A 1,004,783-nucleotide genomic window follows, 5' to 3' on the forward strand; every position below is an offset into this window, starting at 1 on the left:
AAGAAGGCCAAGCAGGTACACAGCACAATTTATTACCAATTTACCACAATCTACCACAGTTTATCTGGTCCTGGGGTTCATCAAGGAATGATCTGCATTCTGAGATACTCCCTCTCCTCATGTTCCAGGTATTTGTGTCTTGAAAGAAATTCCTGCCTTTGTTGGACTCATCTTCCTCTTACATTTTACACTTGTGTCTTCCTCTTTTTTCGTTTGTTCTAAACTTCTCACAGTGGATTCTGGCTACCCATATTCTCAGCCCTGTATCCCACTTGGTGTGTGTGCACGCACACACACACACACACACACACACACACTATGCTTCATCTACCATTGTTATACCTGGACCACCTATTGTACCTTTATACCTTCATTCTGTTCTCTCTGCTTGGATTTTTAATTTTTTTTTCTCTTTTCTTTATAGCAAACTCTGTTCCTTCTTTAAGCGCCAACTCAAAAGCTCTTTTGTGCATGATCAAGCCTTTCCTGATGCCCTTGGTGAGAGGGGAGCTCCCCTCCCCTCAGCTCTGGCCACAGTGTATCCGGATGGCCACTGTCCCACTGCAGCACGTGGGCTTGTTAGCTGTGATGGCTCCTGGAGGGCTGAGGCCACGTTCAATGCCGTGTCTAATTCAGCTTTGTATCCCCAACATCTCACACAGTACATAAAACAGAATAAACACTTTTGTTTATAAATGACTCAATGAATGACATTGTGAATGGTGAAATAAAAACTGGTTACTACATTTCTCCATGAAATAGTCTTTAACTCTTTGAGGCAGAGTATCACACCATTATTCCTTAGCAATTTCGTCTTTGAGAGAAATAGTCCCCACCCCAAATCATATTTGTTTTATGTCTCATTTTTCAACTTGTTGTATATTGGAATCTGATATGCTTAGCATCTGAAGTATGAGATTTACCATAACAAAGGTCAGGGGAAATTCTAGCCTTTGGATTCTACTTCTTGGTTTTGTATATTTAAAGTTTCAGGTACATCAAGTTATTTGGAAGTGAATAATAAAACTTGAGAGGTTTCACTTATTTGCCTGAATTAGTATATTTATTCCTATGACAATTATATTACTCCTTCAATTCCAAACAGCAACCAGAAAGCTCCCAGGCAGGTATTATGCTTTTAGTAACTTATTTACTTAACCACAGAAATTGGCCCACTGTATGCTAATAGGCTGCTACGTTTGCTTCCTTTCTGGAAGGCCCCATGTGAAGTCCCAACCAAGAATTTTTTGCAAGTTGAGGGCCATCGTAGGTGAAGGGCCAGTCTGAAAGGGCCAGTTGACTGTATGCAGTTTACCAGCTGGTGATCAATGTGTAACTTTGATCAAGGGTTATCCTGGACCACTCTGCTGAGTACTTGTCATCTATTATCTCAGATTCATTTTTCACAGCAGCCTTGTAATACACTTATTATTATTTTTAATACATTAGTATTATTTCCAGTATTTCCAGGTAATGAATGAGAGCCTAAGAGAAGTTAAATCATGGGCCGTAGCTCACCTAAACTAGTACACGGAGAGACGGAACCAAAGCTCTGTGGAGTCCAAAGCCCTTGTTCTCTTCATTAGACCCTCTTATCTCATGAGACACAGGGAGTGATAGTGGGTTTTTATCAGACCTTCAAGGCTCTTTAAAACTCTGTAGTTAACACTGAGAAAGCAAATCTTCTGGACTTCCAGGGTTTCCCTTTGGTAGACCTGCCTCTTAAGGGTTATTTATTCTGACACCTGTCGGTGGGGACACATCTCAAAGGCTGGCTGAGCACACAAAGGAAGAGGTTTGAGCTGGTACCAGTCTCATCCAAGGTCACCTGCACTGGGAAGGGGGTGCAGACCTGTCCTATTCTGCAATTAACTCAGGGCTTTTGTTTTCTTTTCAACGGCCCAGATTTTTCAACTGAGCCATTTTCAGAGCAGCAAAGATGGGAAGGCCAATTCTTCCTGTCTTTGCTGCTCTGAAAAGTTCCTTATTTGTAGGTTTCTTTTTTTGTTTGCTTGTTTGAGATGGAATAAAGAAAGGCCTCAGTTCAGACTTACCACCCAGTGGGCCAAAAGAAGTAAAGTGACCCCTTTCCTTGCAGAGCCCTCCAGGGCAGAGCCTGGCTGAGGGCTGACTTCATCTCACATACCTACTGACAAACAAATAAACAAAGGAGGAGTTTTAAACTAGTAGCCATAACAAAAGTGCAAACAGAGAATTAGCTGGAAGCCAAGAAATCGCTGGAAGCTGCTTCTGCTGTCACGCAACACTGCTGGCCTTAAACCTAGAAGACTCCAGAAACAGTCCTTGAAGCCACAGCAGGCAACTAAATCCCACCCACTCAGCACCAGGCCGGAAAGATGACCCTCAATACAGTGGGGAAGAAGTCAGGGTTTACCTCCACACCTTCATCCCACGCCACTCACCTAAGTAGTGTTTTGGTGTCAGTTGCCAACTGATAAGGGCTTTCCCTTATTTCATTCCGCAGGGAAAATTGGTCTTTTGACAGGTGAAATAGGGAACTCCTCCAGTACTAATTTACTGTTGAATGTTTATTTCTTCTTGTGTAGTTCTATTTTATATATTTTCTCCTCTCAATTATAATTGATGAATTACGTAAGCAAGCACTGATGAGGCCCTTTTCATTCCAGACACTCAAATGACAACTCTGACTACCCATGCTGGTTTCACTTAACTTCTTCACCTAGGTAGCTCCTGGTTTGAGTCAAACAACACTCAGAGATTTGTGGGCTATTCAAGCTCAAAGAAACACTAGAGAATTACAATATTAATAATAACTAACATTTATCAGATGCTTGCTATGGGCCAAGACTTTTGCTATGATTTTGTATTTTTGTTTGTTTGTTTTTTGTTTTTGTTTTTTTGAGACGGAGTTTCGCTCTTGTTGCCCAGGCTGGAGTGCAATGGCGCGATCTCAGCTCACTGCAACCTCCGCCTCCTGGGTTCTAGTGATTCTCCTGCCTCAGCCTCCCGAAGAGCTGGGATTACAGGCATGGGCCACCAAGCCTGGCTAATTTTTGGTATTTTTAGTAGAGACAGGGTATCTCCATGTTGGTCAGGCTGGTCTCGAACTCCTAACCTCAGGTGATCCGCCCACCTCAGCCTCCCAAAGTGCTGGGATTACAGGCGTGAGCCACCACACCTGGCTTGTATTTTATAATTTTATTTAAACCTCATAATATTCCTGATTATCTCTATTTAATGGAGGAGTGGGCTGGAACTAAAGGAGTTAAAAACTCTCCCAAGCCCGTTCTTCCAACCCACTGTGGCAGAATCATTGCTTAACACTTCTTCTTTTTTTTTTTGAGAAGGAGTCTCGCTCTGTCGCCCAGGCTGGAGACAATGAGATCTAGGCTCATTGCAAGCTCCACCTCCTGGGTTCACGCCATTCTCCTGCCTCAGCCTCCCGAGTAGCTGGGACTACAGGCGCCCGCCAGCACACCTGGCAAATTTTCTGTATTTTTAGTAGAGATGGGGTTTCACCGTGTTAGCCAGGACGGTCTCGATCTCTTGACCTCGTGATCCGTCCGCCTCGGCCTCCCAAAGTGCTGGGATTACGGGCATGAGCCACCGCGCCCGGCGCTTAACACTTCTTTACTCTCTCAATTTAACAGAAGCATGGGGAAGATGGATGACAGCCTAAGGTCACACAGAGAGTTACCACCACTTGCTTCTGGTGCTAATTGACTGACAAGGTCCAAAACCTCTGAGTTTAAAGCAATGAAAGTACATACATTCACGTGTCGCTTAAGGATAGACACACGTTCTGAGAAATTTGTCCAGCGGTGATTTCATTGTCATGCAATCAACATAGAATGTACCTGCTATTTACACTTACATTACTACGATATATAGGCAATACTGTAGGCAATTAGAACACCGTGTTAAGGATTTGTGTATCTAGACAGAGAAAAGGTACGGTAAAAATACAGTATGAGGATCTCACAGGACTCTCGTGTATGCGGTCAGCATTGACTGAAATATCACATGGCATCTGACCGTATTTGCAATAACGGGAGGCAGTGGACACTGTCTGACTCCTGAAATCAGATCACCTAGGTGACTCCTTCAAAACTGTGGATGTTTGGCCGGGCGTGGTGGCTCACGCCTGTAATCCCAGCACTTTGGGAGGCCGAGTTGGGTGGATCACGAGATCAGGAGATCGAGACCATCCTGGCTAACACGGTGAAACCCTATCTCTACTAAAAATACAAAAAAGAAAAAAAATTAGCCGGGCGAGGTGGTGGGCGCCTGTAGTCCCAGCAGTTCAGGAGGCTGAGGCAGGAGAATGGCGTGAACCCAGGAGGCAGAGCTTGCAATGAGCCTAGATCTCACCACTGCACTCCAGCCTGGGCAACAGAGTGAGACTCCGTCTCAAAAACACACAAAAAAACAAAAAACTGTGGATGTGTGGGAAACTGATCTGCAAAGCTGATGATGCAGACAGCATTCCAACATGCCTTCATGCACACAGCACTTACTCATGATAAAGTTAATAAATAGGGCTTCGTTCTCTTTCCTCTTGTGGTGTTCCTCCCTTTAGCCATGGTCTGCTGAGAACAATTTTGTCTTTGCTCCTACTTCCCATGCCTGGAAGGGAAATGTAGTCTTTTGTTGGTTCACACCTGGCTTTTGTGACATAAAATGGGGAAAAGTAAGTTAAGAATGAATGTTTAAAGTGTAAGAGGTTCCTGAACAGCAGCAGGTGGAAGATAGCTGGAGAAAAGAGGGCAGGGATTTTAAGAAGGGTTTCTGAGGCGTGTACATAGATCTTCCCTAGAAGTTTCTCAAGAGACACCATAATAATTGCAATGAGTTTTAAATATTTGTTCGTGGATACCCAGTGTTTCTCTGAATAAGAGAGCAAGTCAGGAATAGGCCAAATGGAGCCCTGGTTTTTATATGAGTTGCACATTCATGTTACAAGAATTTACTGAACACCTATTTTGTCCTAAGGATGCAAAGATAAATAAGGAAAGAGCTCTACCATTAAGAATCTTACACACAGGTGTCTGCCTTCCTACCTGGAATGATTGCTAGACCTTTGCCCATCTCGGCTGTGTGCCCAATAGATCTGCACCCAATAGGAAATAAAATATATCGAAACAAATTCAAGGTTCTTGGTTTGGGAGGGGTAGACTGAAACCCATAATGTTGGGAGTGAACTGAAAGACACCTTAATTTGACCCCTACATTTTACAAATAAGGAAACCAAAGCCCAGAGATTAAAGTGGCTTAGCCAGGCTCTTGGGGCAGCAGAATCCCAACAGAATCAAGAGAGGGGCCCCAGGGCTCTTGAAACTTCATCTGCCTCCTCTCCCATGGGCTCCTCAGGCATTACTGGGGCAAATCTGGGGACCCTGCATGGAAGCCCATCTCGCTAATTCATATTGGGAGTGGCAGACATTGTCAGGGGCTGTGAGAGCAGCCAGGTAGAGGCCAGAGGCTGATGGACCCCTGCCGTGGTAAATGCCTATGATTCAAGTCATAGCCCTCACCTGGGGCAGAAGGCAGGTCCTCTTGCCTGCTCCGAAGTCTTGTCTTCCCTTGGATTCTGACGTTGGTGTCCCTCTAAGCTGGCCAGTGGGCTCTGGTCATCCAGCGCTATCTTTTATGGAGGGGACAGGGACAGAGGGCTAAAAAGACTCCATGCTTTTCTGAACACTACTGACTTTCTGCCTCACTCTGCAGCCTCCTCAATGGGAGCCTCACACACTGGCTGGACACTGACACTCGGGAAGATCAAAGGTTCATCAGGACACCAGTTCATTCTGATTATTTCTCAACTGTTTGGGTTTGTCTGGGTGGGGAAAGAAAGGACAGTTCTGCTTGAGGTGCCACCAAAACACTGCCTGAGTGGCAGTGGAACCAGGGAGGCTGGGCGGCTGGATGTGGTCCCACCTGGACCGTTCGCCAGTGGTGTCGCTCTGATGCCTGATTTATTTGTGCATTTGGCAGATGGGAAGGAGGAGTTCCACTGGGTGATAAATTGCCTGCACTGACCTATCCCTGTCAGTGGTAAGCCTGCCTGACACCCACCCCCGCACACCGCACCAAAGCAGTTCAGTCTCTTAGAGTACATTGTCAAGAGGAGAAGAGTTGGGATGGGGGCAGATTATAATGTCACCAGTGAATCCTCAGGGCTGTGGGTCTGTGGAGGCCTGAATGCTGGAGGGCATAAGCAGTGCTTTCCTTTCTTGCTTTCCATCAGACGCAGAGTCCCTTCCCTATGTGGCCTCCAGAACTGTTGAGCAGGACGGGGTGAGGGAGGCAGTAGAGGCCTGGGTCTGGCCCTGGGTTCTGGTCACCTCTACGAACAACTCAGGGGCAAATAGTTTTCCGGGCCATTGTGGATGACTGTGATCCCAGCCTTTCCTATTGCCCTCCCAGAAATGCAAGCCACAACATGAATTTCCTGCGTGGCCTTGAACAAGCCACTATACTTCTCTGGCACTCTGTTTCCCCATCGATCAATGATTATCTCTGTCCAGTCATAACAGACCATTTTGGTCTCCACACCAACAGTGTCGTTGGTGTCACCTCCTGCCACAGTGGAATTCCTGGGGACTTTTATTGAAAATATGTATTCCTGGATGCCATGCCAAGAAATTCTGACTTAATGGTACTGCGGTGGGCTCACTTATCCGAATTTTTAACAGCACCCCAGATGACATTTTAATGCATTTAATGCATTTCTTTTCTCTAAATCCATGTCAAGTTAAAACATTTAGTACTGGATCAAGTAATTTATTGTGTTGATTTCTAATGATTTCACTCACATAAAGCCAGTCTGCTTTGACCAGTGCACAAATGGCATCGCAGCCAACACTTCATTTTTTTACTTTTACAAAATTATCCTACAGTGGAGATAGGGAGGGGACACGAGGGAACTTTCTGGGATGACAGATATATTAGGGGTGTAAGTTCACACTGGTGTATGCATTTGTCAAAATGCCTTGAATTATAACACTAAGATCCGTGCACTTCATAGTATCTAAATTATACCTTAATTAAATGAATGAAATTTAAGAAGAAAAATGGCAAAAACACCAACTCAAAATTCCCCTACAGATAACACAAACGCATTCAGCATGAAGAAGAAGTGCTTCATTTGAGGGACGCTGTCAGCGGCATTAGAAAAGGCTCTGTCACTAACAACTTGTTTCTAAACTAAAGTCTTTCCCACCCTTCCCGCCAACGGGGAAGGCAAAGCCAATTGTAGCTTTAGCAAGTAGAGCGAGACAGGCAGAGATGCTGGAAAGACTTGGGGAAGCTGGCCTGGAGAAGCTGTATCTGCCCTGTTTTAGTGCAGTGGGCACTAAAAAAGCCTGAGGCTTAAACACGTGATCTGTAAACAAGCAGCCCATAGCACCTCTCTCCCCTCTGCCCCTCCCTCCACTGTCACCGGGATGAAGCTGTGAAGACTGCTTGTCTTCACAGACATTTCCCTAAGTCTGCTTTCATAAATTAAAATGTTCATTCATTCATTCATTCATTCATTTATTCCACATTAAGCGTCTCTGCAGCAGGCACTGGAATGGCTGAGATGAACGACCTGCCATTTCTGTCCCCAGACCCTCACAGTCAAATGAGGGGCCAGCTAAATCCATGTATAATCTCGGGACAGGATGCAAATCGTCTCTCCCAGGTCCAGTGAGCCTGTGACCTCGGAAGTGGGACACATCACGCACTGCGGAGTGTGGGAGGGGTACCTGAGATACTGAGGAGAGGCAGTTGATGGGGAAGGAGAGCATTCTAGGAAGAGGGAGTGGCATTGTTTCATTTGGGGAAGTGGTGAAAAGAGAGGCTTAGAAATGGGCTAGACCAGGAATTATATTACATGTTGAGGAGTTTGGACTTTATCCTAAAATAAAAAGTCCTGGGTTTTTTTGTGTGTGTGTGTGTTTTTCCTTTTTTTAAATATAGGAGTGACAAGCTTTGTATTTTGTTTTCCTCTCTTTTTTTTTTTTTTGACCTAAGGAAGTGCATGGCAATTTCTACCATCCCCATCCCCACCCCACAGTGCAGATGGCCCCAAGTCTGGGGCTGGACATCCCTGGGTGCCACCTCCTTCTCCACTGCTCCTCCAGCAATGGGGAAGCTGGAGGCTCTGCATGTGGACCTCAGGTTCTTCAAGTGTCAGCTGAATATCTGAGTCCTTATCTTCCTAATTATACCTGGGACTCTTAAACTTCTCACTGCTCCTAATGACTTCCATGCAGCCTTGTAAAATAATAGGTTCCACCTATTAACCAGCTGCAATGCACAGTAGCCTCACACCCATCCTGAGGTAGTTTGTCTGGCAACCTCAACTGTACCAAAGAGAGCTGAGAATAAGAAGATTCCCAAATGTATAAAGTCAATATTACTAAATTAATGCACTAAACAGCGTTGTGATGTACTCAGTTATTCAACCCTTTACTTGAATGCTGAGTAAAACTTATGTGAAACACGATTTGAACAAGCCTGGTATTTTCCATTTTCTGCTCATTCAGGAGGATTAGAAGTGACAGTTGAAAGTGAGGGAAAGACCCACTCCCAGTGAGCAGGCCGGCGAATTCAGAAGGCACAGCACCTGCAGCCGCTGAGGACAGAGACAAAGGTCTCAGTACCTCCCTTTGGCCCTGGGGACATTTCTCCCCAGTAGACCAAAAGTTTTCATTGTTCCAATGAAATAACCATTTCAATAGTCATCATGTAAAGGCTACACATATTTGGTTCTCTGTTTAGTTAATAAGGGAGGAACTTGTGCAATACTGCTCAGAAAAACAAATAATAAAATGATTACAATGAAAACATGTTCGTGCATTGTGGGGTACATGGCAGTTGTCTGGAAATTTTATTTTCAATGAACAAAACATATTTGTTTGTAAATGACACTATATGAGGTGATGTAGCCAAAATGGTCTTTCCAGCTAGCTACTTAGGATAACCAAAGGCAATTCTAAACCTTTCCATTTCTGCAATATCAACTTCCCTCCATGGATAACAAAGTGTTTAGAGACGGCTCCTTTTTAAACCTTTTGGACACTAAGGGTGAGTGACACTCAGTGAGGTTGGGACTCACAGGTCTCTCCCGAGACCTGAAAGAAGACATCCATTTCCTCCCTGCCCTTCGGGACTGCATTAGGAATGAATCAGTTAGCTGTCCAGTAACGATTCTTAAATCAAGGTATATATATTCTTAAATCAAGGGTATATGACGAATGAATCCTGTATGCATTAGCAAACAGGGAAGTGAGACAGCCAGCTATTTCTCATGGGAATTCCTGTGCAGATTGTTGCAATGAGTCCCGTTGTGTAAAAAATATATGCTTAGTCACAGTTCTTGCTGGTGTGCAAATTTGTAGGGCTAACACATTTCCAGGGGCAGAGAGCAAGACTGCAGGAATGTCTGTGATATGAATGCAACGCTCCTGGCATGCACAACCTCAGCAGTCTGCAAATTGGGGTGGATGCTTTACTTTGCCCTATTTGCCATTCACCTGCTTTGCTAACCTCCCAGCCAGCTGGCATTTCCACAGCCTCCCTGTTGTCAACTGGAACTGAGGATGTGTTTGGCTTATAACCGATTGTAACTAATTATTAACTCTGCAGGGTAGATTATGGTTTTATGTTAATAGCATTGCAGGAGGCTTTGAGATACCGCAGCTTGATAGGACCTTCTGAGGCTATTCTGTAGGCTCCCAGGAATGCAAGACCTACACAGTGGCCCCAGATTGGGACTGACGCGATTTCCTGAGGAGGAAAGACCTTTGCAATGGAGGGCAGGGAGGGCACCCTGCCCTCAGTCTGGCTCCTGATCTAACACCAGGAACCTCAAGCAGCCAAAATCCTTTAGGCGACAAGGTTCAGGTTTCACATAGGCTGTCCTGTTTAGAGCAAATAAACAGCCCATTCGTGTATATTTTGGACCAGGTCTCTGGACTGCCAGGGGGCACCTTGCCACCTGTTGTGCAACCTGCTTGTTGTGGAGAATTAGGGAAGAACAATTCTAGAAAGGTGTCCCAAGTCAGTTAGCTGAGACGGGGTATTGAGAGTCCTTTTGGGATGCACTTCACATGGATTCTGGGAGGTAGGCAGGAGGTTGGGGATAGAAGGTAGGGAGAGATGTGGACAAGAGGACCTAAAGTAAGACAGCTGCCTGCTCTTTGCCCTTGAGCAGCGAGTATTCCAGCACAGGGGACAGTACCCAGGCCCATGGCACCTCTCTAGAGGTCTAAGGGACATGCTTCATCCTTAACTGTTGCCATCAGAAACAGCCTGAGTGAGGCAAGCAGGATTGAACTCTTTCCTAGGAAGCTTGATGCCCTTGAGTGCACATGCCACTTGGGGTATACAGCAAAGATCACTGTCTAGGAATTTTCAACTTGTTCAAAATTTCTATGCATCGCATGTTAATTAATATGAAAGGCACCAGGCTGGTGGTAAGCATTATTGTGAAACTGGTGCACCTTTCAATAGCCTCGGCGCCATGTCTTGTCCATCCGTCTACCCTCCTGGCCACCTCTCCATCCCCTCTCTCTGTTGCTCAGGGTTGCTTCTTCATCTCTTCCAGTAATCCCTCACCTCCAACCAGAGCAAAGCCTGCCCACAAGAAAAAAGCCTAAGCTAAATCCACTCGCACTAATAAGGCCAGTATGTTATCCCTTCCAATAACGTGGGCATGATGATTATATTCATCAAGGGAAAAATGTTTTTTGTTGTTGTTTGAGACAGGGTCTCACTCTATTACCCAGACCGGAGTCCAGTGGTGCCATCACGGCTCCTGCAGCTTTCACCTCCCAGGCCCAAATGATCCTCCTGCCTCAGCCTCCAGAGTAGCTGGGACCATGCCCAGCTACTTTTAAAATTTATTATATAGAGACTGGATTCCACTATGTTGCCCAGGCCAATCTCCAACTCCTGGACTCAAGCAATCCTTCTGCCTCAGCTTCCCAAAGTGCTGGGATCGCATGAGTGAGTCAGCACTCCCAGCTGGAAAGCAGTTTTAAGTCAATGTTATGAGGGAAGTGAAACAAACAACGATTGAGCACCTGTTATGTCCCAGGTATTATGCTGAGCACATGATCCAATTTAACCTTCAAAAACAACTCTACAAGCAGGCAGTTTTATATTCATCTTACCGAGGAGGAAAATGAGAGTAACCTCTCTCAAGGTATATGATGGCTTCAGCCTGAAATGGCTTCTGGAGTGGATAGTAGGTCCTAGGGGTCACCAGAATCCAGGATTATATGGAGGTATCTCAAAGCTAGTACCAGGAAACAGAGCATGCTGAGCAAGTAAGACTTAATAAAGAACCCAGGCATTTCCCCTCAGCTTCGGCCAGAACAGGACTGCTTGTATACATTTTCAACATTGGATTCCAGGAAAGCTTCTGTATTAAGAGTTCAATTTGGCCAGGCATGATGTCTCATGCCTGTAATCCCAGCACTTTGGGAGGCTGAGGTGGTGGGATCGCTTTAGCCCAGGAGTTTGAGACGAGCCTGGACAACATTGGGAACCCCCCCTCTCTATTATTATTATTATTGTTATCATTATTATTATTATTATTTTCAAGTTCAGCTTAAAAAAACATTTTGTTTCAAAATAACTTCCTTGGCAAATGGGATCTTTGGAAGGGATTTAAGCAGGGTGTAACACGTCATATTCACTTTTTGAAATATTGCCCAGAGACTGCATAGAAAATAGATTGAGCCTAGAAACAATTCTCCAGAGGAGAGTCATAGAGGACCTGAACTAGGCAGTAGCAGAGGGATGGAGACAAGAAGACCGCTGTGAGACATGCCAGGGAAGACGGCCTTCTAGACCCCGGTGACTCTAAGCATGGTCTCTGGGCCAACAGCCTCAGCATCTCTCGGGAGATTGTGAGAAATGCAAATTCTCAGGCCCCAACCCAGATCTACTGAATAAAAATCTGCTTGGACAAGATCGCCAAGGGATCCATATGCTCCTTAAACTTCAGAAGCACTGCTTTCAGACCACTTGCCTGGGAGAGGGATGGAGGAAGGAATGGACGATGACTCTGAGCCTGTGTTCAAGCATTATAAAATGGGTGAGACCTTCTAGAACAACATGGATGAGACCTTTCTTTGAGAAGAGTGCTTTCCCTTCAACAGGTCAGTGGGTATGGAGAGGGCATTCTGGTGCCATGACCTCTCCCTAAACAGCTGACAGTCACGGCATAGTTTGTTGTTAAGGTGCCATTTGCTTTCTCTTATTATACAGCAGGTCTTCAAATAATGTTACAATGTTGATGAGGAAAAAAAAATTGATTCCTGGCCAAGGCCACTATCTGTGTGGAGTTTGCAAGCTCTCCCCGCATCTGTGTGGGTTTTCTCCAGGTGATCCGGTTTCCTCCCACTTCCCAAATCTGTGCCTGTTAGGTAAATTGGCATGTCCACACTGCCCCGGTGTGAGGGAGTGTGGGCGTGTGTGTGAGGTGTGAGTGTGCCCTGTGATGGGATGGCGCCTTATCCAGGTCTGGTTCCTGCCTTTTGCCACGAGCTGCTGGGACAGGGCCCAGCCACCTGCAACCCTGAACTGGAAGAAGCAAGTAAATAATTATCTTACTTAATTTTATCACTCTTTCTTAAATGTATGTGCAGCCCACACTTATTTCTATGTTTAATATAAAAAGTGTTTTGCTCTAAACATAACTCTGTTTTATATCAATTAGCCTAAGTTCAAATTGGTTTCATTGTACCTTCTATGTCATTTCACTTAGTCACAGTTTCCGAGAACCTATCATTAAGGAAGGACTTACTGTACTCTCCTTTTCTCTGTTGGTGTGGATTTCTTCAAGGATCCAGGATCACCTTCCCCACTTTTGGCTATCCTAATGAACTGGCCCACTGTAAACCTTTTATACCTGGGCTATTCTTTTTTTTTTTTTTTTTGAGACAGAGTCTTACTCTGTCGCCCAGGCTGGAGTGCAGTGGTGCCGTCTCGGCTCACTGCAAGCTCCGCCTCCCGGGTTCCGGCCATTCTCTTGCCTCAGTCTCCCGAGTAGCTGGGACTACAGGCGCCCACCAGCACGCCCGGCTAACTTTTTTTGTATTTTTTAGTAGAGACGGGGTTTCACCGTGTTAGCCAGGATGGTCTCTATCTCCTGACCTCGTGATCTGCCCGCCTCGGCCTCCCGAAGTGCTGGGATTCCAGGTGTGAGCCACTGCGCCCGGCCTGCCTGGGCTATTCTTAACTTTCTTTTTCTCTCCCCCAACACTTTCTTGTCTAATATTTTATTCTTTGTGGGTTTGCTAATTTAAGCTAAAATACTGGTGGCTAATAAGGCTCATATATTTCATCTCTTCAAATAAAGATTTTAGTATTAAAAGAGACTGTTCCTGGGCCAGGCGCAGTGGCCCATGCCTGTAATCCTAGCACTTTGGGAGGCCAAGGCAGGAGGATCATTTGAGGTCAGGAGATCAAGACCAGCCTGGCCAACATGGTAAAACCCTGTCTTTACTAAAAATACAACAATTAGCCAGGTGTGATGGTGCATGCCTGTAATCCCAGCTACTCTGGAGGCTGAGGCAGGAGAATTGCTTGAACCCGGGAGGTGGAGGTTGCAGTGAGCCAAGATCATTGTATTCCAGTCTGGGCAACAGAGTGAGACTCCAACTCAAAAAAAAAAAAAAAAAGAGAGAGAGAGACTGTTCCTTAACTCAAGGACATCAGAGATGGGACTGTTTTAAGCATCCAGTCAATGAGGAAATATTCAGAGGCACAGGGTCTTTAAGACCCTCTCAGCTAGATGACATTTTCTCCTGTTGCTGTTCTGCATGTAACTGTGCTTGATCTCAAGAAACGATGTTCACTCCTATCTGCTTGTGTTTTCTTTTCTTTCTTTCTTTCTTTCTTTCCTTCTTTCTTTCTTCCTTCCTTCCTTCCTTCCTTTCCTTTCCTTTCCTCTTTCTTTCTCTCTTTGTTTTCTTTTCTTTTTTTTTTTTTTTATAGAGTTTCACTTTGTTACCCAGCCTGGAGTGCAGTGGTGCAATCTAAGCTCACTGCAAACTTTGCCTCCATGGGATCAAGTGATCCTCCTGCCTTAGCCTCCTGAGTAGTTCGGACTACAGACATGAGACACCAAGCTCAGCTAATTTTTTTTTTTTTTTTTGGTAGAGATGAGGTCTCACTATGTTGCCCAGGCTGGTCTAGAACTCCTGGGCTCTGGCAATCAGCCTGCCCCAGCTCCCCAACAAGCTGGGGATGAGATGGGCATGAGCCACCACACCCAGCCCTGCTTGTTTTTGCCTCTAGTGCTCTCTCTCTGCCTGGAATGCAATTCCCCAGCTCCCCTGCCACCTCAGGCTGAGTTGGGTACCCCCACCTGTGTGGTCTCCTTGGGCATCCCCCCCTCATAGCCTGTTATCATGCTGCACTCTAATTGTTGGTTTACATGTCCCTCCCACACTTGATTCAGAGTCTTTTCATCTTTATACCCTCAAAGCATATCAGAGTGCCTTGCTCATACCAGAGGCATAATAAATATTTGTTAAATGAGTCAACGAAAGACTATGTGGCTGTGGACGAGGCTGGCTTTGAGTGTAGGCTGGGATGGGGGAGTTGGAACAGTAGTGTCTGCAGCAGTAAGAGGTGGAATTAGAACTCACGAACATCTAGACATATAATGAGGTCAGGAGCTACTCTGCATTCTGCATGGGTCTTTGCATATCTCTGAATTACTTATAATACACTACCGGGCCCTTCTGATGAAGTGTAAGCTAGAAAATTTCTCCCCACCTTAACTTTATGGGCAAGCATTGAAACCTGCCCAGTGTTATTCTCACTGAAAGGCTCATACAGCAGTGACTGTAAAGTGGGTTTGGTCACTTATTTTTACTTTTATGAGTGTTTTATTTTCAGTTGTAATAGTAATCTTAGTAAGCTTTTACTTAGTGTACACTAAGATCCCAACGAACAATAGATTTGCCCTTAGCCTACGTCCACTCCCCAACCTCTGTTTGCTGAGGGATTCTCAGCCTTAAGAAAGGATGCACTCCTACACAGTCTACCTACCCTCTAATAAATGCCAAGACAATGCAAGGGAAGTAAAAAATACCAAAGTGAGAAAATACTGCTATTGTAGCTTGAAGCTTAGAGGGTACATTCCTCCCTACCTTAACTTAAATACTCTTTCTACAGAAGCAAGAAACAAAGACAGATCCCTGAAAACCAAGAGTAATAGAGAAAGTGTTTACATGAATGGACACAGGGGCATGTTTTGTTCTTTCTCAGCGATCCTTTGTTGTTGCAGAGACTATATATGATCCTGATGGGCAAGAGGGCCTAGTAATTTGTCTTTTCATTCTCCTCCACTAATGATCCTCTGAACAGTCTACTGATCACATTTCCTTGCCCTTCATTCTTTTTAAAAAGACCTTTGAAATTTAGTTCTCACTCTCCATACTCCCAATCCACCCATGGCCATTGCTCTTCCTTATGTCAGCTCTCTGCTTTCCCACATCACCTCCCAAAATGCCATTTCTATATTTTGTTTTGAGAAAGCTATACTTGTATCTGATAGTTATGAAGTCATGTGTAATTACACTTTTATCTTTTCTGGTCATTACCACATATATATACCATATAAGAACACTGAAAGTAGTCACTCTGAAAATGAACCTCAAATTTATTTTCATGCCATGGAAACCAATGTTTCCAGAAATCATAAGTAAGTCACCCATATGGATCAAGATCATGTTTCTTACTCCCCAGCAGAAGGACTATAGCTGGCCCCTCTTACAACATTGGGGAGGGGTGCCCCAATTTCATGCTATAATCACCAGAATTTGATAGGATGCACATGGCTAAGACAGAGACAATCTGAAGATGCATGGAGATCCTGGAAACGATGCTGCTGAAAGAAGGGAGGCATCTAGACATGCTTTGCCTCATTCACAACATTTCTATTTTAAAAATTAATATTTTAACTTTTATTTTAGGTTCAGGGGTATATGTGCAGGTTTGTTATATGGGTCAACTTGTAACTTGGAGATCTGGTATACAGATTATTTGATCACCTGGGTACTAAGCATAGTACCTAGCAGTTTATTTTTTTCCCTGAACCTCTCCTTCTCCTCACCCTCCTCCCACAAGCAGGCCCCAGTGTCTGTTGTTCACCTCGTTCTGTCCATGTGTATTAGTTCATTCTTACACTGCTATAAAAAAAAGTACCTGAGACTGGGTAATTTATAAAGAAAAGAGGTTTAATTGGCTCACGGTTCTGCAGGCTGAACAGGAAGCATGGCTGCGGAGTCTCAGGAAACTTACAATCATGGTGGAAGGTGAAGGGGAAGCAGGTGCATCTTACATGGTTGGAGCAGGAGGAAGAGAATGAAGAGGGAGGTCCTATACACTTTTAAACAACCAGATCTTGTGAGAACTCACTCACTATATGAAAACTGCAAGGAGGAAATCCACCCCCATGATTCAGTTACCTCTCACCAGGCCCCTCCTCCAACAATGGGGAGTACACTTTGACATGAGATTTGGGTGGAGACAAAAATCCAAACCATATCATTCTGCCTCTGCCCCTCCCAAATCTCCTGTTCTCACATTGCAAAATACAATTATTCCTTCTCAACAGTCCCCCAAGTCTTAACTCATTCTAGCATTAACTCAAAAGTCCATAGTCCAAAGTCTCACCTGAAATGAGGCAAGTTCCTTCAGACTATGAGCCTGTAAAATCAAAAGAAGATTAGTTACTTCCAAGATACAATGATGGTACAGGCATTGGGTAAATATACCAATTCCAATAGGGAGAAATCAGGCAAAACAAAGGGGCTGCAGGCCCTATGCAGGTCTGAAATTCAGCAGGACAGTCATTAAATCTTAAAGCCCCAAAATAATCTCCTTTTACTCCATGTCTCACATCCAGGCAACTCTGATGCAAGGAGTGGGCTCCCAAGGCCTTAGGCATCTCTGCCCCTGTGGCTCTTTAGGGTACAGCCCCGTTGGCTGCTTTCATGGGCTGGTGTTGTGTGCCTGTGGCTTTTCCAGGTACCTGGTGCAAGCTGTTGATGGATCTACCATTCCAGGGTCTGGAGGTTGGTGACTCTCTTCTCACAGCTCCACTAGGCAGGGCCCCAGTGAGCACTCTGTGTGGGAGCTCCAACCCCACATTTCCCCTCCACACTGCCCTAGTAGAGGTTCTCCATGAGGGCTCTGCCCCTGCAGCAGACGTCTGCCTGGACATCCAGGCATTTCCATACATCCTTTGAAAACTAGGCAGAGGCTACGAAGCCTCAACACTTGTCCTCTGTGCACATGCAGGCTTAATACCATGTGGAAGCTGCTGAGGCTTATGGCTTACATCTTCTGGAGCAGCAGCCTGAGACATATCTGGGGCCCTTTTAGCCATGGCTGGAGCTGGAGTGTCTGGGACACAGGGAGCAGTGTTCTGAGGTAATGCAGGGCATTAGGGCCCTGGGCCCAGCCTGCAAAACCATTCTTCCCTGCTAGGCCTCCAGACCTGTGATAGGAGGGTCTGCTGTGAAGGTTTCTGAAATGCCTTCAAGGCATTTCCCCCATTGTCTTGGCTATTAACATTCGGCTTCTCTTTAGCTATGCAAATTTCTGCAGCTGGCTTGAATTCCTCCCCAGAAAATAGGTGTTTCTTTTCTACAACATGGCTGGGCTGCAAATTTACCAAACTTTTATGCTCTGCTTCCCTTTTAAATGTAAGTTCCAGTTTCAGATCATCTCTTTTTTGCTCACAAATATAAGCATATGCTGTTAGAAGCAGCCAGGCCACATCTTGAAGGCCACATCTTGAATGCTTTGCTACTTAGAAATTTCTTCTACCAGAAACCCTAAATAATCATTCTCAAGTTCAAAGTCCCACAGATCTCTAGGACAGGGGCACAATGCCTCTAGTCTCTGCTAAAGCATAGCAAGAGTGACCTTTACTCCAGTTCTCAATAAGATCCTCATCTCCATCTGAGACCACCTCAGCCTAGCCTTCACTGTTCATATCACTATCAGCGTTTTGGTCACAATAATTTAAAAAGTCTCTAGGACTTCCAAACTTTCCCTTATCTTCTTGTCTTTTTCTGAGCCCTTCAAACTGTTCCAACCTCTGCTCACTACCCAGTTTCAAAGCTGCTTCTACATTTTCAGATATCTTTATGGCAATATCACACTCCCAGTACCATTTTTCTGTATTAGTCCATTCTCTCATTACTATAAAGAACTACGTGAGACTGGGTAATTTATAAAGAAAAAAGGTTTAATTGGCTCATATTTCTGCAGACTGTACAGGAGGCATGGCTACAGAGGCCTCAGGAAACTTACAATCATGGTGGACGGTGAAGGGTGAAAGGGAAGCCACAATGTCCTACATGGCTGGAGCAGGAGGAAGAGAGTGAAGGAGGAAGTGCTACACACTTTTAAATGACCAGATCTTGTGAGAACTCACTCACTATCATGAGAACAGCAAAGGGGAAATCACCCCCACAATTCAATCACCTCTCATCAGGCCCCTCCTCCAATACTGGGGATTAAAATTCAACATTAGATTTGGGTGGGGACACAAATCCAAACCATAGCACCATATGTTCTCATTATTTAGCTCCCACATCTAAGTGAGAATATTCGGTATTGGGTTTTCAGTTCCTGTGTTAGATTGCTAAGGATAATGGCCTCCAGCTTCATCCATGTTCCTGCAAAGGACATGATTTCACTCTTTTTGTGGCTGCATAGTATTCCATGGTGTATATGTACCACATTTTTGTTATCCAGCCTACCATTGATGGGCATTTAGGTTGATTCCATGTCTTTGCTATTGTAAATAGTACTGCGATGAACATATGCATGCATGTGTCTTTATGGTAGAATGACTTATATTCCTTTGGGTATATACCCAGTAATGGGATTGCTGGGTTGAATGGTAGTTTTGTTTTTTGTTTTTTGAGGAATTGCCACAATGTTTCCCACAACATTGGACTAATTTAAACTACCACCAGCAGTGTATAAGAGTTCCCTTTTCTCTGCAACCTTGCCGGCATCTGTTACTTTTTGACTTTTTAGTAATAGCCATTCTGATTAGTGTTAGATGGTATTTCATTGTGGTTTTTGATTTGGATTTTTCTAATTATTAGTGATATTGAACATTTTTCCATATGCTTATTGGCTGCATGTACGTCTTCTTTTGAAAAGTGTCTGTTCGCATTCTTTGTCCACTTTTATGTTTGTTTTTTTTTTGTTTTGTTTTGTTTTTTTGGTCTTGCTCTGACACCCAGGTTGGAGTGCAGTGATGCGATCTCGGCTCACTGTAACCTCTGCTTCCCGGGTTGAAGCGATTCTCCTGCCTCATCCTCCTGAGTAGCTGGGATTACAGGTGTGCCACATGCCTGGCTAATTTTTTTGTATTTTTAGCAGAGACAGGGTTTTACCATGTTGCCCAGGCTGGTCTCAAACTCCTGGCCTCATGTGATCTACCTGCCTCGGCCTCTCAAAGTGCTGGGATTACAGGTGTGAGCCATCGTGCCTGTCCCTTTGTCCACTTTTTAATGTGGTTGTGCAACATTTCTTGGGGCCAGTTCCAACTTCAGTTATGCAGCCTTTGGCTCAAGAGCCTTCACAGGATTTCCTTTGGCATTTGCTGCATTTTTGCCAATTCCCACAATATTGTTTGAACTGTAACAGTTTTTCCTTGTTTCTTTCTTTTTTCACCAACTGGGATCTAAGATTGACTTACAGAAGCAAGGTATGTCTGAAACGATTAATATTTCTCTAAGTCTCTATGTGCATCAAGATTTGTAACCTATTGTGAACTTGTGTAACAACCATTTAGTCAGTGCAATTGATCAAAGTAGCTTTCTACACAAAAGCGGGTACCTGGCTATCATGTAATCATGAAAAAGCAACAACTCTGAATTTTATTATATTATATTTATGTGCTCCATTTATTATGGTGTTGCCCTCCAAAATGAAATTACATACCCAAATTAAAAATGCACTAAAATATTTTAGTGACAAGAAAATATTTTTCTTTTTTAATATCTGCAGAATGGGCACAAATATATTATACTGGGAATATTTCATTTCATTTTTAAAAAATCATAGAGGCAACATTATGCATTTAGACTCATATTGCAAAGAGCATTACTATTTGCTCTATTTTGACTCCTTTATATTTTCCTTTCTTTTTAAAAGAATATGCGTGTGTGTGTGTGTTTGTGTTGTTTTACTGTCTGGAAGATAACAAACTGTATACTTTAGTGACATAAATTACCTGAACAATTTACTGTAGATGCTCCTGGCAGAAAAGGCCACGTCACTCTTGTGTTTCCTTCTTTGCTGCTGTGAGAACGCTATGTTCCCTGGAGAGCCTGGTGAGGCCTGGCTGGGCTAAATTCTTTTCACATGCATGGTTCACTGCTTGAATACCCAAGAGGCAGAGCTTACTCTCTCACTCTCTGTCTGAGAATGGGTTTACCATTCTTGTGATTGCCCCTTGCATTCTGCTTTTCTGCCTCCAGTAATGTTTGGTATTTGATAATTTAGGGAAAAAGGACCACCAGCTATGCACTTGGACAATTATGAAATAAATGCTGTTTAGGGCATGCAAAGGTTTTATAAATTCTAGCCGGTGATCAGCTCCCAACCCAATGAATGCATTTCAATTGTGTTTATCTTTGCTTGCATATCTAGAAACAAGACATAAACACAGTTATCAACCATTTGGCACCTTTTAAATGGACATAATCATCCACTGTCTAACTTGTAGTGCTATTAAAGTTTGATGTGCAGTTGTAAGAAGCTCTGTTGTCCTCCTTTAATGGCACCAAATCAGGGACAGTCAAATGTTTGCAGACAAGATGTCAGCCAAACCTTAAAGCTGCAAAGGCTCAATCTACCTGGCCAGAAAGTGGTGGCCCCACCCGTTTCTCTATATGCATCCTAATTGTCTCTTTCATAAGTCTCCTGGAGGGCATGTGTATGAATACATTAAACATGTCTAGAAGATAATAAGTGGGGTTTAAGTAGTCTCAACTTTAGCCTTTTTGACTCAAAATATCCCAGACCTGGCAATGGAATGAGCGGGATTATCTGCCTTTTTGTTTCACGGCAGTCCAGTCATTCTGAATGTTACCTTTGGTGTTGCTCAAACACCAGGCATTTCACATGCCCTCAGCTAACAGAATAGCTGAGTATGACTGTCAGTTTCTCCCTTAGGTGGTCACTCAGTCCCAAATTTCCCATTTCTATGACTAATACCAGCATATTTAATATGACGTTGAACACCTTGACCTCCTTTATCTTCTCTTTCTCATGTTCATTACTACCATTACTAATTGTACCTGCTTACTACCACCCACAGTTTGGTACATGTCTGGATTGGGAAAGCAGCCTCCTAATCATTTCTGTACATCCAGCTTTCCTCTCTGCTTTCTGCACAGCTGCAAGAACAAGCTCCTGCATATGCTGTTTGTAGCACATCCAGCGATTCATTACCAAAAACTAGAGCCTATTACTTAAGGTCTCCAACAACTGGTTTTCTTTTTAACTTCTCTCTTTCCCCTGTTATTTTCTCCTTTCTCTATCCAACTCAGTGTGCTTTCACCTCACTTCATAAGTGTTGCAAGATGTTTGCCCTTACATTTTTGCATGAATCTTTGCACCAATCTGGAGTGTTCGCTTGCCTTTTCTCTCTGCATGTCTCAAGACCTGAGCTCATCATCCACGAAACCACTCTCCTTTAATTAGGCTACCATTCTGATTACTTCTTCATTTTGCTTTCCCTGTCCCCTGTAAGTTTTTAGTCTATTGAAATTTGAGTCAAAATTAAGTAATTTTGAACCCAATGATGTTTTGTTTTATAATTATTCACAGCATGCTTCCAGTGCATTTGGAATGTACCTCAACCAAACTTTGGAATATACCTCCACCATATACATGATTAAAAACTTCTTAAAGTCAGAGAATATGTCATCTACTGTTTTTTATACTACCTATATACCATGCTTCTTTTCAGCCTTCGTGCAACAAATGCTCATGACCATATAGGGGCTGCAGATACAGCAGGAGTGAGAAAGATAGGACTAGTTCTTGCCCTCAAGAGCTAGTGGGGAGTGGGCTCATCCAATTAATATCTCTGAGACACAAAGGGAATATTAGGCATGTGATTTCCAAAGGAACAAAAAGAGCATGTGCGATAACTTCACAAGCAGGAGCCAAAACAAATTCTGCATCATACCTAATGGCAAGAGAAATGAGAAAATTGCATCCAAGTATTTATTTTGAACAGCTGTGGGATGCAACAGTACAATTAGAAAATCACATGTCAGGCACTGGACACAGGCATCTGCCAGATTCTGTTGTCCTCCTATAGCCTCTCAAAATAGTAGGACCAGCGTCTGAGGGGTGTGGGGGCTGAAAATACTCTACATTTTGATCTGGGTTATGGCTACATGGGTGTGTATATATGCAAAAAGTCAAGCCAGGTGCCACGGCATAAACCTGTAGTTCCAGCTAGGTTGCCCAGGCTGGTCTTGAACTCTTGGGCTCAAGGATCCCTTGAGGATCACTTCAGCCCAAGCGTTCAAGACCAGCCTGGGCAACATAGTAAGACCTCATCTCAAAAACAAGCAATCAAACAAATTCATCAAACTGTACCAATGTTATACCTCAACAAAAACTTTTTTTAGTTGAAAAAAAATGGTAAGAAGGGAAAAAAGCCCACACTTTGCTTTGGCCATGCCTTCTTATTTATTTTTATTTTTATTTTTATTTTGTGGGCATGAAGTGAGCATGAAGCCATCTGAATGAATTCTTGTCTCCTCCTGGGCATGTGAGCCTTGGGGTGAGTCAGCGAGTCTTAGAATGCTGAAGGGTTGGTATAAAGCAACCTTCAACCTGAAGAACAATAAACTCTGGCTATACCTTAGAACCACTTGGATGGAGCATCTCAAAAGAAATACCAGTGCATGATCCCCCATCCTCAGAGATCAGATTCAGTTGGTCTGGGATGGGGCCCTGTATCAGTATTTAGAAAAGATGCCACAGGTGTTTTTAATATGCAGTGAGAAATCCAAACCCCTAGTGAGTTCCATTCCCTCTGTATAGAGTTAAGGAAATGGAACGTCACAATGGTTAAGTGATTTGCCTACGGCGATGCCGCTGGGTGCTCATCTCACCGTCTAGGGAGGATGTCCAGTCTACCCATGCCTGGAAGAACCACTGGCCTGACGTTACAAAAGAGGAAGTGATCCAAGCCTAGAATCAAATCCAGATGTTCTGATTCTTAACCTCTAGTTTGTTTCACTTCATCTCCCTCAAACGGAGGCATTATTATTGCTAAGAGATTTTGAAATAAAAATTGCAGCTATTGCTTTAAGCTAACTTTGAACTTGTTAAAGCAAGCCCACTGACTGGAAACATTAGAAAGAAACCAGGAGGGTGAAATTTACTCTTTCTGTTTTGTTTTGTTTTGCTTGAGACAAAGTCTCCCTCTATTGCCCAGGCTGGGACCACAGGCATGTGATGCACCACCACAACTGGCTTTTTTTGTTTGTTTGTTTGTTTTTTAAGACAGAGTCTCACTTTGTCACCCAGGCTGAAGTGCAGTGGTACAATCTCAGCTCGCTGCAACCTCCAACTCCCGGTTCAAGTGGTTCTCATGCCTCAGCCTCCTGAGTAGCTGGGATTACAGGCATGTACCACCACGACCAACTAATTTTTTCTATTTTTAGTAGAGATGGGGTTTCACTATGTTGGCCAGGCTGATCTCAAACTCCTGTCCTCAAGTGATCTGCCTGCCTTGGCCCCCCAAATTGCTGGGATTACAAGTGTGAGCCACTGCACCTGGCTTAAAAAAAGAATTTGTGGAGACGGGATCTCGCTATATTGCCCAGGCTGGTCTCAAACTCCTGGGCTCAAGTGATCCTCCCACCTTGGCCTCCCAAATTGTTGGGATTATGGACATGAGCCACCGCACCTGGCCAGTTTTTTCTTGATATGAATAAACAATGTTGATGACCCTCCCGAGCCCTATTCCCCATTCCCTTCTTCCCCAGTCTGTCCCTATCTCCCCGTTGAGAAAATCTGTCACTTGGGTTAATACTTCTGACTCAACAGACTTCATGGCATCACTCTGGCACACTTCCACATTAAAATTTATAATAATTCAAGACTCCAGAAAAATGAGCAAAAAATCAGTCAGAAAAAGACTAGTGAAGAAACTGATGTATCTTAAAACATCCATTTGAGAAAAGGCTTCATCAGATCTTTGCAAGCTGGCTTAAGACTTTAAGACTGCTAGGCAATATATGCACTGCCCAATTGACTTGCCCTTAGGCCTCTCTGTAATGATAACTTGAAATCTATGTGCAACTTGTAAGACATTGAATAAATGTCTGTTTTAATGGCCTCTTTTCTGTCCACAGGAAATTTATTAGTGAGATCACCATTTAGAAGCAAATGTAAACAACCTTCTCAGAAATCTCTCAACCAAATGCACTGAACATAGCTTATTTGCTTACTGCTTTTTATCATTTTCTTTTTTTTTTTTTTTTGAGGTAATCAGGGACATTTCTGCATTCATGCGTGATGACTTTTTAAAAAATATCACCTTGGGTCTGGAGAGTCATATAAGTTTTAGCTGGATGATCTGGATGATTCTGTTTTTTAAAAAGGACACAGTATATTCACATAAAAAAAGGAAAGTACATCTATAAGGTTCCGTGTCAATATGGTTGGATAATAGTACATAGATAAGAGATTCATTTAGACTAGACCTAACCTTATTTCAGGGTTGGCCAACATGGGAATTAAGTTACAGTAGAGCCCTGGTGCTGAATAATACTCCAAATACAGCTCTGGTCTGTTGTAGAGAAGCGATACCATAGAGAATATTTCTCTATGTGCCCTCATCCTTCCTTTCTGACTTAGAGGAACAGTTGTTTCACTTTCCTTTCCAAAGCTAGACTTCTCATTTTTATTCTCTATCCTCTGCCATCCTGCCTCCTCCAGGAACTTGTTATCTCATTCATCTCCTTTCTTTATCCTCTTCAATTTTTTTACCTCCGTTGAGGCTTTCATCTCTGCTGAAGACCTGAACAATCTACTTTTCTTTGAAGAAAAAGAAAACAAACAGAAACACATACCAAATTGATAAGCTGATGGGTGATCATGGTGACCCTTCAAGCTTTCATTCATTTAATCCCTTTCATTTGATCCCAAATATCTAAACCAACTTGTCCAAGCTCTCTGAGTTCTCCACATCATTTCCTATCAGTGACTGCTCTTTTCTTAAAATTCTCTTTTCTCTTAGTCTCTGGATCATGTCACAATTCTGGTTCTCATCCTTCCCTTGACTACTTTACATTTTCTTTATTGGCATTTTCTTCTCTTCCCACCTCCTAAATGCAAAGATCACTCTTTTGTCTCTTTTAATAGAGATGAGATCTCACTCTGTCATCCAGGCTGTAATGCAGTGGCACAATCAGAACTCATTGCAGCCTTGGACTCCTGGGCTCAAGCGATCCTCTTGCCTCAGCCTCTGGAGTAACTGGGACAATAGGCACATGCCACATGCTAGCTAAGTTTTCTTTTAATTTGTAGAGATGAGATCTCACTCTATTGCCCAGTCTAGTCTCAAAATCTTGGCCTTAAGCGATCATCCTGCCTTGGCTTCCCAAAATGCTCGTATAACAGCTGTGAGCCACCACCTCTGGCCCAGGGATCACCCTAGATTTTACTTTTGTCTTTTTACATACTCTTCACCCAAGAACTCATTCATTCTCATAATTTCTACTGTCCTCTCTTAGTGGCATGACTTTCAAGACTGTCTCTAGTCCTGACAGCCCTTCCCAAGAGCTAATCTCACTTCTTCAATCATCTTTTAAGTACTTTATTCAAATGATCCTCTGCTTCCTGCCAGAATTCACAAACTCCTGCCCCATATAGTAGCTCCTTAAAATCTTCATTTTGGCAAATGGTGCTATCTTTCTTCCAGGCAGCTAGGCTCAGAACCCTTGAGGCATCTTGCTCTCTCGTCTTGCTTGACTTCTCTGACCAATTAATCGCCTGTCAATTATTCATTTTTCTAAAACCTTGCTCTCATTTTCCTTTTATTTCAACTTTCACTGTATGATACCAAATTCTGACCCTTATCACATATGGTCAGTACTATTGTAGTGACCTCCTTGCTGATCCTATTGTCTACAGCTCTTACCTATTCATACATTTTAGACAACACAGCTGAGCTGTTCTTGAACATTGTCATTTGTATACTGTCCCTTCGGTTGAATTGTGAACACAGAAAAGCTTTAAACCAAATGCACACATTTCAGATATTCAACAAATGTTTGTTCATCCACTTATTCATTCATCCAAGCAATATTTGTAAAGTTGCCAGCTGTTTGTCAAACTCTGTTAGGTGCTGGAATATACATGAGAATAAAATGTGGTCCATGAGCATAAATGTTCTTGTGTTTTCCTTGCTGAATAAATGAACATGAGGAGGAAGGCAAAACAAGTGTCCAGGGATATGGTACTATTTGAGCAGTGTTGGGAAAGCATGAGTTTTGCATGCTTTCCCCCCACCATGAGGTGTTAGTTTGAATCTAAGGATTGTATTGTACCAGTTCCATGACTGCAGTCTATCAAGCAAGAATATTTATTAGTTGGGGTTCTTTAAGAAGCAGAAGCCAAGATAACAGATTTATTGGAGGAAGAACTCATGAAGGTTAAAGAAAGAAGGAGGAGTAGGTAGGGAGCCCCTTAGGCCATGATGTTGGTCTGACCCCTATGAAGGGAAGAAAGAAGGAAGAAGTGTTGGCTAAGGGCACTCTCAGATTCCAGAGCAGTTGCAGGAAAGTTTTGACCAGGTTGATGGCAGTCCTCCAGCCAAAGTGCAAGAAGACCTGCATCTCACAGGAATGGCATCTGTGCTCAGCCACTGGGAAAGAGCAGTTTGGAGGAAGTGTGGTTCTGACAAGGAGGTTGGGGATCCAGAAGTTAGCGGCTGGGCCAGCATTCAGGTGAGCTCCCTGCAGCAGGACACCTGAGCAGCACACCATGCATTTGACTGATACCAACAGAAAATTCAGCTGACACTTGCCATAATAAAGAGTTAACAAACTTTCTCTGTAAAGGGGCAGATAGTAAATCTTTTAGGCTTTGTGGGCCATGTAACTCTTTTAGCCCAAGAGATACCATTGACATGAATGAATAGGCCTGATTGGATTCCAATAAAACTTTATTTACAAAAACACACAGCGGGCCAGAATTTGCCTGTGGGGCACAGTTTGCTGACACCTAGTTTAAGTGAATAAGGTGCTGTTTTCCTTACACGATGGGATGTCTGGAGGTAAGAGAGTGTAGGTGAAACTTCAGTGGCTCAATATGACATAAGACTTCCTTCTATACTTTTGCTTATGTATTCTCAGCATTTTTAAAGACAGGAATGACTCCTCTGATGCCTGTCCCTTATTTAAGAAGCCAAATTATTCCCCTCAAATCCCCTAGCATTAAAGAACTAATTAATTAATTGGTGAAATATTTATTGAGAAGCTATTACAGGCCAGGTATTTTTCTAAGTGCTCCGGCAGCACTTAGAATTTTTAACGGAACAGAAAAAAATCTTCGTTGAAATGAAAGTGACACTCTAGTGGGAAGGGGGAGAAAGACAGTAAACAAGATAAATAGTGAAAATGTAGTAGTAGATGATGATAGATGCTATAGACAAAATAAATCCAGGAAGAAGGGAGGCTGTTCCAGGTGGTGGTAGCGGGGAGAGGTTCCTTTTTTAATGGAATGAAAAGCTGTTACTGAGAAGGTGACATTGGGATAAAGACAAGAAGGTGTTAAGAGTAAACCATGCAAATAAATTGGGCAAATATTTTCCTGGGAGGAGGACAGTGTATCAAATGCAAAGGTCTGATGCAAGGAGATTAGTGTAGCTGAAGCAGAGGGAGCTGGGGCATGGGAGAGGAGAAAGTGAGGGGCCAGGTCCTGTAGAGCCTTCTGAGCTTCTGAATGATTTTGGCTTCTACTTTGAGTGAGATGAGAAGCCATGAGACTGTTGTGAGCAGAGAAGGGACACCATCTGATTTACATTTAACAGACTCACTCTGGGTACTGTGTTGAGACCATGTGGAAGGGAGTGGCAGGATGGAAACGTGGAGACCCATTAGGAGGCTTCTAAGCTAGAAATGCTGGTGACTTGGACCAGTATGGCAGCAGTAGAGCTAGCAGAGACCAAGGATTGATTGATGATATAGAACAAGCTGTTGCCCAGTCTGGTCTCAAATACCGGTCCACAGGCTGCACGTGGCCCCGGATGGCTTTGAATGCAGCCCAACACAAAGTCATAAGCTTTCTTAAAATATTATGGGATGTTTTTGTGATTTTTAAAAACTCTTCAGCCATTGTTAGTGTGTTTATGAGTGACTGGAGACAATGCTTCTTCCAATGTGGCCCAGGGAAGCCAAAAGATTGGATACTCTTGATACAGAGCGTGAGAGAAAGAGGGGCAAGGGTGGCTGAGTTTGCAGTCCTGTGCACCTGGAGCAATGAGTTGCTCTTTACTTGCATGACAAGAACGAACAGAGGCAGCTATGGCCAGGAAGTACAGGAGAACAGAAGTGGATATGTTAGGCTGAGATTCTTAGTAGCTACCCAAATAGGGATGTTGAGTAGGCAGTTGGATACTTAAGTTCTGATATAGACTAGAAGTCCAGGCCGTAGATGTAAATTTGTGAGTATTCTGCATACATATATATGTCATTAGCTAGAACTTTGTCATGTAGTCAGGCCATCTACAGCTGCAAAGAAGGCAGAAAAGGGAATATGTACCATCTCCAACTTCCATAGAGAAAGGAAGCAGACAGAAAAGGATGGGAAGGTCTGCTGGGTCATTCAACCAACAATGTCTATATTACCTAACTTCTCAGCTCTTCCTGTACAAAATAAGAATAATAAAGTCTACTTTATATGATTATGGTCAAAATTACATGAGATAAGCTATAGAAACAGGCCAGGAGCCATGGCTCACGCCTATAATCCCAACACTTTGGGAGGCCGAGATAGGCAGATCACCTAAGGTTAAGAGTTCGAGACCAACCTGACCAACATGGTGAAACCCTGTCGCTACTAAAAATACAAAATTAGCGGGGCGTGGTGGCACATGCCTGTAATCCCAGCTACTCTGGAGGCTGAGGCAGGAGAATTGCTTGAACCCAGGAGGTAGAGGTTGCAGTGAATGGAGATCACACCATTGCACTCCAGCCTGGGCAACAAGAGTGAAACTCCATCTCAAAAAAAAAAAAAAAAAAAAAAAAGGAAAGAAACATAGCTCCTGGTATAATAGGACCTTTAAATATAGAAGTTCCCCTTTCTTTCCTTTCTGTGACCTGAGATGTCATGGAAAGTCCTTCATTAGCTCACCCCATATATTTATTTTTGGACTTCCTCATTGAACAAAATGATGACACTGTTATTTTTACAATCACTACTGCCGCAAAAAACAGGAACTTTTTCTTGTCCCCCAAAACCACAGCTTTTCCAGAGCCTCACTGGTCAAGCTGGGCTCTTGCTCCTCAGTCCCACTTTCTTCTTATCTCAGGGGTTCTGTTTTTAATTTGACATTTCAGTTTCTGTGCATAACCATGGTAGAAGGATTTCCAGATTCTTGGTAATCATTAACCAACTCAAGACAGGCATAGCCCTGCCCTGCCTCCTCCTCAGCTGAGGCCTTGCTGGAGAATGTCTGGGAAGGGCATTCACAGAGCACGGAGACGTCCAAAGCCGCATGGAGGGTGCCTGGTGAAAGGCCAAGTGGGGGCCGAGTGTGGCCATGCCATGGGACAAGGTTGAAGAGAGCCTAATGCCATCTGAGGAAAAAGAACTCTAAGGAAGCTATTCTCGGGGAAACGGAACATTCACCCCCAAATCTGGCCAAGCACTGTGCAGTAGACTTCTTAGGCTCTTTCTCAGCCTTATCGTTGACTCGATATTTACTTTACCCTCCCTTCCCCCTGTGCAGGGAGAAGGCCGAGACGTTTATGCCTATAGAGCGGGCCATAAAATCTTGACTCTTAGATAATATCATTTTATCATTCTTTGTAGTGGGAAAACAATAAATATTTTAAAATGTGTTTGTCTGTGTTTTCAGACTTAGTGGCCAACATGTGTGTGTGTGTGTGTGTGTGTCTGTTTGTGTGTGTGTGTGTGAGAGAGAGAGAAATAGAGAGAGAGAGAAAGAGAGAAAGAGAGAGAGAGAGAGTCTGCTAGGCCTGCCATAACAAAATACCAGACTGGGTGTCCTATATAACAGAAATTTATCTTATAGTTCTGGAGGCTGGAAGTTCAAGATCAAGGTGTTGGCAGGTTTGGTTTTTCCTGGGGCCTCTCTCCTTGGCTTGTAGATGTCGTCTTCTCCTGTGTCCTCACAGGGTCTTCCCTCTGTGTGTGTCTGTGTCTTACATCTCCTGTTCTTATAAGGAGATCAATTGTTGTGGATTTGGACCCACACATATAGCCTCATTTTACCTTAATTACCTCTTTACAGATTCTGTCTCCAAATACAGTCACATTCTGAGATACTGAGCATTAGAACTTCAATATATGAATTTTAGAGGTACACAGTTTAGCCCACAACAGTGTGTGTGTGTGTGTGTATGTAACAGTGTATATACACACACATATACATACACGTAACATATATACAGACATATATACAGTCACACACATATGCAGACACACACACTGTTATGTGTGTGTATATATACAGTTATATAGAGTATGTAAAAACCCATACTATATATAAAATATATATTATGTAGATTTTTATGTATACTTCTTATTACACACACATCCACACAATTCTGAGATACTGTCCAATTGTGCTTGAAACTTCCTCCTGTCTGCCTTGGGTAGCTTTCCCCATAAAGTACACCTCACATTTCTCTGCTCTTCCAGACACTTGTTGTCTGCATTAGTTAATCTTTGCAAAATTCTCTGCAGGGCAGGCTCCCTTAACCTTCTAACCTCACCATGACTGTTAAGTAGGAACGGAATGGAGGCACTCTGCTCCGGGGAAACTTCACCAGTGGAGCCTGTAGGTGGAATCTCAAAGCAAAAATGCCTTCTGGGTGGGGGCTGGAAGGGGTGAGCGGCCTCCCTGCTTTTGTTTCTCTGGAATTCCTTTAGCAGCAAGCAGGAAAAGTGCCCGCAGCAGGGGACTCTCACAGGGTAGACTTCTGTTTAGGCTGAGGAAGCAGGGATCCAGCCAAAGACCAGGAAAACACCATGCTTCTGGGTTAAAGATAAACCAAGAAGGTATTTTAAAAGCGAGCTGCTGGTCCAGTGGGAACAATAGATAAGTTAAAGGCCTGGGGATGAAGCCAATTTCATCTCTGACTACTGTTGTTAGAAAACTATAAATGACATAAAAATTGGCAACAGTGGTCCACTTGAAAAGTTTTTCCAGACAATCTTAACTTCTCCCTTGGTTTATGGTCAAAATGGACAGAGACAGCTTATCTTTCCCAACAGTCCACACTTCACTCATTTGAGGTGACTTCTCTACTTGTCATTTACAAATTGGTCAACGTGTGTGTGTGTGTGTGTGTGTGTGTGTGTGTGTGTTTTGAGACACAGTCTCATTCTGTCACCCAGGCTAGAGTGCAGTGGCACGATCTTCACTCACTGCAACCTCTGTCTCCCAAGCTTGAGAGATCCTTCTGCCTCAGCCTCCTGAGTCACTGGGACCACAGCCACGCGGCTCCACACCCTACTAATTTTTGTATTTTTGGTAAAGACAGGGTTTCACCATGTTGCCCAGGCTGGTCTCAAACTCCTGAGCTCAAGTGATCCACCCGCCTTGGCCTCCCCAAGTGCTGGGATTACAGGCATGAGCCACCGCACCATCCTATTTTTTTAACCAGATGTGGGTACTAATTTGTCTGAGTTCTTGCTACTCAGGGTAGCAAGGATGGGTCTCTAGCAGAAGCACTGCCTGGGAGTTTGTGGCAAATGCAGAATCTCAGGTCCCACCCAGACCTAATCTGCATTTTACCAAGATCCCCAGTTGACCCTTATTTTTATTAAACATTGAGAATCAGTGGTATAAGGCCCTAATACCCCAATAGCAACTCTTCTGAAAAGGGGAGACCACCTCCAAAAGTGCAATACTCTTACTATATGGGATTGTTTTCATATAGTACCCGATGTTGAGTACATGATAAGCAAATAAATGCGTTTTGATCATTGATAGGTCTGCTTTCTTCCTGCTTTTTAGTCTGCACATTTATGGCTTTAGTATTTATCTAATTACATTATTTTTATGCTGTGCTATCATGGGTCACTAACTTGAGTTTCTGTGCTTCAATTTTGTCTTCTGTAAAGTGGAATTTAAAATAATATGTGCCTCATAATATTCTTCTAAGCTGTGAATGTGTTAATACCTGTGAAGCGCTTGGTGTCCTGCCTGGCATATTACAAGAGCTCAATAAATGTTAGCTAAAAGCACACAGCAGGACCTTCATAAATGCTTATGCTATAATACTCCTATCAGCTGAGAATTGCTATGTTTTCCTTGAATGTGTTACCTCGTTTCTCACCACCCATTTGCACATTACCTTCCTTATTGCTGTTTAGTTCTCTTGAAGAAAGAGTAAAAGACAACCACTGTTTTCTCATTACATTGCATAACACAATGCTTAGCATATAGTGGATTCTTAGTCAGTATTGTGGAATTATCTTTGTTCATGCACACAACTGCTTTGATAGCAAAGACTGATTTTACTTGTTTGATATTTTTTCCACTGCTACAACGACTAAATTGGCTATATTTCTTCATTCACTCATTTGACATGACAAATTTTGACATGACAAATTCTGTTCTAGGTGCTATAAATATGGCAAGAACAAATCAAAATCTCTGCTCTTAAAGAGATAATTTCTAATGAAGGGAGGCAAATAGTAAGGAAATACATATGATATATAACGTGATCACATGTGCTACAGGTATAAAATCAATCATGATAAAGGGGAAAGAAGATGCTGGGTGGAAATTGGTATTTTGCAAAGGGTGATTGGGAAGGTTTTGCTGATCAGGGAGCACTTGAGAAGACACCACTAGGCAAAAGGTAGCAAACTATTTAGCTAACAGCAGGGTAAGGTGGAAAGTTTTTAGACCAGCAGGCAAACAAGCAAGTGCAAATGCCCTGAGGTAGGAGCTTGCTTGGCATGTTAGGAGTCATTAGGAGGCCACTGTGGCTGAAGCAGAGTGAGAAAATAGAAGCATGGCAGTCAGGTGGGTGGGTGGAGCTACACAGGTGCAGGGTGGGTCATGGCTGCCAAGGTTGTGTGGGAACTTGTTGGTCATTAAAAGGCTTTGGTTATAGAAGATTTTAAGCAGAAGAGGGACATATATTTTAAAATGATTACTCCAACTGTCCTATGGAGAAATAAGGGGGCAAATATTGAAGCAGGTAGATCACATTGGATGTGACTAAAATAATCAAGGGGAGAGATGCTGATGGCTTGACATAGGACAGCAGAGGTAAAAGGGCCAATAAATCCTCAGATACATTCAGGATATATTTTAAAGACAGAGCCTATGAAGTTTACTGCATAATTAAATGTTGTGAAGTTGGGGAATAAGGGAAAGAGAGGAGCCAAAGATGATTCTAAGGTCTTTGGCCCAAGCCACTGCAAAAATTGAGTTGTTGTTTAATGGGATTGGGGAAAAGAGCAAGTTTGAGAGGAAAATTGAGCATCTGGATTTGGACACAGTAAGTTCAATTTGCTCAGTTGACATCCAAGTGGAGATGTCAAGTAAGGAGGAGGATGTACAGGTTAAAGTTCAGAGGAGATGGTTAGAGCCATGAAATTGTATGAGATCACCCAGGGGGTGAGGGTAGGCAGAGAGAGAAGAGCTTTGGGCTATTTCCAAATGGAAAGTTAGAGCAGATGAAGAGGAAGCAGCAAAAGAGATTGGGAAGTTCTCCAGAAGCTAGGAGAAGACCTAAGAGTCCAATAAGCCAAATAGTGTTTTGATGCTTTTGCTAGTTTACACAAGACAAAAATTGAGAATTGATCATTAGATTTAATAATGAAGAAGTCTCTCGTAACCTTGATACACATAGTTAACATGGAGTGGTGGGGACAAAAACCAGATTAGATTTGGGTCAAAAAGGAATAAGGAAGAAAAGTAGAGATAAGGAGAATAAACAAATCTTTTGCAAGTCCTTTGAAAAGTTTTGCTCTAAAGAGAAGCAGAGAAATTAGGTGGTCACGGAGAGAGATGGAGAGGGCAAGGGAGGATTAAAAAGATGGGAGGCCTTATAATGTGTTGACATATTTATGAGAATTCTCTAACAGGGAAGAGAGACAATGATGCAGGAGAGAGGGCTCACTCCTCAAGATGATAGGAGGGGGTGGGATCTAACGCCTAAGTGTCATCGTTGCTGTTGGTTAGCAGTAATGACAGCGTATCTGTGGCAAAACAGAGAAAAAGCAGAATGTATGGACTGGCACAGATATCAGTTGTTGAGTAAAGGTGATGGTGGCAGAATGGGGGGTTTCTCTTTAATTTCTACTTAAAAAATGGAAATAGGGAGATAAGGAAGCGAGATGAGGCGTTTTAGAAGAAAGAAGGTGGGAAATAAACATCAAAGATGGTGGGAGAGAGTGGGGTTTGGACACATGGAATCTCTGATGGGCAATATTCAGGTCCACGTGCGGCTTGTGGTCATGAGTTTAATGTGGAACCAGGCAGCGTCTTAGTATGCTTTTCTTTGGTCTCTTGCTGCAGTCCAGGCGCAGGTGTGAAACTCATCAAGAATTGTACCTTACATGGCTGTACTCATGGGTGGGCACCATGTGCACACAGCCATTGCAGGGACTGCATTTCCAGCTCTTTAGGAAGCCCACAGAAGAAGCACACTGAATACAAGTTATTGAGGAAAATCATTTACTCCCAAAGAATACGCTGTTTCCTTGATATTCAGTTATTCAGTTCACATTGAATTTTGACATTCTTATTTTCAAAGACATTTATATATGAGAAAGTGATATATTTATGCATTCTTCAGCCCATGTAATTCTTCAATTTTGCTTAGGCACATTTAGCCAAGCCATCTTCATGACCCTTAAAACATGGTAACTTTATTTAGTGCCTACACTTCAGAGTGGGCAGCTTTCAACTAGAAAGTTGTTCATTCTGCTGAGTCAGCAGTGTGCTGAAAAGCCAGAAAGGGTTAATGCAGCTATTTCTGGGGTTCATAGTATCTCCTCCATGCCAGGATATTGCTTATTTTATTATTAAAAATAAAAATCTTTTGTTTTTCCCACAAGGTTGAGGAAGCCCTTAAAGATCGATCTGTGTCATCCAAATTTCCCTTCTTGCCCCTTCCTCCAGTGTCAATTTACATTATTACTCAACTTGCATGACTATTTCTTACCTGGTATAGCAGTATTTGGAAGAGGCCTTAAAAGCTGAGGGCCCTGGCAAGGAGGAAATGAGTGAGCCTTATTCTCCTAAACTATCTTTTGCAACCTCCTGTGGAGTGCAGGGGTTGCTCTGCGCTTCTCAGTTCTCGGGCCACTCTTGGGCAATGGGAAGCTGATTGTGCCCATGGTCACTAATGGTCCTTGACACGGTGTTTGTGTTGAACTCTCCAATGTACGCACGCGTTGTTGGCTGTTATTACTTGCGACGCACAGGTGCAGGAAATACCCAGGGGCCTTCCCCACAGATCTGTGCTATGCACATCTTCCATTCGATGACGCCCTGTCCTCTTTCACACCCTGCCCCCTCCTCAAGTCTTCCCTGATAATGCCAGGGCAGGGACATTCTGTTCTGAGCTCATTAGTCAAGAATGTCACCAGACTGTCCTGAAGAGGGTTTTCTCTGGTGTGAGCTCTCCGTCGTTGGGAAAGAAAATCTGAACATCATGCTGTCTTTCCATGAGTCCAACTCAGGGTTGCATTCCCTCACCTGTGTCCAGCCACCAGAGAGATCCCCTTCCAACTCCAGGGAATTCACAAAAATGCCCAAATTAGTGGCTCCCTGACAAATAGAAGAGTTTAATTGGTCCCTGGAATAGTGATCTTTGAATTCATTTCTCGAAATGGTTCATGATTTTGCTTCATTTTTCTGGGAAACGCAGCCCTTCTAGTGCACTCATTTGGAGGAGGGTAACATTCATGCCTGCCTGCAGCCTGTTTGCAAGAATCTCTGGGAAAGCTATAGGGTCAAGCATTTGATTCACAAATATTTATCAAGTGTCTACCCTTTGTGCTGTTCTTCAGATAAGTGATTCTCAAATTTTGCTGCATTTTAGAATCCCTTGGGAGCTTAACAAAAATCCTGATGTCCAAGTTACAGTCCATACCAAGTAAGCATCTGGGGATGGGACCCAGGCATCTGGATTTTTTGAAGCTCTCTGGGTGATTTCAATGTATACCCACACTTGGAACCTATGCTTTTTGACAGTGCTCCTCAACTTTAATACGAAAACAAGTTACCTGGGGATCTTGTTAAAATGGAAATTTTGATTCATTTGGTCTGGGGTGGGGCCTGGGATTCAGCATTTCTCTAAAGTTCCCAGGGAATCCTGATGCTGCTGCTCTACAGACCACATTTTGAGTAACAAGCAATAAAGTTCCTTTATTCCCAGATATGTCCAACTTTCCCGGCTCAGAGCCTCCACACATGCTGTTCTTCTTTCCCTGGAACTACCTCCCTGAAACTCCCAGCCAAGATGCCTCTCCATCCTTTGGTCCTCCAGTTTTACCTCGCCACCCAATATAATCTCCACCTTCTTTCTCTAATTCTGTATCACTGTGTGCTTACTTGCTAGAATTATCACATCTCAGAATTATTTATTCATTTTCTTGTTTCCTTGTTTTCTCAATGATCTCTCCCACTAGTGCAAGTGCCAAGAAGCCAGGAGCCATGTCTATTTTCTTCTCTACAAGTTCTACTCAGTACCTAATTCAGTGACTAATACAGAGCAGGAATTTGACAGATGCCTGTTGAATGAATGATAATAGGGGATTTTGGACAGTTGGATTAATTTTTCCATTTAAGGTAAGACAAGTAAGGTAAGACAAGTAATCACCTGGAGAGCTTCAAAAAATCCTGATGCCTATGTCCCATACCCAGAGGCTTATTCGGTATGGACTGTGACTTGGTAAGAGAAATAATAAAAGTAACAGAAGAGAGAATCTTTGAGCATGTCTTACCTGGCCATTTTCCTGACATGAATGTTGACAGAAGTATGGTATAGCTCAGGAAGCTCAGACCCTTTTCTAAAAACAGAGCTTCAAGAAGAACACTAGTAAAATCTACTGTATTGCCTAGGGAAGGTGCCCTGTTCTTACGAAAGGATGAATCATTGGTTTCCCAGTGTTATCTTTTCAGGTCATTGCAGCTCACTAAAATAGCACCCAAGGTAAATAATCAACAGAGAAGTACCATAAATGTCTCAGCAATTGAGTTAACCTTGGAGCTGCTTCTCTACTAACCTGATACCATATCTGAGGCCTTAGCTCCCAAGGGCAGGATCTTATCCTTTGCCAAATCTGGACTTAGATGTCAAGCACACTAAGAATCTTGTTTAACACTTCATTTTAAATTTAACTGGTGAAAATACACATACACAAAAAGTCATATTGATTTTCCATGGTCGGTGCAGAGGTCAGATGTGATAGTCTAAGGCTTTGTGCATTACTGGCAAGGGACCACGACGAAGCCAACTGAAGTAATCTAGTGGGATTAAGAGAAGAGATACAACCTTTGTCAAGTCTCACAAAAGCCCAGAATGGGAGACAAGGTGCTATTCATGTGTGCCTTATTTTTGAGAAAACGAAGGCACAGAAGGACAGACCCATTGCCTAAAGTCACCCAGTGAGTTCAGGTTGGGAAGCTGGGAAGAAGAATAGCACCAGAGCATCTCTGTCCCCATCAGAGGCTTCAAGTCACTCAGCCATACAGTTTCCCTCTTCCTAAATTCAGCAAGCAATTTATGTATTATATTGTTTTTAATTTTTCTAAATGGGGTGTGATAGAATAACAGGTCTGTTTCAAGCATATACATCCTGAAGATAATGAATGTTTGCGTTTGCCTTGTGTATTTATTTAGTTTTCATTTAGAAAAATCGGCTGTTACCATTGACCTTCTCCTTGGTGCTGGGATGCCCACGGGCTGTGGATACTGGTGTGTGCATGTTAGTGATGCCTCCCTTTGCACCTTGTAGTACAGCAAACAGAAAAATGGCCAGAGGGCATTGGGGTGGTATTTAGGGACAAGACACATGCCGTCTATGTGTTTGGTGATGCCATGTGTATCAGTGCCACAATATTATTTAATCTGATCCACACATGTCTAAGGAAACTTTTGGTGAGATTATCCATCTCTTGGTCACATTCCAGGGTCTGGAAGTCTCTATAATGTCTAGGGTGTAGATAAGCAAAAATATAAATCAGTAAGAGTAGATGAGTGCTGGAGAAAGTTTCACTTTGGCCAATCAGTTCTAACCCTAAGAAACGGGGATAAAATCCATTCTATTGTGGGCTTCAGAAGAATCTATGAGGAACAGGAGTTTGATCAGGGTATAATATCTCACAGAGCTGGCAGAACTGAAGAAGCTGCCTTGAGAAATCACAGAAGTCATAGGATCTCAGCTTTGGATACTACTCGGGGGTTCTTCTCACCTAACACAGGTGTCCTTGGTGAGCATTCCTACAGCACTGTGATTGAGGGAGAGCTCAGATCTCCGGGAAGAGTTGTCCTTTGTTGGTTCTAATTTTAAAGTAGGTCTTCCTTAATTTGAGCCTATGTCAGCATCACTGTAACCTCCACACATGTGTCTTAGTTCTCACCTCTAAGAGCAATCCTCCTTCTGGCCATTGCATGTCCCTTACAGCAGTAGAGCTGAATTAATAAGTTTAGAAAGAAAAGGCTCATTCTTCACAACAACAGTCCTCTGGAAGCTTAGACATAGATATTAAGAATGGATTTATTTAGTATTCTCTTCAATACTTGGAATACGAACACAACTGCTTGTTTCTTGTATGATATGGTTCTAGACCCCTCATGCTAGCTGTCCTTCATTCATTCACTTATTCATCACGAATTCATTGATTCACACAAAGCTTAGCAGATTTTCTGAAATATACAGAACATGGGAGCTGTTACCTCCCTTGTGCCATCAACAAAGCAGGCTTATTGTGAGTTAGCTTCTTTATTAACAGCTTCATCACACAGTCCTGATCTGCTTCTAGCTGAGCCCACCTTTTGCTGGCTGTCAGCAGGAAGACATCTGCCAAAATACAGTTTTATAGTTATCTCCAAATACAGTTTAAGACTGTCTGGAAAGAGAGTGGCAGTAGATCCAATAGTAACTGCTGGAAAGAAGCAGATTAACTCTGAGGAAACAGGCAAGGAGGTAGAGTTTGAAACAGGCAGTGGATAGTGCTGTGGGGTAGTAGGTTTCCCTTCACTGGAATTTTTCAGATGTTCAGGGTCTTTCCCCACTGGCAGCATGAACTACAAGATTTGATTCAGTTTAAGAGTTCGTGATTTTAGTGGTCCTTCTGTCTTTAGACTTGTACATTTTTTTCCCCTGATAATTTGGTCTTGTTTTCACTAGATGTAGGGAATAAGCCCTTCTATCTGCTACACCTCTGGGTAAAGTAAGCAGCCCATTCTTTGCCCCATGGAGCCATCCATGTATGACTGAGGCAGGGATTTTACTCAGTTCCAGGTTCTAAGAGCTTCACATGTCTTTAGTCTTGCTGTTCTTCTAATAGTTTTAGAGCTTTATGTCTTAAACGTTTATTTATTTGTTTAGAGACAAGATCTTACTCTCTCACCCAGACTGGAGTGCAGTGGCATGACGATGGCTCACTGCAGCATCAACCTCCTGAGCCCAAGCAATCCTCCCACCTCAGCCTCTTGAGTAGCTGGGACTATAGGTGCACTACACCTGGCTAATTTTTGTATGTTTTGTGGAGACGGGGTCCCACTATGTTGCCTAGGCTGGTCTCCAACTCCTGGGCTCAAGGGATCCTCTCACCTTGGCCTCCAAAGTGCTGGGATTATAGGTATGAACCACTGTATGCAGCCCATCTGTTGTATTTAGGTCTTTGGTGCATTTGAGTTAATTTTTGCATGTGGTGTAAGGTAAGGGTCCTACTTCATTCTTTTGCATGTGGATATTGAGTTTTTCTGATATTAATTGCTAAAGAGACTGTCCTTTACTGAATGGCCTTGGCATCCTTGTCAAAACTCATTCAACCCAATAGACAAAAGTTTATTTCTGGGCCCTCTATTCTATTCCATTGGTCTATACATCTATTTTTATGCCAGTGCCACACTGTTTTTATTACTGTAGCTTTGTGGTAAAATTTGAAATCAGGAAGTATGAGATTGCCAATATTGTTCTTTTTCAACATTGTTTTGGCTACTCAAAGTCCCTTGAGATTCCATATGAATTTTAGAATGAATTTTTCTAATTTTGCAAAAAAATGCTATTGGGATTTTGTTAAGGTTTGCACTGAATCTATAGATTGCTTTGGGTGGTAGTGAGACTTTAACAATGTTACACCTTCCAATCCATAAATATGGATATCTTTCCAATCCGTTTGTGTCTTTAATTTCTTTCAGCATTTAAAAAAAAATATATTTTCATTTTTTATAGAGATGGGATCTCACTATGTTGCCTAGGCTGGTCTTAAACTTCTGGCCTCAAACAATCTTCCCACTTTGGCCTCCCAAAGTACTAGGATCACAGGTGTGAGCTATTGTGCCCGGCCCTCACCAATATTTTGTAGAATTTAGTGTACTAGTCTTTTATCTCCTTGGTTAAGTTTATTCCTATTTTATTATTTTTGATGCTATTGTAATTTGAATTTTTTTCTAATATTGCTGTTAATCTTCTATTTTATAGATGAGCATACTGAAGCCCAGAGACATTAAGTAACTAGGCTCATAAGTAGTGACAGTGATGTTGCCACCAAACTGTAAAGCCAGGATTTGGACTCAGGCAAGTGACCCCACAGTTGTGTTCTTGAGTGCTCCACAGCAGCATCACTACAGGAAGTGGACTAGATTCTCATGGGCCTTCAGGATGATGAAGAATTCTAGACGATTTACAGTGGAAAATCAGGATTACTGTGGTTTTTGCCTGCTCCTCCCTGTTCTTCCTTCTTTGTTGTTTAGACAAATGCTAAACGACAGACCTTCAGCTCTCAAATGCTAGAACCTTGACGAAGATTTATAGCCTATTCTCTTTAGAGTGCCTCTTTTCCTTCCTTTCTTAACTGGACTATGAATGGCTCTTATCTACTTTTGTTCTTTTATTTTTTTCACATTTTACTCCAATTTCCTAGAATAAATTCATAAATAATTGGAAGCTGGTTTGGAGACACAGCAATAAATTTTTTTTAAATGATGCTTTGTAGTAGCGACTTAGGCATTTTCCTTATTATGGATATGTCTGGACTGTACAAGGATCCCTTTGTATAACCAACCTCAATAAACTGATGGATGGAACAGAGGCTTCATTTGTCTTTGGCACAGTGGCACTAACCTGCTTCAGAATTTTGACATCAATTGTTAGACATTAAGTAACTTGCCTCTTTCTCATGAGCCCAGTCATCAAAAAGGGACATGGAAATATCCTAATGTTTCACCTGTTTTATTACAGGGTTTTAATAACTTAGAGAACCTCCAAATGAGAGTACTGAAAAAATATCTATAGTGTAACACGCTTTGTGCAACCAGATGAAGAAATAATGTAGGAAAAAAACCAGTGTTGCTTCATTTCTCTCTCTCTCTCTTTCTCCATCCATCCACCCATCCATCCGAATAATGACTAAACTCTACTCATACTTATCCCTACATGTCCATACAATCTATTCATTTTTCATCTCCCCTGCATTGCCTCCATTCAGATGTCATTATCATTTGTCCACTTTGCTACTGCAGCCTCCCAACTGGACCCTCTTCCTCCAGTCTTTCCCTTTCTATTCCATTCAACACACTGCTACTAGGGTCACCCTCCTGAAAAAATTCTCATCAATGGATGTCCTCACCTGAAAACACTTGATTTTGAATCATTTTGCTTCCCCTTTCTCTCACCTCCTTCCACCATATTTCCTCCAGATAGACTTACTTTTAGGACATTCTATTTTCCCTTCTTGGAGCACTAATCCTTTTTATCTGATATATTAGTCTGCTCAAGTTTACTCCAAAAAATGGAAACGACTGTAGTTTCAGACAGGAAGAAATTTAATACAGGGAACTGGTCACATAGATAATAGAAAAGCTGAGAAAGCAAGCAAGGGAACTGATGTGACTCAGAGACTGCCAAGAAGAATAAATCATTGCTACCCTTAGTCCTGGAGGGATGGAGGGAGGAGATGATGTTATTTGATCTCAGGAACCAGATACTAAAATCAGAGCAGGAGCCATGGACCAGCGAGAAAGAGGCTATCCTGTGAGTTCTGGAGCCATGGAGGAGATTCAACCATTGCTTGGGATCCTCCTGAAACAAAAAGGAATGCGGGAGTGAAATATCCAGCTTTTCCCCTCCCCTTATCAGCCATTCTCCCACTGTGCTTTCCTTTGGCTGGATTGCATTGAAACTGGAGGATAAGGGGCCCATGAAATGCAGTCCCCTCTGATACATGGCAGGACAGAGCAAGGCAGGAAAGTGATCTGCATAGCCAACTAATTCCCTCTTTTCAGGATTCAGCTTAAATGATACTTCTGGAAAGCTTTTCCTGATGTTGCCATAGTATCCAGTAACAGCCCTCACTTTAAATTTGTCACCTTTTGTCACAGATGCTCATTGAATTGTTGTGTTCTCAGCTCACCTGTAAGGTTCCACAGAACATCATGGCCTCTATCACATAGTGACATGATAATAAATATTTGTTGAATGGGAAACTGATCTTGGTAATTGTCCCTTATAGAAAGTGTATCAGTTTACACTTGCTGAAGCGAGAAAAGTGCTTATTTCTCAACATCTTCACCATTGTTTATAAGTAAACTGCCTAATTCTTGCGAATCTGATAGTTGCAATTGGTATCTCAGGGAAATTTTTATTTGCATTCCTCTTATTGTGAGTGAGGACTTTTTATATGTTTAAGAATCTGCCGTGACTAATTATATCATTTGTCCATTTTTTCCATTTGGTTGTTGATCTTGGTCATATTGATTTATAGGAACTTGTTGTATATCAAGAAAATTAACTCTTTGTCGACTATGGGTTACAAATATTTTTTCTTAATTTGTTGTTCATTTGAGACTTAGATTATCATGTTTTACCAGGCAAAATTTTTCAGATTTGTCAATATTTTCTTTTATGATTTCTAATTCAATATGGGCTTTGATTTATTCTTAGGCATTTCTCACTCTAGTGATTGTATATATAAAAAAACTCCTGCTTTCTTTTGAGTATTTCATAGTTTTATTTTCTTTTTTTAATGTTTAGATCTGTATCAATCAAGAACGTATTTTGATAACACGGAAAAAGGCATGGATGATACTTTTTTTTTTTGAGATGGAGTTTCGCTCTTGTCACCCAGACTGGAGTGCAATGGTGCAATCTCGACTCACTGCAACCTGTGCCTCCTGGATTCAAGAGATTCTCCTGCCTCAGCCTGCCAAGTAGCTGGGATTACAGGCGCCCAACACTACGCCCAGCTAATTTTTGTATTTTTTAGTAGAGACGGGGTTTCGCCATGTTGTTCAGGCCGGTCTCGAAATCCTGACCTCAGGTGATCCACATACCTCGGTCTCCCAAAGTGCTGGGATGTAGAAGACTGATGAACTAAGATGAAAGATTCTAAAAGGCAGAGTAAAATCTCTCACAGGCTTGTGCTTGGGAAACAAAGTGAGCAACTGACCTCACTACAAAGCCACTCTTCTCAAGATCTCTGTCAGATTTTGAAGACACATGGGACGGAAAGCTAGAGATCTAGGATGGAACCTGATGGGGCAGAGCTAGGTCTCAAATGTTTTGGTACCAAGGACATGGAGATTCTTCAGGCTTTCAGTCAAAAAGCCAGAGGTCAATGCTCTAGGGGCACAGGCAAACCAGAGAGGAACTGGTTCTCACTACACTGCAACTCAGCAGCAATCCAGCTCAATTTCTGACTAAATCGAATTGATCAAAACCTTGGTTTGTCTTCCTAACAGGACAGGAGGAATACTTTCTGTTGGAAGGTAACATCTTCTAGAGTGACTACAGTTCTTTAGTACACACTATCTGGAAAACATTTTTTAAATTATTGTTCATGTAAGGAAGCAATATGACTAATAAGCAACAGAAAAGTCATAAAATAGAGGCAGACCTGCAGGTGTTACCAAACCAGAGCTTTAGTAAAATTGTGATTATTCTACTCAAGTAAATAGAACAAGAAGGACAAGTAGATGAAAGCATGGATAATTTTAATAGATAATTCAAATTCGTAAAAAGAAATTAGGTGGATATTTTGAAATGGAAAAATGTAGCAAATCCCAAACAGGATAAACACAAAGAGGTGAATTATAGTCAAATTGCTCAAAGTCAAAACTTAAAATCGTTAAAGCAGCTGAGGGGAGGGGCATCTATTACTTTTAAAGAAACAATGTAAAGTAACACTGAGAGGTATATCTCATCTGAAGTGACAAAAGCTAGAAGGCAACTGAATATTTTTCAGTGTTTGAAAGAAAACAACTGCCAATCTGGAATTCTATATCCAGTAAAAATACCTTCAAAAATGGAGAAACATACATGTTTTCAAACAAAGACAGAGTGAAAGAATTAATCAAAAACAAACTACACTAAAGAAAAAGCTAAAGAACAATGAGCCCAATCCTTCAGACCTAAGGAAAATGATTCCAGATGGAAACATGGAAATGTTGGAGGAAAGAAAGAATAGTATAATAAGAAAATATATGGAAATTTCAACAAATGCCAACTGTACAAAACAATAATTTTGATGTCTGGTGGAGTTTAAATTATATGCAGAACTGAAAATGTATGACAATAATAATGCAGCAGTGACTGTGGGTAAATGGAATGTAAAGATTTCTGGCAATGTAAATAAACTGGTAAAAGCAATCATTTATATTAGTACTATAAGAAGTTAAGAATGCCTGTTATAATCACTAAGGGAACAATAAAATAATTTAACACTAACAATTGAAGAAAAAATTAAATAAAAAATTGATTACTTCCAAAAACGATAAGAAAAAAGGAGAACCATAGTAAGTCAAATGGAAAACAAACAAAAAGGTAGTTAATATTAATTCAAACTTATCCATAATTATATAAAATATAAATGAACTAAATACTCTGTCTTAGTTTGTTTTCTGCTTCTATAAAAGAATACCACCGATTGGGTAATTTGTGAAGAAAAAAATTACTTCTCACAGTTCTAGAGTCTGGGAAGTCCAAGAGCATAGCTCTGGCACCTGGCAGGGGCTTTCATGCTCCATCCTGACATGGCAGGAGGGCAAGCCAGCACATGCCAGATAGAGAGAGGAAATCAGGCCAAACTCTTATTTTGTTTGTGTAATCAGAAACCCACTCCCATGAAAATGGCATTAATCCACTAGTGAATACAGAGTTCTCATGACCTAATCATCTCTTAAAGATCCAGCTCCCATTACCATTACATTGGTAGTTAAATTTCAATATCAGTTTTGGTGGGAACATTCAAACCATACCATACTCTCAATAAAACAATACTGTTGTCAGACTCCATAAGAAAATCAAAATAAAGTATATAATACTTACAAGAGCATAAAGTTTCAACATAAAAGGATATGAAAAGATATACTGTGCAAACATCAATCAAAAGGAAGCTGGGGCCAGGTGCAATGGCTCCCATTTATAATTCCAGCACTTCGGAAGGTGGAGGCAGGTGGACCACTTGAAGTCAGGAGTTCAAGACCAGCCTGGCCAGCATGGTGAAACCCCATCTCTACTAAAAATACAAAAAAATTAGCCAGGTGTGGTGACAGGTCTCGGACCTGTAATCCCAGCTACTAGGGAGGCTGAGGCAGGAGAATTGCTTGAACCCAGGAGATGGAGGCTGCAGTGAGCTGAGATCACCCCACTGCACTCCAGCCTGGGCAACAGAGCAAGACTCCATTTCAAACAAACAAACAAACAAACAAAAAATGGAAGCTGAGGAGTCTATATTAATATCAGAAAAATAATTAGTTAGAAAAACATTTTACCATGATAAGTGGTAAGTCTAGCAAGAAGAAATTGTAACTCTGAATATTTATGTGTACCAAAAATGTAATTTAAAATACATAAAGAAAAAAGTAAATGGTAAAATAAATCCAAAATGTAATAAAGACACTAACACTTCTTTCTTAATACCTTTGGTGTCATTATGCTAATTAGGCCTCTTTGGCAGGAAGTAGCAAGAGCAAGAAGGTTATGAAGCAGGTTCACGCCATGTATTGCAAGCTGTCCTGACACTTGGGTCTTATGTCCCACCAGATCCAATAGTATTGGGAATATCTGTGGTTCTTAGAAGTTTCTGGAAAACCCCAGGAGGATATTCACAGACAAGCTCTAGATTTTAGAGTAAGGGCATGTCCTCTTCAGCTAACAATTCTTTATTTGAAAAGCAACTCCAGATTATGCCTGATCGTGGGATACTAAATGACTGTGCAACCCAGACTTCTCTTGAACTCGGTATTACCTGATCCATTGAATCGCAGCATTTCATTGTCAAATAAAAATGAATATAAAAAACTGGACCTGAGCAGGTAAGGAGGCACAAGTATACTTATAAGCCGGCATCTCAGACTCCTAGGATACCTGTTCCTACTGCTTTGTAGGAACCCATACCCACGACCCATGGGAGTTCCTTAAAACCAGCCAATGGATGAGGAAACCAAGTGGGCTAGGTTTATAGATGAAGCTGCCTATTATCTGCAGAGAATTTGCCTTATAGTCCCATGTGGGATGATCCCTGAATGATAATAATGAAGGGAAAAGCTCCCAGAGGGTCTAACTTCATGCACTATATATAGTTGTCCACATCATGTGGAAAGAGGGATGATTACAATTATGGATCTACATTAATATCATGGGAGGTAGCTGATGAGTTGACCTGCTAAATAAAGACTTGGAAAGTTGCAAGAAGTTCTGGGGGAAATAGTAGATGGGCAACTTTTGGAATGGGCAAAGAGTATATAGATATTTGTATCCCCCATAAATGCCCAGACAGTATTGATGTCAGAGAATCTGCTTAATAATCCAGTCATCAGGATAAGTCACCCTTATCCTGGATCTCAGTCAGTCTCCTTCTTTCACCACCCTGTGTTACTATACAATGAGGCATGAAGGACCATGCTTAGGACTTAGCAGATTCCCTGGAATATCTCCGAGTACTTGTCTTTTGCCCAACAATTATGGTAAAAGAACTGTAGCAACCCAATAATCACAGGATGACTAAGCACTCAGATCCCACAAAAATGAAGATTTAGTTACACCCTCATAGAGAACACAGGCCAAGCTGAATGTCAGGAAACAAGAGATGGGTAAAAGAAGGCAGGTATGACAATCAACTTGTTCTCATGACCAGCTATGAAGGTGGAGCTATGTTTTATATTGTTTCTTTTTCCCCTGCTACCTTATAGCTTATAGGAAGAACACTCACAATAATGCTTTAAGTTTTCAAGGGGAATATGACTGAATTTATCCTGAGTGGATACCACTGAAAGAGTTTTGTGTGTCCCCTGTGTGGAAATCACAATATTTTCACCCAAACAACCAGTGTAGATGCCAAGGGGCAAAAGAGGAGGACTGGATCTTTTATTTTGCTCATTGAATCCACTCTCCACATTTTCCCATCTCATTCTGTACCTAAAATGGCTTATTTTTATGGATGCTATTAATGTGTCAATTTCCTTCTGCCTTCTTGTTGTGTTTGACTAATAGGAGGCCCAGGTGGGAGTCAGGAAGGCATGAAGAGAGAGTGATGTTAGGGTATTTATGCCCCTAAACACCCCGCCAGAGGCTGGTGGTGTTGTTCTTAGATAAGTTTCTATTAGGAGACCCTCTGTCTTCCAGTGAGGACTCTCTCTCTCTATCTCCTTCAGGCCCAGGAATGGTAATGGCCCTGTGCTGTTGCCTTGGGGTAATGCACTACCCCTTGCTGGTTTCCCTAAACTCTGCACCACCTTTGTAATTAGTCTCTCCACTAAATCCCCCTTAATTACTCATTTAGGTGCTCAAGTGAGAGATAGGTCTCAAATCAAGGGTTCTTAACACAATAAAATAATTGGAGGTGATCATTGTCCAGAAAAGAAAATGTAAGACTCAACTTTGCTGCTGAAATGCTGGAAAAGTCACTACTTTGCAAAGCAGGTTGCTAGCATTCAGCACAGCAGCGTGGGCACCCTGATGGCTAAACGAATGAGACAACATTGTAGAGCCACGACTGGTGATTTCTGTCCTCACATTTTCAATTGCCATTTCTCAGGCAGGCTCTTGAATAGGACATATAAACTACATGCTGAGTTACACTTCCAAAATGTGAAGCTGATGTCATTGTTCTCCTCTTGAGTACAGCTAGAGGATACCTTTACTCTAGAGATACCAGCTAGTCTCGCTGTTCTTCTCCCCTGCCCAACCCAAGGCAACTTGTCATCTCTTTCATCAGTATTTCCCCTTTGTATTCAGCATGGAACCCTGTAAAAGAGGTGGGGGTGGCACCATGGCTCCGTTCTTCTCTGGGACACTTGTCTTCTCTAGAACTAACATGCAGAGTATTTTCAGTTTCTCTTGAATTTGCTGTAGTGCCTAAAAACAGACTTTAAAGGAGCTATTTGGATCATTTACAAGCTGCCACAATGTGGTGTCTGCATAGGACATGAAGAATTAAGTGTTGAAACGTCCAAGCCTTCCTCTCTCTCTGAGGGGGTCTTCATGAGTGTTTTTACTCCCTCTCGTGAGAAGACACAAAGAGGTCTATGTGTAAAGCATAACCAGCCTTCCACACATCTGGACTGCTTCCACAATCTGTTTGCACAGGCAGCTGGAGGAGATCCGATGTACCTTGGCTCTGCATTCCCCCAACATGGCACGTCGCAGGGACTTCCCCAGAAGTGCTGAGCTACCCATGCCTGTCGCTGCAGCTTCCATCCATTCAGCTGATGGAGATTTGTACAGGACTGAGGCATCCTTCTCCTCAGGCTGCTCACCAGGCTGTGAACTGGGCAGGTGGCAGCTGGGTCACCCTGGGAGTTAGGGCTCAGTGGCTCTCCACCCAGCCTCCAGTTTCCTTTCTGTCTCCAGTTTCTGTGTCCAAATTTGGCAGCTGAAATGCAAGTCTGAATTATGTCATCTTCCTGGTCATCAGTGTCACCGTCCTGTCTGACAGTTCCCTTGCGGGCTCCTTTTACCGGTTTATTCAGATCAGAGTCATTTCTCAGGTGTTAAGCTAAAATAAGCAGCCCAATTAGGAAATCTCTGCACTTTCACAGAAGGCCTTCAATCAATTATACCTTCTCTTGAAGAAGAGTGGTGGCTGGAGTCAGACTTGTAATGGTGTTCATTATAAGGTATCTTCAATAGATATACAAGCAGTTTTGGTTGGGATGGCCTAGGCTATTTCTCCTGTGAATGTTATCAGATGCGATCTGTACCTCTACAAACCACTCTTCACTTAAACCAGGTAGCATGAAGCATGGTGTGGCCATTTCCATTGTTGCAGTGCGTTTAAATTCCCCGAAGGTTGAGGATGGGTTGAGTGTTCTTTATTTTCCTTATCTGTTTGATCACCTTATGCATTTGTTACTCTCACAAGATTAATGGCAACCTCAAAAAAACAGAAAGACAAGTCTACCGCATGGAGGCTTGTTGCCTCCAATTCCCACAGAATTATTTGGTCATTACACCAAGACCTGCAGCTTATTTGGGCTTTTATAATTAAGTAGACTTTGTCTTCATAGGTAAGCACTTGGTCTTGGTGGAGATTGTTCCACATTTGTATAATCACTGGATGTAAGAGCATTGCTTTTAGGGAATGGCCTGTGTCTGGAATCTTGAGCACTAATCACCCCTCCACCCTGGCATAAAGTGTTTTAGCATTATGGATGTCTGTCTATTCTTAGCAAAACTCAAGTTTAACAAAAACAAGTCATGTTTATGCTACAGCTTAATTCCAACTAAAACCTTTATCAGTATTTTTTTTAAATGTTACAATTTCTTAAGAAAATATCTGCCAGTCTTCTCTTGTGTGTTTTTTTCGGATCAAGAGATTACATCAGCATCTATATTAAGTGAACATTCCTGCCCACTTTTTTTTTTTTCTGTGACTGGAGTTTTCATTTCTGACAACTGTGGGATTTGTTTTCCTAGCCCATATTTACTTTTTACTTCAAAAACTCTGAACCATTTCTTTTTTCTGCTAAAACATCAGTAGCTACCATGGGTAAGAGTGACAAATCAATACCACTATAAACAGAGCTGATATTATTTACTAATAAGAATTAATTGTTGATCTTAAGACTTCTGAAATATTTTTCATTGGCTTTGCATTTTTAATATGAGTATTAATTAAGAATTCTTTAGAAAGAAAGACCTGCATGAAAGCACTGTGATATATTATTTTACTGAGTATCAGAAAAACAAGATAAGAGGAGTTGGGTTAAAAATATGCAATGACTATTTCTTCTTGAAGTTTTCTTTGGTGAGTTAATTTTCTATTTAACAAAAAGTTTTCTACTTTCTAGATGTCCATTTTCCTCTTGGATATAGTTGTTGTTCATGGGCAGAATTCAGTCGTCCAAAATGATGACACATACTGATTTCTTTGATTGTTCTTTTCTTTCTTCTCTGATATGGTAACTTTAATAGTTAGTATAGCAGCCACAAAGGCAAAATTATGCAATTTCCTATTCCTTAAAATATTTTCTTCTAATTATTAAGACATTTATCTTGGATTTCTGTGTGTAATAGTATTAGGACAAGTTGTATATTATATTGTAACCTGTAATATAATAGCTAATATTTATATAGCATTGTGGTAGGTAGAATAATCGTTTCCCAAAAGATGTCTACATCCTAATCCCTGAAACTTGTAAGCATGTTATCTGATATGGCAAAAAGAACTTTGCATATGTGGCTAAGCAAAGCATCTTGATGGGAAGATTATCCTGGATTACCCCACTGTGCTCAGTGTAATCACAAGGGTCCTTACTCCTGCAAGAGTGGCTGTAATTAAAAAGTCAAAAAACAATAGATGTTGGTGTGGATGTGGTGAAAAGGGAACACTTTTGCACTGCTGGCCCTTGTGAAAGAGCCATCTGTGGATGTTTCAGTTACAGGGGTTGAAAAGAGGAGAGGTATTTTAGAGGTCTCCGTTGAAGATGATTAGGTTAGACAGCTTAGCAGGCACAGTAGAAGATCTTGTGTTGTGTTCAGCAGACACACAATCTTAGACTTCCAAAGTTCCTAACTCATTCTGTCTGCTTCATTCACTCTTTGGGGTTGCCCTTACTTAGCTCTGAATAGAATCTGATTGGCAATATTTGGAAATTTGCTCCTTATCTGGGCTGCTTCCTTTTATTTTTTAAATTTTTTTTTTTTTTTTTTGAGATAAGGTCTCGCTCTGTCACCCAGGCTGGAGTGCAGTGGCATGCTCCCGGCTCACTGCAGCCTCCACCTCCTGGGTTCAAGCAATCCTCCCACCTCAGCCTTCAAAGTAGCTGGACCACAGGTGCATGCCACCAAGCCTGGCTAATTTTTGTATTTTTTGAACAGAAGGGCTTTTGCCATGTTGTCCAGGCTGGTCTCGAACTCTTAGGCTCAAGTGATCCATCCACTTTGGCCTCTCAAAGTGCTGAAATTATAGGTGCGAGCTGCAGCCCCAGGCCTGGGCTGCTCCATTTTAATTACCAGCTCTCCGTGTGCTTCAAAGGGTTAATATAGTAGGTATTCTGGAGGCATAGTATCTTTTATTACTCCCAATTATTCTAAGAGTTATATAATGTTATGATTTCCTTTTCACTATTGAAGAAATTAAGGATCAGAGAGGTTACTTTTGCCGCAGTCTTAGGGTTAGTGAATAGGTTTGATCTTATATCTGTTGGACCTAGGGTACATTCTTCTAACCATTAATCAAGGTTTTGAAACCGAGTGTGGACTGCAGGTGCTATCTGTTCTTATAAAATTTAAATTAATAAAGGAAAGGAGAGCCACTTACCTGTTTATTAAGTTTGTCCACTAGCCTATCTTCCAGAATAACCACAGCAACCCCCTGAACAGATATATTTAGTCTAGAAGTTTCCTGAATCACAACAGCCTGAGGTGCAATGGGATCATGATAAATAACAGCAATAAAACATGCATCTATGGTTTGGTACACAGCAGAAGAATCACTGGAATCTCAAGCTCCTTAGTGAACCTTCCTTGTATGTGTGTGGGGGGTGGGGGGTGGGGGAGGGTGAGGGGGCGTTTCTGTGTCTTCCCACCTCTCAAGAAGGCGCTTTCCCTCTACCTCTCAAGATGGCACTCTTCTTCTTCTGCTTCCTGGAGGGGTCTGGCTTTTCTGCTTTCCCCAGCGCTCCCTGCCAACTTCCACCCCCTGAGTTGGCATTTCCATGCACTTTCTGCACTGGTGATGACATCATTGTGGTCCTAGCTGCCTTTCCGTTCTGCTCACTGAGGGGGTTGGATAATACACTCATACTTTTGTCCTAGATCATTGAGCTGAGCTGAGTTCTTGGTTTCTCTGCATTTTATTTCCCATTTCTTCATGATCCCCTAGTTCCCATTCACCAGGCTCATTCTTCTAAGGACATTCTTAAAGATAATGCCATGTCCTGACTCACACTGAATGTAGAGCCGCAAGGAAGCTCACTCATCCTTGCCTTTCTCTTTCCATTAGGAGCCAGGCCTGGCACGTCAAGGAGTGTCCTCTGTACCATTGCTGTGCTCTGTTTCTGGGCTGCAGCCCTCAGCCTTCATGTTTCTAGCCACTGCGCCTTTCCTGAGACCACTTGGTCCTTCAGACATGCACAGACATTCCTGAATTCTTGATGCTCACATGATTTAGGCCCTGGGAACTTTGCCTCCTACTTTTCATGACTTTTCCTGCTGTGTTTTCCCTTCAACAATCATCTGTTAGGTCTTCTTAACACTCTGAAAGCCCTTCCCTTCACTCACCCAACTCCCAACCAATATGGTACCCTTATTTTTCTCTCTTTCATGACTAGTGTTTCTACACTATTACCTTTCCTCAGTCACAGTCCCATATCATGATGTCCAATAAAGTCGTCTACGTTCCTGAAATGAAGTCAAGCCAGTCTTCTGCCTCTGGAAGCTCTTTTGCTCTTATCAAAAGGGTTATAAATTGGGATATTCATACCCTCGTGGATAAGCAGGGCAGTCTTTTGGTGGTAGAGGAAGAAAACTATTGAGCTTCTGTTTATTGATTTTTCATCTGAACAGTGGTAAAGAGTGCACTGTATAGGTCTTTCCTCTGTGTCTTAACACCGTTGCCATGTGTCTGAATGACAAAAGGTGCTGTATCACAGAGGGTCCCTGAGGGATTCTGAGGAAAAGATGTGCCGGGGCTTGGCAATCACTTGGCTGCTGGGTATCAGCAGAGTAGCACATACTGTAATGTGTGTTTGCCTGGTTACATGGATTACAGATTATACTATCTGGCATTACTAAGTTAAATCTCATAAAATGTTTAAGTGGCATACAAAAATGGCTACAAAGAGATCACTAAGGTGACGCTAATAATGATGACGAAGGGAAAGGGAAACAAGGGCTCTCCTGTGCCCTGTAGAAACTCTCATCAACCAAGTTAGGAGCTAAAAACAATGAATATTTAATCCCATATGAGACAAGAAGTCCAAATAATCAAACAAAACTATTTAACATATGGATTTAAAGTCATTATGGTTGAGAATGAATTGCACTTAAAGATATATACATATATCTGTGCTTTCAGATAGCAGCCATCACACAATTAGCAAGACATTTAAAAATTAAGAATCCAAAACATTAACAATATTTCAGTGGGTTCTAAAAACTATTTTGCTGCCATTAATAAATAGAAAATAAAATCATTAACAAAATGGTACCAATAAATAAAAATTCGCTTTAAAAATATTTTTTACTTTTATCCTTTTACACTTCCATTTTTCTGTGCATATCTTATATATATGATATAAATATAAGTGTATTATTTATAAATAATGAACTGTTTTTATATATGTGTATTTCTTGAATATTTTTGAACACATGACCAAAAAAGATGCTGGAGTTAGTGTCTTTGAAAGGAAAAAGAAAGGCAGCACATTCTTAGATAAACGTGTATTCAGAACGTTTTTAAATCATTACACGTGAATAAGACAGAATTGATTTTCTTTGTATTTCCTCTCATTCTTTTCTAAATTCAATATCTGTATTCTTATATTCTCCTTTAAATTGAAATGCCAGGCTGGGCATGGTAGCTCATGCCTATAATCCCAGCACTTTGGGAGGCCAAGGCAGGAGGATCACTTGAGCCCAGGAGTTCAAGCCCAGGCAGGGCAACATAGTGAGACTCTATCTCTAAACAAACAAACAAACAAAAATTAGCTGTGGTTCCAGCTACTCAGGAGGCTGAGGTGGGAGGATCACATGAGCCAGAGAGGTTTAGGCTATAATGGGCCGTGATCTAAAAAAATTAAGAAAAAATAAAATACAAGCCAAGCCAACTTCATCCTAACATTGTAATTCTGTGAAGTCCAACCATGTCACACCTCCCTTTCACACCTTGTGCTGTCTTCCCATCTCAACATCCCTACCATGGCCTTCAGAGCCCTGCAGGCTGTTCCTCACCCACCCCCTCCCAGCCTCCTCTCCTCCTCCTACTTCAGCCTCTTCTTCCCAGCCTCCTCCTCAGGGCTTCAAGGACTCTGCTTCCTCTGCCTGTGCCCTTTGTTTTTCTAATATGTCAGGCCCCTCCTCTCTCAGGCTCCCAGATTTCCACAGGGTTGAAGCCCTGACCTAATTAAACCTTTTCTTAACAACTATTACTTCCTTGGTGAGGCCTTCATTGGCCACCAAAACAACTTCTATCCTTTTCCCTTGCTTTATTTATCTTGTAAGCACTCATCGCCATGCAATATGCTCTCTACTTCTTTTGTCTGGTTTATGTCTGTCATCTTCCAGTAGAACATGTGTTCTATGAGGGCAGGCAATTTTGTTTATTTTCATTTCTAGTGCCTAAACACTGTCTGGCACATTACTCAGGCTTAATAAATAGTTGTTAAATAAATGAACAAATGAATGGTCTGGTATTATACTGTTATACAATTTAACTATTATAGTTTTACAACATTTGAAAAGGGAGGTTTGGTTTACCCAAAGACTAGGACTTTTTGGAAGTGTTCAATATTATCATCTTGATGCACCTACATCAAGGGCAAAATACTTCAGGAGAAAAGAAGAGGGCAAAAGACTTCAGTGGAAATATTTAGGGCTTTCAACACATAAAGTATTTAATTTTGAAGACCTATGCATCTTTAAATTCCTAGGAAATGTATTTAGAGGAATTCTCTTTTGATAAATTTCTTTCTTAGATTATTGAAAGAACTCTATATAGAAAATGCATAGAAAGGGAAGTTCAAGGATGTGGAATTAAAAATAGCATATTTAAGGAAGTGATTTCATTGACTCTACTGCATAGAAAAGTCACTAGAAGGGTCTATGGCCATACTACCTGAATGTGCCCAGTCTTGTCTGATCTTGGAAAAGTCACAAAAAGGAAATTCACCCATGGGATCATCGAGGCTCCAGATCTTTGGAAAAATTAAAAGTCCATGGAATAATCCAGGGAGCAACATGACTGGGTGAGTTCATAGAGGAAAGAAGACAATTTTGTGGGTAAGAGTGGAGAGGAGAAACAGCATTAGAATAACATCCATTTTAGAAAGCAGTGAGTGTTGGGAATAATTTCCTTCTTACAAAACAGTCTGTCCATCTTTTGGAGGGGAGCTAACTGAGGGAATGCCTGAAGAGCAGGGTTTAATTGGTAGAAGACAAATAACTTTTACAGAATTCTAATCAAAGTAATTACCAAACATCACAGAAATTTCTCACACTGAAGGGAATTGATGGCACAGGTCTTTTTCTTTCTTATGAATCTAAGTAATTCTGGCCTAAAGGTCATGGGGGAAATAAAAAGTCATGGTGCCTCTAAGTTATTTTATCCATTCCATTAGTAACACTCTTTTATCAGCAGGGCGGGCCTTCAGAAAAGGGGTCATGCACCAATTATCATCTGTTGCACACACAACTTGCAGGACATTCCTGACGTTCCACATTTCTAGGACACAACTGAGATACTGCAAAAAACAAACCAGTTACTTTCCCTCTGCCAGTAGAAGACCCCTTGAACAGCATCTTACTCTTCAGCAGCTCCTATAGAAAACCAAGTTATCAATGAGCTACTAAATAATTGGTATCACTTTTTATTGTTTCTGATTTTTCTCAGGTAGAGACACTAGTTATAGGATATACAATCTTTATTTTGATAGCATTGTTGGATTGACAGAAATTCAACTTGGTATGATATCATGCATGTATTTGAATTTTTTTAAAATAAAAAAATTCCTAAATGTAATGATACCTTCATAATTCTGATGCAAGAGCCCTTTAAATTCTGTGTTAATGGAGAAGTATGACTGCCTTCTATGGTAATCCATCAATAATGAGTTGTTATATATTGAAATTTATTATGTGGAAAGAGTTTTCTTGCTAATTTTAATATCCTTGAAGGTAAGAGCTATGTTTAATTTCTCTTTCTTCCCTTACAACTTTGTGTTTGTACATGATAGATACTCAATAAATGTTTCTTAGTTAAATGATAGAATCAATCAGTAAATGAAAGATTGAATTAGAGATGAGTATTAAAGACATAGATTCTGTCTCTAAGAACTTTAGAATGTAAATGGGGAGACAAGGCATAGTTTAATAAAGACGTAAACGTGGAATAGTAAGTGTCAAGCAAGTGGTACAGATGATAACTTTTAATGAAGTCCAGCAGAGGAAAGACCTCAGGGTAAAAGTTGAACTTGAACTATACATTAACAAATTAGTAGGAATTCAGTAACTCGAAAAGATGTTAGGATATTACTCGCAGGTACTCCTAGTGATAGAAGAAAAAAACCTAGAGATGAAGGAACATTAGATGTGTTCTTGGGATTGTGAAGAGATCAGTTTAGCAGAGAAAGAAAAATAAAGGACATGGATGAGAAATAGGAGTGGAAGAAGAGACTGGAGTCACACTGGGAAGTCTGCAATGCCAAAGGAGTCTGGACTTTATCCTATAGGCAAGGTTGAACTGTGTACAATTACAGAATTCATTCCATCATCAACAGGTACTTATGAGTTCCAGGCAAGATGCTAGAGACACAAGTTAAGGACATACATAGACACAGTGCATGCCATGGAAGTGATAGGTCCAGTGAATGTGTGATGAGAGTGTGGTAGTTGAATCTATCTATGCTGACTTAGCACGCAGGGCTGCTGGGACCAAGCCCTGCCTTTTGCTTTGGATATGCTCCACTGTGCCCAGATAAAGAAAATGATGGCAGCATATAGACCCTTTTTCCCCACCGGAGCTGAAGTTCTACCAGAAAACCTTAGCAATGCTAATTATTAGTGTTTATGAAGGCTTCTGAATCTATCATAAGACATGTAGGAAATTTCTAAATAATTTTCAAGTTCCTCAAAAATCACAGGGAAAAGTTACCATACTACTTAATACTTGATACATGCAACATGAATATTGTTTCTCCTTCAATCAGAACCTATGATAGAAAATAATTAAGATTTCTTTATATTTTAGTGACTTAAAATGAAAATGAAAGTTTAACTGTTAAAATGAAAACATACAGAGATATTTCATTATTTTTACCCCATATATGGCATGGCAAGAGCCAAAAAGTAACCAATTTAACTTTTGGCCATGTAAAGAATTATCAGGGTATTTTAGTATATGTGCTGCTGGGTGAGTACTATCACGGTATTTTAAATACACACGAAGACACATGCTTCTTCATAACTGTATGAACACAGTCTTTTAACTTTCAAGTAAGAGGAGACTAAATTCTACCATGTTTGCAGAGGAGGTAACTTGGCCCTCACTAGAAATTTAACTTTCTTTAAACACGAACTTCAAGCAAACGAATCTATTCAGAATTTTAATTTGGGTGGTGGTGGTGGTGGTGGGGGGTGATTTGCTTTTGTAAGAGAGCTTGATAATCTTTCCCTGTTGAGCTCCTCAGTCTCCCAGGCTCCGTGGAGCTGCAGGATGTCATGCATTTGGACAGCAGCCACCTTGGAAAAATCTAAGCAGGCATAACTTGGTGTTAATGACTTTGGTAGCTTAGAGAAATAAAAAACGAGGAGCAGGTCCTCATGCGAGGCCTCCGGGGGCGAGGTGGTTTTCCTCTTTGCAGTAAGGTTTGCTCTTTGTAAGAATGCTCAGAGTTAGATTCCTGCTCCTGCTCCAACTGGTTCAGGCTGACAATTGTGAAATGCTTCCCTGCCTGTCCTAATCGAAGGCCCACAACCAGGACCACAGAAGCAACCTCGGTTTGTGATGGACCCTTGTCTAAGGATCAGGTTTCCAGCATCATTTTCTACTTGCAGGTAGTTTTACCTGACTTTCTTCTTAGCTTTCCAGCATTTCCCGTGCCTGGGCCTCAGACAACTGTCTTCCCAATAACCTATGACTGACCTCCTTGGATCCCTGGTTTCTCCCTTGCTCTGACCTCTGCTAAATCCATATGCTGCAGATCTTTTACCTTGACTACCTGGCTCCTGACAGCTGGTTCATGCTTGCCTCAGCCAGGAGTGCAGACTCATACAGTTGTCAGATTTGCTGGTTGGGACCTAGACTTTGATTTCCTTGCTGAGCTGCTCTCCACAGACACCATACAGCTGTAAGACCTTATTCAGAAGGTTATGGAGTCACTTCCTTGGGAAGTTTTCATAAGAAAGGCTGAACAAACTTGCTTAGATAGTATGAGTCTAGCCTTAGACACAACAGCAGACTTCTAATTTTATGATCCTTACCAACACTCTTACTACAAACCATACCGTGCCATTCTACAAACAATTTCTGTAAGTTGCAAAAATTTCTGACAACCCTATCTCAGGTTCAATTCCAGGTCTCTGTCACATGAGATGTGTCATGTATGTACGGATATAGGTCTCACAAACACTAAAAGAAATGTCAATTTAGGGTAATATATAGAAGCCAAAGCAAAAGACACACAAAAAATGAAGGCCTTATATTCTTCTCTGTCAATATTTCTAGTTAGAAATCCCAATTGACAACACTTATCATTCATTTTACCTTTGGAGATATTTCTGAGTACTTCCAGTCACTTTTATTTAAATTATTTTGGCTTGCTTTTTATTTAAGGGATAGAAAAAAAAGGGGGGCATTCTGAATTAAGCCTTCCCACATACATCTGTGTGAGGGAGATAGGTATCCAACATTCCACAGGTGATTCTGTGGCCAAAAAGCTTCAAGAGGGGAGCACGTCTTGAAAACACAGACAAGATGAGTCAATATCAGACATCAGAGACCAGGAGTCCCCTGCTCATGAGCCCCAAGGCACTCCATGGTGGGATGTGAAGAAGCCCTCCCAGGTGAGGTGAGGCAGGCAGTGGGATTTGGCTGAAGGAAGCCTTTCTCTGTCTCCTGGTATGCTGACTTAGTGCACAGGGCTGCTGGGCCCAAGCCCTGCCTTTCATATTGGACATTTTCCAATCTGCCCAGATAGAGAAAACAAACAATGGCAGCATGAAGAGGGGCCATCTCCAGGTAATTCATCTCACTTCCAACTGTCCAGGGTTCTCCCATCAGAGCTGAAATACTACCCGGCAGACTGGCCATCAGACAGCCGGACCTGGATATTTCCTTCAGCAGTGCTAATTCCTAGTGTCTTTACAGGAATCCTGACCCAGAAAGTCACCTCAATAGGTAAGAGGTTAAAAAAGCACAAACAGGGGAAACAAACTGGGTGATAAAAATTCTTGAGCCCTGGGGAGCTCAGAAAGGGGATTTGGAGCACAATTCACACTTGGGCCAGCCAGCTCTGTTCACGCTGATAAGTTGTTTTTGAGAAAAACAAATGAATTCATATCTGATAAACCAGCACATTGATAATACCAAATTCCTTTTCCCTTTCTAAGGCTCTGCCAGGGAGGAGGGATAGATTAGTTTTTGCTGTGCAGGGGCAGAGAGGGTGGTAAGATTTACTGTAGATGCTACACAATGAAATATTTTTTGGTTTAATCAGTTTTGCAGGAATTGTACTGTTAAATGTCCCTTATTAAGAAATACCTTTATGTCCCCATAAGAGTATTAGAATGACAGTTGATAAAATCTGTTTTAAAAGTGTTCATTGTTCCCATCACAAGTAAGAGCAGCTTGGTTGATCCCAGGAGAATTTTGATAAATTTTTATGTTTTTGAGGGGGTAGACCAAGTGCTGTTCCTCCTAAATGGTATTTTCTATTGTATATACATGTACATAAAAATTATTCTCCATGTCACCATCCTCAGACCCCTAGCAACCAGTGACCCCCTCTCAAACAAAAAACAAAACAAAACAAAACAAAACAAAAAAACAGAGTCAATAAATTAGCCTGGAGCTGCATTCTGAATGGTAGCTCTCTAGCACTTACACCCATGAGTACTTTACTACATTCGTTAAAAGGTAGAACAACACAAGTCAAAAATTCCTGAATAATGTACTGGCTGTAAGCAGGACATATGGAGCAGAAAGAGAGCCCGGTAGAATAATTTTTTCTTCTCTCTGGGTAATTTGAAAATTAGTTTCTATAAAAGATGATGTTTAAGCTGGGTCTTAAAAAGTGGATAGGAAATAGGCAAGTGGAAGTACTTTTCCAAATACACCTAGCACAGTGTATGCATGCTCAATTATTTAGTCATGCATTGATTCAGTCACTCATTAATTCATTCAGCGGAAAAGCTCAATACACACTGAAGATAGAATTCTCAGGCAGATAGACTTGATTGTTTCCATCACACAAGATGATGTAGTCACTTGGCTACAGAAAAGTAGACAATTATAATACAGTGATCAATACTATAGAGGACAAAGAAAGAGGGGCAGGTGCTTCAGCAACAGAGAGTAGAAGGACAAAGAAAGGTAGGCTCTGTCTTCTACCCTGCCCCCTTTTCAGCCCTTCCTCTCTAAAACACAGAGAAATGTTCTCTTGTCATTGTTTTCATAGCCACATATCAACTTATTCCTTGGAGTCCCTTAGGAGAGTATCTGATATGATTTTGGCCAAAATATTCAGAATCAAGGTTATATTAATCCACCTATTTTGTTCCCTTGAGTCTAAATTAATGGGTCTTTCTTAAAATATGAATTTGATTTTATTTCTGCCACTGAATCCAGGCCCTGGCAGAGGCCCTGCTCAGTCCTCATTGCACAGGGCTGTGAGTTAATGACAGTTTTCAGAGTCCCAGGTACAGTCCTGCTGATTCGTGTTGGGATGTGGATGTCACTCCTGTCTCACCTGCTGCTAGCCCACATAGAAATGAGGTGTCAGATGCCTCTTTGTGCCTCAGTTTCCCTTAATTTTAAATAAGAAGTTCAGATTAAAGGAACTCTAAGGTCCCTTCAATCCTTTGACTTTCAAAATTTTCCCTTTCATTCATTTATTAAGAGATGAGTCTTTGAAATCAATGGTGCTTTTGCATCATTAGAGGGCAGACTTCCCTTGGAGTAGGAAATGAAGGAGAGTTTTGAGAAATTAAAATATTTGATATGAAGCATTGGATTCCTCTTCTGATGGGCGAGCACCAGAGAGAGGAGGAATAGAAGAGCAAATGAAGATGATGAAGCAATTACCCACTAACCCTAGAGCAAATGTCCTCTACTAATCAAATTCTTATAGTATAGTGCGTTGAGCTACAAGTCCCATTGGAAGGTCGTGAAATCAGCATTAAAAAATGAAAGAAATTAAACACAATAGAAAATAGGCTACATTTTACATGAGAAGAAGAGACACTGTTTCATGAAATTCTTTTTCTTATCCACTATATGTGTGGGGGTGTGTTTACTAAATCACACTATAAAATTTATTTTTAAATGATTGTAAAGGTAACACACTTTAAAAATATTGAGCTAAGGGATTAAATGTTACTTTTAGGTTAAATGTTCAAAATATTTGTACGTTAATATGTAAATGGGAGTTTTTGATCTTCTTGAAGCAAAGCAAGAATGCATAGATAAACCAGAGTAATAAGTATTGAAAATCTAGTAATCTTGAGTGAATAAAATACATTCTGTTTCATTGCAGATACAAATATCTACTGGGGAACTCCTAGCATGTTTCCTTAAAAGTCCTTTTTAAAAAAATAAATCTCATTAAACTGAATATTGGCTTTGAAGACAGACAAGCCTGCATTTAGAGCCCAATTTTACCATTCCCTAGACGTTTGACTTTGAGAAAATTACTTTGTCTCCTTCTACACCTATCAGTTGCTTTATCTTTAAAATTATGGTAATCAGACTGGGTGCGGTGGCTCACGCCTGTAATATCAGCACTTTAAGAGGCTGAGGTGGGTGGATCACGAGGTCAGGAGTTCGAGACCAGCCTGGCCAACAAGGTAAAACCCCTCTCTACTAAAAACACAGGCATGGTGGTGCGCGCCTGTAATCCCAGCTACTCGAGAGGCTGAGGCAGGAGAATCACTTGAACCTGGGAGGTGAAGATTTCAGTGAGCCGAGATTGTGCCATTGCACTCCAGCCTGGGCAATAGAGTGAGACTCTGTCTCAAAAAAAAAAAAAAATTATGGTAATCATACTTTGCACACAGAGTTTTTTGATTTTGGTTTTTTTAGGGGGAACTGCTTCATGAAAATTGTCTGAGCAAGGATTTTTTTGGATAAGAACTGAAAAGCTCAGGCAACGAAAGCAAAAATAGACAAACATGTTTATGTCAAACTAAAAAGCTGCACAGCAAAGAAAATAAGAGTGAAGAGACAACCTATAGAATGGGAGAAAATATTTGCAAATCATGCATCTGACAAAAGGTTAACATCTAGAATATATAAAGAACTCAATTCAATAGAAAAAATATTCGGTTTAAAAATTGGCAAAAGATCTGAAGAGACATTTCTCAAAAGGAGACATATGAATTACCTACAGGTATCTATGAAAAAAATCTTCAACACCTCTAATCATCAGGGAAATGTAAATCAAAACCTCAATGAGATACTACTTTACCCCAATGAGAATGGTTGTCATCAAAAAGACAAAAAATAACATATCCTGGTGAAGATGCAGAGAAAAGGGAACTCTTAAACACTGTTGTAGGAATGTAAATTAGTACAGAAAATATGGACAACCGTATGGAGGTTCCTCAAAAAATTAAACATAGAACTACGATGTGAGCCAACAATCACACTGTTGGGTTTATAGCCAAGGGAAATAAAATCAGTATGTTGAACAGACATCTGCACTCCCATGTTTATTGCAGCCACATACACAATAGCCGAGATATGGAATCAACCCGAGTGTCCATCCATAGATGAATGAATTTAAAAATGTAGTACATACACATAATGGAATATTATTCACCATAAAGAACAATGAAATCCTATCATTTGCAACAACATGGATGAACCTAGAGGGACATTATGTTAAGTGACTTAAGCCAAGCACAGAAGGACAAGTATCTAAAAAAGTTGATCTCAAAAACCTGGAGAGTAGAATACTGGTTACCAGAGGCTGGGGAGGGGAAAGAAAGAGGGGGAAATGAAGAGAGGTTGGTCAATGGGTCCCAAGTTACAGTTAGAAAGGAGGAATAAGTTCTGGTGCTGTATATCACAGGAGAGTCATTGTAGTTAACAATAATGTCTTGTATATTTCAAAATAGCTAGAGGAGAATATTTCAAATGTTCTTACCACAAAGAAATGGCAAGTATTTTGAGGTGATGGTTATGCTAATTACTCCAATTTTATTATCACATAAGGCATACATGTACCAAAACATCACTCTGTATCCCATAAATATGTACAATTATTAGGTGTTAATTAAAAACACAATTTTACACGTTTTATTTTATTTATAGTTGACAACTGATACTTGTACATACACACAGTTGTTTTAACAACTAAATCAGCCAATGTATGTAAAGTGTTTAGCCCAGTCTCTGGCACATAGTAAGCTCTCAATTAATGATAGTTTTCATGGTTGAAGGAAAATTAAATAGTTTTTTACTCTCCTAATTAGGAAGCCCAAGCGCAAGACAAGCCGTGTGACAGCTGACGAAACGATGCAGAGCTCACCTCTGAGTAGGCTGAGTCTCTGTGCTCACCTGCCCCTGAGAAATGATGATGAATCAGGTGAGAATAATAAATTAGCACAGATAGCAAACAATAAAAGTTGATCTCAGCTCATATGCATTCCTTCAAACTGCCTCTTCAATCTGGTTAAGAGACTACATCATTTATGGGCTATTTTCCAGTTGAAAAACCAAAGAACAGGCACTCTCTGTTCAAGGTAAGTGAACTGCTGACTTGGGACGATTTACTGCCCTGAATGGGATCCTGCTTCTCACCTCTGTTTCTGGTCATGATTCTGAGGACTAACATAAAACATCATGTTTACATGCAGTAGCTTTTAGAGTGTCCCATGACAGAGGAGCAGCACATAGGTTATGCAGTTGTTTTTAAAATGAGTGTCCAACAGCGACCAAGCTGAGAATCAAATCAAGAACTCAACCCCTTTTACAATAGCTGCAAAATACACACACACACACACACACAAACAAAAAAAACAAAAAAAACAAAAAAAAACCTTAGGACTACCTAACCAAGGAGGCGAAAGACCTCTATAAGTGAAACTACAAAACACTGCTGAAAGAAATCATAGATGACACAAACAAATGGAAACACATCCCATGCTCATGGATGGGTAGAATCAATACTGAGAAAATGACCATACTGCTAAAAGCAATCTACAAATTCAATGCAATCCCTATCAAAATACCACCATCATTCTTCACAGTACTAGAAAAAACAATCCTAAAATTCACATGGAACCAAAAAAAGGCCCACATAGCCAAAGCAAGACTAAGCAAAAAAAAAAAAAAAAAAAAAAAAAAAAAAAAAAAAAAAAAATCTGGAGGCATTACATTACTCGATTTCAAACTATATTGTTAGGCCATAATCACCAAAACAGCATGGGACTCGTACAAAAAGAGGCACATAGACCAGTGGAACAGAGTAGAGAACCCAGAAATAAACCCAAATACTTACAGCCAACTGATCTTCAACAAAGCGAACAAAAACATAAAGTGGGGAAAGGACACCCTATTCAATAAATGGTACTGGGATAATTGGCAAGCCACATGTAGGAGAATGAAACTGAATCCTCATCTCTCACCTTATATAAAAATCAACTCAAGATGGACCAACGACTTAATCTAAGATCTGGAAACTGTAAAAATTCTAGAAGATAACGTTGGAAAACCTTCTAGACATTGGCTTAGGCAAGGATTTCATGACCAAGAACCCAAAAGCAAATGCAATAAAAACAAAGATAAATAGCTGGGACTTAATTAAACTAAAGAGCTTTTCCATGGCAAAAGGAACAGTCAGCAGAGTAAAGAGACAACCCACAGAGTGGGAGAAAATCTTCACAATCTATACATCTGACAAAGGATTAATATCCAGAATTTGTAACAAATATGAATAGACAGTTCTCAAAAGAAGACATACAAATGTCCAACAAACATAAGAAAAAATTCTCAACACCACTAATGATCAGGGAAATGCAAATCAAAACCACAATGTGATACCTCCTTACTCCTGCAAGAATGGCCATAATCAAAAAATCAAAAAAATAATAGATATTGGCATGGATGTGGTGATCAGGGAACACTTCTACACTGCTGGTGGGAATGTAAATTAGTACAACCACTATGGAAAACAGTATGGAGATTCCTTAAAGAACTAAAAGTAGAACTACCATTTATTCCAGTAATTCCACTACCGGTTATCTACCCAGAGGAAAAGAAGTCATTATATGAAAAAGATACTTGCACATGCATGTTTTTAACAGCATAATTCACAATTGCAAAAATCTGGAACCAACCCAAATGCCCATCAATCAATGAGTGGATAACAAAACTGTGGTATATGTATGATGGAATACTACTCAGCCATAAAAAGGAATGAATTAATGGCATTCACAGCAACCTAGATGAGATTGGAAACTATTATTCTAAGTGAAGTAACTCAGGAATGGAAAACCAAGCATCGTATGTTCTCACTGATAAGTGGGAGCTAAACTATGAGGATGCAAAGGCATAAGAATGACACAATGGGCTTTGGGGGCTCAGAGAAAAGGGTGGGAAGGGTGTGAGGGATAAAATACTACAAATTGGGTGCAGTGTATACTGCTCAGGTGATGGGTGCACCAAAATCTCACAAATCACCACTAAAGAACCTTTTCATGTAACGAAACACCACCTGTTCCCTGATAACCTATGGAAATAAAATAAATAAAAATAAAATAAAATGGGCATCTAAAAGCCTTTTATTATTTGTGAATATTGCCAACTGGAAGTGATTAAATTCATGTGACATTCATGAAATATAGAACACCTCTTTAATGGAAGTTCATTTTGAGCCTTTTCTTATGGTCAACAAACCTCAGGGGATCTAGATTTGAAACTTTGCAGAGATTAAGCATCCAGTCTACAAGTTTACATGTGCAGATGAATAGATCAATGGCTTGTCTAAAACACAAAATAGATCACTAATTTTGTTAATTGTAAGATGTTACAGGGATCATCCAGAACAAATCCTTCATTTTACAAACGTGGAAATAAATCCAGAGGCATTAGGCTGCCCAGTTTTGTCACATGGATAGTATGTGGCTCAGGACTTGAACTCAGACAGTCTGTCTCCAAGCCCAGTACTCTTCCCCTGTATTCCAGATTCTCAACAATGGGTATGAAGTAAAGGCAGTTCGTATAGTTCAAGGTCATGGCAGGACTATTTGGAGTCGCCTTCACATAGCAAGCCAGCCAATTCTCACTCAGCCTGGACATAGGACAGACTTTCCAAGAGAGGCAGGAAACTGGGCTTTCTGCCACCCAACATCCCATTTTTCTCTTGAAAATGCAAAAAGAGACTGATTTCATTTCTGAAGGGCACTTGATTATATGATTTAAAAGCCCAGTAATTATTTTTGACCTTCAACCCAATGATTCCACTCCTAGAAATTAATCACTAAAAAAAAGAACCTGGATGAGAGGAAGGATTTAGCTTCAAGAATGGCATAAAGTTGTTTTTATAATGACAAGATCCTGTACCCAAGAGAATTGTTTAAATAAGCTCCGATATATTTATATCATAGTTTATTTTATTTTACAGCCACAAAAATGATATTGCAAGAAAATAACATCTAATAACCTGGGGAAATGTTCTTGATATGTTGCTCAGGAAAGTATCTTACAAAACAGCATGTGCAAAATGATTCTTATTTTGTAACAAAAATCTATATTTATACCTACGTTTGTTTAATAGAAGGACTCAGATAAAATATCCCAATGTATCAAGAGTCAGCAATAGAATGTTTGGTCATTAATATTTTTGCCTTTAGAGTTTTGTTGTATTTTCCAAAGTTTTGAATATGAACATGCATTATTCCTATAATGAGACTAAAAATATTATTTAAAGCTAAAGTCTTATTTCTTCCCTCAATATGCCTCTGGGGTAGTCCAGTAAGCTGAGGATGTAGGATAGCACTTCAGGCCTTTAATGGTGGTGACAATGAAGGGGACAGAGATAGAGACATAGTCTGAGGATTTATCACATATAGTACTTTCAATCCCTTGGGCTATTGTATCATCAAGCACAAAATTTTTTTCTTAATGGTACCTTCTACAGTGCTTTATAAGTCTCAAACATTTTTTAGACAAAGGCCAAGTTAAGCAGGAAAAAAGGTCCATGACCTACTCAGTCTGTCTATTCACACTTTCCACTAGGAAAATGAACACCTTGGTCTTATAAAAGTGGAAAGAAACAAGATCAAACACATTACAGCAAACTTATTGGCAATATATAAGAATCACTAATCAATGTATGTGAAAAGCATCTGAGCTTATACACATGATTTCACGTTGTGATGCTGTGTCATGTAAACCTGAAACTAACCCAGTAGGATTTTTATTTTTATTTTTTATTTTTTATTTTTGAGACAGAGTCTTGCTCTGTTACCCAGGCTGGAGTCCAGTGGCACGATCTCGGCTCACTGCAAGTTCCGCCTCCTGGGTTCACGCCATTCTCCTGCCTCAGCCTCCAGAGTAGCTGGGACTACAGGCACCCGCCGCCACGCCCAGCTAATTTTTTTGTATTTTTAGTGGAGACAGGGTTTCACCATGTTAGCCAGGATGGTGTTCTCGATCTCCTGACCTCATGATCCGCCCGCCTCGGCCTCTTAAAGTGCTGGGATTACAGGCGTGAGCCACAGCACCTGGTTGTATTTTCATATTTATCTTGTTAATTTGCTGAAAATTACTTAAATGGAACACATATATAGATGGCAGATGTAACCTGGAAGCACATGTTGGGAGCTTATACTTGTGTTAGTGCAAGAGTGTGGGTGATTCATACTTGAACCATAACACATACATATCTTAGTTTAGTGATTGGGAAATTATAGGCCAAAAGTAATCTTCATGGAAAAGTGCATCACTACACACTATGGGGCCAACTAAATTGCTAATAAATGAAGCTAGACTAATAAATGAAGCTAGAATAATTGGTCATTAAAATGCAAGAATGACAGCCATCAAAAACTGTCCAATCAAGACAAAAGTGCTGAAGCACTAACCTGAAAGCCACCTTCTCAAAAATTTCAGAATTCCAAATCTTGATGCCTATGCCTGTTTCACAGGAGCTGGGCGGTGCCACCAAGAAGCTCAAGTTTTTGTTGAGCATGGGATTAGAATCCTCAGTAAAATCCAACATGTGGCTTTTCTTGGCTCATGAATAGGAAGTCTGCGTAACTTGTAAGACTTTACTTGGCAGGTTAGTACTAAGCAGCCCCGTGTAAAATCGATCACCTTGCACCACCATCTGCCTGTAAGAATTTAGGAAAGGACTCTCATTTTAGCATCAGTGCTCTCTGAGGACCACCAATGTCCCAGGTTCACACTTTAAATCACTGTGAGTTCAGGGCATTCTTGATCAATGTGAAGTCAGGACATGAGCAAGAGCCTAATTCACTGACTCACCCAGCACTTCTGAACTCAGACTGCAGGGCCAGAGGGCAGGCTAAGAAGGCTGCTTTGGAAGAAATACGCAAAACTCCAGGACATTTTCCCCCATTTGCCTTTTGCTCTTTTGTCCTTTTCCATCTCCCACTCCCTGCTCATAGTCTAAGTCATGACAGAAATGGAAGGTTGGTGGTGGAGGACATCCCAGTCCAGTGCTTTTCTTTTTTTTGCTGCTGATTTTTCATTTTCTTGGTTCTTTAACAAGCCATCTCTCATCTCGGAGGAGTAACTTTCCTTTTCAGCTCCCTACACATCTGTATTTCACAGAAATAAAAGGGAAGCTTTAGGATTTTGCCAACAAAGAGATGATGTTGGAACCTCTTTAATAGCCTCCATCTTCAGGGGATTCGTGATTGTGAGAAAATTCCTAACTAGGCCCAAGGAGAAAACCTAGGAATTCTAACCACTAGACAGACACCGTGGTGCCCAAGCCTTTGGAGTCTTTAAGAATTAGCTGGGATTTATGTAATGGGCGGAGGATATGAATTCCAGCATCTGAAAGGGCTTTGTATAACCTCCTCCCTTTAAAAATGGCTTGGCATGTCAGATGTCATCTGGCCCTGACAATTTACATGTCTCCCTCCAGAGGCAGAGGATAATGACAATAGTAGCAGTAGTCTGAGGGCCTCGTGGTCTTATGGACACTGAGAGGACAATGGGCCAATGGGCCGAGGCACCAGCTGTGTGGTGTCAGGGCCAGGCTCTGAGGCTAATTAGGGCTACCAGACTTGAGGGTGCCCCTGTTGCTCCTGCTCTCTGCAGGGGCCCCACAGCTGCTGAAACTGCCTGGTCAGAGTGAGTCAGGCCTTGGCACCCTTGGACATTTGTGAATTTTGTCTTCTGGCCCCCTCTCTCCTTCTGTCTTGTCTGTTCTGTGCAGCCTTTTCAGTCTTTTCCAGATTTTTTGATGCTCCTCCTACCCAAACTTGCTCTCAGTAAAGGTACGGATCTTCACCTGACATTTGAGGATAAACTTAGGTTGACCACTATCTTTCGAAATGGAAGGATCATTCTCATGTTTTCCTCAAATGATGCAGAGATGATCATGTCCCCTAGAAAGGCTGGAGTTAGTTAATACTTCGGGATTTAGAAAGATTTCTCAAATTCCCTGAAATCACAGGATTGCTACTTCCTTAAATATGATTGACTCCAGGGGGAGTTTTTGCAAGGTGTGAATTCAAACTGTAAACCATCACCAGCTGCCTCCAGCTGTCTGTAGAAGGGCTTTCTACAAAGAACTCTGATTTTTTTTCCCCAGAGAAGCTGGGCCAATCCAGAAGTGCTTCTATCATGCCTTTATCTACACTGTCCTGGAGAAGTACTTAGGCAAGTTAACTAAACTCACTGTGCCTCAGTTTTCCTCATTCATAAAATGGATATAATAATAATAGCACCATCTTATAGGAGGGTTAAATGTAATAGTATACTTATAAAATCTTTGAAGAGGGCTTGACACACAGAAATTACTCTTAGGCCTAGTTACTGCTTACTTCTGAGGCTTGAGGAGTACAGAATTGGGACCTAACTTTGGAATAGTGCTACAGGATGAGGCTTTTTGTTTTCTATTGTTTTAAAATCAAAAGGATAAAAATTAAGCAGCAGGCCCTCTTTTCTCACTTTGGGCATTTTGGGGCCCACATGGTAGGAACCTATCTCTAGGAGCCCCTTTGGCCTCGAAGAGGTTCTCTTACTCTAGTAGAGTACATGTGGACACAGTCGCATTTAATTTACTGGCTTGATTTGCCATGTATATTTATATATTAATTTTAGTTTGTATCATTTCAACTACTGTTCTAAAAAAGAACTAAATTTTCTCTTGGCATACAATACTTACAAACAAAAAAAAGAAAGATAAAAAGGAAAATGACAAAAGAGAGAAAGAAAGAGAGAGAAAAAGAAAGAATACATTTTGAGGACATGTGAATATGCTATTATTATGTTAATCCACAAAATCCTAATGAACCAAGACATGTTTTAGCCACTGCTGCTTCTGCTAAAGGATGTCTGTCTTAGTTAATTGAGTGTTGCTATAAATGAATTCTACAGGCTGGGTACCTGATTTTTAAAAAAGGTTTATTTGGCTCATGATTCTGATGGCTGGGAAGTTCAGGATTGGGCGTCTGCATCTGGTGAGGGATCAGGCTGCTTCCACTCATGGTAAAAGGCAAAGGGGATCCTGCATGTGTGGAGATCACATGGTGAGAGAGGAATCAAGAGTTAGCGGGGAGATGTCAGGCTCTTTTAAACAACCAGCTCTCTTGGTATCTATCAGCATGAGTACTCACTCAACATCAAGGGAGGGCCTTAATCTACCCATAAGGGATCTGTCCCCATGACCCAAACATCTCCCATTAGAAGATTAAATTTCATTATGAGGTTTAGAGGGGACAAACATCTAAACCATACCAGTGCCCTAGTGCAGATAACACTTCAATATTGCGATTCCATGTTTATGTGCCTGCCTATCCTGCTAGACTTAGCTTTCTGAAGTCTCCTGTATCCTCTTTGTATCCCTTAAAGCCAGCATGGAAGGTATAACAGGTATGTGCAAACATCTTACCTAGTTATTGACTTAACCTTCAGTTACTAAGAGTAGTTGGAAGGGCTGAGATGAGGGTTATTCTAGGGATATACATTCTAATAGGAGAGAGAGGATCACGTGGTATTCAAGAAAAGAGGCCAGGTATGTCAGTGCCTTCTGGAGCCCAGGATGGTGTTGACACCAGATTGCATGGATCTCCACTCTGATATGTCCTTGATGCAGCTCATTTCTCTAATCTCTCTCTCTCTTTCTCTCTCTGTCTCTCTCTCAAAGCAGAAACTGCCAAATGCAACACCTCATTCTGGATGTGGAGTCCGGGAGTCTTGGCTGCTGTATATTCTCCTACAAATGAACCTTGTTTGGAAGTTCTAGCAGGAGCTACTTGTACACCTGTGAACAAGGAAAGGTCCTCCTCTATTGGGGAAGATGGTCTTCTTCAAGCAAGCACACAGCACATGGAGCTGTGTAGAAGGAAGGGGCCGCCCACCTAGCCAGCCAGATCAGCCGAATCAACCCTGGGGATCAATGTGATGACAAGTGTCACAGCCAGATCACCCTCACATCCTCCATCTCTTTATGAAATGTCAACTTTGAATGCTGCCAACATCTTTCTGCACCCTTTACCTCTGCTTCCTTTGACCAAGTAGGATGTGCATGGACTGCTTCTGGGCCATGATATGGATGGGGAAGGACCTGTGTGTCTGCTCCACCCAGGATCAGCAGCCCAGCATTTTTTCTGCTGTTCATCTGGTGCCTGAAGTGGATGGGAACAAACAAACAACAGCATTTACTGATGGGGTCCCAATGGGACCTTCTTTTCTACATGCCTATGCCATGGGATTAAACATCATCAGAGTTAGAATTTGAGACAAGGTTGTTTTTATGTTCACTCCAGTGACAAAATTTCAACAGATGTAACAATGCCTGGAAACAGTGCCTGGGACATGGAAAGTCACATCTCAAAGGAGCCAGCCAATATTTCAAAATCTAAGGGCCTGTCCCACTCCATCTACAACCATAATCATCTTTCTCATCCCTAATAAATCTCCAAGCAACCACACACTATTACTAGTGAGAAAAGCACAGAAATGTACACCCCAAGAGAAAGGATATCTTTAAGGCACTAACCGGAGCTGGTTTGAGTCACCCGGATACAGCACTGTATTTTTGTGGTTTTATTTTTTCTCAACCTTCTAAATTCAGGGTTATCTCGAGATGGGGAGACAAGAAAGCAACAAGTAATCCACAAAGAGGGAAATCTAAAAGGAAGGAGATAAGTTGTGAGCAAAGGACAGTGAGAGACGGATTCTAAGGATGGTGAAGACCAAGAGCAGAAATGCTGTTTTAATAAGTAAAACATTTGCCACATATCCTATTAGAATCTTTGTCCTCCTTGCCTTTAACCCTGCCTCTTAGGGATGGAGAAAGGGAGGTGCCATCAGCATGGGAAGTCACCCCTCAGTGCAGCTCTCCCTCCCTGAGCCTGGCCATTCCCTTCGCCCCCAGCTCCCGGTGGAAATCTGTTATCACAGTACTTGCCACACTACATTGAAGTTGGCTCTTTCTCATGGAAACACATCAGTCCTCTCAAGCATATTACCAACTTATTCATCTTTATACCTTCGGAGCCCAGTCCCTTGTTGAAGAAATATTGTTTGAAAAGAGCTGTAAAATTTCCTGCATAAAACAGTAAAAAGATATTTTCCATTTGCCCAATTGCTTAAAATTTTTAAATTGGAAGCCGTATATAACTTCCTTTCTTCCTAATCCTGTAAGCACTGAGAGTGACAGTTCTTAATACAGATACAGCAAGAAAAGTTAAAGTTCACGCCAGTACCTGTAGTAGCAATAAGGTACAACACCAAAGTGCGTTATTATTGTGGCTTAGCCTGTTTCTCCCTTGCTAGGATGAAGTTTGGCGTTGACTGACAGGTCAATACTACCTGAAAACCCCCAGCAAGGCCAAACCCAGCATTAAGAGCTTCTTGTTATAAAGGAGCTGCTAGGGACCCAATCCTTCAGCATCAGAACAAATGGGGAAGATGGGTCCTTTGATATCAAAACCAAATTCATTCCTGATTTGAGAGTTCTTTATTCTTTCTGGGAGTGCAGTGGTGCGATCTTGGCTCACTGCAACCACCGCCTCCCGGGTTCAAGAGACTCTCCTGCCTCAGCCTCCCGAGGAGCTGGAATTACAGGCACGAGCCACCACGCCCGGCTAATTTTTTGTATTTTAGTAGAGATGGGGTTTCACCATGTTGCCCAGGCTGGTCTCGAACTCCTGAGCTCAGGCGATCCACCCACCTTGACCTCCCAAAGTGCTGGGATTACAGCTGTGAGCCACCGCACCTGGCCCCCCTTTTATATCTTTCTATAAGTTGTCACAAATCAGTTATGGTTGTTACAAGTGTTCCTGGAAGCTAATTGTTGGCCGTCACATTAACAGCAACAATAGAAACTCTCGGGGTGGGTCATGGTCTTTAGCACTACATATCTAAAGTAGATCTTATTTGAAATGGTTTAAAATGAATAGAGGAAATGAGATGGGCACAAGTTGCATAACATCTTTATCACTGTCTCTGCATTTCATCCTGACGCCCATACCTCTGCATCACCTTCCTCCTGGGTACCCTCCCATTGTGCATGCCTGTACTCTTCTTAGGAGTATTTGGCATTCTCTGTTCTGCTCAGAATAGCATGCGAAACGACTGCTTGTGGAGCTGCTCTCCATTGTTAGGGAGACAATAAAAGGATGTCTGATAAGCATCTTACGACAGATTTTTTCTACAGCTGAAGCATATTGGCGGCATAATTTTCCAAATTTGCATTCTACCTGTGGCTCCAAGGGGCTAACCTAGACTCCTTGCCAAGGGAGGACATTGTTCCTTCATTTTCTAGAGGCTGCAGGCACTTACCGGATTATTATTGATATTGACTCAGAGCTGGCTCATTCTCACACTACTAACCGGTAACTATGAATCTCTGGCTGCTCAGAAGACTTTTGCACTGTCTCAATGTTTCAGGAAAACCTCTGTGAGAAGTACATGAGCGGGTACAATGTAGTCTGTGTTTTCAAATATGTATTTATATTTAAATATAACATATATTTAAGTAAACATGTAGAAAATCCAGATTGTTTTTTTAAAAGATAGATTGAAAATGATGCCTTGCTCTATAGAAGAGTCACATAAAGGAGGACAGAAATTTTTCAGACTCTGATGTAATCGCTATGTTTACTCTGCTGGAAGTTTTCAACACAGGCTCAACTCCCATTTTCAAGAACATTCTAGAAGGATATATGTTTATGTGAGTTGGAAACTACACTAGATTTTTTTTTAATGCTTGTTCTAAGACCCAATTTTTCTCCAACTCCTTTAAATAAAAAAATCCCTATATATTTAAAATATAATTAAATTAAAGAAATTTCAACATACATGCGAGTCTGTAGGAATGCTTGTTGGCTGAAACAAAACTGTTGTTTATGACTCTTTGACCAACTCTGTTTATTATGTGTGTGCAATGTGTAAGGCATGATACAAATATTTTGGATACCAAGAAGGTAAAGGCACCTCACTTCAATCTGAAATAGCTATTGAGGAGACAAGTCGTAGGTCGATAGATAATTACTTTTTAAAGTCCAAATGGTTGATTAAAACTCTATGCAGGTGATTTGTGAGTTCTGATTAAGGAGAGAAAATTCCAGACTACAATATTAAAAGCTTTCTTTAAAGAAGTGGAATTTAAACTGTCCTCTTTGAAGAATTCTTTTACCTATGTGTTTCTACTGCTTCTTTTTAATCATATATTAATATTAATCATATATTAATAATAATTTCTTTTATCGCTTTCTATGCTTCTCAGAAAATAAAAAAAGTAAAAGGATAGTTAGAATTTCAAATGGTAAACATAATGGGGAAAGGCTGTTATTTATTGACAACCCACAGTTTTAAGAGTCTTTGTAATTATTTAGCATCTTGATTTCATTCCTTCAGTTTACACTTGTTTTCAGCAAAATCATGGCCAAAATAAGAAGAAACAGCAGGAGGCAAATTAATGTCTTAGAAACCCTAGGTCAGAATCATCAAAGGGACAATGATTGCAACATTTTAAAATTGTTGAAAATAGCTAGTATGTTTCCTTCTAATACAATGTGAATAATGAGGAGGAATTTTAGGGATTAGATTGAATTTCTGCATTTTGCAACATTTGGTAAACATAAAGTTCTTCCATTTTCTGTTCACCATATGTGCCATATTTTCTATTAGCATAAAATTCCTGTGACCCTTAAATAATTCAGATTCAGTGACATAACATAATTAAGATTCTGTTAAAGTTAAATAGATGAACAAAATTCTAGTCTTTTCACTTTGAAAGTAAAACAGCTTCTCTGGGCCACTCATATATAGAGATTTCTCTTTCTTGCAAATATTTTTAACAATATAAAATATTTTTTAGAAATCAAATGTTGGTTATGAACTTGCTTCATGATAGAATGATAGTTTCACTTGACCTGTTAACTATTTTAAACTTTTAAATAGAATTCATAAAACGTGCTTCCCACTTACTTCATCTGTTCCCCAAGTAATTGGGTTTCAGTCACTTTTTTGGTCTTGATTTTCTTGGTGAGCCAGAAGGAAGCAAAATCAATGTACAGGAAGCACCCAACTTCATCCACCTGGGGAAAATGAAACCGTTTACATGTATTTGTAGGACATGTACTCAGCCTGATGCTAATGACTCCTTTGTATATAAAGAAGTGAGCCTTGGTGCAGACCCTCAACGAGCTTCCCTTCTTACTAGGAAAAGAGGGCTCCCTGCAAGGGACCTAATTAACCAGTAAGAGCGAACTTGAGTGAGTCAGACTAACAATATTAGGCGTAAGGGATACACAATTGGGAATCAGAGCCATCAGGGAAATGCCCAGGAGAAAGTAGGACCTGAACCGATCTTTGAGATAAACCTCATTCTGGACAACCATGAAATCAACAAACACTGGACAGAGGCCACTATGTTCATAGGCTGGTGAAAAACAATCACTTAAACAACCAGAAACAACATTAAAAACAAACAAACAAAAGGATCCTTCCCGACTGGAGCAGTGGTGCCCTTGGGGAATAGTGGACATAGGTGAGTCAGTAGCCAAGGGGTGGTCAGGTGATGGTGGGCTCTGAAATTTAAGCAGAAGAGAGACACAATATGGTGGCCCCTAAACTCCCGTAAGTTCTTTTGAGGAAACCTGGAGAACAATAGGCTGGACAAGGTATTGCACTAGAGTATCAGATAATCTGTTTGGTGGCTCAGTTAATCATAGAAGCAGTTAGGAGGTAAGTTAGGAATAAGTCATCTCATTCTAAGTGGTGTTGGGATTTTTGTTTTTGACCCATAATTTTTCTTGAACTTTTGATAACTGTTGCTGATCGGCTTCTAGCTTAATTCTAAAAGACATTAGGAGTGAAAGAGACAAACAATCATTTGGAATTTGAAAGCTTGTTTTTTGCTTTGTTTTTAAGGAAGACTGGAGCTTCAGGCTCCAGTATTTTATTACATCTATCACATATTTATTACAGTCAGATATGGCAGTGTTCAGAGCAATGACTAAGAACAAAGACCTTAGAGTCAGAGGCAGATTGGGACTGAATCCCAGGTCTGCTTCTCAAAGGCATATCACCTTGAGGAAGTTATTTTATTTACCTGGGTCCCAGTTTCCTCATATACAAAATGGGTACAATGATGATAAAATAATAATAATACCCACCTCATGGAACTACACGTGTATATTTATTATATTTATATTTATGTTTTTATGTAGTTACTAGAACAGTGCTTGGTACAGAAGAAGCAATCAATTAGGTATTAACTATGATTACTTTATAGTCACAAATGTCCTTAATATCGTACCATAATTAAGTACTTAACATTTTATTTTATCTACAGAGAACACTACAAACTCTAGGAATTAGATGAAAAGGTTTGAGAACCACCAAGCCAAAAATGGGAAGCAATTATAATTTTTGTTCAAAAACGGACATGATGAAAATGATTTTTCAGGAGATTAGTTTGCTTCTCTTTCATTCCTTCTTGGTGTATACATTTTTCCTAAACAATCTTATCCATCTCCATGGTTTCATTTATAGTATTTCTTATACGCTGGCGTGCAAATTTTTTATCTCCAAACCTGACCCTTTTCTCTAGCTCTTAACTTGCGTATTCAATGGCCTAACAGAAATTGATTACTTTTTTAAAGAACTCAGATGCAATGTTTCAATCAAACTCAGCTCTTGTCCAAATCTGTCGCACTGAAAATTCCGACGTACTGGTTTTCAGAATGTGATTTCTACCAGCAGCAACAGCATTAGCTGACAGTGTGTTAGAAATGCAAATCCTTGGACTCTACCACAGACCCGCTGAATCAGAAACTCAGGGCAAAGGAGGGGGCAACAATCTGTGTTTTAAAAAGCCCTGCAGGTGATTCTGATGCATGCTAGAGTTTCAGAACTACTGGTCTAGAACTAAGACTTAGTTTTTTTGTTTTGTTTTGTTTTGTTTTGAGACAAGAGTTTCTCTCTTGTTGCCAGGCTAGAGTGCAATGGCACAATCTCAGGTCACTGCAACCTCCGCCTCCCTGGTTCAAGCGATTCTCCTGCCTCAGCCTCCAGAGTAGCTGGGACTACAGGCAACCACCCACCACGCCTGGCTAAATTTTTTGTATTTTTAGTAGAGACGGGGTTTCGCCATGTTTGCCAAGCTGGTCTCGAATTCCTGGCCTCAGATGATTCGTCCGTCTCAGCCTCCCAAAGTATTGGGATTACAGGCGTGAGCCACCATGCCCGGCTAGATTTAGCTTTTTGTATTGGGTGTATTTTGCAACTTCTTCACCCTTCACATAAAGAGTTCAGTTTTTCAAGTAGAAAAAGGTTAGTCTTGTGGACTAAGGGGATCATGGGTGGGAAGGGACAGGACTAGTATCAGCGATATCTACCTGGGGACTACTGAAAGAGTACAGATGAAGGCCTCACCCAGGGCAGGACAGCGGGGTGTTTTATGGCTAAAGCAAGACTGTTCCAAGTTCTGTCCTTTCAAGTGCACTGCTATTTAATATTAACTTCCTCTTTTTATGTATTCTTAATGAGCTTCAATATTTTTAGCAAAATTTTAAAATATTCTAACTATATATTATCATAAATTCTTTTGAAATGTTGAGAAAGGTGGCTCATTTACCAAAGGGGAAATAACTTGCGTAGATTTTCTGAATCATGAGACTTTGTGTCCATTAAAAATGACCTTCAGCCTCTAAAAATAGGCTGGGTGGGGCAGGTGGGAAGATTATTTATATAATTGAGAAAACTGTACCCTTGGAATTTCTCCAAATATTTCTGAATGTATCTGGAAAGAGTTATACACTAAAATCAATGTAAGAATTAGATTGTAAGGTGAAATTAGGCTTTAAAAAGTGTTTATTTTTCATATTTCTAACATAAAAAATAGCAGACATTCTAAAGTTCTGTTTTCTGACTATTGATCCTATCAGATGCCAATCTAAGCAAGCCGTTGGCCAAATGATTTTCTCTTTGCAACAGAAATATAAGAACTTAAAAACCTGTTTTTTTTAAAATACAGACTTTAATTAGAGCACCAGAAATATCTTCCAGAAAGACAATACGGAATATGGATCATTGTAATTTAAGTTAAACCACATTTTGTCTTCTAATATTCAGAGAAAAGAGGAATAATCAAAGGTAAGTTTCAAGTCAATCTGGAATTTAGTATAATTCATTTTCCAAAAGTATTTTTCCTAGTGCATATAGGAAGCTTGTGGGAAAATTATATCCAGTCATTTCATTTCATTTCTCCTTCATTATTTATAATAGTTTTTAACTTATTAAGTCTTAACTATGGCCCATGTACTTTCGGGTCTCAGTGTGCTATGTAAAACGTAGCTATAAAAGATAAACAAGACACTGTTTCTGCTTCCAAGGAACTCATCATCCAGAGGGAAAATAAGAGTATAAAATGAGTACGACATAAAAAATGTTATGTAAGAGTATATTTGGGCCAGGCACAGAGACTCACACCTGTAATCCCAGCACTTTGAGAGGCCAAGGAGAGGGGATTGCTTGAGCCCAGGAGTTCAAGACCAGCCTAAGCAACATAGTGAGACCTCATCTCTATAAAAAATTAAAAATTAGCTGGAATGTGTCTGTAGTCCCAACCACTTGGGTGGCTGAGGCCAAAAGATCACTTGGGCCCATGACGTCAAGGCTGCAGTGAGCCATGATTGCACCACTGCATTCCAGCCTGGGCAACAGAGTGAGAACCTGTAAAAAAAAAAAAAAAAAAAAAAAAAAAAACACAGTTGGGCCGGGCACGATGGCTCACACCTGTAATCCCAGCACTTTGGGAGGCTGAGGCAGGAGGATCACCTGTGGATGGGAGTTCAAGACCAGCCTGACCAACATGGAGAAACCCTGTCTCTACTAAAAATACAAAATTAACTGGGCGTGTTGGCTCATGCCTGTAGTCCCAACTACTCTACAGGCTGAGGCAGGAGAACCACTTGAACCCAGGAGGCAGAGGTTGTGGTGAGCCGAGAGCACGCCATCGCCACCAGCCTAGGCAACAAGAGCAAAACTCCATCTCAAAAAACAAACAAACAAACAAAAACGCACAATCATACGAAAAACATACACTCAATTTATTATGATAGTCAGTTGATACAAAGTACTGACAAATTTTATAATAAGTTCAAACAGATATTTAAACAATGGCAAAGAAAATTCATGGTTTCTAATGTTAGACAATAAATAATCTTTCTTAAAAAATGTAATCAAATAAGCAAGCATCACCAGACATTAATGAAAACCAACACCAAGAAAATAAATATTTATAAAAACAAATGGTATGAATGATATACGGTACAAATAATAGAAAAAAGAGATAATAGAAAAGGGTTTTGCTTTTTGCATTTTACTTTAAGAGTGAAGGGGGATAATACTGCATTCTTCAAACATGAACCTACTGCTGTGACCAAAAGGAGCACTCAGAAAACAAAAGTATCCTTGAAAAATAAAATATGATGATTAAATTTTTGAAAATTAAGAGAAGGACTGGAAAAAACAGGAAGATAGAAACGTGCAAAATTTTAAAAATGATGAGAATTGAAAGATGAATTCAGTAAATCCAACACCTGTTTAGTAAACATTTCAAAAGTGAGAAGAGAGACAATGAGGGGAAGAAATAATCTAAGAAGTAGAAGTTGTAATAGTATCGAAGTCTTCAGAGTAAATACCGAGTTGGATAAATGAAAAAGAAAAGCTGAATGCTGACAAATCAACTTTACTTAGAAATGTGGCAATAAACAACAGATCTAAACACAAAAAGGTCAAAAATAGTTATCTCCTGGGAATGGGACTGGAGATCAGAGAAACTGATGGAAGACTTCCTTTTTACTTAGATATATTCTAAAATGTTTGACATTTTAAAAAAATGATGACTAATTCTGGAGAAAAGTTTTACAGAGATGTAATACTTAAGTTGCATTTTAATGGATAGTTAAGCTTTTCCCCCCTTGGGCATAAAAAAGGGTGGTTATTCTAAGCAGAGGGATTGGGAAGAGGCATGGGCATAGGGCATGGCCTATTTTAGAAATGGCAAAGCATTCTGTAGATTGTAGCATCCACGTGAGGGGAGAAGGAGTAGGAAGGAAATGAGACATCTGAGTGAAGCGGGGGCCTGAGCATAAAGGGTCTTGGAAGCTCTGAAGTTTTTGTAAAAGGTTTTTCATTTGAGAGCCTGGGAGATGGGTCTGTATTATCCAAAACAGGGGATACTGGAGGCAAAGTAATCTCAAGAGGACACAATGAAAAAGTAATTCTTCAAATATTTAGAAAGAAGAGTCTGTAAAGTGCATGAATAAGTTCCCTGACTTCTTCAGTATGCAGCATACTGAATATATAACTATTACGCTTGGTAGGGGAACTCAGTAAATATTTGCCGATTACTTTGGCACACTATTACCTTGAAAAGGTTCAGTAAGATGATCTATCTGAAAACCTCCACTTGTGCTATGCCTTCTAAAGAAAAGAGCTTTTACAAATTTCAGGTCTCAGTGTGTTTTGTAAAACATTGCCCTCATTCTTATTCAGCCCAGACCGTCATTCTTGGCATTCTCAAAAATATATACAGGTCATTTTAACCTTGTACGTGATGGATAAACATTCACATCACAGCAGCCAAAAATAATACCCATTTTGATCCTTGTAAATTCTGGGCCAGTTGATGGGCCCTTGAGACTACTAACAACTTTAGATCTTCTCTCTTCTCTGGAAGGGGAACAAGGGGTGGGCTTGTGTTTTTAACCACCCCATCACCTTTAAGTAGGATATGAGTTTACAGAATGGTTTCCTTTATGTGAAAGCTTCTAGGTTTGCTGAGTTTTTCAGTGTGGAAGGAAAGTTCACAATGTAAAATGGTACTAGCAATGTGTGCTAATTTTTCATGTTTTACAAGGGTAAGAGGCAGAAATATGGATCCTTTTCTTGATTTGTAATTAAAGTAGATTCATGGTCCTACTTTCTTATCTAAATAACTGAGGGGTCAAATGTTAATAAGCAGAGATGCCGAGTATTCCAAATAAGGCAAAATGCTGGTCCAGTTGCACTACAATTATTGACACCTGACTCTTACCGAGGGAACTAGATGTCTTTTGATAGCTGGGCCAGCTGCCATCCAGATTCACACAGAGCAAGAGGTAACTGAGGACATCTCTGGACAGATGTCTATTATCACACCTCTTCAATGACCCAAGATCTACAAGCAAATCTTGTATCATATATCTTTTCTTTCCTTATGAGTTGAATTACATGACCCCCCCTACAACAACAAAAAAAGATATGTTGAAGTCTTAAGCCCTAGTACCTCAGAATGTGACCTTCTATGGAAATTGGGTCATTGCTGATGTAATTAGTTAAAATGAAGTCATATTGGAATAGGCTGGGCTCTTGATTCAATATGACTGATGTTCTTCTAAGACAGCCATGTGAAGACACAGAAACACAGGGAGAAGCCCAAGCGAAGATGAAGGCAGAGACTGGATGATGCTGTCACAAGCCAAGGAATGCCAGAGGCTAACAGGACCTGGAAGAGGCAAAGGAGGGCCTTCCCCTAGAGGCTTCAGAGAGAGGGTATCTGAACAGACATCTTGATTTCACACTTCTAGCCCCCAGAACTGTGGGAGAACAGATTTCTGTGGTTTTAAACCACCCAGTTTGTGGTACTTTGTTACAATAGCCCTAGGAAACTAATACACTCTTCTTGATCCCTAAATATAGATAAATGGGAATATAGAATTAACCATTTGGTTAAATTCAGCAATGTCATTATATATTAAAATAATTCTCAATATTTTTTAATATTTTCAATATTTTTATCAATAGTTTTTTTTTTGCAGATGTTATACTTAAGGGTTACATAATTCTTGCTTTATGGACACAGTATTTTAGAATTTCTCTGTTCAATATTTAACTTGCTCATATTTCATTCTTTTTTCTTTTCTGTACTTGTATTCTAAATACAGTTACACTGAATATCTTGATATGTTAATATTTGTCCACTTCCTTGACTAGTATTTTAGAATAAGTAAATAGAAATGGAGTTACAGGCTCATAGGACATGACATTTAAAAATATTCCTAGTATATGTTATCAAATTGCTTCCCATGGATGTTGTAACAATTTGTTGCTTGAACTGACATATTAAAAAGGGTCTTTTCCAGAACTGTATCCTAGCAAGAGGTAGATCTTAAGTATTCTCACACCACACACACAAATGGTGACTGAGCTGAAAAATACGCTAATTTGCTTGATTGTGGTGGTAGTCACCTCACGATGAATATGTATATAAAAACATCACATCTTACACCTTAAATATACACAATTTTTATTTGTTAATTATGCTTCAATAAAGCTGGGAAGGAGGAAGTATTCTCTGCTAATGTGACTAGTGTGGGATTTGTTGCTTTAATTTTCATTACCTTGAATACTAATATGAAACCTTTTTGCCCCAAAATGTTTATTAATGCTTAGTACGTATTCCGTGACACTTCTGCTATTGTTCTTCATTATTTTTTCTTAAATAGAGTTTTTGCATGAAATCTATTTGTTCTTTGCATATGGAGTATATTAACATTTTTTAGTGTCCTCATTTGTAATATGAAGGTAGTTAGAATAAGCATCCTCGGGGATTGCAGTAAGAACTACATGTGCTGAATATACCATGTACCAGGCACCTAATAGGTTCTTAATAGTGGGAGCAATTCATTATAATTTCATATGGGGCCTGCGTATACTCTCACTTGCCTGCTTTCAGGTTTGATAGCACAACTGCTTTGACTTTTCAAATAAATCTCATTCTCATTTGTGCAGTCATCTTAGCCTTTTTCTTTTGCATTTTCCGTATACTTTGTTCAGGTTGAACCATGATGGAGGAGTTAGCTGGGCTGGAGACTCAGCATGTAAAAATGCACAGAGGCATAGAAGAAAGTGTATTTTGGGGTAAAGGTTCAAATATTAACTCCATGTGCTGGTAAGTGGGTGTCTTAGACAAGTCCACTCATCTTTTTGTGCCTCAGTTTCCTGTTTTGTAAAATGGGAAATTAATAATGTTAACTATCTCTTAGGTTGTTGTGAAGAATGAAATAGATGCTATTCATGATCTATTGCTGCATACCACAGTATCTAAAATCCACCAGCTGCTTAAAAGAATAATAATCATTTATTATCTCACATAGTGTCTGCGGGTAAGGGATTCTGGAGAGGTTTAGCTAGGTGGTTCTAGTTTGAGGTTTCAGGAGGTTGTGGTCAAGTAGTCATCTGGGGCTGCAGTCATCTAAGGCTTGACTGAGATAGAAAGATTCACTTCCAACTTAATGGCTCATGTGACTAGCAAGTCAGCACTAGTTCCTGGCAGGAAGTTTAAGTTCTTTGCCCGGTGAATCTCTTTCTAGAGCTACTTGAGCATCCTACCAACATGGCAGCTGGTCTCAGCATGACCTAAGAAAGAAAGCAAGGAGAGAGTTGAAATGCCTTTTTGACATCTCAAAAGTCTCATACCGTCACTTCTGCCACTGTGAAATCATTAGAAGCAAGTCGCTATTGTGACCTACACTCAAGGGAAAGAGAATTAGGCCCCACCTTTTGAGAGAGGAGTGCCAAAGAATTTGTGGACTAATTTTCAAACAACCACATGACCTAATGCATGTTACACACTTGTCTACTTTTTTTGACTAGTATTTTAGAATAAATATATAGAAATGGAGTTACTGGTTCAAAGGGCATGCCATTTAAAAAATATTCCTTGTATATGAGATAGCTTTTAGGAAGAAGTCAAAAGATGCTGTCTATTGTGTCACATACTTCATAGCACTATCATTATCCATAGCACTATCATTAAGGCACTGCAAGTTGTGCTGTAGTGGTGGCTTTGGATACATCTGAGGTATGATAGAAAAAGAATCTTTAAGATACACAGGAGCTAAATAAAAATGGGCCCAGCACGTCATGACACAATGCTTGCATTTTTTTGCAGTAAGCCCTTCCTTTTCAAACTGGGTTACTCCCAAGGCACGTAGGCACAGGGAACAAGTGCTACTTAAAGCAACAGAATAAACACACGTCATCTCTAGTAAAGTGCTATTTTATTTGAAAAACTTTATTTGAAAAAAAAGAAGTAGATGTATTAAAAAATAGATTGTAAATTTGCTTATATTTTAAAGAGGAAACACTAGGTATTATCTTGGTCTCCTGGTGGCCTGCTTTGGACAGTATCTCCTGATCCTGGGTAAATAATTAACTTTTCTTTCCATTTAGGTTACCTTAGTGGAGAAGTTTAGTGACTCAGTTAGTTGATGAGGAGATACTGAAGGATTTAAGGGAGGTTAAGAATCTGATATTTTTAAAAGGTATCTCCATCAAGAATATTGAAAACACTTCTGGAAAAAGAAGAAAGATAAATATTTGAATTTACCCAACAGATATTAAAGGCATTGCAAAACCCTCATAATTAAGCATTTAAAACAAAGCTAATAGAAAGATAAAGAAGCAATCCATTTATGAGAGTAGTTACACCAGAAATAAATGACAGTATATGCCTACAAATCTAATATACACCTAAGAAGTCCTCACTACTCAATGAGGGAAGGAATGGATTCAATGCTTGTTGGGGGAAAATTGAGCTCTTTGGGGAAAAAAATCCATCTCGAGCCCTATCTTACATTACTTAGTAAGATAAACTCCAGATAAATGTGATGAGTGTAAAAATAAAATCATAAGAAACTTGAAGACAATTAGATGTGTACTTACTTGCTCTCCAGGTAGGAAGGAATTTCTAAATATAAAAGAAGGATTCTCTAGGGAAAGCAAATCAATCGCTGCATCTGAGTAAGTATTATACTTTTGTGTAATACATTAAACATTTAAAACAAACCACAAATACTGATGGATGGCATTCATTGTGTACCAACTATGTGCCAAACACCACACTTGGAGCTTTGCCTTCATTGCTTACCCTTAATCCTTACACACAAAAAAACCCACCACAGGCTCAGTTGTACTGCCTCCACTTAACAAATGAGAAAACCGAGACTGCGAGAGATTACATCAGTAATTTGCAATGCTGGCTGCACACTGAATCACTCAGAGAGCTTTACAAAGGCCCGTGCCTAGGCCTCATCCCAGAGCAGTTTAATCAGATTTGCTGGGAATGGCACCTGGGCATAAAATCCTTTGTCCAAAGTCACACAACTGGTAACTGCAGAGACAGAGGCTTTTCTGTGTCCTCAACACCTGGACTTTTCCTATGCCATGTGGAAATTTTCTTGAGGATATAAACAGGCACTTAGTTTTCAAAGGTGGTAAAAACCTGAATGTAGGCTTAACTTAAAGCAGAAGTGATGTGAGATATGAGAGTCTATTTGTAGACCCACCTATAGCAGAGAATCCATAGTCTGTGTTTCTGGAATATCAGTGAAAAAAAGCCTCAGGGCTGGAATAGAAGGATAGCATTTTGATGGTCTAATAATTTTGAAACAATTGGCAATACTTAGACAACTTGAAAGGTGTTTGCATGAATCTAATTTCTTAGGCTTATCATCACCGTTGTAACTTCTTCTCTACCAATTGGGACATGACAATACAGACGAGTTACTTTATTGCATAGTTTTTAGGAACACAGATTTTTGGAGACAAACCACCTAATTTTGATTCCCAAATATATTCTTTATAGCTGAGTAATCTTAATTTACTCAACTTCTCCATGGCTCAGTTTTCTTAACTGTAAAATGGGAATAATAATAGTATTGTATTAATGCTGTGTAACAAATCACCTGAAACCATAGTGGCTTAAGATTTTTCCTGGTTTCTCTGGGTAGGAATTCAGGAACATCTTAGGCAGGCAGTTTCAGCTTGGGGTTTCTCTGAGCTGGGGCTGCTGTCATTTGATGGCTCACCTAGGGCTGGAGGACCCACTTCTAAGGTTCACTCACATAAATGACAAAACGTGGCTTATTGTTGGCAGGAAGCTTAAGTTTCTCCCCACAAAGGCCTATAGAGATAGGACTGCTTGAGAGTCCACATCGCATGCCATCTGGCTTCCCTCAGAATAAGTGACCCAAGAGACCAAGGTGGCAATTGTAATGCTTTCTGTGGCTTAGCCTTGAGGTCACACATCATCACTTCTGCAGTACTTCATTGGTCCCACAGATCAACTCTGGTTCAGTGTGGGAGCGAAATACACCCTTGCACCAGAAAGCAGGGATCACTGGGAGCCGTTTTGGATATGGCTATCACAAGTACCTAGTTTATTGGCTTGTTCCAAAGATACATACAATTGACCCTTGAACAACACAGGCTTGAACTACATGGGTCCCCTTTTATGCAGATTTTTTTCAGCCAAGTGTGGATTGAAAATACAATATTGGAGGGATGCAAAACCCTTATATACAGAGGGCAGACGTTTTGTGTACTAGGGCTCCTCAGGGCTGACGCGGGGAACCTCAGCATACATGGATTTTGGTATATGCAGGGGTCCTGGAACCAATCTTCTGTATATACCAAGGGATGACTGCATTAAGGCATATCTCTCTGTATGTGAATATATATAAAGCTATATATACATACATCTCACACTTAGAATGCTAGAACAGAGCTTACACCATAATTAATAATGATGTAACTAAATCAAAAATTCTGGGAGTGGGGTCTGAGCATTGGTATTAGTATTTTAAAAATCACTGCATGTGGTTAATATGTAGCCAGGTTTGAATATCATATTTCTATCCCAATACTTAGCTTCATGGTGATCAGAAGCCCTGGAACCCTAGTTGAGAGGTTTTCAGCCTTAGTTGCATAGTAGAATCATCTGGATAGCTTTTAAAAATCCAGTTGTTCAGGCTACACCCCAGACCAACTCTGTCAGAATCTCTGGGCATAAGGGCACAGGTCATCAGTATTGTTTTTAAGCTTCTTAGGCAATCCCACTGCAGTCAAGTGTGAGACCCACTACTCTAGTTATTTAACATAGATGACTGTATTACAGTCCCCTCATTTCCTCTCTACTCGGCATTTAGATCCTAGGGACCTAACGTCACTTGTTGAAAACAAAAGGAAGACCTTTGACTCATCTTAATGTGCAGGGAAGGCTGAAGATGGGTAGGAATGTGCAGCATGGCGCCAGTTGTTCTCTGTCTGTGCTGTTTGTCTGGAGGATTCAAGCCTCCAGCATGTCAGCCAGGCTCCTTTGGTCAGAATGCGCCTTCGTGCAAGAGTAGAAACCTCCTAGGCATGTGATCGCTGGGCCAGGAAAATGTCACCCATTGCCAGAAAAAAAACAGCTTTCCACGCAACTAGAGTGAATGGCACATGAAACCAATTTAGCCAGCGTGGTTGGAGAGGCATCAGAAGCATCAAAACATGGCCGTTCTGGAAGCAATGTCTGAAGGGTGTACCTGGTAATGCCCACAGGTGCTGTGCAGGCACAGAACCTGCCTCAATTTTAAGAGCATGGAGCTGTCTGCCTGCTGCTCTGAGTCTGCTTTTGTAAAGGAGTATTAGCTTGCTGCAGAGAACAATTGGTTACAATCTGGGAAAGACAAGCAAAAACGGCAGCTATATTTAAACCAGAAAAATAGTGGATGGATGACAATTTCTAGTGACTTATACCATCAAATTAGACTTAGAAAACTTGTGGTGTGTTGGGAAAAATCTCAATCCTTTTTGCAAATATTTGGGATTGAGGGAAGCTCTTAACAGACTTTGCCCATAGCTTTCTCTCCACAATTTTAAACCTATGTTTGTTTTAAGTAAAGCTTAATCCATGTGTTTCTGATTCCTTTAAGCATAACTCATCAAAGTCTTTATTTTGGAAAAAAAATCCATTTGACGTTTAAGATGCCTTTGTTTTTTAGCCTTTTAAAGCATTTTCCCCTGTTTGAAAAGGGGCTCAGAGAGCACGTTTGCCAAGTTTAGAGCCCATTCAGTTGTTGTTAATGCAGATTTTTGACCACTGCGCAGGATTTAGATTTCTTCGCACTCGCCAAAAATGTGACTTCCTGTTTGTTTTTTTAATACCTAAATCCTTTTTAAAATTGAATTTGGAACTCTCAGTGAACCCTGAATGCAGCAGATCTGCCCATCCTTAGACTTTTTTCTCTCTACTATGGAGTTTGTTCATGCATTTATATTATAGTCTTTCTAGCGCTTCGGAACAATTTCTGTTTGTGTTGCTTAGTAACAAAAGAAAAATATTTTGAGCATGTGATAGCACCTTTTATCAAGGATCTAAAAGTTGGCTTCCAAACATGAGCAGAGAGCCATGACAACATGAGTCTTAGATGCCCCATGGTGAATGCAGAACTTAATTTGGAGGAATAAGAAAATGAGAAGTAAGAATGTAAAAGGAGAATGTCTGAACTGAAAGCAGGCCAAATGGGTCTTTAGGAACCCAATAACTGTTTTCTCATAAATTGCTTAAGAAAACCAGTTAGATGTCTCTGTTTCCGCTGTATCTTTGAACAAGAGGAAAAGGGAACTGGATTTGTGAATAGGCTGAGTTAAGGTTGTATTGAAGTAATGCAAAACCACCTAATAAAAACTAAAGAAATATTAGTCATACATGTCTGTCTGCATAATGCCATATTACCTGCTATTTGCAATACCTTTCTTTATCTTTATTAATTTTATTATTTCTAGATGCCACATTCAGATCATCAGAAAGGGGAGAAACTTCGGCTCAAGAATTTTTCATCAATCATCTTCAGTAAGCTGAAATAAATATTATTTTCATGGATCCTGAAAACAGATATAAAATTTGACCCCTGGATGAGTAATTTGGTCAACAGCATCTTTTGTTGTTGATTGTTATTTGATGATGTGGGGGCATTTATACAGGAATTAAAGTCATCGTTCTTGCCCTTGAAGAACTTACAATTCGGAGAGTTTGTAAAGTTTCACTACCAACTATAAAATACAGGAACAAGATATTCATCCATAAAAATGACAGATGTTCAAGCAACTCAGTATTTGTGGGGTTAAGGAGGAAGAATATTAGCAGATAAATTAAGAGCCAGGACACCCAGGTAAACAATAGGTATGATTTTTCACACAATAAAGTTTCACTTTTAGAAAAGCAAGATAGAATCTAAATCCTTTAATTTTATACAAATAGTCCCACATTTGACATTTAAAGAAAAAAAAACAAATTGAATATTGCAGTGGAGAAAGGCCCAGTATAAAAATTGTTATTGGTAGCTTGAGTTTATTTTCTATAATAAGATTCAACATCAACTATATCTACTTAAATGGGACCAAAACACTTGTATTACACTGATCAATTTTTAAGTGAATGTTATGTAGACCATTTATTAGAATGGTCTTTTATTTGATACAATGTATAAATACATTTCCTTATTTTATTTTATTCTGTTTTATTTGAACAGATGATTTATCTCATGGCTGGGCCCTTAAAATGTCAGTGATTAATACAAACTGCAGTTACCTCTTAAAGAATATGCAGCCACTTTATTAATGAGGAAGAAAATCAAATATTTTTAAGGGAAGACTCAGAGTATTTTTCTTGAGTGGCTAATCTTAATTCAGTTTGCCTTTCAGTTTCCTTTTCTACAAACCAGGGCTGTCACTTGCTGGAAAAGACATGTGGAAAGGATGAATGCTTGAAAAAGAAATTTGAACACCAGAGTCATCAGAATCATTATTCCTAAGAAATTGGTTGCCATTTGAATTCTGCATTGCCTGGCAAGACCAGGGAAGCGGATGCATCTGGCTTAACACAATGAGTGGTAACCAACATCATAGGAGATGTACATAGCTTCCCTAGGCCACTGTGCATGTTGCCTACCACAGTCCCTTATGGCACCAGCCACATCTTAAACGAGAGCCACTGTGTAATTATAACATGACCAGGGTCTACCTGTTGGGATGGGGCACTGTGTTCTTACACCCACCACCTTAGGGTAAGCCTAAGAGGGATTCCAGCACGAATGTACATCTTCCAGAAGAAAAAAAATATTAAGCAAGAAAAGAAAGGTAACATGTCAAATTTGGGTTTTAGTTTGCATCCATTCAAGTGATTAACAAATTCTTATTCAGTACTCATCAGATGCCAAGCACCATCCTAGGTGAAGTGGGTACATTGGAGGGCAAAGTTTCAGACCATATAAAACGAAATGATTTACTTAGGGTTTCTTTAATGAAATATGTGTTGGAGGAATATTGAACCATGCCGAAGTCCTAAAAATAACTGCAACTAAGCCCAGTATATTTCTATTGCTCTATTTCTTGCAGAAAGTAAACATAAAATCATCACCTAATAAAGACATGTGTTGCAAAGCACTCTCATAAATTAGAAGTTAAAATTAAAGCCGTATTTTGAACAAGGCCATGTAGTATCAACTTGCTGTGGTCCAAAAAACCAGGTTCTATTTCTAGCTCTATTCAGTGAATTTAGGTGAGTCACTCGACGTCATGAGGCCTTCATTCAAAGTAAAATGGGAATAATTGCTGCCCATCAGCAGCAGACAGTGTTGATTTATCGCTTGCTCTCACTCCTTTTTTCTCATAGTTAGTGCCAAGCCTGGCTGGGAAAAGCATAGTTAGCTTTGACAGACTCTATAATAGAGACAGGCCAGGCTTGCAGCTAGAGGTGACCGTGTCATGTAGCAAATAGATGTAAATAGTGATGTAGGTACCCAGTGAGATATAGGATATAAGTAGGTGTCTGCTTATATCCTATGAAGGGGTGGAGAATTCCGGAAAATATTTACTTTCCTGATAAAAGGAGACACACCTTTTAACCATTTTTTCCTTCTCTCTTCCTTGAATGCAACTGTGATATCGAAAACATGACAACCATGTTGTGACCATGAGATGACAAGCAGGGGACAAAATCCATGTGCTAAAGACGGCCAAATGCATCTGGGAAGATACTACTGAGCAACCGAGTTGACTCCAGCAATGACTGGCCCTCCCCTCCCAATTTCCTGGCATGTGAGAAAAACGCCACCCACTCTCTATTTAGGTGCGTATTAGTCTGGGACTCTTTCTTGCCACCAAACAGACTGCCATGGGGTGACTCTTCCTGAGTTTGTTTTAAGGACTGCACACAGAAATGACATCAAGTATATATTTCACATTATTGATTTCATATTCTCATGCTACATATGAAAAACCTTGGGCTCAAAAAGGGTTAAGTAACAGAGTAGCATTATCCCAGGTCTTCCAAACTGAGATATGTCTTACGATCATGCTTTATGACTTGCTCTCTTTTGAAGCATCCAGAGTATGTCAAAGCTCTTAGAATAACTCTAAACATCTGTCTAGACCTTTAAAGTGTTCAATACATTTTCAAAAATTTCATCAAGTTTGATTCTCAGAGCAACCCAGTGAGGTAGATATTATTAATATCACCGTTGCATACGATCATTTCCTTTCACTTCTTTCTCAGCCACTGCAGCCACTGGGTGCAGCAATCCTGCCGTGACAAATGATCAGTTCCCACTTAGTATTCTTTTGATGAGCCCAAGCTCTTTCTTTGCTTCATGTTTCTGCCTTAGTCTGTCTCTACTCACCCCTTATAAAATTCTGTTTTAATTCAGTTGGGTACATAACCACAACATCAGAGCGGATTTTGGCTGTCTGAAGCCAAGGAGCTCTGGAAATCTCACTAGAGAGGCTGTCTACATTGCCAAATAAACTTAAGAAAGGAAAAAATGCTTATAGTATTAGGCATGAAATGTGATTAGAGTGGTCCTGGCCAGAAACCACTTTTACAAAGGCAGTGCCACAGATTCTGGAAGAACTGCAGCTCGCTATTTTTTTTGTTTTCTATCAAACATGCTTACTTAGAGTAAACCTCTTTGCCTCATTTGAGCTAACTCAATTAAATCTTCCACTTGCACACAAAAACACACATTCACCCAAGTTGATGACTGTAAAGTAATGCCACATGCAAAAAATCAGCATTGGTTAGCTAGAAATGGATTCTACATGTAATGAAACTTGTCAATTCAATTTAGATATAGAGCAGAGAAGTAACTTTACTTAGAATCTATCCTATGAACTCTGGCTACTGCAACTGTGGTCTCTGGACCAGCAGCATCAATATTACCTTGGAGTTTGTTAGAAATGCAGAATCTCAGGCCCCACTCCAGACCTACAGAGGGAAATGTGAATTTCAACAAGAGCCCTGGGGATGTGTATGCATGTAGAAGTTTGAGAAGAGCTGCGTATCACATAGTTGCATTTGTTATGAGTGCACACAACCCAGTCTTTGTAGAGTGCATCCTTATCATTGTTTCTGTACCTCATCTGTGGCATCTGAGGAATTCCTGTAACAAAAATGCACTCCCTTCACCCTACATTTTTATTATTCAAAAGTGTTAATTGGTGTAGTATTACTTGCTTTACAGTGAATAAGTTTGAATGCATCCACTTTGAACTCTGGTGGATGTTTCACTGTAGTAGTTGTCTTCTCTGGTTAGATTTGGATTTAAATTCATAACAGAACTTCTGAGATGACTGATCCTCAAGCACCACTCCAACTTGTAGTCAGTTTAGAACATTATGTGAAAACGTGCAATAGGTGCCTATAACATAGCAGTACGTGAAAAAATGGCGTTGGAAGTACTTTTGTTTGTCACATTTTATGATGTTATTGTTCGTACTCTTGAATCTACATTTCAGGAATGGTGGCAGGGTGGAGGGAGAAAGATGGACTATGGCAAATTTTCCTCATAATTTCTTATTAAATGTCATTAATTAATTAATTAATTTTTTTCTTGAGACAGAGTCTTGCTCTGCCACCCAGGATGGAGTGCAGTGGCTCTATCTTGGCTCACTGAAAACTCTGCCTCCCAGGTTCACGTGATTCTCCTGCCTCAGCCTCCCAATTAGCTGGGATTACAGGTGTCTGCCACTGTGCCTGGCTAATTTTTTTTTTTTGTATTTTTAGTAGAGACAGAGTTTCACCATGTTGGTCAGGCTGGTCTTGAACTCCTGACCTCAAGTGATGGTCCCGCCTTGGCCTCCCAAAGTGCTGGGATTACAGGCATGAGCCACCGCACCAGGCCATAATTTCTTCTTTTAACAGCTATGTACAGGTTATCTACTAGGTTCCCACTTTGGCCATAGGAGGAGCATATAAGGAGACACAATCTCTGTCCTGAAGCTACGTATAGTCATGTGGTAACCGCTTGTGTGCAGCTTGACTCCAATGGCACCAGTCACACTCCAGTTTATGTGAGTGGTGCTTTCCGGAGCTGCAGGCTTCCTGGAGTTGGGCAAACCGCAGTCAATAGTGAATAAGGGCAGAAATGTACTAGGAACTCTGGTAGCACAGTGGAGGGACACCTAATGTGTACTGAGTGAAGTGTGAGTGTGTGTGTGTACAATGTGTGTTTGTGCATGTGTGCATGAAGTGTGTGGGTATGGTATGGGATATATGTGTGTAGGATATGTGAGGTGTATACACACACTTTGGGGTTGTGTGTGTGTGCATGAAGAGGGTGGGTATGATATGGCATATGATATATGTGTGCATGGATCTGTGGGGTATGTGCACATTCTTTTGTGTGTCTGTGTGTGTGTGTGCATAAAGTGTATGAATATGGTGTGGCATATATGTGTGCCTGAATCTATGAAGTGCATGCACACCCTTCTGTGTGCCTGTGTGTGTGTGTGCATAAAGTGTGTGGCTATGGTATGGTAAATATGTGTGTCTGAATATGTGAAATGTGTGTGCACATGTGTGTTGGAGAAAGAAATGGGAGCTTTGGCTTCAGGCAAAGTTTCTGGAAGTAGTGATGCCTGAACTCTTTTTATTCTGCTCCAGTCAGACATTCCTCCCCGTGTCCCAATGTAATTATACTTGCCAAGTCCCCATTGTCTTTGTCATTGTCACACCTGGTGGCTGATACTTAGTCTTTACCGGATCTACCCACTGAATTCCCATCTCAGGAAATAGCAGCTGCTTCGCTCACTTACTCAGACTGCTAACCTAGGATTTATTCTCGATGCTCTTTCTCTCACACTCCCCATCCCATCCATCCACAGGTCCTGACAGTCTCACCTTCAGTATGTTTCCAGACCTGACCACCTCTCACAGCCTAAACTCCCACCACTGTCAACAGCTGTCTGTTGTCTGCCTTGACACTATCAGAAAAACCTCCCAACTATTCTGCTCTGCCCTTGCCTTCCTTGAGTCTATTTTATACTCAGGCCCCAGAGTGGCCCCTTTAAAATCTAAATTTAATTATGTAATTCATCTACTCAGTATATTCCAGTGGTTTCCTCTTATGCTTAGAATAAAGTTCAAATTCCTTGCCTGTTTTCATCTAGGAGAAATCATTGTGTGAAACAAAGCCTTACCTTTGATTCTTCCTTTCCCTCAATTGCTTATTCAATAGGCCACTCAACTCCATAGCTTCTTCTTTTGTAATGCTTCTTGCATCCATATTCACCTTTCTCTGTCCACTGCTGTTACTTTGACCCAGGACTTTAATACTCCATGCCTGGTTAGTATGGCATTGAAGTTGAGAACTCAGGTTCTGAACTGGGTTCTATGAGATAACTCTTTACTATGCGATAGTGAACATGCTATATAATCTGTCAGAGTCTCAGTTTTCTCATCTGTCAAATGGATATAGTAATGATATCTATCTCATGGAGTTGCTGGAGGATTAAATGAATTAATATACATAAAACACTTGAGATAGCCCTGCCACATTGTAAGCACTGTTATCAGCACCGGGTATTTTTATTATTAGTCTTTGCATAGCTTGCTATTGGTTCTCTCCGCCATCCAACTATTCTTTACAGCCTCTGACTCCATCTCCACAATCTTCCTAAAAATACTCGCATCACATTATCTTCTTGCTGAAGGTCAATAATGGGTGCCATTTCCTTTCGTTTACAGGAAAACTGCTCTACCTGGCTTTAGGGGCATCTGTAACTTGGTGCCATCCTGGATGGTCACTCATTTCTCACCACTCCCAAATGTCATTTGTGCTTTAGTCTCTATTCCAAGCACAGTGTGATGGAAAGAACCGTAAAAATAAAAAGAAACAAAAAAAAGGAAGCATATCTTAACTGTCACAGAAGATCCAGTTTAGCCTCAGATAGACCTGGATTCCAATTCCAGCTCTGTGGGACCTGGAGCAAGTGACTTGAAAATCTCTTCAAGCCTCAATTTCTTCATCTGTAAAAACTTGAGAATAATAGTTCTATACAGTGTTGTGATGAGTATGAAATAAAATGATATATGTTAGCTGCTTCTAATCCTTCTTTGTAATGAGTCTGAATATAAATAAAATACATTAATTAGGTAAAATATTATGAATGGAATGTAAACAATGAGTTTGACACGTGGGCAAACAAATGGAATGTATGCAAAGGTACCTGGAAAGTATGCAAACACCTGGGGTGCATGCAAAGCACCTGAAAGGCATGCAAGTTTATGAAATGCATGTGAAGAGTTGACATAAATTAGGCTAGCTCATTCCCATACCTTTCCTTAGAGAAAATGCTCCTTGCTTCAGGACATTCCTCTCAGCCCTGCCTTCCCATCTTAAAAGTCCAACTCTGATTTTGACATTTGAGAGATGCCTTTTTCAACTCAAGAGTTCTCTCTCCCTCTTTTTTTTTTCTTATAATATCTACAACATGCATTGTCTAGACTGTTAGTTTGGGGTTTATTATGAACTGCCCTGCATTGTCAGTTAAATTTTTTATGTTTGCATGTTTAGTTTATTTAACTAAACTAGTGTGCTTTGTGAGCACAGAAACTATGCCTTTACATTCCCTCAGCATATAGACCAGAACTTTGCAAACAGCAATCCCCAGGTTTATGTTTTTAATTTAATGTGCTGTGGAAAAAAAGAACCTTTACCATGCTGACTTGTTAAGTGAATGACATGAACTCTTGGGCATATCTGCTCTTCTGTATAGGAAGTGTCATGCAACTCTGGATGGGACTGCTGGGCCTCTTGAAGCCATATTGCAAGTTCACCACCCAAGCCATTCCCAGCACTGTGCTCCTCTGAGTAAGTCTGGTGTACAATGTGGAGCATGTGAAGCCTGATTGTTCTAGGCACAAATTATAACTGCCTCCTCTTCAGTGGGAGAATTTAGAGTGGGCTTACAAGAAAAATAGGATCCAGCAAGAGTAAGTCTCTCTATGAATAATAGATAAAAGATTTTTTCAATAATCCCCAGAAACTGCCTGCTCTTTCCTCATCTGGCAACTTTGATTTGGGTTTATATGGATTTTATTAGTTTAAAATGTTATGCATACATAGAGCCCTAACTTGCCTTGTTATTTACTTCAAGTGCAGACCACATAGGTTTTGATGTATTATAAGTAATCCTATTATAATGTTTAGGTGGCCTGAGCTAACTTGAGCTTTCTGTCCAAACACATTACAGAAACAGCAATGCTTCCTTCCTCAGCAAATGCTTAAATGCTGATAGTGATGCCCGGGGCCAGACTCTTTGCCTAGCCCTTTGGGGAATAAAAAATCTATTCTTGACATGCCTTGGAAATTATTCTGTAACAAGATTCAATAGTTATTTCAAAAAGCCCAGAGCCGAGTGAAGGAATTTTGATACACAGACTAAGGAACTTGAGCAAAAGGATCCAATCGCTGCATCTTAGAGCTTAATACTTAGCCTGATTCAGTACTAGATCCCTGGTACTGATGCCCTGACTTTACAATGGCCTCACACACTGATCATTAAGTTGATGACTTAGCTCTTGACCTACTAGTTGAGGATGTGATAAAACTACACCGGTGGGTCTATAACTCCATAAAAATGGTGATCATAAAAAAAGAACTACCATTCAACTCAGCAATCCCATTACTGAATATATACCCAGAGGAATATAAGTCATTCTACCATAAAGACATATGCACATAAATGTTCATTGCAGCACTATTCACTATAGCAAAGACATGAAATCAACCTAAATGCCCATCAATGACAGATTGGATAAAGAAAACGCGGTACATATACACCATAGAATACTATGCAGCCATAAAAAAGAATGAGATTATGTCTTTTGTGGGAACGTGGATGGAGCTAGAGGCTATTATCATCAGCAAACTAATGCAGGAACAGAAAAACAAATGTCAAATGTTCTCACTTATAAATGGGAGCTAACTGGTAAGAATTTATGAACACAAGGAAACAAAAGATACTAAGGTCTACTTGAGGGTGGTGCTTCTTCTTTTGTAATGTTCCTTGCATTTATATTTACCTTTCTCTTCCACTACTGTCAGTGGAAGGGGGAGGAACAGAAAAGATAACTATTGGGTACTGGACTTAATTCCTGGGTGATGAAATAATCTGTACAACAAACCTCCATGACATGAGTTTACTTTTATAACAAACCTTCACACATACCCCTGAACCTAAAATATGAGTTTTTTAAAAAGACCTTAAAACTAAAAAAAGAAAAGCAATTGTGCTTATATGAATACTAGTAACAGCTACATTTATAGAACACTCTACCAAACACAATTCTTAGGCTACATATTATATTGCCTTAGATTCAACTGCATGAGATTCTTAGGCCAATTATGATAACTGCCTAATGAGAATGTTTCTTGAAATAAGAAATGTTTTGGTGGCTGAGTCTTTGACTCATTGAGGACAAATGAATCCATGTGATTTCAAGCATTTTTTTTCTTACTTTGTTTACTTTGAAGAAAGTATTTCAGTAAAACCTAATAACAATGGAGAACTTAGCCTTATGGTGGAATGAGTGTATAAATTTTTGGAAACTGATTTTAAAATGCTCTGGCTTTGTATTAATTACTTGTATGTGGAGTTGGGAGGGGCAAAGGGGTATTGGCTAGACAGGAGTACAGGGAGCAGAAATGTATAATCTCTTGATTTTAGCCTCTTTGGTGGAACCTTAGGTCCTCGATTCAAGATGTTTACAGTGTGGTGATTCCTCAGAGACCTAAAGACAGAAATACCATTCAATCCAGCAATCCCATTACTGGGTAAATACCCAAAGAAATATAAATCATTATATCATAAAGACACATGCATATATATGTTTATTACAGCACTATTCAAAATAGAAAAGACATGGAACCAATCTAAATGCCTATTAGTGATAGACTGGATAAAGAAAATGTGATACATATATACCATGGAATACTATGCAGCCATAAAAAAGAATAAGATGATGTCCCTTGAAGGGACATGGATGGAGCAGGAGGCCATTATCCTCAGCAAACTAATGCAGAAACAGAAAACCTAATACCACATTTTCTCACTTATAAGTGGGGGCTAAATGATGAGAACACATGGACACATAGAGAGGAACAACACACAAAGGAACCTATCAGAGAGCAGACATTGGGAGGAGGGAGAGGATCAGGAAAAATAACTAATGGGTACTAGGCTTAATTACCTGGGTGATAATCTGTACAATAAACCCCATGATGCAAGTTTACCTTTGTAACAAATCTGCACATGAACCCCTGAGCTTAAGATAAAAGTTAAAAAAGTGAAAAAAAGAAAGAAAAGATGTTTCTTCTTTTCTAACATTTATGTATGTATGCTACAAATTTCCCTGAAGCATTGCTTTACCTGTGTTTTCCACAATTTGATATCTTGTGTTACTATTCTCATTTCATTCAAAATATTTTCCATTTCCTCTGTGAATTCTACACTAACCCATGAACTACTTAGTGCTGTTTAACTTCTGAATAATTGGAGATTTTCCAGATATTTTCCTGTTATTAATTTCCAGTTTAATTCCATTGTGATCAGAGAACATACATTGTATGCTTTCAATTTCTTTGAATGTGTTTTGGTCATTCCTTAAATGGCCCAGAATATGATCTGTGGTCTATATTTTATGACTTCAAAGGAGTGTGTAATCTGCTGCTGCTGAGTTAAATGTTCTACAGATATCAACTAGGTCAATTTGGTTGATAGTGCTGTTTAGGGCTTTTATATTCTTACTGAATATTATCTTCCTACTTTTTTTTATCAGTTACTGAGAGTAAACTATTGAGTCTTCAACTGTAATTGTGTATTTGGCTTTTTCTCCTTGTAGTTCTATCAGGTCTTCTTCAAATATTTTAAAGCTCTGCTAATAGGAGTGTTAGGTCTTTGTTATTAGTTGACCCTTTTATCATTAAGAAATGACCTTCTATATTACTTGTAATATTCTTTACTCAGAAATCTACTTTGTCTGATATTAGTACAGCCACTCTAGATTTCTTTTGATTAGAATTATTATGGTATATATTTTCCCATCTTTTACTGTTAACCCATTTGTCTTTATATTTAAAGTTAGTTTCTTGTCAGGTTTCACTTTTTTAAACCTAATCTGACAATCTGTATCTTTTAATTGCTATGTTTGAACCATTTATATTTAATGTAATTACAGATATAATTGGGTTTAAATCACCTACTTTGATATTTGTTTTCCGGTGATCTCATCTGTTCTTTTTATCCTTTCTCCTGGTTTACAGCCTGCTTTTAGGTTAAGTATTTTTATAATTCACTTTAATCTTCACTATTGGTTTATAATTTATACATCTTTTAAAAATTATAAGTAATAGTTGCCTGAGGGTTTACAATATACATATTTAATCAATTAAAATTTACCATCAAGGTTGTTCAGCTTCAAGTAAGATGTGAACTCTCTATAGCAATATATTTTGAATTCTACTTCTCATCTTCATGCTATTGTTGCCATATATTTGTATTTCTTATGGGGTAAACCCACAGTACATTGCTAGTATTTTTGAGCTAGACAGTAACATCTTTTACAGTGATTAAAAATGTTTAATGTCTTTTATATTAGTCTCCATTTAATCATTCCTAGAAATTTTTATTTTTTAGATCTAAATTTCTGTCTGCTATCATATTCATTCCGCCACAATAACTGCCTTTCATATTTCTTGTAGTCAAGGTTTCCTGGAAATAAATTCTCTTAGTTTTGCTTACCCACAAATATTTATTTTACCTTCATGTTTGAAATATATTTTTACAGATTAAAGAAATCTAGATTGATGGCCTTTTTAAAAAACTCTTAACCTTTTAATGATGTCATTCCACTGTTTCCTGGCTTACATATTTTCTGACAAGAAGTCTCTGGTGATTCTGACCTTTGTTTCTTTGTTTGTAGTGTGTCCATTTTCTCTGACTGCCTGCAGATTTGCTTTTAATTTTGGTTTCAGAAGTTTGAATATAGTATGCTTAGATACATGTATATGTGTGTGATGCTTTGTATTTATTCTTTTTGCAGTTCTCTGAGATTCTTAGATTGGTGGTTCATGTTTTTTTTTCAGTTATTATGATTATTTTTCAGTTATTATGATCTCAGTAGATGCCCACATTCTATCTCTTTGGGTGGACTTGGTCTGAAACAAAATATGGGAGATAATGAAGAATTGTCTCCCAATGGAGACAGGATCTCATGGGCCATTCCATTTTACATCACATTTGGGTTTCTCTGTATTGATAACTGAACTCCGTGTTTTGTGTCCCAAGATGCATTTCCATTTATTCAGTGATGTTTATTGTGGATCTCTTATGTACCAGAAGATGTGCCAGATACTGGAGACATTATGGTGAACAAAACAGATTATAGTCTCTATTTCACTCTGCTGATAAATAAGATCAGTGGAGGTTTTCAGGCTTTTACCTAGCCATGCAAATTCTCAATGGACTAAACTTCCAGTGATGGGAGAGTTTAGATACTCAGCCCGTAGTGCAGGAATGCTGTTTACACTTTCACCACTTGCCTTATTATAATCCTTTTTCTATTATGAATGTCTCTGTAGGAATGTTAATAGTTGACTCTGATGTTTTTAAATGCAAGAACTGCATTTGATGATGTTCTGTTTCCCTGGTGCTTTGCTATAACTTCTTATATAGGTTATTACTATGTAGGTGACATGAGAATTTGTGTGTGTGTGTTTGCCTTTAAGGGTGTCTGCTAGGGTGACTTTAAGGGTGCCCACACGTTATTTCATTAGAAAATGACGGTTCATTCTGCTTTTCCATAGCACGATGAAATGACCAGATAATTTTTATCTGGATGTTTGCCACATCAAAAACTGAATCATTAGGCATAACATGCAAATTCTGAAATTTTATCACCAGTGAATTTAACACTTCATAAAATAGATATGGTGCTTCCTATTTCTGTAAATGAAGGTGAGAGATAACAAAACTGAAGGAAGTTTGGATTTGCAAATGACTTGGAACCACAACCACATCCTGAATACTATTTCACCACGTGTTCTTTTCAAAACAGACATAAAAATGTGATATTTTCCTTTTTTTAGTTGCCAGAAATAGGAATATGATGGCATTTCATTTCTGACAAAACATCCTAGGGTTACCTATTCCCTTTCCTGCTGCAAAATAATGCCTTTGACTTAGTTAAACCCAGCCAATGTTTTCTTAAAGTTTGCCCCTTGATTTTAAATTCTATAAATGTATCTTTATGTATATATATTCATACACACACAACACATAAACTATACTCTTTATTCATTTGTCCCTAAGTTATATATGCCTTGAATAGATGTTTCTATGTTGCATTCTAAGGTGCCCAAGGTGGCTTGTCAAGATGCCTTTGTAAGTGCTGACCTTTGAACCCAGGTATTATGTTTTACCAGCATTCAGCTGGGGAAGGGCCAAAGTTCAACGTTCAACTCTTAACATGTGCTGCTTGATTTGAATTTGAAACTTGGCACTGTGTGTCCTCCTGTGCCTGGTTATTATTCTTGGAATGCAAAAAGGTACATGTTTTTGTAATTCTCTGAGGAACTTCTCTATGGCTTTTCCAGAACCTAAGTCTTATTTGGTTCCAAGGGTGAAAACTCATTTTTTAGCAGCTCTCAGACAGATGGGTGCTATTTTTGAAATCCATACAGTCTTTCCTGCTTGCTAGGTTCTATTGAATGGTCTGTGTCACTACCACAGAAATACACTTAATGCATTTGTTCTTCCCTTGCTGCTTAGAGGTCTGTAATTTCCACCCAAAACACTGAAGCAGCCCCAAAGAGGAAAGGGAGAGCTAATTCATTTGCAGGTGAACTTTAGTCAACAATTCTGAACTTCCACAGATTCCACTTCAACATTTGTTTGGAAGCTCAGACATTATGAATAATAGGAATATGACACTTGCAACTACCAATATAGCCTAGAAGAGGAAAATAAAAGATGAAATAGATGCATATGCTATGATATTTACATCTGTTAAGTTCTTGAAAGAGTATGGATAGATTAAGGTTTAGGAAATTAAATTACATTTTAAATGCAACCAGAAAGCATGTCAGAAAAACACTCTTGTGAAGTAAAAAACTCCTTCTTTATTTAAAGGACAACTTGGTTTATATTTTGTGATTCATTGTTTGTAGAACTATAACTTTAGCTATCTGAAACTCACCTATTCTGTAACTCCTCTTATTTGGAAAATAACCCAGAGACACAAAATAAGCAAAAGGTATTGCCACAGGCTAAAAGCAATATCACAATGTTTGTGCACTAAAGCCCAGGAACTTGACTTCGAGGCCAGCCCATTTCAAGACCTGTTCATTATTAGTTCACACACATTTCCAAAAACTAGCTATCTTCATCTGTTATTTGTATTAGTTTTCTCCAGGCTGTTCTAACAAATACTATAGACTGGGTGAATTAAACAATATAAATTAATTTCTTCCCAGTTGTGGAGGCTAGAGGCCCAAGATCAGGGTGTCTGCAGGGTTGGTTTCACTCTGAGGCCATTTTCCTTGACAGCCTTCTTCCTGTGTATTCATATGGTATTTATTCTATGCATGTACATGTCTGCATCTATATTTCCTCTTCTTATTAAGGACACTAGTCATGTTGGATTAGGGCCCACTCTCAAGATCTCATTTTAATTTAATTACCCCTTTAATGACCTTATTTCCAAATATGGCTATATGCTAAGGAACTGGGGGTAGAACTTCCACATATAAGTTTAGGAGGAAGGATACAGTTCAGGCCTGAATACAGCAGCTTTGAAGAAGAAAACAGAAGCAGTGACTGAAGAAAGGGCATTAGTCAAGTATGCTAGTAACAGCAATAAGCAATTGCCCAAAGAAAAAAAAAAGAGATAGCAAATTTAATTTAAAAGCTTATATGAGTATATTGAAAAGCACAAAAACCGGTGTTAAATAACTTTGCATCTCTCAGCAGGTCCTAAGGTCATGTTGGTATAACTGCAGAATTAAAACTAAGACATCAAGTAAAGGTAAACTGTTCATCATATAGAAGTAGCAAGTTCCCATAGAATGACAGATGGGAGCTTAAGCCCCAACACTGTCACTTGGATGTCACTTAAACTCTCTGTTTGTTTTCTTATTCGTATCTTGAGAATAAAAATATCTGTGCAAATACCAGAGGTAAAGAAGTCACCTATGGGTACTTCATAAACATAAGCATTCTCCACAGAATAAGCTCTTAGATCCAAGAAGGCATGAAAATCTGTATTACAATTAAATAAAATTTAGATTTGCATATCAAATTATCAAACAGGAAAAATTTTTAATTTTTACCGAGTTATACCCTCAATTATCTGGAAAACTGATTTTTATAAATAAGCTGAGTCAATATCTAAGATTTCCCTAAACTAAGAACTTATTGCAAATAAATTTTTTAAGGCAGAGCATAATTACTTGTTAAAATAATCAAATGAGGTACTTCTGGCTATATCATCCTGTATCCAAATCCAAGAAATAGAAGATGTAGGAAGTAACATAGAGCTGAAAGAGCTCTGCTCTGTAACTCAAAGGAATTGGATTCTCACTGGAACATTGCAACTACTGTTAATTTTGTTTTTTCTGGGTCCTTTTCCATGCCTTTAAAAGAAAGCTATAAAACCAGATGGTTTCCATGATGCCTTCTAATACTAAAATTTTATGAAAACTCATTTCTAATTCCTTTGTTCTCACTTTATAGAATTGGGGGAAATCTAAAAAAGACATCGCCTCCATTCACTTATCACTTCCAATTACCCTTCACCAGTTTGTGGAGAATGTGGAATACCAGGAAGCCTGGTCTCCACCTACACAGCCAGCTGTCTTGTTATGGCAACCTTGACTCTCTGAATTGAGTCTTAGATATCTGGTCCTTGGGTAGGGACTTTCAGGAAAACACATGATTGTCATATCTAAATCTGATAATGGGTAGGTTGCCATCTTAAGCTGTTAAGTCCTCCTCAGCAAGGCACCAGACCCTGCTCTCTGTCAGAGGCATGCTAATCTCTGATAATCAGAAACAACCAGACGATCTGACAAGTCATTGCATGCATATAGATTGTGTCAAGAAAAACATGCCTTTAAATGCTGTCAGCAATTTAGTAACCACAGAAACCCAGCATCCCCAGCCATTCTCTTTGTCTAAAGTCCTGAGAAGAAAGTCCTTGTCCTAGATGGAAGCACACCTACAAGATCCTCTTGGCTTGAAGACAATGAGAAGCTACCAGGTGTTAGAAAATAAGTTGTTCAATCCCTCCACCTAACGGACCTAAGAATGTGAGGTTGGTAACAGAAATGGTTAACAAGTATTTTCTCAGGCTCTAAGGGATACCAGATCTCAACTTTCACAGAGGTTACAAACCAAGAGTGAAAGAATATCTTGAATTGATTTAAGCTGATATTGGGGATTTAGGAAACAGGGCCAATGCTTTTCTAACAGAACCTATAGTACAGATTTTTAATTTTTTAATTGGCACATTCTAATTGTATATATTGATAGGGGTACAATGTGATGTTTTGATACATATATAGGTTGTAAAATAATCAACTCAGGGTAGCGTATTCATCACTTCATGTATTTATTATTTCTATGTGGTGAGAACATCCAAATGCCTCTCTTCTAACTATTTTGTGAAACACAATACCTGACTGTTAGCCATAGTTGCCCTGCTATGCAATAGAACACCAGAGCTTATTCCTCCGAGATAATTGTAACTTTAAGAGTACAGATTTTGAACTCCCAAAGGCAATTCAAATTTAACATATCAGCAAACAAACTCATTATTCACAACCTCCTGAAGAAGATTTCTCTTCTTAATCACCCAAGGCAAAATGTAAACCTCTTCTATGCAATCAGTAACTAGGATGGACCTACTGATTCCATCCCCTAGGTATTTCTGAGTCCATTCCATTCTCCTGTTTTCATTATCATCACCCTAGTTAACAGCTTTGGTTTGCCTCTAGTCTTACCAACCTCTAAATTATCCTTTACACAATCAACAGAGCATCTAAATAAAATGCAAATTTAACCATATCACTCCTATGCCTAAAACTCCTCAATAGTTCCCCATTTTCTGCGATAAAAGCTCAAGCTCCATAGAAGGACATAGAAAGCTGTCCATTACCTGAGCCCTTAGATATGGCCACTCCATCCATTTCCTTCCCATTTTCCATTTCCAACCTCCCATTCTGGCTTTATGACATATTGATACCAGCCCATTAATGTTTCTTTACACATTGCTTTAACATGCTTCATCTTAGAAATGCAACATAACTTTTATAGCTTAAGTATCTTATAGTAATTTCATTTATTTTCAGGAACAAATAAGTTCTGGATGAGTTTAAATGGTAAAAGCCATTTCTTTCACTGGATCATTATTTATTAAGCTAAGTATTTAGGTTTTAGGACATTACAATGAAGATAGAACCCTAGAATAAAGAAAGGTAACAGCAACCTTTATAAGCCAGTAAACTGTTTTCCACTATCATAATCTTTTTTCACCATACCAGGCGAAGTGACAGTGAGTAAGATAAATTGATTTATAGAGTACATGTTTAGAAAAAGTAGACCAACCATGTAATAGTTTTTAATAAGCCTAGTTTAGTGTAGAGGCTTTCTCTCCATAAGCATAAGCATCACCAATATTGGGGTGAAATGGGGGAGGTGGTGGAAGGAACATGAGCTACTGTCCATGGTCCTGATACAAAAATACGCATTATGACATGGCTGTTCTCTGTGAGCCATGTGCCTTCTTCCCTGTTTCTATCACCCTTCAGCACCCAAGAGTCATATCAGTATGGTTAGCTGTAGTTTGTTGAGTGAGTCAGTGGTTTAAGTGAGTTCTGTTATGGATTGAATCATGTGTCCCAAAAAGATACTGTGAAGTCCTAAACTCTAGAATGTGTAAATGTGACCTCCTACAGAAATAGTCTTTGCAGATGTAATCAGAAATACAGTGAGATCACCTTGGATTATGTTGGCTCTGATTCAGTGACTGGTATTGTTATAGGAGGAGGAGAATTTGGACACAGACATACGGGGAAGGCCATGAGAATTAGAAGAAGAGATCGGAGTGATGCATCTATAAGCCAAGTAGCACCAAGGATTGCTGGCAGCAGCAGAAACTAGAGGAGAAAAGGAAGGATTCCTTCCCTAGAGCTGCCAGAGAACAGATGTCTTTACCAACACCTTGATTTCAGATTTTTATCCTCTAGAACTATGAGAAAGTAGACTTCTGGTGTTCTAAGTGACCCAGCCTGTGGTAGTTTATTAGGGCAGCCCTAAGAAACTAACAGAAGGACACTATAAATACCCCTTTGAATTTTTTACTTTGGTGTCATTTTATAGCCCTAAACATTAGCTAATTATCTTTCATCAAAATTTATGTTTTAGTGTATTTATTATTATGTATAAATGATAATACTTCTCAGAACCAAAATATAAACATGCCTACCAGCAAAGGACCTGCCAGGCTTTAGGTTTGACTTCCATGATACTTCTCTATTTATGCTTCAGTTTAGGCATAAGAGCACACGGAGCTTTAATTTTCTTTCTTTTTTTTTTTTTTTGAGACAGAGTCTTGCTCTGTCACCCAGGCTGGAGTGCAGTGGCGCGATCCTGGCTTGCTACAAGCTCCACCTCCCAGGTTCAAGCGATTCTCCTGTCTCAGCCTCCCAAGTAGCTGGGATTACAGGTGCACATCACAATGTCCAGCTAATTTTTTTTTGTGTGTGTATTTTTAGTAAAGATGGGGTTTTGCCATGTTGGCCAAGCTGGTCTCAAACTCCTGACCCCAGGTGATCCGCCCTCCTCGGCCTCCCAAAGTGCTGGGATTACAGGCGTGAGCCACCGCGCCTGGCCACATCTTTAATGGAATAAAATAGACAGGCTTGTAGTATTCAAAATTAGTGGTGATTTGTGGGTAATTTACAGGATTTTGCTTTTCTACTTTTCTTTCTGGGATCCTCAATGCTTAAGTATTTCTCTAAAAATTAGTAGTGGTTAATATGTCTACTTACTATTTTGTGACATTGTTAGATAAATAAATAATAAGAATTGTCTCTCAAGCATCTTTCAGGTCCCTCCTGCACTAGGGGAGAGACTGGTGAAACAGTTGCCAGGCAGAAAGGGTGGGATGGTGGACAAACCCTACTTTGCAAATTGTTAACGTCTCTCATGACTTTGTTCCTTCTGACTGCAGTGATAACAGGCTAGTTTCTCCCCTGCATGCATGCATTCGGAGGCCAAGAAGGCTATCATTTTGTTACTTATGAGAACCTAGAAGAATTTCAGTCTTCTCATCTGGGGTGTGTATGTGACCAAGAGGCGTGTGCCCAAAGCTCTGCTTACTGATGTTATCAAGACATCCTATAGAGGATACTGTTGAAGAGTTTCCTGTTCATTTAGAACAGAACAGCCAGATTGAGTTTTCAGACAATGTACTTAGGAGAGGTGATGCTGACAGGCAGCACGTTAACTCAGAAAAAGTCATTTGCATGATTGACTACAGGGTATCTAATTCTTAGATTGTTTTTACTCCTTTTTATTTTTTTAAGGGAGTGGTCTTTGTTCCCCTTGTAATTTTCCTATGGATTTTAAAACACATTGTCTTACCCAGTGTAAATACAGAAGATGTCTCCAGGGAACAACTTCCTCAGATGAATTTTCTGTGTGAATTTTGGAACTGGCATCTAAGTCCATTACGTAGACAGATTGACTTCAGAGGAGTTGCTGTCAGGTTGGGGTGCTAGCTTATTAGAATCTGAACTCCCATAAGACTTATGTATGTCATGTCTATCATTTGCAAACATACACAATGAAATCATGAACTTTATTCAATATTACCTTCACTGTAGCTCATTGGAATTGGTAGTGTTTGAAAATAATTGGCTCTGACTTATGAGATGTCACTCTAGAATCTTACTCTTTTCCTTAAGCCTCTGTGGATAAGTAAAATAATTATTTTCTCTCCAAAAATGTTTGCTGGGTGAACAAATGACTTGTTTAATAGAATTGTTTCTGTGTCTCTTGTTTGAGTATGGAGTATTCTTTTGATGTTTGTAGGATTGTGGCTTCCAGATCAAGCTAAAAAATCATGTCTTAAGAGCAATAAATTCTGTTTCTATCAGTCATTTTTCTAAGTTAAAGAACTCACCATAATATTCTTTTGTTCAAAAGTCTTTGAATTGTTGACTCAGCTACTGAAATGCTTTGCCACTTAACATCTCACTTTGTTTGATCTTTCCCATCTATATAATCAGCAGCACAATGTATGCTGTCCCTTACATTAGAAAGTGACTGTCCCCAAGGGGAAAACGATTTGTGTATAATGACACAGCACATGCTCTGGGATAAGACAAGTAAGAAAATAAGTCTTACCTGATTGCCAGGAAGGGGTACCTTGAAAACCACTTACATGTTCTTTAATAATGATAGAGCTCATAAGCTTAGTGTGGGATGGATATCCAGGAGATTGTAAAACGATTTGATTCTTGATTGAATTTCAGCAAGGCATATTGACAAACTTGTATAATATGCTTGTAGACAAGATAGAGACTCTCGTACACACTGATTTACATGTGGGCTGTATTCAAAGAAGCATAATACTCATAACAAGGTACATATTTGTTCCTCCCAGATTTGCCTTCGCATATCATTCTTGGGGCTGTGGTGGTGCCATGCTTTACAAAGAAATTGAGTACTTGGAATGTGTCCAGAAAAGAGAAACTAGAATGATTAGAAGATTCAAATTTGAGTCATTGAAAGGAAGGCTGAGTAAATTCAGAATATTTTTCATGGATGACAGCAGACATGAAAAGAAGGTAAAATGCTGAACAGTATGGTGGGTCAATATATTGAAGAAGGGTTAATACTCTGTGGCTTTTTTGATTTAAAAAGGCAGCAGGGGACAGAAGGAAAAAGTAAGAGCCTAGAAGTCAGAACTGGGTTTATTGTCATACCACTTTCAAGTCATGTAGGGCTGGACAAATTGTTTAACCTGTCTGAATTTTAATTTCATGATCTATAAAGGGAGGATAATTGTGCCTACCTTGAGAAGATTAAAAGACAGGTATTAAAACATGTAGTAGGTACTATTATTTCAAAGAATTAGAACTAATGTCTAGAAGGTCCTGGGAAGTAATTTTGCTCCACTATAAAGAAGAGCTTTCGGCCGGGCGCGGTGGCTCATGCCTGTAATCCCAGCACTTTGGGAGACCGAGGCAGGCGGATCACGAGGTCAGCAGATCGAGACCATCCTGGCAGTGAAATATCGTCTCTACTGAAAAAACAAAATATAAGCCGGGCGTAGTGGCGCTTGCCTGTAGTCCCAGCTACTCGGGAGGCTGAGGCAGGAGAATTGCTCGAACCCGGGAGGCGGAGCTTGCAATGAACCGAGATTGCGGCACTGCACTCCAGCCTGGGCGACAGGGCAAGACTCCATTTCAAAAAATAAAAAAATAATAAAAAAAAAGAACTTTCCTGTTTTCAAGGCATTCCAACAATAAAGTGGGAGTGAATTCGTCCTTGCTGGAGTGTTCAGAGTCTGGTGCGTAACTCGGCTGGTCTGTGTAATTTTTCTCCCAATCTTCCTGTATTGTGTCCACCTTTACTGTCTCCTGGATAATCAAGGTACAAGTGAGAGAGTAGCATTTAATTTAAAGAAAAGCATCCCTAATTCTGATCTACTTCATTGGTTGCTAATTCAACCTTGTCGAAAAAACTTTTTCATTTATTCATAATTTGGATTTGTTAGTTTATTTTAGCCAGTTATGCCTGCAAATGTATTTCTTTTAATACAAGATCAGTGACTCTCACCCAATCAAATGACTATAGACTAAGAAGAGTGTTCATTTCTCCTAAACTTAGAATTCAGAAATCAGTTGAATTGCTCCAAACCAAATATACACTGTTTTCTCCATGGGGAATTATTACCTCTTAAGAAAATAAAACTGAATGTGGGAATACATCATTTTTTATTTTCAGAAACAAAATGAAAACTCAACTTTATATTACCTTAAAGGAAATGTATAAATGATTATCTCTGAGGTACAGAGAGTCCCAGCAGAACATTGAATCTAAGTTATAACACCATCAAGACATGCACGTGTAATTTATGTGCCACTAACGACACTTACATGAATTTCATTAATATTAAAAAGTAAATTGTTGCTAACTCTGTGAGGATAAACTATCTTTCTTTAGTGACTTTTAAAAACCATCCTGGGTGCATAATGAGAACTATTGAGAGAATCAAGATTCTATGTACACAAATTAATGTGTGTAATCACCCACTGTTGGCTGCTTGTATTATTGTCCAAGCCAACACATATTGATAAATTAAAGCAGTATGTATATAACTAATACACTGTAGAGAGGCAACATAGTGGGTTTTTTAAAAGACTCTAAGGGTTTTGTTAAATGCAATACAAAGGGTGATTCTAAAACATGGTCAAGGTTAGAAATCATCCAACCCTAAAGGATTGGACATTTAAAATTTCTTTCTTGACAGTGAATTTATTCTCCCAAATAATGTGTATTTTAAAAGCTTTGGGAAACATACCCAGAGATCAAAACAATTTCATCATTGCATTTTCCTCTAAATAATGTAAGATGAAATGAATTAGATGAATTTTCCCTGTAACAGGGAAAGTCATCGTATTTTCTCCTCTCAAATAGGAATTGACTGAAAATCATTTGAGACATCCCCTTGGCCGACAAGTTGGTCTTTCCAAAGAAATTTTTGAAATTCTTTGAGATTAGGTGAGCCCCATTTCTCAAGTGCCTCAGGTAAGGAGAATCACTCTTAGGTATGAACAGATAAATCAATCTCTGCATTATCCTGTTCTGCCTATTGTGCAAATGTGTCAATCATTCCCTTAGAAAGCAAACACTTGAAAACAGGAATAAAATTCTTGCGAGCATTACATAACATCTATGGAGATAGGTAGGTAGGTAGGTAGATAGATAGATAGACAGATAGATAGATGTCTCATCAGTTTCCTTACACTTTAAGAAATGTTATTTTAATCAAAGCAAAAGAGAAATTTGCTCTCTCTTTCATAGGTGCTTCAGGAAGCTATGAGTGGCTCATTTTGAGGTTTGTGAGTATGTGCGTGATACTTCTCCAAATTCAAAAGTGATTTTGAGTTTAGAGAAGTTAAATAATTCTGCCAAGCATACAACAAAGGTGCTAAGTGGTAGAGCTAGAGCTCAAACCCAAGTGAGATCATCTAGACACACTCTCCTTGTTTTTCTCTGGAAAGCACACTCTCTCCTGTGAAAACATTCCCAGCCCCTTTTCTGACTGCATTTCCTCTGTTTCACTTCTAAACATCGGGTTCCTTGGGGCTGGGGACTGGACCTTCTTCTCTGCGTATGCTCCTTACCTGGGCAACCTCATCTCTTCCCACACACATAAATACCACCGGAATGTTGACGGTTCCCAATTTTCATCTCTACTTCACACATCTCTTTTGAGTTATAGACTTACACATTCAAATGTCTTCTAGTCACCTCATACTTAAAATTTTCTAAGTTTGATTTCTCCACAAACCAAAATCCACCATCTCCAATTTTTCCATCTCAATACATGGTGCTGCTACCCACATAACGCTCATGACGTGAGCCAAGAAGTTACCGCTGATTTGTCTGTGTTACCACATTCAACCCACCACTATGTTTTGTTGAAATATTTCCTAAATAATCCTTTGAGTTCATCCACTTCTCTCCATCTCCTAGTGATTAGCACCAGAAAAGCAGCTGCTGAATCAAAGCAGCTGAGGAGAATCATCTCATCATGAAAAAGATGTAATGGGTCCTACTTCCCATCCTCTGGGAATCCATCATCATGCATTTGCTCACATCTATCAAGAACTTGCCTACCCTGCTTTGAAAAATTTAGAAGTGTCTTCAATTTTGTGAAGGAAATAATAATTTAAGACTTTTTTCTTCCTCCTAATGCCTCTTCTTCCTTTCCCTCTGCAGGATTTTCTGTGCTTTCTAGAAGCGCTTTCAAATTCTTGCTGGGGCCTTTTTCTGAAGGGCTTCTCTTTGTCTAGGCAGTTCTCAAATTCAGGTTCCAGGGGACTTCATTTTTAAATTAGTGTTGTTTAGATGTGAACATATTTTATATAACCAGGCATGTGAACACATTTTATTTGAGGGCTTTATTTTCAAACTGTCATAAAGTGGTATTCTTCCACTAGGGAAGGGAGAGGGCAAAAAAAAAAAAAAAAGCTATATTAGCATCTTTAAGTCTCAAGGTTTTGCCTCAGGAGAAAAACACTATAATCAAGCTTTGAAAACATCAGACAAGCTCTCTCTATTCCCCAGTAACATCCACCCCTGCAGCTAGCCTTTCATGCTTGGAGACAGCAGTACATATGAGAAATGAACATTACACACACCTGATAGTAGCCAGGTTTCCTCTCTGAAAGGGATGGCCTACAGAGAGGAGAACCAGAATAGATGTTGATCTAGATGCTGATCTGAACCTTGACAGAAAGAGCTAGTGCTTTTTGTTTCCATCAAACACCAGTTTTCATTTTGCTTTAGCTAGGCTGATTTCACGAGCAGTCTTACAATACCTGTGACACTTAATTAAATTAAATTAATTAATTAATTTACTTATTTATTTTTGAGATGGAGTCTCGCTCTGTGGCCCAGGCTGGAGTGCAGTGACACGATCTTGGCTCACTGCAGCCTCTGCCTCCCAGGTTCAAGCAATTCTCCTGCCTTAGCCTCCCGAGTAGCTTGGATTACAGGCACCTGCCACCATGCCAGGCTAATTTTTTTGTACTTGTAGTGGAGATGTGGTTTCGCCATGTTGGCCAGGCTGGTCTCGAACTCCTGACCTCAGGTCATCTGCCCGCCTCAGCTTCTCAAAGTGCTGGGATTACAGGTGTGAGCCACTGCACCCGGCCCCTGTGACACTTTAGAGAAAGATTTTTTTAAATTATTACAACCCTGTTTTAAGGATGGTGTGGTTTTACAGCTTCAAAAAATAAATATCAGGCTAGGCGCGGTGGCTCATGCCTGTAATCCCAGCACTTTGGGAGGCTGAGGCAGGCAGATCTTGAGGTCAGAAGATCAAGACCATCCTGGCCAACATGGTGAAACCCGTCTCTACTAAAAATATAAAAATTAGCTGGGTCTGGTGGCACACGCCTGTAGTCCCAGCTAGCTGGGAGATGGAGGCAGAAGAATTGCTTGAACCCGGGAGGCGGAGGTTACAGTGAGCCGAGATCACACCATTGCACTCCAGCCTGGTGACAGAGCATGACTCTGTCTCAAAAGAAATAAATAAATATCAAAGGATCAGCTTCTGAGAATGAAATTTGACGCTTAACATGGATTTGTATCAAGGTCTTCAGGCATCCTCTTGCAGCCCTGAGAAGTGACAGGAATTACAAAGTGAAAAAATGGGTTTTTTATATGTTTTATATGAAACAGTATCTCTAACAGAGTTCTCATTAAGCCTACCTCTCATTATCTGGTTAAATATTGTCCTGCATTATTACGTGACAATGTTTGTGTTCAATATAAGGCAGGAGGAAATTTGTTTTTTTTTTCTTTTAAAGGAAAAGTTATAATATTTGAGAATCAAAATGTTAGAACCAGACCAAGGGAGGCAAATAGAGCTCATAGGTTTGGAACTCAGGGACACACTTTGCCACTTACTAGTTGTATGCACTTGAGCAAGTCACTTGAACCTCATCTTTTAAATGAAGATTTTTTATCATTCAAAAATTTCATTGAGTATCTATTATGTGCCAGATACTCAATGTGGTGGACTGGGGTGAGGGTGGTGATGGAGGTATGGTGTGAAACGCAACAGACAGGAAGACAAATGTGTTTTCTGTTTTTACAAACTTAGTTTAGTGATGGGAGATATTAAACAAATAACCAAGAAATTATGTAACACAGTTGTGGTTAGAACTATAAATGAACAGAACAGAACAGGCTAAAATGAAGCACCTGTTACTAGGGTTAACCTGATACAATCAATAGTTTCTCTGCTAGGCTCAATAATGACCCCTTCCCCACCCCCTACAAAAGGTGCCTATGCCCTAATCGTTGGGACCAGCGAGTGTTATTTTCTATGGCAAAGACTTTGAAGACATGACTAAGTTAAATCTCTTCAGATTGGCCTAAATGTAATCACAAGCATTCTTATCAGACAGAGGCAGAAGATGACAGACAGAAGAGGAAGAGGCAATGTAATCATAGAGGCAGAGACTGGAGTGATGGGGTCACAGCCAAGGAATGCTGGAGCCACCAGATACCGGAGGAGGCAAAGAATGGATTCTCCCCCAGAACCTCTGCAGACTCTTGATTTTAGCCTAGTAAAACTGGTGCTGTCCTCCTACCCTCCAGAACTACGAGATCTTGAGTCTCTGTTGTTTAAAGCACCAAGTTTGTGATCATCTGTTACAGCACCCATAGGAAACTCACACAGTCTCCACGTGAGAATGAAAGTTGAGACTTAACATGGATTTGTATTAAGGTCTCCAGGCATCCTCTTGCAGCCCTGGGAATTGACAGGAATCGCAAAGTGAAAAATGGGTTTTTATAGATGTGTTGTAGGCAACAGTATCTCTAACAGAGTTCTCATTAAGCCCACCTCTTATCATTACATGGTTGAATACTTCCCTGCATTATTACCTGACAATGTTTGTGTTCAGTACAAGGCAGGAGGAAATTTGTGGGTTTTTTCTTTTAAAGGAAAAGTTATGACATTTGAGAATTAAATATCAGGGCATGCCAAGAACAGGTACAGGCCCCAGGATACAGAAAGTACTCAAATTTTATTTGTTGCCATTTTTATCTGAACTGTCCAAATTAGTGGGAATCTACCTACTGATAATGATCTCCATAGACAGAAAAGTTACTTCAGATGAAAAGAAGGAGAGTGACAAACTCTTCTACTTACTAGTCATAACAGTCACTTAGAAATTTTTGTGTGCAAAATGTTATGGATAGGTTTAGTTAATCATCCTCACATGGAGGAAATACTCTCTTATTGCATCATTTTTGCTCTTGCAGCACTTAACTGTATCCTTCGCTACATCACTTATTTTATATTGATAGTTATTGAAGTTTACCTGTCTGAACTCCTAAGGGTGGGAGCCCTCAGTGATTTAGCTTTATATTCTCTGCACAGAGCAGAGCATCTGGTGCATAGGAGGCACTGCACTGTAAATGATTAATTGATGAACTAACTGAATGGACAGATTCAGACTTCCCAGTTTCAGACAGATATAACAAGTGTGTCTTTGGAGGGAGCACCAAATTGCAAAGGGAAAGGCTGCAACATTACTGCACAGCCTGGAAAAGGCATTGAACTCACTATTCCTATGTTCTCTTCTGTTAAAAAAAATGAAGTGGGGCTGCAGTGGATTAATTTATTCATACAAAAGCTACTTAGTGAGTACTCTTGGCCACACACTATTGTAGAATCTAGGAATATAGCAAGGAACAAGACAACATAAGATTTTATCTCATGCAACTTAAAATACATTAAAAGAAGACAGGAGATAAATAAGAACTTATTAGCTGGTTTTAGTGATTTGACAATGATTAAAGCAGGATGACACAATTGACAGACTGTTAATTGAAATCTGAATAATAAGGAGACAGCCATGCAATAATCTGGGGGAAGTCATGCTGGGTAGAGGGAGAAGTCAGTGCATAGACCTTAAAATAGGAAAAGCTTTGAGTTTTGCTGAATAGAAATAGGGCAAGTGTGGCTGGAGAGGACAGGGCAGAGAAGAGTGTGGCACAAGATGACAACAGAGAGTTTTGGAGGAGCCGTGTAGAGTCTTAAAGAACGGTGTAAAGAGATTGGCCAGGCACAGTGGCTCACACCTGTAATCCCAGCACTTTGGGAGGCCAAGGGGGGTGGATCACTAGAGGTCAGGAGTTCAAGACCAGCCTGACCAAAATGGTGAAACCCCGTTTCCACTAAAAAAAGAAAAAAAGAAATACAAAATTAGCCATACGTGGTGGTGCACGCCTGTAATCCCAGCTACTTGGGAGGCTGAGGCAGGAGAATTGCTTGAACCCAGGAGGTGGAGGTTGCAGTGAGCAGAGATTGCACCATTGCACTCCAGCCTGGGCAACAAGAGCAAAACTCTGTCTCAAAACAAAAACAAAAACAAAACAAAACAAAAAACAAAAAAACAGTGTAGAGAGGTTGGACTGGAGGCTTTCAGCAGGGAAGGGACTATACCTGGACTATTTATTTTTCAAAATCACCTTTTCTAAGGGCAAACCACAGCAAAAGCAGAAACACCAGTTAGTTCACAGTGGCAGGAGTCCAGATAGGAGATGATGCTGATGGTTCCTCATAGGGTGGAAGCAGTCAGGATGGAAGGAGGTGGACACATCTGGAATCTCTTTGGGAAGTGAAGTTGACAAGACTTGCTTGTGTGTTTATTGGGCACAGAATAAAAGAAAGAAAGAATCAAGAATGACTCCTAAGTTGTTATCATCAGTAAGTGGGTGAATCATGGGTTATTTACTAATAAGGGAAAATTGGAAAGAAATCAGGTTGCAGAATGGAAGTCATGATTTCTGCTTTGAGATTCCAATCAGAAATTTAAAGATATACCAAGTGGACAATTGGATATGCAATGTGGAGTTAAGAGTTAGTTCAGGGCGAGGTGCAGTGGCTCACCCTGTAATCCCAGCACTTTGGGAGGCTGAGGCGGGTGGATCACCTGAGGTCAGGAGTTTGAGACCAGCCTGGCCAACATGGGGAAACCCCATCTCCACTGAAAATACAAAAATTGTGACACGTGCCTGTAATTCCAGCTACTTGGGAGACAGAGACAGAAGAATTGCTTGAACCCAGGAGATGGGGGTTGCAGTGAGCCGAAATCACACCACTGCACTCCAGCCCGGATGACAGAGCGAGACTCCATAAAAAAAAAAAAAAAAAAAAAAAACAAAACAAAAAAACCAAAAAAAAACCATAAAAATAAATAAAAAGAAAATAAGAGTCAGAGTTAGTCAGGGCTGGATATAACATCTGAGAATTAATAGTATATAGATTGCATATTGATTTTTAGGGCTATAGTAACGAAGTACCCCAAACAGCAGAAATTTATTATCTCACAGTTCTGGAGGCTGGAAGTCTAAAATCAAGGTATTGGCAGGACAATGCTCTCTCAAGTCATCTTGAGAAGGGGAATCTGTTCCATGCTTTTCTCTTAGCTTCCTTAGCATTTTTTGACCAATTTTCACCTCCAGTTTCCAATTGGCATTTTTTGACCAATTTCCACCTCCATTTTCTCTCTTCCTGTCTCTGTGTTCAAATTTTCCTCTTCTTGTAAGGAGACCAGTTTTTTGAATAAGGGTCCACTCTCATGACCTTGTCTTAACTTGATTACATCAACAAATACCCTATTTCCAAATAAGGTCACATTCACAGGTATTAAGTTTTACAACTTCAACATCCTTTGAGGAACACAATTTAACCCATAATGGATGGTATTTAAAGCCATGACACTGGATGTGGTCCCCTGGGAGAAGGTTAGGAAAAGAAAAGTTTCAAACACCTGGCCCTGGGGTGCTCCTGCCTTTAGAGGCTGAACAAGAGGGAGCCTGAAAAGGAGTCAGATGGAAAAGCAGGAAAGTCTGGGCTCCTAAAAGACAAGAGATGAGTGTTTTGATGAGATAGTGGTTAAAGCATATTTTTAAAAATAAAAAAACACTAGCTCATGGTTTCTTTGTTGGGAGAAGTTGATTTTACAGCAGAGAAGTTTCAAGTGCAAGAGCCACTCCCTGGAGTAGGCAGGAGGGGCTGGGCTCTAGAAGAGCTGCCCCTTGACTAGAGCAGGAGCCTGGGTCCTCTGCAGCACATCCCTTCACACATCTCTCTCTTGGATCAGGGGCAAAGGCAGACTTGCCAGAAGCACAGGCAGAGAGTTTGAGATGCGATGATGAAAAGGAGTGACAGCTCTCTTCTGAGTCCTTCAGTGTCCTCTGTAATGTGTGAGGCAAAGTTGTTCACTGAGTGTGAGGCAGGAAGAGGGGATGTGGGTGGTATGAAGAGAGAAGTGATATCAGGGGAACCCAACCCCAGTATTTCAACATAGGTTCTATTTTCCATAAGTGTTGGCCAGCTGAGAAATAAAGAGAGACAGTATAAAGAGAGGAACTTTTACAGCTGGGTGGCTGGGGGTGACATCACATATTGGTAGGACCATGATGCCCACCTGAGCCTCAAACCAGCAAGCTTTTTATTAAGGGTTTCAAAAGGGGAGGGGGTGTAATAATAGACAAAGATCACATGCTTCAAAGGGCAAAAAGCAGAACAAAGATCACATGCTTCTGAGGGAACAGGACAAAGGGCAAAAACAGAACTACTGATAAGGGTCGAACAAAGATCACAAGGCAAAGGGCAAAAGCAGAACTACTGATAAGGGTCTATCTTCAGTGGTGCACATATTGTCTAGATAATCATCTTACCAGAAAACAGGGTTCAAGAGCAGAGAACCAGTCTGACCACAAATTTACCAGGGCAGAATTTTTTCCCCACCCTAGTAAGCCTGAGGGTACTACAGGAGAGCAGGGCGTATCTCAGTCTTTATCTCAACCGCATAAGACAGACACTCCCAGAGTGGCTGTTTATAGACCTCCCCCTAAAAATGCATTCCTTTAATATTAATATTAATATTAATATTCCTTGCTAGGAAAATAATTTAGCGATATCTTCCCTACTTGCACATCCGTTTATGGGCTCTCTGCAAGAAGAAAAACATGGCTCTTTTTGCCCGACCCTGCAGGTAGTCAGACCTTATGGTTGTCTTCTCTTGTTCCCTAAAAATCGCTGTTATTCTGTTCTTTTTCAAGGTGCACTGATTTCATATTGTTCAAACACACAGGTTTCACAATCAGTTTGTACAGTTAACACAATTATCACAGTGGTCCTGAGGTGATGTACATCCTCAGCTTATGAAGATAACAGGATTAAGAGATTAGAGTAAAGACAGGCGTAAGAAATTATAGAAGTATTATTTGGGAACTGATAAATGTCCATGAAATCTTCACAATTTATGTTCCTCTGCTGTGGCTCCAGCCAGTCCCTCCATTTGGGGTCCCTGACTTCCCACAATAAGGTGAAGGTGTGAGAGGTATTTTGGAAGACTGGGAAGGAAAAATACCAAGTACATATATTAGGGTTGATCTCTGAGGTTGCTTCCAGTTTGGATTCCATTATTCCAGCCAATAATACGTTCTTACATGATAGATAGACAGATAGATACATACATGATAGATAGATAGATAGATAGATAGATAGATAGATAGATAGATAGATACAGTGAGTGAGTGGGCTAGGGTCTAAGTGTTTGTATCTTCCCAATTTCCAAATTCATATGTCAAAATCTCAGCCTTCAAGCTGATGGTATTAGGAGATGAGGACTTTGTTAGAAGATGAGGATAGGATTAGTGCCTTCATAAAAGAGAACCTGGAGAGCTTGTTTACCCCTTTCACCATGAGGACACAGTGAAAAGATACCATCTATGAGGAGGTGGTCCCTCACCAGACACCAGATCTGCTGGAACCAAGACCTTGGATCAAGATCATGAATTTCCCAGCCTCCAGAACTGTGGGAAACAAATTTCTGGTTTTTATAAGCTACCCAGTTTATGGTATTTTGTTATGGCATCCCAAATGGCCTAAAATGGGTAGGTAGGTAGGTAGGTAGGTAGACAAATAGAGAGATGATAGATAGATAGATAGATAGATAGATAGATAGACCTAAGATTAATCTGTCTCTCTCTCTCTGTTCATCTATCTACCTGTGTACTTTCACAGTTACTTATTAAAAACTGATTTGTAAGTGTCCTTTATGTGTCAAGGGTATTGCTACTGGCTAATTTTCATGTTGTTACACTTTTTAAAGTCTACTCTTTGCTTATTAATTTTGTTATGATATTTTCTGGGTTAATTTTTTCATGTTGTCAAATCTCATACTTCCTTGTGACTTTTGTCAGTAGTTTTATGCATAGAAAATCCTTCCTTTAGAAGAACATTACAGTTTTCTTTTCAGGTTCACCTGCCACCTTTTCTAGGACTACTGGTTTATGATTCTGTCACCTATGGTTACGTTCCTCAAAGTCCTAACACTTGTCCCCATCTGCACCTGGGTGTGGAGCAGATGATGCTTGCACAGCACTGGCTTCTGCACCTGAAGAGTGTGGAAAAGACACACTGTCAGATCCAAATTAATAGCGAAGTTATTTTATACTTTTTATTTTTCATATAATTGAATATTCAGCTTTTTCATATGGATTGCTCAGTTTTTCAGCTTAAAGTCAGGAGTTGGGGGGAAAAAAAGAGTAAAACAGTTAAGTGAAAAGAAGGAATATCTGGTGAACAAGTAGAGCTTCATCTGTTTTCACCATGGGAGCTGGTGGTCAGATGCCTGGAGCACAGAGAGAAAAGCCCTTGGAGAAGCTTAGAGATCAAGAGAGAAGCTCTGCCTCATGGTGTCAATGGACAAACCAGGGCTGGGAAGAGTATTTTGCTCTCAAGGTTTGAGGTGCTCTCTTTCAGGGACTTTCCTGGGACTTGAATAAGGGTCTGAAGTCTCCTTTGTCACGTTTCACTTCATCTAATATGATCTCTGTCACTTTTTTTTTTTTTTTTTTGAGACTGAGTCTTTCACTGTCACCCAGACTGGAGTGCAGTGGCACGATCTCGGCCCACTGCAACCTCAGCCTCCCCGGGTTCAAGTGATTCTCCTGCCTCAGCCTCCTGAGTAGCTGGGATTACAGGCATGCGCCACCACACTCAGCTAATTTTTGTATTTTTAGTACAGACGGGGTTTCACCATGTTGGTCAGGCTGGTCACAAACGCCTAACCTCGTGATTCACCCACCTTGGCCTCCGAAAGTGTTGGGATTACAGGAGTGAGCCACCGCGCCCTGCCAGCTCTGTCACTCTTACTTGAGAAGAGCAAGTCCGCCCTTGGGCTGAGTTCAAGTTTGCTTCTAAAGAAATAGTGTGGGAGCGATTAAGCAGGAAGCATGTGGCCTGAGCATGCGCATTTCTATCCAGTCAGAGCTACTCAGGCTGACGCCTCCCTCCAGTGCAGGAATCATGAAATAACAAATATTTATTGAGCACCTACTCCTTACCAGGCATTGTTTCAGAAATGAGAAATCTTACTCGTATATTGAATTTGCCTAAATTAGACCATCCTTTCAAAAGAACTAACTGTTCTGTAGTATGCAGACTGAGGATATCCTAATTCCTTCAGCTTTTCACTTACCTCATCAGATATAATGACACTGTCCCGCAATTATATTTCATCAACGTCCAGCCATTAGTCTCTGTTCAGATATTAATAATTATTATGATGATGATGTTATTACTATTAGTATTATTTACTCCTGAATTAGCAGGATGACATAGAGATCATTAGTGACAATACACCATCTGCAATGTCACCAGAATTGTTTGTTCTTCTGGGTCTGTGTCTTTGCTCTATCTTCTCTCTCCCCGCCATCTCTCCACTCTCTTCTCTCTGTTTCTGTCCCTCTTCTGTCTCTCTTCTCCCTCCTCTTCTTCCTCTTCTCCCTCCTCCTCCTCCTCCTTCTCTCTCTCTCTCACACACACACACACAGCAACACGCAGCACGCCTGGATTTCAAACAATGGGGTGCCCTTTCCCACATTACCCATAGAGCACACAACTCCAGCCCTCTCTATTCACAGATTTAGCTGCTGTAGAGGTTCATGGTGTACTGTCACGTACAATTTTCTTTCTTTTGTGGAGTAATTGAAATGGAGTCATGACTCAATCCCTACTGAAACACCGCATTGTGAGGCTGACAGATTTGGAAAATACTGCAACTCCTACCCTAACCAAAGCTGTCTTTCTGGTCCCTATTCTATTATTCCTCCCATCAGTTGCTGTCTGTGCTTGGAGACTCTTTTCCCTACTTAATTTAGTTGCATGACTAGAAGTAATGAGGAGCCTAAGTGAATTGCAGATTGGGGCTGAAAAAAATAGTGCCCTATCTTCAGAGTAAATTAGTTTAAAAGTAAGGCCATGCTTACATCAGGATCTCTCCAGTGAAATATTGGAAGAAGTCAGGGTTCCAGGGAATGAAATGACTTTGGACTCCTTGAATCGTAATTGATTAGTGTATATGTGATCCATTTTAAGTGGTTCCAGCTAAGTACAATCCTACTTATAGAGGTTGTTCATTTTAATTTTTCCCTTGATTAAATCCCATTGCCGTGTGAACCTCATTATTTCCCTGGACCATCCTTTCAATTGCTCCTTTACCTTAAAGAAGAAATTGAGATCCTTGAGAAGGTAAGCATTTAGCATGGTTTTATGCTACAGTGAGATCTGGACTTTGGTTTGAGAGCTTCTCATCTGTAGAACTGAAAATTTCAGCTCAAAGGTAGCACCCGCTCAGACTCTAATGCCATCAGCTTCGTAGCCGGGTGGCATTGCTATGGCAGTCTCTCAGTGTGCATCATGCCCTGTCTGCCCAATTGTCAATGAGGTCCTTGATTCAAGTATTTTTGGTCCTTATGATGCAGGATTTATATACATGTATTGATGTAGCTAATGCGAGCTAATGACTTGTGACATATACCCATGTGTTCTTCCCTGTTACTCCTCTCTTTCCCCCTCCATTTGCTTCCTCCTTCCCTGCTTATTTCTCCTCACTAAGGAATGGCATCATTCTTGCCATGGCACCAAGATATTAAGCCCCTGGCCTGCTTCTTTGATGACATTGCCTTGATTGTGCCTTGCTACTTTCTCAGGTACTTCTCTGGTTCTTATTACGTTGATGTTGAGCCCTCTGAACCTTTTGAATGTGCTCACAATCTGATGTTTTCAATATAATTGTATGCTTTCCATCATTAAAAGTGCTGGGCTAAGGCCTGCATTGAGTAGTGCCTTCTTCAGGCTCCATGTTGCTCTGTGCCAGTCCTGAGTCCACCTTGGACAGCCCTCCTCTCTGACGGAAGACTGCTCCTTCGCTTTGCTACTTACGGCCCCTGAGGGATTCAGCTCTGGGCTACGGTGCCAAATACTCTACTCATCACATTCCTAATTCTCTCCGGGGCCATCCTGATTGTTTTTAGTTTTTTTCTGACTCCTGGCCTCATGGAGCAGCCCCTGGCTCTGCAGTCTGTGTGGCAGAGTCCACACAGAGCAGCATGGTCTCAGGACCGCGGCAGCCACACAACTCTCAGATCTCTGTGGTCTTTGTGCAGCTCCACTGACTCCTCTCAGCAGGCTGGGAGGACCGTTTATCTTGTCCTGTGGTGCTGAGCAGAAAGACATAGTTTCATGGTAATCAGGCAGCATGGAGACTAGCTCTCCAGTATAGCATAGTTTCTCATTTTGTAGATTTTTCCTGCTCCTAATTTTAAATGCTCCTTCAATGACAGACATGCAGTATCCCCTGTGGAACCCAGTCTGCCAGCTGGAACTGGAGCAGAAAACATTAGCTCTGTCTCACCTGCCACGTGGGCAACACTCACACATAGATGCTAATTTAGATAAGTTTTAATTCAGTCTAACTTAGAAGGCCATTATAATGGGAACAAACAACATCTTCTCATAGGGTAAAACATTGTCCCAGATCCTAGAGCAAGCAAATATGATCTTAAGTTTCAGGTACATAAATGTTCTTATGAACATACACAGTAACACAACACATATGCAGAGTATGTACCACTGTATAGATCGACCACACACTTCACAGCACGCATCAACACCTGTACCAATGTGACTACAGCATGAAATATTAGGATTATTCAAAAAATAGCCATTTTGAAATCAGCCAATTTCTGTATTGAAAACTGAACATTAAGTTGTAAATAGTGCTCTCTCATGCTTTCCCCAAACCCCTGCCCAGACCGATTTATCTTGGGTCTTTTTAAGGTACAGGTGATTCTCAGCGATTTACTCTAGGAATATGCTAACCCCTTTCTCTTGCCATGCAATTTTAGCCCACACTTGTTCCTTGTTCACCAGCGAAACCTCAATTACAACTTCAGACCCACTGAGCCACTCAATTTCCTATAGGTTTGCATCCAAAACTTGCGGTTCTGCTCCTCTTGTTCCATAATCATGCAGCACTTTGTGCATTCTCTTCTGTGGTACTTTGATATAGGATGGTGGCTATTTGTGTCCACAACCATCTTTACATTATTCTGTGAACTTCTTAAGAGAAGGGGCTCTTCTCACCCATCTCTGCAATCCTAACACTGCAGCGTAGTGCCTGGAATGTGGTAGACCCTCCCTTAATCCATTTCTACTGAATTACTACTGGATGAGTGATTGGATTGCCAATTGATTTGTCACTTCAGTCATGCATTCATATGTTAAACTGTGTGGATCAAAACCCAAAGTTATCCACAGTAGTGTAATACAAACCCAGCCTAAGGATTTCGTTGGTAAAATCCTAGCAGGAGGATCGGTTGCCCTTCCCAGTGTGTAACTGTGCTCTTCCCAACACTGCTGCTTGATCATGCTGATGTATTCAGGGATGCTTTTAGATTTGATTGATTGATTAGTCTCTGTTCTCTTCAGTTTCCCATAAAGTTGCATGTGAGTGTGCTTAGTGGGCTAGTACCTATTTTTCCTTCCTTCAGCAGTTGGTTAGGGAATTTTTCTTTGCATAGGGAAATCTAACGCCTTGTCTGTCAGTGTGGCAGTTCTGGTGATGTGACTGTTTAGTGAGACAAGGATTAAGAATATTTAGTCGAACCCGGGAGGCGGAGCTTGCAGTGAGCCGAGATCGCGCCACTGCACTCCAGCCTGGGCGACAGAGCGAGACTCCGTCTCAAAAAAAAAAAAAAAAAAAAAAAAAAAAAAAAGAATATTTAGTCATCGGCACCTAAACTATGTTCTCTCCTGTCAGGGTAGGAGTCAATGAAGACATCTTAGTCTTCTTAATAAGTTACAGATAATCTGTCTCTGAGTGCATGCTTCCTGCTTCTAGCTTGGAGCCAAATGTTGCTCACACTGAAAAGAATAATGTCTGTCTGTTTGTTTGGATATTAACTCTATTTTGATCTATAGCACAATTTTGTAATTCAGATTGTCACCCCTGCACTTCGTACCACATGTGCATATTCTTTCTTCCCAGTCATTGCTGCAATTATCTTGTCTGTTCTTTGTGTAATATGTTCTGTGTGGGCCTCTGCATTGAATTCCATTTCTTGGGCAATTATGGAAATTCCAGTTTGGCTGCAGTTTAATTTTGCACTCTCTATTCATATGAAGTTTTCTAAATAAACTTGAAGAGTAGCATAGTTTGAAATCATCATGAATCTCCTTAAAGGAAGAATTTTTAAAGAAGGAATACTTTTTGAAAACAAATCAATTCTGCTAATCAGGTGTAGTTTTCTCCAGTTATGAACAAAATCTCTATCTGGAAACATCCTACAAAAATTATCTCCATTATCTTATGTATGTTAAAATAATTTAAAAATGCTTCTTAAAATGTGTCGATAACTCATATTTTAACTTAAATAGTTTAAAAATTTTTAAAATAGACAATAATTGTACATTTCCCTAGGGTAATAGTGATGTTTCAATACACATAAAGTATGATGATCAGATCAGGGTAATTAGCATATCCATCACCTCAAACATTTATCATTTTTTGGTTTGAGAACATTCAATAGTTTCCTTCTAGCTTTTTGAAACTATATATTATTGTTAGCTATAGTCTTCTGCAGTACGGTAGAAGACTAGAAATTATTCCTCTCATCTATCTGTAATTTCGTATCCTTTAACAAATCTCTCTCTATCCCCCTACCCCCTACCCTTCCCAGTCTCTTACATCTTCTGTTCTACTTTTTACTTCTATGAGATCAACATTTTTTAGCTTCCACATATGAGTAAGAACACATGGTGTTTAACTTTCTGTTCCTGGCTTATTTCACTTCACATAAGTTCCTCCAGTTCCATTTATATTACCACAAATGACAGGATTTCATTCTTTTTTATGGTTGAATAGTAGTCCATTATGTACGTATTGGAATAACTATAGTCATCAGTTATTGGACACCTAGGTTGATTCCATATCTTGACTATTGTAAATAGTGCTGCAATAAACATGGGGGTACAGATGTCTCTTTGATACACTGATTTTCTTTCCTTCAGATAAGTGCCCAGTAGTGGGATTTCTGGATCATATGGTATTTCTATTTGTAATTTTTTGAGGAAACTCCATACTATTTTCCATGGTGGCTTTACTAGTGTACAGTCCCACCAACAGTGTATGAGTTACCTTTTCTCTGCATCCTCACCAGCATTTGCTATCTTTTGTCTTTTGATAATAGCCACCCTAATTGGGGTGAGATGATACTTCATTGTGGTTTTGATTTGCATTCCCCTGATGATTAATAATGTTGAACATTTTTTCATATATTTGTTAGCCATTTGTTTGTCTTCTTTGGAGAAATGTCTATTCAGATCATTTTATTGCTTTTTCTTTTTCTATTAATCTAAGGAAGGCCCTCTATAGTTCTCAGAATTGAAAGGTCAGGATGTAGGAATATATGAAGAACTGTCTTCACATTATACCATAAACTCTCAACATTCTCTCCTTTTAACAAAGCCCAGGGCAAAGGGTATTTCTGGTTTTTCTAAGAGCTACAGAAGTTCCAGAAGTGTACTTGGAAATAGGGAAAGGACTGGCAAACTTTTCCTGCAAAAGGCCATGGAGTGAATATTAGGGCCATATACAGTCTCTGTCACATACTCTTCTTTGCCCCACCCCGCAACCCTGGGCCCTGCTTCGACAACACCTTAAAAATGTAAAATCCATTTTTATCTCATAAGACCACACAACAACAGGGGCTAGGCTGGATTTGGCCCACAGACAGGAGCTTGAGAACGCCTGGCATAAAGGATTGCTGTTTCCTTGTGAGTGCATATGGTTATGTATGTTGTGAGTGTGTGTGAGTGTGTTTGTGTGAAGGATTTAGATGGTGGCCATTGAAAGCCTGGAAAACATTTTTTTTTCTAGTTTGTGAAACATTGTAGTCTTTCCTGATGCTCAATTTAGATCCTTTTAATGACCTAAAACTAGCCAATTTAGGCCGGGCGCAGTGGTTCACAACTGTAATCCCAGCACTTTGGGAGGCCGAGGCAGGCGGATCACGAGGTCAGGAGATTGAGACCATCTTGGCTAACACGGTGAAACCCCGTCTCCACTGAAAACACAAAAAAATTAGCCAGGCATGGTGGCAGGTCCCTCTCATACCACAACCCAGCAAAAACAGCTATTAAGTTATTCATGTCAGTTTGCTTCCGAACTTTTTTGTACATACGTGTTCCTATTATATGTACACATCTATACACACGTTTATGATATATACATATGTATAGAGCCATAACTATGAATCCAAAATTCAATTTTTTTTCTTTTTTTTTTGAGACGGAGTTTCACTTTTTTTTGCCCAGGCTGGAGTGCAATGGCATAATCTCAGCCCACTGCAACCTCCGCCTTCTGGGTTCAAGCAATTCTCCTGCCTCAGCCTCCTGAGTAGCTGGTATTACAGGCACGTGCCATCATGCCCAGCTAATTTTGTATTTTTAGCAGAGATGGGGTTTCACCATGTTGGCCAGGCTGGTCTCGAACTCCTGACCTCAGGAGATCTGCCCGCCTCGGCCTCCCAAAGTGCTGGGATTACAGGCTTGAGCCACTGCGCCCAGCCCAAATTATTTTATATTAATCATTTTATATCAACTTTCATTTAATCTGTTTTAGGCATCTTCTGATGTAATCACTGGTTCTTTGAAAACATAATTTTAGGCACCATTCTATCTTATCAAAATATCGCCATGCATTGATTCATTTTCTATTAGACTGTTTTCACTCTAATGCATGGCCCTACAATTAACAATGTCAAAGCTGCAGTAGTTGTGGGTAATTTTTAGAAAGTGGCAATTTTGCTCTCCTGAATGAGGGCCAGAGGTCTCACAAATACATAACTGGAGGAAAGCAGGAAACAATCACATTAGTTTCTTAGAAATTCACGTTAATAAGGAAAGGGAGTGAAAAAGCTTGGGTATTTCCCACTAGGAAGTAAGCAACCTTCAAACGTTTCTTATGTTTATTTTACTCAACAAGATATGCCAAGCGCTCCATGACACTTTCTCAGCCAGCTTATCTTTTCTGTCTGTAAATTCTTTTTTCCACTTTACCTCACCTTCCACTTCTTCTCCATGAGTGCCATAGGCCTCAACTATGCGTAAGGTATGCTAAAAAACCAGAACTTTTTAAATAAGTATTTTCTGTTGGCAATTCAACCTAAAGCAGGCCACCAATTTCAGGTGATAGCGAAATAACAATGATTGGAAATACAAAACTTAAGGAAGATGCATGGCATTTGCTTTTATATTGTCTGTGCCAGATGAATTAGCTTTGAGTTCTACAGATACAGAAACTTCTAAAAACTGAAATAGCCTGGTATTTGGCAGTAAAAGTTTTGACGAAAAAATGTAAAATTTTACCTCATAGGTAGTGTTTGTCATAGAAGCTCAAAAGATAAAATAAATTCAAGTTTCTTATGTATCATAACAAATACTGCAAAATATTAGCCTAAGGCCATACAGCTACAACAGTGAAAGTATCTGAATCAGAAATATGTATACTGTTCTCTTTATCTAACAAAGGTATACACTGTCAGCAAAAAGAATAAAAGAAAGGATTCTCTTCCAAAAGGAACAACTGGCTCATTGATATTGATAATATCCAGGGATCTGGATATCAGTGGCTTTCTTTGATACCTAGAGCCTTCCCTAAGTGACCAGGTGGATTCATTCAGAAAGCATCTTCAGAGCTAATTTCATTTCCTACCCACAAAAGCCACTTCGCACAAAGGCAATTTCCAGGTTCTTTCAGAACGTAGAAGGATAGAGGTAATGCCTAAAGCCAGATGCCAGTTCTGAATAAGGCTGCCAGAACTTCTTCTGCTCATTGTCTTCATTCCATTTCGTTTTACTAAGCAATTGGAAAACATTGGTTTCCAATATTGTAGATGAGGAAACCGAGATTCAAAGAGGGTATGTGACTTATCTAGGGTCCTACCCTTGAAACGTGAAGGAATTGGACTCTAGACCTCAGATTAATTTTGTAAACACCTTGTTGTGTGGCAGACTTTGAAGGAGCTGGAATCTTTCTCTGTGTGAAGAATACCCCTGATGTACATGTCTTGAAATTGTGTCATTCTACCAGAAGAGAGATTCTTTTGGTTCGATCACTTTTAATGATATGGGAGACATCAAGAATTTATGGAATGCCCCAAATGGTACTTTTTTATTGGCTATCTCTAACCTTTATGAAAATTCTGCAAGGTAGAGATTCTTCTTTCCAATCTACAGTTAAAAACATATGGTTCAGAGCCATTAAATACTTCTGAGGTCCCACAGCTAGAAAAGGTGCGCCTGGTACTCGAACCCAGATCTCTGGGAGCAACCTTCTCCTACCTCCCTGGGAGTGCTGTTAAATATAAATCCCCCATAAGCAGCAAGCTGCCTAATGGACATCTCCACTTGGACATCAAATTAGCATCTCAAAGTCAATATGTCTGAAACTAAAACTCCAATGCCTCTTATCCCTATCCCCAGAGATCTGCTTTTCCTGTAGCCTTTCCCATGGCAATTTGTTCTTCCAGTTGCTCAAAGCCAAAACCTTGGAGTCATCTTTATTTTTCGTTCTCTCACAGCAATCACTTAGGAAATCATCTTTAAAATATACTGGGATCTGACTACTTCTCACCACCTCTACTGTGGCCACTGGTTTGGACTCCATCCGCTCACCTAGATTGTCACTAGAGCCTCCCAAATTCTACCCTTAATCCCTAAATTGAATCCAGAGTGATGTTTTAAAATGTGAGATGGTCACATCACCCTTTTCCTCAGTCACTTATGGTGTATCTTCATTTTACAAAGAATAAAAGCCAAAGACCTTAAAATGGCCTACTAGGTCCTATGTCATATAACCCGGGTTTCTTCTCTGTCTCTGCTTTCTTGTACTCTGTCCATGCATTCTAGCCACACTAGCCTCCTTTCTATTTTTGGAGGCCACACACTCTTTCCCTCAGGGACTTTTCTCTAGCTATTCCTTTGCCTGGAACATTCTACCCCCCATATCCATTTGGTTAACTCCCTTACCTCCTTCAAGTCTTCATACAAATGTCATCTCTCAGTGACATTTAATAGACCATTCTGTTTAATACCTCACATGCTTCCCAGCACATGCTCGGCACTCCCATTCCTCCCTAAAGTGATCTACTTCTTTCCCCATAGCACCTTTTAAACATTCAATATAATTTACTTATTAATTATGCTTATTGTATATTGTTTGCCTCCATCCATTAGAATATAGGCTTCCTGAGGGCAGGAACGTTGTCTGTGTTGCTCAGTGATCACTGCAAATGCCTGAAACAGTATGTACACATAGTAGGCACTTAACAGGTCTTTTCTGAATACATGAATGAACGAATGAACTGGAAATTAACTGAATCTGATTCAAGAACAGGTTAGAGTCATCTCTTCTGTGAAGAAATTACAGATGTTAAACAGAGAATCTATCACCAACCAATCCCTCACTCTAGTCCAAGGGAGTTTTCCAAAGTTTAACTTATCAATTATAATGGAAAATGTATACTAGAAATCAAAAGAAGCATTTTCCCTAGAAATGGACTTTTTCAAAAAGTTAAACAACTGTGTATGCATAATATTTACATGGAAAATGAATCAACATTTGAATTTGAATCTTGTTTATAAAAAAGTAGTAAACTGAGGGTCAGAATCCTGTTAAAAGTTCCTTGTTTCCCAAGATATGTTCTGTAGAATTCCAAGCCTAGTGAAATAAGTGTTCTTAGGTAGAATAAAATACTAAAATGACTCTGTGGGCTGCTAGAATTGGTTCCTACTGGCTCACCAGAACCAAATGTGCACATCTCTTTCCAGCTCCACATTTCTGGAAATCTGCTGTGTTATGAGAATTTACACCATGGAAATAGGCATGTGGCAATCAGCAAATGCTATGAGTCAGGGAATGTTATTTTGGATATATTCAAATAAGATTTAAATAAGACAGTCGGTTGCTTAGCATTCATTAGCACACAGAATCTGTATGTGTATATTGAAATCTTAGAGATGGCGGATGGCGGAGATTCATTTCACTTTCTTTACTAAATGTGTGTAACTATGGAATCTTTTTTTTTTTTAAGTATACAGTGAAACACATGTTAATAGCCTAACAGAATATACTACTTTATAAAACACTATGATAGTGGAAATTGCATGAAACCTTTGAGTCTGAAAATCCTAGGCTATAAAGTATGTAATCTTAGGAAAAATATTCCTTCATGTGAAATGAGAAAAATATCTTGCAAAATTTTTGAGAGGCTTAAAATGAAAGAAAGTATGTGATAGTTCCTGACACAGATTACGCACTTAATAAATGTCCATCTTTGTCTTCCCCATTCTTGTCTCCCCAGCCTAGCTTTTGGAAAATGTAAAATGAATCAGGGACGTTCCTATTGCCAGAGTGGGAACTGTCATTTGAAATCTTATTTCTCATCACATAATCTGATATACAAATACATGATCAAGAATAAGAAATTTTTGGACCAATATTTTATTTGTCTTAACACCTTAAAAGATACTTATTCTAAGCTTAGATTTACATTTTGATTTATCATAAAATAGTTTGAATAATAATTTTAAAAAATAAATCAAGCTATGAAATTTCAGAGTTTTTGTTTTGTTTAGTTTTGTTTTGTTTGGCATATTATCTAGTGTCAATTTTTTTCCTGATGAGTTTTCTTATACCCAAGTATGGAAACATCTTTGAATTCTATTTCCTCGAAACACTCTAGTTTATCCAAATTGTAAATTAGGGCTTTGGATCCAAAAAGCTTGTTATGTGTGAATTATCTTTAAGTCTGGGAGGTATCTTTTCCTAGTAAACTAACTGTTCTCCATGTACTGAGTGTGTATTTCATAAGAAACTGTAAAATCTTACTAGGGGCCGGGCGCGGTGGCTCACGCCTGTAATCCCAGCACTTTGGGAGGCCGAGGTGGGCGGATCACAAGTTCAGGAGATCAATTCTGTCCTGGCTAACACGGTGAAATCCCGTCTCTACTAAAAATACAAAAAAATTAGCCGGGTGTGGTGGCGGGCGCCTGTGGTCCCAGCTACTCGGGAGGCTGAGGCAGCAGAATGGCGTGAACCCGGGAGTGGAGCTTGCAGTGAGCCGAGATTGCGCCACTGCACTCCAGCCTGGCGACAGAGCGAGACTCCGTCTCAAAAAAAAAAAAAAAAAAAAAAAAATCTTACTAGGTAAAATAAGTTGGTCACCCTTATTTATTATGAAAACCAAATGTTCAATTGTAGAAGTTTCTAGGAAACGCTTCCCAAACAGCCCCAATCCTAACTCAAGAAGCTATTTTTGCCAAAGTCAACTTGGCTTGTGGTAAGTAGGACTGATCAAAACATCGTTCATCAGAATAATAAAGATATTCTAAGTGATGTTTCAAAACCACTGTAAAAAAATCCCTTGCATGTGTAAATTGGAGGAGCAGCAGTTTATTCAAGGAAAGGTTTTTTTTTTTTTTTTCTGAAATGGTATTTCCTGTGGGACTCTTGGTCAGGATGGCCTCGTTTGGGACATGCCATGTGATTTTTCTATCAGCATCACTCTCCAGACTCAGGCGAGGCTAAGTGAGCAGGGAAGTCATATATTTGACTACAAGTGGAAAAAACTCTTGGTGCTATTCACAGAGCCTTTACAGACATGAGATCGAGATACAGATGTGTAGAAAGTCCTAACCATCCACAACAATCTAAAGGAACTTCCTTGTTTGGTCTCCCTGATTGAAACAGGAAATAATCATCTTCGGAAACGTAAAGTGGTCAGCTCTAGCCATTTTGTGGGTTGCAAAGATTTTTCTTTCCTGTTATCTCCCGGGATGTTATCTCCAGGAAAGAAGAAATAAGCACAGACATGAGAAGTCATCAGCAAAAGGCCTTCTAGAGCTCCAGGTGTACTTTATTATGTTGTGCTGATTTTGCAACAGCCAACATTCTTGTGGACTAAAACAGTCACTTCGAATTCCATTTAATCTAAAAGCCAAAACCTCAGCCAAAGAGAGATTATGGCTGGAACACAGACCTTAATAAGGTACATAACTAGCGACAACAGCAGAAGTTAAACTGTTCTTTCTTCTAGGCATCCTTGCTAGTATTTGTTAAATATTACCATTTAAAAACTAATTTTATAGGAGAAAAAATATGTTTTAATTCCTTCTTTGGCTGTGAGTGAGATTGAATGGTTTTCTATGTTTGTAACCTAGTTATCATGTTAGTGACCTAGTTATATGTCACAAACCAAATGCCTGCCCCATTCCCTTTAAAATTTTGTTAATGCCCTTTGCACATTTTTAATTGAATTTTCATTTATATTTCCTTTTTTGCACATTTGTTCAATATGCAAATATTTATTTTTTATATTTTAAAATTGACAAGTAAATATTGTATATATTTATGGCATACAACATGATGTTTTGATATTTGTGCACATTGTGGAATGGCTAAATCATATGCATTACCTCACATACTTATGTTTTTGTGGTGCGAACACTTAAAATCTACTCTTAGCAATTTTCAACTCTATAAGATACTCTTATCAACTATAGTCCAACGTGACATACCATAGATCTCTTGATGTTACTCCTCTAAACCAAAATTTTGTGTTCTTTGACCAATATCTCCCTATACCCCTGTTCTCCAACCTCTAGTGACCACCATTTTACTCTCTGTTTTTATGACTTTGACTTTTTTAGACTCCACATATAAGTGAGGTCATGTGGTATTTGTCTTTATGTATCTGGCTTATTTCATTTAATGTCCTCCAGGGTCATCCATGTTGTCACTCATGACAGTATTTCCTTATTTTCATGACTAAATGTTATCCCATTGTGTATATATACCACATTTTCTTTATCCATTTATCTATTGATTGATACTTAGATTGATTCCATATCATGGCTATTGTAAATAGTGCTGCAAAAAAACATCAAAGTACAGATGTCGCTTTGATACACTGATTTTCTTTCCTTTGGAGAAATGTCTGCTTGTGGGATTGCTGGATCATATAATAGTTGTATTTTTAATTATTTGAGGAATTTCCATACTGTTTTTCATAATTTCCATATTAATCCAAATTGCCACCAACAGTGTACATTTCTCTTTTCTCCACATCCTCAACAACATTGGTATCTTTGGTCTTTTTGGTAATAGCTGTTCTAACAGATGTGAGGTGATATCTCATTGTGGTTTTAATTTGCATTTCCCTGATGATTAGTGATATAGATCATTTTTTCCCTTTTTACATATATTCCTTATAAATGTATGCATATTCCTTATAAAATAAACTGGCCGGGTGCAGTGGCTCACACCTGTAATCCCAGCACTTTGAAAGGCCAAGCTGGGCAGATCACCTGAGGTCAGGAGTTCGAGACCAGCCTGGCCAAACTGGTGAAACCCAGTCTCTAGTAAAAGAACAAAAAAATTAGCCAGATATTGTGACGGGCACCTGTAATCCCAGCTGCTCAGGAGGCTGAGGCATGAGAATCACTTGAACCCAGGAGGTGGAGGTTGCAGTGAGCCGAGATTGTGCCACTGCACTCCAGAGCGAAACTCCATCTCAAAAAAATAATAATAATAAATAAAATAATAAACTAATCCTCTGATAGATATCTGAATTTGTTTAAAGAGAAGTTTAAAATTTTAGCATATAGCCATCACTTGGTTTCCAAAGGGGATTGGTTCTAGGACCCCGTGGATATCAAAATTCAAAGATGCTGAAGTCCCTTATATAAAATGAAGTAGTATTTACATACAATCTATGCCTGTCCTCTCATATGCTTTCAATAATGTCTAGCTTACTTATAATACCTAATACAGTGTAAATGTTACATAAGTAGTTGTTACGGCATATTTCTTATTTATATTATTTTTATTTTTACTGTTTTTATTTTTAATTTTTTTGAATATTTTCGATTGGTGGTTGGTTGAAGTCATGAATGCAAACCCATGGGTCCAGAGAGCAAACTGTACTTAGGTTGATCACACTCTTTCTTTCTAATTATTTTCTATCACGTCTATTCTTAGTGTATTTTCTGCATTGCAATCTGCTAAACATACACTCCTATTTTCTCCTAGTTTTTGAAGCCTTTAAGTTATATTTAATTTCTTAATACATCTGGAATTTATTCTAGTCCCTTGTGTGAGTTAAGTTCTAAATTGAATTTTTAAGATATCAAATTAATTGTCCCAGTGTTTACCAAATACGCCTTTTTTCCTCATTGATTTGTGACCTTAGCAAGAGCATGCCTGAGAACTACACAGGCTTATGTCCTGCTGTCAGCTCCTTACAAACCGAGTGATCCTGAGCAAATCCCTTTAACCCCTCGGCTCTCAGTTTACCCCTTTGTGAAGTAGAGGTAATGATAGCCAACTGCTATGGTCACTGTGAGGATGAAGTGAGAAAATGCAGGCAGAGCAATGTTCCTGGTAGGTCACTAGCGCATTTGGCGGTGTTATTAGTAATAGTAATCGGTCTCCCTCTCTGTAAGAGCTAGTAATGGAAGCTCTGACACTGGTCTGCAGGTCCTGGCCCTCACCGTCTCTCCCCTGTTTCTTCCCAGCCCATTCCATCTCTGACCTCATCCCCTGCTGCCAGCCTACCCCATTCCCTCCTCTCCAGTTTCCAGGCTGCCTCTGCACCAGCCAGGCGCCTTCTGCCACAGGCTTCACTCTTCTCTTCCAAGTCCCTGGATGTTTCCCCAGTTCACACCTGGCTTGCTCCCTCACCTTCAGAGAGCCTCTGCCCAGCTGAAACCTTCTGACTGGGGCCTTCCCTAAACCCACCCCCTTAAGTTTGGACCTCCTCAGTGCCCCCTCTCATCCTTCCTTGTTTATTTTCCTCTACAGCAGTTACCACCTCCATATAGTTTGCTTCTTTGTGTATTATCTGTCTTCCCCCACAACAGAAATCTCCCCAGGGTCAGGGCTTTTATCTCTGTTGTTCATTAGTGTATTCCCAGGGCCTGTAATAGAGCCTGAAATGCAGCATGTCTTCCATGCATTACTGTTGAATGAATGAATTCTTGAACATTTTACTTTATATTGTTGTAACCTAACAATCTGTGGGGGTGGGGGTGGGGGTATTATCAAACCAGAGAGTAGAGGGATTGAGGTAAGAGATGTGACAGAAGGAGGGCAGCGAGCACCCTCTTAAGGGGAAGGCTTCATTGGAAGCACCCTTCTGGAAGCCCCAGCTATGGAAAGCGTCTGTGCAGACTTGTTCATGTGTCCACCCTCTGGAGAAGGGGACTGGTAAGAACTAAATGGTCAGCCTTGGTTTGACGAAAGAGAAGCAGGAAAGGAGAAGCAATGGCCCTTCTGTGAGTGGGCATTGTCTCTGAGTGGGGGTTTTGCCTATTAGAGCCGTTAAATAACATGCATGCTAAGTTATGGACTATAGTGATAAAACATTCGTCCTAGTTTGTTAAATGCCATGAGACAGAAGACTCTGTAACTTAACACCTAGCAATCCTAGGTAGCACAATTCTTAACGATTTCTATAAACAAACCTGACTCTTAGATATTACCTATTTTTCTGCACACTGTGAAACATCCAAGTGTTTGACAACTGCAAGTTGCACTAAGTCTTTTGGCATCATCTTCATTTCGTGACATTCTCTACATGACTACTGGGAAAGTTAGATTTGCTCTTAGTTTTCTTTTTACACAGTCACCTGGGGGCTCAAGAGATGTCTTCATGCTTTATTCTAATGTTCTCTTTATTTTACTGTGTTTACTTAACAAAATTGAAATGCTCTCCTGCACAAACTATACTACCAAAAACCTTTCAAAGGAATTCTTATCACTCCCATGAACTCACGGACATGGGTTCCCAAAGACTCAGAGCTAGGGGAGTTTTCCTCTGCATCTTTGTCCTATCTCTTTCCAAACCTACGTAACCTTGTTTAGTATGCCTTGTTTTCACTTCTCCCATTTCCAGACGATTCAGAGCAGAACTCCAAAACATTTTCCTCAGATTTCTATGTTCTTGGATGACTAGAGAAGTTTTAACAGTGAAAAAATAAAAATAAAAAAAAAGAGGGAGGGAGGGGTATGACTTCACTCTCTAAGCTGCAAGTCTTTTATAACCCCTCTTGGACTTGAGGCAGAGCAGACTGGCCAGAGAGAGCATTGGCTGTTGCCTTAGCAACTTCCTGACTCACTGGCTACTTGCCCTGCCCAGAAGCCCTGAAGGAGCTGAAACCATGTAACCTCCATTAGAAGGCCCTCTTTGGCCCATGTTTACTGTTGAACACCCAGTGAAGATGTGGTTTTGAGGAATGAGAGACAACCAGTGATTGCCTGCCCATACATGAAGAGGCAGGTATTTCAAAACCAGGATGCCTTGCCTGATATAAGCACAGATGAGTCACATGAGTTGGCTTTGGGGACAAAAACTTGTTGAGATCATATGAGCCAGTTGGCAGCACAGTCCCTGTGTCACTGACTAAGGGGTTCTCTGTGTCATACTGATTAATGCAGTTTCGTTGTGTTCCCTAGAAATGGTAAAACAATCCACAGAAGTTCTCGTTTGCTCAGTGGATGGGCACATAAGTTTGTTGTTGTTGTTGTTGTTGTTTTTGAGATGGAGTCTCACTCTGTCACCCAGGCTGGAGTGCAGTGGTGCGATCTTGGCTCACTGCAACTTCCACCTCCCGGGTTCAAGTGATTCTCCTGCCTCAGCTTCCCAATTAAATGGGACTACAGGCATGCGCCACCATGCCTGGCTAATTTTTGTATTTTTAGTAAAGACTGGGTTTCACCATGTTGGCCAGGCTGGTCTCGAACTCCTGACCTCAGGTGATCCACCCGCCCCAGCCTCCCAAAGTGCTGGGATTACTGGCGTGAGACACCGCGCCCGGCCATAAGTTTTTGTAAGTTAAGTCTTGCGTTGATGTTCAATTCCTGATTGTTCAAGCACGAGAGGCATTGATTAGTATAGATAACCAGACAACAGGCATTTATTTACTAGGTCTCATGTTGTTTGACTTCTAGTCTCAGTTCTGTGATTACTGTGAAAAATACAAAAGAATCATAAAACACAGTCTCAGGTTTTAGGGAGACTGAACTCAAATTAACATCAGAATGATGAACAGGTGGTGGAGAAACAGCCCCAAGGCTTATTTGCATGTCAATCTCCATGGCAGAGAAGGGCCTTTGAGGAAGAGGTTTGCACAAAAAGGCTTAAGTTAGAAGTGGGGAAAAGCTAGACTTGGAGAAGCCATGCTTGTCCCCCAGCCTGGCCCATGGACTAGGTGAGAGCATTCTCGAAAGAGAACCTGAACAAAAATAGGAAGAGGAGACTTTAAGATATACAAAGGCTGGTGCAGAGCTGCTTTGAGGCCTCAGTGACAAAGAACAGGACACAGTAGGGACAGGGAGGGAATGGGGAAAGGGACATTCCCCTCATGTACACTTGGGGTACAAATAGCACAGCTTGGGTGCCCCACAGGTCTGCAGCTGGGGAAGCACATAAGATCAAAACTCTGGCAGTGGATCCAGGTACTGACGGGCACAAGCAGGCAATAGTGGGCATCACATGTACCAGTGTGGAAGAGCAGGGAGGGCTGCTGCTGAGCACATGGGAGGACCACCAAGGGAACCCTACAAATAACTGGGAGAGATCTGGGGTGGTGAGCGAGGTCCTCGTTGTCCAAGTAGGTGCAGTGAGCCAGTAAATTTCACCTTATTACTCAGTGTTACCTTATTTGCCCCCACATGTTGGAGCTGATTTATCTGACCTGATTTTTGGAGTTTCTCCAACATGTATGAAGAAAACAGTGGTGAGGCAGTTCTTTCCAGGACACAGCTTGTCAGAGAAGGGGCATGCTGGGTGGAGAGAGAGGAGAGGCTCAGAGTCTGTGTCAGTCCTGAACAAGTGAAGTGAATAATGTGAACATCATTTTTCATTTCTATGACATTTGCCCTCCTCAGAAGATTTTGGTTACTGAAATGACTTAAGATGGTTATAAATTCCCAGACTGAAAGAGAATAGGAACAGAAGGAAACATTCTGATAGAGGTTAGGTAACATTGGTAAAGTGGACTATTGCTCTCACGTGAAGTACTGTATTTACTTAAAGGGGAACTTGGCTAGGTATGGTGGCTCACTGTCATCCCAGTGCTTTGGGAGACCAAGGCGGGTGATCACTTGAGTCCAGGAGTTCAAGACCAACCTGGGCAACATAGCAAGACCCCATCTCTACAAAAGAATTTTAAAAATTCACCAGACATGATGACATATGCCTGTAGTCCCAGCTGCTTGAGAAGCTGAGGCAGGAGGCTGACTTGAACTCAGAAGTTCAAGGTTGCAGTGAGCTATGATCGCACCATTGCATACCAGCCTGGGTGAGACCTATGTCTAAAAAAATAAAAAATAAAATGGAACTTTCCAAGTGACCTCAGACACTGTGCTGATTATGGCCACCCTCTCTTGCTGGCCAAGTAAGACAAAGGTTAACATGTTGATTGCAGTGTGAGCAAGGCAGGTTATAAAGGGGAGATTCAGTTAATACATGCCACTCTCAATCATTAACAGCTGCACATAAAAGTATGCATCTTCTAATCAAGAGATCAGATGGCTCACGCCTGTAATCCTAACACTTTGGGAGGCCGAGGCCAGCCTGAGATCAGGAGTTCGAGACCAGCCTGGCCAACATGGTGAAACCCTGTCTCTACTAAAAATACAAAAAATTATCCAGGCATGGTGGTGAGTGCCTGTAGTTCCAGCTACTCAGGAGGCTGAGGCAGGAGAATTGCTTGAACCTAGGAGGCAGAGTTGCAATGAGCCGAGATCACACCACTGCACTCCAGCCTGGGCAACAAGAGTAAAACTCTGTCTGAAAAAAAAAAAAACAAATTACCATGTGAATAAATGATTTCACCTGTTTAAATAAGTCCTCCAAACTCCACCTTTGTTTTTCTTTTTTATCTTTTGACATTTGATCTAAATCATACTTATGTTAATACAAAGATCAGAAACCTGGAAAAAGATGGGCAGGTAGGCTGCTCCTGTTTCTTGCAACTTCCGCAAGCTTGAAGATGTCTAGAATTGTCTATGGCTGATATGTTGCTTTTGGAAAATCTATCATCAGAATATTAAAGCCAATGTGTAAGAAAGAACTTTTATAAACTATGTCATCCTCTGTTTCCCTCTGTTATCTCCAGAAATAACTGTGTTTTCAGGGATATTTTACTACTGTTTCAGGAATGAAATATCAGTTGCTAAATTGACATAGTCACACTTTGGGAGGCCGAAGCAGGTGGATCACAAGGTCAGGAGATCGAGACCATCCTGGCTAACATGGTGAAACCCCGTCTCTACTAAAAATACAAAAAATTAGCCGAGCGTGGTGGCGGGCACCTGCAGTCCCAGCTACTTGGGAGGCTGAGGCAGGAGAATGACTTGAACCCGGGAGGCAGAGCTTGCAGTGAGCCAAGATTGCACCACTACACTCCAGCCTGGGCAACAGAGTGAGACTCCGTCTCAAAAAAAATAATAATAAAAATAAATAAATAAATAGACATATTCATTCTTCTGTGAAATATGATTTCAGATCAAATAATAGATTGCATCTATAAATAAGATCTCAGAGGAAATGTTTATGTTTGGTTCATTATTAACAGCACCTCTTCAAAGTGATACGATTTTGTCTTCTGTGTGTCAAAAACTGTGAAGAAGAGTGTAATATTTCACCTTGCAAGCTAACAAGTGAACCTGCCACAGTTTCATGGATGCTGGCTGTGTTAGTCCATTTTGTGTTGCTATAAATACCTGAGGCTGAGTAATTTACAAAGAGAAAACGTTTATTTGGCTCACAATTCTGATGACTGGAAACTTCAAGATTGGGCATCTGCATCTGGTGAGAGCTCAGGCTGCTTCCACTCATGGTGGAAGATGAGGCGGGGCCAGCACGTGCAGAAATCACTTAGTGAAAGAGAAATAAAGGGGTAGGGAGGTACCAGGTTTTTTTTAACAACCAGCTCTCAAGGGAACAAAGAGAGTGAGAATTCATTCACCCTCTCTCTACCCAGGCCCTTCCTGTTTATTCAACCATTCATCTAGCACTCACCACCATGACTGAAACACCTCCCATAAGGTCCCACCTCCAATGTTAGGGATTAAATTTCAACATGAGGTTTGGAAGGGACAAACATCCAAATCATAGGTTGGCAGAAGACACAAGACTCTTGGCTCAGAGATGGAGAACTTTTTGACTCACAGCAAAAACACTAGGCAGAGTATCAGAATTCTCCAGTACCAGATCCAAAAGTCCTAATTGCCACAGTGCAGAGCAAAGAGAGCTAAGTGACATCTGTACACACAGTGGGTTGCATTACAAGAAAGTAAACCAGGATAGGTAACCAGAATCTTCTAGAATGAGCAGTAAACACGTTTGCACTGTGTTCCAGAAGGAGGCACCATCTCTGTCTTCAAAGACCATTTGCTATAAAACATTGTTGAAACAATTGTCCCAAAGGCAGCCAATACCTCTGTTCACAAAATGTGCAGAACATGAGATCTGCATTATGAGTTGTTCTCATTCACACATATTTTTATTAGGCAAATGTCCATGTCATATCAAATAATATAAATTAAATGCAATAGGTCCCCCCAAAGTAACACTGGAATATGAATTTGACTTTCAAATATATAGTCTTAATTCACATGATGCAGAATTCCCTTCTCAGTTAATACTTTTAGAAACATAATCATACGATAATAATAATACAAATAAAATATATTATTACATAAATAATATAAAGAAATGCCCCTTTTTTCTAAAGTGACAAATTAATATTTGAATTGAGGTTATTAAGTTGGAAATCAAGTAGAAAATCAGTTGGAGGCCTTTGCAAAATACATTCAATTACAAGATTTAGAAGAAAAATAGATAAAATTTCTCTTTTTAAAGTGTTGATTCAAATGGAGAGATACCAGAATAAGCGAATAATCAGAAGGAAGGTTGTTTGTTTTCCTCTGTTGAGAAAGAAGCTCTTGAGCTGAGCATTGGCCAATTGTGAGACACAGCTGGTTGGTAGGAGGCTGTCTCTAAAGTTCACTGATGTTAAAGGATACCCCAGAAATGTGGGATGGAAAGAAAAGGAATTGGTTCAATGAAGGTTTTTTTCAGTGATAGATAAATACCAATCGACTAATGTTTTGTCATTGTTGTTTTTGTCTTTTTACAGCTAGAAATACTTGCTTACTAAAATGCATGTTCTTATCTCTTTCATTTTTCTTACTCATGATTTCCAAATCCCAAGCCAGGAAAGATAATAACCTGATAAATCTTAGATATACAACATTTATTCAGATAGCAAAAGCTTCAGTGAGTTGTGCTTCCGACCTATAGTATTTGATAGAACTTTAAAACCTAGCCTGTTGAAAGTAAACTGAGTTTATTCTGTTCTATTTATTTATTGAGATAAATGTGTATCGCTTTGGCATTTTTAGAAGTTTAGACAATATCTTTTTGTAATCCATGCTGTTGTTAATATCGACCTGTGTATTCTTACATGCTATAACTTGAATGTGCTAGAAAGCTATCCCTTATACTTTTCTCCCAACCTAGTGACCACATATAAATAAATGAATAAACAAATCAATAAAATTACATTTTGGCATCGAAGTGCCTGAAGGTTTGTGAATAGGATGTTTTTCCCTGACAAAGAATAAAAGCATTGATCCTGGAGCCAAACTGTTTAGGTCCAAATCATCCCTTTAACTTATCAGCAGTGTGACCACGGGCAGCTTACTTCACTTGCCTATGCCTCAGTTTCCCCAACCGTAAAGCGGAGTTAATAGTAATTTTTACCCCAGAGGGCTGCTATGTGGACTACATGAGTTCATATGTGTAACATGTTTGGAACAGTACCTGGTACATAGGAAGTACTCTGCAAGAGTTTGCTATTACTATCTCAAAAATGGCATTTTTTTCCTTTATTGTTTCAGATCAGAGTGAAGCCGAGGCCTTGGCAAATATAAAAATATTTACATCACAGCCAGGCACGGTGGCTCATGCCTGTAATCCCAGCACTTTGGGAAGCCAAGGTGGGTGGATCATTTGAGGTCAGGAGTTCAAAATCAGTCTGGCCAACATGGTGAAACCCCATCTCCACTAAAAATACAAGAATTAGCTGGGCGTGGTGGTGTGCACCTGTAATCCCAGCTACTCGGGAAGCTGAGGCAGGAGAATCACTTGAACCCAGGAGGCAGAGGTTGCAGTGAGCCGAGATCACGCCACTGCACTCCAGCCTGGGTGACTGAGCAAGACTCCATCTCAAAAAATATATAAAAAAAAAATTACATCAACACAAATTCTGTAAGCACAGTGTCAGGCACATGGTAAACATTCAATAATTATTTGTTGAACGAATAGCTAGATTAAATGAATATATAGATGGATGAAGGCCATACTTTCATTTTTTTATTATCACTTTACCAGAAATTCAGTAATTTGATTGAAAATTAAGTGAAAGGACTTGGAGAATAATCCTGAGGCTGAGCCAGTGCCTGTGGGATTCTGTCAAGCCCCTATGATTTACGTTTTAGTCAGCCCCAATTTCCTTCCTCTTTTAGACAACCTGATGTGGTTTGGATCAATGTGTGTCTCCCACTTTTTTAATCTTGTGATATTTAGCTGTCACACAGGCCAACTGGATAGAAAAAGACAGATCTACGCCCTAAGTTATAATGGATAATTAAGGTGAAAGGAAAATATATCAGTCACACATGTCTTGAGATTTGAGATTATGTGGGGCGACAAATAAAAGTATGCACAGTCCAACTCTCCTACGGTCTGTTATTCAAACCCAGAGAGCCATGGCATTGCATCCAGGTCTTGGTGCTCAGAGCTCGCCCACCATCACCTGTGGGTGAAACCTATTTGTAACGCAATTTGGTTGGAAAGCTCTTGAGTAGAAAAGACTGTCTCTGGGGTGGGGTGTGTTTCCATGTAATTGATCCAGATGTTCTGTTTCCCTGCCTGATTGAGTGGAGACTGAGGTAACCCAATAGACATTTTCTGACATGTCTTTGCAACTGCCAGACATCCCAGCAAAGGCTTAGCTCTGAACAAAACCCCATATGACTTGGTTCCTTCCATTTTGGGGTCCACTCTGTGCTAGAAATTGTAGCGGCACAGCTCCTAGGGATCAAAGATTATATAAAAAGAGAGTGGGTGGAAGCTCAGTAGACATTAAAATGTCAGAGAACATTTCAAACCTGTAACAGTACTGCTATTTCTATTAGGATCTGAAGAATCTGTTTTTGTCTTCAGAAAAATTAACCTATTGAGGAAAGTTGGCTCCTGATATTGAATTGACTTGGGGCACAATATGTGTAGTTTACATTTATTTTAGTAGTTCCAGAAAGCCTCCACCACAGAGTAAAGGGAAGAAAAATAAATTTAAAGGAGACTGTTATGGGTGGAATTTCCACTCCCTCCATCCCCCACCAAACTCATATGTCAAGGCTCTAATGTGACCATATTTGGTAACAGGATCTTTATGGAAGTAATTAAGTTAAAATGAGGTCATGAGGGTGGGCCCTAATCCAATATGAATGTTGTCCTTATAAGAAGAGGAGATTAGGACACAGACACACACAGAAAAAAGACCATGTGAGGACACAGGGAGAAGATGGCATCCACCAGAGACCCCAGACACCAGAGAGACCTCAGAAGAAAACAACCCCACTGACACCTGGCTCTCGAACTTCCAGCCAGAAATGTGAAGAAATAATTTTTTGTTGCTTAAGCCACCCAGTCTGAGGTGCTTTGTTACAGCAGCCATAATAACTAATACAGAGACAAAAGAATAAAGATATTTAGAGGTGGAAAAGCAGTGACTCAGAGTTATAAGATTAAAACTGTTGTAAAGGTCATAAGGAAGGTAAAAAGTTTTGATAAAAACAAGTAGTGCCACGTTTTCATGCCCAGGTCTCTCCCATTTAGATTTGCACAATCATAGTCAACTTAATCTTTCTGAACCTCAATTTACTCATCTCTAAAATGGGCTGTGAAGTCCTTGAGGCAACCACAGAGATATTTCATCTTCGTTTACTATGAATCTAGGCCATGGAAAACAGTTTTCTATTGAATGAATCAGTGATTCTAGAAAAAGAAAGCAAAGGAGTTCTCCATCCTCAAGAAGGACTTAACAATCATTTGGAAAGAGTTTATTTGTGTGCACAGGAAAATATAACCAGGAGGCAGGTAAATGCTGAGAACTCAAGAGTTAGGACTGTAAACCTCCCAGAAGGAGAGCTGGAACTTGAGACTGGGAAGATCATAGAAGGTTTCAAGGAAAAAGTGAAATTGATTTATTTTTGAGAGTTGCATAGACAGACTGGATATGAAAACAAGATGGCAGCAGATGTGTTCCAGATTAAAGCAAAGGTAAGGAGGTAGATAATGCAGTATGCATTTTAAGGACAATTGGAGAAGCAGCTTGGAAATGTGGGTCCCTTTGCATACAGCAGAGAACACTTTTGGGTGTCAGAGCTGTAGATTAATTATTTATAAGCCATGGCCATAAAAATTAATGAAGTAATTTCACCAGTTGTCAGAGGCAGAAGAAAGTTGTCCAGCCATTAAAATCAATCAGGGCTATTATGAATTCTATTATGGCAAGTGGATGTTTTATCCAATAGAAAACATTTCTTTGTACTCCTTCTGACCTGGATAATGAAACCCTATGATTCTATTCCACCCCATTGACACTTGTGATTATTTAGAAAGAGATTGCTGTGCAATCACCTTTGCTCCATCTAGGAAGAAAAGATTTGCCAAAGAAATAAACAGAATAAACAAGGCATCAAAATAAATACTTCCAGGACTTTAAAATGCCAGGGTTAGTTTCAACTAATATTCCAATTGCGAATCCCTTTACTCTTTTAAAATATTTATTTATTTATTTATTTATTTATTTATTTATTTATTTATGACAGAGTCTCACTCTGTCACCCAGGCTGAAGTGCAATAGCATGATCCTGGCTCAATGCAGCTTTGAACTCCTGGGCTCAAGTGACCCTCCTATCTCAGCCTCGCAAGTACCTTTTAACCTTTACACCAAAATAGAAATCCTAAGGATTGCCTTTTGACATTGTCCCATAGGCCTATTTAATCCATTCTATATCTCCTTGAAAGAAATGGCTGGATTTTACAATTTAAGCTTTTAATTCAGATTGACCTTTACCCTAGTTATCCAAATGATGAGATTTTACTGCACTTTCAATTTCCTATGGATTATATCAAAAGATAGTTATTGAGCTTCTACCATGCATAGAATTAGCTTTAGAGAAGAAATAATCATAAAATAATTGATGATGATGAACATATGTTCTATTAAAGCTATGGAGGCTTCAAAACCCTGGCAGCTGAAAAAAAAAAAAAAGAAACAGTAACTCAAATTGTAAAAAAGGGTGAACAGGGTGGGATTTTGCAGATGGTGAAAGAGAACAAGTCATAGATTTATTGAGGATGGCGTGACATGCAGAAAGCTGATGGCTGCATCTTCCCCAGTGAGGGGTGGGGAGAGAGAGTGAGGCAAACAAAGCTCTAATTAGTGACCTTTTATTCCTTATTAGCAACTTGGACCAGAGCTTCATGAGTGAGGCTGTTGAAGGAAGCGTTATTGGAAAAAAGCATAAGGACAGCGAGGGAAGCAAGTATTGAGAAGAAGGCAGAAAGAAACCAGCTCACAATCTAGAACTTAGCTTTCATCTTAAGTGTGATGGGGAGTTATTGGGATCTTTGGAGCTGACTTCTAATAAGATGTGAATTACATTTGATGAAAATTATTTTAGCAGTTATCTTCAGAATGCATTTCAAAGAGGGATGCAGGAAGTCAGGCTAGGTGAGATTTTGATCATCTGAGTGAGAGCTGATTATATACTGTTGTTTGTAACAACAGGGGTGATGGGGAAGAAAGCAAGAATCCTGAAGATGTTGGCATGAAGACTGAACAGAACAACAAAACATGAGGGAAAGTGAAATGAAGAGACAAAGGTGATCCTGAATGCACAGGCACAGAGGGGCCCCCTATAGGACAAGCTGTTTCAAAGGTTACTTAGGATAATTTCTAAGAAGAGGGATAGGAAACAGTATCATCCACTGTTTTATAGTTTATTCTTGCCTGTCTTACAATGGTGGCAGAAGGTTACATGTTCCTATGACAGGTGTATAAATTAATCAGCACCCTAAGTTCCTGATTTCTTGCCCACCTATCAACAAAGATGTTAACGAGCTGCAGAACTTTGAATTTGCTAATGAAATACCATTCTGCATAGTTACAGCTTTAGCTTTCATGGTCTTTAAAATCTGTATCTCTTTACCACATCTCATCTTAAAGTGCGTAAAATTGTGCACTTCCTTTGTATTCATGAGAGTTCACACTACTCATAGTGTATTGTTTACCTTAATTACCAGATTATAGAACCAAATGAAGAGCTATTTTTAAAAGTAATAACAATAACAAAATATCAATACGTGCTCAAAGAGGAATATCCCAACTTGGGAGTATGTTCTCTCAACCTTTTATAGCCAGACAAGAATTATGAAAATTCCTCTTCTCTGAAAATGTTAAGTTGCACTAGCTGACAGTCTATGCAGCGAAAAGAGGAACAAATTAGATACAGATGACATGGTTTACTCTCTGAGCTTTGCCATTCTTTAGGATCCAAGACCTTAGAAGAGCTACACGAATATGTGAACAACACTTTCCACCTCTGTAAAATGGGATTTTGCTTGTAAGATTTGTAGGAAATTTCTTTCTCTGGTCTAAGTACCAAGTGGCAGCTATTATTACTGTTACAGTTTTTGTTGTTCTTCTTATCGTGCCATTGGGCTATATGACATTTTTTGGAAAGGGCCAAACTCTCAGGTCTTAGATCTAGACCTATTCCCTAACTCTAACTTCAGGTCTCTTGATTTTTAAGGAAGGTTGAGAAAGGAACAGATTTATTTTGGTGAAAGTGCTTCATAAATTATAAAATGCTTCAAATGACAGCAGTCTTTTAATGGAAAAAATTTGTTAGATGTGCAGAACTTCAGATATAAAAGCAATAGATGGTATTGTACAGCAGTTAGGACTACAGTTGATGATCAATAATGACCGATTTGGATAAGAACATATTCAAGATTCTCATGTGTTTTATGGATTTGGACTGAAATCAAGAAGCTTCTTCCTCTGAGGAGAGCGTATCTTGGGTTCTTGGGCTCTTTTTCTTAAAGCAGTGGTTTCACTTTCCAGTTTGGTCCTCAAGCCATATGTCACCTATGGGCAGCAGCTCTCCTTTCAGATAAGCAGTCTACAAGCTGATATTTTTGGCAGAAAACCACCTTCTGGGTAATAGGTCTGGTATCTGGAGGATTCCTGTTTCTGCTGTCGTTCGCTGACCTCACCTCTCTTCTGTGGCTAAGTCTGTGTTCACCGCTGAAGTGCATGCTTCTTGGGGAGAAGTTGTGGGTACTTCCGGTTCCCTCTGTGACTTTGTGACTTAAGCAGCAGAAGCATTTCATACCATGGGTACATGCTCCTTCCCATTACCTCCCTACTGACAGGTGCTGTCAGAGTTAGAAAGTTCTGGAAGCTCCTCAAAACATAGACTTAAAATAATAATTATAATTAATAATAGCAATTAACTTCCATCACAGGTTGAGTCACCTATAAGAGATTGCATGGTTAAGTTTCTTTTAAAGTCACCTCTTAACATTTCCTTACTTACTCAGCCTCACTCATCTTAAAAGGTAAGTCGCATTTAAAAGAAAATATTCTTAACTTGCGATAAGAGCAGAGAGAAGTTTTCCTGTCTTATATTTAATGCATGTAGATGACTGGTATTCATGAAGTTAATTTTTTCTTTAAGCCACAAAGAAAAAAAGTGGTGCATGTTTTCTAAAGTAGACCGGTATCTGTAATTGTGTCAATACTGATATTTTTGCTTTTAAATTCCTTCAATATTCAAAACGGTAGCTTATCTCTATGAAATGTTTCCTTTTTCCCTGTCCAATAACACATGGGTGGGAAGTTCAAACCTTTGTACTTTTTCTTTGAAGCAATTGCCCTAAGCCGGGAAAAGCTCTTTCATCAGCAAGAATTTTGAGTATTTTCTCTTTTCTCCTGATCAAGTTTAAGGTGTGTGCTCATAAACAAGATATGTAACTGTCAATAATCATCTTTTCAGCAAATAGAGCCAAAGTTAATTTATTAAACCCGGCAAGCTGCTCTCCTAGTTTTCTTCCCCCTGTGACATACTGTCCAATTATTTCACATTCTTGTAGTGTAAAATAAACACATTGAGTCTGTTGAGATACTGCTGTGGTTATTTATTTTTCAAAATTTAATAAGGAGGACGATGACCTTTCCTCTTTGGACAGGAAACAAAATCAGACCTGACAGTGATACATTATCAATTTTCACAACCATGAAAATATTCCAGAAAACAAGCAGTTTTCTGTGCACTCAGGTGACTGCAAGCTGGCCAGTGAAGCCAGAAAGCCCAAATCCCTTCTAGATCTCAATTAACTACCCACTTACTTGAAAGGTTTTATTGACTATAATTTTGATAACGATGCCTAATTATATCAACGTTCTTTCCTCATCGAATTCTACTACAAATCCCGGGCCGAAAGGGGCACATGAGTCTGTTCTTGATGAACAGACAGAAAAAAAGAAGACAGAAAAAAAGAACTTGAAGAGTCTGAAAACAGGTTTAGCTGAGGCATGTGCCATGGTAAATTTGCTTTGTGAAACTAAGCCAAATACGTTTATTTTCCTACATCTGCATTTCTCATAATGTCGCAGGTAACATAAACAGGTTCTCTCACCCAACACTGTAATAACGATGGAAATCAATGATAAAGTTAAAGACAACTACATCTGCATATACATACCAAACGAACAAACAAAAATCTGTCAGCAATCTTGGGGGAAACATGAGGCTTCTGGATTCTTCTTTCCTATTTCTCTACTTGCATTCTTGGCTTTGGCGTAAGTAGAAGAGCTTTCATAGCCACAGGCAGAACACTGGTGTGTGTGAGTCAGTCAAGGGCAGCAACGTTTGAAGATTCAGATGCATAACAATATTTATAATTGAAAAAAATCTATATTTCATACAGATATTGCAAATTCTGTGGCAAAAGGGAGAAAGCAGTTAAACAAGCAGGGAGACAACATACAGCTCTCCTCTGAGAGTTGAAAGAAAAAAATATTTTTTAGGATCAATCCTCAATAACCTCCAATTTTCATCTTTACAGATTGTTAGCTTGAATCACAGTTGTTGCTTAAAGAGGACGGATGCTGGGGAGAGGAATGGTTACTGATTCCCAGATTTTTAAAAAATGCAATGCAAGGAGAATTCTGAGGAGGGAAGCACGATGTCTGGATTCACTATTTTCCCCTCTCCGGGTGGTGGCTTGATGATGAGAAGATACAACCCTGTCATCATCACTCTCTTCTTAGGACTTGCAGCAGAAAGCACTCTTCTCATTGTAAGCAAGCTTCATGAAAATTAGCCTGGAAGAAAGAAGACTGGCAAGATATTGGCTATACTGTTGAAATTGAACCCTGGGAAACAAAGATATGTACATACCAAAGTCAAACTTTTACTAGGAAGGTTTGGATTGTCAAGGCTCAGGTGTGATATTTCAGTCTTGGTCCTATTTACTTAGGATGCAATTCAGAAGGTTAAAGTTGGCCCTGGGAGATCCAATAAAAAATATACCTGAGTCCAAATTAATCTAGATCTACAATTATTACTTTTAATTCATTACTATTATGGATATATATATATGTTAGGAATTAGCAGCAGAGTGAATCAGTATGATATTTTAAGGATTATGCTTTTATGCTTTTAAATTTTAGATAATACATTTCCTAATATTAATTTTAAAACACTCTCTTTGCCATGCTGTTAAGAATTCTACTTTTTTTTTTTTCATTTTTATCTTCCTAACTTCTTATTGTGACATTGTTGGCCAGATCCTAAATAATTTTAGATACAAGCAAAAGTTTCCTTGTATGAGTGAATAGAATGCTAAGTCTCTTTGGAAGTATATTTATACATTTTATTGTAAAGTTTAATTTTGATTGTGCATTTGTGTTTGTGCTTTAGATTTCAGGATTATGGTAGCTTTCCTACCCAAGTATTGGCTGAAACAGCCAATACCCTTCTTTAAAAAATTTCTGTAAACAGGTTTCTACACATTGCTAACATGAATAAACAACTTTCCTTCTACCTCCAAGTTCGTCATTTCATCTGGCAGTCATTGAAAATTACCATATATTGGGGGTTGACACCGAGACAAAATATTCAGACTGTTAGGCCCTATGGTTCACCTTTTCCTACAGGGTGTTTTTTGTTTGTTCCTTTCTCTCCTTGTTGTCTTTTTTTTTTTTTTCTTGGATAAAGCATTCAAGAAATCCTTGATGTGGGACAAAATTTTATTGTGGTTAAGACTTACTCTTTCCAAGATGAAACAGCCAATAAAGATCCACCAGAATGCTTTCAGGCAGGCAGCAACAATGTCTTCCAGCTCCCTAGCAGGCAAGTCATCTGTGGTCTACTGCCCTCCTCTCTGTTTACTGAAAGACAACAGTCAGTGGGAAAAGCACTGCTCCAGCTTTCAATTCTGTTAGAACAGGGTCTTTTCTCCCACGATGGCTTCTTGGTCTTCTGAGTGAAATGTCCAGTGAGCTGGCTTGGCACATTTCAGTGGAGGATTTGGCACTTAGAAGAGAATAGCTCAGCTGTCATTTCTTAGTGAAATATAAATAATTCCAGAGAGAAGCAGAAGAAAAAATTAACAGTCCATTCTGAGTCTTTGTCATGAGGGTTCCACAGGGCCAATTTTTTTAACATGTCCTCTGAGATACTGGCCTAGCAAGGCCCTCCTTCCTAGTTAAACCAGATGCCAACCAAGATGGAAAGCGTCCCTGGAAAGAGAGCTGTTTCTTTCCACTTCATTCCCCAGCCTTTTTTCCTGATGGGATTTCAAGAAGGTTAGTATCCTGAAGATGCAGACAGAAGCAAGCTGGTCAAGAATGTTCCAGGAATCCCAGGGACCTCAGATCAACTGTCCTAAGGCAAGAAGGCCCTCACAGGAAAGACTCTCATACTAAATGCTGTAGATTCCTGGAGACTTTTGGATGCAAATGACAGAAACCTAAATCAATCCAGCTTAAGCCAAAATAACAAGAGCAAACAGAAGAAGAATGTTTTGGAAGTCTACACGTGATTGTACCCTCGGATTTGAAGGCGGTCTTCAGCAGTGTATGCCTCTATTCTCCTGTATTCACAGGCAGGTCCCCAGCAACCTTGAGCCGACATAGATCTCTGAACTTGTGATCTCAAAGAAAGAAGGACCATCTCTTCCAATAGCTCTGGCAAGGGCCAAGAAAGGGCTCTGATTAGGCTGGCCTGAATCATATGTCCATGCCTAAATCAATCTTAGTGGCCAGCAAGCTGGGTGGCCAGAATTGAATCAAGTGTTCATTCCTAAGGCTAGTGGGGTGTTGGACGAAGATGGGGACTTAGGGATCACTTGGACTGAAAAGTATCATTGAAGATTCAGGAAGAGTTTGTTTTCTAAGGCAATATCTATCAGACACACAAGAAAAAATATGTCCTCTGCATATGTGGAAACACCTTGATGAGGCATTAATTGAAAGAGACCCAAAGTGTCTTGGTGCTCCAAGAAGTAGAGCATCCCACAGGAAGCTTGCATAAATCTTAATGTCAATTGGAAAGTGGAGCTGGGGATTAGATTTTAAACACACTCCATTTCAAGCAATTTCACTGCACTTTTACTGGGTGATCTGGTCCTGAGTGACACTGTGGACTCGGTTATATTTGGGTTTGGGGTTTTTATCTCTTATTTTTGTGGTCCTGTTTTCTTTTCCTTTCTAACACTGTCCATGAGAGCACTTACACTTCCCAAGCCATTTGACCCTGATGTCCCACAGCTAAGCAATGGCATGAACATTCTACCCCTCACTCTCTCCCAAAATGACCTACCCTATGCTTTAAACCCTAAAGATCTTCAGGGAAATCAATGACTAATATCAACTAAAATGAGCATTATTTGTAACAAGGTAAGATACTATTGACATTTTAAGAATAATCAGACCTCAATCTTATGGCTTCCAAACTTTGGAATTTGTACAGGAGAGAGAAAGAAAGGGCTGGGGGTGGGGGGGGGGGGAGAGAGAAAGAGAACAAGAGGAAGAAGAAGAGGAAGAGGAGGAGGAAGAAGAAGAAGAGGGAGGAGGAGGATCAGGGTAGCAGTGCTGGCTTCAGAGATGTTGAGGAAGGAAAGGGAGGAGAGGAAGAAAAAGGAGGGAAGATTAAGGAAAAAATTGGGGTTTTTTAACCATTTTATTTTGCCAAGTTAAGGACCTTAAAAAGCCGCAACAAAACTACCATTTAACACCATGAATGCATTATAAAAGAGAAGATATTTTAATACCAAAATATTTGAAAAGGGTTTAGTTTCATATTACAAGAAACTCTCTTAAATTAAAAAAATTACATCGTGTTTTGAAAACTCACTGAAATGTCCTAAATTAGCCAGAGATCATTTAATGCTTTATCCAAAGCAGCACTTGCTAAAGATGAGTATTTGGGTACCATAGCCTTACCCCAGAGAGATTAATGATGGAAGTTGTGGGGCCATGGCTCATCAGTGGGAGAATTTTATGCCACTGTGCCCTTGTACCTGGAGATGTAGGTTCCTCTATCTATAAAGGCATGACCTTGGTTCCAGGCCACAGATTCTGGTAGAACTTACACACGTCTGAATCATCATCCCTAACGGAGACCTTTCAGCACTCAGCACAGCCTACATTTTACATAGAAGGGAAAACCAAGATGCAAGAGGTAAAGAAATTTGGCTAATGTCACATTCTGTACGTAAATAGCATAGCCAAGACAGAACTTTTACAAATCAGGACTCGGTTGGCACTCGGACTGAAGGCAGAGAGTCCGCCTCTGAAGACTGAACGTGCCCCTGGGTAAGCCCAAGTGTCAGGTGGGCAGAGATGGCCATAGGTGATGTGAAGGAGTCCCAGCCGGCTGGCAGTGCACTTCTGCAAAAGGGAATGATGTTGAGGGAGAGAGTTCCAGCCTGGCCATCAGGGTGTTGTGCCTGGGATGTGGAGCTGTGAAAAGGACCCAGACCCATATTGTGGGCTTGGCAGTGTTCAGGCAGTTTTCATGAGGTCCAGGGAAGACCCTACTCCCAGAAACATTGTATTACTGAGCCAGTTATCAAGACAGGGGCTCCCTGGAAGAAAGGTCAGGGCCCAAGATTCTAGAAATGACATGTAAGATGAGCAAGAGCAAGATGGACTATATCGGCTTCAGAATATCAGCACCTGTGGACAGGACAAGCTAATTGTAATATGAAAATTAGAATGTTAGCAGTGGAAGGAATGTTCCACATTGTAAACATGAGAACTGAAGGGAAGAAATGTGTAGGATTTTTTTCCCAGTAAAATGGCTGTTGTCTTTAATATTTTCTTGTCCTTTGAGCTGCATTGCTGACACATATTAACCACAGTGTAAGAAAGTCACATTTGGATGCAAATGTGACCATGGAAGCAATATTAAAAGTAAAAGAAAAGATTTTGGTGAAACCATGAAGAAAGACATAGACTGGCTCTCAGGAGAACTGGAAATTAGCTGAATGCAGAGAGGCAGGGCTTTGTTGAAGCACTCATTAAAAAATCTCAGCATTAAGCCTGCGCAGAGGAAGAAGAATAATTGGAACTGAGGAAGCTTGAAATCCAGATGGTGTCAGTCAAGATGGAGGTTTAGCCTTTGCAGCTCCTCAACAGATTTGAAATCTAGTAGAACCATGAAACCCTGCCAAGTCAACTAAGAGACACTAAGAGCAAATTAGGCCTAAAATATAATCTGGGGCCTGAGTTTTGGATTAGGATTAATAAGACTTTTTTAGAGACTCAAGAGACCAAAAGAGAAAGCTCAGACTGAGTCCCAAGGAAATCATAGAATGACGCAGAGGTCATAATCCCTACCAAGATGAAAAACAGCAGGGAAAGACTAAAATTCCTCAGTATTTAAGACTGTCAGAAGTTTGTACCTGAGGATTAACCTCCCATTGCAATAAAATTTAGTTATGTCATTTCTAAACTGATTAATTTCAGCTTGGAGTGAGTGGGATCAGAAACTGTGGCTCTGCCCACTTACTTCCCCTGCAACATAGCAGCCCCCTGGATATGGGAAATCTTTGGTGAATGTATCAGCAATTGAAACAAATGAAATATCTCTGGGACATTAATCATTAAACTTTCATATCTGTTATGACAAAAACAATACTCTGAGCACAGGCATTACTGGAAATTCATGAAATGAACCCTCTTTTTTGGGTCAGTGTTTACTACAGTACTGATTGTTTCAGAAAGAAAACTTTATGAAAGGAAATCAAGAGCATTTCTCCAACTCCACGAGCCCTGCAATAACAGGAAACAAAACTTCTATTTCTGTAGTTTTCCAGATAAGAACTGAATAGTGGATTTTTTTTGAAGGCATGTGGCAAGTACTGTTTAAGACATATAAATTAATGTCTATTGCACAGGCTTGGCTGGGTGACTCACATTGCAGCTTCTATTTCTGGTGGGGGACACTCAGATACATTTGTCATGACTCCAGTAAATGGTAAAAAATGACAAATTGGCAGAGAAGAAGTTGTTGCTAACAATGTGGCCATTTCAGGCTTGGTCATTCAATGGGACCACTCTGCCCCAAGAACATTCTAGGCTGACTGTGAAGCACAGCAAAGCCTAACTAGTTACTATGCAGTTGAAGCCAATTTCTAGTGGCCTCCTAAGACTCCTACAGTTCAGATGCTCTCCAAGAGTAGACAAAACAATGGAAAGACATGCCAGAGTGTGCAAAGAATGAGGAAACATTTTCATGTTTCCATGTGCATTTTCTTGTTCATGCTTTCTGTTCACTGGAAGCACAAGATGTAAGCAGAGATATTGGCAAAGAATGATGGGGCATTCCAATATTGAGACAATGGTATGAATGAATATTCATAATAAAGGTCAGATGCTTGGAGGTTGAAGCAAAATCAGTTGAAGAGTTGCCAGTGACTGTTTACAGTCTTGAGATCTTCATGCCTCCAGCATGAGACCTCATGAGAGATCCTGAGACCTCCAGGCTCCCCTCAATGAGATCTTCCATGGAAACTAGCGCTCAGTCGCCTTAAAAGGGATCTTTCTTTGAATATGCAAAGAAGTGGTTTACTCAGTTAGTTCAGAACATATTTGCTAATTACAAATTATATACTTCAAGTACAATAGCTAGCTGGTCTATTACAATATACTTCCCCAAAGTTTTCACAAGTCATGTTGTAATAGCAAACATAATTAGGGAGGTATGTGTGTTTCATTTTAAAGTTTATCCTCTTCAGCAGCTCCGAAAAGGACAGGAAAGTTAGGTCAGAAAGCCAGGAGGCCATTTAAGACACAAATCTCTCAAAACACACTGTCTGAGCACATGCTGATATGGAAATATGTACATTGAGAGATTCTTTAAGTTATAATGCAAAGGTTCTTTTTTTATTTATTTATTTTTTTGAGATGGAGTCTCACTCTGTCGCCCAGTCTGGAGTGCAGTGGCACGATCTCAGCTCACTGCAACTTCCGCCTCCTGGGTTCAAGTGATTCTCCTGCCTCAGCCTCCCGAGTAGCTGTGACCACAGGCGCATGCCACCACACCCCACTAATTTTTTGTATTTTTAGTAGAGATGGGGTTTCACTGTGTTAGCCAGCATGGTCTCGATCTCCTGACCTTGTGATTCGCCCTCCTCAGACTCCCAAAGTGCTGGGATTACAGGCATGAGCCACCGCACCCGGTCAGTGCAAAGGTTCTTTTATGGTCAAGGTTTTCAGCTTTTTAATCATGACACTGGATTATTGGCTTCCTTGTTTGCTAAGACATTATTGATGTCATTCCTTGTTGACATGACTCAGAGAAAAGAATTTTTAATATTTGATTATGTCAACAATTGTGAAACATTACTGAGAGCATCAAAGTAGAAGAGGGTGAGATGAGTACCTTTGTTGAATGTCTTTTTGCTACAATCAGTAAATAACTGTAAAGATGCAAGAATAACATATCTCCACACCCAGATTCAGTCACTGCCAACATTTTGCAATATTTTGTTATGTATTTTATTTTTGCCTGTTCTAGACCACATTTATCCACAATTTTGCATCCTGCTTTTATTACACTTAACTTTAATACCATAAGCAGGTTACTAGGTTATTAAAACTCTATGTAAAGATCACTTTTACAAAGAGTGATCTTTATTAAATTGACACATAAAGGTTGTTTGCAGTGGGTTTTTTTTTTCTTTCTTTCTTTTTTTTTTTTTTTGAGACAGAGTTTTGCTCTTGTTGCCTAGGCTGGAGTGTAATGGTGCGACTTCAGCTCACTGTAAACTCCGCCTCCTGGGTTAAAGCGATTCTCCTGCCTCAGCCTCCCAAGTAGCTGAGATTACAGGTGCCTGCCACCACTCCCAGATAATTTTTGTATTTTTAGTAGAAAAGGGGTTTCACCATGTTGGTCAGGCTGGTCTCAAACTCCTGACCTCAGATGATCCACCCTCCTTGGCCTCCCTAGTGTTTCTTATTATAAATACTTTTGTGTGAAACATCTTTTCAAACAAACCTCTTTCCTTGTTACTTATAATTTCATTGAGATTCTTAGGAGTGAAATCATTAGGTCAAAGGTGTAACTTTTTGGAGCTATTGATATGTATTGCCAAACTGCTAAATAGAAAGGTTGTACCAGTTTATGCCCCAACAGAAGTTGATGAAAATACAAAAAGAGAATGCCCTTAGGCTTCATTAATTTAGTCATAGTCATGTGAGAATTTATGCTTATGGTAAACAGAGCATTGGTTAAAGATAAACAATTGAAATATTTTTGTTTAAGATAAAATGAAGGCAGAAGGCATCCTTAAAATGCTAATAAATGCTGAGAATTTAAAAAGATCTACTAGGAGTGTGCCAGTCTTCCCGATGTCCCGCTCCCTCAGTGGGGGATGTTCCTCCCGCGTTCCTCCCACATAGACGCAGTTGGAAGGAACATCTCTCTCCAAGAGACTAGACATTGGGAAGACTGGCACACTCCTAGCAGATCTTCAGAGGGAAGGCATTGAGAACAGGTGGAGGGAAGACACAGAAGCTGGGCTGGAGACGGAGGAAGCTGAGAACCCCACACAGAGCTGCCATGCACTGGGACTATTCCTAGCCCCCAAAAATTCCTGCGGAGGGGGTGAGTTAACTGGCAAGGAGCAACCAGCTTTCACCACAGGCCTCTTGAATCCCTACTGGAGGAGACCCCTCAACCACCACAGACTCTTGAGTTGGCAGGGAAAGCTGCTTAGAGAAGTTGTAAGGGCAGAACTCCAGCCATGGTGGAGCCCACAGTATTTGGTAGTGGAGGACGTCCAGAGATGCCTGCCCCACTAGGCTTGACTTGCTCCTGTAGGAGACTTTAACCCTAGGAAAACTGTCTGCTCTGTGTGCTGCAGGGTGATCTTGCCCATGAGAAGGAGCCAGTCTGATCTGAGCACCCCTCAGTCTGCTGGTGTCTTCTGGAGCCCCAGCCTGGCCATGCCTGCTTGCAATGCAGCCCCCAGATACCTCCTGGGGTCCCACATCATAGTTCCTGCACTGGTGGACTGTGTCCCCGACCAGCAGAGTACTCCAGTAGAGTGGCCCCAGTGGACAGGAACCAGCCTACCTGCGCCCCGCCCCCACTGCAGCCTCCTTCATGCCACCTTGCCTACAGACACTCGCCCAAGGCCACCCCCTATATTGCTTTCCCAGCACACATGTGTGGGTGGGCCTACCTTTCCCTTCCCTGCCGGTGTGTGGGTGCATGTGCACCCTGCCAAGCCACTGCTGCAAGTGCGAATGCACCCCGCCCTCCTTCCTCTCGCCATACCACCATTGTCATGGGCACATTGGCAGTCATGGAGCCCTCTAGCCCCACCCTTGCCAGCACTTCACTCTGCGCTGGAGCTGCTAGTGGGAAATCAGGCATGGAGACCAGTGGACCTGCCCCCAGCCCAGAATGGCCACTACCACTCATGTGAATGAGCACAAAGGGTGCACACAGTCCTACACCCACCAGCACCCTGCCCTTGTGCTAACACCACCACTGCACTGATGTGAATGTGTGCACAGTTGCTGGGGGGGTCCCCACTCCCCCTGAGCCTTATTGCCACCACTACTGTTGGGAAGGCCCACACGGAGGCCAGCACCCTGGCCCTGGGTAGCCCCCTGCTGCAGCCAACAAGCATGCAAGCACACACCCTGTGACACTGCCACTACCACTGCTGCTGGCACATGTAAACAAGAATGGATCCTGCTGCCACCGCCTTACAAAGTGCTTTAGCTGGCACCACCCATCAGAATGTTGTGACCAGCAGTCCAAGAGCACATTAGCCCCTCCAGCACAGCAGGTTCCTAACCTTGAGGAGCCAGAGATCAAATCCAGGGCCTAATACCAGGCTCACAGAGTTAGAGCATGCAGTACAGGAGTCCTGAGCTGAGCCTTGATCCCCTAATATCTTCCAGTAAGGAAGCCAGTCAACTGAATCCACCTTACACCACAAACTCCAAGATCATCAAATAGGATTTTAAAAAACCCAGAAAACTCATCCAAAGTTGAGCAACTTCAAGGACTGAAGAAATATCAGCCCAGAAAGATGAGAAAGAATCAGTGCTAGAACTCTGACAACTTAAAAAGTCACCATATCTTCTTTCCTCCAAACAACTGCACTAGTTCTTCAGCAAGTTTTCTTAACTGGGCTGAGATGGCTGAAATGACAGAAACAGAACTCAGATTATGGACAGGAATGAAAATCACTGAGATTCAGGAGAATGTTGAAATTCAATCCAAGGAAGTTAAAAATCACAATAAGAGTTGGGCGTGGTGGCTCACATCTGTAATCCTAGCACTTTGGGAGGCTGAGGTGGGTGGATCACCTGAGGTCAGGAGTTCAAGACCAGCCTGGCCAACATGGTGAAACCGTGTCTCTACTAAAAATACAAAAATTTGCTGGACTTGGTGGTGCATGCCTGTAATCTCAGCTACTCGGGAGACTGAGGAAGGAGAATCACTTGAATCTGGGAGGTGGAAGTTGCACTGAGCCGAGATCATGCCACTGCACTCCAGCCTGTGTGATGGGAGCGAGACTCCATCTCAAAAAAAAAAAAAAAAAAAAGAATCACAGTAAAACCACACAGAAGCTAACAGACAAAATAGCCAACATAGAAAAATATGTAACTGACCCCTTAAAGAGCTGAAAACACTCTACAAGAATTTCATAATGCAATTGCAAATATTAACAGCAGAATAGACCAAGCTGAGGAAAGAATCTCAGAGCTTGAAGACTGGATTTCTGGAATAAGGCAGTCAGACAAGAATTTTCAAGAAAAGAATGAAAAAGAATGAACAAAACCTTCGAGAATTTCAAGAATTATGGAATTATGTAAAGAGACTGAATCTGTGCTTACTGATGTCCCTGAAAGAGATGGGGAGAATGGAAGCAACTTGGAAAACATGTTTCAGGATGTTGTCCATGAGAACTTCCCCAACCTAGCTACAGAGGCCAAAATTAAAATTCAGGAAATGCAGACAACCCAAGCAAAATACTTCATGAGAAGGTCACCCCCAAGACTCATAATTATAAGATTCTCCAAGGTCTAAATGCAAGAAAAAAATGTTAAAAGCAGCTAGAGAGAAAGGACAGGTCACCTACAAAGGGAAGCTCATTAGACTAACAGCAGACCTCTCAGCAGAAACCCTGCAGACCAAAAGAGATTAGGGGCCTATATCCAAAATTCTTTAAAAACAGAAACTCCAACCAAGAATTCTATATCCGGCCAAACTAAGCTTCATGAGCAAAAAAGAAATAAGATCCTTTTCAGACAAGCAAATGCTGAGGGAATTTGTTACCACTAGACTTGCCTGAGAAGAGCTCTTAAAGAAGCACAAAATGTGGAAAGGAAAGACTATTACTAGCCACTACAAAAACACACTTAAGCACACAGACCAGTGACACTATAAAGCAACCACACAAACAACTCAGCATAATAAACAGCTAAAATCACAATGACAGGATCAAATCCACACATATCAATACTAACCTTGAATGCAAATAGGCTAAATGCCCCAATTAAAAGGCACAGTGTAGCAAGCTGGATAAAGAATAAAAACCCAATGGTATACTGTCTTCAAGAGACCCATCACACGTGCAATGAGGCCTATAGGCTCAAAATAAAGGGATAGAGAAAAATCTACCAAGCAAATGGAAAACTGAAAAGAGCAGGGGTTGCCATCCTAATTTCAGACAAAACAGACTTAAACCAACAAAGAACAAAAAAGACAAAGAAAGGGCCAGGTGTGGTGGCTCACACCTGGCCAAGGCGGGCAGATCACAAGGTCAGGAGATCGAGACCATACTGGCTAACAGGGTAAAACCCTGCCTCCACTAAAAAAAAAAATATATATATATATATATATATATATATATATAAAGAAGGGCATTACATAATGGTAAATAGTTCATTTCAACGAGAAGACCTAATTATCCTAAATACATATGCACCCAACACAGGAGCACCCAGATTCATAAAGCAAGTTTCCTAGAGGCCTTCAAAGAGACTTAGACTCCCACACAATAACAGTTTGAACCTTCAACACTCCACTGACAGTATTAGATAGATTACTGAGGCAGAAAATTAACAAAGATATTCAGAACCTGAACTCAACACTGGACCAAATGGATCTGATACCTGGAGAGATCTACAGAACTCTCCACCCCAAAACAACAGAATATACATTATATCATCCACACTCTTGGACCACAGCACAGTAACAATAGAACTCAATATGAAGAAAATTGTTAAAAACTATACTTTTACATGGAAATTAAATATTCTGCTCCTGGATGACTTTTGAGTAAACAACATACCAGAATCTCTGGAACACAGCTAAGGCACTATTAGGAGGAAAATTTATAGTACTAAAGGCCCATATTAAAAAATTAGAAGGTATCAAATTAATAATCAAACATCACAACTAAAAACTAGAGAAACAAGAGCAAACCAACCCCGAAGGTAGATGAATACAAGAAATAATCAAAATGAGAGCTGAACTGAAGGAGACTGAGACATAAAACACCACTCAAAAAATCAATGAAACCAGGAGCTGGCTTTTTGAAAAAAATTAATAAGAAAAATAGGCTGCTAGCTAGACTAATATAGAAGAAAAGAGAGATTTTAAAAAACAATTAGAATTACCACTGACCTCACAGAAATACAAATAACCAACAGAAACTATTATGAACACCTATATGCACACAAACTACAAAATCTTGAAGAAATGGATAAATTCCTGGACACATACACCCCCTCCCAAGACTGAACAAAGAAGAAATCGAATCCTTGAACAGACCAGTAATGAGCTCTGAAATTGAATTCATAATAAATAGCCTACCAACAAAAAGAAGCCCTGGACCAGACAGATTCACAGCCAAATTCTGCCAGATGAACAAAGAAGAGCTGGCACCATTCCTACTGAAACTATTCCAAAAATAAATAAATAATAATAATGAGGAAGGACTCTTCCCCAACTCATTCTGTCAGGCCAGCATCATTCTGATATCAAAACCTGGCAGGGACATAACAACAAAGAAAACTTCAGGCGGATATCCTTGATGAATAGAGATGCAAAAATCCTCAAAAAAATATGAGCAAACTGAATGCAGCAGCACATTAAAAAGCTCATCCACCACAATCAAGTAGACTTTATCCCTGGGACACAAGGTTGGTTCAACAAACACAAACCAATAAATGTGATTCATCACATATACAGAGTTAAGGACAAAAACCACATGATCACCTCACTAGATGCAGAATAGGCTTTTGGTAAAATTTAACATCCTTTTATGTTAAAAACCCTCAACAAACTAGGCATTGAAGGAACATAGCACAAAATAATAAGACACACCTATGACAAACCCACAGCAAACATCATACTGAATGGCAAAAGCTGGAAGCATTCCCCTTGAAAACTGGCACAAGATGAGGTTGCCCTCTCTCACCACTCTTATTCAACATGGTATTGGAAGTCCTGGCCAGAGCAATCAGACAAGAGAAGAAATAAAGGGCATCCAAGTAGAATGAAAGGAAATCAAACTATTCCTGTTTGCAGATGACATGGTTCTATATCGAGAAATCCCATCATCTCTGCTCAAAAGATCCTACATCTGATAGCAACTTAAGTTTCAGCATACAAAATTCATGTACAAAAATTACTAGCATTCCTATACATCAACAACAGCCAAGCTGAGAGCCAAATCAGGAAGGCAATCCCATTCACAATAGCCACAAAAAATATAAAATACTTAGGAATACAGCTAACTAGGGAGGTGAAAGATCTCTACAATGAGAATTATAAGTCACTGCTCAAAGAAATCAGATAAGACACAAACAAATTGAAAAACATTCTATGCTCATGAGTGGGAAGAATCAATATTGTTGAAATAGCCATACTGCTCAAAGCAATTTACAGATTCAGTGCTATTACTATCAAACTACCAATGACATTCCTCACAGAACTAGAAAAAACTATTCTAAAATTCATATGGAACCAAAAAAGAGCCTGAATAGCCAAAGGAATTCTAAGCAAAAACAACAAAGCAGGAAGCATCACACTACCTGACTTCAAACTATACTACAGGGCTACAGTAACCAAAACAGCATGGTACTGGTACAAAAAGAGAAACATAGACCAGTGGAACAGAATTTCCCAGAAATAAGTCCATTGATAAAAAAGAAATGGGGAAAGGACTCTCTATTCAATAAATGGTGCAGGGATAACTGGCAAACCATATGCAGAAGATTGAAACTGAACCCCTTCCCTGCACCGTATAGAAAAATCAACTCAAGATGGATTAAAGACTTAAATGTAAAACCCCAAACTATTAAAAACCCTGGAAGACAACCTAGGCAATACAATTTTGGACATAGGAACTGGCAAAGATGTCATGATGAAGACACAATTTTGCAATTGTCAAAAGCAATTGCAACAAAAGCAAAAATTGACAAATGGAATCAAATTAAACTAAAGAGCTTCTGCAGAGCAAGAGAAGCTATCAACAGAGTAAACAGACAACCTACAGAATGGGTGAAAATATTTGCAAACAATTCATCTGACTAAGGTCTAATATCAAGCATCTGTAAGGAACTTAAATTTACAAAAAAATAAACAACCCCATTAAAAAGTGGGCAAAGAACATGAACAGACATTTTCAAAAAAAGACATACTTGCGGCCAACAAGCATATGAAGAAAAGTTCAATATCACTAATCATTAGAGAAATGCAAATCAAAACCACAATGAGATACCATCTCACACCAGTCAGAATGGCTATTGTTAAAAAGTCAAAAATAACAGATGCTGGCAAGGTTGCAGAGAAAAGGGAATGCTAATACATTGTTGACAGGAGTGTAAATTAGTTCAAACATTGTGAAAAGTAGTGTGGTGATCCCTCAAAGAGCTAAAAACAGAGCTACCGTTTGACCCAGCAATTCCATTACTGGGTATATACCCAAAGGAATATAAATCATTCTGTTGTAAAAAACATGCACACCTATGTTCACTGCAGCACTATTCACAATAGCAAAGACATAGAATCAACCTAAATGCCTATCAGTGGTAGACTGGATAAAGAAAACGTGCTGCATATACATCTTGGAATACTATGTAGCCATAAAGAAGAACAAGATCATGTCCTTTGCAGAAACATGGATGGGGCTAGAGGCCATTATCCCTAGCAAACTGACGCAGGAACAGAAAACCAAATATTGCACGTTCTCACTTATAAATGGGAGCTAAATGATGAGAATACATGGACACAAAGAGGGAAACAACAAACACTGAGGTCTACCATGAGAGTGGAGGTGGGGAGGAGGGAGAGGATCAGGAAAAATAGCTATTGGGTACTAGGCTTAATGCCTGAGTGAGGAAATAATCTGTACAACAAACCCCCATGACACAAGCTTACCTGTATAACAAACCTGCATATGTACTCCTGAACCTAAAAGTTAAAAATAAATAAAAATAAAAATAAAAAATTTATGGTAACACACAAATATATATATATATTTGAATTATGAATATATATTTGAATTATGAATATATATATTCATAATTCATAGCTGGGGAAACTTTGCAAGCAATTTTTAAAAGTCCATTTCTTTAATAATGAAAATAATCCCTTATATTTGCAGCCTGCTTAAGAGTTTTCCAAATACTATTATAAATTATCTTTTATTAATTACCATGAACTTTAGCAAATTCTCTTGAAATAACTCAGGGCCTACCAGAAACCTTCAAACGCAAAATCACTTTCAAAAATATATGACAAAATTGTCTTGTGTTGTAAATTTATTTTCTTCGTTAGTTTTAAAATTTATATTCCCATGAAAGATCTCTCCTCTGGGTAAGGAATAAACTCTATGGCATGATTCTTTCTTTTCCAAGCAGCATAGGAAGGTACGCCTAGGAGATGGGCTGAATAGTGAGTTTATACCCATCTGTCTTTGCATCTTCTTCATATCAAAAGTAGGAAAAATACTCATGGATTGGAAGAATCAATATCATTAAAATGGCCATACTTCCCAAAGCAATTTACAGATTCAATGCTATTCGTATCAAACTATCAACATCTTTCTTCATGGAATTAGAAAGAAAAAAAAAACTCTTTTAAAATTCACATGGAACCAAAAATAACCCTAAATTAGCCAAAACAATCTTAAGCAAAGAGGACAAAGCCAGAAATATCACACTAGTCAACTTTAAACCACACTATAAGTCTACAGTAACCAAAACAGCATGGTTCTGGAACAAAAACAGACACATAGACCAATGGAACAGAAAAAAAAAAAAAAAACCTCAGAAATAAAGCCACACACCTACAACCATCTTCCACAAGACCAACAAAAACAAACAATGGGTAAAGGACTCCCTGTTCAATAAATGGTGCTAGGATAGCTGGCTAGCCATATGCAGAAGAATAAAACTAGACCCCTACTTTTCACTGTGTACAAAACTTTACTCAACATGGATTAAAGATTTAAATGCAAGACTTTAAACTATAAAAATCCTAGAAGTAAACAGAAAATACCCTTTTCAACAAATTGATCTTGGCAAAGAATTTTGACAAATTCCCCACGAGCAATTGCAACAAAAACAAAAATTGACATGTGGAACCTAATTAAAAGAAAGAGCTTCTGCACAGCAAAAGAAACTATCAACAGAGTAAACAGACAACCTACAGAATGAGAGAAAAGTGTCACAAGCTATGCATTGACAAAGGTCTAATAACCAGAATCTATAAGGAACTTCAACAATGGAACAAGCGAAAAACAATCCCATTAAAAAGTGGGCAAAGGATATGAACAAACACTTCTTAAAAGAACATACAAGCAGCCAAGAAGCATATGAATAAATGCTCAGTATCACTAATCATCAGAGAAATGCAAATTAGAACTATGATGACATACCATCAGTCAGATGACACACCAGTCAGAATACCTATTATTAAAAAGCCCCAAAACAACAGATGCTGGTAAGGCTATGGAGAAAAGAGAATGTTTATACACTGCTGGTGGGAATGTAAATTAATTCAGCCACAGTAGAAAGTGATTTGGAGATTTCACAAGGAACTTAAAACAGATTTACCATTCAACCTAGAAATACCATTATTGGGTATATACTCAAAGGAAAATAGATTATCATATCAAAAAGACAGGTGCACATGTATGCTCATTGCCATATTATTCACAATATCAAAGACATGGCATTGACCTAGGTGCCCATTAAAAGTGGATTGGATAAAGAAAATATGGTACATATACACCACAGAAAGCTATGTGGCCATAACAAAGAATGAAATCGTGTCTTTTGCAGAAACATGGATGAAGCTGGAGGCCAGAATACTAAGCAAATTAACATAGGAAGAGAAAACAAAATATATCATGTGTTCTCACTTTAAAAAAGTGGGAGCTTAACATTGGGTACTCAGGGACATAAAAATGGGAACAAAAAATACTAAGGATGAATAGATGGGGAGCGAGAGAGGAGGGCATGGGTTGTAAAACTACCTATTGGGTACTATGCTCACTACCTGGGTGCAATATATCCATGTAACAAATCTGCACATATACTCACTGCATCTAAAATAAAAGTTGATTTTTCTAAAAAAAAAAAAATAGGAAAAAAGAGAGCGTGTCGCAGTTCTCTGAAGACACCAGGCACATCCCTACCTTGGGATTTTTCCACTTGCTCTTTCTTTAGCCTGAAACATTCTGCCCAGATACCGTCTGGATCCATCCCTTGCTCCCTTCCTCCAAGTCTTTGCCCAGAGGGCACCATCTCAGCCAGGCCTTCTGGCATAACCCTATTTAGAAGTGCAGCCACCAACCTCTCCCCACTACCAAAGTCACTCTCTTTCCTTTTTCCTCCTTTATTTTTCTGCATTGCACTTATTACCATGACTTCTGTTTGTTTGTTTTACTTAGTTACTTGTTTTTGTCTGTTTTCTCACAGGAGAGTATGCACTCCATGAGAGCAAGGGTTTTTGTCTGCTTTATTCACTGTCGTATTTCCGTTACCTGGAATAGTGACCCGTACACAGTAAGTTCTTACTTACTATGTCTTTGTTGAAGGGAAGAATGACGAAATGAATGTGGGGCCTGGAATTGTCTAGCAATATTTCTGGATAAACTATAAAGCAAGATAGTACTCTTAAGGGGAATCTTTGTCTTTGATGCCTGTCCTGCTAATAGCTTGCATTAGAATGTAACAGTTGTCCCAGGGATAGCTAAGGAAAAGAAGACACTGAGAACAGCATTTATTTTTATTTATTTATTCATTTATTTTTGAGATGCAGTCTCGCTGTGTCACCCAGGCTGGAGTGCATTGGTGCGATCTCGACTCACTGCAGCCTCTGCCCCGCAGGTTCAAGCAATTCTCCTGCCTCAGCCTCCCAAGTAGCTGGGATTACAGGGACACACCACCATGCCTGGCTAATTTTTGTATTCTTAGTAGAGACGGGGTCACACAACATTGAACAGGCTGGTCTCCAACTCCTCACCTCAGGTGATCCACCCACCTCGGACTCGCAAAGTGCTGGGATTACAGGGGTGAGCCACACACCCACCCGGGAACAGCATTTATTAAAGTGCATCAGACAGACTCTGGGGAGTCAAAAAGCTCCATGTTTGACACTGTCTTGCCATATGACCCTGGGCAGTTGGTCAACATCTCCAAGGCTCAGTTTTCTTACCTGTAAGATGAGAATGAGGGTACCTGCCTCACGAGATTGCCATGATTATGCAATGAGATGACATGTGGCACACAGGAAATGCTCAGTAAATGTCGGCCTGCATTGATATGCAGCAGATATTGAGATAAGCATTTAATGTACATAATTATGCTTAATTGTCACATCAGTGTTAGGAAGCCTATAAGCTCTTCCCAACATGTGTTCTGTGAGTCTCCCAATAAGTCTGGACAATGCTATGTAATTCATACCTCCAATGGAGGTTTATCTTATGCAGTAATGTATCAGGAACGTCTGCAATAAAAAGCCCCGTTTAACTTTAATTGGATTTAATCAAGCATTACCCACAAGATGCTTTTCTCTTTTTACACAGCACTTATTATCATTATGTGAAGATGGTGATTTCAGTAAATGCCCTTTAATAGAGACAGAATACACATTTTTTTTCCATTTAACAGATGAGAATGCTGAGGCTCAGAGAAGTTCAGTGCTTTACACAAGGTCACAGAGACAACAGCGTAAGTGCAGATATGCTAACCCTGGTCAATCTGATTCAGGAGACTAAGCTTATCACCACCTCACTCCACACAGCCCCCTAGTGTCTAGCTTGATTATGACTACTGCATAGAATGATGACCTACAACGCAGCTGCACTTCTAGACTTTTCGAAAATTCAAGACCAACCGGAAAATGAATTTGAGATGAGATTGTATTCAGTGAACCATAAAACCCCCATATTACATGAACTCTCTGGCTTGACCATGATTTAATGCTAATGATGATTTTCTTCTTTCTGATATTTATGTTGCAGGCAGGCAAACAAAAGTAAGGCCATTATCTAAAACATGTATGAAAACAGCAGAATTAGCTTACAAAGAAGAAAACACAGAGAATCAAATTAAAATCAATTAATTAGAAACACATTAGTACAAATATGAAATCTGAAGCTATTTTTCTCTTGTCAAAGAGAACATTTGAAAATTTCAATACATTGAGTGAGGAAAAGTTGATCTTCAAAAATGTTATAGATTTCAATTGTTAGTTACCCAGGGGTGATCTTAGACAGAAATTCCAGCTAAACAGGCAGCCTTGGTTACAAAGAAACATGGCTTCATGTTTGGAGACAATGCTTACTTGGTTTCTGAATCGAATCAGCCCTAAATTCAAATTTTCTAACTATTTAGTCCATTTTTAAAGTCTGAGGCCATGGGATTCACAGATAAACAGAGAGAAACTCAGAATTTTGATTGGAAACAAAGGAAAGAAAAAGTGCATAATAAATAGGGAAATCATGTTTGAAGATAAAGAGCCCTTTATTCTCAACTTCCAATAGAATTTCCAAGTATTTCCAAGTAGGGGTGTACAAAAGGGACGAGACAACCCAGATGAGGCGAGATGCCAGAGCAACATCCCAATTGCAAATTGTATTTGGTGCCAAGACAAATCATCATCTCAATTTAGATAAGTGGGAAACAGTTTATCTCCCTTTTATCTAGCATACTATATGAGATAAATAAGACTGGAAAGGGTGTCTTAAAAATGGGACCACGTATCGATGTAGCTCAGTTTGTTTTGCAATACTAAGTCAGTGTCCCTTAATAACTACCAAAAGAAGGATTGGTAGAAATACTCAAACTGTCATTGTCATTTGTCTGAACTATGAGAAGCATACCCAAGTTCCTATCTCAGCCCCAGACTGATCCACATGGGCTTCTCTCGAGACCTTTCATGTTTACTTGCTTATTTGTTCTGCTGGTTAAGACAGCAGACATGTCAGATCTAAGCAAGGCTTCCTGGGCATGCCTTCGTGCAGTGGTACAATGGCAAAATTACTATTCAGGTGATTATCAGTGGCAACATGAACACTGATTTCCAGGAAGAACATAACATTTTCCTCTGTACTATTGGTCAAATCCAGGGAATGGGACACAAGTGCTTGGAGAGTGATTTGTAACTGTCAATAACAGCAAATTCTCCTAGACTTCCCAACACTCAGATGAGTAGCCCTGGAGTACTGTCAGGAGAAAGGCCTTCTTTATATTCTTATGGTGTTTTTAAGGGATAATCGCATGCACATTTTTAACATGTTATTCTTTTTAAGATAATTAAAGACTTTGATTTTGCCAGAAATGCATTTGAGGCAGACCTTACGATATCAATCTTAGAGGTTTGGAGGAGTCTGAGTATCTATGTTTAGTGCAATTTGTACACATTTTGGACAAGGCACAACTATTTATTTTGAGATCTCAATGTTTCCAAGCAACCATGCACTACAAAATATTTTAGAAAAGTCTTTTGGCAATGGCTAATAAGAATTTTCCATATGTGTGAATATGCATAGCGACAATGGGCATAAAAACGCATTTCAACTTCTGCCACTTCTTGGACCTGATCTTACCTTAGAAAGAAGTAACAGAGATTGAGCTGCATGCACAGGCTTGTTGCAGATAGTATCTTAAGACAGCCAACTATTTTTTTTCTTTTTTGACATGTGAAGTGATTACACATGATATAAACTGCAAAACCAATGCTGTAGTTTTTCTCAAGAAGGTATATTTCTAACTTCATTTTTGTCAAGCAGTTAACCCTCTGGGGAAAGTGCCCTGTAGGCTAAACATTTTCTGCTCTTTCTCTAAATTCTTTAAACAAATGAAAATGCCTACTTGAGATTATCTATCAAATTCTTTCATAATCAAACGGATAGGTAGGGAAAGAGGGCATGAAATGAACGACTATTATTTATTAGTATATTTACTTGGTACTTGCAGGTGGCATTTCTAGAACTTGCCTATCTGGCTGACAGAAAAATTGAGTTGGACAATACTGTTTCTCCATTATGGGAGTCATGAAACTTGATACTTTGATGTTGGTTGTTAGGGCAACTTCCAGTCAACTGGCAGGACCTACCTTTCGGGGTTAACTTCTGGTTTGTCAGTACCTCATAGAATTGGTTATATTATAGTTTTTTCCCCTATCTGATCATGAACATTTTGAAAACTTTTATTTGCACAGGGATCATCTTTAAGTTGGAATCATGTGTTGGCAACATTCTATTTGTTATACTAACCAGAAAACAATTGCTCAGTTATCTATAATTCAAGTTTTACGCCTCGGTAAGTCTTCTAGGGAGCCTTATAAATAAATACAGGATATCATTAAACGCTGAAATCCTTGCAAAGTTCAGACACTCCCTATTGAGAGCTTGATGTATTTTAACACTCTGTTCATCTAATTCCTCGTGTTCTGAGTCTAAACAGATTCTGATTGTCATTTGTCTCCCCAAGTAGGTCTGAAATTCACTAATGATGCCAGCATGAGTATTCTGATTTTATGACAGTTCTATTTCTCACTGCAACATAGTACTTTGGATACATATGAATGATGTTCTTCATTGGTTAGTGTCAGTCTGCCTGGTGATCTCTTTGCATTAACAAGATCTGGTTTCAGAGTCCACAAAGCTGAAAGCCAGACTGTGGTCCATGGTAGGTAATTTCTCCAAGGCCTTTGTGGGTGGTCAGACCGCTGGTCTTCTCCCCAGGGGAAATTCTCAGGCATCACCATGCGGAGACTATTCTAAACTCCTACAATGTTCTTTGTATTTTTGTTGTAAGGAAGTTTAGAAGCTGTGTGAGCAAAAGAATTGTGAAATTGGAGGTGGATGTTGGGGAAATCGAGGGGATAATGGTGTAGGGAGAACACTGGCTTTGAAGGGTGGGAGCACTAAGTCAGGCAAGGAGAGGGGCTCTATCCCTCTGTAGAGTCTACAACATTGCTGGCATACCAGTGTGTGGGGAGACGGAAGTCTTCCACAGAAGGGAATGTTTATCCAATGATAGCCAAATTTTGGAGGATGAGGAAAATAACAGTTCCATATCTATATTAACTTGAATTTGTCTCTATGTGGTATCATTAGTCACTGCTCCAAACGGAGTTAATGGGAATGTTATGGCTCGATTTCTGTGAACTAGGAAAGCTTATCAAGGGAGCTGACACTTCCTAGCTACTGATGGAATTTATCTGTGTTAAATGAGTCCACTCGGGGATGTCACACACATTATAATTTCTGCCCCACCAGGATAACAAAATATTAGAAAATATTCACACAGATTTAGAAGGGAAAAAGAGAAAGCTTCTAAAATTCAATTTCTTCCTTCCATTCTGCCCTGAACTTCTAGCGCAGAAGACTTAAATGGACACAAATTACACACAGTAATAAACATCAACAGAGCTTAGTTATATTTTAGACTCCAATAGTTCACAGCATAGTTTTTGAAATACAGGTTGTGATTATGCAGGGATGTCTCTTTTTAAGAAAGAGTAGCATGAAAGGTCATAAATGATAAATTGGAAATATCATGAAAAGCTGCTTCCTTGGGGGAAAAGCTGCCTAAATGGCTTGCAGTCTAAGGAAAACATTCACATATAGTCATGCAGATGCACAAAGTCATTTTACTATGTTATTTAAATAGCAAATTATTGCTGCCTATGAACACTCGATTGCTGTAGCCAAGGAATAAGACCATGTCAAGAACACTGTAACTGTGTTATAAAAGACTCTAAAATCCAGAAAACTGGTTATAGAACTAATTATTCCAGTTAAGGATCATCCACTTAGTTCATTGGACTACACTGCATTTTAATTAAATTATGTTTTCAGTAAGAGAGGTGCTGTGGTTAGGCTTTGTGTCCCCACCCAAATCTTACCTTCAGTTGTAATCCCCATAATGACTATTGGGTGTGAGTACACCCAAATCTTATCTTCAATTGTAATCCCCATAATACCCACACACCCAAATCTTATCTTCAATTGTAATCCCCATAATACCCACGTGTCAAGGGAGAGATTAGGTGGAGGTAATTGAATCATGGGGGCAGTTTCCTCCATGTTGTTCTCGTGATCGTGAGTGAGTTCTCACAAGATCTGATGGTTTTATAATGGTCTCTTCCCACTTCACTCAACACTTCTGCTTCCTGCTACCATGCCAAGAAGGACATGTTTGCTTCCCCTTAGTCTTCCACCACGATTGTAAGTTTTCTGAGGCCTCCTCAGCCAGGCTGAACTGTGAGTCAATTAAACCTCTTCACTTTATAAATTATCCAGTCTTGGGCAGTTCTTCATAGTGTGAAAACAGACTGATATAAGGAGTGAAAATCAAACGGTTTACAAATAGTAGCAGCATTAGTTAAAGGAATAGCCAAGAATCCTGATACTTGTCTTTGCTAACCTCTGTACTATTTACATTAAGACTTATGGCATTGAAAGCCTAGACAGTTTTAGTCATTTTCCATTGTAATTGTAGGGGTGGGGTGGAAGGATTAGGCAAGAGGACATCTCGCTAAAGAATCACACACCCAGTCTTCTTTAAAGCCTGTTGAAGAATTCTACACTTTAAGTCATCAGTATGTGACTTTCAGATTCAGTTTTTTAAATATGCTAAGATAAGACTCTCTGGGGGGGATGTGTGATATAAAGTAACTAAATTAATGGAGGTAGCTAAATCTTACAAATTTTTTAGGGGCTACAAATAGTGATTTAATCAATGTTTCTGGACAGGTTTTCTTCCTTCCTCCACCTCACCCCAAGCCTTCATTTCTAGAGTTTTCACAAAAAGTACGTGTGTGTGTGTGTGTGTGTGTGTGTGTGTGTGTATTAAAATCGACTTGATCAGAATTAGAAGTTTCCTTAAGAAATGTTCTCCTGATAACTAAGATGCTAAAATATTCTTTGGTATAAGACATATTGCTAACAATTTTGCTAGGATGCTAAAAAAGATGACTTTTGTGTCTCATTTTCTTTTTTTAAGCTTTTATTTTAGGTTCGGAGGTACATGTGTAGGTTTGTTATATAGGTAAACTCGTGTCATGGAGGTTTGTTGTACAGATTATTTAACCGCCCAGGTATTAAGCCTAGTACACAAAAGTTATTTTTCCTCATCCTCCCCCCCTCCACCCTCATAGTAGGCCCCAGAATCTGTTGTTCCCCTCTTTGTGTCCATGTGTTCTCATCATTTAGCTCCTACTTATAAGTGAGAACATGCAGTATTTGGTTTTCTGTTCCTGTGTTAGTTTGCTAAGGATAATGGCCTCTGGTTCCATCCATGTTGCTGCAAAGGACATGATCTTGTTCTTTTTTATGGCTGCATAGTATTCCATGATGTATATTTACCACATTTTCTTTATCCAGTCTACCATTGATAGGCATTTAGGATGATTCCATGTCTTTGCTATTATGAATAGTGCTGCAATGAACATATATGTGCATGTGTCTTTATGGTAGAATGATTTATATTCCTTTGGGTATATACCCAGTGATGGGATTGCTGGGTTGAATGGTAGTCTGCTTTTAGCTCTTTGAAGAATCAAGGGAGTTTAAATTAGTGGAAACTTTGTTCTCATTTTTAAGTTCTGCTGACCTGGGACTGAATAAAAGCTCTTCTACTCATAGCTATGTAACCTTGAAGATGTTATTTCCAGTCTTTGAATTTTAGTTTCTTCATGTATACAAATGAGGTTGATTCCTAACATCCAGGGCTGTCATGAGGATTTAATTGGATAAACTATACAAATTCTTTGGTGCCTGGATTATAATAGGTGCTCAGTATTAGTTTTCCCTAAAATCCATTCAACCTCAACTATATATCAGTCTTCCTTGCTACTGTGTTAACAAAGTTTATTCATTATTAATGGATTTAATCAACAAAGGATTGTATGCAAATTGCCTATGATACTGTTATAACCATTATCAAAGGCAATAAGTGAAATATACTTTAATATTATTTTTCCAGCCAGAGAGTACTTAATTAACGCTTCTTCAAATCCTAATATGCATAAAACAGCATGGCACTGGTATAAAAATAGATACATCAAGCAATGGAACAGAATAGAGAGCTCATAAATGAACTCACGCAGTATGGCCAACTGATTATTGACAATGATGCCAAGAATATACAATGGAAAAAAGGCAGTCTCTTCAATAAATCGTGTTGGTAAAACTGGATGTCCACATGCAGAAGAATAAAATTGGACACATCTCACAGCATATGCAAAAATCAACCCAAAATGGATTAAAAGATTTAAATGTAAAACTCAAAACTGTAAAACTGCTGGAAGAAAACATAGGTCAAAGACTACCCAGTATTGCTCTGTACAATAATTTTTTTGAATTTGACCACAAAAACACATGCAACAGAAGCAAAAATAGACAAATAAGATTACATCAAACTAAAAGGCTGCACAGCAAAAGGAACAAATAACAGAACAAAAAGACAACCTACAGATTGAGGAAAAAATATTTATAAGCCATATATTCAATTAGGGACTAATATCCAAAATATAAAAGGAACTCAAAAATTCAATAGCAAGAAACCAAAACCAAAATAATTTAATTTAAAAATGGGAAAAGTACCTGAATAGAGACATCAGCAAAGAAGACGTATAAATGGCTAAAAGATTTGTGAAAAAACACTCAACATCACTAGTCACTTAGGGAAATGCAAATTAAAACCACAATGAGATATCACTTCACAATAGACAAAATGGCTATTAAAAAAAAAACCTAAAGATAACAAATATTGGCAAAGATGTAGAGAAAAGGGAACTTTTGGACACTGTTGATGGGAATGTCAATTAGTATAGCCATTACGGAAAATTATATGGAAGTTCCTCAAAAATCTAAAAATAGAATTACCACATAATACAGCAATTTCACTTCTGAGTATTTACCCAAAATATTTGAAATCAGTTTGTGGAAGGGGTGTCTACACTCCCAAGTTCATTGCAACATTATTCACAATAGCCACATAATGGAATTAACCTAAGCGTTCATCAACAGATAAATGGATAGAGAAAATGTGGCATATATACACATTGGAACATTATTCAGCCTTTAAAAAGAAGAAAATTCTGTCATTTGTGACAACACAGATGAAACTGGACAACACTATGCTAAGCGAAATAAGCCAGTCACAGAAAGACCAATGCCTCTTGTTCTCACTCACATGTGGAATCTGAAACAATCATTCATAGAAGCAGAGTGTAGAATGGTGGTTACAGAGGCTAGAGGTGAGGGGAATGCGAAGATGATGGTCCATGGGTACAAAGTCTCAGACGGGGGAATACCTGTTTGTTTTAGATTTATTGCACAGCATGGTCAATAGAGTTGATAATAGCATATTGTACATTTCAAAGTATCTAAGGGAGGCCAGGTGTGGTGGCTCACGCCTGTAATCCCAGCACTTTGGGAGGCTGAGGCAGGCAGATCACGAGGTCAGGAGATCAATACCATCCAGGCCAACATGGTGAAATCCTGTCTCTACTAAAAATACAAAAATTAGCTGGGCATTGTGGCATGTACCTATAATTCCAGCTACTTGGGAAGCTGACGCAGGAGAAACGCTTGAACCAGGGAGTCAGAGGTTGCAGTGAGCCAAGATCACGCCAGTGCACTCCAGCCTGGTGACAGAGTGAGACTCTGTCTCAAAAAAAAAAAAAATACACACACACACACACACACACACACACACATATATATACACACACACATATGTATCAAAGAGAATAAAGTTCAAATGTTCTCACCACAAATAGGCAAGTATTTGAGGTGATGGATACAGTAAGTAGCTTGATTTAATGGCTCCACATGTATTCATAAATCATAACATCACTTGGTATCCTATAAATATATACAAATCTAGTTTGCCAATTTACAGTGAAATAAAAAATTCTAATATGCATATTAATTCCACTGGCAGGAAGATTTTATAACAGGACATGACATGTCAGGAGACTAATATATCTCAGCCATAGCTCATAGGGCTTCTTTACCTCTCAATCAGTGTGATTTTATTGTTCACACTTTACATGAGACACAGGCACTTTTTCTCAACTTACCTATTTCATGGTGGTGGCATCAGGTTGTAGCTTCTTGGGGTTTGAGACTTTGGTATCGTGCCGCTTATTCAAACTTAAGTTCCACTATTCTAGCTGTTTATCTCTTTCTTTTTTCCTCTCTCTCACACACAGGCACATAAATTCCCCACATACATCTCTTTACTCTTGCTCATATGCCTTCTCTTCCCCAGAATCTTGCCCAAATCCTACCAATGGCTCAAGACTCAGATCAAGTACTATTTCCTCTGATCGTTCTTCCACTGTTGTCTTATTCAGCAAATAAAGGGATGACTAGATGCAGGGCACCATGCTATGGAGACAAAGAAGACAACATGTGAATCCTTCCACAAGTCTAAATTCAAGAGCCAGAAATACAAAAACATGGATGTAGTCAAATATCACAGAATCTAGACTAAAGGGATTAGGAAACCATAGACTGAACCAAACGGTCAATTCAGCTTGGTCAAGGTGATACGGTGCAGAAAACACTTCATGGGTATGGGGTCCTGAATCTGACTCTGTGTACACAAGTATCCCTTACACTCAAGCAGATGTCCATCAAGTAGAATGGATATAAATGATAGTGGAGAGGGATATTCCTCAAAGAGGGATGTCACATGTGAAAACACAAGAGCTTAAAGCATCCTGTCTTATTTGGACCTGCAAGAAGTTGCATGAGATAGACACAGAGGGGTGAGGCAAGAGATAATTTAGGGAAAGGTAAGAGATGCTAAATCCTGATCATTTTCTGTTCATTCAACAGAAGTTAGGCATTGTCCTCAAGAAACCAGGGAGCCCCTGAAGGTTTTTAAACAATGAGAGCAAATGAGAAGATGTATGTTTTAGAAAAATCCTTGGAACAAGCATGGAGGATAGAGGAAGGTGAGGTTGGAGGCAAAGTACAGGTTGAAGATTGTATCAGCTCTTGGGGTAGAACATAGCTCACATTTTCTACTTGAAAGTTCCATTGTGCTGATAGCCAGAACTTTATTTTGCCGCTTAGTTGTTCTATTGTTATTACATTCATCAGATTTTCCTCTCTACTACTATATTGAAAAGTATTCCTGCCCTGACACACCTTACAATGTTTTTTGGTACCTCCTCTGCTAACCTTCTGCAACAGCCTCATACACACACACACACACACACACACACACACACACACACACATCTCCGAGGAAAAAGATACAAATAAAGAAGATGGACAGAAAATGCTTTTATTTGACAGATTCCTCAAGAGGGATTAATAATACACAGCAGTATGAGTGTGGTCAGCAGCAGTGAATGTCATATACACATATAAGCTCTTAAAAGATATTTGAAGGCTAAAGAAACACACTAGAGAGTTGGAATGTGTCTGTCTTGTGATTTTTTAATCCTTTGGCTATTTATGCTATATAACCTAATTTAATTTGAACATTTGCATATAAAAATGCCTGGCCACCATCAACTAATACTCTAACTTTGACTTCACTAAGTTTGTGAGACGACTTTTGCCCTGAACACGTTACCCTCCATTTTTCCAAGGGAGTGTTTTTGGAACCTAATCAAACTGAGAATTTGCATTCAAAGGTATCCATTTTCTAACTTGCAAAGCTGACTTTTTAATCAGACTTCTTATCTGCAAGCACAAAGTGGCCTTTGCTGAATACATCATCTTAATCGAGAGAAGATTGTATTATAGATGTATAAAAAAAGATACATGCTGTTAAGGTGTAATGGAATTTTGTGGATAAGTGGGAGGTTAAAGTAAGGGAAAACTCCCTTACTTCAGGTGTCTTATTCTTGATTTTAAAATTCATGGGTCTGGACACAGTGGCTCACGCCTGTAATCCCAGCACTTTGGGAGGCCAAAGCAGGTGAATCACTTGAGCCCAGGAGTTTGAGATCGGCCTGCATAATATGGCAAAACCCTGTCCCTACAAAATACAAAAATTAGCTGGGCATGGTGGTGTATGCCTGTGGTCCCAGCACCTTGGGACGCTGAGGTATGAAGATCGCTTGAGCCTGGGAGGTCAAGGCTACAGTGAGCCGTGATCATGCCACTGCACTCCAGCCTGGATGACGGAGAAGACCCTGTCTCAAAAAGTAAAATAAAATAAAATTCATGTAACTAAATAATTACGTGGACTAAGACAAGGCTATGGGCTTCTGCTTTGAAATCATTTTTTCCCTAAAGCCAACAACATTTTTTTCCATTGGCCTTCAAGACACATTGCAAAACACTTTAAAAAATTCCTGCATTGTGATAGTAATAAGTGGAGATCTAAACATTCAAGATTTTAAATTTATATGGATACGTGTGTCTAGATGCTAGAAATTTTAGATGATTCTGTAATAAACCAGCCATTCTATAAGGCTATCTGAATTCTCTTGAAAAGGTGCATGTCTGTTGTCATGAATCTTCTGACAGTCTGCCAAACTATAGTTAGAAGAGTGTATGAGTCAGTGTAGAAGAGAAAGGGACAAGATGGGATAGGTGAAGAAGAAGAAAAGAAAGGAAAGGAAGAAATGGTTTTCTAAAAAGTGGAAGAAGTAGACAGCCCCAGTGCAGCAGAAAGGGAAATATCAGAGGCAGAGGCAGCAACAGAAAATGAAAACTGGAGCCTGCCCAGGAATCCACAACATAGCCAACTGCCTTCATATCTGTCCCCGCCCTCTTCTGCTGTGTCCTCTTGTACTGCAAAGTTAGAAAATGAAACTACATTACCCAAACTCCCTTGCAGCTGCGGTTTATAGACATGGTCTATGTTCTATTGATCAGCATCACTCCTGAAAGACTTGAATTTAGAACCAACCAAGTGAGGAGCAATGGAGAGGCAGGTCATACATGCATTTTCAGATGAAAATATCAAAGGAAATACCTGGCTTTGCAGCCAGTCAGTCTAACGGTGTCTCCCTCATCCCCGGATCGCAGCTCAGGCCATGTGATCCTATAGCCAAACATAGCAGTGACAATCTGAGCCCTGGACTGCAGGAAAGTTCAGGACAATGACTTCCTGATTCCCATGCCTTTTGATTGTGATAGAGATAGGGCTTGCTTCTCTAGGATCTGATTCTCTGTTTTGAATCTCTTATTGCTTCTGTTATCCCTTACTTATACCTGATTGATACGTGCCGTTGTTACTTAGTGGCCCTAAAGGAGCCATGGGGGAAAAAAAGCCTGGGCAGTAATTACAAGATAAACTTTACATTGTGATTATCAGTGTACGGGAGGCACGCAGATTATACATGCTACATCAGTATTGGCAAATATAGTCAACTCCACTATTCAAAGGTCAACCCCTCTTTATCATCAACTTTCCTGGCTATAGCTCCTAATATGAGATTAAGAAAAAGCAAAACTTTTGAACCAAGCACCTGATAATGCTCACAGGTCTTCATCTGGTGAGCACTCAGGGTATCACTGACTGTTGGTTAATATTAAATTTGAGCAAGTTTAGTTTTATAATTTCTTATTATATTGATCAGAAACTAGAAGTATGTAATTATTAATTATAATCTAAAAGTAATACAGACACAAAAATAGATTACACATGAACACAAAATATAAATATTGATATTATTTTGGAATTTAAAGGCTTACAATGCAATAGATGAAAACACCTTATTCCACAAATAATGTCAGATAAATGAAGTGTAGTAATTTCCTCAAAATAGATAAAGGAAATATATAAGAAACACAAACAACTCTATAGAAAAAAAATCTAATAATTCAATCAAAAAATGGGCAAAACATTTAAACAGACATTTCTCAAAAGAAGACATACAAACGGCAAACAGGCATATGAAGAGGTGGTCAACATCATTGATTATCAGAGAAACGCAAGTCAAAACTACAATAAGATATTTTCTCACCCCAGTTAAAATGGCTTATGGCCAAAAGCTAGGTAAACAACAAATACTAGCAAGGATGCGGAGAAAAGGGAACCCTCACACACTGTTGGTGGGAATGTAAATGAGTACTACTACTGTAGAAAACAGTTTGGAGGTTCCTCAAAAAGCTAAAAATTGAGCTACCATATGATCCAGCATTCCTACTGCAGGGTATATACCCAAAAGAAAGGAAGTCAGTATATAGCAGAGATATCTGCACTCCTGTGTTTGTTGCAGCATCGTTCACAGTAGCTAAGATTTGGAAGCAACCTGCGTCCCTCAACAGATGAATGGATAAAGAAAATGTGGTACATATATACAATGGAGTACTATTCAGCCATAAATATGAATGAGATCCAGTCATTTGCAACAACATGGATGGAACTGGAGATCATTATGTTAAGTGAAATAAGCCAGCCACAGAAAGACAGACATCACATGCTCACCTATTTGTGGGATCTAAAAGCCAAAACAATTGAGCTCAAGGACATAGAGAGTGGAAGAATTGTTACCAGAGGGGTAGTGAGGGGCTGGGGTGTGGGGGAGGTGGGGATGTTTAATGGGTACAAAACATAGTTAGAAGAAATGAATCAGATTTGTTTGATAGCACAACAGGGTGACTGTAGTCAATACTAAGTTAATTGTACATTTTAAAATAAAGAGTGTAATTGGATTGTTTGTAACTCAAAGAATAAATGCCTGAGGGAATAGCTACCCCATTCTCCATGATGTGCTTATTTTACATTGCATGCCTGTATCAAAACATCTCATGTACCCCATAAATATACACACCTACTATGTACCCATGAAAAATAAAAATTAAAAAAAATTAAAAATTAAACAAACACTTGCAGATAGAATCAAATGTGTGTTCTCCCACCATGTGTAAATCATCAAGAGAAGTTGGACTAACACTAAAAAACCTTGAGAAATAATCCCTAATTGAGTAAATAGGAAATAATGAAAATGTTTCTGGAGTTAGCTTAGAAGAATGTGTGGCATAGGCACATATTTGTTGAGTGTACTTCTTTTTCTGGTCATGTGACAATAAATTATAAGCCACATTAAAATGTTCCCACCAGTTTTTCACATAGGCTACTCAACATGGTTACTAAATCAAATTTATGAAGTTTAACCACCCTGCCTTTCCTGGCTTTAAGGCAGGGCCCAAGAACACAGCCCTTGCATGAATCCATGACATCAATTATTGAATAGGTTGTTCTTGTTTTATGCCCTATTCTCTGAATTCAAAGGGAAGCTTAGGCCAGGCATGGTGGCTCACGCATGTCATCCAAGCACTTTGAAAATCGGAGGCAGAGGGATCGCTTGAGCCCAGGAATTCAAGACCAGCCCGGGCAAGATGGCAAGACCTCCCTTTCTATAAAAAATTTAAAAATTAGTCAGGTGTGGTGGCATGAGCCTGTAGTCCCAGCATTCAGGAGTCTGAGGCAGGAGGATCCCTTGAGCCCAGGAGTTCAAGGCTGCAGTGAACTATGATCATGCCACTGCACTCCAGCCTGGGTAACAAAGCAAGACCTGTCTCTCAAAGAGAGAGAGACAGACAGGGAGAGAAAGACAGGCATAAATAGATAGATGGATAGATAGAAAGACAGATAGATAGAAGAAAAAAGAAACAAAGACTTCTCCAAAGCATCTTATTAAATAAAAAATCAGTTCGCAAAAATGATTCATAGGGTATAATCCCACGTGTTAAAATGCATCAAAAGTAGAGTGAAAGACTCAAAGGATGCATAATAAATGTTTAATAGCAATGCTTCTGGGAAGCAAATTTGGGATGGAGAACATATGAAATGAGGCAACGAAGGAGCACAGAGAGGAATTGCCAGAAGGCTGGAATCATTTTTGACTCCCTGTCCACCCAGATCTAAATCAATCACCAAGTCCTTTCAATATTGTCTTCTTCATAACTTTTGAATTTGTCTATTTTGAGAAGTGGTCATCCTCACATAGCCTTCCCTAGTCTGGGCAAGGGAAGATTACCTGCTAGCAGCACTTCACGTAATTGGGGAAATGACAAACTATGCAATAAATGAGTGTTGACCATTGCCTATGAATTTGATGAAAAAGATAGAAACCTCCTACTTCACACCATAAACAACATACACATCTGTGACTTCAGCTTTGAGGTACTCGTCTAAGTGGTCTCACTGCTTCACTTTTGTTCACCTGCGCCATCTCACTGCAGCCCCAATCCATGCTAATGCCTGAGCCATAATTCTTTTTTATTTTTAAATTCTACAATTATGTATTATACAATTATATATTATGCATAACCTGATTTTCAGTGTAGAATATTCAGAAGATATTGAATTATTCAACCATTTCCTTTATGAACCTCTCATGTCACGTCCCCACGCATTCTCCATCCTAAATTCCATTCCCCTCCCCAGGAGCACTGTAAGTGTCTTATTATGCATCTCGCATTTCCCTCCTGTGCTTCTTAACATACAATTGAGTGTCAGTTTTTGAAAAAAATAATAAATTATACCCCGTCTATGGTACAACTATATCATATGTATTATTCTGCAGCTTGATTTTCTCTTTACCAATCTGACTCATAGAAGTTTTCATGTAGATATGTAAGGTCTGCCTTAATCTGTTTAATTCCTGTAAAACATTTCATGAGTAAATATATTGTGATTTACTTACTGATAGCTATTCAGGCTGATTCTAATTCATTGCTATTAAAAAATAAATTAGAGCTGGGTGTGGTGGCTCATACCAGTAATCCCAGCACTGTGGGAGGCCGAGGCTGGAGGATCGCTCGAGTCCAGCAATTGAAGACCAGCCAGAGCACATAGCGGGACCCCATCTTTTAAAATTAATTAATTAAAAATACTGCATTCGTGTGACAGACTCATTTTTTGTAGAATACGCTTCCTAAAAGTAGGATGCTGGGAGAAGGGGTATGCATTCCTTCATTTTTGATAGACACTGCACAGAATTACATTCTAAAATTACTCATTAGCACTTTCAATAAAAGTGCCTGTTTTTGCATATACTCATGCACAATTGATTTTATCTTTTAAATGTTTTCAATTCTAGTGGTAAAATATGATATTTGTTGCTTTAATTATTAATTCCAGAGATATTGATTTTTAATTCTAGAGCTATCAACCATCTTTTGTTTTTGCCTGATATGTCTATTCCTTTGTTTTGACAAATACCTGCATTTTCGTCTATTTTCATAGATTTGTTAATTGATCTGTATGAATTCTGTCCATCCATCAATCTTTTGTCTGACATACAAAGCTTTTGGATTTTTTCTTATGCTTTAGACTGGCCTAGCCATAGATTTAAAAATTTTTCTATATTGTCTCTCCATAAGCCATTGGGAATGCATGTTGTATATGATGTGAAGTAGGAGGGTCCTATCTTTTTTATCATTCATAGGCAATGGTCAAAGCTCTTATATTGCATAGTTTTCATTTCCCCAATTATGTGAAGTGCTGCTGAATAATAAACTACAACCTCATATATACATAGTCTGCTACTGGTCTCTCAGCCTTTTGCCCTAATATATTTTTATATTTTGTGTCATTACCACAATGCTTTAATTTCTACAGCTTAATGACATGTTCTTATATCTAGTAATGCCAGTTCACGCTTCTTTTAAATAATTCTCTCGGTTACTTTTATAAACTTATTTGATGAAATTGTGAGTCAGCTTATCAAGTATCATGAAAAATCCCATTGAGATTTCAATTAGGGTTATATTAATTGCATGGAATAATTTGGAGAAAAACAATTATTTTACAAAAGTGAATCTTCTCATCCAAGACACGAGTAATTACTTGAGTCTTTTTAAATATCTGTCACTACATTTTTATGGTTTTATTTTATTGGTTTTGTATATATTTCTTGGGTTTATTACTAGGACTTCTCTTTTTATTTTTACGTGGAAAATAGAATATTTTTATTCAAAATGTTATAATTAGTTATTTCTGCTATGAGGGTTTTTTTTTTTTTTTTTTTTTTTTTTTTTTTTTTTTTTTTTTGAGACAGAGTCTCACTCTTTTGCCCAGGCTGGAGTGATCTCGACTCACTGCTAGCTCCACCTGCCGGGTTCACGCCATTCTCCTGCCTCGGCCTCCTGAGTAGCTGGGACTACAGGCGCCCGCCACCATGCCCAGCTAATTTTTTGTATTTTTAGTAGAGACGGGGTTTCACCATGTTAGCCAGAAAGGTCTCGATCTCCTGACCTCATGATCCACCCACCTTGGCCTCCCAAAATGCTGGGATTACCGGCATGATCCACCGCACCCAGCTGGGAAATTTTTAAATTTACGTTTTAATCTTATATGTATCTATTTTTATTTATTTCATTTTACTTTATTTTGTGAGACATATTCTTTTTTTTCTTCCAACTTTTATCTTAGGTTCCAGAGGTACATGTATGAGTTTGTTACGTGGATAAATTTCATGTTGCCAGGGTTTGCAGTATACAGATTATTTTGACACCCAGGTGCTAAGCATAGTACTCAATAGGTAGCTTTTCAATCCTCACCCTCCTCTCACCCTCCATCTTCAAGTAGGACCCAGTGACTATTGCTCCCTTCTTTGTGTCCATGTGCACTCAATGTTTAGCCCCCACTTATAAATAAGAAGATGCAGTATTTAGGTTTCTGTTCCTGATTAATTCACTCAGGATAACGGCCTCCAGCTCCATCCATGTTGCTGTAAAGGACATAATCTTGTTCTTTTTTTTATGACTGCGCAGTATTCCACAGTATATAGCACATTTTCTTTATCCAGTCTACTATTTATGGGCATCTAAGTTAAGCATCTCAGTTAATTCCATGTCTTTGCTATTGTGAATAGTAATGCAATGAACATACATGTGCATATGTGTTTGTGGTAGTACGATTTATATTCCTTTGGGTATACAGCTAGTAATGGGATTGCTGGGTTGAATGGTAGCTCTGTTTTAAGTTCTTTGAAAAATCTCCAAAGTACTTTCCATAGTGGCTGAACTAGTTTACATTTCCATCAGCAGTGTGTAATCATTCTCTTTTCTCTGCAGCCTCACCAGCGTGTTATTTTTTGACTTTTTGGTAACAGTCATTCTGACTGGTGTGAGAGGTTATCTCATTGTGGTTTTGATTTGCATTCTCTAATGATTAGTGATCTTGAGCACTTTTTCATATGCTTGTTGGCCATGTGTATGTCTTTTTCTGAAAAGTGTCTGTGCATGTCCTTTGCTCCTTTTTTAATAGGTTGCTTGCTTTTTGCTTGTTAAGTTTTTTAAGTTTCTTATAGGTTCTGGATATTAGATCTTTGTCAAATGCACAGTTTGTTAATATTTTCTCCCATTCTGTAGGTTGCCTGTTTACTCTGTTGATAGTTTCTTTTGCTATGCAGAAGCTCTTTAGTCTAATTAGGACCCATTTGTCAATTTGTCTTTTTATTGCTATTGCTTCTGCCATCTTCATCATGAAATCTTTGCCAGGACCTATGTCCTGAATGGTATTTCCTAGGTCTTCTTCTAGGGTTTTTATAGCTTTAGGTTTTATGTTTAAGTCTTTAATCTATCTTGAGTTGATTTTTGTATGTGGTTAAAGAAAGGGGTCCAGTTTCAATCTTCTGTACATGGCTTGCTAGTTATCCCAGCACCATTTATTGAATAGGGAGTCCTTTTCCCATTGCTTGTTTTTGTCAACTTTGCCAAAGATCAGATGGTTGTAGGTATGTGGCTTTATTTCTGGGCTCACTATTCTATTCCATTGGTCTATATGTCTGTTTTTTATACCAGTCTCATGCTATTTTGGTTGCTGCAGCCTTGTAGTATAGTTTAAGGTTGGGTAATGTAGTGCCTCCAGGTTTATTCTTTTTGCTTAGAATTGCTTTGGCTCTTCAAATTCTTTTTTTGGTTCTATATGAATTTTAGAATAGTTTTTTCCAATTCTGTACAAAATGGTATTGGTAGTTTGATAGGAATAACATTGAATCTGTAAATTCCTTTTGGCCGTATGGTCATTTTAGCAATATTGTTTCTTTCTATCCATGAGCATGGAATGTTTTTCCATTTGATTGTGTTATCTCTGATTTCTTTCAGCTGTGTTTTGTAATCCTTGTTGTGGAGATCTTTCACTTCCCTGGTTAGCTGTATGCCTCGGTATTTTATTTTATTCTTTTTTGTGGCTATTGTAAATGGGATTGTGTTCTTGATTTGGATCTCAGCTTGGATGTTGTTGGTATGCAGAAATGCCACTGATTTTTGTACATTGATTTTGTATCCTGAAACTTTGCTGAAGTTGTTTATCAGCTTAAGGAGCTTTTGGGCAGAGACTACAGGGTTTTCTAGGCATAGAATTATACCGTCTGCAAACAGAGATAATCTGACTTCTCTCTTCCTATTTGGATGCCTTTTATTTCTTTTTCTTGCCTGATTGCTCTTGTTAGGACTTTCAGTACTATGTTGAATAGGAGTGATGAAAGAGGGCATGCTTGTTTTGTGCCAGTTTTCAAGGGGAAAGCTTCCAGATTTGCCTGTTCAGTATAACATTGGCTGTGGGTTTGTCACAGATGGCTCTTATTATTTTGAGCTATGTTCCTTCAATGCCTAGTTTGTGAGGGTTTTTAACATGAGTGTATTTTGAATTTTACCAAAAGTGTTTTCTGCATCTATTGAGGTGATCATGTGTGTTTTTGTTGTTGTTGTTGTTGTTGTTTTTAGTTATATTTATGTGATGAATCACATATACTGATTAGTGTATGTTGAACCAACCTTGCATCCCAGGAATAAAGCCTACTTAATTGTGGTGGATTCGCTTTTTGAGGTGCTGCTGGATTTGGTGTGCTAGTATTTTGTTGGGAATTTTAGTATCTATGACAAGGATATTGGCCTGAAGTTTTCTTTTTTCATTGTGTCGGCCAGATTTTGATATCAGGATGATGCTGGCCTCATAGAATGAGTTAGGGAGGAGTCCCTTTACCTAATTTTTGGGGAATAGCTTCTGTAGGAATGGTACCAGCTCTTCGTTATATGTCTGGTAGAATTTGGCTGTGAATCCATCTGGTCCAGAGCTTTTTCTAGTTGGTAGGCTTTTTATTACTGATTCAATTTGAGAACTCATTATTGATCTGTTCAGGGTTTTAATTTCTTCCCAGTTCCATGTTGGGAGATTGTATGTCTCCAGGAATTCATCCATTTATTGTGGGTTTTCTAGTTTGTGTGCATAAAGATGTTCGTAATAGTCTCTGAAGGGTTTTTTGTATTTCTGTGGGGCTGGCGGTAATGTCTCCTTTGTCATTTCTGATTGTGTTTATTTGGGTCCTCTCTGGTTGTAAAGTCATAGCCGTTGCAGGAATGGGAAAGTAGGGAAATCCAGTGGCATCCAAGTGGATGATGGGAGGCGGGACCACTTCTGAGCTGAGATTCAAAGTCCCTGGCTCACACTCCATTGTACCTTCAGACTTCTCTTACAAAACGCAAATTCAATGATAAAATAATTAAGAATTTTAAGAAGGTACCACAGAGCATTGATTCTAAGGACAGGGTCCTTCTGAGCCTTACACCCAGTGCAGCTGCCCTGGCCACCAGCCCACGAAGCTGGCCCTGAATCTGTGACCTAAGAAAAGTTCCCTTAACTTCTCTGAGCCTCAATGTCTTACCTATAAAATGGGCATGATGAAACCTACCATACCAAGCTGTAATGAGCCTTAAGAAGTAATGTACCCAAATCTCAGAGCAAAGCACTCTGTTGTTTTATAAGAAGTTAAATATCTACTGCTTAAAAGAAAAGACCCAATACAACATTTCAGGGGACATTTTGGTAATGCTTAAAAATATTTTCAAAGTTTACTCAACAATTTAACCCTAAGCCTTTCTATAATATGCTTTGTGTTGGGTTGTAAAGTGGAAAAACAGCCATGGGATAATTTTAGATTTTTAGCCTACACCTGAACCATACCGCATGGAAAGTGGTTCTCAGTCACTATTCATGATGGGCCTGAAGGGCTGAGATGACACCGCATCCTGCGCTCCACCCTCAGAATATCTGGAGATAAGATGCAGGAATTTATGTTTTGTGTAAGTCTCTCAGGTGATTCATACACACAAATTTTTCTCTCAACATTTCTTATGCTCTCCTCCTAGATTCTACTTTTCCCATTTTGCTGCACAGTTTGCCTTCTGTATCTGCAGGTTCTGCATCATAGATTCAACAAATGGAGGATCAAGAACATTTGGAAAAAAATAATACATCAATAGAAGTAATACAAATTATAATACAGTGTAAGAACTGTTTACATAGCATCATATTGTATTGGGTATTATAAGCAATCTAGAGATGATTTAAAGTGTAGGGGAATATGTGCAAAGGTTATTTGCAAATACTTTATATTTAAAGGACTTGAACATCCACAGATTTTGGCATCCTGGGGGTCATGGTACCAATCCCCCGTGGATAACAAGGGGCAAATGGTACTTGCTTTATCACATATCCATCCATCCAAACCTCAGACCGTATGTCAATCTAAGGGAGGAGACCACCCCTCATATTGTCTTATGCCCAGTTTCTGCCTCCAAAGAAAGAAGAAGTTAAAACTAAAAGACAGAAATGAAATCCACAAACAGACAGCTCGGCACCACACCCTGGGCCTGGTAGTTAAAGATCAGCCCCTGACTTAATCAGTTATGTTATCTATAAATTACAGACATTGTATAGAAAAGCACTGTGAAAATCCCTGTCCTGTTCTGTTCCGTTCTAATTACCGGAGCATGCAGCCCCCAGTCATGTACTCCCTGCTTGCTCAATCAATCACGACCCTCTCACACGGACCGCCTTAGAGTTGTAAGCCCTTAAGAAGGACAGGAATTGCTCACTCGGGAAGCTCAGTTTTTGAGACGTGAGTCTTGCTGAAGCTCCCGTCCGAATAAAGCCCTTCCTTCTTTAACTCTGTATCTGAGGGGTTTTGTCTGCGGCTCGTCCTGCTACAAATCGATCTACTGTTTTTTCTAATTCATCTTAAAATAGATTGCAGACATTCATGTACTTCATCCCTAAATACTTTAGGGTGTATATTATAAGAATTCAGCATTTGAGCTGGGCATGGTGGCTCACACCTGTAATCCCAGCACTTTGGGAGGCCAAGGCAGGCGGATCACCCGAAGTCAGGGGTTCGAGACCACCCTGACCAACAAGGAAAAACCCCATCTCTACTACAAATACAAAATTAGCCAGGAGTGGTGGCACATGCCTGTAATCCCAGCTACTCAGGAGGCTGAGGCAGGAGAATCACTTGAACCTGGGAGGCAGAGGTTGCGGTGAGCCAAGATCGCGCCATTGCACTCCAGCCTAGGCAATAAGAGTGAAACTCCATCTCAAAAAAAAAAAAGAAAAGAGTTTACCATTTGTTTACAGGGTTATTTTTCTACTGAGGTAAAATTACATACAATGAAATGGACAGATTTTAGGTGCACATTTACTGAGCTTGACAGATGCATACATCTGTGCCATCTGAACCCCTGTCAAGATCCAAAATATTACCATCAGCCCCAGAAAGTTTTCTCACGCTCATGCTCATTACCAGTAAATAGATATGTCCAGTCTCTCAGACAAAGCCACCATTCAGATCTTTTCCAACATAGATTTGTTTGCCTGTTTTAGAACTTCATGTAAAGGAATCATGCAGTTGTATACTTTTTTGCAAGGTTCCTTTCATTGATCAGGATTTTTGCAATCCATCCATGTTGCTGCATGTATCAGTAATTTGTCCCATCTTATCTCTAAACAGTATCTCACCATATCAATATACTACCATTTGTTTCTACATTATCCTACTGATAGACATCTGTGATGTTTCCAATTTAAGGCTATTATAAATAAAACTATGAACACTTTTGTACAAGCCTTTATAGACTTACATTTTCATCTCCCTGGTGTAAACACTTACAAATGGAATTGGTGGGTCGTAGAGCAAGTGTATATTTACTTTTATAAAATAGAAGCTCTTTTTCCAGGGTGGTTATAGTAGTTAATACTGTCACAACCATCTTGATGGTTGCTCCTCATCCTCGTCATTTAGTGAGTCTTTTAAATTTGATTTTAGTCATTCTGGTAGATATTCAGTGATAACTCATTGTGGTTTTAACTTGAATTTCTCTGATGACTATTGCTTTTGAACACTTTTTGCATGTCCATTGGACATTCAAATATCTTTTCTGTGAGGTGTCCATTTAAATCTTGAGCCATTTTTAAATGAGTTGTCTTTTTATTTTTAAGTTGTAAGAGTTTTTTTTTAATATATTCAGGATTCTAGATATCCTTCACCAGACACATTTTGCAAATAGTTTTGCTCAATCTAAGCTTTTCTTATTTATTTATTTATTTTTATTTTGAGACAGAGTCTCTCTCTGTCGCCCAGGCTGGAGTGCAGTGTTGCTATCTCGGCTCACTGCAACCTCTGCCTCCCGGGTTCAAGCGATTCTCCTGCCTCAGCCTCCGTAGCAGCCGGGATTACAGGCGAGTGCCACCACGCCCGGCTAATTTTTGTACTTTTAGTAGAGACGGGGTTTCACCATGTTGGTCAGGCTGGTCTCGAACTCCTGACCTCAAGTGATCTGCCCGCCTCAGTCTCCCATAGTGCTGGGATTACAGGCATGAGCCATCGTGCCCGGCCAGCTCTTCCTTTCTTAATAGTGTCTTTTGAAGAACAGACTTTAAAATTTTTGATTCAGTTCAATTTAGTACTTGTCATGTATGATTAATGCTCTCACACTAATCTTTGAGTATTTTGCTGTATATTCTCTTATCTTCTCGAAGTTCCTAGCTAAACCATACTGTGAACCAGCAAACCTCTCCTATTTCCTTTGCTCCTCATTCTGTGACATCATTCTTCTCCAAGTCTCTGAAAGATAAATTCCAAAAAAGTGAACTTAATAGGCACTTTTAAATTAAAAAGTCCCTTGTGCACTATGCCAGCGTTTGGTAATTATCGTGTTTAGAGAACAGCACAGGCTGTCTTTGTTTCCTGTTGTTCATATTCTTCAGAGTCACACACTTCTTTCTACCTTAAAAAAATTCCCAACAGTGTCACGCTCAAGGCCATGATTTAATGTCTTCATAATTATGAAATTCCTGTGAAAAGGGAAGGGAAAGATTGGGATAATCCTAGTGAACTCCTTAGGCTCTCTCTCCCTCTTTTACCCCAATGGTCTGCGTTTAGAAACAATCACCTACAGATCTTACAACATCTGTCAGAGAGGCTTAGTAAGGCCATTATCTTCCATGAGAAAAAGCAGACACAGGACTAAGGCACCTTGCCTAAGGCCACTGAGGGGAGCTTGGAACAGAAGCCAGTCCCCTATCAGGAGATCCCAGTTGCCTCTGAAATTCCACGATCAGAACAGGCAGAACACAAAAGAGAAATCCACTGAGGAGAGGAAATGTTTTCCCACAAAAGCAATTTCCTCCAATTTGTATTTCAGCAACAAATTTGTTTCCAGTTTCAGATGCCACTATTCAAAAATGACCTGTTGCCTTTTGATTATAATAGAACCTCTCTCATTCTTCAATGACTTGCTTGTAAATATTTATCAATACAGCTTGGCCCTTCGCCCCCTTTCTCTGGCTTTATTGTGGTGAGCCCCCAGCACTGCCAACATTTCTCAAACCTTTGTGACTGTTGTGTCTTTCACGTGGGTCTGTGTGCTTTCTCCTTTGGTCTATGAGGTGCTATAAACATTTACAACTGAACTGTCAACATGTATAAATAAAGAACTGTAAATTTTTACAGTTCAGTGCCCTTTATTACGCTTTTATGCTCTTTCATGGATCCAGAAGATTTGCTTTATCTCCAGAAACTGAAGCAATAGATTAGATTACTTTAAACGTGTTACTTAGTCCCAGTTGCACTAACATCCTGAAATTGCCCCATTCCTATAATTAGATGTGTTTTCTCTTTAGTTAGAATATGGTTTATTACTGACAGAAACAAAGTCTTGATTAAAATTTCAGTCATCCTCTCATTGTCAATTATAGTTGTCTAAGGCGGTAGTTCCAAAACTTTTAGCAGGTCTCGGAATTTCCTGGAGAACTTGTTAAACAAAGATGACAGAGCCCCACCTCCAGAGTTTCTGATTTCGGAAGTCTGTGATGGAGCTGGAAATTTGCATTTCTGACAGCATCCCTAGGGATGTTGACGTTGCTTGGTTCTGGAACCTAAAGCATTGGTTTGGTTCTTCCCCTTGAAGAAAACAAGGATATTTCCTTTTAGTTTGTATTTCAGCAAGTGATCACCTTATTCCTGCATGCTGAGCTTTGCAGAATCTTGAGGTTTTGTCTTCACAGAATGCAGGATTTGCCTCAGGCAAAATTGGAGACTAAGCAACCCTCACACATGGACGAAGACACACCTCGAGGCAGCAGGGGTCCCGGCAGGCAGCCTGCCCAATCCCAGTGGCTCCCAGTAGTGCTGGGCCTCTGCTCTTCTGGGGAGGCCTCAGGAGAACATTCTCATTTGTTCTTTGCTCCCTCCACATCACCACCTATTCCTAGCCAGCTACTTTTGTAACTTCCTCCGCAGGTATATGTTAATCAGGAGGACTGACTTCTCACTCTAGTTCACCCTCCACAGCCCCAACTGTTAAGCAGACCTCAAGATTTACCCACACCACGAGACTCGGCTCAAATCTTGCCCTCTCCTCCCACTTACACCCTGGAACTTTCAGCCGTTCTCTGTGGTCTGAGCACATTCTGATGACATATCTCACTTAGAACATTCTCCTGTACTTTTCTGATTAGTTCATCTCTTTAAAATTCAGGGCTCTTCTAAACAGACCAGTGCCCTATTTATGCCTATCACTCTGGGAGGTTACAGTCAATTAATTAAGGAAAAAGGGCAAGATAGAAAGGAGGAGGAACAGGAAAGAAAGTTCTGCTTTCAGAAAATGTTATGCATTCTTCGAGGAGGGGGATAATATGGTCTCTGGGTGATTGGGGAAGGTGGTGTGGGGGCTGCTGAGTACTGTGACAAACTAAAAGGTTGATCCTCACAGCAACAGCAATGCAGCCCTGGGAGCAACGTTGCCTTAGGTCAAGGACATGGATGTAGCCCAACCAGAGAGGAAGACTGATAGCATAAGGACGCAGAGGTGTCCTTGTGCTTCTTATGGCTCTCTGGCACAGATGTTAGGCCATGACAGTGGCAAGGGACTCTCTGGGGGGCTTTTATTGGAGGCTGAAGGACTTTGAGACTCAGGAAGGACATGGGATAAGATAAAAACCGAGACAGGAATAATAGTGGCAAATAGAGAGTCATTCATCATTGGCTCACGCTGTGCCAGGGACTGTTCCAGGAGGTAGGCATGCAGTGGTGTTGGCTGGTTAAATTGAGGGTTATATAATAAAATAATATGTATTTATCTTTTCTTCATGTATGAATAGTATTAGGCTTTTCCTCAATATAAGCACAAAAATTAGAGATTATTATCTAATTTATCTTTACTAGCATGCAATACATAAATGCTGAATTCATAAAATGCGATATATGTTTTTTGCTGCTTCCAAAAATATTTTAAAATATTTTTCTCATACAACTACTTTAGAAGACAGTTTGGCAGTTATTCTAAAGCTAAACATAGTCTTTCCATACAACCCAACAATCATACTCCTAAGTATTTACCAAAATGCATTGAAAATATATGTCCACATAAAAACCTGCACGCAACTGTTCATAGAAGTTTTATTCACAATTGCTAAATTGGTAAATGAACAAACTGTGGGACATCCATACAATGGAATGTTATTCAGTGCTTTTAAAAAATGAGCTATCAAGCCACAAAAAGACATGGACGAATCTTCAAGGAATATTGGTAAGTGAAAGAAGCCAGCTTGAAAAGGCTGCATACTGTAATGATTCTAATTATGTGACATACTGGAAGAGGCAAAACTATTGAGACAGCAAAAAGATCAGTGGTTGCCAGGGGTACAGGGAGAGAGACGAATGAATAGGTGTAGTATAGAAGAGTTTTAGAGTAGTGAAACTATTCTGTATGATAATGTAATGGTGGACACCTGTCATTATGCAATTGTCAAGCCCCATGGAATATAAACACAAAGATAAATTGCAGACTTTAGTTAATAACAGTGTATCAATATTGGCTCATTAACTGTAACAAACATACCATAATAATGCAAAATGTTAATAATAGAAAAGGTGTATAGGAACTTTCTGTACTTTGTGTTCAATTTTTCTTTAAAACTAAAACTGCTCTAAAAAATAAAATATAAAATATGTAACATGACAAAAAAAATCCCTCATTTTGTGCCATTACATTGTCAAAACATCTAGAGACCCATATTTTTTCCCAGTTCCCAATGCCTTGTTTTTTTTTTTTTAAACTGCCTTTTTATGGTGTAACTATCTATTGGCAGAATATATTTCATTTCCCTTCCCTTAAGCGAAAGGAGATAATATTCAATGCTGCTTCCATGAAGACCTATGAAGAAGTCAATTCTATGAAATAAAACTCCTTCTGGATGAATTTATTACACACTGAGGGGAGAATGGGTTGGAAATTCACACGTACATAATACCATTCTTAGAGAATTTGGTCCATATAAATTCAGTCTTGGCTGGTGGCCACTGGGGCTTTTGAAATAGCATATCTCAAGAAACGTTCTAACTTCTTTGGTGGGATAAAGATGGAAGAAAAACATAATAGAAAGAAATTTTCTTTAATAAATTTTCATGTAAAAAGGTTTAGAAACTGATTTCAAGATAATTGTGGAAATATACTTTTAAGACTGCTACTTAGCTTTTTGTTTTATAGTAACCTTAGGTTTTACAAAATGTCAAATTGACAGTCAGTTACAAGGAAGCCTATTTATAATAGTATAGTCCATTGTTATAGCACTTTTAACTTGCAAAGGGGCTTTTCATATATAACCTAATTTTATATTCACAATCATCTCAGGAAAATCGTCAATTTTTTAAATTTTTTATCTTTTGAGACAGAGTCTTGCTGTATCGCCCAGACCAGAGCCCAGTGGCGTGATCTCAGCTCACCGTAACCTCCGCCTCCCAGGTTCAAGCAATCCTCCCACCTCAGCCTCCTGAGTAGCTGGGATTACAGGCATGCACCACCAAAACCGGCTAATTTTTTGTATTTTTAGAAGAGATGTTACCTAGACTGGTGTCGAACTACTGGCCTCAAGTGATCCACCGGCCTCGGCCTCCCAAAGTGCTAGGATTATAGGCATGAGCCACCACGTCTGGCCAAGAATTTTTTTTTTTGAGTCAGGGACTTGCTCTGATGCCCAGGCTGACATGATCCTCCCACTTCAGCCTCCTGAGGAGCCAGGACCACAGGTGTGCACCGCAATGCCCGGCTAATTTTTTAAAAATGTTTTTGTAGAGATAGGGTCTCCCTGTGTTGGGCAGGCTGGACTCAAACTCCCGGCCTCAAGGGATCCTCCCACCTCAGCCTCCCAAAGCATTGAGATTACAAGTGTGTGGCTCTGCACCCAGCCTCTTCTAGATTCTTTCTTATAATCATGATGTCGGTAGATGGGTCTGCTGCCCTCCAAAACCAAACTGAGGTAGATGGATGTCTTTTCCTAAAGCCACTAAAAGTGAACCCTCTGGTAACTCTCAGTCCAAGATCATCCTGAAGATTTCTTACAAAAAATGAATCCTATTTTCTTCCTTACTTTCTGTCTTTGGCAAAAATCAAGTCTGCACATCAAATGCTTGAATAAAAAAAGAAAAAACCTTGTTTCTCATAGATCATAACCAGAGAAGAACACAGTGTTCAATGAAAGCAAAAATAAACAATCAGAAACATGCGTCTCTCAAAACAAAGCGTAAACTCTTTTGTCAGACATCGTTTCTCCCGTTGTGCTGTTTTATGTTTAGAAAGTGAAGATAAATGTGTGTCCTCCTGTGTGTTTCCCTGTATACATATGTTCTCCACTTTAGGGATGTCTCTCCTTGAGTCAATGGCTTAGGAAAAGATCCAAATGCAACATTGATCAAACTGATAGGATGTTGAAGAGCCTGCACATGGAGCTCATTTCTGGATGCTTTATTAGACAATACATTTTCTGTACTGGCTGCAATGTGGAGTTACCATCAAATTCTATGGACACAATTGATGCCTTTTAGAGGCCAGGAGACCAAACCAATGAGATTCATTTTTAGAGTGACGGCAAATCCTCTCATCCTTTCCAATTTGGTCATTCTCCAGGGAGTGAAATTCAACCTGCGTCTTTCAGTGTGAAACTTTCTGAGATTACAATTGTTTGTGTTTGGGGTTAGGCCTTAGACTACCCAGAAATGGAGTAGAATCACTCTGATTCCAATCTTGCAGATCTGTCTGAGCTTCCTCTTTTTCTGGTCTATGTTAGGGAGGGTGCTCATTCTTATAGTTTCTACCTTTTAGTTCACAGTTGTACATACACATTAGAAGTCCACATATTTTTTTAAAACAAAAATATTTGCAATTAAGGATGTCATGTTATATAAATATCAATTTTACTTCTTTTTTCCCCCTGACTTATTTCATATGGAGGGAAAACAAAATGTTGACTCATTCCTGCCTCTTTCTAGGCATGTCACATTCCATATAATCATTCATGAGTAAAAATACTAAAATACCACTAAGCCCATTACAGCTTAAATTTTTTTGATAATAGAGCAAAATTATCTGTAGTATACTAAAATCATGACAATACTTTGTGTTACCCTGATCAGTTGCCTATTACTTCAATAAGCATCTCTTTAAACCCTCAAGGCTGTTCTGTCCCTCCTCCCTTCCAGAAAGGCTGGAGTCTATCAGGGCGATTCTGGCCCTGCAGGGCTGGGTGGGTGCATTCTCTCATTACCCTGGAGGTTCCTGGAATCCACTACCACTTCTCCTAGAGAAAGCTGGTGGGTCTTTGAAAGAAAACTCTTCTAAGCTAGCTACTGAGCCTGTGTGTGAGGGAGGTTGGGAAATTGCAACCAAGCAGTCAACAGAGTTTCACTCTAAATATACTGACAGGCCAGTGGAGGAGAAACACACACTCCCCACTAACTCCAATACAAGAGGAGGAATCACCACTTCTTCCAAAAATGATGTCACCATACGCAGAAGAGGAGATGATTATTTTTGACCCAGGTGGGATGGAGTGGAGGTGACATTTTTATCTTGCAAAATTTGCATCTTCCCTTCTTGGCAGGTGAGATTGATGCTAGATGTAAATTTCTGTGGTCAGAAGGAAGCAAGAACACACATCTCCACTTATAATTCCCTAATGACTAATACTGAGAAATCTTTTCTCTTCGACAAGGAAAAAATCACTCTACAACATAAAGAAAGAAAATCTCATGCCACATGGCTTTATAGATTCCAATCATACCTTCTTTGATTATTTCTGCAGCAGCATTTACATCCTGAAGGTGATGGAAGCCTTGCATCTGTGTCTTGGTGCCATGGGGAGCCTCTGTCTGGAGCCTGTGAATTTCTAGAGGCCCTTCAATGCATGGAAGACCCTCTAAAAATTACAGCTGCTAAAAATGGGAGCAGATTCCCTACCACTGGGGGCATCATGCTGCAAATTACATGTCTATCCAGAATGATGGATGGTAGAGGGCATGCGTACTTTAGTTAGGTAAGAATATTGGAGAAGACAGTATCTAAATTTGCTTCCAATTTTGGTATCCTGTGGTGCAGTAGAAAAGTAACCACAGGGATAATGGAGACTAAATAGAATAAATTAAAAGCAAGATAGTAAATTCCTCTCTAATCCCCAAGACTAGAGGTTAGAGAAGGCAAGCAGAGCATATTGAACAAGTGTGATTTTACGTAATGGTCCTTACCCAATAAGGAGTGGATTGAGTAGGAAGAATTAAAGAGTGGTGTTTTATTGACATTTACTCCTTCTCTATAAATTGTATTACATAGGTGAAAGTAAGTAAGAAACCGAATGGCGGCAGAATCTTCTCTCCCATGTTTTCCAAAGAGTATGATCCACATATGAATGCCTGTGTGCGTACATATATAGAAGGTGACCAATGGCAGGAGTCGCACTAATGGGTTGACTCGTTTAATGGTTAATTTGTTTTTGGAAACTTCCATAAGAACCCTCTAAAAGACACTCCAGAAATAGTAGAATAGCAACACTTGGGATAAGGGCCTTTAAACTGTGTAATTATTTGTTCCATGTCTAGAAAATATTATAAATCTCCTCTTTCTCCCTCTGTTAGAGGGAAGCTGCAGGAAGATTTTGCAAGCATACCCGGATAAAAGCCCCCATACAGTCACTTATGTGCACTTCTCTATAACACTGGAGGGAATTCAGTTTTATGTCTGCAGAGCTGCTGTTGCCAGGGAAACAGAGGTCCTAGTCAGAATGCAACTGAATTAAGTCCCAGTGTGCCAGTTACTGGGTCTTTTCATTTGCCTACAACATACATGAATCTCTTTATGTCTAAGAAAGTTATTTTCTTCATATGCATCCATTGCACACACAGCTTTGTCAGCAAGATCCAGACAGAAGACTGTACCTGGTTACCTGATTAGGACTGTGGGTGACAGGAGAGAAAACAAAAATAGAGAGTAGACCATCCCACCATTCGCCAAGAGCAGATGGTGTGAACTGGCCCTTTCCACTGAGTGCCTTCTGATAAGGAGTTCTCCAGAGACCAAGGAGCTTTACTATTGTTCCTCATAGGTATGCATCTCATCTTCCAGGAGGGCATCACTCTTTCCTATGACTCAGGTAAACTCAACATGGGCCACTTTGCAACTAGAATTGACACAAGCTGTGGCCACTCGTCTGAATTCTCTGGCTCTCAGCTTTTATTGGAAGGTCTCCAGAAACAACCTAAATTCTTATTGTAATTTCAGGTTTGTTCCAACTCAAACAAGTTACCTGAGTGATTTCTAGAGAGTATGTGAGCTGATGCAGACTAGATTTGAGCTGTTTTAAGTTCCATCAAAGTCCTAGTGAGATAAACATCCCATTTGTATAATCCTGAGTTCATAGGTATCAATAACCTAGCAGGCCAATATTTGTGTGTAGATTAGTGCCTTTCGAGGAGCCATCTGTATCCAATTTTTGTTTTATTGGTGGTAAGTTTACCTGACATTTTTAGTCACGATATACAGGACGATGCAGAAAATATGCTGATATGGTCACCCAAGAAAAACCGGAAACATGGTAATTTCCAACGTGCTTTCTTTAGGAAGACAGGAAAGAATGTGGTGAGTGTATATTTATGAAGACTCGTTGTATGCACTATTTAGTTTTTGAGTAAAGACCTTAAAGCTTAACTCTCCAGAAAGCTTCATGCCCTTTCTCTACTCTGTTATTGTATCTCTACTCTGCATTGTATTAATATTTCCAGATTTTTAACTCTCTGCTTAGCGTTTATCTAAGGTTTATTTTCTGCCTTATGTAGTACTGGTAAACTAGTCCCTTGAGGGTTCTTCTTTTCACTTGTTATTCCCATTACCTTTTCATTGCATTTGCAAAAGATATTCCAGGACACATTTTAGGCATTTCCTTGCTAACGTCTTGCTTGAAAATAGCATATTCTCAAAGGAAACCCGTTTTACTTCATGAAGTGTAGAGGGGTCATTACCTATTCTGATAGGCTAATTCAGGTTTGGTTGTGTTACAGTGGCTCACGTGATCAAGGATTTATAGATGCTGATTTACTCTGAATGTTTATCCCTTATTCTTATAGCTGAGGCTGTTTGGCCAGGTCATTTAATAACGCCAAAATGATTGTTTAAAGCAAGACAATGTACTTATGTGGTGGTGTGTGCAATGTAAAGCCCTAACCTAGAAGACTGACACTTAAGACTTGACAGAAACATTCTTTTTGCAGCAAAATAAACAGTTTTTTCTTCTCCTAGATAAGGTAGAGCACTTTTTTATTAATCCATATGGTTTGTTCTCTTGCATAGGAAACCACTAAAGACAACAATTTTCCAGATCTCTTCCTCCAAGTTTTCATTATCAATAAATGCTTGTGATATCAGCTGAGGTTTTTTAGCCCACACATCCGGCTTGTATCTTAATTGCAATAACTTCTTGTCACAAACAGCCAATGTAGTGATGTATGGAAAAAGTGGATTTTTTCCTTGTCCCTCGAGTCTGCCCTAACCCCCACCTTCAGCCCCCTCTGCCTTTCCCCCATTCCCAACCTCACGGAGCCCGGAAAGTCTTTCAGCATTCCTGGAAAGTTACATAAGACACCAGAAGTAGATAACATTGTATGTTTCCAGTTTAAAATGCAGAATGTTTATGCCTGTAAGGAGAGAAGAATGAAAGAATGTCCCTTTCGGAAATCATATCTGAAATGACTGGGGGGCTGACAAGTGCTTCCCTTACAGTAAAAATAATGTTTAAGGACTTGAAGTGTTTTTTACTACCTGGTAAATAGCAAGTTCTTTGTTCCTTAAGTACAAATCCTAAGCACCTAAAAGTCCATATTACAGCCAACTAGGCTGAGCATTCCAAGTTCTTATTTGAGGCAAGGGCAGTAGAAGTGAAATTTTATTTTTTATTTTATGAAAGTATGTATGTATGTATTTATTTATTTTGAGATAGGGTCTCACTCTGTTGCCCAGGATGGAGTACAGTGGTGAGATCACAGCTCACTCTAACCTTGAACTCCTGGCCTCGATTGATCCTACCACCTCAGCCTCCTGAGTAGCTGGGACTACAGGCACATGCCAAAAGACCTGGGTAATTTTGTTTTGTTTTGTTTTGTTTTGTTTTGTTTTTGAGACGAAGTCCCGCTCTGTTGCCCAGGCTGGAGTGCAATGACACGATCTCGGCTCACCGCAACCTCTGCCTCCCAGGTTCAAGAAATTCTCCTGCTTCACGCTCCTGAGTAGCTGGGATTACAGGCACGCACCACCACAACTGGCTAATTTTTGTATTTTTAATTGAGACGGCGTTTCACTGTGTTGGCCAGGCTGGACTCCAACTCCTGACCTCACGTGATCTGCCTGCCTCTGCCCCCCTAAAGTGCTGGGATGACAGGCATAAGCCATCACACCTGGCTTTTTTTTTTTTTTTTTTTTTTGTAGAGACAGGGTCTCACTGGGTGCCCAGGCTGGTCTCAAACTCCTGGCGTCAAGTGACTGTCCTACTTTGGCCTCAAAAAAGCACTGGGATTACAGGTGTGAGCCACTGCCCCCAATTCCCAGTCTTCTTTTAAGGGTATGGAGGGCAAAGGGTTGAGGACGAGAGTCTTGGCGTGGCATGAAAGAAAGGCAAGCCAGGTTCCACTGTTCGCTTCTGATTATCCCTCAAATGCCTAAATCACTGCTATGGAGAGTTTGGTCTCCCCAAACCCAGAGTCTCAATCACATAGACTGCTCCCGTTTGGTGTGGGACAAACCTTCTGAGAACAGAAGCCACTGTGCTACAATTTGGAAGAGGAGAGCATTTAGTTAGAAAATGGAAGCACCAAAAACAGAGGTTTGATGTATAAACATATTTGCCCAAATCAACATACCACACAGAATTGGCTCTTCCGTGGCCTCCTGACCTTGCCCTTCCCTTCAGTGAGGTCAGCACAGAGACACGCAGCCCCGTGGCTGGTTCCAACACACTGCAACCGTCTCCAAGGCAACACTGGCTGAAGGTCATTTCGGTGCTGCCCAATTTCCAGGAAGCGGCTGTTCTCTGTGGTCTGGCATCGGGGTGGAAAGTTTAACCTGAGCACAAGGGGAAGGTGGTTGGTTTCTGCAGACTCTGCATTCTTTTCTCTGGTGGGTCAGATTTGTGAGCAAGGATTGGCTCCCACCTAGATAGTAAATATTTTTGAAAGGTCTGTGGAGTGTAGACATGACCTTTGCCCAATGGACTTACCACCCATCTGGATAAGTAGCAACCAAAGGAAGATGCCGAGCATCTCTGCTCCTTTCCTTAGAAGGGGAAGCGACTTGAGAAATGGAATGAATTAACAAGGAATGAAAAACACAAAAGGGTTTAGGGCAGTTTCTTCCCCCTGTCCCTATTGGCCCCTATTCTTATCATTTCTTTGTGATGTTGCTGATTCTAGTTTACTTTTTGAAACAGAATTATGCCACGGGAGGGGTGTGCGTCTGCTGATACTAAAATAAATGCAGGGTTTAGCAATGACTCTCTTCACAGCAATGACTCCTCTTTATTTTAAATATTGTCTCGGCCAGTTCTTTCTTGCATAAGTCCTTTTACTTAATATCATTGATGATACTTATTCTCATGGGCATTCATCAAAAGTTGATGGAACCCCTACTAAGCACCAGGCACTGTGCTAAGCCCTGAGACTAGAAAACAGGCAATTACACTACAGTGTGTAAGTGCTATGGAGGTCAAGAGGAAGTAAAGTGACCCAATCTGAGGGACAGTCCAGTGTGATGGCCTTGAAGGGATGATCTTGGGCACCAGGTAACCTGCAAAGATCCTTAACCTGGTACAATCCTTCATCTCTCTCTAATATTTTCTATCGAGGCATTTTATGAATTGCCTCCTGGCTAAAAGTGACTGCATAAGTCACTTTTAAGCGTTTCATGTCTAGACAAACCTAAGGGTAAAGAGGGCAAAAGATAGCATCACCTTACAAACAGGACCCTATATCCCATGGTCTCCATGCCTCAACATGGTGGCTCACACGAAGAAAGACTCCCACATGAGGACTTCAATTGTAGTTGTTTACCTTCCTAATGAACCAAATAACTGAAGCTGATTAAACTCTTCTTAAGAAATAATCACTTGCTCTAAGAAACTTCCACAGGAAACCTGAACATTTTTATTATACCTGGAAGATCAAGGTAGAATGAAGAGATCTGGGGAGGTGGAAGCTGGTAGTGATGTCTCTCATCCTGGTGATTTACAACAATCACCACATATGTGGCATCTGAATGACAGAAGCTAGGCAGACTCTCAGGAGAATATTTCACACTTAACATTGACAGAGAAGAGCCCCAAATCCAGGGAAACCAGCTGATCTAAGTAAAATCAGCCCCAATAAAGAATAGCTCATAGCCCTTCACAATCACTTTATGGATCGGTGTTATCCCATTTTACAGATGAGGAAATTAAGGTTTAAAGGGATAAAGCTACTTGAGCAAGATCATCCCAAATCACCTTTTACTGGTTTCAAAGCATGACAACAGGCACGGCAATACTTTCTCATGTCCGGAGTTTATTTATGTCAGACACACAGCTTGGGTAGCTTCAGAGCTACCCAAGGCTCTGGAGCCTTAACCATAATGCAATATTATATAAAATTAAGGGACTTCTTGAAATAAATTATCCTCTATGGAAGGGGTTGGCAAACTACTGCTCACAGTCCAAATCCAGTCCTCTGCCTGTGTTTTCAAATAAAATTTCATTGAACATTCTCATTTGTTTGTGTATTATCTGTGGTTACTTTCAAGCCACAAGGGCAAGGATAAATAGGTGCAACAGAGACCACAGATCTTGCAAATCTGAAATTATCCACTACCTGGCCCTTTACAGAATAGTATAAAAGTGTTACTATAAAATGAGTTTATCTGTCTATATATTATTCTCACTCAATAATTTACAATGCTTCAAACATTAACCCTGAGACTATTTGCAACTTCCAAATGTATCCTCTAAATAATGAAAGACTCAAGTCTACTTCATGTAGTTTTAGGGGTAAGTATATTTTATATTATTCATATCTACTTTAGGTGAACTTAGTATATAATTCTCTTAGCTAAAACATTCTATTTTCCAAACATCCTGGATAATAAAAATCTTAATGTGATGGTACTCTACAATCTCTAGTATTTAACTCAAATTGCTACAGTTAAAAGTTACATACTGGTTATGAAATTAACAAATTTATTCATATTTAAACATGGTTTAGGTTTTCATTTTGTTTTCCAATCTCCCACCTATGCAATTTGATTTCTGTTGCTTGCTGTGGCTCTACAGTAAGTATTGTATTTCTCCTTCTTACCTTCAAAGACAGATAGCTCTTGCCTTCTCCCATATCTGAAATGTCAACTAGTTAGTAAAATGCACTTATTCCCTCTCTTTCCAATACCATCTATTTTTCTTTTCCTATGATTCATTTATATTAGCTTACCAATATTCTTTTATTTCTCTCATCTAAAAACAAAATTTTCTTGTAACTAAATTTGCTTTCTATTGTCCCATTTCATAGGATCTCCATGAAGCAAAACTCCTTCAGCAATTTCTTCAATTTCTCTTCTTTCGTACCCTTTTAAACTCTTCCAACCTGGCCTCCACTCCTCACCCCCACTCCAACCATTGTACTAAAACTGTTCTGAAGAAGGGTACCAGCGACCTTGTTGCAAAATTCATATTTGACTCTCAATCCTCATACCACCTGACCTACCACCAGCGGCATCTGAGGTACTTGTTTGCTGTATTCTTCCTGATGCACTTTCTTGCTTGGGCTTCCAAGATACCACACTATCCCACACTCTGGTGTGATCTCTGTTCTGTCAGGGTTCACATTTTGAACTGTGCCTGGCACATGGTAGGTGCTCAGAAAATAACTGTTTAAGAAACTTTAGACCTCTGTTGCATCACAAAATATATTCACACCACTGCTATCAAGATACTATTAGAAGTTGTTTGAAGGCTTGTTAGCAAAATATGCTTATGTTACAGCCTGATGATCACGTTTCAATACAAAAATATTAAGTACTTTTATCACAATAGCCATCTTTTATCAATATGTTATGTATATACTATCTTCATTTAAGGTATTTAAGAAGCCATGGTCTTTATCCCAGTATTCTTTTCTTTTTCTTTTAATCTTAATTTCTTCTAAAAAAAAAAATGGGATACATGTGCTGAACGTGCAGGTTGGTTACGTAGGTATACGTGTGCCATGGTGGTTTGCTGCACCTATTGACCCATCCTCTAAGTTCCTTCCCCTCACCTCCCATCCTGCAACAGGCCCGGCTGTGTGTCATTCCCCTCTCTGTGTCCGTGTGTTCTCAATGTTCAACTCCCACTTATGAATGAGAACATGCAGTGTTTGGTTTTCTGTTTCTGTGTTAGTTTGCTGAGGATGACGGCTTCCAGTTTCATCCATGTCCCTGCAAAGGACATGATCTCATTCTTTTTTATGGCTGCATAGTATTCCATGGTGTATATGTACCACATTTTCTTTATTCAGTCTATCATTGATGGGCATTTGGGTTAGTTCCAAGTCTTTGCTATTGTAAATAGTGCTGCAATAAACATATGTGTGCATGTGTCTTTATAGTATAATGATTTATGTTGATTTGGGTGTATACCCAGTAATGGGATTGCTGGGCCAAATGGTATTTCTGGTTCTAGATCCTTGAGGAATCACCACACTGTCTTCCACAATAGTTGAACTAATTTATATTCCCACCAACAGTGTAAAAGCATTCTATTTTTCCACAGCCTCATCAGCATTTATTGTTTCCTGACTTTTTAATAATTGCCAATCTGACTGGTGTGAGATGGTATCTCATTGTGGTTTTGATTTGCATTTCTCTGATGATCAGTGATGTTGACTTTTTTCATGTTTGTTGGCTGCATCATTGTCTTCTTTTGAGAAGTATCTGTTCACATCCTTTGCCCACTTTTTGATGGGGTTGTCTGTCTTTTTCTTGTAAATATGTTCAAGTTCCTTATAAATTCTGGATATTAGCCCTTTGTCAGATGGATAGATTGCAAAAATTTTCTCCCATTCTGTAGGTTGCCTGTTTACTCTGATGACAGTTTTTTGTTTTTGTTTTTGTTTTTTTTTGTTCCTGTCAGAAGCTTTTTCATTTAATTGGATCCCATTTGTCAATTTTGGCTTTTGTTGAAATTGCTTTTGGCATTTTCGTCATGAAGTCTTTGCCCATGCCTGTGTCCTGAATGGTATTGCCTATGTTTTCTTCTAGAGTTTTTATGGTTTGTGGTTTTACATTTAAGTCTTTAATCCATCTTGAATTAATTTTTGTATAAGGCATAAGGAAGGGGTCCAGTTTCAGTTTTCTGCATATGGCTCAGTATTCCACTGAAAATGCCATCCATCCATGTTTGAGAAAGTTACAAATTTGGATAGGTCACTGATTTGAAAGCATGGCCTGACATTTTTCTTCTTTACTTAACATTAGACAGAAGTTGGAAGAAGACCTGGAGAATATATCAGTGATGGAGTTGCTGATAAATATAGCCATATTAGTAAATCCTACTCAGAAGAAAGTCAAGGATTAGAATGACATGTTAACTAGAGTGGCATTCCTTTTGGCCAGATAAGATGTGGCATCTGTGTTAGATAATCCTTCTGAACCACTTCCCACTCCATTAAACAGAGAATATACTCATTGCTGGTACCCAATAATACTTTGGAATTGAATTGAATCGAGTTGACTTGAGAACCAACAAAGAAACAAAAGACCTGGTACATTTTAACTGAGTTGCATTTGATTTAAGAAGCAATTTTACTCAGTATATCTTTCCCAAATCAAAACACTATCTATAGCAAGTAGAAATTAAGAATCTAGACTCACAAGGTTATTCAGGACAATTCTGGAGAAAACTGAAAGTGATTGATCTTACTCAGCATCTGCACGTTTTATGAGAAGAAAGGCACGTACCACGAGAGGCCTGTAAACATTGTGTGAGAACGAAGCTGGGAGTGTGATGTGCAGCACTTCCTCTGGGTGCATGACATGCCACCAAGACAAATGGCATCTGAGCCACTCACTTGGCCCAAGTCTAAGATTATTAATGAATTTCCGTCCTGTTCTTTATAGGCTTTAATGACCCAGAGAGATTTCACTGTTTAATATTTAAACAAATGTTTTTATCCTGAGACAATGAGTCTCTGTTGAGACTGGATAGAACTGTTAATATTCTCCAGTATGGCTGACTGCCATTCCTACTGGAGTAAATGGCATAAGCTGATTTCTAGAAAGGTTTGAAAATAAAAGCTCGCCTTTTGGTGACACGTGAATGGAATGCTTTAGTGGCACACACAGCAGAAGAGGTGTGTGCGGTCTGCTCCGCGGGGTGAGTTCCGCTATTGTTCTGACCCTTCTAGCAGAACACAATAATTTGGTTGGCATAGCTGGTGTTGGCTAACCAGACTGGCTTGATTTCATGTGCTGCTTCTTCTTGGCATTGACCCTTATCAATTTATCAAAAGTGGCTTTTAACAAACCCCTTCTTAATTATCCATCATCAAAGGCAGTTGGGTAATGGGCTTACCATTTGAGGTCCAATGTCACTTATTGGTAAAATGGGCTTTGGTGAACTCTAGAAGTAAACTTATTTAGAGTGAGAGCACGTTTTCACATGAAATAGGACATTTCTCAAAGTCTACTTTGACCTAATTAAGCAATTCTCCTGTCTCAGCCTCCCGAGTATCTGGGATTACGTACTTATCTTCTTTAAGAATGATTTATATGCATATGGAATGTAAAAAATAAAACTCTTTGTAAGATTATCATGTATAAATTCTGAAGCTTTCAGAACATTATGTCCAATAAATAAAAAGATTGATTCCTCCAACCCCAAAATCATAGGATATGCATTACAGAACATACTTTCTGGGAAAGGTGTGAACTGGTATGGATTCCTTCACATTCTCTCATCCAGCTCTCTGAGATTTAAGATTTCAGTATGGCTGCCTCATGCCAGGAAACCAAGCTGCCTGGCCATGGGATGAGATGTTTCTTCTTAAATCTGTCAGATCAGAAGCATTACTGTGGGCATCAGTGAAAAACAACTTCCTAGCATTCTCGCCCACCTACCTTCACTAATGAGATTGACTCATTAGATGCAAGTTGGAACCCAGAAATATGGATTATTAATAAAATGATTATAGCAGGAAATAGTGTGAAATACTTCTCTGGGATATAGAACTCTAAAATCATGACCTCATCAACTGAACACATACCAGTTTTATGGCTTAATGTATTTACAAGAAGTGAACAAGCAAAACTAGAGAAAAGCTAAGATGTTAAAAGCACCTATAAAGAATAATATGTTTTAGAAGAAAAGATAAAGACAGTTAAGTATGACAATATAATGCCAGCAATGAGTGGTGACTGGAAACTTAACATACGTGAAGAGAAATAGAGAGAGAGGAGAGACCCAGAAACCTTTGCTTGCATTCTTGTATCTGTTTTGAATGAGTTTGGGGCTTATGCCCAAAATCAAGGTCTCCCATTCTCATTACAGTGCCCTGTTCAATAGTCCCTGTCTCTTTTATGTACGTAGTATTAGATCTCTAGAAGCTAATTAGCAATGCTTGGGGTTTCATTTTTATGTATTTATTTAAAAGCGGAAAGCATTAAGAAAAAATAAGTAGTAGGAGGAAATGTGTTGATGTAATAGCTAGCATTTATTGAGCATTCAGCTATGCACCTCTCATTGTTCATGTATTATTTCTTTATTGATGTTCACAACAACTCTCTGCGATAGGTTTTATTATTACAGTTTTATTGATAAGAAAACAGAAACTCAGAGAAGTGGCTTATCTAAGTTCCAATTGCCTACAGGTGACAGCTGCAATTTAACCCCAGCTGTGTCTCTTTCTAGTACACACTATGTAAGTGAGATGGCAAGCCATGGATCATGAAGTAAGAATCTTAATTCATTTCCTCGGTTGTCTGATGACTCATTGTGTGGCATTAGACCAGGATTTAGATTCCTTCATGCCTTTGTTGTCATATCTTCCAGTTTGCAGACAACCTGCCCATTAACTGGTTTTGACCAGCCCCCAATATAACATGAGTTGAGGTAGATACAGGACTCTATTTAGAGTTCTAAATCTGGTGTGAAAATGAGAGGAACATTTCAGAAATCTTTTAGTTGCTGTCCAAATGGCAGCAGTCATTCACAGGTTAGGGAGCCCATTAAAATAGTCAAGAGCACCATCTGCCTAACTGGGAACTGTTTGATAAGCTGCTATCGCTTTTTGACTCTGTCTCATGCTTGTCAACTTGCTAAATGCTGACAAAAGCGGCAGAGTGGACCTACCATCTAAAACAAAGCATTCTGTTCCAACTGGCAAAAGCATCTTCTAGACACTTGCCTACAAGTAACCAGCTCTTTAATGAGTTGCTGTTTTTATTAAGTATTTTGTGGAGTTGATTCATCCTCTTGGATTTAAGAGACACAAACATAACACAGTGTGCTTTTCCTATGCAGAAGCTGTTTGCGTGGTATGTAATATAAGTCCCCAGTGAATCTCAGCAAATCAGTGATATTTGTACAGATTTGAAGAGGTTTCACAAATCTTTGAAAGAATTAAAAATAAGCACATTCAGCCATGCTCTCTGGTGTCAAGGTGTGTCCTTTGCAAGAGGGAGCTGGGGAATATGAAAAAGAACATGAAATTAATGTTGAGCAAACAAATGTCCATAGCCAAAGGGACTAGCAGTGCAATTCCTGAGCAAGAAAGCTATGTGCAAATGAGTCCAGGAAAGAAATGTGATAACATTGGGAAATGATATCTACTGGGTAGGTCCTAGGTCTGTAGGGGTTTCATTTTTTCAGCAACAAGTCAGTGATGGCACCGAGAGCATATATGAGTTCATTATGTTAACGGATGACCCCAGGTTGACCCAGAGAAAATTAAAATTCAGAATGATTTTATTCAATGTGGGGAGAAACTTAGTGAAGATTTTAAGGACATGTTCCAGGCAACACATACAGAAAATAACATGGCAGGAGAAAATCCTTTGGGATTTACAGCAAACTTCATGCTCCCCTAGGTCACTGATGCTCAGCTATGGTACTGTTTCCAAACATTGTACATGTGTGAGGTACAATGTTTAACTGGAGAGGAAGCATATGGTGGGTTTTTCTTTAGTTGGTAAAACAAATGGAAGAAGAAGATAGAAGAGAACTACAGAACTAGAGACTGGAGTCAATCAACAGGATGAGATTTATGATAGTAAGAATTGTTGAACATCAAAAATGTATGGTTAGGAATATAACGGTCATTTCTGAAAGCCTTTGAAAATCAGAAATGTTTTGTCTTCATAGAGTAGCTTGGATGCCACTGTGGCACCCAAGTTTTAGATGATTCTTGAGGACACATGTAGCCTAACGTTTCTGTGGGCTCTGGAAGAGGAGAATCCATGCCCTGTTTGAAAGCTCCTTGGACCCTCTTCTCTCCTCCCGGACACAGACGGCAATCAGGATGACCCTGGTTCAGGTTGCGCTGGCTTTTTATGTCTCTATGGTAACTGACTCTGAAGTTGGGGCAGGCTACTGTTTCTTCCTTTTATATCCCCCAAAATGGAACTCAATGAGTTTATTTTTCTCCTTCTCTGAACTAACTCTGATTTACCAGACTGAGATGACGACACAAAGAAAACGAGAAAGATAGAAGTGAAAGCAGAGGCAGTGCCGAGGAGGTGGCTGGAGACTTGAGCCTCATTCTCATCTCCACTGCCATATCCTCTTAAGTGGCCCTCAACCTCAACTAAGCACTATTTCGGCTGTGGAAATGTAGCTTTAAGACAAATTCCCCAGACCCCAGACCCATTTCAATCAATTTGCTATCCTAAAACTCTAGAAACTCTGGACGTGTCAGTTCTTTCACATCATCGAAGAAGTACTCATTCCCTGTTTACAGAATCAAAGACACCCTGAGCTGGAAGAGACCTTAGAGTTAGCACTTTCAGTCTAACAACTTTATTTTACAAATGGGCAACTGAGGCCGGGCGCAGTGGCTCACACCTGTAATCCCAGCACTTTGGTAGGCCGAGGTGGGCATGGTCAACATGGCGAAACCCCGTCTCTACCAAAAATACAAAAATTAGCCGGGCGTGGTGGTGTGCACCTGTAGTCCCAGCTACTCAGAAGACTGAGGAAGGAGAATCACTTGAACCCAGGGAGACAGGTTATAGTGAGCCAAGATTGCACCACTGCACTCCAGCCTGGGTGACAAAGTGAGACTCCATCTCAAAAAAAAAAAAAAAAAAGGGCAATTGAGGGCCAGAGCAGATCAATGACTAGACCAAAATTACTCTGCCCCAGTGCAACAGAGCAAGGTTTACCATCAAGTATACTGACTCCAGGTGGGCAAGACATGTGCCCATTTTTTTCCTGCCATTTCTCCAGGATTTAGCACGATGCCAGGCACATAGTAGGCACTCAGTAAATATTTGTTGAATGAACAAATAATCCATGATTCCTCACATCCCTTCCACTGCTCTTGCTGCTCCAGTACATGTTTTAGCTTTCCAAAAACAACAACAATAATCGGAGGACCAATTTAGCTCATTTCGCCCAACCTCAAGCCCCGAAATGACCTAATATTTTATCTTGGAATGTTCCACTGTGTTTCCAAAAATTCCTAGTATGCAGTGGTGTGGTTTGACTTAATTCTGTTTTCACAAAATGAGCTTGGCTGCATGAGTCCTTCACAAAAGCCTAATTGTGTTCCCCTGACTCAACTTTTGCCAATGAAGAAGCATCATCTTGTATTTCTAATTTTGAGCATTTTTATTCCCAGGCTTTCCCTCTAATCTTTCTTAAAAATTTCCCCCATCACAGAAAAGGAACTCTTTTACCTTGGTTGATAGTAAAAGTAGGCTGAGAATACTGTGGGCCATATGTAGGTAAATCTCACTGTGTTTAAATTATCACATCAGGGAATAAGATTTCAAGACACAAATTGCAAGTGAGGCCAATTCCTTGCAATACTGAAGGATTCATCATAAGATTTCTTTAAGTGTTGGTCTTGGATATACATGTGGTTCAATTAACCACTTCTTAGATATATAACTATTAGGTTTTCTCAGGCAAGATGGCTGAATAGGAACAGCTCTGGTCTACAGCTCCCAGCGTGAGTGATGCAGAAGACGGGTGATTTCTGCATTTCCATCTGAGGTACCGGGTTCATCTCACTAGGGAGTGCCAGACAGTGGGCGCAGGACAGTGGGTGCAGCATACCATGCACGAGCCGAAGCAGGGCGAGGCATTGCCTCACTCGGGAAGCGCAAGGGATCAGGGAGTTCCCTTTCCTAGTCAAAGAAAGGGGTGACAGACGGCACCTGGAAAATCGGGTCACTCCCACCCCAATACTGCACTTTTCTGATGGGCTTAAAAAATGGTGCACCAGGAGATTATATTCCACACCTGGCTCGGAGGGTCCTATGCCCACAGAGTCTTGCTGATTGCTAGCACAGCAGTATGGGATCAAACTGCAAGGCGGCAGCGAGGCTTGGCGAGGGGCGCCCGCCATTGCCCAGGTTTGCTTAGGTAAACAAAACAGCCGGAAAGCTGGAACTGGGTGGAGCCCACCACAGCTCAAGGAGGCCTGCCTGCCTCTGTAGGCTCCACCTCTGGGGACAGGGTACAGACAAACAAAAAGACAGCAGTAACCTCTGCAGACTTAAATGTCCCTGTCTGACAGCTTTGAAGAGAGCAGTGGTTCTCCCAGCACGCAGCTGGAGATCTGAGAACGGGCAGACTGCCTCCTCAAGTGGGTCCCTCACCCCTGACCCCCGAGCAGCCTAACTGGGAGGCACCCCTCAGTAGGGGCAGACTGACACCTCACACGGCCGGGTACTCCTCTGAGAGAAAACTTCCAGAGGAATGATCAGACAGCAGCATTCGTGGTTCACGAAAATCCACTGTTCTGCAGCCACCGCTGCTGGTACCCAGGCAAACAGGTTCTGGAGTGGACCTCTAGCAAACTCCAACAGACCTGCAGCTGAGGGTCCTGTTTGTTATAAGGAAAACTAACAAACAGAAAGGACATACACACGAAAAACCCATCTGTACATCACCATCATCAAAGACAAAAAGTAGATAAAACCACAAAGATGGGGGAAAAACAGAGCAGAAAAACTGGAAACTCTAAAAAGCAGAGCGCCTCTCCTCCTCCAAAGGAATGCAGCTCCTCACCAGCAACGGAACAAAGCTGGACAGAGAATGACTTTGACGAGTTGAGAGAAGAAGGCTTCAGACGATCAAACTACTCTGAGCCACAGGAGAAAATTCAAACCAAAGGCAAAGAAGTTGAAAACTTTGAAAAAAATTTAGACGAATGTATAACTAGAATAACCAATACAGAGAAGTGCTTAAAGGAGCTGATGGAGCTGAAAGCCAAGGCTCGAGAACTACGTGAAGAATGCAGAAGCCTCAGGAGCCGATGCGATCAACTGGAAGAAAGGGTATCAGTGATGGAAGATGAAATGAATGAAATGAAGTGAGAAGGGAAGTTTAGAGAAAAAAGAATAAAAAGAAACGAACAAAGCCTCCAAGAAATATGGGACTATGTGAAAAGACCAAATCTATGTCTGATTGGTGTACCTGAAAGTGACGGGGAGAATGGAACCAAGTTGGAAAACACTCTGCAGGATATTATCCAGGAGAACTTCCCCAATCTAGCAAGGCAGGCCAACATTCAGATTCAGGAAATACAGAGAATGCCACAAAGATACTCCTTGAGAAGAGCAACTCCAAGACACATAATTGTCAGATTCACCAAAGTTGAAACGAAGGAAAAAATGTTAAGGGCAGCCAGAGAGAAAGGTCGGGTTATCTACAAAGGGAAGCCCATCAGACTAACAGCAGATCTCTCGGCAGAAACTCTACAAGCCAGAAGAAAGTGGGGCCAATATTCAACATTCTTAAAGAAAAGAATTTTCAACCCAGAATTTCATATCCAGCCAAACTAAGCTTCATAAGTGAAGGAGAAATAAAATACTTTACAGACAAGCAAATGCTGGGAGATTTTGTCACCACCAGGCCTGCCCTAAAAGAGCTCCTGAAGGAAGCACTAAACGTGGAAAGGAACAACCGGTACCAGCCACTGCAAAATCATGCCAAATTGTAAAGACCATCGAGGCTAGAAAGAAACTGCATCGACTAACGAGCAAAATAACCAGCTAATATCATAATGACAGGATCAAATTCACACATAACAATATTAACTTTAAATGTAAATGGACTAAATGCTCCAATGAAAAGACACAGACTGGCAAATTGGATAAAGAGTCAAGACTCATCAGTGTGCTGTATTCAGGAAACCCATCTCACATGCAGAGACACACATAGGCTCAAAATAAAAGGATGGAGGAAGATCTACCAAGCAAACGGAAAACCAAAAAAGGCAGGGGTTGCAATCCTAGTCTCTGATAAAACAGACTTTAAACCAACAAAGATCAAAAGAGACAAAGAAGGCCATTACATAATGGTAAAGGGATCAATTCACCAAGAAGAGCTAACTATCCTAAATATATATGCACCCAATACAGGAGCACCCAGATTCATAAAGCAAGTCCTGAGTGACCTACAAAGAGACTTAGACTCCCACAAAATAATAATGGGAGACTTTAACACCCCACTGTCAACATTAGACAGATCAACGAGACAGAAAGTTAACAAGGATACCCAGGAATTGAACTCAGTTCTGCACCAAGCAGACCTAATAGACATCTACAGAACTCTCCACCCCAAATCAACAGAATATACATTTTTTTCAGCACCACACCACACCTATTCCAAAATTGACCACATAGTTGGAAGTAAAGCTCTCCTCAGCAAATGTAAAAGATCAGAAATTATAACAAACTGTTTCTCAGACCACAGTGCAATCAAACTAGAACTCAGGATTAAGAAACTCACTCAAAACCACTCAGCTACATGGAAACTGAACAACCTGCTCCTGAATGACTACTGGGTGCATAACGTAATGAAGGCAGAAATAAAGATGTTCTTTAAAACCAAGGAGAACAAAGACACAACATACCAGAATCTCTGGGACACATTCAAAACAGTGTGTAGAGGGAAATTTATAGCACTAAATGCCCACAAGAGGAAGCAGGAAAGATCCAAAATTGACACCCTAACATCACAAAAGAACTAGAAAAGCAAGAGCAAACACATTCGAAAGCTAGCAGAAGGCAAGAAATAACTAAAATCAGAGCAGAACTGAAGGAAATAGAGACACAAAAAACCCTTCAAAACATTAATGAATCCAGGAGCTGGTTTTTTGAAAGGATCAACAAAATTGATAGACCGCTAGCAAGATTAATAAAGAAGAAAAGAGAGAAGAATCAAATAGATGCAATAAAAAATGATAAAGGGGATATCACCACCGATCCCACAGAAATACTAACTACCATCAGAGAATACTACAAACACCTCTACGCAAATAAACTAGAAAATCTAGAAGAAATGGATAAATTCCTCGACACATACACCCTCCCAAGACTAAACCAGGAAGAATTTGACTCTCTGAATAGACCAATAACAGGCTCTGAAATTGTGGCAATAATCAATAGCTTACCAACCAAAAAGAGTCCAGGACCAGATGGATTCACAGTGAAATTCTACCAGAGGTACAAGGAGGAACTGGTATCATTCCTTCTGAAACTATTCCAATCAATAGAAAAAGAGGGAATCCTCCCTAACTCATTTTATGAGGTCAGCATCATCCTGATACCAAAGCTTGGCAGAGACACAACCAAAAAAGAGAATTTTAGACCAATATCCTTGATGAACATTGATGCAAAAATCCTCAGTAAAATACTGGCAAACCGAATCCAGCAGCACATCAAAAAGCTTGTCCACCATGATCAAGTGGGCTTCATCCCTGGGATGCAAGGCTGGTTCAATATATGCAAATCAAAAAATGTAATCCAGCATATAAACAGAACCAAAAACAAAAACCACATGATTATCTCAATAGACGCAGAAAAGGCCTTTGACAAAATTCAACAACCCTTCATGCTAAAAACTCTCAATAAATTAGGTATTGATAGGATGTATCTCAAAATAATAAGAGCTATCTATGACAAACCCACAGCCAATATCATACTGAATGGGCAAAAACTGGAAGCATTCCCTTTGAAAACTGGCGCAAGACAGGGATGCCCTCTCTCACCACTCCTATTCAACATAGTGTTGGAAGTTCTGGCCAGGGCAATTAGGCAGGAGAAGGAAATAAAGGGTATTCAATTAGGAAAAGAGGAAGTCAAATTGTCCCTGTTTGCAGATGACATGATTGTATATCTAGAAAACCCCATTGTCTCAGCCCAAAATCTCCTTAATCTGATAAGCAACTTCAGCAAAGTCTCAGGATATAAAATCAATGTACAAAAATCACAAGCATTCTTATACACCAATAACAGACAAACAGAGAGCCAAATCATGAGTGAACTCCCATTCACAATTGCTTCAAAGAGAATAAAATACCTAGGAATCCAACTTACAAGGGACGTGAAGGACCTCTTCAAGGAGAACTACAAACCACTGCTCAATGAAATAAAAGAGGATACAAACAAATGGAAGAACATTCCATGCTCGTGGGTAGGAAGAATCAATATCGTGAAAATGGCCATACTGCCCAAGGTAATTTATAGATTCAATGCCATCCCCATCAAGCTACCAATGACTTTCTTCACAGAATTGGAAAAAACTACTTTAAAGTTCATATGGAACCAAAAAAGAGCCCGCATCGCCAAGTGAATCCTAAGCCAAAAGAACAAAGCTGGAGGCATCATGCTACCTGACTTCAAACTATACTACAAGGCTACAGTAACCAAAACAGCATGGTACTGGTACCAAAGCAGAAATATAGATCAATGGAACAGAACAGAGCCCTCAGAAATAACGCCGCATATCTACAACTATCTGATCTTTGACAAACCTGAGAAAAACAAGCAATGGGGAAAGGATTCCCTATTTAATAAATGGTGCTGGGGAAACTGGCTAGTCATATGTAGAAAGCTGAAACTGGATCCCTTCCTTACACCTTATACAAAAATTAATTCAAGATGGATTAAAGACTTAAACGTTAGACCTAAAACCATAAAAACCCTAGAAGAAAACCTAGGCATTACCATTCAGGACATAGGCATGGGCAAGGACTTCATGTCTAAAACACCAAAAGCAATGGCAACAAAAGCCAAAATTGACAAATGGGATCTAATTAAACTAAAGAGCTTCTGCACAGCAAAAGAAACTACCATCAGAGTGAACAGACAACCTACAAAATGGGAGAAAATTTTCACAACCTACACATGTGACAAAGGGCTAATATCCAGAATCTACAATGAACTCAAACAAATTTACAAGAAAAAAACAAACAACCCCATCAAAAAGTGGGCGAAGGACATGAACAGACACTTCTCAAAAGAAGACATTTATGCAGCCAAAAAACACATGAGAAAATGCTCACCATCACTGGCCATCAGAGAAATGCAAATCAAAACCACAATGAGATACCATCTCACACCAGTTAGAATGGCAATCATTAAAAAGTCAGGAAACAACAGGTGCTGGAGAGGATGTGGAGAAATAGGAACATTTTTACACTGTTGGTGGGACTGTAAACTAGATCAACCATTGTGGAAGTCAGTGTGGCGATTCCTCAGGGATCTAGAACTAGAAATACCATTTGACCCAGTCATCCCCTTACTGGGTATATACCCAAAGGACTATAAATCATGCTGCTATAAAGACACATGCACACGTATGTTTATTGCAGCACTATTCACAATAGCAAAGACTTGGAACCAACCCAAATGTCCAACAATGATAGACTGGATTCAGAAAATGTGGCACATGTACACCATGGAATACTATGCAGCCATGAAAAATGATGAGTTCGTGTCCTTTGTAGGGCCATGGATGAAATTGGAAATCATCATTCTCAGTAAACTATCACAAGAACAAAAAACCAAACACCACATATTCTCACTCATAGGTGGGAATTGAACAGTGAGAACACATGGACACAGGAAGGGGAACATCACACTCTGGGGACTGTTGTGGGGTGGGGGGAGGGGTGAGGGATAGCTTTAGGAGATATACCTAATGCTAAATGATGAGTTAATGGGTGCAGCACACCAGCATGGCACATGTATACATATGTAACTAACCTGCACATTGTGCACATGTACCCTAAAACTTAAAGTATAATAATAATAAAAGAAAAAAGAAAAAAAAGAAATATAACTATTGTGCAATTGGGGTAACACTTCCGAGACAACCATGAAGTAGGCAAAAATCCAACTGGTAAGGCATGTTTTAGGAATGACTCAGGGGTCCGGAGTCTGACTTCCAAAGCCTTCTCAAGCATGTAGACTCTTTCAAGCCCTGGAGGCCAGGAAAAACCTAAAAAATACCCCTGCTTACAATTTATTTACTTCATGTTTCACAGCCAGTTAAATCCAGAGATGGGGATGAATTAGGAATTCATGAAGGAAGAATAGGAAAAAAAAAAAAAATTTTATTTCCTACTGGAATGTCAAATGCCCTTATCCTAGATAGACTTGACAGACACATAACAAAACAGTAACATTTTGATACTAAGATATTCACATTCTTTATATTTTTTAATTGAATAACATAAGAATACACATAAAAAAATAAGATTGATAAATTAAAAGTATATGAGAAAACATATAGGGATATAAAACCAAAGAGAGAGGCTAATAGAACAATGTATGCCATAATACGTGCTGTTATGGGAGACATTAAGATGACCCCTAGCTTTCTGGCAGTCAATGAGAAAAAGGAAAAACTGACCCATTACATAATTCACTGTCTTACTCAGGCTTTTTATTTGTTTATTTTTTTAATGCTCAAGAACGTGTACCAGAAAGAAATGTGTCTTGTAAGTCCTCATAAACATGGTACTGGGTAAGCAGTAAGTAACAACCCTAAGGATATCCTTTCTATTGACCAGTGATTTAGTTTGAGCGTATGTCCCTGCCAAATCTCATGTTGAATTATAATACCCAGTGTTGGAGGTGGGGCCTGGTAGGAGGTGACTGGATCATGGGGGCCGATTTCTCATGAGTGGTTTAACACCATCCCCTTGGTGCTGTCTTTGTGATTGTTAGTGAGTTTTCATGAAATCTGGTTGCTTAAAAGTGTGTAGCATCTCCCCGCATTCTCCTCTCTTGCTCCTCCCTTCACCATGTGACATGCTTTCTCCCTCTTCACCTTCCACCATGATTGTAGGCTTCCTGAGGCATCCCTAGAAGCCAAGCAGATACCCGCATCAGGCTTCCTGTAAAGCCTGCAGAACTGTGAGCCAATTAAATCTATTTTTTTAAATAAATTACCCAGTCTCAAGTTTTTCTTTATAGCCATGCAAAAATGGCCTAATACAACCAGTGTTTCTCAAACTTTAGCATGTATTGGAATCAACTGGAATCTTACTAAAGTACACATTGCCAATGCCACCCCCAAAGTTTCTGATGCAGTAAGTCTGGGGTGGGGCCCTTGCATTTGTATTTTTAACATGCTCCCAAGTAATGCTGCTGCTGCTTTGCTCCAGGGACCACACTTCAACAACCATAGCTGTAGACACAAGGCCTACTTTCTCAGGTCCTCTTCTTAAAGCATCCTTTCATATTGACTGATGACAATGTAGTAATTACAACTGAGTAGTTCCATGGAATTAGGTCCAGCCCCCAGTAGGGGGTACTCATGTGGAGAGGTAATGGTCCCACCATTTCTCATTCAATATATTCACTATATCGTTCCTAAATGCAGTCCATCCCCATTGGCTTATTCATTGTGTTTCCCAACACAATTACAGATTGCTTCCTCATGCATCAAATTCTTCTGCAGCCCAGTCCACAGGGAACACTACCTATTAAAACCCAGCTGTCCCTCATCAGCAATCACAAAAACAAACTTTTCTTATTGATGACTGCCTTTTAAATGCCAACAGAGTTCTGCACCTATATTACTTGTTACTTAAATGTTCTCCTTTTATTATTCACCTATTATTTATCTCTTCAAAAGTAGGATATCTTGTATTTCCAACCACAGTTCAAAGTCTATGAGCCATGTATAATACATCCTTATATCTCTAAAGCACACAATATAGTGCTTTGAATAAAATGAACATTGAATTATTTGAGAGCTAAACAAACACTTAAGGAAAAAGCTGTAAAAAATTAATGAAATGGCAACTAATATCAACAGAACAGATAATCTTATCACCATCATAAAATATCTGCTTTCCCATAAAGATGGGCTGTTTTCAAATAAGTGTTTTGCCATAAAGCTGGGCTGTTTTAGGTTAACTGCGTGTTATTGAGAAAAAAGGTGTATACAAAAAAATGTGATTTTATTAGCTATCTAATCAAATATATTATATAGTTATTCTCTTTGAATTCAATTTTTTCTCATATTTTAAAGCTGAATTCATTCCCTGATTCAATGAATATTTACTGAGAATTTACTATATGTAAAGTAATTTGAAAGCAAAGAGTACGTTCTTAAGGAGCTCACACCACAATAGAGAGGACAGACACATAAACCCATAAATGCAACCCATGCAAGACTAAAGATACGTGCAAACCATGCTGGGAAAACAGAAAAGAGTGGTCAGGTTAGAGGTGGCAGGAGAGGGGCTTAGAAGCTTATCTATTCAAGATACGCACGACACATATTGGGGGTGGCATAGTTTGAAAAACAGGTCTCATAATGTTAGGAATTGGTATGCCTTGTACTGTAACAGATGAAAACAAGCAAACTAATCCATTAATCATCAGTCCACTGTGAGCAAGGGAAGCATGAAGAATCAGAGGACTGAGCTGACACACACAGTGATATGTTTTGAAAAGAGCCAGAAAGGATTTCTGGCTGGAGATCTCTCTCACCACCAGTTCCCATGGTCCTGACATTTCCCCATTAATAAGTCATTCCTAGACATCTTAAAGGCTCTCTGGTATTCAAAGGACCTCAGGTAAAATGCCATTTCTCCTAAAACAGAGTCTCTTAACCTTGGTGGCATGACTGACATTTTGGGTTGGATAATTTTTTGTTGTGGGACCTCTCTCATGCGTTACAGGATTTAGCAGCATCCCTAGCCTCTATCCACTATATGCCAGTAGCAGCCCGCCCCCAAGTCACGACAACTAAAAATGTCTCCAGACATTTTCAAAGTCCTCTAGGAGGCAAAATTGCCCCCCATTGACAACCATTTTCCTAGGAGATATTACACCTTAGATTGGTGTCAGCTGTGGTTCCTCTGTATGATCAAAGAATAGCTCAACTCTCTCTAGAGAGACAGTCCCTCCCTCACTCCATACAGCTAAAGGAAGAGTGACATGGCACTGCAGAATCAGGATGACAATCGCCCAGCCAATCTTATCTGCTATACTAGGTCTGGCTCTCAATGAAGTGACATGTGTCATGGATAGGTGACCATCACCTCCAATTGAAATTTAGGAATCAAACTATATGAACACAGGAGAGATTTGGGACGGGGAGTGGAGGTGAATAAGAGTATTTCAAATACAAATTACACAATTTTACACGAACTTGAGGAAGAGTCCAATTGAGGAAGAGCTAAATTAAATCTTTTTACTTCAGGTATATCATATAGTAGAAAAGGGACTGGAATCATGAATTATTGAGTGACTAATCATCTGTAAAACACATAGTTACTTTGATATGTTATTAATAATTATAAAAATAGTAATATCCTTTATACATATATAGTGTTTTGTAGCTCTGAAAATCCTTTTCACATAGTGCCTTTTTAAAAAATTGGCAATGTATTCCCATATTTCAAAAATCAAAACAATCCCAAAAGGGAAACAGTGAACGGTCTCATTTCCACCCTTGCTACGACCTTTCCCTCCCCATTACAGATAAATATTTTAGTTTCTTCAGCATCCTTTCAGAATTTCTTTACGGAAATATAAGAATATACAAAAACACATTCATGTTTTTCTATTTCTTACACAAAATGTATTATGTTATCCTTGCACTGTTTCCAGTCATTTACTATTGCAAGCAAGGCTGCAGTAATTAGCACTGGCCATGTGTCATGTCATATGTGTAATCACTATCTATCTATCTATTTACTTACTTACTTATTTATTTATTTTTAAAGACAGGGTCTCACTTTGTCACCCAGGCTGGAGTGCAGTAGCACAGTCATGGTTCACAGCAGCAGGATCATGATACACTGCTGCAGCCCCAAATTTGTGAGCTCAAAGGATCCTCTTCCCTTAGCCTCATGAATAACTGAGATTACTGGCATGTGCCACCATCCCCAGCCTCACTGTCTTTATCTAATCCTCACATCACATCAATCCTATGAGATAAGCAGGAAAAAGGATCATTCCTGCCTTTACAAATGTAATTATTTTATTTGTGTGTGTCAAAAAAAGACACATATAAAATATACCATATTAATCATTTTTACTTGTACAGTTCAGTAGTGTTAAGTATACTTTCATCAGAGTGATATCAGGGAAAATGGCAGATAGGACACAGCACTAACTTGCAGCTCTCATTCAGATGGACAGAACAGTGTGTAGGTGAACTTTTGCTCCAAGAACTGCTGCAGGAACATACCAGGGAAACTAAAAGAATTCATAGACCCTTTGAAAGAAGCAGCTTGCTGCTGCAAACTCTGTGAGACAGCCAAAAAATTGTGAGTGTCCTAAGTGTGAGGGGGGAAAATTCACCTCTGAACACACATCCTCACTGGGGAACCTGAAAATCCACATCATGGGAGAAGGATTTAAACGTACCTAGAGCTGAAATGAATTTAGAAAGTCGAGCAAACTGTAAAAGTAGAAGCAGCAGTGGGAAGAGCCCTGTAGGCACTCCCAGTCCCCAAGTAAGCCCAGGGAAGCCATTTCTGACTTTATCTCACAGGAGTCCTTGGAGACAGCAGCCAGTGGAATTGAGGAAGAGCCACAGGAAGAAGGAGATTTCCAGCTAAACTTCATAGTAATTTCGAATGAGCGTGCCTTTCCTGGGCAGAATCCAGGGATGGCAAATGGAAAGTGCAGATACAAGCCCAGAAACCATGGCAGGCAAAGAGGGGTGAGGCCTGAAAGCCCTGCTTACTTTCTCAGCAGGGAGGCTTGTAGCCTGAAGCAAAATCTCAGCCCTGCCCACTGGAGGCCTGGATATAAATTCGGCTCTGTTGGCTGTTGGGGAAGCATGGTGGAAGTGAGACTGGTCTTGCTGGCTGCATGGGAACTGGGTGAGGCCTGTCACTCTCAGTTTTCCCCTACGTCCGTGGTGACCTGTACAAAGCAGCAGAGGCAGCCATAATACCCCTAGGAACATAACTCCACTGGTCTGAGAACCACTCCCCCATTCCCCATATAAACTGCAGCAAGCCCCGCCCAAGGTAAGTCTGAGCTCAGACACACCTAAACCTGTCCCTACCTGATTGTCTTTCTCTACCTATCCTGGTAGCCAAAGACAAAAGACATAATCTCATGGGAGCTCTATGGCCCACCCATCACCTGAGAAACCTGAATACTTATCCAAGTGACTTTAGGGCAAGCTTGTATCCCCCCTATACTACTGCAGCTGATGCTCTCTTTAAAGCACCACCTCCTGGCTGGAGGGCAACCAACTCAAGTCATTACAGCAACTCATAACAGAACAACTCTGCTCCAAGGAGGAAGAAAACAATAGCTAATTCCATCGCCTCTAACATCCTAGATAACCAGAGGTCCTGAACCAGTCCATACGACAACTTCACTGCTAGCATAACCAGCATTTGAGAAAACCAGCACACTAAACAACACTACAACCAAGGACTCTCACAGAGTCCATTTCACTCCCCTGCTACCTCTACTAGAGCAGGCGCTGGTATCCAAGGCTGGAAGACCTGAAGATGGATCATATCGCAAGACTCTTTGCAGACACTACCCAGTTCAAGCCCAAAGCCCAGTAGCTCCACTGGGTAGCTAGACCCAGAAGAGCAATAACAGTCACTGCAGTCCAGCTCTCAGGAAGCCCCATCCCTAGGGTAAGTGAAAGAGCACCACATCAAGGGATCGCCCCATGCGACAAAAGAATCTGAACAACAGCTCTTAAGCCCCAGATCTTCCCTAGGACATAATCTACTCAAATGAGAAGGAACCAGAAAAGCAATTCTGGTAATGTGACAAAACAAGGTTCTATAACACCTCAAAAGATCACACTAGCTCACCAGCAATGGATGCAAACCAAGAAGAAATCTCTGAACTGCCAGAAAAAGAATTCAGAAGGTCTATTATTAAGCTACTCAAGGAGGATCCAGAGAAAGGTGAAAACCAACTTAAAGAAATTAATAAAATAACACAGGATATGGACAAAAAAGTCAGAAAAATAGGTGGCATAAATAAAAAACAATCACAACTTCTGGAAATGAAAGACATATTTAGAGGAACGCGAAATACACTGGGAAGTTTCAACAGTAGAATTGAGCAAGTAGAAAAAAAAACTTCAGAGCTCAAACACAAGGCTTTTGAATTAACCCAATCTGACGAAGACAAAGAAAAAAGAATTTAAAAAAATGATTGAAGCCTTTAAGAAGTTTGGGATTATGTTACATGACCAAACCTAAGAATAATTGGTGTTTCTGAGAAAGAAGAGAAATCTAAAAGTTTGGAAAACGTATTTGAGGGAATAATTGAGGAAATCTTCCCTGGCTTTGCTAGAGATCTAGACATCTATATACAAGAAGCTCAAATAACACCCAAGAAATTTGTCACAAAAAGATCATCGCCTAAGCACATAGTCATCAGGTTATCTAAAGTCAAGATGAAGGAAAGAATCTTAAGAGCTGTAAGATAAAGCATCAGATAAACTATAAAGGGCAACCTATCAGATTAACGGCAGATTTTGCAGCAGAAACCTTTCAAGCTAGAAGGGAATGGGGTCCTATCCTTAGCCTCTTCAAACAAAATAATTATCAGCCAAGAATTTTGAATCCAGCAAAACTAAGCTTCATAAATGAAGGAAAGATAAAGTCTTTTTCAGACAAACAAATGCTGAAAGAATTCGCTACTACCAACCCAGCACTACAAAAACTGCTAAGTGGAGTTCTAAATCTTGAAACAAAACCTCAAAATAGAATCTCCTTAAAGTATAAGTCTTATAAAACATAACACAAAGGCTGGGCACGGTGACTCACGCCTGTAACCACAGCACTTTGGGAGGCCGAGGCAGATGGATCACGAGGTCAGGAGTTTGAGACCAGCTTGACAAACATGGCAAAACCCTGCCTCTGCTAAAAATACAAAAAATTAGCCAGGTGTGGTGGTGCGCACCTGCAATCCCAGCTACTCAGGAGGCTGAGGCAGGATAATTGCTTGAACCTGGGAGATGGAGGTTGCAGTGAACGAAGATCACACCACTGCACTCCAGCCTGGGCAACAGAGCAAGACTCCATAAAAAAAAAAAAAAACCACAATGGGGAAAAAAGCAAGATACTCTTCAGGCAACAACTAGCACAATGAATAGAATAGTACTTAACATCTCAATACTAACATTGAAATAAATGGCCTAAATTCTTCACTTAAAAGATACAGAATGGCAGAATGGATAAGAATCCACCAACCAAGTATCTGCTATCTTCAACAAACTCACATAAGGACTCACATAAACTTAATATAAAGGGATAGAAAAAGATATTCCATGCAAATGGATGACAAAAGCAAGCAGAAATAGCTATTCTTACATCAGACAAAACAGACTTTAAAGCAACAACAGTTAAAAAAGTCAAAGGGGGACATTATATAATGATGAAAGGACTAGTCCAACTGGAAAATATCACAATCCTAAATATATATGCACCAAACACTGGAGCTCTCAAGTTTATAAAACAATTACTACTAGACCTAAGAAATTAGACAGAACACAATAATAGCGGGGAACTTCATTACTCCACTGACAGCATGAGACAGATCATCAAGATAGAAAGTCAACAACGAAACAATAGACTTAAACTAGAAACAATAGACTTAAACTAGATACCCTAGAAAAAATGGACTTAACAGATAAGTATCTACCCAACAGAACATTCTACCCGATAACTGCAGAATATACATTCTATTTATCATTACCTGAAACATTCTTCAAGATAGACCATACGATAGGCCACAAAACAAGTCTCAATAAACTTAAGAAAACTGAAATTATGTCAAGTACTCTCTCAGACCACAAAGGAATAAAATTGGAACTCAATTTCAAAAGGAACGTGCAAAACCATGCAAATACATGGAAATTAAATAATGTACTTCTGAATGATCATTAGGTCAACAATGAAATCAAGATTGAAATTTTGAAATTCTTTGAACTGAACTCTAATAGTAACACAAACTATTAAAACTTCTGAGATAGGAAAAGTGGTGCTAAGAGGAAAGTTCATAGCATTAAATACCTACATCAAAATGTCTGAAAAAGTGCAAATAGATAATTTAAGGTCACACCTCAAGGAACTAAAAAAACAAGAAAAAAACAAACCCAAGCCTAGCAGAAGAAAGGAAATAACAAAGATCAGAGCAGAACTAAATAAAATTGAAACAAAAAAATACAAAAGATAAATGAAAGAAAAAGCTGGTTTTTTCAAAAAGATAAACAAAATTGATTGATCATTAATGAGATTAAACAAGAAAAGAAAGGAAAAGAGAAGAGCCAAATAAGCTCAATTAGAAATGAAATGGGAGATATTACAACCAATACTACAGACATACAAAAAACCATTAAAGCCTACTATGAACACCTTTATGCCCACAAAATAGAAAACCTATAGGAAATGAATAAATTTCCAGAAATATACAACTCTTCTAGATTAATCCAGGAAGAAATAGAAACTCTGAACAGACCAATAACAAACAACAAGATTGAAATGGTGATAAACAAATTACCAACAACAAAAAAAGTCCAGGACCAGATGAACTCACAGCAGAATTCTATCAGACACTCAAAGAAGAATTGGTATTAATACTACCAAAACTATTCCAAAAGATAGAAAAAGAGGGAGTCCTCCCCACATCATTCTATGAAGCCAGTATCACCCTAATACCAAAACCAGGAAAGGACATAACAGAAAAAGAAAACTACACACTAATATCCCTGATGAACATACATGCAAAATTCCTCAACAAAATACTAGCTGAGTCCAGTAGCTTATCAAAAAGATAATCTGCCATGATTAAGAGGATTTCATACCAGGGATGCAGGGATGGTTTAACATACACAAGTCAATAAATGTGATACACCACATAAACAGAATTAAAAACAAAAATCATATGATCGTCACAATAGATGCAGAAAAAGCATTTGACAAAATCCAGCATTGCTTTATGATTAAAATCCTCAGCAAAATTGGCATAAAAGGGACATAGCTTAAGGTAATGAAAGCCATCTATGACAAATCCACAGACAACACTATACTAAATGGGGAAAATTTGAAAACATTCCCCCTGAGAACTGGAACAAGACAAGGATGCCCACTTTCACCAATCCTATTCAACATGGTATTGGAAATCCTAGACAGAGCAATCAGATAAGAGAAAGAAATAAAGGGCATCCAAATCAGCAAAGAGGAAGTCAAACTGTCTTTTTTGGCCAATGATACAATTGTATATCTAGAAAACCTTCAAGACTCATCTGAAGAGCTTCCAGATCTGATAAATGAATACAGCAAAATTTCAGGATACAAAATCGATGGACACAAATCAGTAGCACTGCTATACACCAACAGCAACCAAACTGGGAATCAAATAAAAAACTCAATTCCTTTTACAATAGCTACAAAAAAAAACAAAACAAACAAAAAACAACAACAAAAATAACAACAACAAACAAAACAAAACAAAAAAACTTAGGAATATACCTAACCAAGGAGGTGAAAGACCTCTACAACAAAAACTACAAAACATTGCTGAAAGAAATCATAGATGACACAAACAAATGGAAACACGCCCCATGTTCATGGATGGGTAGAATCAATACCATAAAAATGACCATACTGCCAAAAGTAATCTACAAATTCCATGAAATTTTCATCAAAATACCATCGTCATTCTTCACAGAACTGGAAAAAACATCCTAAAACTCATATGGAACCAAAAAAGAGCCTGCATAGCCAAAGCAAGACTAAGCAAAAAGAACAAATCTGGAGACATTACATTACCTGACTTCAAATTATACTACAAAGCTATATTCACCAAAACAGCATGGGACTGGTATAAAAATAGGCACATAGACCAACGGAACAGAATAGAGAACCTACAAATAAAGCCAAATACTTACAGCCAACTGATCTTTGACAAAGCAAACAAAAATACAAAGCGGGGAAAGGACACCCTTTTCAACAAATGGTGCTGAAATAATTGGCAAGCCACATATAGAAGAATGAAACTGGATTCTCATCTCTCATCTTATACAAAAATCAAGTCAAGATGGATCAAAGACTTATATCTAAGACCTGAAACCATAAACATTCTAGAAGATGACACTGCAAAAACTCTTCTAAGACATTGGTTTAGGCAAAGAGTTCATGACCAAGAACCCAAAAGCAAATGCAACAGAAACAAAGATAAATAGATGGGACTTAATTAAACTAAAAATCTGCACAGCAGAAGAAATGATCAGCAGAATAAACAGACCACACAGAGAGAGGAAGAAAATTTTCTCAAACTATGCAACTGACAAAGGACTAATATCCAGAATCTACAAGGAACTCAAACAAATCAGCAAGAAAAAAACCAAATAATCCCATCAAAATGTGGGCTAAGGACATAAATAGTAAATTCTCAAAAGAAGATATACAAAATGGCCAACAAACATATGAAAAAATGCTCAACATCACTAACTATCAGGGAAATGCCAATCAAAACCACAATGCAATACCACCTTACTTCTGCAAGAATGGCCATAACTTAAAAATAAAAAAATTATAGATGTTGGCATGGATGTGGTGAAACGGGAACACTTTTACACTGCTAGTAGGAATGAAAAAACAGTACAGAGATTCCTTAAATAACTAAAAGTACATCTACCATTTGATCCAGCAATCTGACTACTGGGTGTCTCCCCAGAGGGAGTCATTATATGAAAAAGACACTTGCACATGCATGTTTACAGCAGCACAATCTGCAATTGAAAAAGTATGGAACCAGCCCAAATGCCCATTAATCAACAAGTGGATTTTAAAAAATGTGAAATATATATATATATACACACACACACACACCATGGAATACTACTCAGTCATGAAAAATAAAATAATGGCATTTGCAGCAACCTGGATGGAGTTGGAGACCATTATTCTGAGTGAAGTAACCCAGAAATGGAAAACCAAACATTGTATGTTCTCACTTATAAGCAGGAGCTAAACTGTGAGGATGCAAAGGCATAAGAATGATACAATGGACTTTGGGGACTCAGAGGGAAAAATGGGATGGTAGTGAGAGATAAAAGACTACACATTGGGTACAGTGTACACTGCTTGGGTGATGGGTGAACCAAATTCTCAAGAACTTATCAATGTAACCAAACACCACCTCTTCCCCCAAAACTACTGAAATTATTTAAAAAGTATATTTCCACCATTATGAAACAGATTTTTGGAACTTTTACCTCTTGCAGAACTGAAATTTTACACCAATTAAACAACAAATTCCCCTTTCTCCTGCTAGCAACCTCTGGAAACCACCTTTCTGTTTTCTATTTCTATGAATTTGACTACTTTAGCTCATGTAAATGGGATCATAGAGTAATTGTCTTTTTGTGTCTGGCTTATTTCACCTAGCATAATGTTTTAGCATGTGACAGGATTTCCTTCTTTTTAAGGCTGCATAGTATTCCACTCTACATTTGTACCATATTTTGTTTATTCATTCATTTGTCCATGAACATGTGGCTTGCTTCTGCCTCTTCCTGGCTATTGTTAATAATGCTGCTGTGAACGTAGATGTGTAAATGTGTCTTTGTTACTCTGCTTTCAATTATTTTGGTTACAGTACACTCAGAAGTGGAATTGCTGGATCATACAGTAATTCTTTCTTTAATTTTTTGAGGACATGCCATCATATTTTCCATAGCATTTGCACCATTTTACCTTTGCATCCACATTGCACAAAGGGTCAAACTTGATTCTTAAATACCACGAAGTTGGCAATATTATATATGCAGAAACCAAGACATATGCTGCAGCCTTACAGATAATACAGGGTGGAATTGAAACATGCCCCAGGTCTTAACACAACTTAGTGCCTTGAATTATTCTATTTACTGCATAAAATTCTCTGTGGTGTAAATGATACAAATGTTATTTTCTGTCATGACTAAGTGTGATTATCTCTGTCAGAGTCTCTGTGAGAATTTCAGTGAATGGATTTGTCTATATTTTGAGAGTTTAAATCCTTCCCCTTCTTTCTCAGTTCTGCTACTGTTCACTTCCAGCAGCACCACCCTGTCTTACATTCCAAAATTATAGAACATAGGTACACCAGCTCATTGATTGTTATCCATGCCAAGTTACAGTCCCTCTCCACTATTCATAAATTAACTGAAGTCTTGAACTTGGAAACAGAATGATGCCCCATTGGCCTAGTGCTGGAGAAGGAGTCCTGAGTGGCTAACACCGTAACCTGAGCTACATGTGTTTGCTAACCCTACAAGATGTTATCTCTGGGCCAGGCACATGAAGCCAGAGGAAGAACTAACTCTTGGCTGTATTGCTGGATTTTTCCACCAAAGAATTATTGCAGGAAGACAGGTCACAAAGTCAAGGCATATATTACCAAGCAGGGAATACCATCTGAGGCAAAAACAAATACCAGCAGGAAAAAAGGAAAGCCTGACCCACTCTCCCTCACATGTCTCACCTCAAAGATGTTAGTAGTTGGAAGCTGTTTCAATAATGATAGTCAAACTTGATGACAATGCTCTCAAAAACCATCCATGCAATCCTGTTATTTTACATCTCCTTGGTCAGGCAGCCGATGAAGAAAGGAAGGTCATTGCCATGGGGAAGGATGTGACTGAATGTCGTCCTGCAGACCTAATACTTTCCTCATTTACACGTGGCTCAGATCAGCTTTCTAAGGTTTTTGTGCTCTAAATTGTCAAGGGGCCTGCTGTTGAATATAAAATAATGATCTCTGACACTGGTGTGCACATATCAACATTTAAAGAAAGGACGCTTTTTAAACATGAATGAAATAGCTAATAATATGCTAAAAAGTACTGGAAACTGACATATCAAGACGAACTAGAAATACACTCCCCTATAGAAGAAGACATTGAGGAAATTTGCCTGTCTTGAATTTGGCATTGGATAAACGGGAGAAAACATCTCCCTGAAGAATTTATAATTGCATTCCGGCACATATGTGGGTTTGGTACCCAATTTTGCACTTCCACTTTGGTACAAAGAAAACTGAATTCAATCCAAGGCCTTGGGAAATAAGTCTTGACCCCTCTAAGTCCTTCTTCTCTTCAATGATCAAAGCCTAAATCTTTTAATAAATTATCTAATTATTCATCTTCACATTGCACTTTCTTATAGATTGTAAATACCTCTGGAAATCAATAACACATGAAGATATTATTAGCCAGGTATCTACTGTGACTCCATTTATAACTATTAATATAGCTAAAGCAGTGAATTCTACTGAGTCTCAGAATTCATCAGTTCCCAAAGACTGAACCATGTTAAGGAATGGAAGGTAATTGGAACTGACATTTTCAATCAAGTGTCTATTAAAATGATTTCTTATTTAATTTAATAAAATTCCTAATGTGCAGGTTATCATTATTGTTACCATTGCCAACTGAAGCATAGCAATGAAGTAACTCACCTAAAGTCAGAATGAGTAAATCCAAACTACATTTCTAGTACACTATATACATTGCCTCGCTAAGCTTCTTTCTACACATTCTATTGTTATGGCAGAATTTAAAAATCAGAACTTGTTTGCTGCCCTATAGTAAATCATATGTCCTCTATTATGTATTATAATACATATTGTAGTAACTACACTTTACTGTATTTAATCTTCTCCCCAGTAAAAGGAAATTTGATGTAATAATTTATCCTCGTTTATAGATTAATGTCTCAACGTGAATAAAACATCTGAAAGAGTCCAGGCGCGGTGGCGTATGCCTGTAATCCCAGCACTTTGGGAGGCCGAGGCAGGCAGATCACCTGAGGTCAGGAGTTCAAGACCAGCGTGGTCAACGTGGTGAAACCCCGTCTCTACTAAAACTACAAAAATTAGCTGGGTATGGTGTGCCTGTAATCCCAGCTACTCAGGAGGCTGAGGCGGAAGAATCGCTTGAACTCAGGAGACGGAGGTTGCAGTAAGCAGAGATCCCGCTATTGCACTCCAGCCTGGGTGACAAAAGCGAAACTCTGTCTGAAAAAAAAAAAAAAAAAAAAAAGCATCTGAAAGTAATTGTGACTGGCTCTTGAAGGAAAAGAGAGCAATTGCTCATCATTGCTGTATATCTTAGAGGGTCTACTGGGTTCTGCGGCCTCTGCATGTATCAGTGAGCAAGGCAGGTGAGAAAAGTGCTCTTAAGAAGCTTACATTTTAATGGGGAAAGACATTAACTAAACAAATAAAAAGATTAATAATAGCATTTAAGAAAATGGTAATGGCTACAAAGAAATAGAATGTGAGTACTCAAAAGAATGATTCAACATCAAAAACATGTCATTACATGAGACACTGAAAAAAATCAATGCTTAGGAGATAGAGCTGAAATCTTTACATTAGAAAGTTTTTAAAGCTAAAATTTAAATAGCAACCAAATTAGGAAGTTAAAAAAGAACAGCAAGGAAGAAAGGAGAAGAATGAAATGATAAAGCTGAATTTGAAATTACTAAAATAAAAGGCAAAAATGAATTAGATAAATTATCAGAGCCATTATTATTCTGTATAAATGCTAATAAAATTGACAGCATCATGGCAGAATGGATCAAGACAAAAAGACACATTTTTAAAAAACTATGTTATCAAAATTGACTCCAGAAAACTTTTAATAGAAAACTAGCCTTTTATGTCAGTAAATCATTAATTTAAAATCATAAAAAGAAAGAAAAAACACTAGGCACATCAGTGTAGCTAATGTAAATCAGTCTAATTTACAAAGAAAAGGATTTGGTGTAGGGTATTCATCTTTATAAAATCTCTGCTAGGGTTGAAGAGCAGACTCAAGGCCAGCAGTTGGCAAACATTTTCTGTAAAGGAAAAAATCATAAATTTTTCAGGCTTTATGGGTCATATACAACCTCTGTCACATATTATTCTGCTTTTGTTTGTTTTTATTTTTGTTTTTGATTTTTAACAACCCCTTAAAAATATAAAAACCACTTTTAACTCAAGGGTTATATAAAACATGCCATGAATCAGTGCTGCAAGCTGCAGTTTGCCAAGTCCTGCTCTAGGCTGAACATTCTGGAAGGATTCCCAGAAATTAATTAAAGGAGTTTTCAAAGGAGTAAGTACACCAGGAAAGAGGAAGATGTGGGATCCAGGTAACAGGCAATCTAACACATGAGAGAAATGAAAGAAATTCCCTAGTGGAAGAGAAGAAATGCTTGCTCCAAGAGGATATTGTGTAGCAGGCCTGGAGGGCAATCAACTCGTGTGAGAGCAGGAGGAGGAAGGTTCTGGAATAATTGACTTCAGGAAAAAGATGAAACTGATAGGTTTAACTGATGTATTTAACTACATGAAAGGGAGTTTTACTGATTATTGGTGAGTTAGAGGATGAATTTGTGTTAGCTGCATAGAAAACCAAGCAAACTAGAAATCAGAGCAATAATCGACTCCAGGAAAAATGATCAGCTATACAAAAAGGGAAAAAAAATCATAGTATCCTACATGATTCAATTATTAATAATTAGGGTAGGAATGAAGAAGCATGTAAGAATGTTAAACACTCATTTTCTGAGCAAAACGTCAATAAATAATTAACAACTTTAAAATTGAGAAATGCTGGGCGCGGAGGCTTATGCCTATAATTCCAGCACTTTGGGAGGCCAAGGTGGGAGAATCATTTAAGGCCAAGAGTTAGAGACTAGGCTGGGCAACACAGTGAGAACTATCTCTACAAAAAATTAAACAAAATTAGCCTAGGGTGGTGGCATGTGCCTGTAATCCCAGCTACTCGAGTGACTGACGTGGGAGGATCACTTGAGCCCAGGAGGTCAAGGTTGCAGTGAGCTGAGATTACACTACTGGACCCCAGCCTGGGCAACAGAGGGAGATCCTTATAATAAAACAAAATATAAAAAATAAAATAAAAATAAATAAGAATAAAATTAAATATAAATACAATTCAAGAAATTACCATATAAGCACATAATTATTTAAAACATGGTACTAAATGTTGGAAGATAGCCAATGTTCTGATTGAAAGTTCCTACCTTCTAGTCCCATATCATCTGCCTCTTAATAATGGCAAAATGAATCTGGTTTTTCAAGGAGGCAATAATTGATTCTGGGGCTCTCAAAGATCTATTATTAATTTTCTGCCCATGATGTATAAAACCAATTTACTTTATTGGATATGTGCATTTTTAGCTTTATGTAAATGCTATTACTCTCTTAGTATTGTGATATCTAGACGCTCCAAATGTCTCCCCATGAGCAGTACCATGTTTCAGAGGATATGCTTAGTGCTAAGCTATTATCCGCCATTCCTGATAATGGATTCCCTTTCAAAACTCAATAACCTGGCATATATATGAAACATAATAGCAATAATAGCAATTCACACATTTTTGTCTCCTGTTCACTCAGGACCTACCCCTGTCAGTATCTTTTGAAATGTCTTCTAATTTCAAAATAATAATAATAATAATTATTGAAACCTGAGAAGAATGGAAGAGAGTGGTTTTGTTATCCACAATTACATGGGTCATTGCTAACTCTTTGCTTTACTTCTTGTTCTTTAAAATTAGAGCACTTTATTTTCTATCTTCAGGAAAAGCTAATTAGGGAAATAAAATGCCCTCAAAATTCTTATTGGCTTTCTGTGCTACTGTGTTCAACATGAACTAAAGCTTAAAAATTAGTTCCTATTTTCCTATAGTTCTAATAATTTTTATATCCTTCTTTCTTTACATGTGTGTTTATTTTGTGTATTAATATACATATTTACAATAGACTATAAAAGCTATGTCCGTGCATCTATGTAGACATATATATTTCAACCACTATATATTATCATTATATGTTTTCATCCAATTATAAAAATATAAAATATTATTGATCTATATCACTCTATTTTCCCATAGCTGTCCATTTCAGTTGAGGTTTCCATGATTGTTGTTTGCTGATAATTGCATGCATTTACTGATTTGCTTATCACTTCCTTATTGTACTACCTACCGTGTCATTTGTAATGTCAACTACAAATACGTTTTGAAAAGAATGAGATACAAATAAATCTAATAAATAAAATATGAATCAAAAAACAGTGTGAAAAAGATACTTATGGCATATATTTAGGAGGCTTTACCATGTTCAGGAGATGATACAGACTACTGAAACCACAATTGATAATATTTTATTAAAATTAGATGCTTGGATTATGATCAGTGAACCATATGCTTTCATATGCCAATGGCTTTTAGTTTAATCTCTTTTGTCTAGACCTATCATGTCTTAAATATATGTTGATGCCACGGTAGTTCTAGAATATCTAAAATTTCTAGCCCAATGAGAAACAATGCCATTTTATATTTTTATGCATTTTTATAAAGGTTAAAAATGTGGATAAACAGCTAACAGAATGGAGTTGCTAGTCAAAGTCTACAATCTTTCAATGCTCCCTAGCCCATCTCTCTAGTACGCATTCCTACTGGCCCATTTCCAAAGAGCTGCAAGTTTGTGTTGAAAGCCGAGGGCACATCCCTGTGACTACAATGCTATGGTACAGTGGACAAAGTCCACAGAATTCTCCCGAAGGTAGAAAAGACATTAAATGGCTTTCTTTCCTTGAGTTCTTAGCTGGAGACAGAACAAAGCAACCTGTTCACTGCCCTCTACAGAAATTTGAATCTAATCAAGGGCTAAAAATTAATCATGTTTTTACAGGAAGAACGACATCAGGAAGCTTTTCTAGCTGGGGGAAAAAAATGAGGATGGAAATAAAGCAATGCACTTCACAAATTTGAGAGTTCTGAAAATGACTCATCAAGCAATCATGTCAGGAATGCCTGGCTGTTAGCAGATGGCTGGTTGGGGTGTCAGACCAGCTTCTTGAGATCCAGGTTGAGGGATAGTGTCTCTCCTTCAGAACAGACCTTGGTGTAAACTTGCTGAGATCCACTCCAATCTAGGGATGGAGACTGTGGTCTTCCAAGGGGAGTTGGAGGGTGTTGTGCTCTCAGCTGTTGGTTGAATTTGGAAGGAGGAGATTTGTCTCAACACTCTTGTCTGTATCCTGAAACAATAGAAGCAGCCCTGCCTAGTGTCTTGGTGGGGCTCCAAGTTGATGCAGCACATTTTTGGAAGTGCATATATTTCTGGGAGTGTGGGTAGTGATTCAATTCATACAAATATATGCCCGTAGATGTGACAAATACCACCTTGTCTATTACCTTTTAATCTCAGTTAATCATGCATCATGATTAATTATGATGCTTCTTATTTACTGTATAATACAATGTAACTTTTATATCATTTAATTTTTCATGTAATTCTCTTATCTACCTCAGCCAACTGTTAAGCTCATTAAGAGCAGGGATCGTGCTTTTTACTCTTTTGTGATCCCCCTACAGCATCTTATTATCATCTTTTCAACCAAAACATTGTTATTAAGAGTCTCTGATGTCCATGGACTATTTTTTCAGAGGTGATAGTTGTTATAAAATAAAAAACAGACTGTCATAACATAACACCAAAACTGGCTTGTGAATATGGGTTGTAGTATACTTATTTGGAAATAAGCCTTAAGATTGGGTTATTTAAGTGGGGTACCTACTAATTTAACTATTCACAAGACACAAGAATCATGACAGTAATAATCAGGGATGCATTATTGAGTTTAACAATACCTTAGAGCAGTGTTTCCCAAACTGCCCTCTTTGGTATGACAGTTACAGCATAAATCAGTAAATCAGTAAGTGTTCAATGCACACAATGTTTGAATGATTGAGTTTGGGAAATGGTGCCTATTATATCACTCATATGAAAACTTCCCAATGTGTGTAATTATAGTAATGATTCTGTCAAGTCCTTCTGTTAAGAAATCTGCTTAACTTTGTTTAACTCCATGTATTCTTGCAGGCCACCCCCCTTTAATTTTTAATGACTTATGAATTTTTCAAAGGGCACTCGTGTTCCAAGGAGCACAATTTGGAAAAGGTTCCCTAAGGAGTTTATTCTTTATATCAGTTCTTTTTGATGACAACAAAGGGGCTTGTTGGGGAAAACCACAGCTGCTGTCTGTAATGAGAACTACATGCAGTTTACTCTGCCTGTGTCATTGGTACACTGTCTCTCCTTCCTGAGAAGCAGACACCAACCTGTAAGCAGGAGGGTAAGGGAATAGTTTTTAGGCTAATTTTTATCTTTTCCCCTTCTCCCCCACACTTACCAGTCTTGCCTGTCCTTTTTTGTAGTGGAGTACTCATTTCCAGATTCTCATCCCATATTACTAAATGTCAACAAATTATTAATATGTCCTTTAATAACCACAGAAATGAGTTGTTGCTTATTGTTGAATCTGTTAGTCCTTTCAACTTGTCTGTGTTCTCTCCGTAAGATCAATATTCTGTGATATTTGAGAGAGAATGAAAGAGACATAATACCTGCTCTCTTGATAGTTTTTTTCCCTTTATCCCCTAGAATATTTTGTGATGATTAATAACCCATGTCTTCAAGTTCTTCCCGCAACTACCTTCATTGCCTTACCCCATAAACATGTTCAAGTCTCCTTTGTGCTAAATCAAACTCTCTTGACTCTGCTTGGTTATAGCATTGTTCTTCTCATTCTATTTTCGGCCAAATTTCTAGGAAAAAGTTATTTCTACTGTTTCTACTTATACCTCCAATTTATGCTTCAGTCCCCTACAATCTAGTTGATACCACATGCTTGTCCAACCCACTCTACTGGTATTGTTCTACGAACACCAATAACCATATCTCTGTCATCATCCTGCTTGATTTTCCTGCTGCTGTAAATCCATTAGCCAGAGTCTTCGTGAATTCTATACTCTCATGGTTTTAGTTATACCACAGCTTCTTGGTTATTCTCATTCTCGGTCACTTCATGAGATTCTCTCTGTCCATCCAGCCTTAACTTTGGTGTTTCCTGGTGTCTGTTCTTGTTCACACTCCTCACTCTACTTGTTCTTTCTGGAGAACTTATTCCATTCTCAAATATTTAGCCTCTTTTTGTTTGCTGATGACTGGCAATTGCCAGTCTTTAGCATGGGCGTCTCCCCTGTATCTCAGACTCATGGAATCAAATGTCTCCCCAACACCTTTATCTGGATGCATAACAGGAACTCACACTCAACATATTCAAAATAGAATTCTTTATTCCTTCCTCCTATCTCACAAAGATTTACTCTTCCAAAGGCTAATCCTTACCACAGTTGACGGCAACATCAGTCTTTGTCATCCCCTACAGAAACCTGTGTTCCACCTCCACTCTCCCTGTCACCTTCTTCTCTTTTCTTTCTGTCACCTTCAACATGAATGGGTCACTTAACCCTTTCAGTTCTATCACCTCGCCATACAGAATAGCCTCTGAACGGTAGTCTCGCTCATTCTAATTCATTGGCCTGTTAGAATAATCTACCGAAAATATAAATCTTGCTAGAAACTGGTGTGAGATTCTGATAGGCTACTGTCTACAACAGCAGTGCTCTTTCAGGTAGGCTACAAATTCTTCACTTTTTCAACTACTTATCTCTGTGAGACTGGATTTTTTCAGACGTTTCAACGAAATCAACATAACACAGCAGATTGAATGCAGAAACAGATTTGAGAACCCAGCTGTCTTCTGTTAAGCCAGACATTAAAGAGACTTGCAAAAATATAAAGCGATGCCACCCTTCTCACTAAATTTGTTTCTTGTTTTGGAAAATATAGCTTTTTATAAAAATATGTTATTTAGGTTAACATGTAATAGAATTGCTTATTGTTATTTTAAAATGAAAGAATAAATAAATATTTTTAAATGCCTCAGTTGTAATGTCTAACACAGTAAATAGAGATTGATGGAACTCATGTATACCAAGTTAACTGGAACAGACAAGACCTAAATTTTGTTTTTAAAGCTGATACACTTATTCTGTTTATGGCAAAAAGCCTACCAGCCTGTATGAGTCAGCATCACTTTATTAATTATGAGTGGGCCCCTTTCCACCTTTAGACTTGAAGCTAAAACTGAAATGCTTAGGTCATTAATCTTTGTACTGCAATGTTCATGTAAGAACTCATGCCTGTGGAATTCTCTAACTGAATCAGCAATTTCAAGAATTTTGAAGAATATTCTACTAAATGTCCCACAGGCTTAATACCTTTCCAATCAGTACGCGCAACACATAAATAAAAATAAATCAGCATGATTTGCTTACAAGGACTTAGCCCTGATCTGCTTTTACTACTAAACGGGAATGGAAGCCACGCGTGCTGAGAAAAACATGTCTGGTTACACAGTTTATAGTTTACAGAGTTATTAGTTTCCAGTTATGATGCATGAGGATCTGAAAGTAATGATATATGTATAATGATCTGAAAGTAATGACATTCTTCTATTTTGATAAGAAGAACAATATCATGATTCTGGTTAATATGCATATATGTACATAGCTATGAATGTGTACAGGTATGGGGATGTGTACTGGTATGTGTATATGTATGGGTATGAGTGTGTACGTGTGTAGGACTATGACTATGCATCTGTGTATGTGTACATGGACAGGTATGTGTTTGTGTATGTGTATGGGTATGGACATGCATGTATGTATGTGTATGGCTGTGTGTATGTTTATTGGCATGTTTATGGCCATATGTCAGTGCATGTGCATGGCTACTGGTATATGTATATGTGTATGTGTGGGTATGGGTGTGTGTGTGTCTGTGTGTACGTGTATAGCTATAGTTATGTGTATATGTACAGGTATGGCTGTGTCTGGGTATGTGTATAGCTATAGGTATGCAGTAATACCTGGGTAAACAAATCTTAGGGGGCCGGCATGGAAATAGGTTTCATTCCTGACAACAAAATGTTCTGTTATTCCTTAATCTCCTTCTGCTTATTACCCTATGTTCCTTTCTCTTTTCCCTCCCTCCTTCCTTTCTGTCTTATTCTTCCTCTATGTCCAGCAGCTCCCAGTCTTAGCTTTCAGAGGCTGTCTGCCCCAGGTCATGTGTGGCTTCTGGGGAAAGGAGCCTACTGACACTCCTCAAAGTCAGCGGGCCTGCATTCCAGGCACTGCTGCTCAGAATGACGCAGGACCCTCGCAGCAAGGGATGGCCTGCGGCTCCCAGGGATATGCTAGAACACTCAGATGCAATCTGCCAGGCAGCTTCAGTGATTTGAAGGAATTCACAAAGAACGTTTTGCCCCTCCTGGGTGAGTTGAGCTCCCTGAAACTGTCACTCTCCTTTCCCTCCATTGCTGCCCAAGGGCAGGTTGCAGACCCTAACCCACACTCTTTAGACAAAAATAGGGCTGTTTATTTGCCTGAGAGACACAAGGGTTTGAAATGTCTTAAAATTGTCCCTCATCATATGCCATTCAGTTAACCTTCTCCCAAATCTCACATCCCCATCCCCAGAAAAAGGAAAGAGGAGGAGAAAGAGGAACAGGAGAAGAAGCAGATAGCACTGTAATCTCCTTAAGGTAACAAAATATTATCTATTTCATAGTGAAAAGAGGCACTGAATGACATCGACTGTTGAGTCTCCTTGCATATTTGGGTCTGATTTTTATTGCTTCTGTGAAGGAAATTGATTAGAGAAAAAATGAAATCCTACTCCTCTCTATTTTAGTGTAAAATGTGCCCAGAATTTTAGGTTGATAAACAACTGAGATGTATTATTTTTTCAAGGCAAACATGTCTTAGGCTTCCTCCTGCAGAACCCTTGTAAAGTGAATCATTCTCTGAGTTTACTTGCCTCATATGAGTGATTTAATCCTAAGCTGCAGATGAGTATGAAATTGACTTTTTGAAAGTAAATTTTGTGTTCTATGTGTTTCATGTTAAGGACTGGCTGCTAAAAAAAAAAAATCATTGACATTTGACTCATTAAAATTTCCAAAATGTGCATGTGCAAGATTTTGAAGGTATAGGTCAGGTTATTCAAGTGTAACTTAAGCCATATGCCACAAACTTCTAAGAATTCCATTGAACAAAGGTGACAACATTATTACAAATAAATAAATGAAGTCAAGAAAATTTACATTAATCATCTTAAGTCTACTTTGGATTTTAAGCCCAATAGTTTATCCTTAGGGCAATTCTTTCTCTCTCTCTCTCTCTCCTTTTTCTCTCTCTCTAACAAAGAGCCAGAAAATCACTTGTCAGCTTGAGAAAACCCATCCAGAAATATTCACCAATTTGCGTTTCTCAACAATAGGAGAATTGGCATTGTTAAAGAATGTGAAGACCCCTCCTAATTTTAGGTGCATGTCTGGGCATTCTGAGGTTTGCTCATCCCCTGGGCAACCCAGAGCATAATATTTTATTGTGTTAGGTCCTTTAATGGCTTTGGGTTTGCACTACACCAGCATAGCGCACCCTAGTACTGCTGATTTTCAATGACTCAACAGGTTCAGACTCATAGACAAGAATTTCAGAACCATCGCCCAGGCCTGAATCAACCAGGACTAAATCCAATTCATCACCTTGCAATGAGATTTGTTTATTCTTGTTCCAAATGTGGTTCAAAGAAAAACAAAACCTAGGGAATCTGGGTACAATTTGTCAGCTTGCAAATAGCAATTATTTTAATGACACTATATAGAATAGACTCGGTCACCCTGCCACTACTAGAATTCTTTTGACTTCTTTTATTTGACCAAGAGAGTCAGAAACAAGTCATCAATATTATTTATTGTTCTTAAAGAAAAAAATGAATAATATACAAAGCCTTTCAGAAAAAAATGATGGTACATCAGAATATTCATAACCCTTCCATTGTCTCCGGTTTTTGTTATTTAATTCTTACCCTGTTTATGGGTGCTCTTTGGAGCCCCATTTGTATTTATTGGCAGGAATTATCTCAGGGAACATCTGTCTCATATAAATCTCCATTGAATTTTTTGGACCTTGGTTGAAATGGTACTAATCATATTATTGATAAATTACCACATATTGTATCATTCAACTGCAACTCTATTCCGGGAGTAGTAAATCCTGAAACTCTGGAAGTGGTCCCATTGACAAATTGGGTGTTGAGGTCCCACCAGTAACTCTTTGCAATTTTTTTTGAGACAGGGTCTCGCTGTGTCACCCAGGCTGGAGTGCAGTTGTGCAAACACTGCTCACTGTAGTCTCAACCTCCCAGGCTCAAGAGATCTTCCCACCTCACCCTCCTGAGTAGCTGAGATCACAGGGGCCACCATGCTTGGCTAATTTAAAAAATTTTTTTGTTAAGGTGGGGGTCTCCTTATGTTACCCAGGCTAGTCTCAAACTCCTGACCTTAAGCGATCCACTTGCCTCGGCCTCCCAAAGTGCTCGGATTACAGGCATGAGCCACAGGGCCTGGCCACTCTTTCCAAATTCTAACATCTCTAGTGAATGCCATTTTTCTCACTGACTTTGAAGATGATCCTTCCCATCACTGATGGAATAAAATCCCTAAGAAGGGCAGATGGGGATGGGGGATGGGGGATGGTGAGGAGACAGACTCTTCCCCAGCCACAACCGAAACTCTTACTGCCCCTGACTATTTCACAGTACAGCAAGGACACCACAAACAACCTATGATTTTCAAAGGGTGCTCTACCTTTGCTTTAAAGAAAAGTTTAAAAAGAATCTTTCCAACCTCTTGGAAAGAATTAATGATAGGCAGAAAAGTCTGTTAGAAAGCGCCACAGCTTGGAAACCATGGAAAGTTTCTGTTTTTGTGTGATTTGAGCTGGTCAATGTTGTGGAGTAACCTGATAATTCTTCTTCCCTGCCAGCATTAGGAGAAATATCCCTTAGCTTCTTTCAAGAGGGCGAGGCCCGCCTCTGAGCTTAAATCAACTACCTCAGGACACTGGATGATGCTCTCACTGTTTATAGAGACGGTTGGAAACAAGTCTTGCAAGGTATTTGGATAGAACTGACTGTTGTGGGTCAAGACCACAGCTATACAAATTGTTATTTAAAAACTATGACATCAATTGTGGTATTTCTTAGTGTTAGAGTGAGATATTTTTTTTTTATGACCTTTTGTGGGACAATGTATTTGCTAGCCATGAAAACTCTCACACAGCTTGTCCAAACACACTTTGCCTGTGACATGCAATCCATCTTCCTTCAACTGAGGTAAATCATTTCTCAGAAGTCTATAAGAAGCTCCAAATGAGGCCAGGCACAGTCGCTCATGCCTGCAATGCCAGCACTTTGGGAGGCCGAGGCGGGTGTTATCAATTGAGGTCAGGAGTTGGAGACCAGCCTGGCCAACACGGTGAAACCCCCATCCCTACTAAAAATACAAAAATTAGCTGGGCATGCTGGTGCGCGCCTGTAATCCCAGCTACTCGGGAGGCTGAGGCAGGAGAATCGCTTGAACCAGGAAGGTGGAGGCTGCAGTGAGCAGAGATTTTGCCACTGCACTTCATCTTGGGCAACAGAACAAGATTCCATCTCAAAAAAAAAAAAAAGCTCCAAATGCCAATCATGAGTAAAGAGATAAGCCATACTTAAACTGAAGTTTGGTTGTTTCCATGAGCAGGTAGGTTACTAAAGTGAACATCTTGGAGATCCCATACAACACATGGATCAACAGAGCCGCTGATGAATTAAACACTCTGGTATCTGAGCATACAATGTTTTGTTCTGCTTGTGATGGCAGGAGTTAACATTTGAGTCTATTGAAATTCAAATAGGGCCTCCCTTAGCAATTTATCCATGTCTGTCTTTGGGATTTATCTATCTCAGTTTGTGTCCCAGTCATATATGAGTCCCTGCTCTAACTCTAACCAGACAATCTCTAACATGGATATGACTGGTTAGAGACAGTAATATCCATGTTGGCTGGATACAGGTCTGAATTCCTTTTCCTTACTCAGTATTACTCTAGTAAGAAAGAGTGCATACTCTTGGTAAATAAATTGTTAATGAGTATAAGTAGATATTGTCTGAAGAATATTTCGTTTCTTCTAAACAGGCACACATTTATACAGAGAGACATATGTTGATGACTACATTCTTAGGACTGAGAAACTTTTTGTTCCTGTTCCTGGGTAAATGATATTTAATTTATTTTGGAGAAAAATTTCTATTATTGGTTTTCCACACTTTCAAAACGCAGGACAGACACAAGGAGTGAGACAGACTGGTTGATTTTTGGAAGTAGTTTGATGTTTCTCTAATATTGGCCTTAACTTCCAATTGATGTTTAAGCTAATTTTCTTTTAAAAGAGAAGTTAGTTACTGCCTCCCTTAAAAAAGAAAAATAAAACTCCTAAGAAACCTATCAAAATACTTTATATAATTAATTACAAGTTAATAGTTATAGCCAATAATTAAAATTGTAAATCTTAGATGTATTCAGTGATCCTCTGAAAAATGTAAGCTGAAATTTCACTTCTTTATTGGATTGCTCTCTGTTCTACCAGGCTTAGTCTAATTATCAAAAGAAAAGTAATATAAACTATAATTGATTAAACATTGTGGACAGAACGAAAACCCCAAATAATTTCTTTTTACCATGCAGCTCCTAAGGAAAAATACCTTCAAAATGCTGCAAGCACAATTTATTTAAATCACGCGACTTCCAGGTCTATTGCATCCAACAGATGGAGAGGACTTTTTGCCCTGTCCAGACAGACACCAAGTTTAAAAACATTTTTAAAAAGCCCAAGCACCTTTTTGATCTAACTTTAAAAAGCATTGTCAATGTCAAGAACACGGTGACTGTGGCTTGTTTATTATGCTAGGAGGAGTCTTCTATGTTGTATTGTTTGTGTGGTATGAAGCGACATTGTATGCCTGCTGTCCCTCTGGGACCCTCATGAAAAGGAGGTATTTATGTCCCTGCCTGTGCCCGTAAATGAATTGCCCCCTAAAGTAAATATAATATATAAAGCTATGTCTGGCTCCAAAGTCATGCTATGTGCCTCCCTCTGGCTATAGAGGAAGTTACTCTTGCTTATCAGAAGGCCAAATTTGGTGTGGCATTATTAGGTTGCAGGCAATATGGTAATGGGACCCAGAGAAGTGGTTTTAACCAACAGAGAATGCCTCTGAGCCTGCTGGCTGCCAGGGAAAGTGTACATTACCTTACCCCTGAGCTCGGAGAACTTATGTAAATGTAAAGAGAAGTCAGATCCTTTGAGAATTGGCATCATATCACTAGTTCGTGCAGGGGAAGTGGTTAAATACATCAGTGTGAAAATACATTTTCACTTCTATGGCATGGAAGTTGGAAAAACTAGAATTTATTTTACTTTATTGCTCTAAATCAATCAGGAATTACTAAGCTCCCATGAGGAAACCAAATATGCAGGAAGTTAGCCACTTGACATGACTGCGGCCACATTTCAAGCTAGACAATGAGACAGGACAATAGAGAAGGAAAGTCAGGTTGAAATTATATGGCTTCATGGCTGAACAATGCCATTTATTTCCTCTTCCTGATGCACAGCTTCTGCCCAAGAGCCATCAGTTCTATCCAATTCTTTTCTATTTCTCCAGGTTCTTCAGAATATTTGTGTCTGATGTCAGTTGTTAGTTCGATTGCATTGTTAGAGTTAAATAACATTGCTTTGAAGCCATGAACATATGGATTAAAATGCAGACTCTGCTGCTTGCTGGCTGTGTGGCTTTATACGGCCTTTCTGAGCCCTGCTTGTTTTATGAAAACATCATACAATCTATATTGAAAGTTAGATGGGCCTGGCACGGTGGCTCACGGCTATAATCCCAGCACTTTGGAAGGCTGAGGCCAGCAGATCACGAGGTCAACAGATCGAGACCAGCCTGGCCAACATGGTGAAACCTCGTCTCTACTAAAAAGACAAAAAATAACTGCTTATGGTGGCGTGCACCTATAGTCCCAGCTACTCAGGAGGCTGAGGCAGGAGAATCGCTTGAACCCGGGAGGCAGAGGTTGCAGTGAGCCGAGATTGCCCCACTGTACTCCAGCCTGGTGACAGAGAGAGACTCTGTCAAAAAAAAAAAAAAAAAGTTAGATGACAGCTGAAACACAGAGTAGTTTCATGGAAAGTGAAGATTTGAAAGCAGATCATCATTCTAAGATATGAGAAAAACAACTCATCAAAAATATTTTAAGAGAAAGCATTATTTTAAGAGAAAGCATTAAACTGATGTATATTTTGTTAATTACTATCCTAAAACTTCTAGTGCTTACCACGTGTAATGTGTTGGCATAATAGAAGACGTAATTTCTCCCAAAGGCGTCAAACTTGTCCTTGATACTCAAGTGAAGATATTGGTCAGATGTTACTGATTTTAATTTAAAATTCAGAAATAGAAATATGCCAGGCACTGTGGCTAATGCCTATAATCCCAGCACATTAGGAGGCAAGGCGGGAAGATCACTTGAGCCTGGAAGATTGAGGCTGAAGTGAGCCATGATTGCACCACTGCACTCCAGCCCAAGCTAGAGAGAGAGAGAGAGAGAGACCCCATCTCAAAAAAAGAGAGAGAGAGAGAATAATTTAAAGTTTCAGAAAGACTTCTGAATCTTAAAAAATTAAACATAAGTCTATGAAAACATAAGCAATAGTCTCATACTATTGTATGAGTGGTCTCTTCTTTTCTTTCTCTCCCAAGGATATCCTTCTCAGCCTAAAACACTTTTGTCGACACTTCGCCCAATATCCATCACATTTTACATCTGCTAAGAATTTTAACTTATATTGTCAGTTCAACCAACAATTCAATAATATACGAGGCGGAAGAATCAGGATTGATTCAGCCAATTCAAACTTTACATACTGAGGCATTTGCAGCAAATCTAGTAAGCATCTTTGGATTTTCCAGAAACTTAAAGCAGTCTATTTGTTTGTGTCTCCCTGTTTTTTTTTTTTTTTTTGAGGTGGGGGTCTTGCTCTGTTGCCCAGGCTGGAGTGCAGTGGTGCAATCATAGCTCACAACAGCCTCTGCCTCCCGGACTCAAGTGATCCTCCTACCTCAGCCTCCTGAGTAGCTGAGACCGCACATTTCATTCACCATATCATCTCAAAGCTTAAATAAGAGCCTGTCAAGCACCAAATAAAGTTGGAGTAGGAAGAGTGGTGTCAAACTTTTGAAGAGTAAGTTTTAAACTGAGCATTCCAAGAAATAACTGGTGTTTTCTCTTCCTCTGGCTGATTGGAGAAACTGAAGGATGGAGCAATTAAAATTTCCCAACCCCATTCAGTGGAAAAGGAAACATACTGTGGAAAGAATTGCTAGCAATTGTAGTCAGTGTCCATCTCTATGGATTTGGCGTGGAAATTCACATTACAACCAGTGAAAAACAACTCACGGTACCCTCAATACAATGGGCATCGATTCTGCTTCCTTTGGTGATTTAAAAACAAATCTGGATCTGGATATATGTGCTTTAGAAAATGCAATTTGTCGACTTGGTTGTTACTATATGGCATTTGTAGAGCTTGACTTAGGCTTGTCTTAAAAAAAAAAAGCTTCTTAAAACTGTATGCCTTTATCAGAAGTCACCCCTCGGCTATTTACAAGTGCCATGGTTACAGACCTGCTAGACTGATGATATTCACATGCAGGAAACAATGCAAGGAAAACAGGATTTGCACGGCTCCGACTGCACTGGCCCAAGAATTCCAGGAAGTGATTGTACTTTATGAAACCGTCTGTGCTCCGCTAGATTGTCTATAGCTTTTAAGGTCAAGTCCTATCACGGCGAGTTTGCAAAGCCCTTTGTAACAAGGCAGAGTGTTTATGAAGCTGAGTACATGCTGTATTGTTTATCAGCCCAGGCAGTTGAAAGGTGCGATATTCCAATCTTGTGGTTCAGGATGGCACTGGGAATCGATCACAGGCTTTTCTGACATAGGCTTGGGATTAGTTCAAAGAGTCCCTGGCAACAGTGACCATGCGACAGTCCAGCACGTGGAGAAAGTCACGAAGCCCACAGTCCGTGACAGGAGAGATGGGTTTGTGTGGGAGATCAATGTGGGGAGCACTGTGAGTTTATGTTTTAAGATCCCTGTGCTTCCTGCTGTAGCTGAGCAGTCTCCTTGGAGAGTGAAAGGTGCTGGCGTACAGTAACTGCTGATTCTGAGAGTACGGAAAGGAGAGTGAGACAACAATGGAATTTATTTCTTCGTAAGAGAGCTGGGAGGCAGCCAGGCATTCCAGGCCCTTGCTCTCGAATTCTTTGATTTCTCTACATGCATAATGACTAGAGACTCCTGTTGCCTCTGGACTCGGGGATACTGGAGCCGGACAGTGGACGCCCAAACCGCTCACGTTACTCCACAGCCCTGCCTAATTTTAGGCGCCAAGGCTGGACGTGACTGACCAGACTCCTGCTCGCTCCCTCTCCATGAATGATGTTGGTCCCTGAAGCTAGGTTAAACAAGCAATAGTCCATAGCTATTGTTAAGGACGCTGTCGTGATGGAATCAGCTGGGCACTGGGCATCCTTTGCACTCGGAGTGATGGCGGCTAGCCAGGCATCTGTGAACTTTCTGGAGACATTTAGGTGTTGTGTACCAAAGTCATGGCACCTTAGGGGCAAGCATGATTCCCCAATGTTTTCAGATGCGTGGACTGAATGAACCTCAGTGAGTGACTGCTGATGTCAAATCAATCAATATAGATTTCATGAAGTCTGTTAGTTTATAAGTCAAGTGACTTGCCATTAGGGACTGTTTCCTCAAGGATGACAAAATAAATAACAACAGTGAAATACTTTTTATCCGGTTGCCACGTTCTGTGCCCCATACTGGCTTTTGAAGATCTGGTTTTGCAATGTAGCGTTGTATTTTATTGACTGAATTTTATTTTATTTCTAAATTCATAGGCATCTTGAGGTTCATCACTTAATAGGTACTCTGGACTAACATCACATAGTTATCATCAAGCCTTTTAATAAAACTGTTATTTTTTTCTAGTAGACTCAATAGAGGACCATTGTTGGATGTCTTATAGGCGTAACTACCTCATAAAGGGTTGCTAATTACTGGCCAAAACACTTAACTAAATAAAAATTAAAAGTTCCACTCATCAGGTAAGAAGAGTCCTGAAACCTGTGTTTTGGTCTTGACTCTCCCATTAACTCCTAGGAAATTTTACCTCCCCCAGTTACAGACATTGGGATAATCATTCCCTGCCCCTTTGTTTTTCCTCTGCAAAAAGAGGTGCTTTAAATATGTAATTGATCTCTAGGGGATTTCCCATCTGTGAAGACTGAATCTCCAACACTCGGCCTGTAAGTCAGAAGACTCAGAGGTGTTTGAACCAGAGCAACTCCATCTTGAATAGGAGCTGGGTAAAATAAGGCTGATACTTGCTGGGCTGCATTCCTAGTAAGTTAGGCGTTCTAAGTCATAGGATGAGATCGGAGGTCGCACAAAATACAGGTCATAAAGACATTGCTGATAAAACAGGTTGCAGTAAAAGAGCCTGCCAAAACCCACCCAGTCAAGACAAGAGTGACTTCTGGTTGTCCTCACTGCTACACTCCCACCAGCACCGTGATAGTTTACAAATGCCATGGCAACATCATGAAGTTACCCTATAGGGTTTAAAAAGGGGAGGCATGAATAACCCACGCCTTGCTTAGCATATCATCAAGATATAACCATAAAAATGGACAACCAGTAGCTCTCAGAGCTGCTCTGCTTCTGTACGCCATTCTTTTATTCCTTTACTTTTTTAATAAACTTGCTTTCACTTTACTCTATGGATTCACCTCAAATCCTTTCTTGCGCAAGATCCAAGAACCCTGTCTCGTGGTCTGTTACCCCTTTCCGGTAACATTTAGAGAGGGAAAGTGAAAGCTTCCTAGGGGAAGTAGGAAAGTAGAAAAACAAATGAGAAAAAAAAAAACAAGGTATGAAAATTTGAGGAGAAATACTGCCATAGGGAGAAAAATAATTAATAATTATTTACTTTGTAAATATAAAGTATTATTTTTAATACTTTTTTCACATTTATTAAATCCTTAGAAAAATTCTAGGAATTTGATATTATGATTTTTTAATGAACAAATAAGGAAACTGAAGTTTGTAAAGTCTTTTTTTTTTTTTTTTTTTTTGAGACAGAGTCTTGCTCTGTTGCCCAGGCTGGAGTGCAGTGGCATGATATCAGCTCACTGCAACCTCCACCTCCCGGGTTCAAGCAATTCTCCTGCCTCAGCCTCCCGAGTAGCTGGGATTACAGGCGCCCACCACCACACCCAGCTAATTTTTATATTTTTAGTAGAGACGGGGTTTCACCATATTGGCCAGACTGGTCTCGAACTCCTGACCTCAGGTGATCCACCCGCCTCAGCCTCCCAGAGTGCTGGGATTACAGGCGTGAGCCACCTCGCCCGGCCTGTAAAGTCATTAAATGACATGCCAAAGATATATTTGATTAAGAAGTTGAGTCTAAAACAAACCAAGCTCTTGGGCTCCAAAACTAGGGCCCCTAAAAGGATCCACCTGCAGAGGAGAAAGTGTCTAATTGGAAAGAGGATGAACAAAAAGCACATTCAGTCTTGGTTTTTCTAGCTCTACATACAATGTTCAGTCTTCTCTGTTTCAGGTAGCATGAATACAAAAGGCCATGGGCCTTGCGTAAGAACGTTTTCTGATTTTAAACGTGCTAATTTTATTTTTTACCCTGTTAAGGTATGTATACATGAGAGGGAAAGGAAATTATGGAGTTATTGATTTGAGGTGTATCTAAGTTTTTTTAAAAGTACATTAGAAATTATGAAAACTGTACTCTATGCCCTAATGCTCTCAACACATTATCAGATTATGTAAATAAATACCTGGGCAAACTGCTTTATTTATTCAATGTTGATGCAGTTAGGGTTAAGAAAAATGCTATCTTTAGGCTTGGCATGGTGGTGCATGCCTGTAGTCCCAGCTACTCAGGTGGCTGTGACAGGAGGATCGCCTGAGCCCAGCGGTTCATGTCCAGCTTGAGTAACATAGCAAGACCCCATCCCTCTCACTTAACAAAAAGCTATATTTAAAAATCATAGGAGGCAACAGAAGCAGTTATCAGAGAAAAAAATTGTTTATAGTTCTTACATTAGAAAAGAGGAAAGTCTTAAAATTGAGTGAACTACATACCCAACCTAAAACAATTGAAAAAGAACTGCACAATAAACCCAAAGAAAGGGAAAAAAAGATAATAGAAATAAGTACAAAAACAAATAAAACAGAAAGTAAAATTTCAAAAAGCTAAAAATTGTTCCTTAAAGCGATAAATGTCTGGTGATATTTACCCCCCAAAAAGGAAAAAATATGAAAACAAATAGCATTAGGCATAAAAGAGAGAAGATACTTATTCTTTCCATAGATATTAGAAAGGAAAAAAAAGGATATTATGAACAACTTTAGGCCAACAAGTTGTGAACAGATGAAATATATGTATTTGTAGAAAATATTACATAAAAATAACTTAAGAAAAACTAGAAATGCCCTGCATAGTAAAATCTAATTCAATCTGTAGTTAAAAATCTTGTCACACAGGAAATAATGTGCCAGAAGAGTTTACTCATGCTACCAAATATTTCTTACATAAATTCAAGAACAGAAAAAAAGGAACACTTCCCAGCATATTTTATGAGAGTTGCATAACCTTGATATAAATGCTAGCCAAGGACAGAACAAAATAGGAAAACTATAGATCAGGATTATTGTAATTCACTACTTTAACAAGTTAAAAGAGATTAAACCATATAATTACATCTATAGTTGCAAAAAAGATGTTCAATAAAATCAATAAGCATTAATGATAATACTTTCATAAAAGTAGAAAGAAAATGAGTAAAAAGACTTAGAAAGGAAATGTCTTTAACTTCATAAAGAAGACCTACAAAACTCTAGGGCAAATACGATATATAATAGTAAAAGTTACAAGTATTCTTTTTAAGATCATGAACAGGACAAGGATGACCAGTCTTACAACTTCTTTTTCACACTGCAGTTGAAGTCTCAACTATCAAGACAAAACAAGAAAAAGAGAAGTTCTAAGAATTACAAGGAAAGAAATCAACTTCTTCTTGTTGCTATATTATTATTATTATTATTTAAGACAATATCTCACTCTGTGGCCCAGGCTGGAATGGAGTGGTGCCATCGTAGCTTACTGCAGCCTTGCTTCTGAGCTCAAGCGATTCTCCTACCTCAGCCTCCCAAGTAGCTGGGACCCCAGGCATACGCCACCATGCCTGGCTACTGTTTATTTTTGTAAGGACAGGGATCTCCATATGTTACTCAGGCTGGTCTCTAACTCCTGGACTCAAGCAATCCTTCCACCTCAGCCTCCCAGAGTGCTGGGATTACAAGCATGAGCCATCACACCCAGCTCAACCTCTCATTATTAACAGGTGATATTGTTTAAACAGATAAATATCAGCAAATAAATAACTTAAATTAAGAAAATTGACAAATTAATGAATAAACAAAAGCAATTTTATATATACATCGAAAAATTCAGATAGAAAATGTAATTTAAGATATCTTTTACAAAAGTCATAAATTATATAAAATACGTAAACACACAGGAATAAATCTAAGAAAAGGCATGCAGGACACCAACAGAGAAGAAGGAGAGAGCTTTTTTGAAGTTCAGTAAAGAGCTCAATTATGGAAAAATATACCATGTTCCTGGATAAAACGATTCACATCATAAAGTTGTCCATTCTCTTCTAATGGACATAAACGTAAATGTAATTATGATAACTCCAACAGGTTTTTCCATGGAACACGGCAAGTTGATTTTGAAATTTCTATAAAGAGTAAAGGGTAATGGATGGCCAACATGTTCCCAAGGAAGAAAAACAAGGAGTTTGTCCCATTACATATTGAAACATTGTAAAACTATAGTTATTAACTTCTTAACAATGTGATATTGCACATTAATAAGAAATAGACCAGAACAACAGAAGGGGACATTTAGAAACAAATTCACAGATATGTGAAAATTTGATTTATGGTGGGGGTAGTATTTGAGATCAATGAGAAAAAGAAAAACTATTCAACTAATGCACAATACACAAACACCAAATTCAAAGAGGATTAAGGCATAAATGTAAAAGCCAAAACCATATAATACCCAAAAAAGCATGTAGGATAGTATCTATAAACAAAATTTAAAATGCACAACTCTGTAGAAGAAAATTAAAGAATTCAGTGACTTTAAAACTAAAAACCCTTCTTTGTCAAAAGGGTGAAATAATTAACTATGGAGCAGCAAATATAAACAAATCACATATATAAAAGTAAATAAAATTTAGTTAATATTTTTATCTATCACTAGTCCTAATTTGACTATTTAAAGAGCTCCAAGCAATTATTAAGAAACAGAGAAATGACCCAATAGAAAAATGGGCAAAAGACCCAAAAAAGGAATTCCAAAGAAAAGGAAACATACATGGCCCATAAACACATGGAAAGAAACTCAGCTTCATCATTAATCAGAGAAGTACAAATACAAATCACAGTGAAGTTTTGTGATACTGCAATTCACACCCACCAGACTGGGAGTAAAACCAGACAGTAGCACGTTAAGAGGATGTTGAGCAATGAGAATTCTCATCTACATCTGGTGGGAGTTTAAATATGTACTACAACTGGCCGGATGCAGTGGCTCATACCTGTAATCCTAGCACTTTGGGAGGCCGAGGCCAGTGGATCATTTGAGGCCAAGAGTTCGAGATCAGCCTGGTCAACATGGCAAAAAACCCATATTTACAAAAAATACAAAAATTAGCCAGGCATGGCCGGGGGCAGTGGCTCACGCCTGTAATCCCAGCACTTTGGGAGGCCGAGGCAGGCGGATCACGAGGTCAGGAAATCGAGACCATCCTGGCTAACAAGGTGAAACCCCTTCTCTACTAAAAATACAAAAATTAGCCGGGCGTAGTGGCGGGCGCCTGTAGTCCCAGCTACTGGGGAGGCTGAGGCAGGAGAATGGCGTGAACCCAGGAGGCAGAGCTTGCAGTGAGCAGAGATCGCACCACTACACTCCAGCCTGGGCAACAGAGTGAGACTCCGTCTCAAAAAAAAAAAAAATTAGCCAGGCGTGGTAACATGCACCTGTAGTCCCAGCTACTGGGGAGGCTGAGGTGGGAGGATGGCTTGAGCCCAAGAAGTCAAGGCTGCAGTGAGCCGTGATAGCAGCATCACAGCACTCCAGCCCAGTGACAAGTCAGACTCTGTCTCAAAGACAAAAAAGGAGAGTAAATAAATTCATAGGAAGGATTATTGTGCAACGGTGAAAGTTTAGTGAGCTACAGGCACAGGCATCAACAGGACGACTTCCCAAAACATAATTTTGAGCAAGAGGAGCAAGTCCCAAGAAAATATAAATAAAAAATTTCAATTTATATACATTCCCCCCAAAGAAAAAACTAAACTATATTTTGTTTTGGGTTATATACACGTGTGTTAAAACCATAAAGAAAAGCAGGAAATGGTGAACACAAAATTCAGGACAGTGGTTACCTCTGATGAGGGGCGGGAGAAGCAGTCTTTGAGGTTTACCCAGAAAGATTTAAGGTGTGGCATATATTCCATTTCTAAAGCTCAGTGTTGGGCATGTGGGTGTTCATTCTATCAATATTCTTTTTTTTTTTTTTTTTTTTTGAGACAGAGTCTCGCTCTCTCACCCAGGCTGGAGTGCAGTGGCATGATCTCGGCTCACTGCAAGCTCCACCTCCCAGGTTCACGCCATTCTCCTGCCTCAGCCTCCCAAGTAGCAGGGACTACAGGTGCCCGCCACCATGCCTAGCTATTTTTTTGTATTTTTTTAGTAGAGACAGGGTTTCACCATGTTAGCCAGGATGGTCTCGATCTCCTGACTTTGTGATCCGCCCGCCTCAGCCTCCCAACGTGCTGGGATTACAGGCATGACCACCGCGCCTGGCCTATCACTATTCCTTAGAGTGCAGTTGTATTTTAGATTCTTCTGTGTATGTGTGATATACTCCACAATGAAAATAAACAAATCTATACTTATCATGGCCTTCTCATGTCCAGAAACCCCTCGAAATACCCTTATCCTTTACCGCTGGACCATTTGGGTGGGAAATGTTTACAAAGCCCTATCTTAAGCTTCATCAATGTGAAGGATGAGTTTTAAGGTTTGAATGAACAAGATGATAGAAAATGAGAGAGCGCACTGGCTCCCCAGGTGGGCACAGAGGCTCAGAGGATAGGAATTTAGTGAGTGCCACTGTCAACATACTTCACATAGTTGGCAGTTTTGCCTAACATGGTCTCTGCCTGCAGAATTGCCACAAGTTGGAAATCCCACATCAGTCACCACTTCCTCGGGGACATTAGTTGTTCATGTAAATTCCGAACAATGGAAGCTGGCTTTTCATCCATACGGAAATGGAACACAAAGACAGAGCCCTAGAAGTGGAGTGTGAGTGCTGAGGATTTTCCCTAAGCCTCTTCCCTTCCACATGTGTTGATGTGTGATGTGTTGGTTAAGTATGGAAAGCACATCAGGTTTTAGTAATTTTTTTTCTCTAAAAAGAACAATTTGCTCTTAGAAGAATGACAGTTTTCTTTCCTTATTACATGAAATCACCCTCTGACCCCCTAAAAAGCAGAGATCTTTTGTAGGGATACACACAAGTGTGAAAAACTGAAAAGCAGAACTGGTAATAATGGACAGAAAATTAAAGAGAGCTGTCACCTCTGGCAAGGGGAAGGAGGACATGATCATGGAGATTTACTAGGTGAGGAAGGTGGTTCTGAAATACTGGCAATATTCTAGTTCTTAAATGTTATTCTTTAAATGGCACATAAACGTTTTATAGTCTCCTTTGTATATATTGTATATTTCACAATACATTTTTATTTGTTTTATTTTACCTGAAGTTCTATCTAGTTGACAAAAAAAAAGCAGAAGTAAAAAAAGCTTTGCCAAAGAACCAGGATCAGAACCAAGCAGACCAGTAGGAGAGAGGTTTTTCTTTTTTTAAAATTTGTAGTTTCTAATTTTTGTGGGTATGTAGTAGCTGTATATATTTCTAGGTTCCAAGAGGTGTTTCGATACAGGCATGCAATGTGACATAAGCACATCACAGAGAATGGGGTATCCGTCTCCTCAAGCATTTATCCAGAGAGAGATTTTTCATGTACACCAGTACTCTTCTTTTCAGGTTTCAGCCTTTTAAATACATAACTTTCACAAGAGATGTTTTTAATGTTTTCCCTTGACCTTGAGAAAGAAAAGCATTTGCTGAGATGTTGCCTATGTGTGAAAGGGAGGGGAATCCTAGAGGAGAGGCCACTGAGTTTGCCACCCAGTTGACGCATAAGAAGCAACTTGAGAAGGACTCCAAAAGCAGCAGGTCAGCAAGTGGAAACCAGCATTGAATCAGCTGAATGGGTACCTGGAAGTGGGGTGAATGTTAAGTGTCAGTTTGCCTGCAATCGCCCCCGCTATGTATTCCTGTCCCAGAGTAATAATTAACAGCACTCCTGTTGGTGGCAGCAAATTTGTGTGGGTCTGCAGCAACCTCAGCTCTCGCCTCCTCAGAAGCAAGCATTCAACTGAGGGGCCTACAGCAGAGTAAGAGATCGAGGCAAGTTTGAGAGCAGGAGTGAAAGTTTATTAAACAGCTTCAGAACAGGAACAAAAGGAAATAAAGCACCCTTGCAAGAGGGCCAAGTGGGCAACTTGAGAGATCAAGAGCGCTATTTGACTTCTGACTTGGGGTTTTATATGTTGGCACGTTTCTGAGGAGTTGTGCCTCTTCTCCCCTGAGCCTTTCCTTAGGGCAGGCTGTCTGCATGAGCAGTGACCTGCCAGCTCTTGGGAGGGGCTACAGGTGCAGTGTGTTTACTGGAGTTGTGCGCATGCTCACTTGAAGCATTCTTCCCTTATCAGTCGAGCGTTCCCGTAAGGTCATATCCAGTTAAACTCTGCCACTTTGCCTCTTAGTTTACAGGTGTCAGCCCACTTGCCCAGCTCCTGAGATCTTACTGGGAAGCTGCTGATCACCAGTTTCAGGTGTTTCTATTGAGAGACTGCCTTTCCCTGCATGGGTTGCAACCAATGATTGTTTTAGAGAGACAATTAACAACTGCCTGACCATCACCTGACGGTTGTCTGACTTTCCCATGAGGGGGAGTGGGGAAGCCTCTCTTGCTCTGCTCATCTCTGCCTGACTACCTACTGTAACACTTCTTTCACTTTCAAAAGTGTCCCAGTTTGACCATAAATAATGTGGTTAACCTGTACATAAAGGAAGAAATGTAATGTGCTGTGGGAGGAGAAGGGCTCATGCAGACCTCAATTTCATTTTCATCTGAGATAAGTAAAAGATATATGGGAACTGGCATTATCTATGTTAATTTAGAGATTAGGGTGAGTTCATTTCCAGCTCTTCATCTTGCCTGTGGAGGAAAGGCTGGAAGCTTCCTACTCTTTCACATCACAGAGCTTGTGACCTGTAATTTTTGCTGTTTCTCAATCTGCATTCTTGTGGCTTTGTTCATTAATGGAATGCTGTAATTTATGAGCTTTCCTCTTTTGACCTTTAAGAGAACTTTATCAGCATTCTCTAATTTTATTAACAAAAGAAAAGAAACTATTTTTAGGAACGATGATCACATAAGGCTGAACCCAGACCATCCCAAGCAGATGTTGCGGTCCTGCAAAGTGGTCCCGTGAGGGAGTTGCTCCAACACGTGGTCTCAGCTCAGAAGTCATTGTTTTTGCAAACGTAGTCCTTAAAGGAGGAACAAGGTGCAGAACTTTTGTTTCTCTTTTCCTTTCTTTTGAAATATCAATTTGCCTATAACCATGTGGTAAATAACAGTCTATAGGAAAAAGGGGAAGCGATGGAGAGTTAAACAGAGGAAGAAGTAAGCAGAAAAAGTAACAGGTCACACAGAAACCAAGAAACTACAAGTTATAATGGTGGTGGTTCCGTTTTCTTCCTGCATCTATGATTTTGAAACGGGCTAAATTGGGATGGGTAAGATCTAATTGGGATTCCCCCCAGATGCAACATCTTTGTGAATTTGTGGATGGGACCAGATAAGAAACTCGTGGAGGAAGGAGATTCAAATGAGCAGATTTCAGTATCCTTCAGGCAAACCCAGCCTTGAGTATTTCTCAGCCTTCGGAGATCCCAGGAAAAACATAAATGATGGAGTCACTAGGAGATAATGTAATTTGACTCAAGAGAATAGGTAGAAAATCAGACATCCTAGGAGAAAAAAACAACCTGCTATTTGTAAATGTATTCATGGTGGTCAAGATCACTAACAGCAATAAAACGGTTTAGTTACACGGAGGAAAACTTTATTTACTGGTCCCAGGCATGCTAAGCTCTGCACACAGATTTCCTGGGTGCAGGAGGATCACCTAGAATTATTGTAAAAAGTTGCATCATATCCAAGAGGTATTTGTCAGCAAAAAGACTCACACAAGAGGTTTAAACTGATGAATACCCACTCTGATGGCTCAGTAAATACTACCAGTGATGCCTTAATTTTTCGTGGTTTTAAGGATGTCTTTCCTCTATATGAGCATTTCATTTCTCCCTTTTAGTTGCTTCATACAAGAGTAATCAATTGATATGTTAGACTTTCACTGGACATTTCATGGCAAAAGGAATATTGACCCAGTATTGACATTAATAATACACATAAAGGAGAATGGCAGGGAAACCTACAAAAATCTCTCCCTATCAACACAGACTCCAGCAAAGGTCATAGGAGAGTGGAGCATTTACAGAGAGGTGAAAAGTATTGACAGAGATTAGCATGGAGCAGGGAAGAGAGACATACAATTTGTGTTTTAGAGCATGGCTGTCCCTCATATACATGCTTGTTCAATTTTTATTAAGGCAATGTACCAAGTGTTTATTTTTTTCCCTACTCCTCCAAATAATGAGCAAGGTCATCTCTTTCCCAGAATGAAAAATGTGATGATGGTGGCTTCCTCCCTGAGAAACTAGCTGAGCCTATTAGCAGGGAAGCCACCCAGAAGGAAGGCTTCCACGTGTCAGGATGGATTCTTTCTCTGTAATATTTGAGCTCATTTGCTTCTCCAGGCAAATAGTAGTGTCTCTCCTTTTTAAAACAAATACACTTGGGAGGAGTCTTATTTTAAGTGTTGTTGACTTTTGGATTAATTATTAAGGTGGTGTTTGGGACAAATTAGAATATAGTCAGCTGAGGGCAAAGATGACTGTTTCAGAAGGGGAAGGCTATTGATGGGTACGGGAAGTGGAGCTGAAGAGAGATGGCAGAGACATCAGGAGACAGAAGATGATGGAAGAGAAGAGAAGTGGGAAGAAGATGAAGATGAATTTCTCTGATTAAAACATTTTATCTAAATTAATTCTGGCCATTCTTCTGGGAATTCGCTCATGCTCTTCCTTGCAATGTGTGTTCCTGGGGCAGACATTTATTGAACACCTGCAGTGTTCCAGGCACTTTACTCAAACCTAGCGATTCAAAAGTGAGTAAGTTATAGGGATGGCTTCTATAACAGATAACATGCTAGAGGAAATGGCATCTAACGTGAGCTTTGAAGAGTGAATAAGCATTCACAAAGGAGGCAGTAGCGTGGAGCAGGACAGGGCCATTTGTGATTCCCAACTCAAATGAACACTCAAACATTGCTTGCACTTTTTTCAACTCTTCCTCAGGGTCACTAACTCTATACTTTGTAGTGCTGAGCCTTCAACGCTGCCCTATATCTATTTACTGTCAGGAAATAAACTAATTTTCTGTTTCTCGAAAAAAGAGAGACCACCGTTCATGAAAATCTTCCATTTATTTTTGCCATCACCTATCCAACCATATCTCCCTCCACCCCATCACCTGGTCTCCTAGGAAAATGTATTCCCTCTTCCTCCTTGATAAAACCCAGCCTTTCTTCAAGTCACTGAGACCTGGACCTTTCACATCTCACCTGGAAGCTGTGAAATCATCATCTCCATTATCTTTGCATCTTTATCCTCTTCCTTAGGTTCAGCATGAACAAAAGCTCAGTTCCTCTCCATTTCAAAAAGCAAACATGCATATGCACACATGCACACGTACATACAGAAAAACTCTTATTAAAATAATCCCAATCTGTTTTTCCCCTACCAGTACTTAGATTGTTTTATTAATCTCCTCATTGAAAAATCAATGAACTCATCTTAATTCTCATTCTAATTGACCTTTCTGCACCATTGTATATTGCTGATCTTTTCTTCCTTCTTAGAATGCTCTCCTTTCTAAGTAAGATACTCATGGAATACTCTCCTTTCTGAAATATTGACTCTTTACCAGTTCCCTTCCTTTTAGCTGTCTCCTCCTGACTTATTATTCCTTATCCCTTAAATGTTCGTAGTCTCCAGGGTTCAGACCTTGACCCAATTCTCACTCCATTACCTTTCCCAAGCAATTTTATTCACTTGTAGGGCCTACTTTCTCTGACTTCTCACACCAAACCAACAGCAATTTATGTTAGATCTTCCTTCCTAGCATTAATCAATTCTAACCTCCTCTCTACATCCCATCTACTGTCATTACTCAGCTTTGGCCATCCTCATCTCCCACCTGGTTTAGAATAAAAGCCTCCTAATGCATCTCTCTGCCTCTTCTGGCCACCCTCCAATTCTTTAAAGCTGTGCAAGAGTGATGCTTCTAAGCGATAAATCTTCTCTCTCTGCTATCCTTCTTAAAACACTTGAGCGGCTCCTCAATGCTTTCAGAAGAAAGTCCATATCCTTAATCAAAATTCTCACTGTGATGCAGCAAATTATTTAAGACTTTTCACAATATACTTTTCTGATGTCTCCTCCCCTTCCTTACCCACCAAGCATACACTTGGAAAGATTTTTCATCGTGATTTTTCAATCATGCCATGGTTTTCAAACCTCGTGCTTTTGCTTCTGCTTAAAGTTGAGCCTGGAATACCTTAAATTTTACTTACTTGAAAAAATTGCATTTATTCTTCAAAATACAAATAAAATACTTCCTCTCTGAAGCATTTCTTGATATTCCTCCTTACTCTTTCCACTGTGCAAATACACATATCTCAACCAAAGTTAGTTATTATTTCCTCTATATCCCTATCATATTTAATTCCTTCCATTACTTATCACTCATACCAGATTGTTTTATGGCTCTATGATCGCTGTGTTCCTCCTGGGAAATTAAAGACTTAATCCAGCATGACATGGACAGTTGATGTCACAACCAGAACAACAATGATCTAGAGTGCATAAGCCAGTTAGCCATCTCTTAGGCCATGCTGTGTGGTTGATATCATCCTGCCGGAAGGGAAAGACATAGATCTGATAACCTCTGTAAGTCTCCATCTGCTACCGCCATGATTCTATGAATAACCTCTTTAAACATTGCTTCATGACAGAATCTACATAGCTGAGGCCTTTGTTTTCTAAAGGCTACCCTGGGAACAGCAGCTGGAAAAACAGCATCTCTCTCACCACATCATAGGCATCATTAGTGAAGGTGATATCTTGGTAGTGTTCAGACTTGACATCATTCCTAGATGCCTGGATAAACAGAATGACATTTTTAGGACTGCCCCATAAACTGAATCATTGTGAAAAGTGCCCCAGTGACCCAAGTGGTTGGGCTTTCTGAGTGGTGATTTACTGTGGCTTATGGGGTAGTTGAATGAATTAATTGTGCTTAATTGAGCTATTAGTTCAAAGATCTTTCGGAAGATCAATCCAATATCAAAGTCCTTCTAAAGTCTACAGAACTTTTTTTCTTTTCTAAAATGGAAATTGGGATGGAGAAGTGATTACAAATCTAGTGAACTTATATATTTTAATCTAATTGCAGATATTGGAAAACCCAGTTGTAAGTAAACTATAAAAAGACACACTTCCTGTGCAAATAGAACTGTTTGTAAAGAATTTAAGTTCCTTGGATAAATAATTACTTTAAGCAATAGTTTTATAATATGGAATGGAAGTTCTGGGCATCATGTGCAAAAGATATGATCCACAAAACATGATAGCACTTCAGCTTTGAAAATTTACCCTGCTCTTTGGGGGACCTGGGGGAGTGAAGGATGTGAAAATTTTGGGTCCAAAAGCCTAGGCCTCTCATGAAGTTCATCTTTAACTGCTTATATGACTTAAAGGAAGACAACCACCTGGTATGTCATTTTCCCCCAGTAAAATATGGGTTAAAAACACCTACCTTACAAAGAGACTGTGAATTAGTTATGATAAGTGAAATAGAAGTTTCCTGGGTTCTTAGAAGTCAAACATTCTAAGGCTGAGGTGTCTGGGTCTCTACTGTATCATTTACTCGTTGAACAAATAGTCATTGAGCACCTGTTATATGTCAAGCACTATTCTAAGATCTGGGGATGAAAAGACAACTAAAGAGACAAAAATTCTGGGGACTCCTAGAGGGAGGAGAAGGGGAGGAAGGCAAAGTCTGAGAAACTACCTACTGGGTACTATACTCACTACCTGGGGGACAAGATCATTCATACCTCAAACCTCAGCATCATGCAATGTACCCATGTAACAAACCTGCACATGTACCCCCTGAATCTAAAATAAAAGTGGCAATTATAATTTTAAAAAGAGTTATTTAATGGGGGAGGAGAAAAGCAAGCAACAAACAAAGAACTAAGTAAAGTAGGTATTAGAAGATGGGAAGATGGGAGGTAGTGCGGAGAACAATAAAAAGGGAAGGGGGCCGGGCAATCCTGTGGGTTGTGGTGGATTTCGATTTTAAATATAAAGCTGAGAAAGGACCTCACGGAGAGAGTGACTTTTCTTAAGCACATGAGGAGGTGAGTGAGATGAGGTGAGAACATGAGGATATCTGGAGAAAGAGCAACCCAGGCAGAGAAAACAAAGGCATGGGAGTCTTGAGATGCAAAAGTAACTGTGTTCAGGGAACAGTGCAAAGGCCGGCATGGCTGCATGGCGGAAAATAGTGAGTCAGCAGGGGGCGAGATGTATACAGCCTTGGAGCCTATTGAAAGGATTTGCTTCTCTGAGGGAGATGAGAGCCATTGGAGCATTTGATGCAGAGGAGGAAAATGGTCTAACTTGCATCTTGAAGTATCCCTCTGGTTGCTGTTTTGAGAATAGATTTGTGGGGAGATGCCCAGGTGGAAGCGGTTAGGAGGCAGTTGCAGTAGTGCAGATAGTGACCCAGACCAGGGAGGTGGCAATGGAAGCAATGAGAAGTAGTCAGACGCTGGATATATGTCACAAATACAGACCTCACAGGACTTCCTATTGGAATGAATTGGGAGCGTTAGAGAAAGAAAGAAGCCAAGATTGACAGCAAGGTGTTTGTCCTGGCAAGTGGAAGAATGTACTGGCCATTACAACTCCATTGGTGACACTAGCTCAATTTGGGGGGAACTTAAAGCAAATAATTTAACATGATCTCTTTATCTGCCTTTGTTATGTATCTTTCTAAATCATAAAATGGGAATACTCAACTGAGAATTTTTTAAGACCTTAATTGAAAGATGCTATCTAATAAAATTTTTTCTTGTGTCTATTACATTAAAAGGCTTGTTTGAGTCTAATAAAATATCTATGATATAAAACATGTCTACAAGAAAGGTTAACAAGAAAAAAACGATAGAACATTATTACTCAGGTTTTCTAAGTGAAGAAACTGAGGTCCTGAGAAATTGACATGCACAAAGATGCAGTTCTTCAGATTTCTTCTTCAGAGAACTTTCTAGCATAACCATTACTCTCTGACAACAGTAAGCCCCATCCATGGTACTTTTTATAATGATTTTTCTCCAGAAAGGCTCTTGGTTTTAATAGCTAATGAACCCATCAACTAGAGAATATTGATTGTTATATAGGACACAATCTATTACCAGGTTTCCTCTTTCTTTTCCTTTAAATCCTGTTTTCCCACCTTTCAAGTTGAAAAGAGTCTTTAATCTAGGACTTTTATTGTTCCTTATATATAAGCTAAAATGTGAAGAATGACTTGAAATGCAAATGCTACTTTAACATCTTTCCAGCAAATACTACTTCTTGTACTAATGCTAGAGAGTGTGACATAAATAAATTGGAGTTCAATTTTTCCTTCTTCTCAACTCTCTCTGTCATTTTAGAACATTGTGAAAGGCAGCAAGCTATGCTAGAAGATAAAGCTTATAACAATTTTTATTTCCTCTGTTGTGGCCCCCCCACCGCCCCCCCACCACCACCAAAAAAATCTTAACTGTTTGTTTTATAGTCTTCTCTGCTCTCAGGGGATTTGAGGTATGCAAAGCTTTGGCTGAGATTGGAAAGAAACAGCTCAGAGGTGGGGACTGTTGCTTAAAATGTTCCTTTGTTTCATTTTTTTTTCCTGTTATTGTATATGAAACTTTGAAACTATCCTGACTTTCCATTCCAAAGGCACAGGCCAGGACAGGTGCCAATCGCAGCGACCATTTGGTGGAGGGGTATACATGATGATTGGTTTTTATGGGGGCTCAGAGTGAAAGCAGAGGGGATCCTCAGAAGGTTTCATTATGAGATTAAGATGTTGGCCTTGTTAGGGTAAACTGTAATCCCCCGTCACCTTTTGGTGAGCGGGATCCTGTAAGAACATTCTACAAGGGAGATCTTCAGGTTTAATACCAACAAGCACAATGCAGGGTCCTAGCAGCCCAAGAACTGAGTGGAAACTCCAGGGCTGGGGATGCTAAACTCCATCTGTGTTGACTTGCTTTGTAACCTGAGGCAAGTGTCTTTAAATTCCCTCAGCCTCCACTTCTTCATCTAAGTCAGGCTTGCCACAGGCAGAGGTATTATGTAAATACATAGATACTATCAATCCTTGGGGAAAAAAAAAATGCTTTGTTAAGCCAGCAGAGCTCTCTACTGCTTAAAGCAGGGTGTGAATAAGAGCTCCTGGGTCTTTCACCAAATCGTTGAAGATGTTCTGAGATGCTGTAGAAAAGGTGCTTTCATGGCTTTAGACACAGTACACAACCGCTGCTCAGATTGAGTAGTATCTTTTTAATGGCAGGGTTGGGAAGGTGTGTTTTATTTTTCTTTTGGATAAGTCACTTGGAAGTGATGGACTTATGGGTCTGCTGGCCTGGCCATTTGACTATGTCGAACAGCAATCCCACCTTTAATTTGTTAGATCCATTTTCCATACTCCCCTCTATTCTCTCTCCCCTCCCAAATACATACACACACACACACACACACATACACACACACACACACACACACACACACACAACTCTGCATTTGCTTGACCTGTAGAGTATGATTTGAGGGATGCCAAAGTGCTTCCTGTTGCCACATATATGCATTCCTAAACTTTTCTCCTGTTACAACATTTAAACCTGTTGTTTAAATAGAAAATAAGAGTCAAACATACCCCATTGTTGTTAATGGGATCCGATTTGTGTTTACCAGTGTGGGCTCTGGGTTTAAATCTCAGCCTTGTCACTCAGCTTTGTGAATTCTCTGAGCCTTGATTTTATCTTCTGTAAAATGGTAGCAGTAATGGTACAGCCCTCATAGGGTTGCTGTACAAAGTAAAGATGATAATGATGCAAAATCCTTGGAATATTGCCTGATGCATAATAAACACATAGTAGACACAGCTGCTGAGGTTATTATTGAAATGGTACAGCGGAAAGAAATGGTACGGAGGAAGGTAAATCAGGATGGCGTAATGGGACAGAGCAAACCATAGACTTGTACTAACCATTTATGAGCATTTAAGTTAACTTTTATTCTGCTTCTGCTGATGGCAAAATTTAGGCAGGCTTGCCAGAGCTGCCTTGTCCTGTAAGACAAAGACTAGCCTAACCAGTTCTTGCTAATAACTGGAGTGACCTCTAGTGGTTCTGATTTTTTTCATAGTGGAAAACACAAAACAAACCAGACTCACCCAAACCGTACACTATTTTGCTTGTACACCCAAAATTCAGAAGCTGATTAAATGGACACTAGTCTAGTGTTTAATTGAATTGACTGATTTATTAATAGAAGCCTTATTTCTACCAGACAGTTTCAAGAATCCCTTCCGAGTATGACCACACCCTCACTTCCATTTGGCCTTCTGTCCATTATTACTGAGTTGGGGGAGTAATTTATTAGCATTCAATTAAACTGTATAGATGTATTTAAAACGTATATGATGCTTCCCATAGGCAAGACGCTGTGCTAGGCAAAAAAGGACGTATCAAGATGAAATATGGACAGACCCCTTTGAAAACACTAAAAAAGTACCTACTTTTAAAATGTACTGAAATAGATGTCGACGCAAAGAATTACCACCGTCTTATGCCTTATGGCATAAGCAACTTTGAAAAAGGCAACTTTCCTTTTTCTGCAATGGGAAGAAACAGATCCCCTCAGAATAAAACAAAATAAAGCATGCATATCCATTGATACACAAGAGAATTCTCATCCATGGGCTGGGAGGTTTGGCCAAGAGTAGAGCCAGGTAGCAAAAGAAAAATGTACCCTGCTATGGTTTAAAAAAAAAATCAACATTAAATAAAGTAAAATTCGAAATTCAAAAATTAATTAAAGAAGTCATTTTAAATGTGTTTATTCTGCAACCATACATCATTTATGTTCTAGGTAATTCTATCTTCAAATAAATGTACTCCTCTTTACAAAAGCAATGCATTAAATATGCAAGTGAAAATGAAAACTTTTTATACCTTTATATAATTTTTATATAAATAAATCCACAAGTTATTTATATTGCCAAATTCTATTATACATTGTAGAATATTAGTAAAGTACATATGGCCTATGCATAAAAAATAGAGTCCCAAAGAAAATACTAGTGTCCTGATATAAGGCCCATACTCTGATTTTTTTTTTTTTTTACTTGATGAGTATTTGAGAGTGGAAAATATTTTTAGCTATCCATGCAAAGTGCAATTGTCTCTTATTTTTCCACTTGTACTTCATGAAGACCTTTGGTGATATCTAGTTGACAGGCTAATAGCCTTACCACAAAGAGCTATTTAGACTTGGCAGAAATTTAGAAATTCCTGAAGCCTAAATCAATTTAAAAACCTAAAAACAAATTCACAAAACTTCAAATTCTGCCCTGGCACAACTTTATTTGGTAATAGCGTGTAGGGGGATTCATTCCAAACACAATGTCTTCTAACACTGGAATTTTCCTGAAGCACCAGGTTTCATCATTGGGAATTCTGTTCCACTTCTTTTTAGGGTTTCTACTTAGTGTCATTTATGTTCAGCTTATGCCCTGGAAGTACAGAAATAGCCAGTTGAGAGTATATAGTGTCCTGTTTTTAAAACTTATTTTTAGATTTGTTTTTATTCTTTTAAAATTATTTATTTCTTTATTTGCTTTCTTATTCTTCTTTATTTTTATTATATTTATGATTTATCTTATTTATCTTTAGCTGGTCATCAGTTTAAATAAATCTTAAAATGTTCCACATCTTAAAGATGTTGACTTCTCCAAGGTGGGGCTGGGTCTGATTAGGAGTTAAAACTGAGTGGAAAAAACAATTCACAAAGACATATTACAGGAAACATTTATAGGAAAAAAAAATGAAAATTAGAATGTCATGTGCACCAATACGGTATGATGGTCTTTAAATTCTCATTGTCAAATCTTATTTGGTTCTATATTTAATATTTAAAACTATATTGATAATCTATTATTAGTCTTTCATAAGAAATTAATATTCTTAGAAAACATTGAGTGGTGCTTTGTACACAGTTGAACATCTTATACTTTTTTCAGCATTTTTACTCAAGCATTGGGCTGATTGTATTAATAAATATTGCTATTAATTATTTGAACTTAAATATTACCACTTAAAACAACTATAAACATGTTTAAAACAAAAAAAGAGATTTGATGACAATACAGATTTAGAGTTAACCCTTCATGATAAATGAGAGAAGCTATATCTGGGTGTCTACCTTTGGCTCCAGAGAAGTAACAAAACTGGATACGGTATTAGGGCCATTGGGTGATAACTGCTCCAGGACGTTTTAAAGAAAGTAAAGTTAGCTTTAAGCAGCTTCACACGATTTTGGGGGATGCAATAGTGATTCATGCCTTTGAAAATTTGCAATCTTGCGTGTGTTGTTTCATACCATTCAGTTTTATCCACCTGCCATTTTCATCTGCCTTTTGAGTATTGGGGAACAGGTTTGAGCCTCTCGGTCCCTTGGGTAATGGTTTATCTCAGCAGTCTGCCGCCACCTAGTGTCTAGGATAGAGTGTCATCTATTAACTCACACTTCGTAACTGAAGGAAGAACTCCAACTGCTCACCAGAAAATACATAACTGCAAAAGCAAGCACACATGGGTGGTATGATAATGGCTCCCAAACTGATCCAATGATGCCATCACGTGATATTCAGTTCTCATTAACACATGTCTTACAATGGGAATGGCAGGACATGGGGTGGGTAGGAGCGGCTGGTGGCAACAGTTCCGGTTTCACATTAAATCAGCAAACCACCTTACACATTTTCAAGCATCTGAGTCTCAAACCCCATTAAGTTAATGATGAGAATCCTCATAGCTCCAGCCTTACCTGATGAGTTTCACTAACACAATCACGAAAGCTCTGGTAGAATTTCAGAGGGATTTTCATTGAATTAGGTCTACCATTTTCAGAGGTACTTTTGGCTACTTGGTCTTAACATAAGGGAAATTTCTCTTTATTTTGCCAACAAAATTATAGACCTCTTTCACTTAAATCTTCCATTTATATCAAGCTACACTGGGATCATGTGTTACATATGAAAGTCTACTTCTTACTAGGATATGACAAACAGTATTTGACATCCACTCTTCTTTCTAAGCCTGTTCCACTTATAGCTGTTCGGAAGAATGTATTTCATTTCAGGAACCAAACACAGTGCTGTTACATAAAGTCTGATTGATAGGAGTTAAGGTGGGCAGAAGTTATCAAAATCTGAAAATTAAGTGTTTCAAAGGGAAGGAATGCATTATCATTAGAGCAGTGGGAAGATAGAATTGCCTGTGCTCACTGGATGATTGGTGGGGAGCGTCAGCCTCCACTGCGGATCCCAAGCACTGAGCCAGCCTAGCTTCCTGAGAACTGCTGACCTCAAAATGCAGGAATGATGTTGCCAGACGAGGGTCCCTTCAGCAATCGATGGGCTCACACTGAAGTCTTGTTTGCTCATCTCCCTGTGTGTCTCACTAGACTAGAATACTAAAACTCATGAAGAAACGGCCTCAGCGACTTGGAGCCAAAATGAGCACGGGGAATAAAAAAGAGAAATTAAAATATCAGCCTCACTGTGACAGCCAATCTAACATCTCCCTCCCTGCTCATCTCTCCCTTTCCCTCCCTACTGATTATCTCAAAATTCTTATGCTTCCTTATTCTCTGTCCCTGTCATACGCAGACACATGCACTCACATGTTTATCCCTCCTCTTTCTTTTCTGCAAGAAATATATGCCACAGAATCACTCTTCTGGTAGTAAAACAACCATTGGGTTTGGTTAAAACCCACAGCTGTAAAGTTACATCCCCATTCAATTTCCCAATTGATTGCCAATCTTCTTCATCATTTCCTACATGGATATTGGGCTTTAAATGCTACAGCATCATACAAAGGAGCTGTAAATACAGCAAACATAACATTTATCTTTACCTTTACAATCCTGAATATTTTCATTTAAACAGTCTCATTTATTAAGTTTAGCCTCTAGCAAAGGCAAGACTCTTTCTCTGTTCTGATCATTAAGTACTTGGTTACCAGAAGGAAAACTGGATTTTGGATGAATAATTTATTCTGATCTTGTTAGTTTTGTTGTGTCCCTGAATGTTCGTGATATAGTTAATGAAGATGGGTCACTAAACCATGTCACTGATGAGAAAAAAAATTCCTACATGATAAACAGCAATGGAACCTGCATGCAGGTATGAGTATATATGTGTATATGCATATGTACACACACACACACACACACACACACACAGAGGAATATATGAACATACTGCAGAGATACTGAAGCCAGGAACAAGAATCTTGACTTAAATATTAGACAAAGAAAAGCTCCTTTTGTGAAAAAAACCATCTTAAAATATAAATTTTCAGTGCAGAACTTGAGTTACCAATTGCTAGTCTTCATAGTAAGCCTGATGATAATAAAATGTCCATTTTTTGTTTTTTAGAGACAGAGTCTCACTCCATCACCCAGACTGGAGTACAGTGGCACAATCATAGCTCACTGTAACCTCAAACTCCTGGGCTCAAGCCGTCTGCCTCAGCCTCCCGAGTAGTTTGGATCACAGGCACGTGAGACACACCCAGCTAATTTTTTACTTTTTTTTTTTTTTCCATAGAGCTGAGTCTCATTATGTTGCCCAGGCTGGTCTCAAACTCCTGGCCTCAAACCATCCTCCTGTCAAAACACTTGGATTACAGGCGTGAATCACCACACCTGGCCAATAAAATGTCTATGCTTGTTGGAAAAAAAAAACAACAAAACTCTGTTTATTGACACTCGCTGTATTATGTAAAGAAGGCTGAGAAGCCTTTTGCACACTGTTTTATGAATATAACAGACAATGCCCATCAGTTGTGGCGTGACTATATTGATGCGCTCTTGGTAAGGTGCTAAGAACAATCCTTTCTGTAAAAGGATGAAAAACAAAACCCTTGAGCAGTAAAAGATGACACATTCCACAAATGTTAGCTAATTTCCTGCAACAGAGCATAATGAAAGTGCATGTAGACAGGGTGTGCTTTATCTGTAAAAAGAGGAACAAAAAAAGAAACAAAAGCATCATCATATCTTTTGGTATCCAGAAATAAAATCCACTCAGTTAAATGGTGATTATGAGCAACTTTGAAAAGATTGTCAATATCGAATGCTATTTTTAAACAACAAAAGTTTCTCTTCATACCTCTAGCAGTCTTACATTTTAATGAAACAGGCTCAAAATAGCACAACACATATTTCTAGGTTTCGATCATTAAAATTCTTCATCTGTGGACTACTAGCCATAAATAATCAACTTGAGAAAATAAACCAAACTTAATGGCTTTCTTGTTTCTTCTTACCATTTCTGGATCTTTGAACTTTCCCTTCCACTTTCTCAACCAAAGATAGCCTAAACAAAGAAAGCCAAAGCCAGCTTTTGCCCAATCTTTCCGATTGTCCTGCATAAATCAAACTAGAAGTGACCATATTCCTTGTTTCACTGAAAAGGGACTTAGTGTCATAGCTAAACCTTTCACTGGAGAAGAGAAATGGGGTTGGACAGAAAGACTAATTATAAACCTGCCAGTCAAGGTTTACCATAGAGAAACAACAGGAAATATCTATGAAGCTGTTCACAGCTTGTCAAGATGACCAATGGAAGACCACATATATGACTTACCTTGACAATAGCTTAAACTCTGGAATTTCCTTCCACTGTAGTAAGTTTTATGGTGCCCTTGAACCAGGGAAGCAGTGTGCTGTGCCGGGGGGCGGGGGTGGTTGGGGGAACACAGGCTTTGCTGATAAACAAACCTAGGTTTGAATCCTCCAAAGTCTACTTACCAGTAGACTTTGGTAATGGTCTACTGGTTGGTGGATGGTTTCTACAATTTTTTAATGAGTCTGAACTTCTTCATTGTAAAATGAGTATAAAATCTCATTTACAATACAATACCTAATTGTATTGTGTGAGGAACTAGAGATAATATGCAAAAAAGTACCTAGAGCACATCTTTAAACATTATAAAGGGCGTTACAGGAGTTGAGCTTTGTTAAGTCTTTGGGAAGGTAGAGCTGTCCTAAACTGAAGTCACTCTACCATAGTCTGTCTCATCTCAGATATGTTTTTGAAAGGCCCTTTCATAAGAGGTTCTGTAAAAAGTAGTGCTCATGGGGAAAGTATTATTCTGAAATCATCCTGCTTAAAATCAACTTTCTGAACTGCCATGCAGTCTTGGCAAATACGAATTTCCATCACCCCTTTGCTACATGCCAAGTTGGAATATTGAGAATGCTGTCTATTATTCAATCTAAGTAAAGTACATTACTTTTAATTGGAGGTTGTTTCACTGCCTTTTTGAATTAGGAGACTAATCATTCATCAGAAACACACAATTAAGGATTTTTGTGTTAATTTGGCATTATTGCCATTGATCCAAAAGTGTTGTTATCTTTTAAGCAAGAGCTGAAGTGAGTTCCTCCCATATGTTTTGGCAGAATTGGTGCATCTGTAAGATTCAGCGCTAAGCCCTCCATGCCTTGGCATAGCAGCTGCACAGATCAGTGCTCCGGGGCCTGTTCCAAGCACATCACCTCATAGATTTGCAACAATAAATCAGAAATTTCAAATCTACTGAACAAAGTTTCCTACCGGATCTGTAAGTTGATTTACTTTTGCAAACATCTATTAAGCATCTTTTCATGTAAGTCACTGTATAAATATTATTAACTTTTCAGCTATCTTGCCCAGAGCCCAAAGAAGCTGCAGAAAATATTTTATTTTTACCTCAAAAAGCATTTTATGCTGGATAAAGAGAATACATACAAAGTTTCAAAGCTTCAAAGAAAGAAAAAATATTTCAGAAACCTACCAGTATTTACTATGGTTTGATTAGAAGTAAATCTTAGATAGGCAAAGATTTCTTCAATTGCACAGTAAAAGCACCCCCAAAAGAAAAAAGTTGATAAATTAGACTTTATCAAAACTAAAAATGTCTGATTATCAAAAGAGTCCATTAAGAAAATAAATAGACATACCACAGAATCAGAGAAAATGTTCGTAATACATATCTGAAGATGGACACATATCCAGAGCATATTTAAAAATTGCTACAAGTCTCCAATTTTAAAAGTGCAATAAATATTAGCAAAAGTTTTGAATAGACACATTCCACAAGAAGATATACAAGTAGCCAATAACCACATGAAAGAGTTTTCAACATCATTAGTCATCCACAAAATGCAATTTATTTATTTATTGAGACAGGGCCTTGCTCTCTCTCCTAGGCTGGAGTACAGTGGTGCAATCTCAGCTCACTGAAGGCTTGACCTCCCTGGCTCAAGCAATCCTCCCATCTCAGCCTCCCGAGTAGCTGGGACTGCAGGTGCACACCACCATGCCCAGCTAATTTTTGTATTTTTTGCAGAGACTGGGTTTTGCTATGTTACCCAGGCTGGTCTCGAACTCCTGGGCTCAAGCAATCCACCCACCTCAGCCTTCCAAAGTGCTGGGATTACAGGAGTAAGCCAGCGTGCCCAGCCAGTAAAATGCAATTTAAAATAAATAAAATACCATTTATACTCACTAGAATGGCAAAAATTGAAAGCAATGATAACACCAAGTGTCAGCAAGGACATGCAGCATCTGGAGCTCTTGGACCTTGCTGGTGGTGATGTCATACAGTAAACCACTATGGAGAACTATTTGACTTCCAGCAATTCCTCTCCTACCTATTTACAAAAGAGGAATGATAATCCATGTCCACAACAAGAAATTGACTTGTACAAGCATATTCATAGCAGTTTTATTTATAATAGTCCCAAACTAAAAATAGCTCCAGTGTCCCTTAACAGGAAAATAGTACACACATTGTGGTATTTTCCCATAATGGAACACTCTTTAGTAATAAAAAGAAAAGCACTGCTGACACACATGACCACCTGGATGCATCTCAAAAGCATCACGCTGAATGGGAGAAGCCGGGTACAAAAGGCTAGAGGGTATGACTCCCCTTCTGTGAAATCCAAATTCAGACAAAACGAATGTATGGTTCTAAAAATCAGCTAGTGTTGAGAGGAGAACGTGGCTGGAAAGAAGCACAGAGACATTTTTAGTGGGGATGGAGATGCTCTTATCTTGCTTTGGATGGAGGTTACAAGGGTGTATACGAATGTTAAGTCTCAATGACTGAAAGGGCTCCACTTCTGCTAATAGCCAAGTAGCTCCTACCAGGTTATTCTACCCTCTAATAATAACTATAAACTCTGGGGAAAATGTTAAAAAAAAAAAAACTATCTGAAACTCCTAGAGAGTGAGGAAATCAGACAAATACTGGAAGGCGAGTATTGTTTGGATAGACAGAATACAAGTGAGAGAATTTGGTATTTGTATGGCTTTAGCCTGAGGGCATACCACAGTCTATACCATGCAGAGCAGCTACAGCTTGGACGTGTGCTGCCTTACTGGCTTGGAGAACACGATATCAGAAGTTGGGTTGACTTCTACAGCTAGAAATGAGGAAATCATCCCCCGGAAAAGACAGACAGACACAGGGAGCCTCAAATACTATGTGTACACTCTGCTCAAACTGTCTCTTAGCCCCCAGACCACACCTGTGGACTTCCAGCCATCTAGCTGAGGCCAAAGAAACAGCTAAACTTTTAGCTGCATTCAGCTGCAGGGCACACGGTTTGCAGTTTGAGTCTAGACATCTGCCTGCTAGCATGTCTCTACAACATATCATTTGCCCAGAATATAATCCAAAATTATTCAATAAAGAAAGAGGAAAGCATTACCCATACTCAAGAGGAAAGGCAATCAATGGAGACTGACCCTGAGGTGTTCCAGATATTGGAACCAGCAGGCAAGGAATTTAAAGCACCTATTACAACTATGCTATAGGATGTAAAGGACAGTTGTCAGAATGAAGAAAAAGATAATAAATGCAGCCAAGAATTCAACACTAGATAAAAAGAACGAAGTGGAAATTCTATATCTGAAAAATCAAATACCTGAAATACAAATTCAATGGATGGGCTTAATAGCAGATTGGAAATTTTAAAAGAAAAGAGTTATTGACTTTTAAAACAGAAAAACAGTAATGATTTAATCTGAAGAAAAAAGAGTGGAAAAAATATTGCAAATAATGAATAAAATCTTAGAGACCTACAGGGCAATATTAAAAGACGTAACATACACAGGATCTTCAGAGTTCAAGAATGAGAGGAAAGAGAGAATGAGCGTCCCCACAACCAGAAAAATATTTGAAGAAATAATGGCTGAAATGTTTCCATATTTGGTGAAACACAAAATTTGTAGACTCAAGAATCTCAGCCAACCCTGAATCTAGGTGATCAGATGTGAATGTTCACTGTACAAATCCTTCCATTTTTCTCTGTTTAAAATTTTTCATAATACAGATGTTTACAAATAATATAAAAACTCATCAAAACAAACAACTAAGATGTGCATTTTTTAATGTTAATTATATCTCAATTTCTTTAAGTAACTAATCTAATTATAGAATGTATTCGGTGGATATTCAAGCTTCAGGCATTAACTGGAAGGTACAATATTTCTCACCTTTTCGATTCCTGCTTAACGTAGGTAAATTGCAGCCCATGGGAGAGGGGGTGGGCGATTGGCATTGTCTGAGATGGCTTTGCTCCCAAATCCTCTGCTCACTCATCAATTCTCATGTCATTCAGTAAAAGCTCTTGAATTTGTCTCATGGATAACTATACACATCTAACCAAGAGGTTTTGAAAGACCAAGGAAAGAAGGATGAGTGACGACACAATGCCATGCACAGCTTCCTCCCACTGGGCTGTTGGTGACCTGTGTGTGCATAAAAACAATCAATTGGAAAGCCCACCCTTTCAACCCTGTATGTAGGTATATGATGACAAAGAATACAGTTGAGAAGGTTAGTGCCCTACCTTTGTCATTAACTGCTTACATGACTATAAATAAACTCCTAGATTGACTGGGAACCCCATTTCTTCTCTACAATACATAAAGGCAAAAAAAGAATGTATGTAGGCATATGATGACAAAGAATACAGTTCAGAAGGTTAGTGCCCTACCTTTGTCATTAACTACTTACGTGACTATAAGTAAACTCCTAGATTGACTGGGAACCCCATTTCTTCTCTACAATACATAAAGGCAAAAAAAGAATGTATGTAGGCATATGATGACAAAGAATACAGTTCAGAAAGTTAGTGCCCTACCTTTGTCATTAACTACTTACGTGACTATAAGTAAACTCCTAGATTGACTGGGAACCCCATTTCTTCTCTACAGTACATAAAGGCAAAAAAAGAATTGCTCCCTCAAGCCCCTTTCATGTCTAATATTTGTGGTCATCACCGGGCTCTTCAGAAAAGGATATTAATAATTCTGTAATTCTGGGAAATCATCTGTGATGCAGGGTGAACCAAGTCAGCTCGAGACAATCTCTGGCCAAAGTCAAGAATACAGTTTCAGCTGACCCCATTTGAACCTAGCGGATGTGAACATTTTCAAATAAGCATCCCAAACTATTTTGAAGAAGAACAATTGTTCTTTCTTCAAAAAAGGGAATTGACATTAACAATCAAGTGGGTTTTAAAAGATACAAAAGTCCCCAAAGAAAAAATCTTGTGCTAGGATTCAGTTCGTACAGAACTGACATCATGTAGGGGGAAAGGGAAAAAAACCACCTACAATAAAATGTTATGCCTGTCCCTGTTTTCAACGTTCTCCCACGTATCTACTGCTTCTGTTGAAACTTGTTATTGCTAAAGTACTTTTTTATTATAAAAAGAGCTACAGTTCCAAAAGAGATTATTGGCACCCAAATTCAGCTGCGGTGTTAGAGGCAATTAAATTGTGTTTGGTAGTTTCTTTCTTGGGCGTTTGATATTATTACGGTTGTCAATGCGCCCAGAAGAGGGCTGCTTTCCATTAATCATACATACAGAAATATAACAAGTATTATTCTTAGAAATATTACACTAATCTTTGACTATTTCTTTTTGACGGCAAAGAGATAGATTATGTCAGGCAATATTGGAAAAAATAAAAACAAAGACCTAGCGACTGATAAAAAGAGATATATGTTCAATTGCTAATCAAAACATACAAGTAACTCCAAAAGGCTCATCCATTAATACAGGGTGCTTTATATTCAGAAAATTATTTCCAGAGTAAATCTAAAACATAATCAAAATTTGTTTAAACAATAAGCCCTCGACTCTGCAATACCACGACACTGTGAGACCATGAGACTACAGTACTAGGCACATCCACAGACCGTGAGCCTGTGAGACTGAAGACCATGACGAAGTGGGACAAGGCAATGATGAGACGTTGAGACCACAAGACTGCAAGACAGCAAGTCTCAAGATTGCAAAATGTCCATGTTAAGATTGTGAGAACTCTGAGTTTGTGATGGAATGCAGTTTCCATTCCTTTTCTGCGACATCTGACTTATTGTTCTACTAAGCAGTTAAATGAGCAGAAAGAACTTAAAGGCTAGGCATGGTGGCTCACGCCTGTAATTCCAGCATTTTGGGAGGCCAAGGCGGGTGGATCACTTGAGTTCAGGAGTTTGAGACCAGCCTGGCCAACATGGTGAAACCCCATCTCTACTAAAAATACAAAAATTAGCCTGGCGTGGTGGTGGGCACCTGTAATCCCAGCTACTTGGGAGGCTGAGGCAGGAGAATCACTTGAACTCAGGAGGTGGAGGCTGCAGTGAGCCGAGATCACACCATTCTCCAGCCTGGGCAACAGAGCAAGACCCTGTCTCAAATAAATAAATAAATAAATAAATAAATAAATAAATAACTTAAAATATTCTGTTAATTTATTTGGAAATAACTCACCTTGGATCTCTTTGTCTTTTTAAAATAATTCTTTGGGTAGTTAATTTAGATTCATTAAAATTATAAGAGACTTCTGGCTTTAGGATGGTCAAGCAGAGACATTTCTTTATGTCTTTCCTCTTGACAACCACTTCATATTAACCAGAATAAGAAACACAAACTCCTGTTTTGATGAAATTTTCAATCCCCATCCACAAAGTAGGAAGAGAGAAAACAGTTGCTGGGATAGTATAACTTAACAGGAGAGTGAAAGGTCAAATCTAAATTTTGCAGAAGGTGATGCCAGCAAGCAACAAGCCAATTTGCTTTACAGACCCAGGGAAAGGCTTAGGAATTGGAGGCACTGGATACTTTGAAAGGTGAAGGTCAGGGAGAAGGGCTAAACACAGTGGTTTTACTGGAAATCTGTTTCAAAAGCAGTTAGATACCAGTGTTTCATCCTTTCCAAACAAGCAGGCCACTTTCCTTCCACTTCTGCTACTGAATATAAGAGGTAATTTATTTAGGGAAAGAAAATTAAAGAGGCTCAATATTCAGAAACACCAAGCACATAGGAAGGTGGTAGTAAATCACTACACAGCAATCAGAAGAAAAGTCTGTATACTACATACCTACCTCTGTCAATTCCCAACTGACAGAATGCCAGTAGTCAGGCTTATACATCCTTCCAGACGAGAGATGAGAGGATCCGTCTCTGGAGAAAGTGAAGCAAGCCAGAAAAGAAACCCAGATACTGACATTTTGGGGCCTCACTCAACATATCAGAGATGGTTAACTGCCATCACAAATAGACTCAAAAAAAGCCTGATGGTGCAAACACATTTATGTTTAATTCTTGCTGTGTAAGAGTCATGCCATCTTGCAGGCACCTGAGCTGATAGAATCTCTACTGTCTTTGACATATGATTTCTAAGGTCATTTTCTGAAGCTCTTTTTTTATTCCAGCCATAAAGGAGTAGATTAGGGTATTTTAATGGGCCAGGTCTGGAAGTGGCAAAAATCACTTCTGCTAATATTCCATTGCACAGAACTCAGTCACAAACGCACTCTTTTTTTTTTTTTTTTGAGACAAGGTCTCACTCTGTCGCCCAGGCTGGAGTGCAGTGGCATGATCTCGGCTCACTGCAACCTCCGCCTCCTGGGTTCAAGTGATTCTCCTGCCTCAGCTTCCTGAGTAGCTGGAATTACAGGCATGTGCCACCAGGCTTGGCTAATTTTTTTTTGTATTTTTAGTAGAGACAGGGTTTCGCCATGTTGGCCAGGCTGGTCTCGAACTCCTGATCTCAAGTGATCCACCCACCTCGGCCTCCCAGAGTGCTGGGATTACAGGCGTGAGCTACCGTGCCAGGCCCATAAAGGCATTCTTAACTACAAGGAGGCTGGGAATGGATTTTGGTGAGCAGCTGGAAGTTTTTGCCACACTCAACCAAACAGCTAGTTCTGTGACTAATGACTTGACACAGCCCTCCACTCAGTAAGCCCTGTCTCTGCAGAGAGGCTTTTAGTGCTCACACCTGGTCAAATATAAACAAGCATCCATGAAACAAGAGTAGGACACAATACAAATAGAATAACTAGACAGGATTTTTGGAAATTAAAAGTATTAAAGCCAAAATAAAACATTTAATTAAAATGTTGAAAAATTAAACTAATCTCCCAGAAGTGGGAATAAACAGAGATGAGAAGAATAAAAAGAAAGGAAAGAAAAAATTTATATGAAGGGATGTAAAGACCATTTTAACATCAGCACTGGAAGTTAGAAGCAAGAGATCAGTATCCTCAAAACTTTGAGTAAAAGTATCCACCCAGCCAAATGATTAACCAAGTATGAGGACAAAATAAAGAAAATGTCAGACATGCAAAGCTTCAAAACATTGATCTTCCATCAGTCCTTACTTAGGAAGCCAATAACAAAGAGAAGAAACAAAAACAAGCAAAACAAGAGAAGAAGGAGGTAAACTCAGGATTCAAGAAATAGGGCACCCAAAACAGGAAGAAAGAGGTGCAGAAAAGTCTTAGAAAGATGGCAAAGAGATGTCTCAGTATAAGAGTTATGTAGCAGGCCCACAGACAAACAAATACATATTGAAAAATTAAACAGAAGTCAACAAGAGTGGTTGTCTTCAGAGAAAAGGAAAGTGGAGCTCATTATCAAAATAGACTTTACTATAAGAAAAATTTTTATTGAGAAGTGTTTAACATAATTAGTGGGTAATATGGCAAAACTACAAGGTCAGAGAAAACTGAGCAGAGAGGTGAAGGATAACAGACGACATATTGCCCTGTAATTCCAGCACTTTGGGAGGCCGAGGCAGGCGGATCACGAGGTCAGGAGTTTGAGACTAGCCTAACACAGTGAAACCCCATCTCTACTAAAAATACAAAAATTAGCTGGGCATGGTGGCACATGCCTGCAGTCCCAGCTACTTGGGAGGCTGAGGCAGGCAAATCACTTGAAACCAGGAGGCGGAGGTTGTGGTGAGCCAAGATCATGCCGCTGCACTCCAGCCTGGGGAACAGAGCGAGACTCCGTCTCAAAAAAAAAAAAAAAGACTACATATTGGCTAAAGAGTACACTGCTCAGGTGATGAGAGCACTAAAATCTCAGAATTCACTACTAAAGAACTCATCCACATAACTAAAAACCACCTGTTCTCCAAAAATTATTGAAATTAAAAAAGAAAACTAAGCAAATGGAAAAATAAAATCATTAATTACAGAAAGAAAAGCTATACAAGAAGAAATATAATCACAGTATACAACAAGATAGAGTAAACAATATTTACATAGACTTTTAGTTATCCTAATTTGGTTCCTAATGGAATCGGAGCATGATTTAACTGGATCTTAAGCTTTGTAAGTTTCTCACGGGCTGCAGTCAAGGTGTCAGCTCAAATACTATCATCTCAGCTAAAGAACTGACTGGGGAAGGAAGCCCTTCCAAGCTCACTCAATAGTTGTTGGCAGCATTTGGTTTCTCACAGGCTGTTACAAAGAGCTCCAGTCCCTCACTGGATGTTGGCCAGAGGCCACTTTCAAATCCTAGCCATGTGGGCCTCTCCAATATGGCAGTGTGATTCAGCAAAGCCAAGAAAGTGATATAGCCAGTCTGCTAGAAAGCCAGAAGGTATACAGTCTTATGTCACATAATCACAGATGCGGCATTCTTTGAGATATTGCCCTCTTTTACTGATTAGAAGCAAGTTACTCCAGGAGATGAGATTACACAAGGCCATGAAAACCACGAGGTGAACATAAGTGGGGCCATCTTAGAAGCTGCCTAACACACACAGTTAAAATAATTTTTCAATTTTTATGGGTTGAATTAAATGTTTCAGATTAAACTAAAAATTAGGTAAGATTCTATTGAGAGGATGGAGGGAGAGGAAGGGAAACAAGAAAGTTAAAAGTTTTCATCTACCATGTAGGAAATCCACAGACAATGTCTAACAGAGCTTAAACAAATGATGGCGTAAAAACGGCGTTTAGGAATACGAAGGTAAATGCCAAAGGAAATCTCAAAAAAATTGACAATGATTACCTCTGGGGAGAGGATAGGGTAGATGACTGGCTTTTTTTGTTACTTTGCACTATTTTAGTTTATATTATCTAATATAATAAATAATAAATAAAAGAAACTAGTAAAGATGAAATTATCATTCTTTCTAGTCGTTAGATTAAGAAAACAGTAATAAAATACGCAACTTTCCTAGCCGGCCACGGTGGCAGGTGTCTGTAATCTCAGCTACTCTGGAAACTGAGGGAGGAGAATCGCTTGAACCTGGGAGGCGGAGGTTGTGGTGAGCCGAGATCACACCACTGCACTCCAGCCAGGGTGGCATAGTGAGGCTCTGTCTCAAATATATATATATGCGACTTTCCTTTGGCCACTGGCTAATAAAATCATGAGGAAATATAAATTAATACCAAACCAGGAATCTAGGGCAGGATGGTTTTTTTTTCCCTAAATAACATTAACTAGGGAGAGAGTTGACATTTCTCAAATAAATCTAAATGGACTGGATTTTGATTGCTAAAGGAAAACCTTTAATGTTGATCACATTAATTGGATTTCAGAATTTTTAAAAGCCTTTTATTACTCTATTCATTTTATGATTTTTTATGTCATTTGCATTGATTTTTACCTCCTAACATGTAAAAAAATTGCCAGATATTCACTGTTATTTCTAGTTTTTTCTTCAGTAGGTACAACAGACTTTACTTAAGTTCTGTGTGTGTGTGTTCACAAATACAAAAGATAAATTGCAAAGGACATTTAAAAATTTTTAACATTTTCTCATGAAAGCGTAAGAACTTTCTTGAATAGAGTACCCTTTTAGAAATAGTACTACATCTTTAACTGTTTTCATAAAGTATTCCTTTTCTTCTTGGTAATTAGTAAAAGCTTTTCCTTAGATTATAAAAAAGTAGGTTTGCAACTCCAATTTCTCTTTGCATTTCTTAGAAAGTATAAAAGATTCTACCTAATAAGCCTATGTTTTCTTTTTATTGAATAGACATTGATGTAAGGATGACGAGAATACACTTTTTCTTTCTTTCTGGTGCAACCTTTAATTATTCCTAAAGTCAACTGAGGGTTATTTTTATTTGTTATTGGCTCTTCAGGTTTTTTTTTTTTAAACTGGATGTATGTCCATTTCCTTGACCTAATTGACATATTGCTTTTGGATTTAGGCTTAAATTTTAACTAGAACTAACTCTGAGTCACTATATTACACCAAACTCTCAGAATGCACATGTTGCAGGCTGACCTTCAAGTGAGGGCCCCAGCTCACTTATGTACAAGAAGGCAGAGGTAAAGCCCCTTGCTCAAGGTCACATGTTCAGTTAGTACCAGAACTGAGAGGATACCCTGTGCCCTGGTCTTCCTACAGACTCCTATTCAATGCTCTTTCCACTACGTTGAAGATTCTCCCACCATTTCTTCTGGTAAGTAAATGTATATGAGGAGTATATATTTTTTATATTTAAAAATAGGCTCCTCTAGTTCTAGGTGAGAAAGTAAACATGAATCCACAACAAACTTCTACACAAATGTTTATAGCAGCACTATTCATAAAAGCCAAAAAGTGGAAGCAGCCCAAATGTTCATCCACTGATGGATGGATAAACAGCATGTGCTATGCACATACAATGGAATATTATTCAGCAGGAAAAAGGAACGAAGTACTGATACATGCTACCACATGGATGAATGTTGAAAACATTGTGCTAAGTGAAAGAAGCCAGGCACACAGGTCCATAGATTGTATGATTTCATTTATATGAGATGTCCAGAATAGGTAACTCTAAGAGGCAGAAAGTAGATTCATAGATGCCTTTGGCTGGGGGAAATGGGCAGGGTGGAGGGAGGAGGTGCTGGGGAAGTGAAAACTACAGGGTGTGTGATTTCCTTTTGGGCTGAGGAAAATGTTTTATAACTGATCATGGCAATAGATTCACATGCTATAAATATACTAAAAGCCATTGAATTGTACACCGTGTGTGAACTTAATGGCATACTACCTATATCTCAATAAAACTGTTAAAATATGCCTTTGTTGGTGCTCATTGTAAAGAAAATTTAGAGTTACATCATCAATTACTATGATGAGATGAAATAACTACCAGTAGTCTAGATAAATGGCCAAAAAAATAGCAAGGTGGCTCAGAAGTGGAATAAACTGAATCTATTTTTCTTTATTTCCTGCTCTTTACCTTATTTACTAGATCATTGTTGTAGACTCTGCTAGGAAATCATCTGAATGTCAGTTTAACACTGTGATAGGCTCACTCCATCTGCAAACAGTATGGACCACCTACTTGATGATGAAAATTGCACTGGCCACTAGAGATAGAATGATATACCAAAATGTAAAATTCACTCAGGGAGTTAATTGCAAAAATTTCCAGTTTTTTAGAAGACAATTGTATTAGTCTGTTTTCAAACTGCTATGAAGAAATATCTGACACTGGGTAATTTATAAAGGAAAGAAGTTTAATTGACTCACAGTTCCAGATGGCTTGGGAAGCCTCAGGAAACTTACAATCATGGCAGAAGTCAAAGGGGTTCCATGTGTTCTCATTGTTCAATTCCCACCTATAAGTGAGAATATGCGGTGTTTGGTTTTTTGTCCTTGTGATAGTTTGCTGAGAATGATGGACACAGGAAGGGGAACATCACACACCGGGGCCTGTTGTGGGGGGGAGGGGGGAGGGAGGGATAGCATTTGGAGATATACCTAATGTTAAATGACGAGTTACTGGGTGCAGCACATCAACATGGCACATGTATACATATGTAACTAACCTGCACATTGTGCACATGTACCCTAAAACTTAAAGTATAATAATAAAAAAAAAAGAAGTCAAAGGGGGAAGCAATCAACTTCTTCACAAGGCAGCAGGAGAGAGAAGAGAAAAGGAGGAACTTCCGAACACTTATAAAACCATCAGATCTCATGAGAACTCACCCACTATCAGGAGAAAAGCATGGGGGAGAACACCCCATGACCCAATCGCCTGCTTCCCTCGACACGTAGGGACTGCAGGTCCCTCCTTTGACACATGGGGATTATAAGAGATGAGATTTGGCTGGGGACACTGAGCCAAACAATATCAAAAATGAAGGAGATAACATTTGTTGAACACATTCTATATCCCAGACACTGTGCCAGGTATTGTGCATAGGTTTTAAGTTGTAACAATAGTCAATTGAAAAACCTTTTATCACACTGCAGTTAATATTAGTTGGCTACAAGAAAATTGAAATCATTAAATGGTTCAGTTAACTTTCATGTATTTCATATATAAACTCAGTCACTTCTTTTTCATTACTGTAATTCAAGAACCTCCTCCACTAACAATGATCAAAATATACTAGATGTGATAAACATTTGTTGAACTCTCAAAGACAATTAATGATTTAGCAATATAATTGCTTCGTGACTGTGTAGTTCATTAAAATCCAAAGTGCCACCAAATAGTTGTCTTATTGATTCTTTTAATCTCCAGCTCAAGAAAGCAGAAAAAGAAAGCGATTTGCAAAGGCAGCATATAGAGAGTACTGAGTGTCGTTTGTAAGCCTGATTAAGCCCGATGCAAGGTTCTGGGCTGTCATGGATATTGTGGTCTGATGATTTTTCCACTGATTTGCAAGACTAACCACTGCTTTCTGCTTTATTTCACCTGGCTTCCAAGACTCCCTCAGGCACAGGAGTTGCTTTATTCTTTTGTACTCAAGCTTGAAAAGTGAGTTTCTCTTTATTACATATGCTTTTGGTATACAGCATCTGAAGGCAGAAGCTTAGCTAGGGACAACATTTGCCCCTGGTGCAGTCAGGTGGATGATACCAACCCCTCTAAGTGTGACCTTTCTTCTGAGAACAAAGTGCTTTCCAAATATTATCTGACTGAGCTCAGAACCCCAGCAGAGAGGCTTGGAGACAGAGACTAGTATTAAATTATTTCACACCTGGGAGAATCAAATAAAAAGAAACTTTCCAACGGAAATGTGAGAAAATTTTAACCTCTTAATTACTAGAGGCAAACTGTCCAAGAAATAATTTGAGGATGAATTTGCCTCCTGCATATGGACAATGGCTAACACAGCCCACAGCGCTTGGGTGTATTCTGCTTAAATGGTAGCCATCCAATACACCCAGATTCAGGCATTGCAAACAGCCCTTTGCTCAAAGGAAACTGCCTGACAGTGCCTTAAACCTAGCGGGCTCTTGATAAAGGAGTGTTAAATTGATTTTGGAAAATGTGATAGTGATTCTTGGCATAAAAATAGAGTAACTGCTATAAGCAAGAAGATACATAAGACAGTGTCTACAGTAATTGCTGCTGTGACCTTAATAAGGAGATGGAGACACCAGGAAGTCACTTGCTATGAATTTGGATTGCATCCTCCCATAGCAGGACTTGGGAGGTATGTATATACAGCTGTTATATACATCTATATATGTATTTTAACATACACATGTGTGCATGTGTGTGCACGTGTGTGTGTGTAAACTAGCACTTATATATACATAGTATATGTGTCTATATGCTGAAATAAATATATATAATGAATGAAAAGTACAAACGACCTATTAGAGTTTGAATTAAAACAATTCTTTATCAATTGATTTCTGTGACTGAACATTTTTACTAAGTTATTCATTGGAACGGTAAAAAATTAGTAAATAACCCACCCTCTAAGTATGTGAACTTGGCCAAGTTATTGACTCTCCGTATGCCTCAGTTTCTTCATCTGCAAAATGAGGTTAATAATATCATTTACCTCATTGGGTTATATAAGAATTAAATGAGTTAATAACCAAAAGCACATATTCCAGCACCCAGTGTAGCATGTGCTTCGTAAGTGCTGGTTGTCTCTGTTACTGTTGTTGTGGTTGTTGCTAGGTGTTCAGCATCAGAGGAATGGAAATGAAAATGTGGTGTGTGTGTTTTATATATATATATGTATGTGTGTGTGTTTTATATATATATATATAAATAAAGCTTAAAAAAGAAGAAAAAATAATGTTTTGTTATTCTCATCCTGGAGTACCAACAAGTGAAATAAAACCTCCAAATTCATTGTAACAAAGTTTTCTGTAGGCTTCTAAGTGATACTGAAATTGTAATTTTTAAAACATCTTTACTGTTATTCAAAAGTCAAAAATAAGAGATGTCGGTGAGGTTGTGGAGAAAAGGGGACGCTTATATGTTGTTGGTGGGAATGTAAATTAGTCCAGCTATTGTGGAAAGCAGTTCAGAGAGTTCTCAAAGAACTTAACCATCATTCAACCCAGCCATCCCATTACTGGGTATACCCAAGGGAAAATAAATTGTTCTACCAAAAAGACCCATGTACTCTTATGTTCCTTGCAGCAATATTCACAGTAGAAAAGACATAGAATCAACTTAGATGCCCATCAACAGTGGACGGAATAAAGAAAATGTGGTACATATACACTATGGAAACCATATACAGAGCCATAAAAAAGAATGAAATCATGTCCTTTGCAGTGACATGGATGCAGCTGGAGGCCATTATCCTAAGCGAACTAATGCAGAAACAGAAAACCAAATACCACATGTTCTCACTTATAAGTACAAGCTAAACATTGAGTACACATGGACATAAAGATGGGAATAACAGATGCTGGGGACCGCTGGAAGAGTGAGGGAGGGAGGGAGTGGACAGGGCTGAAAAACTTCAGGTTGGGTATTCTGCTTGTTACCTGGGCGACGGGATCATGCAGGCCCCAAACCTCAACGTCACACAAAAGTTTATGTAACCAACCTGCATATGTACCCCCGAATCTAAAAGTTGAAATTTCAACAATAAAAAATAAAGTAGCCTTTATATGGTAGAATTATAAATAGCCTGATCTTTTGTTTGTTTGTTTTTGCTATGATGACTATTTCAAACAGGTATCCAGTAACCAGTTCAAGTCAGGGGAATATTTACAGTATAAATAAAGAAATCCTTACAAGTCTTGCCTCTCATATTTGTTACTACAGCTAGTACATTTTCTATATATCTTGAATTAGAATTTTTTTAATGCTTGAGGATATGATTTTAATTTTTCATTTCTAAAAACTTATTAATCAAACAATTTTTACCTTAATCAAGGTGTTTAAGTAGCTTTTTCTTGAGTCATGCTTACCAAGGACACAGACTCAGGGTTGGCTTTAGATAAAACTGTAAAAAGACAGCATTTGGTTTTACGCCCCCAGTTTACCCAATCTGTTTTCTTAACCTTCCTCAACCTCCACCTTCCACTTTCTTCCGTCCTCCAAAGCAAACTGTGTCTACACCACCTACCTGATTTAACCCATCAAAACTTCTTAAAAGAAGCAACTGAAATTAACATACCATCATGTCTTTTTATTTTGGTGATTTTCCCCATACTGAATTTTAATAAGAAGCAATGCTTGAGCTTCTCACATCAGGGTATCTTTAATCCTGTGGTACATTTGGCTGCCAGAGTATGCAAAATCACAGGATAAACACGGTACATCTTCTTGAATGTAAAGATTAATGGTACCTCATTTTAAATATTTGTATGCTAAAATAAGCATGGCTACATTATAAGTGGGGATGGCAAAGTACCCCACAATTTTAAAGATACAACACAAAACTGTAAAAAGAAAGCTTATATTTGTGATAGGCTATTTGAGCCAAAGCCCTCAAAGCCACCCATTCCTCTACCATTGATGTCATGACCCTCTGCTACCAGACAGGCATCTGCAGAAACATTTCAGGAGCACTATCTCAAGTTAAAGGGATGAAGCCCTAATGTGTAATTGCTGTATCATCCAGCTGGTAAGTTACTATAAATTGGCAAGAGGATGATGACTTTCGTATAGCAAAAAGAAGTTGAAGTTCCAATATTGACTGGCTGTGTGATCTTGGGCAAATCGCTTAACCTCTCTGAGTAAATTTGCAAATCTGTGAATTGGAAATGAAGGCTTCACAAACACTGTTGAAGCTGAAGGAAAAGAATTGTGAATACAGTTTATACACTATAAAATGCTATATAAAAGTAACATACTCTGGTTTGTTTCTGTTGTGGCTCAATCACTAGTTTTGTGGAAATGTCTGAAGGCCTTCTCTGAACCCTGGAATCTCACGGTACAGTGGAGCCCCATCCTGCCTACTGACTTGGCTGCTGGTCTCCTATTTTCTTGTGGGCATACTTCTGGACTTTTAAGCTCAAGTTGCAAATTGTCTGTGGAGGCGTGTCAAAATTTGATCAAAAATAATTATCCATTTTGCATAGTAAGATCTTACACAGAAATACAAAAACGTGTACATTTTAGAGAATCTGTGCGCTCAGTTCTGGTTCACTTTCCTCTTCCTGGAGGATCTGCAGGAGCTTGCAAGAAATGCAGGGTTAGCTCTAGTGATGACTACTTGAGAGCTGGAAGTAGCTCAAGTAATTACATTCCTTTCATTTGGGACAAAGATTACCTCTATCTTTGGTTTGTTTGCCATCTGTCCTGGTAAATCTTTTGGGGAGAGACAAATATTCAGCTCTAGATTTTAGGTCCTCAATGGGCTATTTATAAAAATAGAAAATAATGCCTTCATCTGAACTTGAAATTCTTGCAGTAGGTTTGGATATAGAAATGCCACTTCCATTGTAGAAAGGTAAGCCATGCACTGCATATAGATAAATCATGCAGTATTTCACCCCTAAAAAGTACCCAAAATTGACTTTTTTAGTTTCTTTTTCTTGCAACTGCTTGATGCAGACAGTTTTCTTTTAAATTGCTACTGCATTCTCCTTGTTGTGTGGACAACTGGGGAACTTGAGTCAAGCTTGGGCATAGGAATTGTGAAGTTGGAGACACAGAATGCATGACCACTTTAAGGCTCCAAGAATAGTACCTCTCAAGAAAGGGTATGTTGGCAAACAGGCATTAAAAGTGTGTTTTCCTAGAGATTATTCTGGATAATGTGTTCTAATATATTCTGCTCCAGTTTGAGAGTTCACACATGTGACCTCTGATCCCAGGCCTACCACTGACTGTACAACTGGTAGACCAGCCTCCTGCCCTGCTGGTATTCAAGGAAACTTAGGCAATGATGGAAAAGATGGATAAATATTCTAAGGAGATGGGAACAGTCTCAGCTCTAATCTTCCCTTTAGCTTTGAGCAAGTTTGTTCACTTTCACAAACCCGCTTTCAGATTTTAGGGCACATTCCCCTTCCTTCCTTCCTTCCTTCCTTCCTCCCTCCCTCCCTCCCTCCCTCCCTTCCTTCCTTCCTCCCTTCCTCCCTTCCTTCCTTCCATGGCATCTCACTATGTTGGTCAGGCTGGAGTGCAGTGGCTATTCATGGGCATGATCATAGCACACGCTGGTTGCAAGAGATCCTCCTGCCGTAGCCTCCAAGTAGCAGAGACTACAGGTGTGTGCCACGACACGTCACTTTCTTTTCTGTTAAGAGAGATGATTATTTTCATATTGTCTCACAATTACACAGGTAATACATGCTCATTTCCAGAGAACAAAGGTAGATACAAAGAGGATAATAAACGTAACCTTTGTGAACATTTTAAAAGTCACCTTTCATGACTTTTAGCTATGCATATGTGTGTATTTAAAAATCAGAATTCTAGCCGGTCATGGTGGTTCACTCCTGTAATCTTAGCACTTGGGGAGACCGAGGCGGGTGGATCACCTAAGGCCAGGAGTTTGAGACCAGCCTGGCCAACATGGCAAAACCCCGTCTCTACTAAAAATACAAAAATTAGCTGAGCATGGTGGTGGGCACCTGTAATCCCAGCTACTCAGGAGGCTGAGGCAGGAGAATCACTTGAACCTGGGAGACGGAGGTTGCAGTGAGCTGAGATCATGCCACTTGTACTCCAGCCTGGGTGACAGAGCAAGACTCCATTTCAAAATAAATAAATAAATATAAAATTTAAAAATAAAAATTAAAATCCTAACACAGAGTCATTGAACATTAGCATGTCTTCTCTAAACGGTTTATGTCCTTTGACCAATTTTATTTTTTGACAGGGGGAACATTTTAAATCTTTATTAAAAGGGTGCACAAAATACTGATTAATAATTCCAAATTTTGCAGAATTCATAAATTACTATGCTTCTAATTACAGAGATAAGACATCCTTCTTGTCAGAAACTTTTACCCTAACCGTAAAACTTAATTCTTCTTTCTGATGAAGCAATTATTGAATAATTGATTTACTTATAGTGACGGCATAATGTACTTGATTTTAAAAACTATTGGCTAAATATGTTCTAATTGATTCAAAAGAACTTGCAATGCAAATTTTGTGTATCAGTTATAAACCAATAGAGATATAACACTTACTGATGATAAATTCAGTACATTTTCTGGAGTCTTTTAATTTTAGGTTGATATTGTAAGAATGTCTGCTATAGCCTGTGGTGGATGGACATATATCAATATGTTTCAAGAAAGCCAAAGGAGAGCCTTGACCTGACTTAAGGGAAAGCCAAGAGAAGACTTATTAGTACTTCAAAATAATTTTAAATGCCTTTTAAACTGGACTTGATATTTTTATATTATTTTTTATCTTAAAAATCACCTATACAAACTATTCTAATTTCCTATTTTGACAAATATATTGATGGCAATGTTCTGCTTCTAGCAAGGTTTGTTAAAAGTACCAACCAATTCTCTGCCCCTAAATTTTATTAATTAAAACACCAAGAAGGCCAGACTTGGTGGCTTACGCCTGTAATCCTAGCACTTTGGGAGGCCGAAGCAGGCAGATCAGGAGGTCAGCAGTTCGAGACCAGCCTGCCCAATATGGTGAAACCTCGTCTCTACTGAAAATACAAAAATTAACCAGGCGTAGTGGCACGCTCCTGTAGTCCCAGCTACTCAGGAGGCTGAGGCAGGAGAATCGCTTGAACCCAGGAGGCGGCGGTTGCAGCGAGTCAAGATTGTACCACTGCACTCTAGCCTGGGAGACACAGCAAGACTTCATCTCAAAACAAAACAAAACAAAACAAACAAACAAACAAAAAGAAATCATGTCTTACAACCAAGTTTTCCAAAAAATTTTATGGTGATATTCCAGTTTTCTGAACTGTTAGAAAAGTTTCTGATTGTTATTTAGACCCATTAACTTTTAAAACAATATTTACTTTGAAAATACAATCTAAGAGAAAGTAAATCACATTCACAAACGGAATCTATGTGAATAACTAAATAGGTTAATAATCTATATTCAATTGCTGAATGTCCACATGAATATCAAATGGACTGGTGCTTCGTTATTTACTTATTTAGCTTTTATGTTAGCAATAATCCTTTGCCCAAATTTTTAAGCAGGAATTCATCTTTTTCTGATTGAATTGCAAATCCTAATTGTCTATTAAGGATAGTAACATCTTATCATAGATGTAGTGACTTTGTGTCTGGTTTGTTCTTGGTCTTATAATTTATTCGGTTTTTAAAAAGTAAAAGTAACTATAATTTTTTTGAATGGCAAAAGCAAAAGGTATCACTGCAAAAAAAAGAAATAGCAAATATCAGTAAGCAAACAGAGCTTGTTGAAAAACAAAAGTTCACATTAACCTGCACCTAGAGATAACCACTATCAATACCTAGCAACAAAGAATTAGAAAATACATCTTTCCTGATGCTTTCACCTACATGAGCACATATTTCTCTTGACTATGGTTACTTGAGAATTGTTGCTGACTCTTTTTTATTTTGCAGTGAGCTATGCCTTTTTACTTCAGGTCTATGAATTAAAATCTCCACATAATTCAATTCTGGGGTTTTTTTCTCCTGTTTGAGAGACTTGACAGGCAGTTAAATCCATGTACTCTTCTAACAGGTTTTCCCCCTTTCTATTTCTCTGATTCAGTCTTTTGCCAAAAAGACTTTGTTTCTCCCTCTCATCTTTCCCTCTCTTTCTCTGTATTTTATTTTGATATATGGCCTTTTTTGTTTTATTATTAATCACATTTTCTTCTCTCTTTTTTTTTTTTTTTTTTTTTTTGTGAGACAAAATCTCACTCTGTCTCCCAAGCTGGAGTGTGGCAGTGCAATCATGGGTCACCACAGTCTCAACCTCTTGGACTCAAGCCATCCTCCCACCTCAGCCTCCCAAGTAGCTGGGATTACAGGCCTGTGCCACCATACCTGGCTAATTTTCTATTTTTATTTTTTGTAGAGACTGGGGTCTCACTATGTTGCTCAGACTGGTCTCAAACTCCTGGACTCAGGCAATCCTCCTACCTTGGCCTCTCAAAGTGCTGGGATTACAGGTGTGAGCCACTACACCCGGCCCACATTTTCCTTTATACTTAGTCTTTTTTCTCTGCTTTTTAATGTCAAAACTGAAAAGAATTATCTTTCAATTCGTCTTGTGTAAGATGAAAAAAGGTAGCATTACCTCCTATCCTTTCCTCAGCTTGATCTAACCTGGAATTTTAGAACTCAGTTATGATTATGTCATTATTATTTAATTAACTAATTATTTGTGTTTTACTATTATAGAAAGCTTCTCTGTCAAGGCCTACTGATATTTTTATCATGTTGTAGGTGCATATTTATGTAAACTGGATGTCTGTCTCATATTAAATTAGTTTCAATGCTCCTGCTCACTGCTGTTTCTTCTGTTGCCATAACCCACGCATTTTCCAGTTGTCTATTTTGATTTCTTGCTCAGTTACATGGACCAACTGGTGGAGACCCAAGTTTATGTCCCGTCACCCCTGTGCATGGCATACAGGTATGTGGCATCACTCTCTTTTCCTCAGCACCTGATGAGCCCTTTTCGTCTAGAATCTGGTGTTTAGGAAAACTTTCTTCTTCCTTTCATTATTGCCTTGGGTCCATCAGAAACACTATTCTTCTGGAAGTCATAAATGTGAGCTCCTCATTATGTTCTGTGTGCCTCAGCATTTCTTTTCTTCCTTCTTTCATTTTTATTTCTATATTTTCTGTCTTAATCTCAGGAACAGTTTTGAGGGTTTTTTTCTACTTAAAAAATTTCATATTTTCAGTATCGTATCTAGTATGCATTGCATACATTATGGTTTTTTATCTGAATACTTGTGTCTTTAATCTCTTTATATACAACTCTGATTTTAGAACCTCATGGCTCCTTATTTTGGATTCATGTATGCAAATTCTTTTAAGGCATATTGATAACATAGTCAAAGCCATCTAACTTTTTCCCTACTCCTTCTTGAGGTAAATCTGTTTCAGAGGGAAGCGCTTGCTTTCATTCTTCAGAGTAGTTCTTACGTTAGGTTGAAGCATACAAAGTTGCCAGTATTTCAACAAGTTTTTACTTACAAACGTGGCAATTTTACAAGATTTAATCTAAAAGTAATGCTTTATCTTTTCTAAGATGTGTGACTTACCCATCCTTTCAGAAGCAAGTCTCTGCTGCCCAGATTGGCTTATAGGCAAGTTGAAGTTAAGATGAGTTTGTGGGATTTGTTTGTGGTTTTGTTGCTAATTCTTCAAGTCTAGGTGCTTAGGGAGAGGGAGTGCTTTCCTTTTTCTTTCTTTTTGTTTTAATTCCTTCTTAAAAAAAAAAAAAAAAAAAACAGGATCCACGTGCAGAACGTGCAGGTTTGTTACATAGGTATACGCGTGCCATGGTGGTTTGCTGCACCTACTGACCCATCCTCTAAGTTCCCTCCCCTCACCCACCACCCCCCAAAAGGCCCTGGTGTGTGTTGTTCTCCTCTCTGTGTCCGTGTGTTCTCATTGTTCAACTCCTGCTTGTGAGTGAGAACATACAGTATTTGGTTTTCTGCTCCTGTGTTAGTTTGCTGAGGATGATTACTTCCAGCTTCATCCATATCTCTGCAAAGGACATAATCTCATTACTTTTTATGGCTGCGCAGTATTACACAGCATATTTATACCCTTTTCTTTATCCTGTCTACCATTGATGGTAATTTGTGTGGGTTCCAAGTCTTTGCTATTGTAAATAGTGCTGCAATCAACATACATGTGCATGTGTCTTTACAGTAGAATGATTTATATTGCTTTGGGTATATACCCAAATAATGGGATTGCTGGGTTAAATGGTATTTCTGGTTCTAGATCCTTGAGGAATCACCATACTGTCTTCCACAGTGGTTGAACTAATTTACATTCCCACCAACAGTGTAAAAGCGTTCCTATTTCTCCACAGCCTTGCCAGCATCTATTGTTTCCTGACTTTTTAATAATTGCCATTCTGACTGGCATGAGATAGTATCTCATTGTGGTTTTGATTTGCATTTCTCTAACGACCAGTGATGATGAACTTTTTTTCATATGTTTGTTGGCCACATAAATGTCTTCTTTTGAGAAATGTCTGTTCAAAAAGTGCTTTGCCCACTTTTTGATGGGGTTGTTTGTTTTTTCTTGTAAATTTATTTGAGTTCCTTGTAAATTCTGGATATTAGACCTTTGTCAAATGGGTAGATTGCAAAATTTTTCTCCCATTCTGTAGGTTGCCTGTTCACTCTGATGATAGTTTCTTTTTGCTGTGCAGAAGCTCTTTGGTTTAATTAGATCCCACTTCTCAATTTTGGCTTTTGTCACACTTCCTTTTGGCATTTTTGTCATGAACTCTTAGCCCATGCCTATGTCCTGAATAGTATTGCCTAGGTTTTCTTCTAGCGATTTTATTTTGGGCTTGACATCTAAGTCTTCAATCCATTTCAAGTTAATTTTTGTATAAGGTATAAGGAAGGGGTCCAGTTTTAGTTTTCTACATATGGCTAGCCAGTTTTCCCAGCATCATTTACTGAATAAGAGATCCTTTCCCCATTGCTTGTTTTTGTCAGGATTGTTGAAGATCAGATGGTTGTAGATGTGTGGTGTTATTTCTGAGGTCTCTGTTCTGCTCCATTGGTGCGTATATCTGTTTTGGTACCAGTGCCATGCTGTTTTGGTTACTGTAGCCTTGTGGTATAGTTTGAAGTCAAGTAGCATAATGCCTCTGGCTTTGATCTTTTTGCTTAGGATTGTCTTGGCTATGCAGGGTCTTTGTTGATTCCACGTGAAATTTAAAATAGATTTTTCTAATTCTGTGAAGAATGTCAATGGTAGTTTGATGGGAATAGCACTGAATCTATAAATTTCTTTGGGCAGTATGGCCATTTTCACAATATTGATTCTTCCTATCCATGAGCATGGAATGTTTTTCCTTTTGTTTGCATCCTCTCTTATTTCCTTGAGCAGTGGTTTGTAGTTCTCCTTGATGAGGTCCTTCACACTCCTTGTTAGCTGTATTCCTAGGTATTTTATTCTCTTTGTAACGATTGTGAATGGGAGTTCATTCATGATATGGCTCTCTGCTTGTCTATTGTTGGTATAAAGGAATGCTTGTGATTTTTGCACATTGATTTTGTATCCTGAGACTTCGCTGAAGTTGCTTATCAGCTTATGGAGTTTTGAGGCTTAGATGATGGGGTTTTCTAAATATAAAATCCTGTCATCTGCAGACAACTTGACTTCCTCTCTTCCTGTTTGAATACCCTTTATTTCTTTCTCTTGCCTGATTGCCCTGGGCAGAACTTCCAATACTATGTTGAATAGGAGTGGTGAGAGAGGGCACCCTTGTCTTGTATGGGTTTTCAAAGGAAATGCTTCCAGCTTTTGCCCATTCAATATGATATTGGCTGTGGGTTTGTCATAAATAGCTCTTTATATTTTGTGATATGATCCATCAATACCTAGTTTATTGAGAGTTTTTAACATGAAGGGATGTTGAATTTTATCAAAGTCTTTTTATGTATCTATTGAGATAATCATGTGGTTTTTGCCTTTGGTTCTCTTTCTGTGATGGATTACATTTATTGATCTGTGTATGTTGAACCAGCCTTGTATCCCAGGGATAAAGCCAACTTGATCGTGGTGGATAAGTTTATTGATATGCTGCTAGATTCGGTTTGCCAGTATTCTATTGAGGATTTTCACATCAATGTTCATCAGGGATATTGGCCTGAAGTTTTCTTCTTTTGTTGTGTCTCTTCCCAGTTTTGGTATCAGGATGATGCTGGTTTCATAAAATGAGTTAGGGAGGGGTGAGAGAGTGTTTTTCTTGAGATAAATTTACATTGTTATTTGAGCATCTCTGAATACTGGGCAGTGGGGAAGAAGGCAGAGCTATAAATATTCTCTGTGGTGAATATTGCACCTGTCATTTTCACATGAGACTGCGGATGCTGGACAGTAGAATTGACTCCATGTCTCCTTGGGACTGTGGAGCCATTTCTCTTTTCATTAATCATGGCAGACAAAACCAATAGTCAGCATGTTCTTCACTGCTACGCGTGATTGCCAAATTTGATAAATAAAAATACAAGGTATGTAGTTAAATTTGAAGAAACAACAAATAGGTTTTTAATTTTAGCATGTCCTGTGTAATACTTGGGACATAACATATACTTAAACAAGTATGTGTTGTTTATTTGAAATTCAAATTTGTCTGGGCATTTTGTATTTTATCTGGCAACCCTACTGCTCAGCCCAGTCACAGCATTAAATTCTTCTCAACACAAGCATGCAGTCAGTATAAATCAACTGCTGTTGACATGTGAGTTGATGCCTCTTTGACATTTCACATTCCACAGTGGAGCTTAACTGGTGGGGTCCAAATCTTACAAAACAGGCCTTGCTTATCTCCAGCTCTTGCTTGATTAGTTTTGGATGTTAGCCTGGGTCTGGCAGAATCTCCTCCCCTCCTTTCCAGGAGCACAGCTCTTGTACAGGAGGAGTGCTGTGAGTCATTCTAGAACTTTCATCAATCTGGGTTCATCTCACCACCTCTCCAATAAATTCTCCAAAGCTAGTGCAAATTCGATAGTGCCTTTCCTACTTTCCAATGGCCATGCGGGTTTTTTCTTGCTTATTTTGAAGGAATTTGGGGAAAAAGAGTATTAGATGACTGTGTTGTAGTCATCTTCCCATCTTATCTGAAAAGTCAAGATAATTTTCTTGATCTGAAACAAAATAAATCCTTGCACGTGGTTAAATGTCCATGTTCCACCATGAACTTTAATACTCATATAAGCCCAACTGTGAAACTTATACATCGGTTCATCAATATTTTTATGGCTGGGTTCTTCTTCTGGTTGTAACAACACAAAGATTTTAGAAAGGGCAATCCTGAAAGAAATTGCCCCCTGCTGTCTATTTTGAGTATGGGGCAATGTGCAGACACTGAGATTTGCAAACAAGTATCATTAAATAGAACCCTGTAGAGAAACACAAATGGAACTTTGGAAATGTCATATTAAGATAATTTCTTATTTCAACATTCACTGACATCAAACTTCAAATAAGAATCCATTAAGAATAAAAATCAGATAATTTAGGTAGCACTTCGAAAACGATCATATATGGCCTCTTTCCTTCTCTTCCTTTATCTTTTCCTCTCCATGGATGATATATGACAAAAAAGGAACATTCTGTAGCATTAAATCAGATTTCAAAGTCATTATTATGATTATATGCACATCAATAGTACATGCCCTGCTTTTGCTTAAATCATGGAGATTATGAGAAAAGCATTCCTTTGGGGAATTTAGTTTGTTTCCCAGCTTTTATAGATATTTCATTTGAGAAAAATTTGAACTCTATCTGGGTATTCAGGATTCATGCTTTCATCTGTAAATTTCAGTGACTACTAACACCACCTGGCCAAACCGATTATGAAGCTCTAAATATGATCTGAAATTTCAAATTCAATTCATTTTCAGTTCAAAAAGTATGTTGTTAATGATACCTTACTGTTCCTGCAGTAAGAAGGCTGCTTTTCTTTTTTTGTATAGAAAATAGCTTTGATTATTTTAAGTTTTATATGTGATACATATTAAAAGTATAAACTAAAATATATAAAATGGTATAAAGAAAATATTTTAAAAATTACCTTTAATTACAACACTATGAGATAAATAGCCCCATTATGTTGATTTATTCTTTACTTCTGTTCCTGGATAGAAACATAAGTGGGAATATATTTTATGAGCACAAAGATACAATCAAAAGAATTGACTTTTTTTTAGGTGTAGTGAGCTTTAGCCCTTTATTTGAATTCCTTTTTCATATTTAAAGCCACCTTATAAAGTATGTACTAGCAATAAATTTCCTATTTAGAGATAAAAAAAATTGAGGACAGAAAAGGTCAGATTGCCCAAACTCATATGACAGCAAGTGGAGAAGCCAGAATTTGAAACAAGGCCGTTTGACTCCAGAGCTCATGATACAGTACATGAAGTTTAATGGACATGCATTTTATCACCTAATGATATACTATAGATACCTTGCCATATTGATATATATCAAAATACATACATCCTTTTTATGGCAACATAGTATTCCATTAGGTGGCCAAACCATAGTTTACATAAACAGTCTCTTCACTTCACAATGGAATACATTTTTTTCGCCACTATAACATTACTTTGGAAAAAAAAAAGAACCCTTGCAATTATCTTCGCTAATTTTTTTTACTACTTGTTTAGGATAAATTCCTAAAAGTAGGATTTGGTAGTTCAATTTAATTTTTTGGCACACATTGCCAAAATGCACTTCCTGAAGATTAAACCAACCTGTTCTCCTACAAACAGTACATTAGAATAACTTTTCCACACTCGCTCCCTTTAGAAAGATAATTCTCAAAGTCTCACATTCCAAGACACTTTGAAAGCAAAAAATCTCTTTCCATAGTGAGTCATCACTGTAATTTGCATACCACAGTGAATCATCACTGTAATTTGCATATGGCCAAACTTCTTTAAAGACTGCGATACCCTGTCTAGGCACCAATGCTTCTCCGTGAAACAGCTTCCCAGGGTCAATTTTCCCTGTGGTGGCCAGCAGGCGGTGCTCACACACAGATTAGAAAGACCTCTGTGGTCACTGATTCTCTAACGCAAAAAACTTCATTCACATCACCTCAAACCCTTGGACAACACTACGTGGCCTGTGAAAACCACCTGATTGCTCGAACCTTACATTATGGTTTAGTCAATACTCTCTGAAATTCAGGTTCTTATTCTTATACCAATATCTTAGGAAGAGTCATGTGAGCAATGTCCAAATATTCTTGACTATGAGTGAGGTCCATGTATACACACTACCAGTAGCTCCCTAAGACCCAGGCAGGTAAGTTTTTAAGTATCCAATCTTAAACATGTATCATAACCTTAACCACCAACTCCATATCTATACTCCTTGCCTATAAGAAGTGGCATATGCCAAAACACCACCTCATGCGCTCTCTTTTCTGTATTTTACTTTCCTTCGACTATTACATATTTCTTATTTTAAGGTAGATGATATATGTTATTTGTTGCAAGGCTGAGGCAGGTAAAAGTTTCTCCATGTTTTCCTTTCTAGTAGAGTCCAGTCTATTTTTCTTTTATGGTTTCATATATGGAATAATCATACTGCCTTGTGCTTAATACAGAAAATTTTCAAATTCCTGTATAGTTCGGTTGCTAACATCTTGAAAAGCAGAATTCAAATTAAAAATTGACTACACAAAAATAGAAATTTTTGGTATTTTAATTGTTAAATTTGGTCTGAACAACCAAAATACCAGGAAAAAAAATCTGAGAAAAATATTTAAAACCAATATGACCCACAAACAGTGATGTCCTTAAGAGATAAGGAAGCACATATATCTATTAAAAATAAAATACTGGGTCAGGCATGGTGGCTCCTACCTGTAATCCCAGCACTTTGGGAGGCACAAATGGGAGGATCTCTTGAACCCGGAAGGTCAAGGCTACAGTGAACTGTGACTGTGCCACTGCACTCCACCTTGGGTGACAGAGCCAGACTCTGTCTCAAAATAAATAAAATTATGACAGAAAAAAAATGGACGTGGTGCCTGAACAGAATTTACAGAAACATAAGTAACTATAAACATATTTTAAGAAAAAATGTAATCTAATTACTTATAGAAAAAAATGCAAATTAAAATGACCTTTGTTCAAATGAGCAAAGACTAATTCAGTAATTAGCAATTATGCTTAGGATATGGCAAAGATCAAAGTCGTGCTTTACATATGGTTAGTAGAAATAGATCATCATTCTAGGAAAAAATTTTACAAAGCATAGCAAGGAGACAGGGAGGGGAACATCACACACCAGGGCCTGTTGGGGGGTGGGGGGCTAGGGGAGGGATAGCATTATGAGAAATACCTGATGTAAATGACGAGTTGATGGGTGCAGCAAACCACCATGGCACGTGTATACCTATGTAACAAACCTGCATGTACTGCACATGTACACCAGAACTTAAAGTATAATAAAAAAAGTAATACCCTTTGACTAGTAATATGGCTCTGGAAATTATTGGAAGCTTAGTCAAAGAATATATATGAAAAGTTTATTCTGGCATTCTTTATTCTAACAATAAATTATATGCCCCCAAATATCCAATAATGCCACATAATCTTTAATGTACATATATATCAGAAGGAAAAGGAAATGAAAATATATCATATCTTCTGTATTTGTTTTCTCTGGGTATTGGGTCACAGTTTTTGTTTTTAATTTTACATTTTGTTTCTCACACTTTGTTAAAAAGATTGTATTACTTTTACAATCAGAAAAAAACATTTCAAAAATCAACTTGAGTCATAATTATCGTACAACAAAATGTATACAATCTAAGTGTAGAATTTAGTGACTTTTGACAAACGATATCCTGATGTAACAATCGTGTGACACCCATCACAATCGAGATATAGAATATTTGCAGTCAAATTTCATCACTTCAAACCCCATCAACACATGGGCAATATTCTGTCACTATAGACCAGTTTAGATTTTCCTAAAATTTAATGTAAATGAAATTATACAACATATAATCTTTTTTGCTTATCTTCTTTCCCTCAGCATAATGTTTTTGAGATTTAAACAGGATGATGCATAGGTTAATAGTTTGTTCCCTTTTATTGTTGAGAAGTGTTGATTTTAACATAAGTAACAATTTGTTTATCTAATCAACTGATGATGGACATTTGGGTTGTTTCCTGTTTGGAGTAATTATAAATAAAGCTTCTAGTTACATTCGTGTAAAATTCTTCCTGTAAACTTATGCTTTAGTTTGTCTTAGGTACATACAGTGGAGTAAAATTTCTGGCTAGCACTGTAAAACAATATTTAAGTTTATAACAAAACATCAAATTGTGTTCCAATGTAATTATACCAATTTACCTTCCCAACAGCAATGCATGAAAGTTTCAGATGTTCCAGATTCTCACCAACACTTGGTATTGTCAGCCTTTTTAATTTTAGCTATCCTGGTGGTGAGGAATGGGATCTCTTAGTTTTTATTTCCCTGGTGACTAATGATGTTGAGCTACTTTCATGCGCTTATTGACCATCTGTATACACTTTTTTTGGCGAAGAGTCTGCTAAAACCTTTTCCCTATTTGTACCTGGTATGTTCAAAAACTTTTTATTTAGTTGTAAGAGTATATCGTAAGTTCTAAAGTCCTTTGTCAGATATATTTATTGTGAATTTTTTCCTAGCATATGACTTGACTTCTCATTTTTCTTAACAGTTTCTTTTGAAGAGCATTTTTGAATTTTAATGTCATGTAATTTATTAATTTTTTCTTTTACAGTTTATGTTTTTGGTATCATATTTAAGAAATATCTTCTTCCTACAAGGGAAGAAGATATACTTCTATGCTTTCTGTTTAAAGTACCATACTTTCAGCTTTTATGTTTATGTGAATGTCTGTTTCTGTTCATTTTTATATATATATTGTGAGGTGATTTGAAGATTCAATTTTTTATGTGGATATCTAACTGTTCTGGTGCCATTTGTTGAAAAGATGAGTTTTTCACCAGTTAATTATCCTGAAATGTTTGTTAAAAGTCAACCACCTGGCTGGGTGCAGTGGCTCATGCCTGTAATCCCAGCATTTTGGGAGGCCAAGTGGGGTGGATCATGAGGTCAGATCGAGACCATTCTGGCCAACGTGGTGAAACTCTGTCTCTACTAAAAAAAAAATACAAAAATTAGCTGGGCGTGGTGGCGCATGCCTGTAATCCCAACTACTTGGGAGGCTGAGGCAGGAGAATGGCATGAACCCAGGAGTCGGAGGTTGCAGTGAGCCGAGACTGCGCCACTGCACTCCAGCCTGGCGACAGAGCGAGACTCCACTAAAAAAAAAAAAAAAGCAACCACCTGTAAATGTAACAGTCCACTTCTTTTTTTTCTTTCTTTCTTTTTTTGTATTTCTACATTGCATTGAACAAGAGCTTTTCATTTTTTTAAATTTTACTTCAAGTTCTGGGGCACATGTGCAGAATGTGCCAGTTTGTTACATAGGTATACATATGCCATGGTGGTTTGCTGCACCCATCAACCTGTCATTTACATTAGGTATTTCTCCTATTGCTATCCCATCCCCCACCCCCCACCCCCTGACAAGCCCTGGTGTGTGATGTTCCCCTACCTGTGTCCATGTGTTCTCATTGTTCAACTCCCACTTATGAGTAAGAACATGCCATTTTTGGTTTTCTGTTCTTGTGTTAGTTTGCTGAGAATGATGGTTTCCAGCTTCATCCATGTCCCTGCAAAGGACATGAACTCACCCTTTTTCATGGCTGCATAGTATTCTGTGATGTTTACATGCCACATTTTCTTTATCCAATCTATGATTGATGGGCATTTGTGTTGGTTCCAAGTCTTTGCTATTGTGAACAGCGCTGCAATAAACATACGTATGCATGTGTCTTTATAGTAGAATGATTTATAATCCTTTGGGTATATACCCAGTAATGGGATTGCTGGGTGAAATGGTATTTTTAGTTCTAGATCCTTGAGGAATCGCCACACTGTATTCCACAGTTGTTGAACTAATTTACACTCCCACCAACAGTGTAAAAGCATTTCTATTTCTCCATATACTCTCCAACATCTGTTGTTTCCTGAACAGTCCACTTCTTGATCGGCTATTTTTTGTATTGACCTATATATCTATCCTTACAGCAGGAATCATCAACTCTAATGAACTTCAAATTTTGGCTGTCTGTCACATTGGAAAAGTGAACAGATTACTTGCTCCAGATGACACTATTAGAATCAAGCGGAGAATATTACTGGGGGAAAGGGACAGATTGTTGTAATGCACGTTCATCTATTGACTGTATTTATGGAATAGTCCTCTCTTTACAGCAGTGAGCTCCCATCACTGGAAGTGTTCAAGCCAATGTCAGATCATCATTTAGCAATAATGTTCTGTAAAAGAGTCCTTGTCTCTGTTTGCAGATGACATGTCTCTGTTTGCAGATGACATGATTGTATATTTAGAAAACCCCGTCATCTCAGCCCAAAATCTCCATAAGCTGATAAGCAACTTCAGCAAAGTCTCAGGATACAAAATCAATGTGTAAAAATCACAAGCATTCCTATACACCAGTAATAGACAAACAGAGAGCCAAATCATGAGTGAACTCCCATTCACAATTGCTACAGAGAGAATAAAATAAACTTGGGAATATAACTTACAAGGGATGTGAAGGACCTCTTCACGGAGAACAACAAACCACTGCTCAATGAAATAAAAGAGGACACAAACAAATGGAAGAACATTCCATGCTCACGGATAGGAAGAATCGATATCATGAAAATGACCATACTGCCCAAAGTAATTTATAGATTCAATGCTATGCCCATCAAGCTACCATTGACTCTCTTCACAGAATTACAAAAAACTACTTTAAATTTCATATGGAACCAAAAAAGAGCCCATATAGCCAAGACAATCCTAAGCAAAAAGAACAAAGCTGGAGGCATCACACTACCTGACTTCAAACTATACCACAAGGCTACAGTAACCAAAACAGCGTGGTACTGGTATCATAACAGATATATAGACCAATGGAACAGAACAGAGACCTCAGAAATAATGCCACACATCTACAACCATCTGATCTTTGAGAAACCTGACAAAAACAAGCAATGGGGAAAGGATTCCCTATTTAATAAATTGTGTTGGGAACACTAACTATCCATATGCAGAAAACTGAAACTGGATGCCTTCCTTACACCTTATACAAAAATTAACCCGAGATGGATTAAAGACTTAAATGTCAAACCCCAAACCATAAAAACCCTAGAAGAAAACCTAGGCAATACCATTCAGGACACAGGCATGGGCAAAGACTTCATGACTGAAACACCAAAAGCAATGGCAACAAAAGCCAAAACTGACAAATGGGATCAAATTAAACTAAAGAGCTTCTGCACAGCAAAAGAAACTGTCATCAGAGTGAATAGGCAACCTATAGAATGGGAGAAAATTTTTGCAATCTATCCATCTGACAAAGGGCTAATATCCAGAATCTACAAGGAACTTAAACAAATCTGCAAGTAAAAAACAACCCCATCAAAAAGCAGGCAAAGGATATGAACAGACACTTCTCAAAAGAAGACATTTTTGCGGCCAACAAACATATGAAAACATGCTCATCATCACTGGTCATTAGACAAATGCAAATCAAAGCCACAATGAGATACCATCTCATGCCAGTTAGAATGGTGATCATTAAAAAGTCAGGAAACAACAGATGCTGGAGAGGATGTAGAGAAATAGGAACGCTTTTACACTGTTAGAGGGAGTGTAAATTAGTTCAACAATTGTGGAAGACAGTGTGGCAATTCCTCAAGGATCTAGCACCAGAAATACCATTTGACCCAGCAATCCCATTACTGGGTATATACTCAAAGGATTATAAATCATTCTACTATAAACACACATGCACACGTATGTTTATTGCAGCACTGTTCACAATAGCAAAGACTTGGAACCAACCCAAATGCCCATCAATGATAGACTGGATAAAGAAAATGTGGCATATAAACACCATGGAATACTATGCAGCCATAAAAAAGGATGAGTTCATGTCCTTTGCAGGGACATGGATGAAGCTGGAAACCATCATTCTCAGCAAACTAACATAGGAACAGAAAACCAAATACTGCATGTTCTCATTCATAAGTGGGAGTTGAACAGAGAGAATACATGGACACAGGGAGGGAAACATCACACATCGGGGCCTGTTGGGCAGTAGGGGGCTAGGGTAGGGACAACATTAGGAGAAATATCTAATGTAGATGACAAGTTGATGGGCACAGCAAACCACCATGGTACATGCATACCTATGTAACAAACCTGCATGTTCTGCACATGTATCCCAGAACTTAAAGTATAACAATAATAATAATAATAATAATAAAAGATTCCTGCAATGGCTCATTTGTCTAGAGGGGCTGCAAAATCCCTTCTAGCTCTGCAAGTTCGTGATTCGGTGGAAAGCTTGCAAGAACTCAGTAGAACACTTGAAAACTTCCATCACAAAAAAAATTCACAGCTTCTCAAGCCAAAATAGCCTATGAATAGATCATGAATTTAAATACCAAAATAAAAGGAGAATCAAAGTTTACTTTTTTTTGTCATCTCTGCTAGTGAAAAAAACAATCTTCCAACTCCAGAGGTACTAAGTGCCTCGCTCCAGAATAATACAAAGAAAGAGATAAAATAGCTTGAAGAAAAGAGGTACATTTTTTTCCCCTGCAAACAGAATTAACTAGGTCCCACAGGTCCAAGGCTGGAGGGAAATTAGGCCATGATATAGGAAATCAGACTATAAATAGAAACTTTAAAATACAGAAAAACTATAGCATCACTGTATTTATTACTTTGTAGCATGATGCATGTTAATTAGCACCAAATGCATCCATTGCACACAAGCTCTTCACAGTGAAACTCCTCTTTTATCATGTCTTCTCACTGTATTTTGAAATCATATATCAATGCAACACAAAATATTAAATAATAATTTATTATACCATTTTGTATGCATCAAGGACCTTTATAAGTGATGGTCAGAGCTTCTGATTGGCTTGAGAGGTGAAATTGATAGAATTCCTCCTAGCTCATGTCTTAGTTCATAACTAAGAACAATACAATTAATTGCACTATGACCCCAATTCTTTACCTCTCCTTGAACCCACACACTTTGTCAAGTGACTTTGGACCTCCTCCTGTAAAGACAGAGTATTTCTCCATTCCATGTGCCTGGCTTTGACCTCTGGAATAAGTGGACATGGCAGTGGGCTAGTTCTATGCCTGGTACTGCAGGGGCTTTGCAAGTGTTTGCTTGCTGTCTCTTGTATCCCTGCCATCAACATAAGAACATGCCCACTGATACGGTTTGGCTCTGTGTCCACATTCAAATTTCATGTTGAATTGTGATCCCTAGTGTTGGAGTTGGGGCCTGGTCGGAGGTGACTGGATCATGGGGGTAGTTTCTGATGGTTTAGCAGCTTCCCCCAGTGCTGTCTCATAATAGAGTTCTCAGGAGATCTGGTTTTCTGAAAGTGTGTAGCACCTCCCTCGTAGCTTTCTCTCTTTCTCCAGCTCCTGCCACGTAAAATGTCCTTGTTTCCCTTTTGCCTTCCACCATGATTGGAAGTTTTCTGAGGCCTCCCCAGCCATGCTACCAATACAGCATATGGAACTGCCAGTCAATTAAACCTCTTATCTTTATAAATTACCCAGCCTCAGGCAGTTCTTTATAGCAATACAATAATGGACTAATACACCCATGCTAGTCCTCTGGAAGATAAGACACCTATCCACCACATCTGAGTTGCCCGTTATCTCAGTCACGGCAAGCCTAGACCAGCCAACTCCCAATGCATGAGTGAGCTCGGACAAGATGAGCAAGACTCCTGGTTAACCTAAGGCTGACTCCATAGGGTAAACACATCTCTATGAAATAACAGAGCTAGATGGTTGTTTGTTGTGATATGGCTGTTTGACAATAAGTAACTGGTACAATTTTCTTGTGAGCTTTCCTGCAGATGATGTAATATACCCATCACACTTTTAAACACATTGAAAATACTCCCTGAACTGCTTTTGTTTCCTTGCATGTCATTAGAACCTTGGGCACCCTAGCTTGCAAACAGACTTCTTCTGTAAGTGTGATCACAACCATTGTTACAAATAGACTGCACAATCTGTCAGGTGTGAGTCTCTAAAACACAAAGCAGACATGGCTACTTTCAAATGCTGTCAGACTTATTTTTAGAGTCTCCAAAATCAATTTCTAAGTGAAATCCATTCACCCAATAAACTTGGATTCATTAATATGTGTGTAGGTATGTGTATATATGTGTGTGTATATGCCCTTGAAATACTTTTAAAAGGATAATACACTAGTCTGCAAAGAAAATGAATCGATAAATTTTAAGAAATTAAATTATACATGCTGTTTTCTCCTATCTTATACACTAACACCAGAAGTGTATAAAAAGGTTAAACCAAAAGCATCAAATTACTTTAAAACTCCCTTTTAAAATATTTTTATGTCAAACAGAAAATAATTCTCAAAAACTCTTAGTGAGCTAGGCTTACCACTATATTTCATAAATGAAGAGCTTTTAGTCTGAAACCAGAAGCCACATCATACCTCATGAGGAAATACTTGTTCTGTCACACTTAGATCAGAAATAGATAAGCAAAATGTATAATGATAGCACCATTATCTATCAATAGTCTAGAAGTGAGAAATCATATGATAAAACAAACAAAAGAAGAAAGATATCAGAAAAAATACATTTATCACTATTTGAAAGTAATACAATTTTCAATGTAACGTATTCAAGAATATCAATAAAATTATTCAAAGTTTTTAAAGTTATATAAGGTAGCTGATTAAAGCATAGACGAAAATCAGTTGACATCAGACATCCAGCAAAACATTTCAATATATATAATTAGGAATTGATTGAAATCATCTGGAAAAAATACACCTTTACCCAACCAACACTTTGGTATTCAAAATATGAAGAAATGATATTTAGTAGATAAATTTGTAAGGACTTGAATATAAGGCAATGCCCTTTTTATTGGGTGATAATTTGGGAGAATTGCTATTTAATATTTGGAGATATATAATAGATATATAAAATTGTACATGTAATACATATAATAAAAACATATATTTATTTTATATATTTATATATACCAGCTTATAGATATTTATACAACTTCAAACAACCATATTCTTATACATATAATAGGAAAAATAGTCTGTTTTTCAGAACAAATAATAAATGACTGTCAGATGGACAGACAGATGAATATAGATGTGAATATAGATTTTTTTAAAAACTAAAATTAATTTTTATAATAAGGAAACACTGTTGAGAGAATGTTAAAAATAGGTGTGGAGAAAACCTTGGGATAAATTAAGACTTGCTTGAAGGCTAGTTTTTTTTTTTTTATTTGTATTTGTATTTATTTTAAACAGGATCTCACTCTGTCTCCCATGCTGGGGTGCAATGGTGCTATCACGGCTCACTCCAGCCTCAACCTCCCAGGCTCAAGTGATCCTCCCACCTTAGCCTCCCAAGTAGCTGAGACTACAGGTGCACACCACCACACTTGGCTAGTTTTTTTGTTGTTGTTGTTGTTTGTTTTTTCAGTAGAGATAAGATCTCACTGTTTCCCAGGCTGGTCTCAAATTACTGAGCTCAAGCAATCCTCTTGCTTTAACCTCCCAAAATGCTGGGATTATAGACATGAGCCACTGTGCCCAGACCAAGGGCTGGTCTTCTGTTGGTTGGTGCTAAGAAGACTAGTAGAATTTAGGCGGGGCACAGAACAAGCACTACTAAGTAAAAAGTTGGGTTTTAAATTGTAACTTAGTACTATGCATAATATATCATGCATATCATCAACTAATCGATAGAAAACAAAAAGAGCTATAAATATATAACAGTTATCAACATTACAATTTATACTGATTGCAAAGTAATTTGTCTCTGTGATTGTACAAATCTTATATAATTATTTCAAATAGCTAGGGATACTAGAAAACACCACAATAAAACATTGAATTGGTTTTAAACATGCCTGTAGCTATGACAAACACACTGTGCACACTCTTTTTGTTTACTTTGCAGAGGAATGTTATTTTACTTCTGGTCTCTATTCTCTTCCCATGAGTTTTATTCTTGAGTTGCGTAAGAATGATTTCTCAGTGAAAAGCAATTCTACTTTACACCATGAATACAACAATGCTCTAGCAATATATGCGAGGGAGGTAAGATTCGTGCGTCAAAACCACAGATGGATGGCTAGGAGTTCATCTTCTCTTCCTTTTCAACCTACTGTCTGGTAGAGGTGTTAATGAACAGTGAAATGACCATATGCTTAGTGCAGTTCAGAAATACATAAAGAGAAAAGAAACAGAGATTGGGTATTCCTGAAAGCTCGAGTGTTTTCTAGACCTTAAAGGCAAGCAGGTAGAAAATAAATAACAGATATCAATCATTAAGTCACAAACAAAAATAGCATAACTATATGAGAAGTAGATCCACCTCACCAATGATGATGAGTATCTGCCAAAACTTAAATGCAAAAGTCTAACACAGTGTAATATTTCCTCTAGGAATTTAGGCCATAAAATACTTCTAGAAATACTATGCAAAGATATTCCTGTCTGTGTAAGTACTTATGGAAGTATTTCTATGTGTGCATATGTATGTGCATTTGTATATCTTTGCACACTTCTCTGGAAATACATATATTCATACCAGCATTATTAATAAAAAATTACAAATAACCTTTAACTTAAATAACAATTGATACTTGCTGAACTGAACAGTGCCAACTATAGTAAGTGTTAAATTAATATGTAGTGTTGTTTTGTTATTGGTGAAATTTCTTTTGTTCTTTTTTTTTTATCTCCCTCAATAGAAGATTTGTTCAATCAATTGTGGACATCGATATATCAGAACACCCTTCAGCAATCAAAAAGAACAATCTAGGTTTACATTTGCTGACATTGAAAGATACATTGTTCCAAAAAGAAAATGCAAATGTCTTAATGGTGTATGTAGTATCATCTTATTTTTCTTTTAAAAGTCAAGGAAAAGTAAAGCTGAGGAACATACTTGGAAAAGAGATTTTGCATTTCAATACTGTCATCTTTTTTAAACAAGCAAGAATTATTTTGTTCTTCTGGCCTGATTTTACATTTCCTCTTTGTTTTCCATAGTTTTAGTATGACAGGCCTAGGTATAACGTGTTTTGTATTTCATCTGCTTAGAGATCTTAGCACTTCTAGAATCTGTAGCTTGATGTCTTTCATCAATTTTGGAAAATTCTCAATCATTACCTCTTCAACTATCATCCCTGTCTCTTTCTTTCTCCTCTGTCACAGTGATTACACATATTTTAGGCTTTTTCACCATGTTCCATGTGTCTTGCTCTTTTCTGTGTTTCTATCCTTTTAGTTTTTTGTGCTTTGGTCTGGATATTTTCTTCTGACTAATCCTCAACTCAAAAAAATTCAAGGAAAAACAATCATAAATGAAACCATCTAAGATAACAGGATCTCTACAAAAACAAGAAAAATCATAATCACTTATTTGTGGGTGCTACATGCTTAATGAAATATCCCTGAGAACCTATGAAGATAACTGAGAACATCCCCCACATAGAAGGAGTAAACTCTGAAACAGGACACTTGAGACAATCTTAGAAGTGAGAAGAGAGTCTTTGCCATTTAATAAAGTCTGCAGTAGAAGTCTCTCCATCACTTCCAATGTTTGTCCCCCATCTAGTGTCCACAAACTCAGAAAAGCAAATCAAACCAAAATCCCCCTGCTTCAAAGTGTGAGTCAAGGGGAAGACACATTCTTACACTGCTATCAGATAAATTAGAAGTATCATTAGTGAGTGTTAATTCATACTGTATTAGAAAAATTCGAGCGTAGACAGAGTGGCCCACCTTAACATGAACAAAAGAAAAGAAAAGAACAACAATAAAAGAAAGCACAAACCAAAGAACAGACAAAAATTCCTAGTGGGTGCCTCATGTCATAGAAAAGTTCTAGAAGAATATGCATTTAATATGTTAAGTACTCAGAGTTAAAATAATAACACCATATAGTAAGAGGAAATGTGAATGCTCTTTCCAGCCAATAAAACAAATTGAGAGCCAAAAAGTTTACCCTTACCAAGCAAATAAAGAAATAAATTAAAAATGTTAAGGAATAGATTAAGTATGACTGCAAATTAAATTCCTAGTGAAGGGGAAAGCCTTTGAACATAATGAACACTAAGGAAACAGGCAAACAGATAAGGCAACTAGAAAAATGATAAGAGATATAAAAGAGAGACAAACACAATCCATCATCAAGATAGTTCCTATCCCTAGGTAGAAAACAACAAACAAAATACGACAAAAATATGTTTAAAGGTATATTTAAATACATGCAAATAATTTTTTTGAATACACACAAATAATTTTTTTAATCCTAATGCCCCACTATAATCACAGAATAATAACAACTATTATTATTATTATTCAGTAATAATAATGCTATGCCAGAGGGAACAAAGATGAGAAAAATGAAACAAAATTTCAGAAGCTGAAAAGCAAATGGATTAATGATAACTAATTTGGCAAGTACCAGAAATACAGACTTCAAGGCTGCAACTGGGAGAGTTGAGGTTCAACACAGTTTACTTCACAGAATTCCCACAAGGTGCATGAAGTGGCAGCCTCACATCCCTCTAGAACGGGAGGCAAAATGGAAGAGATGCCAAAATCAAGAGGATAACTGACAGAGTTGTTTGCAAAGAAGATATACAAATGGTCAACAATCACAAGAAAAGAGATTCAACATTAGCAGCCTTCAGGGAAATGCAAATCAAAAACCACAATTAGATACCACTTCACACCACTTAGATGTATATAGTCGAAAAGACAGACAATACCAGGCATCCAAGAGGATATAAAGAAATTGGAACCCTTATACATTGTTGATGGGAATGTAAAATAGTACAGCTGCTTTGGAAAACAGTCTGGCAGTTCATCAAAAGTTAAACATAGTTATTTTATGACCCAGCAATTCCACTCCTAGGTATATATCCAAGAAAATTGAAAGTATATGTCCACACAAAACTTGTACACAAGTAATACATTATTCACAATACTGAAAATATGGAAACCCAATGTCCATCAACTGATGAATGGATAAGCAAAATGTGGTAAGGCAATAAAAAGGAATAAAGTACTGGTACATACTACGACATGGATAAATCTAGAAAGTGTCATGCTTGTAAAAGAAGCCAGTCACAAAAGGTTACAGATTGTATGATCCCATTTATATGAAATGGCCAGAAAAGACAAATCCATAGAAACAGAAGGTAGATTAGTGGGCTCTTAGGGCTGGAGGTTGTGGTGGGGGTAGGAATTGGGAAAATAAGAACTTAGTGCTAATAGGTATGGGCTTTCTTTTTGTGGCCATGAAAATATTCCAAATTTAATAGTGGTGACAGTTTCACAACCGTTTGAATGTATTAAAAATCATCTCATTGTACTTTAAGTGAATTGTATAGCATGTGAATTATATTTCATTTAAGTTGTTCTTTTTTAAAAAATGATTTGTTTGATAGGTACAGCAAACCACCATGGCACGTGTATACCTATGTAACAAACCAGCAGGTTCTGTGCATGTATCCCAGAACTTAAAGCATAATTTTAAAAAAATTTAAAAAACTATTAGAAGAAAAAAAATGATTTGTTGATTTTCCAGAATAATGGATGAAAACAGATGCAACCAACCTTCATTGTTGTCCCTATTTCAAAATACCAAAGACAAAGACTAGATTTTGTAGACTTCCAAAGGGAGAAAAACAGGTTCAACATCTATTTTGAATTGGAAATCTGAATGGCATCAGACTTTCCAACAGCAATTATAAGCATGAAGAAAATACAGCAATTCCATCAATAACCTGCTAATCTAGAATTCAATTATTAGCCAAACTTTAAATCCAGTATGAGAGAGTAAGATGAAGACATTTCAGGCATGTAAAGTGTTAACAAATTAACTTTGTGCACCCTTTGACAAGAAGCTGCAGGAGGATATGCTCCTTGAAATGAGTGCATAAACCAAGAAAGAGAAAGACATAGGGACATGGAAAATAGATCATCCAATGAAGGAGAGAGACAAAGAGAATTCCCAGGGAATTCCAAGGAAGACGGAAAATCTCAGAATGATAGTTACGCTCTAGATTAGAAAGCAGCAGTCCAGTCTGAAGTAGTATGTCCCAAACGAATATACAGAAATCTTTCTTCACCAAGATCCCTACGGCCTTCAACCCAGAACACCTGGGTGAGCCCGCTCCAGATTCTGTGCCTTGGGTTGTTTCCCCACGTGCTGCATAAATTCCTGCTGTCTCCTCCAAGCTCAATGCTGGGTCATGTTTTGACACATCTAAAGACTCTCATTTCAAACCACAAAAGGGAGCTTCATTCACCTTTCCCTGGGAGCTAAAAGTATGCCATCATGAGGTGTTTTCATCAGAGTATCCATGGTTATGCTGTGTAACAAATTAACTCAAAACCTCAGCGACCTTTCACTCTTACACTGAACATCCAAAGTCTCTGAGGCACCCAGGTTGATAAGCATGCTTTCTTCTTCTTCTTTTTTGGTTTTTGGAAACAGGTTCTTGCTCTGTCGCCCAGGCTGGGGTGCATGGCTGGCAAATTTTTTGTATCTTGTTGTAGAGCTGGGGTCTCGCCATGTTGCCCAGGCTGATCTCAAACTCCTGAGCTCAAGCAATCTGCCAACCTCAGCCTCTCAAAGTGCTGGGAATACAGGAGTGAGCCACTGCACCAGGCCAAGCATGCTTATTCTTAATGTGCTGTTTCCACAATTTCTGTGGCAGTTTAGAAGAGAGTTAGCCAGTGGACCGGGCACGGTGGCTCAGGCCTGTAATCCTGGCACTTTGGGAGGCTGAGGCAGGTGGATCTCTTGAACTCAGGAGTTCGAGCCCAGCCTGGGCAACATGGCAAAGCAACATGGTGAAACACCATCTCTATTTAAAAAAAAAAAATACAAACAGTAGCTGGGCGTGATGGTGTACCTGTAGTCCCAGCTACTTGAGGGGTTGAGGTGGGAGGAATGCTTGAGCCCAGGAGGTTGAGGCTGCAGTGAGCCATGATCACGCCACTGCACTCTGGCCTGGGAGACAGAGCAAGATCTTGTTCCCCAGCAAAAAAAGAGAGAAAGAGAGAGAGAGTTAGCCTAGCATCAGCTTGTGATCTTTTACTCAGAAGTAACAATACATCTCCTGCACTCCCGGCACTTCAGCAAGAACCAGAAACATGGCCCCAACTAACTGCAAGGGCTCTAGGAAATGTGGCAGACCACATGAACAGATGGTGAGCAATCTATATCTCTGCTGCACAAGCTGAGAAGCAGAAAATACCGAGCAGCCCAATCCCTCATATTTTTGTCAGATACCCAGAATGTGGCCCACAGTTCATCTCCGCCAGACGCCCTACCTTGGCAAGCCCTGAGTTTCCCAGGACTCAGTCATGATCTCGCCCACTTACTTCCTCAGAGGAGGCTGCTGTTAATTCCAAGGGAAGCTGAAGCCAGAATATGACCCAGAGAATATTCAGCTATGTTTCCTTCATGCAGTGTGGGCCTTTCCTAACATAACTAGGCTTGTACTTGCTACTTAGATTTTTTTAAATTAAGGGCAGATAGGAGACAGAGAAGAAAAAGGGAGAGAGAGGGACTGGAAATTCATACATGGATTAAAAAAACTGTTTTTAAAAGCAAAGAAAGGCTAACACAAAAGTCAGAGCAGTGGTTGCCTCTGGTGGAGAGGGGAAATGATACAACTGGGAAAAGTTCTGGTAATATAGTCTATTTCCTAACCTGGGTAGTAGGGAATGAATGGAGGGTTGTTTTTTCTACTAATGTTCTGAAATCTATCTATCTGTCATCTACCTACCTATCTACCTACCTATCTATGTACCCACCTACCTATCTATCCACTCACCTATTATCTATCTACCTACCTCTTGATCATTTATCTATCTACCTACCTATCTACCTACATAGCTATCATATATCTATCTATCTACCTATGATCTATTTATCTGTCTACTTACCTACCTATCATCTATCTGCCTACCTATTATCTATCTACCTATCATCTATCTATCTATCTATCTACCTACCTACCAATCTATCTAATCTACGTGTGTTTTTTATGCAGTTTTCTGTTGTGCTTTACTAACCTTGCCCCTAAAAAGGCCTGGCCCTTGGGCAGCTTCTGAGAGGTAGGTAAGCTCTAATCCCTTAAAATGTCCTGCCTGGTAAGAGTATGTTTCTCTACCCAGGCCTAGGCCCAGACCAGACAGTCCATGCTAACAATGTGATTTATGGTGGTAGCCCAGGGCTAGAGATAGCAGCTTGACCTCTGGAGGAGCTGGAGCTGAAGGTCAGCCATGTGGGTGGTCGACCATGCCTGTGTATGTCTCTGGACACAAGCGCATAAATCCTGGGCGGCAGATCCTGGTTGAACTGCCTGTTTAGCAGTACCCATGCATGTTGACACACATCATTGTTGGGACAGGTGAGCCGTGTCTGCACAGCTCCCATAGAGGAAGACAACTGGGAGCCCACCCCTGGTGTCTGGAACGCTACCTCACATGCCCCTTCCCTTTGCTGAATTTAGTCTGTATCCTTTTGCCATAGTAAACTGTAATTGTGAGTATAACAGCTTTGTTGAGTTCTGTGAGTCCTTCCAGTGAATCACTGAACCTGAAGGTGGCCTTAGAGACCCCTAAAATGCAGCTGTATATATCTTTCACAATTAATTTTTGAAAAGATCTAACAGAAGAAAATTTACCTAAATATAGGTAGCACTAAATCTACAGAACACAGGGACATTTTGTGTTCTGTGGAAGATTTCTATTAATAGAAGATCTGCACGAAGACATGTCATAAAGAGGTTACTGAACATTAAGTGTAATGAGAGAAAAGAAATCTTTACTTATCCAAGGGAAATGCAATTCACTTACAGAAAGGAAAAATAACTGCCATTAAATTCCAGGAAGTAATACAAAAACATATATAAAAATCTGCAGAAAAGTATTACTGAAGAATATAATATTCAGCTTAAATTATTGCGCAGGTACTAAACTAACAGACATTCTTGGTCAGGAAACAATCAGGGGAGAGCGTACCCATGAGCCTTTGATGAAAGCAGTGACTCCAAAGTGAAATCCATGTGAAATCAATCAAAAGATGAATCAAAATAAAGGTCTCAGAAAAGTGCACACTGACCTCAAACAATGAGTATTGAGTATTGCATTAATTTCAATCTGAAATCATGATGAAACAACTATCAGAATTATAGGTAGAGAGCAGAATGCAGATGTTAATATTCTTAGTTAAATAAAAATAATAGAATAGAAGTCAGGATGTGGTTGGGAAGGAAGTAGGAGGGAGGGAGAGAAAGCATGATAAATTTCTCCACCTTTCATAGCAGAAAACCAAATAAAACTGTCTAAATTTTTTTCAAAATTAAACTCAACCCAAAACCATGATTCCCACCCCTGTTGTTTTTCATAATTCATTTTCTTTAAAATGAATCTATATAATTGAGCTAATCTAAAAAGAAATAGCATGCATGAATCATTGTATTCCAGGTGCTATTCTCAATGTTCTACCTTATACCTTTTTACTCCTCACAACAGCCTATGATTTAGATACTTTAAATCCCATTTTACAGATCAGAATTCCAAAGCGCAGAAATGTTAAGTAATTTGCTCAAGTTCCCATAGAAAGTTTAAGCGATAGATCCTGGAGGTGGTACTTTTTCCATACACAGAAACAATTCTACAAAATTTGACTTTATTTCCCTCCCTATTATCTTCAATTATAATTAAATTTGAAACATTTTACTTAATATGTATGGCAAAATTCATTTTTATAAAAATGATTTCTTTTATCTAGTTCTATTTCCAACTGTATATATGCACAGGAAAATGTCAGGAATGCGGCTCATCTAACATTACAATGTACTTCTGAGAGTTAAAATTGGTGGTGACGTTTTGCTCTCTGCTCTGTAATTACCAATGCTGTTTTAACTTTTACAATTGTATAATATAAAAAATTAATAAAATATTAAATGCATGTCTTCAAATTTTTAGGAAAAAAAGTGATGCTCTTCCACCTATGCCATGAAATTTTAAGCAGCTATTTAAAGTAACATTGCTGGTAAGACTTACTGATGGGTAACCTTATTTTTGTAAAAACAGCCACTTTTTGATACAATATTCAAAGTGCATTTTAATTATGTAAAATTAAATATGTTTTATATGTGTGTATATTTAGAGACAGACATAGAAGCATGCTTTCTATAACTATTGGCAGTGGTTATATCTGAATGCTGGGACTTTAGATAATTTTTACTCTATTCTTTATTGCTTTTAGTGCTGATTCAATTATTAACCATAAGCACTTTATTAACTTAATTAGAATTTCTATATTCAGTTGGGGAATAGTAAAGGTGAAAGATGCATTTTTACTTGTCCCTCAGAGAGGCACCCTGATTACTGCACTCATGGTGTGAGGCAGATGTGTGAGTGTTTGGGTTTTTTCCACTATATTTTTTTCTTTGCTGATGATTGCCTAAAACCTGGCTTTGATTACTCACTTTGAGATTTAAGACAGCAGAAGCCTTTCAGCATTCAGTCATTTTGCCTGAGAGGGAAAAATAATGCTCTAGGGCAAGTTGAACGACAAGAAAGGAATTGATTATATTTTGACCCATTGCTGCTCAATTAGATGAATTTGACCAGCTGTGGCAAGATTGTTTTCATGGACTAGTCTGCTTAGGGAACACGTCATTCTTGATCCTTCTCTAAAGATCTTGCTACTCTAAGTGGGTTTGGCGAACAGCAGCATAGGCCTCACCAGGAAGCTTATTAGAAATGCAGAAGCTTGAATCCCACATCAGCCTTACTTTTATCAACATCCTAGGGGATCCTTCGGTGCATTAAAGCATGAGAATCACTGACTTGAGAACATCATGATCCTATCTCTCTGTGCTCTGCTGGGGTTAAATGGGAACTGTATCAAAGTTAGAGAATCACGCACGTTCAATGGAAAAGACCCCACATGCCACAAAGGAATGCCCTGGGCTGAGAAGTAAATAGACTCACAGGAAGAACTCACCAACACTCCTCACCACAAACCATACCCTGGACAAATAAATGCTCTGGAACCTACAAAGCCACAATTCAGAGATGGAAACTGACTTCTCTAAAGTCACATCTAAAGGCAGTAACATTTACACACCAAATTTGGAAACCAAAGGCCATGTGATTTAAATGTTCTGCGCTGCCTTTTCAGGGTACTGATTTCCAACCTCATTTTCAAGTTGACTTATATCTGAAATGGTTCATGTGCTTGAGACCTGCAGTAATTTAGCTAGAAATTTCTCTGGTTCAAAATGATCAGCTGTCAATTTTTTTTTTTCCCCAGTGGTTTAGGCAACAATTTAAAAATGATCTACCATTAGTAGATCATGTAGAGAAAAGACCTCAATGTTCTTTTATTTTATTCTTAAATACTTATTTAATAAATAACAAAGATTAAATAAATAAAATGTATTTGAATTATTAGAGTGGACAGAAAATAAGCATATTATTACATACCACTTTTGTAAAGAGTGTTTTTACATGCTTTGTTAGAGCAAGAATTTAAATGTCCTTAATGAGAAAAGTGGAACTATAGCACACTGAGCCAATTACGTAATTCTACCAAATTTTCCAGGAAATAAAGCTCACAATGTTTATTTAGCAAAACATGTGATTGCCAAGGCTGTACCTGCAATGTGCCATTAATAATTCAATTTGCCTAATCACTACATCTAAGGAAAACATTTTGCATTTTGGTAGAAGCTTTAACTCCTTCTTCTTTTTCTTACCTACAACATGCCAGAGGTGAGTCTGAGGCTGGTATAGATATCTCCATTTTACAAATGAAGAACTGAGTCCCACAGATCAACTGTCACCCAAAGTGATACTGTACTTGAGGACTGATGATTCTTCCTGAACTGTGGGCTCTGATTTGTTTGACCAGAAAGGACAATACCCATTAGATAGATTACTTTACAAATTAAAAGGATTATGTAAATTTCCAACTATTTCAAAATGATATCAGCATTCGGGAAGTCATTAGTGGCATTTAAATTTGAGTTTTAAATCTAAGGTGCATGACAATCTAGAGTCTTTGCCTTTGGGAGGAAGGGCTCGGGATTGGCAGAGAAAGGCATGAGAGGGCTTCTGCAAGGATGGTAATTTCTACATGGTTAGTGGGGTGGATACCTATGTGATAAAGTGAGTATAGCAAAATGTTAATGGTAGAATCTTGGTGTGTATTCAGTGTTTGCTCTAAAATTCTTTCAATTTTTCTGTATGTGTAAAATTTTCTGTATGTTATAATATCAAATATACTATACTAAATAATAAAATATTGTAAAAAAAGATACATTGTTTTAAATGGAGTTTATACCCAATATATATTAGAAAACCCTTAAGTATGCATATAAATCACCTGTGTCTGCTTAATAAACACAATGTGAATGACTGTGCATAAAAATTATACTCAGGGGAAGCACTTAGCACCTCACTGTATTTTTCTTAGAACAATTTTTTATTTATCCAAATGGTACTCTAATTTTACTAAAATGAAAACTGAGAGTATTTGCTCTTTTCTGGATATTTGAGAAGCATATTTATTTTCAGGGCAACTGATTGTTAATGAATTCCCTTACTATCCTTAATATCAGTAACTAAATAAACATTTCTAAATTACTTTAATTTCAAACAATTACAGACTTTTTTGTTCATTTTCTTTTCAAATGATCTCACTATTCTTAAGACAATCTTCAAATAAAGCAAACAAAAAACATTTCTCTTTTTTTTTTTTTGAGACAGAGTCTTACTCTGTCACCCAGGCTGGAGTGCAGTGGTGCATCTCGGCTCACTGCAACCTCTTCCTCCTGGGCTCAAGCGATTCTCTTGCCTCAGCCTCCCGAGTAGCTGTGATTACAGGCACCCGCCACCATGCCAGGCTAATTTTTTGTATTTTTAGTAGAGACAGGGTTTCGCCATGTTGCCCAGGCTGGTCTGGAACTCCTGACCTCAGGCAATCTGCCCAACTCAGCCTCCCAAAGTGCTGGGATTACAGGCCTGAGCCACCACGCCCAGGCAACATTTCCATTTTTAGTAACGTAGCAGAACCTTGCCATCAAGCTTGCTCATATTACCTTTTTTTGGCTGCAGTGGAAAACAAGTGCTTCCTCTTTCCAAAACTCCAGTGACTGACAGCTGTCAGTGTTGGCTGAGTTACCTTGCGTTGGTTTTCTCCATTCCACTTGTCTTTTGATTTCACAGTTCAAGAAGAAGAAGGAGGCAAAAACAAACAAACCAGCCTTAAATAAGCAGAGTAACTCTCAAAGAAAACTATTTGGGACAACCTTCTTAAAAGAATAGGTAACAGGCCAGGCGTCGTGGCTCTCGCCTGTAATGCCAGCACTTTGGGAGGCCAAGAAGGGGAGATCACTTGAGGTCAGGAGTTTGAGACCAGCCTGGCCAACACAGTGTAACCCCGTCTCTACTAAAAATACAAAAATTAGCCGGGCGTGGTAGCGCGCTCCTGCAATCCCAACTACTCGGGATGCTGAGGCAGGAGAATCACTTGAACCCAGGAGGCAGAGGTTGCAGTGAGCTTGCGCGCCACTGCACTCCAGCCTGGGCAATACAGCGAGATTTGGTCTCAAAAAAAAAAAAAAAAGAAAAATAGAATAGGTAATAATCTTTTCAAGTGACCTTGCTAATGCAGCAGTTTCATTTTTCGAAAAAGGGATTGAGGAAAGATATATGTTTTCTTTCTTTGGCTCTGGCACCCACACACATGTACAAGCTTCACTAAGGCATGTCGTCACTGTACTTCATTCTTCCTTGAAACTCTGGGCTGCCAGAACATTCGCCTTTGCTGTGTTTTTCCTGCTACAGATGATGTGAGGTGGGTTTGCCTGTTTGTTGGAGATATTAAAGCTCACTAGCAATACTTCGTTAATGTTTAGTTTCCACTTGAGGATTTTTCTGATTTTTCAAATGCTTCACCAGGCTATCTGCCTTGATGTCACCTCGTGGTGGGATCTAACCCCTGTTTTAATGACCCCTTTCTATATTGATCCTCTTCAGATGGTTTTATTGAAGTTTTAAGCAACCCAAGCTTATTTGTGAGATCCTTTACTCAACTATTGAATAGCAACCGTGGAAGATGCATGTATTGTGACAGAGTTGATTTTTACTGGGGGGATGTCCAGGATATTGGCATCTTTCAATCATACAAATATTAAAGGCAAGAGCTAATAAAGGCTGCTGGCTCCTTCCCATGTGCCCAAAGAGGTAGATGCCACAGGACAGGGGAAGCTGATAGATCCTAGAACCTAACAAAGAACCAGAGGAAATCCCCGCGGAGAGAGAAGTTGCTGAGTCTTTGTTGCGGTGCATGTGGCGGAAGTGGCACTGAGGAGTCAGGACAGGAGGGAGAACGGGAGCCAGGACAGGAGGGAGAACGGGAGCCAGGTGGGGAGCATGTGTTAGCGGTATCCTTTTCTCTCCTCTTTTTTTTTTTTTTTTTTTTTCAGACGGAGTCTCGCTCTGTCGCCCAGGCTGGAGTGCAGCGGCACGATCTCGCTCACTGCAACCTCCGCCTCCCGGGTTCAAGCGATTCTCCTGCCACAGCCTGCCGAGTAGCTGGGATTACAGGCGCCCGCCACCATGCCCAGCTACTTCTTGTATTTTTAGTGAAGACGGGGTTTCACCATGTTGGCCAGGCTGGTCTATGAACTCCTGGCCTTAGGTGATCCACCTGCCTCGGCCTCCCAAAGTTTTGGATTACAGGCTTGAGCCACCGCGCCCGGCCTCTTCTCCATTATTTTATCTGCTGTTATTACAGAATGGAAAAACTACAGTTCCAGCCCATTGTCAGGGAGAGGAATGGTAACATCAGAGAATCTCCTAAACAGGCTTTGGGAGGAAAGAGTACAAAAACAGGTGCGATAAACTGGCCAGCCCTCTATACATTCCCTCTGCCGCCCTCTCACCCCACTTCCCCCTTGGCTAGATAATTCTAACCAACTGAGAATTTGAGGGCTTTTCGAAATAAGTGGTTTCTGGAACAGAGGTGCTCAGGGAGGCGAATTCTTAAGAGGCAAAGTCGCTTCATGGTAGGGGATGGGCGTGGAGTAACTCGGATTGTGCCATCAGAGGCTCTCCAATCTGAGCATATGCTCCTTTTCCTAACCAACCAGGGGGTAGAAGCTAGGGCTGAGGTATTCGTCCCTCCCACTGTGTACACAGCACCAGCCAATATGGGTTAATAGAGCCAAAAGGATATGAGCTCCCAGAGAAAATAAGGAGGTATCTGGCAAGCACAAGCGGCACAGAATTTAGATCACATATGGAAAACCTATGCTAAAGTCAGCAGAATTAACAAGCACAAAGAACAAGAATTTAAAATAAGCGTAATGACAATTTTCCATTGTATTTTCCATAAGGGAGAATATTGCAAACATTGAGCTGAGGTCAGCAATTATAATTAAGCAGCATTTGGTGAAAACGGACATAAAAAACTTTATAGCTATGTACAGACTTTAAAAGGTGGTGAATTTGCAGAACGGGTAGAGTGAAAAACAATTACTAAATTGTAATATTAGGTCCAGAAACTCTTCAAGAAGACATGAATAAGAGATAAAATTAGAAAAGTTAAGAGATACAGAGAAAAGGACAAAGTGAAAAAAGTCTATTTAATATGAGTCCTAGAGAGGGAGGAAAAATTTAATGTATGCAAGAAGTAGAAAAATGTAAACATCTGTATAATACGGAAGTTGTATAATCCAGAGGGAGAAGAAAAAATATATATAATTTAATGGAGGGAAAGTAGAAATGAGAATATTTTTAAAAAGAAAATACAGTAAATAAAAAAATGACAGGAAGAAGTATTCGCAGTAAGTATAAGTGGTGTAAACGAAGATCAAAGAATAAAGCATCTCAGACTGGATTAAAAACAATACAAACAAAATAATATAAGCCAACAATATAGTCTATGAGACATATTTATAATAAAAGGATATCTAAGATTTAAACTATGGGAATATCAGATAAATACAAGTTAAAATAACATATTGTAACTATTTTATCATTAGTTAAAATAAAATTTAAGATTTTATTAAGGATCAAAGAGTTGCATCATTTACTATAAGAAGGATAATTCGGCCAGGCGCGGTGGCTCATGCCTGTAATCCCAGCACTTTGGGAGGTCAAGACAGGAGAATCACGAGGTCAGGAGTTTGAGGCCAGCCTGACCAACATGGTGAAACCCTGTCTCTACTAAAAATACAAAAATTAACCGGGTGTGGTGGTGGGCGCCTATAGTCGCAGCTACTCAGGAGGCTGAGGTAGGAGTATCGCTTGAACCCAGGAGGCGGAGGTTGCAGTGAGCCAAGATCATGCCACTGCACTCCAGCCTGGGTGACAGAGTGAGACTCCATCTCAAAAAAAAAAAAAAAAGGATAATTCAGTGAGGATCCAAACTGATCTAGAATATAATTGCATACAACAATATAGCCTTAAATACATAAAGGAAAACTTAATATAGATTCATCTGCTTGGAGTTGAAGATTTTAATGGCCCCTGCTCCAAAATAGATGAGATAGATGATGCACACACACACAAGAAAGACTTAACAACACAACTTATAAATATAGATAGGCAGATAGAGGTATAGATATAGATGTAGACATAGACAGGTACTTACATATCAGAAAATACACATTCCTTTCAAACACATGTCAATAGTCATAGTAATTGACATGAGTTAGGCAAAAGCGAAAGTTTAAAAAATTCTACAAAATCATATCATACGTATTATATTTTCAGATTATAATGACATAAAATTAGAAAGCAAAATCTAAAGGAAGTCTGATCTGAAAGGTCCAAATAGTTATATCTAGTTTTCACAGGCTCATTAAATGCAACAGACGTTTACTAGGCGTCTACTAAGCTGCTGTCCTTGAATACACTCAGAGTACTCAATGATGCCCATTGCAACACAAAGAAGTCATATTTATTTTTATCTTGTACTTTAAAAACTTCTGTGTTTTTATGTGCTTTATAATGTATATATTAGTATAGTATCTCAAGTATACAAGGTATACATAAAATTATACACATACACACATATATATGATTAATATAACCACCTATATATGTGGTTATATTAATTTCCATAGAGGTGGTTATATTAGTTTCCTAGGGCTGCCATAACAAATTGCCATAAACTGGATGGCTGAAAACAGCAGAAATTTATTCTCACAATTTAAGGGGCTAGAAGTTCAAACCCAATGGTGTCAGCTGGGCTACATGCCCTCAGAAGGCCCCAGGGAAGAACACTTCCTCTCCTCTTCCTAGCCTCTAGTGTTTGCCAGCAATTCATGGTGGTCCTTGGCTTGCATTGCAGCTTCATCACTCCAATCCCTGCCTCCATCTTCACAAGGCCTCTTCCCCTGCGTGTCTCTGGGCCTCCAAATCTCCTCCTCATGATAAGGACAGTAGTCATTGGATTTATAACCCGCCCTAATCCAGCATGACTTCTTAACTTGAATGTATTTGCAAAAACCCTGTTTCCAACGAAGGTCATGGTCACAAGTAATGGGGTTCAGGACTTCACCATATTCAACCCACAACAGTGATATATGCTAGAACATGTTTTTTTAAATAGAATGGAAGTATAAAATCTAAAAAAAGTAGACTCCTGGTGTGAAGCTCTAGGATAAGTACCATGACAGACACAGGTGTATATCAGATGTGGTGTTAACATGCTAGCAGCCCGTGGGAGATATCACAGGTTCATTGGTTACCACAATATGCTCTGAAGAGAAATGTCCCAAGAAGAGTTCTGACAATGGTCTAAAGCAGCTTATAGCAAAAGGTGTCACAACCAGGTGTGGGGAGCATGAAAGGTTTTGCTAAGGGGGTAATGTCTGTATTGAGCACTGAGTTATGTGTTATCAGAAATGAACCTTCTATAAAGTGCATTCCCAGCACAGACACTGTGCCCAGGGGGAGGGCAGGAATGCTGAATACAGTTTGCTTTAGTAGAGTAGTGGACAGAAAAATAAGATGAGATCATATTGCAGAATCCCTTTGGACACAGAAGGAAGTGTTTATTTTGTGGATGTTTTTGTTTTCTTTTTCCTTCTTCTGTACTTGGTGGCAATTGAGAGGACTGAATGGGTTTGAGCAGAATATTATTCTGGCAGCAGTGTGCATACAATGGCTGGAAAGATGCATAGACAAGAGGTGCAGTAGAAGCCTGTTTTAATATGTGAGCCAAGAAAAAAAGGAACTAAAGCAACACAATGCATGTGGGAATAGAAAGGAGGAATCCATGGATATTACAAAAGTAGAATACAATAACCTGGCACGGGATTGCATGGAGGGACAAGTTGGAAGAAGTCAGAGGACAGTTAGGTCTTGAGCTTGGGCAATCAAGAGGCCAATGAAATCAGCCGGCAAAATAGAGGCCTCAAGAGGAAAATAGAAACTGTTTAGGTGGGAGTTTAAGGTTGGGATTTCAATATACTGAGATTTAAGAACAACAGGTGAGGATGTCAGACGAGTAGAGGGGAAGGTGTGTAGTGCAGCTGCAACTCCAGGGTCAGGAGTCATGGGGCCAGACAGAGGTGACAGTGGAAGCTCTGGGGATTTATTTGCCTTTAAGGAAAAAAAGAAAAGAAAAAAAGATGAGGTGCGATGGTGCTGGGAGTCTTCGTTTATTAATTAGTTCCTCTTTGAGCTCTCTTCCGTATCCTCCAACAGACTTCATAAATGTAGTCTCTGAAGAATGCTTTGTAGCAAAACAGGCTCTTCCTCTCCCTCCCCATATATTTATTTTTTATTCTTTGCCTATTAGTTTAGCTCATTTCAAGCTCATTGAAGTGGATGGCCACAGAGAATTCTGGGGTAGGTCTGAATTTGAATAAATCTTTTGAAGATACACAAGCGCGCGCGCACACACACACACACACACACACACACACACACACACACAAAGTATTCCAGGCATTGTGTTAGAAGCTGGGATACATGGGGAATCTGAGCTTGAAGGATCCTCCAGTTTAGTGAATAAATTTTCAATTCTATAGGGGAGAAAGGGTAAAAGCAGGATTGGAGGTGTGCAAAGTTGGCGATGCCAAGTGGGGAAAGGTAGTAGCTTTCAGGTTTAGCAGGGGCAGACAAAAATCTATTGTTTTTAATGAGGGAGAGGATGCAGGCAGGATTATCAGAGAAAAGGTACCCACAAGAAGGCAAGACAAGTCAGGTGAGAGAGAGGAGGATGGAAAAGTGCAGCCCAAGAGCAAGCACAAGTGATGGGGCGGGAGCACTCGTCCCAGGCTGGGCTTCACTCTTCTTCTTGGAGAGGAGAAGAAAACAGGGAAGTTAATCTGAGGATGGAGAAGTAAAGTTGAAGCAGCAGACATTAGATAATGTATCAGTTAATATAACTGGACTTCAAAGATAAAGAATCATTGAACCTGCAAGTAAAAATATCAAGGGAAAAAGATCCAGACTCTGCATAATGTGAGAACCAGTTGGAGTTTTGCCCCCAAGTCGTCAAAGAAAGAGAGCATGACCTACAAATGGCCCATCCATTCAAGCTGTCTGTCACGTACAATGACAGCAGACAAATAGTTTGGAAGATGCAAAAGACCCAGTGACTATACACCCCAGCTATACTGCATAAAAAAGAATTAAGAAGCAATTGCAAAAAAGGGGAGAGAGAAAACGGTGTTTGAAAAGCAATTAACACATATGTAAATATCCCTTCCTTTTTCTCCTATACTTCAGATAACATTTGGAGTTAAATGAAGTGTCATGGCCAAGAAAACAAACTACATGTGAAATATTTCACATGGACAACTTTCATTCCTTTGGACAACAAAATGAGTTTCAAACCAATGTTGAAGTCGAATTTGTGAAACAAATTTATTCAAAGGTTGAAAACTACCTTTACTGTAAAAAACACAAAGAGCTTGTAATATTACTGAGTTATCATGTGATTGATACAGTGCATTACTTCAATTTCTAACATTACTCTTAGTGAAGGAATGAGTGATTACAACTTTAACAGTCTGATTTAAATGACCATATGTAGGAATTTGCCGTTTTTAAAATTTTTTATTTTATTTTTATGGTAACTGTCTTGTGCCTTCTATGTTTGGAAAAATCTCCACCTGATGAGTTTTGCTGAGAGACCATCACTTCCCAAATGCTTGTTTGCCAGGCTCCCTTGAAGACAGCTTGGGCACCTAACTGAGGTTTGGCCCATCAACTGTACCAAGTCAAGAATGACTTAGGAGTTCATGATGAAAAGAGGAAATCTACAGGGAAGCTTTGGTGGTTGTGGGCAACCTCAATAGCAGCAGTTGCATTGAGTTTCCAGGGACCACAGTGGCAAAAGTACAGAGGAGGTCTCACAGCCAGTGTCAGGTCTCTGAGCCCAAGCTAAGCCATCATATCCCCTGTGACCTGCACGTACATATCCAGATGGCCAGTTCCTGCCTTAACTGATGACATTCCACCACAAAAGAAGTGAAAATGGCCTGTTCCTGCCTTAACTGATGACATTGTCTTGTGAAATTCCTTCTCTTGGCTCATCCCGGCTCAAAAGCTCCCCTACTGAGCACCTTGTGACCCCACTCTGCCCACCAGAGAACAACCCCCCTTTGACTGTCATTTTCCTTTATCTACCCAAATCCTATAAAACGGCCCCACCCTTATCTCCCTTTGCTGACTCTCTTTTCGGACTCAGCCCGCCTGCACCCAGGTGAAATAAACAGCCGTGTTCCTCACACAGAGCCTGTTTGGTGGTCTCTTCACACGGACGCGTATGAAATTTGGTACCATGACTTGGATTGGGGGGACCTCCCTTGGGAGATCAATCCCCTGTCCTCCTGCTCTTTGCTCCATGAGAAAGATCCACCTACAACCTCAGGTCCTCACACCAACCAGCCCAAGAAACATCTCACCAATTTCAAATCCAGTAAGCGGCCTCTTTTTACTCTCTTCTCCAACCTCCCTCACTATCCCTCAGCCTCTCTCCTTTCAATCTTGGCGCCACACTTCAATCTCTCCCTTCTCTTAATTTCAATTCCTTTCATTTTCTGGTAGAGACAAAGGAGACACATTTTATCTGTGGACCCAAAACTCCGGCGCGGGTCACGGACTGGGAAGGCAGCCTTGCCTTGGTGTTTAATCATTGCAGGGACACCTCTCTGATTATTCACCCACATTTCAGAGGTGTCAGACCACGCAGGGACGCCTGCCTTGGTCCTTCACCCTTAGCAGCAAGTCCCACTTTTCTGGGGTAGGGGCAAGTACCCCAACTCCTTCTCTCCATGTCTCTACCCCTTCTCCGCCTTTCTGGGGGGCAAGAAACCCCCAACACCTTCTCCTTCACTCTTAGCAGCAAGTCCCACTCTTCTAGGGGAGGGGCAAGTACCCCAACCCCTTCTCTCCATGTCTCTACCCCTTCTCCACCTTTCTCGGGGGCAAGAAACCCCCAACCCCTTCTCCTTCACCCTTAGCAGCAAGTCCTGCTTTTCTAGGGGTGGGGCAAGTACCCCAACCTCGTATCTCTGCACCCTGACCCCTTATTTCTGCACCCCAACCTCTTAATCTCTACACCCTGATCCCTTATTTCCACACCCTGACCTCGTATCTCTGCGCCCTGACCCCTTTCCCGCTTTTCTGGAGGGTAAGAACCCCCGAACCGCTTCCCTCTGTGTCTCTACTCTCCCTTTTCTTTAAACTTGCCTCCTTCACTATAGGCAACCTTCCACCCTCCATTCCTCCTTCTTCTCCCTTAGCCTGTGTTCTTAAGAACATAAAACCTCTTCAACTCTCACCTGACCTAAAACTTAAATGCCTTATTTTCTTCTACAATGCCGCTTGACCCCAATACAAACTTGACAATGGCTCTAAATGGCCAGAAAACGGCACTTTCGATTTCTCCATCCTACAAGACCTAAATAATTTTTGTCGAAAAATAGGAAAATGGTCTGAGGTGCCTGACGTCCAGGCACTCTTTTACACATCAGTCCCTCCCTAGTCTCTGTGCCCAGTGCAACTCATCCCAAATCTTCCTTCTTTCCTTCCCACCTGTCCCCTCAGTCCCAACCCCAAGCATCGCTGAGTCTTTCTAATCTTCCTTTTCTACAGACCCATCTGACCTCTCCCCTCCTCCCCAGGCCGAGCTAGGCCCCAATTCTTCCTCAGCCTCCGCTCCTCCACCCTATAATCCTTTTATCACCTCCCCTCCTTACACCCGGTCCAGTTTACAGTTTCGTTCCGTGACTAGCCCTCCCCCTCCTGCCCAGCAATTTACTCTTAAAAAGGTGGCTGAAGCTAAAGGCATAGTCAAGGTTAATGCTCCTTTTTCTTTATCAGACCTCTCCCAAATCAGTGAGCGTTTAGGCTCTTTCAGCAAATATGAAAAACCCAGCCCAGTTCATGGCTCGTTTGGCAGCAACCCTGAGACGCTTTAAAGCCCTAGACCCTAAAAGGTCAAAAGGCCGTCTTATTCTCAATATACATTTTATTACCCAATCTGCTCCCGACATTAAATAAAACTCCAAAAATTAAATTCCGGCCCTCAAACCCCACAACAGGACTTAATTAACCTCGCCTTCAAGGTGTACAATAATAGAAAAAAGTTGCAATTCCTTGCCTCCACTGTGAGACAAACCCCAGCCACATCTCCAGCACACAACAACTTCCAAATGCCTGAACTGCAGCAGCCAGGCGTTCCTCCAGAACCTCCTCCCCCAGAAGCTTGCTACAAGTGCCAGAAATCTGGCCACTGGGCCAAGGAATGCCCACAGCCCAGGATTCCTCCTAAGCCATGTCCCATCTGTGCGGGACCCCACTGAAAACTGGACTGTTCAACTCACCTGACAGCCACTTCCAGATCCCCTGGAACTCTGGCCCAAGGCTCTCTGACTGACTCCTTCCCAGATCTTCTCGGCTCAGCAGCTGAAGACTGACACTGCCCGATCGCCTCAGAAGCATACAGGACCATCACAGACGCTCTAGGTAATTCTCACAGTGGAGGGTAAGTCTGTCCCCTTCTTAATCAATATGGAGGCTACTCACTCCACATTACCTTATTTTCAAGGGCCTGTTTCCCTTGCTTCCCTAACTGTTGTGCATATTGACGGCCAGGCTTCCAAACCTCTTAAAACTCCCCAACTCTGGTGCCAATTTAGACAATACTCTTTTAAGCACTCCTTTTTAGTTATCCCCACCTGCCCAGTTCCCTTATTAGGCCGAGACAATTTAAGTAAATTATCTGCTTCCCTGACTATTCCTGGGCTACAGCCACACCTCATTGCTGCCTTTTCCCCCAGTTCAAAGCCTCCTTCACATCCTCCCCTTGTATCTCCCCACCTTAACCCACAAGTATAAGACACCTCTACTCCCTCCTTAGTGACCAATCATGTACCCCATACCATCCCATTAAAACCTAATCACCCTTACCCCGCTCAATGCCAATATCCCGTCCCACAGCATGCTTTGAAAGGATTAAAGCCTGTTATCACTCGCCTGTTACAGCATGGCCTATAAACTCTTCTTACCATTCCCCCATTTTACCTGTTCTAAAACCAGACAAGGCTTACAGGTTAGTTCAGAATCTGCGCCTTATCAACCAAATTGTTTTGCCTATCCACCCCGTGGTGCCAAACCCATATACTCTCCTCACCTCAATACCTCCCTCTATAACCCATTATTCTGTTCTGGATCTCAAACATGCTTTCTTTACTATTCCTTTGCACCCTTCATCCCAGCCTCTCTTTGCTTTCACTTGGACTGACCCTGACACCCATTAGGCTCAGCAAATTACCTGGGCTGTACTGCTGCAAGGCTTCACAGACAGCCCCCATTACTTCAGTCAAGCCCAAATTTCATCCTCATCTGTTACCTATCTCGGCATAATGCTCATAAAAACACACGTGCTCTCCCTGCTGATCGTGTCCGATTAATCTCCCAAACCTCAATCCCTTACAAAACAACAACTCCTTTCCTTCCTAGGCATGGTTAGTGCGGTCAGAATTCTTACACAAAAGCCAGGATCGCACCCTGTAGCCTTTCTGTCCAAACAACTTGTCCTTACTGTTTTAGCCTAGCTATCATGTCTCTGTGCAGTGGCTGCTGCCGCCCTAATACTTTTAGAGGCCCTCAAAATCACAAACTATGCTCTACTCTCTACATTCCTCATAACTGCCAAAATCTGTTTTCTTCCTCGCACCTGACTCATATACTTTCTGCTCCCCGGCTCCTTCAGCTGTACTCACTCTTTGTTAAGTCCCACAATTACCATTGTTCCTGGCCCGGACTTCAATCCTGCCTCCCACATTATTCCTGATACCACACCTGACCCCCATGACTGTATCTCTCTGATCCACCTGACATTCACCCCATTTCCCCATATTTCCTTCTTTCCCGTTCCTCACCCTGATCACGCTTGATTTATTGATGGCAGTTCCACCAGGCCTAATCGCCACACACCAGCAAAGGCAAGTTATACTATAGTACAAGCCACTAGCCCGCCTCTTAGAACCTCTCATTTCCTTTCCATCGTGGAAATCTATCCTCAAGGAAATAACTTCTCAGTGTTCCATCTGCTATTCTACTACTCCTCAGGGATTATTCAGGCCCCCTCCCTTCCCTACACATCAAGCTCCAGGATTTGCCCACACCCAGGACTGGCAAATTAGCTTTACTCAACATACCCCAAGTCAGATAACTAAAATACCTCTTAGTCTAGGTAGATACTTTCACTGGGTAGGTAGAGGCCTTTCCTACAGGGTCTGAGAAGGCCACCACAGTCATTTCTTCTCTTCTGTCAGACATAATTGCTCAGTTTAGCCTTCCCACCTCTATACAGTCTGATAACAGACCAGCCTTTATTAGTCAAATCAGCCAAGCAGTTTTTCAGGCTCTTAGTATTCAGTGAAACCTTTATATCCCTTACGGTCCTCCGTCTTCAGGAAAAGTAAAACGGACTAAAAGTCTTTTAAAAACACACCTCACCAAGCTCAGCCACCAACTTAAAAAGGCCTGGACAATACTTTTACCACTTTCCCTTCTCAGAATTCAGGCCTGTCCTCGGAATGCTACAAGGTACAGCCCATTTGAGCTCCTGTATAGATGCTCCTTTTTATTAGGCCCCAGTCTCATTCCAGACACCAGATCAACTTAGACTGTGCCCCAAAAAACTTGTCATCCCTACTATCTTCTGTCTAGTCATACTCCTATTCACCGTTCTCAACTACTCATACATGCCCTGCTCTTGTTTACACTGCGGGTTTACACTGTTTCTCCAAGCCATCACAGCTGATATCTCCTGGTGCTATCCCCAAACTGCCACTCTTAACTCTTGAAGTAAATAAATAATCTTTGCTGGCAGGACTATGCTGAATCTCCTTAGGAACTCTCTAATTAGATGTCCTGGGTCCTCCCAATTCTTAGACCTTTTATACCTGTTTTTCTCCTTCTCTTATTCCATTTAGTTTTTCAATTCATATAAAACCGTATCCAGGCCATCACCAATAATTCTACATGACAAATGTTTCTTCTAACAACCCCACAATATCACCCCTTACCACGAAATCTTCCTTCAGCTTAATCTCTCCCACTCTAGGTTCCCATGCCGCCCCTAATCCCACTTGAAGCAGCCCTGAGAAACATCACCCATTATCTCTCCATTCCACGCCAAAAAATTTTCACCATCCCAACACATTACCACTATTTCATTTTATTTTTCTTATTAATATAAGAAGACAGGAATGTCAGGCCTCTGAGCCCAAGCTAAGCCATCACATCCCCTGTGACCTGCATGTACACATCCAGATGGCTGGTTCCTGCCTTAACTGATGACATTGTCTTGTGAAATTCCTTCTCCTGGCTCACCCCGGCTCAAAAGCTCCCCTACTGAGCACCTTTTGACCCCACTCTGCCCGCCAGAGAACAACCCCCCTTTGACTGTAATTTTCCTTTATCTACCCAAATCCTATAAAACGGCCCCACCCTTATCTCCCTTCGCTGACTGTCTTTTTGGACTCAGCCCACCTGCACCCAGGAGAAATAAACAGCCATGTTCCTCACACAAAGCCTGTTTGGTGGTCTCTTCACATGGACACGCATGAAAGCCAGTGCTGGGCAGTGGTGGCCCAACTTGTGGCATTGACTGTTTAGTGGTGACATCTGCAGTGTCTTCTCCTGAAAACTGCAGTGTGATTGTGGCAGTGATTCTCATGCTGGCTCCCTGTCCAGCCACCGATTTATCTACCACTGTGGTCTCTGGAAATTCACAGACAAGTCTGCAGAATAGACGCATATATACGTATTCGCATAGCACAAAAGGAAAATCCTAGAACTCAAATATACCATTTCACTTAATATAGCTTTTCAGTTGTAGCTCCCAATTTTACTATACTCTACAGGTTAGATAACTTGTACCCTACACTTTTCCACTTTCAGGTTCCTGATATTCCTGCTCCTCTTGCCTGGGATAAAATCTCCTTTTCTCTCCAGTGACTTCTGCTTTTCGAAAACTTACCCTCCTTTGACAAATAAGCCAAAGGCGCTGGTTGCGTCTGAGTCCTTGGACCCTAAAAGGACTGCACAGGTGGGTCGGGAGAGAAACTAATTTGTGTTTTTGATGAGTGGCAGCTCCCTGCTGATTCCTAGGTAGCAGAGCACTGACTGTCTCCCCAGAGAGCAAGGCGGGCTGGCTTATGGCTTAAACTGAGTGAACTTCCTTCCTTCCTAGCAATCAAAGGGAGAGGGCATCCTGCCAGCCAAGAGTGTGAATCTCCTCCGAGGTACTTCCCTACCACTTTTCTCTTTCTCCTCATGGCGATTCTCTCTCCCAAGTGCCACCCTAAATAAGAACCTTGTACTTCATCGGCTGATGCGCCAGCCCTGCTGGAATGGGAAAAGGAGTTAGCTTTTTCCCCCCAGTATATTTGTTACTGCTGTTTCTTTTGCTACACATCAAAAAGGGCCCTAATTAGATGGGGCTCCAGAGCCCATTTTTACTAGCCAGACCTCTTGCTGTGTTCCTCAACCTCCCATTTAAATTCCAGGCCCTCCTCAGTGTATTTTCTGACCCCTCTCCTGCTCATTTCTCATCCCCTACTGCATGCAATCTCTTCTTTTCTTTTTAATTCCACATCCATTAGTGTTTCTCTTAAAGTAATTGCATTTAAAATTAGGTGTAACAATTACAAATGATGTGTACTATAGTGATCCCATTCTTTACCCCTTCCTATACTTTAATTTACCAAAGGAAACTAAGAACCAGACCTGTTCACAGACTCAGTCAGTCATTCAATGATCACTAGTTGAGTGCTCACTTGGTCAAGAATTGTGCTTGGATTTGAACACACAATGATGAAGGGATCAGACTTTGACTTCAAGGAATTCAAAGCCTAGTGGGAGAGAGAGGCATTAACATTGCAACGCATTATTGTAAGTTCAAGCAAGGAGAAATGTGCAAATTATGGGATTACGGGAGATCCCATAATCCACCAGAGTGGGTTTGGGGAGTGGGGAGGATGGAACTGCAAAGACTTCCTAAGGAGGTAGAACTTGAAGTCATTTTTAAAAGATGCATAGAAAAGGTTGGGCACGGTGGCTCAAGCCTGTAATCCCAGCACTTTGAGAGGCTGAGGGGAGCGGATCACAAGGTCAGGAGTTCGAGACCAGCCTGGCCAACATGGTGAAACCCAGTCTCTACTAAAAATAGAAAAATTAGCCGGGTGTGGTGGCATGCACCTGTAGTCCCAGCTACTTGGGAGGCTGAGGCAGAAGAATCACTTGCACTGGGGAGGTGGAGGTTGCACTGAACTGAGATTGTGTCACTGCACTCCAGCCTGGGTGGCAGAGCAAGACTTCATCTCAAAAAAAAAAAAATGCATAGAAAAAAAATCAAAATGCATAGAAAAAAATTAAAAAAAAAATCAAAAATCAAAATCAAAAAAGTAAAAAATAAAAATGGTGGAAGAGACCTTCCCAGTAGAGGCATGGCATGAGCAAAGGCAGGGAAGTAAACAATGGTCTACGTTCAGTGTTTAGTGTTGTTAGAGTATAAAATACAAAAGATGAAATTTGAGGGCAGGCAGAGGCCAGGTCAGAGTCAGATATATATACACCATGTCAAAGAACTTGGGGTTTATTCTGCCGGTCCTGGAAAGCCAATGAAGGATTTTAAGGCATTTTTCACAATTTGCTTTGTGAAAAATGAATGTGATGGGAAAAAGATCAAAGGATGGTAAAATAAGCAGGGGCTGGTACAATATTCCCCACTAGAGAGTATCTAGGATAGCATAAGGTGAAAGAGGCAGTGATGGCTTGAAGAAATAAATATAGAGATAATTATAAAGTAAGAATTGATGGCTTTCGGGGATATATTTTTGTGAGAGAGTAAGAAGGATGGCAGTAAGCATTCACAGATGCTTTCACAGTTTGTTGACTGGATATAGAATCAAGCTAGAGTAAATACAGAGCCAAAGATGATGGCATCAGCACGGATCAGTTGAGTTTAGCTAAAGTGGAGCTAGTGCCTAGATGGAGATTGAGTCGTTAGCTTTATCAGGAATTAGGTAAACAATCTGAATTTCAGGAGAGAATTCTGTGCTGGGCAGATGTGGGACTCATCAGTATGTAGAATGTGGTTGAGCACATGAGAATGGGCATATGGGTACAGAGATTATCCGATGAGAGAGAAACAACTGGGCTGAAGCTAAAACAGGGATATCAATGGCAATGGGGCAAATAAAGGGGCCACACAGGACATGGAGCTAAAATGCTCACAGATGTATGAGGAGAACCAAAAAAGCTGAGATGTCAAGTGAGGAAGTGAACTGTCATGTCAGATCTGATAAGAACGGAGGAGCATCTGGTAAATACGGCAGCAAGTCCATGTGGAGGGGGCTAAAGCCAAACCCTAGGGTGCTGAGTAATCTATGTGAAGTGAGGAAGTAAGAAGCCATGTGAAGTCAATTCTTTTGAGAAGCTTAGTTGGTGAGGGATGGAGGGCAAATGGATGGTGGAAGATGATCGGGAATTCATACGAATCAGCTCTGCAAAGTTTAAACTGCCGTGTGCGCAAATCACCCATAGCAGCACCTGACCACAACGTTCAGAGCCATCCATTAACCCTAGATCTCTGGCCATCACTCAGATAATGGGACACGGCCCGTAGCAGGTGCTCTTAAGATGGATCAAACTGGTGAATAGATGTGGATGGTTAGGCAACTGTCTAGCAAAGATGATTAAAATAGATAGACAAGCCATGTGTGCATTTGCAGTTTTTTCCAGTCAGCATTGCTGTCAAGCTGAATTATTAGGCCTTGGTTCTCTGCTAAGGCATTTCCCGCAGACACACTTTGCCATGAAAACCAGGCAAAGAGGCAATTAAAGAAAAGACCAGCCATATAAAAAGGCTTTTTGATTCATATCCTAGCCTGTGCCATTTCTGCTGCCTTCTCATGTCCTCAGACTAACTTTGCCCTGTCCTGGCCTCACATTGCTGTCATTGTCTCCATGGTCCTGTTTTGAGACATATTTACAGGTGCTCTCACACCAACTGATGTCCAATAGTAAAAGTCGTTTTCTCTGTTTTCTTCCAGCTTTATCTGATAAGCATTTATAATGAACATTGAGATCTCTTTCAATATTGAAAAAGACAGATTGAATTTTAGATGTTAGCCTGAAGAAACCAGTCCTAGAGGACTGATAGTTTTTTGTTTTTCATTGCCAGATTTGAAATACTTTTGGGTCACTAGGACTATATTTCATTGACCTTGCGATATGGTTTGGCTGTGTCCCCAGCCAAATCTCACCTTGAATTTTAACTCCCACAATTCCCACGTGCCATGGGAGAAAACTGGTGGGAGGTGATTGAATCATGGTGGGGTGGGGGGGGGTCATTCCCATGCTGTTCTCATGATAGTGAATAAGTCTCACGAGATCTGATGGTTTTAAAAATGGGAGTTTCCCTGCACAAGCTCTCTTTTCTTGCCTGCTGCCATCCGCATAAGATATGACTTGCTCCTCCTCGCCTTCCACCACAATCGTGAGGCTTCCCCAGCCACATGGAAGTGTAAGTCCAATTAAACCTCTTTCTTTTGTAAATTGCCCAGTCTCAGGTATGTCTTCATTAGCAGCATGAAAACAGACTAATACACTTTGAAATGCAGGACTTTAAAGCCCTGAAAACAAGGCTGAGATTCTTTATTTCTTTCCTCCTTTTCCTTCCTTCCTCCCTCCCTCCATCCCTCCCTCCCTCCGTCCCTTCCTCCCTCCCTCCCTTCCTTCCTTCTTTCCTTCCTTCCTTCCTTGATACAGGGTCTCACTCTGTCACTCATGCTGGAGTGCAGTGGCATAATCATGGCTCACTGCAGCCTTAATACCCTGGACTCAAATGGTTCTCCCTCCTCAACCTCCTGAGTAGCTAGGACTATAGGTGTGTACCATCACCCATGGCTATATTTTATTTTTTATTTTTTGTAGAGATGAGGTCTCACTATGTTGCCCAGGCTGGTCCTGGTCTTGAACTCCTAGCCTCAAGTGATCCTCCTACCTCAACCTCACTTTTGCTGGGATTACAGGTATGAGCCTCTGTACTCAGCCTAGGTTGAGAGCCTACATGAAGATCTAGGTGGGATTAAAAGTCCACTCTGACTTAAGCAGAACAGTTTCTTCTCTCTCACTACTCTGAATGCTGGGCTGCCTGGATGTGAATTCTGGGGACTCCCTTGTACTGTCTATCATAGACCCTGCTTGTTTGCTCCCTGGAGGCTGGAAATGAACCAGTATGAGGCACAATGGGAGGGGGAAGGCTGTTCTCTACTGGAAGCCTGGACAGTTTCTCAAAGTCCTTAGCTTCCATCTCTAAAGTTACCTTCTCCATGCTCAGCACACCCTCCTATTTCAGGAATGCAGTCTCCACATCTCCATTTGGTTTGTAGGCTCACCCTTCTCATCTGTCAGGAATTGACGGGGATTCATTGACTTCTCAGTAGCCTACACCCCATCACTGCAGAGATCTCAGACTGGGCAAGTGGTAACTTTGGATGGCCATGATGTGTTACCTGATTAAGAAATACTGAAAATGTTGCCTATAAAACTAACAGACCTTGTACACCAAGAGAGGACGCTTTGAAATTTGTTGATGTCTTTTTTCCTTCACTTGGCTCAGGTCCTTCCGTGTTTAAGAAGAAATGTCAATCCCTCTGGTTTTCTTTGCTGGAGCAGCAAAGAGCAGCAAGGTGCCCAGCAGGAGCTCCTGGCACAACAAGCTCATGCTGTGGAGAGACTCCTCACCAGGCGATCAGCAGAGCCAATCCTGCCACCGACAGATGTGTTGAATGCAGAGACTAAACTGTGATTGTTTTCCTCCAACACACAAACACCCATTACACACCAAACCCCAGCTGTCTTCCAACAACCAGCAGCCCAGGTTGAATTGCTATGTGTACAGAGTTAGTTTCAACCCACCATACCAGCAGTCACAGATTCCTGGGCCCCAGAGTCCAGTTTAGGAAAGGGGGACAGTTCTCCTGCTCAACAGTGAATTCTGGTATACCTCCGAGGGACCAGAACTGGCTTAAGAAAGGCTAGAAACACACTGTTGAAAAGAAAGTCCAATAAGGAAATTCTAATGGAATATAATTCTATACACATTTAAGAGGATGAGTATAATTTTTTATTCCTTTGCAAAATTGGAAATGCAGCCCTACTTTGAAGACCATTTTCCTTACCTGGCATACAAGCATTAGAGGGCAGGAGGAATATGCTAAAGAGTGAGGGTCTGGCATGATGAGGCCTTCATGTGAGTATCCATTGAGGAAGCAATGCAGCCACCATAGTCAGAACAATGCAGCCGCCATAGAAAATGCACCCAGAGGATGGGCGCAGTGGCTCACACCTGTAATCCCAGCATTTTGGGAGGCCGAGGCGGGCAGATCACCTGAGGCCAGGAGTTCGAGACCAGTCTGGCCAACATGGTGAGACCCTGTCATTACCAAAAACGTAAAAATTAGCCAGCCCTGGTGGTGTGTGCCTGTAATCCCAGCTACTCAGGAGGCTGAGGCAGGAGAATTGCTTGAACCTGGGAGGTGGAGGTTGCAGTGAGCCAAGATTGCACCACTGCACTCCAGCCTGGGTGACAGAGTGAGACTCCATCTCAAAAATTAATTAATTAATTAATTAAAGAAAATGTACCCAGAAATGGAGTGAAAACATGAGAGTGAAAACCGACCAGAGAGTAGTCAAGTGACAAATACAACTTCCACAGACAAGCCAATAAGGATGGCTTTAATGGAACACCAGTGAAGGAGAGAATAAAAACTGGGATTGGGAAGGGACTGGAGATGAGAAGAAGAAAGGGACAGTCAGCTGGGATGAAAACAAGGACAGGAAGAGGGAGCAAAAGACAAGAAAGCTGTGCGTGGAAGGGCAGGCATGGAGAAAGTGCAAGAGTTGGAAGGAAACAGTCAGTTTCGGTTCTGCTTGCCTGTAATCCCAGCTATTTGGGAGGCTGAGGCAGGGGATTGGATCGCTTGAGCCCAGGAGTTTAAGAATAGCTTGGGCAACATTGTGAGAGCCAGTCTCCATAAAAAGGAGTTGGAAAGAAACACATGAGACACATGATAGTCAAATGGCATAAACCTGGTTAATAAATAAGTGATGGATAATTGTTAACTCATTGTAATACTATGTTTTAAAAATAATTTAAAGGCAGAGATTACTGGCAGAAAAAAAGGTAAATTCCAATCACTGAAAGTGATCAGATAAAAGTCAGTAATGGTAAATATACTACTATCTTATCTTGCTCCAAACTCTTGTTCCCCAAATGTCAACCAGCTCCTCAAGTAAACTACCACTGCTTTATTTCTATTAGTCATCAGTTTAAGACTTGAACAGATTTAATTCTATGTCATAAGAAGCAACTAGGCCATTATATAACAGAGGCGATTTATGTTATTTTCTCCTCCACAGCTTCTGAGCACAGAATGTTTTTCTTTTCTTTTCTTTTTTTGTTTTCTTTTCTTTGTCTTCTTTTCTCTGTTACCCAAGCTAGAGTGCAGTGACACATCACAGCTGACTGCAGCCTCAACTTACCAGGCTCTGGCAATCTTCCTGCTTCGGCCTCCCAAGTTGCTAGGACTACAGGAGTGCACGGTCATGTCCAGCTAATTTCTTTATTTATTCATTCATATATATATATATGTATATATATATATATACATATATATATTTATTTTTGTAGAAATGGTGTCTTGCTCTGTTGTCCAGGCTGGTCTCAACTTCTGGCTTCAAGTGATCCTCCCACCTCATCCTCCCAAAGTGCTGGGATGACAGGCGTGAGGCACCACATCCAGACTGAGATTTTTTGAGTTAGGCTGATTTGCCTAACTCAGCCTAGATGTGGCGTGCGGGTGACACCATCCCACAGGACCCCAGCTCCACCTGCTTATTGCACTTCTTTCAACCCTGTCTTGTCCTGGGTTCCAGAGGGCAAGAGTAAGAGGGAGAAAGTGGGGAAACAGGAGGAAATGCTTCCATATTACCCATCGCAACTCCAATGCATGCTGCTAGAGGCAGTTTTGGAACCCAGGATGTCAACTGGGAAAATATTGTGGTATTCCAGGATGGAACAGAGACAAAGTGACAAATTTGGAAACTACTTAGAAGGTAAGGATAAGAATTAATTGGGTTAGGATGAGAAAGAAAAAGCAAGCGATGTATGGCTTGAGTAAATGGATGCATACGGTGCTTGTTACTGACATAAGGGAAAAAAGAGAAGGAGATTTTGGGGTGAGATGATTAGTTCTGAATATGTCGAGTTTGAGGGGCCTAAAAGAAGTCTAAATAAGACAATCCCATAGGCAATTGTGATATATATATATATATATATACACACACACACACATATATAGAGATACATATATACAATACATAAATATGTATATATATGCACATGTATACAGATATATATACACAGATTATATATCTGTGTATATATATCTGTGTGTATATGTGTATATATATGTGTATATACATATACATACACACACATATATATACATGCACACATATATGTGTATATATCTGAGGCTCAGAAGGCAGAACGATCGGTATTTACAAGTCATCCCTGTAAATACAGGTTTTTGGAGTTATCACAATCTAGGTGGCAATGAAATCTGTGGATTATATCCAAACTCCCAGAGAGACCACAGAGAAATTGCAGAGTTAGAAAAACAAAAGGGCTACAGGGAACCCCAACATTTAGGAGACTGGCAGAAGGAAGAACCTTGAAAGAAAACTGAAAGGGGGTGCTAAGAGAAGAAGAAGAAAGACTAGAAGAAATTGCTGAAATAAAAATTAAGGTAATAGAATGTTTCAAGAATGCCTAGCAGACGGTGGCAGGGCACACAGTGGAACAGTATTTGGATCTTCCCAAATTTCCCACATAAAGGGAGAAAGAGAAATGAAATCGCAAAACAAAACGTATGGAGAATGAGATTCAATGACAAGATACCCTGAAGACCCCCCAAAACCCAATGGGGGTGACAATAAGCCATCAACGGTCACAAACGCCACATGGTTTCAGCTTCTGTGTGGGAGAAGGCAGATGGGAGCAACAAGGTCCTTGACACACCTGAGAACAGAACCCTGATTTAGCCCAAGGAATTCACTGGAAGGTACTGTGGGGCAATTGGAGAACAGCAGCTGAAACTAACAGGGGTTTCCTCACTCTAATGCTCTTCATTTCTAAAAGAGCGAAGCCCACAGTAGGAAGGTCTCAAGAGGCTGGAGTGGCTTAACCCATCTGAACTCCTGAAGCTGAAGCTTCAGAGCTCCTCATAGGAAAGGCCTCCACACTGGACAAATGAAATCAAAATTAAGCATAGGAAAGAAAGGTATAGCTCAAATTAGGAGAAAGGAATAGAGACAAGAAATATTTTAAATCATGCCACCAAAAATGTTTAACATTGTATGAGAATAACCAAAGGTGCTTTATAACATTAGAAAAGTTACCAGAACAATGACTCTTTCTAAAAGTTCAGAAAAAGTAAATTTTTCACAAAAATGAGCAACAGAGAATTATCAAGTTCAAATTTCTTACAATGTGTCTATAAGACAAAAGAGAATAATAAGCAGAGTAGTATCCTGTAGAGAGTAAAAACATGCCAAAAGATATGTTCCAAAAATAAATCAAAAAGGGCCAGGCGCGGTGGCTCACGTCTGCAATCCCACCACTTTGGGAGCCAAGGAGGGTGGATCACTTGAGGTCAGGAGTTCAAGACCAGCCTGGCCAACATGGTGAAACCCCATCTCTACTAAAAATACAAAAATTAGCCAGGCATGGTGAGACATGCTTGTAATCCCACCTACTTAGGAGGCTGAAGTGGGAGGATCACTTGAATCTGGGAGGCAGAGGCTACAGTGAGAGGAGATCATGCACTTGCACTCCAGCCTGGGCAACAGAGTGAGCCTTCATCTCAAAATGATTAAAAAGTAAATAAATGAAAATGATTACATATGTGAAATGACCTAAAAGACATTAAGAAAATGACAAAAGACACAAAAGATCAACATATATCAGAATTAGAAAAACTTACATGGGATAATAGAACTCAAGAAGAGTTAGAAACAAAAGAAGAAAGTCATTTTAGAAATGAGGACCAAACTAGAAGGAATACAAGAGGAATAACACACCAAATAATGCCTTAATAGAATAAAAAATTAAAATATTTTTTACATTCAAAAGGAAACAAAGACATTCAAAAGGGACTCAGGAGAAAGTGACAAATGTTGGAGATATGCAAAGATGATCCAACAAACAGACAGTTCCAAAGAAGAGTAATAAAACCAAAAGCAAAAAAGCCAAACAAATACTCAAAACTACAATTTCAGAGGATGGTTCTAAAATTTTTTTTTGGAAGATTTGAGGTTACATATTAAAAGAGCACAAATCCACCTGAGGATATTAATCCAAAACAACCAATATTAAGAGGTAATCTAGTAAAATTGTTGAAATTTAAAGGAATTTATAAAAGAAATGAAATCAGGTTATCATAAGATTTGTTGGCAGCAATGCATTTTACCAGATAAATAAGGAATAAACTACTTTAGATTTTCAGATAAAATGACTGTGAATGAGAGATGTTATATCTAGCAAACAGACCATCAAGGACAAAGGGCACAGAAAAACTGTCATCACTAGCAAAGGACTAAGGAAACAGTGCTCTTATGATTTCTTCCAAAATAATAGAAAGCAAGCTTTGAAGAACAAAGATGACTGCAGAGACATTGACATAAGGACGAGTGAAATATACAACATGAAATATACAGCAACTTGTAGAACCAAAATGGAGTTAAAAGAGAGAGGGTGTTTAGTATGTAATAGCAGTATGATTTGAAAATGTAGACATGATATAGTCATTATGGGATGGGGATGGGCAGATTGGCATATTAAAACACATCTTTAAACTGCTTTGGTGATAATTATAAATTAGACATCCTGGTAATTATAATTATAAATTAGACATCCCGGTAAACATCACTCACTAATGGTCGTAGCATCAATATTATTACTCTGAGACTATTATATGTGTATACTATGGGATAGTAGGGGTTCTCTATCTTGGCATGACTCTTTTTTTTCAGAGACAGGGTCCCCCTCTGTCACTCAGATTGGAATGCAGGAGTGTGATGGACCGAGTTCACTGCAGCCTAGACCTCCTGAGCTCAAGCAATCCTCCCACTTCAGCCTCCCGAGTAGCTAGGACTACAGGCACATATCCTACCTACCATGATTAATATTTTGTGGTGGGAGGTTGTCCTGTGCATTTAGGATGTCTAGTGGCAACCCTGGCCCCTACCTCCTAGACACCAGTAACATCGCCTCCACACAGTTGTGACAACCTCAAATGTGTCTGTGATGGTTAACACTGAGTGCAACTTGATTGGATTGAAGAATGCAGTATTGATCCTGGGTGTGTCTGTGAGGGGGTTGCCAAAGGAGATCAACGTTTGAGTCAGTGCGCTGGGGAAGGCAGGCCCACCCTTAAGCAGGTGGGCACCATCTAATCAGCCACCAGTGAATATAAAGCAGGCAGAAAAATGTGAAATGACGAGATGGGTCCAGACTCCCAGCCTACATCTTTCTCCCGTGCTGGATGCTCCCTGCCCTCGAACATCAGACTCCAAGTTTTGGGACTCGGACTGGCTTTCCTTGCTCCTCAGCTTGCAGACAGCCTATTCTGGGACCTTGTGATTGTGTAAATTAATACTTAATAAAATCAGCTTTATATCTATGTATCTATATATCTTTATATATATATAAAGGCATATATATATCTTTATATATAAAGGCATATATATATATAAAATATATATATATGGGACTAAAGGGATATATTTATATAAAGGGACTAATACAGTATCTAAAAATTGCTAAACATCCCCTTAGGAGGAAACTCAGTCCTAATTGAGAATCACTTGGATAAAGCATTGAGGTGTGTGTATGTATATATACACACACACCCATATATATACATATTTACACTCACCTATATATACACATCTATGTATATACTTAATACTATATATATATATAATTCCTTTCATCAATATAGGCCTGATGCCTGTAATCCCAGCACTTTGGGAGGCTGAGGCAGGCAGGTCACTTTAGGTCAGGAGTTTGAGACCAGCCTGGCCAAATGGTGAAACCCCATCTCTACTAAAAATATAAAAATTAGCGGGGCGTGGTGGTGCATGTCTGTAATCTCAGCTACCTGGGAGGCTGAGGCAGGAGAATCACTTGAAACCAGAAGGCAGAGGTTGCAGTGAGCCGAGATTGCGCCACTGCACTCCAGCCTGGGCGACAGAGCAAGACTCCATCCCAAAAAAAAGGCCTGAAAACAGTGACCAACCCAGTAACACAGAGCATCTATAGTACTAGGTTATATTAGCACTTGAAATATTAGTTCCCATTAAAGAGAAACCAGACTGGCTCGGCGCAGTGGCTCACGCCTGTAATCCCACACGTTGGGAGGCCGAGGCGGGCAGATCACCTGAGGTCAGGAGTTTGAGACCAGCCTGACCAATATGGTAAAACCCCATCTCTACTAAAAATACAAAAAAATTAGCCTGGTATTGTGGCATGTGACTGTAGTCGCAGCAACTCAGGAGGCTGAGACAGGAGAATTGCTTGAACCCGGGAGGTGGAGGTTGCAGTGAGCTGAGATCGGGCCACTGTACTCCAGCCTGGGCGACAGAGCTAGATTCTGTCAAAAAAAAAAAAAGAAGAAAGAAAAGAGGAAAGGAAAGAAAGAAGAAAGAAAAGAGGAAAGGAAAGAAAGAAGAAAGAAAAGGGAAAGGAAAGGAAAGGAGGAAAGGAAAGGAAAGGAAGAAACCAGCCCAGGCATGGTGGCTCATGCTTGTAATCCCAGCACTTTGGAAGGCTGAGATGGGAAGATGACTTGAGCTCAGGAGTTCAAGACCATTTTGGACAGCATAGCAAGACCCCCATCTCTACTAAAATTAAAAAAAAAATTAACCAGGCATGGTAGCACACACTTGTAGTACCAGCTACTCGGGAGGCTGAGGTGGGAGGATTAATTGAACCCAAGAAGTTGAGGCTGCAGTGAGCTATGCTCACATAATTGCACTCCAGCCTGGGTAACAGAGGGAGACCCTTTCTCTAAAAAGAGTAAGAAATAAAAATCCAGAGCTTGTTTGGAAAATGCTGGGCTTCAGGTATGGAGCAGGAAATATACAAGATGTTCCTGGAATATCTTGGTCTACCAGATAGCAAGAAAGAAATTAAAGACCACTAGCCATGTTAAAAAGACTCAGGATCTAACCTAAGAAGGCTCAAACTAGTCAGAGGTGGAGCAACTTGATATTCAATCAATATAAGATTTATAACATATTGAAACTAAATATGTTTAAATTCATGAGTTCATAATAATATTTTTTCAAGCAGTTGATTATCTTCAGAAGACAACAGGGAACTAAGTCATTACCTTGAAAACTTATAAAGAAATGAATCAAGAATTTATCCAGCTTTTCGTCCACTAACCAAACAGATGGGCGAAAGTGTCTCTTTTAAAAACCTTTCAAACTAATACATAAAAAAGAAATGACAGATTAGAATATAACCATTTTGCAGACCCCAGTGATCTAATGGATATAGGTGTTGAGAATCAATGGCTGTTAATAGTACAAAAAGATAAACAACCAGACATAATATGCCTCCTGATGAAAGAACACACCACCACCTATGGTCTTGCCAAAGAAATCACACCCAAGTCTGACCAAGTGATTTAGGCCCAGCTGGCAATTTGCAGGAAATAAGGAGGACAGAGTAACATGCTAAACTGCACCAGGAATATGCAATTAGCAAAATTCAGATTGTGAGAAAACTCTACAATCAAGGGGCCCCAGTTCTTCCACAGTGAAATTGTTAAGGACAGAAAGGCGTGGAAAAGATGAAAGCGATGAATAGTCTGAAGATGAAAAGAGACCTAAACAATATATGGATTTTTTTTTTTTTTAGTGGGAAAGACTAAGCTATAGTATCTAGGGATACATACATGTGTGACAAAACCTTACAGAAACGTCAGGATGGATGCTTAGAAATATGTGGGACAAAAACAAAGAATGTCAGGTTAGTGGCTACTTGTGGAAGAAAAATCTGGGGTGGCAGGCATAGTTCTATTTCTTGGCCTGAGTGATGTTTACCAGGATGTCTAATTTGTAATAATCACTGTTATACACTTATTCTCTGCGATTTTCTGTATCTGTTTTTATTTTATTTTATTTTTGTAGAGACAAGGTCTTGCTCTGTCACCCAGGCCAGAAGGCAGTGGCATGACCATAGATCACTGCACCCTCTAACTCCTGGGCTCAAGGGATCCTCCAGCCTCAGGCTCCCCAGTAGCTGGGACTACAGGTTTGTGTCACTATGCCCAGCCTGTTTTTATTTGATAATGTAAATATTAAAACAGAGAGAGGTGGGAGAAGTTGTTATCAAAAAGAATGTTTCTATATCTACTCAACTAGTGACTGAGTGGTCATTTTTTTTCATGGTTTTGATCAGTTTTGGTTTTGGTGATTTGGGTCAGTTTTGGTGGAGCAATATAGCTGTAAAACAGACATAAGTAGGGTGAAGTGTGAATGGGAAAGGAGAAAGAGGAAAGCACAAGTATAGATAACTCTTTCAAGAAATAGAGCTGTGAAGGAAACTGAGAGATATGGCAATACATAGAGAGTTACGTCTAGAAAGGAGAGAGAAGTGTTTAAATGCTGCGGGAAGCAGCCAGCAGAGAGAGGTAAAAGGATATAGGGGAGAGACTCAATGGCCAAAACTTAAGAAATTTGACAACTAAAATTAATTATCATAGAACTAGATAATCCATTTTTTAAAAAAGTAAAACCCATGAGTCTATGGTAATGTCATTCATTCATTCACTCAATAGAGGAGGAGAAGGGAAAGCTCTTCCTTCTAGTAAAATGTCAACTAATAAATGTGGAAGGAATGGTAGAGTTGGAAGGTAGTGAGTGAAAGATTAATGAAGAACAGAATATTAATATAGTCTCAAATTATCCCCCAACAATACCTTATTAATTACAATGGGAAAAATAATAACTTTACAGTATAGTAATATGGCAGACATCACTTTAACCAAGTGAATATTACCAATATTGGACTGGAGCAAACCAGTATCAAGTATCTTCTGTAAAATATACTGAAAGAGACGCAAAATTATACTGGTGATATCCCTGCCAAAAATGAAAAACAAATTCAGATCATGAAGAAGCCACAGACAAACCCAAATTAAAGGACATTCTAAAAATTAATTGGTATTTACTCTATAAAATTGTTAAAGTCAAGAAAGACAAAAGAAAAGGTAAAGAACTATTGAGAAACTATTTCAGATTAAGGAAACTAAAGCTATATGACAATTAAATGCAAGAGTCCTCCCAGACTGGATCCTACAGCAAGAAAAGGAAATAACTATAAAGGTGTGGTAATTCCTCAAAGAGCTAAAAGCAGAACTACCATTCAACCCAGCAATCCCATTACTGGGTATATACCCAAAGGAATATAAATCATTTCATCATAAAGACACATGCATATGTATATGCATTGCAGCACTATTCACAATAGCAAAGACATGGAGTCAACTTAAATGTTCATCAATGGCAGATTTGATAAAGAAAATGTGGTACATATACACCATGGAATACTATGCAGCCATAAAAAAGAATGAGATCATGTCCTTTGCAGGGACATGAATGGAGCTGGAGGCCATCATCCTTAGCAAACTAACATAGAAAGATAAAACCAAATACCTAATGTTCTCACTTATAAATGTGAACTAAATGATGATAACTCATAGACACAAAGTGAGACACAAAGTGAGACATAAACAAGCACTCTGGCCTACTTGAGGCTGGAGGGTAGGAGGAGAGAGAGAGGCAGAAAAAAGTAACTATTGGGTATTCAGCTTAGTGCCTGAGTGATAAAATAATCTGTACAACAAATCCCTGTGGCATGACTTTACCTATATAACAAACCTTCACATGATCCCTAAACCTAAAATAAATGTTTTCTTTAATAAAGAAAATAACTATAAAGGACAGTAATAGGAAAACTGATGGAATTTAAATATGAACCCTGGATTAAGTAATAGCGTTATGTCAATGTTAAACTGTGATTTTGATCATTGCCCTATGGTTATGGAGGAGAATTTCATTGTTCTTAGAAAAGAAACCTGAAGTATTTAGGAGTTAAGAGCTAAGCTGTCTCTGCCAATGGATCTGAAATAATTTCTCATGGAGAGAGGGGGTGCTAAAGTAGATGAGGCAAAATGAAAATAATTGGTGAATTTGGGTAAATGGGATTTTCTTGTACTATGGCTGCACCAGTTTTATAGGTTTGAAATAACATCAAAATAGAAAGTTAAGGGAGAGAAGAGGAATGACTGATGGATTGCGGTCAGTGAGGAGATAAAAGATAATAGGATTTAGAGTTCATGCAGAAGGAAAAACCTGAGATTGGAGGAGAATTCCTTTGACCACTGTAAAAGGAGGAAAAGGGGGTAGATGGGTTTTGATGTCCATTTTCTGTATTGGTTGAGTTGGGGGAAGAAAGACTTGGTTTTATCATTTTATCAGCAAGGAAATTAATCTCTATATTGGTCACTTCCACTTCTGAAAATCAATGAAAAAAGGAGTAAGCACAAGCTTGGAGCATATGGAACACTGAGTCTTAGGATATGCAAAGGAGAGGTTTAAGCGGACTGTGTGAGCCCATAAGCCTCCTCCTTTGTATGTGGGAGAGAGACTGGGAGGAGAAGGAGAGCATCAATCATGCAGGAGGGTCCCCCCACTCACTGTTATTGGGGAGAGAGTGGTTCAGAACATAGTAAGGCACTTAACGTCCATTAATGTCCAAGTGAGCATGCCCAGTTTTGGTACTGCTTCTGAGTTTCCCTTGTCAGTTTGCACAGAATGAGCTTTTGGGCTCTTTTGAAACTAAGGCATAAAATGTGTTTCACCTGCAAATTGTTTGTAAAACTGTTTGCTTAGTCATGGCTCAAATTTAAAACCTGTTTGTGGAAAGATGAAATCTTACAACAAATGGTGAAATATTCAGGTTATAAACCTGGTCTCTGTAAGTACAGAACAGCATTGCTTTCATGGTTTTTTATCACAATGCCCCAAAGAGACCAATAACCAAGATAGATGCAATGCTCTTTCACTGAAAAGTGGGCTTTTCTTCCTTCTGATCTCTCAAAATTTTCACCGTTACCTCTTTACAGCTTGTTATAGCAATGATTCAATCAATGGCAAGATGCACTATAAAGGCTTAAAAATGAGTAAAAATATGACCACCAGAGACATCTTCATCCTTACAATGGTAAGACTGTTCAAATACAAAGTTTAAATATACTGTTCTCTACACATGGGAAAAGATAATGCTATCGGGTTTTTTTTAAAAAAAAAAAAAATGAGAGTGTCTACCCATTTAAATGAAGTAAAAACCTGTTCCTTTAATTTTAGAAGTTAGAAAATTTATTAACTGGATATTTCTAGATCCTGTTCCTCTCAAAAAATTTTACTGAAACAGATGGGTAGATTCACCCCAGATTCCATAAGAGAAAGAGGTTTGTACAAGTTCTTCCCAGGCTAGGGTCTAGACTAACATTTTCAAAATTGCATATTTGGTGGGTCTTTCTGAAGGGAAACAAAATAATCACCATATTGTTCAAAGAATTACTATGACATATGTCTTTGAAAGAACCCTTTTGGGAGAAATAAATGTGTGGAGAAGAATTGCATATATGTCCTCTCTCAGTCATGAACTGAACAATCAGAAAATATAGAGAAGCCGTCAACTTGTGAAGCACAGTTTTGTAAGGTTACTCATGGAATTAACAAGCAAAAACCTCTCAGCAGCTTATGTTAATTTTTCAAACAAAAAAAATCATTTATTCACAAGTTACCCAAAATACTTGTTTTTACTGTTTACCTGACATCTAAAGTAAAATACAGAATAAAATAAATTTCTCACCAATAGTTCATTAGTTTCCTCCTGATGTCTCTTAGCACTCTTTAAAGATTTTGAATAACTTGATTTTATGGCTTAAAATATCTTAAGATGTACTGGACCAGAATGGCTAACTCTCTCATTACCTTGCCCTTCAAGGAGAGTTTTTTTTAAGCTCGGGATGAAGAGATGAACAGGAGAGGGGGCTTAGTGAGCCTCAGAAAGGGGCAGGCTACATCCACCCCTTGGAAGTTCAAGTTTATTATGTGATGCTACACCTGTGAATACGTTTCTTAACTTTCTATTAAAAGTTAAAAGCAACCAACTTAAAAAATATTGTTTTACAGTAAACTATATATAAATAACTTATAACCCTGTCATTGCGGCATGGCTGTTTTCCTTTATGTATACATTCTTCTTCATGAAAATACATTTTTCATATAGTTATAATAACATCACAAGCATCATATTTTTCAATTTTTTTTTCCTGCTTGTATCAGTCATATTCGGATAGAGGAATCTAGGAATCCTGGCTTGGGAGGCAGTCCATGAGTCCTTCTTACTTTCAGTCCTCTGATGAGATTACTCAGAAAGTTGGACAAGTGACATTGACTACTAGAAGGACTGCTGGCCCCAAATAGCTGGACCTTGGGCTCCCCAAAGATGCTGCAGGCAGCAGGCTAAGGAGGGAAACTTATGTATGCATTCTTGTATACAATGCTGGTGGAGAGATGGGGAAGGACTCACAAAGCACAGGAAAATCTGCACCAAGATCTGGGGCAAACGAATTTATATTGGATATAGGGCTAAAGGCAAATGGGTTTATGCATGACTGTCAAAACTATTAAGACAGTCACTGGAAAAAGAGAAAGAGAGCAATAGAGTAGAGATTTCCATTTGTTAAAGTCACTTCCATTAGCCACTTACATTTTTCATACAGTTATAACATTATATGCACTGATCTAAAAATTTTCATATATTATAACTTCATATAGTTATAATAACATTATATGCAATGATGAAAAAATATTCAATTTTTTTTCTGCTTGGATAAGTCACATTAGGACAGATGAATCTAGGAATCCTGGCTTAGGTGGCAGTCCTTGAGTCCCACTTCTGTTAGTCACTTAATAGCCACTTACTAATTGGCTACTAGTCATTTGTATTTCTGCTTGTTTCATGCCCTTTGCCAATTCTTCTATTGAGTTACAATTGTTCTTATATAGAAGGGATGTTAATCCTTAGTGTCCCACTCTAAGATGTTTCCTGTTTATAGAAGTTTTTGTTTTTTATATAGCCCAAATATTCTAGCATTGTCATTAGTTATTATTTCTGTTGTTTTGACGTATCAAAAGTTTTCACCACCTACAGATTTATTAAATCGTCTCATAAAATTTTCTGTTGTTTTTGGTGGTTTCACTTTTTTACATTCATTTTTCTTTTTTCAATTTTTAATTTTTTTTATTATACTTTAAGTTCTGGGATACATGTGCAGAATGTGCAAGTTTGTTAAGTCCATGCAGAGTTTTTCATTTTATATAGATAGGTAGATAGATAGATAGATAGATAGATAGATAGATAGATAGATAGATGTAGAGAAAGGGTACATCAGCCTTTTATTATAAATAATAAAGTAATAAAGACCATTAGCATATTTTTCCTGCTGCTGAAAAGGTTCCTTCTGATGAATTCTTAGTATCACTAGTCAAAGATGTCTTTGGCTCTTAACTCTATTTTCTAGAAGAATTATATTAACTGAAATGTAACTTGTAATGAGTATTGTTGGCAGGTAGTTCTGTAAGGTTTTGTTTTTATACCTTTTCACTCCCTATTCTGAGATCCACTATGAGAAATGGATATGATTTTATTCATGGGAACCAAGACTGTTTTGATAGGGTCATGATGTCACATGAAATACTTCTATATGCCAGGTTCCTAACGGGAGCCACGCAAAACTAACAGAAAGCATGAACTCCTCTCTCTGGGAGCTCTACAAATGCTACATGTATAAATTTTTTTTATCAGAACGATGGTAAATTAAATAAAAGGTTAACTAGTATAATGACTTTAATAATATGGAACATACTAATAAAAACTAGAAAAGCAGAATGTTATGTTCATTGAGCTATATACATAGATGTACATATATGAAAGGTAGTAAGGTAATGAGGGATACCAGGTTGGACAACTCTAGATGTTGAATTCTATGTAAACGGTGAATTCATTGAATTCTATGTAAATGGTGCATCCTGGTGTTTTACAAAACTGTAGATCTGCAGGTAATATACACATCACTGGAATTCAAACATTGCTTTTAGGTGATAGAATTGTGTCTTGTTTTTTAACTTTTTCTATACAATCTTCTGTATTTTAACTCATCTGAAAATAAAGTTCTGGTGCTTTAAAAACATATTTGAAAGCCACCAACCTAATTATATGGCCCCTTGTCATCTGAGATAATGTGTGAACAGAGAGAATTTGAACTGGAAAATAAATCTAAGCTACCTATTGAGTTTGATAATTAAATCTGGAATTTAAACTAGTGAATAGATAACCAAATTTAGCCATTGGATTATGAATTATTCAATTTAATTATTCACCTAACATTTATTGAATGCCTGTATATCAGGAACTGTACCGGGGGACAAAAGCAAAAACATTCACAAATAAGTATAATATAATATCACAGAAGAGGATGTAATACAACACATAATCAGAACACAATTGATTTTAGAATTGGTGCCCAATTCTAAAAGAAAGTGCCCGATAAATATGTATGAGTGAATGATGGATGATGAATAAATGGATATTATACCAATTTAGATGTCAAAGCAAAAGTGACATTTGGAGTTCACATACAGTTCATTTTATCCACAGGGCATGGGCTAGATGAAAGGTGGAGGAGAGGAGGTTTACTCAAATCCTGATATCGAGCACAAATTGCACATGACAGATACAAAACAATGTGTCAGACATATTGTAGATTTATGACAATTATAACTGGACCATCTTAAAAGCCAGCCATATATTTAGACAGTTCTTAGTAGGAGCCATTCAACTAAATGTCAAATACCTAGCAAGTACTGTGATGCTTTACTCATTCATTCTATAGATAGCACTTACTATGAACAGCCTAAAAGTCAACCAGCAAATACTATGACACTTTATTCATTTTATCTATAGACAGTATTATGTTTGAGGCCCTGTGTTAGAAACTGGGGATAAGGAAAAGAAGCTCATAGCCTAGAAGGAAATACTTGTTATCATCATCGTGATTACAATGGAAGCGTGGACCTGGCATTATGGGAGTGTCAGGGAAAGAAATATAACAAGGCTATGAAGTCACTCTTTAGGAGTTGGTGTGAGAATATTGAAGGATAAAAGAGACTTATACAGGGAAAGAAGAACTTACTAGGCAGAAAGAAGACTATGCACAAGGATGAGGAGGTGACAGAAAGCAAAATGTCATTAGAGGCCAGCAAGTGTGGTCTGACTAGAAGAGGTGATGCTTGTGGAAATAGGATGATGGAGGGCAATTGCTGAATGGGAAAAATCTGGGGCCTCTGAATGTCATGCTAGGGAATCTGAACTGCATCACAGAGAAATAAGAAATCACCAAAGACCACTGTTGCTAGGCAGAGCAAACATCTGCCTGTTTTGAAGGTTTTAGGCTGATTTTTAAATTTAGGATTGTTTGAGATAGAAGATTCTAAAAGGAAATACATTTTAAATGACCTAAGTTTTTACATTGACAAGCTGTGTGTAAAAGACAGTCAGCTTGACCCAAGGAAAATGACTTGCAGAATTTTAGTGTGCAAAATATTTATCTTAACCACTTACTGAAAAGCTTCTTCTCTTCCTTGAAATTGTTGGCATAGTTATCCCTTTCCAGATTACTAAACAATTAATCTTTTTTCTGTTGATGTATTAACTGCCATTTTTCTCTAATAGTCCCATTTAGGATCAAATCCAAGTCATCCGTCCCTCTCCGGGTACCAGGAGATAAGTTCCCAGGTCAGGTGGTGCACAGAGGCCCTTGTAGTTTGAAACAATGCCAGTAAGCAGTGTAAAAACTGACACCTTGCCCCATTAAGACACCTAAGCCATAGAAAGAGACTGATTCATTTCAATTACGTATGAATCTCTCTCCTTCTCCATGGTGGTAGCACCAGCAATGTCAGAAGTTTGGTTTTGTCTTTGGTTTGTAATTCCAGATTACAGCTTCCTTAGCATCCAAAAGATTATACTAGTTTCTACACAGAAAATTGTTAGTAATAACAGTTTCTACCCTAACAATTTTTGTAAAACTTCTCTTCTGGGCATTCTGTATATTCACTAATTGGCAATTCTTTAGCTCCCCCCAAAAATCATTCTACCTAATTTAATTTTATATACTTGGCATTTTTTAAATGTGTCAAATAATCATGGTGTTTCCCAATTTTTCAGATGAAAATGTTTCTTTACAGAGATGGGAAAAACCATTCCAGATCTGAAAAAGAGCATAAGCAAGATTCTCAGGAATGAGAGTGTACAGAAAACTGCAGAAGGCCACTGTGGCCACAATGACTGGTACATCTGAGAGGTAAGCCTCCAGCAGGAGGTGGTCTCATACATCACAGAAAGACAGGACTGAGGGGCACTTCCTGGAAGCAGATGGGTGTGAATGAAGGACTTCAGGGTAAGCCAATGACGTGCTCAATTTGAATTTTAAGGATTCATTCCTGTATTATTGAAGAGAATGGATTGAAGAGAGCATTCCTTGGATTCTGGAGACCACGAGAAGCCTATTCAAATACCCAGAACAAAAAACGATGAGGCAGTGGGAATTGAAGGTACAGAAGATACTTACGAGGAGGAAAAAGTGACTAGACTTGATTATTTGCTGGATCTTGCAAAATAGAGAAAATTCAGGAATTTAGGATGACCCCAAGCTTCCTTCACTGTATCCTCTGGGTAATAAAGCGGATTCTACAAAAATAGAATACAGGAGAAAGAAGTTTTGAAATCTATAGTGATAACAGCTAAATTTATTGCATACTTCTTGATCATTCACTGTGCTGAACGCTTTGTATTATCTTATGTTCAAATCGAGTTCGATTTGGGGCATGATGAGTTTTGAGAGGTCCACAACTATCCAGGTCAACATCCTCACCATCGGCACGTAGGATATATGAGCCTGCAGCTTAGAAGAGCTGGTTGGTTTGGAATCAGACTTTTAGAGTCCTGACGATAAGAATAGCTAACATGTATTGAATGCTTACCACATGCCTGGCACTGTTCTAAGCACTTATGTAATTTACCCGTTTAATTCTCACAACACCCATAGGAGGTAGGAATGAATTCATTATGAATCATGAATTCTTTTTCATGAAATAGGAAAAAGAGGTTCAATAATGAATGTTAACTGGCTTGCTAAGGTCACAGAGCTAGTATACAGCTGAGCCAGAATCTGAATCAGGGATCATATTCTTAATTCCTCAACCTTGAGGTTGAAGACTCAAAGAAAGTAGCCAAAGTAAGAACCCTGGACCACACCAGGGCTCCTTTAACAGTAGATTCACTCTATGGCATTTTCAATTGTGTACTGATATTCTACAACCCAGGGAGCAAATGTCATGTCCTGTAGGGAATTTAGTTTTAAAAACTGGGTTTGAAATTTTCCTTTGTGTGATTTTAGACAAGTAAATTTATCTTTGTGAGCTTCCATTTTTCCTCTTCATCTGTCAAAGTTGCATAATATCACCCAAAAGAACTTTTCAAGAATGAAATAAAATGAATTTATTTGAAAGTGCAGCACATAGTGAGCACTCTCTAAAAGTCTATCATAAATTCAACTCTCCTCAGTCTCCAATAGCTTATTCACTTCTGAAAGTAACCACCGTCACAGAATACAGAGAACAGAAAGTGGGGGAAAGATGGGATTGCAAACTGCTCTCCTTTTACGTCTTTTTTTTTTTTCATTTTCAAAATTAACACGTTCAGGTAAGAAGGTAAGGCAAGAATATTTTTATCCACCCTATTTCAAGAATTGGAGTGAGTAGGTGATTATGTCTCTATCTTAGAGAAAGGAGAATTATGAAGTGTTACAACTTCTCAGGCCAGTACTGACTCTGTGTACTATAGCTACATAATATAGTCATCCCTCAGTATCCACCAGGATTGGTTCCAGGACCCCTGCAGGTACCAAAATCCAGGATGCTCAACCCCTTAATATAAAATAGTATGGCATTCGTATATAACCTACATACATCCTCCCTTATATTTTGAATCATCTTTAGATTACTTATAATACCTAATACAATATAAAGGCTGTGGAAGTAGCTGTTATACTGTATTGATATTTTATTTGTATTATTTTTTATTGTTGTATTATTACTTTTTGGTTTTCTTTTCAAATATTTTTGATCTGCAGTCGGTTGAATCTACTGATTCAGAACCCCTGGATATGGAGAGCTAAGTGTAATTTCTTTAAAATGTTGTATATTAAAACATCTACAGCTATTTTGCGTTCTCATATCAAGAGTATTATTGCTGTCATTTAATTTTTAAAACCTTGAGCTTTATGACTTTACAGTTTTTCTCTATTTAAGTGCAGCTTTATTGTATCTTGAAAATAGAGTATTTTCCCTAAATACACAATTCTCTAATTGTTTTTATTGAACAAAGGCTTAAGTCTCTCAAGTACAGAGAGAATGTCTTGCAATTATTTAATACCATCCTTAGGTACCCAGGACAGTTTGGAAAACTTAACAAGTAGTTATTGAATACAAAAATACATTCTATACACATTTCATAAAGAATCATTCTGCTAGAAGGTCACTTTCGGGATCACTGCTGTACTTAAATTGTAGCATGATTTGGGCATTTGGGAAAACTTGCCAGTGAATAAGCTTTGAGAAATTTGGCAGAACTATTTTTAACTAGCTTAAAATTTTAAACTATTTTTAAATGCATGGCTTCAGTCTTTCTCCATTCTTTTTTTTTATTATATTTTAAGTTTTAGGGTACATGTGCACAATGTGCAGGCTAGTTACATACGTATACATGTGTCATGCTGGTGTGCTGCACCCATTAACTTGTCATTTAGCATTAGGTATATCTCCTAATGCTATCCCTCCCCCCTCCCCCCACCCCACAACAGTCCCCAGAGTGTGATGTTCCCCTTCCTGTGTTCATGTGTTCTCATTGTTCAATTCCCATCTATGAGTGAGAACATGTGGTGTTTGGAGTTTCGTCCTTGCGATAGTTTACTGAGAATGATGATTTCCAATTTCATCCATGTCCCTACAAAGGACATGAACTCATCATTTTTTATGGCTGCATAGTATTCCATGGTGTATATGTGCCACATTTTCTTAATCCAGTCTATCATTGTTGGACATTTGGGTTGGTTCCAAGTCTTTGCTATTGTGAATAGTTCTTGAAGTTGGTTATAATCCACTTGATTAAACTATAATATGTAGTATGTTGATTCTTGAACAACAGTTTAAACTGCCAGGGTCCCTTTATGTATGGAGTTTCCTCTGCCTCTGTCACCCTTGAGACAGCAAGACCAATGCCTCCTTTTTCTCCTCCTCCTCAGCCACTCAATGTGAAGATGATAAGGATGAAGAACTTCATGGTGATCCTTTTCTACTTAATGAATATTAAATATATTTTCTCTCCCTTAAGATTTTTAAAATAACATTTTCTTTCTCTAGCTTACTTTATTGTAAGAATAGAGTACATAATACATATAACATAGGAAATATGTATTAACTGATGGTTTATGTTATTGGTAAGGCTTCTGGTCAACAGTAGGCTATTAGTAATTATATTTTGGGGGATTCAAAAGTTATACACAGATTTTCAACTTCACAGGGTTGAAACCCTAACACCTAACCCCCACGTTGCTCAATGGTCAACTGTACTTTAGAATCCGTCAATATTTCCTTCTTTCCAACTTTCCAAGTCAGAGGCATGAAATTCCCATTTCATACTCTATAATTTAGGTATTAATCTTTGACTCATCCTTGACATTCTGCGTACACCTACACAAAGCCTTTCAGTCTTGCAAAATACCACTGTTTCAGGGTTTAGCAAATGTAGGCCTACAGATCTTTCCCGCTAGGAGAAAAGTACCTCTTCCGACTTCTTGCTCTTTCCTGCTCCCTCAAACTACTTTAACATAAGACAAGTTTTTATCCTAGTGCTGTCTCTACTAACTTTTAAAAATTGTTGTTATAAGTGTTTTAAGTTAATTGATTGAAACTCTTGTAAGAGCTTACTAAAAACTTGAGTGTTTCTTTTTTTTTTTTTTTTTTGAGACAGAGTCTTGCTCTGTCACCCAGGCTGGAGTGTAGTGGCGCGATCTCGGCTCACTGCAACCTCCACCTCCTAGGTTCAAGCGATTCTCCTGCCTCAGCCTCCAGAGTAGCTGGGATTACAGGTGTGTGCCACCACACCTGGTTAATTTTTTGTATTTTTAGTAGAGATGGGGTTTCACTGCATTAGCCAGGATGGTCTCAATCTCCTGACCTCGTGATCTGCCTGCCTCGGCCTCCCAAAGTGCTGGGATTACAGGAGTGAGCCTCTGCGCCCGGCCTCGAATGTTTCTTAAAGAATATGCCATCATTCATTCATCAGTGAGACCTTCAGTCATTGCCCTCACACCATCCTGCTGCACAGCAGCTGAGGCTCCAATTATGAATACACTCCTAGCATTATGCTCTCGTTATATTAAAAAATTCTATTATATTTAAATTGAATTTAGATTTCTGCTTCCCTTTAGGACTTCTTAGTACAATGAATCTTTTTCCCTAGCTATACAATAGAATCCATCTGGGGGAGCTTTTAAAATACTAATGCTTGTTCCTCACCCCTGAACAAATAAATCAGAATCTCTAGGGGGAAAGTCTGAGCTTCAATATATCGTTAAAGGTCTGAAGGTGCTTGGAAGGTGCAGCAAGGGTTTAAACTAGTGTTTTAGCAATTTAGAGGGTACTTAAGTTGAGTCTAGCCAGGTCTGCCCAATTATCTTCAGGGCAATACAAAGGCAAGACTTTGGTCAAGTCTAACATATAATGCAGGATTTTAAACTTTGTTTAAATCTTAGACCAGTCAGGCAACATAGCCAGATCTCATCTTTACAAAAACTGTTTCTAAAAAATTAGCTGAAAATAGTAGTACACGACTGTAGTCCCAGCTCCTCAGGAGAGTGAGGCAGGAGGACCGCTTGAGCCCATGAGTTTGAGGCTCCTGTGAGCCATGATTGCACCATTGCACTCCAGCCTGGGCAACAGAGAAAGACCCCCTCCCTAAAAATTTTTTTTAATAGAAAACAATTACAAAATTTTAAAAAATTTCATTAAAATGCAGATTCAGATTCAGTAGGTCTGGATGGTGCCCGGGATTCTGCATGTCTAACAAGCTGCAGGTGAATGACACAAATTATGCTGTGTGGATGACTTTGACTACCAAGGATATAATGCATTCGAATATTCCACTTACTGGTTCTTAACTCCTTCTGTATTCTGAGATCCTAAAAAATAACGATGACTGGGCCTAACCCCTGTGCAAATTTAACTGGACTGATTAGTCAGAATCAGAATCTCTGGGGCAGGGCATAGGCTCAAGAAGCTCCTCAGCTAAGTCCAAAGGACAACAAGTGACTGAAACCAGAATGTTCTAGCCTACCTTATGTAACCTATCTTGGGTAAACGAATTGCATTTGCTGCTATAAAATACCTAATTGCTAGAATTTGGAGGCTTAGACTGTGGCATAGAGGCTAATTGGGTGAGTTCCCCTAAGGTTTCATTTCAGATCAAAAGGTGGGAGAAATTCAGGAAGAAGACATTGAAGAATGCTTCATTGACTACTGGCATTAAAAAAATAATCATCGTCTAAGTATTTTTACACAGTAGGATAACCCTAGCTACTAATGTGGTCATACCCAAACCAGAACCCCGTCAAGAGATTCTGAATTTGGTAGGCAGAGACTGACCACTCTGATTTGTCTCTGGCTCCTCTGATCATCTGTGAATCTTCAATTGCCCAATCCAATAAAGAATTCTTAGATATGTGACATCTTCCATTCTCCTCTTTGATTCTTCCTTGGTTTCCAGAGCAACCAACCTCTTTCTCCTTGTTCCTCTCAATTTATGTCAAAGCCTTCTCTTTCCTCCTTCGATGTTTTCTTCCTTCAAGGGTCCATCTGTAAACGATTAAAGAAGAGATCAAGAGATCACATTCATTCTCAGTGCTTCGACTTCCAAATATGCTGATTGAGAATCCATATCTTTAGGTGTGACCTCTCCCTTTACACCCAAATTTCCTACTGTCTTTAAAACATCTACTCTAGAATGTTTCTGAGGGACTTGAAATTAAAAGTGATTCAAATTGGATTTCACTGTCTTAAGTCAAATCCTCCTCATGTTATGCCTGGACTCTGTCAGTTGCTTCTTAACAAGATTACCTGCCTCAGTCTTGACTCTAGAGAAGGAAGCCGGACTATATCCTTCACAGCGTGATTCCTGCTTACCTTTTTATCCTCTTCTGCCAATACCTGAACCTCTCCTGTACAAGAATCTGTCCAACTTCTTATTCCTCCTGAGATAAGCTGGACTCTCCCTAGCTTCCACAACTTTACTCAGGATACCCCATCTGTCAAAGATTCTCTTCCCCACTTTATCTTCCTGTTAAACTCAGTTCCTCAAAATTTAAGTCAAACATTCTCTAAAGTCCAAGATGAGTGGGTTAAATTCCCTCCTCCACGCCTCTGTTAAAAACAGCACTTTAAACTGAATTGCAATTATTTGTCTTACAAATCTCTCCTTCCACAAAACTAAACCCCCCCCATCCCCTAGAAGAGGAACTCTATTATTTCTTTTTTGTTTTGACTGTTAGCATCACTAAAGGAAGTGCAGAATGAATGGCTTGCACTAAATGAATCCTAATGTTGCCATCTTTGACTCTCTATAAGAATTCAGCTTGCTCAATAAACATTTATTTGTTTAAGCTCAAATTGATTGCTTAGCTGCCCTAGAGAGCAACAGAATTAAGAGATGTCGATTTAGCAAATAGAAAAAACAAATAGTCATGTATTAGGATGAATTCAAATGTATAAATGATAGTTTTTATTAAGCAATGTGATAGCTGTTTCTGTATCCTTCATTCCACAGTTTAGCCCTAGTGGGGGAAAAAAAAGCATCGTGTTCACCATTATAAAACCAACTCGAGATTTGTCCAGAAAAGGTGTGGCAGTTTCAGGCGTATTTTTATTGTACCATGTTTTACATGGCTTTGCAGCCATTGAAGTTTGAACAATGCCAAATTTCCAAGCTAAATGCTATAAGTGGAAATTGGAGGCTACAGTTAAGTGAACAGAAATAGAACTGACAACCTAAATGCGTCAACATCCATGGAAAGTGACATCAGAAGTTTTGGTGTGCTATTACTTTTTTTTTTTTAAGGTGAGTGGGTGTTTTAAAACTTTTAAATGTTTAGAAAGTGGTTCAGCTTGGTTTTTTTTTTAATATAATGTTTTTAACATGAAAGAAGTTCTCTATAAGGATTAAAAGCCATGTGAGTGCCAATGAATTTAAAATGTGTTTATGGCTAAAAACAGGGATATCAAGAAAGATGGTAGCTATCTCCCAAAAGATCTTATAATTTGGGGATTATGATAATAATCCCAAGTATATAGAAGAGGCCCCTGGAGTGTTGATCTCTTCATGACTATCAACAAAATGGACTGCCAGGGAACTGCATCACTGCTCGGTTCTGCATAAATCATTTGATGACAGTCTCCTTGCTGATATCCAAAAATTTTCCAAATGGATTTGTTAAGAGGACAGAAGAACAGATCGATTTAAAGTTTTTGAGCACAAAAGCTGAAAATATTCCCAGGCAATTATTCTCTATCATTCCACATACAGTTGTTGGTGTTATTACCTTCAGAATGAATTTGTGAGTCCAGAAAAGAACATGTAGATTATTCTATTAAAATATTGTACTATTACTGGTGAATAGCAGTTAGTAAAATGTCTGCTGAAGCAAAGTTAGTTTTTCCACCTTCCCTGCCTCTATGCACACACCTGTCTTATAGAACACTCACGCTTATCAGATTTTGAGTCTGTTTTCTTCAGTAGACTGAGTTCTTTGAATGTAATAATTTTATTTTTAATCATATTTTAACGTTTAGCACCTCACCAGTGCCTGACGCTTTTGTAAGCCAAAAGTGGTTTAATACCAGCGATTTCATATTGTTTAATCTAATAACTGTTCAATATTTAATAAACAATGCTCAATTACTTCATTCCATTTATCAGAATTGAACTTTTCAAGAAAAAAGTCAGCATTTATTCCATGACTTTCGTGTTTTATGATGTTTATGAATCGATAACAAACGTCAATTAGTCAATTAATCAAATCTAGCCAGCTTGATACTATAGCGATTTGTCCAGTTTTTATGGCATAAACAATTCAGTTCTCATAGATACCAAATAAGCACTCTGTGCTTCATTTTTTCTGATAAATAAATTAAATTTTTATATCTCTTTTGTATATGAAAATGTTATGAAAATGTTTATTCTAAGAACAGTTTTTCATTGTGTGTTCATGTTTGTATGTTACATATATATACACATAGCTTTTGGCTTTTCTCAATATTTCTTAAAGATAAACAAGAAACTAAAATGGAAAAACATGTCATTCTGCCGATCTCTAAAAGATATGGGATTTTTTTCCATGTTTAAGTGAGCTTTGGAGAAGATGCCTCCTTCTGAAGACAACTTCAGAGAAGTTCAGACCAGCCTGTGAGCTAAAGGATACTGGAGTCAAAATCAAACTGGATAGAGATATATTTTTTAATTGTGTTGCTGAAGTGATCATATGAGAAATTCTTACTACCATTCAACAACTTGTTTCAACAATAGCTCATTCAGTGACACAAAATAACCCTATAACCATTCCAAAGACCCATTTTCCCTTTTTGATGTATGCTTCTATCTCATTTCAATAAAATTTGGCTTTGAAACCACTATATTTTCATCTAAAATCTCAAAAATGTACTTTCCTTGTTATATTTCCCTCTCTCTGAGAAATACCTTATTTGAGTTTGCTTAGTGCTAAGCCACTCGTGGGTGTGCTATTTGACTTCCACTACTACACTAAGGCCAGTTTACTTCTAGCATCAGTGGTCAAGATGGCTTGATGCTATGAAAAATAATAATTATAGCAAGAATTGTTTCATGTCTAATGCAGAAGCTTCACAATAATTTGTACATGTTTTAAAATAAGAAATATATGGTATAACTACTTTCTGAATGGAGGAAATACTTGTAGGCTGAATTAAATCTTCAAAAATCACCTTTCCAATTTCTCATAACATTAACTAAAAGAAATAAAATAGAAAAATGGACATTAAGGTCAATTATGGGGCAGTCCCACTCAAGCAATCAGGCAAAAGAAAGAAATCAAAGGCATCCAAATAGGAAAAGAAGAAGTCTATTTTTCTTTGTAGACAATATGATTCTATATATAGAGGATTCTAAAGACTCTGCCAAAAGGCTCCTGGAATTGATAAATGACTTCAGTGAAGTTTCAGGATACAATATCAAAGTATCTTTTTCTATACACTAACAATATTCAAGCTGAGAGTCAAATCAATAATGCAATCCCATTTACAATAAGTGCAAAAAAATAAAATAAAATAAATACTTGGGAATACATTTAACCAAGGTAGTAAAAGATCTCTATAAGGAGAACAACAAAACACTGCTGAGAGAAATCATAGATGACACAAACAAATGGAAAAATATTTCATACACATAGATTAAAAGAATCAATATCATTAAAATGGCCATACTGCCCAAAGCAATTTACAGTTTCAATGCTATTCCTATCAAACTACCAATGTCATTTTTCACAGAACTAAAAAAGCTATTCTAAAATTCACAGGGAATCAAAAAGAAGCCTAAATAGCCAAAGCAATCATAAGCAAAAAGCACAAAGCTGGAGACATCAAATTACCAGACTTAAAACTATACTAAAAGGCTGTTAATAACCAAAAGAGCATGGTACCAGTATAAAAACAGACACATAGACCAATGAAACAGAATAGAGAACCCAGAAATAAACCCACACATTTACAGTCATCTTATCTTAGACAAAGTTGACAAAAATAAGCAATGGAGAAAGTACTCCATATTCAATACATGGTGCTGTAATAGATGGCTAGTCATATGCAGAAGAAAGAAACTGGACCCCTACCGTTCACCATATACAAAAATTAACTCAAGATGGGTTAAAGATTTAAATGTAAGACTTCAAACTATAAGAATCTTTGAGGAAAACCTAGGAAACACCATTCTGAATATCAGCCTTGGGAAATAATTTATGACTAAGTCCTCAAAAGCAATTGCAACAAAAATAAAAATTGACAGATTGGAACTAATTAAACTAAAGAGCTTCTGCACAGCAAAAGAAACTATCCCCCATCTCTACAAAAGATAAAAAAAAATTAGCCGGGTATGGTGGTGTGTCTGTAGTCCCAGCTACTTGGGAAGCTGAGGCAGGAGGATTGCTTGATCCCAGGAGGGTCCAGGTTGCAGTGAGCCATGTTTGCACCACTGCATTCCAGCCTGGGTGACACAGAGTGAGATCCTGTTGAAAGAAAGAAAGAAAGGAGGAAAAAGAAAGAAAGAGAAAGGAAGGAAGGAAGGAAGGAAGGAAGGAAGGAAGGAAGGAAGGAAGGAAGAGGGAGGGAGGGAGGAGGGAGGAAGGAAAGGAAAGGAAAGGAGGAGGAAAGGGAGGGAGGGAGGAAGGGAAGAAAAGGAAGAAAGGAAGGAGGGAGGGAGGGAAGGAGTAAATAAACAATCAACAGAGAAACAGAATAAACAGACAACCTATAGAATGAGAGAAAATATTTGCAAACTATGCCTCCAACTAAGGTCTAATATCCAGAATCTATAAGAAACTTAAAAACTGAAGAAACGAAAAACAAATAGCCCCATTAAAAAATGGTCAAAAGACATTAATAGACACTTCTCAAATGAAGACATACAAGCAGTCAACAAACATGAAAAAATGTTCAACATCACTAATCATCAGAGAAATGCAAATCAAAATCACAATGAGATACCATCTCACACCAGTCAGAATAGCTACTATTAAAAGTCAAAAAACAACAGATACTATTAAGGCTGCAGAGAATAGGGAACACTTATACACCATTGGTGGGAATGTAAATTAATTTAGCCACTGTGGAATGCAGTTTGGAGATTTCTCAAAGAACTTAGAACTATTATTTGATCCAGTAATCCCATTACTGAGTATTTATCCAAAAGAAATTGTTCCACCAAAAAGATACATGCACTCGTATATTCATTGGAGCACTATTCACAATAGCAAAGACATGGAACCAACATAGGTGACCATCAATGGTGGACTGGATAAAGAAAATGTGGTGTATGGAATACTACATGGAATACTACACCGCCATAAACTGTGGCTGCATCCAACATGGATGCTGCTGGAGGCCATTATCCTAAGACAGCTAACACAGGAACAAAACCAAATATGACATGTTCTTACGTATGAGTGAGAGCTAAACATTGAGAACATATAGACAACAAGATGGCAACAATAGACACTGGGGACAAATGGGTGGAGGAGGCTGAAAAACTAACTATTGGGTACTATGCTTAGTACCTGGGTGACAGGGTCAATCATACCCCAAACCTCAACATCATACAATATATCCTTGTAACAAACCTGCACATGTACCTCCTGAATCTAAAATAGAAGCTGAAATAATAGAAGAGAAAACATCCATTATGGTATTACGGTTTCCTTCAATTCTTAAAAATAGCTTTTCTGGAAGCATAACTGACTTACAACAAATGCTATATATTTAAAGTGTGTAATATGGCTAATTCACTCTTGAACTACATACACTGTTGAGACCATCACCACAATCAAGATCATGAACACACCCATTATCCCCCAAAATTTCCTTATGCCCTTTATAATCTCATCTCCCCTGTTCTACCCAACTTCATTCTCAGGCAGCCACTAATCTGTCAGTATGTATTAGTTTGCATTTTCTACAGTTTTATATACACTGAATCACACAGTATGTACTCCTTTTTTTTGTCTGGCTTCTTTCAATCAGCAAAATGTTTCTGAGATTCATCTGTGTTGTTGCAGGTATCAGTGGTCCATTCCCTATTATTGCTGAGTAGTATCTCATTGTATGAATATACCACAATTATTTTATCCATTCACCTGTTGAGGGACATTTGGCTTATTTTCAGTTAGGGACTGTTAAAAATAAAGCTGCTATGAACAATCTTTTTACAAGACATATGCCTTCATTTCTCTTAGGTAACCTCTAGGAGTTGAGTGGCTGGATCATATGGTAGGTGAACATTTATTCAAGAAGCTGTCAAAATGTTTCCAACATACTTGTAATAATTTTACTTTTCACAAGCAATTTAAGAATTCCAGTTGCTCTACATCCTTGCCAGCACCCAGTATGGTCACCCTTTTTTGCCTTAGACATTCTAATACATTTGAATTTGCACTTCCCTAATGAGTGATGATGTTGGACATCTTTTTATGTGCTTATTTGTCATCACATGTCTCCTTTGGCAATGTGTCTATTCAAATGTCTTGCTCATATTTTTATTGCATTTTTGTATTCTTATTTGTAAGGCTTGAGAGTTTTTCTTACCAGATACAATCCCTTTCTCAAATATATGATTTGCAAACATTTTCTCCTAGTATGTGGCTTGTCTTTTCACTCTCTCAACAGCATGCTTGTGATCTTGACTCTATAACAAGCTCAAATCAAAGTGCTTTGGCCTTTGTGTCAGACACCCATTGGCCTACCCAGTGTGCAAGCGGGGCCATTCAAAGAGCAATGCTCCTTCAAGAATCACAAAGAACTTCATATCCATTTGGATTTTTTTTTTAAAAAAAAAGAGAAAATGACAAGTGCTGGCAAAGATGTAGAAAAACTGGAACACTTCTGCACTCTTGGTGGAGATGTAAAATGGTGCAGCCTCTGTGGAAAACAGTATGACAGTTTCTCAAAAAATTAAAAGCACAATTGCCATATGGTTCAGCAATTCCACTTCTGGACTATGCAAAACAATGGAAAGCAGAGTCTCAAAGAGATATTTGTACACTCATGTGTAGCACTTAATACCATTGATCCATACACTAAAAAATGGTTAAGATGGTAAGTTTTGTATTATGTGTGTCTTACCACAATAAAATTTCTGTAATAAAAAAGTAAAAAAGAATCACGAAGAAGAATCACCAAGAAGGCATCACCAGTTGTCCTGGTCTTTAAGGTAAGCGTGGGCACAGAGCAGCCAGCAGGATAAACACTCTGAATGAGACACAATGTGAAGATGGTGCTGTCACAATGGGCTTGACTCCAAAACATCTGGGCTTCAGCTTTTGTTCTGGCACTTACTAGCTCCAACTAGTCCATTAGGTTCTCTAGACTTTCTGTCCTCTTCTGTAGAATGAAGCAGAATTGAGTAAAATGGAGAATCCCTCCCTTGATTTTCATATGAGGCTGTCTTGAGAATCCAATGATCATTTTTAAATTCAAAAGTACAATGTCAAGTTGGGGGGCAGGTGGGGAAGGCTAGATAAAGGGTTTTATACCAGGAGATGCTATTGTTAATAAACAAGCGAGGTTTATGGTGGACATTCTGAAGAAGACCTCGTTTCTTCTCCCTCACAGCTAATTGGCCACGCAAGGAAGTCTGTCTTAAATCCACCTCAGCCCAACATCTAATAATCTATTGTGTGACTATAGGCAAGTTACCTAATCTCTATGAGTTTAGGTTTTCTCACCTGTTAGATGGGAATAAATGATCAGTAATAACATCACCAGGGATATGGGGAAAGTAAGTCAGGGTGCTTGAAACAGTTGACCTCAGTGCCAACAAATTTAGAGAAACACAGCCTCTGTAAGAACTCTCTGTCAGTAGTTTTCACATTTTAATGTGCCCATGAATTTCCTGAAGATCTTATTAAGATGCAGATTCTGAAACAGGAGGTCTGGACTAGGGCTCAAGCTTCTGCAGGTCCCAAGCTCCCGTGTCCCAGTGATGATGCCCCTGTAGGGACACATTTTGAGCAGCAAGACCCCGCACCGTGGGTCTCACGGTACAGTCTGCTTGTACATATCTTAGTCTTGTTTTATAAAAAGAAAGAAATAGAAAGTTTTCATCAGGTCTCAATTCTATTAACTTCAGTTCTAAACTTTTTGAGCAATAGATACCTTAGACTTGGACTTACTTTAAACTTAAAAGAGTTTAACATCACTGTCGTACAAGTGATGGGAGAAAAGCCCAGAGCTGGGAAGCACTGTGCCTAAAGTCACAGAGCAACAGACCTCTCAGTCCTTACACTTGCCACAAATACAGTGATTGAGGACAGTCTTCACCCAATTTCCTCTCAAACATACACTCTCATTGAGGAAGCCCAGGGACAGAAGGACAGGGATTGGAGTCCAAAGAGAAGCCAATGGGGGTATGATGCTTCTCTGTGATTCAGAATGTTCCTCTGAACCTCTCCAAAGAACCAGAAGCAAACGACCAGTCCATCCACATTGGAGTCTATGCAAGACTTTATGTAAAGCATCCCTGGCCATCTCCACCCTGAAAATTATTTTCTTTCTTGTAAATTTCAAAATCACTTAGCCAGAATTCAGACTCTGCTTGTCCTTGATTTTGGGGTCTTTGAATCTCAGGCTTCAGCTTCTGACTAAAAAAAGGAACCTCTAGGAGAGCATAAAGCCACTGGAGTCCTCCTTGAAATGTAGGCAGTAATGGTGGCAGCCAACCCCCACCACCCATGAGGCAGTGGCTCAGGTAGGGTATTTCTCTATAAGCATGAGTAACCACTCCAGCTTCCTGGGAATGTGTGATAAATGTTCCCATGGCTGTGCTGCAGCACAGTGGGTGCTGTTGGCTCTGTCTCACCACATATGTTATCTTCATGGTAGCTGCTCCCAAAAAGGGTTGTAACTCAAGGGAATCTCTTCACAGATTTGTGTCTGGCTTTAAAACAAGGAGCTCTCAAACATGTCAAATGAGGGAAGCAGACGGTGTCTCTATTTTGGGGTGCTTTTTCCCTTTGGGTTTGTAAAGGTTTCCTCTGGGAGGACTCTTTCCTTTTACATTCATGGGTTTGATGGCTTGCATGTTGCAAGCCAATTCTGCATCTGGAAAAGAGCCTTTTTCCAGGTATACAGCTTAGTGAGGTTCAGGTTGATCCAGAGAGAGGGAGGCAGCAGAAGGTGGGGGAGGAACACAGCACTTAATGGACACAGCATGTTACATTAGTTGAATACTTCTTTGGTTGCCATAGGAATGAGAAGACTTTTGATTTTAAATCATAGTTCCTCCAGAGCTATGTTAAAAATGTGATGGTAGAGTCTTGCTGTTTACCACTACCAGCTTTTTTAAATCAAGGGCTCTTTAAAAAAATGCAGCCCAAATGTTTACCCTGCCAGAGGAGGTTATACTAACCTGAAAAATGTTACTCCCAATGCTCTAAGGGCTAAAGAACATGAACTTCTCCCAAGTACCTTGGGTCCCACAATTCCCAGGCTAGTGAAATACAATGCAGTTCTATTATTTGTCCTCCCAGGAGAGATCTGTGAAATATACAAAAGAGCCTGTGACGGATGGTAACTCACTCAAGGCAATTATCATCGTAGTACTGTGAAAGCACATTTAAAAATCAATTGGTTTAAAACCAACAGCTCTTGAAACCATTTTTAAAGATTATTCGTTTAAAACATGGTGGTACATGTTTTTGTTTTGTTTTTTTTTCCATCAGTCAGCCTGCTAATCCTTTTTGTTGCTATTCAAAGTTCAGACATGAGAGTGTCACCCTACAATTTCAGCATTAAACACAGTACCGGGTTTGAGTGTCTACTCCTTCCTCCCCTACCACCAACTAAGTACTGTATTCCCATCTAATTTGAAAAGCTAAGGAGAAATTAAACACATCAAAGGTTGAACACTACACAAAGGTTCCCAACCAGCATACCAAAATGCCTCTCTCTTGGTCGTTGGTAGCTGAGACCCTGGAGATGACTGCTTCTAGACATTTCTGCTCATTTACAGATAGGATAGTTTTCAGTGTATGCTTTCACATGAAAAAAAGTTAAGAGAATCAAAGTTCAGGCTAAACTGTAATCTCCTGAGGAAGGAATCAAACTAGCTTATTGTATTCCCAGCAACTATTTACAGTGTCTGGCACATATTGAGTGATAAACTACCAACTGCTAATGAAACAATGAGGAATAAATGTATAATACCTGAACATTTACAGTGGGCAAGATCTGTGGACCAATCCCTGGAAGAATATAAACTTCAGTTGTTTTGTTGGTTCGTTTTGAGACACGGTCTTGCTCTGTTGCCCAGGCTAGAGTGCAGTGGCGCGATCACAGCTCACTGCAGCCCCAACCTCCTGGGCTCAGTCGATCCTCTCACCTCTCACCTCAGTCTCCCAAAGTGCTGGGATTACAGCCATGAGCCACTGCACCCTGCCAGAACATCAGTTGTTGTGCAATTACCCAGTGTATAAAGTGCCCACTCTGTGCCAAGCGTCTACATATATCGTGTCATTTAATTTGGCTGAGGAAAGAGAAGATGAACTCATGAAAATTCTGCTCTAGTTTGTCATTCACTGTTGCAAACTTCTCTCAGGAAAGCAGGGTAGCAAAAAGAATAACAGATGTCCTTTTGGTGAAGATGTCTTGGCATGGGTCCTCAATGCTTTCCTACTTTATATGGCCCACCAGGAAAAAAAAAATGTGCCTTGAAGCACTCTCTGTGAAGAAAAATAATGATAATATCTAACACTCCTTGGGTGTGTACGAGGAGCCAGGCACCACTCCAGCTGCTTCACACATATTAACTCATTTAATCTTCATGTATACATACATAGTTAACTACAACAGACGTTAGAGATATAGACAAAATACTACCGAATTTCAGAGGACTAAGAGCTTATTTGCAATTGGAGTGATGGAGGCAATGTCTCAACATATTAGATGGATACAGTTGGGGTGGATGGGAAGGGGTGCTCTATTCCCTCAACTCCTTGCATACATGTAGGCTGTTCAAAAAATATTGTTAAATACTATCTATGTATTTCCTGTGTTCAGGCTCTGCGTTGTCTCATTTGGCCCTGATTTTTATTCCTCTGCTAGAGATGGAAACTGAGACCCAAGGAGATTAGCGTGCAAGGTTCTGCTACAGAACTAGGATCCTCTAGATGATATTTTTAACTACTTCACTGCATTGTCTCCTGATGATTAGCTAACATTTCTTTGGTGCTCATTATACAGCAATGAGTGTTTTGAGGCTAAATATGACAGATTATTTTTCTTTCATTTACTGATAATGTTTATGATATATTAAAATGCAGTGAATACCAACAAGGTTCTCTTTGTTTCAGAAAAGACAAATAAAGGCATTCCTCTTAGGAGAGAGGAGTTGAGTCTTCTGTTACCTTTAATCCACGAGGAGCAGAGAATTATGATTTGGAAACTTAATTCCTGTGATATGATACCCTTCAATGCCTTCAGGTGACAGATCCTAAAAGCATTTACCTTTGAACAACAAATTAAACTGGGGACTATGTCATGAATAATAATAATTGTTTGTTATACAAAGATATGCATCAAATGTCCCTGCACATATACATAAGAAAAACATTAAGTGTTAATATTTAAGCATACAGACTTTGCTGTAGAATGTGTCAGTGTATTTTAAAGCTAAAAGGAATGAGTCACCTAAGTCCATTACTATTTAGATACGACCCACACTGCCTCCCTCCCTGTGAGCTCTCACTGCTATGTTCAGTCCTATTTGTTCAATGTGCTTTGGAGGCTCAAGGGCCATATCATTAACGTAGGGTCTATTAGACTTGTGGCTCTTAGAGATTATTGTTCTTTCTTTCTTGAATATGTGTTTGGATATTTTCAGGGTTGCTATCTGGATTTTTAGGGGGACTAGGAAAAGGCTAGTCCTCCCACTAGGGAACTTGTGACTAATTTGTCAGCCTTCTCCAGGAGAGTTGAAAATAAATCACACACACAGAGAGAGGGGGAGAGTAAGGAAAGAGAGAGAGAGAGAATGAAAGAATTGAGGGCAATGTGATTTTCTCGCCAGAGGGAATAAGTCAAATATCATTATTATGTATCCTAAAATTCATGTAAAAAAATTACTATTGTCAATGTACTTCTCCATCATTGGGTGGTCATTTTAACGTCTTCATATTTAGATATTTGACAGTTATAGTAAGTAGAGAGTTGCTAGAGAACTTCTTGTTTCCTTACTCAACATTTCCCCCTTCCCCTATTTCCAGATGAACGACCTGGGCACAGAGATGGGGACTGAATCTGACTATTTTTTCTCTGAAACAAAAAGATTTTCATATTATAAGTAAGATCAACTTACTAGAATCCAGTTGGCAGAAGGGTAAGATGACATGTGAACTCTTGTTCTTTCCTCTCTCAACTGACCTTTCTAAAAAGTATTAACAGAAGGGAAAGGATATTTTCAGAAGTGGGCAGCAAGTGAGGCCAATGGATGTCCTCTGCCTGGCCCTGGCCCCACCATATTGTCCAGTGTGCACCTTATCCAGTGTGGCTGTCTCCAGGGCAGTTTCAAGAGCAGAGGGCTTTGTGGTTTTGGTGTGAAGACTTTTCCTGCTAACTGAGGATGGCTCAAGGGGAAACTCCTTTGGCACAACGTTCTTGAATAGAATTAATGAATCCACCTCTGAATCTATAAGGCAGCTTTGGCCCTGGTTCAAATGAAGATGCTAACAAATTTAATGCCCTTTTCTAACAGCAGAGTACCAGGTATCTTAAACTTAAGGAAGCCCTCAAAACATGACTGTAGGCTTATACGGAATAGAATTAAGGTCTCTCCCCTGAGACTTCTTTCTCCACACACTTTCCCAGTCTTCCCAGCCTTCTTTAGCTTTCTAAGTATCATCAAAACTTATTCACGAGAAAGAACTGGAAGTTCAATTACTCTAAAGCAAAAATAACTGATGATGGCTTAACATGTTTTCTCTGCCATCAAGATTTCAATATGAATAAAGCCTTAGATAAAATACTTGCAGTACCCCTATCAATTAATGACAAGCTTTATAAAGAAAGGAAAGGAGGCCACACCTGTAATCCCAGCACTTTGGGAGGCTGAGATAGGAGAATCAATTGAGGTCAGGGGTTCTAGACCAGCCTGGGCAATATAGCAAGACCCCGTCACTATTAATTTTTTTAATGAAAGAAAAAAAAAGGAAAGAAATTTCTTTCGATGGAGGGGTTGGGAGGTAAAATGACTTATCAAGCAGAGGGAGCCACTGCTATTGAAACATTCTGGGGTCAGGTCTTTGCAAAAATGAATGAATATTGTTTTCTGTGGTTGTCTAGCACGCTAGCACTTCAACAAAGATTATTAATCTAGGTACCAAACCAACAGATCCAACATATCATCACACTTTAAGAAAGTCTCTAATAGTTTAAAGTTAAAGTTAGTTGGGTTTATTAGCAGAAAAAGAATCTTCTCCAGGATGTCATTTAGGTAGAAGGCCAGACCTCAATATTCCAACACAAATATAAAACATGGTCTTCTAGGGAGCTCTGGAATATAAGGTAATTAAACAAGGAAAATTCTTTGTAAAATTATAAATAAGAAGAACTGCTTTATCTCTTAGCACAGAGGATAAACCCAGGCTTGTTCCAATGGAAGTCAACAGCATAACGTAAAAAGAGCAAGTTATCTACTTACAAATCATGTGATCTCTCCTGGAATGTTTGGGTCTTTTGCCATCTAACACAATAAATAAGCACACCCCCAAAATAAATACAAGCTTATATCTTTACTTGCCTCTAGATTCCATCATGAAGCATACCTCTATTTTGAATTAATTGAATACGTCTGCTTGTGTATAGAATACTCACATATGTATCCTCTTCCAACCAAACTAAAAACAAAAAAGTATGTATCTCTCTACCATCTCACATATTTTTAATAATTCTAGATTATTTGTTTCAACCTTACAGTTCTACACTTTCATATTTTAATGCCATCAATGTAAAACATATGACTTGATTTTGGAATTTTTCAAAATAATATTTTATTTCTAGGTCATAGAGATATGTTAACACTGAATTAAGTTTTGCAGAGCTGAAATCTTGAGAATGTTTTGGGTTGGATTGTTCAGTGCCGAATACCTGTTAGTTTGAATACTTGATGTAACCTTGCCTTCCTCTCTGATTATTTCTCAGAACAATAGACCATTATAAGTGTTGTTTTGGAGCAGTTTAAAGTTACAAAACAGAATTGAGCTAATCAGATTTTGACATTGGCTTTTGAACATTACTATGCTTTACCATATTTAAAAATAATTTTCGAACACACACACACACCTATATGTAATCTATAGCTATATTCCCCAGAGAGTGAGATCATTTTTTGAAAATCTATTACAGAAGTTGGTCATATGATGCTACAGAACACAGTGATAATTATTTAGTAAAAGTAAGTCCCTGTTTGCAAATGAATTATCATCCCCTTCCCAAATACATTTATTTATTTATTTATTTATTTATTTATTTATTTTTGAGATAGAGTCTTGCTCTGTCACCCAGGCTGGAGTGCAATGGCATGATCTCAGCTCACCACAACCTCCACCTCCCAGGTTCAAGCGATTCTCCTGTTCAGCCTCCCAAGTAGCTGGAATTACAGGTGCCCACCACCATGCCTGGCTAATTTTTTATATTTTTAGTAGAGATGGGGTTTCACCATGTTGGCCAGGCTGGTCTTGAACTCCTAACCTCAGGTGATCCACCCACCTTGACTTCTCATAGTGTTGGGATTACAGACGTGAGCCTCTGTGCCTGGCCCCAAATACATTTCTTTAAGTTGAAATTTTCCCTCCTGAGTTTTCTAAAATTATGACCCTTTCATATTATTTGTTCACTTTGTAAAGTATTTTAAATTTCCCTTTCTTGGTCAACTCTTCAGAAATGACTGACTTCCAAATCCACCACCTACCCCCTGGGAATCAACTCTATTTTTCACATTTCCAGTTTAGCATCTCTTTCTTCAATCACACATTCATTTGCACTCACCTAAAGGTTTGGTCAGCAGCATAGACTTATACTCTCTCTCTCTCTTTCTCTCACCTATGAGTCATTACAATTTCAGTAGAATTACAATAACGAGTTCAGAACCTGTCGCCCACACCTCACAGTAAGTAAAAGGAACCAGAAGACAGCATTCTCCTCTTATAAATGTCAAGTGTTCAGCATGTCTCCAGTGGGTGCTGAATAGAAAAGTAACCTTAAAGAAGTCAGTCCTTGGGTTAGAGCAAAGCTTTGAGAATTCAGAGTCCATAGTTGACTTTCCTACAAGGGCATATGATTGGTAGTGTCAGCTTCCTTTTTCATGAGGCTTAACTGTCTGCAGCACCGGCTTGGTGTCTGATCTGTTCTGATCGGGTGGGAGAGGGAGACCCCACAAAACAAACAGCAGAGGATTTTCAAGGGCAGCCAGCCGAGCTGTGTATAGGGAGTGGGGGGACAGGGGTGGTGTTGATGGTCTTCCTTCCGAGGCTTATCAAATGTAAATGCTCTTTTCTTAACAAGCTGACCCACTGCACACCACACCATACTAATGAGCAATTCTGCTTGGTCAACAAAGGGTGCAAGAGGTTGTGGAAAACCCACAGTAGGGCTTGCATTTGGCTATCACTATGCCCTGCATGAAGATCTCAAAGTACTGTGCCTAAAAGTCATTACTGAGGTTTGGTAGGAAGGATATTAAACCAGAATAACTTGAGATACTAGCCAAAGTTTATTTTTGTTGTTGGGATTATTTTGCTACATTCAGACAGAGAGAAATGCATTTAGGCAGACTGGCATGATCTGCGCTGGATATTTGACCAGGCAATCAGAAGCAAGGAAAGGAAGAAAGCCAGGCAAGAGGGAAGGGGTGACATCAAACGTGCCCTCTGTATTTCGCTCCAGAAAACAGCTCACAATTATGACTACCTGCCTTGTTTTGCAGCTCAGCATAAAAGTGGTGTTGCACCAAACCCTACTGGAGCAGCCTTCGTGATTAGAAAGTACTCCACACCTTGGAGAGCTGAGGAGACATGAGAATAATTTTAAATGCAAATTAAATTGAGGGGGTAGCAGAGAAGAACACATAAAAGACAGTAAAACAAAACCTTTCAATTTTCTTAAATTAGCAGTCTAATGTGTTCTAAAGAGCAGCTCCACTCAGATCTCTTCTTAAGGGTTGCATTTCATCACAGTATAAATGGGCAAATCCATCACTTCCCTCTGCTCAGTGCTCTTGAAGCGAGATTGAAGGGAAAATTAGAAGCTGTTCATTTGGGCTTGCGGGCTCAGAAGCATCGCACTGCTTTGTTTTGTACTCTACCGTGTCCTGTTGAAAGGGGTCAACAAGTGCCGGTGAGTATCCGCTAACTTCCAGACTCTTCCTTTCAAATATCTTTTTGGCTAATTTTCCTTTGCCGGGGATGGGGGTTGTTGGGGGGAGTGGGGATCTCCCACAAAATCTATGCTATAATACGTCTTTCAGAATCTGGGAAATTTCAGACAGCTTTTTAAGCTTCTTCCAGTGACTGATTTGCAGAAGGGAAGAGTTATTTTCAGCCTAGATGCCGGTGGCTGTTCTGTGTATTAATTATAACAGGGGAATGTCTAACGTATGCTAAGCTAAAATGGCCTTTCCCTAAACTCCCCCATTCCCTGCCACTCTTAGGCCAGCATTAGGGTAATAACTGGTGCCCCCCAAAAAATTTCTAGACAACTTTTCTATATATTAAATTTTTAATCATTTCATATTCTATTCTTTTGTAGCTGCAAATCAAACTAAGATTTGGGATTATGAAAATAAACAATGAAGATATAAATCTGTTTTTTTTTTTTAATGACTATGGCACTTCTCTGCCTAAGAGATAGGGGGCTGGGGAATAGCCCTGCATGATGTATGCATGTGGATTTGATGATTTTCTGCCAAAGTTTTACACGGGAAACTGGTAATTTTCTCCCTTCGCAGGGGAGGGTGCAGAGGCTGAGGCTGGCGTCACCTTCCGTTGCTAAGGTAACGTGCTCTGGCCATTTTATCTGATAAAGGAAGTCCAGTGGACTGTATGCATTATTCATCACTGCTCTAATCAAACAATCAAAATCGTTTACTTTCACCGGGAATATTTAGCAAGATCAAAGACACTCTGGCTGGAACGGCTCTTGTTTTACCGCTGACAGATAGCCTTTGATTTTTATTTTTTGCAGTAAGTATATTTGCTATTGGGGTACCTTTGGGTATTTTTAAAAGTTTTGTCTTACCGGACTTGGTTTCTTAAATTAAAATACATACTGTTAGACAGAGAAACCAATTGGATTAGACTTCCAAGCTTGGTTTTAATGACTTTGTCTTGTTAATTCTTTCCAAAAAAATATTCTGCAGAAATAGAGATAATTCATTTGTGTGAGTATCAGGGAAAGGCTACATAGGCTTGAAAAAAGAACCCAACAGGCTGAATGTTTTCTGGGGAAGTATATTAGCTTTGTGACAGGCTAGTGTATGATAATATCATAGGGATCATTGCAGTGCTGCAATCATTGTTGCTGCTCTACCAACCACAATTGTTTCTCAAAAATCAGCCCCTGCCAGGCACAGGCAGGTGACGATCCTCTAGCATTTTATAAAATGTGCTGAAGGGAATCGCCAGAAAGGAAGGAATTCAAAGCATTTGTACAGCAAATATGTCAGTGTGTGTCATAAACGCACGGCATCTATGAGTGGAGGCTCAGATTCCCAGGCAATTTTCCCTGCTCCAGGGGAATCCGAAAGTCCCGGGATGAGCTGAGGATCAACACTCACAACGGCTGACACTTAATGACGCTATTTATCAAGTAGACCTTTTGAAAACTGATAGCATGTGAATTTAACAGTATATGTTCCAGAGAATATAAAGCAAGGAAAGGCTGGTATGTTATCTCTCTTTAGATCAGATCATCTGTTTTTCCTGGGTAGAATATATTACTTTTAATGAATGTTGGCTAAATGCAGCATTTTCTCATACTGTAGGAAAGCTAAGCTGGGGGGTGGCTTTAGAATTGCAAATGTCCATCAAGTAGTAGAATATTATAATGGGATATTCTTATTCAAACATTTTAAAGTACATCTATATATACACTTTATACTTGACATCTAAAATATTGTGGATTTTTTTTCCCCTTTATAGGTGTTCCAGTGAACATTTTCTCTCAAAACTCTGTGTTTGGAACATCAAGGATGGATTATCCCAAAATGGATTATTTTCTGGATGTAGAGTCTGCTCACAGACTCTTGGATGTTGAGTCAGCTCAAAGATTCTTCTACAGTCAAGGAGCTCAAGGTAATAAAATAAGAAAAAGAAATTCCTCTTATTTGCACGTCGGTTTTATATGAACAGCCATGTAGGCTGTAGCTGTTAAAGCCTTGCTCTGAAAGTTTAATAACCGGTATTTCTAAGTTGATAACCTCTACCAAACTGCTGCTGGAATTGAGGCAGGTATATAATAGAATAAATAAATCCACACTTCTTGGATGTGGTTAAAAAAATGCCCAACTTTTGGTGCAAGTGCCCCTCAGAAAGCTATGTTAGAAATGATTTCCTACCACCTGTGTCCAACACTTATGTCCAAAAAGAATCAAGAATGCTCTTCCTCTTGGAGAATTTCCAGTTTGCAGCCACAGCACTTGAAATCTTAAGGCATCATGACCCAGTGGACTGGAATCCAGCAGGATTAGGGGCTCCTGAGAGAAGCGCTGAGCTTCTCTATAGCTGCCTTCTCTATTTTAGCTGAATTCAGTTACTGCCTCAGATAATTACTAGTGTACATTCAGGGAGCAAGCCTGTTGGGAAGTGTGGTTGATGTGTCTGTTTTTATTACATGTTTCAAGATGGTCAGTTAGGTTCCAGTTTTCTTGCCCTTCTGTTGGGGTATTTAGAATGTTTTTCCACCACATTAAAGAAGAAGCTGGAGTGTTATATGGGATCTCGTGACAAGGAGGAGATCTTTTTTTCCACATATTTTCTGTTTTCCATGAAATGTTTAAGGTGATCAGTCAAAGCAACCTGATGATGGGCATGTCCCAAATGATACAGGTGATGCATTGAGAAGGAGGACAATGTCCCTATTTTAGAATAGAAAAGCAGTTGAATTCTTAGAAGTCACAAAGCAGAGCTGAGAAGATAATGCAGTCAGTTTTTATAATTCTGGCATCTTTCCCTTTAGATGGTGATGGGAACTTTACACAGGCCACTGATAATATCCTGTCTGGGCTTTCCCAAGTGGTCCTCTGAATTGCTTTTACCTCCCTCTCAAGCCAACTTATCGTGGTAACCTCAGGGGGCTTGCAAGCCGTCTCCTTCTCTGCTTTCATTTCTCAGAGCATGACCCAGTCTTGTTAAAGTCAAGAGGGGTTGGAAATGGTCTGGTTGATTTGCTGAGGTCTGTGTGCTCATCAGCAGAGCTGAAATTAGCAGAAGTGATGTAATAGCAAACTCTCCTCAACCTTCTGGGTGTATGGAGTCAACATGGCTGTTCCCAGCCACTTAAAGACACATAAAAATGTGAGTGAAGAAGGAAAAGAGTGAGAGACTGGCCAGGACCTCCAACCTCTTCTGGGTCTGCAAGTAAGAAAATGCTGGAAGTAGAGGTAGAATGGAGGCTGGAAGGGGGTGGGGGATGAAGTTAGGCTCAATCCCTTCTCCAGTCTCAAGGTCACACATTGCTATGTGATTGGTCCATTCGACTGGAATGAGACAATAATGCTCCGTAGCGGGGTCATCCCGCTGAACCGCATAGCTGTTGGCAAAACAGAAAGGGGGGAAGCAGTTAATTATAGAGAATAAAGATGCCCATTTTGTCTTGCTGTGGGGATGGTTTAAGCCTTTAAGAAGACCGTGGGCTCCAAGATCTTACGGAAGGAAAGCAGGCAGGGTGTGGGAGGCTCGGGAGGACTCAAGGCAGCCTTCTGGTTTTCAGCAGATGGAGCTGGGGGTGGAGTGGTCAGAATTGTCACCATCAGTGACTGTGGTTTAGACACCGGAGCTGGAAGGACTAGAAAATGCATGGGAGGTGGCAGCATAAGCTACTGTTGCTCCCTGGAGTCATGTTCGTATTAGAGTAATCAGATGATGTTTCAATCAAGGATTCCTGGATTTGCAGGAGGGGCGGGGGTTCCTGCACACATTGTCTAGGTCAGTGTTTCAAAACCCCCAGTCTTCCTGAATCAGATATCCCGGTGTAAGGCCTGTGAATTTGCATTTTAAGCAAGAGCTCCAGGGATGGCTACCTAGCCAGTTCATCAGTCTAGGGACAGTATTTACGAACCAGTCCACCTAATCCCGTTTTCTCCTCTTCCACCTCACAACAGGAACATTGTACTCAACACTAGAGGCAGGATGACATAGTGGTTGCAGGCTCCTCTGCAAAATGCAAACAGTAATAGTTCCTAATTCACAGGTTGTTAAGAGCATTAATGAGGTAAGATTTTAAAGTGCTTAAAACAGTGTCTGCCACATAAGAAATGCTACACACGAGCAAATCAATAAAGTAAAAATCCCAGCAAAAGCCCATCCTCTTCTGTTTAAAACTTCATAATGGGCCTGGCACAGTGGCTCACGCCTGTAATCCCAACACTTTGGGAAGCCGAGGCGGGTGGATCACTGGAGGTCAGGAGTTCGAGACCAGCCTGACCAACATGGTGAAACCCTGTCTCCACTAAAAATATAAAAATTAGCCAGGCGCAGTGGCATGCCTGTAATCCCAGCTACTCGGGAGGCTAAGGTAGGAGAATCGCTTGAACCTGGGAGGCGGAGGTCGCAGTGAGTGGGGGTGGCACCACTGCACTCCAGCCTGGGTAACAGAGTGAGATTCTGTCAAAAAAAAAAACTTCACAATGAAGCCACTGCCTTGCAAACAAGAAATGTGGCCTGATAAAAGTTAAAAAGTTAAACCTATTTCTAGCAACAACCACAAAAAATAGAAATTTTAAATACATTTAAAAATGCAGTGATTCATTTCTTGTCCTGTCAAAACCCAACTCAGGGCAAAACTGAAAAATAGCTCATCTTGCTGCTCTCCATCTGTCTTGTCCTTCATTTCACTTTAAAGATGAGAGTCCCTCTCCCTCCAACACCTTCCCTAGATCCCCAGCACACAGGACCTATCACCTTGGGAGGCTCCTTTCTCAAGTTCTGCTTTTACCATTAATTGGGGCTTGGCACTGCATTGCATGGGTTCCTCCACTGTAGCTTCCCTCCCCTTTGCACAGATTCCACAGTCTGTCCTGGACAACCAGCACCCCTTAGGCCTAATAAAGGAACAGTGAATGGGTGAAGGCCTGAGTACCATGGCCGGCACCCTTCCCATCCAAACCAGATGCACACATTGGCCGGATTCAAGCTTGTATCGAACCAACGGCAAGGCTCCGAGGACCAGTGAAGGAGGGCAAGCTGGCGGCCAGCTCTTGAGAAACACATTTGAGACAATTAGGGTCTCATGCTATTGCTGAATCACCCCACCACATGGCAGTTCTCTATTTGGCCAGTCCAGCCAGTGCAGAGGATATTAGTAAGGCCAAGTAGCCCCAATTTGATTACTTCTTCTAAAAAGAAGGCCAACTTGAAAGTACAGTATGGGGTTAAGTATCTAAAACTTGGGTGACCTAAGGCTTGGTTGGCTAAACTGTTGTGTGATTATTGCATTTTTGAGTAGTCTATTCTCACTGTCATGCAGATATTTCTATAGACTGATCAAGTGTTCTTACAGATGTAAATGTTTTTAAAGGGAAAAGCAAGAAAATCTGAGTTCCCCTCTCTCATTTCCCACATGACAGCCTCATATCAATTTATTTACAAACTCATAAAGTTCCAGGAAGATAACACCTTCTGTATTAGTCATGTGCAAAATATTTATCCAAAGCAACAATGCCAGAATTATGTTTTTGATCCACACAGAGTTGTTTCTTTTAGATTTTTCTTGGAAAGTGGCAATAGCCTTCCCTTGAATAGAGGACGTTTTAGCTAGTTAAAGCAAGAGGAATCCAGGAGGGTGAGAAGAAAAAGAAGGAAAAAGGCAATTTATCATGAGAAAAATTCTTTTGGAATTCCCTGATCTATTGCCTGATCTATTCTTCTGAATAAAGAACCTGTTATCTTCTCCCAACTTCATTTTCCCCTGGTTGGACCTCAAGGTGGGGGAGATCAGCTGCCTCTCTTATGATTCTGCTTTAGAAGGTATGATGTGTTGCAGAGAGCAGAAAATGTACAGGGTCCTCCTGTTTGCCTCCTGTCAGTGAAGGAGGCTCTCTTGATTAACTAGTGAGTCGTTTGCCAATGGTAAATCCTAACACGAAGGGAGTTCTGCGGAAGTCCCCTTTAACTGAAAAGGAGAACTCCAGAGGTTAGAGATACACATGGCTTCAAATATCAACATGTCTTGGCATCACATAATTTGAGCTCATCTGTGTTTCAGGTTTCTGACAATGCTACCCCACACACTCAACTTCAGACTCTGTAATTTTGTAGTGAACAATTTAACTTGAAGAGAAGACATATTATAAAATCACAAAATTAACATCATGAGATTTTTAGGTTAAAATGGACATTATAGGCCAGGGACTGTCTTAGGTCTCTTCCTAAGCCAAGAGAAACAGACCCTGGGAGGGCCAGCCCCAGGCTCCAGTGCTATTTTTTCAACTAGCCCATGGGTTTTTATGATGAATACTGGAGCTTGAGAACCACCGTTATGGATCATCAGTCACTTGCTACCCAGAGTGTGATCCCAGACTGACAGCACCAGCTTCATTCATTCATCTGGGGCTTGTTAGGAATGTAGAATCTCAGGCCCCACTCTAGACCTAGAGAATCAGAATCTGCATTTTAACAAAATCTCCAGGTAATTTATATTAAAGTTTGAGAAGCAACAATTGAATTCAGTGCACATTACAAACACCACCTGGAATCCTTGTTTTGGCCTTTTTTTTTTTTTTTTTTTTTTTTTTGAGAGAGAGAGAGGGGGTCTGGCTCTGTCATCTCAGGCTAAAGTACAGTAACAGGATCATAGCTCACTGCAGCCTCAAACTCCTGGGCTCAAGCAATCCTCCAGCCTCATTCTCCCAAGTACCTGTAGGCACATGCCACCATGCTTGGCTAATTTCTTAAGTTTTACAGACAGAATCTTGCTATGTTTCCCAGGCTGGTCTTAAACTCCTGGCCTCAAGCAGTCCTCCCACCTCAGCCTCCCAAAATGCTGGGATTATAGGCCACACCTGGGAGATTTCACAACCTAAATGCTAGAGTCCACTATGGACCAATTAAATCAGAATCTCTGGGGATAAGCCCCACACACGGTAATCTTTTAAACTGCCCCCACAAGATTCAAATGTGGAGCCAGGGCTGACAACTACTGACCTTTGTTTCATAGTAAAAGGTTTTAGCATCATGCAGCTATTCTTCCCCGAATAACTTTCTCTATCTAGGTCTTCCACTTTAAATGAATTTGAACCATGGGGAAGATGCAAATGGACTTTTAAAAAGCACTATGGGCTGGCGCAGTGGCTCACACCTGTAATCCCAGCACTTTGGGAGGCCAAGGCAGGCAGATCGCCTGAGGTCAGGAGTTCGAGACCAATCTAGCCAACATGGTGAAACCTGTCCCTACTAAAAATACGAAAGTTAGCTGCGCGTGGTGGTGGGCACCTGTAATCCCAGCTACTCAGGAGACTGAGGCAGGAGAATCACTTGGACCCAGGAGGCAGAGGTTGCAGTGAACTGAGATCACACCATTGCACTCCAGCCTGGGTGACAGAGCGAGACTCCATCTCAAAAAATAAATAAATATATAAAAGTAAAAATAAAAATGACTTTGTATCAAGGGCTGCCCCTTGTATATTCATTGTATCTGTTAATCTTCAAAGGAACTTTGGGAAGCGGGAATCCTATGCTCATGTTGCAGACTAGAAAACTGAAGACTGATGAGGTGAAGTATCTTGAAAGGGCTGTACATTTAGACAACAGCAGAGTCAGAGTTTTCATTCAAACATATCCATCTCCAAAGCCCAAGCTATTTTGTTTAAGCTGTCTCATGCTGCTTGCCAGGCAGAGGCAACCTCTCATCTAGTTAGACTGATCAAATCAACCCCGCAGATCAGCGAAGGTAACTTCCCTGACCAAACCACACTTCCAGGGATGGTCAAGCTGTGGCTCAGAGTCATTCTGCTGGGAACTCAAATCACACAGCTTAAAAGAGGACAGCAGAGACAGAACCAGATCTCATTTTACCACATCCATGCCCTGTCCACTGTGTGAGGTTTCTTTTCTCAAAAACCATCAATATCCTTGGACATTTAAATTACCTTCTAAAGGGAAAATACATTAAAAGGCAGCCAAATGACAAAAGTCACTAGGCAATCCTAGTGACTCCTGCTAATGATTTCCCCTCTTTTATCATTTAAAATAACACTCGGCATTAGAACCAGGCTCAGTCGTCACTGTTACTTGTCATAATGCACCTTTTCTGTCATCTACATTGTCTTGTTCAACAAAGGGAAATGCCAGTTTTGACAACTGATGAATGCCACAGTGAGCAGCTAAGAGTCTCTTTAAGTTGTTTTTGGAAATACAGAGGAATTCATCCAAACCCCCTCTCTCCCCTCACACCTCCACCCACCTCCACTCTTTGCCCACTCTGTGAAATCGGTCAGAGCAGCTGACTTTTGAGTCTTCAGCTTTGAGTTAAATATACTCTAAACCTGACTCCAAACCTCTAGGACTTCAAACATGGCCCCAAGAGACAAAGACATTTGGTAGCACTCCATTAGTTCAAAATCAGGAACAGTAGTAACAAACACAAAACATGCTCATACTATTTCCTTTGCTGTGCTTACAGGGAGACCCAGCCCCATTGTCACCTCCCCTGTGAAGCTTTGCTTAACTTTCCCAGGCCTTCCTCCCATTGCCTATACTACAGCTGTTCACGCCTACACTACAGCCATTGTCATCATCTATGATTCTGCCTCCACCACCTGCTAGATGCATGAGCTCATATAAATGGCTTTACTTCTTTAAACCTCAGATTCCTCATCAAAATAGATATAATGCTAGCTCTGAATCCGCAGGAGACTTTGGGAATTAAGTGAGGTATGCCTATAAAGTGTCTAGTACCTTGTCTATTGTTATTGATTAGTTATTGATACTCTTGTTTTACGATTACTTAAGTGTCTGTGACTTACCTCAATCACAGTGATCTCCTTAAACAGCATCTTCTTGGTGCTTAATATCATCCTTCTTATACAGTGGAAGCACTAACATTTATTAAATGTCTCTATTGAACTGATGGGGTGAGAATGCTTAAATCTACACTATAAAAAGAATTTTTTAAAAAATTGTTATATTTTTAACATTTTTATGGGTACATAGTATAAAGATACATTTTAGACTCCAGGAAAGGGTGTGATTATTCAAGATTTAGAAAATAGAACCTCCTAACACTTTTAAAGAATTAAAATCTTTAGTTGAAAATGGAACCTGCATAAGACTGAAGGGAAGGACATGCAAAAATAATATTCAAATACATAGAGATATAGGCAATGGAAGCAAGTCATCAACTCTGCTGCATCTCATATAAGACAGAAGAAATTAAACAAAAGTAAGAACATACAGCAGGGAAATTTAGGTCTATTATTGAAAAAAATCAGTCTTTTAAAATAGACTTCCAGGGATCCCTGAGTAGTATTCTTCTGAAAAGGGCTTTTTGATATAGAATAGTCTGGGATGATGGAGTTTTCATTCTGCCTAAAAGCAGAATTATGGAATAGGCAAACACCCAACTCTTACTACGGTGAGCTTAATTGAGCTGAGTTTAAAAGCTGCTCTGAACATGTCCAGAAAGCCAGCTGTGAGCTGCACCTTGAGATCCCCTTTTCCCTTCCTTCTTAGATGTTTACTGTCCTGTTTTTATACTTTTTGGCTGATTAATCCTCAAACTAGTTACCATCCCACTCACGCTTCTAACCAGACTTTAAGGAAGGCAGGTGTAGACACCCACCTAAAACCACACACTGGAAACACACACGTTGAGAACCACTCACTGGAAGCCTGGCCATGGTGTTTTAGGAGTCTTGCACAGTGGAAATCAGGTTGTCTTCTTCCTCCATGCCTGTCTCCTGAGCCCTTCATGTCATGACCTTACATATGGCTCATATCTGGACCTACAGGTCTGATTTGCTTCAGAAGGACTGGGGCAGGAACAGTGCTTGCAAGTCAACCCAATCCTCATCTGGACACGATTAAACAACTGGGTTATAACTTTTTCCATTCTCCCTTCTAATGTCCTCCCACCTGCCCCTCAGAGTCCTGCTAGGTAATATCCTGTATTTTTGTTGGTTTGCTATCCAAATAGTTGATATGTAATCATACTGTTTTCCAGAACTTGTCTCTGAGAAGTGCTTCAGATAAGAATTTATTTTTTATTGTTTCCAGTCTTGGTGCTTGAGGCATCACCCTCAACAAATACTTGTTGTTTTATTTTGTTTTTGTTTTTATTTGTTGTTGTTATTGTTTTTCTCCATCACCCTAGTCAGGAAGCAGTATATGGCACTTCACACACAACTGACAAACTACCTACCATGCCTACCCTCCTAACTGCCCACTCATTCCATTTCAGACCTCTAATTGCTCACACCCAGGCTTTCCAAACCTGTGTTTAATACAGGGAACATGATGGGTGAAAAAGACAGTGAAGGCAGATCAAGAGAAAAAGTATCGTGGAGCTAGCCAACCTGTCAACTCCAACAGATACATAGATGACCATTGAATCCAACCCTCCTGTTCTGGAGTGTGCCCTGGGAACAGGACAATTCTCTGTACGCAAAGTCTCATTCTTGGTGCTCACAGTTTAACTGTACACAGCCTTTCAATGCTCTTAGTGCCTTTGCCCCCAGCAAGGATCTGCTTTGCCATGTATTGTGATCCAGGACACATACGTAAAGTAGGGCATGGGGATGAGAGGAAGAGGGAGAGAAAATGAGAGAACGAGAGCCAGAGAAGAAGAAAATGATGTGAAAATACAATGAACTAATTTCAATCAATCATTCCTGCTCTCACATACCACACATGAGAGGCAGCCCACACTCACCCAGCGCCAGCCATGACCCAGTTAGCATAAACAATTCACCAGGTGCTAGGGAAATCATTCTCACTCCTCATTTGCCCAAACAAATCTGTTTTCTCAAAAATGTTGGTACCACCCTTTGTGCCTGTGCTAGCAGAAGAAAGGATAGGGAGCCTAACACTCAAAATCAGCCCACACCAATATCATTTTTAATATTTTTAAGAATTTCTCAGTAAGCAGTTGGACATACACACTTATGCAAAACCATGGAATGAATATTTGTCTTAAATTGGACTTCTGAAATACTAGGACTCAACAAAGTTATCTTCAAGATCTATATATCCTTTTTCAATCATAAAAGCAAAGCAAGGGGAGTGTTAATGCCTTTGGCCAAAAGAGGAAAAAAAATGAGAGGGCCAGGCACAGTGGCTCACACCTGTAATTCCAGCACTTTGGGAGGCCGAGGCTGGTGGATGGTTTGAGGCCAGGAGTTAGAGACTAGCCTGGGCAAAATAACAAGATGCCATCTCTACAAAATATATATATATTTTTAATTAGCTAGGCATGGTAGTGGACACCTGTAGTCCCAGCTACTCAGGAGGCTGAGGCAGGCGGATTGCTTGAACCCAGGACTTCCAGGTTGTAGTGAGCTGTGATCACGCCACTGCACCAGCCTGGGCAACGGAGCGAGATTCTGTCTTTAAAAAAATCAAGAAGAATAAAATCAACCCTACACAACTATTTAATTTTTTTGTATTTACTTTTAATTTCTTTCACATACCTTTGGAATTTTACAAGGTTATATTTATATTTATATTTATAAAACTGGGGGTATGAATAAGATAGTTTCCCATATTAGCTTAAAAATATCATAGTGTTTAGGACTTGAGCTTTAGAATTGCACAGCTCTGAGTTCAAAGGATGATTTTCACTTCCTAGCTTGTGACTTTAGGCAAGTTATTTAATCTCTCTCTGCCTCACCTTTCCCTTTTGAATGCAAATGACAGTAATAAGAATTCTTAACCCAACCGGTTATTTTGAGGATTAAATGAACCATAGTTTCACAAACTGTGGTATGATATATAATTTTCAGGTAATACGTAACTCTTTCATAATAATCATGTATTTATTTTATGGTGTTTTAGAAAAACATAAATAGAAAAACTAATTAAAATATAAGAATATATAGCCAGCACTGCACACTTACAGACCACTGCTTAGAGCAAGCAGTACAAGAAAAATAGGCTGATTAAGTCCATTTAAGGAGTAATATTAAGTAAATAATAGGCTAGATGGCACTCAGCTACAGCAAAATACATAAAAAGTCATATAGGAATGACTAAAGTTTAGAAACACACAAATATAAAGCACGAAGCAAGACGTCAAGCACCTGATACATGTTTAATAAATGTATCCACTCTTATGTTAATTATGCTTTAATTTTGTCAAGCCTCAGAGGAAATAGGCAGGGCTTCTGCTTCCCAAGAGAGACCCCCACCCGCCCCATCACTTCTTTTCTCTGACGCCATTTCTTTCCGATTCAAATGTCCAAGCCCTTTGGAGACACGAAACAGCCTTAAAACACAAGAACAAGAACAAGCAGCACAACTTTGATTTTAAAATAAAATTACTAACAAATTCCAAAAGTATCCTCTGTATCATTCTGCCTCTGGGTAACATTAGCTAAACTGTATTGATTTCCTCTGAAATCAGAGCAAACTCTACAGTTTATCATCAATGCAGCTCTGTTTCTAAGTTGGCTTCAAGGTGAGATGACAATTCACTTGCATCTGAGGGAGGATAAAAAAGAATACTCTGGGCTGCGTGAAGTGGCCTGTGACAAGGCATGAACAGGCATGGGAAGAGGGTGATCCATCTGGAGAACTGCACGTGTTAGACTCTGCCTAGGCTGTCAGGTTATACTGTAGAGGTGGAGAATGGCATAAGAGAAGACTAGAACAGCAGGCAGGGGTCATGGCACGTGAGGCTGTGCCATGCCAGACCAAGGAATCCCAAAGCTGATACTGAATCCACTAAAGCAGCGAATACAGAGGAGATGTTATCAGGTCTGCTTTTATAGAGATCATTAATATAGAGGACACACTGGGGAGGAAGACCAGAGGCAAGGAGAGGCATCAGGAGGCTATTGCAGTGACTCAAACAAGAAGAAAGCCTAAAGAGGGAACTGACTGAGAGAATTCAAAAGGGGAGAGGATTCTAGAAATATTAAGAAGATTTTTTTCCTGATTATGTGGTGACAAAGTAGGTAGACAGAGAGTGAGAGGGAGGTTCTTTGAATGCTTCCCACATGTTATATTTGGGCCTGCTCGGTGAATGATGCAACCCTTCCCTGAGAGGGAGAATACAGGAGGATGACCAAGGTGAAGGTAGGAAAAAGAAACTCCATTTAAAGCATATTGAGTTTGGAGATCCTATGGAATAGCCAAGCCTAGATTATCAGTATGGAATAAGTTCCATGGATCTAAAGCTTGGTATGGAGATCTTGGAAAACCACCCAAAGTATTCTATATTCCTTGGTAACTCCTAAAATAATTTCACTAACATGTTTTACATTGGCCTCTGAATATGTGGTTCTACTGGGCCTTTTATTTTCCTTTCACATTATTTAGAAGATTGGGAGATTGTTTATAAAAACATATTTTCTAAATGAAAAGTTTCTTCTATAAATACAAAATTTTCTTCCTAGCACCAGTACTTACAATTAATACTCTATTTGAAATATTTACATGAGCCAAATGTTTGAAGTCACTAAGATTATTGCAAATTCTGGCTTGCATTTTTATAATAAGCAAAATTCTCAGTTAACACTTATAAGGTCATTTAAAAAAACACACGTGATAAAAAAAAAAAACAACCTCAATGCAGCTCAATCATTGTATATAACTATAGCTTGTTCCAAAATGCTGCAAAGGAAGAGGAAAAAGGGAATTCAGTTAGAGCTGGTTAAAAATAGACCTTCCTTTTTAAAAACATTTATTTTAAGTTCAGGGATACATGTGCAGGTTTGTTACATAGGTAAACTTGTGTCATGAGGGTTTGTTGTACAGATTATTTCATTACCCAGGTATTAAGCCTAGTACCCATTTGTTATTTTTCGTGACCCTCTCCCTCCTCCCACCCTCCGGCCTCCAATAGGCCCCAGTGTGTGTTGTTCCCCTTTATGTGCCCATGTGTTCTCCTCATTTAGCTCCCACTTATAAGTGAGAACATTTGGTATTTGTTGCTGCATTAGTTTGGTAAGGATAATGGCCTCTAGCTCCATCTATGTCCTTGCAAAGGACATGATCTTGCTCTTTCTTATGGCTGTGGTACATATACACCATGGAATATTATGCAGAATATTACCTTTTTATTTATTTATTTATTTATTTATTTATTTATTTATTTATTTGAGATGGAGTCTTGCTCTGTTGCCCAGGCTGGAGTGCAGTGGCACGATATTGTCTCACTGCAACCTCTGCCTCCTGGGTTCAAGCAATTCTCCTGCCTCAGCCTCCTGAGTAGCTGGGATTACAGGTGCCTGCCACCATGCCTGGCTAATTTTTGTATTTTCAGTAGAGATGGGGTTTCACCATGTTGGCCAGGCTGGTCTTGAACTCCTGACCTCGTGATCCACCCGCCTTGGCCTCCCAAAGTGCTGGGATTACAGGTGTGAGCCACCATGCCCGGCCATATTACCTTTTTAAAACCCATGCAGTAATATATTCTGTTTCATTTAGTTGATTATGCACTGTTTGGTGACTAAATTTGATAGGTGACAGGCAGAGAAGAAACTACTTGGCTTAGCCCAATTGAATTCTTGTCTCTGAAAAGCTAGACCACATTTCAAACATCACACTGCAAGAGATATTTTTACATTAGCCTTATATCTGATGCTAGCTTAATAATCTGGACATGTACACTGAAATTGCAAAAGAAAATGAGAGTAAGCAGACTCAGAATATGTGCCAAGGGCTTTGATTTATTATCTCATTTTATCTATAAAAAGGAAATTTATTGGGCACATGATATTGATCCCATTTTAGAGATGAAGTAATCTATGTTTCTAATAATCAAGTGACTTCCCAAGGTCACAGCTACTAGTAATGGAGCCAGAATTATAATCTTGAGCTTTTGGATTCTTCCCACTGCAACTGGTGGTCCTATGTTATCTTGGCGACCATGGAAATACTAGCAAAGACATCCATGTACGGGCATGTGGGGATGGACAGATGCTCACGTGTCGCCACACATTCAAAGGTAGAATGTCTCAATGTTGTGTGATACAAATGTGGCAATGGAGCCATTTTATGTCATTATACTCAGATTCAACTTCTTAAAGGAAAGTTTTACCTTTTTTTTTTATTTGGGAAACTATCAAAATGGAACGATGGGGCCTCTGACCCTTATACTGAGTTGCAGAATATGTGATTTGCTTGCAGTTCCTGGGAGGTGGGGGAGGAGGGAAACCTGCCCGAGTCTCCACGGGAGTGTCTTACGATACACATAACTTGTTTTTCCCTCTCACTACCAATGCAACATATAGTAATTATAGAAAATTTTAAAATATATAGGCAAACAACAAAACAAAACTCAACTAGCCCCATCATCTAAAAATAGGTATTCTTTACAACCTGGTGAATATTCTTATATTCTTTTTACACACATGGGCACACACAGATTTTTTTTTTTGGGGTGCTGTTTAAGACATTTTCATTATTTATTTATTTTTCTTTAGTTCTTCTAAAAAATGGGGTACATGTGCAGAACGTGCAGGTTGGTTACATAGGTATACGTGTGTCATGGCGGTTTGCTGCACCTATTGACCCATCCTCTAAGTTCCCTTCCCTCACCCCTCACCCCAAAACAGGCCCTGGTGTGTGTTGTTCCCCTCCCTGTGTTCACGTGTTCTCATTGTTCAACTCTCACTCATGAGTAAGAACATACAGTGTTTGGTTTTCTGTTCTTGTGTTAGTTTGCTGAGGATGATGGCTTCCAGCTTCATCCATGTCCCTGCAAAGGACATGATAACATTCCTTTTTATGGCTGTGTAGTATTCCATGGCACACACAGATTTTTCTAACTTAAATCAAGCTCCTCAGATTTATTGCTTTTAATTTTTCTATGTCTGAATTTAAACAATAAAATAATTCTTTTTACCTTGAAGTAGTTCATTCTAACTGAATTATGTAATAATCAGACACAGTTTGGGCTCTGATGGAAAGGTCAACCATGCTTTGCTTTTTCCCAACGGGTGACTTTGCCAGCTGGGTTGATGTCCCTGGATCTGTTCTGCCATTATTTACTAGACAGAGTCTCTGACTAATACCTCGTGATCTAATCACTGTCATCAGCCCATCTGTAGACACAACAGAATGCAAATAAAATATCTATGTAATCTATATTGGGTGGTTCTTCCTTCTTAGACTCATACATTTAGAAATTTTTATGTTCTTTCCCCTCCACAAACACAATATTTCTTCTCCTTATTGTAGATAGATGCATTTTATTATGCATCACCAGCAAATGCCAGATATTTGTAATGTTTCATTTAACAGGATATTTGTAATGTTTCATTTAACAGTGTAATTACTACAATAATAGGACATCAGAGCTGGAAGGGACTTAATTTAATTAGCTCATTTTACAGGTGGTAAAACTGAGGCTTAGGGAAGACAGGAAAAGCAAACACTGTTTATTAAATACCTAACATATAACAGAAACTATGCATATTTGTTTCATTTGAAACTACAAACCTATGAGTTAGATATTATTGCCCCCAATTTATAAGAAACTAAACCTCAGAATGATCAAAAACTGACCGAATACCACACAACCATGAAGAGGTGAAGCCAGGATTCAAACATGAGTCTTTCTGGCTTCACAGCTTTCCCCTACAACATCCTGCCTTTCTGGAGAGAAATAGCTTAGCTAAACCAGATGGAGGTAGATGGTAGCACAGCAGGAGCCAGAACCCAGTTTCTCAATGTCTCATCTGTGCCCATATCTCTACATCCTGTTGTCTTCTTCTATGTGGGGCTCAAATAGGATTAAAGCCCCTGCAGCCTTTGCCTCTGAAGTTATTTTGCAAGTAACCAAGCTCAAGAGTTTGCCACGCAAAGATATGTCCAAGTATATATCACTTGTGTGTACACTGAATATGAATTAGAAATACTAGAACCTTTAGATTTCAAGTGATGCCATTAATTACAGCAACAATATTGAAAATCAGCCACGTGTAAGATATAAAATCAAAATATATGAGTCTTAATGTTACCTGTACTATCAAATAAGATTGGAAAAGTTACTTCTATATCTAAACGAGGAATGCTCGACATTTAAATAATAGAAATCTGCTTGGGTCTCTGCCCAACTCAGTTCAACATACAAAGCCTGAAGCACATTTTCTTTTTCTGCATCTAGCATGATTTAGCAGCCAGCCCCCAGCCCCTCTGCACAGTGTCTACTTTAAGAAACTGGGAGGAAAGGAAGCAACGAACATTTGTTTCCCGCCTACCATTTGTCAGGCTCTATGTTAGGTGTTTTGCATTTATTACATAATGTTTTATCCTCCCAAGGCCCAGTGAGAGAGTTTATTTTATTTCTAGTTTACATATAAGGAAACCAAAGCTTGGAGAGCTCACTAACTTTTTTACAAGGTCTAATAAGCTTGGGAATTATGCCAAGGTTTAATTTCTCAGCCACAGTCTTGCTTGGAGCTGGCTAGTAATAATAGTCTTAACATAATAAATGTTTATCAGGAATTTCCTTTGCCAAATACTGCTTGAATTATATGCCTGAATCCTTGTAATGGCCCCAACTTGTGGGTACTATGTTAGTACCATCTTATAGATGTGTAAGAGGTAAGTGACCTGCATGAAATCATGTAACTATTAAGTATGTCATTTGGACACAAACTCAGGAAGGCTAACCTCAAAGATTGTACTGTGAACCATTACTTCCTATTGTCTGGAAGAAAAATAATATCCACATTATTTTGTTAATATATTCATACAAGTGAAAATTATAAAGTACCACAAGGTGAGCAGAGACAAAGGAAGAGAAAGTTACTGTAGTCTCATGATAGTACTGGAGACAGGAATAAAAACCTTTCAGCCACAGAGGATGGGAGGAGTTTAGATATGTTAAGATGGGGAGAAGGAAAAGAAAGGTTTTCCACTGGAAAGATTTGTGCTGTCATTTAATTTTTGTTTTCTGTCTTAAAATTTGCTAATAGTTCAATCAAACTGGTTAAGATTTCAGTTTTCTGATAGACATAGATAGTATTAGGCATTAACAATTGATGCTCTGAGTCCATTGTGAACCCACAGTTATTACTTTTCTATTGCTGCGTATCAAATTACCCCAAAATTTAGTGACTTAAAACAACAAACACACTATCTGACAGTTTCTGTGGGTCAAGAATTAAGGAGAGTCTTAGCTGGGCTGTTGGGGTTTAGGGTCTGAGGTGACAGTCACGAGGTTGGCTGGGGCTGTAGTTAGCTGAAAATTTAACTGAGGCTTTCAAGGTGGCTCATGCCCATGACATCTAGCAGGAGGCTTTGATGCCTTGCTACATGAGCCTCTCCATAGGCTGCTGGTGTGTCTCATCACGTTGCAACTGACCTTCCCCAAAGCAAGATCCCAAAGAGGAAGCAAGGCAGAAGCCACAAGACATTTTATGACCTAACCTCAGAAGTGATATACTATCACTTATAGCATATTCTTGTGGTCACAGAGACCAAGCCTAATTCAGTGTAGGAAGAGACTACACAAGGGCATGAGTGCCAAGAGTCGGGTTCATCAAGGGCCATTTTGGAAGCTGGCTACCACAATACACACGTTTTTACAGGGCCAGGACAATTTCAAAAGAAAGAGGGAGCATAGCTCATACACTTAAACAGTTTTTGTTAATATGTCTTACATCATCAAGTGGTTTCAAAATTAGGCACAATATTGCATAATTATGTAGGCTCTCAGGGAGAGAAGTCACCATACCAATGTTAGGGTAGCTATTGAATTGTCTTTCATTCATGTATATACAGGCAATAAGAAAAGCTAGGTATTCACACTTTAAAGAAGAGTTAGAGCAAAGTCAATATTAGACCCATATTGTTACAGGAAACAGGGCTGGCTTCCATCTCTTTGGGAGCTACATCCTTCAAGGTATGGCTGTACAAGTTGTGGACTTGATTCTTCCTATGAAGTGAATGATGTATCCCTGAAGCTGTGCAACATTAAAGACCTAAGTTGGGGCCCAGAGGAACACAGTAGAGCTGGAACCCTGAGCTGCAATAGTAGAAACAAGGCAGCCACCTCCTCTCCCTGTGTAGCCTACAGAATCAGCCACATACAAAAGGGAACAAATATCAGAACTTTGTGTAGTGGACAGCTCCAATAATGACAAGTTTAAGCAGCGAGAACTGAGATGTACTAATAACATTTCCTCAGATGTTTTGTTTTCTAGCAAAGTATTCATATGCATAGAAAAAGAAAAATGTTCCAGGATCTATGTACTAAATTTAGTTGTAATAAAAAGTCCAAAAAACTTTTTGGTATATTTTTGTGAAACCTATTTAAGATTAGCAAGTTATTACTGAAAGTTGGGTTATTATAGTTAATCATATTCATCCCCATCATTTACATTTTGTAGCTTTTCATGAATGATTTTCAATATTGCCACTATAATTAGTGATATTGTACTGGGTTTAATTGTGAGGTGTAAGAGTTCTTATATTTCTAACTCATGTTAGATGTGCAAAATGGTGAGATATAATTTATCTATACAGCCCAGATTCTAAATCTGCCTGACTATAATATACCAGAATCAATACAAAAATTCAAAGACTGCCAGTAAGTCTAGGACATATTACCCTTAATATCAATACTGTCCACAGTATTATCAATCTGTGGGCAATATCTATGGGCAAATATTAATATCAATATTTGTCCACAGCCTGTGGGACTATCTGACAATGATAATATTTCAGAAAAACTTAAAAGTAAGGATGGGGCATCATCTCTAACCTTTGGAAACTCTCCTAAATAGAAAAGAATAAACATGTTTTTTTACAATCACTGTTTAACTTAAAAAATAATAATTTAAAAATACAAAAATTTGCAAAAACGATATAGTACAAAGAATACATATGTACTCTTCTCAGATTCACCTATTAAAAAATTGCTTCTTGGCCTTTTGGCTAAGATCAAGTGTGGATTCACCTATTAATAACGTTTTACTCCATTTGCTCTCTCTTGTCTCTATTGATCTATTCGTCTAGAGAGTAGTGTGTCTGTGTGCGTATCTGTGTGTACATACGCACATAAAATATATACGCACATATACACTCATTTTTACACCGTGTGTGTATACATGTAAATGTATATACATATATATACCTTACACATATATACACACACATTCACAGGTTTCTTAACAATGGGGATATATTCTGAAAAATGTGTCATTAGGCAATTTCGTCATTGTATGAACATCACAGTGTACTTACACAAACCTAGATGATATAGACTACTACACACCTAGGCTATACGGTACAGCCTATTGCTCTAGGCTACTAACTTGCACAGCACGTTTTTGTATTGAATAGTTTAGACAACTGCAGCACAATGGTATTTGTGTATCTAAATATAGAAAAGGTACTGTAAAACTATGGTATAGTTATAGGACCACCATTGTATATGTGATCCATCATTGACCAAAATGCCATTATGTGGCACATGATGGTATATATACAGAGGAGATATTGTTTTATACACACACACACACACACACACACACACGTACGCATGCACACATATGTGTCCAGAGAGATGAGGGAGGAAATATATATGTATGATTGCGTGTGTGTATTTTTATATGTGATTTTATATATGACTTTATATATATATATATACATCTGATTTTTTCTGAACCATCAAAATCCTTTATTCCTAATACTTTACTGTGTATTTCTTTCTTTCTTTTTTTTTTTAAGAGATAGGGTCTCTCTCTGTCACTCAGGCTGGAATGCAGTGGTATGATGATGGCTCACTGCAGCCTCAAAGTTCTGGGCTCAAGCAATCCTCTTGCCTCAGTTTCCTAAGTAGCTGAGACTACAGGCGTGTGCCACCAAGCCCAGCTAATTTTTAAAATTTTTTATAGAAACAAAGTTTCATTATGTTGTACAGGCTGGTCTCAAACTCCTGGCCTAAAGTGATCCTCCCTCAAAATGCTGAGATTATAGGCATGAGTCACCATGCCTGGCCCATTTCTTAACAGTGGGAATAGTGTCTTCCATAACCACAGCGCATCTATCACCTGAAATAAATTTCACACTGATACTTTAATTTAATCTGCTCCTTGTATTTCAATTTTGTCAGTTGACCCAAAAATGTCCTTTAAAGCACTTTCCTCCTCCAGGACAGGAACTAGTCTAGGGTCAATTCAGTCTAAGGTTAGAATCCAGTACTGGTCTAGGGGCTGTCTTCTTTTGCCTTCTTTAATCTGGAATAATTTCACACCCTTAATTTGTCTTTAAAAACACTGGCATTTGTGAAAAATATAGTTTCCTTTCCCTTTAATTTTGTCTAACATTTTCTCATGATTAGACTTATGTTTATGCATTCTAGTCTGGGGTGCTCCAAAGGTGGTTATATATTTCCCTAGACATCACTTCTGGAGGCATCCAATGTCCATTCGTCCCTCGATGGTGATGATAATTTTAATTGCTCAGTGAAGGTGCTGTCCCCTTTCTAGTTTGAAACTAGTAAGTGTATGGGGGGAAACTTTAAGGCCATGAAAATATCCCGCCCATCATTAAAAATTTTCCCCTAGAGTTAGCATCCCTTATCAGTTCGTGCTTGATCTTTACTATGATGGCTGCAAACTGATGATTTTTCAACTTCTGGCACTTCCTCCACGTTGACGAGCCAGCTCTCAGCATTCTAGTATAAGCAGGAGCCAGGCTGGGCAAGGTGGCTCACTCCTGTAATCCTAGCACTTTGGGAGGCCGAGGCAGGCTGATCACTTGAGGTCAGGAGTTGGAGACCAGCCTGGCCAACATGGTGAAACCCTGTCTCTACCAAAAATACAAAAATTAGCCAGACGTCATGGTGTGTGCTTATAGTCCCAGCTACTCAAGTGGGCTGAGGCAGGAGAATCCCCTTGAACCTGGGAGGTGGAAGTTGCAGTGAGCCGAGATCACGCCACTGCACTCCAGCCTGGGCGACAAGAGTGAAACTCCATCTCAAAAACAAAAACAAACAAACAAAACCAAGAGCCTTCCCCTATCCTGAATTTATTATATTATTTATGTTTTTTAAAACCAGTTTTAATCTATCCATTTATTATCAAAACTAATGAGTACCCATATATAATGGTTTATTATTCACTAGTGGACTTCATTGTTTTTGTGTTCAAATTGTCCCAGATTTGGCCCATATAAGCCCCTTCAAACTGAGTGCTGCGACGCTCTTGTGACATGTCCTCTGCATTTTGGGGAATGCTGTTTTAACAAGACATAGTAAGGCTTAACTGTCCACAGCAAGAAGCCCACTGTCATCATTCTTTTCTTATGCCTTACATATACTTCCAACTCAGTTATCTGCTGTTCTGTTGTTATTTTTAATGCGGCACAAAATGCTGGGACCTGAATCTTTAAAAGATCATCATTATCAGAAATAGACAGGATGATAGGCTAAAAATAAGGGTGAGACACACCAAAAAGACAGAATTTTGAAATAATAAAATGCTGATATGTATAAAGACAGCCCAAGTCATCAATACATTATTTTAATTGATTGATTAAATTTCATATTTATTAATACTGTGGTTTTCTAAGTATTAGTACTTATCTTAAATGCGGTAATTCTCAAACTGATTTCTGCATCTTAATAAGCTAGAAGCTTTTTATAAATAAATAAATAAATAAATTTATTTATTTTTGAGACAGGGTCTCACTCTGTTGCCCAGGCTAGAGTGCAGTGGCATGAAAATGGCTCACTGCAGACTCAGCCTCTTGGTACGAGCGATCCTCCCGTCTCAGCCTCACCAGTAAATTGACCACAGGCACGTACCACCATGCCCAGCTAACGTTTAAATTTTGTAGAGATGGAGTGTTGCAATGTGGCCCAAGCAGGTCTCAAACTCCTGGGCTCAAGCAATCATCCTGCCATAGCCTCCCAAAGTAAATCCAAAGGGATTACAGGCATGGGCCACTTTACCGGGCCTTATTTTTTAGTGATATATAACATGTGTAGAGCAACATGCACAAATATAAAATGTGTGACTTGAACTTTTACAAAAGTTATCACCTTTTCTAAAAAGTACAACCATGACCCAAATCAACATACAATTCCCTACATTTCAAAAGATTTCTTTGTGCTCCTTCCAAGATATTTGATGGTTTTGATGCTATTGTAAATGATACTTTAAATTTTTCATTTTCTAATTTTGCTACTATATAGAAAAAATGATTTTGGGGGGATTTTTTGTCTGTTTTTATAAAGGGAAAGCAAGTTTGTTAAGAAAGCAAAGGAATAAAAGAATGGCTACTGTACTGGCAGAGGCATGGGCCACTCAGCTGCTTATACTTACTGTTACTTCTTGATTATATGCTAAACAAAGGGTGGATTATTCATGAGTTTTCCAGGAAAGGGGTGGGTGGTTCCCAGAGCTTAGGGTTCCTCCCCTTTTTAGACCATATAGGGTGACTTCTGGATGTTGGTATGGCATCTGTAAACTGTCATGGCTCTGATGGGAGTGTCTTTTAGCACGCTAATTCATTATAATTAGCGCATAATGAGCAGTGAGGACGACCAGAGGTCAATCTGGTTGCCATCTTGGTTTTGGTGGCTTCTGGTTGACTTCTTTACCACAACCTGTTTTATCAGCAAGGTCTTTGTGACCTGTATCTTGTGCCAGCCTCATATCTCTTCCTGTGACTTAGAATGCCTAACTTTCTGGGAATGCAGCCTGGTAGGTCTCAGCCTTATTTTACCCAGCCCTTATTCAAGATGGATTTGTTCTGGTTCAAATGCCTCTGACATTTCCTCCTCCCTTTTTACAAGAGAACCCTTAATCCTAAGGGTTGTAGAAAGACAAAGATCCAGCTTCCATAACTGCTTCTGGTTGAATAGGGGTGATGATATTCCTAATTATTAGGGTCTCTGGTACTCAGGGTAGAGAGGAGCTCAGTTAGAAAGCATACATATGGCAAGGGTCATTCATAACTCTCAGATCTGGCAAAAGATGATATCTGGAAGAATAATAAGTGTTCAATTTAAGAAAATATTCAGTAAGCTTATCTGGCATTCCTACACAAAGAGTACAACAGCAAATATATTCTACAACAGTAAAGGAAAATTATTCCAAGTAAACTAAATAAGAAGGCTTTCCATGAACTGGGCAATTGTTGGAACCAACCTGATATGGAGTCACTAGCTGATTCCAATATGTGCCCAGAATTTAGAGTATTAATCCAGATTGTTGCATTACCCATCCCCTTTTGTTTTTGTTTCTTCTGAGCAGCACCCAGAGATTACTTGTTAGTTCACAAGAATAAGCAGGGTTAGTCTAAATTGCAGGAAAAAAAAAAAAAAAAACGTAAAAACAACTGATGACACTAGAATCTAATAACAGGTGAACCACAGTTCTTGAAACATAATTTTTCTCTCTCCAGTCTCCCACTTTTGCTAAAGACAAATCATAATAGAACCAATTTGTTTGCAAAAGTAAACCTTAGTCTTATACTTGCCCTGATTATTTGTATAAAGTGCAGCAAGAATAATTACCTTTCACATAGGCTTTTAAATTAGCTTTGATGGAACTTTATTCCATAAAGAAACTCAGATAAGAGTTTTCTAAAGCCAAGTCCAGCCATGGCTTTGTACCATTAAATATCTATATGATTCCTCTCCTCTTGAGGTCCCTAGATAACCTGGGGCTGCTGGGCCTGTCAGAAAGTGTTATTCTTAGGGATCAATGCAACAAGAAGAGCTAACTATCTTAAATATATATGCACCCAATATGGGAGCACCCAGATTCATAAAGCAAGTCCTTAGAGACCTACAGAGACTTAGACTACCACACAATAATAATGGGAGACTTTAACACTCCACTGTCAATGTTAGACAGATCAACGAGACAGAAAGTTAACAAGGATATCCAGGAATTGAACTCAGCTCTGCACCAAGTGGACCTAATAGACATCTACAGAACTCTCCACCCCAAATCAACAGAATATACATTCTTCTCAGCACCACATTGCACTTATTCCAAAATTGACCACATAGTTGGAAGTAAAGCACTCCTCAGCAAATGTAAAAGAACAGAAATTATAACAAACTCTCAGACCACAGTGCAATCAAACTAGAACTCAGGATTAAGAAACTCACTCAAAACCGCTCAACTACATGGAAACTGAACAACCTGCTCCTGAATGACTACTGGGTACATCACAAAATGAAGGCAGAAATAAATATGTTCTTTGAAAGAAAATGTTATTCTTTACTTACCATAGGTCAGGAGCCCTGTACAAGTACTGTGTAGACAAGGTATGAGGCCAGTTTTCCCAAGGGGCTTTTATTGGCTCTATAAGTCAAATTTGCTTCCTTAAAGGGAACCACGCCATTCCCATCAAAGCCTTGGCAAAATAACCAGTTTCTCCAATTGTGTCCTGTTGCAAAAGAAAGCAGATTCTCATTGCACTTATGCAAACAAGTATATTGCCATAAGTTAAGAATATTCACAAATAGTTTCCAAATTTTGGAGAAATCAGGAAGAGAGAAAGAAATGTGCTCCAAATTTTGTTCACAGGAGTACACTTTACTCAATTGTTAAAAGCTGTCAATAAAAAGAAAAGTTTCCTTGACTCCAAAATCGGCCAGTCAGTGCTGCAATCTATTTCCTTTGGGTCTGGAGTCTCCTCAATATCATCCCTTCACGGTTCGTAAGGAAGATGTTATCAGAAAGGGGTCCCAATCCAGACCCCAAGAGAGGGTTCTTGGATTTCACCCAAGAAAGAATTTGAGGCAAATCCATAGAGTAAAGTTAAAGCAAGTTTATTAAGAATCCAAAGGAATAAAAGAATAGCTATTCCATAGGCAGAGCAGCAAAAAAATGATGTTTTATGCTGATATTGTATCCAGTGACATTCTGAAAATTACTTATTTCTAACAGTCTGTGGATTCTTATGAATTCCATAGGTATAAAATCATAACATATTTGACTAACAACAATTTTATTCTTGCCTTCCAATCATTATATCTCTGGAATTTTTTTTTACTTGCCTTACTTCCCTGGCCAGGACCTCCAGTATAATGTTAAATAGAAGTGATGAGAGTGGATAGAGTTGAGAGTCTTTTGAAAATCTAGGTATACAGGTCTCATCTCCTCAAATTCTGATTCAGTAGGTTCAGATTGGGGGCCTGAAAAATAGACATTTTAACAAGTATCGCAAGTGATTCTGATGTAGGAGTGTCCTAGAAACATATTTTGAGTAATATTTTTAAAGGGTAAGGTTTACTTACTTGAAAAATTTTCTTAATGGGGATGGAATATCACATCCTTCTTTCTCCCTCCCCTTCTCACCTCCATCCTCTTCCATAGCAGTTGGATGTATGAAGTGTAATTTTCCTGAGCTCTCTGTTGGGCTGCTTCTTTTTCTTTGGCTGTAGTTCTGGATATAACACACATTTAAGAGTCTACAGTGTTAAAATGTTGACTGGTTTTAGGAAAAGGAAAAGAGAAAATGCCTTCTTCCCAAGTCAGGAGTCATATTTAGAAAGAAGCAATCATGGGTGGCAGTGGGGTGGGGAGGGTGCATAAAAACTACATTTAGAAGTCATTGAGGTCACAGTTGAATTCAATGCTTCTGTACAGATGCCTACATCCACATATGCACACATATAAACAATCATGTGGGTGTTGTCACATGATGGAAACAGCATGAGGGGGAAAAATAGATTCTAAAGGATGCAGAGTTATATAAAATAGACTTAAAAAATAGGAAATCACCTGGGTAGAAGTATGGATGCCACGTGGTTTTCTAAATATAATTCATTACAAAGGACCAATGTATTTTCTTAGATTAAGAGACAAAATACACCACAGATATTTATAGAAAGCAGAGATACAAGAATAGCTACAAATAACACTAGAGTATTGGAGTTAGGCAGCGCCTTTAAGATCATGATATCTGACCCTTGCATTTTTATAGTGGAGGTGAATGGGACCCATGCTGGTAGAGTGACTTGCCCAGTGTCACTTGGGTGGGGTAGTAGTACTACTGGCAGTGGCACCCACCATCTTGATGCCTACCCCTAGCGCTCTTCCACTGATGTCATGCAGCCAGATGTTTTATGAAAAGAGGTCATGAATATGAAAGGAGTCCCAGAGACTAAAGAATGTGGAAATATTGGGACAAGCCCTTAAAATGAGTCCTTTGTATAGGGTAGCAGGGGATACATGAAAAGGGACTGACTGTGTGGAACTGTTAGGAAGACTAAGGAAGGGTGTGAGAAAAGAAAGGCAAAGTAAAAAGAGAATAGAAAAAATTAGATGAAAGACAAAGAAAGTAAATCACAGAAGTCAAGAAATGGAAGATACCAATTAGAAATAAAAATGTGATAAAAGAATTCAAGGCTGGACACAATGGCTCAGGCCTGTAATGCCAACACTTTGGGAAGCTGAGTTGGGCGGATTGCTTGAAACCAGGAGTTTGAGACCAGCTACGTCAACATAGCGAAACTCTATCTCTACAAAAAATATAAAAATTAGCCAGGCTTGGTGGAGGCATGTAGCTGTGGTCCCAGCTACTCAGGAGGTTGAGGTGGAAGGATTGATTGAGCCTGGGGAGGTGGAGGCTGCAGTGAGTCGAGACTGCATCACTGCACTCCAACCTGGGTGACAGAGTGAGAGCCTGTCTCAAAAAGAATTCAATAACACAGAGATACATGTAGTATTTCTATGCCCATTTTTGTCAAAAGTTTAGCTATCTGGAATTATTTCAATAATAAAATAGCCTATAATGAAATAATACAAAAGTGCATTTAAACTCCTTTGAAGAAGGATAAAGCTAAAGTGGTAGCAATATTAAGTTCCTAATCCTCTAAAATGTTAAATGAATAAGAAACAGAAATTCAAAGATGTACTTCTCTGAAATGGCAGAGCTAAGTGTAGATATTCCTCCAGATGACCTTATCATTTTTCCAGAGACATGGCTGATGAATGAGAATAGAAAGGAATGGGGAATTCCAAATTCTGAACAATCAAATAGATTGCATTAATTCACAGGAGGCACCATTCATACAGTATTTAGAATTGTTTATTTCCTTACATTTTGCACTTCCTTAAGAACCTGAACCCGAAAGTTGTAACCAATAGATTGGTTTACAGCCTGTTAGTCCTTTGAAAGTATTAACTTTCATAATTCATTTGATGAGCCATATAGGACTCTGTTGCGCCTCTTGGAAGAGGAGGCCTTCACTTTAAAACTATGTTTAACAGTGATAAACGGGACATAATAATGAGGCATATGTCATAGAAAAGTGAATCTGAAAGGTGGCTAATCAGTCAAATATATATACTTAGCAAATCCAAATACTAGTTAAGGGCATAGGATTTGAAATCAGGCATACATGGATTTGGTCCCCAGTTCAGCCACTCATTAGTTATGAGTACTCACAACCCTCCTTCACTTCTTTTCTTTTTTTTCTTCTTCCTTCTTCTCTCCCTCCCTCTCTTCCTTTACTTTATTCAAAAATAGCTGTTGGTCAGCTGTGGTGGCTCATGCTTGTATTCCCAGCAGTTTGAGAGACCCAGACAGGAGGATCCTTTGAGGCCAAGGATCTGAGATCAGCCTGGACAACATATTGAGACCGCATCTCTACAAAAAAGAAAAAAAAATTAGTTGGGCATGGTGGTGCATGCCTGTAATCCTAGCTACTCAGGAGACTTGGGTGGGAGGACTGGTTGAGCCCAAGGAGGTCAGGACTGTAGTGAGTTAAGGTCATGCCATTGCACTCCAGTCTGAACACAAACAAAACTTGCTGAAAATTTAATTACTATATGCTGGGTTCATGCCATAAACTAATGAGCTAGTCACTTCACATTTCTGAGAGAGAACAGGAAATGTTTATAGTTAAGAAATTTGTGGTGCGTCAGTTAAGCAAAGGTGCAGATACAAAAATGAGCCAGATTTGTTGGGGTGGTTCCAAGCAGACTGGAGGTAAATAATGGGAGATGAGGATGGGAAAGACAGGTTGTAGAGGGCTGTTAATGCCAGCATAAGCAGTTTCAGATTAACACAGAGAACTGGCCAACAATTAGAAATCAGATTAGGGAGATAGCCTAGCAAAGGATGGGATTATTTCAAGAATGATGGATTACTAAGTATTTCAGAGAAGCTAAGAAAGAATTAGTTTTGACTATTAGAAGGACATGGATAGAAGGCTTTTAAAATAACAGAAACCAATGACGGGGATGAAAGGATGAGATTGGAGTGTAAAAACAGAGACTGATGGCCAGGAGTTCCACAGGAAGATTAAACAGAATGGGAAGGAAATATTATGGTACAGATAGAGGAAGCAGCAAGGCCAAAGGCAGGTATATTTTTCCTAAAATGAGTAGTTACTATGCACGTGTGAAGGTAAAAGACCAACGAAGAGAGAAGAAGATTCTAGAATGAGAAAAGGCAAGTGGAGAGTTAGAACTGACCGCTGAAGTGGAGAGGGAGGGCTTGCACAGTCAGATCAGCACTTCCCCTGAGTCCACACTGAGATGTCCTTTGTAGCAGGGAGGGAAGCAAGGTAAGATTTAATCTGTACTCCAGGTGGGCACTTATTAGATAGAAGAGTGGTAAACCCAGGCCACAAAAAGACTAAGTTCCTACAGCTGCAGAAAGACAAACATTAAAGGGTTTAGCCCATCAATAGGTTCAGCAGGAGCATCAAATCATTCTTATTCACACCCCAGAAACCTTTCTAGGTTCTTCTGCTGTGTTACAGGGAGGGTTGCAGGGGGCAGTGCAGGCGTTCAAAGAAATGTAAAGTCTCCTTGATCACCTCTCCTGCAGAAACAATGTTGCCAGGTTGTAGAGGCTACAAGTCCAACCCAAACACTATTATTTGTGACCAAATAAAGAGGAATTCGGTTAAAATGAATGAGTACTTATGTAGAGATAACACAACCCAGAAGTTAGTGGTTAGAAAAGGCCACTCAATTCTGCATGCATATACCTACTTTACATTCAAAATACCAACTCTAGAAACCTTACTGCCAAACGGCCCCCAAACTTTAGACATTTTTCCTCCACTCCCCACCTCTAAGTTGTAAGGGGGCAGATAAGAAAACTTCTGAGGATTTCAGATCTAGTTCTCTTTCTGTTTGAGCTCTTGCCTGGCAGTAAGGGAGTAGAGAGCGCTGGGCTGGGCACAATGCCCTCCTCCATGACCAGCGGGACCAGGGCTTGCACCCCAGAAGTAGTAACTCCACGCAGGGATCTGGGACTGCTGGCGCGGCACGCTCACATAGAGCAGCCTGTGGGTGAAGGAGACCGTAGTGTGCACTTGGGCAGAGTAAGCGCGTTTGGCGGGAGAGGGCACAGTGCTGACTGGGCATCTCTGCGTTGGAGTCGTCCCTTTCGCAAGAGCCTATCTGTGCCAAGGGCTGGAAACTGGGGCTGCAGGCGGGAGGCGGGGTGTCAGCCGAGAGCACTGGCCCCTCGGCCCTGTGGCTGGGAGAGGAGTCTGGGGGCGCCCCGGGCGCCAGCCAGGGATAGCCTGATCTCTGCTCCAGTCCACAGATCCTTAACGGATTTTCTTTCTCTCCCTTCACCCCTTTCTCTCCTTTGCTCTCTTTCTCTCTCCCTTTTTTTTTTCCGTTTTCCCTCTCTTTCCCACTCCCTCCCCACCCCTTCCCTTCCTCTCCCCTCCCCCTTCCCCTCCCCCTACCCCGTGCGCGAGCCTCTTCCTCTCCCCTCCTCCCCCTTCCGCCTCTCTCCCTCTCCCTCCGTCTCCTTCTCCCTCTCAGCTCGCCGGGCGACCCTGCTCCTGCCTCCCACATTAATGGCGGCATCCTCGGAGGATGATATAGACCGGCGGCCCATCCGGAGAGTGCGCTCCAAGAGCGACACGCCGTACCTCGCAGAGGCCAGGATCTCCTTTAACCTGGGGGCAGGTAAGAACGCCCCTGGCGCCGCGCCCCCGCCCCCGCCCCCGCCCTGCTCCCTCCCTCCCCGGCTGTTGAGCCCCCGCCCCTCCCGGGCGTCCTCCCCGCCGCCCCCCGCAGTCGGGCGCTCAGCACTCGCGCTCTTTGTGTCTCCGGTGCGCCGAGGGCGTGTGTGCGAGCTACGGGGTGGGGGAGGGCGGCGCGTGCAGCCCCACATCCGCCCGAGTCCCACGCGGGCTTCCCCGGCACGGGGAGGAGGAAGTGCTGTCAGTGACCACAGTGATCCCGGGAATAACCTGGAGCCCGGGCCGCGCGCCCGTGCGCAGGCTGCGGGCGCGGGGTCTGGCGAGGCTCCCCGGGCGAGGTTGGCTGGCGCGGCTACTACGGGGTGGAACTTGTTGGTGACATTCAGACTCTGTTGGCTTTGACGGGTTGACGCCGCCGCTGCGGTGTTGGAGTGGGGAGAGGGGGCGGGGCTGGCCGCCTGGAACGGAACCTTTTCCTTGCACCAAGCAGCTGGGAAGCTACCGTGCTGGTCATAATAGCATGGTCTGGAGAATGCACGTTAGGTGACTTGATGCTGTCCCTGGAACTGGTGCCCAAAGTGGCCCAGATCGAATTAAGTGAAAAGGGTAACTGAGGTACATGAAGGAGAGAAGAAATGAGAAAGGAAGATAGGGAGGAAAGGAAGGAAACAAGGAGGGAAGGCAGTGGGGTGCTAGGGAAGAAAAGAAGGAAGGAGGGAAGGAAGGGAGGAAAGAAGGAGGGAAGGAAGGAAGCGGGGAAGGAAGGGAGGAGGAGGGGGAAGGAAAGCAACAGAAGGAGGACTGAGGGATTCAGAGTCAAAAAATGCCTCAGTTGAGTCCACTGAAGGTTACTCAATGAGTAAAGTCCAGCATCTACTGTTCCCTCTGCTGCTGCTGCTCCCAACTCGACTCTAGAGTGCCTTACTCGTGTGTGGTCACTATCACTGGGAAGAAGTTGTTCACCACTAACTTCATAGCTCTGCCTTTTCTGAATGACTCCTAAGCTTCCATCCTAGTTTGTTTTCTCTTCCTGTCCAAGGTCCCTTATTATTCTAGCAACTATAATAAAAGTGAGGGCATTTTCCTGAAGACTGCCTTTCAAAATAAGTTTAAAAAGCAGATGGCACGTTTTGCTTTAGGAAACTAAACTCTTGGAAATGGGACTAAATCAAACAAAATTGTGTGTGTGTGTGTGTGTGCACATGTGCGTGCATGGTGCATGTGTTGGAGCAAAGAGAACCTTCAGATGATGGGTATTTATGCCCTGTTGAGAAGTTTCGAGAAAAGAGAAAACTCTGCATAGAAAAACAAGATGCACTGACTAAGCAACCATACCCTTATGGCTGGAAGAATGGTAACTGAAAGTGCCAGAGTGGCCAACTGCCTTGGAATATAATTTTCCTGTCTTGATGATTTGTGGTTTTAATCATGTATATCTTGTCACTTCTTAAATGTTTGCCTCTGACTTTGGAGCTGAAGACAAGTTTATTTAGAAAGCTTTGGCATTTTCTATGGCATGCTGTAGTAGTCCATGGTTCCCACTTTGGAATTGTTAATCCCCTACTTCTATGCTTCAGATTCAGCATGTGGTAGTGAGGGGTCTCACAAAGGATCGATAATAGTTTCTTTTAGGAGCAAGATTGTTTTCCCAACCAAGTGATATTGGAAATTAGTCTATTGACCCCTTTGCTTAGCCCAGGAGGAACAGAGCCAAAGCAGCAGTTAGTAAATGTTGTTTACCTTCTACTAGTACTTTTCTCACAAAACAATAAAATAAAGTGCTAAACAAGAGTTTCAAGTTTCAGCTGCTACTCAACTAATTACATTGAGCCACTTTGTCACCAGATTAAACCTAGTGACTTGCAATCTTTTATTTTGGTTAAATTGCTCTGGAGTCCAATTTAAAGATTGGCTCAGACAGGACTTATCTCTGTTTCATCTGGAAATAAATAAGCCAGACAAGCACTCAGTCCCTTCTATATGTCCCTTAAAATATTCCTAATGTAAAGTGTCAAGAAAGACACCAGTAAGAGAGAAATGCAGAGAGGATATTGTTAAAGGAGGAAGGGCATTAGCAGCCTGCTCTGTACTGCAGTCAGGGGAGCTGTCCTCCCTTGGTGGTGCTGAAGCGAGACAGAGAAGTGACTGTAAGTTGGACAGTGGAGGGATGGGTACTCTTTCCCTCCTGTGATGGAGTCCCAAAGAAAATGCATAAGATCAGGCTACCAAAAACTTTTTCATCCCTCTCCACCTACATTTGCTGCCTATTTACTACGCATCACGCCTACTGCCCCGCTGCTCAAATCGGGCGTTTATGCTCTAATTTTGCGCCAACTGCTCACTCCTGGGGCTTGTTTATTTCCAGCTGGTTTCTGGTTGCTTCCCTAACGAAGTAAAATCCACTCACAGATGTGCCTTTCTCCCGCATTTAAGAGTAATTGTAACCCCTGGTTTTAAAAGCAAACAGCCTTGTTTGTCTCCTTAAGCAGCAAGTTGTAATTAAACTATTAGTGTTGTTATCAGCATTGCTGAACAGAGAAGCATGCACACTCCCAATAAATTACATAATCTGGGCATAGAGATAATTTTATTTATGTCTTAACCACAATTTATGAACACTTGAGCAAGTCCTGTGCCCTTTCTTTCCAATCCTGCCTCCAATTACTTATTGTTTATTCTTTCCAGAGAAATTTTTTATTGGCTTAAACTATTTATGTTTAATATTTGCTTTCCCACACCACTAATTATACATAAACCCATGTTTGATATTTTAGAGGTTTAGCAATGCTTCAAGGAATACATATACATATATTCCTTTTACTTGGCTATCACTAAATCATTAAACTAATCGTCCAGTTGCCAAATAAAGTGGACTGGGCATTTTGAATACTAATTAAACATTTAAGGATTTTTCAACTACACCCTATCTCCAACAGTACTTAATAATATCATTTCAGAAATAACTCTGCAGCTTGAGTGAAGAATATACTTCTTCACCTACAGTGGCAAGTCAGTCAAAGAATAGCACCAAAATGTGGGTCTTTCATCAATGTATGAAGATGCTAATTTCAAGTTTCAGCTAAAATTGAGAGCATAGATAACAGAAATTTTCTGAACCATGACTTTTATTTTTCTAAGAGTCCTTTTTCTAGGTTTTTAACTTCTGTTCAGCATTTAGTAGACACAAACATTGATAGATGATTGAAGATGTTATCAGTGCAAAAGAAAATTAAGTCAATATATCTGTCGAAGGTTACCCAGATACATCAAAGATTAAAACATTCAAAAAGGGATTTTTCCCCTAAGGAATTCAAACGTGTTAAAAGGACATCCTGGAACAGAAGAGTCTGTTCACACTATTAGTAGCAAGTGTTTCTAATTGTATTCTCACTTAGAATGAACCCATCACTGATATTTATCTTGTAAGAGTGCAGCCTGCCTTATGAGGTCGTTCATTCACTGCATTGCAGTCAGTGCAATGAAGAGTTGCAGCTCATCTGGCAGGTACTTTCCCATGGGCTAGTGTATTCTATTTATCTTTAGATTGACAGTATATGGAGGATTACTTGATACATAGAAGCTGCTGAAACTGAAAAACTCTATAATTACATACTAAAGTGAATGAAAGTAAGTAGAAAAATTAAGCCCATCTTATATTTCTTAAAGGGGTGTCAAAAGAAGGAAAGCAAGGCATCCTGATGATTTAGGATAGTTTAAAACACAAAACCATTATTAGGCACTATTGAGAAAAATGTGTCCTTTTCTAATCATAAGGAGGTTTAACTTCTGTTGATATATCAGAATTGCTTTGTATGGGGGAGAATTTAAATTAACAGTATGGTCAACACCAGCATAATTATTCTCTTTGGAAAGCTGAGATCTGTTTTGGTTCTGGATGTCCACCAAGGATAGCTGTTTCTGGCCTTCACTGGTCTCTTTCACCCTTTCAGGCCCAGAGGACAATGGCAGTCAGAACTGGCTTGCTATGGTTTCCTATAAGGATGGATGGGTCTACAAAAAGAAGTTATAAACTAGGTCCCAGGGTACCTCTCTTCCACCCTTATCGCTTAGCTAAATAATGGAGGCCCATGATATAGAGAAGTGGCAGCTCAGAATGTGCCATCATCACTTAGCAATGAGAACTGTCCCTAGGCAAGTTGTAAATATATATATATATTTTTTTTTTTTTTTTTTGAGACAGAGTCTCACTCTGTCACCCAGGCTGGAGTGCAGTGGTGCCATCTTGGCTCACTGCAAGTTCCGCTTCCCAGGTTCATGCCATTCTCCTGCCTCAGCCTCCCGAGTAGCTGGGACTACAGGCACCTGCCACCACGCCTGGCTATTTTTTTTTTTTTTTTTTGTATTTTTAGCGGAGACGGGGTTTCACTGTATTAGCCAAGATGGTCTCGATCTCCTGACCTCGTGATCCACCTGCCTTGGCCTCCCAAAGTGCTGGGATTACAGGCGTGAGCCAGTGCGCCTGGGCTGGCAAATTGTAAATATTATTGCCATCCTGATCTGAGATTGCTTCACCAACCTAAAGGTTTTGATAGGCATCCTCCTTCACTCTTTTGCTGAAGAATGCCAGTGTGTTCCTCACTATATTTTTTGTTACTGATTGTAAATTGAAGGCAGACCATGTGGGTCTGGCTTTTATTTGGTGGCCCAAACTCTTAAGTATTGCTTCCTGTATTTGGTAGGCAGAATTCAAATGGTGGATCTCACAGCTCACCAGGAGCCTCTAGTGTAGAAGCCTTCCCTCCTTCTGTGCTATATATAGTTAGAGCTAGCTAACCTGATAATTTCATTATGTCATGCATTAAGATGGTACCAGTGAAGATCACCCCAGATAGTGTAATGAATATTTAAAAGGTACAAGAAAGTAAGTACAGTCGGCCTTCAGCATTCATGGGTTCCACATCTGTGGATTCAACCAACCAGGGATGGGACATATTTTTAAAAAATGAACGGCTGCATCTGTACTGAACATGTAAAGAGTTATTTCATTATTTCCTAAATCATATAACAACTATTTACATAGCATTTACACTGTATTAGGTATTATAAGTAATCTAGAGATAATTTAAAGTATACAGGAGGATGTGCTTAGGTTATATGCAAATACTACACCATCTTATGTAAGGGATTTGAGTATCCATGCATTTTGTTATTCGCAGGGGATCTTGGAACCAATCTCATGGTTACCAAGGGATGGCTGTAATTAACACTATGAGTAAATGGGAAGCCCTTTCCCATAAATATTTGTGAAACAACTTGAACACAGAATCTATGTTGGGTAATTAGATTTTCTTAGAATCTTTGGTCTGAGCATCATTATTATTTTTAAACATGTAAGTATGGTATTTACAATTATCTTATGGCTACATGGTAAATTACTTTTTTGGTTTGTCTATATATGTCTATATAATTTAATTCTATAAAATCCCACAGAGGCGTGTTTTATAGGAAATATGTGAGGCAAGAGTCAGAAGAATTTGATTCTAATGCATCAATTTCCTAAGACCATGGGCAAGCCATTTAACCTTTTGGGGTTTGATTCACTCAGCTCTAAGATGAGGGTTTTAGATTTAAAGTCTCTGAAGTCCCATTCAATCTAAAAATAACTGACACTTCTAACTCTAGCTGTATTACTGGATACATACTACACCTGATTTTATAGATAGTCTTATTTGTTGTATAAAACATATAAAATAGCTTCATTACAATAAGAATGAAAATATTTGATCACAGCAAAGTTATGGAAATTTTTGAGTTAAAAGAAGAATGAATCTCTATTATATAGGCACATTTATATACAAAATATTAGTTATATTTTTAATTTGAATATTCAGGGATTATTCAAATTGATGATCTCTAGATATTTGTTGTATAATAGAGTAAGATATTAAAGAAATTTTAGCAATACATGGAGAGTGAGGAAACTAAATACTAATTCGGCTCATAATTGGCATTTCAAGTCTTTTAACCTGTTCTCCTTTATAATTAAAATTAAACGGGTATGTAAGATCTATATTTCCCCTTTACCCTTTTAGATTACCAGGGAAGGTAAACATGTGGGCAGACCAGCTAAATGGCAGAATCCTACAAAACAAAGTATCTCTTTGGAATTCACAGAAAGAAGGATCCTAACCTCTAAGCACTGACCTAGCCATGAAATACAAAGAAACTTCTTTCCCTTTTTCTTCACGTGCATATAAACTGACAGGTTCATCATCTACCAGTCATAATAAATGCGGCAGAGGCACATTAATACATTTTCATACGTAGATTCTAACACTAAAGCAAAAAAAATGTAAAGTTATTTATGGAGTCGCTTTTTGACATATGCAACTTGAATTCATGATCATTATTTAGTGTACAAGAATTAAAATTCAGGTGGGAACAGAAGACAATTTGTAGAGCTTTTTTTCTCCTTGAGTTTATGGGGTGAAAAAAGGGACATACATTACAGCCAATGTCTTGTAAGGGCCTGAAAGAACAGTTGATATAACATTTTCTTCATTGTATGGTACAAGAGAAACTCTAGTATTTCATATTTTGTTTCTCACTTTCCTTACCCACTTTGGTAGGTGCTAAAGTGGATGTGATTTCGGGGTGGGGGAGTGGGCAGTATTGACATTTTAATTGCTTTAATTTACAAGTCTTCTATATAATGAAGGGTAGTTAAATAAAAGACAAAATCAATTTTATGGCCTTGTTGAATGATGACAGATTAGCATGACTTTCTACACAGTTACTGAAGGACAACAGGAATAATATCACACTAGTAGTTGTTTAACATTTGTGAATGTAAGTGTGGTGTAAAAGCCTGTAGGCTTTCTATTGATCCTTGTTGCCACATTTGTATACATTAAACTAGCAATTCAGCAGCAGAATCTTTGATAGCAAATACTTGGGCTGTAACTGTAGATGAGACTTTAATATACATCTTGGTTTTGAGATAATTCTGAACTTTATCAATATGTTCATTTGCCATTTGTAGACATGGAAAGGCCATTATTGCCAGATCTCTATCAACCAAACACTAGGTGGTAGAATATTAAATCATGGTTTAATCAGAGGTACAGAAAAACCTGTATTATTCGTGAGTTTCTCTCTTATTCCACCTGGGCCCTTTTTTAGACCATTTTTTAGGCACTTGAGATACATCAGTGATCAAAACAAATAGCATCTTACTTTCATGAATTTTTACTACCAAAAGTGGATTATGAGCAAGAAACGTTAGATATATCAGTAAATTGTATTGTATGTTATAAGTCAATGTGTTAAGACAAAAATGAATAAGGCAGACTAAGAGGGTACGGCATATGGGAGCAGGAAGAGGAGAGGATTTCAAGATAGACAACATGAAGGAGAAGGGTTTTGAACACAGTTCTTCAGTGCAGGTAAAAGAATGAACAATGCCAATATGGGGTGGGGAGCAGAGTGAGAGAGAGCTGAGGACAAGCAAGTGAAAAGGACCTAAACTAGAGTGTTCCTGGCATGGCAAGGAGACCAGTGTGGCTGGAGAGGAGTAAGGAAGGGAGACGAAGAGGGGGATTAAGAAGGAGTGGGGACCAGAAAAAATTTGGTGGACCTTGCAAAGACTTTGACTTTACTCTCAGTGAAGTGTGGAGCACTGCAGGGATTTGCGCATAGGAGTAACACCGTCTGACAGATTTTTTAAAGGATCACTGGGGCTGTTGAGTTCAGAACAGAGTAGAGAGGGGCACCGAAGAAGCAGAGAAGCCAGTTTGGAGGCTATGAACGGTGGTGGCTCATCAGCGTGGTACAGCAGAGACAGTGAAAAGTGGTAAGGGTCCTTGTGTATTTGAAGATACAGCCAGTATGCGTTCATGATGGATTGAATGTAGGTTGTGAGAGAAGAAGAGCAAGCAGTAATTCATAGGTTTCACCTGAGCAGTAGGAAGGATAGAACGATCATTTGGGGGCACGGAAGATTGGTCAGGAGCTCAGAGAAAGACGTGTCAAGTGTAAGACCTCTATCAGACATCCAAGTGGCTACATTTAAAAAACAGTTATGGCCAGGTGTGGTGGCTTACACCTCTAATTCTAGCACTTTAGGAGGCCGAGGTGGGCGGATCACCTGAGGTCAGGAGTTCGAGACCAGCCTGGCCAACACGGTGAAACCCCATCTCTACTAAAATACAAAAAATCAGTCTGATGTGGTGGCGTGTACCTGCAGTCCCAGCTCCTCTGGAGGCTGAGGCAGGATAATTGCTTGAACCCGAGAGGCGGAGGTTACAGTGAGCCGAGGTCAAGCCACTGCACTCCAGCCTGGGAGACAAAGTGAAACTCTGTCTCAAAAAAAATGAAAAAGCAGTTATGCAAGTCACAGGTTAAAAATGAGGTCTGGGCTGGGGGCAGTGGCTCACGCCTGTAATCCAAGCACTTTGGGAGGCTGAGGCAGGCAGATTACAAGGTCAGGAATTCGAGACCAGCCTGACCAACATGGTGAAACTCAGTCTCTACTAAAAATCCAAAAGTTAGCCGGTGTGGGGGCACACACCTGTAGTCACAGCTACTCGGGAGGCTGAGGCAGGAGAATTGCTTGAACCCAGGAGGTGGAGATTGCAGTGAGCAGAGACCATGTGAGCAGAGACCCAGTGAGCAGAGACCATGCCATTGCACTCCAGCCTGGGTGAAAGAGCGAGACTCTCTCTCTCAAAAAAAAAAAAAAAAAAAAAATAGGGCCCAGAGATAAATATTTAAGTTGACATTATAAGCATTTTCTTATTTATTTCTCACAATGACCCCATGAGATTGACATTATTATTATTATCCTAATTTTATCCACGTGGAAATAAATCACAGAGAAGTTACATGACATAGTGAAGGTACTACAGCTAATAAGAGAAAGAACTGGAATTTGGATTCTGTTTCATATGACTTCAAAACCTCTATACTTAATAGACATGATTTACCATAAGACAGCAAGCTTACATTACTAGCTTTTCTATAGGGTCACATTTAAAGCTGGACATTGCTAAAGGAGAGATGGAACTAGGAATGTATCCTACCCTAGTATTAAAAAAAGAAAATTGGGGCCAGGCGCAGTGGCTCACGCCTGTGATCCCTGCATTTTGGGAGGCTGAGGCGGGTGGATCACTTGAGGTCAGGAGTTCGAGACCAGCCTAGCCAACACGGTGAAACTCTGTCTCTACTAAAAATTCAAAAAATTAGCCAGGCATGGTGGCACATGCCTGTAATCTGAGCTACTGGGGAGGCTGAGGCAGGAGAATCGCTTGAACCTGGGAGGCAGAGGTTGCGGTGAGCCAAGATCACGCCATTGCACTCCAGCCGGGTGAAGAAGCGAGACTCCATCTCAAAAAAAAAAAAAAAAAAAAAAAAGAATGTCTGGAACTCACTGTGAGAAATGCACTTTATGGCACCCCACATAACACACGTACATATTTATTATAATTGAAATAAAATATTCTCCAAAATACCCTTAAGGTGCAAATTACTCTGATGTTTTCTATGTTATCCTATCCCATCCCTTGCCACTCCACTCCACTCTAATATATTTTTATTACAAAAATGCGAATTATGACCTACCTAAATGACTTTACAACCTACAATTTGAAAAACATTTACTTAATTGGTGGATTTCTCAGGGCTAATTCTAAACTCAGAAAAGGCATTTGCAAAAAAAAAAAATCCTACTTTGGTACTAAATGGCTGAGAGTGTGGTAAATTTATTCTCTTGTCTAGACATGAGTCAAGGTGAAAAAGAAAAATCCCAAAGAGTAAGTACCGACCTAGCCCTTGGGCACAGTGGGCATGGGGCCACATTGATGATAAGTTTAGGGGCCAAGAAAAATGTTTTAATTTCTTTTACAGTCAGAAGGAAAAAAATGAATATAATCCAACCCATGGATTATATTTGTCTTTTTACCCACACAGTCATAAAATATAGTTTTTGATACTTTGTGTAGTGAAAGGGGCCCACAAAGGCAAAAGGACCTAGGACCATGGAAGTCATCATGGGCCCTGCAAAGAGGAAAAGAGGAGCAGTGACAAAGACCATTCTTTTCCGAGGTAGCACAGTGGTTATGAGGATATACCCTAGAGCCAGACTTCCTGGGTTCTGATCCTCACTCTGCCACTTCCTGGCTGTATGACCTTGAGCAAGGCATTTAACCTCTCCCTTCCTAAGTTCTCTCACTTGTAAAATAGGACTAGTGATAGTAATTATCTTAGAGAGTTGTTCTAAAGAGCAAATAATTAAATAAGTGTAAAGCACTTAGAATAATGCCTGACACATAGTGAGTGTTTGTTAGCACGAAGTGGAGAATGAGGTCCATTATGTTTCTCCTTCTGCTTCATGCTTGTTCTGTTCCTCCAGGATTCTACCAAAAATTTAAAAAATGATTCGTTTCTGATGACCACATCTTACTCTTTGGAGCAGACCAAATGAGTTACAAATTCAGAAACACTCACAGAAGGAGAAAATTTTCCTGCCGTTATATTTTACCCCTAATCAATCCTTCTTACTTAGACAACAGAATGAATATGAGTAGCCCCAAATGAGAAAGTAGCCCCAGACTTAGAAAGTTAGGAAAATTTACATTAAGAATAGGTCATCCTCTGAGTAAAGTTGAATGAATCAACCTTGAAATACCTCTTACAAATGGCCACGTGGAAATGAGAAAGACCTACTGGAAATTCCAATAGTCCTCTGAACTTAGAGGAAGTGTTATGTGGGGAGGGAAACAAAAGAAGAGCAGAGAAAGAGATACAGGGAGAAGAAAAGAGGGAGGCAAAGAAAAAGTGGGGGAGAAATAGAACACAACCTTCCAGTTTGGGAGGCCGTACATGTTGGTCAGAAGATCACATCAAAAACCACAGAGGCCAGGTGCGGTGGCTCACGCCTATAATCCCAGCACTTTGGGAGGTGGAGGCGGGTGGATCACCTGAGGTCAGCAGTTCGAGACCAGCCTGCCCAACATGATGAAACCCCATCTCTACTAAAAATACAAAAATTAGCTGGGCGTGAGGGTGCACGACTGTAATCCCAACTACTCAGGAGGCTGAGGCAGGAGAATCGCTTGAATCCAGGAGGCGGAAGTTGCAGTGAGCTGAGATCGTGCTATTACACTCCAGCCTGGGCAACAGGAGTGAAACTCCATCTCAGAACAAACAAACAAACAACAGAATCATAGCTTTCTGAAGTCCAGTGGAGCATCTTCTCTTGTCTGAATAATGGACACAAACGTTCTGTGAATGGGTTTGGAGACCTGCTGGTTCCAAAACCCAAGTCTGCTGCTTGTGAGCTGAATCATCTCTCTGAACCTTTGAAACTTGTAACGTGTGGATAACACTTTCTGCCTAATTTTCATTGCTACTTTGAAAACCAAATGTGAAAATGCTTTGCCAACAGCCAAGTGCCATACAAAGGCAAGAAACAGATGTGATCTGGGTGAATGGGACAGCTTTAGATGTCTAGCTCTGGCAAAACTAAGGCACTAAAATAAAAATGCAAAACATAGACTGATTTCCCCTAAAGTGTTGCCTTTGCCATGGCCAAAAACTCAATACAGCCTAATAGCCCAGAAACACTGACTCTAGCATTTAACAATTTTTACATTTAAGCCATTTCCATGCTTCCACTGTCAACTCTCATCATTATATGAAATGTGGCCTCAGGATATTATGTTCCATTAGTAAGAGACAAAGTGCTTGAATTTTACAAGTGTTTTTGAGTCACAGACATTTTTAACTTCTTAGTGTGGTCCTGACCTCACTTCATCTTTTTACTTGATAACAGTCATCAAAAAGGCACTTGGCATGAAGCAACTGTAGAAGCAACTGTACTTCCTACTAGGACCATGTGATTTGCCACGTAGGCTGCTAGTCCAACTTAGCCCAAGGCAGACACTCAGCCAAGTAACCAGGGAACATCCTTCTTTTTCAATCACCTCTCCCTTTTTCTTCACCCTCTCCCTGTTTCCCCAACTGAATGCCCTAATTATTTGTTTTGACATTACAAAAACACAACCCAAGGTTCAAGGCAAACCTTCCGTTCTGAAGTGGGGAGACTTAAAGATCCCCTGTGGATCTGCGGAAGTCTAGGGCTGTTCACTACCTCCCACTCAAACCATAGAATGACACAGTTCGCACAGCTGTGAAGCCAGCTGCCCTGCATTTCTTCCAGACCTCGCGCCACGCTGCCTTCCAGCAACATCCTTGCTCTAGCTGTTCATGACCCTGGCTGTAATCAGTGAAGAAGCAACTCTTTCAATAACAAAAGTGATTTCTCCCAACAGTTTTGGTGCGGGACCAATAAATGCCTTCCGGGTGTAAGGAGACTTAGTTCTAGAAACAGTTTCTCCAGGTTATTCAATTGGAATAGAACAGGCAGAAGCAAATTTATGACTGACTGGGTTTTTACGTATTTATTTATGTATTTATTTATTTGGTCTTTGAGTTTTACAGTTTAGAATACCCTCCTAAACTATAAATTTTATTCATTAAAAAAAGCAACATGTTTCAGCCAATTGTCTGGGGCTGGAGCTGTGACGGATAATGCAGACCACACCAAATTTTGGTTAGTCACTGCCTCTCTGTTATCCGTGATTTGTGATTCCACATCATTTTCATGGCTGTATTTTACTGCATTTGACATAAATAACACTTGGTTAATAGGCTTTGAGCAAATTAGATGCTTGATACATTATTACAATTGTGAAAAATTTCACAATGGCTAAATCTTTTTTCAAGCTGTAAAATGCCTGAGGTAGTTTTCTTTTAACCTATCATGTAAGAAGTTCATTTTAAATATGCAGGAATAAATCATTAGTGTGGTTTCTGAAATCTTAGCCAAAGATGGTCCCTACACCCCAGATACCACTCTACCCTCACCTCAGAACTCCTCCCTGTGCCATGAAGCAACCGGGCAGCCTTGACAATAATTACTGTAAATGACACTTGGTTTGCTGTCTAGTGGATTAGAAAATTCTTCTTTGTTTTTAAAAGTTGATATATATGTTTGCATCTGTAGGTCAGGTCCTTTCAGGTATCTTAAGAACATTTAAATTTCTAGGAATAAAAGGTTTGCCCTTGTTTCTCTTGACTGCCAAAATCTGAGTCAAACCACGTCACGACTTGTTTCATAGAACAGCAGTCAGGCTGGGTGCGATGACTCACGCCTGTAATCCTAGCACTTTGGGAGACTGAGGTGGGTGGATCACCTGAGGTTAGGAGTTCGAGACCAGCCTGACCAACATGGAGAAACCCCGTCTCTACTAAAAATACAAAATTAGCTGGACGTGGTGGTGCATGCCTGTAATCCCAGCTACTTGGGAGACTGAGGCAGGAGAATCACTTGAACCTGGGAGGCAGAGGTTGCAGTGAGCTAAGATCGTGCCATTGCACTCCAGCCTGGGCAACAAGGTGAAACTCCGTCTCAAAAACAACAACAAAAACAACAACAACAACAACAACAACAAAAACAGCAGCCAAATAAATGACAACATGTATTAAGTCTAAGACCAAGTAAAGCCATCCACAAAAATAATACCAGGTCAACACAAAGTAAGCTCAAATCAGCCTTAAACTCACTTCATTGGCCTCTGGGTTACGGCTAATATAATATGATCTGTATGAACAATTTCTGTTGTAAAGCTACCTCATAAAGAAATATATCATCTATGGAGTCCTTTCATAAACCCAATTATAGGAACAATTCAGCAGAGTTATAGCTACTGGGATCTGTGTTCTGTCTCTTCCATGGTTCTGCTTATTGAAGACAGTGAAGTGAAAATATTGAGGTGGGAAAGAAACAATGACTGAATTTAGCCAACACAGAAAAGGCTGGCATAATTACTCAATCAGGCATAACTTTAGTTCTCTCCTATTGCTGTGTTGCCAGATTCATTTATTATAGATGTTTCATCCTAAGTAAAGCTGTAAACAGCGTCTTTATACACAAATATGAATGTAATGTCAATATCTCACCAATTTATTTGCACAAAATTATGCATGATTCATTAAAAAATCAACTGGTTATTTAGTTTAAATTTAACCATCACAGTACTTTGTTAACTAAGACCTTTGGTGGCAAGGGGCAGAAGGAAAATGAGAATAGTGATTAATAAAACATATTATTAATTAATAATTAATAAAAATATATTGTTTGGAAAAAAAGCCCAACTGAGAAATATGTGATTTCTTTTAACCTTATACCAAAGCTCAAAGCAGAAGGTATTCATACCAAATTTGTTGTTCCACACAGAGTTGAAATGGTAACACTAATTTGGAGAAGAAATCACATGTTATAATAAAAAGGCACAGAAGGGGACCAAGTAGAGAAGTAGATGTTAATGTACAAATGAAAACTTTTCTGCTGCCAAGACTCATCATTCAGAACTAGAAGGAAATGAGAATCTTGCTATGAATACTAGTGCATTGATTCAAGTTTTTAATGCATTTGCTGCACACAAAGTACTGTGGAGCAAATGTGTATTAAAGCTATTACTGTGTATTAAGGCTAGTGCAATTTTCTTTCTAGTTGCTGGTTGCCACAGGTCTTTATTCTCTGTCAACCTCTGAAAAGCTCAAATAGAACCCAGTAGTCACAATGAATCTTAAGCACAGTCTAGTATCTTTTCAAAATTACAGCTAGTTTCATTTATCTTGTGGTTTTTCTTGGTGACTTAAGAGAAAATAATGATGTTATTTATGTGGGTTCATAAAAACATTATTATTTTTTCCCTGAAGTCCTTCATTTCTGTAAACCTCTTGCTGAGGTTCAATTATTTTTCTCCCCTGAGTGGGAGAACACAGTTTCAAGGCTTAGGTTCTCATAACTTCTTTCATTACTTTCCTGGCGCTGCCTAGGATATGGATAAAATTCCTTATGATGGTGAAGATTTAGAGGCTGTACAGTCAGGAGCAGATGAAAATAGCGGTGTTCAAAGTAAAAGGTAGAGCTCTAGCCTTCCTTGGGAAGTGGGGCTCCCACCGATTTGCAATCTATCATCATGCATAGAAGGAGAAAATGTCTAGAGTTCATGGATACATATGGGAGCTGCTCTGGTCAGGTAAAGATGAAATGATGGTCTGAGTGCTCTTGGTGGTGCTGGGAAGCATTGCAGTAGCAGAAGAAGATAAGTGTAGATTTGAGGCACAGACATGGATTTGAATTCTGACACTGTTGGGCAATTGTAGAGCAAGTTTATTATCTTTCTGAATGGTAGCTTGCTTACTTATACAATGGAAATACTCATATTTCAGAGTTATGAGAATTTAGTTAAAGGAGGATAGGAAGTGAAGGATCTCGCATAGTCAATGCTTTATAAGCACCTTTCAAACAATTCAGGCAAGAAGGAGGCTCAGTTTTGTTTATCAACATAAAACCTTGATGTTGTATCACCATGATAAGGAAAGATGACTTGCTATCTTTTATTTTGACTTATTGCATGACATATTAATCTAACAAACATTCATCAGAAGCTTGCTATGTACGCAATACAAGTTAACAATTTCATCAACAACTAAATCTATCAGTAGAAATATCAACATCCATGAGAGAGATTTCCTTTCCGAGGCAAGGGACAACATCTGCCTAATTCACCTGTAAATCCTCAGTGGCTAGCAGAGGGCATGGCCTGTAATAGATGCTCAAACAGTATTTGTTGAATGGAGGAATGCATGAGGGTATGGACCACTTCCCCATGAGTTCATCTTTAGACCAAACTTATTGGATTTCTTTTTCATTATCTAGTAATATCTACAAACATCTTCATATATCTGGTCCTTGATTTATTCTGGCAATTTCTGTATGCAGAAGCTCTAGAGCAAGGAGACAAACCTGTCCCCTCAGAGCTGCCTACAAGCCCGTCAGGCCTCTTAGCATTTCTGTTTCCACTCCTTCAGCCCCTGGAATAATCTAGAGACCTGATGTTCTCTATAGGGTTTGTGTTTAGGTCATATGGAAAGAAAGGGTTATTTTGATTTTTACTCATGTTATATTATGGTTGCAATATCACTTGCAATGATACATACCATTAGCTTTTCCTCATCAATATTCAACTCATGGCCTCCTCCCAAGTGACTTCCTAGACATGAAGAAAAATTTAACATGCAATTCTTGCAAAGAACACTAGATGTTACTTCTCGTGCACTTCAAAAATAAGGATGCCTTTGATTTTGCCAGTTTTGAAAATGCAGAAGTTGAAATGAAGCAGGTACAGCCTGACCATAGTGTGTTTCTCCTCATTGACTCAGAAATTTTTTTCTTTTTGACCTGGACCCTAGGAACTATCATCACTGTGACAAAAATCATGGGTGCCTCCCATTTTATATATTTCTGAAAACGATACCTGAACTTTTAAAAATAAACCTTACTGAAATGGAAATGATGTGCTCCACCTCAGAGGCTGTCCTTCAACTCCATGTCCTGAGAATATAAACTTGGATTAAACGGAATTTTTCTTTCAGTCTGTTGTCATGCTCAGGTTGCCTTACAATTCACAGAAGGAAAATTATTAAGATATTTAAAGAATTGAGCAGAAAGAAAGCTGAGAGATTACCTATTCCAGTGAACACATCTTGCAGGTGAGGAAATTGTGGCCTACAGAACTCTGAGGTCCATAAGAAGAGAAAAACAAAGTGAAAAGGAAAAACCCTCAGAATCTAGAAATTTCATAGTAACTTAGTTCCAGGGGTATGTTGGGCTGACTCTCTAGGTTCATGAGAGCTGACTGTGCATATCTCTTCCCAATTTCAAGATTAGTGACATCATATTGGTAGCTTGAAATCAGTCATGGAGACAACACATACACCATGGAAGTCAGCAAAAACAACTATAAATTAGAGAGTTGGTTGTTAAACATTTACCAGCACACCAGTGCTCAGTTCACAGAGTTGAGTATGATATTTAATAGACATACTGTCAGCACTATCTAAGTACACATACAAATAGTTTAGGCATGTTTTATTTGCTGCTAAAAATATTGAAAGAAAAGTATCAGAATGGTTTTGCTCAACCAATTTAATGTGGCAACTTAATGTTCAAATGTTTATTTGAAAAGATCTAGAAGCGTGTTGATAGGTAACTTTATTATAGCTTTACTGCTATTTTAATATGGAAAAATCACTATGGCTAAGGTGAAAGACTGTAAGCATGTCTATTGAAAATAGGCTTCCATCTTTAGAATACATATAAATCTATATGATATAGGCATATTCAAACAATTTTTCATAGGAGATATTTTGTCCCCTCACATTGTATTTTGGTCATGTATGAAGATGAAAATGGATTGCCTTTCTCAGTCCATTCAATAATACGTCAGGTGGGTCAGCGTCCCAACATATTACACAGCATTTCTACATTTCCCAGCTAATGCCACTGTAATACATTAACTCTGTTTGCAATCCAGTTTCAGTCAAATAAATGGTGAGTCATTTGAAGCGCCCCCACACAAGGCTTGCCAGCTGGCAAGGTGCATCTGGAAGCAAGAAGTCAACAACTGTTCAGAATTCCCCCAGCCTCGCTCTCCTCAGCACCATTACTTGACTAGATCAGAACTTTAAGAAAGTCATTATATGTAGGCCTTCCAAAGGAAGCCTCTATAAATCATATTTCAGTTTCTGCAAGACACATGTGTTTTTTAAGCAATGGAGAAAAAGGTTTCCTTCATTCATTTGCTTTCCAAATAGTTGCTAACTTAGAGTAAATGCAAGTGTAGATGAAATGGGGGTTCCAGGTGAGCACCTGACTTGCTGCAAGGAGACATGAGAAATCTCCTTTACACTTTCTTTTTTTAAAAATGTGACTTGATGATGACCATAAAGGACTACCTGTGCATACACCAAGAAACCAGATTAGAGTTTTTCATTTATGCACAAAGATGGTGTAGGGTAATACATGAGACTATTTGCCCTCTTGGTGTGTTTTAAAGCTCTCCAGGACATTTTCGGGCATTCTGACATACAGAGGAAAATGATTCAGCGTGGAAGATCATTGATGAAGAAAATATCCACAGGATGGAGAATTCCAGGAAAAACGACAAGCCAAACTTAAAAGACATTGATAAATCTTGTTTAAGTTACTGTAGCATATTCTACCTGAACAAATGAATCAAGCAGAAATTTTTAGTGGTACTTGGCTTAAATATTATTGCATAATGGGCTTGGCATTTTTCTTTGATGTAGAAAGTGAGACCTGGCGCATTAGGATAATTAGGTTTGTCAACTGGGAACTAGAATTACCTGATTTTGACAAGTTTGATATGACTAGGTACAATAACATCTCTCTCTATGGGGACAATCTCTTAGAACACTATCAAATCCTTTTTTTTTTTTTTTTTGAGATGGAGTCTTGCTCCGTTGCCCAGGCTGGAGTGCAGTGGCGCGATCTCGGCTCACTGCAAGCTCCGCCTCCGGGGTTCACACCATTCTCCTGCCTCAGCCTCCGGAGAAGCTGGGACTACTGGCACCCGCCACCATGCCCGGCTAATTTTTTGTATTTTTAGTAGAGACGGGGTTTCACCGTGTTAGACAGGATGCTCTCAATCTCCTGACCTCGTGATCCGCCCTCCTCGGCCTCCCAAAGTGCTGGGATTACAGGCGTGAGCCACCGCGCCCGGCCCAAATCCTTTTTAAGAACGGATCCTGGAAGAAACAGTTATCACCATCAAATCCCTGTGGTGTAACAGATCCTGCGAAGAGAGACCTTTAGAATGGAGATTGGATTTTACTTTCCTTAGGGGTTTGGGTGGGTGGATTAGTATGAAGGGGCAACATTTTTTTTCATCTGTAGCTGGGCATTTAGGTTGACTCCATATCTCAGCTATTATGGTTGCCACTGCAGTAAACATGGGGTACAGATATTTATTTCACATATTGGTTTCATTTCTTTGGTATATACCCAGAAGGGGAATGCTGGATCCTATGGTAGTTATATTTTTAATTTTTAAAGGAACCTCCATACCGTTTTCCATAATGGGCCATCTACAGATGAATGGATAAAGAAAATGTGCTATCTACACACACACACACACACACACACACACACACACAATGGAATACTATTGAGCCATAAAACTGAATGAAATCCTGCCATTTGCAGCAAGATGGGCAAACTCGGAGGACATTATATTAAGTGAAATAAACCAGGCACAGAAGACAAGTATCAACAGGATCTCACTCATATATAGAGTCTTAAAAAGTTGATTTCATATTAGCGGAGAGTGGAATGGTGGTTACCAGAGGCTGAGGAGCATGGATGAGATGAGGATTGTCACTGGGGAGGACTGGGAGAGGTTGGTCAATCGGTACAGTTACAGTTAAACAGGAGGATATACACAGTAGGGTGACTATAGGAAATAACAATGTATTGTGTATTTTAAGACAGCTGAAAGAGAAGACTTTGAATGTTGTCACCACAAAAAAATAAGTGTTTAAAGTGGTGGATACAGTAGTTGCCCTGATTTGATCATTCATGCTATGTATACATGCATTGAAACATCACATCTCATAAATATGCACAATTATTATGTGTCAAGTATAAATTTAAATGTTAAAACATTTTCACCTTCTTTCTCTTTTTGAGAAAGGAATGAATTCCAGTCTTGATTTGAGTTGGGGTCTGTGGGTTTTACAGAGTCTAGCCCACTGGGTTTGAATCCCACCTACAGCCTCTCTATGTATGGGACCTTGAGTTAATTGATGAACCCTCTGTGTCTTACTTCTTCTGGGATAAACTGGGGATAATATTGTAATAGCATCTATTTCACAGTTGTGAGGATTATGATAAGGCAATATGAGTAAAGGTCTTAGAACGGTCGTGGGTACATAGTGAGCACTGAGGACATGTTCACTGGCCCAGTCAGCCCAGGATGCTAATAAGCTTTGGCGACTCAGCACCTGCTGGGAGAAGAGTCACAGACAGACTCAGGCTGAGCAGAGCCAGCTGGCTCAGCTGTGAGATCCCTCTGTGAGGCGATGTTTTTGCATTGCTTCTCCTTCTGTACAGATAGATCTGTGTACAGGCTCAGAGGAAAATCTCTTTAACCCCCCAAGTCGAGCCTTGGCTGAAGCAATTTGTCCCACGCCATAGTTCAGGCTGTGTTTGGGAAGACTCAAATCTCTTTTAGGTAACTCAACTTGGTGGGTAAATCATTTAACTCAGGAGGCACATAAAAGATGTGATATACCAGTGTTTAGTCACTTATAATTCTGTTTGGGATGCTGATGCGATTTGAAATGTCACAGGATGTGGGAAGCAGGGTATGAGTCAGTGAAGACTTCGGGTCCTCTTGCCCTTTCCTTTGGAAAGCCTCCTTGCTGTGCCCTCCCATTATGGGGACTCTTAAACTGATTTTACAATTATTCCAGAGTGGGGATAGCAAGACTAGCACTCCAGGTATTAATATATCTGTTTTTACAACAGTCATCTATTTAGCATCTCCTATGCCCAGACCCTGTGTAGACACTATGGGCACAAAGATAGGTAAGCATGCCCCTCGTTTTTGGGAACGTGAGTCTGGCTGGGTAGAGGGATTGTAAACAGATGGTGACATAGTTGAGACACAGACAAAGCATCACTGGGCACAGGAAATGAAGAGGCTGGCCCAGTCTGGGAGAGTGAGGGATCTTTAGACAGGAAGGCACTGAGGTTGGTCCTCAAAGGATGAGTAGGATATTTCCCAGGGATGAAGCCATGTGTGGAGGGACATGGAGGAGGAGCTTCAAGAGTTGAGGGGCATTCTAATCAGAGAAGACAGTCTGCACAAAACTCATTTGGCATTTAAGTCCCCCTGGTTCACAAGATTGTATATGTATTCCTTCAAAAACGTTTACAGATGATCTGCAGTGCACTGAACTGGCCGTGGCAAGACAAAGACATCTCTGCCATTGAGGAGCACCCATGAGAGGAAAGACAGGTGTGGAAGGTGAATGTGATGTAGCATAAGAGCTTGAGCAGCTTCTGGCTGGGGGGTTAGAGGGAGCGATAGAAAACGGGGAGCCTGTCCAGCAGAGCCTGGGGACCCAGTGTGGCTTCTTGGTGAAGGCTGTGCTTCAGCGGGGCTTCAGGAAAGAGCAGTTTCCCCCGGAAAGGCAGAGGAGAGAGTGTGTGTAAAGGCATGAGTGCAAATCGCATGCACACATTGCAAAGAACAAGAAAGCTGGTAGGACTGGAACCTGTCGTGGGACCAAGGACATGCAAAGGATGAGACTGGAGAGGGAGCTGGACAAGGCAGGGCCCCAGAGGCTTTTGCTCCAAAAAGCTCATGATAGCAACATGAGAAAGATGGATCAGAGCAGCCCGAAACTAGAGGCAGGGAGGTACTGGGTTGATCTTAAATATTTGGCAAGACATGATAAAGGCTTGAGTTAGAGCAGTAATAGGAATGGAAAATTAATTTAGGATTAAGACATTTTTAAGAGGTGAGATACTCAGGACCTAGTAAACAATGACCATGAAGGATTAAGGAGAGGGGTAGATGACCTCTAAGTTTCCACCTTAGGTAGACTAGTGGTTCTACTTACCAGTTCAGAAATCGGAGAAGGGGGCAGATGCTCACAGGACTGGTTAATGAGCTCACACTTACACAGGGGAGTCTTGGGGTGACATCGTTGTGAAGGATTCAAGCAGGCAGTGAATACATGGATTGGGAACTCAGGAGAAATATTCATCCTCACTAAAAACATAAGCAGGTAAGATCTGGGTCAAAGATTCTTGCCCAGTGGATTGAATTGTGTCAAAGTGTGCATCCCTTCAAAGTCTGGATCTGGGATGCTCCAGTAGGACCAGCTCAAGTTCCCACACCAGGGTCTGCCATATACAATCAGGCTATTGCTTTACCCTACTGTAACTTAAAAATACCACCCTTTCCTATATTTGCCATGACATGGCAAAAAGTTAAGGAAGATCTATGCTAGGGAAACCATGGAGAGAGATGGAAGGGAATTGGGATCAGACTCCCACGGAACATCAATTTTAAAGGACTGCAGAAAAATAGGGGCCACTACAACTCTGGGGAGGGATAGAAGTTGGACAAGGGCAAGACTGGGGGAAGGGGTGTTCTGGGGAAATGGAAGAAACAGCAGGTTCAAATGCAGCAGAGAGACCAGGGAGACCATGTTCTTGTCCCTTGGCAGAGAGAAAATGGCCAGTGACTCCATCAGATGTTCTTTCAGCCAAGCCGTAGACGCCTAGTTTCAGTGGGTAGAAGAATCAAGAGAGGCGAGAAAGTAGAGGCACTAAAAGTTGATTTCCCATTCCAGGACATTGGCTGTGAGTGAAAGGTGAGAACAAGTGCCCTAGTTAGAGGGAGACAGATGTCAAGAGAGGTTCGATATTGTTTTTCTGTTTTCACAGAGGTGTGGCTAATCTGATTTCCCCACTTAGGTTACATGCTTTCCAAATGAGATCCTGTTCTCTAAGGTTCTGGGCATATTCAGATGCTAATTCAGGATATGCAGGTTCACATATTGATTTTTGTCACAGAATTATTCAAACAGCATTAATTATGTGTGCACCGATTCCAAATGTAATTTCTTGATATGTTTATACATATGTTACATATACATGTTTCATAAGGGGAGAGAACAGATTTGATGATTTTAGATAGCAATAAGGAATCTATTAAAAATATTGAGATTCAATGGACAATTATCCTCTTTCTGTGGAGATTTTCTTTTGCCTAGATTTATTTTAAAGATATTTTGTGCCTACTTTACTCTGCACAATGGCCTTTCTCCTGCATTCATCTGTTAAGTAACATTTTCTCTCCCATAGTACTCAGACCATATGGTCCCCTTCTGCAGTGTTTTTGACTTTTTTTGTGAGATAAATGGTACTTGGGCGTGGATCTCATCATTCTCAAATACGGAGCAAATATACTAATTGAGCTTAAGTGTAAGATCAGCTCTTCCGACAACTTATTGATCAAAAATACCACCCTTACCATTGCACTTAAATGGAAAGGTCTATGTTAATTTATATTGCGTAAAGCATGCCAAATAAAACATGATAGTCCGTGTTTAAAGTTTCTGTTTGCACTAGGATGTGTCGTTGAATCGCAGACAAGTGTTAGAAGTGATTACAGATCATAACAAATGGACTATATTTTCAACTCCCATTTTTAATTTAAACTTCTAGCAAATCCAGAAGGATTTCCAGACATTTATATGAAGATACAATATGGATGTGATAATAACAAGACCTTTAAATAAGAAAATATGCCCTTTAAAATAATGAAAGGAATAAAATAATTCTGGTGAATTGATTGAGCACACAGCAGAAGTATCTCTTTTGTAGAAGTGGCAGCCAGTCATTGGTGTTCAATGATTTCTGTTCACATTTTTCTGAAATAAAGTTTTGCACAGGGTTTTTAAAAAAAATGTTTGTATCTCCAGATAAAAAGACTGGTAATTTCAGCTCAATTTTATTTGATGCCAGGATTTCTTAATGGACACACAATAACTGAAGTTTCACATTTGGGAGTTGCCCCTTGTGTGAACCAAGGGATGTTCACACCCTGCGTCAACTCAATATTTTAACAATAGTGTGACAAATGGTATATTTCCCCAATTAACTTCCAGTTACTGTAACTTATACCATCTAGCCTCACCTGATTCACTAGTGTATTTTTCAGAGTTTAAACAATGTATCGCTTTCCTGAAGGTATAAGAAATGCAATTTTGCTTATTCTGTTACTTAGTTTTAAGTCATACTTGAAAAACACACTTTAAACTATCCCCAATAATCATATGTAATAGAACCAGAAGGCTGTCAGTTAATCTCATGGCCCAATTCTAATATAAAACCTAAGATTTCAAAGATCTCATAATATCTGAGCTGTGAATATTTGCTTCAGGCATCAACTTGGCATTTAAAAAAAAAATTTAAACCACATGGATGTTTCACTTTGCCAGAATATCTACTTCTCATATTATGCTTAAAAATACCAAGCTTTGACAAAAATACCTAATATTTTTCCCATTCTACAAGTCAGAAATCACTTCTTGTTTGGTGAGCTCATCTTTTCTTTTTTTCATTTCTAGGGTAGAACATAGTTGTCACTCACTTTGGTTTGATTGGTTCATCAATTTGGTAATTAAAATTACTGCCCAGAAAGTATATTCTAAACTCCAACAACAGTTTCCTCTTAGGATTTGAGCTTAAGGGTTTCACTCTGGGAATCTAAAGAGTACATCTGGAAGGAAAAAGAACGAGAGAGTAAGATGGGTACAAATAAAGGTGTTCAACTGGAAGGTCAAAGAGTTAATAAAATTTAAAATATTGGTAGTAGTGTTTTGTTCAGATATGATGGATACATAGTTTGTATTGGAAATATTCTTTATTTTAGCCTTTCATATGTTCTTGGTATTAGTAGCTATCTTTGTATATAATATTCATGATTAATGTTTGCTTAACACTCTACAATTTGTAAAGTGCTCTCAGATCTTGTCTTCTCAACAGCACAGTAAACTCCTTGAAACCTAGAGGCGTGTATTTCATTTCCCCAATACTTCAAAGGAAATATGTTCAAATCAATAATTTGAACATATTTGGCTTTTGTTGTTGTTGTTGTTGTTGTTGTTGTTGTTGTTTTGAGATGGCATTTCACCCTTGTTGCCCAGGCTGGAGTGCAACGTTGCAATCTTGGCTCACTGCACCCCCCGCCTGCAGGGTTCAAGCAATTCTCCTGCTTCAGCCTCCCAAGTAGCTGGGATTACAGGTGCCCACCACCACACCTGGCTAATTCTTTTGTATTTTTAGTAGAGACGGGGTTCCACCATGTTGGCCAGGCTGGTCTCAAACTCCTGACCTCCTGACCTCCTGATCCACCTGTCTCGTCCACCCAAAGTGCTGGGGTTACAGATGTGAGCCACCGTGCCTGACCAATATTTGAGTATATTCAAGGCAATACTTTGTCAAGGCTTTAAGTATCTGTAGGATGTTTAAATGCAGTATCACATCCACAGACACAGACACATTACTTCTGATAGTCAGTTTTCAGGAAAGGGTATAGAGCAAGAGGTGCAGGCCTTGGTGTCAGATCCAGTTAAGTTTTTAAAAGGCAAAGCCATTTCCAAATAAAGTGAAGTAAGATGTTCCTGTGAAGTTCCTGAGTCACTTCCAGAACATGGCTAGAACTGAGGGACCAGACACGTTTTATTTTCTTTCCAAGGAGGTGTCCAACTTGTGAAGTGTCCAGGGGATGAGGGTGTCGGGCAGGAGCCTCTCAGGGCCTCACTAGCTGGAGTGTCCTGTGAAGAGGGTGAGCAGGGAAAGTTTCAGTGCCCTTACTGTGTCATCCTTCCAGGATGAACCTAGTCTCCCTTCATCTTTTTGACACATTAATTTATCACTCAGAGACACACATGCTGTACCACATTTTATTCAGTTTTTCAAGTAAAGAGGTCCTTAATACTTGTAAACCTGTGATAAATCAATGTTCTACTCTCAAAAAATACCCCTAATGAAATAACACTTCTTATTTTTAAAAGTTAAAATAAATATCTTAATTGTTTGTAAAAAAATATTTATTTAGACAAAGTTGGATCTGGCCATCTGTTGCCACATAGTTAACTAGTAATGTAGTAAATACAGTATGAGAACACACATCTGTTTCCACTCACTGAACTCATTAATCGTGTGGCCTAATGTGACTGCACAGTGCCACTCACATTTTAAATTTGTACCATGGTGGCAAAGGCTAATCCTGGGGTATTTCATTTATTTGTGATTGCCAAGAAACAAATGAAAATAAAATTTAATATTGTGCTTTATAAAAAACCCATTGTGGTGGAGAAAATATGCAAATTTATATGAGATACAAAATGGGATGAAATGCAACTGGTACATATGGGAATCTCAGAGCAGGTGGTCTTCTTTTGCTCTAACTCTGGTACATTTTTTAGAAGCTTGGTATTTGAGGATCTCACATTCCAAGAGTCTCTCCTGCCAATAGTTTTGCCTGGAACATACTGTACAACCAGGCTTACCTACCTCCAGGCAGAAGACAAATTATCAACCATTTTCATTGATTCTATGGATGAGAAACCATTCATTAATTATATACATAAATTAATAAAAATAATTACTTTATTTAATAATGATTTATTAAATGCTTACTTTATACCAGGCATTCTGCCAGGAAATGTAAAGATAATGGTGAACGATGTAGTCATGTTCTTTGTTCTAAGAGATATTCCAGTCTTAAGAGTCCACTCAGTCTGAATGCTTAAGTGATGTTTGAAAATTTAAAGAAATAAAAAAACTACTGTCTAAAGATGTTTTCTCTTTAAAACACATATAATATTTAAGCAAACCTGAGTTTATTTCTGTATCTTTTGGCTTTAAATGGGATATTTTTAAAAATATACAAATCCACATCAGCCTAGAAAGTGCTGATTATGTAGCCAACACTGTCTTTATTTTCCTTTTCCTTGTTGATAGAAGAAAAACATGAGAATTTTTTTCTGTTGTCTTAACACACTCCTCGTTACCGTTTACAATTTAATTTGGTCCAAAATAAGAAAATAATCTTTCTACTTCTGCTGAAAAAGCTTACTCTGGAGAGTTGGAATCAGTACTTTCAGCAGCCTCTGGTAAACCATAAACTTAATCACTCGCAGCAGCTGACACTCCTGTCCCTGGTGATCTGAATGCCACCATCCTGCAGAGACTTCCACTTGGCTTTGCAGAGCATTCCACAGCCATTGTCATTGGGCAGATGTGAGCTCAGCTTCTAACGGGAACTCAGAAATGCCTTGTGTTGCTTAGAATCAGTTCTAGTACTCCATTTTAATATTTGGAATTTCACGTATCCTAAGTAAAATCCCACTTAACGATTAAGCAGAATGGATGTATTATTTTAAAGTTTGTTTTTATCTTCATTAGTCATTTATACGTCTCTTCCCTAACTTAAGAATATAAGAAACCTCAAGTACTAGTTATGTAACCAAATGGATCCTTACGTTCTTCTTACTGCTCACTTATAGATTGAGGAAATAAGATGTTCAATGATAGAATAACATGGAAGAGTCTTAAATTCTTTAGCAAATGTAGAAAACTAGTTAGGACTCTTTACATGATATAGCTTGTTACAAAATACCACCTTTAATACAATCCTTTTTCCATTGAGTCAAAATAATAGTGGTGTATAGAAGGCTCCAACAGCAGTAATTTTCATTCATTTTAAAATATACTCATGTTCAAGGTTAGAAATTTTCAATTGTCCCACAAAAATGTGTGTGGTGTGCCCATAGCATCTATGTTTAATATATCCATGGATTGCTGGAAATGATGAAGAATTGGGTAATACGCAAACATTTTGTACTTTATTCAATACATCAGCACTTGCATACTTCTGAAGAATTATAGTGTAGACACATTTGAGGTTTATTCAGACTACAGTTTTATATATATATATATATATTTTTTTTTTTATTTTAGGTTCAGGGGTACGTGTGCAGGTTTGTTATATAGGTACATTGTGTGTCACAGGGGTTTGGTGTACAGATTATTTCATCGCCCAGGTAATAAGTGTAGTACCCAATAGGTAGTTTTTCAATCCTCAGCCTCCTCTCAACCTCAGCTCTCAAGTAGGCCCAGGTATCTTTCTTTGTGTCCATGTGTACTCAGTGTTTAGCTCTTACTTACAAGTGAGAACATGCGTATTTGGTTTTCTGTTCTTGAGTTATTTTGCTGAGGATGATGGCCTTCATCTTTATCCATGTTGCTGCAAAGGACATGACCTCATTCTTTTTTATGGCTGCATAATATTCCATGGTGTATATATACCACCTTTTCTTCTTCTTTTTTTTTTTTTTTGAGACAGTCTCGCTCTGTCACCCAGGCTGGAGTACAGTGGTGTGATCTCAGCTCACTGCAACCTTTGCCTCCCAGGTTCAAGCGATTCTCCTGCCTCAGCCTCCCAAGTAGCTGGGATTACAGGTGCCTGCCACCGTGCCCGGCTAATTTTTCTATTTTTAGTAGAGATGGGGTTTCGCCATGTTGGTCAGGCTGGTCTCAAACTCCTGACCTCAGGTGATCCACCTGCCTTGGCCTCCCAAAGTGCTGGGATCACAGGCATGAGCCACGGCGCCCAGCCCCACCTTTTCTTTATCTAGACTACAGTTATTAACTGGTATGGGCATATGAATGGGATGACTTCTCTCAGTGACTGTGTTGGCCCCGCAGCAGCTCACAAGCTGCAGGTGTGGTGATGGAGATACAAGGGGAAGTCTCAAGGTTGAGTCAGGTGTGGATCCTTTTAAAAGAAAAAAAACGAATTATTGTGTCTCTGGCATTGACTTAATTATTTTTGTTATACACATATGTGACATAACAAACATGTTAAGCATGTACATATACAAACCTGGTTATAAACTGATTCTGAGAGCCCTTGTGAAACCATAAAATCCAAACAAATTAAAATCAAATATAGGCTACAAAATCACTTAAAATCAAGTTAACAAAACTAATTTAATGTGGCAGAAGATGTTGTTTGGCTGAAATTAAATTACTGCTTAAAATGTGAATATGGTACCAGACTGCTGTGGCAACAGTGCTTCTGAGCTCAGCGTGCCTGTATATTTCAAGTTTGGGGTGATAGTTTTCTGGAAGAACACAGTAAAGTCTTCATTTATTCTTTAAATTTACTTGGTGCAAATAAATCATTTATTTATTAAGTCCACTTTTTAATTCTTGCCTGTACTACTTGTTGCTGTTACACACAAAAGGATTGTTTAGTTTATCATCAAAATAAAATCATAAAGGTATTATAAGTCAAATCCCTTAGATAATGTGAAGAATCTTAAAAACATGTCCAAGCACTTCCTCTCTCCCATTTCTGATGACCATGGACACCAGTTTGAAAAGAGTACCTTGGAAGATAGTAAAACTTATTATGAACCTGTACTATATGAAAGAGTAGTCTCTATATAATAGCACAAATTTTTGAAATTCAATGCCGTAAAACAAATGCAGTTTGATTTTTCTATATAGTATATTACAGGGTCACTACTAACCTATATTGTGCCTTTGTGCAAATTAGAAAAGGGTCCCCCCTCCCCTGCAGACACAGCCCCAAGCCAGGGCTCATGGCTTAAGCCACAGGGGCCAGGCAGGATTTCAGCCCTACTTGCCCTTGGCTCAGTGCCCTCGTGATATGACATCCTGCATAACTGTACATGGAAGACACTTTATATTAAAAAGTCAGAGAAGCGGCCGGCCACGGTGGCTCATGCCTGTAATCCCAGCACTTTGAGAGGCCGAGGCTGGCGAGTCACCTGAGGTCAGGAGTTCGAGACCAGCCTGACCAACATGGAGAAACCCTGTCTCTACTAAAAATACAAAATTAGCTGGGTGTGGTAGCACATGCCTGTAATCCCAGCTACTTGCGAGGCTGAGGCAGGAGAATCGCTTGAACCTGGGAGGCAGAGGTTGCGGTGAGCTGAGATCGCGCCATTGCACTCCAGCCTGGGCAACAAGAGCAAAACTCCATCTCAAAAATAAGTTGGAGAAGCAAGTTTCCTCTTTTTTCATTTAATTTTTCAAAAAAAAAGAAATCCAGACTCTCAAATTGACTCATTAGCTCAGTTAAACTTTTTTGTAATGTCATATTTACTTCTGTTAATTAAAGCAAAGGCTTTGGGAAATATTTCCCTTGGGAAAATATTCCTGGTGACCGCTTCTTAAATAAATAAATAAATAAATAAAAAACACCTTCTAACCCATTAGTTCCATTTCCACTTATTTCCCTAATTTCATGGCAATCTTCCCATTTTAACCCATTTGGTGTAATTGACCAAGTAATCAAACCCTAATTTCAAGTTTCCTGACCCCTTCTTGATCAGTTTCTGTTTATCGAAAAGGCTAGTTTCTTGTTATGCCATAGGGTCTAGAAAGAAATATTTTTGGCATCTTCTATGGCAGGGCTGCCCAGCAGCGATGCATCTATATATACTCACATTCTCATTTGCTTACTATATATATATATATATATATGTAGCTTAATTTAAGCAAAGCCCTTTCCATATAGATAGAGCATCTCAAGTAGGAATACGTGATGGTGAATTATGTAATGCTGTTTTCATGAATATTACTCACTGAGCTTTAAATGCTATTTAGAGGTTATTTCTGAATATGCAAGTCCTTGATGAGGTCCATGTGTGTGCCCACCCTGCTCTAGCCTAGAGAAAAGGAAAGAGAAGAGAAATGTATTAAGAACCTGTGGCAGGAAACTGGATGATGCTGGAAGTGGAAACCAGGAAGTTTAGGAGAATTTAGGGACTCAAGAACCTGATTATATTTTAGTATTATTGTTACTGTTGTTTAAAATTTCAAATCTTTGGCAGGTATGTGCTGAATAAAAGCCCAAATCTAGAAGATAGAGTGGTGGAAACATATATATATATATATCTTTTCTCTCTCTCTCTCTCTCTCTCTGTGTGTGTGTGTGTGTGTGTGCGTGTGTGTGACAGAGAGAGAAGCCATTCCATTGTGTGTGCGTGTGCATGTACATACCTAAGTATTCTGCAGACACAGCTTCATATAAAAGAATCAGGGCCTGACATACAGAAACAAGTAATTACTGTTATGCAATTATGAGCTTAAATTGTAAATCCACTCTCCTCTAAACTTCATACCCAGCAAAATTATGCAGAGGCAATTTTACTTGGTGGATTAAAGCCATTTATCACAGAGTAAATCTTTGCCAGATCCTTTTGAAAGGAATAGAGCACTAGGGGCTGCCGTCTACCTAAAGAATCAAAGCCTAGTACACATCCCTAATAACTCTCTCATTTGCATGCATAATGACCAACTCTGAGCGTAAACAGTGACATGCTCAAACCAGGTGCTTTTGTAAGCTGCCTGCCCTGTATTTGAGGGCATGCATTCAAGCTGCCCGATAGTCACCTGAAAAAGGCATCCAGGTACTGTTTTGGAATGTGATCCCAAAACTCTAAAAACATACACAAAGCTTAAATGGACAATTTCTGAAATACTAGAGTGCAAACTGACCTCACTCATGCTTCATCTTTGTCAGCCCCTCTGTGCTAGATGGCTTTGGAGGACAGATGAAGTGGGGGAAGGAATGGGGAGAGACATATTAGTGCTTCCCCCTCAGCTCTCCTTTCCTCTCTCTTTCCCCTTCAGCTACCAGAAGAGGCTGCTGAAGGACCTTTTGCACAATTTGGCAGTCATACTATTCTCAGGCAAATTACTAGTAGTCATTTTTGAAAAACTGAAATTCTTCTCAACTCAGGATGCAGAGCCTGCCCATTCCCTGTCAGTCCCCACTGTGGTCCTATGGAACATGAAGAATGAAAAATCAATAAATTCTTTAAGTGGTTTTGAGTCCCTACTGTGTTCTGTGCACAGACCTAGAGGCATCCCCTGCTGAGCTTCTCCTTTCGCCCATATGCTGGATCTGGGATGATTCTGGCTTCACTGTGAGTCCCCTGTTCTGCGATAGCTTTACAATACAGAATCCAGACAACTTGTGCACCTGCTGTCAGTGATAAGGTCTGTGATTGCTCCTACTAAATACTCGTTCCACCCAGGACGTGAATCTCTAGCACTGGAGCCATTTTCAAATCAGTGCCTGTGGTCATAAGGAAGTGTTTGCTCCCCTCAAATGCTTAGCAAACCATTTTCCAAATGGGCCTACATGGGCTCTAGGATTTTCCACTTTGAAAGAATATTTTCATTAAGCATGTCCACTGTTAGATAGGCTTTCCACTGGAAAGGAACAGAGGCTCAATGTTGTCATCCTAATCCACAGGGGCTTAATGAAAAGCCTAGCCACAGGGAGGGAGATGTCACATGGCAGAGATCAGCCACTGTCTACACACCTTTAATATGGGCTCCAGGACCCATCACGTCACCATGTTAGAGGCAAGAGTGTTCCCAAATCTTTCCTTTGGTGTTCTGCTTCTGATTGTCTTGACCTCCTCCTGGAGGGAGGGAGGGTGGTAAATGTGTACTCTTCTCTCACTATCAACCGACTGCTTATTTTAAAATTTTCCTTTCAAAATCCCAAGTGAAAGAAGGCATTTAGCCACACCATGACACAGTGACAGAGAAGAAGCTGGGAACGTGATGTGGCAAGGATCTCTGTCACTCAAACGATGGCCTATCTGGCCAAGTCACCCATCTGACACTCATTCCCGAATGCCCATGGCAGTGGAATTGTGCTGTCTCCTGCCTGGGCTCTGGCCTCTGCTCTGTGCTCCCTCTTGCTCTGTCTGCCATGTTTCTGAGGGGCCTAGATGCTTCTTGGTCTGGCTCAATGTTTTCAACAAAGAACATTTCCCAGTCCATCAGGGATAAACTTTAAAAAAATTGAGGCTGAGCTTTTGTATCAAGGCATCTCATAGGTTTCTGGTCAACCCAAGGGTTGGCAGTCAGGTGCCGCTTCTTGATCAAATTCATTAGATCTGAGGGTTTAAAACATGACACAGAACATGATGCCTTACGTAGCATACTAGCTCTGGCTACTTTCTTCAGCAGGACAAGCAGGTTGGGCCGGTGTCTAGAAAGGACACATTCGACGTGTCAGTTACCTTAACTGACCCTTCCAGTATAATGTCAGGCCATAAGGAGGCTGTATTCACAGGGACAAGCTGTAATCAGCTTGCGTTTCTCATGTTTGCATATAGATATGCAATACTGGGAATATGATTAATATTTTCCATAGAAATATTGGCTGGAAAATGTAAATTTTCCCACCTAAGCCTTTAAATCTATTATTTTACATTTTATGAGCTTGGATTGTGGTGGCACATGGGATAATTATAGGAAAAGAACTAATAACAACTTACAAGAAATAAAACGAGATGTGTTTAGGCTTTAGGGAATGTTAGATAGAGCTGGATAATGGCCAGCCATAGAATTAAAAAAGAGGACTACTATTAATTAGACAGGCAAAGTAACAGAGAAACAGAAAATATAGGTTCTGGATGGCACCCTGATTACGGGAAATGAGGGGCCATGTAGCTATCAAAAAGAATTATTCAAGTAGACACAGTAATTACCTTATTGCCTATCCTGTTATGAAATATATAGCCACTGGAAACTCAGTCGGGAAATTTAGAGGGCCAAAAAAAGGATAAATATTTGTGTTCAACCTATATTATTCCTGGACTCAAACATTTACCATGTTCAGTTATGAATCTTCCTTGTGAACTATGGCCCCGTATGTTTAGTTTAATCGTGATTTAAGCAAGACAAATGAAACACTTTCAGTTTACATGAGTTAGGAGAACGTCTGAGCTGTTGACAGAAAATGAAAGGCTGTCAACAGCCTGTTGCTTTGCTTGTATATGACTTGCTTAATGTCAGAACCCTGTTTTCAAGTCACAAGTCATCATGTTATATTGTCATCTCCCTGCATCCATTGCCCAGGTAGGTTGCACGAAAGGCACATACTCTTTTTGTTGTGCAAAGGCACATACTGTGTTTGCTGTGCATCCTAGCAGATATATAGGAATATACTGATCAGAATCTATATGACGGTCAAATGCCTTTCATTAAAAAAAAATTGGATTAATATTGGTTCAAAGTATAATAACAACATTTAATAACACTCATTTATTAATTTGCTCTTTTAAAGACACATTTCTTTGCTCTTTTGTGCATAGCAATACATGGGGCTCAATGACAGCTGAGGTGCAATGTTTAGATGACAAGGGCACAAGGAACATGAATGGCCTTCACCTGTGTCGTTATGAGATAACTGTTTACCTCAACTTTAAACTTACTTAGTTCCAGCCCAAACAATATGGATTTTTCAAGGCAAGTAAACACATATTTCTAGAGTGCCATCAGGTGCTTGCTGTTCTGATGAGCAAATTCATGGTGGACTCCAAATTAGCAGTTTTCAGCCTCAGGGAGCTTTTGATCAAATTGTGAAGAAAGACAATAATAAAACCACAGCAGCTTCTGTAACAGTTAACATTTATTGCATGGTAGATATTTTATGTATATTTCAAACATTATACAAAAATCTTGGAAATTATTGCCTCCTTTTCACAAAGGAAGAAATTAAAGGTTAGCAGGCTTAAGTGCAAGTAACTAGACATAGCACTCAAATTTAGGTAACTGACTTCAAATCCACATTTTTCTACTATATCATGTTAAATAAATAAAATAGTGAAATAATAAATATCAGCACTGTAGGTAATTGCTGTAGAAATTCAGAGAAAGGGAAGATCAACACAAGAGACCAATTAGTTTTATGCTTGCTTGGTAGACACATGCACTCACACATATACATGATGATATATACATATACACACACGTATCTATACACATACACACATATACATGATGATATGTACATATGCACACACATCTATACACATATGCACATATACATGATATATGCATAGACATACACATATATCTCTACACCTACATACATACATGATGATATATACATATGCACATATACATATGTATCTATACACATATACTTGATGAATATACATATACACACAGATATACATATATATACACATATACATGATGATATGTACATATGCACACACATCTATACACATATGCACATATACATGATATATGCATAGACATACACATATATCTCTACACCTACATACATACATGATGATATATACATATGCACATATACATATGTATCTATACACATATACTTGATGAATATACATATACACACAGATATACATATATACACACATATACATGATGATATATACATATACTCATACATATATATCTTTACACACTCACAGATACATGATAATATATACAAGCACACACAGATATATATCTATACACACATACACATGATGACATATACATATACACATACATATATATACAGACTCACAGATACATGATGATATATACATATACACACATATCTATACACATACACATATACCTATACACACATATCTATACACATATACATATACACATATATACATATGTATCTAGACACACATATACATGATATGTACATATACACACATATATATCTATACACATATACATGATATATACATACACACTTACATGTATATCTATACGCATATATGATGATAAACATGCATATATACATAATGATATATACATATATGTAATGATATATACATACACATCCACACATGTGTATATATATGTATTTATAAATATTTTATTTTATTTTTTGAGTTTCGCTCTTGTTGCCCAGGCAGGAGTGCAATGGCACGATCTTGGCTCACCGCAACCTCCACCTCCCGGATTCAAGCGATTCTCCTGCCTCAGCCTCCTGAGTAGCTGGGATTACAGGCATGCACCACCATGCCCAGCTAATTTTTTTAGTAGAGACGGGGTTTCTCCATGTCGATCAGGCTGGTCTCGAACTCCCAACCTCAGATGATCCACCCACATCAGCCTCCCAAAGTGCTGGGATTACAGGTGTCAGCCACCGAGCCAGGCCATATTTTATATTATACATATATATTTATACATATATATCTATACACATACACACATATACATATATTATACTTATATATTTATACACATACATACACACATATACTACAGCAAAAGAAAAAGGAAGATTGAACTCCCCATAGGAGTGTATAGTCTAAGAAGAAATGTAGAACATACCTATGCGAAAAATGCAATTCATCAGAGCTGCCATATAGACAAATACTGAACCTCACCAACAATAACTGTCATTGTAGTTTTTATTTTGTATTGTCATAGAAAAGGTGGCTGTATCCACCACCGGTCCAATTTGCACTCCATGGCAGAGCTGTGATGGAAGATAATAAATGGAGGTACATGTATTAGGTTGACACATATGGATAGGCAGAGCTTTTTCCTGTTTTGCTCAGGAAGGAAACCTTAGACATAGTTACGTCTTATGCCTGGATGTCTTGAAGCAACATACTGAAGTAGTGCAAAGGTTGACTAATCCCCACAAACCTGCCAGGCCAGTTGCTGAAGGGAGCAGAAAACCAGAAGGAAAATTCAGATTTCTTCTCTTGTGGTGAAGCAAAAGTAGTTTTGCAATGTGTTGGGTCAAGGCTGTCTGGCATTCCAAAACTAGTTAGAGGTTTCTTAGAAACTGGACATCGTAGAAAATAGATCCTTAAAGCAGGCCCGATCTCCCAGGTAAAAGGTGCCCTCTAACACATTTTGTTAGAACAAACTGTTTTTGCTTTGCTAATATGGCTTATTCATTTGTTTATGTTATATGTACCATATACAATATGTATTACATTACTCACATTATATTCATTATATTATTCACTCATCATAGCTTTATTTATTTATTTAGTGGGGTGTGTCCACTGAATGTACTCACCCTATTTCTGAGATTTATTCTGACTTTCCTCAAGGGAATTCTTTCTTGAAAAGCCAACCTGTCAAATTTCAACAGTTATATTGTGCTAATAACATCATTCTGAGATGTTAAACCCATTAGTCAAAGGGAAAATAAAAACTTCTTCCCAATGCGTTTTCTCCCTCTGCCCTTGGATACTCAAAAATATCAACATAGTGATTAGAAAGACTGCATATTCTTCCCCAGTGAATGGGACCTTTGTAGTAATGGCCTGGCCAGATAGCTTTTTGTGTCTTTAAACATAGTACAATGTTCAATCATAAAGGAATGTAATTGGGTTGCTCATGCTACTCATGAACTGATGGCATCCCCACACCAGGAGCTTCTCTTTTATCTCGTGTTTCTTGCACATTCATGCATGTGTGTGTATACATCCAGCATTACAAATTCATAGCTTTCTAAGATGACTCTTGAATAGGAAAATAATTCTTAATACAAATTCAGATCTTTTGTTAACAATTAATTTCAAAGCTTCAAATATGCAGATTAATACAGTCCAGAGTGGAATGTCTGCCTGAGATTCAGAAATCAGTACTCAAGTAAGAGGAAGCAGAAGGGGAAAAATTGAACTCTCTGAGTTTCTGGAAAGTGCGAATTGTTAATGGTTGTGCCTATGTGCTTCAGGTTTGCTTGTAATCAGAATTAACTGACAGGTTCTTCCCACACTCTTTGAAGAATTTAAGTATCACAGAAGCTAGAGACCTGGAAATTGTTGTTCTAAAGTTGAGTTCAAAATGACAGCTGGTTCAGGCGTACAAGAGCAAAGCTCTTCAAGGTCCATCATTGTCAGCCTTGGTAAAAGCAGTCATTTTGTTTGTTTCTTCTACTTCAGAACCACTTAACTGAACCCTTGTGGCAGAACAAGGCATGCTTGAAACCATAGTCATGTATAAAAATATTCCATCTATAAAATTACATATTTCATAACTCCTGGTTAAATCACTGATAGTAGTGAATTTTGGGAAGCAGAGAGCAGCAAGGACACTATGCCCTACCTTCTATTACGGAGGGAAAATTATAAGTTTTGTATAAATTCAGAGAGGCTAGGAAATACACTGTTAAAGCAGGAGCAAAATACTGCCAAGGAAAATATTTCAATAATTGAAGCAATGGAAAGCCAGGACCATTTTCCAACTGACTGAAAAGGAGATGATTTGAATGGAAAGTTCTTATAAAATATTAGAATTGAAGGGAATTTAGAGAGCACCCCATCCTTAAACAGCTGGTGGAATTAGGACAATGTGTGAGGCTGAATCAGGGTTTGCTGCTAACCTTTAATGCCAGTTTTTTCCTACTAAAAAGGTTGCTGTTTTAAAGTTAGAACTTATTATTGTTATTTCAGGTTAGAGCCAAGTACGTATGAGATTAAAAGCAAGTGTAAAGCATAGGCATTTTGAATATTTACTTCAGTGCTACACAGTTAAACTTTATCCATAGAAAAATACTTCCATAGAAAAAGACAGCAATATCTTCCCATGACTTGAGTGTGAAAGGCGTAAGTCTCTTTTGTGTGGCAAATCTTATATCTTCGAGGCCAAGATTGGAAAAGTTCTGATGTGTCCTGAGCAAATGGTTTCCCAGGATGCTGATCAAAAGAACAGTCAGAGGTAGATTCTGGGAGTTTATTCCAACTTGCCTTTTGACAAAAGTTAGGGAGACTATGGGGGAAAGCTCAGTGTGGCTCTGATTTGCAGTTGACCTCCTGCTCTTGGAGGGATTCTGGAAGGCCAAAGCTGGTGTGCTGACCCGACAGGTTCCCGGGACCTTTCTTAATTGTGCTACCTGTCCAGAGTGACCCTCCTAGATTCTGAACCAGCCTCTCAGGATGAGTACGGTGGCAAATTGTAGAGACCATGGTAGCAACTTCTGCCCCAACCCAAGCTCTGCTATTCCAGAGGGCACTTGGGGCCATACCTAACAGCCTTAGGCAAACTCAACAAAGGAGGCCAGGCACGGTGGCTCATGCCTATAATCCCAGCACTTTGGGAGGATGAGGCTGGCGGATCACCTGAGGTCAGGAGTTCGAGACCAGCCTGGCTAACATGGTGAAACCCTGTCTCTAGTAAAAAATAGAAAAATCAGCCAGGCGTTGGAGCACTCGCCTGTAGTCCCAGCTACTCGGTAGGCTGAGGCAGGAGGATAGCGTGAGTCTGGGCAGCAGAGGTTGCAGTGAGCCAAGATCACGCCACTGCACTCCAGCCTGGGTGACAGAATGAGACTCAATCTCAAATTAAAAAAAAAAAAACACCTCAACAAAGGAAACTGAGCACCACAGACCCACGCTTCCCTCCCCAAGTTCCCTACCTCATCAGCTGATGTAACTAGTGGTGATATTTCCAATTTCTACCACTTAGCGAGATGAGGGCTTTGCTTTGCAGAAATGAAACTCTAGAGGCCATGGTCAGGAGGGAAATATTATCTTATCAGAGTTATTTCTAAGGATTTTGAATGACTTCGTGATGATATACAAAATCACCTATTTTTAATGAGGACCTCATAGGTGATGGAGAGGAAAGAAATATAATAAATGAGAATAAATTCATCAGGACACTGAGAATATATTGGGCTGTAAAATTTTATTTCACCTTGATTCACCGTTCTGATTTTTAGATGGAAAAAGATTCCAACATTAATTTTGCAATAGTTATTATTATCCTTACCTATCAAAATATTAATAAAGTGAGAAATTAGTTAATTTATTTAAGGATATCAATAAATCTGACAGAGAAAAGAGGCCAAGGCCTTGTCTGGGTGCCCATTGTGCCCAGAATATTCTAGTGATCATTTCTAAGAACACAAAAGAAATCTAAATCATTGCCTCTGCCTTCTAGGAGCTAATAATTCTGGAGGGAGATAAGACACGTAAGAGAACACTAAAGTAACAAGAGGAGGCAGATTTGATTAAATTCTGCATTGAAGACTTGAAGGCATAGGAAATAAATGCCAATGCAAACATTGCAAGATGAGAGGAATAATGTGAGTTAGACTTTGAAAGGAAGGTAGGAGCTGAAGTAGAGAGAGGATTTGGAGAAGAAAGGAAGAAATCATTCCAGGAGAAATGAATGTAAGGCATTTGCATCAGCTGAGGTCATTTGGATGATATAACCACCATTTCTTTGTTCTTCTTTTGTATGTCAGTTTTGCACACAATGCCTCTGCTCTCGTTTCCTCTTGAATCACCCAGGTTTAGGTGTTTGTTTTCCCACTTCCCTGACACTGATTTTGCTGAGATCACTAATGACTTACTTCCATGCTATTAAATCTAAAGTGAAATTTTCACACCTCATCTTACTTGACTGGTCAGCAATATTTTGTACTACAGACCCTCTCTCTACCCCATTGGTAAACCTTCCTCGTGTGCCTGGTTTCCAGGACAGCCCCCTCTGTTAGATTCTCTCAAGCCATCGATTACTTATTCCAAGTCCCCTCTCACAGTCCTCATCCTATCCCTGATTTTTTTTTAACATTGGAGTATCTCAAGGCCAGGTCCGTGGTTCTCTCATCCCCTCCATCCATACCAACTCCCTCAGTGATCTCAATTGCTATTATGATTTTTAAATACTATATATGAAGAGACAGCTCCAAAATTTACATTCTGAGCCCATAACACTCTTCCAGACTCTATACTCACACAGCTGACTCCTTTTTGACATCCTCACTCAAATGGCCAACATTCATCCTAACCTGGACTCTTCATTCCCACCATAATTTGCCCCACCCTCAGGTTTCCCATCCCAATCGATGGCTACTCCATCTTTCTGCATACTTGGACTACAAACTTGGAATCTTTCCCTACTATTCTTTTTCTTTCTTTTTTTATTTTTATTTTTTATTTTTTTATTTTATTTTATTATTATTATACTTTAAGTTTTAGGGTACATGTGCACAATGTGCAGGTTAGTTACATATGTATACATGTGCCATGCTGGTGTGCTGCACCCATCAACTCGTCATTTAGCATTAGGTATATCTCCTAATGCCATCCCTCCCCCCTCCCTCTTTTTCTTTCACTGCCTATATCTGGAAATTCTGTTGGCTATTCCTTAAGAATATTTCCAGTATCTGACCACATCTTATGACCTCCATTGCCACTAACCTGGTTTACTCTGATAACCTCTGAATAAGTCCCTGTTTCTTTTTTCCATTCCATTTTTTTCTCAACATCTATTCTCAAAACAGAAACCAGAGCTATCCTTTTTAAATGAAAGGCAGGTCATATCATTCCTCTGTGAAAAACCCCTTGGTCAATTCCTACTTTCACTTAGAGTAAAAGCCAAAATCCTGACATGACCTCAAGGCCCTTCATAATCTAGGAGCTTATTAACCTCTCTGATGGCATTCCCTAGAATTGCCCTGCTCACTTACCCTGATGGGTCACAATGACCTGTTTCCTCTTCTCCAGCACGTCAGGGACACTGGTGCCTTAGAGGCTTTTCACTTTTGTTCCCTCTGCCTGGAATGCTCTTTTCCAGGTATCATGTAGCTCACTCCTTTTCCTCCCTCAAGTTCTTGCAGAAGTAAGGCCTCCTCTGACCACCCTATTTAAAATTGCAAACTGACCCATTCCCAGCCCTCTTGCTTTCGCATTGTTCGTTGTCTATCTCCCTAATAAAATGTAAGCTCCTTTAGACCAGTGATCCTTGCCTGTTTTGTTCAGTAACCAAGATGACATAGTGAGTGCTCAGTAAATATTTGCTGGTGAATGGAGAGAGACTGATCATGGCCAATTTATGGAAAAGAGGATATTATTAGAAGTACATAGGATGGATCAGAGAATCCTAAGGAAAGTGAAGAACTAGGTTTGGGAAAGGATTAGAATCCATCTCTGTAGGTCCCTTCCATCAGGCTAAATCAGGAGATTTATCCAGCTCGATGTTGAAATTCCAGGAAGAGAGCCTTGCTGGTTTAGCTTGGTCACCTGCCTGATCCTTGGCCATGTGTGGGTGGGACAACTTGGTTGACAGTTCTGTCAAGATTGGATCAAATGGGGGAAGACTAATTCCCCCCTTTAAAATCAGTGTGCTGTTATTAAAAGAAGGCAGAATGAATAACGAGAAGGCAAACATGATAGACATCCTATTCAGTCATCATGCAACCCACATTCATTGAGCACTAATTATATGTCATACATTGGGATACACAGAGGAGGTGGCAGGATAAGGACAGTCATGTAAGCAATTTTGTATAATAGGAAAGACAAATGTCCCAGAGATTTATACAAAATGCTATGGGAACACAGAAAAATGTGTGACTGCTTCCGTCTGCAGAAGGAGAAGGAAGCAGGTAGAAGGTTTTAGAGGACATGGACATGTTTTTTGAATGAGGATATTAACAATCCCAACCTTCAGCCTTCTCATCTATAGTTGCTAAGGAGCCCATCTGAGGTCCTTGCTCCTATTTCCTGCCCTGGGATGGAGGAATATACTGGAGGAAATAGATCAGCCCAATAGTTCAGAGATGAATAATACCCCAGGAACTTGTCACTGATCCCACTCCACAATGAAACAACCGGAACAAAGCCTTACGGTGAAGTATGAGCATGGTGTCCTCAGAGTGAAGAAGCCAGTCCTTCAGCAAAAGGAGATGCACACTCACTAACCCTAGCAAAGGACAGAGAAATGAGGCAGAAATGATGCGTGGTGAAATGCACTGGCAGGCTGGCTTTGAAGCCTCATGCTTGAGAGAGTTTCTTCACTGCTCTACGACTCACCTCTGAAAAGGATATAGTAATGCACCAACTTTTATTCAGAAGATTATATGAGACCATGAATGACTGTGTGTAGAATGAATAGCACAGTTCCACCACAAAATAAACAGCCGTTAAGTGTTTGTTCTTTCAGTGAATGCTTGCTGATCACCTCTGCATCCAGATCTTGTTCTAGGTGTAGCAATGAACAAGACAGAAAAAAATCCCCGCTTGCCTGATGGTTGCACCATAGTGGGGAAAGCAGACGGTAAATACATAATGTGTTTCATAATATGAGGTTGGTGTTAAGAGTCATGGAGGAAAATAAAGCAAAGCAAGAGGGATATAAAGTAATGGGTGATATCTAATAAAGGGTGTCAAGGAAGGCAGCCCCAACAATGTGACATTTGAACAGCATCCCAAAGAAGATGTTAGTATACATGCAGGTATATATGTATGGAGATGAAAGTAGACATAAGCATATGTGTGTGTGTGTTTTCATATGTATATGATTATATATCAATGCAATTGCACCATAGTTTGTGGTTAGAACTAAGAAAATGGGCCAGGCGCGGTGGCTCATGCCTGTAATCCCACCACTTTGGGAGGCCAAGGTGGGCAGATCACTTGAGGTCGGGAGTTCGAGACCAGCCTGACCAACATGGAGAAACCCCGTCTCTACCAAAAATACAAAATTAGCCGGGCGTGGTGGTACATGCCTGTAATCCCAGCAACTTGGGAGGCTGAGACAGGAGAATCACTTGAACCCGGGAGGCGGAGGTTGCAGTGAGCGGAGATCGCGCCATTGTACTCCAGCCTGGGCAACAAGAGCAAAACTCCATGTCAAAAAAAAAAAAAAAAAAGAAGATTTCTGACATCATCCTGAAAAAATAAAAATATATAGAGTGGTTTTATTACTAAAAACTCAAATGCAGTGCTATAGACCTCACAATCATGCCCATGCATTTCAAGCTGTCCAGGGTTGCGAAAATTTCAGTGCTATTTGTGTCTTAGAAACTACTTCACTGTGATCATGATCTTCCAATTTTTGTTCAAAATCCTGAAAATTTAACTTGGCCTAGTATGTCTTTTGGACTCTGAAGCTTTTTAGATTTCATTAAAATGGAATTCAAGATTAAGTGATATTAAATAGAGCTGTAGATTCTTCAAGCTTGATGTTTCCCACTATGTTTGTGCTTTAAAGGGAAGCTTTTTTTTTTTTTTTTGGAATAATCATCAAAGGAATTCTGAAGCATTTCTGTCTTGACTACACCTACAGGCTTGCTATTTTCAGCAAGCTCCCTCCTAGTCAGAGACATTGCTTAGATTTTACATTTTGCTTGCTCCCAGTCAAGTTCGTGAGATTTGCCATTTTAATTTTATCTTCAAAGCTACATTTTCCCCCTAAAGACATGATCAACCCTCACCACCTGTTAGAATTAAATAAAAGGACAATTATTAGTAGCGTTCACATTAATGTTTTTATTCTTTGCTGTGGTATTTCTCAAGTGCTCTGAATGGGAAGTTATTAAGTCAGTATTTTATGAGTGTTTCAGAATTAAAGTTGAGCAAATGTCGAGTGTTTCCCTTATGCGAGAGTTGGCAACCACTCCCGCTAGTAGCGATTCTTGAGTTTTATTGGGTTATAAAATCTTGTAAATGCAAAGCTTTACATATTTTTTCTTTATTCAGATTTGTTATTTTTTTCCCAATTGGCATTTTTTGAAGAATGCTATTTGGCAAGGAACAAGTCTTAACTGAATGGGATATTGCAAGATTTCTGTCCTAGTGCCTTTTTCTCCATCTTTTTGTATATCAAGTGAACAAAAGGAAAATTTAATAAATGATGTTGTTCTTTATGCTTCAAGATTTGAAAGGAAATGCAAAATCACAGAGAAAATAAAATTTTTGCAAAATTCTGAATTGGAAGATACCTAGTGCTGTAAGCTCTGATTGTATTAAGAAACCAAACTCAGAAAAGAAGAATGACTTTTAAAAGTTAGTGGTAGAATTTAGTGGTGGGATGCACATCAGAATCCAGGATTTATGATTCTCAAATTAGTGGTGTTTTAACCATAACACTCTGTTTTCCAAAGGCTATAGATAAATATATGGTCTGAATCAGCCTTTTGAAATAGACTCATGTTTCTGTTTTCTTTAATGAGTCATCAGATTTCCAATGTAATCAATATCACTTTCCAAAAGCATCCTCTCATACTACCCAATGGCAGCTAGTAATCTGAGTGACAGTATAGTGTGAATTCATGTGAACTAGAAAGAAATTTAATCCAAAAAGCATTTATTATGCACCAACAAAATGCCAGGCACTCCGCTAAGTCCTGGAGCTATAAAGAGAAATAAAATGCAATGGGTGCAGAGTTTAAAGTCAGAGAGCTTTCAGTTGAAATCCTGGTTCAATCACTTAGCAGCTGGGTGACCTTAGAAAAATAAGTTAATCTTTCTGAGCCTCAACCCACTTGGCCTACTTATGAGAACAAAATGGAACATAATCCATTGTAAAATTCTTAGCACTTTGCACACATAGTAGGCCCTCAAATATGAGACCCCTTCTTCTTCCTTTAAGTCATAGATTAATTAATCTAGTAAGAGAGATCAAACTATGAACAGGTGACTATGATACCATTTTATAAAAATACAGTGGAGTTACTGCTGAAGTGTTAAGGTTATCCTTGCTTTCTCCTGAAAGGAGGTGCCAGGGAAAGCAGAGGAAGTACTTGGATGGGGAAGAAATTTGCCAGGCAGACAGGGTAAGGAGGGTAATTCCAAACCAAGCGAACTGCCCAAGCAGATCACGAGCCTGAATATGCTGGGCATAGAGCAACCCTATGCAATAGAAATTCATGAAACTTTACCTTTTTGACTAGCCACATTAGAAAAAGTAAAAGAGAAGAGTTGGAATTAATTTTGATACTACATTTTACTTAGCCTGATATATATCTAAAATAGTACCATTTCAACATGTCATCGGCATAAAAACTTCAAGAAGTATTTTACATTCTTTTCCTCATACTAAGTCTTTGAAATTCGATGTGCGTCTTCCACCTCCAGCATGTCTCAATTCATGCTAGCCCCCTTTCAAATGCTCAGCAGACACATGTGGTGTCTACTGTTTGTCTGGTGGCTGCCATATTGCTCAGCACAGGTAGAGTAAGTGGTGTGAGTGTGAGCAGCATAGGGATTAGGGAGAGTGGGGAATGTAGAGGGGAGGCAGGGGCCAGATGACAGAGGGCATTGTAGGAAGAGTTATGGATGACCAGATCTGTTTTTGACAGAGATCACTCTAGGGGGCTGTGAAGAGAGAAGGGGGCCATCACTCAGGAGGTTGTCACAAATGACCTAGACAGACTCTGCTTCTTCTTAAAATTTACTGTGTACATCACTCATCTGAGGATAGTGTTAAAATGCAGATTCTGATTTTCTAGGCCTGGGGTGGAGCCAGGGGTTCTATATTTCTAACAAGCTCCTGGGTGATGCTCATGCCACTGATCCATGGACCACACACTTAGAGTAGCAAGGATCTAGAATAAAAACCAAGAAATAATTTACAAGATGATATTTCCTAGAGAGAGAAGAGAGAAATTCTAGTTAATAATCCCACTGAAAACAAATGACATGTGTACTTTGCAGTCTAGAGGTAAACTACTCTTGGCAATGAGCCCCACATTGAAGTTGCCCTTCTTGGGTAACTAGCTGTGTCAATTAAGGATGTGAATGACAACCATTATCTTGCATTTTAATTTTTTTAACCTTTCCAGGAAACTCATTAATTTATGTTAAAAGGATAAAGACATTTTGAGCACAAAGTGCCTGTGATTTAATGCTCCTGGGGAAGAACATTTTGATTCACAAATGAGTTGGGAACCACAGGACTGTAACAAAATTGGCCATCTGAAGGTTGGATGTATGATTAATAGGTGCTACTGTTTGAGTCAGGTAACATCCAACCAAACAATGTGGGAAGAGGAGAGGGCGAGAAGGGTATGGAAATAGAATCAGTGAATTTTTCATTGTGCCCATACATATTAAACAATTTGAGAGAGGTCAGTTGATCTATATAAGGAACAACATCATGGTTTTTGAGTTTTTTTTTTTTTTAATTCTTCCCCTTTTTAAATACTTAGGTAACTTAGCCAAATGTATTAACCTTTTTTGGAACAGAGTGAAAATTTTCTTCAGGGGAAGTCTTGATAGAATACTGTCTCCTCTTAGCCAGACCTTACATTTTAAGAAAAGAATCAATTCCTTTTCTTAAAATTTCTTAAAGACCCTTGGCCTTTCAGTAAATTTAAGTAAATAAAGAATTAATATTCTAAGTTAGAAAATTTTCAACATATACATCTGTGTTCCTTTAGAACCCAAAGATTTTAACTCTGTAGCATACTGAAACTTTGCCAAAACCAACGAAATTGTTTTATTTTTTCTAGGTTAAGTTGAAAAGACTTGGGAAAGAAGGAAAAAGAATAACATTTGGGGGTATATAGGGTAGGGAGATTTAATTGCTGTCATTTCTAAATATGCATTTGCTTTTACAATATTTGAGTGCCCTTTGACTTACGTAAGCATGGGCATGCTGTTTGTATTATAGCAATTAGGTATAATGCCCAATTTGAATGAAAACAATTTGAGAAATAAAACATAGTATTTCTCCCAGGGCATGCTACTTGGAAGACTGCTTGATGCCCCAGACTGTCTACTATATTGCTATGTATTTCATGAGACCTTGTTCCCAGTACAGACTCTGAACCAGCAGCAGTATTTATCCTGACTGTTAACTGAGTATCAGCATAGTAATGCTATGCACAGCAAGATGGGTCTTTAAGATGCCTCTGCAAAATGAATGCTTGACTTCAGATGTCTTGATTTTTTGACCTGTGGTCTTTAATTGATAACCAATTTGATTTCTAATCTTGATTTTAAGGTCGGATTCCCCACATATCTGCTAGGCATTGGTGTGCAGAGTCTCTGCAGACACTTAAGGAGAGAAGTAAGGTGGGAGATATGGTTTGCAGTAAATGAAGGTAGCATCACACAGAAAAGAGCTTTTGTTGGACCACACGGCAGATGAACAATGGAGAACCCCAAAGCTAGAGTCCATAGCAATGGATAAGCAGATACACAAAGTAGCAACTAATATCTATCTTTTCCCGTTAATTTCCAGAGGAAGTGCTGGACACTTTTGTAAAATTCTCACTCTGTGTGCTGACACTGAAGAGCAGTTATTATCGCCTCCATTTTACAGAAGAGAAAATTGAGACTCAGAAATGTGCTAACAAACTTGCTCAAGGACACAAAGTTTGTCAGTGGAAGAGCCAGACATTAGGCCCAGGGTGTCCAACTCCGAAGCCTAGGAGTGTGTGTGTGTGTGTGTGTGTGTGTGAGAGAGAGACAGAGAGAGAGAGGGGGATGTGAATAATGTAGGACTCCAGTTGGAGAGAAGAGAACTGATCCTGCCAAACCTGAGGCCTTCCAGGAGTAATGGAGATGCCTAGTCTAGGTGTGCACAATAGATGAAGCGGGACAGATTGATAACATGAAAACCCCACTGCAAATTCTGTAGCAGTCCACTTGCAAGCAGCTAAAGGGCAATCAAGTGCTTCCAGTGGCACCAGGGAAAAGACTCTATAACAAAGATCAACAACCAAAAGGCATACATTCACGGACTGCATATTGTGCAGTGATTCAAAGGCAAGCACTTCCACTGAGTTTTCAATCTGGTCATCAGTACATTTGTCACTGACTGACCCTGCAGAGTTTGATAATTGCAGTGGCTCTACCTATGGGACATGCAAGTGGAAGGTAACTCATCCGTTACTTCTTTCCAGCAGTCATTCCTGTGCACCTTCTCCATAGTATTTTGGAGCCTACAGACTAGGAGGAAAAGGAAATAAACAATAATGCAGGAGGATAGCTGCTTTGCTGGAGGAGGTAGCCAGTACAGTGGGAGCATAGGGGAAAGTACATGTAAGTTGCATCCTCCCATGGCCGGTGGAGACTCTGGACTGGACTGCCTCACCCACCTGCCACACCAACCTATTCCTGGACGCCTCTCTTCCTCACTCGTCACACTCCCGCCACACTGTCCTTTTTGTCTGTCAACGCATCAAGCTCATTCTTCCTTGGGGGTTTTGTGCCACCTGTTCCCTCTACATAGAACACTTCTTCCTTGGATGATCACAGGAGTTGGAGTTGCTTCTTTCTGTGATTTAGGTCTCATCTCAAACGTCACTTCATCAAAGAGGCCATTTCAAACCACCATATTGAAAGTAGCCTCCCTCTCTTCTCAGTTTGCATTACATATTTATGATACCTACCGCTATTTAACATAGTATCATTTCTTTATATTTCCATTGTTATTTTCTTGGACTGTCAATGTCTCACCATTTCCTAGACACACACACACACACACACACACACACACCCCTACATAAGCTCTATAAGGGGAGGGACTTTGGTTAATTACTGTATCTTCAGTGTCTGGTACCATACTGTGGTTAGCACAGAGTCACCCATCAATAAATATTCACTAAATGAATGAGGGAAGGAGAAAGGAAGGGAGGGAAGGAAGAAAGAAAAAGAAAGGAAGCTTTCACTCCAGAAATCTGGAGGTTGAGTGGATATTTGTTTAATTACATGAGCACAGGGGGAGAGCTCTCCAATATAATGGATGGCAGTGATAGAATAGTGTAGATGAAATTGAACTTGAGGGGTAGAGATTACAACTGCATGAGATGGTAGGAGAAACCTAGGGAAAGAGGTAGGAAGTGATTTAAGATTTCAAGGGATTAATGACTCAAAAAGTAGTGGATATTGGAAAGGCATTCCAGACTCAAGGAACAGCCTAGACAGCACTACTTAAGTCTTAAGTAAATAAAGCATGATAGAACAACGGACTGAGTAACAAATGACCAATTTAAAGTCAGTGCCCGGGTGATGCCACCAGCTTTTTACTTCTGAAGGTTTGTCAGAAAGAGTGCACATCCTGCTTTCTAAGTGGGGGTGTGGTGACTTGTCCTGTATGCTTTGGATGGTCGCTGAAGAGGTCAGGGTATCACAAAGGAAGCTGTTTTTCATGCTGGATTATCTTTCAGAGTATAGCTTTCAATTGGCTTTTAATTTTTGATGCATAATCAAGATGCATACCATGACATAGTGTTTAGAATAAATTCATATGGTTTCAAAATGCAAACAGCTTATGGCCCTTGCCTGAATCTATATAGTGGAAGGGAACATTCTCTCTATTCTTTCATTATAGTTGATTGTTTTTCTCCAAGAACCAGATTCCACCAGTTGCACCCAAAAGTATATTAAGATTCTTTCTTCTCTGAAGTTGTTCTCTTTTCTTTCCTTTGTGAAGATCTCTAGGTAGCAAATGAAAGCATTTCACTGACTTAAGACTATGTCAAATAGTGAAAAGGCTAAGTGACAACTTCTAAATGTCATATTCTACCTTAGTCACTTTTGGGAAAAGGAATATCTATTTTTTAATTTGACCTTTCTGTGGAGCGTGTTTGGTACATGCGATTCAAATCAGTTTTGCTCAAGTCATAAGATTCATAAAGGATCTTTACCCATCGGATATGTCATCATGATCTACGGATAGGATGGATGCAAGGCGAGGTCATACATCAAGCTGGGTCACAATAGGTGGTCAGGAACCAGCTGGGCTCTGGTGTGTAATGCCACCAGAATCAAGATGAATATGTCAATGAGACATTGTTAGCTTTCAAAGCTAGAGCCAGTTACTAGGTTTTCAAAATACTAGATTTTTTTCAAATTTTCTTCATGAAAAAGAACTATATTGTCTTCCTGCTATAATGAAAAAAAAAGGCATTCACAATACCAGGTGCTCTGATACTTACCAACATTCAAAGTAATTTCACAGGAAATGAAAAAACTAATTACATTTCTTTTGGGTTGGACAAGAGACCAGTGAGAAGGGCACCTGCCTCACCTAACCCAGCCACCATTGCTAGAAACTGACATATTACAAATTTCTGATGTGTCAATAACCTTGGTAGTCTGGCCAAGCTGTACAGCCATGTGGTTAGACTTTATGAAAATCTAGTGTCAGTGATGTTTCAACCTGAATTTAGTATGACCTTGAATATAATGAAATAAAGGTGGATTCTTATAGAATTTTTTCTAGGCAAACTGTTACAGATATATTCACAACTATGAATAGACATAGAAAAAATGTGGTGAAAGATGACGCTGGTATAACCCAGAACTCAGAACTAATTTTGAACTAACGCTATAGCATGTTACACTCTTTTGCAATTACAAAAAGTTTTGACAGACATTATTTACTTTAATTTTTCCATCAACACTGTGTGATAGCTTTTCATCATTATTATTATTTCCATTATATTGCTAAAAACACTGAAATCCAAATAAATAAATGACAGGCACAGCAAACCCAGGTCTTCTTATCTCAAACTCCATATTTATTTCATTACCCCATAGAAAAATGAAATAGAACAGTCATATAAGCAAGAAGCAATGGCAAAGAAAAATCTCAAATCCAACCATTTTCTAGGCTAGATGTTTAGTCTTTTCTTTGGTTAGAATGAGTTTCAAAGGATGTAAATCTCTGGAGTTCATTTTTAAAATATAAAGATTATCATTCCATATGTGCAAGAGAAAAATCTCAAAGTCTGGGCACTTCACCAAAAGGCTACAACCCAAGAAGATGAAGAGTGAGTGGGCAACACATGCAGGGAGACTAACTTTATTTTTTCAGTATTTTCTCCCTATTACAAACTTTTTCCTAGACTCCAGTTAAACGAATTGATTTTATGTCTCATTGTATGCCATTGTTTTTTCTCTTAAAGTTAACAGAGTGACTCCTAATTTTAATATGTGTAGAGTTCATTAGGGAAGTCATAATGAAGAGAGTGAGCTATTCGATCTAGAAAATATTGAGTTAAGAAAGGTTGGAAGTTGAAGCCAGGTGCCGTGCCTCATACCTGTAATCCCAGTACTTTGGGAGGCCAAGGAGGACAGATTGCTTGAGGCCAGGAGTTCAAGACCAGCCTGGGCAACATAGTGAAACCCCAGCTCTACAAAAGTAAAATAAAATTTAGCACAGACTGGTAGCATGTGCCTGTAGTCCCAGCTCTTTGGGAGGCTGGGGTCGGAGGATCACCTGAGCCCTGGAGGTCCAAGGCTACAGTGAGCCCTGATCCTGCCACTGTACTCCAGCCTGGGTGTCAGAGTGAGACCCTGTCTCAAAAGAAAAAGAAAAAAAAAAGAAGGAAGATAAAAAGCCAATTTGATTAGTTCATTTTCTAAATGGTGAATTATGCCAATACATTTTTGAGTTTAATAATTTTTTAAATAACATGAAGTTATTGGGAAAACAGTACAGTATATGGTAATTATTTACTGGGATTCTTTAGGGCCTTTGATTTTTGTTCTCAAGATAATAATGCTGAAAATAGAGGTAATGATATGTGCCTTAAATTAATCATTTGTATTGGTGAAGTAACTTGGACAAAGATTTAGAGCATGTTAATATATTTTGATAATATTGTAGAAGGGGGAATGTATTATAAAAAGGCTGAAAAGGTCGTTGCAAATGAATCATAGAAGAACACGATCTAACTTGTTGATAAAGCCTCATTGTGCATGTTAAGTTAGTGAGATGGTCAACAGTGGCCACGTGCCTCCTAGTCTGCCCAGCGGCATTGTTGCCACATACTTTCTTGAGCAAAATGTTGTCAGTACTTCACTACCCAACTATGTATGGCTTGGCCATCTCATTATCAAAAGAATGTAGGCAAACTAGAGCAAGTTCATAATGGGCCATGAAAGTGATTATAAGGGTTCACACATAAGAATAAAAATAAAAAAGAACAGAATATTCTCACTGCTTGGCTGATAGACTATGACGGGGTATGGATGGCAGAAGGGGGAGGAATTAATTGCAGAGAAGGAGCTAAGAAGTCTGTAGAAGTTTAGGAAGGAAGCATTTAGTAGAATCTTGGGATTTTGAAGCTGTAAGGCATCTTAGAGATCATCTGGAGATTTGGTTGGAATTAATGAGGCTAAATTAAGCTGAGAAAGCTTGACATAAAAAGCAAGAAAAACTGTCTGCAAACGAGAATTATTTAATATAGCTTTATTGAGCAAAGAAGAATCTCTGCCTCAGTTCTTCTCCAATATGTTAGATTCCTAGAATTTGAGGTCCTCTTGCAACATTTCAGCTAATGCCTTTACTCATAGGAATCAGGAATTAGGTTTCCGAGGAGTGACTAAATAAATTGTCAGACATTGTCTTTTGATGACCTTGTTTACCATTACTTATATTGGTGGCCTCATCTGATTCAAATTTAGAAAATTGCATAGGTTTGGTGTGATCATTAAACCTTACATAACCCTTTGAATTTATATGCCCTTTAAGTCATAGGAAAATTGAGCTACATATTATATAAAATAATTTTATTTTATATAATAAATGTACTTTATTATATAAAATAATATGTAGCTCAATTTTCCTATGACTTAAAGGGCATATAAATATAACTGGCATTAATAGCCAGTTAATGCCAAAGGTGATGAGTAGATCTGACTTCCACCTATGCTTTTCTTTTCCCAACGTAATAATTTATTGAATAAAACAATTATTTCTTAGTTCTTATAAGTTCATACTCCTCATTGGCAATTTACCATAACGTAAAAGAAAAAGGAACAGTCTTAGGAACAAAAAGCTACACACAAAATTAGTCATTTTTGTGTGCAGGCAAATGGAATATATAATTAGGCTAAAATAAAAGCAGAACAGGAACAAATTAAAACAAGAAAAATGATGTATATACAAGTATCAGAAGAGGAGCAATTAGAGATGACCTGCCAGATCAGAGTGATTCTAAGAAATGTGGAATGTATTTTCTTTATTATACTGAATCTAAAATGCCATCAACCGTAGGATGTACCATTATTTTCTCTGCCACCAAAAAAGAGAAAACCAATTAAACTATGACGCAATGCTTTTTTATCCCATCAAGTACAAGATACATTCTGATTTCTTAAATGCTAAAATGTTTTTACAACTGTGAATTTGGAATCTATAAAATATAAAATTTTAAGCTTAACTCCATAGGAATGGATTACCTCTCTAAGCTCAGTGTTTACGATCTTGATGGAAAGCCCCTTGGCACCCAAGATTCTCGTCTCTATCATTTTATTCCGAGAGAAGACGTTTTAAAAGTGACTGCAAGCTTTGAGTTTGGTTTCCCATTTTAAAAGAAAATCAATTCAGTGTATTCCTTACTCTTGAATGACAAAAGTGGCAAGATAAAAACCCTATGTGAAGATAGCTAATATATGTGGCTTTGTAGAGGAGCCACCTTCCATGATATGCTGAAGGTGAACACGTGTGTTAAAATTCCAGGCTGCCATAACTTTTCCCCTTTCAAAGCTTGTGTGTTAAACTGTGATCTGCTGACAAGCCACACTGTCTTATCTGTGCACTGCTCAAGAACTGCGCACTGCTTCTAGTTGGTCCTATTATTGTGTCGCTTCTCGACAGGTTCTCTTGTTTGAAAGTTCTGTGTGTCAACCCCGCTGCGTTCAATAATTCACACATCTCTGGCACCCTTGAGCCAAAAGCTGAGAGGAGGCTGTGGCAGGACTGAGATTGGTGGTCTCTCTTTTTCACTTCCTCCCCTCTCATCCTTGCACCTGCTCCATTCCTCTGACTGAGTCCACAGCCCCTCACAGAAAAGGAGGAGGAGACGCATTAGGGAAGGTGAGGAAGACTAAAGAACACTCTACAGCAGGTTGGGCCTCCCGAAAGGAAGAAGAGGAAATTAAGGGTCACAAAAATGTGCCAAAACCATGCTACTCTCAAGCAGCCTCACCTTACACTATACTTCTTGCACTCTTAGAGTGTAAAATGTGCTTGAATAAATAGGACAAAGAAACATTCCTGTTTATTCTTACCAAACAAAGCCACACATATCAGGAATGCAACTATTTCTTTTTTCTAAATTCCTCTAAACTGTGCTGTAATCTAGAGTTTCTCAACTTTGGCACTATTGACATTTTGGGCGGGATAATTATTTGGCGAAGGAGTGGAGCTGCCTCGTGCCTTGCAGGTTATTTAGCAGCATCTCTGGCCTCTACAGACCAGATGCCAGTAGCAGGGCATTCCCAGTTGTGACAAACAAAAAAATTTCTTCAGACATTGACAAGTGTCCCTGGGAGACAAAGTTGCCCCTCAACCCCACCCCATTTGAGAACCTGTGCTCTAATCTCTTCAGAAAGAAAATCTCCAGGGAAAAGAACAAAATTCCAAGTAGTAACAAATTATCAATTGGTCCTCGGCAAAGGGCTAAATAGGATTCATTTTTCTAGAATTCTCCAAGGCCATGCATAGAGAGAAAAATTCGGCTTAGAGGTGTTTTATACCATTCATCTGACCTTAGCATGACTAAATTCACTCTATTTCAGAGAAGATCAACACCACCTACAAAACATTATCTGGTACCATCTTGTGGCTATTAGACTTCTTTTGCCTTTTTAGTTTAAAACCAAATGCCTATGGAATCATCTAATCATTCTTATATTTGGATCAAAGAAAACAACTCTGCCTCTTATTCAGTGACCTGTGGGAGGCTGTTTTCATTGTTGACTTATGTTAGATGGCTTTTGTCCCATAAATTTTTCTGATTTCTTCTCATATGTTCTTTCTTACTTGGAATGGCCCAGCGGGTGATAACCTCAGAGATGTGATAAAACAGAGGGTTTGGGCTTAACCACCTGAAAAGGTACAATTCACTGAAAGAAGATGGCTGGTCCCATTACAGAATGATTATTTGAAATATAAAACATTTTCTTATAGGGATTTTATTAAATATTATTTTATCAGGCTGGGCTCAGTGGCTCACACCTGTAACCCCAGCATTTTGGGAGGGGGGTGGATCCCTTGAGCCCAGGAGTTCGAGATGAGCTTGGGCAACATGGCGAAACCCTGTCTCTATAAAAAGCACAAAAATTAGCCAGATGTGGTGACATGTGCCTGTAGTCCCAGCTACTGCTTGAGCCTGGGAGGGTGAGGTTGCAGTGAGCTGAAATCATACCACTGCAATCCAGCCTGGGTGACAGAGTGGCACCCTGTTTCAAAATAAATAATATTTTATTAAATCATTTTGTCAAACTTTGAATAGACCTCAACTGAGCATACTAGTAACTTACGTATGTGAAAATAAATACTCCAAAAATGGACAAGAATTAATCTATAGACATATATTCAAAAAATTGTATACTAGTGATTACCACTACAAAATTATACAAAACAGCAATCACTGCTTCACATGCTATTCAGAATTTTACCCCTCTTTTATCCTCAATGTATGCATTGCAAAGGAATTTGCCTTTTGGGTTATATGGGGGTTGCTGGGATTTGGCTTTTTAACATTTTTTGGTGAAGTTTGGGGCTAAAACCTATCAAGTTATCTTGTTAGCTGAGTTGGAAATTCTTACCACGAAGGAAATGACTCATCTGTGCGTTGAAAATATCACACTTGAAATTCATCAATTAACACACTGTATGGAATTTATTTAACAATACATTTTTAGGTGCCAAACTCTTTAACTTCTCCTTAAAATAAATGTCTTCTAAAATAATCTGGTTTACTTGAGGTCATAATTCTTCAAATAATTGTCAGTCCCCTATCTCACTTTTCTAGAAGTGCGACATGTTTGTGTAGCTTTAAATTCTGTCTCACTTCTCCCAGTCTCAAACAATCCTCGTCACCACTCAGCAGCCTCCACTTAGTCACCTCCCTTTCGTTGTACTTCCATCTCTGACGTCTGCCCCACAATACTCCTGGAATGGCTATTCTCTGAAAGATATGGATGACCTACTAATTGTCAACTTGAATCGCTTCTTTCTTTCTTTCTCTCTCTCTCTCTCTTTCTTTCTTTCTTTCTTTTTTTTTTTTTTTTTTTTGGATGGAGTCTTGCTCTGTTGCCCAGGCTGGACTGCAATGGCAAGATCTTGGCTCACTGCAACCTCCACCTCCTAGGCTCAAGCAATTCTCCTGCCTCCGTTTCCTGAGTAGCTGGGATTACAGGCACCCACCACCACTCCTAGCTAATTTTTGTATTTTTAGTAGGGACAGGGTTTCACCACGTTGGCCAAGATTGTCTCGAACTCCTGACTTCAGGTGATCTGCCTGCCTCAGGTTCCCAAAGTGCTGGGACTACGGGCGTGAGCCACCATGCCCAGCCTATTTTCTTATCTTCAGATTTCTAACAGCATTTGCCAATGTTGACTACAACTTCTGTCATGAAGCTTTCATTCCTTGGTGTCATAATGCTGCATTCTTGTTATTCTCCCACTTCCCAAATCCCAATTTTATGGTCTCCTACCCCTTTTTCCCAAATATAGCTCAGTATTCTATATTTGATTCAGTTCTCTCTCTACACTGTCTTTTGTAGAAATCCTCTCCAGTCTCAAGGCTTTAATACCTGCCTCCAAAATCTGCACCTTCTGCGATCCTCATCTGCATTTCATAACCTAGATAGGACTCCATTTTCAACCGCAGTGTCTACCATCCTCTCATTTAAATATATTTATTTTCCCTCTATTCTGGTCCCATGACATCAGCACCATCTTTGTCATCACACGGACTTTCAATCTGGAAGAAAACGTTCATTTCTCTTTTTCTCTCCTACTGTACATTGTATCAGTTGCCAATTATGTATGAGGCACTTTTGTAAAGACTCTAATTTCACTTCCCTTCCTTTTAGGTCACAGAATCCTAATTCAGGCCCTTATTCCCTCTTTTATGGACTAAGCACCTCCCTAATTTTCTCTTTTATAATCTGTTAGAGAGGGGGTCTTGTTATGTTGCCCCGGCTGGCCTCAAAATCCTGGGATTAAATGACCTCCTGCCTCAGCCTCCCTCCTAGCTGGGATTACAGGCTCAGCCACCTCGCCCAGCTATAATCAAATGTTTTAAAACCTTTTGTTTAGAGAGTATAACTTCTGCCATTCCTAGCATGCTTTAATACTAGAAAATTATCTTTTATACAGTATTATTTAGTGAAGCAATAATTTTTTTATAAAACAGATCTGCATTATACATTTTCACCAGTAATAGCTATAAATTTCAATCTTTAGGATGATTAAAATACTTTACATCAAAATCCCTGGGCAAAATGGCTGTCCTTAAAAAACACAGCCAGCAGGACATATATTTTCAGAATTGTGAATTTGTTTGCATGATAGCTGCAATTACAAATCTGGAGTTTTTAATCTAGCAATCAGATGACAAGTTGAGCAATTACCATTTCATGCATAACTATTTTTATGCTGACATTTTTTTCAAAGCAGCTGTTGTGGTTAAAAACACAAAGATTCTTATTTTTTCCTTCCATGCTACAGTATTTTGGCAAACAAATCTCTGTTTCCCAAAACATAAAGAGCCTGATTCTGAAAGATGATGTTGTAACACATGTGTGCTTTCATAGATTTTTCAGTGCTTAATTATCTCATAGAGATGGGCTTTTAAAAAAAATCTCACACAGTACTTAGTACAGAGTGGGTACCCGATGAGTAGTTCATAAATGGATGTGGGAATGAATATTATTTGGATTATTTAATCATATCTTTCTAAAATGGATTTTTTGTTTATGTTGATAGCAACTGGAAAAGAAAAAATAAAATATTTAATTATTCCATTTTCTTTTATTCCGCAACAGGCTGATGGCATTGAAGAGGTAGATAATGCTACTTTGGAGAATTTTTCACCAAGAGGGATGCTAGTGTATATTGAGGAGTTGATTCTCCATGTTAATTATTGTGCCAACCCCAGGAAATATAAGGACCTGAGAAAGATAGGGCAGAGAGTAGACAGAAGGATCCTGCTGATCAGTGCTTATTTCAGATATTTTAGTTTGTCAGCAGACTGTTTTGTTTAGAACGGAAGCATGTGAAATTCTTACAAAGAGCGGATAAGAACTCTGATCGAAACTCTCATACCACCCAGTCTGCCCAATGAACCCATCTTAAATTGTCCTTCCTTTGTGAACCTTCCTTTGTGTCCTTCCTTTGTGAACTGAGCATCACAGGCATAGCTTGTTGCTTCCTCTTCTCCCTAGATCTTGAGCTTCCTTACATCCATTCTAGTATTTGTTACCCTGAACACCCAATAGCATTGTGATAGCTTTAAAGGCTGAAATCACATTTCAATATTCTTTGCATCACTGTGTCTCGTAAAATGTCGTTGCCCAATAAAGTGTTTTGAATTTGCTTTGAGGAGAGTAAAGATTTAGATACTCACACCTCAGCTTTGGTTATTTTAGGCAGATTTACAGTCAGTAAGTGTAATCTAGAGATTGAATTTTCTACTTAGTCTACTGGACCTAATGAGTCCACCTAATGAGTCAGGATACTCATGACAAGCAGGTAACTTTTCCATTATATCTTCACGTTTAAAAAAGTATTTTGTCACCTCTATAGTTCTTAATATGACATTAATATGATTCATTGTAAGCACATGAACAGAAACCAGTTTTTGGAGCACTGATTACTAATCTATACAATGAGATTCTTTATCAGTCTCTTAAATCTTATTCAGTGTTTGGGCACTATTTTTCAGTCTTGGATAGGTTTAAAAGGGTATATTTTAACTTTTAAAAACTTAGTGGACAATAAATTTTTGAAACATTTCAGGAGGGCTATTCATCAGTACATATTGAAAGTAATTTGCATTCACTTTGTTCCAACAAATCCACCCATAAAAATTTATCCCAATTTAATAACGTTAAATTGGGATAGCCAGAAGATTTGGCTACAGATGTTTTATGGAATTGGGGTAATTAAAAGAGTAAAAATTAGAACCCATCATAATGTATGAAAATAGTGGTAAAACTACATAAAACTTATACAAAGGAATACAAGGAAGATATTGTAAGTGACATAGAAAGGTTTTCATGAGATAAGATGAAGATTTAAAAAATCAGGTTATAAAACTACATGAGTATCCCACTTCTAGAAAATAATAACTCAGTGAGAAAAGAGAATACCTATCAGTGTTGTTGCCACATCTCTAGGTGATAAAATAGTAGTGATTTTTAGTTTCTTCCTCTTCCTCTTCCTCTTCTTCTTCTTCTTCTCCTTCTCCTCCTTCTTCTCCTTCTTCTCCTTCTTATCCCCTTCCCCCTCCCCCTCCTCCTCCTCCTCCTCCTTCTTCTTCTTCTTTTCTTCTTTCTTTGGGGGCGGTGGGTGGTGACAGGGTCTCTCTCTCACTCTGTTGCCCAGGCTGGAGTGCAGTGGTGCAATCTTGGCTCACTGCAACCTTCACTTCCCGGGCTCAAGTGATCCTCCCACTTCAGCCTCCTGGGTAGCTGGGACTATAGTCATGTGCCACCACTCCCAGCTAAGTTTTTTTGGGTGTGTATTTTTTTGTAGAGATGGAGTTACCCCGTGTTGCCCAGGCTGGTCTCAAACTCCCGGGGTGAAGCCATCCTCTTGCCTCAGCATCCCAAAGTGCTGATGTTACAGGAGTAAGCCACCATGCCCAGCCATCTACTATCTTACTTTTAAGCTATCTGTGTTTTCTAACTTTCTACAGTAAAAGTTATTGCTTTGGTAATATGGAAAATAAAAGCTATTGTTGATATTTACATAGGTGCTTTTATTATGACATTGAAAAAATCAATCACCCTAGTGCAGGAATATAGATATTCCACACCCAGCCCCATTCCTGTGCCCACAACAGATATCACTCATCAATCCTAGTACTCTGCCCTGAGAGGCCCCAGTGAAACCTCAGTTATTCACAGCATTGCTCTTGGCAGCCACTATCCATTTATCCAAACTGGCATGAGAGATGAAACCTATTTATCAACCCTACTCTATCAGATAAAACAAAACAAAACACAACTCTGTTCCCAGGAATTTAGATTTAAGGATCTTCTTTCATTCAGCTTTTCCTCTAACAAGCATTTCAGTTTCTCCATTTATAAAAAATTCTATTTACTTCTAGGGAATATTATGCCCACTAATAAAATGGTAGATGTGAGCACAGGTGTCTTGCTTAGAGAAAAAAGATGATGCTTTAAGTAAGCTCTATAGTTCAGTTGTCCTTACAAGATCAGATACATACGGAAGGCCTATGGATTGGAACTTTCCCTCCATCCAAAACAATAAAAAATAAATTGTATCAAAAATTATCTTTTTTGGACAGCAAAATGTATGATTCTGTTATTCTAACTAATGGCTAAAACAATAAATACATTTTAAAATAATTCTTATCATCTTGATATTAAAGTCTAAGGCCTCATACTCAAAAGGAAGGTGTCTAGGACTCTAATACTAGGAGATGAAACTACGGAATAAATGAACCAAATTTTCTTAAAATCTGTGTGTAGATAGATCCATTGCCTGGATAGTTACATTTGCTTCCCAACAAGTCTTTTAGGTCTTATTCACATTCAGTTTTGGTGGTTACAGAACGAAATTAATCAAATGAAATCTATGTAGGTTGAAAATGAAATGTCACCTTCAGATTATTTTTCTCTTCATATAATATACACATTTCAAAGTTAGGTATTTTTAAACTCATTTTTTTCTCACTGATAATAAGAGACAAAGGGGCCAAAATTGCTCCTGGCCTCATGCCAAAGTATTCTTTTTTCTGCATTATGGTTGGTTGGTTTGTTGTTTGTTTGTTTGTTTGTTTGTTTGTTTGTTTTTGCCTAAGATAATTTACGCTGCTCTTCCATTCCTCCACAGCCCCTGGCATCTAGAAAAACGCTCTCTTTGAATTGTATATAAGGCAGAATTTGTGTGAAGCTCTTCAGGTTTCCAGATGCAGAGATGCACTGTGTTCTCTCAGTGGATGGGGTTTCTGGTACCCCATCCTGGGACTCCAACCTGAGACCCCATCCTGAGACTCCATACCTGGGAGGTCTCAGCAGCTGCAGGACAGGGAGGCTACTCCACCTGCCAGAAAGTGACAACAAAGGCTCATGTTCCGGCATCCTCCCCATAGCCACCAGGTAGTGACTGCCGTGGTGTGCCCTGCTCATAGCTGAGGCGGTTGACTCTGCTCTTCTCACCACTCATGCATCTTCTTCCTCCTCTCCCACCAACTACCTCCATGTGTCTATCTCCTTTCTCCTTTGGCTCCTTTCTGCTCACTTCCTTTTCTCTGTGCTTCTTTGCCCCTGCACTATGCTATTGTATGTCTTCTCCATATGTCTCTCACATTCTAACTCCTCAAGAAACAGCCTGCTTGGTCACCCAGTTGCCCATGAGTATCAGGCAGGGCACACTTGGGGAGCAGTCCGTATCTTCATTGGCGCGCTTTGTGTCAGTTGCCTGTCCTCACTCCTCTTAGATGTTTCTTTGCCTCATGTGTAGATTCAGTGGGTGCTCTGAGGACTTCTTCCATAGCCTGTCCAATACAAGATTGATTTCTTAGGTTATTTCGTGGGCTTTAAAGTGACATGGGATTTAGCATGATAGAGGAAGATGCTCCATTGGCTTGTTTTATTATCAGTCGTAGATTACATAAGGGAGTTTCAGAAATCATAGGAGGAAGTAAGTGTGATAGTTTGAAGACAACATTGAAAAATGTAGTAGATTACAATTTTCCTGGTCACATAAACCTCCTAAATAAATGCAATTGAAATTGGGCAAGATGTAGCACTGGGTTTATTTAAAACCATTACATAAAATGAATCCTTGATTATATAAGGCTACACTGGAGAATATAGTTTCATTGCTGAAAATTACTTGTGGGTTTTAGTAATTTGACTTGTTGAAAGTATACACATTTTCTTACTGGAAATGCTATATATCTTGACACGGTAGTGGTTACTAGGGTATATAAAAATGTAAAACCATTGAACTGTGCACTTAAGATTAGTGTACGTGATGTATTTTATTTTATGTTTGCTATCTTTCAATTTAGAAAGATATGGTTTGATTTATTTCTTACTTTCTATTCTTATCTTGACCAAATCTTCTCCAGTTTGAGGCTGTTAGCCCAAATACATCCCACACTGTGTTGTTTTTTGCCTTTTTATTCTACCCCACACGGATCACCCTTTCTGAAGCAGCTCTGGTCTGGGCCTGTCTTCATCAGGTACCGTTGTTTACATAACTCGGTGTTCTGCCTCTGACTGCCTACTTAGTAGTAGACTTTCTGAAGGCAGGCACCATACTCCGTTTCCTTTATGTCTCCGTGGCAGCCGACACAGGGCTCAGCTCGTGGTAAAATTTCATTAAGGATGTCAAAGAGATTCATGGTCCTTTGTTTTTTCTGAAAGAGGAAGTTGATCTACAGGGTGCCTGGGGAAGAAACAAGCAAGAGCTACTTTTTTTTTTTTTTTATGAGGCAAATGCACATAACGTAAAATTAACCATTTTAAACTGTGCAATTCAATAGCATTTTGTCCATTCACAGTGTTGTGCAGACACCATCTCTATCTAGTCCCAAAATGTTTTCATTACCCCAAAAGAAAACCATGTGTCCACTTAGCAGTCACTGCCTGTTGTCCCTCACCCCAGTCCTAGCAACAACCACTCCCCTTTCTGTCTCTGCAGATTACTTATTCTGGACATTTTATATAAATGGAATCATACAGTATGTGACTTTTGTGTCTGACTTCTCTCACTTAGCATAATGTTTCCTAAGTTCATCCACATTGTAGCATGTTCTCAGTGCTTCATTTCTTTTTGTGGCTAAAGTGCTAACATTTTTTAAACACGAACAAAGCACCAAGTTTGATATTTTAAGTGTGTCATCACGTGGAGTCCTTGTAATAGCACTAAGATAAAGGAATTATTAACCCTATGTTGCTGATCTGAAAACTAAGGTGAAAAGAAGCGAAGTGTCTAGCCTAAGTTTATAAAGCAAATAAACCACCCAACAAGGCCTAGGATCCAAATTCCTGACCGCAAGCCCAGTGTTTCTGCACTACACTGAGTTGTCTCTCAGAAAGCTCGTGAACGCCCCTAGCTTATTCAGCCCTGCTGTCTGTAGGCTGCTTACTTCCCATTGTCATGCCTTTCTCCATTCTCTGCTGATACGTTAGTGATTCGAGCACAACATTTCAGAGTAGGCCAAACAGACCCTTGCTCGTGGTTTCCTGTGTTTGAAATCGCATGATTGTTAGGACTCAAAAGAGAGACTTATTACAGAAATTCCCGTTGCACTTCAGCGGTGTGTAATTGGACTTTCATCAAATTGAAGCCCATAAGCAATTTTCTTTCAAGGCCTGGCAATCCTCAGAGAAGAAGACCTCTTCAGCTGTGTTTAAACCATTGAGGAGAGGGAGTACCTTGAATATGCATGAGCATGACCGAGGCAGCAACAGCAGAGGTGGATTTTAATAATTAAGTCATTAGGCCAATTTATTTCTCTAATTGGTTGTGAAGCTTTGTCAACTAGGAGATAGTAAAAACAATTAAAAATTCAAATTATTTTTTACAACCTGGTGGATCTTAGGTATTAAGGATGCACAGAGAGAGAAAAAAACAGACAGGAAGCCCCAATCATCTCTTCAATAAGTGTTTAAATATTTACAAATTGCCCTTCACTGAAACTCATTTTTATTTTTATAAATGTGTGTTGTCTAAATGTGTGCTAGGATATTGGTTTCACACACAAGTTCTGAGAGCCCTTTTAGAGTTGAAGGGCCTTATACTTAACCTTAGCTTCATGAACCAGCTTCAGGGGGGTCTATGAACACCTTGAAATTATCTGGAAAACTTCACATATGTGTGCAGTTTTCTAGGCTGAGCGGGCAGAGCTTTTGCCAGATTCTCATGGTTTAGGAACCACTACTCTACTGCATTCTTTCCAATTATCTGAGTCATCAGCAGACCACAGTCTAACAGTTTAGAGACACCAAGTCCCTCTGCCGTTAGAGAAGTTTGCATCCAGAGTGTGAGTGTGCTCCTGCCATCCCAAACCACTAATGACCAACCAGCCCCTTAGCAAAGGCTCAGAGCCCTTCCTGTGATAATAGCCTTGGAAAAGCCACTCTGTAGTTTCTGCCTGTCCCTCTCTTACTAGTAAACTAAACTGTACAATCAGGCCAGAGACTGCATCAAAAACTAAGAGCAGCTAGATGAAGGCCAACACTAGGCGCAAGTCACCACTGGAACTAGTGCTCTAGAGGTTCAGAAGAAGAAAATTATCAGAGCCTTGCCACTCCGAGTGTGGCCCACAGGCCAGCAGCATCAGCATCCTTGTGGAGCTTGCTAGGAACACAGGATCTCAGGCCCTCACCCCAGACCTACTGAATCAGAATCTGCATTTTGACAAGCTGCACAGGGGATTCCTAAACACCTTAGTTTAAGAAGCATCAGTTCAGTGGATGCCCAGTTCTGAGCACCGCTGTTCATTCTCAGTCCAGCTCCTTCTGTTCTATTTCCCCTGTGAAGACACATCCCTCCTTTAACTTTACCCTGGTTTTAGCTCCTGGGTGTCAGGTGGAATTTCTGTTCTCTCATGTCCCCTAAGGAAGCAGCAATTTCTAGTGCATGTTTCCTGTTTGGCCCCATGATCTGACCTCCAGCCCATTTCTGGAGTACGAACTCCTCTTGCTGCACTGCATTGATAGTGTTGTGATGAAAGGGGAAGGAATCCAAAGATCAGGGTTCTCCAGTCACCTTCCTCATGAGCCATACAGTCATGAGCAAGTTACCGCCTCCTGTGCCTCAATGTCCCGATCTTCATTAGCTTGTGGAAAGAATTAAACAAAGACATTTATGAAAAGTGCTGTGTGCCTGGCACAGAATAGAGGCTCCAAAAATGTCTCTTTGCTGTTTTAGTCATTTGGCAAAGGCCACAGATACTCTCTGGAAAGCACACTGAATTGAGAGCTAGCCAGTCTGCTCTTCTTGCACCTGATCAGGCTTTGCCTAGTTTTGTGTGAACTTGAGTAAGTCCCTTGCCCTGCAGTTTCCCAACCTGTAAAATAAGGCTTTGACCACAGGACTTGCTAAGATTCTGTATTATACCTCTGCCATATTATATATTGCCTCCTAGAGAAAGCCATCACCCACCAGATGTTCTACAAATGGAAGAAAAAAAAACAAAAAAAGCTATACTCGATACAGTTAGTCTAACACTTGAAGGGTATCCCTTGAGACAATATGTTTTAATTGTTCCACTTCCATGGACATTAATCCCCCACCATTAGTGATTCTGAGTTGCTGGGGGAGGCTGCTTTATGCAACCAAGAGCCCAAATCCTTGATCCTTTGTGAGAGATCCTCCATTAAGTCTGTCTCAAAACACAACATGCTTCAAGTGAATTGAGCACAGTTGCAAATTCCTCTGTGACAAAATGAAGACTAATTTTGTGTTTATCCATCATGGTGCCAACTGTCATTGTAATGATACAGTCTCCCATGCAGACAATTAAAAATCATGCTCAAAGAATCTGTTCTAATTGCTTTTCTTTGAGTTACAGTTCAATGTAGAAACACCCCCATGCCATAAGGAGGGCCACCACACTGTTTGCAGTTTTGGAAAAAATTTTAACAACCTGTAGATACTGCTTTTTCACATTAAAACATCTCAAGAGGCCTCTTAAAACTGAAGCAATGCAAATGGTTGTTTGGTTTCAATAGTGCCTGTATTTCTTTTCCCTGTATTTCTAGATGCTGAAACTGCCCCTCCCCAGTATCAAATTTGCTTCCCAAGATTCCTATCTCTGTTAGAACCTCATACTCTGGAATTTTCTCTACTTGCATCTCCCTACACCAAACTTAACCTGTTTTGATCATTCCCTCTGAAGCCAGATCACTGCTACTAAACAGCAAAGGTGACAAATTAATCTGTTTCCTTGTACTCAGTGGTTGCTAGTGAAGCTCACTCTTACTTTGTCCTTTAGAAATGGGAAAGGAAGAAAATAATCATCCTCCCCTTTTTACTGAGTGTGAGTTGGCAGGGCGTGATGCTACTTAACTCCTTCACCTTCTCCCAAATTAAGTCACATTTGTGAAACTACAGCTCACATCCAAAACGGGGAAAATACAGTTCTCTGGAAAAAGTGGTAAAGGGTGGATCTGTTTCCTTGTCTTCAGTTATTTTCTTCTTCTCTCTGTATAAACCCTTTGCCCTTTTCCCCAGTCTAGCTTGCTTTTATTACTTAACTGAACACCAAATAGTAGGTAGTACCTTTCCACAAGAAACTAAAGGTTTTCATGAAAAAAAGTCCTTTTTCTTCTCCTGGTGTATGTCCATCTTCTAGGGGAGCAAGGCAGGTTGCTGTGGGCTTATGCTCCATTTCCAGGTGAAAGAATCAATATTTCCTGGGCGTATACTCAGCTTCCAAAGAGAAGGATCCCTCCAATATGGGCAAGGCAAGAGAAAGTTAACTCACTACACCTCTTCACCCCTGCAGGTATATCATATTGGAGAAGCAAACAACAGTTGCACAATATTACCAGATTCTGGAACTGTCCACCAATGCTACCTTAAATGGCTCTGGATTGGAACTGCATAAAAGGCTCTTAATTTAGAGATTCATGAACATTGGCATTAATGTAAAGAAGCTGTTAATGTATCGCCTTAATGTACTTGATGATACCTGATATATGCAAAAGAGATGTGAACCACTTACCCTCTTGTGGGAAGCCCCATGCTTTTTGAGTTTCAAAGAATGATGTCATCTCTTAAACATTTTATCCGTCTCTTAATCTGAAGTTCTCTCTAAGGTAAATTCAGTTATTCCCCGTAGTCTTTTAGTCTTATGTAATTAAACTCTGTGGGTGTGTATCTAGGGTTTCATGTCAGGGAGAGATAAAGTCTGATTAGGTTTGCTCCCTAGGGGAAGAATCATTACTCTGAGACATGTTAATCTTTGTTCTTGAGGGCCCTGCATTGAACTGCATCGTGGTTGGGAGACATTTGTCAGTGTGTCACTGTCCAGTGAAATCACAGCTTATACCTTTCTTCTATTCTCACAACTTTAGGGTATCATACAGTTTTTCAGAAGCAATAAATCTTGTTTTTGTCTATAAAAATGGCAGTAGACACAGCCTGGAAGACAGGCTTTGATTTTTGTTGCCTTTGTTTTAAAAATCTTCCCTATCCCAGTAACAAGCTAGAGGGGGTCAGAAAGACGTGTTGACAAGTGTCAAAAGAATTTAGGAGTCCCATTTTGAGGAAGATGACCAAATTATCAGGACAATATTTAGATTACAGAAGGATGTGCAGTAGAATTATGGCTTGTCTTTGCTGTGAGCATCCACACGGGGTCTAGCCACAAAGAAAGGAAAAAAACACTTTGCCAACCGGGAAGGACACTCGTAATTTTTACTACAGAAGGGAGAGGAAGAAGACACAGGGTTGTGTGTGGGGGGGGTGCGTGTGTGTGCCTGCCTCTGTGTGAATCTATTAAATATATGTGCATGCATGTAACGGCAGGATTTTTATGGTGGTAATATGGCGTCTTTGATTGTTGGGAAGATAGGATTAGGATCATACTTGTGAAGTTGCCTAAAGATGATGATCATTTATAAACCTTGGCTGCCTTTTCTTATTTTTAGTGAATTTTGGGAGAGTGGACTTTTTTTCAAAGGGGACTTTAACCAAGGAAAGTGATAGAAGGTCAAATTACGAAGCAGGTGAAATTTATCATCACATCCTATGTATCCCTTTTCTGGTAACTTTTACTCCTCTCTGTACCTTTTCCAGACCCTTCTACCCATCAAAACCAAGGAAAGTTATAAACATATTCATAGCAATAAAAAATGGCTTGGGAAACCATAAGTTAAAGTGGTTGAGAGTCAGATCTGAGATTGAAACCGGGCTCTGCTGTATACTGTGGGACCTTGGACGAGTTTATCTTTCTGATCCTCAGTTTTTTAAACAGGAAAATGGAAATAATGAGATCATCTTAGTGCTATTGCTACAGTTGAGTGAGTTAATGCATCTGAAACACTGAGCACAGTAGCTGGGATGGAGTAACTGCTTATATAAATGATAGTGTTTATTACTGATACAGCCTCCTGAAGTGAGAGAAAAGAGCTCAAATCTTTGGACTTTTTCAAACAGTAAGGTGGAAGATGTGGGTTATATTTTTCAGGAAAGATGGGTACTGAAATCATTCTACCCTCTATTAGTAAGGTAAACTATATATTGTGGAAGATCACCACCAATTAAAGGTAAGCACATGTTTACTTTAACTTTTTTTTTTTTTTTTGAGATGGAGTCTTGCACTGTCGCCCAGCCTGGAGTGCAGTGGCGCGATCTTGGCTCACTGTATGCTCTGCCTCCTGGGTTCACACCATTCTCCTGCCTCAGCCTCCCGAGTAGCTGGGACTACAGGCGCCCGCCACCATGCCAGGCTAATTTTTTGTATTTTTAGTAGAGACAGGGTTTCACCATATTAGCCAGGATGGTCTCGATCTCCTGACCTCATGATCCACCTGCCTTGGCCTCCCAAAGTGCTGGGATTACAGGTGTGAGCCACCGCGCCCGGCCTTAAATTGTAATTTTTAGGGGAGCCAGGTGTGTATCAGTTAGTGTTTGCTACGTAACAAACCTACCCAGAAGTTAGCCTAAAACAATGTTTATTATTTCTCAGGAATCTGTGACTTGGCTGGGTGGTTCTTCCAGTCTAGGACAGTCCTTTTTGGGCTTGATGGTCAAGGATGGCCTCACTCACGTGTCTGGGGACTCTGCTGGGTCAGCTGAGATGTCTGGGCTAGCTTGGGCCTGTATCCAGGTAGTATTTCATCTTCCAGGAGGCCAACCCAGACTTGTTCATATGATGGCAAAAGAGTTCTAGCAGCTACAGAGGGCAAACTCCAGTAGGTAAGTACATTTCAAGTCTTGGTTTGCTAATCAGCCAAAGTCAGTCACATGACCAACCCAGATACAAGGAGTGGGAAGTAGATTTCACGTGATGGGAGTTGCTGCAAAGAATTTGTGGTCACTCAGATTCTACAGTATGAGGAGTTTATATTGGCCAGTCTTCCTCATGTTCATACACAGCTATGAAAAGAATTCTTTAGTATATTTTCTAATGAGTTGACAGCTTTGTTCCAATAAAAAAATCAAAACCTTTAGGAAAAAGTACATCACTTCTTAGAATACAGAGTCATAATCTGCATCTGATTCTTGGCTTCTCACCCATACCAACATAGGTATAAAATTTCCAAGGTAATTGTAGCCCAAACAGATTGGACCAGAACTCTCCATACAAGTCAGCTTCCTTTTTACTGTTTGGAAATCTGTTGGAAAGTACAGCAGTTCTGTATTTCCGTGTTTATTTAAGAAAATGCAGGCATAGGAAATGCCAGAAATGTCTTTGCAGGAGATATGAGCTGGAAATAAAGCGCAGAGTTTGGAAAACATTTGAAGCAAACAAAACAACACTACAACTGCACCTTTTGCAACTTCTCAGTCAAAGCATTGACTCATGGTGACTTGAAAACCATGAACACTGGGCATTCCACCGCCAAAACCTTGGCATCTTCCAACTGATTAGTGTGTCTCATCTGCCACTCTATTTCCATACCATAATGCTTTTCTTTTGTTGAATTTTGTGGATTTTTATAGGTCTTTTGGGGCTTCTCGTTTAATATCCCAGAGTGACAATGAGATAATGGGCATTATGTAATTTTGAAAGGAAAATTCTCTGTAATTACAATGTATTGCTTTATTTTCTGCAAGCAAAATATTTCATGGAGTTACTCGGTTTGCTCTTTTGTTCCACAGTAGCTCTTGTGGTGAACACTAGAGCAGCTCAAACAGCTGGTCTGAGTCTCTCATACATTTCAACCACACAGGATGTTTATTTGATATAGGTGATAACATCACACTTCACGCAGTAAGGTAGGAGTTAGGAAAAGCCGTGGGTTCTTCTTCTCAATGCACCTCTTATTAGTTGTGAATTTGGGCAATAAAAACAACTTCACTGTGTCTCGATTTTTTCTGCCATAAAATGGAAATATGAATTCTTGTCTATCCCAAGAAGTGTTGTTCTGATGACCAAATGAAATCGTGTTTGGGAAAGTGATTTGTAATTTAAAAAATCTGTATAGAGATGATATTATTATTATTTTTAGCCTCAAAAAGGCCATGTCCAGAATCATTCAAAGCAGTGAGAGACGCAGCTCTGTTTTACTGATTTGAGTTTAGGATGAGTAATTGCTCTAACATCAAATGCGAGCAGAAAGCCACTTCTATAGGTCAGGTATCCTCGATTCCAGTTCGGTAACCATCCTCATTCTAGCTTATTCTTGGGATTATCAAGGTACCAGAATTTACAGTTATTTAGAGACTAGTCACCCCAAGCATGGATTACTTCCTTTCTGCTGCTGCCTAAATACGTAGCAACTCATTTCCTAGGAAACAACTCTACACCCTAGCAGCACTTGATTCAAGCATGGGAGAGAAAGTAAAAACTGAGAACTTAACGATTTGGAGGAATGGGATGGGGGTGATTATTGCATACAAGTGTAAGTCATTTATTACCTCCCTAACCTCTTCTGCATAAATATTGAGTATTCACTCATCAGTAAACAAGTTTTTTTGTTGTTGTTTTGTTTTGTTTTTTGAGATAGAGTCTCGCTCTGTGGCCCAGGCTGGAGTGCGGTGGTGGGATCTCGGTTCACTGCACCCCCTGCCTCCGGGTTCAAGTGATTCTTCTGCCTCAGCCTCCCAAGGAGCTGGGACTACAGGCGCATGCCACCACGTCTGGCTAATTTTTTATATTTTTAGTAGAGGCAGGGTTTCACCGTGTTAACCAGGATGGTCTCAATCTCCTGACTTCATGATTTGCCTGCCTTGGCCTCCCAAAATGCTAGGATTACAGGTGTGAGCCACCGCACCTAGCCAACTAGTGTTTCTAATGGTCTAAGTACAATGAAAACTTGTTTCAGAGCAACGAGATGCTTTATATAACATCCCTCTCCTCCTGCTCTCCTCTCTTCTCGCTTTCTCCTCTCATCCTCTCTTATCTTGGAGTGCCTTGTATACTTTGTCTTTACATAAGGGTTACTCAACCAGGAGATTTACAAATGCACAGGTTCTACTTTGGGAAGAGAAAACAGAAATTAATTGGAAATCAAAGCATGAGACATTTAATTTAAAACTTGAATTTGTTATTGCTTCAAACTTAACATATTCAAGTATACCTCTTCTGATTGAGAAAAGAAGCTGAGTTGCTAAGATATGAGAACTGTTTATATAAACTCTTTATTAACAAAAAATCATCATTACCATCACCAAGACCGAGCCCTCCAGGAAAGGAAAAAATAGGCAAAAAGAAACCTGCCCTATGTGCTGTTGAGAAATGAGAACAATGCCTTTACTTTTGTTTGTCACTTTCACCTTTTCAAACTACTTCCAAGTATTTTCTTACTGAAAAACCTAGCATAGAGATCTAAGATTTTCAGGAAGGACCTTTAGTTTACTTGTATTTGTGTAGGCTGGACACAAAATCTTTCTGAGGCCTACCAATGTGGTTATTCAATGTATTTGTGTCTTCAATACTCAAATATAAAGGAGAAGTGCATGAGAAGCTGACCACTGGCCAGGCGTGGTGGCTGACGCCTGTAATCCTAGCACTTTGTGAGGCCAAGGCAGTTGGATGACCTGAGGTCAGGAGTTTGAGACCATCCTGGCCAACATGGTGAAACCCCGTCTCTACTAAAAAATACAAAAATTAGCCAGGCATAGTAGCACACGTCTGTAATTCTAACTATTCAGGAGGCTGAGGCAGGAGAATTGCTTGAACCTGGGAGGCGGAGGTCGCAGTGAGCTGAGATCACACCACTGCACTCCAGCCTGGGTGACAGAGTGAGCTTTCACATCAAAAAAAAAAAAAAAAAGAGAGAGAGAGAGAGAAGTTAAGCATCAATGAATGTGGCTCAGGTCCTAAACCACAGGCTGAAACCCCAGGAAGCTTCATACCTCTATTGTCCTACACTCCAATGTGTAGTCAGTCATTTAGTCTTTCAATGTCTCTGTATGAACGGAAGGGACTCACAGGATATTTTGTTGGGAAAAAAATCAAGGTTTTTTAAAACGATAATATATGTTATCTGTTGACTGCCTATTCTGGGCCAGGGTATTGGGTTAAGGGCTTTATAAATGTTTTTGTCAACTTCTAAAACATCTCTAGATATTATTGGCACATTGGATTTAGAAAGAAGAAGAGAGGCTAAATAAGTTGTCAAAGGTCACACAAACTGGTCCAGATTCTGCCCAGATATGTGAGCAAATGACTTTGGGTCACAGGCTTAACTGCATCTTTGTAAATATTGTTCGGTATTCTGAAAACTCCTTGAAAGGAAATTTTGGGGAAAATCATTTTAATTGTAAGTCCCATGAGGAGACCATAGTTCAAACACATCCCCTCAGCCTGGGGCCAGGTAAGAGGAGCTTTAAGAAACCCCCAGGGGAGTTTATCATGTGGCCTGTAGTGTTGGTAGAACACTCTGGGCTGCTGGAGGACACAGGTCTGGAAATATAAGGGACAAGAACCTGGCTGTGGCAGCACGACAGAGGTTTTGGAGTCACTGGACTCCTGTTGACTAAAGGTCAAAGGCATGTGTTTTGAGAGGAGGAGATGTTGGCAGAAATAGAAACTGGCCTGGAGCTGTTCTACGTGGTCTTTGCTACAGAGAGCCACCTGGAAGGACAGAGTCCCCAACAGGGAGAACCTGTGTGACAATGGACTTCTAAGAACCAGAGACCTAAGGGGAGGCCACGAGGAGCCATCCAGAAATTCTAGTCAGGGAGGCACAAGGGAGCGATACCACATGAAGGAGGGCTGGGGCCCAGCCAGGTGCTAGGGGACGCCTGACAATCCACCAAGCCCTCCATGAGACAGAGTTGACTGTAAGTATCTGCCACGGTCAGAAGAAACCACAGCCGGCTCCTAAAAGTTCTAAGCAACTAATATGTTCCTCGCCCCAGGCCTCCTCTCCCTTCCCTGCTCTTCCAAGTGTTAGAGGAGCCGGGGCATCTAGCGAGGGTATGGCTGGAGTTTGAGGGCAAGGGCAGGACAGAGGGACAGAAGCCCATCAGGAAAGAACAGAACCAGACCTTCTTTCTTTCCCAGAAGAGACTTCTAGCCAGCAGCAGCCCAAAACCACAGCTTTAACATTATTTAACATGCATGGATTCTGAGGTCAAAAGTGAGAGAAGGATTTTTGTTTTGTTTTGTTACCTCTGAGAAGGTAGATGAGCCATAAGGCCACAGAGAAAGTTTGCAAGAGAGGTTAGGGCAGCAGACAATGCCGTTTGATTTTACTCTTCAAGTCCTCCTTTAACAATAACATCTGGGTCAGGGATATGAGTGGGCTTAGCAGTAACAACAGATAAAACCCATGGAACCTCATTAATAGATTTACTGAACAATATTGTGGTAATGGGCACCTTGGCTTCCGATTAGAAAAGGATTATATATCGAGGCAAAATTGCAAAACCTAATTTTCTGCAGACATCGCCTAATTATGGGGCCTCTGTCACCTACCACCCGTGTAAACAGGGGCAAGTTACTTACATTCTACGTGCTTAGATTTCTACATCTGCAAAATGGGAAGAATAAGTCACTTTGACCTAGGATTTTGGGAAGGAAGTAAATAAGTCAATATATTTAAAGTGTTTAGAAGAAGAAATGACACATGGTGAGTGCTTAATTTGATATTTTAAATGAGCTTTATTAAAATCAACACACAGTGAATTCAAGCAGTTAATTTGAAAGCACCCATTCATTAAGTGAACAGTGAGTTTTAAAACAATAAAATATAAGAAATGTTCCAATAGTTCAAAAAAAATCAGTAAGACTCGTGGAATTTTTTGAGTGAAGTGAACAAAATTAAAGGTTAACTGTATTTTCTTGGTTATTACAAACATAACAAGCCCATCTCTGGACTTGGACAGATCTGTCTTGTAGATTTTCATAGCAATTGGAGATCCATATGGAATGTGAAAGTTCTGGAACCAAATGACCCTGTTACAGTTTCAGAACACAGTTTTGTATTGAATTATGCTAACTGATTTTTATAAAATCCCTTTATCAGTTGGAGCTTCAGGTTCACTCTACATTTCGATTCTGTCGGTTGGTCTGTTTTTATAATGGGGCAGAACTAATTTGCTGCCATGTTAGAAGCTTCTACTTAGTGTTAATTCATCATATTCATTTCTTTTATTCTGCAAACAAATATAAACTCAAGTTCATTAGCTACTGGGATCATTCACTGCTTCGTTGGGGTGTGACCACATATTGATTTCATACATTCCTGAATTATATTTTTCCTTCCTTTAGAAGGAAAATTCTATTGCCTACCTCAGAGGTCCCCAACCCCCGGGCCAGGGACTGGTACTGGTCTGTGATGTGTTACGAAGTGAGCTGCATAGCATGAGGTGAGCAGTGGGCAAGCAGGCGGAGCTTCATTTGTGTTCACAGCTGCTCCCCATCGCTTGCATTACTGCCTGAGCTCCGCCTCCCGTCAGATGAGTGGCGGCATTAGATTTTCATAGAAGCGAGAATCCTATCGTGAAAGGCACATGCAAGGGATCTAGGTTGCATGCTCCTAATGAGAATCTAATGTGTGATGAGCTGTCACTGTCTCCCATCACCCCCAGATGGGACCATCTTGTTTCAAGAAAGCAAGCTCAGCGCCCTCACTGATTCTGCATTATGATGAGCTGTATAATTCTTTCATTATATATTACAATATAACAATATAGAAATAAAATGCGCCACAAATGTAATGCACTTAATCATCCCAAAATCATCCCCCTACCCTGGTCCGTGGAAAAATTGTCTTCCACGAAACTGGTCCCTGGTGCCAAAAAGGTTGGGGACTGCTGGCCTACCTAATGTCCCTAATGACATTATAAATCTGCATACTATTAAAGAGAAAAGAAAAGCCATATAAAGACTTTTTAGTTTACCTTTCTGAAAGAAGATGACTTAAGGATGGAATTCAGAAAGTTTAGAGGGGGTAGTGAAGAAAGGCATGGAGGCTAGAAATAAAGTAGATAATGTTGTTCTTTTCCTAGCACTATTTTCATTGCACGCTTCATTTCTTCTCAACCATGTCATAATGGGATCTATTAATATATTAGTTCTTGGGTCCTGATATTTCAGGAAATTAACTTTAGTATCTGTAGTTCTGTCCATGTATGTTTCAGTCTAACACAGAGTGTAGTGGTGAACAGCAAGGATTCTGCAACCAAAGTACTTGGGTCTGAAAGGGGCTCTATCCTGGCTCACCACCACAGTGACCTTGGGCAGGTAACTTGTGCTCTCTGTGCTGGGGTTTCCACATCTGTAAAATCAATGGAAAAGGTATTAAGTTCATATATTTAAAGTGCTTAGAAAAGGGCAAGGAGCAGTAGCTCACACCTGTAATCCCAGCACTTTGAGGGGCCAAGGCGGGAGGATAACTTGAGGTCAGAAGTTTGAGACCAGCCTGGGCAACATAGCAAGACTCCCATCTCCACACACACACATTTAATTTAATTTAAAAGTTAGCTGAGTGTGGTGGTGTGCACCTGTAGTCCTAGCTACTCAAGAGGCTGGATCAGGAGGATTGCTTGAGCCCCGGAGTTCAAGGCTGCAGAGGGCTATGAGTGTGCCTCTGCACTCCAGCCTGGGCAACAGAACAAAACCCTGTCTCAAAAAAAAAAAAAGTGTTTAGAAGAGTAAGGGGCACATGGTGACACTTAATAAATCTTAGCTCTTACTATTTCTTTTATTTTTCTGCTCATTTCTGAATGAAAGGACAGCTTCTTGTTTAGTGTGGTTTCTCCATGTTATTTGGAGACATACCAGCATATTATAAATGAACAGAATAAGTTAATTTAAAAACCTAAGTTTGTGTTAATACAGCCAATTAGTATTTTGAAGGTCAAGTGCTGGTTGTGATGATCAATCTCATCATTCTTGTTTTTATGTTTGGATTGTGGAAGTTGTACCCACAGAAGCAGTGAATCTCAAAGGCCTGTTTCCTGCCTTTTTCCTTTCCCAGTCATTTGCCTCTACCACATTCTCCTATGCAATTTCTTTCTAGAGTGTCCTTGTGTCTCCATTTTTGCTTTTTCCTTCACCATCAGTTCCTCTGCAGGTCTGGTTGTCTCATTCTCATCTGCTAGGGTACTGCCTTTCCTATCTTCACTTCATGAAATTCAGGTTTCCCAAACTCACCTTTACTCTTGGTAAACTCTCCACTCACGAGGAGATAAACATTACAAATAACACATGAAAAGAAAAGAAAAGAAACATTTAGGAGGGCACTTTTCACAACTCCATGTGTTTTTCCTAGATTACAGTTTTGTTTGTATTTTAATTAATCATTTTAATAGATTGGGAGTGTTTCTCAGTATGATTTTGTGCATGCACGTAGATGACAAGGTTCTGTAATGTAGAGACTGAAAGTAATTTTTTTCCCATGGCTAACTCCAAAAATGCAGACATTTGGCTGAGTGACTTAGAACCAAGAAAGCCAATAGAGGGTATATTTAATGCAGTATTTCCATTCATGTACTTACCACTTTTTTTCTGGAAAGGAATTGAGAGCTTACAAGGATATATACTCCCCAATAAGATAATGTGAATTTAAAGTGTGTCTCCCCCTACACAAAAAAGTAAAAATAAAGTATTGGGAAAGTAGAGCCAGGGAGACTAAACATTTATATCATGATGACCCACATGTCTTTTTTAGATGCGGTTACATAATTGGCTAGGAAAATTTTAAAACTTGATCAAATTTAGCAACAATTCCCAATGTTTTCCCTACTTCAACTTGTAGAACAGATGACTTTTGTCTGTGAGATTATCATCTCCATGGGGAAATAGCTGTAGCCAGTTTGCCTCTTGTTATTCTATTTTTCTGCCTCTCAGGAAGAAAGCATACAGGAGTTCAAATTACTGTGACATTGTTATAGGGTATCCTTGAATCTTTTCTAATTTATGTCTTAAGTATGTAATTTACAAACTTCATTACTTTAATAGTAATAATAAAAATCCCTTGCAGTGCATCTGAAATATACTGTGCTAGAGAACTTCCAGGTTTGCACGATTCACAATGTCCATAAATCAATATAAAGGAAATAATAACTCAGGTTAAGGACAATTAATCTTGAGATGAAGATCAAGCAGGGATTTCTCCTGGGACTCATTATGGGCACGCTTTGTTCAATGAATCACTTTCTCCACGACACCCTGACTGACTGTAGAAGGACCAACGAGTTCCATTGGACTAATTTTAACACTCTTAAGAATTGAATGCTAAGAACATCCTAATAACCACCCAAATTTTATTTATTCTGTGGGATACCCACTTTCCCTCACTTGTTGCAATTCTGTGGGATACCCACTTTCCCTCACTCGTTATCGTCCTTCTTTGTTGTTTCTGTGCATAAAGCTGATAGTCATTACGCTATTGATTATTTAAGAAAACAACCCATCTTGAAATAATGTTGCTGGCTAACATTCCCGGAGTTTTCTCGAAAGGACTTTTTCTATCTTTTACTTAATTACTTTAGAGATAAGGACTTCCCAAATAGCTGCTGTAACTTCACCACATAGATGAGAAGGCAAATTCGCTCAATTGTATTTAATGTAGGGCACGTATTCTTAGACATTTTGGGGTCACAAATCCATTGCAAAAATGATGAAAGCTCCATCCCTAAAAAAATGCACTGATTCATAACATTACATTTTATGTACCATTTCAAAGATTTTGTAGACCTCTTAGAGCTTACACGAAGGCCTTCTAATCCAAAGATGCCATTCATTCTAACTTAAGTAATACAGCTCTGCTTATTTTAAGATACATCCATGTGAATGAAAGCCTGTGTATGGAGAATCTACCTCTGGAAGATAATTTGAAATGACCACCACATCAGTGTCAATAGACAGAGTCAAGAGAGGTATTTCATTCATGAAAAAGGCAACATATATCCTCACACAGATGCAAATCCAATTTACTATGATTGGCAGAACCTGATGTTTAGGACAGATATTCTTGGAGCTGACAAAATCTAGTATTTTTGTGGAAGCACATACCAGCTTCAAATTGTCCACTTTTCCTGAAAAGACTGGCCCTTGGCAAGCATACTAATGATATAAAGAAAGCAGAAGTAAATTTTAATGTAATTTCCTTCAACCACATTACATGATAATATGAAAATAACAAGAAGAGCTTTCTTTTCTGTCTTATGTGAGGGGGGTGGGGCTTGCAATAAATAGAATATTTGGATAAATTATGGCTTGTTGGGCTTTTTGATACTCATTAGTCACTTTGGTTTTCAGCAATTGTTTAACATCCTTCTTTTTCAGTAAAAAACTTAATTTTGGAATGTGATTGTCAGGTTAATCAGAGCTAGAATTATCTATACAAAGAAGTAGCTGTGGGCTTTGATTACCTACCTAACCTTAACCAATCCCAGTTGGCTGAGTGGGTAGGCAATAGAGTTGTCACTCTGTGATTTTGCTGCGTATGAGGCCAATGCGTCAAAAGGATTTATTTATAGATCATAAAATTCTCGGCTTAAAGTGGGACATTTTGCTTCTCTATTCTTCCCACTAATTATGAATTGTCACTGACTTTTGCAGTTACCTACTTAAATAGCATTGATTCTTATACAGTACATTTCCTATAGCATGTTTATATGTATTCAGTGTGAAAAACTGCACATGAAAACACAGAGATTAAAGCAAATTTTGATTGTATAGAAGGATGTAAAATTATGTGGATGTGTTCTTTTTATAAGAAAATAATCATCAGAAGTAGATATCAAGTATACTCTATGGTGGAATTTCTATTCTTTTTGTTTCTTTTATTTGTAATATTGGGTGACTTGTAGTATTTTAAATCCACACCAGAGACCTTTGTAGGGTACAATATTCTTGCCAAAAGAGAAGGAGTTACATGAGAATTTGACTGTAGCTGTCTTTGAAGGAGTAGGATTATGGATGGTTTCTGTTTCCCTCTGTTTCTTTATCTTCGTTTTCTTTTTCTGGAATGAAAATGTATTGCTTTTGTAATAAACAAAAACTGACCAAAAAATTATTTTTGGGGAAAAACAATGCTTCGTTGTAAAAAAAAAAACACAAGCTCTTTTAGAAAGCAATTTGTATGGCTTTTAGAGGCTAGGAAGTGGGGTGGGGTGGATACGGAGAGATTGGTTAATGAATACAAAATTACAGCTGGATAGGAGGAATAAGTTTTAGGGTTGTATAGTACTGTAGAGTGAATATAGCAAACAATTTATTGTATATGTTCAAAAATCTAGAAGAGAGGATTTTGAAAGAAATCGTGAATGTTTGAGGTGATGGGTATCCTAGTTACCCTGATTTGTTCATTACACATTATACACGTGTATTGAAATATCACTCCGTACCCCATAAATGTGTGCCATTATTATGTGCCAACTAAAAATAAAAGGAAAATAATGAAACCAAAACAAAACAACAACAAGAAAGCAATTTGGAATAGAAGCAAGACATACATTGTAGCTCTCGGCCCAGGGGAGTTATTATCACAGCAAGGCAATGCCTGATCACAGTGCACACGAGTGGGATTTCTGTAAAGGAAAAAGAGAGAAAAACAACAGCATAGAGGCTAGGGAAAAAGCTCTTTCTAGTAGCAGAAACAACTGTTTACATGAAGTTGTATCTCAGCCTAGCATAGCCTTGAGGAACTCTTAGGTTTCATAGAGGAGAAGTTTGGGACCAAATTGTTGCCTCAAGTACAAGACAAAGGAGTTTTGTGCTTGACTTAGGAGGTGATGAAAACTCGTTTGAAAGTATTTGAGTAGGTGAGTGATCTGATTACTACTATGCTTTAGAAACGTTGACTGGCAACCTGGATTAGTGGCTTGGAGTATGGAATAACAGTAGAAAGAGTTTAGTAGTTGAAACTCTTTAAAATAGCCCAGAAGAGATCTTAAATTAGGCTCCAATTTTATGAGTGGAGTGGGTAAGATGAAGAAAAGATAATAAAAGAAAATGAGGCCAGGTGCGGTGGCTCATGCCTGTAATCCCAGCACTTTGGGAGGCCGAGATGGGAGGATCACCTGAGGCCTGGAGTTCAAGATCAGGTTGGCCAACCTGGTGAAACCCCGTCTCTACTAAAAATACAAAAAAAAAAAAAAGCCAGGTGTGGTGACTGGCACCTGTAATCCCAGCTGCTGGGGAGGCAGAGACAGGAGAATCGCTTGAACCCAGGAGGCAGAGGTTGCAGTGAGCCAAGATCGTGCCACTGCTCTCCAGTCTGGGAAACAGAGCAAGACTCCATCAAGAAAGAAAGAGAGAAAGAGAGAAAGAGAGAAAGAAAGAAAGAAAGAAAGAAAGAAAAGAAAAGAAAAGAAAAGAAAAGAAAGAAGGAAGGAAGGAAAAGAAAGAAAGAAAGGAAAGAAAAGAAGGAAGGAAGGAAAAGAAAGAAGGAAGGAAAGAGGGAAAGAAAGAAAGAAAGAAAGAAAGAAAGAAAGACATCTTCACTTTACTGAAGACACTCCATGTATTTAATTCACAACTAAGTGAAGGCTGAAAATTGAAAATGAACTAAAAACTCCAGTCAAGTTTGATACGCAGTGGACCTGAGTTCCCAGACTCTTACTCTACTCCCTTAGTGGATTGCCCTTAAGATAAGATTCAAGGGCTTTAGAAAAAAAAAAAAAATCTGTGAAAAAGGCATTGATGGTAAGGTACTTGTTTCTTTCAATTTCTGCTTTATGGAATCCACATATTTAAGCTCACCTTGATGAATTCTATATTGAACATGTTAATAGAAATGATGACTAGAGGGAGAGAGGGGGAGGGAAACCGAAGAGCCTTCCCACCAGTCTATTATCACCTAGGGGCAGAATATGCTAACTGAAGACTCATTTCTTCTGAGTAATACATATTTTTAATTTTCAAAAAAAAAAATTTTTTTTGAGACAGAGTTGCACTCTTGTTGCCCAAGCTGGAGTGCAGTGGCGCGATCTCGGCTCACTGCAACCTCCATCTCCCGGGTTCAAGCGATTCTCCTTCATCAGCCTCCTGAGTAGCTGGGATTACAGGACCTGCCACCATGCCCAGCTCATTTTTTTTGTATTTTTTTTTAGTAGAGATGGGGTTTCATCATGTTGGCCAGGCTGGTCTCGAACTCCCAACCTCAGGTGATCCACCCGTCTCGGCCTCCCAAAGTGCTGGGATTACAGGCATGAGCCACTGTATCTGGCCTCAAAAAATTTTTTTATTTTGAAAAAAATGTTTATGGATTTAGGGGGTACAAGTATGCTTTTGTTACATGGATATATTGCGTAGCGGCGAAGTCTCGGCTTTTAGAGTAACTATCAACTGAACTGTGTGCCTAACATTTTAAAAAGTTGAATTCCAGAAACCTAAAACATACAAAGTTATCAAAGAACTATCGTATTTGAGCTTCTTCTAGAAAAAGAAAATAAAGATGAAATATTTCTCTATGTTTTCTTATTAAAAATCATTGCTCTGTGCATAGTAGTTGCTCAAGAAATATCCATTGATAACTGGCTACATGAACAAATACATGAATGAACATTGAAATTATGATGCATTTTTGAAATCTATGTGAACACTGGGGTCTATAGTCTTTGCACTTTATAGACATTAGGTTTGTTAGAAAATAGAAAGGATCATGGTACCCAAATGAGGAAAATCATCCAGACAAGAACCCGTCACTCAGGACCTCAGGTACATATTGATTACAGTTTGCACTTCAGTGACCTAAGAGCAAGGGATGGGCTTAAAATAGAAGAAAATGTCATCTATTATTTCATAACTCAGTAGCTGAAATGCAGGCCCTACTTGGATAGAAAGACCTACAGCCTGGGTCAGAAGTCTGCCCCCTTGTTTAAATTCACATTGCACTATTGCACACTCCAAGTGTGGCTTCTCTCGAAGTGTTTCTTACCTCATAGGAGGCCTTGGCCTGTCTGAAATTGTTCTATGTTTCATCAGATTCCTTGACTGACACAACAAGAATGACAGCTGTGATGTGATTTAGAACCACCTATGTTAATGCTCATACAGTAATGACTTTTCTTCTTCTTGGCTATTTGGAGATATAAGGGAAGAGAAGATTAAATCTAAGAGATGGAAAATACACTTCTCATTAATATGGTCTTGGTCTTTTCAGACACACACACAATTTTTAATGAGTTCTTAAAATAGTTACTGTGTATTTTGACTTGGGAAAGGGATCTTAGACTGTGTGATCTGAACACCCTCCTCATTTTATGGAGGAGGAAATAAAAAAACAAAATTTTAGCCAGGCTTGACGGTACATCCATCTGTAGTCACAGTGACTCAGGAGGCTGAGGTGGAAGGATCACTTGAGCCCAAGAGTTTAAGGCTGCAGGGAGCCATGATTGTGCCAATATACTCCAGCCTGGGTGACAGAACAAGACCTGGGCTCATAAAAATTGTGAAAAGTAGACATTGAAAAGGTTTAATGAGTGTGCCAACTAAGGTGATGCTCATCTCTATCAGAACTATGGTGAAATCTAGGGGTTCTCTCCCACATTCTCAAGATAGCAGTCTGAAATTCCAGGGTACAGCACTTATTATAGGGAGAACACTTGGAAAGAACATCATATGTTAGCTAAGAGTCTGAAATGGAATTCATTTCATATACCGTAAAACTGAGCTGAATGTTCTGATACATTTAGCTTTAGAATGCTGCTGTCATTGCTAGGCCAGCATATTTGTCACACAGTAGCACGAAAATAAAAAACAAAAAATAAGCCACTCTAGAACTGTAAGCATTACAAAATAATTTATGGCCTAACATGTCTCGAATAATCAGACAATTCATCTCTTGTCAACAGGAAGCACTTTGGGGTTTTTTTTTCAACCTGGCCTTGGTAACTGGGACACAAATACTAAGCTCTTTAGGGAGTCAAGAACTTCTCATATGAAAGCCAATGAAGTCGCAAAGCAAGCAAAATTGGAATGTTTTTATTAAATGTGGTGTAATGCTCAAGATTTCACTTACCCCATTGCTTGTTTCAAAGCCCTTTGCCTCAATAAATAATTTAGTTTCAGACCTTTAAGCTGTTATTTGGAAAAGAACAGCCCCCACCCCCCATCTTTTGTTCCTCTTATGTTGTCAGGCACACAGATATATCAGTAATAGACACGGGGTGTGGAATAATATGCTAAATGCTAAAATGCCTTCTCTGAGCCAAAACATTTGACTTCTTTTCCATCATAATCAGTCTTAGGACACATGAGATAAGCAAACTGCAGCTTTAGACTATCAACTGTAATGTGATCAAAAGAGCAAATTCCAAATTAGCAATGGTTCCAAATTTGGTGAGGTAGATAGAATATGAGGAGACAGTCTCAATTGTGGAGCCAGTTGATTGTGTGTCCATGAAGAAGTCACTTCACCTATGAGGTTCGCTGTCTTCCCACTGTGAGGTGCCTCCTGCCTCTGGAATGCTGTGATGTAGAGGAACTATCCATGTGCTACTTGGGTTTTGGCTTCCTTTTCGTGTTAAACCTGGGCACATCTAAGGAATCTTTGATATACTAGATAATCTCTGCTCCACAAACCTGTAGTTCTTTTTTTTTTTTTTTTTTTTTGAGATGGAGTCCTGCTCTGTCACCCAGGCTGGAGTGCAGTGGTGCGATCTCAGCTCACTGCAACCTCTGCCTCCCAGGTTCACGCCATTCTCCTGCCTCATCCTCCTGAGTAGCTGGGATTACACGTGCCCACCACCACACCTGGCTAATTTTTGTATTTTTAGTTGAGACAGGGTTTCACCATGTTGGCCAGGCTGGTCTCAAACTCCTGACTTCAGGTGATCTGCCTGCCTCAGCCTCCCAAAGTGCTGAGATTACAGACGTGAGCCACTGTGCCCGGCCAAACCTCCAATTCTTGAATGACATCTGAATATCTACTTCTGTCCATGTTCATCACCACGTTCATTGTATTTGAAAACATCACCTTTCTCATCCCAGTTATTTACTGGTCTCCTGCTTCCGCTCTTACATATACACACATGGACATGCACATGCATGTGGACACAGTTTATTCTTCATAGGGCAGCTGGGGTGAACACTTTTAAGTATAAATCCTCTAATGGCCTCCTACTACACTGGAATAAAATCCCATCCCCTAGCCTGCTGTGGACAGTGCCTGGGCTGGCCCAGCCTCCCTCTCCTTCTACTCCTGCCCGTACTTACCATGCTTGGGCACTCTGATGTTTGCACCAGTAACTCCCTCCAGCTGGAGTGGTCTTCCCTGATTATCCTGTAGCTGCGTCGTTTTTGTCAATCAAGGTCTCAGTTTGGAGCTGCCCCCCTTAGAGAGACCTTCCTGAACCCCATCCTGACAGTAGGCTATGGTCACTCTTGGCTCTGATCAACCAGCTATAGTTCTGCAATAGCACTTATTGTTCTCTGAAATCATAATTTTATACTTGTCCACTGCTTTTATTCCCACCCATTCCCCTAAGATATTTGACAAGACTTTACTTATTCTTTCCATTGATGCTTATCACTAGAACAATGTCTAGCACATAGGTATTCAATAACTATTTTTCAAAAGATTCTGGAAGATAATAAAAATAAGTTCCCTTTGGCTGAAGTAATTGTATTTTGTCAACCCTGGGACCTGATTGGCATAATACATCTATAGATATGAGTAGAAATGTCTCAACCTTCTTCCCTGGGGAGTTTGAGCTTGTGAAGTCTGATTCTCTAGGTTGACATTTCTGCAGATTGGGTAGAGTTAAGTAGGTTTAAAATGATAAAGTGAAATGGCAGTGTTATCCAAGAAGTTAAAATAGAGAAGGAAGGGTATCAGCACATAACTTACATTTTTAAACTACACAAAGGTATATGCAAAATGTGCACCCGTGAATAAAATTTATATAGATGTAGCTATGGCCAGGTGCACACACAAGTCCAGATAACTATAGCAGTGGGTGGAAACAAAAACTTGAGTAATACAAGCAAAACCTAATACCAAAAATAGTTTACCCTATTTTAGAGATGTAGTAGTCAGAGTCATAAGGTAATGAGATAAAAACAAAACTCAGAGTGTGTACATCCAAATAAATATTTCTCTCAATATTGTCTTCAGAACACCATACAATATATTCTGCTTAAATATGCATATGGATTGATTCAAGTGACTAGTTTTTGATAGGTTGCTAGAACAATGTAGAACATTCTAGAACCTCCTAGAACAGAATGATTACTATCAGTGGTGGAAGCATCTGTACCTCTTCAAATACCCTCTTTGTAAAAATGTATGCTTGAAAGGCAAAATGATTTATTTGTGCCTCACAACCAATTAGCAATGAAGATAATTCAGAAAAAGGGAGCAATGAGCTTAGGATGAAAAACTAGAGAAGAGGTAAGAGTTGACCTGGATGGATGTGAAGAGCTGGCAGAGCAAAGGCAGGCATCCCAAATGGAGAGAACCTGAGGAGAGTGCAGACCTCTTGTGGAAGGTAGAACTGAGTGTGGACAAACCTGGAGTAAGAGGTGAGAAGTCAGGTGGGGAACCTTGGGTAGGGTCACATTATAAAGACATTTCTTCCTTTCCAGCAGTGAGAAAAATGTGGAGAGAGGAAAATGAGGTTTTTCTGGGGACACCTGTGTCAGAGTGTGAGGCTTGGGGAGCAGCTGTGGGTAGTTCAGAGGAGGGTTGGACCGCTCCCTGGCCTAACCCTTAATCAAGGAGACGACTATTGCAGTACGACAGGCCTGAAGGATTTGACCTTGAGAAGAAAGGCCAGTTGAGGAAATACTTTTAAACACTTATTTATTGGCTTTAATTTTCTTTCCTTATTTTTAATAGACTGTACATTATCATTCAAAATTCAATAGTTTTAAAAGGGTATTCAGGAGAAATAAGTCTCCCTCCCAGCAACTAATATCACACATTTTTTGGATACCCATTTTAAGACATATTTTAGAGAAGAAAGTATGAATAGGGATAGACTAAATATTAATAATTTGCTATGTTTTATGCAATAGTTTATTCTTCACCATGGTTTTATGTTATCAACACCCTTTAAGGTAGATAGGACGGATGTTTTATTTCGATTTTGCTGACAAGGAAAGAGGATCAGAAAAGTTAAGTAACATAAAAAGTTAGTAGCTTTTTAGTGGAAATATCTAAATTAAGATTCAGGTTTTTGGGACACACACAAAAGAAAATACTTAAAGATAACTGCAAATGAAATTACACATATTCTAATTTCATCCTCAGTTTTTGAATAGCTGCAAAGCACAAAGTTTTAAATTCTTTTTGAAACAAAAATAAAAAAAATTTAAATCCTCAGTGTGCCCACATTGTTTCCTTATAAAATCCTGTAAAACATAATGGCCTTTTATTTAAAACCACAAAACAACAATAATAATGGTTGCAATGCTTTTGAACTGAGTACCGAGGACTTTGTTTCAGCTTGAATTGCTTTCTGAAACCTGTAAGGAAGCCATCAGCCTCACCTGACTTCTAAAGTCATCAGAAAGTGCACCCACAGAGCCTTAAAATATGAAGTATCAGCCTGGTACTGAGTTTCAACTGCTGTCTCCCTCTTCTCTCTCCTGCCAACTGTGTTTCTTTTTTCAGTTTCAATTTCAGGACAAATGATGGAATAAGATTTTCTTTTTCCATTGGACAAGCAATTTACCTGAATTCTTTTTGTGGCACCGTTTGGTAAAGCTAAAGAAATCAAAGTCAAAACCTTGGATTCTTTTGAGTCTTTGTTATCAGGATTATTCCCTTGTTGTATCCTTTTATTGATGTCAATAGCACAAAGGATACTAGGCTAAATAGAAGAATGGAACATCTCCAGCAATATTTAGAGAACTGGAAAGTGAAGAGGCATCTTCAAGTACTAATCAGACTGTCATTGAAACTGTCGCTGTAAACTTTATTAAATTAATCAGGGAAGAAGAGAGAAAGAAAAAATAAAAATAATCTAAGCCTGCAGCACATTCAGCATTAATTGCTAGGTCAGCTGCTCTCTGACCTGCTTCCTCACAGTTGTTTGGTGCCTGTTGTCCTAGCATCATGTAGACCCAGCTACAAAATTATAGTTTCCTTTAACTGTTCCATAGATAACAACCTGAACATCATGAAATGTTAAGTTTTCCCTTTGAGATGTTCTTTCAGGTCCTACATGCCAGTAAAACTGCTGACATCAGCTGGTTTAAAGCACCCCACCAGAAGCTGGCTTATCAAGGAATGCAGTTTCCACATTCTGATGATTGCATCCCTCTTACCCCAACCAATTAATGACCTCAATTTTCCAGCCCCTCCCCCTCTGTGTTCCTCTTTAAAACACCAGCCCAGAACTCCTTGAGGAGATGGATTTGAGAGCTTCCTCCCATCTCTTTGCTCAGTGTCCTGCAATCATTAAAAGTCTTTCTCTGCTACAAACCCTGCTGTCTCAGTGTAATTGGTCTGATACAGTGCAGCAAGCACAAAAACCTCTTGGTCCTATAATAGTGTCTTTGCAGATTTTCCAGAACCAATGCAGTAAAGAATGATGATAAAAAATTACAAATACCAGAGTTGGACTCGTTTAGCTTAAAGGTCCATTTCTAGAAATGATAGTTGAAATAATATCTCTGTAATATTGCTAGAGATATAAATTATATACTTTTAAAATTACTGTCTTTTAGTTACAAAGAGGAAAGAATTGTTCTAAGAAAGCAAGCACCTCCTCAATAATTCACTTTATAATTTGAATCTTCAAAATTATTTCAAATATTAACTGCATTAACAAGCCTTTCTCCAGGGAGCCAGGAATTTCTTAAAGGCATTGTCTCATCAGTCCTATTAGTTCCAATGTAATGAAAAAATTAAGCAGATATCTAGCATCTTTTCCATTCTACTTCTGAAAAATAAAGATAAGGAAGAGATATCATTTGTCCAACTTAACACAGTTTACCTAAATGAGACAAACAAACCACAAAAATCTCTTTTTCTCTATGAATTGCAGCCCTACCCCAACGTAGCTATGTGGTCCTGGGCAAGTTTTAACAATCTAAGCAGCAACCTTCTCTATAAAATGTGGATAAAACCTTCACAAAATTATTGGGAGTACTACAGAGATATATATGTTAAAGTAACAAGCCAGTGACTGACAGTAATAGGTATGTGTATTAGTCTTCCAGTGCTGCACAGCAATGTGGCCTCAAACTTAGTGGCTTAAAACAACATATTTATCACCTCACAGGCTTAGCTGGATCCTCTGCTTCAGTGTCTCACAAAGCTGCAAAGGTGTTGGCCAGGGCTACATTCTCATCTGAAGGCCCAATTGGGGAAGGAGCCATTTCCAAGCTCATGTCATTGTCAGCAGAATTCAGTTCCTTGCAGTTGTAGGACTGAGGGACTTGGTTTCTCACCTGCTGTCAGCTGGAGGATCCTCAGTGGCAAGAGGCCACCCCAACATGGCTACTAGCTGCATTAATCAGCAAGTGAAAGTGTTTTCCTATATTGTATAATTACAGAAGTGACAGCCCATCTCCCTGGCTATAACATACTGAGTAAAAACAAGTCACAGTTCCTGCTCACACACAAGAGAAAAGGGTCACATGAGGGTGTGAAAATCAGAAGGCAGGGATCACAGAAGCCACCCTGGAGCCTGGTTGTGTCTGATGCCTGGTTCCTCCAGGCACTGTGTCTGTGTTTAATGCCACTGTATCTGATGCCTGTCTCCTCCTTTCCTATCTCACCACCCTTCCTTGTTTCAATTCCTAGATTGAAAGGCCATATATAACCCCTGCTGTCCAGCAAAATATTGTCTATTCAGTTAAAGGCAGTACTTTAGAATTTCATAGAAATAAAATAGGAGAAGAAAATTCATGCTGGAAAATATTAAAAGTAGTAGTTTATAACAAGTTAAGTTGTCTTTGGTAAAATAAACAAGTAAAATTTCGTAAAATGGGAGTTCCTCGTGTTCTCTTTTTTGTGCTTTTAATGCCATTTTGTTGGATGTGTTTGGAAAATGATTGCAACTCTAAATCAATGAGTACAAAAGCACTCATGAAATATGGGCACTACAAAATAATTTCATTCAATAGCCTCAAAATGGTTGTGAATTTGTGTTCCCCTAAGTATGGTTAAAAATAACTCCAACCCCCCCACATGAAGCAGAATGGCATTAATGCAGGTGTGAGTCAGCCTGGGCAGTTTGGCCATGTTTGATAAGCCTTATCTGCATCTCAGGTCTCTGGTCTCTGGGGTCTTCGGAAAATGTTGAGGTCTTTAAATTATAAGGCTGTTGCTGCTGCTGATGCTGCTGCCAATGATGATGGTACTAGCTAATATTTACTGTGTACTTACTGCATGTCATTTACTCTAAATGGTTCATATATGTAATTTAATACAACCCTGGAAGAAAGGAGCTGTTATTATTTCTATTTCACAAATGTAGAAACGGCCTTAGAGAGAATTTGGTCACATGGCTAGCAAGTAGCAGGGCCTGGATTCTAACCATAGAAAAGTTCAACCTCAGAACCTCAGAATTTGCTTTGAGGAACAGGGAACTTGAAGATGCAAATAAGAAGGCTAACAGTGGGTCTAAATACTCTTTTCAAAATGTCACAGGACTGCATGTTGAAGATGCATACATTGTATCTGTGACCAAGGAATGGTGTCAGCCCTTGCTCCTGTACTTGCCCCATCCTTGCTGCCACCCAGGCATCAAGCAAGCTATCATTCCTTCCCTTCAAGTCAGTCAGCAGGGAGTAATCAGGATATTTTTCATCCCCTCCACCCCACAGCGAGTCCTTTGTGGGGTTCAGTAAAGTCAGGTTTTGTCATGCCATAAAGCAGAGTAGCCAGGCTACTTCTGAGGTAGGCTGGCCCTTCTAGATATGTCATGGGGCCTGTGGGCTGGGTTCCTTCTGCCTGGTCCCACTGACCCCTCATAGGGGTACCAGGATTATCTTGGTCTCCTCAAGCCTCATCCTCCCAACTTGATTCCAAAGTCTGATGCAGTTAACAGAAACAGGATACTGGTCACCAACAGATCAAGATGTACACACAAGACAGTGAGTTCGCCCTTATGCATAACACACGGTTCGTTAAATTATAATGAATGAAGTAAGATCAATTGTCTATGGCATGCTGATGCTGAGTAACATTTCACACCTTGATCAGATGTGGTGAAGATAGGCTGCGCAGAAGGTGAAAACAGTGCCTGTGACTAGAAGACCAGAATGTAGAGGGAACAGGGCCATAAAGCAAGAACAGAGGATCATTGACTTATACTTTTTTTTATTTATTCAGAGAGTACTCCCAGCACCAATGTAGGGGAATTAGATATTGATGAGAAATCACAAGCAGAGTTTTTATGTAGGTGTCATGTAGGAATGGTGTCAGCCCTTGCTCCTGTACTTGCCCCATCCTTGCTGCTGCCCAGGCATCAAGCAAGCTATCATTCCTTCCCTTTAAGTCAGTCAGCAGGGAGTAATCAGGCTATTTTTCATCCCCCTCCACCCCACAGCAAGTCCTTTGTAGGGACTGACTGATCAAGGGGATCTGATTACAGATCACTGACTTTGAAAATTATTTTCAAAAATATAAACCATTTGTATTTTATACTTTTTTGATGCTAATTCATTCAAGAATGCATGGTATGGATCTTTATAGAAATTCATCTAAAAATGCAAAGCAACTGGCTTTAGTCAAGCCATTATCTTGGCATATCTAGCTTATTATCTTTAAATACTGCCCATTTGTTCTGTTAACTTGCTCCATCATGCGAACAACCTAAACGTAACAGAAAAGAAGATTGTGTCCATAAGAAAGGGGCTAGTGGAGCCTGTGTCCAGGGATCGACTTGTAGAAAAAGAGTCCAGACAGGAGAGCCTGCCAGAAGCTCTTTTCTGTATTGCTGCCTGGACCCACTCTCTCATCCAGGAAGAGCAACAGCAATGTATCACAGCAGTGGAACTTTCTGGGACCTTATGATGCAGCTCTCAGTAAAATCCTAGATAGAAATGGGTAATTTAGACATAGGTTTCCTATACCCATACATCAGCACAAGTCTCACCATCTCTACCAAAAGGAAAGTACATAGGTCTACACCTCCACCCCCAAATTTATGTCTATTCAAAGGTAGTGACCATTTTCTCTTGCTCTTTTTCTTCAGATTTCCAGGGATATTATCACTGCTTTAAAGGAGAGTACTACGCATGAAGGAAGTATTTAAGCGATGCTTGTTGCATTGAGCTGATAAGGACATACTGCTACAGACTCAGCAGTTGAGTTGATTTTGTGGATGGCACGGTCACTCTCTCAGCCATGCTGGGGCACAACCTTAAATAGGAGTCTAAGTGGGAACATGGAACTCACGAAAGTGGCACTCCGCAGGACAGGGTCTCCTGGCTGCATTAAAGCAGTGAGAAATATAGGAACCAACTTCGTTTTTTTACTGTCTGTTGCATAGTATGCACTGCATTAAGCTCTTTGGATAGAGTTACTTCACTTAATCCTCACAGCAATTCCTTATGGTATGAGATAAGAAAACTGAGATTTGGAGAAGTTAAATGACACATCCAAGGTCACACATTTAGTAAGCTGTCAGATGAAGCCCTGACCCTAAGACCCTGTTTCTTCCATTAGACCGATGTGTTGCCTCCTCCTTTTTGTTGTTTGCTGTGCAGAATCGCATCATTCTACTTCAAGAGTGTGCCCCTACCATAGCTGCACTAGGATGATTTGAGAGGCCACCAGCTTGAACCTGTTAAATTCTAGGAAACTCTCATTAAGATTAAAATGAGTGGGGCTTCACAATATCTCAGCTCCATGTACTTCTAATGCAGAGGAGAAGAGCATTATACAAATGAATTGAGCATCAGATATCCAGATTTTCTTTTTTGTTACATCACTAGGAAGATAAGAAATATTTTTTAAATGCTGATGACTAAATGGAAAATCAAATTTCCAGCATGCTCAGGGAGAAATATTAGTCAAACGGAATAATTCAGCATTTCAATGTTTACTGTAGCTATCTAGCTATCAAAAAGGGAGACTAGAAATGATAGTTTTAAAAATCAGTGTTCTATTTAAAGAATTGAAAGCGTTGGCCAAGAATGAGTACAGTAAACATTTCAAGTTTATACCAAAAATCATTCTGATAATTATCCTGCTTTATCTGCAGTATCTGTTGTGGGAATCTTAACCCCTGGCAATATTCTTTTCTATGATATTATCATTTAATTAAGCAGCTTATTTCAGTTGTCCAAGGGCTTCTTACACCTTTATTTAAAAAAAAGTAAAGAAGGCCCTTTAGAATCTTTTGATCTCATCTTGAATCTATACAAGTTTGTGGCATCACTCAAAACAATCATGTTATTTTTATGCCACTAGTAATAAGGAGATTCATTCTAAGACAACTGTTTTTCTACCTTTTAATATAAGGCATATATAAATAAAATAAATAAAAATAAATCTGTAAAATAACATCGGAAAAAAATCTATATTTAATGAGAACAAATGATGCCTGTTTTATGTTTTACCCTTAAAAATTCTATTGAAACATTTCTGAAAACATCCCGATGAGTAATTTGCATTATTCAGATACAGTTAACTTGATTATTTAAAGCATAATTTCATGACTCATGAGTATCACTTCTCTCAGTGTGACACACTACATAGACAGTCTTCAACTTTGCCAATGTTACTGGGGAAAACATATGATAGTAAGGGTGTCATATTTTCCTGTAAGGACAAAGTTGTAAGTAGGAGGCTGTGTAATTTTGCCCAATGGGTCAATGTCATAAATTACTGATGAACTGTTGAAATGATGTAATTTATAATTTTGAAATTATTTCAAATAGTAAAACACATTTTAATCAATGCATTTAAACAGTAAAGGTTTTTTATTTTTATTTTTTATTTTGAGACACAGTCTCAATCTCACTCTCACTCAGGCTGGAGTGCAGTGGTGTGATCAAGGCTCACTGCAGCCTCCACCTCCTGGGCCTAGGTGATCCTCCCACCTCAGCCCCCTGAGTAGCTGGGACTGTAGGCAAGTACTATCATGCCCAGCTGATTTTTTGTTGCTGTTGTTAGAGACAGGGTCTCACTCTGTTGCCAAGGCTGGTCTCAAACTCTTGGCCTTAAGCAATCCCATGCCTTGGCCTTCCAAAGTGCTGAGATTACAGGTGTGAGCTACCACACCCGGCCTAAAGGTGTTTTTTTCTAAATCTTGCAAAATCAACATTAATGTAATGTACCTATTGATTATTTAAAGAATGTCAATGTAACCATTAGATGGACATCTAGCACATAATTATAATTGTTTTGGAGGTCGCAATTTGACTTATCTCCCCTTTATATGCTACTTAAATTAAACATTTTCTTAGCAGTTTCTTTTTGTCATTGGAATGTAGGAAGACTTTGAGTTGATGTTTTGATGGTCCAAGTATCTTAATGTGGGAACTAGGACTCTTTTCTCTTGTTAAAATTCCCTATAGCAAGGAGAATATTCAAAACTTTTCTATTATTACTTAAGAGCAATAATCACTTTGAGTTGATCTTTGAAGACATGAAAATAAAAGTTATTTCTGTAGCTCCAATAAGGACTTTAGCTCCGGAGGTTTGGACAGCAGGTGCCTGAACTGTCTAGTCTTTTGGTTCACTTTCTTTTCATTGTTTCCCATTTCAGTGACAATTTTATGACAGCCTAGAAGGAAAAAAGGAGACACAAATGAGGAGATCTAGAATCTGGTGTAGAAGCTTGAAGGCTGGGGGTGGCAGGTCGGGAGAGCAGAGCCCAGAGAGTGGAAAATAGCAGTTATGCACGTGTGTGTGTATAGACAGATAAATAGATAAACAGATAGAAAGATTGCTTTACCTAGAAATACCTATTTCTTTTGAAGCTGATGAGCAAACCAGTTGCTTGAAAACCATTGATTCCTCATAAATAATGTGTTAAACCATGCATCATAAATTGACAACTTCTTCTCAATGCCAATGAGAATAAGATGAAGGATTTCAGACCCACATGGGCAACTTGAGCTTTGCAGATATTCAAAGATGGTTAACTTTGAATATTCAAAGATGGTAAACTGACATTAAATGAAGGAGATGGTATGAGTAACAGACTTCATAGTAGGTATGACATGTGGTAGACTATCAATCAATAAAGTTCCCTTTACTCTTCACTGAAAACAGGTCAAGTCTGTATTAATATTTGTATACAATGTTTTAGCTGGTCATAAAAGTCATTTGTTTCTTTGCATCGATGGAGTGCAGTAGAAACAAAATAATTTTAAAGTCAAACAGACATAGGTGTGAATTTCAGCTCTATCCTCACTTGCTACGTGACCTTGAGCAATAATCACTTTGAGTCAATCTTTGAAGACATGAAAATAAAAGTTATTTCTTAGTTGGTGTCTCTGAACCCAAGGTTCCTCTTACATGAAATGAGATTTAAAATTTAACAAGAATCAGGCCAAGCACAGTGGCTCATACCTATAATCCCAGCACATTGAGAGCCTGAGGCAGGATAATCACTTGAGGCCAGGAGTTTGAGATCAGCCTGGGCAACATAGCAAGATTCCATCACTACAAAAAATTTTAAAATGTTAGCCGAATGTAGCAGTACACACTTGTCCTCCCAGCTACTTGGGAGGCTGAAGCAAGAGAACCCCTTGAGCCCAGGAAGTTGAGACTGCAACGAGCTGTGATCACACCACCGCACTCCAGCCTGAGTGACAGAGCAAGACCCTATCCCCCGCCCCAAAAAAAGCACAAATAAATAAATAAAATAAAACATTAACAAGAAGCAACTATCGCACTGTGAGGTCAGAGAAAATATAGGTTAAGGCACCCAGGTCCTGATGCCTTTTATGATGTACTGGGCAAAGTTCTATGCGTACAGGACACTGAGGTAAAGCACACAAACTAGTTCCTTGCTCTAGGGAGTTTATATTTTGGTAGGCAAGTGTTCAATAACTGTTAGAATTTATTACTATCTGCAAACACTGCATTATAAAGCACAGAGAAATACTAGATGGAACATCCGCCTTCTGGAGCCTGCAGTGTTTCAAGAAGTATTTGAGGTAGGAAGGAAAGAATTAAAGGTGAAAGAAAAAAAAAAGAAAAGCAAGCAAGCCAGCAGCAGAAGGTACCACTAAAGAAACGATGGGAAAGTGGCTTGGGGAGGAAATTGGGCTACTGTTAAAAGCAATCCGTGGGCCTAGAAGAAAAACCTGTCCCCTCTGCTTAGCCCTCTAGTGGTGGGAACAAATAAAAACATAAATACTTGAGCAGCAAGTATAAACATAAATGCTTGAGCAGCAACAGACAAATTAACTGGTTACAGAAAGGCCACCTATTATGTTTCCATTCTCCCCTGGTATAAGATTTTGAAGAAAAAAATTAATAAAGCCATAATGGTATACATGTAATATGTGTGTGTTTGTGTGCATATTTATGCATATCTGCATCTGAGTGTTGTATCGACGTTTTTCAAAATTGTGGGTTTTTAAAAAATTTACAGCGTGATTATGTGTTTGGGCTGCTTATACATCAATGCATGATTTATAAGAGGGAAAGTGGAGAAGTGCCCTCAGTTATTTCGGTCTCTTTTCTTCTTCACCAGATCTCTTGATGCATAAGTGTTACCCATCACATAGGCCAGCAGATCTTTTGTAAATCCTTCCCCACTCTCTCCTTTGCATTTCAGTCTCCACTGCCAGGTGCTTGCTCATTCTTTTGCAGAGAGAAAGGAGAAGAGTGCCAAGATGTCATTGTGAAACCCACCCCCTCCGTGCTGGGCAGTCTTTCTGCTGCTTTGCAGCATCAGATGGCAGCATTATCATCCATAGCACGGCAGGTATTTCCCCTCAGGGATTACTGTTTCTGTTCAGCACCGAGACAGTCTACTGTGCTGAGATTATTATCATATATAAGGCATTTGTGTAAGGTTTACCAAAAAAATACCTCTGAAAGGAAGATAGACTGAGGTTAATGCATCTCTTTAGTTTGCTTCCTGCACATCTGAGTGCCAGAATTCTGTGCTTTATTAAGTTCCTTTTGTGGGCTCTGATACGGAATTGTGCACATGCGTCCCTGCAATGTACGTTATCTTATTCCTTTTAAAAGGTGATTTGTCTCACCAGAAGGCAGTATTCTCTTAGGCTCGGCAAAAGTAACTTTGACTTCTTTGTTTAAAATAGCTCCCTTATTGTCCTTAACATTTCATCTGACAAAGTAAGCAATTTCATTGTGTGCAGATTTCATGCACCTGCTGAAAGTATGCATCTCTTCCCTGCCAATTCCTAAACCAAGCCAGCAAGGTGAATAGTTTAAATGTAATTTGTTTGCAGTTAGCAAAACTGTGGAGAGGAGGGAACTGATAACGATACTGAAGCCATTTCTTTAAAAACAAACAAACAAACAAACAAACAAACAAACAAACTGAGTTCCAAACACATAACATGAAGACTTTCGCTCTCCACTTGGAAGGATGACTTTAGCCACATGTTGATATTTAATTGTTGGTCGGTGTGCCCAGTGGACTGCTTGGCACATAATGAGAGCTTAGTAAGCATGTGCGTTTGTCAATAGTTATCAATGAATGGATTGATAAATGTTGATGGCTGATATAGAGAATATAATCTTAACTATTCTGTAAATGGAAAATTTTAAGTTGGTACCAACACATGTCAGATACTTTTCTTGAGACAATACTGCAAATTTCCTTCAAAATAGTGACAGTTTTAAGGTCTCTGTGTTCTAATAAACCCAATTTCCTTTCAGCATCTTAAGGATCCTTACTGTTAGGTAAAACCTTATGGGCAGATGTTTCCGAACAAAACTGAGTAGACCTTGAGTCTAAGATTCAGAGCTGCAAGGCATGCACTGATGTTACTTACAGACAAAACCAGATTTCTTACGTGTAAGGTGTGGTAGGAACACTTGGCTCTTATTGAGCTTTTCAGTCATATATTTGCTTGTTAACTTTTGAAGTAATATTAATCTTACAGGCATTTTGGAAATATAGGGATGTATAACATCATCACCTTAATAATTAATGCTTCTTTCGTCCTTTTTTTTTTTTTGTGGCCTTAGGAGATTTGTGGTAATTGCAACTACAGTTTATATACCACTTAGCAACTTGCTTTTTATTTTTATTTTTATTTTTATTGAGACAGGGTCTCACTCTGCCACCCAGGCTGGAGTGCAGTGGCCCAATCTCAGCTCACTGCAGCTTCTGCCTCCCATGCTCAAGCAATCTTCCCACCTCAGCTTCCTGAGTAGCTAGGACCACAGCTAGGACACACGCCACACACCCTGCTAATTTTTTTCTTTGTTTTTTTTTTTTTTTTTGTAGAGATGGAGTTTCGCCATGTAGCCCAGGCTGGTCTCAAACTCCTGAGCTCAAGGGATCTGGCCGCGTTGGCCTCCCAAAGGGCTGGGATTATAGGCGTGAGCCACTGCGCCCAGCAGCAACTTGCTTTTTTTCTTTTGTTAAAGATAATGTTCTCTTATAAGTATTTTATGTTACTGCATGGTCTTCATAGTTGTAGGTAATTCTACCACACCTGGTATAATCACATTCACAGATGTCATTTTTAACACCAGCATTATATGCGTATATGTGTAAATACACAGATATAGATAGGTAGGTAGGTAGATAGATATGGATAAATAATAGCCACTCACTATTTGTAAACTAGAGATTCAGCAATCTCATCTATGACAAAAGAGATGAGTCAAAAACCAAGAAACAAACTCTAAAGGTCTTTGAGTAGTCAACTTATATGACACAAAGCTCATTAATCTTAAGCACAGTGCTTCTCAATACTTACTGAGAATCTATGAATGTTAATTTACATATAAATCCAACACATTTGGTTATTAGTATTGATTTTAGTATTAGTATTAATATTTGTAGTGGCTAGAAACTGTTGGCCCAAAGAAAACGGAAAAACTATGAAAACAATTATACTACCTCAATGAGAACAGCAGCTTGCAGCCATCCAGTATAAGAAAAAAATTACTGAATACATCCCAAGGTGTTTCAGTGGCACAGTATCCTCATTAAGATTCATGGTAATAAACTATTTAAAAAGTGCTACTTTACATTCAAGATGCTGTGTTTCCAAAGGCAGGAAAACAGCTAATATATCTTGAGATGTTTCCATCCAAAATTAATTTTAAAAAATTAAAGCTAAGGCTTAAAGGAACAAAACTCCTCAAAATTTGCCCGTTTGAAACAATTTCTATCTCACTGATACCAGTTAACTGAGGTTTTGAAAATATTCACTATTTCCTGTATATTGTCTTTTATTTGAACTTTGATATATGTCACCATCTTGATGTGGTTAGAAGAACAGCCTTTCCTGAGACAGCAGCTGATCATTGGGCAGTGCTAGAATTGAACATCATAAAGAAGAAAAGGATAATAAATGATTCATGATAACCAAATATTATCCTCGATGCCATGCACCAAGATTTTCATTAATCCATCCATAACTAGGCTAGATCAATAGCACATATTGGTTATAAACAGAGTAACTAACCAACCCACACAAGAAATCAAACCTGTGTGCTAACATTTTTATCTTAACCATCAGAAATGATCACTTGCTAATGGAAGATCAAGATTTGTCCATTTTCTCTGACATACTCTTACCAATATACATATATGTGCATATACATATGTTAAACTACAAGATTTTCTATAAACACAAACACACATAAGGGTGCTTGCTCATTTTTCTTTTCTCCTACTATCATTTTTTCCCAAGCTTCTTCAGGCTCCATTAGACTGAATCAAGGCGCCCATCTCATTTCTATTAAAAATCTAATGTAACTCGTAGAGACTTTTATTTGGAAATGTAATAGCATTTCATTTAGAAAGGGGGGGGGCATTTGATAAAAGGTTTCTCAAGACAATTGGTTTGCAACATGCCTGAAGATTATCTCACTTTAAATGACATTTAATAGGTTTTTCTTCCACATCCTGATAAACATTTCAGTGTTACTGATCACTTTGAAAATAAGACTTGGGAACTTGAGCAAAAATGAGGAAAATAGCTAGGTTTCTGGTTCTAAATGTTTTTTCAAATGGCTTTCTGCTGTCAGAGAACACTAAATGAACTCCCCTGAGAAAGAAATCTACCTCAATTTAAAGGAAGCAAATCTTTTTTTCTTTTTTTAAGAAAGGGTTGTAAATTCTTGGATTAATGGCTGACAGTCAAAGGACATTCATTAGAACCACTAAAATGCCAAGGAAATCAGACTTTTTTTTTTTTTCATTTCTCAAAGCACATTTAATCTTATTGCCTCCCAGTATCAATGATTGTTCTTTCTTGAATTTCAAAGACAGGCACTATTCTTTTTAAACAGAAGTCAAATGACTTTGCAGATGGCACCTGATTCATCTCACCGTGCAAGTTCTCTAAAGGTGACATGGATGCCCCCTCTCCCCAGCAGGAAGTCTCCAGTGTGGCAAGAGTTAGACGCTGCAGTTTTCCCAACATAAGAGCAATGACGGAAGCTCCCTAGGAGCGTGTGAATGAATGAGCCAATTAGGAAGGCCTTGCCGCAATGCCAGTAGTTCTGGAAGACTTAAGTGCAGAGCCCTCACAATTAACAATAAAGCGCTTAGGCTTCAGTGTGGTGAGGTCCCACGTCGGTGATTCGGTCAGCCAGACCTTCATTTCCTTGTATGAACACATATACTTGCCAGGAAGAGAAGGTACCCTATGTCGGGGAATGTGAGGATGCTGAGTTGTCTGCAACCCCCTGTGGAAAGCAGCTTCAGGCCGAACTCTTTGGAGACATGAATGATGGGTCTGATTGGAAGAGAAAAAATAGTCTAGATAGCACACAGTAATGGTAGTGGACAGACTGAGCATGTAGGTCAGACAGCCTGGGGCTGGCACAGAGTCCATATGGGCAGGAAGTGCAAGAGCTAGGGAATGTGGAGATTTTGCTGATGTTATGATTTCATTGCTTTGCAGAACCGATGAGGCCTGGCATAGTTCAGGTCCCATGAACTACGATGTCATAAACCATCATCTGTGCAGCATTTAGAAGTTTTCCCAGCCCCCAGATAATGAAATAATAATGAGGGAAATGTCTTTCTTCTTTTTCCCCCAGAATTCCTAGGAATCTTTGAAATATAAAACAAAAATATGCAATTCATACCCCCAATAATTATATTAAACCATTAATTAATTATTAATTAAACCTTACAGTCGGCGGTTTTAATTTCCAGAAAATAAATAAAGCCATATTTATTCAAAATTAGGTGAGTCATACATTGCTTTGTCACTGAGATTTCCTGGGTGACTCCATGCTACAAAAATTAATGCCTGCTTCTTTTTCCTGCTCTGGCTTTGAGATCTTATAGGATTTCTTGTCTTCTATGTCCTTTCTCCTGCCATGTCATCTTATTTGACTGCATGGACTGAAACTTGGAATCATCATGAATTCTTTTTTCCCTCTTGCCCTGGGCAAATTTTACCTCTTCATCTCTACTCCCTATTCTTATCCCAAAGCCTATGCCAGATATTGGATCTCCTTCTTCCGTCACAACTTCCAAGAAGCCACCAGAATAACAATGGTTACTGCTGCCCTAGCCTACAGTCTAACTCCTACCTCATCTACATTCACCACAGATACTGCTGATCGATGCCTGCACTCTTGCCCATCAGGCCCGCGTGCAGATGCAAAGTCCTCCTTCACTCTTGCTCCAGGGAGCCACTGCTAGTTAATCAACTTTGCACACAAGATGAAATTTTTTGCCATCCCTTCTGTATGGCATTGCCTGGAGAAGGGAAACTTTACTTCTTCATCATTTGTTCTCACTTTAGCAGAAAATCACTCTTTCCCAGTTGGGTCTCCAGTAGCCTTTGGCCTCATTCAGTCTTGGTATTTGTTTCCCAGGACTGCTGTAGCAAAGTGCCAAAATCTGAGTGGCTTAAAATCATAGAAATGTATTGTCTCAGTCTGAAACCAAGGTGTCAGCAGGGCCATGCTCTATCTAATGGCTCTAGGGGAGGAGCCTCCCTTGCCTCTTCCAGCTTCTGATGTTTGGCAGTCCTTGGCATTTCTTGGCTTGTAAATGCATCATCCCAGTTACATGGCTGTCTTTTCCCTGTGTGTCTTCACGCCCTCTTCCTGCACGTGCCTCTGTGCCTCTTCTTCTCTCCTTATAAGAACACCAATTGTATTGGATCAGGTCCCACCTTCATGACCTCAACTTAACTCCCTTAAGTCTGCCAAGACCCTGTTTCCAAATAAGATCACATTCCAAGGTACGGGAATTCAGGACTTCAATATGTCTTCTTGGGGTGGGGGACATAATTAAACCCATAACTATATTCCAATGTTTTCATACACCTATGTAGTATATCTAAATCTTCCCAGTTTTAAGAGAGTTCATGTGTTCACACATCTGAAAAATTCTGCCTCACCCTGATTCCACAAACTGGACATAATTATTGCAAACTCATACAAAGGCAATAGATTTAGAAAATCGGACATGTCCTTGGCCAGACTGATCAACAAGAATTGTACCAGGGAAGTGGGTGCTGAGCAACGGATGCAACAAGTATAAAGTGAGGCTTTGAACTTTAAATAGCCTAGTTCAAGGGAGGCTTGGGAAACAATACACAGGCGAACATTTAAATAACAATCTAGGACATTAATAAGGGAATGCAAGGAAATGCAGTGCTGTTGAGAATAGCAGTGGGTTTTGATGGCATTAGAAAATGTTACCACAAGGGAATCCAACAATACTCAGATTTTGCCTTTCAATCAGCCAACAGCCTACAAATTTCCTGAGGGAAACAGACATGAGTAATAACAGTCTAATGCAATAAAAGGTTCCATTTTATCCTTAATTACGCAAGTACCCAGTAACTCATCATGCACAGCAATAGGAAAGCTGGGTTGGAATAGAGTCCGGCATATATGTAATTACACAGACTTCACATGCTTCTACTTTGATTTCCCAAATCCTTAATAATCTAATAGATTCTACATATTCTAAAGCAGTTGGAATTTTAAACTCTGAATTTTCCTTTAAAAAATAAAAATCTTACACAATCAGGCATTGCTCTGCCGAATGTTTTCTTTTGTCATGTATTCCATGATCTTTGGTACTACCACTGAAAAACAACATTTTTATTTTATTATTTTATTATTTTATTTTATTTATTATTATTATTTAAGACAGAGTCTTACTCCGTTACCCAGACTGGAGTGCAGTGGTGTGATTTCAGCTCATTGCAACCTCCGCCTCCTGGGTTCAAGCGATTCTCCTACCTCAGCCTCCTGAGTAGCTGAGATTACAGGTACGTGCCATCACGCCCAGCTAACTTTTGTATTTTTAGTAGAGACAGGGTTTTGCCATGTTGGCCAGGCTGGTCTCAAATTCCTGACCTCAGGGGATTCCCCCTCCTTGGCCTCCCAAAGTGCTAGGATTACAGGCGTGAGCCACCACGCTAGGCCAAAAAACATTTTTATTATGTTCTAATATGTGGTAAGAGGTATTGAGGCCCTGAGAGAAATAATTGTGAAGCCAATTTAAAGTACCAGTAAATTGACGAGGGCCAAGCAACGGCCCAGAGCTGGGGTGACCCATGCCTTTCTCTTTTTCTTCCTCCCTATCCTATAAAAACAAACACATCTAACAACAGAAAACAACAAAAATCTTACCAAAGAAAGTCATAATCTCAACCAGAAGAATCCAACTTAAGAAATAATAGTACCAGACATAGAAATATGGAGGAAGGCAGAATGGGATGGTACAGCAGAAGTCAGGAACCAGATTCTGAATCTGCCGTCACCCAAAGTGGCAGAATTGAGCAAGACAGCTCGCTTTCCTGGGACTCCGTTTCTTTCACCTGTCAAACAACAGAGTCAGACCAGATGATTTCTGAAATCTCTTTATATTTATATTTACTGATATATTTCTAGGCAGCATACAAAAACCCTGAAAATCCCCCTAGGTCTGTGGCCTAAAGCCTTCCAATATCTGGAAAGCTTTCTGTGATATATGCTTCTCAATGGATCACAAAAGCATACAATCATTGCTGGTAGGAAATGAAAAAAGTAAACGTTGCTCAGAAAGTATTCAAAGAGGGCACTGATGTTACAAAAAAATCATTCCTCACTCTGATAGTTTATGACAGCAAAGCTTATAGAACTTGCTTTTAGGATATAAACTCCTTATCCAAGCATGCTGAAATCATGGCAATCTCTGGAAGTCATTGACTCTTGGATCTGGTGAGTACCCAAATTCATCACCTTCCTTTATCAGCACTGGGTATAATGCATCCTATGTGAAGAAATTGTAACCTAAGTCCTAAAATCTCTAGGTGCCTTCGCTCCTATGAGAACCTTTGCTATCTTATTGCAACTTGAAGCATCGATAATCCATCCTTACTTCTAACCTAAGTCTCCAGCACTGCCTATTTCAATTCAATTTATTCAAAAGGCACATATTAAGTACCAACTGTCAAGAAACAAACATTGTAAAATGTATAAAATTGAATAAAAAACAATCCTGGGCTCAAAAAGTTAGTCTCTTGAAGAAATGGTAAACCTACGTCACATGTGCTGCCACTGCCCTGCTCCAGTGTCCCTTGCAGACTTTTTTTCTTTCCTATTCATGGACGCAGCCTCAGAATCTCCAACGAAACACCTAGACAGGCAAAAGAAGCTGATCAGATTTGGCACAGGAGATAGGATTTATTTGTTAACTCTGGTTGGCATGTCACGTCATGAGTCAAGACAATTTTTTAAATGCTAAGCAGAGATTCAAATAATGTGCTGAGTGAAAATGAAGGACAATTTATTCTGAATGAAAGGAACAGAGAGGGTGTATTAGTCCGTTCTCACACTGCTAATAAAGACATACCCAAGACTGGGTAATTTATAAAGGAATGAGGTTTGATTGACTCATGGTTCCCCATTGCTGGGGAAGCCTCAGGAAACTTACAATCATGGTGGAAGGCTCCTCTTCACAGGTTGGCAGGAGGGAGAATGAGTGCCCGGTGAAGGGGGAAGCCCCTTATAAACCCATCAGATCTTGTGAGAACTAACTCACTATCATGAGAACAGGATGGGGGAAACTGCCCCCCTGATTCAGTTATCTCTACCTGGTCCCTCTCACGACATGTGGGGATTATGGGAGCTGTATACGATTCAAGATGAGATTTGGGTGGGGACACAGCCAAACTGTATCAGAGGGCTTCATGGATGAGAAGGTACTTACAAAAGACTTTACAAAATTAATATGATGTCAATAGGTAGATGTTTAGGGCCTGAATATTCCTGACTGGGACAAAAGCAGAAACAAAGACATACAGGAGTTGTCAATACGTATAGGTGGAACTACATGTGTTGACAACCCCAGGTGACTGGGTTATGGGTGTATATAAGGCTATAGTGGGAAGCAAAACGTAACCTAGAGTTATGCCATGAAAAACCTTCAATGTCTTAGGAAATTTAACTTTTTATTCTGAGATGATGGAAATCCTTTTGAGGGAAAGTAGCAATGTACTACTTTGATCGATTCATTTAAAATGGAACAATAAATGCCCAAAGTACCCATTTCTCCAAAGAGCTGCCAAGCACAAGGTTTCTCCAAAATCTGCTTAAAGCTTTGTCATGGAAATGCGTATGTTTCTTTTTTACTTCATTCCCTCAGATGTAGGGTAGTAGGCCAGGCTAATAGGATGTATTTTTGGTTGAACAACTTGTCTCAGAGGATGTTTGTACCTTGTTAGCATTTTCCCTTATTTCTATCAAATCAGGATAGAATGCTTTGTTGTGTACCTAAGGAAATATCACCGTTAGATGGATGAATTTTTGTCCAGGGACTTCCTGAATACCTAATTTTTAAAAGCTTTGCTCAGCTTCTACACAGCCAAAGAAACTCAACAGAGTAAACAGACAACCTACAGAATGGGAGAAATTATTTGCAAACTATGCATCCAACAAGGGTCTAATATCCAGAATCTATAAGGAACTTAAACTAACCAACAAGAGAAAAACAAACAAGCCCATTAAAAAGTGGGCAAAGCATGGGAACAAACACTTCTCAAAAGACATACAAGAGACCAAGAAACATATAAAACAATGCTCAACATTTTGACTTGCATCAGAGAGATGCAAGCCAAAACTACAAGGGGATAGTATCTCACACCAGTCAGAATGGCTATTATTAAAAAGTCAAAAAATATCAGCTGTTGGCAAGGTTGTAGAGAAAAGGGAATATACGTTGTTGGTGGGAATGCAAATTAGTACAGCCCCTGTGGAAAGCAGTTTGCAGATTTCTTAAACAACTAAAAATACATAGAACTACCATTTGACCCAGCAATCCCGTTACTGGGTGTACTCTCAAAGGAAATTAATCATTCTACCAAAAGGACCCATGTACTCATATTTATCGTAACATTATTCACAATAGTAAAGACATGTAATCAACCTAGATGCTTATCAATGGTGGACTGGATAAAGAAAATGTGGTATACATACACCATGAAATACTACACAGCCATAAAAAACCAATTGGCCGGGTGCCATAGCCCATGCCTGTAATCTCAGCATGCTGGGAGGCCTAGGCAGGAGGATGGCTTGACTCCAGGAGTTTGAGACTAGCTGGGTGTGGTGGTGCATGTCTGTAGTTCCAGCTTTTCAGGAGGCTGAGGCCAGAGGATCCCTTCAGTCCAGAGGTTTGAGGCTGCAGTGAGTTATGATTATACCAATGCACCCTAGCCTGGGAGACAGGACAAGACCCTGTCTCTATGAGACAAAAAACAAACCCTAAAATTATGTCTTTTGCAGCAATACTGATGCGGTTGGAGGCCATTATCCTAAGCGAATTAACACAGAAACAGAAAATAAAATATCGCATGTTCTCATTTATAAGTGGGAGCTAAATTTTGGGTTCACAGGGTCATAAAGATGGGAACAAGAGACACTGGGAACTCCAGAAGAAGGGAGGGAGGAAGGGAGGTAGTGGCTGAAAAGCTTCCTATTGGGTATTATGTTCACTATCTTGGCAATGGGATTAATAGAAGCCCAAACCTCGGCATAAAACAATGTACCCTTGTAACAAGCCTGGCCATGTACCCCCGAATCTAAAATAAAATGGAAAGTTTAAAAAAATTAAAATAAAAAAATTGGCTCAGACTCTGAAAATGTCATAAGAACAGTATTACCTGAGAATAAAAACATTAATTAAAGATTTATTACTTTGGTTACTTCCTGGCAAAATGGCTTAGAGTGAATCCTGGTTCTTTTAATTCCAGAGCCTTATAGCCCAGGGCATGTAAACTTTAAAATTAATAGTCACAAACAAAAGCTGCTAAATTGGAAGAAGATTGTGACTAAAGGTAACACATATCTTTAATAATGATGGTTTTAAGAGAGGCAAGCAGTGGAAAAGCTCAGTGAATCTAAATTCAACTACAGCCCTATCTTCTTGGGACCCTAGGGGAGTAGAATTGTTTGGTCCATTCAACTCATTAAGTCACTGTCTACCTAAGCTTAAATCTAAAATTCACCCTTTCTTTTTTTCTTTTCTCTTTCTTTCTTTCTTTCTTTCTTTCTTTCTTTCTTTCTTTCTTTCTTTCTTTTTTTTTTTTTTTTTCTGAGACAGGAGTTTCGCTCTGTCGCCCAAGCTGGAGTGCAGTGGTGCGATCTCAGCTCACTGAAAGCTCCGCCTCCCGGGTTCAAGTGATTCTCCTGCCTCAGCCTCCCAAGTAGCTGGGACTACAGGCACCCGCCACCACGCCAGGCTAATTTTTTGTATTTTTAGTAGACGCGGTGTTTCACCATGTTAGCCAGGATGGTCTTCTCGATCTCCTGACCTAGTGATCTGTCCACCTCAGCCTTCCAAAGTGCTGGGATTACAGGCGTGAGCCACTGTGCCCGGCCCAAATTCATCCTTTCTTAAATTATCTGAAAAATAATTGCGGGACCAAATGCAAATCTATGATCAACCAAATATACAGGAGTCCTGTGATTACAGCAAATCCCACTTCCTGCTGGGTTTTTACTATAACCACCACCAGCACTAAGGCTTTCAAGATCCTGCATTCCCTGATCGGCTGTTCACTCCAACCAGCTCTCAGCAGCTGTGGTGAAAGAACGGTGATATGCCCTTGGCCAGTCTAAACAAAATGCTGGTTTTTATTTGAGAATTAAGCCAGAAGTACCCAGAGGATTGTCATCTTCACTAATGACCAGAGACAGAGACCGTGTTTTCCTGAACAATTTGCCTGCAGAAAAGGACCCTGCAGCGGCAAGGAAAATCTCAGAATCCTCAGCCCTTGAAAATTGAGGCTTCGGTCATTTCCATTCTCTTTTGAAACGGGGGGTTATTCTGTTTGAGGAATATTGTGTTTCAGATAGATTCAAACAACCAACTAAAAAAAGTATGACTCCTGAACACAGAACCTGGAAAAAACAATTTCCTCCTCTTAATAAGGACCTCTGTGTATGTAGTAGATCAAATGCTCATTTTCTTCACAGGGTTGTTTGTCTTTATTTTTCCTATGAGCTATTTTCTGCCTGCGGGCCACAGTGCAATGGGAATTTATTCCTTAGATAAAAATTAGGTCAAATGTTATTCTACAAGAAGGATCTAAAATTTACACTTAAAGTGAGACTAATATACTTGCATGCTCATTAGAAAAAAATCAACATTCTCGCCAGGCGCGGTGGTTCATGCCTGTAGTCCCGGCACTGTGGGAGGCCGAGGCCAGAGGATCACGAGGTCAAGAGATGGAGACCGTCCTGGCCAACATGGCTGTCTTTACTAAAAATACAAAAATTAGCTGTGTGTGGTGGTGCGTGCCTTTATTCCCAGCTACTAGGGAGGCTGAGGGAAGAGAATTGCTTGAACCCTGGAGGCTGAGGTTGCAGTGAGCTGAGATCGCGCTACTGCACTCCAGCCTGGGGACAGAGTAAGACTCCATCTTAAAAAAAAAAAAAAAAAAATTCTCCCAGGCAGAAATAGCACTCATTGGTGATGAAGACGATCTTGCTGAATGAACTAACAGTATGAATTTGGGTTATTTTGTTGTTGCTGCTGTTGTTGTTGTTTTCTGTCACCAAAGCCTTGGACTGTACTTTTCAGCACTTCATCAGGATTAATGTCTCCCAGTACTGGTAATGATTCTCCCACCCTTAGGTAAAGAAATGAGACCCAATCGCCTGGCTTCAACCAAAGTCTACAGAAATGAAACAAGGGATTTGTAGTCACAAGATCTGGGTTTAAAGTCGGGAATTTACCACTTATTCACAGTCATCTTAGTGAGGTCATTTCAGTCATTCAGCAGACATGTATTGAATGCTTCATCCATGCCAGATACTGTTCCAGGCATTTGAGAGGTAAAGATTACAGATATAGCCTGTTCTCAGTAAGTTTACAGTAGAGCAGAGAAACAGATATGCAATCTCCCTGCAACATGAAAGTTAAAATAATGTAAATTGCAGAAGTTGGAGTGCAAGGCACACAATGAGTTTGGCAGAAGGCTGGGAAGGCCTTTAAGGGACCTCACGAGGTGACATTTATATTGACAATGTTTCCGGCAGTCTGCATCTGACCCTTATTGTTAGAGGCACAGAAATTCTTTCTGGTCAGGGTCCCAGTGCACATCAGGCTTGCGGAGGCTGACGCTTGCTGATTACACTCTCAAAAGGCTGAAATATACAAATCATAAAACCAATTTGTTAATTTAGAGGTAAATATATAACTGTCCAGTGCCCTAGTTATTTACACTTTCAGCTTTAATTTCTCATCTGTCAACATAGCAATAATGATAATAGTGGCACATTTGCTGTATACTTCATAAGAATGTGGCTAAGTTTGGAGATAAAGTCTAGCTATAGGCTGGGGTGCAGTGGCTCACACCTGTAATCCCCGCACTTTGGAAGGCCTAGGTGGGAGGATTGCTTGAGGCCAGGAGTTCAAGGCAAGCCTGGGCAACATAGTGAGACCCCCATCTCTACAAAAAAAAATTTAAAAATTGCAGGACATGGTGGTGTGTGCCTATAGTCCCAGCTACTTTGTAGGCTGAGGTGGGAGGATCCCTTTTGCCCAAGAGTTTCAGTATGCAGTGAGTTATGATCATGCCACTGTACTCGACTGCTTTTATTTTTCTTTAAAAAAAGAGCCAACACATACATACATACACACACACACACACACAAAGTGCAGCTATCAAAACATCAACTATTCATTGAGTGTTTAATTTGCATTTTTTCTATTGTTAAGATGTTCAGTGTTCTTCAATGTTAAGATGTGGATATTATGATGTCAGTTTCATAAGGGAGAAAACCAAAACTTGGCGAATTTAAATAGCTTAATCAAGACCAGACAATTAAGATTCACATCCAAGATTTGAACCTGGCTGCCTTATTCCAAAACCTGTGGTGTTGGACCCTGAATATACAATTTCTCATGAAAGGATAAAAATAAATCTGAAAGAGCTTTAGGAGCTGCAAAGACCTTTACAAACATGACTTAATAGGATGTGGCAAGAAACAAGGGTAAGCCAATGAAAATAATGGCTGGTTTTAAACCCTACTATCACAGGTTACTGGCCATTCTTTTTTAATACCCTGCACATACTTTTTTTCCTAATGAAATGTACAGCACTTGGGATATAACCATAAAAGAGCTGGCCAACATGCTCCATATCAGCGAATGATACTTACAGCTAATGTGTGTATTATAAATATAGTATATGTACACTATGTGTATGTAGCAATTTATAGTTTTTCTTTCCTATACATATTGGTAGTTTTCACCATGGCTTGAATGTCTCAAGCATATTTCATGAACTGAATATTGTACCAATGATGCTATGCTAAGTGATATCTAAATTTGACACTTATGATGGGTTTTATGCAGGTAAAAGTCCAGAGGCAATGAGAAAAGGTAGCAGTCGAGGATTTGAAGGGTTTTTTAAGTAGCAGCAGCAAACACATCTCAAGAACCGTGTGTGCAAGGTTGAGTCTTTGAGAGCAGGGCTATGAACTAGGCCATCACCAAGTAGCCTGCCTGTCCCCCAAATGCTCACTGAGCTCTCTTCTTGATTAGGGGTGATACCTCATCTTTGTACCCTTGCCAAAAACCAGTGTGTTCAACATCATTAACTAACATGGGCTCTAATACATGAGGACAATAGATGTTAATTCCAAATACACCAGAAATTCTCCAGAGAAAACCTGTAAAATGGTGCCGATATTCTGCAGAAGGTTTTTAGAGCTAGGCGGCACCAACCCCACTAAGGTACCATTGCGCTTCCTGTAAAAATTCTTAACTAATGGCTTAAGAAGGACATTTTCATTATTATTATTATTATTAAGTTCTGGGATACATGTACAGAACGTGCAGGTTTGTTACATAGGTATACACGTGCCATCGTGGTTTGCTACACCCATCAACCCGTCATCTACATTAGGTATTTCTCCTATTGCCATCCCTCCCCTTATCCCCCACTCCCTGACAGGCCCCAGTGTGTGATATTCCCCTCTGTGCCCATATGTTCCCATTGTTCAACTGCCACTTATGAACATTTATGTGGTGTTTCGTTTTCTGTTCCTATGTTAGTTTGCTGAGAATGATGGTTTCCAGCTTCATCCATGTCCATGCAAAGGACATGAACTCATTCTTTTTTATGGTTGCAGAGTATTCCATGGTGTATGTGCCACATTTTCTTTATCCATTCTACCACTGATGGGCATTTAGGTTGGTTCCAAGTCTTTGCTATTGTGAATAGTGCTGCAATAAACATACATGTGCATGTGTCTTTATAGTAGAATGATTTATAATCATTTGGGTATATACCCAGTAATGGAATTGCTGGGTCAAATGGTATTTCTGGTGCTAGATCCTTGAAGAATCACCACACTGTCTTCCACAATGGTTGAACTAATTTACACTCCCACCAACAGTGTAAAAGCATTCCTGTTTCTCCACATCCTTTCCAGCATCTGTTGTTTCCTGACTTTTTAATGATCGCCATTCTAACTGGTATGAGATGGTATCTCATTGTGGTTTTGATTTGCATTTCTCTAATGACCAGTGATGATGAGCTCTTTTTCATATGTTCGTTGGCCACATAAATGTCTTCTTTTGAAAAGTGTCTGTTCATATAAGAAGCATATCTTAAGTGTACTCTTCTTCCAAGGTTATGATATAAGGATCGCTTGACAATTACAAAATTCATTGCTGATGTATTATACAAACTCTACTAATTTTTATGGGCAAGTAAGGCAACACTATAAATTGGTTTTATAATTTCACACCATCTTCAAAATGTCATTGCCCTGGACATGTGGTCCATAGACAGTGCCATCATAGTGGCCATGCCTTTCTTCCCAAAACACTCACACACATTTTTTGATGTGTTATTGACTGACCAGTATTTCCTAAATAAATTAGTAATGAACTACCAAAATGTAAACATTTTTGGTTGTGTTGACATTTAATAGAGAACACACTTTGTTTATTCAGGGACTTCTCTTGAGCTGCAGGGACTTGCCTGTTAGGCAATTGTGAAGGTTCTAATTTCTTAAAAGGAAGGTTCCATAAAAAGGCTTAACAAGTCACCCAACACTACTATTCAGAAGACAAAAGGGAGGTTGCACTGTGGTTTGCCAATCTGGATATTCTTTAGACTACACACAGGTCCTGTTAACCAAACAACAAAAACAATAATAATGCTAACTCCATAGTCTTCCTTAGACTAGGACATCCCATATATAAACCTCAAGTTAAGACAGGCATTTTAGCCATGTGTTGTAATGAAATATATGCTGAATTGAAAAGAGGAAACAGAGAAGCTAAACTCCTTTACCAATGACTTCCCATCACTGTATTGCTCTTCTGCTGTTAGAAGAAGAATAGCTCAATGAAACAGGGTAGAGGCTCTGTGCTGTAAGTAAAGGAGGAGCAGTGGTCTTCTTTGTTTTAAGTAAGTCAGTTATGAACATGTAACTTACAAAAGTTTGTCTTTTCAGTTCTTTTATTTAGACTGCAATTAACCATACTCTCCCATATATAAATACTATGTAGGACATCTAACCGTATCATTTCTGGCAAGAAGTACACATTCTGACCAGAGCCAAAAAACTTGGCTCTATGCCAGAATAGCTCATTTCGATCAGTTCATTTTTTTAAAAAATTAACATTGGAAATAAATACATATATACGCAAAAACACACATATATGTAAATATATATGAATGCATGCGGGCATATATATTAGTATATGTAAAGTACCATGTATGTATTACAAAATGTGTGTGTGTGTGTATCATAAAACTATGATTACTATGTGTAAGGTACTATGCCAATAATTTATATGTTAGTGGAAGTAAAGGTGAGGGATCTACAGATAAATATTGTCTGTGCTTTTAAAGAAGCTTATATTCTAGGAAGAGAGACCCAACATGAATACTAATATAATATGGAAGTGTGAAAGGAGAGAGCAGATGGAAGGAGAAAGACTTGTGTGTGGACTGACTGTAAAGCAGCCAACCTCAATATTCCGTATGAAAACACCAGTATCGGGGTATAGGCAGCGAGAGCACTTGTAAATTCAGCATGAGTTGCATGGTTCGCCAATGTTGGTGAGTCCTGTGGAGATCTGGAGCCAGAATGGCCTGACCTTGAGCACAGGGGATCTTACTGAGACATCAGGAAGAAATAATGCCCCTGGAGTCACAGTCTAGGTCAACTAGAAAGCACTAGATCTGGGAGACTGTGAGGAAGGAGGAAACACACCTCTACTGTCCATCTCAGGGTCACCGGCATACACTGGGGGATGGCTCTTATCACAGAGATACTTACTGTTTAGGGCCACATCCCCCTCCCTTACAAGCCCGAGACAAGAGAAGAATGATCAGTGGTAAGTTACTACTCATGCAGCCATTAAAAAGTTCAACAGTTTCAGCAAATACTTCTGCTTTTTCATACACCACAGGGATCATGATGCACCATGCTTTTTTGCATTCAGCAGGGTCTAGAACAAGGAATAAAGGAAACTGAAAAAAAAGCACATCTTCTCTGATGTGTGTGCACAACTGAGAAACTTTTGGAACCAAAATTATATCTCCATGCACCTTCTACTACTAATTAATTAGAGCAACCTACAATATATAAATAACCTTGTACCAGATTCTATATGTAAGAGTCTAGAAGTGGCCAGGAAGACCCCTCTGCAATTGAAGCAACTGTGTTGAATGAACAGAACAGTGACCTCTGCTTTGGAAGACATGGGTTCCACCCCAGAGCTACCCCTTACCACCTGTGTCCTTGAGCAAGTCATTGAAACTCTCAGAACCATAGCTTTTCACCTTTAGATGGGGACTCTGATAAATACATCACAATAATCCATTAAAGGGCTTTATGAACCCTACAGCTGTATAATTGTCAGCAGCATTTGCTAACTTATACAGTATGTAGAGAAGTTATGAAGTTGGAGTCTTTACTGTATAGATTAGTCTGCTCAGGCTGCTGCAACGAAGTACCACAGACTGGGCAACTCAAAGAACAGATATTTATTTCTCACAGTTCTGAAGGCTGGATGTCTAAGATCAAGGTGCTAGCCCCCTTGAGGGCCCTCTTCCTGGCTTGCAGACAGCTGCCTTCTCCTTGTATCCTCATGTGATGGAGACCGAGTAAGCTCTGTTCTCTCTTTCTCTTTCTATAAGGCACCAATACCGTCAGGGGGATTCCACTTTTATGACCTCCTATAAACCTGATTACTTCCCAAAGGCCCCACCTCTAAATACTGTCATATTGGGGTTAGGACTTTTGAGGGAGACACAAACATTCAGTCCATAATACTGTAATATCGAGATGACCATTGTTTTTATTAAGCCAGCAGAAAACAGATAAGGAGGTGAGATTATGAAATGCCCTGAATGAGCTTTTCCCATTCAAAGGCCAGGATCTGATCACAGAAGTGCAGTCCTGGGAGGACATTCTCAGGAAATAAATGTGTTGTTTAAAATTAAGAAAATCGGGTTTGGGTAATCACAATTTCATGCTACAAAATAGGATGATAATTGATTTGACACTTACCTTCTTCATAAAATGTATTTGTTATGTTGCCCAGCATTTCAAGTAATAAAACATCTTTGAAAATAAAATAAAAAGGCCCAGGTGATTTTTTTGTGTGTGTGTAGATCCACAGGAGCAACAATTGCTGAGGGTGAGTTCAGTGAAGGTAAATTCTGTAGCAATTCATGATTCATGAGATTAGCTTACAGCAGACGTAGGAAAGGTAAATGGGTAGTAGAGAGGATACTGTTGTTCGAGTTTCATGCACCGACACTAAGGTATTGTGAATCTGGTACCATGTGAAATAGTTACCATTGCTGGTGGTATTCAATACCTTTAATTTCCTGATCTGGGATAGAGTGGTAATAGAAAAGCTAGACTCAACACCCGATTTATTGGACTGTCTTACTAATCCACTGAGTGTCAATCACAAATAAGGAAGTGAGGGTGGGTACACAAATTCAGTGGTTCTCAAACTTTTACTGCATGTATGTGAATTGCCTGAAGGGGTTGTACAAACAGATTGCTGGGCCCCATCCCCACAGTGTCGGGTTCAGTTGATTGATGTGGGGCCTGGGAATTTCCATTTTTAACATGTTCCCAGGTGATATTGATGCTGCTGATTCAAAAGGGTGTTGCTGTTTGCAAACTCCATGTAATTAAGAGGAAAATCAGGTCCGGCGCCCTGGCTCACGCCTGTAATCCCAGCACTTTGGGAGGACGAGGTGGGCGGATCACGAGGTCAGAAGATCCAGACCATCCTGGCTAACACGGTGAAACCCCTTCTCTACTACAAATACAAAAAATTAGCCGGGCATGGTGGTGGGCACCTGTAGTCCCAGCTACTCGGGAGGCTGAGGCAGGAGAATGGCGTGAACCCAGGAGGCGAAGCTTGCAGTGAGCTGAGATTGCGCCACTGAACTCCAGCCTGGGCAACAGAGCGAGACTCTGTCTCATAAAGAAAAAAAAAAAAAAAACAGAAGGAAATCACACCCCCACAGTCTTAAATTCTAAGAAATAATTCCTTCAGTTAATTTGTCCTTTTGAAGAGATTCAGTGAAAATCCATGAGACAAACATGGAGATCTCCATGGACTAGAGCATAGTTTCCAGTGTGGATTTCTTCAGTAGCTTAAAGGATTTCATGGTTGACTTATACAGCCCGGCATTTATAATCCACTTCATTCTCTTCTTGATTTTCTTGTTTGTGGCCCTAATCGACTGTTCTTCATTGCTATCTACACAACTAAGTGTGGTGTGCTAGTGCCACTGTGTTAGTGCTGGTTAGCGCTAGCCAAGGGCAAGAAGTGGAGGGTAGGGAAGAAAAGGCAAGAGACAGGGTGACCAACCCTTCCCAGTTTTCCTGGGACTACCCCAACTTTTAAAATGGGAAGTTCCTCATCCCAGGAAAACCCCCAGTCCCGGACAACTATGATGGATAGCCACCGTAGCAGAGGCACAGCTTCTGTGGCACTGGGAGGACACTGTGGGCACTGGGAGGACTAGGCAGAGGGAGGAAGGATAAAGACCACTGATAATGTTATTTATACTGACATCTTGACAGCACTGCTTCAGACTAGTGAAATGCCTTGACAATGATGGTATCATGGGAGCAGAAAAATATCCTTCAATACTGATGCACTAATTTGACAAATACCAGCAAGGTCATACCTGCTGCCTTCTGTCTAGATTCCAATATGAGGCTATTGCTGAGATACCATGTAATTGTTTAATGGGTGTGTGTGTGTGTGTGCGTGCGTGTGTGTAGACGATCCTTCATCCCCAGGCTCTTTTAATCTTTGATTCTCTGGTCTTTTCACTCTCTTTAATGGGCACCTTTGTACACTATTCCTATAGGCAGTGGCGTGCTCAGTAGTCTGAAGCTGTAACAAAGCTTCACCATTGTGAAAGCTCTGTCATCCTCTGCTTATTAGAACCATTCAAATATAATAGTTTGCAAAGCTGTAAAATGACAGGTTTGAATTTCTTGATGTTCCGGGACAGTCCCACTTCTAGACAGCTTGCTATGTTTTTCCCACAAATGTCCTTGATCTTATTGGATGTGGGGGATTCATTTCTTGCATGAGGAGTTTGGTATGTTTTCTTCCAGCTATAAAACCTAATGATTCTCTTCCCCTAGGGAATGCAGATGGCTCAATGATGAAGTTCAGTGGGAGAGCACTGCTTGGCCCTAGGTTCCATCCTTTGCTTTTTGTCTTTTCCCTCCTCCCTCCCCACCCTAAGAAAGGCACCGCCTCCAACAGGAACAGCTGAGGGAGCCTCAGAGTCATCCCCTTTCTGCCTGAGAGAGTGATTCCGGAGGGAGATTTACAACTCTTTCAATTATGTTTTATATTGTATGGGGATAGGCATGGTACTCAGCAAATTTCAGCCCAAGCAACAGTTTTGGGGAAGAACCATAATGATAATAATGCCAGAATTTATTCTTTCCCTGTGCCTAAGTAATTCAAGCTGATGGTGGTGTTTCTGATTACAGACTGAAAGCTTTTCGCTTACTCTCATTTAGAACAAATGGTATATCAAGCAAGCAGATTGCATATATTATAGGACCTGAGCTTTTCCTGGTAAAGAAAAAGAGAGAAAAATATTTGGGTTGCATTTTAAACTTAACCTATGGGCTATTTTAACCTCTTCCTCTCTCCCCACCCTTCCACCCACATCCCTGGTAGAGGACTGGTTCCAGGCAGCTCTGAAATTCTCTCATCCATTTCTCTCTCCCTGAAAAAGAATGGAAAAGTTTCAAGAATTTTCCCCGTGCACCCCAGGACTGCTATTTTTTTTTTTTTTTATGTCAGAAAGAATTGGTACCTACAGGGCTCCGCCCACTCAATCTTCTTTCCTCCCACACACATGCCATGTCTTTGTAGGCTGATTTGGGGTAATTGAGAAGTCATATTCACAACGTACCATTTATATTCACAATGGTTAAGGAGGCTCTGCAGTGTGCCCAACTTCCCTCTGCAAATAAAATATTATGCAAGTTGCCTTGCTGAGAAGAGACTCTGTGCTTTGGTGGCAGAGAAGAAATACCAACAATAGATGGGAGGTATTTTCAGCAGGCTTGTATGCTAGGAAACCAAGTGGCCCGTAGGTGCTAAACTAGCTTTCTGTTTGTCACTGCTGTTGAACTGAAACAAAGCTTTCAAAGGAAATACGTGGTACCTTATGGATTTCAGGGCTACAATGCCATTTTGCAAAATGCTTTTTTATCCTCCTCTCTCCCTCCCCCCAGTTGCCTGTTGTGTTTGCTAAGTTTTAAGCTTAGCTAATAGTTTGGAACCTGTAGTGAAGAGAGAGAGAGAGAAGTTCACCAGGCTACAAGCTGCATCAGGCACTGGTGAAAGGAAAAAAAATCAGGCCTCCAGCGAAGGGGGGTTTGCAACACACTTAGGCAAAGGCTCAGTTTTGGACCTCCAGCCTGGGTATTTGTACTGGTCTCTTCAGTTCAGAGGTCAAGACCAAAACCCGGGTCACTTGATCCCCATCCTAGCACTCTAGCCTTCACAGTAGGCGCCTAACTGTCTTCTGCATCTTCTGTGGTGGCTGCTTCTAGGAGGCAAGGGAGAGTTGAACCTCACTAGGCTCATTGCAAACTGGAAATAACAATACCTAAATGATCAAGTTCTTCCAACAATTGAATTACATAATGTACAAGTTATTCCTATTTGTTATGCTCTTTTCTAAATTCTTAACATGCACCAATTCCTTTATTAGTAACCATAATGAATTCCAGCTCAGTTATTATCCCCACTTCATTGAAAGGGAGAATGAGGTACAGAGATGGCAACTGACTTGCCCCAGAGGTTAATTAATTCGATGTTTGACAAGGTGCTAATGAATGGAGGAATTAGAATTTTAACACTAGCCCTCTTGCTGGAGAAACTCAGTTCATTATCAGAGCCCTCTCCCAATGCCTAATACATAGCAGCACTTCAAAAATACAAATACGCTGTCATTATCAGTATTAAGAATTTTAAAGTCAGGTGACTACATTGCAAGATGGTGAAATATCAAGAGGTATTTGTTGGGTTTTTTTCCTCCTTTTGTTCCTTGCATAATTTAACTAGATTACCAGAGGAATGAAGCAAGGGGAAGGGAGGAACTGGCCTATTGTCTGTGTGTGGGTAGACATATAAGACAGTCTGTATGCCTAGACCCCTCTATTTTTAGACTAACATTGCCACAGTTCCACACCAATCCATAGATATATTTGCTGGGAATAAGAAGTTCAGGTGCTAAGGCCAGGTACAGTGGCTCATGCCTGTAATCTCAGCACTTTGGGAGGCCAAGGTGGGCAGATCACGAGGTCAGGAGATGGAGACCATCCTGGCCAAATGGCGAAATCCCATCTCTACTAAAAATACAAAAATTAGCTAGGCGTGGTGGCACATACCTATAATCCTAGCTACTCAGGAGGCTGAAGCAGGAGAATCGCTTGAACCAGGGAGTCGGAGGTTGCAGTGAACCAAGATCGCGCCACTGCACTCCAGCCTGGCAACAGGGCGAGACTCTATCTCAAAAAGAAAAAAAAAAAAAAAAAGTTCAGGTGCTGACCAGTGCACATGTGAACCCTTCTAACCCTTCCATATTTCTGAAGTTCCTTAAGGAATGATAACCATCTTTTTTTTCTTGTTGTTCATGATGAGATGATATGCATTTCTAAAGATGCATTTGGCATGAAAATACATATTCTGGAGATGTCAACCCCAGTAGAGAAAGGGGAGAGGACACGTGAAGCCAGGATTGGCTGGGAGACAGTCCACAGTCTATCAAGATGAGTGAATCAAGACTCTTTCATCGATTTCACCAAAATAGCACTTGGGGAAGAAGATGGAGATATTGCAGAGAAACACATAATAGCAGACAGAGAAAGAAAGGAGCAATGGGAAAGGGTGAGGAGAGGGGAAAGAGAAGAAAATTGTCAAATTCTTTCTTACTACTCTGAAAATAGCAAAAGGCATATGTCCTGGCCTTTCCCCAGAGGATCATAGAAAGAGTGTAGCAACAGTTTATGAAAACTTAAGGGCAGTTTAAAACATGGCCAGGACCTAGACCCCAGGCAGGCATTCTATTCATTTAGAACAAAAAGAAAATAATAGCTTCATACTGTCTTTTCACCAAAAGCCAGGAAAATATAAGAACCTCAATTCTGCTTGGAATTCCAAGCAGAATTCCAAAGGGGTTCCACTTTGGAGAACCCCTTTTAGGTAAGAATATCCTAAAACTTGCCCAGTAGTTGGTTCCAGGTCTTGGGTAGCAGGTCCTTGTGAATTCTGCTTTACAATCAGTAGCAAAGTTCAACATACTCTTCTCTTCATCCAAGCCCCTTTCTACTGCCACCCACAGCCTCCTAATCTGCATGCCCCTCAGAGCTGACTGTGCTTCAGGTAGAACAACCCTGGGCCACGAGAGACTCACAGGGCATTGATAGATTCCCAGCCTGTGGCTGACAGTGATTCCCCAAGATATACAGAATGAGGGACAAATTTAGTAGAACATGTAGATTCCTCTATCACCCACCTCCACTTCATAGTCCAACCCTATTTCCCACCCCTAGCACCACCTGCCTACTAATCCAGTCCTGTCTCACACTCCATGCACCTCTACCTAAGAGTCTAGCCCTATCCCAATCCCTTGCACCTCCTCCTGATGATCCAGTCCTAGCCTCAACCACCTGTGCCTCTTCCCAATAGTCCATCTTCTGCACCTCCACCTTCCTGTCTAGCCCTAGCCCCCACTTTGTACCACAATACTGGTCCTCCTGCAGCTTTCCCTGATGGTCCAGCCCTATCTACCAGCCCCTGCACCTTCCCCTGATGGACCAGCCCTATCTACCACCCTTGCACCTTCCCCTGATGATCCAGCCCTATGCTTGACACTCCAACTAAACTGGGCTCTTTACTGCATTGCAAACCAGTCCTCCTCCTTCCTGCTGACCATAGTGCTTTTGTTAATCACGTTCACTCTGCCTGAATGTCCTTCACAGTCTCTATTCTTGAAATCTCCCCACCTACATGAGATTCTTTTGGATCAGAATTTCTCTATCTTCTCTGTCTGTGGCTCTTTTTAGCCACCTCTCTTTGAGTACTTAGCACATTCTATTTTGTAGTTCTATACATTTGAGTGTATCTTTCACACATACGAGAGTGTAAAGTCAATGAACTTGAGTACAGTACCACAGATCTTTTTAGCAATAGTTCCTGAGCTCTTCCTCTGTGTCAGGCATTGTCCCTGGTGCTAGGGTTATAAGGTGACTAAACCGTGACCTTAGATGACCTTATGTGATAGTCTGATTATTTATATTCCCCTGCAGCACCTGGCTAAGTGCCTGTAACAAGCCCTCATACATTTTATTGGATCGAATGAAAGAGGAGAAGCAAATTAGCTGGCTGAATGATCACTGTGGATGAATAAGGGATGGAAAAAAAAAAAAAACTCCAATGCTTCCCCTGTATCAACAACATCTCTAATTGGCTCAAGGCAAACATGCACATTTTCTTCAATAAGATGTCAGAGAATGCAGCAGTACATGTAGGTGTAATAACACAGTGCTCTGTCATTCAAAGACATTCTTTGACACTCTCATTTCAGGCAAAGAAATACGTATCTTGCTTAGAATGCTTTTCTTTTTCTTCTTTTTTTTAGACTATTGCTATGTAATCTAATTCAATTCTTTTAAATGGAAGATTCATTAATGTATGATTACATGTTTCATCAAGGAGATTTTATCAACTCCCCATTTGGAGAGGGATTTGGTAGAATGATTTTTACTAGAAAATGTCAGCCTGCGAAATGTTTAAAATTACAATCATCTAGAAAACACACTGCAGCCTGATTCCTTGGGAATTTTATTTGAAGGGTCTGTGTCTCTACATCAGGCACATCTATAATTGCACATATACATATAATTGCACATCTATAATTGCACATATACAGATACACAGGTACACACAACCACGTGCATTTTTCTCTTTCTCCACCTTTGCATGCTGAAGTACATTAAGCCTCTCCTTCTGGGTACATCAAAACCTCCTAAGCCCATCCTCATACTTCCATTTCCAGCTAGGAGTCAACAGCCACATACACTCACTGACAGGATTGCCTCGGACTGGTGAGTTGGGAAGCTGACTTTTATCAGCTTCTAAAAGGTTTCACCAAAGCAGCTTTGTTTTTGTTTTTTATAAATTAACTCTACAAAAACAAGAGCTAATATCAGTACATGGGGAAAGTACTTAATCCTCATACTCAGGAAATAAAATGACTGTCTTGGGACTAAGACTCGAGTAATCATCTGTAATCAATGAGTTTAGGCTTGTGTGGAAGTAATCTAAGAGACTCTTAGCAAATGTGTGGCTGCAACTTTATGGAAAGATCCAAATCTAATCTATCTAGGAAGGGATGAAAAGTATATGGTAGCAATTAAGAAAGTTGAAAACTGATGAAGAAGAAAGACTTCTAACAGAAAATGGACTTCATAGATTCAAGGAAAGGGGGCCAGATGAAAAGAATGTGTTGGTATTTGCTCACCGCTATGTGCTACTGGACTTTGGGACATAAGTATGGATCACACACCTGATTCACTAGACATTTACAAGTCCCAGCCCCACCCTAAAAATGCCTCAAAACCCTTCCCTGTGTCCAAATGTTCTAATAATCTTACAAATGGCTTTTTACAATTGGTTTCTCATAATCATGATCCTAAAAGAGATGCTCACATTGCATTTGACTTATAAGCTTTTTAAGTCTCAATGTATGAGAGTTCCCCCTTTGATTATGGGGTTTGTTATGGAAAAATTGGATCCTTTAATCTGCAGCATTTCCTGCATTCTAGATTTAGCTTGTTTCATCCCCATAGTGTCATTTACCATGCTTCTCTATACCTGATATTTTCTGAAAACTGGCCTGGTAAGATTCAGGTTCAGTTCTTTGCCAAGAATACTTCATGGGTAGTCATCTAAGGTCTGATTGCCCCCTGTTTGGTGATGTGAAGGTTGATTAATGGGCTTAGTTAGGTAGTGTCAGCCCGATCCATCCATTCTGAAGTTCCTCACCAATCTTTCAGCTAAACATTTTCACAGCTGTTGATGATTGTCACCTAGATTCACTATTTTATTAGCAGTTAGAAATTGTTATTTAATAATTCTCCCTTTTCCTCTGCATTGATTAGCTGGTATTGTTCTGCAAAGAAAAACATTCCCTCATCAAACATTTGGTTACCCTGAAATAGTTTGTATGTGAAAGAGAGGACATGTGATGGATTTTTTTTCCTTTTATCTACCAATTTTCAGAATGAGTTAGTGACCAATGAGTTTTTTACCATTATGAACATGAGTTTTATTTATTTGTTTAGTTATTTATTTTGAGACAGAATCTCACTCTGTTGCCCATAATCTAGATGCTAAGGGTTCTGATTGCTACTGGATTTCCATTGCCTCTAAGCTTTATCAGCTAGGTCCAAGCTAGAAATACGTAAGTGTATTGTGGCTACATTAAAAGAAGACTTTTATCTGTTAGCGGTACATACTGCAATAACTATTAGTGATACACGGAACAAGAGCATGGATTTGTTTTTAAATACCCTAACTAAAAACTAGAAGTAGAAGAATGAAAAAAAATAAACTTGGAAAATGTTAAAGATGGATGATGGATGCATGGAAGTTTATTATACTATTAACTCTACTCTTACTGGATGTTTGAAAATCTCCATGATAAAAAGCTTAAGAAAGGGATAATATCTCACAAACACACAGACACACACACACATACATGCAAATATACACCTGCCTTTTCACTTCTTTGCTCTTTGATTTTATGTACATATGTACATCACCACTTAATTACTCAACTCTCCATGTATGTTGATACAAGAAAGAATATAGAGGATATACGATGTGACTATTTAAATTTCAAAAAGGAGAAATCCCTATTATACGTTAATCAATTGTGAGCCTGGTTCCTTTCAGTCCTGTAGTTTGTAGTTCACCTTCTTTCCCCCATGACATCAAATGCCCCCTGAAGTTTCTCATCATTCGTGTTCATCACCACAGTCCTTTAGACATGCTGCATCCAGGTACAACCTCCTCAAGGGGGCAGGACCCAAATCCTTGTGCCATCAACCCCTGGCACTCCTGTGGTTGTACAGCTCTTCCAGGTCCATTTTTCTCTTTATTTCTAAATATATTTTTTAGTTCCTTCCTTACATCAATTCTTTCTTTCCTTCCTCCCTTCTTTCTTTCTTTTCTTTCTTTCTTTCTTGTTCTCCTTCCTTCCTTCCTTGCTTCCTTCCTTCCTTCTTTCTTTCCTTCCTTCCTTCCTTTTTCTTTCTTTCTTTGCTTTCAACAGGGTCTTGTTTTGTCACCTAGGCTGGAGTGCAGTGTGGCACAGTCATGTCTCACTGCAGCCTCAACTCCTGGGCTCAAGTGATCCTCTCACCTCAGCATCCTGAGTAGCTGGGACTATAGGTGCACACCACCACACCCAGCTAACTTTTTAAAAAATTCTTTTGTAGAGATAGGATCTTGCCATGTTGCCCAGGCTGGTCTCAAACTCCTGGGCTCAAGTGATCTTCCCACATTAGCCTCTGAAAGTGCTGGGAATACAGTCATAAGCCAACTTGCCTGGCCTAATATCTTTCTTAAGATAAGACCAGTCTGGATCAGAGATGAAAAAAGCAATAAACATTTATCAATATATGCTGTGTCACTGTGCTGGCCACTAGATATGCAAACATAAATAAAACTCAATGCCTGCTCTCAAGGACATTATAGTGGGAGAGAACGATATAAACACATAAGTGCATTACTGAGCCTTTAAGTCCCTCAGAAGTTAGTGGAAGAGAAAAAAAGTTTCAATACAGGTAAGTATACGTTTTACATCAGGTGTTCATGTACAGGGATTTCAAGCCACAAAAAAAGGAGCAATCAATTCTGGGGAAACCCAGAAGAGAAAGCCTAGAGAGAAGAGGTAGCATGTGAATTCCCCAGACAATGAAGGGGCCTGGAGTCAAGGGAAGAGGGAGGAGATATTTAGGGACAGGAAAAAGTAGATGTACAAAGGCCAAAGAGTGTGAATGGGCAGAGAAGGTTGTAAGGGAGAGGACATGGTTTTCTGCTTTGTACAGTAACAACATATGCCTGTAACTCTGGGCCCTGCAGGCCAAATGCAGCCTCTACTTGGTTTTTGTAAATAACACTTACTGGAACACTGCCATGCCTGTGGGTGTGCAGCTTGTTCATGGCTACTTTTACACTAAAAGGGAGAGTTGTGTAGTTGCAACAGAGACCTTTTGGTCTTACAAGGCTGGTATATGTACTTTCTAGCACTTTACAGAAAATGTTTGCCAACTCTCTCTCTCTCTAAAGCTATAGTTCTCAAACTTTAATGTGCATACAAATCACCTAGGAATCTTGTTTAAATGCGGATTGTGATTCAGTAGGACTGGGTGGGCCTAAAGTTCTGAAATTCTAAGAGTTCTGAAGTTCTAAGATTCCTCCTTCCTTCACCTTTTGTGATGATCCAGGTAATGTCAGTGTTGCTAGATGGCTTGACACACTTTCAGTAGCAAGGATCTAGAGAAACTCTGGATCCTCAGGGCTTGTTCCTCCAGAATAGCAATCCAGTAAGGGGCATCTGAGAGTTGAGAATAAGGGGAGAGCTGAACTCATGGCTAGACACAACTTGGCTTACTAAAGTTCAGAGATGAAAAGCCTCATTTCAGTAATTACAGTTTAGTTTTTTAGAACAGCTGTATAAATACCAAATGGCTATTCATCATATCTTTCTTCTTCCTCAAAACAAGGGTTATACCGTAGACACCCTAGGACTTGCCTTTATTCTTTGTGTCTACATTTCTATTCCTTTTAGCTAAAGATCTAATTGGTAGGCTACATAAGGCTCCCACAGGTTCCTCATCCCCATCGAGCCACCACCATCTACATCCTCCTCCTATCTGCAATTAAATGTCATCAAACACATTTCCAAATGTGGTATCAAACTGAAAGAACCTCTTGCAAAACACAAGAAGAGCAAATTCAGTGGGTCTCTGCCTTGAACCAACAATTATAAGAATAATGCCAATTTCCTCCTCCCCCTCCCCAAATCCTTATCACATTGATGGAAAATAAGAAAACGCACCTGAATGACTTAACATATGCTTTGCTTATGTCAGCTTGTCATTTTGAAGGTTGGAGTTGGGAACGCCCCCACCCCTCCTTTTATTTATTATTTGGAGGATTAGAACTAATTCATCTGGCAGACCTTGAGTTTGAGAGAAAATTTTGAATCATCTGGTATGCAAATGTGTTTATCCTTGGCAAAGAAGAATTTCCTGATTTTGCACCAAATAAATAAATGAACAAATAAATAAATGAGGCTTATGTAAAAAGAACCAAGCTTACAGGGCACATTGGACATCAAATAGCTCTCAAAAGAGTAACATTTACATGAATTAACACCAAATGACTCAGAAACATAAGGATTGAATTCCCACAGGAAATTTGCACATGGACATTGTACTTAATATATTCAATGGCGTGCATGTTACCATTTATCTGGAAAAATCATTTATTACTCATCGTGACTCCACAGGGTTCTTCGTGCTCCATGAGCCCTGGGCCAGGAGTCAAGGCTGAAAGTCCCTGCCCTGCTAACTCAGCAACATTTCTCAAGTCACTTAAACTCGTCACCTCGATGTTTGCGTTGTGCCCAGTAAGGCCCATGCTAGCTCTGAAAAGCAGAATTAGGTGAATTTGCCCAAGATCACCCAAAGCTGAGCAGAACCAAGAGTCAGCCTTGGCCTTTTGATCCCAAGTGAAAGGCTTTTTGCAATTTTTTGAGCTGCCCCTGTAAGTAAAAACCATGTCTTTATTATCTTGTTCTTGAAAGACCAGTAAAAAAGGTACCCAGTCCAATTTGACCTAAACCTATAACCCCAAACATTTTTCAGTTGCTATGCTATTTTCTGCCGTAACATTTGGAAATCACTATTGTGGAGATTTGTGTGAGCCCAGGCAGCGCTGAAGATTTGTAGTTCCTTCGAGTTAATGGAGAATTTGCTAGATAAACCTGGCTTGTGTTGTCAATATTTTTCGAGCTTTTCTGAGAGGGACTGCAGAAACTAAATGTGACCATGTGACAACACATGCCTTCTGTGTTGCTTATGAATCCCCACCGTGCTCTTTACAAGTGTGTAAAGAGGAGGACCAGGGGCGCTGCGTGGAAAAACCAGGAAGGTCTGCTCCAGCATTCTTGGCCCCATGTTATAATAAAGCTAGGGAGGTTAGGAACACGAACGGGAAGATGAGGACACTATAATCAATCTATTGAAGCTTTTACAAATATTTCTCAATTAACTCAAAATAAAGAGAACAAAAGGCTGTGAGCAGGTAAGGGCAGATTCATCTCCTCTAGAAGAAGGGCTACTGTAGCCCATCGAACACCTTTGTACCACTTAGGAAAAGGTGCCTCTCTGCAGGACACAGGGCTTAGTGAGCAAAGCATAGGCTGGATTTCAGTCATACCTTCTGCAAAACCTCCTGATACAAGGAACAAATATTTATACCCTGCTTACGATGTGTCTGAGACTGTTCTAAATATAAGCATATATATTAATTATGTAATCTTCATAATGATCCAATGACCTGACTATTATGTACAAAAGTAACAATACTCAGGTTAATATCATTATCATGCCCAGTTTACAGATAAAGAAGCTGAGACAAGAAGCAGTTAAGAGACTTATCCAAGGTCGCACAGCTAGTAAACTGCAGAGTTAGAAATCTGCTCTAATGAGAAAATGATCTTCTAAACTTCAGCTTACTCCTGCCTTTGGAGCATTAAAAACACATCACTGTCTTCTCAGGGAGGACTTCTCCTGCAAGGCCAAGCATGCAGATATTTAATCTGTATTGTCTGACTTAAAAGACTGTACATAGACTAAGAAGCATTGATTCCAAAATACACATCAACAAAAAAAAGTCCTAAATTTGCATCATCCTTAGGTAAGTATATTAGTCAAAGTTCTCCAGAGAAACAGAACCAGTAGGATAGATATAGATATAGACTAGATATAGGTAGGTTTATTATGAGGAATTGGCTCATAGGATATGGAGGCTGAGAAGTCCCATAATTTGCATCTGTAAGCTGGAGACACAAGAAAGCTGGTGGCGTAATTCAGTCTGAGCCTAAAGGCCTGACAACCAAAGGTGCTGATGGTATAAATCCCAGTACAAAATCAAGAGAAGTTGAGATGAGATGTTTCTAGCAGTTGTGCAGGAAATAAAGAGGGGATGCAAGTTCCTCCTTCCTTCACCTTTTGTTCTTCTCAGGCCCCAAACAGATTGGATGATACTCTTCCACGTTGAGGAAAGAAGTCTACGTTACAGAATCCACTCAAATGCTAATCTCGTCCCAAGGCACCCTCACAGACACATGTAGAAATGGTGTTTACTCTGGGCGCCCTGTGGCCCAGTCAAGTTGACACGACACATAGAATTAACCATCATGATAAGGTTCACAAAAAAGCAAAGCCATTGGGGTGACCGCTGAAAGGGTTGCAGTAGAATGACTTGTATGTATGCTTGTTGTGTGATTGTCACACCTGTAATGTGGGTGCTTCAGGGTATATGAAGCCATTGCCTTCTGAAGGTCAGTATGTGATCAACAAAGGCTTTGATGGCCATCTAGAGTGACAGTAGAGTAGTTTTTGAGATAATGCATCTCCTGGAAGAAAATACTGGTAAACACTATGTCGGTGAACTGGATGCACATCATCCAGCCCTAATCAACTGAGAATAGAGACCACCTACTGTATACCGGAGCATCCAGCATACAGAACTGGAATGTGCCCAATCACAGCCGTCTGTTTACTCCTGAGCCTGTTCCACCCCCATCATCCTGCCCTTGCCTACAGAACTCTGAAGGGTCCCTAGGTGTGCCCCGGGCTTCCCCATTTGTGTGGCTCTGCGTTTGCTCCCACCTCTTCTTGGAATGATCTTCTTGATTGTCCATCTGGCAAGCTACTCCTCCTTTATCAGAGGATTCATGTCCCCACGCTGTGACACTTTCTCTAATTCCCCCAAGATCTTCCTTCCAACATAAGTTCTCAACTGCACTGTGCGCTCACCTTCATAACAGCAATTTAGGCTCAGTGTCCACAATTCAGGCTTTGGAGTTTAATGGAATTTTCTCCCTCCTGGGCTTCTTGACTCTCTGGCATCAGCTGACTCTTCCTCAGATGAAGATGATCAGAGTCCCCCTCTCACAGTGGGGAAGATCAAATGATACACTCACTTAAAAGCTCAGAAAGGCTCCAATATGTGTTTCCCAGTCATATCATGCTGGGTTGCAGTTGGCAGCTAAGTGTTCATTGCTCTTTGAGGCCAAAATCATGCTTTTTCCACCTCAGATTCCAGCACACTTAGCAAAGTACCTGATTAGGATAAGCCTTCAGTGAATATGTATTAAACAAAGGAATGAATAAACATTAGAGCAGCCAAGAACCTTACAGGGGCTCTTAGCTGATGTTTTGCCATGAGTACAAGGACCCATTTCAAAAATATAATTTGATGGTCCCCACAAAATCATAGCTATTTTTAATATCTGCGGATTGAGAATATAATAAGCTGCTATGGATTTGATGAACTTTTGAAAAAAATCTCTGCTACCCACCAGGGGCTTACAATCCCCAGCTTGGGGCCACACATCTAATTCAACTCCTGTACTTTAACGATAGAAAAATGTCAACATTGAAATTGAGTATTTCTTAGGTCACAGAACCAAGTGACTGTAGAGTCAGAACAAGAAAGTAAGTCTCTTGAAGCCCTTGCCCTTGCTCTCAGGGAGCTTATCATCTTACAGGGGAACCCCAACTAGCTCATATATCAGATACTTCGGAAGAAACATAAAGCTCTCTATTACCAAGAGCTGAGTGGTGAGCCAAAAATTGACAAATGAAGTTGGAGCTCAGGCTGGTAATATAGTGGTTGCTCTGGGGATTTTTTAGTGGGCTTCCGACAAATATTGAAAAGTGAATATTTCACTTCTGAAATATTTAGAGCACCAGTGAGCAGCTCAGTGTCACTAAGTTGCCTTGTCCCCCTTTAAACTTCCTTGGGTCCTGAAAGTGTTTATATTATACTTTGAAACTGTCGTCTAAAACAGGAGGAGGTAGATAAAGAGGCGTGAGACAGATTTAGGTGCACCCTTTCCAGTGGACTCATTTGGAATTTATGACTCCATGCAATCATCACCCGTTTAAAATTTCACCTGTGCCTCTGCTTTTATCAACAGCATTGAAAAGGCACGTGGAGCACTGGGGGTTGTTAATAGTCTGGAGATGTAGTGTGATGGCTCACAGTTTCAATATTTTAATACAGTTCTTACTTACAGTCATGTTTCTCAAGCAGGCTGGTTTTGCTCCCGTGGAGTGTATTGCAGAGGCTATTGCTGGAGGCGATGAAAATTTTAGGAGGCCATGACAATCATCTGAGCAAGAAATTTGAACCTTGAGTGTGAACCAAGGGAGAGACAGTGGTGCAGATGGGGAAAGGATAGACCTCAGAGAAGATTAATCTCTCTGAAGAGAGAACATGGGTCTGTCTTGCCCAGTTGAGTGTGGAAATTGAGAACGAGGGTGGAATAAAAAATAATAGCATTGCCCAAGACCACTCAACCCTTTTAAATGTCACCCTAAGTAGGGAAGCCTTGTAGGTCAGGCAACTGGGGAACCCTCGGAGACCCCTTGGCTTTTTTTCAGCATTTACACTCACCTTCCCCAGGTACCCAGTATTTTCTAGGAGCCACCAGAAGTAGCAGGTCTTGTCTTCTTATTCTTTTTTTCTCTGGCTTTCTTAGACCTGATTTGTGACCTTTTTCTCAGGAGCTTTTTGTCCCTGTCAGAGACTTGATGCAGGGCTAGGTCAACACTAACTCGTGATGATATCAATAGACAACACATATTGAGTATTAAGTATTTTCCATTTATTTTCCTATTTGGTCCTTAACAAGAACTCTCTGAAACAGATAATATTATTATTCCCATTTTTTTCAGATGGTAAAATCAGCAACACAGAAATGAAGTGTCAAGATTTGAACCTAGACAGTTTGACTTCATAACCTTTACTTCTCTACCTCACCTCTTCCACAAACAACAAGGGATGAATCAGATCCACAATGGCCATTATTCTACTCTCGTATGGGCACTTTCCTCTACCCTTGTAGTAGCTAGGACACTGTTATACACATATCTAATAATTTGAATAGATCACTAGTAGAAGGATACTCATTAAGGCCACATTATTCCCAGAATATGAGGTGCAAAGAGCTAACATCTATTGAGTGTTTATTATGCTCCAGGATCACCACATGCTTATGTGCATGCATTCACCTAAGCTTCACAGCAACCCTTTGAGGTAGGTACTATGATCACCAAGTCTATTTCATAAATGAGGAAATGGAACTCCAGAGATCACATGCCAATTCAGGGACAGATTTGGAGATTCATACTCTCAGATTGTCTCTAGAACTCATACTTTTTTTTCTTTTTTTTTTTTTTTTGACAGGATCTCACTCTGTCACTTAGGCTAGAGTGCAGAGATGTGATCTCAGCTTACTGCAGCCTTGACCTTCCTGGCTCAAACGATCCTCCCACTTCAGCCTCCTGAGTAGCTGGAACTACAGGACCTTTGTGTCCCTGTCAGAGACTTGATACAGGCACACACTACCTGGCTAATTCTTGTATTTTTTGTAGAGAAGAGCTTTTGCCATGTTGCCCAGGCTCATCTGGAACTTCTCAGCTCAAGTGATCTGTCCACATTGGCATCGCAAAATGCTGGGATTACAGGTGTGAGCCACTGCACCTGGCCTAGAATTCATACTTTTAACCATCATTCTGTGCTGTAATACAGGTGTACCCACAAAGAGTTCATAGCCGTATAAAGGAAATTTATGCATAAATAAGAGCCCCAGAATGGATCTCAAAATATATAATATGGGTTTTTATAACCTAAGCAAATGTGGAATTGAAGTGCAAAGATTAGGCAAGATTTGAACAAAGGAAAAGAAAAAACAAGAAAAGCACTCCAGGTATGGAGGTCAGCATGAGAAAAGACAATGGGTAAAAGCAAATTGATTCATTGATTGGCAGGGTCAGAGGTTTCATGTTCGCAGAACAGGCAAGCTGTGGCTCAAAAGGAAATTTGGAGCTTTTGATTATCAGGCTATGAAATGTGATCTTTTATCATGTAGATTTTTAAAAAAGAAATGAAATGGCATAGTGAAGGTCATTATCTAAGGGGGATATTGAGCCTCAGTTTCTTCATCTGTAAAATGGAGCTATTAAGAGTACCTGACAGGTAGTCTGGGCAAAGGTGTGTAAAGTACGAAGCACAGTGCCAGGAATAGTGTAAGTTTGCAATAAATGGTAGTTATCTGACGTGGACTAAGAGCTGAATTGTGTAGGGAAGAACTTGACAACAGGGAGCTGCGTGAAAGGTGGCAGATGTAAAAAAGGAAGGACAGTGGGGGCTCTTGTTGCCATGGTGAATATTAAGGAAGAGGGCGATGCTGTATGCTGAGTGACTCTTAAGTTTCCAGCCTAACTGGCACTTATGGAAGAGATGGGGAATTTAAGATAGAGTGAGCTGATTTTGGTGGAAGGGTTGCATTTGGCGCTGAACCTGCAGGGACAATGGTGATAGCTGGGAGGCGAGTGGAGATAAGAAGAGCTCTTTAAAATGTCACTATGTGTGGTCCTGAGTTTGGAGTCATCTATATAGATGTCACATACCTCCTTGCTCCACTCCCTGGAATACTCTTCCCCCCGACATGCCCGTGATTGGCTCTTCTTATCATTCAGGGAATAGCTCTAATGTCACCTCTTAAGACCCTCTTCCCTCTCCATTTCATCACCCCAATTTGTTTACTTCATAACGTCATCACTCTTCTTCCCCCAGGAGAGTGTGAGCTGCAAGCAGGCAGGAGCTTGGTCCTGTTCCCCACGGAATCTCTAGGGCCCAGAAAAGTGTCTGGAACACAGTAGGACTCGCGATGTCCTAAGTAAATGGTACTAAACACTATTAAACTCAGTAAATAGACATACACTTGAATACGTGAATAAATAAAGCTATGATGTCCCATGCAGGCAGAGAGTGAGAAAGAAGGGCAAAAGGTCAGGATCCAACCCCTTGGAAATCTCCACGATGCAGGAGGCAGGTTTGGGATAAAGGAAGAGTAAAAATGAAGTCAGAGAGGTGGGAAATGAACCAGGGTACAGAAGTGTCCTGAAGACCAAGGGCAGAAGGTGTGTTAAAGACAAATTCAACATGGTCAAATGCTGCAGGAGAATTACAGACAATGAACGATAAGAACAGGGCATTTGACTGGGGGCTGGGGCTTCGTTCACTGTGAGGATGCACCCGAGGCTGAGAGGGACAGGGGGATGGAGGGAAGCAGGTGCTACTACCCACCTATTGCCCATTGTTAGGAGTCTTCGCATGGGAAACAGGGTGAAAAATAAGATAGTAGCTTAAGGAAGGAAGAATGAAGATGAAAGTGGCTGCTTGATTGGAGAGAACTTGGCCTGAGAAGGGAGAGATTGGAGATGATTAAGAAATAGGAACGATGATAATAAGAAGAGGACTTTGCCCCCAAGAAGAGGGAAGGCGGATTGAGCAGATCCATGAAATTGACTCCCAGATCCACATAGTGACTTTTTATGACTTGTGGCAATTTATCTCATTACCATGCAGTCACAGCTTCAAACCTATGAAAAGAAATATAAAAATACAAAAAAAAAAAGAAGAATGCTAACTAATGCCTTGGCAGTGTAGAAAGAAATGTTTTCATCTGTTTAAAATCAATTTAGGGGCAAAATAAGAGCATCTGAGGCAGAATGTGAAAATAATCAGAGATGAAAATGGTTAAAATTTTGAAAAATAAAGACAAAAAAAGAAAAGCAATGTATGAGTACTGTCGTCACCATAGAGACTAGCCCCCAGGTTGGAGCAAACCCTATCGCCCTTCTGGAAGGGTGGCTGTCTACTCTGGAAAATTGGATGGTTTCCTGGCTTCTTACCCTCCTTGTGAGGTAGCTGTGTGGGTTCAATAGAAAAAATAATATTCTGTAAAGCACTTAGAAGTATGTTATAAATGAGTGTGAGCTGGTGTAGTAATGCTTGAAAGTGATTTTATTATCCCAGATATAACACGACAGCTTTGTGTGCACCCATGGAGAAGTGATTAATGGGGCTCCAGCACCTTCCTGCAAAGGTCTTTAAAAGCACCTGTTTGGAGGAGGTGTTAGGCCAGCAGGAAGTTTAATGATTCTAGTGATGCTGCTGCCCTGGGGGAAGTAATCAGAGGCTGCCAGCAGCATGGTCCCCGCAGGTAGGCTGAGATAAGTCGGAGTTATGGAGTTGGGAGCTTGACAAGAGGATCCCCCCACCCCAGCCCCTGCCTGAGGGAGAGCCAGCTGGATTGTAGCATTCTCAGGTATATCAAAACAAGAATGTCAGGCTTTTTTTGTTTGTTTGTTTTTGAGACAGAGTCTCGTTCTATCACCCAGGCTGGAGTGCAGTGGTGCCATCTCGGCTCACTGCAACCTCCACCTCCTGGATTCAAGCAATTCTCCCTGCCTCAGCCTCCCAAGTACCTAGGATTATAGGCGCCCGCCACCACGCCCAGCTAATTTTTGTATTTGTAGCAGAGAGAGGGTTTTGCCATATATGCCAGGCAGGTCTCGAACTCCTGACCCCAGGTGATCTGTCCTCCTTGGGCTCCCAAAGCGCTAGGATTACAGGTGTGAGCCACCGTGCCCGTCCAAGCTTTTTTTTTTTTTTAAAGGTAGAAAGTCTGAAAAAATAAAACCACACAGAAGAGAAAAAGAAATACCCCAACTCCAGGCCCCAGGAGACCTGAGTCCTGAGTCCTGAGTCCTGTGCTGTCTGGGGATGGCTCAGGTCCTGTTTTCTCCTCCTCCCTGCGGGTCTGAGAGCTGGAACAAGTTGATAAGATCTGGCTCTGGGACTGAAGGATACTGGCATCTTGATAGTGCTCACATCCCGTTCTTTATCTTCTCCTACTCTTTTTCCTTTCCTCCTGCATACATATCATAAATCTCTTTTCACTAGTACCAGTCCTTTGGCCTTATTAAGTATTGTCCTATAAGATTCCAGTATATGTATTTCTTCATCTGCCCACTCACATGCACACACACACGCATGCATATACATACACATACATATACACACAGTCACACATGTACCCACATACACACACATACACAAATATACACACATAACCACACACATGTAGCCACATACACACATGCATACATATATACACAGTCACACATGTACCCACATACACACACATACACAAATATACACACATAACCACACACATGTACCCACATACACACATGCATACATATACCTATGCAAACATATATACATACATACAAACATGTTCTCCAGCATATCATAAGCACTTAAGGGCAGGGACCTGACCCATACATTTTTATTTCCCAATATCTGTCCCACTACTATGCTCAGTCAATATTTATGGTTTTTATTTCATTTTTCATGTCTCTCTGTACATTTGTAACTTAGCACAAACTTTGGTTGAAGGGATCATATACACACAGAGATGGGCATCATGGTTCAGTCCAGACAAGTACATAATTGGTTTACTGAATTTTTTTTTTTTTTTTTTAGACGGAGTCTCACTCTGTTGCCCAGGTTGGAGTGCAGCGGTGCAATCTCGGCTCACTGCAAGCTCCGCCTCCCGGGTTCATGCCACTCCCTTGCCTCAGCCTCCTAAGTAGCTGGGACCGCAGGCGCCTGCCACCACACCTGGCTAATTTTTTTGTATTTTTAGTAGAGACAGGGTTTCACCATGTTAGCCAGGATGGTCTCGATCTCCTGACCTCGTGGTCCGCCCGCCTCAGCCTCCCAAAGGGGTGGGGTTACAGGCGTGAGCCACCGCGCCCGGCCTTTGGAATTTTGTATGCGTCAAAATCATTGCAGGCATCAATGCGTCATTCATTCATTCATTCATTCACTCATTAAACACCACTGAATACCTGGTACTGTGCACACTATACACACACACTCACAAACACACACAAACACATACACACACACAAATCCTTGCTCTCTAGTAACTCAATTTTGAAAAAGACTAATCATAAATAAACACTTACAAGATGGCTTACTGTAATAGGAGAGCTGGATAAAGGAACCACTGGGCTTTTCTCGATAATTTAGCAATCTGCTAAATTATTGGAGTCGAGTCCTAGAGGATAAATAGGACCATCTACCTTGTGGAAAGCCTTCTTTGTGCCTAGTAATGCTAACACCATCCCTCTTCAACCCACTCAGAGACAGTGCAGAGCTGAGGGCACCACTGATGCTTGCTTCTGCCTACAGCCTAGAGTGAGGTTGCCACACATCCCTGCGGAATGCAGGGAAGGTCCCGTGGAACTGCCTTGCATCGGACCTAGACAGCCCCATGATAAAGAAATGCTTTCATCCAGCTCCAGAGTGGCCTTTCCATGTGCATCTGGTACTGTTTGAGAAAACTTCTGGGGGAAGGCTGTCCTCAAGCATCTGTCCACATCCCTTGCAGGCTGTCAGAATACTGATTAATTTATTAACGTCGGTGTTCCTGTAGGCAATTATCATTTGACCCACTTAAAGGGAAATGCCTGCCTGCCTTTGATCAAAGAATTCCTATTATCTGGAAAATTGGTTTTCTAGTAAGCAGGGATAGAGGATGTTTGAGGTTTTGGCTATTTTTTCCCCCTTTGAAGTTGGAAATTGCAATATGGCTTTAGAAATAGCAAAGATGCATTTTCTTTCTGTCTCTCTGGCCGTCCCCTTACAGGGTTTGTTTAATGAACCATTTCACCAGAAGGATTATAGTTTGAAAGTATCCTCACAATGACACAGCCACTTGCATGTAGCTTTATTCCTAGAAAAAATACTGTTCTTTATTTACACCCTTACAAACGTGGAAATCAAGGGGGCAGTTCTCATCTGATGCTATCAATGGCAGGCACAGGGAATAAGATCTGGGAACACAATTGTCCATTTAAAACTCTGTCCAAGAGGCCGGACACAGTGGCCCACGCCTGTAATCCTGGCACTTTGGGAGGCCGAGGCGGGCGTATCACCTGAGGTCAGGAGTTCAAGACCAGCCTGGCCAACATGGTGAAACCCTATCTCTACTAAAAATACAAAAATTAGCCAGGCCTGGTGGATGGCACTTGTAATCCCAGCTACTCGGGAGGCTGAGGCAGGAGAATGGCTTGAACCCGGGAGGCGGAGGTTTCAGTGAGCTGAGATCACACCATTCCACTCCAGCGTGGGTGACAGGGCGAGACTCCATCTCTAGAAAACAAACAAAAACAAAAACCAAAACAAAAAACCCTGTCTAAGGAAGCCTCATAACTGACTCTACCTTTGCCTCAATATATTGGCTCATTGTTGCCTTGTTATGAATGAAGCAAACCACAAGTGCATATAATCCTCATGTTAAAGTTGTTGTTTGATTTTTTTAAAAAAAAAAGCAACTTAAGAAAAAACATTCAAAGGTCACAGACTTACACTTTCCTGAAAACGAAGGAAAACTTTTAAAAGTTAAAAGGTCACTCTCAATGAGAGCAATTCCCATATCAGAGAAAAGCATTTCCATCATACTTTTTATTATTATACACATTCTTACTTGTTTCTACTAACCGCTTTTAATATTTTTTCATATTAAATGTTCAAAATAACTCTTTGGGGTCATATTTTATGCCCATTTTACAGAAGAGTTAATTGAGACAAGTAGAGAGATTAGATAAGTTCCCCAAGGACATGCACCCAAAGGATTCGCTGAACTTGAACTCTCAAATGTCACATCTGCTATTCCCACATCAGTGCATGGTTGGGGAAGAAAAGGAAACACCACAACCCAACAACACAGGACCCAACAGAGAACCTTCCGAAGGAAACCCACTCACAGCTCATGGAGACACCTGATGCTGAAAGGAGAGAAGACTGGGGAGAAGTGCTCTTTCATTTTTTGTGTCTGATACTTCCTTTCTGCAGGGACTCTCATGATTAGGCGGCATTAGAAATCTTAAGGAATGCAGATCCAAAAAAAAAATGCCTTCGCTGTCACTTCAAAAAACAGTAGCAAGAGGGATGGGAGGTGTGAATCATGAAGCAAAAAAGTTTGATTCCAAGCACGGGATCCCAACAGAAGGTGGTGGTCGGTTTCAGAGCAGCAGCGTGCAGCTCCAATGTGATAAAATGGCTCCTCCTCCCCCTCTTCCTCCTCTTCCCCTTGTCCTCCACCCCCTCCTCCTCCTTTTCTTTTTAATGAGCTGGAGACTTTCCCAGCCAGCCATGTGCTGTTCCACTCAGTTGGCCAGCACCAAGGGGCCTCCTTTTGCTTTACTTCAGCCAGTCCCTCCCAAGTTTGGGAGAATCAAGGCCCCTTCCTGTGCTCCTCAGGTTCCACTCCAATTGTTCTTCTGCTCGGGGAATCCTCTGCTCCTTTGAACATGCACCAAAAGGAAGAATGGAGGGACTTTCATGCTAAAATGCCAGGCACCTGAAGACAGTAAAGGGAGGCTTAACCTTATAACAGGCTTAATACGTTGCAGCTTTCTGCTGAGTCCTTATAGGCATGGAATGCAGCTCACATGCCCCTGTTCTTCATTTCCCCAAATCTTACTTGCGAACTGAAAACCTGCCGGCTAAGCTAAGCACTCATAGCCTCTTTCCTCCATCCTGTCACTGACCCTTATCATCTAGCAGCGTCTATCCATGGAACATCACCTTCTCAGTCAGAAAAGTTGGAAACCCCCAACACGGAGCATGATATTCGCTCTTTGTGGTTTTCTTACTCATGCCCTCATTTGCCAAATGCTTTCAACAAACATTTATAGAGTCCACTATGTGCCAGACATTACTCTAGGTGCTCAGGATACACAGATGGGTACAACATTATCTCTAATCTCAAGAAGCATATTGTTATGGTCGAATGTCCCCCAAAGTTATGGGTTGAAACTTAATCTCTATCATAGTAGTATTGGCCAGGCACGGTGTCTCACACCTGTAATCCCAGCACTTTGGGAGACCAAGGCGGGTGGATTGTCTGAGCTCAGGAGTTTGAGACCAGCCTGGGCAATATGATGAAACCCTGTCTCTACTAAAATACAAAAAAAAATTAGCCGGGCATGGTGATGGGCACCTGTAGTCCCAGCTACTCGGGAGGCTGAAGCAGGAGAATTGCTTGAACCCAGGAAGCAGAAGTTGCAGTGAGCCAAGATTGAGCTACTGCACTCTAGCCTGGGCGACAGAGTGAGACTCCGTCTCAAAAAAAAAAAAAAAAAAAAAAAATGGCTGGGTGAGGTCTTTGGGGAAGTGATCAAGTCATGAGGGCTCTGCTTCCATAAATGGATTAGTGCCTTAGAATGGGGCTGGAAGGAAGCAGCTGAGGCCATTTTTGCTCTTTTGCCATATGGGGATACAGCATTCATTCATCCCCTTTTGCCCTTTTGCTCCTTCTACGACATGAGCATGCCTAGCTGGTGCCATCTATTAGGAATGGGCCCTCACCAGACACCAAACCTGTGGGTGCCTTGATTTTGGACTTCCCAGCCTCCAGAACACTGAGAAATATATTTCTATTCTTTATAAATTACCAATTTCAGGTATTTTGTTATAGCAGCACAAATAGACTAAGACATGTATCATTTAACAGAAAAGTTTTGAATGGAAATCCACATTTTAATAAAGTATACCTATGTTAGCATTTATAATTAATCATAATTTTTTAAAACCTCAAGTCATGAAAATTAGTTTTATTTAACTCTTTTAAATGCCCATTAATGGAACAACTTTTAGATTTTCTAAATAAAATATGTGTTTTTTTTAAATGTTTTGCACTCTAAGAAAGAAACCATTCAGCTATCTAGAGAACACACCCATCCAAAATGACTTGATATTAGTCAGTTTTGCTGCAGTACAAACAATTCCAAAATCTCAGTAACTTGCAATATGTATCTCTCTCATGTTATATGTGTGCTTGGTGGTCACCTATGGCTCAGTCCCATGGGTCTTCTGATTTCAGAACAGCTGCCAAAGGTATCTGAGAGGGAAAGAATAAGAAAAGTGATGGAAATGTGCAATGCTTCTTGGAATTTTCTTCTTTGATGAAATGTATGTCATACCCAATTATGTTTCATTGCCCAAAGCAGGTTACAAGATCAAGGTCAAAGTCAATGGGGTAAGGCCAGGCATGGTGGCTCACACCTGTAATCCTAGCAATTTGGGAGGCCAAGGTGGAAGGATAACTTGAACTCAGGAGTTCAAGACCAGTCTGGGCAACATAATGAGACCCTGTCTCTAGAAAAAATCAAAATAATTAGCCAGGCATGGTGGCTTGAGCCTTGGGAGGCTGAGGTGGGAGGCTGAGGCAGGAGGATGGTTTCAGCCAGGAGATCAAAGCTGCAATTAGCTGTGTTTATGCCACTGCACTCCAGCTGGGGCTACAGAGCGAGACCCAATCTCAAAAACACACAAATAAAATCAGTGGGATGGAGTACACTCTTCCCACAGACAAGGGTGAGAGAGGAAAATGAATGTTTACTTCAGTAAGATGAATGAGCCTCTATCTCTGCCTGTCTCAAAGACATAGAATGATTCAACATGTCCTAATCAATGCATGCTGAGAGAATTACAAATGTAAAGAAAACATGTTATTTAGGAATGTATAGGCTTGGAAAGGAATTAAAATGATTTTGTCGGCCTTCTCTCAAATTGCAGTGACATTTGGGAGTAGTTTGGCAGCAAGAAAGATCTACCAATGAGCTAACCAGTCTTTCTTTAGCTAGTGTTTCAGTGTTATTTTTTTGGCCATTTTGATACATTTCAAGTTTTTATGTTCATAGATTCACTCATTTAACAAATGATGTAACTGAAAGATGGACTTGAAATTTGATTAGAGCAAAAATCTTCCAAGGTTCAATTTTCTTCTTCTTCTTTCTTCTTTCTTCTTCTTCTTCCTCTTCTTCTCCTTCTCCTCCTCCTCCTCCTCCTCCTCCTCCTCCTCCTCCTCCTTCTCCTTCTTCCTTTTTTTTTTTTTTTTTTTTTTAAACGACTCCCAAACTGGCATAGATTGGAGTCAAGCTATCTGGGGGCTTGTAAACATGTAGTCCCACCTGGGAAACCACATCCTGCCAGTTTACCTTCACTGCTACTACCTGGTCCAGGGCACCCTCAAATCACCTGTGTTCTGCCATGGTCCACTAACACAGGGGTCCCCAACCCCCGGGTCGTGGACTGGTACTGGGCCATGGCCTGTTAGGAAGTGGGTGGGGCAGCAGGAGATGAGCGAGGGCTACTGAGCATTCCCGCCTGAGCTCCATCTCCTATCAAATCAGCAGCGGCATTAGATTCTCATAGGAACGTGAACCCTATTGTGAACTGCGCACGTGAGGGATCCAGGTTGCACTCTCCTTATGAGAATTTGACTAATGCCTGATGATCTGAGGTGGAGCAGTTTCATGCCGAAAACATCCTCGCCCCCAAGTTCATGGAAAAATTGTCTTCCAGGAAACTGGTACCCTGGTGCCAAAAAGGTGGGGGCTCGCTGTGCTAACAGGCCTCCTACTATGCTTTCATTCCCTGCAGTCCCCAGTACTGCAGCCAGAGGGAGCCTTTTCAGTTGCAAGGCGGACTATGAGCCTCCTCTCTTCAAAACCCTGAAATGGCTTCCATTTCACTCAGAGAAAAGCCAACCCGCCCGCATTATGTGCAGGTCATACCTGTTCTGGGTCCTGATTCCCCATATTTCTGTCCTTCATCCACCCCTGACTCGCTTGACCCAGCCTCATGGGCCACCTTGTTCCTGAACACAAACACATCAAACACATTCCCTTCTTAGGGCCTTTGCTCTAGGCGTTCGGTTTCCCTTTGCTTGGAGTGATCTTCCTTCAGATATCTGCTTGGTTAAATCCCTCACTTCATTTAAGTGTTTACTCAGATCCCCCCTTCTCAGGGATATACATGTGGATCACCATTTTTAAAAACGAACACTGCCCCACCACACTTCCGGTCCTTCCAACTCTGTTTTACTTGTTCTTTTTTCAGTATCTCTATATTACCTTTTAACCTTCCTAATAATTTGCCTATTATATTTACTGTGTAATATCTATTTTCCCCTCACTGATGTAAGTTTGATGAGACCAGATACCTTTGTCTATTTTGTTCACTCATGTATCCCAGTTGCTGATAATAATGCTTGGGACAAAGTAATGCTCAATAATCATTCCTTAAATGACCAGCTGAGCCCTGATCTTCATTCCTTGAAATACAAACTTGTAAAAAAAGATTTTTGTAGGTCGCTGGGCTACTTCCTTTATCATTTTACTTGCATTTCAAATGAAAGTTAAATTTTTTTTCTCATTCATCGTGTTTGAGGAGGTAGTAATTTGCAAAGTAGTATCAATTTTTCTTGGGGGGATAATATCACCATTTTTAATATGATCATGTAACATTTGGGTGATCAGTGTGAAAAGCTAGTCAGTACTCCACCATTTTTTTTTTACAAATTATGTTAACATGCTAAAGTGGGTAACATGATGTTGTAGTTTAATCCATATCTTGTCCCTGACAGCCCCTTTTCCGTGAGTTATTCAAATGTGAGTTGGAAGTCAAACATACAAAGGAGACCTCCCTAAATGTTCTGACTTTCTTATAAATATGGTGCTGTCATTACTTAGATTGAGACATGTTTGCATTTTTATCATGAGGAAACAAAGAAATGAAGTTTGAAGATGCTATGTGACTCAAAGCCTCAAGATAGATAAACCTTACCAATGGCTACTCCAGGTTACTCCTGGTTTTCATGACCTCACTTATGCTCCTGTCAAAAAGCCTTTATGATCCCCCCCTCCTCTGACCAAGTTCCACAATGTTTGGTGCTTCCATTAGAGTATTTGTGCCCTGTGGTAGCATTTTTCAGAGTCTGTGTTTTATGAACATGTAACCTATCCTTGTTTACATTATGAACAGCAAACCAGAATAAGTCAGTTTTACTAACAGCTTTACAAGGTTTTGTACATAGTAACAGTTTACTCTGAGATCAAACCAGCCTTGAATTCATTTCACTTACATTCTGTGTAACTCTCAGCAAGTCTTTTAAACGCCCAAGCTCCAGTTTCCTTATCTGTAAAACAGGGATAATAATAGGGCCACTATAGAGGGTGCTCAGGATGATTGAATGAGATAATACTTGTAAGGCTGCTATTAGCAATTCCATCAATCATTCCCAAGTAAAATGTAAAGGTTCTACATTAAAGAGACATGCATTCCCTAGAAAGCTACTAGCTTATGCTAAAAATCCATATTTAATACATTAGTGATATTGTGCTCCTCATGAACTCTCAACCTTTCCAAATATGTTACTAAAAGCTTTGAGCTCCTCTTGTCTTGGGAAACCCAATGATATGAGACAGCAAGCAGTTTCACTCAGTTTGAATTTTCTTGTCAAAATTAGTAGTCTTTGCCAATGGAGGACATTAAAGAAAATTATCCTCTTTGTAAAAACTGAAAGGCCTGGGACAGTGTCCAGCTCATTTATCATACAATGCGTTTAGTGAGGGAGGGTTTCACTTTATGTAAGTAATAAGCTACACATGCATAACTTCTTTTGCTTGAATAGTGGCTCTTCAGATCTGGATTTAATTAATACAGAGCTGCATCTGGGTCTGTCAGAGGGAAGTGATGAAACATACGCTCCCATACGGATTTATAGCTAGTTAGAGTTTTTGCAGACTCAACTGCAAAATCTTCAAGTGAAGGACCGAGTTTGGTTGTTGACATATAATATGGTCTTATCTAAATGTTTTGTTTTCTTTGACTATAACTTGAGTTAATGGTCAAGCAGAGCAAAAACATTGGCAGTTACTGATTCAGACACATTTATAGACATCTTTTTTCCCCCCATGGAAAAAAAGGAACAGAACAGTGCAACTGAAGTTCATTCTTCCATTTATTCAGAGATGTGAAGACATGTAAGACATTGTCATAGCTCATGCTCCAGGAACACACAATGTGGAGTAAAGGAGGATGGCAGACATGGAAACTATTATCTCTGATTAAGCAGCATAAGTTCCACAAGAGATATCATCATTGATAGGGAGAATAGACTTCATCAGAGTGCTCTTTGGCATTGGGGCAGTGGGGCTCTGAGGAACACCTTTACTTGAACCAGACCTTGAAGTAATGGTGGGATTTCCAGGACAAAGAGGAAGATAGAGACCTCCAGAGAAGGAAGAGAGAGAGAGAGAGCACACAGTCTTGGCAATATAGTGTCCAGGCAACACTTGAAAGTAAAGTGGCTGAAGGTGAGATTGGAAAGAAAGAAAAATCATTTTATTTGAACCCCTACTATGTGCTGGGCCATGTCAGACACTTTACAAATATGATTCTCTGATTCTTCCTGTAAGCCATATCTTACAGGCATGAAAACCAGGGCTCCAAGAGGTCAAAAGGGTCACACAGACAGATGCATTCAAAGCTGAAGCCAAACACAGCTGTGCAGCTCCAGGGCCTATGCACTTCACATCAGGCACACAAATGCGAGGTAGGCTGGGGCACAGAAATCCAAAAAAGAAAGTTAACAAGAGCAAGATTTTTATATTTGTATCTTCTAATAAGCCTTCATCCATCAACAATTTTTTTAAATGCTGCTTTAAGGTTCACTTGCTTTCGTTCATAAACTGGAAAGCGAATCCCTGGACAGGTTTTAGATATATGCAAGATGACCCTGTGAATCCTTCATTATTACATACTTTATGATTTTTTTACAACTTGTATTTTGGGGGGGCCCTTCTTCCTCCTCCCTTGGACCTGCTGTACCCCTACCCTCTGAAGCCTGCAGGCTGATCACACTATTATTATCTTTCAACCAGTCTGTCAGCCCCTCTTTTCCAGCCCTCAGACTGACCAAAGGCAAGAAAAACTATATATATACAGTATGGTTTCCTTTTCTCTTCTTCCAGCATGACTGCAGATGCTACTTCTCCCTCAGGGACAAGCAGCTCTCCACACAGGCAGTTCACGCAAGTCTAAAGCCTTTTGCTAAGTGTCACATGGGCTTCCGTATTTAGCAAAGCAGCCCTGTTGCTGCAGGGAGAGAAGATTCTGGAACCCCTCTATTTAACTGATGTCAGCTGCACTCTCTGCTGAGCAGGGGCAAAGGAGACAAGACACCTTAGGCTGACGATTACATGTCTGTCAGTGAGCTCACGTTGATGGCAATTTGCAAGGGAACACATCACCCACTGGCTGACTGTGGGATTTTTATTGGTCTCTTTACTTTTTAAGCGTTCTCGCCATCTTGTGGCTACTTTCAATATTGCAGTTGAATGATTGGGCACAGGTTCAACCACCTTGCAAATCATTAACTCATCTATTCAAGTACTTTTTGAGACTCTAGTATCTCAAGTACTTACACAGAAAAGCAAGTGGACAAAAGCAAATAATAAGAAAAAAAGCCTAGGAGAATTAATGTAATTATTTTTCACTACACTTTAAACCTCAGTAGCCAGGCTTGTCGCTGCCAGAGGCCATCAAAACTTTTCATTTGGGCGGGGCACAGTGGCTGACGCCTATAATCTCAGCACTTTGGGAGGCCAAGGCAGGCAGATCACTTGAGGTCAGGAGTTCGAGACCAGCCTGGCCAACATGGCCATACCCCATCTCTACTAAAAACACAAAAATTAGCCGGGTGTGGTGGCACACGCCTATAATCCCACCTACTTGGGAGGCTGAGGCATGAGAATCGTTTGAACTCGCAAGGCGGATGTAGCAGTGAGCCGAGGTCACGCCACTGCACTCCAGCCTGGGTGACAGAGCGAGACTCCTTCTGAAAAAAGAAACAAAAAAACTTTTCATTGACTTTTCTGCCCAGCCATGCTGTCACCCCTAACCACATACTAGAGTTAGACAGGTCCTGCTACATGTTAAGTCACTTAACATGTTTCCGTTAGAGCTATAAGACATCTGAGAAATGGAATCGAATGTCTATTTTATGTACCTAGAATTACATGAGGAATAAAAGCCCAGCATAGAAAAAAATATCCAAAAAGGCAAAAATTAAAATCATTTTAATTTCATCACACAGATCTTGATTAATATTTTAATGTAGATCCTTCCATATTTTTATGCTTATATGTAATAAAATAATATGCATGCTGTTTTTAAACCTTCTCTTTAAAACATGTGAATATCTCTTTCTTGTTCACTACTATATCCCTAGAGCCTAGAACACTGTTTGGCACACCAGGGTTTCTCTGTAAATACTTGTTAAATGAATGAATGAATGTAAATAAACAAACCTGCAGAATTGCTTTTAATATCTGTATAATATTCTACTCTTAGGATATTGTGTATATATTTAACTAATCTACTCTTGTCTGATATTGTGACTCTTTCTTTTTTCTTTTTTTTTTGAGACGAAGTTTCCCTCTTGTTGCCCAGGCTGGAGTGCAATGGCATGATCTCAGCTTACTGCAGCCTCTGCCTCCCAGGTTCCAGCGATTCTCCTGCCTCAACTTCCCAAGTAGCTGGGATTACAGGTGCCTGCCACCACACCTGGCTAATTTTTTGTATTTTTAGTAGAGATGGGGTTTTGCCATGTTGGCCAGGCTGGTCTCGAACTCCTGACCTCAGGTGATCTACCTGCCTCAGCCTCCCAAAGTGCTGGGATTACAGGCATGAGCCACCGTGCCCAGCTGATTCTTTCTATTTTTACTGTTAACAAAACTATAATAAGCAAAGGTAGTGGAATTTGATGAGTTTTACTAGACAGTAACATGGTAAAGGGGTCCCTCAGTCAACCTTGTGATTATGAGACCAGGTGCAGCAATGGTGGTAACTGCTTTCTAAACAAAATACAAGCTCTGCTACGGAGGATTGCATACACACCTTTTATCCAACAAAATGAAACCAAAGTGACATCATCTTCATCAGAACTCTACGTATTGATTCTCGAGCCTAGCTGCAAATTAGCATTGCCTGCGGGAATTTCAGAACTAGGGATGCCCCCAGAGATTCTGCCTTCATTGGTCTGGGTAGGTCTCACCCACAAGGATTTTCCAGAACTCCTGGGTAACTCTAATGTGCAGCCAGGACTGAGAAACTCTGCTTTAAATAGAATGAGCCACAGGGATCATGTCAGGGAGACCTCATTAAAGTACTTGTTTCCTAGTGAAGAAGCCCTCTGAGTGTGTGCAGCTCAAGATAAACACATGATGCCATGTATATTGTAGCTTCTCAGATCCAGTGCTGCAAGTTCTGCATGCTAATGCTGACTGGAACCCTTCAAACCTACTTTAGGGAATTAACAACAGAATTAATGCAAATGGAGCAAACGCCTAATAGACAACGTGCCAATACCACAATGACTTTATGTACGTCAGGCATAGCCCTTGTGTACGTAAAGACATAAACTACACATTGCTGTTGTAATACAGTAAACCCATTAGCAGGCATTACCCTTGTAACTCAACATGAGTATCAGAATAGGCTTCAATTGTAGGGTAGGAGAAATTAACTTGGGAACTGCATACACGTGCTGTAATTGATTTAGCACCATTTGATAGATTTGTTAGGGTGTTTCTTCTCACAGATTCTTCAGAAACATAGACCACATATTCCCTTGACAATTCCCGTCACCTGCTTACTCTCAGCTTTCATTTTATGTTTATCAGACTTCTGAGCTATCCCGTCTGAACTGAGCATGCCCGGATCACGGAGCCCCATCCCAACCCTAAGGTACAATTAAGTGCTTCACAGGGGATTGAAATGCCAGACAGTCCCATGGGACAGAAAACACCATAGGGCATTGGATGGGATCCCTGTTCCCCGGGAGATTCTAGTTAATAATAAAAGTAAACAAAGTAAACAGCAGAGAAACATTCTCCAGTGCTGAAAGCCGTTCTAAACATACTTCTTTAGGGAATAAAGTGTCTCCTTTAGAAAACTACAGTGAATTGACGGTTCGTTATATGTTTTTCTTCCCACACAATTGGTTTTGATCCGTGTGGTTCTTTCTTGCCTTTTAAGTGTCCTTCTTGTATTTTTTTGGAGGGTCAGTGGGTCTCTCTAGAGAACTGGAAAGGTCAGTTATCTCCAATGTACTAGGGGTAGAATTCAAAGTAAGGTAGCTGGAAATTCTATTGATCCCTTGTTGATAGTGAAGTTTAAGCTCCCAGTATGCCTTCTTGAGCAGTTCACTGTCACAAAGAGTTCCACCTAAATCCATCACTTGGATCCAGGGCAGACGTGGAAATGTTGGACCAAAATAAAATTTCCCCAGCAGGGATGATCACACACATCCTTTTTAAAGGGGCCATTTCTGAAAACAACATGTAATTAAACTGTATAATAATGAGACTCCTCACCACCCTTGGCTTCTGTGTCCCTCTGTTGCATAGTGGACATGGAAAATATGTCATAACTTTGTCTCTTATTTTCACTTCGCCTCCATGTGAGGAGGAGATTTAGCGGTATCTACGTCATTAAGTCAAATAATCCCATAGAAAATACTCATTCTTGCAGCGCAAGAGGTTCATCCTCCCGCTTTAAGCCAATCCCACCCCTCTGGCCACAGACTCCACCCATCCTGCCTCTTTTGGGGACCTCCTCTATCATCCCTCTGCTTCTACTAGTGTTTTCCATTGACATTAAACATGCCCAGTCTCTCCCATGCTACAGAATAAAGCCTCCACCAATCCTGCATCCTCTCATTATTGCCATAGGCTATCACCCTAACTCCCCCTACTCTGGCACACACAGACTTCGCCTAATTTATAGCATCCACTTCCTCTCTTTTATTTATATCCTCAATTTGGCTGTGGCCTCTCCCATTCCACTAAGCCCTCTCCAGCCAAAATGACTTATTGTGTATTTGTTCTAACATGCAACAAGCACTTTGTAATCTTTTATTATTATTATTATTATTATTATACTTTAAGTTCTGGGGTACATGTGCAGAACATGCAGTTTTGTTACATAGGTATACATGTGCCATGGTGGTTTGCTGCACCCATCAACCCATCACCTACATTAGGTATTTCTCCTAATGTGCTCCCTCCCCTATCCCCTCACCCTCCAACAGGCCCTGGTGCGTGATGTTCCCCTCCTTGTGTCCATGTGTTCTCATTGTTCAACTCCCATTTATAAGTGAGAACATGTGGTGTTTGGTTTTCTGTTCTTGTGTTAGTTTGCTGAGCATAATGGTTTCCAGCTTCATCCATGTGCCTGCAAAGGACATGAACTGAAATCTTTATTCTACTGAACTTCCGGGGCAGCATTTAGCACTGTGGACCACTGTCTCCTTGAATCACTCATTTTATTTGACCTCAGGCCACCTCATTCTCTTAGGGTTTCTCTTTTTCCTACCTCTCTGTCCATTTTTGCCACTTCTCCTTCCTTTTGTTCTCCTAAACCTTACGTTTACACACTGTCCTGCCCTCTACCATTTTCTCTTCTCCGGAAAGCTTCCCTGCCCAAGGGATCCGTCCACTCCTTCATCTCCAAATACCGACGGGGAGCTGATGACTCTAAAAGCTCCACTTCATTCGAGATTGCCCTCCTCCATCCTAAAACCATGTGTCCAACAGACCCCACAACCCCAACATGTCCCCGACTCAGCCTCCACTCGCCCTCAGCCCACTTCTATAGTTCCTGTCTCCATCAGCAGCAATGCCAAGAGCCTATTTGCCAAACCAGAAACCTGGCAATCCTCCTTCATGACCAAATGGCCAACTCCTGTCAAATCGACTTCCTAAATGTCTCAGACATATCTGCCTCCTTTTATCTTGGCCGCTGCTACTTTTAATCCAGGCTACTGACATTGACTCGCACTGGGACCACCTTGGCCAGCTCCTGGCAGGACTCATTGCTTCCATTCTTTCGGATCCAGTCTCGTGCTGCAGGCAGAACACTCTTTCTCTCTCTGTCGGCCGCAATCTGTCCTTGTTGCCGGGACTTCCCCATCGATGTCAGAATGCAAATTCCTTAGCTTATGCTCTGTGAGGTTCTCTGTAATCTACCCGCTTGCCTTCCCCCCTTCTATATGTTGATCAGCTCCCCTGCACCGCACTGCAGCCCTGTTCCCAGTACTTGCAGTTCCTTCAACTTGCCTCGCTGTATCTCACCCCTTGCCCTTTGCACATGCTGTTCCCCCAGGCCTGTCTGAAATGTGCTTCCACCAGCAAAGCTACCCCACTCCACTTCTGGCCTATGCTTCCTCATATGCAGCTTCCCTGATAAAGCCTCCTTTGGTCCCCAGTATCTGTGACAGTGGCCTCCCTGCATTCTCCCAGAGCACCTGTGCGTGCTTCCCTCACATCACTTCTTACATTGGACTGAAATTGCTGCTTGTCTGTGGTTTCCCCACTTTAATAGGGCTGTACCTTCCTTACAGTAGGGGCCAAATCTTATTCATGATTTGCCCACACCTATCACATGCCTGACATACAGTAAGGGATCAAGAAATATTCATTGCAGCAAGGTTTTACTTTCCTAATGCAGGGTTGTTATGGGGAATAGTGATGGAAATAATCATTTTAAAGGCATTAAAGTAATAAAAGCACCCCCAGAGAAAGATGATAGATCAGCCTTTTACCTGTTAATATAATTTTCAGACATATCTGTATGCCATAAACTGTTAAAATAGCCCAGCTAATAGGGTTCCTTTAATTTGTCTGAGTGAATGAATAAAACTATAATTAAAAGGGTGTGCCTTGTAGTTACTTGCAAGTATTCATAAAAATCAGACACTAAAGTAATAAAGCAGTCAGTGACAAGAGAGGCAAGCTGCAATTTCCAGGTACTGGAGTCACTGTGTGTTTGCCTGCACCCTCTTCTGGGTTGACTGAGAATAGCTTAAGCGTTGAAAAGACTCCCAAAGGACATCTTTATGCTTAGGATAAACCCTGCAGTGTGGTTTCACATTCAGATCAACTCTGTCTTTCTAAATGAGAAGGAATTGTTGAGGAAAGTGTCTGACATTACGATTGATCAGGAAACTGCTTTTTTCCAGCATGGCATGAGCTCACTGCGCAGGAGACTGCACGCCCGGGCCTGTGATGTGTGGTGCCTCCCTGTGTCCATCCCACTGAGAGGGATGGGCTCCATGGTGGTCACAAGAGGGCCATCATCACTGGGGGCACAGCTTGCCTCCTTACACCACCAGTGGCCCCTGCCCTGGCAGCCAGAAAACCAAGCTAGAGGACCTCGTCTGTCTAGTGGACCCTCCCTGAAGCACATTGGCCAGATTTAGCAAATATTTAACAAATATTTTATCTGGCAACCCTATCTCTGACATACCTCACCCCACTGTATCGCCTTCTGGTCTCCTTGCTTCGCTTCTTCAAACCACTTGTTCTTCCTCTTAAAGATTGGCCTCTTAAATTGCTTGAACTTAAGATTTTTTACTTTATTATTTTTAACTTGTCTGAATCCCTCCTTCCTCCTCTTTCTGTTGTTTTTAAACAACTTCCATTTAGCTCATCATTTTTTTTTCGAAGCAGATACCTTTATCTTGTGATTTATTATTACTTTCATCTTACTTTAACTCCCACTCATCTTGCGCTGAGAGGCTTTCAAGCTTTACATTTTCTGGTCTCTAAAATTGTTTGTTCTTTTGCATTGTCTTGGCTTATTTTAATATTTTATCATGGGAAGCTGAGGTGAGTGGATTGCTTAAGTCCAGGAGTTTGAGGCCAGCCTGGACAACATTGTGAAACCCTGTCTCTACAAAAAATACAAAAATACACTATGCCAGGCGTAGTGGTGCGTGCCTGTAGTCCCAGCTACTTGGGCGGCTGAGTGGGGAGGATTACCTGAGCCCAGGAGGTAGAGGCTGCAGTGAGCAGAGATTGTGCCATTGTACTCCAGCCTGGGCAACACAGTGAGACCCTGTCTCAAAATATATATAATATCAATTTTTATATTAAAGTCCATGTTCAGTGTCTGACTTCTATATGAATTATTCTTTGCCTCATTTTTACTTTATCTACTTTTCACTAATCATTCCTAACTCTTGTGTGTGTGTTTTCGTTTTAACTCGACGTTTCGCTTGATGTTTAAACCTCTTTTGCTTGTTTTTTCTTTCATTGCTCAGGTAAGTGTTACCTTCCATTTTTATGTTTAAATGTTATCTTTTTCTTTTTTTACGAAGGGCAGTTGAGGAAGCATGTTGATAAAGGGACAATCTGAAGGCGGCCCTGCTCTTGGGAGGAATGTGTGTTTTCTTGCTGAGGGTACCTCCTAGGGGAGAGGGTAAGGGGATCAGGAGCCCATTCCAGGCATGTTCTTTCACTTTGTTTCTTTGTAAGTAAAGAAATAAGGAGCACTGAGTCAGGAAGTGAGGCAAACCATGGGCTGATAGAGGCCCTGTTGGGCTACTGGAGAATAAGGATTCTCTTTTCTGCTTATAACAGTGATTTTGCAACACTATCTACACACCGGTACCAAAAACATTACTACAGCCCATTTCTGTACATAGACAGCTGCTTCTTGGCCTTCATTGTAAGTGAAGAAAGTAGAGGATACCTAAGAACAAGAGGCTCCTCTTGTAATCCTCCCCAAAGATGGTAATGTGATCCAAAAAGCTAATGCAAAGGAAGAAAGCAGAGAGAAAGGAAGGAAGGAAAGGTTGGAGGAAAGGAGGAAAGAGGGAGGGAGAGAGGGCAGAGAAAATAAAATGGATTTCACGCATTTTTTTGTTTGTTTGTTTTGAGATGGAGTCCTGCTCTGTCGCCCAGGCTGGAGTGCAATGGCACGATCTTGGCTCACTGCAACCTCCGCCTCCTGGGTTCAAGCAATTCTCCTGCCTCAGCCTCCCGAGTAGCTGGGATTACCGGCGCCTGCCACCATGCCTGACTAATTTTTGTATTTTTTAGTAGAAACGGGGTTTCACCATGTTGGTCAGGCTGGTCTCGAACTCCTGACCTCAGGTGATCCACCCGCCTTAGCCTCTCAAAGTGCTGAGATTACAGGGGTGAGCCACTGCACCTGGCCCAAGCGTTTTTATATAAGCTTTCTTATTGTACAGACTAAGACAGAAAAAAGAATCAACCACCTTAGCCTGGAATCCCTGAAAAATAAACTCCAGTGTCTATGCTTGACAGTGGTTTCTCAACAAGGGAAGTGGGGGGAATTTTGCTCTCCAGGGGACATTTGGCAATGTCTGGGACGTTTTTGGTTGTCATAACTTGGGAGGGGCTGGAGAATGCTACTGGCATCTAATGGTGTAGCCAGCGAGTTGCTAAGCCCCCTACATGCACAGGACATCCTCTTGCAGACAATGCAAATGATCCAGCCCTCAAGGTCCGCAGAACTGAGATTAAGAACCTGCTATAGGCCAGGCGTGGTGGCTCACGCCTATAATCCCAGCACTTTGGGGGACGGAGGGAGGTGGATCACCTGAGGTCAGGAGTTCGAGACCAGCCTGGCCAAAATGGCGAAACCGTGTCTCTATTAAAAATACAAAAATTAGCTGGATATGGTGGCACGTACCTGTAATCCCAGCTACTCAAGAGGCTGAGGCAGGAGAGTCACTTGAACTCAGGAGGCAGAAGTTGCAGTGACCTGAGAGCACACAACTGCACTCCAGCCTGGGCGACAGAGCAAGATCCTGTCTCCAAAAATAAAGAACCTACTATAATGAGTTTTCCCAACAATCTTCCCCTTACCTTCCAATACTTCTAGGTTCGTCCATTGGATGAACTTCTAGGTTCTTCCATTGGATGAACATACAACATCTCCTCGGGTAAACATAGTGTCAGCTCCATCAACAAACAGTGTCCCAGTTCATCTCTGTGGTATCACTTTTCTCCAGATCTTTCCTAGGCTGAGGGGCATAGACCTGGATTTTCTTTTCCCAGCATTCATTTTCTTCCTCTTGAATGTTCGATCGCTCCATCGATCAACTGGATGATGACTGAATGAATCAATACATTCATCAATATATGAAGAACATATAACTGGCCTGGAGAATGTGCAGATTTGCTCACTACTCTCTCAAAGCAGGATGAACTATCCATATTTTGATAAAGCTGAACAAACCCACACTGTCCATCTCAACAGGCCAGCAACCCGGTCCCCAGAAGACACTCAGCTTACTTAGGGCAATGACACCATTTGTCCAGACCCAACCGGCCCCTTGTGACTGCCTTCCTCCATGAGTTCCAAACATCCCTGGTGGCTTTTTCAACTTACGAATTTGAGGTGAAGGAAGAAGAGAAGCAAACATCTTCATGAGAGGTGACAAAGTGTGGTGGTGAAGAGCGAGGGTCCTGCAGCCAGACACCTGCTTTCGGCTCCCAGCTCTGCCATGCATTACCTGGGAGACTGGGCCACCTTCCTTAACTACTATGTTCCTCAGTTTCCTTATTTATAAGGTGGGAATGCCGTCAAGGGTTCCTGAGAGGATCAAATGAATAAGGATAAGGAAAGCACTTAGAACAGTATAAGGCACAAAGCAACTGCGTGGTAAAGGGTGGATATTATTAAAGGGAGACATGTCTTGAAGTAGGAGCCAAGAAGTGAATGTTCCCATCACTAATACCAACCTAAAATAGCATTAGTCCAAATGTATCATGCACGTGGTCAGCATAGCCAAAGGTTGCCTCACTGCAAGGTTAAAGAAGAAGCTAAACAAATTTCACTTCCTTACAAGGGCAACAGGACTGGACTCCATCCTTCTTGACATGGGTTGTTTCCTCTTTCCTATTTAAGAATGAGCACATTGGGTGCAATTCTCCAAGGCTCCCCACTGGTTTATTCTGCCCTCCTGACCTTTGCCCTTAGAAAGGTTTATAGCCTTCTCCCTAATAACTCAGTACATAATCATTAAGAAGCATGAATAAAATGGGATTTTAATTACTTTATTAAAGGTAATAAATATGTCTATGCCCTTGAGATCATATAAAAATAGCTTAAAAATCATTGGCCATAGTTATATTTTCCACGAGCTGAGTTTTAAAATATGTATAAAGTCTGTGGTAAATTAAGAGAGATTTCGGCCTACTAACAATTCCTAAACCATTCTAAATGGGTCAGGAATTCAACTGGAATATCTATGGTTTTTTTGTTTCTTCTTATTTCCTGATAATGCCATATGTTTTATAATTTAGCATCTTATTAAGGAGGTGAGAGCCTTAAAACTTTTAAAGTCAATTCCTGTTTTTAACTATTAAAAATAATTTTTAGTGGAGAGTTTGCTTATTATTATTTTGACAGAATGCCTGCATTCATTTTAAGATTTAGGGGATTACTGAGCTATTCTTTTACATATCTCCAGCATATCATGCAGCATCTGGAACAGAGAAGACATTTTCATTTATGTTTATTAAATAACCAAAACATACATATGAATTAACAAATAAACTATATATAAAGGCAATAGTTAGGGCTTTCTTTTAGCATTTCCTTTTGTCTTTAAACTAGTCTCTTTTATAGAAACTACTCACTATGGCCGGGTGCAGTGGCTCATGCCTGTAATCCCAGCAATTTGGGAGGCCCTGAGGTCAGGAGTTCAAGACCAGCCTGCCCAACATGGTGAAACCCCATCTCTACTAAAAATACAAAAAAAATAGCCAGGCGTGGTGGCAGGTGCCTGTAATCCCAGCTACTTGGGAGCCTGAGGCAGGAGAATTGCTTGAACCCGGGAGGCGGAGGTTGCGGTGAGCTGAGATCTTCCCACTGCACTCCAGCCTGGGCAGCAAGAGCGAAACTCCATCTCAAAAAAAAAAAAAAAAAAAAAAAAAAAGTGAAGAAAGAAAAGAAACTACTCATTACAGTAGTTTACCTGCCGTAAGAATCACATCAAACATTAAACCTTTCCACCTTCATTTTCCTATCACCTCTTTGACTTGGGGAAGGATAAATGACTCTTTACCTGCAGGGTGAACCAGCTACATACCCCGAGGCACTGACCCGGACTCAGTCTAGCACAATCAGAACCCCATCCAACCAGCCTAATATGTCGTGTAAAGGGCACGGTCTGGCTTCTGAGAGAGATGGATCTCAATCTCATCGCTGCTGCTTCTTAACCCCTTTGAGCCTCAATTTCTTTTTGTATATAAAGGGAACAATAGTGATTTTGTTGAGATGAGGTATGCAAAGTCCCTGGCATGCAGTGAGCACTCAGCAATAAGTGCTATTTATTGGGCCAGGATTCCAACTAGTTTCATAAAAATAGCAGGAAAGTCCAATGGAAAGCCCACTTGATGGTAGGGGAGGCTTCTACCCACCAACTAATTCCATGTTTCTCAACCCTGCACTGAACGTCAAAATCACCTGGGGAACTTTTGAAAAATTATGATGCCTGGTCCCAACCCCATGGAGCCTGGCTTAAATGGGGACAAGATAGCTATAGATTTTTAAAGTTTCTCCAGGGGATTCTAATGACCACCCAGGGTGGAAAAGCATGGAGCTAACGGGGTGCAGGACCAGTGTCCTCACAGGAAGTCAAAGGTTTGGTGGTAAACAACCACTGAAGCACATTTTCAAGGTAAGATCCATTGGAATGTATATTCCTGTCCTTAAACTCAATCTAGTTTAAAGTGATGGGTATCTTTTAATAAGACCTTCAGCGCTGGTTCTAGAGCTGCCTGTTCCCATACTATGTGTCTAATCAGCAGCCATATATTCATTTAAGTACAAAATTTGTCGAACACATCCTATATGCTAGGAACTGTGCTATTCTTCTGGGGTCCAGAACTGAGGGTGACACGGTCTTTGCTGTCATTTCCGGTCTAGTGAAGGAGATAGAGGAGAGTGACAGTTCTATGTGACAGACAGCAGGAGAGGGATAACTAAAACAGGCTCAGGAGGGAGAGGGCATGACAGCACATCCAGAGAAGGTGATGACAAGGAATTAACCAGGCAGAGAAGAGAGGTCCAAAGACAGGATTTTGGTGGCTTGAGTGAGGAGTATTTGCCAGTTTCATGTAACAACCATAAATTCATATTGCTTTATATTTAACTTATCAGTTTAAGTCAGTGGGCACCTTTTGTACATTTAAGATGATATTAGGATAGTAGGGGCTTAGAATATTCCTACATGGCAACATCTCATTAATTAAATTTCCTGGGATGTATGTGTGACAGTGTCCCAACATAGCATAGTAAAGAGGTTGAATGAATAACTTTTAGTATTGCTTCTAACTATTTTAAAGTTCTAGAACAGAAGTGGAATGGTTTTGCAAGTTGCCTTTCTCTCACTTTATTTCTGCTTTTCTATTTATGTAATAGACTAATTAAGGCACATTTTGTGTGTCTGTCATTGTCTATATATGAGATAGTCAGATTCATGGAAATGTCACTTGTGGTCTGAGTGTAAAATTAAATCTCTGGTAGTTGGCCTATTGACAGCTCTGGTTTTCACCAGTTAGAATGACTTAAAAATATATTACTTCTTATGCTCAGTGGCATTCGACTATAGAATTACTGCAATCTAGGGATTTGGGAGGGATATCAAAACATTTCAGAATTGATACTTGGCTTACAATACATATAAATTATGTGTTTCTATTTTCTCATTTCCTATGATCATAGAGCTAGAGTGCTCAAGGGGTCAGCCTTTTCTCCCTCCAAAAACCTCATGTTTAAAGATGCTTTCAGAGCTTTCAATGAAAAGTGCTCTTGATAATAAACTAAAATATTTCCTTCTCTCAGATCATCTGTATGTTTTTAGCTTTGAGAACTAAAAAGCACTATTCAATGCAGAGTATGAAATCAGTCAGTATTCTCTCCTTTAAAATCCAAAATTAACTAAAAATAAATAAATACATAAAAGGAGAATTTTTTGGCTCTAGGGATAGTACTAGCTCAGGCGAGGATGAACACAGACCCTTAAATGTCATCATGACCCTTTCTATGTGTCTCCATCTCTTGGTTCTGTTGTCTTTGTTTTCTAGCAGGATCTTTCTACACAGAGGAAACTGAATACATTTCATGACCTTTGAATGGGAAACCCACTCTCAGTGAAGCTTTCCAGTCCCCCAAAAGAACTCCAATTGGCTCTGGTTGGGTCACGTGTCCACTCTGGATCAATGATTACATTTAGAGAAATTAGGCTTTCTGATTGACACTTGGCTCGACCACTGTGATTGGACAGCACACTTGAAGGATGGACCCATCAGAACCACATGAAGAGGCACAGAGTAGTTCCCTGAGAAAGGAATTGAGGCAGATAAACTAAGAGTTGGCCAATACTGGTAATCATGTTATTATAAGGTTTCTCTATTTCCTCCTTCAAATTTTTAATATTTCCACTAGATAAAAATGAAGATCTAATTTAAAATATTAACTAGATTCTATAGTTGGCATTTCCTCTTTTTAAAGTCCTTTCAGCTACTGACATATTTCCCTTCAATGAACAATTGGCTTTTTCTATTACATTACAAAATTCTCTTTGGTTAGTCAACTGTCTGGGCAACTCTTAGAAGCTCATATTACTAGTGCATCAGAAAAATAATTATAGTTTAAAGTAGAAATAAGTTAACCAAACCTAATCAGCTTGAGTTTTTTATTTCTCCAGAGAACCAGATCGGGGAAGAAGGAGAGAAGTTTGAAAATCATGAGCAATTTCACTTATGTGCTCTCCACTATATAAGACTTCCATGAATAGTTGCTAGTGTCTTTTATTTCTATGTAGTTATTGCAATTTGAAAGCATTCATTTCCACTCAAGGAGCCTCTAACAAGGTAGAACTACTTGTGGAGGTCATTTTGATCTAAGGTTGGTCCTCAGTTTTGAAGATCTAGAAATTTCATTAATTTTTCCCCAGTACATTCAAACATGATCACTGTCTCCAAATCAGCCTGGTACCAAATTCACAGAAGGAACCTGGACATCTTTCTTGAAGAAGAAGGAGTGGGTACTCATTCAGGATATTAGAAGAGTGGAACCATAGTCTAGGTTGGAGTTTGTGAGGGCCTCTATACACCAGAGGCAAAGGGGTTAAATAAGAGAGGATGAGAATGGAAGGTTTTAAGAAGATAGAATTTGGATGGCTTGGTCACTATTAAAGTTTGTGAGCTTTCAAGAAAGATGTCCAGGTTCCTTCTATGAGTTTTGTTCTACCTTGTTAGAGGCTCCTTGAGGCCTTTTCTTACGATGCAGAGTGGTAGTATAATGGAACATCAATGTCATGTTTTAATTATTATTTCACAATATAAAAAGACAACCTGTGTGTCCATCTATGTGATTCTTGAATAATTCCCACAAAATCTCCAGCTTAGCCTATGTAGCTATGAGACATTCACCAACTAACTCAAGAGACAGCTGATTCTTTTTTTGAACAGTTGACATTTAGGATGTTCTTCTTTATATTGATCTAATATCTATCTCACTATGCCTTCCATCCATCAACCAAGAATCGCACCTGGGCCTGGTAGAACAAGCCCAAATCCTTTCTCATAGGACAACCCTTCAAATTCTTCAAGATCGTTATCGAGTTCTCCTTCATCTTTGCTTCTCCAGACCAAACTTTTCCTGTTTTACTTTATGAGTTTATGTAAAGAAAATAAACCGAAATTAAAAATAGAATTGGACAATAATATGGAGACTGCCTATTATAGATGAAGCAGTGAGCTCAGTCCCAGGGATAAATAGGACAGAAAGCTTGGTGGCTGTCTTTAACGCATTCACAGTCTAGTGAAGAAGCCAGTGCATAAGTGGAAAGAATAATAAAATGTGCTAAGTGCAGTTGCAGAGATTAAAAAAAAAAGGGTGCTGTGCAAATATGATAGAGGAGACAATTCTGCCTGCAGCAGTCAAGGAATGTCTGGCAAAGGAGGTGAAGTGTGAGCTGAATCGTGAAAGGCAGATAAGAATGGGGCAGGTGACTATGGCATGGAGCTGGGTGGGGAAGTGGGGCCAGCCTCTGTGTGGTCCTCCACAAAGAGGGAGCACAGGCACATGCAAAGGTTAAGAACAGTGTGCTCATGGAACTGCAGGTCAGCCGGGTGCTGGATGCCCAAGCGGTAGGAGGAACAGGAGGAAGGAGATGACCCATGGCAGGCAGGAAGCCGCACATCTCCTTGTAGGTCCTTGTAGGTTTGCTTGACAACATGAGAACCGCTTTCCTGCTAGCCATAAATAACCACTGGATGATTTTAAGCCTAGAAATGATACCGTTATATTTCAATTTAGTAAAATGCATCAGGTGGCTGCATAGAGAGAAGAAGATGGCATGAGGAGACGGGGGGGAAAACAGAAATGATCAGTGCATAGCAGTACTTAGGCAATGGAGGTGGAGAGGCAAGGTGAGGACCCACATTGTCACAGAGGTGAAGTCTCCAGGACTCCTCAGTACTTGAGTGGATGTGAGTGAAACAAATGGTCAGGAAGATTAAAAACAAAATTTTTTTCTTAAAGACTCCAACTTTTTCAGTCATTTCATGTCATACTCTTGCCCATCTCCTCACCATTTGGTTACATATTGATGGAAACTAGTGACCCTTCTCCCACAATTTCACTGCAAACTATTCTTCCTTGTGGTGCAGTGATCTTGCAATAATAACGATGTCACTATTTACATTGTGGTGCCATCTTAAACTGCAATTAATTCACAGTTCCAGGCTATTAGGAACTATTGTCATAACAGCTATGGCTTCCTTTATCTGCAAATGCTGAGTTGTGAGATGTATAATTATATGCGGGAGTAATTGGTTTTAAATTTATTTTTGTAATTACACTAATTGAACATGGATGTGAATTTAAAAATATGAAGGGCATGGCATCGAGCCGGATGCAATGTCTTCATAAGAGGTAGATGAAAGAAATGATTGTTATGAGTAGGTGAAAACAACCTTGCTCATTTGTAAAAGTGCAGTGTAAATACAATGACCCATGTATCCCCTCCAGGTTGAATGCCAGTGTAGTACAGTTGCCAAGTGGAGTCTTCATGAGAGTTCATTTGAAACTGGACCAATGCCTAAATCAAGGGGAGAGCATCCTGGCTGCTGCTGTGACTTAAGATCGGCAGCATTCCCTTGGACCTCCCCCATGAATATTTGAAATTTCCCTAGAAGACATGCCCAGTAGCGTCTAAGCTCACCACTCTTGCATACCCAGGGCTTACGATTCCCACTATTCTTCAACTTCTAACAAACAACCATTGGTGATCTCTCCAAGCCCCACATCCGAAGATCCCAGTTGCCTTCAGTATCTGTCCAGCCCTGCCCTGGCAAACTCCGCAGCCTTCGCCTGGTGGTGGCAGTGAGTTCTAGAGAACAGAGCTGCTTAATCTCCCTTGGCTCAGCTCCTTTATATGAGCCCATCTGCTCTTCAATTCTGTGTAGATCAGAGCCAAGTCCAGGCTTTGTATAAAACACTTGGGGCCCCAGACCAGCCAAGAGGGAGGAGTAGGCAGGTTTTCTGCTGCACATCTTCCTAGACGAGCTCTACTGTGTAAGCTGATAGACCAAGGATTATATCAGGCCCTTTAGTGTATCTATCAGCAGCAATGTGCCATAACCACTGAAACTCTAATAATGGCCCCCCAGGATGCATTTGTCTCCCACTTGCCAGTTCATGTCTTATAAAACCTTAGGTGTCTAGTGATAGGTGCCCAAGCATAATCGTAGGAGGATACCAGGCCAATGAGAATTGGCAGACTCATGCACTAACAAAATGCATATAGTAATTGTTTTGAAAAATAGGAAAAGAAAATCTGCTTGATCAAATTCTTTTTTTCTCTAGGAAAATGTATTGCTAAGAAAAACAAACAGGCTTTACCACGTGAAAATAAATACCTTCAACTTTTTCCTCTTTAAGTAAATTAGGAAACAGTAACCAAGGATCCAGTTGCAGCTTTGTTCATCAGCACCATGAGCACGTACATATTATTATTGACAGAAGTCCCCTTTTGTCAGTAATAGCCGCCGTCTACTGGATGCCCACTATGAGCAGGCCATTCTCTAATCTTCCACATAGTCATGAAGATGGGCATTTTCCCATTTTGCAGATGAGAAAACTAAGGTGCAAAGACAGGTTAAGTGGCAAAGCCTGGATCTGAATCAGATCTGGCTGGCTCTGCTGCGCTATGGCAGTTCAGCAAGTGAGTCTCTGGGAACCTTAGAGATGGGAAGATGGGACATGTACACATAGAACTGTGGCGCATGGTGTCATGTGGCAGGCATCCCAAGGGTGGCAAAGTGGCATAGGAGCTCAGAGGGAAACACCATTTCTGACTGGCATGAAAGCTCAGTTTGGCTGGCAAAGGGGCTGCATGGAGATGGTGAGGAACAGTCCCCAAGGTGTCCAATCACAACCTCACAAACAGTTTGCAAGCCAATCCCCTACAACACTTAACAAAGCTGTGCAAAACTGGTGCTCAGGAAATCCCTGTTGACTTAGAAGGCTCACTACCTTTCATTTCCTGACTTCCCATGTTGTGGATTCTGCCTAGCCATAGATCTCATGGCCATATGTGATTTCCAAACTCTTTGTAGGTTCGTTTCTATTTTCTGTGTTTCTTCTAGTTTCTGCAGAAATCGATGTTGGGGGCTTTGTGTCTCAGAAATCAACATTGGGGCTTTGTGTCTTCCAAAAAAAAGAAAGAAAGAGAATTAGAATATATATCACACCATATCTTACTTTGGAAAAGAATCCCCAGAGGAAAATACATATTTAAAAATATTGCATATCCTTTATCTTAGCTGGTGAGAAAGTCTAGCCTTTCTGTGAACTTGCCAGAGAGCTGGTAAGTAAAAGCAATTTCTGAATAAAATGCTTGCAATACTGAGGTGTCTGCTAGAGGGCAACATATGTTAAATAATAATGTGGCTGTTTTTCTGCAGGATGGCACAAAGTTTATCTAGTTCAAAAGCAAAGTCCAGAGCCTATGATACTCAAATGATTTTTTGTTTAAAAAAAAAATCCAGGGTGACCACTGGCGTCTCAGCTGAAAACCAGCAGCCTTTGCAGTTTTGCTACCTTTCAGGGGGTTTATAATGGATACATTTATAAGTGCCTTTGTACCCTTTCCAAACAGCTTTACAAAATAATCTCATTGGCATTTAAAGTAGCTAAGTCTTCTCCACCACCAACTGTGAAATCCTCTCCAGAAAGCTCTATTAACTTTATTACCTGAAAACAAACCAATCAAAGAGGAAGGTGAAAGGAAAATACATCATTTAGGACAGAGAGACATGTGATGAGTGTTGTACCTCAAAGCTGCATTTTATTTATTTATTTGTTTGTTTGTTTATTTATTTGAGACAGAATCTCGCTCTGTCACCCAGGCTGGAGTGCAGTGGTGAGATCTTGGCTCACTGCAACCTCCGCCTCCCAGGTTCGTGATTCTCCAGCCTCAGCCTCTCGAGTAGCTGGAATTACAGGCATGCACCACCATGCCTGGCTAATTTTTTTGTATTTTTAATAGAGATGGGATTTCGCCATGTTGGCCAGGCTGGTCTTGAACTCCTGACCTCAGGTGATCCACCCACCTTGGCCTCCCAAAGTGCTGGGATTACAGGCATGAGCCACCGTGCTTGGCCCAAAACAGCATTTAATCTCAAGAGCAGACAAGGGTAGGCTCCCAGGGGACCCCATTTGTAACACTAATCAGAGGGCCTATGTTGGTAATTTTTTTCATTATCTGTGGTGCCCACATCGTGTTATCCAAAGAGAGACTCCGTTGTCCAGTTTTGAAAAGGTTTTTCTGGCTGGTAATTTTAGTGCATACCTCTAAAGCGAGGCTATGCCTGGTATAAAAGTAAACATGCAAGGGATGTAGATGTTACTCACGTTGGGCCTGTCTCCCCCATGCCTTCCACTCCCCGACCCTGATAGCATACCTTCGCTAAGGAATAGGTTTGTTTCATCCTCATTTATCTAAGAAATGAAGGTTCTAAAAAATTGGCTTGTAGGCTGGGCGCGATGTCTCATGCCTGTAATCCCATCACTTTGGGAGGCTGAGGCAGGCAGATTGCTTGAGCCCAGGAGTTCGAAATTAGCCAGGACAATATGGCAAAACCCCATCTCTACTAAAAATACAAAAAATTAGCCAGGTGTGGTGGTGCATGCCTGTAGCCCCAGCTACTCAAGAGGCTGAGGTGGGAGGATCACCTGAGCCCCAGAGGCCAAGGCTACAGTGAGATGAGATTATGCCACTGCACTCCAGCCTGGGCAACTGGAATGAGACCCTGTCTCAAAACAAACAAACAAAAACCTGGCTTTTAAAGCCATCATAAATATGTTTTGTAGGAGGGATTTGTCATACCTGAAAAAGCTTCATACCTGTTCCCCTATCTCCCAGCATGCATACTTTAGCAATAACAGATCAGAAACCAAGTTTCCTACAGAAAAACCCAAGGTAGACATACAACCAAAACATTTTAAATTGTTCCCATCTGATAAAAGCACAAAGGATGATGTCTCCTTGGAAAGAGATCATGCAGAATATGGAACAGCACTGGCTCCAGAGGTCATCAGGTGACTAGCCTGTGAGGCTAGGCTGTCAGGCAAATTGGCCGTGAGCTCTCACTGTGTCCCAAGAGCACTTAAAATGTCAAAACCTTCACTCAAATTTTAGCACACAAAGTCCCACGACCCCGTTGCTGCAAATCCAAAGAGCCATATGACAGTTAGGCACCGGGCAACCTTGAACTTGGTAGGACTGATTAAACGCTAACAGCTTCCATCTGAGACCATGTCTCCCCAGGAAATGTCCGAATGGATAAAACTGTTCTCAAATCATATAGGGGCTCCCAGCTGACTCCAGAGGCCCACCCTGCATGCTCTCTAGTACGAGAGAACTCCTTAGAGGTGGGATGATTTTTCTGGTATCCTTATCAAACTCCAGCTCTGGAGTAGCATAATGCATCGCACATTTATCTCAGCCCCTCTCAAAATCAGAGAGGATCTCAGGGCCTCAAATCCTGAGGGGTCTGATGATTTTTGTGGCCCAGAATCATCAGCAGCTGAGCTGCAAACCTTTGGGCATGTTTCATGATGAAGAAGAGGAAGCGATATCCCAGGTGTTCCTGAATAACAAACACGTCACTGTTCACAAACAGGAGGTGGTCACAGAGGTGACCTGTTTACACCCTACTCATTTTTGACACTTTTGAAGATGTTGTTTCTGGGAACAACCTGAAGCAGACTCTGAAGACACTCAATTCCACTGAGTGGTCTGAGACAACTTCTTTTATTTTCTTTTTCTTTTTTTGTTTTTTGATAAGGAGTCTTGCTGTGTTGCCAGGCTAGAGTGCAGTGGCGCAATTTCAGCTTACTGCTACCTCCGCCTCCCAGATTCAAGCAATTCTCCTGCCTCAGCCTCCCAGGTAGCTGGGATTACAGGCACAAGCCTCCCAGGTAGCTGGGATTACAAGCACATGCCACCATGCCCAGCTAATTTTTGTATTTGTAGTAGAGACGGGGTTTCACCATGTTGGCCAGGATGGTCTCAATCTCTTGACCTTGTGATCTGCCTGCCTCAGCCTCCCAAAGTGCTGGGATTACAGGTATGAGCCACTGCTCCCAACAGAGGCAACTTCTTCTTCCAGCTTCTGCTAGGTCTCCTCCTACCTCTGAGTCTGCTCCTTCTCACCTCTTTTGCTGGCTCCTTCACTCTGCCTAGTCCTTAAACTTGGGGAATCCTAAGGATTCCATTCTTGACCTCGCTTAGCTCTGAAACTGTATGTCCGCACTTCACTTCAGCTACTATAGATGCACTGAAGACATCTGTATCACCAACCTGAGTTCTACATTCTTGCCCTAATCACTTATTTGATTTCTCCGCCTGGAGGTCCTACACACACCTTAAATGTAGCAATTGCAAATATGAATTCATTCTCTTTACCACCAAAAGGTTTTCCTCCTTCTCAGTCTCAATAAGGACCACCATCCACTCAGTTGCTGTCTCAGGGGGAGCAATCAGGAGACAGAAATCACACGGTCAATTGAAAAAAAGGAACAATATTAAAAAATCATTAAACTATGACAGTGGAGTAACTATAAAGAGGACTCTCAAGGGCAGTCTAGAGCTAAGGAAAAGTACGCAAGTCAGGACAAATTTGGAACTGGGACCCCTCCTAAGGACTGAGGTTCAGGTCCACTGGAGAAAGTGTCCTTGAAGTCCACTGGATGATGGAGAATTTGGCTGAGTTGTCCACACCAGAGCTGATCAACAGTCACTCGGCAGCAGGAACTGGCCCTCTGTGATGAAGGTAAGCCTAGGTTGATGGGCAGTTCACAAGGGAGTTGGAGCTCAAGTCCTGGAGTATGTCTTGTCTGCATAAAGACGGCTTCAGCAATGTGATGCCAGGGCAAGCCAGAGCAGCGAGGTGACCAAGGGACTGCATATTCTGGGTGTGCAGCTGGGGTAGGGAGCCTTTGGATGTCCACACACACACACATCTGCACCACCAGAGTGAGAGCAAGAAAATGCAAAACTCAGCATCAAAACCAGGAGGAGCCAGGGGCAGTGGCTCACGCCTGTAATCCCAGCATTTTGGGAGGCCAAGGCAGGTGGATCACTTTGAGCTCAGGAGTTCGAGATTAGCCTGGGCAACATGGCAAAACCCTGTCTCTACTAAAAATACAAAAATCAGTAGGGCAAGGTGATGTGCACCTGTAATCTCAGATACTTGGGAGGCTGAGGCAGGAGAATCGCTTGAACCCAGGAGGCAGAGGTTGCATTGGGCTGAGATCCCTCTGCTGCACTCCAGCCTGGGTGATAGAGTGAAACTCTCTCTCAAAAAAAAAAAACAAAAAAAAAAAAACAGGAGGAGAAGTGCGCTTCTTCCTGCAATGTCCCTCCAGTACCCTCCACGGACATAGTAGAAGAGAAATGCTTAGAGTCCAGTTTATTATCACAGAGCAGGTACTAAAAGGTGAATTTGGAGCTGAGCTATAATAAATCTGACCAGCACTGTTGCCCAAACTAAACTCCTTCCTACTCACTCCTCATAGTTAGTTGCCAAATCTTGCTAACAACTTAGCAGATAAATGTCTGTAGAATTGAACCCATCTGCTTCGTCACCCCTACAACCTCTGAGTTAGTTCATCCTCTTCTTTGCTCTCACATGGACTTTGGCCACAGCCTCATGACTGGTTGTCCTGCCACCAGTACATTCTCATTCCAGCCCCATACCTGCATGACTACTAGGTAGCTTCCTAAAATAACAAAATTATCTTTATTATGCCCTTGATTGAAAACCTCTGGTACCTGATCAGCTAGTGCGAGATGTTAATACCAGGCAAAACTGCGTGGAGAAAAGGGTAATACATGGGTATCTCTGTGATGCGTGGCAAAAAGGGTAATACATTGGTATCTCTGCCTGCTCAGTTTTCCATAAGCCTAAAACTGCTCCAAAAACTAGTTTATTAACTTAAAACGAAACAAAACCACCCTCCCTCTATGACTTCCCTTTTCCAAACTCCTCATCTTCGCAGCAGGTTACTCACAATCTTCATGTCTGTGCAGCCTCATCTTTCAGTTCCCATCAGACTGAATTTCTCATACAAAACCCTGAGTTTCCACAGCTCTACTTCAAACCAACTCACCGCCCTTGTGTGGAATACCCTTCCTTGCTTTTCTCCAGTGGAAAACTTCTATTCGTCCTTCAATTTCCAGCTCAGATGTCAATTCTTATTAAAATCTTTCCAGCCAGCTAGTTATTTTTCTCTCTCTGCTCTCATTTTATGTCTTAAGATACAATATTTTAAATGACTTGTTTACATGTCAGGCTTTGTCAGTGTTTATACACTAGAGGGCATGGACTGTTTTTTTTTTTTTTTTTTGACAATTTATCCCCAGCACCTAGTACAGAGTAGGCGTTCTGTATATGTTTGTTGAATGATGAATGGATGAATGATGAAAAGAGCACCAGCAGCCCTTATGACAAATTTATTTCCATGTCTCTGCAGTTGGGAGAGCAACATCATTTAGATGGTCAGGATACCTATCTTGTAGGAGACAAAAATAGATCAAAATTAAAATGCTAGATCTTCCAATATGTGCACCCTTAATATAAAGCATAATGTTGACACTCACTAAATTTTCATTTGCTAACACAAAATGATTAATAACTAATAAATCTCAGGAGAATTGGATATTTCTGGGCCTGGGCTCTTGAGTAGAATAAATTGTCAAAGTGATGAATGACTAATGTTTTTTTACTTTCAACATATCAGCATTCAAGGATACTGTAGTGCTTCACTCATGCTCACTCAGAAATCCAAACGACTTCTAGTTGAAGGATACTATTACCTTTTTAAGGTTGGTTGTAGCAGAGGTGAGCTGTGATTTTAATTGTGGCTTCCAAAGCAAGTGTGCCAGCCTCCAAGTTCAATGCTGCACTTGGATTCTTCACTTAATCTTCATATTGGCTTAATCAATGATGTTTTCCATGGCTGGGGACAGTTTTTCAAGTTGTACACCAGTTTATGTTTTTCAGATCAGCCTCTCTATTATAGTGAGGGTGCTAATAAGTGTTGTTGAGTGAAGTTGTCACAAGACTTGTAGCATAGCCTGGATTTTTCTCTAGCCAGTCAACATCTCAGGATGGCCTTGCTTGGGATGGGGTGGAGCCTAGCTCCAGACCTTCAGTTTAGGTTGACCCTCAACAGGGATCATGCCATCCCGGAAGCATTCATGTTCATGTTGTGCTTGCTCCCTTTGGTCAACCCCAAGTAGAGTCATAAATGACAAGCAGGCCAGGCGCAGTGGCTCACACCTATAATCCCAGTGTTTTGGGAGTCTGAGGTGGGAGGATTACTTGAAGCCAGGAGTTTGAGACAAGCCTGGGCAACAAAATGAGGCCCTGTCTGTAAACAAATTAAAAATAAAAATTAGCCAGGTGGCATCATGAGCCTATCATCCCAGCTATTCAGGAGACAGAGGTAGGAGGTTTGCTTGAGCCCAGGAGTTTGAGATTACAGTGAATTACGACTGTGCCACTACACTCCAGCCTGGGCAACAGCAAGACCCCATCCATAACTAAATAAAAATGAACAAATGAACAAACAAAGGAAAAGCAGCTCAAACCGAGAGGTGAATATCGCCCCTCATGTCAATACTGACTCTCACTGAGTTGTACTCAGGAACTCAGAACTCGGGAATTTAGGGTGACTGGAAATTCAGGCACCACTATTCTGATTGTGCACTAAACACAGAATGCAATTCGTGTTCAATGGTAACTAAAAAGAACCACAAAAATGCTATCCTGCCTTCTATGATATGGAGCTTTGGCATCATTCATAGTGATATGAAACAGATACAATGACAACAGGAATGGCACGTCACTCTTAGCTTTCATCCTGTGCTCTCCCATGCTGTGTTATTCCCAGGCAAACAAAAGCATTGCACCATGGATCACCTTTATAAGTCATTCCAGGTAACCATCCCTATAAAGAGCCACAAATATATTTCCACCAGACAGCACTTGCCTTAGGTTGAAGGCTGGCTATTTGGCCCACTCGCAAATCTCCTTGACACTTTCCTCCTCATCTACGAATCATCAGAGAGTTCTGGGGAAACACTAGGCTGACATTTTAAAATTTCCATTACTCTTTTTGAACAGTCTAGAGTTAATTTTTATGCTGTAGCCATTGTAATCACGCACACATATCCGTACTTCAAATTGCAAACACAATTTTGTTTTATACTTAATTGCATCTCTACCTAGTGAAAGGACTTGAGCACACATTTTGGCAGCGCATTTATAATCGTGTTTGTTGACATTACTTCTGTTGTCGTACATAAAATTAGCCATGTGTTGTGAGAGATGCCATCGTTATCATTGTTTCATTAGCATATAGAGGTTGTCTGTTTGTATTTTTAAACATTCATTAATTTGATGTGATGTCATTCTGAGCATAAAACAATGTGTTATATGTCATAGGTGATTAAGCTCCCTAAATCTTGCCTCATCATATAAAATCACTAGCCAATGCCTAAAACCATTGTGACACATTATAAATCTAAAGATAGAATCAAAAAGCACCATCCCAGCCAGACCCCTAGAAGTGGACCAGGTGTCTATTGGTGAAAGAGACCATTTGAATATAATTTGCACTCAAATGGAAACACCCATTCGTTCAGATCACCTGAGCTTTAACTTTGACCTTTTAGTGGTAGTCCAGGAACAAGAAAAAGTTGCGAAATTTCTTTGATTTTTAAAATGCAGTTGTTTTATAGGGCTCACCACTGGCTTTGTAAAGACTTTTTATTTTTAATTTTTTTTGAAATAGAGATGGAGACGGAGTTTTGCCATGTTGCCCAGGCTGGTCTCGAACTCCTGAGCTCAAGTGATCCACTTGCCTCAGCCTCCCAAAGTCCTGGGATTACAGGCATGAGCTACTGCACGCACCCAGCCTGTAAAGACTTTTTTTATTTTTATTTTTTGAGATGGAGTCTCACTCTATTGCCCAGGCTGGAGTGCAATGGTGCAATCTTGGCTCACTGCAACCTCTGCCTCCCAGGTTCAAGTGATTCTCCTGCCTCAGCCTCCCGAGTAGCTGGGACTACAGGCACGCACCACCATGTCCAGCTAATTTTTGTAGTTTTAGTAGAGACGGGGTTTCACCATGTTGGCCAGGCTAGTCTCAAACTCCTGATCTCGTGATCTGCCTGCCTCGGCCTCCCAAAGTGCTGGGATTACAGGCATGAGCCACCGTGCCCGGCCTATAAAGACTTTTAAGGAAAAAAAGAAACACAATCACATTGGATGTGCACACTGGTACTAAGATCCTACAGGATCCCTGCAATCTAGAAGTTGTGTTTCAGAATCAAGGAAATATGATCAATATTTTACCCAAGTGCCTTCCAAAACTTAGAATTAACTTTCTCATGCAAAAGGTTCTGGAGAGTTTTTCCACTGTGATGCTTCCCATGACTTTGGACTCTGGTACACTTGGCATTCCTCACTGCAATCTAATTCCAAAGTCAAGTTAAGCCATCATTTTTTGTGTAGAGAGTTAAATATGTATTATGCCTGTAGTCAGTGTTTTTATCCCTGCTGGACCCTGATCTTAAGGAGAGAGCCCTACATCTTTTGCGTCTTTTGTTTTTATTCCCGGAATCCAGCACTGTGCCTAGGACTCTAGGAGCCCTGGAGTACAATGGAAAGAGCAATGGTTTTATTGTCATAGGGGCCTAAATTCAATTCACACACATTACTGCTTGTGTAACATTGACAAAATCACTTTTTGACCTCAGTCTATATTAGTTTTTCCATCTTCAAAACATTGTAATATCTACCTTGGAGGATAATTATCAAAAAGAGACAGAGAAACTAATATGTAAATATTTTGCCTGAAATACATTATTTGCTCAAGAAATATTGGTATTATTATTGCTGTTGTTACTGTTAACAGATAAATATCTGCTCAAATTTGCTGAAAGTTTCCAAATAAACTTAACGGATGGTGAACAAAGAGAGGAGAGATTAAGAGAATAACTAAACTTGTTTTTGTCCTGCCTTCAATTTACCTGACAATGAGTACAGTGAAGCATAAAGTGTTTTAGACTCATAAACCTGTGAAAATTTCCAATAAATTGTAGAAGGCTTAAAATCCACATGGATGGAACATTTCGTACCGTTAGCATTGTGAAACTTAAGCTGCTTCTTTCTTCCCCAGTGTGAATCACTCATCAGTTTAAAAGAGCAGATTAAGAACTTTTAAAAATCTGTCATCTGAAATAAACTGTCAAGGAGTCTGACTTTGCAGTGATGTTAATGAATGTTTTTCATTATCTCTTCATTAATGGTAATCCATTCATTATTAAGTTTTTGCTTCTCTTCCTGTTCCTATTTTCCCTGCCAGGCACTGTAAGGAGTGAGGCAGAATGCAATATTGAAATAAATTTGTAGCTACATTATAATTCATAAATTGTAGAATTATGGTGAATGTAAAAGTACTGTCATTATCAAAGTGCCCCTTTGAACAAGGCCAAGGCCAGGCCAAGGTGAAGTAGGAGCAAAATAAACAAAAGAAAGAAAGTAGCTATAAGAAGGTGTACATTTCTATGTCAAGCAGCTTTTGGGGATGGATGGGGATTATGCTGTAAAATTCAAGGGACTGGAAAATAGAACCCCTAATAATAACTGCTACCACTTTTGAGTGATTAATCATGTTTCAAACACTGTACAAAACATCTCATTTAGCTATAAGTCAGCCTTTTGAGTTGGATACTGGGTTTGGCATTTGAGTTTGGTACTACTATCCTTGCTTGATACATGAAGTTTAGACAAATTAAGGCACTTGTCCCCAGTTCAGAGCCAGGACTAGGGTGAGACAAATGAGACACTTAGGGTGCAGACTTTCAGGATGTGCCCGTTCTCACATTGGTGCAGTGCACCTGGGAATGGGCACCTCCTTAAACCAAGCACCCTAAGCTTGTCACTTGCTTCACTCTATCCCTGCCCTGCCATGATCACACAACTAGAAAGAAAATGGCCAAGTAATTTTTTAGATCAGGTCCAAAGTTCATGTTCTTGACCACTTTGTTAGGAACCAGCACAGGCATTCACACCCAGCTTTCTGGAGAATAAATTCGATAACTAATGAGTATCTGCCAATGCTGGGCACAGGGCTGAGTGTGCAGGACACACAGAAATGAAAAAGACAGTCCTTGTCTTCAAGACTAAAATGCTAGTGCACTGTGAAACACTGACATCCTACCCATGCTGGAGGGAAGGATGGAAGGAAGGAAGGAAGGAAGGAGGGAAGGAAGGAAGGAAAGAAGGAAGGAAGGGGAGGGAGGGAGGGAGGAGGGAAAGGAGGAAGGAGGAAGGAAGAAAGGAAGGAAAGAAGGAGGGAAGGAAGGAGAAGAAGGAAGGGAGGAAGGAAGGAAGGAAAGAAGGAGGGAAGGAAGGAGAAGAAGGAAGGGAGGAAGGGAGGAAGGAAGGAAGAAAGGGAGGAAAGAGAGGGAGGGAGGGAGGGAAGAAGGAAGGGAGGGAGGAGGGAAAGGAGGAAGGAGGAAGGATGGAAAGAAGCAAGGAGAAGGAATGAAGAAGGGAAGGAAGGAGAGGGAAGGAGGAGGAAAGGAAGGAAGGAAGGAGGAAGGGAGAGAAACAGGGAGGGAGGGAAGAAGGGAGGGAGAGAAGGAGGGAGGGAAGAAGGAAGGGAGGGAGGGAGCAAGGGGGAAGGAAGGAAGGAAGGGAGGGAGAGAGGGAGGGAGTGACGGAGGGAGGGAAGAAGGAAGGGAGGGAGGGAGCAAGGGGGAAGGAAGGAAGGGAGGGAGAGAGGGAGGGAGGGAGTGACGGAGGGAGGGAGGGAGGCAGGCAGGCAAGAAGGCTGGTCCATGCATTGCTGTGTATTGCATCTCAGTGTTGTCTGGCTCTAGTGCCAGCAGGCCTTGTGAAAAGGGCCCTTACTCTCTCTCAGATTCATTCTCCACATCTGCAAATAAGAATGATGGTGCCTGTGCTATCCACATCACAAAGTCACAGTAAAAACAAGTATCAAAAGGAGATGATCACTTTGCTTTGTGGCACTATAAAGCAGAGAACATCTGTGAGCTACTTTTATAAGGAATACCCCATGTCATTTGCAGAACATTGAATGGGGAGTTGGGATCCCTGGGTTCTAATTTCTGGGTTGCCTTTTATTGGCAGTATGACCTCACAAAGGACTCTTCTCCTTGCAAGATCTTGCTTCCTCATTCATTAAACGGGAAAATTGGAATAAAAAATGACTCTAAGACTTCATAATTGTGACTGAAGTATTGAGGGTAATGTTTAGCAAAAGCATGTAAAATTATTCATAGCTCTGTCTTATTTTACGTAGATCAGTACACATTAATAATATTGGCTTTAGAGAACTGCATGCAGTGTATGGTGCTGGAGCCCAGGGAAAGTAAAGCAAGGGCATGTGAGTTAGCTTGTGCAGAGCCATCAGCATCCATAAAGGAATAAAGCAAAGTTCTCATCCTAACCTAAAATGAGAGTTTGAATATGCATGGAACAGCTAGATCGTGTTTAGAAGTCACATCCATAAACATGGAGATGGAAACAAGAACATATATCTCCTAGCTGATTCTCCATGCATTGATTTCAACTTTCCATTTCACTCCTCCTACTATTCTTAACCCATTCATTTTCAATAGTGTGCATTCTTAGTCAGTGGGTGGTAAGAAGGAGTATGGAAGTAAATACCTTCTAAGTAGATCTGAAGGACTTACTAGTTGCTTACTAATTCACTAATTCTATGAAGAAATTATCTGCAGCTCTGAAGAGGTATACATTATCCACTGAGACCATTGTCTATTAAGATTGGCATTGCCTTTGGAGTCAGGGTACAGGAATTAAAAGGAAGAGCACCTCCTCCCACAACCCACCCTATTCCTAGAACTCTGCATCGGACCCCGGAGTAAATTGAAAGAACTATATTCCTTTAGTAAATACTTACTGAATGTTTTCTACAGACACTATGTCAGGAGATATGTAATCTGCCATAATTCTGATTGCAAAAATCCCCCATGCAATTTTGATTACAAAAATAGAATCCGAAACAGAGCCTTCCTCCATGAATCTATTGCCTGTGCAGCTAGGAATAGTTACAGAGACTTCCAGTAACTCAAAAGTTAATGCAAAGGAGACTAAGGATGTGCCCAAACTAGAAGAGATGAGAGGAGACAGGGGTCTAGATATGACTGACAAGTCTTTATCAAAGGTCATGGAAATGAATCTATCCCAAAGGACCTATGCTTTAATAATAAATAGTAAAAAAGATGTATGATTGAGAATTTACTTTGAAAAATGAATCTATGTAAGTTAATGTCATCCTCTATTTAATGAAATTTAGGATAAAATATTACATGCTATAATTTATAGAACACAAAATAATTTTCACTAAAAATAATTTTGCAACAAATATTATGATAGCACAATGCAATATCCTTGACATCATGCATGACTTCTGCAGCATGATCCAAAAGAGAATCGCATTTGCTAAATTTTTTGAGAACCCCCTCCATTTTCCTAATACCAATACTTTGATATTGAAATTATTTCCATGGAAGCATCTATCTCATCATTATCCTTGCCAATTCTTTTTTTCCTTCTCAGTTACAAATGAATCTCTTTCAGAAGCTCATGATTCACTGGTTTTGCAGTTCTCCCCCATCATTTTCACTAACTTCAAGAAACCATGCATTCTTCACCAGATTTGCTCTTTCCCTTTGCAATTGATTTTAATTGTGTTGTCAGGTAACATTAGACACGAATGAGAAACCAATCTTCAAAGACAGGATAGGCCTGAAGAGGCAGTAGTGTAAGGAAGTGAGAGAGATGATGACTAATTTTATAAGCAGTAGGTTCATGTGTCACATGTTGATATTACAATGATTGTTTGCCTCTCTAAACACCACCATAAAGGTGGAGGTTTGGATAATGAAGAGCTTCTGTTCGTGGTAATAAGGTAACATTCTAAAGTAAACTGAATATCAAACACTTTAATTTACTAATTCAATCTTGAAAGACATGATCTCCAAATACAAACTGTGCTTTTTGTTGCTGTTGTATTGGGGGTAAGTTTTGGAGGCAGTAGTTTAGATGATATAAAATATTTGCCCTTAAAGCTAAATTGACCTACTTTATAAACTGCTGAGACTATGTGTTTCTAGATAATACATGTGTATGTATGTAAATACATATATACATAAATATATTTACATATAGGCACAGATAAATGTGTGTGTCCATACATATGCCAACATGTGTTAATTTGTAATTATATTTAGGTTATTTAAAGTAAATGCAAACAACAATTCAAGCTTTATTATTGGTCTTATGTGTGTTTCTACAAGCAACCATCCCAAACTGGTTAAATTTTCTATTGACACTGATTTGCCCATCTTTTGGCAATGCACTAATTTCCATGAACTCTTAATGAGATATACAATGAGATTTAAAATTCTAAACTATATGCCGGGCACGGTGGCTCACGCCTGTAATCCCAGCGCTTTGGGAGGCCGAGGTGGGTGGATCACAAGGTCAGAAGATCGAGACCATCCTGGCTAACATGGTGAAACCTTGTCTCTACTAAAAATACAAAAAATTAGCTGGGCAAGGGTGGCAGGCACCTGTAGTCCCAGCTACTCGGGAGGCTGAGGTAGGAGAATGGCGTGAACCCGGGAGGCAGAGCTTGCAGTGAGCCGAGATCACACCACTGCACTCCAGCCTGGGCGACAGAGCGAGACTCTGTCCTGGAAAAAAAAAAAAAAAAAAAAATTTAAACTATAGTAAGTAATCATTTTTGGCAGTTGCTTACACTCATTTGGACCCAACTTTAAAATGAAGAAGTGGTTTTTCTTACGTATTTGTATTGCAAATTGATGATCATAATGAAAATAGACATATTTTCAACTCATTTCATTAGCATTACCCCTCAATACATACCATTTATGACAGAAATCATCTGTGAGAAGCTCATTATGCCAGCATGGATTGTTTTTCTGGTTTTGATTCACATTCAGATCCATCACCTAAGTTTCTTATTTATCTTGGCATATGCTTTCCTGGCAGTGGCTGCTAAAATGCACACACAGCAGATGTCATTTGTATTTTATATACAATCGAATATCTCATAAGAAATGTGCAATGCAAACTTCAAGAACAAACATCTCCCAACAACTCCAACAACTTTATCACCTTTCTGTTGAGGGCTCAACTGACTTGTTGATTCAACATGGTTATGTTGTGATATTAGCTATAGGTTCAAAGTAAATTTTTTTCTGCCATCTTTTTCCTCTAGGTTATGAATATATTGGTCATCTAGGTCAGCAAGTCTTAATATTTTGGACCCTGTTCATCATCTCGTTAAACCTAAGAACACTCTTTCATATGACATACACACAAAAAGTTGGATAAAATTTTAATAACTTAATGTCTTTCTAAGGTACGAAACTGTTCTAAGAGAATACCTTCTATATCATATAGCAATTGTGAAGATTATATTAGATGATGTGCATAAAACTTCTAGCCCATAGAGTGGGATTTAACAGATTTGCAATAAATATTGGTACATTTTCCCCATTCCTCTTGTTATTCAGAATTCATATCTTATTTCAAAGGTCCTGGATTTGGCTGGTGATTAAATGCAATTCCACTAGTAAAACTTAAAAATAGTTTCCCATCTTGCAATTTACACTGATATTACAGAAAGCCCAGAATTCAACTCCAAAGGTGAGTAACATGAAGTATCAGAGAACAAAATGGCCTGGGAGCTCCCATTTCTCTGCTCCCCCAAAAGTAGTCTCCCATTTCCCTGCAACCCAAAGCAGAAATAGGAAAAAAAAATTTCAGGGGCCTCTCTCCCGTGTATCTTCAAACTCTGCCACTTCACTTTCCATCCTAACATGAACCCTGCCTGGCCCTCAAGCCATTATCACCTATCTCTTTTCCTTTCTTCACTAATATCTCTGAAAATAGTCTATATTCCGTCTTCCACGTTCTTCCTTTAAATTCACATGCCATCCCCTCTGCAGTGTGGCTTTTGCCTTTACCTTGCTACTGAAGCTTCTTTGGTTATGTCCCCTCTGAACTCCTAAATGCTGCCTCTCAGACCCCTTACTACTAGATAGAACTCTGTGCAGCTAATGGCCCAATGCCCTGACTTCTTCCTCGTCTAGAATTATGGCTACCATTGATGCCTTCATTCTTTCCAGTGTCTCTCTTGGATCTTCTCCACCATTTGGGTTTTACGTTTTTTCCCTTTGACTCTTGTCTTTTCTCTCAGCCCTTTGTTTACATTTCCTAAGATTTTTGTCTTAGATCCTCTTCTCTTCTGGTTACATACCCTCTCTGGGGAATCTAGTCAATTCCCATGGCTTCAGTTCTACCCTGTTAACCAATGACTTCCAAATCTATAACTTGATTCCTCACATGAATTCTAGATCCATATCTATGTTTGGATACCCTACAGTTACTTCGAATTCCTTTTTCTCCCAACTTGTGTTACTTGTCCACGGTCCAGGCTCCACCTGCTCCACCCTGTCTCACAACATGAACATTCACCAAGCCTCCTGGCTCATATCCTTGTCCCCATAGAAAGCTGCCCATCGAGTCCTGAAGATTCCGCCTTTGTAGCATTTCTGGCTTTGGCAGCTTCTCCATCACAATCTGGTATGGACCCTCATTCCTCCCAGCAGGATTTATAGAGTGACTTTCTCTTCTGATTCTCTGTTTACAAATCCGTCTTACAAATATCTAGCAGAGGCTATGCTCCAGCAGAGCTGATCATGAGCTCACAGTACTTACAGACAAAAGACCAATCTCTTTTGTGCAGCATTTAATCCCTACATGCGCTGGTCCTGGTCCTGCCTGGCCTTCTCATCTTTGAAGTCACCAAGTCTTTTCATGCCTCTGTGCCTTTGTTTAGCTCTCATTTCTGCCAGCTCCTGCAAGCCTTGTTAAATCTAGTCAATTGCTTAAGATCCAGCTCAGAGGTCACCTCTGTAAAGATTTATTTCACTTTCCCACAAGCAATACAGTAATCACAACTTTGCTAATGCTGCTGGCATAGCACATATCACCCTGGGTCATCATGCGCAGTTATTCAGATTGTTTGCTGAACAAGGACACCTAGCCTAGAGGGCAAGGGTCTAAAATCCAGGTGAGTGGCAGAAAGGAGCATCTATTTTTCTAATTCACATAAAGGTGCAATATAGAGTATGGTGACCCAGTACTTCAAAAGGGACTTTAGTTTAGTGCTCCCTGAGGACATCTGCCTCTCTAGACTATAAACTCTTTGGGGCTAGGTCTTCTTTGTCTTTATATCTTCAATGTCTAGCACACTTTCTTGCATAGGCTTGCAAAGATGATCAATTTTGGAAGATTAACAACAACAACAATAATACTGTATAAGCATTAAAAAATCTCTTATATTGTAGGAACAACTCTAAGTGCTTTGCATGGATCATCTCAGTTGCCACATTAAGCCTATCAAGAAGGTACTATTAGTATTCCCATTTTGTGGATTATAAAACTGGTGCTTGAGGAAACTCAGTTATTTGCTTAAAGTCACACAGCCAGGATTTGAATCCAAGCCTGTTTAATTCCAGAATCTGGGCCCTTAAACACTATAGCAAACATGCATGCATACACCAAAAAAGAATTCACATGCCCGTGATGACAATGCCTGGGGCTCAGGACCATTTGAGAATCTAAAGTGTTTTTATAGAATGCAGTCTGCTGAAGAGCAAACCCAGAGGCATCCTGATGTCCACCTATAAAAAGATAGACATAACCTTTCTGCACAGGAACAGGGCGAGCTCAGCCCCTGCTGTCTCATGAGAGTCTAAGAGGAATTATCCTCCCGGCAGGTTAGCACTGCACAGAGTTAAGAGGGCTGCACCTCCAATTGCTGACCGTGGGTGTCTCTTGCTCTGCCACCAGCATTGTTTCTCTCTCACCTGTTTTGAACGGCAGCCAGGTTGTCGGCTCACATTCAATTTCTGGCATAGCCACTCTGAATAAGCCATGGAGCCCCTCTGTCAGACTCAGAATAGGAGGGGCAGCACAGCTATCCATCATCCCAGGGTGATCATGCCAGTCCCAGCATGCCCCCCAATTTCACCCAGGGCTCATTAACACATAGAACAGGAGATGTGGCAGACACCTCCTGAGAGAAAGGCCTGCTGAAGGATGAGCAATCATCTTCAAACAACCATGGGAGAAGGGCAAGATCTCTTTCCAAAGCTGTTTTCGCTACGTGTGTTAGAAGCCACGGTTGGTCCTTATGGCAGGCTGCTGAACGAAACCCCTCAAAATGCCCGGCACGTTCAACGTTCATCCCACTACCTACGAACGGGACTGGCTTGAAATTAACCCCTAGGGTTCTAGGTAGTCCTAGAAACTAGGGCATGATGGGATTTGTCTTTCTTTTATCTTCAGAATCCTGGTTTAATTTCTACCTTTTCCTCAAAGCCTGCTCCAGCCCTGAAGGATTGCTTCCTCTTCCGAGTTCACAGAGTATTTGCATCTGTGCAACTTACTTGAAAATTGCAATTCATTCCATCTGTCCATCCACCCACCCACCCACCCATCCATCCATCCATCCATCCGTTCATGTGATGAGCCCTGAAGTTGTCCTATGGGGCAGGCATCGTGGTAGCGGGCAGGACAGAGAGAAAATTAAAGCTCTGCTCATATTCTCAAAGGGAGAGCCCAGCCCCCTGGGCAAGGCAGATAGGTGGACAGGAAAATTCAATAGAGGGTGTTTGATTCTATAACAAAGACAGGCAAAGGTGCTATGTTCATCCCCTAAGGCAGGACTAAAGAAAGGTAACACTGAGGAAGGATACATGAGTCTCGAAGGAGAAGAGAGGGAAGCGAGGTGATTCAGGAAAAAGCTCCTTAAATCAGAATGTCTGAGTGTCGGAGCAAGGCATTGGTGTTTTTTCAAAGATCTCCAGGCAATTCCAATGTGCAGCAAAGTTTGAGAAATACTGCTTTAGAGAACTATGCTAAGCAAAGCCGGATCAGCTCCATTTCGGAGTTCATGTTCCACCCTTTACCTCCAATCCCCCTCACCTGGGATGGCTCACAGCCAATGCATGATCAACTGGCACAGAGGAACAAAAGGAGGGACCCCTTGCCTAAAGCTGGGACCAACTCTGAGAGGCAATTTGTGCTTCAGAGTTTCCCCACGTGGTTAGGCTGCAGCTAGAATCCAGCTAAGATCTCATCCTTGGTGTAGCCGCTTCTCCTGCCCTAACCTACTCCTCCTACCTACTCCCTTGCTTCGAGAGCGTTTATCTAGTAAGTCACGTTCACCCGAATCTCTGTTCTGTCCTCTGCTTTGGAGCACCTGACTCCAGAGACCCCAGTCCTTCAAACTGTTCATCACAGAAATTTGATGTGGATTTATTGGCAGTGATGGTTAAATTTCCCAGAGAGAGGAACTATAAGCTCTCAAATGTTATCCTCAGATGATGCATTGGCCCTTTATTGGAAGAACTTGAAGGACCATGGTTTAATCCAAGGAAGACACAACAACAAGGTGACTCTCAGGCTTGAAACAGACAAATGCAAAGAACAAATGACTCATTGTTCCTCAGTCACACCACTTCAACAGCTGCCAATCTCACCTCTTTTGTGGACTGTTTATTCACAGCCAAAGCCTGGAACTTCTTCACTGTGTTATCTTGGTTTAGAAAAATGCACCCAGCATCCCTAGATAATATTTTGGAATAGTTTCTAACTGATCAGCCTCTACTGAGATTGCTCCTTCATTCAAGCTTGTCAGAAATCATCATTTTAATTTTCTATGAATGCCTTCATGGCACTTCCTGCTTGGGTAACCATTGTTTTAAGATGTTATTGCAAATGACAGTCTTTTGAGACACCAGCATAGCTATTGTCTACACAATTTTTTTGCACCACTTTTTTAAAAAATAAAATATTTTATCCCCTAAATACTGCAGTATCTTAGTTAATCTCCCAACACTGCCTGTAAACAGAAAGAACTTTTTTTTTTTTTTTAGATGGGGATCTTGCTCTGTCACCCAGGCTGGAGTGAACCTGGTGCAATCATGGCACACTGCAGCCTTGACCTCCTTGGCTCAAGCGATTCTCCCACCCAGGCCTTCTGAGTAGCTGGGACTATAGGTGTGTGCCCCAACACCTGGCTGATTTGGGGGAATTATTGTGGAGACGGGGTCTTGCTCTATTACCCAAGTTGGTCTTGAACTGCTGGGCTCAAGCAGTCCTCCCACCTTGGCCTCCCGAAATGCTGAGATTAGAGGTGTGAGCCACTGCGCTGGCTAAGAGAATTTTTTTGGGTGTGTGGGGAACCTCTTTGGGGATACATGGAAAGAAAGAGAAGTTCCTGAGAGCTGAGGCTAGGTCCTCAAACAATTACACCAGTACTTGGATAATCATTGTCTTTGTGCTGTTATAACAGAATTGTGTACAGCGTTGCCAGCCACATCTGCCCTCAGTGTTAACTTGTTCCCCAGAAAGTCATCGCATCTTATCCTAGGTGGTGAGTCACTGCAGAAGAGAGCACAGGAGCCTGAATCCAAGACTCTAACTGGTTGGAAGGGGTGGAAATAAACATCAACTCAAGGCCAGTTGGCAAGTAATTCAGTAGGAGAAAGGGTGTATGGGTACCATGAATCTAAAAGGGTGTATGAATACCATGAATCTAGACGTTTCAGCTGAATCTTGAGTCCAGAAAGGTGACAAATGAGCTGGGCGCAGTGGCTCATGCCTGTAATCCCAACACTTTGGGAGGCCAAGGTGGGCAGATCACCTGAGGTTAGGAGTTCGAGACCAGCCTGACCAACATGGTGAAACCCCATCTCTACTAAAAATACAAAAATTAGCTGAGCATGGTGGCACATGCCTGTAATCCCAGCTACTCAGGGAAGCTGAGGCAGGAGAATCACCTGAACCTGGGGCAACAAGAGCAAAACTCTGTCTCAAAAAAAAAAAAAAAGAAGGTGACAAATGCACAGGACAGCCATATAGGCAATTTTAGTGGTCAAGGTAAAGGCTAAGCGTCTATAACAAAGAGGCTTTAAAATATAGTGGCTTAAGATCGAAATTTGGTTTTCTGTCGCATAATAGCCTGGAAGAGAGTGGTCCAGTGCCATCCTTAACAAGTGGTTTCTGGTATTTCTCCAACTATTGTGACTTTTCAGTGAGTGAGAAGGAGGTAAGGGAAGTTTGGGGAAGTATCTTTCTCCTTCAAGAAGATAACCCAAAAGTTACATACATTATTTTGGTTCATCTCCTTTTAGCCTAAGTTTAGTCTCAGGGTCATACCTACCTGCAGGGAAAGTTGGCAACTGTAGTTATAAGCACAATAGCTATGTGTCCAGCTAAATTCAGGGGGCTCTGTTATGCAAAGAAAGAGGTCAGCAGTCGCTACCATGGCAAGTTAATATAAATGTCCAGAGACCCAAAATAAATCCAGGAGAAAACTGGAGGTGCAGTCTAAGTAAGCTCATACTGTGGAGCATTGCTTATGTAAATAGCAAATACATTTTTTAAGTCTGGATTGATGGGTGAATGAGTAGATGATAAATGGGATGACTGCTCACGTCAGTATCCGGGGACTTTAATTAAACAGCGGTGATAGTCACAAAGCAGAATCACACAAACATTCACATAAGTAAAAAAGGAGGGGAGTGTATGCCCTGAATTGCCCTCGTATTCTTTCTGTTAGTGCAGGCAAGCAGAGGATGGCAAATGTGTGCTGAGGAAAGGGCTTAACATGCATTTCAATTGTGGTCTCAACATCTCACAGCTGTGAGGTTCAGCCAGCTCAGACCCAGGCCAATACCTTGGTACTCAGATTTCACTCAGATAGTAAGAGTCTTCCACTCTCAGCATCTCTTCCTCTATAGACCGGTGGTTCCAAGAGTATGGTCCCAGACCAGCTGTATCAGCATCATCTAGTAATGTATTAGAAAAGCAGATTCTCAGGCCCACCCAAGACCTACTGAATCAGAAACGCTGGAGGTAGGACCTGAAATCTGTGTTAAATAAGTCTTCCAGATTATTCTGATGCACATTCAATTCTGAGGACCACAACTCTCGACAGTGACTTTGCTTCAATAACCTGTTTCTCCTGCCTGCTACTGAGGCCATTACCACTTTATATCTTCGGAGAGAAACAGTGAAGCCCATGAATGTAGCTTGGTTTCTCCTGGATCTCACAAGAAGAGACTGACAGATCTGGTCCTAGAATCCTAGTCTAGGAAGGAATTTGGAAAAACAATTTCTCATTCATCAGCCTGTCTCTACGCCAGTAAATATGTAAGCCCTCCAAGATAGCAAGTATGGCCAATGCTATTCCCAAATATCTCGAAGGATAAAAATCATTAAGTGTTCCTTGTTATCTACTTCCAATGTCTAGTCAATATATAGGCCTTTTAAAAAAATAAACTCCTTCTATTTATAATATAAGTCTACTTATTCTTGAATAATCTTGTCAAGAAATCCTCAATCTTAGATCATTCTGGTTATTGTTTGTATACACAAAGACGCATTAAATCATTGTCATATACACAAAGACACATGAAATCATTGTCTATTCTTCTCTCTTAAGCTAAACAATTCTGACCCCTTAAACAATATCTTTTAATTCCGAATGATCCCAGTGGTTTCCTAACCTTTTGTCTTTATTATCTCATTAATCCATAGAGTAACCCTAAGAAGTAGAAGCTGCTACTTTACCCCATTTTATACATGAAGAAACTGAGGTTCAGTAGTTAAACAACTGACCTTGGTTATGGAGCTTAGAAATGACTGGGCCAAAATTCACAAGCAGAGAGTCTCTACCTTTGCTATTATGTATCTAACTATACAGCCAGCATTTAATTTATTCCAAATCTTTTTTTTTTTTTTTTTTTGAGTTTGAGTCTCACTCTGTCATGTATGTTGGAGTGCAGTGGCACCATCTTGGCTTACTGCAACGGATGCCTCCTGAGTTCAAGTGATTCTACTGCCTCAGCCTCCCAAGTAGCTGGGATTACAGGCACGTGCCACCAAGCCCGGCTAATTTTTGTATTTTTAGTAGATATGTGGTTTAGCCATGTTGGCCAGGCTGGTCTTGAACCCCAGACCTCAGGTTATCCCCCTATCTCACCGTCCCAAAGTGCTGGGATTACAGGCATGAGCCGCTACACCCAGCCTTATTCCAAATCTTGGTGAAGTAATGGTTTCATATTTTTCTTAGTGTAGGAAATTCAATGGTAAGTTATACGCTTTAAATGTCCTACAAATAACTGCATACAGAAGAATAATTATATAAATTAAAATGTTCACGGAAAATGACATATTTAACAAACTAGATGTTTAAAGGGATAATTTTAAAAACAATCTCCATATAATCATAACATAAGGATCCAAATGACACCAAAACAAGGAGAAAGTAGAAGATGGACACAAAGGCAGCAAACAGATCAGTTAGAACTGATGACTATTTAATATAATGGATCTCGCCAGGGTGATTCTTCTTGTTATCTCTTTGTTATCTGACCTGGGCTCACACCATAATGTCTCCATGTTCCCACAATGTCCAGGCGTTTCCCTTTTTGGGGATATGGATGAAGCAAGAATGGGACCAGCAGTGCCAACTCTTGGGCGTCCTCTTGGGCTCGAACTGTGTTCCCTGGAAAACCACAGCCTCCTGAAGACAGCCCCTACATACACTACATCAACCCATATCTGCTCAGGCCCCAGTACAGGTGGACAATTCTCTACTCAGGGTATGAGCCCTGTTCAAGGAGCTAAGAGAAGGAGGGTGGTTTGGCTGCCTTTAGAGGGGGAAGAGTTTGGCTGAGAGGACATTTACTCTTTGGTCCATATGGGAAGGGAAAATGCGGGTTGGCGTGTGTATTCATTTCCTAGAGTTGCTGTAACAAAGTACCACAAACTACATGACATAAAACAATATCAATTTGCTCTCTGATGGTTCTGGAGTGTTGAAGTCCCAAATCAAGGTGTTGGTGGGGCCACGCTCCTTTTGCAGGCTCTAGGGAAGAACCTTCTTGTGTCTTCCAGCTTCTGGCAGCAGTTGGCAATCCTTGGTGTTAACTGGGCTCAAAAATGCATCACTCCAATCTCTGACCCCGTCATCCCATGGCTGTCTCTCTCTATGTGTTCACATTGTCTTTCCTTTGTCCAGGTCAGTCTCTGGGGCTCTTCTCTTCTTATAAAGTCACCAGTCAAATTATATTAGGACCTAACCTAACGACCTTGTTTTAACTTGACTATATCTATAAAGACGCTATTTCCAAATAAAGTCACATTCACAAGTACTGGATGTTAGAATGTCAACATATCTTTTAGGAGAACACAACTCAACCCATGTCAGTGTGTAAAATTTACTCCATGGCTCTGGAGTGATGGTTTTGAGGAGCTATCAGATCTGCATCAACTCTCCCAGGACCGTAACAGAGCATGCATTTACTCACCAGATGTGTTAAAACTCCAATTAGTAGGGTCGGGTGTGGTGGCTCATGCCTGTAATCCCAGCACTTTGGGAGGCCGAGGCAGGTGGATCATTTGAGGTCAGGAGTTCGAGACTAGCCTGGCCAATATGGTGAAACCCCGTCTCTAATAAAAATACAAAAATTAGTCGGGTGTGGTACCACGCGCCTGTAATCCCAGCTATTCAGGAGACTGAGGCAGGAGAATCGCTTGAGCCTGGGAAGCAGAGGTTGCGGTGAGCCAAGATCATGGCACTACACTCCAGTCTAGGTGACAGAATGAGATCCTCTCTCAAACAAACAAACAAACAAAAAATTTAATGAGCACTTACCAGCTGATAACCGGGTACATGTTTGTACTGTACTATAAGAGATTGCTCAAGATGTACAAGACCCTGTCTCTATTTTCAATCCCAGCTCTATCCCTCACCAGGTCATGTACCATCAACTCTCTGTGCCTCACTTTCTCTATCTTTAAAATGGGGATAGCTGTGGCACTTTCTTCATATGGTTGCTGTGAGGATTAAATGAGATAATAGACACTGTGGGGGGCCATAGCAAAGCTCAATAAATATTACCAGTTGCTATTACTATATTCTAAGAGCCTATAATTTAATGTGTGAACCAAACACCTCCACGGTTTGAAGAACAAACAAGGACCAAAAGTATGATGTAACTTATACACTGATGTTATTTTATTTTTATTTTTATTTTTTTAAGACCAAGTCTCGCTCTGTCACCCAGGCTGGAGTGCAGTAGTACAATCTCGGCTCACTGCAACCTCTCCCTCCCTGGTTCAAGCGATTCTCCTGTCTCAGCCTCCCGAGTAGCTGGGATTATAGGCGCCCAACACCACACCCAGCTAATTTTTGTATTTTTAGTAGAAATGGGGTTTCACCATGTTGACCAGGCTGGTCTCGAACTTTTGACCTCAAGTGATCTGCCTGCCTCGGCCTCCCAAAGTGCTGGGATTATAGGCATGAGCTACTGCACCTGGCCTACACTGATGTTATAACAAAGAAGTTCAGACAAAGAAAATAACATCTCAGACAGTGACATAGTATGTTATTTATGGTATGCCCACGTGTGTGTGTGTGTGTATGTGTGTGTGTAAATGTATGTTTTGGGGTTTTGGGGTAGTGTGGTAGGGGAACAGTAACCTGGAGGAAGGGATTCTTTCCTGAGACTCATGAAGAACCTAGGGCCCTTTCTTTCTTATTGTATTTCCATCTAACCACATGGTTTTTGCAAAGCCCCAAGGACTAGCTGGGTTCTGTGTTTGGCCCTTCACTCATGGGAGCTGTGAGCCTGTGTGCATGCATGCATAGACTCCTGAAAAATCTGTTAGTCCTGTGCATTGAACCGGGAAGTCATCTCATGGCTGGGAGGTATGTTTTCTCATTTTGTCTGAAACCTAATGTTCTCACAACCTACTCAAACTCCCTGCTCACCTAGAGCTTTTGATCGAGGCTACTGCCTAATGATTTCAGCTTGAGTGTCATTAAAAAAAAAAAGATAATCTTGTTGCCTTCTTGAAGATATATACATATTTGCAACAAACAATGAGTGTTGATATAGCACCAAAACAAACAAAATCCATCCAAATCCCTTATGTTACTTTAGGATTTTAGGAAGAGTCTCATTTTTCACTTCAAAGTAGTCTAAAGTAATTTTCCACAGCTAGAATTTCTTTATTCAGAATCAAACATGGATCTGGAGTTGTGCTAGCCACCTATCCACTTATCTATACCAGTATAATAATAATTTTAATATTAATTGATTAATCTAGCCTGAGGCACTGAAGTGTCTGCACACAAAATTAGAATGTAATTGCAACAATAAAGAAATCAAATGAGATAATTAAAACATAAAAGATGACAAATACTAATTCAGGAAGTCTTTTTTATGCACTGAAACATTTGCCACTCATTTATATGGCGTTGTTTGCAGATTGCTAAGGAGAAGGTTCAAGGTAGAATAATTTAAGTGACTGTTTACATCTGAGTGTGTTACACTCACATGAGGATTGATGGCAGTACAATTTTAGATCCAAGCACATGTTCCATAGGATATTGTTTTGATGCATTAATGCACTTTTCACATTTTTCCTAAAGCAACAAACTTGAAGAAATAGCATCTATAGGAAATGCGGCAGCAGGAGGACAAGGCAGGAGACTGCAAGCAGGTCAAGAATTAGCTCCTTTGAGATTTAGGCATGTAATTTGCATTCACAAAATTAAAAAGAAGAAAAAAAGACAGTTGTGGTAAGTCTTGAGTAACCCAAAACAAAACAAATTGGCTGCAGTTTCGAGGGCCACTGGAGGCCTGGGATGACTTTTTGCCCTGGACTTAACTTCCTTTCAGTCTTTTTTCTCATTGACTATTTTTTTAAAGGGTCTGAGGATGAGTCACATCAGAGCCAACATATTTCCAAGTTTCCAAAACTTAAGATTTCTGTTCTTTGTTTATCATTTAAGGAACAGTTTCAGGCCCCGGTCTTATTTTCTCAAATATCTTATTCAGCCTATGCAGTCTCTTACTCCCACAGAGCCAGGAATAAAATGAGATTAAGACTTCACTGATCTAACCGATTTCAGGTCTTTTTTTCTGCCCAGCCACCTTTCTGTGTTAGGCTAGCTGCATGGAATCATAGGGGTGCATAAACACGTGGTCACCTTCAGCAACAGCACCACACAAAGACAATAATAAAAATGGCCACAACCACACTGCCACCATCTCAAAGGAAGGCCCTTGAAGATAATGCAGTCATTCATTTATTCAACACCCAACACATACTAATTGAGTGGATTTTTTTTTTTTTTTTTGACGGAGTTTCACTTTTGTTGCCCAGGCTGGAGCGCAATGGCGCAATCTCAGCTCACTGCAACCTCCACCTCCTGGGTTCAAGCAATTCTCCTGCCTCTGATTGAGTGAATTTTATATTTCAGTGAGCCAAACAGACAAAGTCCCTAGCCTCAGAGGGCTTATGTTCCAGTGGAGGGATATAGAGAGTAAACAAATAAACAAGCAAATATATAATATGTCAGGTGGCGGTAAGAGTTATGAAGAAAGATACAACAGGGGCAAGGTCTAGAGTGACTGGGAAAGGGCTACTATTTTAGAGAGTGTGGGCAGAACAAAAGCTCCCAGAGAGGGTGCTGAGTAGCAATCTGGAAACCTGTATGAATTGCTTTATGTTAATATTCTTTAAATAGACTGATGAACTTAAATTTTATGAAAACACAATGCAATGCAAAAGATAAAACAGAATCCTGGCTGGGCTCCGTGGCTCAGGCCTATAATCCCAGCACTTTGGGAGGCAGAGGCATGCCGATCACTTGAGGTCAGGAGTTCAAGACCAGCATGGCCAACACGTGAAATCCCATCCCTACTAAAAATACAAAAAGTAGCCAGGCGTGGTAGCACATGCCTGTAATCCCAGCTACTCGGGAGGCTGATGCATGAGAATTACTTGAACCTCGGAGGTGGAGGTTGCAGTGGGCCGAGGTCACGCCACTGCACTCCAGCCTGGGAAACAGAGTGAGACTCAGTCTGAAAAACAAACAAAACAGAATCCTTTCTCGGTGTTCTGGAAAAATAATAACATAAGTTAACTTTTATTAAGCACCTAACAAACATTAACTTATTTCATCCTCAAGGCAACTTCATGAGGTAAGAATTGTTATTTCCTGTCCTACTGTTTTTCAGATGATGTTTATAACTCACCAAAGGTTACACAGATAGTGCATAGTGAAACCTACAGAGCCAGGAAAAAATGAGATTTGCCTTCACCAAGCTAATTGATTCCAGGTCTTCTTTCTGGCCAGCCACCTCTCTATGTTAGGCTACCTGCATGGAATCATAGAGGAGCACAAACCCGTGCACACCATCAGCAATAGCACCACACGATGACAATAATAACAATGACAATAACACAGCATGGCCCCATCTGGTTTTTCAACACCAAGCCCTATCTGATGTTTCTAGTTTTTATTTTTTGGAACAGCTAAAATAAGGTATAATTTGGTATATAATAAACTTCACATATTTCAGGCATATAATTTGAAAGCTTTTAACATATATATACACCCATGAAACCATCACAATCAAGATAATGAACATATCCCTCACTCCCAAAAGCTTCCTCCTGCTTCTTTTTCATCCCCTCCCCAGACTCCCATCTCCAAGCAACAAGGATCTGCATTCTGTTGCTATCGACTAGCCTACATTTTCTACAATTTTATGTAAACGGAACACTAAAGGATGAACTTTTTTTTTTGTTTGGCTTCTTTCACTTGGCCTAATTATTTTCTGATTTATTCATGTTGTTGCAGATCTCAACAGTTCATGCGTTTTTAATCACTGAGTAGTGTTTCATTGTATGGATATACCACAATTTGTCCATTTACCTGTTAATGAACAGTGGGGAAGTTTCCAGTTTTTGACTATTACAAATTAAGCTGCTATGAACAGTCACATACAAATCTTGGTATCAAGCCCATACTCTTAATTATTACATAATACAGCTTTTCTGAACAAAGATAAACCTAGGACATATAGATGCTGTATTGTGTGGCAAAATCATGCTGAACCAGAACTGAGACTGCTGGATTCCAGATGCTGTCCCCTAGTCTAAGAATAATGAGTAACCATTGGAAAATATAATGGTAAAGCCTTTAATTTAGATGTCACTTGGTCTCTCCATAATCGAAGGAGAGATTGCCTTAGGTAACTGATGCCTTAGGTAAGTGATGCCTTAGCATCAGTTAATTTAGTACATTTGCTTGATATAAAACTTGAACGATCAACAAGAAGCAGTTTGGCATAGGAGGAAAAGTTCTGGACTGGATGTCAGAAAACCTGGATTTGAGCCCACCTAACATAGAAATCCCTGGTTTGTACTCTGTCTCCCACATTTACCAAGAGTGTGACTGTTAACCAGTCACTTCTCGTATCTAGAACTCTTTCCTCATCAGTCAAAATCCCAGCCAAGTCTAAGGCTGACGCATAGCTCATACTAATTGGAGAAAAGCAGTAGATTTTACAAGTAGCTGTATATTCATGACATTCACACCATTCCACTCTTCTTTATTGATGTGGAATTCTACATCTCAGAGCTGCAAGCAACCTAAGTGAGCATATAAGAGAACCGAGACCCCAGGAGCTAGGGGGGGCCAGAGGTGCCCCGCTAGTCACTGGCAGAGGTGGGCTCAAATCCAGGTTTTCTGACATCCAGTCCAGAACTTTACCTCCAATGCCAAACTGTTTCTTGTTGATTGTTCAAGTTTTATAGCCAGCAAATGTACTGAATTAATTGAGTGCATTTTTTCCACTTTATAATGAATTTGGGTGGCAGTCACCTGTCTCAGAATGTTTACTATACAATTTGTGATCAAATCCCAGATGCTTCTGTCCTCAGGACCCAGAGTAACACCTTGCCAGCTAGGTAAATGCGGCAAGAAAGGAAACACTTTTGGGGAGAGAAGCTGTAATAAGAGAGACAAATACATGATTCATTTCCCCCCTGCTGTTAGTTTAAGTTATAATTACCCAAACTTTAAAAATAAAACCTGAACACCATCACAGCCTCTGCGACACAATGGCAAAAGCACACCCTCTTGCAACAGCACCAATCACATATTTAACAACTGCTGTTTTAGGTTTAAGCTAATTAGGGAATGATTTTTGGTACATGTATTCCTATTGCAATTAAATAACTCATGGTGTGGGATGGCATTATGAAGTCTTCTTAAAACTGCTTTTCAGCTTTTTGTGTTAAAAGATGAATTTCGTATATATAACACGGTTGTAAGGGGTTTGTGTTTTAACTCATGAGAGCCTGCATATGTTGCTTTAGGGTTACTTTTCTTTAGGGCAAATTCAGCAACAGGGTAAGAGGCTGGAAGAGTTTCTATTTAGAATGGTGAAATATTCAGTGGAGATAAAATTGCTTTATGATGTTTGCCCCAGAAGTCAGTTGAGAATTCGTAATAGATGAAAAGCCTTGACTTTAAGGAGGTGGAACTCCTCATGGAACTTTTTGCTAGGAAGTTGCTCAGAAGTGATGGAAATATACATTCGCGCCTCTGTGTGTCATGTCCTACATACATCTCATCCTGGCTTTGACATGGGTAAAGCAAGCAGATTGGAGATTTTTATGTTGATCTTCACGTTTAATGACTCTCTGAGTGCTGTGCTGCTCATCTGTGCCATCTACGTTTCTCAGCCTCCCATTAGTGGGACTATTTTAATGTTTGAACACACTTGTCCCTTAATATGTATCATTTGGACAGAGGCGCTTACTATCTGCTCGTGACGGATGCTAAGACAGAAAAATCGGGACAGACAGAAATGATTCTTACTACTGTCACCCCATGTAGCAATGGCTTCAAGGTGTCTGTATAGATTGTCCTTAGTAACTACAATATTATTGGAAGGACAGCCTGGGGGCTTGGCCTTAAAGAGGTGCTTGCAGAGTAAGCATATGATTTTCACTTGGCCGTTATGTTTCCTGGGCTTTTTATGGCATCAATCTCATATGAGCAATCCTTTTCTACCTACCAGTGAGGCTCAGGGTCAAGGGCACTCACCCTTGTAGTTCACCTACAGAAAACCCTTGAGTCCCAATACGTTTGGGTAAACTTTCTTCAGCTGGTGAAAGGCTAAACCAGACCAGCAGTAAAGTCCTCTTTAAGAAGTATCCTCAGAGTCGTAGCAAATTACTGACAGGTACTTGATATTTAACCTACATCACATATTCTGTGTCACATCTGGTGCTTGGCCCACTGCAGTTGTGGCACTCTTTATGGCCATTTGTTATGGCATAAATCACCTCTGTAAAATGATGAAGGGTCTTTCTTACAAGTCATAACTGTGAAGAGAAGCAAGCAGAAAACCACAGTAGTACCAGGCTGATTGTAAGTAAAGAAGAGGTGGAGGGGTCTCATCCCTCAGCACATTGCTCTAAGACCTTTCCTCAGCAGGGAGAGTTCGTGACCGGATGTCACTACCTCTCACTCGCCACTTCCTGCCTCTCCACTTGAATCTGCTCCTACCTTCAGTAAGTAGGAGCCAAACGTCCTTGAAGTGTAGCATTGGGGTTCTGGGAAGCTGCAGAGTTGTGAATTATGGGTGTACGTCAGGACAGGCGAGCCTTGAAGCAGCATGAGTCAGGGATACAGCATAGTCAGAGCCCAGGGCAGATTCTCAGCCAGAAGCAAGCATACAAGCAAAAGTATATGCAACCTGATGTTTGTAACGCTGAAGGCTTGCACTGGCCTAGAAAAATATATAAAGTGAACTCAAAGGTCATTATATGGGGCTTGCAATCAAAACATCATGAGTGGACCTGAATTAACTAAAATGCATTTTCTAATACAGACAGAGAGTTCTTTGATATTTCCTTTTGGAGAAGCTCCTCCCCAAGGTATGAAACACTTTGAGCAGGAGATAAATGGCTCATCAATTCCCCCATTCTGCCAGCAACTGACCTCATCCAGAGTGGGATTAAAGGAAAGGTACCCATAAGAAAATCTCTGCCTACATTCATTGACATTGACTTTCCAATGCCACATCCCATCTTTTGCCCACCCTTGAGGAAACAGAATATTCCAACAGGCATGCAACAACAAAAAAAGAAGGAAAAAAGAGAAAAAATTGATAATCCTCAAAATGATCTGAGTCATTTCCCATTAAATATGTCATTATTTCCATATGATTATGTGCCTTTTAGTGTGCCTAGCACTGTGCTACTTAAACACCACAGGGATATCAAGTAGTAGAAACACAATACAAGCTAATACTTTTTGAGTATTTATTGCCAAGTGATATACTACACTTTTGAAATACCCTGCCCTGTTTAAAGTAACCACAACTTCATGTTGTAGTTAGAGCTAGTTCTTTCTTTTACACGTGATGAAACTAAGTCTTAGAAGTCAAACAACTAGTTTAAAGTCACACAGTGGCCAGGTGCAGTGGTTTACACCTGTAATCCCAGTCACTTGGGAGGCCGAGACAGGAGAATCGCTTGAACCCAGGAGGCGGCAGGTGCAGTGAGCCGAGATCATACCGCTGCACTCCAGCCTGGGTGACAGAACGAGATCCTGTCTCAAATAAATAAATGTAAATAAGGTCACAATGATACATGACAAGCCTGGGATTGGAATTCATACAGTCCAACTCCAATGCCCTAGTGTTTGACAATGCAGTTCCACTGAAGAAAGTAGCTTATGAGCTAGTGGAGAAATGAATCATACAAGTCAATCTTCCTGACTGATGCTGATACAAGCACACATATCCTAAAGCTCCATAGCTCTTTCACCCAGGCATTTCAGCAGGTATAGATCTGCCCTACCAACCACATTCAATCTTTGCAGAATCCTGGTAATATTCAATAGAAAAGTATTATTCATTCCTCAATAGGTTAAACATGGAATTACCATATGACCCAGCAATTCCACTCCTAGGCAGATATCCTAAAGAATTAGAAACAGATGTTCAAACAAAAACTTGTACAGGAATGTTCATAGCAGCATTACTCACAATAGCCAAAAGGTAGAAACACCCACAAATGTTCATCAATGAACAAAGTGTGGACAAACAATATGTGGCATATCCGTATAATGAAATATTATTCAGCCATAGAAAGAAAGAAAGTACTGACATGTGTACTTTATGGATGAACCTTGAAAATACTATGCCAAGAGAAAGAAGCCACATATGTCTGATTCCATTTACATGAAATGTCCAGAATAGGCAAATTCACAGAGACAGAAGGCAGGTTGGTTTTACCAGGGGCTAAGGAAAATGGGAGAATGAGGTATGATTGTTTCTTGCCTACAGGGTTTCCTTTTGGGTTGATGAAAATATTATAGCACTATGTAGTGTTGATGGCTGCACAACACTTTGAATGTACTAATTGGCACTGAATTATACACCTTAAAATGGTTACATTGGTGAATTTTACATATGTGTATTCTGCCACAATGAAAAGAAAAGGTTGTTATGGACCTGGGATAGTATGATCCATGTGGCATTTTTAGGGGTTCATAGATGTGTAAGACACATTCTCTATCCTCAAATAATTTAGAAATACACTGATGATGAAATTAAAATGCACATGTCCTTCTTGCTTTTATATGAATGGGAAGGTGCTGTTGCTTTGGTGACAAATGGTATATCCAAGTAAATAATTGCTTCACTGTGGTTGAATTGACACCTGTCAACATGTAATGATTTATAAAGGTTGTAAAACATTTAGAAATTCATAAGCTCTCAATGGTACATGTAAATTTATTTTATATTTGAGATAATAGTTAAGAATTTATGATATTCTAAATCTGTAGGCCTTGCATCTAGTCTTGGAATTTTCTTGTTTTTGCTGGAACAATAGAAAAATAATGGACAAAAGATGACTCTTCTGCATATTTAGGTCTCAGGTCATTTTATGGATTATTAACTTTGCCAAACTGCGTGTGGGATTAATTGGAAACAATTGCAATGTTCTTACTACATTGCACCACTTCCTTTTGTTAATTAAGAGACATTACCCTCGTTCTACTGATAACAAAAGGAATGACTCTTTTATTACCAGACAGCAGCCATGGAAGGAAAGGCAGGAGGCACAGTGTGTCTGAGAATTAAGGTAATGATCGAGGGCATGCATCTCAGTATGGTGGCTACCGAGAGAGACGCTGAGTCTAACTCCTGGGCTGTTAAGTATGCTTAATTCTAAGCTTCTAGTTCAATCTGCCCAATTATAATTTGGCCTGTCTGTTTGCTAGTTGACAAAAGCAAGCTGCCTAAAAATGCAGAACATACTAAGGAGGATAAAATAACAATGGGGTTGATTAAGAAAATCCCTCACCATCCACAATTACATACCTCTGCTAATCCTTTCATTTAAAAAATAAATTAGAAACAAAATTAATACAACATCTATAAGTGCCCTTTAACAGTAAACCTTTTAAAAAATAAACTTCCTTATTCTGACTTTACTGAAAGAGTTGGGAAGTGGGTATGTGTGTAGCTCTGTGCTTCAAAAGATCATATCTGTCCCCCTAAAATAATTGATCAGATTACTGTAATGCCCAAGCGTGTTCTGAACACCCACTTTGCAAGCTAGATAACGTAGAGAAGACAGAGAAAGTTCCCGTGAATGGGGATGAAAGGAGCGGTGAAGACGTCGTCACCTTTTGAATTAAGATTTTTTTTTTTTTTTTTTTTTTTTTTTTGAGACGGAGTCTCGCTCTGTCACCCAGGCTGGAGTGCAGTGGCGTGATCTCGGCTCACTGCGAGCTCCGCCTCCCGGGTTCACGCCATTCTCCTGCTTCAGCCTCCCGAGTAGCTGGGACTACAGACACCCGCCACCACGCCCGGCTAATTTTTTGTATTTTTAGTAGAGACGGGGTTTCACCGTGTTAGCCAGGATGGTCTCCATCTCCTGACCTCATGATCCGCCCGCCTCGGCCTCCCAAAGTGCTGGGATTACAGGCATGAGAGTTAAGATTTCTTTTACTCCCTCAGACATGCCATGCTCTCTCTAGTTTTAGCAGCTTCATACCAGAAGTTGCCCCTGACTACACTCTTCCCCTTTTGCCTCCTTTATTCCCATCTGACTAACTCCTACTTCTCTTTTAGGTCCCCATATAAAACCACTTCCTCCAGAAAGCCCTCCCTAATCACTCCCCCAGATTCATTGTCTTTCTGCTATGCGCTGCCACAACTGTCTCTGTTTCCCCTATGATAGCTCTTACCGCATTTTGTGGTTATTGCATGTTTACTTATCCACTGTTCAGTCAAAACTGTAAGTTTCATGAAAGCAGGAATTATGTTCATCTTGCTGTCAAGAGAATATTTTCTCAGTACATTCTCCAGTGCCTGGCATGGTGCTAAATAAATATTTTCCAAGTCAATGAATAAGGACAGATGAAATAAAATGTGAATGAATGAAGAAGATTTGAATAAATCAGGGATTCCCAGCGTACGGTCATTAAATGCTAATTCTTATGGGTTTCTAGAAAAAAGAGGAATCTGGTGTTTAGGAAACACTGGGTAGCAAAGCCAACCTGATTTACTTGCTGCAGGACTTCTCAGAGCATTTTAAATGCTGAAGTTCAGCTGGGTACAGTGGCTCATGACTGTAATCCCAGCATTTTGGGAGGCGGAGGCAGGCAGATCACCTGAGGTCAGGAGTTCGAGACCAGCCGGGCCAACATGACAAAACCCCAACTCTACTAAAAATACAAAAATTAGCCAGGCGTAGTGGTGGGTGCCTGGAGTCCCAGCTACTCAAGAGGTTGAGGCAGGAGAATTGCTTGAACCCAGGAGGTGGAGGTTGCAGTGGCCAAGATTGTGCCACCACACTCCAGCCTGGGTAACAGAGCAAGACTCTGTCTCAAAAATAAATAAATAAATAAATGCTAAAGTTCATGAAACCTCCAAGGCAGGGGTAGAAGTGGATCTAGTATACAGTATTACACCAGATTACCAGATTTCTTTTCTTCAGTAGACATCTCACAAGACCAGTATTCTGAGGAGCATATATTGGGAAATGCCACAAAAGATAAAGAATAAAGAAATGCATTGTCCAGTGAGAAGGTAGGTAGGGAAAGATGAAAAGTGTGTAGAATACTAAGTAGACTATAGTAGCAGAAAATGTGGCATCAGGGAGGGATGGAGTGAAAAATGAGCAGGAATGTAGTGAAGGAAGTTGGGTGCCATGCTAAACAACTTGAACATTATGCTGTCAAGGGAGTGATATTAACCTTTGAGAAAGGGTGTCATGTACTAACCTGGTTTTAGGAAGCCAATTCTGGTGGCGGTGTGAAAAACAAAGCTCCGAGATATGAGCAATTTGCAAATGGGAAACCAGTTAGATTATTGCAGAAGACCTGGTAAGAGAGGGTAAGGATGTGAATTGGGAAAATTGCAAGTGGTATAGAAGAGAAGGCTCTAGAAAAATAGATTAAAAGATCAGAAGTGAGATCATCCAGGGAAAAGTAAGGCCAAAAAATGGCTTGAGAGAGAACCCAACATTTAAGAAGTAGATAAATGGAGAAAAAACAAAGAAATAAGAAGTACAGTTTAAGCAAACAAATGAAAAAGTAGCTTAGAGTAAGTGGTATTGCAGAAAGAGAGAAAAGAATTGCAGTGCGGTGTCCAATATGGCAGAGGGCTCAGAGTCGAAAGAAGCAGTACACATACAATGCAATGATGGTGCTGGATTTTTTTTTTTTTTTTTTTTTTTTTTGAGATGGAGTCTTGCTCTGTCGCTCAGGCTGGAGTGCGGTGGCACAATCTCGGCTCACTGCAACCTCCACCTCCCCGGTCCAAGCAATTCTCCTGCCTCAGCCTCCTAAGTAGAAGGGATTAAAGGCACCCACCACCACGGCTGACTAATTTTTGTATTTTTAGTAGAGATGGGGTTTCACCATGTTGGTCAGCCTGGTCTCAAACTCCTGATGTCGTGATCCGCCCGCCTCGGCCTCCGAAAGTGCTGGGATTACAGGCGTGAGGTACCACGCCCGGCCGATGGTGCTGGATTTTTAGTGGAGGTCCCCTAGATCATTAATATAATTTTGTAACATTCCAACTTCTAGATTAAAAAAAGGAATACCCATAAATTACTGCGTGGCAAGCCAAGTTCTTTCTGCTAGATGCTTACTATGCCTCTTTCTACTGCACTGTTGAGACAGGATGGTCTGCATAACCCAGCACTTTATCTGGCTTCCCAAGTATAACCTGAAGAAACATAACTATTCTGCTTTTTTTTTTTTCTGTGATGACAACAGTTGCCTCATGATTTTCACATCAGTTAATGTAGAGGGAAGTGGTTTACTGCAGAGGGTTCAATGAGAAATAAAGAAGACATGGGAAAAACATCTGAAAAAACAACGTTCTTATTTTTGAATGGATGATGAATTGAATTAGTGACTTGGGAGGAAAAAACTAAATCAAGAGTAGTGAGACTTAAAGGAAATATTTAGAACATTTCTTTGAAAGCATAAATGTGGGAGCCAGATGCTCCTGGGTTTGCATCCTGACTCTGGTGGCTATAAATTATATGACCTTTGGGGAAAGAAATGGTAGATCTTGCCAGGGGCTGTGGTAAGCAGTAGACTTCCGTGAATTATTTAATCCTCACAATCACCCTAAGGAAAAGTGAGGCTCAGAAAGGTCTAAACAATTTAAATACGTAGTAAGCGACAGAGTCAGATTCAAACCCGGGGTCATTTGATGACAAAGCAGTTATTTTCCACCAGTCTGAAAACTTTATGAGGCAGAAATCACTTCTGCTTTCTTCACATTTGTATATCCTACAGATCCATAGCAGGCTGTTAATAACTATTTGTTGGATGGATGAATTAATATATAAATGAATAAGTGAATGAACAACTAATCTATAATGTTATTTCCAATAGACTGTATCTTTTTCAACCCTAATGTTCTCCTCTGTTGGCTCATTGTAGGTGCGCCATGAACCTTTCCATATCCCTAAAGGAAAGGCCAAGCTGATTGGCAACAGACTTAGGAGCTGGATGGATCTGCATCATTAGTCAAAACAGACTTCCTGTTCTAGGGTAATCTGGCCAGTAGGTGATGCTGACTGAGACAGTTGAAAACACCTAGTGTCAAGTCATGGCTGGGTGTTGGTAAGCTGTACAGAGCCCCTGAGATTATTTGGATTGTTTGAAACAATCATGATCATGACATTAACATAAAAGCTGAGAAATATAGTTGGGTTGAAGGGAAAATGTCTCAGCGGAAGGAAAGGTGATTAAATAAAGAAAGAGGTATATCCCAGCCAGCTCTAAGACCTTAAGAGCAAAACCCATCATGGTGACTAGGATAGGGTTGTTGGTGGTGGTCATGGTGGTGATGCTGATGATGACAGCAAACTATAAGATGTATGCCTTCTCTGTGCCAGTTATGATGCTAAGAATTTAACACAAACCACATTTATCTTGACAATAATCCTATGATCTAGGCTTTATTTTTATCCCCCTTCAAGACTTGTGAACTCGTCAAAGGTCACACAGTTAAAGTAATAATGGTCAAGATTTAAACCCTGACCCTGCCCGATTCCGGTACCTAAGCTTTGAACCCCATGTTACTTTCCTCTAGGAAGAGGTAATTGAGGCCATATTTATCTTTCAATTAGGTTTTTTTATGTGTTCATCATCTACATTTCATTCACATGCCCTTACTCAAAGTTGCTCTCACATTCTGAAGTATTTGAATATTTGACAATTTAGTGATATATTAAATTTTACTTCCAAGCATTTATAGCTGTTTTTCTTTGTTTGTGTGGAAAGTCATAAGAGCACTTCAAAATAAATTTTTATAACAGACATGCTTGAAGGTCAGATCAAGGAATCCTTGTGACATTGGGGTACAAAGAAATAGAAAAATGGGGCCAGGTGCAGTGGCTCACGCCTGTAATCCCAGCACTTTGGGAGGCCGAGGCGGGCGGATCACCTGAAGTCAGGAGTGAGAAGCCAGTCTGACCAACATGGAGAAAACCCATATCTACTAAAAATACAAAATTAGCCTGGTGTAGCGGTGCATGCCTGTAATCCCAGCTACTTGGGAGACTGAGGCAGGAGAATCACTTGAACCCAGGAGGCGGAGATTGTGGTGACCCAGATCATGCCATTGCACTGCAGCCTGGGCAACAAGAGCGAAACTTCATCTCAAAAAAAAAAAAAAAAAAAAAGAAAAGAAAAGAAAAGAAAAAAAAAAGAAAAATGGTCCACATTCTCCAGAAATTTTCACCACAGTGGAGATACAACCTATGTCAATGAAACACCTAGGAAAGCCCAGTAAATAGTAACTCAAGGGCAACATCTTCCAGCACAGACACCACTCTCTTAGCATAAGTGCTCATTGGGAGGGAAGACTAAGTAAATGACCCAAATCCACTGTGGTTGTTTGGGGAGCTTCCTGGAGGAGGTGAGTCTCTGGAGGCAAATGTGGTATAGACAGACATACATTGGCCAAAAAGGCATGGGAGTTGGAGAGGATATTCCAACCAGGAAGGGGGTCTGAATATAGTGCTATAGTGGTTTATTTAAAATAAATTTAAAGAATATATAAACCCTAATATAAAACACTTTGAAAACTGTTAAGTATTAACATCCTTTTAAATCAAAAATGGTTTGGTAACTTTAAGATTTAGTATAAAAGTAAACAGCTTCTGTGGTTTGAAAAAAAATCACGAATCAATCTGGATCAATGGTGGGATTTTCTCATACCACTACACACACACAATTACACAGTGCTCTGAGGAAGAGAAGGATTAGATTACTACTTGAAAATGGAGTTTCTCATCCCCACAGCTGATAGAATGACTAAGAGGCCAAGCCTTATATACACCCCTGCTGTCTCACACCTAATGCTCCAATCCTGGGCTGCTTAGGATTTTTATTAAATAGCTACTGGAGTGTCCCAAGTCTCTTTCACTGCATAACAAATCACCCCAGCATTTAGCTGTTTAAAACAATAATCATTTTGATAATTTCTCATCTTTCTGTGAGCCAGGATTTGGGAGGACTCACCTGAGTGGTTCTTGTTTCAGTCTCTCATGAGGTTGCAATTCAGGCAGCAACTGTTGAAGGGTGGGGCTGGAGCATCTGGGAACTCTCTGGTCCCTCCATGCAGGCTAAGTTGGGCTTCCTCATAGCATGGCGGCCTCAAAGCAGTTAACTGCTTACCTGTCATCTGAAGGCTTCAAAAGCAAGGATCCCAACTAATTGGAGAGAAGCTACATTGCCTTTTATGATGGCATCTCTGCAGTCCCACAGAATTACTTCTACCATACTGTGTGTAAGCAAGTTCCCAGCCTACTCAGATTCAGAGAGAGAGGAATTAGATTCCACCACTTGATGGGGGAGTGGTAGGATTCTAGAAGACCACGTAGGATTGGAGATATGATTGTGTTCATCTTTGGAAAACACAATCTGCAACTTAGAGGTTTTCCGGGAGAAGGGAGGAGGAGAGGCACACACATGTGGTACTCACCATTTGCTGGAGAGCTCATTTAATTTCCCCCAAATAACTGTACAAAAGGGGCATTGTTGTCCTTCTCCGTTTTATACGTGAGAAAAAGGAGGCTAAGAAACCAACCTGGCTAGGATCATTCAGCTCCAGCTCTGCCCTAGGCCCCTGACAGGTGCTTTACAAACATCACCTTAGAACCTCCCCCCAGTTTACGAAACAGAGGCTAACTCACCTGGCCCCAGTGAGCAAGTGGCAGAACTAGAATTCCATCCCAGGCCTCTTCCTACTGCAGTTGCTACCTTGTAACACCTCATTCATTTGCGCCATTACCTAGGCCTCTGAGTTCTTGTATCTTCCCTGGGTCTTGGTCCTATTTGGGCACAAGTCATGACACAAATTCCACACGGTGCCTTGGAGAGAATTAGACGGACCAATAAAAGGGCCTGATCCTGCAGGAAACTGCCTTTTTCTGTTGCTCTCCCTAAGTAAAGCTGTCATATAGATTTTGTGCTGAGCTGGCCAAAAAGCAATTTGAAAAATGGCTTCCGAGATTGGCAGTGGCATTGACTTGGCAGGGAGGAAGGTAATAACTGCTCTGTTATAGATTATGCTGGAGGCCTCTGATCTCATTCCTGTCAGGCCCTGCCTTCATTCTGGGAAGCTCTATGTGAAACTGTCCGCTTTGCTCAGAACAAGAATCCTTTGACCTCATACCTTTCTTGTTTATGGTATCGCAGACCTTCCAAGGGAGAGCAGAAACAGGCTAGTCTAAGTTTAGCAACCTGGTGAGCTTAATATGGCCTTGGCAAAAAGATCTCCATACAAAGACCCTTAGTTAGTCGGCCAGGGATAGCAAGGAGACAAAATAAACTCATTTTTAAGATAATAAAAGAAAAGGGGGGAGTTATAATCTGCAATATCCTCATTCCCTTTTTACAGATGAGGAAACTGAGGCTCTCAGAGGGTACAGTACTTTGCCCAGCAGAGACAGCTCTGCCCTGTGCAATGTGTTGTAAAGCCAGGCAGTGGTGGCCAAGGGCTGACCCTTGGAGCACACAGAGCAAAAAGCCTCTTCCTGGATCAAGTCCCTGAGGGAGTTAGGCTTTTTCAGAAATCAGCTTCTCCTTTAGCCCTGAGCCTGGCCTCCTAGCACCATGCCCTGTGCAAGTCTGAGGCTATCCCAGGCTCCAGAGCCTCCAGAAACCCCTTTGGTAATAGTTTTCTGTTGACATTGAGGCTATGATACTGTTTAAGTAGGTGAAAATACGTATTTATTATGTGAAGCACCCGGTGTATTTTCTATTCATTTCATTTCAACAAGAGTTTGTTAAACCTTTAGTACCTACACTGCTGTTTATGTAGTGGCATTGTGGAAACAAAACGCAGAAAGCAATGAATACTCTTGAGTAACTGACAACCCAGTGAAAAACAATTGGTGCATTGCACTCGAGCCAGTGAGCACAGCCCTGGGCACCCGTTAGCAAGACGTTCTCTGGTCCCTTCATATTTTAAAAAACAGGCATGTGCTTTAGAGCAGTTTTAGGTTCACAGCAAAGTTGAGAAGAAGGAACAGAGATTTCTCATATACCTCCTACCCTACGAGTGCACAGCCTCCCTGTGGATAGCCCCCAGCAGAGTGGTCCCTTGGTTACAATCGATGAGCCTACATCATCATCACCCAGAGTCCACAGCCTGCATTAGGGTTCACTCTTGGTGCTGAACATTCTGTGGGTTTGGATAAATGTTTAATGACATGTTCTCACCACTATAGTATCATCTGAGCAGAGTAGTTTCCCTGCCCTAAAAATCCTCTGTGCTCCACTCATTCATCACTCCCTCCCCCAACCCCGATCTTTTCATTGTCTCCGTAGTGTTTACCTTTTCCAGAATATCATGTAGTCAGACTCAAACAGTGTGTGGCCTTTCCAGACTGGCTCTTTTCCATGGAGGCATTAAGATTTCCTTCATGTCTTTTCACGGCTTGAGAGCTCATTTGCTTTCAATGCTAAATAATACTCTATTGTCCAGATGTACCAGTTTATTTATCCATACGCCTCCTGAAGGACATCTTGATTGCTTCCAACTTTTGGCAATTATGCATAAAGCCGCTATCCTTGTGCAGATTTTTGTGTGGACATGAAGTTTTCAACTCCTTTGTGTAGATACCAAGGAACAGGATGTCTGGATCATATGATAAGAATATGTTTAGTTTTGTAAGAAATTTCCAAATTGTCTTCCAAAGTGTCTGTACCATTTTGAGTCCCCACCAGCAATAAATGAGGGTTCCTTCCTGTCCTTGCCAGCATTGGATGGTTGGTCTGTCCATTTTTTAAAGCACCAATAAACTGAATTATGGTAGAAACTACTAAAGAGCCAAAAATAGTGCCAAAAATGACTCTGAGAAAAAGGCTGAATGTCGAGTCCTGTGACATCCACATGGCAGTGCCCCTTGTGCCCTTACTCAAAGCTACAATATTCTTGCCGGGCGTGGTGGCTCATGCCTGTAATCCCAGCACTTTGGGAGGCTGAGGCATGTGGATCACCTGAGGTCAGGAGTCAGAGACTAGCCTGGCCAATGTGGTGAAACCCCGTCCCTACAAAAAACATAAAAATTAGCCGGGCTTGGTGGCTGGCACCTGTAATCCCAGCTACTTGAGAGGCTGTGGCAGGAGAATCTCTTGAACCTGGAAGGTGAAGATTGCAGTGAGCCGAGATCGCGGCACTGCACTCCAGCCTGGGCAACAGAGCCAGACTCCATCTCAAAAATAAATAAATACATAAAAATAAAATCAAAGCTACAATATTCTCATTCTACACAAAATGCTAGTAAGCTAGTTTTCTATTTTCCCAGCCCACTAAAATTTGGAAGCTTTAAAGAGTCAGAGACACTAAGAATATAAAACAAAAATACATGCCTTAGCCTGTTTGCAAATAAGTTAACAAATATGTAACCCTGTGCACTTTGGAGACACAACTGCACATCAACTTGTCTAAACAGGTGTTTATAAGAATGACCTAAAAACACTGGCTGAAAGAATGAAACTGTATTCAAGATGCCACAGCTATTAGAAATTGGGGATATTATAAGTCCCTGCCTTACAGATTTTTGGTTAGAATTAAATGAAATCTGTGTAAAATGCTTAGCACAGTGTTTGATACCTAGTAAGTGCTGATCATATTGGCTGCTGTGTAATGACGAGAATGATGATGGTGGTAACGATAATACACCAAGGGATTAGAGAGTCAGAAGGAGGAGTAGAAAGGAAGAGTATTGTAATTCCTCAGACATTTATTGAAATACTCTTATGTCCCAAGGTGAATTCACAGGTAAATGACACACATAATTCCTATTCTTGGAAAGGTCCTTGTATAGCATATTATAACATTATAGTTGAATGTGATAAAAGTTATAATACATTGACTAATAAAAGTGGCGTGATGACATAGGTGAGGAAGCTGTTAATTTTGACTACAAGATTAGGAAAAACTACAGGAAACAGTTGAGCTGGGCTTGAAAGATTTTGCTATTTGGTAAGGGGTAGGCATTTCAAGGAAGAACATTCCAGGCAGACGAAACAGACTTTAAACAAAGGCAGGGAGACCGAGAAGCCATGCCACAGTTAAGCATGTAGACTAGGGTAAATTCAAAGACTGTGCAGCAAAAAGCTGAGCTGGAAATGCTCCCAGGGCTGCTTTATGATTGCCTAGCATATCACTGCAAGGAGTGTGGATTCCATTTGAAAGGCAGTAGGTTGCTATTAAAAGTTTTAAGCTGAGAAGCTATATGATTAAATGTCTGCTTTGACACACGCTCACACTGAAGGCAGGGTAGAAACTGAACTCAAGTGGTCAGAAAGTGGAGTCAGGAGGGCCAGGCAGGGGTGCTCGTGATAGTTTGGGTACTGGCTGAGGCCCTGCCACTTGAGAAAAGGTGACAGGTAGACTTGATAAGATTGAGGGGTCTATTAGGAGGGCTAGGGGAAATGGGCAGAGAGAGAGGATGTGTAGAAAGTAGAGTCAAGTCAAGATAAGACTTTGGGGGCCTGAGCTTGGGCAACTGGGGCAACACAAGGAAAGAACTTTTTACAAACCTGAGATTGATGTTTTAATCTTCATGATCCTCTAGTGGCAAGAAAGAAGTTGAATCTTTAATACTATTTCAATTCCAGGCTTATTTGATGTTTTATTGTTCCACCCAAGAGATTACCACTTGAATTATGCCACAGGGCTAGAACCAAATTAATACAATTTATTTTTCTAAAATGTGCAAGTAGGGATAGACAAATTTGTTCCCCTAAAATAAATTCTAACCTCAAAATGGCCATATATAATCCAGGGCTTGGCCATCTAATGTGATAACCACTAACCACATGTGGCTACTGGGCACTTGAAATGTGGCTAGTCTTATTTGAGATGTGATGAGGGTATAAAACACTTACCAATATTCAGATATTCAGTATGAAAAGAATACATAATATTTCATTAATTTTTATATTGATTACATATTGAAATAATGTTTTGGGTATATGGGATTAAATAAGATATATTACAAAAATAATTTCCCTTAAAAATTTTTAATATGACTACTAGAAAATTGAAAATTACATCTATAGCTCACATTGTATTTCCTCTTTTTTTTTTTTTGAGAGAGATAGCATCTTGCTTTGTTGCCCAGGCTGGAGTGCAGTAGTACAGTCGTGGCTCACCGTAGCTTTGACCTCCTGGGCTCAAGGGATCCTCCCACCTCAACCTCCCCAGTAGCTGGAATTACAGGTGCACACAACCAGCTAATTTTTTAATTAAAAAAAAAATTTTATAGCAACGGGGTCTTGCTATGTTGTCCAGACTGGTCTCAAACTCCTATTCTCGCCTGGCCTCCCAAAGCACTGGGATTACAGGATTGAGCCACCATGCCTGGCCCCACATTATATTTCTATTGAACAGTGCTGGTCTAAGAAATTTGAGATTTGCAGTGCCAGTATTTAAGGACTATGTACAGGCCAAGGGTATATTTTTTATTACTGCGTCCTCCTCCCACTACTGAGGAATGTCTCACCACCTGATGTTTTCTAACACCTTCCTATGTGTCTTTATTCTTATTAAGAAAGAAGTTACTATAGCAACGGCCACAATAGCTTGTATTTACTACACCTGGAGGGAGAGACCTAAACAGACATCAATCTGTCATTCAGGTTTTCAGGGTTACACATTTATATTTTTCTCATGTCTATCTGGGTTTTCCTCTGCAAAGCGGAACACCAAGAGTAGGAGACCCGTCTTCTAACTCCCGCCTATGACACTGGCTTCTCTGGGTCTCCATAAGAACAGTCATTACCCCATGCTGACCTCAGGGGGGTATGTGGATAGATAGTTACAAAGTGTTTTGAAAGTGATTCTTAGGGTACAGTATCTGTCTAATGTCACATATTTTAACATGAAAATAGTGTCTAACATTACTTACAATAGTGGAGGAAGGCAGGAGGGAGAAAGTAGTTTCCTCTGGTGATTATGGGTTGGGAAGATCCAGGAGAGAGAAAAGGAGTGAGACTAGAAAAACCCATACAAGGCTGACCAACATTAGCATTTGTTCTCATCAACATAAATAGTTCTTTTCCTGTATTCAGCAACAAGCCTTCACTGGCTGGGAGAAGATTGGGAGCCGAGAGCTATGCAGATAGTTCATCTGCGCTTTGACATGGAAAAAGCAAATGGGCTGGAGTGTTTTTTAACTTGATCGTCATATTGTGTGATGCTTTAGGTGTTACCCTCATTGATTGCCACTTAAGTTCCACTCATGGGTCGATTCTGTTTGAACATGCTTGCTCCTTAGTGGGTATCATCTGGACAGAGATAACAGATGCTAAGACAGGGACTGGGGGCATTGAGGAATTATTACTATTACCTTCACCTAGGACAGGCGTGGCTTCAAAATGTCTATCTAGAGTGGCCTGAGGGGTTGCAATATGGTTGAAAGTGGAGACTGGGGGCTTGCCCTTTCAGAAGTGTTTGCCTAGCAAAGCAAGATGTTGTCCCTTGGGCATTATGCTTATTTGAGGTGGCTGGAGAGGGTTTATGAGGATCGAGGTCAGGGCAGGGGTTTCGGCTCAAGACCCCTCAATCCAAGCCACCCCTTTGGCATTTCGCGGAAATGTGGCAAAAAATAATAGAAGATTCTCGGTTTTAGGTTTTATTTGCACGTGTTTTATAAATCTACCTGAAGCTTTTCAACTGATGACGCACTTGATCATTTGAAAATCCATTCAGCGCCTTATCCCACCTACAGAGAACCATCCTAAAAGAAAATCGAGAAAGCTGCTACCGTCCCATCCTGAGAAATTCCCACTCACTCCTCATGGGCATTTGGGAGGTCCTCTCCTCCAGAATTGAACCGAAGGGAACTAAAGTGCATTGCAAAAATGCAGTCCTTCCAGGGAAGGTTCAAGGAAAGTTAATTGTCATTGTGTCACGTTTTGAGGTCTCCCTCCCTCTTCCCTTCCTAGGGGGCGGGGTGGGGTGGATGATGCTGGGGGGTGGGGGAAAGGGGAGGCAAGTGTGGTTTTCCGATCAGCGATCTAATAGCAGTTCGAATTATATAATGGAACTGCCCTGAGTCAGGTGATGGGATCACTGAGTAATTCCCTGCAGAAGGAGACAAACTGCATGTTAAAAAGCTCAACAAATACTCTAAAAAAAAAAAAAAAAAAAAAAAAAAAAAAAAAAAAGCCCAGGCCGTGAGTTCCAGACTTCCAAGCTGCATTTCCTCTGAATCCTCTCCAGGCTGAAACAGCTGTACGGGCTTGCTGAGTCAGAAGACTCCCAGAGATTGGGGACGGCCGAGGCAGGTCGGGGGTCTGGTTTGGATCCCCCGGTTACTTTCTGTTTCATTTTGAAATGTTCCCTGTTTCTGAAACCGGTTGCCTCCGATGTCAAGTAAAACGCAGGACTCCTTGGAGACGCCAGCTGGGCTTCTAAGGACTGGGGCTCTGTGAAGGTAAGAGGCAGTCTGTGCCCCACCGGCTGGAGGCTGCCACTGTAGAGAGGTCTGAGTACCCGCAGGTCACACCCAGGAGGGGTTGGTGTGCCTGCCAACTGTTCTGGGCTCTGAGTGAGGCTGGAGAGACCATCGTGGAGGCGGTTTTAGGTTAGAAAAGGGATAAAATGGACCCTTCATGCCAGATGGGTGGCCACCTAGTCCACGGTGAGTTGAATCCATCCCCCGACTTTGGTTGACACCCTCCCCTTCTCCATTCCATCCCACGTGGGAGCTGGTCAGCGGCCAGGGAATTGGCACGGCCGGGAAGGAAGGCGAAGGGGCTGCCTGGCACCGAGAGGCTGCATGGGCGTGTGTAGCATGTGTATTTTCAGAGCCCGACACTTGAGGAGACTGTTGCTCAATTTAAGAAAGCACAGCTATTGGAAAGCCAGGAAACAGACCCAGAGAGGCGGATGCATGTGGGAGCAAAGAGCTTTGGGCAGCCTTTAAGGTAGGCATTGGCGTCTGAAATCATGTTATTGCCTTTTGTTTATTTGTTAGATGGATTTTGTATTGGTTTTATGCTTTGTTCGGTTTAGAGAATTTTCCTTTGATGGAGCTGCCAGTATCAATAGATTTGGTTTTGAAATCCTCGGGCCGGGTTCATAGGATAGGCTGGAGCCCACGGTGTTAGTGTAGACGCCTCAAAGTCAGAAGAGATGGATACAAAACTGGTGATGATTTTCAAAGGAGATTCACTTGCAAATCTCACTGCAATGGAGACTTGCTGGGAGTCCTGGTGCCTGCTGAGGCAGGCAGCTCTTAGGAACCTCAGGAAGTTTCTGACTTAAAGAGACAGGAAAGGAAAAATGGAATCCGCAGCTGTTATTTTGGGGAAAGTGGGTTCAGGGAGAATTTGTGGCTGAAGAAAAAGGAAAGACGACTTGGAAAATAAACGGAAACATAAGGGATAGGCTTGGTGGGATTCCAGCTTGGGGCAGTGGCATTTTGAGGCTTGCTGCGTGGAGATAAAAATCAATACGGGAACTGATAACAGCTCACTCAGCATGAATAAGAAATGCTACATCGATTCTTTTAACACTGACTTCTAAAGAGCCTGAGAAATAGACAAGGTGTTAGTTTGAAAGAGTTCATTTCTAATTGTTATTTCTTTTTTATTGTTTGGCCCCATGAGCTGCTCTAAACAAAATATGGTGATGTTAGAACCAAAAGGAAAGTGTCCTTAGAATAATATCTACAAAGAGGCCTTCAGGTTTTCACTGCCTTTCCTTCTTTTTCTGCATTTCTCTCAGTTTGGGCAAATTATATGAGTTGAATGTATCTGATAGAAACAACTCTTTAAAGAGGGGTCGGGCGCGGTGGCTCATGCCTATAATCCCAGCACTGTGGGAGACCAAGGCAGGTGGATCACTTGAGGTCAGGAGTTCAAGACCAGCCTGGCCAACATGGTGAAACCCTGTCTCTACTAAAAATACAAAAATTAGCTGGGTGTGGTGGCACACACCTGTAGTCCCAGCTACTGGGGAGGCTGTGGCATGAGAATAGCTTGAACCCAGGAGGTGGAGGCTGCAGTGAGCCCAGATCTCACCACTGCCCTCTTGCCTGGGTGATAAAGTGAGACTTTATCTCAAAAAAAAAAAAAAAAAGAAAAGAAAGAAAAGAAAATAGAAACAACTCTTTAAAGTGGTACAATTATCTTTTAAGAGGATATTTGTATATCGGAATTAAAAAATGATCTTAAATCTGTGGTTCTTAAATCGTCAAAACCATGGTCCACATTTGGGAAGCAAAAAGACTGTGGATCGTGAATTTTTAGTCTTTTCTCTACTGTGGCCCTATCACTCCCATCTCTTCTGATGCTCAACAAACAAAACTAAACAACAAAGCCAAAAAAGCATAACAAAGTTTTTCACTAAAGCCCACACTTGAAATGTAGATGCTATAGTATTACAAATATTCATAATATAAAAGAACAGCTCATAGAGCCCCTTTTTAAGGCCATGACAGTCCCTCGAGAAAACATTGCTTAAATAATTAATATCAGCAGAGTGAGTTCCTTTTATCTGGATTTCCATCTGTTGAAACTTGCTGGAAACCTACCTTTCTACACTTCAATAATATCATGAGGACTGAGATTCATAAGGATGACCTCCAGGTACTACAAGGCTCTTTAGTGCCTCCCAAATCACAGAAGATAACAAGATGCTCAAAATAGTTTTGGTTTTGAGTGCATTGCCTTCCACTCTAATTCTCTAAAATTTGCTCCTCTGCATAGATCATGGTGCCCACATTTTCTATATCAAGGACCAGGACTTGTGATCTTACAGAGGACTTTTATGTTGCTTTCAGCGTGAGAAACAGTCTGAGAAATGCAGTTTGGATGCCAGGTTTTGTTCATTTCTGGGATAGTCCAACAGTTTGTGGGACAACTGGTGAAATAGGACAGATTTTGAAAATTCAGTCTTTATGGAAATCAAGGTGCTTTGATTAAAAGCTTAAGTTTTTTTTTAGTTAGGTTGACTGAGGTTTCCATTCCAATTCTGCTACCTTTTCAGTGAGTGACATTGAGAAAGTTTGTTGACCTTTCTAAGGCTCAGTTTCCTCATCCATAAAATTGGAGAGTAACATTGCTTTACCTCACAGGCTGTATGGGAAGTAAATTATATAGAACATCGCGTAGTGCTGTGCCTGGCACACTTAGTGCCTGAAAAAGTACGTGCTATTATTGTTGTTATCATTTATGGTGTCTAGTGACCACAAAGTACTTGAAAAACCAGGTCACTTTTTCCCTTGAATGTGCCAGTGAGTAAAGACTATGTGTGAAACTTTAGCTCACATTTGTGCTCCTACAAATATTTTGGAATTAATTCAATAACACTTGTATTTCTCTAGATGAGAAGGCACGAGCGTCTGCGTGTTTTGGACAGAAGGGTCAATTGAACTGGTTTAAGCCACAGAGGGCATCAGTGGCAGCACCAGATAAACAACATTTGTCCCCAGACTCCCTGCACTCTACCACTGGGTCACAGCGACCCCACACCAGGGAGGGTCCAACAAGGACAAAGTAGCCCTTGTCTCCGGGCAGCCCCAAACACCTTCTAATGGATGTAGTGGGTTTGATTTTTCCTGCCTCAGCCATGCTATAAGTTGTGATTCTGCCCTTTTCTCATCCTGAATCTGATGGGCTCAGGGATCCTGTAGGCTTTTACCCCACTTGGAAAATTCCCGCAGATGGGCTATAGTGATCCATGACTATACAATTCCAAGCCTCCACTAGGGACAACACAGAATCTACTACCCTTAAATGGCCCCTTAATGACTGTGTTTTTATTTTCTTTTTGCAGTCTCCTAACATGGGGATTTAATGCCTCTCATCAAGCAAACTCCTGATAGTATACTGTAAAGTCCAAAGACAGTAGCATAATTACTCTAAAGGGTAAAGATGCCAAAGGCCCTTAAGTTTGGCATTCCATGAGTATTCAGCTTCCTACAAAGTTCAGGATCCACGGTTGCAAGGAAAGGGTTTCATAAAAGGTTCTCTAGGTATAGCTTGAGCTTCTCTAGGAAACTAACTGGATAAAAAAAAATCTCTCCTGGAACTTGTCCTAAAGAAGGCAGAGTGAAAAATAGTGTAGGGTGTCTTCTTCTAAGAAATCCATGACAAAGATAACACAAATGTCTAAAATTAAGAGAAACAAAAAAAAGTAATCCAACAGAATACAGAAAGATGAGAAACAAGTTTCAAAAACAATTGAGATGGAAAAACACCCAAACTTGGGTATATTCTAATACTAGGGAAAAAGAAGAAGGAGTGGAATGTTGGAGAAGCAGCAGGGAAAGCGGTATTGAAAGACTTGGTTATAAATTCATGTGCCCTGGGTAAATCATGCCATTGAGTCAGTTTCTTCACTTATAAAATAGTAAAAATAATTCCTACCCTACTGTCAGGTTATTGAAGAGGAACATATGATATCCTGTGTCCAAACTGAAAGGAAGACAAGAACCTAAAGTACAAACTTATGTTGATAACTATTTGGGATTAAAGAAATTGACCTCCCAAAGAAGGAATATGTGTGTTACTGAAAACCAGAATTTTCTTATAGATAGTAATGAAGAAAATCACCTTGGATAGTCCATAGCTAATGTATGAGTTGGCTAAGACTGCCATAACAAAATACTACTGGGTAGCTTAAACAATAGAAATTTATTTTCTCACAGTTTTGGAGGCTGGAGGTCCAAGACTGCGGTACTGGTAATGTTGATTTTTCCTGAGGTCTTGCTCCTTGGCTTGTAGATGGCCACGTTCTCACCTCATCCTCCCACATAGTTGCCCCTTGGTCTGTGGGTGTCTGTGCCCTAGTCTCCTTCTCTTTTTTTGTTGTTTTTGTTTTTGGTTTTGAGTCAGGATCTGTCTCTGTCACCCGGGTTTGGGTGCAGTGGTGTGATCTCAGCTCTCTGCAGCCTTGATCTCCTGGGCTCAAGTGAACCTCCCACCTCAGCCTTCTGTGTAGCTGGGACCACAGGGGTATGACACCACCTTAGCTAATTTCTTTATTTTTTAATTTTTTGTAGTGACAGAGTCTTGCTATGTTATCCAGGCTGGTCTCAAACTCCTGGGCTCAAGTGATCTCCCTCCTTGGCCTCCCAAAATGCTGGGATGAGCCACTGTGCCTGGCTCTAATCTCTTCTATAAAGACACCAGTCATATTGGATTATCCCTCACCCTTATGACCCCATTTAATCTTAATCATCTCTTTCAAGGCCCTTTCTCCAAATACAGTCACATTCTGAGGTCACATACTAGGGGTCAGGGCCTCAACATATGAATTTAGGAGGGAGCACAATTTGGCCCCCAACAGCTATCAAGTTAATGAAGAAAACTCATTAAAAATGCATTCTTCTTGTTTTAGGAATTGATCAGGTCCATTAGGGAACATGGTACAGCCTTAGAAGAAAATGGTGTCACCAAACTGCTGTGAGGAGACTCCAGGAAAGGCAGCCTGGTAGACCTGGGCCAAGCTTCCAGAGAAGCTTGACTCTCTAGAGTATATTAATCTCAAGGGAAAGGGAGGACCTTGTTTTATTGACTTCCACCTGGGCATTCTGTCAAAGCACTGGTAGATTGTACCTAACAAGTTTTGCAGCTCCGTGGTGACAGCTGTTCTTGGAGAATGGATTTAACATAGTTTTGAATTAGATGTTCCTTTGAGGTCAAAAGGATTACGGCATGTCTCTGGATAATTTCCCACTTCCTTTCACTGTTTCATCACTTACAGGAAGATTGATCCTGTCATCCAGGTTCCTGCCATGTTCTGCAGAATCAAGCATGGCCTTCTCCATTTCTTCAGTCAGTCCCCAGCTCTCCCTGTCTCCATTCAGCATGAACAGTGATATTCAAGGATATGGTTCCTTGAAATACACACACCTCAGCACATGCATGCACACACACACACACACATTGATTTATATATTTTTGAAACAGAATTGGTCAGTACAGAGGAAGAGGATTTGCAAGTGGTATTTACAAGTCACTTCCTTTCTAAATGTTGGATCTCAGAATTCAGAGAAAGAGACAGGAAGTCCAGCTCATAGCTGAGGTATTCTCACAAATATGGGAAGTGCAGAGGAACTGACGCTTCTTCCAAATTAACAGACATGAAAAGGCATGGACGAAAAAGTAATAACAAGAGTAGAGCAGGTGATTTGCAGGCGCCCACAGATGAGGGTGAGCCTGCTCACTGCTTCCTCTTCCCCTCCACAGCTGCACCGTTACCGGGACCATTTGCACACTTTGGTAAGGCATAGACCAGTTCCCTGGTAGCAGCCTGGATCCTCCATTCAAACAGGAAAATGCAACATAAAGGGGGAAATCATTCAGGCAAGACATGTACTTTGATTTTCTTTAAAAAAAAAACAAACCAACTGACGATGGTGAAAAAATATATTAGGAGGAACAAAGGAGCACACATTTAGTAACTTGTAAAACACCCTGCCGTGTCTTTCTTCATTAAAAATACGGTATGCCTCCAGTGCCCGAGAAGGATTTGTTCCCTGGGCGTTATGATCTAGGCGTTTTGATTCCCACCTCCTGATTCTCACAAACAGGAACATACTCAGTCATGAGTAGACAGGCTTACCCTCTACCAGGCTCCATTTCAGAGGCAGAGAAGCAACAGGTTAGTGTACAAAATTAGTTTGCCCAAGCTTCAAGCTATTTAGATACAGTGAACTCGCCAAGTGTGAAGTGCTCTTGTTGTTATTAGAATGAGGCTGTTGAAAGACCCTGTGATGTAATTCGGAGTATGTTGGCACCTGTATTATTTAGCTCTGATTTCAAGGTTCATAACTTGCCCAAAAAAGGGCCTGGAGGCTGAAAATGTTTAGGACAAATGTTCAGAAACAAGTCACCAGACTTTAAGAAAACTAGTTAATATTGGCTCCCTTTAGCTTTTGTATAAATTACGAACTCTCTTTTTAACTTAAAGTTGGTTTGTTCATATGTAGACTTTCTCAAGTTAAAAAAAAAGTGTTTTTATAGATATGATGTCTTTTTCAGTAAAGCAAAGCCAACTACCCTGTGAGTATTTTTGTTGTTGTATTTAATCAGTAAGCATTTATTATCTACTGTTCTAAAGACAAGGTATGGTGCAAAGAGTTCCGCAGTATATGAGAAAAGGAATCAAAGCTACTCATACCTATTCAGGGAAATAAAACATGTACATAAAATTTTAACAAAATATAGAAAATGACAGCTTCCATGAGAACAGAAAAAAAAGATTATTGAGGATGATAAGAGGGAGATATTAATTCTGGCTAGAAAAGGCTTTAGAGATGTTTTTAACCTAAGAGTCTTGAGAGCTGAATAGGTATATTTTAATACAGGAGAATGGGGAACAGAAGGAGGGAGGCAGGAGACATTTTCCGCAAAGGAAGGAGAGTAAGTGGAATGCCAATTCATAGGGGAAGGCACGGCTGGAGTGTACATGAGGTATGGTGGCCAGGCCAGTTTTGTTGAACGAGAGGGTAGAGAGAAAGGGACCGATGGTAGATGCATTGAAAAGAATTTGAATACCAAGCCCAGAAGTGACATGGTCAGAGTTTAAGTCTGTGTGTTAGGTGGAGTGAATGGAAGTTGATGGGGGCACCATCAGTTACAAATGCAACTGCAGCAGTGGGGAACATAATGGTAATAAATAATAATGATAATAAATAATAATAATAGCTCTCACTTGTTAATTGCCTAGCAGTTACTTCTTAGATTATGTCCTTTAATCGGCACAGCAAGCCTGCATGGTAGGTACAAATACAGCTGTTCCTCATTTTTCCAAGATCTGTTTAGGTACAAACACAGTCTTCCCTTGATATCCATAGGGAACCACAGTGCAGGTTCCTGGACATCTCCACTCTGTCCCACAGTCCCCCTACCCCCGCCATGCTCAAGTTTCTGATATAAAATAGCGTCCATAGTATTTGCATATAATCTATGCACATCCTCACACACAGTTTAAATCATCTCTAGCTTATGTATAATACCTAATAGAATGTAAATGCTATGTAAATAGTTGTTATACTGTATTGTTTATTACATTTGTGTTATTTTTACTGCTGTATTGTTATTTTTTATTTTTTCCTCACATTTTTAACCCCCCCATGGATTGAACAGAGGGCTGGCTGTACAGTCAATCCTCATTTTTCTTGGAGTCTGCTTTTGCAAAATTTGCCTACTCACTAGAATGTATTTGTAACCCCAAAAATCAGTCCTTGTGGCGTTTTCACAGACATTCACAGACATGTGCAGAGCAGCAAAAATTTGAGCTGAGATGGAACAAAGTGAGGCTCTGCCTCCCTGTTTGAGCTCTCATCCTGTTGATGTGTCTTTTTCGCAGTCTATTTTGTGCCATATTTTTTTTTTGCATTTTGGTGCTTTTTGTCGGTGGTTTTGCTGTTTAGAATGGCCCCAAGCATCATGTTGAAGTGCGATGCAGTGCTTCTAACTTCAGGGAAGCTGTGACGAGCTTTATGGAGAACATACAGTGAGCGTGGCTCAGGCATGAGTGATAGTGCTGTTGGCCATGTGGCTTCAATGTTGTTGAATCAACAGTATGTGTTAAATCTGGCATGGCTCAACAGAAACAAACAGAAAACCAAAGGTACGTACAGGTGGGCTGAAGAAAAGGTGCTCACGGAGACGTCACCTTGCATTTCCTCCAGCAGCAGTGTTTCAGTATTCACTAATTCAGTGTTCACAGTGACTTTATGAGACAAAACTGCCATAAATAGTGAGAATCCGTTAGTTATTTCCTTCCCACAGAAAAGTAAACTGAGGCTTGGAGAAATAAGAAACTTGTCGGAAGCTGCACAGCTAGCATGAACTCAGACTGGAATGTCATAAATGGCACACATTTCTAAAGACATTAAAGGGCCCGGACATGGCGATGGCAAGGAATGGAAGAGAGGAGGCAAAGTATAAATGATTGAGGGAGTAGAATCAATAGGCTTTGGCCACTGACTGCACAAGTGGAGGGCTACGAGGAGGAAGGGGTGCAGGAGGACCCTGAAGTCAGGTGAAGGTGATGGAAGGTCGAGTCTGGAGGGCCTGAGAGTCAAGGTTGCAGGGAGGGTAGGAAGCAGCTCCAGCAGCAAGTAAGGACTCAGGCTGGGGGCAGACGGGCCAGCTGTTACTTCCTGAGCACTCACTGTGTTCTAAATGCTGCTGAGAGACTCTTGCTAAATGATGTCATTGAATCCTCACGACCCTATAAGAGAGAAAGAGGGACTATTATACCCATGTTACAGATGAGGACAGTGAGGCTCAAAGAAGTAAAGTAACTTGTCCCTGGACATCCTGCTGATAAAGCAGAGAACAGGGAATGCAAACCCAGGCAAGGGGACCCTGGCTGGTTGTGATCACAGTGAGACATTTTGGAGTTTCAGATCTTGGAGGAAGAGAAGCACTAATGTTAATGATACCTGACCTTGTTCTCTAGTTTCTTGTTTTTATTTTTACTTTTTCCAACATTCTCCTTACACCACATATTTTTCTACCTTCATGTTTTTGTTCAAATTCTTTTCTCCCACAGGAAGGTTGTTCTTCTCTTCTGGTCTTTAGGTTTTCTTGTTTTGTTTTGTTGATATTGCAAAAGGCTGGTTAAAATGATTTGGTAGCTGAAAAAATTGGACATTTTATTTGTGTTATGTTATATTGTGCTGTTTAGTAAAAATATGTGAACATTTCAGTGTTTCCTAGAATATAATATATATTACTGAGAAGTGACTCTTGCATTTCACATTAATGGAGCTACAGGTGACTTACAGATGCGCTCGTGAACAGAGGAGAAGCATGCTTATGCTATTTTTCCACTAGATTTGGATAAGCTGGAATAAAAAGATATGGTCCTCATTTTACATTTCATCTCTGATATGAATTATCTCTGAACCTTTTTAAAGACCTGAAGTCTCTCTTTATGTTTCCCAAATTTGTATTGCTGAGAATTATTTGCCCATGTTCCTGAGATATTACAAAATTAAAAAATCCTCAATACTTAAGTATTAAGGGCTGTTCCCACAGCCCTCTTAGTACTGTTCTTATGGATAAAACTGTTTCCAAATACAGCAAATGTTTCATCTTCATATATTAAAAAATGTGGACAATACATAATAGGGAAAAACTCTTATCAGAATATTGGGCTCCTTCCTTGTTTCACAAATGGCCCTCCAAGATGTCCAAGGAGGTGAGCATTTTTTCTGACCACATGGAAGGTGCTCTCTCCAGAGCTGTGGCACTCCATTAAACAACTCTGCCCACAGAGTTCAAATGCTGAGGGTTGCGAGAAGTAAAGTAAGCTTGAATCTTTGTAGGTAAGTGGAAAAGAGTTCTCCTACAAGGGAGTCTCTATTCTTTGAAATAACCCAAGTCTGAAACCCTTCATTTATAAATTAAAGAAGAAACCTGCTGAACTATACTGAAACCAGGGAGAGAGAGAAAAGCAATGTTGCTGGCAACTGTGCTATATACTCAGTCAACTGTAACTCTTAGGTGAGTAAATTCTGCATGTGTGTAGAGATCTGGTAGTGTAGAAACAAAGGCTATGACAAAGAAACCTAAGAAATCTTTGATCTCTTCTTAAACTTCCATTCCCTAGAAATGGAACTGGGAAAAGTGAAGCCGCATTTGATTCCACAAACACTTGCAACCATCTTTCAAGTATCCTGGACGGAATCAAGTCCAAAGTGTGCTTTGCCAAACCCAAGGGAAATTCACTCCATATGTTTCTGATTCATTTATAGTTTAATCATCAAAATATTGTTTTGCAAGGACTAGTTTTGTCCAAGAAAGCTTTTATGAGCCATTTGAAAACACTATCTTGAAAACAGGAAGTTCCGTTTTGCCAAGAGCTAACAGACGCCTGAGCAGAGGCTCTGGATTTGGTTATCGGGGCAGAAGCCCTGGATACCGAGATTTCCAACATGGCAGAGCTGGCTTTATAATTCCTTCAGGGAGTCTGTGTTATGTGCCCTCTCCACTCACCAGAATTATAGAACTCTTTCAGGGAAAAGAACCCAAGGGAAGGGTGATCACGGGCTTCCATGATTTCCACTCAAACTCCTTGCCCTTCATGGAATCACATGCCCGCTTCCCCCACATTCCATTTGCTAAATGATGGTTCAGAGATAACTTCTCTACTGAAATCATGTTGGCATTGTAGCAGTTAAAAGCCTAAGGTAGAATTTCACAAAGGAGCTTGGAAAACAGCAGCTTCAAAGGAGCTATTGACTCCAGGAAAAGGAAAAGCAAAATTCTCTTTCTTCCTGAGTTTCTTTAATTTTTTTTCATGGCAAAATACACATAACATGAAATTTAGCATCGTGACTATATTTAGGTCTTCAGGCTTGTGGCATAAAGTACATTCACAGTATTGTGCAACCATCACCACCATCCATCCCTCTCCAGAACTCTTCATTTGCAAGAGTGAAACATTTGCCCGTTAAACAATAACTTTTCATTCACCCTCCCCTCAGCCCCTTGAAAACATCATTCTACTTTCTGTCTGAATTACGGAGTAACTAAATTCATCTGGTGGCGTGAGCTTTTTTTGTCACTAAAATGCAAAAGGACTTTTGTTGTGTGGATTCTTGAACAAGGGATATTGGATATATAGTAGGAAAATGTCTTTGATGATTTGATGAGAATTGTATAATTGACACAAATGGACTCCACTGATCCCCAGGCAAATCATGAAACTAGAGTTCAATGAAGGCATTTCACCAGGGAGTTCTGCTGCTGTGCTGCTTTTTGATGATCTGATAGTAAAAATGTATAGAATCTTCTTTTAAAAAAGAAAGAAAGAAAGAAAGTGGTTATCAAACTTTCAAATGCATTAGAATCTCCCGGGGATCCTGTCAATCCGCAGATTCTGATTCAGCAGGTCTGAAGTGGGGCTCAAGATATTACATTTCTAACAACCTCCCAGGTGATGGTAATGCTGCTAGTCCACGCACCACACTTGGAGAAACAAGGTTCTAGAAGAGTGGTTCATGACCCTCGACAGCCTTTTAAAAATTCTAACTCAGATATTCTGGGTGGGACTTGGGCATAGGTATTTTTAAAGTACCTCAGGCAATCCTAATGTATAGCTAGCACTGAGAACCTCTGACCTGGAGAAATTGAGCTAATATTTTTAGTCTGCCTCTCTTAAAATCAGATATCTTATCTGAATCGCTGAGTATTGGATTGCAGGGAATTCATACTTGACTTCTCTAGTAAAAGCCTTAAGTGGCTATTTCTGTGTTCCTGATAAAAGAAAGAGCCAAATGCTTTAGATTCCAAATACACTAACTACAGAGTTGACATTCAGCTATGAAAATCTAGCAACCTGTCCTGTATTTTCACCCCTGCCAAGGGTATTCCTAGGCCCGATATGGTGATTCATGCTTGTAATCCCAGCATTTTAGGAGGCCGAGGTGGGAGGATCACTCGAGCCCAGGAGTTTGAGACCAGCCCAGGCAATGTGGTGAAACCCCATCTCTACCAAAAATATATGCTTAAATACTTAGACACATAATTGAGAACTCAGAATCTTGCACCAAAAAAATATCAGGAGAAAATGTTATCTTAAAAATCTTAAGAACAGGACAGGTGCAGTGGCTCACGCCTGTAATCCCAGCACTTGGGGAGGCCAATACAGGCGGATCACTTGAGGTCAGGAATTGGAGACCAGCCTGGCCAACATGGTGAAACCCCATCTCTACTAAAAATACAAAAAATTAGCTGGGCATGGTGGCACGCGCCTATAATCCCAGCTACTCAGGAGGCTGAGGCAGGAGAATTGCTTGAACCCGGGAGGTGGAGGTTGCAGTGAGCCGAGATCATGCCACTGCACTCCAGCCTGGGTGATAGAGTGAGACTCCATCTTAAAAAAAAAAACAAAAAACACAAATGTTAAGAACAAATGTTACAATCCACTTGTCTCTAGCATAAAATGAATGTAATATTGCTTCTGCGAACATCTGATTCTGCTTTTAACTGCGTCCTGATGGATCTTCTTGGATGAGTCACCTGCAAAGTGCACCTCTAAGAAGCTGAATGTGCTGTCTGTGGTTGGGGTAATTAAATACTGTGGACTTAAACATTAGAGAATGCCTGCCAAAGACAATTATGTCAGTTTAGCTTAATTGAGACTAAACTTCTCTTCCTCACAATAATTAGCCAACAGGAGCAGTTATTTTTAAGGCCACTCCTAATTTCTGATAATAAAACTATGGCAACATAGAAAAGAATGTGTCCCTGTTTATTCTGGCAGATGGATGCAGACCCAATTTAGCTAATAAACACATCAACTTATTTAAATATTAAACCCAAAGGGAGAAGACTTCAGTGCACAGCAGTATTTTAGAATTTAAATCTAATCCACCAAAAAGCCATTCTTGGCCCGGCGTAGTGGCTCACGCCTGTAATCCCAGCATGTTGTGAGGCCGAGGCAGAAGGTCAGGAGATCAAGATCATCCTGGCCAACATGAAACCCTGTCTCTACTAAAAATACAAAAATTAGCCAGGCATGGTGGTGTGTGCCTGTAGTGCCAGCTACTCAGAAGGCTGAGGCACGAGCATCGTTTGAACCCGGGAAGCAGAGGTGGCAGTGAGCTGAAATCTCGCCACTGCACTCCAGCCTGGGCAACAGAGCAAGACTCTGTCTCAAACAAACAAACAAACAAAAAGCCATTTTTATTTACCCCATCTTTTTTGCCAGCAGCAGTATGATGACAGGCTTTAATTAAACATTACAATTAATTAAAAATTAGAATGAAAGATGTTGATGCCATATAAACATTTCCCATTTTATGCCGTGGGTAGCTCATGTGCATGAACCAAAGGCTGACCAAAAACAATCATCATTGCCAATGTCTTCTTAACCATTTTCTCCATAAGCTGAAACTGTGTAGTAGTGATAAGTAGTAGAATGATCATTAATAGAATAGACATGGCCAGGATAGTCATGAAGTGTTTCCTGTTATTCATTGCAATACCCTGTTTTGAGACCTTGTGTGCTCTGACCTGGCCCTTTGAGTTAATGTAACCCACTCGTGTCCCAGGGCTGAGCAGCACAAACCAGCTAGGGCTGGAAGAAACAAATCAGGGTCCCTCTTGTTTGTTTCTTCTCTGATTCCATCTTCACCCAACACTAGCCGTAGGGTTAGTCTTTCTTTCTTGGCCTGTTTGCACCATCTTTCTTGGGCTCTTTGCACATCATACTTAGCTGTCTTCTTTGATACCTGAAGGATGCAAAGGTTGTTCCAGGCAAAGGCACATGCACATAGATAGGGCTGAAGGCAGAAGGGTGGGAACTGTGAAAACTCAAACGACTAAAAGTAATTACAGTTTTGCTGTCCTATCACTGAGGGACGGGAAATTGGTAAGGTAAGCCTGGAAATGTAAATACGACCCAGGACAAAAGTCCGCATATTGTATGAGTCCATGTATACGAAATGTCCAAAAAGACAAATCCACAGGGACAGAATATGGATGAGTAGTTACTGAGGGGTAGGATGGGAATAAAGAATGGTGGTAAATCACCACCCTATTCCTTTTTAGGATGATGGAACTGTTCTAAAATTAGACTGTAGTGATGGCAATTCTGCACTATGCATAATACAATTTTGCAAATATGCTAAAAAAAAAACCCATGAAATTATTGTGAATCACATACAGGTGAATTTTATGATATGTAAATTATGTCTTAATAAGCTGTTAAAATACAAAAAGCATTTCACAAACCCTGCTAAGGAGTTTTGTTGTTATCCCAGTTGAGGCAGGAAGGTATTAATGATGCAGATACAAGCCTTTACATTTTAGAAAGCTCCCTGGGGTATTATACACAGCCCCTGCTATGTAAGGTTGGGGTGAGAGGAAGAGAACTGACTTCTGTTGAGTACCTACTGTATAAGAAACACTGTGTAGAGACTCCTTACGCAAATTATTTCATTTAAACTTCACAACAACCTACCGATACCTTTTACTATATCTGGATGGTTTGTTGCCATTGCAGTAGGGTTGTGATTCTATTGGATGTGATATAGTATAAACAACCACTGCTTTACCTGTGAGGTAATTAGGACTCAGAGAGGTAAATAGCCCAGAGGCACGCAGACCAGACGGGAAGTGGCAGAACCAGGATTGGAACTCAGGGGATGTCTCATCTAAAGCTTTGCTCTTTCTACTCCACTCTGCCGCCTTGAAATTGGGTGAATTCACGTGCATAGCATGAGGTTGAACTGTTTGGTAGATTGCCCAGCATTAATTCCTACACATACCCCTTGTGTTAGTTTTCTGTTGCTGTTATAATAAATTACCACAAATTTAGTGGCCTAAAGCAACACTAGATTTATTCACAGTTCTGGAGGTCAGAAGACCAAAATCAATCTCACTGGAATTAAGTCAAGGTATAGGCATAGCTGGATCATCCTGGAGGCTCTAGAAGAGAATCCATTTCTGTGTCTTTTTCAGCTTCTCTGGCCTGCCGGCATTCCGTGACTCATGGCCCTTTCCTTGCACTGGTGTCACTCTAACTCCTTTCTTTCTTTCTTTCTTTCTTTTTTTTTTTTTTTGAGACAGAGTCTCGCTCTGTCTGCAGTCTCGCACTGCACTCTTGCTCAGGCTGGAGTGCAGTGGTGCAATCTCGGCTCACTGCAACCTCCACCTCCTGGGTTCAAGCGATTCTCCTGTCTCAGCCTCCCAAGTTGCTGAGACTACAGGCACATGCCACCACACTGGCTAATTTTTGTATTTTCAGTAGAGACGGGGTTTCACCGTATTGATCAGGCTGGTCTCGAACTCCTGACCTCAGGTGATCCACCTGCCTTGGCCTCCCAAAGTGTTGGGATTACAGACGTGAGCCACTGTGGCTGGCCTATATCACTCTAACTTCTGCTTCTGCCATCACAACTCCTTTTTTTCTGACTTTGGGCCTCTTGCATTCCTCTTATAGGGACCCTTGTGATTACATTGGTCCCATTTGGATGATCCAGGATAACCTTTTCTCAGGACCTTTAATTTAATTACAGCTGCAAAGTCCTTCTGCCATGTAAGGTACCATATTCACAGGGTCAGGATTAGGCCACCACCCTGCTCTAGAAACCCTTTGTTTAAAAGGAGTCTGAGAATAAATGTAGTCTTCCACATTTTGACCTTGAACATAAGCTCAAAACCTTTTCTTTATTTATAATAACAAAAGCAAGACTAGATTAAATAATACTATTATTTATTTGCCTCCAATTTTAAATCTCCTCCACTCGAAATTTTAGAGGAATAAAATAAAGACTTGATCATGTGCCATGAAGAATATCATTTTCCTTGGAAAGCATTATTATTATTAGTTAATAAATTACAAAATAACTTTCATATGTTCAGCCCTCAGAGAGGTCTCATGACAAAGGAATGTGGAAATGTGGACAAATGGGAAGAAACAGGCACGTAGAATAATGTTTACATTGCATTAGAAACTGTTTTGAGGTATACTTTCTCTTCTACCATTTCATTCGAGACAAATATGAGCTTCATCAAGCTCTTTTTCAACAGGTCAGCGTGTTGTTTTTTAAAGGATCTGTGTTATCTATTTTGCTCTAGGGTTGCTCACTTACTGCCAGAGCTGTAAACTGTCAATGTCAAGGCACCAACAGAAGAGGAACAAAACCAGAGGCCATGAGACAGCCTTGACTGTTCTGACCAAAGGCACGCTGCAAAGAAAGGGGCTTATTGATTGTTATTCAAGGGTCCTGGGTTCTAAGGGGTTGTTTTTTCAAGGTGGGAGAACTAACCATCTTTAAACAAATAAACAAACAAACAAACAAACATATATATTAGGGGTTGAAGAGGCTGGGATTTTTTTTTTTTTTTTTTTTTTGAGTTGGAGTCTCACTCTCTCACCCAGGCTGGAGTGCAGTGGCATGATCTCAGCTCACTGCAACCTCCACCTCCAGGGTTCAAGCGATTCTCCTGCCTCAGCCTCCCGAGTAACTGGAACAACAGGCATGCGCCACCACGCCCGGCTAATTTTTGTATTTTTAGTGGAGACGAGGTTTCACCATATTGGCCAGGCTGGTCTCAAACTCCTGACATTGTGATCCACCCACCTCCGCCTTGCAAAGTGCTGGGATTACAGGTGTGAACCACCGCGCCCGGCCAGGAGTGTGAGATTTTTTAAGCTCCTTTTCAGAGTTTCCCTATATATTCTCATTTCTCCTTGACTAATGCAAGCAATGCCATTCTCTGTAACTCCTGTCACCTTCACATACTGTATCATCCTCTTAATCTTTTGTTCTCTTCTTACGCTCAGCATATCACCATGGACTTTTTCTATCCTTCAATTCAAATCTCATGACAGGCTTCTGCTAGAAGTAGTATTTTAGCTCACAAATGTCCCGGCCCGTTAACCAGATTTGTCTCACTCACAGAGTAAAAAACTGGTGGACTCAGGATATCTGCTCTCTGACATTAACTACTCATGTGACCTTGAGATCAGTTTGTCAAGATCTCAGTTTTTCCAGATAAAAATCAGTTCACCAACATTGTCTAATTGGGTGAAAACTCAATTGGGTGACAACTCAATTGCGGTGCCTTTCAATTCCAATCTCATAAACTCAGAACATTTGGTGGATACAGGAAGTATGTGCTGCGTCTTGGGGTTTGGGGTTTCCAAAAGGCTGACCCAGAGATAAGATTTTGAGTGCAAGCGATATTTTGAGAAGTGCACACAGAAAATACCAGCAGAGATTTGGGGAAGTACGACAGAAAAGAGAAGAAAGTCAGTAAAAGGTGTTATTTTCAAGCCACTGACCACTGTGTGAAACATACCTCCAAGTTATTCCAATTTAAGTGTGTAGAAATTGGGGTATGTATTCATTTACTTCCTCTCCATCATTGGATGATCACTGCTTCATTGAGCATTGTCTCCCATACTCCTACAGTCAGGGAAAAAAGCCCTCTGTACAATTGTAGATGTTCCCAGTAAGCTTCTAATTAGAAAAGTAAGTGCTACTGGGTTATGGGCCAAGGGAGTGCTGACTCTATCTGTTACAATGAGTGTGAGAGGTGTGGGGGAAGTATGGGAAATGAATAATAAATTAGGAAATAGGAAAGCCCATGGCCTGTGTTTTGCATTCTTTTAAACTTACTATGACATTTCTAGAGATTACAAGGCATTGGTCTGCAATGTTTAGCAGCATAAACATGCTACCTCCATGATGGACATGGACCAGAAAATTAATTTGCAGCTACACGTTAAAGAAGAGCTCACTAAGATCCTGACCAGAGTGAAAAGGGTGACATGTTAATAAATTATGGCTGCTCTGTATTATTTATATGAAAATACTCTTAAAACTTCACTCTGCAAAAATCTGCAATGAATTTTTTTCTCTATATCCATTCTTCAGAAATGACATTAAAATGTTATAGCGCTGAGACATTTTAACTATTAAGGAGCTCATTTTCAATTGCTTGGTATAGAAGGTTCAGTTTGGCCAAAAGCCTTTCTTTATGTATTTTGGGTCTTTCTTTTCTTTTATGAGACAGGGTCTCACTCCGTCACCCAGGCTGGAGTGCAGTGGTGTGATCAACTGCTCACTGCAACCTCGACCTCCCAGGCTCAAGCAACCCTCCCATCCCAGCCTCCTGAGTAGCTGGGACTATAAGAACACACCAAAATGCCTGGCTATTTGTAAATTTTTTTGTAGAGACAGAATCTCACTAAACGCTGTTGCCCAGGTTGGTCTAATTTCTGGGCTCAAGTAATCCTCCTGCCTCAGCCTCCCAAAGTGCTGGGATTACAGGCATGAGCTGCCTTGGTAGGCTGAATCTTTCTTTAAATGCACCAGCCAGTGCTATAGGTAAAATGGGCCGATTGGTCTTATGATCATCCATTGAAAAGATTTGGCATTTAGATATGCTTTTAGAAATATATGGGGCAGGAGGAATGGGATAATTTAATTCCTTTTCCCCCTTCTGAACTTTATTTCTGAGAACTCAACTTGCCAACATCTATGAAAAATAGAAGAGGCTTAGCAATCAATCACTGGGGGAGGGGGTGATGGAAGGGGAAGGAGACAGCTGGCCAAGGAATTCTAAGCTTCAATCATTTTGTAGTTCAGAACAAGAGAGCAGGATTGCTGACTTTTAGATTTCTTTTCAGAGGTAGTGCGTGAGCGGCATATGGAATATTCTAATAAAGTCAAGTATAGGTTTAACTCCTTTAGGAAACAATCAAACAGGTAAAACGTGAGTCTTTGGGTGAATTTTAAATAAGATTTGACTTATGTGTAACCTGGGATCTTAGAATAAAAAGGGACTTTGTAGAGCATCTGATTCAACCCTTCCATTTGACTCAAGAAGAAACCAGGACCTTGAAAGTTTCAGAGATTTGGCCACCAGGACTCCAGAACCTTTGGACTAAAGTGTTCTCATACGTGTCCAGGGCTCCTTCTGCCCTACCCCATTGCTATAGTCTTCCCCGCTTATCAGCAATTTTACTTTCTGTGGTTTTAGTTACTCATCGTCAACCATGATCTGAAAATATTAAATGGGAAATTCCAGAAATGAACAATTCGTAAGTTTTAAATTTCACTCCGTTCTGATATTGTGATGAAATCTTGCTCCATCTACTCTGTCCTGCCTGGGTCGTGGATCATTCCTTTATCTGGTGTCTCTCCTGAAGATGCTTCCCACCTGTGAGCCACTTAGTAGCCATCTCAGTCGTCAGATCAACTGTCCTGGTGTCACAGTGTTGTGTTCACGTAACTGATTTTACTTAATTGCTCTACTTTATTATAAGTAATTATTGCTAATCTCTTACTGTGTATAATTTATAAGTTAAATTTTACTATAGATATGTATGTATAGGAAAAAACATAGTATGTATAGGGTTCACTATGATCTGCAGTGTTTGTTTGTTTGTTTGTTTTGAGACAGAGTCTCGCTCTGTTGCCCAGGCTGGAGTGCAATCGTGCAATCTCGGCTCACTGCAACCTCTGCCTCTCGGGTTCAAGCTATTCTCCTGCCTCGGCCTTCTGAGTAGCTGGGATTAGAGGCGCCCATCTAATTTTGTATTTTAGTAGAGATGGGGTTTCACCAAGTTGGCCAGGCTGGTCTTGAACTCTTGACCTCAGGTGATCCACCTGCCTTGGCCTTCCAAAGTTCTAGGATTACAGGCTTGAGCTACTGCGCCTGGCCAAAAATGATCTGCAGTTTTAGGCATCCATTGAGGGTGTTGGAATGTACATCCCTGCAGATAAGGGGGGACGGCTATATATTGCTGCTGTTCCTTTTCCTCCTCTTCTACTTCTCTCTCTCTCTTTCACACACACACACACACACACACACACACACACACAACACATTTAAACAAGACATTCAACTTGAAAGGACAACTATCTAGGACCCATTTCTTTTAGCTTATCCCTATATGTAATAGCTTCACACACTCTCTCCCCCTAAAACTTATAAAGTTATCCTTGGCTTTACAAGGATGGAAGTAAAACACTGGAATCCTGCATTCAAACAAGGTCTGCAAGGATTTGTGTGAATCATTTGATTAGCAATGAGAGCTCAGTAATTAGTGTAATGTAAGGATTGAAGTTAAATGAACATGCCGCTAATGGGGAAAGGTGATGTTTTCATGGAAAGTCTTTTTCTAGATCTCCATCTTGAGAAACATAGTGGGCCATTTAGCTTTTAAAAGTGAGGCTTTTAAAAGTGTGGCTCTGTCCTGATTCTCTCAGCTTCTCTTCGCCTGATCTGTTCCAATGTCTTTGTCATTTAACATCTCTGAACCTCAGCCTCCCCCTGTTGAAATAACATTTCTTGGCTGGGGTACATCTTGTTTTGGAGGAGGTCTTCCTAAGGAAAAATATAGAAATATCTGATTTTGAAAATTTAGGAAAAACATATGTGCATGTGAACACGTGGCTAGGTCCTCTCCCAAGGCCTTTGGAAAGGGGCCCAGGCCTAATTTCAGCTCCCGTATCTTCAAGGCAAATCTGCCTGCATGTTTCAGCATCCTGCATGATATTTCCTTCCGTCTCTAGAAATCCAACCGCATCCTGCCTGGCCTGGTTTGCAGCAGTGCCCTTGGCTAGGCCCCTGAGTCCCATCCACTCCACTGCTCCATCTCCCACTGGCCGCCAGAGTCAGTGTTCAAAATCTGAATCTCATCGTGTCACCCCCCCTGCCTTGTGCAAATCCTCTCTCCCTGATTTTCCATCGTCTTAAGAATAATCACTAATTCTTTAGAAAGGCATCCAAGGCCTTCCAGGAGGGTCCAGTCCTTACCCTTCCAATACTTGTTCTTGCCAGGCTCTCAGGACCACGTCCACACCCCAGCCACTCATGCTGTCTGCCGTTCCACGCAGTCAGGGCTCACCTACCTCCATGCCTGCTGTCCTGCTCTGCCTCCTCAGCACTCTGGCTGCCACATCTCTCTTTTAAGACTTTGCTCCCAAGACACCCAATAGTGATGTCTCTCTGGGCTCCCCAATAAAAATAAGCATTCTTTCCCTCCCTGCACCCTATGTCTTAACATCTGGGATACATTGTTGCTCTGATGAGCTTCTCCCACCTACAAAGCTTGACAATAGTCACATTATGTCTTCTTTGTATTTGCAGTGCCTGCTAGGACGGTGTTGGCTTATAGTTGATGACATGTGTTTATTGCATGGGGTCGACTTCATATTAACTCCTTACTTACCACAGCAGTATCAAGTCTGAAGGGAAAGAAGTGTTTTCCAGCTTTTCAGACTGAAATTAAGTACTAACAAGTTACGAAACTCAAAATGCCTCCATCTGAGTTGTTTGAGCACCAGGATCATTATAGATTTTAACTGGAATATTCCTAGTGATTACTGGGCTTGGTCTTCTGCTTTTGTAGACCTTTGCAGCAGGAATAAGAAAGGGCAGCTGGTGAAAAAAGGAGGCAGATGCCCCTAGCACTGTTTTGTCCTTAATATGCTCAAAATGATTGTTGATTTTAAGGCCCTTTCTTTAGAAGAAGCTGAAGAAGAGAGTGGCCAGGAGACCACTCCACTCCCACCTCCAACCCAGCCACTGAGCACATTGTCCCTGGTGGACCAGGGTCTGTGTTGGCCAGAGACTGTCATATTTAACCTTTCTTCAGGTGGAGGAGGCGGAAGAGTGAATTCTGCTTTCTTTTTGCTGCTTGAAAAGTTTACCTGGCCCCTTATTCTTCACTTTGGGCAGATTCCCTCTAATCGTTATCATAATCATTAAGCATGTCTCTGAATCCATTAGGTGCATCTCTAAACATGGTGGTGCTGCACCAGGCATTGAACAAAGGATGCAAGTCAGCCAGCAGATCCTACCTTCAGGAGTTCACAGTGCACATGTAGCTATGAGAGAATAGTTGGCGAGGTCCAGAGACCCCTCCTGAGCTCTGTTTTGCAGTTGCAGTGGGTCTCTGGTGGTCTGACATTCTGAAGAGATCCTACTCTCATCCACAGAACGGTGGCACACCCAATTAGAATGCACCTTCACATTTTCATTGCTTGCATCGTGTTGTTTTGGTGTAACTTTGTAGCATTGTGAGCCTCGCACACAGGCATTATTGTTTAGAGAAACGTTCCCTTTCTATGTTTGTATGGACCTCCAATGCAGTGAGTTTTCCTTTAAAGGAAATGACCCCCCCTCCAAAAAAAAAAAAAACCCCACACCACAAGTGTTACAGTGCATTTGGGGAATTCTGTAAGCCACTGTGATTCTTTCTGGAACAAAATCAAACGCTAAAAGGTTGTTTCATCCTTTCGTTGTTGAATACCTGGTAAATAACATAGTTTATTTGGAATGACTGATTTAAGAAGACCTGCTTTTCACCCAGAAAATGGCTCTCCAAAATGTTCTTTTTTGTTTGTATAAGGATGAAATCACTTTCACAATTAGCATGCCTTGTTAGCCACAAGTGGAGATAGTTCTCTTAATGGTAAGTAGAAATGTTCAATCTACTGATGGAAAAGCTGATGACATAATTAGGAGATCCTGGTCAAATTATTTTGTTTTGTGTCATAGCAAAAGGAGGGTGGCATAAGTCCTCAAGATAACAGTTTTTATCTAATAGTGAAAACTTGTTATTCTAAGTGCATACAGAAAAAGAAGCATGGAGTATGTGTGTATGTATGTGTGTGTACGTGTGCATGTGTGCACGTGTGTGACAAATGACAGATGCTAAAAGGTTTATTATTTGGCCTGTTGATTTCCATTTGCTCTTGCAAATCCATCTGCCCACTAGCCTTAAAGTGACCAGGATGAGAGAAGGATTCATTATCTCCCCTCGTCACCCTTCCAGACCTAGACTCAGGGCACCAGGATCTGGCGTGTCAAGCATGTCCCATACAAGTGATATTATATGCTCCCAGAGAGCAAAGTATGTTTTGTCAAATAGCACGGTGACTTGCACTTACCCAATAGTGCCCAGTAGTCATTGGAATGAATCCATAGGAGAGTTAGGGGTTAAAATTGTGGTGAGTTTAGATTCACTATTTTTGAGTCACAAACAGAATGACTTCTATGTGTGATTGTGGCAAGGAGGATAGGATGAAGTGGGCAGTTTAAAAAAAAAAGTCTATGAAAACTATTTGAGACTCCCATGTCCTAAGTCTTAGGTAAATTCTTTTTACTTCATTCTAGAGACACTGGTGCAGACCAAAGACAAAGACAGCCCGGAAGAGATATATCCTTGCTGTTATTTATATATTTTTATGAAGTCTCTCCTTAGTCATATTTTCATTTTTCAGAAATCCCCAAGTAGAACTGAATCTGCCTACACGATGTCTTTAAAATTAAACTTGTACATCAGTATTCATAGCTCCGCCTACTCTTCCTCCCATTTTTGAGGTGTGTGCGGGTTATACAGATGCCTGGGGATGTGCTTCCATTCTCCTTGACATAAACCTGGTCAGCTTCCCTCAGGATAACTGGTGGGAATGCTCGCCAAACAGGATTACAAATCAGAAGTCCTCAGTTATGCAGCCTGCAACAGTCAGCTTATTCCTGCAACATTGCATTTAATCTATCTTCTTGCATGAGTGCTGCATTTAGGAAACTGGCCTTTTCAATAGGTGAATGTGACTAGAATCGCCAAGAACTTCATAATTTTTTCAGAGCTGATTTCATAAATATAATAGTATAAAATACTGGTGAAAAAAGTAATCAAAAAAAGGATGCTAAAGACAATAGCATAAAAACTGTTCCCCATCCCTGCCTCTCTTGCAAAGCAAGCTAATTGGAACTGTCCAGCCAAATGTCTTGTTACTGATATGATTTTGTGCCTTGGCATTTTCTGATTACTACCATGAATAGGAAGAAAACCTTTAAATTAAATGAAGTAGACAGTATTTCCCTTCTTTCTCCTATTAGAATATGAACAATCTGAGAAAATCTCACATTGGAAAGATTTTTATCATGCTTACGTAGGAAAAATTCCACAAAGCATCCCCAGATGTAAGCACTTTTCTTTACCTGTTATTTGAATTGCCAAATCTTTTTTCCAGGTTAAGAGGTTAGGAGTTCTCCCATTCAGAATTTTATCATGGGATCGCTGTCTTGACTCATATTCATTTCCCATCCTCGATTGGGCATGACATGACCAGTGAACTGGTTGAAACAGGAAGTCTCTGAACTACAAGGAAGAAAACTTCAGGGTACAAACCATGTATAAGTGGGCAGTTTGTAGTAGGTAGCTTAAATGTATGCCTCAGTGCATCTTGGCATATATATTTTTATATGTATTTTCAATATTTTCTGCTTTATTCCCAGGGTCTAGATCAGGTCCAAATGAGTTGGCAGTTGCTTGAACCCCATCAAATTATTTGTATCTCCCGAATCCACCTGGGCTTGCTTTCTTTCTCTAAGCCCCTCTCTGCCACCAGTTTGATTTCTTGTTAGACTTTTCTACATCTTTTTTGCTTACTCTCTCCCTTCCCAAATCCCAATGAGCCTCTTTTACTAATGACCTTTGAGAAGAGATTAGATGTTTGCATATTGACTTGAAATTCCAGAACTGAAACAGGTAAATTGTAAGGTTGCTTTTCACCTAATCAACAGGTCTTAACATCCTCATTCTTAGGCTTTCCTCATGTGACTTCCCCCAAGTTAGCTGGCCCCTCCTGGCAGCTCTCTGCAGCTCCCGACAACCCCTAATAGTCCTCTAGATAGAACTGCCCAGGTTCTAGTCCCCAAAGCAACTTTTTCCAGCTACTGCTTAGAACCCTATTTAATCCTTTCCTCTGAGACATGAATGACTTTTCTACTGCTTGTCAGTTGTTTACTCAGTTAAAATTAACCTATCAGCCGGGCATGGTGGCTCACGCCTGTAATCCCAATACTTTGGGAGGCCAAGGCAGGTGGATCATGAAGTCAGGAGTTCAAAACCAGCCTGGCCAACATGGTCAAACCCCATCTCTATTAAAAATACAAAAATTAGCCAGGTGTGGTGGCGAGCCCCTGTAATCCCAGTTACTCGGGAGGCTGAGGCAGATAATTGCTTGAACCCGGGAGGTGGAGGTTGCAGCGAGCCTAGATTGCGCCACTGCACTCCAGCCTGGGTGACAGAGCAAGACTCCATCTCAAAATAAATACATAAATAAACAAACAAACCTATCTAAAGTTCCCTTTCCAGGCTTGCTCTCAAGAGTCAGTTTACTTTCCCAAAAATCGCTAGACTTGAAATTGAACAACTGGGGTCCAAACTCCTGTTTCTATCACTTTTTGAGCCTCTGTTTGCTCATCCATCCAGTGGATAAGTTCCTGACTCTCAAAAAATGCTCTACTTTTCTAGCTATAACTAATGAGATGTATATTCACAATAACTATGCAATTAGAGATGTTACATCTGGTGTAAATGAGAGAATTTTTGAATTTCTTCTTTGATCATTAAGGCTAAGACCCCTAAAGATATGAAGACCAATCTTGATTTTACATGTGAAGAAAGTGCTCCTCCATACCACAGTCATTTAGTTAGTAGAAAAGCTGAGAACAAAACCAATGCTTGAGATTTCCAGTCCCTTGATTTGTTTTTCTTGTATAACAAGTTGAATTTGCAAACTCAAGGAAATACAAATTAATTTAATGCTTGCTGCAAGGAACTGTGGATAGCACTGAAAATACAAAAAGAAAGCCTAGTTTCGATTTTCAAAAAGATTATGAACAAGTAGAGAATAAAGATAGGTCACTAACTAATTAATACAGGGCAGAGTGAAGTTAAGTGCTAAATAAAGCAAAATCTGATTGTAATTTATCTGATTCAAAAGAGGAGGTGGCATTTAACCTGGGTCTTGACAGTTATGAAAGATTTGAAGACATGGAGAAGTAGAGGGCGGGAAGAGCACTCCAGACAAAAATAATTACAAAAGTAAAACCAAAGAGTCTTGAAGGTACATGGTGAGGACTTGGAATATAGAAGAGGATAATGTTAAGTAGAGGGTAGGAATTCTAAGGAGACGTATTTATTATTTATTTATTTTTATTGTTGTACTTTAAGTTCTAGGGTACATGTGCACAACGTGCAGGTTTGTTACATATGTATCCATGTGCCATGTTGGTGTGCTGCACCCATTAACTCATCATTTACATTAGGTATATCTCCTAATGCTACCCCTCCCCACTCCCGCCACCCCACGACAGGCCCTGATGTGTGACGTTCCCCTTCCTGTGTCCATGTGTTCTCATTGTTCAATTCCCACCTATGAGTGAGAACATGCAGTGTTTGGTTTTCTGTCCTTGCGATAGTTTGCTGAGAATGATGGTTTCCAGCTTCATCCATGCCCCTACAAAGAACATGAAATCATCCTTTTTTATTGCTGCATAGTATTCCATGGTGTATACATGCCACATTTTCTTAATCCAGTCTATCGTTGATGGACATTTGAGTTGGTTCCAAGTGTTTACTATTGTGAATAGTGATGCAATAAACATACGTGTGCATGTGTCTTTATAGCAGCATGATTTATAATCCTTTGGGTATATACCCAGTAATGGGATGGCTGGGTCAAATGGTATTTGTAGCTCTAGATCCTTGAGGAATCGCCACACTGTCTTTCACAATGGTTGGACTAGTTTACAGTCCCATCAACAGTGTAAAAGTGTTCCGATTTCTCCACATCCTCTCCAGCACCTGTTGTTTCCTGACTTTTTAATGATCGCCATTCTAACTGGTATTAGATGGTAAGGAGATGTATTTAGAATTTAGATTAAAACCTAACTAGTCTGGGGCCATATAGTCAAGAGTGTGGCCTTTTTTGTTGTTGTTGTTTTTTGGAAATTGATAACCATTGGAGGTAGTTAAGGAGGCAGGCGATGTGAGATAATTTAATCTTTCAACAAAGTAGCTCCTTCCAGAACTGATGTTTGGACAGATTGAAGAGCCAGAGGGCATAGATAGTGGGAATAGAAAGAAGGGCTGGTTCTAGAAACATGCCATGTCAGGGCTGGATTTAAGTCAACAATTCTAACCTTAGGAACTTATATCATTGTTTATTTCTAAGTTATCCCCTCTGGTGTTCCAAGAAAGAATCCCTTTTAATATATGGTCACCACTTTCGATTTTCTCATTCCATGGGTACTAACCTGGTTACACCTTTCATTTATAGGATATTAGCTAAAACTAGTTTTAAAATAATTTTGGGATCATTACTGGGGAGAGGATGGGTCCTGTTGTCTACACCTCCCCCAACTGAGCAGTTTGTTTCATAAGGAAAAAGCAAACCGTCTAATGATGAATCTATAATACTGGAGAGTTCATCAATCACAGTTTCAGAACATGCTCTTAATAAACAGGAAGCCCAGGAAATTTTTATAGCACATTCATGGAAATGTAAGAACAAAATCTGAGCAAGACCAAATGACTAAAATAGTTATTTTGAGTTTGAAACTTCTCACTTACAAGTTTTGGAACTGCTTCTATACTTGGCAAAAGCCGGGTTGTCCCTTAAGTTAAAATCATCTAAACCACAATATTCCACTAGTATATATAGATACAATTTCATCCAACTGAAACCAACTAAAATTTATTTTTTATTAATAGAATATGAGGTTCATAGGCATCATCAACATTCTAAGTTGATACTTTAAGATGCACTTTGAAAAGTACTGTTTATAATTTCTCTATTTCACACCTCATCTCCATAAATTATCTCAATAATCCAAATTTTCTATGGTTCAATTTTCTTGAACCATAGGAAAAATATAAGCCTAAGGTCTTACTCCAATTGAGAAATTAACCTGTAGAGACTAGATTTTGCATGGGCTCAAATAGAAGGCATAGGTTTAAAATTGATTGAAGGTAGATGCAGTTGGATCTCCTGTATACCAGTAAGTACCTCCTGTAATTTTCTTCCCGATGAAAAACCAAATTATTTTGTACTTTAATGTATTTAAATGTGGCTACTGTTTATATTGACCATACTACATCATCAGAAGTTTGTAAAGTACTACAAATTAAAAATATATATATATATGTATATATATATATATACAGAGAGAGAGAGAGAGTCATACACACACTTACACAAACATGAATATGAAAGTTAATAGTATTTTTTATAAAGGCCAAAACCTAGAAACAACTCAATGTCCATTAAGAATAGAATGGATAAATTAATTATGGTGTAATTATGCAATGGTATAGTTCACAGAAATAGAAGTAACAAAATCACAATTATGTAGATGAATCCCATAAACATAATATTAAGGGAAAGAAGCTAGAACACGTATTGTATAATTCAATTTATATTAAGTTCAAAAACATGCTAATTTTCTTTTTTTTTTTTTTGAGGTGGAGTTTTACTCTTGTTGCCCAGGCTGGAGTGCAATGGCACTATCTCAGCCCACTGCAACCTCCGTCTCCCAGGTTCAAGTGATTCTCCTGTCTCGGCCTCCCAAGTAGCTGGGATTACAGGCACCTGCCACCATGCCCGGCTAATTTTTGTATTTCTAGTAGAGAGGGGATTTCACCATGTTAGCCAGGCTGGTCTCAAACTCCTGATCTCAGGTGATCCACCTGCCTCGGTCTCTCAAAGTGCTGGGATTACAGTCATGAGCCACCGCGCCTGGGCTAAAAACATGCTAAATTAAACTATAATGTTAGAAACAACTTGCCCTGAGCTTTCAGGAGCAGGGGTGGGTAGAGATTGGGATGAAGCATCAGTGGGGGCTTCAGTGACACTGGCAAAGTTTGTTTTCTTGATCTGGGTGATGTCTGCATGGGCATCCCAGGACCTTGCACCGGTGACACACATAGTTGTGTATTGTGGAGCTGAAAAAGTATTGCCGAGAGTCTTTTCAGACCTTTCATTACTAAATAGACAATAGTTCTAACATAAAAGATCTGATGTGCTAGAAACACAGCTGACAAGAATTCACGGAGTGCTATGGGCCTACTACTGTATGGTTTCAGTCTTCAGCTCACTAGATGAGAAGCCATAGTAATGCTCTTGCGTTCATTATTCCCCCAGTGTTTGTTTGATGCCAGTTCTATGCTAGGCAGCATGCTAAAGAAAGGGATGGATAAAACACGTTTTGCCATCAGAGAGCTTCCAGTCTCGTTTGGGCGACAGATATGTGTGCATGCCAGATAGGTGTGCATGCCAGATAGATTTGCATATGCATGCCAGACCCCATGATGCCAGCATAGAAGACACCTACGGAAGATTGGTGGGGAGGAGGATCCATCTTACTTGTGAGGACGGGTGTATGGAGAGCTTTGAAGGGGAGGCGGTATTTGAGCAGTCCTTGATCCATCAGTATGCTTATCAGAGAGGACTCAGAAGGGCGATATAGTTCAGAGAGAACAAGGTAAGCAAAGGTTTAGAGAAGTGAAAGCCTATGGTTTGCTAAGAAATGCATCTGAAAGACACCTGTCAAGATGCTAATAGGGGCTACCTCAGAGTGGTTGATTTGTAAATGATTTTTCCTACTTTATATAAGACTGTCATCTGTGCATTTTTTACAATAGGAATGTACTGTATTCACAATTGGAATATATATATCCACACATCTATATATGTATACACATATAAGTGTATATGATTTTAAAAGAAATGTAATATGGACGATTATGATTATAGCCAATAATCTATTATGACTAGGTTTAGAAAGATACAGAATATTAAGGATTTTTATTTTATTCTGCAGGTGAGTGGGAGATAAGAAAGGCCTTTTTACAGCAGAATGACATTATCCATTGAAAAACACTTAGAGAACAGCTCAAAAGAGTATTTGATTCAGCTCCAAAATACGTTACATCAACATATGCAACAAGTCAGAGAAGAAAATAGCATTGTGGACCAGAACATTAATGAAAGGCTTTGTAGAAAGACATGAGATCAGAGCTCAACTTGGAACAATTTGTAATAGTTAGGTAGAAGGAGAAGGCATTTTAGCTGAAGCAAAGCATGAGCAAAAGCAAAGTGCTGAGGACAAATGTTTCTGTTTGGAAATAATGAGATCTGGGGATGCACAGGTGAAACCACGGGAGATTAAGGCAGCTTCTAGTTCCAAAAGGATGGCTTTGGACTTGATTGTGTAAGCCAGTGGAGATCTTCAAGCAGAATGATGGGATAAAAATAGTTCTTGAGCAAATAAAGCTCATTCAGCAGCAGTGTTTAGGCAGATGCAGCAGGAGAGGCACTTGTCTGTATGTGGGGTGCTGACAGTGGAAGAAGTAGGAATAGAGCGGCAGAGGTAACCCATTTTAAAATTTAAAAATTTAGAAGGGTGAAGATTTGCTAGAATAAGATGGAAGGGTTAATGGTGTTTCTACTGTAGAGCAGAATTCTAAAGTCCTGATGATAACTATAAATTGCCAGAGAATCTCACTCACATGAAAATGGCAACACCAGTCCCCACTATGACTGCATGGATGTTGTGAATTTTCCAGCACTTGTGCTAGATGGGACTAACCACTTACACTCTCCTGCTGAGGCCCCTTGGCAGCCACTGGTGCACATTTCTAAGAGGGTTGGCTAGCCTGTGGCTGTGGGAACAGTCAACTTAGCTGATCACAGGGGTGGGCCTTCAACTCTAATCTTAAACATATCATGTGGCAGCCAACTAAGGTCATCAATGTGAATTAATATTGGAAACTGAATGCCTTAGGGTCCATTTGCAGTACATATTGGCAGGTAAAAGACATAGAGGAATAAGAGTACCATTTCCGTCAGAGCTTTTTAAAAGATGGAAGAATTGTCATAAGCAATTACAAGTTAAATAGTCTTCATCCAGACTGATTGCTGGAGCTGACCTAGAAATCATCTCAAAGTATTATGTGGCACGAAGCCACATCACACTGATCACCAATTACCATGGGTAGGTAGCAGAAGTGTGTGAAAACTGTCTGGATGCCATGCTAAATATTCATAATGAAGTATTGAAGCGGAGGCTCCCCTTTGATCCTTGGCTACAAAGTTATCCGCGATGCTAATAGAGGTGATGCATTATGAATGAAGATATGTCCATCAGGCAATCATGGAAAACCACCAAGATGCAAAAGTATAATGTTCGCAAAGTACCTAAATATCTTTTAAATTCCTTGATCTTACCTCCCCAGTGTGTAGAGCATATTATTCCTCTTTTCAGATAAGAAACCTGAAGCTGAGAGGTTAAGCAATTTGACCAGCATCGTGGTGGTGAATAGATAGTGGGAAAAACACTGGTTGGCCAAGACAGTCATGTTCGAATTTCAGCACCGCCCTTATATGTAGAACCAGAGATGCATCACTTAACCAGTCTGCCTTGCTGCCTCCTGCTGTAAAATGGTGATCACAGTAAGAGCCTACTCATCTCACAGGGGTTTTGAGAGGATCAAAGAGATAATAGGTGTGAAAGCAGGATTTAGGTGCAAGGTACCGTCAGTGTGACTAGAAGGTAAAGCTCCTATACATTTTTGAACTTGGCAGAGTCCTCCAAGGAATATAGATCTCCTAGAACAATGTGTGTCTCACTCTGCCTGTTGCTGCAACAAAGATTCAAGAAGGCAATTACTGTATTAACCACTCAAGATGAATATTTACCCTGGCATCATAATGCCTATCTTATAACGTTGAATCCTATACATGGTAATTAGTAATCTGCCTCTGAAATACTAATACAAAAGGTGACTTTCAGGTGGGCAAGCCATCTATTCACTAATTTTCCAAACATCACTGCTATTCATGTGTCCAGGAACTAAAGGCACAAATATAAAGAAGATATAATTGCTTTCCACAGAGTCTCAAAGTCTACTGGGGGAGATAGAGATATAAACATATATTCACAAAGCCAAGTGAGAGGTGAGGCATGAAGAAAATGCTTCAGGGTCACTGAGGGTAGAATGAATAACTTTGTCTGGGTAGTCAAGAAAGTTATCATCAGGAGGTGCTATCTGAGTTGCAGATTATACCAACATATAGTCTGGGAGGCCAGCAAGATAGATGTTGGCTTTGTTGCTCATTCCAGTGCAACTTCAGAGTTTCTGACCCAGGCCAGAAGCACCTCGCCCCTGCAACTCCCATTTTGGAGAGTTTCTCTTGATGTTTTCTGTTGGGGACCAGTCTCAACACCACCCGTAGGGTATCTAAAGTCCGGTGGCGACAAAGGATTGAGAAGAGACAAGTTAAGAGTTTATAAAGGTGGGAGCCAGGGGGCCAGTTGCAAAATGGAGGCTGCGAAAGGCCCAGAGTTTTGGTCTCCACAGTATTTATTGAGTACAGTCACTTAGATCAAAGAAGCAGATGTTCAGGACGAAACAGTGAAAGGGAGGCAATGTGTCATAGGCGTAATCTATAGCAATAGTGGTTTAAATGAATCTCCTTTGTGCTCAAACAGCATATCTTTAACTTATCGGAGAGTAGCTAGTGGGAGAAGGCTTAACTAGGAGCCTATACGTCTGTCCACATTTCAGTGTTCTAAAGGAGTGTCTTTCTCCTTGAACACAGTGTTTACACGTAAGAGAGCAGGTCTCACTCTGAGCATGGGAACATGATGGCAATTAGGAGGCTTTCCTCCTCAGAGGACTCTTGTGGCTTTCCACAACTTATTGTCCCGTATTTTTATGGCCAGTTTATACAGGCACTCCAGAAGCCCTTTTCCCAACAGTTTGCTAAGGTCTTATGAGATGCCTGGATGGCAAAGCAGTAGTTGTCTTAGCTAGGAGCCCTGGGCCCAGACCAGACCTGTGCCACCGTTACACCCCTGTTTCTTCTTTTTGGGATACTCTTCAATCTTCCAATTCCATTCCACCCACCCCCAGCCTTGAGAGTTGATCAGATGTCCCAAGGAGCTCAGCACTCCCACATGTGGTTGGCCTTGGGCCCTGTTGAGACTGAAGAGTACCCTTGACCTTTTCGTGGGCAGGAACTGGAGTGCACCAGCTCTGGGACCAGCCGACCACTTCAACACCAACAGGAATGAATTTCACTCGCTCGAACTTGCTAGGCTGAAACCCTCACAAGAGGGAGCACACAAGATAGTGGGTGCCAGGGCCGGGCCAAGCGCTTTTGGGCTCCAGCCCCATGGCAGCATTCTACGGGTGTGTACAGTTTTAGCTACAATTTTAGCTTTTTGTAAATTTAGCAAATTTATACAATTTGCTGTCTATGGATGGCTAAGTGTTGACAGCTCAGTGGTAGGTCAGGGTGACAGCCTTCTGCACCTGCCCCTTTGATACCCAAGTTCTTGTTTGGCATCCAGAAGAATCAGATCACATGAACTGTTTGAAAGGTGATGAATGCAGAGGATTTTATTAAGCAGTGGAAGTGGCTCTCAGAGAATCAGGAGCTGGAGAGGGGATGGTGTAGGATGAAGGTGATCTTTCCCAGAGACGACCGGGCTCCTCTCTGAAGTCATGCCATCTAAAGTTAAGCCACATCTATCTATAGTCTCCAATGCTCTGTTGCTTCTTCTCTTGATGTTCAGCCACTTTTCTCTTTGCCAGCTGGGGTCTGGGGTTTATATGGGCACAGGATAGCAGGGCGAGGCAGGCCAAAAAGGCAACATTTGGGCTGGAAAACAGGGATAACTTTTCTCATTTAGGGCCATAGTTTCCAGGCTTGAGGGTGGGGCTTTTGCCAGGGAACCGCCCTCTTCTGCCCAGTATTTCCCTGCCTCCTGTCCATATCGCTATTACCTGTCCCTTGTTCCAGGAGGGTAGCCTGCCAAGCAGTTTACCCTGCTGACCAGGATGCCATTTCTTTCATAAATCAGGTGAGATGGGTGCTAACACACTGACCCAGGGTGACACAAATTGCTTCTATAGACAAGGACCCTAGCACCCAAGGGGTGGCCCTGGTTTGCAGGGCAGTAGATGAGCATGTTTAGCTTGTGTCTCCACAGGACTGCCCCATACTGGAAAATTTTCCCCTTACAGAGCTGATCAATATGTCAGTGCTCAGTGATTACAACAGGTCATTCCGTTACCTGCCAACTGAATACTTTCTAAAGAGGCCGGCAATACAGAAAAGTGGTCTTATGCAGTTTCTCTGATGTCATTAAAAATATTCCCTTCTACTTTTTGGTTTGTTCTTCTCTTACAAAGTCCTGTCCTACATCATTTTCTTCTTAAGAAAAAAATAACTATAACTGAACTGAAACTTCCTCATCAGCATTTTGTTGCCATATGGAGAAATAAGCTGGATGATGAGGACCACTATTGACAGAGGCCAGCACTCTTATGGTAGGCACTGAGGAAGAAATGGAAGTAGTTTAATAATTAGATAAAACTATAATGGTTTTGTGTTTGGGGAGGAGGAGATCACGAGCACAGTACTTTCTAAACACACTTTATTTAAAGCTTGCTCAAGACCTCAAATAATGAAAATATCAAGTATTCAATGTAATAAGCTTTGCAAATTTCCAATCAGAATACACAGTCTTACTCAATTATGGCACTAACATAAGTATGTTTCTGTGTCTTTTTTTTTTTTACCCTTATGAAAGGTCTTTCAAAATCCTAATTAGTATCTGCTATTTTCTAACACCCCAGATCCACCGACAACACACACCTTGTTATTTTACCACGTCCCAAAGTTAAACCACTGACTTAAAGGAAGCTGCAGAGAAGGGTGAGCTCTAGGTTAATAGAAGACAAGGCCTTTCTTCCTTCTTTCTCCCTTCTCCAATCCCCTCCAAATCCCCAGTGATAAATGTTGAAGGAGAAATCAGAGTTTCCTCCTCTTACACTGTAAATAAATTGAAAATGAAGTCCCTTCATGGGGCTTCATATTTTAAAAATTGAAAATCTAGAAAGATGTTAATTAAATTGTCAAAAAGCTTCTTGCCTCATTTCACTGCACGGCATAACCAGGTAGCCAGAAGCTAAATATAGCCTCTGAGTGCTATTCTTGGCTCTTAATATAGTGTTAATTATTTAATTTAAACAATATTTCAAACAGTGAGGAAGAAAACCAGTTGAAGAAGAGGTCAGAACAATCGGGTTCCATAGACATCTCCCAGTTATTGCTAATTCTCTTTATTCTCTGACGTATCTCTTATCTGTGTCTTGGACACCATGTTGCAAGTGACAAGTTGTACAGAACTTTTTAGTAGATGTCAAACTCACCTAAACTAAATTCATTCATTTACCAAATATTGAAGCGGTGCTGTTTTTCATTGCCTTATGCCAAGGAAATTGAGGATGCAGATGCACACAAGGAATGCGTTTAAGAGCAGAGGTTTGATAGGCAAAACAAAGAGAAAAGAAAAAAGCTCTCTCTCCTACAGAGAGAGAGGGGCTCCCGAGCGGGTCTTCCGGTTCTGTGGTGAAATGCCCGGGGTGGGGCAGGGGTTTATAGACCAGCTTGAGAAGGCAGCTTCTGATTTACATAGGGCACAAAATATTGGTCAGACCAGGTATGCCATTTACATAGTGCGTGAAGAAGCTGGCCTCCCTACCTTAATCTTTTATTATGCAAATGGGTTCTTTACCTGGCTGGCGCCATGTTGCCTGCTTCTTTACCGCACACATAGTTGACAAAGAAAAAGGAAGATAGAGCCTCCATGTTGAACATGCCTAGCCCCCGGGTGGCCTTTTCTTATTGGCACAGCTGCCAGCATTCACCTGTGTAAGCTTCTAGCTTGCTTATCTATGCTTGCAGCTTGATTTTTCAGGCCGTTTTTTGTTAGAAAAGAAATGATTTTGGGGCTGCTTTTTATTAAAAGGAAACCTTACTGAGGACTCTCTTACCCTCACTATCTGCCTAAATAATTTATTTCTAGCTCTTCTATCAATATTAGCCATGCTCTTGTTTACTCTCTGCCAGGTTTTTTGCTAGGAGTTGGGATAGTAGAGCAGAGAGAAATAATGGTTAATAAGTTGGTTCTTGCCTTTGAAATGCTCATTCATTAGTTGAGAGAGACAAACACGTAAAGAAATAATCAGAAGAACTTTCAGCAGCATAATAGACTGAACTGACTTTACTGTGGGGTGTCTGACCTGGATACATACCTAAGACACGGAGGGCTGGAGTTTCAATTCTCAATTTAAGGGCAGAGATGTGACAGGCTTGCATTTGCTTCAGGCCAGAGCTAAGACTCTGATTAAGGGAAGCCTCCTCGAAGTCCTGCCCATAGATAAATCTGGAAATTGGGAAAAAAGACAAAACAATCACTTTGCCTGTAAGGTCAGGAAAATAGGAAGGAGCTGTAAGCCCAGAGGATCTCTGTAGAGGCAGGAAATTCCCTATAAGAAATTGAAACTGAAAGCCTATGTGATCCAAATTTTTAGTACCCAAAGGATTTGGGAATCCTGGAGCTAAAAGCGAACATATTTTCCCCTCTCCAGGCCATTAGAGTCATTGGAATATTGACAGAAGCAAATAAAAAATCACTCTGTAAGGAGTGGAAAAGCATCCTGTTAAGTATAAACTCACAATGAAAAAACTCCAGATCACATGAAGAAATAGACTAGAATAAAGTCAGCAGATTCAACAAATGAAGAACTAGAAATAAGATATAAATATAAAGGTTTCTATCAAATACATATGCTTACAATAAGAAAAGAAATAGAGAATAAATAGGAGCCATAGTGAAAAAGAAACCACTATGAAAAACAACAGTAAAAAAGACAGACTAGAAATGAAAAATATAGTCTTTGAAATTAAACACTAATTAAATAGCACAGTGGACACAGCCAAAGAAAGAATTAATAAACTGGAAGATCAAAGAAAATCAGCCAGAATGAAGCCCTGAGAAATGAGATGAAAAATATGATATATTAGGTGACACAAAAGATAGTAAAAGGGGATAGTGTAAAGCAACTTCTCTGTCACTCCCTCAAGAGATGGGATTTTTCCCCGCCTTGGAGAAGTTAAATCCAAAAGCATCTGGATTTAGGCACATAATCATAGCTCCAAAATGAGGCACCCTGTCTGAAATATTTGGCTGACTGGGGTGTTATACTGAGAAGCTATTGAAGGGTGTGGAAAAAATTAGAGATCAGTTCAAAGAAGACTCAGGAAAAAAATTAAGTGATTACTAACTCCAGGAAAAATGAAAAGTTGTTTAAACTAGGAAGTGTAATCATAGAATTCCAAAGAAACATTTTTAACAAAATTGAAATACGTAAAATTTGAATATTTTACAAAATATGATATAAAAATGGAGGAGGAAAAGGGGAATGGGAAGGCTTAAGAGACCTCAGTCTGCTACTATAATATACAGTTAATAAATAGTATTGTAAATTAATGAATTAAGAGAGTATTATAAGCATACTATTTAGAAACTTGGAGTTAAATACCATACGGAATAGCTCAGAAAGAAAAAACAGTTGGAAATTGTTATGTCTGGGGAAGTGAGGAACAGGAGACTACTACTTTTAGCACTATTTAAATTTTTAACTACTTACATACATTTATTAGATAATGATAATTAAAATATATAAAGATTCATGCTAGTAAACTCAGGGTCTGAGTTTGTTAATCATAGACCCTCACTAAACAAAGGAATCGCCTGCTATTCAGAAAGAAGAAAATTGAACCAAGAAGGAAGGAGTGAGATTGAAGAAGCAGATGTGAAGTTGATAAATATGTTTGTAAAAGTAAAACAACATAAAACAATGATGGAATGTTTTCTAAAGGGGTGGGATTACAGACAAGGTAGAACTGAAAGCAAACCTAAGTAACAGAGGGGGTGATCGGATTTCAGCATTCTGGGCTTGTTCAGGATATACTGGCCAGAAACATAAGAATATGTTAAAGTTGTAACGACAACTATTTAAAAAAAAAAAACAGAAACAAAATATATAACTTCCAAATTAGAGGAAAGGAAAAGAAAGAATAAAGAAAACCCCATCAGTCAGAGATCAAGAGGTGCAAAGACAAATGGAAAACCAAAATAATATGAAACAAATGAGTCACAACAACTATAAGTAGATTAAACTTCTCTGCTAAAAGTAGAAAAAAAACATGATGCACCAATGAAACAATAGGCAAATATTAACCGAAAGTAAACCAAACTAGCATACCAATATTACTATTAAATAAAATAGATTTTAAAGCTAACAACATTATTAAAGATAAGGAAAATTGTTACTTAATGATACTCGTTAATACTTGATTACGTATCCATTAATACTTAATGGTAAATGATTATAGATAAATCATTATGTATTAATACTTAATGGTAAATGATTAATACTTAATGATTTCCTTAATAATGATAAAGGGAATATTTCATAGGAAGATGTAAAAATTTAACAAAATAGTCTCCAAATATAAAATGCATAAATGATTAAAATTACAAGGGAAAACTAATCCAAAATTATAAATGAATTTTTTTAAGACACATTTTTCACAGTAACTTATACATTAGTTAGCTTAGTAATTTTATTGGAGATTTGAGCAACTCAAACTATTAATATACAAAGTATTTTCTCTAAAATGCAATAAAGCTATATATGTGTCAAAGATATTGCTTAAAACATATGTTTGGAATTAAATAAATACCTAAGAAATTTGTACATCAAAAGTAAATCATTTCTAAATATGAAATATTTTGAACTGAACAATAATTTAAAACTACTTACAAAATACATGAGATTTGCAAATAGTACTTTGAGGGAAATGTGTAGCCTTGCATGCATGTGTTAGGAAATAGATAATATTTAAAGTGAATTAGCCATGCTGTCAACTCAATAAATAAGAAAAGATACAGCAGCACTATCCCAAAGACTGAAAAAAGAAATTATAGAAATAAGAGGTGAAATTCATAGAAAGAAAATCTAAGATACAATGGATACTCAAAAATCAAAGAAAACAAAAAGTTTCTTGTTTTGAAAATGTTAATAAAATAGGCAAATCTCTGGCAAGAGGCATCAAAAACAAAACAAAAGAAGGCACAAACAGACTATTAGAAGGACACAGTTAACAGATAATTTTAAAATAACTGAAGGAAATATTATGATCAACTTCATGCAAGTAAATTGGAACACTTAAATAAAATGGAAAATTTTCTAGATAAACTATAAACTACCAATATTGACTGAAGAAGCAATAGAAAATAAATCACTACAATCACTGAAGAAATCAGATCTACAGTAAAAATCAATTAGGCTGATGAGTTTTAATAAACATTTAAGAAGGGTTACCCTTAACTTATTTAAGCTATTCCAGAGACTAAATATGTGACCTCTATTTTATATAAACTTTTCAAGACAATAGAAAGAGAAGGAATGTTCAACAAATCTTTTTATTAGAGTGATACAACCCTTGATCTAAAAACTGGAGAAGGACCATATAAGAAAGAAAACGTACAGATCAATCTAATTTATGAACGTAAATTAAATGCAGAAATTCTAAATATAATATTTTAACCCAAGCCAGCAAACTATTTGATAAATTTTTAAAATTTATAAATGTATGGCCGGGTGCGATGGCTCACCCCTGTAATCCCAGCACCTTGGGAGGCCAAGGCAGGCAGATCACCTGAGGTCAGGAGTTTGAGACCAGCCTGACCAACATGGAGAAACCTCATCTCTACCAAAAGCACAAAATTAGCCACGCGTGTTGGCACATACCTGTAATCCCAGCTACTCGGGAGGCTGAGGCAGGAGAATCGCTTGAACCTGGGAGGTGGAAGTTGCAGTGGGCTGAGATCACCCGCCATTGCACTCTAGCCTGGGCAGCAAGAGCGAAATTCCATCTCAAAAAAAGAAAAATTATAAATGTATTATAAACTTATAATACATGTATATATGATTTATTACATAATAAATATATATTTATATATAAGTAAATATATATTAGTATATAGTAAATATATAAGTAAATGTATATTATATATTTATGTATAAGTAAATATATTTTATATATATAAGTAAATCTATATTATATATAAGTAAATATATATTTAAAGCAAATATATATTGTATATATTTATATATAAATAAATATATGGGGGATGGGGAGGAGAGAGTCTTTTTATTCTTCTGCCTGCCATTTTTTCAAGTTTTATTCTATTTTTAATTGACACATAATCACAGCATATATTTATGGGGTACAAATGAGATGTTTCAATACATTTATACATTGCGTGATGATTAAATCAGGATAGTTAGCATATCCATCACCTCAAACATTTATCATTTTTTGTGGTGAGAATATTCAAAATCCTCTCTTCTAGCTATTTTGAAATATACAACACATTGGCCAGGAACGGTGGCTCACGCCTGTAATCTCAGCACTTTGAGAGGCCGAGGTGGGCGGATCACAAGGTCACGAGATGGAGACCATCCTGGCTAATAAGGTGAAACCCCGTCTCTACTAAAAATAGCAAAATTAGCCGGGCATGGTGGCGGGCGCCTGTAGTCCCAGCTACTCAGGAGGCTGAGGCAGGAGAATGGTGTGAACCTGGGAGGCAGAGCTTGCAGTGAGCCGAGATCACGCCACTGCACTCCAGCCTGGGCGACAGAGCCAAACTCCGTCTCAAAGAAAAAAACAAAAAAAAGAAATATACAACACATTATTATTAACTACAGTTACCCTAGTGTGCAAAGAACGTCAGGACTTATACATAAAAATATATTTAAAATATTCAATATAACTCAGTCCACTGGTACATCACAAAAGTAGCTTTATAAATCAGTATAGGAAAAATCAACTATGCAATATGCAGTACTCAGGAAAAAAAATTATTCTCCATATTGTAAAAAATAAATTGGCTTCCTGGCTCACATCATATATAAAAACAAATTCCAGATGGATTAACAACCTAAATATGTAAAGCAAAGCCTTGAAACTTTAAAAAGAGAATATAGGTGAAGATTGCATAACCTCATCATAGAAAAGAATTTATTTAAAAGTCCAAAAATAGGCTAGGCACAGTGGCTCATGCCTGTAATCTCAGCACTTTGAGAGGCTGAGGCAGAAGAATCCCTTGAGCTCAGGGATTTAGAGACCAGTCTGGACAACATAGTGAGATCTCATGTCTACTTAAAGAAAAATTAGCCAGCCATGGTGGTGCACACCTCTGGTCCCCACTTACTCAAGAGGCTGAGGCAAGAGGTTGTCTGAACCCTGGAGTTCAGGGCTGCTATGAGCTATGATATTGCCACTGCACTCTGGCCTGGGCGACACAGCAAGACCTGGTCAAAAAAAAAAAAAAAAAAAAAAAAGAAAAGAAAAAGTAAAAGTCCCAAGACAGCGCAAAACATCAAGTCAACAACTGGTAAGTTTAAATTTAAAAAAATCTTTATATGACAAAGGACTCACAAACAAAATTATGACTGAAAGACTGGTACTACACATAAAGCCAAAAACAGTGGTTATACTAGAAGAAAAAAGAGTCTATATAAATCAATGAGAAAAAAAATCAATAAACAAGAGGACAAAACATGAGCAAGTAATTTGTAGACACAGAAACCTGAATACCTAAAAGGTAGTCAAGATATAGCAATTAAATCACCCAGCATTCTGAAAACCCAAATGAAATAATGGTAGTACCAAGTAATGATGAAGTGGAAAGAGAAACTTTCATACACTGTTGATGAGAGGGTAATTGTTAACGATCACTTTAAGAGCTATCTGTCAATATCTAGTTAAGCTAAAGTTGCACGTACCCCATGACACAGCAGTTCTACTTATATTCTTTAGAGAAACCTTTGCACAAGGGTACAAAAGAGAATTGATTAGGATGCTCACTGGAGGATTGTCATTGACAAAAATTTACATACCAACTAAATAACCCTCTGTAAGGGTTGAAGAATCTTGTGATATAATCATCTATTGGAATACTAATGCAACAGGAAATATGAATGAACTAGGTTTACATGAACCAACATGCAATAATCTTAAAATACGTTGAGGCCAGGAATGGTGGCTCGCGCCTGTAATCCCAGCACTTTGGGAGGCCAAGGTGGGTGGATCACGAGATCAGGAGTTCAAGACCAGCCTGGCCAAGATGGTGAAACCCTGTCTCTACTAACAAAATACAAAAATTAGCCGGGCGTGGTGGCAGGCCCTGTAATTCCAGCTACTCAGGAGGCTGAGACAGAGAATTGCTTGAATCCAGGAAGCGGAGGTTGCAGAGAGCTGAGATGGCGCCACTGCACTCCAGCCTGGGTGACAGAGTGAGACTCTGTCTCAGAAAAGAAAGAACAAAAACATAGTGTTGTATTAAATATAGAATGTTACAAATGATTCTTAAAGTGTGATACCAAGTATGGACATTGGAAGCCTATGAAGCAATATTTTATATTAATGCTCGCAAATGCATACCTGTATGGTAAAAGTTCAACAGGACACACAAACATTAACTTCGGGGTAGTAGTCGCCTCCAGGAAAAGGTGTGGGAAAAGGGAGCATCCGTGATGTTTGGCTATATCTGTAATTTGTATTCCTTTACATTATTTTTGAAACACTAAAGCAGCTAGGACTCAATGTTAACATTTCTAAACCTAAATAATGCCCAGGTGGAAAGTATTATATTCATCATTTTTTGTCTTGTATTTGAAATATTCAATGAAGAAAAACTTAAATACTTACAGGATGTTACAATAAATGTTCAGTTAGCAGTAAGTTCCAAGGTGGCACAAAGTACTGAGCAGGGAACTCTGTTGGTCAGGGTGTGCTGCAGGTGTCTTCCAAAATGGCACCCTCACTGCTATGATCAGAAGAACAAGAAAGAGGCTCCAGAAACATATGAAGAAAGGGCATGTGGGAATCCACGACAAGGCATGGTGTTGTTGAGGAGCTGTAAGTCATCTGGAGCAGCTAAGCTTGAAGCGGTGGCAGGTACCAAAGTTGCCGGATGACCCTGTGCTGTGGCTCACACCTGGAATCCCAGCACTTTGGGAGGCCAAGGCCAGAGGATCCCTTGAGCCCAGGAGTTCAAGACTAGCCTGGGCAACATCGTGAGACCCCGTCTCTATAAAAAATTTAAAACTTAGCTAGGTGTGGTGGTGCACATCTGTGGTCCCAGCTACACAGGAGGCTGAGGTGAGAGGATCTCTCGAGCTCAGGAGGTCCAGGCTGCAGTGAGACATGATTGCACCACTGCACTCCAGCCTCAGCGACAGAGTCTCCAAAAAAAAAGTAGGGGAGAGAGAGACAAAGAGAGAGTGGGAGGGGGAGAAAGAGAAGAGAGGGAAGGAGGGAAGGGAGGAAGGAAGAAAGGAAGGAAGGAAGTGGGGAGGGAGGGAGGAAGGGGGGAAGGAAGGAAGGAAGGAAAGAAGGAAGGAAGGAAGAAAGGAAGGAAGGAGAGAAAAACACAGGTGGTGGAAGATGCAGCTATAGAGGAAGATTAAGCCTGTCTTGGCTGCAGGTCACCATTTGTTACCTTAGAAAGGTAAATGCTCACGGCAAGCTCTCACTTCAATCTAGAGTGTCATTTTTCCTCTTCCAACAAGGTTATTTATGTTTCTTTCTTCCCCAAGATAATCTTCCAGTTGCAATTTAGCATCTATTAGAGTCAAAGAATTACATTTTTGGAAAGGCCTTAACAATCTTCTACTAGTCCAATGCCCTCATTTTAGCAACCGAAGAATGTATTGATCACTTTGAGGATTAACCCCTCTGAAAGGTTTTGTCTTTGTAATCAAAGCTAACTTAGCTGGCTTTCTGGAACCATTGATTCCTAGGAAAGGTTTATGTTGGAATCAGGGGATAGACTGTGTCAGAAGTGGTTCCATTGGTAGAAAATGTCACGCAAGTAATGTTGTGATAAATAAAGACAGGTGTTTAATAAATTACAAATGATGTTGATGGATTTTTAGTTGTGAAAATCAATAATGAAAGAGGTTGTTACTTTAATTCATTTTCTAAAGAATGAAATGAGGATGCCATCTCATCCCACTCTCAGCTTTCGAGTATTTTTTCATCATAAATAAGAGAAAAATTGGGAAGAAAAATGAATAAGTCTTGGCACTGTATTCAGAAGAAGTGACCAAAAGATAGTGCAGAGGGTTCAAGTGCAGAGAAGAAAGGGTGACCTTGAAAGGAGGATGGTTTGCACACGAGGACAGTGCAAATGGTTTGGGGCTGGACTTGACATTCAGCATATGACTACAGATTCCAACTCTAGTTTTCTCATTGTCCTCTCCCCACCATGACCTGCAACAGCCCAGAAGTCTTTCTCAAGGCTTCTCTGTAGCATTCTGAAATTCAGTTTCTCCCAGAAAAGGTCAGTCTCTCCCTTTTCTTGATTCAGTGCCACCTCTCAACAGAAACCTGGCAGCCTAGAAAGTGACATCCAATAAATAGTGTGCCCCCCACTTTGGGGAAGCACTCTCTTGTTTCTGGTCTTCTCTCCTCCTTCTCACTTTGGTGTGAAAGCTTTGTGTTTCCTAATCCTCCTGATCATGCTTGAGTGATAGGTAGATTTTAACAGAATATCCATGAGGAATTTCCCTAATTTCTAAGGCTGTCATCACTGGAAGTTTTAGTCTGGGTGACTGACAAGTGATTACTGCGGGTAGCAATATGGATAGTAGTATCAACCTGGATTCAAATTGATTTGGATTTGAACTGTGAAGATTTTGTTGACTCGTTCATTCCTCCCCGCAATACTTGGTGGTCTAAACAGTTCTCAGCAGTCTCCTTATGTTACCAAGCATATGCTGGTATTTACAATTAACACTGAACTATGCATTTACAAGGAATGAGCCCTTCCTTCATGAGTCACCTGTCTTTTCCCTCTTTTATAAAGTTTGAGCTAAGATCATTTTGGAGAGCACAGTGGCACATTGCTCATTTGTTTCAGCAAACAACACTCTGTCTCAGGTAAAGGCAAAAATGCCTGCTCTATTAGCTCAGCTATCCTATTTCTTTCACGGCCTGGCAAAATGTCAATATATACTATAAAGCATTATATACATGTCCACTTTTTTTTTGGTTAGCAGTTACAAATATTTATTCACAGGAAAATGTCTCAGCTCTATTTTTTTTTATTTCAGTACTCTGCATGGAAATACCTATCTCTCTCATTATTTATTTGTTAACAAAACGTAGGAAAAATTTTAGGAGAAAGCATTTCCTATGATTATCATGTGTCTTCTATATTACCCTCAGGCTTAAAAGCACCATGAGGAAAAGGCCAAACTCTTTCTCTGTTGGAAAATATACATAAGATCGAAGCAGTGTGATCTATTGGTTGATCATGTGCAACTGTCAAAAACCAAACTTGGCTGTACCAATGCCTGCCTCGAGAGTCAACTCTAAATGAATGTAATGATGGGTAATGGTTCCCAAACTGTGTATAAAGTGTTCTAAACAGTTCCCAGTTGTCTTAATATGCACCATTTAAGAAAAATTAGCTAATCTGAATATGCAAATATGATAATATGCCCTCTATGGGCTCATGAATGTATTAACAGAAAAGCTTGAGGAGTTATGCTGGTAAGTCACATGCATTAATGCCCTGAAGTATGTCTGAGAACTTAAACTTTTGAACATCAGGTTTAGGTAATGGAGCAGTGTCTATACGTTTACCTTGCATGCAAAACAAGTGTGTTTCATTTTTAAGGTAAATTTGAGATTAGGATTTAGTTAAGTGGAAATGATAGGGCTTCTTTGCCTTTAAGAAATGGACAGATTTGAAGGTTTATCTTCATGAAATCAGAAGATTTTAACCTGAGAGTTCAGGTCTCCCTGATATATTGCCAATTTGGGAAAAGAAAGAGAAAGGGAACTAAAAAAAGAGAAACTGGAAGAAGGACTTCACATAGTTAAAATTTTTGCAAGATTCCTTTAAACTATTTCTGTGCATTAGACTTGGTAAAATATAAATATATGTTGATTTATTATCTATAGAGTCAGAATGTTTCATTCATTTTTTATCATAACTCAGACTTTCTCTAAGGATTGATTCTTTTTGTCAAAGTTTAATAATTCTGTTTTTTCACCTGCTGACTGCCAAGAAAAATAGCATGTTTTAAAATGCTTTTAAAAATAAATTACAAGATTTGAGATAGAGTATTTGTTTCAGTACTTTAAAAATAATCTATAAATTGAAAAGATAGATTTACTTCCAGTGTAAATAGATAGATGGATAGATAGATCCTTCATCTTTAGGAAGTCTTCCAGGAATTTTTTTTTCTAGAGTGCATTGGAAAGATATTTTTGCCTTCATTACTGCTTCTTTTAAAAAAATTTTTCATAGATTTAGGAAGTACAAGTGTCATTTTTTATTACATGGATATATTATGGAGAGGTGAAGCCTGGCCTTTGAGTGTAGCCATCACCCTAAGAGTACATAGTACCCACTAAATAACTTCTCATTTCTCACTCCCACATCCTCCCACCCTTCTGAGTCTCTAGTGTCTATCATTCCACTCTCTATGTCCATGTCCATGGGTACCCACTGTTGAGCTCCTACTTATAAGTGAGAACATGTGGTATTTGACTTTCTGTCTCTGAGTTGTTTCACTTAAGAGAATGGCCTGCGGTTCCATCCAGGTTGCTGCAAAAGACATGATTTCATTCTTTTTTATGGCTCAGTAGTATTCCTTTATATATATATCACATTTTCTTTATCCAGTCATCTGTTGATGAACATTTAGGTTGATTCCATATCTTTGCTATTGTGAATAGTGCTGTAATAAACATATGGGTGCAGGTATCTTTTTAATATAATGATTTATTTTCCTTTGTGTATACACTCAGTAGTAGGATTGCTGGATTGAATGGTAGATCTATTTTTAGTTCCTTAAGACAACTCCATCTGTTTTCCATAGAGGTTGTATTAATTTACATTCCCATCAACAGGGTATAAGTACTCCCTTTTCTCTGCATCCTCACCAACAATCTGTTAATTTTTTTACTTTTTCATATTAGTAACAGCCATTCTGACTGGTGTGAGATGGTATCTTACTATGATTTTAGTTAGCATTTCTCTGATTAGTGAAGTTGAGCATTTTTCATATCTTTGTTGTCCCTTTGTATGTTTTCTTTTGCAAAATGTCTGTTTGTGTCCTTTGCCCAATTTTTAGTGGGCTTATTTGTTTTTTGTCGTTGTTATTGTTATTTGAGTTCTTTGTAGATTCTGAATATTAGTTCTTTGTCAATATATCCTCTTGTTTAAATTTTACTTTAAGTTATGGGATACATGTGCAGAACATGCGGGTTTGTTACATAGGTATACATGTGCAATGGTGGTTTGCTGCACCTATCAACCTCTCATCTAGGTTTTAAGCCCCACATGCATTAGATATTTGTCCTAATGCTCTCCCTCCCCTTGCCTCTTTCTTATGTGCAGAGTTCTGGATGGCAGCATGATATGTTGGAGAGTGGATATGACTGGCCTGCGTTCACTTCAGATCTGGGCTTTGGCACATCTGTGCAATATAGCTTTGTGCAACTTCCTCTCGCCAGCTTTTTCCTTATAAGGGAAACACCTCAAACCTTGTAACCATTGTAAGCATTAAGTGATAAAATTTGCGGTTAAAAATATAAAATCTATGTAAAATATACAATACTATATAACATTTGCTTGTAATATATATTTAATATATTTCTTATTCTTTAAATATATTTTACAAATGAATATCTTTCAATTTTTTATTAATAAAAAGCCCAGCAGTTTCTCAGATACACCAAAAGCTCACTAAATGATACACCCTTTACATCCTTCCCCTTCTTCCCTGCTAGTGGTCTTTCTTTCCCTGCAAACTCATTGCTATGAACATGAATGGGTTTTTAAAATCTCTCTCTCTCTTTTTTCTTTTTTTTTTTTAGACAAGTTCTCACCGTTGCCTAGGCTGACCTTGAACTTAGACTATATCTCTATGGAGTATGGAGTATATAGAGTATATACATATACTGTCTCTATACATACAGTATATATCTCTCTATATATATATCCACATGCATCCATACAACATACATACAACATTCCTGTATTGCTGTCCTACCCTTAAGCTCCCTTTATATGAGCTCTCTTTAGACTCCTCTTAGCTTTTGATTTACCCTTTGATTCTTGCAGACAACATTGCTTTTACATGTAAAATGGCTACAAACTGTTATATTAATTTGTGTGGATATAATATGAATCACAGAGGAAAAGCTCTGTTGAAATATAATATATAAATATAAATATCCTTTCTCTTCAGCATGGCTTCTGTACTGTAAAAAATTGGTTTGGAAGCTCAGGGATCACAGGACCCTGGAGTGCCGGAATCAAGATACAACCTGCCTTGTTAGAAGTAGAGGTGTTCCTTTGATCATTCACTTCACAGGTCTTAGAGCATATTCCATTGTTTTCCTCGGTGAATTAGACGTCGTATTTCCCATGGAAGAAATCAATTGTATGTCCCACTTTAACACACCAGTGACATCCACTTAAAATCTTCCCAGAGCTGACTACCTACAACTCCCTGCCCCACCCCACCCCCCACAATTATGTTGCATGTGTAACTAAAGTTCTCACACTTGGAAAAAGGGCCACTCCACTCTCCATTTCTCACCAATGTTACATTATCCTATTACCTTGTTCCAGCACCTGCTCAGTACAAACAATTAGGATTCTGTCCTAAAGGCCAATTATCATTAGCTGATGGTGAGCTTTTGTTAAACGGCCCTGAGGGACTCACCACAATGTAGATACAATCCCAGCCCTAAAAGGATCAGATCAGCCAGTACACAACTGCAGTGTGTTTTAAAGATTCAAAGAGCAGGATCTGCCAATACAGATGATAGATAAGAACCTATGCATCCTATTTTTATCCCTGTTCTATTTACTACCAGCAGCGATGCTCGGCATGGCAGCCAAGGTTTCTGTGTCCTGTCCCTGTAGTCCGATAACCTTTCTTGGTTGTGTTTTATGATGCCATATGCTCTATCCTAAAATAGTGCTGAGGGTCGTCTGAAGAAAAACTACCTAGCCGCTTTCTGAATGTCAGTGGAATGTTTAGAGAAAGTAAGGTGAGCTTTGCTGTAAACTAATTTTGACTCAGAGTTCTACTTGGCCAAATGCTAATTGTGTGACCTGGGAAATTCATTTCATCTCACCGATCTTCTGTTTTGTGAAGTATAAAAAATGGAAATACTACTTCTATCTTATGATGTTAGTATGATGTTTAAATAAGGTGATACATACACACCTTATATTAAATAAGGTGATATATACACAACTTATATTAAATAAGGTGATACATACACAACTTATATTAAATAAGGTGATATATGATACACACACACACACACACACACCTCATTGTTTTATTAGTCTCGATAGGCTAGATCATGTTGCAGTGAAAACAACTCCCAAATTTCAGCAGCATGACACAACACAAGTTCATGTCTCATGGTACAGGACGGCTGTGGGTCGTTAGATAGGCTGAGCTCATCACTGCGTCACTTCAGAACCCAAAGGGAAGCCGTAGCTGCTATCTTGAACTTCAGTTATCTTTTATAGGTCAGAATGGCCCCACTCACAAAGGGTTCTGGCTGTGCCAACTGCAATCCTACCATGTGCCTGAAGACAGCACGTCAGAAATATTTGGAGGGCACTAGCAATGTCTACAATATTTGTTTGACAAAAATGAGATCATATTTTAGTCAGTTTTGTGAACTTTAATTTTCTCATTTAACAATATATTGTGGAAATCCTTCCAGGTCCTCTTATTTAGGTCTAACTCATTCTTTTTAGCGGCATCATGCTATAAATATACCACAATTTATGCAGTCATTCTTTTATTGCTTGACTTCCCAGCTGCTTTATTTTATTTTATTGTAATGTAAACACACTTAATAGCACCTTTATGTTCTGGTACTTTTATTTCTATAAGACAAATATCTGGAAGTGTCTAAATCTGCCAAAAAGAAGAAAACATAAGGCTGTGTTTATCAGTCTATAAATCTCATTTAGAATGGGATTTATAGTTTGGAGCAAAATGTAAAGAAACTGAATACTTTGAAACAACTAGAAGTCTCACTAATCTCTGATAATTTTCAACCTCTACCTAATCTGTCCCCTATTTATCCCCAGACATGAGCAGCTATACCTGATCCTAAATTTTTTTTAACTTAGAATAAGAGTCTTCCTTGGATATTAGCGATACAGGCTTTAGAAATGCTTAATGTTACAAGACTTTGCAGAAAAATTTCCGCCAGACCTGATCTTCTTTCTGTCATGTCCACAACGATGATATTCACTCTGAAAACATGGCCTATTTTGGAGATCCTTTTTTTTTTTTTTTTTTTTTTTTTAACTTAAGAGGTAGACTACCCCAGCCCTCTTCTCATCAGTGGTAATGTGGAAGAGAAAGCAGTCTTCCGAAATAATGCTGCAATCAAAAAACTACAGGAATCATATTCTGGATAGTTCTCCTTCAATCACCTCTTTCTCCACCTGTTTTATCTAAAATGATTCCAATCTTCCTTCTCATCATGTTGCTGTCTGGTAAGTGTTCACAGAATAATTTTCACAGAGCAATCCCCTTAGTAAGCATAATTATCACAAGCCTAGAAGTAAAACTACTTTCCATTCAAAGTTTCAGGGAAACAACCCTCAGCTAAAATAAACAAATAAAAAATAAAAAACAAAACCCCACAAAACACACAAAAAACTGCTCACACATTTAGATGTTTCAACTAGATTGTTTTATGGAATTGTTTCTGTAAACTCCTTGTCCACTAACCTCTCCCTGGAGCTTATATCAAAAGTCTTCCAGGTTTGATCAAGAGATAATAAGGGAAAAGCTAAAGCCAAAGGAACTTTCGCTTTAGGCTTCAAAACACAGTTGGCAGAAAAACACCGTGGTGGAAAAGCCTCACTTGCAGGGCAATCAAAGCTTGTCAATCATATGCAGGAGTGACGTTCAAAATATTTAATAACTAGACATGCAAGAGTCAGAAAGAATATTCAATCTGTTGGAATAGATGCCAGCCATAAACAATTCATACAGCTGGACCAGTGCTGAGGCCCTGAATATGACCTCCACTTACATAACCCTAAATTTCCTAAGGAATTTTCACTAGCCATTCACAGGAAGCTCTGATCACATCTCCTTGCTCGAAATATAAATGTATTATATCAAATATGAGACAGCCTGGAAGCTATATCTCCTCTTAATCACAGTCTTCTCTTCCATTCCATTCCATACTTCCAGTCTAGCATCTGCAAAAAACTCAAACCAAAAAATACCCCCAAAACAACAACAACAACACACACACACGCACACATGCATAGCAGCAGTGCTGCACCATTCTGTGTCCATGAACCATTTAGAAGTACTTTTTAACCTTGTTCTTAATCTACACTTTGTAGATGAGCTTGCAGTTCTGGTTTTAACATACTGCATGCACATTTAGAGCAAACCTGGAAAAAAATAGATGCTATTCTTGTAATAAGAATATCACATATTGTTGATGTTTAGGGAGTGTATTGTTTCCTAGGTATGGTATAACAAATTATCACAAAGTTAGCGGCTTAAAACAACAGATATTTATTCTCTCACTCAGTTCTGGAGACCAGAAGTTCAAGTTCAAGGTGGGCCAAGATCCCTCCAGAGGCTCTTGGGGAGAGTCTGTTCTTCCCCTTGCTCCAGCTTCTGGTGACTGTTGGCATTCCTGTGGCAGCAGTGTCACTCCCATCTCCGAGTCCATCTTCACATTGTCTTCTCCTCCTCTGTCTGTCTCTCCTCTGTGTGCCTTTTATAAAAAGCACTTCTCACTGGATTTAGAACCCACGCAGAGAATCTAGGATGATCTCCTCATCTCAAGATCCTTAACTTAATTAAACCTGCAAAGACACTTTTTCCAAATAAGGTCACACTCACATGTTCCAGGTGGGAGAGGCGGACACCATTCAACCCACTGCAGGGTGGATAGGAACAGGAAAGGACACATAGAAGCAGGGCAGAAATTGAATGAATAGCTTGAGTTCAAATCAAAGAAAAAATACTGGGGGAGGAAAAGAAGATTTTTATAAAAATCTTTTCTTACATTAAATATGTATACTAATTTCTATTTGAGTACACTTCCATTGCTTTGCCCTGTGTTGACCTTAATATTTTGTATTTCTACTGTGTCTTTCTCCGTAAGAGTTAAAGCACTTTTGTGAGCATTTTTAAATTTCTACCCTTAATTTTGATTGTAGGTTTCTTTAAAGTCTCATAACAGCTGGGCATTCAAAATGGGGAGGAGCATAGGCAAGCAGAAAGCAGAACAAAGCCTCAGTTCACAGGAGATCACACACTGCTTCTCACATTCAGCCTTGGGGGATTTCAAGGTCTGCAGTTGCCCTCACATCACCCTAATGGTGGGATCTTCTGGAAAACTCCATTTGCTGGCTGTAACATGTCCTGCCAGGCCAATGGCTGCCCATCCTTGACCTCCCCATCCCATGAACTCCTAGTCTGCGAGCTTGCAGTCTCCCTACACTGCCACCACCACCACCACCACCACCACCCTCTGCCCCCTACTGCTTCAGATCAACTTTCTCAGGGGACTCCTCCTGCATATACGCCATCTCTTCCACAATAATCACTGCAGAACTCCCTTTACACATGACTCACCCCACCCCACACCCCTGATGTTAAATGCATAGATCTCTGTGGCTACTCTTGGTTACAAACTTCCACACATGTTTTCAGCTGGCTGTCTTCTGTTATTCTTATATGTCCTTGTATTGAGTGCACCCTCTTTCCTATTAATTTTTTTTTTTGAGACGGTGTTTTGCTCTTGTTGCCCAGGCAGGAGTGCAATGGTGTGATCTCGGCTCACTGCGAAGTCTGCCTCCCAGGTTCAAGTGATTCTCCTGCCTCAACCTCCCGAGTAGCTGGGATTACAGATTCGCGCCACCACACCCAGCTAATTTTTGTATTTTTAGTAGACACGGGGTTTCACCATGTTGGCCAGGCTGGTCTCAAACTCCTGAGCTCAGGTGATTCACCAGCCTCAGTGCCCCAAAGTGCTGGGATTACAGGCGTGAGCCATCACACCCGGCCCTTCCCATTAAGTTTCAAGTTCCATGAGATCAGGAGTCCTATCCATGACTTACTTTGGAATGAAAATATGTGTTCCTCTGGTAGGCTGATTTCTAGAGTGTGCATCTGAAACCTCAATATGCATCCACATCACCCGGAGGTCTTGTTAAAATGCAGATTCTGGGCTAGAGCTTGAAGTGCTGCATTTCTAACAAGCTCTCAGGCACCTGGGATCTGCTGGTCCTTGGGGTCATATTTTAGGTAGTGGGGTCTTAGGGCACCCAACAAGTTTCAGAAGGGGATCTGCAAGTTAAGTGTATCCTAAATAAGGGATGGGAAGGAGACTGTCATACAGCTAAGTGACACTGAGCGTGATCACAGGAGCTCGTCCTCATTTAGATCAACTTGGTTAAAAAAAAAAAAAGCTACAAGGAAACGATAATAATGGACACCAGTAGTAATTCTTCACTGACGCAGCATTCAGGGTACAGAGCAGGGTCAAGAGGAAATGCGGGACAGTGTGCACATCAGCCCTGCTGCCTGCTGAGGCAAGGAGGTAGTGCTGGAAGCTGCCAGATTCGGCCACCTTCCAAACTGCTGCCCATACTAAGCTATATTCCATCCTGGGCCCTTCTTCACACACCTTCTGTTGTAACAATAAGAGATGGCACTTCTTAGCTTCTGAAACTTAAACTAATGATTCTTGAATTTAGTCTGAGACACTAAAATGCACACATCTGCTAAGAACAGCATGGTCTCATACAACTTTCAATAGTGATGGAAATATTCTATAATCTGCCTTACCCAATGCAGTGGCCACTAGCCACATGCGGCCATTGAGCATGTGAATTGTGGTTAGTGCAACTGAGGAAATGAATTTGAATTTTATTGAATTTTAATTCATTTAAATGTAAACAGCCACATGTTGCTAGTGGATACTATATTGCACAGCACCATTAGAGGCTGCAAACTCAGGGAGGACAGTTCAGAAAGATGGATCCTCAAACAAGAGAAATGACTCTCCCAGGTAAACTTCATGCCTTTTATACACTTAACTTGAACAAAGGGCCCCTACAGCCCAGGGCACATCCTTTAATATTTGAGGCTAAGCTGGCGGCTGTGTCAGTGTTTGGTATGATACAATCACAATGCCCGTTGGCCAGTTAAGATAGAAACATACAGAGCCCTTTAGTATTCTGCAAGGGAAATAAAAGATTGCTTCAGTCTTAGTTGCTTTAATGAGGTCAGATGGGGTTTCTGCAGGTCCACTGTTCTAACCTGTGGGGCAGAGAATAAGGCGGAAAAGGCATGCAATTTAAAATACACATTTAAGGAAACATGTAATTTGCTGGTAAATACACAACCTCCTCTTTTCAGAAGGGAGTTAAGGGGTGATAGTTTGGAGGAGGGACCCAAGGAATTACAAAAGAGAATAACAAATGTTTGCTCAGAACACAATGCAGCAAATTCCCTGGTGCACTCAACCAGTATAACAAACAGGTCCTTTGTAATCTCTAAGATAAGGCTTATAATTAGCCAGGGACCAGGTGACATGAATCTGACATGAGCAGACATAGTGGATTCACCTGTGGTTGGCCTGGCTGGTAGTCCAGCAAAAGGGGGGTGGTTGCTGAAGCCCTCAATGGGTACCAAGAGGGATCGAGATCTAATTACAGAGACCTGCATTCTACATCCATCCCCCTCTAGGGGAGGCGATGGCAGCTGGACACCTGACTTTCCTAACTCCAGAATGAAGATGAAGCTCTTATTGTGCTGATTTGTGCAGACTACTTGCAGATGAGAAGTAGTAGAAATGATAGAGTGGTAGAATTGGAGTGATCAGAAGCCTATTGTAATACAGTAATTTAATATCCTCAGTGGATCGTTGACCCTGTTACCTGTGAGGCAACTGTATGTGTAGAATTCGCCCAGTTGGAGGAGAGACTAGCAAAGACCTGCCTTTTGTGGAAGAGGCAGTGACAGGGAATTGTGAAATTAGCTTTGAGGAAGTTCCTAGAAACAACTGGTAGTGACAGTGCATTCTTTAACTGACACTATTCCAGTAGGTTGGAAAAGAGGACAAGGGTGTGACTCAGAGTGAATGCAGTAGGGTGGAAAGAACACAGGCTTGGGAGCAGGTACACCTGGCTGTAAACACCTGTTTCTCCATTTATGCTTTGCATTGAAGTCACCTGGGGAGCTTGTTAAAGGTACAGACTCCTGGACCCTGCACTGACCTACTAAACCAGAATATCTGGATTTGGGGCTCTGTAATCTCTATTTTTAAAATAAGCACACAAGGTGATTGTGATATAGGGCTTCTCTAAGCCTTAGTTCTCTAAAAGGTGATATCGGACTGGCGATATCTGAGTCTTGGGATTGTTGTGTGAATTGGTGGTTTATTAGAAATAGCATGATTTTAATAAGGCAAATCCATGGCTGAAGAATAATAATTACAAGTTATTGAGCTTTGATTTGTTCTGCATGGTTTGTTAAAGGCACTGTTCTCCCTGCAATGCCAGCTACTCAGGAAACTGAGGCAGGAGGATCGCTTGGGCCCGGGAGTTCGAGGCTGCAGTGAATTGTGATTGTGCCACAACACTCTAGCGATAGAGTGACAGCCCATCTCTAAAAACAATTTTCTGTTTTGTTTTGTTTTGTTTTGTTTTGTTTTTTAAAGAAAAGACCCTGTTCTCCCTTTGGAAATCCTGGTAGATGTCACTCGCTTTGCTAAGCCTTAGTCACTGTGCTAAAACAGCTGGAGAGTTATTTGGCCAAATTAGCTGACAATCCCAAAGTCGCAAATTGTTTCTGAGTTTTGATAAAATCAGCGTTTTCTTTTCCTTTTTAATGACCCTGGCGTTAAACAATCTCCTTCGGGTCGGAGAATTTCTATGGGAGGTGAAAACATTAATTATGTTGTAACAGGTTGTCTGCTCCAGTGAAAGTCAAGGGCTACGGGTTGGACCCGCCGGAGAGGGTAATTTGCTGTGGCCCTGGAAGGGAGCTTGCACCCGAGGTTTCCCAGTGCAGCGCTTTCCGTGTGAAACATTTTGCTTTCATTCGGCAGCTTTAGGCGTGAAGAAAAGGGGGAGGGGGTTGGCGTTCCGCCCTGGAGCTCTTGAGAGTGAAGGCAGCTTCAAACCCAGCAGGCTCTCAGTAGCTGGTGCTGAGATTTCCAGAGGGGTGGGGCTGCCAGAGGAGGATGTGCACGTGAGACCCGAGAGAGGTGGGAGTGGAGCTTCTCAGGTAGGACCCAGGAGCGCCCTGCCCACCCCCTCCTCCGGCTTCGGGATCCGGATTGGCTGGGGCAGCGAGGTCGGCGAGGTCAAGACCCTTTCGGCGCCCTCCCCGACCCGCCCCGCCGCGGCGGTGCTTATGTAGAGCGGCCGGCGCGGGCGGGGCGGGGGCATGCTGGCGAGGCCGAGGGGCGCGAGTGGCAGCGCGCGGGGGCCGGAGCAGCGCCCGGCCCCGGGCGCCCGGGGGCCGGATGGCGGAGCCCACGCGCTCAGCGAAGCCGAGGAGGTTTGCGCTCCGTTCGCCGCGCTGCAGGGAGGGCGCGGTGCCAGGCGCGAGCGCCGAGAAACCCAAAAAGAAAGCTTTTTATTTGCTGAGGATGAAGCCCCTGAAGGAGCCCGCCCCCAACAACAACAACAACGTGTCCTTTGTGATCCACTGTCAACTAGGCAAGGAGATCAAACACATTTGCAGCAACTGCAGTCGGGGGGAGGACGCCCGGGACGGTGAGTGCCAGGGCCCGTCGGGGCGGCGGCGGCGAGCGCGGGAGGCGGGGAGGTGGCTCGGGCTGTCTCAGTTTGGGGGCACCGCCGGCGTCTGTCGCCTGGAAAACTGCGGGGACATCCGCACTCCACCCAGACATGACAGCCGCCCGCCCGGCACTTTGCAGAGTGCCACCCACAGCCCAACCCGGGCCCGCAACCCTGCACATCCCATTGACGTATATGGTCCCCAAAATGAGGGTTTTGAAACAGTTAAAAGAGCAAGTCTGGGATTTTCATTTGGGAAGCCGAGGCTTAGGGGATTTGTCGGTAGCAAAAGCGCTGACTCCTGCTTTTTCCTTCCATGGGCTTCTTAACTGTTGCCCAGTCCTCGTATTATGATGGGATACAGGGTTTGCTGGACTGCGTTACGGACATGGGCTTCCTTCGGGTGGCATCAGTTTGGAGAGGCGGTTTGGCGGCGGCGCCCAGAGCCCTAGAGACTTGTGGAGTTGTTGAATGACGCCTGTTTAGAGTAAAACATGGCTGTGATTTTTGGAGTGCTGCTGCTGGTCCCTGCTGGAATGATGCCCAAAGGCCAAAATGTGGAGAGGTGGGGGAGGGGGCGCGCAGCCGCATCTTCCAGGTGAGCCTGGGCGTGTGCGAGCCAGAGCTCCCGCAATCTAATCTGAAGCAGAGCAGTGAAGGCGTGCCGGGCTGCCAGCGACTCTGGGCAGGAGGAGCCCAGAGCGAGGGACCGCCGGCGCGGACCAGGCAGAAGCCTCTGCAGCTGTGGACGCCCCTGTGTGGCTGTGCATTCGCGCGACCCTCCAGGCGGTTCCCGAGCAGCTCACCGAACAGGCTCTGCAGGGCCGCTGGAGGTCATGGAAAAGTTTTAGGCAGCAGATTTTACATTGAAAGCCTTAGCTACTGGCCGGCCTGAAGCTCGTCTCCATGCCTGACACGCACACCTGCTTGGGCAGGCAGATTTTCCTATCAGCTAGGCAGGTTTTGCTGTTCCTTTTGGAAGAACAAACATTACTTAGGATCCCTCCCGTTCTTAGTCGGCCTCTGAAGTGCAGAGTAATGAAATGACTCTGGCTTGGCTAATGTCTTTTCAAAATTAGAGTCCTGCTAGCGTCATTATCGTTTTCTTTGATTAAACTGCAAGAGAGGTTGTGCAGGACACCACCAGGCATCCAAGAGGAAAACTGGGACGGCACTGGAGGAAGGCGCACACACAAAACACATGAACGCCCCTGCTATTAGGTGTAGGGGGGATATACGTTTCTGAGAAGCACACACTGACTGACATGTGTTGGTTACCACATCAGCTGATAACATCGAGACCTATGGAATACAAATGGATTAATCAGATGACCCAAAGCCAGACCTTTCCCATGTAACGCAACAGAGCTTGAGATGCAGGCTAAAATGGTTATTAAATGTCAGTTGCTCTCTTGACTGAATTGCTGCCCAGATGGGCTGCTTCCACAACACTGGGAGTTTATTTAAATTAGTGTCTGTAAATGCTGCTGCAGTAAGGAAAGGTATATGTCCATATTCAAGGATGTGTGTTTACAAGTGTCATTATGAGTGCTGTCACTGGTAAATGCGGTATACCCCGTCAATGGAGACAGGTACGTATTTTAACCTACAGCACATAGTTCTTCTTGAAACGTGCGTCATCTCCACAGCCTCACACACTTCCAAGGAGCTATGTATGGATGCTCACATATCACCTGATAGGATTATTTACCCTCAAAGGATTCTTAAATAGGGGAGACCGAATGTTATAGTGCCTAATTTTTGCCTAATTTCATGCTGCTAATCCTGCCAATCTATTGTGTGGTGCACTCATTTAATCACCAAAATGGAATGAGGTCAGGAGTTTAACCCTTCTTCTTTTACTGCCAGAAACCAAAGCAGCACTGCCCACTGTGGAAGTTCCAATAAAATTTCACTTTGGGCAAGATTGCCCTCCCATGATAGTCTGTAGGGAGTGGATGTTCTTTTAGATAAATTCTCTGGAAGCGATTTGCAATTTGAGTCATATTTTCTACATGCCAGGAGCACCAGCTATTTTAAAACATTTGTATGCTCAAGATCATAATGAGCCAAACAGATTTCCCCGATGTCCTGTTTGGTCAGGCTCTATAGAGGAAGATGCTTCTTAAGGTGAGGCACACCTGTATTATGTCCAGTACCATAAGTGTGCCTGGTTCCTCATTCATCACCGAAGAGGCCACTTGGTGACACCCACAGAAAATTCTGATACAGCTTGAAAGCCCTGCTAGAAATTTTACACAGATGAAATTTTACAAAGGTATTGTTCACTGAGTTTCTTTCACACTTAATTTCTTTGCATATGAAATAGTTATTTAAAGCATATTTTAATAACTTGCAGTTTAAAGACAATCTATAACTAAAGAATAAACTTTAAAGGATAAAATATTTCTGGTTATTGAGAGGTACATAAAAGGTGAAATTACATTTTAGCAATTATCTTTTTGCTCAAGAGTTTTTTTTTTTTTCCTGGTATCTACTAACTAGTATTAAAGATGTTTTGCTAAACTTATTTTAAGTAATTCTGTATTGTTAAGAAACCATAGAACACAATTCACCATTAATGGCCAAAGACAGTTTTTGTTTCCTTCCGTCTTTGCTGTTTTGGTTCAATACTAAAGCTATTTTCAGGTGAGGAAACAAGCTTACATAGGAAAGCCACAGAGTAAATACAGGGGAAAACAAAGACTCACACCCTCATCTGTTTCACTTTAAAACCAAGATGTGGCTGGGCGCGGTGGCTCACGCCTGTAATCCCAGCACTTTGGGAGGCCAAAGCCTGTGGATCACTTGAGGTCAAGAGTTTGAGACCAGCATGGCCAACAGGATGAAACCCTGTCTCTACTAAAAATACAAAAATTAGTCAGCATGGTGGCACATACCTGTAATCCCAGCTACTGGGGAGGCTGAGGCAGGAGAATTGCTTGAACCCAGGAGGTGGAGGTTGCAGTGAGCCAAGATTGCGCCATTGCACTCCAGCCTGGGTGAAGAAGTGAGACTCTGTCTCAAAAAAAAAAAAAGCATCAACAACAACCAAGACACTTTCCACTGTACCTACCATCAAGTTGATTTTTTTAATGGCCATTTATCTCTGCCACCTACACTGAATGTGGAACATTAGGTATTGTGGTGTCTGTTTATATCTGTGTGTGTGTGTGTGATGTATACATGTGCAGTCTCAATAAGCTCGGTTTATTATGGTAAAGAATGAGAAGGAATTGCAGAATTTTCTGCTGCATTTAATTGTTTTTTCCCTCCTTACCTACTTGATAGAGAGGCAGACTTTAGTGGGGATAGAGGGAGAGTAATTTACAACCAGGTAGATTAGAAGTTATGGACATCATAAAGCCATAAGAAACACAGCTAAGTCATCGCTGAACTTATATTAGAAGTTAATAGGAGCATATGATTTAATTTACAAATAGTTAAAAATCAAATTTAGAGAAAATCTATTCTAGAAAGTGAAGTATTTTCTGTATTTAATTTCAAACACATTTCTATTTGCATTTGAACTCCTTTTGAGTCCATTAATAGTGAAGAATAATTTTAGGAATTATAATATATTTAATAATTATGTATTAAGATGTAATTTCAATAGAAATAAAATATTTTAAGTTTTTAAAAATATCTTGAAGCCTCTCAGTCTTATTTTATAATGACACTTAAAAAGTAATAAAATGATGGATTTAGAAACAAGATGTATTGATTGCAACTGCTTGTCAGTGCCTTTTACCTGTAATTTATCAGTAGATCACAGTTGTCTTCATTTTACTATATATGATTCCTATTTTTTAAACATTTATATAGAAATTTACTAATCCATGGACTTGCTAGATGTTTTCCCAAGTTTTGTTTTAGGGATTAGAAACATTTAGCATATTTTCTAATGGATTCCAATGTGAACTTTAGGAATAACAATTTGTCATACTAATTCTCTGCTGTACTGACTGTAGAGTTCATCCATTGAGACAGCCTTTTAGGAGAGAATGCCCTGTGAGTTCCTGTGGATCACATCCCTCATTTTGCAGGTGAGAAAATGAAGATGCATAAGGATCAAGTGAGCAGTCTACCGAGGTTGAACCACCATTTGGTGTCAGGGCTGCTAACAGAACCTGTCCTTGAAGAGGGAAGCAGTTTTCAATTGGGGTTCACAGCTGAATTCTGGAAACGTACTGCCTGTTTTCAGTGTCTCCTCTGCTTGCTGGCTGGGTGATTTGGGAATATTACTATATTAGTTGTGGGGATTCAATGAGATATTTGGTACAAAGCATTTAGCACGGCGCCTTGCGAGAGAAAGTGCTTGAGAAATATTAGCTGCGATTGCTAGCGTTTGTATTGTTACCCCCCAAGTCCAGTTTTGCCTTGGGCATTTCCCCCTGCTATACTGTGCTGCTCTGCCTCTTCTGTAATTAAACTTCCTTGGATTGAGTCCAAGATGAGAGCACCCACTTCTTCTCTATATTTAAACATATATTTCTAACAAGACAAATAAGGTAAGGGTCAGACTGAAGACAGAGTGGTAGGTTCCACCTTGGACAAGAGAAGGAAGGTCAGGAAAAGCCTCTTTCAGTTTCAGAAGCAGTTCAGATCGCATCCACTTCCAAAGGAATTCAGATTGCAAGTACCAAAGATGGCACAGGGTTTTTAAGCAGAGGCGATGTGACCAACTCATCTATCTGTTTGTTTATTTATTTACTTATTTACTTGAGATAGGGTCTCACTCTGTTGCCCAGGCTGGAATGCAGAGGCAAAATCATGGTTCAGGCTATCCTCCCACCTGGTATCTGGGACTATAGGCATGTACCATCACATCTAGCTAATTTGTGTATATATATACATATATTTTAAACTTTTACAGTTGAAATATATATATATATATATATATATATATATATATTTTTTTTTTTTTTTTCTTTTTGTAGAGACAGGATTTCCCCCACATTGCTCAGGCTGATCTTGAACTCCTGGGCTCAAGCAGTCCACCCACCTCAGCCTCCCAAAGTGCTGGGATTACAAGTGTGAGCTGCAGTGCCTGGCCCAAGATGCCCTTTAAAAAAAGTTTATTATGAAAAATTGTACACATATGCAAAAGTGGACATAATAGGATAATTAATTGCCATAGACATATCACTCAGATTCCCCTACTCTTGTATTATGTTAAAGCAAATTTGAGTGAGTTTTTACGATGCTGTTGCTGCTAGTGCCTAGGCAAGGACCAGACAAGACAAGGACCCAGCTCCGTGCTGCTCATAGCTCAACAAAGGATGTTTCAAGACCTTGAGCAGCCAAAAGGCCAAGATTCTGCAATATCTGTTTCAGGCTCAGAGTGTGTCCAATAATACACTTTCAATCACCAGCAATTCAAAGTCAGCTTGTCTTATTTTTAACATAACTTTGAGCTCATATATAATTTTACTAATAATTTCCCCTTTTGTTCTAATATTGCTCTGACACTTTACAGACATCTGTAAATAGTCACTTAGTTTAGGAGAAGACATATTTAAACAATTTGTGAAATCTATAGCTTGAAATATCCTCATTTGTCTAAAGGAGATAAAAACACTCACGTTGAAAAAGGTAATAGATAAAATATATCCATAAAACTTTAATGGGGGTGGGTGAAAGGATCAGTACTTGTTTCCTAGCCCTAAACTTCAGTTTCTTCGGTTCACTAACTTCTATATGAATGGTGAGAACTTTTTGGACTTGACTAGGCTTTGGGGCCTTCTAGAAGTGTCTAAAAGCCTGAAGGGTGGTAGTCCATTGAGCCAGTTAGGAGCCACCATTGATGATGTTCAATGTGGTACTGCTGGTGGACAGGCTACCTGTGCCAGGGGGACAGCTGAGCTGAAAGCCAAGAGATAAAGGTGAGTTTGCTGAAGGCCAGGTAGCCAGAGAGAGGGGCACAGGTGACCTTACTTCACCCCACAGGCTGTAAGGGAGAAAAGGTAAGTCCAAGGAGGCAAAAGTTGCAATAGAACCAGGAACTAAACAAGAATCCAGTTGTTGGTTTGGAAAAGAAGAAATGAATTGTAGAGAGTTTCAGCCCAGGGGAAAAAATCAGCCAGAAGGTTAGCAGTAGACCATTCAAGAGAAGTCATATAATGATTGTTTTTAGTGTTGTATTGTTTTTATACCCAAGGCCAGAGGAAGGATAAAACATGGTCATTTGTTTATTCATGTATCAAGCATTGATGCCTACAGTGAACTTACGTGTGAGTAGAGAGGTAAAGAATGAGTTCCTGCTCTGAGAGAAACAGTCCAGTGAGGGACGCTGCTGTGACAGGCAGACTCAGGATGTCATGGACACGTAGGTGGGGAACCAATCTCCTCCCTGGGGGTGAAGGCCAGCAGGTCATGTAGGACAAGATGGTACTTGGGCTGAATTGAGTAGGATGAATAGGGTTGGGCTGGCAGATACCTGAAGGAAAGAGTCACTGGAAGCAGGACAAAGACCAAGGGTAGAGAAAGGTCAAGAGGCCAGAGGAGGGCATTGAATGCTGCTCTTCCAGCGAGGGTCTGTCCTATCTCCTCATGACTGCTATGTTTCTAGTGCTGAGAACGGTGCACAGGTATTATCCACTTAAGATATGTTCAGTACATGAATGTACATGTTCGTTTATTATGGATCTAGTCAATGAATGTGTGTCCCTTTATTACAGTGGCTGTAAGGACAGTGGTGTGATGTGGCTGGGGGATGGTGAGAAGGGCACCTGGGGAGATGGACAGAGGCCACATACCAAGGGCCTGGGATACCACACTAAGGAGCTGGGACTTGCTCCATGACGGGTTGTAGTATTCCCTGGAGGATTTTTTAAAAAGCATTTTTATTGAGATATAATTCACGCACCACAGAGTTCACTAATTTAAGGTATGTAATTTAATAGTGTTTAAGTCATAGAATTGTCATTCATCACCACAATCAATTTTAGAACATTTTCCTTACACCTAAAAAGCAACTCTGTTCCCCTTAACCTATCCATTCATTATTCTATTCCCTACACCCCATCCCCAAATCCCAGGCAGCCACTAATCTATAGGTTTCCCTATTCTGGACATTTCACATAAATGGAACCATGCAATATATGGTACCTTATATATGGTAGCCATGCAATATATGGCTTCTTTCACTTAGCACAGTGTTTTCAAAATGTATTCATGCTGTAGCATGTATCAGAATTTCATTGCTTTTTATGGCTGAGTAATATTTCATTGTATGGATATATCACATTTATTCACCCATTCATCTGTTGATAGACATTTGGGTTGTTTCCACTCTTTGGCTTTGCTGAACATGCCACTATAAACATTCATGCGTGAGCTTTAGCATGGACACAGGTTTTCATCTCTCTTATGTATGTACCTGGGAGTAGAATTGCTAGATTGCATTGTAACTCCATGTTTAACCATTTGAGGGTCTGCCAGACTCTTTTCCAAACTGGCTGCCCCATTTTGCATCCCCCCAGCAATGAATAGTATATAAAAGTTCAGTTTCTCTACAATTTTTCTGACATTTGTTATTATCTGTTATGGATAATAGCCACCCTGCAGGACTTTTAAGAAAGAAAGTCAGAAGGTTCTAACTGAGTTGGTGGTCAAGAAAAAGAGTTAATTCAGTCCACTTAAGAAAACTAGTGATTTTAGACACCTTACATAAATGTATTTAAATTACGCTTTATAGCTTGTGTATCTTATTTCCTTGCGGTCATCAGAACAACCTTTTACAGTTGGAATTACTCTTGTGACCATTTAAGAGAAGAGGGTCAGAGAGTCAGAGTAGCTCATGGCTTCCTAAATGTCACCTGCCCATGCTGCTGCAGCTGAGCTGTCTGTCCGGTTCTGGCTCCCACCTTCGGGCAATCAAGCCACTTTCAGCTGCCTGGAGATTCACACTTTACTGAACCTCTGAGGAGTGACTGTTTATTTTGGCCAATTAAGTTTAACTTCTTAAAGCAATTAATTAAATGTGAATATGATCATTCAGGGAAATTTGGGCAAAGATGAACACCCAAAGCAAACCGTCAATTCATTGAAAAGTTGAAGTGGAAATTATCTGATGAAGAGGGTGTTTGGTTAGAATGAGGAGGCCGAGGGGACCTCCAATGCCTCTACCTGCTTTTAAGTTTCTTCCACCTGTAAAATGAATTTACTTCCATTCCGCTGGAGGTGCCTAAAACCTATCTAGATCAGGGGTTAGTAAACTATGGCCCATGGGCCCTCTGCCTATGTTTGTAGGTTGAGAATGTTGTTTGCGATTTTAAATGGCTGGAGAAAAATCAAAAGAAGAAGAATAATTCATGAAACAAGATACTTATATGAAATTCAGATTTTAGTGTCTGTAAATACAGTCTTATTGGGAAACAACCATGCAAATTGCTTGCACACTGTCTATGGCACCTTTCAAGTTACAACTGCAGACTTAAGTTGTCACAGAGACTAAGTTGTCACAGAGACTCTCGAAGCTTAAGATATTTATTCTCTGGCCTTAAAAAAAAAAAAAAAAACTTTGCCAACTCCTGGTGACATCAAAGTTGCTGTAAATAGAAAGTATCTCTCCTGGCTGGGTGCGGTGGCTCACACCTGTAATCCAGTACCTTGGGAGGCTGACGTGGGTGGATCGCTTGAGCCCAGGAATTCGAGACCAGCCTGGGCAACATGGCGAAACCGCATCTCTACAAAAAGTACTAAAATTAGCCAGGTGTGGTGGTGCATGCCTGTAATCCCAGCTACTTGGGTGACTGAGGTGGGAGGATCACCTGAGCCCAGGAGGCAAAAGTTGCAGTGAGCTGAGATCACACCACTGCACTCCAGGCTGGGCCATAGAGGGAGATCCTGTCTCAAAATAATAATAATAATAAAAAAAAAAAACAAAGTACCACTCCTGACCATTTTAGCATCATAGTCTGATTTTAGAATTGAAAATGACCCTGTAGATTATCCAGTGTCCAATTACATATCTGTGTCGTTCCCCTGAATTGCAGTGTTGGTCTTTTCAAAAGCTATTTGATGTTGTGGGATACTCAGAGGCACAGGTTTAAAATGAAAATCAGCCTACAAAGAAATAACTGATCTGAATTCAGTTTGTGGAGTATCTTTAGTGTTCCCACTCCCACCCTGACCTTTATGTGGGCTTCAGGCTGGCACATGTTACAAAGAGGGATGACTTTTCTAATCCCCACGTAAGAGTTAATCATCTTGACTCTGTTATTGTTTCAATGTGAACTTTAGAACAATTGCCTCTGCTATTTTGGCACATGGAGATTTGCCTCCACGGTAATTATTTTGCAACCCACAAAAGTAATTATAAAATCAAATAATTTTCTTCTAAACAAGCTGTAACCTCAGCAGAGGCTCTTGGGGGGAAAAAGTTCCCGTTCTTTCGTTCTCATTTTTAGGACTGTGACATTCTGCTTCCCTTGTCCCCTTACCTCGGTTCTGAGGTTATTTCAAGTACAATAGCAATCGGTAGTGAAGCACCATCTTCTTTTGATGCAGTCTCCTCGAAACAGTAGCACTGCTCCATGTCTATGAGTAGAAAGAGTAAGGAACAAGTAACAGAAGGGGAAAGCAAAAGTGAATGGAATTCTTCTGGCCATGGAAAGTAAAAGAAAAAAATGGGGTCGGGCACGATGGCTCATGCCTGTAATCCCAGCACTTTGAGAGGCCGAAGCAGGCAGATTACTTGAGGCCAGGAGTTCGAGACCAGCCTGGCCAAGATGGCAAAACCCTGTCTCTACTAAAAATACAAAAATTAGCCGGGCATGGTGGCACTTGCCTATAATTCCAGCTACTTGGGAGGCTGAGGCTGGAGAATCACTTGAATCCCGGAGGCAGAGGTTGGAGTGAGCTGAGATCGAGCCACTGCACTCCAGCCTGGGTGACAGAGCGATACTCTGTCTCAAAGAAAAAAAAAACGGGAATAACAGCCTACCAGACTCAATTGCATATTAGTTTGAATTATTGAGAGATGCATTATAGGGAGATGTTGCTGATTCTGAAGGTGTTCTCAGTAAGATTTGGCACCAGTATGTCCTCGCACAACTTGAAGGCTGAAATCTGCTGCACAATTAGGGACCATCCCTCTCTGACAGGCTGGACATCTACCAGAATTAGGTTCTTTCTTGAAAGACTTGAAGTCTGTTTATGAGCAACTGTTTGTCTGACATATCCAGTGGAAACTATAGATTGTGTTTATTTATGTTTGGAAACTGTCACCGGTCTGATGAGCTGACCTAATCCACATGATGAGAGGATGCGTAGAGAAGCAGATCTTGGCTGCAGGGACATCGCTGATCTGCTACATTTTCAAGAATCACGTCTGCAAATTTCAGTAACTCACTGATTTATGCATCCCTTTACCATCCCCCTGAAAATTAAACAGGCCACCAGACAGGAGCTCATCATCCTCAAAATGAACATACAGTGAACCTTTTTTGCCTGCCCAAAGCCTTAATGTGCTCATATCCAGAACAAATAGTATGTGGCTGTTTTCTACTAGTCATGATATGAATTATTCATGCACTATTAAGCAGCCTGTGGTCGGAACACCACTACCCAAAGTAAAACTGAATACAAAAGAAGAGGCTTTAATATCTGCAGCTGAAAATGCCCTTTGCCGTGGGAGTAGAAATGATGGGCTACTGGACCCCTCCCATCCTTGTCCCAGGTCTTTGAGGTTGAATCTGTGAATATCAATGCAGATTCCTGTGGTAAGACACTAGAAATGGCTTGGAATACCTGAAAAGTGTAGTAGTCATTGGGCTGCATGCCTAGGTTAATTTTTTTAGTTTTTCTAGAGGGCAAAAGAAGGAGAACTTATACAAAAAGGAGTATCAGGCCAGGCCCAAGCTGGTAGACTGCTTGAGCCCAGGAGTTCAAGACCAGCCTGGGCAACATAGTGAGACACCATCACTGCAAAAATACAAAAATTAGCGGGCATGGTGGTGCGTGCCTATAGTCCCAGCTGCTTGGGAGGCTGAGGTAGGAGGATTGCTTGAGCTGGGGAGGTTGAGGCTGCAGTGAGCCAAGATTGTGCCACTACACTCTAGCCTGGGTGACAGAGCAACACTCCATCTCAAAAATAAAACAAAAAGCAAAAAAGAGTATAGTCAAGAAATAGAAAGTAAAGAAACATATAATAGAAGAGTTATTCTTTGGAAAAAGAAAACTTAACAAGCATCTTGGAAGACGCCCATATACAAACCAGATAAAAGGGAGATTGCTCTGGTTTAGGCCAGATTGGCAGGCCTGCCGTGACATAGTGCCGTAGAGTCCTGGAATTTTTCAGAACGATAGTTTAAAAGTTGTTCCCTGCTGTCCTCCATTTAGATGAGATACACTGTATTGTAGGGTGGCACTTGCATCTCTAGAATATAAGCATCACCTCATAACAGTGGACATTATATCCCAAATTTAATTCTAGGAAGACGACATCTAATAGAATAACCTGTGATGTAAGTCAGGTATAACCAGATAAGTCATATGTTATTTGTGTGTGTGTGTGTGTGTGCAGGTGTGTGTCTGTGTGTATGGGTGTGTATGGAATGTCCTAGGGCAGAGTTAGTTTTGGAAACATGTATGTATTGGCTAAAGAATTACATTACATCATATAGAAATTGGTAGGAATATAACATTTTTAGATTCAAATTATTTCCAGAAGAATGTTTAATCTCATGCCAACGTGAATAATCACCTCTTTAAAAAAAGCAACTGCTCAGAATGAAGTTGGAACAGTTGTATAGTCCCTGTGCTCTCCTCTTAACATTGTTGATGGTTCCAAAATGCACCCCTGGTTTTATAAACAAGAGTTGAGGACCAGACAGGAATGACATTTCGCTTTTAAGCCATAATTGTGACAGATGGGTCAGTGTGCATTGCTAACTCCAAATACATAATTAGCCATAATGAAATGGTACAAATTTGCTTTGAAAATATCGTAGCCTAAATCGCAGTCAGATTTAACTGGGAGAATTTCCACCATGATTTTAGAAAGCAAGTATGGCTTATTTTTATTGCAGAAATCTAAGAGTGCAATTCCTGGCAGTGTTTACCAGAGAGAAGGAATTAGCAGCCTCTTGGGAGGGTTAGGAAAACAGAGCGCCCCTGGGAATCAGGCTCTTAAGTTTCAGTTCCAGTAGCCTCCAAACCAACTGGGCTCAGACAGGTCATTCAGTCTCCCTGTGTTTTAAAATTCTGTGATATTTTAAAATTCTCTGTTTTCCTTCTTGCAAACGGGCGCCAGGTATAGGAGGGTCAAGCTTTTTTTCCAGAGGGTCTTGAAAAGATGTAGGAGGTATCTGGAGACTTTTCACAAACAAAAAACACAGGGAGTCTTGTGCTTTTATATCCATAGTGCTGGCTTGTAGAGAGGGAGGAAGGAGACGGATTTCTCTTTTCTTCCCGTCTTCTCCTCTCTGTTCATGGTGGTGGTGGGTGGGAGAATGGAGGGCCAAACAGGCATGTGTGTGTGATTCACAGGGTGGGAGGATGACAGCCCTTTCATCTCAAGGTGAAAGCGCAGAGGGAGCCCTAGAGCTAGAGGAACAGATGGCAGCGTTGTTGCTGCTACATTGCTTCTGGCTGTGCATGTGCTCCCCCCCGTGCCCAGCCAAACCTCTTCGGACTGTGCAGGTCACAGAGTAATGGCCAACTCTAAAGATCAATGTCCTGAAGGCTGCTCTAGACACCAGAGTACCTTGCTGATGGCCAGTCCCCTGTCAAAAAAATAAAAATAAAAATAAATAAAAAAATAAGAAGTCTGCATGTCTTAAGCAAAGGTGGTTGGGCTGAGGTCTTCTAGGAAGCACAGATCCTTTTCAGAGTTCAGTCCTCTGCAATACAGCTAAATCCACAGGTATCACAGAATTTAAAAAATGAACAGCTGGGTCTATGACTTAGGGATCTAAGGGATTAGAGAGGATTAGGGACTGGTTGGGAAGTGGGTGGGGAGAAAGAGGGTACCGGCTACCGAGTACCTGCTCCTTTGGTCTCTTGCAAATGCTCTCTTACTTTGCTTGCTTAAGGATATTCAGAGTCACTATTTGTTGGGGTTTTTTTCTTTCTTTGTCCTGCAAGAGTTTAAATTAGCCTTATTGCTTGTGAGAAAATAATTTTCTGCCTAGTGTTTAAATATATTGAGGTCAGTACTGTTGTATCCAGTCCAAGGTGATAAGGCAGAAAAGACAAGTTCCTTCATTTGTCTTTTATGCCAACGGGAAGTGTGGTCTGGCTAGTCCTCGGGTCCATGTTACTGCAACAGAAACCAGCAGAAGCAGTGCTCTTCCTACCAACACTTCTCAAGTTAAGGGGGCTATGTTGTGCTTCTTTGCTATTTAGTGTCCCAGAGCAGCTCTGATTACACTGTGAGAAACTATAATTCAAGTTCTATGGTTCAATGTTGAGGTTTTTGCCAACTTCAATGAGATGTTTTCCAAAATGTGTTCCACCTAACACTTGCTGCACAGGATGGTAACAATAATATGTGGAATTTTTTTTTTTTTTTTGAGACAGAGTCTCACTCTGCCACCCAGGCTGGAGTGCAGTGGCGCAATCTAGGCTCCCTGCAACCTCTGCCTCCTGGGTTCAAACGATTCTCCTTCCTCAGTCTCCCAAGCACCTGGGATTACAGGCATGCACCACCACACCCAGCTAATTTTTTGTATTTTTAATAGAAACGGGGTTTCACCATGTTGGCCAGGCTGGTCTCGAACTCCTGACCTCAGGTGATCCACCTGTCTAGGCCTCCCAAAGTGCTGGGATTACAGGTGTGAGCCACCGCGCCCGGCCTGATGTATGGATCACACTAGGGTGGAAAACTGAGCGGAACAAAGTTAAGCAAATGTTTTTGTCTCAGAGCCCCTGGTGTGAAAATGTGCATTGGAAATCTCTAAGAACAGGGTATAGATGCTTCTTTACCCACATGCATTTTATCACACATATGTCTTGTTTTTTGTTTGTTTGTTTTGCAGAGTGCCACAGGTGACTAATGTCCTAGAGGAAAATTAATGTGCTGCGTTAGAATCTTCCAATAGAAAGTACTGTATTGACTGACTACATTCCCACTTGTGAGAGATAAAGAAACACACACAACACTGAGATTCCTTTGTGATTTGTTCTTTTCTACCAGAAGCTATTAGCTTGAAACTATAGCATAGTAATTGAGAAGAAATGTTTCCACTGTTGCTGGATATACTTATTCAGTGATTTTTAGTTAACAGAGATATAAATGCAAATTAAATTATTATATCAATCATACTTTTGCTTCAATCAATCCAGGAATCAGGAGCTTCCTCTTTTCCATAGCAGGCAGTATGACAGAATGATAGGGCAGGGTTGATGCTTCTGGAGACCTTGTGATTGCAATGCCTGGAATATTTCGGGTCAGGGTTTTTCAGGCTGAGGACTGTTGACATTTTATGCTGGATAATTCTTTACTATTGGGGAGTGTCAGGTGCGTCCTATACATTGTAGGATGTTTAGCAGCATCCCTGGACTCTACCCACTAGATGCCAGTAGCACCCACCTCCCATTTGTGGCAACCATAAGTATCTCTAGACCTTGCCAAATGTCACCTTGGAGACAAGATTGCTCCTGAGTTGAGAGCCACTGAATAAGGAGCAAGGTGGGTACTGCTGACCACGAGTGAGTTCACCAAAGCAAGAGTTCAGTGTGGACTAGTGTCTAGGAGGAGGCTTTGTATGAAGAGGCTGGTTTGGATTAGTAGATTGTGGAAGGGAGAAATGCTATGTGGGGGAATAACATGAACACTGGCAGAGGGAAGGAAGGAAGAGTAAGTGTACTGGCTTTTTGGATATTAGCAGTAATAACATTGCTTATTCACTTATTATGTGCCAATTATGAGAATTAATCTAATCTTCCGGGGATAGATACTATTTATCTCAATTTGGTAGAAAAGGAAAATAAGGCTCAGTTGAACTAGATAGTATGCCTGAGTCTCACTGGTAGTAAGTGTTGGGGTTAGAGTTTGAAACCAGGTTTCTTTTAATTACAAGACTGTATTAAAATGATATGAATTTGAAAGAACATCAGGTAAGATTAAAGAATGTTAAATTGTAGACAGAAATGTCTGGACTTCAGGGGATGCCCTGCATAAAGTAACGGCAGAGTCTTCAGCAGAGGAGTGGTTTGGTGAAAAGGGCATATTGGATTCATCTCGCAGCATCAGCCGTGCAGAAGGGATGGGGAATTGATTGGAAGTGGGCTGAGATGATGTGGGGCTGAGCAAGCTATAGTACAGGTGTGGAGGAGTGGGGCTTGGCATGGCTAGTGACGGCAGAATTTAACGGGCTTCACTCATATAGTATTGCCATCATTCAGCAGGCAAAATACAAAGAGAAGGTAATTACTAGCTCTCAAGATGGCTACAAAAATAGATGGAGGAGCATACTGACATGAAATGAAGCTACGTAGCTAGGAGTACAGTGTTGAGTTGACATTACGTATTATTGAAGAGTTTCAACAGGTGTTGGCAAACTTTGTCTGTAAAGGGTCAGATAGTAAATATTTTAGGCTTTCACCATACGGTCTCTGTTGCAATGACTCTACCCTGCTGTTCTAGTGCAAATGCAGTGAGAAGCAGTGCATATGTAAATAAGAATGGCTGTGTTCCAATAAAACTTTATTTATAAGGAGAGGCAGCAGGCCAGATTTGAACTGAAGGTCAGATTTGTGCACCCCTGGTGGACTCTCAAGTGTGACAGACAGAACAGGCACAGACCCCAGATGTGCCACTTGCTAGTTGTGTGACCTTCTCAGACTAAGCCTCAGTTTCTGCATCTGTAAAATGGTGAATCTGATAGCATCCACGTTTAGAGTTGGTGGTAGGATTAAGTGAGATAATGTGAAGTGCTTGGCACTGACCCTAGCATATAGTAAGTGCTGAATAAATTGTGGCTTTTATTGTTATTGTGGTTACAAGTATTATTTTTATACTCCTGGCCTTTTTTCCTTCTTTATTTTCATTGTATTAAATGCATTCACACTGAATTCATGCTTGTGAGTGCAACAGATGTTTTATTTGCACTTGTTTTCTCTAGATTTCTTGAGTTTGAAGGATAATAAGGAAAATATCTGTAGTTCCTACCAATGAGGATTGTTATAAGTATAAAATTCATGTGAAGAAACTTACACAGAGTTTCCTGTCACTTAGCACTCAATATATTATAGCTAACGGGGAGGAAGAGAAGATGTTGAAAAATAAAGTATTACAATGCAGAACATAAAAAAATTAATTACTTAGAAGTCTTGTGGAATTTCAATTAAATAGGAAATCTGATGGAGATTTTAGCATTCAGTGTACATAAACAGTTTAGTTTTTCATGTTTGGAATCAATTAATTGCTTGGCTTTGTTAATTAGGGATTCCCTGAAGTAGAATCCATTGCTCATAAACTAGGAATGTTAAAGCCAGTCAAGGCATTTGCTTTTCAAAATGATCTGTTTGTATTATAGCTGAAACAAGATAAATCACACATGTGAAACAGCTGTCTGTTGGTAGTGAAGAATAGTTTCTGTTCTACACCTTGAGAATACTCATTACAAACACTCATTCATGTGCTGAGACAATGATCATTCAGTAATGTATAGAAGAGGTGAAAGCAGAACTCACTCAACTAGGTCTAGTTTCTTTAGGATCATGTGTTCAGAGGATACAGACAGCAGGATTTATTAGCCTGAGCACTACTGACATTTTGGGCCAGATCATTCTTTATTATGGAAGACTGTCTGGTGCATTGCAGGATGTTCAGCAGTATCCTGGCCTCCACCCACTAGACGCCAGTAGCAGATGTCCCCCACCCCACCCCAGTGGTGACAATCAAAAATATTCCCAGATATTTGGCCAAATGTCTCATGGGAGGCAAGATTACCCCTGGTCCAGAACCACTGATGTAGACTGATGTTTAACAGTGCCTGGAGACATTATGTCCCAACATATCCAAGCAATAATAACTTATTCATATTGGAATATATGCCTGATTTCTCAGGATAGTCTTAATTTCGGGTATTCTGCCCCACTGATCTAATGTAATTGGAACCCCATGTATTCTGATATTTTTTTCAATTTGAAAATAGAGTGACCATCCCTATGCAGTGTTTGTCTATTTTAGGACTTAGCTGGAATACTTAGTTGGAATATGTTTATTGTGCCACCATTCACTTTTAGACTTTGTGAATTTTGCTTAGACAAATAGTTGATGTACTTCATACTGGTTAGCAACATTGAATGTGGTTATATCCCAAGAGTGATGTAAGTCTACCACTAGTTTAATTGAAACGAATTCTATTAAAACTTTAAGATGCGGGGTGATACAATTTTTTGGTCTGATTCTTCTCATGGTCATTGATTGTTTTTAGTAATATGCCACATTACATGTGGCTGGGAAGGGATGACTTTTTAGGTGCATGAGGGAGGTATTGTTCTACCTGTCTACCAGGACACCTTTCCAGGTAAATTCTGGCACATTGGCTATATTCCCTGAAACAAGTTCATTTATTTTTAGGATGCATTTCATTTGTAAAATAAGATTGACATTACTCATGTCTTTAAAACAAGTATTAAAAATTGCCACTTTTCTTTTTGACTCACCTTTGCCCAAGGAAAACAACAGTAGTAAGAAAAATGAAATCAAAGTTTGCATTTCTTACTGGGTTGACACCAAGTGCTAAATGTAAATGTCTGTTTAACCTGTATTAAGATGGCCACTTACAGAGGATATGGAGAAAGATGTCAGTATTTAAATTATCTTGAAAATATTTACAGTAAGAGCATATGTAGTTTTCTGTATCACTATTCTGACCCTTATGGAATTTACTAGTGTAATGAAACACCCAAATTTCAGCATCAGGAAAAGCAATTCTAGAATATAATATGTTACCTAATGCTGCAGAATAATTACCCATGGAGATATATTTCAGATATTATATAGCCTGTGAATAATTTTGCCAACTCATTCCTTAGTCTATTCTATATTTACCATTTGTTGAAGAGACACATTATATACTGAACATCAGTACCTTGAAAAATAATTGTGGCCCATAGTATTTTAAATGTTGGCTATCCTAAAACATTAAGTTCAGCTTATTTATTTTATTCGGAGTCTGTTTATATGTAATAATGTGCTTTTATTCTCCTCTCCATTTTATTTTATAGCATTTTACTGTAACAGAAGACCTATATAAACAAATGACAAAGCATCTGTTAGCTTTGAGCCCTTAGTCCTTGTGAGGTCATGATTATGCAGTAGAATAAATCCTATTGTTGCTATGTTTACAGCAGTGTTTTCTAGATTCTTTTTATTTGTGCATACAGGATATCCCTGTGCCTTATATATTTACATGATATTTACTTTGTCATAAAATTTTTATTGTTTGAGAATATGGAAGATGTTATGAAAGATTTTTTTTTTTTTTTTTTGACATGGGGTCTAGCTCTGTTGCCAGGCTGGAATGCAGTGGCACGAACATGGCTCACTGCAGCCTTGAACTCTGGGCTTAGGTGATCCTCCCGCCTCGGCCTCACGAGGACTATAGGCATGCAACCACCATGCCCTGCCTAATTTTTATTTTTTATAGAGACAGGGTCTCACCATGTTACCCAGGTTGGTCTTGAACTCACGCAATCCACTCACCATGGCCTCCCAAAGTGCTGGGATTACCGGTATGAGCTACTGTGCCCAGCGATATGAGAGATGTTTTGTTATTCTTTTATGTTGTTATTTTTAGTTTTGGTCAAAATTTCCCATTAGAGGAAGTCTCGATTTTGTGAAATTAAAAAAAGTTCTGCCTCTATTTCTGAAAGTCGTAAAAATTAACGTGACTTCTCTTTTCCCACTCTTATGATTTCATTGTTTTTCCAGAGTGCTAAGGCATTCATCCTAACTTGCAACTACATATATAAGGAGGCAACTCTAGGAAGAATACGCCAGCCAGACCCCCCAAAATTAGGAATTACACAAAATTGCCTTTAAACTCTCTTATTTAAACTTTAGATTTTTAATGTCAACAAAATTCTTCTCATTGCTTTTTGGCAGGGCTATGATTTGGAAGAATGAAATGAGACTATTTTCCCCTCTGTACCTGTTTCCAGCCCTAACCAAACTGTAGACATGCATGTGTTTGAAGTGACTTTTCATTTTCACTGTGCAATGACTGCATACACTTGACATATTCTAGCTACCAGGTTATCATCATACTATTATACATGAGAGTATTACTGCCTGTTTTATGGACAAGTTGTCTTATATGGCCATGCTCTGTTAAAATGCACCATTATATCATTGATTCCTTCGATAAACAGCCATACTTAGCAGTTATTGGCAATTAGATAAAGAAAAAAGAATTTAAGGCAACTGTATAATGCTGTTTATTTCTAGCTGTTTATCCTAGCTGGTCAGCCTGAGAACCAGAAAGGAAAATGCTATATACAGGATTGATTCAATCTGTCAGAATTTTGAAGCTTAATTCATGCAAACATGGCTACTGGCATAAAAGTTGTTTCAACTTTTATAGTATGAACTATTCTGGAAAAGAACTTTCTCAGTGCTATAAAGATAGAACTGACTTACTTTCTTCCTGTCCCATAGAGTGCCCTAAACAAAGAGCTAGTTTATGACTTAATAAAATTGTTCATACTTTACACCAAATATAATAAAGCAAAATGGTCCTAAGAAATAATTCTTTTAAAACCTCCGTATGAACTTATCTTCAAGAAAATCTGAAATTGTTGTCTTGTCTAAGCCAATAGATGAGTGTGTGTCCCACAATATTTTGAGTACTTGTGAAGGACAGGACTTTTTCTTTTTTCTTTTTTTTTGAGACGGAATCTCGCTGTCGCCCATGCTTGGAGTGCAGTGGCGCGATCTCGGCTCACTGCAGGCTCCGCCCCCCGGGGTTCACGCCATTCTCCTGCCTCAGCCTCCCGAGTAGCTGGGACTACAGGCGCCCGCCACCACGCCTGGCTAATTTTTTGTATTTTTAGTAGAGACGGAGTTTCACCGTGTTAGCCAGGATGATCTCGATCTCCTGACCTCGTGATCCGCCCGCCTCGGCCTCCCAAAGTGCTGGGCTTACAGGCGTGAGCCACCGTGCCCGGCCAGGACTTTTCTTTTTCTAATGCACAAAGCTGCACACAGAGCAGATGCTCATAAATGGTTGTTGAATTAAATTCATAAAAGGCAGTTTGTTGGAGAAACCTTTTGTTAAAGTACTTAATATAGATTTTTCCCCTCCAAACCACTTCCTCTCATATTTTATCTTGGAGGTTCAGTTATTACTCTCTTAGAGAGCTGAGAAAGAGCTCAAGATGAAAAGCTACTGTTTCTCCCCCAGTGGACATGTGGCTGAGTTCTGCAGATAATTAAAAGAAAAATTCCTGTTACTGGTAGTAGGGTTGGGGCTGGGTTGTTATCTGAGTGTTATAGAGAGGACTTGTTTGCCAGACTTAAATTTTCTGACTATGGCTTCTATATTTGCAAATAAAGATTTCCTTAGCCTGGCTCGTCTTCCTGAATTGAATCTTTCTTGAACCAGCTCAATCCTGTAGGTGCAACTAATTTTTATAAGTATCAAAGTGAACAATTGTATTTGCATTTGAGGCAGTATAAATGGCACACAGAAAAAGTCCTTTTCTGGTAGTGAAAAGCCAGGAAATAGATAAATTACTTTCAATGTTTCTTGAAGGATAGTTCAACAAATATCAAATGCTGTTAGAAGACCTATGAAAATATTGACTTCATGTTGTCTAATTTCTTTCTGCTTAGTGGATCTACACCAGATCTCAGGCAATTTCTATTTACATAAATGCCTTAAAGCCTTCAAAGTATTCATGGGATGTTTGCTTTGTGCCTGGCATGATAATATTGTGAATGTATTTGAGTTACTCTTGGCTTTGTTAGTGAATTTAGCTATAAGATTAAAACCCAAATTATTTTATATTCCCTAGACAAAAATTAATCATAGATATGTCTTATTACACCAGCTAATGGGCTCTGTTGTTATTAATCTATAAATACTTCCATTTTTCATTAGACTGCCATTTTCACATAAATTAAATCCTAACAGATAAAAATGAATTTGGCATCCAATTAAGCCTGAACTTATTTTATTATATACCCTCCTCTCAGAATCTCCGTATTCCCCCCTCCCATTTTTTAGGTCGGGGTTTATCTTTTCAAAATATAAATATTCCAGAAAAGTTCTATATGATTTTTTTTTTAAACCTAACAACCCATTTTACTGCATTGTTCTAGTTTCTGTTTAAATAATTCCTACAACCTTATTTTAAAATGCAAGCAATTCTCTAGGTAAAAATAAAACTAGTGGAATGTCAAGGCAAAATCTATTATACTTAAAGTATTATTTTATGATGAATTATCATACTAATATTTGCTGGGCACTTAACCATGTCCACGAACTGTGTTCAGTATTTAAGTACGTTATCTTTTGGAATACAAGAGCCCTATGAAGAAACTATTATTATTCTCATTGTAAAGTGACGAAATCTGCCTTAGGTCATGGGACTCATGACTCTCCATGCCGAAGCCATGCTTTTACATGCTGCATTGCACATACGTCAGTGATAGCCTTGGGGAGGAAAGGTCACATTCAAGGTCATCAGTCATTCCTTTATGCCCTGCACATTCAACCACAACTTTCACTAAGTACCATCTGTAGATTTGTTAGGCTTAAACACAAACGTAATATTTATATTACAATGATGATATATACTTTTCATATAGCTAATATTAGTGCCTACCACATGCTAACTCCATTGCTAAATGTTTACATATATTCATTTCGCATAGCAATTTAAGAGATAGGTTCTCATATTTTCTCTATTATACAAAGGTGGCTACTGAGGCTTAGCATATGGCTAGTAGCTGACAGTGATGGGATTAAATCCACCCCCGCATTCCAAAAAAAAAAGACGGAAGAAAAGAAAATTATAGAGAAGCTTAAAATTGTCTATAACTTTATCACCCAAATAGAACCACTGTCAGCTGAGTTTCTTCTTCCAAATCCTATCCCTATGCATAAATAGATATGAAGATAGGCAAGTAAGCCATTCTTGTAGAAAAATAGAATTATACATAATATTTGACAAAACTAAGCAACAAACTATAGCAATTTTTCATGTCAATGAGAGCTGTTTATAATTTTTAATGGCTGCATAGACACGCATTAAATGGTTGTTCATTCATTTAATCAATCTGTCATGGTTGAGCATAGGGGTCATTATCTTTTTACAGTATTAAATACAAATAGAGCTTAAATTGTGATGTCACTCTTCAATAATATGTCAAATTTGACCAAAATTAGCAAATCCTCTTGTGGCATATGGGACAAACTCATGTGAAAAGCCAATGGTCACCTTGAAACAACAGCCTCAGTTCAAACTCGAGATAAACTTACAACCAAGACAAATTTCTAAGGAAACATGGTAGCCTCTAATCTTACCCTGTCATGCGAGAAAATTCTCCACATGTCATTTCTTACCTGTGGTTTGGAGGTAGATGCTGTCTCTTATTCCATAGCCCCACCTCTAGCCATGGCTCTGCCTGGAAGTAAATAAAGGATAAATCTTAACTACAGTGGTTTGTCCTAACCATGAATATTCCAGGAGATGGGAAATATACATACTGAAACCAGAGCCTATCCTTTCTCTGAGAAACATTCATTCATTTATCCATTCAAAAAATAATCACTGGTTACTTCCTATGTGTCATAAACGGTCCTTGCCCTCCATAGCAAACATGGAGGGTAGGGTCATATCAATTAGGATGATTTTGGCTGCTGTCACAGAAGTTCTCCTGCATCTTGGCCCAAAAAGTAAGGTCATTTATTATCTTATATAGCAAATGTATCAATGAGGCAGGCTCCAGGCCTGATTACCCCGTGATTCTCTGCTCTGCCCACCTTTGCTTCAGGACTCTATCCTCAGGCCAGTTGCAAGGTGGCTACAATAGTTCAGGCCTCACATCCTGACACCATAGTGATCAGAGGCAGAAGTAGGACTTAGAGATACAGAATAGGTATCTCTCTCTAAGTGTGAGGAAGCCATTCTTAGAAGCCTCACTACCTACAGGCACCCCCCCAAACCCCCCATTAACCTACCCGTTAACCAATTCCTAACCAGAGATCCACCCACTAGAGCTTGGGTGGGATCAACCTCTAGGAAGCTCATGGTCTGGTGAAGAAGCTAAATGTTGGAGCACAGTCTGGGTTATATTAAAAAGGAAGATGGACAGATAAGGGTGCAGCATTGTCTTTTACAGAGGAAACTAGCATGCATCAGTGACTGGCTAATTAATTAGCCAGGCAGACCGAATGGCCTTGAGGCAGAAATGATGGGTTTCTTGTGTTTGAAGACTAGAGTGAGGAGTAGAATTGGAGCCAGTGAGTGATTGGAGATGGGACAGAACATGTCCTTCTAAGCTGATGTGAAGACTCCAGGGCGTTAAGAGCAAGGAGGACCCATTGGGGGATTCATAGAGGAACCATGGCATGCTTTGATTCATCTTTAGAAGAGATGTTCCTGGCTGCTGTGTGGAAGACTTGAGGGCAAGTAGCAAAAGTCAGAACACAGAAACTGATGATATGGATAACTGGTCTACATGAAGAGAGAAGTGGGAAGAGTTGGCAAATAGTTAAGAGTTACCTTTGACCAGTTTTGATGATGAGTTAGAGCTGGTGGCCATAAGGGAAAAGGTGGTATCAAGGACAACTCGTTGGTTTCTCTCTGAGCAATTACATCACTGGCATTGCCATTACTGAAGAATGATCCAGTTAAGGGTAAGAATAACTCACTTTAGATAAAGTGAAGATGAGGTGCCTATGAAATGTTATTTGGAGATGCAGAGTCATGATGAGACTAGTAGTAATTCAGATATTTTTCCAAATATTATTTTGTATGAAATAATATAATTCTCACAATAACCCATGAAGCAGATGCTGTTATTATCCCCATATTTCAGATGTGGTAACTTAAGACCCAGAGAAGTTAAAAACTTGGCTGATGTTACACAGCTAGTAAGAACTGTGTCAATGAGAAGAGCCTTCTGGGCTGGAAATATAAATTTAAAAATATTAAGATTATCAATGGTAGTTAGAGCCATAGGTACAAATGAAATGGTCTAGGGAGAACTGAACCATGGGAAATTCCATAATTTAACTGAAAGCCTGAGAGGTACAAAAGTACTCTAGAGGAAAAGGAAAGGGAGGAAGCCTCCCTGGGGATCAGCTACTTTTGCATGAGTGTTCAAGTGTTTAAAAAAAAAAAAAAAAGGAAGGACTTGGCTCCTTTACAAACTAAAAAGCAGCTTATAAAAGGTTTTGAAATTCTGCCAGAGACAGTGTGAAATATGGACATGCATGTTAGCACTTGATGTTCTGCCACTTACAAACTATAGAGTTTGTATAAACTCAGGCAAGTTACTTCTTTGCATTAGGATTAGGTTCAGCTGCATAAAACCAACTCAAAATAGTAATAACTAACACAAGATAGGGATGAATTTTTCTCTCATATAAAAGAAGCACAGAGGCGGTCAGTTTAAGGCTGCTATGTCTGATGGCTCCAGAAAGTTCTTAAAGACCAAGATTCCTCCTAGCTTACAACTCCATTATTACTATGAAGTGGCCCTTGTCCTCACAGTGCCTGCCATGTTCCAGCCATCACTTCTCTGATCTAGAAAACTGGATGAAGGGAAAAGCAAACCAAAGAAATGGCATATCTCTTATCTTTAAGCAGATTTCCAAGAAGTCACTTGGAACACTTTAGTTCATATCTCATTGGTAAAAGCTTTATAATAGGCCACACCTACCCTCAGAGGAGGCTGGGAAACATTCTTTTAGTAGGGCAAAAAATCAAGATGTATTCACTAAATAGAAGAATGGATTTGGCAGGCGGCCAGTTTTCTCTGCCATTGTCAATTTGCTCTTTTGTAAAATAGGATTTAAAATATTCACTTCACCTTTCTTATTGGTTTGTTGTAGGGATCAAATGATATAATAACTAGGCAAGTGTTTGATAAATGATAGAACACTATTCAGATAGTTGCTGTGAGGATGACCATTTACTCCTCTTGCACACGGTAATCACTTAAATATGTTTTCAGTGAGAAAACCTTCAAAAATATTTTCGATTTGTAGGGTCTAAAGCAGGAAATGTGGATTGATAAGAGAGAATTTTTTTCTGCAAATCTTGCATTTCAGTGACGAAGCCTTTCTTTGCCTTCAGAATCAATTTCAGGACAGCCAAGATTGATATTTGATTAGCTCTGCAGTAAAGTTCCCATCAATATTGCCTACTCTCTGCTGAACTCAGGCACTCTCCTGAGTTTTTCTGGTAGATAAAGTAGAAGAATTATTTGTGGGGATTGCAGCTCATGTCATTAACCCACCTGGTCCTCACAATTCTGACTTGCAACATAACAAGGATGCCAGACCAAGGTCCCTTGTGGTGACTGTTTTTAAGAGAATGGCTCTTTAATTCAGAAACCAATTGAAATGATCATTAAGAAACAGAATGCAAAGATAGCAGGGCACTCTGGAAACTGTAGCTACTTATTGTGCTTAGAGATTCCCAGGCATGGATAAAAGTAAATGAAGTTTCTTTTCCTATTAAAATAAATCTGGGGTAGTCAGGAATTATCTGTGAATACTGATAATCTTTTTAACTTTTGAGCTTGACCCCAGAAACAGATGATGCTTTTGCATTAAATAATGACCTTTAAGATTATTTCACCACACGGGGCAGTTTCTATTATCTTTCATTATATACATGCTTTATATGTTAATTCCTCTAAAAATAACATAATGTTTTCCTTTGCACAGTACTTTGCATCTTAGGATTTTAAAGAGCAGAAATTTCCTCTTCTCTTTCTTCAAAATCCCTACCCTCATAATTTGAGATGTATGTACGCTAAATGCTTAACTATTTTTTGCCACATCAATACATCATAACCTCCTGCACTCATGGGCCTTGGTATTTCCCAAAAGGTCCTGAAGGGACAGGGCTGAGAGCAGGACCCTTGACATCAGCCTATTTCTCTATTTCTTGTGCCTGCCCTTTTTTCTTTCCTTGACCTGTTGCCTTATAATTTAATGCTTAAATTTTGGAAAGGGAAAAAGGAACAAGCACAAATAGAGCTAATATAGTTAAGATGAGTTTCATGATGTGTCCTAAAGGAAAACTAAAAAGATACTATATACATTAAAAAACCATATTGCAAGTAATGCAGGAAAACATAGTTGACAGATGATAAGCCCAAATTGTAGCCAACAATTCAACTTGGGGAAAATTCCCACTGAGATCTGGTGTGGCTTGGTTAGTTTCATTGATGAGTCTTACTGGATAGTCATTAGCTGCTCTTTCTCATACCCTCCAGCTGAGACACAGGACACTGCCACCAGCCACCACCTTCCTGTGAGATTCAAGTAAAATCAAGAGTGTATACAGACTGAAACGGTTATAAGCAATCAACACTCTAAATTTGGAGTCAGGAAATCTTTAATGAGCACCCACAAAATGCCACTTATTATACTAGAGTTTCCATGTATTAATATAATGGTTGTATATGCAATCAGAGAGCTAGATATTGCTATTCCCATTTTTTGTAGTTAAGGAAATGTAGTTTTGAGAGGCCGATTAACTTGCCTGCGGTTACACAGCAAGTCATGATTAAATGCACTTAAACCTGATGTTCAAAGTCCCAATTCTAGGCTCTGAGGTCCTTATAGCCAGACATTTGGAAGAAAGAACTTAAGGAAAATAATAATTTAAAAATAAACACTAAATCAAATGTGAATTCAGAGCTTCCTATGTGGCAAAATTAACAGGTGACTTTCTCTGTTGAGACCTCTTTAAAAATTTAACATCTTTCATGCAGAAGAATAATAAAAAGTCCCCAAAGGAATTAACAGGACAAAAATAATACGACATTTACCTCTGAAAAAAGACTAATGGAAGTCAATTTCTGTGTTCTGAGACAAGGAAAATTAAGAATTCCTTGTGAAAGTCTTGACAAAGATATGAGCAGGGTTCCTTACTTTCTGAGTAATAATCAAAACAAGTCCAAGTTAGGGCCACTGGTGGTAATTAAAATACACACACACACACACACACAGAAGAGAAGAAGAAAAGAATGTTTTAGCAAGGATCAACACCCTTGCAAAAATATTCACTTCAGCAGTACTATTTGGATTTCACCTCGTCACTACACAAATGATAAATGGCACTGAAAAACTCACCTGGGAGGTAATGGGAGCTACATAAGGAAACAGGGTAATGTCATCAGAGAGAGAAAATGAGAAATCTGAGCTTAAAAGGAAGTAGACTCAAGAAGTGATTCTCAAATGGAATGTAACGTTTCATCAAGTTCTCTATCATCCTACACTTAATAGGTAACAGAGTGGCTGTTATCATGAGATTTTGGAATGAGTTCAAGAGAGAAAAAATGTCCAGGAGTGTATTAACCTTGACAGTATTAATGGAGGGAAAGATTTTGCAAAGGTTGAATCAAAAAGCCTGCACTGCCTGGTCTTGAGCATCCTCAAACCATCCACAGGAAAAGATGTGTGAATGACATGTCTCTAGACTCAGTCCCGGACCACGGCAACTTTGTGTGAGTTGCCACATTCTAGGCAAATCCCTTGACTCCTCTGTGTCTCGGTTCCTTTAACTATAGAATGGTACAAAACGATACTCAACATTTGATAAATTGTGTTTCATGGAACACAAGTCTATGAGACCTTAATGGTGTCCCACAAAAAAACACCATCCAACCATATTTGTGATTAAATTAAGTTTGGAAAATAAAGGGTTCAACAGAGTTTAAAAGGTTTATTGTAGACCTTCTCAGAGCCATTAAAAGGCTAAGTTGTAATTCGATTCTTTGAGAAAATAGTACCATAGTTATATATAGAGAAACAAATGAAATGTTATACCCCACCTACATAATGGGGGTGTTGTGAAGATCTAATGAGATAATAGATCTAAAAGCACTTAGAATAAAGCACTACATGAACATTAGGCATTTTAAAATTATTCCCAGTGATTTCACGTTTTAGGGACTGGCAGGCAGCACCGAAGTATGATGGAATTTTCTACACTAAGGATCTTTCTTCTTAGCCAGCCACCTGAAGGCAATGGATATAGTTGGGAAGAAGGGAGTAGGATCCTAGGGTTCATTAGGAATGCTGCAGGCCTCAAAAGAGTGATTCTCAGAACACTGCTGTCAAAATTACCTGGGCTGCTTATTTATGCATTCATATTCCTGGTTCAGTAGGTCTGAGATGGATTAAAATTCTTAACAGGTACTTCAGTTGATTCTTACATGCACTAAATTTTGAGATCCACTAGTCTGAAGAGACAGCACAGTTGAGAGCCTCCAAAACTGTTTAAATTCATGTAAGTCCTTAAGGGATATTCTAGTGGTGACATGGTAACGAATTTCACCCCTAGTGGAACGCTTATTAGCCAGGTGGTAATAAGCTCATACCAGAGGAGACTTTTCACTTTTAGGTAACTTTAGCTGAGCCCATGTTCTGTGCCCCAAAAGAATGCTTTTAGTATATGCCTATTAATCTTTATAAGTCTGTATTATCCCCATTTTACAGAGAGGAAGCTGATGGGACTTTCCTAAGGTCACACAGTGAATTTGTTAGAACCCTTTTAGTTGCAAGTAAAAGAGAACCCCACTCAACCTAGTGTAAGTAAAAAAGAGAATTTATTACTTCGTATAAGGAAAATATGCAGGGTTATAATGGTTTCAGGCAGGGCTGGATCCAGAAGACCAAGTGATGTAATGAGGTTTCAGTTTCATTGAGTCATCTCTGTTCTCTTTGTCTCTGTTGTGGCTCAATTATCAGGCAGCCTCTGCCATTAAAGTGGCTGAAAGGGCTGGGCATGGTGGCTCACGCCTGTAATCCCAGCACTTTGAGAGGCCGAGGTGGGTGGATCACTTGAAGTCAGGGGTGCGAGACCAGCCTGGCCAACATGGCAAAACCCTGTCTCTACTAAAAATACAGAAATTAGCTGGGCGTGGTGGTGTGCACCTGTAATCCCAGCTACTTGGGAGGAGGAGGCACAAGAACCGCTTGAACCTGGGAGGTGGAGGTTGCAGTGAACGGAGATAGAGCCACTGAACTCCAGCCTGGGTGACAAAGTGAGATTATGTCTCAAAAAAAAAAAGGCGGGGTGGGGGGGTGGCGTTGGGGAGGCTGAAAGATTATCCACAGCTCTATAGGACAAGGGTTGACAAGCTATGGCCACGCAGGCCAGATGCTTGTTTTTATAAATAAAGTTTTATTGGAATACAGACATGCCCATTTGGGCATATTAGTCTACTGCTGCTTTTACAGTGCATCAGCAGAGTAGAGTACTTCAACAGACTCTATATGGTCCATAAAGCCTAAAGTACTTACTATTTGGCTTAACAGAAAGAGTTTGCTTACCCCTGCAGGGGAAACAAGGCTTTGTTGAGGTGGGATTTGAGTCTGTAAAAGGCACTATTTATTTAACTGCAAGAAGAATATCAGACCCTAGGGTCTAAAGATTTAAGATGAAAAAAGGATCTACGTTATTTAAAGATTGTTGCTTTGGATTAACACAAGACTTGGGAGTTCATTTACAATTTAAATAAGTTCTGTTGCCAACACAAATGTATTCTATAGATTAAATGAACAACAGAATGTTTTATAAGTTTTTGTAGTCATTATATGTGTTAGTGGTTGAAGGATACGTTCCTGGGAGATAAAACAAGAATTTTGTACTGAATATCTAAGAATTTTGATAATAACATCTATTAGCTCAATAAGTCTAACAATATAGAACCTGTATAATTTTAAATTTAAATATTTTAAATTTTATAATTTTAAATTTAAATATTTTAAATTTTATAATTTTAAATTTAAATATTTTAAATTTTATAATTTTAAATTTAAATATTTTAAATTTTATAATTTTAAATTTAAATAGGAACTTTCCTCCCTACCTGTCTGGTCCGTTCACAATGTGCTCTCTTCATTGCCCTGTGTTCATGGAATAGAAGTATCTTCATCCTTCTAACACAGTTCTTAGGAAATATGAAGTATTTGACATAATAGGATCGTTTCTTCTCAACGCTTATGAATCATCATTGTGACCTGGAAATTCTTTTAATATTAACCAAGGCTAAATGAAGATGTTTTAGTTTGTGACCCCTACTTTGATTAGGCTTAGAGCCTATGTAATCTGCAATCCCAGTTGAAAGAGCATGTTTATCAGTAGTTCCAACAAATTCCAGCATTGAGTCTCATTGCCTGGCCAAGCTCAATGACTCATCCCTGAATTAATTACTGTGGGTGGAGGGTGGAGATGCAATGCTCTGATTGGCCAGCACTGGGTCACATGCCCACCTCTGGCATCAGGACGGAGGTGAACTTCCTGAACCACCCAGAGTGCGAGGAGAGGAGGAGTGACTCTCCAGAGGAGAATTAGGAAGCCCTTGCCACCTGGTGGGGGCCAGAAAGAACTCACCTCCACCAGCAGCTATTAGGTGGTAGATTCCGGATCTGGACCCACATCCTCCTGGTTTCGTAATATTTTTCCCCTATACACAATGGTTAGCATTTTCTAAGTGAAGCAGATCTGAGCCTATTCCAGGCCTGACTGACACCCGCTGAGTTCGTAATTGTAGCTTGAGCACAGGTCCTTAGTAGATAATGTCCTACCGGTTCTTCTTGTCCTAGTGATCTAGGGCGGGTATTCTCCAGGGCACCTACAGACAGGTAGGTGTACATCTATATTATGACGTTTTATGGTAAGATAGCTCCTCTTTTCTCTTGCTACAGTAGGATCAATTTATAATTGGCATCTATTTTGCAGCCTTTTCAAAAAAGCAGCTCATTTCGTCCCTCATCCCTGAAGCCCTCCTATGACTTTAGTGAGTAATACAAAGATTCAAAAAGCCAGACTCTCACACATTGAGGAGACATTCTTGCAAATAGGCATGTCTCAATTAAAAGCATGTGTTTCTCTTCTTTCGAGAATCACTTTTTCCTATTCATTAGTCCCTTCTCAATTTCTCCAGCTCTAAAATGGGGATAATATATAGCCCTCGCTCACAAGTTTAATTTGAGGATTATATAAGGTAACACATTTTAAGTGCTTAGATCAGTGTCTGGAATAGACTTAGTGACTGAAAAATGTTAGCTGTTATGGATGCTGTTATCATCATCGTCATCATCAATGATCATCTTTACCATCATAATAGTCATCAGCACCGATACCTAAGGAAGCACTGTACCGTTTACAATCCCCCCTCCTTTTAGGAGGAAACGCAGAGTCCCATAAACCACATTAGTCATGTGGCCTCTTTCTGATACAGTGGCCTACGATTCCAAAACCAGTAGAGCTACCCTCTTGCTTTCTTTAAAATTAGTACATCTTAGGGCACCAGGATTTATGGATGTTCTTGTATTCTTGGCTGTCAATTCATGCTTCAGGAGCAAATTAACAGAAACATGGGCCATCTTTGGACCTATGGATCCCTGAGTTTTCCTTCCTTCCCATCTCCCCGCATTGTATGTCAGCACAGCGTTTTCCCAGGGGGCCACTAAAGGGCAGCTCTGCCTGTCCACAGTGCAGGAGGCAGCAGTACACCTATGATGAAAGCATCCCTAGGGACTTGCCCCCGGCGGTGAGGAGAGCTGCCTTTACCAGGCAGAACTCTGTAGAAGCCAGAGACAAAGGAGGAAGTTGGTCAAGAGCCTGAGCAAATCTGCTGAGAAGTTTTGGTCCAGGTATATGGAGCCTCCCTCCTTTCTCCACCACTCCCAGACCACAGGACTCTGTCATATAGGCATGCACACACTATTGGTTCTTCCCCCATGAGGACTACCATTCTTGCAAGCAATAAGATTGATAAGCAACTCTCTCAATGTAAACATTGACCTCTCCCTCCATAGATGTAGTGGGGAAGACTGCCAGATGTCATGATGCGGCGTAATGGTTGCATCTGGGGTGTGGGTGTTGTTTTGTGTGGAATGTAAGTGGCGTTTCCTCTGATGGTTCCTAGGTAGAAAAGATAGCCACCTGTGTGTCCAAGCAGCTGAGGAGCACCAGAGCTCCCTCCTCCTACCCATCCCCACTGGGACTTGCATTACTCAAGTCATCCAGTTTTTGGATTCAGACAGATAAACCCTTAGTTAAATGTTGCTGTCTCATTACCATATGCTCAGCCAGTATCAGTGTCCACAGCTTGGTGCTAATACATAAATTGGATCCCTCTTTGACTGGATGCTAAGGGATGGGGTGGAGGAGGGTGGTGCACAGAGGCGCAGAAGAGCCTGAAAGAAGGAAGTGAGGGCAGTGAAGGTCAGTGATCCTCGTACTCACCGATGTTAACATGAGTACTCTCTCAGGCATTGTGTCTGTGTTCAATAGCTCTTGGACAACATGGCCTTGTTGATTTATCTCCCAGCTCCTTCATGGTGTATATTTTTCCTTTAACAAGGCAACCTCTCTGTGCTAAAAGAGTCTCTGTTGTCCTCATCATTTTCCCTCTTTAATGCCCAATCTTTGTCCCATCCACTCCCCACTTTACATCCCCTTCCCATTCCTAATGAAACCAGGTAGGCACTCTGGATTTTTAGAATAAACATGTTTTACTCTTAAAAAAAAAAATCAAAAAACAACAACAAAAAATCTTCTAGTTAATCAATTCTAGGTTGTCAGAAACTCTTCCAAGAGATCCAGCCTCTGTAAGTGTATGGCATGACTTATTCTAGAATGAAAAAGGAAAAATAGTGTCCTCATATGCCTGATAATTCATATCAACCCTTCATTTATTTATGATAAGGTAGCTCTGAAAGTGACAGTACATTTATAAAAGGGACCTTTCTGAATGGCTGGGCACCTGTGTGGCGTCATTTTGCAGGGCAGGAAAAGGCAGCGCAGGCTGGCCGTGGAGGCTCACACCTGTAGTCCCAGCACTTTGGGAGGCCAAGGTGGGTGGATCACATGAGGCCAGGAGTTCAAGACCAGCCTGGACAACATGGTGAAACCTTGTCTCTGCTAAAAATACAAAAATTAGCTGAGTGTGGTAGTGCACGCCTGTTGTCCCAGCTACTCAGGAGGCTGAGGCATGAGAATGGCTTGAACCTGGGAGGTGGAGGTTGCAGTGAACTGAGATCATGTCACTGCACTCCAGCCTGGGTGACAGAGCAAAACTCTGTCTCAAAAAAAAAAAAAAAAAAAAAGGCAGTGCTGCTTCAGCATAGTGAGCCTACCTTACCTCCACTCTGATCTTTGGTTCCCATTCCTAGGGTGGTGAAATAAGGGGGGTATACAACCCCTTCTAATTACAAGCAAAAGCGAAGGTTATCAGATCCTGCAACATAAATGTTCTGTTATTGAGTTCGCTTAGGGTTAAGAAACAAGAATCCAATTTATGAGAATCTTAGGTCCTCCAAAAACCCTAGGAGCATTTAGCACATGGGGAGATCTCCACTGGGGTCCCAAATGGGCTGCCCTCCTGCCTCTGGTGCTGACTCTGACTAGACATCAGATGGCACAGACACCATGCTTCCTTCATTCCAGGCTGCTCCCTGGGATACTGTATGACGAGCACTTTCTAGGTCAGCAGGAAGCCAAGGTGGTGCCATCCTTGCACACGCCTTTTGAAAGCCAAACCACCATGAGAAATATGGTGTACCTGAGGAGCGCCCCAAGCCCCGGCCCAGCTCCTCCCGCTGCATGCCCTAGGAGCCCACCAAGAGTAATCCCAGGTTGCCACAAGGGCTGGGGTTCAGAACACCATCCGGCCTAGGTACTTTGGTTCTTGTTCATTAAAATCATGCATACATCAAATATTTTCTTTCTGGCCTTTCTAAGGAGAAAGAAAAATCATCTCCCAATCATTTCCACCCTATGGGTAAAACAAAACCCAGTTTTGTCATAAGTGGGAGCCCAAACTGTGTGGTCCTTTAAAGAGTGTTCTCTTGGATGGTAGAGCAGGAAAGACCCCAGGAGTTTGCTTGCCCATGGCTCGCTCCTCACTTCAGCCTTCTGAAGGAGCTCAGCTGCCCAGCTTCCAACGTTTTGATTCAACATGCTCAGTCCTGGCAGTTGACATTCAAGCTGATTCATGTGTGGCTCAGCATTTTCTCCAGACAGCATGAGGTAGCCACCTTTGAGCAGGCCAAAGTGAAGCTGTCTTTACATGCTCCATTTCCAAAAAAGGCTGTTTGTGATTCCAAAACATGGCAGGCCACGCCCTGCTCTCCCACTTGCCTTCATCCCTTTCTTTCTCTGGTTCCTGCAATGGGAGACCACTTTATCCTGAGACCTGTTTTTTGGTTTCCATTTCTTTGTGTGTGTGTGTGTGTGTGTGTGTGTGTGTGTGTGTGATGGAGTTTCACTTTTGTCACCTATGCTGGAGTGTAATGGTGCAATCTTGGCTCACCGCAACCTCTGCCTCCTGGGTTCAAGTAGTTCTCCTGCCTCAGCCTCAGTAGCTGCGATTACAGGCACATGCCACCACACCCAGCTTATTTTTCTATTTTTAGTAGAGACAGGGTTTCGCCATGTTGGCCAGGCTGGTCTTGAACTCCTGACCTCAGGTAATCCACCTGCCTTGGCCTCCCAAAGTGCTGGGATTATAGGCATGAGCCACCGCACCAAGCCTTCCCTTCCTTTTCAAACTGTGTTCATAAGTTGGCTCACTCTTGAGCCATCCTCACACTTAAGCCTTCCAATATCATTATCTGATGGCAAAGCTAGCCCCATCATCAAATTAATAGGAGAAAAATGTAATGGGGTGATTAAAATATAAATCAGCTAAACCTAATGTGATCCAGTCTGCTCAATAATCTACTGAATTTAAGAGCTAAACATCATGAATTTCATAATAATACTTATTAAGGATTCATTTAACTATTGAGTTATAATTATACCTTTATAATACCCTCTGTTCCTTGCCACTCTCGGTTTTTCAAAGGCACTTCTAATTTCATATCATTATTTTAATGGGGCAATTTCAGAATAATTTGTATCCATTTCTTAAAGATGTGATTATGGAAAAGGCTTTCGGTTTTCATAGCACTTTTTTTTTAAGACAAGTAACGATACATATTTTCATACCTCTGAAGATGTGAGCAAATGAACTGAATCAAATGCAGTTATCCAGTTATCTATTTAATAAGTCATTATTGAGTGCCAACTATGAGAAGCAAACTCAGTATCAACCCTGAATAATTACTATCTTGATTTTTTAGAGGATTCTGTATATAATTTCTCTTTAACCTGTAGCAGATGTTTGATGTTGGCTGAACTCAGAGAATTCTCAAACTGAATATTTTAAAAACTTCACTTTTGTGTCTTAGGCTGTTTTGAGAATCAAAGAATGATAGGAAATCTTCCAACCAAATGCAGATACCCATCCCCTTGAAGCCCACTAGGATCCAGAGATCCCAGGATGAGTGCTTCTACCGGGAGTATTTCATTTTGGCTATAACACGTGTTTAGAGAAGTACTAGAAGATCATTCTGAGCAGCTTACTCAGGTTGAGAGTAATAAGTCAGGTTGTTTTAATATAAAAAATAGGTTATTTCATGGAGGAAAAAACTTGAATAAGTGATTCTTGGCCTTGTCTGAAGGCCAGTACAGGAAATTAGAACTTCCTACTGTATGCTGTGGGGAGCCACCTGCAGTTCCTACAAGGAACAGGCTTCTAGTAAAAGTATCCAATACAGGTTTGAAGGCAGGAGAGTAAGTCTGGGAATGTAGGTTTGGAGACTTGTAAAATCTGGTCAAAAGCAACAAGACTATACACCAAGGTAAGGAATGAGGGGAAAGTGATGAGTATGAAAGAGGAAGTGACCTGTGAGAATCAGACCTCTGGACTATGGTGACTTTGCTTCTCTCCTGGACTCAACACCTCTTTGCTGTGGTTTCCCACAATTATTACTACTTGTGTGGCTCTGCTGACATTGTTGAAGAAGCACCAATTCAAGCAGCTGATGCCATTTAAAAGCAGAATGCTCAAATTCAGTGTTACTTCTGAGGCTATTTACTTGCCTGATTTGATTTCTTTTTTTATTCCTTGTCGTAGCTGTGTTGTTGTTATTGTTACCACTCTCTTCAGCCATTCCACAACCCGTACTTAAAACCTTCTGAATCTTTTATCTTCCTCCTTTAGCCTCCAGTAATCTGTTATTTTACCACTGCTGTTAAATTAATCTCCCTGAGGCCCACATCTGATCTGTGCCATTTGTGATCAGAGACCTCAGTTCAAACTTTCAATCACTCAAGCATAAAATCTCCTGATCAGTAATACTTTTGTGCACTTTTGATCCCACTTCTTCTCCTTCCTAAGAACCATGTTTCATACATTTCTCAGCATTTTTTCTACATCTTCGATCTGTCACTTTCCCCTGGCTCTGGCAGCTCAGCCTACTGACCCCCAAATCAAGTCTCTCCTTCCTACCTTGGCAACTTTCCTCTCAATAGTCTTCATTACCTCAGGAAATAAAGTTCTAACCCCTAAAAAGCCTTTGCAAAAATACTGAATTATCTGGCTGCAAAGTTCTTGTCCCCATTGAGCTGCCATCCTATTCTGCTTCTTCCTTTATCATCAAATTCTTTAAAACATGTAAAATCATCACATTGACCTAGTCATGAAAACTAAAAATGTTAGCCATTCTTGCTTCCTGGTACTTTCTCATGTTTATCCAGAGAGTTACCAAATCTGCTGATTCTCCCACCTGGCTGAATCCCATCTTTTCTTGCTATCCTTCTGTCATGCCCCTGCTTGAATCCTAGTTACTGTGATTGCAGTGTCCTCCTGATTGTTCTCGCTGTCAAGGATTTCCCCATATTCCGAGTCAGGTTACCTTTGCTGCTGCAAAGATATTCCTAAGAAACAAATCTAATTGCATCCTGATCACGTACCTTCTCGATCAGGCCGACCCCCCCATTCTACCCAAAGTACTCTTGATCTATTTTACCAGGTTCCACTCATTATTTTTTTCCCCAAAGCAAGTATCTTCTGGCATACTCTATAATTTATTTGGTTTCAGTGTTTGCTGTCTGCCCTTCACCCTACCTCTGCATGTGAGCTCTATGAGTTGGTATTTTTATTTGTTTTGTTTACCGTCATAGCCTAAGCATCTGGTACAGAGTGGGCATGCAGTACATTTTGGTTGAATGTGATAATACCAGTTTCCCATTTTCAAATTTTCCTTGTCCCTCTGCTCAGAGGATGAACCCCAAATGCCAGTTCATTTCAAGAGCTTACATGATCTGGTTCCAGACCCTCCAACCCCTGTCTCTCTCCACTAGTGCTTCATCTCACCTAACGTCACTGAGGCTCACAGTTGACTGAGTTCCTTGAAGTCCCTAGACGTTCCATGCCTTCAGCCCTCTCTGTTCCTGTTGGGTCTGTTTCTCCTCCCAGGGATCCACTTCTCCCTCTTCCCCTTGCCAGGAGAACAGCCCCTTCTCTTTCAAAACTTAAGCCCAAAGTGACCTCCCTCGAGGTCTTCTCCAATGCTGTGAAGCAGAATTAGTTGCTCTCTCCTCTTCACTTACATTGAGTTTTATATTGTAGCTCTGTTGTGGTATGTTCTTACACACTGATCTCTCTGTCTCCTCCTTGGGACTCTGTGCTCAAGGCCAGTTTTCCTGTGTGTCTTCCCCAGAAATGATCATAGTATCTGGCAGAGATTTAAGTGGCCACTTAATTAAATGATTGAAAAGAGGAGCTCCCAGTGCACTGAACCAGGTAGTAAAGGTTTAAGTACCCTCTTCATTGCAGCATGTCCAAATCATCACTGCCCTCACCCCTAAACCTGTGCCCTCGCCTGTCTTCCTTATCTCTATGAATGAAGGGTACCACTCTGCTGACCTGAATCTTGGAATTGCCAATGATCTGCCTCCAGTCCTTCTGGTCACTCAATCAGTCACTAAGTTCTTTTGACTTTACTTCTGACGTGTCTCTCAATTCCATCTACTTTCTTTCAGTCCTGCTGTGGGGAGCTCTTACTAGCTTATCACATCTGTCACCAATACAACTGCCACAGCACACACTCAGAATTCCATATGTATTTAATGAATGGATCTCCTGAGTTAAAACTATGTTCAGACCACAACAAGCTGACTATCATTTTTATATGGTCATTGGCAGGTTGAACTTGCAAGGAATGCATAGGTTGCAGAAGTCTGGATGATTTTTTTGAGGGAACAAAGTGGTTTGGGATTTGCCATGGCTTCAGATATCATTTTGCTTTCTGGGAAGTTGAATTCCTTCCATGCCCTCAATTCTGCCAAAGAGCTTATTTTCTCTGATTATTCCTTTCTTAAAAATTCAAGTTGGGGTATTGGAATCTGTAAATATGGAAAAGAGTTTGTTTTATTTCATGTGGTAAAAAGAGGTTGGGATGATTGTGGCCTTTAAGGAAGGGTCCACTAGGCATTATGAGATTGAAAGTTGAATATGCTCAAGTGTTCTATTATTGGGATTAGCATAGATTTTCCCTAAAGATACCCCCAGCTCTCAATTTCTAAGAATTTTTTTTTTTTAAGCAAGACTCCAGGAAAAGAAAAACTAGTGGAATTAAGACAATTGTAAAATCTAATGGAAGTGTGAGTGACTCCAAAATCGATCAGTAATCCTAAAGTACAGTCACTTGCTTAACAGATTTCAGTGCTGCTGAAGGTCTAGGTAAAGCCAGGTAGTAGGAAGTAGACAGCAGTGGGTATTGGAGACGTTGGCTTTGGAATAGACAGTTGATAAATGTTTTCTCCCTTCTTTTTTCTCAGTAGACAGTGCTGTAGTGATTGTGTCTGCCAAGTCTTATTTGAGAAATTGCCGGACCAGTAGTTACACTGACTCTCATTTGAATCTTCTGGTGGCCTCTCCCTGTTTTGGGCGGTAGTCCCTGACTTGTCCAGAGCGCTCTCCTCCTCTTTCTCTTCCTCTTCTAGCCTAAACAGAAGTTGAGCAAATTTGGTTGGGGTGTTTTGAATCTCTAGGGGTTGGCCAACTGTCCTCAGCCTTCAGAACACACTGGTGTGACTTCCATTCCAAAAGGCAAAGAGAAACTCTAGTCACGTGGTTTCTGTTATCTGTAACCATGGAAAACGTTGGCCATCTGTGAGGCTCCCATTTTAACACTTTTTTTCTCTCTTTATTTTCATCTCTTTCTTGGAAATAACAAGCTGAGGAAGTGGAGAGGCTGGCGGCGATGCGTTCTGACTCCCTCGTCCCAGGCACCCACACCCCACCCATCCGCAGGAGAAGTAAGTTTGCCAACCTGGGAAGGATTTTCAAGCCTTGGAAATGGAGGAAGAAGAAAAGCGAAAAGTTCAAACACACGTCAGCAGGTAGGATGATTTGTTCTTTCATTTCCCATTTGGTGTTTGTTGCCTTCAACTCTATTATCTTAACAGAATTTAATTGCAATAGGCTGTTTGAACCAAAGGAGAAAAAATATCAAGCCTTGGAATGGCTCTTGTCTTTAAAATTTTTTCAGTATGATCAAGAATGACTTTTATATCTTATGTGTTTTCTCCTATCTCATGGTTTTTTGTTTGTTTTTAAACTAAAGAACCACCCTTTTAATTTGATCTACGAATAATCTGAATTTAGGCCTCTGCCTTTTCTATAATTGAATGCTTTCATTCTGGCATTGATGATGCGTTTATTATATTCATTGTTATTTTCACTATTCCAGTAGAAGTGAACACATAGCGGAAAACAAGTTATATGGTTACTGGCAGATAAGAATAGGTTATTTCATGGAGGAAAAACCTTGAATAAGTGATTCTTGGACATAGCAGGAAAACAAAGAATACAAATGAATCATTGTGGTGGCAAAGATAACTGTATGGTTTGTGGCTCAATGGACAGCAAAGAAATGTGGGGGAAATCAGTACAGCTGAGGGGTTAAGAGCACAGATCCTGGAGCCACACTTCCTGGGTTTGAATCCCAAATCTGATACTTGCTGGTTATATGATCTTGCTCAGTTTATTAATGCTGTGCCTCAGCTTCCTCATCTGTAAAACAGAAGTAAGAATAACACCTTACAAGAGTTAATATTTGTGGAGAGTTTGTATGGCATCTTAGGTGGATATTTTTTAAATAAGTAAGGGTGTGCAGAGGGAAATATGCTACAGGGAAAGACATAGAGTTTTGACTTCACCCCATTGGGTCTGTGATCAGACAGTGGAAGAGCTATACAGATTCCCTTTGGTTTTGGTCTGTTTGGGCTGCCATAACAAAATACCGTAGACTGGGTGGCTTAAACAACAGAAATGTGTTTCTCACAGTTCTGGAGGCTGGAAGTCCTAGATCAAGTTGCTGACAAGATAGGTTTTCTTCTGAGGCCTCTTCTCTTGGCTTGTAGGTGGCAGCCATCTTGCTGTACACTCACATCACCTCTTCATTTTTGTATGCACAGAGAGAGCATGTACGTAAGCAAGTGTGAGCAGACTGTTGAGAGTCTCTCCTTATAAAGACACTAATTCCATCGTGAGTGCCCTACCTGCATGACCTCATCTAATCCTAATCACCTCCCAAAGTCCCCTTTCTCCAAATAACAGCACATGGGGAGTGAGGGTTGCAACATATGAATTTGGGACAACTAAGTCCATGGCACTTTGTTTTGATTTTTCTAATCACGTGTCCAGTCATTGCCAGGGCTACCCCAAGGTTTTCATTTCCTTCTTCCCTCTACATCCTCAAAAACTCAACCTGCCTTCTCGCCTGCTCAGAATCATCACCTCTTCCATTTCTTGGGTTTCCTCCCTCTTTGCCCCACCCCCAAACTAACCTTGAAATAGGAGATGTGCTTCTTGTACCTGAATATCAGTCCACAGATCTGAGAATCTTAATGCTAATCACTTTTGGGAAAGAAAGAGAATAACATAGAAAATCTGCAGAGTCTTGAAATCTTAATTCTCATGATACCCATGTTTTCTGACTCTGTTTCTTAGTTGGAAGCCCCACCATCCTGATGTTATATTTGTTAATCCCTGAGATACGAATGAATCTCTGAATTTCATACATTTCTAAATCATTACCCATATAAGTCCCACCACTCTGACTCTGCATTCTTCACTCTCTCAGTCATCGTGCTGGTTCCTTAAGGTGTCGCAAAACCTGTAGGTCATTTGTGTCATTTGTGCATCCTTAAAAACAACTGAGTGATTTACAAGTGAGCAAAACTCCAAATGTGTATCCTCCACTGAGACAGAAAAGGGTACTTAGGTCATTGTCTCAGAGAGAAGAAATCTAAGTGAAATATATTCTTTAAGCAAAGTAAGATGTAAGACACTGAAACAAGAAAGAAAATGGGAGTGTTTTGTAAGCATTGAAAAAAATATATATATATAAAACAAAGATGCCATGAGGTCTCTTCCTGACTTTGCTAAACAAAATAGTTTGTACACACATTTCGGTAATTGTCATTTGTCACCATGAATCTCTGAATGATGGGGTGATGGATGCATTTCCTCCTGGCAAGTCAAGGGCTTTGTTTAGTTCATTTGACAAGGCCACAAGGCAAAGCCCTGAGGCTTCTCACATGACCGATTATGCCAATGTCTTCAAGACATTGGAAAACATATCACCTGATAGGTGCAGATGCAATGGCATCAGATTACTCATGAATTATTAAACGTCTTCAAAAATTTTGTTTTAAGCTCATTTGGGAGAAAGAATGGAAACGTGACAAGCAGAGTTGCTAACCTTAAATCATTCTTGTCATTAATGATCATAGCAAGTTCTTGTGACCTCTGTGGCCAGATTGATTAACGTGGCAGCTGAATGTGATATTTGTGTGCAGTTTTGTTTTGTTTTCTTAGAGACATTCCACTCCTGAATTAGAGAAAGTAGAGAATACACTACAGAATATCTTTATATCATGATAGATGGATGGGTGCATGATGTAACTAAAGGTATGCTAGTTTTAAAAAAGTTGGCCAGGCACAGTAGCTCACTCTTGCAATCTCGACATTTTGGGCAGCCCAGGTAAGAGGATCCCTTGAGCCCAGGAGTTAAAAACCAGCCTGGGCAACATAGTGAGACCTCATCTCTACAAAACATAAAATTAACATGGGGACACATGTCTGTAGTCCCAGGTACTCAGGAAGCTGAGGTGAGAGGATTGCTTGAACCCAGGAGTTTAAGACTTCAGTGAGCTGTGATCGTGCCACTGTACTCCAGCTTGGGTGACCAGCTGAGACCCAATCTCACACATATGCAAAGCAAACTTTTCCATGTGTGTATAAGAGTCATATCTAAGTAAATATACATGGGAATTGGTTGATTGAGGGAATGTTCATTGGTTAGCCAATTTTAGCTAGTATACCTATCTTTGTCTTGTATGTATGTGTTGTTAAAGGAAAAGTTATTCATTGACCCTTGTTGAAGATAAGGCAATCTTTATTCAACACCACTGAAAGAAGGATAGGGACCACTGCAATAGGGTCTTGCAGTGGGAGAAATGGTCAGTACTTAACTCTGATACAGCATGGGCAAGTGGGAATTTACAACCAAGGAGCAGAGTGAGGGTCCCTAGGTGGAAAATTACTAAAAGGAAACATCAGGAGTAAGGGAGATTCTGGCTAAGCCAATCTAATAGGATTCTTGCTGAAGACAGGCCAGGGTGATCAGATATCACCTGAGAGATGGTGGGGACTGAGGAACCTAATGATTAGATAATGAGAATTATCTGATATTGAGGATGGGGAGATTCTGGTTAAACTGACTTACCAGGATCCTTGCTAAAATTGGACAATGGAAAGAAGAACATGGAAGGCCAAAGTCAGGCTCAGTTGAAAAGGAGTTCGGGGTGGGGGAAGGGAGAATGAAGAGAAGTTGGTTAATGAGTGCAAAACTACAGTTAGATAGAAGGAATAAAGTATAATATTTGATAATAGAGTAGACTATAGTTAAGAATTTTTTATACATTTCAAATAGCTAGAAGAGAAGAATTGGAATGTTCCAACAAAGAAAAGATAACTGTTTGAGATGACGGATATTCCCAATTACCCTGATTTGATCACTACACATTGTATACATGCATCAAAATATCACATGTACCCCCAAAATATATACAACTATTGTGTATTAATTTTTTAAAAAAGGAAAAAGGGGTTCAGGGGAGGCTGAGTAGAGCTTGGTTAATGAGAAAATCTTGCTCAGTCTATATCATATCCTTTCATATGTACAATATTATCCACCATTTTAAAAAGAAAGAATAAGTCCATATATTCATATTATTTATTTGTATTTAAAATTATATCCCTCTTTGAACACACAAAAAGACATCAATACAATGTTTACTTTGCTTGTTATTGTTTACAGACTGGGTTACATTTATAATTTGCCATGATTAGGTATACTGTGGTTTAACTGTAACTTGTTACAGGGGCTTATGTGTCTCTTTGTAATTAAATTTCTGGGTGTACCTTTATACAAGGAATAAATTACAATATTTGATAGTAGATAGTGTACCTTATACAAGGGGACACTCAGAAATTTTATTTACCAGTTGTATAGCAATAAGAAAACTACATTGGAAAATTATGATTTCAACGTTTCCCTCAATTTTGACATCAACGATTACATGGATGTTTTGAACGTAGACCTCCACTTCGAATGCTACTCTTACATCCTTCCTGTTCTAAGCTGAAGGCTGCCATCCTTAAAAGGCCCTGAGCATTAAGACCCAGGGGCTGAGCTCCAGATGGTGGTGAAAGCACTATTGAGACACGGAGTAGCTCTCAGCAGAAGTCCTGCATCACAGGATGGCAGGAGGAAAACAGGAATGGATGGAACATAAAATAATGGGTCCTCAGGGAAGACGATCCTCACATGCCTTTCAGTCTGCCCTCCGAGGCCCTGCCCAGGGCTTGCGAACCTATGAGCCTGATACATTCAGCTTCTTATGTGAATCTGCAATGGGGTCCACAATGCATCTCCACACCTGCCCCAGGAATGAAGACAGATGATAACATCCCCTCTGAAATAGAACAGGCAGTGCCTCCCCAAATAGTCAACTGCAGCGATCTTATCCAAATTCCTTGAAAATGAGGACTGTATTTATAGAAAAGTAGAACTGGCAGGCAGAAACTGTGAAGACACCACCGAGTTATGCTTTTATTTCCTCTTGACAGAAAATCATAAGCCGCAGGGGTTGGCCGTGGAAATCTACAATGTGTCAGAATTCCCTTTGTGCTTCTAAGATTTTCTGCACACCTAGGGTCTTGGTTGTTGGTGGGGAGAGAAAAACATGAAAAACTTTTACTGAGTGTCCACCACATGCCGGAATGTCACCTGGCTCTGGGTATATAGCCATGAGCCAAACCAGACCTAGTCGGTGACCTCCTGGCATGCATGATATAATGGAGAAACAGCTGGTCAAATGTTGAAATTATAAAAATAAAGGTAAAGTCTCACCTGTGATAAGGGCAATGAAGGAAAGGTACTTGGGAGAAGGAGAGGGGGGACTTCACTTAGTCTTGAGGGGTCAGGGAAACTTTCCTAAGGAAGAGAGGTTTGGGCTAGAGTCTGAGGAAAGTGTAGAAATGTAGAAAATGAGCAGCAGAAAGAGCTTGTGCAAAGGCCCTGTGGTAGAAGAAGGAGAGGTGAGCAGTCTAGGAGAGCGAGAAAGACCAGTGGCTGGAGAATGGAGAGCTGAGTGTCGTGTGGGTTGAGGCTGGAGAGGTAACCAAAGACCAGCTCCCCACTGATTCTGCCTCGTTTAGAGCAAATTCAGGAGTGTGAGTGGCTGCAGACAGACCAGTGGGAGGCATTATGCAGATGATAGTAGCCTGAACTAATGTCTGGTGGTAGAAAAGGATGGATTTGGGAGAATTTATAAGGAACAAATGACTTAGTAATGGGTCAAACATGAGAAGGAGAGATAGAAGCAGTGTCGCCTTTGGCATGGAATGTTCCATTTTGACATTTCGGGGCAATATTATTTAGTCTTAAAAAAGAAGGAAATCCTACCATTTGTGACAAAATGGGTGAACCTGGAGGGCACCATGCCAAGTGAAACATACCGGGTACAGATGGACAAATGTGGCATAAGCCCACTTCCATGAGGTATCTGAAAAGTCAAGTAGAAGGGTGGTTGCCAGGCGAGGGGGAAATGGGGAGTTGTTTCTTAATGGCCATAAAAGCTCAGTTATGCAAGATGAATAAGTTCTAGAGATCTACTGTATAATACAGTGCCTCTAATTAACAATCCAGTATTGTGCACTTAAAAATTTAAGATGGTAGATTTTATGTTAAATGTTCTTATCACACACACACACACACAAAACCCACAGAGGAACACAAGGGAACTTTTGAAGGTGATGGATGTGTTTATTACCTTGATTGTGGTGATGATATCATGGTTGTATGCGTAGGTCCAAACTCATCTACTTGTATATTTACATATGCAGTTTGCACACAATTATACCTCAATAAAGTTGACAATTTTTAAAATAAAAAAATGGTTTTAAAATGTAAAGTTTGACACCCTAATGTTGGTTTATGGTGGTGGCTTTATCTGAGATGAGTACTTTGGAAGAGTGACAGGTTTGGGGGTATGATTCCAATTTTAGGCGCGTAGATATGTGTTTGAGTCAACTTTGTGATATCCAGAGTTGGCAGTTGAATATGTGGAACGAAAAAGAGAGGTCTGGGCTGGCTATGTAAATTTCAGGTCGTTTGCATATATATAATAATTAGAGTGATGACTAGATGTAAGATTGGCTAGGAAACAAGAACAAAATGGAAAGAAGAGGGCCAAGGACGGTCTTATAGATGAGGGAAGATTATTGTCCCTAAGACTAGATAGAGGAGGAAGAGCCTGTAAAGGAGATAGAGAGGCAGTGGCCAGAGAGGTAGGAGGAAAACCAGAAGCCTAAGATGTGGTGGACACCAAGAACAGAAGGCATCCAGGAGGCTACAGTTAACCGTGTTTAATACCATGAAGTCAAGTGGAAGAAGTACAGAAAAATGTCCATTGACACTAGTGGCTCCACTCAACTAGAGATCATTGGTGACTTAGCAAGAGCTGCCTGGGTTGATTGTTTGGGGCAGATGTCAGATTAGTGTAGAGTGAGAAGTTAGTGGGAGCTGGGGTAAGATGGGGTTAAATTTTTGAGAAGTTTGGCAGCTAAGTGGGTAAGAGATAGGACAAGATGGGTGATGGAGGAAATCTATGTGTGTCTATAGGGGGTTGTATGTGTGCCTTCTGATTTGTCACCATTGTTTTATGATGCACGAGAGATCAATAGGAAAAGCAAATGTGAAAGAGGCAGTAGAAGGAGTTAGAAAATATGAGACAGAAGAGATAGGGGAAGGGTGCTGAGAAGTGAGGAGTAGGTGGGTTACAAAGCACAGAAAGAAGGGCTAGTATCAGAAAAGGAATGAACTCTACTGCAATCAGAGGGAAGCTGCAGCAGTAGACAGAATAATACATTTGGTGATCTCTTCCAATGGTGACTGAGTTTGTCTAGGTAATAAGCGAGGTTATCTCCTAACAGGGAGAGGAGGAGAAGAACGTACAGGGTGAAGTCCATTCCAGATTGATGATTATGACTCTACATGGTACTGGTGACTTTTTTTCATTGGCTTTTGGCTGTCCTGGTACAGCTCATAGTTGGGTCCATCCAGAACTGGAGTTTTGCCAGATGAGTAGAAAGAAAAGGAGGGCAAGGGAGATTGGGTTAGTTTCCTAAGCTGCTATAACAAATTACTATAAACTTGGTGGCTTAAAACAACAGAGCTTCTCCTGCAGTTCCAGAAATCTGAAGTCAAGGTGTTGGCAGGGTGGGTTCCTTCTGGAGACTCTGAGGGAGAATCTGTTCATGCCTCTCTCCTCCCTGCCAGTGGCCACTGGCAATCCTTGGTGTTCCTTGGCTGGCAGCTGTATAATTTGAATCTCTGCCAGCACCTTCACATGGCATCTCTCTGTGTCTCAAGTCTCTCTCTTTCTCCTTTTCTCTTATAAGGGTACCAGACATTGGATTTAGGGACCACCTATATATCCAGGATAATCTATTTCAGATATCCTTCAATTTGTTGTATCTGCGAAGACCTTATTTCCAAATAAGATCACATTCATGGGAACAAAGGATTGGGACTTGGATGTATCTTTTAGGGCACACCGTTTGGCAGGGGACCCACTGCAGTACTGAATTTTAGATAGGAAAGGAAAGGTCCAGGGGGTTCAGAGGAATTAGAAAAATCAATAAATATTAAGTTCCAAAGAGGTCAAAGAAGTTTAAATTGGTCAGTGGGAACAATTGCAGAAGCAATACAGAAGATCATGAGCTTATGAGTAAACAGCTGCATTCTTGAATTAGTGGTTTTTAGGTGATACAGTTATGGAGACAAGATACAAACTCAAACCATGGGAGTGGACAGCTGAGGTGGAGGAATAAGTTAGGAAACTGGAAATTGCCTTATTCAAAACATGGTAAATGATCCTACTTACTAGTAGACTAACAACTATATATCTTATTTGCTGAGTTTTGTGCTGACTTAATTTGCCATTTTCAGTCGAGGAAAAAAAGGAAATTTCCTCTTTGGTTTTTGCATTAAACTAATTTTGAATTGATATTTTCTTGGAAAAATTTTGTTTTTCCTTTTCCAAATTGAGATGTTTTGGCCCATCATATTTTTAAGCAATAAAGTACTGCAATTCAATTGATTCATAGAAAATCAAAACCAAAATTTGCTTTTGAATGTTTCACTCCAGCTATTAGGAGACCCACCTAATATAGGTAAAGTAGTACGATAATCAGGCAGCAGCTTCAGATACAAATAATTGATTGCTTGTTCATCTTCCATGCAGTTGGGAACCTGTGAAACATAGCCTTAGTCTGCTTCTGTCAGCCTCACGTAATTGATGATAATGATGAAGGGCTGGGCCGGAAATATGTTGGGAACTCTCCTGATACTCATGACAGCATCCAGAAACAGTCTCCTTGCTTTTGCCCTGTATTTTATTTGCAACAGAAGACTGATGTAATAGTATGTATGCACAGGAAAGTCTCAGGTACTCAGGTGAGCATAGATCTCCAGTCCTCTCCCTAAGACCCCTCTGCCTAATTGTCATTCTGCTATAGGTTCCACTTATCCTGAAATCCCCCAATCAAACAAGAACCAGCCCTTAACCCTGGGCTGTTAGCCAACCACTTTGCCTAGTTTCCCGGCTTCCCCTTTCCCACAGGGCTAGATTCTGCTTCCTTTATGTCTTCCATCAATTCACCCAGAGTTGCTTATGACTTTAACAACCACTATGTCCCAGGAATCACTTCCATGGAAGCCCATGTTTCTAGAATTATTCTTCTTTAAATAAAACTCCTTGGATAGTCAAGGCAGTCTACATTGGATTCTGCCTTTGGACCTGATGGTGATAGGCTTCTGGGCTGTTCTGGAAGAGTCAGTCCCTGGTGTCCAAGATGGTTGCCTTCCATGCTAGCCCCAGATTTCTCATTTCTCTGTCAGGAAACCCTAGCATGCCATGTCATTGACAGAGTACATTTGCAATTCTTGGAGTAGAGAAATAAACCCTTAGTTACGTCACATTTTGTCTTGACATCTTTGTAGTGTGGGATGGAAAATTATTGTTGGTAAAGGGAAACATGGCCTCTTATCCAGCATAAGACTAGCTGTGTCCACCATGAAGACTCTATGGCCCATCACTGGCATAGCTCTTGAGCTGGAAGCTTAAAGCAAAGAGACAAAATTGATAGGTTGAAAAAATGGATGATTTTGAGTAGGCTCTTACGTGCTTGAAAGATGGAGGGTTACAGGCCTTGCACTCTAACTTAAGTGCTCCCTTGGTGTTCCTATTTCTCATTCTAACAGAGTAATATAGTCTACTTGTTCAGAATCTAGGCTGTTGGACTTCTATAAACTATAGGAAATTCATAAAGGATACCAGCTTACCATATTGAATGTATTTATGTGCCAGATGCTGCCATTGTTCATAAGAAGTCCATACCATTGCAACAGTGAGGACGGACATGGCCCCTACCTCCCAAAGGTTATGTCTTAAAGGGAAAACAGACAATAAAGCCAGCAATTACAATAAAGCAGAAGTGAAGTGATAAGAGATGCACAGGGGCTTTGAGAGCTTGAAGGAGACAAGCCCAACTGAGTGGCAAGTTACTGGGAAAGGTTTGCTAGAGAAAGGGATGTTTAACGAAGGGGTTAGCAATGCATGTGAGGAAATCTCTCCTGGTGGGCAGAACAGAATGTAGGAGAGCCAGGGAAGAGAGGAGAGGTTAACAGTCTACAGCTTAAAAAGAAATTATGTCCAGTCACGGTGACTCATGCCTGTAATCCCAGCACTTTGGGAGGCCAAAGCGGGAGAATTACTTGAGCCCAGGAGTTTGAGACCAGCCTTGGCAACATGGAAAGAGCCCATTACCACAAAAAAAAAAAAAATTAAAAATTAGCTGAGTGTGATGGCGCATGCCTGTAGTCCCAGCTGCTGGGGAGGCTAAGGTGGGAGGATCACATGAGCCCAGGAGATCAAGGCTGCAGTGAGTCATGTTTGCACTACTGTACTCCAGCCTGGGCAATGGAGTGAGACTCTGTCTGAAAAAAAAAAAAAAAATTATGACTTGAAAAGGATTGTTGGGGGAAGGGACAGAGAGTAGTGAGAGATGAAGCTGAAGACATGGACAAGAATCTGCTCATGAAGGTCTTATGAGGTATGTTAAGGAGTCTGGGTGTTATCCTAATGCAATAGGAAATTATGAGAGGACTTGCATTTTAGAAAGATTATTCTCTATATTATGGGAAAAGCTTGGAGTGGCACCAAGTGGTGTTTACAAGTTTATAATATAACAACTTCTATAAATGTTGTGTTGGTAATGAGAGAAAATTTACTTGTGATAGAATTAAGATGATACCTCATTCCTATCACATCAAATGGAATATTGTGTCCTTATTGATTCTGGTAACAAGAAGACTGGTTAGCAGGTGGTTGATTATAATGTTGGGGAGAGAGGGAGATAGCCTAGACTAAAATAGTGACATTAGGAACTGAAGACTGTGAACAGATCCAAGAGATATTTAGGAGACAGAATGAGCAAGACTTGATTACAGATTGGATGTGGAAGTGGGGAGAAGAATAAAAAACCACTCTTGGATTTCTCACTGAGCAATTAAATGGATGGAGGTATGTTCTGTGCAGGAGATGCACGAGGGGAGAAGAAAAGACACACACACAATATCTTTAAGGGTAAACAAGCTTTATCCCACGTAAATGGCAATGCAGATATAATAAGCAAATGATATAATAAGCAAATGGTATAATAAGCAAATTAATATAATAAATTGCAACGGGAAGGGGAGAAGGGAAAAGATTATATATATATATATATATATATATATATATATATATATATATATATATATATCCACACTTGCCAGACTATGGAGGATTCACCACCAGACCGGGAAGCAACAGCCTGGGCTCCAGAGTCAGCCGCTTGTCTCTGCACAGATGAGGAGACGTCTCATGAAGCTTCAGCGTGGTCTGGGACCCTAGGTCTTTTTGTAACAAGTTGTTTGGCATGAGGCCCAGTCACAAAGGCCCTTTGCGACTGGGCTCAAGGAACACAAAAAGTCAACTTGATTTTTGTGATTGTCTATTGTTTTTCAATAACTAATATATAGGAATAGATTGAAATACAGATTTCTCCAAAACAGTGCTGGATGAACGCCTCAACTCATCTGTTCCGGGACTTGGTGACCATTGTTTGTGTCCATGTTCAATTGAGTTCAAATTTAATATTTAACTTTTCCTCCACATTGTACCATTGACTAAGTCAGGGACACTGAAGAGGAGCAGATTTGTGAGGGGAAAAGATGAATTTATTTGGGGCCATGCCAGCTTTCCTGTGCTTCTGAGACATTCAGATGGAGGAGGGCTCCTTGGGTATAGATAACTGGGGTCAGGAGAGGTCTAAGAAATGCAGATTGGAAGTCATCAGCACCTGGATGATCATGGAAGCCCTGGGATGAAAACTCCAAAGAGAGAAAGTAAAGTGTGAAGCAAAGTCGAGGGTACAGTAACACCCTGAGGGCCACCAGCCTGTGAGTTCTGAACAGAGGCAGCAGAGCCTACAGAGAAGACAGATGGCCCGCTAGAGTTTGGAGGAAAACCAGGAGGGACTGGTGGTCTCGGTGAACCAGAGGAGAGAGTTTCAGAAAGAAGAGTCCACCCTGGCAGATCTTGACAAGATGGTGTCCGGTGGGCATAGACAACTCATCATTGGTGTCCTTTGGGATTATGGCTTTAGGGAAGCCACGTAGCTGGGATTTAGATAGCATATGGTTGAGGAGTAAATGAGAGGAGAGGAGTCATCTTCTTTTAAGATGTTTGGTTGAGAGGGAAAATGAGAAATATATAGTAACCACCAAAAGGGGATGTGAGCTTGAGGGGGATGTTTTTTAAGATTGGTTAGATTGTGTCAAGCTGCAAAATTTGCCTTAACATGGCTGTGGCATTCTCAGGGAAATTGAAACATCAGCAAAGTGACTGTTAAGCCAAGTAAATATAATTGCACACATTTTTCAGCAATGACAATTCTCGTGACTAGGAAAAACAAACATGCAAATAATCAGAGCACTAGTTAGCATCTGATTTTAATAAGAAACTATCAAACCAAGTTGAATAGCCTTCAGCGTCTGGCCAGATCACATATTCCCTTTGGGTGAATGATTGGAGCATTTCATTTCTTCTTTAAAAAAAAAAAAAGATCCAGCATAGGTAAGCAGGGAATATTTTTAGTTGTGTATTCATCATGACCCACAAAAGGACCATCTAGTGGTTAGAAAGCAAAGCAGACTTAATGGTCCTGTTTTATGTTTTTAAAAAATCTCTTAACAGGTACAGACTAAAGACTATGGAAATCTGTTACCTTCTAGGGCTGGATAAAAGATGTAATTGTTTCTTCTCAAAGTGAACTTTATCCAGCACTCTCCGCGTGTAAGTCCAGGCTATAAAATCCTTAATAGCATTGACTCTGCTGATATCCTTTTGTCTTCTAGTGTTGAGCAGAGCATCTGGCACAGAATAGGTACCGGATAAGTACATATTGAACTGAAAGTCAGTAAGACAGCCAGCCAGATATTAATATATTTTTAAGTTTCTCTGTTTACTAAGATCTGAAAGAAGAGAGGAGGGTAGGGTACTTATGGATGCATAAGATGGAAGGTCCCAGAGTTTGAAGAATTTGCCATCATTCATGATTGTTTTCCAGTTTTTCATAGTTGTGCACAGGTTAGGCTAAATGACTGCGTGTGTTAAAAGCTCAGGTTGTTTGGACAGCATTATTGTTTGGGTTATCTATTGCTGTGTTACAAAACCCCCTAAAACATAATGGCTTAAAAACAGCAACCTCTGTATTATCTCTTATGACTTGGGGATTGACTGGACTCAGTGAGATTGTTCTTCTGCTGGTCTCTCTTGGGGTCTCTCATGCATTTTCAGGTGGATTGCATTGGAGTCATCTGGAGGCTCCCTAGGGTGCGAGGAAAGCTGGGCCCCTTTCCCTGTTTATGTTGTCTCAGGGCTTTTCCATGGGGTTTCTTCCAATGGTCTCTCCAGCAGGGAGCTGAGGGCCCCTAAAAGCACAAAATAAGATGCTTCCATGCCTTTTAAAGGCTTAGGTACAACATTGGCTTAGTATTACAGTCACATTATTCTAATGGTTAAAGCAAGCCATGGGACCAGCCCAGATTCATTGTTGGGTGGACTAAACAAGGGTGTGGATGCCAGAACAAGGTTCACTGGGGCTCGTCTTTGGAAGCCAGCTACTACCATTGTTCAAAGTGTGGCAAGACAACAGCTGCTCCTTGTTTCCTTCTTCCCAGGTAGAATGTGCTTCAACAATGTTACACTGATGACAACAGCAGGAGCAATCTTCTGTTGTGCTCTGCTCATATTACTATGTCATATGAAATATACTTGACCCTTTCCTTGCCTTATGGACTTGAATCTTGCATCAGACCCATATAGTATTATTAACTTCACTTGACAGGTGAGGAAACTGAAGCTTAGGGAGACTCAATAATTGCCAGTTAGAAATAACAGAGCTGGAATTTGAACTTAGCCTGCAGTCTTCTCAAATATATCACATTTCAGATCCATGAGGGTGGAAATCGATAATTCAGATGCTTTAAAACATAATTCTTCTACACATAACAGTGATATTACAAGATGCTTTCCTTTTTTGACGTATCTCTATAAAGAAATGTGAAGGAAGAGAAGCTCATCAATAAAAACTGACACTGGAAGCCATGATACGAGTCTTTATTGAAAGTCTTTAAAGAGGAAAGTCAAGGTGTAGCATACTCGTCTTTGTATGAACCCCACAGTATCTAGTTCAATGCCATGTACTTGGAAGATGCACTCTATTTGTTGAATAGCTAAGAAAGAGTAAATTGATACTGGCATGAAACAAACCTTCAGAATCATTCCATTTATGTTTTCAATATAACTATCTCTTTCTGCTGTATGATATATAGGAACAAAATATGCATTGATTAGGTAATCAGACAGTAATCACACAGGCCTCAGTAGTTGCTAGATTTGGGGCTAGATAGGCACAGAAATATTTCTATAAAAAGATACAGGCTTTTTATTGTATGATGTATGTGTGGCTACTTACTTCTAAGATAAGGAGTTTTATGGGAGAGGTGGTATAGACTAGTGGTTAGGGGTCAAACTCTGGAGCCTGACTGCTGAGTTATCTTGGCCAAGTTTTTTGTGTTTTCTCTGCCTCAGTTCCTTCATCTTTAACATAGGGATAAAACTGGCACCTTAGGCCAGGCACGGTGGCTCACGCCTGTAATCCCATCACTTTGGGAGGCTGAGGCAGGCAGATTACCTGAGGTCAGGAGTTTGAGACCAGCCTGGGCAACACGGTGAAACCCCACCTCTACTAAAACTACAAAAATTAGCTGAGCATAGTGGCGTGCGCCTGTAGTCCCACCTGCTCCGGAGGCTGAGGCATGAGAATTGCTTGAACCTGGGGGACAGAGGTTGCAGTGAGCTAAGATGGCACCACTGCACTCCAGCCTGGGTGACAGAGTGAGACTCCACCTCAAAAACAAACAAAAAACAACAAAAAACTGGCATTCTATAAGTTTAAGGATTCAAAAAGAAGTTAACTGATGGGAAGCTCTTAGAATAGTACTCTGCGCTAAGTTTTATCTATGATTATTTTTTCTTCTATACATGCATTTGAAAAACACAACAGACATCTAAGAGTAAGGAAAGGTTTATTTCCTATTTTCAGTCTGTGGATGGTGTATGGATAACTTCATGATTCTGATAAGCTTCTCTTAGATCTAGGCAGTGTTCATTTCAGTGCTGGGTTTAGGAGCCTGCCTTTAGACACGTTGTACAATTCCACAAAGCTGGAGTTTTGTTCCGTAGTTTCCTGGGTATCAGCAAGTTTCTTCACTAAAGTATTTCCTTTTCTCTGTGAATTTACAATTAAGTGAGCAAACACAATGGCCACTGAGGAAGTGCTTTATCCTGTTTCTCCTTTGCTATGTCACGGGCAGAAATATGCACGATAGAGGAAGAGATGTCCTTGGGAGGGAAGGTGAGCACAGTATCCTTTCGAAAAGCAGAAATTGGTGGCAAGTCAGAAGGCTCGAAAATAGAAGGTACTAAATGGAGCGACCTTCTACTTTACGTTCCAAACCCGGGCATTTCCGAGAGTGAAATGGGGTGCTATAACTACTTAGGCTGAACGATAATCTAAACCAGGCCTGAGCTAAGCAAAGCAGGGAGAATATTTATTTAGTCTCCCTAAGAATATTTGTACAGGGTCACCCTGTACAAAACCACAGAGACAGAAGTGCAGGCCCCAAGGTCAGTGCTGTTTTACAAACAGAAAAGAAGCGCCAGTTAACTTTCAAAAGAAAACAGAAGGGATCACTGGACCCCAGAAACAGAGGAACATTAACATGGCCCTCCACTGTCTGCCATCTCAGTTAAATTAATTAATGGAGGTTGAGTATCTTTGCTTCTGTACAGAATTGAATTTCTTTGTTCCCAGTCCTCGCACTGTTTCTGCCACCTCTCTTGCACCTCTTCTGCTGAATGTCTTGTCTGGAAATTCTGTCCCAGTGCCGTTTCTTTCACCAATAATTTATTTTCTATTCCTTTAACACTTCTTTTTCTCTCCAAAGTTCTGATGGCTCCCGTCATCAGCTCCCATGCCACCAGGTCTAGTGCCTCTGCCCCACTTCCAGGCCCTCTAGACCTGCATGACACACACGTCTTACCACTGCCTCTACTTGGACCAGTCCTGGGAGTCATGCCTGACTCTCCTGGAGTACTTCTCTTCATGTTCAACATATTGTTCTTTCTTTCTTCCTCTTCCTCGGCTCTGGTTTTCTTTCCATTCTTTCCCTCTCCTTTTCTTCTTGGAACACTCATTTATTCCACATAAAGCTTAGATGTCTCCTAAGTTCATTTGATTTCCTTCTTCCCAGGGAGAATGTGCTTCAACAATGTCATATCGGTTGACTGCAGCAGGAGCAATCTTCTGTTGTGCTCTGCTCATATTACTATGTATTAATAATATGAAATACACGTGACCCTTTCCATGCCTTATGGACTTGAATCTTGCAACAGACCTATATAGTATTATTAACTTCATTTGACAAGTGAGGAAACTGAAGCTTAGGGAGACTCAATAATTGCCAGTTAGAAATGACCAAGCTGGAATTTGAACTTAACCTGTAGTCTAAGGCTACGGTGCTGGTGTCCGACTCCATGGTCGCACTGGACTCCGATCTCTGTTGGCAAGTCCAACTTCTGCCCTGAGACCAGCCCTCTGCAGAACTTCAAATAAGTATGTGTACACCAAATGCCTCATTTTCACCCTAGCAGGCTTCCCCTCCAATAGCACCCTGACTCTATGAAATGATGATCATTGCCTTTGAGGACACTTCTGAATTAAGCCTCAATTTCATTTCCTTATCTAGTCGAATTACAGGTGTGTCCTTTCATTTCTTCACTGTCACTTTAATCTAGATATTCACTGGTGTCTTTTGGGTTTCCCCAGAATTCTTTGACCTTTTCCCTTTGACTTTTATTCACTAAAAACTTAATAATTATGTTATTAATATACATTAGCACTATAGTAACAATGGTAATAGCTAGTGCTTGAGTGCCCACCTGACAAGCGTGAACTAGCTGCAGTCTGGCTCTCAGCGCCCCAGCAGTCCTCTGAGGCAGTTACTTAGTTATGCCTAATACCTGTTTGATAGGTGAGGGTAATGAGGCTTACGAGGGGCCAGTTACTTGCCCAGGGTCACAGGGCTGGTTAATGATATAGCCCTAGAGGATTGGAATTGCAAGGCTGTCTCACCCCAAAGTCTTCTGGGCTTTACTTGGAAATATTACAGTTACCCATGACTTGAAAACATACAGAGTGAAAAGGTTAAGATGTATGCATATCTGGGTAGGTAAGTTTTAAACATACTTGAATTCAGAAATCTAATCTCATTAAGAAAACAGAAACTAATGGAAATAGGACTTGGTGATTTTGTTCACTAATTCCGGATTCCCAAGGCAGAGAAAGATACCTATATGATGTATATGAATTTGCCTGCTTAAAAAAAAACAAAACAGCAGCAACCAAAAAAAAAACAAGGTTTTTGTTGGTTGATTGGTTTTGTTGATGGTGATTTCTTTGTTAAGTTGAAGGAGATACAGAAATAACATTAGGCAATGAATTAATGAGGATTTGGAACTTGTTTGACTAAAACAAATATAAAGTAACCTTAATAATTTTTAAAAAAAGGACTGAATCAAATAGTTCTGGAAGGTCAGGTTTAAAGGTCTTTCTTCTTTTTGTTACCCTGAAGGAGAGTTGGGTGAAGGCAATTTGTGAATATAAAACATGCAGAATATTAATGACATCACATGAATGAAAGAAAGTTGTGCCGGGTGCAGTGGCTCATGCCTGTAATGCCAGCACTTTGGGAGGCCGAGGCAAGCAGATCACCTGAGGTCAGGAGTTCGAGACCAGCCTGACCAATATGGTAAAACCCCATCTCTACTAAAAATGCAAAAAATTAGCCAGGCTTGGTGGTGTGTGCCTGTAATCCCAGCTACACGGGAGGCTGAGGCAGGAGAATTGCTTGAACCTGGGAGGCAGAGGTTGCAGTGAGCCAAGATCACGCTACTGCACTCCAGCCTGGGCGACAGAGTGAGACTCCATCTCAAAAAAAAAAGAAAGTTGTATACCAAGAACCCACATTGCGTGGTATTCTGACCTGAGTTAAGAGGATGGGGTGATAACCTCAAATGCCTCTGAGGACTTTTCCTGTCAAATCAAATTAGCACAAAGCTGGGAGAGGTCTGTGTGGAGTAGAAGTCAGAGCGCTAATGATGTTCAGATGCAGATGTAATTTGGCCGTAGAAGACTATTGTAATGTTCGGTCTATTTTGGTCCTCAAATTAACCAAATGGGAGTTTCTAAAATAAAAAATCTCTTCTATGGCATAGCAGCATTTTTAGGTCCTCTGAATAGTGGTTTTGTTCCATATTGCTGGGGTTTACCTTCTCTGAAAACCTCTGTTAAAATGTAGGAAGCTGCCTGCTACCACTGCATGTCGTTGTGGGGAAAAGGGGCTTCTAAATGCTTCCCAGCATACAGGAAGGGGTTGTTTAATGCTGTAGTTTGAGCCTCATGTTTATTATATTTCCAGATGTTTCTAAGAAGATTATATGAAGCAACTATGAACTGTAATTCAGCAGCATCATTTTATAATAATATGTTTATATGAAAAAAAGGTTATACAATTTATCTGTTGTAGCACAAAACTCTATTTCATCTGTGGACAACTGAAAAGATTCATTAGCAAATCTGTTGTTACAACAAGGATGATCTTTGTTTTCCTGATGAATGGCTGAAACATCACTTGATAGAAGTAGGTCAGATATTTACAAGGATACTCATAATAACGTGCCATTCCCCAGTGCCCATTATCACATCTGTTTCCAGTAGTTCTGAAAAGACTGGGCTCTTGTAATGCTGAATCCTAATCGTGGATACATTAATTAAATGCCTTTAGATCAGTCATTTAACTTGTTTGTCACCAACAGCATGCCTATGGAAGGTCTTTACTGTCGTAATTTGGTATGTAGATTCTGACTAGAAGAAAACTTGAGAATTTTAAAAAAATATAAATAATCGATATTAAAGTTTGAAAGCAGAGACAAAAATGCACCCTTAATTCTGACAGTCTTATACATTATGATCATTTATACATACTTGCTTTCATTTTTTCATAATAATTCCGCATAGTTGAAATCAAAATATAGATCTAATTTTACCTCTTTTTTGTTTTTTAAAGTTGACCTTATGTCATAGTAGAAACTCTAGCTCACTGTTGAGTAGTCACCCTCCTAATTCTAAAACATTCCCTTGGTTGTATGCCATTATAAATAACCTTGCCACAAACATGTATGCGTTTCTTTTCTTTATTTTTTCTTTATGCATTTCTCCTTTATTTGTACTTTTTTTCTTTGGGATAGAGATCTGGTGCTGGGGTGCATTGGGTATGAATAGTTTTATGGTTTTATGGGCCCTTGCTTTCCCAAAAGGTTGTAACAATTTACACCTCCTGTGATATGGAGAGTAATGACTTCACACTCAGCAGGGCTGGAAGATAGAGATGTATAATGGTGTGAAGTTAAGGTGGTTAGTGAGGAATCAAGTAGGGAAGTAGGATGTTCCAGCATTAGACAGTCTGTCCAGAGTGGCCTCAGGGAAGCCGTGATCATTGGCCTTTATTTAGACTGATTTCGTCTTTTGTAGTTTATTATACTCCTGCTGAGAATGTTGCAAAGGACCAATCCACCGTAGTCCCACATTTTCCCTATCAGAATAACTGAAGTTCAGTATGTGAGAACTTTAGTAAGAGCCAGCTGGAAGATCTCCGGATCATAAACAAGCAGAAACCAGAAAAGACATAATATTTACAAATGGTATCTGATAACAGGATTAACAAAAAAAAAAAAAGAAAATACTTGAGGAAAATAGTTGAATGTTTCTTAGGTAGTTCCTTAAGATGAATTATATGAAAATTAGAATTCCTTCAACCAATCATTCCATGAATTTTTTTTTTTTTTTTTTTTTTTTTTTGAGACAGAGTCTCAGTCTGTCACCCAGGCTGGAGTGCAGTGGTACAATCTTGGCTCACTTCAGTCTCCACCTCTTGGGTCCAAGTGATTCTTCTGCCTTAGCCTCCCAAGTAACTGAGACTACAGGTGCATGCCACCACACCTGGCCAATTTTTGTATTTTTAGGAGAGAAGGGGTTTCACCATGTTGTCCAGGCTGGTCTCGAACTCCTGACCTTGTGATCTGCCCGCTTCAGCCTCCCAAAGTTCTGGGATTACTGGCATGAGCCACCACGCCTGACCCATTCTATGAATTTTTATTGACAAAGAGATCTGGGACCACAAGTGGCCAGGTGTTTCTGTGCCAGCAAGCTTGAGACAAGAGGAATAAACCATTGAGAGAAGTGGCATAGATGGGACCAGATGACACACAAGCCCCTTTTTTTCATATTAGGGATTCCAGACTATCCCATAGGCAGTAGGTCACTGTGAAAGGCTTTAAGCAGGGAAGTAGTTAGAGTTCATATTTTCTTTTTCTTTTTTTTTTTTTTTTTCTGAGATGGAGTCTTGCCGTGTCACCCAGGCTAGAGTGAAGTGGTGCGATCTCGGCTCACTGCAACCTCAGCCTCCCAGGTTCAAGTGATTCTCCTGCCTCAGCCTCCCGAGTAGCTGGGATTACAGGCGTATGCCACCATGCCTGGCTAATTTTTGTATTTTTGGTAGAGACAAGGTTTCACCATGTTGGTCAGGCTGGTCTCAAACTCCTGATCTCATGATCCACCCGCCTTGGCCTTCCAAAGTGCTGGGATTACAGGCGTGAGCCACTGCACCTAGCCCATATTTTCAATTCAAGACAAATTGTCTGGGCAAAGGATATGAACCAGCAAGTCAAAGAAAAATGCAAATTCCCATAAACATAAAAAAGATCTTACCCTCACTCATAATATAATTAAGGATATACAAATTGAAACTACTGAGATACCATTTGTCACTTATGACTTTGGCAAAGATAAGAAATCGATAACGACACTCTGTCAGCTGGTGTTAAAGTAGACTGGGAAACAGCTACCCATACAGCACTCGTGGAAGAGGAGTCAGTGCAAGATTTTTGGAATACAATGTGGCAAAAATAATCAAAATTTTAGATGCACTTACCCTTGACCTTGTAATTCATCAACCCGGCAAAGGATAGTAAGACAGGAAGAGCATTCCACATGCAGGAAAAAGAGATGCTGCAAAGTTTCAGATTTGAGGAAGGCCATGCCCAGAAGAAATGGCAAATTGCCAGGAATTTAACCTACATATATATACTTGCAGAAATATAATAAGAAGGATGTACAAGGTTGTTTGTTACAGAATGTTTATAATCACACACAAAAAAGCTGGAAACAAGGTAAATGCCATCAATGGGGGCTGGTTATACAAATCATGATCTTTCTACACAGTGGAGTACCAGTGAGTCATAGAAAAGTATGAAGAAGACGTATATCTTCAGATACGGAGAGGACTTTAAGATACACAGTTAACGGAAAAAAGCAAGATGAGGTGGAGAACAGTATGAATATTGTGATCCTATTCATTTGAAGGGATAGATTGTATATATCCACCTGTTGATTTCTGAATAATTTTTTCTGCAAAAACATGAAAGAAACATTTAAGAGTGTGGTGATCATTGGGAAATAGAATTGGGTATTGAGATTGGAATTATTTGAATCATTGTCATATGTATGCGTTGCTTTTATAAAAAGTAATTACAAAAGACATTTTCACTGACTATTAGCCACACATCACCTTTGCCTAATTTAATCTTGGTTTATCAACATATATATTACTTATGTGTCATTCACTCTTCCAAGTTAATCACATACATTAGCTCCTATTATCACAAACCCATATGAGATAAGAACTATTCATATAGTCTCATTTTGTGGAAGAAGGAACTGAGACAGAGAGGTTAAGCAACTTGCCCCAAGGTCGCGTGGCTCTTAAAGAACAAATCCAGAATTTGAACTCTAGTAGCCTGGCACCCCAGCCCACTATAGCTTCCCTCAATGATTTTGATTTGCCACCATCGAAAGAAGAAGCTGATCCCTTGAGTAAGGTCTTTGTAATGACCCTGGTACTGTTGCTTGTTACTGACTTGAGGTTCTTTTAGTTCAGTCTGTGAGTCGTTGTATTTAGTAAGGGGTTAAAATTGGTTCTGGCACCTGCTCCAACAAGTGCCTCTTTTCTCCATGCAGAATTTGCTCAGCTTTCATCTGAAGACAACGAGTCCAATACATAAAGGCCACAGGTGCCCCTTGCAGCCGTCCTTCTTTCTCAGTCCTAGTTTTGCTTTCTGAAAGGGAAATACACAGAGGATTTATCCCTTCCAGGCATGCTGAATGTCCAGCATTTGGCCAGGCTATGTTCAAGTCTTCCAGACTCCCAGCCTGAGCTCCCTGAATACCCCTTAACAGAATGCTTTATAGCTCAAGGTCATATGCCAAAGGATCTTTCTGCCCTCCGACTCCCTGCAGCAAGCTTGGAAAACAAAATACTGTAAGTCGAGCTAGATCCAAGGCCAGGATAACTAGATTAATACAGCTAAGAATTTTTCTCTTTTCAGTTATGTCATGGAAATGACAATAGGATTTGATCAGAAATACCTTCTTAGCAATGAATTATTTGAAAAAAAACAATGCAAGGGAGCATCTTTTTTTTTTCTTTGTTTCTGGTTGGCTGATGTTACTTAATGGCTCATTGTGCCCCATTGTTTGGCTCAGTTTTCTGAGCAAATTCCTTTGTTCAACAAACACTTACCTAAGATCTCCTTAATGCCAGGTACAAAAAATAGAGAGCTAAATAAGACACAGTCACCCACACTGAGCACACACTAATGGAAGAAATAGAACTGGCAGCCAATAATTACAAGGCTGCAAGATAAGTGATTATGAAGCATATAAAAAGTGCTCTGGAAGCACAAAGTAAGTAATCCTTTAATTGTCTTAATTTAGTCCCAATTGATAATTATTTTCCAGGGAAATGGCCTCAGTCTCCACTGGGAAATACGAATGCCTTGGGTTATTTCAGCCCTTCACCTGTTCATACATGCATGCAACAAACACGGAACACCTAGCAACACTGGCTCTGGTGGCTGCATAGAGAAAAATGTGATAGAGTTACGTTCATTGGGGTATTCACACCAACATTTGGTCTTCTGCATGTTTTGCAAGCATTTATTTTGTACATACTAAGTGCTAAACCCAGAATTAGGCCCTTGGTTACAAAGATGAAAAAATGCAATTCCTTCCTCTGAGAGACTTGAGTGTGGCCCAGTTGGAGCTGGAGTGGAGATGGCAACAGAGCTCTGAGAAGCAAACAAGACGGAGTGAGGTTCCCTGGGGCTTTTGAAGCTGGTGTTCAAGGTTGGAAGGAGAGAAGGGACATTCCAGATGCAGGAAGAAATGCTGCAAAGTCATAGAGTTAAGGAGAAGCATGTCCAAAAGGAATGATAGAAGGAACTTAAGTGCCAAAAGAGCAGATTAGTTGGAACGCTCTGAGAGGTCAGGGCAGAGGGTCATTGCTTTCAACAATAATAGTTGAAAGTGATTGCATGCTTATGTGTCTAAGTGTGGTTTATGCATTCACTTGTTTAATTCTCCCTCTAGCCCAATGAGGTATTATGTACTCCCATCTTGCATTTGTGGAAACTGAAACACAGGGAAGTTTGATAACTTGCCAAGCTCATATCTCAGTGAGTTGATCTGGTTCATTGTACTCCAGGGCCTGCACACCTAACCGTGGCACCACCACAGCTACAGTCCTTGCAGAATGGCCAGGATTTTGAACAGCAGAATTAGGAGAGAGGATATTCAAACACAGCCAGTGGAATATACAAAGGCACAGATCAGAAGTGTGTTTTGGAAGTTTGATTCAGTTGGATCAGGGGTTATAACAGGCAACTGCTGGGAGATATAAGTTGGGTTTAGATCATGGAAAGCAGTAACAGCTACAGAGTTGGGCTTTCATTCCACTGGAGGCTTTTGAGCAAGGAGGTGACATGATCACAGCTGGCCTTTGGGTGACTCACTGGCAGTTAGAGATACAACCAACAGGAACAGCGGGAGCCTGGCCAGGGAGGCTAGTTAGGGGGCTATCGTAACAGTCTAGGCAAGAGACATTGGAGCCAGCATGAGGTGGTGGCATCCAGAATGAAAGGAAGCCAAGAAATAGAGGCACAGAGGAGGAGAAATAACAAGACTTGCGAGACAAAATGTCGGGGTGAGGGAGAAGGAGAAATCAAAGATAGCCTAGAGGTTCTGACCCTGGGTGACTGGGTGCTTTAACAGCCATGGATAAGAGTTGAATTAAGATGAGAAAAGAAGGGGAATCTGCTTATGACAAGGAACACTCATGGCCAAAGAGGATCCAGGGGTCCCCCATCACACAATGAAGGAGAGGTCATCTACTGGGAGTGTAGGACACCAAGGCTGGATTCTACCATGTCTCAGAAAGGACAGGAACACTCTTAACCCTATGGGGCAGCTGTATCAGTTCCCTAGAGCTGTTTTTTTTGGGTGGAGGGGGTGGGGGCTGTGAGGAAGAATCTGTTCCATGTATCTCCCCTAGCTTCTGGTGGTTTGCTCACCATCTTGGTCGTTCCTTGGCTTGTAGAAGCATCACCCTGACCTCTGCCTTCGGCTTCACATGGCATTCTCCCTGTGTGCCTGTCTGTCTCCAAATTTCCCTTTTTTGTAAAGACACCAGTCATATTGGATTAGGGACTTATACTATTCCAACATGACCTTATCTTAATCCAACTGGTGACATCTTCAACAACCCTGTTCCAAATGAGGCTGCATTCTAAACACTAGGGATTAAGACATCAACATGTGAATTTTGGAGGAATGTAGTTCTAACCATAACAGCAGTGAATGAGATGACAGACTATTGCTCTCAAAAGATAGCCAGGTTTCTAGTTTCCTTAGGCATTTTCTGGAGGTTTGCGAGCAATTCATTATTATCTTAAAAATATTATCCAGAGCTGTGGTCTATCAGCAGCTCATTACCAGACTGGCAGATACGTTTAATCAGCAAAAGAGTTGTTCCTGTGATTAGCATCCTCCTGGTTTCCCAGCTCAAGAGTTCTTCTGAGTAATAGTAATCCTTCCCCCAGAGATCATATTCCAGAATAGTTGTATAGCCAGGAGCACATGCCCAGTGGCTAGAGAACTGCTTAAGAGAAAGAACAAGTAAAGGCGAAAACCTGAGCTGTGGGTAACCAGGGCATTCAGGTGCAAATAAAGTCCCACCACATTCAGTTCCTATTGGGAATAGATCTGTGCCCATTTTGCTGTTTGGGGGGGTCTAGCTTTGTCAATAAAATAGTTTACAGTCTTTAACCCAAACTCATTTTTTTTTTTCTTCTTGGAAAATGAATTTTATCGCCTTGTTGAAAAGAAAAAAAGTTTTCCAAGAGCAAATTTTTTAAAGATATTTGACTTTTCCAGATCCACCTTCATCCTCATAAGGCATATAGGCTGTTGTGCCCAAGCAGGATCAGAGAAAAACACATTTGAATCATGATCACGGCTCTTCCTCATGAAGAGGCAATGCCAACTCATGGAGACACAGGCCTTACTGCTTACATGCGATGGCTGGAGGTTTGGGCATCGCAGAGATGGACAGATACCCATGAGTGAATCACAAGGAGCTCTGCCCTGGGTGTTTATAATTCAGATCCAGCCCTTCCCTAAATAGCTCTTAGGTGACATTCCATTTCCATGTGGGCATATTTACATTTACACTCCGTTTATGTGATTTGTCAAAGCTTGAGGCTGATAGCTTAAAACCTTTCCCTTCCCTTCCAGTTTTCATTGCCCTCCCCATCTCTATAGCCTTGAAAATGAGCTTTTCTGAGCTTCTCATTAATTTTTCACTCCTCTCGCTGCAGGAGACACGCAGATAGACGGCACTGGGATTGCTGGCCAAAGAATGCTTGGCAAGCCACTGCTGCATCCAGCAGTAAGTTTCAGAAACATACCTCAAGGGATTTTGACAAGTAAAATGCCCAGTACCTGCTTGCAATCTAATTATGGGGTTCCCATGAGACCCTGAGAAGGTTGCATTATGTACCAATCTCAGGGTGTGCAGTGATTTGTTCATTCTTTTTTAATTGGATGTTAAATTAAAAGTAGCAGTGTGATATACCAGCAAGATCACCACTCTGGCTATAACTAGCCATATGACCTTGAACAAGTGAGTTCACCTCTTCGAAACTTCTCACTTCATCTTCAAAATATGTATCCTAGGCTAGACCACCTCCAAGATTTTATAACATCTAACCTTCCTCTCGTTTTGACAGCCACCGAGCATTCTTTTCTACAAATACAGAGAAACGGCATGTAACCAGTCTCCCTTGATGTCTGTTTCTCTAGCCATGAACAGGATTTCTGTGTTGGAAGGCTCAAAAATTCACCCATACCCAGTTTTGTATAAGAAACATGCCACATAGGACATGTGTCTTCCACTTAGGGCAACCCTGTCATCCAATGTTGTGACATTGGATGTCTCTGAACTTCACTGCCCCTCCTTTCCACCTGACCCCTGACCCCCACCCAGCACAACTATCCTGATTTAGAAGATTTGAATGCATTTCTTTAGGAGCCTTTAAAAAAGTTATTTCAAGTGCTGGAGTTTAGAATTTTGTAGGACGTGTCTATCCAGAGAGCTCTGTAATAAGCCTAGAGTCTTGGTGAGCATGAACTTATTCAGCTGGCAAAATTAACCCTATTGAAGTTTTTACCCAGCTGGTTTAATTGGAACTGGGGTGTGTAAGGGTCAAAATGGATAAGACTTTTCATTGATTAGTTCATTAACCAACTAAACCAATGGTGCATGTGATTTGCTTCGCCAAAGTCTTCTAAAATGAAATAACCTTCTGAATGTATAGATGGTCTTCCAAGAACTAATAATTCAAATAACCAGTGAACAAAATAGGATAAAAGCTGGGTTTTGTCACCTTCTGTGGCCTGTATTTGCTGTCTACAAGTAATTATCTTGGGAATGAACTCATTTGATCAGCAGCCAGGAATGCTGTCTGTGACAAATAAATTCCCTTACATTGTCCTTGAGGATAATAAATGATGTCACAAGAAGGAAAATATAAAAAGAAAACCTGGTAGAAATGACAATAAATATGTGTTAGGAATTAAGTACTACAGTAATGATAGAGCTTTCTCCACCTAAATTTTATGTCATCCTACGAAAGAACTTTTTGTAAAAGAAAAAAAAAGTTTTTAATGGCTTGCTTCCATGACTAATAGAAAACCAGAGGAATTTTCAGGCTAAGCTAAAAAGGAGAATATTTTTGGAAAAATACAGCAAGCACTTGGAGTACAGACAATTTGTTACATCAACATTAAATCAGAACATGTTGAATAACCAATGGATTATTTTCTTCATAAGAATAGAGAGTAGTCCAGAGCGCAGTATTTAAAACACCGAGCATAAAAACCCTAAAAGTGTCAGTCTTTTCATGTACCCCAAAAGTTGAAAAATAAAACAGTGGGTTATAGTAGTAATTACTTTGAGCAGGGCTCTGCCAGTATTTGAAGTTCTTGGCATAACTCCATTGTACTTTCTGAACTGGGTTCTACTAGAAGATGAACTCCCCTACAGCAGTTTCCTCATGCGTGAAGTAGTGGGTTTAGAATAGATGGCCTCTGAGGCTCCTGACAACCCTAATATTCTTGGATTTTAAAACAACGAATTTAAGAAAAACAGGTCAAATTTTATGTTTTCTGTTGCATATAAATATAGTAGCAGCAGAAATGATAGACGCAACATGTATCTGTTCTGTTAGCAAAATATCTCTTTGCACAATGCCCTTCCGAATCACTGCTCCTGGTTACAACTATTCGAAAGCACTGTATGATGTTATCTAAAAGTGTACTTAAAGAAGCAGCCAGGCTGGGGTCATGCCTGTAATCCCAGCTCTTTGGGAGGCCAAAGCAGGAGGATCACTTTAGGCTAGAAGTTCGAGACTAGCCTGGGCAACATAGTAAGACCCCCATCTCTAACAAAAAAAAATTAATTAATTAGCCAGGTGTGCAGATGTGCACCTGTAATCCCAGCCACTTGGGAAGCTGAAGCAGGAGGATCACTTCAGCCTGGGAGTTTGAGACTGCAGTAGGCTATGATTGTACCACTGCACTTCAGCCTAGGCGTTGGAGTAAGACCCTGTCTCTAAAACAATAAAAACAAGAAGTCAAAGGGAAGTGTGGATTGTCCTGTTTAAATGCTACAGCGATAGACTTCATTTACAAGAATTTAGGAATACTAGAACAAGTGGTGTCTCTTTCATCATTGCTGTTTCTTTCGTAGATTAACAATTCACAAAGAATTGCAGGTAAGATCAATCTGGCCACACTTTCTTTTGAGCAAGAGCAGATGTTAATACTTAAAGGAAAGAACAATTAGGGGCCTAAGTGGGATCATTTGGTCTAGGTGCAGACTTTGAGGATTTCACTGATGGCCCCCTCTCTCATACACTCCATGTTATTCTGCCTCCTACTTCCACTCATCGCGATGCCTTCATCCTTTTTCCTTCCACCGTTAGGAGTGTATGCTGGTCTCTGTATGTTTCCTTCTCCTCCACTGAGTCACCAATGGCTCCAATGGGTATCACTTTGCTTAAAGTCAACACACTGGAGATGGCTGGCCATAAATATTATTATATCTTCAGTGTGCTGAAGGCAAATACCATTAGCCAACAGTTTTGTGCCTAGGTAAACCAGCATTCAGGTAAAATAAAGATGTGTTAGCCATAGGAATCTGAAACAGCTGACCATGAAGAGATAGTTCCCAAAAGAAATGTGGAAGAAACAGTTCAGGAAGAAGAAAAATGGTATTTCTAGTTCTAGATCCCTGAGGAATCACCACACCGACTTCCACAATGGTTGAACTACTTTACAGTCCCACCAACAGTGTAAAAGTGTTCCTATTTCTCCACAACCTCTCCAGCACCTGTTGTTTCCTGACTTACTGATGATCGCCATTCTAACTGGTGTGAGATGGTATCTCATTGTGGTTTTGATTTGCATTTCTCTGATGGCCAGTGATGATGAGCATTTTTTCATGTGCTTTTTGGCTGCATAAATGTCTTCTTTTGAGAAGTGTCTGTTCATATCCTTCACCCACTTTTTGATGGGGTTGTTTTTTTCTTGTAAATTTGTTTGAGTTCATTGTAGATTCTGGATATTGGCCCTTTGTCAGATGAGTAGGTTGCAAAAATTTTCTCCCATTCTGTAGATTGCCTGTTCACTCTGATGGTGGTTTCTTTTGCTGTGCAGAAGCTCTTTAGTTTAATTAGATCTCATTTGTCAATTTTGGCTTTTGTTGCCATTGCTTTTGGTGTTTTAGACATGAAGTCCTTGCCCATGTCTATGTCCTGAATGGTATTGCCTAGGTTTTCTTCTCGTGTTTTTATGGTTTTAGGTCTAACATGTAAGTCTTTAATCCATCTTGAATTAATTTTTGTATAAGGTGTAAGGAAGGGATCCAGTTTCAGCTTTCTACATATGATTAGCCAGTTTTCCCAGCACCATTTATTAAATAGGGAATCCTTTCCCCGTTTCTTCTTTTTGTCAGGTTTGTCAAAGATCAGATAGTTGTAGATATGCGGCATTATTTCTGAGGGCTCTGTTCTGTTCCATTGGTCTATATCTCTGTTTTGGTACCAGTACCATGCTGTTTTGGTTACTGTAGCCTTGCAGTATAGCTTGAAGTCAGGTAGCGTGATGTTTCCAGCTTTGTTCTTTTGGCTTAGGATTGACTTGGCAATGGGGGCTCTTTTTTGGTTCCATATGAACTTTAAAGTAGTTTTTTCCAATTCTGTGAAGAAAGTCATTGGTAGCTTGATGGGGATGGCATTGAATCTATAAATTACCTTGGGCAGTATGGCCATTTTCACGATATTGATTCTTCCTACCCATGAGCATGGAATGTTCTTCCATTTGTTTGTATCCTCTTTTATTTCATTGAGCAGTGATTTTGTAGTTCTCCTTGAAGAGGTCCTTTACATCCCTTGTAAGTTGGATTCCTAGGTGTTTTATTCTCTTTGAAGCAATTGTGCATGGGAGTTCACTCATGATTTGGCTCTCTGTTTGTCTGTTATTGGTGTATAAGAATGCTTGTGATTTTTGTACATTGATTTTGTATCCTGAGACTTTGCTGAAGTTGCTTATCAGCTTAAGGAGATTTTGGGCTGAGATGATGGGGTTTTCTAAATATACAATCATGTCATCTGCAAACAGGGACAATTTGACTTCCTCTTTTCCTAATTGAATGCCCTTTATTCCCTTCTTCTGCCTGATTGCCCTGGCCAGAACTAGAAATACCATGTGACCCAGCCATCCCATTAGACACAGCCATCCCATTACTGGGTATATACCCAAAGGATTATAAATCATGCTGCTATAAAGACACATGTACACGTATGTTTATTGCGGCACTATTCACAATAGCAAAGACTTGGAACCGACCCAAATGTCCAACAATGGTAGACTGGATTAAGAAAATGTGGCACATATATACCATGGAATACTATGCAGCCATAAAAAATGATGAGTTCATGTCCTTTGTAGGGGCATGGATGAAGCTGGAAACCATCATTCTCAGCAAACTATCGCAAGGACAAAAAACCAAACACCGCATGTTCTCACTCATAGGTGGGAATTGAACAATGAGAACACATGGACACAGGAAGGGGAACATCACACACCAGGGACTGTTGTGGGGTGGGGGGAGGGGGGAGGGATAGCATTAGGAGATATACCTAATGCTAAATGACCAGTTAATGGGTGCAGCATACCAACATGGCACATGTATACCTATGTAACAAACCTGCACGTTGTACACATGTACCCTAAAACTTAAAGTATAATTTAAAAAAAGAATTAGTACAAATTAAAAACAAGAAAAATGAACACATAATAAAGGACTTGAATGGAGGAAGCAATAATGAGCAAATAAATTGGCAACATTCTTTTATCAATGTAAATAAGTGCCCCTTATTTAAAAATAGTAAAAATAATTATTATGAGCAATTTTTAAAGGAAGAACCAGTATCCTACATAACAATGTATAAGAAGAGGGGGTGGCGTGAATAATGACATTCTAAGCTCACTGTATTATTCTGGAGGAAGGTGGTGATAGGGATTCATTTTGAACTTTCTGAGTCAAGTAAGCATATTAAACATTTAAGGCTAACTACTAAAAGAATAGAAGTAGAGCATGTAACTTAAACCAGTGAAGAGGGAACAGGATAAAGAAAACTTTATCATTCTAATAGAAAGTAATGAAAACGCTAAGAAAATTATGGCAATTAGCGTAGCATAAAGGGGGAGAAATATTAATAAGTCCAAATATGTCAGCAATTACGATACATGTAAATATTCAATATATACCAATTAAAAGATGGATGTTAAAAAGTATACAACAAATTATTATTATTGCAAACTTTTTTTCCATATCACTACACATGACCATTTAATGACATTATTTGATAAAGTTTAACTCCATTTAGTGGAGATCTAAACCTAAATTTAAATTTGGAAATCCCGTTATAATCTCTCATTCCATAATAATTTATACTTTAACTCTTACATGAAGAGTTCTCACTAAACTCCACTACTAAATCTTTTTGAAAATAATACTGTGTTATTAAAATGTTATTCAAAATTAACCATTAAAAAAGTATACAACAAAATTCAAATATCTCCTGTTTATAAAACATACTTTAAACATAAGGACATAGAAAAGTTTAGAAGGTCATAAAAGGATAGACTAATATTTTTTAGAAGAATGCTAATTTATCTATGCAAATATTAATCAAATATATTTTCAGGCAAAAAGCAGCTATAAAGTTGATAAAAGGAAGAGTTTATTAGGAAGATGCAACAATTCAAAATATGTATGTATCTAACTTTATAGTCTTAAAATATATACAGCATAAGTTGGCAGAATACAAGGACAAATGAACAAATCTATCAACTTATACCTCTCAAGAACTGGCAGATCAGGCAGATAAAAAGAAGTGAAGATATAGAAAGCTAAAATGCATGATTAACAAGCTGTAAGACAGCCAAAACCTATCATAGATTTGGAAATTTAAAAATGAACATTAAAATGTTTTATGGATTAAAGAATAAATTATACATTCAGCATTAAACAAATACTTAGAACTGACTGAAAATAAATATATTATGTGTCAAACACATGTGAGATATAGCATAAAGCAGTATGTAGAGGTAAATTTATCACCTTAAATGTATACCTTAGAAAAGAAGAAAGATTGAAAAGAGCCAAAATTAATGAATCAAAAACAATTTAAAAAATAAGATCCATAAAGCCTAAAAACAGTTATTTGAAAATATTTCTAAATTGAGTAAAAATCTAGGCAAAGTAATTGCCTAAAAATAAAGAAGATACACATTCCTAAAAAAAAAAAAAAAAAAAAAAAGCTAAAAGGAAAAGAACATAGCTACAGATAGAACTCAGAGTTTTTAATCAAAAGGAAAAACTGAGAACAACTTTATGCCAAAATTTGAAAACCTAGGTTAAAAAGAGTTTCTATAATATAATATAAATTGCCTAAATGCATACTAGTAGAAATAGAAAAGGCAACTAAACTCCAGCCAGTGTGCAATTAAATTAGGAGTTTAAAAATCTTTATTTTCTTTTAAAACATTTTTTATTGAGAAGTAATTTACACTCAGCAAAATTAACCCATTTTCATGTACAGTTTTGGGAGTTTGGCAGATATATACAGACATGTAACCCCCTCCACAATCAAGATACAGGACAGTTTTGTTGCCCTAAAAAATTCCTTCATTCCCCTTTGTAGACAACTTTTCTTCACCCCTAGGCCCCAGTAACCAGTGCTTTTTTTTCTGCCAATATGATTTTGTGCTTTCCAGAATGTGGTAAGAATGGAATTATATAGCACGTAGCATTTTGAGAATGCATTTCAGATTCATCTGTGTTATGGTGTGTATCTGTCGTTTATTCCTTTTTCTTGCTGAGTAGTATTTCATTACATGGATATCCCATAGTTTACCCATTTGACCAGTTGAAAGACTTTTGGGTTGTTTCTAGGTTTAGGCTATTATGTACATACATGTTTTTATTTCACCTAGGTAAATAACTAAGAGTAAGATTTCTGGGTTATGTGGTAAGGGTATGTTTAACTTTATAAGAAATTGTCATGCTATGTTTGTACCACTTTGCATTCCCATCAACAAGGTGATAGAGTTTCAGTGGCTCTGTATTCTTGTCAACACTTGGTATTATCCATTCATTTATTTTAGCCATTCTTATAGGTATGAGTCTCACTGTAATTCAAATTTGCATTTTCATAATGACTAATGAGCATCTTTTCATGTTCTTATTTGCCAATTTTATATCTTTGTTTAAGTATTTTGACCATTTTTTAAACTGAGTTGTTCATTTTCTTATTGAGTTTTCAGACTGTTTTATATATATATGTTATATATATAACATATATATTTTTTATATGTAACATATGTATAAAATATATGAATATATTTTAGATATCTAAAATATATACTGGGTAAAAATTACATACAGTAGCTTAAAATCATCCTTCTTTTTAAAAAATGAAGCCTTAGGTGGTGATGATTTAACCATTCTACCAAACCATCGAGGAAAAACTACAAATTTTTCTAGAAAATGAAATAAAGCTCCTCAATCATTTTATTGTATAACCATGATACCAAAGCACATAGTATGAGAAAGGAAAATTTGTAGAGCAATTTTACTTGCAACATAGATGAAATATTATCAAACTAAATTCATGTTCAAGTGAGTTTTTTGCATCCAATGATAGGTTAACATTAGACAATTTATTAATATAACTTACTGCCTGACCATATTAAGAAGAAAAACATATAATTATCTCAAAAGAAGAAAAAGCTCTGAGGATATCTAATATGCATGATTTAAAGAAAGAAACAATATTAGGAAATTACAAATAAAAGCAGGCTTTTTTTTTTTTTTTTGAAACAGGGTTTCACCCTGTTGCACAGGTGGTGTGCAGTGGTGTGATCACAGCTCACTGCAGCTTTGACCTCCTGGGCTCAGGTGATCCTCCCACCTGAGCCTCCCTAGTAGCTGGGACTATAGGTGCATGCCACCACGCCTGGCTAATATTTTGTATTTTTTGTAGAGATGGGATTTCACCATGCTGCCCAGGCTAATCTCGAAGTCCTGGGCTCAAGCAATCCTCCCACCTTGGCCTCCCAAGGTGCTAGGATTACAGGCATGAGCCACTACACCCAGCCAAAAGCAGACATCTTTAACCTGGTAATGTGCGCCTACAAAAAGCTCCATATTGAAGGGCGAAACACTAGAAACCTTCTCTTTGATGACAGGTAAGAGAGAAGAGTGTTCATCCTTACCCCCTCTATTTAACATAGTTCTTGAGGTCCGACCCAGAAAAATGAGACACAATTCCCGCACAGAGAGTGCAAGAGAATCTAAACAAACTTAGAACTAATATGTAGGACTTAGCAAATTTGCTGTGAATAAAATATAATAGATTTTAAAAACAATTGAATTCATATATAACAGCTACAAGTAATAATAAAACATAATATTTTTAAAAAGATTCTATTCTTGACAGTTCTATTTCCCCCCACCACGCCCCACCAGCCCCCGCAAAAAAAAAAAAAAAAAAAAAAAACCCTCAGTACTCAGAGCTGTGCTTCTGGTTTCTGTAGCTGATTCTCCATTTCACCCTGGACCTGGCTCTTTATCTTGCCACCTGGGAGAAATTTGATTCTCCCTATACTTTCTAACTTCAAATATCTACCTAGGTGGTTCTGTACTCCAAGTGTTTATTGATCCATTTAATTATATTCCCAAACTTTTTTTGAGTAAAGACTATATTTCAGGCATTTTCTTTTGGCCAGCATCTATTTAGCAGGTTTTCTTTTTTAGATCTGGAAAATTTGCTCCCAACAGCTGCTCTCCAGAGCCCCCTAAACACGGCTCAGATAGGCTTTGTTTTGACCCTAGTTTCTGTATAAGATGTTCCTTTCTCCTTATTTTTGCTCACCTTTCATTCTCACCCTTTTGGATATCACAAACTTGTCCCCATAGTCACCTTGAAGAGCCCTTCTAAGGTCAGCTTTGACATTTAAATGACCCTTGTCTGCAGGAAAACAGGGATACAATGCAATGCACATGGAAATATTTCCTCCTGGGCTCTCAAGATTACGGGCAATCTGCTGTTCAGCTTTGTATCTTCTGAGCCTAATAGACAGTCTTGCAAAAAGAGGGTGCCAGTTATATTTAGAAATGGATTATACAAAACTTCAAACATCCAGAAAACAGAGCAATTTATTTTAGATTTGCCAAGAGGTGATAGGAAGGGGCTGCTTCATCTCCTCTGTCTCCTTTACCTTCTCTCTCACTGTGCAATCATACAGGGACCTTCTACAGGTCCTTCACTAACAAGAGGACAAACTGGACAAGATTACAAACACAGTCCCCTCCCCCTTAGCTCTTGGTTTGCCCCCGTCTCTTCCTGCCCTGGGCCCATCCCTCCACCACAAGAAGCCCCTGGGGCACAGGTGGGGACACTTACCAGTACATCTGCTCAAGCTGCATCCCCTGGAAGCTCTTGGCCATCTGGGCAGAGAACCCAGGGGTCCCCAGTACACAGAGTGGGATTTCTGAGAGGGTGCAGGCTCCAGGGGGGTGCACTCCATTGGCCCAGACATCTCACTTTGTATAGAAGGGCAGATCTGGGGAGAGGTCTTCTTAGATGCCTGGCTCAGGGCAGGCTTTCTTGGGTCTCAGTGTGCAGCCAGGAATACGTCAGCTTGTTTCCTGAAGAATTTTGACTCAATATGCTATCATCATTTTTTGGGCGGAATTGTAGCATTTGAGAACTTGAAGAGACTTTAGAAATTGCCTCATCCAAAGTGTTCATTAAGTGGGGAAACCAAGGCCAAAAAATAATGAACTCATTTACTAATGGTCATGTGACAGGGTCAGCGTTAGACAATTAATAGAAAACCAGATTTCTGGAGTCCGGATGATGCTTCTGGTTCGCGTCCTACTAGCTGTGTATTCACAGCACCTATCACTGGAGCTCCTGAATGGGTTGACACATTTATGTTGCCAATTTTGTTGCTAGTGAATAAAACTGACAAACGGTAACCACAGTGGAACAAACTGGTGAGAGGAGGCCAGAGGAAAATGCAGCCACATGCCCTGTAGCATCTGCATCACTTGGATTTGTCCTCCTTGTGACATAATAATTTTCCTGAAATGAATAGGAAATGTCATTTAGAATCAGAAGTGGACAACAGCAGGCTATCAGGTAAGCCGAAATGCCAGAAGCTAAGTAATATAATAGAAGGGAACAACAGCACTGCATTGTTTTGGTTTTTGTTGTTGTTGTTGTTGTTGTTGTTTTTGAGACGGAATTTCGCTCTTGTTGCTTAGGCTGGAGTGTAATGGCACCATCTCGGCTCACTGCAACCTCCGCCTCCTGTGTTCAAGCAATTCTCCTGCCTCAGCCTCCTGAGTAACTGGGATTACAGGTGCATGCCACCATGCCTGGCTAATGTTTTGCATTTTTAGTAGAGACAGGGTTTCACCATGTTGTCTCGAACTCCTGACCTCAGATGATCCACCTGCCTCGGCCTCCCAAAGTGTTGGGATTACAGGCATGAGCCACCCCACCCCATCCAGCCAGCACTGCATTGTTGACTTCTACTAAAGTTGTTCTTTAGTAGTTGGCTCACTGCAACCTCTGCCTCCCGGGTTCACGCCATTCTCCTGCCTCAGCCTCCCGAGTAGCTGGGACTATAGGTGCCCACCACCATGCCCGGCTAATTTTTGTATGTTTAGTAGAGAGGGGGTTTCACTATGTTGGTCAGACTGGTCTCGAACTCCTGACCTCTTGATCCACCTACCTCGTCCTCCCAAAGTGCTGGGATTACAGGCATGAGCCACCATGCCCGGCCTAAAGTTGTTCATTTTTATCCCTGCAAGTTTCCCTTCAGAGTAACATCCCCAAGATGACTATACTGGACCAAACCTGGCCTCTGAGGTCAGCCAGCAATTGGCCTTGAATACTGCAGCTGTAATTCACTGAGTTTGTTTTTTAGTAAAATGAGATGAGAATAAGAACACAGCCTAGGGCAGCGGTCCCCAGCCTTTTGTTGTTTGGAAGACAACATTTCTGCAGACTGGGGGCAGCAGATGATTTTAGGATGATTTAAGCACATTACATTTATTGTACACTTTATTTCTATTATTATTACATTGTAATATATAATGAAATAATTATACAACTCACCATAAAGTAGAATCAGTGGGAGCCCTGAGCTTGTTTTTATTTTCTTTTTTTTGCGGGGCAGGGGGGGTGGGGTGCAGAATTTCACTCTTTTGCCCAGGCTGGAGTGCAATGGCGCATCTCGGCTCACTGCAACCTCTGCCTCCCGGGTTCAAGCAGTTTTCCTGCCTCAGCCTCCCAAGTAGCTGGGATTACAGGCACCCGGCTAATTTTTGTATTTTTAGTAGAGACGGGTTTTCACCACGTTGTCCAGGCTGGTCTTGAATTCCTGACCTCAGGTGATCCACCCACCTCAGCCTCCCAAAGTGTTGGGATTACAGGCATGAGCCACTGTGCCTGGCCAGCACTGCATTGTTAACTTCTACTAAAGTTGTTGAGTAACATCCCCAAGATGACTATATTGGACCAAACTTGGCCTCTTAGGTCAGCCAGCATTTGGCCTTGAATACTACAGCTGTAATTCACTGAGTTTGTTCTTTAGTGACGTGAGACAAGAATGAGAACATAGCTTAGGGCAGCGGTCCCCAGCTTTTTTAGCACCAGGGACCGGTTGTGTGGAAGACAATTTTTCTGCCAAATGGGGGTAGCAGATGGTTTTAGGATGATTTAAGTACATTACATCTATTGTACACTTTATTTCTATTATTATTACGTTGTAATATATAATGAAATAATTATACAACTCACCATAATGTAGAATCAGTGGGAGCCCTGAGCTTGTTTTTCTACAACTAGTCACTCCCATCTGGTGGTAATGGGAGACAGTGACAGATAATCAGGAATTAGATTCTCATAAGAAGTGGGCAACCTAGATCCCTTGCATGCGCAGTTCACAATAGGGTTCGCAATTCTTTTTTTTGAGATGGAGTCTCCCTCTCTCGCCGAGGCTGGAGTGCAATGGTGCAATCTCGGCTCACTGCAACCTCTGCCTCCTGACTTCAAGCTGTTCTCCTGCCTCAGCCTCCTGAGTAGCTGGGACTGCAGGTGCATATGACCACGCCTGGCTAATTTTTTTGCATCTTTAGTAGAGACGGGGTTTCACTGTGTTACCCAGGACAGTCTCGATCTCCTGACCTCATGATCCGCCCATCTCAGCCTCCCAAACTGTTGGGATTACAGGCATGAGCCACCACGCCCAGCTGGTTCGAACTTCTATGAGAATCTAATGCCACTGATCTGACAGGAGACGGAGCTCAGATGGTAATGCAAGTGATGGGCAGTGGCTGTAAATATAGATGACGCTTCACTCAACTGCCACTCATCTCCAGCTCTGCGGCACAGTTCCTAACAGGCCACGGACCAGTCCTGGGGCCTGGGGGTTGGGGACCCCTGGCTTAGGGCCTCCCAATTTTCATTCTTTTGTATACGATTTGTTCTTTTAACAAATATTTCTTGAACAGTTGTCATTTACTAAGTCCTGTGCTGGGTACTAAAAATATAGAGGTGAACCAGGCAGATGTCATTCCTGCTGTTAAGTAACTTCCAGTCTAATGGTAAAGAATCATTTGAGATCGTCAAGATCTCAATGTCAGAAGCCAGGCAATTCTTCTGTGGACTGGGGACAGCGGGTGGCTTTAGGATGATTTAAGCACATTACATTTTTCGTACACTTTATTGCTATTATTATTACATTGCAATATATAATGAAATAATTATACAACTCACCATAATATGGAATCAGTGGGAGTCCTGAGCTTGTTTACCTACAACTACTCGGTCCCATCTGGCGGTGATGGGAAACAGTGAGGAAATGGGAATGTGGAAAAGAGCTAAACCAAGAATGTAGGAAGCCCCGGATGGAGTAAAAAAGCAGAAGGGAACTCTACCCATTAGCACAGTGTGGCAGAGATGCCAGAATACATGCTTTGCTATAGAACATGGATGAAGACTGATGCTTTTTGCCTTCACTGAGAACCAAGTAACTCCAGCCTGAGGGATTCTGGCAGGAAAGCAACATTTCTATATTTTTGAAAGTTTTTATAATAGAAAATAGGCATCTAGAGGAGATTATGGAATATTGTCTGATGATCTTTACAACAGAACCACAGGCCTTGGGTGGTCTAGCCATGATCTTGTGTGTGTCTGTCAGTGACAAATTGGGGAACTCTTCAGGGTCAGTCCAAGCGTGATTTGCATTCATATGGTTGACAGAATTCTTAGTGATCTTGGGCAATATGTATCTACTTTGTTATTTAGAAACAGGTATTACAATATTTGAAACTGATATTAGGTTTTATGAACTATAGGCAAGATACAAGTAAGTCAAATTTTATTGAATTTAGTTTTTAATGCATTAATATGAATTACAAAGAGGCATCTTCTGAGCCAGCCATGTAGTTTTGCATATATTGCAACAACTTAAAAATATGTTAGCATTCAGTTGTATTTAGCCAGAAGAATACCAAATGTATCCAAGTCCATAAATTGAGAATTGAGCCAAATGTTCTATAAGAAAGATCATTCCGATTATTAGAAACAATCAGCCTCCCACGGCCATCATCATTCTCCTTATCACAGTTATTACTGTTCCATCCAGCATGCTACTCTAACACTGGGTCAGCAAAATCACAGTTGTATTACACATTTCACACCAATTTAGTTAGTGGTTATACCCTCCACACTAACATAGACAACTCAGTACAAATAAGGTATTCAGGAGACTGATAACTGGGCCTCCTTGCCTCAAGTGAATTCCTTGCAGGTTTTGAATAAAATGTGTCCCAGTCCTTATCCTCTATATTGGGTTCTAGTCCAGTTCTTTATTAATATTATATTTATTCACTTCTGTTCAGCAAAGACAAAAGGTATCAAGAATGGACTAAACACTAGGAGTGAAAGTTAAAGTAGTCCAGTAAGTAGATAGCCTTGAATGCTGGACAGAATCTGATTTCAAAGAGCCAGTCTTTCACCAAGGTCAGATATTATGATTTTCTTTTTATTTTGAGACAGGGTTTTGCTCTGTCACCCGGGCTGGGGTGCAGTGGTGCAATCACAACTCACGGAAGCCTTAAACTCCTAGGTTCAAGTGATTCTCCCTCCTCAGCCTCCCAAGTAGCTGGGGCCTCAGACGTGTGCCACCACACCTGGTTAATTTATTTTTGTTTTTATAGAGACAGGGTCTCAGTATGTTGCCCAGGCTGGTCTCAAACTCCTGGGCTCAAGGGCTCAAGCAGTCCTCCCACCTCAGCCTCCCAAAGTGCTGGGATTACAGGTGTGAGCCACCACACATGGCCAGCTATTTTTTATTTTAGGTTAAAATTAGCTAAACAGATTTTCTATTTTAAAATCAAAACATATTACCTGTATGATACTTTTTCTGTGGTTGTATTATTTTTTAAAAATGATAAAGTGTCTTTTTTTTTTGAGATGTAATCTCACTCTGTTGTCCAGGCTGGAGTTCAGTGGCACAATCTTGGCTCACTGCAACCTCCGCCTCCTGGGTTCAAGCAATTCTCCTGCCTCAGCCTCCTGAGTAGCTGGGATTACAGGTGCCTGCCACCACGCCTGGCTAATTTTTGTATTTTTAGTAGAGAGGGGGGTTTCACCATATTAGCCAGGTGGGTCTTGAACTCCTGACCTCAGGTGATCTGCCTGCCTCGGCCTCCCAAAGTGCTGAGATTACAGGCATGAACCACCGCACCCAGTGATAGAGTATCTTTCTGGTTTAGAGAAGGAAACAGGAGACAGCTAAGGAGCCCAGGAACGAGGCTGAAGGCGACAGAGATGGGAGCATAAAGTTGATAGGTGTGTTTGACAGCACAATTATACTACAATCTTTTGATGCAGAAGAGAGCATAAGATTAAGTACATTTGATTATTACCTATATATATTACACTAATATAATACAAAGTTTGGAGAAAAAAATATGCAACATTATTTAATCACTCACCCCTTCTTTCTCCCTTTTATGGACTGAGTGTGTCTTCCCACAAATTCATATGTGGAAGCCCTTACTACCAGTGTGGCTGTATTTGGACGTGGTACCTCTAAAGAAGTTATTAAGGCTAAATGAGGTCAAAGCAGGGCCCTGATGTGGAAGGATTAGATAAGAAGACTCACCAGAGAGCTTGCTAGCCTAGTGTCTCTCTCTCTTAAAAAAGAGGTCATATGAATACACAGCACCGTGGCTGCCACCTGCAAGCCAAGAGAAGAGGCCTCAGAATGAAACTTACCTTGCCAGCAACTTGATCTTGGAATTCCCAGTCTCCAGAACTGTGAGAAATGAATTTCTGTTTTTGAAGTGGCCTGATCTGTGGTGTTTTGTTACAGCAGCTTGAGCAGACTGATAACGCTATTTCCAATGTCACTCCTAAGAGAGGAAGCCCTGTAGAAGATGTGGCACTGTTAATGGGCTATTAATTCATAAAATAAGCAAATAGAGAACAGAGCATATTACTTTTCAGGGTGAGTGATTTAAATTTTGAGTAAATGGCAGCCTGCATCACCATCCTCAGCACTCACTTTTGTTCACTTTTGGGTGATGTTCTGCTAGGTCTGCAGGATGCAAGTAAAATAGACTTGGTCTCTACCTTGCAGAGTATTCTGTTGATTCATTCTAGGTTTGATAGTTTGTGTTTTAACCAGAAAAAAAAAAATGTGTATTGTGGGATCCTCCCACTATCCTAACTTTATTCTGGCATGCCTAAATAGGAATAGGCAGACTCAAAACATAAATCTGCTCACAGCTGGAAGGTCGTACAAAGATTGAAGTGAATGGAGGATGCAGGCAAAGGGTGGAGGAAGGGACATGACCTTGAACTTTAGAAATGTAAATTGATACTAAACTTTAAAGTGAATTATTGTGAAGGGCTTTTTTTTTTTTGTTAGACCAGGCTTGTAAAGCTTACTGAGTAACCTATCAAGAGGAAGAACTGGGTTTTGACCCATTGGCTTATCACATTTCACGTTTTATGTGTTAAGTCATGAAGTACAAGAAAACAAGTGGATAGGAAAAATCGCAGGTTTTGAAACCCAAAAGGTAGCAGGGTGGTCCCTTTTGATCTGTGTGCTGTTTCTTTTAACTGTGTGCTTTCCAGTAGTTAGAGTCTGAAATTATTACAACTGGGAATGACCTTCTTCTCCTTTGAGCTCCCTGTTTTTTTAACCACATCCCCACAGATGTTGTTAACTTTTGAGTTTTATGTCAATCTACATAGACAGCCTACAGAGGTTAAAATGAGAACCTTTCCAAACCACAGTTCCCCTCACCCCTCCTTTTTTAAACAACAGACTTTTCTGGATAGAAATCAAATTGATAGCTAAAGGAAATAAATTTGATCATTTGCTTTCCACCCCCTGGTGTTAGTTCTGGTATCCTAGGAGCCAAACAAGCGATTGGCTCATTCACAAGCCTCTCTAAAGGTACAAGAGAAATTCCTTCTCTGATTAGAGATTAAACCAATGCTTCAGATCTTTCAAATACACATGCTAATTAGAAATCGTTGGGCAGCCATAGCAGGCAAAGCTTCTTACATTTGTGTCTTCTTTTCCACTCTTTAACCTTGGGGAAATCATACTTGGGAAGCTTCTTAGGAAAGCAAATCAAGTGTTGGTGACACTGTGAGTACAGATTAATATAATATTAGTAATTACACTTGGGAGGCTGTGGACACTTGAAAAATATGTCATCTTGTCCTGTAGGGAAAAGAACAAGTGCAAAGACTGAGGATGTGATGAGATTCAGGGAATTGAAACTCGTGAAGAAACTCCAATGGTCTTAGTTTTCTGTTTGTCTTTAAAGCATTCTGATTTGGATATGTCAGCATAGTGACAAATTTATTTATTAAGCATAGCTTTCGCAAGTGTTATTTTTAAGGAAAGTCTGTGTGTCTAGAGATGCCAGGAAAAATAACAAGGAGAGATTGGATCTATTCTATGAATAGTTTCAAGAGGCATGTAGCTTCTCCCTCCTGTCATGCGTGACTTCTGGAATACAGAAAGAGCTTTTAATTGCATCTGTGTGCAATAAGAAAAAACAAAGGTGACATAGAAAGGCAGCATAGTATAAGTTTTTAAATGTATAGTGAATAATTAATCTGATATTAAAAAAGAAGAGGACTCAAGCTCTCTGTTACTATAAACATTAATAAGGTAGAGGATAAATAATTGGAAACATAATGCAAATTTTGACAAGTCAGGTTTACACTCTTGTTCCAGAACAAAGTTAACTCCTTATAACCCACACAGTTATAGACAGGGTCAGTTTGAATTCCCTTGAGGCTCTGGCATTCTAACTAAGGAATACTATTTCTAGATCTTCAAATGGTCTACTGGTTTTATGTTTTCTATGGAAAATGGAAAGCATTGTGCTTATTTAAGGTGGATATATTTCTTAAAAAAAACATTATTCTTGTTGATGCAAATCAATTCATGTCTTGGCCTCCTGCCCCCACCCCTCTTCACCTCCTGCCCCTAGTTCCACCAGAAATAGTATAAAGGAATGCTTGTATTCTAAAATAATTCATTGTGGTAATTTATTTTTGTTGTTACACTGATCGTGAGTGATTTGTAGTAGTATTCTGACATTTTCTTGATTGTAAGAGCAGAGGAAAAGTTATTTTACTTTTGAGCCTTACAAAACCATTTAACTTCATGCAAGGAAACTAATTTAAAGCCGAAGAATGCCCCTCTTGCCCTGGCTAACCATCTAGCCTGTCATAGAGTAGTTAATAACCAGATTCCCATTCAACCATGGCACATTGCCCTACTGCAAACTTGGCAGCCTCAGTGGGGCCTCCATACCACTTTAGCCATCCTACTATGTTTGTCTAGAATATTCACTTTCCTTTTGTACCCAGAGACTTACTCCTCCTCTAGTATCCCCAGATCTCCTCCTTTCCATTTTCAATTTCCTACTCCCATCCCCACTATATGATTTGGCCTTAGGAGCCTAATATAGAAAACAGCAGCCCTCAGACAGGAATGCCCCCAACTTCCCACCGTCTAATCTACCTTTTATCTGGGTTGCTCCTCCTGTTACAATAGAAGAAATGTCCCTCTGCTTTTTGAAGATTAGCATGTGTCCTGTTCTCCCACCTACTCAGAATCCCACATCCTCTCCTGTCTCTTATGGATCTCAGTTTTCATTTATTACTAGATCCTTCCTCTACTCAGTCAAGCATACTGAAGCACCTCCCATGTTAGAAAACACTCCTTTGACTTTATGTTTTCCTCTGGCTACTAGTAGTTTCACCTCTCATCATGGAACTTCTCAAGTTGCTCACTGCTTTACTGAAACTGCTCTTGTAAGGCCCACACCCTCCATGTTGCTACTTGAAAGATTTCCTCTTACTTAGCATCCCAAGAATATTTACCCAATTGAACAGTCCTTCTTATTTAAGGCCCTCTTCTCTTGGCTTCTGTTTCACTGTGCCTTCCTGTTTTTCCTTCTCTCTCCCTTGCTACTCCTCCACCTCTCCCCAACCTCTACCTGTTACATCCCTGTGGGTTGCTATCTAGGCCTTCGCTTTGGGACTCCCTCTTTTGAGGATTTTCATCACACACTTGGCTTCAGCTATCATCTACCAGCTGATACAACTCAAGTTTATATTTCCAACAGGATTTCCTTCTAAGCACCAGACCCCTACTTGATATCCCTAGTCTGTGTTGTGAGGACCTCAGATTCAAGATGGCCAAAACTAAACTCATCATTCACTTCCCAGACCTGATCCACCTTCTGTGTCTCCTTCCTCCGTAAATGGCCTGACATCCACTCTTTCACTCAGAATGAAAACAGTAATTCTGAACACCTCACTGTCTACCACCTCTCACATCCAGTCAGTCTCTAAATCCTGCTGATCATAGCTCTTAATTATTTCTGGGATGTGTTCACTTTTTTCTAATTCCAGTGACTCCTTCCTAGGCTATCCAATAAGATAGCTATCCTAGGCTATCTCTTGCCTGAGCCATCACAACAGCCTCCTATCATCTTCCTACATCCACGTGGGCAACCTGCAATCAAGTCTCTGCCCTGTAGCCATGGTAATGGGATAAAAGCAAAAACATAGTCATATCATTTCCTCTTTAATACACTTCAGTAACTTACAACACATGAAGTCCTTGATGTGGCCTATGAGGCCCTGCCTGCTTCCCTGGCTTGGTCACTCCAGCCACACAGCCACCTCAATGCTCCGTGTTTCCGGCTCTGTGGCCTCTGCACGTGACCTCGCAGTCTTCACCTGGGTAAAGTCTTAGTTATCCCTTCCATCTATGTCTAAATGTAACTTGCTCAGACATCCTCTGAATTAAATCAGGCACAATTATCACAGTTGTTCATCATGCCTTTTAGTTTCCCTCGAACTTTTCTCCATTCGCCATCATATGTCTCCTCTTCTGATGATCTAACGTTTGTCACCTCCAGTAGACTGCAAGTTGTAGGCTGTCTGTCTGTTGAGTCTTACACATTCCTGGCATGTGGTGGATGCCCACTCATAGTTGTCAAGTGAATCAGTGAGTGAGTGATGAATAGGAACATCCTCTGGAATGGACTGAATTCTCTGGTCACTCAGACTGGCTCTTTTAGAGCCACTGGTGATGGGACAGGCTCCCATTCCCATGGGGTGCAGCTTGCTTGTGAGGTGGAGTGTTCCTGTTTTCATAAAAACTCACTCCTGGTGGAGATACTCTGTGGGTGTGGATGTGGATGTGGGTGTATACCCTTTTACCTCTAAAGAGTGTTTAATCTTGAAGAATTCTACATGAACATGAAAGATAACTTAGGTAAAATCCAAACATAACTACATTGACCCAATAAAATGACATTAACTTGGAATGTTTCAACAAGAGATATTAATGCATAAACACACTTTTCAGCTTTCTCTTTACCAAGATTGTTTATAGTTTGTTTGCTTGTTTTTTAAATTGAGAAACAAACAAGACACACATTTAAAAATTAGCACTAGCCTCAGTCAAAGTCTTCTGTAATTTGTGAGCCTTATGGATGATAGTAAATCAGGAAGGGTTGTTGATTTAATGTCACAACAAGGGCTAGTTTTAGTCTGCTTGACTGCATAATAATCAACAATATTCAAACAAGCAAATATTGAGTGTGTTATGAAACCCTGGTGGTGAGGGAAAGAATAACAATAAAACTAGAAAAGGAAGCCAAATACTGTAGAGGAGGAAAATATCTAGTCCTCAACCATCACTAGGTTTATGGCTGATGCCCCTACATCAATCAAAAGATAGATTCATAAGCAAAAGAACATACAAATTTATTTAATGTTAAGTTTAGTATAAGCTTTGGGGGATAAAGACCCCAAGAAACAGGTAAACTTGTTATTTTTATGCTTAGGTTTGATGAAGAAGTGGTTAGCTATAGTGAAATACGATTGGAGGCAAAAGGGTCTGTAGTGATTTTTTTTCTAGTATTTGCAAAAAAGAACTATTTATACATGTGTATAAACCCCAACCGTTAAACTTGATAAATTGTCTGCCTGTAGTAGGTATGTCACAAAACTACGAAGACACACCATTCAGTAAAGGAGTGGAGGAAAAAATTTCTTTTTTCAGCTCTCCACTCGCTCACCTCCAAAACTCTCTGACTCCATACCTGAGTACCACACTGTTGCACGTTATATTTATTCAGTTATTCCTCTCTTACCTTGCAGTGGAAGTCTTGGTATTTCCATCTCTTGGCGGCTTAAATTCCCAAATTGTAAGCTAGCTGGATGGTTGTGTTTTAGCATGATTACCCTCACCAAATTGTGTGATTATTAACTTTAGGAAATCCTCTGTGGAGTTGAATTAATCAATCAACAAGCATTTATTTAACTATGAATTAGAGGAAGGATTCTGCAGAATGTAAGACGATTGATGCTTGTGCCCTGTTTATACCTCCTCAGTTACTTAAGGAGGCTAAGATAATGCTGATAATAAGGAAAGGGTAAAGAGAAAAGGTGACCAGGTGTTCCAGATTGCAATTTCAATGACTAGCTTGTTTAAGCTACTTCTCAGATAGTAGTATACAGTACATTAGAATTTCTTAAAGATTTTGTTAAAACTGATGTTCCTGGGCTCAACTCCCCCAACCCTCCAGAGATCCTGATTTAGTAAATCTTGAATAGTCCCATAAACTTTCATTTTTATGTGTCTTAGTCCATTTTGTGTTGTTATAACAGAATACCAGAATACCACAGACCATAAGTAATTTATAATGAACAAAAATGTATTTGGCTTATGGTTCTGGAGGCTGGAAATTTCAAGAGCATAGTGCTGGCATCTTTTGAGGGCCTTGATGCTGTGTCAGCCCATGATGAAAGGCCAAAGGGCAAGTAAGGGCAAGAGCAAGAGAGGGCAGAACTCACTTCTATAACAGTCCACTCTCACAATAACCACATCAGTCCATTCATGAGAGCAGAGTCCTCATGACCTGATCACTTCTTATTAACCCCACTTCCCAAGACCATTGCACTAGGGATTAAGTTCCCAACACATGAACTTTGGGGGACACATTTAGACCATAGCAGTATGCTTCCAAGAGATATGGATGTTGCTGGTCTGACCACACCGAGTAGACCTGGTTTAGTCTAGCCAACAACAGGAGCAGCTGACTCACGTGATTTCCGTCTACCACTTTTGCAGTAAACCTGTGTTGTAAGAAATGAAAGAATAGCTGAAAAAATATAGAAGAACCTCTAGTTATGTAACTCACAGAGTGATGTGGTCAGAACGTGGTGGATATGGTACTCAAAACAGTATATTGAGTGGTGGACAGTATTTCACCATTGGTACAAGCAGCACGTGGGCTGACCAGCAAAAAGTATGTTGCCAGAATCTGAATAAGTAGGAAAGGACAAGAGATTTCTGAAAAGACAAAGAGGAGCTTAACTTTTGCAATAAGAATGCCAGTCACAAACTCAATGGTACGTCTCAGTGGTGCTGCTCATAATCAGTGAAGAGCTCTTAACTCAGGGAAGACCCACTTATTCATGGAGGGAGCCTCGTGGGTAAAGCCAGATGCATAGAATACGGGGTTTCCCTACAGCATGCTTGTTGCTCAAGGGTTAATACCACTAGGTTTCAAAGAGGTCTTGCTGAACATCCATTCTCTAGATACCCCAAAAATTATCTGAAAAGGCTTTCCTCCCTAGCCAGAGGATGCTTGTCAAAATTTGGCTAACTTAAAAAACACTTGCATTGCTTACTGACCCAGAGCTTCACCTCTGTAATTAGAATAGCACTTTTCTTTGTTTTCCCAGAGGGCAAAGGAGTTGCCAAGTATTTAGCAATCAGCATCTAACAAGCCCCATGGAAGGAACTATTGATTGGGCTGGAGGAAAAACAAGTACAATCAAGTTTCAGACTAATCATCAGAATTCAACATTGACCAAGTTGTCCTGGAGACTCATTAAAACCCCTCTCTTTGGCTCGGAGTAAGGGAGTTTCTGGGTTTTTGGAGAAGGTCATTGGCCTTATGAAAAACCATGGTTCTGAAATTTGGAATATTTTCTTACTCTCAAGGAACCAAAAACACAGTGAATAAAAATTGTAAATCCCCACAGTAGGTTTTATAATTATAAATGAAAGACAGGGAGAACTTGAGCATTTAACATCATAGCCAGTCCATTCACAGCAATTCCACTATGAATTGTGCATATTTTGGTGTCAATTTTGGTGTGGTTTCTTTTGGCTTGGTAACATTATAGAGCAACCAAGCCTGTTGCCACATGTCTTTTAGGTACCTAGGTAGACTGTGTGGGACCTCAAGAATGTACAAAATCACCCCGGAAGAAAAAAAATGTTGCCATTGTTTCCAGTTTCTGAATGTCTACATTAGTAGTGAAAACTGTTCTTATTTTGAAAAGCTCACAAAACATCCTGGTGTGATAGCAGTGTGTACTATTTTGAAAATGTAGTTGATGTTGCATTATGTTATTCATATGCAAATCACACCTTTAAAAATAATCTCTAACGTGACAGACAGACCCCCATTGCTTCCTTTATGGCCAGCCAACCTTGGTCCAAGAAGCCAGCTTGTAAAAGGAGCTCACAACCTTTGCTTTGTTCTTTGTAGTGTGAGGCAGTCCAAGCCATGCTATTTTCTTTCTTTCTGGAACTTAAGAGGCTCAGTTTGCCTCGGCTTGAATTGATTGGAATTCATTTTATGATACCATCAAAACAAAAGAGAGAAATTTTTCTACTTATTTCCACCTATTAAGGTTTGTCGCAAATGTGGCTTGGAAACATGCAAAATAAATTACTTCGTCCTGTTGGGAAAAAATGCCATGCTGTTAATTGCATTGCTTTTCTGGCAAGCATATTAGTGTTCAGCAGTAGATATAATTGGAGGCACATTATAAATTAGAGATGAGATGACCACTCTTAAGCATGAGATCTCTAATAGCTTTGGATATAGGTGGTATCTGAATTCTTTTCCAAGGAGAAACAGGAAAGTTGCTAAAAAATGCTGACTGTGGTTTGTTATTGTTGTGAGAATTTGCAAATACTTTCTGTAGTGTTTGCATGGTGATTATGTTACTTTTGTAAGAAGAAATTATTCTTGAAATAACAGATGTTAAAATTTTCAGGACTACTATTATTTCAATTCATCTCCCAGTACCTGTAGTAGCTTCTTGAGATGAGCATTTCTCTTTCCAAAACAAAAAGTATATATAATTGTTAATATGGGGTAGAAGTGTTTCTTTGTTCTGAACTTTTAATTTTGAACTAATTTTAAATTTACAGAAAAGTTGTGAAAATAGCACATAGCATCCTTATACCCCATACCTTGTGACACCCATTGTTGGTATTTGACAAAACCATAGTAAAGTGATCAAGAGCAGGATCTTAACATTGGTGCCATATTATCAACTACAGCATTCATTAAAATGTCACCTATATTGGCAGGGCACAGTGGCACATGCTTGTAATCCCAGCACTTTGGGAGGCCAGGGTGGGCAGATCACTTGAGGTCAGGAGGCTGAAACCAGCCTGGCCAACATGGCGAAACCCCATCTCTACTAAAAATACAAAAATTAGTTGGGCATGGTGGCACGCACCTGTAGTCTCAGCTGCTCAGGAGGTTGAGGCAGGAAAATCGCCTGAACCCGGGAGGTGAAGGTTGCAGTGAGCTGAGATCGCACTACTGCACTCCAGCCTGGGCAACAGAGTGAGACTCTGTCTCAAAAAAATAAAAAATAAAGAAAATTTTTTTCAAAAAGAATTTCACCTATTTTTTCCATGAAAGTTTATTTTCTTTCTTGGATCCTATCCAGGACTTCAAATTGAATTTAGTTAATATTTCTCTTTCTCTTTAGTCTCCTGTAGTCTGTAACAACTTACCCGTCTTTCTCTTTCATAAAAATATTTCCTTCAGCACCATAGGAAAGGTAAAAAAGAAAAAAAAATTTATTAAAGCAAATGTTTTATGTAATCTGGTGAAATATATATGCAAGATCATACCTGTGTGTGTGTTGAGGGGTACACATGGTGACTGAACAGGAAACATTTGAACTCCTTGTTTGCTTTAAGAGAAATATGACAGGGACCTTGCCAATATGTTAATGACATATGACAACTTAGCCTAATTCATCAAACTTTACTAATTCAGATTACTTGAAAAAAGCCACTAAATTTAGTTTTTTTAAAAGAGTCTGAAATTTACTTTAAATTATATTTTGCAAATAGATCAAGTTTTATTCCATTAACTTATAAAACTCTTAATTGATATGGCCTTTCATTCTCATTGTTGTCTAGGAGATCCCATTGAATATATAAGGCCAATTTAGAATTAGCATAAGTATTAGTTGTATGTGGTAGATTATGTCCACTTCAAAAAGTAATTTTCTTCCTCAAATATTCTCCCTAGGAAGGACCTTATCTTTTTTATTCCACTATAAAAAGGTATTGGCTATGCAAAGATAAACCAAAGCCTGAATCTTACCTATATTCTATAAATTTCAAATTAATATCATTCAAATTAACAGGTTTTTATTGTGTCAGAATCTTAAAGTTTTGTTACTAGAATATGATTTTGGAGAGCATTTGAACTATTTATAAACTAATCTACTCTTAGTACATTATCCTCTGTCCTTTTTCCACCACCACAGTCATGTGTATGCAAGAGGATCGTGAGCATGGTCTGATAGGTAAATGTGGCAGTAATTCTCAACACTTCACCTGTCTTTAAGAATGACTGTTGGCGCAGCATGGTGGCTTACACCTGTAATTCAACCACTTTCCTCCAAGGAGGAAAGACTGCTTGAGCCCAGGAGTTTGAGACCAGCCTGGGCAACATAGGGAGACCTTGTCTCTACAAAAAAATTTTAAAAATTAGCCAAGCAGGGTGATGCACACCTGTAGTCCCAGCTACTCTGGTGGCTGAGTTGGGGGGATCACTTGTGCCCAGAGGGTTGAGGCTACAGTGAGCCATGATTATGCCACTGCATTCCACCCTGGGTGACAGAGTGAGACACTGTCTCTGGCGTGTGTGTGTCAGGGGCAGTGGGGGGGTGGTGTGGAGGGAAGTATGCCTATTAAATGGAGATACACGTGCCCCAGTTCCAAAAAGGTTTTTTCCCCCCTTTAATTCTGTTTCAACAGTTCTGGCACTGAGTATACAGCAGTTCAATTCTGACACTAACCATCCAGTTAGTGCAAACCCCACAAGTTGTAAGGCATGGTTGTGGTCCCTAACAAGACTGCCCTTACTGAACATGCCGGCCACAAGTGGTCCCCCTGCCACCCATGCTTCTGACTGACTGCCTACAAATCTAAGGGTTTCTACCTTTGGCTTAGTAATTCTCCAGAAGGACTCACAGAACTAAGGGAAGCACTTACACGTAATTAAAGGAAAAAGCTGAGACAAAATTAATGTAAGTAGAGAGTTTATTTGGGCCAAGCTTGAGGATTGCAACAAGGAGCATAGATTCAAGTTGCTCTGAACATAGACTCCATTAGCAGCAGTTACAAGTGGATTTTTTAAGAATAAAAGGGTAACAGGGAGTGGGCTGATATAAAGTTGTTTATCAGGAATTCTCAATGGTTTACAGAAATAACATTGATTAGTGATTGGCTATCTGTTGTTAAGCTATAGGGTGTGAGTTATAGTGTCTGGTGCAGCATTAGTAGGTTGATTTATGACTACTTGTGGCAACAGCAAACAGTTTTAAGGATGAATATATAGTTAAAGGAGGAAGTAGGATATGATTGCTGTATCATTTTAACATTTCTATGGGCCTGATAATTTAAAAGGTCTCACATTCCTCAGACAAAAGTTCTTTTCTTTTCTCATTGACATTGTTTTTAGGATATTCTATATAAACAATCATATTGCCTGCAAATAAATATTTATTTCTTCCTTTCCAATCTGGATTCCTTTTATTTATTTATTTTTATCTTGCTTGATTGTGCTGGCTACTGAGGATATTTTTAAGAGCATTTTATAATACAGCACAGTGTTAAATAGAAGTAGTGAGTGGGGACATCCTTGCCCTGTTGCTGTTCTTAGAGGAGAGTTGTTCAGTCTTTCATCATTAAGTATGATGTTAGCTACAGGTTATTTGCAGGTGCCCTTTGTTTATTTTTTATTCTTTTATTTCTTAAAAAACAAGGTCTTGCTCTGTCACCTGGGCTGGAGTGCAATGGTGCAATCATAGCTCACTGCAGCCTTGACCTCCAGGTTCAAGCAATCCTCCCAACTCAGCCTCCTAAGGAGCTGGGACTACAGGCATGTACCACCATGCCTGGCTAATTATTTTATTTTTCTTAGAGATGGAGTCTCACTTTGTTGCTCAGGCTGCCTTTGTTAAGTTAAGGAATTTTTTTCATCTCTAGTTTTCTTTAAAAATCATGAAGGGATGTTGAATATTGTCCAATTTTTTTTCATCTTTTGGAATAAGCAGATGATTTTTCTCCTTTTTTCTATCAAAAAGACGAATCGCAATTCAATGCCTTTTGAATGTTTCACTAACCTTGCATGACCGAGATAAACATCAGTCAGTTTAAATATTTTGGTTTATACTGTATTATACTTTCTTTATATATTACTGGATTAAATTTGATAGTATTTTGTTAAGGATTTTCATGTTTATGTTCATGAGAGATAATGGCCTGTAGTTTCCTTGTAATGTCTTTGTTAGGTTTTGTTATCAGAGGAAAGTTAACATTATAAAATGAGTTCGAAGATGTTTCCTTCTCTCTCTCTCTCTCTTTTACTCTCTCGCCCCTCTCTCACTCTTTCCAGACAGACCCTTGCTCTGTTGCCCAGGCTGGAGTGCAGTAGTACACTCACAGCTCACTGCAGCCCTGACCTCCGAGGTTCAAGCAATCCTCAGTCTCCTGAGTAGCTGGGATTATAGGCACATGCAACCATGCCTGGCTAATTTTTAAAGTTTTTGGTAGAGACAGGGTCTCGCTGTGTTGCCAGGGCTGGGCTCGAACTCTTGGGCTCAAGGAATCCTCCCACCTTGGCCTTCCAAAGTGCTGGGATTATAGGTGTGAGCCACCATGCTTGGTCTCTTTCTCTTTGTATCTTAATAAGTTTGTGTAAATTTGTTATTATTTATTCTTTAATGTAGAATTCAGCAAAGAAGCCATCTGGACCTGGAGTATTCTTTGTGGGAAGGGTTTCAATTTCAATGTCACTATCTTTAATAGCTATAGAACTATTTTCTCTCTTTCTTCTTATGTTGCTTTTGATAATTTATGTCTTTCTAACAATCTCTTCATCTCTTGTTAGTTGTTGAGTTTATTAACCAAAAGTTGTTCAAATATTCCATTATTATCCTTTTAATGTCTATAGTATCTGTAGTGATGTCCCTTAGGTCTTCTTCCATTCCTGATATTCATAATTTTTAAAATTATCTTTTATTCATAATCAGTTTTCCTAGAGGTTATCACTTTTTCTCATCTTTTCAAAGACACAGCCTTTAGTTTCATTCATTTTTCTTTCTAGTGGTTGTTCATTTCCTTTCTTATTGATTTCCAGTCTTTATTATTTCCTTTTCCTCTATTGGAATTCAATTTGATTTCACTTCTTCCATTTCTTTAAAGTGGGATGTTTGTATCATTGATTTTCTTTGTTATAAAAGGATTTAAGGTTTTCAGATTTTCACTTAAAGCACTGCTTCAGCTACATCTCATAAATTTGGTAGTTTACATTTTCATTATTATCCACTTCTGAATATTTTCTAGTTTCTTTTATGATTTCTTCTTGGACCCATTGATTATGTATGCTAGTGTTGTTTAATTTTGTAATATATAACTATTTTTCAAATATTTTTGGTTTTGATTTCTAAGTTAATTTCATTGTAGTCATAGAACATATTCCATATGATTGCAGACATTTTAAATTTAACGAGACTTTTTTTATGGCCTGGTGTATAAAATAACTTGGTGAATGTTTTATGTGTCCTTAAAAAGAATGTGCATGTTGCAATTTGGAGTAAAGTATCTGATAAATGACAATTAGATCAAGCTGGTTTAAAGTATTCTTCCAGTTTTCCATGTCATTACTGTGTTTTTGTCTACTTTCCTAGAAAATACTGAAAATTTCTCAGTATAATTATGGACTTTGTTTTTTCCTCCTTTCATACTGTCAGTTTTTGATTAATGTGTTTTCAAATTCTGTTGTTTAGGATTATTATATATGTTGTCTTTAAAAATTGACTCACATTATTATGTAATGATATTATTTATATCTGGCACTATTTCTTGTCATGAAGGTTATTTTATCTGACATTAATATAGCATTACAGCTTTCTCCTGTTAGTGTCTAAATAGTATATCTTTATACCATTCTTTTACTTTTAACCAATCTGTGTCTTTACATTTAAATTATGTTTGGTTTCCAATAGATAGCATATAGTGATCAGGATTTTATTTTTGTGCAATTATCAATATGGTTGGATCTCATCTACCATTCTTGCTACTTATTTTCCATTTGTCTCATCTGTTCTTTGTTCCTTTTCACCCCTTTTGCCATCTTTTGATTTGAGTTTTATTTTTAGTTTTTTTAAAAAACATTTTATCTACTCTATTTGCTTAGTAGCTCTATTCCTTTGTTATATTATTGATTGCTCTGGGATTTACTACATTCATCTTAATTTTATCGCAGTCTACCTTCAGATAGTATACTACTGTATGTGTAATATCAGTGCCTTAAAACAGTAAACCTCCATTTTCCTCCTCACTCCTTGTGCTATTGTGGAAATGCACTTTATTTCAACATGTAAACCTCACAATGCATTATTACTTTTTTTATACAGGTAATTATCTTTTAAATAAATGTAAAACTGAGTAAAAGGTATTTTTTCCATCCTGCTTTTTATTTTTATGTAAATCTGAGTTTCATCTGATATTATTTTCTTCAGCCCTAAAAAACTTCCTTTAATATGTCTTATAGTGCAGGCCTACTAATGTAAATTGTTATAACTTTTGTTTATCTGAAAAGTTCTTGATTTTACCTTAATTTTGTGGGATATTTTCTCTGAGCATAGAATTATAGGTGATTTTTTTTTCTATAATATAAATGTATTCACTCATTGCCTTCTGGATTATATTATTTCTAATAAGAAGTCAAAGATGATTCTTATCTTTTTTCACCTGTATCTAATATTTTTTCTCTCTGGCTACTCTTAAAATTTTCTTCTTATCACTAATTTGGAATAGTTTGATTAAGGTATGCATTGGAGTCATTTTCTTTACATGTATCCTGCTTTAGGTTTGTTATGCTTTTTGGATATGTAGATTTATACTTACATAGTTTTTATCAAATTTTATAAATTTTAACCATTATTTTTACAAAAGTTTTCTGTTCCTCCCTGTCTCTCCTTTTCTTTTGGAATGAAAATTGTATGTATGTGATGACCATTCATATTGTTTCAGAAATCACTTAGCCTCTGTTCAATTTTTTCAGCGTGTGTGTGTGTGTGTGTGTGTGTGTGTGTTTGTGTGTTTCAGTTTGGATAGTTTCTATTCTTGTGTCTTCAAGTTCGCTGATCTTTTCTTTCATATTGTCTAATCTGTTATTCTCATCCAGAGAAACTTTTAATTTAGATACAGTATTTTTCAGTTCTATATTTCTTTGTTGATTTTTTTAATATCTTAAGCTTCTCTCAGTTTCTCTTATGTTCATATTTTAAATCCTTGGGCATAAATAAAACAGCTGTTTTTAAGTCCTCATTTGCAGATTTCATTATCTCTGTTATTTCTGCATCTGTTTCTATTGACTGATTTTTTTTCCTGGTTGTGGTTCACGTTTTCTTGTTTTTCTGTGTATCTCGTAGTTTTTTATTAAATACCAAGCATTTATTTTAGTTCTGTATAGAGTATTAAGTTTTATTCTGGCTAGCAGTAATTTGCATGATCCCTCCAAAGCTTGCTTTTAAGTTTGTTTTGGATGGATGTAAGGTAGCTTTTCCTCTATGCGTAGTTTAACCCTTCTATTAAGGCATTCTGGGGTCTGTGCACAATGCTGCAGGTGTTCACTGAGTTTTCTTCACTTTTAATGGTCAGAATTTGAATGACTTCAGCTTTCTGGTAGTTTTTCTTTCCCCAAAGGTTGTGATGTGCTCAACAGTTTCGAATCTCAGCTAAAAACGCAGGAGGATTTCTGTAGTTCTGCTCCGTGCCGCTTTCTCCTCTCTAGTACTCTGTTTCTCATATTCCAGTTACCCTGGTCTCCTTGTGAACTACAACCTCCATCTCTTCAACTCAGTAGGACTGCTAAGCTCTTTGGTATTCCCGTTCCTGTACCACAGACTGGAAAGTGTCTCCAGACAGAAAACTGGGGAGATCACAGGGCTCACTTCATTTGTTTTCTTTTCTTATGTCTCACAGAACTGCTCTGCGTGTCTGAACTATCTGAAAATAGTTGGTTTTTAAGTTTTGTCCAGGTTCCTACTTTTTTACAGTCGAAGGTCAGATCTGGCTACTGTAGTATCATGGCTGGAAGCTGAAATTCTGTTCTTCCTGCAGAGTTTTGTGCCCTGGGTTTTTGTTTTTTGTTTTTTGTTTTTTTCCTTTTCCCTCTCTCTTTTTATATTTGAAGTCTTTTCTATAATATTCAGGAATTCTCATGTTAATGACTGGAGAGTGGTCCTTTGAATGGATATACCACAATTTACATAAGAATCCCCACAATTCAAATAAGAACATAGACCCTCAGTTACACTGCATTAGTATTAATGTACATTTTTGTTATATCCATAGGATAAAATGAAATTACTGTGTCAAAGGAAGGAGATATTTGACTAGCTCTTTGTACAAATTACCATATTGCCATCTAGATAGATTATTTTAAACCCAAAGGGTCACTATATGACAGTGTGCATGCCACAGTGATCTCTTTAGTAGTGGATACTCAATTTTTTTTTAATTTCCAATTTAAGTAAAAATTTGTATGTTATTGTTGGAACTTTATTTGGAACTCCATTTATTTTATTATTGCTATGCTTGAATTTGCATGTGTCTTCTGGTTATTTGCATTTGTTAATTTAAATTCTGTCAAGTTAAAATATGTATGTGTTTTATAATATCAAATAGTAGAGAAAATCTTACAATGAAAACAGCCATTCCCTGTCACACACCTCATTATTTTAGTCCTATTGCTCAAAAGAAACCAATTTTAACTCTTTTTAGATTTCTAAATTGGATCTTATAATGTCACAACCTCGGTTATTAATTTGAGATGTTTACTTCCTACTCTTAAGTTAGACTCTTACTCCAACTCTCTGTGTTCCTTCCCCCATCCTCTCAATATAGGTATATAGTTAAATCAATAATGCGTGTTCACATCACTGTGCCTGTGATATTCTCTACAGAGCTAATAATCATCTCATTACAGTTCTATTCTTGCATGGTTTTTTTCTTTCCAGAAGCATTTAATAGTTTTTCTCTTCTTCCTGCAATATTTCCCTTTGATTTTCTTTTTTAGCTCTAGGATATTTACTAAGTGCCTTCATTTTTTTTTAACTGTTAAGTTCAGGGCATATGTACAGATTTGTTATATAGGTAAACTTGTGTCATGGGGGTTCTTTGTACGGATTATTTCATCACCCAGGTATGAAGCCTAGTACCTGTTAGTTACTTTTCCTGATCCTCTCCGCCTTCCCATCCTTCACCCTCCATTAGGCCCCAGTGGGTGTTGCTCCCCTCTGTGTGTCCATGTATTCTCATCATTTAGCTCCCACTTATAAGTGAGAACATGCCGTATTTGGTTTTCAGTTCCTGCATTAGTTTGCTAAGGATAATGGCCTCCACTTTCATCCATGTTCCTGCAAAAGACATGATCTCTTTCTGTTTTGTGGCTGCATAGTATTCCGTGGTATATATGTACCACATGTTTTTTATCCAGTCTATCATTGATGAGCGTTTAGGTTGATTCCATGTCTTTGCTATTGTGAATAGTGCTGCAGTGAACATACATGTCCATATGTCTTTATAATAAAATGATTTAAATTCCTTTGGGTATACACCCACTAATGGGATTGAGTCAAATGGTAGTTCTGCTTTTAGGTCTTTGAGGAATTGCCAAACTGTCTCCCACAATGGTTGAACTATTAAATAATTTACATTCCCACCAGTAGTGTATAAGTGTTTCATTTTCTCTGCAACCTCACCAGCATCTGATATTTTTTGACTTTTTAATGATAGTCTGACTGGTGTCAGATGGTATCTCATTGTGGTTTTGATTTGCATTTCTCTAATGATCAGTGATGTTGAGCTTTTTTCATATAAAAAATATGTTGGCCACTTGTCATTTTTTGAAGTGTCTTTTCATGTCCTTTGTCCACTTTTTAATGGGGTTGTTTTGTTTTTTTCTTGTAAATTTAAGTTTCTTATAGATGCTGTATATTAGACCTTTGTCAGATGCATAGTTGCAAAATTTTTCTCCCATTCTGTAGGTTGTCTGTTCACTCTGTTGATAGTTTCTTTTGCTGTGCAGAAGCTCTTAAGTATAATTAGATCCCATTTGTCAGTTTTAACATGTGTTGCAATTGTTTTTGGTGTCTTCTTCATAAAATCTTTGCCCATTCTTATATTGAGAATGGTATTACCTAGGTTGCTTTCCTGGGTTTTTATGGTCTTGGATTTTACGTTTAAGTCTTTATTCCATCTTGAGTTAATTTTTGTATGTGGTGTAAGGAAGGGGTCCAATTTCAGTCATCTGCATATGAAGTGCCCTGAAGTGTGAGGATCACTTGAGCCCAAGAGTTTGAGGGTGCAGCGAGCTATGATCGTGTCACTGCACTCCAGCCTGAGTGGCAGAGCAAGATCCTGTCTCAAAACAAAACAAAAAAACTTAGATGAAATAAATTTTTAGTAAAAGATAACTGGTCAAAACTGATCCAAGAAGAAGTAGGAATCTGAGTAAGTCTGTAACCATTAAATAAATTGAATCATTAGATAGAATTCTTTCAAGGGAGAATACATCAAAGATTTTAAAACAAGTTTTACCAGACTTCCAAGAAACAGATCATTACAATTTCAACCAGTCTCTTCCAGAGAAAGGAAAAGCAAGGGAGGCACCCTACCTCATTCCATTAGACTCGATTAATAATTCACATTAACAAAAGAGAACATAGATATGATCATTCCAGTAGACACAGAAAAATTATATTACAGAATTTAACACCTGCTCATGATTAACAACCAATGCAGCAGAAGTAGAAAGGGAGATCCCTTATCTTAATAAAGGGTCCTGATAACAATAGAAACAAAACCAGATACCACACAAAATGGGGGGAAGCATCACTTTTAATGATTTTCAGCATTTAAAACAAGACAAGACTCCCAGCTAATCGGGCTTCTATCTCACCGATGTACCCATGGCCCTGTCCGGTGTAGTAAGTCAAGAAAACTATTTTACAATTATGAGGACTGGAAAGGAAGGAACCAACTACTATTATTTGCAGACCCTATGATAGTTCTAAGACTAAAGTTGTAAGGCTGGTTGTTAGAAATATTGAAAGTATTGAGCAAGGTAACCTGCAAGTATCAAAAACCAGGTTCCAACTGGAGAAAAAGCAATAAAACTATATTAATTTTAGAAACATAAAATGCTAAGAAAATCCAAAAAGAAAACATAAAGGTCTGCAAAAATATTTCACTAACAGCCATGCACAGGGCAGATTTCTGGTCCTAAAAGTAGGTGAATGCACACAGGTTGCTGGTGCTCCTTCATCCGTGGCTTCCCTGCCCCCCATTTCCCAGTCTCCCAGAAGCAGACTCGCTCTGATGGCTTTACTTTCTCTCCCTCTCCTCTGCCAAGACCTGCTCTAGCTGCTCTCACTAGTTGGCTCAAGATCAGAAAAGAATACAGTTATTTTTTTTTTTCCTTTCTAAAACCTCCGTGTTTCCTGGAGACCTCTCAGAGTTTAAGTCTCTGGAGTGGAGACAGAAGTCATCTGGTCTGAGTTCATCCCTGGCTCTCATATTCTTGATACATTCTCAGGAATAATGGATAGTCTCTCCAGGCTCAGGTGATCCTGTCTGACTTGATCTGCAGCATCGAGTCAACCTCCTTTCCCCCAGGGAAATGTTCTTCTATTAGAGGATGAGAGCTTCAACATAGCATAAATGTAAAGTAACAAATATACACATATACCATGTGATAAGTTAAATTTCAGAACAATCAGTAATCAACAGATTTAGAGTTAAAATGTAATTTCTCTAGCTCAGCAGTTCTCAATCCAGGGCATTTTTGCCACCTACTCTCCTGCCCTGCCAGACATTTGCCAATATCTGGAGGTACTACTTGTTGTCACTACTTGTAGGGGATGTGCTACTGGCAAATAGTAGCTAGAAGCCAGGGATACAGCTCAACAGCGTACACTACATGGGAGAGACCTGCTCCCCAACAACAAAGAAATATCTGGCCCAAAATCTCAATAGTGCTGAGACTGAAAAGCCCTGGTTTAAAAGTTATAAATCTAAAACATCATCACAATAATAACAGTGCACACTTTTTGAGCACTTACTATATCCCAGACTTGGCGCTAAGTAAACTGCATACATATTCTCACAGAACTAGTCTTATACCTATTTTATGTATAAGAAAACAGCCTTAGGGAGGTTAAAAAAAATTATGTAAGGTCACTTAGTGACTGATGCATAAAGCTGGAATTCAAACTGGTCTGACTCCAGGACCTGAAATTTTAACTAGGCTAAACTGCCTCCCAAGTTGGGACCAATGCCCTCATTTTATAGATAAGAGAACTGTATGAGATCTTAATGTGGGTTTGTTTCTCTTTCCGTCCTTATAGTTAAATGCTATAATGACTTGGGACAGACTCAGCCCAGAATTATTTTTACACTGCCAGAGAACTGTTTGGTTGAAGACTTACATATCTCTGATTTTACTGCAATCCAACTCAACATAAAATGACCAACCTACAGCTACACAGTACATTCAGGAAGAACTGAGAAAAACCCCCTCTCTCAAACCTTCAACACAAACACTCTGTCTCTCCCTTTCTCTCTCTCTCTCTCACCACTTATCAGTCTTCATTGCACTTGATTCTGCCTCCTGAAGGGGTTCCTTTTTAAGCTACACCTTCTTCTCCCTTCTACCCATGTCTTACTTATCATTGGCCTGAAAACAGAGCCTGAGATGAGGGTTTGTATGCAGATAGTTTATTTGGGAGGTGGTCTCAGGAAACAGGAATGAGGCAAAGTCAGAGAGGGAGAAAAGCCACTATCAAGATGCGTTTAGTTACTAAGGTTGCCACAGTCGAAGCTCCCATCCTCATGGCTTTAAACCCAGGCGTTTCCAGGCTCCACGTAGGCTGTATAAAGGGCTTGGGGCAGATAATGGAAAAATGCATGTGAGCACTGCATGCTTGAGAAGGGGTGCTTTCAGTGAGGTTGTGTCTGCGCTCACACAGAACTGTCCACCGCAGCTCCAGCTGAATTCAGAGTTAAGCCTAAGGGATGAGAACACATTTCTTCTAAAAAAATTTCACCAAGCCCAGAGACAGAACAGCAGGTGCATAGGGGATTTCTCAACTAAGCTGTCAATCTTCTGCTTCAGATGACTAGAGAAAGATGTCTTGGTGTGACAGGGATCTGCCATGTATGTGACCAAGTGGCCCTGGGATGCTTAGTGTGCTGCAGACTGTCTCTTGACACACCAGTTCTCCACTTTTTTCTCCCAAAATTATACTGGAACTATCTGGTTTTTCTGTAAAAGTTCTAGATGAATTCAATCAACAAGATGCAATCATTATGGCTCCAGTCCTCGTGGACACTATTGAGGAGCCTACCAATAGGCAGATAACTGAACTGAAATTGGAGGAACATGCATTAAATTAACAAAAGCCAGCATTACAAATCCAGCATGGTGTGACGTCCCACAGCCTCATGCAGAGTGATAAATGCAAACTGCTTATGCCCTGAGACAGGCGAAAAGTGAGAAGCATTGCATGTAAGTGCAATTATGAAGTGAGAGCAATGTCAAATGAGGAAGTGGTAAACTTCTTGAGTGTACCTTATATTGTCTTTTTTAAAAAGTAGCCAACATTTGTTGACCACTTACCATTCCCATGCATTAAGTCATTTAAGGCTGCCTTGAAAAACGATTGAAGTATTTTAGAAGACATAAAAGTGTTTACTTTTAGGGAGGATGGAGGAAATTGGTGGGGAGGGGCTGTGTGAGGCTCTTCTGGGGAACTGGCAGGGTTCTATTTCTTATTTCCAGGTAATGGATACAGAGGTATGCCCTTTTAAATAAAAATACATCCACTTGCTACATACTTTTTTGTAAGTGTGTAATATTTTGCAATTTAAAGAAGGTTAAATTATTGTTTAATGACTAAATGGAAAAATAACTGCTGGAGAGAGAATAATAATGGTGAGAAATTTTTGAGCCTTTTATTTGAGTGATCTCATTTCATCTTCACAATACCCTGTAAAGTACATGACAATATTATTATCCTCGTCAGATGAGGAAATTGAGGCATATAGATTAAATTACTTGTCCCGGGTGACACTGCTGGTAGGTGGTAAGGCTTGATATGTAGACATGTTATTTTCACTTTTTATAGTGTCAGAGCTTGCCTATTAAAGTGAGGTGCTCAATCGCATCTTGGTTTATTCAAAACCTGAGTGAGGTCTGCGCTGACTTAGTCACTCAGACCCAGCCTTAAATCTGCAGAACATTGAAGCCCAGAAATGCCAAGGACAAGGTGTCCCATGGGAAGAAGTCAGCCACCACGTTGTTTCAGAGCCGCTGACACTTTTCTTTGGAAACCTGCCTCTTTTCCCCAGTCTCTTGGATTCTCCTTTAAATTAAAAGTCACTGGTTATTTGTAGCAGTAAAGACAAGAGACCACTTGGTTTCGTTTCTGCAGACTTGACCTAGGCAAGATGCCATGTTTAGTGGGTTTAGGGTTTGGTTTTAGTTGATGTCCTTTTCATTGTTTGTTATTATCTGGTCATTTTTTGAAACTTGGGCTCTTTTTCAGTATTGATGTCATATGGATTTGTTTGGGAAATGGGTATCTATGAATAATCTCAGTGGACTATTAATAAGGGGCATGAAATGTCAAATTAAAATACATCCTTGGCTTGTAAAGGGCTAAAATTTGAATTCCCATCACCATCTGACCTGCTTAATTCAACCAAACAAGTTTTTATTTCACACCTGTTGTGTAAACCAGTTAGTACACACTGTAAGTTTCACAAAAAATGTGGTCTCTAGTCAAGGAGCTGGGATATATGTGAATGTGTGCATATTTTAAATCCCACTGAGACAGGCTTTTAAAATGGCATGTAACACAATTTACAGTAATTCACCTTATAATTTTAGCCTGCACAGATCACATGACTTTCTCTCTACATTATGTTTATCAGTGAGAGTAGCGCCATATCCGTCCATCATCCCCTGGCGATTGTAATCTCCTTCCTTAGCCATCTCCTTTCCTGTGCTTTTATCCCACCTAACGCAGAGCTCTGCACGTGCTAAGCATGCCACAGATGTCTCACATAAATGAGTGCAACCACACCCTCTCCACTCAACTTTTGCTTTTTACAAGCCGGAGCATAATTTTAAATATTCACGTTGCACACAGAATCTCATATTACTTTCCTCCTTAAACCAATATTTAGTGCTCAATGCTGGTCCTAGAAGCTAGATGGAATCAAATAAGAAATTCAACATTTGGTCTGTTTCTACCGATGAATTAAAGCTTCCGAGAAATATCTTTTCTAAAATAGAAATGGATTGTAAGCTGAATGTGTTGATGGGTCTTCTGCTTCCTCCACCGTTCCTGCCAGAAGCACCTAGGCTTGAACATGTGCTATTGTTCACATACATCCAGAAGCACCTAGGTTTCATGGATGTATGTGAAGACGGCAGTTGTTCCCCAGTTATGCCTGGGATCCCTCCACATCCTCAGAAAGGCCAGAACTGTACTGACCTCAGGGAAGCAAGGAATCAAGAAGCCACTTGCCTGGGAGTTTTACCCAAGTCCCTCTGTCTTATCAGATAACATCCTCGTGAAGCTTCTCTGTGAGTTCATTGCTCTGAAGCTTGCCCAACCAGGGCCATTTTTTTTTTTTTTTTTTTTTTTGAGACGGAGTCTCGCTTTGTTGCCCAGGCTGGAGTGTAGTGGCATGATCTCGGCTCACTGCAACCTCCACCTCCCAGGTTCAAGCTATTCTTCTGCCTCAGCTTCCCAAGTAGCTGAGACTACAGGTGCGCACAACCATGCCCAGCTAATTTTTGTATTTTTAGTAGAGACGGGATTTCACCATGTTGTCCAGGTTGGTCTCAAACTCCTGATCTCGTGATCCACCTGCCTCAGCCTCCCAAAGTGTTGGGATTACGGCATGAGCCACTGTGCCTGGCCCAGGGCCCTTTCTAAGAAGGGCAGCATGGCGCAGTGGAAAGAGCCCAGGCACTGCAGCTAGAACTACCTGAGTTTGCAACTCTGTTTAGCTACCTACTAGACTCACTTTTGGATGATTCTTGCGGTGCTCTGAGCCTCAGTTGCCTCATCTGTAAAATGGGAATGATACTACTTCTAATGCTAGGAACTATTGAGAGTTCCTATGAGTCAAAAAGCACCTAGCACATAACAGACCCTGAACAAAGGTTTCATCTCGCCTTATTAGAGGGCTTACGAAAAACCTCCTCTCCTTGTCTTCTCTTTTCAGCCTCTCTCTTTATCTACCTCATAAAAAAAAGTAGTTTTTTTAAACTTCATTTCTGTTTCTCCCCAAGCATATTTCTCACATGGTGGAAGATAGCAAATTAGGCCTTGTGCATGGTAAGAAAAGCTTCTCTTCCAGAACAATACCCAAACAGAGACTAGCGTCATGTGATACACTTTGGAAAACCCACTGGGATTAATTTAAACTTCTAACACTACTTGGAAAACAGCATTTGGCTTCAGAATTGACTTGAGATTTTTCACGTGTAAAGTTTACCAATTTCATGATAATTTGGTCACTTTTCTCACAACATCAGAAAGCTACCGTATAGTCCTACACATACTGACCTCACTAGTGGGAAAATGAATTTTCTCCACATTAGAGGAAGGTGAGGCTCTGTGATGTATGGGGAGTGCTGAGGGTGTTCCCTAAGAAGGCCTCTCAGGGACCCACTAGCCCAGAATAGATGCTGGGGGAAGAGGCCCCCAGAGCTCCCAGCCGCTGCAGCTACAACTCACATCCCAGGTTTGTTGCTTTTGCATCTCTGCTTCCTACTGAGGAGGAGGTTCAGACCTCTGCCTGTGCTCCAGCAGGTCATCCCTGAAGGGCAGGGCCTGAGAGAGGCTGAGCGGATAAATGCTAATGCTAAAGCTTTAGCGCCTGGGGTCTCAACAGCTCACCTTCAGCTCCGGGAACACTTCCAGCAGAACAGATGTTTCCATGAGAAGCCGACGGGTGTTCTTTTTCCCAGTTACCCTTCCTTGTGTCATTTTCCAGGAATCCAAACTTGTAGAGACAAAGTCTGAGTGGTAAGAGCGTGTGCCACAGTTTTTTCCTTGTATGGAAACATCCAACTCAAACCCACCTTTATTTATGAGGGAGTCGCTTCCTGGAGATGCACCCTGCCTGTCACATCAAATCCACCTGCTGGATGAAATACGTGGTGAAGGGGCCCATGGACACATGGTCCGTTAGTTCTGGAAATACCTCTCCTGGTGCCTCCTCTTCTGTGTGGAGAAAACACCTTCCCTTGCCAGTGTCGCAAGAGTTTACAAATATTTTCTTCATTCTTGCCACATGTGAAGGACTTCCCTCCTGGTCTACAATCTAGCTTTGCAAACTAGCTTTTCCTTTCCTCCTCCTTCCTTTCTTCACCCTCCCTGCTTCTCCCTCTCTCCTTCTCTTCCTCCCCTCCTTTTTTTTTCCTGGAGAAAAACATGCCATTTAAACAAAGTAGGAAAACAGAAGACCCAGTGAAATTGAATAACAAGGGGCCCCACTGTGACATCCTAAACCCACACTGCTGAGATAGGACTTCTTGGCATGGAGAGTTAATAGGAAAATGATGATCTTAAATGAGTTAAGGACAGAGTCCAGGAAGGCTGACTGTCGAAGCACGCTGCTGGCCGCTTCTGTCTTCACAGGGTGGGGAGGAGAAAGGGTAGGAGTGGTTTGAGATGGTGGCAATTTAGAGGAGGCCGAAGGTGGGGTGGCTGGTTTTCTCCTTTCTTCTCGCTAGCCCTTGAGTGTGGGACCTCCTTGCTTCCTTGACAGACTGTTAGGCTCATCTCTTTTATGTAATCCTGCAAGCCAGGATGGCTGTGGCTGCAGAGGGCATGCTGCCCTTCCTCTCTTCTCTTCCCTGCCCCCACTTGTAGGAAAAACAGGGGGCATGGGGAAAGGCAAGACATCATCTGCAAGGACTCCATGCAGTCCTCGTTATTGTTGTCATTTTAAAGCATCTGTTTGCCTCTTGTAGAGAAAACTTTTACCCAGCATTGCAGTGTGCGATGCCTCTGTATGTCTTCACATTTGTATCATTAAACTCAGTGACAGGGTGATTGGGAGCTCTGTGCCAACCCCCAGATGACAAAGAACAAGCCTGGCACCCTAGTCTAAAGAACATGAGGTCTGCCGGGCATTCAGACAGGTGCAGCTGACAGCCAGCTACACAAGACAGAACCAGATAAGGGTGTAAAGGAGGCATGGGCACCCACCATGTGGAGGGAGTGATGTTAACTTAGGTCTTGGGTGGTCTGCAGAAGGAACTTTCACTAGCTCGAGATGGATGCGTTTTCCAGATAGGGGAAGCGATGCCAGCAAAGAAGTACAGTGTGCCTGGAGGGAATCACTAGAATGTGGATGGGCTGGGGATGGAGGCACTTAGAACGGAGATCTGGCAGGGGACGGAATGGTGAGAGGCACAGACTCCAGAGCCAGGCTGCCTGGGTCCAACTCCCAATCCTGTCACTTAATAGCTAGGTGACCTTGGGAAAGCTACCCAATCACTTTCTGCCTCAGTTTCCCCCTCTGTAAAATGGTAATATAGTACTTCCTTCAGATAGGTCATGTCTTCTCATATTATTGACCATATATACTAATTATATAATTATAACATAGAAGTCTATATAGTTAACTATTAAACAGGAGTTAACGATTACACTATACTATGTAGGATATTATCGTAGCTATTATTATTTGATACATTGTTTGCATGGGGTCTCACATGCCAATTTGATGAATGTGAATTTATTCTCTAAGCAACGGAGAGACATGAAAGGGACTCAAGGTACATTTTATATGATCTGACATGGTTTCCAGCAAATAGATCTGGCAGCTGTATGAAGGCTAGGTGGGAACAGGCAAGGCTGGCTGCAGGAAGACACATCGATGTCTCTTTCAATCTAGACAGGGCCTCGCCCAGGGCTGCAGCAATCTTCATGGAAAGCAGGCTGTGCATGAAATGATGGTGATCATATGAGCAAGGCTTCACAGTGAATCAGTTTGGGAATCTTGGGAACAGGGACTTACTGAGTTCAGAAAATGCATCATGCAATGTGAAGTTCAGGACTGCATGAGTTTTAAATATATATGTGTATATGCATATATAAGTATGTATGTGTAAATATATACATAAAGTCTTATAATAAATATTATAGGCAGTATTATGACATGCCACACATTTATGGTGTGACTGCCTTTGCTTCTGTGTGATACTGAGGCAGTCTGTTCCTGAGCCCGACAGCCACCACTCTTCAATAAAGACTCATCCTCCATAATAGAATACTTGCCCGCACTGTCCAAATGGTAGGCAATCCAATGAGGATTGAAATAAGTGTTTTAAGAAAACATTTTTAAGAGTTTCAGTATGTAAGGACTTTGTGTTTTACATCTAGGTATCTTGTATTTTCAAAGGTTATTTTTAATTGGTATTGCATAACCTGCTACTGATTAATTCCCCAAATTCATATTCAGCTTATGTCTGTAATTAGGTGAAGTTGAACCCTCCCAAGGGAAGAGATGTGGTGAGCTTCCTCCACACCTGATCTCAGAAGAGCTTCATAACTGTCAGAAGAAATAAAGCTTTAAAAATGTGTGTGCACATCAGCATGGTGCTTGTAGGTTAACGTGCCCTGACAATGTCAAGCTATTGATATATTGGCTTACCCAATACAGGACTTTCCCACTAGAACGAGGGCAATTTGTTTGTCAAACTTGTAAGAATTTTAGTGACAGTTGTTGAAATGGGGGATGAGTAGATGGGGGTTCATTGTACTGATCTCTCTACTTTTAAATACTTAAAATCTTTTGTATGTGTACTTTTTTATTTTTAAAGAGAATTCAACTGTTGGAAATTGGAAGATACTGTTAGGTATAATTCCCTTAGAGAGTACATGGCATGATTTTAGGGCCATCGGAAGGACCACTTATCCAGTCTAGCCTGATGCTCTCAGCATGAGATCAACTCTGTGAGTTAAAGTCACTGCCTTTAGTTCTTTTAAAGACAAACAAGGGTTACTACCTATGAGCTTACACAGTGCCATACAAATTCATTCGAGGCAGCACATATTCAGTGTTTTTTGTTTCTTTCATTTTGTTTAATTACCTGGCTTAGAAACCAGGGAGGAAATGTCTCAGGAAGTGCTCACAAGATGAATTTGGAAGTAACGTAAAGAAAAATCAAGAACATAGCAAACTTCCCAGAGGGTGGCTCTCAGAACTTGGGAGGAGAAAAGGGCCCCCCAAAAAAGAGTGAAAGAATAAATAGCTTGGATATGAAGATAAACATTTCTTATATGATTTCACCTGAAGCCAGCTCAGCCTGTATCCAGCTCCTGGGTGTAGGTAATGACTTAGGAGAGAATCGCATCGCCTTTCTGCCCTCTGCATGGGGAAATCCCAGCTGAGCTCCCCTGGGATCAGATTTAGTAGTGGGAACATTTTAAAGGTTTTGAGGGAATCTCCAAATCTTTATATTCTTACAGTGAGGAGCAGAGTTAGCATTGAATGGGGCTGTCATGGAAGTATAAATGAAGGACAAGAAGGAGAGCAAGGAGCTTAACAGCTTGGCCCTTTCTCTCACCCAGGTGCAAAGCATTAAACATTTAAAGGCTTATAATGGGTGTGTATATTAAAATGGGAACAGGAAGGCCACCTAAATTTAGGTCCTACAGCCAGCTTTGATGAGGGAAAATGAAAGTCATTAATATCCTCCATGAAATTAGAAGCTATCTTTCATTCTTGCCGATTTGAGGGTGGAGGGGTATAGTTGGGGTGTTTTGTTGTTGTTGTGAATCACTGAAATTTTGACAAGAGTGCCAATGTGCATAACCATTCTTCTGAAACAGAAAAAAGAACAGCAGGTTGAAATCAAAACCATAATGAATTGTGTTTGTATATGTTGTGACTCACACACACCAGAGGCTCCCATCACATTCCCTTGTGTTACCTGTGGCCCGGGCCAGGTAGGAGTTGCATGCTTTCAGGCTTCACAGTGGTGTGTGGTCTGAGGCAGAGGCTGGGGACACAGGCAGTCCTGAAGTGCCGTGTTTCAAATGGCAGGTTTGAAGATGAAGAACCCTGCACCCGAAGTCAGACAGCCCAAGTCTCAAAGGAGTCAGGGAGCTTGCCATCTTAGCTGGGTGGGGGATGCAGGTCCTCCCATGTGCAGATGATCCAAGGAAATAGAGTGCCCCCACTATCCAAAAGGCTGAGCCAAGATCCTCATCAAAAGAATCCAAGGGACATGGGAGTATGAACTGCAGAGAGCTGGGTTATAAGCACTGCTCCAAAATCTAAGCAGGTCTCCCTCCCCACAGCATTTTAACCAGAAGCTACCATTGGGACCTCTTGTTGATGCTAGGAGAGTGATGCATCCCACCCAACTTGGGATGCCACAGAGCACAGCTTCCCATACCATGGAGTTCCCAATAAATTGTGTTCCTGGGGCTCATGTCACTAAAGGCTATAATAACATCTATTTCCATTTATTTTCTGAAATGAGTCAATAAAAGAACTATGTATGTTCCCTATAATACAAAATCATCTGAGAGCATTTAGGTATGCACATGCAGTAGTTGGTGTCCAATGAACAGGCTCACATGACTCAGTCATTTGGTCATTTTATTGTTCCTTCATACCCCCTCACCTGTGGACATTTTGGCCACTAAGACAGTTCAAAATTGCCTTTATCCTTAGTCAAATATTGTTTCATTCATATCTCTAAAGGCCTTTTGATTAAAGACACAAACCCATGTTGGTTAGCTTGCGCTGCCATAACAAAATACCACAGTCTAGGAGGCTTAAACAACAGAAATTTATTTCTCACAGCTTTAGAGGCTGGAAGTCTGAGATAAGGGTGCCCGCATGGTGGGGTTCTGGTGAGGGCTCTCTCTTTGGCTTGCAAACGGCCGCCTTCTCACTGTGTGCTCACGTGATGGAGAAAGCCAGCAAGCTCTCTGGTGTCTCTTCTTATAAGTATCTCTATGTCTTATATGGTGTCTTTTCTTATAATCCCATCACCCATTGGAGGTTAGATCTTAAATATAGGAATTTGAGAGGACAAAAATGGCCAGTCCTTAATATGACCCAAATCTTGAGATTCAAGCTAAAGATGTCCTGGTAGGGTGTTGAACACAGAACTTTGTCTCCATCTACTCCTGAAGCACCAGTAAAATGATAAAGGGGCATAGAGGCATGAATCCACAGGACAATGAGAACAGTGGAAGAGGCAAAAGGAAAGAGAAAAGTCCTCAAACTTTCACGGCTGGGAAGCAGGTGAATTGACTAAGCAAACCAGAGAAAGTTGAAAACCAGCTGCTGAGGAGTGGAGAAGCCAGGGACAGATGAAGAGTAACAAGAATCAACTGTAATAATTTCCTGCTATAGTGGCAGTCTTAGATGGTTTTAGAAGGGATTTTTCCTGAAAATTCTCAAATATCTGTTCTGCTCTAATTTGTATTTGTATTCTGATTTGTAAATACAATGGTAGTCTTTCTATTGCACTGGATTTTTTTTTTGTATGTAGCTTGATTTTATCTGTTTTTAAGACCAGCAGCTTTTAGAAGTTGTTCTCATTTACCTTTCAGTCATTTTTTATGCTAGCTTCAATGGAAGAAACCTATTGAAAAGTAACTTATAATTTCTACTCCTATGACTTTATCTTCTGTCTCCCTCCAGCAAAGGAAAAAATATGTCACTCTTAAAAATTCATAAAAAATTAAAGAATTTAAATTAAAAATCCCCAATATCTAGTGGTATATTTCTTGTGCTTTAAAAAATATTATGTTTCTGGGCATGGCAGCTCATGCCTGTAATCCTAGCACTTTGGGAGGCCAATGCAGGCAAATCACTTGAGCCCAGGAGTTTGAGACCAGCCTGGGCAACATGGCAAGACCCCATCTTTACTAAAAATACAAAAAATTAGCCAGACTTGGTGGTGCACACCTATAGTCCCAGCTACTTGGGAGGCTGAGGTGGGAGGATTGCCTGAGCCTGGGAAGTTGAGGCTGCAGTGAGCCATGATCATACCACTACGCTCCATCCTGGGCAGCAGGAGTGAGACCCTGTCTCAAAAAAAAAAAAATGTTAAACATAGTCCAAATTAAATAAATGCCTTTTGTATGAAGATATTTCCACATGGAAGATGTCCAGATTGTGCATCTGTGCTTGGTTAATATTTGATATTAAGAATTTAATAATATTTAAAAACATTTATGTTACTCAAGTAAGATTTCCTTCTCGGGACTCAGACCAAATAATGGTGCAAGAAGAAAGAAAAATGGTTCAAATCATACAACTGAATTGGCTGTATGTGAGTGTGTGTAAATTAGAATTTATGTTAGTCAGTTCACTAATTGGCAAAAGTACTGCATTTACATTTAAGTAACAATAAACATCAGTGTATCTGGAACCTAGTAAGTGCCAAATAAATGTCTGGAGGGGCAGGGAGAAAGAGAAGGGCAGGAAAGGAAGGAAGAAAGAATTTCACTATTTACTTCTTAAAATTTGCAAGAAGGACAAACCCAGATGCCCATAAAATATTACTTGCTATTGAAAGTATACTAAATGCTAGCTGAACCTCTGCAAGTTAGCAGAATGGAGAGATGGTTTGCATCAAGAGACCAAACTCTTCCCACTAAAGAATGGCCTTGAACAAGCCTCTTAGCCCTAGAACCAAAAAGGTGGCCCACAGTGGTATCCAAGCTAAATATCTACCACATATTAAGTGCATTTCTTGGCTCATTTAAAAAGGTGACCCACCATGGTATCCAAGCTAAATATCCACCATGTGTTAAGTGCATATCTGGGCTCATTTAAATATCACACCACCTTATGTGATAAATATTTTTCTGCTCTACAAACAAGGAAACTAAAATGTAAAGAGGTTCAGTAACTTGCCCAGGATCACACAATTAGTAAATGGTAGATATGGAATTTGTGCTCAGGTCTATTGGACTATAGAAATCTGTACTTCTAACCAATTGTCAAAACTTTACTATATACATCGTAGGAGAGGCAAATTTTTACCTCTATTCTTTTCAAGTTTTTTGGCTGGGCCTGAGAGTTACATTGATATAAGACAGAATCAACAGGAGAAAAGCATACAAATGTATTTAATGCAAGTTTTACAATGGGAGCCTTCATCAAGAAATGAAAATTAAGACACAGAAATGAACGCTTATATGCTGAATTGGACAGAGCAGTAAATTACGAAAATATAACAAGGTAAAGTGGTTTGGGCTAAGGTAGTTAATTGGGTGGAGAAGTGGCTAGGAAGATAAGGGTTCGTTTAACATGGTTGGTTTAAATAGATTTCTCTGGGCCTCGATCTCCTTTGCTTGATGATAAGAATACTTTCCTTCTGGTGTAAGAAGGGCATCTTTCACATGGAAATTATCACCTGCTTTTAAGAAACAGAAGGAAGAAGCCAGTAGTGGTAGCTCACGCCTGTAATCCCAACACTTTGGGAGGCAGAGGTGGGAGAATTGCTTGAGGCCAGGGGCTTGAGACCAGCCTGGGCAACAGAGTGAGACCCCATCTCTACCAAAAAAAAAAAAATTAGCTGGGTATGGTGGCACATGCCTGTAGTCTCAGCTACTCAGGAGGCCGAGGCAGGAGGATCACTTGAGCCCAGGAGGTTGAGGTTGCAGTGAGCTATGGTCATGCCACTGCACTCTAGGCTGCGTGACAGAGAGAGACCCTGTAAAAAAGAAAGAAAGGAAAATAGAAGGAAGGTCACCAATGGTCTTTGTATACTTACTGGTTTTTAAGTGCCTTTTACTCAAAATAGTCAATATGTCAGAGTGGCATATTTTGGGGGTGGTATGTTCTTAAGCCCTTCAGCACCCACACTTTTTTCTGGATGCCCATTTGATTCACAGTGCTTCAGTATTCTTGTTTGCCCTTTCTATCTGTAGTGGAAGCTGTAGTTGGCAGCATAGCATAATGTATTTATTCAGTGTTTCAAACATATGCATTGTATTAGTCCATTCTCACGCAGCTATAAAGGACTGCCCGAGACTGGGTAATTTATAAAGGAAAGAAGTTTGATTGACTCAGTTCCACATGGCTAGGGAGGCCTCAGCAAACTTACAATCATGGCGGAAGGGGAAGCAAACATATCCTTCTTCACATGGCGGCCGGAAGGAGAAGTATGAGCAAAAGGAGGAAAAGCCCCTTAAAAAACCATCAGATCTTGTGAAAAGTCACTCGCTATCATGAGAACAGCAGCATGGGGGTAATTATGGGAATTACAATTCAAGATGAGATTTGGGTGGGGACACAACCAAACCATATCATGAAAACAACTGACACTATTTCTAATGAATCGTATGGAAGTTGGCTGTAGAAGTAAAGCATCTGACTAGAGGTTTTTTAGGTTTTGGCAATACTGACTACCTGGAGAAATTTTTAACCATTGACTATGGAAAAGTTCCTTTTCCCTTTTCCATTTCTCCCACCTGACTCCGTGATGTAAGGTCCATATGAAATATCTGTCAGGTTATTTTGAGGGAATAAGATTCAAAGAATAAAATGCAAAGTGAGAGAATTTTGTGTCCAGCATGTTAGTGTGCATCTGACATTGACGGGATTGATTCACAGTGTGGTTACTAGAGTTTAGCTTTTGGTCTTAGTCGCACCACTTTGCTAAGTGTTAACCTTAAGCGTGTGCTTTACTGAAACCTCTCACAGCCTCTGTGGCTCAGAAGGTTGGAATAGAAAATCCTTGACTTCTGACTTATTCGAAAAACATTTGATTTCATATCTCTTTAATATTTACCATATATTCATATAGTATGAAGGTGTGCACTATATAATGTACAGAAAGAATTTAAAGTGACTTTTTTATACAAGAATATAAACATATATGTTTCTCTAATGCTGTATTGTGGGTAGATGATATATGATGCTTGAAAGCCATGACATTTTTTTCTGTACTAGATTTTGCCCTGTCTTTGGGTTGGATGGTTTATACAAATCTTGGCTTAATTGGAGCCATATTTACATCCTCTTGTGTTTGACCAAAGAAGATAGGACTAAGAATTAAGAGACCATGTGGGACCTGCCAGAGTATCCTCTTCTTCTCTAAATAGTAGAATGCTCTAATGACAGCAGCCAGAAATTCTAGCCACTGGCCTTTAGGAATCTAGATTTAAATGAAGTAGGTTTGAAGGACATAATTGTTATAAAATTAAGAGAACTGTGTTCTGGCCTCATCACTTTGAAAAAGTCATCATTCTGAATTTCTGAGAATATGTGTTAAAATTGTTGAAGTGCTTTGAAAATAGTAGCATAAATCTGCCTTTATTAAATTGATAATTTCTTTGATGTCTTAAGCACAGTTTTATAGCTTTATGGATAATCATGTCTCCCTATGATTTATGTCAGTTTACATCATTATGGAAATATAATGCTTCATTAAGCATTAGGAAATTAGATGTTCTGTTTTTACCAAAGGACTATCTTTTTTAAATGCGTTAAAGAATTTTTAAATTTCCAATCTTCAATAGACATCTCTTTAAAATATGGAATTTCCCATTTCTCCTTAGTGTAAAGTAAACCTAGTTTTATATTTTCCTAATGCTTCAGGGTCCTTATTAAAATGTTTCTTACCATGCCATGCCCAGAATAATGATGCTCACAGTGGCTAATAAATGGTGTAGGAGGATTTTGTCTTTTTTGCTTTAAAAGCCCCTCACCCGTTTGCATATCTGCAAGCTGCTGCTTCTCCTTTCAGCCAGCCTCTTGCTTTCTAATTTATGTTTCTAAGTAGATATGGGCTGGGAAACCAGACTACAAAGCCTATTTAAATTGCACCTAAAATTAAAATAAACTAGCTAAGAGTGGGAGCTGGGGGAATGCTCAAAATGCTTTAACTAGGTGAATTTTAATGCATAATTTGTGCTGCCAGCTCCTTTGCTTCTTGGCTTTCTGCTAGCTAGAAACTTGACTATGTGATTAGACAAGTGAATGCTACGGTGACTTAAAACTCCTGAAAGCATTTTGAAGTAATTCCTGGGTTCACATAGAGGAAGAAAATTTGTTAAATCCATTTCAAATTATTAATAACAATGAAATTCCTCTAATTTAAAATACAACAATAAAAAAGAAAAAATATTAACTGAGTTTCAAAATCATTCTCAAAATTAATTGGATCACCTATTCCAGTGGTTTCTTTGAATTGGGAAAAAATGGACTCAGTAGGGAAGACTTTTTCTTCCATTCGCTTCAGCTCACATTCTGGAGGATTTTTTTTTTCTCGCATATTTTTGTTAAGCAATTATGAGCTCAGTATACATTTTGTAACTCCATTGAGGCAAATTAAAATTTTAACTGAACTTTCTCATAAACTAACAATATGAGGCTTGAAAATAGTTTCATGACCTCATTTAAAAACTCATCAAACTTGTAGTTTTGCACAGGTGCATTTTAAAATAACCTTTTAGGTGCATTCTAAATTAACAAAGACTCATATGCCTTAAAATAAAGCCAGTTCTGTCAAATCCCCACCTCAAGTTTATAACCTGAGACTTAAAGTTCTTTAACCCCTTTTTCTTCTACAAATCTGTTTCTTATCTTTGGAGTCTTGGTAGTGGAAGAAAATTGTGTTTTCCATATATCAGAATAAGTTCGTTGCAGGCAGTCTCCATACATGTTTTTGAGACATAAATGCAGTTTTATGCAGACATAAATGGAGTCTCCATATATGTTTTTGAATGTGAAAATTCCTTATTTGGAAAATTAAATTGCCTTTTCTTAACTACACAAACTAGGAAATAACAGTAACTTTAAAATGAACATTTAAAAATCTAAAAATTATACTTTTACTGGTGATATAGTAAATCCCACTAAAGGTGTTCAAAATAGTTACACAACCCTTGTTAGTAGTATTCCTTACATATAACATTCTAACCTAAAATATGTTAAAGCAACAGCTTTTTTCCCCTGTACTTTCTGCCGAATGTTTTTCAACCAGCTTCATCACTGTGGTTGCCTCTAAGACTCAGTCGTTGCCCATTGGTTGTTTCTCATCTAATTTCTTTCTCTAATTTCCTTCCCCTGATTTGATACTGAACTCTGTTTGGTTGTCTCTTTTCTTCTGATTTCTTGCCATTTCTTCAAATATATTCAGTTGACCATAAAAAATTTTCATTTGAAAATCCCAATTCATCCAAAAGATAATATGACCTCCTTCATCCCACCTGCAGCCCAAAGCAGACCTCTTTTCAACCTCCCCATCATGGTTGGGGCATCACTCAATGTCAGTGCAGTAAGGGATTGAAATATAGAAAATTATGTGCTTACATGATTAGGGGAATGGGAAAATTATAGACAGTTGCCTGAATGCAAACAGTTAGAGTATAATATAGGTGGGCGGGTAGTCAGGGTTGGGGAGATACCCAGTAGAGACTCAGCCACAGGCCTTTAGCTTCAAGTACATAATTGCATTCTCAAGCAAAATCCTTAGGAAAAAAAAAATTCCTGGCAAACGTAGAAGAAATAGGATCTTAGTTTTTCTAGATAAGGATCTTAGATTTTTCTAGAATAGGATCTTAGATTTTTCTAGAAAAAAATCCCTGGCAAACATAGAAGAAATAGGATCCTTAGGACTAGGATCTTAGTCCCTAAGAGTAGGGAGTTCAAGAATGAAACTAAGAAAAACACTGAGTTACTGAAACTGAGGTACCAGAATCAGAATACTTGAAGAGAGCAATATTAGCTCTGATTTGCTCTGCATTTTAAATACCAGAATAGGTGTCTTATTCACCACTCAATCTACAGGACTAGGTCTGTGCTAGGACATGGGATGTGCTAAAAACAAGACAAAAATTGTCGAAAGAATGAATGAAATTCAAAGGCAACTCATTCAAAATGTGCTCACTGACTTCAAGCAGAATGGAGAGTTGAGGTCTGGTTGCCCTTCCCGGGTGATGTGAAGTCCTGGAACCAGGGCAGGATCAGCCTCCTGTTTGGGCTGAATCTTATGGAAGTAAAGCACAACTAGTGAGACCAGCCCACAATATTCCTGTAAAATTAACTTAAGTCACAAGAGAAGAGACGTGGGTACTGCATTTAATTTCTGTGACTCAGGAGGGGGAAGATGGCAGATACGAAACAGGGCTAACGTGTAGCTCCCACATGAATAGACAGAACAGCGTGTGGAGACTCACACGTCATATTTTGCTCCAAGAACCACTGCAGGAATGTACCAGGAAAACCAAAATAATTCACAGAGCCTTTGAAAGAAATGGCACAGCACAGTGCCAAGGGAACACTGTGGGAGCGAGACCGGCCTCACCAACTGCATGGGAGCTGAGTGAGGCTTCTTGACGCCTCTTGCTACCAGCTATCCCCCATGCCCCTGGCAAACTGTATGACACAGCAGAGGTGGCCAAGATACCCTCTGGAACGTAACCCCATTGGCCTGAGAACCACTCCCCTATCCCCCACAGTGGCCTTGGCAAGCCCCACCCAAGAAGAGTTTGAGCCCAGACTCGCCTAACCCTGCCCCCACCTGATGGTATTTCTCTACTGGCCCTGGTAGCTGAACACAAAGCAAGAAAACTCTTGGGAGCTTTATGGCCCCGCCCATCATCTGAGAAACAAAAATACTTACCCTGGCCATCTTAGGACAAACTTAGAGCCCCCTACTACTACTGCAGGTGGTAGTCTTTTGAAAGTGCCACCTCCTGACTAGAGGCCAACCAACTTAGGCCATTACAGCAACTCAGAACAAAATTACTCTGATTCCAGGAAGGAGAAGACAACATCTAATTCCACTGCCTGCAATATCCTGGCTAACTAGAGGTCCTGCAGGTGTACACTTGACAGCTTCACCACTAGCATTACCAGCATTCAAGAAAGCCAGCACACCAGACATATTTATAACCAAAGACTCTCATAGAGTCTAATTTACTTCGCTGCCACCTCTACCAGAGCAGGTGCTGGGAGACCTGAAGAAAAATCACATCACAGGACTCTTTGCAGCCATCCCCCAGCATCAGCTCAGACAGAGCCTGTTGCCCTGCTGAGTGGCTAGACCCAGAAGAGCAATAACAGTCACTGCAGTCCAGGTTTCTGGAAGCCCCATCCCTAGGGGAAGGGGGAGAGCATGACATCAAGGGATCACCCCTTGGGACAAGAAAATCTGAACAGCAGCCCTTGAGTTTCAGACTTCTCCATGGAATTAGTCTACCCAAATGAGAAGCAGCCAGAAAAGTAGTTCCAGTTGTATGATAAAACAGGGTTCTGTAATACCCCCTGATCATACCAGCTTCCCAGCAATGGATCCAAACCAAAAAAAATCTGAATTGTCAGATAAATAATTTAGAAATTTAATTATTAATATTAAGCTACTCAAGGAGATAACAGAGAACAGTGAAAACCAACTTAAATAAATATTTTTTTAAATGTAGGATATGGATGAAAAATGCCCCAGAGAAGCAGATATCACAAAGAAAAAACAATCACAACTTCTGGAAGTGAAAGATACACTTAGATAGATATAAAATGCAGTGGAAAGTGTCAAAAATAGTCTAGAAGAAGTAGAAGAAATAACTTCTGAGCTTGAAGACAAGGCTTTTGAATTAACCCAATCAGACAAAGACAATGAAAAAAAATTTTAAATGAACAAAGCCTCCAAGAAAATTGAGATTATGTTAAATCACCAAACCTAAGAATAATTGGCATTCCCTGAGGAAGAAGAGAAATCTAAAAGTCTGGAAAACTTATTTGAGGGAATAATTGAGGAAAACTCCCCCCTGGCCTTGCTAGAGATCTAGACATCCAAATACAAAAAGCTCAAAGAACACCTGGAAAATTCATTGCAAAAAGATTATCACCTAGGCACATATTCATCAAGCTATCTAAAGTCAAGATGAAAGGAAGAATCTTAAGAGCTGTGAGACAAAAGTATCAGGTAGCCTATAAAGGAAAAACCCATCAGATTAACAGCAGATTTCTCAACAGAAACCTTACAAGTCATTAGGGATCGGAGTCCCATCTTCACCCTCCTGAAATAAAATAATTGTCAGCCAAGGATTTTGTATTCAGTGAAACTAAGTTTCATAAATGAAGGAGAGATAAAGCCTTTTTTCAGACAAACAAATGCTGAGAGAATTTGCCACTACTAAGCCAGCACTACAAGACATGCTAAAAAGAGTTCTAAATCTTGAAACAAAACCTCAAAATACAGCAAAATAGAACCTCCTTAAAGCACAAATCTCATAGGGCCTATAAAACAATAACATAGTGGAAAAAAAACACAAGGTATTAAGGCACCAACTGACATAATGAATAGAACAGTACCTCACATCTTAATACTAACATCGAATGTAAATGGCCTAAATGCTCCACTTAAAATATAATGGCAGAATGAATAAAAAAATCCACCAACCAAATATCTGCTGTCTTCAAGAGACTTATCTAACACATAAGGACTTATGTAAACTTAAGGTAAAGGAGTAGAAAAAGATATTCCATGCAAATGGAAATCAAAAGTGATCAGGAGTAGCTATTCTTGTATCAGACAAAACAGACTTTAAAGCAACAACAGTTAAAAAAAATAGGGACTTACATAATGACAAAAGGAATAGTCCAGCAGGAAAGTATCACAATCCTAAATATATATGCACCTAACACTGGAGCTCCCAAATTTATAAAATAATTACTACTAGACCTAAGAAATGAGTTAGACAGCAACACAGTAATAGTGGAGGGGCTTCAATACTCCACTGACAACACTAGACAGGTCATCACAACAGAAAGTCAACAAAGAAACAGTGGACTTAAATTATACACTAAAATAAGTGGCCTTAACAGATATTTACAGAACATTCTACCCAACAACTGTAGAATATACCTTTTTTTAATACATGGAGCATTCTCCAAGATAGACCATATGATAGGTCACAACACAAGTCTCAATAAATTTAAGAAAATTGAAAGTGCCCCAAGTATCCTCTCAAACCACAATGGAATAAAGCTGGAAATTAACTCCAAATGGAACCCCTAAAACTGTACAAATACATGGAAATTAAATAATCTGCTCTTAAATGCTCTTTGGGTCAACAATGAAATCAAGATGGAAATTTAAAAATTCTTTGAGCTGAACGATAATAGTGACACAATTTACCAAAACCTCTAGGCTTCAGCAAAGGTGGTACAAAGAGGACAGTTCATAGCCTACGTCAAAAAGTCTGAAAGAGTGCAAATAGACAATCTAATGTCACACCACAAGGAACTAGAAAAACAAGAACAAACCAAACCCAAACCCAGCAGAAAAACAAAAACAAAAACAAAAACAAATAAATAAATGAAGGTCAGAGCAGAACTAAATGAAATTGAAACAAAAAAAAAATTACAAAGGATAAATGAAACAAAAAAAAACTGGTTCTTTAAAAAGATAAACAAATTTGATAGACCTCTAGTGAGATTAACCAAGAAAAGAAAAGATCCAAGATCCAAATAACCTCGATTAGAAATTAAACAGGAGATATTACAACCAATACCACAGAAATACAAAAGATTATTCAAGGCTGCTATGAACACCTTTACACACACAAACTAGAAAATTTAGAGGAGATGGGTAAATTCCTGGAAATATACAACCCTCCCAGATTAAATTAGAAAGAAATAGAAACTCTGAACAGACCAATAACAAGCAGTGAGATTGAAAAAGTAATTTAAAAATTGCCAATAAAAAAGGTCCAGGACCAGATGGATTCACAGCTGAATTCTATCAGACATTCAAAGGAGAATTGATACCAATCTTACTGAAACTATTCCAAAAGATAGAGAAAGAGGGAATCCTCCCTAAATCATTCTGTGAAGCCAGTATCACTCTAATTCCAAAACTAGGAAAGGACATAACAAAAAAAGAAAACTACAGACCAATATCCCTGATGAATATAGATGCAAAAATCCTTAAGAAAATACTAGCTAACTGAATCCAATTGCATATCAAAAAGATAATACACCATGATCAAGTGGGTTTCATACCAGGGATGTGAGGTTGGTTTAACATATACAAGTGAATAAATGTGATACAGCACATCAACAGAATTAAAAACAAAAATCATATGATCATCTCAATAGGTTCAGAAAAAGCATTTGACAAATTCCAGCATCCCTTTATGATTAAAACTACCATATATATATATATATACACATATATGTATACATACACATATATGTATATATACACACATATACGTACATATATATGTATATATACACATATATACGTATATGTGTGTATATATACATATATATGTATATATGTGTATATATCTCACATATATATCTCACATATAAATGTATATATATGTGTATATATACACACACACACACATATATACACACATACACACACACACACACACACACACCATGGAATACTACTCAGCTATAAAAAGGAATGAAATAATGGCATTCACAATTACCTGGATGGAGTTGGAGACCATTATTCTAAGTGAAGTAACTCAGGAATGGAAAACCAAATATTGTATGTTCTTATTTATAAGTGGGAGCTAAGCTATGAGGATGCAAAGGCATAAGAATCATATAATGGACTTTGGGGACTTGTGGGGAAGGGTTGGAGGGGGATGAGGGGTAAAAAACTACACATTGAGTACAGCATACACTGCTCGGATGAATGGGTGCACCAAAATCTCAATAATTATCACTAAAGAACTTATCCATGTAACCAAAAGCCACCTGTTCCCCAAAAACAATTGAAATAAAAAAATTTCTGTAACTCTCAATAAGTTAAGAGCAATGTTTATTTTTAAATTCCTTCAGTTCAAAATCCTGTTTAAATTTTCGAGAGATTTTATCTTCCTTTAATTTGATAACATGTGGCATTCTGCTTTGAAAATGGTTAAAATATTTTTAAAGCTTGCTCAGAATGGTTGGGTAGACCTGTTAATATTTTAGAGGATGCATTTCAATCATTTGACTGTACCTCAAACACAAACATAACCTCCCTTAATCCTTTCCTGTTATTTTATTAATGTAGAAAGGGAATTCACAAAGCTGGAAGTTTAGAAAAAGAAGCTGAACTCAGCTGTCATTCAAAATCTGACCTTCATATTTCCTAATCTCCTTTTTTCCAGCATCCTTTCCAAGAACCACTGTAAGTAAAACAGTGCACTAGACCCCTTTAAATTTGAAGAAATTCAAATAGTCACCCACTCCATGACTGTAAACAATTGACTCTCATCTCAGGCATCAAATTCATCTATTACAGTAGAGGTTTAAGTACTAACCCACTCAAAAGAATCTTTCAGATTTAGTAACTCAGAGGAGTTACAGTAACTCAGTGGGAGAACTGGTTGAGGTCTTTGTTCTAGTTCTGATGAACTAGTGGCACTTCCTGGCTCAGGTCATCATGGAGCCACACTCTTTCCCTTCCAGTTCCAGCGCAAGTCTCACCTACTGGCACCTGCCTGTGGTGACTGCTCCCTCCTCTAAGCCCATAGCAGCCCCTAGTCTCTCTTCTCATCACATGGCCCTCAGCTTATCAGCTTTCTCTAGAGACTGTGCCCTAGTTAGATCGCATGTTCTGCAGACACCCGTGCTCTCCCACTGTCCTCCATGTCTTGCCCATAGCAGATGCTTAGCAAGTGTCTATTCACGATGTCATGGTTTGTGACATAGTGATGGTGATTTCTATTTTTAGAGAGACCACTAAGATGTTGCAGGCTTGGTTCCAGACCACTGAAATAAAGTGAGTATTTCAGTAAAGCAAGTCACACGAATTTTGGTGTTTCTCAGTGCATATAACAGTTATGTTTATGCTATACTGTAGCCATTAAGCATTATGTCCAAAAAACAATGTACATACCTTAATTTAAAAATACTGTATTGCTTGGGGAAAGGATTCCCTATTTAATAAATGGTGCTGGGAAAACTGGCTAGCCATATGTAGAAAGCTGAAACTGGATCCCTTCCTTACACCTTATACAAAAATCAATTCAAGATGGATTAAAGATTTAAACGTTAGACCTAAAACCATAAAAACCCTAGAAGAAAACCTAGGCATTACCATTCAGGACATAGGCGTGGGCAAGGACTTCATGTCCAAAACACCAAAAGCAATGGCAACAAAAGCCAAAATTGACAAATGGGATCTAATTAAACTAAAGAGCTTCTGCACAGCAAAAGAAACTACCATCAGAGTGAACAGGCAACCTACAACATGGGAGAAAATTTTCGCAACCTACTCATATGACAAAGGGCTAATATCCAGAATCTACAATGAACTCAAACAAATTTACAAGAAAAAAACAACCCCATCAAAAAGTGGGCGAAGGACATGAACAGACACTTCTCAAAAGAAGACATTTATGCAGCCAAAAAATACATGAAAAAATGCTCATCATCACTGGCCATCAGAGAAATGCAAATCAAAACCACTATGAGATATCATCTCACACCAGTTAGAATGGCAATCATTAAAAAGTCAGGAAACAACAGGTGCTGGAGAGGATGTGGAGAAATAGGAACACTTTTACACTGTTGGTGGGACTGTAAACTAGTTCAACCATTGTGGAAGTCAGTGTGGCGATTCCTCAGGGATCTAGAACTAGAAATACCATTTGACCCAGCCATCCCATTACTGGGTATATACCCAAATGAATATAAATCATGCTGCTATAAAGACACATGCACACGTATGTTTATTGCGGCATTATTCACAATAGCAAAGACTTGGAACCAACCCAAATGTCCAACAATGATAGACTGGATTAGGAAAATGTGGCACATATACACCATGGAATACTATGCAGCCATAAAAAATGATGAGTTCATGTCCTTTGTAGGGACATGGATGAAATTGGAAACCATCATTCTCAGTAAACTATCGCAAGAACAAAAAACCAAACACCGCATATTCTCACTCATAGGTGGGAATTGAACAATGAGATCACATGGACACAGGAAGGGGAATATCACACTCTGGGGACTGTGGTGGGGTCAGGGGAAGGGGGAGGGATAGCATTGGGAGATATACCTAATGCTAGATGATGAGTTAGTGGGTGCAGTGCACCAGCATGGCACATGTATACATATGTAACTAACCTGCACAATGTGCACATGTACCCTAAAACTTAAAGTATAAAAAAAAAAAATACCGTATTGCTAAAAAAACATGCGAATGATCATCTGAGCCTTCAGCAAGTCATAATCTTCTTGCTGATGGAGGGCCTTGCTTCTACGTTGATGGCTACTGACTGATCAGGGTTGCTAAAGGTTGGGGTGGCTGTGGCAATTTCTTGAAATAAGACAACAAGGGAGCTTGTAGCATTGATTGACTCTTCCTTTCATGAAAGATTTTTTGGCACTATGTGATGCTGTTTGATAGCATTTTACCCACAATAGAACTTCTTTCAAAATTGGAGTCAGTCCTCTCAAACCCTGCTGCTGCTTTCTCAACTAAGTTAGTATAATATTCTCAATCCTTTTTGGTCATTTTAAGAACGTTCACAGCATCTTTATCAGAAGTAGACTCCCATCTCAAGAAACTGCTTTCTTTGCTCCCCCATAAGAAATCCTAGATGGCATCTTCCAATAGAAGGTTATGTCGTCTCCATTGAAAATCTATTTGGTGTAGCCACCTCAATGCTCTTAGCTAGGTCTTCTGAATAACTTGCTGCAGCTTCTCCATCAGCACTTGCTGCTTCACCTTTCACTTTTGTGTTATGGAGACAGCTTCTTTCCTTAAACCTCATGAACCAAACTCTGCTGGTTTTAGACTTTTCTTCCACAGCTTCCTCACCTCTCTCAGCCTTCATAGAATTGAAGAGAGTTAGGCTTTGCTCCGGATTAGTCTTTGGCTTAAGGGAACATTGTGGCTGGGTTTGATCTTCTATCCAAACTATTTAGACTTTCTCCATTTCAGCAACAAGGCTGTTTCACTTGTTTATCATTCATGTATTCACTGAAGTAGCACTCTGGCCAGTTAGCCAACTGGCGAAAGAAGCCCTGGCTTTTGGCCTGTCTCACCTTTCAACATGCCTTCCTCACTAAGCTTAATCATTTCTAGCTTTTGATTTAATATGAAAAATATGCGACTCCTCCTTTCACTTGAGCATTTAGAGATCTTTGTAGGGTTGTTAATTGGCCCAGTTTCAATATTGTCGTGTCTCAGGGAATAGGGAGGCCTGAGGAGAGGGAGAAAGATGGGAAATGGCAGCTCAATGGAACAGTCAGAACACACACTTCATTTATCAATTAAGTTCACTGTCTTATATGGGTGGATTTGTGGCACCTCAAAACAATTACAATAGTAACATCAAAGATCAGATCGCCATAATCACAGATCACCATAACAGACCTAATGATGATGAAAAGTGTGAAAAATTGCAAGAATTACCAAAATGTGACACAGAGACCCAAAGTAAGCACATGCTGTTGAACAAATGGTGCCGATAGACTTGCTCAATCCAGAGTTGTCACCAGCTTTCAGCTTTCAATTTGTATAAAATGCTGTCTTCTAAGCACTAGGACAAGGTGTGCTTGTATTTTGTTATGGGGGAAAAAGCTATGTTTGGAGAGCATTGGGGCAAATTAGTCACTAAGGCAGCTTGAGTTAATCAATGAACAGTCTTTTCTTCCCAGAATATGCAAGGATCTTTTCAAAGCCTAGAAACAGGAGGCATTTGGTTTTGGTTTGGTTGTTTCTGCTCTGTTTTTCTTTTTATAGAACATAAAAAGTAATTTTTCAAGATGTACCTAGGCATTGAGTTAATGGAATGTGCCTATTACCTAAACCTATTCCAATGTCTTAACTATGAAGAAACTCGGTATGTGGTGATAGAATAAATGAATAACTGAACTGCTTTTGGAAATGTCAACTTAATTCAGAAATTCTACATTCAAAATGGAATTTTTGAAAGTTAAACTATTTGAATTAATTCATCTATGTACTGTTTTCTGTCCTCTGTTATCTAAAATAAAGATTAAATAACATTCAAGTTTCTATGTTTAGCAGTTCCTGTTGTTTGAATCCCATGCAACTGTTTTCATGCTAAGATGTGTTTATGCTGCACAGGTGACCCATGCATTTGTGCGCTGGGAATGGAAATGATTGAGGCCATTGCTGGCATCATTCACTAGGGAGAGAGTCTTGTTTCTCCAGAAATACAAAACTGAGAGGACAAGCTCTTGGTAGAAGAGAAAAATATGTCTGTTGGGCTCACCTGTAAAACCTCATTCAGAAGGTCAGCTTGGGCCTCCTGGAATAGGAATGGTGCTATATCTCAAGACATGCTAAGGAAAATAAGGGGAGAGAATTCTCACCCTCTTGTGTCCTGAGCATTAAAGATAGAGCAGTTTCCCCTGAAGGCAGCATGGAGCAGCAACCATTGTCAAAGAGAAAGAAAGCCAGATGCTAATTAAAGGCAGTGAGATGGATTTTCTCCAGTACTACTGCAGTAGGAGAGAGACCCCAGTGTATACTGAGCTCAACTCTATGGAAACTAAAATGTAGGAGTCCTCATAAGCACTGGGAGCTACTAAAGGAAACGTACTGAAGGGCCTTAAGGGATGTGATGAGGCCATCTGTGTGTGCTAACTGGTGCTTATTGAAATTAGGTTCCTAGCCTCCCCCAGAGACTGGAAGATGGGGGCTTAATACTTCTCGATGATTACATGTCAAAGAGATGGCTCTCAGGTCTCTGGAAAGACGCTCCTGGGTTGTAGAAGATACATGTACATCTCAAAGGCACAGAGAAAGGGTTTACAATTGTAAGCTTTCTAAAGTAAATGCTCCAAGAAAAGGGAATTTTAGGGGTCTATTTTCAAGTGTTGATTAGAACAAACAGCAAATATTTTTGGTGGTGTTGAACCTTCTCAGGCAGGCATTTTAAGGTTACTGGGATTATCTTCCTAGGGACATGGCTTTGAGCTGCTAGAAACTGTGGTAGTGTTTGTTCAAGTCCCTTAGTGTTGAAAAGTGGGTGAAATCATTTGTACTGAATGTTGTAGTTCTTACAGGCCAAGGTTGAAGCCTAGTTGGAAAGAGACCTCAAAGGAACTGACTCAAGTTTGTTCAAGGAGAGAGTCTTTGTCACCACCTTGGGAGAAACTCAAAGGGGAAAATGAGTGGTTGTCAGAGGCACCTTGGCCCAGCCACCCACTAACTAGGTGCATTTCCTTCCAGTGGTGACCTTGGAGCCTTTGATTGTATGTTCATGAGGAAAATGTTGTTTCCTTATATACCAAAAAGCATTTGTTGAGTGACTTCTGTTTAAGGATGCACTTCCTGGCTGTCTCCTGACATTTTCTTGTTTGTCAAGTTAAATATGATCTTGCAAGGAAGTGTTAGGACTTAGGGTTTCACATATAAGCTTACGTTGATTTTCATCCATCTTGAGCTTCTTTAGATCAAGGATCAGAAGCTTGAACATGACATGGAGCCATGAAATAATTTTTTTTTACATGAAAGCCACAGTTTTATACTTAGTTAGAGAAATCATATCAAGAGGGTTAATTTTGCTATTTGCCTTTTTTTTTTTTTTTTTTTTTTTTGGCCACAGAGTTTGAAAGCTTGTTCCTCTTCTACTTTTGAAAAAAGACCCCAATTTTCAAAGTTCTTTCCTTTGGGTCTTCTACAACAGGGGTTAACAAACTATGACCCATAGGCCAAATCCATCCCACTGCATATTTTTGTAAATAAAGTTTTATTGGAACACAGCCACATACATCCATTTGCATACTGTCTGCAGCTGCTACAGATGAATTGAGTCATTTCCACAGAGACAGTGTGACCTGCAAAGCCTTAAGTATCAGCTGTTTGGTCCTCTTCACAAAAAGTTTGCCAACACCTGCTCTATTTATTCACAAATTGTTTTTTCCGTTATATTTATATTTGCTATCTATTGGAATCTGCTTGAACTGGAAGGCTTACAGAACTCATATTGTACCTCTGTATTCCCAAAAAACTTTCATTTGAGGAACTGAACTTGAAAGAACAGCATTGTTTCAAGCCCCAGTGAAGCTTCAAAGACAGAGGTCAAGTTACATACCAAGCTAAGCTAAGCAGGTTTCCTCATTAACTAGAAACTTTGATTGGCTCACATAATTAAAGACTTTCGTCACACACAACAGAGGAAGATATAAATAATTTCAGCAAAGCTACTGTTCTTCATTAATTATAAAGAAATTTGTGGCTAAGTCTCTATTTTGAAATTAAAAATAAAACCACAATAATAAAAACCTTCATTTCCTTTTCTGGAAAAAAAAATGCAACCCTTCCTCCTAACTTACTCATGCTTTTGACAAAATTCATCTCCACTTTCCCTTTGCAGAGAATTCAAAAGTCTTATAATCCAAAAGGGTCAAAGGAGGACTTTAGTTTGTAATATTATTGTTTCTGTGCTCTGAGGTGAAGAAAGGGCAACTTTTAAAAGTATTTAAGCTCATAGCCAAATATATGTAATGTTAGATTCTCATGATCTTCCTCTCTCTGAATTTTGACATATTAAAACTAAGTGATCACTTCATATCCCTAGGATGGTTAAAAACACAGATAATAACAAATATTGATGAGGATGTGGAGAAATTTGAACCCTTGTACACTGTTGCTAATCAAAATAAAATGGTGCAGCTGCTCTGGAAAGCAGTGTGGCATTTCCTCAAAAAATTAAAAATAGAATTACCGTATAACCCAGCAATTCCACTTCTGGGTATATATCCAAAATAATTGAAAACAGTATCTCGGAGAGAGAGTTGCATATCCATGTACATAGCAGCATTGTTCACCAAAGCCAAGAGGTGGAAGCAACCCAAGTGTCTATTGACAGGTGAATGGATTTTAAAAAGTGGTCTATATATACAATGGAGTATTACTCATCATTAAAAAAGAAAGGAAATTCTGACACATTGTATAGCACGGATGACCCTCGAGGACATTGTATTAAATGAAATAAGCCAGTCACAAAAAAGACAAATACTGTATGATTCCACTTAATGAGATACCTATCATAGCCAAGCTCATGGAGACAGGAAGTAGAATGGTGGTTGCCAGGGCCTGGGTTGTAGGGGAATGAGGAGTTACTGTTTGGTGAATACAAAGTTTTCGTTTTACAAGTTGAAAAAGTTCTGGAGATGGTTGCACAATGATGTGAATCTATTTAACACTGCTGAACTGTGCACTTATAAATGGTTAAGATGATAAATTTTCTTATTTATAGTCTACCAAAATGTTTGTAAAAAATGAAGCTGTCAGTACCATGGAACTAATAGTTTTGATATAATGCATGACAGAGTCCAGACAAACTTTCTATTTAGCCTCTATCTTCATGGTTTCACAGAAATTAATTTATCTATTTAGCTCTGTCAGGTGACAGGATGTTTTAGTGAGGGGAGAAATCAAATCAAGTTGATTGATCTGTTTTCATCACTTGTTCCTGTAATATTGTGTAGAATATAACCTCGGGCAAGAGTTTCTAGTAACCCAATGGTGAGGACCAGCAGAGTCCCTTTTATGAGTATGCCAGAAAGAAAAAGAAAATGGGTTTGACAGTTTGCATTTGCCTTTGAACACCATTGAGATCAGCTGGGTTCCCATCAGCCCCATGGCCAAATCCTTTATCCCCTCCCTAACTCCAGCCAAGATTGTACTAAGAAGCAGAAGTTGAATTCTAAATTGCTGCCTTGGCTCAGACCTTTACTCAGATCAACCCAACTCAAATCAACTGGGGGTCAGTCTCTAGAACTAAGAAATTGCTGGACAATATTATGGAATAAAGCTCCATTCATGATGTCCTAAAGAACCTGACTCAAACAAATGAAAGAAAATGATGTCTGCTATTTTTATTTGTGAATTAAGGATTGCCTGTTCGTCAGCTTCCACTCTGCGTGTAACATTTATTTCAAAATAAGTGTAAAAATACTCGTCAAAAACAAAATCAGAAGTTGCAGTCACAAAAAACTAGTGGAGAAGTCCGGGTGCTCATTTAAGGGAGCAGTGTGCTTCCTGCCCTGTCTCGCTGCCTTGTCATTACCGTGAGGATGATGGCGTTCTGTAAGATCAAGAACGCTTCAACTAGAGCTTTGGGTAGCACTGTGCTTTTAGACCTTTCTTCTCTATTTTCTTTATTCCACACATGTTTAGATTTCTTCTTTCTTTCTTTCTTTCTTTTTTGTTGTGCTTGTTTTTCAGCTTTTTTCAATTGCAGTTAGGGTAAACATTTGATTCTCAAACCTGCCACTTAAATATTCTGGGATTGTTTTTTTCCATGATAGTATGCAGTTACTAAAGGTTGATTTTTCCCAAATACAGAAGAACAATTCATTGCCCCTATTTGAGGATAATGGATATTTTCCACACTATTTTTATCATTAGGTGACAAATGCTTGGGTGCAATCCAGCTAAACCCAGACCCTGCTTCTGGTTGAAACGTCTTGCCATGCAAGGGGAGAGGGCTGAGGCTGAACAAAACACAATATGCTTAGTGTGCAGAACGGGAAAGCACATTTCTAAATTACTTGGACATTAAGGTTGAAGGTTTCATTATTCAATTAAAATAAAAGCAGTTGAAAGAAATTTAAGAAGAAAAAAGAAGAAATAGAAAACACAAACTACTCTCTGCCTCCTGGGTTCAAGCGATTCTCCTGACTCAGCCTCCCCAGTAGCTGGGACTACAGGCATGCGCCACCACACCTGGCTAATTTTTGTATTTTTTGGTACAGACAGGGTTTCACCAAGTTGGCCAGGCTGGTCTTGAACTCCTGACCTCTAGTGATCCACCTGCCTCGGCCTCCCAAAGTGCTAGGATACAGGTGTGAGCCACCGCATCTGGCCGAGAATCCAATAGTTTTACTTTGGGTACGTGTATGTACTTATCCTTTAGGTGTCATATCTAAAAAGCCATTGCCTAATCCAGGGTCATGAAGACTTACACCTGTTTCTTGTGAGAAGTTTGTAGTTTTTGCTCTACTGTTTAGGTCTGTGATTCATTTTCACTTGATTTTTTAATATAATGTAAGGTAGGGGTCCAGTTTCATTATTTTGCATGAGGATATTCAGTTGTCCTGATACCATTTGTTTAAAAAGTTCTATTTTTCCCCTTTGAATTTTCTCAGTACCCTTGTCAAAAATCAATTGACCATAATATGAGAGTTTATTTCTGGATTCTCGATTCTATTCCATTCATCTCTATGCCTGTTTTTATGCCAGTACCATACTGTCTTGATTACTGTGGCTTTGTAGTAAATATTAGAATTGAGAAGTGTGAAAAAAAAAAAAAAACACGACTACTATACCTATTGAACAAATTGTATTGGTAATTAAAAACCTTGCCAAAAGAAAACTTTAGGCCCAGCTTGCTTCATTAATGAAGTCTCCCAGCTATTTAATAATGAAATAATATTAGTTTTACACAAACTGACTCTAGATAATATAAAAAGAGGAAAGTGCCCAGCACAGAAAGACACACTTCACATGTTCTCACTTATTTTGGAGAGCTAAAAATTTCAACAATTGAACTCATGGAGTTAGATAATAGAATGATGGTTGCCAGAGGCTGGGAAGGGTAGTTGAGGGTAGAAAGGAAGGGAAGTGGAGATGGTTAATGGGTACAAAAAAATAGTTGACAATGAATAAGAACTAGCATTTGCTAGCACAACAGGGTGACTATAGTCAATAATAATTTAATCGTACATTTTAAAATAACTAAAAGTATAACTGGATGGTTTGTAACTCAAAGGATAAATGCTGGAGGTGATAGATACCCATTTACTCTGATGTGATCATTACACATTGCATGCCTATATCAAAACATCCCACATGCCCCATAAATATATACACCTACTATTTATCCACAAAAACTTAAAATTTAAAAAGATATATAAATCGTTTTCTTCTCAAACTGTGTGTGCAGATATCTCCTGGGGATCTTGTTGGAACACAGATACTGATTCAGTAGTTCTGGGCGGGGGCCTGAGATTCTGCATTTTAAAAAATGTTTTTACATTTTCAATTGTGGAAATTTGCGTTTTAAAGTAAACCTTCAAGTGATACTGCTACCCCTGGTGCTCAAACACTTGAGTGATAAAAATAAATATAAATTAAAAAATAAAATGAGGAAAGACTTCCCAACTTGTTTTAAAAGACTAGCATAAATTGGATTCCATAACATGGTAATGATACCATAAGACAGAAAAATTATAGGCCAATATCTCTCATTATATAAACATAAAAAATTTATATAAAATATTAGGAAATTGAATCTGATGATATATTTAAAAGGATAATATGTCACAGTTAAAGTTGGATTGGTCCTGTGAATGCGTAGTTTTTTTAATATTCAAACTCAACCAATATTATTTGTACTGTTAGCAGAATAAAGGGGAATATCTTATGATCAATTCATAGGTGCAGATAAAATTTAATACAATTTTACATTCATTCTTAAAACTTGAAGCAAGGTAGAAATAGAAGGGAACTTCTAAATTCTGATGTAAGTTATTTACAAAAACTAAGAAGAAAACTCACAGTAGGTAACCAACTTAATTGTGAAATAGTGAAGGATATTCTCCTGAAATTAGAATAAGAAAAGATGGACTGTTTTCACCTCTTCTGTTCAGCATGACACTAGAGGACCTAGCCAGAGCAATAAAGGACGAGAAGGCAATAAAGGTTTAAAGATTGAAAGCAATAAATAAAACCATTATTTGTGAATGACATAATTATGTACCTACAAGATACAATAAACTCTACTCATAAACTCTTAGAACTAAATGAATTTAGCAAGATCTCTGGATACAAGGTCAATATATAAAAATAAATTGTATTGCTATATACCAGCAACACATATTGAAAATAATTTTTAAATCCTATTTTTAGCCACATAAAAATAAAATGAAGAGATGAAGCATATTCATGGACTGGAAGACTCAATATTGTAAAGATGCCAGTCCTCCCTAAATTGATCTCAAGATTCAGTGTAATTCTAATAAAAACCCCAATAGGTTTTTTAATGAAAATTGACAAACTGATTCTAAAATATGTGTGAATTAGCCAAATGTGGTGGCACATGACTGTAGTCCCAGCTGCTTGGGAGGCTGAGGTGGGAAGATTGCCTGAGCCCGGGAAGTGGAGGCTGCAGTGAGCCATGATCATGCCACTCCACTGTACTCCAGCCTGGGCAACAGAGTGAGACCCTGTCTCAAAAAAAAAAAAAGTATGTGTGGAAATTCAAAGGACCAAGAATAGTAAGAGCAATTGAAGAACCAAGTTAAAGGATGTATACTACTAGATGTTCAGTCTAATGATGAGGCTACAGTGATTAGAACAATGTAGTACAGGTGCAGGATAGGCAAAGATACAAGTAGAAAATAAGAAAGTGCCTAGATTTCAATTCAAACATATATAACCATCTAATTCAAGGGAAAATTACTGTTGCAATGAAATAGGCTCTGTAAAATAAATGATGTTTAATCAATTGGTTATCTATTTTTAAGAAGCAGTTATTATGCATATCCTCCATGAGCATGTCTATTCTGCTTTGGTATAAAAGTCTTGTTATAGCTCAGTATTTCAAGGATAGGCATCAGAATCAACAGAAAATCTGCACATTTCTTCCCTGTGTAGTTCTCACCACCTAAAATGACTCTTGAGAAGTAGCTGATCAAATATTTGCCTTCCTAAATATGGATATTACCTTATCATATATGTATATAAGAAGAAAGTTAAATTATACATTTGTGACTTATTTCCTCTGAATAGTTTAATTTTTTCCTAAAGTAGGAGGGTGCTAATAATAACAGTCACAGCTGATTGAGTTTTATGTTTAAGGCAATGTGCTTGGTCTTCATATGTGAAGTCTCATTCAATGACAATTAACTGCTAAACTTAATAAAAATGATTTAAGAAGTGATCACAGTTTATAAATGTTATAGACTGAATGTTTGTGCCCGCCCCACCACCAAATTCATATGTTGGAGCCCTAACCCACACGTGACTGTATTTGGTGTAAGGAAGTAACTAAAGTTAAATGAGGTTATAAATGTGGATCCTTGATCTGATAGAATTAATGTCTTTGCAAGAAGAGACACCAGAGAGCTCTCTTTCTCTGAGCACACGAACCAAGGAAAGCCCTTGTGAACACACAGCAAGAAGGCAGCCATCCGCAAGCCAGGAAGTGAGCCCTCAACAGAAGCCAAAAGGGTCAAGATCTTTATCTTGGACCTCTGGTCTTTAAAACTGTGAGAAAACAAATTCCTGTTGTTTAAGCCAGTCTATAGTGTTTTGTCATGGCAGCCCTAGCAGACTAATATATCAAGCCAAAATTCTGCCTAGGAGAGAGCAAAATATTGTATCTTTAGTTCTTCTGTATATACACGAAAGCCTATCTGTACAAGTTTGTTCATTTGCAGATCTGCTTGACAAACTGTGGGCCATATCCCTAGCTTGTAAGGCTTAAGAAGGCAGTGATAATGTCATCCTTAAGTGTTCTCACAATGGAATCCCATGGCTTGGGTTCAAGTGCAGCTCTGCACCTTGGGCAGGTCATGTAACATCTTCTTTATCTGTCATGTGTGGATAATAGTGCCAACCTCTCAGAGTTGTTGTAAGACTTACTACATAAAGTACTATGTGGAAAGCACAGAGTGCATGGTTCCTAATACATAGTAAGTGTTACCATGGTGATAATGGGGAGAAATCAAGTCTTCACACAAAATGTCCCCTTCAGGCAAAATATTTGTCTGGATAGACATCTGACATAGCTATGCATAGTTATGATTTTTTAAATTTTGGTTCAAAATTATTAGCTAACTTTCTTCTAACCATAGATAATAAGAACAACCAAAAACCCTCAATCTAACACTGCTGTCTTTCTCTGTCTGATAAAAAGTCAAAGCAGTAAGAACGTAAAACCTGACTATCTTAACACTGTCTTCTGAAGACTTCATTGCAGCAGGGTTGATCCAACCATGAGTCGAAAAGCAAGCCGCCAAGCAGGCAAGCTTATTTCCATTAACTTGGCACCACAAAACACTTTGAACAAGGGTGCTATTATCTTTTAGGTAACAGGTGGTAGCTGGGATATTAAGCCGTTCTGGGCAGGATTTCAGATTTCCATTCTTCAGTGCTTTGGGCAATACACTTCTATCATAAGGCGATCAATAATAATTAGGTGTCTGGAATGAAATACAGTACACCATTATACTTCCTACATCTGGAAGGAGAAACCCACTTCACTAGCTCTGAATCAATGAATTTTCTTTTTATTCCTGGGGGGAGTGTTAAAGGCAGCAGAGAACAGGGTGGAAATGTGAATTGTGGATCTGAGTGCAATCACAAAAAAATTAGATGTTATGATACACCCTCTTACAAGTAATAGAAGCAAGCCCCAGAGCATTGAGCGTTTGTGTCTAACATCAACACTTTCATCACATGACATTCTCTTTCACTGCAGGGTCACCTGTTTAACATTTAATGAAAAAGTCTGTCCTAATAGGTGATATATAGGTGAAAGGACAAAGTGAAGGTTGTACGTGGGGCTTAGCATAGTTTATTTTTCAGATCTTAGTTTTATCAAGTCATGTTTTACCACGTTCCCGTAATAAGGGACCAATAAATGGAGAAGGAATTATTTCTCATCGTTCTCAGAAAACACAACTGATATTTATTCTGTTCGAATTTGATTTGAAGTTCCCTGTGCAGGTTGGTGCAGAGAGATAGAAAATGGAATCTGTAAGTTGTAACATAAATTTTCCTCGGTGCATTCCCAAGAATATGCAGCCTGGTCCTTGCAAAGCTATCTTCTCTCAGTTGCTTCTGAGTTGTCACTTTAAACATGGTCTTCAAGGATAGTCAATCTTATTTTCCAAATTCAGAATCCTTACTTCTGTAAAATTACTCACCTCTAAAACTTTCTGCTGGCTTTCTTCCCCCCAATACTTCAAGTTTCCGTCTTGCTCTCTGGAGACTTGGAAAGAGACTAAGCAAGTGTTTGTTAAGAGCAACCTTCTGCACTCTTGTCTGACCTATTTGAAGAAATGACCAGGAAAAGACTTATTGTGGCATTTATTGCCTTATAACCACCCTTTCTTTCATTAACAGGAGTTAGTTTACTGGCCAGCTGCATGATTTTATTATATGATGACTGAGTGTTTTATTCCCCCTCAGAAACTATTGCAATAGTACAAAGAAGCAGAGTTAGTAACAATGTCGTTTAATTTTTTTTATGTGGGAAATAAAATATAAATTGAGAAAATGGGTTAAGCATCAATATACAGTTTAACAGTTTAGGTCATAAAGTGAACACCGTGTAACCACTGCCCAAGTCAAAAAAAGTAAATATTGCCAGCACCTGGAAGCCCCTTAATGTACCTTTCTAATTGTAATTCCCCTCCCCACCAGAGGTAGCCACTGTCCTGATATTTTATTGTAATCATAGCCTTCCTTTGCTTTGTAGTTCTAAAGCTTAGAGATACATTTCTCTAAACCATATATTGAGTTTTTCTGGTTTTTGAACTTTATATAAATGGAACCATAGTATATGTGTTCTTTTGCCTTGTTTTTTTTTTCACTCAGCATGGCTTGTAAGATTCATTTGTGTGTTTACTGGTTTTTTTTTTTGAAAATTTGCAAACATAAGAGAAGTTGAGAGAATTGTATAATGATATAACTATATATTCTATAATTGCATTGCCATCACATGACTAAGATTTGCCTATATCAATTGCTTTTTACTTCTGAAGTGTTTTAATGTAAATTACAGACATCTGTAATCATACATCTCCAAAAAAAATAAGGAAAGTGTTCTGTGTAATCCAAGACCATTATCATATGTAGCAAAACTAATTATAATTCCCTAATATGATCTAATACCCAGTTCATATTCATATTTACCTAGCTGACCCCAAAATGCTTCAACAGCTGGTTTGTTCAAACTAAGATCCAATCAAAATTCATGAAGAATGCACTTTTGACAGCATGCTGAAAATGAGGCTGTTTCCTTCCTTTTTTTTCACATATACCTACTCAGTTAACAGAGCTCCCATAGGACCTGACTTCAGGTACTTATCCCATAGTCAAGAGGAAAACAAGTAGCCTCCTCTGTGTTAATGACATGGTCTACCTCATACTGTATCACTCCAGAGGAAAGTATGCTATCTGAATTACTTTCAGAAGACAAGCCTAATAGAAATGAAATCAAAACCAAAATTGTTATCTTGAGGAGATACTCTGTAGTACTGGGCTGCTTGAGCTTCTTCAGGAAGTCTATAGCTTTCTTTATTAGGGGAATGCACATGAGGGCCGGCCCAGCCAAGGGAGCTCATTGGAATGCAGGTCTCTACTGACTGAAGTTTCTACCAAGACCACAGGAGTGCAGGTAGGTAGACGGTTGGTCATTCTGATCTATTAGGATCTTCCAGGTCATCATGTCTTCCTAACTTGATATTGCTGGACTTAGGGTTTTCGGTTGTGTTTGTTTCAAATGTTTACCAGAAAGCTCTTGATGAAAAAGCACGGCCCCTGCTGAGCGAGCTGAACTCCCTGGTGCCTTTTTACAACAGAACACCTCATTTGCTTTCTGCAATCTGGTATTTAGATCAGCATCTCCCAGAGGCTTTTTCTCAGAGTACCAGCCCCATGGTACTCCATAAAAGGGTCATATTGTCCAACGAACTGGGGAGGAACGGTGAAACTGAGTTACACTGCTTCCTTTATTCCAAGTCTTCTCAGGGCCTTCAGTGTGCTAATGAACATGGTGATTCTCCAGCAGTACATGGCATTTCCCAAAATTGTTTGTGCGCAGAACCCTTTTCTCAGAGCATCTCTGTGGGTTACTATTCTGCAGAAACAGACTTTAGAAAGTGCTGATGTAGATGACTTGGATATAATTGCAAACCATAGTAAATAAAGTCTCATCTCGTACCTCATGGGCCATGAAGAATTTATCCAGGCTCACTGTGTAGCTTTACACAAGTAGAGTGGTTGGGCGTCTGTGTTGGAAATGAGGGATTTTGTTCATGTAGACTCTGCTAAAGTTCCTACTGTGATCATGGGGGAGGGGCTAACAGAGAGCAGAGATCAGGATCTATGCTTATTGTCTTGCAACAAGGACAGTGAGCCCTCAGATTTCAAGCTTGTCCAACCTGCAGCCCCTGGGCCACATGCATCCCAGGACAGCTTTGAATGCAGCCCAACACAAATTCGTAAACTTTCTTAAAACGTTATGAGATTTTTTTTTGCGATTTTTTTTTTTTTTTTTTAGCTCATCAACTATTGTTAGTGTTAGTGTATTTTATGTGTGGCTCAAGACAATTCTTGTAATGTGACCCAGGGAAGACAAAGGATTGGACATCCCTGATTTAGATAGAAGTTCCATGTGGTTTGGATTTTTAGAGGGGAAAAAAGTTCTAAACTGACCTGCCTCTCTCTGCTCTTGAGGATCACTTGGCCTTAGTTGCCAAATATAAAAAGAATTTTCTGGCTGGGCACAGTGGCTCACACCTGTAATCCCAACAGTTTGGAAGGCCGAGGCAGGCAGATCATTTGAGCCCAGGAGTTCGAGACTAGCCTGGGCAACATGGCGAAACCCCACCTCTACAGAAAATACAAGTTAGCCTGGTGTGGTACCGCATGCCTGTCCCAGCAACTTGGGAGGCTGAGGTGGGAGGATCACTTAAGCCTGGCAGGTGGAGTTTCCAGTGAGCCAAGATTGCACCACTGCATTCCAGCCTTGGCAACAGAGTGAGACTCTGCCTCAGAAAATAATAATAATAATAATAAATTTTCTTTCATTTTGAATTAGTGATTCGATAAGCTTTCCTTGGATTATCAAGTAATTGAAAACCTTCTTACCTAGTAATAACTAGGTTACTGGCAAAATGTTTAGATATTCATGGTACCTGAGGTAGTGAAAGACCCAATATGTGGTACTCATACAAATTGCCTCTAGATTAATATGACTTTTTATTGAATATGTTTAGCATATCATGTTGTCTAAAATTAGACATTCAGAGTTGCATTCTTTTTTCTTTTTTACATTCCTTTCCATTTTCAACATATCATTAGATTGACAGCCTTATTTCTTTTCTCATTAACTTCCTTATGACATAAAAGATCAACTGATATTTGCCACCTGGTCTTTTGAAATGGAAGACCACTAGGTTTTTCTCATTGCTCCCCTTTCTCCTCTTTTATATATTGTTTATATAAACTTAATTTTGAAACATCTCTTTATCTTAAGAAAGCATTTTTCTCTAGAGATAGCATAAATGTGGATTGATTGTTTCATTTGGAATCCTTCTAGGCTATAGGTGTTGCATCATACTAATACGTGGGTTGATTATTATGTTTTGAGTCTTTCTAGGCTGCAGTTATTGTATCATATGAATAATTCTCATTATCATGAAGCCAGATGGGAAGTGGAGGCATGTTCTAGGTTCTGGAGGCTCATTGCATTTGTCACTTGTAGATTTCTAGCCTAAAAAGTTCCTTTCACTGGAGTTGTAAGATTTACAAAGGATAAAAGCTATAGATTTTACTTGCAAGTAAACTACTCAGCAGTAAGCTACCACAAATTTCATCATTTCTCAATTGCTTTTCCCCCTTCAACTTTCTGTTCCCTTCAGAATGTAATTTAAAGGCAGTTGAGCAGAGAATTCAACAGAGATAGATTGTCCTGGAGAGAAATCTAAATAAGTTTCTGCTCTGGTAATCTGAGCAGGACCAAATGACTTGTTCTAACATCAATATTGCTTTTTCTCCAACTTCTTCATCTTTACTTCATCAATACTTAAAAGTTATGGAACGTAAGAGTTTCTTTCTTCCATCAGTACTGGGAGCACATAGAAAATACCCGGCCCAGAAATTGTACATCTAGCTATATATTCTAGAAGAATCCTTATACATGTTTACATGAGTGCCTGAACAAGTATGAATACAGTAGCGATGTTTGTATGCCACAACGTGGGAACAACTTAACTTGCCTTCAGCTGCAGGCTGGTTAAATAAATCATAGTACCTACATCCCATGAAATGGCATGCAGTACTCAAAAAGAATGAGGTGGGAAGAGCCATGGAACCATTTGATAAGTTAGAGGAAGAAAAAGACTTGTAGAACAACATGCATAGAATGATTTCATTTATGTTTTTAAAATGGTATTTGTATATGGTGTGGGAAGATATGACTGTTGCAGGGGAGAGGCGGGGAAAAAGATGGAGGCAGTAGTGGATTTGATGAGTTAGCCTATGGAGGGAGAGAGAGTGAAAAGGACTGTTTTCTCTTGATTTCTTGAGTTTTTTACAGTAAAATATTTTCATGTATTATTTTTATAAATAAGTGTGTGCGTGTGTGTGTATGTGCAAGACATTTTTTTAAATGCCCTATTTTTAACAAATTCATCTAACCTAGGTATTCCACCAAGGAGAATGAGCCCATCCAAGATGCTTATTTTAAATTCATCAATGTCAGGCTGGGCACAGTGGCTCACACCTATCATCCCAGCACTCTGGGAAGTAGAGGTGGGTGGATCATCTGAAGTCAGGAGTTTGAGACCAGCCTAGCCAACATGGTGAAACCATGTCTCTACCAAAAATACAAAAAATTAGCCAGGCGTGGTGGTGGGTGCCTGTAGTCCCAGCTACTTGGGAGGCTGAGGCAGGAGAAAGGCTTAAACCTGGGAGGTGGAGGTGGCAGTTTGTCAAGATCGAGCCATTGCACTCCAGCCTGGGCAACAGAGCAAGACTCCGTCTCAAAAAAAAAAAATTCATCAATGTCAAAGAGACATAGGATTCCCTGGCTCATCACAAATTCATATGGAGAGGGAGATTGGGAAAATACATTAAGGAGGTATCATAGGGAACTGGCTTTCGTAAATACAGCATAGACTGACATGGTGGCTCAGAAGAGGAGTTTAAAAAATGACTAAACTAGAACTACTGTCACTATTAGTAGAGGTGGTCTTTGGTCTTTTATCTCCAGACGGCTCATTTCTAAAGTACTGGCTCACATGCAGACAGATTTTAGAACAACAAAGTGGAACAGAATGCTGTGAGAATTTCCCTAGTTTTCCTGTTTTTTCCTTCTTTACAAACCAGTGCAAGGATTGGTGTGTTTTAAACTGGAGATTTGATTATTCTTCAGGTATGGTGAGGCCAACAGATAAGAAGACAACTGCCATTGAAAAGATCGTTTTACTCCCAAATCCCAAGAGCAAGGGGCATGCCACCCAAGAAGGGCCACACAGGGGGAGGTATGGGAGGAAAATGTGGGTGTGATCCTTGTTTGTGGTTTCCATGGGAAGGAACAGGCAAGACAGAATAAGCAGGCTTAGGATTGGCCAGCGGGAACACTTTCAGTGGGCTCTGTCACATAGGGGTGGTCTCTAGTCATCTCGTACCGGCCCTGGAGTGCTGAGGACAGGTGCACAGCGACTGGGAATGTACTATAGCTCATTAAAGGAGGTGGTCAGGACTGTGGGCTCTGAATAGATTCATTTGGATGTGAAAGGCACATTCAAAGAATTCTATTCACTCTCTCTGGGAATCAGCCAGCCACAGGAGAGGCAGTCCATCCAGGGTCGGCAAGGCTCCGAGGTGTCAGAGCATCAGTAATACAGAATAAAAGGGCATGGTGAATACACAGTGGTAAAGATGCTAGAATAGCCATGCCTTTTGAGGTTTCATGCCTAGTTTTTATATTAAGGCAGAGTTTGAAGGCAAGTTTAGAGAGCCTTCCTTGGACATGCCAACCTTTAAATACAGTTTCTTGGGGCCATTTTTGGCTATGTTTGGCACTCTAATTGAGAAATCACTCTCCCAGTCATATTTCAGGCAAGTGAGATATGCAAAATCTCTTTTTTTACATGTCTGGATCTTGTCAGCTAACATTGTTGGTCTATAAAAGCAAAGCACAATTTGCTTTTTTCCTTTCTGTCTTCAGGCTTCTCATATGTTGGTTTTGAATTGTAGACTAGATGTTTCTAGAAGTAGTCTTTGCACCTTTGCTGGTTTATGTAGTTCTGTTTTGATGTTTCAGTTCCCAGCATCACATTGTAAAGCCTCTGATGGTTTTCTGCATTGACTGCAGGCTGGAAATTTGGTTATTTTCTAAAGATCAGGGAGTTGCCTTGGCCACCTTCTAAGCCACATATTCATTGTGGGGAGAACTAGATTCCGGATTTTTCTGTTTTGGTTCTACTGATCAATGAGGTGTTAGAGGTTTAAAACATTGCTGAAAAGAAATTTACCTTTATATGCTATATTTCTAATTTTTCAATTTTAATGTTGGCCTCCTAGCTTTTTGTGACCTAAAGTTTATTAATTTCTTAGTCTGCTTAGATTCACTATTTTCATTTTTTTAACTAATGCTTTTGCTATTACAGGCATTTTTCTTTAACAACTTTATTGAGGTATAATTTACATACCATAAAATGAACCCATTGTAAGTATATTTCAGTAAATGATTTCAGTAAATTTAAAGGGTTGTGCAGCCATCACCGCAATCCAGTTTTATAACCAAATGGTTTACACTGAAGCATCCCCTTGTGTGGACACTTGGATTTTATACTGCCCTGTATTTTATTTTATTTTTTATTTTATTTTATTTTGTTTTTTTGAGATGGAGTCTCACTCTGTTGCCCAGGCTGGAGTGTAGTGGTGCAATCTCAGCTCACAGCAACCTCCACCTCCTGGGTTCAAGTAATTTTCCTGCCTTACCCTCCTGAGTAAGCTGTGATTACAGGCCACCACGCCTGGCTAATTTTTGTATTTTTAGTAGAAATGGGGTTTCACCATGTTGGCTAGGCTGATCTTGAACTCCTGACCTCAAGTGAGGCCCACCTCAACCTCCCAAAGTGCTGAGATTATAAGCTTGAGCCATCGTGCCCCAGCCTGCCGTGTATTTTAATAACTGTATAATATCAGGGTGATTTTTGGATTTGAGAATAGGTTTTCTTGTTTTAAAATAAGTCCTTCTGACTTTATTTTTTTATATAAAAATAATATCTGCTCTCATGCTTTTCCAGCACCTCTAGAAATACAGATGTTTGCTTAAAGGGATGGATTGCTTTGTTCTGTTCACTTTCATTTTCTACCTCCCAAAGACCAAACACTCCCAGGCAGTCAGCTCACCCTCACACCTCGGTTCTCATTTAGCTGATTTATCTTATCCCTGCCATCCGTCGGGCTGGTACATGACACATCACACCTTCTCTCTTTCTCAGTGGCTCACTCCTCTTCTTCTAAATTCTTTAACTTTTCATAATTCCTTCTTTTTTCTTCCTTTTTCATGTTTGTTCTACCCAAAGCCAAAATTATCGAGGAAGGAGGGTCAGACCATACCCGGTTTGTGAGAAGGGAAACCATTGTATTTTCTTTTTTCCCCATGTTAACCCCATTTCCCGCTGTGTTTTACGGGTCAGTCATAAACCAGGTCCAATGGTTGTCCCTTTGCACCAGACAGCCCACAGTATTTTACTTCCTGGAGCAGTGGTGAGCTTGTCCTAGTGTAAAAGTTAAAGCAACTTCATCTTGGATGCTAATCCACCATGTTGGCTTCTGATTAACCCCAGGTCTTAGAAGGCCTCTGAGATTTCCAGTTTATCTACTGTTCTTTGTGCAAGAGCATGTACTTATCGTAAGTGCTGCCCTTAGGTCAAAACAACCTTAATGTTACCATGCTTCGGTTGTCCTACACTTTCTTTTCAATCATGCAGACCCTTTCCATATAGTATATAAGCCCTGGGTCTGGGAGAATAATGGCCTGGGGATCCACTATCTCATCTCACTGCTGCCCAAGACCCAGCCCTGGCTTCTGTTTGTGAGTCCCTAGTACAAATTCAGAAGATTAATTTCTCAGCTTTTCTTTGTCCTCTCAGCTTCCTCAGACATGGGGGGGTAGATGTGCATACACCTGCCTGCTGCAGAACACTTTGACCCCACTGAAACTTAGCTCCGACTTTGGAAGAGCTGCTTAAAGTAAAACCAGAAGAGAGGCGTCATGCATACCTTGTTAAGAGAGATGGTAAGAAGAGAAGAGTTCCTGGCTGGGCACAGTGGCTCACGCCTGTAATCCTAGCACTTTGGGAGGCCAAGGCGGGCAGATCATGAGGTCAGGAGTTCGAGACCAGCCTGGCCAACATGGTGAAACCCCGTCTCTACTAAAAATACAAAAATTAGCTAGGCGTGGCAGCAGGCGCCTGTAATCCCAGCTACTGGAGAGGCTGAGGCAGGAGAATCACTTGAACCCAGGAGGCAGAGGTTGGAGTGAGCCGTGACCATGCCACTGCACTCCAGCCTGGGTGACAGAGCAGGACTCCCTCTCAAAAAAAAACAAAAAAACAAAAACAAAAACAAAAAAACCTGAAGATTTCCTTACAGGGAAGAAGCTCCTGAGAGTAAAGTGGAATTATGTCACTTTACCATGACTTTCAACCCAAGTAAACTCAAATCAGATTGCCTTCTGTTTTTAGAGCCTTTTTGTTTTCCTATACATTATAATCATTCTCACAATGATGTTGCGTCATGGAGAAAAAGGGAAGAGCATTAAAATCTCTTTCTGCCCTTCCACTTACTGCTGTGGTACTCTGAGTAAGTTCATTTTGCTAGGCCTCAGGTACCTCATTGTAAATTGGGAATGATTATACTTTACAGGATTGTGGTGAAGATTAAGTTAAGTAACAATTTTTCATGCTTCTCAAAAGAATCTGTGCATTCGCTGTGGGCTCAGGGTTCTATACCAGGAATGGACAAAGCCATAGAAGAAATAAGCCATCTCTTTCCAGCATGTCACTTTAACTTGGAAATTGGTGGTGATGGAGCAGGAGTATTTTCTTATTTAAATTAAAACAGATATATTATGTGATTTCTACATTTACTTTTAAAGGAAACTTAGTACGTTAAAGAAATGTACTTTATTTAACGCTTGGCTTGGGCAACTTTGAGTCATACCCTTGGAGCCCCTAGTATTCTCCCTTTGTCATAAGGAATGTTTCCATGGAAAAGTTTGAGAAGCACTGGTGCGTGAAAGCATCTGGCATAGTTTGTGCCACATAGCACATTCTGATTTAACTTCCCATGTCTGTTTGTTAACGTATCCAACTGCATTTCCCTAGCACATGCTTGATAATGTCTCTTGGATGTGGCTACTAGCATCGAACTTGTCATGCATCCTCCAACCCCGATTCTCACCCCGTATTCCCTGCCTTAGTCATGGACAGCACCGTCCACTGAGTTATGCAGTCAAGAACCAAGGCATCCTTCTTGGCCTTTCTCTTTCCTGCATATCCCTGTCCAAGCTTTAACATCTAGTCGTGTCTACATTGCCACCTTCACATGTCTTGGGTGCATCTTTTGTCACTGTCAACAGCATCTTCATCTCAGCTACCATCATCCCCTGCCTAGATGCCTGTAATCACCTAGTCATTGGCCTCTTTCCAATCCATTCCCTATATTAAAGTGAATGTTCATCTTTCGTATCCTCAAAGCTGATCATTTCTTCCCATTGCTCTTAGAATAACATGGTCCATGAGGCCTTTCATGGCCCAGCCTCCTACCCCATCTCAAACATTCTTCATCTGATGCTGGCAGCTGCAGCCACACCAGCTTTCTTTCTGTTCCTTCCTGGCACCATGATTTCTCCATCTAGAGCAGGCTGCTCTATCTGGAGCATTTCCCTCGGCCCCTACCCAGCCCCCCTCGGCTCAAAGATCTCTTCTTCAGAAAAGCCTTTTCCAACACCCCAATCAGGGACAATATTTACCATATGCTCTGATAGGAACTTGTCCCTTTTCTTAAGGAGGACTGATCTTAACTTGTGATCACACATTAAGTAATATCATCATTTGATGATGGTCTGAATGTCACATGAGTCTGTAAACTCTATCACGGCAACAGCTTTCTCTTTGGTCACCATTATTTCCAGCCCCAGCCGGTGCCTTTGACTGTGGACAGCGGATCCACAGTTGTTGAGTGACAGCTGATGTCCAGACGGCTGAGTGCTTAGCCTGAGAACATCCACATTTCTCTTAATAGCTCAGGATCTTGGACCTCCAAGTCCAGGGTTCTGCTCACCTCATTGCAGATCTTCCTTTAGTGCTGTAGACCAGGTCTCTCCACTTTAGTCTGTGGTTTACAACACCTAGAAAACCTCATTTTGTTTAAGAGAAATCCATTTTATTTATGCGGTTAAGTACAGAAGGGGAAAGCATCTCTTTATATTTGGATGGCTTTTTGTCACCCAAACATCTGTAACAAACCCCGTACCTAAAGCCCCCCTGCTTCACCTTACCTGTCCAGTCTTCTTCCGCTGTGCTGCTGTGCTGCTTAGCAGATCTTTTCTTTTCTTTTCTTTCTTTTTTTGAGACAGAGTCTCCGTGGGTTGCCCAGGCTGGAGTGCAGTGGCACAATCTCGCTCACTGCAACCTCTGCCTCCCGGGTTCAAGCAATCCTCCTGTCTCAGCCTCCCAAGTAGCTGGGACTACAAGCATGCGCCACCACGCCCAACTAATTTTTGTATTTTTAGTAGAGATGGGGTTTCACCATGTTGACCAGGCTGGTCTCAAACTCCTGACCTCAAATGATCCACACACCTCAGCCTCCCAAAGTGCTGGGATTATAGGTGTGAACCCCCGCGCCCGGCTGCTTAGCAGATCTTTTCAAATCAGGCAGAACTTTCTAACCTAACTGCATGCAATTCCCTGTCCTTTCTCCAGCCCTTCCCCAAGCTCTGAATAGAACATCTTTCTGCCTTCCTGCCACCATATAATGTCATCTGGTTTGACAAATAAAACTCTTGAACCCCCACACAAACACTGTTTCCATGTTTCCTGCACCCAGCTTTCCCCCTTGTCCTCCCATATAGCCCTCCTGCCGTCACTTCTGTGGGTACAGATTTATGTCTCTATTTTAGGGTTAATATGTTCTCCGTCAGCTCTGTGTGAGTGCATTCTAACCTAACATTTATTTTTCTCCCTCATACCACTTAATTCATTATAATTTCAGAGAGGGAGCTAGAACGTAACATTTTTAAAATAGTAAGTTCCAAAATATATAATTAGTGATTCTCAGCCGAGTCATGCCTGAAAATAACCCAGAGAGCTTTTTCATCACAATGGAGATGTCCTGGTCCCACCCCGGACCTATGAAATTGGAATGGCTGGGCTGAGGCATCAGTGTTTTCCCAGTGTGGCAAAGTGACTTGACTAAGGTCACTCGACTCATGTCCCATAGCTTAGAGGGTGGCAGAGTTAGAATCACAATCCTTGTTGCTTGCTTTCTTTCTAGTTCTTCTTCATATTCTTTGGACTAAATTCCGTTGAGGGCAGTGTGTGTTTAATTAATCTGTATCTGAATTTGTCTGCATAAAGTAGTTTCCTTATTTCATAGCTGATGATTTTCCCCTGAATATGTTTTCAAAGGCTGTGGAGGTTGAGTCAGTGTGTACCAGAGACTACGCCAGCTGCTGGAATAGCCTTCTTTCCTCCCCATGTTCGCCCGTGTCCCTCCTTTGAGCCACAGGCCTGCCTCTTGGGCAGCCCCTCATTTCCTCACTCCTGGGCTGTTTCTACTTGATTTGCCCCCCAGCACACCCACTGTTACCTCTTCCTTCCTCCAGCCCCGCTGCCACCTTCCCAAGCACTTGACCTAGGTGCATGGTGGCGCCATGGTGGAGGTGCACTGGGTAACTGAATGGTTCCTTCTCCACTTGGCTGTTCCAGCTTGGAGCCTAAGAGAAGAGGGCAGTGGAGGGGCCGTGCCATGGAAGCCACCCCTACCTTTAGACAGTATCACCTCCGGACCTTGGGAGGCCACACCAGAGAGCTTCTCAGAAGATATTTTCACACCATTTTTAAAAATAGTTGGAAAGCAACGGAATCCTCAGTGAGGCATGATCTCTATGAACTAGATCATTGGAACAGCAGTCCCTCCTGGGAGGAAGTACCATGTCCAGGAAAGTTCAGTAAGACATGAGGCTCGGCTGACATCCAAGGTGGCGTTTCTAGCATTGAATCCCAGTTCCTTTACTCAATAGCGATGTGACTCTGACAAGTTGTTGAGCTTTTCTGTGCTACAGGTTCAACCATAAATTGGGGTTCAATTAAATAAGAACGCCTACCTCGGCTGGGCACAGTGGCTTACCCCTGTAATCCCAGCACTTTGGGAGGCCAAGGCAAGTGGATCACGAGTTCAGGAGATCAAGACCATCCTGGCTCAAACCATGAAACCCCGTCTCTACTAAAAATACAAAAATTAGCTGTGCGTGGTGGCATGTGCCTGTAGTCCCAGCTACTCAAGAGGCTAAGGCAGGAGAGTCGCTTGAACCTGGGAGGCAGGGGTTGCAGTGAGCTGAGATCGCGCCACTGTACTCCAGCCTGGGCAACAGAGTGAGACTCTGTCTCAGAAAAAAAAAGAATGCCTACCCTGTCATAGGTGGTAATTTGAAGATTATTTGGAAGCTTAAATGACATAATCTGATTAAAAGGTTTATTATGACAGTATCAAAACATATTAACTGGTATGTCTCATTAGCTCACATTAGCAAAGCACGATTTACAGAAGCTTTCTCGTACGTTACATTGCCATATGTGTTAACATAGGATCCTTTAGAAGACAGCTTTGTTACCTGCTCACATCTGCCTCCCTGTTTGTCTTCTGTTTGTAGCCCTGGAAAGGAAAATATCTATGAGGCAAAGCAGAGAAGAGCTGATAAAGCGAGGAGTCCTGAAGGAAATCTATGATAAAGGTAAGGAGGATTGGTCTGTCATCCCCGGGTCAAAGAGTCATGCGTGGAATCTGCATGCATATTGCTTGGAGTTCCATTTCATTTTCTGCATCACCAGATATCAGGATTTGAACCGTTAAAACTCCAGACAGTTCTAGAGAGAAAAGAGAACATAGCAGACAGTGCTGAAGCTGTCAGCATCATATGAGACGAAGGAAATAAAACTCCCTTTTCTGAGCATTGGAATCAAACCACAGGAGGCTAAGCAAAATGATGTGGCCCCAGGAATGATGCAGGCACTGGTTGTGAGTCTGTTGGTATGCAAATACACACGACCAGGGTGCAGTCACCTGTTTAGGCCCTTTCAGCAACTAAGGATTCCCAAGACAAGTGTGAGAAATCCATACTCATCTAGGATTTCCTTAACTTGTTTTTGTTTGTTTGTTTGCTTGCTTTTGGTGGTCCATCTTGCCACAATAGAATAAATTGAAGGAGATCAATTTGTGATATATGACTGTACATTTAAGATATTGGAAATGATAATATTATGGTGCTTCAAATGCTCTGTGAATGTGTCCACAGATATTTGCTGGTGAATACCACGTGTCCTTTGCTTATTGAATTATTGCCTTTGAATATGAATGTATGCAGTGATCTACATGGCATATGAAGTATCCTTCACTCCTCTTTTCTAAGAGCTTTATGGTATTTTAGTTTATTATGTATATCTTTTGGAGACAGGTTCTTGCTCTGTTGCCCAGGCTGGAGTGCAGTGATGCAATCACGGCTCACTGCAGCCTTGACCTCCCAGGCTCAAGGGATCCTCTCGCCTCAGCCTCCTGAGTAGCTGAGACCACAGGTGTGCATCACCACACCTGGCCAATTTTTGTATTTTTGTGCAGACAGGGTCCCACTATGTTGCCCAGGCTGGTCTCAAACTCCTGGGCTCAGCAGTCTTCCCACCTCAGCCTCCCAAAGTGCTGGGATTACAGGCGTGAGCCACCGCGCCTGGCCTTTGCAATTTTCAATTGAACTTGCATGCGTGCACCTTCTCTTCTTGCTCCTCCTTCCTCCTCTTCCTCCTCCCTCCCCTCCCTCTTATCTCTTTCTCTCACTCTGAGGACCACACTCCCTCTGTTAGCGCTTTAAGTGAAATAACAGACTGTCACTTCCAATCTTGTTAAAATCATCAACAGTGGTTTTCTATGTCAGGTCTTCTGATTGTTTCACGCAGGTGTTATCTGGTGGGCCAGATTATTAAATCACATAATATTCTACTTTAACAATCTGTCCTGATAGTCAAAGTGCTCCTGTAATCTGCCGACGCAGTCCATTTGCTGTGTTTTTGTAGGTCTTCTACATGCCTCATGTGTGTTCTACTACAACGAGGCAGGTGGTACTTCTGGGTTCTGGCGCATCTTTCAGACTCCACTGTTTTGTGGGTTGCTTCTTATTCCTCTGGTGAATCTGACCTCCTTCATTCTTGTCATGGGCCTTCCCCATGGTATTTTGAAGTATTTTCTCTTAGCACAAATTACTAGCCTGAAATGCAAGAGAAAAGTGGCCTAGCTCTTGCCCTGCCCCGGTGGCAAGGCATAATGGAGGCAGAATGTGAAGGTGCATGATTCCAAACTACGTTCTGTCATTATCAGAACCTCCTGGGGTCAAGCAAGCCCTGTGGTAAGCCAGTTTTATCCATCGATCTCTGTGTACGACCATACGAGCATACCACTTTTTTGATGGATTAAGCTCTCCAGGAAAAGAATCCATACTTTTGTTGCATTTCTTCAATGTCTTGCTGCCTGTATGATCCCCCAACCCTCCCTTGTTTTGTTGTTGTTGTTGTTTTGAGACAGAGCCTCCCTCTGTCACCCAGGCTGGAGTGCAATGGCACGATCTCAGCTCACTGCAACCTCCACATCCTGGGTTCCAGTGGATCTCCTGCCTCAGCCTCCTGAGTAGCTGGGACCACAGGTGCGCACCACCATGCACGGCTACTTTTGTTTTGTTTTATTTTGTTTTTTTAGTAGATATGGAGTTTCACCATGTTGGCCAGGCTGGTCTCAAACTCCTGACCTCAGGTGATCCACCCGCCTCCGCCTCCCAAAGTGCTGGGATTACAGGTGTGAGCCACCGCACCCGGCCCCTCCCTTGTTCTGATTTTAAATCTCCATGCTTCATCATAAGCTCCTTTCCCCATATTCACCCCCCAGGAGAGATGGAAAATGTTTAACTAAAGGTATAGTATTATATAGTAAGCACCCGAGTGCTTAAATAAGTATTATTGTTACAGCCAAAACGTGTTCAGATCCACTTAAACAATCCCTCTTCTCCCTCAGGAATATTCTGAAGTAGAGAATACATGTACAGTAGCATTTATTATTTCCGTTACATCTAATAACTGGGTTAAGATAAGAATTGCCTAAGTGGCTTCCTGACTTATAAAAAGAAGTCACAAACTGTTGGAGCAAAAGCCTCATTTGATAGGGAAATGAGCCTCATTTGATAGGATCCCTGAGACTGGAGGGTCCCTTAGGCTACTCTCAAGGAACTCCAGACTGTTGGTGCCCCAAGTCCTCACCAACAGTTAGGAGTTCCCTGAGAGCAGGCACTGTGCCTCTGTCACACTTGCTTCTTTCTCCATCAGCACACATGGAGCTGACACAGGACCTGCACTCAGTAAGTGGCTGCGGGCCGGGCGTGGTGTCTCACGCCTGTAATCCCAGCACTTTGGGAGGCCAAGGCGGTGGATCGCTTGAGGTCAGGAGTTCGAGACCAGCCTGGCCAACATGGTGAAACCCTGTCTCTACTAAAAGTACAAAAATTTGTCGGGTGTGGTGGCATGCGCCTGTAGCCCCAGCTACTTGGGAGGCTGAGGCAGGAGAATCACTTGAACCCAGGAGGTGGAGGTTGCAGTGAGCCAAGATTGTGCACTGTACTCTGGCCTGGGCAACAGAGCAAGACTCTGTCTCAAAAAAGGAAATAAATAAGTAAATCTGTACATACATACATAAATAAGTGATTGCAGAGGGAAGGACCAGTCTAGTCCCCACATGTCACTTGTCACCACAACTTCCTGTTTTACTTTGATCCTTGCACTTATCACTGTCTGTTCTTTCTGTTGTTTGTTGACTGACTTTGCTCACTAGCACATAAACTGTAGGAGAGCAGGGGCCTCAGAGGCTGCGATTCCCCAAGCCCCAAATCATGTCTGATATAGTTTGGATGCTCAAAAATGTTTACTGTTTGGATGTTGGGAAGAGGAGAAGAGGAGACAGGCTAAAATGAAAACTTCATTGCACATAGTAGTGTATAGGTTTGTGTTTTCTATGGGATTTTCTGATAAAAGCATTCATTTTGTATCTCTGTGGATATTAATCTCATTGCGTCATATTATAGTATATCTACAGTTAGGAGCATGAGCCCTGGAATCAGTTTCAATTCTAGTTCCACTGTTGACCGGCTGTGCAACTTTAGTCAAGTTGCTTGACTTCTCTGTGCTTCTCTTTCTTTATCTGAAAGTATGGGTGATGTTGTGATGAGGATTACAGGAGATAGCACATATGAAATAGAACAGTGACTTTTTTATAACAGTGACTTTATAGTAATCTATAAATTCTCAATAAGGGTTAACATGCTGTGATTGTTGGTAGTCTCATCATCATCATCATTGTCCTTTATATTTTCTTCAAACCTTTTATGTGCCTCACCCTAGGTGACCCTATCAACAGGCCCAAGAATTCAGAAGGGTGAACATCACTGTCCCCTTTTGTCTGAGGATTTAAAAAGTACAAAGATCTGTGACCTCCTCAGAATGGCCTTCGTGTCGGTGTCCACCGAGAACCCAGTCTTCTGTATCCGAATTCGGTTCCACCTGGCTTTCCTCTTAGCCTCTAAGCAAGTCGTTTTCCTGTCATTTGTTCTTCCCTTTCTATAATATCATTCTTTTTCCTGTATCTGAGATTCGGGGGGGTAAATCAAATAGAATTTTATTGCCACAACCTGATGAACAGCAAATGGCAAAGAGACTTTCTTTTTTTAAGTTGTTCATTTCAAGGATAAATCTCATAGATTTGGAGCAATCATTCCATATTGCCTGGCTGGTCATTCCTCATTTTGCACCATCTCCTTGTGTTAGCGCACATGACTCTAGCTAGTTACCGGCAGCAAAATCGTTTCCACCAGCGATGCATGGACCCTGACAGCTGCCGCATTGATTTGTAATGACTGTGTCAGCCTGTCCACCTGCATGCAGCCTCCAGGCCCCACCTCTGTTTGTGCCGCAGTTATGCTGTTTGTGTGCACGATACTACTAATGTGGTGGAAGATAATTTGTCTTTACTAGGTAGGATTTTCCCTTCCAGTGCTTTTTACATTATTGATTTTGCCTGATAATGCCCCACTTGTTCATAGAAACCATGAAAATAAACTAGTGATTTGAGAGTCATAATTCTTTGGGCAGAGTACACACAAAATTAATGAGGTTTTATTACTCTGACAGTTCTCAAAATTCTTTCCATTTTTCTTCATGGGTTAAAATCCCAAACTGGTCAATGAATTTAATTCAGGCAAAACGAGAGCTTGGGTCTAAGAAAAGTAATCTCACATGTCGACTGAACCGGCACAGAGATTCCTCATTTAACAGAGTGTGTTAGACAAGAAGAGCATAGTTATTCAACAGCTTTTTTTTTATTATTGGCTTCCATATTGAATCACATAATTTTACAATCCAGAGATTTAGATAAAAGTTTTAAAATCAGAGGAAATAGTTTGATCTCTAGATATATTGAGGCCAGGTAAGAATGCAGCACACTTTGAAAACCACATAAAAGGCAATTTTAAATTATGTTAGTTGTGATGGTAGCATGGACAGAAAATTGTAGGTTATTTTTTTCTCATTTTCCTGATTTTCTACAATATGATTGTTTTATAAAGAACACAACTTAAATGTTAAGGTGAACTGCCAACACTATAAATAGTAAAAATGTTAAACCAATTAATGGCGTAAAATAATCTATATTTCGACAGTTTATTTTTATTTATTCCTCAATCTTACGACCTATTTGCTTAAATTTGAACTTAATTTAAACAAACTAAACAAAGTTTAATTAAACAAAGTTCTCCTTCGCTCCCGGGCTATGCATGTATTTATTCATTCAACAAATTGGCACCAGGTGCTCCCTCCGTGCCAAGGAGTTGCCTCGGTATGGAGCTACAGTGATAACCACAATTGCAAAATCTTACCATTTCAGAGTTTACCTTCTACTCAGAAATAGGAAATAATACATATAGTATTTGTTGCCAAGGAGTGATGAGCGCTCTGAAGAAAAACGAAGCAGCAGGATAAGGAAATAAAGTCAAGCGAAGGGGGAGGGGGTTGTGATTTTAGGTCAGTGTAATCATGGAGGACCTCTTGTGGGAGGTGACATTTTCACAGAGACCTAAACGAAGTGACTGAGTGGCTCAAACAGGGGCATGGGCACCCAGATTCTGAAACCTGGTCCTACTACGACTTTAAGGCAACTTGTAACTTCATTCATGAGCCCTTAAGTTCTTCAGATTGCCCCGGGATGTTTCTTTTCAATAAAGGCCTCTCTGTGGCATTTGCTTCTCTCTCATTACCCTGTAAATCAGAGCCCGTCACTGCCTGCTCAAAGCCTGCAGTGGCTCCACATTTCACTCAGAAATTCCAGGTTTCTACAACAGCGTAAAGCCCTGCATGGTCTGCCCTCCAACCCCTAACTTTTGTTTTCACTCTCTTCATCCCTCCTACAAACTCCCTTTCCCTGGTGCCACTTCAGCCCTGCTTCCTGGCCCTTGAGGTTGGCGTTGGCTGCACCTTCTTCCAGAAGCCTCTTCCCCCAGATATCCAGATGGCTGGCTCCTCTTTCCAGCCTTGGCTGAGGTGTCACCTTCCCAGTGAAGCTTACTCTGCGACCACCAAGTTTAAAATTGCTGCCGCCTCCTCTAAGTTCTTAGGCCCCTTACCCTCCTTCTTCCTTTTTTCTTCTATCTCTTATCACCTTCCACCTTCAGACGCCTGTAAATTATGTATTTATCATGTTAATTTTTTCTTGCCGATCTCTCCTCACTTCATAAGCTCCACCAAGCAGGGCAGGGGTCTTCGTCTGATTTGTTCCCTGTTGTAGCCCAGGTGTCTATAGCAGTGCCTGGGACAAAATTGATGTTCAGCAAATGCTAATAGAAAGCAATGAATGCAGGCATGAGGTAATTTCTGCATGTTCACATGACTTGGTTTATTCACTGCACTGGCGAAATCCAGAATACTAAGAACACTGATCCCCCTTATTTATTCAGTTTTATGGTCCATAAAACTTTATTGCCAGTTATTTAAATAGGTAATATTATATTATGTATATATTTGTATACATGGATGCCAAATGCCCTACTTTCAGATAGTGTCTTTAAGTGGTATGGGAAAAATATAGCAATGTCAGTCAATAGTATAGTCATCCCGAGGTATACGCAAGGGATTGGTTCCAGAACCACCTCCCGTACCAAATTTCGCACATCCTCCAGTCCCATAGTCAGCCCTGTTGAAACCCATGTATACAGAACATCAGCCCTCCAAACACAGGTTTTTCAATCTGTGTTGGGTTGAAAATAATTCACATATGAATGGACCTATGCAGCTCAAACCCGTGTCATTCAAGGAGCAACTGTATATTGTTTGGCCATTAGTAAAATAGTGATAATATTTCTCACACTTGGCGAGGATCTCACGAAGTCACCTGGCTAGCTACTGATTATTCCAATGTAGGCACGAAGCAGCTGAAGCCCAGAAAGGTTATTGATGCAACCTAAGTCACAGCCGGTGAGTGTGAACTCTTAAAACCCCTGCTGAGATCACATGTTCTTCATGTGGGATTTATAGGGACACAGGAAAGCTATGCACATTGGTTGTCTGAGAATCTTAATAAATATTGCTATTACTGGCTGTTGCAAGTAATCTCTACAAATAAACATGATGCTGTATTTGTAGAATGTTAGGGGATAACAGTGGTGATTGTGCTATTTCCATCACTGAATTTCTCTATGAAGCCTCAATTCTACCACAGTGTCACTCACTTTGTATGGTATGGGTATGTTTAATTCACGTGGATGTATCTTTTATTGGGAGGATGGGGAGGGAAAAGAAGACCACTTCTCTACCATCCGATGAAATGACATTTTCCCTGCATGTTAGACAATTCCACACCCTAAATGTGGCAGCCTGCTGTGAGATCACTGAAGCTGCCGCAGCTCACCTGGTAGTTTCCACTGCAGTCCTACCTAGACCTGGGGGAAGAGGTAATCCCACAGGGAGGGGAAAAGAGATAAGGAGGGCATGTATCCTGCAAGGAAAGAATCAAACTGACAGTGTGCCAGTGAGCAACTTTGCTTTCCATTGTGTGCTGGAAATTAGAGATAACATGCCACAGCAAGTAATAAAGTGCATTGAGGTATGTTTTTTTCCTTAATCAGGTTGGAGCAACCTTAATCAGGTTGGAAGGTGTTATTTTTAATTATAAACACAAACAGAAGCTTCCTGAAATGGACAACTCTTTTACACAGGGGTCGTATTTTTCGTCTTCTGACATTCAAGATGAAAAAGCCCAATATTTAAATTAAAAGGTCATCGTATTTTAAAAATAAAAATAAAACTTCTTCTCTGTATTAGAGGAGACAAATGTAGACTCGAGCCTTCTTAAATCCCATAGTTTATCTGGTATTCCAGGTGCATAGACTTCTAAATCTTGACGTTTATAGGAAATGCTTTTCACAGCCTTTACCAGGCACTATTGTTTGTCACGTTTTTAGCTGTTTCTGACGTCTCACCTAGAAATGGCATTTTCTGAAAGCTGTGATTTGGAGTAACCATGCGAAAATGAAAAGTGTTTACTTTCAGCATCAACAACCTATAATCATTTGTGTAGCACCTAAGCACTTAATACAATAGGTTTAGTTGGACTTGCTTTTTTAACAAAATCCACCTTTGAAAATGTAAAGGTGTTAAATTAAGACAGATAGAAAGTGGTTTAAACAATAAGAATAAAGAGCAATTGTGATAACAATTCTCTTAAGCAACACTGTTCTTTCAGAAAACCACTATCCCAAACCTAAAGAATTCGTGAGATAATAATTATTATTGTAATGAGTAAGCGTTCCACATAAATGTATTCATTCATTATATATCTGTGAGTGCCTGTTGTGTTTCAGGCACCATCCCGGGCACCAGGAATACTAGGAAGGCCAAGCCAGGCATCTCTGGCTAATAGAACTTACAGTCCTGATGACGGGTTTAGGCTGCTTGGCAGTTACAATGGAGAAAGGATAGTATTTTCAGGTGCATGTGGAAGCATCACCCACCGAGGTCTGGGGACTTAGGGAAGGCATCTTGGAAGGAGTGGTATCTTAGAGGAACCCTGCGGGGTGAGTAAGAATCATGCTAGAGAAGATAGGAGGGGTAAGGGAATGTTACAAGCCGAAGGACCAGTACAGTTGGAGGCACGGAGTCAGGAATAAATGAAGAGAAGGGGTAAGAGTGCCCAGCATGTCTGTAAGGAAAGGGGGAGTCAGGACAGATCATGCAGACTGGAAAATTATGTTTTCCACGTAATCAGATTTGCAGCCTCATCACACTGCCTGCAGGGAGACTGACTTGCAAGGAGAGCAAGACATGAATCAGGGATACCAGCTAGCTGACCGTTGCTGGGATTCAGATGATGTGATGGTGGGTAGTGGGGAAAAGGGTAGTAAGCATGGGGAAAAAGAGAGGACAGACTGGAGAGTTCTAGGAGGTGAGGTCTAAAGGGACTTGTGACCACTTAGATTTGGGGAAGTGAGGAAAGGAAGTAGGCAGTGCTGAGACTCAGGATTTGGGCGTGGGCAACTGGGTAGACCATTCCCTGAGCTGGGATCCCGAGAGAAGTGAGTTTAGGACACAAAACATTGTGATGATTTGTCCCCATTGAGTCTCAGATATCCAAATATCTAAGTAGACCTCTAAGTATACAGACATGAAACTCAAGGGAGATCTGGGCTGGGCTGGGCTGGAGATGGTTTGGACTGGTCAGTGTATACATCCTGTAGTCATGTAAATTGATGGTATTTCTCAGAGAGAATGTAGAGTAGGAAAATAAGGTGGCCCTGATAGAAAACTCCATGGAACCCCAACATTTAATGTTTGGGGAGTAAAAAAATGACCTAGGAGTAAGAAGGACCCTCAAAAACTAAGAAGTGGTCAAAAAATAGGAGGTCAACCAAAAATGTGTAGCATCATGGAAGCCAACACAAGAGACTGTTGCTCAGCTGGGGACAAAATGGCCCACACTGTCAAATGCAGACACATCAAATAAGACAAGGAATGAGAAAAAGATCAGGAATAAAAGTGCCCTTTTGATTACATTTATGCTATTATATAGATTCTTCAGTTACCTGTGAAGCCAATATGCAGGCAGCAGGGTGTAAGTTAAGATGCTCTAGATGCAGGTAATAAAAAGGTTAAAGAGACTGAAACAATAAGCAAATTTAGAAAGTCTGCAGGCTAATAATTTTTGTATGTTTGTCCTCTAAGGTATCCCAAATGCCTCAAACAATCTTAGAGTTTCTTGGTGCTCATTTCATATTTATTGTGTGAAAGAATGAAACTCACATAATAAAGTCCAATTGTAGGGCAGCTCCAGGGCTGGTTCATTCATCAGCTGTATACCATGGCTAATGGATGCCATCCTCTGGCTGTAACTCCTCATGGTGACAAGATGGCTGCAGTAATTCCTACATCACATGCGTATACCACAGTGTACAGGGAACAAACGAAGGCTATATCTTCTTGGTATCTTGATGACAGCAAGAAAATTTTGCACCAAAGGTTTTTCAGGATTACCCTCATGTCTCATAGATGAAAATTTGGGCAGATAACCATCAGATATTTTCCTCTAATTTTGACAAATGTTTCCATAAATTTAAGTATTGCAAGTACAGTCACCTGCCTGAGTGCTGCTGCATGATGTAAATTCATATTGGAATATCCACCATGAAACCACCCTTTCTAACTGCTTACCTGGACCCCTCCTGTGAACTCATGGCAGGGCAGGGTACGTGGGGCATGGTGGGCATCAATACCTCATCCACGTGTCCCCGGCCTTCCAATGCTCTATTACTCCCCAGCCACTGACATGCATTGACCTTTATAACTGGAAAGCCAGCCAAACTTTGGGAGTCTAGTAGCTAAGCTGGAAATAGCTTAGAAAAATGTTCCAGATTTCATACTTTTGCCCAAGACTTGTGTAAAGTTAGACAAGTCAATGGGGCATGCCACCCCATTCATAATGTCTAAAAGAACAGTACTCTTGCAGGAGTCCTGAGCCAGGGTTTCCAGTTCTGGCTCCATCGTGTTCTGTCTATGGAAGATACAGGGCATCTTTTCATCTCTCTAGACTCTGGTTTCTGATTGAATATAACCCCAGGACCCTAGACTGCTGCCGCCAGCAAGGCCAGGCTTTCCTTTGATCCCTTCTCACTGTTCCCAGGCCCAAGCCTGCTTGATTGAAGGCAGTCTGTTACCAACCGGGTGATCCTCCTAGAGTCTCTGGGAATCATTCCATCCTCCCATGGAATGATGAACTCTTCAACTCCATTCTGGCCCTTGCCTGTCATCTCATAAAGGACATAATCCCATTTGGGCTTAAAGGACGTAATCCAATGTGGGAAGTTAGGTCATCACCTGCTTAGAGCAGGTACTCGATCAAGGTTAGCTATGGTCTCCACCAGCCACCTACTTTCCCTGCTCTTCTGCTCTCCTTTCATGCTTTTCTCAAGCCCTCCTCACAGTCCCCACCCCACCCCACTTCCGCCCAGGTAGAGCCGAGATGCACTGAAGGCTCAGGACTCCTCCAAGGGCCATGTGTGCCTCTGTAGTTCTGTCTCACTGCTCTCAGAGCTCCCACTGTCCATGTGTGCCCTGAAGCTCATCCCCCATCCCAGCACTCCAGGTTTCCCACAACTGCAGTTTCTCTAATAGGACTACAGTACACTGAGCCAGACACTCATTATGGTGGAGATCAGTGTAGCAGCATCATTTTAACCTCTCTGTTCCAGAAATGGATTGACTTTTGCACACATGTAAGGCCCATGGTTGTGATTTTCAAGTCTACCTTGAGCGGTGCTGTCCAGTAGAACTTTCAACAGTAACAGAAATGTTCTGTCATCTGCATCGGCCAATGCAGTATCCTCTAGCTATGTGTGGTGGTGGAGCACTTAAAATGTGGTTACTCTGATTGAGGAACTGCTTTGTGAATTTTATTCCATTTTAACGAACTTGAACACCACTACATGTGTCTAGTGAATACCCTATTTGAGAGCCCAGCTAGAGAAACAGAGCTGTGCAAATTTTGAAATGGCCGTCCCCTATAACTTCCCTCCCCCAACTCTAGCCATTTTTTTTTTTTTTTTAGATGGAGTTTCACTCTTGTTGCCCAGGCTGTAATGCAATGGCGCAATCTCGGCTCACTGCAACCTCTGCCTCCGGGGTTCAAGTGATTCTCCTGCCTCAGCTCCCAAGTAGCTGGGATTACGGGCATGCGCCACCACGCCCGGCTAATTTTTTGTATTTTTTGTACAGATGGGTTTTCACCATGTTGGCCAGGCTGGTCTTGAACTCCTGACCTCAGGTGATCCGCTCACCTTGGCCTCCCAAAATGCTAGGATTACAGGTGTGAGCCACCACGCCCGGTCAACTCTAGCCTTTTCTAAAATCTTGGATGCTAGGCTCAGTTGGGCTACCCTATTAATGATGAAAGAGGCCCCTTTCGCAATGACTGATTCTGTGAGATTCAGACTATCAGATTCCATAGGAGAGAAACTGTGACATTCTGTTCATTTATATTCAATCTCTGCCCCAGTTGCATTTTTTATATCAAAATGCCCAGAAATAGCAAGATGGTATCTCCTCTTTCAGCTACAAACCTTGGAGCCAGAGTCATTATTTGGAAATAGTGGTCAGAGCCCTGATAGTTCATGAGGATACATCATCTGAGAACCATGCACTTGGCGTGCAGACTGCTGGGGAGGTATAACCATACCCGGGAGACAGGCACCACACAATTCCATGTAATGAGGTGCTCAGGTTACCAGGAGGCTGAAGGCAGGGGAAGCAGCCCAGACTCCACATGAGCCATGGTTTATTGACCATGAGGCGCAGTCAGAGGCAGCAAATACTAATAAATCCAGCAGGAAACAGCTCCAGGGAAGTGCAGCTGAAACAAGCTACCCAGGGTCAATGTCTTTGCCACTCTTGTGATGGAAAGTCATTGCATCTCACCTATTTAATGTTTTAGGCAAAGGCTTCTCAGCAAGAAGGAGAAGCCTATTAAAATCAAAATAGGATAATAAACTCAGAACAATAACCACAATAACAAAAATCAAGATGATTCTTTGAGTACAAAAACAGGTACCATTTCATTCCTTGTGTGAAAATATCCACCCCAAGTAACACAGAATCAATTAAATTCTGAGAATGAAAATAAATTTTGCACAGATTTTCAAGGTAGTTGGATTCAGAAGGATTTTGTGAGATGCCTGCGTGAGGCAGAAAAGAACATCACGGCTCTTGCCAGATTGTTCTTGCATATTGGTCAGAATAATCCAAAGACTTGGCTGCAGGTAGGGGTAAAAAAACTGGAAGATTCTCTGACTTGTAGATTCTGAAAATATAGGTTCCCTGGTCCTACAGACCCCTGTAGTGTCTGCCTCAAATCCTGACAGTGCACAGAGACTTTTAAACACAAACACACACAACAAAATGACTTTTCTTCACTTGGAAAAGTCCAAAAGTGCCAAAGAACTAATGTATTTGGTTGGTACAAATGTAATTGCAGCTTTAATGAAAAGTAATGACAAAAATTGCAATTACTTTTGCACGAACTTAAATCGTTTTTTGTTTTTTTCTTCTTCCAAGTAAGACTATCAAGTCTTTTTAAATGCCCAAGCATCAAATGATAGTCACACTCATTAGTAAATAGGCAACATTTAATAAGAATATATTGCTTTCTATGCTCTACATTTAAAATTCTTTAAAATGACAACTATGGCACCATGTAATCACACCAACTCCCTAAACTCAGGCAAACTGGAGAAAATATCTCCAACAGAGATTGACAAATGCCTCAGAAACATTTCCAACTTCTTAGGCTTAGAGCTTTTAATCCATCGAGGAAATCCTTAGATAAATTATTACTTAGTTAACTGTTACTCAACACATCATTTTACATCATTTGACTGACTATCAGGGCAACTGGCAGCTTCGATTGCAGTGATTTGAAAGGTTGTTGGGATTAACGGAAGCTTTCAAAGCTCTGCATCTTCTTGCTAAAACGACACCTCTCTGAGGTGTTTAGATGGAGTTTCACTCTTGTTGCCCAGGCTGGAATGCAGTGGCGCAATCTCGGCTCACTGCAACCTCTGCCTCCGGGGTTCAAGTGATTCTCCTGCCTCAGCTCCCAAGTAGCTGGGATTACAGGCATGCGCCACAACGCCCGGCTAATTTTTTGTATTTTTTGTAGAGACGGGTTTTCACCATGTTGGCCAGGATGGTCTCGATCTCTTGACCTCGTGATTCACCTGCCTCGGCCTCCTAAAGTGCTGGGATAACAAGCGTTTTCCATTGAAAACAATAGCTATGCCCCCTTAATGAGTGGATTTTTTTTTCTATTCACATAGAAAACATATATCAATGTCAAAAAAGTACATAAGACGAAGGCTCTATTTCAGCCTCACTAATGTTAGGACCACTAACACCAGAATGACACTTGTGTGGGAAGCACCTTAGACTCTCCATTTGAGATGCACAAAGGGCATGTCTGGGAAGCTAAAATGGGAACACAGAACATGCTGAACAGCAGCTCTTGTCTCAGAGAGAAAAGGCAATTAGCAAATGCTTGCGTTAGCCTCCTCTTCTGTGTCTTCACAAGGATAATTATTTGCTTTAACACAGGGTGGCTTGACTTCTTTATTTTGCTAACTATAGCCATAGGTGATCATCAGTAAATTAAAATGTGTTTGAATTTTTGCAAGCATGCATGTGTAAATTCAACACATTTGCATTACCAACAAAGATGCAGTGTAGTTAATTCTTCTTATGATTTTTGCTCTAAAATTGTTGCATGGCACTTCACTTACATAATGTTTCTTTACAATGGAAGCATAAATGTAGCCATGGTTTCATGATGTTCATTATTCTCTTCTACAAGAACTAACAGTTAAGAGAGTTTGAGTTTTGTTAATGACAACTACATGTCTTATTTATAAAGGATTCTATATGGTTCTTGCCATCCTTAAGGAATTAAAATTTCCAAGTAAGCCATTTTAAATTAAATCACATACATTCTCTCTCTCTCTCTCCCCCTCCCTCTCTCTTACCATATAGTACTAGCTCAGCATCTACTGAGCTAGGGACTTCACACAAGTTATTTAACTTTCTAATGTTCACTTTTCTCTAAACAATGAGAGTGATTTTGGTACTAACTTCATAGGATGGATGGATGGAAGGAAGGAAAAAATAAACACAGCCTGGCACATAGTAAGTTCTCTGAAATATTGTTTCAGAGGTTGTTATTATTACTATCATATATAAAAAGTCCAACATAATGCTGGACACCGAAGATGCTCCAGAAATGTTTCTTTCTCCTTTCATTTCTTCCTCCCTGTCTCTCTGCTGTGTACAGAGCCTTTTTGTGTAGAGCACAGATTTCTAGATCTATGTGAAAACTTTACTTACAAGTTTTTAAAAAATAAAAATATAAAACTTTGTTTAGCCAACAATAAAGCAGAAATTCATTCATTTACTTTCTAGTTCTTGCTGTAATAGGTCTAAACCGTATGTCAGGCAAGAAAAAGAAAACCTGAATATAAAATGCTGTGCTGTGTTAGCTCATCTGATATTTCAGGATGATTTGCAAGTTTGGGTGGGGGCGCTTTTTCTCATCTCTTCCAGCCCTCATGCAGAGAATACTTTGATCTGCAAGGAAGTCAGGCATCATCCAACACAGTCCTTTTCTTTTCAAGGGGCAGACACTAAGGTCCCCAGAAGCTAAGTGGCTTGTTGAGAGCTAGTGATGGCCAGGATAACAGGGCTCTCCCTGTGCTCTGAGTCAGGGCTTCTTTCCATTGCAGCTGCGCTTCACCCCACCTGTCTCTCCTGAGAACAAATTAGAGGCGCTCACCAGCACACCTCTGTTAACTGAGGTTAGCAGGTCCCCCAGGAGAGCATGGTTTCTAACACCATTCTTTCTATCACCTGTCAGCGCCTCCTTCGATTTCTTTTTACCTGAGGCGGAAAAAGCATTCTCTTCCCTTGAGTCTCCAGACTGTTAAGGATTTGAGGGGCCCTCTATTAGCACTCTTCTTCTGTCTCTGAATTTCTGAACCATCCTCTGTCTCTGAGTTTCTGAACCATGTGAGAAATAAGACAAATGGGAGATCGAAGTAGGGGATCTCCTTTATCACTGGCAAAAGCTGGGCTGGAGGAAGTCGTTGATGGGTCTGATCATGCTCCTCCCCTAGCCTTGACCTCAAATCAGCCCACCAACTGGGAAAGTCTGAGTCTGGAATCAACACGGTTCCAGGGCAGGAGGGAAAGGATGGATTGGCTCCCCCAGTGGAGACACAGGGGCCAGTGCTTAAACCCCAGCAATGAGGCAGCAGTTAAGAGGGGCGAGAGGGTAGGCAAGCAGGAGCCCTGGGGAAAACGTCTCCATGTAGAAACCAGAGGAATGAGGAATGGGTTTCCCCTCTAACCAAGCTATTATTGTTTTAGTGTAACATGGCAGCATGCAATTTTTTTGTATTTTTAAAAATAAATGTAAGCATCTTGCAGGGGAAAAAAAGTGAATGATCATTAAGTTCCATATCATGCCAGATTCACTTCAGAGCTTTGCCAACCTGCACACATATTTCATTTTCATGTCATTGTAATCCACATGTGCATACTGTCCTCCATTCCTGCTTTTGTGCTTGACATTATTTCAAACACATTTCATGCATCCACGTCACTCACATGGTCATTTCATTTGCATTTCTCTAATTCCTAGCAAGGTTATGCATTTTACAAGTGGCACCTGGGACTTGATTTTTTATTTACCAGAACAAACACTCTTCCTACTTGGAAGAGTGTGTTCTTTTATTAGGTCTGTGTAGCACGTATGTTTCCATTGTGCTGCTTTTGTTCTTCTGTTTGGTGTACAACGCTTCCTTTTGCAAATTAAAAATCAGAAAGTTCTATAAGGAAGTCAGAACTATCCATCTGGCTTCCCTCTTGAACAACCTGAATAAATAAATAAATATATATTTGTTTCTACTATTCTATTTTTTGTACATTTTTATTCTGGTTTTAAAGTTTTATTTTTAGTTTTTGGATCTGTGTGAAATGTATTGCCATATTGGTTCAATATATAGATATAAAGCAATTCTTCATAGTCATATTCAATGGTTATTTATTAAATAAGGATTTCTTAGCTCACTAGAGATACATTTTAAACATGGGTTTTCAAAAATATGAACTATAATTCATATCATAGAAAATCAGATTTAGTGGTGAGCTTACATTTATTAATGTACTTTTGTGTTTCAGAATTAGAGTTGACACTTTTAAAAATCCTAAACTCTAGAGGCCTTTTCAGAATAAAATGTCCTTCCTTCATACAATATTTTACCGGATATGGTGGCTCATTCCTGTAATTTCAGCACTTCGGGAGGCTGAGGCAGGAGGATCACTTGAGCCCAGGAGTTCAAGACCAGCCTTGGCAAAATAGTGAGACCCCATCTCTAAAAAAAAAAAAAAAAAAATCCAGGCATGGTAGTGTGCACCTGTAGTCCCCGCTACTTGGGAGGCTGAAGTGAGAGGATCACTTGAACCTAGGACGTAAAGTCTGCACTCCAGCCTGGGTGATGGAGCAACACTCTGAGAGCAAGACACTCTCTGTCTGTCTCTCTCTCTCTCACGCGCTCTCTCTCTCTCTCTCTCTATATATATACACACACACACAGACATGCACACACATATATGTATGTACGTGTATATATATGTGTGTGTGTATATATATATACATATCAGATTTTTATATCTATTTCTAAATAGAAACTCTTGTTATATAGGTACCCATGAGAGCCTGAAAGAATTCCTATCACCCATTCTCCATAGTGACAGTCATCTATAAAAAACAACTTCGGTTAACCATGAGGATTTGAGAAAATGTAATTGAACAGAAGTTGATATTGATCACCCCAAAACCAGGGGGTGTCCCTAAAGCCAAATGAAGAACAATAATGTAGCAACAAACCATTTTTTTAAGCCACTTGGACAAGATCCATTTGAGGTGTTTGGCTCATGCCTCACTTATGGGAGGAGCGGCAGGCTGGGGTGTGGGTAAGCTCCAGGGCCCTGGCAGCAGCCTACTGAGCAGTTGTTTCTACGAGTATCATAATGAGCTAACAGCAAACCTCTGGCTTCTCCATGAGGTCATTGTCAGGGGTTGGAGGTTTCTGGTAGATGATGCATGTTGTCATCAACAGGTGTTTGTCTATTGAATGAGTTTATTCATTCTCTCTGATTTGGTGTTAACTTTGACTCTCCTAACATCTTTGTTTCTTATGCTTCACCAGAAGAAGAGAGTAAGGCTGGCACAATCTTGGTGGCCAGCTCTATATCTTAGATCCGTTGCTTTCTATGTCTCATGATTTAAGACTTATGACATTGACCTACACTGACGTCTGCATACTATTCTCTGCTGCTTCTGTAACCTGCTTCTACCTTGTTAGACGTGTCTGCCTCTGAAACACATTTTTCTTTTCCACTTCATCCTTCTGCTCTCTCCAGCCCCATTGTCCTTTGTGTCAGATTCATATTCATGATCCACGGTTAGACAACACAACTTCCTGCTTCCTCATGCTGTCTGTCCCATGTTAGCCACACAGCCAGCATTTCCTGCCCGAAACCTCATCAGGACGAGGCACAATTACACTGCAGTTTCTCTTGGCTCCTTTACTCTTTATCCTTAATTCAGTGTCTTCTCAAAGCGTGGTACCCTGACCAGCAAAAGGAGCACTAACATCACCCAAGGACTTGTTAGATGTGCACATTCTTGGGTCTCACCCAGAAACTACTGGGTCAGAAGCTCTGGGGGTGAAGCCCAGCAATCTGTGTTTTAACAGCTTCCAGCGGGTTGCTATGCCAGCTGCAGTTTGAGAACCACTGTCTTAACCCATGTCTCATCCTGCCTTCTTTCTTCCTGCTGTTTGCATTTTACTAATTCTAATAGGAAGCAGCTCATGATTGGAGATTATTGTGTACCATTTTTCAAAGCCATTATCACAGATGACTTTAGAAGTTCATGTAAAACATCAGCATAATTTCCAACACTCAGTGAACACTGTCTCATCCACACTAACAAGATGGTGATGACCTAGCTAGATGGGGATACAGATAATGCCTAAGCCTCACCTTAGTGAGGAAAGTTACATTCTTCCTGGGGAGAATTTTTTAATAATGTGAATTTTTTAATGCTGGTAAAGATGCTAATAAACATTATCAATTGGCTGGGTGCAGTGGCTCCCACCTGTAATCCCAGCACTTTGGGAGGCCGAGGTGGGTGGATCACTTGAGTCAAGTAGTTCCAGATGAGGCTGGGCAACATGGCAAAACCCTGTCTCTACAAAAAATATAAAAATTAGTGGGGCATGGTGGTGTGGGCCTGTGGTCCCGGCTACTCTGGGGGCTGAGGTGAGAGTATCACTTGAGCCTGGGAAATGGAAGCTGCAATGAGCCATGTTCATGCCACTGCACTCCAGCCTGGGCAACAGAGTGAGACCCTGTCTCAAACAAACAGCAACAACAACAACAACAAACCCAGTACTGATATATAAATAGCAGGACATGGAGAGACTAGTCTTCAAATTCATAACACTTGGAATTACCAAGCATTAGGAATTCCCAGATAATTCCTTAGCTTAATGATGGGTATATACAGCCCATTACATTAATGTTTCGTGTGTGTGTGTGTGTGTGTGTGTGTGTGTGTGTGTGTGTTTAAAAATGTCATAATAAAAAATTTAAAATATTACTTAAAAGTGGCAGTATTACTCCATCCTTAAATGAATCCAAGTAAAATAGTTTTTACTTTTATTGCTACCCATCTTGGTCATAAATGATATTAATAATGAATTTGTACTTATTGAATGGTTTTCATTTCTTTCTACTAGATATGTATACACATATATGGACGGATGGGTGGTTGATAGATAGGTAGGAAGATAGGTAGGTAGGTAGATAGATAAGTAGATAGAGATAGATAGATAGATAGATAGATAGATAGACAGACAGAACAAGGTTATCAATATTAATGTTGAAGAAATTGCCAAAAGCTAAAATATGTGTATGGTCTGTACATTTCTTCTAATTGTGTAAATTGGAAAATCCTTTAATAAAACAATTTCACAGGATCCATGTATGTGTCAGTAGACATTGGAATATTAATACATGAAAATTTCATTTACTGGAATTTATCCTAAAGGGGGAGAATTCTAATTGCAGAAAAGTTGTATGCAAGACGATGGTCCTCACTGCATTTTTTTCATAATAGCATAAGTCTATCCCTTTGTGACCAACCAAATGGGAGCTAGCCAAGTAAATATTGATATATAGTCATCCAGTATAATCATTAAGATGATAGTTATGCTTATAATAGTATGGGGGAAGCAAGCTATAAAATTTGGCACACAGTAAGATTTCAATCTTGAAAAACATGTTCAGAAAGAGGAAACTGTTTCTGTTAGGTAGGGTGGTGTTAAGATCAGTGTCTTACACCTTCTTCTCCTGTTTTTACTTTTTCAAAGGAAATGTGTATTTAGCAATTATAACAGTGGAGTTCCCAAGCTTATTTCCTCTCCAAAGTGGTTTGGGCCTTTGTGATTTAGCCACATTGCTTTTAATCTATAGAGAGCCCAATTTTTCAAGAGTTAGTATGTCCCAAGAGGAGCAAGCAATATTGCTTCTCTGTTACCAGCCAAGCCCAGGATTCATGGAGAGAGTCTAGAGTCATCCAACCGCAGATACATCTCTTTTTTCTAATGTTGCTTCTATGGTACTCTTAACTGTTAAAATGTATGGCAATCATTTGATTGCATCCTTCCCCCAAAGAAGCAGAACTTGGCAAGAGCCCTGAGACCTCCGTCCCCTCTGGTTGTCTCGTCCAGCACTTTTATTATACTTTGGAACATCAAGAATCAAAGCGGTTTCCTAGAGATGTGTTAGGCTGAATGACAGCTGCATCATTATTCCACCAACTGAGAAATTGAAACAGAGTTACTTCCCACGGCATCTGTTTGAACATGCTAAATAAAGGCACGTTAAGAAGACTGGGGAGCATCCATGATGGGATAGCGACATACTGATGCTCAGCCCTTCCCATCCCAAAGACTCCCAGTTCATCTGTGTGATTTCCATTGCATGGGCTTACAGTCTGCACTGCTTTTGCTTTCTTATTAATTAGTAATCATCATATTATTGATCCCAATTATAATAACTTTTACTACCATTTTGGGCATATAAAAAAGCGGAATTAAAAAAAGAAGAAAAAACACACTCTTCAAATGCTGGTGCTTTACACTGTCCGCTTCAGATGATTTTTTTTTTTGGCATTCATTATATTTTTTCTATGCTTATAGAAGATTCAGGTCAAACACCATATGCCCTTGAATCAAATGCTGTTTCAGGCCTGTTGGTTTGTTGATTATTCTGTTAAACAGATATTCACTGGACGGACTCTAATCGGGCGGGGGTGGGCCAAGGAGGGATTCTGTGCCACCATAGATCAGTGATTTATAAAATTAAACTAGAGGTGGAACATAGCAAAAAGGAAAGGATTATTTACCCAAGAATCACCTTGGAGTCACTTCACTCTTTCTTTTCTACGAGTTGTCATCTTGCTTCTGGTTTTAAGTCGGATAATTGCTCTGCTGGTTTCTGTTTCTGACTCGGCAGAACTTAGTCTTTCATCTGGTGTTTATTCATCTCGCTGGAACAGCTTTCAGTCCTCTTTAAAAATTAATTTGACTTTAATGTCTAGTTATCTAAGACTCCCCTGGGCTAGGATGAAATCACACAGGGGGAATTGTGATTTGACAAATGGCCATTGTATGGGAGCCTTTGATCCTGCACCGTGGTCCTTGTTTTGCTGAGCTTTAAGCAACATCAAAGTCTGCTCTACGTGGCATGATTGGTGGTCGGCACCGGGAGAATTCTGGCACTTCCCAGCATCGCTGAGTGGCTGCAGCCTGTTAGGTGCAGATGAGAGCTGTCCTAATAGTTTATCCAAGTAGAGAAATTGGACCAGCGTGGAGGCAAACAGAAGACAGGACCTTGGTGCATGTTGAATGACATGAAGCCCTTTGCTCCCTAAAGTAGGAATTCCCAATCCTGGTCTTCCAATCTCTGAGGCTTGCTGAGTTTTTTCCCAAGTTTTTAGAAATTATGAGAAAAAAATAATTTTAATTTACTTTTTATTTTTAAAAATACATAGAAAATGGCCGGGCGTGGTGGCTTATGCCTGTAATCCTAGCACTTTGGGAGGCCCAGGTGGGCGGATCACCTGAGGTTGGGAGTTTGAGACCAGCCTGACCAACATGGAGAAACTCCATCTCTAATAAAAATACAAAATTAGCTGGGTGTGGTGGCAGGTGCCTGTAATCCCAGCTACTCAGGAGGCTGAGGCAGGAGAATCGCTTGAACCTGGGAGGCGGAGGTTGCGGTGAGCCAAGATCATGCCATTGCACTCCAGCCTGGGCAACAAGAGTGAAACTCTGTCTCAAAAAAAGTAATAATAATAATACATAGAAAATGTGATGGATTCGGGTTAGAAAGACACAGAGAAAACAGGCAAAATGCTGAAGATCATTGGAAATTTTTGCCCTGATGATTAGACAACATATCTCTAACGATGAAATAAATGTCTTAAAAGCAAAAGAACAGATGTTGGTTTCAGAGGCTGACCTTGATTGTTCAGCAGCATCTAGACTCAGTAGGCGGTAAGTGCCACTCTTTCTTGAAAGGTAGACATTGTCTAACTCTGCAATCTCCTTTTCTCTCTGACAGATGGGGAACTCTCTATATCCAATGAAGAGGACTCCCTAGAAAATGGGCAGTCCCTGAGCTCCAGCCAGCTGTCTCTGCCTGCCCTGTCCGAAATGGAGCCAGTCCCAATGCCCAGGGATCCCTGCTCATATGAGGTGCTCCAACCGTCAGACATCATGGATGGGCCAGGTAATGTCCCGGCAGGATTGTAGAGCAGGTCCCAGACACCAAGTCCAGCCAGGCACCAGGGATCTTTGGCCTGGCTGGACTTGGAATTCTATTTTGGACTATCCTGAGCGTAAGGATCTGGAAATTTAGTGAAACAGATTAGTTTTTAGTACATACTGAGTATTTTTAAAAATGGAATATACTTACACTTATTATCCTACAGTGTTTAAAAAACTCTTTACTACCTTAATCTCTTTAAAGATGATATGGCTTATTTTTGTAACATTAATGATTTAAAATATTATTATTTTGTTTTTTAACATTCATCTCTGTTAAGATAAAGCTGAGGAATCCTACATTTCTATATGATACCTATCTAATTCGTCTGTCTGAAAGGTCCTTTAGTCTTAGTCCCAGTATGCCAGTTAATACTTGTATCAATTTACTGGATATAGTCAATTAATTTAATTGTCTATTAAACTGTATATAATTTACTGATTGAATTGTATCCTGCTGATAGCTGATTTTTGATGCCATCTGACTGTCATCTCCTTCTTTGGTCCAAAGGTGGCTGAGTGGCCAATACTCATCCTCTCAGAAGGTTTGCAGAGTGGTCCTAATTTGCCCCAAAATAGGTCCCTCCTGACAGCTAATGAGCAGTGGTACTTGTCAGGAGATGAGTCTGGGAGAAGGAACCTCTTGCAATATCCAGAGTATAGATAGAAAAGCCTCTCTCCCCATCATGTGCAAAATCCACATCCATAGGCAGTCACGTGGGAGGGTGGGAGGGATGAGGTTTCACAGGGTTAATTCCCGTGCTTCGTTATGGGACCCGGTGAGTCATTGCTCCATCACTGTGTGCCACATTGACAATAATAGTGTCCCTGAGACAGGAGAATGTAGTGCTCATGAGGATTTTCAGCAGGGCTTTGGTGCTGCACAGAACACCTGATCAGGGAGGAGGAAGGAGGGTGGGGAGGGGAGGAGTCCCTTACAGGCTTTCTCACTGAGGCGGTGGCGGGAGGTGAGAGGAGATGCAGTGGAGTTACACCCTCCCACCCCAGGGAGGGTTTCCCAATGAAAGCAGTGCTTTTTTAAAAAGAATCCAGACTTCCTTGTGACACTGAAGTCAGATAGATTTGACTGTTATAGTAAAAGTCTGTCATTCCAGCAGAATCACAGAGTTTCAATCTGTCACCAGCCAAGCTACCGGCATGATAGGAAGGTGTGTGCCACCACCCAATGACAACTCTTCATGAAAGCCAGTCAGGGGTTCCCCCATGAAAGAAAGGAAGAGGCGCGTCCAAAGTGGAGGAATTGACAAAAGAAAACTATAGTTGTGGTGAGCAAGAAGAGAGAGGAAAGGGGAAGATGAAAAGGTTGATTTAAAGCATCCCTTGCCTCGTCAAAGTTTACAGGAGCTGGCGGGGGCAGGATGCTGTTGCTAAAACTACAGAATTTGGGCTGAGAGGCTGCTGCTCAGCGCCGGGCACTCCAGAACCTGGAGGAGCAGCCGTCCAGTGCTTGGGGGTGCAGCCTATGAGGTGTCAGTGTTCCAGGCTGTCATCTGTACCCGGTGTCGCAGATCTGAGAGCAGAGACAGAGCGGACCCAGTGGACAAAACTGAGCCCCTCCACTTGTTTGAATCCACTCTCTCTTGCCCCTCAGCAAAGGGCAAGCAGGCCCCAGCGAGGCTGCTGGCATTCAGTTCTGGTTTGGTTTAGAGGGGCTCTGCACCCTGGGCCTTCTGCACTGGCCACCCTGGTGATTCCTGCTGTGCCCCATGAGTCCCATCTTAGAGCATGTGTAGGGTTTGCATGACCAAAGCTGAGTTTGAAATGGTCAAGCGTTTGATGGTTTTGAGAAAACATGCTCCTCCTCTTTCTCCCTGTTGCTCTTCCCGCCTCCACTCTCTCTCTTCCTCTGCCTCCTCTCTCTGTCCTCCTGCTTCACTGGATTTCTGGCGTCCTCGCTGTAGCTCTCTACACATGCGTGGTGGCCTGAAGCATCGGTGCTCCGCTGTGTTGCCAGCCCGAGTCCCTGTCCTGTGTTCCCCGCTGGCCCCGCCTGCACTGCGTTTGTGTAATGTCTCCTGTGTATCATGTGGTTGTCCCCTCAGTGTCTGAAGAGAGTCCCTCTGCCAGTGAGTCTGGAGTCCTCCTGTCCCAAGATCCTTCAGCCAAACCAGTCCTGCTACTGCCCCCCAAAAAACCTGCTGCTTTCCCTGGAGACCATGAAGAGACCCCAGTGAAGCAGCTGCCCCTTCTCAAGCAGCCCCCGGCCCTGCCTCCCAAACCCACTACCAGGATTGCCAACCACTTAACAGGTGAGTGCAGACGTCTTCTGGGGCAAGCAGTCCCTCCTTCCCTTCAAGGGATTTTCTTTTTCTCTTGTTCTTTGAACTGAGGCCTGAAGGCAGCTCTCTGGGGAGGTTGCCCTGTGGGATGTTTGGGTGTTTCTGTGTGTGTCTTGATATCTGCAGTCATGACCAGGGTTTGTGTTTTTGTGTCAAGCAGCATTTGATATCCACCTACCAGCCATATGCCAAGAGCTTTCAGTCATGTGTATCTGTAAATGTGTACATTGTATTTAAGTGACTAATTCAAGATTATTTGCTCATCAAGGTGAAATCGATTCAATGTCAACATTTTTGCAAAGATAAAGAATAGTGCCTTCTCCATATGAGTATGTCAAGGTTTTAAATTTTTTGTCTTTAAGTTATTGATCTGAAGACCAGTGTATTTCACCTATTAAAATTCATGTCAGTGCTGTCTGTTCTCTTAGGGAAAAAAAAAAAAGACAATCTGCAAATTATGTGGTAAATACTTTTAAAAGAAGAGTAAGCTTAGCAATGTTGTTCTGAAATGATTGCACACGTCCTTTGCAGTATTTCTGAAGTGTTACTTAATGAACGTAGCCACAGGCATTAAATTGAGCACTCAGTGAAATTGTACTTCACTGCACTTTGGCACATGAATTAGATACCACTTTGTGATGGAAGGCTGTGGTATAATCAGAGATTAAAATATTTCAGAGGGTCATTTCTCCAACTTTGATAATAGTTTCACCTGATGCTGATCGACTGCCTTTTTAAAAAGCACTCGTTATTTTGACAAATAATACCTAGGTAATCATTGTAACATTTTGTAACATGTAATGGGGGTGGAATTAGGGAAAAATATTCACCTGTCTTATAGGAGAAACACTGAGGTTCAAGAAAAATAAGTGACTTCCAGGGCTGACAGGAATTCTGTAATAGAGGCACAATCAATGCTATATTTCTCAAATCCGAGTTCAGCTAATGTTGTTTCCAGAGCAGGCTGTCTTTCACGTGATACTGAGTTCTATAAGAGTCCATCTTAGACATGGGCTCATGTCAAACTAATCTATTAATGTGTATGCCCATCCAAGTCAGATGTGTATGGCTTGAAAGAGCAAATTTCCATCTAATGGAGCAATCTAACATATCAATAACACTTTTGTTCGATGTCCAAAAATTGAAATTCACAGAAAACTACAAAGGAGAAAAGGTCCCATAAGCCTCCTTCTAGGCAATATCCACTGTCCATCTGTCTGTCTATTGAATAAAAATTGAATGTTGCTGTACGTATTGTTTTGTCACCTGCTTTTTGCACTTGGTGATATATTATAAACTGATTTTCGTGTTAGTAACAATTCCACAACATGATTTTATTAGCTGCTTGGATGGATCAGGTTTTACTTGACTGATCCCTTAAAGTTTTTCCATCTTCCTTATTGCTAAATCGCAACAGCAAACAACTGCAACAGCCTGCATATATCTTCATAAGCACTTCTGAGTTTTCTCTAATTTATTTCTAAAATTAGAACTGTTGAGTCAAAGAGTATGCACCCTTTAAGGCTTTGATGTCAAATTTCCCTTAAGAAAGATTAAACATTGTACAAAATAAACCCCTACATGTAGTACATATTTATTCAACACATCTACAATAGGCAGAATACTGTACTAAGTATCAAAGTAGATAGGAATATATAACAGTTTAATGCAGCTGTCCTCAACCTTTCTGGCACCAAGGACCAGTTTTGTGGAAGACCATTTTTCCACAGACCGGAAGTGGGGCAGGAGAGATTATTTCGGGATGATTCAAGTGCATTACATTTGTTGTGCACTTTATTTCTATTATTATTACATTGTAATACATAATTAAATCATTATACAGCTCACCATAATGTAGAATCTGTGGGAGCCCTGAGCTTGTTTTCCTGCAACTAGACAGTCCATCTAAGGGTGGTGGGAGACAGTGACCGATCGTCAGGCAGTGGATTTTCGTAAGGAACATGCAGCCTGGATTCCTCACATGCACAGTTCACAATAGGGTTCGCGCTCATCTAATGCTGCTGTTGATTTGACAGGAGGCGGAGCTCAGGAGGTAATGGTGAGCAATGGGGAGTGGCTGTAAATACAAATGAAGCTTTGCTCACTCACCCGCCACTCACCTCCTGCTGTGCAGCCCGGTTCCTAATAGGCCGCGGACCAGTACAGGTTCATGGCCCTGGTGGTTGGGGACCCCTGGTTTGATGAATGCATATATATACGTAGAGAGAGAGTACTAACATAACTACTGTTAGCGGTAACACTTGCAATTCAATGCAGTCTGATAAAGAGAAGGCTGAAGCTTGAACTGACTTTTCAAGCATGAAGGACATTTATAGAAAATGAGGGAAGAGTATTCCAGGAAAGAAGACCCTAGACAAAGCCTCAGAGGTGGCAACATTTTGGGTCATTGAAGAGTTGGCTGAGTAGGGGTGGAAGCTTCATTCTGAAGTATACTGAGAGACAGGACTCACTAGAAAAAGGCATAAAAAGATTTAGATTTTAATCCCTAGGCAGTGAAAAGACTTTGGAGGTTTTTAAGCAGAGGAGTGATATGATGAAAACTAGCCTTTAAGAGATCTTGGATCACCATGTAGAAGGAGCAGAAAGAGGAGCAGGTTGAAGGCCTATCAGAGAAGCCACCACCAAGGCTAGCTCTAGGCCACGCACTCCAAAGTCAGATCAGCTAAATGGACTCAGCCATGGGATACCATTGAGCCAGGGATACCCTGAGCCACGGATACCATTGAAGAGGCTTCTCCAGTCATTGAAATATGAGCTAACAAGCATCTGACTGATATCAGTGAGAAGAGAGAGAGCAAACCAGTAGATATGACATTGTAAAAAGAAGAGTCAGCAGAATTTCTTAACTGACGACACCTCTGATTTATCTAGTTATCTCATTAATGGAGACAAACTTGAGTTTCATCTATGAGCCCAGGAGCTCAGGTGGCCTGGTATCCACAGGGTTCTTTACATATGAGAGACCGAAGATATCTCAATTGGCCCCATCTCTCTGGCTTCCCTGGTCCTTTCCTGAGAGAGTAGACTCTGTTATCTATATGCTTCACCTCTATACAGCTTGGATCAAATGAATAAAAATACACAAAAAGCTAATATCCTTACTATGTAGTACCTGGTAACCTCTTAAACATGATAAAGCAAGACAGGTGGAGAAGTCCGTGGACTGCAAATCTAGTGCTATCCTTTTGAGCTTAAACTCAATTAGATTTGCTTAATTTTTATAAGTGAGCAATCAGTTATAATGAATCTGCATCACCATGAGGTAGCTACATTAACCCTGTTCTGTTACTAATTGCTCTGAAGACATCCGGGCCATGTCAGAAGGAATTAATAAACTAAGAATTCTAGAACTCTAAATTGAGACTCATGAGTTTTAGTCTGTTCTCAGTGTCTGCTGCTCTGGTGACATGTTTGAAAGGAAACAGGACAATTGAAAGACACCAAGCGTGATTAATGGGGAGTGACAGTGGCTAATGGTCTGGTAGAATGCTGGAGGAAATGTGAGGCTGAACTGGAACTACTACCAAATTCACAGTCAGGGAAAGTCATGCAGAAATACCTCTGCTGTGGCATTTGCTTCCACTTTATCAGGAAAATGTAATTAATTTGGAGAGTATTTGTCTTACAAATTTCTTCTGTTCATCAGCCAGGTGGGGAGAAGTTCTGTCATTCTCCCTGTCTGTCTTGCTTCATTTCTTGTTAAAATCTCCTTCCATCTCGCCTCCTCTAACATCAACCATGCAACAGCATGCGATACAGGGCCAGGAGTTGTTGGCATCAGTTTCCTTTGTTTCCAGAAGTACAGTGTCCGACAGAGCTTGTTGTGTAATGAATGTGATCTGAAGTGAAATGCATCCTTCTTGGAATCCTTGGAGTGATGGGTGACCCCAAAAGGGTGATGAAGGCAAAAGCCACTGTCTCCTACCTCTCTAAGTCATCATCAGTCACTTCTCTGTGGCATTCTGGCTCCAGAAGTCAGATGTTCAACGCTGCATGAATAACCTATGCCTTCTGCATAAGGTACCTGTGGCAGGTGCCCCCGGCATGCCAGTTGAATGAAGGATAAATCAATTTAGCTGGACTTCACAGTCAGATGTTCAAGTTTGGGTAATAATAATGTCAGCCTTTTTTGAGAACTTTACCACATACTCTTTGATATTGTTATCATTATTACCTCTTTTCACAGATGAGCATGAAATTTGGAGAAATTAAAGGACTTGGTCGTAGTTACTTAGCTAGTAAGTGACAGATAAGCATGAACCTATTTTTTCTGACTCCAGAATCCTCATTTATAACCATTTGTTTATACTATCTCCACCAAGATTCCCATCCCCCCCTTTTTTTTTTCTTTTTTTGAGACAGGATCTCACTGTATCTTCCAGGCTAGAGTGCAGTAGCACAATCACGGCTCACTGCAGCCTCCACCTCCCAGGCACAAGTGATCCTCCTATCTCAGCCTCCTGAGTAGCTGGAACTACAGGCACATGCCACCACGCCTGGCTAACTTTTGTATTTTTTTGTAGAGAAGGAATTTCACAAAGTTGCCCAGGCTGGTCTGGAACTCCTGAGCTCAAGTGATCCGCCCATCTCTGCCTCCCAAAGTGCTGGGATTACAGGAATGAGCCACCTTGCCCGGCCTATTCCCAAATCTTTTAAAAAATCAGCTTTCTTTGTGTTTTAGCATTGTATGTTTTCATCTGCTTAAGAAGTTAGAAAATCGGCCCCTTTGTTTTTAAAAGTTATGTTATTCTGCTTGGGCTGCCGCAACTAAAGAATGTAGATTGGGTAGTTTACACAACAGAAATGTATTTCTCTTAGTTCTGGAGGCTGGAAAGTCCAAGATCAAGGTCCGTAGGGTTCAGTTTCTAGTGACATATCTTTTGCTGGCTTGTAGACAGCTCCCTTCTCTCTATGTTCTCACATAACAGGGAGAGAGAAAGAGATCTCTGATATCTCTTCTGCTTTTTTTTTTTTTTTTTAAACAGTTTTTACTCCATCGCCCAGGCTGGAGTGCAGTGGCATGATCTTGGCTCCCTGCAACCTCCACCTCCTGGGTTCAAGCGATTCTCCTGCCTCAGCCTCCCGAGTAGCTGGAATTACAGGCTTGTGCCACTATGCTCAGCTAATTTTTGTATTTTTTTTTTTTTTTTTTTTAGCAGAGGTGGGGTTTCACCATATTGGCCAGGCTGGTCTCGAACTCCTGGCCTGAAGTGATCTGCCTGCCTCGGCCTCCCAAAATGCTGGGATTACAGGCGTGAGCCACCAAGCCCGGCTTGATGTCTCTTCTTATAAGGACATTAATGTTATCATATTAGGGTTCCATCTTCATTGCCTCATTTGACCTTGATTACTTCCTTACTCCAAATACAGTCACATTGGGGGTGAGGGTTTCAACAGATGAATTTAGGAGGTGGGGGGACACAATTCAGTCCACAGCATGACTCAAGGACAAAAATTATCTAGTTCTTCAAAAATTAGTCATATACTCAAGGCACTTGGTTATAAAGAGGAGGATCTGAGTTCACTTGGGTCGGGTTTCAAAGAACAGACCCAAAGGAGACAGTTTGTGTAAGAGTCAGGAGCAGGGGTAAACCACATGGGAAGCATCTGACCACAGTTAGAGATTACTGACACTTCAGCAAAGAAAGGAAACTGAGGCTTATCCTTGAAAACAAGTCCTACTGATAATACACACCTACCCAGGACTTATTTGCACAGTGGTTAGAATTCAAAATACAAGGAAACTTAATATATTCTCAGAACTTAGTTGATTGCTCATTTCAATGTTACCAAAGTATTCGCTACTACAACCTTGCCTGACAAATGGTGTCCATGACCTGTGTTATTTTCAGCCCCAGCATGTGTACCTGTGTAACAAGAATCCTCTCTCCATGCTTGACCAATATTCCTGGTTATAGCTATCTCTCTAGTTTTGTGGACTTTTTCACTGTTCTACAGTCACATGCTGCTGCGTAATTTCATTATGTGTCTCTGTTTTTCTCTGATGCTCTCTCTCCCCCATTGATCCCCACATTCCCAACCCTCCATGTCCTCCTCTCCAACCCTCCAGAACCACCTGGCTGCTTCTGCCTCTGTCCCTGCCTTCCCTCCCAGTAATCCCAGTGCAATAAAACCAAAGATTAGACCACTGTGAACTTGGACTTTATCTATGCCTTTAAATGGAAAAAAAATGAGTGTTTGCATAGAAGTCTCAGAGGTTTAAGGTTTACACTCTCTTGGTAACTGATAATTTGAAGGTGTTCTGTGTTCTTTGTGAGATGGTCGGTCAAGTGCAGCCATAAAGTTTATTATACTCACGGGCCCTAGAGACGGGAGGCACGGCTCACCACACAGGGCACATGGGGAAGCCTCAGGGTGGTCAGGAGGCAGAAAGCAAGGAGAGGGGAAAGCCGAGGCCAGAGTGTTTATTGGGGTTTCTGCAGAAAGGCAAAGCAGGGCAGACAGAGCACTTTAGGACTGGCTAGTTTGCATGGTGTCAGCAGTCTCTAAGCTATACAAATGTTCTACAGTTGCCTGGTACCTGGCCATGGGATGATTAAGGCAGAGGAATAGTGCATCCTGGGGTGGACAGGCCTGATAGAGGAAGTCTGGCTCTGGACTGGCTTGTTTCCATATCAAAGGGCTGCTCCTGGCTTGGCCCTTGCTAACTCTGAGAATTGGCCAGCCCCAGGAGGGACAGTCTCTCCAGCCAGAAAGGTTTTTAAGATGTCAAAACTCATACAAAAAATAAAAAATGGAAACAACACAGAACGAATGGGGGAGTTAGCTGATTTTACTTTTTATACTCACTTTTCTACCCATTTCTCCATGTTTTTCCAGTCTTGTTTCTATTCTCAAAATGCAGAAGTTTTTTTCTGCAGTGCGTACAAGGACTGTCTGTTGATTAAAACAGTTTTTAAAGGATGCTTTCTGCTCTGATTTCTATAACCAGGGCAAAGAGCGTAGCAAAATACCTGTCTTTTTTGTAGCACTGTTAGGTTGGAGATTTAATTCACTCAGCACTTATGTTTTCAATGCCTGCTATGTGCAAGGTGTTCTGCCAGCCCTCATACAATGTACAAAAATGGTTAAGGCCATCAGCGGGAGGAGCTGCAGGCTGTGATAAGCTACAGAAAATGTTTAATAGGAGGAGATGTAAACATGGCTCTAAATAAATTCAAGTATAACAAGTCAAATCCTTTTGGAGGAATCAAGAAAAAGCATCATTAAGGAGGAGTTATTTAAGACAAGCCTTAAAGATGAGTGGGATTTTGACAGGTAGGATTGGAAGAGGAGGTTGTTCTTAAACAAGACGCAAAGGACACACAGGCACGTGGGTACAAGGCTTATTATGTTCGAGAAATAGCAAATAGTCCTATCAGCAGGGATGTAGGATTCTTGTGGTGTAGTAAGGAAAATTGGGGCTGAAAAGTGGATTGTGGTGAAACTGTGGAGAGCTGTGAATGTCTCGAGGAAGGATTTAACTTTGTAGGAGGAAGTTAGCATCTTTTGTGCACTTTTTAGCAGCAATTGCTTGATTTCAGCCAAGCATGTCTCTCAATTGTTCCTGTGAATAAGATGGACAGTAATGCTGTTCGATGGATTTATAACTGGTTGTATAAATAAACTGGGGCATGTCCAACATCAACATGAAATTGCAAAGGGCACCAAGCTTCCTTCCTTTTGCATATTTTCTAAACATCCCAGGGGTAAGTTTCATGAGGGCAGGGATTTAATCTGATGTGTTCCCTGCTGAGTCCTTAGCTAATGCTGAACAGGAGGCTTTGTGAGGGAGAGAAGCCCTGTTGCTGAAGGAGGAGTTTGATGATCTTTTGCCTGTATCTTCATAGCAGGATACTTGCATTTTAGGGAAGTTAGCAAAATGTTCTCCAGTTCTAAGTTCTGCCATAAATTAACCCTGATTCCCCTGTATTCTGTAGTGTTTGAAGGAAACATGATAACCTAGATGTAAAAGCAACCCCTTTAAAGAGTAGCAGTTAGAACATGACAGTCATCCATATTGGTCAAACTCATGGTCCAGCCGTAGTTCTCAGGCCGTACACTAAGAATTTTGGAAGGAAACAGGCATGCTCTTACACACACCAACTACAGACAGTTAGACCAGCCATTAACATCATTGTAAATGCAAAAAATACGAGTGTGACCTCCAACAGTGAATAAATATCATCCTGCATCCAAGAGATGCAAGGTAAGAGATGAGCTGCAGCCATCCTTGTTTTTCCTTTAAAGTATTTATGGATCTAGCTTGAACTTACACTGTCACCATGAATATTCTACCTCTTAATAGCTCTCTGTATGTATATATATATATATATAGTTTTGGGGAGTGTATGTTGAGATGCGGTCTCACTATGTTGTCCAACTTGGAGTGCAGTGGCATGATCATAGCTCACTGCATCCTCAAATTCCTGGGCTCAAATGATCATCCACCTCAGCCTCCCAAGTAGCTGGGACTACAGGCATGCGCCACTACTCCCAGCAAATTTTTAAAAATTTTTTTAGAGACAAGGTCTCTCGATGTTGCCCAGACTGACCTCCAACTCCTGGGCTCAAACAATCCTCCTGCCTCAGCCTCCCAAGTAACTGGGACTACAGGCGAGATCTGCCACATCCAGCTCAGTATTTTCTTTTATATGATCTCAATTTACTTTCAAACTTCATACGTCTATCTCCTGTTTTGCATGTTTTGAGAGCAGATGAATGTGTCGATGCTCACCCTGATGATGTGGTGACTTTGATTTGATTCCCTATCTGCTTGGATGAATGAATGATCCTTTCATCTCTCCATCTCTGCATTTCTCACCCTCCTTTATGCCTGTCCTGCAGAAGGCCCAGGTTCAACAGCACAGTGATCAATTGAAGGGCATTCTTCTCTTCCGGTCTCCCTAGGAGCAGCAGCACCAGTCCATGGCTGCAGACATAAACAATATGATGTGTTTTTATATAGGTGATTTATAATTTCTCACAAAATACTTACTGATCCTCTCAACAGGTGTTTGTTCCATGATTAGAAGGACATCTACCATTTTGACTCTTTGAGAGCAGTTTCCTGGGCTGGGCGCGATGGCTCACGCCTGTAATCCCAGTACTTTGGGAGGCCAAGGTGGGCAGATCACGAGGTCAAGAGATCAAGACCATCCTGGCCAACATAGTGAAACCCTGTCTTTACTAAAAATACAAAAATTAGCTGGGCGTGGTGGCGCGTGCCTGTAGTCCCAGCTACTCAGGAGGCTGAGGCAGGAGAATTGCTTGAACCCAGGAGGTGGAGGTTGCAGTGAGCCAAGATCACACCACTGCACTCCAGCCTGGTGACAGAGAAAGACTCCGTCTCAAAAAAAAAAAAAAGAAAGAAAGAAAAAAGAAAAGAGAGCAGTTCTCTGGCAATGAATACTGTGTAATTTTACTGAAGAAAAAAAAAAAACTAACTGAATTACGTGCCCTGCAAGGGTGACGTGCCTAAGTGACTCAGTTAGCTGGAGAGTGACTCTCCTCTCCAGTCCTTCCCTACTCATGGCCATCTTCCCAGGGTACATTTAATAATGGATTGTATATTTCAAAATTGCCAAGACAGAAGATTTTAAATGTTTTCACTGCCAAAACATGATAAGTATGTAAGGTGATGGATTTGTTAATTAGCCTGATTTAATCATCCCACATTACAAATATGTATCAAAATGTCATCCCATGAATATCTACAATTATTATTTGTCTAGTACAATTTTTTTTTAAATTTAATGTTTCTTTGTAGAAAGCGGCTCTGAAACTAAGTCAGCTGAGGGTGCCAGGGTTGTGTATGTTGTCATGGCCCTTGAGGTTATGATTCCAGATCTGAGGACGGTCCTCACGGAGGCCAGATGTCTGCTGTGGTTTTCACATGCTGACCTGGCTTGGAAGGGAAAGCCAGGTTTGGGGCATTTCACAAAAATAACATTTTTTTCATTACTCTTGTTTCTCTCAACATCATCCCTCTCACCACAAGGGGTCAGTCAGCACATTTTGCCTTTGACCAAGGCAAAACGCCAGGCGAGTGATCATCCCTAGGCGGGCCTCGTGTTCTGAAGGAACTGATGGAGCTCCTGTTGACCTCTTTCTTGCAGCCAAGGGGAATCTGATTTAGTAGATTAGCGATGCTAGACTCTCTTTTCTGTTCCAAATATACTGCCAATAGGCCCTTTATTATAGTCCACCATCTTCAGGTGGAGTACCTATACCTAAGGTTAAGTAATTAAAGGAGATAAGTAATTCCAACTCACTGCAACTAGTTGGCAAATGACTGAGAAAATTTTGCAACACCTTTATTCATTGGGCACTAAGTGCTGTGCTCATTGACAAGTAACTGCCGATACAGCAGCAGTTACAAATGGGCCTCTATAGCAGGTGCTGATTAAAAAGTTCATTTGTGGCCTGGCGCAGTGGCTCATGCCTGTAATCCCAGCACTTCGGGAGGCCGAGATGAAGGGATCACTTGAGGTTGGGAGTTTGAGACCAGCCTGGCCAACATGGTGAAACCCCCATCTCTACTGAAACTACAAAAATTAGCTGGGCGTTGTGGCGAGCACCTGTAATCCCAGCTACTCAGGAGGCTGAAGCATGAAAATTGCTTGAACCCAGAAGGCGGACATTGCAGTGAGCCGAGATCGCGCCACTGTACTCCAGCCTGGGCGACAGAGAGGGACACCGTCTCAAAAAAAAAAAAAAAAAAAAAGTTCATTTGTGGTGGTAAGAAGAGAGGCTAGAGGTGTATTTATTTAGTCCACACTTATTCCGTGTGTCGGCTACAGCCATACGGCACGAGGACCAACTTTAGAAGTCATCTTTGCTTTTTCTTTCCTTGTCTGAAGTCATAAGCCAGGGCTGTGTCAGGTTTGGAAATACAGCCCTCTTGGGTTTTATGGCTCTGTGACATTCACGGTTTGAGTTTATTTTCCTTGTTCTCTGGAACTGGTCGTTTTTGCTTCTTCCACTCCATCAACAGAGACAGTTTTATGAATACACTGCATCTCAATCAGTCTAGCTGCAGAAATAAGTCAGCAAGCAGAGAGTTCTGTGTGTTTCCCAGCAGGAGCAGCCACCATCATCATTAGAAAGGCAAGAAGTAGTGTGTATCCTCCAACAATTAATAAATATCATGCATCAGATAGATGCAAAACCATTTATTTAGTGAGGTGCTGTCAAGGGAAAGGAGGCATTTTTATCCCAGGAATCAAGGGAAAGGAGGCATTTTTATTCTAGGATATTTAGAGGTAAAGAGACAAAATCCCAGGAAGGTTAGATGTCTTCCTCAAGCAGTTAAAAGCAAAGGACGCAGGTTTTCAGACTCCTAGGTCATCCACTGGTTTTCTTTCTTTTCTCTTTCTTTTTTTTTTTTTTTTTTGTTTGTTTTTTTGTTTTTGTTTTTTGAGACAGAGTCTCACTCTGTTGCCCAGGGTGGAGCACAGTGGTACAATCTCAGCTCATGGCAACCTCCGCTTCCCAGGTTCAAGCGATTCTCCTGCCTCAGCCTCCCAAGTAGCTGGGACTACAGGCGCGTGCCACTGCGCCCAGCTAATTTTTGTACTTTTTTTAAAGACAGGGTTTCACCATGGTGGTCAGGCTGGTCTTGAACTCCTAACCTCGTGATCCGCCCGCCTTGGCCTCCCAAAGTACTGGGATTACAGGCTTGACCCACTGCACCCGGCCCCATCCACTAGTTTTCAATACCGATGTAGTGCGGTGTGCATCAGAACAATACACTGAAACCTAGAAACCTCTCCTGGAGCATTTTGTGGTGGTGTTTTGTTGCAAGCATGGAGAACCGCCATGGAAGTCTTTCGCAAGCCTCTCTGCTCTATTACTTGATTCACTTTCCAATCACCTCTGCTCTTTTCCACTGCTTACTTATGATAGTACCACCACATATTAAACACTCTCTGTTGTTTTTTTGGCTTCTACCTTCCCACCCCAGGCTGGAAAGCATCAGGATAGGTGGATTTTCAGAAGTGTGGTGAAAGCCCTATTAGCAACACTGCAGCTGTATAAGGTACTTTGCAATTTACAAAGCACGTTCACGTGATCCTGTCTGACCCTCCAAACAACCTATGGCAGAGGTGGGGAATGTATTATGATGTTTGTCTCAGAATCAAGACTACATTTGCTGATCTCCTCTGATGCATCAAGGACTGTACGGGGGGTACTTTATACTCAGGCCTTCTGCTGACCTATATGGAGACTTTGTAAAATTAGAAAAAGTGCCCTGTAGAGGATGCCCCTTCCTCTAGAGCGAATCAGCCCCACACCAGGGCAGGCCTCAGGCTAGATTTCAACCCTAAGTTCCCCTCAGCACCTTGCATGGAGCTGTGTAGTTATTAATCTATTTACTTCTCATTACAGATCTATACTCTGGGCAATACTCCCTTTCTACAGATGAGAAAACTGAGGCTCAGGAAAGCTAAATGTCTTAGGAAGAGTAACAAAGTTTCTTGGTCTTGGAGCTGTACTTAAACCCCAGCTCTTCTGAGTTCCTTTTTTTTTTTATTATTATTATACCTTAAGTTCTAGGGTACATGTGCACAACGTGCAGGTTTGTTACATATGTATACATGTGCCATGTTGGTGTGCTGCACCCATTAACTGGTCATTTACATTAGGTATGTCTCCTAATGCTATCTCTCAAGGGTCTAGAATCATTCTTCTGAGTTCTAAGCCAGTGGTGGTTTCACCAGGACATTCTGCCCTCGGCCCACAGCAGAAGCCTCTGCACCTCCTTCCCAGCCCTCCCAGAGCAGTGCTGGGGTAATCTCCTCCTCCACAAGGCTCTGGGCATTTGTCATTTTGCCTGTGGAGGGAGTAGCCTCTTCGGAAAGGAATGCCTCTTTCAGGGGTGCTTCTCAGACTTGATAGATCAGCGTCCCCTAGAGATCTTGCCAGAGGGTCTGGGCTGGGCCCTGAGCATCTGCCTTTCTGATAAGGTCCCAGGCCGTGTGGCTCCTGCTAGTCCATTGGCCACACTTTGACTCGCAGACCTTTAATATAGCAGAAACCAGTCACTGAGTTCCACCTTTTCCCGTTGCCCTGAAGACATGATGAAAAGGTAAACAGATGTTTATTGGGTATCTACTATGCACTAGGCTTAGTTCATTCTAGCAGGTAAAACAGGAGGAAATAGCCACGCTCAGTGAAATTTAATAATTACTACATCACACATAGCCCTTGCAAGGAAAAATCAGCAACAAGTTAAGAAAAATGAAAGGGATTGAATTGACTCAATAGGCAATGCTGTGACACAGGGAAGCACGAGGCCTTGGGGGTCCCATGGGCAGGTGCCTCAGCCAGCCTCGGGACGATGGGCTTCCTAAAGGAGGCAATTAATAATGAGGATGGTGATAGCATCAAGAATTATGGTTACTCTCTGTGGAATAACTGTCTGGAGTGTCTGGAGTGTCAGACGCTATGCCACACAGTTTATGTACTTTATTTAATTTTACAATTGTCCTATAACACAGGGGTGTCCAACCTTTTGGCTTTTGGCTTTTGGCTTCCCTGGCCCACATTGTCTTGGGCTACACATAAAATATACAAATACTGATGATACCTGATGAGTGAAAAAAAAAAAATGAAAGAAAAGAAAAAGATCCGTGCATAAATCTCGTCATGTTTTAAGAAAGTTTACGATTTTGTGTCGGGCCACATTCAAAGCTGTCCTGGGTCGCATGCAGGCCGCCGGTTGGACAACCTTGCCATAACACATTATTTCACAGATTGGAAAACTGAACATCAAAGAGATTAAGCAATTTGCTGAAGCCAACAGAACTGAATCCGTGCATGATTTTATAGTTTATCTTATACTTTTTAGACCAACAAATGTGGGTAATGATTTTGTGCCTCTTTGCCCGATGAGAACTTGCAGCACCAGGTGTCATTTCCATCCAGGTAGATCAGAGTGATCTGGGAGTTTGTTTACAAAGCAGATTCCTGGGCACCACTGTGGACTTATTGAATCTGAACTCTGAAGGTGAGGCCCGGGAATCTGCCTCTCCCAAGCTTCCCTAATGAGGCTGATGGAAACACTACTTTAAGAAGTTAGCTGCTGGGAGCAGTGGCTCACACCTGTAATCCCAACACTTTGGGAGGCCGAGGCAGGTGGATCACGAGGTCAGGAGTTCGAGACCAGCTTGGCCAGCATGGTGAAACCCCATCTCTACTAAAAATACAAAAAATTAGCCAGGCTTGGTGGCGTGCACCTATAATCCCAGCTACTGGGGAGGCTGAAGCAGAATTGCTTGAACCCGGGAGGCGGAGGTTGCAGTGAGCCAAGATCACACCACTGCACTCCAGCCTGGGCGACAAAGTGAGAGTCCATCTCAAAAAAAAAAAAAAAAAAAAAATTAGCATCTTGAAAAGTGGATGCCATGCAGTAGAATCCTGATCTACCCAATTCCCTTTGTCATCCTCACTATAAAAATGTAATCGCCTCACTAAACAGAAATGGGTACTAGATATATATTTCTTGGTTTGTTTAGTAAATTTACAGAGTGCACATAGGGTAAATAAAAAATCAGCAAGAAGGCAGAAGAACCTGAATGCTTTGAATCAACTATGTAGGAAAAGCTAATTGTTTGATGAAGTACTTATTGCTTGACACAAAATTTTGAAGAAAGGCTCTTTATGCAAACTTTTCTAAAACATCCTTAAAGTTTAGACAAGATATAGATAGAAATAGAATAAAAGATTTTATTTCTATAGATAGAAATAAAATAGAAAAATTCACCCACAAGGATATAAGACATCTTATCATTTACAAAAGGCTCAATGACAAATGATTTTTATAAAACTCAATTGGAAGTGCCATTAGACAAATTGGTTTAAGAAGTATCCTTTAATTGCACATTCTAATGTGGACAAGATAATCATTAGGTGAAAAGATTTTAGGCAAATTAGCTTTTAATAAATTGGTTTAGGGAAAATTGCTCTTTTACTTTTTACATGTTGGGGGCATAGAAATAGAATCTGGAAATTATCCCAGTGACCCCCCAGAATGGACATTGGTCCAGATGCTGGATGGAACTGATGCATCCTGGCCTTGAGTGCTGCAGTATCCCTGCCTCAGGCAGCACCATACACCAAGCGATTTAGCACCCTGAGCCAGTGATTCTCAGCTCCTTGTATATGCTGAGCATTTGGGAAGAATCTTTTTTTTTTTTGAGATGGAGTCTCACTCTGTCACCCAGACTGGAGTGTAGTGGCACAATCTCGGCTCACTGCAACCTCCACCTCCCGGGTTCAAGCAATTCTCCTGCCTCAGCCTCCCGAGTAGCTGGGATTGCAGGCACGTGCCACCACGCCCAGCTAATTTTTGTATTTTTAGTAGAGACGGGGTCAAAGTGCTGGGATTACGGGCATGTGCCACTGCACCCGGCCAGGAAGCATCTTAAATCCAAATGTCTGGCCCAAAGATTCTGGTTCAGCAGGTCCAAAGTAAAGCTCAGGAACATGAAGTTGCATCAGGCAACTATTGCAGGTGTTCCAAGGACTCTGCTCTAAGAAATAGTGCCCTTTTGTTCAGAGCAAAGGACAAAAGTAAGAGGCCAAGAGTTATTTTTGACTGTGGCTTTTTACAAATGCAATGCTGGGCCAGGTGGCCAGCACTGGGTGGCCACCCACTTTGGGAGGCCGAGGTGGGTGGATCACCTGAGATCAGGAGTTTGAGACCAGCCTGGCCAACATGGTGAAACCCCATCTCTACTAAAAATACAAAAAAAAAAAATTAGCTAGGCGTCATGGTGGGCACCTGTAGTCCCAGCTACTCAGAGGCTGAGGCAGGAAAATCACTTGAACAACCCGGGAGTGGGAGGTTGCAGTGAGCCGAGGTCACACCATTGCACTCTTGCCTGGGCAACAAGAGCGAAACTCTGTCTCAAAAAAAAAAAAAAAAAAAAAAAAAATTAAAAAAAGAAAGAAATATAATGCTGGACCCCAACCTAGAATCCCTGAAAAGACGAATGAGCATCATTGTGATTCTGATGCACCCCCAGTCCTGGGCCTGAGGACCACAGGGCAGTGAGCACGTTCCATCATTGCCCGGCCTCAGAGTCCTGCTGCAGCACATGTAGGAGGAGCCATCCGGGAACTTGCTGGGAAGACAGGGCTGACCCAAATGGAGCCAGCAGTAACCAGCACAAAACAGAGCCAAATTCACTGGTGCTGCTGACCACCAGGGTTGTAGGAGTTCAGGGAGGAAAGGCTGCCAGAGGAAAGCGGGTCTTCATTTGCCGCTTGAAGGGCGAATGCAATTTTTATTATCAAGGAACAGGAAGGCATTTCAGGAGGTGAGTACAGCAAAGGCCCTGAAGAGAGAAGGAGCGTGGTTATCGGGAAACCCAGAGGCCAGAGTGGACGAGAGAGATGTAAGTGGGAGTCCAGACAGAGTCATACTTGGACTTGCAGCATGGACTGAGCATGGAGCCATCATGGACCTCACGCATGCCCAGCAGGTGCTGTAGGGAGATAGATATCTGGTACAGAGTGGGGACAGATCAGAGGGCTGGGACTGCATTATCCACACAATAAGAGGAGATGAGTGTCCTAGACTGGTGTAGTGGTCAAGAAGCCAGAGAATACAGAAGTTTGAGTGGGAAAAGGAAGATTAAAAGCTTAGATGGAAGTTCAGAATGACAGATATGCAGCTGGTTCCAAATCGTGCCTCTAGTTATGTTATGGGGAATGACTTGGTGTAAAGATGTTGTAAAAATATACAAATAGGCATTGCCACTCTAACAAACACATGAGCTGCCCAGCCGCTCCTCAGTTATCCACAATTTTGGGGGAAGATAGAGACTGCATGGCTAATTCACAGAAAGCAGGTAATTCTACCTGATTTTAGCCCTTTTCTTACTTTTGTTCATTTTTATGAAATCCACTGAGCCAAAAATGATTTTAAATGATTCACTTTTATTCGCTGCCCTTCTTTAATTCATAGCTATGTGCATCACAACGACCAGAAAGGAGATGCAGCAGGAAAGAAGGAGGGGGGTTCCCCAAGGCCCCAGCATGCCTTTCCTGGAACAATAAGAATAACCGTCTCCACTAACTTGGTCCAGCTGGCCTTTTCTTCCTTGCCTGTTTTCATAGAATTGCTGGGGCTCACTTGGCCAATTTTCTAGTGATGAAACCAAGTAGGTTTTGCTATGGAAGCAGTCACAAGAAGTGGTGGAATGTTGCAAGAAGCTATTGATTAACAAGATGGGCAGAACTCAATATAATCACTGCTCCTTCCTAGGCAGAGAATTCCACTCTGCCTTCCTGGTTCTTTCTCCTGACCAAGCAAGTGAGCACCTACTTGCCTTAGAGAACCAGTGTCTTCAAATGAAGGACTATGGGTTAAGGGTCCTGGAGCAAAATCCTTAACACCTCAGGACATACTGCATTTGCTAGGTTTGCACTGAAGCTTTTTTTTTTTTTTTTTTTTGAGACAGAGTTTCACTCGCCCAGGCTATAGTGCAATGGTGCAATCTCAGCTCACTGCAAAGTCCACCTGTTGGGTTTAAGTGATTCTCCTGCCTCAGCCTCCCAAGTAGCTGGGATTACAGGCACCTGCCACCACGCCCAGCTAATTTTGTATTTTTAGTAGAGACGGGGTTTCACCATGTTGGTCAGGCTGGTCTTGAACTCCTGACCTCAAGTAATCCACCCGCCTCGGCCTCGCAAAGTGCCAGGATTACAGGCATGGGCCACCGCGCCCGCCTGCACTGAAGCTTCTAAGAGCTATGTAAGTGGACCCTTCAGTAAGAGGAGCTGGACAATGGTGTTGAGTTTTTCCGTGTCTCAGCACTTTGGAACTAGCTAGCCTGCCTGTTAAGTTCCTGAATGTGGTGACATTGCACCATATGCATGAGGGGTCACAATGAACAGGACAAGCCCTTGGGAATGAACATGCGGAAGCCTGTGGTTATGACTGGTTTGCATTCTGGTGTTGGGGAGCAATCTTATCAGGCCCCCTGAAATGATTAGAATTTTCTGTGTCTCAGCAGTAGGATCAGAAGTTTAGTGTCCATATGCCACAACTGCGTGATCCTAAAATTGTAATCCATTTCAGGCTCACATCTCCTTCCTAGAGTATCTATTTCTGGGGAAGGTGTGAATTCATCCCACAGCAGATCATCATAACTTTGGCTCATTCTGTAAACATGATTTGCATCTCTTGTGATGTGAGCTGGGCACTGAACAAGATGCTGAGGTTTGAGGTACAATAATAAATTACACACTGTCACTCTTCTCCGGGAGAGGAGACAGTTATGTAAACAGGAAGTGCAGCATAGTGTCTTCAGAGATCCTGTTTCATCATCTGTAAACATGAGATAATAATGGCATCTACCTCAGACTTGTTGTAAGGATTAAACCGGTTAGAATACAAAGAGCCCTTAGAACAGTATCTGGCACATAGTAAGCATGATAGAAGTCTTGATTATCATGACTGTCGTCATTCCTGCTATCATCGTTAATACAATTAACACGGACATAATATGCACCCACGTTCCCACTCTCTTTCCACAGAGTGGGAAGAGGGACGTGATGATCAAGGAAGGCTTTTCAGGGGTGATTGTTTGTGAGTTGGATCTTGAAGGGCGACTAGTAATTGACCAATAAGACAAAACAGAGGAGAATATTCTAAACTGAGGGAAAGTGACATGCAAAAGCCTAGGGTTATGGGAACATCAGGTAGTTTAGGAAACTCGGCAGTTCAGGAGTGAGGGTGGATGGTCTGGGTAATGGTGAGAAAAGTGGGCTGGAACTAAACAGGAGGTGGGGAAGCCGTGAGTGCTCCTCTTCAGTTCCTCACTGAGATAGGGAGAGGCATCTGTGGAAGGTGAGGATCCTGGAGGAGGCTGGGGAAGACTGCAGCAGCTCTTGGGAGAATGGCCAAGGCCACCTGGTCAACTTTGTTGAGCATGGAGACCCTGAATCCATGGGCCACCAAATAAGTAGAATCCACAGGAGAAAAGTGATCTGGGCCATAGGAGAGATTCTGCTCCAGCTTTTCAGGTGCCATAGGTAAGGTTATTTCCAACCGGGGGAACCAGAGCAGACTTCATAGAGGTACAATGTGGACATGAAGAGATGAACCAAGCAGCAGCCAGCCCATGGAAGGCCTTGAATGATGCATCAGGAAGGTTTAGTCCATGGATGGGTTTTAAACTGGGGAGCTACGTAATCAGATTTGTGCTCTAGGAATGTCATTTTGGCAGGACTGTAAGTTAGACTGGAGGAAGGCCACGTTCAAGGCAGATAGACCATTAGAGAAAAATCTATGGCCTCCGAGATGGGGAGTCAGAACTGCGTGGTGCTCCCCAACAGGGGGTGCCAGTGGGGCATTGAGACTCCCTACTCCTCCCTGCTGTGCTGTTCCAGACCATGCTTCTCCCAGGCAAGCCTACAACCCACAGGGTTCAACCAGGTTCCCCTCCAGTGCTAGGTGATTTCCAGAAATGTGGGGTACAACAGCAGGCTACATCTCCTCAGAAATGCCATGGGGTCTAGTCTGACCCTGAGCCCCTCAAATATGGAGCATCTCTAGGTAGCTCAATGGCATTGTCATGGAACCCAGCAGTTGGTCCTAGGTAGGTTCCAGCAGCCTGGAATCCCCTGTGGGAGCCTCCTTACTGTTTCAGTAGCCCACACTTGAGTGGGCCCACCAGTCCAGCAGTCACTCTCACTCCTGCCCCACTCGTGCACCCAAGCCAGGATCTGCAAAAACTAATCTTCACAAAGCATCCTCTCAAGGCAGGATGGTCGTCCCTAGGTGACGGAAGAGGGAATTAAGGTTGGCAGCAGTAAAGGCACTTGCAGAGTGACATGCTGTTGGTGGACTTGATCCTAGGGCTGGCTTTAAATCTCATGCCTGTTGGAAAGTTCCAGCTTCGAAAGATCTGTTCACATCATAATGGCAAAATTGTAGACACATATTGTAGGCTGGCATATCTTGGTCTGTTTTGTGTTGCTGTAACAATACCTGAGGCCAGGTGATTTATGAAGAAAAGAGGTTTCTTTAGCTCACAGTTCTGCAGACTGGGAAGTATGAGAAACATGGTGCTTCTGGTGAGGGCCTCTGGCTGCTTTCACCTGTGGAGGAAAGTGGAAGGGGAGCTGGTGTGTGCAGAGAGCACATGGCAAGAGAGGAAGCAAAGGAGAGAAACTGAGGAACCCAGACTCTTCTTAACAACCCACTCTCCCTTGAGAACTAATCCGTTCCTGGGAGAGCTAGAACTCGCTCACACCCACCCCTAATCTATTCATGAGGGATCCACACCCGTGACCCAAGTGCCTCCCAGTAGGCCCCACCTGTTAAAGGTTCCACCTCCTGACATCCTTACATTGACAATTAAATTTCACCATGAGTTTTTGCAGGGACAAACTGCATCCAAACCATAGTTTGGCGTATCCTAGCAAAGGTTTCCTTGACAGTCCATGAGTGTCCATGAGCAGAAGAGCTCATCACATGCCTCCTTCCTCCTGCCTCACTATCTGGGCTGCTTCCAAGTCTCTGACATACTGTGCATTAGACACCACTAATGTCTGGGTTCCTGAAGGCCCTTATGGCCAGTGCAAGTGCACTTGGAGTAGGAAACAAGAGTCAATGGATACTTGCTGAGTAGCACTCATCACGCTGTTGTCTCCAATTGACACATTTTACCTAAGAGGCTCAACTCATTGGCCACAGTCTCCAGGTGAGCGCATCTGGTGTTCTGAGTTTCTACTGATGCCCCCAAACTCACATCTGCCTCTCGCCCTCTTTCTGCCACAGATCCTGGCGCCCCTGTGAAATTGCCTTGTCTGCCAGTGAAACTGTCGCCTCCACTACCTCCAAAGAAAGTCATGATCTGTATGCCCGTGGGGGGGCCAGACCTCTCACTGGTGTCCTACACAGCCCAGAAGAGTGGCCAGCAGGGTGTGGCCCAGCACCACCACACTGTCCTGCCCTCCCAGATCCAGCACCAGCTGCAGTACGGCAGCCACGGCCAGCACCTCCCCTCCACCACCGGCTCCCTCCCCATGCACCCCTCGGGCTGCAGAATGATAGACGAGCTCAACAAAACGCTGGCCATGACCATGCAGAGGCTGGAAAGGTAAAGGTGGGCACCAGGAGGGAGGATGGGAGGAGAGGGGTTGGCTGGGGAGGGGGGCTTAGGGATTTGGACCATAACTTAGGAATGTGAACAAGGGTTCATCCCCACTGGGGGGAAAATGTTTGAAAGTAAAATGAGACAAAAAACTGAAGGGCAAAGCATGGAAGAAAAAAAATGTTGCCAATTGAAAAGCTCTAGAATAACCACATTTATCGGAAAGAAAAACTAACATTCATATATATATATATATGTATATGCTTATATATACACACAATCCTCAGTGTCATCAGTAGGTTCGTGAAAATTGCAACTTCAGTAAAATAAAATCTGACAAAACCAACTTAACCATAGACTAATTGATATAAACAAGACTTAAGTTCCTATAGCATATTTCTGGTCACAAAAATATCACCAAACTTCTAAATAAAGACCACAACACTTCTAATATTAAACATTGAAATAAATGTGAGCTGTACATACATTTAAGAAAGGTTAATAAAAACAAAGAAGATGATGACCCAATTATTCCAGTTCCGGGTGGTGGCTAGCCAGAACATGTCCTAGCAGCCCAAGGCACAAGGCGAGATCTGGCCCTGGTCAGACATCATCCCCTCACAGGGCACACTCACACCCACACCCACACCCACACTCACTCAGACCTAGGACAGTGTAGACACGCCATTTCACCTGACATGTACATCTTAGGGATGTGAGAGGAAACCTGAGTACATGGAGAAAACCCATGCAGTCGTGGGGAGAACATGCAGACTCCACACAGACGATGGCCCCAGCTGGGAATCAGCTTTTTTTTCTTTTTCTCATCAATGTTATGGCAAAATGACATTGAATGAAATGACCTTATTCAAGAACCTGCTGTATATCCATCTTTGCATCTGTGTGGGTGTACACACATACACGTGTACACACACACACACACACATGCATGCACACACACATGCACGCACATATTGTGTCTGTATAAGCATTAATGTTTTGTGGAAAAATGTATACGTAGTCATTAATAGCGTTTATTCCTGGGGTGGTGAAATGGGGAGAAAATACTTTTATATTTCATATTTTTCTATGGTAATTTTTAATTCTGTGTATATTACTTTTATGATACTCAAAAGAATTAAAATATGAAATAAGAAAAGATGAGGGCTGGCAGGTGTTGGAGGGAAACAAGAGGGCTGGGGAAGGTGGGAAGATATACCCTGTTCTTGCTGATGGAGGAAGCAGAGTCCCAGGCTCTGATTATGTGCACTTGTGAGGCTAATATTTGGCCACTACCAAGGCAGCTCCCTCTTTCACCAGAATATGCCTCCAGTCGCTCTTCAGGGAGAGCTGCAAAGATGACCCCACAGGCAGGCCTGCAGCCACGACCCTAACTCCTCACCACATAGGGAGATCTCTCAAACTGGTTCTCAATTACTCTTGATTGTGTATACACACATGAGTGTGTGTGTGTGTGTGTGTGTGTGTATTCAAACACCGCCACCTACCTCACATCCAAGAAGGCACTGGGATTTCCCACTGGGGCTCTGAGGCACATTGCTTGACTGAGTGCCCTGGTGTAACAAGGAGAAAGTGTGATTATGAGGTACAAAGGGTATCTCTGACTGTGAGCTGAATGCTTGTCCCATAGTAGTGGCTGCTGGTCATTGGGTCCTACAGATGGAAAATGGCAGTATGGAGGTCCCATCGAATCACCAGAGAGCCAAAAGCGAGATGCACAGGCGGGAGCTTTGGGTTGTGTTTTCCTGACTCTCGGTGGCTTTCTCTGCTCCTGCCTGTCAGCTGAGTATTCTGCATTTGGGAAAGGAGTGATTCACTGGGAGGTTGCTGTGTCTAGGAATTCTGACTTGATTTCTTGGTGTTAACACCTGCCCTTGCTGCAAAAGGAAAAAAACAAAACTTAATTTGGCCCCTTGCTATCATTGGCAACTATTCTTGTTATTAATTAGAACAATAATAATTTAAAATGTGGCTGGCACGTTTTAATCTATTACACATACACATTGTCATCACTGTCATTGTCATCTTATTTAATCCTCACATCATCTATGGAAACTGAGTAGATGGAGAAACTAAGGGAGGTTCACTAAGTTCCCCAAAGCCACCTTCTCAAAGGGTGGCCCACAAATGGCTTATCTCACATCTGCAACCACGTAAGTGCAGACATTGAGAACAAGTTTTAGATACTCTTACAGCAATATGACAGAATAATTTCATGTCTGTTGAATCTTGTCATTAAAAAGGGCTTCATTATTTTTACATTTGTATTATATTTTACAAAAGCATCAGTTTGTGATGGATTGAAAATGGAAAGAACTAAACAGTAAGAACTGTTTCTTCCCTGTAGATGTTTGGAAAACACTACCCTAGGTAGTAAGTTGAGAGGCTAAGCCTCCAGCCTGGGTCTTCCCTCTCCAAGTCCAGAGATCTTTGTACTAACACACAGCTGCTTCCTAAGGACATGTAGCAGCCAATGTCATTGCTGCCCCCCACCCCATGTCTACATGCACCCACTAAGTTTTCATATCTCTCATGAGCGTCAATCATCAGAAAAGATACTTGGATAGCATGTTAATAGTATATTGCTAAATATGCTTCCACTTTAAAAAAACACCATATTAAAAGGTTCAATTAAAGATGCTAACTGACAAGTTTTATAATATCTGTGGGTATTTGCGGGATATTTGAGTTTAATTTAGACCAATGGGTAGATCTAGTGGGATAAGGGAATTTTGGTGGGGGCAGGGTATGCAGCATGATCTCGGCAGCAGAGCCAAGGCAGTCTCTATGCTTTGTCCCAACTCAAAGTCATTTCCTCCTTCTTTCTCCCTCACTTCCCACTCGAGGTCAAAGCATAGGGTTGTCCTAACAGACCAACCAGGCTGCAGAGATTAATGCATGCATCAGTTTGACAAGATTGCCACCCCAGAGAAAGAGAGGCCCTCTTCCCAAACAAAGATTGGAGAGACTTTTCTGAGTGTCTCCAGTCATCTCCAGGAAGAATCTCAAAATAGGCCAAGGTCACAGGCCACACTTTTCAGTGTAGGGAGGGAATCACCAGCTGTCTTGGGTGATTTCCCCCTGATTTTTACTGCCTAAAAATTCTCCCTGTTGCCTGTCAACATGATTTCATTCTTGTTCTAACCAAGTTTTATACAGAAAGAAAGAATCATTTCTCTATCCTCCTGGCAATTTCCAGTGACCCCAAAAAACTCTGCAAGAAGGGAGAGGCATTACCAAACACTCAGGCATCCTGCCTTTAAAGTTCCTTGGACAGACCCCCTGTTTGGGCCATTGCTGCCCCCTGAAATCTCAAAGAATGTCACACCATAGGCCATCGGTCCAGATGGACAGTCTGATCCTGATGAAAAAGTTATAGGTAATATACAAAGTTGAATGGTGAATTAAACAGCATCAATGCCTGACACTGGACCATACGTTTGCACAAGTCATCTCATCAATGAAAGGGGCCTTGAAGACCGTCCAGGCCACCAAGCCCCTGCTCACCGCAGTGTTCCTGACCATTTATCCTCTGGTCTCTGCTCCAACAGGACATTCTCCAGGTCCCAACATAGCCTGCTTCATTGTCAAGAAGGTCTGACTGTTACAAAGTTCCCTCTCTATTAAAAGTTTTACTTACTGAAATTTGTATCTGCCCCTTCCCGATCTTATTTCTAATCTTCCTTTCCTGTAAAAGGCTTTTAAATCTTTGAAGATAGCTACCATTCCCTTCATCTAAGGACTTCTCTAGATCTTATACCATCTTGTTCGTGTTCCCCTGAGATTATACCACATCTGCTCTGATTTATATGGAGAAGTTACTTTTTATTTATATTTTTTATTTTTGAGACAGCATCTCACTCTGGCACCCAGGCTGTAGTGCAGTGGCATGATCATGTCTCTCTGCAGTCTCGACCTTCCAGGCTCAAGCAATTCTCCCACCTCAGCCTCCTGAGTAGCTGGGATCATGGGTGCACGCCACCATGCCCAGTTAATTTTTTTTTTATTATACTTTTTGTAGAGATGGGGTTTTGCCATGTTGCCTAGGCTGGCATCGAACTCATGGTCTAAAGTGATCGTCCTGCCTCAGCCTCCCAAATTTCTGGCATTACAGGTGTAAGCCATGGCACACACCTGCAGAGAAGTTCTTAGACACTACCTTGCCTAAGCCTGCTTGATGGCACTAAACAATGGCGTGGTTATTTACAGCTTTGGCTCACAAGATTTGGGGGAAGGAGCTAGAGTCCACTTGAAGCAAATTTAAAGGGTCATATTTATTCAAAATCACAGGGTTGCCCTAGGCAGTGGGGGCCGAGCTGGTGGCATCACGCACCCCTACTTCAGGACAAAGTGTGTGGGTTCCAGAATTAACTGCCGGAGTTTGAGTCTTAGACACACCACGTATTAGCTGTGTGACCCAAAGCGTATGGCTCAACCTCTTTTTGATTTTCATGCCTTATCTGTAAAATAAAAATAATCATAATGCCAGCAGCCTCATTAGGGTCATTTGTGAGGATCAAATTATTTAATGAATCCAAATCAGTGGGGTTATTGCATGTCACACAGTAAGCAAATGGTATTGAACGTTAGCCAGCATGGAAAATTTGTCTTCAGTGACCCTAGAATGGTTTGGGTAAGTCTGTTTGTTTGGGTAAGTTTCCTCAAATTAGATTATCTTCATTCCCCTCACCCTGGTGAGCTACATCTTTTGGAAGATGATGGTTTATCATTTCTTTTTTTTTTTTTTTTTTTTTTTTTGCATTTAGATTTCCCCTCAACTTTCCATTCTAATAAATAACACTGCATTTTTCCCCCATTTTTGTACTTAAATCTTTGCTAGCGTTTACTCTTGTTCTTAAGAAACAAGCTTTTCTTAAAGTCATTAAAGAGTTGAATTCATGATTATTTAGTGACCCTGTTGTGGAACAACTTTTTATTTGTTTATTTTTATTTTTATTTCAATCGTTTTGGGGGAACAGGTGGTTTTTGGTTACATGGATAAGTTCTTTAGTGGTGATTTCTGAGGTTTGGGTGCACCCATCACCCAAGCAGTGTACACTGTACCCAACGTGTAGTCTTTTATCCCTCACCAGCCTCCCACCCCTCCCCCTGAGTCCCCAAAGTCCATTATATCATTTTTATGCCTTTGTTATCATTTCAAAGATGATGCAGTGTTTTTACTTTTAATATCTGCAGTAAGCTCCGTGATCTAGTTGGCATCGATCCTAGAAGTCAGATGTAAAGTCCTAATCAGGACTCCTTTTCTTTCTGATCTTAATTCGGCTGATCTCTGTGTTCCAGTCTCCTATTAGTAAAATGAAGGTGGAATGTGGATCCATGTGGACCCTGAAGGAATTTTAGGAAGATTCTTAATGGAATGCACTTCAAAGAAGTCTTTCCCTTCTCAATTAAAGGCAACTTCACACTTTCAGTCACTCATGCCAAAAACCTGGAGTCACCCTTGACCCCTTCCTTTCTCTGGTTCCCCACATCTGACTGTCCACAAATCCTGTCTGGTCCACACTGTACATACACAGGGATAAGATCAACACTTCCACATGCTCCTTCTTCCCCTGCCTGAGCCTCAGTCGGCCTTGCCTGGCTTACTGCAGTTTCTCCCACCTGTTCTTCTGCATCCACACCTGCTCTGCAGCCCATCCCCACTACAACAGCAAAAGAGACAGGGTTTGAGGAAAGTCAGATTGTGACTGTCTTTGTCTGCAAGGACTGCCATTTAAAAAAACACACACACAGAGAATGCGTGACTTAGATGACAGAAATTTATTGTCTTTCAGTTCTGGAGGCTAGAAGTCCGAGATCAAGGTGCCAACAGGGTTGGTTTCTCCTGGGGCCTCTCTTCTTGGCTTGTAGGTGGTGTCTTCTCTCTGTGTCCTCACGTGGTCTTCCCTCTGTGTGTGGCTGTTGCTCATCTCTGCTTATAAGGACACCAGTGATAGCGGATTAGGGCCCACACCACTGACATCATTGTAACTCCCTCACCTCTTTAAAGAACCTACTTCCAAATACAGTCACATTCTGAGGCACTGGGACTTAGGACTTCAACATATGAATTTATCTGGGGACACAGCTCAGCTCTTAACAATGGCTGTGCCCAAAATGCTTCTGTCGCTGTCCAACTCACTAAGAGTAAAAAGCAAAATCCTCCCCATGGCCCAGAAGCCCACAGCCACTCCAAGTTCTTTTGCAAAGAAAAATCTACTTACTCTTCAAGACATTATTAAAATACCAGGTCCTCTGTGACCCCTTCTCAGATTCTGGTACAGATCTCTGCCCTCTTGCACACACCCCTTTTGCATACTTGCATCAGGTTATGTGTTTCTCTCTATACTCTGTCTTTAATGTGGACAGGAACCATCCTTGTCTCCTCATCTGCTATAGTTTGAGCATCTCTTCTCCAAAATTCAGGGTTGAAACCTGAGTATTAACGGACTGCCCCTGTGGTCTCCCTCGCTTCATTGGCTCCCCTCTGTGTTGCTCCCTCCTCCCTCACACAGCGGCCTTCCCACCATTCTCGCACATTCTCGGACATTCTCGGACATGCCGGACACCTCCTGACGGGGCCTTGGCACTGGCTGTTCCCCTGGACGGACTGCCCTTCCCTCAAATATCCTCAGGGCTCCTACACTCACCTGCCTCGGGTCTCTACTCAAATGTCACATCCTCAATGAGGCCCTTCCCGTTCAATATTGCAACCCTCCTCGCAACAAAGCCTGTTCCCCAACTCCTTTTATTCCTATCAAAGCATTTTTCACCATCTAACGTTTTGTGTCATTTGCCTTTCATTCGGTTTGTTGCTCTTCTCACCTAATAGAACATACAGTCCACAAGGGCAGGAACTGTTTTGTTCATGGCTGTATCCAGAGTGCCTACAACAGGGCCTGGCTTATAGGTTTGAGTGAGTGAGTGAGTGAGTGAGTGAGTGAGTGAGTGAAAGAATCACTGAATGAATGGAGAGCCTCTCATAGCTGCAGTGATATTCTTTCACTTATTAGTCTGCTTCCTATTGATGGATTGAGTTCTCACAAGGCATATGTTATATAAATATTAAGCAGTATTAGTGGTCTTTAACCTTTTATATTTTCTTTATTCTAACAATTTGAACTGTTCCCTCTGTTTGGAATGCACTCTCTTACATCCTGTCCTCTACCACCCAGAGCAGCTTCTTTCACAAAGAAAAATTCTTGTTCTTCAAGACGTTAAAATACCAGGTCCTCTGTGATCCCTTCTCAGATTCCCATACAGAGCTCTGCCCTCCTGCACACACCCCTTTTGCATACTTGCAACAGGTTATGTGTTTCTCTGTATATTCTCTCTTTAATGTGGATGGGAACCATCCTCGTCTCCCCATTTGCTATGGTTTGAGTGTCTCTCCTCCAAAATTCAGGAGTTGAAACTTAATGGCCAATGTCTTAGTATTAACAAGTGGGGCCTTGAAAAGGTGATTAGGCCATGAGGGCTCCTCCCTCATGAACGACATTAAGACCCTTGTGAACGGGACTTCACACAGCAGCATAAAGCCTTCTTGGCCTTCCACCATGTGAGGGTGCCGTGTTTCTCCCAGCCGGAGGCTGCAGCCCTCACCAGACAGCCAAACCTGCCAGCACTTTGATCTTGGACTTTCCAGCCCCCACAACTGTGAGGAAATACATTTCCGTTCTTCTTAAATTACCCAGTCTTGGGTATTTTATTATAGCAGCACAAATGGGCCACAATCTGCCATAGTACCTGTCATGTAGGAAGTATTCTGAAACTATTTATGGAGTGGGTTTCATTAAAAGTTACTCTAATCTTTGAAATAGAAAAATATCTTACTTTTATGATCAATGTTTTGTTACAAACTGTCTCAATTATAGAAACAGGCTTTTGCATACTTACCTGGCAGTGGAGATACCATGATCACGAAGGTGGTTTTCCCAGGGCGAGGCTTATCCATCGCACTCCGGATATGCTGACCCCTGCGATTTTCCCAAATGTGGGAAACTCGACTGCATAATTTGTGGTAGTGGGGGACTGTGCTTGCGCTTTCCCTTGAAAAAAAAAAAAAGCAAGAAAAGAAACAGGCTTTTGCTGAGGATCCACTCCTGCTTCCCCTGTTGGGCCATTCCTGTTGTGTTGTGTTTGATGTTAGAAACAACGTACAAAGTTCCTCCCTTAAAATTAAATCTAGATCTTTACTTGTCATGCCTGATAATATCAAACTAGAGCTCCAGATACTATAATTTTGATTATGAACTTTAGCCATCATTGAAGTACATCGTCCCTTCTTATTAATTCTCTTGGAGCAAATCCTTCATGAATGATAAAATGGGAGAGGGGTCATCATCCTTAGCTAAGGTAGGGATGCTAAGATCGCTAAGGTGTAGGGAATCGTATTTGATAGTTCAGCTCTATCCAGTGTCCTCAGACTAAACCTGAAAGTTAACTTCCAGAATTTTACGCTGAGACCTGAAAAATAGGAGCAATCATGTAAGGAGGAGAAAGGCAATGCGGGTACATTCTAGACGGATTAGAGGAAGGAGTGTGTTGGTAGACCAGGTGAGTTCACATGGGAAGAATAATTGAAATCTCTGAGTTTGATCTAAAAAGGCGAAATATGAATGAGTTTTTGTTACTAGTATCATTCATGCATGCTATCAACTGATGCAAAATATCAATAGATATTTTTAATGATGCCTTCTTTACACCCAGTGAATTTTAGTTTAGGAAAATTTTAAGTACCATACATTTAGTTCTGATGGAAATTGCCACCTATGGGCCTTAAAAATGAAAAAATAAATACGTTTCTAATAAATTCATTCTTTATCTACCTCTTCCTGTCCCAAAGTCCCTGAGCAGCTAAATGAAGAAAGCGCTGACATTTGCCAGGAAAAAATTTCAGGCAATTACTGACTTGTAAACCTTGAATGAAAACAGGCCCTGCAAAAAGAAAAGATGGTACCTGTGTTTGCTTAGCAAATGGAAGATCCACCAATTCTTTGCTGAGTACATTTTCTAGACCAGGCTCCGTGCTTGGCACTGGGGATGTAACAGTGAACAAAATACAGAAGATAACCCTCAGTGCAGCTTAGAACCTGCTGGGAGTATAGACTGGACAGATCAGTACCCATGAGAGTGCAGGGAGGGAGAAGAATGTGCAACAGGAATGTCAACTGGTCTATGAAATTCAGAGTTGTCTTCTCTGAAGAACTGCATTTAAACTAAAAGCTAAAAGAGAGGAATAACCAGATGGAGAGGAGAATGGGAATGAGAGAACGTTTAGGCAGATTAGAGGAAGGGGTGATATACTGTCTCCAGATAGAGAATGAGGTTTTTGATAAGAAAAGGGAGTTGGCATTTGTTTTCCAGGTTTTTAGAAGACATAGCGTAGAGAATGAGATTGATGACGTAACATTGTAATCAGATATAAGGAAGAACCCAAGAGCCAACAGAGAGGACACTGAAGATTTTTTAAGAAAAATCAGGCTAATAGGAGTCCCAAATGGTTTACTCATGTACTTATGTAAAGAAAAACCATACAGGTCAGATCAGCTGCTAAGGACATATCCAACTCTAACTGCAGATTAGATATATTGAAGTAGGTTAACTGTAATGTGAAATTTTGGAGAAGTAGAATGGCTTTACCTCTGCTGGCATAGTCAATGTACATCTGTGTTAACATGGATAAGCCAGTCCAATCTGGATGATCAACTAGATGCAGGAAAGTTCCAGAGTCGTCTTGAACTCTTAGCAACACCCATTGATCACTGCATGCCAAGCATTGTGATAGGCACAGAGTAACAAAGCAATCTTTCCTTTAAAATTATAACATTGATAAGTTGATATGAATAGTTTATTATTTCTTATAATGTCCCCTTTTTACATTTACATATTAGCTAGAGATGAATTTGTCAAGAATATTGAAAAAGGAATCATTTTTACATTGGACAGAAGAAATTGAAATCAGTAGACCCTCAAATCCCTCCAAGCTCTAGAATTCTATGATCCCATGATTATTTTTAGGCCTTTCAAAGAGCACAATACAATTTATAATCCTTGGGTAAATACATTTCATGGTTACAATTACTTTTCTTCATGTTGCCTCAAGGGTCACAGGAAATTCTAAAGAATAATTCTTCCTCCTAAACTAGATGATCCCTAGGGTTTCTTTTAGCCTTAACAGTCTAAATAATTATTGTATTGGCTTATGTCTGTAATGTTTCACCTGCTAATTAGGGTGTTCCCTGACAATACACAGATATGAATCAGTGCCTCAGCAAGAATGAAACTCTGAACACCTAGGTGTTGTTTGCTTGTGAAGTGGTGTTGCTTTGTAGTTCCGTGTTTCTTCATGACATAACAAATGGCCTACATTGTTAAATGAAATATGTTTCCAGGGAAAGATTCTCTTCTTATGGTGATGATCATCTCTTCAAAATCTCACGCAATTCCAGCTAGACATTTGTCCTTGCCCCTTGGAAGCCAGCATGTCAATCTCTTACTTTAGGTCAGTTCTTTGATTTTAAAGCCTATATTTATCATCTTTAATTGCCTACACGTACATGTTGTTTTTCAGATTTAACTGCTATTCCAAGGTACATGATGTGGTTTTAGTGCAAAGTAATGTCATTATGAGCAAGACCCATCTTTCCCTATAAGGTTGGCAAGGAAATTGTCTAAGCAATTTCCTAAGTTGCTTAACTTTAAGGAAGTTAAAATGAAACTGTACAAACCATTAACACCTTTTTAAGGCTTAAGAGGATTTAAAAAAGGAAGTGTATTTTCAAAAGAAAGGGAATCTGCTTTTGATTTTTTTTGCTTCAGTAGAAATACTGCCCTTTTCCAATGCACAAATATTGACTCTTTGATCTTCTTGGAAACCATCGTCCAGAAAGTTTTGCGGATCAAAAATATTAAAACACTAAAGGAAATATTTTAATAAATTAGTGGGTAATATCTATAATGACTAATTTATGATAAATGTTGGTGTTGACATGTACTCCTAGTTAAAACGGCAACTCTCAGCGTTGTTGTCCAGGAAGCACACTGCACCAGCATTGTCTTCTAATTTTGCAGCTGCCTGGGAGGTGGGCACCTAGGTTTCTCCATTTAACTGATGAAGAGCCAAACACCAAGAGACAAGGTTAGCAATGGCCCAGCTGGGACTCGCACCATTCTGCTGACTCTGTGTCCTGCCTTTTTAGTACCCATGCTCAGCCAAGCATGCTAGAACACTCACCAGCGTCTAGGGACAAAGTCAAGTAGAAAAGCCACCACTGGTTTCTCCATCAGAAATAGAGAGTGCTGGGAGGGATGGGCTCTTGGTCAGACTCTATGTGTCTTATGGTTTTGTTCATCACATCCCAATCCCAGATAATATTTCAGAAATGTGGGTCATTGGTCCCTGAAAGGACAGAGGCTGTGAACAAATTAATTTAAATCCATTACCACTGCTGAAAAAAAAAAAACTCAAAATACATTTTCTATTCAGGAAGGCTCAGTACCCTCGTCTATATATAGAACAGCATAGTTTCCTGCTGACTAAAGTTCAACAAAAAACAAAAGCTTTAATGTTACATGTCTTATCTTAGAAGGCTAATCCTAGGCCATGATAAACCACACAATGTATGCCTGCTTTCTTAAAAAGAAGCTGATTAACTATTTTCTTAGGCTACATTGGTTATTTCTGCTATTTTTCAGCCTCAGGCACTGCAATTTGCAGCATAATTTCTCACACATTTTTGGTCTCCAAGAGGAAAGTGGCTGATTATTCTCTCTCCCCTCTGAAAACTCTCTTCATAACTTGTGCAGACTAAATTACAAAAGCTGTTCCTGTTGAAGTTTAATTTGGCTTTCAGTGTCATATTTGTAGATAATAAATTTTCTCTGTCCTTTGAGGAGATTAATGTCTTTCTTTTTTTTAACAGTGGATGCATTTAAAATCAGATATCAGAAAGCAATATTCCCTTTATTACATGTTTTTCTTTAGAAATGATGGTGAAATGGATCCCACCTATTTTAGAGAAAGATTAAGGATTTAAAAGAGACAGTGATTTTCAATTTTATGACCTGCCCTTGATTCCCTACAAGAGTTTCAAAGGTGTTTGCCGGCCAGTAATTCCCCTCCCATGGATGGGTCACAGTGATTTCCTACTCATCAGCCTGTACCGTGGAATGGAGATAAAGTGATGATTACAAAGCTCCCTTGAAAAGGGAGTGCCTCTTATAATGACCCAGACTCACTGTAGATGTCTTGGCATTCATTCCTGTATGAAAGACTGAAAGTAAGGTCTGGGCCTTACCCTTATCCAGTAATGAACATGAAAGATAAGTCAGTGTCTTCATTTTTGAAGTCTAGAGATCCCTTAAAAATATTCGGCCATTGAAATGGTAGGAAAAGGCCAGGCACGGTGGCTCACTCCTGTAATCCTAACAACTTTGGGAGCCCAGGAGTTTGAGACCAGTCTGGCCAACATAGCGAGACCCCATCTCTACAAAAAAAATCAAAAAATTAGCCAGGTGCGGCGACACCTGTTAGTACAAGCTACTCAGGAGGCTGAGGCGGGAGGATTGCTTGAGCCCAAAGGTCCAAGGTTGCAATGAGCTATTTAAAAAGAAGAAGAAGAAGGAGGAGGAGGAGAAGAAGAAGGAGGAGGAGGAGGAGGAGGAGGAAAGAGAAGAGAAGAGAAAAGGTAGAAAAAGGGAAAGGAGGCAGAAATGGTTATCTACCCGGGCTCTCAACCTATGCATCTCCTACTTAGTTTAACAGAGTTAAAGAGAAGAGTCGAGTTTTCCAAAAAGAAGGCTTGGTAAAGGTCATTCTTGGTGGGAACAAGACCAAGGGAATAGAGTACAGCTTTTCACCTCCCTAAGGCATCCTGTAGATGTGATGAGAGGAAGGCAGTTTTAAATGTGTGCCTTTTATTGACTCGGGACTGCCATTTTCCTCTCAAGCTTTCCAAATATGTCTCTTTTCAGTGTTTCTTGTGTAAATAGCAAGGCTTCTGTTTTAGGGATACTTCTGTTCATTATTTTCTGTTCATTTAAGCTGTTCCATCCTCTAGGGGAAAATGAGGATGAAACAAAGTCCTCATCCTTGTGAGCTTACTCGTTAGTGGGAGCGACAGGTAATAAGCCTATGAATGTGTAATGTGATGTCGGGCAGGGACGGGGCACTGAAGAACCATCATGCAGGGTCATGGGAGGAGCGTGGTGGTGATGCCTCTCTATCCTCAAGGAGACGTGTTACTAAAGTGGCCACAACAGATACAAAACCCACTGCACGACCCCTTTTTATCAGCAGCGCTCCGTTGTGCAAGGCTGGATTATCCAGCCTGGTAATTATTCTGTCCTTCCTCTTGTCGCCTATTCTCTCCGCACACCTACTCACCCCCAGCCATGTGCTACTCACACAAAACTTGTATCCCCAAGTCTAGAATTCAAACCCCCTCCCTGTGTGTTCCATAATAGCGCTCATCATGGGACTCTTCACAGCAAAATTCATAGCAAGAGAGTAGCTGGATTGTGTGAACATCTGTTATCCTTGCTTTTTGTTATAAAAATATTATAGTCCACGGTTTTTAAAATTTGCGGTATAAATTGCATTTCATAGTCAGCATATACATCTACAGAAAAAATGATGGGCTTTGCTGATTCTCCAGGAGAAAACAACGTGGTTCATGGAAAGAACACAGGCCCTGGGTGGGAAGACCTGAGTTCACATCCTGCTGTGATCACTGCCGAGTGATCACTGTGTTCTCAGAAACCTCATGTCCCCAATTCATAAACAATCAAGATAATAACAATACCCTTCTTAACTCTGCAAGTTTTTGTGGTGATTAAATGAGATGATGAACATTTACAACACACTTTCATAGGGCACTAAAGGACCATCTGCAGTAGCCATGTGGTGGTTTTGAAAGATGCTCCTGCTCCTTCATCCTGAGCTGTGGAACCCGCTGGTATCTTTAAGACATTGTGTGGAAATATTCCGAAATGGTGCATCTGTCCAACATCTTGTGAACATCATGGAATGCTGTTCGGTTTCTGCATGTTCATCCCTATTACATTTGTCAAGAAAATGACATTATTTGGTGCTACCTAGGTGATAGGGAGCAGAAATTCATCTGTTTTTCCCCTGGAAAATAATTTAAGGCCTTTGGTCTTTGTTTAAATTCATTATAGAATGTTAGTATAGGAGGAAACCATATAGATCTCATCAAGCTTAATGACGTCACCTTACAAAGCAGCCTAACTTTGGACAGTCTGAATTAAAGTGGGCTGACGGCCTGTGAGTATAGAATTGGAAATTGGAATATCATAGGCTCTCTCTGTTACCTCTTCTGTGCACACACAGTCCTGGAATGAAGGCCACACGGTACCAATGTGCTCTTGCTTGCATAGATCTCTGTGCCTTAGCTCCTTGAGTTGTCTTCTTAGGAAAAAGACCTCTAGAGCACTATTTCCAAAAATCCTAATGCTCCTTTCACAAAGATAATTTCCCTACAACAGCAAGACTCTATCTAAGGGTCAGGGATCCTAATTTTCGCAAATTAAGTAATTGAAAATGTAATGTGGTGTATTCTGATTGTGTGTGACTTCAATTCAAATATTTGATCAACTTATCCATCAGTTCCAAACACATGTGCAATGTAGAGGTAGAGGCAGGAAGATCATCAGCCTCTGTCTTGGAGAGGCTCACAGTTAATTGGCGTGGGGGGTAAATGCTTAGCCTGTAATTATAACATAATGTGGCAGATGCTATAACAAAGCTGGAAACAGAGGCTATGGATGTGCAGAGAAGGGACTGATTTCCATTGGAAAACTCAGAAAAGGATGCTCAAATGAAATGAGATTTGAGTCATCTCTGAAAGATAGGCAGGATGCTCTCTCTAGGCCAAAATCTGAAGGGTGAGTTCTGGGGTGGAGCAACTGCAGGAGCAGAGGGAGGAGGCAGGGAAGTCCACAGGGTACTTGGGCAATGGCAAGTGGTCTGATATGGCTGGAACCCTAGGAAGATGGTAAGGAATAATAACAAATGAGATTGAAAGGAGTTGGGGGGTCAGATCGTGAGGCACCTCTTAGTCCATGCTGTAGAGGGTGGAGTTGATCCAGTTTACAATGAGGCCTTTCCTGGCTCTTTTGATTAGGAGAATTACATGATCAGACCAGTTTGACAGCAGAATAGAGGATGGACTGGGTGGGTGGGGAGGGGGAGGGTCTGGAAGAAGATTAAAGTTTGCAACCATTGGGGGACCACTACTTCTACATAGGCAGTGGTATAGTGACATCATTAGATCAGGTCCTGTAGTCTGATGGCCTGAATTCAGTGTCTGCACCCCTCTGGTTGTGTGACCTTGGCCACGTGCCTTTGCATTTTCCCATCTAAAACGGGAAGATCACAATAGTACCTATCTCTTAGGATCCTTGTGAGGCTTAAGTGAATCAACACGTGGGACAGTGTGAGCATTTAGAAATGTTAATTTCCATCATCATCTGTAATAATCCAGTCAGAATGAACAAAGGTGGCCGGGCACGGTGGCTCACGCCTCTAATCCCCGCACTTTGGGAGGCCAAGGCAGGTGGATCACAAGGTTGGGAATTCAAGACCAGCCTGGCCAAGATGGTGAAACCCTGCCTCTACTAAAAATATAATAATTAGCCAGGTGTGGTGGTGGGCACCTGTAATCCCAGCCATCTGGGAGGCTGAGGCAGAGAATTGCTTGAATCCGGGAGGCGGAGGTTGCAGTGAGCCAAGATCACGCCACTGCACTCCAGCCTGGGTGACAGAGTGAGACTCCATCTCAAAAAAAAAAAAAAAAAAAAAAAAAAAAGAATGAACAAAGACTCCATCTCGGAGGTTAGGATGAGATTCCTCATGTTTACCTGCGGTTTTAGAAGCTAGTTAGCCCTTAGGAAGAGGGAGGGTGAACACAACCCATGTGCAATGAAGTCCATTTGAATTTGAAGCCAACTAAATGCTTAATGCCAAAGAATGTTGATGTGAGTGATCTAGAATAGATTTTATTACACGAGTCAGCAGTTCCTGTTGATAGGTACTCTGGAAGATGTGACTCTCTCAGACCACTGAGTGTCATTCAGTAAATCACTGATCTGGGCAAAGAATGAGAAAACCTGTTTCACTCAAGCGTCAGCCTGGAGCTCTTGCATTCATGGGGTAACTAACAGCTCAGGAACTGAAGGCAGGAGTGCAAGTAACTGAGTAAGTAGAACCCCACGAGCATCAGCATCTTGTTGCAGCCCCCAGAATGCCAGCCTCACACCTGATAAGTCAGGAACTCACATGAGAGGATCTGGACAGTTCTTCATCATTCAGCGAATGCTGCAGATTCCTGATAATTAATACCTAAGTGGCTCTTGAAGAGACTCACATGGTACAGTGCTGAGAATGCAGCAAGCAGCAAAGCCACTGTGGATGCTCTAGGCCAGTGGCTCCTAATCTGGGATGATTTCTGTCCCCCTGTCCCCCAGAGGACATTTGGCGATGTCTGAAGATTGTTTTGGCTGTCACAGTTGGAGGAAGTGCTGCTGGCATCTGGTGGGCAGAGGCCAGGGGTACTGCTAAGTGTACTACAATGCACAGGACAACCCTCAAAGCAATGAATTATCTGGCCCAAAATGTCAGTCATGCCTGTGTTGAAAAAGCCTGGTCTAGAGCAACATTTAACCAAACTGTGATATCTGCATCATTGGTGGTACAGAAAATGAGTTTAGGACAACCTTTTATTAGTTTTAATATTTTATTGAATATTGTATGTACTTATGCATATATCAATATTGAAAATATATGTATTACAAATATAAAAATATATCTTAACATGTTATAAACCTATATGATTTACATACAAAACCTGTTATTACAAAGATATCATTTGCTTAGGATGAGGTTACAATAGTGTTTAAATTTTTAAAAAATACCGTACTGACTTAAAAAATTACAAAGTAAATAATAGTGTAAATGGACTTCAAAGATGCCATACACAAAAAAGATTAAGGAGGTGGGAGTATAATCAAGGTTTAGAAAACACTGGTTCAGATCAGGGCACAGAAAATTTTTTCTTTAAAGAACCAGATAGATAGTAAATATTTTCAGCTCTATTGCAACTCCTCCACTCTTCTATTTTGGTGCAAAAGCAGCCAAGGTGAATCGGTGAATGGATGGGTCTCCTGAACGCCCTGAGTATTAAACTCAGTGCCCCAGGAGTGGCCTGGTCATGGCAGGGTAGAATACTTTTACCTACCCTAGTTAGTAGGACTTAAAATAGTTATAAATAATGATGCCCATTTTTTACACACGTTGTTGACAAGGTATGATATTTCCTCCATCTTGCCTGGGTACATTTAGTCGGGTGTGTGTTTTATCAAAGGACACATCTCATAAGTATCACAGTTCAACTTTTGCATGCAGAATTTGTAATAGAGTAGGTTCAAATTTCAAGCCCTTCCTTTACTAACTGTGTCCTTGTGGGCCTATTCATTACCCTTTCAGAGCTTCAATTTCCTGCTTCATAAAATGGGGAGAACAGCACCTGTCCCATACGGTTGCTGGAAAGGTGAAATGCAACACTGTGTGTGAAAATTACACATTTAGTAAATGTTCTCTCTATTCACTCTCCCTTCTTTCCTTCTCTCCTTCAACTCTTTCAGTTATTCATTGAGGATGCCCTTTTTGTCATTGCCATTGATAAAGATGCTAACCAAGTCTAGAGCACCACATCCCTGCAGCACACCACTAGATGCCTCCCTGAAAATTAAAAAAACATCCCTTAGTTAATGCCTTTTGAACATGTTTTGCTGACTGCTTACAAATATATCTAAATGTCAGTCATTCCAGCCCATATTTATTTCATTCGGCTAAAGCAATAGACAATTACTGAGCATCTACTTTGTGTCAGGCACGATACTAGGCACTAAGCATAGTAATAGGAACCAGATACAAACAGAAGATGTGGCTTCTGCCCGACAAGGAGCCTACAGCCTTGGGTGGTGAAGAGAAGATAGTAAGCAAACAGATGATCATGGTTTTCACCCTTGAGGACTCTCTCCCATAAACACAGGCAAGGCATTGACTGAGACAAGTATTGAGAGAGAAATAGGAATGAATGAGGTGAAGATGGTTTGGGAACACATTCCAGGCCAAGAGCATTGAATGCATAGTTGCAGGTGATCAAGGGGTCAATTGTTTGGAGACAGAAGTAAAGAAGTGGGAATGAGTCTGGGTTAATAATTTGGGCCAAATTATGTAGGGTGTGGCAGGCACGTGACATTATGTTTAAGCTACTGTTTGCAGGCTAATGGTTTTCACCTTCCTTTCGGAATGAGAGCCTGTATTTAGAGCAGATGTAGGTAATAACTATATTATAAAAAAAACTCGTGCTACAGAGACTGATGTTCTGCTGGGTGTCTGTCAGCAGCAGGGCACAGGCCACGTGTCATAAGATGCTGCATTTGAGTTGATTTGGTTCTTTGCCTCAAATAGTACAGTTCATGATGCGTTAACTGAATTTTCATTTGCATCACTCCTAGAGCAGTAGTTTTGTAGACTTGAGAGGCATTCAAAGTTCTCATGGGTGAGGCTCTTAGATCCGAGTTTTAGAAAGCCGCTCCGACAACTCTGGAGACTGGACTGAAACTGAGCCTGCTGTGAAACCACTTGGAAGGCCATGTCTGTCAATAACCAGTGAGGGTCTCATCTGAGGCCGTGTCAACAGGCGACTTCACATGCACCAGCCCTACAATTTGGCCAATGTCAAGAAGAGAGTAAGTGGCAAAACGTGGACTCAGATCTGTCTGGACTCCCCAAACTGAGGCCACATATTAACCTTCCCAGCCTCCTTTTCAGCTAACTTCTATACTCTCCTTTCTTTTCTTGCTCTCCTGTGGTTCTCCATAGTTACAAAAGGGGTGGGTTTATCGGGGCATTTGTCTTCTTCTCAGGACTCTTCCTGATGCATAGTTGGCATTCAGTGGATATTTATTAATAGAATGTTTTACAATTCTTTTGGTGGATTCACCTAGCTTCATGGAAAACTACCTCCTTCATTCTTAAGGAAAATTAGGCATTCAAGCACATGCTAGGGTTCACACATCAAGAAGATGACCTGATTGGCCCCAGAAGTCTTTAGCTGTTTCTCTAGTGCCCCAACAGGCAGTCATTGGCCACCTGACCAATCCCTATTTGACAAACCCAGTAGCATGGTACCTGGTACCTTTCAAAGTAGCCAGCTGTCCTCCATTTAATCCCATCCTATGCAAGAAGGTCTCTCGCTGCCCATGTATCTTTGAAAGAGAGGAAACCACAGCCTCTTGTTGATTACACACTACCTATGAGGTGGAGTTTCTTATCTTCCTTTGCATTTTTCTCTCTTCTTTATCTTCTTGAATCAACTTGGAGCCTTCTACCTTAAGGAACTCATACTCTCTAGTTTCCAACTTTTTTCCTTAAAAGATTCTTCCCACCAAACAAGAATCTATTGACTGCTTTCATCCCCAGCTCCCGGCTGCTGTTATCCCCAGCTCTGTGCCTTTATAGGAACCATTGCTAATTAACCAAAAAGTAGAGAGAGGAAAAGACAGGATTCAGGCAAAACATGAGCCATGGAATTACATTTTTTGGCCTCTTCCATCCTTACTTCCTATAATACCCAATGTGGAAATCCAAGCGCAGTTGGAATGGAGTGGCTGTCACTGATAAAAGGGCTGCTTTGCAGGGTGGGCACCAAGTCCCTAGCCCCACTTTCATCACCCTTCGCCACCCTGGAGGCCATCTATCGTGTACTTCACCCTCCTGCTCCCATTGTCATTTGTATTCAATTAGGTGGGAAATGGACCAACGTAAACCACTAATGTGGTAAACCACTAATAAGATGCTGCATTTTGTAAATACGTGATTTAATCCTATTCAGTAGTTGGCTTTTTTTTAAGTTGATTTAGTTCATTGCCTTGAACATCATAGCTCATAATGTGTTAACTAGATTTTTCCATTTGTGTCACTGAAGAGTTCTGTGAAAAATACAAAGAGAAAAACAGCTCTTTGCAAACAATGGAAGGAAGGAAGTTAATTGAATTTACATTAGGCATAGCAATAATTTAAAGCGTAATTGAAAGTTTCAAAGGAGAGGCATGCATTCATATGTCATAAGTCAGATTTCTTTTGGATAAAATATTCAAATGTAGGACTTACTGATATATAATATAACCTCATGCTCCATTTCCTTAGGCATGTCAAACACTTTTGGATGGTAAAATGCATTGAGTTTCCTGTATTTAGAAATTCCTTAAATGAAAGATATAAATTCCACTTCCAGTTAATCTGAAAAAGAATTACAAAATTTAACTATGGTTTCTGGCTTCATATTCTATGATTCTTACTAGATTTCATGCAAAGCCTGTCATAAAAAAGGGTTCTAAGTTACTACATAATCCTCAGCTAGAGGATTAAGAAAATAATTATTTTATTTTTGATGACACGCATGTAGTAACTTTCGAACAACAAACTTGTATAGATTTTTTTTTTCTTTTTGAGATGGAGTCTCGCTCTGTTGCCAGGCTGGAGTGCAGTGACACGATCTTGGCTCACTGCAACCTCTGCCTCCCAGGCTCAAGCGATTCTCCTGCCTCACCCTCCCAAGTAGCTGAGACTACAGGTGCGTGCCACCACACCCAGCTAATTTTTGTATTTTTAGTAGAGAGAGGGTTTCACCATGTTGGCCAGGATGGTCTCGATCTCTTGACCCCATGATCCGCCTGCCTCGGCCTCCCAAAGTGCTGAGATTACAGGCATGAGCCACCATGCCCAGCAGTATAGCTTTTTTAGTTAACAAAGATATTTGATCCAAGTTGGTTCAACTTAAGAGGTGGAACCAAAAACATCATCCTCGATGCCTCTTAGAAAACTGACCTGCAAAATATCCAGACTGGCATTACTTGTGGCTCCCTGTGGGAGAGAACTTTCTCTAGGTCATCGCTAACAATGTCATGCATGGGTCTCCAGCCTTGTGTCCATGCCCCTCTTCCCTTTCTCAGCATCTCCAGCCACAGCATTTCAGTCTTTCACACACTCAGTCCCTATTAGTCGCCCTGTGTAGCTTTAGAAAACTAGAACCTCAATTATTATCTTTCTCTCCTGAATCTGTAGATTCACTATCAAATGAATCCTTTACCCTTGCTTTTAATTTTTTTTAATTATGGTAAATACAGATAACATAAAATTTGCCATCTTAACCATTCTAAAGCATACAGTTCAATGGCATTAAGTACGTTCACATCATTGTGCAACCATCACACCACCCACGAGGAGCCTATCCCACGCCACTATTCCCATCAGGAAACCGTGCCGTCTTAAAGTGATTCCCTGTAAGGTGAGCAATGGAACTTTACTTGCCCAGTAGACCCTTTGTCTCTTAGGGATGGGCAACTGAGTTTTAAAATGGTTTTGATGCATTTATATAGCACATTAGCCAAAGTGAATTTCCTCTTTCCTCCTTGTCTTTAAACAGCTCTGAGCAGCGGGTCCCCTGTTCCACTTCTTACCACAGCTCTGGGTTGCACTCGGGTGATGGGGTCACCAAAGCAGGACCTATGGGCCTTCCAGAAATAAGACAAGTGCCAACTGTTGTGATTGAATGTGATGACAATAAAGAAAATGTGCCTCATGAGTCAGACTACGAAGACTCTTCTTGCCTGTATACAAGAGAAGAGGAGGAAGAGGAGGATGAAGATGATGACAGCTCATTATACACCAGTGCGTTCATCTTAACTCATCACCAGGGGTGGGGAAGCATGCCATTGTGGAAAGGCAGCAGAGAGCGGACCCAGCAGCCCAGCAGTCTGGGTTCTAATCCCTGCTCTGGTGTTGACTGGTCCTGGGTCGTAGGGCAGCTTAGTCTACCTGTTGGGGCCTCAGTTCCTACATCAGTAAGAGGAGAGGGTAAATGTCCTCTAAATGCCCTCCTTAAATTCCCTCCTAGCTCTAAAAATTACTGCCACCTCCTACCTCTTTAAATGGCTTCTTTGTTGCTTCTCTTAGGATGCAACTTCTCCCCCACCCAAAAAAAACTTTCAGAAGTTTAAAACTCTGTCCCTGTCTAGCAAACACTCAAATACTACTCACTGTGTATGCAACAAATTCACTTTTTAAGCATACCTCAGCAACTTTAGAAGGCCTCAATTTACATTTCTTATTTATGACCTTTAAATGTGCTAAGAGACAAGAGAAGAAATGAAGAAAGCAAAGTTCAAAACCTATCACTCTGGCCATGAACAGTAAATAAATTTTAGTTACGTGAGTACAGCCTGATATTTGGCCAACTTTTTAATAAATGAACTTATGAGAATAGCAACCATGCCTTGAACATGTACTGTGTGCCTGACAATGGGCTATGGTTTTAATCTCTCACCTACATCTCACAACAACCCTGAGGCATGGACACTATTGCCTCATTTTACAGATAAGGGCAGAAAATGGAGAGACAAGGCGCTGGCCCAGGGCCTCACGTCTGCTAAGGGGCAACGCTGGGGTTTGATGCGGGCTCTGTCACATTCTGAAGCTCATGTTCTAAAACTAGTGGAGGAAGAAAGAAGAAAAGCACTGCTCAATCAAGCCCAAAGCCATCCTCAGACTTGTTGCCTGCTGGCGTTTTCTCTTGCTCTCTACTTACCAGGCTTCAAATAGCTGGCTCCAAGTAAGACCTGGCGAGCTATGAAGGGATCCAAGTGATGTCAAGGAAAGAACCACACAGGGCAGCCAGAGACCTCAATGATCCATGAATGGAAGGAGCAGCTGCTCAGCCCCTGTTTGCTGTTCAGTATCCAGAGAATTAAATGTTTCATACAGGGGTTTCTCAACCTCAGCACTCCCGGCATTTGGGACCAGATAATTCTCTGGTGTGGGGCTGTCCTGTACACTGTGGGATGTTTCCAGGCATCCCTGGCCTCTGTCCGCTAGATGCCAGTAGCACCCTCTGCCTGCCACCTTAGTTTTGACAACCAAAAATGCCTTGGGATTTTGCCAGGTGTTCCCTGGGGAGCAAAATCACCACAAAATCACCACTGGTTGAGAACCACTGATTTATATCAGATTTAGGGAAGCCCTGCCTCAGCTGCTCAGAAACCCTGGGGTTGAAAAGAAAAAACCCATCCCAGGATACTGCGTGTTTCAAAGCCCTCACCTCCACTCCCACCCCCAACCAGCCCCACTTTGTCCACCTACCTTTTTTCTCCTTCACGTCCCCCAAGCTCCAGTGTAGTTGATCTTTTCTGTCTCTTGAGATTTCCTGGTGTAGCCTTCACCGCTGAACTTCTGCAGACACAGATCCCCGCCCACCTGCTGCCTGTTGGACTCTCATCTCTGCTTCAGGTGTCAGCCCCTCCTCCTCGTGAAACTTCCCCTAGTTGCTAAAAGCCTCTGTCCTATCTCCCCCTTTGCAGTCCACTGCACCCCACAGCCAGTCCTGCCCTCCTTTCTGATGTCGCCTGCATGCTAGACATTCCTGGAGAGCAGACACCCAATCACAGGTTCCCCATGTGCTGTCCATGTGCCCCACACAGTGCTAGGGGTAGAGTGTGTGGCAATGGCAGGAACTCTAGGAACTGAGGCATTAACCACTTTCAGGTGTTAAAACCTTGATGACTTCCTTCCTGCCTTGTATCTTATGACCCAGGGTTGGCCCTGTGGGAGCCCAGGCAGATATGTAAGCCTTAATTGACTCATTTCTGTCTCCTACAGGCTCCCTGGCCATGAAGGTCTGCAGGAAGGACTCCTTAGCCATCAAACTCAGCAACAGGCCCTCCAAGCGAGAGCTGGAAGAAAAGAACATCCTTCCCAGGCAGACGGATGAGGAGCGGCTGGAGCTGAGGCAACAGATTGGCACCAAGCTCACCAGGTAGGACAGCGGCACCCTCTGCCTCCCTGGCAGTGGGCCTTTAGCTCTCCAGGTTCTAGCAAAAGAATTCGGTCTCGGCCGGGCGCGGTAGCTTATGCCTGTAATCCCAGCACTTTGGGAGGCCAAGGCAGGTGGATCACATGAGGTCAGGAGTTCAAGACCAGCCTGGCCAACATGGTGAAACCCCATCTCTACTAAAAATGCAAAAATTAGTCAGGTATGGTGGCCTGTAGTCCCAGCTACTCGGGAGGCTGAGGCAGGAGGATTACTTGAATCCGGGAGGTGTAGATTCCAGTGAGCCGAGATCGCACCATTGCACCCCAGCCTGTGTGACAGAGCAAGACTCTGTCTCAAAAAAAAAAAAAAAAAGGAAGAGACAATGGAAAACATCCCATTTTGTCTCCAAGGTTGTTTCTATAGTGCCCTCTCCTTTATTTATCCAAATCTTGGAAAATTCACTTGATTCAAGGTTCAGGGAGAAATTGAGAGGCAGGTTTCCAGGGAGAATAATCATCTGTAGAAAAGACTCCATCATCTGGCCAGGCACGGTGGCTCACACCGGTAGTCCTAATACATTGGGTGGCCAAAGTGGGCAGATTGTTTGAGCCCAGGAGTTTGAGGCCAGCCTGAGCAACAACGTAAAACCCCATCTCTACATAAAATCAAAAATTAGCCAGATGTGGTGGCACATGCCTGTGGTCCCGGCTACATGGGAGGTTGAGGCAAGAGGACGGCTTGAGCACAGGAGGTCAAGGCTTCAGTGAGCCATTATTGTGCCACTGCACTCCAGCCCAGGTGACAGAGAGAGAGAGAGAGAAGGAAAGAAAGAAAGAGAGAGAAAGAAAGGAAGGAAGGAAGGAAAGAAGGAAGGGAAAAGAAAGAAGGAAAGAGAGAAAGAAAGAACGAAAGAGAAAGAAAGAAGGAAAGAGAAAGAGAGAGCGAAAGAGAAGGAGGGAGGGAGGGAGGAAGGAAAGAAGGAAGGAAGGAAGGAAAGCAGGAAGGAAGGAAGAAAAGCCTCCATCATGTAATAGAATTGAGGACCTATGGAGAGATAAGGTGTGGTTTGATTAAGCACAAAGCAATCAGACAAACACACTCTCTGATATACGGTTAAGTGGTTGGTAGTGATGCTTCATTACTCCACTGGGACTCATTTTGAGTGATTGCCCTTTATGTATGGATATTACAGACATGGGCATAGCTTTATGTTATATTAAGATATTAACCACCCATGTATGTATTTGTAATCAAGGGCATGTTTATGTGACATTAGGTAACCTTTGTTGAGTACTTACTATTTGCCACCATTCTCTGAACGTTTTATATGTATTACATTGTTTGTCTTTGAGCCTGTCTATAAGATACACCATTTGTATACCCATTTTACAGATGAGAATACCAGGCATAGAGAACTTTGGTTACTTTGCATAATGTCACACAGCACAGCTCTGGAATTCTCTCTCTTGAGCCCTTACTTTGTACCAGACACTGTTGTGAGTGCCTGGACATAATGTGTGGAAGTCTACCAGGGCTTAATTCTGATTCTCCCTCTTACTAGGTGTATAGCCTTAAGTAAGTCACTTATTCTCCTTACCTGTGTTTCTGCATATGTAAAAGAGTGAGTTGTGAAAATTAAGCAAGTTAATAGAAGTATTTAAAACAGTATCTGGCCCATAGCAAGCAATCAGTTACCTGTTTTCACCATCACCTTTGCATTGTACAAGTGAGAAAGGTGGTGCCTAGAGGTTATGTAGACATAGGCGTCATCCAACAGTATGCCAGTATTCTTCCCTCCCACCTGATTTATTTTGCTACCTAAGAGCAGCTTCTTTTTCAAAATTAACTTGGTTTCCTCTTGGAGGATATTGTAATGGTACAGGGCTTTGTAAAATGGTCAACACTGATGGATGATTGGACCTAGTGTTATGCAGTCTTTAGAGTCATAGAATGAAAACATCTAACCACCTGCCACACACACATACATACTTTCTGTCATTGACTGAAGTAACATGGCCTTCTCTTTTAATACCTCAGTGATAGTTACAGCTCTCTAGAGAGCCTGTCCCATTGTTGGAGAGCCTTATTCTTAGACATTCTTCCAATATTTAACTGAAATCTGTCCATGCCACTCCCACTCATTGGTCTTATTCTGTGTTTTCTGCACCCTCATCCCCCATAACATGGCATGCTGTAGCATACTTGAAAACAATGATCCTGGCTTCCCCAATCTCTCTCAGGTTACATAGAACCAGATCTCAGTTCTGAGGGTGGTTGGGGTGGGTGGGTGCAGTTCTGGGCTACTCCTGACCCAGCTTGTTCAAGTTTACACATTATCCTCTAGGGAATCAGAAAAAAGAGAAGGAGCAGATCTTTTATTATAGCTCCTTCCCCTCACTTCCCATTCCTCCAGCTCTGCTACAGTACAAGGAGAGCCCCAGGTATGTGAGGGGCAAATGAAGATTTATCTGCAGATGGGAGTGAGATGCCAGAGCATCTGGCTGCCCCAGTGACCTCTTCTGTGCCAAGTGTGAGAGAGAGATGGGAAGCATAGGAAGTCGGCCTGTGAGGCTGGCCACCTGCTTGTTCACTGTGGGGTCCTTGCACCTGGTTTAGACTAACACAGTAAAAAAGGGCACCATTGCCCCAGAGCATACTCCTAAAAAGGGAGACAATCCCAGCCTCTCCTGCCTGAATACATATCCACAAGCCACCACCATGATTAGCTAGCAAAGGCAGCCACAAAACCCAGAGGTGGGAAGAGACATAAACCATCCATGCCCTGAAAGAAGTTATCTGCATCTGAAATCTTATCCTGGTAAATCAGCCCTTTCCCAACTCTTCCCCTTATAAGGATGCTTAAATACTGCTTGGAATTTGTAACATCCACTGAAGGTTTACCATAGTATACATTGTTCCCAGCCCTCTTTCATTATGGTGGATGGCAGGTGTATTATTCAGTTTGCTGCTATGAAGAAATACCTGAGACTGGGTAATTTATAAAGAAAAGAGGTTTAATTGACTCACAGTTTCCCCTGGCTGGAGAGGTCTCAGGAAACTTACAATCATGGCAGAAGGCACCTCTTCACAGGGTGGCTGGAGAGAGAATGAGTGCAAGCAGAGGAAATGCCAGATGCTTATAAAACCATCAGATCTCGTGAGACCCACTCATTATCATGAGAACAGCATGAGGGAAACTGCCCCCATGATTCAGTTACCTCCACCTGGTCCTGCCCTTGACACATGGGGATTATGGGGATTAGAATTCAAGGTGAGATTTGGGTGGGGACACAGAACCAAACCTTACCAGCAGGAGAAGACACATCAACTAGGGACAGAAAGACAAAGTAGAGAAGGCAGCATATTCAAGCCATTGAGATGGCCTGCATCCTTCCTCTGAATCCACTTTGTCCGTCACTCTTTCAACTAGGGAGTTTCTTTCTTTGTGGTAAGACCCTTGGAAGCTCTAGCCAGATTGCAGGGACTGTACCTAAAGGACAGACTGTCAGGCATGCCTAGCAAATTGGCAAAGTTGTACAGAGTTCAGCACATCAGGCAGATAGGCCATATCTATACCTCAAGGTCATTTTTGAGGTAGCACAGCCATTAATGCAGACCCAAAGAGTTTTAGGGACTATTCCCTTTAGAATTGAGAGCTCAACTCTGTGCTTCTAGCCACCCATTCATCCTGAAGCCAGGGCAGAATGAAGGGGAAATCCGAGAACCAAAAAGTGACTGTGGTAGAGAGCGAGCTACTCTGGAGTAGAAGTTTGGGTTCTGGCTCTGATTCTTTCATTCCCTAGTCATTTGCCCTGAGGGCATTAGACTAGGTCATCTGATTACTGTGTGCAAAATATGTGCTTTATGATCACAAAAAGTAACTAAAAGAATGTAGACATGTGCTGTAGAGTTGGCATTTCTGAAGCTACAAGGCTGCAGCATTCTCTGGCTATTAATGTACTGGAAATCTTAGGCTCTTTGAAAAGCATGTGGCCAAGTCTGTGGTCCTCATGGAGTCAGCAAGATAGAAAACATAATTTTAGCCTGACAGTTCCAATAACATAAGAAAAAAAAAAGACCACGATGTGTAGCATTCTAAGAATAATCCCAAATTGAGGGTGAGGAATGGGAAACAGAAACACCAAGTAAAATGATGTCAACTTCTGCAGAACCTCCCAGCATTAAGGCAGAGTTTCTACATAAAAATGCCAAAATTAGTGTGCTTCCAAAAATGTTTACTTGTTGAGGCTATTGGGCAGACTCTACTAAGTCTCAATAAGCAAGTCATCTGGATTTTTTAATAAATAACTATTTCAGTCCACTGCCGTTGGAGACGTGTGGACTGCCCCAGAGACATGAACATTGGTCAACAGGGTTCACGTGGCTCCTCCTCCATATGTATACAGACTTTGAACTTCAGGATGGCACAGAGGACCAAGGGGTGGTGAATGATGCCATCCACTGGGGTGCCAGGTGAAAATTGTAGAGCTTCTATTTACATTCATTTCATATGATCCTTTTTAATATGGTTATTTGTGCCTGAATTGTAATGTGCATGGTGTATCACTGCAGTAGTACCTGTGTCTTATACATAAAGGAATGGTACCTATGGGGACATTTGCTTAGATTCGTATTGATGAAGTTCTCTTAGAATCCACTGGTTTGAGTGTCACTTCTCAGTGCTACATGAGTAGCACTTTTCATCTCCAGTGGACACACAGAGACCTCAGGGCAATCCCTCACCCCACCTACCCTGCCCCATGCAAAACCATTCTGCATTCTCTCTAGATCTCCTCTTGGGATTCCACATCCTGAACTAGGAGGTGCCGTGACTATGGGATCTTAGCCGTCAGATCTACTTCTAGTTCTGTTCATTTGCCAAGCTTTTTATTCCCACCAGAGTCATGTTCCCTCATGACTCCATTTTGTTTATTTGAAATATAATTGAACATACTACTCCCAAAAATCAGTATTAAAAAATTAGACACAGAGCCCTGCTTCTCAAAGTTCATAGTTAGGGTGCCCTGTCAGGGCGACCTCGTGATCTGCCAGAGACAGCATGCTCTGGCACTTCCTCACTTTCCAGCCTGTGACACTGACAGATTGGTGAAGTGAAACCCCCAGAAGTTGGAGCTTCAGATCACTAGGTATGGGGTGTTCTGGAACTAAAGAGTAACCTAATGCCTAACAAGTTGTGCTTTCGATTCTGAAACATCCTATAAAAAGTCATCATTCAGTAAGTTGATAGGGCTACTCATTTTTAAAGGAAGGGACTAAGACTCCAAAACATGACCTATTTGTGGTCAGACAACAGCCAGTCTACTTGGGACCTCACCTAGGGAACAGCTAGCTCTTCAGACCCAACAGAGGATCGACTGGCCCAGTCCTCTCCAACTGAGGTCCTCTGTCCCCACCCATACCCTCTTTGTTGTTTGGACCAGATGAAAGAAAAAGCCTGCAAAAGAAAAATAAAATGGAAAGTGCCTCACCATATACACAGGAGTTTATCATCTAAAGTGAGCTCAGGAATAAATGAGGATTGGGGCTGTCTACCTCCCTGACATACTCCTTCCCCTAAAATATCCCTTCACCCTTGAAATATCACCCTTCTACTCAGGAGTGAACTATGGGCATTTTTTTTTTTTTGGCAGTCAGAGTTGACCAGAATTTTTTCATCACCTGAGCTGCAGCAGGGAGACTCCCCACTTCTAGTTGGATGCATCTCTATGTAGAAGCTCTTGGAAGCCTGGTCACTTGGTTTGGGAAAGAATATTTCTCCTTGTGATGTCCTTTTCCTAAGCTAGACATAGCCAATAATGCAGACCACTCACCTATGATTATTCCCAATGATCAAAGGAAGATACTGACTTTATTTAAGCTACTTGGTGTATTCATTTGCTGGGGCTGCCATAACAGAGTCCCACAAATCAAGTGGCATACACAACAGAAATGCATTGTCTCGTAGTTTTAGAGGCTGGAAGTCTGAGATCCAGGTGTCAGCAGAGTTGGTTCCTTCTGAGGGCTGCGAGGGAGCGTCTGTTCCAGGCGTCTCTCCCGGCCTCTGGTGTTTGCTGGGAATCTTTGGTCTTCCTTGGCTTGTGGATGCATCACATCAATCTCTGCCTTCGTCTCTACATGATGCTCTCCCTCTGTGTGTATCTCTGTGTTCAGATTTCCCCTTTCTATAAGGACACCAGTTATGCTGGATTAGGGCCCACCACCCCACCCCAAAGACCTCATTTTAACATGATTATCCCTGTAAAGACCCTGTCTCAATAAGGGGACATTCTGAGGTACTGGGATTAGGATTTCAACCTAGAAGTTTTAGGAAGACAGAATTCAATCCATAACCCTTGGAGAAGTTTCAGGTGGGTTTACCTAGAGAAGGGACCATGACCCCAAATGCATGTGGGAAGAGACAGATATTGCACAGAAGTGAAGCAGACAGTGAGGAGATGAATAGGGAGTGTTAGGAACAGGGGCGAAATGAAAAGTCCACCCTTGCATCAAGAGGCCATCACTGTTCAGCTTCAACCCCCTGTTGTTTTGCAGAAATGAAGGACTAGTTTGTTAGCTCTTCTGAAAAAAAGAATCTGGATTTTTAAAATGACAATTTCAATTTTTTTAGACTTTATAGGACTGGCACAGTGGCTCATGCCTATAATCCCAGCACTTTGGGGGGCCAAAGTAGAAGGATCGCTTGAGCCCAGGAGTCTGAGACCAGCCTGGACAACACAGACCCCATGTTGACAAAACAAATTCTTAAAAATTAACTGGGCATGATGGCGTCCACCTGTAGTCCCAGCTGCTTGGGAGGCTAAGGTAGGAGGATCCCTTGAGCCCAGGAGGTCGAGGCTGCAGTGAGCTATAATTGTGCCACTGCACTCCAGCCTGAGCAACAGAATGAGACCCCTCTTTAAAAAAAAAAAAGAGATAGGCAAAAATATATATTTGTGGACTGAATTCAGCCCAATGACTCCATCTCAGTTCTGGGCCTCCTGTTTTAAATCTTGGACCTGGATGGTGTAGTTTATTCTATTTATAGTATATTCATGAAGTCTGTATGCATGCACTGCACATGCCGAGGAGACAATGAGACAGGAATAGTAGGTATGTTGTAAACGTAAATGTGAGCACGTGTATGTGTATATCAGTAGCAATTTAAAATTAGCATCTGTAGAATCCAAATTAGTTTGAATGTACAGTCATACATTGCTTAACGATGGGATTACATTTTGAGAAATGTGTCAGGCAATTTTGTCATTGTGTGGCCATCATGAAGTGTACTCACACAAACCGAGATGGTAGAGTCTACTACACACTAGGCTAGATGGTAAAGCCTATTGCTCCTCAACTACAAACCTGTGTGGTATGTTACAGTACTGAATACTGTAGCAATTGTAACACAATGGTATTTGTGCATGTAAACATAGAAAAGGTAGAATAAAAATACAGTATTATAATATTTTGGGACCACAGTCCCATATGCAGTCCATTACCCAGAGGTTGTTATGAGGTGCATGACTTTACTTATTTGTGTGGATTGATCGTTAATCAGTATGCCATATTCCTAAAAATGAGCACTTGCTCCAGGTCTTTGTTTTAGGAATTTAGTTAGCTTGCTGCAGAATGTCTACAAGTGACTCCTGAAGAACACATTAATTTGGTTGAGGCTGGTGAAGTAGCGTCACTGCTTTCTTTTCCTTAACACCCACAGCCTGGGAATCAGAAGGGTTTAAGGTTAAAGCACCTAGTGACGCTGATAGCTTCAATCTACACTGAAGGCGTGGAAACCGGCACTAAGCCCCATGTGGTAGATCAGATGTAGTTTTCTCCTTTGTAAAGGACCGAAATTCTTCCTCTTTTCTCTCCTCCTCACTACTTTATCATTACTGTGACTTAGTGAATGAGATAGTGAGATAATAGTCTGATCATCTCCATGAAACCTAGTATGTTACTCTGTCTTATTTAGAATTTCATAATATGCTAGATAGAAAAAGTATCCTAAATCTGTATTTTATACTCCTAAGTAGTCTACACCATTGTTGCTATAAGCAGAATATGAAATAATATGTACCAAGGATTATGCGCTGCTTTAAATCATGGTACGGTGTTCAAGAGAGAAAATTGAAATCCATTTTTTATGCTTGTAGCACAGGCAATAAAATACAGTAATCTTGACGTCTAAATGTAGTTTGGGTAGTGTTTATGGTTGGGGAAAATTGGTGTGGTGAGTCTGACACACCGACCCCTAGCTCCAAAGTGCCAAATAGTGTCTCCCCAGGAATCTAAGGACTAATGCTGAGTGTGAGCTGGCATCTCCCCGGGCTAGGTAATTTCTTCTGCTGCAGAAACACTTTCTAAAAATAGGAATAACAATAAAAGGCTCTATGATGTCAATTCAACTTGGACTTACTTAGTGTCCCTGGATACGTGTCACTGTGAATTACAACTCCAAAGAAAAAAGGAAGGAAAATAGACTGGAGTGAAGTTTTGGAGGCCATGCTTGTAGGCCTAGCCCTTGCGGTTGTGCGCCATTATCATCACCATCATCATCATCCTCCTCATCCTCATCTTCATCTCAGCTGTGGAGGAGCAGGGAGTGGGGCACAGCTTAGAGGGCACAGGAGAGAAATGGAAAGACGGCCCTGGTATTCGCTCATCTTCAGATCCACAAAGCCTGGGTGGGGGTGGCTCAGGCCAGGGAGACTTCCCATAAAACTGGGAGGATTCGGAGACCTCCCATAAAACTGAAGGAAGACGCCAGTCACCAAACTGAAATTGTGTGTTGGGAACAAGTCAGGTCAGGGTGAGCATAACTTGAATGTATTTATTGAGTTCTACAACATTTGTCCCACAAATGCATGGACTTAGTGTAGCTAAGCTGCTTTCAGATAATTTGACATCTTTTATGAACTCACTGCACGCAATAGAAAATCCTTTTTGAGAGCCCTTTGGGAATGCTGACATCTTCTGAAAGGTGCTCAGATGAGCTCAGGCTATAGCACTACCTGTTTGATAGAAAGTTAAAGAAACCACATGTTCACTGGGGTTTATTTAAAAAAAAATCAGTGGAAGGTGAGAAAGCTGTCTGGATAAGAAGATTTGAGCAAGACGCATTGGAAGGAGGTAGAATAAAACTTCAAAACCACACATGTAGAGGTTCTGGCATTGAGCCATGGGTCACAGCCATCACAGGGACCTACAGCCATTGAACATGTCTCAGAGCCCTTGCAGGGTTGTGCATGGCCTCTTGCCCTCTTACCCCAGCCTCTAGCTGTTAAGAGCTACAGCAAAGACTGAACTCTTGACATCCTGTTGCTAGGACAGAGTTTCTGAGCCTCGACTCTGTGTGTATGTCCATGCCTGTGTGTCAGGAGGAGAGGAGGCCCCGTCTGCAAGCCCAGTACTGCATGTTGAGGAGCAGAGCCACATCTTGGAGAGCACCGTTAGTTCTCTGCATCTGTGACTTGCGGCTGCCCCGGCAGTCTGTACATTTTTCAGTGATACAGTAAGTGTGGTGGACAAAGAGCTGCCTTTTACCCAGTGGGAACACAATCGATCTTAGTGTTTAAACTTGCAAAGTTTCTTTTAAAAAAAAAAAAAGTGGCCATTCTTGGAGGCTGTGAGTCTTACTTTGTTTTATATTTCATAGCTTTTTTAAACAACTGATTATTCCAGCAGCATTTCAAATTTTGGGTGCAGGGGGTGGGGAGAGCACAGCTATACTCAGCTGCAGACTAAGCAGGGAATGGATGAATCTTCTGGGCTGCATGGTCACATTTTAAGAGGCTCTTCTTAGGGTAGATGAAGAGGAAGCTTCAAAGACTGGGCTGTTTATTACTCACAGCAACTTTTTGTTCTCAGGTGATTTTCCCCTAATCTGTAATGATTGTTCTTGTTTGTTAATCTAAGCAGAAGGCAGAAAGAAAGGCTGTTTTTCTTAGGATATTCGTTGTGGGTTTTTTTGTTTTTGTTTTTGTTTTGTTTTGTTTTGTTTTGAGATGGAATCAGACTTTGTTGCCCAGGCTGGAGTGCAGTGGCGCAATCTTGGCTCACTGCAACCTCCACCCACCCCAGGTTCAAGTGATTGTCGTGCCTCAGCCTCCCAAGTAGCTGGGACTATAGGAGTGTGCCACCACACCTGCCTAATTTTTGTATTTTTAGTAGAAATGGGGTTTCAACCTGTTGGTTGGGCTGGTCTCAAACTCCTGGACTCAAGTGATCCGCCCACCTCAGCCTCCTAAAGAGCTGGGATTACAGGCATGAGCCACTGTACCCAGCCAGGATATTTGGCTAAGTGAAAGAAGAATCAACCCATCTACCTTTAAAGACCTCTCAGGGCGAAGGTCCCTGATACGTGCCATTTATCACTTTAAAGCCTGTTGCTGTAGATAAAGTGTTTCCCCATCAGCACCTCATCTAATAATCTCCATGCAGCCCTGCAAGGCGGCCGCTACTGGGAATCCCATTCTGTAGATGAGGAAACTGAACCAATGATCTCAGAGATGATAAAGGGCAAAGAGAAGCACATCTTCTAAATCCAGGGTTTTCCTATTTCTGGCAAACCCACTGGAAAAAATGTGTAGTTTGGTTGAGTTTTTATGTTGAACAGAGCTTCCCTCCCAAGGACCTGTGGTTTGGTAGGTATCTTGGTGGACTGTAGAGTTCTAGAGCAGTGGGTCAAGCTACCTGCAAATGTCCTCAAGGGAGAGATAAGGCATGGAATGAAGAAGAGGAAAGGAGATGTTCTTCTATCTCGGGCTTAACTGGGCTTTTTTATTGCATTTCAGTAATACCTGTGCCTGTTGCAATGTGGGGAACAGAGGTCCAATGCAGTGGTTCTCCTGGTGTGGCCCTTGGGCTAATGGCATCAGCATCCCCTGGGAATTTGTTGAAAATGCATATTCTCAGGCCCCACCCCAGACCCAGAATCAGAAATTCTTAGGCCGGGTGGGAGGTGCTGTGCAGGAATCTGCATTTTAACCAGCATGATTCTGATGCACACTAAAGTTTGAGAAGCAATGGGCTAGTAAGAAGAGAAATCAAAGACTTTGGAGCTGAACCTGAGCTTGAAAGCTCTTCACCACTTACTAGCTGGGCCCCTGTCAAGCCTTAGTTTCCACATCTGTAAAATGGACCTCCCACACAAGGTCATCCAGAGCACCAAATGAGTAAGACTTTCAATTGTAGTAGATAATGAATGCTAGTTCCTTCCCTCTCCTGGTGAGTCTGAATACTGTATCATGCTAGACTCTTATTAGAAAAAGTAATGCTGGGTGGGCGCAGTGGCTCACACCTGTAATCCCAGCATTTTGGGAGGCCGAGGCAGGTGGATCACTTGATATCAGGAGTTCAAGACCAGCCTGGCCAACAAGGTAAAACCCCATCTCTACTAAAAATGCAAAAAAAAAAAAAAAACTAGCCAGGTGTGGTGGCACAGGCCTGTAGTCCCAGCTACTTGGGAAGCTGAGGCAGGAGAATCGCTTGAACCCAGGAGATGGAGGTTGCAGTGAGCTGAGTTTGCACCACTGCACTCCTCCGGTCTGGGCAACAGAGTGAGATTCTGTCTCAAAAAAAAAAAAAAGGAATGAGTAATGCTAGTTGCCCTAACAGGAAAATCCTAAATCCCAGTCACCTAAAGCAGCAAAGGTTTATTTCTCACTGGAGTTAAGCCTAATGTGGATCTGGTAGCCTTGATCCGTCAGATAGCCATTACATGCTTCTAGAACACATGACTCCAATCTCAATAGCAAGGGAAGAGCAGGCAGAGGAGGCACACACATCACTTCTGCTCACAGTCCATTCATCAGAACCCAATCTCACTTCAAGGGAGTGTGGAAAACATAGAGAAGCACACGCAGTGTTGGATGAGCGTAAAGGACCTTTTCCACAATTCCACTGAGCCTACAGTTGCCACACGGGTCTTTAGGTCATGATTCTTGCACTTGTGTAAAGGGACTGTCACAGCTATAAGAGACTTGATTAAAAGACTTTCCACAATTAGCAGTTGGAATTCAGGGGCACCAGGTACATCTGAATGGAGCATATCACCTGGATTGCCAGAGGGGTCTGTCTTGGGGCAAGTACATGGAGGTCACTAATGCCCATGGTCTATATCAATGAATTTGCACCTAAGGCTAAGTTTAATAAAGCAACTTATGGAAATCAAAATGATCTCAATTTGAGAAAACAGACTCAAAAAAATCAACATTGCTTTTGCTTTAAAGGAAAAACTAGCTTAACTACAACTGAGAAATCACAAAAAGGAACAGTGGACTTTGAGCTCGAGTGAGTTTGTTTTATATGAGTTTAAGGTTAAATTTCCAGGGAAACAAGTTACTAAGGGAGAACATGGGAACCTCAGCTTCAGCCAGTTGATTCAATTGGAAACTATTGATTAAGCACCAACTGTGTGCACAGCTCTGTAATGGGTGTTATTTAAAAGGTAGCTAGATAATTATGCTTCTCAGAAGGTTTAGATGAGTGAGTCACGGTATGCTTACTGTTTTCTGCTTTCATCTGGAAAAGACGCAGCAAGTTCCATGAAGAAGGCACAGATCTCTCTGTAGCAAATTTTTTTATGGGTGTGAATGTATTTTAGATTATTTCTCTTGCCATTTTTTTTCCTTTAAAATATCCCCCAAAAGAATGGGAATGAGTCAGGGCTCTGATCATGTAAACACTGAATAATCTAAACATCTGATTCTGAGGTTTTTTTCCTCTTAAACTTGTGCATTAATGTGAACAACTTCAACTTGAGTTGTCAGACCACTTTTTTTTTTTTTTTTTTTTTTGGCGAGATGTTCTTTTTTTCTTTTCTACAAACTTGTAACCACTTATAAGCTTAAAACAGCCACAAAGATGTGTCATTTCTCTCATAGTTTTACCATGAAAGGATTTCTCAGTCACTTGTGAACTTACCAGGAGGCAATGAATAAACTCTGATTTAAATCATTTTATGAAGCATCCAAATAATGGCCTAAACCTTGGTTAAAAGGCAATTTTACTGCAGGGAATATTCAAATATCTCATCTAGGCCTTTCAGACTGGCACAGAGATTTTTGTCACTGTGTGGACCTTGGGCCTATGACTTGTTGGAAACTCTTTAATGAGTTTCTTTTAAAAGAAAAAAAAACCTTAAGTTCAAGGGTACATGTACAGGTTTATTATAGAGATAAATTCCATATAGTGGGGGTTTGGTTTACAAATTATTTTGTCACCCAGGTAATAAGCATAGTACCTGATAGGTAGTTTGGTAGTTTTTTGATCCTCAACCTGCTCCTACCCTCCACCCTCATGTAGGCCCCAGTGCCTGTTGTTTCCTTTTTTGTGTCTTTGTGTACTCAGTGTTTAGATCCTACTTGTAAGTGAGAACATGTGGTATTTGGTTTTCTGTTCCTGTGTTAGTTTGCTTAGGATAATGGCCTCCAGCTCCATCAGTGTTACTGCAAAGAACATGATCTCATTCTTTTTTATGGCTGCATAGTATTCCATGGTGTATATGTACCACATTTTCTTTATCCAGTCTGCCATTCATGGGTATTTTTTCAGGGGACCTGCCCCGATAATCATGTAGGTTCTTTTCTAGTTTCCCTAAGCATCGGCTGGCTTGGGAAATAAAGGGACAGAGTATAAAAGAGAGAAATTTTAAAGCTGGGCGTCCGGGGGAGACATCACACGTTGGTAGGATCCATGATGCCCCACAAGCCACAAAAACCAGCAAGTTTTTATTAGGGGTTTTCAAAAGGGGAGGGAGTGTGCGAATAGGTGTCGGTGACAGACATCAAGTACTTAACAGGGTAATAGAATATCACAAGGCAAGTGGAGGCAGGGCGAGATCACAGGACCACAGCTGCCAGGCGAAATTAAAATTGCTAATGAAGTTTCGGGCACCATTGTCATTGATAACATCTTATCAGGAGACAGGGTTTTGAGATCAACCAGTGTGACCAAAATTTATTAGGCAAGAATTTCCTCTTCCTAATAAGCCTGGGAGCGCTATGGGAGACGAGTTTATTTCACCCCTGCAGTCTCAACCATAAGAGACAGGTACGCCCTGCGGGGGCCAGTTCAGAGACCTAACCCTAGGTGCGCATTCTCTTTCTCAGGGATATCCCCTGCTGAGAAAAAGAATTCAGCGATATTTCTCCCATTTGCTTTTGAAGGAAGAGAAATATGGCTCTGTTCTGCCCGGCTCACCGGCAGTCAGAGTTTAAGTTTCTCTCTCTTATTCCCTGAACAATTGCTGTTATCCTGTTCTTTTTTCAAGGTGCCCACATTTCATATTGCTCAAACACACATGCTGTACAATTTGTGCAGTTAATGCAATTATCACATAGTCCTGAGGCGACATACATCCTCTTCAGCTGACAGGATTAAGAGATTAAAGTAAAGACAGGCATAGGAAATCACAAGGGTATTGATTGGGGAAGTGATAAGTGTCCATGAAATCTTTACAATTTATGTTTAGAGATTGAGTAAAGACAGGCATAAGAAATTACAAAAGTATTAATTTGGGGAACTAATAAATGTCTGTAAAATCTTCACTATCCATGTTCTTCTGCCATGGTTTCAGCCGGTCCCTCTGTTTGGGGTCCCTGACTTCCCGCAACAGTATTTAGGTTGATTCCATGTCTTCACTGTGGGCAGTGAATAGTGCTGTGATGAACACACATGTGCATGTGTCTTTATGGTAGAATGATTTCTGTTCCTTTGGGTATATACCCAGTAACGGGATTGCAAGGTCGACGGGTAATTCTGTTTTAAGTTCTTTGAGAAATAGCAACTGCTTTCCACAATGGCTGTTTACAATCCCACCAGTAGCATGTAAGCATTCTCTTTTCCCCACAACCTCACCAGCATCTATTATTTTTTGACTTTTTAATAATAGACATTCTGACTGGTGTGAGATGATATGTGGTTTTGATTTGCATTTCTCTAATAATTAATGATGTTGAGCATTTTTTCATGTTTGTTGGCCACATGGATTTCTGTTTTTGAAAAGTGTCTGTTCATGTCCTTTTTAATGGGGTTGTTTGTTTTTTGCTTGTAAATTTAAGTTTCTTATAGATGCTGGATATTAGACCTTTGTTGGACGTATAGTTTGCAAATATTTTCTCCCATTCTGTAGCTTGTCTGTTTACTCTGTTGACAGTTTCTTTTGCTGTACAGAAGCTCTTTGGTTTAATTAGGTGCCATTTGTCAATTTTTTTTTTCATTGCAATTGCTTTTGGCATCTTCATGAAATCTTTGCCAGGTCTTGTGTTCAGAATGGTATTTCCTAGATTATCTTCCAGGGTTTTTATAGTTTTAGGTTTTAAGTCTTTTAATCTATCTCAAGTTGATTTTTGTATATGGTGTAAGGAGCAGGTCCAGTTTCAATCACCTGCATATAGCTAGCCAGTTATCCCAGTTCTTTGGTGAGTTTCTTCACCCACTTCACAACTGTATCATTAGGATCTCAGAGTGTAATAGAACATTTTAGAACTTAAATGGACATTTACTATCACTGCATCTAGCCTTAATTTTACAGGTAAACGGCTGATAGAGGCTACACTACTAGCCAAGTTCACACAGTAATTTCTGACAAACTAGGATTTAAAATAAAGTCCTCTGACCCAGTCGGTGCTTAAAATTAATATCTCTCAAAAAAGAGAGAGAAATAGATCATGTTTTACTGGAATAAACAGGCCAGTTGTTTGTTAGCAACCATAACAACTCATATATCTTCGTTGATTTTCTCAAAAGAAAAATAAATAATGTGGAGGTTTTGAATGAAATATTTAAAAAACATATTCAGTTATCAAAGGGCCCATGTAAAAGGAATCCTTGAATTCTCCCACAGATACATTCTTTCACGGCCACCATGATCTTCCTTGATCCCACTTAGCCAAAAGAACACTGAAATTAAATGTGCGAGCGAAAGATGTTTCCCTACCTGGATGGCTGATGGTTCATTACAGCTGAGCAAAGTCTCATTAATCATTTTGAAAACCAGGCAGGAACTCTGGAAAATTCTTTTGCTGGTACCTTAATTTAGAGTTGGCCTATTCTTGTGATTCTTTCAAACGATAAGTGAAACTCTAATCATGTATACTTATTAAGAATTATCTGTTCTTTGTTTCAGTGGTGAAGTTGGCATTTCCAGTCTATAATTTCCATTGCATATAGTGCTCTTTCTCCCTCACCCACCAAATTTGGCTTCAGGCTTGATGGGATGTGATTTTTCTGTAGCCCCTATACAGAGCTTGCACATGGACCTGAATATTTAAAGAGCAGAACGAGATTACAACTGAGAAATTTGCAGTACAGTTGTTCTTCACGTGTTCCCATGTATCTTTGTTTACTGGCAAAACACCTCGAATCTCATGCAAAATGCTAATAGGAATAATTCATTTTATTTATCTTCATTATGATCATTTCACTCCTCTTGGGATGCCAAGACTTTAATAATGGCCTCAAAAATTGCATACATGCCTAACTAAATAGTAATTTTGAGGCAGAATGTAAACAGGGAAAAGCATCCAAAGATACAACCCTGGAAAATCACTTTTCCTCTAATTCTAAAAGCGATTCCTTTGAAATATAAGTGAATACACTTCTATTTTAGGAAGTGTGTTCATGAAAATTTGATCTTCTGTGCCCTTCAACTCATTAAAACAACAGTTATTCAAAATGGGCAGCCTCTTTAGTGTCTTTGAAAAGAAATAGGTAGACAGATAAACAGTGGGTGCAGACAGGTCATCGGCGTATTGAAAAGAGGTTTGCCTCTCCTGTAAATCCAACCGTCCTTTCGACTGTTAGGATTTTCCTCATTTTGCTAATCTTCACATTGTAACTTATCAAGTTCCCTCGTGTGTGTGTGTGTGTGTGTGTGTGTGTGTGTGTGTGTGTGTGTGTGTGACGGAGTTTCATTTTTGTCCCCCAGGCTGGAGTACAGTGGTGCCATCTCGGCTCATTGCAACCTCCGCCTCCTGGGTTAAAGCGATTCTCCTACCTCAGCCTCCCAAGTAGCTGAGATTACAGGCGCCAGCCACCATGCCTGGCTAATTTTTGTATTTTTAGTAGACACGGGGTTTTACCACATTGGCCAGGCTGATCTCGAACTCCTGACCTCAGGTGATCCGCCTGCCTTGGCCTCCCAAAGTGCTGGGATTACAGATGTGAGCCACCGCGCCCAGCCCAAGTTCCCTCTTAAAAGATGCCAAGACAGATAATTGCATCTTCCTATACACTAACATGACATTGTGGAAGCTAGGCATGCACCTACAGCCCCAGCTGCTCGGGAGGCTGAAGCTAGAGAATCACTTGAGGTCAGGACTTCGAGGTTGTAGTGTGCGATGATCAAACCTGTGAATAGCCACTGCACTCCAGCCTGGGCAACATAGTGAGACCCTGCCTCTTTAAAAAAATAACAAAAATTTTAAATGACGTTATGAAGGAGCTACCATCGACAAATTTGGTTCAACCAATGAATCTACCACCTGCCCATTCTACCCAAAGAAGCCTGGTTAATGTGGCATTTCAGGTGAAGCCCTCAGCACATCCTCCTTCAATTACTCGGCACTGCCTTTATATTCATGGAACTGTGAGCAGGCAGCTTCTCCCTGAAGCCTGCCATATCAGTACAGCACGTCCTTGAAGCATCTCTGCTGAGCAGCCTTGGCCCTCACTGTGGTGGTTCTCTGTCAAGTTTCCCTCTCTCTTCACAGTTCTTAATGAACAGAGCCATCTGGGGCCACAGCCTGTGAAATCTGATTCTCTTCCCACAGTCAGCAAACAGAGCCACTGGGATATGCTCAGGCAGCTCCCAGGAGGAAACCGTAAATGCATATAGCTTTGTCTAAGCAAAAATAAAGTGAGCTCATTCATTCAAAACAAAACAATGAAAAACATTGTATCACATCAGCTACAGGCTACCTAATTAGTTAAAATGTATCATAAATGTGTATCACATATTAAGTGATCTCTATGCATTAATTTGTTGATAATATAGCATCGAGGTATTTGTAAAATTCTATGGAACATGTTTTGAACGTGAAAACTCGTCATTTCTATAAAATCTTTCAAACTGCCTGTTTGGCAAATAAACTTGATGTAGGGGGAAATTCTGGTCTCTTGTGTGTGATCACGGTTATCCTCATGTTGAGGTGATCGCAAAGCCCCAAAGTGAGAGACCCTGTTAGAGGAGATAAATCATCATTGTAAGGCCAATTAGTAGACAGGGCAATAACTCATATTGGGAGAAGCATGCCTTTAGCTGCCGTAAGTGGAGGAACTCACAGCTGCAGCCACATCCCTGCAGCTCTGATCTGACTGCAGAGCTACCAAAAATCTAATCTGCATGTGTGGGCTAAAGCACAAGCAAGGGACAGAAGACTGGAAGCCACAGCGGAGAGAAAGTTGGCATAAAAAGCACTCTACAAACATCAAAATCATGTACCAACTAAGCAAAGCCAATGCATAAGCTATAATGTCTTCTAGATATTTTATTGAGAATGATAAGGATGATGAAGAACGAGAGGAGGAGAAGTTAGGTCTTCCATCCTCCCTTGCCAGCCACAGTTCCTAACTGTACCATTTTTAAAGGTTTGATTAACTGTTCGTGGCCTATCAGCATTATTCTTTGCAGCTTTTGGCCATGCTCATGTAGGGGTCCCCAAACCCCCAGGCTGTGGACTGGTATCAGTCTGTGGCCTGTTAGGAAACAGGCCCCACAGCAGGAGATGAGTGGCGGGTGTGAGCATTACTGCCTGAGCCCTGCCTCCTGCCAGATCAGTGGCGGCATTAGATTCTCATAGGAGTGCAAACCCTATTGTGAACTGTGCATGTGAGGGATCTCGGTTTCATGTTCCTTATGAGACTCTAACTTACGCCTGATGATCTGAGGTGGAATCACCCCAACCCCTGAAACCACCTTGCCCCCAAACCCCCATCCATAGGAAAATTGTCTTCCATGAAACCAGCCCCTGGTACCAAAAAGGTTGGGGACAGCTGGTCTAGTGTGTTAAAGGCCCCAGCAGATTACATCTTTCTGGTCAGGGGTATGAACTACACTAAAATGTATGGTGATTAAGCCGGGCGTGGTGGCTCATGCCTGTAATCCCAGCACTTTGGGAGGCCAAGGCAGGTGGATCACCTAAGGTCAGGAGTTCAAGACCAGCCTGGCTAACATGGTGAAACCTCATCTCTACTAAAACTACAAAAATTAGCCAGATGTGGTGGCAGGTGCCTGTAATCCCAGCTATTCAGGAGGCTGAGGCAGGAGAATCACTTGAACCTGGGAGGCGGAGGTTGCAGTGAGCCAAGATTGCACCACTGCACTCCAGCCTGGGCAACAGAGAAAACTCCGTCTCAAAAAAAAAAATAAGTATGGTGACTAAAGAATCACCTATTTCATTTTTCATTGGGAAACCAAAATAATTTCCGTCTTGTAAGTTATGACCATTTATGTGGTTCTGCTCCACTGGCTGATGCTTCAAGGAAATAGTTTTCAGACATTGGTGACACTCCATGGTAGGGGCCCACCAGTTGTGGCCCACAGACTGAACCCACCCCACTCTCTGTCTTTGTCAATAAAGCTTTATTGGAACACAGTTACACTCATTCATTTACCTGCTCTCTGTGGCTGCTTACACACCATAATGGCAGAGTTGAGTAGCTGCAACAGAAACTGTATGGCCCACAAACCCAAAGTATTTACTATCTGGCCCTTTGAAGAAAAAAGAAATGAGACATTTAAGGACCTAGACTGAGGACATTAGAGAATGTGGCCTTCCTCTCACAGTGCTGATCCTAGATCTATTTAGAAAGTGCATGTGCCCGAAATATCTCCATTCGAGAAAGAAACTAAATTCATCCTCACACACGTAGGGATTTCCTTTGTGCTCATTACTGTAATCATCAAAATGATCCCATTTACCTTTACTTCTTAGTCCAGATCCGCCTGTGAAGCATCATATAGCATACAGATTATGCTGGGAATACGGTCCAGTTTTTCAAACTTGATTTATTACCTGAGCAGTTAGAAAAGCTACTTCAAGGACAACCAGGTATCATTGAAAGCAGCTCAGCTCAGCTGCCGGCCAGATAAGAAGGGGCTGGCTGTGCAGACAGACTGAGAGAAGGAATCTATGTAAGCAGAAAATGTGTGTTGTCCTTAAGAAAGGAAGGCCACAGCCATGCCATGCAGGCTTAGCTTGAAAATAAATATCAGCAGGTGTGAGAAGTATGTTCCTGTTTTTGCAGCTGAAGCTAGATTCCAAGTCCTGCAGGAAAAGGGGGGGGCTGGAAGGAGGGTCGCCAACGAGTAAGAGCCAGATACTAAAACATGACTCCTTGGGCGCAAGACAGGTCTGGGCGCAAGACAGGTCTATCCTCAAGACAGGTGGCGCACAAATGGAGTGTCACACAGATAGGAAGAGATGTGGCAAGAGCTCTGGCAAATTGCAAAACCGTGGAATATGCTTGGGATGTGTGTAACACTGCGGTGAAGAGAGGCTGACAAATCCTCTACATGACACTTATTGTATGAAGAAAACATATCCATTTTACACACACACACACACACACACACACAATCGATCTTCTGATCAGTGAAAGGAGCTACTGACAGTGGTCCCTGTGCATGGTCCACGTGCCTCTCCCATGAGTGGCAGCCACCTGAGAAGGGCAGCTTTCAGGGCCCCGAGTGGCTGTGTGTCCCTGTCTGCTGTGGGTAGGATTCTGCCTGCCAGGCACACCCAGCCTCCCAGTGACCTCTTGTTAGAGACACATCGGGTGGGATGCTGGCCATGGGTGGGCGCTCTCCTAGAAGGGGGAGATGGCTCCTGTGACTGAGGGGAACGTTACACAATCAGTCGTTCCCTCAGGATGGAGGCAGGTGTTTATTTTCACTGCAGGAGTTGGTTTGGCTGGTGCTCCCTGAGAGGGACATTACAGTCACGGGTGCAGGGCTGCAAATAGGATCTGTTCAGGTTCTCGCCAGCCTCCAGCTGGGGCATTTCAGCATCAAGAAACTGCCTGCCCATGTGCTGGGGGCGCTGTGGTCTCTGATGTCTGTCTGGCCTCGTATAGAGGAGGGTGGGGATGTATTCATGGTGCGTGTGTGTGTTGAGTGTATTTGATGTGACCAGAATGTGAGAAAATAAAACAAAAAACCATAAGGAAGGGAAGAGAACATGGACTAATGTGTGCCAGGCTGAGCTCTGACAGTCCTATGGCAGATACCAGCTCTAAATTCAGCCTCTCTTTGAGTCTCCTATTTGAAAGCAGTTATCTCCGCTCTCAAGGGCTCTCTCTCAAGCCATTGAGTAGATTAGCTGAAGAATTAGTGAAAAATCATTTAAATTTATATATATAATAAGGGGATTGAGAGGCTGAGGCAGGAGGATTGCTTGAGGCCAGGAGTTCAAGACCAGCCTGAGCAACATAGCAAGATCCCCATCTCTACAAAAATTTAAAAATTAGCTGGACATGGTGGCACACACCTATAGTCCCAGCTACTGGGGAGGCTGAAGTGGGAGGATCACTTGAGCTCAGCAGTTTGAGGCTACAGTGAGCTGTGATTGCACCACTGTACTCCAGCCTGAACAACAGAACAAGATCCTGCCTTAAAAAAAAAAGAAAGAAAGAAAGAAAGAAAGAAAGAAAGAAAGAAAGAAAGAAAGAAAGAAAAGGCCAGGAGGCACGGTGACTTATGCCCATAATCCCAGCACTTTGGGAGGCTGAGGTGGGCAGATCGCCTGAGCCCAGGGCAGATCGCTTAGACCAGCCTGAGCAACATGGCAAACCCCTGCCTTTACAAAAAAAAAAATAGAAAAAAAAAATTAGCCAGGCGCCTGGGAGTCAGAGGTTGCAGTGAATCAAGATCGTGCCACTGCACTCCAGCCTGAGCAATGGAGCAAGATCCTGTCTCAAAAAAAAAAAAAGAAAAAGGAAAGAAAGAAAAGAAAAAAGTCTAAAAACGAAAAGGATAAAGTCTATTTGAAACTTCCATTTGACTCTCCATTTTCCATTCTTTTCCTTCTTTCCGTTTCCCATATAAATAGATCCTTTCCTGGATAAATAACTCATTCCATTATTTCCATTATTGAAATTCCATCTATCCTGATCTCATTATAATTAACCAATTTTCAAAGAATGCAAAAATACAAATCTACACTGGTTAGACATTCTTAAAATCTGCCATGCTGCTGTTATTAAAAAAAAAAAAAGTTTTGGGGGAGAGGAGAGGGGTCTCTTTGTTGTTGTGTCACATCTGCAGAAAAATGTATTTTGTGAAAGAGTATCGGCCGCAGGAAAACACTTAGAGATTAATGAGAGTATCTATATTCATACCATTCCCTTGGGCTACAAGGCTATTGCTTAAAAATGAAGCTTTATGTTTAAATTTATGGACCATGGGTCACGAAAGGTAGGGAAAATGAGACTTTCATTAAAGGAGAATTATAGAAAACTTAGCAAAATATTGCAGCCAAAACCCCCCTCCACTTGAGCATCTGAGATTCCTTGGGGTTTTTGTGTTTTCGTTTCCAGGTTTCTAAATAGCATGAGATCTCATCTGAACTTGAGTTGTTATTGTTTCCAGAAACAAGTTCAGAAGAGACTTTGGGAGACAGCTGGAAGGAAAATAGCTGTGGCCCCACTGAATGAGGAGGGAAAGGATCGGGATTCCTGCCACCTGTCTCCTGGCTTCTTCCCCACCCTCTATCCTCAGCCCCCTCCTTGGGAAGTATGATCGCCCCAAAATGAGAGATTGGCCCTTTGCAGGTGACATTTAAAACACATGAGCTGGACATGTTCTGTAGCTCCTAGGAGGAATCCACGTGTTGCCGTCAGAGAAAGACATGGAAGGAGGCACCTTGTTGCCTATTTTTAACGTTTCATCCCTTGCTTATCTTTGAAAAATGATTGGTGGGTGCATGTGTTGTTTATTGAGGCCCAGCTAAGCACAGGCATTGGAGAAATCTAGAACCATGGTACTTTGTGAATAAATGAATGAATGATGACATTTTTCTGTTGTCTGGGCTGTGCATATCAACCTAACCACAATATTGCCCGTGACAGTCCCTCTCTATAGCAAACGCCAGAACTTCCTCTCTTTATTCGATCACTCTTTGTCCTTGCCCCACAGTTCTGTAATCATCAGAAGCAACACTGCTTAGAGAAGTAAGGACAATAAGTACAGTGATACCTAGGGTAAGCCTTCAATTAAGAAAAGGAAATCTGGATGTCCACCACCATCTGAATCTCAGCAAAAGAACTGCTTTAGACTCAGCAGAGCCTAAGCATGCCCACAGTGGTGGGCATGTTTGGTGGGTGCATCCTGGGTCCACCAGCAGTCTCCTTTCCTGCAGGAGGTCAGCTGCATGGACGTGGACATCTGTGCCGCCACGTTGGGCAGTGGCAGTGATTAGGCATTGCTGGGAGACCTCACTGAAGGGCTAAGACAGTAAAGGAGGAAAATGCCCAATGCCATTTGATAATTGCAGGACTTGATTTGGGGCACACATTAGAAACCAACTGGGGTGGCTGGGTGCAGTGGCTCATGCCTGTAATCCCAGCATTTTGGGAGGCCAAGGCAGGCAGATTGCCTGAGGTCAGAAGTTCAAGACCAGCCTGGCTAACATGGTGAAACCCTATATCTACTAAAAATACAAAAATTAGCCAGGCGTGGTGGCACATGCCTGTAGTCCCAGCTACTCGGGAGGCTGAGGTGGGAGAATTACTTGAACCCGGGAGGCAGAGGTTGCAGTGAGCTAAGATTGCAACACCGCACTCCAGCCTGGGCAACAGAGCAAGACTCCATTTCAAAAATAAAATAAATATAAAATAAATTTAAAAAAAAACCAACTGGGGTATCCCAGAATTAATTGAGGTAATTTGCAAACATTAGAGGTTATGTATTTTTGTGACATGGAAAATTGTTATTTATAAGTCATCTGAATATTTTTTGGCTTAGTCCTCTTAGTTGGAGTATTGGGCCCAGTGTAACTCTCTATCCTTAAAGAGAAATGGTGCAAAGGTCATCTAATCTGATTGCCATTATCTGTCACTGTTGATCACCAGGATTGATGTGGTTATATGACTATGAAAGCAAGTGTCTCCTTCCTCTTTGGATATCCATAGTGTCCCAAATCTGAATAACTTCATCAAAAAGGAAGACGTTCTCTATCAGGATCTTCCCATCAGTCAAGGTTCCAGCAGGAAACAGATGGCTCCTAATTATGATAACCTGAGGAGGGTTTATTTACAACAGAACTAATTATAAAGGTGTGGGCAGGCTTCAGAATCCTTCTCAACACAGAGCTCCAGGCTGCCTTTACCAACCAACCAGAGTTGACAAATGAACTGTACCTGTTTTTCAGTGTGACTCATGTAGATTACTGTTAGTTGCATCTTCCATAAGAGCCAAGAAAGCAATAGACTACTTATCTATTTTTATATAAAGACATTATAGATAGGCAGGAAATTCTTATATGCAACAAGTTAAGAGAGGACATAAATTCTGAACTGAGAAAGACCCACCTCTTAGCTCCCCAAGGCAGGAAAGCAACACATCTCTGTATTAGTCCATTTTTGCATTGCTATAAAGAAATGCTTGAGACTGGGTAATTTACAAAGAAAAGAGGTTTAATTGGCTTCTAATTCTGCAGGTTGCACAGGAAGCATAGCGGCTTCTGCTTCTGGGGAGGCCTCAGGAAATTTCCAATCATGGCAGGAAACAAAGTGGCTGCAATGTGTCATACATGCTAGGAACAGGAGCAAGAGGCAGTGAGGGGAAGATGCCACACACTTTTAAACAACCAGATCTCATGAGAACTCATTCACTATCAGGAGAACAACACCAAGCGGATGGTGCTAACCCATTCATGAGAAACTGCTCCCATCATTCAATCACCTCCCACCAGGTCCCACCTCCAACACTGGGTATTACAATTGAACATGAGATTTGGGTAGGGACACAGATCCAAACAATATCATTCTGCCCCTGGCGCCTCCCAAATCTCATGTCCTTCTCATATTGCAAAATAAAATCATTCCTTCCCACCAATCCCCAGTCTTCACTCATTCCAACATTAACTCAAAAGTCTTATCTGAGACAAGGCTAGTCCCTTCTGCCTATGAACCTGTAAAATCAAAAACAAGTTAGTTATTTCCAAGATACATGGGGGTATAGGCATTGGGTAAATACTTCCATTCAAAAAGGGAGATATCAGCCAAAAGAAAGGGGCTACAGGCCCCATGTAAGTCCTAAACCTAGCAGGGCAGTCATTAAATCTTAATGCTCCTAAATCTCTTTTGACTCCATGTCCCACATCCCAGCCACACTGGTGTGGATGGTGGGCCCCCAAAGCATTGGCCAGTGCTGCCTCTGTGGCTTTTCAGGGTTTAGCCTCCACAGCTGCTCTCATGGACTGATGTTGAGTGCCTGTGGCTTTTCTAGGTACAGGGTGCAAGCTGCCAGTGGATCTTCTGGGGCCTAGAGGACAGTGGCCCTCTTCTCACAGCTCCACTAGGCAGTGTCCCAGTGGGGACTCTGTGTGGGGGCTCCAACCCCACATTTTCCCTCTGCGCTGCCTTAGCAGAGGTTCTCCATGAGGGCTCTGCCCCTGCAGCAGGCTTCTGCCTGGACACCCAGGCTTTTCCATACATACTCTAAAGTCTAGGCCTCAACTCTTGTACTCTGAACACCCACAGCCTTACTACGATATGGAAGCCACCAAGGCGTACAGTTTGCACCCTCTGAAGCAGCAGCCTGAGCTGCACCTGGGCCCCTTTGAGCCATAGCTAGAGCTAGAGTGACTGAGATGCAGGGAGCAGTGTCCCAAGGCTGCACAGGGCAGCGGGGCCCTAGGCCTGGCCCATGAAACCATTCTTCCTTCCTAGGCCTCTGGGCCTGTGATGGGAGGAGCTGCTGTGAAGGTCTCTGAAGTGGCTTCCAGGTCTTTTCCCCATTGTCTTGGCTATTAGCACTTAGCTCCTTTTTACTTATGCAAATTTCTGCAGCCTACTTGAATTCCTCCCCTGAAAATGGGCTTTTCTTTTCTACCACATGGCCAGGCTGCAAAGTTTCCACTTTTACCGTTTCCCCTTTAAATATAAGTTCCAGTTTTAGGTCATCTTTTTGCTCATGCATGTCAGCATATATCATTAGAAGCAGCCAGGCTACATTTTGAATTTGGCTGCTTAGAAATTTCTTCTGCCAGATACTCTAAATCATCACTCTCAAGTTCAAAGTTCCACAGATCCCTAGGGCAGAGGCACAGTGCAGCCAAGTTCTTTACTAAAGCATAACAAAAGTGACCTTTGCCCCAGTTCCCAATAAGTTCCTCATTTCCATTTGAGATTTCATCATCCTGGCCTTCACTGTCCATATCACTTTGAGCATTTTGGTCACAGCCATTCAACCAGTCTCTAGGAAGTTCCAAATGTTCCCTCATCTTCCTCTTCTTCTGAGCCCTACACACTCTTCCAATCTCTGTCCATTACCCAGTTCCAAAGTCACTTCCACATATCCAGGTATCTTTATAGCAATACCCTACTCCTCAGTTTCAAATTTCTGTATTAGTCTTTTCTCGAACTGCTACAAAGAAATACCTGAGACTGGGTAATTTTTAAAGAAAAGAGATTGAATTGGCTCCTGGTTCTGCAGGCTGTACAAGAAACCTAGCAGCTTCTGCTTCTGGGGAGTCCTCAGGAAGCTGCCAATCATGGCAGAAAACAAAGGGGGAGTGAGGCATCTGACATGGCAGGAGCAGGAGCAAGAGACAGAGGAGGAGGTGCCACACACTTTTCAACAACCAGATCTCATGAGAACTCATTCACTATCAGGAGAACAGCACCAAGGGAATGGTCCTAAACCATTCATGAGAAACCACCCCCATGATCCAGTCACCTTCCACCAGGCTGCACCTCCAACACTGGGTATTACAATTGAACATGAGATTTGGATGGGGACACAGATCCAAACCATATCAATCCCTAACTTCATAGAGCTTTATTATATATCATAATCATCTTTCTAATTCCCACCCATCCAGCACCTTATCTGGAAAACGTTCAACAGATATATCTTAAATCATATTGAATTAAGCAAAATGGAAATAAAATGAAATAAAATAAAATAAATAAAGGTTAAACCCATTGGTTTAAATCACAGCTCTTGACTCCTCTGGGATCTTCTTACTTCCACAGGATAGAACACAAATCTCACTTTTTCCCTTGTAGATGGAGGCTGACACTTTGCACATGCTATTTCTTTCCTTATTGCTCAGTGACCTCTGTCTTTTCAGTAGAGTCATATGCAGGCTGTCTCCAAATCTTCACATCTCTCTAACCTAACCTGCTTGCATGTCCACCCACCTATTGAAGCAGCCTCCTTCAACCTTTTATGACAGCATCTAGAGCTGTTGTTCTCAAACTTTAGCATGCACGTGCATCTCCTGGAGAGAGCTTGTAAAAACAGCACAGATGGCTGTGCCCCACTCTCAGACCTTCTGATTCAGTAGCTCCGGAGCCCAGTGGTTTGCAGGTTAGAGAGCACCCAGGTGATGCTGATGCTGGGGACCACACTGTGAGAAGCACTGACCTGGGATTCTTCACAATCCTCAGTGCAGGTTTGAATTACCTGCAAAGCTTAAAAAAAAAAAAAATACAACAGGCTGGGAGCAGTGGCTCATGCCTGTAATCCTAGCACTTTGGAAGCCCGAGGTGGATGGATAACCTGAGGTCAGGAGTTCGAGACCAGCCTGGCCAACATGGTGAAACCCCATCTCTACTAAAAATACAAAAATTAGCTGGGCATGGTGGTGCGTGACTGTAATTCCAGCTTCTAGGAGAGGCAGGAGGATTGCTTGAACCTGGGAGGCAGAGGTTGTAGTGAGCTGAGATCACGCCACTGCACTCCAGCCTCGGCGACAGAGAGAGACACCGTCTTAAAAAAAAGAAGAAAAAAAACAGTGCTTAAGCTCTACTTTCATACATTCTGATTTAACTGGTTAAGAATGTGGCCCAGGTTTAAGGTAACACAGGTTATTCTAAGGTGCTACGGGATTGAGAACCACTGACATAGAAACCATGGCAAACAGCAGAGATCAGGAAAAGAGACAAAATGCTGTAGGAAGAGGACCAGCAATGGGCTTGAAGTTATAAGTTCAGTGTGGTTTTTGTTCCCACTAGTCTCGTGAAGTGTGATGATTGGCAGTGGTGGCCCTGCACCAGTTTTGCCTCAATCTCAGTCTTTTCCCTTGATCAGATCATGTTAAGCTTCTTGAAGACTCTGACAGAGGGTTACTTAAAAAATGCTTTGTGCTCCTAGAAAGAAGGTTCATTTTTTGCCAAAGGTACCTAGTAGAGCTCTTTATTGGAAAGGAGCAGGGAAAAGCAAAGGCTAAATTTTAGTTTTTAAGGTGTGAGGAGAAGCTAATAGCAAAAGATAAAACATGGTCTATATTTGATGGCAGAGCTTTTTAAATCATCTGTGCGTGGTCATTCTTGCTGATGTTGTTTTTATATATAGCTCTAACTGAAAGCCTAGCCCAATTTCTGGCACATAATACACGCGGGGATGGTTGGAGGAGTTAAGCTAAAGGTGACCAAATCTCCTGAGTCACTTTAAAGTGGTGGAGCACTGGACATTTGTCTTTTACTCTGTATTTCCCAGCTTTCAGGCATCACAATGTTTTGGCACTCATTTTGATGGATTCTTCTTGTAAAAATAGCCTTGTTGAAATGACTGTCTTAATTCTGTTGTAATTAACTACCTTAATTTCTGTTATAACAACTCAGATACTCTTTCAAAGTGGAATCATCCTGACATGGGGTTTATGTCCAATAATCCTAATAATACTGAAAATGTTCACTGTGCAGGCTCTCAACCGTCTTACTGTTTTGTTTTTTAATGGATTTGATGCCTAGTAATACACACAGTCCCATCATTACTCCAAAAGTGATTTCCACTCAACATGACAAGCAATATTACAATACTTTTTTGGGTTATTATCTCACAGTGTCTCATCTTAGCCACAGGCCATTGCACTGGGGTCATAGCCTCCAGAGAATAAAGCCAAAAATATTCTTTTAAGCGTAACCTGTTTATCTATTTCAGGTAAGGGATTTTTTTCAAGTTACCAAAAATAGTATTTCATGCCTTGTACTTATTTTTAAAAGGGACTTTCACATCTAATTCTCCTTTGATCCTCCTGACAGTCCTACACAGCAGGCGGGCTAGATGTCATTATGACCATTTGTCATATAGTGAAATTGGGCATGGAGGGGTAAGGGGATGTCATGTGCTCAAGGGACCTTCTGATGAGTGGTGCAGGCAGGCCAGGATGCGGGCCTCAGGGCCCCAGTTCATCTTCCCCCCTCTGTGCTCTCTCCTCTAGCCAGGCTAACTGTTCTTAGCTTGAGGGGAATGACAGAAATTTGAAAATCATTGATGGAAATGCCTGGGAAGAGCTGGGCGTGCGGATCAATAGTATTAAGAGTTGTTCTGCTCAGTTTGCAGAGAGAAAAGGGCATAGTACTGAGGAATAAAAGCAAAACTGCTGTTCAGCCCTCCCAGCAGCCCCTCTTCTGTGGCAGGAACGCCTTCCCATACGGCCAGCATTCTCATTCATCCCATGGGCACAACTCCAGGGGCGAGAGATTATTAATTTGTTTAACATAAAAAATCAAATGAGCCCCTATTATGTGCCAGCTGCTGTACTAAGTACTAAGAACACAGAGATAAATAAGATGTAATTGGTGGTTTTGGAGCATTCATCGTCCAACTGAGAAGACCTTCATGTACGCAGGTATCATCAATGTAATGGATAAGGCCATCATCAAGATGGGGAACTCCATAGACAGAACTACTACCCCTGCCTGGTAGAATCAGAGGAGGCATCTCAGCTTTCCTAAACCGTGAATGTGCTACTGGGTTGTCCTACTGTGAATAAGGGAGTGAACGTAAATGAGGCATTGTGGCCAGGGTGTGGTGTGGAGTGAATTCAAGCATTATTCTTAGCGCAATGTCAGGCGGTGGAAGGCTGGTAGCAGAGGAGTAAAACAACCAAGCTATGTCCTACCCGCCTCCCAACTTCTCCTCTGCCCCTTCTTAGCACTAAAATACTAAGAATTTTGACCAGGACTGGCAGTTAAAGTATTCTCTTTGTTCCATTGCACAGAGATGAAAAAGCTGAGGCTTAGAGAGGAATGCCGTCTCATTCAAGATCTCACACTTGTTAAACAGCAGGCTGACCCAAGCTGGTGACTGGCATGCATCATACTGCCCAAAGCCACTCTGAAGGATAGGGCACCCCTGGGCTTTTATCACACCTGAGATCTGCTAAGTAGCAGGAACTAGGAACTAGGAACTATTAAGAGAGAAATATGAGACTATTAGTCAAAGGTATCATATAATAGAGAAAGGTTTAGTAAAATAAGGGCTCCAAAAGGCCACTGGATTAGACAATTGAATCATCGATGACCTTATCAAGAATTGATTCAGTAGAGCAAGGCTTCTCAACCTAAGCACTGTTGATGCTTTGGACTGAATGATCTTTGTGATGGGGGCTGTCCCATGCATTGGAAGATGTTTAGCACCCTGGCCTCTATCTACTGGATGCCAATAGCACCCTCTCAATCGCAACAACCAAAAATAACTTCAGACATTACCAAATGCATCCTAGGAGGCAAAATCACCCATGCTGAGAACCAGCACAGTAGAGCTGTGTGAACAGAAGCCAGACTGGAGAGTTATTGAGACCTCGAGCCTGGACCACCCTTTCAAGAGGTCTGGCAGCCAAGAGCAGACAGGTGAGAGGGGTGAGCTGGAGGAAGAGGCTGGCGTAGGAGGACAGCTTTGTTCGTTTGTTGTTGTTTTAATGAGTTTTATTTCTAATGGAGAATACAGTTTTTGCCCTAAGGAAAGAACCAAGAAAGAGGTAAAGGTTAAAGGTAAGAGAAAGTCACCAAGTAGCATCCATTTAATTATTTCACAAACATTAAGCATCTCCAGTTACCAGACTCTGTGCCAGGCTCTGCAGATGTCATGGTGAACAAGTGAGAGGTTCCTTGTTCAAAAGATAAAAAAAAATTGAAAAGTTTGAAATGGCAACAGAGCATTAAACCCCAAGCAGGAAGCCCTTCTGTGCAGGGGTGGAGTAGGAGGGTGTTCTGTGCACCTGCTCAGATTCTATGGACAGGAAGCTATCCCTGGTTGTCTAAGTGAGGCAGAGGTGGCCCTGGCCTCACAGAGCGTAAGCCTTGTTGTCTGGTGAATAGGACAGGCAATAAAAGAAAGTAAAACAAGCACTGGGGTATGGAACATGCAGGAATATTGTTGCACACTGTAGGACACCTAAACCAAGAGATTAGCAGACAGAGGAAGTGATACTGAAGCTTTAAGCTGTAACGTTAGGGATTATTGTCAGTTAGCCAGACAAAGAGGAAGGAAAAGAATGGTAAGGCTATGAGGAAGGGCATGCAAATCTGGAAGGAACCAAGAAGAGATTCTGGGTGAAGGACAGAATGGGCAGATTCTTGACAGGCAGGTAGCCAGATCATGAAGAATCTTTCAGAACATTGAGTGTTTTGACTCTGTCCTGTGAGCACTGTAAAGGCATACTTACTTTTCAAGCACAGAGTGGTGTGATCAGATCAGTCCCTTAGAAAGATCATTCTGTATGGGCTGGAGGAGGACCAGAGTGGGATAGGCTGGCAGCAACTGGGAGAGATGCTGATGGACTGCTTCCCCAAGGTGGTGGTAGATGGAATCAGAGATGGTTTGGATATAGGACTCTTGGTGGTTGATTGGCCATCAAGAGTGAAGTTCAGACAGGATGATTCCCAGTTTCATGGCCTGGGCATCTCACTGGGACTCCATGCAAGACCACTTGGAGAGGAAGATGTACAGGGGAAGAAGATGAATTAATTCATTTGGGACCCTTTAAGTCTGATGGCCCATAGGAGTACAAGACAGCAGTTAGAAAGGTGGCCAGAACTCAAAAATATGACTGGAGGTTTAGATTTTGGAATCATCAGCATATTGATGCTATTGGAAGTCATGAGTGTTGATGAGATCATCCAAGGAGCATGTGTGGCATCTGAACTGGTGGGATCTGGGTTAAATAGTTACTAAATGAGCATCTATTATGCTCTCTATGCTCTCTTAGGAACTGGGGATGTAGTAATAACCAAGGCCAGACAGAAATGCCCCAATCCTCATGGAACTCATAGGTTCTCAGGAGGAAGTTTCCAAAAGATGTAGAGGGGATAGAATTCAGCACTTCTCCCTTTCCCCTGATCCCACCAAGCCCATCTACACTTCTGGATACCTGTTAGAAAACCCCATCTCCTCCTACTTTTGGAGAGAGGATCTTATTTTCTGTCATTCTCTGTGAGGACTTTTGCATTTCCTCTTTCCATCTGTCTGAAAATGCAGTTACCTTTCTCTGGTGCTGAGTTGCAGAAAACCCAAGTTAATTCTGTTTTTCCTTTGTCCTGAAATGCAGATACAGTTTCAGAGATCCAGACTTTAAAATCAAGGCCCTCAAAACAATAAGCAGTTGTAAATGCTAATGAAAGCTGTGACCTTGGTGTTCTGGAAACGGCAGAAAGCCCATTAGCTCTGTGCAGCACAACTAATCTCTGTCGGCCTCAACAAGTCAGACCAACAATACCTACAAGTGTTTTGTCACTTCTCTAGGGAGATGCTGTAATGTGCAAAGACAATGCTGCCTGCTCTGCATACATTTAAAGTATCTTGCCACTACATTCTCTACCAGTCTTCTTTTTCCAAGGTCAAAACTGAAGTGTCCTTTATTTTGGGCTTTTATTTTATTTATTTTATTTTTTTCAGTCTTTCCATGCAAAAAGAAAACTTCAATTTATTTGATTATTTCTTATGGTCACCAGTAGAGACAGCACTGTTCAGACTGAAAAAAAAAAAAAAAAGGCAAGATCCATTCTTAAATTTTTAAAGAAAATAGAAGGCTCACATATGGCACTTGATAGCATGTGGCATTTAAACAGGAACCCAGAGATTTTTTCAGTTCACTGAATCATTTAGCCATAGTCCATGGTAAAGAAAAAACCATTTGAGGCATGGAAACCATTTTGCTGCTCAGACATATTTTATAAACCAGGGTCACATATATAGTAGCAAAGCTACTTAAGATCCCTTGAAAGTACATTAAACATTTAATTTTGGATGATTCATTTTATGTAAAAATTTATCTCCAAAAATCATTGCCTTTGACACCTAGCAAAGTGATCACGTTTAGATATATAGTCAGGAATTTTGTTTAATTTAATGTTAGTTTTAATCAGATACAACTAGTTAAATCTACTGGCAAGGTGGGAGCAAAGGAGATACAGTATATTCAGGAGGCATCTTGACTTTGATTCTTGGAGTTAGCAGCTCCTTGGGATGATTCATACAGGTGGCCACGTCATCGTGCTCTGCTGCTCAGCTTTCTATGTTAACCAATACTTAAGAGATGCACCAGGTACATCGATCATAAAATGAGCCAAGCAGATGGCTGCTTTGCTTGATGAAGATGACAAGATGCCCTGGGCGTCCCCCGAAAATTTTGATGACTAGAATTCCAAAGCTGGAGCTTTATGCTTTGGGTTTGTGAATTTGTCTCTGATCAAAGACAAATCTCCCAATGAAAGGTAAAATTTTAAACTAAAATAAGTCATCTTCAGTGTATCTCAACTTGAAAGAATAAGCAAAAGCTATCAATTGGGAACTCTTCTATAATTCCAATACGGAACATTGCAAATCTACATGCAACCCAATCTGTCCTGCTTCCCTGCTGTCCCAGTAAAGAGCTGTTCTTCTTCCACTCAAAAATAATACTACCTCCATCCCTTGGATCCCAAGCCCTCCTACCTTCTCAAGACTCATGCACTACCAATTGGGCCTCTCCCTTTTTATATATTCAGCTTCCCCCTCCACCCCCCACCATCTAATCTGGATTATTTCCATTAAACATGCCCCATTTTCATCTATTAAAAAAATAAAATTTGGGCTGGGTGTGGTGGCTTACGCCTGTAATCCCAGCACTTTGGGAGGCTGAGGGTGGATGGATCACCTGAGGTCAGGAGTTCGAGACCAGCCTGGCCAACATGGTGAAACCCCATCTCTACTAAAAATACAAAAATTAGCTGGTGTGGTGGCATGTGCCTGTAATCCCAGCTACTCGGGAGGCTGAGGCAGGAGAATCACTTGAACCTGGGAGGCAGAGGTTGCAGTGAGCCGAGTTTGCGCCACTGCACTTCAGCCTGGGCCACAGAGTGAGCCCTCGTCTGAGAAAAAAATACAATACAATTTGGCCAGGTGTGGTAGCTTATAACAGTAATCCCAGCACTTTGGGAGGCCAAGGCAGGAGGACAGCTTGAACCCAGGAGTTTGAGACTGGCCTGGGCAACATAGAAAGACCTCGTCTCTACCAAAAATTAAAAATTAGCTAGGTATGGTGGTGCATGCCTATAGTCCCAGCTGCTCGGGAGGCTGAGGTGAGAGGATTACTTGAGTCCAAGAGGTTGAGGCTGCAGTGAGCCAAGGTGGTGCCACTGCACTCCAGCTTGGGTGACCAGAGTGAGGCCCCATCTCTGAAAAAAAAACAAAAACAAAAACAAAAAAAACCAATAAAATAAATAAAATAAAATTCCACCACAGCCTCCTTCACTTCTACTTCTCTCACCCCCTTCAAAGCCAGGCTTCGTGGCTAAGTCCTCCAGCTTTGGTGCATCCATTTTTCCACCCCTGTCCTCAGCCCTCTCCAATCTGGCTTCTCTTCCTGCCACGCCACTGAAGGGGCTCTAGGTGTTGTCAGTAACAGCCTCCATGGTGCTAAACCCAGTGGGCATTTTTTTCAGGCCTCATCTAACCTTACAGCAGCTCTGAGCACTCTTTGTGGGCCATACCTATCATCTTACTGTTAACGAAAAGATTGACATGCAGGTCAAAGCAAATAGCACTTATTTGGGAAGCAAAAATGGCAGCTGGGGTACAGCGGATCAGGGCAGCCCTGAAGAGTGCCCTGTAAGGCAGGCTGCAGGAGAGAATTTTTAAAATAGAGGATTGTCATAAAAAGTTATCTTTGGAAGTAGTTCATTGGCCAGGCAGAAATCCTAAATCACAAAGCTGTTGTGACTGGTTAGTTAATGAGAGTACTCTCAGCTGAGGTGTTGAAGGCCAGCAGATGCTGACTTCAGTTGTTTGACTGAGTCTATTGGAACATCCCCTGGTTTGACCTTCAGCAGGTGTGAGTGCGATCCTCTTGCAACCTTCGACTCCACTTCAGAAAGCCTTAGCATTAGTTACTATATTTTCTTTCCCATTACATTGCTTCCATGATATGACATTTTAGTCCTCATCCTACCTCCAAGAACTGCCTCTCCCCAGAATCCATGGCAGGGTCATCCTCCTTAGTCCATGCATTAAATACTGGAATTTGGCAAAGTTCCATCCTAAGCCCTCCCTTCTTCCCATTCTCTACTCTCTCCATACTCATGGCTTCAAATATTGTCTATATTGCAGACTAGTCTCAGATTTCTATTACTGGCCTAGTCCTCTCCTCTCCACTGAGCTAAATGTATCCTGCTGCCTACATGACAGCTTCATTCATATGTCTCAGGAGCATTCTGATGTAACAGATCCAAATTCAAATTCATGGTTTTCTTCCACTCTTCACAAACATGCTGGTTCTCTTGCAGTGTGCCTGCCTCAGTGAACAGCATTCCCATCCATCCAGTTGCATGAGTTAGAAAACCTAAGGAGATATCCTGTACACCTGCTTCTTCCTGTCCATTCATGTATGCTGTGGCTACATGACTTCTAAGAGCTTGCACATCACTGCCACAGTCTCGCCCAAGCCTCCACCATTTCTCACCAGGTGTGCCAAGCCTCCCAAAGCCTCTGCTCAGGTTTCCTCTTGCCTCTCCCAGTCCCTTCTCCATATAATAACCAGCATGATCTTTTTCCATTGTAAGTCTGATCATTTCATTCACTCCTCCCCTCTCACACCCTAAAACTTAAACTCTTCAACGGCTTCACATTGCTCCTAGAAAAAGAAGATCTAAGTCCTGGAAGCATCTGTATTAGGCCATTCCCACACTGCTATGAAGAAATACCTGAGACTGGGTAGTTTATAAAGAAAAGAGGTTTAATTGGCTCACAGTTCTGCAGGCTGCACAGGAAGCATGACGCTGGCATCTGCTTCTGGTGAGGCCTCAGGAATCTTCCAATCATGGTGGAAAACAAAGGGAAAGCAAGGAGTCTCACATTGGAGGAGCAGGAGCAAGAGGGAAGGGTGCTACACACTTTTAAACAACCAGATCTCATGAGAATGCACTCAACTATCACTAGAACAGCACCAAGGGGTTGGTACTAAACCGTTCATGAAAAACTACCCCCATGATCCAATCACGTCCCACCAGGCTCCACCTCCAACACTGGGGACTACAATTCAACATGTGATTGGCAGGGACACAGATCCAAATCACACCCACGGCATCTGGCCCCTGCCCTCCTTCCCACCAACCTTCTCTCCTTACTCTCTGCCCAGAAGGAGCATCCTTCTTCCATCCCTGAGCTCTGGGCACAGTGTCACTTCCTCCTGGAAGCCTTTCCTGACCTCCTGATTTGGTCAGATCCAGAGATCCCTGCACCAAGTGCCTCACCATGGAAGCCCTTACTCCAGCTACATTTTGCACTCATTTCTGTGACTGTTTGATTAATGGCTACCCCCCATCCTCTTCCAATCTTCTCTGTTCCAGAAGGGCAGGGACTGGTTTTTCTCATCACTGTACTCTGGTACCTAATGTAGAACCTGACACAGCACTGGCACTAATAAGTAACTTGCTAAATGAATGAATGGGTTTACATTTGAATGTAACTGAGTCTGTGGCACCCATTTCTAAAACAAGTCTTGATAGGAATGAGATAGAGCAAGAGTGATAACATAATTCTAGGAACTCGAGAGGGGAGGACTCCAGGGAATAGAGTCAATGCAGAACCACAGACACTTTATCTCCTTCACAGTTTTGCCTTGTGCCCAGCGAGCCCCACTTCCGTGTGGCTGCTGAATGGTTTTTTTCTGACTCACCTCTTGCTGGCCAACTGAGATGCTGCAAGAATGTACAGTGCCTTCTACTTGGGCAGTGAAAGTCTAAGTCACGCCCAACTTGCTTGTTGTTTTGAGGATATTTTATTACATGCCAGTCCTTGGAAACTGTTGATCAAGTTTTACCTTGCACATTGTAATCACAGATGTGCACCTCTAGGCTGTGAGCCCCTTAAGAACGTGCCTGGCCCTCCACGTGGCCCGTGGTTCATGTTGGGTAGATTAGCAGATGAAAGACTTAGGAAAACAAAAATTGGAATTCTTATCATTTGATCTCAGCCAGCGTCTCAAACTCAGAGGCCCTCGGGGTCCAGGAATGATCTGGAAAAAAAAAAAAAAAAAAAAAGCAGGACAGATGTGAGCGTGCTCACCTGTATTACATAAGTGAGGCCTGGGGAGTGGGCTAATTTGATCACACACACTCTGTCTAAAGGCATTCAGGCTCCAAAAAAGTATAACCAGCTGGGCTCAGTGGCTCACACCTGTAATCTCAGCACTCTGGGAGGCCGAGGTGGGTGGATCACCTGAGGTCAGGAGTTTGAGACTAGCCTGGCCAACGTGGCGAAACCGCATGTCTAGTAAAAATACAAAAATTAGCTGGGCGTGGTGGCACGCACCTGTAATCCCAGCTACTCGGGAAGCTGAGGCAGGAGAATCGCTTGAACCTGGGAGGTGGAGGTTGCAGTGAGCTGAGATTGTGCCACTGCACTCCAGCGTGGGTGACAGGGCAAGACTCTGTCTCAAAAAAGAGAAAAAAGTGTAACCTCTGAGCATGCCAAAGAGAACTGATAGAGTCAAATCCAGTGCACCAGGCATCAGTTTGCAACCTCTGACTAGTAAAGTATCATGGTTATGGCAGACAAAATATTGGCCACCCTTCCACAAGATGTCCACATCCTCATCCCCAAATCTATGAATATGTAACCTCCCAGGGCAAAGGAGACTTTGCAACTGGAATTCAGTTAAAAATCTTAAGATAAAGATTAAATGAACTAACATATGTACAGTGCTTGGAACCATACCCTTACATTATAGGCATTAAATCAGCCTTAGCTTATTAAATTAGTATTTATGATTTGCAGAGAAAAGAGCATAGGCCTAGCAGGATCTGATACCTTGTCCGAGGTAAATAGGTTCAGAGCAGAGCCAGGACTAGAACCCAAACCTCCTAGCTCCTGAGCTACTTAGTGCTTTGTCCCTACAATGCCACCATATGATTTTCCTCCCAAATCTCATTTTCAAGGTCAAAACAACTAACTATAGCACAGGCCCTTCTGGCGGGCTCAGCTGCATTTTATAGCTATGATTAGTCTTGATGTTCTCAGTCGCTTTCCAGAGAAATGAAACATAAACAGAGGAACTCATTTGAAATTATGAGTGTTTGACTATAAAGCAGCCTAGTTAATAACAGAATTTTCTCTGATCAGAGTCTAGTCACTCAATTTTGCCCCCTCCAAATATGACCACCCATTAAAAAAAAAGGGGGGGGCCACCACAGAGCCAGTTGTCATGTTCACTAATGAGATCAATGGGATGGCACCGTCAAAGCTGATGAGGGAACAATGTAGTCTGCAGACACTTTGCATAAGACTCCAAAACACTGGCCTGACCTCCAAGATGTAGGCGCCACCCACATTTACAAGGCTTTCTCAAAACATTCTGCCCCCAAAACTTAGCTTGACTTAAAGCCTGGGTATTACCAAACCATTCCATAAAAGTGGCTGCGCATCTCTTATAAAAGAAGCAAGTATTTTTAGGGAAAATAAACTGGCAGGTGAGAAAGAGCTGTTAAGATCTTTCAACGTGGAGTTGGTAAGCTGCATTCCAGACCTCTGACACCGGCTCACTCAGTTGCATAATCATCGCTTTCCTCCTGCAGCGTGAGAATGCTATTTTAGAAAGAATTCAAAGACTACTGCATCCAAATTTAGACCCCCTAATATTGTGAATTTCCAAATACACAGCTGGCCCTTGTCAATGGGGATGAAAAATGTCTTAATGGGATTGCAAAGAAAAAAAAACAAACTTTGACTAGGAGCAGTGGCTCATGCCTGTAATCCCAGCACTTTGGGAGGCTGAAGTAGGTGGATCACCTAAGGTCAGGAGTTCAAGACCAGCCTGGCCAACATGGTGAAACCCTGTCTCTACTGAAAATACAAAAAAACTAGCATGGGACAAGGTGGCACGTACCTGTAATCCCAGCTACTCAGGAGGCTGAGGCAGGAGAATCGCTTGAACCCGAGAGGCAGAGGTTGCGGTGAGCTGAGATCGCACCACTGCACTCCAGCCTGGGCAACAAAAGCTAAACTCTGTCTCAAAAAAAGAAAAAAACAAACTTTTTTCACTCTACTCTCACACTTAACACACTTCTGTGACCCCACACATTTCTGTGTGAGGCAGCTCCCCACACACCAAGCAATTCTCCAGCAGACATGAACTGGACATCCTGTAATTCAATTTGATTCTGACCCTTTCTACTGGGACAGTGTCAGATCACACAGGTTAAGGACTCAGTCCCACAGAACTGCCCCCACTTCAGATGCCAATACCAAGTCATAGGTTGTCACATATATTATGACCCACTAGCTGTAAACTGGGGTTCTCACAACTCCCTCTTTGTGTTCAAATAATTTGCTAAGACAGCTCACAGAACTCAGGGAAACACTTACTTTACCAGTTTCTTACAGAGGTTACAGATGAACAGCCAGATGAAGAGATGGACAGGGCAAGGTATTGGGGGAGAGAGGCAGAGCTTCTGTGCACTCTCTGGGTGCCACCCTCCCAGCAGTGCCCCCCAGCCCCGTGGTCAGCAACCTGGAAGCTCATCTAATCTTGTGGTTTAAGAGTTTCCATAGAACTTCACCTCCAGCCCCCCACCCTCCTGCTTCCCAGCTGAAAGCTCCAGGCCTCTAACTATGTGTTCTTTCTGGTGGCCAGCCCCATCCTAAGTCACCTAATTAGCACAAACTCTGGTGTAATCCAAAGGGACTCATTCCAAGTAACAAAATACACTCCTGACACCCCAGAAATTCCAGGGGTTTTAGGTGCTCTGTGATAGGAACTGGGTCAAAGATAAATATGTTTTATATTATACCACAGGGATATTTTGAAAAGGAATAATAAATATGAAAATGTTCTTATACTCTTAAAAACACTTTGGAATGCAATTTCCAACAGTTTCAGGGTGCTATAGGCTTTATAAGCAGGTATATGACCAAAAATCCTTTCTCTGACATTGTATTAGGCCATTCTTGCATTACTATAAAGGAATACCTGAGACTGTGTAATTTATAAATAAAAGAGGTTTAATTGGCTCATGGTTCTGCAGGCTATACAGGCAGCATGGCCCTGGCACTTGCTTGACTTCTAGAGAGGCCTCAGGAAACTTCCAATCATGGAGGAAGGTGAAGGAGAAGAAGGCACGTCACATGGCAAAAGCAGGAGCAAGAGAGAGAGAGAGTGAGCAGGGAGTTGCCACATGCTTTTTTTTTTTTTGAGACAGTCTCACTTTGTCACCCAGGCTGGAGTGCAGTGGCACAATGTCGGCTCACTGCAACCTCCACCTCCCAGGTTCAAGCGATTCTCCTGCCTCAGCCTCCCAAGTAGCTAGGATTACAGGCATGTGCCACCATGCCCGGCTAATTTTTGTATTTTTAATAGAGACGGGGTTTCGCCACAAAGTTTTAAATGACCAGATCTTGCAAGAACTCACTGTCAAGAAGATAGGACCAAGCCATGAGGGCTCCCCATCCAAGCACCTTGCACCAGGCCTCCCCCCGAGCAATGGGGATTACCATTCAACATGAGATTTGGGCAGCGACAAATATCCAAACTATATGAGACATTGAAGCCCATTCCCTATATAGGATGTGTGGTGGTGACACGGGAATGTCACAGAAGCAATTGATTCTGGCCCAGCGCAATAAAGAAAAACACAAATGACAACAAGCTTTGAATTAAAAATATAGTCCTTTCTGGGAGACTGATTCCAGGACTCCCTTGGATACCAAAATCCAAGGAAGCTCAAGTCCCTTGTATAAAATGGCGTAGTATTTGCAAAAAACTATGTGTATCCTCCCATATCCTTTAAATCATCTCTAAATTACTTATATCTAATACAAGATAAATGCTATATCAATAATTTTAGACTATTGTTTTTTGTTTTTTTTTTTTAATATTTTCCGTCAGCAGTTGGTAGAACCAAAGAACGTGGAACTCATGGACACAGAGGACCAACTGTAGTTAGGTTTGGAGACTCCATTGACTTGATATTTTCACTCTAGGATCTCTCTTTAAATTTCAAGATGTGAACATCTTGCCGACTATAGACACCAGTTTCTAATACCCAAGGAGGGACTGCAACTTCCTCAACTAGGAGAGCATCATTTCTACCCCTTAGATCCCAATAGAGGAGTCTGAGAAGCCTAAAATTTCTTCTACAATGATTCAATTTCTCACACACCTCATCCCAATGGGTGAAGTGGAATGCTGGATAATTGCAGGGTTGTTAAACAATTACCAAAAGCTTCAAAGGTACAGATGTCTCTGTTCCTGCTCAGGCTCCTGAGTCCATGTCAGTCATTCCTGGGACCTAAGGCAGGCATTCTCCCCTCAGATGCCATGCCCGTTCCCTGGCTACTTCTGTCACTACGTGCCATCCACTGCCTGTCCCACCTCCACCCATTGCGTCATTGCAGGCTCATGCCCTGTCTATGATGTTTCATGTACGGTGGCTAAATTTCACGCCTGGCCACAGAAGTATCATTTCTGTGCCTTTGCCACTCATGTCTTCTAAGCCTCCGAAATAAGAGGAGCAGGACCAGAAGAAGAGCAGCCGTTGTTCTCTGCAGACAGACACATTCTCTCACATGTCCCCGGGGCCACAGACCTCTTTATGTTCTAACTGGGTCTGCACAGAAGAGGCAGGAGACAGGCTTTAGCCTCAAGGGAGGGAGAGAGAGGCAAGAGGCCACAGTCCCCAAGTTAGGAGGCCACAAGGAAAGAAAAGGACTTCTGTGAAGAAAAGAGTCCCGTCTGAGTTGCAGTCCACTTGCCTGGGGCCACTGGAGGAGACGGGGCTGGGGAGGGGCCGCTGCAGGGAGGAGGGCGGGGGTCAGCGGCTGTGACATGACGCACGTGCCTCTCCTGGGCTTGAAATTGAGGAACTGAGGAGGCGGTGGTGGCGAGAGTCAGTCTTTCAGAGCACAGGATGGAACAAGAACTCCAGCCACTGACTGTCTCATGTATCTGCAAGGGCCGAGGAAATTAATGACCCAAGGAGGCTATGATATGGTCCAAAAACTTTTCCTGGATTTTTTCCGTAGGCGGCTGAGCCAGAGGCCAACTGCAGAGGAACTGGAACAGAGGAACATTTTGAAACGTAAGTGACTAAGCCCATGGCAATCCCTGATGTTTTGTGGCGGCTTTTGTTATTATTTAATGGTAGGCCACAAGGTTTCTACCTTGCGCCTCTGTGGAAAGCGTTGAAAACCTTTCTAACGGTTGAAGCTTCATGTGTGCATGTTAGAACACCAAAGATGACCTCCCCAAAGAGAAGGCAAATTTTATTCCCCTTTATTCTTTAGAAGCTCACGGGCGGCAGGCAGAACCTTCCTTTTAGTGAGTTGTAAAGTCAGAGAGAAGCTGAAAAATTAGAGTGAGACCACTTATTATTTAATGATTTTTAAGAGCAGGGTCACCTTTAAACCAGAATTGGCTTGAAAATGGAGACTGTGATATGCGCGGCTAAAATAAGGGAAATGTCCATTTGAACTGAGACTAGAAAGCATGACTTTGCATTGCAGCTGGCTGCTGTTGATAAAAGTCCCTCATCCCTTTGAATGTTACATTGAAAGACTAAGAAAGCATTTCCATGCGAAGTGCTTCATGTCTGTCTCTCAGGATTCCCACAGCTGGTCCCGGGCATGCCTGTCTGATGCTCTCATTCGAGGAAAACTGCCTTTCACCATTGCTGCAGACAGAAAAAAATAAATGAGCCGCTTGTTTGGTTTAGGACACAGAGACATTTGAATATGTACAGAGGATCCACTTGGTGCTTTAAAAAAAAAAAGAGAGAGAAAACAGGATACAAAATACTAAAAGAGATCAAGCATTTGATGGACACCAGTATGCATCAGTTTAGTGGTAGATATTAAGTAACTTAAATATCAAACCATTCTATTCATTCATTGCTACCATTCTCGCCAACACTGGCCTCAAGATAGTGAACAAATATTTCTGGCTTAATTCATGACCCTGTTCCCCCTACCCCACACTTCTAATTTCTCTCCAGAAGAGAAAGATATATACTATGCAGAGTTTTCTAGAAATGCTATGTTGTACAGACTGACTCCTTGCCTCCCCCGGCCCCCCCGCCCCGCCCCGTCCCCAGTAAATCACATGCAACCGCAGTGTGAGTTTGCCGGGAATTTCCACTGAAACCACACTAAGATATTCTTGACTTTACCTTTCTACCGTGCTCACTGTGGCCTTGTGACTTGGTCGGCATTTCGTAGTCTGCTGAAGGTGGGTGCTGGGTTCCGCTTTGATGGGGAGGCCTGTTGCCTAGAGCACCCCCCCCCCCGCCCGACGCCCCCGCATGTCCGTTTATGTCAACTCTGCCTTTATCAATGTCTTGCCTCCCGTCCCCACGCCAGCCGCCACTTCCTCAACTCTCAGTAGAAGTTATTTTCAGGATTAGCCTTCCTCAGTCGTGGGGGAACCCTACGCATTGCCTAGGTCTCTAGGAATGTGTGTTTACTTTTTTCTGCCCAAGGGGTACCCTTTAAAGTTTCCAAGCTTAATATTCTATATAATGAATTCAGAGCTTTTTCAAAGCATTTCCAAGGTCAGGGAAGCATTTGGCTTGTAGGATGTCTTCCTTTCGGCCCCAATCTTGTACCTGAGCCATTATAAACTTCCCATTGTTGGAGAGAAAGATAAACAGCCAGGTGAACCTGTACAACTTACTCACAGCCCGCCGCTGTACTTGTGGCCTCTGACCTGAGACCTAAACTCAAAGAAGCTAAAAGCCTCCGGGGGATTATTTAGGTTTCAGAAAATAGTGCTTATCACACCAGGAGTACGGTTTCTGGAGAGATCTAAAATCCCCTAGCTCAGCTCTGGGCTCTCTCAAAGATATCAGATCCCCGCTGTGGCTTGTCCAGATCCCTGGGAGACTACAGGTCCTTTGAGCTTGGGTTTTTACCGCCATCAACCAGGGAACTTAAATTCAGGGGACCAAAAAGGAGTTGTGAAAGATTGTTCCCATGGTTCTCTTTTATTCTCTTCCCTAATCCCTCTTGTCCTGGCCACATAGTTGCAAATTAAAGAACTACTTGACCAATTCTAACAGGTTGATCATTTCATAGTTTTGAAACTTTTCAGAAATCAACTTGTTTTCCCATAGCTTCTTATTTTTCCCTGTATTCTGGAACTATGTTCTCCTAAATATTTTTTTAAATTTAATCTATTGCGATTGTTAAACAAAAAAAATGTCTAGTGGTATAAGAAAACATCCTCCAATAGTTTGTTTTAAAACTGATTTTCTGAGCTTTCAGCCATTTGAGGAACTGCTCGGTGTTGGGTGGTGGGGAACAGGCACAGAGATGCCATGGCTCAGCCCTGGAGCTTTGAGAGCCTTGGGTTGGTTTCCAGCCCCACCCTGCCTGGTCCTGCGAGCAGCCCCCGTTCTGTCCAGCAGCCAGTGAGGCCCGGTGCACCTCTGAGCACATAATGAGCCCTCTGATGGTGGCAGCTGTAATGACGACATCGTAGGCCTTTCCTGGCCTGTCTTCCCAGTTGCCTAATGGGGTTGTCTTGGTACCTTCTGCCTGAAAATTCATGAACCTGGGTTGGTCAATGGCTTTGAACTAAAGGTATCAATTCTGTAGGTGGTAGCTTGTGGCCCCACCCCTCAGAGTGACCTAAGAAACGCACATAGGAGATGAAGGCTCCATGCTGTGTCAGCTGTGTCACAGGATGCCCGCCTTCACGGCTCTGAAGGGACCTGTAGGATCAGAAGTCTGAGGCTAGTAATGAGGAGGAGAGCCGGCCCCACACAAAACATGACCACAGGAAAAAACCTATCTGTGTAACCACTGAGCCAGGTAGGGTGTGACTAGCCACTTAACACCCCTGAGCCTTCAGATCCTCAGTTATAAACCAGGAGTGGTAGACGAGGTGGTCACTAGGTCCCCTCATGGCCCTAGTATTCTGTGCTTCTGTAAATTTTCACCGTGTGCCCTCTAGCTGTCCCTGGTGACCCAACATCCAGACCACCTTTTCTTCCATCCGTTTTCCCACCTGAGACATCGCAAAATGGGAGTTCCCTCCTTCTGGTTCTTGCTGTCTGCCTCCCCATTTAACTCCGCTAGATTAATTCATACTAAGATATTAATGGCTGACTAGTTTAATAGGTTTTATCCCACTGAAATTTGCATTTGTACAAATGTCACTGTCTGGGGGCTCCCTACTTCCGGGTGTTGCTGTCTGCCCCCCAGTTTATCTCTACTAGATTAATTCATACTGAGCTATTAATGGCTGACTAGTTTAATGGGCTTTTATTCAAGAGAAATTTGCATAAAAAAAAAAAACCCCTCCGGGAGGGAGATAGGATCTCTAAATCCAAAGGAAAGCACACTCATGGTGACGGTTTCAGGCACTGTAGGGTAGGCTGGAGCAGGGACCTCCGGTGACCTCAGCCCACAGCAAGATGTGGCTGTTTCTTGTGCTGCCTTTCTACAAAGCCTTATGCCCACAGGTGGTTGGGGGGCCAAATCAGGCCCGTGGGGGTGGCCCTCAAGGGCCTGATTTCTGCTCTGACCTTACACCACTTGTGCTAGTGGGAGGTATAGTCACCTTGAGTGTAAAGGTGACACAGTTATCAGATGGTACCCACCCCTTTCTAGGCATAGGGGGTTTCCTTCCTTTAAAGACCTGTCCCAAGGCCGGGTGCGGTGGCTCACGCCTATAATCCCAGCACTCTGGGAGGCCGAGGCGGGTGGATCACCTGAGGTCAGGAGTTCGAGACCAGTCTGGCCAATATGGCGAAACCCCGTCTCTACTAAAAATACAAAAATTAGCTGGGTGTGGTGGTAGGCAGCTGTAATCCCAGCTACTCGGGAGGCTGAGGCAGGAGAATCACTTGAACTTGGGAGGTGGAATTTGCAGTGAGCCGAGATCATGCCACTGCACTCCAGCCTGGGCAACAGAGCAAGACTCCATCTCAAAAAAATAAAAAATTTAAAAAATTAAAAAAATTAAAAAAATAAAATAAAGACCTGTCCCATACTGAGACAATCAGCAACCATACCTGAATTGCACGTGTGCACCAATACAACAAACTAATGAAGTTACCGAAATATAATTCAACAACTGTGATTTTCAAAATGAGCCAACTAGTGTCCCAGGCAGTCGTGATGCACCCTATGCCAAAATCAACGTGTTTCCTTTTACTAACGCCATTTGAAATTTAACGGCTGAGAATCACAGGCCTTCTTTGATACAAGCTGACTTCCATAGTTTTTTCAAGTCCAACAATGCTACGCTGATATCTGTGCTTCCACAGATATCAAGGAATTCTTCCAAGGTTCAGAAGGGAAATGGTCTACCCCAGGTCATCCAGTTAGCTTAAAAGGAGAAATAAGCCCAGATTCTCTGCCCATCAAGTATCTGCCCCCTACCCCAGACTCTCCCATGTACAGCTATTTAAAAATCTGATGAGTAAATCACCCACATATTAAGCCAAGAGCTTTCAGGCTCTGCAGTCTACTCTTCTGAGCCACTCCTAAAGAGTCTACATGCAGGCAATTGTATCCCACACTCTGGCCTCACCCATGCTCTGTGGACTTCTTGGAAGAGTCAAACAATCGATGGAATCAGGGCTTGTGAAAGGTGAGCATTTTGAAATTCCTCCTGCCTTGTCTTGTTCCTGCAGCAGGTTGAGGCCAGTCTTCTGCTCTCTCTACCCCCACAGGGCACCAGACACAAGGACTATACCACAATGAGCCTCCTTCAGTGTCTGGGAGGCTCAACAAAGAATGAGTGAGCCCCAGTCTTATCCAAAGAAAGGAGCCTCACATCTCCCCAAATGCCTGTGTGTCCCCGTGTCAACATTCCCACCCACCTCCTTGGGCTGTGCGGTGGCTCGCACCTGTAATCCCAGCACTTTGAGAGGCCAAGGCAGGAGGATTGCTTGATGCCAGGAGTTCAAGACCGGCCTGAACAACATCATGAGACCCCCATCTCAACAAAACATTTTTAAAATTAGTCAGGTGTGGTGGCGTGCATGTGTAGTCCTAGCTACTTGGGAGGCCGAAGTAGGAGAATCACTTGAGCCCAGGAGTTCCAGGCTACAGTAAGCTATGATTGTGCCACTGCACTTTAGCCTGGGAGACAGAACGAGACCATGTCAAAAAAAAAAAAAAAACCTACCTTCCTGCCTTGTAGCCACATTTCTCAACCCAGCATCTCTGCCTGGAGACCTGAAACCCCATGTGATGTAAAGAAGGCAAAATGACAAGGTCAGCCTGCTCAGTAGCAATTTGAAACAACGCAGGTAGTTTGGAAAGCAATCCCCATAAGGAGAAGGGCAGCTGGGGGAGGGGACAGGAGTACTCTCTTCCCTTTATTAAAATGAGATGCTTGGCCTAGAGCCTGCCAAGGTCCAAAGGATGCACCTGTACACAACACTGTTTACTGAAATAAAAAAACATCTTAAATATTTTTTTTTAGCTCGGAATGAACAAGAGGAACAGGAGGAGAAGAGAGAGATCAAGAGGAGGCTAACCCGAAAGGTAGGTGGTTCTCCATGCCAAGAGCTGGGACAGGAGAGGGTGGGCTGCCTGCCACACCTCTGCCCTCTGCTGGCCTCAGTGGCCTCGCCGCTGCCTGGTTCCTCTCCTCCTGTGTCAGAGAGTGCCACTCTCTTACTCTATAAGACCTCTCCACTCAGCTTCATGACCCTCAGTCCTTTCAGCTGGTGACATTCAATGTTGTTTGATTTTGTGACACCCACCTACTCCCTAACAACTCGATGGCTATTGCGTTGTATTTTTGATTATACTAAATGTTTTGTTTTACAAAATTCACTATAATCCCATTAAGCAATGGGAAATTCATAATCAAAATCAGTAGTTCAAAGGCCAGGTTCAGTGGTTCGTGCCTATAAACCCAGCACTTTGGGAGGCCAAGGTGAGTGGATAGCTTGAAGCCAGGAGTTCGAGACCAGCCTGGGCAACATGGTAAAATGCTGTCTTTGTCAAAGTAAATATACAAAAACTAGCTGTGCATGGTGATGTGCACCTGTAGTCCCAGATACATGGGAGTCTGAGGTTGGAGAATTGCTTGAGCCCAGGAGGCAGAGGTTGCAGTGAGCCGAGATCGTGCCACTGCACTCCAGCCTGGGCAACAGAGCAAGACTCTGTCTCAAAAAAAAAAAAAAATTACTAGTTCGAATATTACACAATTATTTGCTATGACCCTGGGAAAGTATAGACTTTTTTTTTTTTTTTTGCTCCCCCTGACACTATTCTTTCCCTAGGAATTAAGAACTATGCAACTTTATTAGGCTAAATTACGAAAGTACTGACAAATTTAAAGCAGATGTTTGAGAAGCACGTAGATTAAAGTCATAAAACTGGAATTTTAATATAGTCTTAACCCCAGAAATAGATGGTTTGGCAATGCACTGTAGCCTCGCATGCATCTCATTCCACATGAGTGTCCTCTTTAATAATAAACGCATTGTTAAGGCTATTCTTGGATGATGCTGAAAAGTTTAATTAATTGATGACATGCAAGATATAATACTCCCTTCTGTCTGACGAAGTCAAAGTGTTTTTAATCAGCCTCCTACAGTGACCATCTTGAGAGAAAGATACTCTCATATCTTAGCTACAGTTAAGAGGCCCATTAATATTAATTTTAAAAAGGTTTATTAGTGGATTTTTCTCTCCAGAAATATCACACAAAGGAAGAAATTCAGAGATCCTGAAATATCATACCAATTATTAAGGTGATGGTTTGTATTTCTCAACACTTTCCCTGCGAGCATCCCAAATACCTGGTGACAAGCCAAATGCCAACCCAATTAGCAAGAGCAGGACAAACAAGTGCCTGAATGGCCAGACGACTGGCTGGCGTCACCCTGGTGGAGACTAGAGCAAGAGCTAAGTGACTTCACCAGCCAGTCGCTGTCCCACCCGTCAAGGTTGGACCCTTTACATCCTTAAGCCCACCCACTCTTTGGATGCAGGGTGCAGTTTTTCCTGAGATTGAGTAGTGAGAAGAGCAGGAGAGATGCATTAGCTTTTTCTCATCGTGTCCTTGAAATGACTGGGGCTTGAAAAAGACACTGTGATAAACTTTCATTTCTGATACAGAAAGGTCTAGACACTTAGAAAAAAAAAAGTTGTTTAAATCAGATTTTCATCAAATTTTTCAGAATTGGTTGCTGGAGCCCCAAAATTCACCCAGTTTTAAGGTTGCTTGCTAAAAGACGGTCATAGAGAAATACTTAGACATTTATTTAATTCCTATCTCTTAACAAAGTTGATATGATTTTGCGGAGAACTTGACTAACTGCATGATTTGGTAATGAGCGAGTAAAGAGTCTTCCTTTCCACACCCATCTCCCTAGGGTAGGTAACACTAGGGATGGGGACCCCAAATAGTTCATAGTTTTTGCAGGTCTCCACAATCAAATAATTGCCTCTTTGTTCCTGCTCACCTCTCCTTTCTTCTCCCAGGGAAATGGCCTTGGAATTTTAGCATTTGCCCTCCCCTGGGACTGGCTGGGGGGGTTAGAAATAAGGAGCTTGAGAGGGGATAACTGCTTCTAAGAGAGACTGGAGAACAGAGGGGCAACTTCCACATCTGCTTTTGCGGGCAGAGATGTGGCACCTTCCGGCAGGTAGGGAACCAACATCATCACTTCCTGGCCCTGTGAAGGTTCTTCTCCTCTTGAGCATTTATCACACTGAGACCAGATGCCAGTGATGGTGGCTGCTTTACAGTGATCTGCCTTCAGCCCAATAACTTCTTCAATAAAATTCTATTTAACTGTAATGCACTAGTAAGAAAAATAAAAAATAAAACGTAGTAACTGAGGCTGATAGCAACAGACCAGTCATTTTCTCTGACCAAACTGAGACTAATATAAAAATTACATGCTTTGTCTTTTTAAAAAAAACATGCCTGCGGCCAGGCGCAGTGGCTCACGCCTGTAATCCCAGCACTTTGGGAGGCCGAGGCGGGCCTGACTTTGGCTGCAAAGATTATTTTTGCAGCATTCAAGGAAGGACTTCAGGTTCCAGATGCCCCGAAGGCTACAGCCAGCACCAGGCCAAAGGTGCGTCTTCTGAGCCTTTCGTGGTCAGGGACATGAGCCCATGCACATGGAGGAGCGTCCTGGTGGCCGTTTGTTAGTGCTGGGGTCCGTGCACCAACTGTGACTCTCAGAGGCAGCAGCCAGCTGCATCCTCGCTCATTCCCTCTGAGCACTTGTGCTCTATGCTGTCTTGATTTGGAAAGACGGTGTCCAAGGCCCCGCGATGTTCAGGCATAAGAAACAGCCCCTGACCTGCAGCATTTGTGCTTAGTCTTCGGTTCACTCCAGACTCTGCCATAGATAGGATATTAGTAAAATCCAGGTCAGTTTCCAGGAAGAGAAATTTGAAAGTCAGGGCTTAACAACTTTTCTCACATCATGGGTGCAGTTAGAAAATAACCCTTTGGGCTGGGCTCGGTGGCTCATACCTGTAATCCCAGCACTTTGGGAGGCTGAGAACGGTGGATCATTTGAGATCAGGAGTTCGAGAGCAGTCTGGGCAATATGGCGAAACCCTATCTCTATTAAAAATACAAAAATTAGCCGGACAAGGTGGCGCATACCTGTAATCCCAGCTACTCGGGAGGCTGAGGCAGGAGAGTTACTTGCACCCAAGAGGCGGAGGTTGCAGTGAGCCGAGATCATTGCACCATTGAACTCCAGCCTGGGCAACAGAGTGAGACTCCGTCTAAAAAAAGAAAAATGAAGAAAAGAAAATAACACTTTGTCCGGCCCCTTGGGGTAAACCCAGCAAGTCCTGAGGAACACAGACAGGATTCTGAGTAGGAGTCTGTTTATCTGGAGTAAATATGGCAAATGTTGCATGTCTTTATGTATTTTAATTATAGCACAAAATCTCCCTGCACTCACATTGTGGAGAACATGTTTTGGAGTCAGGATGACTGCTGTTTTTGTTTACGGTGACCACAGCCATAACAGCCTGGGAAGCCTGTGGGTTCCCACGACAGGCCCACACTGGTGCCAGAATGTTGTCGTGCCTAAGAAAGCCAAGGGAGGCCTACATGCAGTCTAGGCAGGGGGGCCGGCACCAGAGGCGGCTGAGCCCCTGATCCCCAGAGCTTCCTGCCTTTGGCTGAGAGGGAGCTGCAGGCCTGCCTTGGCCCTGTCCGGGGTGTGCCACCACTCTATTTGATACCTGCCAGCCATCCTCTAATTGTGCTCTGCCAGCGTGGGAGCAAGTTGGAACATTCTCGCACCAGCCAAGGGTGTCTGGAAGCTGCCTGTTGCAGAGTCGAAACTGCCAGGGTGGTTTGGACTCCATTGTGTTTGTTTTACGGGCCTGAGTTGCAAGATTCTATGAGACAGTGTCTTCTAGTAATAGAATTACACAGTCTAGGGCTCAAAGGGAAAATTGCTTTTAAATAGCATTGGTTGAACATCATTTGACAGCATCTTAAAGAGAGCAACTGTGTTGCTCCAGGAGAAATAAACCTGGTGACAGGAAGAGATAATAGAAATGTCAGCCTTATGTTGCTAAAGTAGAGGAAGGGTCTTCATGGCTAATATCGGGAGATGGCAAAATACATACGAATCTTCCTTTTACTTGCTTCATCCCTCATTCCTGCAGTCCTTCATCATGCACCATCCAAAGGGCTGGTCCTGAGTCTCCCTTGGCATAAATGTGGCCTTTTTCTGTACTTACTCAACTCCGCATTTGTTGACTGACCTTCCCCTTGAACTTCTTGCAGAGGGCCATCAGCAATGTTTGGGCTGACCTCTTCAGCCAGCAGATCCCCATCCCTGCATACCCCAGAGTTTGCATACCATTTGCACATATGCTTTTTTGCATCTAAAACCCACACAAAATGCACTGCAAACCCCCCTTGCAGAAAGCACTCGATGTGACACAGATGTGGATTCACAAATCCAAAATAAGACAGAATCATTGTAGAATGTCCCCGTCACCTGGTGGGAGTAGGACAGATAAGAAGAAATCCACAACAGGCGCCCACAGCCAAACAGAAAGACAAGCTTCTAGTAATGACTGGGACTCAGCAATGTTATGAAGATAGAGACTGTTTACTATCGATTTGTATAGGTGTAAAAACAGTACTGTGAATATGCTTTGAAGTCCTAATCTTTATATATTCTATACTGAACTATACACAGATAAAATGATATGATGCCTGTGATTTGTTTCAAAGCAATCTACATGTGGATGTAGTCAAGAGTTGATTATTGTTGAAGTTGGTGATAATACACCAAATTCATTATATTAGTCTCCTTCCTTGTTTTGAAAATTTACATAATAAAAGATTTTTTTTAAGTTTAAAAAAAAAAGATAGAGCTTGGCCTAGAGGGTATGTAAGGGATAACAAAGCTCTCTCTTAGGACCTAGAAAGGTCCCAGTCCCAAGAGTCAGGAGACTTGGGTCCCCCCACCCTGGCCCTCCCCCTGCCCCTGCCCCTCACTCACTATGCGATGCATCCATCGCCTCACTGAGCCTTATTTTCCACACCTGCAAGTTCACAGACAGGACCAAGTGCCATGGTCAACCCTTCTGGCTGACTGGGTCCATCTCTCTCCCTCCCTGCAGCTCAGTCAAAGGCCCACGGTGGAAGAGCTTCGGGAAAGAAAGATCCTCATCCGCTTCAGTGACTACGTGGAGGTGGCTGACGCTCAGGACTATGACCGCAGGGCAGATAAGCCGTGGACCCGCCTCACCGCTGCAGACAAAGTAAGCAGAGGGGAGTGCTGGAGAGTGGGAGGCAGGACCGTCTGCTGGGTGTCTCGCTGGGCTCACCACTGGGGAGCGTGTAGGGAGACCTGCAGCCAGGCCTCAGCGGCAGTCCCCATAATGGAGTGTTGGGACCCCAACACCTTTCCCCAGGGGCCACAGATAATCTGCGGAAAGGCTGCTGAATCGGAGAAAACACAAGGCACATAATACTGTGCCCATTTTACAGGAGGAGGAGCAGCAGCCTGGGAGGCTGTGCCCAGAGAAAGAGAATAGCACTGGATAGGCGTAGACAGGTGAAGGCAAGAGGCTCCAGGCTCATCACAGACCTTCCGTATAGGGGATGGTGCTGCCGGCATCCAACGAGGGATTCACCAAACCAAAAGAGAAGACAAAGTAGACGCATAACCTCAGGAGGGAAATAGGGCACAAATCAAAGAGACGTCGCAAAACATATCTCACTGCACTAGCCCCTCGCCGATTTAGAAAACAAAAAGAATAATCTGAGGTTCAGTTTGTTTTTTAGGAAAAGCAGTGATGCCAATGAGAAATCATTTTCTCTGTCCACCAGACAAGGTATCAGAATGAACCTCTGTTTGGTAATCCTCTCTGATTCTAGTCTGGTCACCATGAGGAGCTGGAGGGTTAAGGGCCTTTTTAAAAATGTAGTCTGTGCGCCAGGCACAGTGGCTCATGCCTGTAATCCCAGCACTTTGGGAGGCCGAGGCGGGTAGATCACTTGAGGTCAGGAGTTCAAGACCAGCCTGACCAACATGATGAAACCCCATCTCTACTAAAAATACAAAATTAGCCGGGCGTGATGGCACACACCTGTAATCCCAGCTGCTCGGGAGGCTGAGGCAGGAGAATTGCTTGAACCCAGGAGGTGGAGGTTGCAGTGATCCAAGGTCACACCATTGAATTCCAGTGTGGATGACAACAGTGAAACTCCGTCTCAAAATATATATATATATATATATATATACTGGAATAATGATTCTGCCCAATGTGTAGGTAACGATAGAAACTATGGAGTGTGTCAGGGGCCTTCTGCTCAACAGTCCTGCCTTCACTGTCCATTTCAGGGACCCAGGGTTTTCTTATATGATACAGCAGGAAGTCATTTATGGCCCAGGCTGGCTACATTATCACCAACCCTGGATCCAGGAGGTGCAGGAAACATGTATGCAGGCACGTTGCTGCACTTGGCTGGGACGGAAGCAGCAAGAGGCAGATAGACTTCCAGAGACGACCTCGCCTGTGGCAGGTCAACCCACAGACACAACGTGTGGAAGACTGTGCCCTCCTCTGTAAACACAGCATTCACATCTTCTCTGCAAGGGAATTTGTGGGAGCAACCCAGGAACTGGCACTGCCATGCCCCTGACAGACAAACCCAGCTCCCCAGGAGTGTGTCATCTAAATACGAAGAGGAAGGGGCTTTCACTCTTGTCCTCTCCTGTCCACACTCTCTCTGCGGTATGCTTGCAAGGATAAGGATATTAGCAAGTGTGCAAGGAAACCACAGACATCTCTACTTGCACCCTCATAGAGTTCTGAGTAGCTCTTAGGCCAAAAACATATCCAGTTTCTCAATGGCTGTTGGGGACAGAAGACAGGAAGCACGGGGTGACCCCTGCCCCCACCCCCAAAGCTGCTACCCAGGCACTTAAACCTAAGCCAGCCTTCTTTTCCTGGGGAGGGCCATTCTGATCCTACAGGAAGACTTTTCTCTCCTCAAATTCCTGGGGCCTTGATATTCCCATCAAAGCAAGTATCGGCCATAGACAGAGCTATGCAAGAAGGCACACGTTTGCAATTTCCACCCTTGAGGAAGGAGTGAGGTTGTCTCCGGCCCCAGCTGCCTTCTTTACCAGCCCCTCCTCCTCCCCTGCTCTCTCATGGCCTCTCTTTGCTGTCTGATTCCAGGCCCTGCGTCCTCAGTGGCAGTATTATAAGGATGGGGTGATTCGGGATCATCTCAGAACATGTGAGGTTATTCAAAATGTATCTCACATGGTGAAATACATCACTGAAGAGTCAGGGAAGTTGTAAAAGAGCAAAAGCAAACTGTTGGTAGGGAGCTGGCCATCACCTGTCCCCCTAATTTGGTTGGAGAATTTGATCCACGCCTTCTGGAAGTCTCCACCTCGAGGCATCACTGTGCCTGTGCTGAGCTTTGTTTATTTATGGAAGATGAGAGGTTGACATTGAATGTGTTCTTGGGCCCCCAGGAGTGTGGGGTAGGTGTACACCACCACTGATGCCTCAATGCCACAGCTCTATGAAAAGAGGAAGAAAAACACACTTTGGGCAATAGCCTGTCATCATTTGCAACTTAGATTTAGGGAAGGAGGGGAATCTTTGTTTTAAAGGACATCTCAGGTGATTTTTCTTCCTCCCAATGGAAGAATCCATCTTAAACTTGTTTGTCTTTGTTGAAGAAGAAAAATATGTTGTTAGGAATGAACTGAAAGGGGAGTTTTTTTCTGTCTCTCTCCCATTGCACATTGATGGGCTTCTGTTGATTCCAGGCTGCCATCCGAAAGGAGCTCAACGAATTCAAAAGCACTGAGATGGAAGTTCATGAATTGAGTAGACACTTAACAAGGTTAGTATTAAGGGGTTTTTTTTTTCCTTCTTTTCCCTCAAGTTGCAATATTTATCTCCAAATGAAGCTCTCCCACTTGTGGGACATGAGTGGGTTGGAGGGTGCCATGAGAGGGAAGATAGTAGGAAGGTAGGCATGTGGTTCCACTTTAGGTTACTGAAACGAGGAAGTGGAACACAGATGGCCCGGGCTAAAACCAACTTTCTGCAAAGTCTGAGTTTCACTCATTTAAACTAAAGGTCTGATAAGCACCAGACTACCAACGACCCCAAGGTGGGTTTTTGTGAAAACTTAAGTCAAGGAGAAAAGATTGTTGCCAATTTGCAACCAGTCAGCAGAGGCCAAACCTGAACAAAATACCACATCCACACGGGACTTCCAAAGTGAACCACTTCTGTTATTCCCTGACATTCTCCCTGACAGTCCAGCATCATGATGATATTTGGGAAAACCGAGGCATGGAGTGATTAAGAGGATTATATAAGGTTGCATTGCTAGTTAGCAACAGAGCCATTGATTTAATTCTGACTTTCTTTTGGGGGGAACATTTAGAGAAATAGGATATAGCAAGTATTTAGTCTAGAGACTCAGAGACACAGATTGGGTTCTGCACCTTGCTGCTGGATCCAGGCTGATGGCAGGAAGTGGAGGCCACCAGGGCTGCCCCAGATGAAACTTTCAAAGCCAGGTGTGTGTTCAGTGGTACTCCTGTGGGGATGACGGTGGGAAGCTCGCACCTCCCTCTCACGGTCAAGAACCTCCCTGAAGATGGGAGATTGGACTGTTGAATCCTGCACCTTTGGCAGCCCCTTGGTCTTGATGTAATTATTTGTTTCCTTAGGTTTCACCGACCTTAACAGTCGAATTCCTCTTGAGTGCTATGCTGTCTTCAAAACATAAATTTATAAGAACCATAAGTGCTGGTATTTATTCACTTCCCCATTACGATGTAAATCTTCTGAACTGCCTTTTTTTTAAAAAGAAGAAAAATCAAGGAAACACAATCAGGATTTTATGTGTGAAAACGCAAAAGTGATGGCTCGGCGGTCCGAGCTGCTGGTCCCACTTCTGACACCAAAATGCATCCCAACCCCCGGCAGTGCCAAGGGCACCAGCAGGGCCCTGACTGAAGACTGTCTGGCAGGTGGAACGGTCCTTGTCCTCTCCAGCCAGGCCCAGCAGGCACTACCTTCATGAAGTCTCCAGCAAACCTCTTCCTCACAAGTGTCTGTCATCTGAGTCCAAAGAAAGCTGAAGGGGTGGGTTTGTTTTGGGGGGTACTGTGCAAAGCTAATGATCCGGTTGGACTTCTACACTTGGCCAAATGTACTGGCTCCAGACATGACATTTGGTTTGGGGGCCCTTTGAAGTTGATGCCAAGAAGGAGGGAACACTTCTCAGTTGCCCCTGGCTTTTCCCTCCTTTCAGCCACCATCCACACAATGAACAAAAGGGAAGGGCCCATTTCTGGGGGAGTCTGGCTGCCTCTTGGCTACGAAGGCTGGCACTGAGCACCCATCCTGCTCCCTCTGCCTGAGCTGAGCTGCCTTTCAGGAAGCTCTGGTTTAGAAGGGGAAAGATGTCATATGCTCAGTTCAAATAATCAACCCAACTGTGTCCAGAGTGTCCAGTGTCATGAGTGACCCACGCACACACACAGCCATTGCTAAGGTACTCCTGTGCTGTTTATGAGTCTGAGTGGGAGGACCCTATTGAATCCTGTGGGGTCAGAAACTGCTTGGCTGACATTTATTTTCTCTGTGCGCCTCGAAGCTGATGATTATATGGCTTGGGAGTTCTTAGCTTCTGTGTATAGGACCAGTGCATGCAGGCCAGAAACCACTCCTGTAGGACTGGCTTTCCAGCCACTGAGGGACTTGGAACCACTCCATGGCCTTCTTTTTTTTTGCACTGAAGAGTTTCTGTGAAGGAGCCCCAGAGTTGGGCATGTGCCAGAATCAGGCCAACACCAGCCACACCTGTCCACAGTGCCCCTTCCTGCTCCAGTTGATCCAGAGAGCTCCTCCCTCTACCCTCATGATGCCAGGGAGCGTGATTGTGGGTGTGTCTCTGACTGGGACACCCAGGATAGGGTGTGCAATGAGGCCAGGACCCTCCTAAACCCTAACAGCATCCTAACGAGGCCCATTGCAGCTTTCGTTTTCCTTCATAACAGAGCTCGCAGGCCCTCAGTTGCAGAGCTCTCTCACCTTCTGGAGTGACTCCATCGTTACTCCAGTCTTTCTAGGTGGTGGAACACTCCACCACACATGCCATTTAGAAAGATGCCAGCTTGGCCTTTCCAAAAAGTTAACCAGTCTCCCCACCACAAACCCTGTGGGAGCAGGTTACTCTTAGGATGCACACCTGTCAACGAGGCCATTGCATTTTTTTGCAGGCATGAACGGCTCCCATCTAGGCACTAACCCAGGAGCCGAACAACTGCTGGGGAGAGTTCAGGGCAGCTCTTTGGGCGGTGCCTCCAGCTGCAGCTTTGCCTTGCCACCTGGAGCCAGCACGCCTCTGCCCGACCCAAGGAGGATGCCATCACTAGATCCTATTTTTTTTTTTTTTAACTCTTGAATCTGAATAGTTCCTGCCGTGGGGAGAGGTATTGTTCAGGGAAAATGTGATCGGGATTTTAGTGTGGCTGTAAACACAGTCTTCCCGAAAGGCTTACTGACGTTTGAATGTGCAAATGGTATGACGAAAGATGTAGGGCTCTTTCGTTGAACTTCTCTACGGCGGGCGGGCGGGCACGTGTTCCAGGTGGACTTGCCTGCCGGCCAGGCTTTGAGTCTGAACTTCCTCTAACTGCAGCTGGGCTCCTGGCACACGCGGTGCCCTGGCATGATGGTCCTCCCTGGCCAGGAGCGAGTCCTAAGGAAATTCATTCCATTGACCGGACTCCTCCCATGATAGGCCCATGGCTTCTCTGCTGGCCTTAGTTCTTGGCCCTTCAGATTCCCTAGGCATATAAGGCCCAAGCGGATCTCCCTGCAGCCAGCCAGCAGACAGCCCAGGGTTTCCGCCCAAAGTGCCCTCATGTTGCAGTCCACTTTGTGCATGGAAGATATTGAACACAATTTCCACTGCTCTTCCTGCAGGGCCTCCTTTCCAGCAGTCACTTGCTCAGACTGAGGGGTGCACCTCCCCTGCCATTGACAGGTCCTGCGCCTTCAGGATGGGCTATTTCAAGCCCGTTTTAAGTGGCTCTTACACAGGCTCAGCAACCTCTGTGGCCTGGAGGATGGGCCTTCTGCTGTCTCTTTCCTTTCTTAAAACCTTAAGGTCTTTCTAGAGACCTATTCAATTTTCTTTCTTTTTTTTTTTTTTTTCACTACAATGTCATGACAACTGCAGCAATTTGTGTTACTTTCCAAGATGACAATTTGACATTAATTAAGGGAAAAAAAATAAAAAGGTGAGCTAGATGACTTAAAATGCATCTCTTTTTTGAAAAAGCTGCAGTTGGCAAGTCACAGTTTATTTTATGTGTGTAAATTCCCAGTTGAGCATTTTTTCATTTGGATTAGCGTGAGAGGAAAAATGTGAAATGTCTCAAATCAAATGCTTCCTTCTAAAGATTAGACATTGCCCGACCCTGCCCCCGCCCCCAATCAGTGACAGAAGAGACCGCCATCAGCCAACTAGCTTTTTTTAAATGGCTGATATATTCATCTCCAAAGGCCCTCAAAGCCCTGTAAAACTTTTAAAACTTTAGCCTTTATGTCAGATTAGAGAAACCAAACAACGTGACGGTACATGTGATGAAAAGCTCTGAGTTTATTTTTCTCCCGCTTATGAACATGTATTTTTATTTGCCGAATGAAAATCGTGGTGTGTTGCTTCGATGAATGGAATTTCAGGCTCTCCCTGTGCACAGCCGGTGGGCAAAGGTCACCTTAAATGACTTTTTCTCCCTATCTGTCTGTTAATCCCCAGACCGGTTGCATTTTCCAGTTGCTTCCTGGGTGTCTGTACATAGTTTGTCTTTGTATAGGAGTGAGTGTGGTGACCGTCAATCCCCTAATCTCCCGGGTTCTAATTTAACAGATGATGGCTGTATGAGGAAAACGATGTAAATAGAGAATACAAATTAAACTGGATCTCTGTGGCCTAGGTTTTGTACATACAGAAACTGCATGGTATTTAAATTATTGTTTGTCTCTGATGATGTATGCAGTTTCTTTAAAAACAAACCAAAAAAAAGTTAAAAAAAAAAAAAAATTCTTGACTCTTGTGTGTTTTGTTATCAACCAGCAGCAGAAACCACCAAAAATGCTTTGACTGGGAAAGGGAGGTTGCAGGAATGGGAGAGGTCAGCTCATCTGCAAAATACATAGTGAGAGTGAGTGGACATACGGGACAACCACATGTCTCTGGTATTATTGGGGGAAGGAAGTATTGTATTGTAGCACATACATTAACTTTCCAGAAGACTTCTTTTGTGTACTAGGATTTTTTTCCTCAACTTTTTTTTTTTTTGAGACTGAGTCTTGCTCCGTCGCCAGGCTGGAGTGCAGTGGCGCGATCCTGGCTCACTGCAACCTCCGCCTCCTGGGTTCAAGAGATTCTCCTGCCTCAGCCTCCCAAGTAGCTGGTATTACAGGCACGCGCCACCATGCCTGGCTAACTTTTGTATTTTTAGTAGAGATGGGGTTTCACCATGTTTGCCAGGATGGTCTTGATCTTGACCTCATTATCCGCCCGCCTCAGCCTCCCAAAGTGCTGGGATCACAGGCGTGAGCCACTGCGTCTGGCCTTCCTCAACATTTTTATAAGAATATCTAAAATGTCAACTGTCCTTTTAACGATCTGGGAAGGCTGGAGATCTTGGCTCACTGCAACCTCCGCCTCCCTGTTCAAGTGATTCTCCTGCCTCAGCCTCCCGGGTAGCTGTGACTAGAGGCGTGCACCACCACACCTGGCTATTTTTTTTTTTTTTTTTTGCATTTTTATTTTATTTTTAGTAGAAACAGGGTTTCACCATGTTGGCCAGGCTGGTCTCAAACTCCTGGCCTCAGGTGATCCACCCTCCTCAGCCTCCCAAAGTGCTAAGATTACAGGTGTGAGCCACCGTGCCTGGCCTCTATCTCCATTCTTGAGAAGCCTGAGTATTTGATCTATAAAGCAAAGAACTGCATTGCATAACCTTCTGGTTACTAACTTGTCTTTGAAGGCTTTCAGCGGAAGCAGAGGGGCTGCATTTTAGGTGGGGGACGTTGCTGGGTAGCATATCCTTGGTCCAGCAGTGTAGAAAGGCTGTTCTGGTAAAGGGCAACCTCGTGCCGTGCTGCTCAAACCACCTTGCCTAGGAATCACCTGGGGGTCTTGTTAACATGCAAGTACTGAGTCAGTAGGTCTGAACGGGGCCTGGGAGTCTGCATTTCTAATAAGCTCTCAGGACCTGCTGATGCTGCTGGTCCAGGAATCCCACTTCTGAGTCTCAAAGGCTAGGAGAAGAATCCCCAAAGGGAGCCACCTTCTCCTTTGCCTGAGATCTCTGAGTGCCCCCATGTACTGCTCATATCTTTGCTGGGAAGCAGCAGTGAAGCCCTCCTGGATGTTCAGGTCCTGCAGTATTTGCATCAGAGTATCTGTGCCCAGAGCTCTCACCTGTGCAGCCAGGGGGCCCCTGGAGCAGCAGTGGCTATGACAGAAGGGGCAAGTAGTTTACAAAAAGGTTTTCATATTTCAAAAATCCATCAGTTTCTCTTCTCTTTCTTTCTGTCCTTGCAGAGCCTTTTTTTTTTTTTTTTTTTTTTTTTTGAGACACAGTCTTGCTCTGTCTCCTAGGCTAGAGTGCCGTGGAATGATCTCAGCTCACTGCAACCTCTGCCTCCTGGGTTCAAGCGATTCTCCTGCCTCAGCCTCTTGAGCAGCTGAGATTACAGGTGCCCACCACCACGCCTGGCTAATTTTTGTATTTTAGTAGAGAGAGGGTTTCACCATGTTGGTCAGGCCGGTCTTGAACTCCTGACCTCGTGATCTGCCCGCCTCGGTCTCCCAATGTGCTAGGATTACAGGCGTGAGCCACTGCGCCCGGCCACTCTCTGACTTTTGATAAATTAATCTGAGAACTTGATTGCAAGTTTTAGGGCAGTGAAAGGACAAGAAAGAAACAGCTTTGATAAAACTCCTAGCAGACTGCCTGGCAAGAGGGAAGGAAACTGGCCATAATCCTGCTACGGAGGGAGCCCTTTCCCAAAGAAACAAAGGTTGTGGCTACACATTCTCTCTCTGCAGGAAGGGGCAGCCTGGTGTGTCTATCGCATCTGTTTATCTGGGCCTCAATTTCCTCATATGGAAAACAGAGACAGTGAATTAGATGTTCCTAATATTCTTTGGAGCATCAACTTGTCCATGATTTGGGAATACTGGCATTTTTAAAACATTCAACTTAGTCATTAAGAAAGAGTTAACTTTAAAGCAAGTCCGGCTGAGGCCTGTCTCTCTAACAGTTTAGATTCCTCTCCTTCAGGTCACCACAAATCTGCCATCTGTCCCTGCAGTCCCTCCCTGCCATGCACTGCCCTCCTGGAGAGCTGGGTGGCCCTGGGACCTACCCTCCCAAGTGCCTTCATGGGGCCTCATCCCGAAGCCGCCATCAATCAGGTTATCTGACATCCTTCTGCCTCTCCCTGCCCTTGGGCAAAACACCCTGGAGTGCTCTTGGGTCTTGATGGGTGATGTCTACGACACAATGCTTTGTCCCCTACAGCATCGCAGGTTTGAGGGTGCTCTGCGGATGTAGCTACTTAACCTGTTAAGCCAAAGGACACGTTTGACTCGTTTGACTCGTTTGACTCGGGAAACACTCCCTGGCTCACTCTCCACAGGTCCTAAGTGATCTCCTCCACGGGTGTGGCTTCAGATGACTCCCTGTCTATGGCTGTAGCTCAGATCTGTCCCAAGCCCCTGGCCCAGGTTTTCTAAAAAGCAGCAGGGTATCGTAGAGTGTCCTGCAACTTGGATGGAGCTAGAGGCCATTATTCTAAGTGAAGCAACACAGGAGTGGAAAACCAAGTATCGTGTGTTCTCACTCGTAAGTGGGAGCTAAGCTATGAGGACACAAAGGCCTAAAAATGAGATAATGGACTTTGGGGACTCAGAAGGGGGAGGGTGGGAGGAGGGTAGGAATGAAAAATTACACATTAGGTACAATGTACACTACTCAGGTGATGGGAGCACTAACATCTCAGAATAAACTACTATATACTTTATCCATGTAACAAAAAGTCACTTGTGAGGCCAGACACAGTGGCTCACACCTGTAATCCCAACACTTTGGGAGGCCAAGGCAGGTGGCTCACCTGAGGTCAGGAGTTCGAGACCAGCTTCGCCAACATGGTGAAACCCCATCTCTACTAAAAATACAAAAAATTAGCTGTGTGTGGTGGTGGGTGCCTGTAATCCCAGCTACTTGGGAGGCTGAGGCAGGAGAATCACTTGAACCCGGGAGGGAGAGGTTACAGTGAGCTGAGATCGTGCCATTGCACTCCAGCCTGGGCAATAAGAGCGAAACTCTGTCTCCAAAAAATAATAAAAAGCCACTTGTACCCCAAAAGCTACTGAAACATAAATAAATATAAAATAAAATACAGATATACTAATTTTTGAAAAAGGTTCTCCCACCTGGATGACGGCAGCCATGATCTTTCTGCCTGTCGCCTCAGCATCCAGTCCTGCCATGAGAGTCATGTCTCCAAACTCAGATGGGCTCACCCCACCCTCCCTCTTGGTACCTGCCTCCACTGTCTTACCCATCAAGCCCCACTCTGCAGTGTGGCATCCGTAGTGACAGTGTGGCCCTTGCTCACTTCCGCCAGCCTCACCTCCTGTCCCCTGCTACATCACTCTGCTCAGGCTTCCCGAGCAGACCCTTCTGGTGTGTGTGATCTGGGAGTCCTGTGAGGGATGCTATTGATGTGGCCATGTTGTGGTGACCACCTCAGGGACAATCGGGGTTTAACAAGGGCCCTCGGGCACTGAGCAACTAAGCTTTCCTGAAAGGAGTCCAAGAGAGGTCTCATGTAGGCAACCTTGGAACTCAATGAGAAGCATACAAAGAAAAAAAAAGTATGAACAAATAGCTGTCTCTTCTGACACCTGGCAGGTGGTGGCCCTGATTTCTAACTCTGGCTACCTGGTCACTTAATCCCTACCAACAGCACCACTAACAGCTCCCACACAGTAAACACTCACCGTACCCCAGGCACTCTGTTAGGCCATCTTCATGCACCATTTTCCTTAACCCTTACGACACCTTGGTCACCGATGAGGAAACTTAGGTCCCCAAACAACAACGTGGGCAAAGTCACACAGATGGTAAGTGGCGGAGGGGCTTCCAAACCCAGGTCTTCCTGACTCTAAGGCAATGCCCTTAACCTCCCTGCTACGCCGACATGTCGTGGCTTTCCCTCTACCTTCTTGAGTTCACACTTCCTCAGCATCCATCCAGTTATCCCATTTGCCTGTCTTGAGTGATTACATAGTTTTCTGACACTGAGGATCACAGACGGAAAGATCATGGACTGCCTCCAAGCCCCGGCTTCCAGCTCCTCCCTCTCACCTCTCATGCACAACTTTGTCTGTGGTTAAGCTGAGTCTCCCGCTTCTCCACTCCGTGGGGACCTCCCACAAGCATTTGACAGTCAGCCAACATTTATGCCTTCCTGCAAGGGAAGCAGAAGTCACGAATGAGGCACTTGTACAGTGTGGGTCCTACCTAGAGCTGTTGCAAAGGCAGGAAGAGAAGGGCATGCTACCTAATGAGAGAGAAGAACACCAGACACTTCATCGTGTGTGAGCGTCCAGTCCCTTACCTAGAGGCTATTTTCTGGGGGGAAAAAGGGTTCTGCTCCTAATCAAATAATGCTCTCCACATTTCATAATAGGGAGCCATGATCATCCACTATTTCCATGGGCAACACTGCAGAGGAAGGCAAAGGGCTCTCATTAATTAAACTAATGAATTCATCTGCAGGAGACAGGAAGAGTAAACCACGGAAACAGAATTGACTAATTCTTCTTCCGTTAAGATGCATCTACCCCGAGCCAGAATTCCAGAACTGGTTCCCTTCCCCATCCATGATGAAGACGCTGCGGCTTATGTGGTCACAAAGGCTTGGTGTTTCCTATGTGGAGATACCATTGCTGTTCTACCTTTAATCAACAAAACAAAACAAAACAAAAATGAGAAACAGAAATGGTAGAGGGAGGGAGGAAAATGCTGTCTGTTCCTTAATCACCAATCACCAACCTGGAGTGGTCACTGACACCTTGTCCAGTGTGGCAGGGGGTCCCTGGGGTCCATGGTCCTGGGGTCCATTCAGAGCCCCCACCCAGAAGAGGACAAGCCAGTCTTCAGCTACACAGGTAAAAAAACACTTCACACATGGATTGAACTTCTTATCTCAGACAGTCCTGATCAGGGACGGCATCAGGGTAAAGGCTTTGGTCTCACGCAGCAACCCTGTGGCCAGTCCCCGCAGTGCGGCAGGCCTGCCACTGTGCGACCGAGGCCGTCATGCATGAAGCACATCTGGGGCTTTATGGCTCAACACCTGAGCCTCCTGGAAGGCCTTGGCCGCCTCACTGAAGCCCCAGCGTACTGGCTCTGCAAGGCCCTGGGGTTAAAATAGCAAAAATGCCATCTGGCAAGAGGCTGGCTTTGTTCAGACTGTGTGCTGCGTTGTCGCTGGGGTGGTGGGGACATTTTCCAAGCCACCATTAGAATATGAGCTGTCACCTGGGCGAGCCCCACTCCCCCATGCCCCCAGCCCACTCGTCAGCATCCACGCAATCATGGCAGGAGTCCCTGTGGCAGCTGAGCCACCTTGGGTTTTCCTCAATTCCATCTCACTGACTTGGTGATGACAGCCCCAAAGCAGGCAGGACAAACCCCTTCTTTCTTCCTAGAAAAGTACCTGAAATAACACGCTCATTGTTAGACTCCAGGAGTTGGTGCTGAGGAAGGGTCCTTGGGGCTGGGACACGGAGAACAGCCACCGGTCACTGTAGACCCTTTTGTCCTGGCTGCCTTTCCCCTCTATTGGCACATGTTCCTTTTCCATCAAAAATTTAGTTACGATTATTTTTTTAAAATAAGAAGACCAGAAAGAACACACAGGGCTGACTGCCTTTTGTAGGACAAAACATGAACAGGGAAATTTAACTTGCGTGTAACATGCACACCCAGACAGACCTTATTTCAATCATACCCAATTTTAAAATCCAGGAACCGGCCACAGCAAGGAAAGGCAGGCATGTTTCAGGCTGTCCAGCAGCTGGGCAGAAAAACGGAGACCCACTGGGCCAAACAGTGAGAGGCTCCAATTGAGCCATCCTAGTTCAGGTCTCCCTAGTGACCCCCCTCTGTGCAGGGAGGTAAGTGCGTCTCTTGATATTTTTAGTTCACTGTAAAGACATGGTTTTTGCCCTCCAGGAATCAGCCAGCTATGCATGAGCGGAAACCCTGCAGGTGCGGAACGTAACTGATTGGAGTGGGGAGGAGGGGAAGGACAAAGAGTGACAGCTTCAGGTTTGGAGAGTAGTTGAGTGATATTAGAAGCAAAAAGCATCTCTGATTTGGACAGCAGAGGTGTGCACAGTTCTGCTGTGGTTTCAATCTTACTATAGGCCCCAGTCAACAGGACAGCACAAACGCTCTTTTTTTGACCGGACATTCGGCTGGCTCAGAGCAAGCAGCGGGGTAGAGTCACTTAGATTTCAGCAGCAAAGCTGTGCGGGGAGGCAAGATGCTGCCTGGGCTGCCTCCCCGGCCTCAGCATCACGCCTAGGTGGAGGAAGACGCCAAGGCAGGTTTCTCGAGCCCAGTGGAAAGCTGCTTGTGCTGCCCCCAGCTCCCTCCCAACAAAACCAAAGGCCATTCATGCTAAAAGGGTCACTTAGTCCAACCCTTCTGGTCACAACAGAGGAAGGTGCTCTGCTGCCCTCAGCACACCAAGGGGGGACACCCCTAAAGAAAGCACTAGAAGGTGGGGTGCAGTGGCTCATACCTGTAATCTCAGCATTTTGGGAGGCCGAGGTGGGTGAATCTCTTGAACCCAGGAGTTCGAGACCAGCCTGGGCAACATGACGAAACCCCATCTCTACTAAAAATGCAAAAAACTAGCTGGGCATGTGTCTGTAGTCCCAGCTACCAGCTACCGGGGAAGCTGAGGTGGGAGGATCACCTGAGCCCAGGAGCTCGAGGCTGCAGTGAGCTGTGATTACACCATTGCACTCCAGCCTGGGTGACACAGTGAGACCCTATCTCAAAAAGAATTTTTTTAAAGCAAGCAAGGACTAGAAGCTGCACTGCTGCCAGCACCCAAGCTTCACCCCACGGGGCCCCTCCTTGCTGCATTAGCACTGGCCACTGCATCACATCCCCACACCATCATCCTGAGACACCCCTGCCCCCAGCACCAGCGGAATGAGTTTTGCACCCCAGCACTGTGCTGGTCACTTTCATCTCTCATCCCCGTTTTACAGATGAAGGGGCTGAGGCCAAGAAAAAACAGTCACACAGTTAGTAGCAGAGATGAGCAAAGAACTCTCAATCCAGTTCCCTTGACCCTATACCACTAGTGAATCCCAGAAAGGGCAGTCAGAAAGATGATGGTTTTAGACATAGATTTAAACCCATATCTGCCTTGCTAATCTGCATCTGCTCTGGTGGTGTCAGTTAGCATTAGGTCTAACAGTCTTCACATAACCAAAAACTCAAATAATAGTGGCTGAAACAAATCGGGATTTTTTAAAATGTAAAGGCAGTCTGGAATGAAGCAGAAAAGAGCTTGTGTGGTAGCAACACCATCAACGTGTAGCTCTATTTTTCGGCCCCACCATCCTTATCATGTGGCTTCCATTCTTGATGTTGCCCCACATTCCAAGATAGCTGCTGAAGCTCCCGCCATTATGGATGTGTTCCAGGCAGAAAGTAAGAGGAAATACCAGGAAGAGGAAATTTACCTGCCAGCTGAATAAATTCTCTTTAAAAACCTTTTCTGGAAGTCCTACCTAATGACTTTACCTTCCATCTTATTGGCCATTCCTTTCAGCAAGAGGGCCTGGGGAATAAGGTTATGTTAACACACTCCTGCCTCAAATAAAATTGGGGTGTCGTTAGTAAGGAAGAGAGAGGATGAAGAATGAGTAGGCAACTATAAGGTAGTTGGTAGTTGGTGAGCTGCCACAGAGCTGTCCTTGGTAATGAGCTGATTTGTAATATGGTTAGAGTGACACCACTTCCTAGCATGGAAAGGGAACAACTTGTGGAAAACATTCACATTTCAGTATCGAGATTTTATTCCAGGTTTGATAAACTATTCCAGTGTTTTATAAACTTTAGCAATAGCTTAGAAACAAGGTCAGACTAGCTTAAAAATGAGAAAAAGGCACAGGCAAGTGGCATATTTCTTTCTTTTGCAATCAGCGTTAAACCTGTCATCATTAGGTGAAATCTACATTCCCTGGGCCCTTGCTACTCAAACTGTGGTCCCCCTGGACAAGCAGCATCAGCATCATCACGGAACTTGTTAGAAATGCAGAAAGCCAGGCTCACCCCAGACCTACAGACAGAATCTGCAGTTCACCAAGACCCCAGGGGCTCCCAAGGCACATTCAAGTTTAAGAAGCCCTGTTCCAATGCAATGCCCTCAAGAGTCTGCAATGGGCCTCCAGTCTCCTAAAAACCTCTTCTCAGGAAGCAGTGTGCTCTGGGACTCTTAGTCTTTGGTGAGACTCTGCATCACAGCGCCACTCTCTGAGGAGAATGCACATTAAAACACGTGTAGAACTATAATACCTAACATTTACCAACTTCTGTGCCAGACACTGGTCTAAGGATTTCACGTCTGTTTCTGTAGCTCATCCTTCTAACCACTCTGTGAAGTGGGAGCTCGTACTCTCATCCCCTCCCCTGGGGTACAAATAAGGACATGGTGCTGAGTTACCCAGCCAGCCAGCCAGCAATAGGTCCAAGCAGATGCTGCCTCTCTGGAATGTTTTGCCCAGATAGAGAGATTTTAAGGCTCAGAGAAAGATGGGTCAGTGTTTCCGAATGAGGGAGCAGCTTGGTGAAATACACTCTGGACAGGCAGCGGGGATGCCTGGGTTCCAGAGCTTGCTCAGCTACTGTGACCTTGTATAAATAACTCACTAGACCACCTGGAACCTCACTTTTCTTATCTGTGTATGGAGTGATCTGCAAGCTCCCCTCCAGCTCTGACGTCCCTCGGGTCCGGACATGCCTTCCGTATGATCGGAAAATCAGTCAGCCTTAGCAGCTGCCTCCCCTAACTGGCAGTTCACTCAACTGCCACCCAGCCTGGCCACAGCCCAACTTGGTCTGGACACCCAGATGTTGGACACCCTGCAGGGAAACTATACACCCTCCTGAGCAATCAGAGACAAATAAACACAGCTGCTGCCAGCGAAGCCCCCCAGTTGACCCAGGTGGAGGGGAAGGAGCTGGGCAAAGTCGACTTCCTGTAGACTTTCGGACTGAATTAGACTTGGTATGAAAGTTCGCAAAGGGAGCACCTGGCCATGTGAGTCAGTTCACCAAGGCTGCTGGTGTGATATTACCCCTCTGCCCACCCCCGTCGGAAAGGGCTGGCTGCCCACCTGCCTGGCTGGCAGAAACCAGAAAGAAGTGGTGCAGGAAAAGTCACTGAGACTTAGTCGAGGCAGAAGGCTTCTTGTTACCCCCTGGCCCTTCTACAAGGCATTTATCTGGTCAACAGATCTAAGTGGAGCGGAGAGTCTTTGAGAGTCTCTTGCCAGTTCACAGTGGACCTGTCCACCATGCCCCTTGCTCACCACTCCCTGCACTGCAGTAGACACAAGGGAGGCTCCTGGTGGCCCTGCGTCTGCTGTGGGATGCCTCCACCCACTCGGCTCTACGTGATTGGCCCATAGGCAGCCCCAAGCCCAGGCCAGACCACAGCCTCTTTCCCATGGATTTAGAAATTGCGTCACGAGACTCTGTCTCCAGAGGCTGGACCTGTAATGTATACATTTAGTGTCTTAGGGTGGGGCATCTTCTACCAGAGTGATCCAGACTGCAGAGACACAGACTCTAGACAGAGCCCACACACTGTGTGGATCATAGATAAGAGGACGAGAGGGTCCAGGGTCTCCTTAGTCCCATCCCAGACTCCAAGCCCTCCCTCTTTAGGTTCTCAGCCTCACCCCCGCATCCTATAATAAAATCTCCTTTAAGCAAGCTTGCTTCAGAACAACTCTATTACTTGTCAATGGAGGCGTCTTAATGCTGAACCAGGCCTTCCCATATTCAACAAATATTCATGAAGAGCCCACGTGGGCTAGGAGATGTGCTTGACACTGGGGGAATGAAAAAAAGAATAAGTCATTACCACTAACCTCAAAGAGGTCACATAAATCTGGGACGTAAACAGATCATTCTAAACCAATGTATTAGTCTCAATGTTTGTCTTCCCCTAAAATGTGTGTGCTGAAATCCTAGCCCCCAGGGTGATGGTATTTGGAGGTGGGGCCTTTGGAAGGTGGTGAGGTCTTGGGGTGGATCCTCATGCATGGGATTAGGACACTTGTAAGGGGCTGAAAGACCAGAGTTCATTCCTTCCACCAGGACACAGCAGGAAGGCACCATCTATGAACCACACAGAGGGCCCTCGCCTGACACTGAATCTGCCAGTGCCTCGGGTGTGCTAAAGGCAGGCCCTGGCTTCAAGAATCTTGCATCTTAGAGGGAAACCACATGGAACACTTAATAAAAATTCAAGACAACCGAACAAGGGACTTCCAAACAATTCTTGCTAAATGAGTGGTCCCTGAAATGTTACAGAAGCTCAGAGTTAGGAAAATGCACTTTGAGCTTGGCAGTTAACAAATTTTCAGAGAAGGTAGAGCTGAGTTAGGCCTCCAAGCATACAGTAGATGCAAATGGAGACAGTGCCTAGCCACACTCTTGCAAATGATGCTCTTGAAAATATTAAATATCCAGAGTTCCATGCTTCTAAAAGTGCTTTCACAGCCAACTCATGTGATGCTCACAAGCACGCTGGGGAGGGAGGGATGTCACAGAATCACTGTTTGATGATGGGGAAACCAAGACACAGACTGAGTGATTGGCTTGGTTTGCAAAACTAGTGAGTGGGGCAGATGCTCATGCCCCCTGTCCGGTCCAAGGCTCTTCCTGTCACCTCTTCCATTACTAAGTGAAGGGGACACAGAATCACACATCTCAGAGCAATTCTACCCTTCCTCTGGAGCTTCTGGACAGACTCAGTCCACCTTCTCCCTGGTGTGGCAGCACAGGAGTTGAGAGTTTCTCCTAAAGATGTCTGGAACAAAACATCTATCTGTTAAATATGTCTTCCCTGCATGCCTGTACACTCCGAGAGGGCAGATACCATGTCTTGTTCAGCAATTAAGCTCAGTACCTGGCCCATAATTAAGAGTGTATTCACATATATTTTGTGATTGAATGAAAACAAATAAAAGGACAAATGAACCAAACATATCGGTCAGAAGAGGGAGAAACGGGAGGTGGGAATGCAGGCCCACTGCGGTATAGCGTGCAGCCACCTGATGTTTAGGAGTGAATCTTCCAAAGCTTCTCCTCTTTGCTGCCCCCCTCTCAAATCTTCTTAGTATTATGTCCAGAGGGCAGGCAGAAGCAGGGAAAAGAGAGATGCTAAAATGTCCAGCAAGCACCAGCTTGCTACTTATTAAGACTCTAGGAAAGGATGATGGAGAAGACCAGGAAGTGACTCTGTGATAAAGCCAGTGCTTAGCGTGAGCTCTGGCAGTCCCGAGTGCCTGCCATGTAAGTTCCTGGTAAACTGCAAAGGAAAACCTCAGTATTAGGTATGAGTTGGAGATGTGAACCTTAAGCGCTTGCTACGACATTCAATTTGGAGTTGTGCTTAGGATGAGCTTCTAGGATTCTTGTGTGTCCTTCTCTGATGACATTCTCCAACTCCCTTTGTCATTGTCCTGGAGTAAAATCAGCCCCTGGGAGGGGGCTCCCCTTATGGGGAGTTATCACCTCATCTAGAAACTGTCCACTCACTTTTTAACCTCCCCAAGGCAAGGCTGACAGAAGGACCAAAGTGGAAAGGGCGACTGGTCGGGAAAGCCATGAAAGGCCAGCACCCCCGCCGTAAATCTACCACCCTCTGTTCTCCACACCGCCATCCATCACCCCTCCCTCCTACTCAAACTGGTGCCAGCTCTGGAGGAACATCAGCTGATCTAGGAGCCACGGCTTGTGCCAAGAGCCACGGACAGTTTCATTTGGCACACAGTCTCAAGGAGAAACAGCTCTTTGTTTTCACCAACAGAGGAGATGCCACCAACTCCTGCTCCCCAAATTCCCACACTCCTTTCCCTCTCTGTCAAGGGCAGAGGAAAGCACCTTCTGGCCCTTCTAGACCCAAAACACCCAGCTAAAGACAAAAGCTGCTGACCTTATGTGACCTGGGCAGATTCACTGTCCACACCCCACATCCCTCACCAGGCTCCCCAAAGGCTGCCTTGGCTGGAGAAGTTGGGATGTCACTCTGCTGCTTACGGTCACAGAGCTTGAGCAGGCGCTGTCACTTGGGCCATGTGAGCCAGTGACTCATTTTAGGATCTGGTCCTGGGCATCTAAGCTCTTTGCTTACCCTCCTCATCCCCACTGGCTTCCCTCCAGGTTCTTCATTTTCAGACAGAAAACACCAAAACCTTGAGTCACCATAGGGACGTGATAACCACATGACAGGAAACTTATGCAATTCAAGACAGGGCAAGTGCCTGTCATACCCAGAGCTACAGTGCAAGAAGGTCCTCGGAGCTCCTTCAGCGCATCATATGATTTCAGTGTTGCCTCATAATTTTCAGGCGAACTTTCCATTAACAAAGAAAGTGCTTCATTCTCATGAACCCTGACCTCATTTCCTGAAACAGCCTTGACACACAAGCCTGTGTACACACAATCCTCTACACAATTGTACCTCGACGCAATCCATCCATTCGATTTCTCAGCAGGCCAAAGCCACACCCCCAACACACACACACTCTCCAACCTTCCTCGGCCTTCCTTTCTCCTGGCCAAGAGGACTGAGATCTTCTCTCATCTGTGTTTAAGGCAAATCTCTAGACGGGAAAGAGCAGAAACTAAATTTGATCATGTTAAATTCCAGCTTTCCAAGGGCGAGGAAGAATCCCACATTTTAGCCGCAATAGTCTGTGACAGGAACCGTGGGTTGTAATATATGAAGGAGAAATTCTGCAGTATCCTGACAAAATGTTTTGAAGAAAAGGCATATGGATGTATTTTTATCAGGAACTGCGCTCCTCACCCAAGACAGCAGGCACAAACATTTTCAAAACACTCAGCTCTCAGCAAAGTGAAATTCTGCTATGAAGCGACACTGGATGCGCATCCTCTCCATCCACCACTTTCTCAGGGTGGGCCTTAAAAAAATCATTCCGCCAATCAGTGTTTTAAAAAAATCATTCCGCCAATCAGTGTTTTAATAAAAACTCTCAGATTGACTAACTTCAAGAAAAAATCGCCGCCCCACACCCTACAGCCAGAAAGGTTTTACCAAACTGGGTTTGACAGAATATACTTGCAGAATATTTATTTTTAGATCTCTCAGCAGTACAGTAAGAGTCTTTCGTTTCAGATCAGCTGGCCTCCAGCCAAAGCAGCGAAGTCAGAGGAACTTCAGCCCCTAAGCCTTCCTGCTCCCTAAGAGTACCAGCGCTCCTGCCTGGCTCCGGCATAAATGGTTGGCAATAAGTCATTTTTTATTAAAATTTTAACTCTAGGCAGCAATTTTGCTTTAAAAGGTTTTTCTTTGGAGTGCATTTTTATTTTAAAAAATTAAATACTCTTGGATATGTTAGTATTCGGAAGCAGCAGATTTCAACAACTCACACTTTCTCTGAACTTTTTTTCAACAGATATTTCACACACTAGGGAGGGCCTGAATTCTCAGAATTGTACCTCTGTAAGTTCATAGCTGCCCTCGTCTTTTAGGGGGTGGGTGGAAAATCCAACTCACCACTCAGGCTCTTGCAGGTCTGAAGGCTAAACCGGTGTGAAACAAAGGGTCCCCTTTCACTCACTACTCCCAAAGCCGGGAACTATCTAGTGAAGAGTGGCCATGCCATTTACGTGGCACAAGGTGGCCCAGGGGTGATGAGCTGTTCACCTTCACCGGCCATTTCTCTCACTGCTTTAGTGCGTGGCACAGTGCACCCTAACATCCCACATTTAACACCCCATCAAGAAAAATGTGAGTGCAGCAAAATATCCAACAAGTACTTGCTCCTAGGAGCAATTCAAACACATTTTGTTCAATAATGGTTTCATTCCAACTGGCCCAAAGAGAAAAAAGAGTAAGGAATTGTTTAAAGCCTGTTTAGCAAGATGAAGCCTCAGAAGGCAGTTGGCTTGGATTTAAACACGTATTGCATCAACAAAAGCCAAATCTGAGGTGACAACAAAAGGAAGTCACTCTTATTCTAGAAGCAGACCTTGAAAGTAACTAGCTTGGTGCTAATTAGAGACAGGCAGGGCAGGCTTAGTTACGCACTGCTGGTTAACGCACCCACTCACCCTGACTAAACCGCTTTAAAATCAGGGAGCTATTTTCTAACAACCCTTTTGAAATGCTATTCAGAGATGAACTTTACATTTCTATGTAACTGCAAGATGCTGCTCGCCAACACAGCAACACCAGGCATTTCAATTAAATAATTTTATTGGGGGAAAAAAACCACTTTGAGCACCAAAGCAAGAAAAGTGTATTATTCAATCAGTTTCCCAGATCGCATGCCAAGAACACAATGCTCACTGTGGTGCCTGGCAGATGGTCCACAACCAGCGGGTGCGTTCAGCTTGAATGGACGGGGGTCCCACAGTGTTTGTGCCACAAGTCAATGGCCTTGCTCACGATCGCGTCTGAGCTGTCCTGGGGAATCTGTGGGCAAGCAAATCAGTCTTTGTGAAATTTCAGTGTTGACAACTTCAGTGTCTTCCCTCATTCGCTGTGGCATGAAATCCACTTCCATGGGAGTTTGCACTGTTTTTCAGAAAGTGACAGCATAAAAGACTTGTGTCACATGCTGCCTGAGGACATGAAAGGGCTACAGTGTCAGCCTGCCTGGGTTCAAATCCTGCACTGCTCACTAACTGTGCACCCCCGGGCAGGTTACCTAAGCTACCTGGGTTTCAGATCCTCATCTCTAAAATGGGGGAAATGATAGCCTGACTTCACAGAGCTGTTCACAGTAGGACATGAGGTAACCCATGGAAAATACTTAGCACAGGCTTCGCACTGCTAGCCACCTCTGGTTATAATGATGATTATTCATTTATTCAACGCATATTGACTCAGTACTTTATTATAATTTACCAGGCCATTTTTCAAATGTTAATACTATTTTAAAAATGAATAGATTTTGGATTCTGTGAAAATCATTCAGGCATAAGTCTCTTTAATCCTACTTCTTGCCTGGTAAAGGGTATTCCAAGATACATAGCGAGGGAAAAGTTAATTTCATTACCATTGCCTTTTTCAGCAATATACTAGGTTAATACTGTATATTAATAAACCCAACTGGGACTACACCAGAGACAGTAACAGAAATGAAATGGCTTACAAAATCCTCCAAAATACAGAACCCCTTTTGAACTGACAAAAATTTCTCATTGTAAAATGACAGATCCCACCTATTCCTTTTCCTGACATGCCTGCTGATAGTCACATGGAGGATGAGACTCTGGTTCTAAGTGGACACATTCACGAGATGGTCTCAGACCATCATTTCCCAAAGACAGGATGCAAACTAACCCTCAGGCCAACTTTAGGCCAAACTTTTTCAGGGAAAAATGTTTCTTATAATGTAAAAATATACTGTATGATTTCTCTGAAATAATCTAATGTAACAGGAAAATCTCACTTGCTAAAGTGACTTCATTTCTAGATTCAAAATCAAATCAAATTATTATTTCTCTTAAATAATTTCCCTAAAATAATCATTATTATAATTATTCTCTGAAACATTCTAAGGTATTATTTCTCTAAAATAATGTAATTATTTCTCTGAAATAATCTAATGTAACAGGAAAATCTGACTTGCTAAGGTAACTTCATTTCCAGATTCAAAATCAAATCAAAGCACACTTACGTTTTCCAGAAACTTTGTTATCTTCTCTGCACTGTTCAGTGCCATAACTTTTATTTTAAAGGTTAATAAAATTTCGACAGCTACAAAAACTAGGATCTTACAGGATCCACTCACAACTTTATCCCAAACCCTACAAAAATAAGGAGATATAATCAAATTATATGAGTTTCAGAATTATGTTTAGCCTAGACATCTCAAATTACAAAATAAAATCAAATTGCTCCAATTTTATGTAAAAGCTTCAAAGAACAACTTTTATGAAATAATCACCAAAACAACAACAAAATACAGAAGCCATTTGAAATCTATTCTAGATACAATCAGCACTAGAAGGAAAAAGGAAAGTTTACTAAAAATTACTGCTCCACTAGGAATCTACCAAAATCATATTCCCTCATGTTGTGAACCTGACATTTTTGAGGAAGAAAAAGAAAATCCTAAACTAATGGTTTATATTCTGCTAATATGCCATAATGCTAATATAATTATAGCCTACTAAGGGACAACAAAAGATGTATATGAAATGGGATAAATTCAATTTCATTGCCAGTGATTCTGGGGACAGACTCCTTAAACTTCTCCAAGGGCGTAAGGAGCCAGTTACTGATCTATAACCACTCTAAAATAATAATTCTGATCATTCCTGTAACTCCTAAAAGTTGGTATTCTACTTCATACACTTAGTTACATATTATCTTATAATGTTCTCTGTGTATTGCACTGTTCAATGCCATAACTTATTTTAAGAGTTACTATTCTACTACATCACAAAGTCTTAATGGGTGGCACCTGGACTCCGAAATACCCAGACATGTCTGAAACTGACTGGAAGAACTTAGTCAAATCTTTGACTGCTTTCAGCTTCTTTAAAGATCTCATGATGAAACTAATACTAAGATTTCTACTAGAGGAAGATTTGTCACATTTCTGGAAAAAAGGGGCTGACGCTTATATAAACTCATGGAGACCATTTGAGGCGTGACTGCTTCACAGCATCTAACGCACTGAGGGCCCTTAATTTTTCTAATTGTATATTCAAGAATAAGCAGAATCATGTGCTGTTACGGTAGCTGCTGGAGGACTGAGCTTCAAATTACTGTATTGTTCTAAAGCAGATTTATAATCTGAGGGATGGCCACATGAAAGGCCAGAACTCTGCTCTAACGCCAAGCCTTCAATATGTCTTCGAAAGACCTACTTGCCTCTGTAAACTGGATTCAGGCAAACATCCCGCAAAGCACCTCTTGAACCAGAGATCATAAGGAAGTTTGGGCGCCGCGGAACACACCCTCAGATGAGTCAGCAGTCTGCCATCTTCCAGATTCAAGTATTGTTCAAACGCTTTTGGCTAAAGATTAAGCGAGAACAGAGATTATTCATTTTCTGTGTCATAACATCATCTGATATTATAGTCTCTGATGAAAAAAAAGTACATGCTGAATTCAAGGAAGTATCAGAAAACAAAACTTCAGAATTATCCAAGTCACTTGTGACACAGCAGTTTCCTAGGTCAGCCCTAACTAAAGTAACAAACCATCCAGGACTGAGGAGTTTCCCAGGACACAGGGCTCTTTCAGTGCTAAAACTGAGGCAGTCCCAGGCAAAATGGAATGGTTGGTCACCCTAATGCTAACTTCACTAGCCAGATTCAACAGCCTAAGGCAAAAGTCCAAAGCAAAATTCAATTGTTCTGAGGAGCTAAGGAAGGCCCATTATATTACTGGCTGGTCTAGAGCAGCAGATTATATACTAAGGAAAAAAGGGGGAAAGAGGAAAGGTAAAACCAAAGAAATAGAGTGGGATTAGAGTGGGGAGAGGGCATTAGGAAGAGTAAGACAAAAAGTGATGGTGATGAGAAGGGGCTGACCAGTCACTGACCATACATACACTGCCCTGGATTGAGCACCACTGTGCACCAGTGCCAAGCAGGCTCACACAACAGGGATGTCCAGAGGGTGAACTCTGTATTCAACATAAATGTGCACAAGAATTTCTTAGAATTCAAGGGATAACTCAGAGGGAACAAAGCACCTGGATTCCACTTGGTAGCCTCTCTCTCATGAGGTCAGGTGGCAGCCAACACTAGAAGACTGGAGAGCTAATAAAGCCAGCTCCCCAAACCTGGCCAAATCCATCTTGCATTGGCTGCTATATTTAGGCTGGCTGCTATATTTAGGGTCCACTGGCTGAGAATGGGCTCTAAGAGTCAAATCCTAAAGTCCACACTCACTATCTGCAGGAGTACAACCAGGGCCCGCATCACTTAAGCAAATGTAAATGTTTATTTTACTCAATATCTATACCTCTCTGCTTCTGTTAAAGAGGAGATTCATCACCTTTACAATGTCCACTATAGTCAGAGACTGTGCTACACACAATGAATGGAGTGAAAGGTAAGAGAAAATCCCTGCCTTCAAGGAGCTTACAGCTTGAGACATACTAGTAAAGAGGTAACTACAATACACTGTAACGCTGTGATGCTATGATGGGAACAAGCACAAGATGTTGGGTACATCCAGGAGAAAAATCCTAACCTGGGCTGTAGGAGGCAGAAGCAGTTTCTCAGGAGAGGTGACATTTGAGCTGACCTCTGAAGAATAGACAGGAGTTAGCCAGGCAAAGAGGGGCCCACATCATAATATCTGGTCCAGCTTTCCCCTTTCTGTTTCAGGATATCTCTTCTTCCTGTTTATCCAACCTCCCTATACTGCTCAACGGTTCCTAGAATTTCTCAATAACACTGCAGACAACTTCCCAAACAAGGAAATTTGGTTGGTTTTGCAAAGGGGATATATGCACTTTTTTCCTATTGACTTGGTTGAAAACACACACACAGAGTTATATATTATGTCTCAGAGCAAAGAAAATTTCATCCAAAAGTCAGTACAAATAATAAACAAGATGGAGATGTGTGAACATTTTAAAACTATGTATTGTCTTTTTCCTTTATCAGACAATAAGCTCACGGGGGGAAGCTACTGTATCTGTTTTGTTCACTGCTGGTTCTTCAGTACCTAGCACATCACTTGGCATGGTAAGCACTCAATATATAACTGTTGAGTGAGCAACTCAATACTGTGAATTAATATAAAGTTTTAAATACATCAATCAATATCTTAGTAATCGCTCAATATACATCTTTTTGCCAATATCTAATTAATTTTTTAACCTTTTTCCTGGTTTATTATAGCCTATTATAAGAAATCTTGAAACTCTATTAAAGAATAAAGAGGACATAGACAGCAAGTATAATCACACTCCCAGTGATAACTACTGGTAATACTTAGGTTATAGAGCATCTATCCTGCATACATACACACTTCTCTTTCTTTTATTAGTTGAACTCATACTGAATGCACGATTTAGTATTTTGCTGTTCGCACTCAAATTGTGGACATTTTCCCAGGTTAATGAATAATCTTAAAAGGTTAATATCCCTACCTAAAGAGAGCTTTTTAAAATGGAGAAGGAAAAAAGCCAAGAACTCTATAGGGAAAAAAAATGCACCTGCTTCTTACCCATATAAAAACATGCTCAACCTTGCTTACAACAACATAAATGCAATATAAAATTACACTGAAGTATCACTGCCTACCTATCAGAGTGGCAAAAATTCAAGACTAATGACATACCATGTTGGCAAGGCTGTAGGGATACAATCTACTGGTTGTGAGCATGCAAAAGACTATGAGCTCTATGAAGGGGAATTTGGCAATATTTAGCTAAGTAATTTATGCATTTACCCTTTGATCCAGCCAATCTATTTTCAGGGAATCCAACTCAAATATACTAGCAAACACATGAGAAGCTGCATGCACAAGTCTATTTACCTGTAACACTGTGTATAACAAACAGCAAAAGGCTGAAAACATCCCAAATAGCCAACAATAAAGACAGGTTGAATAAACTATATTCACAATAGAACAGTATGAATATACTAACCTGAGAATATTTTGTAGGCTGGGCGTGGTGGCTCACGCCTGTAATCCCAGCACTTTGGAAGGCTCAGGTGGGTGGATCACTTGAGGTCAGGAGTTCGAGACCAGCCTGGCCAACATGGTGAAACCCCATCTCTACTAAAAATACAAAAATTAGCTGGGCGTGGTGGCATGTGCCGGTGATCCCAGCTACTTGGGAGGCTGAGGCAGGAGAATCACTTGAACCTGGGAGGCAGAGGTTGCAGTGAGCTGAGATTGCACCACTGCACTTCAGCCTGGGTGACAGAGCGAGACTCCGTCTCAAAAAAAAAAAAAAAAAAAAAGAATATTGTGTAAGAATATATACACAGGACAGTAGTATGAAACCATGACAGGGAATAAGGAGTATCTCTGTATACTAATATGGCATGATCTCCAGTACATAGCAAGTAAAAAGAGCAAGATGGGAAGAATGTGTACTGTATGCTACTGCTTCATCTAAGAAAGAAGGTGAATTCAAATACATATGTGTATATATATTTTTTAATGGAAGGAGCTAATATTTATATTGCCTGACCTTTTTCATACTTAGCAAATGATAGATAACATAGATGTGATTTATTATAGATAGATGTGATTTATTATAACCATAATTATGTTTTACTCCTAAACATTTTGGTTATTTTCAATATTTCTATGACCCCCATAGTCTTACTTCATGAGGACGATAAACTATACATCATCAACAGAAGGCAAAACGTGACAAAAATATGTACTTAATCACTCTGAGAGGAATTTATATTAAACTTAGCAAGAAGCTGCTAATAGTGCTTACAAAAAAAACCTCTTTAACAGAGCTTTAAAAAACTGTGTCAATAGCAATAAAACAAAGATCACTTACTTTAATGATTAACACAATTAAGTTTGAGATGGCTTAAGAAAAACCTTCCATGCCATACAATTGAAGTTGGCCTCTATTCTCCTTGACTATGAGAGACCTTGTCAAAAAGCCGAATTCAATTTGAAAAGCTTGTAAGGAGAGAGGCTATGATGCAATCCTAGGAATCAGGATAGTATGGCAGAATAGACATATCACCACTCGGGGCATCGTTATCTTCTTTTGAGCCCATCACTGTCCATCATACACACATTTCCATAGAACTAAGCAGCAACCTAAACTGTGTGTTATAAGATAGACTAAAGATGGTTTCACTAGAGAGCAAAGTTTAAGCAAATCACTTGATGCCGAAATCAAACAGCAAGCAACACAAGGAAGTTTAAGTTTTGTATACATTCTGGATGACTTTTTTGAGAACTTCATAACTACTTAAAACTACTTGCTAGGCACTGTAATGCATACACAAAAAGAAGCCCCATTTTTAAAGATGAGGAAACGAAGGTTTAAGGGACATGAAGTGTCTTGCTGGTTCTAAAATTCATTTCTGAAAAGAAAAAGGCAAGCTCAAGAATAGCCAAGACATTTTTGAAAAAGAGCAACAATAAGAGACTTTCCTTATCAGCTATCAAAATACGCTAGAAAGTTGCATTAAATAAATCATGTGATTTGGCCCAGGAATAGACAAATACCTCAATGGAATAAAAAGGAGTCCAGAAAGAGATATAAATATAAATATAAATATATACAAAAATGTATTTATATATATATACACACACATATATATGGAAATCCAGTATATGATAAAGGTGGCATTTCAAATCTGTGGAAAAAGGATGAACTGACAAATACACCGTGTAAGTGCTGTTCTACTGCTTACTAACTGAGACCTTGGTCTTACTTAACTTCTCTGTGCTTCAGTATCCTCATCTGTAAAAACAAAGATAATATGCTTGAATGAAGTGCTCACTAACAATGTAAATTTAGCACTGCCTGACATGAAGTACATTCTCAGTAATACACCAACCAGACGGGGGGAAGAGGAACAGGAGGAGGAGTGATGTGTTGGTAGAAGTAGAGGTGTTGCAGGTAAGCGTAAGAGTGAAATCCAGTATGTGTCTGATGCCAACCAAAGATAAATCCCTGACAAAGAGCTAAATTTAAAATGTTTAAGCATTTTTAAAAGTTATGAGAAAACAGGCCGGGCGTGGTGGCTCACACCTATAATCTCAGCACTTTGGGAGGCCGAGTGGGGGCAGATCACCTGAGGTCAGGAGTTCGACACCAGCCTGGCCAAAATGGCGCAATCCCGTCTCTACTAAAAATACAAAAATTAGCCAGGCATGGTGCCACACTCGTGCCTGCAGTCCCAGCTACTCAGGAGGCTGAGGCAGAAGAATCCCTTGAACCCAAGAGGCAGAGGTTGCAGTGAGCTGAGATTGCACCACTGCACTCCAGCCTGGGTGACAGAGCAAGACTCCATCTCAGAAAAAAAAAAAAAAGTTAGGAGAAAACAAAAAAAATATATTTTTTTAATCTTGGGGTTGGAAAGGGCTAATTAACCAGTAAGACACCAAAAAGCAAAAAAAAAAAAGAAATGCTGGCAAATCTCATTGTATCAAAACCTAAAATTTTGTACAACAAACAGAAACTATTTTCAACAAACGTAAGGGATAAGGATAAAATATCCAGGGTACAGTCAACCCTCATATCCATGGACTCAACCAACCATGGGCCAAAAATATTCAGGAAATAAAAAATGGATAGTTGTGTCTGTATTGAACAGACACAGATTTTTTTGTCATTATTCCCTAAATAATACAGTAAACAACTATTTACATAGCAATTACATTGTATTATGTATTATAAGTAATCTAAAGTATACAGGAAGAGATGTGTAGGTTATATGCAAATACTATTTGCAAGTCCCATTTTATGTAAGGGACTTGAACACCCATGAATTTTACTGTCTCAGTGAGTCCTAGAATTAATCCCCTACAGATCCAAGAGTGACTATATACCAATAACTCTTACAAAGAAAAAAAGTCAACAAAACAATAGCCATATGCAAACATACTCAACTTCACTAGAAACTGAGGATAGGTAAATTAAAATGAGATGCCATTTCACTATCAGATGGATAAAAATGTAAGACATTGATACTATCAAGTATTGGCAATGGGGTGGAAAATGGGAAATCTCATCATCTGTTTGGTAGGAGCATAAATTGATATGGCCTTTGGATGAGCAGCCAGGCAGTTCAAATTTTAAATATGTCAAAAATAAATGAATAGATTTTAAATATGTCTCCCCTCCGCTTGAGCATCTGCTCGTAGGTACCAAGCCTAGAGAGATACGCATACACACAGGGAGCCTGGACAAGGGCACGCTTACTCTCAGTATGGATCTCTTAGGTTTAAATAGAGCAAATTCATAACAGGAAATGCTAGGAGTAAATATTTTTTAAAAGGTGGTTCTAAATGAGTGCCTTTCAACCCTTAACTACACTTCAGAATTGCCTGGAGCTTTTAAGAAATTAGAATTCCAGGGCCCTACCTTCAGAGATTCAGATTTCACTTGTCTAGGTGGAGGAAAGGTGATGGTAATTTTTAAAAGCTCCCAGGTGGTACTAACAGGAAGTCAGGACTGAAAACTAGTGATTTGTCTAAACTGCCTTGGAAAGTTCTCCAAGGCAGTAAGTTAAAAAACAAAAATAGAACCATAGGGCCACAGGTACAGTATAATACTACTTAATGTGATTAATCCCAGCACTTTGGGAGGCCGAGGGGGCGGATCACAAGGTCAGATCGAGAGCATCCTGGCTAACACGGTGAAACCCCATCTCTACTAAAAATACAAAAAATTAGCTGGGCGTGGTGGCGGGTGCCTGTAGTTCCAGCTACTCAGGAGGCTGGGATGAACCCGGGAGGTGGAGCTTGCAGTGAGCCGAGATCGCGCCATTGCACTCCCGCCTTGGCGACCAAGCGAGACTCCATCTCAAAAAAAAAAAAAAAAAAGAAAAGAAAAGAAAAATCATATCATAGATGCATGCACATAAGAGAATCTTGAATAATACACACCAAGCTAATGACAAATGTTTACTTCTTAGAAGGGGAAGTGGGGAATTGCAGGGATGGGGGGTGGTTAGTCCAGGTCTAGGGAAACATGGATTCATCTGAATTGCTGAATTTCTTTTGAGAATGCATTCACCATTTATGTTATGAAAAATAAAGGATGAATTTTTAAAGAATAGCATAAACTATCAAAATGCTACTGACTTACTCGAATATTAAATAAGAAAAGCTAATTAGATCATGGTATGATATAACTGAGACCTCCTGATTTGATTAGGCAACTGACATATTTACTTAAGCTCCATTTCCAGGCTGAAATTATTTTTATTGAAATCAACAAAGTGGATCAAATTTCACAATCTTAAAAATCAAATTTTACTTAGTTGAAATATATAAAAACTGCTCTTGTAAGTGTTCTCAGAAGCTGAAGGGTCTTGCACATTGCCTTATTAACAATTAACTGCAGTGATCCTCAATGCTCATCCAACCATCACCAGTGCCCCGCATCTCATCTTGCACCCTGTACCACGGTTACCACTTTCAGTAGAATTTTAAAAGGAAATAACCCAATGATTTAAGAAAAAAAAGGTTTATTTTTATAAATGAGATAAATAAGGGGAAAAGACTAGAAAAAAAGAAAATGGCAAAGGAAGACTAGCTTGTGCAATGCAGCAAGTACCATTCAGTTCTCTGCCTTCCCAAGCCAGGCTATGACAGAAACAGCTTGCTGCCTGCCACACTCCCATGTGCCCCTCCTATGTCACTCACAGAGCCCCTGTTTTAGTAGGAGATCACACGGCTTTTTTTAAAAAAAGAACCTTTCCCAGCCTCTACTGCAGACAGGGCAGCCAAGTGACACAGTCCTGGTCACTAACATATAGTTGACCCCTGAACAACATGAGTTTGAACTGCAAAGGTCCCCTTAAACATGGATTTTCTTCCACCTCTGCCAACCCCTGAGACAGCAAGACCATCCTTCCCTCCCTCCTCCTGCTCAGCCTACTCAACGTGAAGACAATGAGAATAAAGACCTTGTGATGATCCACTTCCACTTCATAAATAGAAAACATATTTAATTTTCCTTATGATTTTCTTAACATTTTCTTTTCTCTAGCTTACCTCATCACAGGAATATACTGAATACACATATAACAAAATATGTGGCTGGGTGTGGTGGCTCATGCCTGTAAATCCCAGCACTTTGGGAGGCCAAGGTGGGCGGATAACTTGAGGTCAGGAGTTCAAGACCGGCCTGACCAACACGATGCAACCCCGTCTCTACTAAAAAAGATACAAAAATTAGCCAGGTGTGGTGGCAGGCACCTGTAATCCCACTTACTTGGGAGGCTAAAGCAGGAGAATCATTTGAACCCAGGAGGCAGAGGTTGCAGTGAGCCGAGACCATGCCATTGCACTCCAGGCTGGGCGACAGCATGAGACTCCATCTCAAAAAAACAAAAATGGAAACAAAATATGTGTACAAAATATGTGTTAAACAACCATCTATGTTATCAGTAAGGCTTCCAGTCAACAGTAGGTTATTAGTAGTTAGGTTTTGCGGGAGTCAAAAGTTATATGCAGAGTATCAACTATGCTGGGGTTGGGTCAGTTCTCCTAAACCTACATTACTCAAACGTCAGCTGTACATGCAGAGGGAAAGCCTCATGGGCCACAGTTGTGGCTGGCTTGTCCCTCTTATTCCTTTGTGTTTACCTTTGCCTTCCCTTTCCTTCTGCCTAGAACACAGACGTCATGGCCGCTGGTCCAAGAGCAACCTTGTGAGCACGAGAGGAAAGATCATTCCTATGACTACTGGAGCAGAATGGCAGCAGTCTGCAACCCTCTCCATACTGTGGTTCTGCAGCGCCAGCTCTGCACTGCCTGGATTCTTAGCTTCTGGTATTTGGGCTTCCCATTATATGCAGCCAAATGAAAACCTTAACTTATACAGAGGGATTACTCTAGACCAGCGGATTCTAGACCAGAATAAGGAATACTATAGAGCAGGACTGGCCACCTCTGGCCTGCAGCAGAGCAAATCCAGCCAGGAACATTATTTTATGCGTTGCCTAAGGTTGCTTTTGTGCAACAACAGCAGAGTTGAGTGGTTACAATAGAGACCATCTGGCCCACCAAGCTGGAAATATTTAGATTATACGGACTTTTACAGAAAACACTTGCTGAGTTCTACTATAAAGGGTTATTCAGAATTGCAGCAGCCCCAGGAGGTAAGAGCACTCCCTGAAGACCCCCACTACCATTGTTCACTCTCCAATAGCCAAAAAAGAAAAAGCCCTCACCAACTGGGGCAAGGAATCCCGGTACTTGGTATTTAATTGGTTCACAAAGCGTCGGGTGATCCAGTAACAGTCGACACTATCTTCCACCATTTCCTCCATGGCTTTAGCTATGGCAAGAAACACTTCATCTTCTGGCTCCTGAAAGATTAATAATAAATCTCAAGAGGAAGGCAGTGAAAGAGAGGAATACATATTTCTTTAATAAAAAATGAAACCTTGCTCCCTAAATTTTGAAAAGGCTACATTAATAAATCAAAGTAGGGTCAAAAAGCACAGAGTCCATCCCTGAAGAGGGGAGCAAGGGGCAGAAAAAGATGAGTAACTACAGGGTCAGTGCTGCTTATGAATGACCAGGTTTCAGGCTGAGTGTACAGAGACTCCCCAGCTTCTAACATTAAGCCCCTCACAGAGTCAACATAAATCATAAGCAAGTCACTGACTCTCTCCACCCAAAAATATTCTCAGTACTAGGTGAGAATGTCTTTGAAAAGGGTGTAATAAACAGCACCATCAGTAACTGGAGACATTTTTCAGCACAGTAATTTGCAAATATTGAAGAGCTCCAAAAAGACTAATAAAGCATTTGCTTTATTTCAAAGCATTCATGCATACCTTCAGAATTTTGTTCTATCTTAAGCAGTACAAAAGTTAAAATGTTCCTAGAATCAGAATTTTAGGAATCAAAAGAATGGCATTTCTCAAACCTTGTGTCAATACTCAGAATGCGAAAGTAAACTCTCAGGTAAATTTCAACAGAGAAATCTTAGAAAAACCGGGACCTTATTTGAAAACCTCTTCTGCTTTCAAACACCATATCATATACAAAAAGCTTTACATTTTCATCTAGGATTTAATAGCTGAAGGATTTTAATGTTAAAAAGAAACTAAGAAGTATCACAGTTTCCCTTAAAAAGTACCGACTTAAATCAAAATTGTTATTTTAATGTATTATTTCATTCTAAGCCCTTCTTTCAACTTGTTAATATTCTATAAAATGTCAAGAAAAACAGAATTTAAATCATAGGGAATAAGTTTTCTCTAAGCATTTTATTAATGTGTCAGAGGAGAATGGAAAATAAGTAGGAAGAAAAGGGAAAGGAAAATCTCCTTTCTTGGACTCCCGTGCAGTTCTGTGCACTGTGCTTGGCACCCCGAAAGGTGGCATATCACTGACTGCTCCTGACAACTGACAGGTCAAGGGAAGAGGACCCATGTCGTCCTTCCTGGCCCTGTGATGAGCACTGCTGCACCCTCTTATTAATGGATTAAAAAATGAGGCAGAGTGGGCGCTAAGTAGGTGCTACGGTTCAAATATCTGTCCCCTCCGAAACTTATGTTGAAATTTAATCCCCATTGTGGCAGTATTGAGAAGTGGGGCCTTTAAGAGGTGACTGGATCATGAGGGCTCTGCCCTCATCAGTGGGTCAATTCATAGATTAATGGGTTATCACAGGAACGGGACTGGTGGCTTCCTAAGAAGAGGAAGAGAGTCCTGGGTGAGCACGTTGGCACGTTCAGCCTCCTCGCCATGTGATAGCCTGTGCCACCTCAGGACCCTGCAGAGAGTCATCAGCAAGAAGGCCCTCACCAGATGTAGCCCCTGAATCCTGGACTTCCCAGCTTCTAGAATTGTAAGAAATAAATTCCTTTTTAAAATAAATTATCCCATTTCAGGTATTCTGTTATAAGCAATCAAAAACAGACTAATACAATGAGGATCATGACTGGGAGACGTGGGATGGCAGAGTCCAAAACACACACTCAGAAGCACGTCTGCCTGAGGCTGCAGTAAAGGTGTCTCAGCTTGGAACACAGACAAGCTGAGTAGTGGTGAGGGGGAACCTATACCCTATCATCTCAATTCCTTGAACTAACAGATTATCTAATTTAATTTGATATATAATTTAAGAACTTGTGTAGTACTATCAACTTCACTTTGCCAATAAGTGAAATTTAAAGATGATTGCTTAAATTATTCCAATTATTTTTTAGGGACCTTCTCTCTCTTGATTAACGTAATAAATGTAAATGATCTTTATTAGCTCTAAGGTTTGTCCATGGATACCCCATCATTAACTTCAAAAAAAATAAGATCTGCAATAAAAATAAATTTTGTAAAATAGGAGTGTTCCAGCAAATCCATTTGAACAATTCACTGTTTTAGCCAAACAAATAACACTTTAATTTCATACTGATGTAAATAAAGAAGGAGAAGGGAAAACTCTTCCTTAGAGAAGAATGCCAACTAATACATGCAGAAAGAATGAGGGAGTTAGATCACCATTTGGCAATCAGCATAGTAAAAATTGGTTCAGGCAAGAATCATTAGTGGATGGCTACTTACAAGTCTCAAAGTACTTCTCCACAGTTACTTATTAATTACAAAGAGGAAAATAGTAACCTTATAGTGGAGAAACTCCACAGACACCATCTTACCCAAGTGATCAAAGTTAGCAGCAACAGTAATGAGTCCCATACTTCTGTGATATTCCTGCCAATAATGCGTGACCAGAGTTTAATCATGGAGAAACATGAGACAGACCCAAATTGAGAAATGCTCTACTGGCCAGGGCTCTTCAAAAGTGTCAAGGTCATGAAAGACAAAGACTGAAGAACTGTTCCAGGCACAGTGGCTCACGCCTGTAATCACAGCACTTTGGGAGGCTAAGGCAGGTGAATCACCTGAGGTCGGGAGTTCAAAACCAGCCTGACCAACATGGAGAAATCCCATCTCTACTAAAAATACAAAAATTAGCCGGGTGTGGTGGTGCGCACCTGTAATCCCAGCTACTCTGGAGGCTGAGGCACAAGAATTGCTTGAACTCAGGAGGCAGAAGTTGCGTTGAGCGAAGATCGCACCACTGCACTCCAGCCTGGTCAAAAAGAGGAAAACTCTGTCTCAAAAAAAAGAAAAAAAAAAAAAAGAACTCTTTCAGATTAAAGACTAAGACGTGGCAGCTAAATGTAATGTGTGATCTGGAACTGGATCTTGGATCAGAAGAAGAGCATCAGTGGGACATCAGCAAAATCCCAGTGAGGCCTACAGAGGAGCTCTCAGTATTGTGATTCTCTGGTTTTGATCATTACATTACGGTTGTATGAGATGTAACATTTGAGGACACTGGGTGAAGGTATTTCAGAACACTGTACTATTTTTGCAACTTTTTTCTACATCCAACATTATTTAAAAAGTTAAAAAATAAAAATTTTTTAGAAATCATCAAATTAGAATACTCATGAGCAAAAGTTTAATAAGGAATAGGATGTTTACATAGCAGTTTTAAAGTGTCTCCCCACAAAGAGAAATAGTAATTACAAAGGGAAAAGTAAAAACTTTCCAGCGGAAAACTCCAGCAGGCAGCACCCTCGCCAAGTGATCCAAGTTAACACTACCTCTTATGGGGCAAATCCACACTATGTGCCTCCTGATAAGAGACACTGAGAAGGACACAGCATCACCTACTTGGTATCCCTGCCAAGAATGAATAACCTGAATCTAATCAGAAGGAAACACCAGACAAACCTAAAGGGAGGGGCTTTCTTCAAAGCATCTGATTATGCCCTTCAAAAATGTCAAAGGCATGAAAGATAAAAAAAGACAGAACTGTCCCAAGTCAAAGGAGACTAAAGCAATACGATAACCCAGTGCAATGCCTAAACCAGGATCCAGTCCTCACCCAGAACTTTGACTGTTTGATTATTTGTGAAGGCATTATTGGTGAAATTCAAATGGAGTTGGTAGATTACGTTAATATTGTATCAATGTTAATGTCTTAGTTTTGAGGACTGTACTATGGCTATCTACAGGGGTGTCCTGTCTTTAGGAAGTGTACACTGAAGGAATCTGAGGTAATAGGGAATCCTGTCTGCATCTTACTCTCAAATGATTTCGGGAAAAAAAAATGTGTTTAAAAAAATACGTTTTAAAACGACAAAGCAAAACAGATGCACACAAAGCAAAACAGATGCACACAAAGCAAAACAGATGCTTAAAGCTACTTAGCACCTACAATTTTTTATTTTTTAACTTTTTAAATAATGTTGGATGTAGAAAAAAGTTGCATAATGTTAACAACTGGAGAATCTGGGTAAAGGGTATATGCAAATTCTTGGTAGTATTCTTGCAACTTTTTTGGAAGTTTGAAATTACTTCAAAATAAAACGTATTTTAAAAAAACAAAAAGTAAGAAGGTTGGGTCAGAATGTGCATGGCCATGAATGCCAAGTAAAGATGTGTCACTTTTATTCTAATAACAACAGGGAGCCACCAAAAGTTTTTAAGGCAAAACATGATGTAATCAAAGGCCGGCAAGATGGGACGGTCTAGAGTTGAGCTTAGTGTTAGACAAAAGTGACCACTAACCAGTGGAAAAGAGGGACTTCGAGGTAACTTCCCAGACTCCAGCTGATACATGCGGAGATAGACTTCAGCCTGAGGTGTGGCATCACTAACAAAGCGAACAACTTTCAGGGCATGAAGGACATCCAAGTACTGCTCCTTACGATACATCATCACCTTGGCATGGGACTCGTGGTGTGGAGGCAAGATTCCTAGAGAGAATAGGAAAAACGAAAAAAGGACAAAATACTGAGCCATCACTCCAAATCCCTCATCTATGAAAGAGGATGCTGTGAGAAGCGACCCACACGATTAGGCTAGAATTCACGCAGACATTCAAGTACCATGTAGAATCTCTTTTAGAAATTCTCACTATAAAACAATCTTAAATGTGAAATATTATCAATGTTTGAGTGCTGATGCATCACTGATATGAGAGAGAAATGAAACAACACTGGCAAAGCCCTTGAATAAGTATGCCGCATACATTCAAGATTAGCAACCACATCAATCCTAACAATGGTTTAACTTAATTTATGGCAGCCTCAGGCTGCCTTTAGCTCCTACAGGTCTCACCCTAGTCTTTGTACTTGGCCCCTACATCTCAGAACCACCAACAGCCCATTGAATTCTTCTCTTCCTCAACAGTTAAAACTTGCTCACTAAGTATCCTATCCTCCAGGTCACAAAAGTCCTTAATCTTCATTGGTGAGGTCACCTTACAGGATATTTCTATGACATATTAAGCTCCTTAACCCATTTAAACATGGTGTCATATCTTTTTTACAAACAAATGGCTCTGAGAAAACACAGTGGAAAGACCACTAGACAGGCCAGCCATCCTGGGTTCTAGCCTCGGACTGGATAATACCAGGACTCTGAAATGTGTCTTTCTGGGCACTTGTTTTCCCCACCTGTCAGAGGCAGGAAATGGGATAAGCATTTCACCAAATGCTTCTCCACAGAATGCTAACCCCAAAAGAAAAAAAATGCCCTCATCAAACAGATTTGGGAAATGGTGACAATGAATTTTCATGGCACTAAGTTTTGCCATAAAGAAAAACATTTTAGGTCAGGTATGGTGGCTAACACCTATAATCCCAGCACTTTGAGAGGCCAAGGCAGGCAGATCACTTGAACCCAGAAGTTCAAGACCAGCCTGGGCAACTGGGTGAAGGTATTTGGGAAACCCTGTCTCTACAAAAAATTAGCCAGGTCCAGTGGCACATGCCTGTAGTCCCAGCTACCCAGGAGGCTGAAGTGGGAGGCTGAGGTGGGAGGATCACCTGAGCCTAGGAAGTCAAGGCCATAGTGAGCTGTGATCGTACCACCGCACGCCAGCCTGGAAAACAGAGTAAGACCCTGTCTCAAAGAAAAAAAAAAGAAAAAACAAAACAAAAAAAAACATTTTATTTACTCAAGCCTCATTAAACTTAATGAGGCTCTACAGAAGTACAGACTCTGGAGCAAAGTTCCTGGGTTTAAATTCCAGCTCTACAATTAACTGGCTGGGTGGTGACCTTTAGCAATTACTTTATCTCCCTATGTCTTAGCTTCCCCATCTGAAAAATGGGAATAACAATACCTAATATCATACAGTTGTTGAGATGAATAAACAAATCAACACACACAAAGCATTCAGAAGAGTACTCAGCAAACACTAAGCTGTATAAGTGTTAGCTAGTACATTTGACTATGAATCCCTCTTTGGTGCAAAATGCCACAGGTTTAGTATTCTAAAGAACACCCCAGAAAACAAAAACAATAGTAGCTAACATGATACCAGTTAATGTTAGAAAAAAAACTTACTTAAATGTTCTTTTCCCTGAAAGAAATCTTTACTCATGCTATGAGACTGTGTGCCAGGCTTCCAGAAAAGCCAAGGGAACACACTAAAGTGTCTCCTACATCTCGGCTAATACAGATTAAACAGCTGTGACCAAACTCTCATCACCCTGCTAGAGGCAGCATGTTAACCCTTAAACCTGTTTTCTAAGAGCTAGTCCTAAAATGTCTCTTTTTGATATTTAACTAAAATAGTATCAGGAAGTAGGCATTTGAAGTAAAGATCCCTAAGTAATCAAAACTCTGTGCTGGGAAGAGTCAGGCTGTGTCCTACACAGCGCGACAGCTCTAAACTTCCAGTGCCTTGTCCTCAAAAAATAACTATGACATGATAAAGAAAGGTGGGCCGAGCGCGATGTCTCACGCCTGTAATCCCAGCACTTTGGGAGGCTGAGGCAGGTGGAATGCCTGAGCTCAGGAGTTTGCGACCAGCCTGGGCAACACAGTGAAACCCCATCTCTACTAAAATACAAAAAATTAGCCGGGCGTGGGGGTGCCCGCCTGTAGTCCCAGCTACTCGGGAGACTGAGGCAGGAGAATCGCCTGAACCCGGGAGGCAGAGGTTGCAGTGCTGAGATCGCGCCACTGCACTCCAGCCTGGGTGACAGAGCAAAACTCTGTCTCAAAATAAAAAAATAAAAAAAAAAGAAAGAAAGGTTAAGAAGAGTAGAAGTGAGGAATAAGCCAGATAGGCTGTAGCACTCAAGAAGTGAGGGAAAGCACAACTGCACAACTCCCATTAATCCACTGCAGTTATTAATAGACACACAGCACCTCCCATAAATCGACACTGTTGACAATACCACTTAAAATGTACCCCAGAAGGCACGGAGAACAGTAACATTTAAAGAAAAGTGCTCTGGGAAAAACTAAAATAGTTGTCACCGCTTCTCCAGATTGTAACTGCACGTTGACCTACCAGACATAAAAGTGCACGGAGACTGCCAGGATGAACAAGAAACAAGTCATTCTGCAGGCCTTCCTAGTACCGCTTATATTCCCTCGCTGCCTCCATATTACATAACCAGACAGGGCTGCAGGCTTCTCAAGCCCTGAAAAGATACTACATTTTGGAAAGAAAATGAGGTCCACAATCTATCTTACCTTCAAATGAGTTCCACAAACGTAAGCTCAAATCCTAGCTCTGCCACTTACAGGCTATAATGCCTTAGGCAAGTTATTTAGCCTGAGAGAGTCTTTTCCCCATCTGCAAAATTAGGATACCAATACCTGCCTCACAGCGATTCTAGGATTACTCTGTATAATCTATGTAAACTACTCAGCCTACTGACAGGCATACAGGGATGCCCAATAAGGAGCAATCACAGTTTATATTCTTCAGGGAATTTAGTACTCGCCACTATCTTACAGTGAACAAACTGTAAGTTTTTTTTTGTTTGTTTTTTGTTTTTTTTTTTGGAGACGGAGTCTCGCTCTGTCACCCAGGCTGGAGTGCAGTGGTGCCATCTCGTCTCACTGCAACCTCTGCCTCCCGGGTTCAAGCGATTCTCCTGCCTCAGCCTCCCGGGTAGCTGGGAGTACAGGCGCATGCCACCATGCCCAGCTGATTTTCTGTATTTTTAGTAGAGAGGGGGTTTCACCCTTGTTGGCCAGGATGGTCTCAATCTCCTGACCGCGTGATCTGCCCGCCTTGGCCTCCCAAAGTGCTGGGAACACAGGTGTGCGCCACCGCGCCCAGCCAAAAATACTTTTTTTAAGAAAGAAAAGGAGGATGGTAATGGATAGGAATTATATGCTCCAGCAGGCCCAGCAATGATAGGGGAAAGAAAATCTTGGGCTCAAAAGGGATGCTGCCAGTTACTCATGGCACTTAATTCACGTTTTCTTCCATAGAAACTAAGTAAGATCAGTTTTCCTTCTCATTCAGCCACTCGCACCACTGGAATTTAGTCATTCACACTTCTAGGGAGTAGTAAGTCTCCAATTCCTCTTTGACAGATTAGGAAGTTATACCTCTATAGCTGAGAATCACAAAATCTTACAAATTTAGAGCTAAAAACTAGGAGTAATTTAGCTCAAAAGCCTCAGTTTATAGATGCAAAAAATAAAGCCGAAACCAGAGGGGTCGCCTTCCTCCAGGTTACCCAGCTGACAGCAAAGCCGAAACCAATTCTCATTTCTCCTAGTCCAGTGCTCTTCCCAGATCTTGTCTCAGGAACATACACTACTTTCTCTTCTATAGTATCATTAATAGAACAGAAAATAATGAATGGTAATTGAACCTCCTGGGGAAGATCCAATATTCAGCAAAAGGCCTAAACAAATTCTCCTTTTTCTGACTGATAAGATAGCAAATGATCCCTTTATTCAATATTTTTTAAGATAAATCTTCCAACTCCTGGGTCTCATACCTAGAAGCACCTTCCATACCAATGCACGGTACATGGACGGGAGAGGAAACCTCTGACTAAAAGTACAAAGTTTCTCAGTATCTAGAGGAAGAAGAAAACAATTGTTAGAAGCTTTTCATGCTGATCACAGTATGTCAAGGCACATTTCATTTTTTAAAACTCAAAGAATAGTTAAGACATTTCTTCAGGGGAAGTCTACCGTATGGTCAGTAAGTTTAGGAGAGGCAATACTAGTCTGATTTCTAGCCCAAGACTTCTGCCAACTAAGTTATTTAAAAACAATTTGCGGCCAGGCACGGTGGCTCATGCCTGTAATCCCAGCACTTTGGGAGGCTGAGGCAGGCAAATCACTAGAGGTCAGGAGTTTGGGACCAGCCTGACCAACATGGTGAAACACCATCTCTACTAAAAATACAAAAATTGGCTGGGTATGGTGGCACACACCTGTAATCCCAGCTAGTCAAGAGGCTGAGACAGAAGGATCGCCTGAACCCAGGAGGCAGAGGTTGCAGTGAGCCAAGATCGTGCCACTGCACTGCAGCCTGGGCAAGAGTGAGACTCTGTGTTAAAAATAATAATAAAAATAAAAACAATTTGCATTTTACAGCATTGGAGATGCATTTTGCATATATTACTACATTCCCTATAACAGCGGTAGTTATTAATCACAGGGTTTATTTAATTCACACTGCAAGCCTGTTAGGTAGTTCTTGTTCTAAAAATGCAGAAACTGAAGTTCAAAGCAGTTAAATGACTTGATCAAACTAACGTAGCTATTAAGTGGTACAGTCTGCCTTCAAATCCCTATATTTTCCAATAAATTACAGTGACTTCCCTGACCCTCAATTCCTCTACTTATCAAAGGAGAATACCAGACATACTAAAGCAAAGACCGCACAATTGAAGATCAAAGATAAGGTAAGAAATGTTTCAGAAACTTTAAAAGTACTCTATGCAAATAAAGTATTATCTTTAACTACGGTTCAGTTTATTTTACTTTAGTCAACAACAGACCTTATTCAGACTGGCTTAAACTAAAATGTCAATATACAATGCACTCTTAGTATTTCCATAAAAGAAAATCATGGGCTGGGCATGGTGACTCCTGCCTGTAATCCCAGCACTTTGGGAGGCCGAGGTGGGTGGATCACTTGAGGTCAGGAATTTGAGACCAGCCTGGCCAACATGGTGAAATCCTGTCTCTACTAAAAATACAAAAAATAGCCAGGCATGGTGGCGCATGCCTGTAATTCCAGCTACTTGGGAGGCTGAGGCAGGAGAATCACTTGAACCCAGGAAGTGTAGGTTGCAGTGAGCTGAGATCACACCACTGCACTACAGCCTGGGCAACAGAGTCAGACTTGGTCTCAAAAAAAAAAAAAAAGAGAGAATCATGACCAGAGTTATCGCAAATTTACCCAGAAGCAAATTTACCTAGATAATACGTGAAAACATATGGGTTCAATAAAAGAAAAAAATACTACTGACTTTCTTAAGAAACCTTTCAAAAACTTCTGACGCTCAGTGAAATATAAATTTGAAAAATCTTTTCTCAAAATACACCATTCTGCTTCACCACATCACTAAAAAATACAGCAAGTAAAATGCTTCTGGATGTCTTTTAAGAAAATATTTACTTCAGAACATGTGGAGTGATTGAGAACCAATGAGATTAATTTTTAAAAGTACTCACCCAGACGGTCATCTTTTAGGAGAATTTCTAATGATTTCTTTTCTTCAACTCCACGAAACCCCACTTTCTCATAATATACTGAACGAAAGTTTCTCTGAGAGTCCTCAGTCATATTTCATTCTTGGAGGAGACACAGAAAGACAGAAAGAGAGAGAAAGACGAAGGGGAAAAGTGAGTCTAGAAACAAAGAGTCAAGAATTAGAATAATTTTCAATGATGTTCTCCACCTTTTCAATATGATGTACCCTTGCATAGGACCCAATATTAAATTTTTCCTTTAACTCAGTTCTGCAACTATCTCACCTATGCATCTTGGCTAAAAACCAAGATATAAGTTAAAACTTCTCTGAGCTGGTAAAATAGATGGCACAAGGTTTATGCACTAGGTTTCCCACTATACCTATGAGTGCCTAGCACAACAGAACATTCTGTAGCTATTATAAATGCGCAAAGAAAAAAAATAAGTGAAATGGAAGCCAGGCAAGATACGTCAAACAAATTATACTCAAACAGTATACACTATGATTTCATTTTTTGTTTTTTACAAATTTTATGTATTTTAAAACTTAACACTCTATTCCAAAATGTTAGCAATGGTTATCTTTAGATAGTAGGATTCTAGATGATTTTAATTTCCTTTCTTTTGCTTAGCTACGTTTTTTTAAATGGGCATTTTGTAAAATGAAAAATTAAGTTATATAAAAGTAAAAAGCCACGAGTTCCTCACTTATCTTTCTTTTAAACACAATTCTATTAAGTGTAGCTATCGAAATTCAAAACCCACAACAAATAAATCGCATTAAATTATAACTAGAAGAGGGTAAAGAATGTAGCCAATTGACAGTGATCCCAAAGTCAGAGTTGAAGACGGAAAAACGATTTAAAAAAAAGACCAAGTTAGATTTGGCGTTTCAAGAACAGAAAAGATCTGATGCATTTCCCAAAAACCACTGCACTGCCTCACCCAAATGCTTCCAGCGTCTGTGCACAAGAGTAAATCTTTAGGTTTAAAAATCCTGCGACGTCCCCAGTGAGCAGGGGAGGGCTTCCTTCCTTATTGAAAAGATATCCTCTGAACCGATTCAGTCACAGGAAAGATTAGGATTCGTTTAGAAAATGAAATGCTAAAGCTTTCGGGAGCAGATGTCTTAAAAATAAAAAAGTCAGCAGCATAAAACGCGTAATGAGTGTGGGGATTTATTTTTTTAAAGCATTCAAACAGCTGCATGACGATTTGGTCGGTCCCTGTTGTCTAAGGACACCCATTCTTAGATTGCACTACAATGACAAAGGCGTCCTCTAGGAGGAAATGCTGCAAATAATATCTCCTGCCCATGCGCGTCCACCTGATGGGAAAAGTAAAAACACCCTGGTCCAAGACCCCAGGTCCCATTCTCTCTATGATGGATGCTTCACCTCTAGTAGTGCAAACACACCCGGCTTGAGACTAAGTGGTCCGGGAGAAGCAGAGGAAGCCGTGCCCTGTGCGCTGACCGACCGCCGGGCAGGCGGGCACCGTTGGGGCCCAGGGCCAGGAGGGACGAGTCCTGCAGGAAGGAGGGAGGCGGCGGGGCACCTGGGACAACCGCGCGCGCCCCGACGGCCCGGGAGACAAAACTCAGCGCCGCTGCCGCCGCCGCCGGACGTGACATCAACTCCAGGTCGCGGGGCGGGCGCGGGGCGGGCGCGGGGCGGGCGCGGGGCGGGCGCGGGGCGGGCGCGGGGCGGGCGCGGGGCGGGCGCGGGGCGGGCGCGGGGCGGGCGCGGGGCGGGCGCGGGGCGGGCGCATGCGCAGAGGGCGCGGGCAGGAAGCTCCACCCTCACTCCGGGAAGCTCTGGCTTCGTTTGTGAAACCCGACGGGATGAAGGGCTAGGCTCGCCTCCAGAGTAGTGTAGTTTCTCCCGCCATGGGCACCCGGCCCCTTGCTACCCCGCAAAATCTCGCGACCATTTACTCCGGCCATCCGAAGGCGCGTGCCTGGGTTGCACTCCCGTGTCCGGCCCTCGAGGTTCTTGCCTAGGGAAGACCTGAGCCCTAGGGCCGTACTTAAGCTGCCTGCGTGCAGGACCCGGGTTTTGCTTTTGCTAATTTCCTCCCCACCCCAGGTATGTGGGAATAAATGAAGACCATCCGAATGAGAAGAAAAAAGGCAGGCAGAGGAGTGCAAGTCTGATTTAGAGCAGGCAGGCTCCCTGGGTTGGTTATTGTAGGTAACTGACTGGTTTTCTGGGCAGGTTGCTGCAGGTTGTGGATTGGAGGTCTATTTTTATATTAGATTTGGCCATTGTCTTAGTATATTCAGCCTCTCAGGTAAAACACTGTAACATAGGAGAAAAATGAACGTGTTTTTTTTTTTTTTAAAGATGTGCTAAATGCAAGCTCCTAATTTGTTATTAGTAGGTCTAACAGAACAGAGTTACTCTTTAAAGTAGCTACTAACGCTTACAAATGCTTTCTATTTCTGTGCTTGCCTCCCTGGTCCTCGGGCTGGCTGAGCAGCAGTGCCCAAGTAGGTTTTTAAACCGCCAGGGTTTGAGAGAAATCCCCAATGATGGGTATCGTCCCTTTGAAAGTTCAAATCTCTACCAAATAAGCCACACGGATGCCAAGCTTTGAAGGAAACTTAGGACTATCAACAGTGCAGAAGTCCAGTTATAGTGCAGACAAATGTGTGTATAATGGCTAGACAGAACTTAAAAATGAAGAAACGTGTGGTGGTTGAACTCAAACACTGATGCCCCTCCCCACCCCCTTACCACCACCATCTTTAGTTCCTCAGTACTGGGGTACTAAACCTTACTTGGGTAGTGTTCACATGAGTAAGCAGAGTTCTTCAAGTTACCTTAGACAAGTTCCATTTACTTCATCTAAACCTTGGGCCGGTCACTAACTTTTATAATTTCCTTTTCTTGTCTTTAAAATCATCACCAGGGCTGGGCGCCGTGGCTCATGCCGGTAATCCCAGCACTTTGGGAGGCCGAGGCAGGCGGATCACCTGAGGTCAGGAGTTCGAGACCAGCCTGGCCAACATGGTGAAACCCTGTCTCTAGTAAAAATACAAAATTAGCTGGGTGTGATGGCACACACTTGTAATCCCAGCTATTCTGGAGGCTGAGGCAGGAGAATCGCTTGAACCCGGAAGGCAGAGGTTGCAGTGAGCTGAGATGGTGCCGCCGCACTCCAGCCTGGGCGACGAGAGAAATTCCATTTCAAAAAATATTAATAATAAAATAAAATCATCACCAATAGTGGTGATTATATAGAAGGTGGGAAGGGTTAAATAAGAAAGTATGTAAAGTGCTTGGCATGGTGCCTGGCATGTGGCACAGTAGGGATATATGTGAAGTGGCTGTGTCAAGATCAATTAAAAATGCAAAGATGAGTCTCTAAATCATTTTATTTGGGAAAACAGAATTGCAGTTCAGGGCATACACACAGACTGGGGTGGTCTTCAGAACAACAAAGAGATGGTTGGAGGTTTCATTAGAGAAATGTTATGTATTACCTTGAAAGATAGCTCATTGACCCTACGCAAAGTTTTTAGGAGCAGGCAAGCTCTAATTTGTGAGAGAAGGTGGTAAGTAAAACTAGTCTTAGAGTTACAGCAATTCGTTTCAGCAGCTACTGGGTGAAACTGGTCTTCAGGTTATAGCAGGTCACCTTGGCAGCTGGCTTTCAATATAATTCCTGGGCAGGCACTTTGTGCCCCAACTGCTTTCTCTTCTCCCTCATCTCTGGACTCTAATTTAGCTGGGTATGAAGATAACCCCAATTCATACAATCAATTTTCAAGGCTGCTGTTCACTGAATGGTGACAGCAATATGGGTGCCTTCAACTGCCCTCCATTCTGTTTTTTGATGAGCTGATAACAGAATATGTGGAAGCTTCCCTAAGAGATAACACTCTGAGACTTTTGTCAACTCTGCAGCCAGAATGAATCTAAAAATATCCCTCCGCAAAAAATCCTTCAGTGGCTCCCCATTTCTCTCAAAGGAAAAACTGAAGTGCTCACAACAGCTTACAACACTTCTCATGGTCTACCTCCTTGTACCTCAGTCTCAGCTACTATGAGTGACTCCCCTGCCTTGGGACCTTCTCATGTTCCCTCTGCCTGAAACACATTATCCTCTGCTAGCCACATGGCCCACTCACTTACCTCAGTCTCAATCAAATGTCCCCTCCCTGAGGCTACTTTCCCCACCCTACCTAAAATTGCAACACTTTACCTGAATCCCAATCCCCTTTATGCAGGTCTACTTTTTCCTTCTTTCACAGCAATGATCCCATTTTTTTTTTGAGACAGTTTTGCTCTTGTTGCCCAGGCTGGAGTGCAATGGTGCGACCTTGGCTCACTGTAACCTTCACCTCCCGGGTTCAAGCGATTCTCCTGCCTCAGCCTCTGTAGTAGCTGGGATTACAGGCACCCGCCACTGCACCCAGCTAATTTTTTGTATTTTTAATAGAGATGGGGTTTCACCATGTTGGCCAGGCTGGTCTCAAACTCCTGACCTCAAGTGATCCACCTGCCTCGGCCTCCCAAAGTGCTGGGATTACAGGCCTGAGCCACGGCGCCCAGCCAGCACTGATCACTTTTTAACACACTACATCACTGACTTATTTATTTTAGTTTTTATTGGATCTGTCCTCCCACCAGAATGTCAGTTTCACAAGGTTAGGGATCTTTGCTTCGGTAGCTGATGTATCCTGAGCCCATAGAACAGCGCCTGGCACACAGTAAGTGCTTAATATAGACTTCTAAACAAATGAAAAGGGCTATCACACAATGTGAACAGGTGGCCATTCGTTCTTACAGTTGGATATTTGAGTTGTGAACCGTTAGAGAGCATTATTAGTCACTGGACTCTTAGCATAACACGGATTATAGAATGGAGTTGTCAGGCAATAAAATTTTGTGGAATTTAATTGAAATAAGAATTGTAAAAGTCTCAGGTGTACTTCACTGTAGCAGGCATCGCTCCTTTCTTACTTGTAATATTTCTGCCCTCTAGTGGTTAGCCTTTTTTGCTAAATTATTTTTTTAAAAATGCACCGTACTGCTAGTTACAGAATCAAATCTCAAGGTTGAAAGGGACTTAAAGGTCAGCGAGTCCCATGAAGTGTGGTGCAGAGAGCTAAGCTTCAGGGCATAAAAACAGCCGCATATCTTCAGAAGTGGCATCCTATCTTTCAGTTTCTAAATTTACTTTGGCAGAATAGTAATTGTCACATACCACTGGCCTCAATCCTTGCGCCTCGTTTTCTAGAGATAAGGAAATGGAGTGAGGTTATGGCTGTAGGACAACTGTCTTCATGTTGAGAAGCCATTAAAGTGAATGTAGTAAAAATCCCATCACAGCATAATTGGTGAACATATACATTCAGATAGTTCATGGGTCAAACCACATCTCCAAAACATCTGAAGAGAGACAAACCTGGATGGTCCTGGACACTCATTTCTTCTTCATTGTGGTAATTTGGCAGAAAACTGGCTCAGCAGGTCTGTGTTAGTCAGATAGGCAGAACCACCTCATCACTGTAAATATTTACAATATTAAGGGCATGGAGATCAGTCTTTATTGGAATGTTGGTCACAGCACATGTAAACCTCTATGCCTGGTCTAAGCTGAGGGATAATTCGATTCCAGGGATGGCATGCACTCTACTACTTTCTGCTTGTATGTTTTTCCTCTAGTAAACCCAAGCTTATACCTGTATCACTTAAGACAGTGGTGTGTTTTCATGGCCCTTCCTGAGCATGCATAACTGTACCCCAGAAATGTGCTGTTACAGAGAGGAGACATTGGTTCACCTGTCAAAACGGGTGGCATATGTCTTACGTACATGTGATTATAGACTTCCAATACTGTCCTGGTATATAGAAACCTCTGGTTACAGCCATAGGTTTCCTAGTGCATATGGGGTCATTTAACAAATAATGATTCCGTTAACCACTGATAATTATCTGACCTCGGCCCTGTCTTCTCTTTTGCATGAATCTTTGATAGTTCTAGTGTCAAAACAGTAGGTACAGTCAGCGGGGTAGAAAAGCAAACTCTATTTTCAGTGAAACTAGAAAATAATATGTCAAGTAGGTGGAGAAGTTTCCAAAAGCAGTGGAAACCAAGCAGGGCATGTGTAGGAAAAGGCAGAGAACGAGAGAGAGGTCCAAAGCTACAGATCTCAGAAATAGCCAGCAAAACACACTTCTCAAAGGTGAGGGGTTTACCTTGAGAAGCAATATGTATTTCTGTTGTGTGCCATCTTGGGAATAGAACAACCAGGCTGGTGACAAGGGCATCTCACAACCAAATTAGATTCTGTGATGCAAAAAACAGGTCACTCTCCTGAAGATAACAATGATCAAATCTGGACGAAATATAAAAAACAAGTACTTGCAGGTGTTTTTAGTGCAACCGAGAGCAGGTAGATTCCTGTGGGGTGTTGAGCTTTGGAAGAATGGAACAGCACCAGGTAAGCTTCCCATTTTCAAAGCCACTGGTGGGCTCACCCCTTGGCCCTGGGGGTGTGGTGGTGGTTTGCAGGGGCTGTGCCTGAAGCATGGGCCTGCGGTCTGGGGTGCCTGTACACATGCACAGGAACTCCCAATCATGGAGGTGGAGGCAAGAGGAGAAGGAGGGCGATGGAACTGGTAGAAAGTGAACAGGTTCCGTATTCCCTCCTCTTCTGTATTGTGGAACGGTAGGTATAGATTGGTATTGTCTCTTCCTTGAATGTTTGGTAGGATACACCAATGAAACTATCTGGGTCTAGAGTTTTCTTTGTGAGAAGGTTTTAAACTTTACATGCAATTTCTTCAATAGATAGAGGCTATTCAGGAGATCTGTTTCTTCTTTATTAAGATTTGGTAGTTTAGGGCTGGGCGCGGTGGCTCACGCTTGTAATCCTAGCATTTTGGGAGGCCGAGGTTGTTGGATCACTTGAGATCAGGAGTTCGAGACCAGCCTGGCCAACATGGTGAAACCCCGTCTATACTAAAAATTTAAAAAGTTAGCCAGGCATGGTGGCAGTTGCCTGTAATCCCAGCTACTCAGGAGGCTGAGGTGGGAGAATCGCTTGAACCCGGGAGACGGAGGTTGCAGTGAGCTGAGATGGCACCATTGCCCTCCAGCCTGGGCGACGAGAGCAAAACTCCATCTCAAAAAAAAAAAAAAAAAAAAAAGAAAGATTTGGTAGTTTAGGTCTCTGAAGAAATGTTTCTATTTCATTTAAGTTTTTAAAAGTATTACATTAAATTCAGGAACACAATACATTGTTATTAACTTTGGTCACCATTATGGACAATAGAACTCTTAAACTTATTCCTGCTGTCTAAAATTTTTTACCCTTTGACCAACATCTCTCTAACACCCACCCACCCCAGCCCCTAATAACCTCCATTCTGCTCACTGCTTCTATTAGTTCAATGTTTTGAGATTCCACATATAAATGAGATCATGCAGTATTTCTCTTTCTGGGCCTGGCTTATTTCACTCAACATAATAAGTCCTCCAGGCTTATCCATGTTACTGCAAATGGCAGGATTTCCTTCTTTTTAAAGGCTGTACATATATATACCACATTTTCTTTACCCATGAATATACCCATGATTGGGATATTTCTCACACTGTGAGCTTAGGAAAACTTCATTCCTAAACAGTGGTTGGGATTGTGCCTCCACCAACTGACAGTAGATGTTTATCCATTAATCTCTTGCTGTACACTTGAGTTGTTTCACGCATTGGCTATTGTAATTAATGCTGCAATGGAGATAGGAGTGCAGACAGCTCTTCAACATACTGGTTTCCATTTCTGTGGATATATACCCAGTAGTGGATTGCTGGGTCATATGATAGTAGAAAAAATTTTAAGAAGAAATATGCCCAAGTAACAATGCATTTGATAAGCGCAACCCAGGTAAGACACAAGAAATGTCATAGAAGTTAAGGTACTCCCTGGAGTGTTTAGAGAAGGCACTATATAGGAAATAGCATTTGAGCTGTGCAGTGAATAATTTTTATAGAAAAGAGTGCCTTTTCAACACAAGAAAGAGCAATCACTAAAACGCAAAGGCAGGAAATGACAATGTGTATGTGGATGATGGGAGCCAGCCTGGCAGCTGTGTTGGGGTCATGAGAGATAAGGCTTGGAGCTGGCAGGGTGGGTTGCAGGAGGCCCAAGGAGCGTGGGCCAAGCATGGGCTGTGGAGAGATGACTCAGAGCAGAGAGAGCCTTTGAACAATGGATTTCCATGACCTGTAAAAGGGAGAGGCTTGGAGGCAGGAGTGCCTCTCTCGAGGTGCTAAAAGCTTTTGCAGAGGGTGGGAGGGGTTGGTTTGAGCCACTGAGAGGACTTGAAAAAAGAGAGGTCACAGCTACTGGGGGCCTTAAGTCTCTGGGAAACTGGGGTACAGAAAACCAAAATGAGAAAGTCAGAGAAGAGTAGCTTTGAGAATTGGCCATGCCGTGCGCAGTGGCTCACGCCTGTTATCCCAGCACTTTGGGAGGCCAAGGCGGGCGGATCACAAGGTCAGGAGATCGAGACCATCCTGGCTAACACGGTGAAACCCTGTTTCTAGTAAAAATACAAAAAATTAGCCGGGCGTGGTGGCGGGCGCCTATAGTCCCAGCTACTCGGGAGGCTGAGGCAGGAGAATGGCGTGAACCCGGGAGGCGGAGCTTGCAGTGAGCCGAGATCGCGCCACTGCACTCCAGCCTGGGCGACAGAGCGAGACTCCGTCTCAAAAAAAAAAAAAAAAAAGGAGAGAATTGGCCGTGTTCAGAAGCCTGCTTGAGGTAACATAGAGCAACGTTTGCTGTCCAGGCATAGTGGCTCATCCCAGCATGCTTTGGTAGGCCAAGGCGGGAGGATCACTTGAAGCCAGGAGTGTGAGATCAGCCTGAACAACAGAGACCCTGTCTCTACAAAAAATAAAAAATTTAGCTGGGTATGGTGGTTGGTTACATGGCTGTAGTCCCAGCTGCTTGGGAGGCTGAGGCAGGAGGATTGCTTGAGCCCAGGAGTTCCAGGTTACAGTGAGCTATGGTTGTGCCACTACACTTCAGCCTGGGTGACAAAACAAGACTGTCTGTAAAATAATAATAGAATTTTTTTTAAAGGAAAATAAAAAAATATTCCATGAAAATGTCCAGAAATAGTTATAGATTATAAAAATGCAGTGCTATTATGTTAAAGTCACGGTGAAAAATGAATTCTGGGATATTCAATGAAATCCTAAACAAAGTCCATACAGGTTGAGCACCCCTAATCTGAAAATTGGAAATCTGAAATGCTACAAAATCCAAAACTTTTTGAGCACTGACATGATGTCACCAGTGGAAAATATTACACCTGACCTCATGCAATGGGTTGCAGTCAAAACATAGCCAAAACTTTGTTTCATGCACAAAATTATTTAAAATATTATATAAAATTACCTTCAGGCTATGTGGACAAGGTGTATATGAAACATAAATGAATTTCATGTTTAGACTTGGGTCTCATCCCCAAGATAACTCACTGTGTATACACAAATAATCCAAAATCTTAAAAAATCCCAAATCCAAGACACACTTTGTCGCAAGCATTTTAGATACGGGATACTCAACCTGTATTGCTAATTCCCCCCAGATGAGGTTAGATTTTGCTGGTCTTGTGGCAGAAACTCGGCTTGGTGTAATTCTCAATGGCAGCAGCAGAGGGCAGCAGCAGTAGACGGTTGGGATACTCCTCACACCGAGTTAAGGGAAACTTCATTCCTTAATGAGGTTTGGGATTCTGGCTCCACCCACTGACGGTAGATGTTTCCAGATGCTGGGGAAGAGACGACTGGCCCTGGCTTGCCAAGTAAACCGCAGTTTCATCTACACCTTCCAGATGGAAATACTGAGCAAAGCAACAGGGATCGCCTTATTCCACGAAGCAAAAAAAATAATAATAGGCCTGGCACGGTGGCTCACGCCTGTAATCCTAGCACTTTGGGAGGCCGAGGCGGGCGGATTGTCTGAGGTCAGGAGTTCGAGATCAACCTGGGCAACACGGTGAAACCCCGTCTCTACTAAAAATGCAAAAAATTTGCCGGGCATAGCGGCGTGTGCCTGTAGTCCCAGCTGCTCAAGAGGCTGCGGCAGGAGAATTGCTTGAACCCAGGAGGCGGAGGTTGCAGTGAGCTGACATGGTGCCACTGCACTCCAGCCTGGGTGACAGAGCGAGACTTGTCTCCAGAAAAAAAAAAAGAAGAATTAAAGGCATTGAGTGCCTATTCTTCTAAGAGCTGCATGCATATTATGCCATTTAATTGTCTTAAGAATCTGGCATTATTATTACCATCCACATTTTATTGTAAATGAGTTTAAGTGGAAGCAACTTATAAATGGTTGATATCTGGCTCCTGAGTCCATTGGTTTAATTAACCCTTCCACTGTATTACCTGTCTGCAAAGTGTTGTTATTCGAGTGTGTGTACGTGCACACATGCTCTCTGGAGCACAGAGAGTTTTTGTTAGCTTATTTAGATTTTGGGGAAAGGTGAAGAATTTATGCGTGTTTTCATCTCTTCTTTTTTTTTTTTTTTTTTTTTTTTGAGACAGATCCTCGCTCTGTCGCCCAGGCTGGATTGCAATGGTGCAATCTTGGCTGACTGCAACCTCTGCCTCCCAGGTTCAAGTGATTCTCCTGCCTCAGCCTCCTGAGTAGCTGGGATTACAGGTGCCCGCCACCATGCCCAGCTAATTTTTGTATTTTTAGTAGAGACGGAGTTTCACCATGTTGGCCAGGCTGGTCTTGAACTCCTGACCTCAGGTGATCCACCCGCCTCAGCCTCCCAAAGTGCTGGGATTACAGTCACGAGCCACTGCACCCAGTCTTCATCTCTTCTTTTAAACCAAAACACTGTAAGGCGTGAACAACATACTTTGCTGGAGCAGTGCTCTTTCAAGTGCGGTCCCCTCTCTGGTGCTGTCCATGAGCTGTTGGTCAGGGGCCTGTGAGGTAAGTACAGAAATCGAGAGCATTTAGATACTTTGATACAGTTTGACAGATTCATTTTATGTCTGTTGAATCTCATTATGAGCTTGTATTTTATATGTCTTTTTCATTTGGTTTTTCTAGTAACTTGTGGCTAGTTCCTTGCCCACAGGATTGCTCAAGAAGCACTGCAGTTGAGTTTATAACACACATGTAAAAGTCTAGAGGATTTTAGATAGTTCCTTTCACAGGGGAAACGAAACCCAGCACAATTATTAAGACATGGAGGGTTGCTCCCCTAAATCCTCCAACAGCTTCACTGATTGTCAAGATTAAAATACAATAAAGAGAGAGAAAGTGGCAGAGAGGGAGGAATGGGAGAAGAGGAACATGAGGAGGGACAGTCTTGACAACTCTCACGGGAGGACTTGGGCTACGTCACTGCGATGAGTACAGGAAAAGCACAAAATTAAAAAGAAGCAAATGGAATAAGGAATACTTTTTCTAAAAGAAAACCAAAACAAAACCCTGCTCTTAGATATGACTGCTGCACCTTTTGCATACACATTTGATACAGCAAATGATCCTGAAGTCCCTGTACTAGGCCAGGCTTCCACATTGATTTATTCCATTCACTTATACAAATCAATACTTGATTTTCAACAAGCTGCAAGTCAGAAGTCGCCATTGAGGGTGGGGTGAGGCGGCTCACACCTGTAATCCCAGCATTTGGGAAGCCAAGGCAGGCAGATTACTTGAGCTCAGGAGTTCAAGACCAGCCTGGGCAACATAGAGAAACCCAGTCTCTACAAAAAATACAAAAAATTGGCTGGGCGTGGTGGCACACACATGTGGTCCCAGCTATTCAGGAGGCTGAGATGGGAGGATTGCTTGAGCCCAAGAGGCCAAGGCTGCAATGAGCTGTGGTTGTGCCATTGCACTCCAACTTGGGCAACAGAGTGACACCCTGTCTCAAAGAAACAAAAAAAAGTCACAATTTAGGAATAAGAAGAAAAAAAGTTCTTTTAGGAGAAGTAGCATGTCTTAGGGAAAAACAAAAATCAAAACAATAAAGGAACTTGTCACGGCAAATGAAAAATTTTAAAATGGGAGGGAGAGTTTGTTAGAGTGAAGGAGTCAGGGGAAGCAGCATTGTTTGTTCATGTGCAGGCGCTTTCTTTCTCTGAAGATATAAACTGAAAAATGACTGGCTCGGTTTTGACTCTGGAGTACTTGCTTAGTGCACGGAGATAAAGGAGATGTCCAACTATATAATATGATTTGCCAGGCAGTCTTCCCCAGTTGCCCCAAATCTTTCTTCCCTGCCCCTCCTCTGTATTTAATACCATTTCCTTGGCTTAAGGCTCTCTCCACTATTAAAAAGCCAAAGGAAGGAGTAATACATTCAACCAAATGGATCATTTGGTATGAGTTAACCAGATCCTCTCCAGAGAGCTTGATTTGATAAGAGGGATAGAGGGGACTGGAGGGGGCTCCGGACATTCCTTCTTCAGCAAACATTTGAGTCCCTACATGCCAAGCACTGGGAACTCACACCCCTACCCTCAAGGAGCTTGTGATCTACTGAAAGAGACGTGAGTGAATCCAGAAAACCATGCGGAGATCCAGCGCTTTTGTGTGCACAGTAGGTGGTTACATAAGGGTTAGAGAAGAATGCATTCAGACTGTGAGAGGTAGTAGAATATGAGAAAGAATTAACTCGCTAATGCATACATGGGGGATTTCAGAGCAATGGGAAGCCATTGCTCAGATAATGCCAGGAGGTGGTACAACTGGAATAAAAATAGGAACCTGAGACCCTGCACACCAGCCAGTCTTGGGGGTGTGGACACGAAGCCCGGGATGATGTCAGGCTGTTCTGATTTGGTTCCCATTGGAGCCTATTAAGACTGATTAAGGACTGTTCACTTTGGAAAATCACATTTTGACTTCTATCCCTTCACAATTCAGCTCAAAACCAATGTTTAATTCAAGTTCAAGTCAGACTTAGCTCCCTCCAAATTAGTCATTGTCATTTTCATGACATAAAACTGCATTTTGGCAACAGGGCACAGACACATTCCACCTCCTCAATGTGCTAGTTAAGCAAAATACTAACTTCTCAATGCCTCATTTGTCTTTTCTGTAGAATGGGCATATTGGCACTACTTGCCTCACAAGGTTGTCATGAGGATTAAAATAAATAAACCCATAAAGCACCTATGATTACTTTGATTGCTAATCCACGCCCGATGGTTTGATGACCTGAGGGGCTGTTGGGGTGGGAAGGCCTCTTCTCTCACTGCGCATAAGAGGGGCTGGGATGAGAGGGTTGAAGGGAAGAAGTAGCATGTGAACACCTGAATGGGTCTGCAGAGAGAGCTTGGAGCCACTGACAGAGGGACGGAACAAAGGTGCTCCCAGATCAGAAGCAGGCACTTGAGAAGAGGCTTCAGTAGAAGCACAAGCTTTTAACAGGAAGAGAAAGTAACTTTCTTCAGGCATATAGGAAGCTGGCAGGAGGTGTGGCCACGGAACACCGTCCTCTGTTGAGGATGCACAGCTAGATCTTCAATATTCACCTAATGTTTCTCGAGCTCCCACTATGTTCCAGGGGCTTTTCTAAGTGCTTGGGTATGTCCAAATGCATACATAAAACATCCCTACCCTATGGAGGAT

General features: G+C 40.6%; 2 protein-coding genes, 3 long non-coding RNA genes, 1 other non-coding gene and 1 pseudogene across 31 annotated transcripts; 4 read left to right on the forward strand and 3 right to left on the reverse strand.

The window, feature by feature from the left end:
* Window positions 1-358,541: 358,541 nt before the first annotated feature.
* On the reverse strand, window positions 358,542-405,662 carry LOC107975061 (uncharacterized). The gene is made up of 3 exons (XR_001718266.3): window positions 405,506-405,662; window positions 363,868-363,946; window positions 358,542-358,721 (listed from the first exon to the last, which is right to left on the reverse strand). It is a non-coding gene; the product is annotated as an uncharacterized LOC107975061 (long non-coding RNA).
* PHACTR1 (phosphatase and actin regulator 1) lies at window positions 380,056-954,659 on the forward strand. Of its 14 annotated transcripts, none has more exons than XM_009450525.5 (16): window positions 380,056-380,269; window positions 380,880-380,924; window positions 382,072-382,224; window positions 411,021-411,167; window positions 715,146-715,310; window positions 824,994-825,074; window positions 847,198-847,365; window positions 849,464-849,670; window positions 870,519-870,840; window positions 892,371-892,615; window positions 894,599-894,755; window positions 937,204-937,259; window positions 942,614-942,675; window positions 947,767-947,907; window positions 950,442-950,518; window positions 951,360-954,659. In XM_009450525.5, the coding sequence occupies exons 3-16, from the start codon at window positions 382,122-382,124 to the stop codon at window positions 951,373-951,375; spliced, it is 1,947 nt and encodes a 648-aa protein (XP_009448800.1). In that variant the 5' UTR covers window positions 380,056-380,269; window positions 380,880-380,924; window positions 382,072-382,121; the 3' UTR covers window positions 951,376-954,659. The 14 variants fall into 14 exon arrangements, with proteins under 14 accessions (XP_009448800.1, XP_009448802.1, XP_009448799.1 ...); XM_009450524.5 differs by having other exon boundaries at window positions 380,057-380,269; window positions 380,880-381,114; XM_009450527.5 differs by lacking the exon at window positions 380,880-380,924.
* Window positions 400,172-400,321, forward strand: LOC112209730 (U2 spliceosomal RNA; annotated as a pseudogene).
* Window positions 406,285-408,900, reverse strand: LOC134810169 (uncharacterized). The gene is made up of 3 exons (XR_010157561.1): window positions 408,676-408,900; window positions 406,520-406,668; window positions 406,285-406,417 (listed from the first exon to the last, which is right to left on the reverse strand). It is a non-coding gene; the product is annotated as an uncharacterized LOC134810169 (long non-coding RNA).
* LOC107975060 (uncharacterized) lies at window positions 496,430-502,632 on the forward strand. The gene is made up of 2 exons (XR_001718265.3): window positions 496,430-496,737; window positions 502,368-502,632. It is a non-coding gene; the product is annotated as an uncharacterized LOC107975060 (long non-coding RNA).
* Window positions 878,744-878,907, forward strand: LOC112209708 (U1 spliceosomal RNA). Its single transcript, XR_002944520.2, has one exon. It is a non-coding gene; the product is annotated as a U1 spliceosomal RNA (small nuclear RNA).
* Window positions 954,660-969,258: 14,599 nt separating the features above from the next.
* On the reverse strand, window positions 969,259-992,817 carry TBC1D7 (TBC1 domain family member 7). Of its 13 annotated transcripts, none has more exons than XM_063812102.1 (8): window positions 992,557-992,817; window positions 991,141-991,317; window positions 989,448-989,528; window positions 985,255-985,442; window positions 980,892-981,029; window positions 971,908-972,053; window positions 970,706-970,835; window positions 969,259-969,495 (listed from the first exon to the last, which is right to left on the reverse strand). In XM_063812102.1, the coding sequence occupies exons 2-8, from the start codon at window positions 991,250-991,252 to the stop codon at window positions 969,409-969,411; spliced, it is 882 nt and encodes a 293-aa protein (XP_063668172.1). In that variant the 5' UTR covers window positions 991,253-991,317; window positions 992,557-992,817; the 3' UTR covers window positions 969,259-969,408. The 13 variants fall into 13 exon arrangements, with proteins under 13 accessions (XP_063668172.1, XP_063668174.1, XP_063668173.1 ...); XM_063812104.1 differs by having other exon boundaries at window positions 991,141-991,260; window positions 992,577-992,810; XM_063812103.1 differs by having other exon boundaries at window positions 992,577-992,799.
* Window positions 992,818-1,004,783: the final 11,966 nt, after the last annotated feature.

This window comes from Pan troglodytes, chromosome 5 (assembly GCF_028858775.2).
Source record: "Pan troglodytes isolate AG18354 chromosome 5, NHGRI_mPanTro3-v2.0_pri, whole genome shotgun sequence".
NCBI lineage: Eukaryota > Metazoa > Chordata > Mammalia > Primates > Hominidae > Pan > Pan troglodytes.

Bases quoted from the DNA above. Each gene is read 5' to 3' on its own strand.
- PHACTR1 (XM_009450523.5), top strand. From the start codon at position 675,638: ATGGCGGAGCCCACGCGCTCAGCGAAGCCGAGGAGGTTTGCGCTCCGT. The intron at 715,311-824,993 runs GTAGGATGATTT...TTCTGTTTGTAG, and splicing joins GTTCAAACACACGTCAGCAG to CCCTGGAAAGGAAAATATCT. The intron at 937,260-942,613 runs GTAAGTGACTAA...ATTTTTTTTTAG, and splicing joins ACAGAGGAACATTTTGAAAC to CTCGGAATGAACAAGAGGAA.
- TBC1D7 (XM_063812102.1), bottom strand. From the start codon at position 991,252: ATGACTGAGGACTCTCAGAGAAACTTTCGTTCAGTATATTATGAGAAA. The intron at 985,443-989,447 runs GTATGAGACCCA...TATTCTCTCTAG, and splicing joins GGTATGGAAGGTGCTTCTAG to GAATCTTGCCTCCACACCAC. The intron at 972,054-980,891 runs GTGAGGGCTTTT...CTTAATCTTTAG, and splicing joins GGGATTCCTTGCCCCAGTTG to CCAAAAGCGTTTGAACAATA.